Source organism: Corvus hawaiiensis, chromosome 12 (assembly GCF_020740725.1).
Source record: "Corvus hawaiiensis isolate bCorHaw1 chromosome 12, bCorHaw1.pri.cur, whole genome shotgun sequence".
NCBI classification, from domain to species: domain Eukaryota; kingdom Metazoa; phylum Chordata; class Aves; order Passeriformes; family Corvidae; genus Corvus; species Corvus hawaiiensis.
In genome coordinates, this window is record NC_063224.1 from 7636328 (window position 1) to 8763083 (window position 1126756).

The 1126756-nt window shown below is 48.0% G+C and overlaps 43 protein-coding genes, 4 long non-coding RNA genes and 11 other non-coding genes across 115 annotated transcripts; 21 read left to right on the forward strand and 37 right to left on the reverse strand.

Moving 5' to 3' along the window:
- The first annotated feature begins 4093 nt into the window (after nucleotides 1-4093).
- HSD11B2 (hydroxysteroid 11-beta dehydrogenase 2) lies at nucleotides 4094-21132 on the forward strand. The gene is made up of 5 exons (XM_048316605.1): nucleotides 4094-4409; nucleotides 18387-18599; nucleotides 18873-19058; nucleotides 19658-19795; nucleotides 20275-21132. The coding sequence occupies exons 1-5, from the start codon at nucleotides 4115-4117 to the stop codon at nucleotides 20634-20636; spliced, it is 1194 nt and encodes a 397-aa protein (XP_048172562.1). The 5' UTR covers nucleotides 4094-4114; the 3' UTR covers nucleotides 20637-21132.
- A 603-nt stretch (nucleotides 21133-21735) lies between these two features.
- Nucleotides 21736-56291, reverse strand: ATP6V0D1 (ATPase H+ transporting V0 subunit d1). The gene is made up of 8 exons (XM_048316606.1): nucleotides 56108-56291; nucleotides 45824-45995; nucleotides 32151-32329; nucleotides 29121-29200; nucleotides 25242-25319; nucleotides 24471-24647; nucleotides 23627-23704; nucleotides 21736-23108 (listed from the first exon to the last, which is right to left on the reverse strand). The coding sequence occupies exons 1-8, from the start codon at nucleotides 56235-56237 to the stop codon at nucleotides 22947-22949; spliced, it is 1056 nt and encodes a 351-aa protein (XP_048172563.1). The 5' UTR covers nucleotides 56238-56291; the 3' UTR covers nucleotides 21736-22946.
- A 1106-nt stretch (nucleotides 56292-57397) lies between these two features.
- Nucleotides 57398-59944, reverse strand: LOC125332217 (agouti related neuropeptide). The gene is made up of 4 exons (XM_048316913.1): nucleotides 59624-59944; nucleotides 58620-58819; nucleotides 58278-58375; nucleotides 57398-57671 (listed from the first exon to the last, which is right to left on the reverse strand). Exons 2-4 carry the CDS (start codon nucleotides 58801-58803, stop codon nucleotides 57480-57482), a joined length of 474 nt encoding a protein of 157 aa, XP_048172870.1. The 5' UTR covers nucleotides 58804-58819; nucleotides 59624-59944; the 3' UTR covers nucleotides 57398-57479.
- A 1541-nt stretch (nucleotides 59945-61485) lies between these two features.
- On the forward strand, nucleotides 61486-66963 carry LOC125332219 (SNF-related serine/threonine-protein kinase-like). 2 transcript variants are annotated; one of them, XM_048316915.1, is made up of 6 exons: nucleotides 61486-61581; nucleotides 62476-63098; nucleotides 64562-64703; nucleotides 64872-65084; nucleotides 65175-65312; nucleotides 65466-66963. In XM_048316915.1, the coding sequence occupies exons 2-6, from the start codon at nucleotides 62510-62512 to the stop codon at nucleotides 66298-66300; spliced, it is 1917 nt and encodes a 638-aa protein (XP_048172872.1). In that variant the 5' UTR covers nucleotides 61486-61581; nucleotides 62476-62509; the 3' UTR covers nucleotides 66301-66963. The 2 variants fall into 2 exon arrangements, with proteins under 2 accessions (XP_048172872.1, XP_048172871.1); XM_048316914.1 differs by having other exon boundaries at nucleotides 61522-61625.
- A 658-nt stretch (nucleotides 66964-67621) lies between these two features.
- Nucleotides 67622-67694, reverse strand: TRNAK-UUU. Its single transcript has one exon. It is a non-coding gene; the product is annotated as a tRNA-Lys (tRNA).
- Nucleotides 67695-69030: 1336 nt separating this feature from the next.
- SETD6 (SET domain containing 6, protein lysine methyltransferase) lies at nucleotides 69031-73712 on the forward strand. Its single transcript, XM_048316388.1, has 9 exons — nucleotides 69031-69140; nucleotides 69265-69363; nucleotides 69449-69593; nucleotides 70118-70259; nucleotides 70566-70760; nucleotides 70915-71038; nucleotides 71288-71468; nucleotides 71685-71827; nucleotides 72323-73712. The coding sequence occupies exons 1-9, from the start codon at nucleotides 69114-69116 to the stop codon at nucleotides 72632-72634; spliced, it is 1368 nt and encodes a 455-aa protein (XP_048172345.1). The 5' UTR covers nucleotides 69031-69113; the 3' UTR covers nucleotides 72635-73712.
- A 3870-nt stretch (nucleotides 73713-77582) lies between these two features.
- On the reverse strand, nucleotides 77583-133656 carry CNOT1 (CCR4-NOT transcription complex subunit 1). 8 transcript variants are annotated; one of them, XM_048316383.1, is made up of 49 exons: nucleotides 133549-133656; nucleotides 127687-127962; nucleotides 123963-124070; nucleotides 123183-123281; nucleotides 122603-122671; nucleotides 122444-122498; nucleotides 121860-122063; nucleotides 120449-120617; nucleotides 118498-118624; nucleotides 118107-118217; nucleotides 116787-116957; nucleotides 116123-116250; nucleotides 114938-115178; nucleotides 113324-113443; nucleotides 112128-112250; nucleotides 111743-111894; nucleotides 107140-107290; nucleotides 105589-105790; nucleotides 105002-105130; nucleotides 103738-103862; nucleotides 102640-102926; nucleotides 101702-101780; nucleotides 100238-100468; nucleotides 98826-98966; nucleotides 97961-98140; nucleotides 96771-96887; nucleotides 96227-96337; nucleotides 95548-95625; nucleotides 95052-95229; nucleotides 94429-94559; nucleotides 93788-94084; nucleotides 92150-92290; nucleotides 91953-92057; nucleotides 91275-91394; nucleotides 90256-90447; nucleotides 88357-88499; nucleotides 87653-87761; nucleotides 87396-87565; nucleotides 86031-86283; nucleotides 83794-84042; nucleotides 83036-83199; nucleotides 82645-82762; nucleotides 82067-82168; nucleotides 81641-81814; nucleotides 80937-81086; nucleotides 80001-80181; nucleotides 79041-79173; nucleotides 78804-78938; nucleotides 77583-78672 (listed from the first exon to the last, which is right to left on the reverse strand). In XM_048316383.1, the coding sequence occupies exons 2-49, from the start codon at nucleotides 127786-127788 to the stop codon at nucleotides 78594-78596; spliced, it is 7134 nt and encodes a 2377-aa protein (XP_048172340.1). In that variant the 5' UTR covers nucleotides 127789-127962; nucleotides 133549-133656; the 3' UTR covers nucleotides 77583-78593. The 8 variants fall into 8 exon arrangements, with proteins under 8 accessions (XP_048172340.1, XP_048172338.1, XP_048172339.1 ...); XM_048316381.1 differs by having other exon boundaries at nucleotides 104987-105130; XM_048316382.1 differs by having other exon boundaries at nucleotides 105002-105133.
- LOC125332370 lies at nucleotides 97317-97455 on the reverse strand. Its single transcript, XR_007206464.1, has one exon. It is a non-coding gene; the product is annotated as a small nucleolar RNA SNORA46 (small nucleolar RNA).
- Nucleotides 106677-106812, reverse strand: LOC125332372. The gene has a single exon (XR_007206466.1). It is a non-coding gene; the product is annotated as a small nucleolar RNA SNORA50 (small nucleolar RNA).
- A 1011-nt stretch (nucleotides 133657-134667) lies between the features above and the next one.
- Nucleotides 134668-142238, reverse strand: SLC38A7 (solute carrier family 38 member 7). 4 transcript variants are annotated; one of them, XM_048316569.1, is made up of 13 exons: nucleotides 142142-142238; nucleotides 141134-141329; nucleotides 140870-140967; nucleotides 140101-140299; nucleotides 139872-140016; nucleotides 139560-139726; nucleotides 139055-139153; nucleotides 138264-138321; nucleotides 137833-137947; nucleotides 137468-137615; nucleotides 137184-137383; nucleotides 136874-136928; nucleotides 134668-136780 (listed from the first exon to the last, which is right to left on the reverse strand). In XM_048316569.1, the coding sequence occupies exons 3-13, from the start codon at nucleotides 140901-140903 to the stop codon at nucleotides 136678-136680; spliced, it is 1323 nt and encodes a 440-aa protein (XP_048172526.1). In that variant the 5' UTR covers nucleotides 140904-140967; nucleotides 141134-141329; nucleotides 142142-142238; the 3' UTR covers nucleotides 134668-136677. The 4 variants fall into 4 exon arrangements, with proteins under 4 accessions (XP_048172526.1, XP_048172527.1, XP_048172525.1 ...); XM_048316570.1 differs by lacking the exon at nucleotides 142142-142238 and having other exon boundaries at nucleotides 141134-142097; XM_048316568.1 differs by lacking the exons at nucleotides 139560-139726; nucleotides 141134-141329; nucleotides 142142-142238 and having other exon boundaries at nucleotides 140531-140960.
- Nucleotides 142239-142373: 135 nt separating this feature from the next.
- Nucleotides 142374-155966, reverse strand: GOT2 (glutamic-oxaloacetic transaminase 2). Its single transcript, XM_048316572.1, has 10 exons — nucleotides 155855-155966; nucleotides 150378-150534; nucleotides 149077-149205; nucleotides 148665-148724; nucleotides 148386-148547; nucleotides 147832-147936; nucleotides 146803-146953; nucleotides 145983-146148; nucleotides 144889-145039; nucleotides 142374-144406 (listed from the first exon to the last, which is right to left on the reverse strand). The coding sequence occupies exons 1-10, from the start codon at nucleotides 155920-155922 to the stop codon at nucleotides 144284-144286; spliced, it is 1272 nt and encodes a 423-aa protein (XP_048172529.1). The 5' UTR covers nucleotides 155923-155966; the 3' UTR covers nucleotides 142374-144283.
- Nucleotides 155967-157402: 1436 nt separating this feature from the next.
- Nucleotides 157403-163673, reverse strand: CALB2 (calbindin 2). The gene is made up of 11 exons (XM_048316982.1): nucleotides 163527-163673; nucleotides 160406-160482; nucleotides 160128-160217; nucleotides 159948-160028; nucleotides 159061-159117; nucleotides 158878-158955; nucleotides 158717-158772; nucleotides 158473-158512; nucleotides 158338-158391; nucleotides 158040-158111; nucleotides 157403-157803 (listed from the first exon to the last, which is right to left on the reverse strand). Exons 1-11 carry the CDS (start codon nucleotides 163615-163617, stop codon nucleotides 157687-157689), a joined length of 813 nt encoding a protein of 270 aa, XP_048172939.1. The 5' UTR covers nucleotides 163618-163673; the 3' UTR covers nucleotides 157403-157686.
- Nucleotides 163674-167496: 3823 nt separating this feature from the next.
- LOC125332298 (purine nucleoside phosphorylase) lies at nucleotides 167497-180097 on the reverse strand. Its single transcript, XM_048317046.1, has 6 exons — nucleotides 179912-180097; nucleotides 176443-176612; nucleotides 176045-176148; nucleotides 174627-174802; nucleotides 171408-171598; nucleotides 167497-170472 (listed from the first exon to the last, which is right to left on the reverse strand). The coding sequence occupies exons 1-6, from the start codon at nucleotides 179932-179934 to the stop codon at nucleotides 170255-170257; spliced, it is 882 nt and encodes a 293-aa protein (XP_048173003.1). The 5' UTR covers nucleotides 179935-180097; the 3' UTR covers nucleotides 167497-170254.
- A 7639-nt stretch (nucleotides 180098-187736) lies between these two features.
- Nucleotides 187737-194172, forward strand: CMTR2 (cap methyltransferase 2). 4 transcript variants are annotated; one of them, XM_048316966.1, is made up of 2 exons: nucleotides 187737-187949; nucleotides 190569-194172. In XM_048316966.1, the coding sequence occupies exon 2, from the start codon at nucleotides 190588-190590 to the stop codon at nucleotides 192901-192903; it is 2316 nt and encodes a 771-aa protein (XP_048172923.1). In that variant the 5' UTR covers nucleotides 187737-187949; nucleotides 190569-190587; the 3' UTR covers nucleotides 192904-194172. The 4 variants fall into 4 exon arrangements, with proteins under 4 accessions (XP_048172923.1, XP_048172924.1, XP_048172925.1 ...); XM_048316967.1 differs by lacking the exon at nucleotides 187737-187949 and adding an exon at nucleotides 187974-188294; XM_048316968.1 differs by lacking the exon at nucleotides 187737-187949 and adding an exon at nucleotides 188412-188459.
- A 14941-nt stretch (nucleotides 194173-209113) lies between these two features.
- On the forward strand, nucleotides 209114-211593 carry LOC125332349. Its single transcript, XR_007206451.1, has 3 exons — nucleotides 209114-209150; nucleotides 209467-210225; nucleotides 211477-211593. It is a non-coding gene; the product is annotated as an uncharacterized LOC125332349 (long non-coding RNA).
- A 7788-nt stretch (nucleotides 211594-219381) lies between these two features.
- On the forward strand, nucleotides 219382-259277 carry HYDIN (HYDIN axonemal central pair apparatus protein). The gene is made up of 13 exons (XM_048317095.1): nucleotides 219382-219406; nucleotides 220694-220847; nucleotides 221799-221814; nucleotides 222487-222606; nucleotides 231825-232024; nucleotides 242952-243135; nucleotides 249671-249770; nucleotides 252272-252390; nucleotides 254249-254280; nucleotides 254549-254616; nucleotides 256605-256763; nucleotides 257116-257210; nucleotides 258978-259277. The coding sequence occupies exons 1-13, from the start codon at nucleotides 219382-219384 to the stop codon at nucleotides 259275-259277; spliced, it is 1572 nt and encodes a 523-aa protein (XP_048173052.1).
- A 550-nt stretch (nucleotides 259278-259827) lies between these two features.
- On the forward strand, nucleotides 259828-339686 carry VAC14 (VAC14 component of PIKFYVE complex). Of its 4 annotated transcripts, none has more exons than XM_048316637.1 (28): nucleotides 259828-259931; nucleotides 261522-261720; nucleotides 263938-264081; nucleotides 264569-264882; nucleotides 270758-270932; nucleotides 271098-272164; nucleotides 273395-273610; nucleotides 274485-275178; nucleotides 277198-277358; nucleotides 278273-278464; nucleotides 283666-283816; nucleotides 284439-284606; nucleotides 285292-285354; nucleotides 286343-286450; nucleotides 287212-287321; nucleotides 288278-288384; nucleotides 289398-289532; nucleotides 289797-289949; nucleotides 292015-292069; nucleotides 298554-298698; nucleotides 298989-299054; nucleotides 308276-308429; nucleotides 318488-318620; nucleotides 333635-333809; nucleotides 334548-334666; nucleotides 335480-335559; nucleotides 337140-337290; nucleotides 338804-339686. In XM_048316637.1, the coding sequence occupies exons 10-28, from the start codon at nucleotides 278445-278447 to the stop codon at nucleotides 338964-338966; spliced, it is 2256 nt and encodes a 751-aa protein (XP_048172594.1). In that variant the 5' UTR covers nucleotides 259828-259931; nucleotides 261522-261720; nucleotides 263938-264081; nucleotides 264569-264882; nucleotides 270758-270932; nucleotides 271098-272164; nucleotides 273395-273610; nucleotides 274485-275178; nucleotides 277198-277358; nucleotides 278273-278444; the 3' UTR covers nucleotides 338967-339686. The 4 variants fall into 4 exon arrangements, with proteins under 4 accessions (XP_048172594.1, XP_048172592.1, XP_048172593.1 ...); XM_048316635.1 differs by having other exon boundaries at nucleotides 271098-271201; nucleotides 271286-272164; nucleotides 277198-278464; XM_048316636.1 differs by having other exon boundaries at nucleotides 271098-271201; nucleotides 277198-278464.
- On the reverse strand, nucleotides 282787-282857 carry TRNAG-GCC. Its single transcript has one exon. It is a non-coding gene; the product is annotated as a tRNA-Gly (tRNA).
- Nucleotides 290949-291019, forward strand: TRNAG-GCC. The gene has a single exon. It is a non-coding gene; the product is annotated as a tRNA-Gly (tRNA).
- Nucleotides 339687-341541: 1855 nt separating the features above from the next.
- On the forward strand, nucleotides 341542-353508 carry MTSS2 (MTSS I-BAR domain containing 2). Of its 9 annotated transcripts, none has more exons than XM_048316577.1 (15): nucleotides 341544-341673; nucleotides 345433-345494; nucleotides 345600-345673; nucleotides 347434-347518; nucleotides 347698-347789; nucleotides 347874-347948; nucleotides 348206-348214; nucleotides 348661-348818; nucleotides 348899-349006; nucleotides 349083-349180; nucleotides 349689-349896; nucleotides 350634-350708; nucleotides 351391-351567; nucleotides 351663-351828; nucleotides 352549-353504. In XM_048316577.1, the coding sequence occupies exons 1-15, from the start codon at nucleotides 341605-341607 to the stop codon at nucleotides 353319-353321; spliced, it is 2229 nt and encodes a 742-aa protein (XP_048172534.1). In that variant the 5' UTR covers nucleotides 341544-341604; the 3' UTR covers nucleotides 353322-353504. The 9 variants fall into 9 exon arrangements, with proteins under 9 accessions (XP_048172540.1, XP_048172537.1, XP_048172535.1 ...); XM_048316576.1 differs by having other exon boundaries at nucleotides 349686-349896; nucleotides 352549-353503; XM_048316582.1 differs by having other exon boundaries at nucleotides 349770-349896; nucleotides 352549-353503.
- A 258-nt stretch (nucleotides 353509-353766) lies between these two features.
- Nucleotides 353767-357560, forward strand: LOC125332046 (C-factor-like). Its single transcript, XM_048316585.1, has 6 exons — nucleotides 353767-355311; nucleotides 355831-355882; nucleotides 356116-356303; nucleotides 356387-356545; nucleotides 356663-356773; nucleotides 357400-357560. Exons 1-6 carry the CDS (start codon nucleotides 355174-355176, stop codon nucleotides 357511-357513), a joined length of 762 nt encoding a protein of 253 aa, XP_048172542.1. The 5' UTR covers nucleotides 353767-355173; the 3' UTR covers nucleotides 357514-357560.
- Nucleotides 357561-358966: 1406 nt separating this feature from the next.
- On the reverse strand, nucleotides 358967-364553 carry IL34 (interleukin 34). Of its 2 annotated transcripts, none has more exons than XM_048316586.1 (7): nucleotides 364510-364553; nucleotides 363337-363677; nucleotides 363140-363243; nucleotides 362773-362850; nucleotides 362512-362685; nucleotides 359523-359661; nucleotides 358967-359423 (listed from the first exon to the last, which is right to left on the reverse strand). In XM_048316586.1, the coding sequence occupies exons 2-7, from the start codon at nucleotides 363362-363364 to the stop codon at nucleotides 359404-359406; spliced, it is 543 nt and encodes a 180-aa protein (XP_048172543.1). In that variant the 5' UTR covers nucleotides 363365-363677; nucleotides 364510-364553; the 3' UTR covers nucleotides 358967-359403. The 2 variants fall into 2 exon arrangements, with proteins under 2 accessions (XP_048172543.1, XP_048172544.1); XM_048316587.1 differs by having other exon boundaries at nucleotides 363337-363518; nucleotides 364510-364551.
- On the reverse strand, nucleotides 359734-359804 carry TRNAG-GCC. The gene has a single exon. It is a non-coding gene; the product is annotated as a tRNA-Gly (tRNA).
- On the reverse strand, nucleotides 360505-360575 carry TRNAG-GCC. The gene has a single exon. It is a non-coding gene; the product is annotated as a tRNA-Gly (tRNA).
- On the reverse strand, nucleotides 361562-361632 carry TRNAG-GCC. The gene has a single exon. It is a non-coding gene; the product is annotated as a tRNA-Gly (tRNA).
- On the reverse strand, nucleotides 362212-362282 carry TRNAG-GCC. The gene has a single exon. It is a non-coding gene; the product is annotated as a tRNA-Gly (tRNA).
- A 2643-nt stretch (nucleotides 364554-367196) lies between the features above and the next one.
- On the reverse strand, nucleotides 367197-396555 carry SF3B3 (splicing factor 3b subunit 3). 2 transcript variants are annotated; one of them, XM_048316732.1, is made up of 26 exons: nucleotides 396460-396555; nucleotides 395691-395803; nucleotides 394943-395269; nucleotides 393665-393837; nucleotides 393163-393304; nucleotides 392094-392206; nucleotides 391246-391383; nucleotides 389909-390012; nucleotides 388532-388697; nucleotides 387984-388079; nucleotides 387443-387515; nucleotides 381868-382019; nucleotides 381320-381475; nucleotides 380810-380965; nucleotides 379968-380111; nucleotides 378970-379092; nucleotides 377498-377652; nucleotides 376244-376418; nucleotides 375413-375618; nucleotides 374361-374517; nucleotides 372875-373000; nucleotides 371540-371752; nucleotides 370530-370628; nucleotides 369971-370114; nucleotides 369124-369228; nucleotides 367197-368108 (listed from the first exon to the last, which is right to left on the reverse strand). In XM_048316732.1, exons 2-26 carry the CDS (start codon nucleotides 395758-395760, stop codon nucleotides 367968-367970), a joined length of 3654 nt encoding a protein of 1217 aa, XP_048172689.1. In that variant the 5' UTR covers nucleotides 395761-395803; nucleotides 396460-396555; the 3' UTR covers nucleotides 367197-367967. The 2 variants fall into 2 exon arrangements, with proteins under 2 accessions (XP_048172689.1, XP_048172691.1); XM_048316734.1 differs by having other exon boundaries at nucleotides 396397-396499.
- LOC125332374 lies at nucleotides 391858-391937 on the reverse strand. Its single transcript, XR_007206468.1, has one exon. It is a non-coding gene; the product is annotated as a small nucleolar RNA SNORD111 (small nucleolar RNA).
- Nucleotides 394541-394622, reverse strand: LOC125332371. The gene has a single exon (XR_007206465.1). It is a non-coding gene; the product is annotated as a small nucleolar RNA SNORD111 (small nucleolar RNA).
- Nucleotides 396556-396804: 249 nt separating the features above from the next.
- On the forward strand, nucleotides 396805-411629 carry COG4 (component of oligomeric golgi complex 4). Its single transcript, XM_048316543.1, has 19 exons — nucleotides 396805-396983; nucleotides 397421-397503; nucleotides 398185-398299; nucleotides 398744-398918; nucleotides 399512-399705; nucleotides 400150-400255; nucleotides 401328-401485; nucleotides 402040-402098; nucleotides 403533-403666; nucleotides 404193-404311; nucleotides 404639-404805; nucleotides 405444-405609; nucleotides 407106-407168; nucleotides 407635-407751; nucleotides 409341-409433; nucleotides 409740-409823; nucleotides 410117-410218; nucleotides 410593-410721; nucleotides 410933-411629. The coding sequence occupies exons 1-19, from the start codon at nucleotides 396837-396839 to the stop codon at nucleotides 411065-411067; spliced, it is 2346 nt and encodes a 781-aa protein (XP_048172500.1). The 5' UTR covers nucleotides 396805-396836; the 3' UTR covers nucleotides 411068-411629.
- On the reverse strand, nucleotides 398909-405448 carry LOC125332028. Its single transcript, XR_007206351.1, has 4 exons — nucleotides 405344-405448; nucleotides 401127-405004; nucleotides 400112-400663; nucleotides 398909-399429 (listed from the first exon to the last, which is right to left on the reverse strand). It is a non-coding gene; the product is annotated as an uncharacterized LOC125332028 (long non-coding RNA).
- A 313-nt stretch (nucleotides 411630-411942) lies between the features above and the next one.
- Nucleotides 411943-419577, reverse strand: FCSK (fucose kinase). Of its 7 annotated transcripts, XM_048316535.1 has the most exons (23): nucleotides 419488-419577; nucleotides 419244-419401; nucleotides 419077-419127; nucleotides 418865-418990; nucleotides 418671-418743; nucleotides 418301-418398; nucleotides 418072-418152; nucleotides 417864-417983; nucleotides 417541-417682; nucleotides 417099-417226; nucleotides 416896-416997; nucleotides 416277-416447; nucleotides 416136-416203; nucleotides 415622-415992; nucleotides 415155-415365; nucleotides 414886-415052; nucleotides 414560-414787; nucleotides 414285-414428; nucleotides 414034-414153; nucleotides 413774-413961; nucleotides 413492-413591; nucleotides 412751-412974; nucleotides 411943-412567 (listed from the first exon to the last, which is right to left on the reverse strand). In XM_048316535.1, the coding sequence occupies exons 1-23, from the start codon at nucleotides 419558-419560 to the stop codon at nucleotides 412451-412453; spliced, it is 3261 nt and encodes a 1086-aa protein (XP_048172492.1). In that variant the 5' UTR covers nucleotides 419561-419577; the 3' UTR covers nucleotides 411943-412450. The 7 variants fall into 7 exon arrangements, with proteins under 7 accessions (XP_048172492.1, XP_048172494.1, XP_048172496.1 ...); XM_048316537.1 differs by lacking the exon at nucleotides 419488-419577 and having other exon boundaries at nucleotides 419237-419311; XM_048316538.1 differs by lacking the exon at nucleotides 411943-412567 and having other exon boundaries at nucleotides 412780-412974; nucleotides 413532-413591.
- Nucleotides 419578-420485: 908 nt separating this feature from the next.
- Nucleotides 420486-433397, forward strand: ST3GAL2 (ST3 beta-galactoside alpha-2,3-sialyltransferase 2). Of its 2 annotated transcripts, none has more exons than XM_048316431.1 (8): nucleotides 420486-420528; nucleotides 428376-428645; nucleotides 428724-429164; nucleotides 429283-429476; nucleotides 429703-429882; nucleotides 430050-430095; nucleotides 430264-430383; nucleotides 430667-433397. In XM_048316431.1, the coding sequence occupies exons 3-8, from the start codon at nucleotides 428832-428834 to the stop codon at nucleotides 430838-430840; spliced, it is 1047 nt and encodes a 348-aa protein (XP_048172388.1). In that variant the 5' UTR covers nucleotides 420486-420528; nucleotides 428376-428645; nucleotides 428724-428831; the 3' UTR covers nucleotides 430841-433397. The 2 variants fall into 2 exon arrangements, with proteins under 2 accessions (XP_048172388.1, XP_048172387.1); XM_048316430.1 differs by having other exon boundaries at nucleotides 428739-429164.
- Nucleotides 433398-434028: 631 nt separating this feature from the next.
- On the reverse strand, nucleotides 434029-461353 carry PDPR (pyruvate dehydrogenase phosphatase regulatory subunit). Of its 4 annotated transcripts, none has more exons than XM_048316428.1 (18): nucleotides 461309-461353; nucleotides 460254-460553; nucleotides 457811-457944; nucleotides 456771-456852; nucleotides 456516-456679; nucleotides 455434-455555; nucleotides 454477-454594; nucleotides 452953-453102; nucleotides 449788-449980; nucleotides 447895-448019; nucleotides 446084-446239; nucleotides 445848-445981; nucleotides 445313-445461; nucleotides 443898-444010; nucleotides 443453-443547; nucleotides 442746-442835; nucleotides 442293-442475; nucleotides 434029-441402 (listed from the first exon to the last, which is right to left on the reverse strand). In XM_048316428.1, exons 2-18 carry the CDS (start codon nucleotides 460478-460480, stop codon nucleotides 440998-441000), a joined length of 2640 nt encoding a protein of 879 aa, XP_048172385.1. In that variant the 5' UTR covers nucleotides 460481-460553; nucleotides 461309-461353; the 3' UTR covers nucleotides 434029-440997. The 4 variants fall into 4 exon arrangements, with proteins under 4 accessions (XP_048172385.1, XP_048172386.1, XP_048172384.1 ...); XM_048316429.1 differs by having other exon boundaries at nucleotides 460254-460550; nucleotides 461309-461324; XM_048316427.1 differs by lacking the exon at nucleotides 461309-461353 and adding an exon at nucleotides 460946-461230 and having other exon boundaries at nucleotides 460254-460550.
- Nucleotides 461354-461487: 134 nt separating this feature from the next.
- GLG1 (golgi glycoprotein 1) lies at nucleotides 461488-545725 on the reverse strand. 2 transcript variants are annotated; one of them, XM_048316477.1, is made up of 26 exons: nucleotides 545382-545725; nucleotides 507451-507483; nucleotides 504648-504734; nucleotides 500933-501148; nucleotides 494050-494253; nucleotides 493342-493413; nucleotides 491006-491189; nucleotides 489040-489254; nucleotides 483495-483616; nucleotides 482744-482845; nucleotides 480730-480883; nucleotides 478915-479052; nucleotides 478037-478123; nucleotides 477097-477159; nucleotides 476321-476434; nucleotides 475839-475927; nucleotides 474858-474975; nucleotides 473786-473878; nucleotides 473126-473263; nucleotides 471715-471838; nucleotides 471237-471379; nucleotides 470905-471006; nucleotides 470171-470278; nucleotides 469457-469577; nucleotides 467499-467605; nucleotides 461488-467023 (listed from the first exon to the last, which is right to left on the reverse strand). In XM_048316477.1, the coding sequence occupies exons 1-26, from the start codon at nucleotides 545691-545693 to the stop codon at nucleotides 466856-466858; spliced, it is 3414 nt and encodes a 1137-aa protein (XP_048172434.1). In that variant the 5' UTR covers nucleotides 545694-545725; the 3' UTR covers nucleotides 461488-466855. The 2 variants fall into 2 exon arrangements, with proteins under 2 accessions (XP_048172434.1, XP_048172433.1); XM_048316476.1 differs by having other exon boundaries at nucleotides 500918-501148.
- Nucleotides 545726-553167: 7442 nt separating this feature from the next.
- RFWD3 (ring finger and WD repeat domain 3) lies at nucleotides 553168-576338 on the reverse strand. 2 transcript variants are annotated; one of them, XM_048316902.1, is made up of 13 exons: nucleotides 576274-576338; nucleotides 573647-574034; nucleotides 572021-572256; nucleotides 570237-570322; nucleotides 569944-570141; nucleotides 567691-567782; nucleotides 565477-565591; nucleotides 560628-560856; nucleotides 559299-559449; nucleotides 556943-557119; nucleotides 555917-556131; nucleotides 555445-555662; nucleotides 553168-554816 (listed from the first exon to the last, which is right to left on the reverse strand). In XM_048316902.1, exons 2-13 carry the CDS (start codon nucleotides 574030-574032, stop codon nucleotides 554673-554675), a joined length of 2247 nt encoding a protein of 748 aa, XP_048172859.1. In that variant the 5' UTR covers nucleotides 574033-574034; nucleotides 576274-576338; the 3' UTR covers nucleotides 553168-554672. The 2 variants fall into 2 exon arrangements, with proteins under 2 accessions (XP_048172859.1, XP_048172860.1); XM_048316903.1 differs by lacking the exon at nucleotides 576274-576338 and adding an exon at nucleotides 575128-576239.
- Nucleotides 576339-576905: 567 nt separating this feature from the next.
- On the reverse strand, nucleotides 576906-582868 carry MLKL (mixed lineage kinase domain like pseudokinase). Its single transcript, XM_048316904.1, has 11 exons — nucleotides 582747-582868; nucleotides 581517-582086; nucleotides 581211-581324; nucleotides 580934-581108; nucleotides 580735-580832; nucleotides 580481-580616; nucleotides 579844-579928; nucleotides 579303-579451; nucleotides 579055-579104; nucleotides 578440-578580; nucleotides 576906-577535 (listed from the first exon to the last, which is right to left on the reverse strand). The coding sequence occupies exons 2-11, from the start codon at nucleotides 581971-581973 to the stop codon at nucleotides 577483-577485; spliced, it is 1458 nt and encodes a 485-aa protein (XP_048172861.1). The 5' UTR covers nucleotides 581974-582086; nucleotides 582747-582868; the 3' UTR covers nucleotides 576906-577482.
- A 773-nt stretch (nucleotides 582869-583641) lies between these two features.
- On the reverse strand, nucleotides 583642-595635 carry FA2H (fatty acid 2-hydroxylase). The gene is made up of 7 exons (XM_048316931.1): nucleotides 595327-595635; nucleotides 589462-589557; nucleotides 587607-587749; nucleotides 587397-587503; nucleotides 585946-586118; nucleotides 585199-585451; nucleotides 583642-584546 (listed from the first exon to the last, which is right to left on the reverse strand). Exons 1-7 carry the CDS (start codon nucleotides 595591-595593, stop codon nucleotides 584467-584469), a joined length of 1119 nt encoding a protein of 372 aa, XP_048172888.1. The 5' UTR covers nucleotides 595594-595635; the 3' UTR covers nucleotides 583642-584466.
- Nucleotides 595636-599924: 4289 nt separating this feature from the next.
- On the reverse strand, nucleotides 599925-649169 carry WDR59 (WD repeat domain 59). 6 transcript variants are annotated; one of them, XM_048316639.1, is made up of 28 exons: nucleotides 648846-649169; nucleotides 644621-644670; nucleotides 642925-643060; nucleotides 639691-639776; nucleotides 638702-638782; nucleotides 636622-636659; nucleotides 634609-634697; nucleotides 634026-634142; nucleotides 632982-633059; nucleotides 632076-632232; nucleotides 630286-630365; nucleotides 627988-628120; nucleotides 624788-624912; nucleotides 623746-623910; nucleotides 623075-623170; nucleotides 621506-621662; nucleotides 620159-620228; nucleotides 619733-619886; nucleotides 616085-616141; nucleotides 610018-610151; nucleotides 608529-608610; nucleotides 606586-606698; nucleotides 605417-605564; nucleotides 605252-605324; nucleotides 604073-604199; nucleotides 603510-603652; nucleotides 603047-603082; nucleotides 599925-601623 (listed from the first exon to the last, which is right to left on the reverse strand). In XM_048316639.1, the coding sequence occupies exons 1-28, from the start codon at nucleotides 648897-648899 to the stop codon at nucleotides 601388-601390; spliced, it is 3015 nt and encodes a 1004-aa protein (XP_048172596.1). In that variant the 5' UTR covers nucleotides 648900-649169; the 3' UTR covers nucleotides 599925-601387. The 6 variants fall into 6 exon arrangements, with proteins under 6 accessions (XP_048172596.1, XP_048172597.1, XP_048172601.1 ...); XM_048316640.1 differs by lacking the exon at nucleotides 648846-649169 and adding an exon at nucleotides 648632-648817; XM_048316644.1 differs by lacking the exon at nucleotides 648846-649169 and adding an exon at nucleotides 648486-648625.
- Nucleotides 649170-649612: 443 nt separating this feature from the next.
- ZNRF1 (zinc and ring finger 1) lies at nucleotides 649613-669960 on the forward strand. 2 transcript variants are annotated; one of them, XM_048316766.1, is made up of 5 exons: nucleotides 649613-650240; nucleotides 667457-667552; nucleotides 668224-668329; nucleotides 668425-668515; nucleotides 668664-669960. In XM_048316766.1, the coding sequence occupies exons 1-4, from the start codon at nucleotides 649796-649798 to the stop codon at nucleotides 668480-668482; spliced, it is 705 nt and encodes a 234-aa protein (XP_048172723.1). In that variant the 5' UTR covers nucleotides 649613-649795; the 3' UTR covers nucleotides 668483-668515; nucleotides 668664-669960. The 2 variants fall into 2 exon arrangements, with proteins under 2 accessions (XP_048172723.1, XP_048172724.1); XM_048316767.1 differs by having other exon boundaries at nucleotides 668883-669960.
- A 280-nt stretch (nucleotides 669961-670240) lies between these two features.
- On the reverse strand, nucleotides 670241-673748 carry LDHD (lactate dehydrogenase D). The gene is made up of 11 exons (XM_048316765.1): nucleotides 673620-673748; nucleotides 673380-673492; nucleotides 672957-673098; nucleotides 672732-672873; nucleotides 672300-672459; nucleotides 672023-672222; nucleotides 671816-671944; nucleotides 671022-671149; nucleotides 670853-670943; nucleotides 670653-670764; nucleotides 670241-670576 (listed from the first exon to the last, which is right to left on the reverse strand). The coding sequence occupies exons 1-11, from the start codon at nucleotides 673707-673709 to the stop codon at nucleotides 670411-670413; spliced, it is 1473 nt and encodes a 490-aa protein (XP_048172722.1). The 5' UTR covers nucleotides 673710-673748; the 3' UTR covers nucleotides 670241-670410.
- Nucleotides 673749-674387: 639 nt separating this feature from the next.
- Nucleotides 674388-676515, reverse strand: LOC125332187 (chymotrypsinogen 2-like). The gene is made up of 7 exons (XM_048316869.1): nucleotides 676449-676515; nucleotides 676233-676336; nucleotides 676044-676123; nucleotides 675847-675925; nucleotides 675167-675347; nucleotides 674653-674786; nucleotides 674388-674578 (listed from the first exon to the last, which is right to left on the reverse strand). The coding sequence occupies exons 1-7, from the start codon at nucleotides 676513-676515 to the stop codon at nucleotides 674417-674419; spliced, it is 807 nt and encodes a 268-aa protein (XP_048172826.1). The 3' UTR covers nucleotides 674388-674416.
- Nucleotides 676516-677973: 1458 nt separating this feature from the next.
- Nucleotides 677974-680101, forward strand: LOC125332192 (chymotrypsinogen 2-like). The gene is made up of 7 exons (XM_048316880.1): nucleotides 677974-678040; nucleotides 678153-678256; nucleotides 678366-678445; nucleotides 678564-678642; nucleotides 679142-679322; nucleotides 679703-679836; nucleotides 679911-680101. The coding sequence occupies exons 1-7, from the start codon at nucleotides 677974-677976 to the stop codon at nucleotides 680070-680072; spliced, it is 807 nt and encodes a 268-aa protein (XP_048172837.1). The 3' UTR covers nucleotides 680073-680101.
- A 639-nt stretch (nucleotides 680102-680740) lies between these two features.
- Nucleotides 680741-682186, forward strand: LOC125331934 (probable D-lactate dehydrogenase, mitochondrial). Its single transcript, XM_048316378.1, has 4 exons — nucleotides 680741-680869; nucleotides 680997-681109; nucleotides 681391-681532; nucleotides 681616-682186. The coding sequence occupies exons 1-4, from the start codon at nucleotides 680780-680782 to the stop codon at nucleotides 681874-681876; spliced, it is 606 nt and encodes a 201-aa protein (XP_048172335.1). The 5' UTR covers nucleotides 680741-680779; the 3' UTR covers nucleotides 681877-682186.
- Nucleotides 682187-682282: 96 nt separating this feature from the next.
- BCAR1 (BCAR1 scaffold protein, Cas family member) lies at nucleotides 682283-689124 on the reverse strand. Of its 2 annotated transcripts, XM_048316375.1 has the most exons (7): nucleotides 689033-689124; nucleotides 687503-688192; nucleotides 686125-686286; nucleotides 685792-685896; nucleotides 684217-685365; nucleotides 683919-684008; nucleotides 682283-683565 (listed from the first exon to the last, which is right to left on the reverse strand). In XM_048316375.1, exons 1-7 carry the CDS (start codon nucleotides 689042-689044, stop codon nucleotides 683050-683052), a joined length of 2724 nt encoding a protein of 907 aa, XP_048172332.1. In that variant the 5' UTR covers nucleotides 689045-689124; the 3' UTR covers nucleotides 682283-683049. The 2 variants fall into 2 exon arrangements, with proteins under 2 accessions (XP_048172332.1, XP_048172331.1); XM_048316374.1 differs by lacking the exon at nucleotides 689033-689124 and having other exon boundaries at nucleotides 687503-688267.
- Nucleotides 688374-695830, forward strand: LOC125331936. The gene is made up of 2 exons (XR_007206278.1): nucleotides 688374-688504; nucleotides 694782-695830. It is a non-coding gene; the product is annotated as an uncharacterized LOC125331936 (long non-coding RNA).
- Nucleotides 695451-757617, reverse strand: CFDP1 (craniofacial development protein 1). Its single transcript, XM_048316376.1, has 7 exons — nucleotides 757343-757617; nucleotides 757169-757277; nucleotides 756190-756421; nucleotides 754335-754435; nucleotides 740072-740176; nucleotides 701133-701291; nucleotides 695451-696191 (listed from the first exon to the last, which is right to left on the reverse strand). The coding sequence occupies exons 1-7, from the start codon at nucleotides 757599-757601 to the stop codon at nucleotides 696101-696103; spliced, it is 1056 nt and encodes a 351-aa protein (XP_048172333.1). The 5' UTR covers nucleotides 757602-757617; the 3' UTR covers nucleotides 695451-696100.
- A 146-nt stretch (nucleotides 757618-757763) lies between these two features.
- Nucleotides 757764-761965, forward strand: TMEM170A (transmembrane protein 170A). Its single transcript, XM_048316379.1, has 3 exons — nucleotides 757764-757909; nucleotides 757999-758169; nucleotides 758757-761965. Exons 1-3 carry the CDS (start codon nucleotides 757792-757794, stop codon nucleotides 758885-758887), a joined length of 420 nt encoding a protein of 139 aa, XP_048172336.1. The 5' UTR covers nucleotides 757764-757791; the 3' UTR covers nucleotides 758888-761965.
- A 638-nt stretch (nucleotides 761966-762603) lies between these two features.
- Nucleotides 762604-777221, reverse strand: SLC12A3 (solute carrier family 12 member 3). Its single transcript, XM_048316660.1, has 26 exons — nucleotides 770893-777221; nucleotides 770483-770641; nucleotides 770177-770252; nucleotides 769951-770046; nucleotides 769664-769803; nucleotides 769366-769476; nucleotides 769067-769178; nucleotides 768682-768812; nucleotides 768336-768420; nucleotides 767820-767974; nucleotides 767386-767493; nucleotides 767024-767147; nucleotides 766828-766929; nucleotides 766578-766733; nucleotides 766401-766500; nucleotides 765863-765974; nucleotides 765177-765317; nucleotides 764888-764994; nucleotides 764660-764742; nucleotides 764408-764476; nucleotides 764127-764228; nucleotides 763843-763954; nucleotides 763461-763547; nucleotides 763235-763370; nucleotides 763057-763124; nucleotides 762604-762763 (listed from the first exon to the last, which is right to left on the reverse strand). The coding sequence occupies exons 1-26, from the start codon at nucleotides 771196-771198 to the stop codon at nucleotides 762622-762624; spliced, it is 3120 nt and encodes a 1039-aa protein (XP_048172617.1). The 5' UTR covers nucleotides 771199-777221; the 3' UTR covers nucleotides 762604-762621.
- Nucleotides 777222-777247: 26 nt separating this feature from the next.
- On the reverse strand, nucleotides 777248-856259 carry NUP93 (nucleoporin 93). 7 transcript variants are annotated; one of them, XM_048316654.1, is made up of 22 exons: nucleotides 856225-856259; nucleotides 849770-849983; nucleotides 849094-849211; nucleotides 808044-808106; nucleotides 806209-806337; nucleotides 799603-799677; nucleotides 797368-797457; nucleotides 795882-796021; nucleotides 793649-793781; nucleotides 792484-792641; nucleotides 790830-790995; nucleotides 789959-790052; nucleotides 788708-788899; nucleotides 788347-788473; nucleotides 788162-788234; nucleotides 787825-787869; nucleotides 786228-786344; nucleotides 785487-785605; nucleotides 783444-783561; nucleotides 782987-783070; nucleotides 782144-782272; nucleotides 777248-777484 (listed from the first exon to the last, which is right to left on the reverse strand). In XM_048316654.1, exons 2-22 carry the CDS (start codon nucleotides 849946-849948, stop codon nucleotides 777374-777376), a joined length of 2460 nt encoding a protein of 819 aa, XP_048172611.1. In that variant the 5' UTR covers nucleotides 849949-849983; nucleotides 856225-856259; the 3' UTR covers nucleotides 777248-777373. The 7 variants fall into 7 exon arrangements, with proteins under 7 accessions (XP_048172611.1, XP_048172610.1, XP_048172614.1 ...); XM_048316653.1 differs by lacking the exon at nucleotides 856225-856259 and adding an exon at nucleotides 850120-850140; XM_048316657.1 differs by lacking the exons at nucleotides 849094-849211; nucleotides 849770-849983; nucleotides 856225-856259 and adding an exon at nucleotides 820959-821131.
- Nucleotides 856260-860520: 4261 nt separating this feature from the next.
- LOC125332293 (metallothionein-2) lies at nucleotides 860521-861608 on the reverse strand. Its single transcript, XM_048317039.1, has 3 exons — nucleotides 861465-861608; nucleotides 861308-861373; nucleotides 860521-860761 (listed from the first exon to the last, which is right to left on the reverse strand). Exons 1-3 carry the CDS (start codon nucleotides 861493-861495, stop codon nucleotides 860667-860669), a joined length of 192 nt encoding a protein of 63 aa, XP_048172996.1. The 5' UTR covers nucleotides 861496-861608; the 3' UTR covers nucleotides 860521-860666.
- Nucleotides 861609-865196: 3588 nt separating this feature from the next.
- Nucleotides 865197-866634, reverse strand: LOC125332294 (metallothionein-1). The gene is made up of 3 exons (XM_048317040.1): nucleotides 866438-866634; nucleotides 866035-866100; nucleotides 865197-865463 (listed from the first exon to the last, which is right to left on the reverse strand). The coding sequence occupies exons 1-3, from the start codon at nucleotides 866466-866468 to the stop codon at nucleotides 865369-865371; spliced, it is 192 nt and encodes a 63-aa protein (XP_048172997.1). The 5' UTR covers nucleotides 866469-866634; the 3' UTR covers nucleotides 865197-865368.
- Nucleotides 866635-875244: 8610 nt separating this feature from the next.
- BBS2 (Bardet-Biedl syndrome 2) lies at nucleotides 875245-893522 on the forward strand. 2 transcript variants are annotated; one of them, XM_048316333.1, is made up of 17 exons: nucleotides 875245-875442; nucleotides 876772-876999; nucleotides 877376-877501; nucleotides 877784-877846; nucleotides 880296-880373; nucleotides 882540-882644; nucleotides 883508-883594; nucleotides 884887-885022; nucleotides 887075-887214; nucleotides 887916-888060; nucleotides 888633-888804; nucleotides 889847-889976; nucleotides 890573-890704; nucleotides 891135-891272; nucleotides 891732-891844; nucleotides 892565-892713; nucleotides 893363-893522. In XM_048316333.1, exons 1-17 carry the CDS (start codon nucleotides 875326-875328, stop codon nucleotides 893467-893469), a joined length of 2166 nt encoding a protein of 721 aa, XP_048172290.1. In that variant the 5' UTR covers nucleotides 875245-875325; the 3' UTR covers nucleotides 893470-893522. The 2 variants fall into 2 exon arrangements, with proteins under 2 accessions (XP_048172290.1, XP_048172291.1); XM_048316334.1 differs by lacking the exon at nucleotides 890573-890704.
- OGFOD1 (2-oxoglutarate and iron dependent oxygenase domain containing 1) lies at nucleotides 892594-905704 on the reverse strand. Of its 2 annotated transcripts, XR_007206269.1 has the most exons (14): nucleotides 905539-905704; nucleotides 905302-905447; nucleotides 905163-905209; nucleotides 904706-904806; nucleotides 904191-904307; nucleotides 903269-903360; nucleotides 902156-902281; nucleotides 901698-901811; nucleotides 901302-901381; nucleotides 900871-901166; nucleotides 899516-899638; nucleotides 898611-898669; nucleotides 893313-898057; nucleotides 892594-892903 (listed from the first exon to the last, which is right to left on the reverse strand). XR_007206269.1 is itself a non-coding variant. In XM_048316335.1 (13 exons), exons 1-13 carry the CDS (start codon nucleotides 905687-905689, stop codon nucleotides 897896-897898), a joined length of 1614 nt encoding a protein of 537 aa, XP_048172292.1. In that variant the 5' UTR covers nucleotides 905690-905704; the 3' UTR covers nucleotides 892594-897895. The 2 variants fall into 2 exon arrangements, 1 of the variants encoding a protein (XP_048172292.1); XM_048316335.1 differs by having other exon boundaries at nucleotides 892594-898057.
- A 116-nt stretch (nucleotides 905705-905820) lies between these two features.
- Nucleotides 905821-913182, forward strand: NUDT21 (nudix hydrolase 21). Its single transcript, XM_048316336.1, has 7 exons — nucleotides 905821-906052; nucleotides 908238-908438; nucleotides 909622-909685; nucleotides 910338-910427; nucleotides 911084-911159; nucleotides 911522-911636; nucleotides 912891-913182. The coding sequence occupies exons 1-7, from the start codon at nucleotides 905937-905939 to the stop codon at nucleotides 912910-912912; spliced, it is 684 nt and encodes a 227-aa protein (XP_048172293.1). The 5' UTR covers nucleotides 905821-905936; the 3' UTR covers nucleotides 912913-913182.
- Nucleotides 913183-914811: 1629 nt separating this feature from the next.
- AMFR (autocrine motility factor receptor) lies at nucleotides 914812-943222 on the forward strand. Its single transcript, XM_048316677.1, has 14 exons — nucleotides 914812-915083; nucleotides 916554-916646; nucleotides 918487-918651; nucleotides 920426-920578; nucleotides 923897-923937; nucleotides 925623-925755; nucleotides 926304-926437; nucleotides 927885-927995; nucleotides 930849-931039; nucleotides 932702-932805; nucleotides 934759-934893; nucleotides 935544-935627; nucleotides 940060-940244; nucleotides 941702-943222. Exons 1-14 carry the CDS (start codon nucleotides 914862-914864, stop codon nucleotides 941844-941846), a joined length of 1896 nt encoding a protein of 631 aa, XP_048172634.1. The 5' UTR covers nucleotides 914812-914861; the 3' UTR covers nucleotides 941847-943222.
- A 2127-nt stretch (nucleotides 943223-945349) lies between these two features.
- On the reverse strand, nucleotides 945350-1090955 carry GNAO1 (G protein subunit alpha o1). 2 transcript variants are annotated; one of them, XM_048316994.1, is made up of 8 exons: nucleotides 1090410-1090947; nucleotides 1090283-1090325; nucleotides 1038991-1039132; nucleotides 993670-993830; nucleotides 971556-971684; nucleotides 970717-970846; nucleotides 949122-949275; nucleotides 945350-947317 (listed from the first exon to the last, which is right to left on the reverse strand). In XM_048316994.1, exons 1-8 carry the CDS (start codon nucleotides 1090525-1090527, stop codon nucleotides 947130-947132), a joined length of 1065 nt encoding a protein of 354 aa, XP_048172951.1. In that variant the 5' UTR covers nucleotides 1090528-1090947; the 3' UTR covers nucleotides 945350-947129. The 2 variants fall into 2 exon arrangements, with proteins under 2 accessions (XP_048172951.1, XP_048172950.1); XM_048316993.1 differs by lacking the exons at nucleotides 945350-947317; nucleotides 949122-949275 and adding exons at nucleotides 952018-958378; nucleotides 962395-962548 and having other exon boundaries at nucleotides 1090410-1090955.
- Nucleotides 1090235-1103630, forward strand: LOC125332262. Of its 3 annotated transcripts, XR_007206422.1 has the most exons (3): nucleotides 1090235-1090344; nucleotides 1101857-1102487; nucleotides 1102685-1103630. It is a non-coding gene; the product is annotated as an uncharacterized LOC125332262 (long non-coding RNA). The 3 variants fall into 3 exon arrangements; XR_007206420.1 differs by lacking the exon at nucleotides 1102685-1103630 and having other exon boundaries at nucleotides 1101857-1102648; XR_007206421.1 differs by lacking the exon at nucleotides 1102685-1103630 and having other exon boundaries at nucleotides 1101860-1102648.
- The last annotated feature ends 23126 nt before the right edge of the window (nucleotides 1103631-1126756 follow it).

A 1126756-nucleotide genomic window follows, 5' to 3' on the forward strand; every position in this document is an offset into this window, starting at 1 on the left:
GTAGGACACAAATATTTGGTGCCAGGAGTAATCAATCACTGTCCTCTGCAAGATGCTTTGGGTCAAAATGAGAGTTAATTCCAGGTGGTGCAACAGCCTTTGTCACCTCTGAACTGTCTCCAGCCTCAGGCACCAATGGGCTCCAGTGTCTCACATCTTCACCCACGTCCATTCAAGGGCTCTTTGAGGACATTGTGTGGGAGACAAGGAGCCCTTTAGTCCAGCATCCCCTTTCCTGTGGGTTTGACAGCCCATGGTGGCTACCCACCCCTCAAGTGACATTGAAGGAGGCTTCAGCCCCATGGTCCCCTCTCCTCAGACAACTGCTCCCAGGGAAGGACTGTACCTCATGGCCTGTGTGAGGAAGGAAGAGCTGGCACAAATATCCATCAGCACTGAACAGGCAAAGTGCCCTGTTAGGCGCTCGACTGGGTGGTGTTTCCTGAGGAGATAATAGCCCTGGAAGAAGGACTTGCTGTTTTGAAGAAGATTAAGTACCTGTGGCAGCAGCATGTGGATGAATCACAACCCTCATGGGCTTAGAGCCCCTGGAAATGGCTTATGGCACTTTGAAAACAATGTCATGAATCTTCTGCAGATCAGATTAGGGAGTGGAACAATTATCTCAAAACCTGTTAGTCATGGGAGGCTCCAGGAGCTGGAGGAACAGCCTAGGGCAAGGGGAGCACTTGGAAGATGTGGTGTGTGTGTGTCCCCCCTCCCAGGGACCTGCTTGAGCAGCCCCAGGAAAGGTGTGGGAGGTGGCTGTGGTTGAACCAGCCCTGCTTCCCCTGCGAAAGGTGAGCTGTTATTAACAGAACGGTATGGAAGAGCTCAAGTAGGTCAAAAGGTAATGGGGCTATCACCGGCATTTCCCAACAACACGGCGTGGCTGGGAGGCACCCTCGGGTTGGGCAATGGGCAGATGAACAAGGCCAGGCACTGTCTTCAAGGGAATAGCCACCAAAGTCACCCTGACTGCACACCAGCCTTTTGGGGCAAAGCTGGGGAGCGGCCAGAGACAGCAAATGAAGCACGCTGGACCTGTGGTGAGAAAACCCACAGAAAGCCCTGACTGGTATGACAAAGAACACCACGGCTATCTACAAGCCCATCTTGAGGTGTCCCACAAGGAGGGCATCCCAAGACCATGTGTAAGGAGATCTGGAAGGGATGGATGGATGGACGGACAGATGGACATCCAACCCAGCTCTCAAGGTGTTGTGGAAATTCCTGTTGCAATTTGGGAATGGCCACATCTACCATCTCTGTGAAACACCATCATGGGTACAGACTTTGCATTCTGGCTTTCCCTGCAAAGCACCATATCCCTGTCCCCATTCCCTTGCATACCCCAGCACCTGCAGCTCAGCCAGAACAGTGAGGGATGGTCTCTCATGGAAAACATCCTTTCTCCAACAGGATTTTTCAAGCCCCAGTGAAGTGATGTGTGATGAAGGTTTAACTGGGTCCTGTTCAGAGCCCAAGTACCCTGAGGCTCTGCCTTGTGGCCACCTCTATTGTTTTCACCAGGTTCAGTAGCCCAGGGCCACAAGCAAGCAGATTCCTATGGGAGAGCCCGCGGCCATGCTGTTGGGAGCATTCCTCCTCCTCCTCTACCTTGCTGGCATTCCCAACATTCCCTTGAGCACTTCAAACTCAGCTGGGTGACACCACCACACCCCAGCCAAACCACCCCAGCCTGTTTGACACTGTACTTCTGCAGCCGTTGTCATCCCCACTGATGAAATGTGTTTTTCTGCCAGTACCAGGGAGGCTGTTTCCAATAAGGATGGCACAGGCATCCCTGGCATGTGCCACCACCATGACAGGGCTTGTGAGGTCTGCTGGGGTGGCCGGTGCTGATGGTAGCACAGCTGGCAGGGCCCAGCTCCGCCGGGAAGGGAGAGTAGTGTTGATGATGGCACACGAGAGCCCACGCGGAGAGTGCCGAGAGTCAGGCCCACGGCAGGGACGCACAAAGAATCACCGAGTACGGAGACTTGGTGAAATATTAAAGCAGGTGCTTAATAAAGCGAGCCCAGAGGCAGCAATTACCCTGTGTAATTAACCTGGGAAGGAGAGGACTTTGCCCCCAGGTAGTGGGGGAGCCAGGTGGTGCAGAGAGCTCCTGCCAGCAGCCGCTGGAGCTGGCACGGACCTGGCACACAGCACTGCACAGAAGGGCTTCCCCAGGCTTTGCTGGGGCAAGCCAGGACCTGACCTTCCAGCATGGCTCACCCTGCTGCAGCCCCAGAATTACACCAGGTAGGTGAGTGGCAGAGTGCTGCCTGCTCCGGGTGCTGAGAAATGGTTTGGGATCCCCCTGGAGTCATTGCCCCAAGTCACAGGGAGCAGCTGGGAGAGATTCCCACCTCACCTGCCTGCTCTGGGCACTGAGAAACTGAGGAACTGGTGGCTGGCCAAGGCACCAGTACCTGGGCAGCCCAATGCCCATATAGTGCTCCCCCAGCAGGGTCTGAGGGCACCACCCTGTGCGGGGAGACCTGATTGAGGGGTGGCCCTGGCGGTGGCCATGCCCTATGTTTCCCCTGTCCCAGCAGGGCATGGGTGCTGGTGGCACTGGCTCTGGCTTGGGCAACCTCCCTCCTGCTAAGCCACCTTGGAAGCAATGCCACTTCCTGCCAGGAAGCTCTGTCTGGACACGTACTGAGCAAAGCCGTGCTGGGCCAAACCAAGCCAAGCTGAGCTGAGTTGAACCAAGCTGAGCTGAACTGTGCTTACCTGAGTGGCGGCACAACGTCACAAGCTCTGCCAAACCAAGCTGAGCTGAGCTGTGCCCTAGGTGCATCTCAAGGTGCATCTCAAGCCGTACTGAACCAAGCTGAACCACTGAGATGAGCTGAGCTGTGTAAAGCTGAGCTGAGCTGAGCCAAGCTGAGCTGTGCTTACCTAGGTGGCACGACGTCCTAAGCCATGCTGAGCTGAGTCATGCTGAGCTATGCCAAGCTCTGCTGAGTTAAGCCTTGCCTATTTAGGTAGCATGATGTCTCAAGACATGCTGAGCCAAGCCAAGCCAAGCTAAGCTGTGTCAACTGGAGCTGTGCCTGCCTAGGTGGTATCTTGGCCTGAGCTGTGCCAAGATGAGCTGAGCTGTCCTGTACATGGCACGACATCCCAAGCGGTGCTAAGCCAAGCTGAACTGAGCTGTGCCTACCTGGGTGCCCCAAGCTGTCCTGAGCTGTGCTGAACCAAGCTGAGCTGAGATTAATTGCACCTATCTTTGTTCCAAGCTGAGCCAATCCGAGCTGTGCCGAGCTGAATCATGCCTACTGAGGTGCCACAATATACTGAGAAGGGCTCAGCTGAGCTGACCTGGGCCAAGCCAAGTTGTGCCAAGCTGAGTTGTGCCTTAACTGGGTGGCATCATGTCCCAAGCAAGACTGAGCCATGCTGAGCCATGCCAAGCTGAGCCGAATCATGCCTACTGAGGTGGCACAATGTCCTGAGCTCAGCTGAGCCGAGCCAAGCCAAACCAAGCCAAGCTGAACTGTGACTGCCTGGCACATCATCATGTCCTGGTCTGTGCTGAGCTGAACTGTGCCTGTCTGGGTGGCATCACGTCCTGAGCCATCCTGAGCCATGCTGAGCTGAGCTGTGCATATTCAGGCGGCGTGGTGTCCTGAGCTGTTCTAAGCTGAGCTGTGTCTACTTGGGCGGCATCATGTCCCGAGCTGAGCTGAGCCATGCCAGACTAAGCAACACTGAATGCGCCTACCTAGGCAGCACAATCTCCTGAGCAGGACTGAGCCAAGCCAAACCGTGCCGTGCCGAGCCGAGTCGAGTCGAGCGGAGCCTACCCAGGCAGCACGATGTCCCGAGCCGTGCCGCGCAGTACCGCGCGAAGCCACGCCGAGCGGAGCCGTGCCGAGATGCGGGTACCAAGGTGCTCCGCCTTCCCCCCTCCCCGGTCGCCGGTGTCGATGTCGGCGCCGGTGCCCGCGGCTCCCGGTGCCCGGCGCTCCCGTCCCGCCCGGCTCCCATTGGCGGCGGCCGGTCCCGCCCCGCCCCGCTCCCCCGCCGGGCGGGTATAAACGGGCGCGGCGGGGCGGGCGAGTGGCAGCGGCGGGGCCGTGCCGGGCCCGGGATCGGGATGGAGCCGGGGCTGGAGCGCTGGGCGCACGGCGCGCTGTGGGCGGCGCTGGCCGGCAGCCTGGCGCTGCGGGCGGCGCGGCGGGCGCCGGGGCCGGGCCGGGGGCTGGGGCCGCCGCTGGGCCGGGGGCTGGTGCTGCCGCTGGCGCTGCTGGCCGCGCTGCAGAGCCTGTGCCGCGCCTGGCTGCCGCTGCCCCTGGGGCTGGCCCTGGCCGCCGCCGCCGCCGGGCTGCTGCTGTGGCGGGCGGCGCCCCGCGGGCTGCTGCCGGTGGCGGGCAGAGCCGTCCTTGTCACAGGTGAGTGCGGGGACACGGCCTCGACGCCCCGACGGCACCGCCTGGGCTCGGCGGGGAGCGGAGTGGGGCGTCCCGCAGGCACCGGGACGCTGCTGTCAGCGGGGTCCCGCTGGGGACCAAGGGACCAACCACCGCTGCCAGCGCATCCCTCATCCTCTTCCACGTCCAAGCAGAACCGGCCAGGCTGTATCTGCCCCCCGAAGCAGGGAGTTGCAATGCCCCCTCGAGTGTTGACCACTAGTTGCAGCACGATGCCGAGAGCTGCTTCCTCTGGAAGTGCCGAGACAAGATGGGACAGAGCCGGAGTGCTGGCTTGGGACCCCGTCGGCTGGCCTAAGGGCTTCCCTCTCCTCTCCTCCCCTTCCCTTCCTCCCCTCTGGAGCGGTACTTGTTCTTGGAAAGATTCTCATAGTATCTCTAGAGGCTACAACAGAGCTGGCTACCCAGCGCTGAGCATCACTGCTTCATCCAGAGCTCCATCCAGGGAGCTGCTGGTGACAAGGTCCTCCACTGTGTGGGTATCCTCGGGAAATGCTGCCCAGCTGCTGCCTGCCTCCTCTTTGGGCTGCCTGGCCCAGAGCTCCTCCATGGGGAAGGTTGCTCCTCAGGGAATGTGCTGTGCTCCCAAGTTTTGCACACTCTGGCTCGGTGGCTGAAGCTCTTTAGAATATCTTGGTATATACATGGTTTTCTCACTCCTTCCTCGTGGAGGATGAGAGCCAGGCTCAGCAGTGCTTTGCTGTGAGGCAATGGTAGTGGAGAGGTGAGGAGGAAGTGCTGGAGCTGGGGTGGTTTTTGCTCCAGGTGTGCCTGGAAGGTGCTTCTGGCTCCGCATGGATGCAGAGGGGAGGGAAACTTGTGGGCATGACCTTGGCAATGCTCCCAAGGACAGGAGCCTGCATCCTGGTGGCAATGTCTGGGCTGGGCTTGGAGGCTCTGAAGCTGGAGAAGGCAGTTGCCTGTTTCCTAGAAAATTAAGGCAAGACCTGGGTCCCCTTTCCAGGGGTTCTTTGGCAGCAGTGGGAAGTGCAGGGAATCCTCTGGAGGAGGAAGATTAGAGGAGCAAGGCAGCGGATGAATGAATGATTCAAATGAGTGAAGGTCAAAGCTGCAGCAGGGCAGGGCTGCCTGGGGAGGACATGTCTGACAGCCGTGCGCTCACAGGTGCCCTGTGGCACACTGGCTCTGGCAGCCCTGGCTCTCTGGCATTGCCTGTATAATTAGTGAGTCAGTGACTGGAACAAGGTGTTCTTGCCCCAGTGCATTGAGGTGGCACCTCTGCAGCTCTGATGTGTTTGCTCTTGGCTGTAAATATTTTGTGGTTTTACAGGTTAGAGGTGCAGCCCGTGGTGTGGGATCGGCGTTTCCGTACTGCTGCTCCAGCAAGTGCCTGCCAAGGGGCAGATGCGAGGGCTGTTCTGCTGCGGATGGCATCCCTCACTTGAGTATTTGCATAGTAATTAGCCTGATTCTTTTAAAGATTAATTCCAGGCAACTAGGTATTGAGTAGCTGCCTGTGTCTCCTGTGGGAGCAGCCGGGAAGGATCAGCTCTGGGAGAAATGCAGCCTGATTGTCCCCCTCTTGCCAATGGGAAGCAAAGCCCAGCAGAGCAAGCGGCATGCTCTTGGATGCCTGGGGATGCTGGGCCTCAGTGAAGGTGTGTGAGGCTGGGGACAGAGCTCCTGCCATGCTGTGTGTTGTGCTGGACCTTGCAGATCAACTGAGAAATGGCACAAAGTCCTGTCTCTATGGAGCAGTGCAGGTCTCAGCCTGAAAATCTTTGGGCATCATTTCCTTGTATGCACATCTTGGCTGCTGTCTTAATCCTGCAGCAGCTTCAGTGATGCTTATCTGGAGCAAGGAAAGGTGGCTGCAGTGCTGTTCTATCTCCCTGGTGATGAGTTTCAGCTCTTCCAGCTGCCCACTCTCCCCAGGAACAACCCTAAGTTGAGCTCTGCATGTGATGCTCCAGCCCCATGTGCTGGTCTAGACATCTCTGGCTAAATAAAACCTAGTAATGGGAAGGATTGAAGGAAAACTAACTGTGCAGCTCAGTGGGAAAATAGCAGAGCAGCTGTAGAGCTGCTGCAGAGCAAAGCTGCTGACCCTGTGTAGCAGCAGGGACTGGAAAGTTGTGGCGTTTCCCATCTGTTGCAGGTTTGCATTTTGGCTGTTGCACATGGGACTGGGGTTTGGCTGGAGCAGGGACGGGCAGCTGCCTGCTGCTAGAGGGGAGCAAGGAATGCTGTGCTTTCCCATGATGAATCCCCTGGGCTAGCAAAGTAAGTGGTCACTAGTCCCTGCAGTGCTGTGTTTGTCTGGGGCTGTGACCTTAAGGCTTTTTTTCTGCATCCAATGGTCCAGCTTCTCCAGGAGCATGGCTCCAGTGGATGCAGCCTGGCTGGGGGCAGAGGGTGAGGAAAGCGTTAATCCTGTCTTCCTCAGGGATGTCACAGCTGTTTTCAGGGAGGAGGAGAATGCCCTCCTGTGCAGCCGGGGGCTGGGAGAGGTCAGCCCCAGGAGGATGGTGGGGATGAGGAGGGGAGCAGAGATCAGTTGCTTGGCCCGGGCTGGGAGGGAGACAGCAGCTATCTCCATGCCTCCCTTGGCTTGCTGTCCTGAGCCTGCCCTTGCCTTGAAGATGAGCCCACACCTGGCACAGGCTTTGGCCAAACTTGGAAAACCAGAGGTACCCCAACATGTCTGTGGGGTGTGGGCAGGGTTGGTATGGGCAGCTGCCTGAACAGAGCCTGATCCAGCACTGGGAAGCTGCAAGGCAGCCAATACCCAGCATCCCTCACCAGGGTGTGTGATAGGGCACTCCGGGGTGCTGGTGCTGTTGGTTGGCACCTGTGGGCCAGTGGTGCCAGTGGCTCACTGGGAGCTGCTTGCTCTGAACATCAAACAGCTGGTTTGTGTGTCCACCCCCCTTTCCAAATGGGAAACAGCACTGCTGGGTGTTCTTAGGGCCACTGGACACCTCAGAGCTGGGGGAGCAAAGAGGAGGGGTGTTATATCCTGTACTCCTTCCCATCGGGAATTGGTACAAAAAGCAGTCCAGCCTCTGGAGCCTGGGCAGGGGTGATGATCTGTGAGAACAGTCTTGGAGGGACGTGATGAGCTGCCATTTCTTGGCCTTTCCAGACTCAGACTGGCAGTGCTTTGTGCAAGGTTGGGCTTTGACTGGGTCAGTTTAGATATGAACCTAGACCATCCTTTGGTCCCCGTGGTCTTAGCAGATGCCTGTGGAATTCAGTGAGTCCATTCAAACCATACAACACAAGTAGGTGCCTGGAGGTGGTGGAGGGATGGCCAGGAGCCTGCCAGGGCTCTGCTGAGCAGCTGGGAAGTGCAAGCCTCTTGCTGTTGTGTAGCTCTGCCATGTGTGACCATGTGGAGTGGTTCTTTGGACAGCAGCCAATGCCCGATTTACTGCAGATCCTTGGAAAGCACCAAATGCAAACCAGCCCATAGAGTCTGCCTGCCTGCAGGGCTTTGCCAGAGCAGAGGGAGGACAGGAGTTGTGCTACAAGGTATTGGTTCATATGCTTCAGCTTGGATGAAAAGTTGAAAATAGTGAATTGTTGTTCTGTCTGTGATGGTGGTACCTGAATTAGCCCTCCAATAACCCCAAACATCAGGATGGCTGCTTGAGAGAGGCAGTTTAGGTCTCTTGTATCCTTACTATTACTTGGTGCAGTCTATGAAGCCAGGAACACCTGCAGATTGGTCTGTCTTCCAACAAATCATCTCTGTGCACAAAATTGGTTTGTAGGTCAGGCTGCCCAGACCCAAACCTGCCCTGTCCTCCTCTCTTCTTCCTGGCTGCAGGGGAAGTGTGGTTTTTCTGGTGAAGTGCTCTTGTTACAATTGCATGCCCCATTAACAATCTGAAATGGGTCAGAGCTTCAGATCACATTCAAGGTTAACAGAGGCTTTGCAACTTGCAGCGCTTCAGTGTTTCCCATGGACTCCACAGATGTTGAAGCATCTGCTGGCTGCAGCAGGACAGAGTGATTCAATCCAGATGTTGGGACTCCTGCTTTCTGCCACGAAGGTAAATCACTTTCTGTGGTAAAAAAGCAGCACTGCTCCCATCTGGACTTTGATGTTGTCTTAGATCTATTTTCCAGCTAAACAAGGTGACTGAGAAATGTCAGGGTCAAGGCTTCAGGGCTGGCTCTGGGATGGGCACCTCTGCACCACGGCGTGGCTAGAGCACCTGCACGGCGTGCTCACAGCCCGTGTGTGGTGCTGAGCCTGCCACCAGCCGTGCCATGAGAAATGCTTTATGCAAAGGCGCTGCAGCTCTCCATAGGTGACTTTCACTCTGCTTCTCGAGCCAGTGATCCAGCTCAGAGGTACCTGGGATCTTCCCCCAGCCTAAGTGCAGGGGGTTGGAACTAGGTGATCTTTCAGGTCCCTGCCAAACCAAACCATTCTGTCATTCTATAAGTGAAGGCTGAAAATCAGCTTATTCCCTGAAATTGCTCTGATTTTTCCAGAAGCTATTAAAAATTAGCAGCAGAGGCAGCTGCTGCCTCCAAGCTGAGAGGTGGGACAGGACCAAAATCAAACACCCAAATTCCAGCCCTGGTGTACAAGTAATTCCTGGTATACCTGAAGAAAAAAAATGCAACATTTAACTCTAGGGTTTGCTGCTGGCTTTTGGGAACAGAGCAGGAAAGCTGTTTTTTCTGCCTCTATCTGCTGGGCTGAAGCTCTCCCCCCGCTTTGTCAGCAGCCCTCCATGGATTTAGGATTCTTCTTTCCCACGTGAGGTTTCTTCAGAAATAGATACCTACCCCTGCTCACCACAGGCATGTGGATAGATACGCTCGGCTTTTTCTCACTTATCTATAAAATAAGCACTTTTGAAGCCTACAAATGACACAGACCTGTTGAGGTGGGAGTTTTTAGCACCGTTAACCAAAAATGATGAGCACAGCTAATTAGGAGGAAAAAAGCATTGAGGTTTCATACCGTGGGAGACTGGAGTTGGTAGAGAAACCCAAGCTGGCTTGATTAGCCTCGGGGTTATGCAGGGACATGAGAGCAACAAAGCAAAGACTTCCCTGCCGAAATGAGATTGTCAGATGGGAACGGATGCTTTCGGAAGGAGAGAAGTGTAGGCAGTTGCTGCCCTCTAGTCCAATGAGCAGCACACTTTTAATGAGGTCTGGGATTGGGTTACCCACTGTTGAGTCTAGCTCCCCTCAAGCCAGGATCTGGTTACAGAAGAGCTGGTTGCTGCTTTTACTAGTTGGAGCTCAGCACAGGGTTGGTGGACTTGCCCAGCCAGGGTTTTGTTTGAGGGGGCTCTTCAAGGTGTTTCCACCAAATCTGGGCAGCCATTTGCCTTCTCCCTATAGTCTTTTTTCAGGGCTGGTCTAAAACTCCAGCTGGAAGGGGTTTTTTTCCCAGGAGGAAAGGCTGCAGGGCTTTTACACCTCTTCACCTCCTGATGTGCCTCCTGTCATCTCAGATCTGAGATACTGCTGTGGAGCCTTCAAGGCCATGCTGGATGGGGCTTGGAGCAATCTGGGCTACTGGAAGCTGTCCCTCCCCATGGCAGGGGTGTTGGAACTGGATAACCTTTAGTGTCCCTTCCAACCTAAACTGTTCTATGATAAGGTGGAAAATGCCCAAATTTTCTTTGATGAGGTGGAAAAATTGCCCTCATACTGTCAGTGTGTTGCTACAGGTACAGTTTAGGACCTTTTATTTTTTAACCTCCCCACTATGTGTCTGTTATCTCCTTCTCTGCTCCCTTTCACTATCTCCCGTTCTTCTGTCTCAGCTTGTATGTGCCTGCATGAGCAACGTATCACTTCTGCTTCCTTCTCCCCTGGAGAGCTGCCAGCCCCTGAGCTTTATCAGCTTCCCTCGGGAGCTGGCTTCCCTGTCACACATGGCGCTGTCCTGGGATTTGCTGGCTCTAAGGCTGTAATCTTGAAAAGCAGTTTTTGGCTTTACAGGATTTGCGGTGGCGCTTCCTCTTGCTGGGTGGTTGACCCTGTGGAGCCAGATGGCGAGTGACTCCCAGGCAGGCTAGGAACAGAGAGAAGGGATGGGCTGGAAAGCTCAGATACCTGCCCTGATATCTTCTGTGGCAACTTTGAATGTCTGGCCTCTCAGAATCATAGGAGCTCGAATGGTTTGGGTTGGAAAAGACTTTAAAGACCATCTTGTTCCAACCCCCCTGCCTTGGGCATGAACACATTCTACTAGACCAGGTTGCTCCAAGCCATATCCAACCTGGCCTTGAACACTTCCAGGGACAGGACAGCTTCTCTGGGTTACCAGGGCCTCACCTTGCTATGAGTACCCACTGTGACCAGTGTTTGTTCCTCTCTAGGGTCCTGGTTACCAGGTGGGGATAAGCTCCAACCTGGGGTGTGCAGCCATCCCAGGATGAATTCAATCCCCCTCTTTCAGCTGTTTTGCTGGGCTCTGCCTAAGCTGAAGGGCATGCGTGGGTGCTGCCCTGGCATTGCCTGGGTCAGCACAACTATGTCCAAGCACATCAGCCTGGAGGGCCACCTTCATGTATTTTGGGGAAAATGCACCAAAGTAGTCTTATGATACTCAAACTCCTACTCTGAAGAGCTGGTGAGAGCTGCAGGTGAAGAGTGAGGAGGGAACAACTTGAACTGTGTATGGAAAGGGCTGGTGTGGCTTGAGGTCATCATGAGGCATAGCTCTGAGCCTGGGGGCTTAAACAGCTCAGTGTATTTCAAAAGCTGTCTTGGCAGAAGCTCAGTTGGTGTTTGCTCAAGTGTTTTGCTCCATTTCTAAAAAAAAAAAAGTCCCCATCTTCACATGGACCTGGAAGCTGCAAAAGAAAATAGTTGGTGCAGCTGTAGAGACCATCATGATGTGGGAATGGGCAGGGCTTGCACCACTTTTTCTGCTTGCTTGGGATTGTGGAATGTGGTGGAAGTTTACTCCTGTGACAAGAAGAATGATGAGATGGCACTTTACAAGCAAAGTAGAATCTCATCACCAAAATATCCCTGAACTGGTAGAGCACCACTGGAACTGCCACAGCCTTATTGTGGTGCTGCAATCTCTGAAATGCCTAACAGCTTGCTGGGCTTGCTCTGAAGCTGTTGCTTTGGTCAGCACTGTTCCCAGCATGGCTTTGTCTCTGCTGGCATCACCTGTGACTTGCCCACAGTGCTATCTGGGTGATACTTCAGGGCCTCTCCCATGGTTTCACCACATGGCTAGAGGTACTCCTGGTCATGCCATGGTTGTGGTGCTTTGTTGTCCTGGCTAGAAACATCTTCCTGGAGATCTCTCTGGGTGGTGATGGCTCAGGGTGCTCCATGTAGAAGAGCTGGTCTTCTCTTCAGCTGCCTGTGGATGGATTAGCCCTGCCTGTAGCAGACCTTAGACGTGACCTGATGCCTCTCCTTGCTTGTTAGCACACAGGAGGGATGCAAATGGGGTTTGGCTGGTGGTTCTCCAGCCTGCTAGGAGTCCCTGGAGAGCCCATTTGCAGACCAGAGGTGCCCACCAGCAGGTGCCCCAGCCATGGCTTTATTGCCACCACCTTATTCCCCAGAATCATCTTCAGTGTCACATTCCAGACACAGCTGGTGGAGCTTTCTGGCTTCCCAGCCTGGTTCCTACCCAGCCTCTCCAAGAGCCCAGGTGGATGTGTTAGCAGTTGCTTGCCATTGGCACTGATCTGGTTGAGCTGTCCCTGGGCCCCGGGTGTTCTTCCCAGCGACAGCTCTTCCTGATGGATGGCTGTCGAGGCTTGTCGGCTCCATGTTCCCAGTTCACTGTGTTCCCTCTGAAGGTGATTATTAACCCGGCTATTGCCACAGCGCCTCACAACTTCCTCTTCTCAGAGGGACATCCATCCATCTATCCCAGATTAGCTCTGATGTACGGCCTGTGCCAGGTGGATGTCTGTGCTGCTGTCTTCTCTCGCTCATCCCTGCTTGCTGAAAGCTCAAATTCTTGACTGTGAGAGTCTCACCACTCCTCTTGGGGAGAGGATCTCCACTCGGTGGAGACAGCAGCTGCCGGAAGATGCCATCCAGCCCCGGGGTGCGGTGAGCGGCTGCTTCTAGGAAATTCCTGTGCTCTCTTTCTGCGAAGTGTCGCGGTGATGCTGGAGGTGGCACTTCCTCCCCCCTGTCAGCTCGTGAGCACACGGTCGCTGCTCACTGGCAGCAGCATCACTGCCATGCCAGGGCTGGGTTAATTCCTGGATCCCGACTTCTTTGAGCATCCCACCAGGCACTGGCCTTGCATAGGGGGAGGCAGCTGGGCTCATTCCTGTCCTGCTGCCCCAGGGCACTAACAAGATCCTGCCTTCATTAGCCCTGCCGTTTGCAAACAGCATCTGCTGCTCGCAGCTTTGGTGGGGGATACGGCGTCTGGATGGCTTTTAGTGACAGTGATGGGGAGGGCTGTGGCCTCTGACACTTTTTTATTGCCCAGCTGCTTTTGTGCTATCAGGTCCCCAATACGGATGCACCAGTAAAGCTCCTGAGAAATGGGCTTTCATCCAGAAGCTGTGGGTGCATCCACACTGGCCTCGGGGCTCCTCGTCATCCCTGCCTGGTTGCCGTTGGTTGTCTAGGCAGAAAATCGGATTTTGCCCCTTCTCTTTGTTAAGTGGGAGATAACTTCTCGGGTGGAGGCGATGGCTGTGAGGCTCCAGGAACACTTTGCTAATCCATTGTAATTCATACCATCTGGCTATTGTCCCCGGCACAGGGAGGGGTAGGTCACCCATGTACCCCCTGCCATGGGCATTCCCAGCTCTGCCTTCTGTCATGGGTCTCCTTGTGGGGCTGAGAGTTTGTCTGACCCCTGCTCTGACCCACAGGACCTGTTGGAGGGATGTGGCTATCCTGGGCTATGGGAGCCATCAGCAATCTCCCTCCAACTGCCTGTGCGGACTGTGCCATGCAGGAGGGGATCCTAGGGGAGCAGGGGCAGTGTGTGCCCCGCTTGGCTCAGGTCCTGCTCAGGAAGGAGGCTGAGGCTTTGCAGGGATGTCCACTCAGGCTGCTTGGGTGGGGGGCTCCTGCATTATCCACTCACTAGGGATTTGGGGATGGGATTTGGGTCATCCTCAAAGGCATCTTCTGTCTTTAATTTAATTTAATTAGGCTTGTGACTTCCTGAACCCCCCTGCTGGGGACCAGCAGCAGCATCACTGGGGCTGCTGCCACCCCAGCTCCATCTGCCTGTGCCTGGGTATGAGGGCTGCTTCCATGGGGAGTGGAGACATGGAATGCCATGCAAGCCACTGGCTGGGGGGGTGTTTCCTGTGGACAGTGATGACACTGGCTACGATGGGTTGGGGGCTGTTGGTGCCCCTTCCTGGCCCCACTCCCCCAGCAGTACCTCAGGTGTGAGCAGACAGTGGCTGATGCCCGGCTGGGGAGGCCGGGGCTGGTGTGTGGCTGTGGCAGCCCAGCTGCTGTGAGGACAGGTGCTCCTGCCTTCCCCTCCCTCTCCTGTGAGCTGCCAAGAATTTGTTCCCTCTTGTCCGGGGCTGACATCACCCCTTTATCACTCCTTGCTCCAAATGCGTGCAGCATCTGGAAGGTGTCGGCCACAGGGCCTTGCCCTGCCCACGCAGGATTTTGCTGGGCATTTTATCCTGCCTGGACCCGCACTGCGCAAGGACCCCCTCCCTGAGTTCGTTTAGGGGACGGCCATCCCCTCTGATGGCACCATCCCCCCTCAGTGCCACCTTGTCCTGTGCTTCCACATCCATGAGGTGCCCACACTCCCAGGATGGAGCTGAAAAGAACAGCTGAGTTGGGATCAGTGCCTGCTCAGGGACCCAGCTGAACCTTCCTCGGTGCTGCCCGGCTAAATCCCATCCCATGCCCGGAGAAGCTGGATCCAAGGTGGCAGTGAATCCTGTCAGAGCCAAAGGCCATGTTTAGCTTGGCATCCCAGGCAGGGTTTGAGCTTGAGCCTATGGAAACAAGTGGCTCAGCATATTCATCCATTCGGCCTTGGTGCCCCAGCTCCCCCCCAGTTGATGGTGTCCTTGAGCCTGGTGACAGCTCCATCTTGGCAAGGCCTCTCAGAACAGGGTGGTGGGACACAGCCCTAAAGCTCTGTGGGGAGGTGGAATTGATGTCCTGGGATTTGGGGAGCAGCAGGGGGCACCCAGGCAATGGCCTGCAGAGCTGAGGAGGGGGTGATGCCCTTCTAAGTGCCCAACTCAGCTGGCAAGCTCCCAGTCAGTGGAAGATGGAGCATCCTCAAGGGATGCATCCGGGTACCTGGAGAGCAGCCCCTAGGGCTGCCGACTGACCATGCTGCTAGGGTGACCCTGGGGGAGCTGCTCCATGCTCAGCCCTGGGGCAACCCCTCTTCAGCTTCCACACCAGGGTCCTCAGCTGGGGTGGCTGTGGAGGGGCCAGCTCCAGGAAGCTGTCGCTGTACCCACCAGGCTCTGGGCAGTTTTGCGGCCACATGGGAATTCTTCAGCCAAGCTGTGTTTCTCACTGCTGAGGTTTTGCACTGGTCCTCACCTGTTGTGCATGGTTCAAGGATGAGGCTGCAGAGGTCATGAGGATGCACAACTTGTGGTTCATGGATGAGGATTCACAGCTCATGGCTCAGGGATGAAGATGCTTGGCTTGTAGCTTGGGGATTAAGATGCCCAGCTTGCAGTTCTCCAGCTCCGGAATGAGGTTGCACAGCTCACAGCCCATGGATGAGAATTCTCAGCTCGCAGCTTGGGAAGGGAAGCCACTCCCAGGTTGTGTTGGGGTGAGCACCGCGGACCTGTGCCACCAGCCCTCCATCAAGTACCGTGCCAGCAGTGGGGGCAGGGGCAGGCGCATGGTTGTGGTTCAGCAGCTCCCGGGCCGTACCCGTGTTATTGACCCTCTCTGCTCCAATCAGCAAACTGAAGAGCTAATTTGGAGCACGTCTGTGTGTGGTGGCCTTGGTGCTAGTGCAGGAGCAGGGTGAATACCTGAGACAGCAAAATGTCAGAGCGTGTCATGCTTGACTCACCTGAAAGAAATGTGTCCACACCAAACCAGGACTGCAGCTTCAGCCGGCTCCTAGCAGCGAGGAAGCACAAGTGGTGCAGGCTGGCTGGGAGCTGCCCAACTGGCACAGCTCAGCCCCGGCGGTGGCTCTGCTGTCACTGGTGCGGAGCAACTCTGGGCAGTGGATGCAAGATGCTTTGGGGTCAGTCCTCTTTGCCCTCCCTGAGTGGACAGGAGGGCACCCCTTATGACGATGCTGGAGGCCAGACCTTTTTGCTTGCTCAAGATAAGTAAAGTTGGGGCTTGTCATGCCAAAATTCTAGTGGAGGCTTGCATCTCGCACTCCTGGGGGAGCCGCTGAAGTGCCTGGAGCTTCTGCAAAGTCCTCAGGAATTGCTGCTGACCCACTCCTCTGGCAAAAGACTGTCCGCCCCTGGTGCAGGAGTTTGTCCTGGCTTGCTGAGCTTGCGGAGGGCTGCTGGATTTTGCAACCTGGACTCAGGCTTTGCTCTGCTCCTGCTGCAGCAAAAGCCTCCTTCTTCTGGCCCAGAGCCCATGGGGATGCAATGGGGGGCTTCAAGGTATGTGCTCTCCTCTTCTGCACTCCCTATGCCGGGCTTCTCCTGTGCTTGGTCTGACCACGTCCCTCCCTCCAGCATGACTGTGAAACCAGTTGGCAAGCTGGGAGCTGGGGCGGGGGGAACTGGCGCCGGCATCTCCTCGTGATGCAGCATCCTGGGAGGGCGGTGAGCCCAGCGCCAGCCTTGCCGGGGCTGCACAGACTGGACGGCTCCAGCACTCCCGGTGGGGCTGAGCCAGCGGCAATGGCTCCTGTGCCAGCTCTGGCATGGCCAGCAGCTCATGTGCTGGTGGCCATGGGGAGTGAACGTGGCCCTGGGCAAGCTGCCATGCTTTGAGACCACGTGTTATGGGCCCAGGGGGTTCATTGTCCCTCCCTGCACTCTTGGCCGTGCCTGAGCACAGCGGATGGGAAGCTGAGCAGCGGCGGAGACCTTAAATAACACCAGAGCATCCTCACCCTCCTGGCCCTGGGCCTCCCGCCAGCCTCCCAGGAGTTTTTTTTTGGTATGTGTGTGAATAAATTAGAACTTCCGAAACAAACCCTCTGACTGCCCTGCTCCTCTAAGGCAAAATAAACCCTGCCTGACTTGGACAGCACGTGGTCGTGTTTGCTTCCTCCTTGCCAGACTTGCCCATAAGAAGCCAGCAAACCTGTTTCTCTCAGTTTTTTGGGATTCTCCTGAGGTTTTGAGAGTTATGTGGTGATAGGAAGCTTTGTGTTTGGACTGAAAGCTTGTCTTGCGGGCTGCATGGGAGCAGCGCAGGTAACCCTTCCATCAGCTGCGTCATGGTGAGGCTGTGGCCACGAGCACTTTTATTTTTAAAGCTTATCTTTATTGCAGTTTTCTCCTGCACTGCTCGGAAAGGTGAAATGCACGTTATCTGTTTGTCGGCTGGCAGCATGCACTGTTCCTGAGGAGTGGAGAGGTGGATATGCTGTGCCAGCAGCACCTTCAGCATGCCCTGTGGACTGGGGTGCTGGGGGTGATGCTGGGGCAATGCCAGGGATAATGCAGGGGTGATGCTGAGCCAGCCTGGCACACATCCATGATGGGTGTTCGGCCGTTGTGTGGGAAAGGGCAGTCCCTGCAGCCCCTTCCTGCCAGCTGAGCACCCCCGGGCTGTGTTATCACTCTGGCCTCTGGCCAGGCGTTTTAATTATAGGTTTCTGACGCAGCAATAAAGTAAAACTGAGCTGGGGACTGGGACAGAGACACTGAGCTGACGGCTTAGCTGGCACCCCAAGAGCTGTAAGTGCCCGATCCCAGCCTGAGGGTACGGAAGAGTGAGGCAGCCAGTCCCTGCTGCCCTCACCACAAGGCTGATGGAGGGGTACTGGAATCTCTGCCCTGGGAGTGACAGTCCCCAGGGCCACTGTTGTGTCCATACCTGTGTGGCTCCAGGTGCCACACAGGGTCCGTTTTCAGGGATGTCATCAGGAGCACCCAAAGGTGCTGGGTAGGAGAGTGCAGGGCCATGGGGCTGGCCCTGCAGTGCTCCCCTGTTAATGGTTAATGTGACTGGGCAGCGGTTGTGGCACGGACTCCCTGAGCTATCAGCACTGCCATCGGCCCCGGGAACAGCCTGTACCTTGCTGCTGCTGTTTGTTTGCATCCCGGCCGCTCCACCCTGGCCACTGGCCTTGTCACCGCTCTGCAACAGCCAGCTCCCGCCCGGGCTGTCCCCCAGCCACCCAGGTGGTGGCTTTGCGGGTGACAGTGTCATGTGTGGTGCCCTTGTTTGAGCCGAGATGGAAGAGATGAGGCTGGGACCGGGTATGCAGCACCAGTACTCTCCCGAGTGGCCCATCCCGTTTGGATGCTCCCTCGAAGGATGTAGGGTAGCAAGAGCAGATCAGAATCCTTTTTCCCCCTCACCCTTTTTAACGCCCTCCATGCCCCAGCCAGGCGAAGGGGTGCTCTGCCTCTTGGCCGCTGCTTCTGGGAGGCGAAAAGCATTCGGCAAAAGTCTCCCACGGAGCCTTTCGCCAGCTCTGAATGGTGCTTGATGGAGCTTACAGAGGCTATTTTGAGGCTTGATGGCCCTGCATCGCTGCAGGGCTCTGGGCTGTTCTGGTGCATTGCTGGTGCCTGCGGGTTTACCTGCACCTTAAATCAGGGAGGCACTCGGGGCGATGGGGTTGTAGATAAAGGGAGTGTTTTCTTCCTCCCGCAAGGGAGAGAAAACAGCAGTTCCGTGACCTGCGAATGCCCCAGGGCAAGGGCACGTCCTGGTGAGTCAGGAGCTACAGCGGGGTGCAGAGCCAAGGGAAGGGAAAACGGATGTTGGGGGTGGGTGTTTGGTTCCTGGGGTTACGGAGAGGCAGAGCTAGGGCGTCTTTGAGGGCTGGGGACAGACAGTGACTGTCACTGGCCACTGCAAGGCTCTTCCTGTCTCTTTCAGGATGTGACTCGGGCTTTGGGCAGGCAACAGCCCGGCACTTGGACATCATGGGCTTTCGGGTGTTTGCCAGCGTGCTAGACCTGCAGAGTCCCGGTGCCCAGGAGCTGCGCCGGAGCTGCTCGCCGAGGCTGACGCTGCTGCAGATGGACCTGACCAAGACAGACGACATCCAGCGGGTCCTGCAGCACATCCAGGCCCACACCAACAGCACAGGTAGGAGGAGCCTTTGGCACCCCCTCAGGACCCCACAGAACTCCTTGGGACCTCAGCCTGCAGCCAGCATGGCAGTGCCAAGCCTCCATGTGTCCCCACAGGGGGCTGCCTCCCTGAGGGCACCTGCACCAACAGCCTTTCCTAAGTTCTCTTCTTGTCCTGGAGCACCCCACAATTCCCTTGCAGGACCCCCATCAGCCTGGGGAGCAGCTGGGAATCCCAGGGTGGGGGTTCCCTATTTAGGTCACCTCTTCAAGCACCCCATCCCCACAGGACTCTGGGGCCTGGTGAACAACGCCGGCTTCAATGACACCATCGCTGATGCTGAGCTCTCGCCACTGGGCAAGTTCCGCACCTGCATGGAGGTGAACTTCTTTGGCTCCCTGGAGCTCACCAAGGGGCTGCTGCCCCTGCTCCGCTCCGCTGGCGGCCGCATCGTCACTGTGAGCAGCCCTGCAGGTGAGCAGCCTCCCTCCAGCGTGGCACCCCTGGCACCCTCAGCCCAGGCACGGCTTGAGCATCCCCCTGGTGTGGTGCAGTTCCCACCCCCCAGGCACTCCAATTTTCCCAGCCAACTGGCAGCAGGTACTCTAGGACGAGCTGGCAGCATTGCTGAACCCCACAGCAGCCACCAAGACATGGGGAGATATGGGGGCTGGGGACCTGGTCACAGGCAGCATGGGCAACTCAAGCCCAGCTGCCACGTGCCTCCATTGGGGATGACAGCCCTGGCCAGGGTGGGAAAATCAGCTTCCTCTCCCCGGCCTTTTTTTTTGCCCATTAAAACACATCAATCCTCCATCAGGGGTGACAATCCCAAACTTTAGCTGGACAGGGAGGCAAAATCAATTTCCTCTTCCCTCACCACTTTTTTTCCCCCTCATTAAAACATTAATTTGAAGCTAATTTCAGTTGTTTTCTCAGCAAAGCAAACTCTAAGCCATTTCCTTGAGCAGGGGCCAGGAACACAGCCCTACACAAGCCCTGCCCTTCCCCCCTGCCTGCTCCCCTCCGTCCCTGCTGGAGCACTGGCTCACTCATTCTTTCACTCGTGCCAGGTGACATGCCCTTCCCCTGCCTGGCAGCCTACGGGGCCTCGAAGGCAGCCCTCAGCCTGCTCATGGACACCTTCCGCAGCGAGCTCCAGCCCTGGGGCATCAAAGTCAGCCTCATCCTGCCCGGCTACTACAAAACAGGTAAGAGGATCAGTGCCCACTCCCTGCCTGTGCCCGTGGGCAAAGGCCAGGTATCCCAGGGAGGCAGAAGATGAAGCAATGGGATGAGTAGTTGGTGGTGGAAGCATGCAGCTTCTGAGCATCTCCAGCCACCTCCCTGGGGACAGCAGTTATCCTGTGGCCACTGGGCTCTGGTGAATCAGAAGGAGGGTCAGGATCAGGTCCTGCCAGCAGATCCCATACCACCAGGGCTGGTCAAAGCAGCTCAGTCACGTTTATGAAAGCGGCATCCCCATTGCAGGCAGGGTCCAAGACCCCTGGTCCAGTGCCAGGCTACCAAGAGCCACTACGGTGCTACCCTCGTCAGTCTTTGCCAGGGTCTCAGCAGGACGTTCCTGTGAGGCTGGGAGGAGGCTGGGAGGTGACTGGGGCTGCTGGCATCCATGGCAGGGGCCTGGAGTGGGGGGCCCACACAGCTCATGGGGACTGTGTCCTCGCAGGGACGACGTGTGACCCTGCCTTCTGGAACCTGCAGAAGCAGCAGCTGTTGGCCAGTCTGCCCCAGGAGCTGCTGCAGGCCTATGGCGAGGACTATGTGGAGGAGATCAACCAGCAGTTCATCCAGTTCATGAAGGTGGCAGTGGAGGACCTCAGTGCAGTGGTGAACAGCATCACAGATGGGCTTCTGGCTGCCAATCCAGCCGTGCGCTACTACCCAGGGCAGGGCCTTGGGATCATGTATTTCATACACCGCTACCTGCCCTATTTTGTCCGAGACTTGTTCTTGAAAGGATTCTTCATCAACCCCAAGCTGCCCCGAGCGCTGCAGCGAGAGCACCACAACGACACGAAGAAGGCCTGACCTCAGCCTGCACAGGGCCTTCTCCCAGGATTTCCAGGCACACCAGCCCCTGAGCGCGTGCACAGCCAAAGGCACCGCCCTCCTGCACCGTGGGGGAACAATCAGCACTAGACGTTAAAAACCAAATTTCTTTCCAAAATCAGGTAGATCTATTTTCTATTGTGCAAGAATCAACATTTTTCTAGAGACCTTGGTTTTGTATTTTTTCTAAGAGGCCCATCCCTGCCTGACTCAGCAGCTCTGCACCACAGGCTGGGATGTACCTCCTCAGCTACCCACCACCTTCCTTACTGCTCTCAGAGCTGTTTGTCTTCGTCCCCTCTTGGCTGGGTCAGGGCTGGGACCCTGTGGCCGCTGCCTCCCTGCCATTCATTACACACTCCACGTGCTCCTGACGAGTGCAGGGGCCAAGATCAGGCTGCCAGTGCCGCAGAGCTCTTCATGAGATGAACTATGTGATTGTCACTTTTTAAATAAATCCATTCTTGATATTCCAGCAGGTTCTGGCTGTCTCCTTCTGCAGTGCAGTGCTGCAATGCTGCTCAGGGATGCCCAGCCTGCGGGCAGAGCTAAGGTGGGTCACGGCTGGCACCGTGCCGAGCACTGTGGCAAGAACCTCACCTGTGGCAGCAAGTGCCACAGGCACTCCCAGAAAAGGGGTCAGCCTGCCAGGAAGGATTTGTGCCCACTCCCTGCTCCTCCCCAACCCTATTCCAAAGGCTTTCTTTTGCTTTGCTCCCACTCTGTGGCCCTGCTGGGGCAAGGATGGAAGCGGTGACAGTGCCACACGTGGACAGCCCCACGCACAGGGATAAGTCATGCAGCTCCCTAACCCTATGGAGCACTCCCGTAAGGCTGCACCCCTTAGCTCAGCAGCCAGCTGCACATACAGACCAAGCACTATCATGGCTTGGGCTGGAGGGAGTACCCTGAGCCTCATGGGCTGGTATCACCGCCATGCCTGTGATAGAAACAAGTGTCCCAACTCACACAGGAGCCACACCAGGCTCCACTATCACAACTACCAAATTCCCTGTGGCTGATGGGGGCTCCACCTGGGGCTGTGGGAACAGGTGCCCAAGTAAGCAGGAGAGCACAGTGCAGTAGGCAGATATTTATTGGTGTAGAGAGGAGGGGATCACAGGAAAACAAACTGCAGAGGTGACCACAGCACTAGCTGGGACAGAGCCGCTCTCCACTGATCCTTCCTCCCAGCAGCATCCAGCATGTTTCCCACCAGCAAGGCTTGTCTGCTGCCATTGCACATCTCCCAGAACTCAAGTGCAAGTAGGAGCTAGCCAGGACAGAGCAGCAAAGAGCAGGGCTGCCACACCATGCCCAGGGCTTGGCTCCCACCCCAGACCATGGACAGGCAGGGCCTGGGATATCTCCACCCTCACCAGGGTGATTAAGGCTGCTCTGTCCCCTGGCCAGCTGTGCCATACAGCTCCATGGCAGCGCCAACCCACTCTCTGCAGGGGAGGAGCCTGGATGTCTACCCTCCAGGGGGGCAGGGCTCCAGCACCATCCACAGAGCCCAGAGGAGCCCCAGCTCTTGCATGGTTGTGACAGTAAACTGCAAGCTGGGGGTCTCCACAGGAGGAAGGAGCTCAGCTAGCTTATGGAGCCCTGTCCACTGCAGCAGGGATACTGATGAGAGCTGCTTCTGCGGACACAGCGAGGCTGCACAAGTGCAAACACTACCGGAGTGGGAGAACTCTGCTCCACAAGGACTCTGGCTCCACCCTCACATTCCCACAGGCTCCATTCCAGTCCTGGCCAGGGCTGCTTGGTCTCTCCCAGGTCAGGGTTCACTACAAGGGGATGCAGGGATTGCACAGCAGCATGGGCTACACTACAAACCACACTCTAACTACATCTCACAGGAATAACACTGAGTAGGAGGCGTGCAGAGCACTGACAGAGGGCCCCCCCAGCCATGGCAGACCTGATGCGCTCCTCTGCAGCAGTGGGACCCCCTCAGAGGCAGCCCCCTGCAACTCAAGCTTGCTCTATGAGCATAAGCGCACACAGCAGTTAGTACAGGAACACTGGGACTACTGCATACACAACAGGAGGCCCTCCTGCTGCACAGGGCTAAGCCTGGACCACTGGTCCCTCTGGACGTCTCACAGTACACACAACTCAAACGTCAGCTTGTGAATAATTTAACTAGCAACTGTACAGTTTCCTCATTTGATCCAGTTCCACAGATGGGACATCCCTGGAGTCTGGGCAAGGGACAACTCAGGGAGTTAGGGGTCCCTCCGGACTCCAGGGGCGGGAGGGTCGGACAGGAGCAGAGCAGAGTTAGAAGATGGGAATGTAGTTGTCGATCTTGGTCCTGTGCCGCTGGGCAATGCACTCTGCGATCCACACAATGTTGCGGCACTCCTGCTCCTTCAGCTTCACGAAGGCGTAGAAGACTCCAAAGTGGAATTGGTTGAGGAAGGCCAGCTTGTTCAGCTTCACCTGGGGAAAGCCCAGAGGAGGACATGTAATTTGTTCACCTCATATAGGAGGAGTTGGTCAAGGCAAGCGTGAAGCTGCTTGGAAGGGCCCATGACTTCCCAGCAGGCTGGAAGGCTCAGCACAGGTATCCTGTTCTCTATCTCTCTAGGTTCTCGGGACAGCTCTAACCTGCAGCATATGGCTCAGGACAGGCTCTGACATTGGAAGAGGAAAATATTTATAACTCAGGTACCATAAAGTCCTCATTTTCCACATAATTACACTCTGGTTTTGCTGCCAAATATCCACCAGGAGCCCCAAACATGCCTCCCCACACTGCTCTAATCTGTCTGGGTGAGACAACAGGCCAAGCACTATGCCAGGCCCCCATTCTCACGCAGGAGCAGAGGGCAAGCATGCTTCTCCTTCCCCCAAATCCTGTTCATCCACAGCACTCCTGACAGGGCAGCAGACCAGCTTCCTGACGCCTGGAGCTTTGCAAATGGCACATATCAAGAAGCATCTCAGGGCTCACTCACCTCATGCTCAAAGAACCGGTCTTCAAGGGTTTTGTCTCCAGGGTTGCTGCCAGCCCCTTCAAATAGCAGCTTGTACTCCTGCAGGAAGGCATTACATGAGCATATACCCTGTACCCAAGCACAGCAACACTTGAGGGCCCCCTGTGTGAGACAGATACTCCAGCCACTCTGTCAAGTCAGTGGACAGAGAAGCCAAGAGTCCTGCCCCTTCTCCAAAATGTGCAGTTCTCAAAGGTCTATCATTGCTTTGAGTCTACAGGAAAAGGGGCATCAAGTACAGACCCCTCCATGTACAGACTGGAGTGTTTGGGCCAGACCCCAGTGCCTACACACACTGGCTGCTCAGTACGGGGACACTGAGCTCAGACTCCAACTCCAAACAGGTCGCCAGCCATGCACAAAGTGGCTTGAACACAGACAAATCCAAACGTGTCCTCTCAGGTCAGTGTCTCACCTTCAACTGAACCAGCGCTCAGGGCTGGAAGTGGAGCAACACCACTTCTCATTGAAGACACATTTCCATTCCTAAATCAGGCAAGGAGAGCCTGGCACTGCTGCCACGTCAACACCTCAAGGGTTTGGTGGTAAAGGCAGTCCCCACACCCTGGGACAGGGAACATTGTCTCCCAATCACCACTGAAATGACAGCCATGACTAACAAGCCAATGACATTTCAGGCAAGCCAAGTCCTGGCCAAGCAGAGTGCAGGACCAACAGCATTGCAGAAGACTGGTACCTCTCTCCCCAAGCTGTCAAGCCACAAGTTCCTCCAGGTCCCCAAGAAGCTCTGATCCAGAGCAGGTCCTTGTACCAGTCCCCACAGCCCTCACCCCAGAGCACTCACAGGGTAGTAGTCAGCAACGTTTTTGACTTGCTCGTAGTCATCTGCCCTGGCCAGCTGAGCTAGGCCCTCAGGGTAGAGCTTGCCACAGTGTGGGAACAGCTTGGCTCGGTCCTCCTTGGACAGCTCAGTACCAAATGAGTTGATGGTGATAATGAAGGCCCTCCGGTCAGCTTCAAACTGCAGGAAAAAAGTGGTTCATGCTGGGATGCAGTGTCTTTACCAGAGGCTGGCAGATATCAGTGCTGCTCTGCACAAAGCCACATCAGAAGGCAGCATGAGGAGGCTTCCAGGATGTGTACAGCTCTCCAGTGCTCAGCCAGGGCAGGCTACAAGAGCAGGCTCCCAGTATGCCCAGTAGCTGATACCTGGGGAGCAGTCAGGTGCGGAAATCCCTATCCCAGGCACAAGCCAAATCCTGCCCAAGTCAAGGAATGCCTCTCACCTACTGCTCCTGAGTTCTGCACATCTCACATCAAGCCTTGGCATGTAGACAGGCTGTGACCCAAACAGCTCTGGTAGCTCTCCTACTTGTTATCCATGTGAGAGGATGAAGAAGTTGCCACAGAGGCAACAAATATATCAGTACTTGGGGAACCAAAGTCATATGCAGGCAGTGTTCCCCAGGTCTCCTCCCAGCGAGCAGGTCAAGTGGGCCTGGGGATGCTGAAGACTATCTGGAGAATGCTTAACACTGGCAGACAAGCTGGACCTGAGTAGGGAGTGATGGCCATCACTCTAATACTATCCAGCTATGGGAGCTTCCAGACCTACCTCCAGGATTGGGCACATGGCATCTGCCGTAGTACCTCCCAGCGTCTTGCAGAACTTGTAGAAGGACTCCAGGTAAGCCTGGAAGAGAGAGGGCAGATGAGCATTCTTCTGCACAGCTTCATCTACTCCCCCACAGGGCCTTTAGCAGAGGACAGACAGCAAGCAGGGAGGCTCCCAGACGCTCTGTAACACAGCACAGGCAGTCTGGCCCCATGTGAACTTGCCCACACAAGGACAGTGCTTCCCCAGGAGCCAGAGACATGAAGGATTGTGGTTGGGTTTGTTCAAGTGACTGCATGAGCTTACTGTGGGCAAGATCTCCAGGCAGCAAGGTTAAAGCCTATTTTTCTCCTTTGAGTCGCCTAGCTCACTGAAGCCTCACATGGTTTCCTGACCCTGCTCTGGCCTCCACAAACATGCCAAGCCACACAACCATAGCTGCAAGACCTACACTCAGAAAGTAGTGCTGCGTAAGCAGAGTCAAGAGATGAGACAGGACATCTGTGAAAGAAACCAGCCATTCTCTCTAATTGTCTTTTCACACTGTGGCCACTTGGTCTCTTATCCCAACTGGAGCACTGCAGAAAACATAAGGCCGGGCACAGCTATGCTGCCTCCAGGAAACGTAATCCTTTGTGGAGATGTTCTGTAATCCATCTGGAAGATGACTGTGTCTCCCAGGGGGAGCCTAAGAAGGCTGTGGATGGCTAAAAGTATCATTCAGCAAAAATGTTCTCAGAAGTGATCATGTGATAAAACACCTCCCTGGGCAGAGAGCTGCAACCAGAATCACTTTAAAGGGATGGAAAAAAAGAATGCAGAGACACCATAAATCTCTGCTTTATCACAACAACTCTAGGACTGAAGATGGACCAAGAAAGTGCAAGTTGGACACCCTCAGCCTCTGCACTAGGAAAGCACCTGGATTACTGTGTTCTGTAAATATTTGTTACCACACAGTGCAAGAGGACAATGCTGGGTGAGCATCACTCATCAAAGAGAGCCTCTCCAGCACTCGACACTGCTCAGGTGGAGGAGAGCACAGAGCATCAGTCTGCAGAGTTACCACAGGAACAGGGACATGGATAATGGATGCTGTTTGAGGCTGACAGGAAAGGGAATGTGGAGAAGAGATTCAGTCACTACCTCTGCCCTTATCAGAGCTCATGCACAAACCTAAGGCTTTAGAAGCAAATACAGGTGAACTCAAATATCCAGCAGTGAATGGGGATCCAATATCACAGACACCATGGAAACACAGTCTGTAAACACCTGAACACTGGTGCCCTTCCAGTGATGGCAACTGACAGAAACGCTCCAGTGTCCTGAAGCCCTTACCCCAGGAACAGGGGTGTCTTTGCCTTTAATGATCCTCAGTCGGTCTTCCCTTTCATGAACCCACCCCCTCTACCTCCTGCTAGCTTCATCTGTCCTCAAATCCAGTCTGAAGACAAGCCTGTCATCCACACTGACTTTTCCAACATCATCTGTAGATACCACCACAGCTTGGATTCCCTCCTCTTCCAGGTGAGGGTTTCCATACAGAAATCATCATACCCGAGCCTCTAATGTGTCCTCCTTAGCACTTTCTCCTGTTTTGCTGTTCATACTCTGAGGTAAGTGGAATGAGATAGTGTCCAGGTCAAACACGCTTTACAGAGGGATTCAGTAGCACAGTGATACTCATACAGTTCTTTTATACTGTTAGGAACACGTTACCTTGCAGAGAGACACTTGCTTAGGTCAATCACTACCCAAGATTCCATTTAGTAGTAGGAAGGAACAAGGAGACCCTCACTGTACAAGCAGAGCTGGGGTTCCCTCCTTGCCTCTGCTATACACCACTCCACATTTATCCACATTGATTCACCTGCTTTATTTTATTATCCAGTCACAAAGCTCCTTCAGCTGGTTCCTACAAGAAAGTCACCAGCAAAGGACAACAGTCAGCTGGCTTCACTTCAACAAGAGGTGAAACAAAGGGAGTAAGCACTGAAGATAACAATGCCAGCACACTTCCGTTGCAGGACTTGGCTACTGATTGCACTCTACACTAAGCACTGACCACTTTTAACCTCTGTTCCCCATCTTAACCATATTTCCATTTGAGAACCTTCATTGCTAACAAGAAACCTTTGTAATAGCTTTCCTCCTATGAATCCTGCTCAAGTCTTCTGTCAACACCCTTACAGATTCCTGAAAAAAACCTCCAGTATGTCTGGGAGATAGCACTTCCCCTTCCCATGCCAACTTCACATGGACATAGGCATTTGTCCCGGGCCTGTTGTGTTTTTCAGAGCAGCTCTCTGCAGATTTCAGACCTGACTTTATTTCCCTCATTTGCATTGTATTATACATTTTCCAGTCCCTAGGGAGAGAGGTGGCTTCAAATAGAGTCTGTAAGCAGTAATCACCTTTTCCACCCCTTCATCCCTGTGATTTGTTACGGACAGAGCCCCTGTATTCCCCAGGGGCTGCTCTTTAGCAAGAACCAGTGCCGCACACACTGAGGCATTACAGGCACCTACATTTCCATTTGTGGGTAGGAAGAGCAGACTACAAAGCAGTATCAAGCCTCAGAAAGGATATGGGAAAGGACATGGCAGCTGGGATGCAAGGGGATACATCCCACCTCCCTCCCAACTGGTTTTCCCTGTGCCCACTCTGCTCCCTGCCTTCCCCTCCTGACTCACGTCAAGACTGAGGCCAGTGCCCTGCAAGGCTGTGGTGTTTATGCACACAGGTGTCCCTCCTCATTACAGCAAAGACCAGTACATGCCAGAGGCCACAGGCAGCTGGGCATGACTGCTGACACGCCGTTCCTTCTCCCTCCCTTTGCCTTCTTCCCTTCACGCCTGACCTGCTCTCTGCCTCTCCAAACAGGCCACAGCTTCCTTAGGAAGAAGAGGTCACACCAACTGCAGGCTGGCTGTGACCAGCCAAAACAAGATTGACAGATACAATCTACATCCCACCCTTGATCCAGAGAGTTGAGATGGAGCGATAGCCACAGCCTGCACATAAACACATGCTTCGACACTGCCAGCTAAAACCAGACAGGGCCCGCAGAGGAGATGACAGCTCAGGACAAGGAGATCCTTAGCCCCTCCACATCCCTCTGCCAATACTCTCCCCAGCTTCCACCTTTTACACTGCTCTACCAAGGACATCTAACCCCAACCACAGCCACAGAAGGCTTGAGCAGACTGCTGGAAGGTCTTTGGAAAGGGCTCAAGACAGGGTGAGAAGCCAATGGGAGTCCTTCAACCAAGTTTAAGATCTAGTCACCTTGAATGCAGTTAACTACACCTCTGAACCCCTGTGGTGAGGGAGCAGACTTCTCCTGCCTGCCTGGGGCATGAGGAAATTCAAAGACACAACCTCTGCAAAATCTCTTGCACGGACTCGACAGCTCCAAGAAAATCCTCCTCTCTGCCTAGCTCTGGTGCCCTGACCCGGCAGAGTTGTGTGATTGGATGTCAGGGCCCTCCAGGAGCGCTATCTTTACTTTCCAATGGATGCAACTAGGTTTTGGCCATGTTTAATCACCATGCCAGGAATAAACAGGGAAATTAATATCTCCTTCCCTTCTTAGAGACTCTAGCACTAGGACAAGAGGCAACAGGCAGAAACTGATGCACAGGAAGTCCTACCTGAATACGAGGAAGAAGTTTTATACTGTGTGGGTGACCATGCACTGGAACTGTTTGCCCAGAGAGGGTGTGGAGCCTCCCTCACTGGAGATATTCCAGAACCACCTGGACACAATCCTGTGCCATGTGCTCTGGGATAACCTTGCTTGACTGAGGAGGTAGAACCAGATGACCCACTGTGGCCCTTTCCAACCTAACCCATTCTGCAATTCTGTGACTCATTTACCTTATACAGGGTGTTTCGAATTATTTCAATATTCATTTCATCCAGGTCCTGTTCAGATATGCAGTCTTGGAAGAAAGCAGCTGAAACAGAGACAGAAGTTAGCATTGCCCTAACCAGACCCATGCTCAGCACTTTCCAGACTCCTCTATAATACCAGGCAGAAGCACACCCTGTCTTGAGTTTGTCCCTCCTAGGCCTGGCCCTTATCTTCAGCAGCCAAACTGTCGTGACTCAAAACCTCAGGCTCCACCATGGTTCCTTAGGCCATAATAATTTTTGGGGTTCTCATATGAAAGTCTTGCTTCACCCTTAATCCTATGGTTTTGTTAACAGCCTATTCCCAGCAGAAATTCTCAGCTCCAGCCTCCAGTATCAGTGATACAGAAGCCTGTATTTAAAAATAAGCAATCCCCAAACTGTTCCCACATGCAGGCACTTGGAGGTGACAAGGCAGCTTTGAACTGCCTGCTACAGCATTGCAGGGGTGCTTAAGTACCTGTGAGACAGCAGCTAGTGAGTCACAAGGAGCTGATGCTTCTGCCTCCTTCTACAATATCTTAGTGTGGATTAAGAAGGCATGGTGATGCCACAGCTCCTACAGACCATGACACTGGTCATGGTTTGAGTCAGGAGTTGTTTCTCCTGGTCAAGTCTATCAGTCTCATTTTCTACGTCTTCCAAGTGCTTTTATTTCTCTAGCTGGAAGTTAGCAACAGGAGACAGAATAAATTAGTAGGACTTGGTAGGATGCTCAGTCCTACATACTTTGCCAGAGTACCTCTGGGAGGGAGTTGTTGTTGCCACCTAAAGAACACAGATTTCAGACCAAACAGGTGCTGTAAGCTGCAGATATAGATGAGTTTTGTACATCTACAGTGCAATGTAATGCTGCTGGTGTGTTCTTGCTAGCAAATGAGTGGTACAATAAAACCCACTGACAAGACTTCCTGACTTCTTCAACTCTCACTCAGCAACCAACTTTGCTGAATTTGCTACAAAGAGAAATCTGATCTGTCTCAGCTTACACACTGCAGCTGTGGGTAACAGACACCACAGTTGTGCTGAGAACTGACCAGTGCTCTGCTCTGTGCAACAAGCCAGCTGCAATGCAGACTCACACCTCTGGCCTGCACCACTTTTATAGCATGAGCTGCCTGGAGGGACAGCAGCCACAATGTGGGTCAGGAGAGTTCTGAATGGAGGTTAACCTCCCCAGAAGTTTCTTTGCAGCATCAGAGCACAATGCCACGTGGCTGGGGGAACACTGTTCCCAATGGCTGGCAAAAATGCAGAGTGTGCCAGGACTGGTTTTTACTGCAGGACGTGCTGGCCAGCCTGGATAGCTAAGCAGTGGCTACTTCAAGAGTAGCTGAGGAATGAGTACACAGCTATTTCAGTTCTTGGCCCTCCAATATCCCAAATTAGGCTTACAGCAAATCTCATTTTGCCCTGTTAACCTATGAAAGCCATTTGGGGTTAGGCATTCCCACCAAGCCACGTCGCAACTCAAGTCCTTTTAGGAGATAGAGCTGCTGTTCCTTTGCGTGTGGTCACTGGAAAGAGTGCAAGTTAAACAACTGAAGCCTGCATGCCTGCTTGTTTAGGCAACACAGCTACTCCCCATGTTCCCCTGCTGAAGAAATGCCACACTAGTTGGTACACAGCCCCAAGGGCATGGCCAGGGCAAAGGTCTGGAGAAGCCGGCCCAGCCAGGGCTGAAGCAGGCAAAACAAACTCATGTGCAAGTACATGAATGCAAGAGGCAAAGACCCTCAACTGCCAGCCGTGTTCTCCAGAACCACCTCAACACTGACATGGGGAATTTTCACTCCATATTCTGCTGGAAGCTTTAAGGTCTCTGAGACATAATCTCTGAAATACTCCGTTCTATCTTCTTGCCAAAATGGGAAGGTTCCCACTTATTTGTGAGGAGGATTTTCTTCCCACACATCATCCCTACAGTGGGCTCAACTCAGCTGCATGCAGAGCCTCGGTTCTCCTGCTGCGTTGTTGTCCTGCCTTGCAACCCAGATCTCTTGAGGCACGTTCTCCCTTCTTTGCTGGACACAAGTCATTTTTCCATGACAACTACTTCATTTGCCCCATTATTACACAGAGCATTTGCAAAAGCACTTCAGTTCCAAACCCAACTATTTCTATCAAAGACAGTATGATGACTTAGAGTGTTTTGTTCTTTCTAGCAACCCCAAAAGAATGACTAATCACCGACTCAGGCATATCTCATTACGTTATTGCCCACAGATGCTAAACTAGCAAGTCACCTGTGACTACCTCCCCTACTGCTGCAAAGACTTCCATATTTTCTCCAGAACCACTTCCTACACTTTTTATCTTTAAAGAACACATCTATCTGACTAGCTGTTCATAAGACATTTGATTTTAGTATTATGTGCCTCCTAAACAAGCCTGTAGCCCTGAGACAATATACTTCAGTCCAAGATGCTGCTATACAATGAGTTTTAAAAGGCTTTTGGAGATTTCTTTGTTTTGCAGTGGTTGTTTGGGCTTGTTTTTTGTTTATATAAAGGGCCTTCATTTAACTAGTGCTAATTTTAGTAGTCTCAGAACAAGACTGGGCATGTGCAGATCTCTGTAATTATCTATAAAAACTGCATACAAGAAATTACCCAATGGTCCAACTAAAAGTGCTGGAAATCAAATTATTTGTTCCAGCAGAAGACCCAATAGCCCTTCACCAAGGAGACTCAAAGCCTGGCTCACAAAAACCAAACTTTCCAGCAGTCTGTCCTACCACTGTGCTGGCCCGGACACTGATTGAAGGGTACAGAGAGCTAGCTGGTTCTCCAGAGGAAAAGATGGCACAGGACAGGCATAAACCTGAACTCAAGCCCAGCCACCACAGGCAGTACAGCCACAGCTCTGCATTACCCACTGCTTTGTCTTCCTGGAACACAACTTAGGCTTAGCTGGAGCTAGTTAGACTGGGGGAGAAAGGGACATCTGTTCCACCACACACAGCTGAGAGGTATTTTGAATGGCTCCACTCACCCAGGGGAGTGTCCACCAGGATTGCATTGTAGAGCTCCGCAGGTGTCTGAGCAATGTTCACAGCTTCCATCTGCTCGAAACTTCCCAGAGGATGGCACTTGGGCACCAGTTCAGAGATGGAACGCTGGTGCAGAGTCCCAGTGATCAGCAGAATGACATTGTCAATCATGTAGCTGTACCTGGAGGAATGAGAGAGGAAGACTGAAACAATACATATAACACAAAACCCAGCAACAGGCACACATCATCTCCTCATGAACATCTCCAGAAAGATGCAAGCTTCCCACAGAGAAGTACTAAGGTACCTCAGCGTCTGCTTATCATGCCGACCTAGGAAAAGGCAGTCAGGCATAATCCCAGGCTTTGATTTATGCCACAGCTGAACCACACCATCTGGGTACCACTTACCACTGAAGAGCGCTAGATTGGAACTGACTTCTGGAGGTCTCTGGCCCCCAACCCTGCTCTGAGCATGGTCAGCTCTAGCTGCTCAGGCAAAAAGACTTCTGAATGTTCATATGAACTTTGAATTATTTGCAAGGATGTGTATCTCACAACTTCACTGGGGGTCTGCTTCAGCATCTGACCACACTTGCAATGAAAAGGCTTTTCCTAACATTCCCCCGTGGTCATTTGTCTACTGTCTCTAATTCTAACCCCACACACCTCCAAGAGGAGCCTGGCTCCAGCTTCAGTGCCAGCAACACTGCTCCATCTTGCCAAGTGAAAGGAGGAAGGGTCACATTTCTGTAGCCTCACTCTGTTCCAAAAACAACAGGATGGGCAGCTTTGGCACAACCTTCACTCACACCCTCACGAAACTACACACAAGGTTTTTCACACCTCTACACCAAAAGTTACAAACTTCTTAGCATTAACCCAAGTTATGACATCCCAAACCAAGTTCTCCACTTATGTTGTTCAGGATTAGCAGATCCAGTCTTTGGTACTGCAGCAACGGGACATTCAATCTGGAATCACAGCACCTGGCATAAGTTCCACCAACACAAGCCCTTTGTGGCCCTTCTCCCCAGTATGTCCATGTTTCTCCTGCAGTGAGGAGCTCAGAACTGGGCACAGCACGCAGGTGAGGCCTCCTCTAGTGCTGAGCAGAGGAGAAAGAACACCTCCCAGTACTCCCAGTCCAGCCAAAGAACAGAGACACAGATGGCCTGAAGACTGGGGACACATGAAAGGCTGGTAGCCTTCTCCAAGTAGAAGGTCCAAGCAAGCGATCAAGGCATCACATAAATACTAAGTGTCCCCAGCAAGAACAGCAGTGATGCTCTAGGCATCTTAACCACCAGCTAAGCCACAAGCCAACCAAGCTGAGAACCTGAAAAACATCAAATGAGATGAGGGGGTTTTTTAGTCAGAAGTTGCCTTTGCACAAATCCCTCAGTAGCACTGGGAAGAGGCACAGATGCTGAAGAGAAGGATATGTGGCATTTTACACTCCCTTGATCTCACTGCTAGAACTCTAACTCTAAAAAGTTAGATGATGGAAAAGACCTGAAGAAGCTCCTTGGCAGGAGCTGCTCCAAAACAACCGAGATCAGGCCTGAATTAGAATGGCAGAAGAAGGTGCGCACATCTGGAGTTGAAGCTCTGCTGAGAGTCAGGCTTCCCACAGGTACTTGAGTACTGAAGAAAGGAACTTAAGGCCAGCATCCTGGGACTGTGGCGAAGACAGGCATGGCAAAGCTCTGGTGATGTTTGCCAGACACACATTGGGATGCTGTTGGCCTTTGTATTTCCAAGGTAACAAGGAGCACAGTGCAGACCTGCTTCCCTTTAACCACATCAAAGGCAGGTAAGCAGAGCCAGTTAAAGGCAGATTTTACTAGTTTTTATTAGATGGGCTTATTGCCTCTCAAATATGCTCAAAGGGCACGTCCATGAACAAATCAAATCCACACCTTAGTTCCTCAAACAGGCGCCGCTTTTTTCTCTCCACACTGCAAGGCTGAGTAGTGCACCTCCTGGCCCTATGATTTTTGCAGAGTACCCTTTTGTGTTTGCAGCCTACCCTTCCTGGTTCAATCTAGAACCAGGGCAATCAGCACAAGCTTCACGTACTAGGAAACCTCCTTTTGCCCTTTAATCCACAAGGTCATTATCTTCCCTCCTGTTTGTGCAGCTCTCACCATGGAGATGATTGCAATCTCCAGGACAGCAAGAAGGGCCTGTTTATGAGAACTGAGGTAAGTCCCTTGCAGTAAGCAGCTGGTTCCTGGTAAATAAAAGCATCTGCACCCTAACACAGATGCTTCTCCATGAGGTGCGCCAGAACAAGGATACAGAAGATCATTTCCCAGCTCCACCATCTGCCCTCAACATGAAAGTTTCCTTTGTGCAACACAGTAGCCTTAAGGAAAGACCATAGGCAGCACTTCTCTCAACAAAGCAAAGCACAATATACGATGAGACCAAATTTGTTACTTTAACTCAGCCTACAGTGAGGGAATAGGTAAGGAAATACGGTCATGTATGCCAGCCCACCTCCCTCCTATCCCCAGTTTACTACAGATACCACTCTCCACAAGATACTTGCAAGAAGCCTGGCCAAAGTCGACTGTACAAAAAAGGAACTGAGGAAAAATGTTTGGAGCCCTTCTGCTCTCAGGTCTTCAGAGCAGCTTACTAGAGTCCCACCAAGCTCATTCATGCCTGCCCCGTCCAACTCAGCACAAAAACCACAGCCAGGTTTTGGGAGAGCTGCCAAAATCTGACTCTCTTCATACATGGAAGCTCCTGCTTTCAGACTGATGGTGCCAGGAAAGACAACCCAGCTGGCTTCCAGTGCCAGAGAGCAAAGCACAGCCCTCCTTGTTTAATTTATACCCCTTAATTTGATTTTTCCTCATCCTTCAGGGAGGTCTGGGAAATGCATGGTCTATAACCCAAATGCCAATGCCTCTAAAGAGGCATCAACTGTTTTAAAGATTACTTCATCCACTTAAATCTTGCTGTCAAAGGATTCATCCCTGCAGGAAGAGTTAACATGCGTGAGATAAAGGGGGGAATTCTCCTTCAAATTTCCATCGTGACAGCATTTCAAACCTTCACAATAACAAGGGAGATACAGCAGGACAAAGGTCTTCTTGTGCCTGTCAAGGCCAGCCAGACATCAGCACCACTACCTAATCCTTGATGGTAGTTCCATTTACTTCAAGCAAGCCCAGACCACCCTCATTCACATTCAGTCCCTACTTCATCCCAATAAAACCAGTCACAGCTTAGTCACTCATAACTACAAGGCAACTCTTCTAGTGCCAGGGCAGCTGGAAAAGCCTCTTCTCATCTGTGGAGCTTTCTGCTCACCCAGGGATATGGGCACAAAACCGGCCAGAGTGTGACATGCACAGTTACACCAGGCATAACTCCTCCTGGAGGTGTGGTATATTCCAGAAATTCACGTTCACAGAAATACAATTTTAGTCAATACTGAGAAGCGTCAGTAACATCTCACAGGAAAGTACAACTTTTTATTAAAGAACATAAAACAGTCAGCAAACATAGGAGTATCCTCAGCATCATCCACAGCAGGAAAGAGATGATGATTTACAGCTTCCTGAAGTCCGAGACAACTGGAGCCACGATCTTTGCTCCTCCAGCAACTCCCACTGCAGAACAATATGCATTGGATGACACTCAGATAACAAGAACAAAATCAGACTAGGATATGCCTAGAGAAGCCAAAAGAGGGGGGTTGGTGGGCCAAACCTTCCTTCCAGCAGCAGCAGGCCAGAGTTCACTCTCACTGCTGGTTTTGGGAGGTATGGTCTCAGGCAGACAGATCAGAGACCCCTCACAGAGAAGAGGGGAGAGCCAGCCCCCAGAAGCTAAATCCTGACATAGTCACCCATGGCTAGCTATGGAGCAGAATCAAGCAAGGGTAGAGCACACGTGCAAAAGCCATGCACAGGTACCTTGACAATGTATGTTTCCTCCTTCTGGCATTACTTAAGTACAGACACTGATAAATGAGAAATGCAAGAAAGACTGCAGTGGCCCACTGAATATTTGGAAAGGCTGTTTTAGCAGGGGAGCACATGAAATGCATGAACACTCATCACGTGGGGCGTATACAACTTGGCTGCAAGGCACTCAAGCACAGCACTGCAAGGCAGTGACCCCAAAACAGTTACACCTTCTCCCTCCCCCACTTACTAATCTAATCTAATCATAAAGAGTCATTGTCCTACAAAAGATAGGTTGGTTTTTTATTGCTTTCTGTTCCAGGACACTAAAAAAACCGTCAACAATACTGCAAGTGGTCACAAAGCATGAATAATGATGGAACATTGCATGACCTGAGATTCTCAGGGATCCTCCAAAAGTAGAGCCAAAACTGTAGCTTAGCAGCTGCTCTGCAAGGGATCATGAGGACAGCCCTCCATGTCACAGCCAACAGACAGCAGTGGGCCAATGCAGAGGTGCATAGCAGGAGTTTTGTTGGGATGGGTTGAGGTATTGCCTTGCTCAGGCAACTTTAATGCTTTCCAAAACCAGCATTAGACGTTAACTCAGACTACTGTGAGCAAGGCCAAAGTCCTTATGTGACTGCACTGGGCAGTTACTCAGATTACTATAGAAGCATGTATTTATTTTGGGATGAAAAAGGGAAATTTCCAGTGGGATCAGAGCAGTGCTTCGAACTCGGCATGAATTCTAGAGACAGCTTTAAAAGATAATGAAGTTGTTTTGACTATAGTCACTTTAGCATCTAGTGCTTCCCTCTTGCAGCTCATTCAGTTCACATACTCAGGGGGTGTTGGGAGAAGTAACTCAGGGAAAAAGTTTCAGGCTGGTTGTACCACTACTTCCTTGGGTTTGTGCATAAATACAGAGATCCATCTGTATCCCACTGGATACTGTGCTGGTACACAGAGCCACTTGTCACACCTCTCTCAAGCTCCAAATGTTAAGCAGCCACGGGGGAAAGCAACACACAGACTTCAAAGCCCAAAAGAGCAGTGGCTGACACTAAGAATAGTGCCAACAGCTGAGATGTTTGTATCTGCGGGGTCAGCTTGAGATCATTAGTAAATAACTGCACAGCTGTCCTGATCTGGAAAGAAGAATGTTGCACATCAGGAAGATCTCAGTGTCTCACTGAGACTTGTTTGAATAACAGACAATGGATGTGAACAGAGTCAAATCCTTTAATCAGTTTTTCAGCTTGTATTAGAACATGTCAGATCAGCAGCAGTTCTACCTCTCATCTGCAGCTGAGGTCAGACAGTCCAGGGAACAGCAAGAGCAGATGCAGTGTGCAATGCTCTCTGTTCAGTGTCCTTGCTGGTCTCTTCCTCTTTGCACATTGTCCTTCCTAGAGTCACACCAATACAAACCATACCTAAGTGCTACATTCGTGAACCTGCCAAAGAAAAAGCTCAGAATTTCATGGTTGCCACCACAAACCAAGGGCATTGAGCCAGTAAGTGGGTGCTCTGCTAAACTTAGATCAACAAGACCATTTGAGAGCAGAGAGTTATAACTTCACAGTACTACAGAGGCTGTGGCAGCCTTTCAAAACCAAGTATCCAGGAATGTTCTCAGCATTAATCTATATTTAGCTGTATCTCCACATGATTTTTACTATCCTCTAGTCTATGTCTCTTGGGATACTGACCTCAGTTTTCCACTGGTATCATCTGTTAACTTACAAGCAGCGATACAGTGTTAGCTGCATTAAACTAACGAGAAAAAAGCTACACAAAGTACTTTTAATTTTAAGGCTTTATGAATTTGATTCAGTGTTCCTGATCTGTAAAAAACCCTTGAAACACCAGAGAATGTTTTGAACACCTGGCAGCCTGGTGCAAGAATCTCTGGTTGCCTAAACTTGATGCCTCAAAGCTTGAGAAACACAAGGTTGATACGCAAAGCTGAGCCCTGGCACTCTGCACCATGTTGAGCAGACTTGAGCACTAATTACATTTTAAATATTGCCCAAAACCATGTAATCATGCTGCTTTCACAGGAACCAGCTGCAGAAGTCAAACTTGCACAAAGTTCTTCTAATCTTACATGTAAAGCACAAACCCCCAAACATTTCACAGATATAAAATAAGAGGAAAGGGTGCACTGTTCACATTATCCCCCAAACTGTCTCTAGTAGCTAAGAAACCTGAGTTTAGAGGCCCAAAAGCCTTTATCTACTTCTCAGTGAATGTATGGTCTGGACCCAGCCAATGTGCAGAACATCTCTGTGCATACAGACCTGATGCCAGCAGAAGACAAGAAAATTCATCGTCTCATTTGACATGCAGTAAATCATATGAGGCAGCTACAATATTTAGTTCAGTCTCTAAGTATTGTGGTACCTAGGCAAAGCTCTACACAAGTATTCACTAGACTTCAAACTAGCTTACAGAACGGACCTGGGAGAGGTGACTCAGACCCAAGATGCCCCCAGGAAGCCTTCAGAACCCTTGGCCTCCAGGCCTTCTCTGGGCTGAACACGACAGTCTAGAGCATTGGGTGAGGCAAATCAATGGAAAGGTAAAAGGAAAACAAAGGCTGCTAAGGTCAAGCACTAAAGACCTTGGGAATGGTTTCAATCAAGGAGTGAAGCATGTTACACGTGCACAGAAATGCTTAGTGAGTGCACACTCAGCTGAAGGCATTGCATACAGGTGTTCTTCTGCAAAAGCTGCAGTCACATATAAATTGATTTGAGGAGCATCAATAACCTCTAATACACACACTCCCTTCCCTTCTTGTTTTATGCCTCTAACAGACATTCTGTTCAGCCTGTCAAGGAAAAGACTGCAAGAAGGAGCACAGGGGAAGTACAAGGACTGGTCCTGCAAACTGCAGAATCACCAGAGGAATTCAGCTTTAAACAAAGCCCAAGAAGACAGAAGTCCACACACTGCCTGTGGATGACACCACATAAGCTTGGACAGGGATCTTATCCAGGGGCAACGAATTCTCACTTAATCACCCACAGCTTGCATGCTAGGGCCCCTTCTCAGAGCTGCAGTGTTTCACCAAAGACGTCTTTATCTTAGTGACACATGGGCTGACATCTGGAGCTCATCACTCAGTTTTTGCTGCATCTTTACTGCCACCAGTAACATTTTGTTATGACATTACTGTCACTACCAGAGCTCACTGTTTGCCAGGCACGGTGTTAACACCTTCCAAGTGAAGAACAGTGCTGCTCCATAGGAGAAAAGTTCTGTTGTTCCCATTCAAATCCACTGGCCAAACGAAATGTTTTTCAGGCACCAGAGGTCTGGGGAAAAAAAGCATCCTCTTAATGTAATATACAGTGAAATACACCTTTCAAAGATTTCCTTTCTAATGAGAGCACCCACAGTCACACCATGACTCCCACAGTCACCACCATGCAACCCAGTCCATTGTCACAGACACTGGTTCTGGGAAACCAGTGAGATCAGCATCCTTTGGGAATGCAGGTGAGCAGATGCAGCTCTGATGCCACCATCCAGAGGACACAAGTCTCTGATCATTTCCAGACCATTAGCTACATGCCCTCTTATTTTGAATATTGTGTAATCCCTCCAAGAACTTGGCTTATCAGTTCAACTTTGCACTCCTTGCAAACAGGGAAGCTGTTTGTCAGAAACCTGCGCTGCTTTGCCAAAACAATCTCTGTCAGAAAAGGCTCTTAAACCTTTTATTGCAGGATCCCCAGCCACTACAGTAATTTTTGCTTCCTAACCCCACTGCCACCAAGGACCCTGACTGAAATTGTAGAGTGTAATTTTAACCACAGCAGCATTAGGAAAGATCCTTCAGATTGTTGCACTTGCCCCACTGAACTACACTAATGTAAAGCATTTGGAGGGTTTTTTTCCTTCTGCAGGAAAGGATTTCAAAAGGATGTAGTCATATTTTGTAACCTCCACAGTTGTGCCAGGATGCACACTCCAGTACACTCAGAATGAAGACAGGCCACTTCCTACTCCAGAGAGGAGGATTACTGCTCTTGAGCTCAAGTAGCAATTGAAACAATTTGGCTGCAGAAAAACCACTGCTGCAAAATTAAAATTGAACTCAAAGTTGTGCAGCAGAAACTAGATCTATCCAGTGCAGGGGAGAGGCAGAGCAGGATCGGGTCAGAGAGAAGGTAACAGAGGGAAGTGTGAGCTAAGAAAAGGCACGTGCAAGGGGAAAAGGTACATGCAGCCTCATCAAAAACACATCTTGTGACCACAAAAACATACTGAAAGCCAAGTTCCCCACGGCAACCTCAGGGCAAAAAAAGAACCTGGTTCCCAGCCCTTGCTGGTAAGATAAAGATAAAAGATGACCTAGTCTGTCCTCTGATGACAGGCTTGATCCCAGATTTGGAAGACGTATTTAGACCCAGCTTGCCCCCAACCCTCACTCCCACAGCACACTCAGTGTCCACAGTTACCCGCAGCTCCCCCCTGAAGACAAGACCAAACCCTTCTCTGCCCATCAGTTTGCTGTGAGGGTTCAAGGGGCCCAACAGCTGCCAGAGCCCTGACACTGGTCTGCTGCAAAGCCAGACTTTCTGGAGCAGGGAAGAGACTGTGCTGAAACAAGGGGGAGGGAAAAAAACCCAAAACAAACCCCAAACAAAAAACCACCACGCAACAAAAAACAAACAAACCAACCCAAAAAACCCACTAAACCCTTCTCCCTACCATTGGAAAAATACTAAAGCTGAAAATCTGATAAGCCTACAGCAGGTTAGAGTCAGGATTCTTTATCCTAATGTTGCTCCTATCTAAACCATACACAGGAACACTGAAAGGAAGGAGAGACAGACCATGGCACCGTGTCAGGTGAACACAAAGAACAAAGCCTGTACAGAAAGGCAGGGCAGCACATCACTGAGAAGAACCTAAAACCCACTTCCATCCCACAAGTCAATATGTGCTTGTTGAATTCAGGAAGTGGCTTTTGCTGTTTCAAGAACACTTAATACCTGTTTGTTGCTGCCCTACAGAGCACCACTGCATTCCCCCAGGCAAAGAGTCCATTGTTTGTGTTGGAGCAGAGATGTTAACAGACAATTTGTGCCTATCGCTCAGAACCTAGTATGGTTGGCTGAAAGACATGGGGAAGCACCAGCAGACTTCCAGCAAGGAGCTGCGTGGCAAGATGCAGAGCAAGCAGGTGTGTTATGGAGACTGTAGCAGGCTCAGCAAACCGAGCTTTCTGCTTGCAGTGGCAGAGGCTGCCAGCTACAGCCACCACTTGAAAAAACAAATTGAGGAAGCTGGCTGATTTCCCTTATTTTGGTACTAAGAACGCAACACTTGCCACAGAAGAGTTCCTGGAGAGAATCAGAGCCAGGAAAGAGTCAGTGTGGTGCCAGGAGAGGAGCACAACAGGACAAAAAAAAAAAATCAGTGTCAGCAAGTGACTTGGGAAACAAAGACCTTACTTTGGGGCTGCTGCCTAGCCACGTTCTGGGGTCAGTTTTGTTCACGTGCTTTTAAACACTGTCCTTTCTCCTATGCTCAGGACAGAGGTTAACTCCTGCCCACCTCCCCAGGTGACCATCCTCACCCACACTCGCGGTGCACCTGGGGACAGGCAGCACGGGGCTGGAGTGCCACCTTCCGGCAAGCAACCGGCAGCGCGGCCTCCCCTCCCTGGAGGCGGGCACGGAAGGTGCTCTCCTGGAGCCGGGCACGGAACACACACCCTCTGCTCCACAGCCCTTGCACTGCCCCCCTATTGCTGCTTCTCCTTTCCCTGGCCTCACTTATTGCAGGGGCTGCTTCAAAGAGGCAACTGAAATGACATGGTATAATTTCATATGGGACAAACGGCATGGCTCCTGGCAGGTTGGCGCTGAAGCCAGAGGAGACAAGGACTACAGCTGCTCCCACAATCAGACATTTCCCCAGATCTCAGCAATGTGTCCCGGGTCAGATCTCAGCACCCTCAAAAAACAAGCAAAACAATCACCTGATGATCCACTCAAAACCACCCCAAAGGTCCAGCAGGACACTCCGGAAGGAGAAAGCCTGACAGTTTTTTAAATGCTTGATCCACCTCCTGGCATCAGCCATGCACACTCTGACCACTAGCAGTGAGCGTTAACAGGCTCCAATGTGCCCGTCTTATGTGAGGTTATCCAGGAGTCCTAAGGAGGCCAAAAAGGTAAGTACATACAAAGACATCCAGCAGCAGTGAGTGTCAAAGCTGGACATGCTACAAAACATTTCCTTCCATTTTGAGCCAGACACACCTCCTACAATCCCACTCAGTGTTAAAAATCTCTGTTTACAACTCAAAAGAGGTCTTGGTGAACTCAAGCTTTCCTCCTGCAGAAGCCAGCCCTGCTCAAACTTTCCACATCTTTCTACTATTTTTTATTTCACTTCAGCCTGTGTACTATTAGCACACAGATACATCCAGTTGAGTACAATTTCTTCTTCTGACCACCTGGTGCCTCAATTGCCCTGAGCTGTCTACCAGGAGCAGTCTTTACCATTTCCTGCTCAGGTTTCATTAACTATCCTAAAAGAATGGAGTAGGAAATAGTCATGCTCAAAAGGCAAATATAAATCACCCCTTATCTGCACGCACACCCAGGGTGAAAAATCAAGTGGCACAGGCTTGTCCCAGTGTCCCCCAGGCAGGTAGGATGACACAATACCTCTGGGTGCACAAGCACAAAATCCTCAGCACTGCCAAGATCCTTTGGCTGAACATTTTTATGGTGCTGCCTCCATACATGCCTGAGCTAGATGAAAGCCAGTGGCACAAGTGCATGTTGCCAGCTCCAAAAAGGGCTGTTCTCCACTCCAACTATTTGGGACACACATGGGAAGTTTAACACTGTCACCAAATCTCTGAAAATTTCTGTCCCCTGCCCCAAACCAAGACCTACTACAACTCAAGGGACAGTTTCAGGGAACACAGCCTGAAAGGCAGTCCAAGAAGTCACATCTAGTCTACCTTCTTTTCTACTAGGCCCATCACCAAATACTAGGTTTATCAAGAGAAGATACGAAGACCCACTGGGCAAAAGCAGCACCCTCTCCAAACTCCTTGTGGTTCACTGTATCTTCTCTTTTAACCTGTCTGTGGTGTCATTACAAGCTATTAGAGATTCTAATACCCTGATAGTGACTCCCACCTTGGACCAGTCAAAGCTGGTAACACCTTCTCTACTTCAACAATACTCCACTGTGTGATGAGTGCAGACCCAGAGGAGACCCCTCCATCAGTGGTGTGGCAGAACCACGACAAAACTCAGCTGAACTCTTGGACTCCTTGCACAACACTCTACAGAGACTGCAGACATTCCATATGGGAAAACAGCTTTTTCCTGCTTCACCTTTTGCCTTCCTCTAGGCAGCACTGCGAACAGTGGCATTAGAGCAAATCTTGTAGGTAAAAAAGGAAAAGAAGAGATAAGAGTGAAGATGACTTGAGGAAGGAACATTCTGTGCTGAACAGAACCAACATATTCAAGAAGAGATTATGCAGTAGCAAGAGACACAGGTATCTGCACAGAATCATTTTTTGCTGTAGAGAACTCATCAAAATCAGAATGACAGAAGCAGAACAAGATCAAAGTTAAATCAAGTTGAGGGCAGAACACCAGTTTTAAAACGTGATTCCAACAGCTGGTTAGAACCAGCCTTTCTGATTACAGAAGATGTTTTAAGGTCTTCTTCAAAACTCGAGCTGGATGTGGACACTGGATAAAGGTCAACAGGACTGAAGTAACAGGGAATTGGATTTCCACAGCCATCCATAGCCTTCCTACCAAGTCAGGCAGTGTGTAACCAAGGCAGGCATGGTCTGAGACCTTTCAGTTCATGTTTTCCACACACTGGTTTTCAAAGTGAGACTGCTAGGCAACAGCAAAGTTTTAAAGTCTGCAAGATACTGGTGTGCTGCCCAAACTATTGCCTTTAAACAGATATGACAGATGCATTAGTGATTACTATGAAATTCCATAGAGACACTTTCATAAATCCATAACACTGCAAAGGAAAAGCAACAGTGGAGGACCACCCACCTAACACTGCCAACCTCAAACAGCACTGATGTCTTTACAGAAAACTCAAGATGGGCAAAGAGGTGTTTTAAGAGTTAACTTAAGTTTGAGAGAATAGAAGTGATTGCTCCATACAACTAAGATGATGAACTAGAAATTGCTTCATCCATTGCAAACACTGCTGCAAAATGGGAGCTTGGTAATGCCTTGCTCCATATTTGGGTCGAAACATGAAAACTCCAGAAATTTTACTGACAAGCTTATAAGTAAAAACTATTTCTTAGAAAACAGGAAAGGCTTAGGAGACAGCTTTAGCACAGTGACCCAGAAAATAATAGATATAAGCCACTGGGTTAGAAAGTGAGATAATGGCAGCATCCAGACACAGAAAGGAGTGAACACAAAGGCCCATGGCAGAGAGATGGGTGTTTACTCAATATTTGCAAATGCAGGAGTTGCCACAGATAGATGAAAATTTAAAATTTTTCCATCAGCCACAAAGATCTTTCTACATCAGCCTGCATCATTCAAAAACTTGTAACTGGTAAGGAGGGTAACACACACACAACTGCCAAAAATGCAAGATTAAACATCACTTGCCAGAGTGCTTGCGATGAGCCCAGGCTCACTGTACCAGAGGTGATACATTAACTATCTCACTTGAGAATAGAGTATGATCTCCTTCTCAGAAATTCAAGTTAAAGTCACGTTCTACTGAACCAGAAACTCACTTTTGTCCATGAGACATCTCCTTGGTGGTTAGAGGAGACCGTTGGCTGTGCAGTTTGCAAGCCAAACTAGAGCTTATAGAAATATAGATTAAGGAAAGGAAAAAGTCAATTTTACTTCCACGTTTCAGATGCAAGCTAGGACAACTGGTATCCCACCACCACTAACAATTACATTTTATTACCAAACAAAACAAGAGCAGCACACTGGGAAGCAGAGGGTTGTGCAAAACCTCTGGGAGAAGATACCTCAAGACTGCTGGGCTATTTCAAGCTTTTCACATCAGCTGAACCTGCTGTGGAAGACCCATGTGTTTCCATGAACTGACAGGGACGTGCTGAGGCTGCTGCAGCCCTGTGTCTCCCTGCTGTGCCTTCCCCTAGTGCTGGCATTTGCTGGATCCCACTGAGCTGTCCAAGAAAAACAAACCAGTCAAAGGTTAACCCTGAAAGGGAAAAGTTGTTCAATTTTTGGCCAGCTCAACTCCCTGAACCAGTTTGTGGTGGGGCCAGAGGAAGACCTACAGGCCCTGGGATGGGACAGGAGAATCACATTGGCCCTGATGACGGCTGATCAACCTCAGTGGCTCAGAACTAGCAGGCAACTGCTGTAATGCACATGCATGGCATGCCTATGTTTCACGGCAGGATTACAGTTTTAAAAACTCAGGAACATTTAACTCAAGGGACCAAGATAAATGGCACCTCTAAGAGACTGAATCAATACTGGGATGGAAGGCAGCCAAGCAGCTGTACCAATGGAGAACACGCTCCCTGGGAGCAGAAGCTTTTAACAACACAGTGATAAAATGCTGCTGGTTTGAGACCTCCAGATACAACCAAACCCATTTCATTCAAGAAACATAAAACACAGCAGGCACAGGGCTGAGAGTAGAAAGCTGGTCTGAGAGCTCTTACATCTGGAAGAACACCAGCACTTCAAATGCTGTTCACGACCAGCTGGTACTCACGTGATAAAGTCCAGAAAACTTGCCAGGGGCTCATACGCGTGGTTCCTCATGTGACGGAACTCCACCACCATCTTCTCCTTCAGCTTATCATCAATGACGGACACAGTGAGCGGGGAGGCTTCATTGGCCAGGAAGTTCCCATAGTCTGTGCTCTGGAGGTGCAGTTTCAAGTCTGAAAATGAAAGAATAATTCCACTCTTAGAGGGGTTTGGGCTGGGTTTGGGGTTTTTTTTCAGGATAGCCAAGAAAGCTGTTGCTCAGCACTTCTCTAGGCACTCTGTTCTCTGAAAGATAACCTAGACAAAACCCATTTGTTAAGTCATTCACTTACATTTGTGCACAGTTTTATGATGGACAACCCAAATGCAGGAAAAGATCAGTGATAAATACCTACTTTTACTCTCTTAATCTTGTCTAGCCTCTGTTTTCAGGTAGCCACTTCAAGGCATCAGTTCCATATCAGCCTTGCCTCATTTTAAAGACAAATCTGTGTAACTGAGCACACACTGGTGCCAGCTGTTCACTGTGCTAGGTCAAGGTGGAAGCTTCTTGATTTTCTAGGAGGTATTTGCTAGAAATCTTGGGGGAGGAAAAAAAAAATAAAATCACTTAAGCACTCTGTCTAGCCAAAAGGGCTCTCTGGTTGCAGACTTCTCTGAAGAAATCACAACCAAGAACCTAACTGCACACACACACAGCAAGTCTCTCCAGATACTAGTGATGTGGAAGCATCTGTAAAGTTTTCAAAGCCATAAAGACAGAAGCGGCAACTTAGAAATTATAAAACATCTTTGTCTTACATTACCAAAGCAGCCCAGCTATTTTTGCTGGTAAATAGAATTCAGGCATTAATAGGTACAGAGGGGCTAGTGAAGATGAAGGCCATTTAAATCCAGGGTAGGTAATCCCTGCCCAGGATGTAAGAACATGTTCAAAAGTCTTCCCCTTCTCCAGTTTCAAGCAGAGGAACCCTTTGTTTCCTCTGTTAGCCCTGCTGCAGGTCAGGTGCCCAACCAAGCTGCAGTCCTGGCCAACAAGCAACCACAACACGCTGAGTTCTGTCAAGATAAAAGCCCTGTTTGAGCCAAAAGCATTTAAGCGTCTCTATGGAAAAACTGAATCCAGAACCAAGGAACGTCATATAATTCTACTCCTCAAAGCTCTACTAGTTGTATTGGTACACAATGTTCATCTCCCTTCAGCTTCACCTCAGAGGGCCAGTTAGGCAAGCACATCCTCCCAGGGACTCAAGACCTTTATGGGGTAAGGAGAGGAGCTGGAAGCATTGAGTCAAACCAGATGTGAGCACACCATCCAGAGAAAACAAAAAAAGACACTTCTCTCTGATTTTTCTGAAGCAGCAGCACTGAGGCTGCCTTTCCCTTCCACTGAGCCACACAAGTCCTCAGCATTATGGCACAAGCATCCATAGCATGAAGGTCAGAGCAAGGACTCAGACTGGTTTGAGGAGTTTGATCTTTTGGTATCACATCCAGCCAGGGCAGGAGCTGGAGAGCTCCTCCTCAGGCTCCAACCTGAGCTTGTGCAGGGCGATACTGTTCTCTGCCCAAGGCATGCAGGGGTCAAACAGCTTCCAAGCCAACTGACTCTTCTGGGTGTTTCCAAGGAAGTCTAGCAAAGATGGTTTTGACCCAGCACTCTTTAGCTACAAAGATGTTTCCACTGCTCAGTGTTGCAGGAAATGGAGTTTAAAAAGAAGGAAAATAAAGGCCAGAGACTTAAATACCACTCAGTTTGTCATGTTTCTCAGTGGTTTACATGAGAGTTTTGGGGGCACTTGTAGAAAGGAGGGGATTCTGCCCCTCTAGTCTGTTCTGGTGAGACCCCACCTGCAGCACTGCATCCGCCTCTGGGGTCCTCAGCACAGGAAGGACATTGAACTATTGGGAAAAGGTCCAGAAGAGGCTACAAAGATAATTAGAGGGATAGAGCATCTCTCCTATGAGGAAAGGCTGAGAGGATTGGAATTGTTCAGCCTAGAGAAGAAAAGGCTCTAGGGAGAGCTTATTGCAGCCTTTCAGTACCTGAAGGGGCTATAGGAAAGCTGGAGAGGTACTTTTAACAAGGGCATAGAATGACAGGACAAGGGGTAATGGCTTCAAACCGAAAGCGACTAAGTTTAGATTGGATATTAGGAAGACATTCTCCCCTGTGAGGGTGGTGAGGCACTGGCACAGGTTGCCCAGAAAAGTTCTGGATGCCCCACCTCCACAATTTTTCAAGGCCAGATTGGACAGGGTTTGGAGCAAACTGGTCTGGTGGAAGGTGTCCCTGCCCATGGAAGGGGGTTTGGAACAAGACAGTCTGTAAGGTCCCTTTCAACCCAAACCATTCAATGATTCTATGAGTCCTGGATGCAGCAAAGAGAGCTCCCCATCCAACTACACACATCAAGGCTGGAGCAAAGCAGAGATCTAATCTAGATCTCTGTTCCCCAGGATAATCTGCAGCTGAACACCTGTGGTTTATTCTACCAAATCACAGTCAACTTATGCTCACACTTGCAAGGGAGAAAAAACATTGCCTGGGTAACTCAATCAAGCCTGCAACACGAACCTTGCCACAGAGTCAAACACCAGATCATGCCAGAACTTGGAATGTCCCTCACCTCCATGCAACCTGCACAGGATTATTATTGATAGTAATCACTTCCTAAAGTCTTCAAAAAGCCCAGCTCATGGGCATCATCCTGTGTGCAGAGGGTTCTGACCCATCTGTTCTGCAATTGCTTGATTTCTGAAAGATAAGACACTTACAGAGGGGAAACCTACCTGAGCTACGTCTTAATGAGTTTTTGTCCCACTTTTTAAAGCTCTCTAATTATGAGCTTTGGAGTCTGAGCGGAAATTAAGTTCCTGACAGATCAGGACTTCACTAGTTTGCCTTTAGCAGAAACTAGAGAAAACATGGAGCAAAATTGATCAAATAGTATGCTCAATGAATACAAAAGAAAAGGTCCTGGTAAGAGTATTACACCCATAAACTCAGATTGCAAGGGAGGGCACAGGGAACTACAGTAGTTGCATTCATATACCTCCCACTTGCAGTTTTCTGCAGTTGTGTAGAGCTCTAATGGAAGCTAAGCCTGCCCAAAAAGGCATGTGATGTTGTTTTGCAGCTATACAGGACCTTGGAGAGGAAGCAGCTATTGCATATCCTACCAGATCCGCCTTCAGTACGGAAGCTGCCAAAGCTTGTTTCCTCAAGTCCAACACCACCGGTTTGTTTTGGTGTCATCACAACCCAAAACTCTGCTTTTGAGGTTGCAAGCAGCTGCTTGGCTATCACTTGATGCTACAGATTCAGTGACACAAAAAGAAGAGTCTGCTGTACTTCCAGGACATCAGAGCTGCACTGCACCTAGACCAGAGGCACATAGGCTGCACATTGTGCCTTGCAGGCTCTCCTTCAACAACTCTGAGCAAGCTCCCATGAGCTGCTTGGCCGGAACATTTTGCCCTGCTCCATGAAAGGGTTGTCCCCCTAACTCCACAGCATAAGAGCCAGCACATTATGTTGCAACTGGAATAAGGGCCATGTTTATATAACACTTGGAATTCATTTTAACAAGGAAGGCCAGCCACAAACTGCAGAACTAAACTTTTCTGAATCTCTTAGCATCCAAGCAGACAAAATGGAACATATTTTCCAAAAATTGGACCGGATTTATGAACCCTGACTCAGTGCATCCCACGGTGTATCAGTGCTTTACACTAGCCTGTCCTCCTCCAGCTGCTGGGCCAGTCACCAAGCCTCAGCCAAGAGGGTTTGGGAGCTTTTAATAGGACTATTCACATGTCAAGCTCCTCAGATGAGAGCAAACTAATCCCATGGTTTCAGAAATCTGCTGCCAGAAGAGCTGTCCCAGTAGCACGGTGACTAATAAATGGACCCACTGCTGAGCAAGCTCCAAGCTCTCCAAAAGCTCAGGTTCCTCACACAAGCCTAGACTGAGCAGGAGTTGGCCTCTGGCAGCAAGAGCAGCACCTTGGCAGGGGCAGCTGCCAAAGATCCCACATGCTGCACATCAGTAAGACACTGCCTGCAAGGTTTTTGCCGTGCCTCTTCCCCAGCTGCTGCTGAAAAGGAGGGAGACATGCACCTACAGCCCAGCCCCTCCCAATGAGCTCCTTCAGGTATTGACCAACAACAGCACATGGCCTCAACCCAGCAATTGATTTTAAGAGATACATTGGCCTGTTTCAGCATTTTTCCAAGTGGTTCACACACTTTATGTAACAGACTGAGCCAGCATTTGGCAAGGGAGCACTTGAATGACCACAAAACTTTTGTTCTCTCTTCTCCCCCGCAAAACCTAGGAAATTATGGCCAGGTCACAGCTCCCAGAAAGCTGCCTCGTGCAAGAACACAATCATCTGTCAGAATGACACCCTTTTTCAGCTGGGTAGGGTAGTGCTTGGGATTACCATGACATGTACTTGCAGCCACCTCCTATCAATTCTCAGATCAGGCCCTCTGGTTTTCATGCAGCTGCCTGTACACAAGCCACAAACACAACCAGAGCTTAATTCAACAGCTGCTGTGCCAACACCTTCACATTTCAGATGACATCTTCACAAGAGACTTCATATTCACACTAATGCAACTATCCCCTCCTGCAAGTTTGCTTTGACATAACAAGGAGCCAAGCCATTAGTCTGTCAGACATCTGTCAGTCAAAGCCTTTCCTGTAAGCCCCGCTCAGACAGAATGATCCATGGCCCCATCAGCTCAGACTTCCAACCCTTCCTTCTTTCCTGCTGTAACTGCATTGCAGAGCTCTGAATCAAGTTAAGGGCTCAAGCACTTCCAGGCAAGGACTGATCTGTTTTCTCACGCACAGGCACAGAACCAGCTTCCGCACCGTCTGAGCTAAACTGATGTTTTCACAAAAATTATCTGCTGTAAACCTGACATCTTCCTCCAAAGCACCTGGGGCCATCACCGCCTATATAAAAAATTAAAATATCATTTGCCATCTCCCTGGCTGGAGGCAGTAACGCAGCTGAGGGATTACACAGCAGTCTGCAGATGAGTTACATCGCCCACGTATCCCTTCAGGAGACTGCAGTCATTACCATTTGCCTTGTTGCTGTTTGTTTGGTCTGTTTATAGCCACTTCAGACACTCCTGAAGCCGATTCTCTGAAATCTCACTGAAGAAGAGCTCAGAGACCCTTTGTTCCCTGCAGAACTTAAGACCTTTCCTGTGGTTGCACACCACCAGCAGTGACGTGCTACCTCTTCTCTGTTGTCAGGCAGCAAATTCATCTGGGCCACAGTTAGACACAGAGATACATCATCTTTGGCTCCTTCCTTCATCACTATCTCACCTCTAACTTTTCACCAGTTTGACATGCCCTCAGCACCAAAGAGCAGCCTGTGTTCCTAGCCCATCCCTTCCTGGGGCTGAACTCACTCCACTCAGAGCTTCAAACCCGGCACAGCCAGGTCATGCTCCACTGGGAGCCCTTCAACCAGGCAGCCCTTTCCTAATCTGTCCAAAAGACAAGATAACCCTTCCTCATCTGCCTGCATCCCCAATAAGCTTTCTTCCCCCTCCAAAAGCAGACTGCTCTAAGTGACTACAACCTTAGAAGTGCAGCACCTGGTGCAGGGGTTAAGGGAGAGGCAAAAAATCACTCAGAAACTAAAACAAACAGGGCAGAAAACAGTCTCATGATGCAGGAGCCGACAGCTGAGGAAAAACAAGATGAAAGCACTGACAGGCTGCCGAGCAGCAATACCTGCCAGGAAACCCAGACACCATCATCATCTAACAAGGGGCAGGACACAAACAAGGGCTGAAGCTACACCAGTACGGGAGAAGTTGACCTCAGCTGCTGCTTGAAGTTTAGCTAGAAGCTCTGAAGCAGGTCTCTGCCTGGTAAAGGAGGCCAGAACAAACAGCAAAGCACCTCTGCTGAACCCTGCAGGAAGCCAGTGACCACACTGTTTGTTTGCCACCATCATCTAGCAGGCTATGGAAGTGCCATCTTTCTTCCAATAAATGATGTTTTCCTGGAGCTTGTTTTAACAGGACAGTTGATGAAACAGCCACAGCCAGTGGTTACACCCATACAGGATGCAGGACAAAGCAGCAGGACAGCATTTTGGACACTGTTCTGCTGCTGCACGAGCAGTCAACATTCAGAGGACAGGAATGGTCTGTACTCTCCTCAGGTCTTACTGTGCCTGTACATTCTGCCTCCTCTGGCAGGAGAAAGCTCTTGGGGCCAGGGAACAGTCCTGCTGCACAGTCCCAGCACACTGGGGTCAGCTTTTCACACAGGGCTCCAAGACATCAGGAGAGTGACAAACCATCTTTGTGTGAATGACAATGAAAGGTCCCCACCACATTATGGCTTGGCTTCTACACTCCCTGAGTTCAGACTGAACCACTCTCAGAGTTCACAACGGATTTAAGCCTGGTTATGCTTTGCGACCACCAAGTGGCCTCTCCTTGCTTGGTAGTACAGTAAAGGAGTTGCACGGGAAAGGATCTGTGCTGTTCCCCCTACAGCCAGGAGAATACCATGAGCTCCACCAAAAGCACTCTTGAAGCCAGTCTGGAGCTCTGCAACATCCCTATACAAGAGAGGACACACGGCCCATGTGGTTATGCTGAAAGAGAAGCCCACTTCCAGCCTTCTGGGGCCTAAATTCCAGGACCACAGTGATAAAATGGAAAAGAGACAGGTAGCACAGCCTCTCCTGCTCTTCTCTCAGTGAAAGTAGATGTGCTGAACACCTCAAAGCAAGTGGCAGCCTGTGGGGGAGAAAAAAGATCCTCGGGACAATGAAAACAAAAGCACACACTGCAGTCAGCCTGGTGTGCAGAAGACAAACTCCATGGACAGATCCCATTCCTCCACGTGCACAGCACTGTTTCCATGGCATCCAAGTTCCCAGCTGTGCCAACAGCATAGACCAAGGCACAAGCACACACAGAGTGGTGGTGCTGGAGATGCACAGTCTCTGGAAGGCCTCTCCCAAAAGAGGCACACAAGCTTGAGCCAACTTCCCTCCACTCCTCAGCCTCATCACCCAGCTAGAAGGTGACACGTCCTGCTGCTGGATTTCACCCACCAATCACCTCTACAACACTGGCAGATCAGAAAGAAAGCAGCTTTCTACACTGTTGCTGTGGAAGCAAGTAGTAGTAACAACAGGAGGCTCATGAACACTGACCTAAGCGTAAAGACATTCCTGGTGCAAGATGCTTTTGTGCACTTCTTGGGCTCCACATGCTTTTTACAGAAGGGAGCTTTGCAGACCAACAGTAAAGCCAGTTAATAACCCACATTCCAGGCCCATACTGAACTCTGCTGCTTAAAAGCATAACCATCGTTCAACTGCATCAACAGCTTTTCATTCTCCTGACAGAATATCAGACCTCCGACAAGCCACCACAGCTTGAGGAGCTGTAGACGACTCACCAATCTTTTGACAGTAGAAGTCTGGGTGACTCGTAAGTTTGGTTGCTCCAAACAGATTCCACTCGAGCACAAATTCATGCTCACACCAGTGGAGCAGAGGAAAGCAGCTCCAGGTCCTTCACTGACACCTTGTGTCAGAAGCAGGAACTGGATACAACAGCGACCACCAGGAAGGTTGCAAATGCTCCCAGCTCGGGTGTACAGCATAGGGCCTCTGGCTGAGAAACAACCAGAGCACCAGGGCTTTCAGAGCTGAAAGAAGGGATTAAACGTGTTATTGCTAAAGGCTTTAAGAGAAAGCTTAAGCCAAAACAGTTCTCACACACACTCCCTCAATCCTGGACATGTTTTTCCACATTTCTTAAGGCCAGCTCAGGAGCCTGCCTGACCACAGACAGCCCATTTGGCTCTCTGTTTCTGACTCAGCAAGAAGGGAGAGCTTGGATCAGGTTACCTTGTGATCAGACAAGCAGAGACAACAGAGAATCATGCAGAAAAGCATGATTTCCTCCTTTCCAGCAGCACTAAACTGCCAGCGTAAGTCCTGAAGCAGAGAAGTCAAACCTTTTACGCTTCCAGACCGATCTGGGCACACCAGAGGGAGCAGCATTTCAGACCTGGAACATCCTCCAAGCAGCCAGATACCCAATTCCCAGGGCCAGACCTGGAACAGGCTTGGTCCTTCAGGCTTTCTCCATGGCCAAGGCAATCACTTGCTCCAGGACTGGGACTAACTGCAGAGCCAGACACGTGAGAGGTGGCAGCGAAGACAAAACAGAGAGTAGAGAAGAATGTATCAGTAATTTATGCCCCAGTACTTATTTTGGCTGCTAATACATCAGCCACTGCCTGGATTTAGTACAGACGAGCATCTGGGAAAGAAACACATTAAAAGTCTGTGGAGCACAGAAAACAAGTACTGAAATGGGAAAATCGGCACTAAAAGGACAGAAGAAAGAAATGGTTTGACCAGAGACCTATGTAAGTAAAGAAGAACAACGCTCCTTTGAAAGAGAATCCCTTTCCAAAAGCATGCTAAGCAGGAACACAGTGAGCCAAGTGAAGGAGGAACAAGATTTGCAGCAAATTTGGAAGAGCCTTCAGGTTCTGAATGAAGCGTGACCAGGAGCACAGCAGTGGCTGCCACCAGAGAGCTGCTGGGGACAGAACAGCCCAATACCACGACAAACGTACAGGAACTCCAACGTGACCGATTCCAAATGCAGCCAACACCACTCCAATGGAGAACTAGGTTTAAGCAGCTTGGTTTAGAAAGCAAGAAATTGAAAGAAAAGAGAAGTTCCAAGTACAGGAAGACTCCAAAGAGGAAGTTATCTGCAGGAAAGGTGAAAAAGTCACAGTTCAGGGCATGCTGAGACATGTGACTACCAAGAGAGCAGAAGTAACTCCCACTGCTCTCTTTCAAGTCACGGGCTCCACAGCAGGAATCACAGTGACTGCTGCAAGCAAAGAGCTGCAAAAAAAGAGAAGTGAAAAAGGAGCTTCTGTCCTAAGTAAAAACATCCTGGGAATTTTTAAGGTAGAGACTGGGGCACCACACAGCACTCTGATCCCATTCTGTTGTTATCTGTAACTTGCATCCAGGGTTCAGCTGGCCAGGGATTCATCTAAACAGTCAATTTCAATTAACCACTCAGCAATGACTGTCCAGATAAAACTGATGCTTAACCAATATTTTTAGAAGAAAGAATGATCCAATAATTATAGTTCCACTGATCAAAACAACCAACATCTCTGGATACCTGTGTTTCTAGTTTATTTCAAGACAGGTCTGGTTTTAATCTTTGTGATTTGTGATCCAGGTTCTGGACACCAAAGAGCGAAAACTGCTAAGGAGGTCACTGATCAGAGGAACAGTTTAGCACCAACTAATTAAGATGACAAGCTGACCACAGGTGATCATAGAACTGGAGAATAGTTTGGGCTGGAAGGGACCTTTAAAGGCCATGTAGTCCAACTGCCTGCAATGAGTGGGGACATCTTCAATTAGACCAGGTTGCTCAGAGCTCCATTCAACCTGGCCTTGAATGCTTTCAACAATGGGACACCCACCACCTCTCTGGGCAAGCTGTGCCAGTGCTTCACCACCCACACTGTAAAAAAAAAAAAACCTCACAGTTCTCTAAGTTTGTACACACTGATCTAGAAAAAAGATAATGGCTGGAAATCAGAATCAGCCTCAAAAGAGATTTCAAGATCACAGGCAACATGTAATTCACTGGTGAATTTACTCAGATGTGCACTAGATTTTTTTCCATTAGTGATCCTTCAATAACAGCAGGTACTTTCCTAGGTGACCTGATCTCCTTAAAAACTAATCACGGGTATCAGGGATCTTAGATTATGCCAATAACCTTATTTCAGGCCTTTAAAAGGCCTCCTGCCCTTTAGGGAGTGAAGGCACTAACAAGTCTCACCAGCAACACCTGTCAAAACCCACCAGGCCCCCAAAACCCGCAGGGCACAGCTACACGGCCACCTCAAGAAAGCAGTGGGAGCTCAAGCTCCCTTAAACCGCTGTATCAGCTGCTGCAATCACACGGCCGGGCTGACCGGGAAACTGAGTCAGATGAGGCGGGGTGGGGGGGACAGGACGGGACATGAAGTGCGTCCTCAGCCATGGGGTGAAGAGGGAACAGCGCCTAATAAACGCCGCTATCGGCTCTTTTCCCCACTGCCAGGCTCCCCTCGCCTCCCCACAGCCCCTCACTATCTCCCCTCAGCCCACAGCCTGGCCATTCCCCTCAGGACGGCAGGGAGGGGGGGCCTGTTCCCGCTCGCCCCAGGCCTCCACCACCACTCACCCTCCAGGCTCTCGCACTGCACCAGGTTCACGTAGTCGCCTTGCCGGAGTACCCCCGCTTTGAAGCCGCGCACCAGCCCTTCCAGGTACCCGTTATCCACGTTAAAATAGAGCTCCGGGAAACACGACATGGCGGCGGCGACGAGACGGGAGCACTACCGCCCGCCGCCTCACGTGACTCGCGGCGGGTCACGTGGCCGCGCCCCCTTCCCGGCAGCCATTGCGGAGCGGGAACGGCCTGAGGCGGTGGCGGCCGCCATAACTCCGTGCCCGCCGAACCCCGGCTCCGGCTGCCCAGCGCCAAGCGTGAGGTTCCCCTTCACTACATCCAAACCACCATGAGTGATACAGGCAGAAGAAGAGCACAAGTAAAGCTCGCAATGTCGCCTCCTGCCGAGACACCACTCCTACTAGTCAGGGCAGGTCCTGCATAGCCGGGTAAAGGGCTATGCAGGAGCTGCTCTGTAACAAAATAAAACAATTTTTTGATGTGTACGTGTTGCAAAATGTGGGATACGTCAAGGTTATCTTAAGGCTGGATGTTCTTTGATGTAAGACCTCTGTATACTCTCAAGCCCTATCAGGAAAAAAGGGGACGTTATCAGTGGAACAGGCAGCAGCCAGCTCCCTCATTCAAGGATATCCTGGAACAAGCTTTAAGAGTGTAGTAAGTCAAGGTGTTGATATATACCAATGTGTACATTGTTAACCTGGCGAAATACTCGAGGTCCGTGTATCCTAGAGCTGAGCTATGTTCATTGTAACACTAAAAATCGCTCTACGGGTCAGAAAGACTCTGCCCAGGTGAAGACCCTTCCCCTGAGCATGAGTGGAAGTTACCTGCAGTTACATGATTTCTATGGAAATTACTAACCAATCTTAATACAGGGGCTGTGCTTGGGAAATCACTAAACCTGAACTTCTCAGTGTAAATAATGGCAGGGAGAGTGCGGTGGGGTGTGCTGGATTTGTGGAATAGCACCGAGCACCCCGGCTGGGGCAGCTCTGAAATAAACAGTCGATGTCTCTCTGGAGCGTGTCACTGTGGGCTCGGGGCACCCAAGGAACAAACCCGATTTTGTGGGCAACAGCAGCATAGCCAAAACATCACCTGGAGCACCCCTGCTGCTGAAACACCACTTATGTAGCCAGGAAAGGCACATTTGGTTTGACATGGATGTGTCCTGGAGTGTCGGCTGTGTGGACACTGTGCCCAGGCTGTCGTCACCTTGCTGCCACCCCTCTCCTCTGAGAGCCCAGGTGGACACATCACACCATTCCCACTCCGCAGTGGCTTTTGCAAAGGGCTGGTTTATTGGAGCTGCAGAGAAGGAGGCACACACAGGGGCGAGGAGCTGGCAGCCCCATGGGTGTTAGTTCTTGCCGCAGGGGAAGTTGGTGCTGATTTTCCGGCAGTAACAAAAGGCGTTGAAGAAGCGGCAGTAGCAGGTGGCACAGGGGTCGCAGCAGGGGATCTGGTGGCCGAGGCAGGACTCCAGGAGACGGACGCAGCGGCGGGGGGAGCGCTCCTCACGGCCTGCAGCTTGCAGTTCTGTGGATGATGCCTGCAGGGGAGAGAGGAGGAAGAGGAAGTCATGGACCACTGTGCCAGCAAATAAAGAACTGCGTGGGAGAGAGCCAAGTGTGGCTGCTGAAACCTGGCATTGCCAGCAGCAGAGGCTTCTGTTGTATTCAACTCCGGGCTCTATTCTCTGTTGGAAATCACTGCTGAACCCTGTGGACTCTCTGCAGGCATTGCTGCCTCATCCATGGTGTCTCAAGGCCTTTCTGCACACATTTATTTTCAAGCATGGCCTGGATGGTGCTGTGCCTTCTGCCCAAACAGAGGCACCGGGGGCTGAACCAGGCAACACAGGGCACTGCCCAGCGAGCTCCTGCTCTGCAGAGGTTTCCTGGGCTGCGCTTGAGGTTAATTAAATGGATTACAGGAGCACAGCCTTGGACCACTCTCCTTTGAGTGCTGGAGCCCCTTGCAGGTCTGGGCAGCCTCAGCTCATCCCAGCTCCTCAAGTGATGGACAGATACTCCCATCCCAGGCAGCACCATGTTGGGCTCCAAACCCCCCAGCCTCAGGGACACAGAGAAGGCTGCTGTGGCCTGAGGCTGCCCTGCTCTTTGGGGTGTCTGTAAGAAAGCTCAGGGATCCATACCTGTGGTTCCAGCAGGCTGCCTCTCTGCACAAGGTTCTTTGCATCAGCTTCTTGGACCCTCAGGGCCATCTGCTCAAACCCCAGCCTTGGGAGAGTTCCTACGAGATACAGAGAGGCTGGACAAGGAGGCTGCTGGCAGGTCAGCTGATTCTTCTCCCTTTGCTCGTGTGTCCCCACAAAAAAAAGGCCCCACTCCCTGTGGGCTGCCAGGCTGCTCTCACTAGCCAGGGCCAGGAGAGGCTGTGCTGCTTTAAGGGGACCCCCACTTCATTTTTGGGACCGTGGGCTTTCCAGCGAGCAGCTGGTGGGGGTCAGTGAAGAGCAGGTGGCCACAGGACTCACCTGCCGGCTCCGCAGACACCTCCTTGACTTTCCGCTGCAGGCTGGTGTGGCGGGCTCTGTCCACCCCCTCCAGCCCACCACTTGCCTTCTGCAGGTGGCCACAGCTGAGGTCAGCAGTCCTGAGATCCAGGACAGCCTGGATCCCCTGCAGCAGCCCACAGCACAGCAGCAACACGTTCAGCATGGTCCTGGGGGACAACCTGTGCAGAAGGGCCCGGCCAGCATCAGCCCACCTGCTGGCAGCCTGGCCTGTCCCCTCCACTGCCGTCACCTCCACAGCCCGAGAAGTGCTGTGTCAGCAAGGGGCAGCCTCTGCCGGCACAGCCACTGCTCCCAGCTGTTTGCTCCCTTGGACTTGAGAGCCTTCTTTTTGGCCCAGAGACACCTGGGAGCAGGACCCCCCAAAGCTATCTCATGTGCTGTGGGGCACCCCACATGTGAGCACATTCATGATCTCCCCACAGAAAGGGATGACCAGCAGAGAATGGACTGAGATCTGAATGGACTTTTTTGCGGCAGTTCAGGTTCTTCTGCCCTACCAGACCATTGAGGTGCACAGTGTGTGGCCAAAACAGCTGACACGGCTCCTGCCGGGCTCTGAGCCTGGAAGTGCCACTAGAATCTGTGTGCTGGCTAGGGAGAAAGACCACAGCACACACGGCTGGGGGACAGGAGAAGCTGCAGGGTTGGGCTGTGGGCTTTGGGGGCCTGAAGGCTCTAAAAAGAAGGTGACCTCTTAGGGAGCAAAAGAAAAGGGACCAAGAGGTGGTATCTCAGTTGCTGCTGTCAGCCACATCCTGGGAAACCCTGTGCTTTCTGCTTGGGCAGCCTTGAGGTTCCAAACCTGTCTCCAGCCGCCCAATGCTGGCCACTCCTCATCTCCCCATCCCACAAAACCACCGAGCCCTTTGCTGGGAGAGACCCCTCTGCGCTGCGGGGAGCCCCACAGCCAGGGGTGTTCCATCCCGCACACTCCCAAGACCCTTCCCGTGGTAAGCACTGACCTTTCCGAGCAGAGAGGGGGATTGCTGTTCGCTGCTCCACCGAGCTCGCTGGAAGCGCCGCTACCGCTCTGCCTCAGTGTCCTCCTCCCCACACGCTTACTGGGATTTATATCGGCCTTTTATTAATTAAGTGCTGCAGCCACATGACTCCACTAACTACCAGGTAGGTGGGAGTCTCTGGAAAACGGGCATTGTCTGGATAAAGAGGCAGCCAGTGGGGTGATGCATGGGAGGGGGGACTCCTGCTTTGTGCCTTGCACAGCTGCAGGAAGGAACAGATCCCTGTTGGCTCCAAACTCCCAAGTTTCTTGGAAGCGATTCCCCACTGTCCTTGCAGACCAGTTCCCTTTCCAGCCCACTTCCCTTTCCAGCACTGAGGCTGCAGCCTGAGGACATCTCCTAGTTCCCAAATAGAGAAATAACAGGGCTACAGTCTCTTCACCAAAACCACACCAAGCTTGACTGGTTTTCAAATGGAATGTTGCCTATCTGTATCGCCTGGCAAGCATCCAGTCATAGTCCAGAGCCTCCAGAAGTCCTCCAGCTCCTGACCACTTGCCATCTGCAGATTCTCCAAGCTTCCCCCTGTGGTAACTGCATCTCTTACTCATGTCTCATTTGGAAAACCTGCATCTCCCCAGAGCCAGGCTCTTTTGGGGAACACTTGTGGCCTTGAGTGGCTTCAGCCCTGCAAGGAATTGGAGGATTAAGACAGAATAGGAAAGGTTCAGCAGGCTGTGACCTACCCAGCAGGGAAGGCTGGCAGCCCAGGCTCTGCCCTCACCAGGCTGCTCCGAGACCAGAAGAACCCCCCAGGCCTCCAAGCACATCCCCAGCAGAATGTGAGCCACTGCTCCTGGCTGCAGCACCATCCCTGGGGCTCTTTGCAGGCTTCCTTGCTCCTACATCCCCTGTCCTGGCATGATCTGATTCCTGTTGCATTTGAGGGACAGGCTGAGCAGGCACAGAACCAGCAAGGCGCGCATCTGCCTTGTGTAATTTTCTCCAGCTGTAAGTGGCTGCTGGAAACACTCAGCACCCATCTGGGTGCCCCAATGCACAACACCAAATCAGGACCCCTGCCACAGCACCTGGATGCCTCTGGCACCCCACATGCTTGGACAGACTCATCTTGGGTAAGAGGCAGCTTTGGCAGCCCTTTCCATTCCCAAGGCTCGGGTGGATGCCGAGTGTCCCATCCAGCCCCAGCTCCTCCGGCTCCAGCCCTGGGGACTCCGGGTCCGCAGTCCACGCTGCCCAGGTCCCCGCTGACACCAGCCCCCGCACGGAGACCTCAGCACAGCTCATTAGGGCCTGTTTGCAGCCGGCGGGGCCGCGGGCCAGGACTTCTGGGAAGGTATTAGCGGGAACGAGGGCGGCCGCGCTAAGAGCTTTTTAATCTGCAGGAGCAACATCTGTTTTGTGCGCATCCCGAAGGCCAGTAACGAGCTAAATGAGGCGGCCGGCCGCTCGCCGGGCCGCTTCCAGGAAAAGAGGGCTTAAAGCGAGGGGAAAAGGGGGGGCCAGGGCTGCGCTCCCAGCTCAATGGTTCAGACTCCAGCGGGAGTGGGAGCGGGTGATGGGGTGGGTCAGTGGCACAGCAGAGATGCCCGTGATCGGGCATCCCAGGCAGGAGCCCCCAACGGCGGGACCCTCGGGAGACAAGCCCGGGCTGGGGGCTCTCCCTCTCCTCCTGGAAGCATCCAGGCAGGCGGGCGGCTCATTTAGCTCATCACCAGCCCTCGTTACCGCTAAGGCCAACCGAGTCCCCGCTACCCAAAACAGGCAATAACGAGCCGGGCCGCGGGAGCTGCCTCTCAGGAGCTGCGATGACCATCACCCCGGCCTCAGCCCCGCCGGGCCGGGCCCTTTAAGGCGCGATCCCGGAGCCGCCCTGACGTCAGCGGGGCGGGCGCGCCCGGGCACCGCAGCCCCGGCGGTCGCAGCTCCGCGCCCCGGTGAGTGCGGCTCCGCCGGGGCGCACCGGGTGACAGCGGCTGGGGTGGGTGTCGGGGTGCCCGGGGCGCCGTAGGGGGAGCATGGGGGTGCCCAGGGTGCTAAGGTCTGGAGGTGAGGGCATGGGGGTGGCACGGATGTTGGAGATTGGAGATGGGGATACGGGAGTGACAGGGGTGCTGGAGACCTGAAGGTTGGAGATATGGGGGTGGCTCGGCGTGTTGGGGACTGGAAATGGAAGTGTGGGGGTGCCCAAAGGTTCTGGGTAGTGGAGATGAGCATATTGGGGTAGCCAGGATGCCAAATACCTGGAGGTTGGTATTATTGGGGTGCCCCGGATACGGGGGTCTGGGAGTGTGGGGTGACAGGGGTGCTGGCGATTTGGAGGTAGGGGTATGGAGGGCTCAGGCTTCTGGGAACCAGGAGAAGGGGGTATGGGGATGCTCAAGGTGATGAGGGACTGGAGGCAGGGGTATTGAGGTGCCCAGAATGCTGCAGTTCTGGATACCTAGAGGAGAGGGTATCAGGATGTCCTGGGGTGCTGGGAAGTAGAGGGGTGTATTGGGATATCCAGGATGCCGGGAGCTAAAAGGGAGGGTGTTGGAGTGCTCAGGATGCTGGGGACCTGGATGTGGGGATTATGGGGTACCCTAGGATACTCAGGAGATGGAAGATGGAAGTATGGATATCTCCAGAGTACTAGGAACTGGATGTGGGGATACAGATGGGTGTCAAGGTCCCAGGATGGGGACTGGGAGGTGGAGTGTCAGGGGTGCACAGGCTGCTGGGGACTCTGATGTCCTGGCAGTCCTGGTGTCAGTGGTGCTGAGGGACCTGGTATTCGGGGGCACCCCATCCCTCACCACACATTGCTCAGCGTCTCCTCCATCCCACAGCGCCTGATGCCTGTCCCCACCTGACGACACTGCCATGGCCGGGGCACAGGGCTGCGGCGAGGGCAAGATCGCGGGGCTGTATGACCTGGAGCGCACGCTGGGCAAGGGCCACTTTGCGGTGGTGAAGCTGGCCCGGCACGTCTTCACCGGGCAACGCGTGGCCGTCAAAGTGATCGACAAGAGCAAGCTGGCGGGGGAGGCGGCGGGGCAGCTCCTGCAGGAGGTGCGCTGCATGAAGCTGGTGCAGCACCCCAATGTGGTGCGCCTCTACGAGGTCATCGACACCCACGCCAAGCTCTACCTTATCCTGGAGCTGGGCGACGGCGGGGACATGTTTGACCACATCATGCGGCACGAGGGCGGCCTGACTGAGCCGCGGGCCAAGCACTACTTTGCCCAGATTGTCCACGCCATCTCTTATTGCCACAAGCTCCACGTGGTGCACCGCGACCTCAAGCCCGAGAACGTGGTCTTCTTCCAGGAGCAAGGGGTGGTCAAACTCACCGACTTTGGCTTCAGCAACCGCTTCCAGCCCGGCAAGATGCTCACCACCAGCTGTGGCTCCCTGGCGTACTCAGCACCAGAGATCCTGCTTGGGGACGAGTACGATGCCCCGGCTGTTGGTAAGAGCTGTGGGGTGCCCTGGGGACCTGCCTCCCTTCTGTCCCTTGCCTTGGGCATGGTTCTGCCAGCTGGGTACTACCTCCCACTTGGCCCCTTACACTAGGAGCACATGGTGGCACTGCTGTCCCTGCAAGGAGCAAGCCTGTCCCTTGGGTGCTTGGCTGCCCAGACCTGCCCTGGCACAGCAGGGTCCTCTCTGCAGAGAGAGACCATCCCAGCATCCACAGAGATCCCACAGAGTGATGGTTGCTGGAGAGGGGAAAAAGCCCAAGCAGGCTGTGAGCCCTGGCACGGCATCTGCCAGGAGAAGCAGTGTGAGGATACAGCTGCCAGCAGTCTGGCGCTGGTGGTTACTTGGCGGGGTGAGGCCGGAAGGAAATCTGCTCGGGATGCTGCTGTTTGGGCGGAGGAGCTCCGAAAGTTTCCTTTGCTCCATCCCCGCCCAGAAAGCCACTTCCTCTCCATGGCTCCCAGTGCCCTTCCTTCCCTGGCCAGGGTGTAGGGGTCTGGGGAGACTGTCCCAGGGCACAGGGAGCTGGGCTCAGGGCTCCAAGAGGCTCTGCTGTGACACAGGGGATGTGGGAGGGAAGCAGGATCCAAGCTGGCTGTCTGGCTGGAATTAGGGCAGGAGGATTTAGCAAAGCAAAACACGAGCCCTTAAAGGCAAAAGCCCAGCGTTGGCTCAGGGAAAGGCGGATCCCGAGTTGAGAACAAGGCTAGCTTATGGAGACTGTAGAAAAACAAGCTGGTGGCGCTGCAAAGGGAAATGAAGGGAGAAAACCGATGCAGATGAGAAATTTTTGAACACTTGACTTAAGCAGCTGAAGGTATTAACAGAGCGCCCCACGGCATGCTCAGCATCCTAAACTCGCACATCTGCAGGAATTTGTGTTCTGGGCAGGAGGAGCCAGGGAAGATGCTTCTAGCTCCATCCCTGTCCCCAGGACAGGGCAGCGATCGTGCTCCAGCTAGTCCCCATGCAGCTGGAGAGCCCAGATCGGTGCTAGGTCCCTCTCCCATTGCTGTAGTGTCTCCTAAGGCACAGCCCAGTGCCAGGATGGTTGTGGTGGGATTTGAGAACCAGGAAGCTGAGGAATGATGTGCAGTCATGCCGTGGGCGGGTATGTGACTAGGGGGGAGAGCAGAGCAGAGCTCAGGGCTGGCCTTCCTGTCCCTGCCTGGACAAGGTGATAACACCTCAGCTGCTTTGGTGAAGTCCATTGAGACTTGCTTGGATGTGGGGATGGGAAAGTCCTTCCCTGCCTTGGTAGGAGTGTGGTCCCCCTGTCCACGGGGCAAGACCTGGGAGCTGTTATCTCCAAGGAACATCCCAGTGAGCCCTGGTGTCTGCTGGATCAGCACTGGGGGCTGGTGGTGCCGCCCCTCCCAGGGTCCGTGCTGTGGGGAATCTCTCCTGGGCCACGATGAGTGCAACCTGAACTGCTGCTGCTGTTTCTTGCAGACATCTGGAGCCTGGGGGTCATCCTCTACATGCTGGTGTGTGGCCACCCCCCCTTCCAGGAGGCCAATGACAGCGAGACCCTCACCATGATCATGGACTGCCGCTACACCGTCCCCCCGCACATCTCGGCACAGTGCGCTGAGTGAGCACCACCCCCTCACTGTACCCCCCAGACCTTGACTTGCTTCCCTGGGGTGGGTGCCCCGGCTCTGGCAGATGCCTGGGAGCTGAGGTGGGAAGAGTGGGTAAAGCTGCTTACTTTGGGGTTCACCCAGTGCTGCAGGGTTGCAGCATCACTCCTTTCCCCCAGTCTCATCTCCAGGATGCTGCAGCGGGACCCGAAGCAACGAGCATCCCTGGAGCAGATCGAGGGCCACACGTGGCTGCAGGGGGTGGACCCGTCCCCTGCCAGCCGCTCCCTGCTGCCCCTCACGTCCCACAAGCGCGTTTCTGAGGAGGAGCACGAGATCATCCTCCAGGCCATGATATGCGGGAATATTGCGGATCGGGACACCATCCAGGAGTGAGTGATGGGATGCCAGGGTGGGAGCCCCTTCAGGTCCCCCCAGGCATGTCCCTTGTGTGCTGATGCAACTCCCTGGGTCCCACACAGGGCGCTGGAAGCCAACCGCTACAACCACATCACGGCCACGTATTTCCTGCTGGCGGAGAGGATGCTGCGGGAGAAGCAGGAGAAGCAGGGCCACCGCCTCAGCCTCGTCTACAACCTGGCCAAGGAGGTGCAGAGCAGGTGAGCCCTCCTGCTGCCCCCTGTCCCGTGTCCCCCTCTCCACCATCCTGGGTCCCCAGTGCAGGGTCTTGGCCGGTTCCCTGTCCTTTTCCTTGCCACAGCCCTTGTGATGCCCAGCTGGGTACTGACACCTCCCTCTCTCCCCTTCCTCAGGCCCAACTTGTCAGACACATTTGGCTCTGTGGGCAGCGCCGGCAGCCTCCTGCCCTTCACGGAGACAAGCAGCCTCGTCGGGGGGTCCCGACTGCCCCCCGGAGGGGACATTGGTGGCCGGCAGCCCACCGGGACCCTGCTGAAGGTCCCTGCCGTTGACACCACCATCACCAAGAGCACCCCGGCCCTGCAGCAGATCTGTGAGGAGGAAGAGGAGGACGAGGAGGAGGAGGAGAGGCCCAGCGCCATGGAGAGGAAGAGCAGCTCGCTGAATCAGGAGCAGATGCGAGCCTTCCTGCGTGCCCACCGCCTGCCCGGCCGCGGGGAGGTCTGGGGGCCGGGGGTGGAGCTGGGCGGCCGGAGCGGGCGCTCGGGGGCGGCCTGGGCTGGGAAGGGAGTGAGCGGGGCCCGGGGTCCCCTGGTGCTGCGGGGAAATGGAGCTGAGCCCCCGAGGAGGGAGGAGGACACAGAACTTGGGGGCTCCTCGGCAGAGTTCCCCGAGGAAAGGGGAGCTGTCCTGTCACCTCAGAGCAGCAGAGTTTCCCAGGTTTTGGGGGCAGAGACGACCCCTGCCACCGTCCCAAGTGGTGCAGACACGCCTCCAGTGCAGGGGGAACAGACCAGCCCGGCCCGGCAGTCGGTGGAGGGCTCAGGCCCTGAAGGGGGCGCAGAGAGTGTGATCAAGCTGGACCCGGGCAAGAGCAAGGGGGGCAGCCTGCGGGACAGGCTCCTGCAGTTCCCGCTCTGCGAGAAAGCCCTGGCCTTCAAACTCCGCCCGGGCTCCAAGGAGAGCCTCCTCTCGCTGGGGCAGTTCAACTGCTGCCATGTCATTTAAAGCCCTGGGACTGGCCCTGCTGTGGGGTCTGGGAGGGTGCCCACTCCCCTGCCTTTGGTCTGCCGGTGGCTGTGGGGCTGGTGGGGGGCACAGTGCCCTGCTTTGTCACCCGCGGTGGCCACCCTGATAGCACCCACCCCTGGAACCCGCTGTGACAGACCATCCCCCGGACAGGCCTGCCCAGGGTGAAGCAGACTGGGGTCCATCCCCGCACCAGCCAGTGCATCCCCAAACCCCTGGGACAGCTCCATGACTCTGCTGGGATGGGATGGACCACGACACTTTTTTAACTACTAGAAATAATTTTTTTAAATAGTCTATTTTAATGTAATTAAATAGAGATTGCTATATCCCCCCAAGTCCCCCCAGTGCCCCAGCCCCACAGTGTGCGTGGCCCGGGGCTGGGCTGTCCTGCCTGCAGCCCCCCCGCTGGCCCCGGCCGGGGCCAGGCACAGCCTGGCCCATGACCCCAGGCCGTTCCCTGGACCTTCTCTACAAATAAGCTTCCTATTTATTATCTCTTTGTTTTCTTGCTGGCAAGAAATGAATGACGACAGAGGCGTGGGCCAGAGCTCAGCCTGAGCCGTGGCGCACGCGCGTGGAAGGATCGGAGCCGCTGGGAAGCAAAGTTTGTAAGGACAATAAAATAAGCTCGTGGGTTGATGTGGATGCAGCGTTGTTGCAAAAACATCACTGTCCCCCCAGTCAGAGGGCCAGGGATGGCTTCCCTGGCACCAGGGGTGACTTCAAGGGAGCATCCGCCTGAGCTGGAGTGGGTAGGGGCCCAGAATGGAGCCCAGGGCAGGCACAGAAGGGAGTAAGAACAGGGATGATGAACACCCAAAGGTGAGGGAAGGCCTGGGCATGCCAGAAGGCAGGTGGAGGGTGCTGCACATCCCCATGAGAGTCAACCACAATCAGGGTGCCTCCAATAGCTTCCCACTCTCTCAGCCTGGAGCCACCCCTGAGCCCCCAGTTTCAAGCCCAGCCTGGACTTCCTTCCCTCCAGCTCTGCTGTGCCGCTTCCTTTTCTATCCATCGTCTTTCTCCCTCCTTTCAGATGTACCCCCAAATAATCTGTCCTCATCATCCAACATGAGATCTCTCTGAGTACTGGGTGGTTGGAAGAATGGAGCAGTGCTGTGTAGGTCTAAGATAGGATGGAGCCAGCTCTGGAGAGCTTGGGGAGTTGGTGGTGGGAAAAGAAGGAGGGGGTGCCCTGGGGTCCCTGCAGCCCCCCCCCGCCAGGGCCCCAGTAGGAGGAGGAGATGCTGCTCCTGCCCACATGCTCCCCTTTCTCGATCCTAAAGGATAAAGCCACCGCCTGAACAGGGGCTTGAACCCTGGACCCTCAGATTAAAAGTCTGATGCTCTCCCAACTGAGCTATCCAGGCTCACATTTGGCATGTGGGGGGCATGTCTGTGACAGCCGGGGGGACCCCACTTTGCTGCAGCACTGCAGGGACAACGTGGGGACCCATTTCGATGTTTTCCGCTCCCACGCCACCCCAACGAGGCTGCCAGCGCAGGCCAGACTGAACACCCGGGTTCTGGGAATGTCCCCGGGCACTGATCAGGCACAGGGATGCGCCCTGGGAAGATGCCGGCGCCGCAGGGATGCGCAGGCAGGGAGGGGAGCAGGATGCTGCGGGAGCGGCTGTGAAACCTCCGCCGCACCCAGAGGGAGCCCCCGGGTCCCGCCGGGGAACAGGAGCAGCAGCGGCGGCTGCGGCCCCGCCGGGTCCGTGCTCTGCGCTGCGGCTGCAGCAGCCTCGGCTCGAATCCGAGTGCCAGCGGCGCTTTTGCAGGAGCCGCGTTAAGGAAGGAGGGAGGGAGGGAGGCGGCTGCGGGGAGTTGGGTTGCATAGACCGAACTTGGATGGGCACCTACAGGTGCCACCCCACATATTCTATTGCCCTTCCTCCCCATTCTGCAGGAAGGAACCCTTTTGCCCGGTAGGGAAGCCACCCTGCCAGTCCAGCCCGGCCCAGCTCCGAAGGGGCTGGAGAAGATTAAAGCCGACCGCAAGCGCAGACGGGCTGGGGGAGCCCTAGGGACAGCCCGCAGAGAGCCCTGTGGAGTCTCTTCAAGCACCTCGTGCGCACTAATTGGCTTCATTAGAGCAGCCAGTGATGGCATCGGCCCCGCGTCTGCTGGGGCTGGGGACAGCACTAATGAGCCTGGGAACGGCGGCCTCGGGACGGCCCTGGAGGGGAGATCAGAGCCCGTACGTACGGTGGGAGGCGTGTATGGTGTCGACTGAACAAGAGCACAAGCTTAATTGCCCTGATTAATTAGATTAATTAATTTTAACCTATGTCTGGAGCGATGACCGCACCGATACGCGGCCACACGGCAGCCACGGAGGCACCGCAGCCCCCCGAGGTGCACCGGCCCTGAGGTGGGCACACGTGGGCACAGGGGGAAAGCCCCAGGGTGGGACGGAGGCAGCAGGGCACAGGGAGAGGCCTGATGAGCCCCCCAGAGAGCCCCTAAATCACTCCCAGACCCCTCAGAGAGACCCCCGTAGGTCCCCAGACCCAGCAGAAAGACACGTGGTGGTCCCTGGATCCCACAAAGAGGCACCGCAAGGAGCCCAGACGTTTCAGGGAGCTGCTCGGAGGCTGGACCCCACAAAGAGGTACTGTGAGGCCCCTCCACCCCACCCCCGAGCCCCGCAAGCAGGCGGATCCCGGGCGCGTTTCCGGCGCTGCTCCCCCCGGCCCTTTCTGTCCCTTTTTGGCCGCCGTTAGCCCGGCCCATGGGGGCGGAGCTCCCGCCTACCCGGAAGGGCCCCACGAGTCGGCGGCGTCATGGCGTCGGCCCCCAAGAGGTTCAAGGTACGGGGCTGGCCGGGGGCTCCCGGCGGGCTGGGGACACACCGGCCCTTGGGCTGGTGGTGCTGAAGGGATCCGCGATCGGCCTCATGGCTCCTTGCCCTTCACACCATGTTTCCATCTACAGGCGGCGGTCGAGAGCGGCACCCAGAGGAAGCGTAGTGCCGATCCCCTCTCCGGGTTCCTGGCGTGGTGCGGGCGGGCCGGGGTGGAGCTGAACCCCAAGGTGAGGTACCGCGGGCCGGCTCATGCATCCCCCAGGTCCGCCCTGGTGTCTTCGCTCCGCCCCTCACCGCCCCCTCTGGCCCCAGGTCCGCCTGAGCAGGGAGGGCGCGGTGGCGGGGTACGGGATGGTGGCCGCCGAGGAGCTGGAGGCCGGAGAGGTGCTGTTCACCATCCCTCGCACGGCACTGCTGTCCCAGCACACCACCTCCATCCACGCACTCTTGGAGGAAGGTGAGTGCAAGCTTCTTGTGTCACTCGAGTCTGCTTTGCCTTTTAAAGGAATAAATGAGTCTGTGGTAAAGCCTCGGGAACGTTTCTGATGCATGGAGGATGCTGTAGGGCTGTTAGATACTAAGTAGGAAAGAGGAGGGCACCTCTCGCTTCCCTAAGGGAGCCCAGAGCTGTGCAGGACAGGGAGAAAAGTCCATTAGTGCAACATCTCCAACTACTAAGTGACAGGCACCCGTGCTATGCTGCATTCCTCGTGACACTGAGAAGAAAACAGTTCCTTGGTTCCTGAAGGCACGCAGAGCCTCAGGCTGAGGAGTGCAAGGCCGTGGGGCCTGGAGAGCTCATCCATAACTCCAGAGAAGCAGCTTCTGGTCCTGGTTCAGCTCAGGACAAACCCGAGACAAACGGGAATAAAAACTCAACCCCTGTCTCCAGGCTGGACAGGCACAGAGGCTTGTCAGATCAGGTTTTGGTTCTCAAACACAGAACAACTTAGGTTTTCTCCATCCTGTCTGGTTCTGTAGCTGAGGAGTCCCTGCAGAGCCAGTCTGGTTGGGTCCCTCTCCTGCTGGCCTTGCTACACGAGTACACAGCCAGCAACTCCCACTGGCAGCCGTATTTCTCCCTCTGGCAGGACTTCCGGAGCCTGGATCACCCAATGTTCTGGTAAGGTGAAAGCAAGGGCGGCTTGGGGAGGCTCAGTCTTACAGCTGAAGGCAGGCACAGGCCAGGGGCTGCTGAGTGGAGTCCCGGGGAGGGATGTGGTCCTGCTGGGTGACCCCAACCCTCTGTTCTAGCCCTGTGCTAGCACTGGCAGGAGCCTGAGGGGCCGGCCCTCCTGGAGTTATGTTACAGGCAGAGCCAGAGAAAACATGGACCTAGAGAGCACAGGGAAGCTGAGATTTTTAAGGAGGAAGGAATTTATAGACTCTTGGCCCCAGCACAGAGAAGAACCTGTTTTTCTTGCAACAGGCCTCCAGAAGAGCGAACAAGGCTCCTGCAGGGCACAGGCATCCCAGAAGCTGTGGACAAGGATCTAGCTAACATCGACCTGGAGTACAACTCCATCATCCTGCCTTTCATGGAGACCCACCCCAACATCTTTGACCCCAAACTGCACACTCTGGAGTTGTATAAGGAGCTGGTGGCATTTGTCATGGCTTACAGGTGAGAAGCGAGGGCTTTGCTCCAGCAAGGAGCCAGGACAGGAAGTAGGATTAGAGGCTATGTTAGAGGTTGGAGTTGCACAAGAAGTGTAAGGTGAAGCTTGCCTTGTGCAGCCATGTGTACCACCAGCTTGTCTTCATCTCCCTTGTCTTAGCTTTCAGGAACCTTTAGAGGAAGAAGATGAAGATGAGAAGGGGCCCAATCCTCCCATGATGGTGCCTGTCGCAGATATTTTGAATCATGTGGCCAACCACAATGCCAACCTGGAATACTCTCCTGTGAGTACAAAGCTGCTGCGCCACAAATTGACACAGCCTGGTTCCCTTTTTGTAGATCTTTGGGAATGGGGGCACAGCAAGGTGGGGTCTCAGCCCAGGGCAGTGAGTCTGGCCTGGATCTCATTAATTCACAGCCCTGCTGCATGTTTGGTGTTCGTTGGGAGGAGCTCAGGGTCACCTGAGCTCTCTGAAACCCTGCTGAGCACTCAGATCGGCACAGCTCAGCTGCTCTCCTCTCCCTGCTGTCAGCAATGTTTGAGAATGGTTACAACGCAGCCCGTGGGGAAAGGACAGGAGATCTTCAACACGTATGGGCAGATGGCCAACTGGCAGCTGCTGCACATGTACGGCTTCGCAGAGCCCTACCCGGGCAACACCCACGACACGGCCGACATCCAGATGGTGACACTGCACAGGGCAGCTCTGCAGCGTGAGTGGCACCCACAGCCCCTCTGGGAGAGGATGGGGCAGGGATCTCTGTTAACCTGGGATCAAGGATGACATGAAAAATAAGCCTATTCCACAGCAATTCAGGTGGTGGGGCCATGCCTTGGTATTCTGCTTCCCATTTCCCCTTCTCCATTCACCCTTCCCCCTCCACTGCCATCCCAGCTGTGTTCACAGCTCTCTGCTGTCTTCAAAACAGGTGCCAAAACTGAAGCACAGCAGCAGCTGGTCTCAGAGCAGTGGGACTTCTTGTGCCAGCTGGAGATGGTGGGGGAGGAAGGCGCCTTTGTGCTTGGCTGGGATGAAGTGCTGACAGAGGAAGAGCTGTCTGTGACCCTCAAGGTAAGAATGGCCACGTGGGGGAAGAGCTACACAAGGAGAGCACAGAGTGCTGCTGGGCAAACCAGCAGTGCAGAATGGCTCGGTGAAGGGGACAAGCACCTGAAGGCAGCTGGGCACTAACAGTCTTGTGTGAACAGTGGGAGGGGGTGTGGCTGCCCAGCTCCCACGTGCTGTTAAGTCATCTTCCTCTCCTGAAGTAGCCATCCATGTGTACCCACATACCTGTCTTGAATGGCTCCATGGCCATTGCTGTTCTAGAGAGCTGTCACGTTTTAGGTGAGATGCTTAACAAGACTTACCAATACCCAGGTTTGCTGTTTTAATGTTTTCCTAACCCACAATTGCTTGCAATTAGCTATCTAAGCCAGTTTTAGTCTCTTAACCTTTAGTGCAGCCGAGGAGTAACTCACCTGCTCCACGTGGCTCTTCCACAGAGGAGAAAGCCTGATGTACTCACACTGCCAGTCACTTATCCCTGTGCCTGGGTCACTACAGGTGCTGTGCATGTCAGAAGAAGAATTCAAGGAGTACAAGGAGCAAGATGGCTGGGAAGACGACAGTGAGGAAGAAGAAAACTCCACCCTTTCAAATGAGGCTCTCTCCAGACTTAAAACTCCTTGCAAGAAGCTCCTTTATGACAGTGTGCTGCTGACCCTGGAGTCCTATGGGACAGACCTGAAAGCAGAGCAGGACTTGCTAAATAACAAGGAGGCTTATGAGAAACTGAGTCGAAGGGAGCAGCAAGCGCTGCACGTGCGTTACGGACAGAAAAGGATCTTGCATCAGCTGTTAGAGCTGGTACAATAAACCTCCGTGCCCCTGGACATGGCCTGGCTGGGGCTGACCCTGAGGGAAAGGTCAGCCTCTGGCCATCTCTTCTGTAGCACAGACGACAGATGGCAAGACTGACTATGGGTCCACTTGTCCCTCATACAGCACACAGACTTTTAGCTACCTCTACATAAAGAATTATCTTCACAGCACAGAGGTGGTTTTGAGTGGCCTTATTGTACCATGAGAGCTCTGGAGCACAAATATCACCTTTTTCCAGAGGCCTTAAGAAACCCCAGCCATCCTAATGGCTGTTTTAGGAAGGCAGACATACGCTGCCAGAACAGCAGAGGATTCCCTCATTCAGCATCAGAAATTGAAAGCAAGAGCTGCTCCTTGCCTAGATTAAGAGGTCAGAAATCCAGCTGGTAGCTCTTACCTTAGAGAGGTTCAGAGTAAATATCTGGCAGGTGGACCTGCTGACAACACTAAACTCTTCACCTGTACATATTTTATGTTGAACATTTTCAAGAGTACAAGCCCATCTAGCTGGCCTTCATGTAGGCTCAGTATAACAAATACTTCCTTTTACTTCTACAAAAGGTATTTCTGTGCGGGCTTGAGACTACTCTGGAGAAGCACTGTCACAGTTCCACAGCTGCTGCAGGCTGAGAGTTTGATACACACCCACTGCCTGATGCAGTTCTACCCTGAACTCACTTTGTTTTTGCATGACAAAACACTGAAGGTTTGCAGGCCAAGCTCTATTTAATAAAAATTACTTTTTTTACTCAGCCCATGCTCTCTACTTCAACAGGGTGCAAAGCCCCATCTAAGAGCAGGGGGATCATTGCTGCTGCTGCAGTTACAAGTACTGCAAACAAGCAAAACCCACACTGCACTCATGACAAAGCTCAGCTACAGCCCTGCCTGCAGTGCTTAGGGACAGGGTGGTTTAACAGTACTGAGGGGAGCTTCTTCTGGTGACCCAGATGGGACAATGGTGAATTTGACCAGGATCTCACAAAGCTGCTGATACCCTTCACTGAGACATTGTTAAAACTGGTATTTTGGTATCCTGTGTCTCCCTGAATAAATCATACTGGAAAACATACATGTCAGAGGACTATTACATTTGCTATCTTGGTTAAAATTTGGGGGTTGGGTTAAAACTTGTGTTTTTTAGACATGCACAAACTTGGTGCTGACTAAAGCATACAAGAGGTTTGAACACTGTATAACAAGACTTTGTTATACCTACTGTTTGTAATTGTTGGCCTGCATGGGTGTTGGAAGTTCCACCTCACTGGAAGATGGCATTGTGAGAATTTCACTTTTAGGCTGTATTTTAAGACCATGGGGAAAGTTTGGAGGGGATTCCCTTACTAAGAAGTTGATTATGTGGTGGCTTTGTATCTATTAGAGGACTGGGGAAAATGGCCTCAGAATGGCTCCTGCAATTAATGGTATTTTGTTGCCAGGAAGGAAAATGGGGCGAAGTACCAGATGTTGATCTGTTCTTTGCATTGCAGAATGATGGTAAGGCTTGGACGGAGTGCAGATTGATGACAGCAGACACTCATGTTTTAGCAACAGAGAAAGAAAAAGGAAGCGTAATGAAGAGAATGAGGTGGAGAAGAGAAAGGAAAGAAAAGAGGGGAAGAGAGATCAGAAAAGGGATGACAAATTTGGTTGATGGCTGTGATAGTGGGAAGGGCAGGAGGTACTGTAAGGGAATCAGATTTCAACTGGTAAATTCCCATCTAGTAGGAAAAATTCAATGTACTTACTGAAAGCAGAAAGGGCACTTGAAACAAATGCCCACAGAACCCAGGTAATCCTCAAAGACTGGAGGCTCCACAAGTAGGAAGACTGCTTACACTCAGTTGGGATTTCAACTGACAGGCAGCTTAGAGCTCCAAAGAATCCCCACTAGAACTCCTGGTCACAGTAAATTTGGGCAATGAAAAGGTAGAATTTCTAATAGAGGAGCAACTTAGATGTAAAGGAGTCTTCATGAGTAAACAAAGCACATCTATAGCTGGAGCCATAGGGAAAAAGAAATAAGGCTATTCTTCCAGCCACTCAAATTCAGAATTGAAAGAGTTTTATAAAATTTCTATACATACCCAAATGCCCAATGCCATTATCAGGAAGAGAATTAAGTAAATTAAATGCAAAAATAACCTTTGAAAAAGGACAGATCCAAGTACATACACCAGAAGAAAAAGCCCTGGGGACTCAAGTGTTGATGTTACAGGATCAAAAAGACCCAGAGGAAGAGAGAGATACCTGAAGAGATACCCAAAAAAAGGGAAAATGGGGTGACTCCTCTCGTGTAGGTGACTGGCACTCCTGCCTTCCACAAGAAGCAAAACTGGTAACGATCTAATGAAAACAAGGCACCAGACCAGTAAGATGAAAACAATACCCTGTTAAATTGGAACCTAGAAAAGGACTAGTGCCAAACATTGAAAGATTTATTAGCTTTGGGTTGCTTCAGGAATGCCTGTCAGTTTAATACCCCAATTCTACCAGTTAAGAAACCGCACTCAGACGAGTATCAGCTAGTCTAAGATGTAAGAGCCATAAATCAAATAGTACAACATGTGCATCAACAACATAAAAAGACACTGATCAATGGTTTAGGGCATTAAGACTTGAAAGATATTCCCTTGAAAGATATCCTTTTGTATGCCACTGGATGCCAGAATTCAGGAGCTGTTTGCATTTGAATGGGAGAGTCCTCAAACAGGGCTGTCAATTATGCTCGACTTTTACCACTGGGATCTAGAACAGCCATACAATTTCTGGAAAACAATGTAAAACTGTGTGTCCTTGGGAATGGAATGGGAGGCACCATAAAAAGTGTAATGAAGAAGAAATGAGAACTCTGTCCACAGATCCTGCCTCAGCCTTCCCCAGGACAAACAAAAAAAGGAACACACCAGGAAATTACTGGCAAATAGATTTCTCTGAATGACTACAGCAAAGTGGGAATCAATACTCACTGGTACCAGCAGATACATTTTTTGGGGGACCTGATGCTTTTCTCTGTCAAACCAAGCAGGCTGAACAGGTAGGCAAGGTACTACTGAAAGAGATCATTCCTAGATACAGGATACCTGTGTCATCAAAGTGGCCTGAGATGTTGCCACCAGCACTACTGAGGGTCGGAGTAACACCTGGATCCAAGGATAAGCTCAGTCCTTTTGAAATTTATACAGGAGACTTTACCAGGTAGTCTCTTACAAACCCCAGTCTGTATCTTGGGCCAAGAGTACTTGTGTAATTATGTTATCTCTCTACGGAAAGCTTTATCCTCTATCAGCAGGTACTTTCAATGAAGATATCCCATTGGATTAGGCCTTCCTGTCTGTGACATCCAGAGAGAGACTGGGTCTGTCTAAGGTTGAAGAATGATAAGCCACTAAAGGAATGCTGGAAAGGACTGTACCAGGTTCTTCTCCAAACATACACAGCTACAAAACTCCAAGGGGCCACAGAGCCACCATTCACAACTGAAGAACACTACAGAACTAGATGAAGTGAGAAGCTACCCCTCCCTCTGGACCTTAGGGACTCAAAAATAAAAAAGTAACTTCATGATCTGTACATGGGAAGAAAGCCTGTCTTAAACAGAACTTGACTGCCCTCAAGGGAGAGGAGCAGTTCTAATTGCAGTAATTATTTTACACCATCACAACTGCACAGGCCAGGAGTGCAGAGACAGTGCCAGATGTCAAATTTAGTATAATTTTACATTGCTTAAGCCCATTACTGTGACATGATTACCTGAATTGCCTTAGTCTTTCTGAATATAAAATGTTTGTAAAATGTGGCAGCAAAGGGAGGATATGAAATGCAGGGGCCTCCATCCTACCAGCCCAACTTACGTTACTGGGATCTTGGCTGACTGAGTCCTGCCCACCTTCCAAGCCTCTCTACAGAAGCTCTAAAAACCTGAAGGGAACCAGCCAAGCACAGCAGCATTAGTACAGAACCAGAAACTCTTTTGAGCCATCAGGACAAGGCAGTAAGCTCTGCACATGGTTTGCTAGAGTTATATGGAAGAAAAAAAATCCTATGGCATCTGGACTAGATAAAGAAAAACTGGTTGCTGGTAATTCTCTGTATCCTAACCCAGTAGGAGGAGGAAGGAGTAAGCTGGAGTGGCAACAGCAGAACCAAAAAATTCCAACTTCAAAAGGCTCAGTTTCAGCACAGCTGCTGACCTGGCAAAGGAATGCCATGGAATTGCAGGACCTAGCCACAGTCTTTACTCCTTGACACAGAGGAAACCAATGCCTAGAACAGAAAGAGGGACAATTACCTCTGAGCTGCCACCCACTGGCACAGCTGGCTCAGTGGTCCCTCAGAGCTGTTTTTCCTCCACGCAGCAAATGCAAAGCCAAGTTTACAGAACCCCTTAAACCCAAACAGGAAATCCTGACCTCTCTGCCCACACCACAGCAGTCAATGAGCTTTAACAAACTAGTGATGTTATGTAAAAAGAAAGCAGTGAAGCTCTGTTTCCTAGCCTCTGCTAGGTTAAAGGACCTTGCAGTATTAACAACACTGAAGCTGCCAACCCTTGCAACAGCTAACCACAGCCTGGGGCAGATTCTGGCTGCAGTGAGATCACAGCAGGGTGGAAGGCACTAGAAATGAAACTGATGGGCTATCTATACTCTCTATACCTCCACTGCAGTCTCCTGTCTGAGACAAACTCTGCTCATGAACTTGCAACTAAACCATTTCTATTTCCACACAACTGTCCTTTCTGTTGCACTTCAAAGCAAGACCCTGTATAGTCATTTACACCTGCCCGCTGAGCTCATGCTAGAGAACAAATCCAGTTGCTTTCAACAGGCAGAGCCCAAAACACACTGAAAAACTGCATGTTTTGGATGGGTGGAACAGGCTTTGAAAGACACCAACTGGCCAGGATAGAACTGGAGAGAATAAGCACAGTGGCACGTGCTGCATGTCATGACTTTAATGTGTAACTACAGTATGCATACATACAAGAGTGGGAGAACTAAAGCCCAAGAACTAGAAAGGCTACAAAATACAACACGTGGACCAATACTTTACAAAACATTGAAAATCCTTACAAAATGGGCTGTATTGGTCCTTTGGGGTTTTTGTTTTAATTTTTTCTTTTTTTTTTTCCCTTTTTTTAGTTTTTTTTACAAACTTATACTGTGGTCACAGGGGAGGGTGGGAAAAGGTCTAGATTTAACCCCTCATCTTCCAAAATTTACAACTGTCCAAAAAAAAAAAAAAAAAAAAAAAAAAAAAAGAAGCTATAGGCCTGGTCTCTGGTTTATTTACTGAAAACAGCTGACCCTCACCCAAAGGGCCTGTTTCTTCTCCAAGAAAAAGGAGGCATTCTCTGACTGCCACTCCACTTGCTGTCTATCAGCATTTGATGAGGGTGAGGGGAAAGCAACAGTGAACCTTAACCCCTCCCTCACCCCTCCTGTACTCCATAGAATTCCCATATTCCAAACACATCTGCTTTTTTTTTTAAACAACTTAGTGATTTAAAGGTCCCCCATCCACATAAAGAAAAATAAGTTACTGGCTTTTCAATATTCTTTGGGAGTCTGGGAATGTCAGGACAAGGAGGTCTGCCCCAGACAAGTGCTTGGCATCAGCAGCTGCCCCTTTATTACAAGACGGACAGGCACCAGTTACCCACCTGCCTTTTACACAATTTGCACAAACCCAAAAGTCCAGACAAATGTTTCTGTTCCTTGTATTTACACTAGTTCAAATGATATTCACAGCATCTTCTGAAGTTTGGCCAAAAGTCAAAAAATTTGTTTCAAACTTTGGAACACGCCCACGTAAGACTTTCACCCAGGGTCTGTTGTGTCTACCCAATCAAGGGGGCTGGGAAGGTCAGGAGGAGCCTTACAGAGTCTTCAGTCAGTCGATGGGACAGGATCTCCAGGCTGGAACTCTTGCAACGCAGGATGCAGCTCATCTAACTGGCACCAGTCCCTTCCATGACTTGCTGGGCCTGCTTCTGCCCCATGCAGCACTGTGCAACCGACTGGAACAACCTGCACATGGAAGCAAAGCAGTGGTAGGTACATTTATGGCAGGAAATGGATGCTGTGACAGCACCAAAAACTCAAGGTGCAACTGCTTCAGAGGTATCACTTTAACGACTCTGTGGTTAAGTTATACTCACTTCTCAATTTCTGGAGCGCAGTGAACAAACTCATGGTTCCAGAACTTGAACGCTGGATTTTTTATCAGCTCAATGAAAGTAATAAGGAGACCCCAGGGATGAGGCCTATTTACAATCAGTCGTTCCAAGAGAACCCTGAATCCAAAAGTAAGAACAGTTAGAGCTCAAAGATCCAAAATACAGAAGGAGGGAAAGCAAAAAGCTGAATGTTGGCAAGTTAAATGCCATCCCTCCGACCTGGTGATCTGCTCCTGGATAGCTTCTGTGTTGGCCTCTGCAAACAGGTAGAGCATGGTGCAGCTGAAGTAGTGGGTGTGACTGTTGGGGTACCGCAGCTGGTTGGCGATGGCATTCAGGAAGAGGTACCGGCCTGCAGAAGAGAACACTGAGTACACACGGCCTCCCTTGCACACAAAGAAGCAACCAGCAGTGCTTGAGATTAATGCTTGGGAGCCTCATGGAGGTACAGGAAACAAAACCAACTGATGATACGTAAAAGCTGTATCAACCCAGGCTGATGGAGAAGTAAGAATTCAATTCTTCTTTACTGAAGGCCTTTCTAATTCCCTTGAATACTTTAAACTTTTGGTTCTAACACTGCTCCTATATTCAGAGTTTAACATTCTAATGTAGCATTCCTTTTAGTGAATTCACTATCAGCTACATGAAATCACAGAATCATCAAGGTTGGAAGAGACCTTTAAGACCATCAAGTCCAACCATCAACCCAGTACTACCCCTGTAACCCCATAACCACTAAATCACATCACCCAGCACCAGATCCAGGTGCCTCTTAAAACACCTCCAGGGATGGTGATTCCACCATCTCCCTGGGCAGCCTATTCCAGTATCAGACCACTCTAATAGTGAAAAAATATTTTTCTAGTATCTAATCTGAATCCTCCCTGTAACAGCTTAAGGCCATTTCCTCTTGTCCTCTCACTCCAGGCATGGTAGAAGAGACCCCCACTTCACTAGAACAACCCTTCAGAGCTCAGGTCCCCCTGAGCCTCCTGTTCTCAAGACTAAACAAACCCAGATCCCTCAGCCATTCCTCACAAGACATGTTTTCTAGACCTTTCACAAGCCTTGTTGCCCTTCACTGGACACACTCCAGCATCTCAGTGTCCTTTTTAAAGTGAGGACCCACTTGCTGTAAATGTGACATCACATGAACTATCAGTGTTTCCAGCTCACCTTCAGTATCCAGGTCTACTGCCAGATTCTGGAAGATGTCCATGTGAGCTGAGTGGGTAATGGTGCTCATAGAGGGTGTGCTGCCTTTGTTGTGAATGTGTGCAATAGCTTGAGTACCTACATAGAGCACCAGTGCATTAATGAGCTGGATGTTGTAGCGGTTGCCAGGTTCATTCGATACCTAATAGCAAAGATATGAAAAGCATTAACAGTCGATATTCCTTCAGTACTCAAAGCTACAACATGTACAATAGCATCCAAGTATCTTATTGATTATCCAGAAGACAACATGCTGGGATATCCACAAATTCAATTTGGCATTTAGCCTTTTTTAATACAGTATATATTAGAAAGCATATATTTTAATGCATGTATACATGTTTTTGGTTTTTTTGTAAAAACATCAGCAAAGTGTTGACACAACAGATTCGGTTTTACTCTCCACCTAAAGGAAAACATCAGGTAAGGCAATGTGAATTCACCAGCAGTGCCAGAGGCTGGCTGAAACAGCCCCCTCGTGTGAATGTTTCTAAGCAATGTTTCTGAGGAAGTCCAACTTGAGAGCTCAAGTTGGCAAGCCAAGCCAGGAAATGTCTGAAATGAAGTTTTAGCCACAATTCTGAACTGGGCTTTAGCTAATTTGACCTTTTTTACCCTTAAAGCATTAGCATGAGGATCCACATACTTCTATAACAAGAATCTATTTGGAGTCAAAATTTATTCAGATTCTAAAATGCTTCAACACATCCTACCAGGGAGTGGCAGAAGACTTATTCAGAGTGTGCATTTTCACAGGCGCTTCTACTGCCTGGAACACGTTGGCCAACACACCAACAAAACTGCTGCAAGAAAGGACGGTGGCTGGACAAGTGAGATCATTTGTGCCATATTGTTTAAATTGAGCACCCACAGAAACCTCAAAACCCTCAAACTTACTTGTAGGTTGCTACGCAAGTCAGACAAAAAGGTGACTGGAGAACGGGTTTTGAGATAGGAATCCAAGTCTTTCTTGAACTGAGGTGGCATCACACCAGTGAAATTTGTGAGTATTCGTGGAGCAATATTAATCTCACTTAACATGTCCACCTGTTGACAGAAAACCATGACAGTCAACTAAACCATCAGCAATGGAACAAATTGGAAAAGCAGATCTGTAAGCAATATTACATCAACTACTGCTGTTGATCACTTTTCCTTCCATCAATGAAATGGCAACACTTGATTTTTCCAGATTTCAGAATAAACTTGATCTCTAGCATGCTAACTTATTACATGATGTCTTAAAAGAATTGAGAGGATAAAAAAATTCAGGGGTGAAGGCCGTAGGGAAATTCAGTCACTGCCTTTGCGGTCTCCTTATGAACACTCCAGACAGTCTGGTAGTTTCAAAAGGTACAAACATCCACACAAGTCAAGAGCAGCCTTCTTCAGTGGCAATGAGCACTGCAGCTTCGCTCCCATTACCCTGCACAGCTCAGGCAGGACAGTGCTTTAGCAGCGTGAGAAAGTTTCCTTCCAATCATTCCAGGATTAGTTGCCTAGCAGATACTTGAAGATTTAATTAGATAACATTAACCTGGATAGAGAGTATTTTGAGCATTAAAGCTTCCTATTACCTAACTCCTTTAAGTAAGTTCTACCTTTAGGTTGGGGGTGAAAGGGTCTGGAAGCCTCATGTTCCGTGGGAAGGCACTCAGGATCAGATTCCTTAGCTGAATACAGTTAGGTGGGATCACATCACAGAACCCATAGTGGTAGTCACAAAGAAATTCTGGGAAATCATGCAACAAGACCAGCAACACACGCAGAGTGCCCTGTGAAATAAAATATTAAATATAAGAGGTGTGTAACTGTTGAAACTGTCCAATGAGAGCCATCATTCTATGTCATGTGGCTAACATTACCAGAAGGAAACTAATCTGGGAGGGCAGCCTGCTTCCCCCACAATTTACATTCAACTTAAAGATATAAGTTAGAAGACAACAGGTAATTCTATTTTGCTGCCAGAATACCTCTTCTTTCAGATAACTCTGATTGGAGGCATCTATTAGTTGACATTTTTTTACCTTGTAAAGAATTTGCATAGGTTTGGTGAGTTCCACATTTCTAAGGAAAGGAGCCAAGTACTTGAATAGATCGATCAATAACTGGGCATACATAGGCCAACCCTGTCAAGAAAAGAACAGCAGGTGGAAAACATGCAATGAAGACCAGTTACCTTAATTTCAAAACTATAATTAGATTAATCTTTATATAAATCTGGATGGAAGAGCTAGCAGCTGCCAGCTCTAGCACTGAGTGCAGCACAGATCATTTCAAAGCCTTCAGATGCACATCATTGTGCCATAGGTGTTTCCAGAACCCTCAGCATGCCATACTGAGCTGACAATATGTAGCCCAGAAGGAAGGCTTCAGCTCTTCTAGACATTGATAAAGTCATGTTTATTAAATTCAATTCACCCTGTGTTCCATAGTTATTGACACACAGACTCTCCTCCATGCAGTTAGGTTGCTGTGAATATGGAAGACAACAAAAACAGAACAGCCATGCTACTAGTGCACCTCAAGAGATGTGAAACAGCACCACACCAGATAAACATCTGGGCGAGCTTTTTAATTCAGAAAAGATAAACTGCAGCCACACCTTCTGCTGTGGTGTATGTGCCAGCATTCTTGCAATAAATATCCGATGGGAGATCAGTTCCAGCCAGGCATAAACAAAACCTGGAGCTTTTGTAGGCCTCAGGATGTGAAATGTGTTACTGAAAGAAAAGTTAGAGCAGGTTAGAAGTGCACAGCAATAAGATTGCTTTTCATAACATTGAGGGAAAAACACAGCCCTAAAAGCAAAGGCATTTGAGCACCTTGGGTTTTACCAGTCATCTTCCCTAAAACAAGCAAGTGGTCAGTCCCAGTAGAACCAGTTACTCCAAAGGTGATTAAGCCACCAAAAAGAACAGTCAGATAGCCTTTAAGTGAAAATCCTTGATCCTACCAAGAAAGGATGAGCACTGTGGCCAATCCCAAATACATACCAGAAAGCTGTGAGTGTCTGGAAGTTGATGGTCTCCAGCACGTGCTCAGGAGCATTTAATTCCAACAGCAACATGATGAAAATGCGATGGTAAGGAAGTTGCTGAAACTCACTCTGCCGAACATCATGGTCTTGCAGAAGAACTCCCACCACAATACCAAGAACCTAAAGAGATTAAGACACGTGAAGACAGCAAGAATTACTTTCCAAGTCAGACTACAGATAATACTTTAACCATCAGTAAAAAGAAAAAAAGCAGTAGATTCTAACAAGAACGAAAAGTCCTAAGTTACTGGAAATAAATGAATATTACAAATCGTTTTAGCAATTCCCAACCACTGTTCTTTGCTCTCCCTGTCCCTTGGACCACAGTCACAATGACTGAGAGGGCAGTGTCAGAAGGTCTTAACTACCTCAGACCATCCAGCCATAAACCAAGTAGTGAAGAGCAAAGGCAAGACCCTCACAACATAAAGGTAAACACTAAGGAATCAACAACCTTAAAACAACAGCTGCTGACATTTTCACTTCAAGGCACAAAGATGAGTTTCAGATTGGTTTGAGATGAAATCTTTGTGAACAAGAAAGCCACTTGGCATCTTGGTGGTTCACTCAAAAGTTTATCAGTGACCAAGCCATCTAAGTTCTCATCATACACTTCATCAGCAGCCTACATTAAGGTCTACACCTCAGGTTTATCAGCAAAGGTACAGCTGACAACACACTTTAAATGCAATGAGGACAAGGACGATTCCCAACCTTATTCAGGAGATTGATCTTTGTGACTGTGTTGGTTGCTTCCCCAGAGTGCTTCACCAGCAGTGCAATGAGTCGCACAAAGGCATCCAGGTTGTGGTAGCACTTGGCTCGAATCATAGTGGGGTTGGCTGCAGGATTGTGCTGTTGCTCGGCCAGGGCTCGATAGCTGATCTCAACACACATTTCGGTGCAAAGACGGAAAAAACGGGTGATCAGGTCATCTGTTTTCAGGATCCCCTGCTGGTGCATCTAACCAGGAAAGAAAAAAACCTCAGCACTGTAACCACAGACAGTTCATTTTACAATTTACTTCAAACAACAAACCCTTTACAATGCAGTTAATTTTTGCCATCTACAGTTAATTTTTGCCATACTCTCCAGAGAGATTAATGTTTGCAAGGGAATCTGTGGGTGGCAAAACAATTTTAGCTATCACGTTTATTCTCATATACAATCTTTTGAATCCCAAATCTTTCGAACCGCTAGCAGAGCTGAGAAGCCTGTTTCAGTATCAGTTCTGCCACCAACATTCAACCTTGCATGAAGAACACGAGGAGTACAAGCTCTGGGAAGGGCAGACTCCAGCTCCTAGCTCAGGAATCACCACTACTTTGCAGCCACATTCTGTAGAAGCAAATTGCATTTGGAAAGTGAATTTTCCTTACATGAATATTACACGCAGAGAAACACTGGGTGGGCTTTTTTGTTTTGCATGGGGGAGTTGTTTTAATAAAATACATATAAAAAACCTCAGAGACCTAATTTTATTTGTTACCCACAGTATTAGAACCATCAAAATGAAACAAATTACACTGCAGAAAACTTGTGGGTTTTGAATAAAGCATCTTATTTCTAAACTCCTACTGCACAGACATAAAGCTATAAAAACAGCACAACTGGTAACTTGGAGACAATCTGAAGAACTAATAGTATTTCTGGATAAACTTTTTTTCTAAAAAACCCCAAAGAACTTAGGTATCTGCCTTCAAAGTTCTATGCTTCTGCTTGTCCTACAGACTTGTGGGAAGAAAGCAACACTTCAGCAGTCATTTTAGTAATAGAACCTTATGTAATGTAGTTATTACAAAATATTCCTTTAGAACTCATTACTAAAGCCTGTAAGGGAACAATTGTAAATAAACACTGCACTTCAGTATATTTAAATTGCTATTTCAAAACGGATCAAATATACACAAAAGGTAATCAAGTAAGTGTGATAAAGAGTGAAGTAGGCAAAAGTATACTAAGAATTGTGAGCACTCTACTCTGAAGCGTGCTTTAGAAGCATGATTTAAAGTAAAAAATGTGAAGTCACGGAACTAGGTAAAATATTTCTTTAAAATGTAGGTTTAGCACAGTATCTATTAAAAACATTCAAAAAGTTCTATGCAGTAGAACTCAGACAGAAAGCTGTCTCTAAGCCAGTACACAAGAACACTAAAATTAAAAAACCCACAGTATCAGTCACAGTCTTCATCCATACTTTGAAGCTTGAGCTTCTTTTCATTAGTAGCTGCAAAGTCTGCAGCATATCTGTGGTAGTGGCCCAAATTTAAAAAGAACACAATGCAAAAAGACCGTATCAGGGGCTTTCTCGTAGCTGCAGTCAAGGAACACAGTTTTAGGGAGATGCCTGCAGATACAGGGGGGTTGTTACCACACATGCTGGGCTACTGAAGGCATCTCCCTTCTCTATCACACCCAGAAGGCAGATGGTACGTGATGTTCACCACACCTGTTAAGATGCTTCAGAGTGTGACACATTGGACATTGTTTAAATTTAGGTACCACTTCAGCTAATGAAGTCTCAAGGTTTTCCTTACTATTGATGTCATTTTGAAAAAGGATTCCCTTGCTCACATGATCTGAAACAATTTACCTGAATCTCTACTGGTGACATCCTCCTGTAGGCTGTCAGAGCTTTTACTGTTACCCATAAGGAGCAACACCAGTCAAGGCTCATTACAGAGCATCACAGAACTATTTACAAGAGCTATCTCAGCTCAAGTTCTTTTTCCACCAAACTTATCTCAGAACTCATGGTCTGAAGTGACAGCCTGTTGCTACAGTATCTGAAGAACATGATTTGGTGGAGGACAGGGGCTTCATCAAAACAGACAGAATTTTGACAGTAAACTCCCATACACCTGGAAGTTTCAAAAGGATGCCTAATACAGGTTATAACACTGCTTTAAAATGGAGGGCATCACACCCTACTTATGTTGAATAAAAAGCACCTTTCTTTCCAAAAGCTCTACCTGTCCAACAAACGCAGAGAATGCTTTGGTACTGTCACGGCCTGCTGCAGCTGAATGGTAGAGGTTCACCCACTCCCTCAGCAGGTATTCTGCCTTCTCCCTCAGGCCTGGTGGGTCATCATACTCAGAAGCTTGGGAAATTCCTGAATGCATCATGAAATTAGGACCTCCATGAGCACGGTCAATCATTGCTTCATAGTTTGATCGGACCACTTCCATCAGCTGGGGTAATCTAATGCAACAGACCAGAGCAAGAGCTGGGTTAGGATTCCTAGTCCCCCAGAAGGTGCAGGAACTGGAAGCTCAGTCAAATAGAGCTGAAAGAAAGTAAATTATTTCTTATACTAAAACTTTGCATCTTTCAGTTCTCACTGGAATAGCAGAAATAAGTTATGAAAGCAGAAACATTTATGATGAAAGAAGGAACACTGAAATCACACAGGCTTTGAAGTTCCATTCCAATTTATACAGCGGAGTGCTGCAACAAAGCACCACAGGGACTAGAAGCAGCTTCTCTTCTGCAGACTTCAGGAGCCCTAAAATGCTCCCAGATAGTGAGATGCCAGTACTCAACAGCCTGACTGGGGCACTGGATTCGGCTGCAGTGAAAGTCAAGCCATACAGTAAAGACAATCTATCCGTGCCAACTGCAGATTAAAGGACTTTGGTTTTGGGACATCCTATAAACAGCTGTGTTGGTAATGGGAGCCACTGCCATCAGCCAGCTGCTGGTTGCTCTCACAGCTATTCAGAGTTCTCCAAGCTCTAATCCATGTCTTTCTCAAACCCAGCAACAACTGCTTCCATCTTACAAATAGGAAGCCTACAAGTCCCACAGGTATTTCCAGGTGCTGTGGCAACATTTGCTGTCCAAATGGTTTGGGCAGTTTGCTGGTCTAACAAGCCACGCGAGACTGATGGAGGATTGCTTTGTAAGCTCTAAACAGAAAGGATTGTCCAGTTTGATTGTTTGTGATTAACAAATTAACATACTGACACCTAGATATATAAGGTTTAAACAGCCAATAATACTGCATAAATTTGAGATAAAGCAGGAGTTCAAAACAAGTTTATCACAGTACGACAGAATTTTGGAGCACAGCGCATAGAAAGATTTTCTTGCTTAAGCATTCAGTTTCACATGATGCTGCAGCTGCCTCTAGTTTGACTAGGATGAGCACATTTACATTAGAGTGACAGTTTAAACTAACTAAATTAACTAGGACTGCAGCCCTAGGGAAAGTTTAAAGCTGTATGACTGAATTGTGTGAGACACTGCCTATGTAATATGCAAATCAAATGAGCACAAAAAAAGTAATATATTGCACAATACTATAGCCTCACCCTTCTGGGGCGTTTCCTCTGGAATGAGCATTAATTCTCATGAGTGTCTCAATGGTGTGAAACAGATCTGCTTCTGTTACGTGGGCAACGCTTCTCTCATCCACCAACAAGATCTTTACCAATTGCATGGCAAATGCCACAGCCATGTAGTTCAAGCCATTCTCCATGGACTGTCAACACAAAAAAGACAAAGTTCAACCACAGATCTTACAGACTGAGTGCATCCCTCCTCCTTTAAAAGGACAGGTTCCCTTTACCTGAGCCAAGTGAAGGTCATACTGCTGCATGTTAACAAGGTGATTGCGGATTAGCAGCTCCACAGCTTCCACGTTGTACTTGTACTCATCTCTGCATTCGATCAAGCACCTGAAGAATTGGACTCCTTTTAAAAAGTGTACTTCAACAACAGTTTAAGTGAAACAACTCAAATCTAGTACTTCAGAAACTGTGACATTCACTGTGATTCGTTATCCAGCTTCAAAAGAAGCCTCTTCTAGAGCATTCTCTAAGGTTATGTTTAAGTTCGGAACAGTCAGACTCAAGCATCTGTTACCCTGCACAACTGGTCACAAGAGCCCTTCAAGAGCTTCAGTTTATTCAGCATAAGAAGCCCCTCTTCCAAGGATGAAGTGGCAGATCTGCCTAGCTGAAGCTTCTGCTACAGGCATATGCCATGTCACATTGTTTGTGACAGCCTACAGAGATTCTCTGCAAAATAAGAGGAAAAAAGGAGCCCAGACCATGTTCTAATGCTTTATTCCACTAAAGATTCCTATCATGTCCTGGAATGAACCAGCATTATCAGAAAATCTAGTTAATTTTGACAAAAAAAGCTAGTTATTTTTTGTCTATCCAAATAGCAGCAATGCAAAATATTAACAGGCAGGGAATTCAGAGCAACACAGAAACTCCCAAAAGACAGTCAAAGCTACATCAATGTTCTTGTTGTCTTGTAACTGACCTAGTGATTTGTTTGTTACACCACGGAGATCCATAGGCACGGCCGTCCTGCAGAGCCTTCAGCACCAGCAGGTGACACTCACGATAGCGGAGCAGGAGGTCAGCGTCAGCCCCACTGGTGGCATCCAGCAAGCCCTCTACAGCCTAGAATAGATGCAACCTGTTAGCAGAGGAAAAAACAAGTCCTCTTCCAAATCTTCTGCACCTTACATCAGCAAGAGCTATCACGAGAAGACTCAAAAGACGTGAAAAAAAAAAATCAATTTAGTAATCGTGCTGACTTCTTGAAAAGACTGTGTGAGATTTTACCAGCTACTATGGCATCTATACATGCACTATACACAGCTATGCTACCACAAACAAACCTACAGGTCTCTCTATGCCCCACTAACTTTGTATGTGCACCAAATAGCATGACAGACTGTGTTAGCTCGTGCTGCACTGCAGTTTCCCAAAGTCAATGCCTCCTCAAGCAATTCTGCATATGGCTCATGGAAAACTACCAGAGAAAATACTGACAGAACCTGCCAGAGGTTAAGTGAGCAGGTTCCTTAGAGAAAGAGCTACAGCACTCAGAGATGTATCTCTGTTAGTTTACAGCAAATTGAGGATGAGTTTTACAAGGCCAACACAATTTACTTGGTCAAGTCCTAGTCAGGACGGGATCCTTTAACAGGTACATGCTCTAGGAGACAAGAATGAAGAGTGTCCCTGCAGCTTTCCGTTACTTTTGTTTTGGCACTGTTCTCGGATCCTCATGCAGACAGCTCACTATCCTTACGCTATTCTCAAGTGGATTTTTCTCCATGTCTGTCACTTGTTCTGCACTACTACACAGGCACTGATGCCAGATCAGCTCACTGCAACACTTCCCACTGGTAGAGCCTACAAATTCTGGCTGGGATGGAGTTAATTTGCTTCATAGTAGCCCATATGGTGCTGTGCTTTGGATTTGTGCTGAAACAGTGTTGACAACATGCCACAGTTTTGCCAATTGCTGAGCAGCACTAGCACAGGATCAAGGCTTTTTCTTTCCCACTCCGCCTCCCCCATCAGTGGGTAGGCTGCGGATGGACAAGAGGCTGGGAAGCAACATTGCCAGGACAGTTGACCCAAATTGAATAAAGCGATATTCTATACCATATGACATCACGCTCAGCAATAAAAGCTCAGGGAAAGGAGGATGAAAAAGGGCATTCATGGTCCTGATGTTTGCCTTCGCAGGCAAATGTCACATGTGCTGAAGCCCTGCTTTCCAAGGACTAGCTGGACATCTGCCTGCTGATGGGAAGTAGATATTTTTGTTCCATTTGTGCACACAGCCTTTACTTTCCCTACTAAACTGTCATAATCTGAACAAATGTCATCTAGTGTTGCCTGTGTTTTCTCCCTGTCCTGCAGCAAAGCAGAAAGAGAAAGCAGCTGGATGGATGCTTGGCAGCTGGCCAGGGTCAGCCTACCCCACACAGTCATTTATCAGTTACTGCAAAATAAACTCCCCAAGTGTGCCACTAGAAATCCAGTATTATGCTCAATATTATCTATCTACAAGGGCAGTTCAAACACCTTTTTAGCCTCCAAATCATCTTGAAATCAGACTACTCTGGACTGCAACAGCTCTCTACTTGCCACATCTGAACAAAACCGTTAAGTCCCAGGATTCCGTACACCTGCTTCTTTCACAGCAGTCTTGACACCGTATGCACAACACCCTAAATGAACAAAACGGCTCCCTCCCAATCTTATTTACTGGATTTCCAAAGACAACAGTTCAGTACTGTTCACCAAGCAAGTTCCACAGGATGCATGAAGAAACAAGGTCACCAGCAAGACAATCCATGAGCCACGGGAGTAATAAACTCTAAGCAAGTTGCTACAGAGAGAAGTTGTCAACACCCACCTTCTGCAGTAGTCCAAGTGCAGCAATAGCATCCCGGGAGTTCCGAGCCACTACCACTGCCTCCAAGAGGCTACGCAACGCTTGAACTTGAGGATTCATGGCCAGGGTGTGTGGAATGGACTGCAGGTGCTGCTCTAGTTCTGTCATACATTTATCATAAATTTGTGCTACATCATCTGTAGCCCAAGCTTGCTGTTTAAGAGAAAGTGAGAATCAGTGATTTTTGCAAGGATTGCATTTGCAACATTTAAATACTGACTGGCTCTTCCCCTTCAGGAATTATAGCATCCAGAATTTGGACCTCTACAGTCCTGTGGTTTGTAATGCTGGCATTTTAAGTCCACACAAATGAGCAAACTAAGTTGTGAAAATAACCAGCAAACAACTCTATCACTCAGAATCACAGAATGGTTTGGGTTGGAAGGACCTTAAAGACTATCTTGTTTCAACTGCCCTGCCATGGGCAGGGACATCTTCCACTAGAGCAGGTTGATCAAAGTCCCACCCAACCTGGCTTTGAACACTTCAGGGATAGGCCATCCACAGCTTCTTTGGATAACCTCTTCCAGTGCCTCACCACCCACCCAGGGAAGAAGTTCTTCCTAACATCTAATCTAAACCTGCCCTCTCTCAGTTTGAAGCCATTCCCCCTTGTTCTGTCAATAAGGCCTTATGCATGAAAAAACTTGTTAATGATCTTATAATTCAGACTTGCCATCCATGACCTTCCTGCAAAAGTAACCTAAGATTTGAATAAAATGCATCACTGCTACTAAAACTACATGTAGTAATCATAAGCTGCATACCTTGTCCCAGTTTGGGTTACAAGCCCCTAAGACTGGATGGAAGTTTTATGCTGCCATTACTTTCTCACTAGAACTAATCCATTTTTTTAACCACTGTCCCCAAGCAATACGAACACTTGGCTCTTATGAGTCCTTCTAACAAAAACACAAGTTCTGCAACAGTCTCCAAAAGAGCTATAGAACTCTCAAGCTGGTTAATTCAGAAACCTCTACCTTCATAGGCTGAGCCAAGAATCCTGTAGGCTGAGTTAAGTCATTGGTGGGCAAGAAGCCAGGGACATTGCGTGCAAACTCTTCATAAACAGCCAGCTGTTTTGGGTCCACACCTCCAACCTTTGCAAAGAAAAGAATGGGCATTAATCTCACTGATAAGCACTGAGGCCGTAAAAAATGAGGGCAGCTTGTATAACAGGTAGCTACTCTTAAACAGAGTGGCCTAGACATCGAGTAGGATTCAGCTGCTCTGCACTGAGGTCCTATCTCTCCTGCCATACCTCCTCCTAACAGGGGGATTTTGCTCTAAAAACAAAACTCACATTCCCAGAAACAGAAATAACTGAATACTGAGAAATGCTCTGCTGAAAGTACATGGTATGCCCTTTCAAGGAAGAAAATACAAAGGAGACAAAAGAAAACAAAATATAAAGACAACAAAACAGATGAGCCATCTTTTAGTGAGAGGAACTGCACAGAAAAAGAGACTCAAGGAATTGAGAAAATGATATAAATACTCATTTTGGAATAACGTATTTATGTGTTTCCATACTAATCAAGATAACAGCAGCTGCACTGTTAGGCAAGACTAACAATATACAATTGCTCAGCTGACACTGTGCCATCCACTTTTCCTTATCAGGAGGGAGAGAAGAGCGGCATCAGAACAGAACTCACCTTTAACCTGATCTGTTCTGGCATCCGCTCAGCCTGGTACGTTAACACAACAGGATCGCAGTACCGACGCCCCTCCTGCCTAGCATGTTTTCTGAGCTCAAATTCCTGGGAAAAACACAAACACTGAGTTTTAGACACCTTTCTGGATGTGTATGAGCACATATAATACTTCTAGAAGACAACAGTCCCATACTTACAGTTGCAAGCCTCTTGTCCATCTCAGGGCCTGCCTTTTCCACAGCTGTCTTCTGGATAAAGCAGCAGGCAAGCTCACAGTTATCCTGTGCTAACTGGGCAGCTGCCTGCTCCATCATGTCCCTCTGCTGTGGGGAGGCTGCCTATTGAAAATCACAATAAATCAGTGAAGGATGAAAATTTTCCCTGTATATTACTAGCCTTAAAACCTGTACCACTGCCTATACAGAACACCAGCAATAAAAAGGAATGCTCTTAGGATCACACTCCCTTCCCATAGAATATATAATATTAAATTTAATTTTGCATAGCTTTGAATAAAACATGTAGGCAAGATGACAGTAAAGACTTTTAACAAGGAACAAAACAGCAGGAGTTCTCCATCTTCTCCACCTACTCATCTCTAGGGCACAGAAATAAAGCCCTGCTTTAGACAGACACACACAGAGTGATGCTAATGCAGGGAAGGCTTTGCATCACAGTAGAAGTTTCCCTACTTCCTAGGTTGTAATTGGAAGATATAAAGGCGCAGCACTAATGGTACAAAACAGCAGACCTAAGCCTTTTTCAGTGGGTTCCTTTTCTGATAGGGAATCAGATTTTCTTCCTTCCTTCTCAGAGTCTGCTTTATGAGAACCCTGAAGAGATGCACTTATTTTCCAGGGTGCAAAGCAGCAACTTCCACTAGAAATGGAATACATCTATAAAGGCAGCCTGCCCCATCTACTTGGACTTCCTTATCTGTTAAGAGCTACCCCTCTTTCATTAATTCCTGAGAATTACACTACTTCTGTTAAATCACTTCATAACAATAAGCCAGGTAAGAATTTTTAGGTATCTCATATGGCACCTTTTCTGCAACAAAATGCTTTCTACAATTATCCCTTAAAAATTTTCCTTGGATTAAAGCTGGATTTGTACCAACGTCATATGTCTTCAAGGATAAAAAACCTGACTCTTTTCTAATTGCTGAAAGTACAGCTGTGTCTTGATCTTTCCAAGATCCTTGTGCTCTTATGCCTGAGCAAGGCAACAGATGGCAAGAATTCTGGATGGTAGCTGCTATTGTGGTCAGTAGTTCAGAAGCTGTTCCACAGAGTTTAGCTCGAACTTTCCTCATGAAGAGACCTGAAAATAGCCTCTAGAAAACCCAATGAATTCACAAGCTGTGCAAAACAGTCTGAACTACCTATCTGCTAACAGCACAAGTAAATAAAATCTGCCTGAAGCATGCATGCTGAAACAGTCCAAGATACCACCAAAATCAATTTAGTCCTCCCCACTTTAGCTTTTCTGTCTCAAACCCTGCAGAAAGTTCACGTCTCCAAGGCTTCCATGATTGGATTGAACTGGAGATAACACTGAGGCAAAATAAAAAGATAGTGAGGAAGTTTGTGTGCCATGCAGTATAAGATCCACCATCCCAGTTTAAGAGTGTTTGACATGACCTGTAATCTCAACGTACTTTTTTCACTGTAATTCTGCAAGAGTCACTAAACTTCTACCCAGAGAATTCATCCCCATGCTAGTTAAGCCGTGCAATTAATTAACAAGTCCACATTGCGGAGAATTGATTTGCTAATGCTGGATGCCTACAGTCCTGTAAGTTGGATATAAACTTCAAATGATGGGGGTCTTACCCTCAGTGCAGTAGCAAAGCTATTTTTCAAGTTGGTAGCTATGCTCATCAGCAAAGGCTCCCTGCAGGTAATCATGGCCATCCCAGCAGTCAGGTTCCGCATCATGTGGTGAGCGGCCACGCGCATCCGTGACTCCTCCGAGTCCAGGGCGAAGTCCTTCCTGACGATCTGCTCACAGGTCGTCATGGCAATCTTGATGGATCTATCAACCACTGGATGGACGAGGTCCTGCACTGCACGCTCGATCGCTTGCCGCACGCACTGCTTCAGCTGTGGGTGGGCTTGGAACAGCGGAATCTGCAGGGGATTAGGAAAGGTGAAGGAACAAAGTACACTGGAATCCCACCCACCCCAGACACTTGCATAAGTGCACTGTCATAGCTTGTGCAGTACTCCCATGTTCCCCATGCAGCTATTACAGTATTTGATAAATCTGAAACTGGGACAAATTATTATTTTCTAACCAAGTTGGAGCTGAATAACAATGCAAAGATTGACTTAAGAGCTGAGCTGCTGACTGGACAAAAGGAGCACAGAGGCTTCTTTTATACTTAAGTCCTGATAGCTCCCACCAGCTGAGATCTGCATCAACCCTGGCTGTAAAAACTCTTTTAGCAAACTAAATCGGGTCTAAAACTTACCGTTGGATTTAAAGTAATATGCGGAGCCAACCCTCCTAAAGAATAGACGTTGATGTCATGATAACTGTACTGGGGCTGTGGAGGAACCGTGGCTGTACAAGTGGTGCTGGTAGCTGGAGTTGTAGAAGCAGCTGGAGAACACAAGTATGTTTGTATTGAGCCACTAGTGAAAAGCAACTGCTTATAACACAAGTATATAATTCTTATTTAAACCAGGAGATGACCTAGAAACAAAAGCTTTGTAGTTTGATCATGAAACCTCCTAAACTTACCAAGCAACTTTCATTCTCCACTTGCCTAATGAATAGTTCCAAAGTAACTTCAGTACTTTAAGAGAGTTGTTTGTTACGACACCTTAGCACCCGGTGTATTGTTAACAGGAGGGAGTCTAAGGAGTAGCTACACACATATAATACAGAATTAGTCCTCATGATGGCTTCCATTCCCTTTCCATCTCCAAACTCTATACACCTATTTCTATTATGAAACTATCCCAAGTGCTCCCAAGCACTCAGGAATGTTGTAATAGTATATGTAGCTTCATATTTTATTTTATAATAGCAAAACCTGTCCTATTAGAACTTCAATAGTGTGGTTCTGGATTCTACATGAGATGTACTTACTAGTTGTTGTGATGGGTGGTAGCTCTTCTGGCTGCTTCACATCCTTCTTTGGAGCAGACAGCTGCTCATCCAAATTTTTTAGACGATCCTTATCTTTCAGGAGACTTCCAGGTTTCAGCTCGTTGATGTCTAGCGCAAGATTCTTGCAGAGCACCTCAATCTCAAACTTCAGATTCAACTGCAAAAGAACTCAAGTTTAGGTCATGTCACAAGGAAAATACCCAAAACATCTACTGGGTCACTTGATTCCCAAGCTCCCCATTCCATCCACAACCTTTTCAGAGATTAATAGTGACTGAGGATTACACAACTATCTTGCTGACCACGTGGAGAAGAGTTTCACCCAATTCTACCAAATTATCAATGTCCAAGCAATCTCCTCATGCTAAAGCAGTGAGAAGGGCTGCTTGGTCCTTCACAACATCCTTCTTGACCAGTATGTCAAGAAAACCTCACACTCAGTAGCTACAGGAACAAAAAAACAACAGAAATTTACTTTTAGATCATGTTCTTGATGTAGCTCAGCTAAAACATTCATAATGGCCATTGTCCATGGGTTTGGAGGTCTGAAGACCTACAAGAGAAAGAAGAGAGCAGTATTACACAAACTTCTTGAATCATCTGGATAATATATGACTGGAAATGTTTGAAACACAAGCAGCTATGTGTACATACAGCTGTGGAAACCTTTGTACAGCTATGGTTAGAGTTGAATTTAGTATATTGGTAATAATTATTCCAGTAATTCAGTATAACCGGAAATACACTAGGAACCTAAGTGAAAAACTGGAAACACAATGATCTGGTCCTTCTTGAGAGATCAATTCTATGTCAAGCAGAATTAACAAGATGATCAAGATCAAAGTGGGCAGAAGAAAAGAAAAAAAAAAATCTAAGAATAAATATATCCTAGAACCTCTTCAATGGCATCCTTCCATTTCTCAATAGAGATCTGTTCAGGGATACCACAGTACACTTCAGCTAACACCACCTATTTATGCTGCAAAAACACAGGGCCGTGTACTTTCCCTCCAAATAAAACCACTTTAAGCTCTTACATTCCTTTTCTTGCTCTCCACAAAATTTAATCAGTGTTCATTATGTGACAAAAGCTAATTACTTCCTGCAATATTTTGCCACTTGAGCAATACCTGTGTTTGTACAAAGACACTTACCACACTCCTGACACTGGATTCTAAGACTTTGGCAACAAATGGCACCACATAAAGCAATTCCTGCTGTCCCTTAACGTATGCTTCCAGCAGTAGCGACTTCACATCCAAATCCTGAAAAATACCATCAACGATTGAAGTGGGAATGAAGGTGGAGGAAACAGCAAATACACTGCACAATTCCACTTACACACTGCTTCCTTTTCAGATACAGGCAAGGCTGAGTCAAGACAGCCCTAGAATTTTACACACTGCTAAGCAGCAGTTACTTCTGAACAAAGATTTACACATCTACATTTTTACATGGATTAACAAAATAATGTTAAATTTTGTGCCAAAATAAATGTAGCTACTAACTTCTCTGATATTAAAAAAATATTTAGAAGTCTTAAATAACCTTAAATAATATGGAGTCATACTTTGTACTTGGCACATAAAAGAGGCACCAGAAAGGTGGTAAGATTTCCCAAATAGCCTGTGCTACTGCATAACAGCATACCAATTCACCCAATTCATGCCAAGGCAATCTGTAAAGACAGCAGCTCACCGTGTGCAAGATGGGCTTATTTTTAGCCATTGTAATCATTCCCAGCCAGTGACCAAGGTTCTTTAACAAGGAACGGTCTGAGAAGTTGGCTGCAGCTTTATCTGATGTCAATAGCACCTACCAAAAAATAAAAAAGGCATCTCAAGCAACAAGTAGAAGATAATCAGACTCCAAACCAAATCCAACAGCTGATCTGAATGAAGGCAAAATTTTAGAACATTAAGTTCTGAGCTTCAGTCACATTAGAGAGATACTTGAACAGCTTTCACTTCAAGGCAGCACCCTGCAAATCTGCACTGTAATGACTGCAACATTCCTTTCTTTAAAAGGATCAAAACAATGACGCTTTCCCAGACCTTACCTTCTACTCTGCTGAGACTGTTACAACTACTCCCATAGCCAAGTGTAACTTGTGCTTCCTCTTAATGCCTCATCACAGACCTGAAGGCTACAGTTTAACCTTCCAGGGAAACCATTTCATTGTCATGTCAAAACATAAATCATGTCACCATGTCATAAATCATAAAACAAGTATTCTGCTGTTAGTTCTGTTCCTTAGCTTCAGAGGAGCATCAGCTGAACAGAGCAAGATCAGCTGTATTCTCAAGAGCCAGGAGATGCTTTTGCACTACAGCGTAACCCATGGTGGTCAGGAAATTCCACCAACAGGTTTAAAAATAGTGCTTTCTTTACAAACTTGTTTCACCTGTTCATCACTTCTGGGCTACTGCTTCCTCCTCCTTCTCCCCTTCACATTATCTTAGCACTCTTAATAAATTTTGGCTTTTACACCTCCGTTTTCTAAACACGCCCTTTCCCCCCTATTCCTCTTGGACCAAAAGAACAGAGTGTGGTTTTCTCATCTTTCTACTTTTCTCCACACAAAACAACTAGACCGTAAGCAACTTTCTCCTGGGTTATAATTTGTAAATATCACACAAATTTGAAGTCCACCTACATAAATGAATTTAAATGCAAATTTGCCCTCCTGTTACACAATTTAAGTCTTTTATGTGTTACTAACTGAAAAGAATCCTAGTATTCACAAAGATAACCTGTAAGTCTAATGGTAAGCTAGAAAGTAGATTTTTGAATGATATTCTATATTTGAGGATCAGCAACACACAAGCAAATACCATGAGGAGAACAGCACACTCCTGTGCTGCCTTTAGAAAACTTGCACTACTCACCTTGATGTTTCTGTAGGTTTCATTCAGAACCATTTTATTAAACTCTGGATTCTTAAGTGTGTCAAGGAAGTTTGAATATAAACTGTGAAAGTTAGGCTCAATACTGACTCTTTTCATCACAAGATACTGTGATACCCAAGGCATGAACTCTTCTTTCACTGTTTCCTTCAATTCTTCCACCTGTGGTCAAACCAAAGACAAAGCACATCACAGAACAGATGAGAAGACAATCAAAACATTCCAGGGTCAGGTCTGACCAACACACAGTATATGGTCAGTCAGTTGCTTCTAACACTAAGGTTGTTTTTCTACAAAAAAAAAGATAAATATTTGGAATCAGTGTCTCATTATCCAAAGATCTGGTCACCCAGTAAGGACTCAAGCATGAAATCAGCAAGGCGTAACAATTCACCTCTCCTTCACTTCCCAGCTTTTTACCAGACAACTGGAAATAAATGTTGTCACCTTACAAGTTCAAGCCATCCATCCACAAGACAATAGCACAGGTGGCAGCAGGACTGTACACCTCCCCTAGTTCAGAAAAATTCCCTTAATTTCTGCTTGAAATACCAGAGCTTAATCTTGCAACATTTAACGGTACCCAATTCATTTATGATGTGAATGTTTATTCAAGATTAAGAACAGGTATCTTTTACCCATCTCTCTTCTCCCTGGAAAATTTTATCTCCAAAGATGTTCAAGCAGAAAGTGCTGGAAACCATAATTTCTTTACAATGTGTTCCATCCTGAAGTTTTTAAAGTTAAAATTTTTTAGAAATATCATCAGCCCACACTTAAAAATGAATATATAAAAAAACCATTAACAGTATAAAAATTATTTTTACTAGCATTCTTTCATACTTGCCTTCTGTGTCATATTTGACTGAGACAGATTATTGAAGATGAAAGCAATTTTTTCCTGGACATTCTCTGGAGGTTCCACAATCCTCTCTGTTTGATCTGTTGCTACTAACAGCGTATCTATGTTGGTAGTATTAATGGAAGGCTGGAGGGAGAACAAAAAGTTAAGCGTAAACAATACCTAGAGGTGACATCAAAAGAAACTTTTGCTCTGTTCTGTCAAGCAAAAATAGAATTGAGCTTTATCAGGGGACATCTACTGTCTCGGATTCATTTTCAGCAGCACTCTAAAGGAGCCAAATGATTTCTATATTCTAAAAATGATGATCAATACTCAGCAGAAGAATGCTGCTGCACAAAAAGCCTCTACATGCACATATAATAGGTGCCACTGCAATGGCACCCTTTAGGCCTTTATGCCTGTGTACAATTATAGCTTGGAGAAAAAACACAGCAGCACTTAACACAACAGGGAGTCTCCAGGAGCACTTCAGTGCTGATTTGGGAAGGACCCAGAAGTTCATTCTGAGACAGCAAGTCAACTGAAGTCAACAGATTGTGATTCTGGTCCCTACAGCTGCAGGTCTGAACCCCAGGGCTTTAGCACCTGGTACACTGAGATTAAGGAAAAAGGAGAAGCAGTTTTAAGTATCAGTCCTGAGTGGAGTTTAAAATGGGAGAACAAACACCTCAAAGTAACAAGTTTCCACACGATGTAATCAGGTATGAAAGACATTAATAGCTACACTAAGAACTGTCCCCCCAAGTTTATTCACAACACTTGCAGCTGTGTTTGGCTTTTGCCTCCTTTACAGAGAACTATTCAAAGACAAAGGTCCCAAGCAGAAAGGCTCGACTTTCCAGTGCATCAGCCATCATACAGGAACAGCACTCACTGCCCATCCTCGGCATACCGTGGGACCAAGTGTGCCCCAAAACTTTCTGTGCAGTAGCCACTTCTATCTGTCTGCCAACAGTGTAGTAACTCCAACAAGCAGTTCAGAGTTGTTTACACAAATGACCACATTTGTGAAAAACCTAATGCAGTTCTAACTACTGTGAGGTCAGATGGGTGCAGTAAGTGTTCTTAAGTCCCAAGCAGAATAGCAGCTGCCAACTATTTTAAGAGTCCTGTTGCAAGTCATTAACAGAAATTATGGTTCTGTAATTGTCTTGATAATTACAGCCCCAAGAACACATTTCAACTTGACCTCAAAGTAATTGGGTTGTTTAATGATGAAAAATGCCTTCTCTCTACAAAAATGTTGGGTCATATTTTAAAAGGTTACATGCTTTAAATCTAAAAATCACTGTTTGAAAATCTGTAGTACACAAATTAAAACAGATTTTGTCAGTCCAGAGCAGCAGCTGAACACCTGTGCCTCTCTGGGAAGGGCACAATGACACAATGCTCACCGGCACATCTTTCTTGAAGCTGACTCCAGTTGGTCGGGTGATTGTAATGGTTTTTGCAACGGTGGTGGTGGTTGAGGTGGTCACTATAGTGCTGACTTGGCCAGCAAGAGGAGCTTTTGCTGGAACCTGGGCCTGGGCCTGAGCCTGGGCAAGTGCAATACTTCCAGGGGTGGTGATTGAACCCTGCATCTTCACAGGAGGATCTCTGGATTGCTGTCCGTATTCTATGTACTAAAATAGGATGAACAAGCACATACAAAATTTCACATACAGCAAGAGAACTATAGACTGATTTTTAGCAGGAGCACTATAAAGGTTTCCCAACACTCATTAAAATAATTGACATTCATGCCATAAAGGAATCTGCAAATACAACTGTATACCCTGATGAAGCACATCTTGTCACTATTGACTTTCTTACTAGAGAGGAACCTCTCTTCTACCTCTAGCCTCAACAAGCTGATGTCAAGCATCACAAGACCAAACATGTTAAAAATTTTACGTAGCACTACCTAAAAAAAACTCGATCCCTATCCCTCCAGGCCTGGAACAGCAGAATAAAAGAAGAGAAAGAGCCTAAAAGCAATATGTGAATATCAAGAAGCAGACTACAAAACCAGGTAAGAAGTCTTCTGCAAGGACTCGAATAGCCACGTAGAATAGTCTGAACTCACCATTAATAAGCAAAACCACAGTTCTGAAAACAGCCAACTTTCAGATATTGCATCCTCTGAAATAGTTCCATAGCAGTTTTCCCCCCGCTATACATTTCCCGAAACTGGAAACATCAGACTGTCATTTACGGGATACAGCCTCAAAGCTGTTAGTGAAACCAAGACTGCTACTGGACTTTGCAGCTTCGGGTATGAGCCTCTACCTTAATGGTAGAGCTGAACATTTTTCCTTATTTAGCTCATGCTCTTCAGCTCTGCCACTGGGATTAGTTATTTCTACCAATAAAAGCACCTTCAAGGCAGACACTATAGAATGAACACTGCTTTGGACAACAAGGTATTCCCATGGCTCTCATCAGACCTTCAGGAAAGAAATTTTTCCTGGACTATTTTATCAGGTCAAAGTATGAAACTGTATAAACCCAGCTGAATGACCTCTATTTTAGAGTAAAACTCCAAATCTTTAAGGGAGTGGAATATGAATCCACCGAGGCACTTCAAAACCTTCATGCATGGACAAGTGCATCAGTTGATCATGCAGTTACATTCAGGTAGCTATTTCAACATAAGCAACCCGAACAGATTTATGGAAACAGGAAAGGCACCAGAGAGGCACCTTCACCTGCCTACCCTGCCCCAGAGAAAAACCTTTAAGAAAAGGCATTTGATTCTGTGGATGTACATGGTCTAAAATAACGACAGACGAGACTGCATTTCCAAAGGAAAACAGAAATTTTCTCTAAAGAATTTAACATCATAGAAAGTTAGTGTTGCTTACAGACACACTCACCTCCTGTAAATGATGCGGGAACTGTATAAAGTGACTAATAGAAGCCAAGTGCTGACAATACTGGGGATAGTCCTTCAATCTGTCAGACAGAACACGCATTAGTCAGAAGCATAAGCCCACATCAGAAACAGTATTACAAAGAAACAAGTATCAGGTATGCCATTCCCATACTGCACCACAGAATACTTCTGGAATCCTTACAGCAGCTATTCTATGAACAAAGCATTTCCTACAAAATACTTTTTTGTTGCAAAATCTATTTAAAATGAATTAATTTAACATTAAAGCACAAGATTTATTCACAGCAACTCATCTTTTCCCACATCTCTATACTTCTGACCTGGTACACAACTGCATTTATATTCAGTGTTTGCAACAAGATTACTGGATAAGTAATTTGTAGTCTGGCTCAGTGCATTTTAAATAGCAAACCAGAGCACACCTCACACCCAGAATCTCCATCTGCAATTCATTAAAAGTTTTGAGAAAGAACTCTTTGAGATTATTTAGCTATACTTGAGATTTCTGTGTAAAAGTGAAGTTCCAGAGCTTAGTTCCTAGTCAGTCCTTCAGTAATGAACAGTGTAAATGGCACTCCACTGGAAAGCACCTCTGAAGAGTAACTACATTTACCCCACTTCTAACAAGCTGTTAGTTACTTCATCTAACTCAACACTTCAATGATTTTTATAGAGTCTAAGTAGTTTCAGCATCTCAGTTTGTCCCACATTTATACAGGTACCACACTGAGCATTTTAATTTAGAAAGGTTACCCTTTAACTAGCACATTCACTCATGTTGTTTCAGTTCTTTTTCAGCGTATCTTTGAAGAATTCCCAAAGTTGAGATGTGCAATCTTGTACTGCATGATCAGAGCAGGTTCAAGGTTCACAAGACAACACAGGCACTATTAGAAGTGTACCAAAACCCACACTCACCTATTTTTAAATCTATCTAGTGCAGCAATACCAAAATAGTACATTTTGGATGCAAAAGGCTTTCGTAGGGCTTCAAGAACATAGCGCAGGGCCAGGCCCAATGCCATATAAGTAACCAGTCCTTTCTCTATTATGCCCCCGAAGAGACAGGCTGTTATGTGCAGCTCTTTATCTGGGTACTGGGGAAAGAAACGATATTCCTCAAACAAGTTCCTCAGCATGCAGTTAAACACTTCTCGTTCCCGTTTAATGTTGGAGTCCTTAAACCTCTGCAGCATTTCCAAGACCTGCAAAGAAATTGGAAACTGTTACCAACAGATTTGCTTTATTTCAGCCCTTTCCCATCTTCACGTTTCGTGAGTGTTTGCAACTACTAAGGTACGTTGTGCTACCACAAGTTGAACTGCAAAGTAACTGCTTCATTTTAGCCAGCAGACAGACACTACATCACTACAATGAGCTTCCTCTTCAGACTTTAGTTCTCCTTTAAGTGACTGTCTTCACACAAAACTTTTTTGTGACCGCCTACTCCATTACTTTCAAATTAGGAAAAAGAAAATAATGTTGTGTCTTCCATAATTTATAAACATGCAAATATATTAAAGTAAATTTGAAGTACTTCAAAGAGTAAGTACATCCGACCAATAATTACTCTCATAGAGACTAACAAAAATAATTATCAAAAGCTCAGAAGGTAGAACTTGGGACACATATATCTGGATCTTGTAGTCATTTTTACATAGTTTAAAACAAAATACATTTATTATAATTTATACAGACTATTTAAAGGCACTCTTTAACACTTATATTCAACACAAAAGCTTCCACACTACACTGAATCCTTCCCACTTCACAGCATTTTCGGAGTGTTAATAAGACATCTAAAGTCTTCAGTCCAGAGAAGTCAAAGCTGAATGTAATGATCAACTGCAAGTTTACTGTGAAAACAACTTCAACCAAACAAAAAGCAACGCTGCTAGCATCTACCTGGATCCCTTTATTATTTCCCACTGAAACTAATACAAGAAGGAATAATTATGATCAACTTTATTCCAAGTCTCTGGACAGGTGCTGTAACTGCTACAGAAGGGAACTCACCTCATCCACAGACATGGTTGGGTGTGGTGGATGGTTGTAAATACGCTGGAAGTAGCTGTTTGCCTCATCATCTATTTCTTTGCTAAAGTGCTGATTAGCCTCTGGCCACACCTGAGATAAGTCAGCTGTTAAAAAAAGGGAACAGGTATCACACTCAGGACAACTTCAGACAGTCAGGATTTCATCTAGTCCTTTTCAACTCTTCACCAATCTCTACAGAACCGCTAATTCTTCTGAAGAGCGGGATATTTAACCTTTCCAGTAGACAGGAATTGCTATTTTAAAATCTGTTTTCAATATGCTATATTTATTCCAAAAACTGCATCCTAAGATAGCATTAACCTCACATTGCTATACTTGTGGAACCCACTGTATCCCAAGCTAACCTCAACTGACAACTAAATAACTGAACACAGAACAGACTAGAATAAGGCATGCTACACAACACTAACATGCACACAAACTTGCACACAAACTTTCAGGCCAGCCAGTGAGCTTCCAGCAAGTTTATATTGAATGTTCAAGACCCAAAATATAAACCAATGGTGATTACAGCCACCTCCACTGTACATCTGTAGAGATAGGTAACTTTGCTGTTATTGCATATGGCTTCTTTGATAGCTCTTCCGTAACAGCAATGCGGAAGGTTTAGCGTATGGCTGTGCTTCCTGACCATTTGACTGCTTCAACATCTCACTGTGAGCATGCTGCAGAGGCATAAATGAGTTAAGGATAATGGCTTAGTGTTAGGAACCAAATCATTCCTTTCAAAAACTACCTTCCCACCAACTTTTGTTAGTCTGATTTGTATCCAATGTTGCAGTCTATTTCACTGCTTCACCTGTCAAGTTCTCTGCTGCAATAGGACCTTACCCAGGTTTAACCTTGTTACAAACTAAACAAAAAACACCCTGGTACCAGACGCATACAATTCTCTGTCAAGAGCAGGACAACAATTTTTGTTCAAAACACAGCACAGCAGATAAAGGACAGAAACACATATTCATGCAAATCCGTAACACATTTTTATGCTAGCAGGTCTTTTTTAACCCGCCCCCCCCGCCCCCGCGGCCACTTGGCAAACTTTTAGGATACAAGCTTAGAAGCACCTTTTTCAGACTAATATAATAATACAAGAGCCACACTTCTAACATTTACCACCTACAGATCCAAGCTTCCCCTGAAGGAAACACAGATTAATTGCAGACCACAGTCACACTTCACAGCCACAGACAACACTACCACTTACAAGGTTTCATCTTACTCTGCTGGAATGTAGGCTGGTTCAGTCCAGATGTGCTCAGCTTCCTTTGCACGAATGGGTCATTGTTCACCGCAGGAAGGCCCAGGGCTCCAGTTCCTATGCCGGTCAGGCTACCCGTAGTAAGACCACCTACTGAAAAACAAACAACTGGTCATCTCAGTTGCACCCTCCCCGTACCCACTTACCACTTTTCCTAACACTTGTCATTTCCAAGAACTCAGAGCTTTATAGCCTCATTGCTAATATCAAGCAGTTTTAACATAAGCAGTTCATCATCTCTGTCCCAACCTAAAATAATGCTGCTATATTTGTCAAAACACTCATCCTCTTGACTCAAACTTTTTACCTATTGCAGCTGCAACACTCTGAAGTGCTGTTTCAGCAATGACCCAGGAGTGAAGACTGTGTAACTCCCTCCCATACGACACAGCTGTTTGTCCAGTGTGACTTCTCCCCCTTAAAGGGAAGGAAGCACCTAACCCACCCTTAAGGGTTGGGCTGTAACATTCAGTATTTCCAACCACAGCAAAAACAGTGCCTTAGCTCTGCCCTGTCAAAAACAAACCACTCCACTCAAATAGCAGTACCTGGAAGCTGTGAAGAGAGTCCTCCGATGCCACTGAAACCGGTTGTCTGGTTTTGGGTGGAAAGAGGGGGGAATGCTTTTGCTGGTGACTGAGGAGTACTGAATGCAGAGCCCAAGTTTGGAGGGAAGCCTTGCATGCTCTGCGTGTGAGGAGCAGCTGAGCCACCTAAACTGAGAGAGGCCATTCCTGCAAGCGAGTCGATCTGAATGAAGAAAGGAAGATTATACAGACATCCATAAACCACAATCCAGCTGATTTTTGGCATGTTTTCTACAAAGACGGCTACGTATCAAAACATTCCTGAGAAAAGCTCTTCTGCATGGTTACTGTAAATTCTGAAGTCATCCAGGTAACCCCAAAAGATTAGTTTGTCTACAGAATGCCCTTTTATTTTTCTTCGACAATCCCATGAAACCCTATTCTCTCACAGGTTTTACAGAAAGGCTGATTGTTCCATAGTCTGTAGTTAAGTGTAACACAGCAGTAAATGCTTACAATAAGCAGCATTTACTTCTACTTGCAGATTTTTGTACTAGCGTAGTTTATGCTCTGCAGTTTGCAACCTCAGACCTCACCTCGAGACTTACAAAGCTATTTCATTTCAAACTTAAAAGTATTTTTGACTCTCTGAAGGACCCTACTATGCCCACTTTTCACAGCTAAATACTTGAATGAAGTCTTCAGAAAAAGCATTAAGACCTGGTTCATGAATAGGAGGGAAGGCACAATACAGGCTGCCAAAGCAGTAAGTTAAGGAACTGACTAGGAACAGCAGAAAATGGTGTTATCTACCCAGAAGACAGCATGACTACAGACTAGAAACTGCTGCTGTTTGTTCATATGAGTTATTTATCATGGCTACATATTTGTAGCAGGTTGCCAAGGTATTTGGAAACCACTCTCTGCATTTAGTTTACATAATCTACTGACAATTCAGTCATTCTTAAATGCTGAAATGCCACTATTTCATGTGAAATACTTTTCACCACTTAAAAATCTGCCATTGAATGTAACGGCTAGAAGCAAAACCTGTCTGTAATGTGTTGCTCCCAGAGGAGGAAGGAATGATGAGTGGCAGGGATTAACTGAAATGTACCTTGTTTTTAAAAGAGCAGTTCAGTTGAGAGCTGAAGAGCCCCAGTTATAACAAGTCCTTATGCTCTAGCACTGTGGCTTGGCCCGTGAAGCTACAAACAAGACACATCAGGTTCAAAGGCAGTGCTTAATTCTCAGAAGTCCTAGTAAATTTTAGCACTTTAAAAGAAAGCCTGTTATTTTAAATAAACCAAATATCTGTCCCTCTTCAGTGCTCCCATCCTATAATACTTCACAGTTACTTCTTACAGACATCAGTGAAGTGAAAGACAGTTCTAAACTACATCCCTCAGACATTATTCTCTAGTTACAAGCAAGTTATCCAGACATGCAAGCACAAAACTACGTGAGCCAGATGATGTTTGACTTAGTCCTGCAGAAAGAGCTCAACTAGTACAGCAGAACTAGCACTAAACCAACATCACCTTCCGAAAATGCAGCATGGGATTGCTCTACCTGCACAGGAGAGATGGCATCCAAGCTGCTCGCGCTGGGCGGGCGTCCTTTGGGCATGACTCCAGGTGGGGGCTGTCGAGCCTTGTTCATGACATTACTGCAGTTTGCTACCATGGTGAGGATCGTCTCTGACAGCTCCTGAGAAACACTCCTGGGACACAGAAGCATGACAGTGAGCCATGTAACATTCATGAAAATAAGGCCCCTAACTTTATTTGATTTTCCTAGAGAAATTGAGGCCACATTTCACAAAAAGTAGCTGCGAAACAACCCCAGCAGAAGCTACATTTTGTTATTTGCAAAACTTGCCTTAGATCATCTCCCAAGAGAAACAGCTATATTGAAATAGAAAAGTTTAAACTGTAGCTCTAAAACAACCTCCAGTAGACTATTCCTTTGTTTCCGATGATTCAAATACTCCTTTACAGTTACCCCAGCAAGTAAGGATTTACAGAAGGCTGGGATATGTACCTGGCTCCAACAGCTCTTGGAAGAGCCTTTGTCTGCTGTTGTCCATATTATGGGCTATATACAGCTTAGCCTCATGAATTAAAACACAAATAGTGATGCTGTGATCCCTTGGTCAAATCTGCTCCTCAAGGCTCCATCCTGCACCCAAACTTCACACCATTTATGGTTATTCTCGTTCTGAATCTCATTACACTCAAGTTTCTCTAAAAGCTGAGATACATGGGCTATGTACTCACAGACAGAAAAAGAGAGGTAAATACCACCACCTGCTTCACTAAAACTCATCTGTCTACAAACTGAAAGCCATGCTTCACACACAGGCACTAAACCCAAACAGAGACAGGAAACTTAACTATCCAAGGAAGATATAATCAAAAAACATCAGAAAATTCAAACTTAGGCACAAAGTCATTGCACAACCCAGAGCAGTCAGTACCTCTTTCCAAAGTGTTCCATGTCTGACAGCCAGGTTCCGTAACTGGAAGGAAAGCCAGCTCTGCTGCTGACTTACCTAACCACAGACATAATAACAGAACACTAACATTTTCCTTTTGGAAAAAAACAGCCAATTATTTATGCTTTCCTGAACTTTAGTTCTACCTTTTTGGTGAGCACAGCTAAAGCTGCAGATTCCTTCCTGTAATGGGTGCAACTATCCTAATAGCTTTGTTGTCCTGTTAACCTTATCTGAAGATTCCTCATTTCAACTCAATTTTTTCACAAGCTTTTACTACTCAACTCTTGGAATGAGGGGAAAAAGAACAAAGGAACTATCCTGGTGATTAAGGCAGAAGAATTGAAGATTAGCCTTCAGCTTTGGCAGGTATTCCATTATAGGATACAAAGAATTAGTTAAGGGCTTCCAGCTGTTCTCTAAAGCCAGCGATACACTATGCCGTGTGGGAAAATCCCACCCATGAGAGATGGGAATCCGGGGAGGTATCATGGGTGACCAGGTTTCTGTACAGGGCAAGGAACATGTTAATGACTGTTTCACAAGCTAGATCCTTTACACTCTTAACATCCTCTCATCAGAGCCTTGTGTCAATGATTTCAAAAGAAATGGGCTTGGGTGAATGTATGAAAATGCAATCAGAAATCTACCTTCAAAAAACCTCAAACAGATTTTTTTTTTCAGAAAGCACAACCAGACCTGAAGACAGAGCTCTGAGCATGGCACACATTAGATTCAGTATCTACGGTATGTATCTGCCCTCACCCCATTGCCACAGTCTCAGAAATCTCAACATTTAAATGTATGTATGACCAATTGACACGCACCACAGGATTTCTTCTGATGCAGGAGGCATTTCAAGACCATACAGCACTTCAGTTAGCCATGGAATGGGTTGGGACTGTAGAGCACAGTTCACATGTGGTTACCAACCTCAGTCTTGTGCCCTCCTCCTTTTAGGGGGTTTAAATTTGCAGTCTTTATGCTTAAATACTACAGCATGCTTTTGCAAAACAAATTCCAACCTGCTGTAGATAGATAATATGGCAGCCTAGAAGAGGACAAATACAGACTTACAATCCTAGAGTTTGATATTTATGGTGACTGGTTAGGCCATTTGTGCTTTGGAGAGAACCACTCATGTTTTGTCCCACCATCTAGGCAGACTGAAGGTTAACTTTTTTATCATGTCAAGGGGCACACTGCTGTATCAAGTTGCAAACATCACAGTATTTTTAGACAGCAAAGAACCACAGGTTTTCTAAAAAAAAAAAAAAAAACCAAACCAACCAACCAACCAAAAAATCCAACAAAAACAAAACCCACAAAAACCCCAGTCTGCATTTGAGGCAAATTAAGGTGGTGGGCTGAGAGCCAGGGACCAGAGTCTAGAGTAACAAAACTGTCACTGTAAGGAAGTCCCAGCTTGCTGGAATCACATGTTCATTTCTCTTACTCTTTTTTACCCCAAAACACTTGCTTAAAAAGCAGGAACAAGCCTTTTAATTCCTGAGGCATAGGTACACAAAAGCCTCTTCCCTGCTTGAGACAGGGACTGAGAAGAAAAGACCATTCCCCACACTGACACACTTGGACTGTGCAGGACATGACTGTGTGGAGAAGGCACTGCTGCCCCTCTCAACTCACTGCAGCTCCACAAGGGAAGGACTTCTAATAAGCAGTTTGTTAATAAATTACATGGTTGGCCAGCCTGTGGTGCCTGCAACCAAGCCTGACTTCATTGTAAAAACACTCAGTAATAAAGGAAGACTTATTTCTTTTTGAAGACTCACTGTTACATGATGCCACAACTGCACTGCTCACCACCGATAAACAAGCCGCACCAAAAATAAGTCTCAGAACATGCAGGGACCTGATGGCTAAAAAAAAAGTATCTCCCAGGTCACAAAACAAGACAAGAACTAACTACAGCCTAATTAAAGAGCAGGCTCCTAAATCAACAGATTTAGGAGATGGCAGGCTTCAGCTAGTCAAGTGCAACTACCCTCCCAGATGTACTTAATATTTCCTGTGATTTTAACCTTCTAGTCTTTACAATGCCTGCTTCCATTCATGACTGAAACCTAAGCTAATCAAAGCAACTGCTTCATGAAAGACATCCAAGCTTTTTCCTTCTAAAGCTCAAAGAGAATAACTAACAGAAAATGACTGCAAGTAGGTCACATTCTTGTATAAAGGGGAATAAAAGTAGCTATAAAAAGAAACTAAAGGCTGTGAGAATTGTGCCAGTAGAGAACTAGTGGTGTTTGGAATTAATGGAATAAATAAAACTTGGTAACGCATTAAAATTCAGAACACAATGACATTAGATGCAATTCAAATCCACAGTTAACTATTAAACTTCTAGAACACAGACACCGCAGCATGCAAAATAAGGAATATAAGCTCATTTGTGAATGACAGTCTCAAAAGATTCACTTTGACCTGAAAATTAAGAGCTATCTCTTCAGACCAAGACATGTGCTAGACCATTATATTTCAAAAACAGTATTCCAACAGCATTTGAACTTCAATTGCACAGGTTCCAGCAGAAAACAGGAGAATCCTTTCTCCTAAAATCTTACAGGTACCTCCAATTCCCTTTTGGTTCCAATACTCATTGTGACCAACTCTACATTGGTACTAATTTCCTACTATCTACATGAGAGCCATGAATCATCCCGGGTACCTTTAAAGATAAGAAGCATCTCTTTCAAGACCACGCTGACTAAGCCAAAGGACACAGTATAAGCCTCAGATTAGGTAACACACACTTGGACATGCCAGCCTCATTTGGTGCCAAAATGTAGCAGCAAAACAAGCCTCATCTCCAGCTTCCAGTCACTCTGGCTTGCACATTGCACTAAGCTGCCTCTCGTTACCTCTGAAATACTGCCACAGTTCAATACCAGCTTGATCTGACACTGTTAAGAAACAACACCACAAACGTTTTACAATTTTTAGTCATATTTACTATGTGTGTACATAGCATTTAAAGACTGATTTGTCCAACTGCAGTTTCCATCAGCCCTCCTGTATTCCACCCCTCCCTCTAGCAGCTCTCAAACCCAAACCATTTTCTTTTGACTTCAGCTAAACAATCTCATCTGCAAAAGATGTTCAATATTTTCCATCTTTGACTACTTTGAGTCTCTCTCAAAGACAACAGAAGTTACACACATCTAGTTTCAGTCTCAATTACACTACAATCACCACTCCCCACTTTTCTCATACACATAAGGACAGCAGGAGCCCTTTGTGCCAGAGCAGTCACCATGCAGAAACATGTGGTTAACACAATCACAAAATCCTTTATAAAGCCACTGTTTTCCACGATGCTGTCCCATTCTGTAGCCATGGCCTGGATTCCTTAGTCTGAATTACAGCCCAATATCTAGTCATTACCAACTGAGAATGTGACTAACCAGACAGCCTCCAGTCACCAACATCAGCTCACCTGTTTGATGATAAAGACAAGAATACTCAATCAAGCTCTTGCGATCTAGCCTACAAGATGCTTCAATGCAAAATTAAATGTACTACTGCACCTATCCTTGCAAGTTTATACACTCTCACTAACCCCATTCTCCCTGTGAAATTCCAAGCCAGCTGTGACCACGTGCCAGAAAGCAAGCTGCAAACTGATTACACATTCAGCCTAAGCAATATAATCCTTACCCAGCACAAGCTTGCAGACAGGCCAACATAGTCGCCAAGGTTTCTGGAGGAAGCTGAGCACTTTTGGGCTGATCCTTCTCTGGAGCAAGGCCACCCAGGATAGATGGACATCTTCTCTTTAAGAAAGTCATACAGGCCTGGATGAAAGGTTCCTGAGGAAAAAAATGTTATCTTAATCTCCCAAATCACATCCAAGACACTATTTCAAACTTGGCAATTGCACCATAGAAAGAATCGCACTAAGCTACTATAGTTCAGTGAAAACATTGAACTATTAGACCATGGACACTTTCAACAACTTTAAAGCTACTTATAAAATTGTTAAAGTGACTTAAGTTAGTCACTGATAAGAGTGCAAAAATAAAGAAAAAAAATCCTGCTTTACCCCATGCTCCCGAATTTTATCTGTGAGCCATTTGTCAAGTTTGAGGTATTCCCGTCGAGAGGCAAGTGCAGCAAGGTCAATAACAAAGGCAAATGGAGTACCATTTAGCAGCATTGACAAGGCCTAAAGAAAGAAAATCAGAAGACTACTAGTGAAGACACACAGATACCCCTTCTCCTTTTTCTTTCTAGCTCCCATACATGTTTTAGTAAAGAAGTCTTATTATGACATGCTGCTATGCTTTCTTTGTCAACAAAGATTGGTACTGTCAACTTCACTTATAGCTTGCTTGTGAGACAAGTAAGCAAGAGCTCTGATTCGAAATCATGACTTCACCTTCTTTGAAGCGACCTTGTGCTGACAGCTTAAATTCCTCTGTGATATGACAAACCACCAGCAAGTGGTCAAGAGCTACCAAACTGATATTGCTACAAAATTAAGCAGAAGAGCCTAGCATCTCCCTGTGAACAGACCTCAGCCACTTCAGAGATACTCAAAATATATCTGCTCCAACAGGTCATCTCTGAACACTAATTGCTACAACAAAACTGACTTCAAGCAGCAGCTGGTGCTCTTGCACTTTGAGACACCCAATTATTTTGCATCTATCTTTAGGAAGCAATAAAGGCCTCAAAGAAGTTAGTCACAACTTCCAGTTTTTTGTCAGTGTGTAAAAAATAAGAAGTAGTAGCATTCTCAAGAAATCCCCATTCCATTATGTTTAGCAGCACCACCTTCACACAAACATCTGACAGATATTGTATACATTCTCATTTCAATAATATTCAAGGTTAAAACAGTCAAAGCTCCTCCTGGATTCACACTACATTCACACAGCAAGCAGTTCTGTTGTGCTGCTTCCCAAGGTACTTGTCAGCTAAGCCATGATAACCAACCCCACTGCAAATACCAAGTAAAATGTCTTGGGCTCACAACAGGACAGGCTGGAAGCATCTGTAGTCAGATACCACAACTCAGCTGAAGAATACTTTTATGTCACATAAACACAGGTGTTTGTTTTTGTTTGTTTTTTTTTTTTTAAGATATGGGACAGCAGCCACAAATGCATTCAGACATGCTTAAACAGTGTAATCCTTACTAAATTAGTCTAAGTTAAGCTTAGTGTTCATTAAAAGATGAGCAGGTCTGCATCAGACACCAGACAAAAAATAATGGCAGTATTTTGCAAAACTCACCTTCAAGTCTTGCGCCACATCAAGAATGCGTGACAATTTAGCCTGGTCATACTGCTCCCCTCTCATGTACCATTCTGCCATGGCATGCATGATAAGCTGACGAATTGAAGGAGACTGACCCTGAGGAGAATTAAATTAGGATTGTACTTCATGATTCTAGGAATAGGATCAATTATGTGAACATTAAACAGGATATTTCACAACTAAAAAGCTTAACATACAAACATATTTACTGTTTAGCTTCAGAACTTGCTTCTGATTTGAGCTCCTCCTATGCAAAAATAAACTATCCAGGAGCTACAAGAAAAGGATGTAGCATGACTGCAAATGGTAGATACGTACATCCCCATCTCTTTCCTACCACTGTCCAGGACCAATTCCTCTCTATTGTAGACTAATTGCTTTTACACTACATAAACATTTACAAAATGTTACACCTGACATGATGTCCTGAAGTGAAAATTCAGTATCACGTCTTAAAAAGAAAAACATGGTATCTAGATCTTTACTCATAGAGGGGTAATTTTAAACTACAACACAAGTAAGATTTTTATGGCAGCAAGGGTTTTTGCTTAAAGGAAAAGTAAAACACCCTTATGTCATGGAATGGCTCCATGTCCCACGGCAATCATCCTTCAGTGCCCTGATCTGAGACCTACCCTGTGGAAAAATTGCCTTTTCTGCCATTTCAAGACCTCATGCAAAAAGCATCTCACTTCTACCCCTCATCCTTCAATTTAAAGACTTCCATCAGGAAAATATGAAATGCATGACCATTCATAGCATGACCTCAGAGGTCAAGCTTCTTGCCATTAACTCTACTCTAGATGAACAGGGAAACTTGTTTGCTAAAGCAGATTCCCTCTGACCCCAGAGGCTTCCTCTGCTTTAAATTTCTTACAACTTCTCTTTGTTTAACTACCAGTGCACACAATGATGAAGGCCACACCAAACAAAACATCCATTAGATGTATGGGATTTACATACACAGCTACCATTATCCCTACATGGAAGCTCTCTTTGAAAAAGGTCAGCAGCCAGTCCCGAGTTTTCAGAAAACACCCAGACTCTGAAAACTTATGGTGCAGGTAGTTTCTTTATGCCTAGAACAGCCTTCATCTTTTTGGCAAGTACATAGGAGACTATTTTGGTTTAAACCTTTTCACCTCTTACTACTTCAGGTTTTTACACTTCAAATGTGTGAGGCTGAGAGTTGAGGGGGCAGGGTGGGTGATGCTGTTGTGAGGTTTTTCATGGTTTCTTTTGTTGGGTTGTTTGGTTTTGCATTTTTTTCCCTTTTTTTTTTTTTTTTTTTTAAATTAAGCTGTGGTCAACTTTGTTTAAAGCTAAGGTTTAAAAAAGTCAGACTTAACTTGGATCTCTCTACTTTTCCAGGAATATTTTCTCAGTGAATATTATTGAAAACCAAACTGCAACAGTTTGCTTCAAGTCAGGGAAGAGACATCCCATTACTCTGCTTGAACCACGGATCATTTACCTCTTGGGTTTTAAACTGACCAGTTCATAAACCAATACAAACATTGTTGTTTTAACTGTTCAATCCATTTAACAAGCTTTTAAGTTACAGGAGCAAACTACAGTGAAAATACTTACCTGTCCATGCCATGCATAGTGCAAAATGATGGCTGAGTTGGGATGGTTGCCAAGGAAAATCGGCATGAGCGTGGAGATGAGTTCATGGCGCAAGGTATGCCAGGAGGTGTTGATCTGCAATAAGGCCAATACCAGCATATCCGGGCAATGCTTGATAGGAAAACTGAAGAGCTGCTTAACCTGTTCATACTGCCCCACTTCTGCCAATCGTAACAGAGACTCTATCAAATCCAGGCTCTTCCTAACAATAGAGAAGAAAAAACAAATAGACAACCCCCTCAAAGTTACCAAGCAGCAAGTTTACAGGATCCTGGATTCCGGTATCTTATAGCCACAACTGTAAGGACATATAAAGCAACACCCACTGCAAACAACCTGACACTGCAGCTCTTATGTACAATTAAGGCTGCGAGAAACCATGAAAAATAACTGAAGAGCTTAAGAGCTCCTGACTGTTAGGGAGGAGAGATAACTGAAAGCTGATGTTGAAGAAACTTGGCTTGGGGTGGGTCACTTGGATAATTTAACTTGAAATGTACTTTTTAAAACACCTTCAAGTCCCCAGTTGTGAAAGTTAGTGAAGATACTCTACTTGTTTTGCCTGCTTTATAGACAAGTGAGCATTGCCAATTTACTTGTATTCCTCATCCTTCAATTCCCTATTCTGGGTCATATAATTGAGAAAGAAGCAAGTATCTTTACTGAAGTAAGGTACATGGCTATACTAAAAAAGGGGTGTAAAGGTCAGCTCAGAAAGTCACACCAGTCAGCTTTATGCTGTAACTCACCAATAGCCACATACATTTACTAATTAAATTTTAGGACTTCTTTCATACAAGTAGAGCAAGTTTCTCTAATCACCCTGGGAAAGAGATTTAAATTTCAAACTACCTCTTCTATCCCCTCCTTTCAGCTTGCAGGATATGCCAAAACACATCAGCAGAAACTCTCCAAACAAGCTGAAGACTACAACAAAAGCAAGGTATTATGGAAGTACACAGGAACTTCTGACATGGTGAATAGTTTCACCAATCAAACACGTCACAAATACTAATGGCTGATCTACTACTGGTATGTACACAGCTACAATAAATCTGGCTGCATGAAAATAAAGCCACCTTTGACCAGACAACTAATCTTACTCTAATTTTATGTATGAAAAGCAGTTGAGAGCAGGTTTATTACCATGTAGCAATTTCTCGATTGTCATCCTCTGGTGGTGCTTTCAGGATGTCTGTGGCAACAGTATGGCAAGGGTAGTCAGCAAAACAGAAGATGTCAGGGTTTATGAGGGAATGTTGGATGAAGGAGAGCTGGAGTAAAAAAAGATGTCAAAAGTAGTTTAGATACTAGAGTTTCAGGGTCCTCCCACTTTATCAAGTGCCAAATTTTTGACAATGATACAAATCAACTAAGCAGCAGGGATGAGCCAGGCTTCACTGTGTGTTTTACGCAAGACTGAATCTCACACTTCTAGAATTTGAGAATGACTGATTACAGACGTGCTGAGGGTACTTGTTTGCACAAAGCTGTGGCCATTCTGTGTAACCAGGTAAGCATCCCAGGGCACTGCCATGCAGCAGCAGTTATATGCTGAGCTGCACTACACACCAGAACTCTGCTGAGGTCAAAGGTATGGTCACAGTGCACAGCAAGTAACCATGTCCCACACAATGCAGTCAATTACACACTGTACTTCTGTAATACACTTGAGGCTTGTGCCTTACAGGCCAAGGTCTCAAATGTGGATTATCTAAACACTCACAGTACTGATCTCCATTTATCATTCAAGAAATTCAGGAACTTCTCAAATATTCTACAGATAGAGCAAACACGTTGGTAAACTCACCTGGCCCTCTGCATGCTTCCAAGGTCTGTATATGGCATTAACTGGAAAAACCTCCATTCCCAGCCCTCTCTGGATGCCAAAGACTACAATATGCAGGCCTTTGCTATCACGAATCTGAAATCCTGGATGGTCCAATTCGTACGTTACTACTTTGAAGTCCAGGCTAGGGTTCTGCAACCAGACAAACAAGGGTTGTCAGCCCTGCACATTACAATCTTCAGTACTGTCATGAAAGAACCCCTCTTCAGCAGTACTGTATCCAGCTTAACATGCACCTAAGTTTTAGTTGAAAGCAAGGGTTTTGTTTTAAAAAGAGATGTATTTACATGGTGAATGTGAGAATTCGATGCAAGTTAATGTTTTAAACTACCCTATGAAACTGCACTCCCCAGCACTACAGTAGCTGTGTATCCTTCCAAACATTTCATTAACAAGTCTTTAAAAACCCCAAACATATTATCCTTTCTTAGCATACTAACTTATTCCTTTCCTAGGCTTCCACACCCTCTAAAAAAGGCAGAAGGGTCTGACCTGCTGGCAAGCAGAACTTGCTCCTCCTTTTGCAAAAGAAACGCCAAGTCCTTGTAAAGCACCTACTGTATTTTCAGGAACAGTGTGAAACAATACTGATGAGAGAGCTTGGAGGGAACTGTGGCCATTATGTAACACAGACCACTCTTTTCAGAGACAGGTGAGCACCAGAGACAAAACTATTTTATGGCCCAAGTTTCAGAAAAACAAAACAGTGACTTCTCCATACATTAGAGGGAACATACAGAAAAAATCCCACCCAGTGTAAGGCAAGCAAAGGAAATGGTATTCATGTTTAACTGAGTACATAACAAAAATCACTGCTTATACAGTGGTGGAAAACCTTTCCTATTTCTATAGTGTCATCATACCTAAAAAGCAATAAACAAGAGTTTTGGAATGAGCAGCTATAAAAATACTTTCATTTCATTTTCATCACTAATGCCTACAGTAAGACATTTTCCAAAACAAGGCTGATGCACAAAACTTTACACTGTCAGAAATACACTGAAACACAAAAACCCTCAGAGAACATATGCTGGAGTATACAGGAGCAGTGTGGAATGAACCTCAAACTACACCCACATTACTAATTCAAGTAGCTTCTATTTCTCAGAATTCCTCAAAATTTTCTTGTTCATGAAGAAAAAAACCCCAAGCATTTAAGTACAGTTACATTACAGAGATTCAAAGTTATTCAGGCTGTTGGGAGCTTAAAAAGGTTTATAATCACACTGAGATATGCCCTGCTTTCTCCACATAAAAGACCAAGATGCTCTCAAGACTTACCAGCTCTTTAAGAACATCAATCAAGACCTCCACATTCCAGGTATGGGCTTGGCTTCCGTCACTCTTATCTTTGCCATCACTCCAAATCCCACTGCCAGGAGCCGAAATAGACTGCAAGTCAAATACACTGAATCAAACACTAGTAAAAAATAAAGCAGTCTCAACACCCACTGGCTACAGAACTCCCTGCACTAGAAAGGTATAAACAGAAGTTCAGACTAGTAATGACATCAGCTGAACATTTCTGAGAATCTTTCATTCACAGAAGTATTACAGACATTTACAGTAGAACAGGTATTGAATAATGTAAGCAATTGTTAAGTTCCTAGAGGCCAGCATTTCAACGCCTTCTTCTGCTGAAATATAATCCACAGCACAACAGGCCACTCACTTGTAATGGAATACCATCCGTCAATCCTGAATGAGTTCGAGCCATCATCCCCAAAACCCTGGCAACCTGGGCAGCCGTGACTTCCCGAACACCAAACTGCACGATTATGTTGCGACATTCTTCAACGCTAAGATGCAACAAAACAGAGAGATCTTACAGAAAATCAGGTTTCACTGCAGCACAACGCAAGACTCCAGTCAAGTTAGTCAAATAATCCAACACAGCAAAATTCCAGGACAATCAAGAAGAAAAATTCAGTAGACAATCTGAGCAATTATTTCCACGAAATACACTGTGCCACGTTTCAAAGCCACATGTACTGAAGTGACAGGGATGTCAGAGATGTTTCACAGGCTATGCTCTGTCAAAGCAAAAGCACAGGGTAGGTTTAGCACTCTTCTTGGTAGCACTCTTTCACTATTGACCTGTGACACAGAGCTTCAAAGACTCAAGTTTTTTGCTACCTTAAAGTGAAACAAAGGCCTTGAGAATGCATGTTTCAAAATGCTGATGTGCACTATTCAAAGGTAAGCTCTGAATGTTTGCCTTTCAGCCTGATACAAGTCATGGCATCCCTGAGCAGAGGGCACCAGCAAAAACCTCCCAGGAGCCAAGAGAGAAAACAATGAGCAGATGCCTGAGTTTCAACTGCAGAACTGAAGGCTTTTTTTACAGGTTTTTTTTCCATTTTGTGAACACTTCATAACTAGGCCAGGAAGATTTATATAGCATGAGTATATAAACTGTTTTATTAACAGGCATGTCTTAACAAAGGAAATAGTTCAGTATCTTCCAACACATGGTGTTTTTATTTCTTGGTTTAAACAGAAACTCATGTTAATACCTTTGAGACTTCATCACCTCCCCAAAGTAATCAATAGTCCTTCTCTTTAAAGACAGAATCATTTAATTCTACCTTATGCTTCTTACAAAATGCATGTTAGCTCCACTCTGAGGGCTAAGGCCCCCTTTAAAACCAGCTGCACACTTGAAATAAACCTTTAACTTACTCAAATTAACTCTTCAGTAGACAGCTTCTGACTAGTTTCTCCTTTCACATTCCTAGTAACCACTCCAATTCACACATGTCTATAAACAAGAAGCCCATGTAATGAGGTACTTGTGCTAGGTGCTATAAGCGAAGAATTTTAGTCCTGCTGACATGACTCCCCATAAACACACACACCTGTATGGACAACAACATGTTTCACATGGCTCCAGCAAGTCCAGAGCTGCCCCTCTAATGTTTCAGACTGGGGTAGGGAGCAAGAATATGGAACACTGCTGAGGACGTGGGCAATGTATGCCTACCAAAATACACGCAAACCCAGGATGAGTTTAATACAGTTGTATTTTTACCAAAACGAGCCTAACCAGGCAAAAACTGGTGCAACTGTCAAGATACTCTAGCAATTCACTACAATAATTTGAGTCTACAGCTACAAAATCTCAGCCATTAGCAGTCATTTGATCAGTACCACACTGATGAAAATCCAGTACAAACAGAAAGTTGCTGCTGGTCTACTCTCTTGAAGTGAGACCATCTTCAGTTCTTCTATAACCTATGTCATGTGGACAGTGAGCTAAGAGGAGCCTGGCACAGGAGTTCTTCCAAAACTCTAGTAGGATTTAGCTGGAATTTATGTCTACCCACTTTCGTTTTCACTTAAAAAAGGGTGATAGTCAAATTCTTATGAAACCTTCACAAATGTGAATCCTTTTATGTAGCACTTCTTCCCGTAACAAAATCCTATACAGCGTCCATAGACATGTAATACACATTAGAAGAAAGCAAAATATAACAGAAATCCAAATAAACTACCTCCTAATACTTGATAAGATTCTAGTTATTTTAGTAATTAAAGTGTTCCTTACCCTTTGTCTCAAGAAACAAGAAAGAAAACCACCACCACCCAAAATTACATGCTTGAAAATTACATTTCCTACAAACCTTGCACAAAAGCCATAGCCAACTTCTTGCATGAAATCTGCCAGAGAACTCTCCATCATGGTTTTGGCTATCCCTCCAGAATCAGGCAGGATCCTGTCCATTAGAATGTCCCGTTTTTCAGGGTATAGAAGTGGTGCAAGCACCACAGGGCAACGCTCCTGGGGAAAATCTAAAGGCAAGAGTAACAAAGTGTCAAAACACCCAGAACACTAGTTGCATGTTGAAAGACTATTCAAAATTATTCCTCGGCTGTGCTAGAGCCGGCCTGCTGCTGCAGAAATCAAGAGGGCACTGATGCAGCATCCCTCCATCCCATTCTCAGTTCTCTACTCGCACTGGGATATTCCGAGAGAAAAAGAATGTAGACTAGACTAGGTTCATGCAGGTTCACTGCAGTTCTGCAGCTGCCCAAAAGGCCAGCAGCTGTGCTGGTGTAAGTTTACAACTAGACTGTTACTAACAGTGGTCATCCAAAAAAAGCACAGAGCAGGAAATAATAGAGCAGTCCAGCAAAAGCTGCTCCTCCAACTCCGGAAATATTAGGAAACAAAGGATCTGCTACTGAGGCTAAGAAATATAGCAAATGTAATGCAGGCACTTGGGCATGGAAAGAGTAAATACTCCTTTTTTCCTTCCTGGGAGGCAAAGTTTAACAGAGACGAGTAATGGCGGATCAGATCTGTGGGTGAGAGTTCTGCTCACAGTGGAGAGCCGCAAAGACAACTTGTGGGTGGGCCTTTCTGAGACAGCACCATCTTTAAGATGACACATAACATCTCCATACCCTCCAGGGCCACTCAGAGAAGAGTTCCCAATTTCCCAAAGCAAAGTATCAGGAATTACACAAGCTAATACACTAATCTTTATTAAAATAAGTATGAACTAAGAAGTTACATTTAAACAATTAGAACAAATATTTTGCTTTTGTATGAAGGGTAGCTTCCTCTAAGTCTGAGAAATGAACCAGAGTTTAACTCAGAAGCACCTCGCTCACTGTGCTCGTGTTTTGTCATGGATCTGCATCTAATATAATAAAACAGTGCTTAAAATGCACCTGTTTGAAATGGCAATGTATGTTCCTTACTCTGTAAGGGGGTTTTCAACTACAGTGCACTGAGCTGCTTTAGTTAAATCCACAAATACCATCCCATACAGACTTGACTATCCCTTACTCAATGTTTATCACAACTTTTCAAAAACATGAGACCACATTACTGCTCTTTGAAAGCAAAACAGTACATTAGGACCCAATACCAGAACAGTGGTACTTTACCGTCAGTTTAGAAACTATGAAAATGTACTGAGTTCTAATTCAGCAAGCTCCCAACCACTTCAGCACTCTGCACTGACAGCAAGTAATGAAAATCAATTTCAAAATCTGCATCTGGTCAGGCTTCTTGAACCAACTTACCTCTACGTAATGTTTTGAGGAAAGCGTCAATCTGCTCCTGTCCTACCCCAAAGGCTCCCTTCTGCCCAAAGAGGAGATGGGAGAGGAGAAGGTGCAGGACCTCTATTGCAATATCTTGGAAGCCACCTTCTTGATTTCCACTGACGTCTGCGTCAATGTAAGAGCGCAAAAGATCCGGGAGTTTCTGTTTGATAAACTGGGCAGCTTTTGGAAACAGAAGAGGTTAGAGTCAAAACCTGGGATTCTGTTTTAATATGAGATTCATTTAGCTAGGTACCATTCTCTTAATTTGAGTTTGTTTACCACAAGCCACAACAGTTCAGATTTAAACAGAAATCTCATACCTGAGAACTCAAATATTAATGGACAACTACAAGTAAAGATATCACAACATCCCAACTTGATTCACTATCAAGCAAGTAATTCATGAAACAGTCCTTCAACTTCCTATAAGATGACTGTGTTACCTATTGCCCCTCCTAATGGCACCACTGATTGCAAAGTCAGGTCAGGCCCCATCTACCCGTCTAGAAAGCCCATTGCTGAAAAAGGCTGTCTCTGCTGCAGTACTTCAGAAAACTTACCAAAACCTCGCAGATCTGAGCTGAAAGAGTTCAGTAAAGCCAGACCAAAAATTACCTACAAACAAAAACAAACATCATAGTAAGGAGACCTCATCCTTTTTAACTAGCTAAGTAAAAAAAAAAAAAAATTAAAGTATTTTTGAAATAAGTGTTACCTACCTCTTGAACTTTACTTAATTTGATGACTTTACTCAATTGGGCAAATAAATGAGGTGAAGGCTTTAGACTCTGAAACAGGTAAGAAGAGTAACATGAAAGCTGTTGTGGGATTAGTCTAATTTGCAATGTGTCAGACTATCTAAAGTCTATTTGCAAGCTTGGAATATTAGCAACTACTCTGCTGCAGGTTAACACAAAGCTTCTATGGCTAAACAGCTTTCCAACTACTTTTGAATACATCTAATCTAAAAGCTTCTTACATATATGCCACTATTAAACCACGATCACGGCTTTTATATTGAAAGAAACAGGAGTACTGATGATTTATTTTGCTTCTCTTGCAGCAAACAAGCGATAAGGTACAAACATTAGATAAAGTACTAAAATTAAGTCTGCAGTCATTCTGAGTGATTGACTGACTTGTTTAGTTTAACAAAAAAAAAAAAACCCACACCAACCAGGCAAGCTCAGTTTTTGAAGATTTTACTACAAGGGAACACAAGAGAAAACCAGCTAGTTTCCTAGAGACCAATTCAGTGCAGTTTCTGACACTGGGATCCCCTTCAAGAAGTATACAAACCTTCTGATAGTGCAAGGGATTGTCAATGGCGTATGACAGCGTCGAGATAAAGTTTGGTTTTGTAATCAGCGACGCACACTCCTGGATCAGAAACTGAGTCTGAAAAGAACAAGGTAACTTGAAGACTCACAGTTTCGTAACAGCACAATAAAAATAAACTACTATCCACTGTGTACAGAAAAACTAAAAGATAAAGTACTTATGTAAGTGCCCAAATTCCCACTAACATCAACTAGCTTCTTTTCATTTAAGCTTTCTTCAGGTTTGCTTTGCTTTTAAGACTGACAAAGTGATGAAACATTCCCCATCATACTTGCAATGTTTTGCTTTCTGTAAACATCCTCACAGATTGCAACAGACAATCCAAGAGTATTTGATTCATGGTTATGAGCTAAAAAGTCTGCGGCAAAATTGCTTAAGGATGAAAACACTCCCACCAATACACATAGCACCACAAGTGTCAGCTAGTGGATCTGGACAAACTCTTAAAATACACAGAAAGGCTTTCAAACTACAGCACTGCATGTGGTAAAAAGAGCATTTGTACTGATGCAACTTGGTTTTTTCCACATCAAGAGATTATAAGCCAGGAATCAGCAATATATCTTCTCACCTGAGGATTGGTAAAAAGTTCTTGCAGTTGAAAGGCCATATAACCAGAAAAGAAGTGTGTTTGAAGCTACTGCTTCTAACCTGCCTTTGTGCTTGACCTGGATCAAATCCCACCGCAGATTTTTAACAATCAAAACTAATAAACAGAAGTGTTGGTGTAAACTGTACCTGATGAAAATCTTTGCCACTGCTTTTACCATCGCCACTGAAATCCACGTGCGAGAATAGACAGCGTAGTAAATGCCTGTCTGCCTCGGGACCGTGCCTATTCACAATCTGGAAAAAAGTATCAAAAAACCAGCTTAGTAGCAGTCATAACAGAGCAAGATCTGGGTCTAGTACCATGGATACAGCAGTACTTCTAGTAGTTAAATCATCTACAGTTTCAACAAAACTGCTGTAAGTGTTCCTTTTCATCAGTATCCTAGAAACCACGCCATTGATCCCATCTGCAAACAAATGTATAAACAAAGAGAATCTAGCCAGACACAAGTCACTGACACAGAAGCCATGCATGTCAGGGGTGGTATTCTTAAAAAGTAAAAAGGGGTTTTCAAGCCACCCCAAGGATTCTGCCACCAAAGCAGCTCAAACTCCACACAGTACCATGGCCTCATTTTTCCCCAGTTTTTCCCATAGCTGCAGTGCCTAACTCTGCAAGAACACAACCATGGGACAGCACCTGTGCAATGCCTGTACAGCACCAATTTCTCTAAAAGACAAGCCATCATAAGACACCTTCACTGATCTTGCAAGCAGCTTTTGCCCTGTCTCCTGGCCATGACTGACCTGACTGCTTCTGCTCCAGAGTCTTTTAAGACTTAAGGGAATATTACATAGAAAGTTTTTTCTGACATCTGGCAACACTTTTCCCACTGTCTCCCCTTTTCTAGCTCCAGGAGAGACACAAATGTGCTAGCAAAAACCTGCAGCTCTGGCTCTGGTCTGACTGCTTCCACCCAGTCCACTGCTTCACCCGTCATGAATGTTCTTGTTTGCCAGTAGATTCTTTGTGCAAAGAGACAAACAGGGCTGCTTTAGGCTCTGTCTGCTCGAGCTCTGATGTTTGACTGTTTTCATCTCAATTTTTCTACTGTTATCTGACGCTATGCCTCCCTTTCCCACAGAACCTGCTTATTCCAGTGGCTGCCAAGTTTTGTTCTACTGGAAAGAAACTTCCAAGTCAGACCTAGCTCTGCTTCTTGACCAGAGGCTATAATATACATGCCTGTGGTATGTCAATCCAGAGTAAACAGCCCAGCTGTGGTGACAGCTCTGCCTTTGAAGGCAGCCATACCCCAGGACCAGGAACATGCTCAGATTGGTGCAAAAGGCAGCAAACCTGAATTGACAGCAAATTCTACTACCTAGCTCAAGCTTCAGAAAACAGGCAGTTTGTTTAGGCAATCCAAATCAAATACAAAGATCTGGATGTGGTAACAAGACTGACATAAAGCTCGATCAATTTCCTAAGGAACTGCTTGGTGCTGTGACCAAGATGAATTCATCAAAGTAAACAGATGCCAAAGAAAACCATACATACTAAAGCTCTCCACACAACTTTTCTGCATCAGTAGTAGATTGCTTCCTTGCACTGAGGTATCTTCCAAAGGACAATGACTTGAAAACATATGGGAAAGAAGGGAAGAGAAGGCTAGAAGTGCAGCATATCATCTTTCAAATCTAACTACATTCACAAAAAAAGCTCTTCCAGGAAACAAGGAATGAGAATTACTAGTTTTCTGAAGAAAGAGCTGAAAAAAACCTTTGTATTGGCAGTCTTGATATACATTTATGTGACAGTGTATCCAGCCATAAAATAAGATCGAAAGACTATTTTTTTACTGCAAGGGTGACAAAGCACTGACAGAGGCTGCCCAGAAAGGTTGTGGAGTCTTCATCCATGCTGGTACTCAAAAGCTGCCCAGACATATTCCTGGGTAACCCACTCTAAGTGACTGCTTGAGCAGCAGGTTGGACCAGATGACCTCCACAGCTCCCTTCCAACGTCAACCAGTCTGTGATTTAGGATAAAGCTTGAGCCACATGTATTTGGATTTATCAGCCAACATGTTTGGGCAAATACAGGATTAGACAAAAAATAACTCTGTTCTTCTAGATTCAAAAAGTTTTGCTTTCCTAGTTAAACTTGTCTACAAAGCCCGTTCCCCCTCTCCAACCAGGCTCTCCTTACCACTTCAGGAAAACAAGACCACAAAAACTCACTTCAGAGGAAGCCATGGTTTAGAATTTGTGTCTGACAAATGCATAAAATATTTTGGAGTTTTTAAAACATATATTCTATTTTTTTAAGCATTAGCTACGTTAAATGACTACTGATAGCACACTTAAAAAGAAATTAATTCCTCAAGCTTTGCCACTGTTACATTCAAGTGATGTATCTAAATATAAGTGTCATTTTGGTCAGCTGTGACAAGAACAACTCCAAATATGAATTCCCACAACTCTACATGCTTAGATGGAAACTTTGTAAAACTGAGTGAATCGTGCCAAACATTTACCCCAAGCAGTATACCATGAGGAAGAGTTACACCATGCACATATGTCTCTTCAACTAAGGAAACATTGTACTAGCAACCATAAAAGTAAAGCAATACCAGGAAAATAAAATTAAAAAAAAAAAGACAACAATGGATTAAGATTTTAGGAATTTAGTCTTGAAATTCTAGATCTGTTTTATAACCACACACAAACCAGCCATTTCCACAGACCAGGTTCCAGTCTCTCATCACAGGGAGGCTGAGGCCTGCTGATGGGTAAGGAACAATCTGTCCCTGTTTTAGAGAGCTATGCTCCAACTGAATGGCAGATCAACCATATCTCCTCCCAAATCAAGTCATGCTTCAGTCACACCTTGCTGCAAAAACCATCTGTTGAAACTAACAGTGATCAAAAGGACAGCATGATCCCAAATGAGCCCCTGGAGTACTGAACTTGCAAAAACACGGAAAAGTTAGAAAAGTTACAAGAGACCTATTCCATCTTACATTTAAAGCAGCCAATAATGCTGAAATCACTCTCACCTCAAGATAAGAAATGAATGCACTTTTAATGACATCAAATGTTACAGAACTCACTGCTTAAGCCCTCTGGCCTTCTAACCTGATTCAAATCGCTGCAGGATTGCACTGCTGCAGGAAAAAACCCAACGTTAAGTGGCCCAGCTGTCTGCTGGGAACTGAACTAAACCAGTTTCTAAAACTAGCTCAGTAGCATTCACTTCCTCCTAAGCACTCCTCTGCAGATAATGCTTTTCAGTCCACCCTGCAAGTCAGAGCTATTTTTAAAAAGGTCAGTTAAGCCAGAATTCTTGCCCAGATCACAGATATTTGGGTCTCAACATGCAGTTACTCTGCCTGCCTTCTGAAAACTCCGGGCCAAGACAGTCAGCTTGGCTTCACCATCAAGCCATGAGTCACTGAACGAAAACAAGAAAAAAACTTCCATCAAGGGAGGAAAGAGCATTCAGAGGTAAATTACAACATACTCATGCTTTCAGTGCAACAGCTCTGAATACTGAATATATACGTTTCCCTTCCCTTCCCAATCAGTGTTCCATTGAATGTCCAAAAAGTGGAAAGATTTAACCTGGAGGAGGAGTTAGGAAAGCTTTTCATACCGCTTTTCAGGAGCGGCAGTTAATTCTGATATTCAACTACAAAGTTAATACTGGTCTCAGCTCTGAGCTGCATTCCATGACTTGGCAGATGAACCAGCAGGACTATGAGACACACCCTGCAATTCCCAACACCATGGAAAACAGCAAACAGTAACATACACAAGAGCACCGCAGAGTACAAACTCAAACGAGAAGAGAAACTCTAGTTCTCTTTCCAAAATTTATTGTGTAGCACCGTATCACTTTACTTACATGCTGTATTTCCTGCTGACTGGCTCGGTAGTTTTTCTTGGTTAAATTGTCCACCAGGTAGCTGATTTGAGACAAGGCCAGCGAGAGCGAGTCAAGATTCATTGCTGGTTGGGGCGGAAGCAGGCGGCCGAGCCCGGCGCAAAATCACCATTATTCCCCTTTAGTCACCTCAGAGACAGGTCAATTTTTTTCCCCCAATGAGCCTGTATCTGTTTCTGTGTTACTTGCTTCAGCTCTTCTTTCTCAGTTGTTGTAGTCTGTTCTGAAACATGGCACCTGGAAAACAGTATTAAATTAGATCTAAGTTCTGTAGCAATGTCACGTAACTATGTTCACAAGGAAAATGAAGTACTGTTAAGTTTTCATAACACAAGCTCAGTTGTTTTCACACTACCTGACCACTTTGTTTCTGCATTCTGCAGTCTGAAAGAGCCAGCAAACAGCTCAGTCAGAAGAATGACTTTCAGCACCATAAGAAAGAAGAAAATGAGATGAATAATGAATTAGACACCACACAGCAACAATCAGAGGTCAGAATCATTCAAAGCATTGATCACAAATTAATTTTAAAAACGTGCTTTTACCATCTCTGCTATATTTTGCCTCAGTACATCCAAGCCTCAACCCTGCACACCAAAACAAGCAATTGTGAATGAGCAACACACAAAGAACTGCAATAAACTAACCCTAACATTTGGCTTATACTGAAACAGCTTTCCAGTAAGCTACAACAGCAGAGCTTGCCAGCTTAATAAATTTCTATGACAACACAAAACTTGGCACTTGACATCTCATCTGTTAAATTACAGATTGCCAGTGTGACAAAATTGCATCCCAAAGCATGTCCTGCATATCCAACAGTGTGAGGAGTCTCGAAGGAAGCCCTAAGCTACTCTCAGAAGCAGCACTGTGCATTATCAGAGGCAGAATCAAGCTGGAGTCACTGCTTGGAAGCTCACAAAACCCAAAGGTCACTGGGCTTTATGCCAAGAGTCTGAAAATCCCTTTTTCAGAATAAAAACTGTTGTTCTGCTGTCTTGGCTCCATGGTGAAAACCACCAGTACACGATTTCTGCCTCATCATGGAGATGGATGGCTTGGGTGATGTGTTCGCCTGGCACGCGGAACTGAGGGCAAACCAGTCCAGGGAGCGTTCCTGCAGCAGCACAGCTCGGCACGTTGGGCCTCCTTCTGCCAGGATCCAACAGCAGCAGCACACAGGAAGCTGAACAGGCTGTGCTGGGTACCATGAGAACTCTTCTTCCCATCTCCCTTTATACAAAGGTTTTCACTTGCTTACACTTGAAACTATACCTTATTTAACATTTGCCTACACTTCAAAACACCGGGAGCAACAAATCCTATCAGAGGCAAGGAAGACCACTGTGCTCTTTGAAAAAGTTTATTATATTACATAAATATAAGGGTAAATTATTTGTAAGAAAAGTCAAATCAACTGACTTCCAGACTTTCCTTATGCCATAGAAAACCCCGACTACCCAATGAAGGTATGCAAGATCCTTCTTATGCAACAAAACTTACATCTCACAAAGAACAAATTTTCAAGCAGTAATACTGAAAGCATTCTTCAGTGACAAGGCAGTTGGTCTCTGAAAGAATTTCAGAGCGTGTCTAAAACTGCAGTGAGAAGAATTACACAAAACTTCCATTTCTTTTTAGTACATCTGACAAGCTAGAATTCATTACCTTAATGTATAAAGGTTTAAAAGGCCACTGACTGTGGAACATCTTTGTAGAAGGGAGGACTGGCACAAAAGTTTAAAAAGATTTCTCAGTAGTACAGTACCTGACTTTTTTTTTTTTAATAACCTTTAAATTCCTCTTTTGGAATAACCTAGAAAATGTCACTGGGTTTGGCAAGTACATGCATTCCAAGACAATCTTACTGGCAAAGTTTAACATATATGACCAATATAAAGCTTCTGAAAAGCATTTGTTAAAAATCAAGCACACAGACCTTGGCACAGTACTTGCACTTACTAAAACCAGCAGTCAGCAAGGGGAATTCAGTCCCATCAGAGCACCAGATTACAGCAAGCAGACTGGAGAACTCACAGGCTGTTTGAGCTGCCTACAGGACATAACCCAAAACTTCAGCTTTACCATTTTTTAAGGCAATAACAGAATTTCAGAGTTTGCCTTTCAGGCCCCTAGGAAGAAAAACCACACTTGTCTCGGCTTTTTTCCTCATACCAATACAAACAGCACAGCAATCACACCTACTCCATCCACCTAAAAACCAGGGCTTTTAGCACTGAAATTCTCAAGCTGGGCTCAAGCCTCCCTGCTGCCATACAACAAGCACCCTGCAGAGCACAAACACTGACCCTCCCACCCTATTAGCATCTCTGTTGTCTCCCAAAAAAGCAGGGAATGCTCTGATAGCAGGGAAGCAAAACAAGTTTTGCCACCTTCCAACTGCAAAATCTGGCAGTGCCACTGGAAAATCCAAGCTGGAGGCAAAATGGGATCTTCCCTTTCAGGGACGCCTCTTAAGGAAGAGCCTGAGCAAACATGCAGACTCAAGGACAGAACACAATAGCTGAGGAAACAGCTTCCTACTTATGTTCTAAACATATGGTTTGCACCGTGTGTATCCCGACACACAGCAAACCCTGACAGCTCCCACACACACAACATTAACAGCACTTCAGAGGTTCAAACCGTGCAACCTAACTTAGGAGAATACAGAGTAACCAAGGGAGAATTGCCTGCAAAGCAGAACTGCACAGATACCTCTCTGGTCATTCAGTGCAAGGCTAAAATTCAATTACTACAGCACTGATTAAGGAAGCTACGAATGCTATGTGAAGCAGACTTTATTTTTAAATCCATATCTCGTTAGTGGGAATGAATCTCTCTACACTGGCCTCAACAATTCAAGAAGCTTTCAGTCCACGGGACAAATCTGCCAGGTTCAGACAAGTCAGGCCTCAGCTACAGAGAGTTTATAAAAAAAATTTAGATTAACTGTCAAAATTAGCTACTTTCAGTCACAGATCCTATGATACAGTAATGGATTAAGATGCCCGGCACGGGATTCAGGAGCTCTTACAATATTGCTGTTTTATATTGTGCAATACAACCCATTTTAAAGAGATAAAAAATATTTACCAAATTCTACAGCATTACACACCCTAAATACTTCCTAAGGAAAATAAAAGCCCATCAGCAAAGAACATTTGGCATCTATTTCAGGAGATTTTTTTTCAAGAGCAGCGTTCTGTTGGATTAAAACATAAATGCAATAAAATTTTAGGCAAGAACCCAAAAATCACAAAATAGAGAGGGCCAATATGAAACCACCCATCAGGTGTGACAAAGACACTCCCTACTAACCAGAAATGACTAGCAGTAAGTAAGCCTTGATGCTGAGGTTGACAAACCTGAAATCTTCCACAAATTCAGAAACAGCCTCACAAAGAAAGTAATTTCAAAATTACTTTAACCTACCTTTGGATTTTTTTTCAGAATTTTGCAGAAGTAACTAACTATTTCCACTGGATTTCAAGAGCTGTATGATTTTAGGGCACTTGTGCTGCATGTGGAGAATAAAACAGCTCAAGTGACACAAACAGCAATGTGTTTGCTGATTAGGTTCTAAACTCCTGTCAAAAAACATCACATAAAACATGCTGAAGGGACCACTACTAAACCTGCTCTTCAGAACAGTCCTTTACCCTCTTTTCAAACCCATGAACAAACAGAACACTTGGAAGAGCAGCACACCTCTCTGAAGGCCCACACTGAGAGCAATCCAAGGGAGAAAGGTGGTTTTGAGTCACACTATACTTTGTATTTCAGGATGTCTACCACTTTGAAATCTACTGAGAAAAAAATCCCTAGAGTGGAAGTCACATTAACAGTAAAATAATCTCCCAATTCATTACACCAGTTCAAATTCAGGTGTTTACAAACAGAAAAGCCACCTGAACATTCCATATACTGGAAAGCTGCACCCAATTCTAGTAAACTGGAAGTCACGAAGATTAGACACAGTAACTTTAGAGTGTGGCTGGACTAAGCACCTATGTTGTTCCTATGCACTCAGGCCAGTGAAGTTTCAGTTTGGAACCTACCTCAAACACATGAGACATGCATCAAACATGACATGGCTGCTTCAGGCATTTCCACATCTCAACCTGGACTGTTTAAAAACAACAAACCCCAAGAAACTATCACTTCCCAATTTTCCTTCAGACAAGCACTGCAGAATAAAGTTTCTGCTGGAGGGAAGAAAAGGAGGGACCTGTTCTTAAAGCCTTCATGCTTTTTTTACCTTCCAGAAAGTGTTTTAAAACAGCTAAATGCTATTTCAAAAGTCAAGGAAAACTGCAGTATTCATACATCAGGGATGTTTATGGAACAAAAGAGAAATGTGGCTAAAAAAGTGATGGCTTCAACCATGATTCCCAGTGATAACAATTCCCAACATGATTTAGTTATGTCCCATCATGGGGACACAAAACATTACTGTCCTCTATTCCTAAGTTATGTTTACACAGTTTCTCTTCCACTTACTCAGCTGAACACCAAGAGTGGCCATTTCAGCATAAATTAAAAACCTAGGAACACTATATAGGATAAATAGGATAAGCTATTTCTCCAAAGAGACACACGTAGACAGCAAACTGGCTGTGAGTTTGATTTGGAGACACCAGGCCAACAGCAGTAACAGTTAAGAGTGAATTTAAAAGCAAAAGGGCTGAAAGAATCAAAGTAACAAACATGGAAAGGACAAAACAGTATATTACCAACTAAGTTTGCTTCCTGTTTATAAGACAGTCACCCTACCTAGATTCACCCTGCCTGTAAGTTTAGCCACTGCCAAAGTAGTTACCTTAGAAACAGGAAACACTTCAGTTGGGTACACTAAGAATGACTTGTCAGAGTCACACCTGTTTTGTTACCTACTTTAAGAAAAGTTCCTGAGAGCAGCTGCCATGCTTCCTTGCAACGAGTGGGACTCAGAAACAATCTGAGTACATGATGTACCAACAGACTAATGTTGTATTTTCAGTATTATCTCACTTCTGTTGTAAATACAGTCTAATCTGATTGTGGTTTGTTGAAATTAAACTGTGAGTATTCACGGGCCTTCTTGTATAAGGAATAAATGGTACTAATCCAAGTTAGAAAACTACTGTAAAGGAGCTGTTGTACCGACACAGCATCTGTCGAAACGACCAACTGTTGCTACTTCTAGTTTAGAATTATCCATTTTACTGGGCAGCATGTTTGTAACTGAAGGACAGCACTGAGAAGGATTTCTCCCATGTGGTCTGCAAGAAGGTTATGTCACCGGGTGATTTACTACAGCTCACTTTTTCCGTACTTTCTGTGGGCAAGTCGCAACAACAGCGATCTCCTACGGAGGCCGTCGAACCCGGCCGGGGCAGGCCCGGCCCGGAGTCCTCAAAGCTCCACCTGTCACTACCGGCGTTACACAAGCGAAGGGGCAGAAATGAGCACAGTTCGAGAGCTGGCGGTTTCCCCGCCGCCTCGCGACGCTGCCGCCGCCACCTGCCCCCGCCACCGAACCGTGAGCACCCGCGGCTCCCACCCCGGACCCTGCGGAGTTCCCTCTGTCGCTCAGCGACGGCCGCAGGACCGAGGAGCGCGGGGGGAGAGGGCCGCGGGTCCCGCCGCTGCCTTTCGCACACCCTGGAGGACGGCCCGGCCGGGCGGGTGCCTCAGCCGGCCCCGCTGTCCCCAGAGCAAGCCGGCCCGGCCCCGCTGCCTCCGACCCCGTCCCGACCGCGACTCCCTCCGCCCCGGAGCCCGCAGTGTCCCCACAGCCGCCCAGAGCCCCCCTCGGGGGCGGGCGGGCGCTGCTCCCACCTCGGCGGTGTCGTGAGGGCCGGGCCGGGGCCGCTCGCGCGCTTCTCTCGCGCCGCCGCCGTTCCGATACAAAATGGCGGATGGGGTCGCGCGCTCGCGCCGCGGCCTTTCCCCTCCCCCGTCCTCTCGCGGGGGGGGGGACGCGGGGGGAGCGGAGGGGCGGGACGCGCGCGGAGCTGCCGCGCCCCCGCGGAGGGGCCTTCGTCCAATCAGAGCGCGGGGCCGCGTGAGAGCTGGCCAATCAGCGCCGTGCGACCTCGGGGGAGGGCACCCTGCCGCTCTCCGCGCGGAGCCACAGCCGCGCGCCATTGGTCGGGAGGGGCTGAAGTCCTTCCTACCCTCTCAGCCAATCAGAGCTCCGTAACCCTCTCGGCCTGCGCGTGCGCGCCGACGGCCAACCCGCGCTGCCGAGGCCGGCCAATGAGCGAGGGGCGTCGCGCGGGGGCGGGGCGGGAAGGGGAAGTGGCGGGCAGTGCCAAAGGGCGCGCGGAGTCATGACGGGGGGGTTTTCCTCCCCGAGTGGTGTGGCCCGCCCCGTTCTCCCTCGCCTCGCTGTTTCCTCCCCCCCGATGGTGGTACAACCCCAGGAACGGTTTTCCCCCCCTGCGCAGTGCCGTGGTACGGATCCATGAATTGGCGTATCCTCCCCCGCGCTACCTTGGTACGGCCCAGGCACTGCTCCCTCGTAACATGGCGGCCGTGGGTCCCTCAGAGCGCCCGGCCCGGGTCCCGCATGCTCCAGGGGCGGTTCTTCCTCTCTAAGGAAATCGTCCTTCCATTTGCGCCCTCCCGGATGGCTGGCCTCAGTCCCGGAGAGGAAACTTCCTTCAGCCCCTTCCCGCCTGTCTCAGCCACACCACACCCGCCTGCCGGCCCCGGCGGCAGACACTGGGGTGCCAAACCAGGACCGGGGGCCACAGAGCCTCCAGTGGCATGCCCCGGGCCTGGGCGTGAAGATATCCCGGAGGATGAGGGCCTGAGGAAGGCGGTGAGACTTCCTAGCTCCACACCATCCATCCCAAAACTCGGAGAGCTGGGATGGCATTTCCAGATATGGCTTCATGCCTGTATCCCACCCGGGAGCATCTCCCACAGAAACCACCTCGTGTTGGCCTGACACACACATCACAATGTCACTTTTATTGAGTTGAGTTCCCTCCACTTTCTGCATGTACAAAATACATGTTAAAAGGCCAGTGTTTGTAAACAGGGAAACAGTAAGGCAAACAGGAACAGCCACACCACCTCTAGACCTGCCTTACCCTCAGCCACAGGGACACTGTGGGAGCACCAAGGGAGCCCAGGTGTTCTCCAGGTGACAACCGAAGATATGGGACACTGTGTCCTCCTCCAGTTTGGCCAAGGGACCTCCTCATGCCTAGCACACCTTCAGGAAAGCCACAGCCACAAGAGCCACCAGGTACCAAACCTTTTCATTTTGGTGCAGGGTGGGCACTGGAGGCATTTTGGCATTGGCATCTGCTGAGTATCTCTGCTGGGCTCCATGGGAGGTGGCTCTGTGCTCCCCACATCCAGGACAACTGGACATCTTCTTTATGCCAAAGGGTCCCCTGAGCCCCAGCTCCTCCTCATAGGCAGGAGCCTGGCAAAGGGGCTCAGGACACAGCCAGTGCCATACAAGTGGGGGTTTGGTGGAGCCTGGTTTTGTCAAAAGATGAGGGCACAGATGCTGGAGATCCCTTGGGACCTCCACAGCAACCCTCAAACATTCCTGCTGTGCTTGGGGCTTTTCTTCCTTCCCCATTTGTGTCTCCCTGTCCCGAGCAGCAGTGGGGAGGGCCCCATTTATATGCAGTGTTAGTAAGGAAAGACCAAATGTTTCCACGTGAGGAAGCATCCACGCGCTGTCGCCCCGCCTGCAGCCTCTGGTTGCAGAGGGAAAGAGCCACGTTGAGAAGTACAGGAGCACAAGACATGGTTCTCCTTCCCACCACAACAGCCTGTGCTGCTTCCAGAAGATGCAGGAGGTGCAGGGCCAAGTTTGGACAAATCTGTGCTGAACCCTTGTCACAGATGCATCAACAGGTACACCTGAATTCCTCCCTCCCCAAGGGTTTTAGAAGCCAAACAAGATGAAAAGGAACTCAAGGACAGAACAAGAGAATTTTGCTGTTGAGGTTTAACACCCCCAACCAAATCTGCAGCTGGGGGAACTGCTCAACCCAGCAAAAGCAGGAATGAAACTATCATCCAGACAGGCAGCAGAGGGACAGCCCAGAGCAACACCAGCCATATAGAGTGTAAATGACCAAGAGAACAATATAAAACAAATTAATACTGACTGCTTTATCTCAAAAGCACCCCTTAAAACCTGGCCCAGTCCCATTCCCTGGACACCTGGAAGAACGGGATTATAAATCTGGAGAAGAGCCTTGCTCTATTGTAGTGTCTTCAGTAGGTCGATGCAGTCGTAGCTTCTCTACTGAGTGAGCAACCCCTGGCAGGGAAAACATTGCACTGGCATGTCCCTACCCCAGGGTCATTCTGATCCTCAAGAAAAACCAACCCAAACAGGCTGAAGGCAACCCTTTGTAACACAAAGTGCAGCCCAGGCAGAGTGAGATGTGAGAGTAGGGGCAGGAGACCAGCAGGAAACCAGAGTTCAAACCAAATACTGACACAGAAGAGGACTATGGGGGTGTCTCCCTGTCTGATAAACATGATTGCTATTTCCCTTTATGCAGAACACTGCTTCCCTCTCCAAAGTTGGGAGAAGAAGGAGTTTTAGCTGTGGAAAGGAGCTCCACCAGCACAAGGGTACACAGATGAGAGCAGCGTAGCTTTGCAAACCCCAACCATGACCCCTTGGTGATGTCTCAGGGAGTGATGTCTGCCCCGAGGGGCAGAAGGGGCTTGGCCTGGATGACAGGTCCCTGTGTAGTGTTGCTCTGGCTTCACCAGGGAGCCAGGGCTGAGAGAAGCCTGACTGCCTGGTGCCTTAAGACAATGAGATACAAACCACCATAGGGCTTGTTCAGCTAAGCCCCAAGTCACAACAGTTCTCTTGGATCTTCTCAACACACCAACATGTTTTCTTCCCACTTCCCTTTGGTCCTAGGGGAAATCTCCATCCCTTCAGCAGCATCAGTGCAGTCCAGCCTGGAGGAGTCAGGCTGTAAGATCCACAAAGATGGCATTGGCAGTGGTCTGTCCAAAGATGAAGGCTCCAAGGGTGACCATGAAGACCCCATAGCTGACCTGGGCCCACCAGCTGTGGATGCAGGAGGACAGGGCACATTTAGAAGGGTCCTTTACCCCAATATTCCCAGAGGAAGGGGGGAGAGGGGAGGCACATTTCAGTTACCTGATTGCCTTGGTTTCTTGGATCTCGGAGAGCTTGGCTTGAATCAGGCAGAGCCCTGAAAGGCAGGGGAGGAAAATTAGAACCAGATGAGGACTGTCCCCTGAGGACTGAACAGACACTCCACAAAACAGGGATCTGCACTCGCTGTTACAGAGCACCAAGTCCAGCTGAAATAGTTGCTGACTGGCTTCACTCCACATTTTTGTCCTCTAAAAATCTCCTGGTTCCTGTGTTTCCATCCTGCCCCTCCCTCTTCGAGACAAAGACCATGAGACCTTTGTCAGCCCCTGTGCATCCCAGGATGCCCTACCTGGGAAGACAAAGATGAAGCAGGCGGCCAAGCCCCCAATGACAGAGATGACTTTGCCAATGTCAGGGATGAAAAGAGCCAGGAGGAGTGTCAGGAGGAACCAGCTGATGGTCTGAAGCAGGCGTCTCCTCCGCTCCCGAACCACGTCCTCCTCCACTGTTACCCCAGTGTAGCGGAGCCAGAGACCCTCCAAGACAGCCCTGTGCGCACAGACCCAGGACAGAAGGCTTTCCTCATGCTGCTCCTCCTTCCCAGACCAGCCCCATCCCTCTCCCAGTGCTCACCGGCCACAGAAGTGTAGGATGGGGTAGGATGTCAGCACACAGAGGATGATGAAAGCCCGGGCAAGGGCAACAGGGATGTCATTGGAGGGGTAGGACATCAAGACATCCTGCTCCACGCCAGCTCCAAAGGTTAGGAAGCCACAGGCACCTGTTAGGCAGGGAGCAGTCAGCAGGGGATAGGGACAAGTCTCCTGAATATCTCTTAGAAGGACCAGACTTGGATGGATATGGCACAGGGCACATTGCAGAGGTGTTCAATGCGCTCTGCTCCCTTCTCCCTCTGACCCTTGCTGACCAGAGGGTCCCTGCCCTCCTGAAGCCACTCCAAGGACTGTGCCACATTCACACGGTGTCCCCTCACTTACCAGTGCCTGTGTAGACAAAGAGAGCAATCACCATGGCTGCTGTCACCACTGCCCCCCAGGTCTTCACCTCTGGCTGCTTCATGCTGTTAAAGACGGGCACGCTGCTCACATGGCACTGCCAGGACACAGAGAGAGTGGGGATATACGATGGGCTGAACCACATGGGATCCTACTTGTGATATTCCACATTTGTTGTGATATTGTGATCCCCCCAGGTTTGTCACTGGAGAAGAAAAGGGGGGGTGGATAGGCTGCCATGTACTTCCTAGCTGGGATAAAATGGATCCATCTCCATCCAGAGGTGGTGAGATGTTAAAAAAAGCAGTGCAGTGAGAATGCGGGCAGGGTTTTAGCCAATCACCCAGGCACAGTTTTAGTCTGCACCCAAGCAACCACAGGATGGAAGGGGAGTGCCAAATTCCTGGCCTTACCTGGAACCCAAAGCAGATGGTGGGCATGGCATTGAAGACAGCTGTCCAGGTGGAGGGGCTAGCAGGAGAGAAACACCCACCAGTAAGACCAGAACCCCCTGTGCCTCCCATCCGGTGCCCCAGGGGATGATAAGCTGGGAGTGCTCAGTGTCTTTGCTGTTACTGCATCCCCCCACCCAGGATGATGCCATTGCATGGAACAAGGTTTTTCTGCGACCTGGTACTCCCTGAAGACCAGGGCTTTTCACTGACACAGAAACAGCCAAACCTGAGCATACAAAGTAAAAGTATCAGTAAAAAATAAGGATCTAGTTGGGCAGTGCAGAAAACTGGTCTAACCTTTGCTCTGCCATAAAATTGCTGCACTGGATCCAGAAATATACACTGTGAGGAAAGGAATAAGCCACAGTGGCTGTGCTGGCCAAGGAAATAACCAAAATCATCCAAATACAGACACAGCCCTTGTTGCTGGGTGAGCACAAGCACTGCACAGGGAATCCAGGGCCTGGATATATCAGAGATAAAAGCCAATCAGTGCTCATCAAAACCTGTGATGGAGCCATGGGGACCTTTAAGAGGTCCTTTGCCTCCTCTTCACCACCTGCTCCTCTGAAATATGCAGAGGTGTAGCAACTTGGGAGCTTCTGGCAGCAACATGCAGAGTCCCCAGGACCAGGGGTGGGACTCATGAAAGATTCATCCCCAGCCTTTTCAGCCCTCGCTCCCACAAGCCCTGCCTGGCTCTGCCATGCTGTGTTGGCCACCAACAGCATTGTGTCTCTTGCTCTCACCTGGTGGGGATCTCCACAGGCACCAGCTCCTTGTCGGGCCAGATGTACTTGATGATAATGACTGCTGTGACATACCATGTGCCAATCACACTGAGGGAGCTGTGAGAGGGGATAGGAGGCCGTCAGTACTCTACCTCCCCACTTCATGAAGGGTCTCCTCCCTGCCTCTCCATCCCCATCTTCCTCCCTTCACAGCCCAACTACTCCTCTCCTGCCTATCAGACCCATTTTTGCTCTCCCTTCCCATGGGAATATGCCAGGAAATGCCACCCACTGTCCCCCCCAAGCAGATGCCAACACAATTCTGTTGCATTCAGGGGTTATCCCATGCTTCTGTGAGTGGCAAACCTGCCAGACTTGGGTTTGGGGCTGGAGAAAGAGGTGAGTGTCGAAGCAATGATACTCCTGCCTTGGTGCCCCTGGTCCAGCTCCAGCAGCCAGGTCACACCAAGATACTTGGTGGAGTAGGGCTGGCCTGCAGACTACCCTGCCTAGGGACACTTACTGGCTCTCCTTTCTGCTGGATTGCCAACTCCAAAGATAGGAGACAATGCAGTTGAAAGCAGCTCCCCCTGCTTCCTCCAGCATGCAGAAGGGAGGGACACAAGCCCTGAAGTACGGCACTGTGGCTGCACGATGCTCAGCAGCTCCTCTGCCTCCGAGATGGGGAAACTGAGGCACGGGAAGGCAGAGGGTGAGTGGGCAGATATGGCACTAGAACCACAGCATTTCCAATCCCTGTCCCCTGCAACTGTGCTTAGGTGGGTGCTGGCTGGCCCACCCTAACCCCCAGCCCCAGAGGGCTCTCCCCACTCACCTGGCATATTTTTGGAAGCCAATCTCTTTGGGGATGGAGAGGGGCAGGATGAGGAGGAAGGCGGTGATGCTGATGGTGAACTTGCGGTCTGTGTACCAGCAGCTGCTCCCAACTTCCTCGGGCTCCTTCACCAGAGCAGCAATGACTGTGGGGACAACTGAGATGGTAAGGTTGGCCCTTCCAGCTGAAGGGACAACTGGTTATTATTTGCTCCATGGGACACACTTACTCTTGTCCTCTTGATCTCCAATGATGATGAGGAAGGCGATGCAAGTGCCAAAGGTGTAGACAGCGATGGCCACCTCGCACAGCACACCAGGCACCTTCCCGCAGACAGCCCACACAACCTCCTGGTAGGTGCGCTCGTTGCTGGCCTGTGAGCAGTACGCCAGGATCACCAAGCCTCCGATGATGAAGATCAACATGCACTGGGATGGGGGAGAGACAGGGAGGGAACACTGAGCCAACAATATAGCAAGGCCTCCCGAACCACCCCAGGCAGCCACCCCAAAAACACTGAGCATCTCTGGTGCACCTCACCCAAAAGAGCTTCTTCCCAGGAGCCTGGTCCTCCCCAAACCCTTTCTGGGGCACCACACGTCCCTTCCATGCATCCTCCCAGGATGGGACAGGGAACTGTCCCTTGCCCACTCTCTCACCATCTGCAGGGCGATGCCTGCAGCCACGCCGCCGGCCATGCTGAAGGCAGCAGGGAAGTTGAGCAGCCCAGCCCCGAGGGCAGCGTTGACCACAATGAAGACAGCTCCCAGAGCCGACGTGGTCCCCAGACCGTTTCCTTGGCTCTCTGAATTTTTGGGCACTGTCTCCACACTAGGGCTCTGCAGAAGCCTGGCCCGTTCGCCAGCATCGTCGCTCCACTCCCAGTCCTTGTAGTCACTGTTGATGCTCCCAGTGCCCTGAGCCATTGTCCCTCCCGGGGTGGCACACGCCACCGTCCACGTCCCACTAGTGGTCCTGCACCAGGCTCAGCCAGGCACCTCGAGGGGGATCCTCAGCCAGCACTGGCTCCATCAGGGTGGGAGGGCAGCAAACAGGCTGGAATGCAGCAACACGGGAGTCAGGCACTTCCCTACTCCTACAAGGGGATGAAGAAGGACACTGTTAAGTGTTAGTTAAATTATATTAACAAGGGACAACCTGGGCATCAGGTGGGGACACAGAGGAAATGAGTTCCCTGGGTAGTAGCCTGGGGGGGGGTCACAGCACACACACACCAGCAGAGATACAGAAGGAGAACTCACCTCTTGTCCCTCAAATCCAGGGAGAGGACACAACTGCTGTCGGATGGGGGACTGAGCCCTGGCTGAGGGGCTGAGGAGCTGCAGCCTCACAGCAGGACTCGCCTTTCTGTGGGCACGAGACCCAGTGTCATGGCTCACTTCCTGACTTCCAACCCAAATTTCCGCAAGCTCTGCAAGAGCTGTTGTGCACGTGCTCCTGAGTAAAGGGCAAGGCTGGGCTCAGCGGGAATGTCCCGTGTGCAGCAGAAATACTGTGTCAACAGGAAAAGCAGGACTGGCCCCTTCCAATGCAACCCCAGGGTGACCACCAGAATGAGATGATGTCTTAGAAGCTTTTGGATTTGAAGATCTGGTGTTTCCAGCATTGCAGCCCTTGGGGGTTGGAAAGTCCAAATCTCATCCCACTGCCTCCAAGCTGGAGGAGATTGACCCTCACAACCCGGCATGATTTTGCAGGAATCTACACGGCCACGAGAAATCTCTTTTCAAAGAAATCTGTTCTTATTCCTAGAGGACTATTCCTGCCCAGCTCACACCTTTCTTCTGGGCTATTTAAACTCTGCGCTTGTGCTATGTACCCTCTGTAAAGATTTCTGGGGAAGGGGAGGAAGGGCCGCCCTCTGCCCCGTGGATAGGAGCGTGGAGGGACAGCCCGGTGGGTCCGCGTGGGCTGAAGTTCCCACCCGGCCGAGGATGCTGCAGGGAGTCGATGCTTCTCCCATGGCCTGGGGGAGGATGCTGAAGGGTGTCCTTTCCCTTCAGGCAAAGCCGCCATACTCTGGCAACCAGAAATCCCGAGACTAGGCGTTTCACCGAGGGTGACTCGACAAACCCGCGGCCCCGCTCGGGCCCCGGCGGCGCCCCCCGCCCGGGGGAGCAAGGCCCGGAGCCGGTGACGGTCAGCCCGCGATCGCAGGGGACGCTCTGGGGGACGCCACGCTGCCCTTGCGGGTCACTGGGCTCCCCGCGTGTGTCCCCCCGGTACGTCCGTACCCCGGCCCCACTCACCAGGTGGGAAGCGCGCTCTGCTCCGCTCCCTTCGGCCCCGGCGCCGGCCCTGGCTGAGCCCGGCGGCAGCGGCGGCGCGGCAGCAGCTCCGCCCTGCCCGCTGCACGCCGGGGGTTGTAGTCCGGCCCCGGAGCCCGGGAACATCAGCGAAGGGAGAACATCCCCCTTCGGGTAGCCCTTCCCAGCGGCTGAACCCGCGGGGACCCGGCAAGGAGAGGGCGAGAGACGGGGCTGTGCTCCAGGGTGCTTTTATTTACAGAGAACGGGCAGGAAAACAGCCCCACGCGGGTAAGAGGGCAGGAGGCGGCAGTTCCAGAGTCACGCAGAACCGGGGACCACAGCACAAGAACCCACAGCGCCGTGGGGCAGCACGTACAGCGTGTGCGGCAGGGAAAGCGGTTTATTGCACAAAGGACAGCAAGCAGCGGCTGTGGGCATCGGGCCAGTAAACAAGCAGCGTGGAAGCGGAAACCCTCTGTCAGGGAGCAGCGGGAGGATCCAGCCTTCCAGCAAGTGTGGCAACAACGTGCACTAGACCGGGACAAGTGCAGCAGACCGGACCTGTCCCAGCTCCAACGGGCACACAGCTGCTCTGGGCAGGAATGGGAAATGAGGATTGCCTTGCTAAATACCCTGGTATGGCTGCTGAGGGAAGAGGTGCCAGCGGATGGAGAAAGCTTACAGGTTCAAGAGGCAATACCTCCAGATCCACCTAGGGAGGCTCCACTCCATCACGCACCAGTGGCCAAGGATGGCTGCATGTCCCAAGGCAGACAGCCTTTGGGAATTTGTTCTCTCCCCAGCAACGGCTACATTCAACACCGTAGGCTCCAATTTTAGCTCCATGACACCAGTTACCATCAGGACAACCTCAGTTCACACACCACTGTTCTCCTGGGGCACATCAGTGGCAACTGCCTCTCTCTACATGGGATTCTCAGGAGATGAGGGTTTCACTAGTCATGTCAGATCCCCTGTGCTGGCATGGCCCTGAGAGGGAATGTTTGATGCATGGAAGGGACAGGATCCAGCTGCACAATGACAGGATGAAGTCCCCAGCTCAACATAGCCATGCACCAGTTTATTTGGATTAAAAATCAGAGTCCAGTAAGTCACAGGACCTCAGGGACCCTCAGTTTAGGACAGAATGGTTTTTGAGTTATCACCTCTCAGATTTCTCTCAAGATCTCTGTTTTCTGATGTCACCAGAAATGTGGTTGAAGAGAGAAGAGAGGTATGCCCCACACCTCCACATGAGTGAGACACTGCAGCGCCAACCTCTTGGCTTACAGCTTTGGGACACATACACAGCCTCCAGGGAGGGCTGCTGGAAGTACAGGGCTGGACTCCTGGGCTTAGGACAGGAATGGGGCGAGGCAGAGACCACAAGACAGCAGTTTTCAGAGGAGATTCTTATTGGGGAGCGGGAGGTGAGAAATTGTTTCACCTCCGGGTACGAAAGTGAAGTCAGGAGAACCAGACAGGTTTAAAAGAGGGACACTGGTCTGCCCCATGCACTGATGCCACTGTGAATTACACCTGAAAGGAAAGTCCCAGATGGAAAGAGTGAAGCCAACGATGGAGCAAAGTTTGGTAGTGAGAAGTCCTCAGAGCTGGTTGTCAGAGGACAGCTTTGGTGCTGCCCAGCCCCAGGCTGGGATGATGGAGGAAGATGGAGTCTGCTGGTAGCAGGGACTGGCTGAGGAGCTTGGAGGAGAGCACCAGAGCAGCCCTCCCACTCAGCCCACCCAGCTCCCTGCCTGCTGCTGCTTGGGCAAGCAGCCAACAGCCTCACAAAGCCTTCTCATAGAGAAATGTGTGCGGAGAAGCCTTTGGTGCCTACACTGGTAGGATGGCATTGCTAAGCATTTGCTTCCTCCAGCATAGATAGGTGCTGGGGCTGATGGAGAAAGGATGGACAGCAGGGAAGAACGGCTGTGACGAGCAGGAGCCAGCAGTGATGTCCCTGCTCCACAACACAGGGCGGATTTGACTAGGCTTCTTACAACAACTCATCTACAAGATACATTCAGCAGCGGCTTCAAGTGCTGTGGTTGGAAGTATTCTGCTTGTTTCTTTTCCCTCTCCATCTTCGACTGGTGGGGAAGGGAAAGCCACCAGCTCCAGGGCACACCTTTGTCTTTACTTTGTGACTTGATGGATGGCATGAGCCAGGTAACCTACATTGCCTGATGTAACTCCCGCCACAGAGATGCGTCCATCCTTTGTCATGTAGATGGAGAACTCCTTGATCAGCCGCTCCACCTGGGGTGAAAGAGCAAAGTTCAAACTGCAGGCCAACCTGTGCTCTGTCAGCCCATTACCCAGCTTGCTGAAATGCAAAGCAAACTGGGTGCCAGCAGACAGGGCATCCCATTACCTGAAGAGCCAGCAGTGTACCCTGTGCACCAAGACAGATGCTGCTCAGTTCTCAGGCCAAGCAGCAACTAGACATTCAGCTAGAAGAGTCACCTCATTTGATCTGACCTTTAAGGTCACCTCAGAGCAGCACCAAGTGACTGCTTGCTTTGATAGACATGACAGCTACATTTACTTTCAACCTCCCCAAGTACAGCACGGAACACAGCAAGACTGGAGTCCCCATGATGTGCCAGTGCTTAGGGCTTGGAGGATGTTCCTCCTGAGGAAGAACTGCTTACAAGGGCTCATTACAAGGGCACCTGCAGTCAAAAACTTACTGACAATGACCGCAAATGACACTTTGAGACAACGGGAATTGTGTTTACCTGCTCAGGCTTCAGCCCTGTGAAGCAGAACATGCCGATCTGGTCAGTGATGTGCTGCCAGTTGTGGGAGGATCCCTCTTTCTTGAGGTTGGACACCAGCTGAGTCCGCATGCCGATGATCCGGTCAGCCATGCCCTTCACCTCTGTGAGCCTGAGAAGCCAACCCAGGAACCATTCAGAGCAGGGCTGGAACACACCAACGCTGCTCTCCCTACCCCAGCTACTGAGAATCAACCTCTCCACCTGGAGGGGCCTCATAGGATGCAAATGAGCAAAGATCAGGGAGCATGAAGATGTAGCTCCAGCTAGGGGAGCTGCTTCTTCCTCCTGATACCTGAGGGTGACCGCTTTTTATCTATTCCATTTCTGCTGGACACTACTACCAGAGTATAGACATTTCTCACATCTGAAAGCCATGGGTCAAGCAGGATGCCTCATGGCAGCACTACTCAAACCCAGATAAATTAGTATCTGCAGATAAACCAAGGGTGCAGGGGTAGCACTGGCAGACAGGCCCCACTCAAAAGTAGCACAGCTAGGAAATGTCTCTGCTGGGCCCTGGATCAGGCACAAGTGTCAGGCTGCCAAAAGAACACAGCCCCCAGTGAGGCCACAGCACACTGCCAGCCTTTGTTCTGCCAGGCCAGCTGCTGGGAGGGATCCGGCACCAAGGGGCTGGGAAAACAGCACAGGCTGATGTCAGGAATCAGGCTTAGGGCATGAGGGTTACATTCCTGGGTCTCGTTCCCAGGGAGCTTATGCTTCCACTTCCCACATGAGATACACGACATGGCTACACCACCTCAGACTTCTATGCTTCATGGATAGACAGATCCTGCAGCCCTCAATCCTATGGGAGTTTTATCCCCTCCTTTACAGTGTCTTCTTCCTTCGTAACACAAGGAAAACCTGTTTGTGTCAGGTTAAACTGACACCAGGTGATGCCAGAACATAAGCAGGGATTTCTCCAGAGTAAACATGGTTCTGACTGTTCCTGAAGTTAAGAGCTGCCTGTGACAGCAGCACACAGAAAGCACAGCACAGGGCTGCACAAAGAGACCTCACTCCCGTGAATGTAACAGATTTCTTCTTACCACTCCTTCCGTAGGTCAGGGGTGTTCAGGATCATAGAGGCAATGCGCGCTCCGTTCATGGGTGGGTTGGAATACATGGGGCGGATGAGGATCTTCAGCTGCGATTCAACCCTCTTGGCTTCATCTGCATCACTGCAGATCACGGTGAAGGCACCCGCACGCTCTCCTAAGAGAATCACAGAATATCTTGAGTTGGAAAGATCACTGAGTCCAGTTTTTGGCCCGGCACAGAAAAACCCCAAGAATCCCACAACTCTTGTGTCCAACAGCATTGTCCAAACAGTCCTTAAGCTCAATCAGGCTTAGTGATATGACCCCTTCCCTGGGGAGCCTGTTCCAGTACCCAACCACCCTCTGGGTTAAGAACTTTTTCCTAATATCCAGCCTAAATCCTCCCTGACACAGTTCTATGCCATTCCCTTGGGTCCTGTCACTGGTCATAGAGAGCAGATGCTGCCCCTTGGGAGGAAGCTGATGCCTGCGAAGCCCTCAGTCTTCTCCAGGTTGAGCAAGCCAAGTGCCCTCAGCTGCTCCTTGTATGGCTTCTCCTTTAGCCCATTCACCATCTTTGTAGTCTCCTTTGGACACTCTCTAAAAGCTTTATATCCTTTTTATACTGTGTCACCCAATACCACGCAGCTTTAGTGGATCCCTGTTCTCTAGAAGGGTCTCCACCAGCTAGCTCCTAGTGGATTATGCCTGCTCAGTACTGCAGGATCAACACAAGCAGCAGGAAGACACTGGCTGCTAAATCGTGGAGGTATTGGGATCCCACCAGCACCCTGGATGAAACTATTTCCTTGCCATGTGCCCTACTCACCGTACAGCCCCATGTTCTTAGCGAAGGACTGTGACAGGACGATGTTGATGCCCTGCTCGATGAAATACCGCACAGCCCAGGCATCCCGGTTGATGTCCCCACTGGCAAAGCCCTGGTAGGCCATGTCAAAGTACACCAGGAGGTTTCGTTTCTGCCAGCAGAGATGGAAGAGAGTGTCACAGAAGCTGAGCACCCCTCCAAGGAGCAGGGCAGCAGGCAGAGAAGAGCCATGCAGACAGCAGTCTGTCCACTTGCAGCCATTCTCCTCCAGAAAAAGAGCCATTCCCCTTCATTCGCCCCAGGGAAAGCAACCCAAAACCTGCAGCTACCCACCACACATCAGAACAGCAGCTGAAGACCCTCCAGTGCATTTATGGGATGTGCAAGTCTGGCCCAGGAAGCAGAAGTAGATTCAACAGTAATAAAATATTCTACTTCAATGTCTTCTGTATTATCAGTTTCCAAGAAAATCATCTGGGAACTCTCTACTCAGCTAGGCAGATACCCCAGATGCACTGCCCCTTAGTCAAGAGACCCAGCCTTCTCTAGGCCACTGAGATCACTTTGATATCTACAATTCTCAGGACACTACTAAGGCCAGGCATCTCCAAGCCAAATTTCACTGGCTACAGGCTTGAGGGAGCAGCAGGAAGAAGGAGAAAGTAGAACCTGTCCCTGTCTGTTTCCAGCTGAAGCTTGCAAGGAGACACGAGGCATGTGAGAGCTCTTCAAGCATTTTTAATACACCAGCACTGGGTGCTCCACTCCAGCAATCACAGCTCATGCTTTTAACCCTGTTGCTCTCCTTTCAGGTCTCCCTACTCCAGCTTCCTGGGACGGTGCCAGCAGAAAGTCCAATGGTCAGTTAGAAGCTTTCTGGGTGCATTTGGCTGGCTCCTGCCAGGAACATGACACCCATCCTGGCTTCAGGGAAGGGAATAACCTTTAGTGAAGACCAGGTGCCACCCACGAAAGGTCAGAGATGTGGTTTCCCCAGGAATGGCACAGTACCCCTGGGACATTGCTCACCTTCACTGTAGCTGCCAACTCCTTCCATTGCTCCTGCCGGGGATCCACCCCAGTGGGGTTGTGAGCACAAGCATGTAAGAGGATGATGCTCTTCTCTGGAATTTTCTAAGGAAGATGTTAGAGAGAATGAATCATCAATGATATCTGAGCACTCTCCTCAGCAGATGAGACAGCTTAGATGAGCTCTGCAAGGCTTCTAGCCTTGATTTAATGCCTTCAGGCATCATAGAATGATAGAATACTCTGAGCTGGAATGGACCCATAAGGAGTCCAACTCCTTGGCCCTGCACAGGACAACCCTGAGAACCATACTATGTGCCTGAATTGTTCAAACACTCCTTGAACCCTGGCAGGCCTGGTGCCATGACCACTTCCCTGGGGAGCCTGTTTCAGTGCCCACCCACCCGCTGGGTGAAAAACCTCCTTCTCCTAATACCCAGCCTAAACCTCCCCTGACATAGCTTCATGCCGCTTCATCACATTTAGGGTAAAGTAAGATCACCAGCCATTTCCCCACATGACCTCCCTTCTTCCAGGCATGGAAGGCAACTCACAGAAATGTCATCTATGGCTCCAGAGAAGTCAAGGCTGCATGTCTTGGGGTCATAGTAGCGATAAGCCTGAAGTTGCATGCCAGCATCACGGAAAATGGGGGTGTGATTGCCCCAGGACGGTTTGGGTAGATACACATCACGGCTGGCCTTGAAGAATCGTTGCTGGTCAACAGAAAGAGCATTCAAACAGGTTGAATACATTCAAGTAGTTAGAAAACCCTAAAGATTCAGCTCTAGTCAAAACATGTCCTTTCCTTCCACTGCTGGCCAGGGACTCACCAAAAAATTGGCTCCAATTCGCAGAGATCCAGTCCCAGAAATGCCCTGCACAGTAACATACTGCAAGGAAAGAAAAAAAATCTCAGTCTGAGTGGCCGTATTTGTCACAGGGAGAGAGCAGCCACTATGTCAGCACTGGCAGCAGCACACCAAAACAGGGACAAGGGGCTGGAGGGACCACAGGGGTCATCAGGTCCAGCTCCAGGGCAGGGAGTTGGGCTCCTTGGCAAGGTTAAACCCCCTCCTTGGACAGGGCTGTTTCACCCCAGCCTTCAGAGGAAGCAGTGATCCTTGCGCCCAGCCAGTCCACAACTCAGAAGCATCAGTACCCCGCCAGTTCTTCCACATTTGCTGAGCATCCACATACCAACCGTGTGTCCTCCCTGCACCCTGTCCCCCGGCCTCTCCTTACCCGGCCACTCTTGAAAGCTTCACTGTTTTCCCCCAGAGCCAGTTCTGCGGATGCCCGGGTGAAATCCGCTAGTCCCCCAATGGGCAAGTACTCCTTATCCATCTTCTTGGATGCTATCATGGCCTCCGCCTGGAAAGGAGGACACAAGTTCAGCGAGGAAGGCATCACTGTGGAGAAGACGATGGACAGCTCAAGGTCACTTCTCTGCATATTTGCTTGCTCAAAAGGGGCAAAGGTTGTTTTACAGGAGTTTCTCTCCAGGGCTCATTCCAAGCAAGGGGCAGCAGTAAACATTTCAGATGAAATCCTGCAGCCACCAGAGCCCTCAGTGGGTGACAACGTTGGTACAGTGGAGCCAAGGAAACCTGGCACCAGAAGAGAGCACCACTTCCAGCCCATTACAAGTCAGTGCTGCTGCACAAGGGGACACATTTCTTTGCCCAAGCAGGAATAGTCCTGCAGGAAGACGAGACTTGAGTGCTACTGAGAGGCAAATACTATCTCTGCATAGGAGATATCCCCAAACCAGGTAGGTAGCAACCTTTTGCAGGGCCTTGTCATGCTGGGAGTGGGACAGACCCTGGCAGCATTCACATACCACCAGGAAATGGTCCGTGATACCATCCAGGTTCCCTGGTTGTGACCCAGCTGCACAGAGAGGGAAGGCAAGGGACGGACGGCTCTAAACCCAATACTGATGAGACACATGAAAACTACTCTCCCTGCACCCTCCCTGTCAGTACAGCCAATCAATGCATATGTCAGCTGCCAGCTATTTACCAGCCTATTTCTACCCCAATAGCCCTGAAAGACCCTGTAATCCCCTCAAGGGCAATGTCCACACCCAGCTCCCTAGGCTGGAGTTTTAGACTGGCTTATGGAGAAACTGGTAACATCAGCTCAGCAGAATTTCTGAGGCTAATCCATTAAGGGGCTAATGTCAGCTCTTTCCTCCCTTGTGGGGTGCCGTAAGGAACACTGGCCTATTCAGGAAACACCTTGAAGTTCAGAGAACAGGTGCATTGGAGGGCTCATGGAAGTCAGCAGTGAGTTAGTTACCTGAAGGGGAACAGGACATGTACTTCCTGTTTTGTCCTGTACTACTTAATGGCTCTGTCGTGTCTCAAAAGCATTAGTCCTGCTAAGGGAGACATCCAGGAATACTGTCCTGCTCTGTTAGAGACAGAGCTTATTTAAGGACCAACAGACAAAACTTGCTTAGAGGCCTTCCCCCTCCCCGATGCCCTCAGGGTACCTGGCACCTGGATCTAGCCCTGCCCAGCAGCCAGCACCCAGCTCACCTTGCGAACACAGTTCAGGACATAGGGCTTCCCATTGTCATCCCGGTATGCCCCCACACCCAGGTTCATCTTCTTGGAGTTGGTGTCACGCTTGTAAGCTTCTGTCACCCCCAGGATGGGGTCGGGGGGACCCATCTCCACATGGGACCACCATGAGCTAAAGGGAGAAACAAGAAGCTAAGCATGAGGCTTGAGAACTGTAAAGAGATGTGCACCAACAGAAACACTCACGGGAAATCTTGCCTTTAAACCAGTGAAAAAGGTACAAATAGTGTGAAGAGAATTATCCAAAAAACCCAAACAAACCCTTTAAGCTCACATCTTATATTGCAGAATGGGCAAAGAGCCTCAGTTCATTGTGGCTGAAGATAACTGACTCCCTCTCAGTCATTAGCATGTTGAAACACTCCTGTTTGCCTTATGTGCTAACACCACAAAGAGCCTGCAAAACAGAAGCCTTGAACTCTTATGCTCTGGACAAGTGCCCAGAGCCTGCAAGTGGGATGGCACAGGTTATTCCCCTCCAGGAAACCTTGGCCAGACCCAGGCAATTGCACAAAACATGAATATGGAGTCTCTTCCAAACTGCTGGAAGGGCTCTAGTACATGAAAACTAATTTGTTTTTCTCCCAACATTGGCTGACAGAACAAAGATATTTCCACTCCTTGCCCTACAAACTCTGCCTCCCCTGGTGTTGTAGATGAACACTGTTTTCCAGGACATCACAGAAGACAGTTTCTTCCCTGTCTGACAAGTGACAAGCTCTGATGTGAAGACCCTTCCCCTGCCGTCAAGCACAAAGCCTCCCTGCATCAGGAGGAGCTTTGTATTCCCCCAGCACAAGGAGCCACCTGCCTCTGCCCTGCTGGCAGCACACCCTGAAGATGGAGAGGCTCTCTTAATGTCAAGGGCAGAGCAAACCATGCTATAAAAAGAAACCTGTTATTTCCTTTGGCCACGGTCTCTGCCCTGTCCCACGTCCAGGCTTTGCAGGCCTGCAGACAGTGCAGGAGCAACAGTGTGGTGGTTTTTAACGTGCCTGGCAGCGGGCTGTGGCTGTCACAGCCCCCTCCTGAAGGCACTGCATGCAGCTCTCAGCATCCTGACTCAGCACAGGCGCCTACCCAGGTCCCCCAGCTCGGGGGGAACAAAGGGTACAATACAAGGTAGATTGGGTTTATCTCCTGAGGGGCAGAACTTAAGTCTTAATTGCTGATGGAGAAACACACAAAAGGAGAGACATATCAGCTTTACTTTGCGGCCCAGGAAAGGCTACCTCATTGGATAATAAGATCCTTTCCTTTCCCAGCTTGGGAATGCAGTCCTGGGGCTGGTCCCTGCCCCAGGCAATGCAGGCAGCCTGGAGCCAGCCCAGGGCCAGCCAGATCTCCTGCTGGGTGTGTAGTGTGGACTGTAGGCAGATACAGATCTGTGGCAGCAGGGCCAGTCGGGTTAGGGAAGCTCTAACATGATCAGCAGAACTCACAAAATCATCTTTCCTCTCCACTCTGTCCCTGTTTTAGGTCCATTTAGGCCCAGTTTACTCACTACAGAAAAATTCTGCACTGTTCCATGTATGTAGATTGCATCTCATGAAGCCCCAAACATCATTTGCCCTCTTCAGACTAACAGCTTTTCCCATCTGTACACTATTTCCAAATTTAAAAAAAAAAAGCCTGTTTCTCCTTTTGACAGGCTTTGAGGAAGAGGTAGAGCCACCTCAGGTAGTTTAAAAATGGAAGATGTGCTTAAGGTTTTTTAGACCACTAACCAGTCTTAATTACCTCTTAAGTATAGGACCAGCTTGGAAAGGAAGATGAGTCAGTCATGCCAGCAACACACACCCTCCAGAGAGGGACAGGGGCTGCAGCCAACTGTGGAGGGAGTGACCTGGGGAACCAACCTAAGCAGGACGCATCAAGGGGACTGACAGGGCAAACTCCTGCTGCAGGTTCAGGCGGATTTGGACAAACCTCTCCCATTGCATTCCTGGCAATGGAGAGGCGGGAAAGAGAGAAACAATGTGCCGTAGTGTGTCTCTCTGCAGTTTACTTGGTGTAGGATTATTTTGGCATCAAGGGCTGCAGGAGCCTGGCCATCTATTTTCAAGAGCTGCTACTTTAGAGATGGTGACAGTATCTTCTTTCTGCTGGGCTTTTCCCCAAGCAGCTTACAGTTTGGGGTATTTAGGTCCCGATCCTGCTAAGGCTTAGGTGGGTCACTGAGATCTAACATACTGCAATTAATGCTGATCCTGCAGGCGTTTATCTAAGCTGCAGCACTCCAGAGAGTTAAGTACTTTTGTTCTGAGCCGGTTTTTCTGTTGGCTTAAGGCACAGAAGGGTAGGTTTAGGACTTATTTTCCTGCTCTCAGCATGAAGGTTTCCAGGTGAAACAAGACTCCTCTTGTGTTTCCAGGAAGGTGAGCTTGCAGTGAGACAAGAGAAAAAAGTCTAGGCTGAGTTGTCCAAACACATCAGGATACCAAAGAGATCACAGAGGCAAAGCTTTCCCAAAGGGGTTTGGGAAAAAGAGATCTACTAGGGGTCCAAAGCCACAAACCCTAACACACTGCTACCCCCCATTACTATTGTTGTCCCTGCACTGCCTTATATTTTATTTTGAGCAATTAAAAGAACATTGGGCTTGAATAAAGGTCAAAGCTATAAACTGCACATCTCTGCCAGGCCAGAGGTATTCAGTGCGGAAAACTAACCAGAGGTAAACTTAAGCTGGGGTTGAACTACCCGAGGGATACTCAATGTAAGCCTAAGGAAGCACATTCTCCAGCTACAGGACTTCAACACAGAAGGCCCAGTCAGCGTTTAGATGCTCATCAAAGCTGGTATCCAAGTAGTTTCTGGACTCTTCAGCCAGGCTGGTCTTCTGAGCTGATTTAATGCACAGCTGCAAGTGCAGTGGGACAGAGGGGGTGGGAAAATGCACCAGGAATTGCATAAATTGGCAATAAAATATATATGTGGAACTTACGCCTCAAGTGCACAGACCTAAGAAGTGCTTAAGGACTCAAGCCAAGCCCGGAGAGCAAGCATTTACAAGCCCAGTGAAGGCTTCCATCGTGGAGAGGCCAGCCCACGTTCCCTGAGGTACAGCCACAGAAGATACCGGATTTCAGAAGCTTTGCCAAAGCCCCCACAGCAGTTCTGCAAGCCGGAGCAGAGCCGAGGGGCCAAAGGCTGTCAGGCTGTGCGTAAAACACATCTGAAGCAAATATTTACACAAGAACAATGCCAACAGGCTGCTGGCTACTTCAGGGCCTTTCAAGCCTGCAAATTCCTTGCCCCAGTGAGCTGGGGTAAGCTTTCCACCAAGAAAAGTATTTAAATAGCTGTCTTGTGATACATTAGAGCAGCAGACTGAGTTATCACCCTAATTAGCATTTGTGTGTCAAGGGAGCCGTTTTAACCATTTCCTATCTCTTTATCTCTGTCCTGATTTCAGAAAGAGCATTCTCAGCACAGAGTAAGGGTAGCAGCTGGAGCACCACATAATATTGCTGAAGATAAGGAAACAAAAACTGCTAATCACTGCTTGGCTTCCATCGTTGTATAATAAGCCACTATTCCTGAACAGGAAAAAGGAGGGGGCTGTGCACAGAGACTGCTTACTTACAAAACTTAACAGCCTCTCTTGGGTGACCTCAATGCAGTTTGGTAATTTATAGTTTGCTGTATAAGCTTGAGAAAAGCAAAGCTTATGCCAGCAGGCTCCATATCTTTCCCAGGCCTGCTACAGTCCTGGGCACAAAACACAAGTTCTAGATAGCTTCTCTTCTGTCCCTGCTGAGTAGAGCCAGAAGGCTGGCTTAGAAGCAACAGTGACTGCTGGAATGAAGATTTTAAAAAACCACTGCTTTCCTGCTCTGACATGGGCTGGACAGTTTCTTAGCGACTTCCCCACTAGTGAGGGCCATGAATTAAAGGGTTCTGGAGAGCAACAAGGCCTTGTCCAGATCCCTCTGCACATTCTGCTTCTTGGCCATCTGGTCTCAGTGGTGTTCCCAGCCCTGTGGCTCTCAGGTCAGCTGTACTTTGTGGAAGCTGTTCTGGGCTTTTCGCACAGCTCCAGCAGCACCCTGCATCCTTCTATCCAAACCTCTGCTGACCAGAGACAGCAGAATCCAGAGCTGCCAGTGCAGGACTGGTCCTCACAGAAACACAGCCACTCCCACCCTGCTCATGCCAGGGTTTGCACCCCTGAGGGCAAAACTCTAGCACAGCCAGCACTACTCCCGCCCCATTTCATGGATCATGGGGTCACCGCAGACCTGCTGCACCGTGCATGATCCCCAGGCCCACTGCACAGTGCAGAGGTGCCTTTGGTCCCACTACACAGGGCAGCCAGACAGCAGCACCTCAGCCCCATTTCACAGCACACAGAATCCTGGAATGGTTTGACTTGGAAGAGACCTGAAAGATTACCTTGTCCAAACCCCTTTCATAGACAGGGACACCTTCCACTAGATCAGGTTGCTCCAAACGCTGTCCAACCTGGCCTTGAACACTTCCAGGGATGGGACAAGCACAGTTTCTCTGGACAACCTGTGCCAGGGCCTCCCCAGCCTCACAGGTAAGAATTTGTTCCTAATATCTAATCTAACCCTGCCCTCTGTCAATTTAAATCCATTCCCTCTTGTCCTGGCACTCCATGCCCTTGTCAAAAGTCCCTCTCCTACAGTGCTCTTGTAGCCCCTTTAGGTACTGGAAGGCCACAACTAGGTCACCCTGAAGCCTTCTCTCTTCCAGGGTGAATAACCCCAGCTCTTTCACTCAGCCTTTCCTCACAGAAATGGTGCTCCATTCCTCTAATCATCTTTGTGGCCTCCTTTGGACTTGCTCGAACAGGTCGATGTCTTTCCTGTGCTGGGGTCCCAAAGGTGGATGCAGTGCTGCAGGTGGGGTCTCAGCAGAGCGGACTAGAGGGGCAGAATCCCCTCCCTTTACCTGCTGCCCACGCTGTCGGTGATGCAGCCCAGGACACGGTTGGTTTCTGAGCTGCGAGCGCACATGGCCTGGGCACGTCCAGCTTCTCACCGACCACATCATTCGTGCCCTGTAGCACAGTGCACACCACCAGCAGCACTCCGGCCCCATTACTCAAGGCACAGGGTGTCCCCAGCCCCGTCGTTCAAGGCACGGGCTCCCCCAGCCCCGCTTCTCGGGGCTCCCCGGTGCCTACGCGCCCTCCACGGCGGCGCCTCAAGGGCAGCGGGGGGCGTCGGGCTGGGCCGCAGCCAATCACGGCGCGAGAACCCCCCTCCCCAGCCAATCCCAGCGCGGTCCGTCCCCCAGCAACTTCCCGTCCCCAGCGCGGCGTCACCCGCGAGCCGCACGGGGGGATCCGCTCCCCGCAGCCTCCCCCCACCGCCACCTCGGAGCGCGGCTCAGCCGCGGGGAAACCCTTCCGCCGGCACCGGCGGGCGGCCCCAGGGCCTGAGCCATCTCTCAGCCCTCACCTGGCTCGAGAGGCGGCGGCGGCGAGGCGCGGGGCGGCGAGGAACCGGCGGCTGTGCAGGAGCGCCATGGCGGCAGCGGCGGTGGTGGCGGCGGCGGGCGAGCACTTCACACCGCGGGCGCCGGCTGCGCGCTCCGCCCCGCGCATGCGCCGCCGCGCGCCGGGCCCCGCCGGCGCTGCCCCCTGGCGGCCGCCAAGGGTCAGCGCAGCCGCGCCGCCCGCCCGCTCGGTCCGGGGCAGTGCTGGGCTGTGCTGGGCTAGGCTGAGCCGCAGTGAGGCGTGCTGGGCGGTACTGGGTTGTGCTGACCTATGCAGGACTCCACTGGGATGTGGTGGGCTGTATTAGGCTGTAGTGGGCCATCTTGTACCAGGCCATACTGGCTGTACTGGGCTGTCCTACACTATACTGGGCTGTAGTAGGCTGTACTGGGATATGGAGGACTCAACTAGGACATGGTAGGCCATACTAGGCTGTGCTGGACCATCTTGTATCAGGCCGTACTTGGCTGTACTGGGTAGTACTGCACCATACTAGTCTGTACAGCGCTGCACTTGAGCTGTACAGGACTGCACTGCATCATATGGAGCCATACAGGTCTATACAGGGCAGTCTTGGGCTACAGGGAGCTATACAGGACTGTAACACTCTACAGGACTCTACAGTGATGTACAGGGCTGTACTTGGCCATATGGAGCTGTGCAGGATTGTACTGAGCCATACTAGGCTGTATGGGGCTGTACTTGGCTGCCCTGTACCATTCTGGGATGTACAGGGCCATGTGGAACTGTAAAGGTCTGTACTGGGCTGTACTTAGCCATATAGGATTTACAGCACAACACAGATCTGTACAGCATGGTACTGGGCCATACTGAACTGTATTGAGCCACCACACAGGCCTGTACTGAGCCATACTGAGCTGTACTTGGCCATATGGAGCTATACAGGGCTCTGTAGGACTGTTTTGGGCTGTACTTGGCTGCCCTGTGCCATTCCAGGCTGTACTGAGACACAGGGATGTACAGGGCTGTAACGGGCCATACTGGACTGTGTGGGGCCGTACTGGGCCATATAGGACTGCACTGGGCCATACTGGGCTGTGTGGGGTTTTACTGGGATATAATGGGCTGTACAGGGTTGTGCTGGGCTGTACATGTCCAGATGGGACTGCACTGCACCATACTGGGCCATACAGGCCTCAGCTGGGCTGCACTGGATAGTACAGGGGTGGGAAAGGTTGCACTGGGATTCCACCAGCATCATCACCTGGGACTGGTTTGCAAAACTGGGAGTGGAGGAAACAACCCTTGGGAGGCTTTGGCAGGGTCTGGGAGGGGTGACTGGGAGGTACAGTGTCCCCACCCAGCCTGCCTGCACTCTGCTCCCCAGCGATTTTCCAATGACCCTCATCCCACAGGGGCTTTCCCAAATGCTCCATCTCTCTTCCCTATCCAGCAGCCTCATCCTCAGTGGGATCAGAGTGTGAGGATGTCTCCCTTCTCCCTGTCACCCCACAGCCCACCATGGGATGGAGAAATAGGAGCTCCAGTCTAGCAGTACTTGAATTTATTAGTAAACCGTTCTTTGGTAAATGATAAAAACTCCAGAAGAGACCAAAGGAATGAAAACAACACCCCCACAAAGAAAAAAAATAATATAATTAAACAAAACAGGCAGATGGGTAAAAAAAAAAAGAGTTCCCCCCCCAAAATGGGAATTTAGCAACCTACAGCAAACCCAAGAGCTGTTGGGGGAGCTCTGCAGTGATGGGGGCTCCCCCCTTGTGCTTGTTTTCGGGGAGGAGGAGCGTGGGCTGTGTGTATGAGGGGTCGGTCCTACATGGGGGGCTCATTGCAGAGCACCATCTCCAGTTCCTTGCGGTAGAGTTTGCCCCCGTCAGAGAGGTTCATGATGCTCTTCCTGTAGTTGGTGAGCTGCTGGATATTCATCTCCTGCAAGGCATGGGAGGCAGTGGGAGTGGGCATCCCCTTTCTCCCTGGGGAGCACCCCTAGGCTGAGATTACGTTCCCCCCAGCTCCAGTGCAGCTTCCCATGAGAATGCAGGGTCAGCACCCGGACCAGCATCTCCGGGTCCCCATGGAGCACGGACATGGGAAGATGCTGCTGGGAGAGTGGAGAAGGAACTGGGAGGCTCTGGGGGTGGCACCCAAGATCTGCCCTCACTTACTTTCTTATTCTTCTCATACAGGTCTTTCAAAAGTGCATCCAGCTCATTCTCATCAATGAAGCCATTTCCGTCCTGGATAGTGTGGGAGGGACATCAACAGCAGGAAGGACACAAGCCCCACAATTCCCCCTTGGACATGGGCACCCCCAGACCCTCAGCCAGCACAGCCAGAGGTAAACCCAGTTCTCCCACCCCAAACCACAGCGAGGAATTGCCTCAACCAAAACCATACGATTTGGGGTTATTTTTTGCCAAGCTACATTTATTTGGGGCAGTTTCCCATGAGCTGGCTCCCTACCTTGTCATAGAAGGCGAAGATGGCATTGAACTCGTCTGAGGACAGCTTCATTCCCTGCAAAGTGGCAAGGGACACCAGGGCATGAGGGAGGGGTTGGAGTTGTTATTATTATTAGCAGTAGTAGTATTATGTTACCTGGAACTTCAGAAGAAAGTTTTCTTGCACGGGCAAAAGTCTGAAAAACAAGAAGGGCAGGGAAGAGCGGGAAGCAGCCAGAAAAAGACACTTTCTTAAATCACAGTGATGTTTTGCTCAGAAACATGAGTAAATTAAAGAGGAAAAGAGTTTTCCCTGGAAGCTGGAGCTGACTCTTCCTAAATACGAGCATTTCAGGTGTCTTTCCCTCCCCAGCTCTTCCTTCTTGCAGCCGTGACCTTACCGGGACATCTCGGAGAGGCCCAGCTTCCCATCACCGTTCATGTCAAACATCCGCAGCTGTTGGGACACAAACAGTACTCTGTCACCCATCACTCCTCCTCCCCTGCATGCCACCCACCTGGTGAGACCTGCTGGGGACACAGTACCCCCGGTCCCACTTACGATGGTCTGTGTGTACTCCTGCAGCTTGGGCTCGTCGTAGGGCCGGTTCGCCTTCTTCAGCAGGTCCGACAAGAAGCCCTGGGAGGAGAGGGTTTTGCTGGCTGTCCCCATCCCCGGCTGTCTCAGCGGGGATGTCCCACTGGCGGGGGACCCAGCCCAGCCCACCCCCTGCCCACAGCCTACCTTGAGCTCATTGGCTTCGATGTAGCCGCTGCGATCCGTGTCGTACCTGCGCCAAGCCTGTGGAGGGACTGCCGTGAGCCTTTGCGGGGGCTCGTGCCCCCCACTCCCCCCACACGTGTGTGTCCCCATAAACCCCTGCTGAGAGCGTCCCCCACCACCCTAAAGTAGATGGGGCCACCTCACACTCCCTCTGGTGCCGCCTGCTCTCCCTTGGGGCTGGATGCTTTTGTTCAGCCCCACACCATGAGTTCAAGAGCCTTTATCCTCATGTCAGTATGCAAGATCAGGCTTTAATACTTAATAATATTTAATTGCATCCCCCAATTAAACAATAGTGCCTGCTTACCCCGCCCCCCTCCCTGTCACAGGTGCTCTTCTTTCAGCTTTCCCCTCCACCCAGGGTTCAGTTTCCAAGTACAAGCTCCTTCCTCTCCAGGATGCTGCACATTCCCTTCCACCCCCAGCTATGTTTTATTTCCCCATCTGCAATTTCTCTCCCACCTGTGTGGGTTCACCCCATGCAAGGGCACAGCAAGGTTGTGGGGTCACCCAGAGCAGTGTTGGCTTCGGCACATCCCTTGGGCATTTAGGAGCTACCATGAGGGGAAATTTACAAAAAAGTCCCAAATCCTTTCATCTCACCTCGCCTGGAGGCTGGGATGAGGCACCTGGCTGCCCTGAGAAGTATCCAAGAGTGCTGAGAACTGGGAAAACTCACCACACTCCCTCTCTTCCCTAAACCCGCACTGCCTCCCAATGCTGAGTTAATGCCAAGAGTTTTGGGGAGACTAGGGGAGGTTTGGGCAGTTCAAGCTCCCAGTAGTTTTCCCATGGTGGAGCTGGACTTAGTTCCCCGGGGATCCCCCAGCACAGCCGGCCCCACTCACCTCCATGAACTCTGAACTGGAGCCCACATGCTGGCGGAAACACAGCAGAAAATTCTCCTCTGTGGGCAGGATCTGGGCCAGCTGTGGGGAACACAGGCATGGTGGAATGGTGGAGGGGAAACATGAGCATGGGGGTGGGACATGAACAACCCGGGGTTTGTCAGGTCCAGCACTGCTCACCTCCGCCATCTCGATTTTGCCGTCCGCATTTTTGTCATATTTGTGCATGAACTCCTTCATCTTGTCACCCAAATTGTCCTTCTTTGAGTCCTGCCAGCAAGGAGAGAGGGGATGGGAGCATTTTCCCCATTCCCTGCACTGGTGTTCTCCCGCTTTCCTCCCAGAGGATCCCCAGTCCCACTCATCAGTGTGCAAAGGAGATGAGGCTGACATAAGTGTGAATCTTTGGGCATGAGGGGACAGGGGAAGGAGGGAGCAAAACCAGAAGATGTTCTTACCACGCCTGCCCCCTTCCTTGCACTTTCCAGCTCCTGGAAGAAATTTTCCAGCTCTTTGCCTTCAATGTAGCCATTTCCTGGGGGAGGAAAAAACCGCATTAAGACTTCCACAGTGTCAGCGCACAGGAGGAGAGGGATAGATGCTCCCAGGGGACACGGTGCTTGTTCCCTCTGCATCAGGAGATGGCTCCAAGGCAACTGTGGCAGCAAAGAAACACCAGCCAATGTTGATGCCGAGTGCTGCACATACCAGTAATGCCCATATTTACCCAGGTGATACACAACTTTGGACTTGTCACTTGCACTCATTTGTAGGGCACAGGGGACTTTGTTCCTTGGTCTTTGCTGCATTTTCTGTATCTGATGCTTCAGTCAGGTAGTTTAAATAAACCTCCCCATTCTGTCCAAGCATCTCCCAACCAGGATTGTCTCCTCTCAACCCCCTGTGGGGGCCACAAGGGCAAATGGGGAGTAGAGATAAAGCACCTGGAACAGCATCCCCCCATCCTGGGTGCAAGATCAGCCCCAGGAAGGGGTCGCCCCACTGCAAGTCTCCAGCGTGGGCAGGAGCTCCAAAAGATCCCTGTCCTGTGTACCTGCACCTCTCACTGCCGGTATCTATGCTGAGATGTGGTTCCTCTGGAACCCGGGGTATCCACAGCCCCGCCCTGCCTGTGGCATGCTCGATGGCCAGATGGCTCAGCCAGGGCTCAGCCACACATGGCTCCCACAGTGCTGGTGATTTTGGGGGGTGGCTGCTGTGCCTGGAAGCAGCAGGGTCATATCATGGCTGGGGACAGCAGTGAAGACACTGGCTCCATGGTGCTGCCAGGCAAGGTGTCACCTCCCTGCCAGAAATCCTCCCTTCCAACAACATCTGGACACAGCAGAGGGATGTTGCCCTTTCCCTTGAAGTGCCTGGCTGAGGGATAGCCAGGGCTCTTCCTTGTGAACATTTCCCCCAGGACTGCTCTGCATTTCAGCCTCCAGAGGCTTGGACCACAGCTCCCTGCTCTGCGCTGCCTTCGGCATCACCTGCAGCTCCCCAGCAGCATCTTCTCCCCACTGCAACACAGCAGCTGGGAATAACCCATCCACATCTCAGCTTGAAGCACTGGGGAAGTCCCAGGGTACCTTCCTCTTTGGTGACCACATCCCAATGGATGAGCAGCATCCTTCCCAGGAGGGGATGAGGGGCTTGGGTGATGTTGGGGTGCTGGTGTGAGCCACTGAGGTACTTGGCTTCCCACTGCTCTTCCCAGAAGCTCTGCTTTTGTGGGTGAAGGAGAACCCCAAGCGCCTTTGAATTCAGTTAGGGAAAAAAAAATCAACAAGAGTTTTGAGCTGGGAAATAAGAATAAGGCCAAGAAAAGCTGTGGCCGGTAGCTTGGCTTCCTCCAAGCAGCAGCTTGGACAGGTCTGATCCATGTCTGCAGAGCGGCAGGATGTAGAGTGTCATGGAAAATCCCCTCCGGAGAGCCACAGCCAATCCATGCAGCTCCACCTTGGAGCCTTGGGGCAGCTGTGGCTGGTAAAGTGAGGACATCAAAGACATCCAAGGGGACATCTCTGGGGCATGACAAGCCTTGAGGGGAAGTGGCTCAAGGCATGGAAGCCACATTGAAGGGGTTTAAATGCAGGGATGAGTTTGGGTGAAGTAGTCCCATGCACAGAGACATGAACCCCAGGTCCCTCCATTGGCACAGGGTAGCAGCCAGGGCTGTTGGAGCTCCTGCTTGGTGCAGCCAAGCATTGTCCTTGTCAAGGCCACCCTCTTCCTCGATGCCTGAGTCCTTCCTCTCCTGGGCACCTGCCGTGCCGCAGCTCCACAGCCTTGCCCTGCCAGGGGGCTGTGGGCCAAGCTGGATCCATGCCTGATGCTGTTTTAGAGATGACAGAGCACATCCAAGGGCACAGTGGGATGCGCTGCAGGGAGGCAGCTGGACACCCACATCAGGAGCTGCCCACTCCCACTGGAGTGCCACCTTCCCAACCCCTTGGTGGCTGCTCCAGTGCCAGCTCCAGCAGTGACAGGGACCCATGTCCGTGTCCCTGGTGCTGTGGGGCTGCAGGGGGAACCCCAAAAGTGCAGCCGGGAGCAAGTGGAGCTCCAGTTCCAGCAGCGCAGCTGGGGAGGCTGCATGACGCAGTTCCTAGGAGGGTTTTGGTCCCCAAATCTCCCTGCAAGAACAGGAGACCCAGTGAAGGGCAGGAGCTTTCCCCTGGGCTGCTGTTCCCAGCAGGCTGAGCCTCCTTCATGGCACCGCAGCGCTAAAAGAAACTGTTTTCCCACAAAATGATGCTGCTTTTTGCATTTCCCCCCGTTTTGGGGCTGACAGTGGTAGGAACAGGGATGTCCTGCCCAGATGTGGCTCCGTGGGAAGGAGTGGACGCGGTTTTTGCCACAGCATCCCCGGGGAGAGGTTTTGTGAGCTGGGGAGCAGGCAGGGAGGGACCGAGCACTCCAGGCATGGAGGGACCGTTCCTCAGCCTGTTCCGGGTGTGGGACACCGACTCTGTCACCCCTGGCAAGGGGGTGACCCTGGGGCCAAGCTGGTGGCCGCGCTGCCCCCCTCCCTCCAGGTATGGGGCACTGCCGAGGCGGGGGGATGGAGGGGACCGAGGATGGACACTGGGCACCCCGGGAAGGGCAAGACACCCAGAGCAGCACCCAGAGGTGACACCAGCCCCGAACTCTCAAGGCACCCGGGGGATGTGCCAAGGAGACTCGGGATATCCCGGTCTCGGCGTCCCATGGGCTGAGGACTCCCCGTGGGGTCCAGTTCTGGGGCTCCCCGTCCTTTCCCGACGGGGAGGTCCTGGGGAACCGATCGCCTCCCCGATCCCGGAGCTTCAATCGATGGGGCTGCGCCCCGGAGACTCTCCATCACCCCGGAGACTCTCCATCACCCCGGAGACTCTCCATCCTGGAGTCTCTGCATCCCGGGGGCTCTCCGTTACCCCCATGCTGCGGCGGTGGAGGCTCTATCCTCTCCTCCGGGATGTCCAGGGACTCTTCACCACCCCCCCATTCAGCCCCGCGCCCCCAGGGATGCTCAGCCCGGTGCCCTCCCCGCCGGTTTTTTGAGGAGCGAAGTGTCCCGCGCGCCCCGGGACTGACCGTCCGCATCGAAGTGCCGCCAGATGTCGAGGAACTGGGAGGCGGTGAGCTCGGCCAGGTGGAGGTGCGGGGCCTGCTGCGGGCCGGCCATCCCGCTCCCGATCCCGCTTCCGATCCCGCCGCTCCCGATCCCGCCGCCGCCTGCAGCCGCCTTTTATACCCGCCGCCGCCGCGCCGCCCGCCGCCGCCAGAGGGCGCCGCCGCCCCGGGACACCGGCCGGGCACGGGGGGCAGCGGGACAGCGGGACACCGAGATACTGGGACAGCGGGATACCCGGACACCAGGACACCGAGATAGTAGGACACTGGGACATCGGCATACCAGGACAGCAGGACACCGGGATACCAGGACATCGGGATACAGGGACACCAGGATACTGGGACGCAGTGGGAGCAACACTGGGCACTGGGGTCGGCAGCCCGTGCCCTGACACTTGTCCGTACTTTGTCACCTACCCCTACTCTGTCACCTACCCCTACTCTGTCACCTACCCCTGCCCCGTGTCACCTACCCCTGCCCTGTGCCACTTATCCCTGTCCCACATCACCCACCCTGCTTAATGTCACCTACCCCTTTCCTGACACCTAGCCCTGCCCTGTCACTCCGCCCTGCTGCCTCCTCCTGCCTGTCACTCCATTCCTTCCCCACGTCCCTGCATCCCCTCCTGTGCCACCGAGCCCTACCCCAGTCACTATGCCCATGCCCCATGTCACCACATCTGTGTCACTGACCCCCTGCCTCACGGCAGCTTCTCGGCTCATGATTTGCTGGTCCTGGCAGGAAGAGCAGGGTGATGGCAGTCCCTGTGTCACCACCACTAAGGGGCCATGCAATGGCCACAACAGGGGTCACTCGCACCCATGGCTGGAGCAAGGACACAAAACTTGGACACTGCAGCCATCTTTTGGAAGAAAAATAAAGGAATCCTCAGATAAGGCTCTGCCATCCCTGCTGGAGCAGGGCTCCTTGGGGGACGGAAGGGACGCTCAGCCCAAAAAACATTTCTCACCCTGGCTCCCCTTCCCGTTCACCAGCTCATTGCGGGATTTTCTTTTCCCAAGTTTTCCCAAATGGCAGGGAAGTTTCCAGGCCCAAACAAAATAGCCACACATGGGGTTTGTCACTGGCTCCAGCGCAGCCTGCCCAGGGGAAGCGTTGCCATGGCTACAGAGAAAAAAAAAAAAAATCAGATCCAGCAAGAAGGCTGAGCCATGGAAGTGCTTAATTAAAGATGAGAAGGCATCAGGGAAGTTCAGATGTGCTCAGAGCAGGGACCCAGTCGGCAGCAGGCAGCTGCTGGGAGTTATCCGGGGCACTGCTCATCCTGCCAGGTGCTGGTGCCTCTTATTTTTGTCTTTTGGCTGGAAGAACGGGGGGGGTGAGGTGCTCCCTCTGAATGGCAGGGGCCTGGAGGAGCTCAGTGCAGTGGAGATGGAGCCACGCCTGGCTCTAACGCTGTGGGAAGCTGAGGCAGGGCAGGACACAGGACCTCAGGCAAGGGAAGAGATGCTGTGCCAGCATCCCATGAGGAGAGCCACACTGGGACACTGAGCAGTGCAATGGCCTTCTCCTCCTCCTCCCTGCTGCACAACGCAGCCTTCAGGCACATGTGGGACACTGAAGGGTGTCCTGTGTATTCCATTCACATTTCCTGTGGTTTGGCACAGAAATTAGTCCCAAAAAGCTTATTTTTTCCATTATTGCAGCACAGTTTTCCCCAGCAGAGCCCATTGCTTTACTGTCCCACTCCCTCCAGAGCAGCTTTTTCCTGGGGGCTGAGAGGGGACATTCACTGCTTCTGCAGGGCTAGGTTTAGGGATGTGTCCCCAGTTGTGCCCAGGGAGGGGAGAGAATGGGTACAGGGACCAACACTGGTCCATTGTCTGCTCCACAGGGAGCCCAGCTCCAGCCCAGCACAGGGATGGCTCTGGGTCACCAGTCCATCACATTCATGCTGCACCATGACACCCATCTCTCTGCTACAAAGAGCCAAGGTTGCTCCCAGTTGGGGCCTGGGAGCAATATTTGGGCTCCAGGTGCGCTCCCTCCCTTCTCTGGGGAAATGCTTCCCCAAGCTGCCTCTCTGAAGCAGCTGGCAGGGCAAGAGGGGCTCGTTGCTGCAGGAAGGGATTTGCTAAGATTGAGAAAGACTTTTAGAGAGGACTGTGAAGCTTCAGGAAAGGAAAGCAAGTGGTGGTTGTGCTGCTGTTTGAAGCCATCTCGCATGTGCATGTCCAGGAACCAGGGATGTCCCTTCTGTGGGAGAAAGAGCTGGATGGTTCCCTCCAGCCTCCACCCCTGCCCCACCACCTAGGCTGGGTGTCAGGAAAACGTTCTTCACCCAGAGGGTGGTTGGGCACTGGAACAGGCTCCCCAGAGAAGTAGTCACAGCACCAACCCTGACAGAGTTTAGGAAGCATTTGAACAACACTCTCAGGCACATGATGGGATTCTGGGGATGTCCTCTGCAGGGCCAGGAGTTGAAGTTCCTTGTGGGTCCAAGTCAGGACAGTCTATTATTCACTCTGAACATGCCATCAGATTTTGGAAATAACAGACCATCATGCTGCTTACAGAGCCAGGACTTAATTCAGCAACACACTGAGATCAGCCCACTGCTGTGACCCACATTGCTCCCCCCTGCTCTGCACATTCAGCACAGCAGGGGAGAGCTGAGTTCTTTCCTGCAAATGAAATCCTTGCAGTGAAGACCTAAAGCTTTTGGAAAAAACCCAAACAACACACCACTATAGCAGAATTCCCTTATTTCAACTGCAGGTTTTCAATAAAGAGAAACATCTAAGGGAATTTTGACAACTTGAAGGCAAGGCACATGCTCGCTGGTGAGACAGATAGCACAGGTTTTTAAAAGCTTTCTGATTTACTTTTATATAGGAAAGAATGCAAAAGGCAAACCTCATGTAAAAAAAAAGTGGGAAACTGAGGCTTGCAAAGGAAACAGGATGAATCACACCATCAGATTTTTTTGGGTCACAGGGTTGTTTCTCAGATAACAGCAGAGATCTCTACTTAAACACTCCTGATATGGTCCTGCCAAGGGCTGTGGCAGAGGTTTCTCCTCTTGGCCTCACACTTTTATGTGAATCCCACATGAAGGCATCAATGTAACACCTCTGTCTTCTCTAGGGGACTGGAAACAGAAGGACCCTGTGATCTGGAGAGTTTTCTCTGGACTGATCAGCAAGGAAAAGGAAAAAGCTGGCACAGAGGATGGGGCAGACTGGCTCAGAGTCCATGACTGTGAGCAAGTAAAGGAGGAGCTGTGCCAGCTCTGCCCTGCACAGGTGTTCCATGTGTCCCTTTGCCATGGGTACAGCCACATGGGACAGCCCTTTCTGGTGGCTTTCCCTAACCAGGCAGCACCTGGGCTCACTACCAACCACAGCACTGAGAAAACCATGATCACAATTTAATTTGGGGCTCTTTTCCCACTTGCCAGGTGTTTTAGCTTTCCATGCATCTTTCAGCTTATCCCTATGACCACAATGCCCTGGACGTCAGAAGCAGGTAAGTGGCACAGAGTACAGGAATGATGAAAGCTGAGGTTGTCATTTCAGCCATGGATATTGCCAGAAATCACATAAAGCACTAAACAAAAGGCAGAGCATCAAGGAAACCGTGTCCTGCCTCCAGCACAGATGACTTGCTGCACTGGCACCACCACAGCTCACCGCACCTTCCACCTGCTCAGGTGAGTCGAGGTACTTTGGTACTTGGTATTTTTTCCGTGAGTTTGTCAGCCTAGTGGGATCAGTAAGAAATACCTGTGCCAAGTGCTGGGCAAATGTTGGTCCTGCTTATCCTCAGCTTTGAGTTCTAATCCCCCAGAAATGTGGTGCTGTGGGGCTTCCCTGCTTCCTCCAGCCTGCGGCTTGGATGTAGGGAGAGCAGTTAAGCACCTCCTTCCTTTCTAACCAATGGCATTGGCACAAGCAAACAAAAACACAGTTTTCAGGATCACAGCAGGTTTTATTCCCTCACGGTTCCTTCCCCACACATCTTACATCACTGTATTTCAGACTTTTAAAATTAGCCAGCAGTAAAAAAACCTCAAAATGCATTAAAAGTATCTCCAAAGCCATACGAGCTCACTCTGTTAATTTTTGTATTTCCCCTCTCGTCTGCAAATGAATAAGATCCTTTCCAAAGTGCCCAGGGCAGCTTCCTCTTATCATTGACAGGGACAAAAATCGGGATGTTCATGCAGAGTTTGGGCCATCCAAGCCGACTCTGGGCAGCTGAAAGAAGAACCCCAAACTGTTTAAGGGTTCAGATGCAATCTAGAATTTTTTTTTAGACAGATGTAATTTGCTGAAGATTTAGCTGCACAGTGATTTTCAGATTCAATTTTAAGTGGCATTTCAGCTGTATTCAGACACAAGAGCATGGTATCTGCCTCTGGTGCAGCTGGAGAGAGGAGCAGACCTGGCCTGCCGAAAGCAGGTGCTGCTGCCAAGCTCCTCATCATCTCAAACCCTGCCTGAGAAGTACCAGCAGGTTTTTTGGATGCTTTCCTTCACATCCGAGCCCAGCCTGACTCTGATTAATTAATGGAGTCTGCTGAAATCCCAGCCTTAGCTACTCTGGCTGCTGCTAGCTACAGCGAGCTGCACAGCTGCCTTCCACTCCCACTTGAGAGACTTTGTATTTACCAAGTATTAATTAGATGAATGTGAAGCACCATTTTCTAGGCAGGGGAAATTATCTGCTCTCTCCCTGGCCTGTAACAAGCCCATACTGGGACAAGTCTGAAAAGGGAGCAGGTAGAAGTGGTTCCTTCTTGCTCTGCACATCTGCCACTTTTCATATTTCCCTGCTTGTGCTGCCCCTCTTAACAAGCACTTCACTCCTGCTTGATCTGTAAAGCATTGTGGAAGATGGAGCTGGCGCCTCTTTCCCTTTGCAGATTACCACCAGAGATGGTTCCAGAGACTCTCCTGACAGTTAGACCCACCAAATGGGAAGAGCTGCTGTCTCTGGCGGCTCCTCCAAGTGCCAGGAGCTGCTGAACAAGTGACTCTCCCACAAAAGCACTAGCAATGAATCATTCCTCTCCACAAGTCCTCCAGACCAGGCTGGGCAGATATTTCTCAGGGCTGACCAGAGGTAACACTGCCCAGGAGGAGACAAGGGGGCCACCCCAAGATTTCCCCTACACCTGAAGTGCTATCCTTTAATGGAAAACATTCACAGCACAACTCTTCCTCCTGGTGGCAACATCTGCACCATGGATAATTGCAGCATGAAAGGCTTCAAGCAAATACCCATCTGGAAAAAAATGGAAGAAATGTCATGGAAGGCTGAAGGCTGTGACGGAGGGCAAGCATCAATGGTAAACAACTGGTCAGCTAAATTTAGGAAGGCAGGTTGGGACCTCTCCATGACCAGCTGGGTGTCTTCAGTTCAGACCACTGAGTCAACTAAAAACATTTAGCTGTGACAGTGATGGGCTTTATAGAGAACTACAAGATAAATGAAGGGAAAAAGGTTATCTAATAATTACAGTCACTGTTTCACATCCAGCTGCATCCACAGCTCAGCTTGACCTTTGAGGAACAATGAATAATGCGCCATTCTGGTGACTGTTCCCCCTTCCTTGACAGACCATCAGCACACTCGTAAGGGAGAACCTCTCCTGTTTGTCCTTTACTCACTGCTCAATTTCTTTATGTAAGAGGACCAAGAAAGTCCCATAAAAATATAATACCTGATTCAAAATATTTCCACTGTAATTTCACATTGCTAAAATCCACAAACCATTGGTGCTCCAACATCTGCTGCAGGGGCAGCAGCAAAGATCATGTGAAACATGGGATCAAACTGATCTCTCTGTCTTTGGGTACCAACAGGAAATCAGTCTGCAGTGCTGAAGCCACTGATCTCCAAGATATCCAGAAACTGATCAAAACTAAGCAGAGATGGACCTGGATTCTGTTTCCAGCTTGGCAACGTTTACATGGTGCACAGATAAGTCATGCCTTGTACTGAGCTGAATTTTCATGCTCTGCTAAATTGGGCAATGAAACAGAACAGAAAGGTGTGAGAGGTGCTGGGGATGTGCTGCATTGTAGCAAACAGCTACTGAGCTTTGCAGCTGGTCATGAGGAGCCAAGGATGAGCAAAGAGAGGGCTTTCTGGGAGACCTGGGAGCGGAAGGTCACACAACGCCAGGGGAATGCAGTGGTTTTCCAAGCTGTAGAGCCAATTGCAATTCACCTGCTCTGCACCATTGCTTGTTCCAGGCAGATCTCATCTTTAGCCTGGTCCATTTAATGTATCCGAAACTCAGTCTTTTTGTGGGCTTCCACTGGCTTCAGACCAGGCCCCACAAAGCAGGCCCAGCAGGCACCAAGCCCCACGACCAACTCTTGACCTGGCTCATGTGCAATGGGGGAGCAGAGACTTGGAGCAGGATGGTGGCCCAAGAGAGACAGCTGGAGGTCACAGTACCCAGGGCCTCTGCTGACACTGGGGTTTGGGAATGTGCCAGTGTTTAAGTGCCAGTCAGCTGTTTTGGTCACTGGTTACTAACAAGGGGATCATTCTGGCAAAATTCAAAGCAAACCTCTGCACCAGATCAGACAAAGCACAAAGATCAAAAGGTCTATTTAAAATTGGGAGAGAAGTGGACAGTCCCACCAACAGCTCTCCCCAACACTTGGTAGTGTTCACACACTTTATGATATGAAGGATAAATGGCTGGAGGTCATGGAGAGTTTGTGCTTTCCCCCAGCTTCCCCAGGAGGTGTGTGACCAGTTTCTGCAGGGCTTCAGCCTGGACCACTGAGATGTGCAGCACTTCCTCGTGGCTGGCTTTCTCTTGGCTGTTGTAGCTCATCACCACTTTGTTGGTGATGAGGGAGATCCCAAGGACTCGGAGGCCGCAATGTCTGGCTACAATTACCTCTGGGACAGTGCTCATGCCTACAGTAACAGAGGAAAAGACCAGAATGAGTCAGGATTTACACCAAAACAAGATCTCTCTAGGGCTGCAAACCATGATCCTACCTCCAAGCACATGCCCTTGTCTCATTCCCCTCAGCTCTGTGTCTGAACTCTGTAATAGTTAAAGGCTGTGATATGTACAAGGCTCAAATAGCTGCAGCACTACATTTACAACTCTGCTCAGCACAATAAACCTCCTGCATTTGATCATTGTGCCACAGCTCCCTCCTCAAGATGTGTCAGACTGCTTGCAGACTTGCTAAGGAAGTACTGATGTGCTGTGTCATTTGGCTCTTCTCTTCCTTGGCTAAAAGAGCTATTGCAAATAAAAATGGCTTTGGGGGGAGCTGAGCTCCTTTCCTCACACACAGTGAAACTGCAGGTATTAATGAACAGACTTCCATGAGCCAGGGTTCACGGGAGGAATCATACTGGAGGAATAATATGGATCATGGCACTTACTTTTCTTGTACACAGTTGGGAAGGTATCCATGATTACCATGCCTAAATAAGACTCATAAGGAGGGCTGGTTTGTAGAGAGATAGCACAGTGCAAATCTTTACAGTGTCAGAATTAGAAGAAAAATACTAGACAAAGACTTCATTTTTATTGAGCCCCACTCAGTCCTGCTGATGTGGAGCCATCTAAGCATGAGAGACTTTGTGTTTGGGAAATAAACACAAAGTTGTGCTGGGATCTTTGTCCTGCGCAGCTGTAAGCACAGGGACTTTGTGCAGATCCATCCCAGGAGCTGCACTAAGCCACTGCAGAATGAAGCAGAAATACACAAAGCTCATTTCTCCAGCCTCAGGAGACTTAGAGAGTCAAAGACTGAAGCAAGTCAGCCTTGAGCAGAATTAGCTGTTCAATCCATGTGCCCAAAGAACCCTGGCAGCCCAGCCTGGCAGCTCACCCACAGCATCAGCTCCCAGCGCCTGCAGCAGGCGGCACTCGGCGATGGTCTCGTAGCAGGGCCCAGCCAGCAGGCAGTACACTCCTTCCCTGGTGAAGCTCAGGAACCCCAGCTCCTGTGCACTCTCCATTGCCAGGCCAAGCAGATCTTGTTCATAAGCATCTGACATGCAGGGAAACCTCACTCCAAACCTGAAAGGCAGTAAAGGACACGGCCATGTGATACTGCTACTGCTCCCTCCTTCAGAGTCCAAGGATGCTCATTCTTTGGAGAAAAGGGAAATGTTAAGGGCAGACCTGCCATGGATGCAATCTCTCTCATTCTGCCCTTATCATCAGATAATTCTGTCATCAATCATAGAATAAATTGTGTTGGAAGGGATCTTCAAAGGCCATCTCATCAAAACCCATGCAATGAGCAGGGACATCTTCAGCTAGATCAGGTTGCTCAGAGTCCTGTCCCCCCTGACCTTGAATGTTTCCAGGAGAGGGGCACCTACCTCTCCCTGAGCATGACATTCCTGCTAGATCTAATCACCAAGACTGTCAGCACACAGAGGTTATGGGTGTTGGAAGGCCTTGCACTGCTTCCCTACTGCAGATACCCTTCTGGAATGCTCTTTCAAGGGCTCCTGTCCCTAGGGAGTGCTGATGGCCAGTTCTCTCTCTCCCCAGTAACTGCCTGTGATGACTTCTAAACATTCCCCACCAGACAGTTGCTGCTCTTTGGGCTCCCTGAGGCAGAGTCCCACAGACTGTCCCTGGGCAGGGGTTTGAGCAGGGCCTGATGGAGCATCAGTCCCTACATTTAAGGCCCATCACAGCAGGCAGCTACTTAACATCTTGGAGCTCCAGGGCTGTATTTTAGGTAGTTTTCATCTTCTGCTTCAAGACTGGGTCTCTTGCTCTAGCTCTCAAAATAGCAGCTCAGTCCTGCTCCTGATGGAGTAAAGCCTACTCTTGACTCAAGGAGAGCAGAGGTAGATGGCAAGAGTTGTTATGCTGCTGCTGAGAAAACCTGGAAAATAAACTCCCAGCCATGTTCACCTATGTGGTTCAGTAGGAGTGGACTAGGTCCCTCATTTATGCTATTAAAGCTTCTGCTTGTTTACATGTTCTTCCTGCTGAATGCTTAGGGCAGTAGGTGGCTTATTTTGTTTTTATAAACACTAAATATTATATAAATAAAAACAAACTTTCCCTTCTGGCCTAAGGTAATCAGTATTCATCACCATGAAAATTGCTTCCCTTTTCTGAAGAATGGCCAGCAATGCAGAAGCCCAATCTCTAATTTATTAAAAAAATATTATTTCCACATCACTTCATTGCCTCTAGTTTTGCTCTGTTGTGCTTAGATAAATCCTTCCTGGTAGCTCAGCTGGACAGGATTTTACGAGTTTGCTCAGCTAAATCGCTGCAATACTTTGAAACTTGATTCATAAAGACCTTTTGCCCATTTTGATGCCTTGGTCAGCAGTACATAAGTCACCTGCCAGAGCACTGCAGTCTTCACCAAGAAGCTGCTTTTGGGAGGCAATGAGGCAGCTATGCTGCCTTTGAACGTTGTCCAGATGCAGTTGTTTGATTGGAGTTTCTCCTCCTGCTCCAGAGCAATTATACAAGTCCAGAGAGCTTTAAACACTCCATGTGGCTTCTCTGCTTTTCACCACTCTTTCCTCCAACCCACGGCAATACCTACAAAAATGTAAAGATATTCCACTTCAAATGGGTACTGTCCTCTTGCCATGGAATCGCAGCACAGCGATTATTTCTCCTGTGGCAGCTGCCACCACCTTTCAGATTCCTTCAGAAGCAAGAGCCAGGTCTGCTGTTACATCAGGAAGGAACTAACTAACTGAAAACCAGGCAGGCCACCTTGCTCTCAGCAGAGCTTTCGCTGAGAGATCCGAGGACAATCCAGATGCCTGCCCTGCAAACATGTCCATTTTTCAAGATGAAGGTACCAAATCACCAACAGATTTAACTCTATTATCTGAACTCACTCTTCACTCAGCAACTACCACTTCCTTCCCCACCTCCCTTGCCTGTCCTCTGGCTTCACACATCTGGCTTTCACCTGGTTTCTTTCCTGCCAGCTTGTTTAGGAAACAATTCCTACTACTGTTTTCTCCTTATGACAATCCAGCCCCTTTCTTTCCTGGCATAAGGCTTGTGACAGCTCTGGATCTTTACTGCTTCCATGCTGACTTTCCTTACATTTGATGTGCTTCCCTTTGCTCAGTCTGCATCTCCACTGGATGTGTCCTAACACTCTTTTTAGCCCCATTTGAGAGCCAAAGGGCTTTTTTTTGTGAACACTGGTTCATCTGGCATTTCCCTTCTCAGTGCTATGACCTTGCCCATGCTGGTTGCCTTCCACCTTACAGTCTGATGGTGTCTTGGAAGGATTTTAGGATCATAAATTCATTTTGGAAGGGACCTCGAGGTCCTCTAGTCCAGCATCCTGCTCAAAGCAAATCCAAATCTGGTGGCAACTGCAGTTCAAGGGTGAGGATATGTTAGAAGCCCCTCTCTGCACTGTCCATAAGGTAAAGATTCTGCTACACAGCCAGGACAGAAAACCTGACTTCCCAGCTCAGCCAGCAGCAGGTCACTCTTGTAGATCTCAAGGCCTCTGAAGAAGCTGCCACGACAATCACCTCTCATCAGAGCAATGCCTTCAGGGAATACAAGGGCACCCCAGTTTCATTACCTGGATACAACAGTGGTCATCAGGAAATTTAGAGGTTTCATCTTTGCTCTGCCCTCCACTTACTGCCTGGCCTCTGCTGTACCCATTCCATCACACCAGAAATGGCTGTTGATAAACCCAGGCTGGAGACAGCACAGTTCACTGATTGCTCAATTAAGAGGAACCAGCAGAGAGAGGGACTGACAAGAGGAGGAGCAGTGGGCGTCTTTAGCAGATGGTACAGCTGGTCTTGTCAGGAGAAGGATCAGAAGCCTACTTGTACAAAACAAAACCTTCTGGGGATTTGTGTGTAAACTCCTTGCAGGCTTGTAAGAGTAAGCAACAGCCAAGGGAAGGCAGGGCAGGTGGCACAGCACACACAGCTACTGCTGTAACTCTTCCCTTGTGGATACCTGGAGCCAAACTCTACCTCAGTAAATATTTGTCAGTAGGCACAACTGGCAGTCCCAGCCCATGGCTGGAGGAAGAAAGGATTAATTGGTAACATTGGAGTTGGTGCTTTCTTACCTCTCATCGTTGGGTCCGCGCAGGGGATTCTGCCCTCCCAAGCCAAACAAGCTGATGTGATCTCTTATGAACATGATGTCCCCCACTTGAAAGTGGGGATTCAGTCCTCCAGCAGCATTTGTGACAATCAAGATCTCCACCCCCAGGAGAAAGAAGACCCTGATGGGAAATGTGACCTGCAAGAACCATATGTGCCATGAGTATCACAATCAGTAGACAGCTACTGCTACTACATTTCTAATATCACAATTTGTGGATGCAAAGAGAAGTCTTATATATGGAGACAAAACAGCCTTCTTCAATTTTAAACATTTCTCTAATTTAAATAGAATGTTAGCGCTTTTTAAACAAATTAAAACATAATCTTGCAATGAATACCATTAAAATCCAAGCCCACACTTCCTACAGTTCCACTGAGGTCAAATAAAGGTGGTACAGAAAGAACATGCAGATAGTTTTTGCTCACTGCCAAGGTCTTGCAGAGATCAAACCACTGTGCTGATTGAAGTAACTACTTATGCACATGGACTTGGAGAGTAATCCAAAGTCAAGGAACAATTGGGAGCTGGAAAAAAAATTTAAGTTTGATTTTGAGGAGTCACGAAGGAATTTGGATGATACCTGCTATCAATCAAATGCTATCATGAACAAAAAAATTCCTAACTATAGACACCACTTCTTCAAGAAATGAGTTAATTTTAATAGATAAACACATCTTGATAAAGCTAGTTTTGTATCGAGTGATTTTAAGATAGTTGTTTTTCTACAAGAAGTTGAGTGGTGCCAAAAGTTAGTTTATATCCAAATGCAAACAACCTTAATGCAAAAAAGGAAAATCTCAAAGCTATGCAAATAAAAAAAGAGCCAATAAATAAATATTACTGGTGTTTCCTAACAGAAATGTACATATGTGCATGGTAGGTAACATAAATGCAAATATCCACACATTCCAGTATGTTAGCTGGGAGGTTATAGCAGCTTGCAGTAGCCTGGGAGCTTTTTCTAGGGGAAAAAAAAAAAGCTGTAAACTATACAAATGCAAAAGAAGATTAAAATAGATTATTCTTATCAAAGTTTTCTGGTTGCAGATTTAAATAATGATTAAACTGACTAATTTAAGCATGTAAATTAATCTGCCTTATATGATAAACTATCTCCCCCTGCAAGTGTAGCAGGGTCAGCCAGTTTGTGTGGCTGTAGAGCATCACCTTCATCCAACAGAAGCCAACCACCTCTCAGTTTGAACTCCCAGTTTTATTTTTTGGGGACAAATCTGAAATCTAAGACTCATTTCAAGAGCAATGTAAGTTCATTGCAAAAGCTAACATCCTGCAGCTAGATAGCAAGGCAAGCAGTCACTTCTGCAGCTTTTACAACACATCTCCCCTACATGAATGTTTTCCCTAAGGAGAACTCACCGTGCTGAAGGAGTGGCCTTCATAAGAGTGGAAACGTCCCTGCATGCACACGCAGGGCTGTCCGTTCAGCTCCCCAAACACCAATCTGCCAACATGCCCTGCCACTGGAAATTAATAGAGTGTCACTTTAGTAACAGGTCTCAAGGACTTTGACTTTAGAGGGATCTGTTAGTGGATGATTTTGCTTTACAGCAGGGCCAAGCACTTCAAAAGCAGGAGCTGGAAATCAAATAAATAAATACATATTTCTGTGCTGTGTTTATGGTTTTTTACTGTGAACACACATTTCACCAGTGAGGGACTGGATTACAGACTTGAGTTGACTTGAGTGATCCCTGCGTAAGGCTCTGCTGCAGGCTGCCGGTGGGTGGGGCGCTGATGCCCTGGGTTGTGCTCACCTGTGCTCTGTGGGAAGTGAGGGATGTCCTCATACAGGAAGGCTGTCTTGTTATCCAGCACATCAGCCAGACCTCCCAGCCCAGACCCGCAGATAATGGCGATCCTGGGCCGCTGGGCAGTACGGGCACGCAACCAATCTGCTGTTTCCTTATACACCTCGTAGCTATTTCTGCAGGAGAACAAGTCAGTGAGACTATCAGCCCATTCAAAGAACAAGCTTCAAAGCATAAAAGTCCTGAAAACGTGCAGAGAAAAAGAAATTTCATTAAGACTATAATAATAGAAGCGTCACTGCTATTATTGAAGATGTATCGCTTTTAATCTCATGTATTTTACCCCTGACTACAGGGAAATAATTTGAATCCCCTTGGCCGGTTTCATTCTGTAGATGAAGAATGGCTAATGATACCTAGATCACAGAAATGTCACAAGGCATAATCACTCCTGCTTCTGATGGGGTCTGGTCTCTCCTGAGTTGCTGAGGAAAGGCAAAAGCAGAGTTAGACTGAGAAATTGCAACCGATATGAGTGTGCCCGGGGATGCCCAGCCTGTGACGGGGAAATCCAAGCGCACGGAGCTCTGAAGGCACCTGAACAACATGGCTGGAATGCTGTGCTGGTGAAGGAGTAGACACTGTCATCTGCAGTAGGTAAACTTCTGAGACATGGGTCAAGCATCATCTACAGAGATGGAGAGGCCAATCTCTGTAAGTGTTGAGTGCCATCAGCTCCCACTGCTTCCTTCTAGGCTGGTACCACATGTCAAACACCCTCCTCGATACCTTGTTCCTTCAATACAGAAGGATAAACATGGAGATCTTACTCAGCCTCTTCTCTCCCACAGAGTGGGCATGGGATCACACCTGCAGTCTAGACCTAGCCAAGAGGCCAAGACATCAGACTCCATCAAAACAAGTGAAAACCAGGAATCTGGGCTCTGGAGCTTATGCTGCCTGATTCAAGAGGGGGACTTGGCAAATACCTTGTTTAAAAAAAAGTCTTATCCAGCAGGGAGCCCCATTGCCTGAAGGTGGGATAGAAGTTGGCATTACAGTGCCTGTTGTGTATCTGCCTCATGGGAAGGGAGAAGAGTTCAACTTTTAACCTCTTAGCCCAGTATTCAGATGCCTTAATCACAGTTTTGAAACACAATCAATAGCAAAATAATCCTATAATCCTGTTTCCAATAGGACAATGCAGATAATTTCTGAAAGTCAATATCAAGGTTGATTGAAACTGTCCTCAAAAGCAGGGGTACTAACAGCAGTTCTTGGTAGCAACTCAATCGTTACCATTGATGAGTAGAATTAATGGTTGTACATGGTAGGGGACTGGGTCCTGGAGTTAACCTGAACACAGGCAGGGGCAGCGGGGTTCTCTATATGAAAAGTTGACCTGATTATTGAGAGGTGAGAAAATCAGATACTGTGAGGCTGCAGGTGATGTAAAATTGACTGGAGATGGTGATAAGCAGTCACTGTCTGTCTGGGAATGTTTCTTTTGGTTGTTTTTTATCAAGTCTCTTGTTTTGAGAGGTGTAAACCTTAGTAATGCTGTGATGCTGCTCTCTGCAGCCTTAGAGGACAGAGAGAAAAGCTTTCACAGTGGAGCTCCTCACTCCAGGAGGTCTCAGGCCTAAGAGGACTGTCTGTGTACAACTGGTTCCTCCAACTAAAGCACCAGATATTGAAACAAAGGTTCTCAATTCTATGCTTTTTCTTTCTTTATACTGACAGGGTCGGTAGTTACTGCACAGGTGTTTTCTGTGAGCTTTTCATCTCTTAGCTGTCTACATACTACTGTAAGTCCTATCCAGTGTATGATACATCAAAGTTATGGTCCTAGTTACAAACTGTGACATCAAAAATACCCAAAAATGTCATAAACCTGCAATCCAATGGGAAGAAATAACTTCCACACACAGATTAAAATAAAGAGTCATACTTAGCTGAAGTACTTTTCAAAGGAAAAGTTTGGAAATGAGAGAGTTTATTTACCATCACATACTGAATTTTCTAAGTGTATCATGAGCTCCTGAAATAAGCAGGAGATGTGAAAGTGACATTAATAAAGACTACACTTGACTACGTTATCACTTGTTCCCAGACAAAAGCTTTAAAAGTGCTTTACATACATCAGTGAACAATTCCCCCCAATTTCTCTGTTGAATAACTGTAATCCTTGTTTAGAAATTAAACAGAACCAAGAGAATTTATATGTAATACCCAAGCTTTTGACATACCTATGGAAGGCATAAGAAAAGAACAAGGTCACCAGGATCTGCTCTTCCTCGTGACCATAATACTCCTGGTTTCAGTATTTTTTTTAAAAGGTGCATAAACCCTTGCAAAATAACATTAAAGAATGCATATTATTCCTATATCCTCACAAATTTTAGGAATGTGGGATGGATCCCATTCAATGTCTGCTGAAGACATCAGGACTGACTGAGCTGTGCCACGTTACAGTGAATTTTTTTCCTTTTAAACAGAAGATATTAAAATACCTCTTAACCAAAGAAGTAAATCTCTGGTGCTGCATATGTTTCCTTGCCTGAAAGAAGCTCCAGCAAGGGCAGAGGGACCTGGCAGAGCCCTGTCTGTCCCAAAGGCTTTGGGCACATGAGAGCTGTCCCCAGTGCTGAGAGCACAGCGATGCCAAAATTAATCTTCCTGCAGAGATATTTAGCTTTCAGAAACCTTCCGGCTGACATCAAAGGGACTGGCAAGCACTGATAATTTCTGAATGCAAGGGAGATACCTGCTCAGCAGGAGCAAAGGGGGAGTTTGACCTGTGGGTCACCAAACAGAGTGTTCGGCCTGGAACTGCATAAGCACAAGGCCTGTGCAAGCTTTTTGACAGCTGGAATTAATATATGTAGCACAAAGGCCCCTCTAGCTGCTCTAACAATGCACACCTAACAATAGTGCTCGGTATCATCACTTTGGATTAAATCACAGGATCAGCTGAAAACACAATCCCTTTTATTGTGATTGCTGTCATCCACTGGAGAAACGCATCTGTTGCAAAACACAGGACTGTCACCTGTGACAGATCTTTTATGGCATGAAAAAAAACACCCTTATTGTGCTTCTAGGTTGGCTGAAAGCAAATCCATGTTAAAAAGCAGACACATCCTAATAAACAGCTAAAGCATTATGTTTGGGGGCACACGGCCATACGTATTCGCAGTCTATGCCTCTCTACAGGAGACATTTGCCTCTTCTGGCCCGTAACCTCTCCCAAGGTCACCTACTCGCTGTCATATTTCATAATACCAGCACCTGCACAGGCAGATGGCCAGATTCCTCTCCAATAATAAGATGTTTACTTCTGAGCAGCCTTTGTCTGACATTTATTGAGTGCCCAGTAGAAAGAAGAGGAAAACAAGGTGAGGAAACGCAATGTAATTTTGTTAGCCCCATCCAGCTTGGATGACTGTGCATCCCCTATTTCACAGCACCTTACCTGTCTTCCTCGGCATAGGCCATCCTCCTCCTCTCTGGTTAACTAAAAATAGGGGATGGTTGCTAGAAATGGAGCTGCAGGGTTTTATTTGACCAAGGAGCAGAGGCCTACTGAACCTGCAGAAGCTGCTGCTGTCTCTGGCAGTGAATCAGGGAGGTGTGTCCCAGCTTCTCTCTGCTGTCCCCTGAGCATCTCTAATCCCCGGGTAGGAGGGGCATGGTCAGGACATCTGCTTTTCTGGCCTCACCCCACATGACACACATGCTCTAGAGCTCTGCAGAAAGCTTACACGCATGCACACACACACTGTAATGCAGATTAAGCCTAGAAATTTCACACGCACGCACACAACTTTTCAGTGGCTGACAAGGGATCTGCCTGGATTTGCACCTCTTGCGTCACCTGGGAACCAGCTGGAGTCACCTGCTCCTGTGCAATTCAAACCCCTGGGAGTGTGCAGACCCTGCGACATGACCTGTACCACCTACCATTAACAGCAGACCTTTCTATATCTCACATCGTCACCTTCCCATTCTTTCATGGCAACCAGGGGTGATGACCCATTAGCTCCCCTCAGGGTTTTTTGTTCATATTTAATTGCCTCACCCTTGCCAAAAGGAAATACTGCTTTGAGATATGCCAAACCCCTGTTCAGCGGATTATGGGAGACACAGGAAAGAAGACAGACACCCCACCATCTGCCCCTTTAGTTTTAGCTTTGCCGTATATGAAAACAAATATTAAAACAACTTTGTCATATGGATCTGCTTGTGCATCAGTGTTTGATCCCAACAACTGATGTGAATCACATTTTACAGAGCCAGAAATGTTTCCAAGACAATTGAATGCCAAAAAAATTCAAGAAAAGCAGTGATGAGTAGAGACCTTACACGCCCCAGCTGAAAGGCCACATCTGCAATATGCATTCATAGCTTAAAAGATCCACAAAGGACACATGGGGGTAGAATTTATAAATATCCCAAGCAGGGACAAAACCTCAATTAGAACTTGTCAATTCTTAGACAAATCAGCCAAACATTAACAAAAATTTAGAAAACTGGGCAGCACCCATTTCAGGTCTTAGATTTCTTATTTCTTCCATTCCTCTTTCCTTTTTTGGTCTTGAAGACCTTGCATCAAACAGAACACTGTTGCCCCAGAAAACTGTCTCTGAGAACCTCAAACAAGGTCATAAATGAAGCAAGAAAAAAACTGGGCATTTTTAGAGAGAGATATACTTCATGCTGTAAAGCAGAAACTCATTGTTGGCCTCGATGCCAGCACAGGCTGGGAGTCTGCAACAACCAGCAGAATTTAAACATCCAATTCTGTTTTATTTGTTGAAAAATACAGTTGGCACTGAAGAAATAGAAAATGGATCTGAAGAAAAAACATAACGAGGGCCCTTTCTCCTCAAGTTCTTGACCTTCTCCCTTTCTCCCTCATGTTCACACTTCCATTTCTTTCTTACTTTCTCTTAGAAAGCTTAAAATGCCTCTTCTACAGAGACAAGCAGGTGGGGTGCTGCCCCTTCAGGACCCAGCAGTACGTTGCTGCACTGGCATGGTGCATCTTGCTCTCAGTTTGCTGGAGGCAGTAGAAAAATCAACATTAAGGATCTAATATTGCTCCATAAATCATTTTCCCTTCTATGCCCTCTTTCTAACTCTGTTTTTACCATGTTTCCCCTCATTTTTCAGATATGTCTCCTTTTTGTCATTCTCATTCTTGTATTTCCGAATCCTGGCCATCTCTGCTTCTGCCTATTCTAGGTATATCCTCCTTTTTTTTCAGCATTGTTTTTCTGTACAAAACACAGCAGACTGAGAGCAGAGATGATTTTAGGTAGATTTAACTGCACCAAATCCTGTACCCAAAGAGGGCCCACACTGCTTGGCTGTGAGCCAGTGTGCCAAACGACTCTGCAAGTCATCATTGCCCCAAGCAACATTCACCCAAACTCAGGGTCTTAGAGATACTTCCCAGCTCCCTCAAGTCTTTCTGCCCTCTGGAAGTCCAGGCTCCTCTTGCCAGTACTCAGGACTTCTTTGAAACCCATTATCTGCTGCCATTAAATTAAATTAAAGAGCAATGTTAGGCCCGCAACGTTGATTTTCCATATAGTTCGTTGGTATCAGCGGAGTTCTGATGCCCCCCAGATATGTTCCCCTCTTCAGCCTTAATCTGATTACGTTCATTAATCTGATTCTTTTTTTGCAAAGCAGACAAGAGAGATCAGACAGCCTGAGAGCTCTTCCCAATTTGCTCTCATCTAAGACAATCTCCTTCCTACTTTGGATTTACATGGAAAACAGGATTATCAAAAAGGGACCATTTTATCTATCTATCTGCAGTGTCTGTTATTTAACAGCAACAGAAATTACTTGAGTTTTAACCTGTAATGCTGCATTGGCTGGACAAGTACGAGATAAACGTTCACCCTACTAGGACAAAATTAATTTGAGCACTGAGGGCACTCATGCCAATTAGACCGCAGGGAATACTCCAAATCAGATCTATCTAGAAAAAGAAGGTATTGAATAGATTGCATAATGCTGAAAAAAAGTATTGAGAGTCTTCTGTCCTGAAAGAATCTCAGTCGTCTCTGTCTGTATGTGTCTGCAGCAATTTGTATCTATAATCCTGATTTTACTGCCTTGGCTGTCATTCAAGCCCTGCTTCTGTAGCGAGAACTTCAACTGCTACAGGATGCAGATACAATCACCTGAAATCATTTTCTAACAATGCTGTACATTCCTACAGCAATTTCCATCTAAAGAAGCGTCGTGAAGTATTTTGCAAGCATTTCATCAAAACATTTAATTAATGCTTTAGGGTAAGTCTCCGCTTCCCTGTGTGCTGACATTATCACAGTATCAAATTATCTTGCAGTCTTCTCACACATACTGCACATCACTCTTCTGGGAAGGGGAACTGAGCTGCAGAAATATTCACAGGGTGTCTACAGAGTGGGGACAGCCTAGTCCACAAGAAACTATCCCCCACAAAGCCCTACAGGGATTACCATGCCCTTATAGGTGCAGTGCTCACTTACCTAAGGGGCATTTCTCCCTGTTCTCTTATACTTAAAAAAGCCAGGATTGTGCCTCAGTGTTTTGGAGGAAGGTGAAATGGGTAAAGCTTGGAAAGATTTCGCTTTTCTGCTGACTACTGAAAGCACACATTCCAGGTTTGATTAAAAAAATACTAAATGCCAAGAACTAATCAGGATTTTTGCAGCAATTTGGAAAGGCTTTGTTGGGGGAAACTCATTATTTTCTGTACACTGGCTAGCCTAGACAGCCACTGGAGTGTTACTAGCCACAAGAAAGATAAATAAAATCAAATTATATACTAGAAAAGTTATTCCTCAATAGATCATTTTAATAACAATCTCTAGCAAGATCTGCCAGGAGTGGTGTGCGTGCTGCTCATTGTACATCGACAGAAAAGAGACCTCTGACCACAGTGAATGCAGCAAAGGGTTGGCCAGGGGAACAGAAAACCAGACATTCAAAGAGCCTGTCATGGTTAGCTGAGCAAAATGAGAGCAAAGCAATGCTTCCATGACAGCCTGAAAATGTTGCCATGGAGGCAGGAGAGATACAGAAACTTAAGACAGGCAGCAGGAAACCGAGGAGATGCGTGTTCAGTTAGGCCAGACGTCAGAAAAAAGCTTCCAGCTGCCCAAAATGTGCAGTCCTAAATAGCCCTCCTGTGAGGGTGGTGGGAAAAGGGTTTTAGGGCAGAGATCAGTTAATGTAAAGGGTTTAATGATGTTTACTGGCAGGGAATCAGCCATAGCACTCACAAATTGTATGCCTGCTCTGTAAAACCTCACCAACTTTGTAAGACTCAAGCAGAAAGAGAAAGCAGCTTGATGAAATCTGTGAATAAATGATACCACAGGAATCAGTAAAAGAGCAGAGGTGTCCTAATACCAGCCAACACTTCCATCTTCCAGCTCTAGGAGATGAATCAAACAGCAAAGGATAAGACTGGGGTTGTGGCTATGGGAGTTTGTGGAAGCAAAAGCATCTGTGGCAAGGAACTCAGACAGAGAGTATAAAAAAGGATAATTTTGGGATTTGAGGGAAAGGAGCTCTACCTTCTGAAGGGATACAAACAGCACAACCAGGGATCAGCAGTATGTCAGGCTTGGGATGAATGGATGGGCTTTTCAATGTGGAAGTGCTTTGAGGCAGGCAAAAAATCAGAGAGCTCAGAGGGGAAAGTGTGGTGGAGGGCTGAAACAATCCTTTAGTGAGGATAAGTGGAAAAGAAACCACAGATCCTGGTGGACTAGAGACTACAAAAGGCCAGGTACCTCTCTGCCCTAAAATAAACACAAATAACTTGAACTAAAAATTATAAAGAATAAGGAAGAAATGCTTTTAGGCCTGTCACAGATGAAAACAATTCTCAGATAATTAAATTACACAGCTCATGTATCACTAAGAATTTTTGACAATAGGTATATTTCCCTATTCAACACAGGTAAATGCAATTCATATCCTGCACCACAGCCAGCTGCTGGCCTGGGGCTCCAATATGCTTCTCCATATGAAGAATATGATTTCTCCCTAGGAATGCCACTTACGTGTATCAAAACAACACAGGACCAAAGTTTATCCTGCTCTGTGGTCCGGTTTCCTCTTCAATAATTGATAATACTTTCACACAGTGGAACTTGATGCCAGAGCTTTCAGTAGGTCTCAGAACCATGTCTTCACTTCCCCAAAGCCCCCTTTGGAAAACACTGCTTTCTGGAGGTCAGTAGGTGAACATGCTACCACTTGTAGCCGTGGTCTGTCAGGATGTATTCGTGCTGCTCCAACAGGATCAATGCTTCCTCATTATCTTGTTTGTGGTGCAATAATAACATATTATTGAATAGTCGATAGGCTTTCCCCTTCATTTCAGTGATTTTTGATTAAAGAAGCAAAAGTTAGATAATTGTACATCATGTTACTAACTGGCTACATTAGACACTGTTTACTGGAGTTTCCCAACTCACTTTCCTTGTAGCAGATAGTGGCTGCAATTCCTCTGGTGATGAGTGAAACAAAAATCTGCCTGACTTTGGACTGCAAGCCAGAAGCAGAACAAGAATGACCCTTACAGATCAGTCCTCAAGGCAATGGAAACCCACTTCATTAAGGGCAACCAGCTGTCCCAGCATCAGGCACCACATTGCAATAGATGTTGTGATTGAGATACCTCACTGGCAAAGTTTAGATACTGTATTAGCAATAAATCTAATCATAATCATCCACATAATCACTGTGGATGATTCTTCTCATGTCTGACTGAGAACCTTCTCTCAACTGCTCTGCCACACCAACACTATCACCCCAATTCACAAATATCTTGCATCTGGCACAGTGATAGATAAACCATGGTGACATCTGGTGCAAAATTATGTGGTTTTGGGATTGAATTTAGAAGCAGGGTGAGAAGTACTGGGTATCCCATGGAATTGATGAAGTTTCTTCCATGGTTCAGCATAGTCTTCCCAGACAACTTCAGGCACATCAAGTATGATAGAAATACTCCAGCAATACTCCCCAGCTCCATCACAGAGTAGAGTTATACCATATATCTACAAAAAAAAAAAAAAAGTCAGGGGCATAAACAAGACTACTTTGTTCTTAATGAGATGTTTAACTTCCTGTGTTTAACTGCCCAATATTCCCTTAAAGACAGATGCTTCCATCTGGGGCTGCTGGTGCCACAGCTGTGCACACAGGTTATGGTCTGATTGGGAAAATATCAGCTGTTGATCAGCTGATAAAAGTTTAGCTCCATAGGAGCAGGATTAATGCAGGAAGAAAGTGCTATGTTCTCACGTCAAGTATCTTACATAGACCCAAAAAACCAAACCAACAAACAAACAAAAAGAGAATATTTTGCATAAGACAGAAGTGTCTACTCAAATTTCTGCTTTAACTTGAAGAGATTTCAGAAAACATAGGAGGATCCTGAAGCTCCCAAGCTGAGTTAGGAGTTTAATTTCAGAAAAAGCATCACATTTTTCTTCAGCATGCTATTCAATCACATTTATTTTAGCTAGGACTCTTGTGCTGTCATGTGCTCAGTGATGAATTGTTCTCTCCTGTGATTTGGAAGAGCCTTATCTTCAGGAGTCCTGGGGAGTGTAACACTGAGAAGCTGCAAGCTACTGTAAAAGCCTGGCAGGGTAGAAATGCAAAGGTCAAGTCTTGCTTACATTCCACTTTCCCCAACTAGCTGAATTGTAGCTGTCCTCTTGGTAGTGTTATCCAAACACTCAAGAACCCAAGAACATGTGAAAAGTGATGTATTTAAGAAGAAATTTTAAAGAATCAACCCTTAAACTCTATGCTTTAATTACCTATGGCCCACAGAAGTCAGTCAGTGTAAACCTTGTGGCTGGTGTGTGAGCACACAAAAACAACGAAAGGAAGGCAAACAAAACATCACAGCACCACTGGAGATATCAGAGATATTACAAATGCAAGACACAAACATTTCAGACTGTAACATATCTTTGACCTGCCCATTAACTTTAAATTCTCATGAGCTAATGACAAGATTTTAGCAATGCCATTACTGTGTGCCCTGTACAATCAAGAGAGACCAGACCAGGCACTGGAGAATCCACCACATCCTCAGCTCCACACTCTCAGCTCCTCACTTCACCAGCCGCCCATCTGTTTTCATTCATTTGCCCCAGCTCTCGCTCTACTTTTACATAGCCAAAGATGTTGGTTGAGTAAAGGTGATTTTCCAATGGGCCAGTCAAAGGCTGAAGAGGCATTGAGACAGACATAGAAATCTTCCATCTGCACCTCAGCTCTTTCTCATTAGGTGAAACTTCTTTCTGATGAGGTAGCTAGTATGTACCTTTTTGTTATACCACTATTAGGGGTCAATATGACAGTTTTGGCTTGAAAAATACATTCTCTCTTTTTTTCCCCCCCCCTACAAGGGATTTAAAGAGTTTTAGTTTGGGCTTTTTCTATACTTACAATTTTTTCTATTTTGTAGTAATTTAGCTTCATTTTAGAAAACAAGCAAGTAGTTTAAAAGAGGGGAGGAAAGTTGTCTGGTTATAGATCTCTGTGTTCAGTTATGACTTTAACATATAAATTCTCTCATGGACCTAGAGCAGGAGAAAAGATCACTTATGTATGCATTATTATATCCTCATGATAGACATGTAAAGGGGTTTTTTTTTCAGTTACTGGGCTTCAAGCAAAATTTTCCCAAGTTATCAGTTCTGGAGTGCCTAGTTCTGATAGCACTGAATTTCTGTACCAAAACTACTTCTGGCTTAGGACTGGATTGAGCTTCATGAAGAATATGTGAGAGTGCAAAAATGAATAGCAGGAAGCCTGGTATTAAAGCAAAAGGATTTCTGCTTACTCATGTTCCATTGTTGACTATTTGTTCCCACAAGGGCTGGTGAGTGCCACATTCCTGAACCTGCATATAGGAAAATCCCCACAATATTTAAAGTCTGGGGAGCAAGTTGCACCTGCTGTCTACTGTAATAATGAATATGCTTTGACCCTCCTGCTTCCGTGTGCAGATTAGATGCTGTTTTGCTGTCTAATGTGTCTGCATGTTGCCAGGGATGCTGCAATGGATGCTTGGTGATGCTCATTATGACTCTGTTAATATTTCAAGGCTCTTGCCTCCTGCTAACCCAAGCTGGGTGTAGCAAGTCTCCTGGGGATTTAGAAAGGGCAGCAAAGTGAGTTATTATGTGAAGAGTCTTCTTAAGTACCTGCCTTGTGGGTTACAGACGGCAAAGCAAGCTCTGGAGGAGCATCACTGCTGACTCCGGAGACCCAGCGTGTGCTGAGCCGTGGCCTCGGCAGGGCTGGGAGACAATGGCGCTTGGCTCAGGCTCCCAGGGCAGGCAGCCCAGGGCGCGGGGGAAAAACACACAGGGCGCTGAGCCCCAGCCCTCCCTCTCCAGCGGGTGGCCACACATCCCAACAAAGCTTTTCTCCTCTTTTCTTCCTGAGCAACCTGTCAGTGTTAGCGCGTGGTAAGTGCTGCATGGGTAACTCCTAGCAATGCTGTCCTGCTGGGCTGCCCCGCTGGTGGGAGGCGGCTCCTCTGCGCCCCTTTCCTCGTGAGAAGCAGCCGCTCTTAAGCTCCTGTTTAGGAAATGGAGCCGATTAACCGCGCTGCTGCCTGCCCGGCCTGTGCAGCCTTCACGGGGCACACGGGACTCCGCTGCCCTTCCGCCGTCCCAGCTGCGAACCTTGCCCCGTGCAGATGGCAAAGTCCCCGCGCAGGAACCCTCCCGGCCCGGGCCAGGGCGGTGCCGCCCGAGGAGAGGGCGTGCCGGGCGGCGGGCGAGGGGCCGGGCCGGGCGCGCTCCCGCCGGGTAAGAGCGGGAGCGGGTGTGGGCCGTGCTGCAGCCGCGGCCTCGCGTAGGGAGCGGGCGGCGCGGGAGGCGCCTCGGGCGGGCGCAGCGCTACGAGCGGCCGGGGCGGAGGGAAGCGGCCGGGCCGCGCTGCGGCGGCGGGCGGGAAGCGGAGCGCGGGGATGGGTGAGGAGCTGCGCAGTGGGGCGAGCCCAGAGTCCGGTCCCGGTCGGAATGGGGCTGGAAATGATGATGAAAAAGCAGGCGATTGCCTGTTCTTGCTATGCGCTGAGTGAGCTTGGATTTAGGGTTGAACTTGTTAGTATTGTGGCTGGAGTACCTCTGGGATAGGCTAAGAGAGCTGGGGTTGTTCAGCCTTGGAGAATGCTCCGGGGAGACTTTAGAGTCCCTTTCAGTACTTAAAGGAGGCTTACACAAAAGAGGGAGAGTAACTTTTTACACGCAGATGGGCCGGGGCGGGGGGGGGGTGGGGGGGGGGGGTGGGGGGGGGGGGTGGGTGGTGAGGGGGAACGGTTTTAAACGAAAATAGGAGAGATTTCGATTACATGTTAGGAAGAGGCTCTTCCCTGTGAGGGTGGTAAGGTCCTGATACAGCTTGCCCAGGGAAGCTGTGGCTTCCTCATCCCTGGAAGTGTCCAAGGCTAGGCTGGATGGAGCTCTGAACAACCTTGTCTAGTGGAAGGTGTCCCTGCCCGTGGCACGGGGGCTGGAATGAGATGGTCTTTTAAGGTCCCTTCCAACCCAAACCTCTCCTATGAGTAACTGGGGTGAGCTGTAATTAAAAGCCCGTACTCAGAGTTGGTGTTTAAAATGAAATAAACTAGTCCAGGGCACAGTGGTCTGTGTTTCTCTCAGTTTTCCTCCTCCCCCAGAACATCCTATGAGAAAAGATGAGATTAAAGCCAGAGCATATCTGCATAGAGGACAGTGAAATTAAACCTGCCCATTGAAAGGCCTTGAACTGGGGGAAGGCAAGATGAAACCTCAGCTGTGTGTGTGACCATGTGCCTCTCCTCAGAGGGCTGATGGTAATTAAGGGGAGACAGATGTGGGCTGTGGCCTAAGATACTGCATGGGTTCAAGGGGAAGAGTAAAGTGCTGAGGTTGGCCATTGTTTCCAAAGTTTTTCAGCTCTTTCAATTTTAATCCGATATTTTCTCAAACTGAAATGTTATGTAACACTTAAGGTCATTGTATTTTGCTTTTGAGAGAATGGGGGGGGCTTGGGGGATGGTTAAAATGATAGGCTGAGAGATCTCCTATCTCGGGTGGTAATTTTGGTTGAATTATTTTGCCTAAATGAACATTTTAGTTTGGAATAAATTGCTGGCTGGCTGATTTCTGGTTAGTGCCTGTCACTTGTGCCGTGTGTGTGCTTTGTGCTGAGCGGTGGAGCAGATGGCAGCAGCCTTGTTAGCTTTGTGTGGAGTGTGCTCTTATTTGTCAGCCTTTACCCACTCGCAGCACAACACTTGGCACTACGTTCTTCTTTAACATCAAGCACACGTTCCCATTGACCACAGCTGCAACCAAGTCCTTTCACTTCAAAAGTATCACAGTTTTTTCAGTCATTAAAGGAAGGCATAAGGCTGTGCATCTGGCAAAGAGCAGTAATGCTGAGCAGAGAAGAGGGGTTTTGCTCACAGCCTGGTGTCCAACATCTCTCCAGGGCCCTTCATCTGAGGGGCAGTTCTCGAGGGTGCCAATGAGGGGGTCCCCCAGCATCATGCTGCCTCTGGTGGAAGAGGTGGGAGGGTTGTTCCCACTTCGGAAATTGGAGGAGCAGTAGCTGTGCTACCTCTCAAAGCTGCCTTTACTTGTGGCCACCCCACCCTCCGTACTTTGAGCTCTCATATAGATACTGCCATAATCAGGTGATAAGATTTCTGAGCCACTTTCTGAACTTGGAGAGCTTGTGATGTGTTCTGTCTTGTGACTGAGAGAGAGATTTGTATTTAAGTGTTTATACCTATAAAGTAAATAGAGTATTCAGAGTCAGTAAAGGGTCAAGCACCAGCCAACTCTTCTTCACTTGCTGTGTAGATAGCAGGAAGGGCAACTGAACTGGTGACCTTCCTGATTTCCAAATGGCCTTATTTAGGGTAGCCCTCATTTACTTTCCTCAGTGGTGTATGAGTCCATGAAGCATTTCTCTCCTGTTCTGGAATACAGAGGTTAAGCAGGATACATTTTTATTTTTTATAAAAAGCTTTTCCTATTTATATACTGGTATGATTGGAATGACATAGTTTCTTCTCCCCTGCTGTTGTCCAGGTTGTGAATCCACCCAAGAATGGATAAATGTAAGCAGCCTTATGTTGACCAGAAGACCAACCTTGAAAAGTTTAGTCCTGAAATTCTTTCTGAAATTGAGAAGCTCTTTGCGAAGAAGTTTACTTATGCTAAGCCAGTGAATGATGAATGGAAACTGCCAGATCCCAGCAATGCTTTTACATGTGATCACATGGAATTTCACTCACTCCTGGCTCTGAAGGACTCAATGAATGAAGTGAAGAACCAACTGAGTGATAAGAACCTGGAGGACTGGCATCAGCACACCTCGTTTACCAATAAAGCAGGGAAAATAATATCTCATGTGAAGAAATCTGTGAGTGCTGAGCTCTGTACCCAAGCGTGGTGCAAATTTCATGAGATCCTGTGCAGTTTTTCCCTTCTCCCCAAAGAAGCTCTTCAGGACGGAGAACTGAATTCTGTCCACCTCTGTGAAGCACCTGGAGCTTTTATAGCCAGCCTTAACCACTACTTGAAGTCCCACCATGTCCCTTGCCATTGGAATTGGGTAGCTAATACTCTAAACCCGTATCATGAAGCCAATGACACCCTTATGATGATCATGGATGACCGTCTGATAGCAAATACGTTACCGTGGTGGTACTTTGGCCCAGATAACACTGGGGATGTGATGACATTAAGACATCTAACAGGACTTCAGAACTTTGTGAGCAGTATGACCACAGTCCACTTGGTAACTGCTGATGGCAGCTTTGATTGCCAGGGAAACCCAGGTGAGCAGGAAGCTCTCGTCTCACCCCTTCACTACTGTGAAACAGTCACTGCTTTAATGATCCTGGGCACTGGAGGATCCTTTGTTTTGAAGATGTTCACTCTGTTTGAACACTGTTCTATCAATCTGCTCTTTCTGCTAAACTGCTCTTTTGAGGAGGTCCATGTCTTTAAACCAGCCACCAGCAAAGCTGGAAACTCAGAGGCCTACGTGGTTTGTCTTCGCTACATGGGCAGAGAAAGCCTTCATCTGCTTCTTCCTAAAATGACACAGAACTTCGGAACAGAAATAGTCAACAAAGCCCTTTTCCCCCAGCATGCACTACCAGAATCATTCCTTAAAACACATGAAGAGTGTTGCACGTTCTTCCACAAGTGCCAGGTAGAGACCATCTCTGAGAACATCCGTCTCTTTGAGCGCATGGAAGAAGCAGAGCAGATGAAACTGAACAAGTTAAGAGACTGTGCGGTAGAGTTCTTCATGCAAAGGTTTCACATGAAACCCATTGGCAGAAATAACTGGCTTGTCAAGAAATCCCAGGCTGGTTGCAGCATGAATGCAAAGTGGTTTGGGCAAAGAAACAAGTATTTTAGTACATACAATGAAAGGAAAATGATGGAAACCCTGACGTGGAATGATAAAGTGGCAAAGGGCTATTTTAGTCACTGCACTGAGGAACATAGTTTAAATAATGCTGGGAACATGTGCATCCTAGAAGGATCACTTTCTAACCTTGAATGTAGCTTTTGGTACATTTTGGAAGGAAAAAGATTGCCAAGGGTAAAGTGTTCTCCATTTTGTGATGTTCAGGTCTTGGAAAATCTTAGTGAAGCAATGAAGGAGTTGGGTCGGGGGAGACTGAAAAGCAGATCGATGCTGCAGCCTTGTCACTCTTGTGAAGTTCTTACTGGGGAACTCATACTGGCAAAAGTGTCTGATCTTTCCAGGTGCCATCAGGAAGTTCTAAATGAAAGTTGTAGTGACCAATTCAAGTGCCTTGTCGTGGGCTTTCCGTCCCTCTGTGACACAGAAAGCCAGCCCAGCATGGAAATAAAGCCCATGGACTCAGCCACGCTGCTGACTTTCAGCTTCTCTTTGCTTTATGATGGAGAACCCAAGTACCAGCAGCAGCTTTTGGAGTGTGTTCTGCATTCGTTGGCCCAGCTGGCAGTGGGAGATGCATTGGTTTTGCCTGTTCTCTCCTGCCTGACACGCTTCACAGCTGGCCTGGTCTTCATCCTGCACTGCTGTTTCAGGAGCATCACATTTGCATGTCCAACCTCCCGGGAGCCCCTGAGGAGCGGCGCCGCTTTGCTGTGCGTTGGTTACCGAGGCCTCCCCGCGCCGGTTGTGGAGTACCTGCAGCATCTGCATACACTGCTGAGCTCCTTGCTGGACACAGACTCTCCCCAGCAGGTTCTGCAGTTCGTGCCCATGGAGATTCTCCTCCAGGGCAAGCTGTTGGAGTTTCTGTGGGATTTAAACACAGCCATTGCAAAGAGACAGCTCCACCTGATTGTGCAAGCTCAGCAGCAGCAAATGACTAGTGACATTCCACTTCAAAATAATTCTAAAACTGAGTGAGTTGCTGCTGCTAGACCTTGTTTCACAGGCAGGCAGAAGGTGTTGTTATTGTGAAGGTAACATTAATGCAAAACTGGTGTGACATTGAGAGTGCTGGGAAGATATTTTGAACTATCAATCCTAGTTGCACTGTATTGTCTATGTAGGAAATAGGAGAAAAGAAAACCAGACCTTGATTTCTGGCCACTGAGCTGGGTGTTTTAGGATGTGGAGTAACACAGAATCTTTGATTCAGTGGAAGCAAGGGCTGACGATTGAGCCTAAGCCTCAGAGCCTCCTGTTGCCATCCTTAAAAACTGTCTTTTGACATCCCTTTAGTTTAGAGGTGGTATAATTCTTAATGGTGATGTGAGGGAAATCCTGTGTAAGTTGCTTTACCATTTTGGATGGTATGGAATGGTGGTGTTTATTGGTACGTGTCCCCATTTACCATTACTCTTAAACAAGAGCCTCTGAATTTTCACCTTGTAGCCTTTGAATATCAGCCTCTTTAGCACTTCAGTTAGTGAGGACTGAGATGAAAATTTCCTTGCCAAAGCCTGATGATGGTTTCTCCATCTCATTCTTGCAGCTGTTTTGTGAATGCTGATATCCTAAGTTCCAGTTCTTTGTGCACTTCAGTCACTTGACAGAAGGATCAAATGGAGCTGTTTATGCCAGAGAAGCGCTCAGCCTCTGGCTGTTCATTGCTTACTCTTCAGGCAATAGTTTGGATTGCCATCAAGCCCTCTCTTGTGACTTCTTATGGGTCCAAAGCTGAGCTCAATTCTCAAGAATGAAATTTGCTAAAAGAATTATCCAGTGGCTGTAGACACTTAGGCTTATAACGAGCAGAACCTTTAGAAGACATTTAAATGCAGGAAACTTCTACCAGCCATGAGAGGCTCATATAACATGAGGTTGCTGTGATTTGCCAGCATTTCCTTGCTAAAAATCCTTAAAACAAAGGCTTTGAGGTGTTACCACCTGAACAAACAGTTGGCCAGTTGTGTGCTGCCTTTCTTGTGCACACAAGTGTGTTCATGTTTGTGTGGGAACCCTCAGGGTTGTACAGCCATTAAGCTTTCGTGTTGTAAGTAATCCATATGTGCTTTTAGTTTGAAGGATGATATATTTTTTGAAGTAGAAGAAAAGATGTTGATTTACATGGCTGTTGTATATTTTCATTTTACTGACAAATGTTGTAAGTGTTAAAAGACATTTTTAAAAAAGAAAGGAAAACAAATGTTATTTGGAGTAAATAAAGCCTTTTATTTTAGGTTTTCAGTGTTTCTGTTTACATGTTTCTTTACCAAACATAGAACAAATCAATGAAATGCAATAGGGGGCTTGGGGAGGTTTAGTTTTCGTTTTCTTTTTCTTTTTTTTTTTTCTTTTTTTTTTTTTTTTTGGCCAGGCTTTTCTCATCTTGCCATGTGGATCCATCCTTAATGAGTGAAGGGTAAAGTGATCTTCATTTCTCTCTTTAACCAGCTCAGAGAGACTCCACTGGCAGATGTGGTCAAAGCACTGGAGGAGGCCTCAACACAGTTGCCTTGGCCTTGTCACTGAGCATTGTAGTCCATGTCCCTCTCCGTGGTTGCTGTAACTTTTAGCAGCAAAGATCTTGTCTTAAGGATATTTTATTTCTCCTGGCTGTGACAACTGCTATGGTAGGACAAGGTTGTTATACGCTGTACTTTTGTCTGCAAAGTCTATTATTTATTCTTATCAAAATGTTCTCATCCTAATTGTTTGCCTTCACCAAGCAGTGTGATTAAGAAAAAGCTGTGTGCCTTATTCCTCAGGGCTGGCTCTGCTGCCCTGCCAGGGGTTCCAGGTGAATGTCTTTGGGTTGGCTATCCAATTTGGCTGGACACTGCTTGCTAACTCATTTTGATTGCAATTACTAATGCTAATGTGTTTTTTTTCATTGCCTTTCTCTTTGGAAGTGAGCACCAAATTAGAGAGCTGGGGAAAATCATTCTGTGTCCTAGATGTGTGAGATGATACAGGAAATGGATCCTGTTATGATACCTTCATTTCCTTACAGCTAGTTGGGGTTTTTTGGGGAAATCTTTATGCGGAAGAGGAGTTGAATGGATGCTGAACTGCAGGACAGCGTTGCTTCTCTTGGCTTCAGTGAAGCTTAATACTTTGGCTTTGGCTCTTAATGTCAAAACAAGATAAGAGGACTTTGGAGCATCATTGAAACAGGAGTCTGGGTCAGAAGTGCTTGTTATGGGGATTGTCAGGTTGATTTTGGTAGAAATACTGTTTAATGGGTTCATGGTTTTACTGAATTACAGGGAAATGTAAATGCTCAGAATTGTATTCAAGCTTACAAAAAGTTTTATGAAATATTTGCATTCCCAATATAATAGTATAAAAAAAGTGCCTAAAGACATGAAATGGCAGATTGGAAAGTAAAGGGAAAATATGGATGTCTTCCTTTTGCTGCTGCAGACCTTAAAAGCTGCATATGCACCTTCTTCAGTCCTTAAAGTCAATTTATACACTACATTATTTAGATTATGCATCTTATTTGAATTTTGATAGATCTTAATATGCTAGCGTGGCTGGCAGTCTTTGAGTTTAAGTAGTTGGTGTTGAAAGCAAAGACAAAGCACTGAGCCCAAACCAAATTAGCTTTCTCCCTGGCTGAACAGCTATTTAACACATTTCCTTTTTCTGTCTTGTGTCAGGTCCTCTGTGTCCCCCATCGAGACTGGGGAGATGAAATTTTACCTGTAACACAACTTGAACTAGAGCACCACAGTTAATGGCTCCTTTTATTAAAACAATAATATGAAATTGTGTATTAAAGCAATATTTTTCCTCTGTAGGAAACTTGAACAGATTTATTGAAGTACATCTTCCCAGTGCTTTACTAAATGGGGATGACTCACTTGTTAAAGAATTGATTTATCTAAATTGGGGGATAGCAGGGAGAAGTGCCTGTCACTTGCTGGTGAATTGATTTGTTTAGATTGGGGGATGGCAGGGTGAAAGTGAATCAATATTCAAAACTTATTTGTTGCTGAAGCCAGAGATCATTATCTGGGTATCAAAGAGATGAATGAGCACATGCTGCCTGATAGAAATGAAAGCTCATGCCGAGGTAGCCCCAGGTCCTCAGCTGTCAGGTACCTGTGCCTCAAAACAATGACCCTGTAGCCAGTGGGTAATGAAACCTCAATTAAGACTAAGGAATAAAGGGACTGTGGTGAAATGCCTTAATTTAAGTCTCCAGAGCGTTAAGGTGATTAAATACTTGCTTTATAATCAGTTGACTGCCCCAGGTTGATGACAGAGCACAACTCAACACCACTGAGTTGAAATGTAATGAAATCTGTCTTGGGGTCACAATTAAACCTAATTCCGAGGTGGCTGCTGAGTAGCTGCACGTCCCCACAAATAATGGTGTGCTCTGACAGACAAGTGTTCAGCAGAGGAGTGTGGGGCCATCAGGATTGTGTGAGCCCTCTGAGCAGCTCCCTGCCTTCACTACTGCAGCGATGCTGATGGTACCCAGCAAACCATGCTGCCAGCTGTGCAGACAGCATGTAGAGCCCTTCATGGAGTAGATCAGTAGCGCAGGATGTGTTTGGGATTAGTGCACCTAGGGCTGGGATGGCTGTAGGATTCCTGGCTGGTGGAAATGGCAGCAGAGGCTTGTCACACCTGAAAAACACCTAGCAGCTCTTAGAACTGGCATTGAGTGTAGGGACCTGGAAGGGACCTGGCCCCAGCTAATGTATTGGGAATTAACAGAAAGCTAGTTAAAAAAATTACTTTTGCTCTTTGGGAATACAGGAGAGGCTGGTCCTCACCTGGAGTGAGCTTGCACTTTGTGTGGAAATACCAGAGTAGGCTGGTGTTTAATAATTGTCAGCACTATGGTCTTAGCTATAAATCACAAAGTAATTGATTTCAGGGTGTTAACGAAATTTAGATTTATGGAGAAGTTCAGTTATGCCTAAGATGCATGGTTAATAACACTGGCACTGAATAAAACCCAAATTAACTTTGTTTCCATTACGAAACCAGGTAGTATTAGCCCATAAATTTATATTCATGTAAGTGGTTTGGCTCTTAATTACGTGACTAGCTTTGTGAAAGTTCTGTGCTTGAAAACTGTTTTCAGACTTGGAAACCTGTTCAAAGCTCTGGATATTGTCCAACTTTCAATTCCCAGCAGTATCACTGCTCTGTGTGTGAAAACTCAAGACCAGACTCTGACTGAATTTGCTCAAACTTTTTGGGAGGAAGAGTTTGAGTAGGAAATGGATTAAACTCAGATGTAAAATTCACTCTGACTAGTTCCTCACTGGGTTACAGAGGGGACAGACAGGACAGCCACTGCTCCTTAGGCTAGATGTTGGGACAGTGGGGTTTGCCAAAAGGGAGCCAGAACAGAAGTTACAAGTGTAAACTGTATAAATTTACAAATGTGCAATTGTAAATTGGACAAATTCTGAGTCCTCTTGTACGATCCTGATGACAAACTGTGCTTACTGAGTGTAACAGGCCTCAGAACTGGTTTGGGGCTGAGCACACATAGCAGCTGAGAAGACCTATTTATGTTTCAGTAACTGACCTTACTCATCACATCACCCTCTACAGTTTTGAAGTGACCCCTGAAGGAAACAGTGACAGCAGCAGTCTCAGGAGCATGAGTGGAAGTAATGAAGCAGTAATTAGCAATTAATAAAGTGTGGTGAAACTTTTAACTGCTGCACTGGCCTAGAGGTCTGGTGCTAGAGTGGAATAGTCCCTTGGAAATCTACAACTCTGAAGCTTAATTATCATAATTTCTTTTAGACACCATCTGTTCTTGGAGCCAACTTGTATATTTACTTTTTCCCTTGAAGGTAGATGAGTTTTAAGGACTCCACTTCTGTGGCTTTTCACAGCAGAGATTAAATTGAAGATGGAATCAAAATATGGGGAATGAGATGGACTCTGTGGCTGATGTGTCCTACAGAGACTGTGAGGGCAAGATTTTGTTGATACAGCTAGCAGGGCGTCAGGAAAGCGTGCGGACATAGGAGGAGCAGGGGAAAAACACGGACAGAACCTTCTTTGTAGTTGGCAGAGGGGGTATTATCTTTTCCAGAGGGAGCATAAATTGAAATTGCGCTGTGTGCTCTTCTCTTCCCCTTCCCAGCTCAAGCCCTTCTGAGCGGTGTCTGGAAGATTCCACCTTTCAGAGAGTGTGATAATGAAAGGCAAGGATTTCTAAGGAGCCCTCCTGACCTGAAGCTGCCACTGGGTTACTGACAACAGGCAAACCTGACTGAGGCCAGTAACACTCTGAGGAAGAGAACACCTGTGGCTGTGGGGATCACTGTGGTGAAGCTCTTTGCTCCTCAGAGCTGCTTCAGCAGGCATGTGTTGGGTTGTACCTTCCTAAGTAAGGTCAGCTAAGGCCAGAAACCAAACTACGTCACCACTCCTTGCTCTCCTAAAGATGAGTCTGAAAAATGGTTAGGTCATGAAAATATACAGCCAAACACCACCGGCCTTCCCCTCAGTCCTCACTGTGTTAATCATTCATGGCAGGAGCTAAGAGCAAGTCAGGAGAGTCAGGTTAGGCTGAACTATCTTTTGGTTTTAGCTATAGGAATGCCCAATGGACTTGAATAGAGCAAAACACTTTTCAAGCAGCAAAGGTGCAAAAATGGGACATGGGAATTTTGGAAGATGTCAGTGCAATTTTAGACATCACTCATTTGCACTGAAGGCTTGTAATAATGATTTTGTTTTGTCTTGTGTAAATCAGTTTTAATTAATAGAGCAGATGTACCAACAATGCATCTGGAAATTAAATGGAGGAAAAAAGAAAAGAGGCAGCTGGTGCTAGTGGATGTAAATATTTGTTTTTTGGGAAGTGAAGCTCTGCAGAAACTTCAGGCTCCATTTCAAATTCAGAAGCCTGTTTCTTATGCCTGTAGAGATATATGGAGCAGAAAAAATTAACTAAACCATAATGCTGCTTTATTTTAATCTAGTGCATGTGATGTAAGTAGCCCAAGTTTTTGGAATAGGGCCAACACATGAAATCTTGGTTCCTGCTGAAATATTAAGACTTTGCTTCTGTTGATGCAAGATGCATTAATTCCAAAGGAGCTGTTTCTGTACCAAGAAGCCTCCCTAGGCCTCTGCAGTACAGTCTTGGCTTATGAGCGTGGACAAATGAAAATGCTAATTTTTGACCCTGACTAGAGCAGAGCGAGGTGCTGAAATAGGGCCTGACTGGCAAACCAAGTGTAAGAGGTCCATGTGTCTGAAAGCTGCTATTGGGGAGGTGTGACACATGTGTGGATGGACTCTGAGCCTCATGTGAAGCTGAGAGTTGAAAGAAAAGCGAGGCATGAAGTAGGACTTTGCAGGTTTTGATGGGACTCTCCACAGTTCTGCTGTGTTATTCTTGTGGACTCTTAACTGCAGAACAGTCTTTTAGATCTCCCTCACTTCCTTTCAGTATTGAACTTTCCATGAAATCCCAGGCTGTTTGTGTTAGAATTAGGAGAGCTTTTTATTCTCTTTTGTGGTTTTTTTTGTTAGTGTCTGTAACTGCTAAGAAGAATTTGAAACGCAAGCCTAAAAGCACGAAGTACCGCAACAAATATAGAATGTAGCACACAAAACAAACCCACTTTTAAAGCAAGTCGTGACTGGCGAGTGGTAATGTCCAGCCTGGAACTGGCGGTGTGGGAGAAGGAAGACAATAAGGGTTGATCTAGAGCAGGTATTTTGTGCCTGGTGAACCAGACAGTGGGGGTGGGAAGGATTCCTCGAAGTAGTTTAAGTGGTAGTGCACGTATTGTTAATGCTTATTGCAAGCTCTCGGAGGATAAGACAGACTTCCCTGCTCTGCAACTTCTTTTTGGAATAGGACATCAGGATGCTTGTACCCAACCTTGTGTGTGCATGTTCTGGTTTAGGGTTTTGTGCCTTGATGCTGAGAATGCCCCACAGCATAGGGAACACCTCAAAATGGCAGCACAGCTCAGAGCTGAGCTGGATCTGGATCAAAGTGAAGCTCCTCTGTCCTTAAGACTTAGATAAGGAAATTTGCAGGTGTAGGTAGTACGGCTGCTGCTGAGGGGATTGGGTTTTCCAGGCCTGAGAGCAGATTATAGTCCTGTCTATACTGCATCTGCATTGTGAAAGCTTATGTACAGTAACACCTCGCTGTCTGTCCCTTCTGTTTTGGAGCTCTGCTGTCAGCTATTTAATACCCTACTCTGGTTACTGTTGTCATTGTCCTGCTATCCTTCATCCTTAATTGACCTCGGTGAGCAGCAGGCATGGGGAAGGTGGTGATGAAAATGTAATGGATTGGAAAAGGCATCAGGACCACTGGCAGTGGGAGATTTGTCCAGTGTTCAGTCTTGCAGGTGAAGCAGCTGAGATCTTTCAGAAGGATGATGTGTTTGAAGGTGGGTCAGACAGGGTCACCAGGACATGATGAAGTTTAATTTTGCATTATGGATTTTCCACTCAACTTCAGGCTAATAAGCAGTTAGTTCTTGGTATTTTAAAAGCAGAATCTCCTTTAGTACTTTTGTCATTACCAGGTGTTGAATTGGCAGCTGACAACCCCAGTGGTCTTGCTTGTCTTTCCATCTTCCATGCCACATCTGCTGTCCCTGTGGGCTTAGGTTGTGTGCATTTTTGGAAGGCCTGCACACATTCCTCTGTCCATTGTTTCTTACAGGAAAGATTGAATTGTGGTCAGTCACACTTCCAGGGTCATATCCTCCTCAGGTAATGGGATGCCTGAAACTGTAGTTTGACTATTTGGGGAATTATTGCAGAACCAGAAGTTAGGGCTGAAGAGTCAAAATGTCTCAACAGCAATGAAGTGAGAAGAATGCAGAGCACCCAGCTATGAGCCCGTACACACTGGTTGCACATGTCCTCAAACACATGGCTGCATCTCCTCAAGCTGCAGAAGTTATTGTGTGGAATAATTCTCTGTTGTTTGAGGATTTCTGGAAACTAACTGGAAGAGGTGTTACATTTTGTCTGACTTATTTTATTCCCTCACTACAGCCAGGGTCGCTCTGACTGTGTCCTTAGGGTGTCCCTTTCAAGTCCTGGCCTTCTGGGACTTGAAGGGCAATGAAAAATGTGCCTTCAGACCCAGTGGACTGTGTGGGGGCTCTGGCAGCTGAGACAAGGCTGTGCCCAGAGAAGGGATTTTTTTAAAGCCACCAGCTTCCAGGAGCACCATAAATTGTGCAGGGCCTGAGCTGTGCCTTAGCTGACTCTAAAGTGTCAGGTAAACCTGTTGTCTGATGTTTAAATGCTGGGGTAACCTTGCTCTGTAGGGGAAATGGGAAGCTTCAGAGGCAGTGCTGTGACACAAGAGTCCTGTAAAGCAAGAAGAATGAGCAATTTGTCAAATGACTTTGTCACCTTTGATGTGGTGAAGGGAATTGCTACAGCACAGGGCACGGTGTCCTAGGTGGCTTGCTTGATGTTTTGTTAAGGATTAGAGGTGCCCATTTCCCACTGAGCTTTGGGATACAGATCTCAAAGCTGGCTCTACTTAGATGGAGCTCTGCTTCAGAGCTGCACTTCGAAACCTCGTGGAAAATGCACCTGCAGGGGGGACTGTAATTGCCATATATTTTGCCCATAATGATATGGGGGAAAGAACAGGGGCAGCTGTAACGAATAAATGAGGCGTTACATCTGATGACTCCCAAGTCTTCTTTTTCCTGGGTGTTAGGTCTGCTGTGGAAAGCAGGAGGAGGGAGTGGAATCCTGTGTCTTCTCAGCTGTGCAGATGCCCCCTTTTTTAAGATCCTGTCTTAAAAATGGAATGCTTGTTAGAAAGCTGGAATCAACAAGGGAGACCTGGGCCAAGCTCTTTGCTGGCAGAGTTGTGCTGAACTCCCTGCCCTTGCACCAGAAGATAATTTGCCTCCCATTGGTGGAGGGCTGAGCAAATGCCCCCACAGAAGGGAAGCTATTTGTTCAGTCAGGCTTCCCCTGCCCTTTCCTTTTTACTTAAGAAAAGAGAGCCAACCCTGATGAAGATGGGATCATTGGCACAGAAGGTAAGTCAGAGATATTTTCAAAACCTTACCTTTATGAAACTAGAGCAGAAGAGGAAAGTTAGGGTGACTGAGCTTTGGATTTTGCTTCCTCTGTGGCTCTGACAAGCCCATGAACAATTGCCCATCCTACCGCACTTGACTGTGAGCAGGACAGCCCACTCTGATGCCTGTCAAAGTGAACCTGTCAGATCAGGAGGGAGCTTCTCTTTCCCAGCTAGAGAAGAAATGGTGTCCAATCCTTACCCTCCTACAGAGCTGTGGCAGTTGCCCTCAGGAAAAGAATGGGTTTGGTTTGCATCTGGGCAGCAGAATGAGATATTTACCTTGTGACCCAGTGGTACCTCTAGGGCAAAGCAAAAGGCTACTACTTTTGATGAATGTTAATTTTCATTCTGATTTTATCCTGTCTGAACAGTTTTGTTGAATCCTGACTGTTCTCCCCAGCTGTCCATCACTGACTCTCATGCTTTGATGGCTCTTGTCACAAATATCATGGTAAAAAGATCTTAGTTATTGTCTCTTCCTTTTTTCTCCTCTGAGAAGTCTAATTTATTTTCTGCAGCTGTCCTGACTCCTTTCCTCCTATCATTACTGGGAAGCAATGTGGCAATTAGAGCTGGCCACCCCCAGGAGGAGATGTGCTCCACTGGCTTTGAAAGAGTTTGCAGCACTGTCCTTTGTGCTCTTCTCCAAAGCTTTTCTCTTCTCCCTGTGAAATAGATTTTAATGTTATTTCATTCCTTGTATAGTAACATCTGTAAAGATACAAAAATGTCCGGGACCTGGTTAGGTTTCACAAAACCTCGATTTTTTTAATCTTTCTTGGAAGGTGTATTGTACCCCATCTCTCTCTCCCCCTTTCCCTCCTTCCTTCCCTTCAAAGGATGTCTTGAAGGTGATGTAAAGGCATCTATTGCTTAAATATTGACATGCCAAGCAAGGCCAGAGAAAGCACCAGCTTTTTCTTGGAGCACCAGCCTCTATAGTTCTGGATCCACATGGAGACAATTCTGAAGGGATGGTGTGACATTCAGATCCCAGTGCTCCTCACTTTGTCAGTGTCTTTCACACCTGATTTTCTTCCCCAGGCTTTGCCTCATCTGCTGCTCAGGCTCTGTGGCTGTTCAGCTGCCACAGGCCAAGTAGCTGTTGTGGGAATCAAGCTGGTCAGAGACAGCAGGACTTGAACTAATAAGGAAGGAAGATTCCATGGTCTGTCTGATCTTGCTGAAGGTGCTTTCATTACTATTTCAGAAGACCAGCCTAATGCTGGGGTTGAGTTGGACCTGAAGATTTGCTCTGGAGACCAAAGGATGGGGAAATTTAGAAGCTAATGCCTAATCCTATGGGCATCAACAACACTTTTAATGCTGTTTCTTTGATAACTTGTAGGAGGCATTTTATTTTGGGTTTTGTGTAAGGTGGTGTAAAGCAGTTCAGTGCAGCTGGAAGCTAGAGGCAAGGCTATTTCTTTCAGGGCTTTGAAGAGCTCTACTCCAGTGATAGCTGTCTTATTGCTGCAGTGGCTGCTTTTATTTTGCTTTGAAGCAAATGAATAAAAATGTCCCTCTCATTTCATTTTCTCTGAGGTGAGAAAATTCCTGGAAGTCTGCTGATGAAGTTAAGGAATATCTTAATCTTTTTTCCCTGAAGTGGCTTGAGTGCAGCTCCTGGAAAGCAGCTCCTGGAAGCCTGGAAGCACTGACTGGATGTGCCTGGAAGCACCCTGGAAGCCAAGGTTTGGAAGCCTGGAAGAACTGACAGCAGGGCTGGGCTGCAGATGTGGCTGTAGGTACTGGAGAGAGATGCTGGATATCTTGGTGAAGTGACCTGTTTTTTTTTTATTTTGCTGTACTCTCTGTACCAATTGCTAATAAGCTGCTTTCTGTTGGCAGGGCTGATGATCCATCAGTCTGCATTCTCAGAGATGAGCCCTTTGCTAGGGCATCACTACAGAGAGCTTTGTCATATCTCGACAGCGTTTGACATTTCCCAGGCAATGCTTAAATCTCCCAATTGACAATGTTTAACCCTCTCCCCTAAGAGCCTTTCAGCAGTGATTCCTATAAACTTTAGTTTTCCATTCAAAGAATTGTTACCAAAAGCTTCTGTACTTTTGTCGCTTGCTATGTTCTGCTAATGAATCTCTATTGCTTTGGGATTTAAATGTTGCCTTTAATTAGGATCTGAGCTTTCCTGGCCATGGGCTGATGGACAGCTCTCTGGTGACCAGAACCAGGAGAAGAACAGAGGGATTACTGTATTACTTCTACTTGAAGGAACAGTCCTTTGGCCCAGGTGGGTTTGGATGTCCCTTTTAGAAGGGGCATACCATACCATCAAAATCCAGCAGTTTATGCCAATTTATTAATTGTTCTGTTTCTGTCCTGCTTCTTGCCCTTAATTTGCGGAGCCAGATTCAGACTGTGTGATGCACTGCGGTTCAGGGCAGAGCTACCTTTTCCTCCAGGACAGAATCTGTTGATTCAGCTCAGTATTTTAAGCAGGAATTTCATGCAAAATGGAGCTGAATGAACCCTACTCCTAGCAAGAGCTGGTAGCAAAGATGGATGAGCGGTTCATTCACAGCCATTATTTAAATAAACACCAAAGAAAATAATATTCGTGTGTTTAAAATTGCTTTCTCAACCAGTGTTCAGCATCTTAAGGTCTCAAGGGTTGAAACACCTCTGGCAACTTGGATCAATATGGGGGATTTAAAAGCGCTCTGGACTGAGGAGGCAAATGAGTTAAACTGCATTTAGCTAATTCCCTGGGTGGGGATAATTCAGCCAACCCTGCCCTGATGACATCTGGAGTTTGTCTGGTGTTAGCGGTGGAGATTTCAGACTCTTTCTCAAAGACTTGGTTGGTCTGCAGATGACTGATTTACTACCCAGGAGGTAGGAGGCACTTGGGAATCATCCCCTTTTGATGGAGATTGGAGGGACACCTTTGTTTTCTGCCCTGACTTCTGACAGTGACTTCCACAGTGGTCCCATGTTCAGCTTTGGGCTGCTTTTCTGCTTTTTTTCATTAGGATACAGCTTTTTTTTCTTTTTCTTTTTCTTTTTCTTTTTTTTTTCTTTTTTTTTTTTTTTTTTTTTTTTTTGCCAAGGCTGAGTGAGTTAAGAATGTCTACTGCATATCTGTAGGAGTCAGACCCCCCCCTAGCAAGGTAGAGGACAGCCTTAAACATTCAGAACCCCCGGTAATAGTGCGATGAGAATGCAGCATATAGAGCTTTTTGTTTAGGGAGCATCCATACTGCCATTAGCTTTAGGAATCTGGTGTTTCCAGCATTCCTTCCTGTTTTCCCCATATCCTGGCCATGTGTTTGTTTCAGCTTTTGGCCCCACTGTTTTGTGAGCTGTACCCCTCTAGTTTCAGTTATCAAGTGTTAGGAGAGACTTTGGTTTTTGAGCTCTGTCACTGCAATGGTTGTGTAAGTCACGTATGGACAAGTCTGAAGTGCAGGCATGTGGAGGTGGCAAGTCCTCATTATTTTGCCCTGACTCCAGAGAGAAATGAACACCTTTAATCATTTCAATTTGGATGGCAATGAGTGATGCAAAGCAGTTGCATAATTTTAATTTCAGGGGATCAGTGAAAGAATGATCCTTTGGTCTGTTCCCTCAACTAAAATGCTCTGCAGCTGTATAAAGAGGCAGAGCAGTACCTCTGGCTTTGCTTTGATTCTTGCAGTGAATGTTTGCTGTATTTAATCTGCTGGGCTATTATAAACAATCTCCCTGCAAGCAAGAAACTTGTGAGTGGCTGAGCTGAGATTTCCAGGTTCCTAATCAGAAGAAAGGCTGTCCCAGCTAAATTGGAGTTAGGCTCCTGATTGCATCCTGATAGAAAGGATTATTCATCCAGTGGAAAACAAATAGAGCTGCTGTTTGGCATGTATTAGCTGAGCAAATCTTGGCACTCCGAATGTGTTACAGCTCCGCTTTTCTGAGCCGTGAGCTGGGTTCATTTACAGCTGGCCTGACTCTGGAATGTTCCCTGCTTTCTGACCTTTCCTCTGTGGTGTGGCTTAGGTGCTTTAGGAACCTTTTTCTTTTTTTCCTTTTCATCAGCCCATTTACCACATGCTCTGTCATGTTGTTTGTGACTCAGGCCTCTTTTTACTATTTCCTGGCTGATCCCTTCGGTTTGTATAATCAACTGGCTGGGTGTCCATCTCTGATGTGCTGTGTTTATACTCAGCTGATTGCCCAGGCAGTGAAATAGATGGTGGTGATGCCATGGCCCTGATATTGCCTGCCTGGTGCTGTTGGACTGCAAGAGGCCATGAAGAAGAGGTAGGTATCTCACTGCATTTGCAAGACTAAAGATAAATGTTGCTAAAAGAGGTTGCTTTTATTTCCATGAGATTCTTGGTCTGTTACCCATCTTCTGGCACTCGTATGTGCAGGGCAGATAACCTCGGTGCCTTTCTGCTGTACGGTATGAAGCAGTTGGCATTTTGGTTCAACACATGGCTGCTTCAAAACAAACAACACCCACAATAGGAGTCTTTTTCTTCTTTTCAGGGAGCCAAGGACTTTGAAGGCTTATGCTGAGGTTAACTTACAGAGCAGGGACTATGGGATCATGGCACATGGTATCTTTTGGAGCCCATTTTGTAGCTGACAAATGTGTGTCTGGTGACTTTAAAGGCAGGTGAAGGCTTCTGTGAGCCAGAGAGGTGGGGAATCTCCATCCTGGGAGACACCTAACACTGCTGGGTACCTCCCTGCACAATCTGTTTTAACTCGGAAATTGTGTGGTTTGTGTGGAGAGGTTGGACCAGAGACATCCAAATTCTCTTCCACCTAAATCTTTATTTAGGTGGTTGTATGCTTGATCCCACTGATCACCTGTGCAGTGTGCTTTGTGTGGAGTGAAAGAGAGAGAAAAGAGCCTTATAAAACATGTAGAAATGTCTGCTGTGGGCTCTGGCAGGGAGCAGATGCCAGCTGCCTTTTCTCTCCTAGATGAATTTATTTTACTGGAAGAACAACTGCTGTTGCTGTGAAGTTGCCAGATGGACTTGTACATAGACTTGGGGCAAGAGGCAATTTCAAGGGGAGCATTTGGGAAGGCAGGAAGCCCATGCTGGCAGCAGCCCATGCCCTGCCAAGGGACCAGGCAGGACTTTGTGCTGGGAAGTTCCTTGGATTGCTTCTGTCTCCAAGAGCAGCTGTTTACCTGGATTATGAGCATAGTGAGAGAGGATTTCTTGTTGGGTGTACTTCCCCAGGAGGGGTTGTGCTTGATACCTGACCTTTGTTTTCGCTTCATGCCAGGTGTTCCTAGGCCTTGAAGTTTTGCTGTGGGCTCAAATGAACACTTAAGTCAAGGAGGACAGAGGTAGGATTAGTTCCCAGGGAGACAGCATGTGTGCAAGAGTTGTGCTCTCACAGCTTTTGTGGGAGACAAACAAGCTTAGTGGGCCAAGAATAGCAGGACTGATGATGCACATTTCCAGAGGGTTATGTGCCTTCAGAGCTCTCTGCAAATGTCAGCCAGTTTGTCTGCTGCCCTGCAAATGCTACTTGCTGGGAAGGAGAAATCCTGCTTTCCCAAGTGAATGTTCCTCCCCAGCTGCTTTTCAGCTCAGTTTGCCAATGAGACTGAAAAAACAGGCTGACCTTATGTGCAAGGTTTGAGGATTGCACAGAGATGCAACCCAGTGAGCTTGAAAGTGTGGAGGGGCAGGTCTGACCTCCCCAGGGTCCCCTCTCGAGCTGAGGGCATGCAGGGACCAGTGTGTCCAGTGAGGCAGAAAAGTTTGCTGAGCAGTGGAGAGGAGCAAAGCCCAGGGACTGAAGGTGCCATTACAGCCTCAAATGTCCTGTCTGAGGGGAAATTTGCTGTCTGATCTGCTGTCTCTGTGTGGGGAGGGAGGGCTCTCAGAGCAGCAGAGGAGGGAACTGTGTTCCGTTAGCAGCTGGAGCCTTCCCCAGTCAACCTGCAGAGCTGTTGCTCCTTTTGCTCCTGGAGGAGTGTTATTAAACAAACTGGCTTCCCCACCAGCCTCACTGCCGGGCCAATTCCCGGGGCTGCTCCGTAAAGGGATTCATAGCTCCCTTTGCAGCCCAGCTATTCCTTGTGAAGGTTTGATGTATCTGGCTTGGTTAATCCCAGACGTCTCTATGCGGAGATACCATTTGTAAAAGGAGTTCTCAGTGCTAGAGACACCAGCCAGGAAAAAAATAATAGTTTCCAAACAAGTTTGGAAACCTCTGTGTTGTAGTCATAGGAAAATTAAACTGAAGCCATCTTTTTGTGTTCAGCCCAGCAAGTTATTGTGAACTTGTCTGGAAGAAATTAGCATCCAGTTCCTGATTTAAAAGGTGGGAGCAGCAGCTGGGGAGGGTTAAAACAAAGACTCTGCCTTGAGGCTGTGCTAAAGAGAGGCTGTAGATATTTGTGTCTCAGCAGTTCAGCTGATGGACGCCTCTAGAGGTTCCTGGTGCCTGGGTACAATTTTTACTTGCCCTCTCCTGTGGTTTTTTTTTTTTTGTGATGGAGGATGCTGAGGGCTGAAGGCACCAGCTGGATGGTCAGTGCCTTTCCATTTCTCTTCAAGGTCTTTAGGTGGGTGGCTAGGGCAGGAGGCAGGTGCTGTAATCTGACTGCAGACATGCTGGGCATTTAAGCCCACAGCAAACGTGGGGTGTGACACCTTGTGCCTTCTGAGGGACAAGACCCTGCTTGTAGGTAGTTGCTGGGGAAGAGCTGATGCATAATCAACTTACACCTTAATTTTCCTGTGCAGTATCATCTGCATCACAGTTCTGCCACAAGGCTGAGATGCTGTTTTCTCTGCCTTTCAGGACTGCTGCAGGCACTTGTTTTAAAGGTATGTTGATCCAGCCAGCTGTGCTCAAGGATACGGACAAGATAAGGTTTGTCAGTAATACATTTTGTTCCCATCAAGTTAGTCTGGTGAAAGATACCATTTTCTACAAAAAAAGTTGATGTTATATGTTGCTGAAACCACTGGGTGTTCAGAAAATAGAGAGGCTAATTACAGAGAGAGAGGATAGATCAGCCTCCCTGTAGCATTCCCAGCACTGGGATGAATTAGAGTTTTTTGCTTCCCTTTGTGACTTCACCTTTTCCTGCATAAATACAGAAAGTTGAGCCCCTGTGAAACGAGTCCCTTTGCTTGATACCTGGCAGAGCTGTAATTAGGTGAGTGCAAATTTTTGACCTTCAGTGTCATCCTGGGTCCACCTTAATGTCTGCCTCTGGGACGGGGAGGGGAAGTGTGGGTTTTTTTTCTCTCTGGGAAAGGGGAAAATGTTTGGGGATGGGTAAGAAACTGGGGAAAGTTTCTTCTCTGTAGCCTGCTTGCCCTGGGAGTCCCTGTGCTGCTTTGAGAGGGAAAGCTGCAGAGCTGTCTCTGTGGTGGCATCCAAGGAGGGATGCTCAGGGACAAGCATGAAGCAAACACCTTGAAAGGAAGAGTGATGTCTCTGTGTCTCTTCTCTTACGCTCTTGGTTACAGGACATCCCCTGGGCCTGCTGAGGCTTCCTGGAATGCTTCAATACCTGAACTACAGGCTGGGAGAGAGAAATGAGAGATTCCTACAGGCCCTGCTGGGGGTCCCACCTCATCTTTTGCTGGACTTTGCTCCTGGGTTTGCTGGTGCCTGCAGGTGGAGGCATGCTGGAAAGGCTTCAGGCATGGTGGCTGTTTCAGCCAGCATACCACTCTTTGCTGTTTGCAGGGACAGGAGGGCTCCTGAACATGGCATAGGTCTCATGTATTGCCTTTCCTGACAAAAGGAGCTCTTATTTACCAAGATTTCATCTATTCCTACTGTTTATTGCCCACGTGAAATCCTCCTTGTCTCCTGCTGGCCTTGTCCTTGCAAGAGCTGCTGGTTGTGCTCCTGCCGCAGTGGGGAGAGAGATGGAGACAGGATGGGATCAGTGGTTGGCAGCTGACAGTTTCTTTTTATGTTTCCATCTGTTCCCTCTCTTCCTTTTTAATGAGATCAGGTGCCAGAGTGCACTAGGAAGACTTTTCAATGTGAGAGGAAGTCACAAATGGGGTACTCAGGTCCTTGCTTTCATCCTTGGCAGAGAGACGCTGCTCAAATCAAACCTCTTGAGCTGTTCCTATAATGGGAAACCAAAACTCTGCAGTAAGGCTCACAGCTCCAATCAGGTGGATCTGTCCTGCAGCTCGGCCTTGGAACTCAGAGATGCTTGTGCTGATGGTCACCAAGATGCAAACCCGGCTGTTCCTACCCCCACTCAGGTGCCTATCTTTTAACCTTTTATACTTTCTTTATTGATTTGGTTTGGTTTTTTTTTTTTAATGTGGCTACTGTCTGTCTTCTAAACCCCCCCCTTGTTTTAAATGGTACAGTGGCTGGACAGGTTTACTCTCTCAGGCCCTTGGTGTTTGCTACACAGACCCATTTGACCAGCTTTTCTGATCAACCACTCCAATGTCATGAGTGACTCTGCTTCTGCTTTATGTTTTGAAGGGTTTTCCCCTCTGTTTTTGAGGCTGTATGTTTATTACAAAGCTGGTCTTTCATGAGTGGGAATGTTTCCCTTAAGGAGAATCTCAGGAGATGTTTGGGGCTGGTTTTGTTGCTGCCTCTTTGATTCGCAGTAGTTCTTGGGATGTGTGAAGGATGGGAAGAGGTTCAAAGGAAGAACCTGAGGAGCTTGTTTAATACTTCAGCTTGGACAACTTCTTTGTGGAAAATGAAAATCTGTCCCTCTGCACCCACTGCTAATATGTGATGTGATGGGAGTCAGCATGGAGACCTTGATCACACAAAAGCTGTAGAGTCTGACAGTACCTCCAGGGCAGAGAGCAGAGGCTCTTCTAGGGGATGTACCAGATGCCTTGTTTAAAAATCAGAAAGTCCTGGCTCAGGTTCCAGCCCAGAACAGCCTCTGCATGGCTGTTTTTTAGCAAAACTCCCAATCTTTTAAGCAAAAGACTTTTGGATACAAATGCAGTCAAATATTTGGCTAAGCCAAAGGCAATCCAGTAGTCCCTCCTTAAGCAACCCAGCCAAATGCTTTGGGATTTTGCTTGAATTCAAACTCTGCAATTGTGGCTGTGGTGTGGTTGTATTGGACCTGTGAAGGCAACTGCCCAGTGCAAGAAAAGCCACATTTGGCTTTGATTTTTTTTCTTGGTGCCTGCTTCAGTTAGTAAGTTCCTTGCCCAGCAGAGCTGGTGCCTGCGGACTGCCCCAGCACCTCTCAGCACAGCCCTGTGTGCTGCAGGGAGCTGCACCAGCTGGCTGGCAACAGCAAGGACAGCAGCTTATTCCTTTGGTGCTTCTCAAGTGATAAATAAAACAAGCTACCCCTTTCACAGCACTGCTTTCAAACAGCCTGGTGCTTTGTAGCTGCTCTAATCATGCCAGGTGCTCCTGTGGGCTCAGGTTGAAACGCATGTCACGGGCTGGGTTTGTCCCATCCCTGTGTTCCACTTACAACTGTTGTGTTTTCTAGTCTTTCTCTCCCTTTCTTCTCATCACAGAGCCAGCTGTTGGCGTTTGGAAGTGCCCTGCAGAGGCACTAGACCTGCTAGGCTGGGGATGACCGATTTGCTGTGAAGCCAGGAGCCAAGGAGAGCCCTCCTACTGTAAATGGAGCTGCCAGGTGATGCCAGAAGCTGCAAGTGCCAGCCGAGCTGTTGTGGATCTGGTTAAGCACATTTTTCCTCAGCCTGGAGAGGTTGGAGGGAAGGCCTGCCTGTGGCATTTGGGGTGGTCCTTGGGGCTGACCATTGGAGGATCGTGCTGGGCGCTCAGGTGTGGCTGTGGTTTTAGTGGCATGAGGTGTCCATTTGCAGAGAGCTGCCGTGTGCTTGGGCTTGCAGGCGGTTCTGTGTCTTGGGTGGAGCAGAGGGAGAGCCTGCTGCTCCCAGCCTGTGGTGCCCCGGTGGTGGGAGGGGTGGAGAATGCCCTGGCAGGACGCAGCTGGCAGAGAAGAGCTGGGGGTGAGGGAGGAGACACTGAGCTCTGCTCTGCCTCTGTGACTGGGAAGGACCACTGAGCCCTGGTCCTACAGAGGGGTGCTGCTGCTGCATTTTCTGTGTTCACAGGGTCTCAGATAGTTTTTAGCTGCCAGGAAACAGGATGCCAAGGCAGTTGGGATTAAGATAGTGGCAGTCCCAGGAACAACTATTGAACTATCTTCTAACTGCACAGACATTGTCACCCTTGACATCTGTCCCTTTTTTTTGTTGAGGCTGAGATCCTGTGCCAGCACTTTGCTGAGTCAGGCTTGAGCCTCCATCCAAAGCCTACCCATCTTTCCAAAGCACTGTCTCCTGTCAGGCACAGCCTTGGTTACTGCCTTTCCTAACCTCTGTGTCAGAGATTCCCCTTGAACTGTGATTAACTTCTGGAGGCTTGTAAATTTTCTTTTGCATTGATACAAAGACAGCTGGCTGGATTAAATGGTTTCATAGAACTAAAGAAAAAGAAAACCTAGGAGGCATTACACTTCTTGGGGTCAAGGATTTTGTTTTCTTTTAAGAGGCAGTGAGGATAAAACAATTTATTCTTTTCAAGTTTGTTAACTGCACAGCTAATGCAGGGTCTCTGAAAGGCAGGAATTTAAATAGTGTCTTGATTTAGAAAAGAGTACAGAAGCAGTTCAGGGTTTGAAAGTGAGATGTAAATTAAGTAAAAAATGAGGAAACCAAATTGATTCCCAGCGTAGGGATAAAAAGGGAGAAAATAAACCCAAGGCTGGATGTTGAGGTCTGTGCTACCAAAAAAAATAAATCTATGTTCTCCCTTGCAATGGGTGATTGCATTGCTCAGAGGAAGGCAACGAAAAATGGCTAAAAGGACCCAACTTGATTTTCCTTCTTTCTCTGAAGAAAACAAATATGAACCCTGTTTGGAACAAAGAGGACTGTGGGCTGCTTGTTTGGGACTTCATGATTGGGCCTTCATAAGGTTGCAGCTGGGTAAGTGATCTCAGTGCAGTTTTTCGGTAGGGAATGTAAATATTTTGATAACATCTGAAGTGATTGAGCATTGCAGTCAGTCCTTTCTTGAAGTGAGCACTTCATGGGTTAAAATGGGGGTGGGGAGTACTCCCATCTGCACCTCTTCCATCCTGTGAGCTGTCTCTGCCAGCACTTTCCTCTTCTCTCTGGATCCTCATTACAGCTTTTGCTGCAGCTTTGTGTAGTCTGCAAGACACCAAAAGTGTCCAGTTAATTCAGTGGGTTTGATCTCATGAGTGCAGCAGCGATGACAGGAGAGATGTTTCTGATGTGCCTGTTACAACCCCCCCAGGGTCTCTGGTTTTGGTGCTCAGAAGCCTGAGTGTGCCTGTGCTGTGAGGTCCCATCTCAGAGCCTGCAGTAGGGTTTTGGCTCATAGTGCTCTGTGTCCTCCTAGCACTGCAGCAAAGGAGAGGTTAATAATGCAACGTGCCTGCCTGTTGCCCTTGGCTCATTTATTTCTGCAGGAGGAAAGAGCTACACAAAGAGCCTTTCCCGGGGATGGAGGAAGGATTTCAGCTCCCTGCACAAACTAACAGTTACCTGTGCCTCTAAAGAGAGCAGAGCTTGGAGCCTGCTTTGGTCAGACCCTGCTAGGACGGAGAAGGGTAGCTTGTCTGAAATGCTGAGGTACCTGGCTTGCTTTTGTGCTGGGCTGCGGGCAAGTGTGTCTCCTCTCTGCTTCCTTGGGACATGCTGCAGTTCTTGGGACATGCTGCAGGTGTGTTGGAGGGAGTTTCACTGTGTGTTTGCTGTGTTCATTGTGTGTTGTCCCTGAGCTGCTGCTACTACATTGAAAAAGGCACTGGCAGCCAGGCATTGCCAGTATCCCAGCAGATGTGGGGAAGTGCAGCTGGCTTCTGCTACCCTGGGGCAGGGGAACCACAGCAGCTCCCCTCTGGGCACCAGGTGGGTGTTGAGCATCCCTTTGTCCCACTGCTGGAAAGGCTGCTGTCACCTCCTGAAACCACCACTGACTCCTCCCCTGTTGACATCCCTGTTGTTGCCATGGTGGTGTTGGGGCTGTCTGGGTGTTGGGGAAGATGAAAGTTTGGTAAGAAAGTTTCACAGGTATGTAGGCTTGGCAGAAAGATCTGTGAATGTAGAAACTGGGGATGAGATAGAAATGAAAGCTAGTTTTGATATAGAATAAAAGATGTTTTGCTGAAACAGTGATCGCTGAGTAACTGAGAAGGCAAAGGTTGGAGATGAGTTGGAAGGAGATTTTTAGGAGCAGGACAAAGGTATGTGATTACAAACAAAGATGTTTTTCATCAAGTAAATAAGTCTCAAGAAGAGCATAAGTAAATAGAAAACGTGTCTTTACCAAAAAGAGAGATATGGCAGGCAAACAAGAAATGTTGATGTAGCAAGAAGAAGAAAGGTCTGAGAATTTTCCACCGTAAGCTTAAATTGTAACTTACTTACTCTTGTGATTGGATAATAATGACTATGATATGGTGATGGTAGTAGTTATGATGGGCTATAGGCAAATGTAAAGGTATTGTGTACGGTGCTTATTGGTTGTTATGTGTTAAGATACTCTGCAAAGAAAAGGATATAATGTTTTGTAACTTGAACAGAAAGGGGCTTCAGGTATGCCTACAGCTGGAGCTGGCAGTTGTAGGGCTGGCTCTGGATACCCACTCCCTGAAATGCTGTAACTTCGCCTATGCAATAAACAGCTTTCAGGAGAGCCACCTGAAGTCCAGACATCTTTCGTGAAACTTTCTCCTATATCTGGGAAGCCCTGCTGCTCCTGAAGGAGGGCCACAGCCTGGCTGGCTGAGGGGATCTGGTGTGTGAGAGTGGCCCTGCAGAGTGGGGAAAGTGGGGGATGCTGGTGACCACCCCTATGCTGGAGTGCTGGTGGCTGCGTCCCCTCTCCGGGTGGAGGGTGGCTTTTGGTTCCCAGGTTGTCTGGCCTCAGGAGGGAGAACTTGGGAACAGAGCTGAGTGGAGACTCCTGTATGTAGTTAGAGAAAATAAAAAGGCCAGGCTACTCCATGTGGGTGCAAATTACTCATAGCAGGTCATCCAGACGTGCCCCATACCTGAAGGACAGGAAATAATCAGTGAAGTTAAAGCTTGTTCTGTGACACCTTGGGGTTGCAGCCAGTGCTGTAGTGTTAGAGCAGCAATCCACTAAATACCGAATATTTACTTTTCTGGCAGCCAGTATTGTGTGTGGGTGTGGGAGAAGCAAGTACAAGTCTGGAGCCAGCCAAGGTCAGGCTCAGGGATTGTATTCCTGCTTCTGCTTTTGGCTGGTTCCCCGTCTCCAGTTTGGTGTCTCTGAATTAATATTTATTGTCTTCCAGAGACTGAAGCTCCTTTTTGAGAACTGGGTGTGAACACGTGCACTTTGACTGAGAATCTTTGGAAGACTGAGATTAAACCATCTTGGTTGGGACTGAGGTTCACAGAAGCATTTCAAAGAACTCAGCCAATGCCCAAACTCTCCATGACCTGGCAGGTGAAGCAGCTGGTCAGGATGTGAGCATTGTGCAGCCTATGCTGTGCACTTAGAGTTGATGCTGCAGAAGTGAAGGGATGGTTTAGAAAGGGAGCGGATGGGTTGTAGGGATGCTGGGAATGTCCCATGTTCCATCTTGGGGATGCAGCTGAAAGGTGAACTAATAAATCACTGCATGTCAGCAGAATGGAGGAGACTGTTCATGAGCCAGGCAGTGTTCAGAGGTTATTATTCCTGCCCTGAAGAGATGAGGTGAAGGTGCTTTTATTTATCCAGTATAGGTCATGGCCAAAACCACTCACCTGGGAGCAGGGTACAGGTCCTGTGCAGACCCTTTTTCTCTGCCTTGCCTGGGGCAAGGAGTCTCAGTAGTAGCTGTGAGCCCACAGCATCAAACAAATCTTTCATTCACTTAAAAGATGGTTCTTGTCCTTTTTTTCCCTCCAGAGACTTCTTATGCATTGCACATTAAATAGTCATTAGCTAAAAGACTTTGTCATCCAGGGAGCAGAGCTCCCCAGCCAAGGCTTTTCCTTAGCTCTTGAGCATCCAAGGTGCCAGCCTGCGGATCAGGCTTTTTTCTCACTTGCATTCTCCTTGCAGCAGTCTAGGAGATGTAGAAGTGACATTGTCTGGGCTGACAAGCTGGACCAAGGAGTGGCTTAGGCCCCCTCCATCTGCCTGGCAGGGACGGAAGGTTTGAGCTGGAAAAATACATGGTGAGTTCAGTAGCAGGGACACAGCTGAGTGTGAGAGCAGGGTTGTTGAGTTTGAGAGTGGGCTGAGGCACCAGCATCAGGTTTGGCACTGGGTGCTGAGGGGCTTGCAAGCCCTTGTGTGTGTTTGATGTCATTTCCACCATGCCATTCCATGAAGATCCTTTCCTGCCAGCAGTTTCTTTTGCTGAGCACCTGAGGCTTCTCTGGCAAGTCCTCTGAGCACGAAACCTGGTTCCAGCTGTCCTCTTTGTCTGCAGCAGGCAGGAATCACTCCTGTGCTGAGCAGGTGAGAGATCTAAGGTTGGTTCTAAGGTGCTGGAGCTGTGGGAAGGGGCACAAGGAGGCAGCCCTGTGAGTGCACCTCAGACCAGGTGTGAGAGATTTGGTGGGTCTCACCTTGGAATCTGTCTCCAAGCTCTGCCTTCTGAGCCAGGAAGCATCCCCCACCATTCAGCTTCCTTTCCTTGCAGTTCTGTCTTGGTGACTTGAGTGCACAAGGGTGTCACAGGGGAGGATTCTTTGCCCCAACTCTCCAGTTTACACTGAGCTTTGCTTACACTGAATGTTGTGCAGGAGATGTTCTGGAGTGAGTCTCCACAGGCTGGCTAGCTGGAGAGCAAATTATTTTTCAGGGCTCAGATCCTCCCTGACTGGACTGTAAATCCCTAAATAATGAATGATGGTTTCCAAATGTAGGGTTCCCTGTTCCCTGCCAAGCAGATGTGAGGATTTGGTTTGCCTGTGGCTTAGAGTCTCCTGAGAAGCTTTGTTTATAGCATCTGTTGTGCCAAAAATGCATGAAGCTACCTGACAGCAGAGATACTCTTGTCAGTTGGGTGTCCTTGGCTGGTGTGTGTGTAAATGTGTGCCTGATTAATTGGAACAAGCTCATCAGAGGGTATTCACCAGGTGCAACACCAAAGGACACCCCCAAAGGTATTGTCAGAGCTGTGGCAACACAGAGGTTTGCCTGCTGTCCTTTGCATTGATATGATGAGGGTCCTCCTTGGGTGAGCAAAATACAAATTAAATTCTTGCCTTGTAATTCAGTGTGGAAAGTTTTTCTTTACTCCTTCAGCAAAGACATGATGGGCTCATCTGCAGTGTCTAAAATAAATTTACCTGAAACTTGTGGAGCATTACCAAATGCGACTCTAAGGCGTACTTTGTAATACTGTTGCAGTCACAGGAACCAGCTGTGCCAGGACAGCTGTGCCACCTAGAAAAGCAATGAAGAAATATGCCCAGGCCTGGGGTACAATTCCTGACATGTCTCAGGAAACCCAGATCTATCAGAACAGGATGCCAAGCTGAAGATCACTGAGGACATCCCAGATTCAGCCTCCTCAATTCTCCCTTTATTCCAACATCTAGGCTAAGCAAGAAGTCCCCACCATCACTGCAAGCTGCACAGCAGTTTTATAACCCATTTACCTCCCCAGACTTACCCCTAGATCAGGAACCTAATTAAATCCTGCTGGGTATCAAAGAGCTGTCTGGGGTGGGGTACGTGGAGATCTCCCCTCATGGAACTGGGGTGGTGGGCTGGAGCTGTGCTGTGTCGTGGCTGGTGTTTCCTCCTATCCCTGCAGGGAGATCAGGCTGATTTCTTAATTCTGCTTCTTTCTCCCAGGCCTGGGAGGCTGATCCCTGGAGGCTTTAGGGAAGTGGAACTCTGGAGTAGGGAAGAGCATCTCTCCAGGGCTAGAGAGTAGGGGAAGCTGCTAGACTGGGATGGGGGGTATGGAGAGTAGAAACGATCTGGAAATTAGCATTGTGGGCATGATGGACAGGCTTCATTTCAAGTGAAATGAAATTGCAGTTAGAAAACTGGAACAAATAATCCAGTTATTCTCAAGACCCAGTAATAAATCACTGAAATCCAGATTAATGTATTGTCCCTCATTAGATTTCTCTTTTGAAAAATAGTTATTTCCAGGTTTAAATCCTAATTCTTGCTACAGCGTGTCCTCATATCCATAAGACAGTGCTGTGCTCTCATGTTTCATGTAAGAACAAAAGGAAACAGCAGCCTTGTGGATTATGTGTACAATGCTGTACCTGCTTTGAGAATAAAGGAATGAAGTTACTGGGTTGCTTGCAGGATGTAGGTAAAACCTGAGGGGAAGGAAATGGTCATCTTTGTGTAGACAATGTCTTTCTGTATAAAGCAAGTCCACACACACAAAAAAAGAAGATATGGAACAGAAGGAAGCAAGAGGGAATATGATGAGAGATTTTACCTAATGTCAAATAATTTTAGTTTAGGGCTGGTCTCCCAAGTCTCTGAAAATAAGAAGTGAGCAAATGCATCTGTTCCTTGGTCCAGTTTGCCAGAAAGGGGGGGGACATTATTTCTAGCCCAAAGGAGTGCTTAGTAAGTGTTGTCCATGTTTGAGTCTTGTCAGTGCTTGAAACCCACTTTCTGGGGTTGTCTTCTCTTCTTGCCCTTCCTTGCACACCCACTTTTTGTGACACAGACAGAGAGGTGGTTGTCAGGCTGCTGGTTGGAAGAGGAATGGCCCTGTTTACCTGTGCTTCTTGTAGGGTAAGAATTCTGGAGAACTGCCACTACGATGAAGTCTGAAGTGGGCCTGCTTTCCCATATGTTGAATTTCTGTTTGAGCTAATTGCTCATGTTCCTTTAATGGTTTCCTGCTTTTATTTCTGCTGTTACAACTTCTAATGCCTACAGGAAGCCTTGAATATGGATGTTACTAAATGAAAACTAGGGCCCTCATGGAGAAATGCTCTTGGGCAGCGTGGTAATTTCACACCTGGAAGGAGTTATATTTGTTTGATAATTTTTGTAACTTAACCAAATTAGCCTTGAGAACCTATAATTCTTAATCAGAGTCTTGAACTCTCTGCTCCATTAGTTAGAAAAATCAGCAGAAACATTCTTGCACAAAGGGTGGACGCTTGTTTTGGAAAGCAGGAAAGTGCTCTGATTTTGTCAATGCTTGGGGCAGCAGTGTCCCTGGGTTTGAGGCTGTTCATAACACTCTGAGTCCTTAAGTAGGGCCAGACTCAAAGTCACATCAGGTCAGCCGCTCTTGAAAAATTAAGCAGCCAAGTGATGTTCGCCATCCTTCTGTACCCACCAAAAGAAGATTCTTTTGGTGGAAATTGAATTCCTGAGAAGATTCTGAAGAGTTATAAAGGACAGTTTGAATATTAATAGGGATTTGGCTAATAATTCCAGTAAATAGGGTTCCAATAATCATGGGAGAGGAGGGTGGAGGGAAAGGTGAGAAATGCCAGCAGACTCTGCTGTGTCTTTGTGGCCCAGGGGACACAAGGGGGGGAGGCCTTGTGCTCTCCAGTTTGGAAGGATGCCACAGCCTGGAGACACCAGTGTTAAAGAAATTTCTGAGTAGGTCTCCACAGTGACCCAGCAGAGTTTGTTGTCAAAGTTCACTCACTCACCATGTAGACCATGATCAGTTCCCACACACAGGCACAGAGATGTGCACATCTATATCTATGTGTACAAACGTACCTACGGAATGTTCCCCCTGCGTTTGGTGAAATAATCACATCAAACCCATTTGCACTTCTCAACAGGCAAGAGTGCTGTGTCCAGTTCTGGGCCCCTCATTCAGGACAGACATTGAGGTGCTGGAGCAAGACCAGAGAAGGGCAACGAATCCAGCGAAGGGACTAGAGGCAAGTTAAACCAATGTAAAGCTGAAGCTGTGAGCGTGTGCTTCTTTCCATCCCCTCTGTGTGGCAGTAATTCCTTCTGCCAGGTTGGACACTCACCTGTGCTGCTCTCACCAACCTGCCCTTAGGCACATCGCAGGGGGAGGGCAGCTCAAACTCTGCCTGGAGCTTCGAGAGACGTGGTCCCAGCTAGAACAGGTTCCAAACCAGCTCTTCTCTCTCATCTCCTGTGTGGAGCACAGATCCAGCCCAGCAGTGGAGTCAGGGCAATTCCTCCTTCCCATCCACAAATGTCCCTTTGCTGACTGGAGTTCACTTGACTGGAGATGCCCTGGTGCTGGGGCTCTGTCAAGGACATCTCTCTGTGTTCTGCTGTGGAGGGGTCTGTGAGGCCAGACAGAGAAAACACACAGTGCTCATTAAAAAGAGAGCACTGAAACTTGGACCCGTTCCTGTGCACTTCAGTCTTGGCACAGTGCTGCTTTCCTGCCTCCCTCGGACTCACCCAGCAGTGACATCTCCACGCTGTGGGTTGTGAGTGTCGTGCAAGGATGGAGTTAGGGGAGTTCTGATAACTCCTCCCCACTCTCTGCAAAGGTCACTGGCTCAATCCAATGGAACTAAACTGGAAACAAATGCCCAAAGAGCAGAAATCCCCAAACGTGTCACATCAAATCACAGAGAAGCTAACGGGACAGAGCCACGTGGTTACAGCATGTGCATTCTGCTCTATATCATTAATTTACTGATGTTAAATATTTCAGCAGGTAACTTCCAGGGCTTCCAGAACAGTCCTAGTGGCTGTGATCACAAATTATTCATCACTGGCACTTGAACAAGAAAAGCCTTTCTGAACAAGGGCATTTCTGAGTCTCTTGCCTTATTTTTTTTACCTTTCAGCTGACTCCCTCTGCCTTCCAGAAGGAGATGTCTCTCACTATCAAGCAGAGGCTGGCCAGCACTCAGGAGATGAATCTGCCCCAGGTTGTCCAGCTTCAAGACAAGAGCGAGACCTCCATCACAAGGTAGCCTTTCCCTGCCCTTTTCCTTGCTGTTTGATGTGACATTTGAAGTGGGTGTGTACTTGTGACAGGCTTCCCTCCAGCTCATTGAAATATCTCAGTGTCCAGATCCTGCTGTCGTTTCAAACTGCTGGTGGTGGTGGAGGTCCTTCTGGTGGGGGAAAGGCAAAGCATTTTTCCTTGCTGAGACACTGGAGTCCCAATTTGTGCTAAGTCAACACAAATAACCTCTGCTGAAGCTGGTGGGGTTTGCTGGAGTGTAGCTGCCATCCCTGAGAGAAGGCTTGGGCAGAGCACAAGGGAATGAGCTTGCCATTTTCCATTCTTCTGCTGAAATAGCCACCTCTTGCTTTGGTGTGGTCACTGTCAAATGCTTAGGGTTATAGGATTCCCTCCACAGTGGCAGTGTTGGCCTTTGAAGGCTGAGGGCCTGTGGTGATTACTCCTGATTTAAGAAAACTAATTGTATTAAAGCTTTGGGTTGGAACAATGCGTGGGACACTGACAGGGTGTTAGATTTTGCAGGCTGCCAGATGTACAGGGGACTTGCCCAGGGCAGAGGGGAGTGGATGTGCTTTATCTGGATCAGTGTTTGCTGAGGGGTGTGTTTAAAGCTGCTTTTCTTAGAGGGCTGCTCACTTTAAAGCACAGTCCCAGTGGGTCAATGACTGAGATAGGCTGTTGAAATTGTCAGCAAGAGAGCTGCAACAAACTGATTAAGCGCTGCCCTGGATAGCACAGGAGGCTGAGAATGCCTCAGACAGATGCACAAATAACTGGCAGTGTGCTGCAGCCCCTCACTTCAGCCACTTGTGACTCCTGTGGAGGTGCAGGACACCTGCCTGTGTGTTTTGAGTGGGAACAGTGCTGCTGGAGAGGGGAGACAAAAGCAGGGAGGGGTTTTGTCAAAGTAATGTCTTTGCTCAGTAAGCATTTACTGTTGTATCATTCCAGACATGCCTCTGCAATGGTAATAAATATGACACCAATAATAGATTACAAGAAAGCAGCCATTTAAAGCTCATGCAAAAAGGAGACACCAACTTCAGTCTTACTCAAGTTGCCCAAAACTGCTGAGAAAAGAGCTGAGTCTTATCCCCATTCAGCATTCACCTCACTTGTCTTTTTCCTAACTGCTGCGTTACTTTCTTTTTGCCCTTACCTCCTCTGGTACTCTTCTCACTGGTGTCTAAGCATCAGATAAAAAGAAGTATTTGGACTTGTGTGGGAGTCTCTATCTCAGAGTAAAAGTAATCCCAAAATTGTTTCCCATGGAGCCTGATGTAAGTTTTGGAGTTGTACTTGCTCCAGGAGTACTCAGGGCTCTGTCAGTCAGTGCCCCAGAGCTCTGTGACCCCATTAGCACAGGGCTCTGCAGGAGCTAAGTGCTGCCTTGGATTTTTGAGAAGGAAACCTGAAGAAACACCTGCCTAAAGAGCTGCTTGGCTTGAGCCTCCTCGGTGTGGTGCAGCAGCTTTTGATCGGCCCAGGGCAGAGGTGGAAGAGCCACTGTTTCCCCAGTGTGAGCTGGGCAGATGTACTCACCCAGAGTCTGTACTCACTGGGGATCAGTGCAGGATTCTCATTCACGAATGTTCCTCCCAGCAGCTGAACCTCTCCCTGCTCTCTCTTGCCTCTGCAGTTCTCAGCAGTTTACCCAGACCACCGCTCACTTCAGCCTTTCCCACCAGAGGTGGTGTTTCAGAATTACACCCCTGGCGAGGTCTGTGAAATGCCAGTGGTTCTGAGGAACAGGGACCAGGTAAGTGCTGGGATGTGGAGGTTTAACACTGAGCAGCTGGAAGAGGAGAGTGATGTTAATTCCAGTGCTGTACAGCACAGCAAGTTACCTGCTGCAGCACATCCAGAATAAAATGTCTCAGCACCTTTGTTCTGCAAGATGGTGGAAATCTTCCCAGGCGATTCTCCCCTGATTTTGGCAGTATGTTGGTGGTATCTAACCCAAAGGACCTTTTCTAGCCCCTTTCTTTCCCTTGAAAGCCCTGGATTGATGTGAATGTTGAGGGCTGTACAGTTCTTACCTGCCCTCGCGCTTTACCTCGAGTGTGCACTGTGTCCTGTGGCTCCTTGGTTAATCCTGGTTCCTGGCAGGAATCTCTGCCTCTCTAAGCTTATTTAGCTGCCTCTATGCAACTTGAACTTAAAGCTCAGGTGTTGAGTCTTCTCTACTTTATACTGAAATTAGTTATAATTAGTGGCATTGGCACTGCAGGAAATGTGTTTTGAATCAGCCTTGGAATCGGGCTGATTTAGCAGAAGCAGTGGGAGGCCTTTAGGTGCCATTTCAGGCTCCTGCTAAGTTTTATTCACCTCTGCTCAGGTTTTCCAGAGGCAACATGATGTTTCTGCTTTCCCTTTGGAGAACCACAGCACCTCCAGAGCAGTGTGTTCTTGAAGGTCTCTACCTTCTCTTGAAAAAATTGTGATTGTTTTGCAATTTCCCAAGAAAGTTGAGAAGGGAAAAGTTGAAAAATGTCAGCAATTGTGTTCCACTGTAAAGAGAAAAACTGAGACCTTCTGAATTTCAGACAGGGGAACATTTTCTCAAATGAGGCTTGTGCCAAGAGCAAGCTGGTGGGAAGAAAAGAGAGAGGAAAGGAGAAGAGTTCAATCTTTTCTCCCGAAGCACTTTCTTAGACACAAGGGCTTCTCTTGATACATAACAGTAAAGTGTAGTGGAAGTAGAGAAAGACCAGAAAAAGAACAGTGTAATTAAGGGTGGTGTTGTGTAATGAAGAGTAAGAGGTGTGCATGAGAGAAAGGCAGGATGGGAAGATGGAAGTGTGATAGGAGCAGATGAATTAACCCCCTCTCCAAATCCACCTCTTGGGAGAAACAAACAAGTGGCCAAAAGAAGCTGTTGGGGCTTATGACAGGTGGAGGAACAACAAGAGAAGTCCAAGTGTATCCCGGGATAACAGGTTTTGACAGGGACACGGCTGCAAAGGGCAGGGAAGGATGCAGTTCTGGTCCCTCAGTTATTCCTGGAGAGTACTAAATCATTCCTGGTCTGGCATTTAGCTTGGGAATATTGGGAAGGTGCAGCATGGATGTCCATGCCCAAGTGATTCCGTTGGTGGGGTCCATGCTGATTCTGGCACATCTGCTGCAGGTTTCCTCTGCTGATTCAAATGTGCCTCAGTTTCCCTGTTCCTGCTGCTCTTTTTTGTTCCCACTGAGCCTTTTAGCTTCAGCTGCTCCAGTATCCATGCAGCACATGAAGATGTTTGTTTTTGCCAAGTACAAGCCAACAGACAAACAGTGAATTTGCTCTGCTTTCTCAAGTGGAAAAGGACATCTGCATTAAAATTTCTGCTACTCTCAGTAAAAAATAATGAACTTGTACAGCTGCATCTTGGCATTTGTATACCCTGAAAAGGGGCATACACATGTGTGAGCTGTTAATTTTTTTTCCCAAAAGAATTATTTTTGAAGCTAGTAAGACCTCAACCATTGGACAGCACTGGTGTAAAAGTAAGATTCAGCTCTGAGGAAAATAAAGACAGAGATGATAATCCCAAGAGAAGTTATTGTATTCTGATTTTGTTGGCTTTTGGTAATGTACTGGAGAAAAGCAACATTGTGTTCTGTCTCCAAGGTTTCTCACCAGATTCCTCTGAATCACACTGACTTAGATTGTGTGGTAACCTGAGGTTGTCTGCTCCCTAAAAATCCAGCTAACAGCCAAGCGTATTCCAAACAGAGGCTCTGTAATCATTCAAATCTAGAAGTTCCTCACCTGTTTGCTGTCAAATTGCTTTTCTGTCTTCCAACTGCTCCTCACCACCCTCAGAGATATCCTGGGTGGCTTTTGCTGATGGTCTTAGCCATGTGTATTCATCTTCCAGGGGTCTTGGTGATCAAAATGTTTGTCTTCAGTGTGAAATTAGCCCCTGGAACTCACTGCCCCAGGGTGTTGCTGGAAGCAGACAGAATTTGGAGAGTTCAGGACTTCCTTGGCTATGGATTATCAGGCTTGGATGGATGTGCAGAACAAACCTCCATTTTTTTCCAAGCTTCAAGTGAGTTTGTTGTTTATCAGTGAAGCTGCCTGTCCATCAAAATCACTTGTTTTAGACTTTGTGAGGTGTGATCTGGTGCTCAGAGGTTGATACCTGTGTGCTAGAAAATGCCTTTTTGCTGTGTGTTTGTGTGTGTGTGTATTCCAGAGGGCAGAACCTGGCAGCAGGGTGCCTGCAGGGCCTCCTGGGTGCAGGAAGGAATGCCCAGCAGTCCAGCTTGCCTGCACTGGCAGCTGCCTGGCCACAATCACCAGGCAGCAAGAGCTCCTGGAGAGCCGAGATTGGCGTTTAGTAATGAAACCACACTGTGAGTCAGTGCTGGTCATGTTTCTCCAGGCAGAAAATGCCTTTGAAACCCATAATTGATAGGCACAGCCTGGGGTGTCATGTGGTTTTCCATCACTTTGGCAAGTTGACTGCTCTCATCTTCTGCCTCAACCTTTCCTGGTAATGTCTTGTGCTTCTCCCTTGCTTCTTTACAGCCCATTTAAATTCTCAGTGCCATCTCCTTGTTTTGGGGGTTGTCTCTCTGTCTTGCTGTGTTTTTCTTTTTGCCCTTCAGGTTTCTTTTACTCTCAGTAAGGCCACAGTGTCTGGTCTCCTTCTCTTGCTGGTCTGCCCACATGACTGTATCCCCACAGCTGGACTGCCCCACTCAAACTCAGTCTGTTAGAAGGGAATCTCTTCCTTACCCCAGGATAGCACGTGCTGTTTTGCCTTCAGTAGCACATTCCCCCTTGGGAACACAGCTGCATGGCCATGTGCAGGCAGAAGCAAGCAGGTTCTTTAGGCTTGCAGAATGACTTGTAGGATGACTTGGTTCAGGTGTTCTGTCTCCATCCTAGTGCGGGTGTCTGACCTGCTCGGCACTTCCTTGCCACAAGGCATTGCCCTACTGCCTCTGGCTGAGCTGCTTTGCCCAGACAGATGGGATTCACTTCCCTGCCTCACCCTGGACTGAAGCAAAGGTGATGTGTTTCCACACCCTCTGTTCCTCAGGCTTGCAGCCGTGCTGTCCCTGAGGACACCTGCCTGCCCATGACCCAGCTGCGAGGCCAGGGGAGAGGAGGTGCTGTGCCCATGGCAGGGAGCCAGCCTGGCACAGGCATGCTGAGCTCTACGTGCTCTTAGTCAGCAGGAGGTTGGTGAGCTGCAGGTGACTTGGACACCTGCCTGAAAGAGCTCGTGTAGGGCAAGTACAACCTGTGGGCAGTGACACTGCTGTGGCTGTGTCCTCATGCATGTCGCTGGTTGCTCTGGCAGCTCACAACTGCTCTGTGCCAAACATGCTGTGCTTTTGCTTGGAGGTTTGAACATCAGTGCTGAGGCCCTGGCAAGTCTAATCCCCGTGCTGTTATCTGGAGGCTTGTTATTACAGGAGGATTTAAGATATGAATGGAAGGAAGCCTTGCAGGGAAACAAAGAGAGGCAGGCTGACTCTTTCCACCAGCATCCTGAAATCTCTTAGCACTGTTCTTCACCTGAATTGTTTGGAGAGGCGAAGATGGGGAGAGCTCTGAGCCAGCTGATGTTTCTGCACCAAGGCAAAGGTGCAGGATCTCTTTGGGTGCACCTGTTTTCCCATCTTCCCTTTGCTGCTTAGACTTAGTTTAACACTTTGTCCTATCCTCAAGCAGCATGGATACAGAAAACTAAAGGGGAAATACCCTGTGTTCCCTAGATCCTTGTTCCTTAGGAGGGACTAAGGAATTATTTAACACTGTTAAAATTTAGACTAAAAATTATGCTGGCCTTGGGCAGTTCTCTGTACTACCCAAGTGACACAAGAGCTTAACATCACTGAGGTAGGCTTTGCAAAGTACACTGGTGTCTTTAGAATGTGATTTATTGGCATGAATTAGTGTTCATTTTCAGGGTGAAAGAGGTAAATTGATACCTGTGAAGGGCAAAGTGCTGCACTTGGAGTTGAGAGGCAACAGAGCAACATGTGAACATCACCACAGATAGAAGTAGGGGGAGATAACCCACAAGAGCACTAATGTCCCATACTTTGTCCCTTGTCTTGCCCTTGAACTGGTGAGTGCATGGCACAGGGAGCTCTGCCAATGAGAGGTTCTCTGCACAGCTTCACTGACACCCCGGCAGTTTCACTGAACTGGGCTTTGGGCTCCTTGCAGGGGTTTTGTAGGGCATCAGGAGAGGGTTGTGTGCTGCTCAGCAAGAAGCATGTGAGGATTTTTACCGCAGAATCAGAATTTTGTGCAAATTGAACATTTTGTCTTGTACTTGATTGAATGCGAGTCAGCGAAGTACCAGAGTGCTGTAGCTCAGCTAGAAACACATCAATAGCATGGGCAGCAGGAGCAGAGCACCTCGAAAATCCCTTAGCAAAGAGGCAGGCATTGAGAAATGGTTCTGAAAAGCCACTTGCATTGGGCTTGAAGTTGCTGGCAAAATATCTGTGTTTTAATTGTGGAAGGCATGCCTTTGAGCAGCATGTGGATCATGCTTCATGATCCACAGGGATTATGGATGACCCAGTGACTTGGGCTGCAGATACAAACCCCTCTGTCAGGGTTGTGGATGTTGCAGTTGGTTTATATAATTCTCTTGCTTTGAATCTGTTCTTCCCTGGGGTAAGTCTGACTTCAGTGAAGTCACTCCTGATTCAAGGCAAAACTGTGGCTGAGCCCTAAATAGAAGGACCATGTGAGCTGCTAGTGGCTGAAATGCCACGTGCCATGTTGCCCTTTCTTGACAAATGAGCAGTTTCCTATCGTCTTGCAGTCGTTTGGGAATGTATCACATGGTTGGGCTGTCAGAAAGTAAATGAATAGCTGACATGTCTCTTCGTTTATTGGCACTTGCATTATAAATATGAAATGCTAATGTTTCTGCTGGGCAACGTTTCCAATTAGTTCCTCTTGCTGCTTCTGATTTACACATTCCTGTTTTACGGCTCCAGTTGCTCAGCATGGATCTTCTCATGCCACCCTGTGTTCCCTGGTGTCCTTGCATTGTGGTCTGACAGTCTCTGCCTAATTGGAAACCATTATGGAACTGACTGGCAAATACCCAACAGACAGGAATGTTTGTATTTGTGTGTCCTTCAGGCTTATTAAGGGATTATCTGAAAGGAAGAAAGAAGCAGGGAGCACATAAAATCACAGCACAGCTTATTCTGTTCTGTCCTATTGTTCTTTCCACTGTAGGAAGACAATATTTTTCAGGCAATACCAGTTCAATCTGTAAGGTTTGCAAAATTCATTCCTAATGCTCAGTGGAGACTGAAATATTGCTCACTGATTAATAGGAAAGATGACAGAACGATGAGTTACTGCGTTACTGAAATTAACTCCTTTAAAATTCAGTCCAGCCCTCTTAGATGTTTTGTAGCGCACCAAAGTTGTTCCAAACAGACTTTTAAGATGACTCTTGCAGGGAGGAAAGGGACAGAAGATGAAAGCAAATGAAAGCACAGAATGAACCTGGAGAACAGGGACTGCTTTCAAAGACTACTGTGAATTGGTAGCTGAAGGGGCAGGAGCAGGAGTACCCCTTCTCCTGTGGAGCTTTCCTCATCCTTCAGTCTCTCCCCTTTTTTTAATGGCTCTCTTTTCCAGCCTATATGATATCATGGTTTCAGCAGGGAGCTTTCCCTGCTTGACTTATTATATTACCTCATGCTACAGGGATGTTTTCATTGCAAGTTGTCTGCTGCAGGGAGTTCAGTGAAGGATTTAGGATTGGTTATGCAGGATAACTGACATCTGAGTCTGGTGTACCGAGCAGGCATCAAGGTTGGTATCACTGTGACACCAATTAATGTTGGCCTGAGTCTGCAAAGGGCCTGAGAGCAGTGTTGGGTTAATGGTTGGACTTAATGATCTTCAAGGTCTTTTCCAAATGAAACAATTCTATAATTCAAGGAAATAACATCTGAGACAAGCAGTTGGTTTAGTTTCAGTGGCTACTAATTTGAATGCCGAGGGTGATATTTGGAAGGCCACAGCTTGTAACATTTTGCTTATCAAAGAGGAATAAGAGCAGAGGAATGATCCTACAGTCATCTGTACTTTTCTTGAAATTGAGAGAAGGGTTGTTTGAAGGCAAAAGGGATATTTGCATGAAAATTTGTAGCCTGAAGCTGTCTAAATAATCTATAAAGCATAGAAGTGATGCACCCTCTTGCTCACTCAGGCTTATTTAGAAACCTGGTTTTAAACAGTCTGCTTAGGGTTTGCAGAATAAAAGCAAGATTTTGAACTGGTTTCAGCTGTCCCCCTGGGTTTTGTCCCAGAGTTAGTGTCCTGATAACACAGGGCAGTGCTGCAGTGGAGAATTTGCAATCCTCTTTTCCCAAGGGAAGGCAATTCAGCTTTCTGAAGCTGAGCGAACCATGAGTTCACAGCAGCAGGGACAGCCAGCCTCTGCCTAGCACACCCCTCTCTGCTCCGGTTTCCCCCTTTTTGGCCTGACACTGCATCCACTTTGGGGGGCCATCATGGGGTTGAAGGGTCAGCACACTCTGAAGTGCTTTGGGTCAAGCCTTCCTCTGGCTGCAGCATCCCTGTAAAAGGGGCTCAGCACACAACGTGCATGGGCATGGGCGGCGAGAGGCAGCGTCCTCCTCAAGGTCATGGCTGCCTCGCTGCTCTTGCCTTGCCTTGGCAGACACAGAGAAGTCCCCTTTCCCAAGCCCACCTGTGCCTCCAGTCCCAGTGCCCACCACCAGCAGCAGAGCTGGGAATGGGTGCCTGTGCTGGCTTTTGGAGGGATTTATTCCTTGGGCTCTTATTTACATTTATGCTGATCCCCTCACTTCTTAGCAATGACAATGACTGAAAATTCCCTTTTACTTCCCTCTGATACCTCCAGCTGTTGAAGTTTCTTTTCTCTTTATCCCTGTACTGATCTGAACTCCTTGCATCCTCTTCAGTCTACCTGGCATCTGGAAGGGAGAGATAACTGAATAGAGGATGCCAAGGCTTAAAAAGACACACAGCTTTCAATTGGATTTACAATGCCTTTGTTACAGTAGTGTGGCCAAAATAACAACAACCAAAAAAAAGGTAAATAGCATTCTGCATTTGCTAATGGAGTTTCTGAGGGTCTGAGCAGTCTGGGACGTGAAGTGCCCAGATAATAGGTGCTTTAAATTCCCATGGGCTGCCTGTTGCTTTTATTTTAGAGGGCTTAGGCTGCAAGATTGAGTGCAAAATTGCTAATTCAGAAAGACTTGCTGAAGATGAAACGCTCTCCTGAAATGTGATCTTCAGTGCTGTAGGTCGTTTGCTGCAGTTCCCTTCCTGCTATTTTTACCTTCCAAATAGGAGAAGCAAAAGCACTTCTGCAATTTCAAGTATGAATATTTGAGAGGTCTAGGGGAAAAAAAAAAGATCCTTCTTTATTCTTTTACCATCTTGGATGTGGCTGCAGCTGTTAGGGTGAGTTTAAACTGCTGCTGAGCAGGTGGTTGGTAGGCACTGGGTATTAGCTTTGGGTTAAAGCAATAGCTGTGTGTCTGTGCCTCTTCTGGCAGCCTTAGGTCCCTTTCCAAGTTTGGAGAGGATGGGTATGGGAGCAGGAGGTCCCAACCATGGAAGAATCTGAATTGGTTCTGGTTAAGAGAGCTTGCTGCTATGTGCGGTTCCTAAATCAAATTGTCTGCTTGCTGCTTCAACAATTATAAAAATATCAAACGAGTTGAAAGCACTGAAGAGAAAAGATCAGGCCAGCAAGTGAGTGATAAGAGGCAGAGCTTTTATCAGCTCATCGATACAGGAGCTGCTGGAGGCAATGGCTCCTGGCCCTACAGCAGCAGCTCTACCACTGATTTCACCAGGGGTAAGACGATGCTGCCAGCACAGCAATGCCACATCGTGCATCTAGTGATTGATCTGCTCATCCCTATAGTGAAATGGTTTTGGTGATTTGATTCACCTTCCTACTGCTAAATGCCAGACAGCGGAAGGAGGGGCTGTCTGGCTCTTGCCTGAGCAAGCCAACTACTGGGAATAGCAGGGTTTAGTTTGCTCTGATAGGGATGCCTGAGGGCCTCCTTTTTGCAGTTCCATCCCACCTTTGTCCAGGTAGGCACCGAATCACTCCCAGAGACCTTGGAAGAGGGAGGTGATTAAGGCATCAACCATGCAGCAGAGGCAGCAAAGTTATTGCTGTGTCCCCTGCAGCTGGGGTGAGATGTAAAGGGAGATGGAGATTCTCCCACAGGAAGAGCTCTCCCTAAGCCCAGGGCAGAGCTGCAATAGGCTGCTGAGGGCAGGGCTGAAATTCTTAGTGATTTAAGTACTTGTCAGACATCTGGCAAGAATAGTTTGGCATTAGGGCCAAGTGAGTTCAGTGTGGGCAGATGGATCAGATGGCTTTTTAAGGGTGTGTGTGTCCCTTGCCTTGTCCCAATGATGTTATGGGAAGAGGTGGGAAATACACGTGCACCCTACACTCACCTGGCATTAAAGCAGTTACCATCTCCAGCTTGGTAAGTATTTCACCAAAAATGGGCTGTTGATTGTTCATGTGGCAAAGTCCTTTTGAAAATGTACCAGAGCACCCCTGCCAAGCTCCCCCAGCACTGCTGCATTGCTGGGACTGGAGTTAGTGTTGTGGCACATCTGGGTTCTTAGTGGTGCCTTTAATAGTCTGCAGTGGTGGTCAAAGCAGGTTCTGTTATTACTGTAATCCACTACCTGAAATTACTCTATTTTGGTGCCTCAGAATCAAAGTATCAGATAATTTTGTCAAGTTCTGCTGTGAAAGCAGGTGAATCAATAGAGTTGTTTCTTCTTTGCAAGTTAACAGCCCTGTCCAAGTCATCCTACTGGAATGAAAGGTCATTGAGGTACAAAGTACTATTAATTATTGAATGCTACTGTTAGGGTCATAGAACACAACAGTTGTCTTCTGCTGTGGGGATGACACTAAATGTCCTTTGCTGAGACAGTTTCTTTTCCTGCAGGATTATTTCCACCAGCTCCTCTGCATCACCGAAAGGGAAGAGTTCATTGTGCCAATTTGTGCCATTGGTGCCCGAGCCATCCTGGACTTCCCTGACCTTCTGGACTTCTCGGAGTGTCCGGTCAAGTACAGCAGTGAGAAGACTCTGCTGGTTCACAACCTTGGTAACCGGACAGCTCGTTACCACCTCAGCACCCAGAGGTGAGGCAGCTCAGCTTTCAGTGTGCAAAACAACAAAACCCAACTCTGTTTGGGTGATAACAGAGTTGGTAAAGAGCAACAAAAGGAACCAGAGCATCGGAGCTGCTGCCCTGCAGCCATGGCTGGAAGCGGGCAGGACGTGTGGGGTTTGCTGTTGCTTCTCATGTTTTAAGCAGGATGCAGCCTTTGAGCTTTCTCTGTCCCAGATTTCCTGGAGGGTGCTGGAACATGTTAGGTATTGGCTGCACCCTCCTGAGCATAAGCACCTTGTGAAATGGTTACTCAGCGCTGTCAGCCAAATAGGCCTGTTCTCTGGGAGGCCACAAGCACGTGGTTTTCCAGTGGTCCTCTCATGAGATGCCCAACGTGAGCGGTGCTGTGGACAGCCTGTGCTGTTCCTGTCAGTCAAAGCTGATCTGATTTCCCTTGTCACTTGAGGGCATCAGTCATCTCTTCTGTTTCATGGTGAACCTTTGAAAGCCAGTTTAAATTTCAAAAGATGATTTAATCTTTGAATAGAAGCAGCATTTTTATTCTAATTAAGTCATCCCCACGTTCACTGAGATTTCTTTTTAAATACTCAGACATTCCTGTGTTTCTGCTCTTTTTTTGGGTTTTTTTTTTGTTTGTTTTGTCAAAACATCATCATGAATTCTTCAGTGGGAACTTTCTTAAAGGCTGACGTCCCCTAATGCCTGTTCATCTACCATCAGCCCATTGGTATATGCACAGGGGTATAGGAAATATGACAGATTTGGGGAATATGTGAAAAGCAATTGGGCTGATTTAGAAGATAGAATCATAGAATAACTTTTGTTGGAAGGGACCTCTGGAGATGATCTGAGCAAACACACTGCTCAAAACAAGACCAGTGTCTGGGGCTTGCAAGGTGCCATTGGGAGATCTGGACCCATAAAAGTTTAGATGTCATACAAGAAAGCAAATTTACAAAAGGACATAGTTAAAAAAGCAGAAGAAAACAAGCTATTAAAAAACCATCAAACCTTATCTTTTCTGCCTGTCGGGAGCAGTAGTGATTCATGGAAAGGGTAGATCTAATGGGACAAGAATTATCTTAAGAAACAGCTCACAATTAATGGATGAGAGGCCAAAGTTTAGCCTGCCAGCTCCATCTCTTGGCAGTGGTTTTCATTTGGCTATTACAGTGTGTCAGGGATGTCTCCTTTGCAGCTCTTCTTATCTGTGGGCTCAGGGAACAGATCATGATGTTGGCTGAAGTTCAGAGGAGTTAAGTATAACTGTGGAACTTGCGTCTTTGCTTCTTGGAGAGCCACGTCTATGTGAGGGGTAACGAGTTCCTGCTACAGCAGTAAGAGGTGTCTGGTGGGTACAGCCTGGGGTGGGACGTAGGAGATGCAGGGGCTGATTTGCACTCGGTTTCTCAGTCCTAAGAACTGAGTCCTGAACTTGGCTGCACCCTCTTCTTCTGATAATCTGAACATAGGAAGATATGTTCTTTCTCAGGCATCCCCTGAAGTCACCCCCTGGAGTGTTATTCCTATCCTGCCATCTAAGGGCAGGAATATGTAGACAAGGGACAGGAGTAGGAAGGGAACAGGATAGAATGCAGTGCTCAAGTATTGACAGGAATTCCCCTTAACTTCCCCCAGAGCTTCTCTGTTCTGGCAAAATTTCTGACAGAAGAATAGGAAAAATAATTCTGTGTTTCCCACACCAGGCACTGATCCCCCCAGGCCCCAGCAGAGACCTCCAGCAATCCTGGCACTACCATCAGGGCAGATGCAGGAGTAGAGTAATCCAGCTCTGGGCTGTGGGGCTTTGTCTTTCCTCTCCTCTCTGCAAAGTCTCAGGTCCAGCACATAAACAGGGCTGGCCCAAGGCTTCTCCACTAGCCAGTAGTGATGTTCTCACTGGTGGTCATGGGAACAGGTCAGGCCTAATTGCAGCAATAGCTCCTTAATGAGCAGAAACTGCAGCATTTTCATCAGCTGTCACTACTGACATGTATAAAGTTCAGCTTGCCCACGGCTCCAGTTGTTCTCATTATTTTTTTGTGTGTTGCTCTAATCCCCACCAAACTCTGCAGAACGTGTTTTTAAGGTGAAAAATTGACCACCAGCAAAGCACTAAGACCAAGAACTTTTGTTTTCTCAGAGGGGCTGTACAAGAGCCCAAATCGCAGCAGCTGCTGGGCAGAAGTGTGTTTCACCTGAGCTCTCCCTAAGCGTTAAAGGACTGAGTTTTGTTTCTCAGCCAAGAACTGTTTACCTGGCGACAAATCCTAATTGCTCCTGCTAAACCCAAAGCGCACAAAAACATTTTCGTCATTATTTCCAACGCATTGCATGGAGCTTGTCTGGTGGGCCAAGCAAACAGTTACCAGCTTGGATGACATCCCAGAGTCCTAGATTGCATCACTGGTGAATACACAGAAACCTCCAGTTCAGCTCCCTTGATGTGCTCCTGTTAATGGTGCTTCATTTAGCTGGGATTGAATTCTTCAGGCTGTAAATGGGATCCTCCTTTTGGGTCTTGTTTCCATGTCACTATATTGTTCTAATCTGCATTTGCACTTATTCAGTGTTTTGATTGTGGCTCCTCTTAGAGTAGCTTTCATTGAAATGCTGGTAAAATATGCCCTTTCTTAGGCTAAAATGGGATGTTTTCAAGGTAAAAAAACCCAAACAACCCCATGCAAATTAAACAATAATTATTCTTTGGTCTTCAAGCCCTGTCTGATTCCTAGGCTGTAATCTCACAGGACAGGTAGTGCCCTGACATTTGCATCCCTTAAGGTGATGTTTATAGGTGGCAGGAAAAGAGATTCCTGAGGCAGTCAGTGTCAAGTTGTGCATGCAAATAGCTCTTTACCCTCTCTGGACTATTCACAAACCATCCTCGGATGGGATTGCTGGCAGTCAGACCCTTGAGCCTCATTGCAGAGAACTAGGGGAAAACACTGAGGGGAAAAAAGCCCTGGCATCATCTCTGATGGGGAAAATGAAGCATGAGATCACAGGAAAAATTAAGGCACATTTTGAAATGGCTACTTAGGGAGCTGATGTGGAACTCTTCAGTCACCTGTGGAATGGCAGTGAGTTCGATGGGATGTATTGGCGTCACTGGGGTTTGGGGAAGATGATGTGTAACTACAGGACTGGGTGTGCTTAACTGGCAGCAGGGGAAGCTGTAGTGGAGGCTACCCAGCATTGCAAATGGGCCAAGGGGAATTGTCAGCTTGTTAGTGAGTGCTCAGCTGCTGTGCAGAGCAGCATGGGGCTGCCAGCTGAATATAAACATGTTGTGATGCTGAATCCCTTTCTGCAGCTAGAAGTGATGCCCGGTTTGGCTGAATCAGCTTCCTTTGATACGTGAGGCCATCCGTGCAAGGGCTTGGTGGTGTGTTAGTGGTCAATGTACACATGCAGGAAACTCCCAGCTCTGGCTGATTATTGTTGTTTGAGGCTGAACAAGGAAATCTAGTATGGATGTGCCAGCACCTATGAACATCTTAGCTACTCACGAGGGTAAAGCATCTGAGAAAACTACTGCCTTGCTCTGATACTCATCTGTGCTTTTGTGTAGATGTTGCAGAAAACAACCACCTTTTCATAGCCCTGTTCTTTCTCTTTAAGAAACCCCTTCCTACCATGGGTCGTCATTTGTCTGGCAAGGCTGGTGTTGCAATCGGTGGCTTCCAGGAACTTGTTTGAGAAATGAAATGAAAATCCTATTGATTTAGTCTCTAGATCAAGCCTTTTCCTTTCTTTCTTTTTTTTTCTTTGTAAACCCCCCGATGGATGTGGATAGGCAGCAGGGTTTAACTGAGGTTTAGGTCTTGTCACCTTGCATTTTATATTCCTGAGATCACTCAGACAAGTTCCTGAGTGCTTTCCATTTATATTGACTTCAGCCAAAGAGGAGGATGTTCAATACTTGCCTGAGCAACTCACTACCACATTAGGTATTTATCTGAGTCACTCATGTGTTGTGCAGGATACCAGGCTGGGAATACCAAAACCCTTTTCAGGTTGAAATCAGCCTTGTGTGAGTGTTTGAGGGGGCTCTGATGCTGCTGGGAGCAGCATTAAGCTACTATTGGGCTAAATTCATAGCAGCAGACCCTGAGCTCCCGTTGGCCACCACTGTGTTGTCCATCTTCATGCAACTCTCCATTCATCCAGACAGTTTGGATAATAATAAGCACTAAGTACTCAGAGTTGGGGAAACCTTCTGCTTCCCAAGGAGCAGCCTCTTTTGACTCCAGAGCTTCACTGTGGTGCATCAACTGATGTAATCTTTTCTGTTTGTGTTTGGTGCTGGCAGCTGGTAGAAATTTATTGTATCCTGTAAGTTTTAGAAGATCTTTTTTCCTGTGTTACTTTAATGTGTAAGCCAGTCTGATGCTGCAGTTATTACAGGACCAAGCTTTGCCTTGGACTGTCAGGAATTTTAAAACTTTGCAGAGGGATTTTTCTTTCCGCCAGTCACGGGCAACTGTTGCTCCTTCTGCTTTTCGTTCTCTTGTGAGAATTCCAAGGAGCATGGCTGTTTCCTGTTGAACTTTTATGTCCTTGTGTGTTTGCTTCAAAGTGAGTTGAGGGAGTCAGTTATTGTAAGCAAAAAAAAGGTGTAAATGGCAGTTTGTGCAATTATGTGTTGATTTTGTTTCTTAATAGTAGCAGTGCTGCCACAGATGCAGGATTGGTACCTAATGCTTTATCCAGCTGATTGGTTATAGGCTTTTATAGTTCCAATTAATTAGCTTGATGGGTGAGCCTAATTGGTCTCCAAAGTGCTAATTTCTGTCAAAACAGCTAATAGGTAACAACCACTTCCTGCCTTTGTTCCCCTTGTCTAGAACTCTTGTAATAATGATTTTTATACTGTTTTAGATAAGGTTATTCTGCTGCTTGCAAACAGAGTATGGCCTTTGCCCTCTCACCAGGGCACTGTGTTTCAAGACAGATAGTCTGTCATTCTGAGGGTACATGAAGGGGAATAAAGTTTGTGCTTCAGTTGCTTGAGGTTTTTTTGCACAGCTTTATAGCTCCACAACTATGTAACACCCCTCCTGACAAAATCCCTGCTAAAGCAACCTGCTGAGTTGACTGCATGAGCACAGACTGGGGGTTGTGTTCTAGGTGGGTTGTTTGGAAGTTAAAACTCTCCTTCAGGCTGTTTTGTTCATCCCCACAAATGCACAGAAACAGATTTCATGTGAGCCCACACAGCCCATTTTTATCACATGAAGGATTTCTGGAAGAATGTGGTTTCCATCTCTTTGCAGGTCATCCTTGACTGCAGCTTGCCCACTCCATCATCCCCGGAAACCACAAATACATTCTTAAGTGTCATTACCTCTGGATGTGTTTCAGGGCAGAACTGCCCATTCATTAGATTCCTCTCCTTGTGGATCAATCAGCATCTGCTGAGAAGCAGTAGAGCAGCTTGAAGGGTGATTGATTTATTAAGTGGTATGTCGAGTCTGTCTTTGCCATTAGAATGAAAGCAGTGTTTTCCCCATGGGCCAAAAGCAATGTTTCAACCAGGCAGGTACCCCAGTGTATCATTACTGTAGCAGCAATAAAGATTAAAAATGGCCTGTGGCACCCTGGCCATGCAGCAGTGCTGTCTTTCATCATCCCACGGTTTTGGTGTCCTTTCCAGCATATTCTGGAAGGCTCCTTCATGCTGGGCAGAACAAAGCCCCCATGCTGGCTCCCAGATATTCCTGTGCTGGAGTCTTTCATCCAGCAAGACACACAGGTCTTCCTAAGCACAGTGCAGAGGAGATAATGGGGAGTACTTGGCTGCACAGTGAGGAGCCTGATTGAAAATGAGTTGATTTTTATCACGCCAGAGAGCTGTCTGAAGAGCCACAACCAGTCCTGAACCCATTTCATCCCCATCAGTTTTCATGTGATTCCTTTGTATAGAGACCTTTCTCTTGGAATGTGGTGCCTGGGCTCAGGGGGTGTTTGGCTGAGGCCTGCACCATGTTGGGAAGTTCTGATCATTAACACCAGCAGTGCTGCTGGTGAGGATACTCTGGGGTTTGTTGTAACCTGGGAATGACTCAGCTGTGCTCATAGAAGAGATGAGAGCAAGGCCCAGGCTTCTGAAAACCTGGGCAAATGAAAATGAACTTGCTTTCTATAACAGCCAAATATTCCAAATTTGACTGTCATGCACTCCTAAAAAGATTTCATATCCAAATTCAGCAAAGAGGGAGTGACAGGGACAGAGGAAGAATCATCTCAGAAGATTAAATGCAGCAGGGACTGTTTATTTCTATTCTGTCTAATCAATCTGGCTACCAGCTTTCAAATATTTAGAGCAGTAGTTGATGAAGAAAAGTACCAGCTGTTGAATCCTAGGAAAATGTTCTTCATAAACCCTGAAATTTATTTTGAAATCTTGTTCAAGGGTTTGCTCATCCAATCACTGAGATATACTTTCAGGCTAAATCAAATTTGTCTTTATATTTAAGAACAATTTGTGCTACTCTGAACAGTATTCCCTTCTGCACCAGGCTGATCATGTAGTATTAGAAGAATTCAGAGAGATGTTTTAGCTTTTCTGTAAGTTCCCCCTCAGTCTTTTTACAGGCCCCACAGAGATGACCCAGGGCTCGATTTCTTCACTTCCAGGCAGTTAAAAGTGATCATGATGTGCTAAGATAACTGTGTCCATAGTCATGCAGCTGGGTGATAGGATAAAACACAGTGGTGTTTCTGCTGCGTCACAGCCTTATGCAGGACTGCACAACCCAAAAAACATCTGCACTACTGCTGTATAAAAAAGTCTGCCTTTGAATTTCAAGTCCAGACATTGCTTTGCCCAGGTTGTAGAAAGAGCTGTATCCTGTCATCCGTAGGAAATGTATCCAAAGGATGTAAGGATAAGAGAATTGACAGCCTCTAATAAGATTGTGTTGTGTAAATAATGATAGGGCAGATTCATCTAGGTTCAGTAAATGTGCTTTCATGGCAGCAGAGCATCCCGAGCTGCACACTGTGCACATTACCCTGTCAAGTGAAATGCCTTGTGCTGAATCGCTGGTACAGTACAGAGATTTATTTTTTAAACATATGTATTAAACAACCAAGAGTCTTAAATGAAATGTCACATTTAATTTGGTGCCCAAGACATGAAGTCTGCAGCTGCCCTCAGCCAACCCCAACAGCTCCGCTCTCTGTGTCAGTTCCTCTGCCTGGCAGAAAGATCTGCAGCATCCTCCCGATTCCCTTGCATCTGTGTCTGCTCTCCTGTACCCAGACATTTGTGGGGGTATAGATTCAGCACGTGCCAGCAACATCCCTGTGTGGTACAAGGTGCTCTGGCAAAGCCTCCAGCCTTCAGCAGAGCCCTCAGTGCCAGCAGCCAGGAGTGTTGGGGTGGCTGCAGCCCCGGCTCCTCTCCGGGAGCGCAGCAGTCAGGGATGTTTAGCAAGGCGTGCAGAGACAGGCAGAGCATCTGCTTCCTCCCTCCTGGGCTCTGGAGTTGGCGTTTTCCTGGGCTGGAGGCTCTAGTCTCATCTTTATTTAATAGCTTCTGATGGTTTTATCTTCGAAGCATCAGTCCAGTTGCTCTCTGTGAGCCTCTACAGCCTCCCCCAGCAGTGTGTTTCAAAGGATGGGATATTCCCTGGAAGAGTTCTACAACTTTTGTGTAATTTCTGACCGATAACATTTTCAGGCCCTTGGGTTCCTGATTGATGACAAATAATGACAAATTTTTCCTTATTCCCATTTCCCAGGCTATTCATGCTTTTGCAAACCTCTCCTATCTATCTTCTCTTCAATTTCTAGGTTGAGAAATCCCATTCAATCTTCATACAGAAGCTGCTCTGTACTTTTAAACTTTCTTCCTGCCCTTCTTTATTTAATTTGAAATGCTTCAGCTTGGTTTTTGAGATCAGAACAATCCCAAATATTTCAAGACTGATGTGGCCATGGGTTTAGACAGGGAGATGATGATAGTTTTCATGGTGTTCATTTTGTAGTGATCTTGTCATCTTGAATGTTGTAGAGTATTGGGTCGTGTTTCCTCGCCTGTGTCCCCTCCTGCCGTGGGCTGTCACTTCACTTGTTCTTCTGGATCCCCCTTTTCTGCCCACATGCCCCCAGGCATCCTTCCTTGTCAGCAGCAAGAGATGGGGAGAGACAGGAACGCCTGCAGGAGACCCTGGGCAAGCTGTGACTCCTCAGAGTCACCTGAATGACTTTGATGCAGAATTCCCTGTGATCTGAGTGGGTCACCTGAGCACATCTGAGAAATCTCACTGTAAATACTGTCCCCTTGGGGACAAATCTCTACAAACATACCCAGAAATAAGTGCTTAAGGTGGTGTCTAGGACATCCTCACACAGCTGTAGGGATGTGATAAATGTACTGATCCATGAAACTGCTCAATCAGCTAAAAGCTGTGACACTTTTCTTCTGGTCATTCCCAACCAAAATTATGTCACAGTCTGCTTCCAGTGGAAGGCTTTTGCTACTCAGGAAGAGGAGGATCAACTGAAACTGAGGTGAGTTTGAAAGATGCATTTCAGTGAGATACCCTGCCCAAGGGTAAAACTAACATATGGCTTCAGGAAATATTGGTGTTTCTAAATGGTTTAGGGTAAACCATCCAGACATCAGGGTATGTGAACCTGGGCTTCAGGATAATGGAGCTCAGCACTTCCCATTCCAGTTCCATCTATACTCCAGCTGAGGGTGATGTTTTGAGGAAGAAGGTTTGATTGCAATGACTGGATTTCCTCAGAGAGCAAATTCTTGTTTGTGGAAGCCATAAACCCCTGAGGTCCAGAGATCTCTGGGCAACAGAGGGTCCATGAGGCTGAGGAGAGTGTCAACACTCCTTACCTGGGACTGCACTGAGCAGTAGGACTTAATGCAGCTGCAGGTGGCTCAGCTGTTCTGATGCTCACTGCAGCTCCCTCCATTCCAGCTTTGACAAAATGTCAGGCTCCTTTCCAATGCTGTGCAGGGCAGGGGTCTTCGCTGGCCCAGAGAGTTGAGGCCATCCTGCTGTAGGATGTTGAATTGCCCTGCACTGTCCCGGATTCCAGCACAATGAGGAATTTGTACCCTTCCTTAGAGGCTGGGGAGGGATTGGAGGTGGAGGATTCTGCAAGGAAGGAAGTGCCACACAGGGCTTGGAAGTGCTTTTGGCTTGGGCACTGTGGGTCTTCATGGTGGTGAGAGATGGGCCTGCTTCTTCAAAGGGTGTGTTTGGGGAAGCTTTGAAGTTCCCATTTCAGGCAGTAGAGAAGCACTTACAGCCCAGGGGGATGGATTAGAAATGACACTGAAAAGCTTAGGTGATTCAGGGAGTCCTTGTGTGACTTTTCAGACTTGGATGGGTGTGGGTTCATAGGAGTTAGTCTGAACCCAGACCTGATCAGGAAACTGCCTCAAACTGCAGCACTTTTTAACGGCTTCTGAGCAAATAAAGTTCAACGTAATTAGGTCAGAAATGCCTTGCAGGCCAAAACTAGTTTTCCACTGTTCTCTATTTAATTACACAGTCTCTGACTTCCATGTAAGCTCAGTGTGTTAAAAGAAAATCTCACAGCCTTCTCTGGATACTTCCCTGGACCATTCTTTACCCATTTCTTCCCACCTGCCCATCTCAGCCTGGACTCTGAGTGATCCTCTTTCCCCTCAAAAAAAAACAGGTTTCCCCACAGCTAAGTTTGACCAGATTTTTTTCCCACTTAGATTTGCTTTCATGCCAGTTTGTGTCCTAGACTTTGACCAGGATGTTCTTCCTTACTTACAATCTTAAGGATGGTCATAGTTCTAAGGCCACTGTCCTGGTGTCAGAGAGGCTTTTGAGATCTCGGAGCAGAGAGGACTTTCATGAGAGGAGGGTAGTGCAGGACCCTGTACTGGGAGGGGACCCAAAAATCTCTGGATCATGAGAAGGTCTATCCACGAGTTTGCTCTGTCTCCCTCCAACAGGACTTTCTGTCACATCATGGTGGAATTATTGTCTGTTGATGGAGGTTGAGTCCAGGGTGGTTTATCCCAGTGGTGGGAGCCCTCCCCGTGCCCGGCACTGTAGGTCAGCCATGGAGAGACATTTCCGATCGTGCTCTGTAGGGAGCAGCCACAGCGAGTATTTTTGGTGCTGGTGACAGTGTTAGCCTGAGGCTCTGTCTGTGTGCAGCTGGTAATGTCCATGACTGTATTTCTTCTCTAATTGTATTTGAATTGGGCTGCGTGATGATCACTGTCCTGCTTATACTGCACTCCCTCAATTCACTCCATATGGAGCTTCCACTCGTCCCCCCCGTTGTCACCTGCTGGTTCTTCTTGGCCAGGGGACTGGAGCATGAAGGGGGGACAGTGACCTGTCAGCTCAGAAGGAACTGCTCTGTAGCAGTGCTTCTTTCTCATCTCTTGGTTGTGATCTTTAAACACTAAAGTGATTTCTGCTGCAGCTACCAAGTAAGGGAGAGCTGGTGGAAGGTAGTGCAGGGAATGGGGCAGACAGAGTTTGCTTATCCCTGCAGGTCCGAAAGGAAAGGAGCAAAGAGTGATGCTGGTAACCTGCAGCTGAAGCTCAGCTTCTTCTTGCCTTCCCAGGAAAGTCCTGCAGTAGGCGTTTCTTGATCTTTATCTACCTCCCATGAGCAGCTCAGTTCGAGGAAAAGCCACTTGTGGTGGGTAGTGGATTCTCCCACAGTTGTGGCAGGGGCTTTGAGGTTCTCTTGAGGGCTGCTGGCTTTTGAAACCTCTCTTGAGATTGTAAGTGTGGAGTAAAACTGTGTGCTGTGCCAGTGAACAACAAGTGATCCTCTGATCCAGTTGGGACCCCATGGCTCGGGGTCAGCCCCTTGCTGAGGAGCTGCCCCTGCACTTCCACTTCTCTCTGCAAATACGTGGCTGATTAAACAACCTGCTGGGCTTGTCTCTCCTGTGGCTGCAGGCAGTATCACAGGCTGTGTCGGCAGGAAAAGGACAAGTTATCTGATTTTCTGAAGGAGCGCAGAGTGGACACCACTCACCGAGAACACTCTGCTCTTCTCACCCGCACCATCCAGAGAGAGAGGGCAAGGCTGCAAGGAGACCCCATGCTGTTCAACAATGACATTTTCTCCCTTGAGCCAAAGGTGAGTGATGGCTGAGAACCTCCCTTCCTGCTTCTCTTCCTCTTCCTCCTCATCCCTGAATGAGGTCACTCGACAGATCCCTGCCTCAGCTGGCTTTGTGTGCCAAGAGAGAAGTCATCGGGATTCTGGTGAGGCTGGAGAGCTGGTTGCAAAAAGCATTTCTGCCCTGTGGGTTTCTGGCAGGGACGGGAGCCTGACAAATCCGAGCTCTGCTGCAAGGGCTTGACATCAAGAGCACTCCATGTGTGTCCTTGCAGTGTCCAGAGGGATCAGTTACTGTAGGTAAGGATACATCTTACACATAGTGTTTGGGGAGTAACAGAGGGTGTTGGAGCACTGTCAGTTCACTGAAGCATGTACTGGTTTTCTGTGGAAAGCAGGCCAAATTCTTCCTAAGGTTAATCACAGAAATGCCAATCCCTTCCTGTAACCTGGAATGAACCATGTCTGAGTCTCCTTTCCAGCATCATTTGTGAGCTTGGACACAAGGCTGGCAGGTTTAAATGGACTTTTCTATTGCACACAGGGACAGAAAATATTTTGCTTTTCTGTTTATGCAAGCAGATCCCCATGTCCTTCCATCACCCAGAGCCCAAATTCTGAGTATTTGCATGGTGTGAGATGAAGAATGCCTACTGTCTGTGCAGTGCAAAACCCCTTTTCACATTTGAGTAAACCCCAGAATAATCCCAACCTCTGCTTTCTTTTAAAAAAGGTTAAACACTTTTTTTTCCTCCCAAAGAACAGGATCACGTTCTCTTCTTGGTTACTCCTACAGCCCATCTAAGGCCAAGAGCCACCAGTGTCAGAACAATGCAAGTTTTACACCACTGAAGCTGACAGCAGCATGATGTGACCAAAAGCTTGTGTCAGAGCAGTAGGAATATTGCAGACAGTGGGAGCTGATCAGCTGAGCATTAAGAGCATCCTGTGGTGTGCTGAGCTGATTTTGGAGTGTTTCCCCAGGCTCCTGCTTTTCATTACAGTGACGCCATGTCTCCACAACTGACTTAACCTGCCCTGTGCTCCTGAAGTGCACTAAGGTGAGCTCCAGAAGTCTGGCTGCCCATAGTAGAGTTCTGGTACTCCATCTAATGATGGACAGACATAAAGCATGGCCTGGCCTCAAATCTTGAGTGGAAACCCTTCTTAAAAGGCTGTTTTAATGTTACATGGTTTGCTCTACAACTGAACATAAGTGGGCTACTACCTTCTGTTTTGTCCAGCATTATCAATCTTTGGATTTCCTTTAATGCCATTATTTATGGAACATTTGGTTTCACATTTGGAGTTTTGATCCTGTCTGTCTACTCCCTGCTCTGGCATATGGTTGTCTTTATACCAAATGATAGTATCTGATCCTCTTTATCAAATACAGAATCTAAAATTCCACTGCCACTGACTTCTACAACCTCCTCTGTGGTGACGGCCCTGTAACTTTAGCTTGGAAAGAGACTCCCCTTGTGCAGCCAGTCCATCTGCTGGAGAGGCCCCCAAAGCTGGGATCTTTCTGTCTCTGACCTTCTGGCCAACAGTGGCTGCTCTCTTCTTCCCACCCATCACCTATGATGTCTGGGAGCACCCTATAGAAAATCAAAGCCTTGTGACAAGTGGCTGGAGGAAGTAATCGCTTCCAGAAATTAGGAAGCTGGTGGAGGGATAATAGTCTTGGAAAGGCTTTCTGGGCAGGGTGGCTTTGCAGGGCTTGTGCAGAAGCTTTGCTGTGTGGGCCATTAGCTGCCAGTATTTTCAGGTGCTGCTGTCTTTAGAAGCTCCAGCAGGTCACTGTAGTCTGTATAGGGTTAAGTCACTGATGAAAATCCTAACAAAAAGAGGAGGCAGGGATTTTTGGAATCGCCATGTGACCATGAACATTTTGAGCATCCATCCAAGCCCGTGGGAAACAAACTGTTACGCAACTCTGACTTGCCAAACGCATCTCAAATTGTGTTTTATTTTTGCAAATACACATGATGGGTCAGCAGAAGCAGCTGTGCAAGAAGCCCAGGTGGCTACCAAAGGAGAAAGTCCTTGCTTTTTGCTGCACATTCTCCACCACAGCTTAGCTGTAAATCACACTGCAGACACGTGGGAGCTGACTCCTTAGAAATAGAAACCAGAGGAAAGGGAGGACAAGGATTTGTTACCATTGCCCTGACCTTGACGAGTCATCACTCTCCTGTCATTGCCTGGTCATGACTCCCCAGTGTCATGTGTTAACTCTTAGCTGATGGAGGTGGTCTTCAAGATGGCTGGGTTATAGACCTAGGGTTGGCTCAGGAGATAACAGCATTGTTTGTTCCTGCAAATCTCCACCTCAGCTGGGGAAACCGGTCCCCATCCAAAGGAGAGGTTACTGCCAAGCGCTTCAATGTTTGGCAGAAGGCACCATGTCCAGTGGGAGCTCTGGTCCATCCCACAGCTTGCAGTTATTTATTGAAAGAGGCAGATGTTAGCTTTGTCACTGCCTTTCTCCTGGGTGCCCTGAACTAACAGGCTGCTCTTTGGGTGCCATTTCGGTACTTCTGTTGCCAGCTCTGTCTTGTTTTCCTGTCTGCTCTGAGCAATGATTTCCTTTCTGTGGATTGCCTTCCCCCTCTGCCAAACTGAGGTGGCGATTTGGCCAAACGCTGGTGGTATCCAGCTTTTCAAGACCAGTCCATCACGTTCTCATCGTTTAGGGGCTGAGAGAGGAGAAGCAGGGTCCACGTGTATTTCTGGTTGCACAGAGATCACTTCTGTAGCTGTGAGTCATGGTGAGCTTCTGAGCTAGCCCCTCCTGTATTGCGTTGCTGGATGCTGTAGCAAAGCCAGGGAACAACAGCTGGAGATTTTGTGCTGTCTCATCAGCCATCCACCATCTGTATTTCAGGCCACCTGCCCGTGGCAGCCTGGTGGAGGCTGACGTGGTGCCAGAAGTGGTGTACTGTCATGTTCACAGCTCTGCTTAGCTTCACTTCTGTCCTGGTTTGCATCCATAGCAGTTTTCTGTGCTCTGGCTCAATGGCCATCCTATAGAGAACGTGCCAGCCCAGGCAGAGCACTGACTCCTGAGGTGTCCCAAGGCTCACACACATGTAGCTGTAGTCTGCAAGGATGGGTAACGAGGCACATCCTTTGGACTAGTAGTTCTTTTTATCCTATGGGGAGGCAGGCATGTGAGGAACCTCTTCAACAGCTATTTTAATTTCCCAGGAGAAATATTTAACAACATTTTCTAGCTTTGACATACTGACTGACATACTGCAGTAATGAAAGGAGAAATGGCAGAAGTTTTCCAGAATATGTTATATCTTGAAAGAATTTGGTTGAATAGTATAGAATAGTAGACTATGTGTAACTGATGATTTCTTCTTACCCCTCCACCTTTAGAGTCAAATGCCCTGGCTTTCAGTTTCCCAGACAGTACAGGGAAGCTCTCTGTGATATATTGCCAAAAGTTTCCATCCAAATATACAGAATCCTGCAGAATGGTGATTTGATCTCAGGAGTCTTGAGTTTTTAACTGGTTTTCTTGGGAGCAAGGATATGAGTGCAGGGCTTCAGTATCCACCACTGCAGTTGGGATAGTTGTTGCAAGTCACTTTAGGGGCTCAGGCATGCAGTCGGTCTGTCTGGCTGCCAGGGCTTAGTGGGGGAACAGATAAGTTTGCTGTCCTAGTCCTGTTCACCCACAACTCAGTAGACAGTGACCAGAGCAGGACAAATGACATGGACACAGCTCACAGCAAGACACAGCTGTCACAAGCATCAAGCATGGGCTGGTTATCATCTCCAACCCTTGTCCCTGCCTTGTGGCCCTGCACCCCCTTCCCAGGTCCCCTGTCCAGTCAGGTCTGTCCCTTTCCTTGCCTCTGTGATGTATTATTGTTCCTGTGCTCCAAAGCAGTGGGGCAAGATCCCTGTGTCAGTTATATTTCTGTCACAGATGTGCTGGCCTTGACATTTGACGAATCCCAAAGTCAGCTAAACTCACTCAGCTAGAACAGAGCACTGTTGTTAGCAGATGCATATTCATCAGGCCTACGGTTCTTTTTAATTTTCTTCCTCTCCTGCTTAGCTTCATTTTTGCTTATGAATTGTATTATACTTTCTTCCATTAACAGGAGATGTATTGCCTCTGTCAGCCTCTGAGTAATAACTGAACTGCCCCAGTGTCCACAGGACCAATAGATCTGATGGCAGCACATAAAACAGACCAGTGAGTACCATCAGCCTGCAATCCAGCAGGAGGAACAGCCAAACAGCACTTTGTGAGATGGTCAACCTGAAGGACTGATAGTGCTGTGTTAGGCTCCAAGAAGTTTGATTTCTGGCCTTGGTGGAAGGAGGGATGCTCTCTGGGTTTCCCAGTAGTGATTTGGCTCTGAGACCTTGTTCTTGTTTGTTCGAACTCGGTTTCAGAGCAGCCAGTGTTACACTAAAGGAGGATGTGGTGTAAAATCTGAAAAAGCAGAGTCATATTTTACACCAAGATCCCCAAGTCTTGCAAGAAATAACACAGTTCTAGAAAACTGGATGCTCAGTTTATGGTAGGCACTGTCTGACAGCCAGCACAAACTCTAAGGTGCCTGTCCCTGGTAACCTGTTGGTGCACAGCCCTCATAAGCCTTGATGGCAGGACTACAGTCAAATCCTGGCATCAGTTTGCACCCTCAGCATCACTGCTCCTGTCCTGTCTCATTCAAATACCTTCTCCCCAGTTTGCTGTCTGGCACATGAGTCTCAGAGCAAATGGAGGCTTTTCCTTGGAGTGACCTGTGTGGCATTTCTGTAATTTGGGCTCATTTCTTTCCCACTTGTTGCTGAACTCCCCTCCCTTTTACTGCAGCAGTGTGTTTTGGGTTTAAGGCTCAGGATGTGCTCTCCTTCCCTGCTTTACACACCTCTAGAAGATGATGACCTCGTGCATCATCACTGCTCCTGACATTTCATTAATGGCCTTCCCCAGTGTATCAGCAGGGGTTGTTTGTGTAGCTGATGGTGCTGGCAGGCCTGGCAAGGCAGTGTGAAGGAACCAAACAAGGGCTGGCTGCAGCTCTCTGGGCAGAGGCCACAGCAGCTGAAGGACCAAATGGTGCCTCTGGGGAGCTCAGCCCAGGCAGTACCTTTAAGAGAAGTGCTGAACACTGTGGAGCTGAGGTGTGCATTCCCCTCCAGCTGTTGAGATTGAAGCAAAGGCAAGCAGCTGCCTAGTGCATCCCCCTCACCTGGGAGGCTCTGCCCAGGGTGAGAGCACTGAATTTAGGCTGTTAAACACACAGCAAGCAGCTGGGTGATGAGCACTGGTGAATTATTAGACCCTAATTAGCCAAGCCAGGGAAATGATCATCCAAGTGTTTCTTCTCAGTGCTCCACTTAGCCAAGCTCCAGGTGTTGTAGCAGAGCTGATGTTGTTCAGAGCAACCCAGATGCTTTTTATTCCTGTCAATCCAAGATTATTCTCTGGATGCTGGTGAGTCCATGCAGCATTCTGATAGAACCTGAGGGGTCTGATGTCTCACATGCTGAGTGTGGGTTGCCAGCTGATGTTCCTCAAGCAAGTGTGTTGTTGGATAGTGAGGCTTCATCTTCATCCAGTTGCTTGCTGGCTAGAAGATCTAGAAAATGTGTTTCCTCTAGGTTTTGAGTAAAATCCAAGTGAATTAATTCTTTCAGACTTTCCTTTCCTTCTTATTGGTTTGTGGGTATTTGAAACAGTTTTGGTTTTTTTCTCTCCGTCCTTCCCTCTGTTCTGGTAACTCTAAGCAAGCTGTGCATTAGGGAATTACTTGCAGCGGCACCCCAGTGATTTACCATGTCACAGCTCTTTAATTCCTGGAGAGGTTGTCCTTTGAGCTCTAAGTGTCAAGTTGATGGGCAATATTATAGTTATTTAATATTTATGCTTCAGGAGAGCTGGAGGCTCCAGTCAGTTCAAGACTTTTGGACAGAGTAGTGGGGATACCCAGCAGCAAGCAGAATCAAAGCCTCACTTTCTTGATAGAAAAAATAACTGTTCTTTTTGTCTCCTTCTGTAAGCTAAATTGTTCATTCCTTGTGGAGGGTTATTACAGTTATCAGAGGTTCATGTATTTATGTCAACAAGTGCATTAAGAAACAGTTGTAATGCTGGGGTTTGAGAAAATGTAAGTCATGCCTTTTTTTAAAAACAGTTTCTAGAAGTGATATCCTTTAGTGAGATCCTCCAAAAATGCATGACAAGGCTCCTTGGGACTGAGCATCAGTTCCAGGACTCTTTGGGAGAGAAGCAGAGAGAGAAGACCCTGAGGAAGCAGCAGACAGTTACAGACACACAGGTAGCCTGGCCCAGACTTAAACCCCTGGTTTAAATCTACTACCAGGTGCCAGTAAAGGTAAGGCACTTAGAGAGATTTTTTTGCAGCTGCTTCCAAACTGTTATCAGTATTGTTGATAAGCATTGCTTGCTTCTTGCTTGTCATTGATGCTCTAAGTAAAGGCTTACAGGGCTGTGGTTGAAAACAAGAAATGTGATGTTTGAAGATGGATGTTTTGCTGTCGCCTTCTGCTTTAGGAGGGAGAGATCAGGCCGAATTGTTCAGCTGAAATCAATGTGTTCTTTAAGCCCCAAGCAGCCCGGGTCTATGAGCAAGCAGTTTACTGCGACATCTCAGGTACAGCTCCTTCTCCTGCCCTCTCACCCCAGTGAAGGCAAGGTGCAAATACTCTCCCAGATCACTGGGCTGCTGTGTAATTGCTGGGAAGGGTCTGTGGTCAGCAGGGCACATCCCTGCTGTCCCTGCAACTTCCAGGGGATTTCCCATACAAGCTGGAGGCGCCTGGCTCTGGATCACTGATCCCACAACAATCCAGGCAGTGCAGGGATAAGCTTTCATGCCATAGCTTTGCTAGTGTTTCCTCAAAGGCCAAAGAGCTACAGAGCAGAAAAGCTTTAGTGAATGAGTACTAAAATCTTCTAGACCACTGACCTCCAGCATGGGTCATTTTTACATGGATTCACCATCAGGCAGTAGGAGCCAAGTTAGAAATGCACTCCCTGATCCTGGATCCCCTCCCACGGTCCAGACACTGCTGGACCAGAGGTTGCTGAGCCCAGGGTGTCTGCAGAAGGACCACCCCTGGCCAGCACGAGCCTCTCTCCCTGTGTGGGAATTGTCACCTTGTGGCTCTCAGTTCCTCCAGGTGGTGTTGTATGGGCCTTGCTGTGCTCGGAAGGATGAGCACCCTGCTATACAAACAGAGTTTTATGCTTGTCCCGTCTTCCAGAAGTGCCATCAAGTTCCTTTCTGGGAGCAGCTGTCCTTTCCCCACCTGAATGACCCCATCTCAGAGGTGGTGGCTTTGCTGTGCTGGCACAGGGCAGGGAATGCTCAGAGCACATGGCGTGGTTCAGGTTACCTTGTCCTTCCTCTCTGTCTCTGCATGGTGCTGCTTAGGTGTTTTTCAGGAGTGGGAGATGGCTGCCAGATTTCCATTCAGGGAATATTCTGGGTTTGCCCATCTTAAAAGGAAGAGGTGTGAGGCCCAAGGTCCTCCAGCAGCTGAGCTCCCTTCTGGAGGGTGCTGCAATCTCTAGCCCAGCTGCTCTGTTCTTGCCTTCCTGCTCCAAGTGATGGATACAAATGCCATGAAACAGCTTCCTATTTACACAGTAATTGTGCAGGGTTTACTCAGCAAATGCCATCTACAGCAATTACTCAGGGCTTGTGCTAACAAACTGTCTTGCTGCCCACCAGCTGCAATTGTGGGAGCTGTGGAAGGAAAGGATGGATTTAAAAAGATGTTCCCAAGGGATTCCTTTTTCAGAGCTATGCTTTTGGCTCTGGTGATGGGGTTGTCCAGCACTTTGCTGCAGGACTCTCCTGGGGTTGTGCCAGGACAGCTTTTTCATGACAGAGAAAGAGGAAAACTACTTGCATGCAAGCCTTGTGCTGGCCTGGGACTTAGAGGAACCAGGGCAAAAGATGTGTGTTGAGAAAAAGCAGCCTGTTCCTGAATGACTCTGAGAGGCCCTTGGGAGAGCTTAACTCTTCCTTTGGCCCCTTGGAAAAGGCTCTCAAGTAGTCTTTTAAATGATGCATTTCCTTACAGATCAGAGCTGATCCAGTGGATTGTCAGGGTGGGAATTGTCCCAGAGTCATGGTCCCTGGGTGCAAAAATAATTGAAGAAAACAGCCATCTTTAACTGGCAAGTTGTTTACTTTTGCTTCTTAATCTCTTCAAGAAATGTGACTGCCTTCCTCGGGCATTTCTCTGCTAGTCCCAAATCCCTTGGGATGAGGATTTGCAGATACTGTGTGCCCCATGCTGCGGATATCTGGGAGCTTTTTCCCAGTGCAGTGCATTGTGCAGCTGGATCTCCTGCCCCACTGGAAAGGGGTTTTGTTGGCCTCTACTTGTACTGAAGATGCCTCCATAAATTACTTGGCAGGTACTTCTGGATCAGGTGATTTACAGAATTGATCAACTCTGGGCAACTGGCAAAGCCAGCAGTGAAGAAGTGGTTGGAAATTTGCTCATAGCAAGTACTGAAGCTCAAAATGAACTTTCTTAGTTGCTCAAAAAATCCCAAATGATGATTTCTCCTTTATGTTGTGATGTCCTGGTCATGTGAAACTGTGGATCTCTGTTTATCGATGTGGTCAGATGAGAATTTTGTTCAAAGCCAGTCACAAAATATGGGGAGATTCTGTCAACAAGATACTGAAAAGCAGAGAAATTGATCTGATCTCAGAAAGCAGAGAAGCCGAGGACTTTGGCAACAAAGTCCTGTGCAGTTGTGTCACCTACACCCTCATTTACTTGCAAGCCAGGCAGCAATGCCAAACTCTTTGCGAGCTTTGTGCCTTCACTGAATGAATTTCAAAGTTCCTTTAACTGCATGGGAAGGAAATCAGAGATAATTTTAAACTGAGCATTGCTTCTTCAGAGTGAAAACTGGTGGCCAAATTGGAAACCAGCCCTAGGGGTGGGTTAGAAATTGGAAGCCAGATCCAAGGCATATCTCCTGAGGGAAGAGAAGGGTCCGTATCTTCTCCTGGAACAACAGGAGCTGGTCCCAGGCAGCTCAGAGTCAGGGACTAGCACTAAGGCAGCCTGGAAAATGCAGGATAGCAGAGGGAATTGCTGTACTGAAATAGAAATCTCTCCCCAGGCCGTGAGACCAGGCTGCCCCTGCTCCTCATAGGGGAAGGCATTGGGCCCCAGCTCCACTTCAGCTTTGAGGAACTGGACATCGGGGAGGTTTTTGTCAGAGCAGCCCACAGCTATGAGGTGAGCAGCAGGGTTGGGGTAGATCCTGGTGGCTTCAGGGGCAGCAGTGAGCTTTGTGGACCTGTGGAATTCCTGGCAACTTGGGTAGTTGTGATACTAGTCAAATTTGGGGGGGTTCTTGGAATCTGGATCTTTCTGATGGGGTCGGAAAGGTGTGTCTGTTGTTCATGGAACCCCAATCCCTGCTTTTTGGCAGCCTCCCTTGGAGATCAGCCGGGAGCCTTCCTGCAAAACCCCTTGGCACATGAAAGCAACACTGGATCAAAAAGCTGCATGTTCAGAGGCTTTTGTTCCAGTCCCAGCCACAAATCACCTTTGAGCTCAGGCTGTCCAAAAGCAGCTGGAACAAACTGGCTGCATTTGAGTTCGAGTCCATTGCAAACAGTTTTCAGTCCAGTGCCTTCTGCCTGTTTCTGAGAGTCAGAGGAAAGCCATCCATCCTCCTGGCTCAGCACTGGCCCTCTCAAAGGGCTTGGGAGTGCTTTCCCTTGCTGACCAGTCCCTCATCATACTTCAGCCATGGTGTATATCTCTGGCTCTAGAAAGAACAAAGCATTTCTGAAAAGGAAGAAAGGTCATTTTCTACCTCTTTGTTTCCATCCCAGTGGTGTCAAGTCTGCAAAAAAAATAAGAGAGCAACTGAAAGAGGTAGGAAATGAAGCACTACATCATGCCAGACACTTTCAAAAGCTTGTTTGTAGCAGGAAAGGACACACTGAGTTGTTTTCTTACAAAAAGATTGTGCTCTTGATGCATTTTTGATGCTGATACCTTGTTTCTCTCTATCAATTTATTATTTTCATTACGTAAGAAAAGGTGAATGAGTAAATGACACTGTTAGTGCTGTGCTAAGCAGCTAGACTGCAGGTAAACCTCAGCTCAGGAGCCTCAAGTGAGGGCTTGTCCCAGCACATCTGAGCCATGGGCTGGTGGGATAACATGGGGTAGGCAGGAAAGCTGCTGCTGGATGCTCTGGAGCTTTGGAGCTGGCTGTGTCTAGGCTGCTGCTGTTGGGAGGCACTGGATCAAGGTAGTAGGGAAATGAAAGGAATCTGCACTTGATTTTACCAATAGATTAAGGGAAATTTATAAAAAAAAACCCAAGAAGGTTATTACTTTTGAAGAGAAGAGTGGTGAGTAGGTCTGACCTCAGTAGAGAAACAATTTTGCTGGCTTTTTGTTTGCAGAAAAGTGCTGCCTTTTTTTTTTTCTTCTTTTTAAATGAAGAGGGAACATTTCACAATCAAATAATTTATTCTCCTCTGTCCCTCCCCCAAACTGGTCATGGGATAATATTGCATAAGCAGCTTTCTCCTTGAGCAAGGGCAGGTTTTGCTTGTCGAGATGTGTAGAGCAGTCTGGTGAATAAAATAGAAGGCACAGTTCACTGTGGCCCCTGATTTTTAACTAAAAGGCAGAGTGGGCATTGATTGGCATTAAACATGAAATAAATCTGTGAGTCTTGTGCAGCTTCAAGTGCTGATTTCAGTGGATGCTAGTGACTTTTGCAGTTTGGAGCCTGTCTGCTGAATGTGAGGTGGTGTGTTGGATTAAGGACACCCATGTTCGCTTGTTTAAGCCATTGCTTGTGGCTGTGACAGCTGGTGCAGTGGTGCCAAGCTGGTCCTTTCATCTGTCCTCTGTGTAGAACTCTTGCTGCAGTGGATGGTTGAGGATCCCCTGGATTCTTGTCTCAAAAACCTGCCTGTAATGACTCTGTCAAGATCTCCTGGGAAAGATGGTCCACCCAAACACCAGTTCCAGATAAGAAATACTGAAGCAGAGAATCTGTGGCTGGGAAGGCCGGTTACAGTGAGTCCACTTTTGTAGGGACACCGCTGTGTCCACCATGTTACAGATGGGGAAGCTGAGGCACATAGGCATCTCTGGGTGTGTGTTTAGGATCCTTCATTGGGCCAGCAGCAACTCAGGGGCATGTCCTGCCTGCCATGGTGCCCTGAGTCCCATCAGCTGCTGACCACTTTGCTTTGGCTGCCTCCTGTCCACATGGGTGCTGTGCTGAACACAGGATGCTGGCTTGATTTGAAACCCAGGGTGTCTCTGACAGCAGTTTTTATCCACCCCAGCCCTAAAGACATCCAAACCCTTTGCAATTCCCTTTAACAAAGCCACTGCCTCCCTGCCTTTGTCCTTGCAGGGGCTTCGTGGTGGAACCGACTTTCCATTTTGATGTGCCTGCCCTCCACTTCGGTGACGTCTCCTTTGGTGAGTGTGCCCTGGGCTCCCACCACAGTGGGAGAGGTTTGTGCATTGCTGAAATGGAGCACTTGAACGTAAGAGCATCCGTCACTCGTGTTCCTCCAAACAGCCTCTTCAGGGTGTTAACTCCAGGGCTGCTGGTGCCTTAGGCAGCATTTTGCCATCGTGAGATCAAATATGACCAAAAGAATAAAACTCAGTATTTTCTGGTGTCCCTCATAGTCTCTTCTGCCCCAGCTTCCTGTTCCTTGCCAGGAGAATGCCCATGAAAGTCCTTGTCCCAGGAGGGCCCAGGAGATGGGACTGCAGGAGAAGGGAGCGTAAGCCATTACCAGTCTATAGCTGCTCTGGGCACGTGTTCCTGTTGCAAGCCAAGGGCATCATTTACCCACCTGACATTTAGTGCCGGATGTTAATTAGGTGCTGTGAGGGCACATCATTGCTGACCAGGTCAGATGCCCTAGCAATAGGTCTGCCTCAGGCACCTGTGTCTCCTACATCAGCCCAGCTCCTTCCCCACTAAAAGCCCAGCTCTGCTGAGAGAGCCGGTGGCTGAGCATCCAGAGCATTGCCTTTGAAATGCAGATTCCAGTTCTCCATCTCAGGCTCACAAAAGGCTTTTTACTGAGATGATCTGCAGTTTAAATGTGAAATCAATTGTGGATTGATTGAAGGGCTATTATCATTCTGCACCCAGGATGCTTCTGTATTTTCATGCTGTTCATGGACTTTTTAAGAAAACTCATTACCTTTCCTGAGCTGCTTCCTCTCTTCCCTGCATCACCGCTGAGCCACTTCTTGTTTCCTTTCGAATAAGTGAAATAATAAGAAAGGCACCAGGCAGGAATACGGTTCTGTAATAGGAGATTCATCCTGCTTAATCTGATTTCATTCCTAAGGGCTCTTCAGCTGAAGGCAGCTGTGGTATCTTTGTTTCTTTTAACTGTGCTGCTGACTGTTGTCTGCATCCGGCGACCTCGGTGGCATTTGGGATTGTGGCATCTTTTTTGTGCCTTTCTCGTGCCTGTTTTGTGCCATTTGTCCTTCTTGTGTCCCTCTTGCCTCTGTGTTGTAGTCACTGCTGGAGCTGGCAGTGGCCACTGTTGATGGGCATGGAGAAGCTCTGGGCTGTGCCTGCAGTTGGCTTTTCCTCCCTATCTGTGTTCAAATCACTCTTGGTAAGCAGCCTGTGGGAGATGTCTCCTCCACACACAGCTGGCCAGCCAAGCCATATATCCCCTGCAGAGCAGGTTGTGGGCTGGTGTCCTGGCTCTGCAGGACATCCCCACGAGGTGTGGCTGTATCCCTTGCTTTCCATGATGGAAACCAAGTCTCGGAGCTGAACTGGTGTGAACCTTTGGGGGCAGCAATCACAGCCAGTGAGCAGCATGGATGTGATGTCCCCGTTTGTTGTGTGAGGTGGTTCCTAATTGCTGATCTCGAAGCAAGGCTCAGGTTTGCCTCCAGTGGAGTGGGCTGTGAGTTGTCATGAGCTCAGTCTGGTTGCCCCAAATCAGGAGATGCCTTAAGGATCCTGCCCAGAGAAACTGCATTAGGGTGCTTTGCATCATGTTCTAGTTCCTAATTCCATCCTCCCTTTCTTTAACTGTAGCTTCTCCTCGATGACAAATCACTGCTTTTACATCTTGAAAATGGTGGGAGCGTTGGTGGAGTTAGCAGGGAATTTTACAGATTGAATTTTCAGAGAAAATGGTCATTTAAGGAGCACACTCACCAGTGAGAAAGAACAGGTGTTGATTTGAAGCAGCTGAGAGAGCTCCTCCCCAGCAGAGAGAAATTTGTGGTGTTCAGCAGGGCTAAGACTGGGCATTGTCAAGGCAGCAATCTGGGATCAGCGTCAAAGGGAACTGAGGTGAGCTGTAGTTCAGATAACAAAGAGCTAAAATCCAAGCACAGTTCTATCCTACCAGGACATTCACACCAGGAATCATGGGATACTGATGCCTAAATGGATATTTGTGTCATTTTCTTAGGCTTTCCTCGCACCTTGAGGTGCTCCCTGTCCAACACCTCCCTGGCACCCATGGCCTTCAACCTCTGTATTCCTGAGGACAGCTTGGGAGAGGCCAGCATTTGCAGCTCTCTTCAGATATTCAAAATCACTCACCCGTCCTGGAGGAAGGGAGCTAAAGGTTTTATGAAGCCAAGGGAATTTAACATAAGTCCCTGCATGTCGCTGTTGTCCGCAGGGACAGCGAGAAGAACGACACAGAATTTAAGTCCAGGATAAAATGGGATTATTTAATTAATTACAAACTCATTTATGTAACTTGGTTCGCAACAGAGAAATGACATGATTGGCCCATCGGTCAACCACCCACCAAAGTGATTGGCTGAAAGGAATAGTTCCCATTCTCAAAATATTATTCTCAATGAACCAAAACAATATCCACAGTATTCCAGAACAACCTGCACCTGCAAAATAGTTTACAAAATAGCAAACCGTTTCTCAGCTAGTTTGCGTGAGAATGGAGATTTTCACAGGAGGCTGTAAAAAGCTGGAAAATTTCTCTGCCAGCTTTTCTAGCATTTACACCTGCAGAGGGACCATCCGCTCCCTGGGATCCCAGGATATCGAGGTATGGAAAGAGTCCAGCTGGTGGGGCTGAAGTTTCACTGGTGTGTGGGAGGGCTTTAGCCCTGCCAGCTTTGAGCACATGTGAGTGAGAGATCTGCACTGGTGTGAGGCCTCTGTTAGCTGGGTCACTTGGGATATTCCTGAAGGAGCTGTTTTGTTTCCAAAATCACAAGCTGAAATCATGTACCAGATGATCAAGTACAGAAGCCATTCTTGTGCTTTTGAGAGTGATTTCTTTGATTGAAAGTGGGCAGAGGAAGGATGAGGACAGAAAGTGGCTGTTAAAGAGAGAGATATCATTGTATAGAGCAGTTTGCTTTTCTTCCTCATCTCATTTCTCCTCTCCTGGGGAGCAGATGAGTTGTATTCACTGCAGGGATCTCCAGTGGGGACAGAAAAAACTCTGCAGCCACAAACTGCCCAGCCCCTGCTGGGCCACACTTTGCCCTCAGCTTCCTGCTGTAAAGCTGGACTCATTCTCTTCAAGACAACAGATTTCTTCTGCATTTATGTCATTGTAGGCAGATGAAAAATCGGTCCCTTAATTTGAATGCAGTGGTGAGTAGAGCATTACTCTAATGCTGCTGGAGGGGGAATCTGTGAGAGGCTTGCAAATAGGCTTGGGAGGAGTTTTTTCTTCTCCATGTTGGGTGGGTTGAACTTCTGGAGCTGGTTAAAGCCAGCCCTGACACTGTGGACTTGTTTGTGTTTGTGGATGAAGCATTAAGTGTTGTCTGAGAGTCCAAACTCAGCCTCCTGGGCCAAGGAGGAGCGGGGTGAATCTTCCTCTTGCTGCTTTTCCAGCTGTTTGGGGGATAAACATAACCCTGAAGTGGGGGATTGCCAGGGCAGCTTTCCCTGACTCCACAGTGAAATTCTGCTCTCCACCCCTGCAGGGAGCAGTGCACCTTGGCTGGGTGGGCCTGGCATGGAAAGGATGGGTTTGACATGCTTGTACCAGGCCCTGACCTGCAGAGCTGTGTCAGTCCAGCTGTGCTGCTGTAAAGGCTTCGCTGCCTCCCCTGGGCAGTTCCAGCTCTCCTGCCCCATCTGCAGAGGGAGGTCCATGAGAAACCAGAGGATGAGAACACTTAGGAAGGCCATGCCATGCCCACAGGGCATGTCTTGCAGGTTTTTTTCCTGCTTACTGCTTTCCTGCCCTGCTATAACCATTTAGAGCTGACTTTTCCAAAGCAGAGGGCACTGGGGCACCTCTCTGCAGCTGATGGTCAGTGGGAAGCGAGGGCTTCGGTCCTTCAGGGGCTGTTGAGAAGCACTGAAGGCCCCTTGGGAAAGGAGACTTTGGTGTTGGGGTTTTGCTCAGCTGGCTTTGCAGAGTTATTCTTCAGGCTCTCAGCAGTGTCCTCCAGCCGTGTGGCTGCTGGGGTGGTATTTGAGCAGTCCTGGCTTCCTCTGGCCTTGAGCCTTTGTGCAGATCCAGCTCCACTGTCAGGAAGCCAGGAGAGAGTAAATAGCTTCCCTTGGCAAGCACTCCAAAGAGAGACTGGAGGGGGAATAACCTTCTTCTTCTGAGGAGCATCCCTTGGGTTGAGCAAAACTGGGCTAATGATGTGAGTCTTAAGGGGAGGTAAAATACAGGTTGTATAAGCTCTTGGAGAGTTGCTGTTGCCAGACTCCTTATCTTAGACTTAGGGAAATTACAGCCTTTATGATTTTTATCCTCTCTTTAGTCCTCCTGTTTCCTGCGCCTCACAGCAGAGCAGGTCCATGGTTTCTATCCTAAGTTTGTGTTTGGCTTGTCCTACAGGCTGGCAAACGCTCACGCTGGAGGATTGAACCCAGTAAAGGAGTGGTCCCCCCTAAGTCTGAGGTGTCTCTGATTGTCACAGCAAACCTGGATGACACAGAGAAATTCCAGGACAAGGTGAAGGTGTTCATTGAGAACAGCCATATGGACATCATCCCTGTCCAGGCTGTGGGCACCGGCACCACAATTGTCACTGATAAACTGTTTACTCCAGAGCTCAAGTTGGGACCCCACTTCAGGCAGGAGATCTCTCAGCTCCTGCTTCTCCTGCGGGCTCAGCAAGGAGCAGTTTTGCTGTAGTCTTTCAGACTAGATCTTCTTCAATGAACAAGGTCCTGGCTCTGTTTGCCTGAAGCCAGAGATTCCCTCAGAAACATGTGATGGCCATTGTTAGATACCCTCAAAAGCCACTGAAATGGAAACCAGTTGCTAAATTGTTACTGAATTGTCTTTAGTTCTAATACATTTATTTCCTCACTTTATCAAGTAACAATTGGAGGAAAACAGCATGTCCCAGCAGTGTCTGGCTGGAAAATGCTACATTACCAGTATAACCATATTTCTCTTTGCAATAACATTGCTTGCTTTTCTGTTCCCCATGGACTATCATCTCACAACAGTGCAAACCTTGGCGGTAGCTTCTTGGCAGGTCCTCGACTAAATGAATGGTGCTGTTTTATTTCCCCTCTGCCTGGGAGTCTGGGAGGAGCAGCAGAATTTGTCTTCGCCCTATATCCTCCTCGGTTTGTTCTTCCCCAGCTGCCCTGCCGGGCTGTGCTTTATCAGAGAGGACCTAGTGGTTCTTTCCTCTTTTCTTCTGCCTGCTTCCTCACTGTCTCTTCCACAGCAGAAGCCCGAAGCACAGACAAGTCAGGATGGCTGCAGGACCAGCCCCGAAAGGGAGAGGAAAACCCCGCTGAGGTTGGGCAGGATGCACGGAGAGTGTTAACTGAGGTGAGCTCGAAGGAGGGGCTTCACTGATCCTATCGCCTGTGTCTGAAATCAGACACGCTCTTGTAAACAAGAGAAAGAGGAGCTTTTCAAAGTGCTCTTTGCTTTGTGCTGGAGAGTTCTTGGGATGAGAATTGTCTTCTCGAGGTGCCTGTTCTTTTCTCTGGCTGCAAAGAGGATCCACAGTGCTCCCAATACCTAAATTTTTGGGTAGAAAGAGTAGGTTAATCCTACTTTAAGCGTTTAGGATAGATTTTGGGGGGTTAAATATATACCCACCAGCCATCCACGTAAGCAGGGACATTGCAGGGAGGTGGATCCTAGTCCAGCATGTCCTGTGCTCTGTGCAGCCACAAACTGGCTACTCAACAGAGTGGACAATGTCAATGTGCTTGGTGTCATCATGCTCTGCCTCTTGCTATCTGGCTTGGTTGAGGGCTGTTGCCAGGGCTGTCAGCTGCAGAGCTGCTACTGGGTGAGCTGAGATGGGACCCAGGGAACACTGGGTGTTCCCAGAGCCACAAATTCTGCACCTACCCAGAGCTTCTCCAAGCTTTCATCCATTGCTGTCTCTAACATAAACCATTTTATACTAAGCTGGTACACATCAGCAACTTTCTTCTCCTACCATTGCTTCTGCTGGCAGCAGACAGCCATATTTTCTGTGACTTTCAGAAAACCAGTAACTGCTCCAGGAACAATTTGTTTCCTGGTCATGCTCAGATTTATTGAGAGTAAAGTAACAGCTCCAGACTAGCCTGCAATTAAGGTTTCTTTACATGAAGGAATCAATTTCCATTGAACATTCATTTTGTTTTCTGTCTAGCTGGAGTTATTAATCTCTTGTTGTCACTCCATTCCCTCAGTAGCCAGACTGGTCTTGCTGCTGTCTTCATACTGGGGAAACTTCTGTTGACCCTGTGTTCTCACAGTTCATTTCTCTTTGTAAAACACAATCCCAGCTGCACTGTTCTGGCAAAGGGTGAGATGTTGGGAGTGATTAGGGTTGGGTGCTCTTTAAGAACTGGGGGGAGATGAGGGGGTGCCATGGCAGGGACCCCACCAGTGAGGCAAGTGGTGCTCAGATCACCAGATGAGTCTCTATACCCTGCAGCTTCTCAGTAGCATCCTCAGAGGTAGCCACCTGAGGCAGCAGCTCCTAAGGGAAAGGTGAAATGGCAGCCAAGCTGTTCCTCCCTCTGCCTGCAGCCAGCTGATACTGACTGATACAGCCACTGATACTGACACATATCAGTGTCTGATATGGTGAGACCTGCAGGAAGCACCTTGGAAAAACCCTCAGAATGTTAAGCAGCTAAGGCTGGTGATGCTCTGAGATGAGGCAGCAACTGAGAAGATGCTTTTCATAAAGACTTCCCCTGGCTTTATGCAAACAGAGCAGCTGCTGGGTGGTGATAAACTCCAGGGCAGCCAAGACCTGGCTGTGGCTTAAGCTTTGAGCTCAGACAGCTTTCTGCATGGAAGTTTTATTTCAGAGTGTGCAGTCAGGGAACCTCACCAGAGTGCTGAAGCTGAGTGACCATAGAGAAATAGCAGCTTCCATGGCATTTTCAATCTCTGCATCTCTTCTAGCTTCAATCCCTGCTGTTACCAGTTTCAAGTGACAAAGGACAACAGAAGGTTTCCACATTTTTCAAAAGAGGTGGCACCAAGAAGAAAGATGCTCCCCAGAGCTGGCAGCCCCATGTTTAAGCTGCGACCGCTGCAGATGGACCTGAGGCCAGGCCAGACTGTGGAGATGGTGCTCGAAGGCTGCTCCAGCACTGCTCAGGTGAGGTCCCTGCCAAGGGCTGAGCCTTCCCTATCAGATCCCCTCCACAGGGGCTTCTTCTGCAGCCCCTTGACGTTCGCCTGGGAAAAGGAGCAAGTGACTTCAAGAAACTGTTTTAAGGCCACAAGTTTCCATGGCAGCACCAGTTGCTTTCCTTGCTGGCCACCATCAGTTGCTAAGGCTTTTTTGTGTTTCCATAGCTACCAAAACCCAGTGCTGATCCCAAAATCCAGGCTGACAGAAATACTGCTCCTTCGGAGCAAACAGGAGGTTATCAGTGTTGTGTGTTGGGGCAGAAAGGAAGGCCAGGGGAAGTAAGTTACACTTAAGACTAGAAGCCCAGGCAGGAAATAAATTAAACAAATCCCAAGTGCTTTACTCAGGAGAAGCAAGGAGCAAAACAAAAGCTCTGTGAAGGGTGGGAGCATCTGGGAGCAGCTTTCCTTTTTCTCTGAAGACAAACATGGGCAGAGGGCTGGTCTAGCCCTGAGTCCTGGAGGGGGAAAACTCAGTGTGCCAGCTCTAATGATCAGCGTGATGTCCATCCATGTGGGAAACTGTTCCCAGGGATCATTAGAATTGACAAATTGACTTTTGTCAATATTTCCATAACCACTCACCCCAGTCTCTCAGCCAGCCCTGGTGTCCCAAGGGCAGCCAGGTTTTGCAGCACCCTTGGAGAGCAGCTCAAGGGGAGATTTTAACAGAGTCTTGGGGTGTTCTCCTCTCTGTGCCTTTCTTCCCAGGGAAAGAGCAACTCTGCAGAGAAAATGCCAGCTAACCCTGGTGTGCATTCCCTGGCTCTAGGACCACTGGACACACATGTGGAAGTGAATGTGGAATGTGTCTGCATGAAGCTTCTACTGATACTGGTGTTCTGAGAAAGGGTTGCCTCAGTGGTAGCTTGAGGAAGACTTGCTCAATCACCTGCAGTGGGACTGTCCCTGCGCAGTTCTGAGCCCAAAGGTTTCACTGGAGAGGGAAACAGAGTGATCAGGGCACTGGTGAGGATGTCTTGCCTGGAAATCCAGAATCTGAGAGTTCAACTTGTGGCTACCTGGCTCCTGCAGAGCCTGACTCCCCTGGGTGTGGGCTTTCCATTTTCCTTGGGTCCAGAGAGATTCATAGTCACCAGGCTGGTCAGCAGCCCAACTCCCTGCATTGCATGTGCAACACAGATGACTGTCAAGTCTGTAGGCTCTGAGGAGGAGTTGGGTTGTGGTGTTGTATCAGAGGGAGGAGTGAGAAACAAAGGGAGGCATTTGGGGAAGCAAAAACATGAGAAATCAGGAAAGGGTCTTGAGTATTCAGCTTAAACAGAGTGTTTTCCTGTGAAGTGTGAGACATCTCTGTTCCTGAGGAGGTTTCTTTTAAAACCAGCCCTAGAAGGCCACAGGGCATCCTAGGAACATCCTTCCCTGAAGGCAGGCTGGCTATTTGGGTTATTTGGCTTTTTCGCATGGATTCTTTCCCCTCTGCTTCCAAGAGAGGGTTTGCTGACACTGACCCTTCTATCACCTGTTTCCCTTCATATATGGATTTTTTCTTTTTTTTTTTTTTTATTTCTGTACAAATTTCTACAAATTTCTGTAAGCATTATGCTTACAAGATCATCTCATTTTACAGAAATGAGGAAATCATGACTGCTGACTTGATGACACAGAAACTGCTTCATCTAAGCCTTCGTCCTTGGAAAGCCCCAGCTCAGCTGTTGCACATCTCAATAACTTCCAGTTGGCTACCTAATGTTGCCCTGTCTTCATAGTCATTTAGACAGGCTAAACTATCATCCTCATTTTTCTGCTCAGCTCTATCTAATAGCTACTGCCTCCCAGATCATCTCATGCCAAGCACTCTGCCTAAGGGAACTGAAAGCATTAGAGTGAACAAGAAGTCTGTCTCTTCCCAGAGGAGAAGCAGCTGTCAGAAAGGTCCCCCCAATACTTCACAGGGTCAGTTACTTTGTCTGGGCATCAAGAGAAGGAAGCCTTGAAAGTGCACTGGTGGTTCTGCACTTTTTGTGGAGTGAAGGTCACTGTAGCAAGGCATGGGAGAAGTCGGGCATGCAAATCCAAGCGGGATCCACGCTGAAAATGTTACTGACGTGTCTGTCAGGCTTGTATGTGCTTTGGGGGTTGAAATATGTGAAATGCATCGGAAGGGGAAGGAGGTCTATGGCCACTTGAGGTTGTTTTCCCTTGTCTCCTGTTTCTGTAGCAACCCAGTGCTCTCCTGACTCTTCAGTCCAAGCCTCTGTCTTTAAAAAACATCTGCTCCCTTCCACTCAGCATTGTACTGGACTTGGAGCACCTGTTCCTAATCTGTGATGTGAACCAGCAGCCCCTCCCTGCAGACTCCAAGGTGGGCATCTGTGGGCTCATTCTGTGGGGTTTGAAGAGGAGGGATGTGGTGTTGAGAGGTCTGTTGAGAGGTCCTCGAGTTGAGAAGTTTATTCTGTAGTGCCAGCAGTGGATTGGCCTGAGCTGCATCAGCAGAGCTGCTGAAAGAAGCAAAATCTTACCTGAATTGGTAACATCCATGCTGGCTCTAAGACACGAGGAGAAGGGAGCAGGAAAGCAGATCGGGGCAAGCCATGCAGTAAAGGTGTCTCCTGGAAAGCATCCCAGCTCTCCAGCAGCCATCCCCTTGTATTGCTGCTGAGCACAGAAATGTGAGCCTGACAGGATCTCGGGCCAGAGCGTGGTGCCTGCAGTCAGACCCCCACTGTAAAGAAATGAGGGTGAACTGAGAAGCCCAGGCTGGGGTCACACTTTGAACATTTACTGTTTCCTGCTGTCAGACTGGGACTTGATCACGAAGGTGATTAATGTTCTTCATCTCCTTGCAGCCCATGGTGCTGGATGTAGGGGAGGAACTTCATTTCTGCATCCAGTTTAACCCAGCTTATGAGAACGATTTGAACAGCCGGGTAGCAGAGAGGGCACTCAGAGTGTCCTTCATGGAGCATCCTCATGAGGAGCACATCGCTGTTCGGGGAGAAGTCCACTTCCCAAATCTCCGTCTCCAGGCCAAGGCCCTGGACTTTGGCTGTGTCATGAATGACACTAAACAAGTGCTGTACATGGAGATGACCAACTGCAGCCCACTTCCTGCCCTGTACCACTGGTCATTCCAGACAGACAGCCAGGTGAACACCATAAGGTAGGTGCACCTTTGCCCTCTGCTTAAAGCTCTTCTTCCTGGTGTCCTGTTTGTACTTTGCAAAGACCAAGGCTGTTTGCCTGGGGTTTGACAAAGCGTTCTTGAATTTTCCTTGTGGAAATAACACTGCCCAGCCATGATCAGGCTGGAAGCTCAGGGAATAGGTGATCTCCATCAGTTTGATGCTGGTGTAGCCCCCATACTGGTTCCCCTGGAAGGAAAGCTGCTTCCTCAGACCTCTGTGGCCTGAGGCAAAGACCACCTTGATGAAGGGAATTTTGGCCTGTTAAACCACACTCACCTTCCCAGAGCAGCTCTTTGGTGTTTGACAGAGATCAGCAGGGTCTGCAGCTTTAGGAACAGCTGCATCTGCTGGGGGGAGCACACATCTGAACACACCTGGAAGCAGGGCCATCCAGGGCTGGGCTGTGCTTCCCAAGCCCAAGAGCAATCCTGCACTCATACTGGGGCACATCTATGAACGCATTTCTGGCAGTTCCTCCTGCTGTGACCTCTCTACAGAGTGCAGAAGTCTGGGCTGGGCACTTTTTATGACAACAGCAAATGGTTTTTCCATAATGCCCCAGAAACCAAGCAAAGTTAACCAGTAGGCATTGAAGTGCTGCTGTTACAAAGAACAGAGCTCATCCAGAAACAGTTTTGTTCAGAGGACACAGCCTCTTGGGAGCTGTAAATCAGCTGTGGCTATGAGGAGGGCTTAGGGAAGAAGCCCTGGGCACTGGGGCAGCTCATTTCCAGCTGGGTCTTACCAAATCCCAACAAGCTTTTTGTTTGGCCCTTCTTGATTCACAGCACCTTCATGAGCAGATCCTGGAATGCAGAGAAAACTTGGCAAGAACAGGTGGAGGGAGGTGGAGAAGAAGGAGCAGGGCTGTTAGCTCTGCTTGGAGGCCCCTGTTATCTTCTGCCAAATTAAATTAGGGTTTAATTACAACCTAAAGGGGAAATCTAATTTTGATGCTAGAACAATGCATATATTTTATAGTAACAGAGAAACAAGCACATTCCAGTGAGGTCCACGAGGAATTAATTTCCTCTGGGGCCACTTGCTGGCCGCTTGCCTGTTTCTCTTTATTCCCATTTTTTAAAACCAATTTAGGCTTTTGGACATGGGAATGCTGAATCAGTGTTCAGCTTTTAATCACCCCGTCTCCCCCTCAGTTAGCTTTGCTGGACCTGAGCCTGCAGGCACTTGCTCCTCCTGATGCTGAGCTGGTGGCCACTGAGGGTCCCAAGCATCTGGCAGGAGAGCAGCCTCTGCTCCAAAGGGTTTGGCACGGCCCCTTTGCTGGCTCTTTCCGGCTGGGGATGCTGTGAGAGCTCCCTGTTCTGCTCTGCATGTTAATTAAGCAGTAATGTATCTTCTCTGGGTCCCTCAGCAGCCACCATGTGATTGTGCATGGCAGAGGTGCAAATGAAGATGGTCTCCAAGCTATTAACACCTCAAATTGCTCATCAAGAGCCCGGCAGAAGGGCAGCATGTCAGATATTATTTCTGGTCCACATTAAGCCCTGTCGGTATTCTAAGTGATCAGAACAAACTAATTCAGTCTGACTTGATTTCAAGAGAATCAAGTATCAAGACTCAGGAAGGTGCGATCAGTAGAACTGAAGCATCCATACATCTAACCTTGCTGGAGCCCATCAGCAGAGCCTCCCAGCATCCATCAGACACACATTTATTTTGGGCAGGAGAGAAAAGTATTTTTTTGCCTGGACAAGACTCTTATGTGCGTAGATGGTTTTTTTCTTCCAACTGTTCAATCCATTTTTTCCTCCTCACTCTCTAGTCCCTGCTGCTTTTTTGAGCAGAGCAATGGTAGAAGCAGCAGAGTCCAGCTGTGGCTGTGGGGTTGGATGTGCCCAACCCGTGCCAATCCATGCCCGCTGTGGAGCCATGAATCTCCCGTGGTTACTCTTTGTCTACACCTACAGGGTTAGAGACAGACTGAGAACAGGCTCTCTTCACCCCTTGGATCTTTGATAGCTCAAAGCTGAGTTAAGCCTTTGCACCAAGAGGTTTTTTGTAGCACTGGAACGGATCTTCAGAATCTCCCCACAGGAGGAACTAAATCTGGAGTCCAATTCAAACATTTTGTCCTATTTTTTACCTTCAAGGTTTCTTCTTGAAAGATTAATTTGTCCCCTTTCTAAGGTCAGTAACCAGCTCCTCAGTTTTCTTTGGGTTTCCCCTCAAAAGGAAGATAATACAAAGTATACACAAGGATATTCTTAGAGACCTGTGACAGAGGCCGCCAAAGGCTCATCCCGAAATGTAGCTGTTCTCTAGAGCTTTCATCCTTTATTCAGGACCCATGCCTTGTCATTTGCATTGATCATTGCTGTTTCTGCATCACCTCTTTGTTTTCCCGTGCAAGATGTGTTCCCTCCCTGGGACAGAGCTAACAGGCACTGAGCAGTCCACGTGCCAGGATAGATCAGCAGGGAACTCTGCACCTCTGTGGCACACGTCAAACCACCTTTGTGTGTTGATCTGACATCTCTGGACAGTGGGAACATCTTGGCTACAGATCCAGAGTAATGAATTGCCAGTAGATTCTTTGGGGAAAGGATTTGTTTAGCTAAACATGTAGAAAATGATTCTTTCCATTCAGGATTTTCTTGGCCAATTTGTTTTGAACAGGAGCCTTTCTCCTCCCAAGTGGGTCTTCCTATAGCATTAGTGATTTCTCCTGTCTCTGTCTCTCTCATTGCATGTCCCCAGGCAGGTGTCACTGCAGGGACCCTGCGAGCCAGATCCCAGCCTTGGTGCTGACAAAAAAAACCAATTCTGTGTTACAGTTGATGGGGTTTTGCTTTGTTGTTTTTTATAACAAGGAAGAAATGGAAAATGCAGACAGTGAAAAAGAGTGCAAGGCAGAAATCTGACAGCAGCACTCTGTCAGCCCCTGGCAGGGAGAGGCAGGAACAGTGGGAACATCCATCTGAAATGTATTTATCCCCCATGCCCCTGGTGCTGGGGAGTCTCAGATGAGTGACACAACCCCTTCTTGCCCCTGGTGCTCTCAGCTCCTTAGGGCCCTATGTTTTGGGCTTTGGTAGCCCCATAGGTGCTATTTCCCTGCTTAAATCCCCTGGGTAACTTAGAAAAGGAGGGTTGAGTTGTGAGGGGAAGGTGCTGCTGATGTGTCCCTCGGCTGCAGGAGGTTTGGCAGCAGTAGAGCAGTGTTTGCTTGGTGTACCAGAGGAGTTGTTTCCTAATTCTCAGAGCTGGAGGCTCTTGGAGCAAGTGCTCGGTGGTGGGCAGGGATCACCTCTGGGGTGGCCATGTGACTGCCATGGACAGCTTGCAGAGAGTCTCTCTACTCATAGGCAGAGGCACTGGGGAGCTGAAGCAAGGGAGACTTGGAAATTTGTTATTTGCTTTATTCAGACAGAAAGAAAAGTAAAGATGCTCGCCAAGGAGTGGATTGTCAGCCAGCATATGTTGTTACCAAGTCTGTAGTAGAGACACAAAGCTGCACATGGGATGTGGGACAGGGATGCTCTGTCAGGACAAAGACAGGTGGTAATGATTTCCTATTTTCAACGTGTCTGTAGACTTCTTTCTTTTCTACCTTCAGCACAGTGATAGTCACCATGCACCTTCCATCTCTCTGCCTCTTCCAGCATGGTGCTGCTCTTTTCCCAGCTCTCTGGCTGGCAAGTCAGCTAGCCTGCCCCCAGGCCTGGGCATGGCACCTTCTGGTTGAGCTCTGGGAGCATTACAGCATGTTTGAGGCAGCTTCTTCTGCCTCAGGGCTTCTACCCACTGTCACACACCTGGAGGATTTTGACTCGAGACATTACAATGGAAGTTGGAGCCCAGAACAGCTGCATGGGAGTCACTTCAACTCTTACTTGGGTTTGGGGAGCCTCAGCCGCCTCCTTTGCATGAGGGTGACAGACCCTGAGAGCTGTCATTCCTTGCTGGACTGGGGAGCAGTTCTGGGGTGTTGGAGAGGTGAATTGAGGGTACAGGAGGCAAAGGAGAAAGCATTGCCTGGGGGAAAAGCACTGCATATCCCAAGTGCTGTCAGGTGGTTGACTCTCTCCCTGGCTTTGTACTGTGCCATCAGAACCTAGCCTGGGAGATGTTCATGTGTCATCCATGCCCAGATCAGGCTGGGGGGGGCAGGTTGGGTGGGAATTGCCTTCTAATTTTGGAGCCAGTCAGCAAATGCTGGAAGGTGACTTCTTGCTCTGCCAGCACTGTTCAGCTGCAAATCTGGGGAGCAGCCAGCTTCTGCCCTTGCTTTCTGCCCATCTTCATTAGCCAAGGCTCACAGTGGGAGCCCAAGATACATGGGCTCTGCAAAGGGCATCCCCCTCCCTATCCAAGCCTCTCCACCAGTGCTGCCTGGATGGCTCCTGCATTGGATTCTCTCTGGGCAGGAGGTGCAGGAGGTTCAAGGCCTGTTTCTACAGAGCTTTATTGTTTATGAAATGAAACATTGATGTTTCTTTTTGGTTTGTTGGTGGGAACAGCCCTCACTGTATGTGACAGTGATGGGTAAGGTGACATAATCTCCCAGACTTCATTCCTCTTAATTTCTCCATCTTTTGTCACCCTTCCTTCTTTTCCTGCTTTCTGCAAGCTGTGCATCAAACAGCTTTCCCAAGAGAAAATCCATCTGAACCCCTGGCACTGCTCTACCCAAAAGTACTGTTTCTAGTACGGCTGTGCTCTTTTCTGGTGCCCCTGTCTTCAGAGGGTAGCTGAGACATCTTTAAACTCTTAGAAGAAGAGGTTCAAACCCCTTGTAAATTTGAATCCAGGTGCCAGATCTTTACAAGTTTTTTGGTGTAAGTCTGCACTGGGGATTTTTGTGCTGATTCCTTCTAGCCCAAGGTTGTTCCTGGACAGGGAACACAACCTAAAACTAAATCTTATGGTGAGGAGCATTGTCCACATGATCCTTGAACTCTGATAGATTGCTGTGTATTGTCTTTGCCAACTCAGAGAACCAGTAGCAGCCGGGTTAAGGTGTGAGGACTCTGGGATGTTAGGGATGTATGCCCTGACTGGGACAGGGAGGCAGCCAGGAGCAGAGAGAGGGGAGGGTTTCAGCTTCCAGGGAGATTGAATGGGGTTCAGCAAAGCGCAGAACAGCCCACAGAGATGCCCATCCCAGAATTAGTGGTGTGGGATGGAGCAAGAAGGATTTATTTACTCTCCACTGTGTGCTTCATGTAGCAGAGGGAGGTAGGAGTTCCGGGGGGTCGGGCACCCCAGGGGTCCTCTGGGCCCAGCTGCCTTGCTGTGTATTTTCAACAGTGCCTGACTCAAAGCTGTCTTTTCAGTGGCTCTGCCCTCGGGAGAGTCATCCTTCTCCTCCACAGGAAACCTCTCCAGCTGGGAGCTTGCTTTGTTTCTTCTCACTGGTAACTGTCACCTCTTTCCTGCCTGCTGGCCTCCATCACCACCCACTTGTCCCCAGCTCTCCCCAGTGTCACTTGGACCAGGTCAATCCTGTCTGGTCATCCCTTGTCCCATCTCCAGCAGCTCTGTGGGACCATTGGACTGTGAGCGCATGTCCTGGGAGTATGCTTGCCTCACTCTAGGTAAAGCAGGGAGGAATTCTGATGTACCATGTGAGTGACCTTTAACAGTAGCTCAGCAGCAACGTTAACTCGGTTTTTACATGCGGTAAAAGCCCCCCACACCCTTAATCTGATTTCTGCCAGGGTGAGGATCCCTGCTCCTTCTGGGCAGGAGATGGATGGCAATGCCGGCATATTCAGCAGGGTGGAGCTTCAGTGTCTGATTTATTTTGGGATTCGACCCTAGCAAGTATATTAAACTGGAGGTTTTTTTTGTTTGCTTTTCATTTTGTGCTCATTATCGTTGCAGCTTTACCTTCTCCTTCCGTGCCCCGTGGTGACCTGCTGCAGAATCCCATTTGGAGGGTGCGCTGGGCTGGGGCTGCGCTGCCTGCGCGGGATGTGCCGCATCAGCGTGGGCCGGTGGAGACACCTTCTGGGGGTCGGCAGAAGTGGTTAAGACGAGCGGGAATGTTTCCTCTTAGGTGAGGACTTCAGGATGTGCTCCATCATTTCACATCCCTCCTTTTCTCACCCTGCTCTTTGCCCCATGGAAGGACAGCAATGCTGGCAGGCAAAGAGCGCACCAGCCATGCTGTGAGCTTGTCCTCAGGGTTCAGCTTTTGAGATCCAGCTTCCCTCTCCTGCAGCCTTTGCCCTAAGAAGAGGACAGACTGAGAACCTCTCTCTTTCCATGGCTGGAAGCCTTCTGCTTGCCTGTCAGATCCAACCAGGAGCAACCTGCTGCTCTCAGGTGGTTATGCTCAACCAGCTCTTTGGCTTCCCACTGCTTCCTAATATTGTTAACCCTTGCAGCCATACTCTTTGTGTTTTCAAGCTCTCAGCACTTGCCCCCATGAAGACATCTTAAAATGGTGAGTATCCGGATCCTGGCCACAGAGACAGCTGGAACACATCTCTCCTCCTTTGCTCTTTGTTACAGGGGTTAATAGTCATCTGTTTGCAGAGCTGTTTTTTGGAGTAGCTGGTAAGATTGTAGTTGGTGCAGATTGCTTTAAACAGCACTTCCAAATTACAGCTGTCGGGGCTTGTTTAATTTTGAACAAAGACCACAAATTGTATTTATTGTTAGAGCCACTGATTTGTTCAGAAGGGCCTTTGCCTTGAGTCTGATAGAGAAGCATTCTTCTGTCTCATAGAGAATCAGGAGCTCACCTGATGCTTATAAATCCCTTGGCTGCTGTGCAAAGCATGAGGAAGGAGAAGGCTTAATGGCTTCTGTCATCTGTAAAATCGGTGCAAGTCAGAATAACCACAGTAAAGTCAGTGGAGACTACTTCCAGGGCCATAACTTGTCAAGAGAGGGAAGTAGAGCTGCCTAAGGATGATCTTTACAAGGACCTGCAGTGCCAGCCTGCATTGCTGATTGTGGCTGGCCCTGGTCCAGCTCACCTTGGATCAAGTGACTGGGGAGCTTTAGTGCCTGCACCCCAAAAAATTAGATGAGCTACACCCCATAGGAATACTCTGGGAGAGGCATGAGCCATGTTGGATGAAGCCTGAGGGGCCTCAGACCCTCCTCTGACTTTTCTTCTTGAGGGTGATGGTACAGTTGTGGTCTGTGGGTTTCAGCAGGAGCTGAGGACTCTCCGTGAACTCAAAAATCAGATCTTGCAAACATCTGTCCATGGCTTGCTCCAAAGTGCCCTTTCAATCTGCATCTGATTGCCTGGAGGAGAAATTCAAAGTGCATCGTGTAAGGCCATTTAAATACCTCCTGTGTGTGTGGTCTCTGGTGCCTTGTCCTAGGATTACCTGGAAAGAGTTGGTGCTTTGTTGGGAGGCTGCTTTCACCCAGTTCCCTGGCTGTGCCTAATGGGTGGTCCTGTGTGTGGTCCCTGGGGGCCTGGCTAAGGATGCTGCACATATGGTGCCATGCTCCAGGGAAGCAGTCTTGGCACTGTTGAGTGTCCAGGAGTTGGCCTCGATGATCCTTGTGGGCCCCTTCCAACTCAGAGTGTTCCATCAAATTCTTGCATTTAATGTGGAGGGGTGGTGGTGGTTTCTGGTGCATGTCCTTGGTGCTGGCAGGGACCTTGGGCACTATCATTACCTCTCTGTCCTGATGTTGATGGCTCTTACACAGCCTGAGCTGGCAGGGTCGTATCATCCCATGTGACTCTTCACATGTGGTTTGCAGAAGCAGTGTGATTTCTATCTGCTCTATTTTGGGAGGCGGGTGTGGGAAGTGGTGTAAAGCTGTGTCCCAAGCAGGCTCAGAAACCACCACACAGCTTGAGACTTGTTGGGTTTTTTTTGTAACATCTCAGAGTTTAGGACCAGTATGTGTCATAGGGTTGTCCTGGCCCTTGTAGGAAAGATTCCTCTCTCCCTGGTGTCAATCCACCTGTGCTCCCATTAAATCACCACGTTAATTCCTGGATGCATTTTGTCTCATGTGAGGAGTGTCTGGGTTGGGTGAGAGCAACCCAGAGGGGCTGACAGTTTGTTGTCAGTCCCTCCAGCTCCAGGCTGACCTGCTTCTGTCAGGAGGCTTAGTCTCAGCTCCACAGTGCTGGTGGAAGCACTTCCACAGCCTTTTGGCCCCTCTCTTTTGGGATGGGTCCTCTCTGCTCCTTGCCTTCCTCCCTGCATTCCCAGCCTTGGCCTAGAGTGTTTTCCTGCGAAGTGCAAGACTTGTTTCTGAGGAGGTTTCTTTTTAAACCAGCCCTAAGAGGTTACAGGACATCCTAGAAACAAGTGGGACATCCACAGCTTCCCTGGGCAACATGTGCCAGTGCCTCATCACCCTCACAAGGAAGAATTTTTTCCTAACATCTAAACCTACTCCCTTTCAGTTTGAATCCTTCCCCCTTATCCTGTCACTACATGCTCTTGGAAGTAGTCTTGCCCCATCTTTCCTGTAAATTCCCTTCAGGTACTGGAAGGCTGCAATTAGGTCACCCCAAAACCTTCTCTTTTCCAGACTCAACAATCCGAGTTTTCTCAGCCTTTCCTCATGGGAGAGGCGCTCCATCCTTCTGATCAACTTGGTGGCCTCCTCTGGACTCGCTCCAGAGGTGAAGAAGCATCGTGTGGAGAGAGACAATAAATACACAGGTAATGCAAGTGCTGTTCACCTGCGTGTTCATTTCTCCCACTGTGCAAATGCCTCCAGAGAAATCCCTTCCCCGGGGCGAAGGTAAGTCTCTGGCTTGCATCCTGGCATTTAATAGCCCGTGTGTGCTGCGTGTTCTTGTGTTCAAACGAGCAAGCTCAGCCGCTTCAGAGGCGGGTGTGAGGCGGCCGGGGGCTTTGCCCCGCGTCCCGTGTGCCGTGTCCGCGGTGTCCGTCCAGGCCCGGGCCCAGGCCCCTCTGCCCGCTGCCCCCCGGGCCGGAGCGCTCCCGGCGCCAGGCCGGGCCGAGGGCGCGCCCGTGTGGCCGAGCGCCGCCACTGCAGCGCCGGCGGGCGGCCTTTCCGCGGGCGCGGCCCTTCCCCGCCGCCCTCAGGGGCCCGGCGCAGCCCGGCCCGTCCTGTCGTGCCCCGCTTGCTGTGGAGGCAGAGTTCAGCTGCTGGGCCAGGGCACGGAATGCGCGGTGTGGGACCCCCGAGCGCAGCCCGGGCTTTGCGCAGCCCGCTCCTGTGCTGGCGCTGCGGATGGGAGTGCGGGTCTCTGTGGTGAGCGATCCTCAACGCCCTCCCCGCCCTTCCTGAGCCACTTCGTAAAGCAAGTGAGGGTGTTTTTAGAGATGATACTGTTTTTTAATATGTAAGCACAATGTCTGCTGCATTTGTTAGTTCATGAATTTGTTTTTGAAGGTATTGATATTTCCTCACCTTTTCCATCGTGGCCTCTTCCAAAGGTGTTTCAGTATATTTGCATCTCACAGTGACATCCACCACATATGCCTGATTTCCTTTCACAAATACTAGGTCCTGTTCAGGTAATTAATTGTTCTTATCCCTTATATGTGGTTCCTGGAACACTACTCAGGCTTTCGTTTGGCTTCCTTTGGTAGCATTTTGCAGATGTAGTTGTGCCTTTTAATTCTCACAGTGGGGTGTGGTTTCTCAGGACCAGGATCTTGCTGTCTGTCCTGCTGAAACAGGACAGTCCCACCAGCCTCACCACTGCACCTTGGAGCAGCTTCATCTGTGCCTCTGAAACCAGAGTCAAACATTTTCTCTTTGTCACAAGTCTCAGCGTGCCCATGGGATGAGTGACCTGTGCAGAAGCAGCTGCCAAAACTCAGCTCCTGGGAGCTGATCCCCAGCTCCACGTGCACCCCTTGGCAACACAGGCAGAAGACCACCAGCTCCAAGTTCTCCTTAACGCACCAGATGAATTTGTCTTCCGAGGGGCCAGTGGAAGTGGGGTCTGTCCAAATGCCCCTGGACCTATCCCTGCAAAAAGAAGCACAAAGAGCACTCCATGAGCAGGATGAGCAGTGCTTGGATGCTTCTAAGGTGCCTGCCCTACCTGCCCATGTCCTGCCTGCTTCTTGTTTGGTTTCAGCCTTGTGCTGGCAGGGTCCAAAAGGAACATTTCTGCTTCGCCGTCATGCTCAAACAAGAAATGCACCTCTGCCTCCAAGAGGGAGATGTTGATGGTTATCTTGTTGCAGCTGCTGAGACAGTTGTGTGTGTTTTACCTGTCCATAAAAAGGGGAAAGGCTGCAGAGGAGACTGTTGCTTTTGGCACACGTCAAGGAAAGCACCGTGTATTGGCAATAGGAGGTGGCACTGGAAAACCACAGCCTAACAAACAGGTGAGGAAAAAGGATCCCAGTCAGGGGCACGGGGCACAGTATGTGTGCTTATCCTTGCATGACTTTGATGCCTCCACATCAGAAGCCTGATGATGTACAGGCTTCAAGAGAGCTTTACACAAAATAAATTCAAAAGTGCCTGGCAAAATAACAGTACACCAGGCACGTGGGTTCTTTCCCTTTCTTTCTTGGGTTGCCTTGCCTTCAGGGAAGGTTTTTCTCTGTAGAAAGGCTTTTGAAAAGATTATTTTAAAATAGTTTAGCTTATCTCTTCCAGAGAAGTCATGAGACTACCTTAGATTTCATGGGTTAGCTCAAAATCTGAGGGAAGAAAACAGAAAGGGTCAGTTCCCAAGGAGAATGTGTAATATAACAAATGACCCATCTCGCAGGTGTGAAACTGAATTTGGAATAAAAGGGTTAAAGGGGCAAACAGAAATCCCAGCCTATACATCAGCCTGGATAAAAATCCTCTTCCGTTTTTAAACTATTTTGATTGAATGTCTCTGGGTTGTCAAAATACTCCCAGCCCTCCAGAGCTCCCATGGAGAAAATAACTTAATTTCAAATGTCATTAAAAACAAAAAAAAACAAAAAAAAAAAAAGGAGCAACGTTAAAAATAGAAATACACCAGCAGTTACAACAACATTTTTAGGCAGACTTTATCCAGCAGTGAGGATGCAATGTAATTACAGGAAATGTAATTCCCACTGTGATTTCTCTGCAGGTTCCCCTCCGACACAAACATAGTGGCAGGCCAAATCATAAAATCTTAGCACTACTACAGATTAGTGAAAGGTTGACACGTACTGGGTTGCATGGCAACATTTTGGTAGTGTGGGAGAGCTACAGGGGTGCCTTCTGTGAGAAGCTGCCAGAAGCTTCCCTCTTGTCTGACAGAGTCAATGCTAGGTGGCTCCAAGATGGAATCAGCGCTGGCCAAAGCCAAGATTTTGGTAATGCCACAGGAAGAGAAGCTGGGTGGCCAGGATACATCCCCGGAAAGGGATTTCTCTGAAAGACATTTCAGTGACTAGAAAGTGAGGAGGAAAGAATGGATTGAACAGTTGGAAGAAAAAAACCATCTACGCACATAAGAGTCTTGTCCAGGCAGGGAAAAAAAAAAAAATTATCTCCTGGACAAAATAAATGTGTGTCTGATGGATGCTGGGAGGCTCTGCTGATGGGCTCCAGCAAGGTTAGATGTATGGATGCTTCAGTTCTACTGATCTCACCTTCCTGAGTCTTGATACTTGATTCTCTTGAAATCAAGTCAGACTGAATTAGTTTGTTCTGATCACTTAGAATACCGACAGGGCTTAATGTGGACCAGAAATAATATCTGACATGCTGCCCTTCTGCCGGGCTCTTGATGAGCAATTTGAGGTGTTAATAGCTTGGAGACCATCTTCATTTGCACCTCTGCCATGCACAATCACATGGTGGCTGCTGAGGGACCCAGAGAAGATACATTACTGCTTAATTAACATGCAGAGCAGAACAGGGAGCTCTCACAGCATCCCCAGCCGGAAAGAGCCAGCAAAGGGGCCGTGCCAAACCCTTTGGAGCAGAGGCTGCTCTCCTGCCAGATGCTTGGGACCCTCAGTGGCCACCAGCTCAGCATCAGGAGGAGCAAGTGCCTGCAGGCTCAGGTCCAGCAAAGCTAACTGAGGGGGAGACGGGGTGATTAAAAGCTGAACACTGATTCAGCATTCCCATGTCCAAAAGCCTAAATTGGTTTTAAAAAATGGGAATAAAGAGAAACAGGCAAGCAGCCAGCAAGTGGCCCCAGAGGAAATTAATTCCTCGTGGACCTCACTGGAATGTGCTTATTTCTCTGTTACTATAAAATATATGCATTGTTCTAGCATCAAAATTAGATTTCCCCTTTAGGTTGTAATTAAACCCTAATTTAATTTGGCAGAAGATAACAGGGGCCTCCAAGCAGAGCTAACAGCCCTGCTCCTTCTTCTCCACCTCCCTCCACCTGTTCTTGCCAAGTTTTCTCTGCATTCCAGGATCTGCTCATGAAGGTGCTGTGAATCAAGAAGGGCCAAACAAAAAGCTTGTTGGGATTTGGTAAGACCCAGCTGGACACAGGTCTGCGGGTGGGAGAGTGGGTCACTGTGGCTGAGTGATCCTGAACGCCCTCCCCACCCTTCCTGAGGCACTTCGTAAAGTAAGTGAGGGTGTTTTTAGAGATGATACTGTCTTTAAGCTATAAGCACAATGTCAAGGTGCTTGGCATGAGATGATCTGGGAGGCAGTAGCTGCTGTTAGAGCAGAGCAGCACAGCAAATGAGAATGATAGTTTAGCCTGTCTAAATGACTTTGAAGACAGGGAAACAAACATTAGGCAGCCAACTGGAAGCGTTTGAAATGTGCAACAGCTGAGCTGGGGCTTTCCAAGGACAAAGGCTTAGATGAAGCAGTTTCTGTGCCAGCAAGTCAGCACTCATTATTTCCTCTTTGTTTCTGTAAAATGAGATGATCCTGGGTGATTCCCTGGGGCGTATTAAGCTGTTTTTTACTAAGGGAGTGACTGGAGCTGTTATCCAAGAGAAGCCCAGTTCCTCTGTCCTGGGACCTGTGCAGTGGGGCTCTGACCTGGCCTTCCCCAACACTTTAGTAGCTGAATTGGAATGAGGGAAGTCAGCTTTCTGCCCTAATAAGAAATTCATTTTTTAATGTCCTTGGAAATAATCTTTACCGATGATCGTGTTGATTTATTTTTGTCTTCTTGCTTTTGTACTGTTTTCATGCTGTGCTTGTGCTTGTTGCATATGTCTCATATCACTGCAGCCAGGGGATTTGCCATGTCTCATCTGGTGCATCATTATTTACCTGCTGTACTGCATGATTCAATTAAGTGAAAGGATTTTAAACTGTTATTCTGGAAGGCTCTCTCTCTTTGAAGCAGATTCCTCTTGTGAATGGCCCTAAATCAACTGGAAGGGAGAGGGTGAGGGGCGGCTCTGCTGTGGGGTACAGGAGCACCTGCCAGGGAAAACACAGTGGGTGTTTTGCTGCATTGCTTGCCCAGTGGGAAATGGGTTAGTGCCAGCTGAAATTATTTCTGTACCTCTTCTGCAGCCACAGAGAACTAAAGCCAAAAGCCTGACCTTCGCTATCAGTGGAGAGGGGCATCTGCCTTGGGTGAGGGTCCTGTGCCCGGGCCTTTGTAATAGGAGAGGGGACCCTGTGCTGTGCTTCAAGAGGCACCCGCTGGGGGATTCAGAGAAGCTCCCTCTGGTCCTTTGTAACGATGGCATCGTACCTGTCCAGGTGAGGACCTCCTCAGGGAGTGCTCTGGTCTGGGAACCAGTGCTTGTCCCATGGAGGAAAGGTACCCCAAAATATGGCAGACCCAGGAACAGGTCTCAGAAATTCTTTTTAGACAAGCAACTGACTTCTGCTCTCCAGGAAGGGAGTTCTTCTTGGAAATGGGATTTTCTGACCAGTCTGTCCTCTTCAGCTGAACACAACGCAGGAAAGGTGGTGGGGGATTTTCTGCACTGTCTCTCAACTCACATTTTGTTCTCGTGGGCACGTGTGATGTCCCAGTTCCATTAGATTGTATTTGATCCCTGTTTACTACATTTTAATTAAACTTGGTTATGGTTTAATTACATTCTGCACATTACTTTTAGTAATTTTTTTTTTTTTGTCTGATTTTACTTGACCTTTGTGCTGAGTGCTGTGTTTGAAGCAGGGAGATGTGCTGGGCTCCCCATGCTGGACCAGTGGCACTGTGGTGTCAATCCATGTGCCATCCTGTACTCAAACCAGTGTCATTGTGCTCTGTGTTCCCTTTTCTCAGTTTATTTTGAGGACTTTTGTGGCAAAGGTAAATTCATTAACCATGAAGTGTGATCATACACACAGGTAAAATGTGTGCCCTGCTCTTGACTTGGCCAAGCAGCAGCCAAATCCTAGACACAGTTTTCTTCCTTGGGCTTTCTGTCCCCCAAGCTTTTCTTGTGGACTCTTTGCAGGGTTTCCTGCTAGAAAGTTGTAGGAAGCTTTTCTGTTCTTCTAGACATGGTAGGTTTAGTTGGGGGGGATTATCACCACATCAGTGGATTCTCTGAGGTCTTTGCTGCACGTGGGAAGGTACTGGCCTGAACAAAGGCAGCCCTTGAGCCCATAACCAGCCAGCGGAAGCTGAAATCCCTCTTTGGCTCAGCTTGCTATATGGCAGGAGCTGGCTGGAAGCAGATGGAATGAGAGTTGGGCATCAGCCCTGCAGAAAAGGCTCCATGTTATGGGAAGTGGCATCTTCTGTTCCTGCTTTTCTCTATCAAAGTTCAGATAAATCCACAGTGAGGTGCAGATTCCTGGCGCAGCTGCTCGCCACATCCATCCCTTTTGCTGTCAATCCTGCCCTTGCCAGTAATTCCGGTTTAGTCTGGACTCTCCAGCTCTACCTGGGTGGGACATCTCCATGCTGGGTGTGCCAAGGGCATCACAGGGATCTTGAAATTAGATGTTCCAGTCTCCTTCAAAAGGCACCCTGTGAAGTGTGAAGTGGCCAGATATGCTGGCACAAGAGGGGCAATCCTTTGGAGAGGAGACGTTTAGCCACACACAAACAATCCGTCTGTGCCACAAGCTGAAGTGGTGCAGTCTGGGCCGATACCCCCACACCTTGAGGCTCAACCCCCACCTGCTGAGGAACACCAATGCATTCGATCCAAGTATTTCACTGGCGCTTGAGGGGAGATTTTAATAGTTGTAGTTGGGTACATTTACAAATATCTACCTGTGTGTCTGCGTGGGTGCATGTTTGAGTTCAATTAAAACACTTTATAGATAATTGAGTGACTCTTGCAGCTAAGGCTGTCCAATCACTTTGTAAACGTTAAATTAAGCAATGATTAAGTGCTGCTAAATCCGTTTAGACAGAAACCTGTGCCCAGAACCGGGACTGTGCCTCCTCGGGCTACCCGGGCAAAGGCGTCTCTCCCTAATGACGCTCTCGTTAATGACCCCAGGGGTTAATGAGCCGGTGGTGCAGCGTGTCTCCGCGCCGCGCGGGGGCGCTGTGCAGCGGAGCGGGCTCACGTGGCCGCGCTTCCCGGTCGGGGTCACGTGGCCGCATCGCCCGGTCGGGGTCACGTGGCCGCCGGTGGCGGCGGCGGGGCCATGAACGCGGAGCGGGACCTGTCGCCGCTGACCCCCGGCGTGGTGCGGGCGCTGACCGACAAACTCTATGAGAAGAGGAAGGTGGCGGCCTTGGAGATAGAGAAGTGAGCGGCGGGAGCCACCGGCAGCCGGGAGGGCAGCGGGAATGGGGGCGGTGCCGGTGCGGGCGGTCCCGGGGCTGGGGTCAGGGAGCCTGGCCCGGCGCCCCGGGGAAGGGCGGGGCGAGGTGTTGTGCTGCTAGGGCTCCCTGCGGCCCCGGGGTGGCGGGAGCCGGCCCGTGATGCTTGGGTGGGTCCAGCCGTACACCGGGCGGCGGGAGGGAGCGGCCTGGCTGCCCGGGGGTGGCGGTCACCCCGGGACGTCCAGGGTACCGGAGCTTCTGGCCTGGGTCCCTGCGGGCTCGGCAGCCCCGGGAAGGGGCTCAGGTGACACGGTGACCCTGTCGGGGACAGCGCCGTGGGCGGTGCTCGGGCTGGAGGGATCTCTCCCAGAGCTGCTCCCTGTCTCCCAGCCCCATCCCGCCGGCCACTGAAGTTTATCCCCGAGCGCGTCAGCTCCTGGGTGCGGGTGAGGACCCGCTGGCTCCGGGCGCATCCCAAGAGCCCGTGACAGAGGCTCGTTCTGACGGCGGGTGCCCGGTGCAGTTGCGCTTGCACAGCCCTATGCGAGGTGAATACATGAGTGGCATCACTGTAGGAAATGTACTGTTTGCTGTGCTGCGACACATCCAGAGTCCTGGTGGCATCCCACCTCTCCCCCGAGGGTTCACCCAAGCTTGTCCCATGCTGGATGCTGGCTAGAAGAGGTGGGAAGTGTTGCTGTCACCCCTGGCCATCGGGTTTTGCCCTTGGTTCTTCCTGTGCACAGCTGCTGTTCCAGCGGGCCTTCCTTTCGGAGCATCCCAGGCAAAGGTCTGCAGGCACCTTCTGGTGTGGCCATGCCCCTCTGGTGTTGCTTGTTGTACCTGCCTGTCTTCTCACCCTTGCTGTGCTGGGCCACAGCTTTCCCTGGGAAGGAGTGTGTTCTCCCTGGGCATTGCCTGAGAGCTCAGCTCCCACAGGAGATCTGAAGCATCGCCTCAGGGTGCAGCCCAGCGCAGGGCTGGGAGTGATGGTCCGAGCTGGTGGGTGAGTTTTGGGTGAGAGATGTGGCCGTGGTGGGCCTGCAAGGGGAGCAGTCAGGCACGCGTGGCAGTCGGTGACATGGGGATGGAGTCTCTCTGCTGACAGTTCAGTGCGGGATGTGGGAACTGCCTGCCTCAAACGTGGAGGGGGCTGTGTGAGAGGTCAGCAGAGAAAAGTGGCACCTGGGAAAGAGTGAGTGTGTGCTTTGCTAGAAACCCAACCCAGTGAGTGCCTTCTGCTGTTCTGTGCGTTTAGTTTTCTCTCATTGTTATAGGAATAATTTATTTTGGGTGGGTTGCAGTGTTGCAGGGTGGGATTCTTGCAATGTCGTCATAAGTCCAGTCTCAGGGGTACTTCAGTAACCCCTTTGCTGCACTGTGAGGGGTGATGCTCTGTGCCCTATCCAAGCAGCTCTGTTCCAGCTTACTCTGCCCTGGGATTAAGGGTTTGTGCTTGCCTTACACTAACTAAAGTCTGCTTTGCGGTCAGGCAGTTCATGTGATCAAGCTGCAAGTACAACTTGGGAAGAGTGTGAAGAGGAAAAAGCAAGGGCCAACTTTTCCTACAGATTTCACAGGTTTAGTTCATCTAAAACCCATCGCAGAATGCCCCCAGCAGCATCACTCCCATGTCCATGGCATCAAGCCAGGAGGGAGTTGCTGCCTCTTGACTCAGGAACCTCCTTATCCTTTAGCTGGTAATGCAGGAGCAGCTCCTGCTGCTTGCAGGCTCTGATGCTGCACTTTTTGCCTCATTAGTTAAATCTTGAGTCCTTTAAACTTGCGAAGGAAGCCTGTAAATTTATTCCTGTTCAAAGCTCCATTAGTGAAATGTAGGCAGTAAAATGATCATCCCAATGATCTGTCTTGCTCGAGCTCAGTGCATTTCTCTTCTTGGAGCAGGACTGGAAATGGAGCCATAATCCCTAAAGCAGCAGTCTGTGAGTGGGGATTGGACTGTAACTGTTGGAGAACTTGGCTTTGGAGTAGGGAGAGTGAGGGAGGGGCTGCCTGGTGCCCCCAGGGCGAAAGGGAGCAACTGCTTTTTGCAGAGCTACATGACAGCAGAGCTGGTGTTCGTAATTTTGGGGAGGAAAAGTTCATAAACGTCTTCTGTAATGATGTTCCTGGATTATAAAGTGTGTGAATGGCCGGTGGCACCTGTTTGGAAGTGTGAGATTTATATAGTGCCAAAGAAACCCTGTATGGAATTAGGCAGTGAAAGCTTTTGTACCTTTATTGACAGCTAAGGTAAAGATGATTATTTAGGCAAAGTTTTTGAGGTGCCTAAGTCTGCATTATGGATAGAAATGCAAGGAAAAAGGAGGAAAAAGAGCACTGCATTGGCCGGGAATCGAACCCGGGCCTCCCGCGTGGCAGGCGAGAATTCTACCACTGAACCACCAATGCTCCAGCTGCCTGCACAGCTGCCTGCACAGCTGCCTGTGCCTCCCTGCCTGGCCAAGGGCCCTGCCAACAGCAAACTGGGGCTGAAGAGCTGGTTGGGCAAGCTGGGACCTGGAAGCAGTTCTGTAGGCAGGAGCAGGGATGTGGATCTCTTCATCCGCGACTGATGTGTTAATTATCTCTGGGTAACGACCTGCAAGTTTCTGGGGAGGAGCAGGTATTGTATATGGAAACTGTGTTGGCTTTTTGTTAAGTCTTGGGCTGTTTTAAGAATATTGAAATATACTGTTAGTAGTAAAGTTATATATATGGGATGTTAACTGAAGCACTTATGGGTGGCTGGAAGGGTCCAAAACCATGGCACTGTGTGTGGGTCTGGTGGGCAGCAATTCTCTGCCAAGCCACCAGCACTCTGGGTGTGTGCTGGGCTCCCATTCTGTGCCATGCTGGGGGTGAATGACCCTGAAAACTTGCCCTGTTGGAGGGGCTGTGTAGACCTGGTAACTTCTCTGCAAGCACACAGCTGCACTGGGTTGGCCCTTGAGAGCTCATCCTGGGCTGAGAGTTTGTGAACGGTGTAGGAGGCTGCAGGCTAGAGCAGCAGGAGGGCAGGGAGCTGCTGGTGAATGTGAGCAGGGAGGAGGGGAGAGCTCTGGTTTTGCTTTTGGGTTCCTTCAGCATTCTGGATTTCAGTACTGCTTTCTCTGGTGCTTGTTGTGGCTGAAAGTCCCTGTCTCTGACACCAAGCCCCTCAATGTTTGTATCAGGCAGAACCTAAACCTCCCTGTGTGCCTCTTGCTCCTCTCCCCAGGCTGGTGCGAGAGTTTGTGGCTCAGAACAACACATCCCAGATCAAACACGTGATCCAGATCCTGTCACAGGAGTTTGCGCTCTCCCAGCACCCCCACAGCCGGAAAGGGGGACTCATTGGCCTCGCTGCTTGCTCCATTGCCCTTGGCAAGGTAGGTGTGATGGGTTTTTTGGCTTGTGCAGGTTGCGGTGAGAGAACAGCAGCTCCTCTTGGGTCAGTGTGATGGGGAGACTCGGGCTGGTGGCCCTGCAGTTCCCTGGCTCCCTCCTGCTATTGCAGCCTACAACTGGGTTGTGTTGGAGTTTTCCCAGCACACCCAGCCACACCCTTTGGGCCCAGGCGTACTTTCTGGCCTGGGTTACATCTTGGCAGCTGCTTAAGTGTGGTTAAAGGGCTTCTGTCCATCTACAGTCTCCAGCAGCAGAACTAGACTCAGCTGGTTGGGTGCTAGTTTGTGTTAAAAGAGCTGACAAGAGTTTCAGCCCTTCCATTTCCTGCTGTGCACTGCTAACACTGGCCCTTACAGAAATCCATCCCTGGCTCCCTCTGCCCTGCAGGCAGGAGATGAGGCAGATGCCCAGCAAACCTGATTGCTTCTCACTGTACCTGAATAAAAAAATTCAGTAATAAAATTCAAAATTCATTAGTAAATCCTGGCTGGCACAGGTGCACTAAAGCCATCACAGGCCTGAATATTTGCAGTGTATTCCAGGGCATCTCTTCCCACTCGCTGTGGCATGGTCCTTAGCTAACCAGTCTCCTTGTGCCCCCAGGACTCTGGGCTGTACCTGAAAGAGCTGATTGAGCCAGTGCTGACGTGTTTCAATGATGCTGACAGTCGACTGCGGTACTACGCCTGCGAGGCTCTCTATAACATTGTCAAGGTGGCCAGGGGCTCTGTCCTCCCGCACTTCAACGTGCTTTTCGATGGCCTCAGCAAGGTAAGAAGCTTCCTTTTAATCCCCATGTGCTTTTTGAGGACTAGTCCTCATCATCTCCAAACCAAATTGTTCAAGGTTTTTTTTCCAAGCAAACTGATTTACTTTGACCCAGACAGGTCTGAAGGACAGAGTCACAGAATATTCTGAGTTGGAAGGGACCCACAAGGATCAGCAAAATGAGCAGTTTCTACACAGTAGCCGCTGATACTGTGGGTATGAAGTTGACTGTCAGATACCTTGTTCTCTGTCCTCGCCTCCAGGATGTATTCTCCTGCTCCTTGTTGAATGGTACTAGAAAATGAGGCTGAGAGAACTGCTGCAGGCAAGGTGGATCTGCAGCAGTTTGGCTTTGTGGGGTCTGTAGTGTCAAAACTATGTCTGTGCATGTCTGCCTTTGCAGATTTTCACTGGTAACCTGCACTTCTCTGTTCCTTGGGAGTGACTGCTGGCCCATGAAAACCTGCATAGCTGGGGGAGGTGATGTGTGCTTGATCTCTCAGGAGTCTCTCAGGAGAATTTTTTGGAGCCTAATGAGAAGTTGGAGATAAAGGGACTTCTGTATGTCTGTCCCTGTGTTGTCAAAGGAGAGTAACAGTCCTGTGAGCCTGTTGTGAGCTGCGCTGCAGAACAGGGAGCAGACCTGGGACCTGCTGTTGCAACGTCTCTTTGTTTCTGTCTTTCACAGCTGGCTGCTGATCCTGACCCAAATGTCAAAAGTGGCTCTGAGCTCCTCGATCGGCTGCTCAAGGTATTTTTGCTCTCTGCTGAGAGTCCTTGGTGCAAGCTGGAGGCATGTCCTGGCTGGGGATATGTCAGTCCCTGAGGCTGCAGCTGCTAAAGCCATCCCACCTCAGTCCTGTGGCTGCTGTCAGAATATTTTTTTCTCTCACTGGCTGCAGCCTCTTCGATCAAGGCTCTGGTAGCCTTCTCAGGCAGCCGGATGTAGGGCCTCGTGGGTTATCCCAGTGGCATGCGTGCATTCAGCTCGTGGGAGCTGGTGGAAGCAAGGTTTGAGTCTGAGGGTTGCAGTGCTGTGCCAGGCAGCAGAAGGGCTGCTCCTCTGCTCTCCCTCCCTTGCCTAAGGGAGTTGTGATATGAGTGGAGCTGCTGCTGCTGCTTCAAGGTGTGGGCTTGGTTCCCGTTCCTGTTCTGCCTGCTGATGGTCTTTTACTGCCACAGACCTCCCAGTTCCTTTTCTGCTGCTGTTCAGAGGTGAGCTGCTCCCTGCCAGGTCCTGCCCTTGCTCCTTGTTATCACAGCAGTTAACTCAGTCTCCTCTGCAAACCTTCCTGCTGGGAGATGTGCTCCACTGCACCAGGCCCAGGGACTCGGCCATGCAGCAAAATCCACCAAGCATGTGGAAAGAGCTGTAAAGGGAAGTGAGGGGACTCTGCCACCCATATCCACGTGGCTACATCAGAAGTGCTTGCTCATGTGTGCAGCACAGCACTGAGGCATGAATCAGAGAAGCTTCCCAGCTTCCTGTTCAGCCAGGCTGTCACAGCAGTCAGGAGCATCCCTCTCTGGGTCCTGCTCAGCATTAGTCTCTGCCTGAGGGGAATTGCCAGCTCATTGCCTGAATAAACTGCATGATTCCTTCTCCCCAGGTCTCCTGACACGCAGACTCATGCTTGTTATCCTTTTCCTGTCACGTGCCTTAAAAATACAGGGTGGGAGGGCTGCTGCATGGACGTGTGTTGTTAGGCATCCTAACACCCTCTGCTTGGGCTCTGCAGGATATCGTGACAGAGAGCAACCAGTTCGACCTGGTAGGCTTCATCCCGCTGCTGCGTGAGAGGATTTACTCCAACAACCAGTACGCCCGCCAGTTCATCATATCCTGGGTAGGTACACGGGGTGCCATGTGTGCCTGCCAGTCTGAACTCCAGGACGTTGTGTCCCATCAGCTTCCCATGTCCAGGCAAACTGCAGGTATCCACAGTGATGTGTGAGCTCCTGGACTTACCTCAGCAGGTTTTTAAGCCAGCAGAGTTTTTTACCTGCTTCTTTAAAAGGGCAGCTCCCTTGTCACCTTGTTGTTGCAGTCACAGTGACGTGGCACTGCGCTTCTGCCAGCCTGCTCAGGGCATTGTAGAAAGTACACTTAAAGTGTTGCTTGTATAAATAGACATACTGTGCTCTAGAGGTTACAGTCTCCCAAGGGATAGCGCTAGGCTGCTTTCCATCACGCAGAGGTGATGGAGAGATGTTGCTCTCCAGGAGGCAAGGGATCTCCACTTGCTCTCTCCTTTCTCTGCAAGGCAGGAGCTCTTGGTGCCTGGCCAGAGTATGGGGAGATGTGTTCCCCTGTGCTCTCTCAGCCATCCCAGGTCTGCCTGGATGCGTCTTGGTAGTCATTCCCGATCCCTGCTTTGTTTTGCAGAGCTGTGATTGGAAAGGTAGCACTGCTGCAGGTTGATTGCTTGCTTGCTGTGCTAGCTCAGCTGTTTCCCAAGATGGGCAACTCCACAGTGTCCTCTTTTTCTTCCCCCCCATCCCACACAGCTCAGCTCTGAATTCCTCAGTATCCTGCCAGATTTGTGCTGGTGATGTTAGTCCGCATCTCCAAAACTCACCTCTTCTTTCGTATTCCTCCCTGATCTAGATCCTGGTCTTAGAGTCTGTGCCTGATATCAACCTCTTGGATTACCTGCCAGAAATCCTAGATGGACTCTTCCAGATCCTGGGAGACAACAGCAAGGAGATACGAAAAATGTGAGTATGGAGGCGGGCTGGGCATGAGGGCTGTGTGATGTTCGCTGTTCATCCATCACTTTTGCTATTGGTTTGCAATTCTTCTGTGTAACTGCAGTGAAGTTCCATGTGTGTGGTGGGAGACAGATTGGCTTGGGCAGTGGATCAGAGTGTCTTTGACAAGGGCCTCCCCCATCCCGTGACCATACTCTACACTGGGGGACAAACTGTTTTGGCTTGGTTGAGTTGTTGGCTTCCAAGCACCTGATGTCGGAGTCACAGAGCCTGGTGTGTGGTTCTGGGATGGGCATGAGCTCTCTGAAGAAACTTGCAGCATGACAGCTTCTCTTGGCAAAGCAGAGCTCCAGCCCAGCATCTCCTGGGTGGAGAAGAGAAGCAAGGATTGGGAGCTGGCTCCACAGATACTGCTGCTGGTCCCCAAGACAGAGGCATTTTGAAGTGCAGGAATGTCTGCGTGTTCTCAGGGAGGTCAGAGGATCTTGGCATTTTGTGCTGGGAGAGAGTGGCTGGACTGATTTTGTAGGGCATAAGTAAGTGGTGAGACCAGCCTGGGTCTCTCCTGCTGCCAGGCCTTTCTGCATCCTACCCATATCTCTTTTTTTCCAGCATCCCCATGTCAAGGAACAAGCACTGAAAGCTTTGGCTGTCACCTGCCCCCCTGCTCCTCATCCCAGGCACCTCCATATCCACAGAGCCTGTGTGGCGGTGGGGGAGTTGTGGGAAGCGGGGGGGGCCTCTGGGCTGCCATCACCTCTGTCCTTGCAGCTGTGTGCAGTCTGCTGTGGGGCAGGGTGAGCTTGTCAGCATCATCTTTCCTGACCCTGCTCCTGTGTGGAGACACTTCTGCCGTGCCACCAGCATCCTTCCATGTGCACCTGCAGAAGACAGTCTCCATAAGTTCTTCCTAATTGCTCTAAGGCAACCAAGTTCTGACCAGCTGCTCTGCGTCTCTACAGGTGCGAGGTGGCTCTTGGGGAATTCCTCAAGGAGATCAAGAAGAATCCCTCCAGTGTGAAATTTGCAGAAATGGCCAATATCCTGGTGATCCACTGCCAGGCAGCAGGTGAGTGCACAGGACCGGGCAGTAGCACCAGCCTCCTGATTTGTGGTGCCCACTGTAGATTCAGGCCAGGAGTTTTCCAGCAGGCTGTTCATCAGCTCAGTTGCTTGCCTTTTTTTTGTCACTGTGCATGAAAATTCTGCTGGAAGTGGGGAACAGGCAGCTTTCCTGAAGTTGGCACAACTGCTTTTGTACTGCAGATCACACAGCCACAACATAGGTGTGGCATCTTCCAAAACAGAGAGGCCTAAAAGAAAAATATTTGGCACCTGTGGATATCCAGCACTGCTAGGAGGATCTCTGTAAGGTCTTACTGTAACCTCTGGTGGCATTTGGTGCATAGGTCAGATAGTTAAGGATGTGTGTGGTTGTGCCAGTGCTGCACTGTAGCTCCCATGGGTCTGCTGTATAGGCAGTGGCAGAGAGTCACAGCTGCAGCTGGATGTGTTTCCTGAGAAGGATCTTGTTCCCTAGTTGTGCTCATTAAGCTTAAACTGCTCTTTAAATGTTGCTCAATGGGAGTGGGTTTCTTGGGGGACAGAAAAGTATAGATAGACTGAGACTGGTTGTTCTTGATTAAACTGACTCCCGATGAATTTACACTGTTAAGCTTAAAATCTGGCCTTGCATCAGCAGAGTGCCTTGGCGGTGGTGCCTCTTCCAGAATTTGGGGAGGCTGTTAAAACCCCAGCTCTAGGAATGATGTTTGACCCAGACCCACAGCTGCAGTGGGTGGGACCAAAGAAATACCCTTATGTGTTGGGAAGCTTGACAGAATACTTGTAAATTAGGAAACCTGCATTAAGGGTAGAACTGGGGTAACTGAAACCTAATGATTGTGTTTAATCTCAAGCTCACTGCAGATTCAGGTCTTACTGATCTCCTCTGGGACTAAACTGTCCCAGATGAAGATCTCTCAGGATAGAGCAGAGGCAGCTCCCTGCTTGCAGGTGGTTCTTGGCCTTTGGAGCCAGTGCTGCCCTTTGCCTCACCTTTGCTTGTCCCATGTCTTCCAGATGAGCTGATCCAGCTGACAGCCATGTGCTGGATGCGGGAGTTCATCCAGCTGGCTGGCCGGGTGATGCTGCCTTACTCCTCAGGGATCCTGACCGCTGTCCTGCCATGTCTCTCCTACGATGATCGCAAGAAGAGTATCCTTGTAACTCAGAGCTGCTCCCATTCCTGCCACAGCAACCCACAGGGAAGTGCCTGTTCCAGTGCCTGTTTCCTGCCCCTGGAGTGCAGGTCCAGGAGAAGTTCTCCCACCAAGTGCTAACACCCACACTGGCCCTTTGGATGTGAGGGGGGTTGCGGTAGCTTGGCTGGGGCAGCTCTGGTGGGGCTGCAGTGGCTTTTCTGTGGCTGGCACCTGCCCATGTGTGGGACTGCGTGTTCCTTACACTGCCTTCACTCAGACATCAAGGAGGTGGCGAACGTGTGCAACCAGAGCCTGATGAAGCTGGTCATCCCAGAGGATGATGAAATGGATGAGGCCAAGCCATCAATGACTATACCAGCAGAGCCCACCTCGGAGGAATCCCTCTCCAAGCCAGAGGCAGTGACCACCGGTGAGTCTCAGTTGGTCTGGGCCATTAGAGGTGTGAGGAAGGTCAAGGGAATGTTCTCAAGAGAAGTTCTTGAGTTGATTTGGTGTCCTGAAGCAGCTCAGAGCACATGGGATCTCTATGCTTTCTTTGGAGACCTGTTGCACAGATGATCCTCTGCTGAGACAGACACGTTTGTTATAGTCTGCATAAGAGGGTCATTGCTCTGACCTGGAGCCCAAGTGGTGCTGCAGTGCTGCATGCCCTGGTGAGCATCCCCATCCTCTCACCATGCTCCCCTTCAACTTAGTCATCAAGTTGACCTGAAAAAGATAACTTTTAGTTTGGGAGCAGCTATCGTCACCCAAAGGAGAACTCAGAGAGCTGTGTTAGTCCTGGTAGAGCATCAACATGTGCATGGAGAATGTCTGTGGTGGGGAAGGGTTGAGAACAAAAAGGAGAAGAATTTTGGATCCTTTCCAGATTCATGGTGCTCTCCAGACCATCTGGCAGGTATTGTCCCAGTCCTAAGATTTCCAGCACATAAAAGGCAGAAGTTTGCTAGTGGGATAGGAGACCTGAAGGAGGGTTCAAGTGAAAAGAAACTAAGTGGTCCCTATGAATCAATGCCTGGGAACAGCAGTGGTGTTAGCCCTCCAACATCCCTTGGATGCTGTTGTGCTGGCATGACTAAACATTTCTTCTGGCACAACACATCTTTGTTGTCCAGGTGTATGAAATATGTGTTAGTGTTTAAATCACGAGGGCTGATAGGTGTTCTTCTAAAGCTGCACCTTCAGCCCGGTGCTCTCCTTATAACACGCCCACCAGTGGCTTTTGGAAAATCCTGCCATGAGAGGGAGCAGGAGGATGGGATTAAGACTGAAGGGTTTTCTTGTCCAACAGCAGCAGTGCAAGGCGGGGAGCTGCCAGGGGAGCTGCCAAGGCGCAGGGTGCGGCTGGCAGGGGTGGCGTTTGGGGTGGCAGGAGGAGGCGGCAAGCGCGGAGGCAGCATGCAGGACAGCATTGGTGGTTCAGTGGTAGAATTCTCGCCTGCCACGCGGGAGGCCCGGGTTCGATTCCCGGCCAATGCAGTGCTCTTTTTCCTCCTCCTTTTTTTTATTTCTATCCATAATGTGGACCCAGGCACCTCAAAATACCAGTCTAAATAAGCATCTTAGTCTTCAATAAAGGTGCAAGAGCTTTCATTACCTAACTCTGTACAGGTTTTCTTACTAGAAGAGAGAAAGCAGAAAAATTTACTGCTGTAGCACAGCAGCAAAAACTTTTTTATTCCTTGTTTGTCCCAAGAATACCTTCTTGTATTAAAATTTGTCACAGAAGGGCTTTAAAATATCAACAGAAAGCTTAATTGCTTTATTCTTAGCCCCTCTGGTGTCAAATTGCACCTTGAAGCAGGCAGGATCAGATAAAACTGATGCCTTTCTATGAGAAACTCAGCTCTGCTGTCCAGGCATGCTGATGGAGTGATGTTGCTTGTGTGAGTAGAGGCTGTTGGCACAAGGGGGCACAAAGAGTCAAGTTCATCTTGTCATGCTTTGTCACCATGCTTGTAAGACCCAGTTTTAGCAGGGAGCAGAGGTTGGAAAGCTGTTTGAGTCACTTGGCTTCGACGTGGAGTCAGGCTGTGGCCAGGTGGAGATGTCCTGGGTTGGATTCTGCCTTCACTGTGCATGTGGTATCTTTAGGCATTGAAATCAGGAGAGTCAAAGGCAGCTCTGCAGTTCTGAGCTACTTCTTTAAGAATGGTTGAAACCATCAGCAGGATGTGTCTGGGCCTCTGTTACAGAGGAGGGGACCCAGTTTGGGGCAGAGGTCTGAAGCTGTGCCCACTTGCATTTTGCTGGGTAAGTACAGTTCTGTACCAGCTTGTCTGGCAGCAGGGAAGGGCTTGACAAGGAGTGTAGAATGCTTACTGTAGGCAGGAGGGATCCCTTGGGTCCCTGGACCCTCAGGCCATGACTGGTGATATCTTTGCAGAAGGTCATGCAGCTCTCCAGCCTCCCAGTCCTGCTGTCTACCTTCCCCATCACCCCACTAGCTGTGTCTCCTGTTTTTCTGCCCCCAGGTTCTCTGGATGCATCTGGTGACTCCAGCAACAGCGGAGTCTTCACAGTAACCAGGTAGGGTCTGTTTGTTGCTTCAGAGGGACTTGAGGAGAAAGCTTCTTAGGGTACAGACAATGACTGACAGATGCTGGGCTGGGAGACAGATGGGGGTCTCTTGGTTCCAGTAGGGTGGATGACTGGGGATGCTCTAGGAATTGCTTCTCTCTGGTGTATTTACACCAAAATGACTTGACTTTAGGATGAACTGAGGTGTTTCTTCCCCCAAAGAGACTGACACAGTTCCATGCTGCTATCTTGGCGGCCCACCACGGCACAGGGCTATGGGGCTGGACCTAGGGCTGCACAGGTCTTGGCCTCCTGCCAGCCTTGTGTGGCATTAGTCAGCCCTGCACCAGTTCTGTGCCCAGCATGATCTCTCCCAATACTTCATCTAAATCATCTCTCCTGCAAATACCTTTCTTCCCATCCAGCTGTCTGAACTGGGGGCCAAATCCATCTGTTCTAATAGCTTTCCTTTCCTCCTGCTGCCTGCAGTTCCTTTACTCTGAGGTAGTGAGTTCCAACACTTCATTGTGCTGATGCTTATTTTTATTTGTTGTCGTGATCCCCAAAATAGGATGATGCCTTGCTTTAGCTGCTTCCTAACAGCGTGATGCCCATCACAACACATCCCAGAGCAGTGCAAGCGTCAGCTTTTCAGGTTGATGGTCTGTACTCTCTGTTCCTTTTTTTGCACTTCTGCACAGCCCAGCTACTCCTTGGTCTTAATGATGCCCTTAATTTTTTTTCTCTCATGGAAGTACAGGTCATTTCATTTGCACCTAAATGTTGGTTTATGGTGGTTAAATGATTTTCCCTGGCTTTTTTGTGGTTGCTGTATCCTGACCCTGCTCGGCTCTTGAAGTTTAGCAAGTGCAGAAGTGGATGTGCATAGGACTGAAATGGGAAAGAGGGTGGGGGAAGAAAAAGAAGAGGCATCGAGTCAGGAGGACAAGTGATAGCCATGGTGGCTCTGTGCTGAAGATCTTGCACGTGAGGGAGAGAGGGAGTGAAAACTGAAGAGGGACAGAAGCAGGGAGAGCTGGGATGACTTGTCCCAGTGTCACTGAGAGCCAGGAGGAGAACAGCTGCTTGAGCTGAAATGCTCTGTCAGCACCTCAAGCACCAGGGAAAACCATCTGGGACAGAAGGCAAGACCCTCCATATCTCTAAGAGACCTGGTTTTGCAGAGGGGCTTTTTCTTGAGTCCTCCTAAGCCCTTTTCAGCAGGAAACGCCAGGCTTTACTGTGGGGTTTACCTGCCCTGTGCGACCTCTCTGCTGCTCCAGCGCTGGGACCTGAAACATTTTTGCCATGGCATCTGTTGTGAGGGACTGGCACAGGATTGGGGGGAGGGCTGTATGTGGCTGACGGGAGCCCTGGACATCTGCCTGGTGCTCCATCCATCGCTCAGGCTGTCTGGCTTGGCGCTGGAGCCGGAGGGAGGCAGGAGCTGGCACCCGTGGCCATCAGCAGCCATAATTCACACCGGGGAGCGGCAGCTGCCAGCACGCTGAATGCCCACTGGGTGTCAAGGCAGGACCGCAGGAAGCCGTTGCGTTGCTGGGAAAAGCTGGAAAGCCTGCAAACAGAGGAAGTTGCAGCTGCCTTTTAAGATGAAGTCACTCTTTGCTTCTGTTTTTGTTCATTCCGCCCCCCCCCCCCCCCCCCCCCCCCCCCGCCTTCTCCCAGCCTCCCCCGTCGAGCAAATGATGGAGCATGGCCCAATGCCAAGCATCCAGCTCTCACGCCCCTTCCTCTGCCCTCCCCAGCCGGCTGCAGAGGGACAGTGCTCCAGCAGCAGGGAAGGGAGGACCTTGGTCAGTGGGGGCAGAGGAGATCATGGCCTGGCGTCTGCAGAGGGCCATGTTCTGGGAAGGTGCCATCCAAGAAGATGACAAGGCGTGAATGCTTAATACATGGATGCTGGGCACATGCCTGTGGCTACAAACTGACACACTTGATCCTAAAACATGCTCCAAAATGCTTTCCAAGTATTTGCCAGCTTTACTTGGAGGGAGTTTCCTGGTGGCATCCACTAGGAAATGGAGACCGTGTCTGTGCCAAGACAGAAACTGGCTGCTGGGAGAGCCTGGCTACGCAGGGCTGGAGGGGTTTTGGGGTTCCCCATCCAGATGGGGGGCCTCACTTCCACCTTCTGCAAAAACTGTCACTGGAAGTGGACCAGAACCATGTTTCAAAGGCACTGGATCCTTCCTGTGGCCTGACTGAGCATGCTGCTGCTGCATTCACTGGTGTGAGCCTGGATCAGGAAGGGGAGGTGGAAGCATGGTTGCTGGAGCAGAGCCCGGGCTTCCTTCCGTCGGTCTGAGCTGCCGCAGGAGAAGATCCAGATGTCTGTCCTGCGTCAATGGACCAAAACAGCTGGAAAGTAAGGCTCTTGTAACTGCATTGGTGTTTCAAAACAAGACCTGGACAGTTTGAGACAACTTCCTGATGGTCCTACCAGGCAGAGGGTCGGGCACAGCTGGAAGCAGTCAGTGTTAGGCCGTCTGGGTGATGGGACAAGGTTGATGGGACCACAGTCCCTCACCAAACTAGATGAGGGACATGAAATCTCCAAGAAGAGCGTTTGTGGTACTTCCTGATGCAAGGAAGGCTTCATGCTTTAGGTGGTGGTCAGCAACACATAGACATGTAAAGCTGTGTGTTGCTCTGCAGAAAGGACAAGTGGCTGTCACGTGGCTGAACCACCCAAGCCTGCATTTAAACCAGGCTTTTGAATGTGGTAGTGCTTACTACAAGGCTAAAATAGCTGCTGCTTGTCTCATGCTGTAAGTTGCTGTACCCCTATGCCCAGAGCCTGATGCACCTTGAAGGTACAGCTGGGGAACTCGTGGTGGTGGGAACACTTTGGTGGAGGGTAGGGATGGTGTTGGATGCTCTGCAGTACCCGGGGGATGGTTGGCTGAAGAGGCAGCATGATGGCTTGCTTTGAGCTAAGGCACCAAGCCTGCCTTGGAATCCCGTTCTCCAGCAGCTTGTCCTGCACAGCTTTTAGGTCCAGGGTGGCTCTTCCTGCCCTTCTTTCCAGCCTGGAGTGAGGAGATGGCTTCCCTTTGCTGCTCGCACTTCATGCTTGGGTGGCTGAGCTGGAGGGGGACCTCAGGCACGCTGCCCCAGCCCTTGTCACGGTGATCTACAGCTCGTTGGACTGGATGCCTCTGCCTAGACCTTGGCTTTATCATTTCCCTGGGAGATCTTGGAAACTGCAGTAAGCAGAAGGAAGCCGAGAGCACTGAAATGAGAGTGATGGAGGGCAAGAAAGTGACAGCTTGTGGGACCAATAGCAAAGCTATTTATGTCCTGGCCGCTGGCTCAAGCCCATTGAGCAGCACAGCTGCCAGCCGGTATGGGAGCTGCCCTTGTGACTTGGACCACAATGAAAGAACCTGGATATTTCCACCCTTGGCAAGGCCATTTTGCTGGGCTTGCCTAAAGGCTAGAGCCTGGCCTGGACCTTAACCTTGTCTGAAAATGGGGTCAGGAAAGCAGCTGGGCCAGGCAGGAGGCCAGGAGAAAGATGACAGCTCAGGCATTGGCAGAGAAGAGGTGACTGCTGAGGAGAGAGATGGCAGAAGCCCTTGAAGAAAGGGGAGAAGTGAGAAAATGGGTTGATAAAGGACATGAAGTGAAAAACATTGCTGTGGATTGAATGTAGTGGGAAAGTAAGCTCAGTTCTTACGCTGAAGGGTGCTTTCTGAGATGGGGGGATGTGCTGGGGGATGGGTCTTCTGCCCCACCACTGACCTTGAGCAAAGACTCCCAGTATCCAGGAGTAAGAGCCTGACACAACCCCCATCATTGCTCAATTTGCCCTAAAAACATGTTCTCACTGTCACAGGCGAACGGCAGGGGCGGTGCCAGGGCCACACTCATCCTCCGGAGGAGAATCTGGGGTAGTGGGTTAGATGGAAGTGATTGCATCTGACATCTGCCCTGCCGCAGATGCCGGCACTGGAGCCGGCGTGGCAGGCCCGGAGGATCACAGTAACGCAATGCCATTACTGCTGCTCCCGCTCCCTCCTGCCTGGGGATTAAGGAGAGCCAGGCCGAGCTGCGTGCCTGGCTCTGGAGCTGCAGCATGCTCGGCTGCTGCCGTAACCCCTGGAAAGGGGGTAGCCCACAGTAGTCTGGTGCCACTCTGTCCCAGAGGCAGAGGACTGTGGTTGGTGGGAGGTTTTTAGCCCAATTTCCCATGTTTGTCGGACCCCTCACCTTTCATGGTGGTGCCTGGCTTTTGTGCTGAGTAAAGGAACTGCTTCTCCACCAGCAACCCCCCCTAAAAGGTTTATCTCGGCAGCTGTAGGCAGAGGGTAGCCAGTGAGGAGCTTTTCCCAGCTGCAATCCCTTCTAGTGGGAGCCGAGCCCAGCAGAGCCACAGAGCATGGCTGGGGCATGGCTGGGGACTGCCTGGCTCCAGGTCAGCCCGGTGCTCCCAGCCACCTCTTGGGGTCTGCTTGGGTGGGTTTTGGCTTGAGCCACCCAGGCTCCACCCAGATGCTGCATCATGAGCAGTGATGAAGAAGGGGCTTTCACTAGTGATTTTGGCACAAAACAGATTGGAAATTGCTTGTAGAAACAAGTTTCTACTGTGCTGTTAGAAGTCCAGCATCAGCAGACTTAACAGTTCTGTGGCAGCCCATGGCACCTCGCATCCCGTCCACTTACCTCACAGCAGCACAGAGCTGGTGGGATGTGACAGCATTAAAGCCACCTCCGAACTGCCCAGCTTCAGGCACCAATTCTCTGTGCTGTCCTTTTGGCCTCTTCCCTCTGAAAACATGCATTACCCTGATGTTTCTTTTTCCCCATCCTGTGCAGACAATGAGTATATTTGGTGTGGAGGTGTTACTGGGTCAAGGTTTCGTTCTCCTCTTCCGTCTGAAGCCTGGGAGCATGGCAGGCTGTGCAGCTGCCATGGGAGATGCTTTTGTAGGAAAACCAAATGCAGTGTTCATTCGGGCTGGCTTAAATGGACGGGGATGCTGCTCCCTTGGACATCTCTCCCAAACTCCTCATGCTCTGGGTCCCTCCTTCGCCTCAGTTCCGTGTGTCTGAGCATTTGGCCCTCGGCTGTTGTTTTCAACATCAAAGTGAAATGCAATTTGCAGCCTCCAGCATCTGTTACGTGAGGCAGATCAAGCAGTCAGATCCCCGCAGGGCTCTGAGGGGCTGCAGCCTTCTCGTCTCGCCCTTACAACGTGTGTCCTGGGGAAGATCAAATCCTATTAAGCCACAGCTCTACTTGCAAATTATACCGTGAGATCTGCCCCTTAGGATTTCTTATCAAACAAGATGCACGGCAGCTCTGTGCACACTGGAAAAATCGGCAAGAGCCTGGTCCAGCCTTGAATAATTCAGTAGCTTGGATATGAGAGGCGTGACATGGCTCTTGAGTGCAACCTCCCCTTGGTGGTCTTCTCCAACCATCTTGGTTCTAACCATTACCTCTCCTTAAATGAGTCTCCTGTGACAGGTACTTCCCATATCCTTGCTGTCAAGGAAGTGGGAAACCATCAGGTAGATTTCAGGATCACAATCAGAACATAAAAATGCCATATCATGACAACTTCTGTTGGGGTCACCTGTCCCAATGCAGGTCCCAGCTATTTGGGAGAAAAACTAGAGGAGCAAGAGCTAAGAGTCTGCAGCAACCATCAATTTCTAACAGGCACAATGTCCTGGCAAACTAAGGGACTTGTTTCCTTTCATCTCTTGTTTATGATGAAGGGTTATCCTGATCTTTTGGGAAGCAAGATGAAGGTCTCAAGACAGTGTTGTAGCAGAGAGCTGCATCCCAAACCTGCTGCCAGACAGGGCACCATCTGCAGTTGCCAGCCCAAATCCATTGGGATCAGTGGAACCTGGATGCCTTCATCAGATTGGAGTTTGAATACATGGGTTAATGTTCTCTGAAGCTGTTTGAGCGGGTCAGCCTTGAGGTGGATTCTGAATGGAATTTATGGATCTCTAATCTTTGAACCCCAAATCTGGCAACTGCAGTATGGACCAGTTTCTCACACAGACGTGGTACTGTTTTAATTTAGAGTAGTGCCTTCTCATGCGTAGGTACCAGCTGTTTTGGGAAAAGTGGTAACCCTTAAAGCCTCAAAGATTTCTGTTGCTTCCAAAGCATTATACAAAAGGAAAGTGACTATTTACATAGGTAGATAGTGATAGGACAAGGGGGAACAGTTTTAAACTAGGAGAGATTTAGATTAGATGTTAGGAAGAAACTCTTTACTCACAGCATGGTGAGATACTGGCAGAGGTTTTGAAGAGCAGCTGTGGATGGCCCATTTCTGGAAATGTTCAAGGGCTGGCTGGACTAGGAACCTGGTCTAGTGACTTTCATCTAGTGAGGGTTTGAGCTGAGGTGTTTGATGCAGCCTCTGGAGTGTTGTAGACTTCCCCACAATGGGAGGAATGAGTTGGACTTTACAGTACTGAAGCAGCCTCTCTTCTTTCCATGCAGCTGTGGGAGGATCCAGGTGACCCTGAACCTGGATGGAATAGTTCAGGTGCTGGACTACCACCTTAGTGATACATCCATTGGGATGATGACCAGAATTGCAGTCCTGAAATGGCTTTACCACTTGTACATCAAGACTCCTCGTAAGGTAGGTTGGGGACTCAGCATTCAGCTGAGTTTGTCAGCTCCCAGCTTGTTCCATTGCCTTGATAGGAGTGCAAATTGTAATTGTCTTGGTAGCTTTGCAAGTGTGTGTCTACCTGCCTTTTCTGAGAAGGCTTTGGCTGCCAGATACCCTGTAGCTTGAGGAAGAAGAGCTCTCCAGCTTAGATGGAAAATGCTGGTGAAGCTCTTGGCAGCCTCCCTTGGGGCAGGTGTCCTGTGGCTGTGTATGACCTGGCCTGTAGGACTGATGCCCACCCATCCTTCTGCTTCCAGATGTTCCGACACACCGACAGCCTCTTCCCCATCTTGCTGCGGACTCTCTCAGACGAGTCGGATGAGGTAAGTGCTGCAGCTGCTGCAGAAATCCTGGAAGCCTGCTGCTTCCACATCTACTGGGGTTTTGGGTTTTTTTGGTGGAACTGAGGTATTTTGTGATGCTTGGCCAATGTTGGCACTGAGGGGTTTTACCCTGTTGGCCAAACTGAAGAAGACCCGATGCAGAGCCTGTGGTACTTGCTCAGCTGAAAATCCTGCTGTCTTGGGGGTTCTCTGATGTATAAACCTTGTTCTCCATCTCTGAGAATTGACCCTTCAAATCCAGCTCCTAAGAATCCTTTTTGCCTGCCTGGGAAGGCAGATGGGGCTTCACCCCTGGGGCTGAGTCATGGTCAGATCCTTGCTGAGTGGGAATTCAGGTGCCTTGCAACAACCTCTGTAAAGATGCAAGGGGGATTGTGTCCAAGCTGGCACTGCCAAATCTATATCATAAGCCGTTTAAGCAGCACCCACTGCTTGGAGGGCAGCAGCAGCATTGCCTGGCAGGGCTGCAGTAGATGCTCAGTGGCATCAGGTTGGCTGGGAACCACTCAGCTTGGAAGTGAGCAAAGATAATCAGACAGCAAACTGAGCCAGCTTGCTCTGCTGTTGCTCTTCATCTCCCACAGTGCTGCACCATTTTCCTGTTTCCTTGTCTTGCTTCTTCACCCCTCTCCCCTGGTTCCAGTCATCTCAATTTTGGTGGTGTTGTTGTCTTATTCCTCTCTAAGTTGTTCCCTGGGGCATTTTAGTGCTTGGGTGGGAGGCCAGCAGCATGGCCCACAGCTGGCCCAGGCACTGGTAGAGCTTCCACCATCAGCTGGATCCTCTTGCCTGGAAGTACAAGTGATCCTGGCTGGTTTCTCGGTCCAGACCTTCCTCATGGAATAAAAATCACATGCTATGCTGTGCCTTATATGCTCAGAGCACCAAACTCCAATCCTGCAGTAAATCCCATGTGCGAGGGGGTCGTTAAGAGAGGAGGGAAGGGAATGAGCAAGTGAGGGAATGACTTGCAAAGGCAAGCAACTGCCTGGCCATTTTCCATCCCCTGCTGCTTACAGTGCAAACCTTTCCAAAAGAGTCCCCAAGCACACATCTGCCTTTGCAACGCTCTAGAAAGCCTGCATCTTGCAGATAGTCTCTCCAGCTTGGCAGGAGATCGTAGTGAGTCATGTTGCAATTACACTGCTTATTAATATTTGAAAAAAACAGTGAAGAAAGGACCCTGGTGATGCATTTCCTCCATGTGACATAACTGGGAATGGCGCAAAAGTAATTTTAAGCTGATTTATTTAATCCTGGCTTCTATTTATTTAAATGTTTGGAGGTGGCTTTTTTTTTTTTTTTTTTTTTTAAGGAAATCCATAGACGAGTCAATCCATTAAACACCACCACTCAGCTGGCTGTCAACCAGATTTGCTGCTCTCTGCGGAGGAAATAGAAATGACTGAAATAGTAGGGGGGTTTTGAGCTGGACATTTTTGGGAATGATGAGGACACTCTGAGCTACTTAACCTGCTATGTCAGTGCCTGTTAGAAAAGGGAGGTGCTAGCCAGTGCAGTATTTGTTTGCACAGTCATGTTGTCCTGGAGCAGACTGTGACCCCCAGAAGCTCCTGGATAACAGCCTGGGGATCACCTGGTCGGCTTGGGGGCCTAAGTGAGCTAAACATCCGCTCTGATGAGGAGGCATCTCCCGCCTCTTTCCAGATCGGGCTGTGCACGTTGTGTGGTGTAGCACAAGGTGTACACACATCTTCAGAGGGGTTTTTTTTGCTGTCTTCATCCTGTGATGCTGCCCTCCCCAAGGGAACCTGCTGGACAGCAGTGTTGGTATCATCTGTATTCCCAACAAGGTTGAACATCCTTCTGTAGCGCCTAGCGTTTCCCTGGCCCCTGTACACAGTTTGGAGGCTACCTGTCACTCTGCTGATGTGCCCTGGAACAGTTGTTTGTCACCAGCTCATCACCAAAGGACAGTCTGGGTTTGGAGGGTCAGTGCTAGTCCGGGCATCAGACTGAAAGACTGTGCTCAGGCACCTTATTTTTAAGGTCTTGTCTTGCTGAGGTGATCTCAGTCTCTCTCTGCACTTGCCATAAATAATCAAGCCCAAAGCAAAGAAAGGCTCACGCTGGATGGAGTGGATGAGATCCATGCCCCTTAAGTTCTCATGCCTGTTTTTGTCATTCAAGTAGCACAGGGTGTTGCACCACCTCCACTGTGCTAAACAGGGGCCAGCATCTCATGATGCATCTGCAGTGTCCTGAGTCATCTCTGCCTTCTCTCCTATTCCCCTTCCTACCCAATTCTCCTGTGCCAGTAAAGAAATGGTCAAGAGACCTAGTTAAGATTCACAAAGGCAGCACAGAGAAGTTGGAGCTAAGCTGAAACAAGCAGTTCCCTTTGATATGTAGACAAGTCAGGATCCAGGATTCCTGGCTGTCAGATGCTGTGCTGCTGCACTGCGTCACCTCGTGCTGCTTCCTGTGCTTCCCCGACAGGGAGATGTTCTGTCCTGTGTTTGAGACCTGGCTTTGAAGGCAATCTATAAAAGCCCTGCTTAAAATTTGATGTGCTTGAAAACTTCCTTACAAGATGTAACCAGATCCTGCTGGGAGTGGGTTTTTCTACACTGTCTGCTCGGTTCATCCGTATGAGTCTTGCTGCCCTGTTTGAAAAACTGATGTTAGGGAAGGTGAAAAGTCAGAAAGTGCTGTTTGGGAGCAGTGGGTGGGACTTTTCCACCTGCAGGCTAAAGGCACCACTGCTGATTGGCACTGCTGATTGGCACTGCAGAAAAGAAGACAGGTTCTTCAAATTGCCTCCTGCAAGTTCATGGTGCAAAGGGAGCTCTGGATGTAGCCTTTCAGTTCCCTGGATTCTGAGTGGATCCAGGCACTGAGCTCAAGTGAGCACAACAGGAACTGGGGCATCTCAGAAAACCATGAAGCAGTGACACTACTCAGTTTCTTTCTTTGCTTTGTTCTCCTTTTTCCGGCTCCAAAATGGAGTGGTTTCTTTAGGGCTGAACGTGTTCCTGTTTGCTTATCTGCTTGCCTCAATCTTGTTGGGGGTTGGAAGTTGTGCTGGGACTTTTGTCTGAATCATGCAGGAATGACGCATGAGGTGGAGCTGGTGTCTGATGTGAAGCAGAGTAGACTCTGGCTTCCTCAACTCTGCTAACATGAAAACCTGCTCTTTATGCAGTGGCTGGGCAAGGCTTTGAGTACAGAAGTACTTCCTTCAGAAGTCTCCTCAAGAGTTGGTAACCTTCCCTAGAGGGAATGAACTGAGCCTGGGCTGCCACTGACTTTGGAGGGCAGGTGTAGATGGGTTACTAGGAAGAAATTCTTCTATGCGGGGATGGTGAGACACTGGCACAGGCTGCCCAGAGAAGCTGTGGCTTGCCCCATCCGTGGAAGTGTTCAGGTTGGATGGGACTCTGAGCAACCTTATCAGGCAGAGGGTGTCCCTGCCCATGGCAGGGAGGTTGGAACCAGATGATCTTTGAAGTCCCTTCTAACCCAGACCATTCTGAGATTTTGTGATGTACTTGAACATCTACATGATCCTCAAGCCGACTTCCCACAAGAAGCTGAAATGTTCTGCCCTCTTGGGTTTCCAGTATCAAACTAGAAGAGAAGAAAACCCTGGCATGGTGGTATACTGACAGTCATCTCTTTCCTTTGCATGTCCTGCTGCAGTGTCCTGCTGCAGTACTGCAGGATTTCAAAGCCAGGTCTCTACCCTGCTCTGAGCTCTGCTGTCACCCTAAATCCTGGCGAACTTCTCCTATCGCACCCGATCCCAGTACAATGAAGCTGAACAAAGGCTTGTGCCAAAGCAAATAGCTGTCTTAGCATGGCTTGGTTTGGAGCTTTGCTCTGTTGGGTTTAGAGCCATTGTCCTCCAGCTCCCGGCCATTCATCTGCCACAGCCGAAATACTGTGACCTGATGCAAAGCAGAGGGTGTAAGCTAAAGACTGCAAAGAGGAGAACTGTAATGTATGTATGCCTGGCTTTATCTGAACTTTTTTTGGTGGTAAAGCTTCTCCGGAGGGAGACTCAAAGCTATGGGGTACTGAAGCAAGGAGGCTACTGGTTTTCAAGGGGGAAGTTACACTGAGGGTGAGCTTGGAACTGAAATGGGGTATAGAGAAACGTGTATCATTCCAGTCGGATGGTGGAAAATGCGGTTAGCCTGGATTGCCATAGGTGGAAGCAGCCTGTAAGCAGAAGTGGGGTGATGCTTTTTCAGAGGACTCGAGACCACCTGGTTGAACAATAATCCGTGCACTGCATCCTGCAGAAATAGGAAGTTTCTTTGTGGGGAGTGGGATCCATAGGGAGCTTCTTGGCTTAGCACCAGTTTCAGACCATGATTTCCTAATTTATGTATACACATGCATATGCAGTTTATACGTACACTGAACAACTGGGGTAAACTGGCAATCTGGGCTTGAGCTGGTGCTTGTAGCATTCCTGGGTGAAGTTATGGAGCAGACTAAAACCACAGAAAACCTGTCTGCCATGGAGGGCAGGCAATCTCTGTCCTGGGGAGCTGACTCGGAGAGGGTCCAGGGTGGGATGGAGATGTAGGATGCAGGATTTGGTGAGTTGGGCTTTGGGTGCCTGGTTCCCTGTGTGCAGAGGGAGGTGGTGGGTGGGAGACAGCAAATAAAAGCAAACCCTTTGCCCGTCATAAGCTCTGGGACTGTGGGTGTTGAATTTGAAGGGCTTGCAGTCATCCAGTCTCCCACAGCATGGCCTGTAGGGATACTCCAGGGCTGTTCCAGCCCCATTCCACTGGCTGGACCTTGCCCTTCAATACATGAAGAAATAGCACTTGTGGCACTTGGACATGGCTTAGTTGTGAGCACAGTGGCTGGACTCAGTGACCTTAGAGGGATTTTTCAACCTTAAGAATTCCATTACTCGATGATCCTTGTGGGTCTCTTCCAACTCAGCATATTCTGGGATTCTATGAAATACCTTCTTGGCATCCTGCCCTGACTGGCATCAGGTGGCATGTTAAGCTCCCTGTGCACTAATTAAACACATTTAAAGAGGTGCTCTGAGCTGTGGCAGTGTTGGGTGCTGCAGGCCTGGCCCTCACACCCCCAGCAGCAGGGACAGCTTGAGGATTTACAAAAGCGGGAGAGTGGACAGGGAGTTTTCAGGTTCCAGCTTGTTTTGGGATGGCTGTGGCTCTACTACCAAGTGCATTCCCCACTGCCAGCTGTATTTGCTAGTGCTGTGAGCATGTGTCAGCATGACCTGGCAAGATTTGCCCTGGGGAGGAGAGGAGAAGCCTCCAGGCCTTCTGCCTTCCTTCCGTTCCCCATCCTCTCCTGGGAAGGCATAAAAAATAGATCTTGGCAAGATCAGAGGATAAAAGTTGCTGTGTCGGGGACCTGAAAAGAGGTTTGGTTAAATTGGTGTGGGAAGATTAATTGTGGGTTTTCTTTTCTTTTTCTGTCTTTAAAGCTGGTGGAGACAGGGAGGACACAAGTTTGCTTTTCACACTTTGTGTGTCTGGGGCTCGGCCAGCCTCGCTCCTGGCCACTCCTGGCTCCAGGACTGCCTGCCCATGCTCACCTCCTTCCCTGGCTATGGCTTAAAGCATTGGAACGAGGAAAAATATAAAACAAAAGGGGCTGTGTTTGTGTTGTGGAGAAGGAGGAAGCACCCAGCAGCACCCTTGGCTTTTCCTCATTACCACTGGGTCTCTCCACCACCTGCCTTGCCTATACTGGAAATGCCGTAGGGTTTTCCACAGCCTCACGGATTCTTGGGCCCCTTTGAAGAAGTGCTTTGCTGCCCTTGATGTTCTTGTTTTCTGTCTTGGTAGCATCTTGCTTCAGCTGAATTCCCATCTTCTCCTTGGCAAGAATAACCTGATGTTGAGTGCCCCATTTCATTGCCCAGGGCATGCTAGATGTTCACTAGGACATCCAAGGCCGCCCAGGAGCATCTCCCTGCTGCACAAAGGCATTTTAATTTATTATTTTTTTCCCAGCTTATCTGTAAATACCAGCAAGGAGGAGCTAGTCCGTATCCTTGCCACTGCATGTGCCCCAGGAGCTGCTGCTGCAGCCTGCTCTGGTGTCCTGGTAGTCATCATGTGCTGTGGGATGCTAAGTCTCACTCCCAGGGGTCTGCAGCACATCTGGGGTCACTTCCCCTTCCTCTGCCATGGGCTGGGGCCAGCCCTGTGTTCTGACCAGAGGCAAATGCCCCCCCTCCTCCAGGAGCACCAAGGCGCTGCTTTGCACACACAGGGAGGTGCATCCCGTCCGGCACACTCCATCCGGGGGCTGCCTTCCCCCCGTGCCGCTGCCAGCAGAGCTGGTCTCGGCTCCGTTCAACCAGAACAAGCGGCAAATTAACCTGACCTAGATCTGGAGAAGCTGACAGTTGTGTGTGCCCTCAAAATCCATGCTCTGGAGGCAATGCAGGGAGAAATCTTGCCTATTCTCAGAGAGGAGAAATAGCTGCTTATTTATAACTGTCTGAAAACCTGCTTCTCATTCCCCGGCCACCCAGAGCTTGTCCTCTTACGTGCTGCTCTTCAGCCCTGTGCTGGGAATGGCTTGAGACATTGGACAGGTCTCCCCATCCATCATGTTGCTGCTTTTCCTATTTACACTAACCAGGCACACATTTGCCCAGAGCAGGGCACACTCCTAGGTCTCATCACCACTGGAAAACCTTCCCAGAAATCCCCTTGGGACTGGGAAAACGCCTTTGGGGGTTGATCCTCCAGGCCGGCTGTCAGGATCACACCTTTGCCTGGCAGCTGAGAAGGGCTCTGGCCCTCGTGCTCCAGCGCTGTCAGGTCTGACGGCCGCTGGGTTCCTGACGGGTGGGACCAGCTCGCTCCTGGCGCAGCCGGTCGTTGCCATGGCAATGGCAGGATATTGCTTTCTTACAGCCTCCTGGCTTGCACAAAGCCAGCCGCCAGCTCCAGCTTTGCTTAGCACAGGGATGTGCAGTGCATACCAAGCACTCCTGCCTTTCCTCTGTCCCCAGCTGGGAACCCACTCCGGAGCATGCGGGGAAGAGGCAGCGGGAGCTGGAGCTTCCTGCCTCTTTCCCATGGCTGGAAAACCCCATGTCTTTGCAGCTGCCTGCTCTTACTCCCAGTGCTCATGTGCTGACCCCTCCTGCTTGTTATTTCCTCCATGTTTTTTAGTTGCAAAATTCAGCCTATGCTGCTTTTTCCACCTCCTGCCTGTAACCTACATGGGGGGGATAGCCCTTAACCTCTGCAAAGCTCAAGAGGTCCATGCATACCTTGCAGTGGTGCTGGTCACTGCTGCCCTGGCTACTCTGGCTGGAACATCCTGATCCCAACAGCATCTCAGAGATGAGGCTCCGGGTTAAGGATCTGACCTCAAGTAATGACTCTTAAAAGCTTTGAGAGGCAGCAGGGTTGATTTTTGCCCAGCCTGGGGGCTTGGTCATGTTTCCTCAAACTGTGGGAGCTGCTGGTGAAGACTAAGCTGGATGATGTGGCTGGGTGGGGGCACCGGGGCAGCAGGGAGCTAGTCACAAGTGGCTAGGTCATGCTGTACATGAACCACATATGGCCTCAGCTCCTGGCTGTGTTGGGTTTGGCAAAATGCACCACATGAATGAGAGCCCTGGCTCTTGCCTGCCTGCCAACCCCAGTAGCCAAGCCCTGAGTCCCTTTGCCAGTTTCAGCCAACATGACTTGGAAACCTTTGTGGGTGTTATTTCCCCACTGCGAGAGCCTGAGTCCCAAGTTGGTGCCTGTTCAAAGGCTGCAAGTTCAGCTGAGTCACATGATTAGCCACTAGAGAATCTACACAGGGCTTCAGGAGACCAGGCATCCTGAGCTCTGCTCAGGGGCGTCCCGCACTTGAAATGAAGCACAGCCAGCACCACTCTGTCTGAGCCACAGATGCTTGAAATCCAGGCAGGGAGGGAGGACCAAGGTCTTCCCTCTGCCAGGACCACAGAGGCCTCTCCCTGGAAGAGGATGAAGGCTGATGATGGCAGGGTCCTCCCATGCTGGCAATGAGCTCCCAGCCTTGACAGCATCATGGAGGTGCCGTATTCTTCAGGGACAGCAGTAGAAGTTGTTGTCTTATTTTTTTTCCCTGCCTTTCAGCTGCCCTTGGGAGCTGTGGGTTGAGACTTAATCATGTTTATAGGCAGAGGGTCTTCCCAAGCATGCTGGAGCCCTGTGGTCCCCGTGGCAGGCTGCTTCCTCACCACTGCCTCTATGCCATACACAGCCTGGACAGCACACTGCCTGCTCCGTGGCTCCTGGGGGCTTGAAAATCAGCCTTAATTACAAAAAAAAAAGCCCCAAAGATTCACTCAGCTTAAGATATCTGTGCAAAAGAAAAACTCAGGAGCTCCTCTTCCTGATTTTCAGGGGCTGTGTTTTCTAGCATGATAAAAAAAAAATCATAATTGGCTTTTTGTTTTTCCAGGGGGAGGGGTTTTCTATGTTAGCTCAGAAACTAAAACTCCTATATAACTGCAGCTCCTCAGAAAGATGCCTTGTGAGAACACAGGGAAAGCCTGGGATACTGTGCTTGTGGGCAATGGGTGGTTGGGGATGTGCTCTGCCAGATGTTGAGGAGTAAAGACGTGGCAGTCGACCCTTTTTGGCAGCCTTTTTGCCCTGCACAGCCCCGCTGCACTTAGAGCACCAGGGATGGCTGATGAAACATCTTGACCCAAGGACATTTGAATGAAGGGGGACCCAAAATAGCCTGAGACTTGAGAAGGGTTGAGGATGGAAAAAAACCCACCCGGTAATAACTTCTGCAGAAATGCTATATATAGACTGATTTGGTGACTTCTGGAAAGAAAGAACTATGATATCTGAGTGGCAGCTCTGCCCTGACGTCCTGAGCTGAGCCTTCCCTGGGATGCTGCCTTGTAGAGGGGAGCTGGCTGATGTTTACCCCCAGAACATCCCTGTGCTCTTGCTGGTATTGTCCCAAATCTGTGGTTATGAAGGGGAAGCAAAACCCAGACCTCCCCAAAGTGGAACAAGAAGAAAGCAAGCCCTATTCCTGGTTGTGTAATTTCCACTTGGAGTTTTGTAGGTAGCCCTCTTTTACTTACACCTTTCTCAGTGTGCTGGGATTTGGTATTTGCTTCCCACCTCAACCCTCTCTGTATGTGGATTTGGAAAGAAAAGCTCACCGAGCCATCTGCCCCTGTGTGTGCTCACCCTGCACCATCTCTGTCTCCGCAGGTTATCCTGAAGGACCTGGAATTGCTGGCTGAGATCGCTTCTTCCCCAGCAGGACAGACAGAGGAGGGTCACGGTCCCTCCGATGGCTCCGATGCGCGACCTGGCCCAGTGGAGCTCCATGTCCCAGCCAGGGCTGGCCAGCTGAGCTCCTCCAGTGAGTGCCCCTGTGCCACAGCTCCGTGCCTCCCCACTCCTGGCCTCTCTCCATGTTCCATGGCACGAGTCAGGTTTGCTCAGGCAAAGAAGAAGCTTCTTTTACAGTAATAAATCAACGTCTTCATCCCCACCCAGCATAGTTTGGGGATCGAGTCTGCCATGCCGCAGACCAGGGCGCTTCTTTTATTTTTACTGCTCTTTCCCCTAGTTTGCGTTTTGGGGATTTGGGGCTTCGTTTAGCAGCAGGATGCTCCAGAGGACAGTGTGGAGGGATGTCATTATTGTCCTATTTTTTATGGGACCTTGGGTTCCAGCCTCTTTTCTCCTTGTAAAAGCCCTCAGAGGCCTAGAATCAGTGCAGGATGGGATGCTGGCTGCAATCCCAGCTCTCCAAAACATCCCCAGATCTGCAGAGGGATTCCTGTGCCAGGCTGCCCACATTGGCTATGAACTGCTATGTTGCTCTGAGTGTCTGGCAAAACCTCAGGAGAGAGATGAAGAGGGGCGATCCTATTTTCTGGAGACTTGAGAGATAAAAAAAAGAAAACCAACCTTTCATTAATTATCCCAGCACATGGGGAAATTTTTTCCACCTTCCCTTGTCTGTGGTTCATCCTTTACAGTTGCCTGGCTGCTCCTTCTCCTCCACTGCTGCTATTTAAGGGCCTCCCAGCTGTACTCCCCAGGCCAGGTCATCCCAGCCAAAAGCACGTTTCATGTGAGCTTTGGATTGCAACCCGAGCACTGAGCCAAGTCTGCCTCTCCCTGCACAGGATGCAGCCACAGGGCCTTGCAAAATCTCCACCAGAGAGGGAGGCTTTGCTTTCCCATCCCCAGGCTTTGTTTTCTCCAAAGGTCCTGGATCACTCACCCCTCCCTGGTCTTATAAATGTCTGCGCCAGCAACCAGCTCAAGTCTTGGGCTGTTCAGGGTCAGATATTTTTTGTGGATCTACCTGTTTCCTGCTGGCAGCTTTATCTCTGCAATGGAGAGGTGAGGGCTGCAGAGCTGGTGACCTCCCCAAGCCCTCTGCAAGTCTCATCCATCCTCCCACTGTCAGAAGTGAGACTGCCTGGGTGGAGCGGCTCCTACAGCGCTGGCCAAGCAGCTGAGGAGCTGCAGTTCAGCTCACACTGATGGTTGTCTGAGGTTTCCTTCCTTCTGGATGATCTAAAAATAGCAGGCTGGATGGCGTGGATCCTAACGACTGCCGTGGCCCGTGTTAGCTATCTGGAAGAGCAACCTGGCTTTACTTCCTTAAGTGTAACCTTTAAAAGAGTGTGGCTCTCCCTTCCTGGAGTAGATCTGCTGGAGCTGGAGCTCCCGTTGCCCCAGGGTGGGACAACTTGCCCCCACACAGGTCCTAATGGGCTCTGGCTTCCTCACCTATTTTCCTCTTCCCTATAATGCACCAGAAATATGTTCCTTAAGAATTTATTTGGGGCTGAGCTTTGCAGGGTCATTGGCTTTTAACCAAAGGCAGATGTTTTTGGGGAGGGAAAAAGGAGCTGGTTCATTGGGTTTGGACGTTTATCGTGGCCCCAGTCCTGTCTGGCTTTGACCACCCAAGGCTGAGACTAGATGGGCTGCTGGGGAGTTCCCTCAGGGAAATTGAGGGTCACAGCCGGGCCAGGACCTTCCTGGATTATGCCTGGAATATCAGAGGCTCCTGAAAAATACTCCTTTTGTCAGAGGATTGCTTGAAGGGAGAGCTTTTCAGAGCAGGACAGTGGGCAGTCAAAATCCCCATGTGTGAGTGTGGTCCCAAATGGTGAGAGCAAGTGAGCCAAAACTCTGCCCTTCCCACGCAAAAATCGTGCTGGCACCAAAGAGAAGGTGTATCCCTTTCTGGAGTCACTGGTTTCGTACTGGGATGTATGGGATGGTTCCCTAGGGTGCTGTGGTTCAGTGCTGTATTGGCAGTAGCATGGATGCTGTTCCCCCATCAGAGTGGGGACTGCAGGGTTCCAGCACTTTTCCCCAGGGTAAAATCTCTCCATTGTCTTCATCCACTTCAGACTGAGTTGCCATTGAAGCCAGCAGTGGGAGGGAAGCTGCTGATCCATCCCAGCCCCAATCGTCTCCTATCCCTCAGGCCCTTCCAAATGTGCAGTTGGTGGCTTTGCAGGTAAACGAGCAAGGTCACCCTTTGAAATCCTTGAGCTCGTGGCAGATTCCCTGCTGTGCTCTCTGTCTTGACACTCCAGGCTTTGCCAGCCAAGCAAGGAAGGGCAGGAGTGGAGGTGGAAGGGGCCAGTGCCCCCATGGTCTTCCCCACGTTTCCTCTCTCTCCCTTTCTTCCCTCGGGATGTGTTTATGCAGTTGTTTCCCTGCCATTGAGTTTGGTTTCCTTCAGATGCTGGTTGATTAGTCAGGAAAGCCGTGTCCCACTTCCGCAGCCCGTTCCCAGCTCCAGTTTTTATTTAGCCGCTTTGTTCTCCGGTTACGTAAGGTCAGCTGCCCTCGACGCCTTCTCCAAGCACAATGAGCTGGGGCCAGCCCAGCTCAGCACTGCCGGGGAGACCCAACATCTCCTCCCGACCTGCTCTGACTGCCCTGGGAGAGGGAGGCTGGTGCTGGCCTCCAGGAATGCTTCCTTGGTGCTTTCTGCCCACTTTTCCAGGAACATGGGCTGCAGGGCTGTGCCTGAGAGCTCCCTGGTCTTTGGAGTGATGGTGCAATGCCAGTCTGGTCAGTACAATGGGAATCCAGCTGCCTGCTTTGCTTTAGGAGTGTTTATTCCAACCGTGTAGAAGTTGAGACAAGTAGCAGATGACCCAAGAGTGGTTGTCACCAAGGTCAGTGGGTCAAGGGAGGTGATTGGGCACCTTTACTCCGCTCTGGTGAGACCCCATCTGGATGACTACATCCAGATCTGGGGTCCTCAGCCCTGGAAGGACATGGACCAGTCATAGCAAGTCCAGAGGAGGTCACAGAGATGATCAGAGGCTGAAGTACCTCTACTAAGGAGACGGACTGGGAGTTGAGGTTGTTCAGCCTGGAGAAGGTTCCAGGGAGACCTTGGAGCCTCTTCCAGTGCCTTAAAGGGCTCCAGAAAAACTGGAGGACTTTGGACAAGGCACAGAGTGACAGGACAAGGGGGAATGGCTTCAAGCTTAAGGAGAATAGGTTAGGTTAGGTATTAGGAAGAAATTCTTCATTGTGAGGATGGCAAGGCACTGGAAGGGGTTGCCCAGAGAAGATGTGGATGTACTATTCCTGGAAGTGTTCAAGGCCAGGTTGGATGGGGCTCTGAGCAACCCAGTCTAGTGGGAGGTGTCCCTGCCCATAGCAAGGGGGTTGGACTAGATGGCCTTTAAATGTCCCTTCCAACCCAAACCATTCCATGATATCGTAGGTGCAAGCCCTCCAGCCTAGTATACAGCTCTGCTCTGCAGGAGAGACAAAAGCTCATTCCAAAAGGATGCCAGACCAGCTGCTGCCTTGCACAGGGTAACTCTCAAACACATCTCTTCCTTCCTTTCTGCACAGCTTTGTAAGGTGAAGCAGTTACAGCCCTTTGTTTCCTCTCCAGCTTGGTCCGGTCTCTCCTGCCTGGCTTCCTGCCGGAGATGGTGGGGACAGCGCTGTACCCTCTGAGCTCCTCATGCTATAGGATGTTTACCAGGAGTCTGACTCTATATGTGGATGCACTAATGTGCCTGAGGTCATTGGTTTCCACTGGCAAACCGTGGATATCCCAGGAGTCAGTGGATTACTCTGGAGGAGACTGCTAGAAGTCCCTGAGAAATGTAGTCTGTTGAGTTCAATCTTGCTGTATCCCCCCTGGAGAGCGTGCAGCGCTCCAGAGCGGAGATATTCTGTGTTAGGGGTTTGCTTTTGATGTATCTTGGGGGGAATTTTATTCTCAGTGAGCCAAACCACTCCCTTTTCGTTGTCCATTGCTTCCTTTGTGTAATCTGATTTGCAGAAGTAGCAGTGTGTGACAAGGTCCCACCTCCATACAGTCTGGAAAATGTTAGGGCAGCCTCTGCAAACATCAGGTGAGAGTCTGTAGGGTGCAGGAGGTCCATGACAGGTAGAAAAGAGAACGTGGCCCCTTGTCAGATGGCTCAGATTTGCTAAACTGCTATTTCCAGTGTTAGAGAAGGATAAAAGTTAAACCCCTCCTTACTCATCCTCCCAACAAAAGGCAATGAGGCAGCAGACATCACACCACCAATCACTTGCTCTCAAGGGAGCCAGCTTCCAGCAGTTTTTGCAGGATCAGGAGTGTGACAGCAGGGAGCAGAGGAGCCAAGCAGGCAAGAGAAAAGAGGGCTGTTTTGAGTGCTCCAAGCTCAGTGGTCTGGTTCCTGATGATTGGTGGCTGTGGCATCTCTTTCCCTACTAGCATGAAGCTGTTCAGGAGAGTTGACTGTCAAAAACGTTCTTCTGCCTCTTGGGGAGGAGAGGAATTTGAAGGAAAGGGTGATCTGTTTCTTTTCCTGGATATTAGAGTGTAATAGCAGAGCTGGGATGCCGTGGAAAACCCCAGGAGAGACCATCCAGATGTAGCATTAACTCGCCTGGCGTGCCTCCAGGTATCCATCCCTCCTGAGATGGTCACAGCATACAGCCAGCCAGAAAGCCTGGGGATTCCCAAAAAACAGCTGGGATTACTGATCTGTTGTGGTGGACAAAGGAGAAGTTGATGGTGTAGATAAATCACTCCTAGCCAAGCCCTCCCTTGGAGTTACTTTGCTGGGCTGCCTCAGTTTTCCTAAGATGTTGTGAGGAATTTGGAGGGTGAGGTGAGGAATGAAGTGAAAAACAAACTATCAGAATGAGAGTGTTGGTGTGGAAATGGCCCAGCAAAGCCCATTGCTGCTCATTCCTACAGGTTATCTTCTGTATGCTTCACCTTTCCATGCAGGAGCCTCAATCCACTCTAAGCTCACCATGAAGCTTAACCATTCCTGGTTTGCAGCTCTGCTGGGTGTACTTTGTGCTCCAGAACAATGGCTGAGCTATACCCCTGCTGCATTTTTGCTTATTGATTTACCTTAGCAAAGAAAAATGAGGCAGTAGTTGACTGCTAACCTTCCTAGGAAAACCGTCAGGATTATCATTGCCTGCTGCCTTCCTCTAAGGCAGCCATGAGAACAGACTCTGCATCAAGTGAGAGGAACCAGGGGCAGCAAAAGCCTCATATGGCATCAAAATATGTACCCCAACCCATCTGGGACCCCCTTTCTGCTGATACGCTGAAGTCATGGGAATTACAAACCCATGGCTCTTTAGCCAGGTAGAAAGGGGGAAACATCTATGTGTGCCCAGGCAAAACCAGGCTGAGCACAGCCCCTGCCCATGCAATCCAGAATTTTGATGGGTTTATTTCCCCAGCAGCATCCTGTGCTCTGGAGAGGGGAGAGTGGAGGTTTTCCAGAGCCCAGCTGAGCTGCCGACATGTTCACATCTGTTTCCAGCTACGCCCTGCGCCGGCTTTCTGGGAGGAGGAGGGGAGGATTTGCCTTTTTTACGGCTCTATTTTTATCCTGCTCCGCGAGGCTTCGCCACTCCGTGTTTGCAAAAGCTAAAATTCAAAACATCCTGGGGAAGGCTGCCGGGGGGAGACGCCGCACAGATTCCCACGTCGCTGCCCGGGGTTTCGCAGAGCACCATCTGGCAGTGCCGACTCCCACGCCGCTGGCGCTCGGGCGGGTTGAAGGCTCACGGACCAGCTCCGGCTGCCGCCGGGTTTATCCCTGTTTCTCTCAGAGGAGCTGAGGGAGATCATTCTCTGGGCTGAGCTGGAAACATGACGCCTTGGGGAAAGCACTCGGGTGGGAAGGATGCTTGTCCTCGCCAACTCTTAGCTTACCCTGCCTATATCCGAGCTGAAATTGCTTCAATTAGAGATTGCGGTAAATCATTTTAGCTAAACCACCGCAAATACCCTTGTGGATACTCTTTAACCAGCTTACCCAGCTTTAGCTCGCTTCAGAAAGGAATCAATTCTGCTCCAATCTTATTCCAATTTGGTTTCAATGGAGTTAAGCAAGTCCACACCGGTTTTAATTAAGACTGGTTTGAAACCAATTATAGTAAATTAATCGAAGTTACGTTTTATGCCAGAGTGAAGTTCAGCACTTTGTGGCTGAGGTAGAAAAATCCAAGTTCATGTCGGAGTCTGCCAGGCTCACCCGGAGCAATGTGGGGACACTTTGGATACTGTAGTTCTCGACACAGCTCAGCCCATCAAGCAGCCAGACAGCCTCAATGTTCCAGGGTGATGTACAATATATATTTATAAGGGCCTTAATATAGATCCCTAATTGCCTGTCTCGGTTGATTTATAGCGTGGCCACGCAAGCGATGGGAACAGCATGAGCCGCTGGTGAGCACTCAGGGATGCACGGGGGGTTTGCAGACATTTGCTGTGCTCCACTCGAGCTGGCACCCATGGATGGGGGGAACAGATGTTGGTATTGACTTAGGTGATCCGAGAAGCCCGCTCATGTCCCTGGCTCTACCCCAGTCTGTGAAGGGAATCCAGGGAAAGGATTTGTTAGCTCGGTGTCCTGGGCTGCGGGAGGTCGCTGTAGTCATTGATAGGACAAGGGATAATGGTGTAAAACTGACAGAGGATATGTTTAGCTTAGATATTAGGAAGAAATTCTTTATTGTGAGTTACTAGCACAGGCTGCCAAGAGAAGCTGTGGCTGCCCCATCTGTGGAAGTGTTCAAGGCCAGATTGGATGGAGCTCTGAGCAACCTCATCTAGCGGAAAGTGTCCCTGCCCATGGCAGGAGGGTTGGAACTAGATGAGCTTTAAGGGCCCTTCTGTGATTCAATGGTAAGGGCCCAGGTTGGTGGGGATTCATTGCAGCCATGGAGCTGCAATTCCCACATGCTTTTCATCATGTTTCACTGTTCTGATGTTCCTCTGAGCCCAAAATTCCCATTTGTTCCTATTCTGGTGAATATCTGGACTGAATTTCATCATTCCTTTGAGCAGGGATCTTTCTTCTTCCAGCTTCCTCCTCCATGCCAGATTAAAAAAAATTTTAAAAAAGCAGCAGAGCCGTGACGTGCCACCAGCCCTGGCTACGTTAACAGCAGATCTGCCAGGTTACAGATCTGCAAAGTCTTGCTTCAGGGAAAGGGGGAGAGGTGCAAGCTTCAATTAATTATGCCACAGTTTTCTTAACACTTCTTCCTGCTTGTCTCTCGTGCTTCAGAGAAACACTTGACAAGCTGCTCCTACAGTTCTGTCGAGCTGGGAATGCCACTGTGCTGAGCTGTAACCCGCGGGGCAGCGAGCTGAGCTCCAGGCTATGCCAGGAAGGGTTACACCATGGCACACAAGGTGCCAGCCACTTCCTAGACATCCTGTAAACAGAGCAAACAGGAAGTTTGGAGGATTGGGAGGCTTTGGAAAAGAACGGCTTTTCTTGCTTGGAAGAAGTATTGCCTGTTTAAACTCCATCTGAGGTTTGGTTGAGCCTTTTGCAGCCTGGCAGACTCGTACACACTGGTTTCTCACTCCCAGCATTACCCCTGGAGAGCACTGGCAGGGCTGCTCTGGCATGGTGTGCCACAGTGGAAACCTTCCTTAGGGACATGCAGGCATAGCTGCTGTGCACCATGTGGGCAAGGGATGGAGAAATGATCCCTCTGAAGTTCAATCTCAGTGCTCCTAGAGGCAAAGGATGGTGAAGAGGCTCCCTGGAGTGGGCATACTCATATGCTTTCCTCTCCTAAGAAAAACAGAGCACAGACTTGTTTTCACCATCTCTGTATCCCTGTCCTTCCTTGCTCCCAGGCTGGGCAGAAGGGTCCGAGGTTCAGGAACCAGTCAGTGGAAGAAAACAGCAGTACTGAAGCTCCTGAAGACTGTAGCTGGAATCTCCAAGGCAATTCTGACTTTTGGATACTCAGCTGATCCAGCAGGTTGTTCCCAGTCTCCAGCTGACGATGCAGCAGATGCTGCACCACTTCAGAGCACGTATCTGAGAGTGCTTCTGGCTGGTCGGTTTTGCAGCCATACAGCTCCTGGGCTTTGTCCTGTGCACAGCAGAAGTGCTGGTCCTGCCAGGGAGGAGAAAAACTGCTGCCTTCTCCTGTTTTTCCTTTGGGATGTGTTCTAGGATATGTAATGTTTGGCTGGAAGGCAGGCGGGATGGCAGCGAGGTACAAAGCTGGCTTTGACTTGTGAAGGGAACACTGGGCAGCAGTGCTGTCCATGCTGCTGTGGGGCTCAGAGAGACTATTTTTGGGGTCTTGAGAAGGGAGAAACTCCAAGATCAGACCTTCCCCCCAGGCAAACTGCAGCACTGGAGCATTGTTAGCTGGTGAGGATGAAGGTGGGATGTCCTACCTGCTGCTAGCTCATGTTGCAGCGCAACCAGGTTTGGGTGCCTCGGCATTACTGAGAAAACAGGCAAAAATATCATTTTTGCAGCTTTAAAAGACAATTTCTGCTTGGTCTTCACCTGCCTTCCCAGGCTCTGCTCGGAGGTATGAGGGTAAGCTGCAGGCAGGCACAGCAGGAAGGCAGAGCTGCCCCCTGTCACCTCCACACTGTCTCTGCTCCCTTTTGAGCAGTGCTGAGCAGCTGTAGTGACGACACGTGGGGCACGGCTGTATTTTCACGCCGGGTACTCCCTGCCTTCGAACAAACACACCTTTGTTTTGGAGCACATTGGCTCGGCTGGATCCTTTTTTTTTTTTTTTTCTTTTGCCCAGATCATCTTCCCTGCAGCTTAGGGGAAACATGATGCGATGGTGAACACTTGTGCTCGGGGTGCTGCCTGCTTCAAAGCCTGGTTTGGGTTACAGATATACCAAGGGGTGGGTGAACACACAGCTCCAGCAGGAAGAGGACACCAGGTTCTGGTCAGGATGACCTCGTATTTCATTTTCCTTTTTCTTTGGCTCTGTATGTTCTCTTAGATACTAAATCCAAAGCTGGGGAAGCTGCCCTGAGTGTATCTCTTGTGTATCACTGGGAGAGGCAGGGTGGAAAACAGACCAGCAGCTTTTCCATCAGCTTTCCTGGGCTTTGGCAGCTTAATTGCATCTTTAATTGGCTGCTCCATGCTCCACTGAGTGTCCGTAGAAGCAGACAACATCCATAAATCAAACTGCTTAGGTTTCCTTCGGTTATCTGATGAAAGTAGTGGATGGGGAATAGCCTTGGGGTGCTCGTGTGTGCTGGCTTTCCTCCTTACCACAGTTAGACATGGCCTTTCCAAAGGAGAAATTAAGGGAGAGAGCTCCCCTTGTTGCAAAGTCGCCTTTGAAATGCTCTCTCCAAACATTTGCTTTGAGCGCTGTCCTGCTAAATAAACCATCTCCCCTGGGGTTTCACTGTGGGAAAAGCAATCTTTACCTGCCAGCTCCCTGCTCTTGTGTGTGGAAGGAATATTTCCCTGAGCTGGGAGCTGCCCCTTTCCCTGCCCTCCCTGCCAAGAGTCTCAGACCGGGACAACCCCTGAGCCTGGAGTTCTGCTGTGGTTTGACCAGTACTTTATGCTAGCCCTGGGGCACACTGTATGTGACACTATTGCACCAAGTGGCTTCTGCCCAGGGAAAATCACATCACCGAGTGTAAATCGGTGTCCATGCCGTGACCTGGGGCTGAATGTGTGTGTCTGCCCCTACATGCACACTGGGTTCAGGACATCTATGGCTTATGGGGTTGGATTACAGACTCTTCAACTCACCAGCAATCTGGTGGTTTTGGGATGAGTGTACATGCCATGTCTGAGGAGATGGGATTGGCTCAATTTAGAGCCTCAGGTACCCCTTCTTCTACCAGCTACTGAAGCTGAATAGCTCTGGGATGAGCTCCCAAAAATCCCATTTTACCCCCAGGTGCTGCTTCCAGGGCTTTAACCACCCTAAGATGCTTTTCCCTGGGCTGGAGACAGCCGAGACAGGGCTGGCTCTGCTAGGACCAGCCAGATGTGGTTATATGAGGCTTGAAAATCTTTCCATGCCCCTGCCCTCCTCAGTGCTGTGGCCATGTTTTGGGTGTCTGCTCTCTCATCGAGGCTTTGGCAGCAGGGCTCTGGCAGCTCTTAATTTGCTCTCCCCTTGCCTCCTCAGGTACAAAAGGCCTGGAGTGCTCACCCTCCACCCCCACCATGAACTCCTACTTCTACAAGTTCATGATCAACCTGCTCAAGCGCTTCAGCAGTGAACGGAAACTCCTGGAGACCAGAGGAGCCTTCATCATCAGGTCAGAGCACGCCACCAGCCTCACTGAAGCCCCTGAGCACCCCTGGGACAGGTGGGACAGGGGTAGCAGGGTCAAGAAGCCCAAGTACTACATTCACTCAAAGCCAAAACCATTTCCTCAAGCTTCCCTCGCTCTCCAACAAACGGTTTTGTAGCAAACAGGATTTGCCTTTCACATGTCAAGGCACCATATTTCTCTCTCCCATCCCCAGAGGCAAAGTGGCTCCTCATTAAACAGTGTTGTCAGAGCCTGTTTCGTTGAGAAACAACTCAACCAGCCGGAGCATGAAGACAGGCTTGCACTTGGAGTGCCAAGCCAAGTGAATCCCTCCAGCCAGCTTGGCGAGATGCTCACCCATCCAAAGCCATGTGTTACAATGCATAGAGTTGGTAGGGTTTGCTTCAGCTTGGTAAGGAGCTGCGGCGGAGGCTGGAGAGCCAAATGTTGTGAATGTTGGAATGCCAAGTGTCGTGGCAGCTGGCAGGGAGTCATCTTTAATGCAATGTAATCTGGGGCAAGGGATATCCATTCCTCAGCTCGCTGGGAAATAACAGGGTTAGTGGTCGAGGTGAGGTGGAGGAATCCGTGAGGAGGTTCGTGGAAGCAGCTGGCAGGACTCTGGGTTTTCCTCCCTTGCTTTCAGGGATGTGGCATCAAATGAACAGGGGGAGAGCATGAGATACAAGCCATGCTTCTGTGGGAGAAGAGAGCCACCTCTCCAAAGGCACAGGGGTGTGCCAGGTATTGATGAGGGGGTCCCACCACTGCAGTGGGAAAATACAGCATGCAGAGCTCCCAAAATTTGCTAAGCTGAGCTGGCTGTGGAGTTGTACCTGCTTAGGCAGCAATTTTTGCCCAAGTCTGGATTCATCCCAGAGACAATATCCCACTCACAGTGTCCACTGTCCTCTCCCCAGTCAGCACAGCCCCTAGGATAAGCCACTCTTGGCAGGGAAGTGGCCCCATAGTGTATTAGGGAAGCAGGGTGACGGGTGACCAGAATGACAGTGAGCCTGGGCAGGGTCCCATTTAAAAGCTCTCCTGTACCACGGCCACCTCCAACTTTTCCCTCCAGCTCTGGCAGGATGAGCTTTGCCTGGCAGGCCCAGCTTTCCCAGCAGCCAGCCAGAGGTGCGGTGGGACCGGCTCACAGCAGCTCAGCAAGCCGAGGCTTTTTACAGTGACTCATGCCCCAAAAAACCTGGTAAAGCAAAAAAAAAAAAAAAATAGATGACTCTGTCCTTTGTCAAGTCACGTTGTTGCTCATGTGGGGTAGATGCAGGACTGGAGCCAAAGTGGTGGTTCTGGAACGGTGAGCCGTTCCCCCAGGTACCAGCAATTAACTCTGAAACCTACTGATGGTGGGTAGAGGACTGGTGTAAACTACATTTCTGCTGCTTCCAGAAAAAGCAAGATGAGAATAGAGGAGAAAAACTTCTACAGGACTCTCTGGCAAAGATTGGTCTCTTGCTGGAGAGACTCAGTGAACGTGGGAGCCTCGTGGAGCTATTTTTAGCCACTTTTCAAATTGAAGCCGTATGTGCGTTCCCACGTTACATCCCTCCCCTATCCACAAGCCAGCTCAGCTGTTTCGCACAGCAGGGTGAGAAGCCGGCCTCATGTTTGACTTGAGAGATGCTGGTGATGTTTCATCCTGCGCTGGAGAGCACAAGGGGGATGCTTGAGAGACTGGGACAGGGTCTGCTAAAGTGTGGTCCAGGACCACTGCTGCCTCTTTCCCAGGCTGGCCTGGGAACAGTGAAGCAGAGAAGGAAAATAGGCTTGTTACGTTTAGGCAATGATTTCCAGCTGAAGGATTAGTGTTCACAGGAAAGGGAAATGGGAGACAGGGGTTTTATTCAAGCACAGCACAGCAGTTTTCCCTGTCACGTTGCTGGTGGGCAAATTCAAAGGTCCATGAGGTCACATAGGGGGTCTGCGATTAAAGGTAGTTTATTTCTAATCCAACTCAAGTTTGTTCATGCTTGGTTGCTGACTCTGAAAGGACTTTAGTCGCTCTCCTGATATGTCCTCAGAGTCCCAGAGACAGAGGTTATGGTACGTTACATCCTTGGGGATGGAAGTGGGTTTTGACCAGTGATCTCTGCAGGAGATGGGACCATCTCTTGCTGTGTAAGGATCTGTGGTCCCCAAGACATATAGAACTGCTCCAGAGCCTGTCTGATGCTAGGAGATGGGTGGGAGAAGTACCTGCAGCCCTCGCTGGCAGAACTCATCCTCCAAGCCTGGCTCAGGCAGAGGTAGGGGCTGGGACAAGTGGTCTCACCATCAGTAACCCCAGCCCCAAGGTGGGTATCTCGAGATGCTTTGCCAGAGAAGACAGGTTGGAGCTATGTGGCAACACAAACTTCCTTCAAAATAACAGGGAAACAGCTCCAAAAACTTCTATCATTCATAAGGAAGTATCCAGAGAATTTCTTCTTCTTTGCCTGTGACCACCAGGCTGGGGAATAACTGAACACTGGCACGTGGTCCCTCTGCCAGTGCTGTTTGTGCATCCAAGAGATGGATTGGTCTGCTGCCTCCCCCAGTGGGATCCAGTGCCCATCAAACCATGGTGTGATGCCTCATCTGTGCCAAGGACTTTAGGATTAGGATCCCCTCAATCCAAGGGGACCTCACAGAGAGAAAGCCTATGGCTGTGGTGGAGCTCACATGCCGAGCTGAGCCCCAACACTTGATCCTTGTGGGTCCCTTTCAGCTCAGAATATTCTGTCATTTATGATCTGAGAGAAGGGAAGAGCAACATCCAGGAGAAGGCTCTTCAAAGCTGTTTAAATGCCTCATGAATGTCTGGGCAAAGGATGTGCTGAGGGGATTCCAGTGGTACGAGTCCCACGGAGTCTCATGCTGTCCCACCCCTCTCCCCTAGAGAAAAGAGGGAAACCTGCTCCCATGATCTCTTCCAAATTTTTTTTTTGGCTTGGCATCAGTTTTCTGCATTGCAGCTGACTGGGTTCCTTTGGGGGTCAGTTCTCTCTTACTGTCACTTGTGACTTTTTTTAGGCTGGAAGCCAGAAAAATTAGTCTGCCTTCAAAACTAAGAATACCAAGTGCTGCCTTCTCCTCTCAAGCCAGGCATGTTTGCACTCAAAGGTTGCTCCCAAAGTGTTGTCAGAGGCAGGACCATCAGTGTTACCTCCCACCTTGATAAGCAGATCTGAGGCCTTCCACCCTTCTTGCTGATTGCCCTGGCTGGCACGTGGCTGTCCTGGATTCTACAGAGCCCCTAAGCAAGAAGCAAATATTCCCATTCAGCTGCTGACCTCCCGACGGTGGCTTGGAGCAGCAGAAAAATGCGGAGGAGCTTCCAGCACGTCACATGGCTCCTTGGAGCAGCACGGCTGTCCTCCGGGCAGGAACCCTGTGGAGGGAAAGCTGCTTGGCTGCTCAGGAGGCAGGCAGCAGAGCGGCACCGAGCTTTTCAGCTCACGCCGAGATTTACAGGCTGGATTTAATGCCTGTTGGTTGGTACCAGCGCTGTGGGATGGGGGGATTAAGGGAGAGGTTAAGCCCTACTGCATGGACATCAGCGTTGCTGCTCGGAGCACAGTGTGAGGATAGGGCTGGCTGTCCTTGCAAGGAGCTGTCTTCTCCCGTCTTATACCTCCCCAGAGCTGGTTGTGCAGTTCCTGTGCTGTCCCCAGGGTCAGTCTGAGCTCCAGGAACTGGTTCAGCTGGCTGAGTCAAGCCTAGCACCAAAGCAGCCAGCTTTTTGCTGCTCTCTGAGATGGAACAGCTCAGACATTCATGGCTGATGTACCTTGCCACAGCAAATGAACTCTCTGGGGTATAGGATGTGCTTGAGTGGCTGAGACATCCCTATGCATGTCATGTGTGGATGCTTTGAAGTGCAGGGCTTAACTCTTAAACCCAGCAAGGCTATTTTCTCGCAGAGCAGTGGCACCCTGGGGCAGAGAGGATGCCTGAGTCAGCACTTTGCTCCCCAGGCAGGGGCCCGCATGCAGGGGTTGTCTCAGCTTGTTTTATAGAGCTGTTAAACAAACCTCCCCACTGCCTGGCACCTTCTCACGAGGTGTTTTCTGAGGTTAAGCTGCTTGGAAGAGGCCCTGGCATGACTTTTCAACCACCTCCCATGTGATGCACCTGGTGGGATTGTCCATTTGACTGGAGATGGCCCTTGGCCTTTGGGGCGACGCTTGAACCCTGTGGGGGCTGGCCAGGAGGGCTGGTTGGTTCTCCATCCACTCTGGAAGACAGAGGCTGGAACACAGAAGGTTGTTCAGCCAGTTTATGGCATTAGCTGGAGAGCTGGAAAATCCCAAGTCTCATGATGGGGCCACAGATTTATAGTTCCAGCAGACGGGAAGAGTTCACCTGGCTGGAAATTCTGACTGTTCTTGAGGTCTCAAAGTCCTGCTGGGATGAGGCAAGTGGAGAGCTGGATAATGAGGAGGGCAGAGCTGAGGACAAGCACTAGCAGGTCACACTGGGTGCATGAAGGGCTGTACATGATGTCCTTGGGGCTGGGGTGGCCAGTCCCTGGTTTTGGGCATGACAGGGCTCTCCAAGAGGCTGGGGCTGACTGTACAACACCAGTTTCTCCACAAAAAATAGGGAAAAAGTTGCAAAGTGAGTTTGAACCTGCTAACCAGGATGAGGAATCAGAGGAGGGGAGCAGAGGGCTGGAGGAGTGTGGAGCACAGACATCCATCCAATGCTCTTGGCAGGCCAGCAGTGAGGTGCATGTTAAATCGCTTTTGACTGGCCTGCCTGGCATTCCCAGGGCTGTGCTTTCTGTCTGGGAGAGTGGGAAGGGAAGGGCAGGGCTGCCTGCCAGCATCCCAGTGAGGGCTGTCGGGAGGGAGTGGGATGGGGGTTTAGCCACAAGATTTGGATAGCAAGGGATGCACTGGGGATCCTGTACAGAGCCAGTGGGTGTTTGTTTTGGTAATAAGAGGATGCCACAACTGCAGAATGCCACTATACTGCAGTGAGCCAATGTCCCCTCGGCCCCATCCTGGCTCCCAACTCATCCCTAACCTTGTCCTTTCCTCCTGCTGTGCTGTCCTCACTTCCCAGCCCCTCGCTGGGAGAGACTCAGGAGCTGGAGCTAACCAAAACCCTCCTCTTCTCCCAGGCCTGGATACTCTTGAGCTCCCCTGGACACACATTTTCCTTGGCTGAACATCCCAATACCTCCTGATGATCTGGAGGCACCCATTGCTGGGATGCAGAACCTACTCCTGCTCCTTCCTTTGGATGTGCTGATGCCACTGTGCCCCCTCCAGCTCCCATTGCCAAACCCATGCCCTGAAAATCCCTCTGCAAGTGAATCAGGGCTGGAGGGGTGACACGTGTCACCTCTTCCTCTCTCCCACCCTCCGTGCCACTGCAATGCAGAACAAAACCTGCGTTTGTTTTTGCGGGAACCGTTTGGCTTGTACTCAGAAAAGTGCAAAAAAAAAGAAGGGGAAAAAAAATGGAGCCTCTTTGATAAACTGTGATATGAACTCGGGTAAAATCCAAACAGCTGTGAGTGCTACAAGGGAAGCTTCTGTGTCGGGAGGCAGCGAGCCTGCGAAAATCCACTGCTCTGCCTGCCAGGATGCTCGCTGGCCGCCTGCCCTCCGGCTTTAATGAACTGTGCACTCGCCATCCCCCTCCTCGTGCCTGGCCGAGAGGAGGAACCGGAGAAAGCTTTTTAGGTTGGTTTTTTTTTTTTTGCCCATTTGCAAAGCAGAAAGAGGGACTCCCTCCCACTCAAGGCCCTGGCCAGGCACAGGGTGATGGAGCAGGGTGGTGAACATTCCCAGTTTTACAGAGGTCAGTGGGCTTCTCCTCGCTTATCTCCAGCCCATTCCTTTGTGCCTCCCTTTAACTCTCCCTGCTCCCCAAAACCTCCTCTCCCCCACTTGCCATGTAAAACCCCGTGCCTGGAGATCCAGAACAGTGTTACAGTGATGTGGTGGTAAACAGGCTCTGCTTTCCTGCATTCTCCCTCTGCCCCAGCCTTGCACCGTGAATGCCTTCCAGGCTCTCCTCAGGCTCCTATGGGAATTTTGGATGGAAGCCAGCAACCCCACTGTACCTCCAAAAACCCCCAGCTCTCAAATTGCCTCTTTTACATCACACAGTGGGCTCCACGAGCCCACAGGAGCATGTGCTTATCGAGGTTTTAATTCACTGAGGCTCTGGGACATCATTCTGGGCTCTCTGATACCCCAGCCCCTTGAAGCAGGAGCCAGAGGGGGAAAACCCAGCTTCCCCTAGAGGAGAGGTTGACTCTAGAGTCACAATGCACCAGCAGTCACCAACAGTGTGACCTTCACAAGGGAGGAGCCTGGTTGCCCTGTCTAAGGATTATCCCTGCTGGGAGAGCAGGAGCTGGGCCAGCCCTGGCCAGCTCCTTCCTGGGACTGGACCCCCAGGGAGGGACAGGAGGTTCCTCCACTGAGCTGGAGGGGCTGGATGAGCTGGGGTGCACCAGGCCCTGGAAATGAGTTTGCTGTCATAACCCACCAGAGCTGCTCCAGGACCAGCCATACTTGGAGCTGCTTGGAAGGATTTGATGGGTTTTCCTGTAGAAAAATGGGAACCACATGTGAGCGGCAGTGCCGGCGTGGGCTGGGATTAATTTGGGTCAGTGAGAGGGTGGAGGGGAGGAAGGGGAAATGTGCGTAGGAGAGGAAAATCCTCACAAAATGGCCAAGTTCCTTCAAAGGGCAGGTCCCCAGGTAGGGATATCTGCTTCCTCCCAGCACTTTCCTTAGGATCACAGCAGGAATGCTGTGGAAAAGCAGGCTGTGGAAGGAGGGAGCTGGGAGAAGACGAACTGGGCTGTGGGGAGAGGAGCCCACAGCTCCCCTGCTTGCTGTCTGTCGTGTTCTGCAGAGCAGGGATTCAGCACAAGCAGCTTCCAAAGTGTCTCCCAAATTTTCTTTGCCTGGCTGATGGGGTGAGGACCCTCATCATGGGGGAAGCAGCTTAACCTGTCTGATCCTGTTGGTTGGGGCTCGGGTATTCTGATGGTGTTTCCTTCTCTGGCTCTGCAGCTGTGACAACTCGGTTTATTCATCTTTGTGGAGGGAAGAGCCAAGACAGGAAATCAGGCTGAGTAACAGTGTTTTTCCCACCACCTGTCTCCAGGGGATCTTGCTCAGGGTTATCCCCCAGGTACAGGGCACACTCAGTTAAAAACTGAGAAGAGCTCGCCTCAGCCAGTGAGTCCAGCTGGGCACTCTGCTCCCAGGATGGGATGTCCTCAGATATCTCTGGATGGGACACTTTTAATTCCTCACTGAAAACACAGAGTTGTGCAAAAGCCACCCTGATTGGAGTTCCTGCCCCTCAGTGCTCCTTCCCTTTGTGCATGAGCTGCTCTTCATGTTCAGCTGCACCTGGAGCTGATCCCCTCATAGCACTGGGTGCTCTCTTATGGTCCTGGCAGGGCAGGGACCATCCATCTGCTCTCCTCTCATGCATCTGTGGGCCTTGGAGGGTTTGAGGGAGCAAGGCTCCTCAGGCTGCATCCCTCCTTGGGATCCCTCCAGGGATCCTGGCTTGGAAGGCAGGGCAGGCATTGTGATCCAACTGGAATGCTGAGAGGCAGGGGGCATGGAGGCAAGCCTGGCACTAAAGCTGAAATAACATCTGGGGTGTCTAAACCATGGCAATAAATGGGGTATTTTTTCAGCTGACACTTGAGTAGGAAGTGCAGCAGGGCTCACTGAGTTACAGGCACCTCCTTCCCTGAGCTCCAGTATGTGCTCGAGTTGTTGGCAGAAGAGACAAGACAGCTTCACCTCCCACCCCAGGATACACTTATCCTTGAGCCATAAGATGCTGCCACCTCTTCCCAGTCTCTTCTCTTTCCTTCCTTCTGGAAAGCTTCACGTGTATTACTGCCATATTCTATCCCTCTGCTTTCAGAGGTCTAGAGATGGCCAGCAGGACCATTTTCCCCCAAATCTGCCTTCCCTGCAGGGAGGTCCAAAGGCTCATGCACCTGTAGGACAACAACCTGCTCCTTGGCCATGCTTTTAGAAACAAAAGCACTTTATTTCTTCATCTTAAAGCAAAGTGATGGGGAAGGGTGAGCGCAGGGACAGCAGCTCCCATCTCTGTACAAGCTGTGCGTGCCCTGAACAGGATCAGCCTCTCCCAGCTCCTGTTGCCACAGCTCTGCACCCGCTCCTTTAACCTATTTTATTTGCAGTGATAAGAAATTATAGGGGGAGAAATAAGGCGCTTGTCAGTTTTCTTGAAAATTAGGCCACAGCTGTCAGCCTGAAAGGGAAGCGGACGTCTCGAAGAAAGGATCTGCTGCTGCTCTACACTTCTCCCCCACTCCCAAGCCAGCCCCTACCCTTCCTCCCCTTCCTAACAGAGCTTGCCTGAAAACATCAGTGCCCGGTGTAAGTGCCCCTCTGGGAGCAGGCTCTGTAGGGCTCACTTGAACTGCGAGCACTGAATGAGTTGTTCCTCTCAGCTTCGGTGGTGGCTGGAGCCAGGCATGTGCTCTAATGCTGCTGCTGGTGCCTCCTGCCTGGGGCTTGAAGCCCCAAGAGCCCAGGGCAAGACTTGCATTTGCCACCCATCTCGCCATCGAGTCACTGGCAAGTTTAAAAGATGGAAAAGAAGTGCTTCAGGGAGGTAATTTTTTGCTGTCCTAGAGGGTTTGGAAGGGCAGGTTTGCCTGTTTTTCAAGTGAGCCTCCTGTAGATGCTCAGATGTTCCTACAGGATTTTGTAAGCTTTGCAGGTCGCCAATGACTCATCAGTGCTGGTGCTCATGGCCAGGTTGGATGGGGCTTGGAGCAGCCTGGTGTAGTGAAAGGTGTCCCTGCCCATGGCAGAGGGTTGGAACGAGATAGTTTTTAAGGTCCCTTCCAAGCCAAACCATTCCCGAATTCTATGGGCAGGGTAGCTTTATCCAGAAGTCACAATAAAGTTTCCTCGAGGAAACTCCTGGGACACACCAGCTTGAGCAGCTGGAGGCTGGTGCTGGTTGTCTGTCTAGTGGGCTTCACCTTGGGGGAGCTGCCACATTCATCTGTGTTATGCCTAAAAGTTGGGCCTTACCTTGGGCTGAGTGGACCATCAAGTTTCCAAATTTAGTTGTCCTTTAGCTTCTGGCCTATCCCAAAGGATATTACTCTTCCTTCCCCTTGCTACAGCCCTGTTTCCCTCTCCTGTTTGGTATGGACCTGCAGGTATCTCACCGATCATAAAAATGTCCAGAGGTGTTGGATATCTGCTTGGAGAACTGAAGGTGATCTCGTTGAAGGGCACAGTTCTCCAGGCATGTCCAAGGTGGGAACAAGGCTGGGTTCATCACGAGTGAAGGTGGATGTCCCCAGCTTCAGGCTGGACTATCAGCTTTAGTAGGCAGCAGGGACACCATCCTGCCAGCCAGGACAGGGACCTCCCGATGGCCTGATGTCCAAGGGGAGCATCAGGAAGAGCAGAAGCCACGGGCTGAGGCTCTGCAGGATCAAGATGCTGTTTCACCAGTTGAAGCTGGCCTGAAATACTAATGTACATTTGTGCTGTGTTCCTCTCAGACATCCGTCTTGGTTGCTCTGGGGATCCCCAGGGATCCCTGGGGAGTGCCTGACACTGAGGCGGCCGCAGCCCAGCACTGAGCTGGCAGCACGGCTCCTTCGGCAGTTGTCACACTGACGGCTGCTGCCAAGCAGACGCTTCGTGGGAGGGTTTTCTTGTTTGCAGTGAAACACTCTGCACCTTTCCCTTTTCAAGCGAAGGCAGCGCAGGGCTTGTCTCCTCCGGCTTTCTGAGATCTACACATCTCCTCCCAGAATCCACACATCTCCTTCCCAGAATCCACACATCTCCTCCCCAGATCCACACATTGCCTCCCAGGATATGCACATCTCCGGGCTGCAGCTTTCACCAAGTTTCCCTGGGGAGCTTGGTAACCATTCCAAGAAACCAAAGCTGATGAGGGTCCTTCTCCTCCCCAGACCTGCCTCTTGCAGAAGGAGCTCCCCTACTCCTAAACTTCCCAAACCATTCAAAATCCCTTACATAAAACGCTATGAATTTTGTAAAGCAGGAGCTGCTGGGGTTGCCATGGTTTCCCTTGCCCAGAGGAGCAGCTCTGGAGCCTGGATTCAGGAAAGGGGGGGATTAAAATGGAGGACTGGGATTTTCTTTGCTGATGTGGAGGGAAAGGATGGTACAATGACATCCTCCTGCTTTCCCCACTTGCTCTCTTCTCCTTCTCCCCTTCCCAACCTAATTTTATCTATGCTTCCTCTGCAAATTCCTAAAGGATCCCAGCTGCTGGGCCAGGCTGAGGATGCTGCTTTTCCTGGCAAGAGAATTTCAGGGGGATGGGGATGGGCAGTGGGCATCATGGAGGCTGTGGATTCCCTGGTTAGGTGGGTTAAGCTGGGGCATCTGCTGGGGAGCCTGGGGTGTGGAGGAAGGGTGGGGAAAGCCTTTGGGAGGAGAGAGGAAGGGAGCAGAGGAAGAGGAGGGTTGGGAGGAAGCATGGAAGGGCTTTGCCCTCCTCACAGCTGTGGAAGTTGTTCTGAGACCCATGAGCAGAAAAGTGGAGCAGAACCCCTCAGAGCATCACTCCCAGGCCTCAGCCAGCTCCTTCCACAGCTCAGGCTCTGTCCCAGTTGCTGGAAGTGGGACGAGACATGATCCTCTCCCTGCTGGGGCCCCGTGTCTATTAGCCCAGAGCTAATAAAGCAAATCACTAGTGCTTAATGAAGAAGCACCTGCTTAATTGAACACAGCAGGACGGTGCTCAGCATGGCCGAGCAACAGGACGGGACCAGTGTTTCCCCTCAGGCACCCCACAGATCCCAGAGGAGGAGGTGGTTCTGCAGTGAGACTGGATCTCATCTTACTTTTTTTTTTAAGTTAAGGGAAACACAAATGTTCACCCTCTTTGAGCAAGCATTGTTCTGGCCTGACCCTCCGCCACCCTGTTCCTGCACAGTGGCTCGGGGCAGGGGACGGGGCTGAAGTGGTTAAAGGGACGAGCGGGCAGGATGGGAGCTCTGACAGCTGCCTGAAATGATGATGTTTAGATTAGCCGGTTTCCAGGCATCGAGTTGTCAAAGCAAGAGGGCTGGGAGGAACGCCGGGGCTTGTCCTTAATTGGAGATGTGGCTCTAAAGCCACCCCATCTTGCCAACATCCTCTGGGCTCCAGCAGATTGCCCTGCAGCAGCTCCCTGCCCCTGTATGATCCCTGTTCTGCTTGTTCCCGTGCCTCATCCCCCTCTACCAACCGTTTGTGTGATGGGAATTCATTGCGATTGACGTTGCTGTGCTGGCAACTTGGTGACTGCTGCATCAGAGGCACAGGGGGACCCCAGGGTAACATGGCCATGCAAAGCTTGTGGTGCCCTCTGTGGCTCTTCCCTTGGCCAGCCTCGTGTTGTCAAGGGGTCAGGCAAGGGGGTGGGCAGGGTCCTGTGACTGCAGCAGGGGCTGGAGGTGACCTGCTGGGTCCCTTGGGAGCCCCACGGTGGCTCAAGGTGTCCCCCATCATCACACTACAGGCGGATGCTGCCTCCCATCTGCCTGCAGCCACATTCCTTGGCTCCATCGGAAAGGCTTGAATAACCCTTTTAATTTAAGGAGTTAAATTTTAATGGCCTGAATACCACATTTCATTATCGCCATGTGCCTGCGCTGCCGGCTGCCTAACGTTACCAGTGTGTGCCATGATGCTCTGTGGCTTCTGCCTCCCTGGGGACACTTCTTCCCCTCTTATTCTATGCCAGGAGGTCCTTGGGGGACTCTCTGAGTCCCCATGAGCAACAGGATGCACGTCACCCACAGGGATGCAGGGAGAGCTCCAGGGAGAGGCATCTTGCTGGAATGATGCTTCAGGGGGATTAGCTGGTTCCTTCCGTCATCACATCATGTATATTTGGGGAGATATATATATTTAAAGTCTGCATGTATATATATATATATATATATATATATATATATATATATATGTACACACATATTTATGGGATGTATATATCTGGGATATATTTATGGTGTGTATGTATAAGGGGTGTGGCTTCCACTCTCTGTCCCCTCTTCCCTGTTCCCTTCCACAGCCACTCCACCGGCATCTCAGTTGAAGCCACCTGTCCTCTGTTCAGCCCCTTTCCCTGCCTCCTCCCAGTCAGCCTGGCGTTCCCCTCATGCCATCAAAGCCTCCCAGGGGATGGGCTCCTGGGGACCCTCCCACGCCACAAGCAGCCACCTGGTGCTGGCAGTTGGGTTCAGCTGCTGGCTGCTGTCATGGAGGCCAGCAGCTGCAGGACCAGCCAGTTGTCCCCTCCTTTGGGGTCTGCTTTTGGGATATGCCGACCAAGGGGCTTCGTGGAGGGGAGTTTGAGGTCTCTGCCAGTGCCATAGGAGGATGCTGTGCACTGGCAAACTCATTCTGCTGGTGGCTCCCAGAGAACCTGGGGGCAGCTGGAGGGGATGGTGCCCAAGCAGGACAGCATCCCCGTGGGGTGACACAGCTTTGAAGCAGAGAAACCATCTCCACACAACTACTCCTCTAACACCCTGACAGTTTCCAGTTCCCCAATGCCACTGAAAGGAGGGGGGACAATCCCAACCCTTCCCCACTAATCAAAACCAGGCCTGAAATTAGAAAGCAGCTCGCATTCAGCCCCCTGCTCACTGTGAGCACAGCGATCACCAGACAAATGGCAGAGCTCCTATTTATGGAAAGCAAGAGCCTTCCTTTTCCACAGAGGAACGGTGAAGGGGGAACCTGACTGGCATCCTTTTTGTGATGGGAGAGCTTTGGAGGTCACTGAATTGCCCTCAGTACTCCCTGGCAGTTTTTCTTGTTTAAGCTCTTGCCATAGTCTTCCTGCCTGGAAGGTATAAAACACTGGCTCCCCACCAGCCACGAGCAGTGCAGCCAGTCCTGGTGCACCAACCACTTCACTCTTGACGCTAAAACTGTCCCAGTGTTTGTCCCTGGAGGACTCATCCCTTCTTTGGGCGCAGTAAACCGTCCTACTTCATGGTCCAAGTGCCCAGCACGGCTGCTGGAGGAAGCTTGGCAAGGATGGGGCATCCACTTATCCCCCCAGCTGGAGAAGGGTAGCATGGAGCCAGCTTACTCCTGGGCTGGGCTTGGTCCTGCCCAGGCTGGGCTTGCTCTGCTGCAGCTGGCAGTGACTGGATCCTGCCTGCAACTCTGAGCTATTGATTTGCTTTTGGCTCCATCAGGCTGGACTAAAAGCCTCTGCCTTCCCCTTTCCTCCCTCCATGCCTCACTTTCCCACCGCTCTCCCTCCTCCAGCCAGCCCATGTCCAAGCGGCGAGAAATCAGGGAAGCGTTTTCATCCCCATGAATGCAGCTGGTTACGTAAGAATAATTGGGATAAATGAGCTTATTTATCACAGCCCATTCCATTTTAGCGGGGTCCAGGGCGATCGCCGGGTTGGGTTACGTAAAATCCCGCACAGAGCATCTCATTGTCCGGCGGCAGCCACGCGGGATGCGGGAGCTGTCGATGGAGAGCAGCCGGGGCTGGGTGAGGAGGGAAGGGATTATTTGGCAGGACGAAGAGGTGGGAGGAAGATGGGGGTTTCTTCCTCCATGTGTTAAGGAGAGAAGATCTGTATCTTCGTTCTCCTCCTGCGTCCCTAAACCACCAGGCTTTAGGGTATGGTTTTTGGTGTCTAACTAGAGCCAAATAGTCTTCCTCTGGTCCATCCTCACAGGAACAGGGGCTGGAAACTCACATCCTTCCTCCTCCTCACCCCAGGAGGTGAAAACATGACTTTCAGGCAGGGGAAGTTTAGGTGTACCTCTCACCTCCCGGCCAAACCAGGCAGCTAGTGAATGCCTCCCACCCAGCAGCCCAAACAGTTGCTTATTGTTTTGCCTCTTAATCCTCTCAGAGATGCCTCCAGGGGGAAATTTGATGTCCAGCTAAGAGTATCTGGTGGGGAACTGTGCTTGGTAGGAGCTGGGGGAAAGCAGAGTTGCTCTGGGGGATGCCTTGGTGCCAAGGTTCCCCATCAGCCCATGGGGAAATGTGGTGAGCGAGGGAGCATCCCAGTTTCAGGAGAAGTTGGGATGCTGGGGAGCCAGGCAGACTTCCCTGTGTCTCTCCAGTCCCCATACTGGGGATCTAAGCTGGCACTGGGTAGCGTTTCAGGTGTCCTCATACAAACTGCCCAGGAAGGCAACAGCCTGGAGAAAAACAGGAAATCCCAAAATCCAAACAAATGTGGGAGAAAAAAAAAACCTGTTTTTTTGTTTCTGGTCTAAAAAAATGTTGAAAATCTTGGGAATGCCTCAAGGTTTGTTAAGCAGGACATTCCTGCTGTGACCCAGCCAGGCAGATCAGCGTGGGCTGCAGTGCTGGTTACACTGTGTTTTGGGGAGAGTGCTGCTGGCAGGATATCCAGTGGAGCAGAGACATCTTCCAGCTTCACCAGCTGGAGCTCTGGAGCCACTCAGCACCGGATCTCCTGGCAGCTGGAGCCTGGAGGAGTTCAAAGAGCAGCCTCTGGCTCCAGAGCTTTGCTGAATGCCAGGAGGAATTGTTTTGCGCCACTGGCCACGCTCACTGGGATGTTCCCCGGTCTCAGTGGGATATTGGTCTGACTGGGCCATCACATGCCATCTGCAATGGTGCTACTGCATGCTCCCTACACTGGTCGGGGTGGAAAGTGACACTGAAACTTCGTGAGAGAGGTCACAGGAAGGTTTGAGGTGGCACGAGCCATAGTGGTGGGTGTCAGCAAGGCCCCAAAGCAACATGACCAGGGACATGTCTCAGCCTAGCTATGGTTTTTTGTTCTTGTCCTGGTGTGAATAGCTGCATGCTCCAAATGCAGAGCCTGGTATTGCCCCGCAGCATCTCCCTTCTGGCACCATCACACTCACCCAACTTCTAATGCACCCAGATCTCCGCCCTGGTCCTCTATGGAGGAGTGGGCTCACATCAGAGTTTTGGTTGTTCTCATTAACCATCCTTCCCCCCTGGTTTCTCTCCTCTCTGATACGTAGGCAGCTTTGTCTACTTCTGAATGCAGAGAACATCTTTCACTCCATGGCAGACATACTGCTTAGGGAGGAGGACCTCAAGTTCGCCTCTACCATGGTCCACACCCTCAATACCATCCTGCTGACGTCCTCTGAGCTCTTCCAGCTGAGAAACCAACTGAAGGACCTGAAGACCCCGGTATGAGCAGCAGGAGCAGGCTTAGCAGCTGGAGGTGACATAGTGGGGGTGGTGGGGACCTGGCAGCCACCTGGAGTGTGTCTTGCTGCTCAGTCCCTGCCTGGTAGGTCCCAGGGTTGGAGCTCGGGCAGTCTCTTTATTCTTCCACTCTTCAGGAGCTGAGGATGGACTTGGAGGATGTGCCCAGCTCTGCCCAACTCTTGCTTTTCTCCCTGGAATGGGAATGGGCTTACTGAGCCCCCAAGGAGCTGCTTCCTTCCTCCCTCTGTCCCCACATGGGCCATGGGACAGGTGACAGCAGGAGGAGAGTCCTGCAGTCCCTCAAATGTCCCTCCCAGGAACATGCCCACAGGATTTGCTGAGCAGCTGCGACCAGCACCAGTGACATCCAAGGAGGGAGAGAAGGAGGAGGATTTCTCCTCTTCCTCCTTCTGCTGAAAACCAGTGATGCAGGGGTATCCCTTTGGGTGGTCATCCTCCAGCCCCTCATCCTGTGGTGGACACAGCAGCCCTGAAGGCCACCTTGTCATGCTGTCACCCCAAAGCCCACCTGGTCTCCCATCTCCTGAGGCTGAGGCTCGTGGCAGTGCCAGATGGACTTGGTGGGTCCAGAAACATCCCTTTGTGTCTCGGTGGCACTTGCCAGCCTGGCAGGTTGATGCTGGGTACCTGGGGCTCTCCATGCCATGTCTGTGCTCCCAGTGGTGACCAAACCCCAATGGTTCCCTCTTTCCCCAGGAAAGCCGTAACCTCTTCTGCTGCCTCTACCGGTCCTGGTGTCACAACCCTGTGACAACCGTGTCCCTCTGCTTCCTTACCCAGAACTACAAGCATGCCTACGACCTCATCCAGAAATTGTATCCTTTGGGGATTTTCTGTCAGGGTGGGGACTGAACTGGCCCTTGGTCCCTCTGTGGCAATCAAGGTCATCCTGCAGGCCAGCCCAGCCTCCTGCCTGCAGCCCATCATTACTGGGGCAGGGCAGCCTGTGCTGGGCATGTGCCAGCTCCCTTCCCCTGGTGTCATCCCTTTTTTTGTGGTGAGAAGAGAGGAAGGCATGCACTGACTGAGCCTTGACCTTCCCCTGCCCAGGAGGGGAGGCTCCTCAACATCCTCTTCCTCCCAGGAAGATGATGGCTTTGGCCTCCCAGCCTGGTGAGGAGCAGGCAGTGCCCAGCACAGCACAGTCCCCGGTGAGCTCACCATCTGCCTTCAGCAGAGTGATTATTTTCATGTGCCAGCAAACCCCAAGGTTCCCTGAGTAGTTTTCCAAACGAAGAAGCACAGTAACACGCTCAAGTTCCCTTCCCAGTGCACACCGGCATTCCTTCTGGGAGACACACTGTCCCCATGGGCCAGGAGGGTAAAAGCAAGTGTCCTCCCTTGAACACTCCTGCTGCCTGCTCTCAGCTTTTTGGGCAGCCTGCCTCTTCCCCTGTACCTACCTGCTCATCCTGTCTCCCTCCATCATCCCTTGGCCACCCTACAGACCTTTCAGCCCTGCCTGTATGCAAGCCCTGCCTCTTCCCTGCCCGCTCGCATCCCACAGGACCTGTGGATACAGGGAGGCTTTGGCAAAGCCACGGTCCACGCTGGCATCACCCGCGTGAGCCATCTGCTGCTACCCAGCCACATTTTTCCAAGGTAACATCCTTAACAGCCACATCCAGCGGGGATCTGGAGGTCACCGTGGATTTCCTCACCGAGGTGGACAAGCTGGTGCAGCTCATCGAGTGCCCCATATTCACGTGTAAGGAGGAAACCCCGGGTGGGGAAGGGGCGGCGTGCGGTGCTCCCCCTCCCCGCGCCTCCATCGCAGGCGGCAGCCGCCGCACAAATAAATAGAGCAGAAGTTATGAGACTTCTTGCCGGGAGGTTTGCCCGGTGCTGGAGCTGCCCGCCGGGAAAAGGGCACGCTGGCAGCACGGTGGGGGGCAGCATTGCCCCCCAGATATAGGTTAAGGGAGCGAGCAGCACTGGCATCCAACAAAAGGGATGGGGGAAGGGATGGGGGAGGGCCTGGATCACACTGAGCATCTCCAGGGTCGCACGAGGAGGGCGTCAGATGGGAGGGAACCCTCTGTGCTACCCTCGGATGCACGGGGTGGCAGCGTGGGTGCTACTGGGGATCTTAGCAAGAAAAAAGTGGATTTTTCTAGGAATGAAGAATTAAGCCCTAAAAAAACAGCTTATGTTTTCTCCAGCATGCAGCAGTGTGGGTCCCCCACTGGGTAATACTGCAGTGCCTGACCAGGGTCTCAGGGGGTGTGACAGTGGGAGCCAGGACAGGGGACATGGCAGGGTGACCTGGGGCTGTGGGGGGATTTCTCATTATGTCAGTTTGCTGCCCCTGGGCTTCCCATTGAAGGTGTAGCAGTGCACTGAGGTTGTTGGGAAATGTCCTGGAAAGGACTTTATGGGGCACCTATATAGGTCCAGGGTAGTATTGGGAAATATTTAAGGGAAGAGGGTTAGAGCAGCTGGGCAGTAGAGACCCCCAGTCATGCTCCCTCCAGTAGACCCTGTCCCTTATCCCCAGGATGACTGTCCCAATGTGTGAGGCAGCCACGTGTCTGTGGTGGTTTTGCATGCCCCAAAATTATTCATCGAGAGTTCCCCACCACACTCACCTTAGTTTGCACATCTCGGGGTAGGGGACAGACGTGTCCCCCACAAAGTGGCATCCCTAGGGATGGCTCCCTTCACTGGGAGACACCAGAGGTGCAAGTGACAACCAGGAGGTGAGATGATGGGACCCAGGCCTTGCCCCATCGCCTGGGCTGCTCCTTCAGTTGTATTTAGGGCTCCAGAAGACTTTTCCACCATGAGCACAGCAAGGGATGGGGCCAGAGGGTGGTTTTGCCTCTACTGAGCAGAACTGAGGCCCAGCACATGTAATCCTCAGAACCAAGCGGAGGGGATCCCTTCTGCTCCAGAGAGTCCCCAGGAGGGTGTCACCCAGCCCTCTGGATGTGATGCTCCGGGGTGGGTATTACTGCTGAATCTGCAGAAGCTGAGGAGCAATCCCATGTTGCATGTGTGTTCTCAGGCAGACAGTATCAGGGGTGAGTGGTATCAGAAGTAGCAGACTGGGAAGCCAGTTGCCCCCCAGGGGGCTGTGTCAAGGAGAGGGACTTCTGGACAGTGTGGGACACCAAGATGGATGGGTTAATGAAAGGGGAGAAGGGTGCCATCAAGTGCCCCATGGGTCGGCTGGCAGAGGCTTAGAGCCTCTCCAGGGCTATCAGAGTGGGTGGGAGGAACCTGCTACTGCAGTTGGAGTTGAAATGCATTTTCCCTGCCTTCCCATCCTCTTCTGTCCGCTTCCAGATCTCCGCCTGCAGCTGCTGGATGTGAAGAACAACCCCTACCTGATCAAGGCTCTCTATGGCCTGCTGATGCTGCTGCCCCAGAGCAGCGCCTTCCAGCTCCTCTCCCACCGCCTCCAGTGCGTGCCCAACCCAGAGCTCATGCAGACCGCGTAAGTGCTGTGGGGACGGACCGGCATCGGGCTGGATCAGCTGTTCCCCCACAGCTGAGCATCCCTGCCATTCCAGGCTCAGCCCCAATCCCAGGCTCAGCCCCATGCTCTGGCTCTCACCCCCCAGCTCCGTTGCGGCCGTGGCTGCTCCTTGTCCCCATGGCTGGGAGTGTTGGCTCGGGGGGTTTTTTGTGTCTATATTTGGTAACCCTGGGAGGGCTGTGCCTCATCCACAGGCATTTGGCATCCAGGATGGAAAATTTCACTTGTGGGGTCGCTATGGAAACGAGCAGAGCTGGGAAGGAGGTTTATGGAGAAAGACTCCAGCAGCTGGGGGGTGCTCCCAAAGCATCCCCCCTGCAGCCTGGACAGTCTTCACGGCACCCAAAAGGAGCCTGGCACCCTGCTAATGCCTCTGGATGGCTGCTCCATTTCCACTGCTGGCCTTTGGGGATCTGTGAGATGTGCAAGGGCGGCATCTCCCTGGGGACCAGCTGAGATCCTCGTGCTCCCTGCCCAGGGGTGCTGCCAGTGGGATTTGCTTTCCAACCCTTGGCTAATGAGTAGTGGAGGGGTTTGATGATAAAGCTGGCTGTGCCTTGGCGCAGCCCTGGGAACAAAAAAGAGCTCCCAAGATGGGCAGGTTTCTGAATTAACCCCCCGCCGCTGTTGTCGCTCCTTGGCTTTTAACTGCTTCCCTGGGATGGCTTTTATCCCTCATGGCCTCTGGCGCTGAGCTCCTACCCACAACCCAGCGCTGATATTTAATTGGGGGGGCGGAGAGGGGGCTGCATGTGCTTCCCCCTCCTTTTTTCTCCCCACTAACCCTGGCAGTGGGGGTTTTTCGAGCTGTCAGACGGCCTGAGCATCTGATTAACTCTGACCTACATTCCTTCAAACACGGAAGCCGGCTTTCATAACCGGCCAGCCACAGCTGCCCCCTCCCCAGGGACATACCAGGGCCACCAGAGCTGCCTGCCATCTTCCCGTGGGCATCTTATGGCTGGTGTCTCCCCCTTCTTTGCATGGGCACAGCACAGGGATGAGTATCCATGGCTGGAACCTGAGGGAGCCCACATTTGGAGGCTCCTGCCATGGGTGCTCATCCCTGGGGACTGTTCCTGCTGCCACTGGATGTTTTTTGCTTGCTCAAAAAAACGGACGTGGAAACTGAGGCACACGGCTCTGGCATCCTTTCCTCACTGCTTTTGACTGGAATGGGTTGGGATAGATGGGAGCATGTGGCAGAGGGATTAAACCTCTCATGTGGAGCCACGATGCAGATGTCCCTTGTCCCCTGCTTGTCCCAGGACTTCTTGGGCTCTATCTCACATGTTTGGAGGAAGAAAATATGTCTTTAGGGGTGTTTTATGAGGCACCAGGATTTGCATGACTAGGATTTGCTGAGCTCAGCTTCTTCGGGACAAGCTTTTGGTGCTGCCAGTGCTGGATGCTCACAGTACCAAACATCCACATCCATTTCCCACCCTCATTCTCTCTTCCCACCCTGCAGGGACAACACCAAGCCCAGCACCAGCTTCAAGAGAACAGCAGCCTCCAACATTGACTACACGGAGCTGCTGCAGCACTTTGAGAAGGTCCAAAACAAGCACCTGGAAGCAAGACACCAGCGAGCTGGGCAGGCAGAGCAGCTGGACCGGCGGGTGGTCCTCTGAGCATCCCTGTGGCCGCCGCGGGTGTGCACAGTTGCTGGGGCAGGGACCAGGGGACACGGACCAGGGAACAGGCACACCGGTTGCTAGCCACCAGAGGATCTGGTGGGTTTAATGGAGATGATCAAGCGCTCAACATGGGGCTGGTTTTGCCCCCCACTGTGCGTATGGATGACGGGAGACCTTCAGGCTGTGCCCAGCTTCTCCTGTGGGTGTTGTGGGGACATGGGGAAGGGTTGCAGGAGGAGAGAGCCAGGGTAAAGCACCTCATCTTCTCTTGCAATGGGGCGAGGAAACTCCCCTTTGCTTTGCTAATGCCTTCCCCGTGACTGTCAGCTGAGCACCCAGCCTGCTGCCAGCAGCACCGGAGGAGGGGAAGGGAAGACGGGAGCAACCCCTGGCCTTCTGCCCTGGAAAACAAGCATACAGGGCTGCCAGCCACCTCTCACCACCCTGACTTCCACCCTCTGGTTCCGAGGCCCTGCTGGAGGTGGCCAGTGGCATCTCACTCGGGGAGACACTCCTGTGCCTGACACTCGGCCCCCTCCCTGCATTCACACATCCTCTCTGAGTCCCCAGCTCTTGGCAGGGACAATGGCACAGCTTCAACTCCCAGCTGGCACCGGGGGACACGGGGGGCAGTGGACCTAACCCCAGACTCCATTCCATGTTCCTGCATTAAGCTCCCCCTGATAAAATAAACAGGCAATGCAGAACAGCCCATTCCTTGTTGCTGGGCTTGCCATCATAGTTTTGTTCCCAAGTGGAGCCAAAAACCCAGCAAGGGCAGGGAATGGCATGGAGCATCTTGCTTGACCCTGTGCCCCAGGCTGGCCCAGCCCTGCCACGTTGGCTCGCCAGGGCTTCTCCGCCTGCTCTTCTTCCCAGCAGGAAAAAAAACACCACTGAAATTCTTCCAGGCCACAGTCACGAAACCGCAGCACAGTGACAGGCATTTTCCTGGCCCTGAGCAGCCCCTGGTGCTGCCTTCATCCCGTCCTGTAGCACGGAGGGACCCCAACACGTGCCAGGCTGCTGTGGTTTGGGGGAACATCAGTGCATCCCCTGCATGTTTCAGGCCCTCACTTGATCCCAGGAAAAGGGGGATTGGAGGAATTCGTGGAGTTTTTATGGCTTCTGGCCTGTTTACAACAAAGACTGTCTCTGGCAGTGGGTTCCCCAAACAGCCCCATACCGGCGCTGCTTTGGCCAGGATAAAGACATTCCTGTCATTCCCGGGAACGGGCTTTCCAGACCCAGTCACGGCGGGTTAATTTTAACAGCCAGCCCTCCAGGATAGGCGAGCAGTGGCTTCTCAAGCCCGCCAGTTTCTCAGAGTGCTGGGGGGTACCTGTTGCTGGACCCCCGGGTCATTGCCAGTGTGGGCTAGGGCAGGCTCTGCCTCACTCCTGCTGAGCTCGTTGCTGCTGAGCAGCCTGTTTCCACACTGAGGGACTGAGTTTATGGAGAGAAATTCCAGCCGGCTGCCGGAGTGCTGAGCCATAATTGTTTCCTTATGGGTGGCTCTTGACCAACGCCGTCCAGAGCAGTGTGGGCATCATCAGCATGGGATCAGGACTACTTTTCTGGCAGGAGGGGGAATAGGTGGCTCGCACTGAAACCCTTGCCCCAACTGAGTGTCATTGCTCTGCGAGGGGTAGGGAGGTCTGTTGGGGCTCAGCCTGGCACCCCCAGATCCCGGGAGGCTGGGGATGGGGCCTCGGGATGGCTGTGGGAAGGGTTTGTCTGCTGGCCGGCCATGCCTTTCCCATGGCTGCGTGATAATCGAGTGCACTGAGACATTTCAGAGCTGTCGTGTAAGTACTGCGGAGGGACTTCAGCCTCCAGCACATCTTGGAGGGTCAGGAAGGCAGTGGGGGTCAAACACCCTTTGGGGAGACGCAGCATCCACCCCCGGCACCTCCAGAGCTCTGGGACTGCCCTCGGCCATCCCATGGCATCTCCAAGTGCAGTGTCCTCACATACTCCCTGGGGCTCTCCTGCTCCTCACCCAGCACCCCGAGATAATCCCTGGGGGTTTCTCCGCCGCCTCCGGAGCAAATCCCTGTGCTGGCCCCACCAGTCCCACATTTCCAGGCACCCCTCGTGTCTCCCTCCGCTGTAGTCCTGGGACAGCCGGCGCTGCTCCCCGACCCCCCCCCCAGGAGCATCCCCGAGAACCACCGGGGCTGCCCCCCGCTCCGTCATCCCTGCGCGTCCTCCGGGTTACCCGCAGCCGCTCCCGAAGCATCCCTGGGGCTGACACCGAGCATCCCCCCCGCCGCCCGCAGCCCCCGGCCCCGCGGCGGGCGGCGCATGTGCCGCGCAGCGCCCGCCCCGCCCCGCCCCCGCCGCCGCCCCGGGCCGGAGCTCCCCGCGCCCCGCTCCGCTCCGCGCCCCGCTCCGCGCCGCTGCCAGGGGGCGGCGGGTCCGCGCAGCACCCGCGGAGGGCGAGAGAGAGGGAGGGAAGGAGGCAGGGGGGCGATGCCCCGCCCGGCTCCGCCGCCGCTCCGCCGCTGTGCCCCCCCCGCCGCCGCCGCCGCCGCCCGGGCGCCGCCCGCCCCCCGCCGCCGCTGAGCCTGGCCCGCCGCCGCGGCCTCCCCCGGCGGCGCCGCCCGCCCCGGGCTGCCGCAGCGCCGCGATGGAGACGGCGGAGAAGGAGTGCGGAGCCCTCGGCGGCCTCTTCCAAGCCATCATCAACGACATGAAGGTAGGGGACGTCCCCCCACCCCCCGCACCCCGGTTTTGCTGTCGTGACAGCGCTCCCCCCGCACCACCGCCCCATCACCCGGCTTCCCCACGCAGCCCCCGCGCCGCCGGTGCCGGTCCCGCGGTGGGTACCGGGGCTTCTGCTGCCCGGCCTCGAGATGAGGCTTGGAACCCCGCATCGGGTATCGGAGCCCGAACACCAGCCCCGCAGCGAGTGTGGGGGTCTCACATCGGCTGTCGGAGCCCGGCACGGCGTGCCAGAACCCCACATCAGCCCCTTACTGGGCATCGGAGCTCTGTGTTGGGCATCAGAGCCCTGGAGATCGCAGCCCCCCATCAGCTCTATATCCACTGTTGGATACTGGAGCTCCATCCTGGGGATTGCAGCCCCGCATCATCCCCAGATCCGTCAGTGGCTGTCGGAGCCGTTCTGGGTGTTGCAGCCCTATATCTGCCCTGTTATCCTTCACTGGGTATCAGAGCTCCATGTCGGGCATCGAGGTCTCACACTGGGTGTCAGAGCATGGCACTGGGTGCCAGAGCCCCACATCCATCCCATAATGGGCATCAGGGCCCTGTGCTGGGCATTGGAGCCCATACTGGGGATCCTGGCTCTGTATCAGCCCTGTATCCATCCCAAGGTGCCGGAGCCTCTTGTTGGGTGACACTGACCAGGCATCACTGCCCCTTGCCAGGTACCACTGGCGCCACACCGGGCATTGCCACCCATTTCAGGCATCGCCTTGTCCCTGCCCCCCCCCCCATGCCCAGGGTGGATTTCTGCTGGACCCAGTGGGGTTGGCACCAATGGAACAAAAAGGTCTCCCAGCTCCTTGATCCCATTTCCTAACCCGGGGAGAGGATATTGCCTCCACCCTCTCTGAGAGCAGGATGGGGCCATGTTTAAAAAAAACCTTTTTTTTTGTTTGTTTTCATTTCAAAAAAATAAATTAAAAATGCTGGGAGGTATTTCTGAGTAGGGGCTGAGTGGGGAGGGGGGACCAGCCATGTTTCTTCATCTCGGGGGGCCGAAATTCCCACAGCCAGCTCCAGCGGTGGGGTTTAGCCCTCGTCATTTTTGGGAGGCAAAAGCTCTCTTCCTCCTCCACCTCCTCCTCTTCCTCTCTTCATGCTGCAGACCCGTCCAGACAATGCTGTCATTGCCAAAGCAGGGGAGGGGGGATAAAAAAAAAAAATAAAAGCCTTGCTGAGAAGGAGATTAACCCCTTCGAGGGACAGTGGTGGCTCTGCAGCCGGACTCTGGCTCAGGGCCGGGAGAAAAGCTCCAGGGAGAAAATCCCAGCTCTCCCCAGGGCAGTGGGATCCAGGGCTGATGGGAAACGGGTGCTGGGGTGATCAGCTCCCTCCCCCAAATGCCTTCACCCCAGCCACCCTCTCCAGGCAGCCTCCTGGAGTCTACAGGAGTCAGGCTGAGTCCTATACTCCCAGGGGGGAGGTGGGGGCAGCCCCTGCCTCAGTTTCCCCATTCCCCTGCTGAGACTTCAGAAGGGATAAGCCAGCCCAGAGCTGTCACCTCCCAGTGACATGCCCAGCACCATCCGGATGCGGTGGGACTGGGAACTCCTCACCCGAGGAGACCAGCCTGGAATCAGTTTCACGCCATTTGAAGGTGGGAAAGATGAAAGAAAAATGGTGAAAAAGAAGGAAAACCCTACCACACTACAGCTGGGGCTCAGCTCGTGCCCTGCACCGCCCCGGCCAAGTTGAGGGTGCACTGTCCCCATCGCCCAGCCACGTGGGTGTCCTGGCACGGGCACTGGGGAACAAGTAACTCTCTGCTTGAGAAACTGCCAGCATTGAAGGGCAGTGATGTGCATATGGTCCTATGGCTGGGACCCCTGTGCTGGTCAGAGGGCAAAGGGACCTTATTTTGGTGGCGGGTGGCTTTTTCAGCACCCCTTGGCCTGTGGTGGGGAGGATTTGTTTGTTGGTGACAGTCCCCAAGCTGGCTTCATTCCTGTTGCCTCTCCTCGCGTGCTCGGCGTCCCTGAGTGACCTTGGCATGTCCTTGTCCCCGTTGTCCTCTTCCCCATCCTCCTCATGCCTGGCATCACAGGGGGTTTGGGCCATCACAACCCACTCCCTTCTACAGGGGAGCCTCACTTGCCCTGCCCAGGGTGGCCAAGGAAGGTGGCCTGGGGACAGTAGCCCAGGAATGGTGGCCCAGCCTTCTGGCAATGATAGTCCCTGGGGACCCACAACCAGCGGGGCACTGCCACAAGTGGTGTGTGAAGTGGCACCCTCAAACTCTTTCTTTGCTGACTCATGAAGAAATAGTGGCTTTCATGGTCCCCAAAAACAATGCTAGGCTGGTCCCATGCCCCTCAGTGCAAACCTCATCCCCAGGGCTGCCACCAAGCCATAGTGCCCATGGAGATGTGTGGTGATGTACATGTCCCCTGGTGGCTGTCCTAGGGGAGTTTAAAGATGCCTATCACTGCCATTGGATGGCAATACCAGGATGGCACCAGGATTTTGTTATTGGGACAACAGCACCAGGATTGACCTTGCTAGGATGGCAGCACTGGCATGGCTTCACCAGGATGGTGACACCAGGACTGGCCCCACTGGGATGGCTTTGCTGGGACAGTAGCACTGGGATCAGCTTCACTGGAATAGCATTGGAATCACCTTGCCAGGGTGGTGGCACCTGCATAGCTTCACTGGAATGATGGCACCAGTACTGGGCACACAAGGCTGACACTGGGATGGCCTTGTCAGGACAGCACCAGGATTAACCTCACCAGGACAACATGGACCGACCTTGCTGGGATGGTGACACTGGGATAGCCTCGCTGTCTGGTGGATCAGAATCAGCCTTGTTGTGATGGCACCAGGATGGCCTTGCTGGGATGGCGCTGCAGCTGGCATTACTGGGAGAGGCCTCACTGGAATGGCACCAGCATGGTCTACTGGGACTGGCATCTCTGAAGCATCACTGGGACTGGCTTCACTGGGACAGTGCTGAGATGACCTTGTTGAAACGGTGGCATTGGGATGGCCTCGCTGAGATGGTGGCACCAGCACAGCCCTGGGATGGCCTCGCTGGGATGGTGGCACTGGGACTGCCGTGGGATGACTTCACTGGAATGGTGGCAGTGGGAATGCCCTGGGATGACTTCACTGGAATGGTGGCACCAGGACAGCCCTGGAATAGCCTCACCACAAGGGCAGTGGGACTGGTCTTGCATGGATGGCCTTGCTGGGATGGCACTGGAGTGGCCTCATTGAGACAGCACTGGGGTGGCCTCCCAAGCACCTGTGCCCTGTCCCTGTCCCCACAAAACTTCCCCCGACCTCCCTTTCTGCCCTGTCAGTCCTTGGGCTCAGGGGAGGTGAGGACTGGGGCTCCTGGCTGTGGGGCTAGAGCTCTCCATGATGGCGGGTTTGGCCATCAGTGCTTTGTGGGGAAGCTGGGGTGTCTCCTCTACTGCTAGCCAGGGTCTTAAATGTTTTCCATTTCATCCCTTCAAATTTCCAAACCCATAATAACCTACCTTGACCCCTGTGAGGAGGAGATCACTCATAATCCTGAGGTCTCCATAGTCTATAAGTTTGGGTGGCCAGACTGGAAAGGGAAAAAAACAGGAGGGAAAAGGGTTGTGGCCTTTATTAGCCATCAGAGAAGCTGTTGAGCTGCTCTGTCTCTGCACCAGTGAAGGGGGGGCCTTCCCTGTCTGGGGAAGTGGTGTAGGGGGCGAGGGGCTCTGTCTCTCACCATCACCCTTCCTCCTTGCAGAGCTCCTACCCCATATGGGAGGATTTCAACTCGAAGGCCACCAAGTTGCACTCCCAGCTCAGGTGAGTGGCCAAGGCAGGGTGGTACATGGGCCACCCCCCTCCTCGTTGGCACATCCCAGTGTGTCCCGCACCCACTGAGCTCCCCCCTCGCTCTCTCCTCCCCAGGACCACGGTGCTGGCCGCAGTTGCCTTCCTGGATGCCTTCCAGAAAGTGGCCGACATGGCCACCAACACCCGAGGTAGGGTCCTCTCTCCTAGGGGTGGGTGCCCCCAGGCTTGTCTGGGTAGGGGGACAGGTGGTGAGTGTCCCCTGTGGGGTGTCCCCTGCCCACGTTGTTGGGGTGGACTTCAAGCAGCAGCTTCACCATCCACAGAGAGATGCCCAACCTGTTCCCGCACCAAGGTGGAGCATGCCCTGGGAAGCAGCATTGGAAAGGCAGAGTGGGGAGAGGGAAGGAGGTGGGCACCCACGTGGGTGCTGCTCCTCACCACCCATGGGTGCTTAGCCATATTTTCTGGTGGGGCTGAGACATTCAGGGTGGCTCAGCCCCACGCCGTGGTCCCCTGCACCCATCTCTGCTCCCCAGGATGCACAATCCACCCTCCTTGTCCCTGGCACCCACCTGGGAAGTTCCATGGGGGGGTCCCGGCTGGTCTGGGGGTCTCCAGGGAAGGGGAATTAACTGGAGGGAAATTCAGGAGTCCAAGCGCGACTGTTTTGGGGACAAACCACAACTCACCAGGGAGGTGACTGAAGAGCCAAGGCTGCATGCGGGGTCCCCCATACTGTTGGGGGGTGAGGGGGAAGGATCCCCGGACCCTCTCCGGGTGCCCGCTGGCAACGAGGAGCCACTTCCCACCGCTTGGCTTCTGCCAAGCAGATGGTCCTGGGCTGGTTTGCAGACTGGCGGCATCCAGGCCATCTGGAGCCATGCAAGGAGGAGGAGGAGGTGGAGGAGGAGGTGGAGGCAGCAGCTTGAGCCAGGATCAGCTTTGCCTCCAAACCCACTAGCCCACTGCACCAGGGGGATTAGGGCTCCCCCAGCTCCCTGCCAGCCCAGGCATCCAAAGCAAGGGGGAGGCACAGGGGCGATGCTGGGGACAGCTGGGGACCAGCACAACAGGAGTCAGCGTCACCTTGTAGTGCTGCTATACCTGCAGAGCTTTTTGAGGGGGGTGGGAGGCAGAGCAGCAGCATGGGGAAACTGAGGCACTGGGTGGGGGCTGGCTGCTGCCCTTGCACACAGTGCATGAGAATCGGATTAGGAGCAGCAGGAGCTGGATAAGAGCATTAGGAGCTGGATTAGGAGACAACCCCAGTGCAGGAGAAGGCTCTGGCCCATGGGTTTCCCTATTTCCGTAGCACTGGGGGACTGAGGGCCGTCCAACACTCCTGCAAAAGGGTGAGAGGTGTCTTTGGAGGCTTTTTTAGGGGAGAGAAAGGCTGAATGTCGCCTTAGTTTGCACCCAAGGATTTTTGATTGCTGGTTTTCCTGGGATTTGCCAGCAGCACTGCCACCATGTGGCCATCCTTAGGCTTCAGAGTTAACAGCGGTTTCGCCTAAAAAGGATGCTCCTGCTTTCTGCTGCTGGCAAATATCCCCCCCGAGGAATTTGGACTCCCTTTTTATTCTCTCGGGATTGTGCCTGGAGGTGTGGGACAGAGCTGATTGCCTGGAACTAAGCCAGGGTACCTCATCCCTTCCCTTCCTTGATCCCCCAGTGCCAAATTAAAGACGATCCAGGAAAAAATAGGAGTGGGTTCAAAACCTCCAGAACAGATATTTAGTGTTTCATGTATTATTGATCATTTATTTATTTTGTGCATTTGTCGTGGGAAAAAACAAGCCACCCCCCTACCCAAAGTGTCCCAATGCCCAGTGCATCCCAGCACTGATCATCCCTGTCATGAGCCACCCTGCTCCCACTGTACAAACTGGGCTGGGACTGGTGTGGGGGCATCCCTGCCCCTTGCCAGCGGCACTTTGCTCCCCACCAGGTGCCACGAGGGACATTGGCTCGGCGCTGACCCGGATGTGCATGCGGCACCGCAGCATCGAGGCCAAGCTCCGGCAGTTCACCAAGTAAGTGGGACCAGGATCAGCTTTGCCTCCAAACCCACAGGTGTTGGTGACACAGCCTGGCCGGGCTCATCCCTCACTGAAGAAGGAGATTCTGGGTGTGGGCTGGGCCTGGGATGGGGAATGGCTCCCCACTGGCTCCGGCGCTCTCCACACTCTCTGCTTCTCTCTCCCTGCTCCAGCGCCCTCATGGAGAGCCTGATAAACCCTTTGCAGGACAGGATTGAGGACTGGAAGAAAACTGCCAACCAGCTGGACAAGGACCATGCAAAAGGTATGAGGGGGACAGGATGGATCCGTGCAGGGTGGCTGCACTGCTGGGCAGGGGTCCCCTCTGACAGCACTTCTGTGCCCCCAGAGTACAAGCGAGCACGCCATGAGATCAAGAAAAAGTCCTCTGACACCCTCAAGCTCCAGAAAAAGGCTCGCAAAGGTGAGGGGGGGGTCTCCTGGGGGGTGCCCCCACCAGCCCCTCCGCAGCACCCCCAGCCAGGGCAGGTATCCCGGCTGTGGCACTGCCAACCGGGGGTGGGCACTAGGGGGGTCCTGCTGCCCCCCTGCAGAAAGGGAGGTGCCAGCATGGCCCTGGGGGTGGCGGGGAGGCGGGGCATGCGCCCCAGCCTTCGGCCTCTTTTCACACGTTTTCTCTGTCTCCTTCTCTCTTCCCTCCCTTCCACATCCTTCCTGTAGAGCTACTTGGTAAGTGAACCGCTGCCCCCCACCACCGGCCCCCTCTCTGCTTCCTCATCTACTCCCCCCAGTCTCCCCAGCCTCTGTCTGTCCGTCCATCCATCCGCTCCCTGTTCCCACCCTCACCTTGCTTTTAGCTTAGCTTAGCCTGCACCCCACATCCTGAGGCGATGCCAGCCCCACCGTGTGACAGCCCAAGGGGTCCTCTGGTCCCAAGTGCCAGGGATGGGGATGGCATGGCAGAGGAGACCCCTGCCCAGGGCTGCTGTGGGGTGAGGGTGCTCCTCGACCTTCCAGGGATATGGGCACAGTGGGAGACTTGTGGTATCTGCTGGAGTGTGAGGATGGGGTGATGTCCCCAAGCTGGGGGAATGGCCTCAGCTTGGCAGTGGGACCACCAGCAGACTGGGGAGGGTGGCAGGGAAGCCCAGTGCTGACAGTGCCCCATCTCTCAGGGAAGGGGGACCTGCAGCCCCAGCTGGACAATGCACTGCAGGACGTCAATGACATGTACCTGCTGCTGGAGGAGACAGAGAAGCAGGCGGTCCGCAAAGCCCTCATCGAGGAGCGGGGCCGCTTCTGCACCTTCATCACCTTCCTGCAGCCCGTGGTGGTGAGTGCTGGGGACCGAGAGGGTCGGGGGTTGTTCCTGCTGCCCAGTGGGTGCTGATGCTCCCTCTTGTCTGTCCCCAGAATGGGGAGCTCACCATGCTGGGAGAGATCACCCACCTGCAGGGCATCATCGAGGACCTGGTGGTGCTCACTGCTGAGCCCCACAAGCTGCCACCCGCCAGTGAGCAGGTCAGCAGGGCTGAGCCAGGGGTCAGGGGAGCGGGGGAGCATCTTTGTGGGGACTTAGACCCCATCTTTCCTACAGGTGATCAAGGACCTGAAGGGCTCTGACTACAGCTGGTCCTACCAGACACCCCCGTCCTCACCCAGCAGCTCCAGCTCCCGCAAGTCCAGCATGTGCAGGTATGGTGGGGTGGGCTCCACACCCAACCACAGCCAGGAAATCCAGCCCTCTTCGTTAACCCCAGTGGGCTGATGATGCTTACGGCCTTTGGGGATGCTCACAAGGTGCATGTCCACCTTCTCATGTCCATATGGGCAGGTGGCTCCCATTAATATGGAGGAACTGGTCTTGGTGCACTGGGCAGGGCTGGCAGATCTATGGGGCAGGATGGGGGCCTGACACATGCCCTGTCCTTTGGGGTTTGGGGACGATGTGAGCTGTGCATGAGGGTCTGAGGGCAAGCATAGCACCTCTGTCATGTCCCCCAGCCTGTTCCCTGCCACAGGGCCACCCCAGGAGGAGAAGGGACACCCCAGGAGGACCATACATGCCTCAGTTTCCCCAGGTTGTGGTGTGTGGCAGGGCACTGTCCATCCTGCCACCTCCAAACCTCTGTCTTAAATTCTCTTTTCCTTCCTTTGTCCTCCCCACCGGCGTGTCCCCGTCCCCCCGGCGCCCCCCCAGCAGCGTTAGCAGTGCCAAGGGTGGCATGGCGTGGCCCGGCGGGGCTCAGACCTGCTCACCCAGTTCCACCTATCGCTACCGCAGCCTGGCGCAGCCCCCCGCCGCCGCCACCCGCCTCTCCAGCGTCTCCTCCCACGACTCCGGCTTCATCTCCCAGGACGCCGCTTATTCCAAACCACCTTCCCCCATGCCCTCGGACATCACCAGCCAGGTACGGGGAGGGTGGTCAGTGCTGCCCACCTCTGTGCCTCAGTTTCCCCTATCATAGAATGGGTGGGTGGTGCTGGGTGGGACACAAGGGTCCAGTGCAGAGGTGATGAGACCCACCCTCAGGAGTATTTCCAGCTGTGTTGACATCATGGGAAATAAATATTGGGAATATTGAGAGTGCCTGCCATACTTGGGGGTATCATGGGCCACACAGCAGAGAAACCCCATCCACGAATTCCCCCAGGGATGGGGTACAGGTATCCCCTTCCCCATGCCAGGAGAACAGGGTGTTTCCCAATCACTGCAGCCCCATAATACCCAGTTTGTGCCAGTCACCCACCAGGCAGCATGGAACAAAGCTTCCCCTTCATGCTGCACCATCCCCAGTGCCAAGGATGTCCAGGATCCCCAGGGAGCTGCCATTCCCACCTGTCCATGCTAACCTGACATCACCAACCCAGCAAGGTCCCCATTCCCCAAAATACCTGTTGGCTCCGCATGGCTTGGGGTGAGAAGGGGGAAGGGTTGGGGCAGTGCATCATCCCAGTTCTTGACCCTGCTGCCAAGGTTGCATCCTGCTCGCCATCCTGCATCCGCTGCCAGAGGGGAGGAGGGCTGTGGGCCTCGCTTAGCCAGGGGAGCTGTGGGTTCAGCTCTAACCAGGGTGATGGCTCTGGCTTTGCTTGCTAACTGCCTCTTCTCTTCCCCTCCGGCTCTCGGCTCGGCACGGCACAGCAGAAGTCCTCCAGCTCGGCGTCCTCAGAGGCCTCCGAAACCTGCCAGTCAGTTAGCGAGTGCAGCTCCCCCACCTCGGTTAGTCCTTGCCATCCCACCAGGGTTGTATTTCACACGTGGTTCCCCCCTCCCTTCATGGGGTTCAGCCCTCAGACCCTCCTTTCCCTTCCTGCATGGGGCAGAGCATCCTGAGCAGCACCCGTGGCTTGACATGGGGTGGTGCCTTTTCCTGGTCTTAAAATCAAGAGTCAAACAGGGTTAGAAGGGGAAAAGGGTTTTACCTTGGTATTTGTTTTAAGGATCCTTAGGTTCACACGTCCAGGTCAAATGCACCGAAATGCACACTGCAATGCACACCCCAAAATGTCTGGTATAACATTATAGGTGTTACTAATTAGCATATCTATCAAAGATTCCCCAATGGGAGGCTTGAATGAGCCCCCCTCCCCAAGGAACCTTCCCCTGGATGGTTCTATCTTAGTTTACAGAATGTGTTCTGGAGAGGACCTTGGGGTCTGGGGCACACTATCCTCTACCTACGAAGCTTCTAAAATGTTTAGCCTCTCAGCTTGACAAACAAATCCAAGAATGTAGGCAGAAAGCACTAAAAATACAGAAGTTGTAAAAAAGGTGTAACAGGGGTATAAAAGAAAAGGCAAAAAATCTTCATGGCATCAGGGGGACATCAGCTTGAGACCCCTCCTGTCCCACTCCTGGTCCCGGTGTCACCAGCATGAACCGCATGCCTTGCCCATTGCAGGACTGGTCCAAGGCCAGCCCCTATGACCAGCCGGTGGTCCCTACCCTGCAGCGGCGCAAGGACCGCGTGGAGCACCTGCGGGAAGCCGAGATGGGCTCTCCTGCTGGTGGGTACCCAGCCATCAGCAGCGAGGATGCTCCCAGGCCCCGGATGTCACCAGCTACAATTGCTGCCAAGGTACTGGCTGCGGCAGGGAGGGCACAGAGGTGGGGGGCTCCTGGGGGCTCCCAAGAGAGGAACCAGGGTGCTGACAGTGCCCCTTGCCCCCACAGCATGGGGAGGAGGTGTCCCCTGCCGCCAGCGACCTGGCCATGGTCTTGACCCGTGGGCTGAGCTTGGAGCACCAGAAGAGCAGCCGGGACTCGCTGCAGTACTCCAGTGGCTACAGCACGCAGACCACCACCCCCTCCTGCTCCGAGGACACCATCCCTTCTCAAGGTACCCGCACTGGGGGTACCTAGAACCACCTGAAATTGCACTTAGAGTGGGGAAGGGGACAGCAGAGGCTTTGGTGGTCCTGGGGCACATCTGTGTGTGCTCTGGGTGTTGTAGCATCAGCCTGTAGTCATACTGTGTAGGGGCCAGTGGGGTGCCACAAATAACCACAGCTTTTCCTGGTTATTTGGGTGTTAGCTGGGGCTCAGTGGGTACAGTTGTGCCAGGAAGTGCCATAACAGGTGATGGTTTGTGGTGATGTGTCTGTGCACAGAGGCTGAGTACAGGTGGAGGTGGTGGCAGATGGTAGGTGATAGCAACAGAGTTGGTAGCTGGAGATCAAATAACCACATTTGTCATCGTTGGCATGATGATGGCTGAGCCAGTTATGAGCACATTGTGATGGCAGTGGAAATTGGCTGTGATCATGTTGTGATGGCTCTGGCTGTGGTGGTTGCAATGGTGACAGCTGGGCTTGGTTGTGATTTCAGTGTGATGGTTGGGGTGATTGTGGTTGCCTTCCGATGGTGATGTTTGGGTTTGACGCTGAGCATGTTGTGCCAGCAATGACTGGGACAGTAGTGGTTGTGTCACGATCATGGCAGTTGAATTTGGTTGTTGTTGAGCTGTGATGGAGGTGGCTGGGGCTGGCTTTGATGGCATGGTTGGGCTTGGCAACCCACTGCCCCCCCAGCCACATTGATGGTGCTGCTCCCTCCCCAGGCTCCGACTACGACTGCTACTCGGTGAACGGTGACGTGGAGTGTGACCCCCAGAGTGACTTCGACAAGTCCTCCACCATCCCGCGCAACAGCAACATCGCCCAGAACTACCGGCGGATGATCCAGACCAAGCGTCCTGCCTCGACCGCCGGGCTGCCTACCGGCACCAACCTGCCAGCCGGCACCACCCCAGGAGTGGCCACCATCCGCCGCACACCCTCCACCAAGCCCTCGGTCCGCCGTACGCTCTCCAATGCTGGCCCCATCCCCATCCGACCCCCCATTGTCCCCGTGAAGACCCCCACAGTGCCCGACTCCCCTGGCTATGCCGGCCCTACACGGGTGGGCAGTGAAGAGTGCGTCTTCTACGCTGATGACGCCTCTCCGAACCCCCTGGATTTTGCCAAAGCTTCGCCCAAGCGGCTGAGCCTTCCCAATACTGCCTGGGGTGGCGGTGCCATGGAAATCTCTGTCTACCCCGGGACCGGCCAGCACCTCTCCACTGAGGAAGAGGAGGACCAACAGTTGGCTGCCAACCGGCATAGTTTGGTGGAGAAGATCGGGGAGCTGGTGGCCGGTGCCCACGCCCTGGGGGAAGGCCAGTTCCCCTTCCCCACCGCCCTCGTGGGGTCCGGCCCCAGCGAGGAGACCCCCGCGCCGCCCCCCGCGGCCTCCATGGACCCCCCGGCCGAAGACATGCTGGTGGCCATCCGGCGTGGGGTGCGCCTGCGCAGGACCGTCACCAATGACAGGTCGGCCCCGCGGATATCGTGATGACGCCCCGGCCAGCAGGGACGTGCCCGCCACGGCCGATGGATCAGGGGCAACCGCTGCGCCTCCCCGGGAACCCCCACCCGCCGGCACCCGCTGCCCCATCCCTCCCCGGTGCCCCCTGCTTCCTGCCCTTCTGCCTCCTCCTGCCCTGCCCTCTCCCTACATCCCTTCTTCACATGCTCTCTCTTTGGCCCTCTTTCTCCTCTTTTTCTCCTTTTCTCCTCTTCTTTTGCCTGTTTTATTTTTTCTGCTTTTTTCTTTTGATTTTTTTCTTTTGTTCTTCTATGTAGCTTTTCCTTCTCTTTTTCTTATTTTCTTCAGTTTCCCATTTTTCTTCTTTTCCTCTTCTTTTCCTCTTCTTTTCCTCTTCTTTTCCTCTTTTTCTTTTCCTTTCTTTTTAACTCTTTTTCACCTCCCTTCTATTTTCCTCTTTTTCTCCTTTCCTTTTTTTCACCTCTTTCCCTTTGTTTCTCTTCTCCTTTTCCCCTCTTGCTTTCCCTTTCCTCTCTGTTTTCTTTCCCCCGGACGCAGGTGGGTGGCCCCAGCCACAGCAGGAGAGGACGGTGCCAGCAGGGCCGTGGCAGGAGCCACGGAGCACCAGGAGCACCAGGAGTGGGGGGCCCTGGCCCCATTCCCCCCAGCTGCCTGGTTGGGGCCAACACAGCTCAGCCTCATTTCAGGGGGCAGAAGCAATGGGCTGGGGGTGCCGGGGGGGAAGAAGAATTGGGGGATGGGGGGGCAGGCAGGGCAGGGGGGTAGAGGCACTGCAGTCCCCTCTGTCTTGAGGGGACACCAGGGTGCAGGGACTGAGGATGCTGAACCTCCTCTTTGCCCCCCCCCTCACAAGGATCACTGGGAACCCCTCCAAACCACTCAGCACTCACAGGCCAAGTGCAGGGTCCTCTCGGAGGTGGGTCCAGGCACAGGAGGTTTGACTCAGACCCCCAGGCAAAGCAGCTGATTTCTGCCGGCAGCTGGAGGAAAGCACAACCCCCCGGCCCCCGCTGTACATACCCCCCGCCCCCCCGCTGTCTGTCGCATCGCAGCCCCCTCAGCCCTCCCCGTTAGGAATAACAATTTAGTTCTCCCCCTTTCCCCTTCTCCTGCCCAGAACCGCTGATGCCAAGTGACAAATGTTTGGGTTTGAGGGAGGGGGTGGGGGTCTCTTATTTTGTACAGAAAACAAAAATTCCTTGGAAAAGAAAAAAAACTGACCTGTCTTTCGACTGAAGTAACTTTTCTGGTGCTGTTGTTAACTTGGTCCTTATTCTTTTCTCTTTTTTTAATTTATTTTCCCTCCTCGTGTTCCCGCCTCTGCCGCCGCTTCCCCTCTCCCTGTTCCTCTGCCAAGTTTCTTTCTCTTTCTTTCATTCCCTCTTTACTTTTTTTTTTTTTTTCTGGTGGTAATTCCCCTCTTTCCCCCCTCCCCCGTTTTCCATAGTCACTGCTACAAGTAACGAATGCACTGTGAAGATTCCAGTATTAATAAAGGTTGTACTGTAATTAATAGCCTTGCCTGCGCTCCTATGGATGTTCTGGTTCCCTGGGGTCACCCCGGTGATGGGGGACAGCTGGGAAGGTCCCATCACCCTTTTGGGATTCCCATAGCTGGAGGGGGATGGTAGTTTCGGGGTATGGAGGAGCGAGAAAACCCCATGGTCAAGGTGATGGGTGACCCTGGGATGCAGAAGAGCATCCTGCTGCCCCATCCCCTCCAGAAGAGGAGGTGCAGGCGGTGCCCCCCACCTCCACCCATCCCAGCAGCACCCACAGCGTTGCCACCTCCCAGATTATTGAGGCCGATTGCCAAACCTCACTGGGGCGGCACAACCGGCTGTGGAGAGCAGTGGGGATGGAGGGACTCCGTGTGAGCAGTGTCCTGCTGACCGGCTGCGATGGGGGGCTGGGCCTGGGGCTGCTGAAGGGGTTGCTGGAGCAGTCCAGCCCACCTCAGCACCTCTTCGCTGCTTGCCTGGACCCCCAGGGCAAGGTAGGGAGGGCACTGGCGTGGGGGGACAGGAGGGAGTCAGCTCTGGGATGGTGCCTGGGGCTGCCACCATCCCACCTAGAACTGGGAGGTTGAGTGCCAGCATCCTGCACAATGAATGGCACTGAAAAACGCATGCATATATATATATATGTATGTATGTATATATAACAAAAATACATAGATATGTATTAAATACTAAAAATAGCTATATATATATATTAAATGTGTATGTATTTAATTTTTTTTGCACCTCCTGGCGCAGGTATGTGCATGATGGGAAGTGCTGGGGGGGTTGCTGGCAGCCCCTGTGCCAGGGGCATTGCTGCTGGGAGCTTTCAGGCTGCTGTGCTCAGCCAGGTGCAGAGAAGCAGTGACTCACCCCAAATCGCTCCCACTGGATCTCGTTGTAACCTGTCGGCTGTGACATGAGGGGCCACCCTGTTCCCACCCCAGCACGGTGCAGGGTCCCCCCCAGGGAGCTTCCCCACATGACCCCCTCCCCCTGCTTTCTCCATACAGGCTGTCAATGAGATGGCTTTGGGCTTTCCCAACGTCGTGATCCTGCCTCTAGGTAAGTGCTGGGGCGGGAAGGGGATGAAGCTTCTCAGGATTTAATTGCGACCGTGGGTGGCTCCAGGAAATGCCACCAAGCAGGCGGATCCCTCAGTTTGGCTCAGCTCAACCAGGTCATGATGGGACCAGGAGGATGGTCAGTGGTTGGGAGTTGCCTCCTGCCATGACCTACAGCACCTTGTCAGGCTTGTGGCCACCAGCCTGTGCCCAAACCCTTCTGTCTCCTTGCAGATGTGACAGACCCCAACAGCATCAAGGCAGCAGTCAGGAAGGTGCGGGAGGAGGTGGGAAGTGCTGGCCTCAACCTCCTGATTAACAACACCAGCACCACGCGCCGCAGCACCTTGGCCACCGAGTCAGCGGAGAACATGAGCCTCGTCTACACCACCAACACCATCGGGCCCCTGCAGACAAGCCAGGTGAGGACACAGTCAGCCCCTGACCCAGACGCTGGGAATAGGGAAGAAGAGGGTGGTGATGCCTAAGATCCCATCCCCTGCAGGCCTTCCTGCCCCTGCTGAAGGAAGCGGCTGAGGCCCAAGGGCAGCATGAGATGAGCTGCAGCAGAGCTGCCATCATCAACATCTCCAGCATCCTGGGTTCCATCGAGGTTGCGGAGGCTTGGGAGGAGAGGCAGGACATCTGCTACCGCTGCAGCAAGGTACCACCAGCAGGAGGATGGGGAGGAATTTGGGGGCCACCTCCTGTGGGATTCCCCCCACCACTGGCCATGGCATTGCCAGATCGTGATGGTAAGGTGGGGAATTTGTCCTCCCAGGCTGCTCTGAACATGCTCACAAAGTGCCTGGCCCTGGAGTATGGGAGCAGAGGGATCCTCTGCGTGTCTGTGGACCCTGGACATGTGACACCTCCCTTGGAACAGGGGATGGTGAGTGATGGGAGGTGCATGGCATGCTAACTCAGCAAGGTCCCACGGGCATCCACTCCTGGGGGCATCATTTCCCAGGAGCATCCCTTCCCAAGGCCACCCCTTCCCATGAACATCCCTTCTCAGGATCATTCTTTCCCAAAGACACCCCTTCTCAGAAGCATCCCTTCCACAGACATTCCTTCCCGTGGACATCCCTTCCCTGGGCACCCACACCCGTGCAGTCCCTTGGTCCCACAGTGGCTGTGCCACCACAGCAAAGGGAGAATTCCAGGCTCTCCCCCAAAACCATCCAATTTCTTCCCTGTTTTTTATTTCCTTTCCCATCCTGGTCCTGTGTCAGCAGAGGGCACCCCGGTCCTGCACTCAGCTGTCCCTTACCCTGATCTGGCTGACAAAAGTGTCACTTTTTAAGGGGGAACAAAAAAATTAACCTCCGTCTTTACAGCACTCAAATGAAGGACAATCAATTTGTGCAAGGCCACATACCTTGGCTGCTAAAGCATCTTCAGCTGCTCCCAAACCAACCCAGCCAGAGCTGGCATTCCACCATACCATGGGTGGGATTGGGGGTGTTGGGATGAAGAATCTTGGCTCACTTTGTCCCTTGCCCTTGGGTGCGGCAGGGCCCGGTGACGGAGGAGGAGAGCGTGCGGGGCGTCCTGCAGCTGCTGGCCCAGCTCTCGGCCACCAGCAATGGCACCTTCTGGGACTGGAGAGGGCGGAGGCTGCCCTGGTGAGAGCAGCACCCGCCCACTGAGCTTAAATAACCAATTAAAGTGAATGAATTGCCATTTACAGGCTCACTCTGATTCGGAGAGGGAGGGTGTGGTGTGGGCAGGGGAATAGAAACAGAGACACATGGGTTGGGGGGTGAGAGTTGGGTTTGCTGCCCCCCCAGCCTGGGATGCTGAGTTGGTCCAGAGCAGTATAAGGAAGGATGCTCCAAGTGTGGTCCTGAATCCAAGGCATCCCCTGGGGCCAAGGGAGCCCCCTGGGCATCCTCACTCTAGGATCAGAAGCCATACTGCTTATGGGCACATCCCAAACAGTCCCCAAACTCAGCCCTTGTCCTGCTGAGCCTCCCCACCCCAAAAGCAGCTTGCCCTTCCATGCCCACCCCAAGGATGCTGCCAGGCTTTTTTCTTGCTGGTTCAAGGCCAGCAAAGATTCTTCCTATTCCAGCAGCTGGGGGGTTTCACAGCAGGAGATCTCCCAAGTCTCAGCACATGCCTAAAGATGTTTTTTGAGACCTGGGCAGGGCATCCTGGGCTGACCCTCCTTGAATCCATCCCTCATGGTACACCAGGGGATATTGTAAACAGGCTCCCATTCCCCATCCTGTAAGAGCATTCCTGTAGAGGCTCTCAGCTGACATTTTTGAAGCCATCTCTCAAAAGAGGGATCAGAAGAAAATGCACAATATCTCAAGTGGGCTGGACACGCAGGGTTTTGGCAAGCCCGTTGCTGTGGGGATGCTCTGGGAAGCTTGGCAGGGGTCTCTTTGCAGGGAGAGCTTCAGTTTTCCCACTGAAAAGTGGAGGGGGATGAAGGATCATTCCCACACTTGACACAAGGGAGTGGGAGGTTGCGGCTCAGCCCCAAGGGCTGAGGCAGCCCTAGGTGGGTCCCTGGACCACACAGGGGCTCTGTTAAAGCCAGCAGGGGTGGGAGAAAGGGTCCCTCTAGTTAAAGCTCTTTATGAGGCAGTGGATCATCGCTGGTGGGTTTTATATGAGCTCTGTGTGGGCTTTATATAAACAGGAATCATCACTAGGCATGAAGGCTTGAAGGGAGGAGGAAAGGGAGGAGGAGCAGGAGGAGAAAAAGGAGGAGGAACAGGAGGAGGAGGAGGAGGAAGACGTCTCTACTCATGCTGCAGTGCCCATGGACTCTAGAGCCTAAGCAGCCCTCAGCCAGGAATACACCAATTAAGGTCTCTAATAGCTGATGAAGGTAATGAACTAAGCTGTAAAGGGGGGAGGCAGCCAGGCAGCCCCAGTCCCTCTGGTGTGCCGCCTGCACCGCGCAGCCAAGCACAACAAACAAATCCAGATGTTTCCTTGCCGGGGAAGCAGCCGGGGCTGACAGAGGCAGCTTGGCAGGGGTCCCTTTATCAGAGTGAGTCTCTCCCCCACAGCGGCAAGGGAGGCAGCTGACACCCCAAAAGAGGAGGCAGTGGAGGCAGTGGGGTTCTCTTTGCTGGTCCTTTATTTTGGGTAAGGCTGGAGGCTCCTGGGACCCAGTCAGAAGCTGAGCTGCAATGCTAGAGAATTAACTGGTGTTTAATGAAAGCTGAGGAAAAAATACAAATCGAGAGAAACAGGGTGATGCCCTCACCTGCCCTGTGGGCAGGGAAGGCTGCATGTCCTCCTAACAGCTGCCTGCCACGGGGGGTGTGTCTGACCCCACACCCATGCAAAAGGTGCCAGACGTCTTGGATGGACAAGACCCCACAGCCATAAACAGTCCCACAGTCCTGGAAGGGGTAGTGTTTGGTCCCAGGTGGGGTGGCATTTGTCCCACCTTTGCACCTTCCTTGGGAACCCCCCACGGGGCTCTGGGAGGAGCAGAGGCAGCATCCGAGGCTCCAGGGCAAGGAGGTGTTGAGTGAGGGGTCTTCTGCAGTGTTAGGTGGACTCCCACCGACCTGAATAGAGGGAACAGTTGCCATGGTGTGGGACATGGCCCCCCTGTGCGGCACCTGCGTTCCCCAAGGTCAAGCCTCCCACCCTGATCCCCAACTCACAGGGCACCCCGTAGAGCATCCGCATGACCTTGAGGCAGTTGTCCAGCAGTGCCTTGGGGCGCACAGCCTTGCTCCGGCTCTCAGCGCCCGCGCTGTGGATCAGCTTCACCAGATCGGCCACCACCGCCTCCACATCTGTCTGCAGGGACAGTTCACCAGGATGTCACCAAGGTCCCCTAAGGGACACCAGGGTGCAAAAAGATACAGCTGTTGCATTGGCCGGGAATCGAACCCGGGCCTCCCGCGTGGCAGGCGAGAATTCTACCACTGAACCACCAATGCCAGATGTGCAGAGCCTCCCAACCCTCCCCCACACTCCCAAACCCAGCGGGGCGCGAGCAGCAGGAACAGGCCCTGTCAGCTCTGAACACCCTCTCAGAGCACCCCAACACAGCTCTCATACCGCGCCTACAGCCCATAGGAACGCCGCTCCCCGCTGCCTCGCATCACCTACAGCAAGGACGGGCTGGCAGCAGCCTTCAGAGTTAACTCTCTGATGAGACAACCGAGCAAAGCTCACTCTCTCCTCAGAGGGGCTGCAGAACCTGCCCCGTGGCACAGGACAACCCAGCCACACGTCGAGTTCACATTGGTGACACAGCCGTGACAGGCCACCCACATCCAGCACCCAAACACAGCCGCCTCTTGGATGTGGCAGCACCCCACAGACCCATGCAAGCCCGATTGCCCTGGGCCAGGGGTCCTCACTGACACCGAGCCAAAGACCCTTGTCACCGCCGTCACACCAGGAACCCTCACTGTCACTGAGCCATGGACAGCCACTGCCCATAAGGCAGGGTTCCTCTCTGCCACCAAGTCCCCCGGGAATCACCAAGGTGCCCTGGCTTTGTTCCCCCGACAATGACACTCCTCGCGTCCACACGGGGGGACAGATGTGCTGGGGGGTGTGTGGTCCCTCCAGGCACCCAGGGCAGTCCCCGTGGTCCCACAGAGACACTGGGGTGCAAAAAGATACAGCTGTTGCATTGGCCGGGAATCGAACCCGGGCCTCCCGCGTGGCAGGCGAGAATTCTACCACTGAACCACCAATGCCAGATGTGAGGCTCCTCCCGGCACGGCCCCACGGTACCAAATCCGGCAGAGTGAGTGCGACATGGGCAGGCACGGCTGGCCGTGAACACACCACACACACAGACACAGAGATACAGACATGCACACACACACACACACACACACAAAGGGGACCCCAAACACACCGCTCTGATACCGCGGCTCCAGCCCATGGAAGCGCCTCTTCTGCTGCCTCACACATCACCAATAAGGAGGGGTTGTCATTAACCTTCAGAGTTAACTCTCTGATGACAACCGAGCGAAGCTCGCTCTCTCCTCAGAGGGGCTGCAGAACCTGCCCCGTGGCACAGGACAATCCAGCCACACTTCGGGTTCACATTGGTGACACAGCTGTGACAGGCCACCCACATCCAGCACCCAAACACCTCTGCCTTGGGATGCAGCAGCATCTCCCAGCCAGAGCACGCCGTGGCTGCATGGAGCCCAAGTGAGGTGGAGGGGCTGGGGGCTGCAGAGGTGAAAGGCAGGACACTGAGCTGCACTAACCAGGAACCAAACCCTGCCTTTTGAGCAGGAGCACAATGATTGTCCTACTGAGCCACATATGCCAGATGTGGAACTGCCCACAGCTGCCATCTGTCTCCGCGGCTGGGCATCCTTGACAGGAACCAGCACCTCCCACTGCTCCTAAGCCAGGGACCTTCACTGCTACCGACATAGCACCCCTTGCTGTCATTGAGACAGTGTCCCTCCCTGCCTCCCAGCCGAGGTGGTCAGTCACCAAACCATCTCCTCTTACTCCTCCCCAGTGCCACCAAACCCGGGATACTCACTGCAGGCAGAGCTGCTGCTGCCACCCTCGGGGCCTGAGTACCCACACAAACGACAGAGTCGGCCCCGAGGGCACAGCGATGCCCAAGGGAGCATCCACGGGAGCACCTCTGCGCTATTCCACAGGCACCCTGGCAGTTGCCAAAGGACACCAGGGTGCAAAAAGATACAGCTGTTGCATTGGCCGGGAATCGAACCCGGGCCTCCCGCGTGGCAGGCGAGAATTCTACCACTGAACCACCAATGCCAGATGTGCAGAGCCTCCCAACCCTCCCCCACACTCCCAAACCCAGCGGGGCGCGAGCAGCAGGAACAGGCCCTGTCAGCTCTGAACACCCTCTCAGAGCACCCCAACACAGCTCTCATACCGCGCCTACAGCCCATAGGAACGCCGCTCCCCGCTGCCTCGCATCACCTACAGCAAGGACGGGCTGGCAGCAGCCTTCAGAGTTAACTCTCTGATGAGACAACCGAGCAAAGCTCACTCTCTCCTCAGAGGGGCTGCAGAACCTGCCCCGTGGCACAGGACAACCCAGCCACACGTCGGGTTCACATTGGTGACACAGCTGTGTCCAGCACCCAAATGCAACTGCCTCGGGGTTCAGCAGCTCCATCGAGGCAGCAGAAGCTTGGGCAGAGAAGCAGGACCACCACCGGGAAAACAGATGAATTCATGGGCACCTTCTGCCTGATCCCGCGCAACCGCCGGCCGTGGTAATACCACCCCGTGACGGAGGTCGGTGTGTGTGACATTCCCATTCCCCCTCCCCAGGTCTGCTGGTCCCCCAAGGGGGAGGGGTTGCTGGCAACAAAACGATGCAACTGCTGCATTGGCCGGGAATCGAACCCGGGCCTCCCGCGTGGCAGGCGAGAATTCTACCACTGAACCACCAATGCCAGATGTGGGGCTTATCCTGGCCTTACCTCACGGCCCCTCACTCCGCTCCCAACCTCTGTCTTTGCACCCTGTCCCCGTCAGTCCTTCCCCAGAACCCACATGGAGGGAAAATGTCCATGCCCGTGTTGTCTCCCTCCCGGATGCTCATGGCTGGGTGCGTCCTCCCAACACACGAGTGCATGATGGGCGGCTGGGCAGGGGTGCCAGGGGGGCCCGGGAGATCCTCACCTGCCGGTACTTGCTGTACTCCTCGCCCAGGGCATCAAAGAGCTGGCAGAGTTCCTGGGTGTACTTCCAGGATGGGTGCTTCTCTGGCAGCACCTCACGGATCCGCAGCACCGCCTGGGAGCTGACATGGAACCAGAGGTACCGCAGTGCTGCCTCCGACACTGTCCCGTTGCGCTAAAGGGCAAGACGGTGAGAGCCATGCAGCCCCCGTGGGTCCCTGGAATGCTCCCATCAAGGGACTCTCCCCTGCCACCTTCTTACCAGGCGGGTGATGTTGGATGGCCTCAGCACCTCTTCGTACTGGACCTGGACTGTGTAGTCGATGGGAAAGTAGTGTTTCTGGAAAGGCAAGGAAGAATATGGGGGCTGGCAAGGGGCAAAGTAATGGGGACATCCTTGCCAGCCTCAGCATGACACCAGGGAGCCAGTGCAAAAGCCCTTTGGTGTGGTCAGCCCCCAGGAGAAGTAGCTCTGGACACAATTTGGCACAAATTGTCCCTGGTAAAAAACACAGCACCCAGCACCCGGCCACTGTAGAGCAGTGGGTGCTGCCCTCCCATGTCCCCCCTGGAGCAAACCGGGGCCCTGCAATGCCACGTGTCCCCCCACCTCCCAAAGCTGGGGTTACCATGTACTGCAGGCGCATCTCGTACTGCAGCTTGTCCTGGAGCAGGCGGGTGAGCTCGCATTCGCCTGGTGCTGCAGCCTCCAGCCCCAGCACAGCCAGGACACCTGGGCAGCCAAAGCCAGTGGCATCAGCCCCCTCAGGGACACCCACTGAGGTGACTATTGAGGCAATCCCCCCTGTCCCCCAGCTGTACTCACATAGGACGGCAGCGTAGCCCTGCTGCATGTTGATGGTGGCCGTCAGTGGAGCCCCAAGCTGTGCCTACATGGCTGGGGCTCACCGGGAGCCTCCAGGGCAGTGGCGTGGATGGTGTGGGGACAAGGGACAGGTGTAGGCTCCGGGCACTGGCTGCTCTCCGGTAGCCCCGGGCAGTTGTTCCCTGCCATGGATGGGGGGTTAGTCCCCCTTCCCGGCAGTCCCCGCTGGCTTCTCCTCTCCAGCTGGTGGCAGGAGGCAGCAGGTCCCGGGGCCGTCACAAGGTGTTGGCAGGGATGTGTTTGCAGGGGTGCAGGAGCACCCCCGGACTACAAGAGGGAATCTGGGGGAAGAGAGCCCCGGCTGCAGCCCCAGGGCAGGCAGGCGCCCAGGCTGCAGCCCCCAGGCAAGACACCCGCTCCAAGCCCCAGGGGCGGCGGGGAGGGGACAGCCCCGCGTGAGCCTCTGGTGGCCAAAGAACTGTGGGTGGCCGTGGAGTCGTGTATGGCTGTATCCCGCTTGGGGCAGGGCTACCAGGGCTTCCCTGATGACACCCTCAGGGGATTTCCAGGGAAGGAGGGGGCTCAACCCAGCCCCATTATCCCAGCAGTGAGTTAGTCCGGCCTCAGCCGAGGAACGCTGAGGGACGGGGTTGGTGAGGTGGCCAAGCCACCGCATGCTGGGTCCCCACACAGAGGCGTCGTGTCCCTACACCCCCGTGAATGGGGCTCTACCATGTCCCCACGCTGTGGAAGGAACCATAAGACCATAGCATGTCCTTGTGCCACATCTTCCACAGCGTGTCCCCTTGTAAAGGGGGGTGTGCTGTGTCCCCCGCACGGTCCATGCCATATCCCAGCACAGAAGGGGCCTCATCTGCGTCCCCACACCACGTCCCGGTGCCAGGAGGGCCACGCGATGCCATGTCCCAAGGGAAAGCAGCCGTGCCGTGTACCGTGCCGTGCCCCCATGCAAAGGCGCCGTGCAGTGTCCCCACGCAAAGGGGTGCCACCCACATCCCCAGGGAAGGGACCTGTGTGCCATGTCCCTGCAATATGTCCCCAAGCAAATACGGCCGGGTCGCGGGGTGCGCGCGCCCCGTGCCGCGTCCCCACGCGGGGCCGTGGGTGCCCGGCCGCCCCCCGCGCCCCCCGCGCGAGGCTCCGCGGACCCACCTGGCGCGGCGCGCGGGGCCGCGGGCGCGGGACGCGTCCACCCGCGGGCGGCGGCGGCGGCGGGGCCGTGCCCGCGCTTCCCGGGAGGCGGGCGGGGGGCGGTGGCGCGGGGAGCGGGCGGGGCGGTGGCCGGGGGCCGGGCGGGAAGAGGGGACCGAGCGACCGCCCCGCACGGCCCGGGGAGAGTCCAGTCCTGTCCCGCCGCGGGTGCTCGGCTGCCCCAGCCGGATGGGTGTCCCCAGGGTGGGCGGCGAGAGCGGGAGTTGTCCCCAGGGTACGCAGGTAGCCCAGGCTAGGCTAACCCTCGTGGGTACCTCACTGCTCATCGGGGTGCTTTGCTGCCCCAGCTGGGTGTCCCCGGTGTGCTCAGCTCATGCAACTGAGTATCCCCAGGGTGCTTGGCTCATTTTCCTGGGTCCCTCCCTGCTCCTTGAGGTGCTTCACTGCAGCAGCAGGGAGCCCCTGGGGTGCCGAGTCTAACTATGGTGCATGCCTCTTCCACTCCTCAGGGTGCTGAGCCATCCCTGCAGGGTGCCCACCCAAACCAGTCAGGTGCCCATATGGCCCCTGGGGTGCCCAGCTGACCACTCTGCACAGCCCTAGGTTCCCCGGGGTGCTCTGCTCTGCCAGCACCGGCACCCCCAGGGTGCTGGGCGCTCCTGGCCAGGTGTGCCAGGGCACTGACTGGGCTGAGCACCCACAGGCACGTTTTGGAGCAAGCAAAGTGGGACTCAGCCCAGCACCTTCCCAGCACATGCCCGGGAGAGGGCTGCACTGCAGCACTGATCTCAGAGGGGCTGAGGTATGCTTGGCTGGCTCCAGGCCAGCAGGACTCTGCTCCCGATGGCCCAAGCCCATGTCATTCTTTCAGGATGCTTCAGGGCTGAGCTCCTGCCAGGAGCAGGGGACAAGGGACATGGGACACTGTCCTCCCCCACATCACCCTGAAGAGCCCCTTGGAAGAGCCACTGTGTCTGTGCTTAGGGCTGCTGAGCATCCACAGGGTCAGCAAAAAAAATCGACTATCAAAGAGTGGGTCAGTGCTCCCAGGGAAACGCGTGGGAAGGAATGCACTTCTGCCTGTGAGAGCGCACTGGGATTCCCCTGGCAAGGAGTCAGGGCCACTGCCGTGCTCCTGCCAAGCTTCCTCTGGTCCTGGCCAGTCTTGGGCACGGCCCTTGCCTCCCTCCCAGCACTCATCTGGGGGCAAGATGCTCAGCTCTAAGCAGGGAAGGAGCTAGTCCAGCTCCTCACTCAGGTGTCCGCAGGGATTTTGCCCGCAGCAGCTGCAGTCACCGAAGGAAGCCATTTAATAGCATTCCCTGCCCACGTACTCATCAGCCTGGCAGCCGGGATGGGGCGAGGAAGAGAAGGGAAAGTGCAGAGCTGCGCAGTGCTGTGCTGGAGGCGGTTTGCTCTCGGCTGCTCCGGGCTGGAAACCAGTGCTGGGATGAGCCCAAGGCAAACAGCTCTCAGTGCACGGCCCCGGGAGCTCTGCTCCCAGACTGCAGCTAGGACCCGGTTCCCTGCGGCTGCAGGGGGGAACCCTCACTGAGAAACCTTCCTTGTCCCAGCAAAGGGGAGCTGGGGCTCAGCCAGCTCCCCACAACCCCCTGGCTCCTTATGGCTGGGAGTGAGTCCCTCCCAGGCTTGTACTGGAGACAGGTTATTCACCAGGCACAGCCAAGAAGTAAAACCTTGTACTTGAAACCAGTCTGGGAACATCTCAAGACGTCCCCCTCCCCCGCTTTCACTTTCAGGACCCCAGCATGACAAATACCAAGTGTCACTGGAGCTCTGCTGGAAGTGCCCTCTGATCCAAAGCATCACTTCCTCGGGGAGGACAACGGACAGGGAGCACAGGGTGAGCACTTTAAGTCCATGGCAAGCCAGAAGCTGGACCCCACGAAGCTCAGTTCCCCTTTGCCTCTCCCTTGACACAGCCACCCCCACTCAGGCCTGGGAAGGGAGCACAAAGCCCTTTGCTCCGTCGGCAGAGGATGGGTGGGGCTCCACATGCCATGTCAGAGCCAAAGGGTTCTAAGCCCCTGCCAACGCAGGCCTGTGAGGTCGAGACGAGACAGGAGAGCAGAGGAGGGTGCAAAGGACAGGGCAGGAGGGTGTGTTTGCCCTCACCCCACAGAGAACGTGACAGCTGTTCAAAGGGAGCACAGGCACCAGGCCAAGGACCACCTGTCTCTCCAAACCCCAAGTGGGGAGCAGCATCCTTACCGGGATGTCACAGGCTCTCAGACAGATCCAACCAGCAGAAGCAGGGAGCAACCCAGCAGAACCAGGAAGCACTTGCTGTGGGTGCACTCCGACTAGGAGCCTCTGCAGCCAGCTACCAAGCCTCTGGGACAGGGACCTTTCCCCAGCCCTCCTGGCAGTCAGCTGCTCCTCCCAGAGCTGCAGCTGCTACACCGAAGAACACAAGAACCCTAAAGTGCAGCCATGCTCTGGAATGGCTGGAGAAATGACTTCCCTCTCTCCACAGCCTGCTTTGTGTGTGTCCTGGGGCAGATCAAGCAGCAGGGGACCAGCTCCAGGCAGGGCAGGGGGGCAGCGAGGGGCCTGCAGGAGCACAGGGGCTCTCAGGGTGCGCACATTTTTGTATTCCTCCTCCTCCCTTCCTGCTCCCGCCAGGTCAGCAGCAGCTGCCACGAAGAAGAGCCCCAGCGCCAGGGTAGTGAAAAAACAGGCTTTTATTCTTCATATGCTGCTCACAGTCACAGCTTGGAGACACTCTCTTGCCAAAGTTATTATGAAACCAATCAAGTCCCAGACTCGGGCCTCGCTCTTCCCCACCCCCAAGAGAGTCAACATTGTACAAAACTCTATTTACAGGGAAAACAGTCAGAAATGGCAAGTCCAAAAAACCCCCTTGCAATTCAGAAGAAAACGTTGAAGACAAGTGCGACAGTTGCACCCTCCACACAGCCAGCTTCCCATTGGCTGCTCCCTGGACTACCATAAGCCCAGAGCAGCTCACCACTGGCTACTAAGAGGAGCCTGGTAATCCTGAATCATGCCACAGCTCCTTCCTTTCCTTTTCTAAAATGCTGGCAAATCACAAACCCCACTTGACCCAGCAAAGATCCAGCTGGACCTGCCCTACAGAACTTTCAGCAAGACACCCTGGGACTCCCAAGTCTGAAAGGGAGGACAAGGAGAAGGGGCTGAGGGTCAGCTGGCATCCTGCCTTGGGCACTTCCCAAGAGAGAATTGCTCTGGCCAGAAGCTGGAATGTCAGGAGCCTTCACATAGGCAGCAGGATGTGTTGGGAAACCTAATACCTGATACTGTATTTACTGGAGTCACATTACTTTGAAAATAAATCAAGAGGACCAAACCAATATTTGAAAAGGGGGGAAAAAAAGCACACATTCCTCCTCCCAACGGTGCCTGGAAGAGCACCCAGAGGAGCCGCAAGCATTTCTGCCCCTGCCAGCTGCCGCTCAGAACGCGTAGCGCGTGCGGATGTCCTCCAGCTTCTTGGACACCTCAGGTGGGGTCCGGTCCAGCTCCTCAGCCACATTCTTCTGTTTGTTAGGCTCCATGGAGTTGAACTGCTCACACAGGTCCCCATCAATCACGTTCTGGAGGGGCAAGGAGAAGAGAACTGAATCAACACCACACAGAGGCACTGAACCCTGCCTAAACAGGGGAAAATGGCCACAAACAGTTTGTTCCCAGGACTTTCTTAATCCTGTCCTGGAAACAAGACCATGCTCGGTGACCTCATCTGCTGAATAGCAGCAGTTAGCATCACATTAATTACTGGCCAGCTTGATTAACGAAACAGAAACCCTAAAGGCCTGGGTGCAGCTGAAGAATCCCACAAGGGAAAGGAAGAGAGATCCGCTTGGGTCTGAGCCCTGCACTGGGAAGGGTGGGGGAGGCTGTGAGTGATGACAAAGGCAGCTTCAAACACATGGGAGCTGTCTTTGAGGCTGTGTATGCTGCAAATCACCCTGAAGCTCATCAAGAACACCACCACCCTCTGCACCTGGAGAGCTTCGTCTGCTGGGACAGTGTTCTGACTGACTCCACGCACATTACCCTGGTAGTAACTACCACCGGAGCCTTCTGGTCATAGCATTTAGCAGTTCACAATTTCTAACAGTTCCTCAAAAGCAGAAATAGGCAGGAACAGCTGTTTCTGAACTTAGATTTCCCTTTCCAATGGTGGTGGAAAAAACATAACCCAGGGCAGCACTCAGTTTGACCCAGCCACACCAGCAGCTACGTAATGCTGCTTCTCTTGGTGGAAAATGGAGATGCTGTGGGGAAATGGAAAAGTGCAGCTACAGCACCTCTCGGCTTGGGTCTTGGGACCAGCCCTCAGGAGGCTCATTACAAGAGTTAAGAAACCAAAACAGACATGTATTAAGTGCTAAGTACTGCTCTCCTTACAGAGTGCTGCTCAAGAGCCAGCTGCCACAGGCACTACACGAGCCATTACTAACAGTACCCCCCAGTCTTCCCCACTGAACAGCAACCTTGCCTTGTTCAAGACAATAACTTTGCCTTGCTTTTGCCAGCCTCAAGCTGTACCCCAGAGAAACTTGCTGCACCCCCATGACCAGGTGATCCCATGTGCTCAGGGCCTACCTTCACTGGGAAGTAGTAGGAGCGGAAACTGAGATGATCTCGTCCACAGAGAGGAGGGTGCTCAGACCGTAAGTGCATTTCCACATGCTGGAAGAAGTCATGATCCTGGGGAGATTAAGGATTGGTAAGAGAACAGTTTGGTACACATCAGTGCTGCTAGCAAGGCAAGATAACACCCATCAGAAGGTACTCCTGCAGTGGCTGGAACACTGCCATTACATGGCCACTTGGGGTTGAATGAGATGATCTTTAAATGTCCCTTCCAACCCAAACCATTCTGTGGTTCTGTCATTACCAGACTCTGCCAGAGCAGCCCTGCACACGGGAGCCAAGGTCATGGCTACCCCCCTCACCACTTCCACCTGGGAAGCACCCACAGCAGAGCTAAGCAGTCACCCTGGTCAGGATCAGCCTCCCAGGAAATGAAGCATAGAGCAGCATGGAGCTGCAGCTCCAACAGGGAATGTCTTGGCATCCAGTGCTTCAAGAGGCCACAGCAAATGGAGAACAGAATACCATACTCAGGACTTGAAACATCAATAGTTTACAGGCTACACAAAATATGCCAAAGGACTCCTCCCTCCTCAGACACTGAACCACCCCAAAGCTCCTCGAAAGCACAGATTCAGAACAGCAGTGCAACAAGGAAAGCTCTCCACTCTTTATAGAGCCAATGCAGGAGCCAGCAAACTCCTCCTTCCTTCTGCACTGGAGCCACAGGCTCTCCTGTAGCTCTGGTTTTCAGGCACTGTGGAGCTGTTCAGGGAATGCAGCACATTAATATACTGGTTGGGGATAGGTGCACAAAAAGCAGCAAGACTGCAGCCTGATGCCTGGCCTTGCTTACCTCATGGGAAGTAAAAGGGACCAAGATTCCTATCCCCCCTGATAACGTGGTATAAACAAGAGATTCAGAGCCTCCTGGAATCAGTGTGGTCTTCTGCAAGGAAAGCACTGTCTCTCCCACGTGGTAATTCATAATCACTTCAGCCTGAAAGGCAAGCACAGAAGCATGTTTTTTCTTTAGCTTATATAAAAGCATCAAAGGGCTTGAGAGAGGAAAGCAGAATAAATTCAGCCAACTGCTAGTTCTGAAATGCCTTTCTAGAAAGGAAGTGCCTTCCACCTGTGACCAGATGGCAAAACTCAGCTGGACAAACGGATGCAAGTAACGAGAGAAAGCAGCAAAAGAAAATGAGCTGCTTCCATCAAACACACCAAACAGGCTTCAGCTGTGATTTCAGAAAGTTGGCTTGGAGCAACAGTGAAAACAGATCACCCACAGCACAGCAGATTGTGTAGGAGCAGAACTGCCAATACATCTCCTGGACAACACTGCAAAGGCCTTCACAGAAAAGCAGTGCATTCTTTTCCTACAATAACCATGTGCTTCCATGAAGTATTACCTTCTGCGATGCTCCATTAAGCAGGCCCCTGTCCCAGAGAGCTTTGTTGCCTGTGGGATCCTCATCTACCTCATCATTGGTGTTGGGAGGCAATCTCACCTGTGTTGAAAGTGGAAGAAAGAATCAGCCAGCTGCAGAGAAGCAGCACATTATCTCTGGAGAACCCTTGTGCTGTCTGAAAAGCTGCTTTTGTGGACTCTGCAAGAACCACTTTACACTTACAGCAGAATAATCCAGGTGCCTCTCCAAAACAGCCTTTACAGTTATATGACAACAGTGGTATCAAGACCAATAGCCCATCACTCAACATGGGCAGGGCCTCACAACCAGCCTCTGCCCAGCCTGGCACTTGCAGATCACTCTGGGAGGTATGGTCAAACTGATCTGAAGGTGGTTTCCACTAAGGAAACAGTTTGATGGATGTGGGTCAGGAAAGCTGAAGAGGACTGATTTGTGTGTTGGCCAAATCCTGCAGGCGCAGCATCTGACGCGTGCTGAACTCTGCACTCCAAAGCACCCGAGCACACTTCAGAAAGAGATCAAAGCTCTGCCAGAAAGACCATCTATTCTTTCCTCCTCCCTTGCTGAAATCCAGCCAAGTGGGGAAGTGTTGGCTGACAAAGCCAACTGTGGAGAGGAAGTGACAGAGAAAGCTAAATGCCAGCGATGAGGTTTAGTCAGAAAAAGTAAGAGTGATAACCCTGACTAAAGTTCTCATGGGCCCTTTCACAGTCACAAGCTTCTTTTCAAGGCTTATTGACAGTAAAAACAAATTACTGGATACCTCAGAAATATGTTTATGACTTGCTGATGCTTTAACTGATTTGCTTCATTTAATAAACCGATAAACTGCAGCCCACTATGATGACAGAGTCACCCCATGAAAACAGCTCAATGGTACAGGGCGTTGTCTCCAGCTAAGGACAGATTCTCATTCTTTTAAGATAAATCACGGATGTTTTAAGGGAAAACATGTCCAAAAAGCCCTGACTTCAGCAAGGCACACTCACCACACAGATGTTACCAAACTTGTCGGCTCCAGCCACAGTGTCATAATCCAGGAGCGTTGCTGTAGTGACCCACCGGGGGTAAGTGTCATCAGCAAAGATAATGAGCTGGTTCTCATTCCTTTTGTAGCGCACCCAGATGAAACTCTCCTGAACGTCTGAAACAATCACTCTGTGCCCAATGGTTTGGATCCCACAGATGTAGTTGGCAATGTGCTTTTGAGAGAGAAAGGACAAAACCTGAGTGCTTCAAACAGGGAAGCACAACCCATTAACTCTACCATACTCCAACTGAAACACTATTTCTGCCTGTGAACTACAGCTCACTCCCCACTTCCCCATCCCTTCCTCCAAAACTATCTCTCATTTCTGCCATACCACAGTCCCACTCTAAATACACCATCAATACAGGGCAACCTAACATACACCATGTGGCATTCCCAGTCTTCTCTGTATGAACACTGTTCAAAGAACAAGCTCTGCTGGTGAGCCCATGATTGGAGATGCCAGGACATCCCTACAAGCAGGCATTGCTTCCATGTCTCTTCACATAGTGAGGAGACATGGAAGTCATGGAAGGTCCAAGAAGGAAAGTTTCACTTTTTCATGTGAGTCATGTTTTAGGGAAAAAAAACCAAAACCTCACAAAACCACACAACACAATAAAAAAGTTCCCCTACAAGCTCCCAGTCTGTCTGTTAGCTTGCTGGAGTTCTTTTGTGCAGTAATGAGCTACTGGCACAGGTTCTGCAGCTTGCACGAGAGAGGGAGGAGCAAGCAATTAAGTGTTAGAAAATCATGCTCCTGCAATTTCTTTTCCTAAAGCAGCGGAGATGCTCAGCAAGAAGGACCATCTACTTCAAGGAGAAAATCCCCTTTTCAACATTCTGGGGATGTGACGAGGTGGTCATATGCACTCTCCAGCTTCTGTCCCCCAGCTGCTGATCACCTAAACTAACAAAACATTCCCAGCAATTATCTTCTATATGGGTAAGACCTCTCACATGGTCATCAGGTGGCCAAAGGAACAGTCTGTACAGACCCCTGCACATGGTCAGTGACAGCCTGCACTGAGCTGGGACGAAAAGGAACTTGCAACACTGTCAGAATGGTGGTAAGAAAATGGTATGTGCATGGGATGTAGAGGGGCAGCACAACAGCCCAGTCTAGTCCAGTACTACTCTGGATAGATGCACCCAGCAAGGCAAACACAGCTCTGATGACCAAGTAAACACACACACTTGAGCTGGAGTAGCAGCTAAACCCCTTGTTTCACTCCTGCTGCAAAGTATCACTCATTCCAAATTGACAGCTCTGGCCAGGAACAGAAGGCAGTACCTTATTCTCACATTTCCGAAGCAGTTTTTTCTTGCCCAGGTCATACACACGCAGGAGCTTTCCAACTCCAATTAAGACTCGGCCTTGGAATGGAGCAATGGCTGCAGGGACCTCCTCCACAGGGGTCTAGAGAGGGAAGAGGAAGATTGTGAAATCCTCATTAAGAGAGCTAACCTTACATAAACCTTCAGAACAGATTCAGCTAATGGTATGGTTGAAGTTCACTGGCCTGTATCAAGGCTTTCAATGTAAAAGGCTAATAATAATATTTTTCTACAGGAGAGGCAACAGGTCAGTCCTTTGGCAGGCCTTTTGACAGTAGCAGATGTCACACATAGAGCTAAGAGAGCCTTGGGTACTCACACACAACACACTGCTGGCAGTGCACCTTCACTGAAGCACAGGACTGCTGTAAGAACCCCATACTGGGCAGGCAGCAAAAGAAAGTAAGGGCCTGGTTGCCTCAGTTCTTAGTTTTGGTTTACATCCAACAGAAAAACTTTAGACTTTGCCTAAATCTATCCAGACTGTTTCTAAAGAAAGGCATGAATGTAATTCAGCCATCTGACACTGCCACCAAAGAAATTGTTAAATATGAACAACTACCGTGTGTTCACAATTTCAGTAACTCAGATAGATTACTGTCTGAAAAATCTCCCACCACTAATCAATCCAAAACGATCAGCCACAGCAGAGTAGGGGAACATGTAGAGAGCTTCCAGTTACAGCATTCCTAGCTTGGCTGCACTGACTAAAAGAAGTTTATTTCACTACTTCAGCTCTGTCAACTTCCCAGTGGGTGTTCAGTGGCACCAGAGAAGGCCACGGTCCAGGACAGAACCCACTCACTGCATCAGGACTCTAGGAAGTGAGTAAGCCACAACATTCCTTTCCATGTGTTCATCTGCTCAAATCTCAGCCATGCTAGAAGTATGTGGGAAGAATAGTAATTTTTCTGCTGAAACCTTTGCTAAAGCCCCTGAGACCTATCAAACAAGTTGGTCACTAATCATTTCTACACACAATCAAACAGCATCCAAGGAAGATGACAGCTCCCACCAGCTGCGCATGGTCAGCCAAGGACTGATAGTATTAGCACCAGGGTTCAAGTGACCCAAGTATGAATTTGCTCTGTAAACAAGTGCTTAAGCAGCTCTCTGAGCTCATATTCCAGAAAGCAAACAGAGCCATTTCCCTCCCCTCCCTAACAGGGGGATGAAAAACACTGCTCCTTTCCAATTTACCCAATTAGATGGGTAAAACTGGGACTCTTGAGAGATCTGTGTTCAATCCTCAGCTCTGCAAAAGATGGACCAAATGATTTTGTAGGAGGCAGCTTATTTTCTCCAAGGCTGCTTCCAACGTGTAACACCAGCACGATAATCTTGACCAGGATGCACCAAGTACCGCAATATTACTGCAGCACTCAGGCAAGTAAGACCAACTCCAACACTCAGACTGGAAATAACCCCATCACTCCCCTCACCTTGTGCAGAAATTCCAGCTTCTCACCACTATTCACCAGCTTGTATGTGTAGACAAACCCTCCAGCAACTGAGCGTGGGTTCAGAATCAGGTCCTTGGCGACTCCCACCAGCACGTACCACTCATCACCAGTGTTGGAGAACCGGCACACGGCCACGCTGGGAAGGACAGGACACACCAGGACATCAGTGTCATCACCACACTAATGCTGCACACCCCGACTGGATTCCCCAACAGCACAACCTGCACCTGCCCAGCAGAGAGTTGAGAGTCCAACCCTTCAACACTGACATTGCCTTTTAAGAGGTCGTTTTTCCTCCTTGTAGAAATGTTTAATGCAGATTTGCTCATTCTTCTGCACTCTCCATATGTGTTGCAGCCATCACATATGCCCAAAGCATTTTATGTTTTCACAAAGCCCGAAGTGTTACTTTACACTTTCACAGGCTGGACACTGCCTAGCGATGTGCAAAACTCTACTAGAAGTTGTTTTTCAAAGGCTGATCCCATTGGGATATATACAAATAACTTTCCTCATCTTCCAGAGTTATTTCCTGCTCAGTAAATGGCTCAGGCAGGTTGGAAATGACAGGTCAGCCTTTTGGACTAACATGACCTAACTCTACTTCACCTGCTGAGGCACTTGCTATTCTTCATGGTTATTGTGTTGGTTTTCCCCTCCAGTCCTCTAACACCTTCCTTTCCACTTAATCTGTCCTCAGTTTATCTGGATGAGAAGGGGAAATGAGAGATAACAGCACATTCTCTTGTTCCTAGCTCTCTTATCTGCCATTTACACTCCTGTGTTGTTCTTTAGGCACTGGGGTCCAGCAATCACATTTGGAGCACCACCAGCTCATAATGCCACATGTGGACAAGATTGGGGTTGGAAGGGAAGGGAAGGCAAGACAAATCACTCCCGGAATTTCAAGCCAGTCGCTTGATAACATGTTCCATCTGGATTTCAGCTCAGTAACAGATAAGCAAAAGGAAAAAAACACCTAAGACTCATCACAAGCAGGGACTCTTGCTGCATCTGGCAACACTTCTTACCTGAAAGCAGCTTCATTCTGCTCCAGCTGGACCAGATCTAGCGTATTTCCCTGGATGGGGTTCATCACTCTGATAACAGAAGCCCACTGACCATTTCCTGCCTTGGGAGCACCAAAGATGGACTCAGGAAGATTCTCGTTCAGAAAGGCTGCAGCCATCTCTGCAGCCAGCTCCCTCTCATCCTCACCCGCAGCCTCCACCATTTCCTATGGCATTAAAGGACAGGAGAAAAAAACAGCTCAGTGATTTCCTTTCCCAGCATGCTGATCCTCTGCACAGAATACAACCTCCCTGTTTTGCCTAAGCCCAGGTATTCTGGGGCAAGGTACTGCTTGTGAAGACATAAAAGCCATTAACTTCCAAAGCGTCCACCCACCCTGAGCTTATTCCCCAGGGTGCCTCTATAGCTCAGAGCACAGCTGTGTCAGCTCTGCCCTGCCCAAGGGACAGTTGCCTGGGGAGCCATTTCTCCAAATCAACAACCCTGGAAACAACCCTGAGAAGAAAATAAACAACCCACTGAAATGCAAGCATCCTCAACCAACCACAGAAACCCCAGAGAACAGTGTTACACAAGCAAGATTGTCCTCCACCAGGTGGTTCTTAAAACATGTCCTAACAACAGGCAAAGGAAGAACACTGCGAAGTGGTGCATTCTGCTGAAATTGCTGTTTTGAGGCAGACTTCCACTCCCCTTTCAGCCCCTGCATTCACACAGGGCAGAAAGCCTTGCAGGTAATGGCAGCTGGGAACTAATGAGCAGGGAGTACTTCAGCTGCAGAAGTCCCCTCTGGGGAACAGATGTGTGTACCTGTCCTCCACCCCAATTACCTCAGCCATTTGCTGCTTCCTCTGCGCCTTGGTGGCCTCAGTGTAAGCATTGTGGTCTGTCTCAATGATGATCAGGTTGTTGCTCTCTGGGTGAATGACAAATTTTCGGGGTGTGTACTGCAACGGGAAGGCAACCTGGTTGAAGACTGCTCCCAGCTTCTCCAGTGCCAAAATCCTGGGGGACAGAGATGTGACAAGCATTGAACAGGATCCAAAAACAGCTGTCGAAGAGAACGAAACTGGAGTGGAACTTTTTCTTTGTGAAACTGGCTAGTGCTAGAGAGGAGCAGCAGCTTCCTCAGGCCAAACAGCAACTAGCAAACAGCTCCAGAGAGCAGAGCAAAACTAACATCCTAAAATGGGAGCCCACGGTGTGTGCTGCAGCACAAGGTCTTTGAGGGCTCTCACTGTCCCAGGGTGCATTCTGACTGGTGCTGAAGCAAGTCTATCCCAAGAGGAACAAAGGGCACATGGAAGAAGGAAAGTGCACGTTTGGGGAACACATCATCTGAATCTAAATGTGACACTGACTTCGACATGTAATCAAATGCTCCTCAGAGGCACTTCAGTTAAAAAGAGTATGAAAAACGCAATGCCAGCTCTTTCTTCCTGTGACTTGCCAGCTGAAATACCAGTTCTTCTGGCATTTGGTGTCTGAAAACCACAAGTCTTTCCAGAAAGAATGACTCCTTTAAAAGCAATGAATGCTGTAATATTTCAATGAGGACAGATATGAAAAAGGTGCCTGTTCAAGTGCATACAGCACAGCATCTGAATTTGTGGTCCATTATTTTCATTTATCTTTTTAGTATCTCAGCTGAACTTTAAAAAAGGCAACAAATACATCCCTGTCATGTCTCTGGTTTCTTACATCACATGGTTTATTTCCTGCAAAGCAGCCAATTCAGATCACAAACCACAAGATCCTAATACATAACAGGTCCACATTTATTAAAAGCTTCCCTCTCTCAGGATGAGAGAATTGAAGAATAACTTGAATTACACTTATTTTAAAAAGCTAGAAAATACAAATCTGAGAAGTACACCCCATTTTTTTCACAGCCTAACTTTTCTTCGTCTGTTTTCTGAAACCCATCCAAGTGTTTCTATCAAGTCATTATTCATAACAAAAAAATCTTTTTGAAGTCAAGTCACTTTACCTCTTTCCTTTAGAATGTCTGGTGGAATTCACCACTGCTTCACCTGCCTGGCATCCCAGCCCAGAAGCATTTGTGTTTCCCTTCTGGTGCTTACCTCAACGTGTTTGTGGAGATGGCCACAATGCCCTCAGGGCATTGCTCAGAAGCAAAACCAGATGCAAACTCCAGTGTCTCGTAAGACAGGGGAGTCAGGTGGAAGCGTGACTGATAGGAATAACTAAGCCAGGAACGGCTTGACATGGCCAGCACCTGGGAAAGACAGGCAGCAAATTTATTAGGTCTGGGAATGGAGGCAAGCTCACTTTATGCAACAGAAATGGATGTACAGTGCCCAACTCTTCCCCACTGCAACAACTGAACTCTTGCAGGTGGACCCCACACAGGTCAGAGCACACCTGAGACACTTCTTGCGTTCAGCTTTCTCTGAAATTGCATATGGCACGAAGAGGAGCTTTAAAGTACTATCACGACAACAAATACTCCAACTGAGGTGCACTAAAACTATTACCTGTAAAAGCCAAGATCAACAATACTGTCATATCTCATTTTTTGGAATAGCTTGTTCAAATGGGAACAGGCCTTTTAAAATAAGTATTTACTGCTTCATCACAATCCAAATGCTGTAGCATTCTTAGTGAAATTTACTGAAAGTCATCACTAGCCTATTTTCAATCAAATTATGGGAAAAAAGAAAGCAGATTGACTTCCAAACTCTTCAGCTTTATACATTTGGCTAAATGAGTTTTAGGTCAACCTTAGTTTCTGCCTGAGTAACAACAGCTGATCTCAAAGTAAAAAAGCACTCAGTTACTCTACAGGTATTCTCTGCTAGAGCTGCAAAGCTCCTCATCTCCCAAGTTACAGCTGGCAGGAGCAAGTTTAAGCGATTGATTCCCCCAGTGTACCTCAACACTACAGCAGAGCTCGAATTCCCAGATCCAGCCCCCCTACGCTGATCGGCAATATTTCTCAACTCTGAAGGTGTCATCCAAAAATGAGTCAAGCAGGGGGTGGCTGATTTCCCCAGTGCCACATCAGAAGGGCTGGAAGTGGCACTTCTGATGAAACACATTTTTCCTTCTATGCCAAATCTTGCAAATATTTTCCTTGAGCCATGTATGGCAGCTGTCCAGCCCTTGGCTGAGCTATTGCCAACATGCAAGGACACAACCATTCACTGCATCAAGCATTCAAGGGTAAGTTTTCTGCCCAGAGCTCTCTCCACCTCTCCGTGCACTAAGAGGTAAGACGTGTCTCTAAGCCCAAGAATCTGCTCAGAGCTCTCCAAGCACACTATAAACACAGCCTATGGGTCAGATGAATCCTAGTTCAAAGACAGGGCAGAAGTACACAGTAGTAAAGAGAATAAGAAGAACAAGGCTGTTTGTGAAAGAACAAGCTGCAAGCCAGGCAGCTCCACAATGAAGTCATTCTACTTCCCACCCTCACCCAGAGGGTACTGCTGTGTTGCAGGGATGCTTCCCCACCCTGCCCACCCATAAGAAAATCCGGGATGCAGTGCCTGGGGAGTGGATCTGCACCCCTGCAAGAGCACGCCTCCCTTACCGCCTCTTGGCCTTGCATTCGGACACGGAAGAGTTTGACAGGCCGGGAGCCAAGGTATCGGGTCCTGGTGTCAGAAAGATCGCCAGTGACAGGATCCAGGACGGTTCGCAGCAGCACACCGTTCTTGACATCAGCAAAACAAAAAGATCCACATTGAAGGTAAGAAGTAACTTCCTACACGCATAATTCAAATCAATGGGGAGAGGCAGTTTCTGAAGAATTAGCTGTTTGTTCTCCTAGCTGTCGGTACAACTCTCCCCGACGGCCACACTTTTAACAGCAAAGAAAGCACAGCTCCTCCACAGTCCTACATGGCAGAAAGGACCCCCTCCAAAATAAAAAACAGACCAAGGACTTTAGCATATCACATAAGCCATAAAAACCTGAGGGTGGATTCCAGATCCCCATCCCTCTTGGTACAAAGATTTACCCAAAAACTCATGCTCCTTAAAAAGATTTTGCATTCTGACATCAAACTTGAGGCATGTGGAAGAACCTAAACTGTGCTGATTATTTTTACCACATGCAGAATTGTCAAAACAACATTTTTTGGTCAAAGATCAGAGAGTCTGTAGTGGATGTAACAAAAAGCTGTGTAATAGCAGAGTTATTAGAGCAGAGCCTCTGCTGTGGGCAGTTACTTGTTTGATACTCTGCCCTACAGGCAGCTTTTAAAGAGCTGCTCAACATTTCACCCAGAAATATTTCTTAAAATATGCCTTCTTTCTTGAATGGGGAAAGCACAGTCTGTCCTACATAAAATCTGGGGTAATACGCTTGCTTTTGACTAGCGTTTAGTCTAAAAATGTATGGGGAAACTCACACCTCTACTAAAGCACACAGTGAATTCCCCAGTCACTGTTGTCAAGCACATTGTAACAAAGAGGGAAGTCAAGCTTTGTATTGCACTGCATGGTGACAGGGCTATTTTAACAATCCACCTTTCAAGCAAAAGCTCCTCAAGACACACCTGTCAGAACCAGTCAGGAACTCCTCACCTGCAGCCCAATGTTCAGGTACAGAAAGCCAATGGAGCCCCTCTCTCCCAGCTCATCCTGCTTCTCTGTGCCACCCATCTCCACGATGCACAGTGACTCGGGCTGTGCGGGCAGCGCCTGCATACTCAGGGGCTGTAAGCAATCCTGGGGAAGACAGGAGAGAGGGACCACTCCAGTCAGCAAGGCTTGGCATGGCAAGACAGGATTCAAGCTCCATCTAAGGAGCTTGAAGATGCCCATTTAGATCTCCAGAAAGAAGTATTCAGCACAGAAAAAAGAAAAAAGCCACAATAGATGCAGGCTCCATGAATTTTGGGAAGCAGGAGTGGTAGCAGCCTGGGCTTCACAGAAGATAAAACTGGAGCCTTCCAAACTGTTCTAGCACTGTTTGCAGCTCTTTAGCATGGAGTGACCTGAGGAAAATTTAGGTTACTGCAACCAGCTTTGAACACCTCATCTGTTGTAGGCAGAGGAATGACAAGTTTGGTTTGCTGCCAACTTGCTTGCAGAATGACTGCTTTTAGTACAGGTACAAACAGGGAGATGAGAGGGGGGAACCCAACAAAAAACCCACCCAAAACAACAGAAGAAAATGCTCTGGTGACTCATCAGCTGAACCTCCAGAGGCACGAGTGAGTCTCAATAAAACTAGGCTATCTGTTGCAGAGAAGGATCAAACGCCACATTCCCTCCCAACCAGCAGAGAAAAGCCATGCAAGCTATCCATTCCTGCTCACCCACCTGAATAAGGAAAGACAGTCTGGATGGACACAGTCCACCTCTAGAGGGTCCTTCTGAACATTTCAAACCAATGGAAGGGCAAAAACAGCACAGCTACTCACCGAAGGGTCAAGCGAAATAATTCTGACAGTGTTGTCCACCAGTCCAACAGCAAGGAACCGGGAACGCTGCTCCCCAGGGGGAACATTGGCCAGGCTCATGCAAACGACGTCGGCCGACATCTCCTTTCTCTCCGTGTACTCATTCAGCTGTCCCGACTGAGAAAGAAAAACATATGACTTATTAATTAGATACTTTGTTTTTAAATATAATGCTTTGGATTTGTTACATAATATAACAATTTCTAAAGAATTTGTTTTGGCTACAATTGGGAGAACCAGAAGAGCAAGAGTACAAATACACAATCTTCAGCCTCAGTTATGAGCTTCAGAGACTTTAATTAGCCATTAAATAATCTCAGGTAGACACAGTCTACATATGCAGGGCTTTGATCTATCCATTCTAGAAGGGTGCTTTACTACTGAATCCTTTTCTGCAGGTCTGGTCAAGGATCAATCCTTAGCATACCTCATACCTCACTCTTCCAAACTTATTCCCATTAACACACATACCGGGTCCATCTCAAAGTAAACCAGTTCTCCTCCAGTCAGTGCTATCACTACTTGTCTTTGGTTCACAGCACATTTTACAATGGTTTTCTTCCCTGGTGTCTTCCATTCATTTACTCTCTTATCTGCTCGGATGTGCCGGATCCCATCTGGATAAACCTAAAGGAACAAAAAGAAAGGTCATATCAATTCTGTATTTATCATCCCATCACAATTCCCATTTCACTGGTGGTTCTGACTCAGCAGAAGCCAAAGGCAAGAACTACTCCTGGCAGCCATGATCTATCAGCTATGCAGCAGGCTGAACCAGCAGGAAGATACTCGCCAGCTGGGAGAACTACATCTTTCAACCACAGCAAGGAACTACTGAAGGAGATTAGGACCATTTTCAACTGGTCCAGTCTCACTTAGAAAGATATAAAAAGGGAAAGGCTGAATCAGCATCATTCTCAGCCAATCCACATCTTTAGACATATGTTGCATTACTGTAGAAATCACATCTGTGCAGCAAGCTGAGAGTGGCAGACATGTCAGAAGCAGCTTTCCATTACCTGTACCAAAGCATCATCGCCAAGAAGAGAGCAGGACAAGGTGGGTGTAGTACCCAGGAATCCAGAGTCAGTCACTTCTTCTACAGTCTCTCCGATAGACAGTACCAGCGTAGCATTTACGAAGGACACAATAATGTAGGCATCAAATTCATCTGGTCAAGGGAGACAGGGAAAAAAAGAGTGCTGATTTAATAAATGCAAGGCTTCCCAACACAATCAGCAGTCTGACAGATGTCTAGCAGTTACTCTTCAGTAGAATTCCTGTGATAATTACAGCTGCTGACAGTATTGCACAAGTTCGCTCTAGGACACGCTGTCCAAAAGCCAGCCACCACCGGATGCCAAACAATTCAAGACATAGCCAGGGATCAAACCATGATCCAGATCCAGAGTCAATTCACAATACTCTGGATTCTGGCAAGCAAGATTCTTGTCTATTTTTTTCAAAGAACGCACAAGTACTAGAAGGCTTTGAGACAGCTGTCCCACTTCACACAGTGAGATGAATCCAGATTTAACACCCAATGAAGTCAAATTAAATACTCCAAAAATCTGAACATAAGGAATCTATCTGCAGAAACCACACCACGGATGCTGCACCGTGTTGTTGCAGGACCACAATCTCTATCTAGCAGCCAGACAACAAAAGGCTGCAGAGAACAATTTGGGGGCATTGAAGCAGAATTCAGGGTTAAACCAGCTCTATCCTTCCCCAGAAGCTCAACTGGCTTCCAGTCACTCTGACAGTCTCCTGGAATGAGAAACAATTACATTTTTAAGATAGTTGCAATACTGTCATTTATCCCAATAGAAGTAAAGGTCAGTGTTTGCTCTATTATCTCCAGTGCTGGCTTCTCCCAAAGGGGACAGCTTGGGAGACTCTTGTAGCTTGGACACAGAGGAGCTATGCTAATCAAAATAATCTTAAGAGCTCATTTGGAAATAGGGGAACTTTGTGGGAAATGAGGGTAGTAGGACTGGGTAAAGTGAATGTCCCAGTTTACTGCTGTCTGCTTTCATTCTACAGAAAGCAATAGGTCTTACAAGGGGAAAAGGACAATCTCATTAAAACAGAATAACAAAAGCAACAGAAACAATGAAGTCTATTGGGAAATGGAGCCAGGAGTCTTGGAAGAGAAATAAAATTGCTTCAGAGAAGCAACTCCACTTCTGCTGCTGTTGTCATGCAAGTGCTATTTCTTAAAAAGAAAATTCCTCATTTTAACCCAACTCAACCCAAACCTCAGACCTGGGCACCACAGCATATCTAGTGGAGGTGAGGGTGTAAGAGAGCTGTCACAGTTTCTGCCTTGGAACGAGATTCTCCAAAATTTTCAAATGTGGGAGACATGGAGAAGTGGCTAATGACTTTAATAGAAAAGGAAAATACAGGACTCTAACTGGGATCAAAACAGGATGCTACAAAATACAAAGCAGCAGCTTATAGAACCTGAGCTGGGTTAACCAAAACAAATGCTTCAAGAACTAATAATTCTTTTCTTATCCACCCTGTTCAGAGGGAAGCATTGCCAAACCTGCTGTGTCACGTTTATAACAAAAAGTTCTTACATACAGCTGAAAATATGCAAGTGAAAAATTAAAAAAACCCCATCATTCTTCTCTGCAACATCTGGTATACAGACCACAACTCTGATCAAACTGAAGAGTTCTGTGTAACTAAAGCAGTTCCAACAGATGTCTGTGGCATGAACTCTGTTTCTACTCTATTAAGTGATCACAGCCTATAACCTCCAACAGCTCCAAAACCCTACACCAACAAACTACAGGAACCAGTCCATTTGGGGGAATGAGAAAGCAAGAGCTGAATCTGCCCACAGAACCCGATCAGTATCGCCAACTACTTGAACGCTTGGCTCAACAGGAGAATTCCTCCAACATTAACAGCAGATGATAAGAGTTCAGCAAGACACACACACTGCTTATTTTCTACACTGACAGCAGCTTCTCCTACAAACTTGGAGAAATTTTTCAGCACCAGAAGTCTACAAGAATTCCTCGATCATGGAGTTTCTAGCAGTTCACAGGCTAAGCATTTGATTCATAAATATCCCATAGACAGGATGTTCTAAGAATTCCATTTCAAAGACCACTGTTGCTTTCCAAATTACTTCAGAGCTTCTGCCTTCCTCCCTGGGGGTTGTCAATTCTTATGATAAACCACTGTGACCCAGCTGGAGGTCTAAACATGTGATCTGGAATAGGATAAAGAACTCTCATCTGAAAACAAAACAGATTCCCTTAGTCCTACTCTAAACAAAAACTCATTCCTACCTCTTAGTACTTTTAAGCTCTTTCTTTCCATTGGCTTACATTTATATTAGAGCATGCCTTTAAGTCTGTGTCAATAATGGTGACAAGTGCGTTTTTTGCTTGAAGTCTGTGTTGCTTAATGACTCGCTGCTGGAGCTTTTGAAATAAAGGGTCTGATTTACCAGAATTAAGTCAGTGAATAAGACATTCATCTAGCCTCAAACAATACAATTTTGGTTTCGAAAATATAGCAGCCTAGTTGAAATTAAGAGGACTAAATCCCTAAGGCACACTGAGAAGTGTTCTCAGTTAGAAAAAGAAAAGATCTATACATTTTAATATGAAAAGATATCTATTTAGCTCTACACAATCCCAAGGAAAACATCAGGCTCCCCCAAGTTTTGAAAAGATAGACATAATTTTGTATGCAGAGACAAGACTTCAGAGATGCTTATTACCCTTCTAATTGCTCCAGTCAGCTCCTTTCAGTAACAGAGACGTTTTAATGACTCTGAAGAACCACAGCTAGACTCGTTCTCCGACGCATGCGTTACAAGTTTTCTGCAGCTTCATGCACACATCGTAACCAGTTATGAAAACATGACATTTCAGTCCTTGAACTCTACACTACTGTGCTTTTCATTATTTGTCATGGATTCAGTGTGAGTTAGTCCATAAGAATTCCATTCTTATATGCCAGTGCAGTTGTGACAGTTTTCTCACACTCTATAGCATCTGAATCTGCACTGATACAAATGCAGTCACCACTAGCTCAGAGGAGTTCTGTGAACAAACTGGTGAGCAGTGGCAGAGCTCAGGATCACTCTCAGTTAACAGACTCTGAGGGGATGACAGCACATTTTCCTGGGCTTCTGTTTACTACTGCGTGGCGACTCTGCAGCGCTGACTCACTGCACATTGCTCCTCCAGCAAGAGTGCCAGGTAGGGAATGCTGACTCTTGACTCCCAGCTCCCATCTGTCAACACACCACACGGCCACATCCACAGATACTCAACTGCAAGAGAGGGTTTGGTGCAAATCCCATCCACTTCTGTCTCATGGGCAGATGAATCCCATCATCACAGGACATTCCCATGCCAGCAATATCTACACGTGCTCCAAGCACACTTGATCTTTTTCTCTTGGAGGTCTGTACAAAGCAGCTGGGAGCCTAACCTTGGTCTACATGAGAGCTGAAAATACCCCTAAAACATACACATCCAATTTTAGCAAGAACTGACTGTCCCACAGAGACACAGTTGATTGTTTTGCTTGCCAAGGACTGCAAGATAGACTGGGATCTGCTTTCTACTTCTCAGCTACTGAACTTCAAAGGCAAAAATCTTCAACTACACACCAGTTTCTAGAATTTTTTTACTGAAGTGCTTAGCATAAATGTAGCCCCATGCTGTTGGGATTGTCTGTGGTTAACCTGTGGGACTGTACAGTTGCCCCTAGCAGTAGGTACACACCTGTGGTGATCAGCACCTCCACCACCAGCAACCTGTGGAAGAAAAAAAAAGGCTTGGTATTGGTAGTGAGTATCACCACGTACCAGCCAAAGTTAGTATTTGCTTTGAAGACTGCAGACCTGGGTGTTTCTTACAGAGGCCCAGCAGCATACACGTACCATGGCACTGAGGCAGAGCCGGGAAACCCCACGCTGCAAACTGAGTCCTCAAGGGCAGTTTCAAGATTAGATACATGTTTGAAAAGGTTCTGCATTCTCTCTGATTAAAGCCCACTAAAATAATTTCTGAATTCCAAGAGTTGGAACTTGGGGATCAGTTTCATATAACTGTATTCAGTAAGTAGCACGGCTTAACAGCTACAGATTCCAGTCTTTCTGAAATCATGGAGATGATGATGCTGAAACCTGGAGAATTTGGAAGGTGGAAAGAAGAGGAGGCAAATGAGACTGGTCCACTTCCTGCAGATCATGAATGGTCCTTCACCTCCTGAAAAGTCAAAGTCTTCTTCTGGAATCCCAAGAGAAAAGATTTTAAAACTGTAAGGTGATGTCAGAAGCCTCCAGTCCTCAGAGGGAGAAAATCTTACCAGCTTCTTTTCCAGAATGCTGGAGAAAAGGTTTCTAACAAACTGGAATGCCCCTTTTCAGAGAACCATGTATTTTTTAATATGAACTGTGGAAATACTTTCCTTTTGACCTTTTTATTTCTGGGGGACATGAAGGCACTTTATGCTCAAAGTTCCTCCCATGTTGCTTAGGCAGTACATGCGTCTCAGGACATGAGCACAGGAACTGATGGCAGGTCTCGCAAGGCAAGGTAAATCCCACTGCAGTGTTTGAAAATTCCCACAGGGTTACTGGTTCCCTGGAAGACACACTACTCCTTAAATACAAGGTATCATGTCACCATAGCAGGCTAAGGCCTCTACTGCAACAATCTGGCCTTTCTAGATCCAGTGTATAAACCTGGGGAAATCTTTGTGAGAGTTATACAAAGCACTGCCTTGGAAATAATCTCTGAGACTGCCAGTACCCAGAACAGATTCCCTTTAAGCTTTTTAGGTGCTTCTGTGCAACTCTGTTCTCACCTTTAAGAGAAAGGCAGGACAAGGGACTACATTTCCTCCTGTACTTTAGTAAGGTTATTATTTCAGATCAGGATATAAGAAAAAAGCCTGAACAACCAACCAAACCCCTAATCCAGTATATTCTGCCAACCTGGTATCTTGACCTTCCCAGAATCACCATCATTCTACACACTGCTGGGTTTTGAATAGGGAGTGTGTCCTAGCCCAGACTTTTTTTCACAGATATGCACAGAAGGAAGTAATAAAATACAGACACTGTTGCTGCTTTATCATCTTTGTTCCATAATTTGTATCCCACTCTCTCACAAAGAGCTGATTACTGCACTTGTCAACACACACATGAAGAATACTGAGTATGCTCCAACAACAAGAATAGCTGTTGCCTGCTGATCTTTGAGCAAGAACTTATGGGCAAAAAAGTATGGGAAGTGGGGAAGCATGAGAAGTTCAGCAGCTTCAGGTTGCAAATGTACAGCTGACACAGCATATTGGGTGACAGATGCAGCTGCAGGCAGCTGCTTCTTTGTCAAAAGGAAGCGTGACAATGCTAGGGGACCAGAGGGCGGGTGGCTTCTAAAGACAAGCAGGTGGCTGCTGATTCAAACCACAATTTCTGGGGATGGCACACAACCATCACGCAGCACCATTCCTATCTCCTTGGACAGAAAACCAGAAAAAAACAACAAAAAAACCACACATAAAAACCATTATGACCTCCCTGTGCTTCAGGAAAATACTGCATACCTTCAACATGTCTTCTCACAGTCCATACAGCATTGGGGTTACCAGGCAGCTCTGAGACGGCCATTTCAGATACCTAAGAGTAAACAGGAAGAAGGTTCTTTTGCAAACAGATGTTTAGATTTACTAGAGTATGCAACCAAACCACCAGTTTTTAAGCTTTCCCACAACTGGGCAGGAATGCTAACAATTCCCAATTCTGACATTCTCAGCCCATGCCAGATGTGCTACAGGGCAGAATATATTCAGCAGTGATATGGCAACATTATTGCTCTGGATGATCAGCTTTAAAACAAGGTCATCCGCCCCCAGCAGAGATCAGCAGCAGCTGGCAGGCACCAGGAACGTTCCAGCTCAATACACTCAAGTCTTACAAGAGACAGAATGCAGGTTGTTGAAGTCAAGTAAACAAAAAGCCTTTGAGAATGTAAGAATAAACAGTACAACCCTTCTATTTCTCCAAGCAAGAGAAAGGAGCTCTCCAGACTACAGGATTTCCTCACACCACCCTCATCTCTCAGGCTGTTAGTGCTGGATGTCTTACCTCAAGTCCATGTCTTAAAACCCTCAAGGAAGACCTGGGCCCCCGACCACAAGCCACATACAACTGGGGTGTGTCTTCATTGGCCAAATCTGCTATCTGTGTGGAGAAAGTGTGTCAAAACAACATCCATGGAATGAGAAAATAAAACTAAGCTATATATATATACATATATATATATATATATATATATCACACTACTGCTTCAAGAATGCTTTTTTCAAACACCAAAAGCTGTGAAGGATGTTGCAGCTGCTGCCTTGAAAGAATGTCAAGTTTTACCCAAACTCACTGCAAAGAACTGGTCTGATGGTCAACAGAGAAGCAGCACAGAATTGCTGGCTGACACCATGTGTTTAGACACGTATTTATCTCCACAGGAATCAAAAGCTACCAGGCCAGGTACCAATCTCAGGCAGCTGTACAAGAACTCTGAAGATTTGCCTTTCTATGAGTCTTTACTTAGAGCAATATTTCTGGAAACCTGGAATAACATAGCTGGTGACTCCACTTACACATGTGTAAACAGGAACTTGCTGATGGCAGCATACCTGACAACACAGAATAGGAGACAAACTGTCCAACTCATCCACCAGCACCAGGTTCTTCAGAGGTCGTGGCTGAAAAAAGAATGTGTCCCCTTCCTCAAGAGGCATGGCAGAAGAAAACTCTGGCTCCTCATCATCATCCCCCAGGTGAGCTATCTGGTACAGGTAACTTCAGACAGAAAGAAGAGTGTCAGCATGTTCACAGCAAGGCTCATGTAACTTCTTTAAGTAAGGCTTAACTTAATTCAGCTAGTAGGGAAGAAAAAAATCCAACCCTACATTATGCAGTTATTAATACTTGGCTTTAAGGATTGTCTTCTGGGTGACAAAATATTTAAAAATAGTCAGAGGCCTGAAAAGATAAAAAAAACTACTAACAAGAAACCCCCCACAAAGTCCCAGCCCTTCATATTTGCAGCTGTCACTGGCAAAGTATCCCAGAGGTTCAGTGTTTTGTTTACCCTTGAGCCTTTTAGATATTGTGTTAAAGCCAAAGCACCAACTGACAGCTGAGGCCAAAAGCAAGGCCAGTGACTAAGACTTCAACTCCACAGTTATCTATTTTATTGGAATACTCTCACCTTTTTAACCACACTATTTTTAACCACATTCCCTATTCCATTTTATGAGCCTAAATAACACAACAATCGAGTAAAATGTCAGAGAAGAAAAAAAAAAACCAAAACCAAAAAATCCACGGAAGGATAGACCGAGTTACTTCCTGTTTTTAATAAAAGCCCGAATATGGCTTCCTCAAGAGCTTCCTCAATTCAGATTCAGTCCAGCAAACTGGCTGGGGCTCCCTCAGGTGGCTGACTGTAGATACAGTCAGGAAAAAAAAGTTTAAATCTCTATTCCTGTGAATCCCCCACTCAGACACGGTTAAGCTAATCTTCAAAGGTGTGCATGATCCTTTAGAGTGTTTAGAAGCCCAAACATGAATTAAGAGAAAGCTCTCAAGTATACATCTGCTAAGGAAAGGAACACAGTTACTGATAAGAAAACCTATTTACTTCTGAGTGGGCCATACACACAAACATCCAAAACTATCAAACTAATCGAAAAGATAATTCATCTAGATATGTGATGAACCCTACACAAACAGAAAGTGCTCAATTCTTCCAAAAACCATTGCAACAGCAAGTAATCTTTTATTCTCTGCACTTCATCATCTAATCTGAGTTCCAACAACAAGAAAATTCCCCCATTCATCACCTAATCCAACCATTCTTCTCAAATCCTCTGAAGAAAGCACCTATTTACCCATTAAATCAGAGGTGTTGTCTTTCTACGCACAGTAAGTTCAAGGGTCAGTCTGCAGGCCTGAGCAGAACCAGTCTGTGTCAGGGGAAAAACACTGACGTAAAATTGTTTACTCACTGGTTTCCAAATTCAGATGCCACAAAGAGAAAGCCTGTTTTCAGCACGCACATGGCAGCAGCAACAGGAACAGTGTCAAAGTACTTCAGTCGAATCTCTGTTACCTGCAAGCAGATGAAGATGTGACTGTGATGGTAAAGTACTGGAACGCCACGTGTGTGATTTAATAAAAAAAAACCTGCCTAGCTATCTTCTCCAAAGAAATGAAACAAGAGCAGGCCAGGCTTAACACATCAGTAGTTTGGGGCACCAGGTCATAAATCACAAAATCCAACAGATTATTTGAACACACAAGCCAGGCTGCCTGTTCTATTCCAATACTTTCTGCCTTTTGTAACACTGAGTCAGTTTGGAAAACAGAAGCTGTAAAAATAGCAAACCTGCCTAAGAAAGGAAATTTGCTTCACTGAGCACCAGCCATTCTCCAACATGAGAAAAATAACTGTCCTGAGCAAATTTCTAAATTTGATATGGTCACAACAACTGTTGCTGAAACATCCGAGAAGAATCTTCAGCCACTTGAACATCACAGAATTGCAGAGTATTCAGAGTTGGAAGGGACCCACAAGGATTATGAAATCCAACTCCCAGCTCTGCACAGAACAACCCCAAAAATCACACTATGTGTCTGAGATCATTGTCCAAACACTCCCTGAACCCTGGTGGGCTTGGCACCTGCTACACAATCATCCCCTGTACCAAATTTGACGTGTTTAGATGAAGGAGGAATTAACACTCAACATTTACTCAAAAAACCCAACTAGTAACACTGCAGCAGAGATCTTTTCAGAGCAGAATACTAAAACAGGCAGCAGCAAGCCACTGCAAGCCTGTAATTCCAACTCACAGACCAGCTGTACCAGGCTAGTTACCTCAATTTGCAAAAATATTTGATATGTAATCAAAATATTGATTGTAGCATGTAAATATTCAATTAAGAGACCAGAGGGCACTTGCTGCAATCCAGGGAAACTAAGTCCCACAGAATTAGTTACTGAAATACTCTCCACTATGTTCATGGACCACTGTTCACATCTCTTAAAGAAAAGACCACCTGTAGAATATCTGAAATGTGCTCAAGTGACTCTAGAGCATAATACTCACAGCATAATCCTCCAAGGATTTTGCAAACCCTGCATCGTGTGTCTCTATGAGTAATACCCCCAGTTGCAACCAGGGTTAACTGTATTACAAATCATGTAAAACATGTGCCCTTACAAAGCTTTTTGATAACTACAACAGTAAATATTTACAACAGTAAATGGTTATCACCTTAGAGAAAGTAATTGACTAAGGACTCTTCTCAACTAATGCTTCTGCATTCACGTGATACTTACCATGTCTTCATCAGTCTCCAGAGTAATTTTGAAGATGTCTCCCTGCTCTGTCTGGGCCAGGAAGAAGAACATGGACTTGGTCTTATGTGTAGCAGAGCAGACAAAAATCATACCCCTCTCTGGGTCATCCAAGTCATTCTGTCAGGAAAGAGAGTGGAGGTCATTGGTGGAATTACCTGACAAGCACAGAGGTGATTTCACTTAAGTGTTTCCATTTCACAGGTGCCTCAAGAGGTCACAGTATGCAAGGAAGCTTTTAACACAAAGCACATCACTTTGTTACACCCATAGTCACCCTCAGTACATCTCTGCCCCAGAAGGAAATACAGCTGTGGGACACCGTGCCTAAGCATCGTCCCTTCATGTTTTTTACTCTCCTCTCCAGGTAACTCTCACATATCAAAGCTAAAAACAGAGGAAAGGGCTGCAACCCATGCAGCTGGTTTTGAGCACCTTGGTGGGTGTACAAAGCACTGCCAAAGCACATAATTCCCAATACCAAAGGGAAAGGAAGCAGCTTTAGATGCAACAGAGCAGTTGTTGAATTCACCTGCATCTACAATAGGCACAGTGACTCACAATCTCAAATAAGCCTATCTTGCACTGACAGTGCTGCCTGATCAGAGTCTTTGGAGTATCTCCAGTGTAAATCTCAGAGAAGAGACATGAACCACACTCATCACCTCAGGCTATGCCCAATTCTGTCCTCCCTCCCAGATAACACGAAGCCAGTGAGGTAGATAAGCCAACATGTGTTTAACACCTTTTTTTCTTACTTTACAACCTTCCTGATGCCCTTAACCTTGAAAGGCAAATTCCAAGCATTCATCATCTTAAAAAATTCTCACCCGTCTCCTGGGAATTGGGCATCTGATATCAGGCTGGTCACCAAAGTTTTTGTAAGTAATATAGTTTTCAGAACAGATCAGCACCCCGCTGGGGCCATCAGAACCACCAGGAACTGTAAGAAAAATGTGAGGAGAAAAGCCTTTACCACAGATCTCACTCACTGCCTGCAGAACATTTGGTTTTCTTTAAAGCAATGTAGTTTCCAGTACTCTCCATCACCCTGCATATACAAACCTGCTCTTATTGAAAATGAACACAAAAGACTGAGTACCGCTGCCTGTGCCACCATGAGAACACGGAAGATGGAACCAGGGGACCTGGAAGGATGCAGCTTCTGATAAATTGCTTAAGTTTTATCCTTCCTGGCTTATTCTTGCTTAGAAAGCCATGACACACCCAAAATAACACACTAGCAACTTGTCAGTTAAACACAACCCTTGGGTTTCTGGTATGTTTGCTTGCAGAAAAATCCATCATGGACGGTTTCTGACACATCTTTAGTTACAGTATGGTTTTAAAAATGCTTCTCTTGTGATCTCAGTGTAACAGAAGACATCATCAAACAGATTCAGCACAATATTTGGTGTCTGTCTGACAGCTGCCTACAGGAGATGCAACAGGGCAAGCATACAAAGATGCTCTCCTAGCTCAGCATCTTTTGTGCTTGGAGAGGAGCCTGCAGCAGTTTCCCTAGTTGAAAGTCTTATATTAGCTTTGCATCCAACCCCTTAAAGTGAGCTTTTAATCCACAGATTCATCTACTGCCTTTAGGTGATGGAATCCCATGCAAGAGAGTATAGCACCTATACATTAACTAAAACTAAGTCCTTTTGCATTGCTACCAGCTAATTTCAGGAGCATTCTCAAACTGCAGCTACTTCTATGAATGCTTGTGTATTTCCACGTGTGAACCACCCCTCATTACCTGACTGCAAAGTCAATTAATTAATTTATACGAATGGCTCAGACTACAATTGAAACAACTCCTAATACGTAAAGAGTATTAATTGTGTTTCCCTGGGGAATGGGAACCAAGCAGACTTATGCGAAAATAACTGTGGGCAGTACCTGTTATGAGGAAGTTGCCATGCTCTTCCAGGGGCTCACTGTATTTCCTGACAACGTGGTTCAAACCCAAGTCCAGTTCATAAAACGTCAATGTCTGCTGTGTGTTGGCTGCAGCTTCGCCTGTTGGATCATTGTCTGCTTCCTAAAACAGAACACATGGAGGTGTCTTTCAAGAAAAGTATTAAAAGGAGGAGCAAAACTGATGTGTGGCAAAATAGTTTTGAGTAACAACAGAATGAAGGCCAAAAGACTTGCTGGAAGCTGTACAAGAGAAGTTCAGACCAAGAAAACGGACATATTTTCAGCTGAAAAGCAAAAAGAATCACCAAGACAGAAGAGACTTGCCCATTCTGGCTGAAGGCAAGACAAAAAGCCAGTGAGTTTGTGAAAAACAAACTATCTCAGACAGCAAAAGCAGCCAGTGTTCCCCAGTGACAGATGAAAAACAGAACAGGAACAACAAAGCTCAAAAGACAGCAAAGGGAAATCAAGTTCTTCTCACCTCATAATCCATTTCCAGACAAGCAAACATTGGGTTTTCAAATCCCACATCGACTCCCACCACATGGTAGACCAAGGTATTGGCCTTGTGGGCTTCCAGTGGGGAGGAAATAGTGAGTCGAGCAGCAGCATCTCTGTTCAGGATATACACCAGCTTCTGCTTTTCAATGGCACCTACAAGAAAGGACAACAGCATGTGAAGCCCATCACTTGATGATCAAATCTGACCATACCTGCAGTCCAAAACCGAGTTGTAAGTTGGCAAGAGAATGTCAGCATTACTTCAGCTGAAGTTCACCCCTGGTGTTAATCTCTGTGCCACCAATTAACCTCGAATGTCTCATTTTAAATCTCTCCGGCTGCAAGCACAAAATGACAACTTCAGCTCTTTAAAGCCAAAGCCTGACCCTTTGAGCTACATTCACCTGGCCCAATATTCCATCTACAATGGCTTGAAGCAGATCTACTTGCTCCTTTCACCACACCAGAGATGACAGACTGCAAGGAAGCAAAGACAAATGGAAAGAAGCATCCAGATGTTCTGCTGTTTAAAGCCAATTGGCGTGACAACTTTTCCACAAAAATATTTTAACTAAGAAAACGTATTCTTGCCTGACACACAGCATCCACAACATAAAAAACACCACTCAGATATCAACATGAATGGCACAACTGTAACTGTGCTACCTTCTCACCCAGGAAAAGCAGACATGTTAGAAAAGAAACAATATTATTTATTGCTATTCCCAGTATAAAGACATACTGGGAAACTACCATCAGCACTGCACAGAGCTGCCTTCAGCAAACTGAGAAAGTTCCATACACCTCATGCTAAATCTTACCAAAAAAAATTCTCCCAAGTGTCCTTCTACCTGCGACGCCTGATCAGAAATGCATCTGGCTGTCTCCACAACACATCTCAGAGAAGAGACATGAACTCAGAACATCATTTCAGGCCACGGGAACTGACTGGCTACACTGTAGCACTGGCGACTGCAATCCCATCTTCTCTCGCGCACACCACACTTCAGGGCTCTGCGCACTAAGCAAACCGGTCCCTTTCCAACTTTTCACCCAGCATTAGAATTTATTTGTGCAATTCCATCAGCATCAACGAACTACTCTGCATGCCTGCATTCTCCTTGACAAAACTCACAGCCTAAAACACTGCCCGAGAAACAATTCCAATTATACCTGGCCAAGACTTGTTCCAAACTAAATATCCACAAGACAGAAAACAAAAAAAGTAAGGAGAACACAAGCTGACAGAGTAACTTACTGATCATGACAGCGCGGCCCTTTGGGTCCACAGCCAAGTATTGGCCTGGGACAATTCTGCGACATCCACTCTTGCCAAAGGTCTCCTGATGGATCTTCTCAAACACGTTCTTGGAGGGCTGGTACTCCAGAATGACAATGCGCCCCGAATCGCTGCCCACCACGATGTAGTCTTTGGTCCCCCCCGTCAGCCTAAAGGCCATGAGGGACCGGATGACTCCAAACACTTCCACGGTCAGCAGAGTGTGAACCTTCCCTGTGTTGGGATCAGGGCGGAGTAACTCCAGGATCTTGCCCCGGGAAACAACAATTTCTTGTTGTTTGGTTCCTGAAGTACCCAAAACATGAGCACAAGTCAGCAACAACAGAGCACAACACACAACTTCAAGAAGCGCTACAATGGAAGAAGAGGAAACTTCCAAATGCCAATTTTAGGATTACCATGGAGGAATTCAAAGAATCTTATTCACCACATTAGGTACCACTATTGTTGAACACCTTTTAACACACCAGAAAATTGGTCAGAATACTAAACTAAATCTATAGATAAGTTAGATTGATAAATAATCAAGTCAACCTTCTGTCAATCTTTCCACAAGTTACCACAGCCCAAGTAACACTCAAGAGCAAATGATAATGTACCAGCAACAAAACCCCAGTTGTACCCAAGCAAACTGTAAAACCCATCTTTTTCCTGTACTATCCAAAAAAACCTCAAGCCAAGACATGCGAAGGGAGGAGAAAATTACCTGAGAAGTTGCCATGGATAGCAAAGCTAATGCCTGTGGCACGCTGCAATGTTAGGTTGTACAGAAACATGTTGGCGATAGATTTGCTTCACCTTATTGTAGCTCCAGTAGTTCTGCAACAAGTAGAACACAATTATAAACTTCTCAAAAGCAAAGCCTTCCATCCAGCAGAGAGAACCGCTGCCCTCCTCCGTGTGCACGGATCACTTTACACCAAGAACCCGGCTGCTATTTGGTATTTATTAGCGCGACGAGGCAAAAGGCTCTCCCAAGGTGTCCCGGCTGCCGAGCGCCAGCTGAGCTCCTTATTGTCGAGCGGCTGAGCAGTACTTCCCGTAATTACTACTAATTAGTCTCGGCTATAGCTGTTCAGAAGCCAAACACAATTAGGGAATCCCTCCGGGATCCCCGCGCCGTTACACGTCCCTGGCGCCGCCGTTTCATTGAACGCGAGTGCAGCCACCCGCAGCTGCTCAGGGCCGACTCCTCTCCCCGAGGTTGAGGCGGGAAGGAACCGTAGCATCAGCCGACCGCCCCGGGCCCCAGAAACCGGCCCTCAGCCTTGCCCCGGCAGGGCACGGAGCCAACACCTCCCCGCGCTCTGCGGAACGCTCGCCCCGAGAACCGGCCACAGGTCACTGCCCGGCCCGGCCGCCCCCACCCGGCCCAGGCCCCGCGGAATCCGCGACGCTCCCCCTCCACAAACCAGCGGCCCGTCCTGCACGTCCCGGCCGCGGAGCCGCCGCCGGGCAGACAGAGCTGCGCTCACCGTGCGGATGGCGGCGGATGCTGCTCCGGCCTAGGCGGGCGCGCCGCCGGCCTCCTCCGCCATCAGCGCCGCGCCTGCGCGCTGCCCTCCCGCGCCTTCTCCACGGGGCTTTCGCGGGTCAGGCGCGCGCCTGCGCCGTGTAGTGGTAGAGGCTGCCCAAGCCGTGCCTGAATCATTGTTGCGCTATGGCAGCTGCTCCCCGCACCAAGAGCCCACCTCTCCCCCCCCACCCCGTAAACCCTCAGCCGCCTTCTGGCATGGAGATGTCAGCTTCCTTCTCCGCCAGGCGGAGCCCAGTGACGCCAAGGCTCAGGCACCGCTTTCGACAGCCCCGACGGGCCTCACGGCGGTAGCGACCGCGTCAGCTGCGTCCCAAGATGGCGGCGGCCACGGCGCCGGGACCGAAGGCGCCGCCCGGGGAGAGCGGCGGCCCCGCCGCCTCCGCCCTGTCCATGGAGCGGATCCAGTCGCTGACCGACCTGGCGGACCTGGAGGCCGCCTACAGCCGGCTGTGTGAGGAAGAGGTGTGTGGGGCCGGGCACGGGAGGCGGCGGGGCCCCGAAAAGCGGATGCCTCGCTGTCACTGTGCCCCTCATTGTTGGATCCTTTCCAGAGGTGTTTAATGCAGACTCAGCCGCCCCTGAGGCCCGGCCGGCGGTGGGTGTCGCCTCCGCGGATCCCTGTGTCGCGAGCAGCTTGGAGATTCTGGGATCTCGTGTGCTGGAAGCCCGGCTAGGGGAGGAGTTTTTGTGTTTGCTTTCAAATGGCAAACCCGTAAAGATTTAGAGAATTAAAGAGAGCTTAGAAAGTATTTATTGGTCATATGGGCTCTTGGAAGCATTAATGCCTTGCTAGCTCTGTGTCCTTGGCTTGGACATAGGGTCTGATAAGTCGCTGGCCTGGAGCAGAGCTAAAGTCACACAACACTTCCTTCATCCTTTTTTTTTTATTATTTTTTCAGAAAGTCGTGCAGGAAGAGCTGGATGCCCTCCTGGAGCAGCAGAGCACTATAGAGAATAAGATGGTTGCTCTTCATCGCATGGGGTTAGTGTTCCCCACCCGTTCCCCTTCCTTCTCCTTTCACCCAGATACTCCTTTCACTGTTGTAGTGGAAGCACATCCATTCTCAGAAAATGTCAGACTTTAAATCGGTTTGTGGTAGAGAACACTAGTTGGATCCTCATCCCCAGGTGCCCAGTTCTTCTCAGCAGCACTGACAGCTGTGTCCTCACTCAGACTGACCCATTTTGGTGTAGGCCGAGCAGCTTTTTGGAAGTGTCATGTCAGAGGTTGCCAGGTTTCAGCATCAATCGTTGGATTAGGCGTCTTCTGTCAGGCTGTCTATAGGTGTGAACAAATATTACTGGTTTTTTACGGTGAACTTGTGCAGGCCAGCTGGAAAATCATCCTAAATGGCCTTGTGTCTAGCAGAAGCTCAGAGGACAGGTTTACAGACTTCACCTCCACTTCAGAAGTGGAGAATGTCATAAAGGCCCAGTGGCTTGTTCATGCCCTGTGTGGTAGCAAGGCACAGTTGGTCTGTGCAGCCTCTTCCAAAGCAGTCAGTCTGTTCCTTTCTCCTGCTTTGCTCCCAGAGGAGGGAATGAAGTGAGTGAGAATATTGTGACAGGACCAGCTGTGTTTGGAGGAAGAGCCATCCTGCTGTTGCACACCATCCGACTAGTTAATGCGTGCACCTCACGCTCCGTTCACGTGTGTTCCCAGCCCTAATCTGCAGCTGATCGAGGGGGATGCCCAGCAGCTGGCAGGAATGGTCACCTTCACCTGCAACCTGGCTGAGAACGTCAGCAGTAAAGTCCGTCAGCTCGACCTTGCCAAGGTAACTGGGCTGAGGGGGGTTGGAACTTGTCACCACCCAGCTGTGTTCTGTGCTCACAGCACAGAGGATGTGCCCTTCCTTTAGTGGGCACGTGGCTGGAAGCTGCTATGTTCTTTATTTTAGCTGTGTCTTTCTGGGCTCCTGCATATTGCATGGTATAAGAGTGGTAGAATCATAGAATAGTTTGGGCTGGAAGGGGCCTTAAAGCTCATCTCATTCCCAACTCTCCTGCTGTTGACAGGGACACCTTTCACTAGACCAGGTTGCTCAGAGCCCCATCCAACCTGGCCTTGAACGCTTCCAGGGATGCTTCTCCGTATAGCAGCTGGTTCTCCAGCATCCCCTTCTGTCCATGCAGCTCCTGGTAGAATACCCTGAAGAGGGTGAGTGGCAATCTTGTCAATTACACAGTGCTGAGGACAGTGGAGACTGCCTTTCTTGCAGAACCGACTCTATCAGGCCATTCAGAGAGCTGATGACATCCTTGACCTGAAGTTCTGCATGGATGGAGTTCAGACAGCCCTGAGAAATGAAGACTATGAACAGGCAGCAGCTCATATCCATCGCTATCTGTCTCTGGACAAGTCAGTGATTGAGCTCAGTCGCCAGGGCAAGGAAGGTAAGCACTGTTTGTGAGGACATACTGATGAGTCACCTTTCCAGTGGATATCTAGAGACTGCTCATTTCCCATGGTAGGTTGCCTCAGCCCAACAGAAAAAGCAGAAGATGTAATGCAGGCCAGTGGTCTTGGTATTTTATAGACTGACTGAGAGATGAGCATTTTTGAAGTGTTATTACATCAGAATTATCATTAATTGGAAGGGCAGTTCCTGGCACACAGCTGTAATAGTATTTTAGGTGCTAACTAAGCAAAGGACAAAATGTTCAGACCAGAAGAAGTGAGGGAGAAGGCTCTGTCAAGGAGAATTGTTCTTGTGTTACAGTGTGCTACCAAGCAGAGCAACTGAAATGAAGGAGTAAATTGCTAAGAGGAAAATCCCAGTTGATGTGTCATCATCCTCCATGCAAAATCACATTACATCACACACCAACCTGTCTGTCTTTGCCAGTAGAGGAATTCCAGTGTGTATTCTGCCTTCTCAGCTTGGGACTGCACAGTGCTGGTCTCCTGGAAAAACAAAAAGCAGCCCTAGATACAGTACTAACATTGTGCTGTTGCTTTTCCCTTTCTTTTCTGTCCTTTTGACTAGGGGGCATAATTGATGCCAACCTGAAGCTCCTGCAGGAGGCAGAGCAGCGTCTGAAGACAATTGTTGCAGAGAAATTTGACACAGCTATGAAGCAGGGAGACCTGCCCCAGGTGGAACGGTTCTTCAAGATCTTTCCTCTGCTAGGCTTACATGAAGAGGGGCTGAGCAAGTTCTCTGAGTACCTCTGCAAGCAGGTAACAGGCTCTGTGAAACTCAGGGGAAAACAAAACCCAGTCTCTGTCAACAGGTATTGTGGAAGGAGATTTTGGCAGTGGCTTGTTAACCTTAAAAAACAGCACTGGCCTCAGTTCATGTCTCTCCCTGCATTTGCATGCTGGGATGAGCTTTCTGGTGTCTGAATACAGATCCAGGGGCTTGTCTGGCTTCTTCTGTGTCTTGCTCTCTGCACTTGCTTAAAAATCATACAGTGAGCCTGGAAAGAGAGGAACAAGTTTCTGCCCTTCCTCAAGCCTTGAGTTTTCTACAGGAGAGGAAAGGATCCCTGTTCAAAGGAGGATAATACGGCAATAGCTCTTGCATTAGGAAGGCCAGTGAAAGCTCTCTAGGGCAAGGACTGTGGACCTGTGGGATGAAGAATACCTTTGGGTGTTCAGCTGACTGGTCCTGTTGTCATGCAGGTGGCCAACAAAGCAGAAGAGAACCTGCAGCTGGTGATGGGAACAGACATGAGTGACCGTCGAGCTGCTGTCATCTTTGCAGACACCCTGACACTCCTCTTCGAAGGTAATCTTCCTTTCCTCTCTCCTGATTGATTGCGAATAGTCCGTGATGAGACGGTCCCTCAATTTAAATGCTTTTAATTTTAAATGCCTCATTGCCCTTTGAGCTACAGGTGTCTCACACTTGAGGGACAGGGACGCAGCTAGCTGAATTTATTCCAGCCAGAAGAGGGCATCACAATAAACCAGTTTTCCTGTGGACATCTTGCACAGGCATGAAGTGGATTTGCAAAGGATTTGTTGGTTTCCTCTATGTATCAGACTCTTCCTGTTTTCTGCATCCTCAAAACAAATGGGTATTCCCTGGAGGTTTCTTCAGACTTGCAGCTCTCCAGACAAACAAATCAGATCCCTTAGGGATGAGCAGCTGTTGGTGCCTCCAGGCCTGGCTCTTCAAGAAGCACCATGGGAGCTTGAAAGCCCACAAGGAAGGGAGAGAAAGGAATGTGAATGCCCTTTGGGAATGTTGCCAAAGACCATAATTGAGATCCCATGGTGATTAGCCACCTTCTCTATGAAATCTGCTCTAATTCCAGGCGGCACCACTGCCAAGTTATTCTCCCAGCCTGGCGCCAGTAGAGCTTTCTTGGCAATAGTGTCAAAAGAGGGGGAGTGTTGCTAACTTTCGGAGTAGAGCACTTGTGAGAAGAAAGCAATATTGTAGAGATACTTCCTTGGAGATAAGCTTTTCCTACAAGAAGTTCTTGCCTTCACTAATGCTTGCTCTCTGCAGCAAGTGTGTGCCCAAGAGCCATCCCTAGGCTGATTTTTCCCTGTAACCTTGCAAGTGCTGAAAGCTGAGACTGGGTTTGGGTGGCAGTTGTGTCCCCTGCCAGGTTTAGCTTGTGTGGCTTTGTCCTGGGGAAACCTCATACCTTGTATCTTGCTGGGCTGAAGGGCAGCTGGCACACAGGGCATGGCAGGAGTTCTCTTTAGGGACAGAGAGATGGCTTCTGCTCCAGGAGATTTGCACTCTTTATCTGTGGAGTGAATGATCCTTTGTTAGGTCTGGTCTGTGGACCTGTGTAGCTCTGCTGTGCTCTGGGAACTGCTGGTTCTCTCCCCTGTCCCCACAGGGATTGCTCGCATTGTGGAGACCCACCAGCCCATCGTGGAGACCTACTATGGGCCAGGGAGGCTCTACACCCTCATCAAGCACCTGCAGCTGGAGTGCGACCGGCAGGTGGAGAAGGTGGTGGACAAGTTCATCAAGGAGAGGGACTATCACAGGCAGGTAAGAGCAGTGTGAGGCTGCCTGATGCAGCCAATGGTGCCCTCCATCCAGTTCTGTGGGGCTCCCACTGCTGTAGAGGCAGCAGAGTTTGACCCTGTGTATTGAGAGAAACCTTGCTTTGCTCCATTTTTACCCTGGTAGGGGAAGGGGTTCAGCCTGTAGCTGTGCTTTCTGATGCAGAGGAGGATTCATTTGGAGCATAGTAAATGCCCCCTGGTCATTCTTTGCTGTGCAGGTCTGTAGGGTGCTTTCAGTACAGTTTCCCCACTGTCTTGTTCCTGCTTAGATGCAGGACTGCTGCAACTGTCTCATGGTCACACACCTTGGTGCCTCTGGTCAAGTCCCATCCCACCACCTTTGCTGGCAGGATGAGCTCTGCCTTGGAGGAGGAGGAAGCGAACTGATGTGGTTCCCTTCTCTGGCAGTGCTTCCTGCAAAGCATGCCTATCACCCCCAGTGAGTAAGCACTTCCTTAGGCTATAGCACGAGAAGTGGCTGGTAACTCCAAGTCATCAGCAAAGACTGATGACTCTCCCTTTCTTTTGTGATTGCAGTTCCAGCAAGTCCAGAATAGCATGATGAGAAGTTCTTCTGCAGAGAAAATTGAACCAAGGTACAAAGAAAAACTCTTCATGCTCTCTAACCTTTCGCTCTTGAGTTGTTATTAACACTACCTAGCATTTAGATAACTCTCCCACTCTTTCCAGAAGCTTTGCAGCTATTAACTCATAAAATCCAATTGTTAGGTGCCCTTCATTGCCCTTCTATAAAGGAAACTTCTGTAGTGGGGCTTTATTTTGCTTAGTCATTACTTCTAAGCCTTGGCTCTAAGCATTCCTGGAGGGTTGGCAATATCACCACACATGAAGGACTGAGATTTTAACTGCCTGTGCCCGCTACTCTTTCATGGCCTTGGAGCCCACAAAACGGAGCAGCTCCCTGGACAGATAATTTGTGACAGAATCAGGAATAAATATTTGGGTCTTATTTAATCTATACTGCTGCTGCAGCAGCTCTGTACCGTCAGTTTCTTGATAATGAACTGCAGTGCTTTAAACTCCCTCTTTTTCTTCTTATCATAAATATTTACATAACCCTCAAGCAAGGCCATTTGAAAGTGCACCCAGCCCTTCTGGGACTGCCTGAATTACAAACATACCTTGAAAGAAAACTTAGGTTCTTCAAGGAAGATCTGTCTGTGAGCCTGCATAATTATTATTTCAGCAGTAATATCCACTTACTATTTGCTCTGAGTAACTCTGCATGTATTCCAGTTTTCTGATTTTTTTCTTTTTCATCTGTAAAATAAAGATGATCTTTCCTTCTCCCACTCGTGCACCGTGAGGCTTCAAGCAGGATTTGTTAAATTCTCTGCACGCTGATGAAAAAGCTGATGTGTCAGTCTCTCTTTTTTTCATAGTCATCTCTGATCTGAACACTGTGTTCTGCATTGTAAGATGCTTTTTTTGTATCACATTTCCTGAGCTGTTGAGCTTAAACAGATTCTTTATCATCTTCAGAGAAACACATGAATCTGTGCACAAAAACACATATGTGGAGATGGCAGGGACCAGGCATTTCTAACGTTAGCAACATAGGGCTCACAGAATTGTAGAAAAACTGAGGTAGGAAAGGACTGATGAAGATCTCTAGTCAAACCTCCCACTCAAAACAGGGCTCATTTTGAAGTTACATGAAATTGCTTTGAGTCTTGCAGTCCTTACCAATGTGATTTCGACGTGGATGTCCTCACATCTATGAGGAAAAAAGAGGGGGAGTGTTGCTAAATCTTGGAGTAGAGTTTGTGAGAAAAAAGCAGTATTGTAGAGATACCTCCTGGGAGATGATTTTAGGGGGATATTTTGATTGTGTGTGCATGCTTTGCACATACCACTTTTTCTGCTGAGCTTTGCTACTCGATGGCACAGATGGAAAGGGGCAGTATTGATCTCATAGTGAGAGAATGGAGAACACACTACTTAACTGAATTGAATTAGTGCCTCTCCTTTTGTAGTCTTGCTGTCTTGATTCTTGCTATTTCTTCCAGGGAGCTTGACCCTATTTTAACAGAAGTCACTCTGATGAATGCCCGCAGTGAGCTCTACTTGAGGTTCATCAAGAGACGAATAATAGCTGATTTTGAGGTGGGAGATGCCATGGCCTCAGAGGAGGTAAAGCAAGGTAACACCTTGAGTACCAATACTCATAAGCTCTGCTCATCAAAGCCAGAAATTGAGATATACCTGAGTTAGTGGCAGAGCAGAGTGACACAGGGTCTGCAAAGACACTTTGGGAGTGCTCTGTGGAAGATGATTGTGTAGTCTGGCCTTTCCAAACCTGTTTTCAACACTGGTTGTTCCCTCTAACAGGGAAACCAACATTAAGAATGACTGGAGGGTATAACAAACTAAAGTCCCCAAAGAGAGGAAGAGCTGTTTGGTCACTGCAGGCACAAATCCTAAGGGTGGAGGCCATGGAAAAACAGGCTCGAGGTTTTGGTACTCTGTAGAGCTCTGGAAAGCACTTTGGCCACCTGCAAAATCCAGCTCAGCAATTTCAGCTCCACAGTTGAGGCTTGTGATTTGTTCTAGGTTGGGCCTGGCAAGTGTCTGTCCATTAGGTGCCCATGAGACAGGCAGCAAGGGACTTGGTGGAGCTGCCTCCTGGCCCTGGGTTCCTGCTGATGGGTCTCTCTTGTGTTCCACAGAGCATCAAAAATACCTGGACAAGCTCCTCAACAACTGTCTGCTGAGTTGCACCATGCAAGAGCTCATTGGCTACTACATCACCATGGAGGAATACTTCATGAGGGAGACTGTCAACAAGGTAGGGGAGAACCTCCTAAATGCTTCTCTGTGTGTGCTCCTCAGTCCTCTGGTGAGCATCCCAAGGGAGGGTTATGTGTACACGGCAAGTTTGCAGTTGTCAGGGAAGTCTTTTGTTTCCCTTGGCCTTGAAAAGCAAGTGGTTGTTTCTGAATTTTGACTTCAGACATACCCCAGGGTATCTTCCAGGTCTGTGGGCTACTGCAAACTAGTCTGAGGGGTGCCAGCCACTCAGGGTGAAGGGGGAAGATGGGCAGTTTGGCCTCTCAGCACTGCTGGGGCAGCGCCGCTGACTGAGCCCAAGGCACTGAGACAGCTTTCTTTGCAGGCTGTTGCCATGGACAGCTATGAGAAGGGCCAGCTCACCTCCAGCATGGTGGATGATGTGTTTTATATAGTGAAGAAGTGCATTGGGCGTGCTCTGTCCAGCTCCAGCATAGACTGTCTCTGTGCCATGATCAACCACTCCACCACCGAGCTGGAGTCTGACTTCAGGTAATGAAAATACACCAGGTTCACTGTAATGTGCCTCCACGTTCTGCAAACAATGTTTGCTGTCAGATGGTCTTCCTTGTGTTCTTTGCCTTTGAACCTCTGGCTTGTCATCCCCATGGAAGATGCTCGTAGGAAGCAGTAACAGGTGTAGGAAGCTGGATCTGGGCATCTTTCCTCACAGTAGTGGTTGGTGATCCACCTATAAGACAAACAGAAAAAAGAACCTCATGGCCCAAAATCCCTATGAGATGGAGTTGCCATGTAGCACTGGGGTCCTACCCTGCTTGAGGGTACATGGTCACCCCTAGTTGTTCTCTGGGTTACTTAATGACTCAAACTTGGCGTGAGACTGCAGAAATTGTCCTGCTGTTTTTCATTCCATTGTGGGAATGAGGAACTGTGACTGAAGACAGCAGGCAGCTGCAGGCAAGATATTTGGGAAAGCTCAGAAACTGGGTGGTTATGTTTTTCTTTCAGCCTTCAGATGCTGTCAGGTGATATTTGCCAGCCTTTTTTTTTCCTGTGAAGTTCCACTTACCTTGTTCAGGTCACATCTCAGACAGAATGCTGTCCCGAGGCACAGAGCATAATTCTGTTGTTGCATGCTCTAAACCCTGGTGTGTTCTGCTTGCCCATAGGGAGGTTCTGTACAACAAGCTGAAGCAGGGCTTCCCAGCCACAACCTTCCAGGACTTCCAGAGAGGGGTGACCAGTGCTGTGAACATCATGCACAGCAGCCTGCAGCAGGGCAAGTTCGACACCAAAGGCATTGAAAGCACCGACGAGGCCAAGCAGTCCTTTCTGGTGGGTTTGGTGGCTGTTCTGGTGCAGAATGAGTTGGGGTGGGGAGAAAGACAATGGGGAACTCTTGGGAACAGGATTGGTGTGACTGTAGCGTTCAGAGAACCTGAAAATCTGTTGAGGTATGGTGGGTGGCCTGCCTTTGGATGTCTGGTGGATGCTTCTGCCTCATCTCAGGTTTGTAGAGCTTCCACACCCAGCCTGTGCAACTGTGATCCCATGAGTGCCTCTTGGGCTGCTGTGATGACAGTTCCTTCCGGGCTGGAGAAGAGTCTGTGCTCTTTTGAGGTGTCCACCAATCCTGCTCTTCACAGGCTCTGCACAGAGGTGGTGGGGGAGCATCTCATCCACACCTTCCTCCAAATAAAAAAGTCCTGGCCCAAGCTCAGCTCCCTCACTTATGATTGAAGAGTTTTCATTAGAGCAGGGTTGTCTGCTCTGCTTGGTCTGCAAGATCCTCCTGTTGCCTTCTAACAGCAGAACTGCAGCTCTGTCCATGCTTGAACAGGTACAGGGAGCATTTCAGACCCCTCAGAGAGCATCTGAAGGGGCCGCTTGTCGCTCCTGTCTGCTGCAGCATAACACATCCCTCCCCATGCTGGGATGCTGTGTAGACTTTGCATTGTGGAAAAGACCTCTCTGGGAGAACATCTCTGGCTCTGCTCTCTCCAGGTTTGAGCAGACCTGTGGGCAGAGACTGAGAGCACTGGAGAGGGGCTGGCTCACCATGACTCGTCTCCCTCTCTCTAAGTTGTTGTGAACAGCCAGCACTGAAGAGGTTCCTTGGAGCTTTCACTGCACAAGGAGAAAAGGCAACAAAGGGAGCAGGAGAGACTGAACTCTTTAATCTCATAGAATTCTTTGTTACAGGTTTCTACCTTTCTTGAAGCAAAGGGCTTAAAATGTCAGTTCTTCCACTGAATCTCCTCATTCACTTGTCACCTTGCCTCATTTCCCTGTTTGCACAAACCCCAGCCTTATAGTGACAGTTCATCTTCAGCAGGTAGAGAACAGTCTGTTCAGTGGAGAACAGATACTCATCTGGCAGGAGGGCTGCTGATTCCTCCTGCCTAGTTACCTGTGCCTCCCTGTCTCCCCTGCTGCTCTGGACACAGTGTTTAAAATATCACCCACAGCCACTCCTGCTCTGTTCTTCATGACACTTACAGAAAGTTGGGGGTACATTATGGCTTCCATCCATCACCAACGAGTGGGGCTTCGTGGCAACATCGTGAACAGGATGATGAGGAAAAGGAGTAAACTGTCTTGAACTCTGTACTAGCTGGAGATTCAGCACATGTGCTCAGTTGCTGGAGTTTAGCTTCATGCAGCTCAGTGAATCCGCAGTGCTTTGATCTCACAGTAGTAACTCTGTCCCTTAACTACTTGCATTTCAGTCCATATTGTTAGCAGGGCATGGAGTAAATGTATGGACTTGGGGATGAAGTGCTGGGAAATTCCATTTAATCCAACTTGGGTTGGTTTTGGGTTTTTTTCAGGTGACCTTAAACAATGTGGAAGTCTGCAGTGAAAACATCATGACCCTAAAGAAGACTTTGGAGGTGCAGTCTCTATTCTTTACTGTTTTTTCCCAAATCAAATTTATAATATCCTCCCTTGGCAGGGGCAGGGGTCAAGTAAACCATCTGGACTTTGATATGCCTGAATTCCTGAGGTCTTTGCCGTCCAGCCTTAGGGAAGCAATTTTGAGCTGGCAGAGCAATTTCCGGCTGATAGTAGCAGCCAGCAATACCAGTTCCTCCAGCCTGACCAACCTGGTGCAGGAATAACATGTGCATCATGGAGAGTCTGCAGCTCTCTGGTGCTGGGCTAGACAGCCCCTGGCTTCCTTTCTTGCTGTCCTTTCTCCTCACAGCTGGAGCCAGCAGCCTCTGCCTTTGCAGGAGCAAGAGATGGGCTCCTAACCTAGCCCACACACTGGTGGGCAGCCAGAGCTCAGCAACACAAAGGGATAAAAACTGCCCAGGTTATTAATTTGCAGCTTGCTCATGGATCTCTTCCCTGCAGAGTGACTGCAGCAAGCTGCTTAGCCAAGGATTTGGGGGTGAGCAAGCACAGGCCAAGATTGAGAGCTGCCTCTCGGACATGGCTGCTGTCTCCAACAAATTCCGTGACCTGCTGCAGGTGAGTGTCTCTCTGAATTACTGCTGGCTTCCAACACTGCCTGCTGGTGTCTTCAGGGACAACTCTGGCAGGAATCACTTCAGCTCAGGGCCAGGCCATGTCTGACTCCAGGAGTGCTGGGTAGGGTGCAGGAGGGAGCAAATCAGTCAGCTTTGAGGCATGGAAAGAGCCTCAGCCCGTTTATACAGCCATACCAGCCAGTGGCTGCATAAAAAGCACTGGAAGCAGCTGCAGAGCCAGAAGGAATGTTGCTTCATTCATCTTCACTGAGCACAGAATTGCAGTTGGTTCAGCATTTTCAGGAGAAGAAATATTAATGACATTTCCATCTCCTCCTTTCTCCCTCGTGGCACAGCACATTGTCAAGTTGTCCACAGCCTAAGTAATGCTGAAGACAGGCTGTTGGTAGAGAAGAGATGCTCTTTTCTCAGGTTTCTCCTTCTTTCCCAAATGCAAATACTCCTCAGCATGGAGCAGAAGACTCTGGCTAAATCCAGCCTCCTGTGGCATGCTGGGGCCTGCTGTCCTAAAATTTCACAGTGGTCTCTGGCAGGGAGAGAAGCAGGAAGACCTAGTACCTCATGTGGAAAGAAACCAAGCAAAGGAGAATATTTTGAACCAGGTTTGCCTTTGTACTTCACAGAGGGGTCAGGCTATTTTTTTTTTGGCTTTGCAGTTCAGGGCAGGCAGATGCCTTCAGTTCAGCACTGCCAGCAAACCCTCTTGGGGACTGTGGTCAGTATCAAAACCAAAGAGCTCATCAGTAAGGCGTAAAACTCTCCAGTCTGACTCTAGTGCGGTTTTAAAAGTGGCTGCAAAGCAATCCAGAGTCTGGGGAGGAAGCTCCTGCACTGCCTGAGTCACACACGCGCTGAATTTGCCTCAGAAAAGGACAATTGCCAGCAGGGCCTGCTCAGAAATGCCAGTTTTAGTTAAAAACTTCCATCAAATGCCAGTCAGAATAGGTACCGACACAGTTCCATGCTGAGTGAGCTTTCATGACACCTTGCTGAGCCAAAGAGGGGTGGCTGGCAGGAGAGGGCTTTAAGAGCTCTCATCACAGGGGACAGAAAAGCCTTTGCTGACAGCCTGCTGCTCGGGGGAGATGGCATGTGTTGGGGTTATGATTAATTCAGGGAACTAACTGTGGTTACAGCTTTTATCCTCCTTTTAGATTCTCCTACTGAGCTAAGCTGCACTGGAGGTGGGAGGCATCAGCTGAGTTCAGTCACAGTGCCCTGGCTGGTGCTGAGTGGAAAAGCTGGAGTTTGCGTTTTTTCCTACCCCCCCATGCCTCGCTCCTGCCAGGAAATCTGTAGCTATGTGGGACGGGGAAGCACAAGCCCTTCAGACCACACAAAGTGAGCACAACAGCAGCTTCTGGGCCAACATCCTTCCTCTTCTTCTTGTCATGGTGTCCTCAGAGCCTTCCGGCACCGGAAGAGTGTGGGGTCTGGGCCTTCTGGGTTCAGTTTCATGTGCAAGTCTGTGGGTCGGTTTCCCCAGCTGAGAATGTGAAGCAGCATCAAGACAGCCTGGTTATAAAGATTTTGTGCCTCACTGTCCTCTCTTCTTGCTATCTCCCTCAGGAAGGTCTCAATGAGCTCAACAGCACAGCCATCAAACCCCAGGTGAAGCCGTGGATCAACCTATTCCTCTCTGTCTCCCACAACATCGAGGAGGTGAGGCTCAGTGTTCTCTACTTCCAGCTGTTCTTGGGCATTCTCTGTCTTCTGCTCAGCAGCACAGAGCAACCGCTCTTTCCTTCCCCTCAGTTATCTGCTATTTCCTTGGCACTGAGCATCAATAAAATACCCAGACCATGCTCTGCAGCCGAGCCTGGAAAGGGACGTTTGGCTAGAGAGGAACTTGAGAAAACAGAAGGGGTGAATGCTGCTGCAGGAGAGACCTCCCTTCCTGTCCTCTGGGCCGTTGGCTGTGCTTTACTTCAGGCCACATAAACAACACTTTCTGCATTTCACTGTTAGGAGGAGTTCAGCGACTATGAGGCCAATGATCCCTGGGTCCAGCAGTTCATCGTCAATCTGGAACAGCAGATGACAGAGTTCAAGGTGAGAGAAGGAGGTGGCAGCCTGCCAGGCTTCCACATGGCATCCTCCAGCTCTTTGCTTGCTTGGCGAGCAGAGGTGTCCTTCAGTGCCTTGCTGGGCTCTTAGGGATCCAGTCACCCCCTTCTCCTGCAATTCTCAAAGCCTGCTTGGAGGCCCCACATACCTGGATCACCTCTCTGGTGCTCTCCACATGCCAAGCCTGCAAGTCCTTATTCGTAAGCTCTCCTAGCCTTGGGTTTTAGACACCTCTGCTCAGTTTTCCTGACAAGAATGACACAGGTTTCTGCTTCCAGGCTGGGCTGTCTCCAGTGATTTATGACACCCTCACTGGTCTTATGACCAGTCTCATAGCCATTGAACTGGAGAAAGTGCTGCTCAAATCCACCTTCAGCAGGGTAAGCAAAACACTCCTCTGCCATCTAGTCTTTCTTGACTGCAAACCCTCAGTAAAGGATGGGGCAGAGCAGATGCATATGTTACCCTCAAAGAAACTCTGCAAGCACCAGTGACCAGCTCAGGGACACTTTTACAACAGCACCCACAGGGACAAAGCGGGTTTGTTTATGGGACTGAGAAGAGCTGGCACCAATAAGGGAGCTGGGTTTTAAGGTGGGTCTAAACATAAGCCACTTAAATCTGCAATAAGTGGTCTAACTGGGACCTTCCTGCTCAGAGACCTCCCCCTGCCTCCCTGTGACTTCTAATTGGTGTCTTGGCACAACCTCTGGGTCTGCTTGGAGAGTTAACTGATCTCTGTCTGTGCCCACAGCTCGGCGGTCTGCAGTTTGACAAGGAGCTGAGGTCCCTCATAGCCTATCTCACCACAGTCACCACATGGACTATCCGTGACAAGTTTGCTCGTCTTTCCCAGATGGCCACCATCCTCAACCTGGAAAGGGTGAGCTGCGCTTGGTCTGCTTCTATTGGGGAATTGTGGGAGCACCAGCTGCACTGCACATGGCTTTACTGAGTTCATCCAGATGTCATCACACCTACAGGGTGGGGAGAAGCTGGAGAAGTTGCCCTGTGTCTGATGGTGCTTGAGTTCAAACTTACCTGTGAGGGCAGTCTGTGCTGAGTCATCTCCTACAGCTCCCCTCTTTTTCCAGGTGACAGAGATCCTGGATTACTGGGGGCCGAACTCAGGTCCACTCACCTGGCGCCTTACTCCCGCCGAGGTCCGGCAGGTGCTGGCTCTCCGCATCGACTTCCGCAGTGAGGATATCAAGCGGCTGCGCCTGTAGTTGGTCAGTGCCTGGCTCAGCACCACGCTGCAGCTAAGAGCAGGAAGGTTGCAGTTCTGGAGCCTGCCTGGGTCCTGTCCTGGGGCTGGCTGTTAGATGGTGTGGGGATGGGATGATGTCTGTCCTTCTGCTCGCATTCCTTGGAGCAAAGGGCTTTCCTGGGCCTGGTAAGAAGAGCTGCCATCCTTTTATGGGAGCGGAAACAAGGCACATGAGGAATCTCTCATGATGAGAGCAGCATGATGCTATTTCTCAGAACACAGCAGTGCCTGCTCCCGACTCCATGTGCTCTGCTGCCCTGCAGGAGGCCAGGACAGGTGCAGGTCTGCTGCTGCAGCTGTGTTCCCTCTGTGCCCCCTAGTTTAAGGGTCAGCTGCTGGAGTCACAAATGCTGAACCCCAGCTCTCTCCTGGTGGTGATGGGGACTGTTCTACAGAAGGGGGAAGGAGTGATTTCCTTGGGAAGGTGCTTGGAAAATCACTAGAAAGCCTCTGTAGGAAACGGGGCTATGTCCCCTGCTGGCTCTGTGCAGCTACTGTGTAAATAAACCTTGCTTGGTTGAGCTGCAGTCTCCAGTGGTGTGTGTTCAGCTGTGGGCCTTCAGGGAGCTGGAAAGATGTGGGACAAGAGCTCTGCTCTGCCCCAGTTCTATTCTACCTTGTGCCAGGGCATCCAGAGCATCTTCTTGTCTTGTCTGGCTGCCTCCTGTGGCTGCTGTCTCCCTCAGCCAGGGCTGTGGAGGGGGATGACCAGCCCTTGCATGCAGGTTCTGCCATTCCCACCCCTGGAAAAGCTTTGCCCATGCATTGCTGGGCCGTTGCTATGCTGTGGAGAGGGAGCAGCCCTGCTAGGGACAGAGGGGTACAAACACATGCTGAGACAAACACAAGCTTTTTTTATTCAGACAGACTGCAGGGACTAGTAACTTGCTTTCACTATTCCCTATTTCACTGCAAAACAGTGCCTGAGGACACGAGAGGGTCTTGATTCCACATCCACCTGCATGAGCATTGCATGCTGAACAGGCAGCTTGGATCCCTGCTGCTGGAAGAGCAGAAAGGTTCCTGCTAAAGGCAGCATCACAAATGCTAGTTTGTTCCCTTCGGAAAACTAAAAACTGGAGTGAAACCCCAAAATCAGGCTGGAGGCCCTAGCAAACTGTCCCTCCAGCAAAGCCACCCAGCAGGGGTAGTTTTGCCTGCCTGCACAACTTGTCACAGCTTCTCCAGGCTCCGGCTTTTGGGGCAAGTAGCAGCACAAAAAGGCCATATCGAGACCTAAGGCACCTGCTGGAGCTGGCTGAAGAAGCTGCCCCTAAAGCAGTGGGGATTTCCCAGCATCTGTTCGAGATATCTGCCAGGAATGGGCCAGGGCTGAAGGCCTTCACACAGCCCTGTCCCCTCCAGGGTGAGCACCATCCTTCATACCACATTCCACAACCTCCACAGAGAAACCACCTGTGTCCACCTCGATGCTGTGGATGCTGAAGTTGCCCAGTCCCTAGAAAAAGAGTCACAGGTTGGGGCAGGAGCTAGCAAAGGACCCCTTCTCACCTCCAAGGTCCCAGGGAGGGCACAGGAACAAGAAGCAATCACATCCCATGTGTGGCGGGGAGAGATGCTCCTCATGTTCTATATAAGGCTGCTGCAAGCCGCCTGCAGCAGTGGGGGGCTCACAGCTCACCTCGGTGTTTGCCAGGATCCGGTGCAAAGCCTCTTTCTGCCGAGGGGCTTTGGTTAACACGTAAAGGAAGCCGCCGCCCCCAGCCCCAGCCAAGCACTGCCCGTGGACGTAGGGCCGGAGAGCATCCATCATGCGCCCAACAGCCAGCGGCTCACAGCCCGGGGCCATGCACTTCTTCTGCTGCCAGTAGCAGTCCAGGCACTTGCCAAGGAGCAGCAGGTCACCTGCAGAGGAGGTAATATTGCAAATTACTTGTCTCTGTTTCTCACCCAAAGGGCAGAAACATCTCTGGCTCTCCTGCTCAGCCCAAGCTAAATTCTGCCTTCTCTTTTCCAGTTCCTCCCAGCTCTGCTGGCCGAGCAGGCAACCCCAGCCCTGTCACGTTGCTATTTTTAATCCTCCACGGGCAGGATTTGCTTGCTTTAATGCTCCAGCTTCCTCTCTGCAGCAGCCAGATAAACACGCTGCACTGACCAGGCATGGCCCCCAGCCCTGTCACCAATGGCCCACTGCCAATCAATCAAATTCAGCATGTCTAACCCCCTCTTCTTCAAAATCTTTGTTCAAGCCTGAATTTTGGGGTATTGCCTGGTGAAGGTGGGCCTGGGAGAGGATTTGAGGCTTCTGCAGCTGCAAGAGCCTGCATCCCCCAGCCTTTTTCCCCTCCAAGACTGCACAGCCTCTCCCTGTGTTTCTTCAGCTGTTAAAAGGGCCAACCTGGCCCAGGGAAGGGGCTCACACCTTGCCTCAAGGCCTGGGCACACTCCTCGGCATTGCTCACCAGTGCGTCAGCATTTTGCACAATGGAGGGCAGCCTGGCATACCAGTTCCTCACCACGTCCTGCAAGAGGCCAGAATGTCCCTGTCACTGTCCTCCTGGCTCTGGGGAGGCAGTGCTGCACCCATAGCCTCGGGTGCCAGTTCACTCTGGGGCGGCAAAGCTGCACAAGTGAAGGGGATGGCACCAAAGGCCACAGGGGGAGCAGAGGCACTCTGCGACACCCAGAGGCACCCAGGCATTACCTGGAGCAGGTTGCGGGCCAAGCGAGTCTTCCCCGTGTACACCAGCAGCAAGTGATCATTCAGGGTCTGGATAAAACCATCAGGGACCAAAATCTGCTCCACTTCCACTCTGAGTGGCAGCTGGGCCTTCGACCTCCCGATTTTGATGCCAGGAACGAGCCCACCAACCTGGTCCTGCCAACCACCCCCTGCAGGGCAGAGGGTCATCAGTCACTGCTGGGACCCCCACCCTGTGGGTCAGCTGATCTCCCAGGTCCTACCTGTTGTGAGCCTCTGCTCTAGGTGCAGCACAGCATGGATAAGGGACTCGGTGCTGGCAGCCTTCCCTGCTGCCCGGTACAGGGATGCCATCGCTGCTCCTGCCAGGATGCTGCTGGTGCCTGCAGGGAGCACAAGCAGGGCCAGGGCAGTGAGGCACTGTTGTGGCCCTGAAGGCCAGGGGGCAGCAAGGGCAATGCCCCACTCCCAGGCACCAGTGAGGGACTGCCCAGCCCTTTCCCTGCAAACCTACCGAGGCCAGACCCGTGGGGCAGCTTTGACCAGGTGTGCACCTCAAAGCCACCCCCGTAGCTCTCCATCAGCTGGGCCCTCAAGGGTGTCTGTGAGGGGAACTGCACAATTTGGGTGCAGATAAAGGCAGCTTTGAGCAGGGCTCCTGAAACAAAAAGGAAGTTGATGCCTGCTGTGCTACCTGCTCCCTCATCCCACTGGCCCCAGAGAGGGCCACCCTGGCAGCAAAGGGACATCACAGGTACAGAGCCAGGCTGGCGGCTGGTGACCCCTCACCTGGTGCATGTGGCTGGCAGTAATCCTGTAAGTCTTCCAGCTCCCGGCACACCAGCTCTGCCACTGCCTCGCTCCGTGGTGTCCCGCTGAGGCTGACGAGGCGCAGCTCCGGCTGGACAATGCGCCGCACCCGGGCACCAATGGGCTGGCACCCGTCCACCAGCACCGCCACGTCCACTACAGCCCCCCCGTGCTCGTAGGTGATGGGGGGTGTGTCACTCCAGCCACCTGCCAACACTCACCATCAGCCTCAGGGGGCACTCTGACTCTTCCCCCAGCACCACAGGGGTGAGACATGGATCATCTGACTGGGGGGATGCACTCACCGGAGAGGTCCAGGCGGGCTGGACATACCACCTGCACCCAGTGCCCCAAGGGTGGCAGCTCCACCTGTTCCACGGTGATGAACTGGCACGAGGACATCACTGCCTTCCGGACGAGGATCTGCTCGGCCCCCTCATAATGCCGAGCTGCTCTCACCAGCAGAGCCGGCCTGGGATGAGAAAGATGCTGAGCCCACTGCCACATCTCCATGATAGCACCAACGCCTGGAATGGAGCAGCTGCCTGCTGCCTCTTGCCAGCCTCAGCCTCACCGGCTCATCCACTTCTGGCGTTCAGCAGCCAGCTTCTGGACACCACCAGCGATGTCCCCACTCTCCAGGCGCCCAAAAGCTGAGGCCCACTCCCTGTTGGCAGCAGGACCACTCCGCAAGCCGCCTTCCCCTTGTGCCATGCAGCCCAGGACCTCAGCAATACAGGCAAGTGCCCGTGCTGCAATACCAGCATCGCTGGCTGTGGAGGCAACTAGAAAATAAAAAAAAATAAATAAAAGGAGGCTGCAAAGCCACAGCCTGGCTGCAGGCTGCACCCCAAACCAGCCCACTTCTGCCTTAAGCTGTCCCCACGGGAGCGGGACTTGCATGGCTTGCACCCACCCAGGCTTGTTGGATGCCCTGCAGGTGCACCCCATGGGGTCCTGAAATAGGGGGGATCACCGAAGGGGGTGGGGAGCACTTAACAGTCCTGATAACCAGATATGCAGCTAGTGAGTCCAGCTCACCCTCATCCAGTGTGCCCAGCATAGCCTCATGGTAGCCCTCATGGACAGCACTGCGGGCAAGTGGCAGGAGGCTGCTGTCCTGGCGTCCCAGCAGCACCCGCCGCACCTTGCACTGGCCCTGCAGGAAGAACAGGGCCTGGCGGGCACCCAGCTCGGCTTCCGTGTCCAGGCAGGGCAGCAGCTCCTGCCAGGACATACGCCACGCCATCCGCCAGCGTGCCAGCTGCTCACTGGCCACTGTGGCCAGGCCCAGCAGCCACAGCACATCCTCCAGCCCCAGGGCCTCACGGGCATGCAGCACCGGGAAGAGCCGGGCACTGAGCAGGCAGCGGCTCCTCCGTGGCGTCTCAGCATCCCAAAGGTCCCCTTCCCTGATGGAGGGAGAGACCATCAGCACTGCCCTGGGGCTCGAGGACACCTTCCACGAGGGGAGATGGAATGTGGGATGGGTTGGGGTGGTCATGACACCTCTGGGAGCTGGGTCTCCTCTCCCATCCTGACATGTGGCACCTACCGTACACCCGTCTGTTGGAAAAACTCAGCCCAGGGCACGTTCAGATAGGTGGCCTCTTCCACAGGGATCTGCAGGGGCACAGAGGGGCTGGTCACACCTTGGCTTCACTGGGAGCCTCGTGCCATCTCACTGCCCCCGCACCTGCCAGTCATCGAGGCGGCCAGTGAGAGTAAACACGCGGCAGGGCAGGTCACGCAGCCGGATGTGGTGGCCCTGCAGGACAACATCACGTAGGGGATGGCCCCGCAGGGCTGGTGAGGAGCCCACGTCAAGGCCCGAGAGGAGGCAGCCAGGACCGATCACCAGGGGACCCTGAAGAAGAAGCAACAATGGCATCGCTGGCCCCCAAACCAGAGCCAAATCCTGACCTTGGAATGGGACAACCACCCTGAGAGACAAGCTGGTGCCAGCACAAGCCAGGTGGCAGGACATAATTTTGTCACAAGGCTGCAGAAACACGGACTGTGGAAATTCAGGCCAGGTGACAGCCTCCAGGGCTCACAGTCGTAACAGAGCCCCCAAAGCAGAGGGTCTGCCCTGGTTCCCAGCTCAGGACAGGGCAGAGGTGACAGTCTCATCCCCTTGTTTGCAGAGGGTGACAGCCACCAGGGTGCCCAGTATGAGCCAAAAGGCAGTCTCAAAGAGGAAGGGCATCCCAAATCTCACAGCTGCAGTTCCTCCATCCTAGGCAGCAGCACGTCACCCTGCTGCCCATTCGATGCACTGGGAGCGGTGGGTCACCCCCATCCTAGTCATGTACCTGGAGGTGACAGTGCTGGATGACACTGCCAGCTGCCAGCTGCACAGCTCCTTCCAGCAGGCAGTTGGTGACTGAAGAGCCATCCTCCAGGAGACAGGGCTGCTGTCAAGGGCACAGAGACACGTGGGACCAGGGTCTGGGCACACAGCCCAGAGCAAACCCCAAAAAACGCGCATGAGCAAGGCTGGGATGGAAGGACATACATCCACGTGGGAATGGGCTGTCTTGCAGAAGCGGAGGTGGCTGGCAGAGCCAGGCAGGAGAGTCAGGCTGCGGATGTGGTCGCTCGCAGAGGCGGTCATGTAGTCATAGGATGCATTGGGAATGCAGGCTGTGGGGGGCAGGAGAGATTTCAGCACATGGACAAAAAAATGTGGGTGTGTCTGACACTCGTGTGAGCCAGGCTGAACATCCCCAGCTGAAGGGGTCAGGAGTGAAGACCTGGGGACCCAGAGATGACTGTCGGGCCCTGACCACCCCATCTCTTCCCATGCAGGGAAGAGTGCCTAGGAATGGGTCACATCACATGCACTCACCACAGCATAGAATCATAAAATGGTTGGGGTTGGAAGGGACCTTAAAGATCATCTAGTTACAACCCCCTGGGCAGGGACACTCCACTAGAAGCTGGAAGGAAGCACTCACCCATGCTAAGAGGGAAGCCACGGAGAGCTGTCCACAGCACAGAGCGGGCACTCCTCACACTGGTATCACCACCACCCTTCACAAAATCCTCCTCTGTCATCCCCCCTGCCATGCACAGCACAATGTCGAAGAAGAGGGAGAGCTGGGGAGAAAAGGGACTTGTTGGGTCCAGCCATCCTGAACCCCACCCTGCTGCTGGGTGATCCCTCCCACTACCTCTCCCACCCAAATCCGGAAGTGTGGGGGCAAATAGACCCTAAAGAGATGCCCAGCAGCAACACCTGTGTGGCAAAGGGTCCCATTCCCCACAGAGGGGCTGTCACCTGGATGAGTGGAGCCCCCGAGTCCAGTCCCATGTAGGTGCAGGCATCCAGAGGAGGGATGACATGGGTGGCCAGAAGCTGCTCAGCAGCATCCGAGGAGAAGAAAACAATCCCACAGACCTGCCAGGCACATCAGGGCTGAGGCTGCAGCTGAGGTGACACAAAGGACGGGGCTGGCAGGGTCACCAATACCTGAGTCATGCCGTACCAGGGGGACGGTGCCATCTGGCCCTGCACACTGCTGGATCTGGGCCTCCGTGCCTTTGTAGATGATATCACGTACCAGCCCCTGGGAGCAAAACCATCCCAGTGAGCTCTTCAGGGAACCCTAAGCCAAGCAGCCATAGCAGTGCTGAGACTCCAGCACCCAAGGCATCACAGGACTGGAGACCACTGCATCTTCAAGGGATGCCTCTTGAAGGGGGAGCTGCCCCAACCTGCTCATTGGTGAGGTAGACCCCATGGTTCCTGGCATATGCTGGGCTCCCGGGCACTGCGATCACTCGGACACCCTGGAAGCTGTCCCAGTTGATCCCTGGGGGGAGGGACAGAGACCAGTGCCCACTGGGGCAGTGCATGTACTCACACTGGGCACAACTGCCTGAAAACCTGCACCACAGCAGCGGAAGTGGCAGCAGCATCCAGCCTTGGCCACCTCACTGCAGGCACAACGGATTCTCCCAGCTGTGCACAGGACAGCAATAGCTGAACATCCACACCCTCATGGGAGCATGGCACAGGCTGAACCAGATGTGTTGCTGGTTAAGAACCCTGTCCCACACCAAAGCAAGGCTGGTATCCACCCACCTGGTGTTGAGGGCACAGTGAGGAGCATGTCGGTGCTGCAGACCCAGACGCCAGGTGGGGAGCCCACACAGAGCTGCCAAGAGAAGGACCACATGCCCAGGGACGGCAGGAAAGGAGCCCAGGAACCCAACACCGCTCCCATCCTGCTGGAAACCAAACTCATCCCCGGGGCCCCAACCTCAGGCTACACAGACCCGGTGTGTCATGGTCCCCAGCAGGCTGTCCAGGTTGCAAACCAGCGCTTCGGCTGGGGCGCCAGGCTCCTCGGCGGGAAGGCAGGTGAAGGCACGGCCGCAGTCGTCAAAGGAGAAGTCGCGGCCCTGGTGGGACAGAGAATATGGCAGGGTCACCGGGAGGGAGCGGGTGCAATGAGAGGTCCCATGCTGGGCTGTAGGTCTGCTCTCACCATGTGCAAGATGAGGATGCGGGCGTCCCTCAGGACGTCAGCGGTCACCACCTGGGAGAGGACAACAGGGAAGAGTCAGTGGGGACAGGACAGGCACCCCCCTCACTTCCAGCGTCCCCTCCTGACTTCCAGCCTTCCCGGACCCACCAGAGGCTGTCACCTCTCACCGTGCATCCGGCGCGGGCGCTGAGGTGCTCGGCCGCCACCAGCAAAGCGTTCAGGGTGGCCCCGCCGCTGCCCAGGCGGGCCCAGGGGTCCTCCACGGCCAGAAGCAGCGCGGGGGGGCGCGGGCCCAGCCCGCCCCGCAGCCGCCGCACCTCCAGCTCTGCCAAACGAGAGGCGGGCGGCGTTGAGAGCCGATCCCGCCGCCGCGGGCAGGGAGGGAGGGAGGGCGCCCGCCCCGCCACTTGCCTCGCTGCAGGGCGGACACGCTGCCATGGCCCCGCCGGCAGGTGAGGAGAATAGCGCTCCACTCCGCCGCCATAGGCACCTCCTCCGCCCCCAGCCTGGCGCCGCGGGGCTTGCTGGGATGTTTAGTCCAGCCCCCGCAGCCGCTCCGGGGCGCCCGGCACTGAGGGACTACAATTCCCAGTGTACTGCGCGGCGGGACACAGACCCCCTTAAAGGCACAGCGCACCCCCGTGCTGCTTCCCCCCTCCCTTCCCCCATCTCGGGGGTCTTGCAAAGGGGGAATGGAGGTTTGACGTTTTCTGTCCTAAAATGGGTCTCGGCGGTGGTGCGCACCCCTAAGTGCCCTGGGTCACCCCTGTAATGAGTCCGGCTCCTCACAGGGTTCTCTGCAGAGAGGAGGGGTGCCCCGGCGGTGGGCGCTGATGTCGGCTCCCGGTGGGTTACCAGGATGGGTGCCCGCTGTGTGCTGGGGTTCTATCGGGGTACTGGGTACTGGGGAATGTCGATGCACTGGGATGGGTGCCGAGGTGGGTACCGGATTGGGTACCAGGGAGGGTAGCGGGAGATGCCGGCGCGCCAGGTGAATACCGGGGGTAGATAACGGGGGATGGGTATTGGGGTGCCGATGCCCGGAAATGCCGGTGCGCCGGGTGGGTACTGGGATGGGTACCGAAGTAGTTACCGAGTTGGGTATCGGATTGGGTACCGGGAGTGTTCAGGGGGTTGCCGATGCTCCGAGTGGATACCGGGGATACCGATGCTGGGCACCGGACTGGGGGGTGCCTATGTGCCGGGGTGAGTCCCGGGCTGGGCACCAGGGTAGATTCCTGAGATGCCGGTGGGGAGGGTGGGCGCAGGCGGCCCCTCTCTCTTCCTACAAGTCCCACAAGCGCCGCCAGGCGGCCCAGGACTACATCTCCCAGCCTGCCGGGCCCGCTCCCCCCGCCCCGCACGGCGCGGCACGGCTCCGCACGGCGCGGAGGGCGGTGGCGGCGGGGCCCGGGTGAGCCCGGCGGCGGGGCCGTGCCGGAGCTGAGCCAGGTACCGCGGCGGAGAGTGGGCCCGAGGCGGGGGGTGCGGGCACGGCCCGGCTCGGCTCGGGGTGCCGGTCCCGGGGAGGCGGCGGGGGTAGCGGGTTGCGGCGGGGGAGCCCGCCCGGGAGCTGCCCCGGTGCCGCGGGCTGGTGCCGGTGCTGGGAGCTGGCCTCGGGGAGCATCCACGGGGTGCGTTGGGTTCATCCCCGGTGTCGTGGTCCCGGTTGCTGGTCCCGGTGATGAGTGCAGGTCCCGGGGCTGGGTGCAGGTCTCGGGGCTGAGAGCATCCCGCCGGGATGCAATGGGTGCTGAACAGCCCCGGGAGGATATGCTGTCTCCTGTCCGGGGTGCAGGTCCGGGTTCTGGGTGCTGCTCCCGGTGCTGGATGCTGGCTGCCGGGAGCATCCACGCGAGTTGCTTTGGGTTCAGACCCGGGAGGTTGAGCTGGTCCAGAATGCCGGCCCGGGCCCTGAGGTGCTGTCCCCAGGGAGGATGTGCTGGCCCCAGCCACGGGGAGCAGCTCCAGGGTGCTGCCTGGGGAGGATGTGCTCGCCCCGGGGAGCATGCTGGCCCTAGCAGGGGTGTCGGGGCTGGGGCTGATGGAGCTGCTCCCCTCCAGCCGTGTGTCCTGGGATGTTGAGGGCAGAGCCGGGGGACCAGGGTGGGAGGGCTGGCTGCGAGTGGCCCCAGTCCCCACCAGTGCCAGAGTGAGTGTAAGGTCCCTCAGCAGCAGTGTGACACATGGCTGCGTGACACACGGCATCCATTGCATGGGTAGTGGCAGCCAGGATTTCACAAACAGCCTGAGCGTCCCTGGGGACAGGGTAGAAAACTGTGTCACCGAGCAGGGGATGTCCCTTGTCCCTCCTGTGGGGGGGGGGGCACTAACACGGGCATTGGTGTGAGATCTTATCGGTGTGCCTATCCCAGTGTTTCAGGGTGTTTCCCTGGCTGAAGCACGGCTGCCAGGGTGGGATTGATACCGGAGCCCGTATTTCAGGGCCTGGCAATTCAAGGGGTCCTCACACATGCAGGGGGCTCAAGTGCTGCTGGCACAAGGGGAAGGCAAGGTTTTGCTCGGGCTCCAGCTGCAGAGTCAGAGTACTTAGTCCAAAGCTCCCAAATATTTCCCTAGAATGCGGGCTTTTCATCCCAGCAGGAAAATACTGGGGGGAGGATGGCACTCGGGCAGTGTGCAAGCTCGGACTGGAGGAAGGGTCACGTCCCCGCCTGCTGTCTACAATCATAAAACATGGCTGGGGGGAACCAAATCACAACAAACCCCAAAAGTTGCTGAGCCGCCCTCCAGGAAGACATGTGGGCTTCGAGCTGGTGAAGGCAGTTTTGCCCTGCATTATCTCGGGCTCGCCTCTTCCGAGCCCTGAGCAGCCGCCCCGGCCACATCGTGGCCAAGACGGTGAGCACCAGCGGGAAGTTCCTCAGCGCTTCGGGCTTGGTTTTCCTTTTTCTTTTTTCTTTCCCTTGTATCAGAAGCAAAAGTCGCGGCCTCAGCGGGGAGGGTTGGGCTGTGGGGGGGTGCCTTGCCCGCCGCCCTCCCCCGCCCGGCGCGCGCGTGCCCGTCTGTCTGTCTGTCTGTCTGTCCCCATCTGGCAGCGACAGCAGCCCCGCTGCCGGTGGTGTGCGGCAGCTGCCTGTCAAAAGCGCTTCCCTCTCTTCCGAGGAGCTCATGGCGGTTCTTGAGAACGGCGAGGCGCGCTCCGCTCACCGCCCACGCCTCGCCGGCGCCGGAGGCAGGCAGGGAGAGCCGGCAGGGAGAGCCCCGGCAGCCGCATGCTGCGGGAACGCTTGAATTTTCGTGCCCAAACAAGCTCCAAACTGCCGCTTTTTGGGGAAAGGCTCCGGTGGCACTGAGGGTTCGGTGGTTTTGCTGCGGGCTCTCGGCACGCCGGATGCCGCCCAGTTTGGCAGGCCGAGGTCCCGGCAGCTCGATGGCTTTCATCTCCTTCCGTTGCATTTAATTTTTGCACGACTGCAAGCTGCTAATTGCTTTCCAGTGGCTTGGCCGGCTTCAGTGCTTCTTCATGAGCCAGGATTTATCGGAGCCCGCCTGACCCCGCGGGTGTGGGATGTGATGGGATAGGCTGGGAACCTCATCTCCCTGCCCTGCTGGGCTCCGCGCTGGGCTCCAGGGCATCTCTTGGTTTCATGTTGCTCTTTGCCACCGGCGTCTTCCAAAAGCTTTTTTTGGAAAGTGCAAGTGATTTGGGTCCCAACTCCAAGGCAAAGTTCCCAAAGATACCCCCAAAACCGCACATAGATGAGTAGTGAATATATTTTTTAAAATGTTATATATATATGCATGTATGATATATAGATTTTTTTTTTTCTTACGGGCTGGATAGTTCAGTGTTTGAGCTCTAAAATAACACCCTCAACAGCTGCTCTTGGGAAACCAGAACAAGGTGCAATCACTTTGCTCTGGGTATCCCCAGCAAAGGACTTTTGATCTGCAACAGTAATTGGGCTAATTAGGAAGCTGCAAATGCTCCCCCTTCTCCCCAGGTGTCTGAGCGGAGCCCCAGCTAGTGCAGAGAGGAAGTCAGGGGCCCTCACCAGTGGAACTGCTCTAATTTTACATAGAGTGGGAGTTCTTGGCTGTAACTGGGCTGTGCTGAGATTGATGCCCTCCAGCCTGGGGAGCCTTTTGTAACTTCCCTGCAATGAAATCTCATAGGTGTAATTTCCCTAACGAGTTCAACGTCCTCTCAGTGCTGCCCGCAGGTGGAGCAAACCCTGGTGGCTTTTTGGGGCCACCCACAGCATGCACCGAATTTGCAGTTCTCAGCTTGGGTTGTGCCCCGGGGGAAAGAGAGTGGCTGTGGGTACTGCACCCATCAACCAGCCCTCAAAAGCCAAAGGAGAACCTTTGGGTTTCCACCGCCTCGGATCCTCAGCGCTGATGATATCCAGGGAGGAAGACAGGAAAGTGCAGGGGGGCCCCGTGTCCCTGCTCGCCTTCCCCAGGCAGAGGGCCACAAGTGGCAGTGGCACCTCCTGGTGCAGCATCTGCCTGTCCTGCATTCCTGCACATATTTTCCTGGTGAGGCATCAGGCATGAACCTAAAGGGTCCAGGCTGGTAAAACCAGCGGCAGTGATGGAGGGGAAGTGGTTCTTTCCCAGCCGGACGGGGAGGCTCAGGGTGCTGCTGGCAGCTCACTGGATGCTGGTGGTGAAAGCAGAGCAGGAGCCCTGCCCTTCCTACAGAGCATGTTTGCCTGAGGTGTGGCTGCATCTTCACAGGCAGCTGAGGCTGCAGGGAGACTGCTTCAGGGGTGTCTATGGGGTGTCTGTGCAGCTGGCAGGAAGGGGGACAGGGACCAGGCAGACCCTGCTGCCCTCAGTGTGCAGCTGTGGGACGATGAGGCAGAAATGTGGCCTGCAGTGGGGAGCTGGCTCCCCATGGGACCAGATGGCTTTGCACAGGGAACTGCGGCAAGGGTGGGAGAGAGAAGAAGGCAGTGGTGGTGGCAAGCCCCGGACTCTGCCTCCTCTGTTCTGCTGGGTTGGTTGGCCAAACCTGGCTGCTCGGTGGGACTCAGCTGGGTGTGGTGGTGTGTGACCCAGGGTTCAGTGGTACCCAGCTGAGTGGTGCCTGAGCTGGTGGTACTTGAGTTGGTGCAAACTGGAGGGTCTGGGGTGGGTGCTTGGGGTGCAGAGCAGCTGGGCTGGCTCTGCCACTCAGTTCCACAAGCATTCAGGATCAGGGAAGAGAATCCCACTCCCCTCCCTGCCTGTCCTGCCTCAAGGAGGGAGCTGCTTCTTCTGGCACAGGGAGCTGAGCGTGACAAGGCCATGCTGTGAGCATGACCTTGGGCTTATCAACATCCCTGGAGTGAAGGGGCCAGGGTCCCCTTTTCCCCATGGCAGCCTGGGGAGACCCAGAATGGCTGGCAGAGGGTGGGGGAAATGGCACTGGAGAATGCGCAGGGACATCAGCCACACAGGCTGGCACATGGGGCTGGCTGGTCCCAACGGGAGTGTGAGCTTCAGGGATGGGCATCTGCCTTGGCTACTTCTGCCAGTGTGAATTTTGGCGGGGAGAGTGCCCACCCAGCATCGCTCCGTTGAGCAGCACGGGCTCTTTGAGCCAGAGCAGTTCCCTGAGGGTCCCGCTGCAGTTGAGCAAAGGAACTCAGGATGCTCCTGGACCAGTCCCTGCAGGCCCATCCACCCGCAAGGGTGGGAGCATTCCATTCTGTTTTCCCACTGCTGGCACTCCCCTGCACTCCCAGATCCCATAGGAAATGGCCTCAGCATGGCTGGCTCCATCCCAGCACTGCACTGGGGATTTGGCCTCCACTCTCTTTCCTGGCCCTATCCCAGCGCTGAGGGATGAGCCCGAAATAACCCCTCTGGAGGCCAGACAGAAGGAAAGGCTGGAATTGCTGCTGTTGGCAGCCAGGGATGCAAGTAGGGTTTAAAACACGGGAAACCCAATTAACTTGGCTCCACTAGCTGATTGAGCTGGCTGATAAGAATATGATTAATTAAAAGGATGAAGAATAAGTTACCAGGTCCTCACTGCTGTCGGGATGTAGTGATGGCTTAACACATGAAATTGGCTTCTTCTCTTAATACCTGGTGGTTGTATACTGCTGGCCATCAGATCTTCATGGCATCGTCCCCTGGCAGGGACAACCATCCTTGTGCCAACACTGGGTGTGCTCCCTGCTCCCTCTCCCATCCAGCTGCTAGGGAGGAAAAAAGTTCAAGGGGAAAATATAATCCCTCTGGATGGGTGAAGCAGGAAGGACCTTCTTAATTAACTGTGCTTTTCTCACCAAGTGCTGTTTTGGCTTTGGAAGCCCAGTGATGCAGAGGGACAGGGTATCGTCCCCTCCCACGCTGCCCCTGGCAGATTCCCGCTCGCTGTTCCAAGCTAACGCGAGCTGACGGCCCCATGGAGGCAAGCGGCTCCCTGGCACTCTGCCCAGGGGCTGTAACCTCTGGCAGCGCTTGGGCCATGGGCAAAAGGAAATTTGAACAGTTTTATGACTTTCTGTAGTAATCCAGCCCACTGAAGTCACGCCTGAAACAAGGACAGGTCACCACTCACTGTGTCTGCCTGGCATTGAAGGAGGTGGGAGAAGACTCAGATCCATTCCTTCCCTGTCAAAAACACCCAACCCTAATTCTCAGGTTTTCCACCCATGACAGAGATGCCAGTCCAGTCCAAGGGGTCCCCTGTGTGCTTCCCTCTCCTCCACCTGCAGGAGCCATGCACCGCTCTGGCACCCAATCAGTGGTTCGGTCGTGGCAGAAGTGATGTCTCTGCACAGGGATCATGGGATGAGTAGCACCTGGTCACCCAGGGTGGCATTTCCCAAAGACTCCTGGGGGAATTTTCAGCCCATTCATCCCCTAGGAAGAGCAGCAGTCAGTGCAGACAATGCTGCCACTGCTCCTCCACTGCCCTTTTCTCCCTGCCCCTAATAGGGTGACATCCCATGTCCCAGTGATGGCTCCTTCCTTTGCCCACCCTGCCATTTACTGGCATGGAAATCTGTGCCAACAACCTCAGGATATCTTAGAAATGAGCAAACAAAGCCAACGAGACCTAAAGATGCCAAGTGGGGATGTACTCAATGGTGTTCTGTCTGACAGGGAAGGGACAGGCATCCTCCAGGCCCTGGGGCTCTCTGTCACATCGCTCCAGCACTCATCCTGAAATTAAAGATTATATGATTGGAAAAAAGCATCCACCTGTAAAAGCAGCAGAGCAATTTCCCAGGACCTTTTAATAGCCTTGCTTCATTATCTCCTGCAATCAAAGAGAAACTTGTGTTTGATGAGCACATGGTCCTCAGGAGGCAATTTAGGATCCTGGGGATGAATTTGGGAATGAAAGGGTATTTGGTGGCATCACTGAGTTGCCAAGCTTGCTCACCACAGGAGAAATCCTGAAATCCCTTGTTATTTTAAGAAGGAAAAATCAAAATCTACTGCAATAAGCTCCTGCAAGTGGGGTTTTATTTGTGGAGGCGGGTTGGATTAGGATTGGGCAGGGAGGGCATGGATATTGCTGGGGTATGTTTGTATTTGTGGGTGCCCTGTCCCTGCTGGGGGCTGTAAGGACTAGTGCAGATGGAAATAGCTGCCAGCTCCTACTAGGAAAATGATGACTCAAACCAGCCGCTGGGATTTAAGGCTTCTTTTACCGCGCATGAGCTGGGCTGGACGGGGGTTTTCCCCCCCGCTGTGGTCGGGGGCAGCTCCAGGAGGCCCCAGGATGGGGGCCATACAAAATGTGCTCCAGATGATGTCAGGGCTGGGATGCCTCAGGCAGGACGAGGCTGAGCTGGGGAGCCGGAAAGGGATTTTCCCCCTTTCACCAGGAACAAAAATAACACAAGCACGTGATAGCTCATTTCCTTTAGCCTTTAAAAAGCCCCGTGGGATGGTGAGCAGCGGGAGCAGGGGAAGGGGATCAGCCTGTCCTGCTTGGTGGCCCTGCCACATCATAGCTGAAAAAAGCCCTAAAATTGCCTTTTACCTGCGAATCTTTCCAGCGTTTTGCATCGGGGTGGGCTGTTACAGCTTTTCACTGGCTTTATCCCAAACTCCTTAAATGCAAACCCTCTGTTTAACAACCACCCTGCTTTTTCCGCTGGCAGCAGCCCAAGGAACTGGTTGCAGTCACTGCTGGCCATGCGTGTGCCATGTAGGCGTGTTAAAATTCCCCGCCAGAGCCCAGAAAAACACTTGAACTGGGATGTGCCTTCAGTTTTCAGCTCTTTCCTTTAAAGATTGTCCCCACTTGAACAAATATTTGTCAGGGGGTTAATGGTTTGTGCGGGAGGTGTCCATGCCTGGCAGTGCAATGGGCTGGGAGAGACTTAGGGGTCCATGTTCTCTTCCCATCCCAACAAGGAGGTTTTTGGGAGCTTAGCAGTCTGTTCCTGGAAAGCAAGCCAGCGTCTTGCAGAAGATGTTTTTCCTAGGGAAGAAGCATCCTGGTGCCTGCCAGCTCCTAATTAGTGCTGCCGGCCTCGGCATTGGCTTAATTGGGGCCAGGGCTGAGCCGTGGAGGTGATGCCTCTGCAGGGTTTGACCTTGGGGGGCGGTCACCCCCCCCCCAAAAAGGCCTGGAGGGGAGGTCATGTCTCCAACGCCCTGGGATTCTGGATCCTGCCCCAGCTCAGTGACTGGGTTAAAAGGGGATTTTCAACCTTTTTTTTTTAATTTGGCCAAGGAACATGGTCTGGCTTTGGCCCCCACCCCCGACTCGGGGGGCTTGGCCGCTCCTCGCCGGGCGCAGGCGCCAGCACCTCTGCCCTGGCTATTTTTACCCTCCAGGATCACGAGCGAGCAAGTGACCTTCCCCAAGGGACGCGGCCACTCGGGGGGGGACAGTCGCCAGCGTCCGTCCCCGGGGTGCCCGTCAGGCTGCGGAGCGGCTGCTTCCCGGCTGTCTCGGCGGCGGCGGCAGCCGGCGAAGAGGGTTTTGGAGGGGCTGCTTGTGGCTTGATAGAGAAGGAGAATTGAGCCTACAGAATGGAGCCGCTTGTTTGGCTCCGGAGGCGAGTTCATGGCTGAGCCTTTGTCTGGCAGAGACAGGGAGGGCACAGTCCGGGAGCTGCTGGGAGTTCCCCAGGCACGGATAGCGATGCCGGCATCTCAGCTCCCTGCGCACCCTGCGCCTGCTTGTCCCCTTCGGGGACGGCTCGTACCCTGCAGCCCCGTGCCTGGGACGGGCTGGGAGGCATTTTGGGGTGTTCAGTGGGGAATACACTCCCTAGCCCCCAGCACCCTCCTCCTGCTCGGCGCAGCCCCCCAGCTCCGCTGTCTGTATCGCCACCCCTTGACCCGCCGTCCCCTCCTTCCCGCTCCAGGCTGGTGTCGTGGTGGCCGTGTTCCCGAGCCAGCGGCTGAGGGCAGCGTGTCAGCGGATCAGCTAAACCCCGGGGATGATGAGCACCGTCGCAGCTGAGCGCCAGCCGGGGCCGGGACCTGGAGGAGCCGCCGGAGCGCGGTGCCGCGGCTGAGGCCGGTGCGCCGAGCTGTGCCGGACCCCTCCGCAGATGCTCCTTGCCTGGCACGTGGAGCCACCGGGGGCCCTCGCCGCGGCCGGACAACGCGGATGGAAAGCTGCAGCCCAGCAGGTAAGAGCCCGGTGCGGTGGGTCGTGGGAGGCTCTACATCCCCCTCCCCACACCGCCGCCTCAGGGAGTTAGTTACAGCTCTCGTTCCCGCAGGGAGCCTCGCTGGCCGGCTGACGCCCTCCCGCGCCCTATGCCCGCGCCCTGTGCCGGAGCGGGCGCCGTCCCCGGCTCAGCCACCCGCCGACCATGAAGTGCTCGTTGCGCTTCTGCTTCCTCTCGACCGCCTTCCTGCTCGTCTTTGTCATGTCCCTCCTCTTCACCTACTCGCACCACAGCATCGCCTACCTGGACCCCGGCGGGCTGGGAGGCATCCACCGGGTGAAGCTGGTGCCCGGCTATGCCGGGATGCAGCGGCTCAGCAAGGGGGGGCCGTACCCCCGGGGCTGCGCCTGCCGCCGCTGCCCGGCCGAGGAGCCCGGGGCCACCGACTGGTTTGATAGGCGCTATGACGGCACCGTGTCCCCAGTGTGGACCAAGGAGAACATGGACCTACCGCCCGACGTCCAGAGGTGGTGGATGGTGAGCGAAGGGGCGGGAATGCCATGGTGTGCTCTGGCACGGGAGGCACAGATTTCTCCTCCACCATCAAGGAGAGGGCGCTGTCTGATTCCCCGCGCCCTCCTTCCCCTTCTTGCAGATGCTGCAGCCCCAGTTCAAGTCCCACAACACCCACGAGGTCCTGAGCAAGCTCTTCCAGATCGTACCGGGCGAGGATCCCTACCGCTTCCGTGACCCACGCCGCTGCCGCCGCTGTGCCGTGGTTGGCAACTCAGGCAACCTACGCGGCTCCGGTTACGGGCCGGAAATCGACGGTCACGACTTTGTGATGCGGTGAGGGCCAGAGAGCACTGCCGGGGACCTGCCCGCCTGGGCAGTACAGAGACATGGGGTGATGCTGGCACCACCGGCTATTGGGATGAATGGGAGTGAGTCCAGACCTCCCCTGGGTGGGAAACTGCTGCTTGGCAGCATTCAGCAGCTCGTGGTGATCACCCATGTCATCTGCAAAGCACAGGGCATTGGGAGGGTGGTGTCATCGTCCCTGCTCTCTCCCCAGGATGAACCAGGCCCCCACAGTGGGCTTTGAGGGCGATGTGGGTGGTCGGACCACACACCACTTCATGTACCCGGAGAGTGCCAAGAACCTGCCCGCCAACGTCAGCTTCGTGCTCGTGCCCTTCAAAACCCTGGACCTGCTCTGGATCGCCAGTGCCCTCTCCACCGGCCAGATCAGGTTGTAAGTACTCAGTGGGCACTGGTGGCTCACCTAGCTCAAGGACAGCTCCCCTGGGAGCAGTGGGGATTCATTGGTTCTTCCCTCCCAGAGCCCCCTTTGGCAACTCAAACTGGAGCTGGGGGCATGGGACCCCCAAGAACTCACCTGCCTCTCCGCTCTTTTCCCAGCACATACGCACCTGTGAAGGCTTTTCTGCGTGTGGACAAAGAAAAGGTATGTGGGGCTCATCCTTACCCCTGCAACAAGCACCTGTATGGCCATGGCCCCTGTCACCTCATCATTTCCCAGGGTTCCCAGTGCTCCTTCACAGGAGCTTCCTTTTCATGATGCCAAAGGGATCATTGCTGGGGCTCCTGCACTAACCCCAGTCTGTCCTCCCAGGTGCAGATCTACAATCCTGCCTTCTTCAAGTACATCCACGACCGCTGGACGGAGCACCACGGGCGCTACCCCTCCACCGGCATGCTGGTGCTCTTCTTCGCCCTCCACGTCTGTGATGAGGTAGGTTATGGCTCCTTCAGCTCATGGCTTGCATGGAAAGGCTTTGCTGGGATCCTGAACCTTACAGGGTTAAGTAAGGAAGTGGATTCTTGGGGTCAAACTGCAGCAGTCACTTACTCTGATTGCCTGACACCACAGTGATGGGCACAGCCTTGAGAGGTGGGAAGGCTGTGCAGAGGGATGGGCACCTTCAAAAGTCCCCCCAGCAATGCAGGGGGTGCTGAGACAAGGGTGCCCCAGCCTGGTGGGGGGTTCTGGCTCACTCCCTCCCTTGCTACTGCAGGTGAACGTCTTTGGGTTCGGTGCTGACAGCCGGGGGAACTGGCACCACTACTGGGAGAACAACCGCTATGCCGGGGAGTTCAGGAAGACAGGGGTGCACGATGCCGACTTTGAGGCACACATCATCGACATGCTGGCCAAAACCAGCAAGATCGAGGTTTACCGGGGAAACTGAGGGCTGAGCCTCTGGCTCCCTGCTCCAGCAGGTCCTGCTGCCTGCAGGGGCAGAGGGTGAGGGTCTCCCTGGTTGCCTCAAGCGACGAGCACCAGATGGGCAGCGCAGGTCTGCGTTGCTGACAGAGCCACCCCAGTGGTATTTGGTGCCTCCAGCAGCCAATCAGGTTCAGAGCTAAAGGAGACTTTTTGCTTTTTTAAAATTATTATTATTATTATTAAGAAACCCAGCTGAGAAAGGATTTATAAACACAATCAGCGACTGACCAGGCGGCGGGGGCAGCCGCCTTGCATCTCTCTACAGTCAAACCAAATGCTGCTCTTTTTAAAACAAGACAACCCCCCTGCCCTGAAGCCACGTGACTTTGGGGAACCCCTCGAGCATCGTGTCTGGGCCGAGGGGGCTGAGGGAGCTGTGGCAGCTGCGCAGCCTCACCAGTGGAACCAGCTGCTTCCTTTTTCCTTTATTTTAGTATTTTTCTTTCACCCACCTGGGGCAGCCGATGCCGTCGTTTCTCCAGGGAAGGCTCCTGGCAAGAGGCAGGTCCCAGTGCATGGATCCATGGTGGGGAACCAGAAGCTTCGGGAAGCTGGCCATTGCTGATGCTCTGCTGCAGGCTGGCAACTGCTGGCACAGCTGTGCAGGGAGACGAAGAGGAACCCCAGCTTTGGGGCCCAGGATCCCTGCTCTTCTACCTGAGGATGGGGAAGGGTAGGACAGATTTCAGGAGTGACTGTACAGGAGGGCAGCTAAGAAACCTGCAGGAGCTGTAGCCTGGTCCCTCTGGCTAAGCTCTGTGAGCAGTTGCAGGATGCTCAAGGGGTTGTGGGACACAGCAGAGTCAAGGAGACAGGATTTCCTTTGCTTTCAGGCTGGGAAAAAACAGATCAGAGATGAGTGGGTGAGTGAACTGTGCTTTTGCTTTTGTGTTGTTCTAAACAGCTCTGGTGAGAAGCTGAAATCCCAAAGTCTTTGCTCCTTTTGCCAGGGGTGGCGCTTGGTTTACACCAGTCTGGTACAGCCGATGCCCTCAGGGTCTCCAGGGCTTCCCAGGCTGGACAGGCAGCCTATGACATGGGATGGGGAGATGCTGAAGGAAACTGTCTCCCCAGAGGTGTCATTAAAACCACTTTCTTTGGGTCAATCAGGTGGGTGTGGGTTTTTTTAGGAGATGCTGGAAAGCTCAAGAAAAAGGCAGCCATCAAAAAGGTCCGCCAGAGAGGGACCCTCTGCCTGCAGGGGCTGTGGGGCAGTGCCCATCTGGAGAAGCTCTACCCGTGCTGCCTGGTTGCAATAGTTAATTTGAAGAACAATCACTGTAGGGTTTTTTGGGCTTGGAGATTTTTTTACCCTTTTGTATCTGGCTTTTCTGTAGCAGCCTCTTACCTGTTTCTCCACTTTGGTTTTGTCATTTTTCAGGGTTTTCTTTTATTTTTTTGAGGTTTCTCTGCAATCGTGAAACACGAGGGTGTGGGTTGGTCATCTGGAGCAGGCAAGTCAGCAGCCCCTGGGCTGGGGAAATTCAGCTTTTCTGTCCACAGGGATTTAAACTCCTGAGTTTTGTGGTAGGTTTTAGCCTGTAGAAGTGGAGCCTCCCTGATGCAGGCAGCCCCAGGACACAGGCTGCTGCAAGCCCTGCTCTCCACTTTCCTGGGTGGTTTTTGTTGAGTTTTTTTGGTGGGTTTTTTGTTTGTTTGTTTGTTTTTTTTTTAATGGGGAAGAAAAATAAAAACCATGAGCAACAATGAGTGCCTTGACCATCTCCCATCAGCAACGCCAGGCTGTGTGCGCTCTGGTGGCAGGGACGTGGCCGATGTATCTGGCAGTTGTACCCACTTCCTTCCTCACACCAGGCTGGATCTTAGCTGGGGAGTGCTGCTGAGAGAGAGAGACACATCCAGGGCACTGTACTGGTGGCTAGAAAGGCCAAATCCAGTGTGATGAGGCTGGACCAGCTCCTGTTGCAGCTGAGCAGGGCCAGGCCTGACAACTGCAGGGTGAGCGGAGACGCTGGGTACCAAACCCGGGTACCGAACCCTCCGGCAGCACAGTGCTGGTATCCAGTGTCGGGCACGCTCGCAGCTCCTGGCTGCCCTGACAGTATTTTTTTTTTGGCTAACTTCCTTCCCCTACCCCCCCTTTTTTCTGTTGTTTTAATTATTATTATATTATTATTTTTTATTTAAGCTGTCCCACTAGGACTTGCGACCACTTGTGTCTCCCTGGCAAGGCGGCCGCAGGCAGGCGCGTGCTGCACGGCCGGCGCACCACTGTACTGTACATAGAGGAGGTGTAGGCACAGGCTACGGGCAGGAGGCAGGCAGGGAAGAGGTGCCTGGGCTGGCCCACCTGGCAGAGGTTGTCTGCATCACACAGTACCTGATCCGAGCACCCATCGCCCCCTGCCCCACCGGGAGAGGGAGAGACCAGTGCTCTGACCTAGGGCTAGGAGCAGGCGGGCAGCTCAGCCCGTAGCCTCTGTGTACATGGGTACTTCTGCACACAACTGTCTTAAAACAACTGTTTTTTTTAAAGTCAATAAAAATCATGCATCAAATCTGCTTGGTGATTTTCTTCTGATAGCCCTGCCTGCTGTGCCTTTGCCTGCACCCAAACCTGGGCATCAGTGGGGTCAGGAGAGGAGGGGAAGGGAATGAGAGTATTGTGGGGCCCAGACGATGCTCTGCTCTCCCTCCCCTCCCCTCCCCTCCCCTCCCGGCCCAGACACCAGCCTGCAGCTGTGGTTAAGATCCCCTCACTGGGGCAGGAGATGAGCCTGGCCCCACACTAGCCTGGCTGCCCAGCAGCAGAACCCCAGCACAACCCCTCCAGCCAGAGCCCAACAGTTGGTGATTCCACTGCTCACCCAGACCCCACATCTATGTCCCAGCCCCCCTGGACCCTAAAACAGAGGCTCTGGTCCCACGCAGCCCATGTTCCTGAGCCCCACCACAGCAGAGGGAATGACATGGAAGAGCTGTTGAAGGACGCAATTTTGAATGTGGATGCAGGCAGAGGCAGGGAAGGGACTTACCCAGAGTGACACAGCAGGTCCAGAGCTCGCTCCAGCTCCCAGGGCTGGACCCTTCAACGAGCCTTGTGTCCCTGCAGGATCCCACCCAAACAACCAGGGGGATTTGGATTCTTACACACAAGGCTCTTGCATAACTAATGGCAAAATTCAGAAGTAGTTAAAATGCCTCTTTATTAATATACAAACCTAGCAACATTTAAGCCAACCAAAATATGAAATGAAATCAAGCATGATATAAATACAGCATACATGACAACATGGCCTCAGTGGAGAGCAGCAAACTCACCCTGACTTGTGCGCTTGAGAACAACTGTCCACATCTGCCACAGGGTCTGACAATCAGAGCAGTTTTGTCTCTGCTAAACCCCTCCAAATCCCAACTCAGCAGAGCTGAGACCACTGTTCCCCTCAGAGTGTTGCTCTGGCATGAGGTTTCTCTGACCCCACACTGCAAAGGGATTAAAGAGCCTCCCTGTGCTGCTGGAGACAACCTGCTGGCACCTGCTTGCCAGGGCCCTATGAGGGCAGAGGGTGACGGCCGTAGTGGATGGGGAACCATGCTGCTGACATTGCTCCTTACTCTGTCCCACCTCAGCTACATCCATTGCACAACATTCACAAGCGTAAGGCACTAGAAAAGTGTTTTCACAGGTTCAAACTTCAGTTCTTAAAATTCCAGCAGTAGCACACATCAGAAATCTTCCCAGCCCTTTTAAAATCTGGTCTCAGGAGACAAAAGCATGAAGGCGGGTTTGGATGAGTGTCCTGCTGCAAGCCTGACCAGGATATGCAGGATAACCTGTCAAGGACTTCAGAGATATTAATCTGCCTCTGGTTACACTGGAAGAAGTGAGATCTGTCCCACTACAGGAAAAGGAGGGAATTTGAGCATGGAAAAAAACCTCAGCCACAGTGAAAGGCAACAGCACAGATTTTTCTCCATACACATAAAATGGATCAGGTCCTTGCTGGGATGGCTGACAACTCCCAAGTATCTGCTCTGCTTGTAGCAGGTGCCAAGAATCCATTTGGGAAGATCAACTGTTACTAGTACTAACAAATCAATAAATATTAATGTGAACACTTTCCTCATTGTAACGTACTGCTCCTCTTTGTTGGGATTCCTTATTCTAAGCAGATGGGATCTCTAACAGAACATCAGCCCAGTGTGCCACACCTGCAAAGCAGCTCTGGTTTGTGCTGTAATCCAGAAGCCAGCCTGACATCAGTAATCCAGCTCAGCTTTGAGACAAATGGGAGACGAGAAGTCTCTGAGCCATCTCAGCAAATGCTACGAGCAGCAGCAGATCCCCTCCGCTCCCACTCCTCCCAACTCCTGCCTGCAAATGTCAGCTGGTACAGCAGGAAAGCGTTCAGGCAGAGAATTTTGTTCCCATTAATGCAACAGGATGCTCAGAGAGTACTCTACACCAGCTCAGGCTTCTTTAGAGAAAGAAGAAAACCCATTACACCACAAGGAAAAAGTGAATAAATACATTTCTGGGGGGGAAACAAACAGGAAGGTGTCAGCCCAGCAGCTGGACAGGCATGGGGGCTCTCAGCTCCATACAAATTCCAGTCTCATACTGCAACGGCAGCTTCCACCATCCCCCAGTGCTTGCTCAAAATTACCAGCTCTGGGCACACAGCTTTCCAGGAAGGAAATCAAGTGGCAGGCCCAGCCAGTGCCCAAACACCTCACCTAAAGCTTTAAGGCATTTTAAATATTCAAAGTCTTTTTTTCCTCTCTAAAATGCAAGGACTACTCATGCCAAGGGCTATAAGCACACTGCTACAGCCATAATACTTAAGGAAAGTTTAAAGTGCAAAGAAAATTTTCAAATTCTTTTTAGTGACAGCTTGAAGTCATCAGATGATACCAATCCCCCACCTTTCCCAAGTTCTGTTCCATTCCATGACTGAATGCCTTTTTTAAAATAGAAATCCAAACAATCAATTAAAGAAAAGTTAGTTTAAAACAGGAAAACATCCCGAAATGGGAAGAAATTATTCTAACCCAATATTACAATAAACTCATTTGGGAAGACAAATATGAAGGTTGTGAACATTCTCCTCAACATTATAAGCAGCCAAGATACACAACAAGAGTTGTGTTTTAAATAAAAATGACTTCTGCCCTTGCAAGCAACTCCCCACTCCCCTGACACAGAAACTACCTCGTTTTTACAGATCTCTTCCCAAAATGTCACCATTCTGGTTCAAATGTGCTGGAAGGATGAGGTTGGTGATGTCAGTGCTGTACCTTTACAGCTGCAAGGATGTGCCAGGGAGACAAAAGTGTTCCAGGCAATCAAGTGCACTTCAGGTCCCACTTCTCCTGTGTGGCACCATTTCCTTCATCCCAATGAGAGGCAAATGTGTGCTGGGAAACAAGTGCTAATGCTGTCCCAACTCTGCCTCAAGCCATGGCTCCCACCTGTCCAGCACTAAGGCTGCAGAGGAAGATGCTCCCTGAGCTGGGAATCGAGGCTGATCATCTCTCCAAGGCTGGGCTTAAGGAGTTGAGTAATGAGCAAAGGATCAAACCTTCATTGCACCTCTCCTTCCACCTCAGCTTAGCCACACCACCATCCCTCCACCAGTTTTTATTTTGCCGTGCCTCACTCTCTGATGGCAAAAGGAACTAATGCACTGAGCCACCTGAGGAAGGAGACTAAAGAAGTGTTAAGGACTGTGGGAAAATCCTGGCACAGGGAAAGGGAGGGGTAAATGATGGGATTTACAGCAGCCACAAACCCGCCTGGGAGTTCTGATGTTGGTATCAGCACCATCTAAAAGCTGAAGAACTTAAGTTGATGCAGAGACGCAGACCTAGAGCCAAGCTGGCTCTGATGACAAAGCATCAGGTAGAAGGAAGAGAAGAACTTTGTGCTTGAGAAATTCTACAGCAGCAGAGGCTGGAGTTTGGAGGTGTTACAGGAAAAGCAACATGATTGATGGCAACTCAAATGCAACAGTAGAAAGGAGGAATCCAAGCTTCCACCAAGATGTGGAGATGCAGTGCAAGTCTCACACAGCCTCCCTTCCTTGCCACAAAATAAGAAACTGTCCAACAAGGCCTGTCAAATCTAGATACTGGAGAAAACAAAAAGAAACCAAGTCTGGCAAAGACGGATGTGAAAATGACTGTAACACATCCTCGTGAAACAGAAAACATAATTCTAGAAATAGACTGTTAATTGTATCCTCAGATCGTTAAGTATGAACAATAGACTTCCGCTTTTCTAGTACCACTTTTACTCAAGCCTTGCAGTACTCACTCAAGGACTAACAAAACATGAGAACTTAGGAAAGGACACAGCAATGTTAAGACAATATAGTATCTCTGTAAAAATCATTTAATGGAAAGAATTGCTACATCTTCCATAAGTTCCCGCAACTCCAGACAGCACTTGGGCAAGCCATCCCTTCCCATGGATGCACATTTAGATGGATTCACTGGCTCCCTTCCCTCCAAAGATGCCTGTGTGAATGGAATCCACAGGGCTGTTCCCATTCTGGACAGCAAGACCCAGAGAACTGGTAACAACCCTGTGACTGATACACACGAGGTGCAGAGAGCAGACCTGCAGCTTCAGCACAAAATGAGGCCATTTCCCTTTCTATTGCCACAGAGACGGATGCTATTTTTGTGTTTCCCAATCCAAGGTTCATAGTCTTACCGTGCAGAAGGAGAACAAACCACCATTTTAGCAAAAAGCATTTTAAGGCAGTTTTAATGATGAGAATCAGGATGCAGAATTTTACAGTCCCTGTTATTTACCATCTTAGATGTTAAGACTGTGCCACAGCAGCTTCAAAGATCTAATTTCTAATTTCCTAATTTGAAGGTGTACTAAAGGTAGTAACCCTTCAACAGATTTTGTTGCTCTTTTTTTAGGCACTCTAATCATCAGATAAAGGGATTGGAGTCTTACATCACTGCTTAATACCTCGAGATGAAAACACTACGCTAGAAGGATCTTCCTCCTATCAGTATCACTATTTTAAAACGTGATTCAATTGTCCTCTTGACAGGTGTTCAAGTTGGTAAAGGCAAACTATTCTTTACATTGTATGTTTAAAAATAGCCACACCAGAAATTAAATAGACTAAGCCTAACAGCAGTCAAAGACCTCTCCAGTTCTGATATAAAACAAGAACAGAATTCATAGCAGTGAAGGCCAGAGTAGGCGTTAATGAGCTGCAAGACTGACAATTACCAAACCACCCAAGTTTCAAACAGCAAACACAGCGTTACATGAAGTGTTGCTATATCTACCATCATGGTGGAAAACTATTTCCACTCTCTATTTTTGGTATGGAAAAGTCAATAGATCTAGACATAAAATAAACCTTTCAGACATAAAATAAACCTTAGCAGACATAATGACAAAAGTAGCTCATAAAACACAATTTTACTGTCAGAACTGCTGGAGAAGAGACACCCGTGTATGAAAAGTTGCCTGAGGAACTAACAGGCGCCTATAAATTAGGGAAAAGGAAAAATAATCACAAGGAGGAACATAATGTGGCTGGAATGAGTGGTTGGTAACATACTGCTAGCTTTCCAGTTTGGTCTTAACTAGTTCTAACTCTGCAGAGAACTGAACAGCTCAAGCTAAAATCTCTCTTCAGCAGTTTCATTACACACTTCAGCACACCTTGGCCCTATACTTTGCCTTCTCCTGTAGAAGCACTGTGCCTTACTCAGCCACAATGAACGGTCAATGAACCCTAAGCAGAAGGGCTGCTCTAAGAAGCTCTAAGAACCCTAAGCAGAAGGGCTGCTCCACATCCTAAGTATCACATACAAAACACTTTCTTTGGTTGAATGCCTGTTTTCCTGGATAAGGAAGGCAAAGCAGTGTCCCATAAAACCAATGGAGAAGGACCAAGGTCCTCCCCGGTACACGTCCAGCATGGGAACAGTGGGATCGTGGTATCTCTCTAAGCAGAAAAGATATGCAAGAAGTAATTATAGAGTTTAAACTGCTATTAGATGCTTTATGAACCTTTCATTTAAGCAATTAATTCTAACACACCAGGCAAAATTTCAATTCAGAGAGCAATAATAGGGGAATTTGGAAGAAATGACAAGCAGGCGGAATCTCCGCCTACAGCAGCAACACAGAGTGCTCTGGGCTGCAAGTTCTCAAAAAGCTGCCCTGGTGTGGTCACTCCTTTACAGAAACTGGAAAATTCTGCATGTCCATTCAGAACTAGGTTTGAAATCCTGGAAGAAGCCACACGCTCCAGTGGAACCCACCACAAACAAAGGAACGCATACTGAGAGAAGTGACATCTACATTCAACCGACTACACCATATGCTCAAATCCTAAATTCCCTTACAGTTTCCTCAACTGGCAGCCACAGACTCAACTGAAGGCACAGCTTAAAGCAACTAAAGCAGCAGAAAGCAAACTTAAAACAAGAACCAGGGAAGGTTTTGAGCTCATATTTACACTACTGATGCTCACCATTTAACTGGAAAATAAAGTGCCCAAAAATGGTTCTAGACCATAGAGAAAGTGTTCCCCACAGCTAACAGGGCAGACATCAGTGCAAGGTTGTGTTTGAAGTCCAACAGATGCTGAAGCAGAAAGGCCATGAGGAGTATGTGATATCAGAGGCAGGGAAAACATTTAAGAGACCTTTTTCAAGTAAATAAAAAGAGTCTTGGTTTTTGATTGTGCTCAAAACATGAAGATGATGCAAACATGCACAAGGCAATTCAGCATTCCCCCATTTCTTTACCATTTACCATCAGTGATTGAACTGGCACATTTTGACGCCTGAAGAAGGGGTGAATTTCCAGCTGCACCATCTGGAGCATCACTATGAGAAGCCAGATGCAAAGAGCAGTGCTGAAGAAAAGCAATTTATAATCCCACTCCTATGCTCCCTTCACTCCCTTATTCAATCCCTTCAGCAAGGTACTACTGAGAGACAAAGAAGTGCAACAGATTTGAGGAGGAAAACAGAAGACAACTTCTTGAGTCCAGCAGGAGCTGCTGAGATGTTTTCTCACCATCAGTAGAAAACCCAGTGTTTCTTGCACCATAGGTGACACAAATGCTGTGTCTTTTCCTACAATTTCAAAATAACCACGGGCAGCTAAAACTACAAGATAATATCCCCTCCTGCTGCTCAAGTTCCCCAAACCAACGCAAGTTCTCCATGAACCTTGCCAGATGAGTTTGACCAAGTCACATAAACAAAGTGAAAGACAATCCCCAAAGAGACTGTGTATTGTGCAGCTTAAACAGAAGCAGCATTTCAACACCCCCATTTAACATTAAACACTAACATCTGTCCTTGTTAGAAATCAGTATTCCTGCTAATAAAAAAAAAAAAACAACATTCCTTTATAGAAGTGAAATGCACATGTTGATCTTTGACTGTATTTATAGAAGGCCATTTAGTTTCAGTGACCCCACACAAAAAATCCAATCCCACCAACAAACTTACCAGCGCTACTGTCATCTCAATACTCTGATGTTAAATCTACTTGACTCCCTGCTAGGGAAAAACTGAAATGGTGGACAAAGGAGGGCACTGACAGGCTGGACAACACCAAAACCTGTCTCTTGGCTGTGCTCACACAATGCTTTGTCTCATGCCAGTGAGGTAGCTGATCATTCTATTGCTGTGTGCATCGACACACCGACCCCTCTGCAACATGGTATGTGGAGAGCAGGGTGAGGTCAGCCACCACCTGAACCACAAGCAGCAAAGACCTGCCGTCCCATGCCTTTTGCTGGAGAGGAGAGAGGAAGGGTGCAGTCCTCAGGGGTTCACCCCAACCCTTCCCATCAGTAGAAGGCCAGGGCCTTTGGTGCGGTTCACTCCTACACAGGCATCCCTGCATGTTCAGCACTGTGCTTCAACCACTGTGGCACAGGGCAGCCTGGCAAGGGTTGAAGGAGGGAGACAGACAGGATTGGGAAAGCTTGAAAATTAAAGTTTTAAAATATACAAAATGTAACACACTGAAAAAAGTTTAAAAGTTGCAAGACAAGAAAGGAAAAGAAAGAAATATATGAGGTGAGGAGAAAGGGCTGGAAGATGGTGGGAGAAGACTCCAGCTTGGGACAAGGGGTGGGTCTAGTCTACTCAGCACTACTCCCTCTGGTAGCCACTCAGTTCCACCTCATCCTTGCGGCGCCGTTGTGTGAAGAGGGAGCTGAAGGGATAGAGCTTGGCTTTGGCCTGGAAGCGCTGCCCGGCAATGTCGATCTCGTACTCTCCCTGGTTGATGAAGTCAGTCGTCACCACCAGCTCTTCTCCTGTCTTCTCATCAAAGTGGTGCACGAAGCCCAGGCAGACGTGGCGCTCCAGGGTGTAGCTGTAGGCACTGCTGGTGGTCTTGCCCACGTAGCGGCCGTTGCGGAAAATGGGCTCCCCCCACCAGGGCCAGAGGTCCATATCCGTGTCATGGTCCTCAAGAATGAACATGGTAAAGCGCTTGTACACCCCGTTCTGCTTCTGCTCCAACAGCGCTTCCTGGCCAAGAAACTGTATTCCCTGTGGGGAAAAGGGAGCATCAGCTGATGTGAGGGACAGAAATTGTGGCAGCTGCTGAGCTGTATCAGACCAGGTTGCCAACACAAGGGCAATTTACACTTGGAACTTATGCCCTATCAAAATGGGCTGCCTCCATACACAAGAAGCCCACCTCAGATAGCTTCTCTGTCATGTTTGTTGCTCCAGATGTTAAAAGACACAGAAATGTTTGTGAAGCTGGTCTTTAAAAAAATCATTCTAATTTTCACTCTAGTGAAAACCGTGTCTCCATTCCACTTTTTGCCATTTTTCTTGTTCCAGAAGTCTAGCCCGCTTTATAAATCAGAGGGAAACTGTAACTAATGTGAAATTTGTATCCTTAGTCACTATATTCTTTTCTTGAATTGATACAAGCATTTGTTTTGGCTCATGCAAAGATGGAAGAAACAAAACAAGCCACTGATAGCAACAGCACCTGCTACCACAAAAGCACGATATAACTCTGTTCTACGAACTTCCTTGTTTTAGTAAAAATACAGAACACCTGTTATTGGAGCCTAGCCTCATATTTAACAACATTAAATGCCACTGGGTTCACAGGCTGGCTTTTGCTTCATCAGATTGGGAAAACAGCTTGGAGAAGCAAGAATTCTGAGCATCTGTAAGGTACAGAGCACCTTCTGCCACACTGAGCACTGCACATATAAGCAGTGCCAGGCACAGGTCACTGGGAATGCTGCCCAGGAAGGAGGAAGACAGAGCATTTTTGTATTTCTAGCAGCCTTCTGAAGTACAGGAATATATGTTACAGCTACTGCACACAGCTCCATAAAAACACATCCATCTGCTTGGCTGGCAGCCTTTCAGTCCAGTTCTGCTCTCCCACCAACCCCAGTGCAGAAGGTGGTTACCTTTTCCAGCTTGACCTGGAACTCACGTCCACACTCCATAGGAGTAGTAAAAGCATCCAGGTCCTGGCCCCAGAATGCAAAGAACTTCTCAATGCGCAGGCTGCGGAGCGCGTAATAACCGGCATTCCGAATCCCGTACTTCTGTCCCATGTTCATCACCTCGTTGTACACGTGAAGGGCGTACTGCAACGGAAGGGTGAAACACAGACTGGCACCAGGAGAGAGCAGCAGCATCTGACACCACCAGGAACGTCACTATCCCCTGCCACGGGAGCACAAGAGCTCTGCCCCACTGGAATGCAATATAAAGCAGGGAAACTCCCCCTGCTGCCTGCAGGCAGCTTTCTTGTGGGCAAACCAGACATCTCATCACCTGGAGTCAACTTGGAAAATGTTTCCAATTATGCATGCAAGCAACTGCTTTAATTAGCTCAGGCTGCAGTGCACTCTTACCTCTATGGGGATATAAAGCACAAAGCCAGGTTCTCCTGTATGAGTGATACTCATCACACGGATGCCATTAGCATAGCCCACGCTCATCTCCTGCAGAATCAGAGGGGTGAAATCATCTAAACTGGAACACAGCACAGAGATCCAGAAGGAGCACAATGTGTAACACATCCACACTGCCCAGCCCTCTCTCCCCCTTTGCCACACGCACATACTCGCAACGAATTTAAATTCCCAAATTCAAATAGTGATGTCCCATTATCCAGACTTGTTAGTCATCTCTTGACACTTGGCAATAAGCCCTGGAACTAGGTCAGAACACAGGTTGTATTCTAGATACAAGACAGAAGTTGAATAGCAGCTATCTGCTCAGCTTTTTAACATGACAGGAGGCAATGACGCCTGAGTCCCCAATCCCAGCTGCCCCTCTGACAGCTTAATTGATTATATGAAATATGTCAAGATATCAAATGGCGACAAGTCTACAGCGAAAGGAATACTGAAAATAAATGCATATTCACCTATATATTTAGCAAGCCGAACCCAAAGACAAGTGAGCCTAGTGAGTTCTTTACCAACCTAGCTCAGTAACTGCAGTAAACCTTCCTGTAAATCTTAGTTCTCCTCTAATTACCCAAAACATATTTCCTCTCCTTTCACCCATGCTTTGAAAAACCTAGGAGAATGAGGACAGAAGCACAGTCACTCACCTTGCAAAAGAGAGAGGGGAAGTGTTCTGCAGTCATCGGGGCATAGGACAACTCTGACAAGACATCCACAGCACGGGGGCCAATCAGATTGAGAGCTAAAGAGAGGAACAAAACAGCATTAGGATAAGACTGGAGAAGTCTTGCCTGGTGTCTAACATGCATGTGTGCTCCAATTTCTGAAGTCTTAGTGTTTATTGAATTAATAGGTATGTGTACATTTAAGAACAGAGGAGAGAGTCATTAAACCCTCCACAGCAAAGGAATGCTGTCTTCCTGCTCATGGCTTGCCAGAAGAAAGTCTCCGAACTGCTGTTTTCTTCCAAATATTTGGAAGAGAGACTAAATCGCAACTCCAGGCACTTTAAACAATTAACTGGCATGCAGCATGAGACACCATTTGTGATTTTGAGCTGTCTGAGGAGGTCTGCTTTCAGTGATTTCTTACCTGTGTACTTCCAGGTCACATCCTCCATGATCAGGTTGCTGTCATCAGGCAGGCGTTTCTTCAGCCAGGCCCAGCAATGAACTTGCTGGTCAGTGGGGGAAATCATGAAGAAGCTGGAACAGATAAATCAAACCCAAGAAACAATGAATGAACAACCACAAAGTGAAGCAGTTCATTCTTTGTTCATCAACTACTCGAGCCATTCAGCCGTTTCCAAGCTAACGGGAGGTCAAAACAAGCTGGTTTGTGAAAACCACAGCTAAGGTCTCTGGATCAATGCCATCACATCTGTCATGAAAAGAAATCCCACACTTCAAGCATTACCAGTGGTCTGGTGACAAGAAGTGACTAGATGTGGAACACAGGGAGTTCTGAAGAAAGTTGACAGGGTATCTCAAAAGTCACAACTGGTTTGCAGAAGGGACTTGCAGCTCTTCACCACCAGTGATTCTTTCTACTGACAGGAGTGGATGGTTCTCACAGCAACTTCTTGTTTTAGCAAAAATCTTTTCACACACAATGGTGGTTATTATTAACAGCTTCGAAAAACAGAACTCCACTTGATATGGGAAAATGAGCTGCTTGTGTGTGTCTCTGACACAAACTGTGAGTTGAAGTACATCACTGACAGAGATACCATCTGTAGAAATCACTAGGCAAGGAGGGAAGCTACTGGTTTCACATAGAGAAGGACAATACTTTAAAGCAATACATGAATGCAGACAGAAGTGGAAGAGAAAGAAAAGCTGTTTCTAATTGAAAGAGCAGCAACAAAATGCTTTCACACCAATACTGTGCAAAACACACATAGAAAACCATCCAGAAAAATAAATCCAACACTCAGCTGGGACATGGCCATGAAGTTCTTAAAAATGAGAGAGCTTTTTATTAGATGCCAAAGAGAGCCCCAACTGGTGAGTCTAAGGATAAAATCCTGTGATCATGTCAGTTTGCATCAGAGAGCACAAAAAGAATGATAAGAGACTGCAGAAATGAGAATTAAGAGTACATACACTGCAATGAACATTGAAATAATCAAAAAGTAGTATTTTCAATGTGCAATTCCAGTAAAGACGTTGGTCAGGAGTTAGTTTGCACTTAAATGGTTACCTAATTAATAAACTCCAGTGATTGCTACAAACAATTTGTATCTCAATTAAGAAATTAAACATCTGAAGGTCTAACATTTTGAGGAAATCTATGTTCATCTGTAATCCCAGAAAAAGGCTTACTTTCCCCAATGTTTATAAGTTCAGAAGCTCCCTTTCATTTGATTTACTGAATTAGGAATATTGGTGGAGAACTGAGACGTTTTAGTTCAGGGTGGTGACAGAAGTTTAAGATCTTCATGAGGAAGTCCTTTAAGGCTCAAACACACAAAGGATGATGGCTAAAGATGTTGTCTGCACACCCACCTGCGCTTGCTGAGCCGGGCTATGCTGCAGTCATTCTCATACCCTCCTTTCTCATTAAGCATTCCTGTATGCACAACATGCCCAACTGGCACATCCAGGTCATTTGAGAAGAGATACTGCAGACTCTCCAGGGCCTCGTCTCCAGTGGACTACATGAATCAAAAGGAAGCGAAAGTCAGACAAGCTGCTTGAGCAAAACAAATCCACTGGGGCAGCTTAAGATCACATCAACGTCCTGGCCCAAATTATTTCAATTTGTGATGATAGTGACACTGATGTCTCAAGCGTAACAGGATACAACAGCGGCACAGTGCTGGAGGTCAAATTCTATGTATAGACTAAGCTGGTATTTCTATAAACTGGGCCCTTAACAGACAAAATCCAATCTGTGCTTAATACTGTGGTACAACCTGAATTTGGCCATACAGTGCGACTTCCTCTATCTATCCTCAATAGGACACAGATTTTTTTGCAAAAGCAGGCAATAATAAACTAAAGCTCACCTTTACCAGGTGGTCCCTTCCTAGGTACTTACACTTATTTCAAACTTGGTAAAAGATGACATGTCAATAACACAAACTGCTTCCTTACAGCACTTGACTTCAGAACCCACAATATCAAACCAGTCTGGTTTGTAAAAGGTTTTGCTGTGATCCAAATCCAGCAGATCTAATACAAAGAAGAATTGAAGGAAAAATTAATAAACTGGATGAATCAAGACCTTACATAGACCAACCAGGAAGCACTAGGCAGAGGAAAATATGATCTCACCTTTCCCAGGTGGGACAAAATACTTGACTCTCTCAAATCCATGCTTCTCCATCCACCTGGCTCCCTGTGCATCCAGGCGGTCGTACAGCGGTGAAGTGCGCAGCTGCCTGCCAGTCTGGAAGTCCCAGCGGGGAACTTTCAGATCACACATGAGGGCTGCAATGGTCATAAAGATCCTTTATTAGGCAAAGTGATTATCTTTATCTAAACTTTTCTTCCAGATTATCAGTACTTACTAATATCTGAACCATTAATAGAACTCCCTCAAAACAGCTCCAATCTTCCTTTTGCTGTTTTTGAAAAGCCACAAATCCATTTTGATCCATTTATAGCTCTTCAAAATCAGAGTAACAATACTTGCACAGAACGCTTATATTTATAGATACTTATGGTCTCATGACAATTCTGCAATATAACAAAAACTCTATTTTTCATGAAGTCATGCTGACTAGCATTAATTATGCAGGATTCTTCCCTGGCAGTGCACTATATCAGATATTTTGACAATGCTAATGCTGGGGTAGGCAGCCCACAGCTACAGGGACCATCTAATTTGCCTTCTTAAATAATGGCAATTCAGCCTTTTGTAATTATTGAAGCTTTTCCAAATGGCTTCTATATCTGTTCAGCTAGTATATAATATTTTTATTTAGAAAACAAGTTATCCTAATAAACACTAAGTATCCTCCTTGGTTATGAGTGGAGAGTAATAACTCAAGGATGTTTGAATACTGCTTTATAAATGTTAAAATTCTACGTAGGTCAGAAACAGCTTAAAACTGAAGATAAGCCAAATATCTCTTACTGAACACTTCCATCATTTCTGCCTCATAGCTAATAATTTAATTTATTTATTGGCAGTATCTCGTATTGGCACTCCTGAAAGAGAGGGTAGAGGGAAGACTAGATTAGAATGGGAACAACACACTGCAGAAATGGTATACAGTGCTCACTCTGTAAAAACTAGAGAGATTATGCAGCTATCAGAACTGAGGTTTGTACTGGAAAGCAACTGCAGAATAATGCCCAGAGTATAAAGTGATTTTTTCTGGGAAGAAGGTCAAAGCAGCATAAGGTTTTTATTCCCCAGATATAGCAGGGCTAAGAGGTTTACTGAACTTCTCTGCTTTCACCCGAACACATGTTTTTAGTTTAGACTTGGTATTCAAGTAATTGTTCCTGTTATGCAACTTGTGGAGCACTTCATACTTCTATTTTGAACTTGAAAAGAAGTCATCCACAATATTCAGACAATATGGCAGATATTCAAACAACTGGAGGAAACAAACCATGGCTTTAGACAAGAAAAATGGCATCTCTAATCTATTCTGCAAGGTATTTATCGCAAACTCTGACAGGAGAAAGCAGTATGTCTACGAAGACTTCCTGAATTATGCAAGATAACTGGGTCACCCAGCCATAAGTTGGAAGTGAAGGTATTCCCACATTGTAATGATGTGCAAAGAATAACAATGTTTGAGACAGTGTAACATTCCCAGTTAAGACCCTGGCATTGCTTTTTTAGGCTGGAATCCTACAGAGATACATACAAATTTCCCTATACCAGAGGCAAAGCACAGAAATAGCGGAGAGCAAGGTACCACCAGCATTCTTTTAGAAAAGTGAGTAAGAATGCTGGCAGACAAAAAAACCCTCATCCCTTCCTTTCTCCTTGGAAGGAGCTGTATTGCCACAAAGGAGGTCAAGAAGGAGGAAAATGTTTCTCAGAATGATGGCAGAGGAGAGACAGTGCAGCAAAGTGATAATCTTGGGACAGCCTGGCCAGAGCTGAATGCAAAGACCTCACTTACGCATGACTTCCATCACACGGTGACGGAGGAAAGTACGACTGCTCTGAAGGGTTCCAAAACGTTTCAGATCCAAAGGCCAGACATTTTCCGACGGATACCCATTTACCATCCACTCTGCCAGGTACCTGATGGAAGAAATAAAGATTAAGATATCAGCCAACATCTTCAGGGAAAGAGTGTAGCTTTGAAGTCAGAAGCAAAGCAGTTTGGACATGAGAATTTCTTACAATAGGGAGAGAGAAGATATGTAACATGGTATTCTAAACACTAGCAGAATCTGGGAAGTTTCCCTTTATAAAATGCATCTACCAGATTTCTAAATTACTAATTGTCCATTAGGATGAAGCATACAGGGCAGCAGGAAGTTAAGGACATGTGCCAAACGAAGCCGGAGCCTGGACAGGTAACCTGGCTGACACTGTGTCATATCCTTGGGTTCCAATACAAAAGGAAGTGCAAGCACATTTCATTTGGAGTTTGAGGCTTCTGCTTTGTTGTTCTTCAGTGCCTGGTGTAGGCTCGGCCACAAACCACTGGTGACCATTCATTTAGCACGAGGTGACAGCCAAGTTATGTTTAGCTACACTTCCAGCAGTGAAGGAGGAAGGCATTCTCCAGAACTGAAGGACACGGGCAACTCAGAATTTAGCAGAGCAGAAGGCTCTGCTCACAGCCAGCAGACAGCAAAACAAAGGGGTTTGGAGCTGATCATGAAAAATTACATTAGCAAGCCAAACTGTTTATCTTGGGGCTGTAGAAACGAATGGACAAATAGTGCTTTTACCTTCGGAAATTATTTTGATTCTTAAGAGAACCTCACTGCAAAGATTCTCTGTATTTCATGTGACAACAGAAAAATAATCATGAGTTGTTTCTCTGGTGAGTTAAATTATTAGACAACAGACAAACCAGTGAAGACAAATGCAGATACTAACACCCAGCATGAAAAGCAAGCAGTTTGTTAAGAAGGCTGTGTGGCAGAAGGAATGCTGGATCACCAAAACTAAATGGGAATCAGAGGGAGAAATTATCATTCTGCATCTTTGCTGCTGAGATCACACTTAAATGCCTGTCCAAGTATCTGCATTAACACAGGAACTGGATTTTACTGGGAAATTATTCCACACCTAACTTACTGTAGGGGACAGTCTTAAAACTACTGTCAGCACAGGCATCACATATATGGTGTTTCATCAGCAACAGATTCACCCTGCTTTCACAGGAATTAACTGCTGTGTCAACTTGAATGATCTAAAGACTTCAATCAAATGATATATTAAAGGGGATCATGAAGCACAGAAGATGAGGAAATATACGTTTTGTTAAGCTTTTATCACTTAAAAAAAAATCACACCAGTTATAGAATCATAGAATCACAGAATATCCTGAGTTGGAAGGCATGCACAAGGATCACTGAGTCCAACTCCTGGCCCTGGACAGAACAACCCCAAGAATCACACTATGTACTTGAGACCATTGTCCAAATGTTTCTTAAACTCTGGCAGGCTTGGTGCTGTGACCACTTCACTGGGGAGCCTGTTCCAGTATCCAACCACCCTCTGTGTGAAGAACCTTTTCCTAATATCCAACCTAAACCTCCCCAACACAGCTTTAAGGAAGCTTACTTGATCCCCAGCTGCTCACTGAGATGTGATGCCAGAGGAGAGGTGTGCAGGACAGGAGGAGAATCCAACATAGATTTGAAATACGCACAGGAGAACATAATCAGAACACAGCCACTGCTCCCCTCCTTCATTCAAGTCAGAAACGGAAGAGGAATCTTTGTCAGAGGAGGTGACAAATACCAACCGGAACATTCTAAACAGAAGGATCATCTGAGCAGACTCTTGGCTAAACCCTTACTTACACACACAACAGTGATAGACCACTTACTTGCCTGCTCCTCCACCATAGGAGATGCCAGCTGAGTTCATGCCGGCCAGAACGAAGTAGCCCCGCGCGGTGGGCGACTCTCCCATGATGCAACGCATGTCTGGGGTGAAGGACTCTGGGCAATTCACCAACTGCATGATCTGCAGCGTCTCCAAACCCGGCATTCTGCGCAGGAGGGCACTCAGAAGTGGCCCTAGGATGCAAGACAATAAAGAGACAAAAAGTCACAGCCTTCAGTCTCAACATATTTCAGCTGCTTCAGGCAGAAACTGCTTCCGTGTTTTGATACAGTCACAGGAGAAATGGTTTTCTTGCTGGAATCACACTACTCAAAATGGATCACACAGCATACAATAAAAGCAGCCATACTGATCCACAGCAAGAGCCCAGTACTGTTTTCAACAGTGCAAGAGCACTGCTCAGTTCTGTTAGGGAAAGCAATAGGAACAAATATCAAATAGGTATCTAGCAAGGAGTACGAACAGGCAAATCTATATGACACTTGTCCCATGCACTCTGCGATCCTCCACCTACCATCAGCTCAAAGGATTTCCTAAAAATTTGGTATATTTTTCTCTATTTAGAAACCCCTAAATTGATCTCTCTTTTAAGTATTAGACCAATCTTCCCCGGCCTCATGAAAAAATCCAATAGACACAGACAAGGAGTTCCATGTGTTAAAATTTGTTGTATGAGGAATCACCGCCTTCTGTTTTAAAGCTCACACTTGATTTTTTTGATGCCTTCCAGGATTAGAAGAGACAGTGATCAGCAGTTCCCCTTCCAGCCTACCTCATTCTAGATTCTATAGACCTCTGTTTATTTCCCTTCTGTCATCTCCTTTCCCCAGCCCACTCAAGTCACTCCATTCTTGGAAACTATTCCAAGCTTTGATCAGTCTCTTGCTGCTCTTCCACCAGGCCTTCTCCAGTCCTATGATACCCTCTGGAAACAGCTAGAACAAGAACTAGTATCTGGCAAACCAAGGATTTAGTGTTGCATACTGAACTGCGTTTTCTGCTCCTTTCCTAGTAATTCCTAACTTGTCTTTTGCTTTGACTGCTACTGCGCTGATGCCTTCACAGAACAGAACTAATGCAACTGCAAGGTCTGTTCAAAGCCCATCACGTCGCATAGTGAAAACAAGACCATCCCCACACACTTGTGTCACTTCACATTTATCCTTATTGAATTTCCTCACTGCTTCATTGCCCAGTCACGCTGGAAAAGTCCTTCGGCAACTCTTCACAGTTTGACATTTGAGAGCATTAATAAAAGGATAAGATATCTACTTGGCTATTTGCCCAAAAGTTACCTCTGCTTAGTACTCCAGATAAAAGCCCTCAAGATTCAGCCCTAAGAACACTCCTCAGCTTTATGCACAAGCAGTAAAATAATCAGATTTCACATTACCTAAGAAGTTACAAACAGAAAGAGTCTTTCTGACCTGTTCTTTCTCTTACCTCTCTCAAGCATTAGAATTCCAGAGTGAGAGCCTGTAGTTACAGGCTATTTTTTTATTGATAAAAAGAGAGATCAGTGCTGGATTTGTTCTCATACCCAGTCCAATTTAAGCAACTCCACAGCCTATTTTAAAATCAAAAGGTGTTCCAATGACAAAGATCAAAGCAGTAATACAAGAGCTCAAACCCCAGGAACTGCGGCCCCAGAAAAGGATCAAATACTGCCTGAGTAAGCTCTGACTCTGCTCAACTGTTCAGCACATTTGAACAGATGAAAGGGCAATGCTGGAACATAGCATGCAGCTCCTTTGGAAACTTGGGCAATTTGGGGGTAGGAGCAAGCAGTGCCTCTTCATTTCAGCCAAATGAAAACCAAATATGAAGTGGGTGCAGAGCTTGAGCAACACATTACTGAAGCTAGTATCTTCAAGCAAGTCTGTAGGCATCTAGGGATCTAAAAACCTCTAGCATATACCAGCACAAAAGAGATCCCATCCTGGCTCCATCCCCTGGAGTTTAAACTTCTAGAGTATCAGTATGGTTATCTCTCAGAAATAAAAGTAAAATTATTCTGTTTAACCTGAAGCATAGCTGGAAGAACACATTATGACTGAAAAAAGAAATCAGTGAAATTCCATCCATGCCTAGAGTCATGTGCATTCTCAAGGGATGCAGAGAGCTCTGACACAAGGGAAAACTGGATTCTGAATATAAGGCAAATTTGAAGATGAGAGGGCACATACCAACTTACCGGGCATCAAAGAGGCAGGAGTGGCTGGGAAAGAAAGGGACTCGCAGACCATGCTATGCTCTTTCCTACAGAAAGAGTCCTCCATGTAAAAGTACACATGGAGTATAAAACCAGAATCAAATAAAATGGGAAGAGAAAGACAGAACAGTTGGAATATAATAAACCACCACTGTCAATGGTGGGACGCAGTCTGGGAAGCCACAATACCAACTTCTGTCCACAAAGCAACTGCCATTGATAGAAATGCACTTGTCAGTCCCTGCCGAAGAGAGCTGCAGAAACAAAATACCACAGCTATGTGGCAGGTCAACAGTGTTGATCTACTGCGTCACAAGAGGAGCAGCATGTGGCACTGACAGTCAAAAATCAACTGAAATGGAAGAGCAGCACTGGCAAGTTGATGTAGTACCTTGCTGCTCTAGAGGAAGTTAATACATGCTGAGGGTTAGTGGGTGTTTTTAAGTATTACACAGAAATCACAGAATCCTGGAATGGTTTACGTTGCAAAGGACTTCAAAGCTCATCTCATTCTAACCTCCCTGCCATGGGCATGGGACATCTTACACTAGACCAAGTTGCTCCAAACCCCATCCAACCTGAGCTTGAACACTGAGCAACCTGTGCTAATGCCTCATCACTCTCAGAGGGAAGAATTTCTTCCTAATATCTTATCTAATCCTGCCCTCTATCATTTGGAAGCCATTCCCCCTTGTTCTAGCACTCGGTTCCCTTGTCAAAAGTCCCTCTCCAGCTCTCATGTAGGCTCCCTTCAGGTACTGCAGCCCTTGGTAAAGGGTTTTTCAGCAAATTACTGACAAATGAAGAGATGAGTGAATTTGAGAGAATGTTTGTCTTTCCCATAAGTCAACGACAGCCTGCACTGCTGTGAACTCTGCCTTCTGCTGAAGCCACGTGTTACACTGCTGTGGGAACCTTTCTTCCCTAACATACCAAAATGATCCCAGTCTTCTTGAAGGTTCTGGATCTCCAGCTGGTTCCGTCCCTCTGTGAAGAGAGGTTTGGGGTTTTTCTCAAAGCCTCCTGAGAGGATGCCACCCTGCCAGTTGCGTATGTAGATCCTGCCATCAGGGTCGAAAACAGCTGCAGAGGGAAGAAAACAGGTGGGAAGGGAATTGAGAGAAGGGATATCTGTCTCAGGCTGTTGTCCCACAAACACCAACAACAGGAGGCTGGTGACATGCCAGGCCAAGCCAGCAGTCTCCTGACATGAGAAGGGATAGTCTCAGTCCCCCAGCCCCACGCTGACAGACCATTCTGGTTCTCACGTGACACCCTGGTGAGCCAGTTTAGATTAAACCATTAGCTCCCACCACAGCCATGCATATTAACTTTTGGACAGTACAATAAACCGAATTGAACCTGAGGAGCCCCAAGTCAGCAGGACAGTGTTCCCAGGAGCGAGAGGACATAAGAGGGATTCAGATTCCTGGTGGCACTGATAAACTATTATACTGGCTTGGTTCCACTGAAACTGCACCCAAGACCATACGTTCCACCAAGACATGTCCTTCCCTGCCCCTCTTTCTCTCCCTATTCTAAGAACAGCTAATTTTTAACAGATCCAGCTTACTGCAGGCCACCAGCACAAAGAAGGTGGGCAGTACTGGAGTGAGGACGAGCAGTCAGGTCTGGATTGCTCCTTCCACTGGTAGTGTCAACTTGAAGTATTTACGTTACTCCACCTGACAAGTTCCATAGCAATTTTTGCCATGTACGGAAAAAGCTGAGATTATATATATATATGTGCATATATACATACATACATATATATATACATGCGAGGGTTTTAATCAGTCAGATAAAAGTGAAGCACTTGGACTCTGGCCAGAGATCTGAATTCCCTGGACAGTATATACATTACTCACTAGAAGCAGAAAATCTTGCTAACAACTGAGAGTAAGTAAATAAAGCTCTCTACTTCACAACCACAGTTTTCAAACACAAAGGCTTTTTTTAAAGAGATCCAAAAGCCAGAACATGGGGGAGGAGCAATTACCTCAAGTGTTTGGGTTGCCCCTACAGCTCATAGACATGTAAATGCCATTGTAAAGCCTTAGCTTCAGTTGGAGGAAAGGAATAGATGGGCCATTTGGGGCCAGCAGCCTGCAAGGAAAACACAGTGCCAAGGCTAGCATACTCTCCAGCCCACAAATGCAACAATCCAAGACTCACACACAACTACTACTCAAGCTAGAGTCAAGGTCATTCTCCTGCTAAGTTGATGAATTCTGAAAATAATTTCCTGCAGGACAAGCCTTCCCAAGAGTAAAGAAAGATATTCTTTCTACCACTGAAAAAGAATATTCAGAGCAGTTCAGAGAGAAGGACTTCATAATCCCAAATGAGCTGAGGACCAATAGCCCAAGGTTGGTCTTTTTGTCACAAACTACAAGTCACCTTGGAAAGGCAGGTATAATTCACCAAGAAAAGTGAGAAGAGCTGAAGAATCCTTACTTGGTAAGCTGCTCAACAGAGGCTTCTCCAAAGGATGTGTCAGGAGGTAGAAGTGTTCACAGGCATGGAGTGGGATATGGACTGGTACCTCCCCAGAGTGGCCCAACTCATAGGCCCACTGAAATCAAAAAAGCACAGGTCAGAATGGAAAAGAGAAAAACCAGCTCCAGGAAAAAAAAGCAGGACATAGGCACAGGTCACCTCTCTGATTTTGCTTTCATAAAAGACCAAGTAAGATTTGGTTCAGACCCCCAGACCTTAAACAGACATGATTTTTTTCTCTTTTCTTAGAATTTGAATTGTTTTGGATAAAAACTGGTTTTCTATTCCCAACACAAGAACTAGAAAAGTGGGGCTCCAACTCAAAACTAAGAAGTACCAGTTTACAATATGAAAGCAAATTAAGATCTGTAGACCTAAGTCAGCACCAAGTTCAGCATCTAGAAGCAGAATAGTCAGCATTTAGGTGCCTGTACTAAGACCCTTTACTAACAAGGGAGACAGCTGCTGCTAGCTGAGAAACTGCAATTGTCAGGCATATTTTCCAGCAGAGAAGACATGACACTAAGGAGTAAAAACAAACAAATTTTTGGGGAGGGAGATAAGAGGGTAGGGTGAGACTTAACTGTCTCCCTAACAGCCAATGCAAAATTCTTTCTGTAAGAAGGGTGAAGCTCCCAGCAGAGAGACCATGGGCAGAGCTGTACAATAAGCTGCAGGGGCTGCTCAGCAGGTTAACACCCAGCCTTTGGTGCTCAGCAAACGGCAAGCACTGCTTTTCCTCCTTCACACCCCTGCCGGGCTAAGCTGCTGAGTAACATGACTTGATCTACTCCAGTAAACCAAGCCAAAGCATAAACCATTAAAAAACCCCAAAGGAAAACAAAAAAAGTACCAAAGGGAAGTGCACATATTCTTAAGCAACAGAAACAAGAGGAAAATTTTAAATAATTCAACCTGGCCAGCACAGTTGACAAAGTACTCGCATTGAATCCGCCCTCTGTCAGTCTCGACTCCGGTCACTCGACCCTTCTGGACTGTGACATGACTGACACTCGTCCGTTCATGAATCTGGACACCTGGACATCAGAAAGTCAGTATGCCATGAGCCTTCTTTCTAAGGTGTCAGACTGTTAGCTTTAAACCCTTACTCTCAACCAAAATGCTTATTTTCTCTTGGAGACAAATATCTATTCTTGACCCAGTAATTCTTAAGCAAAACCTTGTTATTTGTAAAACACCACATGTACAATTTGTACAAGCTGAGACTGTGAAGAGCTACAGACTTTTTTCCATGTGATAATCTGGGTGATAAACAGACCCCCAGTATCATGAAAGAAAAGAGTCTCAGCTATGGATTTCTTTCCATTACAATTCCTTTATGCAACAAAGTCTGCAGTTTCAGATGGCATGACTGGTTCTCTTATGGGAAATTTGTCATTTCATGGAAAAAATCAATAAGCAGTATGCAAAAACAAGCTGGGCTAAAAGAAACTAAGTGAGGTACCTTCCTAAGCAGCTTCTTCCAATCTGACAGACTTTCATCCTTAATGACCTTTATTCCCTGTTATCATATTTAACCTTTCTCCCACTTTTAGACCACTCCAAATTTGCTAAAGTGCTGGGCAAACAGCATTTTGTAGTACATTTCCAAAGCATATGTGCTCAATGAAATACTCCACAAGGCTTAGTCACCCCTTTCATTCGTAGGTAATTAACTATTTTGATGTGTAATTATGAGTCAGTTCTAGGAAGGAAAGAGTGTGTGCTTATTCAGAGAAATATGTAACCACTAAGGACAACAAACAGGTGCTTGATCTATCCCAGGAAACCTATAAAGATTCAGCATGTAAAAAAAATTTGGCCTGTTTTTTCAGAAATGAACAGGTTTAAAGAATCTGAGCTTTACAGAAACAACACAATTTTGGTCTTCCGTGCTCGGTTAGAATATCAAAAGAGATGCAGAACATAATTTTCTTTTATGGAAAGAAGGGAGCTATCATGCAGGGGAGCACACTATAGATAAAAAAAGCTCCTACCATTCTGTGAGGCAGCGGTTGCCAGAGCCAGACTCACATTGGCAGATGACACAACTGCATCTTCTGGCACATACATGGCCCCCACAAGGTCATGGATGTTGATCAGTGGGTGGAGCTGTACCACTTTCTTTGGGCTGATAATTTCACATGGTATTCCCATTACACTGCCACAGAACATAAGAAACACAATGTCATTTGTCTTGCAGGAGAGCTGGTGCACACTGAAGCTGAGTTGTATTTCCTGCTCATACGTACCTCAGTGATGAAGCAATGCGCTTCAGAGAGATCAGTCGGTCCTGAGTCTGAGCCAGTGAAATAGAGCCTGTCTTCATGTACCCTATGACAATGACCAAAGTCAAGTCAGATTTGGACAGGAGCATGAATTCCTTTCCATCTCAGACTCATTGCTTTAATATAATTGCAGACTTTTTGCTTCCACTACTCAGGAGCCTGGAAATCCCACATCCTCAAATAATTTTAAACACTTGCAAGCTAGTAATTAAAAAGTGCATGAGAGAACTTTTTAAAAAGGCAATTTAATTTTTAATTGTGTTCTCTTTCTACTTCATATACTCCTGTTTATTAAAAAAAACCCTGAATTTCACACATGGTGTTAAGAGAGAGAAGTTACTGGCCAAAAAGTGATCTAATAACTACTCAGAAGAATAAAACTTCAACAGCTAAAACCAAATATTATGTGACTCCAACACTTGCACTAAATTAGTACTCATCTTAATGGCAGGCACAGTTATTAACCTCTATTGAGTCTGACAGAGATCACAAGTTTTTGTCAGAAGAAAACTTTCAGTGACCACGTTCTTCCTATCAGTTACATGCTCAAACATTCTGGAGGGAGAAGGAGAATTTCAACATAATCTTTTTGTGTTATTTCCAGGCCTAGACTACAGTAAGAGACATGGCTTTGCTTATGCTTCAGTGTTCCTGTTAACCGCCTTCTCATTTTCAGAAATGAATCAGTACACAGAATGGGCCAACTCGCTCCAGTCACTGCAATAATATTTTCCATGTCCTTGTGAAAATTCCCCCATGTCTGCCCAAGTTACAGGTAACATGAAAACTGTCACAATTTGCAGGTAGTCTGCCTTCAGTTTGCCCATCTGATACTCTTCTCCCCATTCTGATTACATTAGTGACATCTCTTTGCATCTGACTAAGTCCATATGTATTGTTTTTGAACAAGACTTTCAGGCCTTAAGACACTGTAAAAGCACACTCATTTCAGTGTCAGTACTTCAGTTTCCCAAAGATTACTCAGTGAATGACACTTTCAGTACCTGTTTGCACTCCTGTCTCCTGTTCCAGCTGCTGGTAGAGCTTGTTTGAATAGTGTGCCATCTTCAGATCTATGGACGTGGGCCTGGCTGTGCTCACAATGCCAGCACAGAAGCGAGTGGTACCAGCAGCCAACCTGCAGGAAAAGGTGCAGAGAGGGGCCTCATACAGCTGCCAGGTACACACTCCACACCAGGCTGCTCCAGCAGCTCCACTGGCAGCACAAACCACACAGCAACTTCTCACCACAACACATAGAGCAACACTAAGTTGGATGATGCAGGGATGACACAACCTCTAGGATGATTTTGCTTTTGCTCACTTTTGAAAACAGATTGCAGTCCAAGACAATTTCTCTTTAATGAGTCCTAAATACTGACATTTTTCAAAGAAAGCATTTTTTGTAAAAAAAATATACTTAAGTTGAGCTGCCTGACTTTTCCCTTCTCCTAAGCAGGATTTCCCTCAAATCAAAATTAACCTGGCTTTGAGTCTTGCATATTTGAAGATTACAGTATGAGCAAGTCCCTCTCACTCTCTAACAACTGCCATAGACAGGCACATGTTTCTTGTTCCTTCTAAAACTGTCCCTAAACCATTGAGCTGTTTGGTTAAGGGCTTCTGTAGAGACAGAAACCTACACAACTCCATGCAGCATGGACAGGGGAAGACAAGGCAATTAGATTTAAGCATCTCCCTTGCAGCCTGCTTCCACAATAATTCCAAGTCACCTTTGCTGCTGCTAAAGTCATCATGCATTCTTCCATTTGGCACTACTGCTTTCAGCCTAGCACGTCTACATTCTCTCAATAATTCAACCTAAGATTCAGCTGGGTAAGGAACAGTTGCTACACCCCTACTCAACGACAACCCAAAGAGCTGAAGAACAGTTTTATCATGCTGTGCTCCTTGTAAGACACTTCTGCTACTGCAATGTTCCTCTTTCTCCTTGAGCATGCACAGACTGAGCCTGCACAGCATCTTAACTCACTGCAGATCTTTAATAGGCTGTTCATGGCCTGCTCCACGCTAGCAAAAATGACACTCCCTTGCAAATGCAGCCCAGCACCCCACTTTGCTCAGAAGGACCCCACTCACAAGGTCTCAGATGCGAATACCCCATTTCTTCTCTCTGCAGCTAGAAAGAACCTGCTGCTTCCCAGCCACACAAACTCCAGGAACCACAATGAATTATTCCTGAAAGCAGTATCAGGTGGGAAGCTCTAAAGTAGATCACAAATATGCAGTCCAGCACTTATTTAGGACATTAGAAGCTGCTGCAATAAACACCTCCTCAAACCCTAAAGTCTCAGCGGTGTCTCATGCCCAGGATCCCCCATACTTCTTAATGAAAATAACATGAATGCCCCTCAGAAAGGGATGTCTAAAACAACAGGGGAAATGTTAGGATGCACAGTTTTCAACAGGAACTATGTGCTCTGCTACAGAGAGCTGATTCAACTATATGAGGGCACATCTGCTCAACCAAACCATAACAGCCTTGGCTGTTTTACAGACAGGCACTAAATCCTCCAACAAGCTGAATAATCTGAGAATTTAACCAGCTTACAGGGCAATGTTTTAGTGATGCCTGCTTACAACCTCTTGCAGTCTCTGGAGCTTTGCTGGCTATGCAATGCTTTAGACACACATGGCATCCTGCTTTGAGAGGTCAGCAGGGGCTGGAGGAATAACGTGGGTTTTTAGTTCTCTTTAAACGGTTCATCACCTTTGCCAGCTACATTGTTTTACATGATCACCTGTGATTACAGCAGAGCAGCTAGATATCTCCCGAAAGAACTGTGGTGCATGGAAAACCCACACCAGAGTAGAGTTCTGATGGGAACTGCAGCCCATGGAGGACCCACACTGGAGCCCAGTACTGACCACACCCCACTGTGTCACCCCAGTGTTTCTCAGGGCTTTGTGGGGAGGCAGAAGACCCTGAACTGCAGAAGTGAAGTTGAGGGGAAAAAAAGGTGGTGTTTTAATGTTTGGTTTTTGTTTCTCACTACCTGAATCTATTTTAACTGGCATGAAATAGAGTTAATTATTTTAAATTAATTTGCCGTAGGATAAGTGTGTTTTGCCCATGGCAGTACAATCTCCATATCTTTATCCTGATCCACAAGTTTTCTCAAGCTTACTTTCTCTCTGTCTTGCAGAGGGAAATGGCATGGCTGTGTGGGAGTCTGGCCCTGAGCCATGGCTATGCCACCACAGTCACACAAGGGATACTCTTCACCTTGCAGAGCAGCCCTGTGCTTGGGAAGGGGCAGTAAGTGCTGTTACTAATGTTCAGTATAACCTTATTTCCCCCAGGGAAAAAGGCTATTTCCAGGTCTTCACTTTAGTTCAGGTGAAGAGACAGAAATAACATGTTACAGCAGATATTGTTCAGCATAGAAGTCCTGTTTTGTTGGGTTTTTAACCAGAAATCCTTACCTGCCCTGCTCAAGTAAGACTATATCCTTCCAACCCATCTTGGAAAGGTGATATGCCACAGAGGTGCCCATGATTCCACCACCACAGATGACAACCTGTGCCTGTGACGGCAGGGAAACCAGATGAGGTTCTGCTGTAGTCGAGGTACTTCGCTGGGAGCTGGTCATTCTCCTCCATTTCGGGTGAGCTGCCCGCCACTGGATATCGGACAGCAATCGGAGAAACATCCCGGCAGCTCTTTATGACTCTTCCTAGAGCACCACCTAGATGTGTTCAGGCGTTACCTCAGTACCACTCCTTCTAGGAAGGAAAAGAAGATGAGTGGTAATGTGAGTCTCATTACACACAAGGCTGGCAGCAGGAAACATCGCATGGTATGTCGGGTATAAGTGGACATGGGAAAGCTGATGAGCAAACAAACAGGAGGGTAGTTAGTCCTTAAACAACCACCTTGCCCTTAGAATTTAAACTTAGATCATTAAATAGGAACAGAGCATTACACCTTTGGTTTTGACACAGTGCAACTTGACAATGAGCAAAGAACCAGATGAGAGTTGGAAAAGCCCTCACAACAGTGAAAAGGAGAGCTGAAACACCCATCAGGCACAGATCATGCTCTGCAATGCTTCCTAAAGGCAGAAATTAATAGGGCACAAAAATAAGCTTGATTATTAACGCTGCCAGGCCTTTACCTGAAGGAGGAAACGAAGTCTGTGATCACAGTAACTGGCACAGGGCACTGGAGAGGCCCCTCCGGGGACAGCTTTACCACAAGCTTTACCCCAGGGCCTGGCTGCAGCAGCTCCAGCAGCAGCAGTACCGGGGGATCTCTCACCCGCAGCCTCCGGTCCGTGCCGGAGCCTGAGGGACCGGGGGTGTCAGGGAGCTCCGGGGGGGGGGGGCCGCCGCCTCGGCCTGCTCGCCCCCGACCCCGCGCTGCGGGGCGGCCGGGAGGAGAAGGAGGGCCCGGAGCGGTGCCGGCGGAGGGCGCGCCGGGGTCGCGGAGCGGGGCCGGGGTCGGCGGGGCCGGGGTCGGCGGGGCCGCGCCGGCTCACCTGGGACGGGGGAGGCCGGGCTGACCTTCCGCGCTTTACGGCCGCGGCCGCCGCGCGACAGCCGCCACTGCGCGTGCGCCATCCGCCCCGCCCAGCCGCGGCGGCGCGGCCGAAACAGCCCCCGCCCTTCACCCACCGCCCCTCCCCCCCGCGTCCCCTCAGAAATAAACCACCACAAGTACAAACCTGCAGACTCTTTTTATTAAATTCTCCCATTTCATCTGTACAGAAAAAAAAAAAAAAATGCACATTATTATGTTCAGAATTTCAGTAACATCTCAAAATTACACAGCATGGACATGTAAAAAAAAAAAAAAAAAAAACAGAAAAAAGAAACCAAAAAAACAACTGAAACAAGGAGTGGCCAGGATTTATACACAGAAAGGGGAAACAATTTACAAAAAAGAAGTCTCGTTAATGTCACATTGAAAAATAATTATAATAAAAAAAGGAGACTACGTTCAAACTGTATCTGCTGTACCATAGGAATCTGCTGGGTCTGCTTTGTACACTGAGGGGGGCTGGGGAGCCCCTTTCCCCCAACACCCGGCTCGTGCCCAGTCCAACACACGCCTTACTCACAGCTTCCGATCCTCTGCTTCTACGCGCAGCAGTCACACCTTTCCCTTTTCTCCTAGTTCAGTACTTCCCAAGGCAAGAGCTACACGAGCACTTCTAATTCAGTCAATAGAGGGGCAGCAGGGGGTGGATCTCAGGGTGCAGCGATTCACCCTGGAAGGGATCTTTGTGCTTGGTCAGCTATGGAATCAAATTTGGGTGTTGTGGAAGGAGAAAATCTCGCCTCTGGCTAGTGAAGAGCAACGTTGTTATTCCTTCCTATCCCAGGCAGCATTCAGGAACTCAAGAGAGCAGATGCAGAATTCCACCAGCACAGGACAAAGAGCGATGCCAGCGGAATTCTCTCTGGCACATGTGTGTGATTTGGGTCCCCTCTAACCATGACTCACTGGTGGAAGCAAAATGGCAGGTCTGGCTCCCAAACAGGGAGACTGCGCAAAGATCAGTACCTGGGAGCTGCCTGGAGGATCTGAACCCCAGAATTAGGAACGTGCTCTTACACAAACCCACACTACAGCTGTTTTGAGTCCACAGAGCTGTACTTTAAATAGGGACAGAAGTGCTAGATGAAATCGTCTGGTTTCATACCACACTTGTGCACTCATACACACCTCAAAACTTTTTTTCCAAACAAAACTGATAAAGTAAAAAAACCTACAATCTTCTTTCACTAAGTAATAACGTTGTGTTTAAACAGAAATCGCCATCCAACTTCATCACAATTTCTCTACAACATTATGGGATTCCAGGGATCCTTCTGGCTTGTTACATTTCTTATCTCCGTACCTACCTGCAGTTAGTTTCCGTACTTGAGACGGTCACCATCATTATTTTCCATACAATGCACTTACTGTGGATTCTTTCAGAGCAACACTGATCAATCACAGGGTCAGATTCTGGAGGAAATGCTAAATTTTGCTACAGAATTATTCAACCTTCACTAGGGTCTTTCCAGCCCTTTGCAATGACACAAACACACCGATACTTAACTCGGTGCGCTGGGCGGTACTTCAAGTGCCAGGAATTTTGTTCCCACTCATATCTGAATTACTCCAGCAGCCTAATGACAAAAGTGAGGCAGGAGAATCCCACACTGAAACTCACAAAAGGACTTGGCTAGACTCACTAGGTAAACAATAAATAAGCTTATTACTGTGAAAGAGAATGAACTGTAACAGGCTAGCAGGAGTGAAGTATAGAGGTGCACATCATGCACAGTTCCTGACACGTGCACATGCCGTCATTTAGGAAGCCTAACTTGTTAACCCTCACAGCAGCAGGAAGCAAATGGAGAGCTGCACACCTTGCCAGATCCCAAACATTCAGCTCTTCCATCCATGCCCTAAGCACCAGCATCAAGTCTCGCTCTGAGAGCATCTGGCTCTCCAAGAGAAGGTTTTGTGATGATCGGGAGAAAAAAAAAACCCAACCAACAACCATCTCCTAAACTGCATTCAGTGGAAGGCAGACTTCTCCAGTGAGAGGTAAGGGTTATGAAGAAGAAACACTACCACAGGTTCTTCCACACTTCCACACACCACAGGCTTCCACAGCTTCTCTTGGCTGACTGCAGCTATTGCTAACACTCTCTATTACAACAGAGAAGTTAAAAAGGCTTTCTTGAATTCAAGGCAACAGCAGTGTTTCTTAAAACCATTTCTCACACCTTCATACAAGGGTGGTGAGACACTGGCACAGGTGGCTCAGAGAGGTTGTGGACTCCCCATCCCTGAAGTGTTCAAGACCAGACTGGATGGGACTCTGAGTACCCTGGTCTAGTGTGGAAGGTGTCCCTGCCCAAGGCAGGGGTTGGAATGAGATGAGCTTTAAGGTCCCTTCCAACTCAAAACTGTTCTGTGACTCTGATTCATTCTTTCTTTCTCTGCAGTGGAAAATGGTTACCTGCAGGCAAGATGATGTGCTGGCAACAGCAAAACCAGTTATTTTTGGAACAGTACTCCTGTGGGTTTCTGTGCTTGTGAAACCTCTAGATTTTTAGGTATGCATGAAAAGGAGGAGAATGCGTCAAGACTGTGACTGGTAGATTTTTAGTTGAGAAAAAAGTAGATTTGGTCATCACCAGTGGTAGGAGACCTCCTTTTAAAACGTGAAAAGATAACATGCTCAATGATAAAATGGCTTGGACCCCCTTGCCAGCATCCATCCTTTAAAAGGTGGGTCTGGTGTCTACTGTGACAAAAGGTTTATTTAGTATCCTACATTTTTTTCCAAGGGCCTCGAGCCACACACCTGTAACACCATCCCAGCACACTCACACTGAAACTGAACTCCCAGGTGAGCCTGACATAGGCAGAACACCACCAACCACAGACTAACACCACCATAGAGCACGGACTCCTAATGCCAGGCTCCGGGCACCCTTACCATAACCTTCTCCAAATAAAAAAGGAAAAAAAACCCAGAAAGCCTTAAATCTGAAAGTAAAGAAAGTCACCTTCAGAGCTGAACAGGGTTTACATTCAGAACCATGGCTACAAACCTACAATTTTCACCGCAGTGTCTTTTGGAATTTAGTGGAAGATGCTATTTCTAGACAATAAACCATCTAATTAGGCTTTCCAAGCTAATCAGGTTACAAAATGCCTTCTCAAAAAGTCACAACAGTTTAAAAAAAGCCCTCCAATGGCAATTTAATTATGCCTGACAGACATTTTGGAGAAGCAGGACTCATGCCAGCAAGCAAGGCTGCACCAAGATCCCACTTCCCTTGCTGGCAGCTCTGTGAGCACATCCATTTCGACAGCAGTCATTTCAACACTCAGTCAAGTGATACAACACACACTTCTAATTGCCAAACTAATATTTGTGGAGTTACACACCTGTGCTACCTCAAGACACCTGATTAACTGTTTCTCTTCTGCTCCACTTCATGCTGACAGACGGCCAAGTCAAGCTCCCTTAACACCAGGTAAGTGGGGCAAGAAAAGGAATTCAGGCTTAAATTCAGTTCTACCTCACCACTTAACTGCAATCCTACCATACACTAACTCTCCATTGAAACTTCATCACTCAGGCTTTCGCTGCTGCTTGCTTGTGTTCACAGTACTTTGCTACAAAACCAGAAGTGTTTGTGAGACTCACTAGCATAGCAAGTCTAAACCCATATTAGTTTGCCACCATCCTCAGAGCGGGATGAAGGTGTGTTTGCAAAAAGCTTCAGCAAAAATGTCATAGCAAAAGCTCACAGTATTTTGTATATGTCATTCTGTATACACAGCATCACCAGAATCAGCTGGTCCACACTCTGAGAGTGTCTCAAAACCACCTCCACTGTTCTTCTAGAAAACAATGGGGAGAAATGGAAACACCAGGTCTTACCTAGTAGTGTGCTAAGTGGGAAAATAAAGTTACAGTTCAAGCATCAGCCTAAGTTGCAGAGTTTCAGGCACATGGTTTTTACCACAGCACACATAGGAGAGCACATCTAAAATGTGAATAAAACATATCCTCCTGTACACATTGACTCTCATGCAGCCTCTCCTGGATTTCATCAACACACTCCATGTTTCAGTTAAAGCACGTGTCTTATGAGCTCCACACCTCCTTGTAGTTGAGGAACACAGGTGATAGTAAGAAGAGGCCACAACTACTGGTGCAGCTTTTCCAAAACACCTTATTTGGGCTCTTGGGTGCAAGTATCCAGTTCTGGAAGTATAACTATACATAGCATAAATGCCATGTTGATGGTAGCATATGCAAAAGCTACTTCCCTTAAAGATCCAGATGTTTCTGCTTTTCATACCACACTATCATTCTTCCATCCACTTCCGCTTGGCATTCTGGACCAGCACCTGTGTTCTACATCCCAGGAAACTGCCAGGTGTTATCACCATCAACAGTTGTGGAAATGAAAAGCACTCTTCAGTGCTACCATACAAACCATTAAGACCCAGAGCGTGGTTACAAACGCTAACCCACAAGTAACCGTTATATGGAGAGAGAGCATGTTGAGTGTTCTGGTGCTTTTTGCATCACTGACAGAGCACTGCACTGCCAGTGCATCAATACCATCTACACACAGTTAATTGGGGAGGGCAACGGCTTAGCAGCAGCAAGGTAAAATAAAAGGAGTGTTAGAATTTTACTGCATCATGGCTAATAAAAAAGTTGACCGAGTAACTGCTCAGAGCACTTCCTGCCCACTGACACTGTTAACTACTGACAGGCTCTACACACCTCGTGTCTACATCGTGTCTTTAATCTACTGAAATACAAGTTGTACAGCTCACATGAGTATTCAGTCCTGGTCAGTATTTTATTCTATCTTGCAAGCAGCAAGAGGAAGAAAGGGAGGACATCTTTTCAGCCAAAAAAATCCACAGTCACAAAAGCAGGATATTCACTAGGAGATGACACCAGTGATTGGTGTCCTTAGGTTGTCCAAGACTATGCTCTGAAGATGCTTTACACAGACGAGCAAGATGTCCAAAACAAGGCCAACTGTGGTGTAAGATGCAATTTACCCTTTAATTTCCTGCCTCAACTTCACCCAGCCACAGAGGATGACTAGATTTCAGTATGAACCATTACCTAAATCATATAGTCGGTATGCAGCATATGTCTGTCTTTAAAAATTTACTTAAAAACTGCTTGAGCTGCAGGTCATATCAGTCTGATTTGGAGAGTGAAGGCAGTTCCAACAGTACAACAGAGACTTGTCTACAGGCAGGTAAACGAGAGTCTGCTAACAAAGGGGTAACGAAAAGCTGCTGGCTGGGCTGTCAATGTTGCACACAAACTTTCATAGGATGAAGATGCCACGGATGAGATCCAGGATGGGAAAACTGAGCCAACACCTGCTGCTGTTCTAATTTTTTTTTGTTTTTTGTTTTTTTTTGTTTTTTTTTTTTATTCTCCTCTCACAAGAGGGGGTGGGTAGACTATACAGTGGAGGGCTGTACAAAACTGGGCACTGGGCAGGCATTTCTTCAGCAGGCAATCCAGGCTCTACCTGTCCTTGAGCTCTCTTGTCACCCGCTTGGTGATGCGTCCACACATCAGGCCGATGAGGAAGAGTACACAGATGCCAACTGTGATCACAGACAGGATGTAATTCTTGGACGGAGAGGTCATAACTTGCATGGCAAGGTCAGAAAATCCTTCTGCTGGGGCAACCTGGAGGTGAAAAGGGAATAAATGAGCCAAGCTGTGCTTTCTATGCAACCCTCAGCTGTGAAATTTACCAGCTTTAGTCTCAGGTACTGCTATTGCCTCCTGTCATCATCAGAGCTGGCCTGAACCAGAAAAAAGCAGGCCTGCAATAATTCACCTGAAGGAATTGCTGTTCAGGAGGCACCTTTTAACAGGAAGTTTTCCTGCCCCAATTTCATTGCCCCACAACTTCTCTACAGGAGACTAAGCCCTGTGTGCACAAAAGATAGTTTAATTCTGCATTGTTAGGGATGCATCCCAGACACAGTGAGAGTAAGATATAAGTTCCAAGAAGACTGGATTTCAGTTTTTCTGGACCAAACTCAAAATACTAAACTTCATTCAGAGACAAGAATTTCATTACAGTTGAAGTTTTTCATAAATACCTTGCAACAGAGAGATCTAAGGCATAAAAAATGGAAATTGTTTACATATTCACCTTTGCAGCATAGCTCCACATTTCTATACGATCATTAAGGCGTTTCTTGCATTCAGGCTGCAACCTCACACGCTTATCTTCTAGAGCTTCCATTAAGCATGACATTTCTGTAATGTGCAGAAGATGGTGTTACAAAATAGCAACAGTGGTGTCGATAACATGGTGCAGAGAGGGGCTCTTCCATTCTCATGTAGGCTGATGGTTACAAGGCTTTCTAAACAGACCTGGCAGACTATGCCTGAGGCTAGCAATTTCACCAAGATTCATGATCAGTATTGCATTTGGAGATGCAAAGAATTTTGACTTCCAAAAAGAAACTACAGTACGTATCCAATATATAATTCACGTGGTTTACATGAGATTTTATGAAGTCTTTTAAATCTGTACCTTCAACGAGCTGTATACTCTGAACTCCATGCCACCAGCCTTTAGAGAGAGCTAAGATCAAATTCAGTTCAGAAAAGCACAATCTTATCTCCTTAGGCTTGTTAGGAGTTTTTGATCAACAATATATTTTGAAAGGCTTAACTTCCTGAGTTTTCACACAGTCCTGTGAAAAGGAAATGGGATCACAGCGTTCTGGTGCCTACAGAGGGGTTTGGCCAACTAACTCATAAGCTCGTTAAATGCTCATATGAGACATCAACATAAAATTTTGTATTTTATTTCCATGCTACCATACTTGACTAATCCCTAATTAGATGTATTCTGCTTTGCAGTGAAGAGTTATTTAGCTTGTAGCCAACAGGCCACAGACTTAGTTAAACCAGCTCCAGACTTTTAATGCACAGTTGTCAATTCAAGCACTCACAGGCAGAGCCCTCTAAGCTGCAAATTCCTGCAGACCTGCAGTGCAACCACATCAGAACACACATCAAAAGAATTATGACAAAGCGGGAACAAATAAAGGATATCCAGAATTTCAGAAATGCATTCAATAACCAGCATGAAACATAACAATCAGGAAAATACTTGTCTGTTATTTTTAATGCCAGATAAACTTCATAAGATGGGAAAATTCAGAACTTTTTTCTCCCACTAGTTTTTCTTGAACAGCCCCACATCCTATCCAAGTACCTAACCTATTAACAGTAACAAAGTGCAAGAGCTTGACCGCAAACAGGAAAAGAAAGGGCTAGGAAACACTTAAATATATTATGTTTCAAGTGGTCTGAACTTGCTGAACTCAGTCTTGGACGACTTACAACAGCTGATGAAGTCTCACAGCCTTTAGCTGCTATGAGAACTTAAGACAGTGCAGTCATGATTACTTACCCTCTGCAATGCTGGAAAAGAAAAGACTCATATGTTTAAGCAGAGAAGAAAAAAACCCTCCAAAATACTTCAATTTAAATTTAAATACTGAAATGAAGAAGCCAAACATGGCCAAAGACTGACAAAGTAAGAAGAACCAAGGAAATTAGCTTAGAATGAATCTTGTGAATCCAAACTAACTTGTTGCTGTAAGAAAAGGAATTTAGTTCTAGGACAGCTTTTGATACGGTCTGATAGAACATTGTCTCATGTAAATGTGGGAGCTGGATTTTGCGTGAAGCTGATACAAGGTGGGAGATAAACCTCACTGAAAAATGAGTTCATGTGTATTAAAAGCTCATTTTCAATGGAATTTAACTGAGGAGGGATTTTACAGAAGGTCTGTGGATCTGCTATCACACACTATTGTCAGCAATCATAAGAATGATGGCACATAAAATACACTCATTAAATCTGCAGATAAGGCTACAAGGATATTATATCAGGATTGAGGACTAGGTCCTGCCTTCGACACAAGGAAAGACTTCTTGACATCCATTCATCTAACACTTCTGCTGCTGTTCCATCCTGCTGCCCACAAATGACTGGTGGAAATATCTTGTACGTAAGATTATGCTGGTAAGAAAATGCAGGTTATATATCTCAGTACTGAGAGGTTACACAAGTACAGCACGAGCACTTACGGCGTCCTCTCCCTGGCGGAATGGCAGCACAGTGGTGTTTGATGTCTAGGGCACAGGCTGTGTGGAGTACCGGGTCAACAAATATATCTGCTTTGCTTTCCTTCAGCATGTTGAGCACTTCCTGTGGAGGAGAAAATTTCAAGTACATCTCAGAAAAAGGGGACAGAATAAAACTCATGCTGATCAATGACTCTGAAAGGTGTATCATCTTTTTAAATCCAGGATTGTGAGAAAATCCACCACTGTCCTTGGATAAGGCTATGAATGCTGGTTTAGGCTTAATTAATTGGTTTGTAGTGTTCCTTAAAATACTCATATTAATCTAAAAGATGACATCAATATGCCAGGACTACTTCAGTTAGAACTGAAATCTAGCCACGGCACAATTCATACAGTCCTCGATCACACAGCCTGGGACTAGGAAAGCCTACAATGGAGATAACATGAAGAAACAGATTAGTAACAGAACCTTAAGAAACCATAATCAAGAAAGGATTCAAGTCTGGAATTGCAAAGGAGAAACTCCCAGCACAATTTTCACTGGCAAATTGAAAGTGAATTGAATCCCTGCAAGCCAGAACCAAGATGTATAGGGAAATTTCAGCGCTCTGGCCGTATACTAGCTAGAACATGACCTAGGCTGTGATCTGGAAAAATCAAAGACTTCTGCAGGGATAGGAGCTTTTTAGAGCACATCCAATTTATTTTCTTTACCTTCTTGCACATCTCAGTTTTTATTTTCAGCAGATTCACTTTCAGACATTCTTCCACCTGCCCAGTCTGCTCCTGAGCTGCTGCTTCTTCTGCACACAAGCTGGAAATCTATTTTGAAAGAGGTGTTTTAACATTCTGCCTTTTAGCACATTTATATCTCAATATGTTAGCTCATCACAGGGCACAGCTAAAGAATACATGATGAGATTGCTTTCCCCCTAAAATCCCCAAAGCCAAATGCAGCCTGGCTCATGCAATATGCATAACCCTTTGAAACCCAGCAGCAAGAAGTCAGTATCGCTGTAGTGAGGAGGAGGGCAGGGAAGGAAACAGCATGGAAAGAATGCGAAAGCATGAAGTAAGTAACACTGGAAGTATGACCAACTCTGTTACCAAAAGTGAAAACTCAAAAAGCCTGACTGTATTCCAGTTAAGGCTGGCAAGACCAGAGAACTGACTTTTTTTTTGACAACAGGAAAAAAGCGTTTTTCCATAGTCATAAGTACTGATGAGATCCCAGATGAAAAAATTAACTTCATATTAGCACTGCACAGGAAAATTCAATTCCTACACACTGGGCAAAAGTCACAAGCAGAGAATCTGAATAGCTAGAAGCAGCTCAAAGGGATTTTTTTGTTTTAGTTATTAGGAAAGTTTGTGTTTTGAGAAACAAAAATCCGCTACACAAAGGGAGCTTTCATCCTGCAAAAGTAGCTATAGAGTTACTCTCCTACCTCGTCGGAACAGTGCATCTGAAGCTGGGGATCCAGCCGATAATCAAGGGCTGATTCTTGGATTATCACTCGAATTTGGTCCTCGCAGTCTGGAGAGAGACGCTATTTGCAGGAGAAAGTCATTAACTCACTCAATGACCTTCGGTAATCAACCACCTTGTACATTAACCAGTATTCTGTAATACTTGTATAGGAACATAAAAACCTCCTTTATGTATAGCCTGTTACATACATTGCACACACCACAAGACCGAGTTTGATTTGTTTTTCAATGACTGTTAATCAGCACGATCCTGCACATTTTCTCATTTGCAGGCACCAGCTCTACTCACCTGGTCTGCATATTTCAACTTCAGGCATGAGATGACTTGTCCTTCCAACTCTGTATCATCCTTGGCCCTATTCAGGATATTTTGGCAGAATTTTGGTATGTCTGCTTTGCACGCCTTCCTGAGCACGGGGTTTAAGCGGTAATCTAACCAGGAGAGATGACAGAACTTCGTTAGAGCACACATCTCTTCAGATTACAGAGCATAACATTCCAAAAAGAGATGGGATAGAAATTTCCTGGATGGCATTATACCATAAAGGAACATAACTTTGGGGAAAAATAGTATTTTTTCATAATAGAATTTCAAATTGTGAGATAAGAGCTTCAGGAATAAGAGGATTCAACAACACATGCTGACCCACTGACTAAGGTCAGCGTGTACACATAAAACCACAAAGGAGAATAAAACAAAACTGATACTTTTCCTGCCATGCTGAACACCTCGGGCAAGCAAGTTCTGGGTTTTTTTCAGAAGATACCTGTGTTCTGTGTAATCTGGCGCTTGGTAATCATCTGCTTGCATTTAGGATCCATCACTTCACTGTTCTTATTTTGTTTCAAACACTGCAACATGTTTTTCGAATCCGCCTCTGGACAAAAGCGCTACAAAAAAAAATATCCCCAAAACCCAACAAGTTTCATCACTAAAAGCACTAGAAAAAACAAAAACCAAAACCAACAAGCAGCTTCCTTCATGGAAGAGAATAATCACCTGCCCAACAGAGAGGTATACAGCCACACTGCCTAGCCCCAACATTTCAGTGCTGCTCTCTGAATTGACCATGGGCATTAATGTCTCTGCTTACGGACTGAGCACTGAGCTGTACAGTCCTGACTGGCTTTATCAAAAGCAAATTGCCTTTATTTTCTATTCTTAAGAAAAGCACACTTGGAAAGAAATACCCACCAAATTAGGTTTCATATTCAACTACTTTTGTTCCCATTTATTTTAGAAAGTAAAAAAGCAATCTTTTAAGTCTATACACATACTACTGTTCTGCGTAAACGCTGCTTGGACAAAGCAACAGTGAAGACTTCATTAGTACCACTCAGTGCAAACTAAGACCACATATAAGGAGAAAGCAGAGAGGAGTTCACTGACAGTAATTAGCCCATTCCCCCCTTGAATCAGATAGTCAAAAGTGAACCAGCTCACCCAAAATTCAGACCAAGGTACTAATTCCTTAATTCTGTGGGTGTAACATAAGGCTGTTGCATCTTCAAATCCTCACTATTTTGATGAGCTCAGGTTTCTTTTTAAAAGCATGTGTCTGCACTGAAGAGCAAATAACTTTCAAGATGTTCTTCATCAGCTAAAATACGGAGTCAGGGCACTGTATACGGACCACACGTACCAGTGTTTCAGGGCTTGCAATTCTGGCTACTGTGAAAGAGTGTCTTATATGAACATTCCCTGCTGCTTTCTACGTGGTACCACTTCCAGCCTTCATTTCTAATTTTAAGTTTTGCATGATTTTGCTTGCTCTATCAGTTTGATAAAAGTCTGTGTGCACCAGGTCAGCAGTGAGCTGAAGATTTTACTCTTCTCTGTAATCGTAACTTCTTCACCCTTGCTAAAAGCCAATCCAAATCCAAACTGACTGGATGAGAACTGTATTAGAAGCCTCAGCAAAGATTCCCTCCTCAATTCTGCTGGCAGTTGGGAAGACAAATTTATTAGCACACAGGCTTTGATCAGGAAGTTGAAAGAGAAGAGCCCTGAAGAAACCTCAGCCTGATTCAGAGTTAAGAAACTGATTACTTTGCAAAAAAGCAATCATACTTCTGAAAGAGCACAGCAGTGTTGTAACAAGCCTTTACAGGAAGCTCAAAGCTGATAGAGCTCTTATATCCCAACCTCACCCTTTTAAATGAGCACACTACCATTACCTTGATCATCTGCTTGCAGACTCTCATGAGTGTATAGTCCAGTTCTGGGTCCATCATCTCTGTCTCCTGCAGCTTAAACACCTTCTGGTGGCACCGTGTACTCAATTGCTTCTTGATTTCTTTCAGGCATTCAATAATCTACAACACAATATTGCAGGCATAATGGACACACTGTTGATATGATTCTGTCATACACAGCCACGTGTTCCCCTAATGACCACCTTCATCTCATTTGGACAGTTAAAATCCCAATGCCTAGATTTTATTAAAGTCATTACCAAAGCTTATTTCTAGAACTTGCTTTAAGTTCATCTTTTCTCACAAAGATTTAATGAGATGAAGAGGGTCTCTTGGACTTATTCCAAAAACGCAAATGTCATCCTAAGAAATCTTTAGCAACATTTGCAGTAACCAGCTGCAAATAGCTTAAAACTAGCATTAACTGAAGAATGAAGTGCTCACAGCATTGCATTCCCCCAGTTTTAATGCTTGTGTACCAGAGGAAAAGAAAGAAATTAATATTCCAAAGTACTACCAAAATATTTGAGTGATATCAAAATGAAAACCTCGAGCTGCACTTACAGGGGCAAAAGTGTTCTTCAAAAGTTTTCTGAAATGAAAGTACAAATTAAATTGTAAATTATTAACAAATTCCATTACCTGAGCATTGCCATAGGGCACGTTCTGGCAGTAATTCTTGATGTCACTTTTACAAGCCTCATAAAGTTCTGGTTCAAGTCTGATATCCTCAGTCTGCAGGAAAAATTACAATATGAGCCTTAAAGTAGGACTCAAGACTATTTTACTTTTTTAGTCTCTTAACTGGAGACCTCTACTCACAAAAAGTAAGCAACCCTCACAAGAGCCATTCAGTTTCTTTGAGTGTAAGGGTCTTGGGTGTGAAAAATGGTGTTAGTAGGAAATCACCTTTGGAATTCCCTGCAGCGATCAGTCAGCTTTTTAGACTGAAGAAAGGTTTTAAATCAAATTATAGAGCTAGCAAGTTGTTTCTACTGCTTCTCCTAAAAGGGCATCATCACAACTGTCCAAGACAACTAAAATCTTTCCATGTGAAAGCTAAAGGACATATTAACAGTAGGTGATCAAGGATGTGAATGAAGTTTCCTGGTTTTGGTGATGCCCAGCATCTGAATTCTTCCATACAAAGGCAAGAGTGCTGCCTCTTCTGATATGGACCTACTTAAGGTGAAGCTTTGACACTTAAACAGTATCTACAGGACAAAGACCCTAAGAGTTTATTACTGCAAGCACTGCAGCAGGAAGTCGAGAGGCAGCTTTGCCTACCAGAACAAACACTACTCCTATTTATCCACTGAGCAACTTGGAGCAGCTGGAGTCGAGTTGCTTCATCTGTGCTTGTTTCCTCAGTCTGTAAAATGAAGCTTTTGTTCTTTCCTAGAGGACGTTAAGGACATCAGAATGTGTAGCACGTTGCTGTCTAACACTAAACATAATCACTTCTAGCTGAAATTCCAATGACCATTTAGCTTGCCTTAGCCTTCGTGAGACTATATTTAAGGCGTTAAAGACAATCAGTACTTTCACTGCGAAGGGCAACTGAGCCTTGTGTTGTAAGAAAAGCGGAAAAAATAAATTAGATACATCTTACAAATGCGCTTCCTTTTTTCCCCGAAGGTGGACAAACCAGGAAGTTTTAACTGATGGACCTCACTAGAAGAGCAGGGAGAACAAGAGTTTCAGGCATGTTTACCATCTCTAGCTCCTCAACACGCAGCTGTTTGCGGCACTTCAGAGAGACCCTGTGCTCCTTGGCATCCTGCAAAGTATCATTGCGCACAGTTGTGCTCAGACAGATCACCACATCCACCCTGCAGAAAAGAAAACAGCTTTTTACTCATACATCTTCACTAAGACCAGCCAAGGTTGGTATTGGATTACCACAACAGAGAAACTGACTCCAATAATCCAAACACAGTATGAAGTCCTTGTGCATGTGTGCTCACTTCTGGGTACAGCTCTATGTACAATAACTGTATCACAATTAAAACCTAAAGTGGAGTCTAGATCAGCAGACAGGAAGACATTCAAAATCCCACCAAACCCTTTGCCCAGCAAGACCTCTGCTCTAAAGTCATGTCAGCACTTTAGAAAAGCTTTGCTTCATCTCAGAAATAGATGAAGGTGAATACCTACACAGCATTGCAAGCAATCCTTTTAAACTATGAGAAGGGCATTTATCTCATAAAATGTTAATAGTCTTGCTATCCACAAACACGACTGACCTTGTGTGTAATTCTGCCTTACACTACGGCAGTACAACATTAAAAAAAACCCCCTCAGAACTGCAGTGAATAAACCAGATAAAACAAGTGGGCTATTTTCCCTTCCCAGATCAGCAACTAGAACAACAATAGTCTGCCTCTTAGAAGACAATGAATCTAGCAAGGATATAAAACATTCTGGGATGTGCAATCAACTAATTGTAATAATTAGCTAATTTCAGAGCAAGTAAAATAAAGAGGGCAGGCTTCTATCCAGGAGTAAGGCAGAAGTAATTTTAAGAGGCAGGCCTCTTCCTTAAGCCATCTGCAGAACACAATCACTAAGTGAACACATACAAACCAACTGGCCTTTAAAGGAAGTCCAGCATTTTCCGTCCTATCATGAAATACCCTGACACTTAATTACATACTTATACAATCAGATTGCTGTTTGGTCAGGCACTACATACTTTTTTTTGATGTTGGGGCACAGTTTCAGCACATCTTCCTTGCAAGCCATTTTAAACTTGTATGAGAACCTAAAATCTTTCATTTGAACCTGCAAGAGAGAAACGGGGAGAAAAACAGCTTTGGTCATGTGGAGTTTAAAAAAAAAAAAGTGAAGTGCTGGCCAAAAGAACACTTGTTCAATCATACAATTAGCACATACTTTTGTTCAAACTTACTAACATGGAAGCAAAGGGGATGCTGCACTGCTGAAGAAGTTAGGACCCTGTCTACCATACGCCAGGGATTAAGGAGGAGTTGAAAAGAAACCACCTCTGGAAGTGACCATTTATGACCAGGCACGCAAATACAACTGTCTGAATTCACAAGAGCTCTTTAAATACAGTGTAAAATCAATTTCAAAGAAGGAGCATTTTCATAATTAGCTAATTCCTATCAACACCCTGAAAGAACAGCCTTCCACTGATAGCAAAGTGTTGCTTACCAGCTGGAAATGAGTAACACCGATTGCACATTTTTCATTCATTTCCTTCTGGTGTTTGTTCTGTATTAGACACTCCATCAGGTCCCCAGAATCAATCTGGTTATCTGCAACCTCCTGAATAAGACATGAAAGGCATAAAAATTAGCTACTCTTACGAGTCATGGGTTTTATGTTCTTTTAGCCCACTATGACCAGGAAATATGGAACTCACAGTCCCACTCTCCATGGTGAGCTGACCACCCTAGAGATGCACCACACAACTCCAGTACACAACTATGTTTATACAGTTCAGAAAAGAACCATCTCAGAAACACACACACTTCAGACTCAGGAAAACACATTGCAGAGACTCAGTGATTACATGACATATTAAAATTAGGTGCCTTCACTGCTCTTTAACTACTCAGCCCTACACCAGTGAAGTTATTTCAGCAGTGCTGAGCAGCTGCACAGAGTAGAGTGGCTAAAAACGCTGCCTGCATGTAAAGGAGAAGGAAAAAAGTCTAGTATTTAACTCACTGTAAAGAGTGTTTTTTGCCAATTACAGAGCAAATTTAATCTTCAAACTAGCTTTTCTGCTAGGGCTATGACAACAGCAGAAACACTAGCTGGAACTAATAATTTTTATTTCAGGGTGATTTTTTAATTAAAGACTTTTGGAACTGATTACCTCTGATTTTACTTTTGAACTGTAGCAAGAACTAATACTAAAACTCTCTAACCTTACCCACTGAGCTTTTTCCTCAAAGATATTCACACTATTACAGAATACTCACATGACAGAATGTCTGGATAATGGGCTCACATGCTCTCATCAGCAAGGCTTCAATTTGAATGTCCTGCAGAAAATAAGCAGTTTTTCATTTTCACAGTGAATGCACAAGAGAAAAGGACTCCAGGAGAAACCTGGGCTAACAACTCAAGCTCAATCCAGTTCACAGGGTTTTGAAAAATGCAATCCAGACAGCTCTGCCCTTTAGCTCTGGAAATCCCGGTGTTCACGCTTGCCAATATGGCAAATGCAAGACAAGCCTTATGGGAAGAGCCTGGTCTCCACAGAAACTCCTGGCTTGGATAATTCAGCCATTCTCCTCCAAACTGGGTGATAGAGCATTAGAAATCACCTTACACCTAGGCAGGAGTTGAAGATTTAGCATAGTTCTGAGCAAATCAAAGTTTCTAACCACTGGAAGGAAGCTTTCCCTAGGGCACAGTGTAAATTTTAAGACATACAGGGAACAGTCTGGGGCTCGACAGTTAAATATGAAGCTTTGTAAAATAGATAAAACTGCCAACACCACTGAAATCTCTACTATGTACCTGGTGGTTATTGCTTGCAAAATTTTTGGGACTGATAGGGAAGTTGCAATACAGTACTCAAAACTACTTGCAAGCAAAATCTCAAGTCCCATCACGTATCTTGATTTGTATTAAAGGTAACTGGGTTTCTGTGCAAATCTTAGTTTCACTCCTGTAAGTGATCTTTAAAGCAAGAGAAATGCCATCAACAGCCTAAAATCCTGTTGTTCACTTCTCTTCCTCAAGAATCTCCATGAAAAACTTCCACTGTATGGGGGTAAAAAGGATGTTTTTTGATGCCAGAATACTGCATTTCTACAGCTTCTCTAACCTCAGGCTTTTTCATCGTTATTAAAATAACATGCTTAACTAGACATGCTTAACTATTGCCTTTACCTCAGGCTGAAAACCACTCACCTCAGACTCCAGCTCAGTGAGGTTTCCCACTATGTCTCTGCAATCAGACACCAAGTCATCAAGATGGTCCTGAAGGCATTCCAGCTCCTACAGAAACAGACATTTTAGTGTGTGATCCAACAACCCAAGTTGAAATTTTGGGCTTAAAACATTGTTACGCATGTGAAACTGCCCTCCTTTTTGTAAAGTCCTAAATCTCATTTAATCCCACTCCTCTACTAGCACTCCCAGAACACACACATATAGCAATAACTGAAAGTGTTGGTCTAGGATGTTACCACTTGTTCTCAAAAGCTGCATGATGTGCTTTCACTTCTGGAATATCACATTTAATTTTCCCTTTCCATAACCTAAGGAGAGGTTAGTTACCCAACCTATGATGGGCACTTCAAAAAGAGAGCGGTGTCTACAGCATCTGCTGCAGAATGGTCCCTTTGCTACAGCCCTCCTAGGGCACAGCAATTTAACATGATAGTATTTGTTGAAACTTTTTAAATACCTGCAGATGTTAGTTCAGTTCTGCATAAACACAGGAAGCATGACAGTACTTGCCAAATGGAAATGGGATAACGTTTATGTGGGAAATATCAAGCTTGTAATAGAATATTACAAGTAGGAAGTTGAGGCAGGTAGGGTTGCTTCATTAAAGCCCTTTTTGCTAACTGTCCCCTTCTCCCTTCTCATTCCGCTAACATTTGAACATGCAAAGCTTCTTTGCACCTCCTGTCTCTGAGTCTGGTGCAGAGTGTTTCAAACTGCACCAATTTTTAACATAGTCTCCACTATAAAGAGGCAGTGAGATGTCCCTTTATCCCCTTTCTGTCCTTCCCACCCCTCCAGTTTTGCAAACAAAGTACCAGTGATATTGTGTATAGTACCTGCCCTGTCTCTGTCTTTTCACTGCACCACTTCCCCAAGTCAATCATGCACTTGTCCTGGAGGGCTGGGTCCAGCTTCACATCCATGGCTCGCTGATGGAGGATTCTCTGGACCTCTGCTCTGCACTCTCGTGATAGCTGCAAGAAGAACAGGGAGTGTTTGGCATACAGGGTCCCTAAATCCACACAGGGCAAACAGGATGCTGTCAGGTAAGGTTCTGAGAGTGACCACAAACGCCATCATCAATCCCAGAAGTCACACGAGTCCTGCACTGCTCAGCACAGGCCTGCCAGGGCCCCAACAAGAAATCCTGGTTTCAAAAGAGCTTGGAGCTCTGTCATTTAGTTTAGATAGAAGCTCCTCTTGTTCCACTAAGTTTAATTTTATATTCTTAAATCTCTACTTCACTTTTTGAAATGTGATGTCAGATCAGGTCCTCAGGTTATCTGCTGCACCATCCCCCCTTACTCAAGGCCACAGACTGATTCTGGAGAAGAAAAGTCAAAGTAGCTCATGCCCTCAATTCCAAACCAGAAGCCCAGAATAAGGCAATGTAGCCCAGCTGTAATTTCTTCTCAGCAATCCCCACTGCAGCACATCAGAGTCAGCACTTGCAAAACAGGAAGAAACAAACTGTAGAAAACCAAGGGATACTGGTATGGTGCTTATGAGACCTAAAATGCACCAGTTGAAGCTTAAAGCTTCATACATTTAAAAATCCAAACCACTGGAAGTTACCTAGCATTCTGTCAACAGAACTGGAAACAAATACAGGTCTAACCTCCCATAAGTTTGCTTCCAAGATTAATCTCAAAATGACAGCTGCTCCCTTAGCCTACTTCCCAAAAGAAAAACACATTTAAAAACCTCTTCTCTCTCTGATAGATTATTTGCAGGGTGGCTATTGATTTCTTTGGTCAGCACTAATATAAAATGGAACGAAAAAGTCTCAACTCAGCAGACTAAGAAACTGCATTAAAAAAAATTATTCCTAAAAGACATACTTTCAATCAATACTTGACCTCTGCCATAAAAGACCTTTTAAATCAAGCTGTGGAAATTAATTTTTAAACTGAGCCCTTGTATAAACCCATCAACTCCTAGGGGCTGTGTACACTACAGTGCCAAAAGAAATGGAACTGAGTACCCAGGTGCCTTCATCTGAGTGCCTTGCTAAAGGCACGAGAGGGCAGCAAACTTGAAAAGAGCACCTCTCAACCACAAATGCGATTATGGTGGATCTCCAGACTGCAGGGCAGCAAGTCAGATCCCCACTGCCTTCTTTAAAGACAGCATAAGCACATTTACCAGTACAGCAAGCTCCAAAGAACTGGAATGATGCATTATATCAATAGGAAGAATTAAATGGAATATAATCTGAAGCTGGGCACAAATCAAAACTTAATTAGAAGCGGCCAAGGAAAGCTGATCTTGAAACTCCTTTTTGCATAAAACCAATTTTGCAGCTACGCTGGCTATCTGCAAGGAATCACATTCCTCTTTGGAAAGACATGAGGGAGAACTTGGACTGCATTTGAACAGAAATGTAAGTCAGTGTCAGCACACAGGTCTCTCCACGGGTCTGCCATTCCTGCTGGGCCTATTTTGCCTTACCAGAACAACTACCTAGGCCTTCAGGGCACCCTTGAGGAAGAGCTGGGCACCCCAAGCAGTGCAACTACCACCTGCAGTAAATGATTTAAAGTAGGTTTTCTGAGTTCTGGCAGTTTTAGCATAGAGTGTTCAACTTCCAAATGTGTGAGCAACCCTTCTACCACAGATCAACAAGTACCAAGTTGCCCATCAGCACTTACCCTCCTTCCTTGCTCCTCTGTGCGATATGCATGCCTGTACAAGCAGGAGAAAACAGCCCCTGGAGGCATCAGCTCACTGGTCTCATTCCAGCCATGGGTATGGCAGAGGCGGGAGGCATCTCCCTGACACTTGCGGTAAAGGACTGTGTCCAATCTGCAAACAGAAAAGTTATCCCGAAATGCTTTTGGGACAGAAAATCCACTTCAGGTTTCAGGCACCACCAGGACACCAATCAGCAGCAGTGTCTGACCAACTGAACCAACAGGATTCCAAATTCCAATTTTGAATCAACTCCCTAAATAACACCAAAACCTTTAATTACAGATCAAATTTTCAACACTTCTTGAAGCACCTCCCATTTCTTCTGCAGCATGCCAGCCACTTGGCTGACACATGAGAAAAATCATCTCCTTGATGTCCTGAACCAGCAGAAAGGCAGGTACATACCACATCTTGCTTGTGTAATATCTTACACATACTTTGTACTGCTGCCATTCTGAAACACCAATTCCATAAAAATCTAAATTGGATTGATTCTGATTCTGTCTGCCCTGGATTTGATGGAAAAGCTGAAAACTCAGTGTCCCCTGCTTGGCATCTAAGTGAAGATCTCTTAAGATGATGTCTAATTACATGAAAGTTAAGTGAGATATTACTGACTTTCCAAAATGGAATCTTCATATTTATAAACACTATAGGAAACAAACATGAAGTGATTTCGGTGGACACAATTATATAGACAATGATAAAGATATCAACAAAACCCTATCTACTCTGTGCATATGTCTGAGGCACATGGTCAGTACAACAGATTTATAAACCAGTTCTGGGGAACAATGGTTAAACAAAGATAAGCTAATCTTGCCCAGCCTGCACTATGAATTAGAATTATCCTTACTCCCAAGAAAATGCAAATACTCAGTCTTCCTTCTTCCAATCCCTTAAGTTTGACTCAAACAACTAATTACCTGCTGGAAACAGTACAGGCAGGAGACACAGCAATGAAGACAAACAGGAAGGGGGGAAAAATTAAGTATTCTTGTCTGCCTATGGAGATAATTATTGAGACAACTAAATGAACAGCCAAAAAGCCTTAAACTCCCTGGTCCATGAAGCCCCTTATATTTTAAAAGCAGAAGGTTCACAGAGCACATCAGCTCTCAGCTGCTGGCAATGCTGTCCATAAATACATGACTTGTTATGAGTCAAGATTTTCTTAATGTTTGATTTGAACACTCCTTGCAGTAATCGAAGCCCAGGACTTCTTGCCTTACACTCTTTGTGGCCACTAAGAACAATTATTCAATTTCCTGCAGTAAGGCCATTTAATGTACTCTATTTCCTCACCTCTCAATCTTCTTTAGAAGACAAGCCAAACACTTATTCTCTCCTCACTGGTCACGTTTATCACATTTATTCTCGCCTCATCCTAACCAACACTGGCACAAGGGGCTTTGTATATATTTAAAACAAAGCACTGCCATCTCTGGATGAGAAAGATGGAAAAGTAGTGCTCTGAAGGGTATTATATCTGCTCTACAGGCTGTAATCACACCCAGAGAATTTGAAAAAAGGCATAAATGGAGGCAGGAAGCTTCTCACACAGTGAGTCTTTGTTATACTTATAAACTTGGGTTTCCTTAAGTTCCATATTGCAGCACTTAGAGCAGACATAACTGGCTGCCACCTGCAGAGAAAGAGACCTTCAACTTCAATATGGTCAGACAGAATTCTTTAATTAGATGCAATGAATTTTAGAGCTCAAACTTGAGCACTTTTTAAGGTTGCATCACTTCTACAAGAGTACCTGATTTAAGTGGCATCACACCTTTTCTAAGCAGCTTTTGCTTTTAGTGTTCTAAACAGGCATTAACACCCTACCAACCTGCCATACTTGAAGGTCCTCTTCTGAACAATCACAAGCTATACTGTTTTACAAGGAACTGCTAAGGCATACAAACACTTAATACAAGTAACATCAAATAAAGATATATCTTGTTTTACAATACTCACTTCCAGTCACGAGATATAAAATACTGGAGCTCCAGGAGCCTATGCTCACAGTCCTCTACCATTTTCTCAGTGTACAAGTGCTCCATCAGACAAGACAGAATCCTGCAAACAGAAGAAAAAGCCAGGCCACAGACTGTTAAAATCATGCTAAGCTTCCCTGTAACAGCTGGTGTTGCCAAATCAGTCTTTCCAGTGAACCATAGATAAGATGTTCAAACTCAGTGAAGATCTTTCTCTTCCTTCAAAAAGGTTACATCTAAAACAAGTGTATATCAGATTTGTACTCTCTTACGTTCCATTGTTTTAGTTATCTCAGCAAGTTTGATATACAACAAAATCGTAAGAAGTATTCCACAGAAAATCTGGCTCAGGGCAGAATATATTATCACACCTGAAGACAAAGGAGACACCTGTCTCTGCCTTATGGATTTGCTTACCTGGCCTTTCCAGGCTTGTTACATTGTGATATTGCTTGAGATTTACATAGTTAGAGAAATTAGCACACCAAATGTTACAAACTTAGTCTAAGTGTCCGTGATAGCTCCATCCTTCACCAATGCTAAACCAGTCCTCCTATAAAAATACTGGCCTGCTTGTACAGCAAGAATGGAGACAGCTCAGTTCAACCCTCTATGACTGGTCTGGAGTCACTAGTCTGGACAGGTTTTAGTGTCTCTACTGGTCAGCCACACAACCTTCCACATATGCCTAACAGGAAAAAACACATCAGTTCTAACTGAGAGGCACCTACATGGGGTCTCCAGACCGTATGTGCTTGCAGGCTGTCTGTATCACCGACTCGCAGGCCTCGTTCAGCGCGCGGTCGATGCGATAGTCAGCACCGGGGTCCGTTTCCTGAATCAGGGTTTGAAGCTGGAAGAAAGGAATTGTGGATAGGAAAACAAATGTTAAAGACCTAAATGAGAGCACTTACAACCTCTCGGTGTGGCAATTCTAGGCCAGTAACAACATCACAATGTATGAACTCTGCTCTGCAGTGTTTTATTTTAAGAACTTGTGCTGCCAACTCCAGCACTGCTGGACCCTAATTATCATTATGAAGGTATCCCAGGAACATTGTATGAGACCAGTCACACACTGAAGGTCAGCTGTAAACTTGGACTACTTATGTACCAATTTACAGACTAGAACAGGTAAAATCTGCATACTCTATTTGTGATCTGTCTTAAGCTTTGATGGTAGCCTCAATTCCATAAGGCTGACGATATCAAACACACAAATTTGTCATATTTTTATGAATACTATTTACAACTGAAACCCAAATCAATGCCTAAAGATCATGTGCCTATCTACAAAGTCTAAACCAGTTTTTAGTTGCCTGGAGAGTACAAGTTTTACTGAAACACAGGACAAAATGTCCTGTTCTGATGCCCCATGAGGTAACATTTCCTCAGGGATGCCTGCTCAAGCTTTTGGAAGTCAGGAACTATAGTACACATTTTTTTATTATGTGTATGTATGTGTGTGTCTAAGGTATAAAATAAGTTATAAAACAGGACACCCTGTTTTAACTACTTAAGAGAGGTCATAGTGTAAATGAAAGATGAAAATAAAAACTTTCCAAAGATTTAGAGACCAGGTGTGCCAACCCAAAGCTGATATCCCAGCACTCCCTTTATGACTTCTAAATACTTTCAGTTGTCATAGGTAAATGCAGTATGAACAGCTCCATCAAATCTTTTCTTCCTGTGAAACAGCTGTTCTGACAAAAGCTGCAGAAAAACAATTCTCTCTTATTAGTAAGGAAACATCATTTAGCATATTTAGCACTATGTTACAAAATCAAATCCGGACACAGTAATTTGGGAGGTGTCTGCTGGGCCAGGGGAAGAGAATTTGGGTAAATCTCAATTCTGGGACAAAGGTAGCTTCTGGACCATAATTCAGCCAAGGATCCCCATGCCCCACTTCATTTTCCATCAAGCTGTGAATTTCCAAAGACTGATGGAAGGCAGACTGGTATCATCATTCGGCAGGCAAACATCTTCAGCTGACAAATTTGAAGGAAAAAAAAAAAAAGAAGAGGTTGCTGGGAAGGCAACTGCACACCAACATCAAATGGTCTACATGCTCCTAGCATCTTGACACTTAGTTAATGGTTTTAGTCATTGGCCCTCAGCCCAACTAAATCAAAAGCACAGTTACAATTTTATTCTCTACCTTTCAAAGTCTGCACCGAAACACCATCCAGGAAACTCCCAGGGGCAAAACCCTAACATCTCAAAACACAGGCAAGGAAAAAAGCATCAGAGAACTGGAGAAAACACAAGCTAGCACAATTTATCCAACAGGAAATTTGCAGTCATGAGGACAGACCACAGATTGCCTGGGAGGAACACAGGATTTGCTGCGACTCGCTCTTAATTATGCCCAGCGTCAGCTTCTAAGGGATGCAGGCAGCTGAAAAGGCCTACCTATCAAAAATTTTTGGGATACTTTAATTAAAAAAATAAATAAATAAACGTTTTATACAACTCCGACAGTGGTCAAACAGAAGCCAATACAGTTCATAACATAGTGGCACCTTAATTGAATGTGCTCTTTACAAACTTTTTAAGAGTCACTGCAAGAGGGAGAAGAATATTGTGGTTTTGCTGGTGCAGACACACAGCCTGCATGGATGGGGAATACTCTGCGTGTAAAGTGATGGGATTACTTCAAATTAGGTGACTTACATATCAAAGCTGGAATTTACTCCCTCAAGGACAAATCGGTGAATAGAACCTCAAACCCAACATTTTTTTTATACACACAGATTAGATAAACTGGCCAGAGCATTATGTAGGCAGGATTCTTCCTCAGGTCTCAATTAATTGGTATTTCTGTTGCTATCAAGTGGAAGAGGCCAAAGCACACTGGGTACAACAGCTCAGAAGCACTGAAGCACCTCCTTATCCTTCCACCCTGTTTTGGGCACTACTGCAGAATTCCCAATCTTAATTCTCAACCACATGCAAGATGTGCAGCACCAAGCCAGCTGCCCTGACTGCAGGGAAGAAGGAATAATTTGGCAACAGTGATAAAAGTGAAGGTTGTATAGGATTTTCCTCCCTCACACAACAAACCCTCACAGCTGAAAAGCAGCTGGATAAACTTTACAATCCCCTAACTTTTATCCTGGACATGGAACTAAATTAACAATGAACTACCAATTTAACAGCTGTATTAGAAATTGGAGGCAAGAAATATATGCCCTTTTAGCAGGGATTGGCGTTTTAGATGCTCAAAGGTCTGAACAGAAAACAAACCCAAAGATAAGACCAGGGCAACACAGAAGCCACATATTTGAAAAACGATTTGCCAACAGCTCTAATACAAAATACTGCTTTCACCAAGCAACACCAGAGGTGCTATATACTGCCAGTACAGCTGCAGACCTTTGAACGGCTGATGCTCACAATTAAGTGACACTTAATCTCCTATCTGATGACCCACCACAGCACACGTGTGCATAGGATCCCTTACGTCCACAGCTGGGCACAATGAGGCTCAACACACATCCAGGGGTTCTCTTTCTAACTTAGGCCAAACCACTTACAGAAAGCCATTGTTCTCCACCCTTCACAGAGCTTTAGAATTTTGGCAAGTTCACTGCTGAAACGAAGACAAAACCCCCACACAGCTTTGACACTTAGGTCTAGATGTGCTTCTTGCACAACAGCAGTTAGGTGTGAACAGAGACTCTCACATGCAAGATGACTCCGGCTGAGGTGTCTCACAAGAAATGGAACTTCTCAGATTAAAATACTGGGGGTTTGAGAATGTCTAAGAATGCATTTTGTTGACAGTTTTAAATACAAATAATCACTCAATCTGGATGAAGGAAAGGGTACGAGTCAATGCTCTTGTCTTGCAGGAAAATAAAATGGAGGTTCTTTGGTTGTGTTTTGTTGTTTTAGGATTCTTTAGGTTGTTTTTGGCAGATGGGCAAAAGTCTTCCTTTCATAAGACGAGCAGAATCAGAGCAAACCTTCACAGACAGGACAGTAAGTAAAACCAGATCCAAATTAGGTGTTTTCCCTTCCAATTGCCTCCAGCAAACTTTCTAGGCATGTGTGCCCGGTCAAAGAGCTTCTATAAGGAAGAATTTCAGGACAAGAACTATTGCTTTGAGTTAGCCAAGAAATCATGGTGCTGTACTAGCATTACCTCATGATGCTGCTAAAAGCACAGGGATGCGAGTCTTTGACTCTATAGAAAAGACAACATCTGGAGATGGACCCAAAGAACTGCAGCAAGCTCTGCTGGGACCACCCCAGAGCACCTGTGCTGTTCTCTGTTTCTGCAGGTGAAAATGTAGGAGTGCCACACACAACAGCTCCACCATCAAGAGCCACAGCAGAACCATATGTCTAAGGTGCTCTCTAGGTACCCAGAAAGAACTGAAATGGCTCCAGCTTACTCTAAAGGATGGATCTCTAACTTCCCTTCTTCAGGGCTTGCCATCTGGGCCAACCTCATGTGACAAGGAGTTGGAGTCTCTAGCACAAGTTGCCTAGTATCTGGAAGACTTTCACACAATATTCTCTTCCTTGCAAAGGTAATGTATCTGCCCTGGAACGTGAAAATAGGAAGCTCATTCTAACACAATAAATCAAAACACAACAAAGACACTGACAACCCTTACCATTCAAATACAAAATATAAGAACAGTAAATTATTTAGTATTTCAAAAGCTGTAGGCAGCTATGTAATAGCACCATGTCAGTCTTCAGAAACTCAGAACATTGGAACGTTTATTCTGTTCTTGCAATCATCTATTTCCTCTTGCCCATAAAAATCCAGACAAACTAAATGTAGTTTATAAAATCAACACCTTATTTGCTTCTTTCTGCTGTCCTTTGCCCAGAGAACAAAACATATTTAACTTGAAGGAGACTCATGGACAATCCTATTTACTATTGCATCAACTTACTGCAAAAAAATTAAAGCAGTATCTTAAGTATAAGAGAATTAAAAAACCTCCAAACCTGCTCAAAATTTCTAAAGATATTTTTCTCTGGAAGTCTGAAATCCTGTATCACTTTTGGGGGTCTCCTGTTTTGACTTACGACTTGTTCTGAACATGCACTTCATGATCTAAAAAGTTATTCCCAAGATTAACTGATCTTATGAATATTTGCAAATAACAAAATTCTGAAGCAGCAGTTTCAATTTTGTATTTAAACAGAAACAAATACTCAGTTTCTCACACAAAGGCTGCAGAGCATAAGTAATGCACTACAGATCCCCGCAGCAATGACTCAAACTGTACAGCTGCTGCACAAGTACACCTGGTATTTATGCAGAAAAGCTTCACCACAAAAGCACCCAATGCCTTACAAAAATTTAACAGGTATTAATTTATCTTTGATAATACACACAAACTGGCATCATGTGAGGCTCAAGTTTTAAGCTACATTTACAACAGAAATGTATAGAACAGTGGTTCTGTATATTAAAAGAAGTCAAGAGCATACATCTCCCCAAATTCCTACATCAGCACTAACACTCCTTTGCCATTTTTATCATTGATGTCACTTTCTTGGGGTCATGGGTCATTAAAACCAAGGACTAAGTACAAAAATGTAATTTCATATTAAAAAGCACTAATGAGTTTGAACAAAAATTAAATTGTTTTCAATTTAAAGAAATGATAAGCAGGATGTATTTGGGCCAAAATGGAGTTAAAAAAAAGGCAAAATAAATACTCCATTTTACAGAGGTATTTTGGAGGAAAATAACATTTCCTTCACTGGCTGCAACTACATCAACCCACAGCAGTCTGCTGTACCTCCCTGTCCCTGAAGTTCCATTTCCATCCTTAAAGCTGAATGAAATAGCAAAAATAAAACTGAGTGGGAAGGTGCTTTGAAAGGTTTTGTGCATTTCCAAGGACAGGGCACAGGGGGAAAAGTAAAGGAAGAAAAGGGAAGAGGGGGGAAAGGGAAGGAGAAGAAATATTTTAGAATTATAAACAGCAAGTTTCCCTACATCTTACACCCAAGGAGAGAATTCCATGACTTCAAAGCTGGTGAGGAAGAACTAAAGAAGATCCAATACAAAACCCAGAGCACAACAATGCAAAATGTATTTTTGAGGGCAAAAACACCACCCCTTACTGATGTGCTGCTAGATAGCATGGCAATTACACAACTGCTTCCAGCATTCAGTGGCACCCAGCAGAGCCAGGCTGACTTCAGCAGAACCTCCATCGCAAGGCAAAACATTGACAGACAAATCAATGCTTCTACCAACTGAGCAAACTTAAGTGAAGTGATAGAAAAGCTCCTTACTGCCTGCTGACAATTGAGCCCGACGCTGCCCTTTTCACCCCGGACTACTTTCATCAGGCAGTGCAGGGTGCGACCTTTCCGATGGAGGCCGGAGCAGTGGTGCTCGATCTCCCCTCGGCAGCTCAGGATGATTTCTGGGCTCAGTGAGAAGTCTTCCATCAGCATGCGCCGGTAATCCAGCATTTCACCCTGGCACTCACTGCTCACTTGTCGACCTGAGCCAAGAGAAGATGATGTTATTTAGTTTCAATGCTTAGCAGAGCCCTTCTTGACCTGTGCTACCAGCGAGTTGGAAGAGCAGAGACAATCAAGAGTCCACGCTCTGAACAACACCAGACTGCAACAAATGTGCTGGAGCATTTGTGCTGGGGAATAAAGCAGAGGTTATGGTAGCTCCTGTCATTTAAACAACCCTGTAAAATATAGCCAGTCTATGGATTTAACACAGTTTTTTAAAAAAGAATGCCTGAAAGATTAAGAGAATCTGATTTTGGATTTCACGTTACAGGAGTTGCTTCTGACGAACAGCAGAAAGCACTCATGGATCTGCAGTTCTGTAGCACAAATCAGCTTTTCCCCTTATGCTCAAGGGCTCCTTTTCCCACTAGAGTTCCACTTTGGTAGTTCACCAGCTTGGTATGTAACAGAGAGGAATTTGTTTGGACAGCAGGTTAAACACTTTCTCCAAGGAGAGGGTTTTCTAGGGCAATAATACATAAATGCTCAGGAAGCCAAAAATCAGACTAAAACAAGAGTGTATATGGAGTGTCCAACAAACCACTGCAGCTGCATAGAAATCTTGCTGTAGTAAATGCTTAGATCTGCTATAAGCTTTCCTGCAGACCCCATCACAACCTATTCATATGTGCACAACATCCCATGGAACATAGGACACTCCAACAGGGGCTGCCAGGCATTGTAACACATGCACATGGAGCTGTGTGGAATAATTAGTGTTCCTCCTGGGCTATGCCTCATGCATGAGACACTGCAGAACCTGTTCCACCATGAAAGTAAATAACTGAACAGCAGTTTTCTGCATGTAATTCAGGAAACCACCTGCCCTACTGCAGGGAGAAGTAAAAAAAAAAAATCCCACAATTTTTCTACAAACAGGGTACATCATTTCCACATCAATCAGAAGCAATGAGTTAGTCAAACTCACAAATGTAGAGACTGCTTATGGAATTATGGCAGCCTTCCCATCCCATGCCAGAGGCACTGCAGCATGCAGCCCTGCTGCTCACTCTGAAAACCACACAGCTGCATGCCAAGAGGAAAAACAAACAGTTCTCCAGTGCAGATCTAGAGGATGCAACACATTATTTCACATTATGGCAATTTCACAGAGAACCTTTAGCATGGTCCAGCTGCACTGAGCCTTCTAATGCCTTTGGAAACAGCAGCTGCTGTTAGGACACCTCCAGCTTACATTAACTTAAATGATCAAAAATAATATTCTCACACTTACCTTCCTTCTATATAGGGAAAAACCAGAGTCACAGAAATAAGGCATTTACCCAAGCTACTGAACTGCAAGAAAAAACATTATTTACAGCAGGCAGAGGACTGAGTATCCCTGGTTTTCCCTGAGTGAGGATAAACAGGTTCTCTATTCAGTGTTTTAACCTTGTAGCATATTTAATGCTTACTACACAATGGAGGAAAAGAGCTGCTTGAATTCACAGTGAATAGAAGGATTTGCAACTATACATCAGCAGTCCAAGTGGGATTTTCTATTTTGCATTTTAAACTTCTTGTCTGCACAAAAGGAGTCAGTGGCAGGAGGGGTTTACTCAGCTATTCTGATCATCAAAACAACAGTGATGAAAGCACCATGATGAGGAACTTTGTCTTTGAAACAAAGTTTGGAAAAAGGTTCTTGGAGAAGAAGGCTTTAAATACACAAAGTTGAAGGTCCCTCATTTTAAAACCAAGGTGCCAGCAAGTTTTGAACTCCACTTACCTCTGTGCACAGCAGACTCTAAGCACATCAACAGATAGGAAAGCCGGGCTTCCCGAGAGCGGGGCAGGTTCTCCACATTACAGCGGTATTTCTTCAGGTCACTTTTACAGGACTTGGCCAGCGAGTAACTGACTTTGTAGTCCTGGGCAATGAGCTTCTGGCGGGTCGTCAGCGCATCACGACACTGCAGGAGACACATTGGGATGGTGGAATGAGCTTCCGTGTGCTGGTGGCAGAGAGCTGGCCCTGCTGCTGTCGAGTTTTCAAGTTGGATCTCAGGAAACAACCGATGCTTTTAAATTTATGTGTTTAAGCTGGGCTGCAGCTAAATTTCATTTGTCTCATAGAAAGCACACAGTTAACAATGCACACTGAGGTCAACGGATCAGGGGTATCAAAGGGAGCAGCTCTCAAAACTGCACATTCATCCAGCTTTTTGTGAAGAGCTACGGCTGAGAGCGTGACTCATTTGTGGTAACTAGGAGCAGTTGCTGACATTTACCCCAGCTGTGGTACATGCTCACCCCATGCCCTCAAGAAAGAACTTTTTCCAGTTGCATTTACAAAATAGTGCATTTCTTGGATTTGTTCTGCAACGCACTGAGGAGATGACAGCAGATAAAACAGTCTAACTGTGGGAATTTCTAGCCATTTTCCACAACTGGTGAGGTTCATGAGGATGCACTGTGGCCAAACCCGAACCTAGCAGCTGCAAGAATAACCCTCCGAATTTCATCCAAAAAAGGGCCTGTAAAAACACTGCTACACTTCATAGCTTTTGGTTTACATTATGTGGAAATTAAATCTGAGAGCAGCAGATAACTCAGAATAGCTCAAGCAAATTTCCCCATTCCCAGCCTACTTGAAAGGAAGGAAAACAGTGAATATGTAGGTAGGGAGAAGAGGGAGCAATCTTGGCACAAGGAACAGAAAAGCCCTAGAACCCGCTCCCCACTTCCTTACGTCAGGTTTTTGACTTCACTCCCTCCTTCCCACACCTACTCGAGGACCTGGAAAGCCCTACTCCAAGATATTCCCACACCCTCTTTCATGCTCCTGTGCAGTCTCAGACCCTGGGACTGGACAAATTTACAGCTCTGGACACAGGGAGGTACTGGCTCGCAGATACCTCATCACCTGAAGTAGGGAAAGGCTGGATACAGCCTGGGAACCAGTTTTGGATGACAAAAAGCGAGCCACCCACCAGCAGCTATTGCTGGCTACATGTGTATGCAGCAGCCGACGCCATCAGCACGGAGGGACTCTTTGCTGGGTAACAGTTTCTACAAAACCAGTGACTTTGCAGATGGTCCAACCTTGGCAGCTCTGAGAGTGAGAACTACATTTAGTGTTCCTTCTGCTCTGCAAACTGCGTCCTCAGAGCATCCACCCCTCTCTCCCTACGAAGTCATCTGCTGCAGCTTGGTCTAACCTCTCTACATCTTATTCATACCTCGGTCAGCTGATCATGGAAAACACCCTTCAAAAACTACCAGTGTCCCTGTGTAACTAAAAAGAAGTTAAGCAACAGCAGCAGCTCATTTCAGTAACAAGTTTCTACAAAATGGAGCTTTCTTTCAAGCCCTCAGTGATCACTCATTCAGATTTGAATTTGTTAATTGGAACCAAGCTGTCAGACAGCTAATGCATTTAACAAAAAGGAAATTAGTCTGATCCCTCCAGCACTCTGAATCAGGCTCCTTCAGCAGATCAACTCTGAGGAGATCTTTACAGATATTCATATCCTTTCTGACATTATAATTCCATATAATCCCAAACACTATGATGCTGCTTCTAAAATCACTGAAGGCATTGCTGCCTTAACAAAGCACCTATGCCAATACCAACTGTTCATGACTAGCTTTCTAGAACAACTTTTTTTGCTGTTGTTGAAAACCACATCAAGAAAACCACGAAGAAAACTTCAGTCACTGAACTGCGCATCCTTCCCACAGAATGTGATGCTTGAAAACACAAGTGAAACAAACACAGCTTCATTTTTGTTTCTAATCCGTACAATTAGAACAGCATTTATTCAAGGCTTACCTCAGCATGCTGTGACTCCTACTTTAAACAGTCAATCACAATGCTACCACTTGAGCTCCATGTCTGCCTCCCCAAATTACCCACCCAAAAGCTTTGATTTATTTAAATCCTTTAAAGACTGAAACTTGAAACACAAAAACATAAAAGTAAAAAGCATTTGTTAAAGCAGACGATTATCTGGCTAGGAAGATGACAGATTTTCCTTAACACTGGAAAAGAATAATGCAGTCTGGACTGAGGAATGATCTGATGATTTCTGCAGTAAGGATTTGTCTCACCAGGATACGTACCTTTTCACTCATTGATTCTTCAAACTTGTGATTAAAGAGGCACTTGTATACTCGGCCTTCCCCAGCCTGAGTCTGTAAAACAGAACAATAACATTTGCCATTAAAGTTAAGACTTGTGACACTTAACGAGCAGGCTAAACTACACCTGAAGAGAATTTTTTTAAGCTAACAATATATTTGAGTTAATACTTCAAATGACAGTGATAGCTTCTATGCAATAAAAATCCTTTAAATTTTATTGCATTTTTAAAAATCTGGTCATGTTCATCACCCTTTTAGTGTCACGACTCTCAGCTAATACAAGCTATTTGACACTGAACAATGCAGCTCTTCAGCTCATGCTCTAGGCATAGGAAGTGCTGCAAGTACAGTCAGACCAGGCTTACCTTGTGCAACAGCTCACAACTGTAGAAAGGAGTGGTCACTCACCTCTGCCTTTCCTCCCCCACTCCCTGTCACACCAGCTATGATGCCCATTAAACCATTTATGCCAATTCAGTTCATTAACTCATTGGAAATAATGCACGTTTGTTGGGTGAGTGAATTTAATACTGGAATTATTGCAAAATGACAGCTACAAGGTATCTGTTTCCAGTATTATACAATATCACTCAGGCTCCAGTTTACACTTCCATTCCTTTTTCCAGAGAGGTTTTGGGGTTTTTTAAATGGATTACTGTAGAGAGAAGGGAAGAGGAAAGTACTCACATTTTCACAGAATCGTTCTCTGTCATCTCGGCATGCAAAGTAGAGATGCCGGTCCAGGTGGAAGTCATCGGAAGAGAGTTCAGCTACACGAAGAATTGCCTTCTTACACTGATCAGAAACCTGGATTCGAGGATCAGTCTCCTCTGCCTCTTTTACCAGGCCTTTTTCCAGGCATGCCACCACCTCTCCTTGCGAGTGAGCATCCTATAGGAGAACAAGACATCTGTAACCAAGCTTTTACATAATCAAGTGATTGGTGATTCTGGCTAAGTACCACATTAATTAAGCAACAAATTGTCTACATATAGACTTCCCAACATTTAGCCTAAACCACATTTAAATTCAGAGGAGGCAACAATTAAGACCTGTACTGACCACACTTCATACATCACCATCCCACTGACAGTCACCATGAAATCCCTCCCTCCAATGCTCTGGGCTTGTTTTAATGTGACTTAATGAGATTATCACTACTTAGTCACACTGCTCAGAGCAGTTTACCAAAACAGCCAAATTATCTTTAATCTGACACAGCTTTCTTGGCACCGTGGCAACAGCAAGGAACAGCATCACATTAAGAAGATACTTCGAGAGAGAAAAATCATAGTTTTGCCATGCCTTCAGTTTGGGTGGTGAAAATTCATGATGCAAAAAAGGCCACAAAGGAGCTTTGACTAATGTAGGCTTCTGAATGCTAACTCCCTTACCAAGAGAATAAAAAATTGCAAAGCATTCAACAGTAGACAGAGGTCTCGGACAAAGCAGTTCTGGCCCAGTGCTGTGCACCACATCCACTGTTCTGCAGGCCTGGAGACAACCTTGGACTGTGAGCAGCAACTGCCACTGAACATAGAGAGCCCGTGCTTTGTTTGAAAGCCTGGAAGAGGCAGGACAAAGCTCAGCAAAGCTCCACTTAGTTTCCTATATCCTCTTTATGTGCTTAGAAAGAGAACCGTGCTCTCTATCTCTGTAGAAGGTCTGGGTCCCCAAATGGACTCTACTGGTATAGACTTCTCAAGGCTGCTGCAAGGTTTTCATGTGAAGGCCACCTTAATTTATGCTGCTCTGCTGCGAAAGGATATTGCCACTAAACTTAGGCTGTCTGAGTATGCAACAAGGCATGCACGTTCACATTCAGCTGAATCACCCAGCCTGGCATTTGCAGTCACCATTTAGGAGCCATCCCTTCAGCTTGCTCTGTCAAGCAGATCATCCACTGCTGTTACAGGAGCATGAGTAAGAGAGCAGTCTCCATAAAACATGTCCATGACTACTCAAAGCCATGCAACTCTCCCAAATCTTTTTCTTCTGACGTGTCTCCTTACACAAGCAGCCTTCGATTCCTGTCTTAATTCTGCTACACTTGGAGCACAGGCAGAATTTGGTTGATTACTTGTTAACTTGTAAACACAACCCAGAAACATCATCAGTTTAAAAAGGCTAAAAGAAGTTTTCCCCTACCAAAAAAAAAACCAAACCAAAAATCAAACGAAAGCAGAAAACCCAAAACCCACACTCCCCAAAATTCCTTTTTTTGGTTTGCTCCTTTCTTTGAGTGAGAACTGGCCAATTCCATATGCTGAGTAGGTATCTTTGAAGAAATATAATTATACATCAACAGTCCCTTTAGGACTGAACCTCAAATCTGGATTCTGAGGAATACTACTTAGAAGTACATTTGCCACATCACTTAAAATTGCCATTTATCCATAACCACATCAAAAACAAACACTGTTCTGCAAACCCTCATGGTCAGTCACAGGTAGCAATTACAGCTGAGAAGATGTCACGTGTGAATGATTGAAAACAACCACTTTAAGCTCCTCCGGCACATTTTTGCTCCTGCCCAAGTCAAGTTGCAGCTGGGAGGCAAGGCAGACCAAGGTTATTTTCACTCACCTGCAGCTTTCCTTTGCAAGCCAGCAAGGAGGGCACAAGGCAAGCTTTTCCTGCTAGGAAAATCAGAAGTTTCCTGGTTTATTGCAGTGTGGGTTTAGATTCCTGGTCAGTGTCATATTATATATGTAAGTAAACCTATTTTTAATAGGAAATCTGGAAAGCAGGTTTCCATATGCTGGATGTTGAACGTTTGCTGTTACACTTTAGGGATACAACATGAAATGGCTCATTTATTGCATTTCTTTGCTAATAGTGTTTTCACATTTGGGCAGATCATCCTGAAGTGCTGGCTACTCTGCTGCCCTGTGTTAGAGCAATATTGAAACATGGCAGACTCAACAGAAACACACAAACGAACCCATCTGGCTCCTGAAACATGCCCTTTCCTCCAACTATCAAGCATTTACACGCCTCCTTGTGGTACCCTTAATGTTCCTGTCCCCACATGACACTGTTTGGAAGATTTACTGGCCTAATCTGGGGTTCATTTTCAGGCAGATCAGGTCCCTACAGTGCTAGTGCTGACTAGTTCAGCAATTTTAAGGAGAGCCTGACTTCATTTCCTCAAAAGCGCACGAAGGCACCCACACTACTGCCAAACAGAGCATGGGACTCTACAAACATGGTTTAGAGAAATATCACTTCAAGTTTTAATTACAGCGTAATACCTACTGTATTTAATATTGTACAATCTCTTATTGCAGACTGGAAGCGAAAACAAATGTGTGTACAGCTGCACTCAACCATCCTGTTCTAAAGCAGCTGGCAGTGAAGGCCCCTTTCGAGGATGGCAGCACAATTTTGACACACACTGGTGGTACCTGCATCACTACCCAGCTCTACACCACAACAGCTGCCTGTTCCCACCTGCATTCCATGTGCCAACAGTCCCGCACGGTCAGCTCAGCTTCAGAGGCACCAAAGTCAAGGGTCATCATCCCACAGCAGGAGCTCTCCCAGTCCTGCTCCAGCACCAGCTACCTGGTGTGTGCAAGGGGGAAATACCTGCTGCAGCTCTGCTGTGGAATGAATCCCAAAAAAGATTTTCCTCTATCCAGCACCCATTGTCAGAAAACCTCCATAGCAGTTGAAAACCTCTAAGTTCACTCCAAAAGTCAGGACTAGTGCAAAACAGCTGCCTGTTGACAAAGTCTAGGCCTCATTTCTCTGTAGCAATACACTGAAATACAAGAGATTAAATCTAAAAACCATATATGGTTCTTGGAACATAGCTTCACCACCACTACCAAGCTTTAAATGGAGGATTTTAACTGAAAGTATTGCAAATATCTGTAAAACATACTAGATAATTACCTAGTCTGGAGAATCTTGAAACTCTTCATAGCTTTATTAAAGGATATACCTAAATCCACAAAGGATACAAGTAGCTTTCCAGTACTGTCCCACAGCACTTTGAGCCACAGAGGAATGGAACTTAGTTCTAAATGTGCCCAAGCAAATCCCCTTCAGCACAACACTCTGTGAGATTTTAATCCTATGACTAAAATTCAAACTCCAGGCATGCAGCTTTAGGCCAAAACAGAATTTTAAAAACATTGGGTTTACTATTCATTTTCCATTAGAAATTTTACTTTCCCCCCAGTATAGCTTAGGCTTTGCAACTGTTGGGGTCTTTTTGGTCATTTTTCAGAAGTTTCCTGGAAAGGATTTTATCCTGTCTGAAACCTGACATGCCTCAAGTACACATCTGTTGCAGCTGCAGCCTATCAGAGAGAAGCTAGAAAAGTGATCAAAAGAGAATGAAGAGTAAAAAGAAGCAGCAGGCAGAAGGGTAAAATATAACCTGTCTCATCAGCACAGCACCCTGCACTGGACAATTGTGGAAACCTGCTGGAGCCAGAGCAGCCAGGCTATGGAAAACCAGTCAGCAGATCAACTGGGAGCTCCAGTTCAGCTTTCCACCTGGCTAACCCACACACCAGGGATGCTGGGATGCCTCTCAGATTAGCTAATTCCCAATACTTCAGATGATAGGACACTGCATAATACTACACATACACTGCTATACTAGTACACTGAGTAAACAAAGACTGAGCTGAATGTTATAATCTCTTCCCATTTAGACTCAGTTTCTTCTGTGTCCAGTACTTTTGTGAAACTAAGGAAAGAGAGCAACTGTACTGGAAGCATTTAGAGGTAAAAAACAAAAACAAAACCAAGAAAACAATGGTGTTTTAAGGTGTCTTCCTTTAGGAAAAATACTGTTATCTGATAAAGTACTGCAAGAGATGTGCAATTGACACTTATGCAGCCTTCATTATGGCAAATAATCAACTACAGCTTGGACATCATAGCCAAATAGCACCCTGGCAACTAGACACTACCCGCTAGAGTTTGATACAATCCTGGACCCGACCAGGATTAGGAAAATAGCTCATTTCAGTCAGCAGCTGAAGAAAAGCTCCACTGCAATTACCCATTTCAATTTCAAATTAGATCCCTATTGCATGAAGATAAAACAACTTTTAAATACCAGGAGACCAAATTCATTATGAAACACAACATCCAACTGGAGAGGTGACTGAAATTACTTTTAAATGTTTCTCCACTAGCTGGAAAAAGACAAAGACACCCCCCCCCCGCCAACACCTCCACAACACAGGCATGTTAGAAAACCTAATGCTTTCACATGACACATCTACAGCCTTTCTGCTACATACAGCAAAATGAAGTCTAGGGTCAGATCAAGACTTCTAAGCTGAACTTTACTGCTCTTACAAAGCAGAAACCCAACTACAAATGTGTGAAAAGAAAGCACAGAAACCACCACATCAGAAGCAACACACTCAGCAAGAACAGAATTCAATTAGGAACTATCGAGCAAGTTGAAACAAAAGGAAGTATAGAAAAGGAACGTGGTTAGCTAGCAGAGAAGCTTCAAAGGGCAGTGTAATTCCAGATGATCAACTTAAGTGCCTTTCACAGTTAAAAATGCCAGCTTATCCCAGTTACTCTGATGAAGCTCTCATACTGCAATCTACTAGCTGCCTGATGTAGATGGAGTTCATGGTCTAGCTGTGCTTATTTCCACAAAAAAAGAGAGAAAGAACCTCTTCCCCCATCTTCCTCCTCAGGTGTCCAGGTCCTATTTATTAAATTCACAGTTACCTTCAGTCATACAAAAAGGTAATGACTGTTTCTCTACAGGTAAGCTCTCAGGAGCTACAGCATGGAAATAAAACCTTAACCAGCATCTGATGGGAGCAAATTAGATTTCTCTGAAGCAGCAAAGGGATAGAACAGAACACTGACAAAAGAAATGCTTGCATAGCCATTTATAGCTGTTTCCATAGCAGTATAGGGTACTTCAGTTGCTCCAAGTGCCAAGGATGACAGCATAACAAAAGATATATGACAGGCTGCAACGCTTTCACAAACCAAGGCACAATATTCTGGGTTGGGTACCAAGAAAGCGAGGAATATGCCTAAGCCATAGTAAAACCCATGGAAGTTTGGTTAGTGACCACTTTGCTAGCCCACAGAAACTTGGTGACCCAAAGTTTCCCTCTCTTTGGTGCCTTGTGACCTCAGCAGCCCAGCCATCCTCCCCCTTCACCCGCCTAAACCGATCAACATGGCAGGTTGTGCACAGTTATACACACACAGGCCTGCCCACATTGGCTTCACTCCTACCATATGAGATTTGGTTTATGCTTACAAAATCCCCTCTGCTGCATCCCTTCAGTGCTACCGTAAATATTTGACTTTATTTAAATTTGGTCAAGCCACAGGTAATATGCAGACCTGACACACAGGATGCATGTTACACTTCTGATTCTATACTGATTGTTAAAAGCAGTTTTTCATTCTCATTTCATGAGGTCTTTCAGCCCAGTATTACAAGAGAGCCTTTACTTTATGGAGAAAGCAAGTTACTCAGCTGTTAGCAGTCTGAACCTATAGTGCATCCAAGTTCCTCCCACTTCTACGGTTGCTTTTGTTCTTGTTTCCAGAAATGAGTCCTCATTTTTGTACTTTCTGTGGCTCAGCTAAGTCTTCTGGAATACACTAGAACTTAAATTTAACACACTAGCTGCTTATAGCTGTGAATATCTCAAACAACTAGGAAAGCTTCTTTTTTTAACCAAAAACTGTGTATCTTATTGCAAACCCTTTCATTAATAGCTCATTTATGAGACTGTTATAAGCATAAAAGCTGTAATTCAAAAAACACTGTAAAAAGTTGATAGGCTAATTTTAACTTTAACCCTAAACATAAAAACTTAGAGAAAAGTCACTCATTCCTGCAGCACTACGTAACTGCTGCCTGCCTTAGCTATGCTGAAGCAGGCAGGGAAAGACAATCCCTTGAAAACAACCCCACATCTAGTCACTATAAACTGTTCATTGCATCAACTTCTGCTTAAGTCTCACACAGCAAAAGAACACCGATTTAGTAAAACCAGGACAGTATTGGCAAGTCTGAACTACTAAAATGTGACACCACATACCCTGTGCCCTTCAACTGATTTTTTAGGGGCAGAGGAAAGGAGAAGCAAACAGATAAATGGTGTTGATCCAGTCTATCAACTAGAGCCTGAGAAAGCAGAAAGGGTTATAGCACAGGCATCATCACCTTGATAACCTTCCTGCCAGACCCAACCAGACTGTGAAATAAGCCAGGCAATAGGCATGCTTAAATCTATTGTTTGCATTCACTGTACTGAGTCAAGCTTGAGAGTACCTCATCAAAGAGACAACTACCTGCCAGATCACCTGTAGTGGTGTGTGGAAAGACAAATGAAAGTCTCTGCATAGTCGTTCCTCACAGAGAAACGAATGCATGTTTATTAAAAAGGAACTGCAAACAATCAGGACATCACTCTATTCAGACAGATGAGATACACCACGTATTTTCTCAGTTGCAAGCAGGACAGTAATACTACTGCAGAGCCTCCACATCCGTTTCCTGAAGTGAATGACTTTTACAAGTCTATTGACAACCTACATGTTTTCTGGATACCTTTTCTCCAGGTCGAATGCTGCCACATTTCAGGAGATTGATGTCAGCTTTGCAGTCATCCATGAAGCCACAGATCAAGCGATAATCGCTGAAGATAATGGCTGTCATTTTAGTGATGTACTGATGGCACTGGTATTCAGTGATGTTGCCTCTGTGATCCACCAAACATGACACCAGGAACCCTTTACCAACTGGTTCATCTGCACACTCCTTTATCTGTTAAAAAAAAAAAAAATAAAAGAAAGAAAAAAAAGAAAATTACAGCGGCTGCAGCTATTCAGTTTAACCTTATAAGAAAATCCTCAAAGAAACTTGCATCTGTAGCTTCAAAATCTGCTAGCAAAGAAACCCTCTAGGCTTTAGTTTGATTTTCAGTAAGTCAGAATAATTGAAAATATTTCAGAAATGAGAAATCTCATGTGTGCCAGCATGCAAAAAAAGCAAACACAGCGACCTTGAGGATTATAAACTCTATTGCTCAATAATCGTCTTTTATAATTACACTGAACCCCTGCAATCAAGTAGACTTGTAGGAAAAATGCTAGTTTGACAAACCTTTATTTAGAACACTGAGCATATTACATCTCTAAATCATACTTAGACCCCCATTAGCCACCTGATCTCACACAATATAAGATTTTGGTCAGAAGTGAGACTGATTCAAAAGTCAACACTATTTATGGAACTGTTTATAACTTGCTGGGAGATGAAAAATATTATAAAGGAAAATCCTCATCAAATTCTTTTCTATGAGGCTCTTGCATGAACTGATTGTTGGTACTAAAACCATTTTACTCAGTGGTCTAAAAAAAGTAAAAATCACTGCTAACCAAAGCTGAAAGCTGTGCAGGGATTGGAAAAGCAGCGTACAAGAACAGACAGGTCCCCAGTATAAATCACAGCCTGCACTGCTCAGGGAAGCAGACAGTCAGGCCAAACCCTCCACCTCTGGAAGTAAAAGATGCAGGCAGTTTTGACAGTGTCTTTCCAAGGGAAGGGGAAAACATGGTTACTTATCAGTTAAGGATGGTCCCTGGAGGAATCTTTCAATAGAAGCAGTGCAATGCTCCAAGGAGCACCAAGACTACACAACTCTTTAACCCTGGCAAGCCCATGTTGAAATACTTGCCCAGTTCTGGTGGCCCCTGCGCAGAAGCGTACTGAAAATCGCAGCCATAACGCTGCAGAAAGAACTCCTGGCAGGCAGACGCTTAAGTTCAGAGCTGACAGGTTTGCAAGGAATAGATACAGGTTTGCAATGGGCTGACTTGATTACATCAAAGATTTGTCCCTGTAAAAATACTGAAGGGCTCATCAATCTCAAGGAAGATCTATGGCAATCAATAATTCTGGCAGTTTCAGATAACAAGCAAGGGCAGCGCTAAGGGAACAGGCAGGAAACCATTTTATCGGTTCTCAAATACCAAGTAGGAATATTTATATTGGAAATTTTAAAAAATGGAGAGCTGTCCCTAGGAAGATATATTCTAATTCAAACAAGAATAACTCAGGGCACCCTATGACAGACTCACACAGGTCAGACTAGATGAATAAAACAGATCTCTGCCTCAGCTTATGAGACCATTACTTTCCGTGTAACAAATAAAAAATTCAACATTTTAAACATCATTATTTGAAGGCAGATGTAGGGTGGTGAAATATTTTATATTTACTCTAAATAGCTACTAGAAAAACATTTACTAAGGTCAATGTAATTGTTACAGATAAGGTATAAAATACATTTCAAAGTGAAAACACATAGGACCCTTGCAGGGTGAACAGGACAGAGCTGAGCAAGTGCTCTCTGAGAAAGCTGCATCTTTGGTTTGGCCCTACTTCAGCTCAAGTACCGTGAGCCAAACCAGCACACAACGGCAACATGCTGTTTTTGGAAGAGTTTGGCTTTGGAAACAGCCCCAGAGCTCCACAGCCTGAGCCACTGAACTGCAGAAAAGACCAAGCGATCATGTTATTGCCAGGCCACTTCTGAAGCAATCACCGTTACCTGGTGGCCAACTATAATTCTAGGTTAAAGCTCTTGCCAGAACTTATAAAAATCACAACAGCTGAGAAGAAAAGAAATTGAAATTTGAAACTGTATTTAGGTGATAAAATTAAAGGTGCACTTTTCAGAACATACCCATACCCAGTTGGGTCAGTCACCATTTCCCAAATGACTTTTTCTAGGAATTGCTCTTCTAGTTTTATTTTGTTCTGAGTGCAAAGCAATACTTTAAACAGAGCTCATTCAACCAGCAAAAAGTCACCTATACCTGTTAGTGGAAATTTAAGGAATAGGTTAATAGTGGGAATATGAATAGGTTGATACTATATGTGAGGAGTATATGCCCACTATATATCTGTTTTAAAGAGTTTTGTAGAAGTACCTTTAAAAAAAATGTTAGTGGAATGGTTTATGCACCTGTCTCAGTATTAAACACCAGAAGATCAAACATGAGATTATTATTCCTTATCTAACCTTTTTCTTTAACTAAACACCACTCATCAAATGGCAAAATTCTAAAATTATGTACACTTTTCCTACTGCTTTTAAACATCATATCCCAGATTTAGAGGGCATCGTTTACAGCAATGCCAGACTGCCACTGTATAAAAATGGTAATTAAACAGACTATTAAAAGAGCGTTTTCAAGAATGCCTTGGTTGTAAAAATTCTGCAGCAGCCATATGACATAAACCAGAAAAACATGATCTCTTCTATGATCGCAAAAAAGCGGGATTCAACAGATTTGGCAGTGCTTGCTTTTGGGAGTTACCAAACTCCAACTGCAACACAATCCTTTGATGCAAGCTGTCTTCCTTCCACTGTTTCATCTTCTAGCCTTCTTTTAATAAGTATTTTTCTGTTCTCTCCTTACACTAAACAATTTACACCAGAGCAGACAATGTTTTTTTAAAAGGCAAGTTTATGGCTAGGTCACATTATACTGGCGAATATACAAATAATGTTTTTGAAAGCATGGCTTAGTGACTGAATTAAGTCAGCTGAAGCCTGTACAGCTGCAGAGAACCTTGCTTCCACTGCTTCCCTGAAGTCTAGCTGAAAACCACCATAAACAGAGGAAGAGACCTCAGCTCAGCTAGCTCCCCCATGAGCACACAGCCTCAAGAGCTCGAGCATGAGCACAAGGAAAGAAACGATTGATCAAGTCATCTTTGAAGCTGGACCAAGGTGTGTGGATGCCTGAGATACAGAGCACTAACTCCTAGTGCAACCTAAAAAAACGAAGTTCCTAACATAGTCTCCTTGGAGTAACCACCCTTTGAAACTTGAAAAAAACCTCAAGTTGATTATCATTTGGTATCTGTGTGCTTATGCGTTCTGCTAGCAAGAGACACAGTCCAAAACCAGCCTTACGTTAAATTCAGCAGAACCCCCACTACAACACTACTCTTACAAATGTCAAACACATGATATAAAGAGGGGACAAATCCAATTCACAACAGATTTCTGACAAAAGGTCTGGTAGGAGCTGGTGGGTTGTTAGCTCAGCATTTCTTTCTCCCATCCCTTTGCCTGGTACCACTAAGGTACCTGGCTTCTTCAGCAAGGAGATTGAACTAATTACAGCTAGAAATTAGGTATATGAGACTAGAGCTTCCCCAAATCACTATTCACATATTAATTCACTGTCACATAGAAATGGAAAAGCCTCAATGCCACAAGAGCAGCCATGCCTTCCTCCTGGCTTACCTCAGCAATAGTGGACTTGCAGACTTCTCTGGCCACGGATTCAAACTTTGGATCTGTAGTCAGGTTCAGCTTGTAGTTCCACAAGAGCTATAGAGAAAGCATTTGTAGAAAGGGAGTTTAAGAGCCTTCCATAGAGAATAACAAACATTTTGCTTCAGAAAACAATGAAACATCATTTATATCCAATCTGTATCATCATCCTTCTACAGTGCAATGATCAATAAAAAGTCTCCTTGACAACAACTTTGTCCCTTCATTTCTGCAATAATTTTCACATACTGAACAAATTCAGGCTGTCAGAAATCTCTCTGCAAGGTCATGAGCTGACTCATTAAAGGCAAATATAACAAATGAAGAATATTTCATAACTGAAAGGATAAAACAATGAAAGGTTTAACTTGCTACCTGCTGCATATTTGGCAACGCCTTTAGCCCACCACACCTTTCTGTGCCATGGTGTGCCTGCCTGATGCAAGTGATCTAAACAAATTAAATCCTCAATATGAGCATATTTCATGCTGAAAACCTTAAAAAAACCTAGCAAAAAGGGCAGGAGATAAAGCAGCTTGATCCTTCTGTGAGGGCTGCGACCAGACAACTTTTTGGATGCAGATATACTTCAAACCTACAGGAGGTTCTCTCCTGCTAAGCATACGATACATTAGAGCTTAGACTGCAAAATGCCTCTGGTAAGGACAACTGTTCTTCCAGGAGCCAGCAATGAGCTCATGAAGGAGACTCAATGCACAGGGTCATTGTGCAAGAATCAGTCTCGGGCAAGTCACACCCTGCAGATATATACACACATCCCAGATGTCCTCCTGAGGCACCATAAAATGAAAATACAGGGTAGGGTCATGAAACCTCAGCAAATTAATAGCTGAAGTGTTGCCTGATTGCTCTATTAGCTCATCTGTTTTTCTAGGAACTTAAGTTGCATTTAAACATTTTTCGCTAACTTAAAGATTAAGAAGTTTTAAAAATCCATATTAAAAACTCTGCCTTCATGACAAATTAATATCAGAAAGATAAAATTTGGTCAAACTTTTATTTTGACATTTCAATTGTACACAAAACAGTGGGAAAACATAATCACATGCTCTACACAAGGAAAGCAGTTTCACATTCGCTGCAGGAAGGTGGAAGCACAGACAGAGAACCAAAATCAGAATCAGCATAACTGCATCACCTTCCACACCTCTTACGGTTTTGGAGCTGTGAAAAGTTAAAAAAGGAGGTGATGGGAAACTAGGGTGTTACAGAGAGAGTAAATTGTAAACATGAGGTTTAATAGATAAAAGTGAATGAACTGGGAACCTGTCCTTGTAAAGAGCGCTGTAAGGTCTCTCCCAGGCAGAACTGGAAGTACAAGAATGAGGACACAAGATGAGAATACATCTCTACATTTGTAATCTCACACTTTGGAGAGTCTCAAAACGAGATGCTCTCCAAATGAACCTTCCCACAAACAGAAAGAAGGTTAAACTTGCAGCTTAAAACTCCTGATTTTAGCACTAGGCAGTATTTTCCAGGGAATGATCAGCAATTGTACTGCAGAGAGAGACAAAGGAAACGTGGACATGAGACAACCTCTCTGTGGTCTAGTTTTTTATCACCTCCCTTCAATTTCTGCCTGGGAAAATGAGACTTTGCCCACAGCTCCTATTTGTGAATGGCTTCCATAATCCACATCCACCCAACATTTGCCATCACTTAATCCAGCAGAAGAAAGATCCAACTTTGATTTCTAGAATTCTCAATTTCTTCTTCATTCAGGTAATTTTTGCTGGCACATTTAAATGTCAGGCAGATACATTTTAATTACTGGAGTTTTCTCTTTTTCAAAAAGACTTAAACAAAAACATGTTGTGCCCTTCATCTGATCCAACCCTGCACAACAGAGAATTACAGCTGCCAACGAAGTCAGGCAGTGCTAAAGGTTAATTTATAAACACAGTTGGAAATTACTAGCTGTACAGCATGGCCGGGTTTCATTTCTGGAATATATCTTCCAATAATAAAGCAAAATACAGCTTCTCAAGCATCCAAAATCAAGACTGTCATTGAGGCATGCACTTGTCTGTCTGTGTTCAGGGCTAACTGAGCAATTAAGGATCTTGATATGGTGTATGCTGACAGAATACAAATGAGAAAAACCAAAAGAAACTAATACCAACCTTAGAAATGAATTTTTTTTCTCCTTTTTTTTTTTTTTTTTTTGAGACTCCTGGGATTTGAAGAGTCACTTTGACAGCCCAAAAACTGGCTAATAGCTTGCTCACTGTTAAACACAGTGCTGAGAGGAAATCTGTTCTAAAACCAGCCAAGTGTCTCAAACTGCCTCTAAATATCACACCCCCACAGCATTTTCCAAGCAAGTCTAAGAATTTAGCAGCTGTGAAAGTAATAGAGAAGGTGTCAACAGCTGAAATTAAGAGTTTAAATTCAGTACTGCTCACATCTTTCCCAAAAGGAACACATCACATTGCTCCCAGTAAATCACGGGAACCACCCCCCAATTACGAAACACAAAAGACGTCTGCTATCCTCCCCTGATAAAGAAGTACAGTTTATAAAGTTCTTAAATATGTTCCACTCCGAAGTCTCCATTAAGACCAATGTGGTTATACTGGGTTAAAGAAGTCACCTTCTGTTCTTCCTCCAAAGGCCAGTCCAGAAACCCAAATGTGTCTTGATTAATAGCCTTTGCAAAGTACCAAACAATGCAAAATACCTCAGGTTCACAAGGGATGGGAGGTGCAAATGCCATAGCTAGAGACTGAATAAACAAAGCAATACTTACATGATTGCAGTCTGAAGAGATTTCATTATCTGGCTGAAAGGAGAAAGAAAAGGAGTGTCAGTTTACTACCGATGCAATGCATTTAACAGAGAAGAGTCTAAACTTTTGAAACTAAAATACTGTCAACTCTTTTCCACTGTAATAAACAACTTCACACAACTGACAGGAAATTTTAAAATCTGCATCACAAGAGTGATGACACCTAATTACCAAAAAACGAACAGGTACTTTAGACATTATGCTGTATTAACAGAACAAACAGCACAAGAGTAGCTGCATTTATGTACACACTGCAAAAACATAATGAATGCACTGACATCTGCCACAATTGCCCAAACTAGGAAGGCAAAAAAGCACCTGTGGGAAAACAAAGACGTAGGAGCAGAATTTTAAAGAAAAATTAGTTTGGTGCATACAACTGAAGGAGAAAGGTAGGACTCACTCCCCTCCCCCAGACTGGAATGTTCATATTCCCCATTTGAGAAGTAACATCTTTTCTTTCAGCTGTACATAAAAGGGCTAGTTCAAAGCAACCCCAAGATTTATACTTTCAACTGTGAGAAACTGGCGACATCCAATATTCATACATCATTTCAAAATATTTACTATATTCTCCTGGGGAGCTCCTTTGGAAAGGACTCTGAGTGCAAACCATCCCATTCTCCTTTCTGCCTGAGTAGCTCTCACAATGAAGAGTTCCTTGAAAAAAGTTAATCATACAAATCCCTATCTCCTCTCCACAGCAGAACAGCACAAAGGCAGGACAAAATCACCTGGTTGTCACACGCACAGAAAAATCAAACCTGGCTCACAAAGTCTCTGCTTCTACTGATACTTAAGATGCCAGACATGCTTTAAGAGCCAGTAAGACACAAAACCACTCTAAGCTTAAACACGATTGACACCAGGATGTTAGACCTCAGGGATCTGACATAAGAGAACCAGCATTTCAGCAGTTTTGGAAGCAAGCAGAGCTTTTCAGTGCAAGCCTTTGCTACTGCACGATCCGCTACACCAACACTTGTACCATTGGTGCTTTGGGGAACATGAACACAAGTTTATGAGGAAAAAAGCAAGCCTGGAAAACACTTCCAAGTTCTTAATTACAGCCATTATTAACTAAAGCACTTTTGCTTTTTATAGCACTAAGTGGCAGAAATCACCTCTCCACTTTGAACATAAAAAATGGTACCTGAAGGATTCCAGTAATTAATTGCAGTTTGGTCAGACCGACATGATCTAAAACTGTATCTCCCAAAGTAATTATAAATTTGAAAATTTGGATATCAACTTTTTTTTAAAGACTAGCAGATGTCTGCCAGTTATCCTCAGACTGCAGAACTGATTCTTTCAACTGAAAAATAAGATGCCACTCAAATTGCTCTATTTTACAGCAGCCTCTAAGACCAACACTATTGTGACTTACAAGGTGTGCTTTCCTTAATTTTCTGCACTCATCCCACATCCTTCAGGAACAGATGAAGGTTTTAGACTACTTTCAAAAGCTGGGAGGCAGAGTGCCCCCCACTGAAATTGCTGCCTCAGTCTTTTAGTCAAGGATAGTTTCTTCGTAAAAATATATAGGCTAGCACTGGAATTCTCCTGTAGAGGACAGGACTTACTAACACATTTGCAGGCAGGAGAACCTGTAAGGGTCAGAGAGCACTCCCACAAAACCCTCTGAGGTCACTTCAATTACTTTTGTACCCTCCAACCTGGTAACCCTTGCTTCAGATCCACCAAAGATTAAAGCTCAGGGTCTTTTTCTGGAAAGATGAGTCCAAAAAGATAACATACTGGTTCTCACTGACTTGAGAAGCTTAAACAAGCTTTTCTTGAAATACACATTGAAATACCAGACTTCCCTGTGCTCTGCAGCAAACCTCAGCACTGCGAAAACAAAATCTAGACTTATTCTTCTGAGAAGAGTAATGGAACTTAAATGGGATCTTAACTAATCTTTAGTACTGCATTCATTCACAGCTCAGTACTTAAATATGCAAAGTGTATTATCTAGCCAATAATCCTTTCAATGTGGAACAAGATAACACCCTGCTAGCTAAGAGCTGTGATCCTTCTTCCCTCTTACCACTGGAAGTGTTGGAGAGGTGAGTTCATGCAATGCTAACCTGCTTCTCCCTATTTCAGTGAAGCAACAGGAGAAAAACAATCCTTTTAGCTTCTGTCTGACAAACTGAAGGGCTGAGTTTGAAGAAGGGGAAGAAAAATCTCCCCAGTGCAACCCACACCAGTTTTGCCTTGCTGAAGAGATAGCCTGTGGCCCTCTGTCCACTATATCCACCCAAGAAACCTTCCAAACGAGCAGTTTCAGAACAATATGCAGTAAGAGTCATGAAAGAAAAATAAGTTTCAAATTACCACTAAATGAAGGTGAAGAGCAAGAAAAGCTGCATTGTGTCAGTCCCACATGGTAAGCTTGTGGAACACGGATGCTCAGAAAGACCCCCAGGGCAAGGGGAAGGAAGAGAGCAGTCTAGACCAGCACCACATGTTAGTCAAGGCATTTTAGGAGAGAAGGCTGATGGCAAGGATATTCCACCGATTATCAAGAGAGAAGGACTCCTCTTATCTCGGAACTGAAGGATTAAAAACAGCCTTTACAGAAAATGTGCGTGCCTCTGGGCTCACAGAAGCTGCTGCTGTTTAGCAGCTTCAGTGGGAATATATTGCCTCCCTTTACAGTTCTCTAAAAAGTTCTCCAAACTCCTTCACGCACTAACACTCACATTCCAGAGTACAAACACCACTTCCTACCTCCCTGGGAAAGCAGAGTTTAGAACAAGTACCAGATATAAGAAAACCTGAACAGAAAAAGCATTTTCTTCCATACAACCACAAACAGCCACAAATCACACTGCATTAGTATAATGAACTCCACAGAAAAATTTAAAGGTTTGTGTGAAGTACTGTCACCACCAGACTGAAGTCATCAACACTGTTGTGTTTAAAAGTGCATTTTCCCATCCACCACATCTCAACTCACTGAACCAAACCACAACAGTCATCCATCCCTTTCTAAATCTCTCTGCTTTGGCAGCAGTATAAAACTAGGTCAGAACTATACAGCAAGCGAGCAGCCCACCACCACTACCCAGGCCCAAAGGGGGACAAGGTGTTGGTGCTTTAGCAATAGAAATGGACCATCATCGTGCTGGGAGCCAGAGGAACAGCTGATGGTGACTGAACCAGTGTCATGCATCACCATCCAGTGCACAGCACACTGTCTGGGGTGCAGTTACAGCCACTCCCTCAGCGACAGTCACAGCCCCTTCCAGCTGCGTATACAAAACACACTTGATTTGGTCTTCCTGCATCACATCCTAAGGAAAAATAATTCACACCACGGGATTTTGAAAAGCAGGCTAAGTATCCTCATCAACTGATGTGGATGAGAATGGTGAGGCTGGTTGCCCAAAGAACCTGTGGGTGACCTGCCCCGGAAGTGCTCAAGCCCAGGCTGGATGAAGCTTGGAGCAACCTGGTCTAGTGGAAGGTGTCCCTTCCCATGACAGGAGGTTGGAAGAAGATGACCTTTAAGGTCCCTTTCAATCCAAACTGTTCTAGTCTCGGGAAAACTCTGCGCAGGGATTATTTTCAATCTCCAGCATTCAGATTCCTTTGCTTCCTTGCAAAAGTCATGCAAATGAAAGAGTCTGAAATCAACTGCCCAAGTGCCTTAATTCCCAGAATTTAATCCCTCCTGACAGCACAAGAAGGGATGACAGCAGACATTTCCACTATTCTTTTAAGGCAAGAGTAGCAATGAACTTGTTGAAAATCAAGAACCAGGCATACCTCAAACACTATGGATAATCCTCAGACATTGAAGACAACAGATTTTGGACTTGCTCAGGCAAAAGCCATCGAGAACCAACATGGAGCAAAACAGCAAAATAAAAAGGCAACTGACTTGTGGATGGGAAGAACCCAGTAGATGTTCTCTCCCTAAATTCAGGAAGATTGCAAAAACCTCTAAAAAGTCAATTAGGAAAAGATGTTAATGAAAGCAGCTACATTCCTATGAAAGAGAGGGTAGACAGAAGTCGAGCCAGACTGCGGGTGGTCCCCAGTTTATTGCACTGTCACACAGTCAGTTATACTACAGAGGATGGTGCACACAGACACACAGTACAGGCAGCTCATATTTTTTCCACTTTGATCTAAACAGCCATTTATCACCAGCATCTGTAGAGAAATCGTAGAGTGGGCCTGCTGACCTAGAAGCTTCTAAGGAGGCCAGCAAGCTGATAAAAGGACAATTGGCTTCTTAGCTGTGCCCTTCCCACAGACTAACAGCCATCTCTTCACACCAAACACACCCAGCCAGGATAGCAAACTAAAATAAAGTGATTCAACCCACAGGTATCAAACTAGCTAGACTTGCTGGACACCTGGAAACAGCACATGCCAGATGCAAGGTAGGGATCAAGGAGACATCCGGTGGATCCAGCCTCCTGCAAACCTGATGAGTTTCCAATGCAACCACTAGAAAATATTCTGCAGAAGAATTTCTGGAAACATGAGGACATAGAGTAGTCTAGGCAAGAATCAACACAGCTTTTGTAAAAGAAAAACCACACATCACACAACCACCCATGCCTCAAACCTACTGAAACATCCTGGATTTCTGAGCCAAGAAGCATATGGCTACAGTAAACCATTTTCACACATCCTGCAATCCTGGAAAAGTCATGTGTGATAGGAAAGTTAAAACCAGTGATAATTTAAGTTCAAAACAGATGAGAAGATGTCGTAACTTAATTACACACTTAGTGAGCAATGAAAGTTAAACTTGTTAAACCAAGCTTGAAATATTCGCTAATGCCAATGAACTCTTAGTACTAAAAACAAACCCCGTGTTGTCATGTCAGCAAAAAAACTCTATATTTACCATCCATGCTTTGAAAATAGCCAGTTTTAAAGCATGGCAACTGTGGATATATCATGCACCAAAGTTGCAAGCTCCTAGCTTCCACATACTTTGCTTATTTCATATAAATAGTTTTTCCCAGTTGCAAAAAGAGCTAAAATCTGCAATGCAGCAAATCCTTTACCCAAATAATTATGTCCACATTGATTAGGTGTTCCTAGTTTATGCAAATGTATTAGTCCAAGTTATATACAAGCACCTAACAACCACCTCCAAAACATACACAGAACTCTGTGCATAAAAATCAAACTATCAGGACCAGAAGCAATTTCTTTAGTCATCTTGCACACACACAGCACAAGTGGCACATCACCCCAAACACCAAATTCTGCTACTTTTTTTCACTGTTTTAACTGAATTCTATATTCCACAAACTTTTCCACCTTTGCTGACATTTTACATCCTCCAGGGGTATGACACCATTAAGGTAAGTACACTTATTCAGAAAAGATAGCACAAAGCAACATCAAAAAACTCCAGTACAACATGTGTGTCCTTCTGGCTCAGCAGTCACATAAAAAGGAGACAAGGATGAAGCAGGCCTTGTCCCCTGGTACTTTGCGGATCCACTGTTCAGTATCTGCTTCAAACACCAAGAAAGAGTAGGACTTGCTGAGCTTTCTGTTGTAGCTTTGATAGAAAGTCAAAAGTGGTTTTGCTTGTTTCACATTTGACACTAAGCAAGGTCTTCAGCAGGCTGTGTACCATTCCTGCACAGAAGAGACCCCTCCTTGGGCAAATACCAAAGGCAGGAAAAGCACAAAAAATCTCAAGTTTAAATTCCAGTGAATCAGAAGTGACCACAGACCGTGGAGCAATTTTAAGGAAACACTAAGCCCATTTGCCTGACCTGGCAAGTATCTTTGCTGACTCTTACCAGCAAATCACCTTCTCTGAGCTGGCTGTTCCCACCCATGCAAAAGTGTAGGGCGGGTGCTCGGAGGCTGCACCCGCTGCTCTGTGCTGGGAGTGCCATGCTCTGTGCCACAGCCTTCTCACACAAGCTATTCTTGTCCCTGCTGCCTCTGCCTCCCTGCATGGGGGACTCTAAAGCCCCGAAGCCCTCTCAGCCTTTCTCCTCTCAACGCAGATCCACACATCAGAGCATATTCCAACAGTCAGCACAATCAAAGCAAATTTGCTCCAGATGTTTGTTTGTTCTTCCCTTAGTCCCCTCTCTTCCTCCTCTCGAAGGCTTTCCAGGCAGTCCCAGTGAGTTGTGGAACAAGACAGACCTTGAAATTACGGGTTTGCCACCTAAGTTTGGCAGCACTGCTACCAGATATAATGTTTCCCACAACACTCCTCCACAGCAGAGCTCTGCTACTAAGCATAGCACCGACACTGAGCTGCAGATCCCACCAGGTTTCAGGATTTGCTCCTGGAAAGCTCTCTTGCAATGCTAGCAAAAAGCTTCAGAGACCAAAAGGCATGCAAGGATGCCGGCAGAGTTACAAGAGAGAATAAAAGGAGAAGGAGAGCTGTTATCCCACTAAGCGAGGTGACAGGGAGTCTGCTGTCCTCCTCACTCCTGTAGCTGACCCCAGCTCATCACACCATCCAAAACTCAGCACATCAACAGGAAACGGTAATTTTAGAGTTTTCTGTCAGGTTAGTACCAATGGGCTTATGGAAGAGTCCGCCCAGCACCAGTGAGTTTACTGGGAGATGCACAGTGGCATCTCCACCTGCAGCATTCAAGCAGTCCACAAGCTATCCTAAGACAGCTTTACTTTTAAACTACTTTTCTGGATGACATTCTGCCTTAACTCTAACCAGAAACATCCCAGATAAACTTTAGAGTATTCCAGTAAAGAGACAAAAATCAATAGCATGAGTATTGGCAGTACTGCCCAGCATCCACTGGGGATGCAGAGAAATGAGCCAAGAAAGAAATGGAGGTCTCAACAAGTAATTTCAGTGCAACAGCTAATGAAGAGCTTTTATCAATTATGTTCACAATCTCTTTGTAAGTCAAATTCTATGACTTATTCTCAATACAGAGACTTCACATCTTTTGACAGTATATACTCTATAGTACCTCAAGTTGACCTTAACTTTTCAGAAAGCTTCCAAAAAGCCATGACGAGTTCACAAGCAATATTCAGTTTTACACAAGATAAAAGGTTGTTGTACATGGAGTGGCAAAGCCCGTCTCCTAAGATGAAAATGCTGTTCTGATCATGCTTTGTTCTTCAGAGAATCATGTTTTGGCTGCACATGGCCTGGAACTAGAGAAATCCTTTGTAAATTAGCTTTGTACGGGAGCTAAGAAAACAGTTCACACCAAAAGCTCCACATACCAAAGCAGAGGAGAAGCGCAGGTTTCAGAGCAAACGCTGCTTGCTCATCGCCCCATTCCCACAACCCAGTGCAGGGAATGCTGTCCTGCAGAGCAAAGCCAACAAGCCCTGACATTCCCCCCTTGCCAGCAGCTTCATTACACCACCATTGCTGAAGAGCACCTCTAACCAGTACCAGGCTCCCCTGCCAAGTGCTCTTGCTTCATTCAGCAGAGTGAACAATGCTCTACACACTCCACCAGCCAATATTCATATTTGTCTTTGTTATTCAACATGCGGGCTCATGACTCCAATTTTCCACACTGAAAGCCATACAGTGCTCCCAAAGATCCCTCCTCAGGAGCATTTTCCTCCCCCTCTTCCAGTAAGGCACATGTGTCACATCAATCAGGAGCCCATCCTCTCCAAGGCACAATAAGCATCTCCTGCCCGTGCTCAGGGGCAAGAGCAGCACTGCTTTAATCCTAAGGATTTACATTCACACATTCTACCTCGAACCAAAATAAGATGAGCATCCAAACAGGTGGGAAGCAGACTCTGCTATTTTTAACTCCTGCCAGCTATTCTACTTAGAGGCAATAAAAATCAAATACCTCGGAGAAGCCACTTCAGCCTTAACCACAAACCACAAGAAGAACAATTTTATTTTGAAGTCTTCCCTTCTTCCTTCAGGACAGTGGTGAGAGGCACAATTACATTTAACATCACTACTTCCAAAACATGATGGATGTTACATTACACATGGATGAACAGGCCTGTAGCAGTTCTTACACAACACCAAGCACTAGTCCTTGGCTGTCACAAGAAAAAGACTATTTTAGTCTTCTTCATGGTATGTCACCCTGAATTCCCATGCAATATTCAATATCTGTTTCGTTATCTGCTAATGCCAACAAGAGGGGCAGGATGTACCAAGGGACCCCATATACCAGCTTTCCCGTGCTATTACCCTGCAAGAGATTTCCTGAAAGCACGAAGTCTCCTGGGCCCCGGCTGTTAAGATGAAATGCGATGGGGAAGTCTCCCTCAAAAGCAAGAGCACCCCGAGCACAGCCAGTGTTCAGACACTCCTAACAGCTAGATTTGAAATAAAACACTGGAATTGAATTTTCTTCAGAAGATCTGCAGGGGCCCAGCACATCACTTGCTTCTTCACTGCAGTGAGAAGCAGGCAAAGAACAAAAGTCCCAAGTAGGGTGACTACCTGCTGTTAAAATAAACTGATTCAGTTCTTCTCTCACTTAAGCACTAACTACAGTCGCTGACTTTATCATTCTCTTTATGTGTCAATTTTACCACAGTACTATTCAAACATGAAAAAAAGCCGACCAGGCCCAGCCACCACCCTTCCTCAGCTGAGTTCATCCTTCATTTCTTCATTACCACATTCACAAGCTCACTGGAAAAGCAGCAGGTATTGCACAGCAGCTGAGAGAATCCAATGGCAACTTGAGGCTCCCCAAGGCTATGGTGACAGCAATGAAAACACTGTTAGGACACATCCCAGTGTAAGTTCATTATGTCTAACACAACATGGGAGCTGAGAAGAGCCATGTCAAGTCAAAAGCCACACAAGCTCTTGACTTGACATCACTAACAAGGGCCAGAAGCCAGGATTTAAAAATACCTTAAGAGATAACCCTATACCCGGAAAAAGCGAGACTTGTTACATTATTCATTCTCCAATTCTCCCAAAGAAACTTTGGGAGAAACTTTGTTGAAAACTTTCGGTTTATTCAAAAGAGACCAGTCTATTAAACTAGAGAGGCCAATATAAATTCACTTAAGGAACAACACTGCACTTGTACACAGTGGGAATAAGCAAATAAGCACAAAGGACTAACATGTATTAAGGTCTACAGCACAGCACAGCCCACAACAGCAGCTTGCAAGCAGCATCACTCTGCGACAGAGAATCGGGACATTGCCTCGGCAGTCCAGAGGATTTCTCCAACCCTGGATGAGTTTCCCCCATGAGATCTGTTTTGCTGGATTCTCACCATCACCCGCTGAACTCAGCAGGAAAGATCTGTAGGCTATTTTTAGGGAGCCCTAGAAACAGCACAATGCCCCGCTTCCATTTCAAGTTCCTCCCATACAGGAAGGGCTGCCCATGAGATGCACATCCAAACTAAACTCTGCTCCCTATGCTACCCTGCACTTCAGAAGGCAGTACTGAGCTGTGCTTCTCACATAATAGCTGAAAACAACTTTACCATCAATTTTAAGTCCTTAATAAATGTAGTTAGAAGGCACTCAACAGAAAGTTCTGAAACTCTCTTTATGGCAGCCAGGCAGGGTGTCCATCCTGTTGTACTCACAATTTAACAGCTATAGTTACCATTTTTGCCATTGTCCTCAGTAAGATGAATTTTAGATAAATGCATTCTGGATCAGGCAAAAAACACTGGTCAGGATAAGCCAACTGAAGCCTTAGTCACAGAGAGGTACCTACCACCTGCCTCTGACTAAGAAACAGAAGAAATTCAAGGAAGCACATGCAACCAGAATTCAAGTCCTTTCTCCTTGCACTGGAGAACTAAAACAACCACCAAGTCCACCCGAAGGATGGTACCATCAAGCAATAAGACCGGGCAAGGTGTACCAAATTCGAAATTCAGGAGGATACTGGAGGACTGCTGTGTGACAAGGGACTCATAGACAGTGCTTCTGCTCTTGAAGCCACCAATACACCACTTGGGAACCTGCTAACACACTTCCAGAGCAAACCTTTCTTCTCCTGCTCTGTCAGCTCATCTCCAGCTTCTGACAAATGAGCCCTTTCCGCAGGTGCAGACAAAACAGATTCTCAATTGCAACTGCATTCACATCAATACCTTGAAGATGAGGCTCTGAACAGGAATTGAGAAAAGAGAGCATTTTTTTTTCTAACAATTAAGAATTTTAAAAAAAAAAAATTCCTTGTTCTCAAGTCTCAAAGGTCACAATGACCAGGAAAGCTAGACTAATGTATTAAGCATTTTTCCATGTAAAACAACTGATCTGATCCAGTATTTTAGTACTTTAGTTCTACTTCAACAATACTCATCTTCCACGTTTTAATTAAGTTTCCCATTTCTATCCAAAAGCAGCTTAATGCATGGAAAAGTAATTCAGTAGATAATGGCTTGCCATTTTTAAACATTATTAAAAAAAGACAGAAACATTAACATGCAAGCATTTAAATAATTACAGATCATATCAATTTAGTCAGGAAACATACCAAGCTTAGCAATAAAAGCTAAGATTAGCTGCAATATAATATCACCAAACTAGAAAGCTCTAGAAAGATTACTAGAGTGTTCAAGCAAGACTGAAATTATTCAAATCTAAGCTTCTTGCTTATTTAAATCAATCTGCCTGGGAGCCACACAAATTGTTGTGGTAAATTGATTTCCCTAGTGTCTGGTTCTCCTTTTGCAAGAGCCATGACAAGAAAAAGACCAGAAAGACAAGATGAAACCAGCTGATTCACAACATCATTAGGCATTCTGCATTCAGACAGATTATACATCACAACATTAAACCAAGTTATAAATGTCTTGGCGAGTGAAGGCGGCCGGGCTCAGTGACTCACAGCAGGGCTGCCAGGTGCAGTGCTCAGTCACAGACCCCAGCACCAAAGCAGAAATTACATTTTTCTTCTTGGAGACTCCAGCAGTGCCACATGGCTAATGCACTTTATTTTATTTTACTACCCCATTTCTGCTATACTTCAGCAACACACACCTAGATTTTATCTAAAGCAATTTTCAACAAATCTACTGTGCTAATGCCTTTACTGATGTGAAAAATATAGTAGTGCTTCATTCCTTCTTGGCCAAGAAGTAGAGCATGCCATTCAAAAGCAATCTTACTGAAATTTAGTTTAAGAAATGCTTCTAGCATTTCCCTAAAGAACTGTGCTGGTATAAATGGCAGCTTGTTTTGAAGCTGGACAAAGAGGGAGGATTAAAAAAAAAAAAAACCCAAAAAAACCTCAAGTGGGATCACACAGCAGTTTCCAGCATTCAACCACTGCTTCAAGATAACCTTTTCTTCACCAAGAATAGCCATTTGAGCTTTTTTTTTCAGGATGAAGTTTTTGTGCACACCTAATGAAAGCAATTGCTGTGTGTTCATTTCCCACAGGGGAGATGCATTTCATATGAAAAGAGTTATCCAGAAACATTTACTATACACATCTGCACCAATAAGGAAATGAGTCATCAACCCACTGGCAGGCCTGATTCATAGCACACAGCACACTTTGGCTATTTAGGAATCTGTGTATAGAATACAGGGGGGAAAGGCAGATGCAAGCCACGAGTCATTTGAAGAGACTACATATGAAATGCCAACTAAATGTATTTTTTTCCCGCCTTTGCTTGGGTATAATTTCTTCAAAAGCACGGGACCAGCACGATGCTGTACACAGCTGCAGAACTTTTCACCTGGATGAATCATAATATTTTCTTTATATAACTGGAAGAAAAGCAAACCCTGGATAAAATTGCTTGGATTTCGTTCAACAGAAAAATCAGCATGAATAAGTCTTTACAGCCAGTGCTAAGGCAAGGTTTCCATGGGATTAGTAACAAACTACCGAATAAAAATTCTGCTTGCCTTCACAATATGCAAACAAAAGCCCCGTTACAGGACCAAACCAAGTACCTATCTTCACTACATAGAACAAAGGACAAAAATAAAGAAAACTCTACATAAATCATCTTATTTAAAGCTTTGCAGTTCCTCATAAAGTTAGATACATGCTTAAGTTGTTAACCTTGTTCCCAGAAGAAGCCTGGAGCACTGAGCTGCAGCACACTTCCCCGCAGGTACTGGTCTGTTCTCCCATAGAAGCCTGGCTTTTAACATATTTTGTGTTTTTGAGAGCTCCTTTTCCAAAAACCACTAGGGTTTTTCAGCTTGAACTGCTCAGCTCAATAGTTAGATAGAACCATAAAACCAAAGCATTTTGCTTGAAAATTCTGAACCATAATGGTAATTCGAGGGATTTAAAATGATACCATGGTAAGCAGCCAGGTCAGTAACAGTTCCCCTCAAGCCAAACAAAGAAATTATAGCTGACTAGTTTCGCACAGATGAGCAACTTAAAAAAAAATAAAAGCCACATTTGATGCTGGATTTTAGAAGTGAGCTTGAAGAGCTTTCTGGAAAGCAATGTTAGTAGAAAAAATGTCTCACTGGGATGCAGGAGAGCCAGACACCTGCCTGCAAATCCTCCCAATTACTGTTTCCATAACTCCTACTTAAAAAGCTATGAATAAAGACAAGCTGCAATTAAAAAGACTGAGCACACCTACAGCTTTTCTGCTAATAACGACAGAGAGAAAATAATGGGGGAGGGAGGCAAAGGGGAGAACAGCAATAAGCTCGTCACTGCCACAGCTCCATACCAACACATGGCACAACGCTCTGCACAGGACCACCACCAGCATCACTGCTGAACAATTCTCACCTGTCAAAACACAGGAATTTAATCAACAATTCAACTGCTCTAGAAACAGCTGGTTGTTCTTTCTCACCATTAATCCTGACAAACAGTAAAATCAATTACAAGGCTCAGGAATACAGAACCTAAAATCCAGGGCAGGCTGGAAGGGCTGCAGGCAAGTACTCAGGCAGTACTATGCTGTCTTCTTGCTATAAGAGATTTTTCTGTTATGTCTAAAAGAGAACTTCAAGTATTCAGTCAGTAACAATTACCACTTGATAGAAAACACTTCATTCTGGTCTCCGATCAGTGGTGATAGCTTCAATAGTCACACACTATTAAACTATCTGAAGGTACACAACTTCTGAAGCCTGGTTGTGGCTGAAGGAATAAACACCACAGCAAATCTCCGATCTCTAAAGGCACAGAAATGCCCAACAGGAAATACCTAGTCTTCAGGATTAGTTCCAGTATGCTGATGGTAAAGCCCAGACAATTCTCACTGAAGAACCCAGTAATGTGGGGAAATTATTTTGTCCTGACCAATAAGCAGAATAAAGATGTTTCCCCAACAGATAATGCTTGAGAATGGGACTTCAAGAACTTGATCTGTTCTTATCCAAGTGGCACAGGTAGCTGATGTGGTTTGCATGTCCACAAAAAGGCAGTGGCATACTTCTGGCGACATTCAGGGGAAGAGGTGACAGCCGTACCCTCAAGTAAGCAGTTTTCCACCCCATGTGAGCGTTCAAATCCCTTGCATGCAGATTCCTATCTGCATGATAAGAAAAAAATGTTGGGATAGCACAACTTCCATAGCAAGGTGAGATCTGAATACTGTAAGCACAAGTGGACATTGTGACCAAAACCACCCACTTGGGTCTCCTTCAATGTCTTTAAATAGTCTTGAGGAGTTCTTGCTCAGGGTGAGAATTAACTCTGATGCCTGAAAAATCTTGTTAATCTCCATGCAAAAACAAAACGAAACTTTAAAATATACCCACCAGATTATCAATTAACTTTTCTCTGCCTTTTAGGATTATCACACAATACAGAGTAGACGATGGATATACAATTCTTCAAAGGCAGTTTTTAAGGAGAGATAAACCCCAGAATACCAGAGGTATGACATTTATCAAACAGATCTCCTTCCGGAAGAAGTCAGTTATTTCCAAGTGAGTCAAGAAGTAGGAGCATGCCTGATAAATGTCTACAAAGAAAGAATACCTGGCACAGTAAGAACTGATACTACCTCTTAGGAGAAACTTAGAATTTACTTTTTTATTTTTAGTGAAAATTAAATCTTAGCAAAATATATACTAAAAGTGAGCATTCAACAGTCCAATGGAATCACTTGGGTAAGTGTCCCAACATGACACAATAGGAGTTTGAAGCATCTGAAAAGACAAGAGCAGATGGAGAACAAATTCAAGAGCAAAATCTCCTGCAGCACCAATTCAGCATTCAGAGAATCTTTAAGAGTTTTCCAACCCCCTAATAATTAGAAAGTTATCACACAAAATCTTCTACAAACTACATTTGAACTCAGATTGCACAATAAGGAAGAGACATGACTTACATAGTGAGAGCAAGATCGTAGAATCACAGAATAGTTTGGGCTTGTAAAGATCATTTAAAGATTTTTCTTTTCCTTTGTATGCATTTTTATCAGCTACATTTCTAAATATGCAATTCATGGTGAGTGCCAGGCTTGTCATCAACACACGTGGTTCAGTGCTCTTTGCCCAGACTAGAGCACATAGCAATACATTACCTCCATCCTCTTTGCCCTCCAAAACAAGAAGCAAGGACAGAAAAGCCTTAGAGCAAATTAAGAACTGCCACGATCACACAATTTTCATTTAATCACAACCCAGGCATTCCAAAAGTAACATTTTCAGGCTTCCTGAAGCCTGCAAAATTGAGTTTAGGAGATTCAGGTTTACATTTCTGACTATCACGTAGCATCTACCAGATTACCTGAGGCTACCAGGTTAACAAGGGTATTTTTATAATGGATAGTCTAGGAAATTACCAAACCAGCCTAAACACTGAGGTCAAGAAGAGAATACTGTGAAATAACTTTAATTTTCATCTATTTAAGCACAAGAAATGGTCTTTTTTTTTCTTCAAGACAAACCCCAAAACAATTAAATTCAAAATAAAACACTTAGTGCTACACAACTAAGGTGACTGCTCAGCAGAGCACTTGACAAGCCAATCATCTTCACACCTCTCAAGTTGCCGAAGCACTGACATTCCACTGTCACCTACATTTGGCAAGGAGCAACAGAAGGTGCACAATGCACAGAGGTGCAATACAATTAAATGTCCATCTAACTCTGTCCAGTGATACAAAGCCTTGCACTGCATCTGTGTTGCAAAGCAAAACGTCTCTGGTGCTTTATACATACTTAAGCGAAGTCAGTCAGAACTCAGGAAACAAATTAAGAGTTGGTGAATTGTAACATTCATCAGTTGACCAGGGAGGATCAAAAAAAACCCCAAACCCCTCTCCTTGCTTCTCCTTACGAACTTCTGTAAGCAGTTTTCTGGCTTCCTGCTTTCCACCGAGATGATGCCACACACAACAGCCTCCAGGGTCAGTGCTGGTGGGGAAAAGGATGACACAGGGTAAGTGCAGTATTAACCTGGATCAGCCTGAGCCATCGTGAACATGCTCTCTCAAAAACAATCCCCAGGCCCAGCTCAACCCGAAAGCAGGCTAGAATCTAGAAAGAAAAATCTCTGTATTATTAATCTCAAATCCTGGGAGCAGCTCTTACCCTAAGAAACCAAAGGCCACAAACCTGCCAGGAAGTTAAACTTGCAGGCTGACAGAACAGCTTGGCTGACTCTTAACAGAGTGATTTTTATAAATAAGAAGGCCCAGTGTGCCAGAGTGACTGCCAATTCTTCAGGCAAATTGGATGAGAAATGCGAGCGAATTGTAGATTAATATGAGGTTTCAGGACTTATTCTGAAGTCTTCACTTTACTGCACACACCTTCCTGTGCTAAATGTACTGTGTGGCAAAAAAGCTGGTTTGCTCCTCATCAGTTATATTTCTCATTACATTTTAGAGCACAAGATTTGCAAACCCAACATTTTGCAGGCAACCACCAAGTTGTCAGAAACATGCAACAACCACAAGGGAGCCCCTACACCAAATCCAACTTAAACCACTGCCAGAAAGGCTGTTCCGCTCTGACTAAGTTCCCAGGCTTGTTACCACAAGCACTAGATCTGTAGTTTCCCATAGATTCACACATTTGCAAGTGATTTAAGACATCCGAGGCTTCGGCCCATTGCAACTTGCAAAGCTGCTTCTCTGAGTACAAGCAATGCTACCCTGGTTTCAGAAACCATGGTCCTACTTCCTCAAGTAACCAGCTGTTATTGCACAAGAAGACAACGGCCAACAGAAAACCAAGCTGCTCCACTTGTTCTTGCAACATGAAATTGGGAAGATAAAGTATGATTAAAACATGTATTTTTCTCTCATGCTTTCCAGTGATCTGTCCTTCACTGATCCCAGCCCTCCCATTCCTAGTGAAGTGCTGAACAAGGATAACCTGATGAACATGCAACCACAGGATTAGGCAAATGAGAGCTCTACAACTCCATAAATAAAAATTGCTTCTGGAAACCAAGACTAATTGTGGCTTGCTTTTAGGAAAGGGGGAGATGGATGCAAGATGCTTTGCCTGATCTAAGGGGAAATACTAGCTGTTATTTTTAACTCAGCAAGTTATCACAAGTACTCAGTTCAACTTCACAACTGGAAGAAGAGATCGCTCATCTGGAATAGGAAATTTCCCTACAAAACCAATTGCACAGACCTGGCACTAAGTTTGCTGACTTGGTGGAGCAAGACACCCTCTAAAACACCCAGGTAGTTTCCCACACATTTCTGGAAGCCTGCCTCCTTCAACAACTGTGCAGCAGGAAACCTTGTCAGGACAAGCAAGATTCTCCTAATGCAGGTGGGGCTCACCACTGGAAGCCAGTTCTTACTGCCCTTTGAGATAAGCAAATCTGAGTTAATCCATCAATTATTCGAACTGAAGACTTGATCCCTCTTCCTCATCTTCTATTTAAAGTTTCGGTGGAAGCAGGATTAGCAGAGTGAGGCTTTACGCTGTAAAGACAAGAGAGCCACGAAAGGCGCATGGTGCTCAGGCTTTACACAGCAGCATCACAGCGCAAAGTGCCGACAGGCGGTTTGCTGAAATGCTTTCATTCTTCTCAGGCAGATTTATAGTATCTTCTGAAAAAAAGTACAGCCTATAGGCAAGAACACCCCTGATTTGAAAAGTAATTCATGCTGTTTTTTTCAGAAATCTTTCTTTTTAATTAGGCTCATTAACAGCCTCCATGCTAATTTGAGCTACAATTTTTTTTTCAAAACTAACTTTGTTACTATATTGCCCCAACCTAGTTAGCACAAAATTTCAGACAGATTCCCTTCCAGACACCTTTATTGGTGCCTCTTTATTGGTGACACTCAGAATGGGGCAGATTAGGACTCACTACACACACTCCCACTGTTTCTTCCAGAACCAGCTTGCAGGAGACAGGATGACAACCTGCTTTGGGAGAATTCAGAGAGCTGAGTCTATCTGCAACCAAAACATTTGATTATTAACTCTTTGAACCAATTTACATGACTAAAAGTGATTTTTCCTCCACTTGAAAACAGACCAAATTTTGTTGACAGTTTGATGTTTCAACATAATTCTCTTACAAAGCTTAAGTTTTAGCTGCATTTTGGTGAAGAAAAGGGGTTTTGAGCACTTTTCTGCTTCATTTTTTCCACTTGAAATTTGCCCAGTTTGCACAAAAGGTCTCTCTCAAACTGCCAGCACTAGAAACAAGCTGCGATGCAAAAATCAAGTGGAGTTTTATTGTACCTTACACAGCTTGTGCCAAAATGTGTTACTAAATCAGCTGTTATGATCATTGGTAGTAGGTAATGTTGGCACAAAAACGCTGAAGAGGAAAAACAAGATGTTTTGTGGCATGAAAATAAGCAGATGCCTCAAAGACAAAGGTACAACCCCACTTTTGACCAGACCTTTACTAAATTAATCATCTCTACCTGTTAGATCAAAGTCACTCTCTAAATATAAAATCATACAGCTGCATTTAATGAAAATCCAAATTTTAAGTGATGACAAGCACTAATAAATATGCTAATTTCTTCATTTAGTTGGCACTTGTAACACTAGTACAAAGAAGTAAGTTATTTCATGAAATACTGCAATTCCTCTGGGGAAATACCTGAAGTAGCTCATCTTGACTGTTTTCACGACAGCCAGTTTTGGTGAACCAGGGCTGTAAGTGCACTCAAATGACTCCCTATGTGAGGCAATAAGCATCAACATCACAAAATTAAAACCTGTTCTCTTTAAAGTGAGACAAAGGAGCCGTTTGACAGCAGGTTGCAGTAGCTCTTTCTCCAGAGGGAACCGCTCTGCAGGCAGCGGCAAACACAAGGCAGACAGGCAGTGCTGGAGCTTTAACAGATGCCGGGGATTTCCCAGCCTAATGCATATTAGCACTTCGTATTTGCAATCCTGATTTCCAGCACCAAGCAGTTAATTTGCATGTTAATTAGAAACAGGTCACCAGAAAATTGCACCAGACAACCTTTCTGTATTGACTAGAAAGGACAACAACGCGTTTCCATAAAGTCTATATCCTTCTTTTAAGGACATTTTCCCACCCAGAAGTTCACAGTAAATCAAGGTGCTCTTTTTACTGACTGAGCATCCATTTCAATATATGCCCATCTCAGATTTGGAAAAACTAAAACTGGTTTAATATCAGACATCTTTTGAGATGTGCAAAACAAATATGCAAGTCTGAGCAATGCTAGAGAAAATAATGGTAAATTAGTCTAACCAGAAAGCCTCCTTTTACCACAGTACAAAATTAAACAGAATAAGAAAAGCATTGTTAGAGTATGCCAGAGAGAAAGCTTAGCAACTGGTTAGGTCTGTGCAGCTCTCAAGTCTGCATGTTCATCCAGCTCTGCTCAGCAGTCACATTCACTGGCAGTGGCAGGATTAAGAAGACAGGAGGTAGCAAGGAAAAAAGGTGTTACGGAATTTTAACTACCTGGAAACATTCTGTAGCATCCTCTCTCTTTGAACCTTCTTTTATACACTAATACTTAAGAGTATTATGCTTAAATCAAATGCCCCTTCAGCTTAGTTGTAGAGGTGTTACGTTGCCAAGTCTAATAAAACTGAATTACTGCTGCTGTTTGTCATATATTAGACTCACTGGCACCTCAACTTCTGAGAAATCATTTAATTTTCTCCAGAACTTCCAAGAGTGAGCACTTGATGTTATCAGACAATAACTTTCAAATTATTTCAAGACAGACAGCAATACCACTACAAGGCTGTACCTCATTTTAACACTACACTGTATCTTCAATTTTCAGCATATCCATAAACTGATGGACTTGAATAAAGACTTTCAGCTGCTGAGATTCATGTACAACTTTTGTCCTTCTTACAGGCACTCTTAAGTGTTTAAGACTCATCTAAGAAGTGCTCAGCTCCTTGACCATTTTGCCTGTGGAACTCAGATGCTGCTCTAGAGACCAAACACACTGAAGTATGGCAGCTCAAACCAGGCTCTAGGATCCACCCTGCTCCACTCTTTACACATCCCCATCTTTGTTCATCCTGAACACCATCACCAGTACCACTGTCTGAGGAGCTGGGCTCTTCAAGTTAATGGTCGATCAAAGCTTTGGGTCCACCCTGCAACCTCCTGCTCCATCAGGAATTCAGTGCACAGTTTGGCCCTGCCAGCAGCTGAACTGGCTTAACTAAGCACAGCAACAAGATGTGGCACAAGAGGCGCCTCGTAAACCAGCAAAGGAAATACTGCATGCAAACACAAACTAGTTGAATGAACTAAAGCTCCAAAAATGTGGTCCAGGATAACCTTGCAAAAGAATGTAAAGCTGCTGTGAGATCCAAGAAAATAATTTTATACCAACTGAGCTGGCTGCAAGGTTGTTTGATTTTTAAGAAGCACCAGCTTGAACTACTTGCAGACAACCTGCAAAGGAGTCTGCATAGAGCAACACAACCAGACATCCAATTTTAACACTGAATTAAGCAGATATCTGAACACAACCATCTATATACCAACCTGTGGACCACCAGCTGCATTGCCTCTTCAATAATACTTACATCAATGAATACAACTACCAGTAGATGACCCATTAATAAAAAAAAGCATTTGTTTCAACTACCTGAGAGGTTGAGGAAAATGTAACATTCTATTATATTATTAGCCACAGATCTACAGAAAATTAAGTAGTAAAGGATGAAAACCAAGTACTATTACTGTGTTAACTCATCACTTTTGTTCCTAGGAAGTCTGAACAGCCATGGCCTTTTCTACATGTTTCTTAGGAAGACATCAAGACATCAACTAGACACATGATTTTTCACCAGCACAGCTGTTGCCATTGGAAATCCAAGCAGACACCAAATCACATGGAGAGAAAATCCTTCAGCCAGTACTTGGGATCTACACTAGGAATTCACTACAGTAAAACTACAGAACAGATTTGCCTGTTCTCAAAAGATTTGCTGGTATACTTGAAGGCTTTGATGTGATCACAGCTGTACAGCAGCTTCTTTGCCTTTAGAACATCTAGGAGAATTGAGGTGAAACGGGTATTAACAAAAAAAAAGAAAAGAAAAGAATAGAAAATCAGCAAGCCCAGCAGCTAGAAACCCTGTCTATATCTGATCCCCACCTTCTTGTTGGAGACTAACAAGATTGCAGGAAAGAATCACTGTGATTACAATCATTTACTGAGGCTCTTCAGTAAAGGCCCCATAAAGGCCACAAGCCAGACTGGCTTCGAACTGCATGGACACAAAGCCCCGAAGACTGATAGTTGTCAAAAACTGTTGCACTTCTGCATACAAAGAAAGACATCTTCTGGTTAAGGTTAGATTTCATCCTTTCATATCCACCATTGGATGAAAGGTTTCACTCCAGTTTGATATCCCATGCCTACCCCTGTCTTTTTATATCACTGCCTTAGGTCATTTTTAGTATGGGAATGTGAGCTATCATCTGAAGCCACTCCTCAAAGCACAGAGCACTCACTTGCTAGTTAATTTTATCTCTAGTCATGCTCGAGCAATTTCTTGATAACATAACAGGGATATTTTCCCTATTTAAACAAGAGATGTATCAGCAATGAAACAAAGCAGACAAGTTAGGCAGAAAAGCAACAACATTAAATGGAAGATAACAGAACATGGAAAGCCAGCTCTACAATGACACTAAAGCATAACATTCCAACTTTCCCACTCTTTTCTGGAGAAATATGGAGAACAATGTTTATTGGCTAGTTTTCAACCTCACGATCTTCCCAAGAACTTCAAGGAAACACTATGCTAACACAACATTACACAACTGCAGCTTTCAGACAGCACAGAATGGAGGATCTCAAATTTATGAGAAGGGTGTGTTTGGTTTTCTGTAAAAGGGGGAAGAACAGGATTCTGCCACAAAGTCCCATGATTTCCATGTTATCCCTTACCCCTGTTTGCTCACTGCCTGCTCCAGGGACTTCTCTCTTGCAAAGTTCAAGACCCAGCTGGACTCTGGTTTCTCTGGCTGCAAGTGACAACTTCCATCTCAAGTTTTCTACCATGTAACAAATTTTGGGGTGTAACTAAAAAGCTTTTGAGAAGACCGTTCATACCTCAGGAACGGCTCCTCGAAATAATTGCCAGTTTCAGCTCTGAAAAGCTCCCCGGCAAAGAATCTTTTCAGTCAGCCCATTAACCACTAAATCATTTCAGTGAGAGCCTGCAAGGGTTTACAAACTTCATCAAGACCTACAATGTGGAGTTTGTGGGTGGTTTTAAGTTAGTGTGATCTGACATTCATCAATACAGAGAACATTATACCTGGGATTCCCTTAATGAGACTACTAGGCTCCTAACTTTCTTTTCCAAGGAACATGCTGCTTCTTGTACCCTTCTGCCACCAAAGTACAGGAAGAGGGCAAGGCTTTAAGCAGTACAGCATTAGTGCATCTGACAGCTGCTGAAGCCTTCTTGTGCACAGCCAGTCCCTTGCCACACCAGTCAAAGCAGGGTGCAAAGATACTTCTCCATTGATGCAATCAGTGCTGCTACCAACGGGAGACCAAAAGCTGCACTGGGTTGAATACAGACAGGAATAAAAGCCATCTATCTGACAGACTTGGCAGTTGTCACAGAATACCTGGAGAATCCATGAAACAAGTCTCAAGGAGGCAGTGTTGCAGGCTGTTTGCTGAATGGTTACCTTTCCTAAGCTTGGTTATGCATCCATTGTCCATTTGCACACACAGGGATGTATTAGCTATGAAGACGCAGTGCAGTTTTGCTAATTAGTTCAATCAGAGAAGACTAAACTTATCCCAACTTCCTTAATATGAACCAATTCAAAGACAGTAGTTTATGCCTTCAGGGTAAGGCTGCCTGCCTGACATTTCTATTTAATATTAATGTTGAGTCCACTGAAATTCAGACAGTATTCTGAAGAAAATGAAGGTTCTGAGTAAGAGGTGGTCTTTATATAGGTCACTTGCACAAGCAAATATTTACAAGAACTCTTTCCTCTCTTAGAAAATCACACCCAGCTGCCTTGTCACACACTTAACACCATAGATTATTTCAGAAACACTGTTCTGTCCTAGTATCTGCTTCCTAAAGCCCATTTATTCCTTTGCACTTCCCATCAAAAATTCACAATTAATACTTTTGAAAATGCTTAAGTCTTCAGCTTTAATTTACAGACCACTCCCAAATATTATAAAGCCCTGGTGAACCAGAAGTCTACAAAGCAAGTGACTCCAGTTGTTTTGATTTTATGCAGAACACTGAAAATATCTATATGTGCAGGTTGTTTAAAAAAAAAAAAAAAAAACTATCTGCAAGCAGTTTGAGATCTCCTGGGTATTGATCAAGAACTTTAAATAGAGTAATTAGCCAGGGTTCATTAAAACATGTTTCCATTTGCTTCCCTAGATATTTAATCTGAATTAATTTACACAGCCACGTGCCACAGGTACAAATTTTAACCCCCTTAAGCCCATTTTCCTATAATATGGAAATTTTTTATATTTTTTTATATATTTATATATATTATATTTTTATATAATATTTTATCTATTTAATATTTATAAATATTAAATATATTTATATTCCAAATATAATATGGACTTTCCTATAATATCTTTTCCCACCAAGGCTTCACCAAGTTTTTGCCCTATTTCCATTACATGGAACTGAAGCATTTCCTCCATGACTTTAGTATCACGCTCCTCCCACAAGGCCTTGACTTGCAACTTCAGCCACCCAGGCTTTCCCTGGATAAGCTGACAGTGCTCAGATCTCTCCAGGATGAGCATATCTGAAGCAGGGACTACTGAAACACCTGAAGCTACTCCTAAGCACTGCCAGTCACAGCCAAGCATGCTGGAACCACCTCCCATTTTCCCTGAACAAAAAAGCAGTGAAGCAGAAAACTGTTAGAAACTTATTACTCATGGATTTAATGTGCTTCTGAGTCAGATCAATGCTCACTCCGGCAGGTACCCAGACCTCCAACTGTTACCCATCACCATGATTTAGGATGGGAACATGCAATGCGTAATCCTAACACCATGTCTCAGTTTCCGCTCCAGAGTATGGATGCTCATGCTAACATGCTGTTTTAGAGAATTTTTCTCTATCCTCTCAGCTCCAAGACTCTTAACCAGAGAGCTGAGCACCTGAAGCAGCCTGACTTAGCCAGCAAGCCATCACACTTTAGCCTCTCCCGTAAACACTCTTCCTAGGAGTGTCACAAGACATGACAGAATAAAGCCAGACATGGCTTTCCCAGGAATGCTCTCTTCAAAGCACTCTGCAGAGGTTTTAACACATCACAAAGACAGCATAAAAAGCGGGACAAGAGCTACAAACACATATCAAGGGCTGGCTGAAGCATGCAAACCTCCAGGGAATGCTGACCTTACCAACAAGGAATCAGTAAAAGCACAAAAAACCTCCAGGAAAATTTCATTAGAATCTTTTAATCATCTTCCCCTGACACAGGATAAATAAAATGCTTGGTTCAGAAAGGAAAAGCCTAAAATAAACATATAATTGGCCTATGTTATTACTGGCATTACTGAATGCCATGGTGTGCAGCTTTAGAAGAGGACAAACTAAATTTTCTATCAGCTGAAACACAGTGCTATCCACTCCTTCCCCAAACCAGCAAAACATATCTTTGAGACCATCCCTTCTTCAAAAACGAGCATTAAAACAGAGAAAAGCTCTGTGACCAAACATATTTGTCTCATTTGTTTCCAAACAATTGCAGCAAGATCTTAGGCTGAAGGAGTTGCATCTAATACTTGAAAGCTGTACTGAACATGCACCGTTTTATCCAGAGAAATCACTCCTGGGAGAAGAGCCGATCACCTCATTCAGAAACTTATGTTGAAACATTTCTGGATGAGTGACCAAACAGGTCAGCTCACTCCCTAAACAAACAAAAGAGAGACACTTACTAAAGATATCCAGGCTAAAGCTGTTTCTCCTTCTGGGAATAGGGAAATCCCAAATCTTCACATGGCAATTTAGCTGTAACTGTTGACACATCTCTAGAATATATTCCCCACCTGCCATGGAACTCACTACTGAATTGGATGGACCAACATGGTCCTTCATGTCATTCTGCAGACAGACCCACTGCCTCTGCTCTCTGCAAGAGTACTGCCTCAGATTTGCAACATAAACTATTTGAAACACCCACCAAAATCACCATTTAGGACATGCATTCCTCAAAACTAAGTAAATGGTCAAACAGCATAAAGTCAATTGGGGAATATATATTTTTTTAAAGAAATAAAAAGAACAGACTATTCACAACTTGTTTAATAGCTCAGAGAAAGAAAATACTTTCAAGTTCACTAGGGCATTCTGCAAAAATTCAGACACCGTATATAAAATTGGGCCCTGCTCACATATGTATCAATTATTCAACTATGGCACATCTGCGTAAGAGATACACTTCTGCACTCAATTTATTTAAGCTTGGACAAGCCTGACACATGCCAAGGTTTAAAACTATTACACTTAATTTAACATTTCAATCCCATGCATCCTACATAAACAACCAAGCTCTGAACACAAAGCAAGCCTGAGGGGCTGGAAGAGCAGCCCCCCACTCCATTCACCCTAAACCATTTGATAGGATGTTATGTCATGTTATTCAAATCCAAGTGTGACTGACAAGACTCTTCCCTCCTCCAGCAGCTCTCCAGGGAGCAAGGGTTATTTTGGTAACTTTATCTGTTGTTTTCCTCAGCAAGCACTTTCTTCTCAACAGGGAATTTCATTGATAAACTACCCAAATGCATCCACAGTGTTACAGCCAAGGGAGCACTGCAGAATTCCCAAAGTCATGAGCAGTATTCATCACACATATATCTCAGGCTCTTACACTCCCAAGTAGATCCATCAACTGTTGCAGTTTACATGTGACTTCATAAACATTTGCCAGAAAATTGGCAAGACACATCGTCTAGAGAATTTGAGGACAAGCTGCCTGTGCCCCTTCCCTCCTCCACAACTACTCCCAGGGTATCTCTGTCACATTAAAAGGAGGAGCTGCAGTTTTCTGGAAAGAAGAATGCCTATGGCAATCAAATCCCAAATATTTACCAGGCATGTGAATATCAAAACTAAGAACAAATACATTCCTCAGGTCAGTAACATTCTACTCCACACTTCTGTTTCAGGAGATCCTCAGGCATTTTCGTACTGAAATAGCATATTACTACTCTTTTAGTCCTATAATTCCTCTTGGACAAAAACATGTAGCAGATTTGCTCTAAAAGAAGCATGAAGCACCATTTCAAACTCACAATGTTTTTAAGACACTGAGATGCTACAGGCAAAAGAAATTGTTCCGTATTTTTACAAAGCATTTTTCATGGATTAAAGCTAGCAACAGACTGTAAGAAAGAATGTGGAACATCAAGTAACTCAGATTGATGCCCAGTGCCCTCTTATCTTTTGATACAGCAAGTCTTGCCACTAAATGTTAAACACGTTCATATCTTTTATTGTAAGGAAGAACAAAGAATTACAGAATCATTCAGGTGAGAGACTAATTTTAAAAAACCCCAATGCAATCTGCTCACAATTAAGAAGAGACGCTACTCATTCCCAAGACTGTAGGGGCAAAGCTCAACTGTTATGGAACATGTCATGCTGAAAAGCAAAAACAACAAACTCAACCAAACTTCACCTCTGTTCACGGCAGGGAGACAGACTCACTGTCAGCCCACGCTTTCAGCCAGTACACCATTCTACTGCTGCCAAGTACTGTAGCTGAGGAAACCAAAGCACAGTTATTTGAACCAGCAGCTCCCAAAGTGTCACAGGATCCTAACACATTTCTCATCCAGGCAAACTGGATGACTCTGCAGGTAACTCCACAGGAAAGGTAATTGACGTGGAAGTTGTTCTGCTCACACCAGGGCTGTGGCAATTCTCAGAGCAAGGTGCAAGATGTGCTTTAGTAAGAGGGCCGCTAACAACTACCACCACCTGGAACACCAGCATAGAAAGCATTTCTACACTCTCCAAGTCATTGTTATTCTGGAAGTTTCACCTGATCATGTACCTCCTCCAGGGAAAAGCAACATCGTTCTGCTGTTACCACATCCAACTTAAAACCTTGGAACTTCAAGATAAATACTTCCATGGTCAAAATTCCAGCAATATGCCACAGGATCCAAGAAATTCTAATCAAAGCCTCTTGTTTGTTTCTCTGTAAAATGAGTAATTTTTTCCCGCTACTGCATTCACCATCACCACCAATTCTGTAATTTTATCAGTGTTATCAGGAATATTACAGTCTATTTCTATGAAAATATGTACTTTCCGCACAAGAACAGGCTGGAATGATTGTTCCTGGACCTTGCTCTGGAAAGTCTAATTAGATGACTTGACTTAGCATAGCTTTGGATTGTTCATTTGAATGATATGAAAAAGTCCATGCTAAAACAAACAACAACCAAACAAGAACAGTGCCCACCTTAGCTATTAATGACAGCTACAGGCTCAGATGCTCAACACAAGCCTGCTGCTCTAGTATCCCATGAGAAGCAAGAGTCCCGGCTGGAAAACAACAGCAAAAAGCACTGTCTGCCTGTGACTGGATCCTCTGAGCTTCTGCACAGCAGCTTCTACAAGGGAATAACCCTGACATCATTTTCCCTCCCTTTGTTTCCAGGTGGCTTCATGACTGGCACAGTGGCTGTGCTGTTCAATTCTCCACCTTCCCCAACCTCCTCCAATAAAGACACTCATCTCCTAACAACCCATGCAGCTTCCCTGTCCATATGGCTTCAGATTCACCAGAAAGAAGCTCTTCTGAAGGCCTGGATTCAGGTGTGAAGTGCTACCAATGGATTAAACCCCAAAAGAAGGTAGAACAAAGTAACAAGCTCTATAAATGTGGGAGCAAATAGCACTGTACTCACACTGCCCAAATTTTACTCATGTGCAGTGTTTTGACAGCTTTGAGGCATTATTTTAGACACTCTTCAAATATGATCTTTTGATATATTTTACAGCTTTTAATGCTACAAAAAGTGTGCAACATACAAAGAACTTAGAAAGCCATACTAAAGCCCAGAAGGGCTATTTAGGAGTACTTTCAGCATCACTGGCTCCCAGAATAGTGGATCATAATATTAGCCAGCCTCCACAAGTTTAATTTAAATGGCTGCTAAGGAAAAAAGTTCAGTTTGGAAAGATTCTTCTGCCCCAATTTAAAATCATAACAATCACGGTGTATGAAATAATACTCTGCCTTAAAACCTGAGACAAAGATTTTAAGATATACAAGTATTCTCCAATATTGTAATGCCTAATAACCTCTAAGCTACTCTGCTACCATCTCTTAACATCTTCCTTTTTTATCATTCTTGTTTAAATAGCTTCATATTAGGTTCACAGAGGGGATTTTTTTTTTTTAACGTAAAACTCTGATCTCCTAGACAGGATCCCAATTCCAAATTTGTGATCCCAGTAGGCAAAGTAGAAGTGTTTACAGTCAGAGATCAAACTCCATCTCTCAACAGACAAATGATCACTTTAAGATGGCAACAATATGCTGCCATGGTATTTAAAGTTATTCATGATGTACAGCTCTAAGCAACAGAAACGTTTGTCCTATTCCATTTTCCCTAAACCAATCCAGACATCACACTGGATAATACAGCTGTGGTGGGGCAAAACCCAGCAGGTAAGTGACTAGAGCACTGACCCCATCCTCTCTTTTAACTATACGACAGAGAAATTCAAGTTGAATCCTTCTCCCAGCTTCATGCCAGCACCACACAGCCTACCTGAGCTCTCCAGCATTCTCAGAAAGTTTTCAGAAAATGCCTTTTTCAAGTATACTAAGTCTGAGATACTGAACCCTAGTGAATAAAACTGACATTAGAGGATAACATTTACTAAATAATCTTGGAGAGCATCACAAAGTCATGATGGGTTTCACTGAAATGCCTCAAGGGAGGAAAGTATTTGGGGAAATTACTTTGGGAAGAGGTGACATACAAAGAGAAGAATTTAAATTCCATCAGCACCCTCCCTAGCAGAACAAGTTTAGACTATGGTTTTTACAAGAGGATGCTGGAAGACTTCACAAATGCCTGGAGGAGGGGAGGGAAACCAAAAACCCTGTAGTTTGTGGTCTGTTGTACGCTTTTCCCATTCGTGTAAGCCTTACCTGTGAGCTGCTCATGGAAAGGAAGCCAACATAGCCCCAGAGCATGTGAGAGGGGTTTGATGTGGACAAGCTCAAGCCACACTGCCGAGTGTCTGAGCTGGAACAAACTGCATTATTCCAGGCAACTCTGCCCTATACAGTGCTGCTATTTCTGGAGTCAGAGGTGAGAGTATTATCAGTGATGGTACACCATATGTTTGGTGCCTGCTAAACCACAGACCACGAAGCAAAAATATGAAACACTGCAAAGCTTTGTGTTCTGTGAGGGAAGTACAGAAAACCATCCTTCCTACAGCTAGTAGGACATATACATCTAATTAAGGCTATTAACAGTAATATTAAAATGAGCGTACATCTTTAGAGATGTGAATCAGTTCAGGGAAATGTTCCCTAGAAGCACACCCTCCCAGGCGATTCCTAGAGACAGGACAAGCATTCACCATGGGAGTCCCATTCCAGCATTCTGTTTCATAAAAACGCAGGAAAGATTTACAACATAAACTGTTTCAGCATTTTCTCTTTTTGGCTTTAAAACCTGGTGTTGCTTCACACAACTGATCAGAAACAAGTGAAGATGGCTACTGATCACTGCCTGGAAGCCTCCAGTTAAAAAAGTAAGCAATGTTACTACATTCATAAAATCTCTGACCTCTGCTGCACAGTCAGCTCTATAGGCTTCAGTAAGTTAAGACAGATGTCACCACAAATTTGAATACCTGTGTCACGGTGAGAGATCCAGCATCTCACCCCTCACACATCTCAGATGTTGAAGCATCAAAAATATGCTGTGTTCCTAGAAGCAGTTCAAAAGGAACAGTCAAGGCAGGAATTGGGGCTGTTGGTTGACGAGAAGTTGTGGATGCCTCATTCCTGGAATCCAGGGGGGCTTGGAGCAACCTGATCTAGTGGAAGGTGTCTGTGTTCATGACAGGGGGCTTGGGACGAGACAACCTTTAAGGTCCCTTCCAACCACTCTTATGGTTCTATAATTCTATGACCAAAAAAGCATCCGAGTCAACACAACGTCATAAGCGAACAGCAAAACAAAACGCTTGACAAATAAAACTAGAGTCAACAGTTCTCTGCACCTGCAGTTAATGAGGACCTTGTATAAGTGGAGACAGTTCTGACCAGCCTGTCTGAATTTTACAGGAGGATCACATTAATATTGATTTGTTTAGATCACCATGAACACAGCTGAAGAACTGCAGTCTCATGAACAATTCCTGTTGCAGATTATGACAACTGCAGCATTGCAGTGATTTTACTTGAAAGTAGTTAGTTTTTCTGATTTTGTGACGTACACAGATAGGCCACAGAGACAGATATAAGCCAAAAATTCAATTGGTAAGGAAAGAGCTGACTGCAAGCTCCTTCCAGATCTTATTTCAACTCAGCTGAGAACAGACTAACAAAAGTTGACTCAGCTCAAATCAAGTCTGGACTGTCACAGAAGGTCTACAAGCCAAGAAGGTTTGGGTTTGTCGTCTTTTGTTTAATTCCATCAAAACCTTTTTGTAGAGCAATTACTTCAACACTTAGAAGAATGCATGCTCTGCTGAGTTTGTTTTGCAGTTCACTTGGTGCAAAGTATTTTACCCTGCAATAACAGAACCGTCTAGAAAAGAAAGCCACAATTAGCAAACTACTGAGCATGATGAAGGCTGGTGAGCTTCCTATTAAGATTCAAAAGATCTAGACAGCAAACTTGCTACCAGATTAAGCTAGTCATTATTTTTTAAACAAAAGACAGCACATTTGCCTGATTGATTTTGCATAGCAGGGCTGTAAGAGCTATTTGGTATTAACCCACACTGTGACATACAAGCACTTAATTACATCAGCATAACCACTTGCATTCTCTAAAAGAGACTCAAAACTCCTGAGAATCACCTAAGGAAACTAAAAGAAGTTTTTCACAAAAGAGCACACAGTTCTACCACTAACTGGAAAGGAGTAAAATACTTCAGGTATGTAGAGAAACCATGAAAACTTATTACATTAACTACCTTTTGCCATCTCAGCACTTCTCAGCAATGCATTGTTTCAGGCAAAGATGCACAAAAAATAACAAATGCAGCAAATAGTCATTCCTGTCCTGCATGATGATGGTCATTTTTCCCTATGGTGTTACTTGGCAAAAGGGACATTCCATGTGTACCATTAGTCTTTAGCCTACTGTTACTAAAGGCATCAGGTGTTCAGTTTAAGGCAAAATTGTAGACATTACAAACAAGAAACGCACTCTAATGCAAACACGGGAAATCTAAGCTCACAAAGCTGTAAGATCTAAAAGACACATTTATTTAAAGGAATAAAATTAAATAAACTTATGCACAAAAACTCTAAAGGCAGCACAGAGAAAAAAGACACCTCTAACTCCTGAAGGAGATTTCTCAGCTCAGAGCTGCAGACATTCAGATACCAGCGTTCCAGGACCGTTTCTATGAATGTCACCCCTGCTCAAAAGTGGAACAGGATGGGTTTTCATCTCCTGTCTTGAAAAAAGTTTGCAATTATGCCACAAGCTGGTACCCAGGGAAAGTAGGATCTCTGCTCTTCACCTAATGCACTGTGATGGATACTGATAAGCTGAACATCCAGAAAATCAAGGTATCCTACGATAACAGAAAATTATCAGCTAACAGAATTGAAAAATTTTAGTGCCATAGCAACCAACTTCACATACTTTAAAACTGAATTAGTCAGAAGATCAAAAAGAAAAAACTATTTTAAAGCAAGATTTCAAATAAAAAGGCGACTACCTAGACCTTTTATTCATCCAATTCTTTCGGGTATATTATTAGGAAGAGTAACTGCAAAGCTTTTTCCAAAGCAAGTGTGCATTTTCCAAAGACCAAATAAGCAGAATCCACTGGAAAAGTGGTGCATGCATGCAGGAAAGCTACACTACAAGGAACACCTAGTCATCTCTGTACTAGAAAACAAATACAGCACTTTATTTGCCAAGAAGAATCCTTCCTCAAAACATTCTGTTCCAACCATGACAACCCAAAGCAGCACCAGAGAGATCGCCTTTCCTCCAGTATAAGGGAGAAGAGAGTGCATGCAAAACACAACCTAGCTGTACCTGTCTCTACTGTAACAACTGACCGAGTCTTTGCTTTTCAATATATTCAGCTATTTGGCTCAGTAAATCGCCTCCCCACACACAGCTTTCTCACTGCACCCTGAGCCAAGCCCAGGCTGCACAGCCTGCATCAAACTTTATTTCTCCCCTTGTATTTCCATTCCTTTTCTCCTTGGTATGCAGAGCCACAGCAGGCCAACAGTGCCAGCCTGCTGGAGGAAGCAGACCTGTAAGATAATCTCTTTTATTGAGCCAAACATCCCAGGCCAAACTGATAGACAACAAGCTACCACAAGTACCAGCCTGCCAAGAACAGCACAGAATTAAGACCCATCCCCAAAAAAACCACAAAAGTAACTCTCTCTGATAACAAAAAGTGCAGCTAAGGATATGGACAACTGAGAAGCTATGCTCAATGTTCTGTTCACAAGACAGTAAGTCCAGGACCTGGCATGAGAGAGACCATCTTCCTCTCTATTCAGCTCACACATGTCTTCAGCCAGAAGAAAAGAGCACTTTTAAATATTGCTACATCCTGAGATGAAGCCAAAGGCTGATGCCAAAGTAACCAGCCTAAAAAAAACCCCCAAACTTGTAAAGTATATTTAGTATTTTACTTTAAGATTTAACTACAAAAGCCAGGAGGAAACTGAGCTTACACTATCCAAACACAAGGGAAAACGAGAACTTCAGAATAAAAATGCAGCTAATCTCAGTGAAGAAGCCAAGCCTCAGGAGAAAAACCTTCAGTGTTCCAGCCTTGCCTTCCTGTTGCTCATGTGTTTTTCAAAACTTAATCATCTCAATCCTTAATCCTAGGTCGAGCCACTCTCTTCTTCTTGGATAGTTCATCTTCCATTTCATGAATTTGAGAAGCAGGAGGGACTATCCTGACCACTCAAAGTAATCTGCATCTACCACAAACTGTCATAAATTCTTCATTAAACTCCATTTAAGACAGAATGGTATCTGAAAATTTCTAATTCAGATGTCACAGGCTTCAACTCAGAGTCCAGTTACAGAGCAATAATTAACTCAATCTCTCAGAATTGCAACACATTTTTCCTTTAAGTTAGCTCAACTCCAACTATATTGGTAAGAATTCCCCTTTTATTTTTCTCAGGAATGCAACAGTTCTTAAACTCCTGTGTCCTTTTCAGACTTTGAATGATCGCCAGGTCAATATCCCTTAGAAAGAAGGGAAAATGTAAGCAAAGCCCTTGGCAAGGCTTAAGGTACATCTTTCAGGTTTCTGATCATTGCCTTTAAAAAATCCCAACCCTTTGAGCGTTGATATGTGAACCAGATGATAATGCTGTAGGCACTGTAAGAGCACCACTGGAATACTAACTGCCTGCTCCTTTGCAATAGTAACGATTAGAGAACCAGAACAGCCTCCATCCCACAACCACGGATTTATCAACCCGAGAAACAGGCAGTTTCTTAAAACAGCTCTCCCTGAAGGCCAGGGAGAATGCCTGGAGATTTTGTGGAAAAAAACCCGTAACTGCTGAAAGAGATGGTCGACCCTCTCAAGAGTGTCTTCACCATCTGCATTTCCTAAGAACTAGCCTACCCTCACGCTATGTTTAATCCACAGCTCTCAATTACTTACAGCTCTGGACAGGTAACCAGTCATCTGCTGCCACAAATGACACATCTCAAAAAGGGTACTTTAAACGCCAGCCTCCACCTGTGCACGGGAAAGCTGAGAGAGACATAACAACAGGAGTACGTGCGCAAATATGACATAATGTCTTATGTCGAGTCAAAATAAAACCTTTGACCTTGAACTCAATAAATTAGGGAGATAAAAAGAGGAAAAATAAAATAAGCTACTGTGACAGATCACACTCATCTACCTCAGTGTGAGCAAAAAGCTTCAGGGAAGCCTTTACATTTCCAATCCGTTTGCCAAAAAGGTAGAAACACTACGAAACCAGGACAGGGCCTGAGCACACACAACTTTTCCTACAATTACCAAAAGAGATGAAGACTCCAATGCATTACTGTCTGGTTTATATTCTCCATCTATAATTTTAAAACAAGTCATTTCACTGACACTATTTTATCAGATCACTTAAGGAGCTCAAATACACCGAGTGCAAGGAATAAAACATTTAAATGGAAGAAATGTGACAGTTCCCAGCCCATCAAATGGTACATGCTCCCTAGTCCATTAAGTCACATCAAATGAATTTCCTGGCCTTTTACACCGACTACAATCCTGAAATAACAGGAAAAATACTATTCTTGAAATACACAGCTGTCACGATAACTTGTTTTCTTCTCAATCCAATCCTCAACACTGAGAGAGCCCTATTCTTTCCAGAAGGCAGCGCATTCAGGCTCAATTACACTGTCTTTGCTATAAAGGTGCTACCAAAGAAACAGAACCATTCAGGATGAAGAAAGTAGCAGGAGGCCAAAACTTTGATCTCTAATCCCAGGTTAACCACAATCATTTGATCTTAGAAAAAATACTTAGCCTATAATGCATTAGCATTACACAGAACAATATAATGCTTTAAATATTGCACAGTCTTTGCAAGCAAAGCTCAACAATTATGGTATCAAATTCACTCACCAATTAACCAGATGTAATATAGGTTTTAACTGTAAAATTATGCTCCACTAGTAAACCAGATAAGAGAACCACACTGGTTAAGATTATTTTCATCCCTTTTAATGCTTCCCACCTCAAACTCAACAACTCACTCATGCTTCAAATGCAAATCATCATTAATCAAGCAAAAATCGTTACCTAGAAAATATATTAATATTTCATGGGTTTATTTATACTTTAACCACCATGCAAATCACTTTAGCAGGAAGCCCACAAAAGAAGGGTTTAAAGGCTACAGCCTATGTTCAGTGAAATGCAAGCTCTGAAGTCTTTCCAGAAACAGGCTCGCAACCTGAATCCTTTCAGGAAAAAAGCACTTTGGAACATGGTCTTTACAAATATAAATACACTCGACCCCATTCTACTGTTTTTATATCATCACATAGTATTCGGTGAATAATAATTAAAATCTTGATGACAAAATTTAAGTCACTCAAAACTGCAATATATCCAGTGCACGAATACTTCTAACTAGAAAGAAGTTAATTCATCTGCAAAACACACCAAAAAAATGTGGTTTATTCTATTTTCTGATTATGGCCAAAAATGTTTAAGATGAGTAGCTCTAACCATGACCATTTCCTTCTCCAATCAAGGAGCATCCTTCCCATCCTTCTACTACAAAAGGAAAGAGGACTCTGCACTACATTAATTAAACATTTCTTTGACTCAGTGGAAAAATAAGTGGTAAAAAGTATTTGATATCGGTCTGGGGATCTGACTACTTTTTCTTCAAGAATTCTAAAAGTACACCGTGCTTAAATAACTCTTTTGATAATACTTTAAATTGACAGTCTACAAATGATCGCTCAAAACCAAAATTTAACATTTACTATTTGGGGGTTCGGTTTGGGTGGGTTTTTTCATTTGTGTAGGGTTTTGGGTATGGAGTTTGGGGGATTTTTTAATATTTTCTTTGTGTCACACCATTCTTTACTGAATATTTGTGTTAAACTACTTCTTTCAACATTTGCCTTACGAGTTGGGCTCCTGTACCAGTCAACCAGCAACTCAACACTCCTGTTCCTTTAGATTCAGAACTACCCAATGAAAGCAAGGGATGATGTACTTTAAAGTCATGCACACCTAGAAAACAGCAGATACTGAAACCATGCGATTGCATTCACACTGACTAATGAAACAAGCACACCTTCTCTTTTCTCTATATTTTACGGACTCAAAAGGAACGTTTCAAGTAGTTGTTTCTCCTGGTTATTCATATTTAGAAGTGTCCTAGCTTACCTACATCACATTAAGAAAGATCAATGGACAATCCTAATAGTAACACTCCCAGTTTCAAAATGAACTTTTCTCCACTTTAGAGAAATTTCTTATGAGAAAAGTAAGATTACCTTAAACACCTATAGAAAAAAGGCTGCTTCTGGAGCCTAACTGCATCTAAAAATCTTACCTGCTACTTGCAGCAGTGTCCACACACTGTCCTCACTGACAGTATCACACACAAAACAACTCCCCCAAATATCCATTTACTATAGCCTGACTGGTTTTAAGTGGGCTGTATGACTCAGACTAGATCCTCACCCATTTTAAAATGTAATTGACACTTTTCTGGTATCATCCAAACAAGCAGTCAGATGCTCTAAAGTCAAAAGTAAAAGTTATATCAACAACAGCCAATACGTCACTTATTTCCTCCGCTGTCACCTCCAACGCAAAGGAAACGCCTGAGACAACATCTGACCCCGTTCCCTATCAGCTGAAATGCTACCCAGTGTTTACAACTCATGACTTTTATTCAAAATCTAAATATCAAGTGTTAAACAGTATGGCTACACAGAAGTTAGCTATTTTAATTAGTTTCTCAGCGCAGCACTCTGTGAAGTCATTTTTACGTCAGGATGCAGCCCATCACATCAGTGTTACTGGGGGCAAACCATTGAGGGTTAAGACCAGCTGACAGTGCTCTTTCCAGGGTAACAGACAAATAAGGGCAAGGCTGCAGAGCGGCACCTTCAGAGAGAAAACTCAATCCAAAAGAGCCCTGAGATGTCCTGTCGATGCCTGGAATGTCACCCAGGAAAAGATTCACCTTCAGCACTGGGCATCAGGCAGCACTACAGCTAGACAAGATCAACAGCCAGCAAACTACTGACATCAAGGCAGGCTTAGGAATAGGAAAAGGAAAACCACAAGCAGACAACATTCATAGAGTGGAGTTCTCAGGAGATATGCAGAGCCAACATAAAGGTTTGTACTCGCTGAAAATAAAGCATGATAGCATTCCTTCATCTTCGATTTGATATTTTCCCTCTCCCTGCACAGCCCTGGGTCCCAGCCCTGCACTCACCCTCTTCTGTGCTTTAACTCAGAAAAATGACAAAACTATTCCAGCAGAAAACCGATAAATTAGACCACAAAAGGGTTTACCTTGCTAAAATGGCAGAAAACCAACAAGCACTGGAACTATGAAAAAAGTAGGGAGGGGCTATGCTACTGGAAAGAAAGGAACAACAAGAGCTTGCTTTTTTGGCAGGCTGGCAGCTTGTGAGCCACTGCTTGTGAGGTCAGCTTCCGAAATCCTCTCGGATAGGATGCCTCCCTGCAAGGGGGCCAAAAGATCCCAGACAGGTGAAAGAAACAGCAAGGGGCAAGTTATTCATAAAGCATATTATCAGAGCGTTTCATAACTGTGACAGATGTTGCAGTAGGACTCATTTAAAACACCTACCACGAGGGTCTTACTAACTACCCCCCAAAATTAAAACGTGAAGTTAGATAAAAATCTAAATTAGCTTTGCATTTTAAGCCAGAAGTAATCACTGACACTTACTGGTTCAAGACTCCCCTCGGTCAAAGTAACCATTGTCACTGCCATCTGCTGTCCCCATAATAAGGGATGAGAAACGAGCCCAGGTTTTTCCTAATTGCATTCCCAACTGGGCAAAACACCATTAAAACTGACCCAGCCTAGCATTCCTGCACTTCACAGCAGAGAAGCCAAGGATTACACAGACCTCAAGACCAGAACAGCTCACCAAAGGCACGTCCCCCAAAGGCTGCTTCAAACTGAGCCCAGGAATGAATGAAAGGATGGAGCTGGAAGACTCGAAGGTGGCAACTCAGTTTTTTCTCGAGCTGGACTTAAAGCCGCGCACGACAAATGTTTGGGAACAACACAGGCTGCCCCGTTAACCTCCCAATAAAGTCACCCAGGTCTAATGATTGTATATCGAGTTTCACACACACACAGCCAAGGACTGGAAACCAGCCGCCTCTACAACCGAGTTCTAGGCGAAGGTGGGAACCTGAACGTGAAAAAAACCTCCTCAGGTCACTGCTGCTACGAGCACGGCGCCTTCACTCAGCACTACGCGGGCTGGGCTCTCCCAGACCTCTGGAAACGAATAACCCCGCAAGGCACCAGAGCCAGAACACAAAGCCATCCCTCCGAGAGCTCTGCCAGCCCGGAGGGCGCTGCGCGGGCGGCAGCGCGGAGCCCCGAGCTGCAGATGAAGAGGAGCTGCTCTCCGGAGCCCTCACATCCACCCCGCAGCTAGCTCGCTCCTCTCACGGAGCTCCGCAGCGCAAACTCCGATTTTTAAAACACAAACCATGAGGGAAACGCGGGGCGGCGGCACGGCGGGGCGCGGGCGGCGCGGACCCCGCTCTTTGTTCGCAGCCGCGGGCAGGCCCGGCCCGGCCCCGGGCCCGACCCTCACCTCGCGGACGTCCTGCAGGCACTCGAGCACGGCGAGGTTGTTGGCCCAGCTGTGCTTGGAGCAGAGCCGCACCACGTCCTCCCGGCACACCGCCTCCTCCGACAGCTTCCACCCGCTGCCCGACCCGCCGCCGCGGGCACTCCGCGGGACGGCCGCGCCCGGCCCCACCGGCTGCCCCGGTCCGGGCGGGGCACCGCCGGCACCCGCAAGGCCGACAGCAGGGCTGGGCGCCGCCGGCCGCGCCGCTAGCGCCAGCAGCAGGAGCAGCGCCGGGCCCGGGCAGCGGCTCCGGACACGTCCGCACGGCGCCATCTTGTATCCGCCACCTCCGGCGTCTGCCCGCCCGCCCCGCGGCACGCACGGCGTATGCAAATCAGCGCTTCCGTGACGTCACCCCAGCGGGACACGCCCCTCTCCCGGTGAGGGGGCGTGGCCTAGCCTGGCCCCTCCTTCAGCACGCGCCCTGGCCCCGCCCCGACCGTTGTCGCCTCAGGCGGGCGAGGCGCCGCTTCGGGAGGACGAAGAGCAACCTCCGGGGCCACCGCGGCTTGACGGCCCCGCCGACCCCCGCCGCCCCTCAGGGCTCCCGCACCCCCTTAGCGGCCCCGCAGCCCTTCGGCGGTTCCGCAGCCTTTCAGGGGACCCCGCCACCCTTCAGCGGTCCCGCACTCCCTCAGCCGCCCCCCAGGCCCTCAGCGGTTACCGCAGCCTCTCAACGGCCCCCGGAGCCCCTCAGCGGCCTCCGCGGCCCCACAGCCACGCAGGGCAACACTGGGGAGCCAGCGCCGGTGCCGGGGACGCGAGGAGCCGAGCCTGGGCGTGCTCAGCCCGCTGGGAAGGCGGCAGCCGGTCCCTCGCCTCCCTCAGCAGCTGTAGTCAGTTTTTGCCCGAAATCTCTCATTTCCCACTCACACCTCAGCTGCCCCAGCGACTGAGGAGGTAGGAGACGTAATGGGGAAACTGAGCTTTGCGGCTAACGAGCGGGATGACGAAAAACATCTACTGAAGAAGGAAGAAAAGATACAGAGATACAAAGAAAAATTGCAGAAGAACGAAGAGAAAATGCAGGCGATCAAAGAAAAAATTAAGAACACTGAAGAAGAAATGCAGGATATCAAAGAAAAAATACAGAAGAATGAAATAAAAATACAGGAGTACAAAGAAAAAATAGAGAAGATCAAGGAAAATATACGGAAGAACGAAATGAAAATAGAGATGAAGAAACAAAGACTAGACGAGATTGAAGGAAAAAAACAGAAGAATGAAATACAAAAAGAGAATGTAACAAAAATATGGACGAACAAAGACAAAATACAGGAGATCAAAGAAAAAATACGTAAGAACAAAGAAAAAATACAGCAAAACAAATTAAAAGTACCAAAGAATGAAGAAAAAATAGAGAAGAATGAAGTAAAAAAAGAGAGTGAAATAAAAATACGTAACCACGAAGAAAAAGTACAGGACATCAACAAAAAAATACAGAGCATCAAAGAAAAAATACAGGAGATCCGAGAAGAAATGCAGAAGAACAAACAAAAGCCACGGGAAACCAAAGAAAAAATACTAAAGAATGAAGGAAAAATACAGAAGAACAAAGGGAAACTACAGTGAAAACAGGAACTTGACTGGCTGCTAAAAACACCCAAAATCTTTAATAAAATGCTGACATTCAAATTTCTTGCTGTCATTTCTCCATGCTAAGTGCCAAATTATCAGCTGGCTTGATCTTCTGCCTATATATGGATGCTCTCCTGGCCCCTCCTGGGCAGGATGCTGGGCCGGCTGCAGGGGATGGGGTAAATCCAAGAGCCTGCACTAGGGGGGCGCAGCCCTGGGGTAGCTGCAGGGAGCAGAGAGCTGAACAAGGGCAGAAAAATCACATTTTGGGGGTGCCATGAGACGGCTCATTTTCGAGTTTGATGCATTGGCTGCACCTCCTGTGCTGTCAGTGCCAGACACTCTGTTTTGGGGGCTGGGATTTGGGATGTCACGCTTCATAGTGGCTCCAGGCTTTGTCCATGGGAATGGAGAGAAATAGGCTGTAGGCGTGATCTGGTCTCCAAAGTAGGATCTACAATGGCTGATCTCATTGTCGATGGGATCTACAAGTTCCTCCTAAGGCAATAAGGGGGGTTGGATGCTGAATTTGGTGATGGATCATCTAAAAGCGGTGTTTGCAACCACACAGCCCGCCTCGGAGCAGCATTTTGGGGATGCTGCAGCCCACTCTGCCCCAGCAGCCAGACCCAAACTTTCACAGTAAAAGAGTACCTGTCCAGGTGTTGGGGCAGTGGCAGCAGTGGGACACGAGCTCAGCAACTACGGCTCTTCAGATGTCCCACCAGGATCTCACCAGGCCAGCTCACAGCACCCTCCAAGGATGGGTTTGCCCCCAAATCTCAGATTTGCTTCTAACAGCAGATGGAAATGGGGGACAGGGAGAATCTCACCTCAATTCCTCTGCCTCGTTGACTCCAGGAGCAGTTTTCCCAGTACAAGCTGGCATCAAGCCAAAGTCAGAAGCTTTTGCCTGCATGCCAGGGTGCTCCATGGGTGTGCCCTGGCTCCCCGAGCCAGAGCGAAGCAGAGCGAGCGGTAGGGCTGCTCCCTTCCTGCCCCAGGCTGCCTTGTCCTGCTCGGGAGAAACCTTTCTCTTGAGAACGCCACTGACTGTCTTACCCAGTCCAGGAGCTACCAGTGGACCTTGAGCCCAGTGCAGCCACCAACCCGAAGCCACCTCATCCAGGTGAAGGCAGGAGAGGGAGGGGCAAAGTCTCCCTTGCCTCTTGTATTTCAATGTCACACTGGGACACAGTGCTTGGGAAAATGGCTTTGTGCTGGCATCCAGGGGCTGCGCAGCTGGGAACACTTGAAAACAAAAGCCAGCAAAATCCAGCCCGTGCTTGGCAGCCTATTTGGTCTAGTGAGAATTATTTGAAGAGTTAGCCCAGTGCAAGAGCTGCCTCTGCTCCTCCATCTGTCGTAGGATGAGGACAGAAGGGAGCAGTGGAGCTAGGTTACAGCTCACTTCTTCCCACACCTTTGGGAGATCTCCAGAGACTCATTTTTTGCTCAAGGAACACCTTCTCCCAGCCTTGGATTTTACCATCCTCTGTTGTCCACTGTTCAACAGGCATTTCATAAAAGACCGCTATGCTCACCATGCCCACACAGTGAGTTAAACAAGGAGGAGGCTTTTCTTTGGGCACAGTGACATCTCTGCCCATGCGATAACCCCAGTGGCTCCCTCCAACTACAGCCCCTCTCCTTTGGCAGGAATTCCCTTATTGCCTCATTTTAAGCATTTTATCAACAAGGCTAAATGTCACCCGCTGGATGCTGCATTATGTGCTTCCAGATCCCTGCTTTTGTAGTAGGTAGCACTTTTCAGTCTCATCACCTCAAGTAACAAACCCCATTTATATGGCCCCCAGCTCTGCAGAGCGAGGCCGAGGTGAGCTGAGTTGCTGGGACACCTCTCACTCCTTCCCAGCAGTGTCCTTGCTCTCCAGCTCACCAGGGAGAACAAAAGTTCTTCCTCGGTCCATGCAGAGGAGCTGCTCCAATTTTTAATTGGATACAGACTGCTTGCTCCCATGTGGCAGCTCCGAATCCCAGCTTAGCCTCCACGCAGTGCCCTGAGGCCCTCTCCCTTGCATGCAGCCTGGCTCAGCTGCCTCCCTCCAAAGCTTTGCATCCCCCAAAACTTCAGCACTGCCTTTCCCAGTGAATGATCCTCTCCACCAACAAATCCTGCTGCAGATAATCGAGTTGAGCTGCCATTCAGTGCTATTTCTTGCTGGCTAAGGCAACAACACTAGCCTGGTATTTCGTGGTTTATTTGCATGACACTCACAGGTTCCGCCCCACTCTGTTTCAGGTTTTCTTGTAGGTCAGAGTCCTGCAGTGCTGCTGCTCATCCACATTTGGGAAAAAACAGAAGACCAAGAAATACTCAACTTCCAAGGCAGCTGTGGACAAAGAGAAGACAATATTTCAGCTACAACCCTGTGAGTGTTGAGCACAAGGGGAGCTTTGTGCCTCTCAGGCACAAAGTTTCAGCCTGATGTGACCTTTGTTTGTCCCCCAAAGAGTGATGCTGTTGACACATCTTTGCCTCACAAACCCTTGGAAGCCCCAGGCCATAACTGCAGAGACTATTGCCCCCCATACTGATGCAGATCTGTGTTGCAGTTAGCAACTTTCCTTTACAAAAAAAGATATGGGCAATTTTCCAGCCCTTCCTCCAACCTGCCGCAATTCTTTCCCAATCCCACTTAATGCTTTCCCAAGCACTCACTGCTGCTGCCAGCTTGACGCCATTGGAAGCGCAGGGGGCTTGCTCCCCCTTCTGCGACCTCTGCCGCTAGCGGAAGCACCAAATTGGACTTGATGCAAGACCAAAGCCCCTGGACCCTCAAATTAATTATGCTTCACAGGGTGGGATAATCACTGAAATTAGTTTGAGACATTTCTTTTCTCTTGACCAGCGCATGCTGGAGAGAGCCTGTTACCTGTAAAGTTTGTCCCAAGGATTAGATAAGCTTTCTAGGGCATAGATCCCCAAATTCCTCTTTTTTTTGCACTTAGAGGCACTATTTTCACAGAATCACAGAATATGCTGAGTTGGAAGGGACCCACAAGGTTCAAGTCCAAGTCTTAGGCCTGCACAGCACCATCCCCAAGAGTCCCACTATGTGCCTGAGACCATTGTCCAAATGCTTCTTGAACTCTGTCACTCTTGGCGATGTGACCACTTCCCTTGGGGAGCCTGTTCCATTGCCAATCACCCTCTGGGTGAAGAACATTTTTCTGATATCCAACTTATACCTCCCCTGAAACAAGTTCAGGCCATTTGCTTGGGTCCTGTCACTGGTCACCACAGAGAAGAGATCAGTGACTGCCTCTTCTCTTCCCCTCATGAGGAAGTTGCAACTGCAATGAGGTTTCCCCCCAGTCTACTCCAGGCTGAACAGACCAAGTGACCTCAGCCACTCCTCATATGGCTTCCCCTCAAGGCCCTTCACCCTCTTCATTACCCTCCTTTGGACACTCTCTAACAGCTTAATATCTTTTTTATATTGCAGTGAGCAAAACTGCACACGGGACTCAAAGTGAGACTGCAGCAGTGCAGAGCAGAGCAGAACAATCCCATCCCTCAACTGGATGATGACGCTGTGGCTGATGCACCCCAGGACAGTTTCCCCTGGGCCCGCAGAACCCACTGCTCTGGCTGCCATCTGAGCACAGCCCACCTCTTTCTGCAAAGAGAAGTAACGTGAGCAGGAGGCATTTTTGCCTCCTCAGCAGTATGTCTAAATATCTTTAACTATGATAAAAGCAAATAAACAATGATAAATATCATTATCTTAGGTGAGGGAGGCTGTTGATATCAACATGCCTGACTTTGCAGGCTCACAGGGGACAAGAGCAGCTCGGGCCAAGGGCAGTCCTGCTGCTGAGGCACTGTGACCCCCTCTGCTCAATTTTCCAGGTGACTCTGCAAGGCTGAGAGATGCAGTTGGACTCAAAGAGCATTCTGAGCACTCAGCAGATGGAAAAAGCCTTCATGGAAGGCTTTAAAAACTTGCTAATAGAAACTTAAAAGTGGCACCTCAGCAAGGGAAACCGTGCTGGTCTCTTCCAATCTCTCTCAACAGTGAAATCTGTTCTTTCACATTTACTTGTTCTGGCATTCACTGAAAATCAAATCCCACAGAAAACAAGATTTTGCTTGCTCCTTCCTTTGTTTCCCTTTCCTTCTTCCTCCCTGAACTGCTTTTTCCCCATATTCTCTCTCCTTCACAAACCAGCAGAAAGGTGGGTCTGTTAAGGAATTTACTGCCTTGGTAGAAAATCTGCAAATCTACAGAAGCAGAAAATCTTGTCACGACTCCTCACAAACGGAAAAGGAGAACTAAATGAAATCCCACTGGGATGCTCTGGCTACCTCAGTGTAACAAGGTTCAGCTTAAACTGCTTGTTTCACTTGCTACATTGTCTGGTTTTAATCCAATTTGATTTGGAACAAAAAGTAGTTGCTTTTCTGCCCTCCAAGAAGCAGCGGGTATAGCCAGAGCCTAGCAAAGCACTGGCCCATCCTGCCTCGTGTGCACACACACCGAGTTGTACTCATTTATTAGCTCACACTTTGTAGATGACCTTTTCTCATCTGCAACATTTTTGATTATTTGTCAAAATCTCACCAGAGTCCCTTCAACAGCTAAAGCACCAGGGTAGGTGCTATGGCAGCAAAGCTCCCGTGATGTGGAGGCTTGGAGCTGGCTGCTTCCTCACCCTAGGGATTGCCACGGTCCAACACCAGATCATCCCTGTTAGAGGGAGATGAGGAGGGCAGCCCTTCTCGGAAAGGATGGCTCTCCAACTCCAGCTTCCCCTTCCCCACCAGCCACCCCCCAAAACCACACCTCCGCAGGGAGCAGTAGGGGCTGGATTGTTGCCAGCCAAGCAGCCACCACAGCCAGCTCTGGCCAGCACTGCACTGTCCCCCAGGCCTGCTTTTACAGGAATTAAAATTTAAAAAGGTACTGCCCCTGCAATAGCCTGGAGAAAAAAATTTAAAAATGCCCATACACAGCTAAGAGCAGGGCCCTATCTGCAGGAGCCGCAGCACTGCCTGGCTTTACCTATCGCCTCACACCAGATTTACTACAGGAATTGCCAAGGGGCCACCCTGCTCCACAATAACAAAATCTTCCCAGAGACAGAGGCAGAAATAGCCACAGAGTGGCTTCATGCCTGAAACACCAGCAAAACAGCTCAGCCTCTGATGACAACAGCCCTGGACAGTGCAACACTGATTTGTTTCATCCTTCCATCCCAAATCTGCCCCTTTGACTCCAGATAGAGATGAGAAAATATTTAATTAACACGTTTGACCTTTTATCAGCGCTCAATGCTGATGGCTTTCTGCACACCAGTTAGGTGTGCCTTCCTGCAGCCTGCTGCAAACTTGGGAGTAGGACAGTGTTACAAGGTTTCCTCACTTATCTTTGAACATTTTCTGATACTCTCTGTTTGAAAACTGAGAACCTGAAAGTGTCATCTTCCATTATTTTAATAGCACTTACGTTTGTATCTCTTATTCCTATATGGTGGAATAAAGTAGAAAACAAGTGTTACCCAGAAAATCAAAGGACTGCCTAGAAAATCAAAATCAAAACATTTTGATTCTTTTTCCTGTGTATGTTTAAAACTTTCCAAATTTCTTGTGGTAAGATGGGGTTTGAGTTGACAGAACATAAATGGTGCCTCAAAATAGCTGAGAACAATAAGCTCATTGTACTAATATGGCAGAGAACATCCTGCTCCTTCTGGTTTAGCTGTTACCAGAGACCTTCTCACAATGACATTCTACCAACCCTTAGTTCCTGATCATTGTTAAAATTCCAAAAATTCTCATGTCAGTGAGTTATTTTCATTTAAAAGATGTCCCAGGCATGTAGCCTGACCTTGCTCAACCCTTTCTGTTGCCCTTACCTGGTCAGATCAGGATGGTTCAGCGAGGACTCATTCACTAAACACCTCCCAGGCATGTAGCCTGACCTTGCTCAACCCTTTCTGTTGCCCTTACCTGGTCAGATCAGGATGGTTCAGCGAGGACTCATTCACTAAACACCTTCATTATTTTAGCCTGAAGCTCAGTGTGACCTGGAAGTAATACAAAGCAAGAGAAACCTCACCTGCATAAGGGAACCCTTGGTAATGTTCATAAGACATGTAGTCAATGGCACTGAGACCTATTTTCAAAGTACAGCAGCACCAGTTATATTTGATAATTATAAACATTTTATTTTTACAGTATAAAAATACAGGAACAAAATACTATACAGAAAAATATAAAGTTAAGTCGAGATCTTCTCAGGCCCATTTAAGACAAACAGGATCACATTGTGCAAGCCCCAAACTTCAGAAAATAAAATTATCCTGGCAGTTGAAGTGGTGGCACACTCAATCCGAATAGGACAGCTGCTGCTCACCATGTCCAGAGGCAGAGGTGTGCCAAGGGATAACCTTCCAGCACAGGGAACTTAACTTGTCTTGCAGCTTCCAACATCCTTGCAAGTTTGACTTTGTTACACATAAAATGGAACTGAAGTCCCGCTCCATGACCTGACCTGGAGATGAACGCCCCAGCCCTCAGAGTATTTACAGTAAGGTGCCACAAGCCCACCTGCCCACACACATCCCCGAGCTGTGATCCCACCCCAGGGGCTCACATTTACACAAACCAGTGGCTGCAGCACACTCACATAAACACAACTGCAAGCTCTCTGTGACCAGTTGTGAGCTGGAAACTGTGATTTAACAAGGCAAATGGTCAGTAAAAACAAGCTGATTAAGTCCCTGAGCTTCCACTAGTTCCTCAAAACAGAAAAAAGCAAACTCCCCTATCGCCAAACTACAAAAGCAGCCAGCATTCTTTTCCAATGTACTGGCTCTTTCACTACATTCCTGTCTTTAAGAAAGAACACTGGGCTGCAGCAGCCAGCCATACAAGAATCATCTCCCTCTTCTTTACCTGTACTTCTCCAGGACTATTTTCATTTTCCACAACCAAACTGTCCAAGTTTGCTTGCAGGTAAAGCAGGAAGGAGAGACAGGAAAGAAAGCAGAGAATTAAGGAATTACAGTGCAAATTATATGCTCATGGAAAAAAACCACAAAGGAAAAAGGTTCTCTCTAGATTTTCTAAGCCTGTTCTCTCCATGGCCCCAAAACAGGATCCATCCTTGTTAGGGAATAACTGCCAACTGACCCTAGACCTTCAATAGAACATTGGGAGCACATTCCCCACAGCAGTGCACTTGCCTTCACACTGCCTATCAGCAATGCTACGAGATGCCTTTTCATCACCCGGTAATCACAGCAGGATTCCACAAGAAAGTGCAGTGGGAGTCTCAGGTCTTCAAGCTCCTCTTATTTTATTCATTTGTAGCAGAGATTTGAAAGTCCCTGTGCTGTATTCACAGTGGAAAAAAAAGTGCAGCAACACACACTGGAGACACTCCAGGAATTAGTGCTGTGCTGAGGCAGCTTGTGGAGTTCGAGTAAAAAAAATTGACAAAAGAAGAAATAAGGGCAGGGCTAAAGAGGAATACAGAAAAAGAAAGGAATTGCTCTGGGCACCAGCACATCCCAGTTCCTCTCCACTGCCAGAAAGGTGCTGTAATGGATCCTGTCTCCTGTAAGCAGCAAGTGCAGGACTGAGCAGTTGTGTAGGGTTATCAGCAGCATATGTGGACAGTCTGTGGCAAGCGTAGGGACAGCTCACTGCCACTTGTAGATATTCACCATCTTCTCTGTCAGAGTAGCCAAGAGGTGAGTTTGGTTCACCTCCAAGGGGCAGATATCCAGCACAGGCAGGTCAGCTGGCAGCTTCTGCAGCAAGGAACCACTTCCAGCATCCCAGAGCTGTGGGAGGGACAGACAAGGTCAAGGACTGAGCCAGAAGAGACCTTCCTCTCTCCAGAAAAGATGTCCTCAGTTTAGTCAGAGGACCCTTTCTCTACTTCCACACCCTGCTTGACTGGTCTTCAAGCAGACTTGCAGCACAATGCCACCCTGACCACCCACTTTGACCCCACTCATGAGCTCTCATGCAGCCTGTTGTCCATCTTCTGCATTTGGGCTGCTTTTTTATACAAAGGGCAACCCTTCTCCTCCTCTTCCCCATCATTCCTAAAAAGCCTGCATCCTTCTCCCACAGCACTTACCACGCTAGCTATCCCACCGAGTCTCTTACACCACTCAGAGGGCCCAGTTCTGCCACTGTGCCCAACCACATTCCCCTGGGGGACAACAGGGGCTCACTGCCTGCGTGCCCTTTGATGGATGGGGACCACAGGCCTTGGCTAAGACTTGGAATCCCATGCTATCAGAAGTTACACCTGCCACAGCAGTACAACAGACCAGCTAGCACAGGGGCAATGTGCATGACAAGACAATTCCCACCAAATCACACCTATGCTGTGACTGATAAGGCTCCTCTCCTAAGAACTGCAATAAACCCTTACACCACAAGGAAAGGAGCAAGACATACCAGAGCAGAATTGGATGCTTCATCACCAGCACACACAAAGACACTCCCGTCATCCTCCGGGCTCTGAAAAATGGCATTTTTGGTCAGCAACTTGCAAGTGGGCCCGGCACTGAAAGTCTGAACCGGGTTAGAAGAACACACCACATCTTCAGAGGCCTCTGTCAGTGGGCTGCAAGTCAGTTCCATCATCACACAACGCACACACGGGTTATTTTTACCTGTGTAGTAGAAATAAAAAGGTAACTTTTGAAAAATGTACTCACAGATAGGCTGTGGGAATACAAGCAGCACCACCCTGCAGCTGCCTCCTTTTGCCCACCACCAGTTTTTATCTACCTGCAGATGCTCACTGCTCTAGTAAGAGCAGGTGCTGTGTTTCAGCTGTGCCCACAGCACCACAGCTGTTGCTGAGTTCAGCCCAGCGCAGTGAGAAGCAGTGGGAAGAGCCCTGCAGACACACCCCAGTACGTACCAGGCCTGTATGTGGCCAGGCAGTGCCGTGTGTTGATCTCTGTTTGGAGATCGATGCAGCCTCCGGGTTCCAGGGGCAGGTGATGAGGCCGGTAAGAGTTGCCAGCTTTCTGTTCCCAAAAGCAGGCTCCTTCCAAGGTCCCAGCCAATATTCCGCCATAAGGCAGTGATGCTGAGGCCATCCGGGGCAGGTAGGACAGCGATACCATGGGGCACCTGGAAGGGTCATTGGCAAGAGTCAGTGCTGTCAGCTGCAGCTCTGCTGGTATCCTGCTCGCTGCTGCAGAGCTCCAGTTCTCCAAGTGCATAGCAAAGAAAGGGCCTAAGCAGGCTGTGAGGATGGTCCTTCAAGCAAGAAGTCCCAATGAATGTGTCAAGTATAAATTAAATTCAACTTAACTACTGAGCCTTATGTTTTACAGAAGCACCAGACAGCACACATCAGATGAGCACAATCAGTGTTTGATTCCCAGAGTGTAAGAAACAGAAGCATCAGAATTTCACACCTCTTTGTGATTTGTCCTTTCAAAATTAAATACTAAACCCAGCTCCAAAACAAATTCAGCTCTTCTGTTTATGCTGCACCAGTGGATCTACTTCTGACCCTTGTGTGCCTTAAAAAGAGCACAAGTGTTTGGCAGATGCATAAGTTATATATATACACGATACAACTTTATGAGAGACTTCTCACATTTGTGCTAAATGTGAATTTTTGAATAAGAGAGTCACATAATACAATTTAAACAATTGCAATTGTTGCATGATTTTACTGAAAGAGTGATAAAGTTCTGGAATCATCTGCCCGGGGAGGTGGTGGAGTCATCATCCCTGGATGTGTTTAAAAAAAGATTGGATGTGGCACTCAGTGCCATGGTTTAGTTGAGGTGGTGCTAGGGCATGGGTTGGACTCGGTGATCTTGAAGGTCTCTTCCAACCTGGTGATTGTGTGATTCTGTGATTTATGGAAAAAGCTCTGTTTAACTTGATGTATATTAGTTGAGAGGAATGACAAATCCTTCTGCCATACCTGGACTTTTGAGGGACCAGTTCTTGGACATGAGAGTTTGTGTCTCTCAGATCATATATCATGATAGAGCCATTGACCAATCCAGCATAGACATAGTTTGTGTCATCGAGACACCAGCAGCAGCTCCACACAGGACGACCAGCATTGTATGTCTGTACCACAGTGTTTGTTGCCAAGCTGCAGAAGAAAAGCAAAGTGTTGGCCAGTTGCACAAGCATCTACTGATGAGAAAACAGCATAGTTAAAGTAAGCTAATCTAGCTTTTTAAAGTCTTCAGACAAAAGCATCTCTCTTTCGATGGAATTCTCAATTAACTCCTCCTTTACTCCAGGCATGAATCTAAAAACCCAAACAGAATAATCCCTTGGATATTGTCAAGTGATTTATAATTCTTCCAGGCCAATGCTTCTTTTTCCAGCTTGATCTTTGGAGACTGGGAGAGGAAATCCCACAGCAGGGTCTCAGCTGCCTTACTGGCAAGAGAAAGGTAAGTTACTTTTCTGGAAACCATTAGGAGAAGCAACTCTGGTGTAATCCCGTAATACCACATATTCCTGAGATCATAGGGCTCATCTCTTCAGATTACATCTCTCATTAATTATTTCCCCTCTTTTTACACAAGAGGAACAGTATTTATGCCTCAAAAGAATCCAATTTAAGCAAGAGTGAGACAGTGAGTGGGATGAGGACAGTTAAAAGCACGTTTATAATATTAATTCTTCCTTCTACAAATCAGGTTTCTAAAGAAGAGGGGAGTCCACAGAGGGGCGCAGCCCAAAAAGCAGATGAAGTTGGTATCAGATCAGGACGTATTTGCAAAGGGCAGCATTGTCAACATGCATTTGCACACTGAGAACAGCAAGAGACAGAAGACTGCGCTTATCAAAGTAACTCCAGATATCCTTTGTAACACATGTGCTTCTCCCTGGGGAAAGTGATAATGCTCCAGAGAAACAAGTAATTGCTCCCAGGTAAGTGTAAGGGCAACAACTACAAAGACCTAGCTGGTGAAACAGGGAGTTTGACATCAGAGCAGTGACTGGGTCAAAACAAAAGGATGAAAAAAACCCCCAAAAACCAAAACAAACTCACAGTGCTCTTTTAAACAACTGCAAGCCAGAGCAGGAGACATAAAGACATCTTGGATAATTCTTTTGGGGAGGATGACTGTGGAATGAGTAACTAGAGAAGAAAGATGTCCAAAGAAGGACTATTCTTTCAGAGGGAAACTGAAAAAAGTATGAAGATGCTGTTGAGGCAAACACCTAACTCCAAGACATTCTGGGTTCAAGCACAAAAGCAAGAGGATCACAAGCTCTGATGCAGCCAGCCAGGCAGTAAGAGGCAGATATGGAAGTGCCTGGTTCCTTGTTGCAGTGTCTGCTCACTCTTCAGATTAAACCATGAAAAGAATTATCAGCCTAATCAGTTAGAAGTCTGACATCTTGACTTGAGCATCAGAGACAGTTTTGTTTACTTTTAACTAGTCTAGCAAACGTTTCAACATGGTTACAGGAAAGCAACATTCTGTACATTTTTGTTGCAGGATTAAGTTCTCTTCATTCCTTCACTTGTAGGAAAGAATTGAGACTAATTAGTCAAACAACAGACACTTATCTTGCCTAACCCAATACTAACAGACAAATTGCACAGAGATGTTAATATAACTCAGTAAGAATCAATCAGCCAATAAAGTTTTGAAGCACTGTAAGATTAAGACTGAAGAGCAGCAGAGCAGCAAGAACACACACTCATAAACTGTAAATTCTAACAGGACCGGACACATTTTTCTCCCAGTCTCTGCGTAATTAGTCTCCAACCTGCTGCTTTAAGTCTCTGCTAGCTCTAGAGAGCCTCTAATATATGCTCAACAATGCTGTTTATGCATTTCATACCCCAGATGAATTCCATGATCTGCAAGAAGTTTAAAATCGGAGAAACCAACATCACTGCAAGGAAGGAAGAGCCCAGCCTAACCACCCCTTATTTCTGCTTTATGTACAAGTTCCCACGCTTCACATTTCCCTGCAGTAACAGAAACCCAAGTGGACAGTAAATGTCATGTCTATATGTTACATTTATTCTCAACAGAATTGGCCAATCTGTGCTGAATTACTTGTTTTCCATGGGATAACTGCCAGAGAGAGGTTGCTCCATGACACCTCCACCTCAAAGATGCAAAAGCATCAATAAGCCCTTCCCTCTGCTAGTTCCCACATGCAGGAAGACTATGCAGACCTGATCTCATCTTTGCAGCATCTTTCAGAAAGCAGAATAGAAACCAGAAATCAGAATAAAATCCAACCCAACCTCTTGCACACGGCCAAACCCTGCAGGGACAGGCAGCAGGGCTTACCTGGTGAGTTTAAGAGTGCTGTCCAGGGCAGCAGAGAGCAGCAAACCATCTGCTCGAGTGCCGAAAGCCAGGCCCCGAATCTGTTTACTGTGGATGGGGATGTACTGACTGCTCTTCAGGTTGGCCAAGCTCATCATCTTAACACCACAACCTGCCATGGAAGAAGGGTAAAGTAGATTATTGCAAAGCAGCATATGCATAGAACTTGCTATTCTGTGCCAGAACTACAAAGTCTGCATTGAAGCCTGTGGTGGGATGACGATGTAAGTTATTTGCTGCTCTGGATAAGAACTGCCACAAATCATTCTTTAATTCAAATGGCAACAAGGCAAAATCCTTAAGGATCTGAGCCAGCAAGAGCAAATTCAGTACCAGTGTTACAATTCTTGTTACAAGGCCTGTTGCTCTTTAGCCAGCTTCTTCAAAGGCACTCTTGCCCAGATAAAGCCACACAGAGCAGGATTACATGGCTATTTAAGAGAACAAGCATCACAGCAAAGAATAGTTACAGGTGAACTTAACCTGCGTGCTACAAGAGTCACCACAAAGCCTCCATTCAGAGATTCAGTCCCTGGCTACAAATACCAGAAAAATGAGACCAGTTAAATGCGGAAAACCACTTTTTTATGCCTAGATAAGGCACATTAACCTCAAACCCATTAACCGAATAAAGTAAGTTTCATCAGTCAGAAAGCACTTTGCAAATAACTGCTCTCAGACTCCTAATGCCACATCTATTGCACTGAAAAAGCCACTGGCACTGGTCCAGATGTCAGGTCACTGGCCCCTGGACATAACAATGAGACAAAACCAGGGCTGTCCGTGCCTTCTTGGCTTCCTATTTCCTCATTAGGAAACAGTGCTTTAAGCATTCACATTAAAAGGAGTTTGCTTTTGGTTGAGGTTTTTTTGTTTGTTTTTTTTTTTAAGGGTACTGACAAATCAGCTGCATGTGCATCAATCCACCTACAATTTGGGAAGCAATGTTTCTCAGTTAACCACTGGAAGCTTCTCTGAAGGCCCCACTGCCTAGCCCCTTCTTGCAGAAGTTCCACATTTGCAAGGATTACCAAAGGTGCATGTGGCATTCCAGCAGGAGAGTGGAAACCCTCTGGTGGGATTCTGCCATAGAAGTGCCAGGGAAAACAAGCTCCTTTGCTAGACAGAAGCTACCGATGCAGGGGCCAGATGAGCTATGGGGAGCCTTACAAGTATTCTCAGTTTACAAGGCACATGTAAAGGCCAAGCAGAGAAGCAGGGAGCAGGGACAAAGTAGAAATTACATTAACTTTTACTTATGAACCCCCAAATGTTGACTTGCTTAATTACCAGGAATAAAAGTAGATTGTGGAGAAGGCTGGGATACCACAAGACAACTCAGTGAGTCACAGTATGCCATTACTCTGCAGTTCCCAGTCTGAGACACCAAAAAAACCTTTTCCAAGTGGTACTTGCGCTGGCTTTGGCTGGAGGGGAGGCTGCCTGGGAGGCAGGTGCGGGAGCTGCCAGGTTGCTGCGAAGCGCTCACATTGTACTGGGACACCAGAGCCTTCAGCTCCTGCAAAGAAAAAACCCAAAGAGCTTTAATGCATCACCAGCAGTGTAACCTTCTGCACTCTCTGCTTCAGGTGTTCCAACTGTACTTGTTCTCAGATAAAAGAGGGAAATACAGTCCCATTTCCATGCTGTTCCTGAAGTATTACATTTTTAAGTAAATGGCCTATGACAGCGTGCAACACAAGCATTCAAATGCTGTGTAAATTCTGGCAGAATGTACTCAAAGTCTGTTATTGTATGTATTACACCCTGTGAAAGAGAGGACTCTTGGGCAACACATAAAAGCCAGTAACAATTATTACCAGATCAATGCTGTTTAGAAGAGAATGAACTGCCAAGTATTATGTGCCGCTAAACCTCAAGAGAAAGTCAATTAAAACCATTTTCCAGAATTTCCAGAATACCCCATAAAAAAATAAAAGCCCAAGATTCAACATAAAGGGCGTTGCAGGAAACAAGTCAGTCTATTTAATGATGATGACCCTGTTCTTGTAAACCCTGTGCAGCAAATTCCAGGAACGACACGACTCTCAAGAGCTCCAGTCCTGTTTTCTACCACCTCCTCCCCTCTCTTCCTCCAGCTCAGTTGATGAACACTCAAGGATACTCAGCAAAGGCACAGACAAGAACAGCTTCTATGAGGAACAAGATATTCCTTGAATTCCTTTTTCTGCTGAGATCATCAGGGGTGTGAGGTGGGAATGCAGGTAGTGGCACCAGCATATTGTGAGTCAACTAGAGGTGTCCCTTCCCAAAAAGCATTTTGACCATCTTGTAATCCAAGGTCAAAACCAGACAATACAGGATCTCAAGGATATTTAAGAGGAAAGCTACAGAAGGAAAATTGCTACTTGCTTTCTGTTGTCAGAGCAATGCAGGTTCTCCTTCAAACACTATGTAATCTTTAAACAATTAAGGGTCACAAGAATGATACTATGAATATATCAGTAATTGCAAGTCGGCCTCAATAGTGAACCAGCCACCACCACTTAACCCGCATCGAAGCAAAGGCAGCAGTTTTCAAAGAGGAGAGACCAAAGTTCAAGCTCTACATTAATAGTTATCAAGACCTATAACTTCTGGAAGCTGCTCAAGAGGAGAGCAGTTCTGACACTTTACAGAGGTCTGATCTGTTTGGCATCAAGCACATTCCAAATGTCCCAAGGGAATATAAAAACAAAAAAAAAAAAAAAAAAAGGAAGTTGAAGACTCCAGATGATCCCATTAGAGCAAGAAAAGACAAAACAACCTGGGCAAGGAAGAAGGGGTGTGAGGGTTGTCAGGATGCTTATGATGAAAGCTGTAGCTTCAGGCTTAGAGTAAGCAGTCAGCAAAAACACAGGTAACTTAGAAGAAAGTAACTTTTAATGAAAATTTTAATAAACTCATTATTTCTACAAGTTGAGGGGAGGAGACTATGACTGGGGATCAGAAGTGATTAAACTTATTTGTTGCTCTGGGGACCTTACAAAACTCTCCTTGTCACCTGCACTCAACATTCAACTTTCACACAAGTTATTAAAAAAGAAACCAGGCAATTAAAATCGCAAGGACTGTTAGTACAATGTTTACATTTAAACACAATGGACAAATCCAGCAGAACCAGGAAGTCTTACTGGAGACACATTAGCAAGGTGATTAAAAACATTGTGCTGCAGACAAATTCCACTAATTGTGCTCAACAGAACGTTCTGTTCATTATGGAAAAGCCTATACTTTCCTTTAAGATGCTTTGCAGAGTTTTCCTGATGGCTGGTGTCAACTAAAGGCCTTGAGAGCAGACTCCTCTCTCTGCACATGCTATGACTGTCCCTAGATTTCAGCTTGCCTTTGCAGTGATGAATGAACACAGTCACACTGGGGGGAAAGAATGGGCTATACAGCAAAAGTCTTCCTGAGGAGCATGCAGGAGAAGCAGAAGAGCACAATGAATAGGAAAACCACCAGCTACAATACATTCAGAACAGTTTTGAGTATTAGGTTACAGCCCTAATAGCTCATATGAAGCTTTCAAGACAAAGGCAGGTAACAATGACTGTCATTCTCTGGCTGTTTCCCACAGAGCTCTTAGAGAAGCCACACCTGCCACCTCGCACTGCAGAGCCCCAGCACTGCCTTTAATAGAGAAACACAGGACACGACAACCTCAAGCTGTGGTGCAGCACTGCAGACATTCCACCTTGCACCTCCCTTTGGGGATCGGGTTCAAATTCAGGCTAAAGGACACGGAGCATTTTTAACTGGCTTCACTACAAACAGCAGCAAGGAAATACCAGCTTTCACTTCCCCAGACATCAACTGGAGGTGAACACAGAGATCACAAAGATGAACAATTTTTATACAATAAAACAATTAGCCTAACATTTTTTCTAGAGGCATTGGATACACAAGTTTGTATTGATATTTTGCCATTCAATTTTTTTTGGATGCTCTGAAAATTCTATTTTAAAAAAGCTTGTCCATTACATCAAGCAATATAAACTGATCTCTGCAAGGCTCACAATTACATTTGCTTTCTTCTTCACAGCAGCAGGCACTCTCCCATAATTTCCCTGCCAGTCCTCCTTTTCCTGCTCCATACCCAAACAGAGCTACTACTTCCTATGTGCAAAAATCAAATCTCCTACCCCAGCTGATCAGAAGGCAGAGATAGTTTGCTTATCATTAGCTACTTTTACTGAAAATGCTGGCAGATTCAGGAGGAGTACTGCAGTAGCTCACATCTCATTCCCAAGTTCTTTTTGCTCCTAAAGGAAAAACATTAGGTAAAAGTAAGGTGTCAGCAGCACTGGTTCCAAAAGACAAGCCTGAACCTCCTGTGGTGGGCAGGACACAGCTCAGCACAGCCCCCGCTCCTGAGGGCTTTCTTCCAGAGCTCTCCTCAACTTCAAGTTCCTTTTCTCATGTATTTTCATATAGCTAAAGACTCGAAAACCATCAATTTCATAGTCTCAATAACATTACATACTTCAATAACAAAGTACAATGAACAAGACCGTTAATGGGTAAGAGCATGGAAAAAAGCATACAAACCTAAAAAAAGGTCATAACTAGTGCTGTGACTGCTGCTGGGCACAGCTCAAGAGCACTAGCAACAAAAAACCCTGAACAACCCAATGCTACACTGCAGTCACCCAAACAGGGCTGGGCTAGAAACCTCCCAAACTAAATGCTTCTATGCAAATAGTTACTTTACTATCCAGCTTCTCATAAAACAAGGAACTCATTAGGCATCTGCTCAAAATATAATCAAACAAGTTAAACATTTATTGCAGACTTCCTGCTGACTTTTTTTGCTCCCCAGTATATTCTTTTACTTTCAGTTTATTCATAGTATAAACAAGCACCTTAAAATTGCTTCCAGCATTTGCATTAACCACTACAGCACAATGATGAATGCAGTATAAATACTGAAACAGAGCTTAAAGAACATGGGGTACTTAATCTTTATAACGTGTGACTTCAATTCAGTTAGACTGGACACTCCATCATTTAACACCAAATGAATTGCAGGAAAACATTATGGACCTGCAGTTTCATCTTATTTGCATTTTTCTTAAGCCAAAGTTTGAAGTGGACCAATTTTCTTATTAGTGATGATGAGCATATGGCTTCATGCAGGAATTCAGGAAATTTATAAAGCTTTATCTTATGTCACACAGGAAGACTTCAGCAAAGAGGATGTTGTTTAATGTACAGATATGAATAGCCAAGACTATAAAAAAACATCCAGGAACAAAGAAAAGCATAAAATAAAGCAGGCTGCTAGACAGTGAGAGGATATAATCTGCCTCACATAACAAAAAGTAGCAAACCGCCAATGAAACAGGCTCTTGGAAAACCTAGCACTGGTGGAATACACCCCCTTATTCACAGCTGGAAGCACTGGCAGAGTCCATAATTTATAGGAATCCTGCAAAAGCAGCTGGGATGGGTTACAAAATATCTCAATATTGCATAAGGCAGAAGGAAGCAGTAATTTAACAACCCATCATTTATAGTCAGTAATTTGTGTTCTAAGAGGTGCCTCAGCAGCTGCTCAGCCCATGTATAAAGCCTCCCGTATTGACAGGCCAGGTCCCAGGGTACCAGAGGGTGCTAAATGGGAATGTTGACTAACCTTCCAAAAAATCCAAATCCCTAAGGATTTTTGTTATTCTTTTGATTTTGGAAGTAGTCATGCCTCTTCACAAATTCTCAAAGCCTCTTGACTAACTAGTGACAATAGGTTGTATTACAGGTTTACTACAGAGATTTCCAAAGCTTGTTTTGATGCAACTACAAGAAAGATGAGGAGAGTAAGTCTAGTTTTTATTACCATGCCTTTCTAGGCACCACAAAACCTGAGGAGGAACCTGCAACATTGGCAGCCAAGCAACTCTACTGCTGGGCTGCAACTTCAATTAAGTAATAAAAGCACAAAAAAAGTCAGTGTTTTTGTAGCACACATGAATATTCCAGCACAGGATGTTTTTATCAGCTTGGAATGATTCACCAATTGAGATTACTAAATCTTGCTGATTGTTAAAACTGGAATCCTGTCTTCTCTCCTCTCAGGGAACATGGAAAAGGCAGGTTGAAGAGAAAGAAGTCCTCTGTGCATTTGTAGCATGAGACTCACCTGAACTTGCTTGCGGAGTTTGCTGCATTCATCTGTCAGAACCTGGAGCTGGAGACGGCTCTGTGCAGATTCCAGCTCTGCCTGTCTCCGCAACATTTGCTCCTTTTCTAAAGAGCTGGAGGAAGGAGAGAAAAGCAATCCTTAGGACGAGGTATTATCTAAGATGCTTTTCTGGGCTGTCAATTCCTGCCCTCTGACTTCATACCACCAGCCCTGTTCAGGAAAATCCACAAGTAACAGAAAACCTGGTATTGCACTAACCCAACACATTCACCTTGAGATATTGAGTTATGCAATTGTTCTGAATGACTCACCCAAGTATTGTTCCAACAGACTTTCTCCTCACCCTCTCCAAAAGGATTAATTTAGTAGAGGAGAGTGAAAGAGAAATCAATTTTCTTTCCCCTACAGAAACACTTCAGCAAATCCTATACCATCAATGTCCATGTAATACACTGTGTCAGTAACACAGCACATCATAGCATAATTATATACAGCAAGATCTTCAAGCTTGTCTCTACTACCAGTAGCTAATCTTGTATTTCAGGAAAATATATCTGTACCAGAAAAAATAATACAGATAAATTCTCTGTGAATGCCCATAAAGAGGCCACATTTACTACCTCACCTTAAGCCCAGAAATGCATATACACCATGTAGCAGCAGCACTTTTGATAAGTTACTTGAATTTATTTCTTTCATACAGGTTTACATGAATGAATAGCTAAAGAGGGGAAAGAAACACCAACACTCCTTAAAATTAGCTGTACACTTGGTCTGTGTTGCCCACTGCATTCCGTACTGCAATATTCCAGTTATTTCTGTCGTTCATATGCAGGGAGCTCTAGCTTGCCTAAGTATTTTGCAAATGCACAGACCTAGCCTTGCATGTTCCAAAGCACAGAATTCTGTCATTTCCTCATAGCTTTTTCATGTGATTTTTTTTCCCTGCAGAACAAACAGGTGAAATGCCTATTTAACCACCACAAACACATTCTTTATATAAGTACCCAGAGCCTGGAGGCTGGTGAGTTTTTCTGAATGTGACAAACAAACCTCATGATCTTATACCTAATTCAAGACTACGTGCAAACAATACTGATGCATGCACACACACATCTGTGCTCCATTCGTGGCTCTGTGCCACAAGGCAGCCACTGCCAGCAGCTCCATGGACTCACAGGCAGTCACCGCTCCCTGCCTTACAACAAAAACAGGAGGCATAGAGGAGAGGCAGGGCTAGTGGGGAAGGGCTAAGTCAGACAACCCCCTCTCCATGAGAGATAAGATTTACACACCAAATGCCTTCTGTGCTTCTGAAAACCATGTTATATATCATTTATTTTTGTGTTAATCCAGTAAAAGAAGCATGATCCTTCTAAAGGCACACTTCAAACACATCAGGCTGTGGCAATCTGGAGAGAAGGGAGATTCTTCCCTTCATGACTGTTACTCCTCAATCATTTCTGATCTATAATTACCAGGATAGCGAGGTTTCTGTTGAAAGACTGCCTTGAAAGAACAGTGGTATAGTTGTAGACAGGTGAAGAAACCCCAATTAAGTTCTATTCAACACAAGACTCAGAAGAACTCAGATATCTGCAGCCTTTTAATTCCAGAATAGTATCTGTGACAGCATCTTACTGAAAATAAATGAGTCCCCATTTTCATACCTGCTTTTCCTTATTTCAATACAAAGTCTACATTTAAGTGGGAAAGGGAAGTGGAGTCATAGTAATGCTTGCTGACCTTTTGCAAGTAAAGCTACATGAAGAGTTTGACAAAGCAAGATGGAAAGTGATTCATATGAGGTATTGCTCTGTTTAATGCATGCAGAAAAGATGGTAGAAAAGGTCAGCTATTCACCCTCCTTGCATTCCTAACTATGCCTTGCTTTTCCTATCTAATGATGAATTAGCAATATACAGCTTTTTGGCATCAACTCTGCATGTTCTCCCATGATAACATTTCAGGATACAGCACAAAATAGCTTTTGCTGTTTCAGGGCCACAAAATGCAAACTCAAGAATTCTGTTCCAAAAGAAAATTAAAACGTGCAACACAGCAAGGCCTTGGTTCTTTAAGTCAGCTACACTCCTGATACACCCCATGGGAATAAACAAATTGCTTTAGGTAATACAGGAAATGAAAGCATGAAGTAGAAGCCAGAGTGCAGCTTTCAGTGCCAGGTGCCTTTCCATGGAGACTCCATACCTCCTCATGCGCTCCTGCTCACTGGTATCCAGCGCTTTCAATGTGCGGGCGTACAGGATCACGATGTCGGAACGCTTGGCCTTCTTATTGCACTGAAATCAAACACAAGCTCAGTTCATCTACAGGAATTTAACTATGCAAACTATGCATCCCTGTGAGTCCCTAGGTATTGTTTTATTTAGCTCCGAAGGGAGGGGCTGTCTACTGGAAAACAAAGCCACAAACACACAGCATGTTTGCATGATGCTCCCTCATACAGACACCAGAGCTCTAACCAGGGCTACAACAACAGTTTAAGTTGCATATCCTATTGTACCTTTAATAATCCATCTCCTTGCTTCCCACTAAATGTATTCTGCTAATGCACCAGCAAGGCAGCACGGTCAGGTACGTTCCAGGGACAAAAAACCCCAAATCAGACAAAGAAGGGAAAACAAGATCTGAAACAAAACACCAGCCCAACCTCAGGTTTGAAAATACCAAGACTTGCTGCTTGGCCAACAGACAAGGATTTAGGAACCCCTGAGTTTACTCCCAACTATTACTTCTGTGCTATATTCCTTTTATCAAATTCTACAGGCCCAAATCCATAGAAGTGTTCCAATGTTGTATGAAACATTGACATCTCACTGATTTCTGTGACACACAGGGAGTCAAATATGTCAATAATTTTGTGCATCTAGCTGCAACCATTTAGTACTTTATCTTCACCTTAAAAAGAAGGCAAGTTAGAACTTGCAGATGCCATAATTTCTTCCAAGTTTATTGTTTTGCAAATATTCTTTGTAGATGAGAAAAGAGGCACTGAATACTCAGATCGAGTAACCTCTGCTAAACATTTAATTACTGTGTGTGCTTCAAATGCAGACTTCTCTATTACTTAGGAGCACAAAGATATCACAAGCAGTAGTTTCAGAGCAGACAGCCTCCCTCCCTCTATAAAGAGCTGCCTTGCAAAACAATAAATAGCTAAGACAGCTTTCCTAGCAGCCAGCAGCTACCACTGGCAGGATCAGGAATGCTGCAATTTCACAGTAACTCAAGCCACTTAGTATACAGACCATGCACAGCAACTCCATGCTATTCAACCAGAGAACGCCCAGTTGTAAAGGACAGAGACTGAAAATGAATGGAAGATGATTCAGCTTCAAGGATCTCTCCAGGGCAAGTTCTCCCAGGAACTCTTTAGTATTTATATCAATGGAAGAGAAAGAGAGAGCAAGCAACGCTTGAGATGTTAGTGTTCAAGAAGAAAGCAGTCACAAAATTCCAAAGAGTAAAGGTGCCAAGCAGGTCTCTCAGAATTCTGGGCCTGAAGTGGGGGAAGAAAAGCTTACACAGAATTGATAGGGGTAAGAAAAATCAACTTTGGGGCTTTGCTATGGCAACAAGGATTCTTTAGGTTTAGTCATAGCACACTTCAAGAGGAAGTTTCTTGTTGAGAGGAGGGAATCCTGCAAAGTCAAGCAAGAACATGGAAGCTCTCAAAATGACAAAGCCAAAGAAACCCTGGGCTTCCAGCCACCAACTCAGAAAGCAGCAGTACTGAATCCTATTTACAAGGTACTCGTTGACCTATTTTTGGTCAACATTCCTTCATGGAGAAAAGGAATAAGGAATGGGAACACATCACAGAGAAGTGTAGACCTCATCGAAGAAGATCAGTTAACCATGGAAAGAAAGCTGGAAAGAAAACCTTCAAAAGCTGATTTACCACTTGCAAATGGACATTAAAGGACGTCACTTGGTTCTCAGTTCGCTCTCTGCAAGCTTCCTAAACAACCTGGTCCTCTTAAAGGCTATGAAAGCAGATACAGTTCAAAACAGAAGATTAATCAACTGAAAACTAAATTAGATGATCTTTAGGGTCCTTTCCAACCCTAACCATTCTGTGGTTCCAAAACAGTTCTCAGACAGATTTCTTGTCCAATAACGTATTCTTTATGCTTAGTTAATTGCTTCTAGGAATCCATCTGCTATTTCCATTCCAGGTGGTTCTCTCCAGGACTAGAGTGGGGCATTCTGAAACCATTTCTAAGTTTAGCACTTCAACTCAAACTTTTGCATCTGCTACTCACAAATACTCTACTTGGGAGAAGATCCAAGTCATAACCTATCCTTTAAAGTACTGCTAGTTGTTACTGGCCTAATAACATCAAAATAATGGTGGGGTTTATTACTTCTGAGGCACAAGTTAGGCACCCATAGTAAGTGCTTTAAGTGCTTTCCAGTGCACCTAAACACCCATTTTACCTGAGGGCACTTCCCTGCCTGTCCCTTGAGCCACCTCTCAATGCATGTGTAGCCAAAGAGGTGTCCACACCGCAGCGCTGACAGACGGTGGTCCCCAGCATTGGTCCACTGCTCAAAGCAGATTGCACAGGTATCTCCTTCCTCCTCATCCAGAGCTGCAACAGGAACTGATGGCCCCAGATTCTTTTCTGGAGTTGTCTAGAATTAAAAATTAAAAAACCAACACAACTGCTTTAGAAAATGCAGCCTTTATCATATATAATCTGTCTCCAAAAGCATTTAGTTCACCTTACTTGCTTTTGCTGGACTTCAGCTTCATCTTCAAGACTTTCATGCTCTGCAGAAGCTTGAGGTGGCTCTGCTTGGACCTGGCTGGAAACTAAAAAAAGCATTGCTTAAATGAACTGATTCATAATGAGGGAAAAAGGAGTTTTCCCGCTTTGATCTGAAATCATCAGGGCACAGGTTAAGTAGTGACACAGCACAGGTTACATAAAAAGCTTCAGATCAGTGCCCTGGACACAGTCTGTGTGTAAGGCCTTCTATACATCGACAGTAGTACCAAAGAATTTTACGTTTTCTTTTATGAAAAGCAACAGAATTTCTGAAAAAGAAGAGGTCTTTTAAGGACAGAAATTGTTATCAGAATTTTCTGACCTGCACAAAACTAACAGACCTGATCTATAGTTAGGCTGATGTAAGGTTATATCCCTGCATCATTATGCCCTGAGAAAGACAGACACCAATATGCAGAAGTTGCTTTGCCAAGGGATCTAAGCATGCATATTTCATGTGCCAAGAAAGCATTTCCCGCATGCTGGCTGTCCATTCACTCTGACTTCAGCAGTTTTCCAGCTGGTAATTGTCTGAACTATCAATTCTACTGGTATTCTCCCTATGTTTTTGTGGTGGGCTTCTGTCAGCCCATCTGCTGGAGGCACAGGCACACTGAATTGCTACATGGGGATCACCATCACTAGCATAGTAAAAAAGGAGCAGAAATCACTGACTCCTCTCTAGCTCCTGACAAAACAAGAGTTATTAATCACATTTAGTAATCAAGGCAGATACTTTCCATCCAGTGGAAGTATTACCTAACCCTGGCTAATGTCAATAAAGTTTCCAGCATCTGTGATTCTAAGAGGAGCCACTGGCTTATATAAACAAGGGAATTCCAGAAAATCCAACAGAGAGCATATGTTCATACAACAATATACAGCACTTAACAGCTTGAGCTCCTGTCACATGTAAAACTAGCCCAGAGCAAGCAGAATAGACCTGTTCAAAAGACACCTCACAGACATACCCTTTTAAAAAAGGGTAATGAGGTAGGCTGGCCAATCCAAACCAAAACTGAGGGCAGAGAGTAAATCATAAGGACATTCCTCAGAGACTGAAGTAAAAAGATATCCTTGTTCTTGTATTCTCTGGGCATCAATAACCTTGACTAGCAAGTTAACTATTTGTCACTCTTACATGTGACAAACTGTGTATGTTCATCACAAACAATGTCACTGAAGTGTGTTTCAGCCTGTGAACGCGAGTTTAGATAAAGAATTGTGCGACAGAAAGAGATGAGGAAAGAAAAACAAAAAGTACCTCCATCTCCTCAGCTAAGAGTCACAAGTTACAGGAATGAAAGTTAAACTGAAGAAGATTGAAATCTCAAATAATTTAAAAATACTGAATCAATCCTTCTCCGAAAGCACTTACTGATGTTCAAATTGTGACCTGATGCCTTCAATAACGCTCCTTGATAATATGTAACATCGGAAAGATGGCAAGCAATCTCTAAATTCAAGTTACAAATAATCCTGGAAATGTTCAGAACATGTAGCAATCTGCAAACAGCAAAACATTATTTAACATTATGGTAGCAATCACCCATTGCTGCTGCTGCTCTTAGGAGCTGCTTGCCAGGAAGCCGTGTGGCAGCAGCCTGCTCCTGTCAGCTGTGGGCACAAAGATCTCTGAGCACTGTCTGTTGTGAAGCTCAAAAGGATTTCCCTGCTGAGTTTTCAAACAGCAAGAAAAGTGTCTGAAATCAGTCTCTACACAGCTCCAATACTGCACAAACCTCCTGAGCTCGCTGCTGGAGGTGTCTCCTGGGCTGATGGCAACAGTGGTGCTGCTGCCTCCACCGCTTCCTCCTCCTCCTCCGAAGTGCTGCTGTCAGAGTCACTCACTTCTACTATCTCGTCTGGGCGCTGTTCCTGGGTGTCCCTCGCAATATGGGGGGGCTCCAGGTGTGGAACTGGTCCTGCAGCTGGCTCTTGGGTCCTGCTGAGTTGAAAGTAATGGTCCAATGCTGCCCTGAGTCCAGAAAAGCAAGAAACAAAAGCTACAGTCATTTCAGGTAAGCTAAAGTCTCAGCATGTTTCTCCATGAATGTTTACAGGAAAATTCCCAGGCTTTGACTGCAGCAGGAAGATGTCACAGTTATCAAGTCAGGCCTTCTCTGGTAGGGGGGCAGTCACATAGGATAGCCCACTTTGTGAGCAACAGTGAACAATCAGCAGGATCAGCAACAATTCATTTCACTCAGTTCAAAGAAAATCTTCTCATTACAACAATGATACTGCCTTTTTTGGGGGAAGAAGGGGATGGTGGGGTTGGAGAGGAGAAAAGCAAAGTAGTGTCATTCACTATTAAGCCTAAGGAAACTCCTAATCTGTCTCTCCAACCCTAACTCAGCTCTGGTTTCCGGAGCCACCGGTACTACGAAATGCACATTGACTACTTTGTGTCTAGTCTTTCTACTTTCCCTCTTCTTTTCTTCTAGGAACTTCATCCCTAGATAGAAACATCCTCCCCTCTCCCCCCATCAGTTCAGCTATTATCTCAATTATCCTTCAGATTCAAAAGAGTTTCTTGGGTTGCCTTCCAGCCCTCACAACTACAGTGACCTTCACAGGCAATCGGAGGGCAAATAACACAGTGGTGTTTAATCAGTTCGGAGGAGAGGAGCTCTTGGTCTCACTTAATTTAAAAGAAATGCTTCAGCTAATTATAATTTCACCCTTGGCATGTACAAAAACTAGAAAGATGAGACAAAAACCAAATAAACTAGAAATTGGGATTTCTTTCTGGCTGGAGAACATCCCCACTCACTCCCTTTTAATCCCATCACAAATGGTATTAAATAGACAGGATTTTTTATTTTGTCTGAAAGTTAAAAAAAAAAAAAAACACAAAAACAAAAAACCAACCAAAAAAACCCTACAGAAAAATATCAGTTTGTATGTTTGTGAAAGTTTCTACAGCAACTGTCACCAGAAAATGTAATCAGGCAGTCCTCAAATCAAAGGTGAAATGCAAATCAGAGCACAAGCTCCACTGAGCTAAATGCTGGCTGGAACTGCCAAGAGTCAGCACTGCTGCAGGAATCATGGACAGCAATCTGGCTGCGCAGAGGGAACAGTAGCAGCAGAAGCTCTGCAAGCAAAATTCAAAATGTAGAAGGGCTCAGAAGTCAACACCACCCCTGCCAACACATGAAACAGGGGGACTCACTTAACAAGGGCACAGAAGACACCAGAAGTTGCTGTGCTATTACTTAGCTTAAAAGGTAGGCGAGGTACCCTGGATTTGGCCCCAGCCACACACCTGGGCTGGGCACTGTAAGCCAGGAAGCAAGGCAGTTTTGAACTGGCGCTGGACCCAATCAGAGGGCAGTTCAGACCCAATTTCCCTTCTGCTTTACCTGGCACTGATTGTCCTCTGGGAATCACCAATTCTCTGCTGCCTGCGAGCTCTCCTCACTTGCGGATGCTGTGTGAGCTGTGGCACAGGCAGTGGTTGGTACAGATCAAACGCCCCTTGCAGCCTCTGCAGCTCACTGGGGGCCACGGCAGGACTCGGCGGTGGGTCAGGCTCTGCTGCTGCTTCCCTTGTTGTACCAGCATTGGGTGTGACAACAGCATCATCAGCAGGAAGGGCTGCAGTGCTGCCTCCTTCTCCTTCACCCAGCACGGGAACGTGGGACGAGAGCATTGCATGACCAGAGGGCTCTGGGGCAAGTGTCCGGAGGGTCTCCACCGAGTAACCAGCCACTGGCTGGAGATCAACTTCCATCTCTTCTTGAGCCATTTCTGCAAAGATTTGAAGAAAACTAGGATTTACTTGTAAGTGTAGCCTGATGGTAGCAAGAACCAAGTATCGCACTCAGTGACTACAAAAGCTTTTAGAATTCAGAGTCAAGAGAAAATTTGTCCTTTGCAGCAGAGCTTAGCCACAAGTCAATACACATATGTGAGCTGGGAGCACCCTCCCAGAGTCCTGGGCTCAAAGTCTTTGGCTCGACAGCAGCTAGCACCAGAGGCACATTGCAAAATCAACTTAAATAAGCATGTGGATGAGTACATAAAGTTAATGTTTTCTTGCTGGCATCATTTACTTGCCAAGTAAATTCACGTGGATCTTGAAGAACAGTAGGAAATATCTGAGAGACTCCCTGGTGAGCAGCAGTGCACAAGCACTGACAGATACAGCCAGAAACAAGCTCTACGACACAGTCCTTTGCTGTGCCGCTCTCAGGAGGTGAGCTGACGTTCAAGTTTGTTCAAATAAAATTCCCTTATCATAAGAGATCACTGTGACCCTTACCCAGAGCTCACTGAACAGCCCTTCAGGTATTTACCAACACCAGGCAAACCCAGAAAAGGCATGACAGCAGAACACGTGACTGAGACACTATTGGTACGAAGTTATCTGCAGCATCAGCATTTGTGGATCCACATTCAGCCCAAGACTGGATAAACATGAAATTTGCAATAAAACTGCAAGTATATTATTAAAGATGGTTGCCCTTCTACATCTTTGGCATATGGATTTCAGGTTACCACCTGAACATGAGTACTATCTTAGAGTTTGAAGAAAAACAGGAGACAATAGTTTGTGTATTATTAATTCTTATGCTGCTGTCAGCCACCAAATTAAGAGCACTTTAGTTACACTTCTTACAACACAAAAAAGTTCAAGATTATTTTATTAATTGAATGGATAGATGCACCAAAAACTCACAAAAGTCCTTTATTTGAAGAGGTGTGTGGATTAAATTCTGCAAGCTACTGGAAGTCATTCACATTCTCCAAAAAGTACTTAGGCAATCATAAACCTGGAAGGCATTGGGAATTGCAGACCTCTAGCACTATTTAGAAGCCCAAAGCACACACCAACACTTACCCAGCTAGGGCTGTACAAACAGACCGAAGGCTGGTTGTAGTAGAAAAAGTAGCTAAAAAATGTACACAAGTATTAATAAAGGAGGATGTACTAAAGCTCAGATATTTTTATAGACCTTTTAAGGAATTCTAACTTAGGAGTAATTTCATCATTCTTATCCTAATTAACAATTCAGCCTAAGCTAGGCAAGAAATAGATGTTACCACCTCCCACCAGAACAGCTGCATGGCCAAGACATAACAATATTCAACAATCAAGTACTGCATCTCTAGCATTATGTTCATGAGAGAACTGCCACCTATACACATAATAAACCCTTTATTTTCACCATACCTAGAATCATGACGTTAAGGGGTTGGAAGAGATTGGTTAAGGATATAATCCCAACCCCCCCTGCCATGGGCAGGGACCCCTCCCACTAGACCAGGCGGCTCAAGGCCTTATCCAGCCTGGCCTGGAGCACTTCCAGGATTGGGACATTCACAGCCTCCCTGGGCAACATGTTCCAGTGCCTACTTTAACTGTGAGATTTATAAAAACGTCAATACTGGCATTTTCACGGTTAAATCTTGGAATCTGGTCAAAGGAGCAGTGCTTCCTCCAGCCAGCCAGCTGCCTACCAGGCAGCCCCGGGAAGTGCCCGCAGACGGAGGGTCTCCACAAACGGGCTTCCTGGGCCCAAATGAGAAATTCCGAGCACTTCCAGAAGGCAGAGCTTGGCTGGCAGCCTCAGGGCTCGCACCCGAGGGCTGAAGGCTGAAGCTGCAGTTTCCCCTTTCGGAGGGCACCCAGGCCCCGCTCCGCACCGCCCGCAGGGGTTCTGCCGTACCTGCTTTAGCATGAAATTAACAACAACACCCCCCCCCCCCCCCCCCGAACACGACCCAAACGAAACACGCGCTCCACAAGAGGGGGTTCTCTGCCGGCTTTTTCATAGAGCTCGCATACTTTTAACTACGAACCCGCCGAAAAAAAGGCATGAGAGCGGGATACCCCTCCTTCGGCAGCCGCAGGCAGCCCGAGCGCTCGGGAGGAACGAGCCGTGCTGGGGGACTCGGCTCGGGCCATAGGGGATCGAGCTGTGCCGGGGTCCCAGCCCGGTACCGGCCCAGAGCGACCCGCCCTGGCCCCACCACCCCCTCTCACCTCCACGGGGCCCAGCCGCCCGCTCGAGCGCCGCGCCGCCCCGCCCCCGCCGCCCTATTGGCTGGCCACGACCTCCGCGCCTGCTGCCATTGGGTGGGTCGGAGCCGTTCCCGCCTTCTCATTGGCCAGTCGCTCTGTCCGTCTGTTCAACGGAACTGGGGGTGACCGGGCGAGAAGCAGGGAGGTAGGGCCTGCTCTGATTGGTCAAAGTGCCTCCGGGGAGGCCGTCTGATTGGGCAACGAGGCCCCTGACGGCCTTAGGGGCGGGACAAGAGTGGGCGGGGCGAGTTTTTATTGGAGGAGACGCCGCGGGGCGAAAAGAGCGGGAACGCAAGTTCACTCAAACCGGGGGGAGGTGGGCGGGGCGTTGCCATGGCGGCGGGCTGGGCCCGGGGGAACCAGGGAGAACGCGGGGGGAAGCTGGGGGGAGGGCGGGAAAAAACAAGGGGAAAAATCGGGAAAAACCCCGAGGGGAGCCGAGCGGAACCGGGGGGAACCGGAAGGGATTTGAGGGGAACCGGGGAGGAGCTCAAGTGGAGCCGGAGGCGGCCCCAGGGGAGCCCCGTGGGCAGGGGCGGGGCCGAGGAGAATCACGGAATGGGTCAGGTTGGAAGGGAGCACAGTGGGGTCATCTGGTCCCACCTCCCTGCTCAAGCAGGGTTGTCCTAGAGCACGTTTCACAGGATTGCATCCAGATGCTTCTGGAGTATCGCCAGTGAGGGGAAACTCCACACCCTCTCTGGGCAATGTTCCAGTGTATGATCACTGTAAACTCAGTAAAGAAGTTCTTCCACATATTCGAGTGGAACTGCCTGTGTATCATTTTCTGCCCGTTGCCTCTTGTCCTATTGCTGGGCACCACCCAGCAGAGCCTGGTTCATCCTCTGACACCAAATAGTGACAGACACTGATGAAGTCTCCTCTCCGTCGTCTCTTCTCGAGGCTGAACAGGCTCAACTCCCTTTTCCTTGTAAAAGAAGCTATGTTCCATCCCTCTGGTCCCCCCAGGCTTCCTGCTGGCCTCTCCTCAAGTCACCTCAACCCCAGCTGCCTCCGAGGTGACCCAGGCACGGCCCCTTGGCGAGGTGAAGGTGTCACACACAGAAACAAACACAGGTGTATCGAGCCATCAGTCTCTGTGAGGGGGAAGATGGGTGAGTGGCACTCCTGGCCTTGCTGCCTCTGGTCACCCAGCCCCGTTTTTCACAGTTAACTTCCGTGGTTTCTGCTTTTTTCCAGGTCAGCCAGCAAGTCCACAATCTCTGCAAAACACAAGGATGGCTTTAATCAACACAGAGTATTTGTTGTAGGCTTGTTTGGATTTTTTTAAGAGATGAGAAGATGGCTTTCCCTCGCTGATAACGAGCCATCCTGTTTCCTCAGTGTGGCTTTGCCAATGTCTCTAATGATATTTTGGTGTTTTCGCTTCAGCCAGGGTGATTCCCTATGTCAGGGTCTGCTGAGGGAGGTGCTGGTGGGAGATGGAAGCACAGAGACCTGATACACAGTGGTTTCTTGGGCACATTTTCCACATCTCTTGTATGGATCTGGTCCCGTAGGATGGAGTGGATGAGATTGAAGGGAGTTTTCTCCCCTCAGACAGGTGAACCGAGGGAAAGGTATGACCTCTGTGACTTCAAGCACACCAGAAATGTTCCTCTATCTTTTCCTGATGCTTCTGTTGTATCTCCTGGTGGAGACCAGTTACTCATCGGATCAGACCCAAACCAGCTTCAGAGACAGTGAAAACTTCCCTGTCACAGAGCAATGCCCAAGACTGCAATTTACTGCTCAAAGCCCAAAGCAGGAAATGTTCCTGCAGAGTGTTGTGGCTGCTCCTCCATCTTATGGGATCTGCAGGACCTGAGTGGGGATTAACCCACAGACCCCTACTTCTAGTTCAGTGCTTGTCTGACAGAAAAAGCCACTTTTATGTGATGCTGAATGAAAAAACAGCCTGGTGATTATTGTCATGGCATGGGTAAATAAATATTAATCGTGAGGTCTGGAATCTGGGGACTTGCTAGCATAAAAAGGAAGGTCAAGGCAGGATCCCGAAAGACAAAGCCAGGCAAATTCATGTGGGAAATAAGGGGAAAACTGCCTGCTGAAGTAGCTGATTGAAGGATGCAAAGGACCTGTGGAGCAGATGTCCAGGACACTTACCCTCGGCAGAAGGGCGCTGGGAAGGCTCAAAGGCCCGGCACTGTTCAATGATTTTCCTCAGGTCGTCAGGACAATCTTCCCCAAGAGGATCCCAGTAATGGTGATTGCAGATTTTCTCCACGATCTCCTCAGAAGTGCAGCCTAGACAGCAAGTGCAAGCAGGAGTGTCGGGATGGAGCTCTGCTGCCACAGGAGGGTGCTGGGGAGGAAACCCAGCACAAAGCCAAGAGCCTGCCTGCAGCCTGTGGCAGGGAGAAGCCAGCAGGGAAGTGACCCAAACTCCATCTGCAATGAATCCCCCTGTATTTGGCATGACACTGTTGGGCTCCAGTAGAGCAGGATGTGTTTATGCTTAAATGCACAGAACCATCCAACAGAAACAAAAATGATTTGCATGTTTGTGGTTTAAGCATGTTGCTTTCTATAAGCTGTACTTTACTGTATTGGAGTTTCAGGAGAAGCTGTGAAGCTGTCATGCAGAGCCAGGCACACCAGGCACTGCGACTGGCATGTGCATGGGATGCTCAGGGAAGGAGCAGGGAGCGTCCAATGCCAGACAGGAACCACACTGTGCCGTGTGGCTTTTCCGCAGGGAACCAGATACTTCTGTCTCACCTTCAAATGGGATTTTGGAGGTTGCAATCTCTGCCAGAACGATCCCAAAGCTGGAAGGAGACAAGTAAGAGTCTCAGTATTCATTCCACTGTGTATTCCTCCCTTCTAATGGAGAGGACTGTTGGGCTATGCCAACTGGAAGCACATGCTTATGTGTCCAATTAAGCCTGGCCTCATTCTATAGCTCAGCAGCTACTCTGCCAGACACCTGCCTGCTCACAGGCATCTCCTGGGAGGGACAGACACACCTGTATATTTCACAGGGCCTCTTGTAAGGGTAGGTGATGTCTTTTAGGTTCTCTGGAGCGATGTAAGCCAACATAGAGACTTGTTTCCAATTCTTCTGGGCTTTTCTCTTGATGGATGATTCTGTTTCGCACAGCTCAAATCCTGACAGCTGATTGAGAGAATAAGAGAGAGAAAAGGAGAAGTAGAAACCTGTGGTGCAGCTAGGGACTGCCCTGAGAACACAGAGCGAGATGCCCTGGGCAGCAAAGCTGGTGTGCAGCCGTGTGTGCTGCCCATCACGGGTCTCTTCCTGCAAGCAAAACCAGAGGTGAAGGCAGGTGAATTGCTCCAACTTCAGCTCATCCCAGGCTGGATGCTTTAGGAATGCTCACTTTGCTGATGATAAGACCAAGATAGGCAGGTTTAAGTGCCTAAGGGGATAGGGGAATGGCACTACCCCATTTTATCCTGGACTATCACAATTCCCTTCAGCGTTGGTGGAGGGAGACATCCACAAAACCATTCAAAACTCCCCAAAGCATCTCCAGGTGTGGTGCTTACCTTCACACAGTAATCCCCAGCCACCAGGAACTTGCTACTGCAGATGCAGCCGTGGACTCGGGACTTCTCCCCTGTCTGGTGCAACCTGCAGATGGATGGAACCAAGGGCAACACATGATGATGATGATGATGATGATGATGATGGTGGACCCATCCCCACCTCGGTGCTCCCTCCTGCTGTGGAGGGAAAGACTGACATGCATCCAGAGAAGCCAGCAGCTTTCTGCCTGTCTTGGTGGATCAACCCTGCCAAGCCAAGCTTTCCAGCAGGTGCTGGAAGAGCCACTGTGGGCAAAACAACAAGCCTTGTGGATGAGCAGGACCCATAAGGAGAACTGGCCATGCTGTAGAGTGCTTCCAAGTCTGCCCTGTGGATCTGAGGAAGGGGATTTCCCCTTTCCATGTCTTTGCAGGCTTGAAGCCAGATGCAGGGGCCAGTGACCAGGGTAGATGGGTGCTACTACATCCAAATCCACTACCTACCTCTCCACCAGCCTCCCATCTCAGTGTCCCAAGGTGGTGTCACTGGGAATCAGTGTCTAGCAGGATACCACTGCTTACTCTGAGATACCAGGAAGCTGCACACAGCTTTTGGATTGTCACGTGGATTTACTCACTGATTTATACAGGAGCTCACCTGTAAAGGCCTCTGGCAGCTCCCAGGGCCATCCGAATGCGGATGTCCCAGGAAAGATGCTGTTGCTTGTTCAGCACATCCCGCAGCGTCCCGTGCTTACAGTACTCCATGACGATGGAGAAGCAGGGGCTCCCGTCTGCAAGGCAAAAGCCTTGTGCCACCTCTTGGGAAGGGACCACAACAAGCCATGTGCCACCAGCTAGCGCTGGGGATGGCAGGGGAGGAAAAAGGTGACATTAATATGACACCCCTACCGTTCTCCTCAATGCAGATCCCGTACATGCGCAGGATGTTTGGAGACTCAAACTTCTTCAGGGTCTGAATCTCCTTTTCAAAGATGTCTCTCACCTTGCTGTGGAAAAGGACAGCATGGTGAGATCCCCGGAACAAGGCATGACGTGGTGCTGTGCCACCCTCCTGGGGGCACACTCGTTCCCACCCAGGGCAACTCACACTGGGTCAGTGGTCAGTGGCCTCTTGAAAGTTTTGATGGCAACAGGGTACTTGAGGTACTCGCCCTCATAAAGGTCATAGCTCTCGGTGTCCTGTAGGTGCCTGTGGAAAGTGAGTTGGTCCCGCTTGATCTCAGTGATGTCTTCTCTTTTACCAACGTTGACCTTCTTCAAGCCTGCTCCCACCATGTGCCAGAAGGGAACAAGGGACACGTTAGGCAGGGCTTGGGGGGAAAGGACACAGTGCCCAGGGTGCAGGTGGTGTGACACCGACTTACGCTCCATCTCACGAATGACTTTGTTCAGCTCGCTTTGCATCCAGTCTACCTTGTTCTCCATATACTGCCTGTCGATGTAGATCTCCTCAGCCACACCTTGGGGCTCCTCAGTACCTGGAGAGAGAAACAAGCAGAGGTTGGGCCACTGTATGAACAAGCATGTCTGTGTGGATTGTTTTTCTCATGGCTTAAATGCCCCTTTGGCTCTCCATGGCCATCAAGCCAGAGCTGGGCAGCAGCTGGAACAGCTGGAGAGAGGGGCCAACCACCAGTCGCAGGGAAAGAGGGTTTGCTAAATGCACTCACTTGCAATCACCTGGTCCAAGAAAGCTCTGTCATCCCTCAGGTCCTCAGCATCCTGCCTGCGACATGTCTTTGACTGGAAGGCTTCCAGGAAGGCCTGCTTCTGCTCTGCCTGCAGCAGGAGCGAGAGGCCCTGGGCAATGTCCTCCAGGCTTTCATTCACCCAGACAAACTCCTCACCAGCACTTCGGGCTCGCAGGAACTTCTGGATCCAGCTGGTCTGGCTGTATTTCATCACCAGTTTCTGGGCTTCCCACAGTGCCCAGAGCAGTTTTTTCATCAGTTCCTCTTCGTGGTGGGAGATGTGCTGTCGTGGCTGAGCCCTAAGTATCCTCACGGGCTCCAGCAGGATCTGGATGCGCTCCACGAGGCGCTGGCACTGGTGCTTACAGCACTTCACCTGCTCGAATTGGGCATGGATGGCCTGGGCCACGGAGAGGACCCTCTCCACGATGTCCATGCTTGCAGCAAAAGGCTTGGCCACTGGGGATGTGGGCTGGCAGTGTCTGGTGCAGGTAAGCCTCAGGCGCTGCTCAGAGATCAGCTGGATGCAGCTCTTCCACGCCTTCCACCCTAAGGAACACCCTATTATGGCACAGCATCCTCCCACAGCCCATCACATCTCCAGCTGCTTTGCTTTCTCTGCTTTGCCCAGCACTGCAGCTGCTCGTGCAGACCGGAGCAGGCACACCCAGAGATATCACTAGCAGCAGTAGTGGCACACCTTTCTCTGCATTAGCAACAGATGTTTTGGCTTGATTTATGTACATTAATTTAGTATGAGCCATCCCAAAGAGCTTCCACCCAGAGGAGCAGGGACATCAGTTACCCAAGGAGCATCCCCTGGGCAGCATTCCTGCCTCCGGCCCCGCGTCACCCTGGGGTCCTGCCCGCAGAGCCCATATCTTTGACTGTAAAGATCTGTTTTCATTTCTACCCAATGTCTCTCTGTGTGGTCACCCATCTAATAAAGGCTTGTGCCTCTTCACAGCCCCAGCATCCCCAACTTCTCCACATTTTCTCCCCGTAGCGCCCACTCAAGATTTTAAATCAAGCTCTTTCTATGCGCTCAGCATCCCCACAGGGATGGTGCCTGCTCCCCAGCCCACATGCAGGTAGCAAGGACAGAAAACCACCCCTGTTGCAGGGAAATTAGCGGCAGCCACTCTGATGCAGCCAGCGTTAAGAGAAGGGTGCCAGGTTCTTCTGGCTAGAAAAAAGACAGAAACGCACCCAGAATCCAGCTGCAGCCACTCTCCCGTCCTCTTCAGGCTCTCTCCAGCACAGCCCCCAAGGAAGAATCTCGTCCGTGTGCCAAGAGAAACCGTCTGTTACCTGGTCCTGCTTCGCTGACCTCGGCTGCCTCCGCAGACTGGAGGGGCAGGCAGGATGAGCACGGGCTTAAAGGGTGTCACAGCGGAAGGGACATTGTGCAACCCACTGGAGCTTCCCATGCCATCACGGCTCCCAGTTCCCAGAAAGCTACTTGGGGTATCCCCAAGGGCTGTATGCCCTTGTGCTGGGTTTTGCCTGATGGAAAGAGGAATTGCCCACAGGAAGTGCAGTGGGACAAAGGGGATGGGGAGGTTGTGCCCCCCGTATTGATGCTTGTGTTATTTAGAGCACCACAACCCATTCTGCTGTGCTGGCAGCAGTGGAAAGGCTTGCCTAGGGCACTGGAACACTCACAGTAAGGGCTCTGTGCCCTTCTGAACTTCCTGCATGTGCAGCGAGACCCTCCAGAGCACACCCCTGCTCCCCTCCCCACCCCTGAGCCCCGGGACCCCCCAGCACCAAAGGAGGTGGGCTGCGGGCACCGGTGCTGGAAACAGCGCTTGACCTCTGCTGGGAGCACAGGAAATTTTGCAGACGGCTTCGTCAGAGGGCCAGGCTAATTTTGGGAAGCTCTGGGGCACATGCAACACTATTGCCCAACTTCAGAGAAGTGAGTGGCAGCTTCTGTTTACCCAGAGCCCTGGCGTCACTCAGGTTTGCTGTGAGTGTCCCCTGCAAAGCTCCTACCTCACCGTGGTTGATGAGGGGAGCCAGGAACGGTGGCTCCAAGGGCCATCACCACCTGGAAAGGGACACGCCAAGGGCGGGAGAACACGCAAGCAGCCCCGGGGGATACATTTGCCAGAGCCTTTTTAGAAAGTTTTATTTTTCAAAATATACAGTTTATTTACAATTGTAGTGTCTACAGTTTTACATATAAATTTATTTCAAACCTTTAAATATCTGCAGTAAACATTAGGGAAAAAAATAATAAAAAATAAAATCACAGGATCAGCAAAAAAAGGCATCTCATAGTAATTCTTTTCATTGGAGTTTGAGTTTCAAGTAGCCAATGTCTATGAAAACCATGAACTTGATGAATCTGGCAGAGAGATATGGGTGCACTGGTTAGAAAAAGGCACAATCCAGACCTGCGGGACCCACCCCAAAAGGGCTGCAGGCCAAGAAAACCCTGGGCTGAGATCGGGCCAGGAGAAGGACCTAGGACAGGGAATCCCCTCGGCACGAGTTAGGCAATAGGGTTAACTGCAGCATGTGGATGCCCTGGGGAGAGGGCACCCCAAGAGAGACAAGGGCTCTGGCAAGGTGCCAAGGCAGAGGAGGGAGGGCGGCATCAGGCACTTCATCTTTCAGGCAGCAGATCTGCCCGTGCATCCATAGCCTGGAGTGGGAGGGCAGCGAGGTAGGGGCAGGAGTCCACCAGGGAACCCCACAGCCTCTTCCTCCCCTTTCCCCACCATCCTCAGCCCCCCATCCCCTTGCCAGTGCCACAGCTGGACCACAGCACTCCACAGGGATGCTCCACTTTGGAGTCACTGCTGTGGCACAGCCCCCAGGAAGGGGGCAGGGACCAGCTGGCCTTGCTGGGGGCTGGGGAGGGACACCAGCCCCAGTCCAGGGGGTACGGAGCCGGCAGCTGAGCACTGAGCTGGAGCTGTCAGTCCTCTTTCTTGAAGGTCTCCTCAGGGATGAGTGTCCGGAAAGGATAATCCCAGAAGCGTGTGCTGATGCCAAAACCTGTGGGCAGGGAAGAGAGTGTTCAGCCCACAGCACCACCATCATCGAGGTGTTGCAAGGGCTCTGTGTTAGCTGGTGAGGGAGTTCCACATTTTGGGAAGGGAGGAAGGCAAAGTGAGGGCAAGGAGGAAGAGCAGAGGGAGCAGGAGCTGGCTGCGCCATGCCAACAAGCCCCATAGATGATAGCTTATCTGGATGGGGCACTTTCTCCTAGGAAACCGGGCAAAGGGCAGGTTGAGCAAGCACTGGGCTACAGAAGGTGTGGGACAGATGTGGGGAAGCCCAGGGCCTCACCCTACACCTGTCAATGCCTCCCAGCAGGAAGAGATGCTGCCCTGGGCAGGGACAGGCACCCACATCCCAGCATCATGGGGATTTGGCCTCCGCCCTGGCATCCCCAGGCAGCAGTGATGCCCACCAGTGAGGCGGGCTGCTGCCTGCACCCCTGCACTGCTCTGGCTCCCCATCCTCAACACAGGAGCCAGGAAATGTTCCCTATGAGCTACAGCACCTCACATGCTGCTTCCCCAGCAGGGCAGTGCTTGCCTTTCCCCATCCCAAATATTTTGGAGCAATCAGCTGCACACATGCAGGTAGACTGGACTTTGACAGCCCTTGCCCCTGCCAGCATGCATGGGGAACATGGTGCTACCTGATTTTTGGTGTTCAAAGTGGTGCTTGACGTGATAAGCCTTCAGGCCATACAGGTAGGTGCCCTTTTTGGGGGAGCCGTAGTGGAGGTAATAGTGCATCATGTCGTAGATGACGTAGCCGCAGAGTCCCCCGACGAACACCGAGAGCCCCAGCACCTCGGGCAGTAGGAGCCGCAGGACACCGTAGAAGAAGCCGATCACCAGCGAGGCTGGCACAGGAGGGAAGACCAGGCGGGAGCTGTCGAAGGGAGACTGGAAGCAGAGAGGGACAGTGGGACAGGCAGCTCCTAGCCCACCCTACCTCCCCCAGCACGTCCCTGGCGAGCACTGGGGAAACCCACTTGGGAGAAGCCAACACCAAAAACCCTCTCTGAAGTTGTACCCGGTGGTGAGAGCAGCCCTCCATGCCTGCCAAGGTGGCCAGGCAGGTGGTGGCTTTAGCTGGCAAGTGCCCAAGCTCCATAGGGCCATTTCCTCCAGCGAAGCTAGAGGGATCCTATGGCTCTTTTGGTCTTCCCCTTGCCCAGCCACAGAGCTTGCAAATTTAACTCCAGCTCCTCCAAGGCTGTTTTGCAGCCCTCACTGGTACTGGGTAAGTGCCTCGCTTGGGATGCCACCAGTCACACTGAACAGGCACAAACAGGCTCTGCCTGGGCAAAGGCCATGCACTAACAGGCTCCAGTGGGGCAAAGGCCACCAATCCCATGGCCCGGCAGGCGCCAGCGGAGGCGGGAGCTGTGACTCACCTTGTGATGCTGCCCATGCAGCAAGAAATGCAGGGTGATGAGATAGTAGTTACTAGCAGGTGGCTTCATGTGGAAGACAAAGCGATGGATGAGGTACTCTAGCAGGGACCACAGGATCATTCCCAGGATGAAGATGAAGGGGAAGTAGTATTTGTGGACAGGGATGGAGTACTCTACACAACGAGATGTGTGGTGGTCAGCAGGGCAGGCGATGTGCGGGTGCTTTTATCCATCACCATCCTCCCACTGGCGTCAGGGTGATGCTCAGCTCTCCCTCCCTCCCTCCCACCTCCCATCCACCTCCTGCCCTGAGCTTCTAGGGAGCTACCTGCCCAAGCACTGCTCCAAACCACATTTTCTTTTGATTCCCATTAATTTACAGAAACAGTGAGCTTCTTGCTGCCTCAGGAAGCCAGTGAGGGGGGGTCCCTGCATTCCAGATGCCAACAGGGGCTTGGACGTGCACTCTAGGGACTGTGTCATCCTTACGAAGCTGCTTCACCCACCAGAACACGGCAGGAGGGACCTTAATTGCACAGGCAGCACTCGTGACAGTAAAACAGTGCTGTTGGTGTTCCTTTTTTGGGGAAAAAGAATAGATTTGTTGGGCACTTTCCCCCGCAGAACATTTTTCAGCCACCTCCTTCTTTCTGGGCTGGCTGCCAGCCCTGTGTCCTTCCTAGGAAAATTTGGATTCCCCTAAAATCTGCTTATTTTTGGAAAAAAACCCTACAAAACTTGGCAGCAAGGTGCCGAATGCCACAAGGAGCAGGGGGTGCCTGTGCAGCAGGCGCTCTCCACCCCACAGCCGGGCACAGCTGGCACTGGGTGGCACCTTGCAAAAAAAATAGGGAACCCAGAAAAAAAGAAAAAAAAAAAAAAAAAAAAAGACAACAAAGAAGACAGCCTGCCCCGGCCACGCTTGTTATTCCCGGGGGAGCAGGGAGCAGACAGTGGGAGATTCAAGGACAGGCGCTTCGGGGAAACAAGCCCCGCACTGTGCGGCGCCGGCGGCGCTGAGAGCCGGGTTTGTTCGCCCGCCACGCCGGCATTCAGCCGCGGCCCGAGGTGGGCGTCAGCGGCGATTGGAACACTCCCCAGCACCGGCAGGGCTCGGTTTTGGGGATGGAGGGGCGGGAGGCAGGGGGGAGCAAGCTGCAGCCCAGGTCAGCCGGCTCTGTGCCTCTATTGATCTCCTGGGGGGAACAAGTCTTGTGGTGAGAGGATGGGATGGAGGTGGCCAAGCACCGGTGGCTTCATGCACGGGACACGCTGGTGGCCGCAGGGAGAGGTGCAGCTGACCTGCTGCTCTTGCATGTGGCTTGTGGTGAGCACGTACAGAAGGAGGGATGAGGAAGGGATGCAGGTCTCCCCCCACCCAAGGCTGTCCTGCCCCTATACCCAGAGTGGGGTCAGTAAGGGAAGCCCAACGACTTTGCTGCTGCTTGTACCTGTGGTGAAGGAGGAGAAGAGCCTGGTGTTGCCTTGAGCAAGGGAGGTGTAGCTGACCCAGCTGAGATAGAGCACCACGGGTGTCCACACCATGAACACCACGTACCTACGGGGTAGAAGGAGATGTCAGAGGGAGTGTCCTGCTGGCTGGTGAGCCATTCCCCCCTCCCTGGGGAGGCACCACCACAGTGCAGACCCTGGGATCTCACCATGCTGTCTTGGAGAGGAACTCAAGGAAATCCGAGTGGAAGAGGCGGATGGGCCGATCCACAGGTTGGTGCACCCACTCGTCATACTTCTCCCCTAAGTAGCCCACCTGCCACAGCAAGGGCTTCTGCCAGTCCACCAGGTCCTGAGGGAGCAGACAGCGGTTGTAGGGCTGTGGAACCCACAAACCATCCCAGTACCAGGCACAAAGCTGAGCCGCTGCGGCAGGATTTAGGGCTGCAAACTTCTTCCCATACCCCAAGGGCAGTTGCTCCTTGTTTCAAGGTGCCCTGAGCTCCCCACAAGCACCAGCACGGGGCAGACAAGGGGCCAGACAAACACCAGCCCCATCTACCCATGAACATGGGGCTTAGCTCACCCGTGTTACCAGGTACCTGCCAGCGGATCAAGGTGAAGGTGGCTGTACCCAGACCTGGCTCAGCATCAGGCCCTGATAACTGGGGCTCTTTGCCTCTCGAGCTGCCAAGATTAGATAGTGAGCAGTGATATTCCCCAGCAGAACACCTCTGGTAGCACATGGATCCCATCCCCACGGCACTGCCCCAGCCAAGGACATTGCTCCTTGTGCAGAGGACACATGGGGAGACCACAGCTGTTTGGGCACCCCAGTGAGGAGCAAAGTGCAAAGGGATGGGGAGCAGCGATACAGGGTGGGAACAGAGACTCCAGCACTGCTGCTGTGCATGGCTGAACTCAGGTGCAAGAGGAAGGGACCTGTGCAGGCACGCATGTTGGCATGGCATGAAAATAGGGAGCCACAACTGGCAGCACCACCTCTGCCACTGCTCAACATCTCCAGATGCATCTTCTGCTGGCCTGGCCAGATAAGGTGGATTCTTGGTTCCACCTCTGTGCCAGGACTGAAACCACGCTCGCCCAGCTGAACCCCAGGACTGGCAGCTCTCCTTGGGCTGCTTGTGCCACACAGCACTGGCACAGCAACCTGGCACCTGGGATTGTGCTGCCAGTGGTGGGGATGGCTCGGTCTGGGGCACCTCAGGGCAAGGAGCCAGGGTGGCTGTGGGCATTTTGGGGGCTCTGCTGCAGGCAGGGATGAACACAATCATACAGGAAGGGAAACAACCCCAGCTGGTGTATGGGATGGGAACAGAGCCATTCTCCACTGGGGAGGTAGAGGAAAAGTTAAAGCAAAAAGGTCACTTTGAAATGCCATGTTCTCTTTTAAAGGTGCTCAGTGATAAAATATTAATTTGGGGGATGATAGATGTTCTCCTGCTCGAAAAACTTTCTACAAGATAAAGGCACGCCCACCAACCAGCTGGGACCATGCAAGCTGTGGTGACCAGATGGTGCTATGAAGGGCAGGGACAGCCGAAGGCACCTTGGGAACAAACTCCTGCTGTTGTGGTATGCTTGGAAAGGAGCTGGCAGGGCAGGAAGCACCCTGGACACACAGGGATCACCCTGCCTGGGCTGGGGAATCCCTTACTGCTCATTACAAGTGCTTAGGCAAGGGAAAAAAATAAAATAAATAAAGCAATAAAATAAAGCAAGAAAGAAATAAAAGCAAGCAAGGTGTTGGCTTGGCAACATTTCCCTCTGGAAGGGCACAGCCACTGTCAGAGAAAGCCATCCCTCCCACGCTGCTGCAATGGGAACCTCCCAGCGTGGCCACACCTGTGTAATAAAGCATGAGCAACGCCATCCACACCAGGAGAAAGGGCAGAAGTGGCTGGATCAGTTCGGCTCCCTCACGCCATCCCTCCCATCCAAGAAGTCAGCAGAAATCCAGCACTCGTTCAGGGAAAAGGAGACCTGGTGTTTCCCAGGAGCACTCCAGCAAACAGCGTGCTGGAGGAACTCCAGGGCTCTCACCTTCTCCACATCCACTGTTTTGTAGCAGAGATCTGCCTGCTCTGGAGTCTGGGCTGCAGCAACCACCTCCTTCTCATCCACTGTTTCAGAGAGGCTCTGAAAAGAGAAGGAAAACCCTGTGGTGAAGCATCAGTGGTGGATTCAGTTGGGGATGGTGATGGCTGTAGCACGCAGGGGTATGGCCCGAGTGAGCTCCTGCCTGCTAAATAAATATGGGGAAAATTCTGGTGAATTTAAGTCAGTCAGTTCCTGCAGAGCAGGTTCCTGAGGGAAGCAGCTGCCAGTGAGCTGCGCTGCCCTTCAGACCGTGCACTGAGCATCGCAGGCTCGGGGCTCTTTGGAAACCTCCGTCCGAGCCATGTTTGGAATACCCTGCCTGCTGCTGGGACAGCATGGGTGCTTCAGGGTGGCAATGCAGAAACTCTGGGCCCTGGGCCAGCATTTCCCCCTGCCAACGGGCAGTGCCATAGCAGGGGTCACCTTGCCACTGCCAGCAAAGCAAGGGGCATTGCTGGTTAGTGCTCCCTCCTCCCACCCCACTGATATCCAACAAAAGCCCAGCTTGGCTTTTCAGTCCTTGAGAAAGCTGGGCTGGCAGACCTGGGGGGTGTGGCACAGCTGGTGCCACCACGCTGGCTGTGGGCACAAGGAAAAACACAGAAGCAGGGACCTTGTCCAGGGAAAAAGGCAGTGTGTCCTTCACAGGGTGACACTGGGCTGGGTGCCTTTGCCATGGGCTATGGAATATGGCAGGTGGAGTTTGGCTGTGGCTTAGGAGAGCACGCTGAGGCACAGGGGATGCACTGGTGCAGTGGTGGCAAGACGAAGACCCAGCTGCAGTCTCACTGCCAGGGTGGGCTGAGAAACAGGAGAAACCTGCCTTGTCTGATGCTTGGAAGCAAACACATTGCCAGCTGCCAGCACCAGCCTCCTTCCCGTAGCTGTGCCAGCTCCGGCGCCATCCGTGCCGCTGGTGGGGGGCTTGGTGAGGTTGCAGCGTGCCCATGCAAACCCCAAGCCAGCCGTGCCCCCCGGCAGCAGCGCCGGCTCCCCGGGCAGGACGTGCCAAACATGCCTTTTCTCCCGCTCTGTCACCTTGGGTTACCCATTAACCCGGAGCAGGGTACGGCGGGGCCCGGCACAGTCATTCCCGACGGGGCTTCCAGCTGTGCCGCTTCCAGAGAGGAAGGGTTTTCTCCCAACTCCTCAATGGAGGCTCTCCCCACTGCTACGAGGGGGATGCACTGCCACCCTACTGATGGGAATACTGCCCTGGCAGCTGCAGGAGGGCCTGAGATGCAGGAGAACCAGTGTCACCTTGCCAGGACACGAGGACTTTACTCTGTGCCTTGTTGGGGACGCCGAGGCAGGGCTCGGGCACTGTTTGCCGACAGCAGGCACTCCTTGCAAGCTGTGCTCCCACCCCATTTCCCGGGCTAGCCGGATTTCAAGCCTCATTCTGCTGGTACAGGAACTGCATTACCCAGCTCTGAGGCAGCCCCTTGCCTGGGGCAGCGGGCAGGGAAGGACGGGGGATATTTTCAGACAGTATTTCCAGGCTGGAATCCCACTGGCATCAATTTTACTGCAGGCAGAGTACTGATATGAGCTGATGCCATGTACCACCACATCTCTCTGTGAGGATTCCCACTGCTATTTTCCACATTGCACACTCTGTCCTTCAGCCAGACATTCCAAAACTCTAGGGCAGATGGGATGCCTTAAAATCCAGCAAAGCATGGTGAATTTATGGTTTTGCCTCTGCCCTGCAGGTGCTTTGGAAGAAAATTTGGCTTTAAGAGAGTGAAACGGCTTATCCATGCCCTGAGAAATGGGCTGGTGCTCTCCACCTTCACGCTTGCACCACAACCTAGCCAGCAGCAGGAAGGATGCTTAAGAAAGCTGAGCTGACGCAATGCCCGGTACCTCTTCTCCCTCTTCCGAAAAGTTCACACACCTCCAGTTCCCCTGCCCATGGATGCCTGAGCACTGTGTCATGCCTGGAGGCTTCCCGGTCCTCCCAGGTCAGGGAGATGCGCTGGGGCGCTCCCATCCCACCTCACCACTAGCACCTGGGCTGGGTGACATCAGTGAGATGCCATTGCCCTGTGTGATATGGCAGCTCTCTCTCAGCACCAGAGTAATCTCCTCCTCCTCCTCTTCCTCAGGGAGCCGGAGGAAGGTTCTCCTCTTGCTCACCCTGGGGCTGGCACTGAAAGGACTGGGAGCTGTGGTGCAACCAGGATGCAAACCACATGCGTGTCCCAACTGGCTCCCCAAAGGGTGGCCTGTTCCTGCCTGTTCCATGCATGCAGGGGCCCTGCTGGGATCAAGCCCCATGACACCCAGACCAGTGCTGGGACTTCTGCCCATTCTTCTCCAAACAGGAGTTGGGTTGGAAGGAGGTTGAAGGGGTGTGCTGAGCTGGGCTCTGCTGTCACCTGTGGGTGGTGAAGATGCATTTGAGTTGTCCCCAGGGAAACAGGTCCTGCCAGGGAAGATGAACAAGGGGCCTGATGTAAGAAGGGAAAGTTAACACCCATGAGGTGCTGCGACTGTAAGCGAGTGGCAGTCCCAGCAAGGTGCCAGCTCTGCTGCTGGTAGACAACGGGGCCAAAACCCAGGGCATGGCATGATCCAGTGACTGGGTGACCCAGCATCCACCTGCGAGCATCTGGCTGCCCGGTGTGGGTCAGATGGGGAGCTCGGCATTGGCCCTGCACCAGCTGGAGAGCACTGGTCATGCCACCCCAATGCTGTCCTGCATTGGGACTTGGAACATTAAAAGAACAAAATCCAGCTGTGATGTGAGCAGACACAGACAGAAAGGGTGGTCCAGCACAGGGCTCGGTGTTCCTGGGACACAGGCAGAGAAGCTGGAAACCTTCCCCTAGCCCAGACAGGGCGATACTGCCTGAAGACAGCCGCTCTGCCAAAAGCCTGGACCCAGGGTTTTTTCCACCCATTTGCCCAGTGAGTCAAAACCCAGAGGAGTCCTACCATACCTCTGCATTGCTCCACAGCCCCAGCACCTTCACTGAGCTCCTCAGAGGCTCAATTTGCTGGTGTCCACATGGGACAAGCTCTGTTGGCAGTGCAGGTACATCCACATAGCATGAGGACACCCCAGGACATGCAGAGAGCTCAAGCAAGGCCCTTGCTTGTGGTGGCACCATCCCAGCACCACCATCCCACCAGTATCGTGGTCCATGGGCAGTGGCTGGCAGAGACCCATGAGGCTGTGTCTTAGCCCATTAAACACTGGGTGCAGCAGGACTATTAAAAGGAGGTGAATTTACCTCCTCCTAGTCATAATAGCAATATAAAAAGTCACTTCTTGTTACATCACCCCCAAAGAGGTGCCCCAGGTGTCCCGCCTACATCCAAGTGTACTCAGGCTGGGACGGAAAGCCAGGGCGAGCCTGACGTGCAGCAATACAGGCAAGAGGAAGAGAAGGACACTAAACCTGAGAAGGCTGGAGGATTTACCGTGACTCACAGCCACATCATGCACCCCAAAGAGGCTGTGATGAAAGTCTCTCATTGCTTAAACTGGAGGGGTAATTAGATGATCCAGTTCCCTTCTAGCGAGACTGTTAAAATCCACTGTCTAGTTTAGGTAATTACTGGTACTCACTTTGATCTCCCCTATATGTCCTGCTTGCATAGATAAAATGTTTAGGGGTTAATTTGTCCTTAGCCAAATGGGTTTGGGTGATGCAGAAAAGGGACCTGTGGCTGAAGGAGAGAGCCACAGGAAGGGGCATGGAGACACCAGTGGGATGAAGGCTGGATCTTATCTTCTTTCTCTCCCCTGCATTAACATATTTTTCCCCCTTTCCAAAATCCTGGAAATCCCTGGGGGAAGGAGGGGAGGATGCTGGATGCCTGTGGGACCACAGCATCCTGAATTCCTGAGCACAGGGATGATACAGCCCTGGGAATTCCAACGGATGAGGAGAGGCCCTGGCAAAGCTGTGGGGATCTGGAACCAGACTGGGGCAACGTAACACTTCCTTCAAAGAGCTGTTTGGGGTACACCTGCTCCAAATTACCCAAAGCATGAACCCAAGCACCACCAAGGGCATCAACTCTCCCTAGAGAGGATTTTTGGGGGGTGGGGAGTGGGGCAGAGCAGCTCACACATCAGTGCATGCCGGACGTGGTCTCACCATGCAGCAGGCAGCTCTAATCCCTCCCCAGTGTATTACAGCCTGGGATGGTTTATCTGGCACCAGGCAGCATCTGATCTCCCTGCGCCCTGGTGTTATCACGCCATGTATTTGCATTGGGATGGTGGCAGCTCTCCTCGGCGCGGGCTGAGGCGCAGGAACCCGTTCGTCCGGTACCTTCCTTCGCCCCAACCCGCTGGGCTCGTCACGCCTGCAAGGAGGCGGCGGCTCAGCGAGTGTCCCAACAGAGGAGGTGCCATCGCCGGGATCCATCCAGAGAGAACGCAGGCATTGCACCGAGGCTGAAACAAAGCCTCGTCTGTGGCGCTGGGGCTGAGGCTGTGCCCTGGGGAGGACACCCAGCGAGAGCAAACAACCAGCCAGAGGGACCGGCCGGTCACTGACCTTGCAGGGATGTCTAGAGGGGAACACCACTGCTGGGCTAGTGAAGGGGGCCGGGCTGGCCCCGCTGCTCAGCATCCTGCCCACGGCATGCTGGTGAGGGCTGGTAATTGGGTAGCAGCGCCCACTGACACCCAGAGGCAGCGGAACTTCCCCAGGAAACTTTCCCATCTGCCTGGACAGCACAGGGCTGGCGCAGCGGGGGTGTCATGGACACCCATGCCCTACACCAGGCAGTCAGGGTGATGGCTGGGTTCCTCTCACCAGCAGTGGCTGCTCACCACTGGCAAACCCTTGTGGCCAGCACCTTGGTCCCTGATTGAGTGCTCGGAGTGCCAGGAAGGGTGTCCTGTCACATTGCCCACCCCGTGCCATACAGTCCTGCTAAAACTGACAATGAGCTCCATCTTCTGCATCCCTCCAAAGACCCCAACACCTCCATGCCACATTGGCACCCCAGAGCCACCCATCAGCCCTGCTTTCTAGCATGGCCAGGGTGGGATGTGGCTCTGGAGTGGGACCCTGTAGGTACCAGACTCTGTGCCCTTGGCACCCTATGGGCCTCAGGGTCCCCTGCACACCTCAGGCACCATCCATGCAAGATTCCAGGAGCCTCAAACACCCTCTGTCCCCTTCACCTCTCATGCCCGGTAGATCCCAGACCCTACAGAGCCTGATCCTAGGGGTCCTGTCCTGGTCAGACCCAACACACACCATGTCCCATACAGCTCAGACACATCTGGCTGCACTAAACACCTTATATGCTACATGCATCCCAGAAACTTCTATCCCAAAGCCTATCCAGCCTCTGCATGACCTGAACAGCTTGGATCCTGAGAAGCCTGGACCTGGAGTGTGCTACAGACCCTGTATAGCTCAGATCCTGCAGTTTGAATCCAGGGTGCCCTACAGACTCTGCACAGATTAGACTCCATGCACTCTGGACTTGAGATGCTCTATAGACCCCGCACTGCACAGATCCCAGAGAGCACAGACCTGAAGCACCCTACCAAAACTCGATCCAGGACCTAGGGCACACTATAATCTCTCTACATCCCAATCCCGGGACGTGGGGCGCCCCATAGAAACGCTGTACATGCCGGCCCTGGGACCCGGGGTGCCTTAGAGAGACCCTGTACGTCCCGGATCAGGACCTGGGACACCCCATAGCCCTTGTTCACGCTGGACCCGGCACCTGGGACACCGCACAGCGACTGCCATCTGTATATGCCCTCCCCAGGTCCCCCTAGAGCCCATGCCCACCCGGTCCCGGTTCGGCCCGCGGCGGTACCTGCTCGTCGCCGGGCTCGATCTCCCCCACGTAGTACTGCTCCAGCCAGCGGCGGGCATTCGCCGAGTGCCGGTGGGGCGGCCCGTCCAGCGCCGCGCTCACGTCGGTGCCGGCCCGGCGGCGCAGCAGCTGCTCCCCACCCGGGTGCAGCCGCACGAAGCCGCTCAGGTCGTAGAGGCGGCGGTGGCAAGAGACCAGGCAGGCGCCCTGCGCGCAGCGCGCCCGCACCTCGGCGGCGCTGAAGGACCGCGGCCCCGCCGTGGCCATGGCCCCGCCGCCGGTCCCCGTCCCGGTCCCCGTCCCAGTCCACTCCCGTGCCGTGCCGCCGCGCTCTGCCCGCACCTGCTCATCTGCATACATGCATATGCAGCCAGACCGCGCCCTCGGACCACGCCCCGCCGCAGCCCATTGGGCAGCCACGGACGGGTGGGGCATGGTTGGGGTGGGGAGGCTCCGCCCCACCGCAGGTACCCTCGTCCGGGAATGTGGGAATGAGGCATCCTTGGAGAGGCAGAACGGGGAGAAGGGGGCACAGGGCACCCACAGGGTGAATGGGGAGATGGGGCGTCTCCAGGGGAGGGGAATGTGTCCCCCAGGGGCCCATGGGTACGCTCAGGGTGGGGGAATAGAGGGTCTGGGCAACCTTGGATGGGTTATGGGGGGGCACTGGGGTACCCCCTGGTGGAACTGGAGTATGGGCATCCCTGGAGCAGGGATGAAGCTGGGGGGTATAAGGCACCCCTGAGGGAATCACCCTTCCCAAGATACCAACCCCTTTCCAAGGTCCTCGGTGGTCAAGGGAGGCAGAACCCCAGTCCTGTTCAGAGTGCAATGAGAGAGCAGGGTCTTTCCTGGAGTAAGCCAGAGGCCAACCCACCCCAGTGTCACTTGCTGCCTGCACATCCCCTCCCAAGCTGTTTGCTGTTTCAGTGTTTAATTAAGTTTGAAATTAGCCGGGGGGCAGGAGGCAGCCCCAAACACCCAGAAGAATCACAGCCAAATAATTCATAAAAAATGGCAAGAAAGGAGTTTCCCATGCATTTTTTGGGAAGCTTTCCCTCTGAAGTGGGGGGGAGCTGCTTTGGGGTGACACCCTTGACCACAGGGGCTGGCCACATGCCAGCAAATTTTGGCGTTGCCGGCCACACCGGGCTGCAACCAGTTATTAAGGTGGGGTTAGCCATCCCAGGAATGGGGAGCCCCCCCAGCCCCACCTGTAAGGGTGGGTCATCACACCACCTCAGCCCCCCGGCTTTGGGATGCTGTGGGGTGCTGGCCAGGCATTCACTGAGGTCTTTAATCAAGGTGGATGCAAAACCTGCTGTGGCGGCCGGCATCGGCTCCACCTTCCCACCCAGCTCCCGGCATGGCTCTGCCACCTGCTCAGGGGAAAAGTCCTTTTTTGGGTGGGCAGATTGGTTTTGCACCCTGATAGGAGTGGGCATGCACCGAGCTGGGGCTGCTGCAGGGCACCTGGGGTACATGAGGGGGACCCTTGGAAGGGTCTTTGGGGTGGTGGACAAAAACATTCTTTGGGGGCTGGGAGGGCCAGATGAGTCCTGAGAGGCTGCTGGGAGACCCCAAAGGAGGTGCTGGAGTGGGACACTCTCCCAAGGGGGTTCCCCAATACCTTTAACAGCCAAGGTGGTCCTGGCTGTGGTGGGTGAGCTCAATCTGGTGCAGCCCTCTGGGGCATTAGGGTGGCTTCTGGATGGACATTGAGGATTTTTTGATGAGCATGAGGGCAAGGTGGGGGACAGAGGCAGATCTGAATGAGTTGGGGCTCTCAGCTGGAGGCCACTGCACTCAATCCCAAACCAGGGACCCCAGACCCCAAGCATGCTCAGGTGCAAACTATCCCTTTGTGGGGTGCTGGGGGAGATGGAGGGGACACCTGGCTGTGACCCCACGATGCAGTCCCCACCAACTGGTCTTGCCTGTGCAGTCCAGCCCTACCTTGGGTTTTGGGGCCGCGTGCTGCCAAGGGCCACCCTCTGTAACCACAGCTCATGGCAGAGATGCATCCAGCCTTTGCCAGCCCACAAAGCTGCTGGGTGACCTGAGAGGCTGCCATCCTCTCCCAAGCACACGGGGAACTATGGTACTCAAATGCCCCATAGCAGGGCTCAGGGATATGAGCCAGGCTCTTGTGAGCTGACACCTCATACACCCTTGTTACCTCCTGGGCGCTATGGTGGGGCTCTGTCCCCTCGTGCAAGGCACAAGGGTGTCCCCACAGTGGGTGAGCTGACCCTCAGCTCTGCAGTGAGAATGAGGCAGCAGGGGGACCCTGTCACCTGCAGAGCAGGGATGCACTGAGCACTGGTGGCACTGGGAGAGGGATGGGACTGGGACCGAACTCTACAGCAGACACCAGCATAATAGCGCCGAACTGGCAGCAGAGGGCTGTGCCAATGGCGTGTCCCTTCTGCTGTCCCCATCTCCGTCCCTGCACTGTGCCAGCCCCAGGACAAGCAGGATCGGGGAGTGTAGTTAGCTGCTGATCAGCCTGGCTGAAAAGAGAGCAGCCAAATGGCTTTGGCTCATCAGTTCCTGAACTGGTTTCCCCACCAGACAGACGGACAGACGCTGAGGCTGGCACACAGGAGACAGCAGGAATGTGCTGCTGGGCTTGGGACAGTATCAGGCCCTGCAGCACTGGAGGGGCTGATGCTGGGATAATGGAGCTGTGGCAGCCAAGGAGGAGGAGGCCGATACAGACTCGGCTTGGTATTGCATCCATGGGGAAAGGTTTTCCCTCTCTGCTAAACACTCCTCATTTCTCTGCCAAACTCCATCATCAGGGATTAAACTTCCTTCTCCACACATGGAAAGCCTCAGTGGGGATAGGAAACACACACCACGCTTGTTACACCCTCGGTAGGAAAACAAATAGGGTTTAAAATGCTGACAGTGGCTTTGAGGGCACAGCGTGGGTTGTTGTGGGAGCTCTGTCCCTCTTCCAACCCCATCCTTGGGAAAGCTAGCATGGGTACACAGGTAACAGCCCTCGGGATGCACATTGCAGGCAGTTGAAGCAAGTTTTGGCAAGCAGCTCTTCAGGGTCAGACCTGAGGTCTTCTGCCCTCAGCATCCTCCTCTGCACTGGCCCGGGAAGGGTGCCAGAGCAGGCGTGGGGTGCTTGGGCACCTCTGCAGAGCGCTGCTGGCTGGGCTGTCTGGACGGAGGTGGCCTGGGATGGAGCTCCTCTCCTTGGCAGTGTCCAGCCTGGCAAACTTGTGGCACCAGTGATGCCCTGAGGGAAGTGGTTTGACACCCCTCCCACGCGGCACACTAAGGGCTCATTCCTGCCCCATGCAGAGCGGCCTGAATCCAATGCCCCCTTGCTCCTGCTCCCACAGAAACCATGCATGGGTCACCCCCTACCCTGCAGCACGACTAACCATGCTCCTGAGCACTGTGCATCAGCTGAAGGCTCTATCCAATTCACCTGGTTTGACCATGGCAACATCCCCAGAGCTGGTCTGGTGCACACTCTGGCCCAGACTCACTGCCTGAGCAGTGCTGGCCTCCTCTCCCTTCCCTAAAGTCTGCAATTCAGAGCGAGATTTGGCCACACTGGGGAACTTTCTGCACTTTAAAAGTTATTCCAAAGAGCAGTGGGTGCTGGGACAGGCAGTCCGGGGTGGGCAGCACAGAAGAAGGGGCTGCTGTGGGGCACCACCACACCCTATTTCTGACCTTTTATTGCTGTCCCGTACAGCAAAGGCAACAACGTTTCTCTCTTCCACCGGCTCCAGGCAGGCAGGAATAAGCCGTTCGTGTTTCCGTGCAATAGTCACCTCTGCATGGGGTGAGGCTGCTCCCAAAGGAACCACCAGACATGCTGCAGGGGTGTGAGAGAAATGCTGGCAGCATCCGGGAAGGAATTCCACCTACCTGTGCATGGCTGCACAAACAGCCACAGCAAGGGCTTTTCCACCTTCCTCTGAAGTGCTGGCCCTGCTCCACCTCAGGGGCATTCACATACTATGGAGATGGACCGTAATGGACGGTAATAACACACTAAATACCACGATTTGTCGGTCCGTCACCTTTAAATAACAAATCTCCTCTCCCTTCCAAGCTACAGGAGCACTCAAGCATGGAAATGAAAATACTTCCAAGCTGAATGGCTGTCACGCAGGAAGGCGGAGGGTGGGAGCCCTCACCCTGCAGCTCCTGGCAAGGAGCACCCTGGCCCTGGGGCTGCCGTGGCGCCGGGCAGGACCTCGCTGCACCCGCCTGCTTTCCTGGGGGGCAGACGCTGCCCAGGGCCTCCCCAAGCTGCAGGATGTGGGCTTTGGTTTGCCGGCAGCTCAGACACCGCCTGGCTTCGCTTTCCCAAGAGGAGCCTCACAACCGCGGGCAGTTCTGAGTCTGTTCCCAGCCTGCCAGCACAGTGTCCCAGCCAGGGCTGGGGGACCCAGTAGCCCCACAGCTGTTGCAGGGCTCTGCTACCACCAAGCCCCCTGCTTTGGGGTGCAGGGACAGGGCCATGAGTGCAACACTCACCACCCACTGGGAGGGCGAGCTGCTGGGGGCTCCCGACAGAGGGAGAACCAGCAGAACAACAGCAAATTCTATCAGAACAGCACTTAAAAAAATAATTTTAATGTTTTAATTGTTTAAGATACATCATCTGTTTATTCCACAGCAGGATCCCACAGCCTGAGCTAGCACAGGGGTTGGGAGTGGGCATGGCACATGGCCCCACTCAGGAGGCAAGCGTGGGAGAAGGGATCAGTGCTGGTACAGGTGGGGATAGCTCCAGCTGGCTCATCCCTGACCACACATTCGCCCAAATCCAAAGCTCAGGCTGAAGCCAGTACTGGAGAAGCACAGGCTGCACGCTCCAGGTGTGCACACACTGCACAGCAGCATCCCTGCACTGGGAGTGCCCAGTAGGCACGGCCCCAAACACACAGATCCATCAGTATATTCTCCAGTTGATGCTCCACAGAAAGAAAAGTCATAAACCTTTTGTGTCCATGGATCCCACCATTCTTCTAGACCCCCTTTTTCCCTAGAAACTGCTGTTCAAGAGCCTCATCACTCCAACAGCAGCAAATCTCAAATTATCCATAATTTTCCCCATAGAGCTTGGAGACAACAGCCAAAAGGAGCTGTATGGAGTAAGTGTCCTCTTTGTGTTTTCTCAGTGAGGGAGCAAAGGCTTTCCAAAACACCACATCTACGGAGAGATAGTGTGGATCCCAAACTCAAAAGGCAGATGCCTTTCCCAGTCACCAGGAAGTGTCACCAACAAGACAGGGACAAGTTAAAGTGCATTTTATCACCTGGTTAGAGCAGGAGATGGAGACACCTTAAAGCCTAACAGTACTAAAACTATCGGAAGCAACTAATCGCAGGGAGCTTGGGTGCCTGGCTGAGCTTCTCATGCCAGCCACAGGTACTGACCAGTGAGCAGAAAGCTATTTAAAAAGTAATCCTGAAAAATGCCATTTCCTTCTCTTGCTGTATGGGGAAATCTAAACGATGTAAACAGCCATTCAAAATAAGGACCCTGCTGCTTCCAAAGAAACTCTGAGCAGTTCCATGGACTATTTCCTCTTCAAGCACCATTTACAACTCACCTTTAGAGCTTACTGTTGCTTGAGAATTATTTCTGCCTTAATTGTGTAAAACAACTGTTTTGCTCAGTATGAGCCCATGTGAGGAGGCACCTGGAAAAGACTCTACATTGCTGGAGCGAGTTTGGCTCTGCCAGGTGGGCCCTTTCCAGGGGAGATTTCAAACACCTCTTCATCCCAAACTAACCAATATTCACACACCCTTCTGCAGGAGAGAGCAATTTTTCTGGTCTGACATCCATGGCCAGCAATGGACACAAGGAATTTGGTCAAATTGGTCTGAAAGCAACCTGGGAAGCGTAGGAGTAATGGAAGCACTTGTAAACATCACCACAGCACATTACCAGGACATCCTGCTTCAGCTCCTTGTGGCAATCTCCTCCAGACAGAGTGGAGCAGAGCTGACTCAACATGGCTTGGGAATTAAATATCCAATCAGTTCCCGGGTGCCCCGCTGTCCCCACTGCTCAGAAGGTGCTCTCGAGCAGGCAGTGGCACCCACAGCCCGTGGGACAGACCTCCTGGGTGCGAAACCACTCCATCATGTGGCTGGTGTGGCCTCCGTGGCCGCACGTCAGGCAGAAATTGGAGGAGCCCCGCACGGCCACGTGGCAGATGGCGCACTGGAAGGTGAAGCCCTTGCAGATGGCGCACTGGGTGCCGCGCACCTCGCTGCGGCAGTGGCTGCAGTACACGCCAAACTCTGCCGGAGGAAACACACGGAGAGCAGGACAGTTAGTGCTGGTGGAATTATGGACAAAGCAGCCCTGCATACAGCCCCTTGCTCAGCAGATCAGCCCCTTAAACTACCCAAGGATCTGCCTCAAAGCTCCATCAGGATGGGATGGCGTTCAGAGATCTTGGTTTGTTCTCCATATGGCATTAAAGGAACAGGCAACGGAGTGCTGGGGCACTGGCTGGCCCAATTCCTCAGCTGTCTGCTGGAAATGTGGGTTGGATTTCAAGCTTTGGAGACACTGACACATGAAGGTTTCCTGCTGGTCTCATCCACCTCTTACCACTAGGAAGTGTCACTAAGCAAGCAAGATAGCCTCCATTTCTCATCAGAGAGCCCGGAGCACACCCAATGCCTCCTGTATCAGACTGTCAGCCGTGGAGCTGCAAAGGCATTGGGGGTTAAGTCACCTGTTTTCACTCCAGTTACTCCTCAGAAGTTGTCCTGGCTGACAAGGTGAGACTACTGCTTTTTCTCTGGCATCCCTTAGCTGTTTTTCTCCCCCTAGGTCAAGCACATCTGTTCTCAGAGGTCTGTGAAGAAGACAATTTGGCAGCTGTCCTTAAGCTAGGCATCTACGCTACTGAAAGTATTTTGGGAGAAAAGTCCTCTTTACCTATTTGCTGGCAAGATCTCTAGTTAGAGATCTTGCAATTTTAACATAAGGACACTTCAGCCCAGGATCAGAGATGAAGACGGGGCATTTCAGAGGGAATAATGGACATTCATCAGCACAGAGCTGAGCACTGCTGCCATGGCAGTATGTGCATTTCCAGCTTTGCTGGAGAAACGGTACAGTCTACAAAGCCCTTGAACCAACACCTGCAAGCCTCACCTCCACCCAGAGCTGTGAAAAAGTCAAACCCATTTACTAGCAGTGCTAACCTCTGTCAGAGGTTAAATGCCACATTTTCAGTGATGTTTCAGTAACCAATGGACACTTCCTCTATGTAGCAGGATGCTCTGCCTAAGCCAGAGCAAAACAGCTTGGATCTTACCTTACTTGCAAGCTGTCAGTGATAGATTGAGGGGGGAGGGGGGGCTGTTCTTAAGTGCTGAAGGATGCTGAAACCCGCTTGATCACACTACCCCAAATTAGACCCATCACATGGATAGGTAAGGCAAATGCTTCCTCACCAAGGCTGGCATCAACAGGGATGTGAAAGCCCTGGTAGGGAAGGGAGAGGCAGATGTTTACAGAAGACAAAACCAAAGAGCTGATAGCTTCTAACTCAAAAATAAAGCACGTTCTGCTGAGCAGGCAGGACGACATTTTATCTAAATTTGTGTGACTGACAGTCAATCACTTCATACCATAAAAGACCAGTTCCAATTTTAAATGGTGAAAATTTTTAACACACCTCCCTTAGGTGTGTGTGAAGATCCTTACCTTGGGTGGGGACACCCTCAAGGTCACTCCTCAAAGCTGAGGGAGAGAGATTTGCCCATGGTCATTGCTATGGGTGATCAGTGTCTACCTGATAATTATTAAGCTAGCCTTGCTATTATTAATAACCAGTGCACTATTAATTTTGTATACTGTGTGGTAAATAATTCTGATTAAGGTCTTTTTAGTCTAATGATTATCATTATATTCATCAATTTAAATAAACCCTTCATATTTTATTCATATGAAATAATTGGTTTGCCATCACTAATCCTGTGGAACAATTGGTACCAAGGTTCAATTACACCTATATAACAATTTTAAACCCTCGTGACTCCCTTGGGTGGGTCTCTCAGATAAACTTTGTCCATTCCATCCATGACACATCCCACCCTGCAGATTGCATGTTCCTAAGCTCCCGAGGCAGAGCTGTGGCTCTGCCTGGGCAACTGGACCAGCCACTCACCAATTCCCTTGTGGGGATCAGGAGGACATGAGACAAACTTCAGAACCTCAGCCCGCTTCTCTCGCAGGCCCCAGCGATAAAGGATTTCTCCATAGCACTTCTTAAAGTCATCAAATTGCTGAGTGTTGGCAGGATCCAGCAGCCTAGAGGAACAAACAGGCTTGTGACTGATTGACTCTCAGAGACTCTGGATGCAATCCTCTTTCCAGCAATGGCTATGCAACCAGCTCACATTGCTGGAAGTAGGGTACTTCCCATGTGTTGCTGAAACATTGCTGAACACAAACTGCTCTGGCCTTGACTTGCTCTACACTCCAGAGTGCACACTCTGTGGGTGGACTCACCTTTGGGGCCCCCACCATGGCCTCTTAGGGATGTATCATGTGTAATCCCAGCAGTGTTGATCCGCAGGATGAAGCTTCTTCAAGTAATTATGTGAATGACAAGGTCTAGGGGCAGGTGTGGTACTGCACTGCAGCAACAGAGACCAGGCCATGGAGTTGCACGTGACTGAGACACAAGTACGGCACCTCTGAACACCCCCAAGGCACGTGATAACCTACCTTTTGTTTTTCTCATGCTGGTCTTTCTCCCGCTCCCGATGATCAGGATACATTAGGTTTCCGTAGCGGAAGTCATCTGGAGAAGACTCGAACCAGGGAGTGGAGGTCTGCTCCGTGTCTTTGTTTGCTGCAAGCACCAAGAGGCTGTGAGTGCATCTCCCCCTTCAAAACTGGGGTCAGGAAGGGACATGAAAAACCACAGGTTTGGACACCTGCATTTCTGTCCTGTCTCTGTCCTACCACCCTTGCATTCCAACAAACACTGCCCCGCCTCCAGGAACTAAGTGCCAGCCTCTACTTGCCAAGTGCTTCTACTACACTTCTGGTGACAAGATGGGAACGGGGATCACCAGGCAGAAATCTGATGTGGAGGAATCCCTTTTGCCTGCTGCTTTAGACAAAAAGTAACCAGGCAATCAATCCCATAGAGCTTGCTTGGGAACATTATTCCGGGCAGACCTGGGTTCCTCTTTCCGAGACAGGGAGGACTCTCATTACCAGGACTGGTGTTACGTAAAGGGGCCTCTGTATGCAAGGTACTGCCCCAGGGGCAGGGAGATAGATGACTGCTAATAACTGCTACAAGAGATTATCCACTCCCCTAACCCCCATCCTCTCCTCTTCCCCATGTCACAGGTACCTGGATATCACACTGAAACTTGGTGCTAATAGGGATGATGCTGCCCCAGGCCGTGTATATCACTAGGAATCAGCCAAAAGCTTCAACTCTGACACCAGAGCCCCTAGGAGTGACTGGTCTTTGTCACCTGTGCAGCTCAGTGAAAAACCTCTGCAGATATTCATGGCACCCAGAACCCAATCTTTCCAATTGCTGCTGTTTTTCCAGTGAGAGGAGAAAGCACAGCACTGCTTTTCCCCCTGAACCCTGTGAAATTAGCTGGCTGATGACATTTTGAGGCCAGTTTCGATACTCGTTGAATGAAGTATCTACTAAAGTCAGAAGGTGCAGGTCTCCAGGAGCCTTGACATGGATACTGCAAGGCCTGCTCACTTCCAGCCATGGAGTCACACCTTGCTGGCCAAACCCCACAGTGCTGCTCTGGCAGAGCACATCTGCAATCACAGCCAGTACTAACTCTCTCCTTTCCCCACCACAGGAGCCATCTAAAACCTTCAGAAGGGAGGGAGATTCCTTTATTTACTAGCCAAGTCTCATACCTATGCTCCAGCCTCCAGTGCCAATTCCAGGATCTGACATGCTGGAACAGGAGCCAGAGGAAGTAAAGCTGGGCTGTTGAGGGGGAAAGGAGAATAAATCATGTCATCTATATGAGAGACGTTCAAAGATATCCAAGACAAACGGGAAAGAAATGGCAATCGTACGTATCGGCTGTGGGAGGCCAGGTTGGAGGCACGCTGAGGAAAGGGAACACAAGAGCTGGGGCACCCCTGGAGCCTGGATTGGGCTTCAAACACACTGCAGAGCATGGCCAGGGTCTGCACGTCGTGGAGCTGTGAGTAATGAGCCAGCCTGGGAAATGAAAAAGACAGTGTGAAACCAGGCAGAATTCAGTGGCAAAACCATTAAGACTCCAGGGCAGCTAATTTCAAGCCTGTTGCATGCATGGGTTTGGGTGTCATGCCTGCCCACAGGACACACGTGCACTGAGGGACTGGGTTGGCTTCTGTGTCACACCTTTGAGGAGCCAAGTTCACCTTCTGAAAATGCTCATGCCCTAACTGGTGGGAGAAGGATGGGAGCTCTGGGAATCCAGCAGTACTCATGCTCTGATGTAACACCGGAGCCATTAGACTCACTCCCAGCCACAACATCTTTCTGACAAAGCCCTCTGGGTGCAAGCATCCTGCACCTAGATCACAAGGAAAAAGCCCTCTGCAAGTTTTCTGGAAGGCTAGGAAGTTTCCAGTTTGCTCTGAAGGCTAAGAGTGATAAAGAACAACCTGTGCTGTGCTCCCACTGCTGCCATGCAGCAGGAGAGAGCTCAGCCAAGCAACAGTATGGAAAGCACAGCACACAAATCCTGCACTTCCAAATAGCGTGGATGGACAAATAATATCAATTACTAATTATGTGCCCTCCTGAGCAGATTCACCACCTGGAAGACATTTGTAGCTAACACTTGGCTTTGAGGCTGCTGGAATGACTTCCCAGTAAAGCTAGATGAGAACAGGGAACCAGAAAGTGAAAAAAGGTGTTGCACCAACAGGCTCGTTTAGTGGGGAGCAGGAAACCCAAATCTCCAAGTCAGGCATTGTGGGCATAGAAAGCAGAGCTCCGCCCGTGTCTGGCCTATTGCTCAATGCCGACCAAGGAAGACCTGAGTGATAGGTGGAAGGTCAAGGGCTGTTTCCTGAATGCCAGAAACACATTTGGAGCTTCCTTTTGTGATGCACTGCAGGCTTGAGACAGAAAAAAATCCATGCTATGGCACTGTCCCAAATCTGAAATGACCCCTTACACGTACATAGTTATGGAAGGCTCTGCTTCAGCAACCGTTCCCCAACCCCCCCCCCAGCATTCAGACACGTACAAGGACTCCAGTAATTGACGTCCAAATGGATGTTGTGCCCAAGGTATCTCTAAATCTGGGTCGGACTTCGGTCCAAGACAGAGATCAGTGGCTACCATGGCCAGTGACCAAACCTGGCAGACAGGAAGGAAAAGCAGCAAAGCTACAATTACGATTAACCACACTCCCAGGGCATAGGTGTGCACAAATTCACACACAGACAGATAATAATGGAGCTTGTCTGTTTTGCTAGGTTTTTTTCCCCTTGACAGCAGGGAACAGTTTCAGTCTCTGTGTCACAAATAATACAGAGAATAACACAAAACCAAAGCTTTCCCCGTCCCACTCGCCTTGTGTTTGGGTTAAATGCAAAAGTCTATAGTCTATTAGTGCATTTTATATTCAAAAGCCTCAAAAGGGTTTAGATTTGATACAGTTCTTGGGTTCAGAGATGTCTGGTGGCAGAAAGTTTACTGGTAAATCATTATTTGCATGAGAAATATCCTTTTGATTAGTTGTGTCACTGAGCACTATTCTCCTAATGCAGACTGGCACAGACAGGACACAATTTGCCATTTCTGCTTCAAAAGTTTAACCACTTCACACGAAATTTCTCCTTCATTTATCATCCTCTACTCTGGAAACGGTTCCATCTTGTCAGTCTCTATACCACTGATCTAGGACTGTTTTTCTGCTGTGCCTTTAAAAATGGGACAGTTAGAATATTCTAGGGAAAAGGAAAGCTCCTAGTTTAGCATGGAAAAAAAAAAGAGCAGGAAAGGAAAAAGAGCATGGTGCTAAAAAGACAGCAGAAATCAGAGAACTGACAACATGGACAATAAAGAAAAACCACATGCTCCAAGTACAAAGAACAGACAGAAAAAGCAGTCCCAAAGCTGCTCTCTGTGAAACCAGAGAGAGAAACAGGAGAGAAACCAAAACAAGGACTGAGCTGAGTAAGAGAGAGCACAGAAAGGAAACAGGAAAGATGCCACTTCCTACACTGCTACAGAGCACATGAAACTGTAACTTGCAACTCAAACCTCCATGTCTGCTATGAGCTGCACTACAGGCTGGAGTTACACGAGACAGGGAAAACTAAGCAAGAAACTCAGAGAAATCTTGCTGAAGTTACTCCACCCAAACTCTGGTCCAATGTGGACAAACCAGACTGCAAGAGGAAGAACAGACAAAGGAGAACTAGACCTACTTTCTCTCTTCTGGTCTTGCAGAACCCACCAAGAAGCAAGACAACAGCTTGAGTCAGCTTGTGCTTAGGTCAGGTAAGCCTATGCATGTTCCTTGTCCAGCTCTAGGAAGAGCCAAATGCTGAGGAGATGTGCACAGCTCCTGTGGCACTGCCAGTTCCCCCCATCTCTTTCAGGTGCTCCCATGTCCTGTCAAATGTCCTCCCTGTTGCAATGGACTAATCACAGGGGAAAGCATAGGCCACAATAGCCATTTTTCTCCTATTTTTAGCTAAAGGCAAATAGCCAGCCCCATTTTGGGGCCCCTGGGCCCAGGCTCTCTTGGGAGAAAATAGCTGCAGTTAGCACCCAGTGCCAGCACAGTTGAATGCCAAACAATGGGAACAATTACATAAGTACAAAAAAAATTACGGATCAAAATGCTGACAGCAGCTAGGCAACTCCGTGCACAGTTACCCCATTTGATGACTCAAAAGCAGGCTGCATTCCTCACTTTGCCTACAGGAATTCCCTGAAAAATGTGTTTCACTCAGTTTGGCAAACAGCATAAAAGAATCTGTGTGTAGCCCTGGGAAGGAATCTCTTGATGCCCAGAGTCAGGGAGGTGAACACCACCTTGGTGGCTGTTCCACAGGCCTGGTTCACCAAGCAGAGACTCCTGGTACAGCTGCTGAACCCTGGTGGCCATTTGGGTGTCAGTGAGCCATTGGAGGGTAGCACAGCACGCTGAGGAAGAGGTCTGATTCCATGGCATACCTGTACGAGATCCCTCCGCCCCACAGTCAAGGCTGAGGCAGCATTCTTCTGGCAAGTCTCCTGGATGTTATTCACGTTCAGTCTGAAAAGACAGGACATAACTCAGCTCATATTACCTACGAAGGTGGGGAGGAATGGGGGGAACGTGGTTCTGGCAGCAGTGAGCAGCCCAGAACCTCCAGATCAATGTGAGCCTCTTTGCATGGCCAGGATTCCATCCCATCCTTCTCTGTTATTCAGGGATCACTGCCATCCACCTCCCACTATTCATTTTTGCTAATACACCACACATCGAGTCCAGCTCCACACTAGCCAGGATTGATTCTAAGCAGCACCATTTCCAAGAGGGTATCAGACCAAACTTCTGCCAGGATATCACGAAGTCCAGAATCATTCTTGTCCCTAAAAGCTGGTGCCATTGGTTACATGGTCCTGCTCCCATTCAGCCCATCGATCTGCTCTGGCTGACCCAGAGGGAGATGGGGGCACACTGGAGAGAACCAAGCCTTCAGCCTGTTCCCCAGGGGGTAACACACCCACTGGGAAGCCTTGACAGGCTGGCAAGGTGAACTGAAGAAACCCACATGGACTTTTCTGCCTCTCATCAGAAATCTTCCCAACACTTCAACTGCTTGAGATTTTACAGTACATGGAAAAGGGTGAGGCTGTTTATACAAGATGTCCCAAGAAGAAAGGTCCAACAGGTTTTTTTAAAGAATATTCTTTTTAATAACATAGAAAAGGAAAGAAGGAAGGGGTTTTTTCCTCTCTTTCTTTCCTCAGAAAGGAAACCTGCTTCTTCCCTGGATGTCCATAGACTGGAAATTCTATTAAGGACCAGACAGTATTACCAAAGCTAAGAAAGAAAAAATTCAGGAACAGAGGTTTTGTAACTATGTGATTTAGAAAGTCTGGAAAAAGGAAGCCCTTTGTTGAAAAAAAATGCAAAACCAACAAAATCACAAAAATGCCCACAGAACTCCATCCTTTCCATGAAAGTGGAACAATTTGCAGTACAAATCTGACATGTACAACCAGGACTCCAAGTGGGAACATATCAGATACTTCTGAAAATAAAAAACTTTATGAGCTATTAATAGTTTTACAGAATGAAAATGTGCCTTTACTGAGATTTTTAAGCCTATGCATTTAACATGAGATTTGAAAAAGAATTTCTACTGATAATTTCTCTCTTTAGCAGGTGAAAACCTCAGCCTGTGACATTTGCAGTGACAATGCTGAAGCACCACTTCAAACTCTGTTTACCACACCCCATGACAAATTTCTTCCCTCACACTTTTCAGATTTACAGGAGACAGGTCCCCTCTCACAGGCAGTGGGATACCAAAAAAAGCAGTGAGGCAAGAACAGAGGAAGAAGGTAGAGAAACATTCAAGAATCCATGCTGACTGATGTCAGGATTAAAGCTCAGCAATGCCAAAGACAGCTGGTTTCATTTGGGAAAGGATGAAAGCCTGTGTGTACTCACATGTAGAGCTCTCCCAGCAGCTTGTGGACAGGCAGCAAGCAGGAAATATCTTGGATAATAACTTTCCCAGCAGCTTTGATGGGTCGGTTGTTGGCATCTGCCCCCTCTCGTTTGCCTTTCCACCTCCTTGATTTCTGCAGAACAAATGGCAACGTGTTACTGGGGAAGAGGACTGCTTGGGTGGGCTGCTTGGGACAGGGAACAAAGCACTAGGGTCAGGAACAATGCAAGCAGCACCCAAACCTGCCTTTCAGAAGGCTCTGTGTTACCCTGGAAAACATCCATGACATGCCCAGGAGAACAAGCATCTCCATCTGTAGGAAGTGAAAAGCAGGTCAAGGCAGCGAGCTCAAGATCAAACTCACTCAAAAAATATTTTGTGAGTTTTCCTATGAAAGCCAATAATAGAATAAATCAGCATCGGGATGCCAATCAAACCTGGGCAAATTTGGCAGGAGGACCATTCAATTCTCATTCTCTGGGAACCCTTTGCAGATAGACCACTGCTGACTTCAGCCAGCGTCAGCATGGAGACATGCGGGAGGCAGCTGCTGCTTGCCCTTCACCTCAGGGCAAGCCCACAGCTCCAGTCTGTCTCTAGGTCTGCCCTCTCACGGTGAGAACAGCCCTGTTCAGCGCCAGCACAGGGCTCCCACATCCTGCTTTATCAACAGCTTCAAACAAACAACTGGCAGATGATAAAGCAGGGCCCAAGTTTTCCTAGCAAGGATCCGTAGATACTATGCTCACAGCTACTTACAGCTGGCTCAGGACATAAAAGGTGGGAGAAGAAAGGAGAGGAAACAACAGAAGGCAACAGAAACAAGAAGCCAAGATTCCCAAATACTCCCTGTAACAGATACAGAGGCCAACTTAAAGCCAAGCTGCATAAAGCTACCTTAACTATGTGAAACACCATAGAGTATTTGTCTGGTATCCTGACCTCTTCCAGCTCCTTGCTCTAGGAGAGTGAGGAGGAGGGACGAGAGTATGTGTGGCAGCACGACAGGCAGAAGGCACTGGCACTCTACTGAAGGAAGCACTGGCTGCTAGGCAGGGTTCCAATGCTTTGCAATGCTGCTCTCCTATGGCGTGTTCCCTCACTGCCACACAGAGCAGTGTTGGACCAACACGGAAGCGCCTGCTCATGCTGAGTTAGGGAGGCTCTCCCAGGGCGCTCATGCTGGGCTTCCCACACCTCATCGAAGCAGAACAGCCCCTCTCTCAAGGGGCCAGCAAGGCAGCCCTGTGCTGATGGCTCTGCGAGGCAGACATGGCTCACACAAGCTCACACTGGTGCTCCTAAAGAGTAGACTGGGATACAGAAAGAGCAGGACTTGGATCTCCAAGCAGGGTCACCTTTACTGTGGGTGTAAGGCCAGCTCTGGGATGGCTGAGTGCCAAATGGCTTTTGACCATGACCATGCAGTCCTGTGAGAACCTGGGCAGCCTTATCAGACACAAAATGTCCTTAAAAAACTCCTCATGACCTTAAGAAATGCCACTGCCTGCCTGGCCCAAACTTAGGCCAGTGTGCTGAGGAGCTCTTGCCATGCTGAGCATACTACTAACACATGCCACAAAAAGCAAAAAGGATGAGCTCCTAAAACTTCTCTGAACACTGCACAGCTGAGGATCAGAGGCTCCAGCTTGACAGTAAATGAAGAAGGCATTTCAGCCTCAAAGGAGGTGAAGGTGGGTTTTTCTAGGGATGCCCATGTTACACAGCATCACCATTCCCCTGATCTTCCACCACTCCCCAGAGTAAAGAGGAGCAGAGATTGCATGGTGCCCAACATTCAGAGGTGTGAAACACTGGTAGGAACAGGGCTGTCAGCATCCAGTGCTCTGGAAAACCTGACTGACTAGTTCTCTGACACATCCCCACAAACCCTAATTCATCCGAGAGGAATCCGCCTGCAATACTTATCTGTCCCCTGAAGCTGAAAAGCACTATGCAGTGGAAAGTGGCTAGAATGGGGTCAGGTGGGAGACCCACCTCTCTTCAGTCCATCCGTTCCTAATCAAGACACAGTCTGGATCAGCTCTGCCTCTCTTGATGTTGGGCAGGCTAATCCTGTTTTGATAACACCTTAAAGTTTAGCTGCCCTTCCCATGCTGCAGGATGTGGGCTGTATTACAGCAAGGTTCCCAAGTAACAGTGGCACCTGTACCTCATTCCTTTGCAGGGCAGCAAATGCTGTCTCCTAGGTGAGGCAAGGAGCTGCTGATGCTACTAAAACCAGGATATGAGCGAAGCTTGGGAGCCCCAGCACAACGACATGCCAGGAGGAGAGAGCTCAGGCACTGTCCTGGAAGGGCTACCAGGCTTTTCGCAGCAAGAACTTATTTGTGCTGTGTCTGAACAGATATTTGAGCTCAGGCTTGCAGACACAGAACCACATTCTGCAGGGCTATCAACGACAGTTTCTAGAGCCTGGCAGGTAATTTGGAGAGCAACTTGCCACCTCCTGACCATCTGTAAGCCAGCTGCCCCCAGGACTCAGAGTCGATGGAGAGCTCCCTCTGCCCAGTCTTTGGGAACAGATTCAACCTGCTCCTGTCCCCTGCAAGAGCGGACTGAAGAAGCCTCCCAACAGGCATTTCAAGACTAGAAACATGGACAACACATATCACTTTCCACAGGCAATTGAGTTTGGTTTTTTTTTTTTTTTTTTGGAGGAGAATGACAACAAATGAAGATGAGAATGAAAAAGAGCTCTCATGAATGGTTTCCACTGCTTGCTTTTAGCATATCACCAGACAAATGGAAACACTAAATGTATCAGAACACCCTGAAAACTTGGACTCAAAACAAAATTGTCCTGTTTTCTTCCTTTTAACATTGCTTATTTACTGGCAAAAAGGGAAATCCTAATTCTTTAGTGGTGCAGCTCCAGGAGTGGAGTTAGTTGGTAGCCACAGGCCCTGCTTGTACTACACTTCCATGCCCACCACTCCAAGCCCCTAAAGCTGTGACAGAAAAAAATCATAAAGCTACAGGTAGAGTCACCATTAAAAATGTCTGGGTTTTTTGCAATTCAGGTTTACCTCAGCTACAGCAAGTAAGAGTTAGAAAAAAACCCCCACAATCAGAAGTACGGGAACCATCATGGATTGGGTAAAGTTCATCACCATTGACAGCAGAAGTTCTACTTTGAATCCAGTCATTGCTGGTGTTAATTACAGGAGTAGCTCTCCACCAGGTGGTATCTGAGTAGTTTTAATAGGGATTACTAGAGACAAAGAAAGCTCTAGGTTGGGTTTGTCTGGCCAAGGTCCACCTCCCTCCCATTCTGCCTCTTCTCCCAGGAGGAGCTCCCACTATGGTGTAATCAAAAGGTGCCACCTAGGCTCAGGGGCATTAGGGTAGAACAGGAAACACATCTCTTCCTAGGGGCTTGAGCACAGGTCAGGATGGAGAGCAGGGAACATAACAGTTGGAGCTGAAGCAGAAATCAACATGCACCAAGCTAGCTACTGGCAGCTGAAGGACAAAGGCACAGGTCTTCTGTACTGCCCACGACATTTCTAGCTCTTTCTGAAGCCTAGAATCCATGCCAAGGAGAACTGCATCTACCCAGCTGCTCCTCAGTTTAACAAGAGGAAGATACAAAAGAAAATAGCTACAGTGATAAGTAAATTAAGACTTATCAGTTCCTCAGAGCACGAGAAAGAAAGAAACCAGAGCATTTATGGCAATCATGGGGTTGGAGGTGACAGCAGGGAACAGCACTGAATAATGACTAAAAAAGCCAGCCTGCACCTGCACTACTATACCCAAGGCTGTAATTTGCTGCAATCTGAGGTGATAACGATGGCAGTAAATGGGTTACATGTAGAAACAGACAGCCCAAGAATAAGCCACCAACTGCTTTGTAGCAACCACCATCATCGCTGCATACTCAGCAGCAGGAGTTGCGAAATGCTTCGTGCCTGCTCGGAAAGGATGCTGAACATTTGGGTGTGTGTGCCTTTGGATCCTGCTGAGGCAGGCAGTGCTCTAAGTAGGATCCTGAAATGTAAAGTGCCTGTTTCACATCAGCATATGCAAAATTTCAGGGTTTGTGGTATAAACTGGCGTTAGTAGGGCAAAGGTAAAGGTTGTGAACAGAAGAGAACAGACTCGATGACAAGAAATTAAGCTGCAATAAGTGATGTACAAAATAGTTAAACCTGCTCAAGTCAGGTTCAAGCTGCTTCTCATTTTAATTTTTAAGTAAAATGCAAAAATTGCTTCCTCCCCATAGAAAGCTGTGCTCCTTTATTCTGAACAACTGCCTACAGATTAACTCCCCCGTGTGGCTCATGCAGCACTGCCTGAATTTTCTCTTCAAAATAATCAACATTTACTATTTGCAGCATCTCCCACAGTATCAGGCACCTGCCACAAAGGTACTAAAAATATCCAAGGCCCTTTTGAATCAAGTGCCCCACAGCAGGAATATTTCTTTATAGCTTCCATCAATCAATATCTGGCACCTGCCCTGAAGCATGGGCACTTCAGAAGAGTAGGCTAGAAAGAAAGAGGAATTACTGCTTCTTGTAAACTTGCCAAGTTCTTGCTTCCCCAAACACCTTGAGCAATGCTCAGCTCTTCTTCCAGAAGGAAGGCACGTGATTTGCACTAATAACCTATACCTCACGTATGCCTGTGTCTTCACCCTAGGCACTGCTGCCTGCTTTAGAGAGTCAGCTTAGCCTCTTCCAAAGGTTATCCACAAATACAATCAATCCTTCAAGGCTTGGACTAACCCCTGCATCCCTTTTAATTATACATTACAGAAAATTTTAACTTTATCACATCACTACTTGCTCTTCCTTCCAGGCCAGTGGTAAGGGAATTAAACTGTGGCTTTTGTGCTCTACAATTTACCACACAAGCTGGAAAGTTCCTTGCTTGATTTTCTTTCTTTCAGTCTGCTCCTGATTCAAGAGAGAACTTCATTTCTTGCCTCTGCTGCTCACATCTCTTTACTGGCTCTTTGCAAAAAGCCTTGATGGAGTCAAGTAAATTACTTCTGGTTTCTTTCACCTATTACTTGCTAGTACAGTCTTAGAACTGTTGTAATTAGGAAAATTTGATCCTATTATACCAAGTTAAATTAGGTGTTACAGGATTCTATTTTATTCCCTGCTGTCTTATGAAGAGAGCATGAAGGACAGCAGCTGTGAAAAAACAGTTGTTCATGCAGACATTAAGACGAACAGACTTAAAGAAATCATCTTTAAATTGAAATGGAGTTTTCTGAGCTTTGTCTATGCTTGGAAGATGAGTGATGAAATAGTAATTGCCCAAAGGTACAGCACAGCTTGAGCAATCCTGGTATCATCAAGATGTTCATGAATGATGTTGGAGCTTGAGGGACATGTGGACCTGGCTAACAGAAAACAACTGTCAAAGCAGACTTGGAAGGGCAGGTGCCAGGAAGAGGGAGTACCTGCCAGGGTGGCTGAAGTGCAACCACTCTAAATGAATGCAGGGTGGTGCAATTCCAAGGGTTGGGAGAAGATCGCAAGTTAAGAAGAAATTCTATTTATTGATACAGGAAATAAGACTGTGTGGTGGATTGCACTGGGAAGTGGCAGCTCATTTTAATGAGATGACAGATTGTTGTCAGAAACTCAACCAGTTTGTTTCTTCCACAGCTCTGATCTTCCCTCCCTCTCCAGCAAGGCTTTCTCTTTTCAGAAATTAGGTGCTCTAATGTCAACCTCACCGGTTGGTTGATGATGTATAATAATCACTTAGCTCCTCTACAGTGAGCTCTGTTTCTTAGAGGTTGATCTTTTCTTACACTTCAAATTACCCGTTGGCATCCTTTCCTGACCACAAGGCCAGGTGAAACAGGCATCTTGTAGGTCAGTAATTGCACCCTGCAAACTACTGTCTGCCCTGCCCACTTACACATGCATCTGCTCTTGTGAAGCCCTAGGCCCTGCATGGAATGCGAGTCCCCCAGCTCTGTGCAGGTTACTCAAAGGCAGGCAGGTGGCATTTTATTCTTGGGCCCTTGGGCAGAAGACAGGGTCATATCAAGGACAGTATTAGCACAGCACACAGTACCGGGAAGTCGTTAATTGCTTGTATGGACCAACGCCGCCGGGCAGAGCGAGGAGACATCTGTACGCGAAAACATTATACCCAGGAAAAGGGAAGAAAGACACCAAGAAAATTAAAGACAAAGGTAAATAAACTGAAATGAAAAGTGCCCTGAACCAGCAGAGTAAAAGATACTGTTCCCAACGGTTCTGGTACACAATGAACAGTTGCAAAGCACGATCCCCACTTTCATCCTCATACAATTGTACTACACAGCATTACCTATGCCTCTGGCAGAGCAAGGGCTGCTATGTCTGTGCCCCACACCAGCCTCTACGAAGACTTTGGCAAACACAAATCTGAATAAAGTCTTCCACACAGAGTTGTATTACTGGAAGAAGCACTGAACTGTTTCGTGTGACCTTGTTCATACCATGAACTGAGGAGAGGACAACACCTAAGTGCCCCACATGCCTAAACTCCAAACAGTTATAGTCCTCTTGCCTGAAGAGGAAGGCAGCTAAGTGTAAACTGCATCATTTTCATTTTTAACACAGCTGCCCAGTGCCATGGCACAGATACCTGCAGGAAGCTAAATAAACACTCCTGCTTACTCAGATTCCCTTTAACATCCAGCATCCTCCAGAACTTCATTCACTGGAACTTGCTGTAACTGTTCACTTTCATTGTAAACAATATGTCAGAATATTAGAAGGGATGTAGAGGCCTTGGCAGGGCCATGTGGAAATTGTCATAATGGGTTGAGAAACTCATTCAGATTGCTCACTCAATCAAATTCACTGACTGACTATGCTGAATAGCTCCAAAGTAGGCTTTCATTAGTAACTTGAAGATATTTCAGTAGGTACTCAACACAGTATTATAGCAACAACAAACGGAATCTTTCGAAGCACATTACTGTACACTCACTTGAAAAAAAGTTCTGTGTACAGATCTAAGAGTCAACACAATAAAAAGGGCTATTTGGGTCAGGTACAATGTATTTTGCATTTGTTTTCAGCTGATGATAGACAGTCAGGACCATCAACCATGCCTTCAGCCTCTATATCCCCTTGCATCTCACTGCTGGGAGAGCTCTACAGCCAGAAAGTCAAGGCTGGCTGCAGGGCCCCATGGAAAAAGAGAGTAGAAGGCTGCAGCCATGTGCTACAGGTTCCTCCAGCAGGCCTCACAGAGAAGGAGAAAAGGGTTAGTTAAAGGAAATTCAGTATAGTGGAAAAGCAGCAAAACCAAGCTCAGTCCCACCACCAATGCCCTGATGGGAAGCATAAGGACACCACTGTCACCATCCCCATGTACAGCAAGGCTGAGCTGTCCCTAGGTCCCCACTGGCATGACCCTCTAACTGCAGGGGGAACAAACAACTCCATGGCACCTTCTTTAAGAGTTCAAAACACTGATGGCACTGCCATGGTATACATAAAGCTCCTCCTTTCTGCTGACTACTGCTCCTCAGCAGGGTTCTTTTGAGGAATGAAAAGGAGGGAGGAAGAAAGGAGGAGTGTGCGTGTGTGAATAAAAAGTGAGAAAGAGATATATATATATGTGAGTGTATGTGTGTATATATATACACATATTTAAATGAGCACAGAAAGGCTCAGAGCCAGATTTAGTTTCATTTTGGCTTACTAAGGAGCTCTCTGCTGGAATCAGCAGCTCCCCTGCCTTTATGGGAACATGACATCTTTCCTGTCTAGCAATGGGCAAATTTCATTTGTTTGCTAATGGTAGTGATGCCTGTGGTTACTACATGGGATTTAAATACTTGGTTATGGCTGAAAAATTCAGTTTTGGGGCTGAAGTTGTCTGACATCAGAGTTTGATGCACAAAATTTCAACTTTTATTTAATGCAAACATAAAATCCTTCAGCTTCAGAGCAAGGAGTTAACTAAACTCAGGGTCTGGGCTTTTTAAAACTGTCACAGTGAAATAACAAAAATATGTAGGATTGATCTAACAGAGGCCCTGACATCAACTCCTGAAGAATCAGAAAACATCTGCTGAAGGGAGATACAGGCTTTTTGGGGTTTTTTAAAGACTATTTCATCTGCAAGAACATTTGAACTAGCTCCCTGCTATGGCTCTTACATTTATTCCAGCATGCAAGGAGATAGCTCGGCAGGGGAAGGGGAACACATGACTTTCCCCTGGCTTTCAGCAGACATGGCTGCACACATGCTTTTGTTCTCTTGAATTCTTTTACACTGTGACAAAAATCTTGTTGCCATCAATACAAGGGCTGGGGAGACAGGTCACATGAAATTGCACCAAGCTGGTTCCACATGTTATTTTTAGCCTTGTCTGTCATCTTAGAGAGGCTGTGTGTCGGAGACAAGCCTGCTGCAGAGGACAGAGGTAGGTCTTTAAATAAACGCTCCTACAAAGACTAGGACAGGCTGTAATTCTTGTACCAGGCAGCACCATTTTCTCTTTTCATCAAAAAAAAGTTTGTGTGGGGAAAAAAATTCAGAATGGGGACTCAGTCTTCTGGGGTCTGTATGGAAGCAGAACTTGCACTGGGGACAGGGGCTCTCCCCGCAGCTGGGAGGTGTAATGACATCATGTAAGCAGGACACAGTCCCATAGACAGGGCTGGCTGTCACATCCAGCACCACCAGAAAAACAAGACTTCTTTCAGTGCCCAGGAAGGATAAAGGTTCAAGGCTTTGACTTCCTCTGCTCCTGGGACACAAGTTCTGAAACTCTTCTGCCAGCAGAGTGCAGACAGCTTTTGGCTTTCCCTAGGGTACCTGGAAGCTCTTCACTGCTGCAGGAGGTTCATGTCCTCTGCACGGGCAGTGAACAAACTACTCAAATGCCCCAAATTCTGAGGCTCTCAGAGGAAGGTTACTGCATTTTTGCAAGCCACTTCACCCCCTGCTGAAGCACAGTTTGTTTCTAACAACCTGCTCAGCCTACTGCTCCCCCAGCATCTCCTCCAGGCACATCAGGCCCTCACAGCTGCTTCACAACTACCCTGCCGCCACCCTACAATTACAACAGGTCTTCCTCAACCACTATGTCCCAGAAGGAAACAATCCCACTCTTTTCCAAAGCCTTGTAAACAGGAACAACAGCAAAACCTGCACCTAAACCAGAAGTATGTGGATCAGAAGATCTTCAGAGAATCATGCAGTAATTATTTTTGTTTAAAAAAATGAAAGGTTCAAAGTGGCACATATCCCTGAAAGAGACACCTGAAACAGAAATAACCAACCACATCCCACAGTCCAGGAGAGGTTGACTGTGAGCTGCAGAGAGCCACAACCCTTTGCAGTTATATTGTCAGGGAATACCCACCAGAAGAGCAAGAGCTGCCTACATGTACTTATCTGAAGACTACAACTTCCTAGAGGGTGAGATTTTAACCCTACATAATGCAAAGGGAGACAGTATACAAACACTGTACAATGCTCTGAAGGGAACTGTGAAGGGTCAGCATAGAGAAATATCAAAATAAGTAGGTCAAATGCTAGAGAGGATCGGTAAATAAGTTACTAATAGAAGATAAATCCATTTGACAGAGCTGCCTGTAAAAAGATGTCTTTTTGAGAGCAATATAAAGCTTTTGTTACTAGCAATGCTAAAAGAAAGGAAAACAGATCATGAAAGCTGAAGTGTTGGGAGCAGTGCTTTGGTCTGGTACTTACCCTCTCTTTGTAGTAGAAGGAACTAATGGAGACCTGCTCCTTCTCGCTGCGTGTTGGGCTCCCACTGTACAAACGCAGGTTGCCCGGAGTCTCAGTGCGGATCTTCATCGGAGTAATGAGGCCACTGTGGTATGCTGATAAAGCTGACAGAGACCTGGAAAAAAGGGAAATACACTTTCAGGGGCTTTTCCCACCAAAACATCCCGCAGACTCACACTGACATCTCCACTAACCCAAGCTGCCAGCAGTGGTGCCACTGTCTCAACAGAAGTCTCTGCTGAGGCCCAGTGGTGTAATGGCCCAGGCTCTCTGCACTGAGGGCACAGCTAACACTAGAGGGGAGTAGCTCCAGTGTAGGACCTGGTATTTTCCTGCTTTCCTGCCCATGACAGCAGCATATCTCAAAAAGCCACACAGGGCACTCACCTGGGTGTGGGCTCCATCGGGGACACGGCGCGGTGCATGGTCATGGGCCTTGTGAAATACACCAGGTACCCTGAAGAGACAGGACATGGCATAAAGATCATGCAACAAGGAGTAGATTACTCAGGGGTGGTTCAACTTAAATGACCAGATTTCCCCATGTATCAGAGGCAATGGGCCTCTGATACCCTTAGTGATTTTAAACTGAAAGCAGACAACCACATTCTCTCAACCCAAATCCACTCCCTGCAAACCCACTACAAAGCACAGGGTTTTTGAGGTGTTTCTCTCAAAACCACAGTTTCAAGTGGCTTACAGCTGTTAGAGAAAACATGGGAAAAGAAAATGAGCAAATACATGCTGCTGTTTTAACTCTCCACCAGAACATGCCAAGCACTGTTACTCCAGAGGTAAGTGAGGTGATGTTTGGCAATGCAGAGAAACCACTGCAGCTTGTACAACTCTCTTCTCCAACAGGAGAGCCCCAGCCATCTGAGGCCAACTCCAAAGCACTCTCTCACAAGCCTTACCCTGTTTCTTAGCACCTCAAGTGTCTTCAGCCACCTACTCTTGCAAGAATTTCAGGACTTAGCAGGTTTCACTGAGCCTATTCAATACAGTATTATCCTGTTTTACTTTTGCTTGAGAATTCGGTGAGGAAAGCAGCTCTCAAAATGTTCTCAGACTGGGATGCAGTCAGATCCAGAGAAGGCATGTGTGCATCTGAAACAGCTCAGTGAAACTTAATAGCTCTTACTCAGATCTTAACCTGGTTTTTAATGATCTTTACCCCATAGATGCTCTCCTGGAAACCTCGGTGTGATTGTACCCCATCTCCCATTTAGGAGAAGTTTCTTAGTGAGCTTGGGAAAGCTATTTTGGACAACAGAAAAAGTGTACAATGAGAAAAGAGTGGTTAGTAACGTGAATATGGTTTCAGCAAGGGGTAAATTCAACCCCAAATCACAGGAATTTTGTGAAGACTGACTGCCAGAATACACCCAGTAATGTGATGATGGTAGGAGAGAACTAGGCAAGGAAAACAGCTATTCCCAGTGTTCTATAAAAAGAGATCTGTCAATACCTCTGGCATGCCACAAGCCAAAGGTTATCTCTTCAGCTAGCCCTGCATTTCCAAATCTTAAAGCCCCACATGCAATGCCAACTGCATACAGTTGCTAACTAGTCTCATCTATAAATTTACCACAGTATCACTACTTTTACACCATTCCTTACTCCTTGCATGGCAGTGACCAAAGCCTCATCTTGTTCAGAGGCAAGTGTTCCCCAGAACATTTAAAAGGACCATTCCCCAGGTAGCTGTCTTAATGTATCAGTGACAGGGCTGACCTGCACCACAGAACCTGGCTCCAGAGGTCCGTGGAAATGGGATGTTAGAGTCCTGGTAGGAGCCATAGGCATTGGAGACCCGGGCGAACGTGGGCAAGGGGGGTGTTACGGAGTTGGACAAAGCGTAGGGATTGCTGGACGTGCTGTCCTCTTGGTTCTGAAACAGAAGTTACCCAAGGTCACACTCCTGCTGCCAGAGGAGAGAAATCCAGCCGGAGCACCAGACATGGCAGTGCCAAGCAGCCTCACAGGAGGTGCTCATCCTTTGAGCCACAGCAGACCAAGCTCAGAGCAGTTACTACCTTAACTGCAAAGGCACTTGCAGGCACATTTGCCTTTGAAGAAAAAGCTGCTCTGGCTGCTTGTCCAGAGATTTCTCTCCCACCATAACTATGTAGAAATGCAGAGCTTAACTTGGGGAGAAACAAGAGGAAACTCTACAGAAAAATCTGACCTTCAACTCTGGATATGACTCTCAAGACAGCAAGCTGAGCTGAACATGATACCTCAGTGGTGCGCAAAATCTCCTTGAGTGGGAATACCACACAACTGTGGGGTGTCAAATGCAGGTTGGGAGTCTTCAAGTGAGGAAGGCAGGTGGTGTAAATTACCGGGGGGACCTCAGGCCTATCTATAGGAATTTTGACAGAAATCTATTTGGATAAAGAATACTACAGCTTTGGTCTAAAGGAATTCTTTGAAAGCAGTGGTGCATTGAATCATCAGATTTCCATACAGAGCAGAGAAAGTTCCCACTCTTACAATATTACTGCTAAAACCAAGCAGAATTAAGCCCTTACATGTAAAAAAAAAAAAAAAAATTCCCAGCCCTTTATTTGTGATTAATAAACAAAACCTCTCAGAAAAGAAACTTGAGGAGACTCTCCAGTCTTTTCCTGAATGCTAAAAAACACCCACTCCAGTACACTTCACCCACACAAAGACCTAATACCTGACACCGGGATGCTGAGTAGGTATCACAGATCTCTCAGTTAAGAGCAGAGTGTGGCTTGGATTTTTCTGCAGTATCATCCCTACAAAACCTCAGCACAAGGCTGCAGAAAAAACCCAGATTTTCACAGTTTGGGGGTTTTATTCAGGGAAGAAAAGAAAAACCCTAGAATAGGACTAGGAGGATCTTTGACTAAAACTGAGGAGGTAAAGACATCTGCCACTACCTTTCAGAATGAATCCATCAACAACCTGATGCATCTTATCTTCTCTCACAGATGACAACCATGCCCTGGCAGTCAGTGAAATATATTCTGAGATGGGAGGATACCATGCACCACTAAGATGCTCCAATCTCCAGTCACTCCTGGTAACCTGGATATCAGAGTTCCCCAAAGCAGCAAAACTTCAGGGCCTCATTTGTGGAAAACAAAACACATCTAATCATCCACCCAGCTCTCTTCAACATTAACCAGAAGTGCTCACACAAACATAATGGCCAGTCACAGGGGTCTATTTACACATCTAATGAGGCCAGACTCTCACTGCAGAGTCAGAAGTGTGGGGCATGGGAAAAGACAACAAACTAGGGCAGAAAGCCCACGGAGTTCTCCATACCACGACAGACTCCAGCCAGGACACCAGCTGACGCAGGCAAGGCTCCAGGCAGCTCTGGTTCCGCTTCACTTTCTGCAGGGAGGTGTCTTTCAGTATCTGGAATACAAGATGCAACTTGAATTATGGCTGCCTCCCCACTTTGCCCACATCCTTTTTGTCTGCAGAACAGCTTAGATGCCAGGACCTGAACAGGCCACAGACATCCTCTAACATTCACTGGAGCCACTGGTGTGCTGTCTGCTCTGAGGAGTGGCTGGTCTGAATTAGCAGGGCCTGTGTAAAAAAAAAATCCCCTCATTTTTAAATAAGCTTGTGTAGTAGAGCAGGAAGCAACATCCGAGCTCAAAAACAGTATCATTCTGCAGCTGGATGCTTAGCTGGTCATTTTGTCTATTATTGGGTTGATGGCAACTACATGAGGAGCAGGATGTTAGGGATCCTCAGGCAATACACATCACACTGGAACACAGCAGCAATGAAGAAGCAGTGGAAAAAGGCAAACACTGGGCTGCAACATCAACAAAAACCTCATCCTATAGGTTTCACAATTTATCTGTTCAGCATGACCTGTGGTATGTCTTCAGCAAAGTCTGATGTTCGGTTATGTGTCAGTAAAATCCAGACACCAAGTAGCCACCATTTGTACATTTATAAAGACACTCTATACACACCTTCAGCAGCTTTGCCTTCATGGAAGCTGTGATGGAGGTTGGGTTGATGAACTGGAAGGACGGTGCAGCATTATTGGGATACTGGACAGGGAACATCACCAGCATCCTGACTCTGTGGTTGCCGCAGTGCACTGACACCGTACAGCTGCGACTCACTGCATCCATCTGTGAGGAAAAGCAATTGCTCTCTAGTTAGATCTCCCAGGACTTCCCAACTTACAGCGGCTTAAATTTATGCTGAGGGACTGATTCCTCTGCACATAAGACAAAATCATGCTGTTCTCAAGGGCAGGGAACACCGTGACAGCAAAAAGCCCCAGGCAGATGGGGACAGACTCACGCCCACCAGCAGACCAATATTCCAGAATCCCAGCATCTGGAGATCATGGCCAGCCCAGGTAGCACCAAGAAAGGGGCTCTGCTCCCAACAGCCACTGCACCCCAGCCCACTTCACTTGGCCATGGAAAGCTCCAGGCCCAGTGCAGCAGTAACAGGCACCTTCTATGATCCTGCTCCAAGGTCTCAGAAAACTACATCTGCATCGTGCCATGAGCTGTGAAACCACCAGGGTGGGGAAAGGAGACAGGCAGCTGCCTCGAATCTCCCAGCCCAGTTCAATGCTGTGCCTCCAGTCAGCTTCCACGCAGAGAGGAGAGTTTGGAGTGCAAGGGAGAGGCCAAAACTGAGGGACAGAGTTCAGGATAGGGAGTGCTCAGCAGACTGGATTCAGAAACAGTTGAAATGAGATCAACTGCATGGAACAAGTCACCTTCCACTCTCCAGTCTAGGCAGAAAGGAAAACACCATCCAGCCTTCTCAAGATCAGCCAGTATACTTACTCTGCTGAAACATTTCTCTCACACCAGTGTCTGGGATTATCCTCTTTCTTACTACCCCTGGCCAAGAGGATCTCTACAGCTCAAAATAAAACTTATTTACAGACAGCAGTCACTGCAGCAAAGAAGGTTCCTCTCTAAAGGCTCCAATAAGCCAGCCTGCCCACATCCCCTCCTAACAAGCCAGCAAAAGCAAACTCTGTACCTCCACATTGACATTTCGGATCTGCACATTGATCAGTGAAAACTCCTGCTGCAGTGTTTGAGGCAGCCCCAGTTGGTCCGTTTTCTTTCCCACCAGGGGGTCATTCAGGAAATCTTCTTTTAAGGCTGACAGGAAAGATGGAAAACAGGTTGAGACAAGCCATAACAGGCAGAGTTTTTCACATGATGTCAGGAGGCAGCCAAGGCAGCAGGTTTTCCTCTGCTCTTCTGACACATGGAGGTATGAGTTTTACCTGGCAAAGACCTGTGAGCTGGAGGGTCTCAGCTGTTGTTTAGACGCAAGTTTCTGACCCTTCTCTTCAAAAAACCAAACCTGTCTGCACACAGCGCTCCCAGGAAGGTTACAGAACCTGCCTGTACCCTGTACAGTCCTAAATGGTCCTTCTCTTCTCATGTGAGACCCTTTTTCCTCCCTACACAGTGCTGCCAGAGTCACGACCGGCTGAAGTGGAGCGTCTCAGCTCAGCAGGAAAGAACTGCAGCCAAAGCAGTCTCCAGGAGGAGCTCTGGTCTTTGGGACTAACACTCCACCACTCCTGACTCTCAGAGAAAGCTTCCAAAGAATAACAATGCTTTGGGAGAGAGCAGGGAGTATTTCTGGTCCTAATAGAAGCCTAATTCATTTGTAACAGCCATTTTCATTTAATGTTGCAAAGCACTCTAGTGCTTTAACAGCCTTTAAAGACTCATCAAAATACTGGGTCTAACTCTCCAATTCCAACAGTTTTCAGGAGGACAACAACCCCTGAAGGCCAGAACACATTTAAACAGCCAGACAAGCGCTGCAGGACACAAAGAATTACAGTTAAGATAACAAACTTCACTGAGTTTTGGAAGAATTGGTCTCTGCCTGTGGTTGTGCCTGGCTTTTGCCTCATTTCTTGCTATTTCTTTACCTCTACTGGGGCATTTTGCTGTGGCACCACTTCTTAAGAAGGCTAAATCTTTTTTTTTTATGATGGTTCCAAGGACAGAAGGGAAGTCCTGATTTTTCAGCTGTCATTTTCACACTTGCAATATCAAATTGCACAGACTATTCCTAGCGAAAAAACACCCAAAAAACCAAATGAAAAGAAATGCAAAAAGTTGACCTTTTACAGGCATTCACCAAGAAGTTACTGACTTTGCTGTTGGGACAAATATCTGGTATTACCACTGCCCAATGGCTTGCTGGATTTGGTTAAGTAGGATGCTTAGCCAATCATTCTTGTTTGCAATTTTATTACAGTGCTTAGATACATTCCAGAAAAGGGAGCCGAAAAGGAGATTAAAGGAAGATCAGTGGCTCTCAGGAAAGATAATTATTTCTAGCTCAAGACAGCATGTAGCTTACTGAAAAGCCATCTCTGAGGTTCCCAGTATGGGCAGTACCCTCCCTTTGTCTTCTCCTCCCATTCCCTTCCAATTAGTTTTTAATCCTCCAAAGCCACGCATTTGTACAGATTCCTAAAGCTCCTCTATAAGCAGCAGGGAGAGCTTGCACAGCGAAGGCACAGCTGGGGCTCTCTCATTCACCTGCAGAGTGCTGTTCTCTTCAAAGATCCCCCAAAGTGCTTTACTAATATAACATGAAGGCTTTGTCTGCAGCTTAAATGCAGCCACCCCCAGGGTGAAACATCAAGAGTCCACAATACCTTTTGGCTAGAAAGAACTGAAATTCCTACCTAGGGATTTGCTTGTACATTAATCCTGCAGTTGTGTTATTTGCAGCAAAATCTACCCTACTACAGAAAAGCCGTATCATTCCCTTTGGCCACAAGGAAAACCATACCAGTCTGAACCAAAGAAGAAACCACAGAGAAACCAGACCCACACAGAAACCACATGGGATGTATGGATGTGCCTCATCAGGGACTGTGAAAGAGTTCACTCTCTCCTGTGGAAAAAAGAGAGATCAGGCAGCCAGAATGCTCCCAGCTGGAGCAAGAGAGGTTGTGCTGCCCCAGAAGTACTGCTCATAGTGAGCACAGGTAGCTGGGGCTTTTTCTATCATCTTCTAAAACCCTGACATAGACAGAAGTTCTGATGTCTTTCAGAAACTTGTTCTGTTACCACACAGGACAGGAGGCAGAGAGGAACTTCACTGGCGACTGCTGAGCAGGAAACTTCCAGTAAGGAAGAGATGCTTTCACTAAGGGACCTCACAACTGCTCCTTTATTCAAAGGACAGACATTAAACCACTTCTCCCCTTCTCTGCAGTTTATTGGCAAGCAAAGGGAGAATCAAATTGCTTCCCCATAAACCCATCACGTGGGGATCCATTTGTGGCATGGCTACAGCACAGAAAGGAGCTGTGAATTTAAACCCAAACTGGCATAAAGGCATTGGTGCATCCAATTCTTCTTCCTCAGGGTAGCTGTAGAAATCTCTTTAGATACCTTTTTTCCATGCACATCACCACCATGTGATGCTATAACCTCTTCTATTCTTGTACTTACACTGTTCAAACACTAACTCTGAATGTTTAACCTGGCCAGAGCCTTAACCACACAAACCCTCCTTCACGTTCCTTCCTTGCATGCCTTCTTTTCTGTAGGGACAAACAAACACTTTCTGTCAAAGTCTCTCCCATCCACCCCTCAGTATCTCAGAAGCCAGAGATACTATCCCTCCCGCTCTGCTCTGCCAGCCTTCAGCCACCTCTCATCAATACATGACCAAAAATGCATGACCTGTCTCTGTATCTACTTCTGGTGAAGATACCAGCAAACACCTCCTGGTTAGATCAGTTCACACAGGGACCCCAGCAGAAGTGTTTAGGTACCAGGTGTGATGTAAGCAGCTTGTGTCAGAGTGCCTTACTCACACACTCCCTCTTCTGTGGGCTCATATCTCGGCTTAAACTAATCTATCTTCTTAAAAGGCAGAACTTACTTCTGATTGCCTTACTTTTGGCAACAAGCCACAACTACAACCTAAAGAGAATGCAGTTAAATTAAAATCATGACAAGGAAGAGCTTCATTTTACAGCTAGAATCATTGTGTTAAAAGAGAAAATACTTGGGAGGACCATCCTGAGGAACCCCTAGTGCTTTTCCTCTGCCCTGATGAGGAATCCATTAACCTTTGAAACAACAGCAGGTTGCGCTTTGCCTGTGATGTTTTCTTATGCCAAAATGTATCTTCTTCCCAACACAAAGATGCTGGCATTTGAGGTTCCACAAGCCATCACTTCTCACCTTCCTCATCCCCATGTCCAGAGTTATGCTGGGGCTCTGCATCCTGAGGGTGAAGGGTCTTGTCTGGCTCTGGCAGATGAGAAATCCCATCGATGAGGTCCTCGACTCCATCCAGGATATCATTAGCACAGAGCTGAAAAGAACAAACACACCCACATGCTGCACAACAGAATCCAAGCTGTGGGAAGAGCCACCACTAAACAACTCACTTCTCCAGACAGATGGATTTGCAAGGTAGGTCTGTCCACGCAACAGTCATGACTAAGACTGCATTGTTCCTGTGACAAAGACAGGTGATCATCCACTTTCCAGCACCTTCAACTATGTCACCTCAGACAGCCTGACCAAATCTCCTGCTCACTTAAAAAGCCACTTAATTGACAGGGCCAGTCTAAGTAATAGAGGTTTACCTTTAGTCAAAATTAAAACTGATATGACTTTAATTCCTTGAATTAATTTGTTAAAACTAGTTTAGTTTTTTAGATCAAATTTAATAGTAGCACAGTTTCTGTATTTGATATTTACACTCCAGTAGGATCTAGAGACCCAGGTGCATACGTGGGGCCCTATTGTTCTAGGTCCTGTATCAAAATGAGACTGTAAAACCCTGGATTTTAAGTTCAGCACAGGAAAACTGGGAAGATGAAGGGAAGAGAAAGGGTAAGGGTGTGATGTAGCAAATTACATCATTGGTCACCAGCAACATGCCATCATGTGTGTAGTTTGATCCAGACAAAGACAAGGACAAAAGAGCAGGAGCCAGCAGAGGAAAAATAAAAGGAAAAATAAAGGCTCTGACATGAATGAACTATTGATTTAAAGACAAGAAAGAAATCAAATGTTCACAAATATATCAGGTAGGAGTAAAGGGTCATTTTTCACAGAGAAAGTTTGTTACAGACCTGCAGGACTCCTGCAGGATCTGTGCTGGGACACATGCTTCTCAAGATATTCATTAAAAACCTGGAATAGGAGGTGAATAGCGAAATGACCAGGTTTGCTGACGCCACCAAGTTTTTCAGGGCAGTAACAAGTGTGGCTGATGGCAAACAATCACAGAAGGACCTTACCAGAGTAACTGTATTAAAAGATGAACTTTGGCTCAGGTAAATATAAAGCAACACACATTGGGAAAAAATGGCAAGTTCAAGCTGAGGGGACAACATGTAGAAGCCAGACTAAGCTGATGACTTCATGGAATTATGCCAAACAATTTAAAAACTAAACTGAGCACTGAGAATTCTTTGGAAAGAACAAAGCTCAGATCCCCATCCCCAAAGGTATATAGTAGAACTGAAAAAGGGTCGTGAAAGGCAAAAGGACAATCAAAGAGAATTCTAGTACAAAGGACAAATTAAATCAAGATCTCTTGACTTGAAAAAGGAGGCAGCTGAGAAGGGATATGATGGAGGGCTACACAATCATCAGTAACACAGAGAATATGGCTCATTTCATCTTCAATGGTACGAAATTAGGTGGCAAAATAAACAAATGAGCTGGTTTTCCACACAACATGCAGAAAACCCTTGAAACTCCCTGTTGCTAAGATGTTTAAGGTGACAAAAATGTACACAGGTCCAAGAAAAGACAGAACAAATCTGTGGAAGTGAAACTCATCAAGCTCTACCAAATACAAAGGCGCCAGACTCAATGAGCCTCTAAGCTGCAAACTGCAGGAGGCTGACAGGGCATTTGAGAGAAACATCACTCCATGCCTGCCTCATTCTTATCCCCTCCCAAGACATCAGCTGAAGATGTGACAGGGCCATGTGGCTCACTGTGGCCATATGAACCTCTGGTATGAGCCAGCACAGCTGTTCTAGTAATTGCATCAGAATCTGTAACTGCTGCAGATCCACACACTCACACCACCCACCCCAGGCTTAGAGGCAATGGACACAAGGTGAGGGAGAGGAGGGCACAGTCCCTACATTTACCTGGCACCTAAACAGCCAAGAAATACAGCCTTGCAGCCATGGACATGGCATTTTAGAGGCAATGCAGGCAGCAACTGCCCTCTACCTTCCCCAAACAAAATTCTGCATTTAATGTTAGACAACAAAGCAGCTTCACACAGCCACAGAAACTTTTGAGACACAGGCTCAAAAGAGAAGCCCCGTCATAGGTCTCCCTGGGGATGTTTTGGGGCTGGAGCAGAAGAGGAAAGTGAAGCAGCAGCTGGCTGCTGTGTCTGCAGCTCTAGGATATCAGAGGAGTGACTGTGAGTGCAAGGAAGGGGAGGTGAAGGCAGCCTGTAAGAAAACTGCCTACTGTTAAAGAGCCAGAGTGCTCATGTACCCTCTGCAGCTGAGAGTCAATCCGCCACATCCGCAGGGTCTGATCCCGGGACCACGTAACCAGCTGGTAATCTTTAGAGCCTAAAGAGGACAGAAACAATTAGAGACCCTGCTGGAAAACAGAGACTATCTCAGCCCTGTGTTTAGTGCAAACAGATTCAAACAAGCCAGCAGGCACATCCAATGGATAAGGCACTAAACTGAAAGGCAGAGCAAGTTCTTTTCTACTTGGGATTGACCCAGGTACATCAGCTTTGTGCCTCCCCACACCACAGTTACCACACCCCTAAACAGGCTGTGATTTACAAGCCAAAAGCACAAAGTATAATGAATGTGGCACAAGTTTTCCAACCAGGAATGAACAAGATCCACAACAATATTTATTTAAATAGAAGAAATAGTATTGTAAAAATAAATGTTTCTAAACTATAACTGTAAAGTGAAAATGTATTTCAGTTCATCAAATCTGTTTCAAAAAGTAGATGTTTTAAAACATTTCTAAGCTAAGAGAAAGTGGTTCTGCCCTTCCTCTTTTTGCTTCTGAAAGAGTTGGGTGATGCCAAGTTCAGGTTGTAAGGAAATAGATCTAACCACATACTATCTATCAGGCAGAGGTACACAGACCTATTTATGTCCATGTTTAGGTCTTGTGATACAGTTTTAAGTTTCCCTTGTTAAACAGCTGCTATGCTTAGGAATTTGCTGCTGCACAGCTGCTTCCTACACCCCTCTGCTGAGGCATAGGGGCTGTCTAAATACAGCACAACGGACTCTGTGGAAGGAAATTTGTGCTATCTTGGTTGTCTCCACACTGAAGCAGACTTAGAATGTTTGTGTGATTGATTTACGTTGCTTGAGACAAGCAAGACATCCAGTCTCGGGTATGTATCTATTAACTCAGCTAAGAAAACCAACTGTAGCTCAAGCCTGTTTCAGTGTTCATTCACAAACTGTCTTAGACTGTGCCTCCAGATCCTAACATAGTTCTCCACTGCTCTCCTCTTTTTGAAAGAGGAAAATCAAGGTATGGAGAAGGAGGTGACTTAACTGAATGGCCCCAGCAGCTGGTGGCCAAGGGCTGGACCAGCAGTTTTACACAGCACTGCAAAGCTGTAGCACAAGTGACACCAAAGCCAGACATGCACATTCTGGCAGTGGCAGCCAAGGTGCTGGAAACAAAGCTGTGCTCTGTGTGGTTATGCAACCTCTGGTATGGAATCTCCTATTCTTAGCTGCTTACACTAGAAAATTTAGTCAGCACTGAACTCTAGCAGCAGACTCTCTATCCCATGTTATTCCTCCCTTGCCTTGTCCAGCAAACAAGTAAGGTGAGCTTGCTGGGTCTGCGGTCTGGGATATGCTGGAGGCAGCTGATCCAGGCCATGATATGAGGGGTTGACTGGTTAGCCTGCAGCTCTGAGCAGAGGCAGGGTGCCTGCACTCATGCACCTATCTTAATAATTTGCACAGTTTATTCTGAAAGATTCATTTAAAAAGAGACTCCCAGGAGAGTGGAAGCAATGAGAGTCACCACTGACCCACTCAGCATTTGTAGATTTGCTTTGTTAGCATGGAAACAAGGCAATGCTTCCGTGGGCACTGCCATAAAACCAGTACAGAACAGCTGTAGTTTGAGGTGGGCAGTGGGGGCAGGATGGTGAGCAGGAGCTACTCCAAAGAAAGGCAAGAGTCAAACAGCAACAGCATTGCAACCAGAAGCCAGGTCTCCACACCCCTGGTTAGCTGACAGCCACAGCGCAGGGAAGAGAGCACATTCAGCCCTGAACTCACCTTCTTTCTGCTTCCTCCACTGAAATTCCAGCACCACATCATCATGTCCCACGAAAGTGTGGACAGGCGTGTTCAGGTCAAAGACATTCCAGAGGAGGAGACTGTTTTCCCGACGGAGTTGGGGGACCATCACCGTCACCAGCCCATTGCTGAAAGGCTTGAGAGAGAAGCATCCTTCCAGTTAGCCAGGGAGAGTTATGTTCCCATCCTGCTATTACACTCTCATTTTTCCCTTTTCCCACTAACACAAATGCAAAGGTTTTAAATGAGCTCAGCACAAAACAGAATCAGGCCAAAAACTGGGTAGGGCCAAGGCAATTGCTGTGCAAAAACACTGTGTTTCAAGGGGTAAGATGTAGTACACTGAGATACTCAATGCAGCTTACTTAAGATGAGTAACTTCTTTTGCTGCTTCCTCACTTTTCAGCAGTGAGGCTGGAGGGATTTCACCAGACTTTTCACTGGAGATCCTTACTGCAATCTGCCTGGAGCTGCAAGAACTGCTACCTGGAGACTGAGCCCCAGCAGCTCCTCAGGGTCACAGTGCTCAGAGGAACATGGAACCCAATCCTACACCCCTTGCTGTCAGGACAGGGAAAGGCGATCAAAGATTCAAGGCACAGCACTGGCTTCAGGCCACATTCAGATCTCTGGGGAAGAAAACAGTTATGACTGATGTAAGGAGCCTTAGCTTCACATAGGTGGGTGCTTGCTCCTTCTCCTGAATGCCCCCACTATGGATGCTGCTTTTCTAGGTCTTTTAGGCACCAAGAGGGATTTTTAAAATCAACTTAATAATGTCCACAAGTAGAACTGGTGAGAAGCCCTTGGGCGGTTCTTTATTTAATGCCTCTTTGTGCATTCTTCTCAGAGCACAAGTGGAGCTGGTGGGAGTTTCTCACTCACCGTGTATCTTGCCTTCCAGACAGGAACCTGGCAGGGAAGGATATTGAGGTATTTCCGAGGCTGACGGTAATCCCAGAACTTAAAAAAAAAAACAACAAACCAAGAGAAAGGCAAGCAAAGGCAGGAGTCAGCTGGCTATACTTTCAGGCTGTAGTTTTCCACATGGCTTGCAGATAGAACAGACCAAAAAGCATGCCAGGGTGCCCACAGCATCATTAGTAATCCCATTCATTAACAGCAGAGACGGCCCCAAAGGACAAATACCAAGCTATCAGCGTCTGGCAGCATCCCTTAGAAAATGAGTGACTTGGGGTCATATTCACAGTGATCATAGCTTGAGTAATTAGAGCAGGGAGACAGGCAGCCTGCTTGGGCTTTCAGAGCTACAAGGTACCCTGCAGGCTGCCAGCCAGTGTGCCAGTCCAGGCTGGAGGCAGGCCCACCCTGCTGTTACTGCTAATTTTCTAATGAAGAATCTAACCTTTTGCTTTGCTAGAATACACATGAATTGCATTCGCCTCAGAGCTTAGCTCAATGTGAATGAACTCCATTTGGCTGACATACAAAGCATGCTATTTCCCCTCAAGTAAGAGGCCCTGCACAGCAGTGCTTGTGGCAGTCTCTTATTGATAATCCTGCTCAATATGAGTTTGGAAACTCCAGGGGCTGAAGTATGTCTCCCCTCAAGTTGCTGTAATCAGCTTGAGGCTGGCAACACTGCATTTCGGGGAAAAAGGCTCTTCTGGCATTTGTGGTCTGCTCCTTTCTGGCAAGCAACAGGCAGAGGCAGTTGTTTTCAGCTTCAATACTGCCCTGATCACCACAGATATGTGGCAAACATATGTGCACCCATTCTTCAATGACCTCTCGGCCTGTTCTGAAAGTGCAGTCCTGGCTCAACACACCAGGTGGCCAGAAACCAAACAATGAAGATCCAGATCTTGCCAATGCCAAAGCACTCCCCCAAACTTCAGCAGCAGCAGCAGGGGATCTGCTCCACCATCCTTCCACCTCCCTAGCATGAATTGCAGAAGCAACACTTACCCTGACAGAGTTGTCCTGGCTGGAAGTGGCCAGTGTATACTCATTGTCAGGATGCCAGTCCAGACCATGGATTTTGGAGAGATGAGCTGCCAAATACTCCACTGCAGTGCTGGGCTTCTGCAAGGAGAGACATTGTCCTTTTCAGCGCAGGACTCCTGAAATTTGGTCTAGTTCTTTGGCATAAAAAGAGACACTGTAACAAGGGCAAGACAGTTAGAACAACCACCCCTGCTGGGGAACAGCAAATAGCTCAGCAAAAGTAGTTGAAGAAAAAATCGTTTAAAGGTGTGGCAACTTCCAGTCACCAAGCGCACCTAACCCTAAACCATGCTTTATACTGTTTAACAGTTAAGTACTATGAGATCAAAAGGAAAATGTTAATGGGCACAGTTTCTGAGGAAGGAAGCTACCTACATACTCTCTTCAGGCTCTTGGACTCCCAATTCTCTCTAATTTAAACTGACCCATGAGAGAGATTTGGGATAAAGTAGTACATTTCCTCAGTATTTATCTGTCACCAGAGGAATGTCTGTATTGGGTAGGTGGGAATATGTACAGACTGCTCAAAAAGCCCTCAGCTTACCCTTTTGTCCCATATTCGGACATCCCCATCGTGGCTTGTTGCTAAACAGTTGGCATTTTTCTTGTTCCATTTCACCTGGGAAGCTCCAGCTGCAGCACAAACACAGCAGTCCAAAACAAGCAATTAAAGAGAAAACAGCACAGTAGTCCCATGGCCAGGGCCAAGAGCTGCTCTTAGCCCAGGAAAGGCAGTTCAGAGGAAGGATATCCCAGAAGCCATCATAAATGACGGCATGAAAATTATTAACTCCTGATTCCTCAGTGTATCATTTGTATCCTCAGGACAGCAAAGCAAGTGTTCCAGCTGCATACCTAGAGATCTTTATCACATCTTCTAGCCAGGGGCTTTACCTGATTAAAATACTCATGTCCATTAGCTCCAATGGAGCAACTTCCTCCAGACCAGAAATGTAGATTCATCACCTCCTTCCCAAATCCCCTCTCTTTTTATTCAAGTTACTTCCAGGTGCTTAGGGCCTGTTTCATCTCCCCACCACCCTACATACTATCAGCTGCTACACAGGCAACTAATGCCATTGATCTATGATTAAAATACAGGTGTAGGAGAAGGCTGCTGTGCAGGTGACCTTGGGCGTGGCCAGCTGGAGGTGGACTCACTGGGTGGACCAGAAGGCCCATCTGTCAAAATACACCACAGAAGTCAAAGACATGAATGACAGTGTAAAGAAACTGGATGATGGTCCAGATATGACTTATATGTGATATCATGAGGGACTCAAGTCAAATCAGAAGATGGGTGGTTATTTCTATGAAGAAACAAAGCACAGCTTCAGTTAATGTGGATTATTCAGGTATTGTAAGCATAATGCATCTGTTCATCCTTATTCTGCCAGTATTTTCAAACCTTTTGAGCTATCAGAAAGGTGAGATCCATGAGAAAGCTAAACAGATCTCGCCTGCTGCTATTCCCCACCTCCACTACCCACCTCCTGCTGCATGGTGAGCAGATTCATCCTGACAACCTGGCAAAAAGCTATTTCGGGGGATAAAAAGCTGCAAATAGACTGCCAGTTGATTGACTTGATCCACTCACTGAAGGGTACACAAATGTCTGGACCAGCATTAAACAGCATCAGGCACAGGAGGAAAGAAGGAAGCAAGGAAGCTTTCTGGGGAGCAGGCTGCTGGGCTGGCTCAGCCGTGAAACCTCACCCCAGACACCAGAACCGACCACTGCTTCTCTCTGACTCAGTAAGGTTTTTGTATTTCTGTGACAGAGAGCTTTGCTGGCTGGGAGGGGACTGGGAGCTGCTGCAGATGTGTAGCCTAAGGAGATGTAAGCAGCAGAGCATAAGAGTTACACATCGTGAGGACAGCTCCAGTACTGGGGACAGTAACTCAGTGAAAGGACGTTTTGCTCATCATCTGTGCCCAGTGCCAGCTCCAGCCGGTGAGGACGGACACGCAGCACCTGCCAGGGCGTGGTATTGCAGGGGCTGGACACTCACCCTGCCAGCAGCCAGGACAAGAGCACAGCCCAAAGACAGCACCTTGTGTGCTACTTGAACGTTGCAGGTGCTGCAGGGAAGTGGATACAGCCAGCTGCTGTGCCCAACCCTCAGTGAGCAAGGGGACAGGCTGGCACAGGGCTGCCTGAGGTGTGGTTCAGTTCCTCAACTGATCCAATCAAACATAAAAGGATGTGAGGAAATTACAGACAGACAATCCAGGAAAAGCAGTGCAGCAGGGTGGTTAAGCACAGAGGAAGCTCCATGTAGCTGTTCACCAATGTCAGGACAGCAAGTTCAAGGACCATAACTGCCCTCCATGCCTGGGAACCTCAAGGGGCTCCACATCTCTTCTGAATTCTGCTTCTCTAAAAGGAGTTGTGAACAGGAGCCTCTCAGGCTGCTCCTACATGCGACAATCACACATGGTGGCACTTCTGTACTTTGCCATGCCTGGCCTTGGAGCATGAAGGGAGGGAGGAGTAACAGTAGGGGCATGCAACAATAACATTGTTTACTGCCGATGTCATACACATCAGACTTACCAACTGCAGAGAGCGAGACTGTGGGCTTCCTGGTGTCTCTGAAATACAATGTGGCCACTGTGAGTACACACAGCATAGTCCAACCTTCCCAGTGAGCTCCCTGCTATTCTGGTACTAATGTTATTGCTGCCTTCAGACCTAAGGTACCTTCTGCTTACCAAAATACACCAGCATTAAATGGAATAAAGGTGACCAGCTGGAGGACAACAGCCATCCTGGAAGTGTTCAGGACCAGGCTGGATGAGGCTTGGAGCAACCTGGTCTACTGGAAGGTGTCCCTGCACTTGGCAGAGGGATGGAACTAGATCTTTAAGGTCCCTTCCAAACCAAACTATTCTATGATCCTTGCCACCACATGCAGCAGGAAGTTTAGGACAGAGGCCAGAGCTGGACGGGACTAGAGAGAAGAGAAACATACACAAAGTGTGGCATATTGCAACTGGGTAGGCAAGGAAACAGGGCTCACAAATTGTTGCTGCAGGAAGCAACAAAACAGCCTTTCCAAGGAGGATTAAAGGAACAAACAGAGCTGTGGAAACACTCGACAAAAGCCACTGATGCATTTGTCGAGCCTTTGCAGATCCTGATTTAAAGCAGATGGAGCAGTTACTACAGAGCAAAAACTTCATGTCTAGCATATAATAACAAAATTAGTAGGAAATCAGCCCAGCTGTGTGCAGTCTAAATTCTGTCTGTCTACAAACCAAATTCCACAGCAGCAGGAACCGGTGTGGCACCACGACAACTCCTAGAAGCCAGGGCACAGATCAAGGTAATAATTTAATTCCCGGCCTGGCTCCTCAGGAATTCACCTGCTCTTTATGAAAAGTGCCAGTGAAAATAAGGAATATTGTCTTCAGCTTTTTCTGTTTGCTGAAAAGCAGAGCATTTTCTGGAATGGACCGCACCTCTTCCTCTAAGAGTTTCTGCCTAATCAAAAAGTCATTTTGTATGAAAAATTAAGTGGGGAATTTCCAGCTGCCCTTACTGCAGGACTACCTCCCTAGGGTGTCATTAGAGACAGTCACTTCAGCAGGATGTTAATTTGCTGGAGGCTAGCAGCACCAGGACCTCAGTGCCACAACAAGCTCAGAGCCTTTCCTAGCACAAGTGGGATGTAGACACTTTCAGAGACTGCCTAAGGAAGCATTTCTGGGCAAGTGACACAGGCAGGCACAAAACAATGGAAGGGCACAACAGAGTTAAAGGAGGACTTCTGATAACAACCTTCAGAGAACTCTATTTTTTCTGCTTGGTGATAAAATAGTATCACAGGAAAACAACCAGCAGTTATTGTATCTCTATGTCTTTTAATTACACAATAATAATATATTGTCATTCTGAAGCACCATTTGACCAAGGATCTAAGTGGTTGTTCACAGGAGCTAAGCAAGCCTCCAAGTAGCCTGGTGCAGGGGGGTTATATAATTCTCCTCCTATTATAACTGAGTAAGGGAGGCAGAGAGAAACAAAGTGATTTGCTGGGGCTGATAAAGAGTTATTGTACAGCCAGCAAGAGAACCCAGAAGTCCCAGTGCCAGCTCCTTGCTTCTCAGGTGTAAAATATGGGCTTAAATTTGGACATATAGTTGGAACTATCTGCTGAAAATACTCATGGCAGAAAGCAGCACCAGGAAACAAGGGAAGGTACAAACAGGAAAACCTTCCTGAATACCATTGTCAGTCTTCCCACCACTGAGGGAGAACCAGCAATAACCACTGAATTTAGCAGAAAATGACTACAGGACCATGAAATGGTGCTCATTAATCCAGCTAAAAAAACCCAACAGGTTGAGGAACACCCTTGGGCTCCAAGAAAAGCCTGCAAATCTAAAGTGGGCAGGGAGTGAAGCCAGACAGTTATAGCTTAACTGTACCACTCTACTGCCCATCACTGACTCTGAATTGGCTTGAAAATAGGGGAGCAGAAGTCATCTTGGAGACAATGGGAAGTAGCTGAAGCCCTTGCAAGTACAGCTAAAGAGCAGCACCCATCAGGGTGTGCGTTGCCCTGCAAGCTTATAATTATGGAAAGGAGTCCAGTGATTTCCCCAAAATGCAGAAACATACTGATTCTTACTTGATGTCCCAAATGTAGATGTATGTGTCCACTGAACTGGTGACCAGTAGATCTGGCTCAAACACTGCCCAGTCCAGGTCACTGCAAATGCAAAATCATAGTAGATCAGTAAAGAAAAGCACACACAGAGTTTGCATCAACTTCTCAGAAGCCGCCAGTACATTTTCCAATAAATTCACAGCAACTCCATGACATCTACTGAAACTTTTAAAGTAAAAAGCAAGATCTTAATAATTTCTCTAAGTAAATTCCAAGAAGCAATGAAATGCTTCTAAGTAAATTCCAGTGAAGCATCCTCCTAGCCCTGAACTTTACAGCTACCGTGCGTGTGCTCTTTCCCCTCCAGGCAAAGGGACACTGTCTCAAAGAGTTCTCAGTAACCACACATCCTTGGCATCTACTCCTCACTCTGCGATGCCTCCCTGTTGGGTACACCAAGTGCACCTGGGACACAAACAGTCTCCAGTCAGCCCAAACAACTGTCATTTCAAGGGCTGCAAATACTTTCCACAGTCAGGAGCTTGAGTAAAAACAGTCCTTCAACTGCATTTCCAACCCAGCATTGAAATACGACCTTAAAACATCAGGCAAAAATCTCCCCTGCACCATTGTAACACTCTCTAAACTTGGTCTTTGGGATTACCTGCTTTAATTAAGCTGCTATCACACAGAAACACAGCTGGGATTCAATTTAATAAACATGCTGCTATCTGTTTCCCAGACAATGGCTGCTGCTCTTTACAAGGATGGCAGCCTAAGGCAATGACACTCAAGCCATCAAGGGCTAAGGTGATATATTGGGGGAGCCATGAGAGGGTGAGCTGCTTCACACATGACATCATCACCAAATGGGAAGGCAGTCCAGTCTAGAGAAGTGAGTAAAGACAGGCTCAGACAGTGCCTGACGGGGCCAGGACCGAAACATTCCGCTTCTATGAAACGATGCATCATTTTCCACTCAGCAGCCCACAGCATTGCTTGTTCCTCACCTGATCACACGTGTGTGTCCTTGCAGAGATGTGCAGACTTCCCCATTACCTTCCTTCCACTTATACAGGTCAACGCGCTGGTTGCTCTGCAATTAGATGGAAGAAAAGAGAGACAGTCTCAGGCCAACAAGGCAGTACAGGGATCTGTGTGTTAGGACCAGGTTTCCTTCACTTTGAACAACACTCAGTTAACAATGAGTCATGCTGTGATTAGCAAAGTCCTTGCCCAGAGCAGGAGAGCAAAGATGAAATAGAGGCTGCAAGGACTTTCAAAAGCTTACACTTTAATTATACCCACTAAAAATTGGAGATAAACTAGAATGAGAGGAAAAAAAGCCACATTGCAAAATGTTTCCACAAAATTATGTTCTCAGAGCCTTTATTTCCTAACAACATGCTGTAACTGCAGGCAACAGGCAGATAAATTCTCTCTGCAGGAATACCCTGCCCGTCTGTTAGATTCACAACTGGAGTTTTTGGTGAGGGGGATGATGGATTACCTCTGGTCGTCCTCGGCTCTCTCTCAATTCCGTTCTGGGATGATCAGGGCCATTGCCAAACACAAACAATACAGTCTAATGGCTTCAAGGTCACCTCCTCAAGTGTACTCCCCCCATCCCTGCCAGCCCAGAAGAAAAACTTTAAGTGTTTATCACTAACTGTAAAAAACAAAGGCTAACCAGATGTATCAATGACAACATTACTTAGGGTTCCTTCACTCATTCCAGGAATATGCAGCCACACACGAAGTTACTTGAAACTAGTTATTGTGCTGCAAGTTCATGTTCTGTCTCAATCAAGGTTCACTTCAGGCCAGGCCAACTCTAATCTTTCTGGGGCAGGAATTGCCTTTGTGAGTGCATAGAGTGCCAAGCACAGTGGATCATGACTGGAAATTCATGCTGATTTTTCAAAACGAGAAAGAACATAACCTTAAAATGTTATTTTCATTATTTCCTCATTTTCAGACTTTTAGGCAGATGAGGGAAAAGATAAGAGACTTCACAGAAACACACAATTGTTGAGGTTGGAAAAGACCTCTAAGATCACAGAGTCCAACTGTTACCTTGCAATTTTTGTGGCAGGTTTTTTTTGTGGTGGTGGATTTTCTTCCTACCCCAAAGCTGCTTCATGTGAATTTCAACTTGCAGATAGATAAAACGTTACAGCCTTCTCTGAAATGGAAGGTCTCGTCCCTGCTCAGCAATAATATATGGCATTTCTCTAACTGCTCACAGCAGGGCTGCACAAGAGCTTAGGGCAAAAACCAACTCTTTGCATGTTTCTCATTGACAGAAGTATTTAAGGGGTAGAGTGAAATTACCCCATGGGCTTATCCAGTACTGCAGAGACAAGATACAAGATAACCATCACCAGAGAGACTGCTCCTCTCAACAGGAGCATTTTCTAAAAAACTGTGATTGTACTAAGTATCAGTATTCACTTCCAATAATTTCATCACCCCCTTGTTCAAGAATCTGTGGCCATACAAAAGAAAAAACAAGGACCTAGGATTGAAAACAACAGCATTCCTGAAACAACAGCTTCGGAGTCCCCAGAAACATGCATGAGCCAGAGGGCAGACACAGCCAAGCACAGCAAAAGGATTTGCTCCAGCTCTTCTGGAAAGAAGCTAAACACAAGGACAGATTCCCCTCTGCCTGCACCACTTCCAATTAACAGGACTGCAAACCAGGCAAGGCTGCTGGCAAACAGGATGGCTGCCTTTTACACTCCTTTTCCATCCACAGGGATGAAGAGGGATAAGACCCTCGGGCTGTCTACAACACAGTGAAATGGCTGAAAAGGTGGTGGTTTTCACCCAAACTGAAAAAGCTGCCTTATCTCATCTTGGGGAATTCCTCAACCAGTGTGTGTCAGCAACTATCTTCAAATCCCCAGAGCATCATAGCATCTTTGTTTATAAACAGAAGCAGCAAGGTTTGATGCCAGCTACACCTGGTTTCAGTCTGAAACAAGATGGGTTCCTGTGTCCACTCAGAGCAGCAAGAGGCAGGAGTGCTCAGATGGGCAAGATGGGCACAGCTCCCCTTTGCAGCACGGTCCTGCTCAGATCAGCATGAACTCATCGCTGGATATTGTCTTCAGAGTGTGTTTGAAAAGAAGCTTTCCCACTCCACTTGTGGCCTGCCCAGTGCATTTCCTTACTTGGTTTTGATTTCCACAAACTGTACACAGAAGTGGCACTGAAGGACACCTTTTCGCCAGTTTTACTAACTCTCACTCAGAAGCAGACTGCTGCTGAAGGCACCTTTAAGATGTCAGTCATGTGCCAGAGCAGGGAAGAGAGAGGCTGGGGAATGTTAGAGAACAAACAGGTAGAGGCTCCCAGCTGACAGCACCAGTCCACTTTTAAAACTGCCTTTAATTAAAATCCTAGCCAATCCAGGACGCAAAAGGAATAAAAATCCTAAGAAATCACCTTCAACTAGGTGTTTTCTCAAAAAAAAATAGATGAAATCTCTCCATCTCTAGCTAGCTCAGGACTCTCAGGCTATAAAATCAGACACAACACAGCAGAAAAGGCAGCTCACCCAGAAAACAGTCCGCACCTGGCTGGTGCCAATTGCCACGGTGCTGTGGGTGACGGCTGAGAGATCCACCAGCAGAGCTCAGGGCTCTGGGTGAACAAGCTGCAGAGCATGACAGACCAAGCATAGAGCAGAGCCAAAAACTGCACTCAGTCTCACACGGTCATTACTGCTTCTTCAGCCCAACTCACTGCCTCATGGAACTCCTCACTGATCCAGTCCATGCCCAGCTGCAAATCCCAATTGTTACAGCACTGAGCTAGTATTGACCTGTGCTATTTACAGGCTTCCTGGTGCACCACAGCTGAGCAGCAAGGCAGGGAGGTGAAAACAAAACAGCACAGAACAAGACATTCAAGAAGTGCACAAATCTCAAAACGGAAATCAGAAAGAGAGCACTTCCCTCCAGAAAAGGACCATTTGGATGCTTGATTTCTTTGCCAAAGTATTTTGTAAATGACACGCAAGCAAAACTACATTCAACCCTGACTGCCCAATAACTGAGAGCCATCAAGCCAAACACCTCGCTGGCAGTAAATCAGTTAGGCCTTGATCTTGTAATGTGACTTGCAGAAGCATGTCTGTACCAGCTCCACACAGCCTTCCAGCTCTGCAGAGGCTCACCCATGAAAGAAAGACCAGGGAAGACGATGAGTTACAGCTTTTAAATGAGTGAACTTACCGAAGCTGCAAAGTAGTAGGCGTAGCTGTCGTGGGGGTTCCACTGCACCGCCCCAATGTCCCACTTGCTCTGCCGGGAGATCTTTCGATGACCCTCATTTGGTGCATCCAGGTTAACGATGTAGAGGAAACGGCGGCTGCAAGACACACAGACACAAAGGGGCTGCATCTCACAGGACTGATCTCAAACCCCCAAGCTCACACAGAGCTCACAGCCTTGTGTCTAGAGGCACAAGACTCAAAAGAGAAGCATTTCACAAGACAAGTGAAGACAGTATTCCTGAAAATGCTACATTTGACTACATACTTCAAAATTGACTTAAAAAAAAAAAAACAACACAGCCCCCCAACAAAGACAAGACACGGTGAAAGTAGAAAAGGCCTGCAAATGTAATAGATAGCTCACACCACAGGAAAACCCAGATAACTTGGATACAAAAGGAAGTGCTGGAAAATGGTGCAAACATATTCAAATAGGCTTTGCTGACCTAATGCTGCTGCTGCAGCAAAGTGCCACAGGCCTGGGAGTGCAATGCAACAGCTTCAGCCTGGATAGGTTGCTCTGAGTAAGAGTTAATGAGCCTTGACAAAGATGATTCTATGTGGGTGCTTCTTTCCACACCAGTCTGAGGGCTTGGTTCCACCAACAGTACAAGAACACCTGCACAGAGCTGATGCTCAGCTGCAGCAGCTTGTTAACGTGGGTGGACACAGTCCTGCACAGATTCGGTTCCATTACCTACCTGAGCTAACTCTATATGCAGCAGAAATAATTCTGCATGATGGCAAACCTGAGCTCATACATCCTGCTGGATGTGGCCAACTCCCCACAAAGCAAGGTATCCTGTGTGATTCATCTTACAAGCAAGAGACACTGCCCAGAAATAATTGTGAGCCAGCTGAACCCTATGGAAGACCAGCATCAAAACATGTTGAACCCTACATAATTAACCACATGAGCATCATCTTTCAGCTGCATAGTGACCATACAGCTGCTCTGAGCACTGGCCAACCCTCCTGTTATTCCTGTGCAGAGCTGCCAGACTAAGAGTTTGCACAGAAGCAAGCACCCCTCCGAGTTGTACCAAAGGACTTGGTTACTTGAAGGCTGACCAAAGATCAGCTACACTCACATGATTCTGAAATTAACATCCTAATTGGTGTGGCAATTGTGTCACTGAGAGTGGGACAGGAATAGCTGTTAGTACTGAAAGGCAGGAGCTGGAAAGGCCCTGCCAAGCTGGTTGAAGACTTGCCCTGGAGGTGGATACATAAGACCAAGCTCTCCTTGGAGCTTGGGCAACTTGGGAGTCTGTGGCACTGACTGCTCTTTGTATTATCCCACACTGAACCTGCAGAGAAGCACGTCAGAGAGCCCCATGGGCATACTTGGGGCAAATTTTGTTAGAAAATAATCTAATCTGTATTTCAGCACAATCCAAATAGGACTTCATGATGTTCCACCTCCCATATGGGGTTTTGGGAAGGAATTTACCAGGAAAGCCACAACAGTATTTTACTGTGCTCTTGTTGCTGTCTCTCCACTCTGTATCCCATTGGGAACATGACCCAGAATCAGTTTCATTAAGCTTTGAACAGAATTCAGCTGCACCTTTCTGAAACAATCCATCAACCGCTCAGCTGAGGTCAGCCTGCAGGTTGCTGGTCTGGCTTGTGGAAATGACTGTCACACTCACCCCGAGAGTACAGCGCGCTGTCCCAGGCAATCCACTGACATCGCAGTCGCCTGTTAAAGAGAAACACAGACCAAAACTAAATAATATCTCTCAGGTCAGCTGCTCAGTCAAACACATGGCTTCAGGGAGGAGTTCATTAAAGTAACATCCCTTTAAAGTAGCACAGAGGGGCAATGGAGCGTAGTGGTCGATTTTGGGATGCAGGACAGCACACATAAAACATCTTTGTTAGCGCAAACTGAAGACAAGACCTGGCAGACGACATTATGAGCACTAAGACCTTGCTCCCTTCTCCCCACTATGGCAATCACAGCTGCAGTCTTTCAATCAGCAATCTCTAATAATGTGTATTAATCAGCCTCTGCTCCTGCTCAGGAACTTTCTCAGTCTCTCTCTTTCATTGCAGGGCCAGATTTAATTATATATGTACTGGGAGATAGAAGTGCAACCATTTGTGTATGGCTGTTCTCCAAAAATGAGAGATGGCCAAGAGGCATCAGAATTTACTTTGGCATTGCTTGTAAAGAAGGCTATAAGATAACTTAAAGGCCATTAGAAAAAAAAACTTTAAAAAAAGGACTGTTTGGATATTGTCTCCCCCTCTTTTTGTGCAGAATGAACTGGCTGATCAGCTTGTTTAAATGCCAAGAGAATAAAGGAAAATTTTACTTGGAAAGCCGAACAGTTCAGCCCATAAACATAGATATGACTTCAATAGAGTTTTGAGCATTCACAGTACAAAATCAGAATATGCCCCACATTCTTCACACTAATTGCTGTCATCTTCAAAGGTGCCTCTGAAGGCTCAGGATGTATCTCCTGCTGCTGTTCAGGATTTTAAGTGCTCTCAGCATGGATGTAACAAGATTTCAGGGTGTCCCACAGTTACTACTTACAAGCATCACTAAAACCTGACAGACAATACAGAAATCCTACTCCATTTCAGTCAGATCTGATAGTAAAATAACCATCACAAATTCTGAGCTTTTTCAGCCAGGGTCCATCCCCTCCTTGCAAATACCCCAAGTAAGAGAAAAACATCATCACAGACCCATTCTTCTCTAGAGACCACACGGCAAAGAGCTACAGTTGCCCACAGAGTTTCAGCTCATGGTAAACCAAGACCAGTTTCACCACTTTTACTGTTCCACAAACAACCCCCTTTCATTACTTTTTACTAGGCAGCAAATCCAATCTTCTGACAAGGTTTCCCTAGTCCTAAACCTAACACTGTAAATAAGGAGCTAGTTTTAAGATCTCTAAACGATAAACAATTCCAGCTTTCTAGACTCCTTGGCACCTTGCAAAACACAGAAAAAAAACCTATGAAAAAAGTAGGTTACTAAATCCATTTAAAAAAACCCCCACAAACAAACAAACAAAACAAACCAACAGAAGAAAGAACTTTTCCCAGATGTTACACATTTTTCTTCTGAGAAATTAAAATGAGGATCACTAAAGCCATTATAGTAGCTGGAGTTTTCTCATGTGACGAAGAGCTAGTCAGGAGATATATTTCATACAGTTGGGGCCATCTTTCCTCAAGACAAAAAAAAAAAACCATGTCAATTTGAAGTGATTGATAATTTTATATACAAGTTTACTTGTATATAAAGGATCTCATAAATCCTTACAAATTGTTTTCAATAATGAACACTGGTAAACTGTTTTTTTCCAGGCACCAAACATCATCAAATGTAATGAACAATAAAAATGAAGTAAAAAGTTTCACATCTGTCAGGCTGCTACTCTGATGGGTCACAAATTAAGTTGTTTTACAGCAACAAACAGTTCCCTAAGATACAAGAGTCTTATCTAGGCACAGGAAAAAACACCAAACAGCTGCCATTTAATGTGCTTGGCATAGCGCTGTCAGTCTTCACAGCACAACCTTCTAGAAGAGGGGAGTTGAAACTGAACAAACCAACCTGAAAGCAGTTTTTGCCCTAAAACAACACTGTGGATAGCTAGAACTGCTGTTCATGAATAACAATGACATGAGTAAGCACAGTGGGAGCACTGCACATTTGAGAACCTGCTCTGAGCCTACAGCCCAGGTAGCATCTTCTCAGACTTCAAGCATCTACTTTGGCATTTCACTCAATTTCTGCCAGGCAAGCCAAGGAAAACTCCTTTTCATGTCTGAGCTTTCATTAGTTTTCAATTTAGCTTCATTCTCTCCACCTGAGAGTTAACAGACCAACCCCATTTGACATGGCTAGGCTGTTTTTCAACAGCTGCAAACTCTTAACAAGCAACACCAGTTCCCTGCATACCTAAACCCCCATCAACACACTGAGTTGCTACAAATGGTTCTATTTCAGCAGTGGGTGAGTTTTACTCTCCTTTTTATAGTGCAAACAGCCCAAGAAGAGCCTGTGGGTCTCATCTAAATCAGAAGAATACAGAGACTGCCACCTCTGTCAGCTTGTCAGAAAAATGACACTTGTAGGTAACACTGGCCCCAAAACACAGTGATTTTCCGAAGTGTTACAGGTTGGGTGCTGTAGCTTTCTCGTGACACACCCCAGCACGGTGAACTGCAGTGCTTGCAGAAGTGTACTGGCTACAAATGTAACAGCTGCCCACTCTTTTGACTCATTTCCATTTAGGTTGGTTTTGGGATAGGGATTTTGGAGATAGTGTGGCCTACATGCAGAGCTCAAGCCTGGTACTGGATGATTTCAGCCAAGGTGCTCCAATTTCTCAAGCTCGTGTTTCCCACCTGCAAAAATGTTCCCGCAGACTCCTAAAAAAAACCTCAGGCACAAACATATAAATGAGTTTATCCTGAAGCAGCAGTCTGGCAGCCCCAGCAGTTCTCTGGTTTCATACAGGAGAGCAGGCAGGTCAGAACAGCTCCAGAAAGATCACACCAGAGCAAAGCAAAGTGACCAAAACACCCGTGTTCATCCTCTGCCAAGGTTTGTGCCAGTGCAAGAGCGACACTGAAACCAACTGCTGCAGCAGGGAATGGCAACACCTGCCCCTTCTTCTCCCACACAGCAGTCATTATGAGTAAGCAATAAAGTCATGGGGCCTCCTATCTCCTAAGCCAGATGCAATGTGAATCTGTGATGTAGGAAGATGTACCCTCGTATCTCATTACTGGTTTCCTGAGGGCAAATCCTCAGTAGCAGACAAGGCTGCTTTAATGCTTCTGGGAGGAAAACTGATACAAAGCTTTTGAGGTATAAAAGTGAAAAGCTTTGTGAGCTTACAGAAGGTAGGCTGGCTGCAGCACACAGGATTCAATGCCTCTGTTTGCAATGGTGAAGCTGTTACTGCTCCAGCACAAGAGGACAAATGAGACGAGAGAGCTTCCATTCTAGAAGAGCTTCTATTTATTTTAATCTTTCGGCATTTCCTGCTGAAGTAGTTCATAGTTCACTCACTGTATCTAGCTCTGTTAAGCAATTACCAGCACCTTAAAAACCCCATGTTTCTTAGAACAGAATCATAGAATCCCACAATGGCTTGGTTTGGAAAGGACCTTAAAGATCATCTTGTTCCAAATCCCTGTCATGGGCAGGGACACCTTCCACTAAGCCAGACTGCTCCAAGCCTTGTCCGGCCTAGCCATGAACACTTCCAAGGATGTAAGAACAATTTCTATGAAAGCATGCGAGCAAACTCTGAGGGGAGTTCTCCTGTTACCATCACCTTCAAAAACAAAAGCTGACCTTTTTGCTATTTACAAAAAAATATAATCCACTTTTCACTTTAATCCAGCAACACTTAGTAATTTATTTGGCAGTGAGACAGTAGCTGTAACAGTCTCCGGGAAAACTGACAGAGCCATAGAATGGTTTGGGTTGGAAAAGACCTTAAAGCTCATCTCGTTCCAACCCCCTGCCATACGCACACAGTTTTCTCTAGACCAGGTTGCTCAGAGCCCCATCCACGCTGGCCTTGAGCACCTCCTGCAAAAGGAAATGAGGAAAGACGCGTGGGAAGTGGCAATATCTTACACAAGGCCTGACAGTATATTTTAAAAATAACATACAAGACCTGATTAAGATTAGAAATTAAGCGCCCCATAAATTAAGGCGTTATGTCCGCGCAAACGACTCCAGACCGCCTCAGCCCCGTCCATCGTCGGCGAAAGGCCCCGCGGGGCCGCCGAGCCCTCCCGGACCGGGACCTCCCCCCGCTCCGCTCAACACGGGCCGGCCGGGGGTTGCCCCCGCGGCGCGGTGATGCGGCAGCCCCCGGGCCCCCCGACCTGGGCGTCGCGGAACTCCACCACCACATTCTCGCTGCTCCAGCGCGCCGCCATCTTGGGCCGCCCCGGCGGAGCCCGCGCGGCGCCTGCGCACTAAGGGGAGCCGTGCGGGGGCTGCTGGGAGATGTAGTCCCACCACTCACTACCCCACCACCTGCCCCCGTCCCGGTGAACTGGGGCAGCGAGTCCCGTGGAGTCGCTGGGGGTCCCACGGCCCGAAGCGGGCTCCCGGGCGGGTCCAGCCTCCCGGAGGGGCTCTGGTCGCGGAAGCCTGCGGGTGGTCGCAGCCCCGCTGCAGAGCAAGATATGTGCGTGGCGTGGGTCGAGGGTTGTGTTCCGCGGGGCAGCGCCCGCCCGCCGGTGCAGCGGCGGCTCCGCGTCCCGCGGCGGCAAGCGCAGCGCCGGGCGGCGGCGGTGCAGGGGTTAAGGGCGGCGGGCCGGGGGGGCCGGGGGCGGGAGCATGCGTGCTGCCGGCCGCTATTGTCTCCGGCGCGGCGCCCAGCACCAGGCGGCGGCCGCAGCGAGGCCGTGCCCGGCGCGGCGCAGCGCAGCGGAGCGGGGCGCGCCGCCCCCGCCGCCCCCGCCGCCCATGGGCCACAGCTGATCCGCGCCCGGCTCCCGGCCGCGCCCCGGGCACCAGCGAGGCGGGCGGAGCGACCCTGCCGGCGTCCATCCCCCCCCTCCCCCGCCGCTCCCTCCCCGCTCCGCGGCCCCGGAGCCCTCGGCGGCCTCCGCCGGGGGTGACGGCGGCGGCGGCGGCGGACTCGGGGCGCCCTCGCCCCTGCGGGCCCGGCGGGGGGAGGATGCCTGGGGCGGGGATGGGTTTTCGCCCGTAGCTCCCCGCGCCCCCCCGCTTCCTTCCGCCCCCTCTCGCCTCCCAGCGGGGGCGGCGCGGCCCCGTTCCCCGCGGGGGGCTGTCGCTCGGCTCCCTCCGGCCCGGCGGCGCCCACATGGGGGGCAAGCAGAGCACGGCGACCCGTTCGCGGGGCCCCTTCCCGGGGGTGTCGACGGATGACAGCGCCGTGCCGCCGCCGGGAGGAGGGGGGGGGCCGCCCCCCTTCGGCCATTACCGGGCGGGCGGCGGCGGCGGCGCGATGGGGCTGCGCAGCCGCTCCGTCAGCTCGGTGGCCGGGATGGGCATGGACCCGGCGGCGGCCGGCGCCGTCCCCTTCGGGCTGTACGCGGCGGCGGCACGGGCGGCGGGGGAGGCCGAGCGGGCCCCGGGCGGCGGCGGCGGCGGTCCGGGCTCCGACTCCACGTACGCCCATGGCAACGGTTTCCAGGAGACGGGAGGCGGTCACCATAGAGACGGGATGCTGTACCTGGGCGCCAGGGCCTCGCTGGCCGACGCGCTGCCCCTTCACATCGCACCGCGGTGGTTCAGCTCGCACAGCGGTGAGTGCCGGCTCCCCGGAGCCTTACCCCGGCTTTCCCTCCCTCCGTGGGTGCCCGGGGGCGGCGGTGGGCGCGGTTCACCCGGGAAGGGGGAGCTGCCCCCATCTTGGACCCTCATCGCCATCCCCTCCCCGGCACAGACGGGTGGGTGCATGCTGGAGCTGGCATCTGTGTCAAGGTCAAGGGAGAAAGGGGCTGTGAAGGGAGGAGGCTTTCTAGAAGGGAGGTGTTTTGGCTCTGAGATGTGAAGTATGTGGATGTCCCACCCTACCCCCCTTGACATGGGGGATAGTGGTCTTGAGGTCTCAAGACCTTGGCTTTTGCAGACCAGGATGAGCACCTCATGTCTTTTCTGAAGGTGTTTGGGGGTTGGCAGTCGTAGCAGTTCCTGGCCTTAGAAACTGGGAAAGAGACAGAGGAAGCCTTTGGAAGTAAGGTGTGGGGATTTTCTTTTTCCTTTGTTTTGCATGATAAAGGGCCAGGGAGGGGCCAAAGTGGGTTTTCTCTTTGAAGCCAGCTGGCAGTGTTGTGGTGCTGAGGAGGAAGCAGAGAAGGAACTGCCTGCCTCTTCAACAGGGCCAGCTGGGCTCTCTTGCAGGAAACATGTCAGGCTATGGGAAGGGGCAAGGTTACCCCCTTCACCCTCCTGGCTGCACTCTTCCATGTGTCCTGGTGTCTGGAGAGGAGCTCTGGCTGTGAGCAGGGCTGTGTCACTGACCTAGTTTTGGCTGGGTACAAGGAGCGAGGTGGGAGGTCCTCCCTTCCCCTCCTGGCTGGAGGGGAAGTCATTTCAGGGATGTCTCCTTGCGTTTCCTGGAATAGTCTGGGATTTCTCTCCCACCCGTCCCCCTCACAAATGATGTGTTCTCCTTGTGTGACGTGGTCTGGGAATTTCATAATATGCCTTGGGACAATGCCTCATTTTCAGGAAGGCCTAAACTGAACCAGTGGATAAGAACAAAGTGCAAGAAAAATCTCATGGGGCCCATTTTCTTACTTCTTGGAAAAAAAAAAAATCTTGGGATTTTTTTCCCTATGCCCAGTCTCTAGGGGCTGCTCTTCTCCATTCGATCAAAGCTGTGTGTCTTGTATTGCATCCTCAGTGGCAGAATGGCCCAGGTCTGATTTCTATTGATCCGGATAAGCCAGGCACTTGCCCTCCTCCCTGGCAGATGGAGAGGGCTGGCGTGTGGCGCCGGAGTTGAGACCAAGAGCTCCAGCAAACTTTCTTGCTCTGTGACCTTGCACAGACTGCTCTGCTGCTCTGGTTTCTAAACGCAGAGAGAAATGAAGGCACATCATCCTTCCAGGTATTCCACAAGCCTCTGTGGGAATGAGGGCCATGGGGGCTTCTGCTGCGCCTGGTGCTGGAGTGAGGAGGGTCTCATTACAGAAACACCCTGCAGCTCACAATGGTTGGTCAGGGAGTATCAGTTACATTTTAAACTGCAATGCTGCGAGGCAAAAACCTGTTCAGAAAAATAAACCAGCTGCAAAATGGACTAAGCTGTTTTTCAGCCACTTGAGTGAGTTAGTGCAGTGCTGCTAAGTTAAACACAGTGCCCTTGAAAGATTGCAGCGTGAGCTGTGGGAAGTGCTGCAAGAGCTGGGTTTTTCTGGTGCCTCTTTTGGGGCCTTCTGAGAGCATTTGAGCTGAGCCAAAGCATACGCGGGCAGCAGTGAGAGCTGTTCAGTCTGTGTTGAAGCCTCTCCCGGTGGTGGTTCTTCCTCGTTGCTAATTAATAGCAAAACGTGTGGAGGATGCTTAAAAACCCTTCTGAAAACTTGTCAGAGCTCATTTAACTTTTGCACTCTTCTTCTCTTAGTGTAAGAAGTTAATGAAGGATTTGGAGACTGCAGGGAAGGGGGGAAGTAAGCCACCTCAAGATTGCCGAAATTCCTGTTAATCTCCCATTGCAGCTGGTTAACCTCCAGCAGGGCAGTCAGGAGCTACTCGTGTCTTCCCCGCTGCCTCCCCATCGACCTGCTCCTCTCACGGTGCTGAGCCACTCCATTAGCCTCTGGAAAGTGCTGAAGCAGCAGCGCTCTGGTAAATGGAGAGGAGCTTTGACATTGCTGCGCGTGACTGTCCCTGCTTCCTTCGAAGGATGACTTGAGGGTGGGTGTGAGGGGACCCGCCGACGTACCAAACCCACTCAGCACAAGGCATGCCTGGGGATCTCTGGGATCTGCCTGAGCTGCTACCAAGGAGAGGAGCCCCCCAGACTCTGTGGCTGACAGGGCTGGAGAGTGGATTCTTGCCCTGCCTGGCCCTTTCTGGAGACCCCGATGGTTCTGTTTTCTGCATATGGGGAAGGAAGGTTGCATTCATGTTTTTCCAGGAGCATTTGGGTTTGGGGCATGAGCTGGGAGCTCAAAGTGCAACCTGAGTCCTGTGGGGTCCTCAGTGGGACAGTGAGGAGTCCTGACTTGAGGGCAGTGATAAGGTGCTGTTGTTGCAGCAGCATGCCTGTGGTAACGGGAGCACACAGTCTTGGCGCCTCGCCACTCCCTGTATCTGCCATGCAGAGTTTCTGTGCCTCTCCGACTGCTTCATGGCTCATCAGGCCCCTTAGCAGGGACCCTGATAAGTGAGCTGGGGCAGGCTGAGCTCTCTTCCCTGGTTGGTGTCACTCCTTCTCCTCTCTGCAGTTGAAGGCCTGCAGAAGAGCTAGGTGTGCCTGCGAAGGAAGGGAGGAGGACTGTGCTGGGAAGCCTGTGCAGAGGGAGGTCACAAAGTGTCCCCAAGGCCAATGAATGCTGCAGCATCCCTGTAAGGTGCTGTGCATGGGGTTGGTCAGTGAGAAGAGCCCAATGCTGAATCCCTCTGGGCTCCACTGTGGCTGCTGGGATGGGAGGAACAGTTAGATACTGATGGCCTCTAGCCTGTCCCAGGACAAGGGCAGGAGAACTGCTGCTCTTGTGAACAGTGAAGCCTACATATATCTTCCAAATGGGGTGGGCAAGGAGCTCTGACCTTTATGGTGGAGCTTGTCCCTCCCTTTGAGTGGACAGCACCTCTGTGGGTGAGTCCTGTTTCCTGATGGGGATTTTCCCAGGCATGCCCACCATATACACAAGCAATATAGCTGTTCCAGCACCACCTGAAACTGCTCTGGGATTTCCCTGTCTGCCCAGGGTTTCCGAGATCCACTTCCTGCCTCCATGAGTGGAAAATGACACATCTTGCACAGCTTTGGAGTTTGCCTGTAGCACTTGACCCTGCCTCTGTAGGTTTATGACTATGAGGACTTCTCAGTAAAGCCAAGGCTAGTGGGAAGAAGGGAGAAAAGGGAGATGTGTGATTTAATGCTGTGTGTCTCCAGCTTTGTGTGGTTCTCTTAGTATCTCTCATGTTATTCATCTTCATCAGAGGATCTAAGGGAGTTTGCAGAGGCTGTAAGTAGCTTAAAGTTTATCTGGAAATCCCACTCATCACCCAAAGCCCTTGAGTGTTTGAAGCTCTAATAAATCCATATCTCCTTGTCTGTTGGCTAGCCCAAGGAAACACCTAGCTCATCCTCCTGTGCAGTACCACCAGGAATGTCACAGGCTTTCCGTGCACTGATAAAGCAAACTGTTTGTCCTGGACGCTGGTAGCACCAGTGTCAGGAGGCCTTCTTTGCCATATGAGCTGCTGGGTTCTCAGCAGCTGGGTTCTCAGGGCAGGAGGGCCCAGCATGGGGAAGATGGGAAGATTTTTAGTGCAGAGATGGCAGCCAGCATGCTGGGCTGGGTGCTTCTCCAGGCATGGTTAGAGAGCAAAAAAGGCTGGAAGTGCTCTTCAATCTGGCTCCAGAGTATGGGGAGGGAAAAAGGGGCTGTTGGAGGGTGAGCTGAGGATGTGTGAACACCTGTGTTGGCAGCCCCAGTCTCTGCAAGCGGGGAGGAGGCCTGTCTGTGGTGAACCCTTGCTGTGCTCCAACAGCTTTGAGTCCTGGGCCTTTTGTCACTGGTACCTGGCAATTCTTGCTCCTCACATCGTCCTGCCACTGCAGTCTCTACACCAGAAAGAGAAGGCTGAATTCTGGCTTGTAGTCAGAAAGCTGCTCTCAGCCCTGACTGTCCTGCCACCAACTTGTCACCAGTGTGTTCTGGCAGCCAAAAAGGGCCCCCACTGTGTCCCATGGTTTGTCAGGCACAGCACTGCCAGCCGGTCAAGGGAGGTGATTGTCCTGCTCTGTACTGGTTTGGCCTCATCTCTAGTCTGGTGTGCCGATTTAGGTACCACAATACAAGAAGAATATAAAGCTGTTAGAGAGCATCCAGAGGAGGAACATGAAGATAGTGAAGGGTCTAGAGGGGAAGCCATACGAGAAGCAGCTGTGGTCACTTGGCTTGTTCAGCCTGGAGAAGAGATTGAGGGCAGAGCTCATCATGGGCTGCAGCTTCCACAGGAGGGACAATGGAAGGACAGCACCAATCTCTGCTCTCTATGACCAGTGACAGGGTCCAAGGGAACATCATGGAGCTGTGCTAAGGGAGGTTTGCATAGGATGTTAGGAAAGGTTTTTCATCCAAGGTGTGGTTGGGCATTGGAAGGCTCTCCAGGGAAGTGGTTGCAGCACCAACTCTGACAGAGTTCAGAAAGTGTTTGGACAAGGCTCTCAGGCACATGGTGTGATTCTTGGGGTTGTCCTGTTCAGGGCCAGGAGTTGGACTTGATGATCCTTGTGGTTCCCTTCTAACTGAATCTATGAAGTTTTCAACATGCAGACATCATATGTGCTTCCCTCCCCCCTTACAGGAGCCAGGCCGGGGCAAGGGCACCCCAAGGTCTGCACAAACTTGCCATTCTGAATCTATTTTTGCTAGTGGAAATTTCCAAAGATGACTGTCCTCAAACCATCTTTTTGTGAGTTTGGTGCTGGTTACTGTCTGACAGCTGGGTCAAGCACCTGCATCATTGCCAGGCCTGCAGATCATTTGGGAAGTGGGTGCAGAAGTGGTCCTGATGACTCCCCACACTGGTGATGTTCAGCTCTCCAGGTCTAGAGGGAATGCTTTTCTGCTTCTGCCTTCTCTGAGCCAGCTGCCAGGGCAGCATCCACCTGGGACGGGGGGAAGAGGCAGCGGCTACCTCGGAAGAGCAAAGTGCTGAACACCTGAAGACGGTAGACTTGAAGACAGCTTTAATGCTCACCAGAGCTGGAGATGAAGTTTAAGTGCGTCAACGTTGGCGTTGTGCGTGAGAAGCCGGCGGTGGCGGCAGTTATCTTCAGTCTCCGCAGCGAGAGCTAGCGCAGGCTGTCTCTGCGCTGCCTTGCCTCCCCAGTGCCCTCTGAAATCCCGACTGCTTTCCCCAGGAACAAGGCACTAATTGCTGTGCACATTAACTGGGCTGTCTCCTCTATAAACCTGTGCATAAATCAGCATAGGGTAGCTGGGTGTCCTCTCCCCTTTCTGCACATGTATCTTCCAGAGATGCTGAGAATGATGCTCTCGTGCTCCTGGGCTGACCCACTTCCCAGCCAGGATTGTCTTCCCAGCCCGTGACGTAAGTTTATCCCATGCTGGTTTGTTTTGCTGAGATGTTTGTTCCGGTGACTGGAATAACCGTAAAGGCTTCTCTTATTTATTAATGTGCTATTAAGGCTCCTCTCTCTCTCTCGTTTGCTGGCCGGAGGATCAATCAGATACAGACATCTTTGGTGGAGGAGCAGTATCAGGCTGGCGCCTGGCCAAGGCAGCCGCGCAGAGTCATGGGAAAATGCTGCTAAATGCTGAAAATTAATTTCAAGAGAAGTGCAGGGAGGGAGAAAAGCCCACTTTGGAGGAGGAGAAAAAAAAAAAGGCTTTTTTTTTTCCCCCTCCAGTGTAATCTCCCATGTGACAGATCAGACAGGCAGCAAAGGGCTCTTCAGATAAATTCTCTTTGCAGGGACCAGTGTTATGGTGCCCCAAGCAGACAGTGGGCAACCACGAGGTGTATTTTGTGGCATCTGCTGCTGGTACACAAAAACCCCAGATGTGCTGAGTACTTGGTTTTGAGTAAATGTGACCTGACTTTCTCCTGGTTCCCTTTGAAAATTGAAATCATAAGAGCTTGGGAATGATGTACATGAGCAGTCAAGTGATGCTGTAAAGCAGCAGGCCCTGATGCAGAGCATTTTGCCCACCTGCTTTGGCCTCGCTGTACACTGGGGTACAACAAGCCTCCCTCTGTAGAGACACCAGTTTTTTATTTCAGGTAGAGCAAAACTGGTTAAAGCTGGGCCTTAAATGTCTCCCCTGCACCAGTTCCACCAGGCAGGTTTCAAATGTGGGTGAACCCACTGGGTGCTTGAGTACCTTCCAGGGGTGCTCATGCTGTCCCTTGCAGGTGCTGCCTGACCAAATGCTTTTGCTTAGTGCTTTTTGATGAGAGGCTGTTGGAGGTGCAGCTTCAGGAAGCTGTGCTGCCTGGGGCCTCTTCTCGTGCTGTTGCACAGCATTTCCCGTGGGCAGAGCCTGCCTGCTGGCAGGTTTCCTGCCCTGCTGGGCTGCAGGCAGGGGAGGGGAGTGCCTGTGGTGGGGGACAGGGGCTGCTTCTTTCTCATCATAGTTTAACTTTCCAGCCCGCTGCAGGTCCGTACAACCTGGGATTCGAGGAAGGTGGAAGGAAAGGCCAGGGAGGCAGCAGGCAGGTCTTCATGGCTGGCCTCTGTGCTGCTGGCACAGGGCTTGATACTTTGGTGCTCCCTGCTGTGGTCCCTGTGCCTCCACACTGCCAGGTTTGTGCCATGTGCAACCAGCTGAGCCTGAGCAGATGCATCGCTCAGACCCAACGCCATGTCTGTGGGCAGCTGAGGGTGGGCTATCCAGGGTGTATTTTGCCAGTGGGGATGGTACCTCACCACTGAAGAGGCTGTACTGCACCTCTGAGGCGAAGCTGACTCTTCTCTCCCCTCCTTCTCTATAGACCAGAGCTGGCCAGCATCAGCACCAGGTTGACCCTGGGACAGTTGTGGTGTCATGGGCTGAATGAGCTTGGGAAATCTGTGACTCCCTTTCTCATGCACACTCATGTAGCTGTGGGCCTCCCATCAGTGGCGTGAAACTAGACTGTGTGCCTTGGAATGGTCTTGTGGCACTTTGTAGAGAAGCAGAGAGATGCTGTGGAAATACTTGCCTTTTTGCTAGTTCTAGCAACCCCAGCAGAAATTTCCCAGGGTTGTATATTCCCAGTTAGCACCCTTGGTTCATTGAGTCTATGTCAAGTTATGGCCATAGTTCCTGAAAGACTGTCACCTGCCAGGCACAGAAGAGGGGCTGGGACAGATCCTGGTGAGGGAAGCACAGCAGCGCAGATGAAGAATGGAACTGAAAGCTGCTCAGAGCTGTTTCCTGACCCAAGCAGGCAGGACGGCGTGACAACAGTGGGTATTTTTAGAGGCCAGCTGCCTGCAACACAAGAGGGGGAAAGAAGCAGTCAGGCAGGAGAACTGAGTGATGCTGACCCTGTCCCACATCCCTGCCCAGCATTTTATTTCCTTCCAGGATGAGGCCACTGACATTTCCATGTCCTCTGTGCCTCTTTGCCTGTTGCTGCCTCGAAAGACAGCTCTCTTCCTTCTCCCCCTGGCTTTCACCATGGCTGTGAGTTTCTCTGATCACAGCTTAGCGATTCTAGGGTGGTGCTGGGGGCTCCGCTCTCCACATCCTGGATGGCTGCATTACAGCTTAGGGTGGTGGGCGTTTGGGGAATTGTTTTTTGGAGAAGTCTTTGTCACCAGTGAGGGGAAAACCTTCAGTTTCTCTGCAGCTGGGGTAATTGCAGTAATTCATCTGGAAGCTCTTCCTACAAGGCGATGGAGCTGCACTTCGTCAGAAGCACTGCAGGGGAATTAGATCCACCTTTCAATCCATCCATCCAAGGCCTGTACATCTGTAGCTGGGGAAAAGGAGGGGGGGGTTTGGCTCTAGGCAGATGGCTTAAATTACTGTCTGCAGGGAGGTCGAGTCAGTATGGGCTGGGATTGGTTTTGGGGCCAACTCTCTGTTAAGCTGGTGCTGAGCAGGACAGGCTGAGGCTGAGCACCCTGCCTTGGCATTTTGGGTTATCCCCAGTCAGATCTCGCGGCTTTGAAACAACTGTCTGTGTGCTTATTTATGGAGCCACTGATTCATAGCCCTTGAAGTCTGCTGTTTTCTTGGATCTTACCCTTCTGAGGGGGTTTGTAGATGCCTTTGATTTCTTTTTGCTCCCTGTAGGCAGGTACAAAACAAGTGGTACCCTGCACCTAGTCCTGGGTGAATGTTTCACGGGAGAATGCTGCTTCACAAGGCCCTGCCTGGCTCTGGAAGTGGGGTTATACTCTGCTCCTCTGGGTGTTGCCTTTTGTGATGGGGAAGAGAGAACTTCAAATCCCACAACTGGGATTTTTGTCATCTGCAGCCCCAAGTATGTCCTTTCTCAGAAGGAGCCCTTCTCACGTTGGAGGTTGGCACATGTTGAAGCGAAGAGGCAGAGAAGGTGGGATACCCAGGCAGGATTGTTCCTGCCTGTGGCACAGTGTAGCCCCTCCTGCCTCCTCCAGCAGGATCCAGCGTGGGCAGACCCTGCTGCTTGCTAAGGGGCTCATTCCTCTGAGATGCTGTGCTTTGTGTTTCGGAGGGCTCCCAGAGCTGCAGAAAGCTGGCTCTGTCTGCCAGCCACCTCCATGTTGCAAAGGCAGCTGGGAAGCTCTGAAGTGGTGTATCCCCATCCCCAGCATCTTCAGATCTTCCTCCCAAATCCCCAGCCTTTGGCTGTCAAAGGGGAGTTCATGGTGCCTGTCCAGGCAGCTTGGAGAATCCCTCCCCTTCTGCACCATGTACAACAGAGAAGTGGGATCACTCCCCAGCTTTGCACCTGCTTTTTCCCCTTCCTGCTGTTCTGGTAGCCTGGGGCATTCAATGGTTATCCCTCAGCAATCACAGTCCCTCCTAGGGAGCAGGGAGATGCTCTGTGCCATGCAGCCCTTCCTACCCACGTGAGGGGCAGGTGAGGTCAGGGCTTGCTCTGCAGCGTGCTGCTCACTAAGATTTTTTTTTTCCATTGGTGGAAATTTTTTTTTTTTTCTGTCTTTTTGCAGAAACAACCAGTGTGAACTGGCCACAAGTGTTTCCCAGCCATGAGCTGCTTGTGGGTGCAGCTCTGTGTGCCTTTTATGCTCTGTTTGCTGCCCACTACATAAAAATTGCCCTTTCTCTACCCCAAAAAGCGTCATCCTTTCCACGCACCCCAGGGGTTGGGGGTGTGGCACTGATGAAAACCAATTGCCTCAGTGATCCTGCCACCATGGCCCAGGCACAAAGAGACCCTCCTCCATGCTCTTTGTGCAGTGCTGCTGTGGGATGCCTAGGGAGGAGGTGTCTCAGGAGCTGGTTGGGATCACTTCCTGGCAGGAAGAGGTACTTGGGTGCAATCAGTGCTTGGCCATACTCCCAGCATCACAAAGCCAGGGCATGTCATCATGTGCCTCTGGAGTGTCCCATCATCCTTCCAAGAGATCATCTGAAGCTGAGGCATGATGGAGCCTCAGCAGCATCAAAGCACAAGTTTTCTGCTTTGGAAAAACCCAGGGGTCAGGAAGCAGATCACCCCATGGAGTCAGATCCGGCTGTGTTTGGGAGTGGCTCAAGTCGGGCTTTTGTGTTTCAACCTTTCCAAAAGCGGGAATTCCTCTGGCAGCTCTGCAGTGCTGGAGCCTGGCAGTGGGGACTCCGTGGGTGCCTCCCCAATGGATGTCTTAGTCAGAAGTGACTCACCCCACCAGTCCCCGCATGACGTTGCCTCGCTGCTCCCTCCCAGCCCTTGCCAAGCCAAAGTGTCAAACTCTGTCCCTTTCTGCTCTGATTTCCAAATGGCTGCGTCCCACTGTGCTGCCAGTGGATCCCCTGCACTCCTTCATTTCAGCACCTGGGACCCCCCTCATTACCCTGCTGGCTCTGTGCATCCTGCAGATGATTGCTGCCCACAGCAGGGCTTTGGCTGGTCTTCCTCCTTCCTACAAGAAATATGTGGGAGGATAAAAACAGGCATGCAGGCAAACCCTTTGGAAATTCCCAGGTGTGCCTGCAGGATCATTGTCCTCTCAGGGCAGTGAGTTTGAAAACCTGATCATCCCTTGAAGGGTGTGGAGGCAGCACCAGAGCATCCCTGCAGTTCTCCTGAGCCATGAGATGGCCCCAGACCTGTTTTGTGACTAGCAGGAGCCCTGGATGAGCTTGTAACTTGGTAAATTGGAGCCCTGCAGCCTGACAGCAGGAGTTGGAGGTGTTAATGCCTTCACTGGGCCATCACCCAGGACCCCTCTGCTTAACTTCGCTCTTCTCTGGGATGCTAAAATTAGCTTTGGGCTACACATTCTTCCTTATGAAACCTGTTCCCAGCAGCTGGGGGAGTGTTTCTGCAGTAAACTAGGACTTGCCAGAAGACAGGGTGACCCTGGGAAGTTGCCTTTTTCATCCAGGTCTGGGGGAACTGATCCTGCAGCCTGAGCTGTAGGAGGGAGATGATTTCTGCCTTAGCATAGATACTTCTGTTCAAAAATTGCAATTACAGCCATGAAAGGGGCAATAGTCAAACAATGACAGGCAAGGAGGGTACTTGGTGTCTGGACATCCTGTGACCAGGCCTCGTTGCCCTCCTGCTTCTCAGTGTCTGTGGGCTGTGCTGGAGGTGTTTTGTAAGGCTTTGGTGTGTCCATCTGCTGAGAATCGATAGCTTTGGGTGCTCTGGAGGAAACGTTCCTGGGGGTTCCCCCTCCTGTGTCTCCTGCTCCTTTCCAACTCTCCAGCTTTCCTCAGCCCCAGAACTGCAATCTGTTCCCCTTCTTCCCATCCTCCCCCACCACCTCCATAAGAACCCAACTGGCTAAAAAAATAGCTCTGCCTCCTGGTGATGCCATGAAGATGTTATACCAGATCTTTGCGGGGGGGCATTGCGGTGTGCATTTCAGTGCATTCGACCTAGATGTAGTGCACCTAAAGATCTTAAAATAAATACCAAGATAAAATCCCTTTTTCCCTTCTAACCGTGTTTGACTCTTGATTTTAAGACCAGGAAAAGGCATCACTGGCTTGCAGCAAGCCAGCCTTGGGCTTCTGTGACGTGGTGCCACCCAGCCCCTCCGCTCTGTGTGCTGCATCCCTCTGACCCCTATGGCTTCCCCACGTCCCACCTGAAGCACTAATGCCTTGTCCTTGCTGCTACATCTTTGTGGCTTCAGTCACATGGGAGTGGACAGAGGTGTCTCCAAAACACAATGCCTTGAGCATTAGGATGGTGCTGGTCTTGGCCAGCTTCATGTTCCATGGCACATCCCTGCTACCCTTGGCTGGTGTGTGACTGACCTGACAGCAGACACTTGCCACGTGGGGACTTTCCCAGGAGCTACTGCACACCAGGGACAGCTTTTCTTAGACCTTGAAAAACCTGGCCTTGCACAGAAGTAGCTTCTTTTTGGGGTGCTGCTTTCACATTACAAACATTTATTTTTTCCCTTCTCAGCAATCTGAACTGACTCAATCAGCAAGGAAATGCTGGGGTGGGATGGGGATGGAGCAAGACCATCCCTCTGCCAAGGCAGCAGAAAGGGTCAAGTTTCTTTCCAAGCACTGCCATCCAGAGATGTCCCATCCAAGCCACATCTCCTGTTTGGCTGATCATCTGGAACTGTTTCATTGGCCTGCCTCCCTTCCATCCCCAGAAAGATGGGATGTCTTACTTCCACCCTGGACCCGTCCTTTATGCTCTCCCACGTCTCTGCAGCCTTGAATCAGGAGGAAGGACGCTTGCTTTTTCAAAGCTGGCAAATGTGGCAGCCTAAGTACTTTACTCCTTCCTGCCTACGTGTCCCTGCTCGTGTCAGCCCTTGTGCTGCACAATAGCCCAGCACGATCCTGGAGTTCACTCAGTGCCTTGAGCCCTGCCAGAGCAGCAGGGCTGCCTTGGACCTCAGCTCCTGCCTCTGCCCATGCAGCTGATGCCTTTTCTTTCTGCAGGGGGAAGTGGGTTCTGTCCTGGTTCTGCTGGGTGCCCTGGCCTGCAGGCACTTGATGCTGCCTCCTTCAGCATTGCCAACTGCATCACTGAGCCTGGTAGAGCCTCACTTCCATGGTGGGCTTCCATTCGTGAGGATACACTCAGCTGCCAGGTCCCTGTTGTGCCCCAGTGCTGGAGAGGTGCTCTGTGCATCCATGTGCCATCTCCAATGTGCTGCCTCTGACTGTTGCTTTAAAAAAATGAGACTGCTTTAAACCCATAGGGAATTTATTTTCCAGGAGATGTTGGGTCTGAATATCTTGGCTCTTCCGGTTTTCTTCGCTTGCCTAGCACAGAGGACAACTCTCCCTGATCCTTTCTTCCCTCCTGGGGCTGTGCTGGAGCCTTTGAGGGATAAGGGAAGGGGAGGACTTGGAGCCCCTTTGTGTCACCCAACCCCACATGCTTCAGATTGACCAACTGGTCTTTCAGTTTTTCCCTCCTCTTCAGTCACTAGTCTAGGTTTTTTCAAGATGATCCATGTGTTCCAGCTTCCACCTGGTGCTGGTTCAGCTGGCAGTGTTAGGGAAGTCATGGGGGTAGGTAGGATGCTCATAGGTTACTCAGCAAGGAGGAGGCACCAGGACTGCATGCTTGGACCAAATATCCCCTGGTTTCATCTCATGCTTGGACGCATCCTCACCTGGGATAAGCCAGCTCCCTTGGCTGGGAGCCCAGGATGCTCTCTAGAGACATGGAGATGGGCTGTGCAGCCAAGGTTTCCAAATCTTCTGTGATCATCCAGCAGCCTGAGGCTTACCCAAAGCTCCCTGTTTCTCCAGGTGTCCTGTGAGATGGCTGGGCACAGAGAAGGGACCCCTCCTGGGGCAGGCACGTTTTGGGGAGTTTTTGTTGCCACTCCCACTCAGAGGGCACTGGTTTATCCCATGGCAGTAGTGGGAGACTGGGCGACCAGGGATGCCGCTGGTGAATGCTGTATGGGGTGGGTTGCTTGCATTGTGCCTGAGCTGTTATTTCCTCCTGCCTTCAGGGCACGTCATCCCCACCAGTGTCTTCCTCCCATTGCTGGAGGTGCTGTGCAGTGGAGGAGCTGCTGCTCTCCATGTTTCAGCCACCTGCCAGTGACAAAGCCAGGGTGTCCTATTGCTGGGGCTACTCCTGATGGCACCGTGGCCTGTAAGCAATCTGCATGGAGGCGCACCCATCTGGAGGAGGGTTTGGCAGGTGAAGGTAGACATGGCACATGCCTTTCCCTGGGATCCAGGGCAGGCTTGCAGCTCCCGTGGACATGGTCTCACCCACCCCCAAGGGAAGCAGCCACTTCCACTCTCAGGACATTGTGTGGTTGACCCTGTTGTAGTGCTCAGTAGACACACGTGATGGGAATTTCCTATCCCAGCGCCAGAATCAGCTCTGTTTGGGATACTTAGAAATGGTTTGGAAAGGTGTCTCAGCCCTCCCACCACCAAAAAATTCCCTGCAGTTCTGTGGCAGTGCTTTTGGCACTGTGAGGGTTAACCACCAGGCTTTTTCAGCGTGCACAGGACTGTGTGGAGATTTTCAGAGGTTCCCAGCTCTACTTTGCCCAACTCTCTAAAATTAACCATGTAACCTTCCTAAAAATACTCAGAGGGCAGTAGCCCCTGGAGAGCTCCAGCGCCACTTGCTCCTGGTTTCTAGACCAAGCCATTGGAGAGATAAGATCACCTGCCAGCCTGTGTCTCGCAGCCCTGGAAAGCCCTTGGCTTTCTCAAAGTCTCCTGCAAGATACAAAGAGTCCAGGTCTTGACCTGAACCTGCCTTTCCAGGCCAGCCCCCTTCATGCAGCACCCTCCTCTTCTTCACTTACTTTTGTCGGGAGCTGGTACCTGCCCACACATCTCTGCATGAGGTGACAGTGCCAGCTTCAGGTTTAATGTGCCATGGGATAGGAGCATCACCAGCTGCCCCAGATGCCTAGGGAGGGAGAACATGTCCATGGCCTTTCCCTGGAGCAACCCCCGGGCCTCCCCATGGGTGTGGGAGGCCCAGGCAAGGAGGAATAGGTGGGCCCTTCCTCTCTTTTTTTTTTAAGCATGTGGGAGGAGGACAGAAAGGGCTCGAGGAGGAGGGAGGGAGCTGAATTTTCCATGAGCAGCTGTCAAAATGTAATCTCCTGCGTTGCTCCGGCTGGCATCTTAGGCAGGATAAATTAACGGGGATTTCAGGGAATGTGGAAAATACCATGGCCCGGAGGGGGCTGGCCATGTGGAGAGCAGCTCTTTCATCTACAGGAAAGGCTCCTGCCTGAACTGTGAAGGGATGTTCCAAGGCACCGGGCTTGGTGCCTGCTGCTGTTGGGTGCTGACTGTCCCCTGGTTCTCTGCCCACCACCTTCACCCAAAGGTCACATAGAGAAGGGGTGAGGGAGTTCACCTCTGCCTCCCCTTTCCCGCTGGTGGTGGGCTCCTGTGCCTTCCATGGAGCGAAACACAAGCAGTTGCTTTTGCAATGTCAAGTATTTGTGCCGACAGCTGGGGTGCAGGGCAGCCCCCCGCCCTGGGGGCCTTTCCACACCAGCTTCTTGCTCCTGCTCAAACTTGGGAATTTATGCAATTGCTTATTTACCTTTCCTTTTTTTCCCTCTCCATCTTGTGAAATGCAGAGCCAGAAAAGTGTGTGTGCTTCTGCACTTGACTCAGCCCCCAGACCCGTCTGGCTGGAGGATGCCACATACGTGCTGGGGCTTGAGCCTGGGCCCTTCTGTCTGCCCGATGTCCCCACGTCCTTGCCATGGGGCTGTGGTGGCGTCAGGAGTCCCGGTGCCCCAGACAGCTGCCCAGGGAGCAGTGTGGAGCATGAGGAGTGTTCATGCTGGCTATTTATAACCGTGCTAAAGCTATCCCAGCAAGCAAAGAGGCCTGGAGATACAGCAACAGCCGCTTGCTGGAGCCTGCAAAGGGCCCCGCTCTTTGCCTGGCCCTGCTGCTTTGCTGGCGGCTGTGCCCTGGCAGCCACAGACCAGGCAGTTTCATCCGGGGCCTTTTCCCTTTACATCGGTTGCACGTCTCATAGGATCCCTTCGGGTGCTGCTGGAGCTGGCAGATCTGGGACAGCTGTTTAAAATAACACATTGGCACAGAAAAGGGGGGACCAGAGGAAACGAGGTCTGCCCACACACTGCACAGGGAACAGTACAGAACCTTTACAAATGCCTTGCCCTGACACAGAGTTTGCAGACAAAATGCCTTTTCCAAAGGGAGCCCTTCACAGCCGTTGCAGACACTTGCTTCTGGAAAGCAATCCCCAGAGCTCCCCCGGTAGAGACCGGTGCCTGTGGCGCTGGCACACCGTCCACTCCAGGCGGGATCAGTTCAGGCAGGGACGGGGCAGGCGGGCTGCCAGGGGAGCGGGGCACCGGGAGGGTGTCTCACAAGGGAAGGCCAGTTGGGTCTTGCAGCAGGCAGGCTGGGAGGCTATCCGAGCTATCCACGCTATAAATACACCGGGTGGGTAAACACTTGGGAGGAGGAAAAAATCAGCGCCTTCAGCTAATGGGCACGGCTGCCACAAGGTATAAATCGGTCAGGAGTAAAATTAGGCTGGAGAGGAGAAGGCAGATTGGTGCTGCTGCCCACGAGGCCCTGGCTGCAGCGCTGCCCTATCACCTGGGGCTTGGTGCAGTTGGGGCCAGACTCAGAGCAGAGACCCCATGGCTTGGCCAGGCTGGGGCAGGGATGTATTCCCAGCGTGGCAATGCTGCAGGCCGGCAGGACACCCCACTGGAGGGACCCCTGGGCTTGAGGGCTCCTTCTTTTAGCAGGTCCTTTTAGAGCCAATCTCATACCATCCATGGTGCTCATCCTTGCTGCACCCTCCTGGGAAATAACCACACTCTGGAGGGGCAGGGTCCAAGGACCTGGGAAGTGAACTGTATTTATCACTGCTGCTAATGAGCACTTGGGTGTTGAGCAGTTACCAGGGCTGTTTGCACAGCAGAGGTCTGAGCTGCCTCTCCTTAAAGCCACCCTGTACTTTCTCCCTTCCAAGAAGCAAAAAAATTGTCCTGTCCACATCCAGGTGGTGGCAAACAAGAACCTGATTCATCCTTAGATAATTTGTGTACATTCCTTTTCTTTTCTTTCCTCAGCAGCCTTTGCATATATATGAAGAAAGCTCTTAAGCGGCACTGCAGTCAAACCTGATCTGCTTTTAGAAGGCAGATCCTTAAATTACCCTCTCCCTCTCTGCAGGCAGGGAATTGCGGGATATTCTGGTGCAAACCCGTGGTGGTGGCACACTCGTGTTCGGCTCAAGCTGCGCGGCTCTGCTGGGCAGTGACAAACCACATGGCCTCGAGCTGGCTGCAGGGGAAGGGCAGGGGGTCCCAGATGGGTGACCTACAGGGCTGCTTGGGGTTCTGCTCCTTGTGAGTTTGGGGCTTACAGACTGGGTTTGGGGCAGCCTCACTCAGTGGGGCTGGGGATGATGCCATGGTGGTCTGCATGGCTCGAGCAGGTGACAACACTGGTGTGACACCCTGGCACCACCCCAAGTAAGGTCGCAGAGCAGATCCATCTTCAGGGCAGGGCATCCCGTCCATCTTCATCTAAGAACCCAAGTCACCAGGCAGGGCCAAGGTCAAGCTGCCTCATCAGCCTGCAGGGTCCCCCTGCTCCTGGGGAGGCAGGCTGGCATCGGAGGGGTGAGCATTCACTTCACTCCTGCAGAAAGCTGGAGAAAGCAGCCGTTTGTGTTTGATGCTCCAATCTGCCAGTCCTCTGCTGCAGCTATACAAGAAACTCCTTCCTTGCAGCTTTTTTGGCTCAGCCATGCGGTGCTGAGCTCTGGCAGCAGGGACAGCACTGTCCAGGCACAGGGACATGCCCCTGCACTTGCCAGTGGCTGGGTGCTGTGTGCCCCAGGCTGCTGCTCGCCCTTTAAGGCCCGGCAGCAGCTGATGGCCACGTGTGCACTGCCTTGGCACGCTCTCCGTGCCCTCTGTGCAGCGGGCACAGGGACAACCAGCACACCAGCTCGTTGACTGTCCCCTGTTCGGTGGCTGTCCCCAACGCTGACGCTGCTGGTGGCCAGCACAGGATGAGTGGGTGCCCAGTGGGTGCAGTGTGGGGTGAGGGTCACTATGCAGGCAGCAGGTGAGGGGCTGCCCGCTGCTGTGCCCCACCATGGCCCCAAGGATTCCCCAGGATGCAGCGTGGACTCCTGCTGCCCTCGCTAAGGGCTCGTCTCTCTGCTCTCCTTCCAGGTTTCAAGTGCCCCATTTGCTCCAAATCTGTGGCTTCTGACGAGATGGAAATGCACTTTATCATGTGTCTGAGCAAACCTCGCCTCTCCTACAACGGTAAGGGACAGGCTGTGTGGGGGACACAGTGTCCTGCTGCCCTGGGATGGCTCCAGGCAGGCTGGAGAGACATTTGCTGCGGGCAGGCAGCTTGGCTGGGCTTCCCAAGAGGGCTGTGCTCTGGTGGGATGGTGCTGCTCCATTCCGCTCCCCTGTGATGGCTCAAACCCTGCTGCTTTTGCTTTCAGGCTCCTTTGTAACACCTGCCCCAGGGTGGCCCCCTCCCCACCCCTCTGTGCCCAAGGGAGCCCTGCTGGCCCTGCATTCTGCCTGGTGGGGGCAGGGGACGCGTGTCCTCCTGGGCTACCCCCACAAAGGGGCATTGCCTTACTCCCCTCCTCGCTGGCAGGCCGGCTCACGAGGCTGAGCACTGGGCTGTAAGCTCCAGCATCTCCCACCTCTCTCCTGACCGCTGGTGTGGGAGTGATGCTCACCCCCTACTGGTTGGTGATTTTTTGGAAGCCAGGGGTGGGGGCTGTGTTCACTCCAGATGCCCCAGGCCCATGTCCCCCCTGTGCCTCCACGTGAGCCTCCTGGCAGTGTTTTCCAGTGCTGTTGCCATTCTACCCCATCCCGGCTGCCTCCGAAGTGACGCTGGGCTCCCCTCCATCCCAGGGAGGGGAATGCTGCGGTGGTCCCTGTCTCACTGCTGCCCTGTCCTCCCCTCCCAGATGACGTGCTGACCAAGGACGCTGGCGAGTGCGTGATCTGCCTGGAGGAGCTGCTGCAGGGGGACACGATAGCCAGGCTGCCCTGCCTCTGCATTTATCACAAAAGGTACCATGAGGGGACAGCCAGGCGGGTGGCAAGGGGACAGGCAGGGACACCTGAGGCTCAGCAGCATGGTGGTAACATGCTCTCTCCTCTTGCAGCTGTATAGACTCATGGTTTGAAGTGAACAGATCTTGCCCAGAGCATCCTTCTGATTGACCCGCCGGGCGTGCTTGCTGACTTCTCTCTAAGGTGAGCCTGTAGTGGACTGCTCAGAAGGGATATTCCCATGCCGGGTTTAAATCCAGGGCTGAAACTGGAGGATGGGGTGGGATAGGGTGGGATGTGACAGCCAGGGCTCCTGCTCCTCACCCGGGACGGTCTCTCTCTGCCTTTGCAGGGCACCTTGCTATACCTGCTGTACCTCCTCTCCCCGTCCCCCCCGCCCTGCCTGGAGTTTTGGGCTGACTTTAAATTCCTCGAGAAGACAAAAATAAAACCCAGAAACTTGAATCCACTTGGGACAACGGCGCAGTTTTTATTTTATTTTGTTATTTTTATTTGTTCTGTTGTTTTTCTGCTTTTTGTTTTGTTTTGTTTTGTTTTTTTAATTTAAAAGATTTAAAACAAAAAGAAACATCCAGGAGAAGACAGTGTGAGAAAAGCGGAGCGACCTGCTCTCCCCTCCACAGCCGTTGGTCACCAGGAGAGCTCTGCCCGCCAGGGAGGCCCCAGGGACGCCCTTGGCCAAAACCCTGCCATGATGTTTGGCTTTTCTCCCCGAACCGAAAGGGGAAAGCTGCCGGGGGACAGCCGGCCAAACGGAGCACGCAGCATTTCTCACCGGCAACCCCCCACCTCCCACCCGGACTCGCCCGGGGGCTCTGCTCGGTTTTTTTGCACTGACTAAACGGGAAATTTCTCCTCTCTCCCATCTCCCTTTTGGAGATCTCCACCCCAGCCCCGGCAGCGTTGAGATGGGGACTCTGCCCCACACTGAGAGTGGGGCCACTGCTCCCCCCTGCTGAGTCGCAGGGGTCCGTCTTTCAAGTGTTTACAATGAGAAAAAAAAAGGAAAAAAAAAAGGAAAAAAAAGAAGAAAAAAAGAGAAAATGGACAAAAAAAAAAAACCACCAAACAACAAACCACAACTGAAGCTTCGTGTTGACTGGCGTGTTCTTCAATTTGAGCTTCCCTGCCCCGGTGATGTTTACAGACTGGTCACTCTTTAACTCAGCTATAACCACTCAGAGACTGGAGAGCTGCAGCATCCCCGCCGCCCCTCTCGTGCCCCCTCGCAGGGCTCCTCTTGCCAAAACCACCCCCCCTCTTTCTTTTCCATCGGCTTTGAGTTGGACCCTTTTGAGGAGGGTATGGGGAAGGCCCCAATGGCCCCCCGGATGCCCCTGGCCATCCCTAGTCACAGGGGTGGCTTTGCTGGAGGTGCCAAGATGGTGTCATTTCATGGCAGTGACCCCCTCGCCCATCCCCATCCCCTCCTGGTGCGGCGGGCGCATTTTCGTTGGTGAGACCTCCCCTGCCGGTGGCCGTGCCCCTGCGGGAAACCTTTCTGTATTTATATATTAAAAACCGGGGGAAAAAAAGAGTTCAGAGCTTGGGGGGAGCTTCCTTCATTAGTCAAGGTGTTTTGATATGGTATTAAAACAATGTTCAATAAAATATTCACTGTTATTTTATTTCACTGGCTTTCTTGGTGAAGCAGATGGTGCCAGTGGGGTGCTGGAGCCCCCCACCCATGCCAGTTCCCCCTGCCATGTGGGGATGGATGGCCACAGTGGTGCTCGGCAGGTCCCCAGAGAGCTCCCACCTGGCACCAGCAGCACTGCAGCTCAGGGGAAGTGGCTGAAGTGGGATGCCAAGGATGCCCTGCCCTGTGTGTGCTGTCTGGGACAGAGGCCTGCTGGGAAGGGGCTGGGGGGTCCTGTCCACCCAAACAACTTCACAGCACATGGACACTCTGAGTGAAAAGGGTTTATTGGGGCTTTGAGGATCCCTGACCCCCAGAAGTGGGGATGGGGGGATTTGTAGGGACACATACAGTGGCACTGGAGGGCAGCATGGCCACTCTGGCCCTGACACCAGGGGCTGAGGCCCCCTCACCTCCAGCTCAGTGCCGGTGCTCCCCCTCAGAGCACCTTGCCAGGGTTCATGAGGTTGTGGGGGTCGAGCGCAGCCTTGATGGAGCGCAGGGTGTCCAGGCCCTCCTGGCCCAGCTCCTCCTGCAGCAGTGCCCGCTTGCCCAGCCCCACGCCGTGCTCCCCGGTGCAGGTGCCCCCCGCCGCCAGTGCACGCCTGCAGGACAGGGAGGGGCAGGGCATGGGGACGTCTGTCCATCCAGCCCTGGCCCCCCAGAGTACTCTGGCCCCACCTTCCCAGGCGCTGGGTGAAAGCATGGATGCGCTGGGCCTCCTCTGGGTCCTGGGAGTTGAAGATGAGGAGGCAGTGGAAGTTGCCATCACCCACATGTCCCACCATGGGTCCTGCAAAGCCACAGGTCAGATGGTGTGTGGCATGAAGGATGGTGACCCCCCAGCCCCCTCTGTCCCAGGGGGCTGTGGCCCTGCTGACCGGTGATGCTGGAGGCCTGCAGGTCCTGCTTGGTCTCCACCACCACGTCGGGCAGGCGGGAGATGGGCACGCAGACATCCGTGGAGTAGCCCTGGGACAGGGAGGGCAGAGCTGTGGCACTCGCAGCACCATGGGCGCTGCCGCCATCATCCCCATCCTTGTGCCTCACCTGGCAGCCAGGTCGCAGGGCCAGGGCAGCGTACCAGGCATTGTGGCGCATGGACCAGAGCTGCTCACGCTCCTCCAGCCCCTCTGCCCAGGCCAGGCCGGAGCCACCGTTCTGTCGCACAATCTCCTCTGATGGTGACCAGGAGCTCTGGGACAGGACCCACAGCACCCCCGGGCACCTAGCCCTCACCCAGGACCTCCAGTGCCCATCCTGGGCACCCATCCCACATCCTGGGATACTCCTGGTCCCTCTGCCCCTTGTCCCTGGGTCCCTGTCCACCACCCTGTGACACCCCTGGTCTCCCCTGTCCCATGTCCATAAGCCCCTCAGCAGACCCTAGAGCAGACACCCAGCCCTCACCCTAGTGTCTTCCCAGTCCTCATCCCAAGCCTCCATCGCTGGTCCCCCTCTTCCTGGTCCTGGGCACTTATCCCCCTCCTCAGGACACCCCTGATCTCCCATCCCCTATCCATAGGCAGCCATCCATGACACCAGTCCCCCAGTTCTAGGCTCTGGGCACCTGTCCCTCATCCTGATGATCTCAAGGTCTCCAATCCCCACCCAGCCCTGGGCACCCATCCCTCACCCCAGGACATGCCTGGTCCCACTGTCCCATGTCCTGGACATCCATCACTCACCCCAGTGACACATCATGGCCCCCTAGCACCACACTTCACTCCAGAACACCCTGGTCCCCATGTCCCATGTCCCTGGGTACCCATCCCTCATCCCTGGGTATACAACACGGCCCCCAGCCCCAGACACCCTATCCTCACCCCTATTCCCAGCCGTACCCGTCTGCTGCTGCTGCTCAGCCAGGCTGTGCCGGGAGCCATGGAGCTCCAGGAGGAGCGTGGCTGCTGCTGGCAGCCCCATCCCACTGAAGCGGCCACAGGCATCTGCCATCACCTCATCCAGGAACTCTGGGTGGGAGGAGGCAGTGCTGAGCTCCACCACTGGCACCTGGACCCCCAGCCCCACCTCTGGCTGCGGGCACCTACCGATGCGGGCCACGGGCACAGCGGCCTGCAGCACCTGAACTGTGCAAGCCACGGCCGCCCCCACACTGGGGAAAGAGGCAACAGTGGCAGCAGTGGCCTCGGGCAGTGGGTGCAGGCGCAGCGTGGCCTGAGTCAAGAAGCCCAGGGTGCCCTCAGAGCCCACGAAGAGCGAGGTCAGGTCATAGCCAGCCGCCCGCTTCCTGCACAGAGCTGGTGAGCAGGCGCCCACGTGGCACATGGCCAGCCCAGCACAGCCCCCCGGCATCCCAGCGCCCACCTGGGCTGGCGCCCGGGGCCGGCGGTGTGGAGCAGGCGCCCGTCCGGCAGCACCACGCGCAGGTTGAGCACGTTGGGGCGCATGGTACCGTAGCGCACCGCGTTGGTGCCCGAGGCCCCCGTGGCAGCCATGCCACACAGCGAGGCATCCGCCCCAGGGTCTGTGAGCAGGGGATGGGCAGGGGAGGCAGGTGGGGATGGTGTCCACTCCCACATGGACACCACTGGGACCTCAACTACAGCAAAATTATGGGCATTCCCAGAAGCACAGGGGTCATGCCACTTCCATTCCCATGGGAGCCCCTGGGAGTGCAGTGCACCCATGAACACCACAACACCTCCAACACTCCCAAGATGCCCAGGCCTACAGGCATCCCCAGCACCTCCAGTGCTGTCACCCCCAGCCCCGTGACCCCCCTCGTGCCCACAGTACCGACAGGGAACCAGAGCCCAGTGCCACGCAGGTGCTTGTTGAGGGCCTTGCGGGTGACACCGGGCTCCACCGTCACCGAAAAGTCCTCGAGGCTCAGCTCCGCGATGGCGTCCATGCGGCTCAGGTCAAAGCAGACACCGCCCTGGCACAGGGGCAGCCGGGGCTCTGGGCGCGGCCGGGCACCCAGAGCCCCCGGGGGGTCGGAGGTGCCGGAGGAGCCGATACCTGCACGGCATTGACGCCTCCTTCGAGGCCGGTACCGGTGCCAAAGGGCACCATGGGCACGCGGCAGCGGTGACAGAGCGCTGCCAGCTCCTGCACCTGCCCCACCGCCTGGGGCCACACCACGACGTCCGGAGGGGCACAGCTGGGGGACAGGCAGCACCACTGACCCACTGACTTCAACCACTTGATCCTCCCCATGGCCCTCCCCCAACCCGGCACTTGTCATATGCCCCTTCCCCTCCCCACGGCCCCTTGTCTACCCAAACGTTTCCCATGCCCAGAGCTGGCCCCTCCCCGTCTGACCCCTTCCCCTTCCAGTGCCTCTTGTCCTCCCCAGATCTCTTCCCTATGACCCTTCCCCTTCCCATGGTCTTTCCCCTCCCCAGAGCCTTCCCCAGGGGTCCCAGCTCCAGAGGCACTCACGGGTGCATGGACTCATCGTGGCCGTGCTGCTCCCGCACCGCTGTGGCCGTAGAGACATTGGGGGCCCCAACCACGGCCCTCAGGGCCTCCACGAAGTCCGGGGGCAGCGAGGGCTGCGGGGGGAACAACGAGGGCCCTTCAGGGACGCAGTGGGGAGGGTCTGATCGCGGCCATGGGCCAAGGGCACAAGGCCAAGTGGCCGCGTCAGGACCTGAGTGCCCTTCGGAGCCCCGGCCCCACCTTGGAGCAGCAGCTGCGGCGCCCCAGGGCTGCCCCGAGCGCCAGCACCCTCCGCAGGGCCATGTCTTGACGGGACAAGACCGCGAACATGGGAACTGCACAGGACCAGGACACTGCCCTCTCCCGCAGCCTGTCTGTCCCTCCCCCACACTGACACCTTAAGGTGGCTCCAGCCACACGCGAGTGTGTCCCTGACGGGGGGAACTGGGTCCCACCAGTGCCTGTGGTCATGTTCCCCTGCTGTCCCCTGCCTGAGCGGAGTCACTGCATTCACCGTGGCCCCTCCCCTCCCCCGCATCCCCATGCCTGCTCAAGTATCCCCACAGCTGGTCAGGGGTCCATGACCCCATAGGAGACCACACGTCCCCATGCTCCTCCCCTCCCAGCCAGGAGTCACCATGTCCCCCTGCCCATCTGTCCCCATTCCCAAGCAGGTGTCCCCGTGCCCCCCTGCCCCTCTGTTTCCCTGCGCAGTCAGGTTTCCCCATTCAGGGCCAGGAGTCCCCATGCCCGTCTGCCCATCTGTCCCCGTTCCCAGCCAGGTTTCCCCGTTCAGGGCCAGGAGTTCCCATGTCCCCCTGTCCATCTGTCCCTGTTCCCAGCCAGGTGTCCCCATGCCTCTCAGCTCTCCTGGACAGGTGTCCTCATGCCCAGAGAACTGACCCCAGCCCACGGCACATCCCCATCCCCAGCCGGCTGTCTCCCGGCCACCCGCCTGCCCCATGCCCCGCTCCTGTCCCTCCCGGCATGGTGACAAGGACACAGTGCTCAGGGGGTGGCAGCGTTTATTGCTGGCCTCAGTTGGCCTCCAGGATGGAGTCGATCCAGTCGCGGAGCTTGGTGACGCGGGCGTACACGCCGGGCGTCTGGGTGTCGCAGGTGCTGCTGCCCCAGGAGACGATGCCCACCAGGTTCCAGGCGCCGTCCTTCTGGCACACCAGCGGGCCCCCGGAGTCGCCCTGCACGGGGCAGCGGGTGAGCGCCGGGGCGGGGCCCGGGGGCGCCGCGGGCAGCGGGGGCCGGGGGCACGTACCATGCAGGAGGAGGCTCCGTCGGCGCCGGCGCAGACCATCACCTCGCGGATGCGGAAGCCCCAGAACTCCTTGCACTGGGCGTTGGTGAGCAGGGGCAGAGCCACCTGCTGCAGCACCGCCGGCGTGTGCGAGGCTGCGGGGAGCGGGGGGCGTCAGCGCCGGCACCGGCACCGGGAATGGGGACAAGGACTGGGACGGGGAGGGGGGGGGACGAGGAGGACAGGCCCGTGATGATGGTGGAGATGGGGACAGGACCGGGTCAGCGTTGGAGATTGGTGATGGAGATGGGGAATGGGACAGGGATGAAGATGGGGATACGGGAACGGGATGGGGATTCAGATTTGGATGGGGATCTGGATGGGAGATTGGCATGAGCATTATGATTCAGCCGAGGACAGGGACTGACAATATGGATGAGGAAGGGGACAGGGAAGACAGGGGACAAGGGCGGGGATGGGGATTTGGATGAGGCAGGGGACAGGGATGGGGATGGGGCCAAGAAAGTGCAGTTACCGCTGGAGTCAGTGAGCCCCCAGCCAGTGGTGACGCAGGTCATTCCCCCCGGGAATTCGTCAGTGGCCTTGGGCAGGCAGACGGGGGACACGCGATCCGACAGCTGCGCCGGAGTGGCCAGTTTGATCAGGGTGATGTCGTCGTGGATGGTCAGCATGTTGAACTTGGGGTTCTTGAAGACCTGGAGCAGGCAGCACTGCTCTCAGCACCTGCATCCCCTGCCAGGGTGCCGGGCACCGGGCACTCCACAGGGACCAGTAGGGACCCCGGGGACCAATGGGGACCCCGGGGATTGCTCCTGTGGATCCTGTGCTGGCAGGGTGTCCGAATTGCAGAGCCCAGTCCCTGGGACGCAGGGGAGCAGGGACACCCCAGGTCACATCCCCTGCAAGGACAAAGTGGACCCTGGGGGCTGAACCCCCATCCCTTGGGAGTTCCCGGGAACATGGGGACAGCCAGAGGACCTGACCTGAAGGTTGAATGGGAGCAGGGACACCCCAGGGGATTGCAGTGCAGGGATGTGGGACACCATGGACACCCCAGGGAACCCCAGGATAAGGGGAACCGGGGACTCCTCAGGAACGCAAACCCCAGGACAAGGAGGACCCGGACATAAGCCCCCAGGCCACGCGTGGTGGCCGTGGGATCCCGCAGGCACACGGACCCCGCCCCGGAGGTACCTTCTCGATTGTGAGTTTCTGCTGGTCAGGGCCCGGTGCGTCCTGGTCGTAGGCGCCCACCACCACGGTGTCGGTTTTCCTGGGCACAGGCAGGCCCTGAGCACGGGGCACCGGCACGGGGACACGGGGGGTTCCCTGCGCACCCTGCGCACCCTGCGCCCAGCCCCGGGCCGGCCGGCAGCAGAGCCGGTGCCTACCTGACGCCGCAGTGGGCAGCGGTGACCACCCAGTTCTCGCTGATCAGGGACCCGCCGCAGAAGTGGAAGCCGTTGTAGCGCTGGCGGGGAGAGCTGCCCTCAGCACCCGGCACCGCCGCCGGCACCGCCGCCGGGCTGCTCCGGGCCCGGCCCCCCGCACGGCACCCACGCCTGCCCCCGGGCTCTCACCTGGAGGGACACCTGCCATGGCCAGGACCCTGGCACCGCCGGCTCCCCGTTGACGATGCGGTTGTAGCCGCGGATGACGGGTGTGATGGCGGGCACGCCGCAGTCTGCGGGGCACAGGCAGCCGTGGGACGGCGGCTCCGGCCAGCCTGGCCCCCCCACCACTCCCGCCCGCCCGAGCCCCGAGCCCGCCCCGCCGAGCCCCACGACCCCACGCACTCTCAGGGAGGGCGGCACGGGCAAAGCCCGCCAGCGCCAGGCAGCTCAAAAGCCACAGCAGAGCCATTGCCACTCGTGAAGACAGACCTGCCTGGCACCCGGCGGCTCTTATATGCAGCCCTGGGCACCTCCCCACTGCTTCTGGCCTCGCCACCGCGGCCTTGGGAGATAGCGTGACACCTGGTATGGTGCCACCGGCAAATTGCCACCCCTGGAACTTTCTTGTCACCCAACTCCTTGGTGTCCTGGGCCCCTGGACCTCTGGATGAGCAGGGACCCCTGCGTCCCTATCTGGGTGGCAGTCTGGAGGACTCTGCAGATCCAGCCCTAAGTGAGTGCCATGGTCCTTTCAAACTCCACCACTGCATGACAAAGTGTGCTGGCAGCCCAGAAAGCCCCACTGTATCCTGCAGCAGCCTGAGCAGCATGTCACAGGAGGGGGTTCTGCTCCTCTGCTCTGCTATGCTGGGACCATGCAGTGCTGTGTCCAGCTGTGGGACCCCAATTACGAAGGACATGGGCCTCCTGGAATGATTCCAGCAGAGGCCACAGCAGTTCTCCAAGGAATGGAGTACCTCTGCTATGGAGGGAGACTGGAAGTATTGGGGCTGTTCAATCTGGAGAAAAGAAAGCTCTAGGGAGATCTTAGAGCACCTTCCAGTGCCTAAAGGGACTCCAAGAGTGCTGGAGAGAGACTTTTGTCAAGGGCATGGAGTGACAGGACAAAGGGGAATGGCTTCACACTGACAGGGCAGGGTTAGATTAGATATTATGAAGAAATTCTTTCCTGTGAGGGTGGTGAGGAACCAGAGAAGCTGTGGATGCTCCATCCCTGTAAGTGCTCATGGCCTGGTTGGGCAGGGCTTGGAGCAACTTGCTCTAGTGGAAGGTGTCCCTGCCCTTGGCATGGGGACTGGAACAAGATGAGCTTTAAGACCTCCAATCCAAACCATTCTGTGATACTATGATAAGGACCCAGGCTGGCATGGACTAATTTCAGTGCTGGAGCTGGAATTCCCACATGCCATTCATAACCTGTTTTTACCAACTCTTGTTTCACTGCTCTGATGTTCCTGTGGGCCTACAATTCCCATTTGTTCCTATTATAGTGGATATCTGGGCTGAGTTTCGTTGTTGCTCTGAATGGGGATCTTTCTTCTTCCAAGTCCTTTCTCCACATTAGATTTTAAAAAAGGTAGCAGAGCCTTTATAGATGAGATATTCTATGATGTTCCTTCCAACCATCATCAGTCTATCATGATTCCATGACCAAGTGACAGCTCACCCAATGCACTGGGACAAACACATTTTGAAGCCAGCACTTAGTCCAGAGCAGTGCTGTCCCATGGCTGTAGCCAAGGATACTGGCTCCAGGTGCGATGCTCTCAGGCCATGTCCTGGAGGCATACCAGGTGTCACGCTATCTCCCAAGGCCGCGGTGGCGAGGCCAGAAGCAGTGGGGAGGTGCCCAGGGCTGCATATAAGAGCCGCCGGGTGCCAGGCAGGTCTGTCTTCACGAGTGGCAATGGCTCTGCTGTGGCTTTTGAGCTGCCTGGCGCTGGCGGGCTTTGCCCGTGCCGCCCTCCCTGAGAGTGCGTGGGGTCGTGGGGCTCGGCGGGGCGGGCTCGGGGCTCGGGCGGGCGGGAGTGGTGGGGGGGCCAGGCTGGCCGGAGCCGCCGTCCCACGGCTGCCTGTGCCCCGCAGACTGCGGCGTGCCCGCCATCACACCCGTCATCCGCGGCTACAACCGCATCGTCAACGGGGAGCCGGCGGTGCCAGGGTCCTGGCCATGGCAGGTGTCCCTCCAGGTGAGAGCCCGGGGGCAGGCGTGGGTGCCGTGCGGGGGGCCGGGCCCGGAGCAGCCCGGCGGCGGTGCCGGCGGCGGTGCCGGGTGCTGAGGGCAGCTCTCCCCGCCAGCGCTACAACGGCTTCCACTTCTGCGGCGGGTCCCTGATCAGCGAGAACTGGGTGGTCACCGCTGCCCACTGCGGCGTCAGGTAGGCACCGGCTCTGCTGCCGGCCGGCCCGGGGCTGGGCGCAGGGTGCGCAGGGTGCGCAGGGAACCCCCCGTGTCCCCGTGCCGGTGCCCCGTGCTCAGGGCCTGCCTGTGCCCAGGAAAACCGACACCGTGGTGGTGGGCGCCTACGACCAGGACGCACCGGGCCCTGACCAGCAGAAACTCACAATCGAGAAGGTACCTCCGGGGCGGGGTCCGTGTGCCTGCGGGATCCCACGGCCACCACGCGTGGCCTGGGGGCTTATGTCCGGGTCCTCCTTGTCCTGGGGTTTGCGTTCCTGAGGAGTCCCCGGTTCCCCTTATCCTGGGGTTCCCTGGGGTGTCCATGGTGTCCCACATCCCTGCACTGCAATCCCCTGGGGTGTCCCTGCTCCCATTCAACCTTCAGGTCAGGTCCTCTGGCTGTCCCCATGTTCCCGGGAACTCCCAAGGGATGGGGGTTCAGCCCCCAGGGTCCACTTTGTCCTTGCAGGGGATGTGACCTGGGGTGTCCCTGCTCCCCTGCGTCCCAGGGACTGGGCTCTGCAATTCGGACACCCTGCCAGCACAGGATCCACAGGAGCAATCCCCGGGGTCCCCATTGGTCCCCGGGGTCCCTACTGGTCCCTGTGGAGTGCCCGGTGCCCGGCACCCTGGCAGGGGATGCAGGTGCTGAGAGCAGTGCTGCCTGCTCCAGGTCTTCAAGAACCCCAAGTTCAACATGCTGACCATCCACGACGACATCACCCTGATCAAACTGGCCACTCCGGCGCAGCTGTCGGATCGCGTGTCCCCCGTCTGCCTGCCCAAGGCCACTGACGAATTCCCGGGGGGAATGACCTGCGTCACCACTGGCTGGGGGCTCACTGACTCCAGCGGTAACTGCACTTTCTTGGCCCCATCCCCATCCCTGTCCCCTGCCTCATCCAAATCCCCATCCCCGCCCTTGTCCCCTGTCTTCCCTGTCCCCTTCCTCATCCATATTGTCAGTCCCTGTCCTCGGCTGAATCATAATGCTCATGCCAATCTCCCATCCAGATCCCCATCCAAATCTGAATCCCCATCCCGTTCCCGTATCCCCATCTTCATCCCTGTCCCATTCCCCATCTCCATCACCAATCTCCAACGCTGACCCGGTCCTGTCCCCATCTCCACCATCATCACGGGCCTGTCCTCCTCGTCCCCCCCCCTCCCCGTCCCAGTCCTTGTCCCCATTCCCGGTGCCGGTGCCGGCGCTGACGCCCCCCGCTCCCCGCAGCCTCGCACACGCCGGCGGTGCTGCAGCAGGTGGCTCTGCCCCTGCTCACCAACGCCCAGTGCAAGGAGTTCTGGGGCTTCCGCATCCGCGAGGTGATGGTCTGCGCCGGCGCCGACGGAGCCTCCTCCTGCATGGTACGTGCCCCCGGCCCCCGCTGCCCGCGGCGCCCCCGGGCCCCGCCCCGGCGCTCACCCGCTGCCCCGTGCAGGGCGACTCCGGGGGCCCGCTGGTGTGCCAGAAGGACGGCGCCTGGAACCTGGTGGGCATCGTCTCCTGGGGCAGCAGCACCTGCGACACCCAGACGCCCGGCGTGTACGCCCGCGTCACCAAGCTCCGCGACTGGATCGACTCCATCCTGGAGGCCAACTGAGGCCAGCAATAAACGCTGCCACCCCCTGAGCACTGTGTCCTTGTCACCATGCCGGGAGGGACAGGAGCGGGGCATGGGGCAGGCGGGTGGCCGGGAGACAGCCGGCTGGGGATGGGGATGTGCCGTGGGCTGGGGTCAGTTCTCTGGGCATGAGGACACCTGTCCAGGAGAGCTGAGAGGCATGGGGACACCTGGCTGGGAACAGGGACAGATGGACAGGGGGACATGGGAACTCCTGGCCCTGAACGGGGAAACCTGGCTGGGAACGGGGACAGATGGGCAGACGGGCATGGGGACTCCTGGCCCTGAATGGGGAAACCTGACTGCGCAGGGAAACAGAGGGGCAGGGGGGCACGGGGACACCTGCTTGGGAATGGGGACAGATGGGCAGGGGGACATGGTGACTCCTGGCTGGGAGGGGAGGAGCATGGGGACGTGTGGTCTCCTATGGGGTCATGGACCCCTGACCAGCTGTGGGGATACTTGAGCAGGCATGGGGATGCGGGGGAGGGGAGGGGCCACGGTGAATGCAGTGACTCCGCTCAGGCAGGGGACAGCAGGGGAACATGACCACAGGCACTGGTGGGACCCAGTTCCCCCCGTCAGGGACACACTCGCGTGTGGCTGGAGCCACCTTAAGGTGTCAGTGTGGGGGAGGGACAGACAGGCTGCGGGAGAGGGCAGTGTCCTGGTCCTGTGCAGTTCCCATGTTCGCGGTCTTGTCCCGTCAAGACATGGCCCTGCGGAGGGTGCTGGCGCTCGGGGCAGCCCTGGGGCGCCGCAGCTGCTGCTCCAAGGTGGGGCCGGGGCTCCGAAGGGCACTCAGGTCCTGACGCGGCCACTTGGCCTTGTGCCCTTGGCCCATGGCCGCGATCAGACCCTCCCCACTGCGTCCCTGAAGGGCCCTCGTTGTTCCCCCCGCAGCCCTCGCTGCCCCCGGACTTCGTGGAGGCCCTGAGGGCCGTGGTTGGGGCCCCCAATGTCTCTACGGCCACAGCGGTGCGGGAGCAGCACGGCCACGATGAGTCCATGCACCCGTGAGTGCCTCTGGAGCTGGGACCCCTGGGGAAGGCTCTGGGGAGGGGAAAGACCATGGGAAGGGGAAGGGTCATAGGGAAGAGATCTGGGGAGGACAAGAGGCACTGGAAGGGGAAGGGGTCAGACGGGGAGGGGCCAGCTCTGGGCATGGGAAACGTTTGGGTAGACAAGGGGCCGTGGGGAGGGGAAGGGGCATATGACAAGTGCCGGGTTGGGGGAGGGCCATGGGGAGGATCAAGTGGTTGAAGTCAGTGGGTCAGTGGTGCTGCCTGTCCCCCAGCTGTGCCCCTCCGGACGTCGTGGTGTGGCCCCAGGCGGTGGGGCAGGTGCAGGAGCTGGCAGCGCTCTGTCACCGCTGCCGCGTGCCCATGGTGCCCTTTGGCACCGGTACCGGCCTCGAAGGAGGCGTCAATGCCGTGCAGGTATCGGCTCCCCCGGCACCTCCGACCCCCCGGGGGCTCTGGGTGCCCGGCCGCGCCCAGAGCCCCGGCTGCCCCTGTGCCAGGGCGGTGTCTGCTTTGACCTGAGCCGCATGGACGCCATCGCGGAGCTGAGCCTCGAGGACTTTTCGGTGACGGTGGAGCCTGGTGTCACCCGCAAGGCCCTCAACAAGCACCTGCGTGGCACTGGGCTCTGGTTCCCTGTCGGTACTGTGGGCACGAGGGGGGTCACGGGGCTGGGGGTGACAGCACTGGAGGTGCTGGGAATGAGGCCCCATGACACTTGTGGAGCCGTAGATCATGGGGTGTACATAGGTGTGGTCTGATCCCAGGGTAGTAGCAGTGCTGCTTCTCGGAGTGATGGGGCCATGCTTCCTGAGGTTCTGGAAGGGACAGGTAGCCAGTACCAGGAATAGTTGGGGTCAGGGGCTACCATCCTCCCTGCCACACCAAACCCATAACCCCCCTGGTGGCCATGACCCCTGGCAAGGTGCTGTGAGTGACACCCACCCCATACTGGTTCAGGGCCAGGGTAGCCCCACTGCACAACTACTACCACCCCTCATTTCCCCCCAGCCCTCTTATGCCCCACCCCTTGTGCCCCATTAACTCTCTGTGCATCAGCAGTCTCCAAAGGCTAGGAGATCTTTCAGGAGGACAGCATCTCCCCAGCCCTGCCACAGGGCCTCTCCCTCACCCCAGCGGGCACACACAGATATCCAGGAGATGGGGGGTGTTTCTAGGCAAATCTTTATACTGCTGGGGGACTTGGGGCCAAGTTTTGGAGGGGGCTGCCACTTGGTAGCTCCGGGAACCAGCGGAAGCTTCCCCTGTGTTCAAAAGGCACCAGTTTTGGTTCGCATTTCAGTTACAGCTGGTACTGTAGCACAACCTAAGACGTGAGAACGCACAGCTTAGCCCCTTCCTGCCCCAGCAGCTCCCCACCACCCCTTACCCCCCTGGGGATGCCTATCCCCAGCCTCCAGCACACAAGGGGACAGTACAACCCATCTCTGTCACACTGTCCCACCATCACAGGGGGATGGCTTCCACATCATTAGAATCTCCTGGCCACCGTAGAGTGCTCCAGAGTGCACCATAGAGTCCTCCCAAGAGCGGAGCAGCCACAGCATCACCTCAAATTGCCAGGCACATCCTTGTCTCAACAGGGACATGGCCCCATGCCCTTCAGCCCAGGACTGACTGCCGGTTTTGTATGGAGAGAGGACAGCGGGGGAGGAGTGGGCATAGATCCACCTCCCAGCTTTGCTTCATTATGGGCACAGCTCAAACCATTCCTGGCCCCTGGCCAGAGGGAAGAAAGGATATAATGGCTGAAGCCCCTCACCTCTGTCCCCACAGAGCCCCAGCCACCCGGTGTGCATGGGAGTCTCTATGTACATGTCTGCTTACACCGGGCGGAGAGGACTTGCACGGAGGGAAATGCATGTCTGGGGAGGGGTGGGGGCCAGAGAGAGGGGACAGTGGCCCTGAGGCCATCACATGGCTGCCAGCTGGCCCAGCACCATCCTGAACTGCTGCGTGCTGTTGGCGAGGTCCTTGACACGCTCCACCATGTCCTTGGAGGCAGCAGGAGATGGGTAGTGGAGGGCGGCCGCCTTGGTGGTCATCACAATCTCCTTGAGCATCTCACAGAGGAGGTTGCTGTAGTGCATCACCTTGTGCTGGACATCCTGGGCCTTGGCCTGGCGGGACAGCGTGTCCCCAATGAAGACGAGCTTGTGGGCGCTGAGGATGACAAACTTGCTGTGGGCCACAAAGATTTTGGGAGGTTGGTTGGTGCTGACGGCAGTAAAGAAGGCGTCGACAGCATTGGTGAGCGTGGTGAGGTTGGCCTCGCACTGCTCCAGGTAGAAGAGGAGGAGCTGGCGGTCAGCAGGACACAGTGTCCCACCACCCCGCGCAGGGCTGTAGTGCTGGGGGGGGCTCCAGTTGGACAGGTCGTTGTCGATGGGGCGTGTCACCTCCTGCTCCAGCCGCTCAAACTGCTTCAGCTGTGGAAGAGACAGGCGTGAGGCAGGGTGGCCATTGAGCCAGCACCTGCTCCCCTCCATGGGGCCACCAGCACAGACGGCCATGGCCACCAGCCCCAGGGAACACAGTGAGGGACAGTGTCAGCCCCAGGACAGCCATGCCAGGCTCCTCTCCAGGATCAAGGTGCCTACGCCCCTCTCCACTGGCACAGCACTGGTATGGAAGGCAAGGTAAAACACACCATGGGAACATCCAGGGAAGAGGGCTGTGGTCAGATCAGCAGCAGAGGTTACAAGGGAAGCAAGACGTGGGGCCCTGCCTGCCCCAAGTGCTGTGCCCAGCAACACCCACCTGCCTGCCCCAGTGCCCTTACCTGCTGGTGCTCTAGCTGGTCCTTGCTCTGCCTGATGATGTTGCCTTTCTCCAGCAGCTCCTTCTGGGTCTTCTCAAACTCCTCCTTGCCCTGCAGGGGCATGACATGGAAGGGGTCAGCAACATCAGCCTTTCCAGAGAGTCCCCACCTGCCCTGGGACACCCCTGGTCCACACAGCCCTCAAGCTGGAGGGTAAAAGCAAAACATAGGCGGAAGCAGAGCAGCCTAATCCCCCTGTGCCACGGAGCCACCATCGCAAATGCTCCCTGTGGGAAGCAGCCCCCATACCCACGCCCACCTGGAGATGGACATAGTCATAATCCTCCATCCAGCCGCTCTCACTGTTCTCGTAGGGCCCATCAGGCGACTCCTGTGCCAGCAACTTGGGGGGGGAGGGCAGGGGCCGTGACTGGATGCTGCTGGCCTTGTCGGAGGGGTGAGGGGGCCCATGGCCACCGCTCTCCACCGCCGGCTTTGTCCGTTTGAAGAGGAGGGAGGCATTGCCATGCAGGAAGGAAGCCAACTGCTTGGTGTCATCAGGAACACCACGTGAGTGCATGATGAAGTGCTCCAAGTCATCTGTGCCTGGCTTGCTACTGGCCAGGGTACTGGGGGCCCAGTGGCAAGCGTCCAGCGCTTGGCCGTGCCGTGCCAGGGCCTGGTAGACCTCCTCCATCTTCTGCAGCTGCTTGCTGAGCTTCATGTAGAGGGAACGGTCGGAGGCCTGGGCAGCATTGCCCACTGCCCCCCGGGCAAACTCCAGCAGGTCCCGGAGGGCCGTCCGGACGCCCTCGGCTGCCCCACGGATGTTGGCAGCATTGGCCTCCATGTACTCAGGGCTGCGCCAGTTGGTGCTGATAAAGGACATGAGGTAGGAGACAGCGCTGCCGACGCCACTCTGGAGCTTGGCCAGTGTCTCCATGGCGGCATCCAAGTCCAGGGAGAACTCCTTGCCGGCTCCCTTAGCCGGCTCCTTCACAGGCACCACGTCCAGCGAGGATGTGGAGATGTTGCTGCGGGTGCTGCCTGTGCTGGAGGCTGAGAGGCGCTTGGCATCGGCACCCTTGGCCTCGCGGTCTACTTGCGGTGGGACATCGTAGATGTACTCGCCCTCCGTGTCCACAGAGCCCTTGCCTGGGGCGTGCAGATCCCGGGGCACATCGTACACCTCTTGGGAGGGGAAGGTGGATCCCCCCAGCTTCTTGAGGCTGGGGGGCACATCGTAGATCTCGTGGGAGAGCGGCAGCTCAGGAGCACCTTTCCCAGCTGCTGGGGGCACATCATAGACATCCTCCGGCAAGTAGGGCTCCTGCTGGGCCAGGATGAGGGGGTGGCGGGACGGGTCAAAGGCTTTCTGCTTGGCAAAGGCAGGTGGCACATCGTAGGTCTCCTCCCGCACTGGGCCATCCGGCACGTCCTTGCTCACTGAGGGGGGGACATCGTACACCTGCAAGGGCAGAGCAGTGGCACCATCAGCACTATTGGGAGAACTGGCCTGGGGCAGGTGTGGAGGTGCAGGCCGGCTGCCCCAACCTGTGGGGCATGTAAGTGCCAGCACTGGGCATCCAAGACGGCACTGGGTGGGCACCAGGATGAAGCCATGCACCACAGGAGTTCTCCTGCCCTTTGAGACAGGAATCACAAAATCCTAGAGCAGCCCAGGTTGGAAGGGACTTCAAAAGATCACCTGGTCCAACCTCATCCCCAGGATGTGAACATCCAGCAACCCATTCCTGGGCATCCTGAAAGCCTCCAGTGGCCAGGGACATCACCACATCTCTGGGGAGACTGATCCAGTAAATTATTTTTCTCCCTGTAAAAATCTGTTTGTCTTTCTTACACAGAGAAGCTGGGAGCTTCCAGCAGCACTTACAGTTTGGTGCAGGTTCTTCTCCACACTGGGGGGCACGTCGTAGATCTCCTGCCCCGGGTCCTGCCCACTGGGACCCTTCACTGCCATGGGAGGGGTGTCATAGACCTGTAGTGGGGAGGACATGGGACAATGTGTCAGAGATGGTGTGGCCACCCACCTCCTCTCAGGGATCAGCTGGAAATGGTGGAGGTGCTCAGAAGCAGCAACAAGGTCTGTAAAGTACAGTTTTGGGTACAATTTGGCCTGGTAATGGATCTCAGGCTGTGACAGATCATCTCCCATTCTTAAGGGCAAAAACCAGAGATTCAACCTTGACACTCCAAGCAGCCTCACCTCCTGGCTGAACTGGCTTGGGACCCCTCCTCGGACAGGCGGCACGTCGTAGATCTCCTGGGAGCCTGTGGAGATGAGGTGGCGAGGGAAATCGTATTCAACCTGCTCACCCTTGGGCGAGTCATAGACATACACCTGCCCCACGCGGGTGGGCACCAGCACCTGGAAAGAGGGAAAAGACATGATGTGGGCGCTGCCAAGCATCTCCCACCCTGCATCATTCCCTCAAAACCCAGCAATGGGGCCAGAGAGAGGATGGTTGCTGGATTCTGTACTGGATTGCCTGGAATTAGGGTCTGGCCGGTGCCACGGGAGGGCGCTCCCCGGCCGGGCGTGCGGGGATGCCGGGGACGGGATGATATCACCGGTTATTTATAGCGGCGATAGAGTCTCAGCGAGAGACAAAGCCCGGCCGGCACGGCCGTGGCATGCAGAACGCAACGGCCGATTCGCACGTCCAGGCGTGGGCCGGGGTCTGCCAACGCCTGGAGATCCCTGCCCACAGCTCCAAGCCTGAATGGGTCATTTCATGGTGACACCAGAGCGGAAAATAACCAAACCCAGAGGGTAACGGCACCCTGCCCAACCAGTGCCAAGGAGGGCTGAGGTGTTGGGCTGGTTCTTCCTTTTAGGATGTTCCTTGTGCCCTGGCTGTGATTTGGCAGTTCCCTCCCCTCACTGGCTCCTTCCCAGGGGTATGAGTTGGAGTAGCCTTCCCAGAAAACACAATACTGAAAGCACCTCACTCCTCTTCCCCAGGATGACGTGCCAGGGAAGAGGCAGAGCCAGAAGGAGGCTGGTGTCCGGGATGGAGCCGTTAAGCTCCATGCTGGGGACAAGCCTGGTGGCTCACCCTTGCCTCACCAGTGTATCTAGCAAGTACTGGCAGGCTGCCTGGCACAGTTGGGAAATGCTGGCACCGCCTGTCTGTTCCTGTGTGCGCTCCCAGGAGGAACGAAACCTCATAGCATTGTACTGGGTACCACAGCTACTTCCACAGCTCCAGAATCTGGCATCCCAAAACAGCTCTTGGGTTACCAACACCCTGTGCCCATACCAGACACACTGCCATGCCCTGGGTGACACCAGCAGAGCCCACACAAGAGACCATCAGGACCAGAGTGCTGAATGCTGTGCCAGCCCCAAGAGGGGCAGCCCACACCAACTGGGGCACCTCAGCAGGGACTCTCCCAGTGCACCCACTCCTGCCAGCAGTGCAGGCAAAGATGCCCACACAACCCCAGCAATGGGCACATGGGCTGCCGTCTCCAAGAGTGGCAAGCTGAGAAGCCCAAGCTGTGCCACCCACTCACACCCGTGGACCACAGAGCACCCCACAACCACAACACACTCCCCACTTCCAGTCTCTGCATCCTACCTTTCCCTGGGGCTTGTGCCCTTCCCAGCTCCTCATGTCCAACGATGGTGGCACCTGGTAGATTTCTTGAGCCTGACCAGCTGAGGGAGGAACCTGGTAGACATCCTGAGGGGGACTGGCAGACCCCCCTGGGTAAGCCTCTGCTGCCTGGCCCAGGGAGGGGGGCACCTGGTAGATCTCCTGGCCAGGGCTGGGGAAGGTGTGGGGAGGTGCCTGCTTCGGGTAGGTGGAAGGCTGCTTAGCTGGGGCAGGAGGAAACTGTCCAGTGGGCGCTGAGCCCGGGTATAAACCCTGCTGTCCCTTGTTGGGGACCGGCATCAGGTAGACATTGTCCCCTTGGGGGGCATAAGCAGGGTGCATGGGTGTGTACTGCGAGGCAGGTGACAGCGGGGTGTAGCCCCCTTGGTGATGGAAGGACAGAGCTGGCTGGGGCACCGATGGCTGCGGCGGTGCCTGCCCCTGTGCCGGGCCAGGCGCTTGCTGCTGCGGCTGCTTCTTGTCGTACATCCCGACCAGGATCTTGAGGCGGTTCCCGGGAACGATGCCCTGCCGGCCATGGAGCGAACAGAGCCACCAGCCGTCCAGCCCCTGCGTGTTGCGCTCCAGCACCGTCATGATGTCGCCCTTGCGGAAGGAGAGCTCGTCCGGGGACTCGGCCACGTTGTCGTACAGCGCCTTGGCCAGCACGTTCTGGAAGAGAGCCCCGCGCCGGGGCGGTGAGCCGGGCCCCGCCGGCCGGTGGGGCGTCATCCCGGCGGGCGACAGCGGGGCTGCAGCTCAGCACCGGGACGGAGCCCCACGGGCCGGGGGCTTCGCCGAGCAGTTCCCGCCAGCTGGATCTCCCCGCTCCAGCCACCGCGGGATTCCCCGCTGGAGCAAAACCCACCCTTCCCAGAGGTGGTGCTGGGAAGGGGCCGGGCCCTTCCGCCTCTCCGGTTTCGGGGGGCCTCCTCTGCCTCTCCCGCCCCTTCCCTCCGCCGACTGGGAGGAAGTGCCGGGGCGGTGAGTCAGCCGTGACCGTGGCCATCCCACGGCACCCGTCGCCGGGCCCGGGCCCCTTCCACCCCGCGGGGTCCCCGAGCCGGGCCACGGCAGCACCTGCCAGCGCCGCTCGGGACCGTGGCAGCGGGACAGGTCGCGGCCCGCCCGATATGGCAGGGCCGGACTCCCGGCTGTCCCGCGGCCCTGCCCGCCGCCGGTGCCGCCTCGCCCGCTGGGACGGGGGGCGGAGGCCTGAGGAGGCCCCTGGCCCCGGTGGGCCCCCCGCGGGTCCCGCAGCGCCCTGACCCGCCGGGAGGGAGGGAGCGAGGGAAGGCAAGGCCTGGCCGCCCCGGTGCGGGGGAGCTCGGCCAAGGTCACCCCAGTGGGATCGGCCGCACAGGAGAGGCCCTGCCCGGGGCGAGCGGTGAGAGGGCTGCGGCCTTCCTCCTCGTCGTCCTCCTCCTCCAACGGGGCCCCGCAGCAGCCGTTCCCCCGCGCCCTACTTGTCCCCGCACACGCCCCCGTGTCCTCCCCTGTGCCCCCGCTCACCAGGTAGTTCATCTTCCCGCGGGGCCACTCCGGCCGCAGCGAGGGCGGCGGGCCGGGTGCGGGGCCGAGGGCCGGGCCGGGCCGGGCCGGGGGCGGCGGGGCCGGGGCGCGCGGGCGGCGGCGGCGCCGTAGCGATCGTTATAGCGCCGCGCGCGCCCGGCCCGGCCGCTCCGCCCGCCCCCATTGGCTGCGCCCGCCCGGGGGGCGGGGCCGGGGCGAGGGGCGGGAAAGGGGCGGGGCCGGGGCGAGGGGCGGGGCGGGCACGGGAGGGCGGGGGGGCTGTGGCGGGCGGGCAGCGCGTGCGTGAGGGGCGTGAAACGGGTGTGGCACGTGCCACGGGGGTGTGACACCTGCCACGGGGGTGTGACCAAGTGCGACAAAGGGTACGGGGTGTGGAACCGGCGTGCAACAGCTGTGTACGGAAGGGTGTGCAACAGGTGTTGTAGTGGGCCTGCACTTAGTGTGCAGCAAAGGCTCTATGGGTGTGTAATGGATGTGCAAGTGAAGGAAAAAGACTCTGCAATGGGTGTGTAATGAGCAAAGGGCATCAAAGGTTAATGGGCGGGTGTGCAATGGTTGTGCAATAAAGGGTAACAGGTAACTGGGGTGTTCTGGGGGGTGCGATGGGGATGGTGTGTAATGGCAGCGGGATATAAGGGGCAGGGTAGCTGTAGGTGCAGTGGCTCGCATGGCACACCCTGGCACACATGGGACACCTGGCACACAGGGCACACCATAGTACCCGTGGCACACCACGGCTGGCTGCCTGGCCTGTTCCAACAGCCGGGCCACATGGCCCATAGGCGCCCCAACAGCCGGTAAGCCTGGGTTTGGCATCGCTGTATGCTGTGCCATGGTCCCTGCCATCATCTGCAAAGAGCTGGGAGCAAGCTGGGAGGGCAGCTGCAGCTGGGAGCTGTGGGAGGCACATGTGTGAGCTGCATGGGGGCACAGGACCTATGGACATGCATAGGCTGCACAGACACCTACGCTGCTCCCCAAGCGTGTGAGAGCTGGAGCACACAGGGAACCAAGGGAAGGGACACAAGTGGTGCCTGCAGCCAGTGGGCTCATGGGCAAATGGGCAGTGAGTGGGCCTGTGTGAGACCATGGGCCAGTGAGCGAGTGGTGCATGTGGAGACAGGCCAGGAACGTGCCCCTGACTGTGCACGTGCCTCCCGGCTGCAGTCCCCATCACAGCATTCTCTCTCACCCTCTGGGGTTACTTTCAGGTGACACCAGGGTATGGCGGCAGAGTTGAGGCCAGATTGCAAACACACGCCCTTCCCCAAAAAGCAGTACTTGAGCCACCACCACTGTCCCCAGCTTGGAGGCAAGTGTCCCTGTGTATCACTGGCAGAAAGGGAAACTGAGGCACAGCTGTGGGTGGGAGACATCCGGTGGCAGGGACTGCGGTCGTGCCCACAAACCGCAGTTGCCCTGGCGGGCACAGCCTGAGGACTGTGGTTTCCTCTTGTTGGTGACAGTGGTGACAGTGCAGGCACTGAGCATCGTGGGCATCCTTGGGATGGGCTCCAAGCTCCCCAGCCTCTCTCCTGCCACTCTACAGCTGATCCCATGAAGCCACGTGTTTGCTTTGGAGACGCTGAGCCTGGTGTGGACCCACCAGGCCAGGGTCTCATGGGATCCCCGAGTTGTCCCCAGGGTGAAGCTGCTACCACATGCCTTCAGGCAGGTGTTGAGGGGCCACAAGCTTCCGGACTTAAAAACAGTGGGGATTTCACTTTTCCCTCTCCCTGTGTTGATGCTCAGATCAAAGTGTTCACTGTCAAACTCAATCCCATTTTCAGTCCATCAGAGCCAAAAATCACCGCTTGCATCTGCTGAGCAGTCTGAGCTGGAAACAGCTCCTGCACATCCCTGCTTCCACAGCCAAGCGCCCATGGGGCGACAGGCACCAACAGGTCTCCCTTTGGCTTCTCCCACCTTTGAGAAAATGAAATGCCAAAGAGAAGATGAAAAGTGGAGCATTACAGGGGCCCTGCAGCACTGGGGATGCTCAGAGCTGAACTGGCTGCCGGAGCATCCCTGTACTGCTGCCAGTGGGGTGCGGTGAGGGTCCCACCAGTCGCATGCTGTGATTCTCTGCCAGCTCCAGTGGACACAGGGCTGGGTGTTTCGGGATGGATGGTCCTTGGGATGCAGGTTGCCCCAGCAACGGTTGCTATGGAAAACACTTGAGTGGCAAAATTTCCAGCCATATTCATGTGTCCGTCATTGTCTTCCGGAGAGTCCCTGGTGTATGGTGAGCCAGGCACGGCTGGCTCCGCATGGGCAGGCTGCTGCTGCGGCTGCAGGGGACTGGCTGTGCTGGGCCCAGCTTTTCCTGGCTTTTTGCAGCTTTTCTTGCTGGGTGTGGTATGAGAAAGTGCAGGAAGACTCCAAAGTGAGATTTGGGGGAGCATAGTAGATGTACAATGGACAGGGTGAACAGGCTGTGCCGTGCCATGCCGTATTAATTGGCTAGCTGCCAATTAATGTCCTATTGGCCCAGCCATGTCCCAGCCATTGGATGAGATTCATTTTGGTGAATCAAATGCAGGGCACAGCTCTGGGACAGTGGGACATACCAGGAAATGGGCTGGCATTGGGATGTTTGCAGGGACCAGCAGCTTCGGCTGGGGCTTCCTGCTCCTGCCCACAGCCCTGCTAGGTCTGTGCTTCGGAAAGCCACTCCCCACCTCCTGGAGCAGCAATAGGATTACACGGGACTGAGTCTCCTAGCAATGAATGAGGAAATAAATCCTATAAGGCAGGACAGGATTTATTAGACTTCAATATTCTGGAAATAATGAGGACATTTCTCTTGGCTTGTAATATCACAGGACCCAACAGGATCACAAGCAGGATTTATCCCCACGCTTCTCCATGGCACTGGGTCAGTTCTTAGCTGTGGAGAGAAGATGCTGGGGGAGGCTGCTTGCCTTTCCAAAGAGCAGGATGGCAGGGCACACCCTCATCTCCAGCAAAGCCAAGGCGGGCTGCAGGCTGCAGGCTGCCCCAACAGTAGCAGCTCTGTTTGTGTCCCCATTCATCCCCTACTGAGGGCTGGCGCTGATCCTCGCCCCCGGCTGGGGCTCACTGCTGGGAGCGGGAAGAGCTGACAGTGGCAAGGGCCGGCTGTGCCATCATCATCAGCTGAGTTTCAAATGCCAGTGCCAGCACCCACCACCCACCAGCAAGGATGCCCCGGGCTTGGGGACCCTCAAATGGGGTGGAAGACCCATGGGCTACTCCATTACTCCCCATTAGTTTTGAGCATGCTGCAAACAGAATCCCTCTGTGCTGCTGGGTGAGACATTGCTGTGAAGGAAAGAGGTGGGAAGAGGCTGAAAACAACATCTTGGAAAAGAGGATGTGATGCTGCCAGCATCACCTTCCAGGCACCACCTCTGCCCCTTGGGAAATTGCTGCCCTGGCTGTGGGCAGATGCTCCTAGGGACAGCTCCACACTCTGGTCCCTCCTTCTCCCAGCTGACATGCTTTGCCCCATGGCAGCTCTGTCCATGAAACCTGTTGTGGTCCTTGGGACAGTCTGGGGCTATGGGACGCACCCCCAGGCAGCCAGCATTCAATCTCCTCCCATGTGAAGAGCCAACATTTATTCCCACATCCCTTTCACTGAAGCAGTGTTAAATGCAGTGTTACCTCCCTGTCGTGATTCCTGTGGCCCTGTAATTGCCCCTGCAAACCCCAGCAGATCAGGAAAGCTGAGCCTGTGGGTGTGGGTTGGACACAGCTGGTTTTACCATGGCCTCAGCACACGGACACCACGGCAGAAGCCCTGACCATCAGGACACACAGACACAATCGGAGCCTTGTTTGGGGCTCAGCTGCACAAGGGGCCCCTTCAGGCAGCCAGGGAAGGGGGAGCTCCTTGGGGCGAAGTGATGCTCTGGCCATGAGGGACTCCTTATAGGGTCAAAATTACCCCAAGCAAATGCCCAGGGCAGGTCCCAACCCCATGGATGACATGAGCTTCTCAGAGAAGACAGCTCAAGGTGGGAATGTCTCAAAAGATGGACCCACATCTCCTGAGAACATTGCTCCTCACAGAAAGTGCAGGGCTGCTGGGGACATCAAGGGCTGGTGGGGACACTGAGGGCTGGTGGATCCTGGGGCCACCCCCCTTCATGGGAAGTTGACTGGGCAATGGAAATAGCAAGCAGAGAGGGGTTTTGGTTGGGGTTTTTTTTCCCTTCTGAAGCAGCCAAGCTGTGTTTTCTGGAGACCTGTAAATCACTCCTCGTCTTCAGGAAAGAAAGGCGAGGAATACATGATCCAACCAAGCAAAAACGCAGGACGCTTGGGAGCATGGAGGAAGTCAGGAATCAGCCCAAGCTGGAGGCTGCCTCCCGGCTGTCCCGCCAAGCCTGTCCCAGCTTGCTGGGCCAGGAGCTGGCACTGTAGCCCAGCATCCTCAAGCTGAGCTGGGCACACCACGCTGCCACGAGCTGGGGAGCCCAGCAGAGAGGGGAGTTGAGGCTCTCAGCCACTGCCTTAAACTGCACTTTTCCAGCAAGTCAGGTCGCTTCCAAGATTTCAAGATTTTCCACATTTACTCAGCTGAAGAGAAGAAAAAACTCCAGAAGAGAGGCTGGAGGGTTTGCGGAGAACATAGCTAGGGCTGGCAGGCAGGATCCCATAAACTGAGGGTCATCAATTCTCCCAGTTCACCAGCGTGCCAGGGGAGGCTGTGCTGGCCACATCCCTCTAACACACTGTTAGCGTGCATGTGAATCCAAAGCCACCCCTAAGCCATCCAGAGCCAGATGCAGCTGCAGGACTCACTACGGACACAGCCTGGAGCTCTTTAATGCTTTTAAAAACAAGGCTGGGTTTGGTGCCTCTGGCCTTTGGGATCTCCAAGGGTACTTGTTGCATCTCCATTCTACTCTTGCTCATAATACAGTGCACTGAATTATTTTCCATTTCTTACCTACTTGGTGCTGCCGAGCTGCTGGAGCAGAAAGGGCCCTAGAATGCAGCACGGATACTCACTCTGTGGCAAAGGTTTTGGTTGTCAGCCCCCAAAAGCCAGATGCCACGGGGACCCAGCTTCTGCAAGGGTGACCCTTCCTGCCTCTGTCCAGCATCAGGGTCATGGGGGACACAGGGCAGAGAAGTTCCCAAATATTCCCTCCTCTCCTCTCAGCAACAGAAGAGCAAAAGGCAAATAATTTCCCTGGCTGCCTGCTCAGCACTCACAGCAGGCCCAGCCCTCCCAGCCCTCCCAGCCCTGCTTGTGGCTGCCTTGGCATCTCACCATCTTCGGGGATCTGCAGCAAAACAAGCCTGGGCTGCCTTGGGGTCCCTGTTGGGAGGGACCCTGTAAGGAGGGCAGGACAGCACGTAAGGAGAGAAGGTGCTGGAAATGGTCCAGCACTACCATTCGGAGCAGGAGAGCAACCCAACTACTGCAGCAGCATCTGCCTCGCTCTACTGAGGTCCAGCCAGGGCCACTCACTGACACTCAGGAGCCCCAAGCTGAGATACCCCCACAAAAGTTCCCAGCACAGAGATTCTGGTTGTTTTTGCAACCTAAGCCAGAGCAGCAACTGGCTTGAAAGTGTTTGGAGATGAAAACATGCCATCACTCTGTTGTTTTGTTTCTGTCCAATTTCAGGCTTGTTTCAGCAGGTCCATTACAGCTGATTCTGTACAGAACAGGGTGCCAAAGGCTGCAACTCCCCTGAGCACGTGGTGTTTTTTCTTGTCTATCCTGCAGCATGGCCACAGAGCAGGGGCTGACTCAGCAGTGGACACGAGCCCAAGGCTCAGACCGTGCTCAGAGCTGCAGGCAAGGGGCCATCGGCAGCGACGGCATCGCTCGCCCGGTGGGCGGGAAGGATGGGGCTTGTGCTGCTCTCCCCTGGCACAGCACCAGCGTGGGCTGCCCCACCAAGCAAGCCCAGAGCATCCTGGGGGGAAATGCTGGTGAGTACCTCCATTGCAAGGATGTGCACAGGCCAGACATTGGGAGCTGCCCAACTCCACCAGAGCCAGGCCAGCAGGGATGGCCAGGATGATGGTGCGTTGCTGGTCTCCTGCTCCGGCTGCTCATTCCACACCCAGGAGCCTTGGCCTGCCCTTCCAGGCAGCTGCACTTAGTCCCTGTGTGGCCATGCTTTGGATGGGTTTCATTACTCCTGCAGCACTGCTACAGGACTACACTGACCTTGTCACCCTCAATTCTGGATTTCATTGCACCTCCAGCCCCAGTACTGAGGAGGGAAAGTGATTCAAGCACTTACTCTGACCCCCAGGCTGCTATCAGGGCACACACTGGGCACCTCTGAGAGAGGTTTTTATGACTGCAGACACTCCTTACTCTACGTGATCCTTAATTTCTTTGTCCTCTGCTTCCCACACAAACCACACTGCCAGCATGCAAGAGTGTTGGGATGGAATACTTTATTCACGTGAACACTCAGATCCTGGCCCTTCCTGCCTGCTGCAGCTGCTCCCATCTTCTTGACAGCGTGAACAAGGAAGGATTTCTTCACCAGCTTGCTTAACCCCCCCCAGCATCATCAGACCCCACAAACAAGTACAGACAGTTTGGCTTTGTCTGGACAGGAGCAGAAGGCGGAGGGGCAGGGAGTGCTGCGGGGCTGGCAGAGCAGGGAGAAGGGCTCCAGCCCACAGCTTGCGTATGCACTGCAGCCATGAAACCTTCCTGCAGCCCCACTCTCACCACCAAACATGCCAGTACTCTCCCAGCCTTGGTGGTTCCTCCTGCTGCCAGAAGCACCTGGGATTGGTAAAGGATGGGTGCCACCACCTCTTCTCCTTGGAAAGTTGTTGCCAGAATTACACCAGTGTCTTCTATCACCTGCTGGGCCATTTAACCCTCAAAGTGCCCCCATTGACAAATACCCTCCCCAAACTATTACAGTAAAAGGAAAACCCTGTATATTGAGACATACAGGCTGAGTCTTGGGTAGAGAACAGTTTCTGTGCTTGGTGGTCGTTGGTGGCTGGCAGCCCCCAGCCAGCCCTGGGGCACAGAAGGGGGCAGGATCCCCCACGGCCACCCCTGGCACGTCAGGGCTTCATCCTGCTCAGTCTGATGTCACGTTCAATTTCGAACTGCCTGTGATCCACGCGCTCCAGGAACGCTTTCCTCTCGATGTACCTGCAGGGAGGCAGAGGCAGAGGCTGTGAGCAGTGCCCGTGGCAGTCTGTGTGGCTCCCACCCTGGGGCAAACCCCACCCGAAGGGACAAGCAGAGAGGGAAACCACCATCTGCCTCCTTCCCTCTCTTTCCATGAACTGATCACTCCACTGAACATCTCCTATGGACACCAAAACTGCTCTATGGCCTGCTGGCTGTCATCTGGGGGACTCCCAGAGGTCTGGTGGTTCCACAGGCTAGAGAACTGAACTGGCTGATTCTGGTTCCAGCTCTTCTCCTACAGCTGAGAAATGTCCTCCACAGACACCTTGAAGGGGATCAGAGTAGGCCTTTGCACCACCCAGCAAAGCATCTCAAACCCAACCACAACCCTCAATACAAGCTCACAGGCCCATGATAAAAGCCAGGAACAGACACATGGAGCAATAGGGATGCAAAAAGCATCACCCAGCAAGCCTGCAGCAGCTCAGGGATGCAGGCCAGGGGCTTCCCAGCCACAGACCAGCTCCTAACCACCACTGAGTAAATACTGAGTGCTGCCCTTCAGCACAGCACCTGAGTGCTGCGAGGAAGAAGGCACGCCTGCTCATTAATGGCATGCAGCTGAATTTTAATGTATTTTGCTGCAAACCCTTGCCACAGACAGCCCGGGGCTGTGCTACTAATTAACCTACAGAGGGAGTGAAATTGCAATTCAAAACAGGAGCTGTAATTGAATCATCACAATTGTTCTGCATTTGTTCCAGGGTGGCAAACACTGGACTGCCATCACAAGGTCATTAAACTTGTGTGCAAGATGCACAGGGAACCACTGAATTTGGCTGTTCTGTCAGTCACTGCTTTTCCTGCTCACCAGGAGCAAGACCAAAGCCTAAGGGAAGATGAGCATTTCAGGCTCTGCGGGTTTTCCAGGCTGCTGGGTGGCTGGCAGTGTGCATGAAGGTGCCCAAGAACTGCACAGAAAGGTTGAAGGTCTCTCCTATCAGTGGTCTCTCTGAGACAGATGGACATTTGGTGATGAGGTCCCTGCAAGGTCAGGCTGGATGGGCCTCTAAGCAATCTGATCTAGATAAAGAATCTCTGCTCACTGCTGGGGGTTGGATTAGTTGGCCCTTAAAAGTCCCTTCCAACATGAACCATTCCGTGATTCTGCAATTCTTTATGCTACAACTACTGAACCAGTACTGAATGTGTTCCCAGTAGGGAGCATTTGCCCTTGCTGCAAGGGACAGCCCTGACACTCCTGCCCATCCAGTCATCATTGGAAATGAATTAATCCAGATTCTTTTCAGCAAGTGATTCCCCCAAGCGAGTGAACGGCCCTATGCATCGCTGCTGCCACCCCCTTCCCATCGCAGCTCCAGCCCGTCTCGTGCTGACACAACTGGGTCAGCTCATCTCTGCTGACTGGGAGGGGCAGGGACCAGCATGGCGCAATGTAGGCAAAGAGCTCGCTGGGAGGAGGTATTTTTGTGGCCCCTGCCCCTCACCGTTGGAGAAGGGTTGTGCAGAGGCCCCCTCCCCACACTGGTTCAGGAAAGGCAGGCAGGGGAGTGTCGCTTCCCTTTATCCCTGCAAGCAGGGAGGCGACCGGCTCCTAGGGCTGGGCTCAGAGAGGCCACAGGAAGGAAGCTGAGGGGTCATGCTGTATGTGCTCAGTGTCATACTGCTGGGTGTGTGGCTTTTCTCCCCCTCCACTGCTAAACACCAACCACAACCCCATCTGGGAAGACAAGGACAGGAATTACTGATGTTCATCTGGGAACAACCCAATGGCCTGGGCAGTGACAGCCCAACCTACTGAATCTGAAGCTCCTTTGGCCTCTCTGCGACACCCATCTATCAACCTCAGCAAGGAGTCAGTCTCTTTCTCCTCCTCTTCCTCCCTGACTTCTGTGCCTCTCTGGTGGGCAGGGCCTGGCTCCTGGGGGATCGATATGGATCATGAACCAGGAATGCGGTCTCACAGCTGCAGCCAGCAGCGCTGCATGGAGGAGGAACCGCGACGTCATCCCATGGCGTTGTCCTTGGCTGGCCACAGCAAAGAGCTGTAGGTGACAGAGCAGACCTCCCAGGCACTACCTGTGCATACACTGGGGCTTGTGGGGCCTGGCCGGCTTGTGCTGCAGGCACACAGGGGCTGGAGGTGCAGATGCAAGCTGCAGGGTCGGCACAAGCCCCTCTGTGCTCTGAAGCCTGTGCTGGAGCTGCAGCTCTCTTTGTGCTCAGCCAGCTCCATGCAGCCGACAGCAAGGCACCACCCAACATGGTGCAAAGTGCGTGAGCGAGGCACAAACATCCGTCCTGAGCTTGTCTAAACAACCTTTGCTACCTGAATCAATACCTTCCTGTAAATTATCAACCTGCCTGGAAACAGGGCAGCTGTGATCCATGGCAGAGCAAAGTAAATCCATTGGGAGCAAGGCTGTCTCTGCTAACAAGGGCAGCTGCAAGCTGCTCTGGGGAGGGTCTCAGTGGTGCTGCCTGTCCCCTGTCAGTCACCATCAGTCACCCGGTGCAGGAGTGCACGGGGCCGGCTGCTCCCCCATGGGGCTGCCCTACAAAGGTGGCCCAATTAAGAGGCCACTACACATTTCCATTTATAAAGCACATCAGAGAGATGAACAGCAAAGGGGATAGCTGCCTCTGCTCCTTACTCTAGCCACTCCTGTCAAATCCAGGACAGGCCCTCAGGACCTGAACAGCCAGGCTGTAAAAGCCCAGATTCTACTCCTAAGGAAATGCAAATCACTAGATGGGGGCTGGTAGTACAAGGGGTGGAAAATCAGGCAAGGGATGATAGAGCCATTGGGCAGCACATGTCCCCTCTGTCTTGGAAATTCTAGGCCCAGGCTGTGGCTGGCTGATAACTAGCACTGGCAGCAGAAAGATGCCACAGCCCCACTGCTCCACTGATTGCCAGTGTTCTGGCCAAGCATGTGCAGCTGCTGGAGAAGGGCCAGGGAGGTATGAGGAGCTCTGGGCTGGAGCAACTTCTACAGGGTTAGCACAAAAAAGAAGTTTAGCCTGTCTTTGCTCCTGAGCAAAACGTAAAGCTTCCTGCCTTCCTTGAGACACACATGGACCATCTCTGTAAGTGCACAGGATGTGTGGCATCAAGCAAACATCTCCAGGAGTGGGCTGTAGCTTTCCTTGTCAGGCAGACATTTACAGTCACACAGCAGAACACATGGGGAGCAGAGGTTTCTAACAGCACCAGGGATTAAAGGCAGTGCCCTGCTCTCGCCTGCCTGGGTTGAAGGGTTAACAACAGCTCATTACAATTTTTATAGAGATGTGTAAATGATTGCCCACTGAAGGGTGAGCACGGTTGACATTATTAAAGTAGAAGAGGCAGCTGCAGAAGGCACAACAGGCTCCTGTGAAATGACCTGAGGCTGGCAGCAGCTGTGTCTGTGTGACCTGCCCCCCAGGCGGGCTGGCTGCTCTGTGACAATACTGCACCCTTAACACTGAGGTGGCCTGTAAGCAGAAATGCAATGGACTGTGCCTCCATTGGTGCTCCTCCCTTCTCCCTTTACCTTGAAGGTGAAAGTAATTCCTAGTGAGGAGATACTCCGTTGATCCCCTCACACTACGTGCCTGACTAGTATAAACATATTTGTAAGGAGCGTCTGAAGTTATCCTGGCATTATGTTCCTCATTTGTTTAATGACAAAAACTGCTTGCCAAGAGCTCAGCAGATTTTCTATCCTGGGATGTGACAGGCAGCAAAACCCAAAGCTGTCCAAGATTAAAGATGCTCTTAAAATTGCTGCTCTGCTTTGCTCATCTTTTCCATGTGCTGATCCCTTCTTTAGCCTTCAAGGACCATTACGTGAATCTGCAGAAAGGTTTGCCATGCATGAAGAGCAAGCTGTCCTGCTTGAATGGGGTGGGAAAGGAAACAGCACTGGCAAAGAACAGTCGACATACTGGGTTTGGGCACACAAGAGATGACAGGAAACACTGCTCTGCCACACCTGTATGTGGTGTAAATCATTCACCTCCTTGGACTTCAGGGATCTTGGAGGAACAGCTGCCCCTCTCCAGCACTCCAACTGAATTGCTCTACTTGTTCAAGGGCATGGAACCAGAAACAGGGGAGATCTGATAGAGAAGGTGTGTTGTGGAAGGGTGCAAGACCAAACTGAAAATATCTATTTGACAGTTATAAAATACCTGTTTAAAATAGAAAAACCAATCTGTTGGAATGCAGAAGCTCTGAGTTTTTCCTGTGGAGTAGAAGAACAGCTTATAATAAAATATACATTTTATGAGCTGTCCACTAAGCTGGTTATGTTTTCCCAGAGCTTAGCAAAGCAATTGTACTGGAAATGCCACTTCTGATCTCATTATCACTCCCCGCAGTGCATGTTATTAACTTTCTCTTTTATTTACAGCATTGCCATTTACTTTTATGATACTTCCATTAACTTCATTGGAGTGAACATTGCTTGATGCACACAACCAACGCCCAGCGCTGCCATAATCCTTAATGCACCTTGCCAGCTGTTCTGGGCTTACATAAATCTTTATGCGGGAGGAGGGAGGACAGATGCAGCTGAAATGCATCATTTGAAGAACAGAATAAAAACCTCCCAAATTCAAAAAAGAAAACAGGACAAAGGCAATAGTGTTTCCTCATGGGGTGGCTGCATTAGACTGGTTCATGCTCTGTGCCACAAGCAGAAGACATGATAAAGCCAGACATTGGCTGGACTTAGAGAACTCACAAGGTTGTTAGCAGAGAGTGATAGGTGTTTGCAGACTTACCTGTCTCCCTGTGATGCTTACAGCAGCTACTGGCTTTATGTATCCCTAGAATAAACCCTTAAGAAATTCCATGGGTTTTTGAACTCTGTAGCCAGCAATGGGCTTCCCACATATAAAGGAAGTGGTGGGAAATCCTGGACTACTATTAGGTAAAGTCCCTCTTACCCGTCTTTCCCTCGGTTATGGATTGCCAGCTCCTCCACAATCCCCTCCTCCTCCTTGAAGTTCTCCCAGTCCAGTTTAGATTTCTCCAGTGTGCTCATCTTCTGCTTTTTGGCACCAATTTTCCCCAGGAGGCTACTCATACCGCTTGGCCTCTTCACCCTGACAGAGATTAGGGAGCAAATGTTGGTTAAATTCAGCGAGATGGCAATAAAAAACAGAGATGAGAAACGTCATGGGCGAGAGTGGTGGCCTCGGTGGTGGTGAGCCACCGCCACCGAACAGGGGGCCATCAACCCCAGGCAGCCTGCAGGCGGCAAGGTCACGTTTCCTGCAGATCCTGCTCTGCCGTTCCCCTGGAAGCAGCAGAGTTCATTACACACATATCTCAAGTGCTCGGTTTTTGTGAAAGGGCTTTTTCATTTATCTTCTTAAGGGAACAGAGAGCTTTCAGGCCAAAAGAGATCATTAAATCATCTAGTTTGACCCCTTGTATATACCAGGCCAAGCCATTCCACTGATCACCTCTGTGCTAAGTCTGGTTCTTTGTCTTCAGTTAAAGTGTTGTTTTCTGGAAGGCATCCAGCCTCAGTGCGTCACCACTGCTGACAACACATCTAGGAATTAACCATTTCATTGGTATTAATGCTTGATTTTCTCTAGCTTTAGGTTCTGGTTGCTGCTGCTTATTCTAAATCCAAGAATGTTTTGGTCTCCAGGGAAGTCTCATTAGTGACGTACTTGTCCACCACTAATGAACCCACATCTGAATTATTTTTATGCAAACAGATAGAGCTCCTTATGCCTCTCATTGAAATGCATTTTGTCCCAGACCATACGTCACTTCTAAGGTTTAGTCCCCCTGCTCATGTTTCAGTGCTGTCTGAAGATGGTAGCATAGAATTGCCTGTAGCCCCCACCCTTCTCCTGATCTGTTTCTGTCCAAGCATCACCTAAATCCTCTTAGCTGCACACTGAATCCCAGTGCATGTGCACTGTGATCCCATACTGTCTCCCGGGTCCCTGTTTGGCAGGAAGACCCCTTGGTCTTTCATCTCCTTGTTCTTAGAGAAGTGAAATCCCACCCGGGTGGTGGGGCCCCCTAATCTCCCCTTTATGCTGGGAAATGCATACACAGGGACTCAGGTCAGCCGGGTTGCCCTCCAAGGAAGACAATTCTCAGGGATAGGAACCCGTAAAACAAACTTGTATTAACCCTTCTTAAACCCCCCCAGGAATGGGGGGCAAACAGCATCCCATTGAACTCGTGTTTACACACATTCCAGAGATAACTTCAGGTCTGCAGGGCCTTTGCCTCTGCAAGAAGCCAGAGAGGAAATGATTCTCGTTCCTGAGAGATGAAGGAATTTGGGAAGGGGGGCCCAAGGAAGGCAGCCAGGTGAGCATGGCAAATTGCTCTCCATCAGTGCTCTCTGAGCACACTCCTGCCCAGGGTTAGCCGTTCTTGGGAACGTATCCAAAGTTGTCCTTATCGGATCATTAGCATGGTTTATGCTTCCGTAATTTGCAAGCCTCTAAAGGAAAATAATTCTGCAGTTTATATGGAATTAAATCAAAGAAAATGACAACTCTGTAAGCCTCAGCCAGAAGACTCTCAGTGAAAGAATGACAGGCTAGAGTCACTTGGGGTTGCAGCTTCCTGACATAGATATATTTGGGATTAAGGACATCTTGGCAGGCTCCATAGCAACTGGACAAGGCTGCCTGCCCCTCCTCAATACTAGCCAGAGGAGCAGAAATGTCCTAGGACCTGGCCCTTTTATTTCCTTCAGTCCCTGCCCACAGCTGGAGCACCGGCCAACAGCCAGCAGTTTTTCACTCTGCAGGTACACAGAACAAGCTGGATGCTCTCTGATTCACCTTTATCCCCAAACATCTCATCAACATGTCTAGAGCCCTTCACACCATGATCACACAATAAAACCTTGATCCTTGCTCAGCCCCCAATTCTCCCTTACTTTTCAAGGCATGATGGCTCTAGGTATCCTTACCTGCGGGTAGCAGGAAAGTGGTGTAAGGGGGCAAAATGGGCAAAGATGTTCTCAGCACAAGATAAAATTGGAGAAACTTGGTTCCCAAATTTGGCTATCCAGGACTATACAAGCCTTGCTCAACCACCAAACCCAGTATGAGATGCGTGTTCAAGATGTAAGGGAGTCAGAGGAGAGGAGATATGACAAAGAATAAGGACAAACCAAATAAAATGTTGGGCAAGCATCCCCCATGGCACTCCCTGCTGCGCAGCTGCCTGGAAAGCAGAGCCTGGTGGTCGTGCACAGCAGTTCCTTAGGCTGCACTGGGAGGCCTTAAAGATGCCCTGAAACAGATCTAGGGAAGTGCCGTGGCTGATCCAGCTGGCAAAGCTCCTCTGCCCCAAGCCTGGCAGGCAGAAGGTGTTTAAATTAACACAAGGTATTCAATAACACATTTCTCTGAATACACTTAACTTTCCAGACACACTTGGGCTTAAGATTTTCCTACCTTTGAAGTGGGAAAAGCAGGGATGTAGAAATGAAGGGTGTTGTCCCTTGTCCCTAGATTTCTCCTAAATATTTTTTTGGGGCAAAAAAAAAAAGTTTTTTGGCCAATTACCCAAGAACCATCGCACCCATCCAAGGGCACCCACAGCTCATCTGCATCCACTGACCTTTCTGTGGGTGGAAGCCCACAGCCACTGTCAGTTGAAATACAGACAGGTCTGACTGCAAAGGACACAGCACACACCTGGAAAAATCCAACTGAAAGTTCTGGGATTTTTCCTGGCCGTTAGAGGAATCCCTGCCCTGCAGAGTGACAAGCAGGCTCAGGGGCAGGCTCCCACATGCTGAGACCGATGTCTTTTTGGCTGAACCTTGAGCTGTTGGCTGCTGCCGGGGAAGAGCTGAGCTGGGACAGGGCTCAATCAGCCAAGCTGGGCTGCCGAACACGTCTCTGCATGAAACACAGACTGGGATGGGCTAACAGGCCACTGCTGTCCCCAAACCACAGTGGAGGATAGATGGGAGGGAAGGGAGCCAAAGGCAAGATGATTCATGGCCAGAGGTAGAAGAAGAGGTGGTGCTGGCTTCAGGGAGCAGGAGCTGCAAACTAGATGAGGGCTGCTCATCATGTATCTTTTCTCCCATGGCAATTCCTGGCGTACATCCATCTGTAATGGTGCTCAAGGCCTCTGTATGTCCTCTTGGCCGTGGATCTCAGGAATATAGCTTAAAACATATCACTCACCCCGCGTTTGAAGCTACAGGGTCTGGGCTATGATATGATCCTCCATCAAGAGCATCCACATAATCACAAGAATACTCACAAGTCAACAGTTCCTTCAAGGCAAGGGAACCTCACAAAAAAGGGCAGGCTATGTTGCACCCTTGTGTTGATGACTACTCCAGAAATATTATTATGCAATGTCAGCCCCATGCTGGAAACTGGCTCTGGGCTGGATAGCCTGGTTCTGCTCCTGTCCAGACAATTCTGTGCTGCTGCAGCAGGACCAAGCTTGGGCCAGGCAAGGGGGCCAGGCACAGGCTGAAGGGACATGTTTGAGTCTGCTGCTGAGTCTTCACTCCATGCTGAGCCTTTTATCACCCTGAATAAATCCAGCAAACCTGGGGGTGGGAATTCCTATGCTTGTGCCAAAATGAAGCAAATGAGAAACATTAAAGTCCAATTAAAAACTTGCTTGGCCTTAAATGCCTCATCTGTTTAAAAAGCAAGTAAAGGGGCCTGATTAATTGCATTCAGTGCCAACAAGAGGAATTATTACCCTTTTTGTACTCATTAAGGGTATCTGCTGTGGCATCTTTAATCACTAAGGCATTTAAAAGAGAGAAAGTAATTTGCTAAGACATAATGGATTCCAGGGATGAGGATCAGGACAATCGCCTATTTAGGACACAAAGACATGCTCTGAATTTTCACAATTAAAAAGCACAGCCAAAGTCTGCCCCTGAACCAGCAAAAAAAAAGTGCTGGGGAGCTCTGCCTTGGTGGGGGGGATTCCCCTGCACCATCTAATGTTGTCAGGACAAGGACTGTGCCTATGCCTCATCTGGCGTGGTCGTACACAGGGACAAGCAGCAAGCCATGGGGTCTCTTGCTGTCCCACCACAGGTGAACACGCTCTGTATCCCTGTCCTTAACAATGAGGCTTCCCCCCACATTTTGGTGCAAGTCTGCAGCCTGACCAGGAGCTTGGAGAATTGCTGCTATAGCAGTGATGAAGTGTCACTGCCACATGTAATCCCTGATGGCTTGTACCACAAAGGTCAGCAGCGTCTGGGAAATGCCTATCTGCTTAAAAGAGGTGGACTTCACCACAAGCTTTAGAAAATAATATTCCAGCAATTGGGAACACGGCTACAAAGGTCTCATAGTGCATCCCACCAGCCAAAGCAAGATGGCTTTCCTCTCCCACTCACCCAGAGACGGGTGCTCTGAAGGTCTCCTGACACCAATCCCACATGCACCAAAGCTTCAGTACTTCATCAGCCTTTCACTTATGTAAGTCTTCCCCAATGACTAGATTTCTTTGCTCAGCCTATGACTTGATATCTTCTTCCTAGTAGCTACTTAAGAACAGATCATTCCCTCACTTTTTTGCAGCAGCTTTTTATGTCTTTGAAAGCTTTTCATATTGCTCCCCCTCCAGCTTGCTCTTTCCTAGACTAAACAATCCCAGGTCCTTTCAAGCTTTTCTCATTCCTCGTGGTTTCCAGCCCTCTGACTGCTCTCACTGCTCTCCATCGACTCTCAGCTATTGGCCCATATACTCCCCAAACGCAGCATCCAAAATGGGAATAGCACGAGTGACGGATTTACCAGCACCGGGAGCGGGGGAATGCTTCAGATGCCTTGGGAAGCACGCAGCTCCTTACATGGCCCCCTATGACGTGTGCCTTTTTCACAACCATGTGACAGCAGTGACTCATGTTGAACCTGTGATTCACCAAGATATCTGTCTGCTCCACTGGTGCCAAGCCACTTCCTTCCTCCATCCATGCAGAACATTCCTGCTATCCAAAGGCAGAGCTCTGTGCTGCTCCTCCTGTTTGCCCTCACATTTCCCTTGACACAGCAGATCTCGGATGTCTTTGCAAATCAGCCTCTCCGATCCACAACAGCCATGCTGCAGCTGTTGAAGAGGAACACACTAGGGAAAGTACCTCCTGCCTTTGTGAAATACCTATGGAGACTATTTAGCAGCTGAACCAGCACCAGTTGCACAAAGAAGATCAAGGTGACTGGCCAGAAGCAGGCAGGGACCAGCAGGGTCTGACTGCAGGAGCTGACAGATCACATCCAACACCAATGAACAAACTGAGCCCAAAGGACACTTAATGTTGGCCAAGGAGCCAGCAGCGTCCCCAGCTTTAGCCTGACCTCCACCCTTGGGAATCTCAAACCCTCTGCTGCTCTGTTTCTGCTGGCTCCACAGACCACAGACCCTGGGCTGCTTCTCCATCCACCTTGTAGTATCCTCCTGGTTGTGGATAACAGCTGCTGTAGCAGGAAGGCCCTGCTTCTATCATCTATCAATACTTTTAAGAAGCGCTCAATTTGTAAGAAGAAAACGCTGAACACAAAACAGGATATTACTGAGTCTTAGTTAACACTCCAGTGCTCCCTCACCCCTCTTCTTGTTATGCCACATTTTGTGGAAATAGTGTGAGCAAACGTACAGAAGAGGATAGTCACTGATGTATGCAAATCACAAATGAGTTGCTTGTTTTCCCCCCACTAATGAAACCCAGCCCTCTGAGCCCCAATTAAACAGTGGCAAATAACCTGTTCTGCCAATGAGGGTCTTGTGACAAAGCAGCTGCTGCAAGACTTGGACGAAGAAAAGTATTTTTTTAGATTATGCTGATTCCACCAAGGCATCCTGCACACCTTGCAGCTATGGGGTAGAGGAGACAAGACAACAGAGTGGGGCAACTTCTCTGGCCTGACTGCAGGGTTTTGCACCTCCCAGAGCAGCGACAATTTAGTGCTCGACACTCCATCACGTTCTAGCATCCATCCAAAACATCTGGTGACTCTCCAGGAGGCACTGAAGAGCAATCTTTCCTTCTGCAGAAATAAACGTGGACTCACAGAGATGACATGATTCCATCAGTAGGAAATCTTGAAAGGCCAGGAAAGCCCCTGTACCGTCTGCCCCAGCCCCTGGAAGCAGATTATCAGAGATCACCTTTACCAATTACCATTTAAAAAGGCAGGTTACACCTACAACCTATAAAAATCCACTTTCAAGCAAGGTTCGGAACTCAGATGGATAGTTTTTGTTGCGTGTTAGATGATGAGACTACTGCAAGGGAGAGTGCATTTATGATGTCTGGCCGAAGAGGACAAGCAGGAGGCATCCATTCCCAGACCTCCAGTATGCCTGAATAGCTTTCCAGTGGCTTCAAGCAGAAGAACCCAACTCAAACATGCACTACAACACCAACCACTTCCCTGCTGGCTCCTTGCAGCGCTGAGCAGCATGTCAGATCCCACCACCAGGACAGGGAGCTGGCAAGTAAATGTCACCAAGTGCAGAAAGATGGCATCTCAGGCCTCGCAGCCTTTAAAGGACCATCCTGACCACCCAGCCCTGGCTCTCCCGCTGCCCCTCTCCTGCAGCCCTTCCTTCCTCACTGGAACTTGTGATACTTACTTGCAGCACAGCAATGGCAGCTCTGTTCCTGTCACCCCAAGTGCTTTGATGGCAGGGATTCAGGTGAGAAGCTTGCCCACTCAGCAAAGAGAGGGTTTTGGACATAGTAGTATCTCTTCCTTCCACGATCTGCTGTAAAGCTAAATAGTTTCCTTAACTGCAGGAAATGGTTCTCATGCAAACTAACCACAGCTGGGCAACTGATGCAGCCAGTAAATATTTTCATTTTAATAAAGTGGAAGATTCCTGCCCAGAGCACCACGGATCACTTGCCCTGCTGTCCTTCCTTCTGCATGCAAGGGTGTGAGACTGCACAAGAAGGATGAATGCAGAGACCGGGGGTTGGCCCATGTGCCCACTCTGCTGTTCACTCCCAGACCATCTTCCTCAACAGAGGAGTGAAAACGGTGGCAGGGAACAAGAGGGGCACATGTCAGGAAGGCAAGCATGGTGCCATCTGCTCCTGAACGTCAGGATGGTCTGACTAGAGGGACCAGACAGCAGCAGAACGACAGTGTCCGGTATTGCCAGCGTGCAGAAACCTTCCCCAGAATGATACAACAGGTCTTGTTCTTCAGAACCTAAAACTGACCAGCTCTTCTCACCCCTCACCTCACATAATCAGCCAAGGACAGAAAGTCTCCCAAGAAAAACCCAACTGCATTTCTACTTTCCCCTCCTGTCCCCTTCTTGGCCTTGTTTCCCAAACAGGCTCTCAGGTGGATGCAGAGAGCAGCCTGGCTTGTTCTCAGCTCTGCCTGTCACAACAGGTATTTAAAAAAGCAAACAAGAAAGCCTCCCTAACACCAAACAAACAAACATTGAAATCCCAGCTGGAAAAAAAAGCAAGCAAGGAGGAAATGAAGATAAAAGCAGGGTGGATGGTGCTGGAGAATTGGCGATGATCCTGTTTGGAGGGCACTGCCCAAGGCAGGCTCTCAGGGAGAGGACTGATGGATTCCCACCACCCAGCCAGGGCAGTGCAGCCCAAGGAAATCACTGCCAACCCAGTGGTGCCTGTCCATATGCTCCACTTGCTGAGCAGGTACCCAGCATTCACACCCTGAAGCACACACGAACTGAGCCAAGAACCTGCCTGAAGTGCTCTAGGAGTAGTGGGGACTTTTGATGCAGGGTTATATCCTTGTGGTGAGGTCTGTCAAAGTTCCTGCACTCTGAAGAGCAACATGCATGAAACCACTGTGGAAAAGCAGCTATGTCTGGGACAAAACCCATTGTGTGGTGCTACAGGCCACAGCAAAGCAGGCAGCTGTGTCCAAAGGCAGTAAGAGATGCAAGTGCAGGAGGAAAATGGGAATTATCCCGCCTGTGATCCTGCTAGCAGACCAAGGCAGACTGACTTATGCTGCATGGAGGGCTTTGCTGACAGGAGTCAGTTCCTGGTGAAAATGCCCTGATTGCATCCCTGCAAAAGGAGGATGGTCTGACTGCAGCAGGACCAGCCTCAAGTACTTATAAGGAACAAGGAAATGGGGGTTTTAACTCGAGTTGATAGTGTGAGTTAACTTTTCTCAGGCTTTTGTTCAGGCTTGCCAACCCAGGCTGACCCCAAGTTGCTTTGTCATCACTGCTTTTCCAATCACAAGAGCTAAGCCAAATCCCAGGTCCTTTCTGATTTCTAATGTCACCCCATTCTCCCTGAGACCTCAGACAGCCTCACGGTGGAGACCCCTACATGAACAGTGATGTTCACACCTTTCTTCTACTCACAGGAAGTCTTTGACACTGGATCCATTGAGTCAAGGAGCTAATCCTTGAGGAGGATCACAACTAAAGCATACTAGTGTTCAAATAGCAGTGTGACAGAGAGACAGCAGAGGAGGTGTAACCTCTCCAGAAGGGAGAGTGATAGCTGTCCTTCGCACAGCCAGGTTCTATGTTGAAAAGTTTAAGATGGGGATAAAAGGCACAGTCAGGCAAGGACAGCCAGACCACTCCACCCCAGCAATTGAAGCCTGGCTGAGATGATGCGTTTTCCATCAGCATGGAGACGCAAGGGCAGATGCAACAGAATAAAAGCCCACGTGATGTTGCCCTGGTGAGGGCTGCTGCAGGCAGTAGCACAACTTGCCACGGGCACAGTTGATTCTGGATGTGTTTGTGTCTAAATATAGCCAGTGGGGGAACAAAGATTTGTCATGGGAAAAAACCATGTCACTCCCAATTCCCAGCAACAGCAGCACGCGATGCCCTGCTGAAGGGCAGTACTCCAGTATTCCAGGTTTATTGTTGGATTTGTTATTAATCGAGCACAGTGAGTTTAAGTGTGACTTCAGAAGTTGTGCAATGCTGCTCTGGCAGAGTGTACTTCACCTTGAGGAGGGAAATAAGTGTCATGGAACTGGCTTTTGAACAGCAAAACTGATGCAGCAGTTGGTGAGGGGGCTTGCAGAGCACCATGCCATGGGCTGCCAGCCGAGAGAAATATTTCATCCTATCTTCATGTCATGGACTGTACTGGATAGGCCTTTCCGAAGTGCAAAGCTGGAAAAAGAGACCTAAGAGCTTCCTTGCTCCAAAACAGGACAGCACCCTATTCTCCAGTCCACTTCCCAAACTGGGGGACAACCTAGCAGTAAATAGACATAATATTGCACACATCAATACAATTATTCCAGGAATAAAACCAGTGTTGGGTCTCCACGCACAGTAAGAGGCAAACTTGCTGAGCAGGGAAGGGATGGGATGTTCCAGCTCAGGATGTCAGAGAGCAGCAGCAGTATCACAGGTGCACAGCTCTGCCAGAGCTGGCCTTTCCTCAGCCAGGTCCCATTCTGTGGCACCTAGGTCTGCATCCACTTCTCTGGAGGGCCTGGAGCCTCATTTTACAGGCTCTGGAGGATGTGCTCATTAAAAAGCACATCAGTTCTTGGGGAGCTGACTGGCTCAGGCAGAGCCCCTGACCCTCAGGTTCCCTTATCAGCAGGAAGGGCTCATTAGGGATTGGACCAGGGTTTCCTGCTCAGGACCGAACCCTTTGTGTGAAGGGACTGCTGCCATGGAGAACCCACTTCCTAACTGCCAGAGGAAGCAAAATATTTCCCTTTGGCCTTTGAGATGAAGTTGCTATGGGGTGGATATCAACAAAATAAAGTTGCACTTGTGAAGCTGGGCAGCACTCAGCCATGCACAGGCTGTTACTGCAGGATAAAGGTACTCCCAGCAGCATCCCTGCCCGCCCCAGAGCCAGCGACAATTCAGAGCAGCATAAGGCCCCTCTGTACCAGTGTAACTGCAGCTGCCCTCCGGGCTGTACTGGCAGAACTATTTTAGCAAAAACAAAATCTCGCACCCTCCTAATCAGTATGGCATTGTGTGGAGCCCAGGGCTCGCTCTGGCTCCCCTCCAGCCTGAAGCACAGAGGCTGTTTCAGCAGCAGACTCTGCTAACGCACTTGTAGCAGGCCAGCCAATTATATTACAATATCCGTGCATAGAGTTCAACGGGAGCTTAACTGAAAGAGCTGTAGCATTCAAATGACTCCTGATACTATGAAGACGTTAAGGACTCCAGGCCAGCACTAACCAGCCCTGTCTGATGCTCGGCTGACGGGTAAGGACCCGTTACTTGGGCTTGGTCTACAGCTAAAGCTACGCCCCTGTTACACACAGCACTGCCACTGAGGCCAAATGCTGATGGAGCTGCCCCTTCCCAGCTGGAAGCTGCAGTCACTCCTCATGTGAGCTCTCCTCCACCCAGGGCATCCATGCAATACAAACCAGACCTGCTCCTGCCACTGAAGGACTACATACATGCACTAGAACTCACCAAACTGTTCCCACACGGACTAAATTGAATTTGCAAAGCACTGCTTGTATTAATTAATTTTATTGAAAAATCTCATGAATGCTCTTCATATATATTTTATGCTGTTTTTAAGTTCTTCAAACATTTAGGGATAATCAGTGTGTCAGTTTCAGATGGATTTTGTTACACCAGCACAGAACCAGTGCACCTCCCCCACTCCAAGGTGATGGGCTAGATTTAATCTTGTATGTTAGTGCTGCCACTGAGAGTGGCAAGAAATGCCACACTCTGTGTGGGAAATGTGCAGGGGTGGGGGAGGAAGGTGTCCTGCTTCTACCATTTTCACTTCTGACTCAATGGACAGAAATCAGCAGAAATACACACATATGCAAGCTGCCAGTGAGCTTACACTCTTACGTGGCTGTGAGGCATCTCACACCCCAACAGCAGGTAAGAGCAAAAAATAAAAGTGAGAGAGCACGATGTGTTTGGCACTCAGGTCCAACAGGTTGGTGACCTGAAAGATGTCAGAAGCTACTGCAGGCAGTGTCTGTGCACTTGCTGGGCTCCAACTTGGGTCACACGCTGGAGCATTTTAGAGTAACACCCTGCATTACGCCCATATTTAGCCATGGAAATAAGTGTGACTTGACTTTCAAACACTTGCAACTCTCACTGACTTCACTGGGTTCAGTTGAGACGTTTCAAATAAAAGAGTAACGAGCACAACTCTGGGCTGGGATCAAGCACAGGCCATTTTTATCTTAAAAGGCATTTGTTTGAGAACATTCAGAGCTGCTAGAACCAACAGCACTGAAGTTATTTCACCATGCAACCTTAAAAATGTTGACAGCTTTGTCTGCAAAATGACATGGATTAATTGGTGACCAATCCTTAAAAAAAGAATAGCTAGAAAAAAACTGCTGGCAAACAGAGGAGAAATTCTTCCTCTCTTCAGAGGCTCACTCCTTCCTCCTTTGTCTAACAGCAGATCTTTTGTTCAAGACTTCAGCTGCAAGCAGCCCCGAGGTACGCAGGGAATGTCTTGGTTATGATGAGCTCTCCACACTGGTGCACAGACTTAGTTTCAATCAGCAGAGAAACCACTCCAAATCAGGCCTAAGAAGTCCTGCTAATGGAATTGTTCCAGTGCTAAAGGGATTTCAAAGTGAATGAGTGTGGATGGCGGAGCAGCTGGTGCGACTCCCAGGTTGCTCTTTACAGCGCAGTGTGCCATGCAAGGAGGATCCAACACCCTAACCACCCTTGAGAAAACAACCTCCAGTGTCCCCCCAGCAATGCAGAGCCCCTGGGTCTGTCCCTGTGGCTCCTAGACAGCCTTAGTGTTTAGTTCTGGTTAGCTTCCCACTGTATCAGATCAATGCCAGCCTTTGATCAAAATGAGGTGAGAATGGCAGGACAGAGGCAGGGAGGGACCCCCCTCCTAGCCCAGCAATTAATCTGACAGCTTGAAGAATAAATATGATTAAAACAAATACACCACCTTCCATTGGTAAATGTTCACAAAGCTCAGCAGCCTAGGAGAGGCGAAAGTTCCCAGGAAATTAAGTGAGGGTGAAGGAGAATCAGGACTGCATACCACAAATGCACCATTACAACGAGCAACAAGCTAGAGCCCAGTGGAGTGGTTGCTTTGGAGTGTTGTGCAAGTTAACCAACAGGATAAATATAATACATTATCTTCCAGTGGAAAGCCTGGCCTGGCAGCATGTGGGACTTTGGGGAACCATAAATGTTTGGGCACTGCTACAAGCAGCCATAAAACAAAAATGAGGGTTTGATCACATTTAATTGCTTTTGGGAAGGGTAATATCACTGGGGGATCCATCACAATTACGTTCTCCTGTTCCAGCGCAGATTAAGAGCTGGCCCAATGATCCAGATCAAAGAGGGTATTTCAGGGGTAAGGAAAGAAGAGAAATACCCTAAAAGCTTTAAAGATGTTTGCCATATAAAACATGGTGTCCAGCTAGGAGAGAACGGACAATAGAAAGTCAATTGATGAAAGAATGTACTCTTCTTCTCAACAACAACTTTCTCAGTTGTTTCAACAACTTTCTAAGGCTACAGAAAAGCTTAGTAACAAACCAGAGGACAGTGCAGAGCCCAAAATGTATGTAAGAGGAGATACTAAGATTATCCTCTGTTTTTCTTCCAGGGCTTGACTGAAGTGTTTTACATGTCTGAGCTGGCAAGGCCACCTCCCAGTGCCTTTCAGCTTTGGCAGCACTCACTTAGAAGAGCTGCCCTTCCTCTTCCCAGGGACCCACCTCACTGGAAATAGATTTCAAGTCCCCAGAGGAAGAAAATGGAAACAGCTGACTTCTCCCAGCCACAAGCTCAGTTGTCACCTTCCTGCTGGAGGCAGGCAGAGGGCTCCCAAACAGATTTTGCAGCTAATATCCACCTACCAAAATCTGCTCAGAAAGCCAAAGCTCTCCTTGAGCATGGGGACTGCAACCCGGCAAGGCTCCCACTACCTCCAGCAGCCTCATGCAGAGGGGCTGGCAGGGCCAGGGCTTTCATGACACATCATCTCTGGAATTCGAGTGTCCCACAGCCTCTGCTTGGTACAATGCCAGAGCTGTTTCTCAAATCCTGCATGACCTACCAGCTGTTGAGGCAAACCAGCAAGGCACACATTACCCAGAGAGGAGACAAGATCAGTGGACTGCTGATGAATGATGAACAGACTAATGCTTCACAAAACACACTCCACGCTCTTGGTTGGAGGGAACAGGTTCAGCTCCCTGGCTTCCCTAGAGGAGCCTGCATGATCCCAGGAAGGCCTTTAGTGCCCTTCTAGCAAGACCTTTGCCTCAGGAGACAGAGAGCTATGCAGCAGCGCTGAGCAAGGCAGGCAGGTTGCCAGCTGAGGACTCAAACTCCTTCAGGGAACTGTAACAGTTACGTGGTAAATGCATTAACCATGGGAACAGCTTCCCAAAGGATGTGGTGGATCCCAAATTGTAAGTCTTTCCATTGTGAGTGGATGCCTCTTTCAGAAATGCAGACTGTAGTTCAACCACAAGTGCTTGCAGGGAGCTCTCAGGAAAATGCCACGAGCCCAGAGAAGGCAGGGGCTCAGACAGGGCACCCGGGCAGGCACTTTGAACCCTCAAGCAACTAACCTACAAGATTCCTGCCCTTTGCACTATGCCATGGAAATTCAAGGCTTTTCTTGGCTATGCTCCTTTTCCATGTCTCTGTCCAGCCCAGTTTTCAGCTGTTTCTGTGATCTGCTTCAGGACAGCTAAATTTCCTTTGACCCAACTTACTGAGCAATCCTCTGAACCTTGTCACCCTCTCAAGCCGGTTTTATTTCCTTGTTTTTCAATTACAATCAGATCTCCTAGTGAAAGATTTTCTGCCTCATAGCTTGAGATTCTGTTCCCCCAGCACCAATTTCTTGGCAAAACTCGAAGATAAGGACTAGTGAAAGCCTTCACAGCATGCAGCACCCAATGACCCACACTGCTAGAGTCAGGTCACTCACCATTCTGCCTACTCTCAGTTCCTGGGGAGCAGTCCTTGGCAAGAGAGAGAAGAGACTGAATCTCACTCATAGCATAACTCCTCATTTTCTTTAACTTCATCTGTGACAACTGTATCAAGGCTGTCGCACTCTGCCTAGGAGCCGCCTCAGGATCCCCTGACACTGGTACTGCAGTGTGCTCACTGATGTTAAACACCCAGTTATGTCTGTATTCTGTGTCCTCTCCTGTCAAACCAGATGCCTCAAGCTGCTCAAAACGTTTGGTGGTTTCCAGTGGAGAATCTGCTTGTGAACAATTCTGATGCACTTCAAAGGCTACTGTTAGCAAAAAGGGAGAAAAATACGGGAAGGGGAGAGGAGGGAAGGGAGGGGAGAAGGAGATGCTTTGCCCTGCTCCAGACTTTGTGCTACTGGGCTCTCTAGCACCAGGACGAGGCTCTTCAAATAGCCAGGTACAAGGAGGTCATGCTGAACCTCCCAGGAGACCAGGAAGAAGCAGGAAGCTTTCTGCACAAACAAAAAAACCCTCCCTTATCTGCCTCAATCACAGTAGTATTTGGACAAAGCGTTCTTGCCTGTATCTGGACTGTAATCTGGTGTTTCAGCAGGGCTGTTCTCAGGTCTCCAGCAACATTTAGCTGATCCACATATAGCCTGGTGGAAGGTGTTATTCTACCATACATAAAGTTCCTCCTTTTCTTATCTCTTGGCTTTTGAGTTTCTAGTTCTCTTCAGGGTCTATAATCAGGGATTTGAGTTTATTTATAACCAATAAGAAGTCACAGCCTCCTCCATGATATCTAAGCTACAGCACTTCTTCCATTACTCTTTTCCTTCCATTCACAAACTTAAACCACTTCCATGAGCAGAAAAGGCAAAGCAAGGTAAAGTCTTGCCAAGGGAAGAAGCTCTCCCATTACTCTCACCCAAGAAAGTGGCACAAAGGGAAAAAGACCAGAAGGGATGGCTCACATCCCTGGGTCATGGCAGAGAGCTGGAAAAGGCTCATCTCCAGGAGGATAGAGTGCCAGCACTTCTTTTATTAACTCAGCCAGCAGCTGCAGAATTTAAGCTTTATTAAAAGCCTATTTTTCCCTTGCTGCTGCAAAGGAAACCAACTCCCTCCTCTCCCCTCCCAAATAAAAGGCCAAAGTCTGCAGACAGACATCCTGTAATGTCACCTTAGAAAGAGGTGGCAACCTGACTCATCTTAGTGGAACATGCATGGAGCAGCTTTACTTCAGGTTACAACAAATGAAATACATTGCTCCCACTGCTGATCCTTGCTTTGAGGCTTTATTATGAGCAATCCAACAAACCTCCAATATTCTCTGATTGCAAGTGCAAAAAAGGAAAGGCAGGGAAAACAGGCGGGCTGGATTTTGATGCTCTAGGCATCCAAAGTCTCCCACTTTGCGGCATTGATGCATGCAGGGGCCCTCTCTCCTACAGACACATGCTGCGTGATAGGTCAAAAAGAAACCATTTACACAACCTTCCTATGACACATTTTAATATAACACAAAGAAGAGATTGCGTTATTTGTCAGGTCAGAACAACAAGAGATGGAGAGCACTGAACTTACTAACCACTTACTAAATATTGTTCTCCAATGGCTATTCTAAGCCTACCTCAATTTATAGATTAATCTGCTGGATCAGTAATTTAGGCTATTTGATGATTAGCATTTAGAAGTACATATTTCTGGGAAGGCTGAAAATGTGCTTGCGATTTACAAAATTACTGCAGGGTCTCTAGTGGATTATTTGTCAGAAGCAGGTGTTCAGCCTTAGCCACATTCTCCCTTCTCTCCCCACATCCAGGTTTAATATCAGCAATGAAATACCAACTGTTCCTGAAGCATTTACTCTAAAACAGCAAAGCAAGTGTGAGTGTTGTCCCCTTTCCCATTTCTAGCCTGCTGCCACACAATGTTAAGGCTTTAGGATGATGTATATCAACCAACTGGGGTGTGGGGGGAAACGGGACCGGAAAGCATCCAAGTAATCTGTGTGCTCCGCACACCCTGGGGAGAGTTCCCAAAGCCTGCCATGACAAGGAACATTCCTCCCCTGCATCGATGCTCGTGGAGGAGGATGGTGCCAGCTGAACAAAACAGATTTGAAGAGGGAAAGAGCCAGTCTGCCTCTGTTTGCAGCTAGCCCCTCCTTTTGCCCAGCCCTTTCTGACTCTGGCCCCAAGCTGCTGCTATCTTTCAGGCTTGGGTTGGGATTTCCTCTGGAGCCTGTCACCAGAGCTCTTTAAAATGGCAGTTGGAACCCTCGCTAAACACCAGACTAACCATCCTTCCTCAAACACTGAGTGCATGGCCTCCAAAACCCTCCTGAAGCCTGCAGTGTCTGCAAAGGCAGTAAGCAGTGCTTCAGCTGGCTCTCAGCGTGGCCCATTTCATAACACAAAAGGAAACTCAAATCCCTCAGGGCTCAGATTTTTTCCAAACTGGGTAAACACACGCAAACACACATTATTTGCATGCACAGCAACTGGGACAAAGGATCTGTGGCCAGGTAGGTATCTAACTGGTGGTCCAGGCATGTGGTAACATGTGTGCAATCCTAGTAATCTTGAGCTAAAAGAGACTTATCTCTAGACTGACTCTGTGCTGCTTCCAAGTCTTGCTTTGAGATTAAAAAGCAGCCTTTGTTGTTTGGAATATTACCATATTAGAAAAAAACCCACCCCTGCTCAGCTCCCCACCCCAAAGGTTTAGTTTGTAACCCAAAACATCAGCGCCTTAATAACAGAAGGTCAAAGCCCTCCAGTCATTAGGCAGATTATATTTAAGAGCTCTATGTGCAGCTGATCAGAGGCTTATTCCTTAAAGGATTGAAATGGCAAGCCAGCGCACCTCAGCAAGCAATCTTGTTTAATAGTCAATTAGCAGAGATGTGCTCTTCTGAGCTAAAGATCACTGCAGACAAAAAAAAAGAAATGCACCACCGTCAGCTATTCCTCCATTTCTGCTATTATATCAAGCCAGCTGGTCTGCTCTTTCTTTAGCTGGTTAAGGCCGGGATGCAGTTACAAGTCACACAGCAGTTTTATTCCAACCAGGATGGTAACATTCTTGATAATAAACAATTTTTTTAGACTAGAAGGGGGGCTGGATAGACTGAGAAGTCAATAGCAAAACTCCAACTTTTTCAATACAAAGTCTTGTCTCTGAGCATGTAACTAAACTAGGGCAAGATACAATCCTCCAGCAGTGACTCCCCTTGTAGCTCCAGATACCTAAACCCCACATGGCAGTGCCATACATCTGGGAGGAGGAAGATCTAACTAAAGGCAGATTTGCATAGTGTTGATTTATTAGTACCCACCAAATTACAGCAAGGGCAGGCCACCTACATCCAGCCACATGTTGGCAACAAGAAGTGCTGCAAACCAGAGCACACACCCAAGTTCCACAGGCACATGGACATCAGTGTAACCAAGAGCACATGGGAACTCTTCTCTAGAGCTGCCAGCTCCAGCATTCAAAAGCGCAGTCAGCCTCCACACCCCCTCCAGCTGACGTTTGCTTGAAGCCAGGCATTGCAGAAAAGAAGAAAATCAGAAGCAGCAATAATTTGCCTCCTAGTTTTCTACCCTACCTTAAGCCAGCCAGAGTGACTATCCTTTCCTTCCAGCCATTAGAGGCAGAAACATTATTTTCCTTGCTCCAAAGCAGAGATTCTCACCTGATCACTTTCCCTCAGGACTTGAGCTTTAGAAGGAAAATTTGCCAAGTATTTGCAGATTTGGCATTTCATTCAAAGGTAGCATCACCCCCCTCCCACAATCAGTCAAATGTGACACTGGGTGACTCAATTTGCAACAAGAGGCTTGTGCTGGTTGGTTAAGAGTAGAGCAGAGCCATTATCTAGAACCCAGTCTGGAGAGTCTGATGGAAAGCTTTATGCCACCAAATCAGTGCTCTTCACAGAGTTCCTTTCCTAAGAGTTTCAGCAGAAAGACTGAAGGGTTAAACTGCTCATGGACTCTGAATGACCATGTTGTGGCCACAGACCATGTGAATGACCTTCTAAAATCCTCTGTGCTGGAGAAGGTGAAGTGCAATATCATGCTACAGAAAAACACAGTTACTACTGCAACCTTCCAGGCAGCAGCAAGAGCAGGGTATGAAATCTGTCCATACTGGCCCAGAACCATGGAATTTTCAGAAAAACACTCTTCTCATGCAACGTGAAAAACTCACAGACATAGCAGACAGTCAATATGAAGGCACATCAAATTAGGGTTCCTCCTTGCTTGTGGGTTACCACAAACATCTCTGCAGGCTGACACCTAACCTGGGGACTCCAATTTACTCTCCTGCTTTAAAGAACAGGAAGAACACAAAGATGCCCAAAGCCTGATAGCCAGGCTGGTGACAATGTGCAGAGAGAAACTGAAGCTTACTTTCTGCTCTTATCATTGCCATGCTGACTCTGTACAGAGGGAATAAAAACAAAGCAAGACTGCCTGAATGACCTTTCTCAGCAGCAGAGTTTAAACAAGACCAATTCTGAATGGCAAAAGACTCTGAAGTTGCCACTAGAGACGATCATTTTTCACAGTATACCCTTGCCTGAATGCAGCAACAGGAATAAATTCTGATGGAAGAAAAACTGACAGCTTTTGCCATTTAAATATATGCCTAAAGGCACCACTTAGAAGCGGGATTCTTAGGTTATGAACAAAAACCCCCTTTGGTTTTCTTCTCCCTCACAGCAAAATCCTACAGGAGCATCTCCCAGGTGGGGTGATGCTTACCTGAACAGACCCTGCTGTGCTCAACTCCACAGAGAACAGAGCAGATGGGAAAGTCTGCATTGGTACAGTCCCAAGTAGCAGCTTCAGAAGGCAAGTGTTTATTTTACCTCTTTCCTCTCCTTTGAGTTAAGGCTGGCTTCCCTGCTCGCTTCCTAACCTTGCACATTTGGTTGAGATGAAGGTGGGAAGCAGCAAGCACTTTTTTCAAACTCAGGAGCAACAAAGGATGGCTGAGGCATGAGCACATGAGCAGAGGGGCCAAAGTTACAGGTGATGGTGGTTTGTAACAGGAAAGATGACCTGGAGGTATTAACTCTCAGGGTTAAAGCACCACAAGGAATGATAGTGCACTTCAGAAGAGGACAGACACAACCTCTCAGTCCTCTGCGGGTGTGAGGCACACCCTGCAACTTGGGGAAGAAAACAGAAGTACACAGAGATGAAGTCACACAGCAAACTCAGAGGCAGAGCCAATGTGTATTGGCTCCTAGCAATGCCTGGCTACCACGGTCACCACCTCTTCACCTTGCACTTCTTTCCTTTGGATTGTACACTACCTGTATGTGCAGCTTGGCTGAAAAAGCCTGGCTGTGCTGTGGAAGTGCTGGTAACTCAGCTGTGTGTCTAATCCAGATCAGGGATTTTCCTTGCTGTGCCATGATTCCTTTGCTTTTTTAGCTTATCCAGTTGTAAGCCTCAGGGCTTGGAGGCCAGATAAGACAAATAACAAAGGGCACTTTTAGCTGCAGGGTTTCCCCCAGGCCTTCACCCTGCACGGCGAGGTGGCACCCAGAGCCACATGGAAAACCCAAGCTGGTTTGGGGCACACCAGCAGCAGGAGGCACAGATTTACTCTGCTTCCCCAAAGCAGCATTGTGCCTGGGCTGCTCAGCATCTCCACTGTTCTCCAGACATGCTGTCTTTGCCTCACGTCCTCCTCATCCACATCGTGCATCTGGTGATACAAAGGGTGCTGGGTCTGGTGTGCCCAGCTCTCCTCCACATCCCCAAGCCTATGGATCATGAAGTCAGGGTTTTCTATGTCCAGTTAAGCTACTAAAAAAAGAAAAGGCCCCGAGACACTGGGTAAGTCTGTTACGCCACACACAACCTGCTCACCATCAAATCCTCTTCAAGCAACTTCATCACTTGTTTCAACCTGCTGACATAATGATGAATGGCTGGCAGGAGGACGTTAAACATGGTTTCAGGCTGCTCTTGAGATGGTTGTGTGGGAACAGCTCACACCCCTCTCCTGAGCACACGCTGGGGCGAGTGCAGTCTGTACTACTCATTTCTGAGATCATGCAGCTACAGCAAGGGGAGCATCTTTGTTGCTGCCACATGTGTCTGCCTTAAAGGGGATATGAAAGCTGCTGGCTTTGTTTTACACTGGGACCCATGCCTTTCAGCCCCTTCCCACAGTTTTAAATACAGACAGCTGGAAGACCTTCTCCAAACTCTTTTTTCCTTGCTTCTTTCTTTGAGTTTAGGACAAGGTTAATCTGGTCCTCCCTGATTTTGCCAGATAATTTTCTGGAGATCCCAAGGATGACTATTAATTGAAGGGCTGGAGCATCACAAGGCTAATGAAGAGGTCCTTTTCCCAAAAAGCGTTTGATAGTCAGCAGAGAAAGCAAAAGCAAGAGACTACAGGAATCTCTTGGTGCTTCTTGCATTACATCCTCCCCTTTGTTGTTCATATTTAAAGCATGCAAAGCCCCATATATTTAATTGCCTGTATGTTGCTTGGTCTCCTGCATTGCAAGCAAGGCTATGTCATGAGAACTGCAGCACAGCACATCCTTACCCATCAATTTTGGGAAAAAGGGCTGGGCTGTGGTAAGCAGTAGACCGAGAGGAACATTGTTTTATTCCCTGTAGGACCTCCACATGCTTCCCTACCCCCACACCATTTAGAGGAAGCAGCAGGGAAAAAAGGAGCATATTGGACACTTCAGTTTTTGGTCTTTTTCATATCTGCAAATACAAGTTTCTTATTAAAAGATAAAGAAAAACCCTTTCATCCTCTACATCCCGACCTAATCTTTAAATACCCAGTGAAATATAAGTAATTGAGAGATGCCTTTAGCAGCTGTGGGCTCAGTCATCCCTTTCATGTACGTAGGCAGAAGATGACTAGGACTAAGGGTTGCTTAACTTAAAACTGGCATAGTGTGATCGCTGTGCCTGGCAATGAATATTAAAAGAAATGACAAGATTGACATTATCTAGCTGCACTGTAGCTTCTACTTTTTTTTCCATTTAAATGCTCCATTCCTCAGTTCTTACTGCAAGAATCTGAGTCAGGAAAATACAGCTCAGGCTGACAACTTCCAGAAGTGCCTGCTAAAGCCCAGCTCGTAGTGTGCCAAACTTAAGACACTTAAAAGAGCTCAGCTTACAAAGCAACACAATTTCCTGAGAACAAACATGAATAAAAACACTCCTTGTGTGTCATGTGCTGTGCACACGTTTGAGGTTTCAAAGAGGCACCCCTTGATTTCTTTTTCTAAATGTTGGGCAACGTTGCTAAGTCCTTCTTCACCTTCACAACCATTTCTGTTCTCTCCTAAGTGACTGCAGAGAGGCAGTAACGAACTGGAGCTCTCCCACATGCTCCAGGGACCACGTTAGCTACAGTTTCTGCTCCCAGCCATGACAGATGTTTTCCTGAATGTGTAGAATTCATTTTTTTCCCCTAAAGAAATGCCTTAAAAGCTGCTAAGTGGCTCTAACTGAATGAGTGGTGGTTAAACAAGGGCATAAGACAGAACAAGCAAGTTGCCAAAATGCTTTCTCTCTTTAAATAGGAGAAAGCACCAGTGCTTGCACAGACTTGCTCCAACGCCCAAATTGCTCACACCACGAATATGTACCTTATTTCTAGCTTCAGCTTTCAGCCACTGCTTACAGCTGCTTCTTGGTGGGCTGGGTTAAAGAGCACCTCCTTCAACTGAGAATTACATCCTTGTGCCGAAAACTACTGGCTAAGGTCAAGTCATGATTCCTCCTACCCCAAAAGCTGTACCGGTTAATCAGAGCTATCACATGATCCAAAAACTCATGTTATATTTTGTAGTGGAGGTGGGAGCTGTTTCCAAGCAACAGGGCTAAAACCTTGGGCTGCCCAAGGTCACAGAGGATATCTCTGCTGAGGAGCACACTTCTGCACTTCTGCAGCTGCTGCCTTGAACTCCACAGAAAGCATACAAAGCCTCCTGGGGGATCCCCTCATATGTTAAACATGGGCCAGCTGGTTCCTCTGCAGCTGTAGAACAAACCTAAGCATAGCTCTGCCATGGGCTGACAGCCCCACCTATTCTGCAGCAAGGATGAAGGCAGCAACAGCAGTGCTTGGGTCTCCATGGCAGAGATGTTTTCCTCCAGCTCGCTGGCTTTCCCCTCTCCACTATTCTAACCCCACAGTGATGCACAAGCATTGCTGCCAGGCTGGTCCCACACTGCCATCAAGCATTGCTCTGGACTCACCTCTTCAGGCTGCTCACAGTATCAATTTGATCATTACAACTCCATGAGGGGCAGGGACCCAATTCTTGCTACCTCTTTCCCCTCTCCCTGTCCTTCAAAGGAAAGAGACACTGCTATCAGTCAGCTAAGAGCAGTGTTTTCATCAGCAGATGTTCTCCTTGAGCATCTTGTCATCACAGTTTGTGCTCTTAAATCTTTCTGAATTTACAAGATGCTGCTGAAAGCTGGTGGTCAAGAGCTCGCACAGCAAAATCGAGCCCAGCGTGGCCACTTTGTTAAGTAGTTTGATTGTACATGGAAAAAGGTATAAAAGCCCTGCACAGGGCATAAACAAGCTGGCTGTACATAATGGACATTGTTAGGTGTCTGAATAGGTCACTGACTCAAAGGAAAGTTCAGCTCCACAATGCAGGTCTTGAGCTCTGAATACAAGTAGAAAGCATCCCTGTGCACTCACACCCCATGCATTCAGCGCAGCTGGATCTTTTTGTATTTCTCACTGTCCGTTTCCTCCTGAATTTCCCTAGTTTCCTTCCATTCGTATTATGAGCCTTTGTTCTTTCTCTGCCCTCTTCCTCCTTCTATTTTGAAGTGTACAGATGGAGTCTAAGGGTAGGGAAGCAAGCAGAGTCACAGCATACTAGAAAAACAACTTTCGCAGCTTAGTAAAAATAGGATAAACCAACTCTAGCACTGTATGGAAGCAGTGACCCCTGTTGCAAGAGACAGAACCCTGCCAAACTGCAGCTACAAAACTTTTGTTTGTTAAGAAGTTAAAAATAGGGTCCTTCCTAGAATTAATTTCATCCTAGCATTTGTTAGTTGTTCAACCCTTGCACATGAGGCTTTGCACCAGGACACTCATCATCCATCATGGTGGATGGACATGTAGTGATAGGACAAGGGAAAATGGCTCTAAACTGAAAGAAAGGAGGTTTAGATTAGTCCCAAAGAAGAAATCTCTCACTGTAAGGGTGGAAAGGCATTGGCACAGCTTGCCTTGAGAAATTGTGAATGTCCTATCTCTGAAAGTGTTCAAGGCCAGGTTGGATGGGGCATGGAGGAACCTGGGCTAGTGGAAGAAGGGGGGTGGCAGGGGGGTGGAATGAGATGATCCTTTTAAGATCCCTTCCAACTCAAACCATTCTAGGATTCTAAGAATGTTCTTCTTCCCATCAACAGGTCTTGAAGCATGACAAGCATTTGTGCAGTACAGTTCAACTTTGAATATGGCTTAATTGAGACATCCTGAGCAACAAATCCGAGTGTTCCTACAGTCTCCCAGCACAGGAGGAAGGTATTTGCACAGTGACAGCCTGGGTTTGGGTCTGACACCAACGGGCCTCTCCTTTGGACTCAGACAAGTCACAGATTGCCCACGAACAAGATGAATTCAGTGAGAGGCACCTGCTGTGAAGAACAAACCCAGAAGCGGGGTCACTGATGTACAGCTGAGAGGTAAAAGCTGAGAAAGGTTCTCACCTCTAAGGACAGAGCCAGGAAAGTGCTGAAAATACCTACAGAAGTTGTCTAGTTGTTACCAGTATCACTTTGTTCCAGGTTTCACAATTAGGAGCACCCCCCATTGAGATCCAAGACACCCTGTGATCTCAGGGGCTGTTCTGGGACCAGGATATGTCCTGCCCCAACAGAGCAATGCAGACAAGCTTCATATGCTTTCTACAAGTTTTCTACAGCCTTTCCTTCCAAATATTTTTCAAAGACAACCTGCATGCATTAAAACCATCATCAGGACTTCTGCAGCACTTGAGACTAGCAGAGCTGTCAGCTCTTTCAGGGATAATAATCACCTGTCAAAAATGCAGATCAGACTGGAGAAGAAATAAGGGTTAAAAGGAAAAGCATCAATAAGTACCTTGAGCTGGAGTCAAGGCAATCAAGAGACTGAATGCAGCTGCTTTGGTAAGTATCTTTTAATTCAACATGTTCCTCCTCTAGTGCAGGGGCCTTAGGGTGACTCCACAGTAGTTTTGTGCCTGTGGCTTTAAATTTGCTAATAAGTAGTCTATGCACTCATGCACATGATGGATGTGGGGGAGGGAGAAAAGAGAAAGATTTTAGATTACAGCAAAACCAGCATTTGTCACTTGCTTTAGTTGGTGTGAGAGGCAGATTCCAGGCTCTTGGACTAAGGAAGAATATTTTCTGTTCCATTCCTAATGTGCTTGGCTGCCTTATGTCAAAACCTGTTTTAAATCTATTAATGAAATTAGGCTGAGTCTACATAACTTCTTAATACTCCAGTGGAAAAAGGGCACTTTGGGCATATTTCCGAGAACAACAGGCATCCAAAATTCCCACCACTGTCACATGAAGCACCGCTCTCTGGCCAGCTTCCTCCTCAAACTGCACTTTCTCCCTGGAACATCACCCAAGTTGTTACTGGTTGCTTTATGGAGAACACAAGAACTTGATGAGATTTGCTTTTCTCTTTGTAGTGGCACCTCAGTACCGGCTCCTCCAGCATTGCTGCCATGTTGGCATTCAGGTTCATACGCAGTGGTGAGATCCCACTCAGACACATGGATCAGGTTTTGACACCCATCTGCTCTGAGGTCACAAGTGGATCTGCTCCAGCTAGTAAGGGTAATGGGAATGACAAGGAAGTCTTTTTGCTCCTGTGCTGCCCTGTGCCTGCTCTAAAGAGACCCACCCAGCACCACAACCATGCCCCCTCTCCTCAAGAGAGGATGAGCTGAAAGCCTTCAAGGACAGGAGCCACTGTTGGTAGAGATATGGTCTGTGCCTAGGAGAGAGCCTTTCTCCAGAGATCTGGAGAAGAGATGCCAAATGCTTCTTACAGAAAAATGAGAATTATTCCAGCACGTGAAAAGAAAGTCCTCTCCTCCAGAGTGTTAAGGCACTAGTAGATTACATTTTTTAAAAAACTAAGTTAAAGGACACAGCAACAGTTAATAAAATGGGCAGCAGTATTTTTTGGCAGAAGTAATTTAAGGCTAACCTCCTGTTCCATGAACAGTGGCAGCCTAAATGGGAAGGATCGCTGAGTCAGCTTTTGCTTTGGACTTTACAATGTGCTCTATGTTTTCCAGCAGGCTCTAATCTACTAGGGAAAGCTGAAGTGGGGGGAAGAGGGCAAACATAAGAGGTTTGAAGAAATGTGGAAAGAAATATATGGAATTCAAGTCTCTGTTTAATTAAAAAGCTGAAGAAAATGGTATCATTATGTCTCCGAATGAGTTCTGACTGCAAAGACCACAGGCACCAGCAGCTGCATGTATGTGACTCCAGAGATGCTGCGCTGGTACACGAACTATTTATTCTTGCAACTCTATGCAACAGCACATGATAATCCTAATAACCTAATATTAGGTTATCCTAATAGTAACCTTAACACACATACACACAGAACAGCTTTTAAAATAGGAGATAGTGCAAGTAAGCTGTTGTCCAAAGGGCCTGGTTTATCCAGGACCTTGCCTCTACCACTGCCCTAGAGCACACACCTAAGAGAAGAAAGTATAAAATGGTCCTTCCTTGGTCCATGTTTCCTGCCTTGAGAAAACAAGCTCTTTTTGGAAAGATTAAGTTCTTTAACTAAGAATGAAGTTCCTTCACAATTTAAATCTATCCATGTCTTCCATGACACTGGCTCCAGCACTCAGCTGTTGCAGGGCTGTTTCAGCATGTGATGCTGGCAGTCAGGCTAGTTTCAGCTAAGTGCACTGAAATAGCTCAGCAAAAAGATCCAACAACCATGGATGTGAGAGAAATAGGGGAACACAACAGCCAGTGGCCAGATCATCTGGCTGACGCGGCAGGAGCCTAAGCCTGAAAGAAGTGTCATGCAAAGGACCACGCTGTTAACAGTATCTTTTGCAAGTAGCCATGAAAAGCTTTTATATTTAAATAAAGGACTTGGCAGAGAAAAATCGCTTCCTCTCATTTACTCTCTCCACATTGAGTGAAACTTCAATTGAATTAAGAGACTGGGTTGCTATTCCCCTCCCTGTCCCCTGTAGCCTCTCAGTGGTGTTTGCTTTTTACATGAAGATAGTTATCCTAAATTTTTATAAGCTTGCTTTTCCTTTACCAACTAACCATGCTGAGGTACTCAAACTCTACAGGGCAGAGTGTACACAACTGCCATGCACACTAACTCACGACAGTGTGCTCCCAGGATGCTCCCTGATGCATCAGGTGCTGAGATCCCTCTGGCACAGTACAAAAGGGGAGTCCCCTCCTGCACAGCCCTACCTTGCCCAGAGGAGTCCCAGTTGTGCTGGGATGCTCTCTGCTACCCCTCATCAACAGCTATCCCTTTGTTTTGAAGGTTTCTTGTAGCAAGAGCTACATTCTATATTGGAACAGCCTGCAAAAATTAAATAAGGAGTTACTACTAGTTATGTTGTAGACAATACTTATTACAACCAGTTAATGTGAAAGCCAGAAAATATCCTACAGCCAGCTCCCCACCTTCACAGCAGCAGGGGAGGGAGCAGGGCTGCAGTGCCCAAAGTGTCAGACCTCTGCTCACTGCTGTGCAGCCAGCCTGGGAGCCTCAACAGGCACTGCCCAGCAAATCCCACTCAGAGAGAGCTGATTAGACCACGCACAGGAAAGCACAAAGCCAGCTCAGATCTGAAAGCAGCACAGATCATCCTGCACAAAGCTACGCTTTGGTAGCAAGCCCTCTGAGAACCGGCAGGTACACTCTGTGTGGAGCCAGCTCAGGAGTCCCCAGGCCTCTTACAATTTATTCACAAGCTGTGATGGGGAAGAGGCAACTGCACACGCCGGGACCCCAGTGTGTCTGCCTGTGTATTAGCTCCACACATGGCTCAAAGTCCTAAAGGGAGTGAAGGGATGAAAACAACACTTATTTTAAAAAGTTTCTCAGCCCTCAGCATGCCTTCTGGATGAGTGTTCAACTTGATTAGCTGATGAAGAACCACACAGCAGAAGTACTTGATACTCTCTGAACTGAAGCTCTAGAGATGATGACAACCTACCACATCCAACTCAGCAAGCCTTGAGCATTTCCCAGGAACAGGGTCTTCACCTCTTCCTCCACAGCAATCAATCCATAGGCGCCTAGGTTTCTGGGCAGCTGCTTTCTTTTTAGTTACATCACAAATCAAAGTAAATAAAAAAACTGTCAGGGGCCTCTTCCAAAGATTCAGCCTGAATCTCTCCCATTTTCAGCCCCACAGCCTGTGGGCCCAAGCAGACCCCATCCGTTATTTCTCCATCTGAAGCATATTATCACTTTGCAAAGCTCTTTCTTTTATTTTGCAGACCACTGAATTCCCCACGGCATTCAGTATAATCTCTGAGTTAATGCTTCAAGGCTCCCAGATTGTCACAGCAACAGCCTCGTTATATTGGTATCAATATTTAAAACCAAGAGGCCTCTTCCTCCCACATAATCTGCATTTCCAGGTTTATCACAAACAGTAAAAAATTCATGCATGTATGTTTGGCTCAAGGTGCACATAAGAAAGCAGATTCACTCATGCATCAGCCAGACAGCTGACATCCCTCCTGACATTTATCTCCATGGATGAGGAAAGATGAATCACCCACAGCTATACAGCTCAGGAGTTTGCCCTTGGTCAAACCAGTAAATGACATAAATCAGCCACTGTGCATCCTCAAATTCAGAGACAGGCACCTAGAGAGACCTGGAGAGCAAGAGGGGCAGCAGCAATCTCTTCCACATGAAACAGGCATAAACACAACCACGTCCTAGTGACACCTAAATAAAACCCACAAAAGCAGAGCTCAAGAAATTTGCTGTATTCTGGGAAGTTCTGGCATATTTGTAACTGTTTCAAATTATTTGTTCAACAATTAGTTGCCACTGTTAATTAAGCTCAAAGAAAGGGAGGATTATTCAATTTTTGAGGTCTTATACTCAAAATTAGATACAATTTTTTACCAGAGAGGCCAGACAAAGGCCACTGCTTTGGCACAGGGGTGGCTGGGGAGAAGTGTGCCATGCAGGAGCTGAGGCAGATGAACTCTTGAGCATTTCTGGCCTTCAGCTCTAGCAGCCAGGCAGTAGACTAAGGAGCTAGTTTGCAGGCCTGCCATGTTAGGTGTGCCCAGGTTCAGAGAGGGTTTTGGAGTTTTTGTCTTTTTTTTTGGTCTTATTGGAAACCTTTTTTTCATGCACAATCAGACTTTTAACCTAAAAGCAGCAGTATTTAGCCCAGCAGTCACAAAGGCAACATGGGAAGCAAGTGCTACAAGAAGGGCAATCCAGAACCTCAGGGCCAGCCTCAGATCTGGGAAATTGCATCTGTCAGTCTTCCCAGACAACCTCAGGCACACCAGCCTGTGGGTGCCTTCACTTCTCCATTTAACAGCCAGGATGAATGAAGACAATAACCACAGCACAGTGATAAGGACCAGGCAAAGGGCATTTCCAGGGGGTACATTAACAGGACAGTTGATCCCAAACATTTTCACCCATTCCAAATCACCAGGTTTTGGTACCTTCAGCACACATCACAAGCCCACTGGTTCTGGCTCAAATTGCCTAGAAAATGGTGCTAAAGCCTGGAGTCCCTCCTGCAAAGCACAGCTCCTGACAAAGAAAGAATACTGAAGGTTTGCATTTTCTCATTGTTACTCAAAAAAAATAGCAGCAGCAAGAGGCCAGGGTGGGCTCATAAAGGCGCTGTGTTCCAACACAGCTGTACATGCTGCCCAAAGCTGCTTCAGGCTGAGATGTTTGTGATGGTTTAGTCTGCCAGTGTGGACAAAACCAGATGGCACTCAAAGCCTTCCTTTTATTTCAAGAACAGATCTGACTCCAAATAATCTAGTGTGACACCTGCCACTGAGTCACATGCTTGTTAAAGACTACTTCAGTAGCTAAGGACAAAGCAGCACAAATACCTGCTGACCTGGCACAACATGAGCAGGGCAGGATGTGGAGCAGGAAGGTATCAAAGCTAACCAGAGGATCCCTGTGCCATGCAGAGACAGGAAAGCACTTCTTGTAACAGCAATGCTACCTAATTCCCATCCAGCCTGCCTAGTGCTAAAGAAAGGAGGCAGCAGGAAACTTTTTTTCCAGGAGACATTTGTTTGTAACAAAGGAAGTAGAAGACAGACAGTGTAGTGTCCCTCTGCAGATATGACCAACAACCTCTCACTAATATTCACCAATAAACTTTTATTTCCAAAGGCTTTGAGAAAAGTCAGGATGAAAAACCCCTCCCCATTTGTTTGAGGGCAGGTATTCTATCCCCATAAAAATCCAAACCCTGCCCTGCAATCACAACACTGACCAGGGGAAAAGTTGCTAAGTACCCTGACTGTCCCACAGGACCTGTAAAGCTGCCACTATACTACTCCTTCAAAAGATTCTTAAGCATCCTTGTTAAACACAACAGCCATGAAGCCATGAAGTGAGGATGGAGACAGCTATCCTGTACAGTCTTCAAAGTCAGCTCAAAGCACATGACCTGTTTTGTGCTGATCTGCTTGCAGAGGCCATGTAATTCTTGAGAAGTGTTTTTATTTCTAAAATAAATGCTACACACTCTTCTTTGACTTAGGGAAGTAGAAGTAAGTCCCTCCCAATGCAAATAGCCAATCAGTGCTGGCGAGGCTCAAAAATGCACGCGTGTGAGTGGGAAAGGAAACGGAGAGCCTTTCCAGCTTTCCAAAGGGTTATTGCAAACAGCAGGGAGGGAGAAGGGATTTCACACATTAGGAAAAACACCACGATGGTGCTTGTCCTTAAAGCAGACGCTACACAGAAGGCCCTGGGTTGCACTGGCTGTTTAGCACTTCTCTAATACCAAACATTAGAAAGAACCCCTTGTCACAGGGTGCACGTTGCAGCACTCAGTGTGCAGAGTGCTGTACAAACCACTGCTGAACCACCTTCATATTTTTCTGGCCTAAACAACTTTGCTGTGCATCATCCAGAACCTACGGCAAAGCCAAGGACATCCCCGCATTCCAGTCTCCAGAGAGTTAGAGATATCTCATATACCAGCTGCTTCCTCAGCCTCCCTGCAATGGGAAATATGCAGGTCACAGATGAAGAGACAGACATGCTGCATCCCAGTCACAGTATAAGGAAACGACCATGCTGGAAAATGATTCTTTCAGTGTTCTCCCAAAAAAGTTTAATAATCTCATCTTTCACACGCTTACACCTCTGCTGGGTTTTTGCAGAGTTTCCCTGTGCAAGCCATACTGGCAGGGACACAGCTCCAGAGGAGTCAGGAAGGTTATCCTGCCTCTAGCAGAGGAGTGGGGGTGGGAGGAGATGAAGCCCAAGCCGGCTGAATTCCCACAGGCTTTGCATTATGAAAGCCATGAGCAGCAATCAGCCAGCTTTCACGGGTTCTCTTTAACCCCCTCCTTGCTGCTAAACAAGCATCTGAACTGACCTCTGAATAGCAAACACATTCTGGTGACACACAGCATACACATACTCAACCTCAAGGCAAAGCAGGCAAGCATCTAAAAAACAGACATTTGCTTTCTTTCAGTATTTTCCAAGAGGTGCAAGTTTCCTCTTAGTTGCATTCATGGGTGCTGCAACCAGACCTGCTCTCAAGCCTGCAGCTTAAGGGGAAAAAAAAAAGTGTTACAATCCAACCCTGCACATGCCCAGGACTTGTTACTCCAAGAAATGCCATCATTGTTCTCCAGCCAGGCAGTTGGGTGATGAACAGGCGTCACTATTGTCCACTGGCTGCCTGGAGGCTTTTAGTAACAGCACTGAAGTATGAGCTCTTGAAAGGGTATCAAAGCTTTTGCACAAGGTCAGATCAGACTCATATATATCCTCTATTATTTGCTGATAATCGTAGAATCCCAGAATGGTTTGGGTTGGAAGGGATCTTAAAAGGATCATCTCATTCCACCCCCCTGCCATGGGCAGGGACACCTTCCACTAGACCAGGTTGCTCCAAGCCCCATCCAACCCGGCCATGAACACTCCCAGGGATGGGGCAGCCACAGCTTCTCTGGGCAGCCAGTGCCAAGGCCTCACCACCCTCATGGGCAAGAATCAATAGTAGATGCTATGAGAAGAGATGGCATAAAATACATCTTCCCCTGGGATTCCCAGAAAAAAGGACTGGTCTCCAACAGAAATGTCAAATAAATCTGTTCCCTCCCCTCTCTGCCTCAGCGGCTACAAGAGCATGTCACACATGTCCTTGCACACCCGGAGGGACATCTGCTGCCAACACAGCACTGGTTATCTGCCTCTGCAGAGGGTCCCTCTGTACAGCAACTGCCTCAAGGACCACGCGTGCTCTGAAAAGCACAACGGCAAGGGCTCCGGGGCAAAGACGACTGGGCTGTAACCCAACACATTAGTAAGGCTTTGAAACTCCTTGGATAGGGAAACAAAGTACTCCATGGCTTGGCAGACTGGATTAGAGCACCCTGGAGAGCCTGAGACAGACTGGAGCTTGTTTAAGGTGCCCTTTCAGCTCAGACTGTGTACCAGTTCACTTGAGGCTCAGAGTTTCTGCAGGAATAAGAGCAGTGCAAAAAATGGGGGGCTCTGCCACCCCCACACCAGGACAGCAACAGCTGAAGTGAATCCCAGCCATCCTAACCATCCTCATGGCAGAGGAAATCCCCATGGGCCAGGCAGACACTTGCTCAGCCTCTGCTGGTCTTTTTCTGGAATCAAACAAAAGAGCAGTGGCAGAGACTGGTGCCAGCTGAGGAGGTTGCAGCTCTGAAGAGAGACCAAGCACCCTTCAAGAGTTCAGAGTCACACCAACACCTCCTTTCAGGCAGGAAGGGAGAAAGCTGGCATTTTAGTTGGTAACCAACCCTAATTGCTTGACTTCACATCTTGATATCAATCCAGCCAGCCTGAGCATGCTCGTTTTCTACTCACAGTCCTGCACAAGGCTGACAACATAGCACGCAGATCAAAGTTTTGGCTAACAAATGTGCTGGAAAATACTGGTGTGCTGATTTTCCATGAATGAGGCCACTAGTATGAGATTTTCCATGAATGAAGCCACTACTGTGTGAAAAGCCTGGGGCAATAGGACTGCCTGAGAGCAGGGAGCATCACTCTACTCTGACTGCCACTCCAGCCTTACTTACTTGGTTCATATTTCATGAAGAATGATTCAGCTGAACTTGCTCCTTGACATGAGAAAAAGGGAGGAACACAAGTGTGGGAAAGCAAGAGGATGTAACATAAGCATCTGGTATGGGGGAGACACTCAAGGGACATGGTACAGCTCAGTTAATATGCAAAGAAGCACTATAAAAGCAAAATAAAACTGAATTGGAAACAAATCTTCTTGGTAGACACACCCCCAAGGCATGGCACAGCTGGGAACAGGAGCTCTTAGCATCCACCTTCAATCCTAGGCTTTATCCATAAAGCAAGGCTGCCCTTCTCACCTCTCACTCCAACCAGAGCAAGTCCAACATGGGAAGATCCTAGGGCTTCCCTTCACAACTTTGCAAGGGGTCTGGAATAAAAATACAGCTGGCTTCATTCCCCATTAGCAGTTAATTTCCTCAATCATTTTCACAGAGGGAGAAAGAGAAATGCTCACGATCCAAGAGATGAAAGCATATGAAAATAAGCCTCATAAAACCTGTACTGCCCTAAGGGAAAACTGCCCCACAACTTTCATTGGGGAATTATCAAAGGCCTCAGACTAGTGGGGGGTTGTTTTTATTTTATAAGACAGATGCTTTAGAGAAGTAAGTCCTCAAATAGCTGAGATTCCATTCTGCTGAACCTCCAACTAGACTAGAAAAAGAAACAGCTGATCCCACTTAGTCCAGCCCAGGGATCCAGCTTAGCCACATCAAGACAGAGGACTGGAGTAAGGCATGGAGCTGTATAGGCACTGCTAAACTTCTTTCCAATAAGATGCCATTGGCCCAAAGAAAGGCAACCACACGCGTGGTAGCACGGCCACAGGAAAGCACAGCACGGAGCTAAAGAATCTCATTCATTTCTGTTGCAAAACAGAGGCTGGGGTAGGAGGCATTGACTCATTTGGCCTGAGAAAAAGAAAGAACTGCTCCTGAGAGACTAGTTTAAAACAAGGATGTTAAGTGCATGTTTTGCTTTGAGTCTGGGAGAGCGAGTATGAAACTTCCCACACTCAGAGCTCTGTTTCTTATCAAAATAGGTTTAACATAAGCTCAAAAGAAAGAACTTTTTAGAAAAGGGGCAAAGTCCAAAAATGGCAGAGCTCACCCACCCATAGCTAAGGCTCAGAGGTGACTGCAGCCCTGGATAAGCTGCAGTCAGGTCCCTAGCACAGGATCCAGTGGCAGTGTGGCCATGGCTCACAGCTCAGACAGCCAGACTCGGCTCCTCAGCCAGGCTGTGCAAGCCCTGCGGGTGCCCTCGGTGCTGCCAACGTGCACTGGCCGAGATGGACACCCTCAGTGCTGCGGGCTCTCATTTCATTTGGCACTGACTTCAAGAGGGAAGGCAGATGCTCAGAGGATGAGGTGTTTCACATGATTTACAACTGTGCAGCAATCAGCATCTTACGTACTATGGCTGATGAAAACACTTCAACACTGACCAGATCACTTTTCCCAAAAACAAACTTCCCCTTCCTGACACATACAAACACCTTTCCACACTCATCCCTACAGAGGAATTAATTTCAGTTCCACTAGCAAATAAAACCAAGATATTCCAAAAAGTCACATAACCTTGTTACCACATTGACTCAAGGAGTGGATACATGTAAAACAGAAGACAGGCACTAACAATGAATAATTAAAGATAATAACAACATGGGATCTAAGACCCGAAGAGAAATTATTCCCTTGGAACAGCTATTGCCACATTTAATCTTTCACAACCAAACCATATGAATAGGAAACAAGTAAAACTAGCTCTAGGGCACAGAGTATTATTGCCCTTAGCTGGTTCATCGTGTTCACAGAAAAGTATGTCGTGTGCTACTACACCCAGACGTTTGGCTGTGGTGCAAGGGGCTGGATCTCTCCGTCCGGGAGAACAGCACTCTCTGGAGCACAGTAAGGGAAGAGCAAGAGAAAGATGGGAAGCTTTGAATTCACTAGGAAGAGCAGAACTATTCAAGGGCTTAAGAGACTACTGAAAAAAACCCCACCTCCAGCTCCCCCAAACGTCTTGATTACCTGCTTTATTGGCATTCTAACTCATCCTGTACAAGAATAATGTCCAAGAGTTTTAGCTAAATAATTGTTTGCAGTTGATGCTGAGCTGAAGACTGTAAATTCCTGCTTTCTGAGGAATAAAAGCCCATGGGTTTGCTATGAAATGAAATTGCTCCCTGGAGGCATGCATGTACTGCAGCACTTGCTCTGGATCATCTGAAGATTCCAGAAACTGAGAGCCTGTGCCTGTCTCACCAGTGTCCACATATGATCTCAAGTAACTAGTTTTGGTCATGATAGCAAAGTGATCCAGCCAACTCATGCAGAAAGAGCATCTTTTGCAAGAAAAAGCTTTGGACGTTAAGTAGTTCCTAGGAGGGGCCAGACTGGAGTGGTAGGTTGGCTTAGAAATTACAGTAACATGTCAGGATGCTGCAAACAGGCACCAGGTTCTCCCACCATGCTTTTCACACCATTTAATAGTCAGTCCATGCGAACTGCTCTGCTGTAGGCTCTGGGAGGAAGGCATCCATCATGAACAGGCTAGAGTTTATCTGGCTTTCTTTGTTCAGGGCAACTATGTGTCTCAGGGTCAGAACTTTCCTGCAGTGCTTTTTCCTGCTGAGTCTTGTACTGAGGTCCAAACCCTTGCAGTCCCAATGCAGCCTGGGGGTCGGCAAGCACAGCACCTCCTGAACTCTGTGGGAGCAGTGCCTGCTTGCTTCAAAGGCAAATTGTACCCCTGTGTTTATACCAGCCTACAAGGCATGAAAAGGCCTAGGAGGTCACACATCCACCACTGTAATTTCAGGCAGGATCAAACAGAAAAGCAACAGCTGGGCTGAGTGAGCAAGTCCACATTTAATTACAAATGGTTTCAGTAATAAGCAAAAGCAAGAACAAAGCCAGTGAAAAACCTCTCTTTTTCTTCCTGGCTCCTGTTCAGGCTGTGTAGAAACAGCTGCCTAGAGGAGAATCTCAAATAAGATCCACCAACTAAATTTTTTCCATTGTCAGGACCGCTACAGCAGCACTGTTCCCCGTGCAATGCCGCCGTGCTTTGACAAGCACCAAGGACCGACAGGCAGATCGCAGCTGCTCTCACTGCAGGCCTGGGTCAGTGCAGGGCTTTCCCAGCCTGGAGCTCAACCCCCTGTCGTGTCTCACAAGTACAAGCACAGAACCATTTTGCAGTAAGCTGCTTGGAGGATTTCATTTGCTTTAACATCCTCTGAATATGAAATGCTGGTTGTACAATGGGATTACTAGCGCAGAGATGATGGGCCCTGCTCACAGGTCCCGCTTGGCCTGGTGACAGAGCAAAAAACATCTCTTGGAGTACCAGAATGACCACTGATCCCTCCATCAGGTCATGCATTTCATTTACAGCCAGGAGCTCCTCTTTCCCCAAAAGGTCCTGAAGCAGTGGTTAAAGATAAGAAATGAGCCCTAAAACACACGGACAAGAAGGCTTAGCCGGGATGGCTAAGGCTTTTTGGATGCTGGGGGCCTTCCACTCATTTATTGGGGCAGTAAGTGAGAAGGGATCAGTGGGACCCTCACCATATCTGATACCTCTGACAGCATCAGCAAGAGCCTAACAGAACCCAAGAGCACAACAGAAACAACTGGAACAGAGTATCACAACCCCAAACCACTCCAACAAACTGGTATCTGCTGCTGACAGAACACTGCCTAGCTGTGTGTCACTGGGGGACACGATGGGAATAATGTGAAGGCTGGGAAGCCATCACATCCCTGGGAACCAAGGGCTTATGACCTTTCTAGCAAAGCCTGCTGAGAGAACTGGGTGGGTTGTTTTGTACTCCTGGCTTTAATTACAGCCAAGTGTTTAAGTCATTCTCCTCCAACCACCCCCATGTCCCTCACAAGCACAAATCTAGCTTTTTATAGCACATCCGGTATGGATGTAAAACACATTCAGGAAATGCACTTTCAGCCCCAAACATCCCCTCCCCTGGACCAGTTAGTTTGCAAGGGTTTGTAACATGGAGACGTGGAGCCGGATGTTTGGTTTTGTGCCCATTGCTTTTCTGGATTACTTCTGTCTGTTTAGAGAAGGGAAATTAAATAAATGCAGGGTAGGCTGGCTGCATTCAGAAATAATACATGCTGCTTGCAAGGTGAAGAAAGAAAAGCCAGATGGAGAGGCCACTCTTAGTTGCTCAAATTCCCTGCACAGAGGGCAAGGCTTTTTTTTTTTTTTTAAATAGCTGACAAAGCTCCTGGGGGCTGACAATGGCTTACAGCACAGTGGGTGTCCATAGGCACAGCTAGAATCCCAAAATCACATTTTTCACTGCCTTGTGGCAATAGACTGGAGCTCTCCCATAATGCAAAAGGGAAAAATGTACCCTCTCCCCAAAAACTTCTATTTTAAGTAGAGAAAAGGTACCTGCAAAGAACTGTCAGGCTATGCCAGGCTCTGTCAGTCCCCAAGCACTGCTCTGGCATGTCCCCAAGGCTTGTGGCTTTTTGCTCCAGAGCAGCAGGGTCTGGACAGCTTGGCTCAAGTCTAAAATCTGATCTTTGTAATTTGCTTAACATAAGGGGCTTGCCTCTGGCTTTAAGGAATACCACAAGCCTGCTAGTAATTTTCTCACCTGAAAATGCCCTGGCTGGCTTCCCAGCTGGAAGTATCTTCCTAAGCCCAAAGGCAAGCATGTTTTCTGGCAGTCTCAGGGATCAGTCTCGGATACTAGTCCAAGACTCCCTGGAGCACTCTCAGAGCAGAGGGCCCATGCTGGCCAGATTGCCCCAGAGAACCTCCTACTAAAGCCTCAAAAGAACTGGGCTGTTCCACACATCTACCCAAACACCACTGCTGTTCCTCTGCCATAGGATCCCTGTGCAAAGCCAGGATGCACTGTAGGAGGTTGTGAAAGGGAAGGCATTTGGGGCTGTGCTGGATCGGGGTTTGGTGTTCTCAAGAAAGGCAAGACATACAAGCCTTTTCCCCAGCCCTCTCCACAGCCAGGTCACCTCATGTCCTGGGCAAGCAACTGTCAGTAGGACATCACACATCAGCAAGCTGAAAGATGACCTAATTAAGCTGCTTCCAAAATAATCACACTGAAGGAAAGTTAAAGAAGTCCTTGAACTCATTATTTCTTATATTCATTTTTAGTCCATGTTTTTCCGTATTTGATGTGAATTCTTCAGTTATCTGCAACATTAACTCTAACTGGGCTCTGGCTATTACTCCTGAGCAATCTAAGCTCCAGAAAAGGCAACCATGCCCCTTGGTAATGCCCAGGTTGCACAGGCCCACTGGCCACCCAGCTCCTCCCCTGGGCCTGATCTCTGCAGAACTGGAAGGTGAATAGCCCCTGGAGCTTTCCCAGTGGGCTGCCAAACCTGCCTGCACTCAGAGCAGCAGGGCAACTGCTGGGGAAACTGGCAGGCAGGTTTGAAGACATGGGACCACCAGCAGTGTGCACGATGAGGAGCTGCCCCAGCTTCAGCTGCCACTCGAACAAACTCTGACCACCAAAACTGTACAAAGAATGCCAGCCCAACCCAAGGCAAGTTTTTCAGCACAAAACCCTGCACACACAACACTTAGGTTACAATTAATGAGCTCTGCAGGGACGAACCCTTGCGCAGGGTGAACAAGAGCATGAAGACTATGCTCATCTATGCCTTCATTCAGCTCAGAGAACAGCAGCTGTCAAGGGTCACGCACACACACACATACTATGCTTTCACCACCCTGAGCTAAGCACAAGCTATGCAACACTTAGCTGGAAAAATGAGTGACAATCCAGCTGCAGCAACTGAATAACAGCATATCTGGGAAAGGCAGCCTTAACTCACACTGGAGAATTGCTCTAAGCAGATGAGAAGGACAATGTATTTATTTGATGGGTATTGTTTCTATGTGATCAAATCATATGCAGCTTATGTCTTTCAAATATAAATGCAAACAACTGACTTAAATAAAATCATCACTGGAACACAGAAGCATCTCCTCTATTCCTAAGAAGCTGGTGATCTCCCAAGCTCATCAAGAGCCAGAGTGGCATGTCAGATGCACAGGGGACCCGACCTCCTTGTATCTTTTGACAAGCATTATGATAATCTCAGAATTAGGTGTTAGAGTTTGAACAGGAAGTGACAAATCCACATCAAAATGATATTAGAGAACATCAAAGAGGCAAAAACATCTCTCATTCAAATGCTCACCCAAAGGCTTCTTAGGAAGCCACAGCCCAGCCTGACATGGCTTTTTACAGCCCTGAGGAGCACCTGTCAAAGGAATGCAGGCAATCTCAGGCATGTTCCTTGGCTACCTGCAGTTTCATCAGGCTGCTCGAGACATTCAAACCACTGTTTCCTTACTAGGAGGAATGATTTATGAGGATTAAGAAATTTGAGCCTGAATCTATGAAGTGAGTCACTGGAACTCAAGGGTTCCTTCCCTCCAGCCCAAACCATCACACCTTCCAGGCCTAGTCTTGCTCCCACTGAAACCCTGCAGAAAACAAACACCCATTAAATACTTCAGAGCCTGTACTATTGGCTTGAGTGCCATCTTTCTCACTAAAGGCCCATACCCGGGCATGGAAATCCCATACTCACCCCGAGACTGTTGGCAAGGAAGCTGGAGCTGCTGACTGCAGTTTCTCTTGCTGCTTCAGAAAAGATTTCGCTTCTTTTGAGTTTGAGTCCACTTCTTTAGTCACTCTGTTGGAGGAAAAGAGATAAACCAGAGGGTAAGAAAGAGCTGTACTCAACAGTAAAATCAAAGATCCATCAAGGAAACACAGAGAACAGGTATAAGAGTCCCCACATCCCCCACACAGAGATCACCAGTTGCAAGCTGAAGAACAGACATCTTGTTAAGATTTCATTCCAGTGACAAACCCTCTATATTCATGGCAGGAAAAAGGAAAAGAGTAGCTGATTAGAGCTGGGGGAGGAGGGGATTTTTTTCCTTCCAACAAACTGGAATGCTTATTCATTCAAATAGGCCTGTCTCACTAGCAGCTACTAAATGCTCTCCTCAGGTCACTGTGGGCAATTCCAGGCTCTTAATTGGGCTCTGGATTTTCTCATTTGTTGGTCAGTGAGGCAGCTCTTCTGCCACCCACGTCTTGCAGCCCACGGCACACAGGCTTGGCAACATCTGCAACCCAAACCAGAGCATGGAAACCAGCTCTGGGAATGGGGAACAGGAGAGAAAGCTCTGACAAGGCAGAATGCAGAAGTTTACTCTCATTTTCTAGTTAATTTTTGTTTGAGGCCCCGAGGGTGCAAAATATTGAACTTCAAAAAATTATAAATCAATATGGCATCTACAGCAGGGAATGAATTATAAACATGAGGAAGAATCTCTAGAAAACCACTCAATAATTAATTGTTAGAAAACCCCAGCTACTTTAACCCTCTCATTTACCATGACCTGCCTCCAGCAACACGCTTTTCACGCTCTCAGTAGCTCTTAATGAGGTTGCCCTGATTTGCCAAGCTAACAATTTTGCTCCCATGGAGCACAAGCCTGTGAGCCTCTCCAGGGCCCTGCAGCTCTTTGGGCACAGAGCCTGACCCACAGCTCAGTCAGCACAGAAGAAACAATCCTCCATTTCACCCTCCTGCAGCCTGGGCCTCTGGCTACATCTGTTCCAGCAAGGGTGTGCAGGTTCATCCCTGGTCTAGAGCATATGCTGATGAGAGGCTGAAAGCCTGGCTGGTCATGAGATCTTCTCCAGCTACAAGTCAGGCTAATCACTGCTTGCTTCCCACCAACCTGACCCCACAACTTCATGTGAGAACTGGCTAATAGTCATGGAGAAACCGCAGGAGCTGCAGCCCCAGACGGGTTCTGCTGGGCTGGCATCACGAAAGTGACACGGAGTTATCTGTTAACCCTGGAGGCACTGATGTCCTGAAATCTCATTTGCACACAACTAGTGCATCCATGTCTCCATCCTGACAGTGAATCAACGTCTGAAACTTCCTTCCTCCTTCTCCACAGACTGCAAGTGCAGTGGAAAAGGCACAAGAATAAATGCCTGTGCTGTACAACTGCTCAGCCTTGTTCTGCCAGCGCAGGAGGAGATTAACCCCATTTCCCCCCTGCATTGTCACATGCCTTTCAAACCATGGCAGTCATGCGGATAGAGACAAATCCCACACTATGAATATTTAGAAGTGTTTGCTGATCAGACTGGTAAGGGAAGGGGTGGGAAAAAGGGAAAAGCAGTTTAGGGAGAAAAAAAAGCCTTGCTACAGCATCATCACAATTTAGAACACCCCAAACACACCATCCAGCCACAGCCCTTGGCAACGGTGGTCACATCATGCAGCAGTCATACACCAAAGGTTACCCGACGTCCATGGATTTCATTTGACAGGATAAACTTGGTGTCTTCATGCAGTAGTAAGACAGAATTCCCCTCAACCATGAGGCTGAGTTCAGATCAATGCAATCACACAGTCTAGTTTCAAATGCAGCATCTGAACAGCCAGCTCTGACCCATGCCAAGCTGAGAAGCAGGACCCTCTCTTGTGCACTCTGCAGGCTCCTGGCAGGGTCCCTCTCCTCTTGTCATCCCCTGCACTGCTGTGCCATTAGAGTGCACCCCTGGCATGCAAGGGAGCACATGAGCCACAGAGAGAAACATCAGGCAACCTGGAGTGTGCAGGAATCCAAGAAGTGTAGCACAGTAACCACGTGCCCTGGAAAAAAAAACCCAACTCTCCACTGGTCTCAATACAGCCATGAGACCTGCTCCTGGATTGGATCCCAGCTGTTGAACCCTGCACGTTTCTGGGCCTTGAAGAGTGTAGGACCAAGAGGAGGCAGGGGCTGGGAAAGGAGGCAGAGGTCACTGAAAGCATGCCTTCCCACAGGCTCTGCTAAGAGACAACAGCCCAGCTCAGCTCCCACAAAACTACAGGAATCTGGCAGTTAAGTAGCTTACAGGATCTGGACACACAATGGCGAGCAACTCTTCAAAGCCAGGGAAAGAGCTGGGATCACAGCACTGGGCCTTTGGCCTTAACCTGAGTATCTTCAGCCTTCTCCAACACAGGGATAAAACTGACTGATGTCTCCCCTACCAGCTGAGGAAAAGAAAGGCACAAGGCTAAAATGAAAAACAGCTCTTGGGATCTTCACTCCGACAGAGACAGCACACTCTTGGTTGGACCAGCACTACAAGCCACAGCTCTTGGAACAGGCAGATACTCAATCCCAGAAAGGGCGAGAAAGCAGAAACCTCTGCCTGCTGAGGACCCGTATCATGAAGCACATGATGCACAGGGAGAGTCTGGCACAGGCCTTCAATGACAGACACTTCAGCTACCGAGGGGCACAAGAAAGGTTGCCACCAAGGGCTTAGTTATGCTTTGATTCTCCCACCCTCTTCCACCTCAAGGTACCAGTAACAATGGCTGGGCACAAAATACAACACTTAGTTCCATTTTCTTTGCTCTCTTTGGCCTGCCAGCAGCTGCTCTAACATATATTTTTGGAGTTGTCCGCTGCAGAAATTCAGCTGCAAAGCTGCATGCAACCTGTTCCACCAGGACTGCCCAGCTGGGGACAGAGGAATGCGACAGAAATGTAATTAAAAGTGACCTTTCAAGGCAATTCCATCATAAGACCCACTTACTGCCTCAAACTGAAACAAAAGCTGCTCTGAGGCAGGCTGCTGCTAGGCTGATGCCAGCAGCAACTCCTGCACCACTCCAACAGGAATGACAGAAGAGTATTAAAAGAGCTTTACAAGGTATTAATTCAGGTTATGCACATTTCAACCTTTCCCAGATCTCAGGCCAGGAAGGAAAAAGAAATCCTCTGGTCTGCATTACTATGGGAGACAATAACTCTCTCCATGTAGAAACCAAAACAATTCTTATTCTTCATGGGTAGAAATGGCAGTCATTAATCCAGTCGGAAGAAATCACAGTCATTACTAAGGAAAATTACAAGACCTCTCACTTTTAAATACTTGATAAATAACTATTTGCCTGACTGTTTACTGGGATTCTATTCACACATTGTAATCCAGGAATAAACATGAAAATAAGTATATTGTCAGCAATAAAACAAGTAGCTAGTGTCTCGCCCACTTGCAGCCCCTGTAATTCACACACAAAACTGCTCACTCTCATCACTTTACCGCAGAGATTTCATTACACTGCTATGCTATTAAATTGCATAATAAGACTTCCAAAACACAGAACAGTTATTAATTTTTTGGACCATGCCGGAGCCTGGTAGCACAGATGATGCTACTGTACAGCGTGTTGTGCAACTGTAAAATAGAAATGTCTTCCATATTTAGAAGTTATTATAAGGAAAACACACTGGAAACTGGGTCACTAAGTGCCTCAAGTACTTACAGATGTCCTTCTTAAGACCCTTCATCTCTGAACCAAGCTCAAAGTGGTACCCAAGCATTTAGGCATAGCCATACCCACCCAGCCTGCTGGTTTGGTGCCCAGTGGTGGGTATGTTAGTTCCAACTTCCACTGAAGAACTTATCACCCTTCCTTTTACAGTTATCAACTGAAATGCTACAACCTACATGCATGGAAAAGGCCCCAGTTATGTACACTGGGCACAAACCACATGAAGACAACACCTGCTGTCAAGGCTGCCCCAGAAGGGGTTCCACAGAGTGCTTATAGTACTGAAATGTAGCAGATTAATTTAAGAACAAGTGTTTGATCTGCTTCCAGCAGTGCCTTTAGCCACATAAACTGCTACAAGGAAGGAGGAATACATGCTGGAATGAGCATTATGCTGACAGCTCCAGCTAATCTGCAGAAGGGGATTAAACCCAAATTTTCATGCTTCAGTTCAGTGGCATAGTGAGTCTAATACACCAGTCTGCTGCACCCTTACACCAGGTGTAGAGCTACCAGGGTGAAGAGGAGGCTCCCAATCCATCACACCGTGGCACAACACAACACCCACAGCCCAGGACTTGCCCCAGTGTGGTGCTCAGATGCCTCCACTACAGCACAGCTGAATCCAGTCCTGCTGGCCAAAACCAGAACTTGCATAAGGGATGCCAAGGCTGCAGTGTGTTAGCAAAGTGCCCAGCTCAGCAGCAAGCAGCAAGGTGCCCTGCAAGCCCTTGGAGAAGTGCATCAGCAGAGCTTCATCTTTGAACAGAAGGGAAACGGAGGCAGGATAAGGACAAGCCGCGAAAGACAAACAGGCATATCAAGAACGCTTGCAGGCTAATACCTGTAGTCTGCTGTGTAATAGCAACCTTATGCATCCTAAGTGCCAAAATCCCTCCAATTTACCCCCAGGTGGCTCAACACAGCTACATTCTCCTAACGAAAACACCTGGTGCACATCAGGCTGAGAAAGAACATGTTGGTATTTGGGTATAAGGGGACTTAGAGCAGAGAAGACAGTTAAAATCTTTACTCACAGCAGCACAGTTACCCTCTCCACTGATCTTCCTGCTGAGAAAGGGAAAACAAGAGTAGAAGCTGTGGAAAATGCCAGCTCTTTACCACTTGTACTCAGGACACATTCCTCACTTGGGAAACTTGCCCCAGTTTAGACCTGACACAGTTATAAAACTTTCCACACTACCTTAATGTTGTTAGCTCTGGGGAATCACAGACCAAGGGGGACAAAAATGAGGCTAATTACCCTATTTCGATATTCCCCATCTGTGTTTAGTCTCAAAAAATAGTCCTCCAGCCTTCTGGAATGATCACTTGAGGAGAAAGTAATACTCATCTACAGGGGTTTGTTAAAAAAACTAATCCCTTTTGAGCCAAAGAATATTTTTTCTGAATATTTTTTGGTGGACTTTTGTGCTCCAGCTGCAATGTCCCATGTGCCTTCCACAGACAGATGCACTGCACAAGGGCCAGATCCTCCAGCCTGCAAGGTCCTGAAAATGCTGGAGCACAGGTTCAGCACTTTCCAGGAGGGAATTAAGTCCTCACACAAGTGAACCTCCAGACCACATCTGCCTGCACACTGCATATGCATGTATTTTATGTTGAATTAGCTGGTGTAGAGAGCTAAAATTAGTACACCCCCATCACTTTTCTAATTTCAAAGTAAAACATCAGTTTTCCCCCTTTCAGAAAAAAAACCAGAATTCCTCTTCAAACCAGGTGGGAGAAGCTGTTTCCTGGGAAACTCAGCCTATTCCCTGAAGCAACACAGACAAGACCAAGCTGGAATAACTGATAATTTTGTAGGCTGACTAGACAGGCAGGAGAAGCTGGCTGGTTTCTAAAAAGAATCAAATGTAATGAGGGCTCTCCTGGAGTCAGGCAAGGGCCAAGCTGCCTGCCTGGTGCTGCTCCTCACAGCAGGTGTGTGCTGCTATCCAAGCAGTCAGCCCAGGCTGCATCTCAAACCAACTCACCTGAAAACAAGCAAAGGTGAATGGTATTTTAACATCAATAATGCATAACCTTGTAAGCCTTGAAGGAAATGACCGATTTTCCGTCATCTCCTGTATGACAAAGACTCTGTGACAGATGCAAAGAAAACATATGGACAGTGTTGCCTCCTGAGATGATGACCAAGCTGTCAGGCCCCTCTTGGACCTCTGCTTGCAGCTTCTGCAAGAGGCTCCCTAAATCCAGAGGGAAGTAGCGCTCCAGTTACAAAGCTTCCACTGGGGCTTGCAATAGGTAGAGCATGTCAAACATGGCTCTCTGGAGAAGCTGACCTGCAGCCAGGGCACAAGCCTTCATCATGTTATCATGTTGACTGGAGCTTTATTCACCCCAGTTTTAAGCACCTCCAAGTACCAGGTCTCTTCTTGCTTCTCTGGATAACTATTCCCTTGGCCAGCTCCACTGCGCTGCCTCAAAATCCCCACCATGCATTAGCATGTCCATCTTTGAGGCATCCCTATATTTTCATTTGTACCTCTCAAAAGGATTAACTCCACATTAGGGAACACACCTCTGAGTTGAGCAATCCAAGTGAACAGATGAGCTGCTGCATGTGTGAGTGTGACAGTCCCCTGACCCTGTTAACCATGACCTCCAAATACACTGAAAGCCAGACAGATCCCTGCAACACTCCAACTCCCACAAAGCAGCGCAGCACTGGTGTCATGGACGTCTCTCCTGTTGAAGGAAGGAGTACCATAGGTATCAAGAGCCAGGGGTTCCAAATTCACTTAGAGCTATGAATACTAGACACAAAGGTTACACAGATCATAGCAGGAGCCAACACACACTACAAAGCAGAAGCAGCCCCATGGGGGAAAGGCCAGACTAAGCTTGGCTCAGTTTGCAATGTGTTAATGAGATAGTACAGCAGCAAACAGCTCTGCCTCCCCTTCAGGCTAACACAGAAACCCTCTTGCTTCACCATCTCTTAGTTACAGGAAAAAAAAAATGCATCTTGCAAGCTGCACTTTCCAGCAGGGGAAACCCCAGGCCCAATGCCTGCAAAGCAGCCTCTGCCAGCATCTCACCAGACATCAAAAGCCCTTTTCTGAGCCTGGAGCTGTCAGGAATGAGCAGCAGCTTGGAAGCAAGGGCAACAGGCCAAGCAGCAAAATGCTGGGACTGCATCTGAGGCCCCTGAGATGAAGGCATGAACAGAGGGACCAAAGACCCCCATACTCATAGCAGAAGAGCTATTGAGACTGTGAGACCTAAATAGGTTACTAAGCATGTTCTGTTTTCAGATTTTTAAAACCAAGGAAACTACGTGAGAGTCAGATAAAGAAACAATGTCTTCTGCTGGGGAAGGGTGTGATTTTTACTGAAGTATTTCCACAGTAACTTACACAGAACATAGGCAGAACACACATGGAAGAACCTGGAGATGAGAGAACACAGTTTGTCATCCAGTTCCCAAACGCAGCACCCAGACACCCCAGGTTTGAAAGACGTAGAAATGCCCAAATTAACCTGGAGGTCAATCCATCATTTTGGAGATGCTTTGAGACTCCTCCTAACTCTGGAGATCCCAGCTGAGCCTTCTTTTCTATCACAGTGATTACCAGCAAAAACCACACAAATGAAACCAGCACACATAAATTATTTCCTTGAAAGTAGCAAGCCACATTAGAAGCCGAAGATGACCTTCAGGTGGGCATCTGCTCAGTCACTTTGGGAGTTTCAAAAGCAGGGTGAGATAAAGGAAAACAACAGGGGTGAGCATGTTGGTGAGTGTAGCACTACTGTGTAACACTGCAAGTTACAGTCCCTCTGAGCAGAAGCCTCATCTGCATATCTACTAATGAAAAAACCCTGACTAGACACTGCTCAGTAGGCCATTCCCCTTCTCCAAGAACATTAAGCAAACCATAAAACGATTTACTTTAGAACCAAGTGCTCTGGCTTAGAGTCCTGGCTAGGTTTGCTGTTTATGAAGTTACAATTTCTGCAGCTGCCTCTGAGAAAGGCAAATGTCTCACAAGTGAACCAGCACACAGCATAGCTCCTGCTCACGCTTACTGTCCTCAACTCTGGGCCGGTCGTGCCAGTCAGCATCATACAATGTTAGTATTCCCCAAGGAAATTCTGAAGCATCAGGGAATGGATGCACACAGAGAAAAGGTTACCAAAACGTGCCCCTGAGACCCTGTCATTCTTGAAAGGTAACATATTTTCACTTATTGGCTTCCAAAAAAAAAAAAATCAATAGTTGTTTTTTAAATTGGGAAAAGCCAATATAAACTGTGGATAGCTGAGGCATGCTTTGACCTCTAAGAAAAACAACAGCATAAGGGCAGAAACAGGCTGCTGCCTACACTCCATTATGCCAAGATCAGCATTTTGGTGCTTGGTAGTAGAAAAGCAACCACCCACTTTTTAGTCTGCCACCTCTAAACAGTGGTCATGTTGATACCCCATGTAATTCTGGATGGTTTGATTCGTCTTATGGTCCCACAGCATCATCCCCATGCTTATACTGTTCAGATTAAATTTCTGGGAAACTCTTAAAAGCCAAGGTTTTTGCACTGTGCAGGCCTCCTTCAGAAAGTGGTATGTCACCAGAAAGCGGCTAGAACACATTTCTCTAGAACACCTTAGCCAAGGAGGACTGAGGATAAAACCCTACTGACATCTGGCACCACCAGTCAGCAACACAAAACAGAAGTCCTCAAGGAATGGCTTTTCAAAGGGCCACTGAAATTAATTTGTCTTTCTAACAATTAGTTGCTACTGCAGTCAAAGCCACTGCAAAAAGCACATCAAAATACGAGTGGTTTTTTCCTCTGCTCCTATTAGTTCAGTTCATTGTCTTCCATATCTAGCCTGGCAACACCCATCTACCTCATCTGGTGGAAGCTGTGTAGCACTTGCTATCCACCTGGAAAAAAGGCAGGGCTTTCCAAGTACCAGGCTTCGATACAAATTCTGGTAATGCTCACCTGCCTTCTCAGTCACAGGTATAAGCAATACAGCAAAAGCTTTTTCAAAAAAGCACATATGGAAGATGTCAAGCACATTAACCTTGATCTGATGTGCACTGCACCACACCACCTACAACATCAAGAGATCCCCACCCAAACTCCTGATCTTTCTCCTGATTTTAAAAGCCACTGTGCTTCACTCAGCATTGCTCAAAACCCCATGAGCACAAAACAAATGACCAAGATTCACACCCAGCAAGAAGTGTGATCATGCTGCCAACCCCTTGCATTGATTCATCCACCGAGATCCCTGAAAAGCATCACAAGATAAGGAGAGAGTTAATGGTGTTACATGCTCTCTCACTGCTCGTTAGCCTGACAAGTCTGACTGGGCCACGCTGAGACCACAGAGCAAGAACACAGATGGACAATTACACATTTTTAAAATTGCTCTCTGTGCCAGCTCTAAATCTTGAGAATTGTGGGAGTAGATTCCCTGCTCTTTTTACCCATTCCCCTTGAAATACATTATCAGCGTCAGGATTTTTCTTCCACTCTTCTTGTTTTCCAGGAAGAAGCAGAAGCAGCTGCTATTGCTGCTTATTGCACCTTAACTGTCTTCAAAGCAAAGCAACAAAACAGGTGACAGTCTCCCAAACTCCTTGGCTAACGCACCCTTTGTTTGCCAACTTTGTCACATTTGGTTGGTCTTACTAGTCATGTAAGGAGCAGAGAGGACATCACAGCCACTGATAAGGAATCAGAGCCTGAGCAAGGACTGTGGAAAGCTCAGGCTGTTCTTAGATGTGTGATCTGTTTCTCCTGCAGCCCCTTCCACATACTATCTCCTAAAAAGGGTCTGGGATCAAGTGGTTGAAGCTCTGGAAGAGGACAGCAGATCCAGAGTTAAAACAGTGAGCACTCTAGGACATAGCTGTCCATTCAACAAGCACACAGGTGAGCTAAAATTAATAACACAAAATCAATATTTCAGTAAGGAGAGGCAGCATCAAGAAATCCCAAAGCAGCAGTACTGTACAGCTGCACAGAACTGAATTATAACCTCACCTCCACTCTGAGGTCAGCACTTCTTGCTGCAAGGGAATAAATCAGTCCTTCACCAGCTCTGTGCAACTCTACTGAGGAGTTCACCCAAGGTGAAGAGCTCAGCCACCCAGACAACACCTCCGACTGGGCTCAGGACCCACCACCTCACCCAATGAGGCCTAAGTTAAACCTCAATGACTCCACAGGACACAAAAAAAAGAAACTCCGTCCATGGCCTGTAGCTGTGCCTGCACAATTCCCATCGTCAATGGCATTCTTGTACAGAGACTTGGGGTATGGGCCAAGAAAGGGCTTTCGTTAGCACAGGCAAGCCTCCTGACAAGAACCTGCCCTCGGCCACCTCCCTTCACCTTTGCTTCTTCTGCTCCAAAAGTCATGAACTTCACCACTAAACCCCTCAACTTAAGGTCCAGTTTAAGGTCCTTGAATTTCAACTGGAAAACAATCTCCTCTGAATAATCTTTCTTAAATCCTTGATGTAGGCTGAAAACCTGTGAAGCAGGAACACAGAATGAACAATGAGGTTTTTTCCAGGCACATCCTGGATGATAATCACTTACAAACAGTAACAGGTGAAAATCAGGTTCTTTTTCACCCCATACTTTAACTGTGGCAGATGAAGTATCAACTTCAGCCAGTACAAACCCCAGTAATTACTACAGTGATTTAATCTTATAACTATTTGGTTATAAATCAGATACCTTATGTACTTCTTTAGCATTTTCAAGATGTAATAGCTGCATGGTGAACCATCATGCTCCCTGACCTGGAATACAAGCTGCCACTCAACTCTGCTCAGCATGTGTACCAGCACAGCTTGTTTCCTCAGAGCACAGTGGTCACACAAATAAAAGCAGTCCTAAAGCAGCAACCCAGAGGCTATTCTAAGTCACAAATGTGGTCTCCTACACAAGTCAACAGCAGGGAGCCCTTATCCAGAGCTGGGAGTTCATGTCTCACATAGAACAGCTCAACAAACTGTTCTGACATGAGTTTGCTGATCTCTTTCTACAGAACCATATGAACTTTAAGTATTCCTTGTGTCCAGCAGCAAGTCACACACTCAGTGTGACACTGCTTGTTTGGCACTGGCCCTTCCTACTTTGATTCGCCCCATGCAATGCACCAGCTCAGTGTGGACCCCACCTATCCTTGTGAGAAAGTAAAAAGAGCTGTGACAGGAACACCTTGCCAGATTTCAGGAAAAGAGCAGGGCTCTCCCCATTGACAGATGGAGAATGGAGCCCTACTACGGCTTTGCTTTGGCTGCTTGGTTCATGCACACGGGGAAGCAGCCGAGTCACTGAAGCAGCACAAGCCACTGCTCTGCCAGCACAATACAGGACCATCAGTACAGCACAGCAACCTGGCAGTACCAAGAGAGCATTCTGACCACAAGAACAACCTGTGTAAAGCTCTGGCTCTAAACCACACAAACAAAGCATGTGCACAGAAATACAAGGCTTCTAGTCTGCAGTCCTTTACTTGGAATCTGCAGTGCATGAACGAAGCAGGGTGCTGAACACAGGCCTCCCATTCCTGAACTAACACCCAAGCCATTACTCCTTTGAACTTAGTTTTGCCTTCCACAAGCCAATTTAAGGAAGAGAAGATGTTTCAAAGTAAAATCGATTCTTGATAGCAATCAATAACCTGACTCTGCTCTTCCCTCACATGTTGTCACACTGACACCACAGGGCTGGACCAGCTCCATGTATGTGAGCTCCACTCTGCTGCAGTCCCAGCTAGACACAAAGTTCACTTTCATGGAAAGAGCACAGAAGAACCATTTTGATGCACTGAGCACAACAAAGATTTAAAGAAAGCCAAGGACCAAACCCTTTTGGAGTGCCAAAGAGAAAACAAGCAATTACAAATCGCAACAGTTAAACCCTGGCACTAGGGATGCAATTCCCTATTAATGCAAACACACGTCCTGCATTGTGAGGCAAGTTCATAAACCAGAGGCTTCAAAGGAGCTTCAATCTCTTCTGCCAGGGAGAAATGGCTTGAACTTCCATTTAGATGCTGAACTGCCTTTGCAAATTGCTCTGGCTGCCCACAATTACAGCCATTTGGGTGACAGTCACCTGCTGCTCCTAATCTATTTAACATGAGGGAGGCAAGAAAAGCAGACAAAAAAGTTCCAACTAGAAAGCACTGCAATCAGTTTAAGATTCTTTCTAGTTCCAGGATTCAACAGCTTTAGTTTCACAAGGCAAATGTATATAATGTATTTTCTAAAATTAAGAGCCACTAAATTAAAATCTTCATTTGGTAATTGTTAATTTTTACACTCTGAAGCTGAAGTTCAGCATTAGCAACTGATACAAGAACGTACTCATCAAAACAGACATTAAGTGCAGCAAAAACCTACAGGGGGGTTGACAACATGAAGGCCCTTTACTATTCCAGTATAGCCCTGTAGCTGGAGATCACTTTCAAGCCACTTCTGCTACTCCAGTCAGGCAAGAAAAATCATACCATCTTCTTACAGGAGAAAATAAATTGTTCTGCAACAGGAGATCAGGGCTAAATGATCTTCTTTAAGACCGTCAGGGAGCAGACTGTGAAAATTTGTGCCCTGAATCTTTTACTGCTTAAATACTGATCTAAATTCTTCTCAAGCTTTCAAAAGAGCAACACTCAACAGTAGCCTCAAACCATTTAGAAAGGAAAGCAACAGAGACAGCTCTCATTTCAGTTCCTTCAGTCCAGAAATGCATGCACACACAACTACCGTGTGTTGGCCTTTTATAACCAATGATTTGCCAGCTGCTTCCCCAGGCAAGGAAGACAGTGTTTGGTATTCAGAGCATTTGCAGACGTTGGAGTGGTGCAAAGACAACCTCCTGCTATTCTGAAGAAAAAGCAGCCCTCTGGGCCTCACCTACTGCCATTAGGGGAAAGTACCAGCAGCTGTGAGTAGCAAGTACCCCTTGTACCCTACACACAGCTAACAGTGTCACCCATTTAAAGAAGCAAGATGTAGCAAACAACACAAAAGCATCAGCTTCGCATATCACAAAAATCAAGGGGCAAAAAACATTGAAGGATTTTTCTGTTATCAAAGAGCTAAGGAACATGACTTTGTTGTAACTCTGGTACCAGCAGAAAACGGTGCTCCAGACCTCACTGCAAACCTTCTATTGCTGGCTCTGTAACCTATTGATACAATAACTGCTGTAAACAAAATATGCATTAGCCTTGGTGTATGCAGGGCCCAGCTGTTGCCTATTCCATCAGAAATTGGTAGAAATTTCTAGTGATTCCTCTGCAGTTGCCCAAGGGAAACAGTAAGCACCGAGCAGTACGAAGGACACTAGAAAAGCAACTGGTGCAAGACAATATGTCTTTTTCTTAGTTATTGCTCGTAAGAAACTACAGGTAAGATACTGGTGTCAAAAGCATAAAATCAGTATATTAGGAGCCCTGAACAGCTTCTGTTCACATAAGGTAACCAACGTTTCAAAGGACAGTGAATGAAGTGAATGAAAGGTATTCATACAGTCTGGCTTGCCCAGGGAAGTAGCAAAGTTCCTGCTATGGCTCACAGCTCTCCTCAGATTTTTCGAACAGCTCAGGCAGCAGTGCTCACATGAAAAGCAAGAGCAGCAGAAGCCCCAGCTCTGCCTCCCCCTCCAGATTTAGGCAGGGCGAGTGTTACTGCTGGGAACTGCTGCCCTCTGCTGTCACAAAAAACAGGCCAAGTAAGTCTGACAAAACGGGTTTACTGCTACATATAAATAAAATCCCCCATGATAAGAACCAGCAGGTCACAGGGCAGTCAGATTTCAAGTGGGTTCACCAAGGCCCCTCAGTTCTGGTCCTACACATTTATAAAACACACGGCCCTTCTTGCAGCACAGCCTGAGAGGCCTCTTGTAAGCCAAACTCAGCCTAAAGCATGATTTTAGCCAGCCCATCCCCTTTGCTGCAGCCGTTTCAGAGGCAAAAGTATTCAGCTGTTAGTCTGCTCAACCAAACATTTCTTACTGCCTGCATATCTTTGTCGTGGATTGTGAACATCACCAGGGAAAGTGCCAGCCAATATCCTGCCCCCAGCACAGAACTTGGACTAGCCTAAAGGAATAAAATGTGTTACCCTCATCCCTGTGGGACCAGGTGTGCTTCCTTCCTTGTCTCAACCTTCCCAGTGACAGTGCCACCAGGGAGCTCTGCCAGCCATTATAAACACTGGCCAGATGGGGAAGCCTAAGTGAATTTGAATTACATGTACAAATGTTTTGAATTTGAACAAAGCCTGAGGTCTGCATATAAGGATACTCTGCAGGTCAGGCAGGAAAATCTTGGCCTCATTTTCGATCTGTAAAAAAACAGTGTAAAGGAAAGAGAAGACCCACTGTGCTCCATGGCCCAGCTCCAGCCTGCCCCCAGCACTGCAGTACCCAGTTTGCACTGTGCCCACAATGGACATATCACATCTGCGAACTTACTTGACTTCCTCACCAGCAAAATCGAACATTTTGGTGATTGTCACTTTTCCTGAATCTTTTGGCTTCTCCTGAGGCTTATTCCCACTCTTCTCTTCTTCAGCCTACAAAATACATGAAGGAGAAAGCAAAAGAATGCATTTGTGGAGCCAAGCCAAATTATCATTCCAAAGGGCCAAGGGCCCAACACAGATCTTGCATAGCACTGCAATTTAGAATGGTGCTCAAAGCAAGTCACCCACAGACAAGAAAAAGGAAATAAATACCCCTTCCACCAGAATAAAATTCCCCATTTTGGTTCCAGACTCTCACTGAAACTCTAGGATCAAAACAAATTCAAAGCAAGAAGTGAAATTGTAAAAAATGTAGGAAGGAACAAGAATACACTGCAGTGGTTCAGAAAGCAAGCAAAAGCCTGGAGACTTGGTTCTCCCAAACTAAGCACCACCAAGCAGTAAAGCTGCCAAGGTGAATTCCACAAAAGTATGTTTATTTTTACTCAAGAATAGAGAAGAACACTACTCATCAGCAGAAAAATGCTGATCTCCCTACTTGTCAGTAACATCTCTTATTTGAGAAGGAAAAATCTTTATTAAGCAATTTGTCAACAATGTCTCTTAATTTACTCAGTCACAGCTACAGCTGCTAAAAACATACATAAAAACCTCCAAGTCTGTAAGTTACCAAAAAAACCGTCAAATTCTTGCTCTAAATCAACCACAGACCACAGAGATCTTCAAGCAGGCAATGCAAGCCCAAGTTAAGAAGTTCACAAAGAGAACAGATGAACTGGACGTCTCCATGAATTATTCCAGGCTATGGAGGAACTTTCAAAGACATCTCACATTTCAGCAACCTGCCCATAAAAGTAGATTGCTCAGAAGAAATGTTGACTCTCTTCTTCCCTCTGACTCTACAAGTAACCACTCCAGCTGCTCAGTCAGTAATAAGGAGAAGCAGGAGGGCTAAGATGAAAGGACTCTTCTTCCAAGAGTTGCAATCAAATATTAGACAAGTATACTTGCTCTGCCTTCCAACAGTTATAGAAAGAAGCTTCACACAGTCGGAGCTGTACTCACCAGGCAGACTCCAGACTTTTTTTTTTGGCTGACCATTTAAAAAAACCCAAACTGAAAATTCTAGCAACAGAGGCTCAGCTGTGGTACTTGCTTCACTCCTACCACCTTAAGCGTGAAAGGCTTTGCCAGGCAAACACGTGCACTTAGTTTTACAGAGAACCAAATCCCTTTAAATAGCTCCCACACAGAGAATTCTCTCTCCAGAAAAACCTTTGCACACTGAGAGCACCTTACCGGGGCTTACAGAGGACACAAGAAAGCCAGATTCAATCTTGCTACAAACATGCAACGTGCAGCACCTTTCAGACCCCCTCACAGCACGAGGATGGAGGCATGGAGATGTCAGCACACACCTCTTTCTTGTTTCTCCATTCAAACACACACACACAGCCTCCCTTTTTTTTTTCTTTTAAGCATCAGGGAAGGCACAAGCCTCGGGGAGACCTGTGCCCACAAGCACAACTCAGACCAAAGCTCATCATTCCTGTGTCACAGGAGGAATCCAGGACCAGTGAGGGAAGCCAAAAGGGCTGTGTGGGACACTGAGATGCTGACGAAACAGTCCCAAAAGCAGCACCACCAGATCACAGACCTCCCCATCTGGAAGGAAACCAGCACCTTGCAGTCTGGTCCAACAGGGGATGCTAGTCTTACAAAGCAGAGGGGGCATGGGCAACCCCAGCCTCTTGCCAGCTCTGATACTAGCCAAAACCAAGGCTGTATGCGCTAAACCTTCAGACCCTTCCCACGCTCCCTGTGCATGCCCAGGCCCCTGTTACCTTCTTGATTTGTGTCACTTGTGTGGCAGCTGCTGCTTTGGGTTTCTGTCCTACATCACTGAGGAAACTGGCCCAAAGAGCATCCTCCTTCTTTTTTTCTTCTTCTTCTCTGCTTCTTTCTACTTGTTCTACATTATCCACTTCTTCCTCTTTCTGCTCCTCTCCATTCTGCTGGGCCTTTTCTTCCTCTTTCTCATCTGGCTCTAGCAAGAGACCGCCTTTCTTCCTCTTCCTGAAAGCAGATGCCAAAAAAGAAGAAAAAATGTATATGGAGCTGCTGCAACACTGCTGCAACAGAGCCAAACTGTAAGCTTGGGCAAAGCAACACAATATTTCATATTTTTACTAACACATTCAATCTGGGAGGTTCTCTCTTAACCTTGGGGGGTGTATATATTTTATCAAGAGATGATGCCCAGAAAATACAACGGGACTGATGCAGGCAGTGCCCCTGAAGTGAACTGGCCCGTTTGCATGCGTTTCTGTGAGTATATAATGTGCTGAAACACTGGCACAGGTTGGCCAGGGAAGCTGTGGCTGCTCCATCCCTGGAAGTGTTCAAGGCCAGGTTGGATGGAGCTCTGAACAACCTGGTCTAGTGGGAGGTGTCCCTGCCCATGGCAGGGGGGTGGAACAAAGTAGTATTTAAAGTCCCTTCCAACCAAAACCATTCCAGGGTCCTGTGGTTCTGGGATAATTCAGGAACCAAGAGGAGAGGAGAACTTGGGCTAGATAGAAACCAACCTCAACTAAAGTCTATATATATTTATAACAAGGGGAGAAACCCCCATATATGCGTGCTTTGCACTTAAAAAGGCTAACATAAACAACTCCTGCTGGGGAGGGTTTTCAGGCACGATGTCTATCGGGGCCGAGGTTCTCTGCTCTTGCCACCAACCGGAACGCAGAGCAGCATTTCCCGTTCCTCCGCCCCTCAGCGCACCAGCGGCGGCACCAGGCCGGATCACCGCTGCCGTACCTGCTGGCGGGACGGCGGGGGCTCCTCCTGCCGCGGGGCGGCCGCGGGCTGTCCGCCGGCTCCTCCTCCCGAACCAGCTCGCTCTCATCATCCTCGCTGTACTCCGCACCTGCAAGCATAAACAGTGAGCACCGGGACCGCCGGGACCGCCGGCTCCCGCCCGCCACCACTCACCTGAGGGCACATAGTCGTCATCCTCGGCCGAGGAGTACTGCTCCGACTCCGACCCCGACATGGTGCGGCCCGGCCCCGCCGCCTCGCTGCACCTCCCGCCAGCCGCCGCCGCCCAGAGCGCCGCTGCCGCCCGCGGGCGCCCCCCGGCGGACAGGAAGAACAGCCGCGCCTCCGAGGCGGCGCCGCGGACAGGGAGCAGTGACGAGAGGCCGCCAGCGGGCCAGAGCGCCCCGCCAGCCCCGCCGGGGACTCCCAGCATTCCTTGCGGCCCACAGCCGTTCCCATGGCAGCGCGGGGGCAGGGCGGGGCCCGGCCGCCCGGGAGCCAGTAGTGATTGGCTGTGAGCCCTGTCTGTCACCTTCCAACGCTTCCCATTGGCTGCGGCGGGCGGAACGGGACGGGCGGAAGAGGCGGCGGCGAATGGCGGCGGCGGCGGGGCGGGTGCGGGGATGGAGGGTGGCGAAGCGGGCGGCGGTGGGCTCCTGCAGCAGATTCTCAGCCTTCGTCTCGTGCCCCGCGTGGGCAATGGCACCACCACCTACTCCAGCCCACTCTCGACCTTCCCAGGTACCTCCCTGCTCGAAACGGGGCCCGCCCGCCGGGGCCGCTGGAGGCCCGCGGGCCCCGGGCCTCCCTCACAGCACTTCTCTCCGCAGAGATGTGGTACGGCGTCTTCTTGTGGGCACTCGTGTCCTCCCTTGCCTTCCACGTCCCGGCCGCGTTGCTTGCCCTCTTCACGCTCCGACACCACAAGTACGGCAGGTTCATGTCCGTGAGCGTGCTGCTGATGGGCATCGTGGGACCCATCACCGCCGGCACCCTCACAAGTACGGCAAGTGCCTGGCAGTATCGGCCGGGGGGCTCTGTGGTGATCAGAGGTTGCCTTCGGGAGTGCGTGGAATAGCGGTGTTCCCCGGGATGGAGATTAACGTTCTGGCTCTATTTCCCCCTTTGCCCCACAAACAGAGCTGGACCATAGCCCATCTCGAGCCCTGTGTCGGGCATACCAAACGTGCCCATCGGGTGTAGAGCCAAGGGGGCTTTCAGATTTCTGAGCACCTGGAGGAAAATCTCTCAGAGGTTTGGTGTCAGTGCCCAGAACTGGGTAATGTTTGCAGGCTGTGGGTGAGGGATCTTGTGACAAGGCTATGTCCCAAACCACCCCAACCCCCACAGCTGCTGGAGGCCTCAGCAGCGTTTCAGCACCAGTTCACCTATTGCCACCAGCACACATGGGTTACTGGCTGAGGTTTGTCACACATCCCCAGCCCAGCATTCTTGCCTGCTGGTGTGCAGGGAGAGCTCCAGACCCCACTGTTCTCTGACCCAGTCTCACATCCTGAGGCTTCCCCTTCATCCCTGTGGCAGGGCAGCTATCTCACATTCACGTCTCGGCTTTTCCCCCTCTCTACAGGTGCTGCCATTGCTGGAGTTTACAGAGCTGCAGGGAAAAAAATGATTCCCTTTGAGGCCCTCATTTTTGGCGTGGGCCAGACGTTCTGCGTGGTGGTAGTTTCATTCCTGCGCATTCTGGCCACTCTATAGCTCCTCTGGAGAGGCTGGAGAACACAAACCAGAGGGGGAGCGAAGGACCTGCTGCCTCAGAACAAATCACAGGGAGCACGGCTCCATCCATGTGCTTCTTCCACTGATTGAAGGAATTGGGAGGGCTTGCTCCTGCCTCCAGCCTGGCTTGAAATTTTAAAATTGTGAATTTTGTTACTTTTTGGTAACATTAAGTGCCAAGCGAAACTTTATTTCTCTGGAGGGTAGGAAAATGACTTCCAGAGGAGGAGACCTAGGTACCTTTCACCGCTGATGAATTGTGGTAACGGGACATGACTAAGATGTGACACCAGCTGTGCTGGAGTAGGAACAGGAACAGAGACATCATGTCCTCAGAGCTCACTCACCGCTTTGACCTGTTGTTGCTTGGTTTTCAGTGAACCTGAAGCTCTTTTAATGTCAGTTTTTAAAATTAAAAAAATAATTTGTTTTCTTCCTGGCCCAAACTTCTTAATAGCAGATCATAGCCATAGTGGATTTGGTAGCAGCAAAAGGAAGACTCATTTCAGGTGGATGAGAGTGCATATTTGTGTCTAGGAGTTTGGGCTGTCAGTGCTGTGCAGGGGAAATGACTGGTGTAAAAAAGATAGCTGTTTTTGTGAATTTTATTACAGCAAAGCCCTTCTGGCCCTATGAACGTTCTGCCCAGAGACAAAGCACAGTGGAATGGGTGCTCCAGAAATCCCAGGGTGTGCAGGTGGGCGTGCACAGCTTCTCCTCAGGCTTTGGAGGAGACTCGTGTTTTCAAACGTCCCCATTCTCCTTTGACTTGATGGTGATGATGCTGTTCATGTTGGTGTGGTGCAGCTGGGTGTCTGCACTGCTCTGGAAATGGCACTGGCCAGCTTGGATAAAATCCCTCATGCTGCTGCTGGGAGCTGCATGGCCAGGCTAGGTTGTGACCCGGGACATCCCCGGTGCGGGGAGTGTGCCGTGTTGTCAGCATCCAGCCAACAGCATGCCAGAGGTTGGGAGAGCTGCAAGGCTCCTGGCAGGAGCCTGGGGGATTCCTGTGTCCATGTGAACACAGCCCCAAACCAACCTTTATCCACAGGCAGTACTGTCTCATTAATTGTTTTCGTTTGTTTTGGTTTTAAGTGACTTTTAACTAATTGATAGCTCTGCACTTGTGCCCGGAGTTGTGCCACATGGTTGGGGCACTTGAGCAGCTAACTGGGTGCTTCCCGGGGCTTGGTTCTTTGGGGAAGCTGAGGTTGAATTCCGGGGATGTGACTGGGCAGTGTAGCCACCCCTAGGAGTTTGCTGTGGTCCGTGTTTGTACCCAGCTCACACCATGTGAGCTGCAGAGGGAAAGTGCTGTCTGTGTCCAGCCTTTCAGGGGACAGCTCCCATCTGTGTCTTCATTGAATTCCTCTAGTTTCCAAATCAACTCCTTTTGTACCTGCAGCATTTCCTAGGGCCATTTATCTGCCGTGAGCCCACGTCCTCAGTGCTGAAATGACTGGGCATGGCACTTAGTGCCATGGTCTAGATGATGAGGTGGTGATCAGTCAAAGGTTGCACTCGATCTTAGAGGGCTTTTCTAAACTAAATTGATTCTGTGATCCTTCAACAGGGCACTGTGTTTATCATAGAAAAGGGTTTCTCTATGCATGGTGAGAGGAGCTACTTACTGAGATTACTCTAAATTTTAGCCCATATTAATTCAGGGAATATAGATGCACAGTTTAGGAAATAATTTAATGTGAATCCTTCTCCTTAGGTGGGTGAGGTCCAAGTGATGTAACATATACTAAATCCAGGATCTGTGGAGGGCCCTGTGTGCTCTGCTGCTTGGAGAGAGCCAGTCTTCCTGCCAGGGCAGAAACAATGAAAAAGAAGGAATAAGCTTGCTTTCTTTTCCCCCTTCCCACTTTGTATTTCAGCATGTGTACAGAGTGCACAGTTTAGTTTACAGGAATTATCCTGTGTTTTCCTGGATGGATTAAAAGTATCACATGGAATTTGGATGGGGTGGGTCTGGTTTTACCTTTCAGGTGACATCAGAAACCCATGTCCTGAGCACCTGCTGTGCTCTCCTTTACCCTGCCCTGGTGCCTGGCACTGCTCAATAGCCATTAAGCTGATTGCAACTGAGAAAGCACTTTATCCATGTGCCCCATGCTACAGCACAAGGAGGTTTCCTTGCAGAAACAGGGCTGACCAGGTGCAGGACACAAATGGGGCTGTTACAGAGCTCAGAACAAGTGAAAAATTGCTCGGTAAAATCACTCAGTGGTGGGTGAACTGAAAAGCTCCTGTTTTCTGTCCCTCGGGATCTCCCAGAATCTGTTTTGAGGGTTTCTGGTTTACTTGAAGAGTTGGCAGCTTAACCGTGTTTGGAGCTGGCAGTGTCTCTCTATGCCTGGATGCTGTGAAATTTTCAGGGAATTCTTGCATAAGAGGTGAACAATCAGCTGGTTTGTCTTGATAGATATTAGCACAGGGGGCAAGTTCTTTGTGTCACCTTGGTGCCCCCAGAGCATCCTCCACTCCGCTGGCTGCTGCTGGCAACCTCCCTCTCCAGTAAAACCAGAGCTGAACAGGAAGGAGGAATAGCATTGAGTTGAAGCACCAGATGGCAGTTGAAGCACTGGTGGCAGTTTTCTCCCCTCATTGGTTTGGCCTTCCATTTCCATTCCTTTATTCCAAGTGAGGCACGTGGAGGAGTCCCTTGAGTTTTCAGGAGGTATTGGTAGACTTTGCTCAGTCAGACTTGCCAAAAACTGCAGAGCCGGCAAAAACATCAACACCGAGGTGTCTTGAGCTCTGCGGTGCTGTGAGCCTCTGCTGGGGAGCCCAGCCAGTGCACTGGGTAAGGAAACACCTTCTGGAGAAGCTGCCTGCCCTGGAGGCACACCTGCTTATGCTGAGGCTCATGGTCCTGCTCCCTGTGTGTCACATCCCCCCTGCTCCCACCTGGCTTCCTCTCGCTCACAGCTGCGGCTGTCATGAACAAATCTTTGTATGATTGAAAATTCTGTACATTTTATTTTTCTACTGACACTTCTAATCCTGGTGGTGATTATCAGTAAATTCTGTAACTCTTGAGGTGAACGAATGTTGTGTGTTTCTTCTGCAGCACGACAAGGGGGCCTGGGTTGTGCTTTTGGAAATGAGCTACACTCCTGCTTTGCTTGGGGCCATCTGCACCAGAAATGTCCTGGTTCTGGTGGTTAATGTTGTCTCCATTAGGAGCTGGACCTGCACCTGCAACCAGGCACCACAGTGTGAGGTAACATCTCACTGCTGCTCAGTTGGTGGGGACAGGCTCAGCTGTTTTCCCGTCCCTGAGGGGACATGCTGTGGCCCTGCAGCCCCTACGCTTGGTGCTGACCTGCTCCCGGCCCCTGGGGCTGTTCCCACCCTGGGCCAGTGGCTTGGGTGGGGCCAGCATTCAGTCCCTGCACACCACTTGGGCTCTCCTGGGGGTGCAGGTGCAGGACCCCACAACTCACCTGCCTGGCTCTGGCTAACCCCAGGCCAGAGCAGTGCCTGCACTGCAGGGCCAGCATTGCTGTTCATCAATATGCAACCTACAGAGCCTGAGGTGAGCCAAACAAGTGTTCGTAAGAGGGTGGCAGCTGTGCCTGGTGGGCATTTCCAGAGGGCTGGTAACCACCATGCTCCCCCAGACTCCTAGAGGAGCGTGCTCCAGGATCAAAACTGGCCTGAAAAATTCACATCCCAAGTCATCAGGGATCCAGGAGGTTTTATTGGCAGTAAAACGTTAACACATTCTCTTGGTTTCCTCGTGTGAGGATGACAGGGGGTCTCAGGTCCTGCGAGAGGGTCTCGAGCCAGGCCATGTAGAGGGAGCTGGGGCAGCGGCCCTTCCTGCCGATGGGCGGAGTGCTGCAGCACAGCGAGGGGCGTGAGGCAGGGCTGGCACAGAGCACTGCCACAGCCCCTTTCTCAGTCCAGTGCAGGCTATTTCCCTAAAAAGGAGCAACACCACATCCTCCCCCAAACAGGATGCAGGCTGGAGCCCTTGGTGTCTTCCAAGGGTTTTTCTCTGTAGTGTGGCACTGTCCCACCACAGCATTAGGGTGTCTGTGCAGGATCTCCCTGCCCAGGGAGGGGTGAACATCCAGAGGGACCATTCCCATGGGGCAACAAATGGGTGTGAGGGCATTGCTGGCACCTACATGGCTATGAGTGCTGCATCCCGTGAGTAATCCAGCAAAATCTCATTCAGCCTCACTTGTCGGAGCGACTGCAGAGCAAAGAGCATTGAGAAACGCAAATTAATGGTTTCCAGAAAGATTGAATTTTGTCTAAAAAGCTGGAGACCCTTTGCAGGAGCTCCCCCAGCACTGGTGCTACCTTGGCTCTGTTTTTATCGACCTCCTCATCAGAAATCTTCCAGGGACAGCCCTGCCTCATCTCATTCACTGTGGCCTCATCTTTGAAGCCATCGTTCAGCCTGAAGGGAGCGATGAGTTCATCGAACCTCTTGATGCTGCAACACAAGCAGACAGTGCCGAGGAAGAGGGTCTGGGCAGGTTTGGGGGTGCTGGGGGGGCATGGGGAAGGGGAGGGGGCTGGTTACTGCTCTGGCCGGGGTTTCTGGTTGATGTCAGGGAGGATGTGGACCTCATGGAAGCCGAGGCGGAACTTGCTCAGCAGAGAGACAATCCTGATTGAGGGAAAAGGACACATTTTCCCCAAATTAGCAGGAAACAGTAGCTCTGACAGGGACCTGCCACAGCAGAAAACCCTGCTGCTGGCCTCAGTTTGCACTTCGGGTTTTCTCACTCTGAAGCCACATTGATTTACAGAGAAATGAGACAAAGCAGCCAGGTCAGAGCTCACAGATCCCATTATGGCAAAGCTGGGAGGGCTCAGCAGGATGGGAAGCAGCTTCTGTCACTACCCATGGGACAGTAGTGGTAGCCAAGTGGCTAAGAGATGCAGTGGCCACCAGCACTTACGCCTTCCTCTCCTCGTCCATCCTGTTGATCTGTCCACCAACGAACACCCGGATTTTGCACTTTCCCCACCGCTTCTTGCGCCCCAGGAGGTAGGGGATGAGCAGCGTGAGACCTGTCCCCAAAACACCCAATGGGAGATGCAGCAGTGACCCCCGGGCTCACCAGTGCTTGATGCCAAAGGCCAGGGATGCCCTGGCCCCATTCAGCAGGGACTGAGCCCTCCTGGGCACCACAATGGAGGTGCTGGGCTCGCATTATCTGGACAGATGGAAGGTGAAGGTTACCTCCGTCATCAAAGAGCCAGTAAATGTCAATGGTCTTCTTGCCCTGCTCGCTCTGGAAGATGGTGCTCGCTTGCTGCTCACTGGCCAAGGTGGTGGGGTCCACTGCCGGGGCAAGAGGGTCCTGGTGTCAGCAAGGGGCACCACTGGCCACGGATTAAAGGTATCACTTCCTCCTGGTCCCAGCCCTGCTCCCCATCACTGCTTGAAACTCCCACCTCGCCTGCAAAATAATCCTCAGAGCTGGGCATGCTCTGGGCAGCCACAAGCCAGGACCAACCTACCTGTGCCTGGGGCTGCTCTGCTGCCAGTGCCATTCTTGGGGTGTTCTGCTGCCTCAAACGTGGGGTTAACTGAGGAGGGAGGAGAAGAGCAATGGAAACCGCAGCAGTTCCTCACTGTCCCCATCCCCTTTGATCCTAGCACAGGAGTGATGTCCTGGCAGGACTGTGACCTTCGTCTGGGGACATGGTGCTGGCTGGCACATCCCACAGCTCCATGCCTCTGAGCATCCCTGGCCACCCAAAACCACTTACCATGTGCCTGCAGCACTCGGGAAACATTCAGCCCTTCCTTCATCCGCATTAAGCACACACCATACTTGAAATCAAAAGCGTCGCTGGAAGGAGAAGAAGGCAGTTAATGGGGGGGTGGCACTATCAGCCCAGCTGGACCCTGCACACATGGCTGCAGCCATCAGCAACCGTGGGGCCACCACTAGGTGCCAGTATCCCCGAGAGGTGGAGGAGCCGGGGTGGCCGTACTGCAGGATCCCCACGTAGTCCTCCAGGCTCTGTGGAGATGCCGTCCGCCAGTTCCTCTTGTAGCCCAGCACTAAGATGTTAGGTCTCATCTTCCCGAGGCCAGCAGCCTATGGATAGATGTCCCCATGAGACCCCTCTGCAGGGACAGACGGACACAGGTGGTGTCAGTCCAATCCATGGGGGAGCAACACAAAGAGGGCTGTCTGGAGGTTGTGGAGGGGGTCAGAGCCCCTCCAAGCTGTGACAAAGAGGAGGGACTCTGCTGGTTGAAGGCCAGTGATGACTGTACCTGGATGAGCATTTGGACACCACTTCTCAAATCCTCAGCCACCACATCCGTGTAGAAAGCCTTGATCTTCCTCTTCATTAGCCACTTAGTGTGGCCATCTGCCATCAGCCGGGACTCCGGCATCTTCTGCTTCCGTGGTCCCTGCAGGAATCAGGGGCAGGAGCTCAGGCAGCCCCTTCCAGCTGGTGGTCTTGCCACCAAGGACTTCTAGCTCCTCTCTTCCCAAATCATTGGCAAGAGGTGGATGTAACCACTGCACATATGGGAGGTTGCAATCACAGCAAGAAAACCAGTGAATCCAGGGAGCTGACAGCCGGTGCGTACAATCCCAACAGTCCTGTGTGTGCAGATTAGCTGGATCTTATTGCACCCAATTGCTCTGGAGACTTCAGGGCTGCAGAACCCCCCTGTCCTCTCAGCAACTATTTCATCCTTCCAAATCTTTTGCAATTAATTGGCAAAGGGAAGCCATAAGCCCACAGGAACATCCTGATGCTTCACCAATATTGCTTAACAACACAGAGAGGCTTCCAGTTGACACATTTCATCATCCAGCAGCACACAAGTGGGCTTTTCAATTTCCACCCTGTGAGCCCACCAGGATACAGCTGGATTTCCCAGCCCATCACCCACAGGTGGCCAGAACCCCCAGGACAAGGAACCCACCGGCTTCTACAGTGACTCACAATCAGCACGTTGCCGCAGAGCATCAGGCTGAGGTTCTTGGTGAAGGTCCCCACAAAATCCACCAGTGCCGGGCGGAAGTTGGGTGGGCCAGTCAGCACCAGGCACTGCGGTCTGCAGGCAGGGGAAAAAGGGAGTGAGGGATGGTACTTTGGAGGCATGGAGCCTCTCTGGAATGAGCTGTGTCTCTTCTCCCATGCTTGGCCACCAGCAACTACAGGGAGCATCTTTAGAATGAGAAAATGTTATGTGGCCTGAGGGTCCAGTCTTACTCTTTGGTCTTTTTATATCAGATGAGATCAATGTGTCTGTGTCTGCCTAGTACAGGGAGGGCAGGGTTTGCCCTGCTTCCTACCTTTGCCGACATGGCACAGACATAGGATTTTGGAAACAGACACATTTTGCTGTAGCTCCTGGTTACTGAGGGTGGTGGCGAGGATGTAGCCATGGGCACAAAGCCTTCCTGGGTTTACCGGAAGCAGGAACTGGCTCTTCATCCCACTCCCCTCCATGCCTTGCACTGCAATGAGCTGCCCTTGCCTGTAGTTCTTGATGTGCTCATCCACTTCACTCAGCCCCACGGAGTAGTTGAGGGCCATATTGTAGGAGCTGGCTTGCATGGAGGAGCCCCAGTTGACACCTGCATGGGGAAGATGGATTAGCAACAGGGCCAGACACCTTCTGGGGCACAGCTGGTGCCACGTTACCACCACACACCTGGCTTTTTGTAGAGGACATATCCCAGGAGGAAGATGACGATGCCGAAGGCAATGAGCGCTGCCCACCAGGTCAGCAGGAACATGATCACCACTGAGACAGTGGCTCCAAAGAGTGCGGCCCACTTGCTGTAATACCGAAAGGAGGGTCGCCAGCCTGCACGCAAACACACAGAGCGGCCGCTGCCGGGATGGGGAGCCGGACGGGGAGCTGGCCGCCGCAGGGCACAGCGTGGCATGGCACAGCCCACCTGGGGAGTTGGTGATGGAGGCGTGGAAGCAGCTGAAGTTGATGAGGGCGTAAGAGCAGAGGAAGAAGTTGGAGATGATGGGGGCGATGGCGTTGAGCTCAGCTGTGGGAGGAGGAGAGTGAGCTGTCAGTGGCAGAGACTGAGCCACCCTGCTGGTGGCAAGCTCCAGGAGGGTGCTGGGGCAGCAAGCACCTACCGATGAGGATAAAGCCAATGGCAATGATGTAAGTGAGCATGTAGCCACGGATGGGCTCGCTGTTCCTCCCATAGCCCTTCCCGAAGAAGCCAATGAGAGGGTAGAGCTGGTCCTTGCAGAGACACTGCAAGGAGAGACGCAGTGGGGGCAGCAGGCTGTGACAGGGACGTGGGACGGCAGTGGCATGGTGGCTCTTGCATCCATTAAGAGCAAGGGCCGAACTGGACACATGCCCTGTGTTGACAGCAGCATCCTCCTTGCCCCAGGGCTGCTCACGGATGCAGAGCCCTGCACCAAGGAGCATCACCCACTGCTGAGCTCAGGGAGAGGAGCTGGGGTGTGCAGACACACCACCCCCTCACCTGGAAGACTTTGGGGGCTGAGACAAGGCAGGCCAATGCCGAGGAGAGGGTAGCGCCGAAGATCCCTGCTGTAATGAGGGGGCCAAATCCAGACACCATGCTCATGCTCTGCATGAAAAACAGGGGATCAGGAACCCCAGCATCCCTGGTGCACCAAGCTCCACCCCAACCCTAAGAGATTTCCAGCCCCAGGCCCCATCCTGCTGCATTTCCTTTAACATTATCCAGGCAGCAAAGTCCAGCCACATCCAAAAGCCCAAAGAAGACACACTCCCTGGTGCCTCCCTGCTAAAACATGGCTGTTTTAAGAGCATGGGTGCCCCCCAGGATGCCAGGGGTGTGCCAGGCATGCAGCTGCCCTGGGAAACCCATCCACTGCAGCACAAACCTGGCCAGGAGCAGGAACCGGGGTTGGTGATGGTGTTGAGCAGTACCTGGTAGTAGTTGCTGAGCCCATATCGGCAGCTCTGCTGTTGGGCACAGGAGGTGAAGTTCCAGCCGAAGCTGCAGGCCAGTCCCTCACAGCCCAGTGAGCCCACGGCCACGCTGTCATTCAGGCTGCCTGAGGCGTCTCGGACCACACAGGCACCTGGGGGCCCACACAGGGCTAGAGCAGGGCTGGCATCTCTCCATGCTTTCACAAAGCCCAGCCCCACATTCCATTCATTGCCTGTAACAACTCCCAAGTCCCTGCCATGGGGCTGCCCCACTGCACGATGGCTTTGAGCAATGCCATGAGCTCCACTACCCATCCGGGCTGACTTTGCCCCATGTGGAGGCAGGAACAATGTCTGGCACCTGTGGCGTTCACACCGGGATATCCGTGCCAGTGTCCACAGCTTGTTCCTGGCTCTCACCCACCTGCATCCTCCCAGGCCACTCATTTTGGGCAAGAGGCAGCCCACCCACCCAGCCCACTCACCCACTGCACCTGAGGACATGCTGCTTACCGATGGTAGCAGAAAGAACCAGGTAGGACACAGTGGTCCAGAAGATGGCCATCAACGTGCCCTTGGGGATGGCCACGGCAGGATCCTGCCCAAGGGAGTTGCAGAGATATGTAAGACAATTCTCCAGCAGCACTGCTAACATGGCAGCTTATTTGTGGCTGCTGTACAAGAAGAATTTTAATTCACTGTATTACAAAGCCACAGAGCATCTCCTGGGTAAGCCTCCCCCAAAGTTCCCAGAAGAAATAAAATAGAGTCAAATGGTTGGATCAAAATGAAAGTCCCAGGGAAAATAGGGCTTGAGCCCTGAGAAACACTGGCTCAGGCACCAACAGTCACAACCCACCTTCAGGTCACCCGAAATGTTGGCCCCAGCCAGGATGCCAGTTGCTGATGGGAAGAAAATGGAAAACAAACCAAAGAACGAGCCCTCAGGTCCACGCCAGTTGGGCACAAAGTTCTGAGCAAAGATATCAGCTGGGGAGGAAGCAGAGGAGAAGAATTTGGGGCCTCCTGTCTGCTTTTTTTTCCTGGCTAAAGCACCTCAGAATTGGCTGGAGGCATAGTGCTGATGGTAGGGACCCCATGGGAAGGGACACTGTGCTTTTAATGACATCTCTCAGCAAGGACCACTTTCCCATAGCAACATCTCCCCCAGCTACAGCAAAGAGCCAGGCTCCAGAGATGCACTTGGACCTGCTGAGTACAACCCCAGCCTGTGGTGGACCCACCTCGGTAGCTGAAGAAGCCCTTCGCTTGCTTCTCGGTGGTGGCTGGGATCACTGTCCCCACCAGGTAGTTAATGAAGGACACCAAGATGACCAGGAAGAACAGTATCTGTGCCTGCCAGACCGGAAAGAGCCAGCTGAGGGCTTGGGGGTTTGGGCACAGAGCGTGAAGAATACATTAGGAGAAACCCATGCCCGTTTCGGGGGAGCTACAGGCATCCTCTGCTCCTCAGATGCCTGGTGGGCAGCAGGGACAGGTCTTAGCAGCCCAGAGGAATAATGTGAGCAGGAGCAAGGGTTACCTTGGCCTCCCACTCCATGCCAGCCAGGGAGATGCCCAGCAGCACTGTCACAGTGATGACCCCAATGATTCGGATGTCATTGGTGGGGTCCACGATGAGGGAATTGTGCTCCTGGGGAAGGGGAATGATTCACAATGTGGAAACAACTCTCTTCCTTACCAAACCACTGTTTTTAACATGAGTTTTAGCAGACACTGTTTGATTATCAGTGGTAATCAACACAGATTCTGCAAGGAGAAGGTGGGGATGGAGGGGTAGGGGGGGTTGGGACCCAGAGGACACAGAGCCACTTTCTTACCTGCAGCAGGTCCCGGACAGTTTCGGCAAAGCCCACTGTGTGCATGGCCACAGCCACCGCATTTGCAAAGGCAAAGATCAGCCCGATGGAGCCGCCCAGCTCCGGCCCGAGGCTCCGTGAGATGAGGAAGTAGGTCCCACCTGAGGCAGGGAACACCCCAAGGCATTACTGCTTCCCCCATGTTTTTGGGGTCCCCACACACCTCACAGCCCATGCCAGGAGTTCACATCCAAGGGGCAGCCCCAGGATAAAGAGACGCCTGGAGTGGCCGGGAGGGAATGCGCTACCTGATTTCACTTTGCCATTGGTGGATATGGCAGAGATGGACAAGCCGGTTATGGTGGTCACTGTCACGGACATGAGGATGATGAGCCATGTCAGGGCTGTGGGGAACGGACATTGCTTCACTCCTGCATCTCCCAGCCTTCCCTAGGAGTCCCACCACCCCCCAGGGTGTTTGGGCAATGATGGGCCAGTGCCACTGTCCAGCCCATGGTGAACCGCAGCACCCACCGATTCCTGCCTGGGCGGTGATCCAGGGCAAGCGCAAGTAGAGGATAACTCCCCAAATGTTCAGCATGCAGCGAATCTGGGGGGACAGAGGGGAACTGGCCATCAGGGCATTGACAGCTGGGGATGGCCAAAGCATGCCAGCTCTGCTGCTCCTCGGAGAAAACCACCCCACCAAGGAGGGCAGGGAATTGCTCAGAGCACAAGCGCTTGGAAAAAATATAGATATTGGGAAAAATGCAACAAGACTAAAATGCTTAGGGGGTGGGAGGGCAGGAGGATTCTCTGTGTGGGATGGGTCACACTCACCATGACGCCCTTCACCCATCCAAAGCGGACAGGTTCTGGCATGGAGGCTCTGCCAGGCTCCCCTTCTGCCTCCTCCAGCCCAGCCTCTGGCCCGGCCTCTGGCAGGCCATTGCTCTGCTGCAGGTCAGACACTGGCGTGCGGAAGCGGCCTGGGTCAGGCTGTGGGATGAGGGGAAGGCAGGTGAGGGTGGACTGCAGGCAGCCATCCCTGGAGGCAATGCTCTGGTTGAGCACACAGCTGGAAACAGCTGGGTTCTCCAACTTCTCCCAGGGCCTTCTTGGGGATGTGCAGTCCGCACAGCACCAGTCATGGCACCAAGAGGCAGGAAACACAGTGACACACCACAGACACGTCGCAGGGATCAGCAGCATGGCCAGGGGATGCTATGGATACAGCCAAGCCCCGTTACCTTGAGGATGGAGTGCAGGTCAGCCAGTGAGGGCCTGCCCTTCCTGAGATCGCCTACCCCCTTGCTGTTGGCGTAGTGCTCGTAGGCAGGCACCACGTCCACCGTGTTGTAGCCGAAGGTCCTGGTGCAGAGGGTGCTGCTGGACAGGTGGGTGGGCTGGGCGCTGTCGCAGCCGGACCCTTCGGTGGGTGCATAGGGACCCCGGTCCCCCTCCTCCATGCAGGGCAGAGGAGGCAGGAGAGTACTGATGGTGAAGCGGCCACTGCAGTGGGCTGGGGGCAGATCTGGGATGGGCAGCTCGGCCATTGCCCCTGCCCAAGTGCCTGCCAGGTGGGGGACGGGGTGGAGAGGGGCTTGCCGGCTTTATACCCTGCAAAACTGGAGCGAGGCGACTGGCACACACCCACTGCTGATGCTAATAGAGGAAAGGAATCAGCTTGAACCACCCCGAGCTGGTCAGGGGGAAAAAAATAGCTGGAAGGGATACCAAAACCGCAGTAATGGGCATCACTGCCTCCCAGCGCTCGATGGGGGCAGCGATAACAGATTTGAGATTAAGTCCCAAGGACAGATCAGCAGAGAAATGCAGCATTGAGTTTGCCTCCGGCCCCAACCCAGGAACATTCAGTTCCCACAGGGATTTATTATGGAAAAAGGGAGTAAGACTCCCACGCACCCTCGCCCTTCCCTGGGATACTGTCCCAGACCCGTCAGATCTCGTAAATCATCTTGGCTGGTCTCCAAGATGCCGCCTGCGGCATTGAGCTGGGCCGGATGCAGGGAGGGGAATGGCCACTTTATCTCACAGTGAAACCATGGGGAAAGGGGGAGTGTGACATCAAGGAATGTGAGGGATACCCCTGCTGGGACTCAGATTCCAGGGGGCTGGAGAAGCCAGGGTACACAGAGCAGTGGCAGTCTGTCTGTGCTTGTCTAGGGCTGGGAGCTGGCAGCTTTCAGTACCAGGCAGCAGAGATGCCCATGGTCCCACAGCCCCCTTCCCCTCCTGACCCAGGGACAGGGCACCACTGAGCACCCAGGGTTCAGAATTCCCCCCAGCCCCATCCCTGAGTTAATAAGCCACTTGAACTCCTGCTCACATCACAGAAAACAGGAGCTGAGGCCGTGTGGCCGTATACCCCACAGCCACAGAGCCGAGGGCAGGGGGAGGGATGGGCGCCTGTTACACCCCTGCAGCCCCTGTCACATGTGTCCCGAAAGCAGTTACAGATAAGATCAGCAAAGACAGCAAACAAGGCCGGCAATAAAATCCGAGGGCAGCCCATTGGAATTTCAGCTCGTGTAGCTTTGCAAGTTAATGGAAAATTGGGCCTGCCTGCCCTGCTGCCTCTGGCTGTCTTTGCATTCACACACAAATTCTGACCTGATTTTTGAGGACTTGCTCCAGCCCCCTTGTTTGTGTGAGGGCAGACGGCCGTGATCACCCAAACCCCGCGCACCCCGCTTAGCCGGGAAGCTGAGGACAGGCAGCCTGGTCTGCATCCGTGCTCAGCCCTCGCAGCACTGCAGAGCACCTCGGAGCCTGGAGAGCGAGGACAAGGGCGAGGTGGGGACGAGGAAAGTGTCTCACCCTAGCCCCTCATGCAACACCCCCCACAAACTGGACACCAGCTTCCTCTCACAACAGATGCGCCAGCAGACTCACACCTAGCAGAAATGGTTTTATTGTAGAACCTCGTTGTTTCGTCAAAAACACTGATTTGTCCAAACCAGCGCAAATCAGCCTCGTAAGCGGGGGGTCTGTTAAACACAGCACGGTCAGAGATGCTCCAGAAGAGACAGGAGGGCTCCAGAGGCGGGCGAAGAACGAAGCGAGTGGTATGATGCAACCCTGGTGTAGTGAAATAGCCGGATTGTAGGAAGCGCTTGTCGTCGGCCTGATTCACAACACCAGCTGCAGCAACAATACCGGGGCCGAGCGGCGCTGGGAGCTGCGGGCAGGGAGGGGAGCTCTGCAGCACCTCCCTCCAGCCTCTCTACTCACAGGGAAGAGGTGCCAAGTAGTTTCTGCAGGGCTTTCCCTCACTTCCAGCCGATTCCCCCAGTTTGTTCTGGCTATTAAATGCATCAAATGAACCCAAAATGGAGTTAAGCAGAGAATGGTGCAGTGCTTTATACAGCTTCTTTTAAAGACTGCCAAAGTGTTCTATTCCAACGGGCTTTAATGAGGCTTTAATTGATCTGCTTCCAGCCCTGTGGAAGAGGGAACCTACCGCCCTGAGTGACACAGGACACATGAACGATGCAGGGGCTCAGCGCTGCAAACCCACCAGCAGAGCAGACTCAATTTCTCAGCACGGCAGCAAAGGAAGCCTGGGAAGAAAAAAGAGATGGTTATTCAGCCAACTGCCAGTAGCCTTTCCTAGTGGGAACATAGAGGTCATCTCCCATCTCTTCCAGACACCATTTCCATCCTTCCAACTTCAGACCCAGAGAGAAAGAGGACAAAAATGCTGGTAACAGGGACATGAATGGTGGCAGTATTTGAGTGCTGTCCCACCCCAGGGACACAGAACTGGAATTAACAATATCCCCTTCCTTCTTCCAGGCCGGAAGGAAAACATTTTGCTTCTTTGAGAGGCTGGGGTGACAAGGGTTGGGAGAGTAACAAAACCAAAAGAGGTTCATTAAATTCACTTTTTCTGAACACAATTTCTTCAGCTCCTGTGAGGAACAACATCCAAGCACTGTCTTAGACAAATGCAGTAGTAGTAGGAAATGGAGGTGAACAGAGAAGCCACCTCATTTAGCAGGTCTACTCCAGCCAGAGGATCTGGAAAACACAACAAAAAATCAGATTGAGATGCAGAATCTGCATTCAGTGGGGAAATCCAAGGAAAGGCAGAGAAGTAGGAATGTAACCCACAGGCTGTATGCAGTACCCGGACTGTGACCAGCATACTTTGGGATAACGGTGAAAATACTTAGAAGGATTTTCTTGTGGGGACTAGAAAAACCTCACAGAGATGGCTGAGAAGACAGGACCCACTGACACCAGCTCTCTGACAGTGTTTAGGAGGCCCTCGAGGCACATTTCAGCAATGCCAGTTCCCACAGGAACTGATTGTCTTCCCTCAGCTCAGTGTAGTTTTTACCAGGTTAACCCTGGGCAGAGCTTTAACTACCTTTTTCCCGACTGGACAGGTAACATAGAGCAGAAGTTTACAGTGAATATTTCCAGATTTCTCTGCAACTCCCCTGTAAACCCAGACCACATCACTCAACCCTTGCTCCTTGGAGGGGGTGCAGCCTGTAAAGCTTTAGGAGCTGCTGCACTGGTAATGCAGCACGTGTGGATGTTCCAGAACCAAAGAGCCACACAAACTGTGGGACGTAGGCCTGGAGACTGCCTGCCTCTGCTGCATCCACGCCAGAACAGGATGGCACGCGCTCTCACAGCAAGCACCTTTTCACTTTCTCCTCCAACCTCCAGCAGCAACACAAGCTTCAGCTGTATGTGACTCAAACCAATGAGCCACCCTTCAGATGCATCTCACCTACCTGGAGGATCTTTAATGCCAGGGATTAGTCTCACAGTAGGAAAAAGCAGATGAACTATCCTAAATTTAATCTGTGCTTGCTTCATGTATAAAGAGCAGAGCTCCACTGACTTAGAGAAGATTTGTCAGTTTTTACTCAGAATGAATTCAGCTCAGATGAACATCCCCAGCTCTGCTGCACCCTATGCACACTCCCTGTTGTAAAGGGAGTGCTTGGTGACACCACCTTTGAACAGGCGATACCAAACACAAGGCATGACACCCCAAAAAACCCTTCCAGCACATAAGCTATTTAGAACAGGCTAAGCTTGTAAATTAGCAAAGTCAAAGCATGATGGTACAAAACCTGAGGAAGCAGAAGCTGGTTGTTCTCTCCAGCAGAATAAGCATAGGGTGGGGGGAAAACAGGGACATCTGGAAAACCATGGGGGTGCCTTATTCAGCAAAGCACCAGTATGTGCGTCAGCATCCACCTCAAAGCAGCAGCAAAGCCCTTAAAGTCATGCAGAGGAGTCAGGTTTGCCAGAGCCAGGCACAGGCACTGAGCTGGAACCTGCCACTCTGGGGAATGTGGGAAGATGGATGGGATGTAACATTCACCACCTGCACAGACCTAAGAAGAAATCACAGGGCCATCAAAAAGTAATGAATTAATTCCAAGTATCTGTGGCACTTTCTGTTATACCCACAATCTCTTTATCTTGACTGAAATGGGGCTGGTCTTACCTTTCCAGGGTTAGTCTTGGGACTTGGACTCCCTGGCATTTATTTCCCATCTGTCCATCACAGAAGGATCATCTTAGATTTTGAAAGCATGAAATAATTCAGTCTCTGATTAGCTTAAAAAGGGACCAAAGGCTGGAGTCACAACCACTGGGTACAAAGGGAGCAAACTATATACAGACATCAACCTTCCCTTTTACCAACACCCATGAAGGTTGAGAAGCACCAGAAAGCACCTGCTACAGCATCCCTGAAGGGCAGATGGAGAAAGGGCAATGTACTGCTTATAGAAGGTCCCCAGGTTCAACACTGGACATCAGAACATGCCAGTGAAGCAGCACAATAGCTCTCCTGAGCAGGGGATGGGCAAGAGACAGGAGAACAAAGTCCTGAAATGGCAGCAGTGAGACCTGAGCCCCAAAAATCTGTCCCTGCATGAATGGCAGATCAGGGAGAGGGAATTAATTACAGCAGGGAAGGCGGCCCTCACCCTTCCCAAACAGACTCCAGCAAACCTTGTCCCTCTCTTGCTCAGGTCAGTGGTTGCCTGAGGACAGGTGCAGACTTGCCAGACTCTGTGTATGGGACGTGGTTTGATGCTGGGAGTAACTCAGGGACAGGGGCTGAGCACCAGCAAGGAAAACACAGGAGCAGGGTCACCCTGCAGGACTGCATGTGGGGCAGCCCTGGCCTCACCGTGACTGTCCACAAGCAACAGGGAAGGTGCCTGTTCTCTACGGAATGGGATCAATCGTTACCTGAGACATGCCAAGAAGCATTTCCACACAAATATGCCAGAAACGTTAACAGCCAATACAGCTTTCCACTCACCGGCTGACAAGTTTGTTAAGCAATTCTACCCCACTCCCAGCCCCAAGTAACTCCTTGGTAACTCACCAACTCCCCTTTACTTGCAGGGTGCTGTCCAGGAGTCTCTCAGCCTTCGGTTGGGACAATCCTGGCCATGCTACAGGAGCACTCCGTGCCGCACACAGTCCCTAGCTCTATCCACTGGGAACCCAGCAGATGGTTTGCTAATGCTGAGAGACATGGACTGGCATGGCTGGCAAGCCCTTTGGTTCCTGTCCAAAAGGTGGACAAAACTTATGCTACATTTCTGGTGAAAAAAGTAATTAGGAAATTGTCATCAAGTCAGTCAGATATTCTTCCATCCCACTAAACTTAGACATTGCAAAATGGAGATGAATTCTCTCCCATGATAGCTATTAACATACAAAGGCTGAAGTCAGCCCCTACATTTTGCTGCCTGGTCTGCATTCCAAACTCCACATGTTCTCATATCCCAGTAACACAAGAGGGTGAGACAGCAGTAGAGGAGCAACAAGAGTAATCACCAACATTCCTCCCATTTTGTTTCAAAGATAGGAAGTTATATTAAAAGAAAAGCTTATACTATAACATGCTGCTTGAGCTTTCACTATTATTTAATTTTAGCTCAAAACATTTAAAGGTAACCATTTTTAAAGCCCCTGGCTTTTGTAGGACTCAGGTTTCCCACTAAACCAACAGTAATATCCATCCATGCCCAACACACCCACACCTGGGCCTCTCTGGCTCAGCTTCCTCACTTCTGGTGAACTTGGAATCCAACTGACTAAAAACTCACATGTTGCTCCCAAAAAACTCTCCTACCAAAACACACCTGTTTCTAACCCAGCTGCTCCTGCAAAAGCTTCAGCAGAGCTCAAGGGCTGTGAACAGCTGGTTCAGCATGGAGGGGTCTGTGCAGCACACAGAGCTCACCGGCACCGCAGCAGCACATGTGCCACACGAGACAACAGGATGGACTGATGGCAGTGTGTCACAGGTGGGTGGGGCATCAGACACATTTTCAACACTTAACATGCATTCAAAACCCCCTAAAGTTTCCCAGCTTTATGCTCATTAAGCAGTAAAACTCTTCTTCTCCATTTCCTCTTCTGCTATAAAATTCCTTATTTGGGTCTCTACTGCAGAGCTACGACTTCTTTCTCTGCATAGCCTATTAAGTAATTAAGAATAAATTTCAAAATGTAAACCAATTGAAAATAAAATTAATAAAAACATAAAAACACAAGAATCAGTGAAAATGAAAATGTCAAAAACAAATATCAAAACCAAAGAAATTTATTTCTGTCAACAAAAATACAGAATACAAAATGACACTGGTCCCATGGGCCCTCTGAACATACTAAAGACAGGCACAGGCTGCTGCAACCCCAGCCAAAGCTGCTCTGCTAATTCATAAGGATCTCCATTTGCACCAGTCTTGCGTTTGTGTCTCCCGATGTTCTGTATGGGATCATCCCAGCAAACATTATCAGTGCACGAGCTTGAGACTGAAGTTGCTAAAAAACAGAAAAGCAAAGTACAGTTACCTTAGTATCAAAAAAAAATACAACGGAAGTTAGACGTGAATTAAACACTTGCCTCTTCAAACAAGCACATGTAATCTTTATTTCTCAGAGCTGCACTCTGGAAAATGAGTCTCTGCATTTCGAAGAAAATCCAGTTATTCCCTTTTCCAAGCATTAAAAGCATGTCAAGTTACTCTTCTGCTTAAAAAATAATCCCATTTATTTGAAAATAACTAAGAAAAAACATTTTCAGCAATGTGGGGCATTGCTGTACTGCAACAATCTTGTAATTTCTGCATGAAATGGGCTTTCCCAGGGCAACAGGATTCTTTCCCACCTTGCAAAATATAAAGTTGATCCTGTTGAAATGTAGCACTAATGTTCTCAAAGCAGCAGCAGTAGAAGCAAATCAGAGTTGTACACACACCTGGAGATCTCCAGCATTACCTAAAACATACCAATCTCCTCAAAGGCTCCTCAGGCCAATAACACAATGAAAGCAGAGGCACCAAGCCCACTCAGACCTCACCCAAAGCAACCAAACCCCTTCTTGCACACCAGAAGACTACAGAACAGATGAAGGAATCCAGGAATAATTTGTTTCATTTGTTAAAACTGTTATTAAAGTAAAAGGAAAATCATTCTGATAACTGGTAGGAGTCAGGAGAATACAGAAAACCCAAATCTTTGTAGAAAACTGTTCAGACTGCTTTAATTGCTAACAGATGTTTCTACTTAAATATTAAGCATCTCAAAATTACTGTACTAGAAGATCCCACTGTTCAAATCTTGCTTTCACCTATTGACTGCAGGGAAACCCAAAGGTTTTTAGGTTGCCGTTGGCACATGGATGGTAAAACTGACAGCAGGAACTTAGAAACTGAGAAGTGAAAAGCTCATTCCACGGTTGGGAACTGTTAAAACACCATCCCTGATCCCTCTTCGGCCAATTCCACCCCTTTTTCAGGGTGATATTAAATCAGTCTGTTATTCAACAGCCACAGAGCAGTTTTGGAGGCTGATAATGGAAAAGCTGGGAGAGTTTTCCCAAGACTGACCTAATTGCTAACATCTCCCAGGACAGTTTCCCTCTCAAGCCCTCAGCTACCACCAATGCACTGGCAACTTGACAAGGTGGCCTGGAAATCACTCATTCTGTCCCATTCAGTCTCCCATTCTGCTCCCAAATGCGTTACACAGTGAGACCATGTAATTTTGTCTAGGCTGCTGCTTTGCAGTGGAGATCAAAACAGCTGGTGGATGAAAAAAAAAAGCATGTCCAAGTGTCTGACTCTTTGGAGTTAAAGTATTAAGAGGCAAAAACTCTCAGCATGACTAAGAAGGGCTGAGGAGCAGTGTGAGTTACTGTTCTCTTTCTTTACCTTTACAGTAGCAATGATACCAGAGCTGGCCTATTTTTAAAAATCAAAACAATACTTTGGGAAGAACAAACAGAGGTTTGCAGAGGTTAAGAGCGGCCTGGAGGTCTAGATGTTCTATTGGCTGTAATTACTTAATGAATGTTCGAGTTACTTGTGATTTTAAATAAGACCATAGATAATAAAAAAAAAAATAATTCCATTCCATTCATGACCTAATTTTGCCAAGATAACGCCCTTGGGCTGCTCCAGAGAGTTCACCACCCCTGACTGGGGCAAGGAGCATATGACATAGCTGTCATGCACTCACAGCATCTGGGTCAGGGCTGTCACCACAGCCATGGTTTCCAGCACTGCAGGCTGGGCTCCCTGCAATCTCTGCCTGAAATCTGACAAAATGGATCAGGCCAAGTGGGACAAGACTTTACTCCCTCATTCCCAAAATGAATTAATTATATACATAAAGGAAAAAATACTCAAAACACAGCTTGGGTGACTTAATTCTGAAATAAACATAATGCAGAAATGCCAGCTCTGACCCCAAACCTGATCTTTTCTAAATAAAGCCCAGTCCATCTCTGAAGTGAGACAGGAGATGTTTAGCACAGAGCATTACTGGGTTCAGGGGGGGCTCCAGCAGTACTATTCCTCTCCATCCTGCCCTTGCTGCCAGGTCCATGCTGTTCCTTCCAAAGTCCCGCCCATGGCAGCAGGATCCCGCTCAGGGTAGTTGCAGAGCAGTACTTGGCACCAGAGGGCAAATTCAAGAGCTCTGCGTTCCTCTCTGGGGGACACTGTTCCCTGCTATGTGGAATAAGCCTCAAAGTTACAAACAACAACTATCTTTTCTTCTGATGATCAGAGGGATCTGAATCTGCCTGTTCTGATGGATCTAAAGAAAAGCCACGGATTTCAAAGACCTATTCAAAGAAAGGGAAATTTTCACTTGCATTGTCTACTGGGCAATGTGCTGAGATCGTTAAAGCTTCTGAAAGGGCCTGATTTCCCCATAAATTTGCTCCCCCAGAGAATATGGAAAAGCTGCCCTTCTCCCAGGGAAGTTCAGAAGACAAATTCTTGTCACACACAGCCTGCTGAAGCTCATGTCTGCCATCTCTGTCCAGGTGAATGAGATTTTGCTAAAGAAACACTTCTCTCCTCTCACCTGTAATGCCTTCATTTCTTCCCACCATGAAAATTGCCTAAGTTTCCTCCCAGCTGAAACAATCTAGATTCCCTGCTCCTGCAGTCTTGAAGAAATTCCTCAGAGTAAGAAAAAAGAGGAACACATGCTAAAGCCATTCTTACCCTACCTTCCATGCTCATGTCTGGTATTTGTTTGCACATGCAATCTTTAGGCAGATGGGAGTTACAGGACAGTAGAATTTTTCTCTTGCTAATCCTACATTAGCAGATTTATGCTCCCTTGTGACACTCCAGTCACATAGCTGATCTCTCATCCCCTCCCTGACAGCAGATGCAGCGGACACTTGTCTCCTCTGATGGCTAAGCACAGCTTGTACTGCACATGGCAGCCAGAGATCCATGACTCAGAAACCCCGTGCTCCCAACATCACTGACACCCTGCTGCCATGAGATCCCATCACAAGGCCAGAAGCTTGATTAATAAAACTTGAAGCCTGAGGAAAATAAAACTTTCAAGGGTTTTTAGCAAGGTACATCATCAGTTCATCTCCACAACTGTGACAGCACCAGAGTGCAGAGCACATTTATGAAGCGGAGTTGACACTGAGCACGCTGTGGATATAATATAATATCATGGTGGCTTCCTTCCACATAAACCTCTGCCAGCAAAGCTGCTAATCCCATCCCCAATCAGCCCATGGTATTCATCCTGAGCCGACACCTGACAGCACTCCACCCCTATGGAGATGGTAAATCCTTCTACATGAGGCGTAAGACTAAAATCACAAAACCAAAATAAACAGCTCACTTGGAAAGCAAGGAGCTAAGGCACTGCTTGCTCAGTGCCAAACTTGTGAAGACACACAGCAGGTAACAGATTGTGTTAGCCTGGGACTTCTTCACACATGCAGAGTTTAAGGTGGGAGAAGTCCAAGCAGCATGTATCCTTCTCCAGTGCTGCTGGTCTAGAGTACAAGCACCACTCTAAGGCAGGATCCTGTAGCTCTCACAGGCTGTGCCCCAAAGACAAAAGCTGTACCATCACCTGAGCCTTTTATTTTTCTATGTAATTTAAAAATGCTACTAAGACTTTTACCAATATTACAATTTACAGATCAAAGGCACTTCTGCAGCTGACTAAAGCCTGGAATAGAGCTGGCTATGGCCCAAGTTGGTTTTCACTCTCAAAAGGAGTTGATATTTGTTTTCTAATCTGTTAAGACAGGATGAATGGTTTGGCCTTGGTTTCCAAGTGCCTGCAGCAGCTTTAGCTTAAGAGTTACAAGACCAGACCTGACTGGAGTTAAGCTGTGAACCCTTCTGCTCAACTCCCCATGTTGGCAGGTGGGTGCTCACAAATCTGGCTGTGCCATTGAAATGCCACCTATTCTGCAGCTTGCTGAAGGTGGAGGCTCCCATCAGTGGCTTAGGGAAAAGCCTCTGCACCAGCTTGAGCAGTGAAATTAGACCCACTGTTGTCAGGCATTTCAACAGCAGCCAGACCAAGCACTGCTGCAAGCTGCCCACTCCTCTGCAGAGGCAGCAGAACAATGCTGGCATTCACCAAGGGGATGTGCTTGAACATCTTGGTGTTTCACCCACGAACACAAGCCGAGGGGAAGAGTCAAGGAAGGCCTTCCCACCAGAAATGGACACTTATTCATATGAAAGGAGTAGCTATCAGGTGCTTGAAAAGCAACTACTCCGTTGTCAAGGCAGCAACATCAACCATCCTAGAGACACTGCACTGTCCCCATTTGCTTTACTATCGAAGATTCCACTAAGAAACAAAAACTTGTTTTCTCTTGCTAGGAGGTGAATATAGGTGCAGTATCTCCATTAGCTCAACGTCATTTAAAGCAATATCATAGACTCAGAATGGCTTAGGCTGAAAGGGACCCTAAAGATCATCCAGCTCCAACCTTTCTTTACACAAAGCTGAAGGCATCAGAGACTAGCCTTGAGACTAAGTAACTGGACAAGCTCAGTAGTCCAAGACTCTAAGTAACTGAGCAAGCCAAAACCAAGACCATTAGAGATTCACAGTTACTTGAGGCCCAGTCTCTTGAAACCAGCAGAATAGGATATAGGAAAACTTGTCAGACAGTGAGGATTATATTCTTACCGAGTCTCTGTCTTCCATTACCCGCTGGGGTCTGGCAGGAGTGGTTGGGCTTGTGCCTTTCATCCTCTTATATTTGGTGAATAAAATATTCATGGTTGCAAGCAGGACCTCAGATAAATTGTGTTTGATCTACACAAAAGAGGAGAAAGAAAAAGACACAATGCAGCAAAAGGAGGTTGGCAGAACCATTAGCCTTACTATACAGGTTCCTGTAACAGTCATACGTGTAATGGTTACCCCTGCTGTGACTGCTGCATCCAGCAGAAACACTACCCAGAGCTTTGAGACAGACATGCCCAATGGCTGCACCTTCATGTTTGATAGCAGCACGTCAGATAAAACGCAAAGCACCCAAGTACACACAACCACTGCCTAAAAAAGAAGTGTCACCCTCCAGTTAAAACAGTTCAAGAGCAGTAACAGCTTTCCACTATGCTTCATTTGATAATACACAAATCCATTAATTCCTGTAATTTAGAGGGAAGGAAACAAACACCCTACAAATGCTTAGTTAGCATTAAGAGCACGGAAGAACTAAGTCACCAGCAAGTTAAAAGTTTTCAATATTCTGAATTCTTTAATCAAACTCAGTAAGTTCAGGGAGGCTCAGATCTGCAGATGCCTTCTTCAAAATGGAGGCAGGATTTCTGGGTAGGGAATTCTAGCACTCAAAAGAGCAGCATTAAGGAGAAAAAGTTGCAAGCAAAGAGTCTACTTGTATGAAATCAAAATAATCTCACCCTTTTTCTCTGCTAAAGAATAAAAATGATGAGATGACAAGGTTTTAAGATCCTTTTAACAAAGCAAAAGGCTTTAGGAAGCTAAACCCAAGACATGACTTACTTCATCACTGAAATTCCGGAAGGCAGCAACTCTCTCCTTGACGCAATCTTGGCTAAGAGGTACAAGCTTCAGGCGTTCAATAATCTTCAAAAAGTAAAGCAGGAATCAGGACAGATAATCAGTGTTCTATGTACCATATACTAATAAAGTGTGGTTTTGAAGTATTAACGAAATGGTTCTGTTTCCATTCAAGAGAAATAATTTCATTGTCATTTACTGGTTTATCTCCTCACTTTGTTGAGCAACAGGAATATTTTGTTCAATGTCTACAAAATAGCTCCAGGAAGATCATCCTGTTTATCACACAACAGGGAAGAAACACCTTTCTAAATTCCTATAACATTGCAGTCCCTTCTAACTCATTAAATACAATTTTTAAAGTGATGTTATTTGAGACATTCTGGGCTTTCAAGGGCATTAGGAAAGCTACACTTCAAACAGAAATCTTGAAACTTACATCAAAGGCCCTGTCAACGTGACCAGCGTGATATTCATCAAAAAATGTGATTAAGTCTAGCAGAAGGTAGAACGTGGAGTCAATGGATTTCTTTGCACTTATCCCCTGTGCTTTGTACCTGAAAGAAATTGTGTTACAATTTTATTGTGCGAAATGGCAACCATTTATAACTGTGCCCTTCCAATCCTTGGAAGTGGAGACATCAAACTCAAGGACAGAGGGCATTTAACAAAGGACAGCTTTCACTTTCCTTAACCAGGAGGCAGAATTTTCACAGGTTGTGGCTTTTTAAAAACACTGTTAATCACTTCCAGTTTTGCATCAAATCCAGCATTTGTTTCCTTTAAAACATTGACATTTCCCACATTCATGGGGAAACAGTGCCAGGCAGCAGAGACCTGCAAGCAAGCCCTGTACCAGCATGTTTAACACGCTGTTTTACAGCAGACAATCCTCCAGCACAACTGCTTGCTTCAGGCAAGAAGTTAGGACTTAAAGATGGATTAAGAGCTCCTGCATGCTCTCGGGAGCTACACTGGCTATGGGATGAACTGGAAGGCTGCCTGCTCTCACTCCTAACTGCATGAGGGCACAAAGAAGCTCCTTCCTCAAGGTTTAACAGCAAGAGTGGTGCTGCAGATGAAGAAACCAAATAGCCTCTTGGCCTTCTTGCTGGGTGTCTCCCCTGCATCACAAGAACACAAAGGAGAAATGCTACATCCCCACAGCACTGTCATCAGGACAGTACACAAGGAAAAGCCCTGTCTTACATTTAACTGGCAAGAAGATGTGCTAGTCAGAGCTGCTCTGGCTTTGCAATCGCTGAGGTTTGCAGCTGTGAAGTGGCATTATTCCGCAGTTAGTACTTAGTGCCTTCAGACAGATCAAACCACGTAGCAAACCCAAAAAGCCCATTACAGCCTTTGCTGAAGCTTTAACTCAAGCCATAGATTTAATTCTCTTTAATGTCTGCCACCAAATCAGTCTCTCACTAAGTCAATACGGCACCAATTTTCACTTGATCCCAGCCTGGCTAAATGAAGGAAAGGCTGACTAGAAGCAGTGACTGGCAAATGCCACTTGTCAAAAGAAGAAAGGCAAAGGCCTCTGATGGAAATCAATACATTTCTGTATTTGTCTTCCCAATTTCAAAGTGCCAGCAAGTGGGCTTGGTTTATTTTTATTCTCTCTGCAGCTCAATGGTTGATAAAGACTAGTAAGGCATTTCTCACGGGTATCCACATTTTGCTCTAGCAAAATACAGGAATTGGCCCTGGCAGTCACTGTGACAAGATGCACCAAAAGGTGACAATTTTAAAAAATCATGGACATATTTTGCAAATACAGCCTTTCAGAATCAGGTTATTCCTAACTTCTAGCTGCTAATGAATCTTGAGCACTGATGTCTCTCAAGCACATACCCTAATTAGTATACAGACATGGCAGGGGACATTCTTTGTAGTTGCTTCCTTTCTTTTCTGGACCACACAGTACTTGGCTAATATAACAGGCTGTGGAAATGAGGTCCAGTGCTTGCATTAGCCATACACAGTTCATCTTAAATACTTCCTTTTTAGCTTTCATTAAAGCAGCAGTTTTCAGACAGCTACTGAACTATTGTTACAACTCAGAATTACTGGGTTTGTAGCTCTCTCTTAATACTATTTTGAACAAGTGAATTGCACGCAACGACTCTGCGACTGTTACAATATTTTGCTCTAAAAATAATATAAAACATACAATTCATGGTATTTATTGCTCCATAACAGACTATCTCCAGCTGGCAATCCTGATTCACCTACAGATAAAACTTCTTGCCAAATTTACCTGACCTGCCCCTGAAGATTTCTGTTTTCAGTACTGCAAGCCATCATGAGCAGGACAGGGTAAATTCTGACCTCTTCTTTGTCTTTCTAATTATACTGCTGTGGAGGCCTCAGTCCAGCCTGCAGAAACAATGTCAGGAACTAATACCCACAGCACTGTTCAGTCCCAGGTCAGGTCGAGGTGAATCACCCAGTCCTGCCCTTACCTGAGTCTTACCTCTCAGCAATGGAATGGGCCATGTTCTTCAACCGCTCCTTGTTTGACTGGGGAGTGCTGATCTGGGGAACGACTGGACTAAGGAGCTTGTTCATCAGTTCTAAAACTTTGTCAGGGTTCTGTTGGCATTAAAGGTACACAAATAAAAGGAGCATGATGGAACTTGGTGTTTAATCTCACTGAAAAAGCAGAAAAGTCTCATGCAGTGGTGCCTAGTGCAAGCCCAGAGCCGCTTCCCTCCCATAAAGAGTCAAGATCGTATTAGCAACATTACGCTGCTGGGTCATGAGAAAAAGCATTTCCCCCTAGTTTTTCTCTAAAACAGTGGTTATGGTTGTGTCCACTTTTATTTCAAAAGGAAACAAGAGTACTCGGTATAATGCCCAACTATTTTAGACTTCAGTTCAACATCTATGAAATTGGAAGAGTACATTCCAGGTAAATAATTTCACTAGACAGAATTAAATCATGCGTGGAGCACTCTCTTCAAAAGAGCACCTTGATCAAGAGCAACAATGTCCTAAATCAGAATCCCTGGAGCGCAATCCATCTCGATTTGCTAACTAAAACACCTCTTCATGCAGCCTATGGCTCTGTTCTTCCAGCAGCAGAACTAAGCTCCTTGAATAATGGCAATTCAATCTCCAAGATGAAATTTAACCTCCTAATCACAAGGGAGAATGTTTAGAAGGAAAAAAGGTGAACCAAGTACATACTTAAGGCAGCACACTAGACATATACCTTTGCAAGGTCATAGAGTTTTGCAGCTTCTTCAAACAATCCTTTATTTTCTGCTGCAGAAGCCACTTTGTTAATAATGGATTTTGTGTCACTTGTAAACTTGTCTATCACTCCAGGCTAAAGAGGTGAGACAAAAATGAAAAGAGAAAAGAGGAATCAGAAGGCTCAAACACTCCAGAATATTCTGTCAAGGCAATGAATATTTCACATGTTGGCTTATGATTAGAATGGCCTGTACATTTCCGTGGGAACGTGCAAAAGTGAGACATTAAAAACAGAATGAGCTCTTGCAAGAGGGACTCTCTCCTAAATGGAGCCAGCACTGAGATATCCTTGGTTTCCAATTCATTCCAAATGACCCAGATAAAATAACTCAAGAGTTTGATCTGTTAATTGCTGATGACACATTACAGAGAAGAAAACACAAAAGACTTCAGCATATTGCATTCCAGGGGCTCCAGGGATGCAGTTTGTTTATATTGGCATGACAGGTTGTGAGTGAAATCTCACACAGATAAATGAAAGGGCAACAAGAATTTTAAAACAAATAATAAACATGTAGAATAAAAGAGGTGAAAGACTCAAGAATATCTGGAAATTACTGTAGTTGAGGATACAAAAATAAGACTATATCATCTAGAAGAAATTATTTTAAACTTCAAATTGCTGGTTTCTCACCAAAAAAAAGAACAAAACAACAAAATATTTGTAAAGATTATCAAGTTACCTTGCTCTTTTGTATGCAATCTCACTGCTTTTGAAATGACAAAATAAAGACATCTAAAAGAAATTCCTGCCAGAAATAACATCCCCCCCTATTTTTGACAGCAGCAAGACCCCCAATCTTAAAATTAAGATGTAAATGATTCTACAGTCTGATTTACAGAGAAGTCTTCCAAAGTTGTCACAGCAAACAGAAAAACTTCATTGATTATCTAAAATTTTCATCATTTGCATGCACTCTCCTCTTTCCAGGTAAAACCTTAAGGTTTCCTTTATCTTCTGACTGCGTAATCTTACATTTTACTTTTAAGTAACTGCTTTTACAGTGGCAGTAAGGTCCATCACATCTAAAAATGGCTGAACTTTGATCCAATACTTGTCCTCACCTATATGAAGGTCAGATCAGCTGTGGCTATGTTTGTGGTCCAACAGCCCTTACTCCTTTAGTTACAAGGACCTTTCAAGAGCTGCGATACATTTCTTCTGAGGTGAATGAGGATGTCATAGATAGTTTTCACATGCACACCTCAGTTAACAGAACACTCTCACACGCCCACTTAAACTAAACTACATTTCCTAGCGGGAAGATGAAATTCTGATCTCACTCAAGTTACCCAATGCCATTTTCTTCTTCAGTTATACCAGTTGTCTAGAGGGACATAATTTGCCCTGCAGTTCCTGACCTGCCTTCTGTTAGGGCAGGTCATAAATTATTTTGTAAAAGGATCTCATACCTGGAAAACTTGAATGTATTCAAACACAGTAATAACCTGGCTAGTCAAAAACAAAGAGAAGCAAGACTACTCATAACTACTTTGGAAATCATACGTAGGTTGTATTTTATGTAAAATAGAAACATAAATTGTGAACTCACCTTCCTACTACCATCTTTTTCCAGCTTTCCAAGAATCATATCAAACTATATCCACATAGATGCAAAGTAAGAAAAAAAAGGAAACAAAAATAGAGAGATGAATTGCACATATTTCATAACATATTTATTAAGTACAAAGATGCAGACATGGAATGAAAAACAGTGACCAATGTCCAACGTATTTGTAACTAAGTAACAGGCAAAAAGACATGATTACATAAGGCCATTCTGTCATCTAGGTGTGTGTCAGGCAGAAAGAGTAAGCAACTATAAGACTGTCCTGACTAATAAAGATGAAGAAATTAATTTCAGTTTAACCGAGGAAGGCAAAACATACCTCTCTGCTTTCAATTACTATTTCACTAACGCAACGCAAGAACATATTCTCTCCTTGGCTGTCCTTCTCGTTCCTATAAAAGAAGGAGAAGGAGGAAGGTATTCCTGTTTCTGAGAACTTTCCAGATAAGAATAATGAAGCAGTAATAACTAGGAGAAAATCTAAAGACACATATTAGCTCCTACCTGAGAAAGTAAAAGTACTGCAGAGCTTCCCTTGGATCTGTTGATTCAAACTTACGGGTGTAAAGCATCAAAAGCCGCACAAAATTTAGACGTCTGACACCAGGAGGGTCACCAGCTTCATGGCTTACTGCAATGTCAGAAACAACACTGTCAGAGAACTGAATGCCAGGAAAACTCTGATCTTCATCTCAAATTAGTCAGGACCATGATCCAGAGCTCTAGTGCAACTGAAACAATTAACTTTTATGAGATTGTTCTGATAAATGTTACTTGTTCAATCGACCACATAAACCTGCAGTTTCTACAGGGTACTCTGAGAGCTAAGAAAACATTCCCCTATTGTAAAGTAAATAGGACTTACATAGCTGTGCACTCTGCCCAGATGATTTCAGGAGCAATTTTAACTCAAACAGGACCAAAGCAACATGAACAGCGTGACAGCGCAAGCGCTCTGTCCGGAAAAGAAAAGCAATTGCAGCTTCAAACTGTGCTGTCAAGAACAACACTTGGAAGTAGAGGAAAGGTGGCTGGTTCACTGCAAAATGTGATTCACCTGAAAGAAAACACAACACATGTAGCATTTTTACATCATTTTCATGATTTTGCAATCAAAGATGACTGACAGTGGATGCTTCCTGTCACAGTGCATTGTTACTGTTTATTAGGTGCCAGCCGAAATAAACACAGTACACAAAACTGAATTCCTAACTACACATCAGCAGCTCACCTACAACTGTTCCACAGCAAATTTATCAGGAAAGATAACAGCATAAAGACATATTCAAAAAGTGAAACAGAATAAACAGTTACTCAGAAAAGTTCTTTTCAGACAACAAACCATCAACTCTGACTGACTGCAACAGATTCTCTAAAGACCACAACTTTTTGTCTTCAGTTATACTTATGCCAAGTGGTACAAATAATGTTAAAAACCTGGATTTTCCTACTCAGTGACACCAACAGTAGCTTACTATATTTTTTTACCACACATTTTTATCTGAGTGATATTACAAACTGGAAGGCTGTGGAGAATCAAATTCGGTATGTTTTGGACAGTTCCAAGTGACTTAATTTTAATTGATTGGGAGACTACAGGAAAATGTATTCTGTGGGTGTTCTTAAAACATCCTGAAGTGGAAGGAACTGTGACTTGGGTACCCAGAAATTTGCTTGAAATACTAATTTAAGGGAAAAAATGAACATCAGATGCACACAGAGGAAAAGCTTGGAAATACATGCCTACATCAGGTAGTGACTGCTTTACTGTTCTGTATTCCTAAAGCTGGAAGTTCTGCTAAATGACTTTTGCATATTTATGTGAGAGAAAGCAATCCACAATTAATGGATAAAGGAGAAACAGCAGCAGTGTTGTTCACAGATGAGTATTAATCCTCTGGATTGCTGGGAAAACACGGGACTCATTCATCATGTCTTACTGAAGTCTGCCATGACTCCGGGGAAGCAGGCTGTCCATGGACACCCCAAAGATGCCTGTCACTAGTGGAGAGTTGTAGAGTTTTTGTGCAGTCTGAGGTTTGTGTAAGAACAACCGGAAAGTGTCCTAAGCAGAAAAGCAGAGCCCCAAGTAAGACATCACTCTGTGGTTTCTCACCATAGTCTTCCAGCAGCTGCTTCTGGAACTGTGATAACGTTAGTCGGTCCTGTGGGGAGCTCGTGCCACCATCATCAAAACACACCTGGTTCAGCTAAAAAACACATCCAAAAAAGAGAAGCACAGGTATTTCCCCTTGCACAAGCAATGCACTTAGAAGATATTTATTCCATCTGAGCCCCTCCTAGGATTTGACCGACTAGAAACTGCATCTAGTCACAACATCAGCTCCATCCACTGCTGGGAAGCAAAGATGCCTAATGCAGCAACAGCTGAAATCCCTGCAGATATAACCCCAGGGTTCCATATCTGTCCATGGCAGCAAACTCTGATGCTGGGACTCTGAATACTCTCAAGCAGCATTTTTTGCCACAAATACAATGTTAACAAATCCATCATTCTACCACCCTTTTTCTGATAAAGGGGAGAAACAGGTACCAACCAGTATCTATCATGCCCTCACCAAACCTGTAAGGACTTCAGAGACATTGACACCATGGTCTTTGGTTAATTAACACTGACATTTCAGCCATCCACCCAGGAAGGAGAATTCAAGGAATCCTCACTGTAACAAGCTAATAGTACTTCTAAAAACAGCTGACAAAGATCAGTGTCGAATGAAGAACACGACAGTTCCAAAGACAATTGTACCCAAACTAACACCTGATAGTACAGAGGGTAACGGAACAGCCCAGGGATTCAGGTTCCCAGCCCTACACTATCTTCAAGGTCAAGTCACATGCACTGCATTGATGCAACACACCAGATCTAGAAGTAGGAAGGGTAGCAAAGCAGTGGAGAAATGTGGTACCATTTAGACTCTTCTTAAAAAAAGAAAAACCAAACACCACAACCCCAACACCAGACTTACTTTTAGCCAAAGATAATCTTCTGTTTTATCAGCAACTTCACTCTGGTTGTCTGTAATGTCACAACGGCCAATAATACAATAAACAGCCCTTTTGTAGGGGTCAGTGTTATTTCTCAGAGCTCGTCTGTAATGAAGACGCAGTTTATTTTCTGTGGCAGGAGACAGTCTAAGGAAAAGAAAAGATTGAAGGAAAAGACATGAAACCCATTTTCCCTGTATGAGGAAACCTGGATACAAATCAATGTGAATTGGTGCATATCCACAGCAAAGGCATAATAACAGTAAGCACTAACCAATATTTCTTGCACTTCCTGTTCATATCTGTAGGTAAAAATTTTGCACACATGAATTTAAACCCATAATTAATGTTATGGAGGATGATCTTCAAATGCTCACTGCAGGGGAAGAAAACACATATGACAGTCTCTTTAGGGGTACATTAATACTGTGGCAGATGAGCTATTTTTGTCTGAGACTGCTATTGCATCACTTCAGAAAAAGAGAGCTCACAACATCTTTGAAAGTCTTTGTGTTAGTAACTAACAAGTGAGCAGGTCATTGTACTATGAGATCTTTTAGGAGAGACACTTTCATCATTATTAAACACTGTCATAATGTTCTTTGTCATTCTTTTTTTCTTGCGACCTCTTGTCGAGAATTTTACAGAATTTAATCAAGTGTTCTCCCAGACTAAGGCATTGTTTGTCAAATCCGTAGGCAGACCACTTTTTCAGAGCTGTAACAAAACCAAAGTAAATCAATTATGTTGTATCTCATGCAAGTGTTTGTAATGAAAACAGTGACAGAACCTTCAATGAGGTTTCTGCAACAACCTTGATATAATGAGGACTCCTAGCTACTCTCTACAAAACAGGTTGATTTATAGAAGAATACCATGGCATACAATACTTGGTAAATGGCACTTGGATTTGTATCCTTTCAGCTTATTTTCTTAGCTTGGTTAGTTATATTTCGTTGGTTTGTTTGTTGGGTTTTTGTTGTTTTTATTTTTTAATTCATTGCAAGTGGAAAGATAGAAAAGAAAACCACTGTAGAGTTCAGAGTACGTGCACTAACTCAACCACTTTGCAATCACATCAGCAGCAGTTTGGCCAATGGCCTCTGTCTAGTGCTGGACAGCAAAAACTGGAAGACGAGAATAAACACAAGAAAGATGTGAGAGCGAGGCCTCTAAAGGCCTCTAACAAACACTGCTTGCATTTCCTGTGTAGCATTCTTATGAAAACAGGTGTAGTAAAAAGTGTTCCCCAAAGGAAATTCAGCTAAAATAAGCAACGGGGGAAATAAAAAGATACAGGACTCGGGACAGCAGATTAAATCTGATCTACTACATGCCATATCCCACTGTTATACCAGGCTTATCCTTTTGTAAAAAAGTAAAGCTACACCACACTGTATTATTTTTGAAATGTAAATTTTTGAATATTTTCAAACAACTCTTTCCCTGTTGAGATTTCTTGACTTCAAAGCCACAAATTAAATATGCAAACTTCTACATGTAATTTAGGTAGGTAATATAAACATCAGGCAGCAATCACCACCAGAAGAGACCTGAGCTTCTTGTACCAAGCCACTGATTATTTCACTACTCCACAGTAGTAGATCGCAAAGATCCTTCCTAGTTCCCAATTACCTTCTGTCTTTACTGTGCATGTACTCTTGGAACCAGGTTTTGAACTCTCCCAGTTGGTGCTGTGCCCGTTTCACCACGTGCATGGCTGCAGTCAGATCTCCGCAGCGCATGCAGTAGTAAATCAGCGCCCACACAGGATGCCCTTCCACCTCACCATCCTGAAAAGAAAGTAGGACATACCTAATTTTTTCATAAAAGCAACATATTTGAATGATTTCTCTTTATCATTTGCCTTATTCATTATTTCTGCCCTTATACCCACACTCTGATTTTGGTAAAAAATTCTGTTTGTTACAAAAGCCAGAGGTCATGAGGGCTAAGTCCTGGGAAAGCTCTGCACATCTCAGCAATGAAAGGTGTGGTTCTCTTCTGCTTGCCCAGATTTCAGTTTGGAGGGAGGTTCTGAGAATCCCAGAATCAGCGTATGGTATCCTCCCCACCCACAGCAGATGGATTTGGATTAGGCCATCGAGGTATTAAAAACATTTTTACTGAAACAGAAAGATATTAAACTAATCGCTGATCTCAGCAGGTAAGGAAGAGACAGCTAGACTTAGCTGTGTGCTCTCCAATGTTATCATTTATTATTTCTTCATTTAACTTTTAGATTTCATTTTTCAACCCAGACTGCCTATCTGATAATTCTGTAGATGCACAGCTATGCACTTTCTACTTCATGCAGGTAAGAAGGGTTTTACCCAGATTCCTAAATAAAAGGCTCAGGCTACCACTCAGATGAATTCATTACACATTTGATGATTAAAAAACTGGTTTCACCATCTTACAATAAATGTAAAAAAAGAGAAAAAGCAAATCAGGGAGGTTAAGTTACTGCTTTTTGAACCTTCATAATGCATTTTAATTTTTGCTTGTTGATTTCTAAGATGACCACCAGAAGACACCATAATTTCTAGAATTTAGAACTCAAGCTACTGAGCACCCAACCATACTTTGGGACTAGGTCTGAACTCAGGAGTGATTTTGTCTGCCATCTCCCATTTTCCTAGTGAAAAATTCTAAAGAAGGAGTAAGAGTCTGCTGCCCTAAAAGCAGCTTAAACAATAGAAAAGCCACTGGAGGCTGCACTGGTTTCCTCTCTGTACTGGGGCAAAAAGATTTGTGTTATCATTTTAGCTCGGTCGCTGACTGTGCTGGCTGGACATACCTGGAGACCAGGGACAGACGCCGGGAGTTTGATGTTCAAGAAGCTGCGGACCAGTTGGTAGGTCCCTGGGACTCCACCCAGCTGAGCCTGGTGCAAGTTCCCAAACACTGTCACAAAAGTGTAATTTTTGTAACTGAAAAACAACACAAGCAAAACAAACATGAACAGACTGAGATACACCTGCCACAAAAACATCCACTGCCTTTCAGATCTGACAGAATTACCAATTTAAAGCAAATTAACTCAATGTTCAAACATTATCATTACAACAAAATGAGGCAAATTTTCAGTCAATTTAAGAAGATCCTTGTATTTAGCAGTCTCAGAAGACACCATGTTTTGAGTCTGTGCTGGACTACTCCAAGTTCAACTCTCTATTATGAAGTTCCTCTTATTAAATTCTTGTAGTACAAAGTTAAGCTCAATTACATAACTGGCAAAAATTTGCCTTTCCATCTTAATACTTTAACTCTCAATCCTATCACGAAAGAACAATTAAATACCACAGAAGTGTTTGTCCCTCCTCCCTGCCCTGTGGAAAAATATCAGCCCTAGGGCTATGGACTTACCAGAAGGAAATCCCAGAGAAAAATGGAATTTAGAGAAATGTAACTGGTAAAGGCAGCTTTAAGAACACCTTTTATAATAACACATCAAAGCATATAATCAAGGCAGATCAATTTAACAAATACTCATGTTTTGAAGCAGGAGTCTCAAAAATTTGTACACTGAAGGAAGACCTATGTAAGCAGCATCAATAAATGACATTAAGTTCTTTTTCTTTCTCTGCAGCACATGCTAGACTTGTGCACCATCAGACTATAAATCTGAAAGACTGTGTAAGCAAGTATCAGAGTGATACCTTGGTAACTAGAATTATGGCTGAGGCAAGTGCATGCTCCTCAGGGCTTAAGATCACAGTTGTTCCAAAGGAACTAATGCATGAACAGCTGTGAGTGGCATTACATCTCTTCCATATATGAGTGAGGGGCTGGCGAGGCATGGAAACACTCCAGTATTAGCCAATTCCCACTAGGAAAGAAAAGCTATGAAGCAAGGCACAGCGTATGGGCAGGCTTTTAATTAAAAAAAAAAAAAATCAAGCCTGAGAGGCCCTAATCTCCACAGCTGGGAGCATTGGGGAAGTACCACGTATAACTAATTCCTAACTTCAGTTAGCAGTTAATGGCACTGTGAAAATTTAGCAAGTTGGATATGTGGCAAATCAGGCTAAGAGTCACTGGCTCATCGCACTCTGCTGAGACCGAGGAGCTGGGAACAGAAGATCCTTCCGATGTGTCAGTTCCTCTGTGCACAGACAGCAGCCGCCACCACCCCCGGGTGACACTGAGTGCTGATGAGGTGTGACAACCAACTGTCACGGCCAAGAAGAGGCTGTGCCAGGAGTTGAAGGCATCTCTTCCCAGAGTGCTGCGTCAGAGCGCAGCGCTTTCTGTGCTCCGATGGCATCTCTATGTTCCTAACAAATGCCCACATGCTACCCTGCAGTTATTGCTTGCATGGGCTGGAAGAACCTGCTGGTATCACATTGCAGCTGCTAGAAAAGAGACACTGCAATATCCACGTGTGCAGTGAACGGGCATTTGGCTTTGGGCAGCTTCACAGCTTGCAGTTCTCCGAGAACTTCATCGGTCAAGGAGCTTAGGTCCCCATGGTACTTGCTAATACACACAGCAAACCACTTTCTACAGTCTGAAAATCACTGCTGCATGTCTCAACTTCAGCTTCTTCACATTCTCCAAAAACTTTTCAGTGTAGAAATGGCATGATCAGAACTTGACTCACTGCACCAGGTTTGTCCCCATGCTGTCCTCACAAGCTGCTGACAGCAGCTAGCAATCAGAAAGGGAGCATATAGAAAAGAGGATATTCTTTTGCAGAAGGGAAATAGATCACTTTCCACAAGTGAAAAACCTTCACATATCACCATGCATATATAGAATATTTATAAGCAACATAGAAGAAAGAATAAAAGTCTTTGCATCTTCTAAACAACCTCCCCACGGATTCAAAGCCTTTTTAACTAGAACACTGTTAAACTAAAACAGTTTTACATTTAAGTGGCTGCTCTAAGCTCTGCGCAGTAAAAAAGACAGGCAAGAGACATGTCTGTGAGCAGCACAAGGTAGCTGACTCTTTATGTGCAGTACAAACTCATTCTGGCTTATCATTAGGGAACTCTATTAAGCTGTACCCAGAGCACCCATCTTACCTTTCCTCCAGGTAATGCAGAGCATGCCTCACGAACTCCATGCGCACCTCCATGTTGGTCCGGACTTTCAGAGCATCACTGGCAGGAACCAGAGTGACGTCGGTCATTTGTTTCACCATGGCCCACATCTCGGAGATGTTCTATAAACAAGTCATTCCATGCGTCAGCGATTAGTACAGAGATGAACAAGCAACACTGTTTTGAGCTACATGGTGTTTTGATGCTTAAGAAAAGCGTAAGAACACAAGAGTAATGTCAGTATAGATTTGTAACGGAGATAGTGGACACAGTCACGAAGGAAATCTGCTTCTGTCCCGCGGAATTCAAATTTCACAGGCTTTTTTGCATAATTCTTGTGGGAGAAGATGGCTATAAATGTTGTACCTGCAGTTGTTCCCAAGAATTGGCAACTATTTCCAAAACTAGGCTGGGTACTTGGTAATCAGTCTCTTGCTCATTTCTAATTCACATTTCCCACTTAATAAATACCACAGCACCATCAGCTTTCCATGTAAGCAATGGCTCTGGCTGCTGCTGGAAAGCTGTGCGATCAGCTGAGATAAGAAGCATCAAAAGGACACTGATCACTTGGACAAAGGCTCAGTTACAAATAAAGGTTGAAAACCATCCAGATCTGCTTGTTTACAAGGATGCAAGATCTTATCAGTGTCTACAGGACTAGGGCGTCCCTGCTGAAATAGCAAAATACTGAGAACTAACACTGTTCACTTGGGCAAGGGCAGCTCTTTGATCTCGGTGCTTCAAAGCAGTAAGAACACTGAAACTCCCCGTGCTGCCCCTTGCAAAACAAACAGAGCTGTTCAGAGCAAAGATGCACACATCTGTAATTCAGATCTGATTGAAGCGTTTGCCCCTCAGCTTCTGAGCAGTTTTTTGCTCTCCCCATTTGCACAAGTTTTTTCATAGCTTGACCCTCCTGCAGTATTCTCCTTCAGACATTTCTCCAAGGTTTGTGCATTTGTTTTATTTTTTGGGGTGGATCAAGGCAACACAATTAAAGGAATAGAAAAAAAGAAAAGTAGACAGATCATTAATTTAAAGTCAATCCTAGGGGTTTTATGCTTTGCTATGGGAGCCTATTTCAGCTCTAGCAGAGTCTGATTGAGGACCCTTTACCTACAACTAAATACCTCCAAAGGACATTAAGAGACCACATTTTGTAAGCCAAACACAACAGAATCTATTTAAAATTAAAAGCAATTTTTCCCTCAACAGCTTATCACTTATGATGGAACACCAGGTTCGTTTCTTTTTCGCTGTGTTAAGAAATTTTCACCATGACCAACTTCATTGCAGGTGAGGCCTGCTGTACTGGAGAAAATTCTGGTATTGCCTCTGTGTTTTCTGTGGAGCCATGCAATTTTTTTGGCAATATCAGTATTTTTTCCTCCAACGTAAGCATGCTGTTAATCACAGCCTGAAAACAGCTTAAATACATCTCCTCATGTTAACTCACTGGCAGTACCTTATCATCCAGGCCTGCGGTAGCAGCACAAAGGTCCACCAGGTTAGGCTGCAGATGTCCATTCACTATCTTCTCATTATAAATATAAATCTAAAACATAATTAAAGTAAGCATGTTTAACAATACATATTATGCTCTGTTCCCTCCCTAGCCACAGCAGCAAAATCTGAACCAGGCTTCAAAAACAGTGTTCCCAGCAAGTCCCTTTGCTTTCCTCCCACATCAGCCACTTCCAATCCAATGGTAGAGGAACATGTGTTAGCATCACCCAAGCCTCCACAACTCCTCAAAGCCCCAGGCCTGCCTGAAGGCCGGCAGCAGCCCAGCTGTTCAGGGGTTCCGAATGGCAGAGCACTGTGCTGAATGCCCTGTTAGACTAATTGCAGCTAATTGCTGGAGGACAAAGATTCAGAAGTGACCTGACAAGTGGATGGCTGTGATATTCCCCTGCATGGCAGCCTCCTACCTGCTGATGTGAAAGAAACAGGATTTTGCTGGTTTGTGGCAGTATTCAGGGAAATCTGACATAGGCAAATGAACAGAAATCTGACCCTTCAGAGCCTGCCCTTCAACATATACACACACCTCCCTGTTTTAACTCTTGATCTTAACTGAGCTTCGTCTACTATTGTTTATTCTACTCTCAGTCGAAAGACCTTCCACTATGTCCAAAAATAATAATTCTCAATGCTAGAAAAACAACGCCATTGTGCTTTAACTCCCTTTGGCATGCTCTACTACAACACGCCCAGGGTGCAAACAAGATGTAGAGCTCAGGACTGCAAAGAGAATGCAGCATCAGTGAAATCATGTCCGTGGATGTCACCATGTTCCTGTGAGACAGTCTGAACTATCCACGAAGAACAATTAATCACTTCAGTGTAATTAAAACACACTTCACGGCTGCTGATAAACTGAAGCAGCATGGATCTCCAGGTCTCCTGCATGACCTCCAGGTCTCCCAACTCCCCACTGAAGCCACAGGAGCCTCACATAGACTGCTGACACTTGGTTATTCTTGAACTGAGGCAGGCTGACATAAGGACAGCTCAGCCAGAGTTTCTCAGGAGCCCTTGGTGGGAGCACATGGTGACTGCACCAAGTGTTTTGGCAGCAGAAGGCTGGCCACAAACACCACATTTCCAGGGCACTTTGCAGCAGTCTGTGCACAGCCCGTGACCCTGACAAGGGCCCATGGGCCATGGTGACTCCACAGCTACCCCAGAGCCAGGACTGCTAGAGAGATTGGACTTCCTGTATTCAGAAAACCAGCACGGAATAACACCGATGGCCTCAAAACACAGATGCAATTATGCTTTAAGGAAGACCTTTACCGTGGGTATATTACAGTAGATAATAGTTTGTTAATTTAGTTTGTAACAGCCACTAAATCAAATGTACACTTTATCAGCACAACCGTGCACCTTTTGCCATTAGTTTCTTCCCAGTTACCATAACTGAATGCAGATGTAGGAAAACAGATGCACAAGCTGCTCTCTGCCTCGGCACAGACTGAGCCAAAGCACACAATAACAGTAATTGTGTGCAAATTAGGCAACATTTTGTCTATGTCGTTTCACATATTCCATTTTGAAAAATCAAGTCCTTTTCTATAATTTTGTTCTCAACAGTGCTGGTAAACAGATAATCTCAAATAACAAAAGTAACAAATTGGTTATGTAAAGGTTTATCAGTTTTCCCTGAAAATTTTCCGAGGGAGTCTAATGTTACCAGGCATAATAATTCATAGCTGATGCACTAAAGCTTCTCACAAGCGATGTCATTAAAATAGGATATAATTTGACAAACATCAGGCTTAACACTTCAGCATATTTTTCCTACACACATACACAAGAAAAATGATCATCCACATATGAAGAAAATGGGAATATAAAGCCTTCATATGTATACAATTAAGCATTGACAAATCCTAAAAGAATTACTGCTTTTGAAAACTTAGAATTTCAGTTTACTTTACAAGCATAAATGCTTTCTACAGCCATATATGGTGCTCAGGATCTCTTTTTGACAAAAAATATCCTATAGTAAACAGGTGAGTATATTTCTAAGAACATCATGCAAGATTTATGTGTTTGCCAATTGCATTTTATCTCTAGGCAGATATTTTCATGTTCTACCTACTATATCTTCTTTTACACTAAGCTCAAATCTTTATGTTCCCCCTCTCTCTCCATGTAGAAGAGTGTTTAACAAAGTTTTTTCACTTTCACTCACCTGACGAGCATATGCCATCTCCACACTGTCCAAAGAGCTGCGACCTGGAGGACCCACCTCACCAACATAGCTGGGCTGTTTAGTGAGAAGCATATAGGAAGGTACAAAGTATAGAATTACCACAGTGCATTTTACCAATACATCAGCTCCTAAAAAACAGCAAAACCATGCTCCTGACAGAACTACAAACATAGTTTTGAACCATCTACAGAGAAAAATGCAGTCTCACTGCAATAACCCATTATCTTCCCAATATAGCTTAAACTTTCTAAAGTGACATAAATTCTCCTTATTCAGTGCACAAACCAACCATTAGCTCTCTAGAATTAGGACATCAGTGTCTCTTGGTAGCATCTTATAATTTTAATTCTTTGCTTTTGTTTCTTGAAAGGTTGCTTCTTGTCAGTGTCCCGCTGTGAGGCATCTAGTCTGAGCCTCCATCACAGCAAGGACATAGAATTCAATGGATGAGATGGACACAAAATAGGACTGCAGCATTCAATTGTATGTTAAAAAGTACCCCATTGCTGGTCTGCTGCAGGAGGAAGTATGCTGGCAATATCCTGACCTGAAAAAAAATAAGTCTTTTTACCCACAGAGACTATGCCAAGATTGAGACATTTTGAGTGTAGAGCAGGAAGAGACAGCCAATGGAATTGTGGCATACAAAATTCATACTCTTATAAAAAACTTCAAATACAACATGCCATAATAGTCTTAATCTGCATAAAGCAATTTTAAATGTTCACTACAAGGCACAAGTATGTTCTCAGTACAACCACCACTGAACACAGATGTTCAATGCTCTGGAGGAAAGAATACTCCCAACAATGCTCTCTGCTATTTCCTGCCTTCTAAAAGAATGTAATTCTTCATTTCAGCATCAGCATTGCAAGTTTTGAGTTTAAAAGTAAAGTACAATCATTTTAAAGACAGATCCCTTTGAGGTAAACAGTCCTTTAATATCAGTTGCTTCAGAAGCCATGCTGGTCTGAAGATCAAAGCAAGATGAGCTCAGTACAGAAGCACAATATTTATTATGAAGCCAATTGACATAGTTGGGGCAAGCAAAAGGAACAGACAAGCTTTCAGCAAAGCAAGGTTTTCAGGTTTGTTACCATATAACTCAAGGCTGTCTATATTCATCTAAACAGGAATCATTAACTTTTTCTGAGAAAGAGCAGGTACATCTGCAGAGTTTAAAAATTAAGCTTTTTACCATCAAAGTCAGTTACAACTGGCTGCACATCCTCACTAGCTGTTACAGTGCACCTTAGCAATACTGTCCAATGGCTTTACTACTTCCTACACTGTTTACCCAGAATGTCAGTACTTCACAGTGCAGACAGGATCACCTCCAAGGATTGCTTAAGGATGTGCTCTAGTGTTGCCTGGAAGAGCTCACTTAAATGTGACCAACTTGCTGCCTGTACAAACAACATAAAGCCCAAATGCAATAGGAAAATCAGTGTTTTCACTTCCAGTTTAATCAGCTTTAGAGTTCAGCTTTGCTGACACCTGTCAGACTGCAGCATGGCAGGAGCAATGTTCCTGCCATGACCTGGCCTGTGCGGATTTCAGGAAGAGATCCAGAAATGGAAAGCTTTTCTCTAGATGGTGCCATCATTCAGCTTCTTGTTTCAAATGAGGATGAAATGCTGGCAGAGTCTTCAAAAAAATCTCACTTTTTTGGGGAACTGTATCCTAACTTCAGAATGAAATAATACAAACACATGAACTTCCAGACATGTTACTTATCAGCTTTGCACTGAACATTCTCTCAGTCATTCCCAAATTAATTTTATTTTGGTATTAGATTAATCTGGAACATCTTCTACTGTGTAAGACCTCTCTTACCCTCATGAGCACGTGTTATTGCAAAGACAATGGTTACTCACTGTTCCAGCCCAGGAGTTTTGATCAGGAGAATGTCCACAAGTTAAAATTTAAAAACAAATAAAGTTACACAACTGCAATGGCCAAGAAGCTGTTCTGCATTGGCTAGGAATTTATACAGGAAGATAAGAGCACCGACCTCTATCTAGAAATTGTAAGAGATTTGTGATATCTGTGGTTACTGCTTTCTGTGCAGCACCCAACAGTTGATTACAGAATAAAAAATATTCAGTAGTGTTTGTCCCTAATACAATGAAATACAAATGAATGAAGGTACCAAGGATGAACCTGAACAATCCCTTAAAACTGCTGAAATTAGTTTATTACTGCATTAATTTTTCACTAATAATGCTATTTAAATAATGTCCAACCTGATTACAAAATCAGGCAGGTGCATTTAGACCTTAGGCTGTATAAAAACGCCTTACAAAAAACCCAAAAGCAATTCCACTTTTTCTTTTTGCAACTGAACTTACACTAAAAATATTCTTCACAATCCCTCTTAATGGATACTGATATTCAGAAGCATCTGCATTTTTCTTTCAGTGCCAAATCATCTGACACAAATTCCTTTAAACCCACCTAAAACCCGACAAATTCTTTGTTCTAAAGAACAAAGAAGCTGTTAAAGCAGGTTTCCTGGGAAACAGACATGATGGCAGAAATAGCGCTTTGCAGCCTTCCCTTGTGCTGTGCCAGATAAAATGTAGAGTTATTTAAAGTAATGCTAAATTATGGACGTTGTCATTAATTACCGATGAGGTTTCATCTCCTAAAGCAAGTGAACACTAGTACATAGTGACTTAGTGTCACTTTTCAGCCAGTGCCCAAGCACCAGACACACAAGCATTGGGGCTTTGTTTTGTGAATCTATTCCTTTTTCTGCTTTGAAGCGCCAAAAAGCACCCAGGTGGCTGCCACTCCAGAGAGTGGTGTGTGACTGCCAGGTTCAAACCAATTCAGGTAAGAATCTGAATTCAAAAGTGCACACCTGAAACTAAGAAATAACTGCTCTGGGGGTTGGGTTTTCCTTTCCTTTCTCCAATTTTAGTTATGCTGTAACTATTGAAGCGTGTTTAAAACCCTGTTGAAATTAGTATAGTGAAGGTATAACTATTATGCTTTAACCATTATGCTTTAAGAAACACTTCTTAACTATCTGCCACAGCTGAGAACTGCCACATTGAAATTAAATTCTTTAAATTCTACTGACTTGGCACTTCAGGAAAAAAAAAAAATCAGGAAGTCTAGAATTTGTCCTGATTTTCTTATATTTTTCTTTCCCATGGAAAAAAAGCCATGGAAGCAAGCTTATTTCCTATTTTTTCCCATCTCGTATATGCATTCTGGCTTCATTTTTGAATTATTAAACTGTAAGAAAGCAGTAGCTCACTGAACTATCTCATGGCTGTGCTAAAAGGAAAGTTCAAAAGGAAAACTAAAGCAGTGAGTCAGCATGGGGAAGGCCACTTCCACTGCTCCCCCTGAATTGCAGAAATGGAGTTGCGCAGGCAATCCTTCCCAAGAAGGGACATCCCCTACAAACTAACCGGGGGAAAGTGGGGGCCAGGGAGGGTATCCTTTGCTGGCAAGTCAGAACTTACGAAGTTTCAAACAAGGAAAAGATAATGAAAGATGTGTTCAAAACAGCTGCTAGGAGCATACAAGAAGAATCTTGTTTCAGGTCAGGTTCTGAAGCTTAACTGCAGCAGCAAAAGGAAAAGCAGAAAAGCGGGGAATGCACGAAGGACTGCAGAAGTGTAAGTGCACTCACGCATCTTGCTGTATCTCTAACCTGATATTGCTTAAATGGCTTGTGCTGTTTTTCTCAACCACCTTTGCTTCTCCCTGCCCTGAATTCTGGTCTTTCCAAAACATTATTCAGAACTGTAATATTTATTCTGAATATTATCCATTTCTCAAAGCTGCAGCTTTGCTGTACTGCCATCACATTTTTATCTTTTAAATTCACTTAGCCAAACGATGCTGCTTTTCAAAAGAGTCCTCCTTCATTTGCACTCAGCCAAGCATTCAGCCTCACTTGCACACCAAACCCCGTGCATGTAAAGATGCATTATTCATCACCCTCATATGCATATGCACATTCCTCAGCAGAAGTCTGGGCAGACATTTTGTCAGCACTCCAAATGGCTTGGCCAGTAGATGCAGTGAGTATCTAGGCAGGAGACCAAGCTGGAGAAACCCCATCAAAATACACTGTTGTGGAGTGGAAAGAATCTTGCAGTCCTTGGGATTTAAGGGGTATGAAGATGTGATACAGCGGGGCAGAACAGAAATCAAGATGTGCCAGTGTTTCTGTATCACTGCAGGAGTGTGCTACTTGACAGCAAGAGTGGAAGAGCTTGTGGCAAGGGTGGAAGAAAGAAAAACTTGGAATAAGGAAAAACTTGGAAAAGGACAAAGGAAATGCCTTGGCACCTCATGGCACAACAGTCGTAACAAACACCTTCAGACCATAGGTGTTTGATACCTTGAAGACAAAACTCAGGCTTTCATCCCTTTCCAGACCTACAAGAAGCACCTTTTTATCAGCTCTGGTTTTCCCTGACAAGAAGGCGGCCAGGCTGGAGGACAAGGGGGAACAGAAAACCTTATGGCAAGTCCTGCACTAGGTTCTTTGAATCATAAGCTTTGCCTGTTAATTGGTCTTATTTCCATGAATAATGTGTTGGTATTTCACTCTGCCCAAATTAGCTTGCCCAAAGCTTGAGAATTGGCTTGCAGGCAGACTGGCCCCCTGCTGTGTTTGGATCTGTGCCTTTTCAGCCGATTCTCCATCTCCAGAGGATATCAATTAAACCTCTACTATATTCTACAGGCTGTGTCTGTTTGTGTCACATACACACAAAAAACTTATTTGACTGGAACAAGGCTTTAGAAGAACAACCTGCTGTGGGGAGGTTAGATAACAGGCTTTTAACACAGTAGATGCACTTCAAACCTCTCAGACCTTTGACTTCTTGAGGCTAAGACTAGAATATATCAAGGATTTTAAAATGCTCTCGAAATGACATACTGCTACTACGAAAGCTTTGAAATAGAGAGTGGAGTATTACTGAGTGATAGTGTACATTGAGTCTTTAAATTCATTCATGAAAAACATTAGGAGCTGAGTTTTCTCCCCTCCTCCCTCACACCAATTTGATGCTTGGCATCTCAAGTGCCATGGACTGGGGGTAGCATCCATTTGACACTGAAACACCAGAATAGGGGTTTTACCTGTTCAGAGCAGGTTATTAAATTACTTCTGCTAGCAGTTAATATCCACACTCTGAAAGGAAAACCCCACACCAGTAACTAGCACACAAATCAAAGGTGTTAGGAGCTATCAGTGTAACTGCCAAGTCTTCAGATTCACATCCTAAAATAATGGGATAGCTGTTCCTAGTTTTAAATTAATTCAGTCTGCATTATTTAGCATTTCCAATATTGGAAAGCTGGACAACCTTTGAGAAGTCCCAGTAAAGTATCAGTACAATATTTTCTGGCAAAGACAGCCTCTATAAAAGAGGTATGCTAACTGGGATTAACCTATATTTAAAAGAACAGTAATCAGAAAGGGACATTTCATTAACAACTTTAATTATTTCCAAATCCCTATACAGGTCGTACCCCACTTGCACCAAGGGCTTTTTTTATTTTAATATGCTAGCAGGTCATCCCAATGAACAAGAATTAATTTTCATGGGTGGAGAATGTGGCTATAAAAAATATGTCTCTTTTTCAGCCTGAAAGCACAGCAACTTATATCCCCCCACTCCCTGTCCCCTCTCCTTTCAAGGTGAGCATTTTCATGGAGCACTGTGCAGCAGCTGTGATGTAACTTTGTGCTCCAGGGATCACAGCTGCTGTCTGATGCTTCCAGCTCAGAGGGGCTGAGCTCCCAACACTCTGCACGTAACTCTGCTTTGCTCTACTCATTTAACTGAAACATTTTCTTTAAGGGAATAAACTGTAAAGTTTTAAATTGTAACAGAAGATAAGGAATGTTCTAAGATGATAGTCAATATCTCTTTTGTTAAACATGGGGTCAGTCTTGCCCAAAGGATTTGGTCACTGCTGGATTAATCTGAACACTAGAGGTCTTAGCAGCACAAAATTCTAATCTGCTCTGAATGAGACAGTAAAATAAAAAGGAAACCTTTTTTTTTTTTTAATGTTTATTCATTTGGTTTTGCCAAGAAACCTGAGAGACTTCATCAGCCTCCTAAGAAAAGCCATAAATCCAGGCTAGCACATAGTGATAAGGGAAAGAGACACTCTAAGATCTATGTGTAAGCACAACTGCACCTGAGAAACTCCCTGGTGTCACATCACAAAGATTTCCTGAAGTGCCCCAGTGTGTTTTCTGTATGTGTGTGTTCCCCTGGGTGTATTGACCTACTATGTATTTGTGACTAAGTTTCCAGCCAGCACATATGTTGCTCAAAAAACAGCTTCAGCAATAGCAGCTCCATTGCCTGTACCCATCAGTCAATAAATAGAAATAATCACAAAGGTTTGATATTTTGCTAGACAATGCATTCTGCTAGTCAGAGCCATTCTAGAATTCAATAGGGATTTTATATTTCTCATTTTCACATAGTTGTAGTTACAGAATATTTCAGAGGTGGTTTCAGCAGTGCTGGAATGCCAGCTGTATACAGTGCTGTGTGTGACTCTGCACAGCATTTAGAAAGACAGAGTTACCTCATTTTCCTGGGTGAAATCAAGAGCATCTTCCCCTGATGCAAGCAGAGAATGAAGAATCCTTTGTTTCACCTGTTCCCATTCAACCAGCATTGATTCTCGGTGATACTCCTCAGCCATGGCAAAAGTCTGTCGGTGAACAAGAACAAGAGCTAAGGAACATAGAGAAACACCCATCAACCTAACTCTGCTATTAATAGACAAGCCTAAAAATGAAACAGAAAATAGCAACTACATAAATCAACCAGGTCAGGCCTCAAGAGCTAACGGTGTGCTGCATATTATTTTAACAGGCTTCCTGTTCAGGTACAAGGGGATTCAGAAACTAGGTGTATGTGGAATTAAGACAACTCTCACATACCCCCAGCTGGTAAAAGAGGGAAACGGTGTCTCTTCCATGGCACCGCAGCACACGAATCTGAGCAGGCGGTAGGCTTCCTCCTTTAACTTAGCAGCACACACAATATCCAGGTCATCACTGATCTGTGTGGTTTGTTGAGACTTAACTTCTCTAATGACCACTAGCTTTTCACCTCCTTGGAGGCTACAAAGGTCTGACTCGCTGCATTCTTAACAAAGATGCGTGTTTATTGCCCATAATCATTTTCAGGTCTTTATCAGTGTGTTTTTCTTTCAAACGGGAAACAGGATAAAATAAAAATCTAATCGTAAGGGAAAACTAGCCAATGTCAAAGAATCAGGAGGCCTTTTTCATGAGGAACATAACTCGGGAAAGCACACAGGAAAATCATATCCCAAGAAAAAACAACCTTTACCTTTAAAATGGCTGATGTGCTACATTGTCTTCAGATCCACTTGGGGAACATATGGGAGGTAACAGCTCTTCCCTCAGTAAGGAAAATATTCCCTCATTTTGGCAATAGCATTAAGATAGAGAAGATGCTTCACTACCTTTTCTGTTATTGTTGGGGTGAGACTAACAGCCTCAGGGATACCAGGACAGGAAATAAGAGAATCTCCACTAATTCTAAACAGAGAATAAGCTATATATTGTGTCTTCTTTCCTGTTCACACAGCTCCATGCTGCAACATACAACTAAATGTCTTGGTTGGCTGACTAAGTTTTTCATTTTATTGCAGTTCACTGTTAGGATATTGTCAATTGATCGGCAAAACGTTCCTCAGAAATAATGAATTGGTAAGACACAGTGACATTTGGCAAACATTTAATTACAGTGCATGCACGCAACTAGAGCATAAGATTTCTGTTTCTTCGTTGCGTTATATAAATTCACTTTATACTTTCATGGCAGGATATAGGCTCACCCGTACCTTCACTATACTAATTTCAACAGGGTTTTAAACACGCTTCAATAGTTACAGCATAATGTTATGTAATTGAAATAATTTAATAATGCATATGTACTATTTCTTGTCATTTGAAAGAAACACAGGCTCAGTTCTAAACCTGATGCCACCAGTGTACGTGGAGGGAAACAATCATAACATGAGCACTAGGAAGTATGGAATAACATTTCCAAGAAGAAGTTTTAAGACAAACAACAGGAAGCATTTTTCCATGCTGCATAATTCAATTGTGAAAATCACTGCCCCAGAACAGATACCAAAAGCACAAATAGATTCAGAAACAGGATTAGATTAATTTCTTATCAGAAAACAAGTTGCTGCTCAGATGATCTTCAAAACAACTATTTTTTCAGAGGTGAAGATACAGGAGTTGAAGAGGGGAAGGCTAAATCTGTCCTTTTCTTACAGACTAAGTACTGATCCCTTTTCAAGGGAAGAAAACTGGTCAGCAAACCTGTCCTGTTTTTGTTTTTAGGAAAAAACGACAGTGCTTTCTTCCAACTTACCCTCCTCCTTGACTCTTCAATGGCAGACAGCAATGCATTATCTTTTTCATTCTTCAGGAATCCCTGCAGGAAACAAGAAACAGAGCTTCAGCCAAAAAAATCAGCCTTGCACTAACATCAGATACATATTGTAGTACTCAGCTCTTTCAGCTCTGAGAAGTGCTCAGAGCTCTCTCTGCAGAGAAAGTCCAGTCCCAAGAAGTTTAAAGGTCACTTTACTTCACCAGAGGTACAGTAAGATGCCCACCCAGAGCAATGTGAAAATGAAAATGCATTAATCCCCTCTTTTAATATGCATTAAATCCTAGTGAAATGTCCTGCTTCTATTCTCTTTTATCTCTGTGTCCCAGCATCTGCTTCCTCTTGCTCTCCATTTGAGGGAGCTAGGATGAAAGCTGGTAGGAGCGATAAGCCAAGATAAGATTGTTGGACTTGAGTATGCTGAAAAAAATAAAAGTCTTTGACTTGGCAGCTTCAGGCAGAAGTGGAGCTCTTGGAGGACCGATAGGAACTGTGAAAAAGAGCCTTAAAAATAGTCAGTTGAGGAAGGATGGAAATAACTAAACAGTTGGAAAGCATTCAGAGAAAGTTTACCACGCAGCTTCTCACCATGAATACAGCTGGAGTGGGTAAAAAGGAAGAACTGTATTTTTAATTTTCAGTATATCAGTAAATCTCAAAGAGGTCAGGTGTGTGTGAACAAACTGATTTAGATGAGTTGTTACCTCCTTATCCCAAAGGTTACTTTTATGACCTATACTAGGAAATACAAAATAGTTTTAACTTTAAACAAGTAGCGGTGGGGTAAACTGCAGTAACACATGGAGACAACAATCAGGATCCATCTATCACATTTCAACATGAATATCTTTATTTTGCATTTTCACTGTTACATCACCAATTAAATAAACCAAGTTGATTTTTACTCCCAGACTTCAACTTAATCATTATTCAGGTCATAAAAAAGAAAAAGAAGCCTTTGTCTCCCTCTGAAGTAATCAACTATAAATGATCAACTCCATTAAGTGTTAATATCTTAAAAGTCTGTACACTCACTTCACAGCTTTAAAACCAAAAGCTGCTAACAAACCCACAGAGTGGGAACTTAATGGACTGTGCTTTATGCTTTTATAAAGACAAAACACAATTGCAGCAGTGTCCAACTGAATTTGTCAGGAATCAGGAGGGGTTTGTGCCTTTCAGTCTCCCCATCTTCCTGCAAAGAATTCCTGTGGTGACACAGGGAGATTTGGGCTGTTGGAAAAATATATTTATGGTATGTCTCAGAAACAGCCCTGCAGCAGTAATACATACAACCATAAGTATCACAGAGTGATACTCAGCTCTGGGAGGTGAGGAGCATTTGAAATCTCCTCAGCCTGAAGCAATCTGCCAGGAAACTGCCGCATACGTGTGCTACCTGCCCTCCTGCTCCTCAGCACCAGCATGTGAAATAAAGGGCATTGCACCCTCTCTTTCTGAAATATATAGAACAAGCATTTGAGGTACATGGGACAGGCTGTGACCTCCTTCAGCTGGAAACAAGAACATGACCCCTTTCTGTACAGCAGAGAGAGAACTAGCCGCCATCCTCCGAGAGACATGCGGTGCAGTTCCCCAGAAACAGCCCTTGAATTACGCATGGAAGAGAGCGGTCACTGCTACCCAGCCTATTCCTCATTTCACCAGCAGACAGGTCCTGCTTTATTTTTAGACAATGCCCACAGAGAAATCACAGTTACAACCTGAAAAAAAAAGGAAGCTAAATCCATATCTTTGCACACGTCTGGGGACCAGCTATTACAGCAGCTGTCACTGAGACAAGGGTTGCCGCAGTCACCTAACTGGGCCAAGACCCAGCCTTGGCTCTGTGCAGGAGAGAGATGGAGATGTGCCTTGCAAGTCTTGTCCCTGCCTGCATGGGTAGAAGGACTTTGGGAAGGCAACAAGCTTTCTGGGTTCTTTTTTTTTTTCATTTCACCACCTCCAACCTAAAATGGAGAAAAATTATCTGGAATTAAAACAAGCAGTACTTCCAGACCTTCAAAGCACACACCAATACATGAGTGGAAGAGACAGATCCGCTTCTGATGGTAGAGATCTGATGCTGCAGAGAACAGTGTGTTAGCTGTATTCTAACAACACTGCTAATTTTACAGGCAAAACCAGCCCACTGTCTCAAAGATGCAGACCTACAGCTATTTGGATGTGATGAAGGGTGTGAGCTTGCAGATGTCCTGGATGCCTGGCTCCCTGCTCGCTCTGTAAGCACCGGACTCCTGAAAACCCCAAGAGATACAAGTCCTACCTTTCCTGTCCTTGGTCTTCCCCTCTTTCCTTGCAGGAATGTGTGGCCTAGAGCTGAGCAGGTACCTGCCTAGAAATGTACGCAGCAATGATAGTAATCAACACAGTAATTTAAGATGTGCTTGAACATCCCTTGACGTCAGTAAATCCAGGCTGAGTATCTTAATGAAACCACCCAGCTCCCAGAGAGTTCTACTAGGTCCGTTTAAGGGATCACATTACACTGAATGCCAATTAGAGGATGATAACTGCCTTTTTCAATATCAAAAACTACTCCTTTAGCAAAAGAAAATCCCCACACGTGCCAAATAATATCTGTAATGCCTCACTGAGGAGAGGTACATTTTAAAAAGGTTGCCCTATGTCTTGTGCTAAACATTATGACTCTAACATGACAATTGCTGCTTCAGTTAATTACAGGCTAATTGTTAAACCTCAGAAGAGGGAGTTTCAGTAACCGATGCTGGAGCTCCTGTTACTGCTTGTGTGAACTGCTTCTGCTTAGTTAGGCCAAATAAGAGCTCCTGAGGGTGTCACTCCAGGCTTTGGTGGCCAGAATTCCACTCGTTAAGAAAGTGAGGTGTGTCCGGCTTGCTGCTGGGTTCCCTGGATTTATCGCATTGCCACCTAGTGGTGCACTACATTTTGATCACCAGACACGATTTCATGGACACACATAAATGCACACAAATGCACTTCTACTGCATGAAAAAGTAGAGCCCCGGAACAAGGATGGGCAGAAAGATGGAAGAGATGCACTTTACATTAGAGAATTTTTGTCCTCAGAAATCCCAGGTCACAACTTTAAGGGTTCGCATATCTCTTAAGAAGGCTGGGCTGTGAACAGTGCTGGTTGTGCTCACCAGTTACATCTGCCCTAAAAGCTTTCTGCAGTCCCAGAGGCAAGGTTTGACTGCCATGAACGCTGGCAGACTGTAACAAGGATACGGAGGTGCAGCGCTCAGCATGCACGGGGAGTGCACGACCGACAAAGCAGGAGCCGCCCTCTCAGGGGAGATGCTGCTGGGTGTACAACGAGTAACGAGACATTGCTTCATATTCAGCATCCAAAGACAAAAGCAGGAGGAGAACAGAGATTATTGTTAGGAGACAAAACGCTATTTTGCAGAGGCAGATGGCAAAGATAGGAACAGCCAACACAAGGATTTCTATAATCTCAGAGGTGAAAACCTCACCTTGCAGCTCTCCGTGCACAAGCTCTGCCAGTGAAAGGATCCCAGCGTTGCCTGGATTTTGCTTGAAAATGAAAATCTTACTTCCCTGAGGCAGGTTTATGCAAAAAGCTCACAGAGCCTTAATGTCACATCACTCTGCCCTGCTTTAGTGAGTGGCTTTTGATTTTCCTCTCTGTTACTGTCTGACTCCCACACATCCTTCCTGCATCTAGTTTGGAAGGGAAGCAGCATAACTCTTCTCCATCACCAGTTCTCTGCAACACTCACTGCTGAATGTTTCCCACACACCATTTGTACAATATCCGATGCGATGGTGTTTGCAAAACAGGGACACAGGCATAGAAATACACCCACTCTCGCACCTTCAGGTTCCCGTTTCTCAGTCCCGCTTACACTTACATGTCTACTGACTCTCAGCATCTTTCCCAAGCACATTCCAGATCCTCTTGGATCTCTTACACCTTGAATTTCAGCCTGATCTTCTCATAGTCTCCTCTTTTTGCTGAAATCCAGCCTCACTCAACTATGGTTTGTAGAAGTGGCCCCACAGCGGAAGGGCAGGACAGGACCCCCTGGCAGCCTGTGCTTGCTCTACTACTACCTCTCATCTCAGACAATCACTGACACAGGCTGATTTGACAGCAATCAGCACCTGCCTGGCTCCAGCCTGAATTCCAGCAAGAGAGTGTTCCAGCAGTTCATTATTGGTACAAAAGGGCACACATGCACGCACCGATGGTCCCTTTTTGACAGGAGACTGAAAGTCTCTTCCATTTACTGCAGTAAATGAGGTTAGTAAACTCTCCTGGCTGAGAGAAGTCTCTTAATTACTTTCATCAGCCAGGCTATACTTTTAATACTTGATCTTAGTATTCAAGCTGTCACGAGAAGGCGAATGTTGCCAAATAGTATATTGAGGCCTTGGATGTTGACAGCGATGGGTACTTTTTCACTGGCACAGAAAGAAAGAAGAAAATGAACAATCTGGGACCATTTCAAGTCAATTGCTCTTTGATTAAAATATTTCCAAGTGCTGGATTTCCAGTAGATCCAGTGAATCCAGCAGGGACAGTTAACAAAAATTACTCTTTGGCAACGCCAGGTGAAGCACCTGAATTTATTATTTCTACTGGCAATTCTAAGAAACAATTTGCTAAATACAATTCTAGTGAAAACATGGACATATCTGAGCACACTCCTGAGGTTTTGTACCCTGGCACAACCCTCCTGGCCATATTCTCTCTGAAAAGAGAAAATGAAGCAAAACTACCTGGCACTTTTTAAATCTAAGCTATTGTTTGTGCTGACACAAGTGCTTGCTGGCTGCCTTTAAATAGATAGGCCAAAGGGTGAAGAGCCATGGGGTACCCAACTACTGTATTCCTGAGGATGGGGACACACCAGTGTAGCATGAGCAGTATTTCAGTCTATTCACTCTTCCTTTGTATGAGTGACACCAACATGTCTTGGAAGCTTCCATAAGTCTCCCATGATTTGTTTTTCAGAAAGCATCAGGTTTTTTGGGCTAAAGCAGTGCAAAAAAGCAGCTTCACTACATACCTTGGCCTGTGCAATATTGTGCCCTTCAAAGCAACAAGGCAGAAGCCCAAAGATCAGCTACCAAGCACAACGAGCCAAGAGCATTTGTGAAATTGGCTTCCTCCTTGGAGAGCTTCAGATGGCAAAACTGCTATGGGGCCAGAAACAGACTGAGGGCCTGAGTGCAAAAATCCTTAGAGAGGGAGAGAACCCCAGGAAGGGTGATTCACCAGTCAGTATCACTTCAAAGCTGCATGAGAGGCAAGGAATGCATCATTGTACACAGACACAAAGGTCTACTGGAAAGGATGGTTTGATGAGTCTCATCCCATAGCTGTATATGTTGTTCAATTTAAGAATTAGCAATACAAAATTCCCCTAGCCTAAGACAGCTGCACTTGTCAAACTACAACATACATTTCTCAATTTCCTTACCATCATGTTTAGAGTGGGAAATCCTGCAACATTTTTAATTCCCTGTTGACTGAACAGGAAAATCAGGGAAAAACCAGAAGGCTTTACAGTTTGATAAGACCTAAGAGTTGGTTGTTGCATCAGAGACTTTCAAAGCAACAGCCATGTTGAAGCTGAAAAGGGAAAAGCACGTAGCAATAGCTAGAACAAAAAACTGTGCTAATGCAACCAAACCCTGGGCTTGGGGAAGACCTCCTGCTCTGCTACCTGCCTTCACAGAGGTGTCAAATCACATCCCTCTGTGTACTGTAACTGTGCTCTACTTGTGTAGCCGATACTCATGCTCAGCTGGTTTGAGAGTCAAGCTAGGAGACTTCTTCCCCACCCTGCAAGCCGATAGCATTTGAGTGGCAGTAAGTCATTAAAATATGCAAAGCCTGGCTTCATCTCTGTTTCCTTGCGTGACTAGCAACAATTTAAAGATAACTTCAGGGTTTTTAAAGTGGCTTACTGCTCCAGCAAAATCAAAATTTGCAGAGCCGCAATACCGTCTCCTTTCATGATGGAGAAGCAGCAACCTGGGCCTCACCCCAGCAGCAGCAGGAGTCAGTGCACACCAGGCTGGAGCCCACACGAAGTGTAGAACCAGAGGCACACCTCCACTTGCCCACAGGGCTCTCCCTGGGGCTGTGTGCACCACGGAAGATGCACAGCAGCACCTTTTGCCAGAGACAAGCCCTGGGGCAGGAACAGGGCTCCCTTACCCCACCATCGGCCGGCATTGATGCAGTGCCCAGGTTCGAAAACAGTCTTTAATCTGTGTTACAGAGTGAGCCTTAAGCAAATATTTACAAAGAGCTCTCTGCCTCAGGTTAGTGCCCGCAATGCAAAGATCTAGTACTTTTTTTGTATTTTTTTACTGGTTTAGACTGTTTGATCTGTGAAACTCATGCAGTTTTCACAGTAATCTTAAGACGGTATCCAGGAACATTGGATTTTGCTGTGTTGGATAAATATCATTATTCTTCCTAGCCGTGACAGGAGAAACTCAAACTGCCGAAAGAAGCATTCATTGGGAAATCACAGATCAGCTCTAACATAAGCAGGGGCAGATGGTGCATGCTCTTTGACTCTTGCTGGGCCTGTTTGAATCTGGCAAGTGAAGACTGAAAATGTGTTCCTCAGACATACAGGCTTGAAGGGAAGAAATACAAACACCTCCTAGTGCTCACTTCAGCCAGGACACCATCTACGAAGCACGAAAGGCTTATATCAGACCATCAGTTAATATCAAACCATGCCCAGCACTGAGAGGCACCACCACATCCCACACCCAACTGCAGCCCTCCGAAACACATCTGCAGCATGTGGCCAGCAAGGAGAGCACAAGATATCTGTAGTGAATAGAAGCAAAATTTACCATGAAACATATAAGGAGCACAGCTTTATCAAACTGGAAATGTCTAGAAAAATACCACTGCTCAGATTTCCTGCAGGAATATTCTGCCAGGCACTCAGCAGCGCCAAAATCGAACTCTCTGCTATGTGGCACTGCTTGTTCCATGTATAAATGGAGATCGTCACTGCTGGCAAGAAACATGACTCTGCTCAATTTTAGTTTCTTCTAATTCAACACAGGATGCTCACTGAGTTCATGCACTATGAGATTTCAGTGTTTCATTTAAAACTGTACTTTTAAGTGGCTTAACTCCTAAAAGTACATGAAAATTCATTGCAGTGTTCCTGTGTATTTCAGATTTTACAAAATATGTCAAAGACATTGACAAGATTTAACAAATCCAAGTGCAATTAAAATGAGTTAAGTAGGACACTTTAAAAATAACCACACAATATATCAACCATCGCAACACAATTTATATACTACTTACACAGTGTACCTAATCATTAAAATATTAGTAATTATCCATACTATTTCTTCTGTCTTTCCCTCCATCAGAGTGAAACCAAAATAACTTCAATTACATAAGTTAGTTTCTCATTCTCAGACTCCAAAAATCCGTTGCTGTGTAATGTTGGGCTGCACAGTGCATGGGAATGCTGTTAAAAGGCGGTTTAGTAGGTGTTTTTCAAAGTCACAAAGATTTTAATGGCACAGAACTAAGATAATACATTTTTTAATCCAGAATTTTGCAGCAAAGTTGATTAGAATGAGGTTCTCTTTCACGTACAATTACCAGCCTCCACTGCACAGATAATTTTTGACAGCAATTGTTAACGTAACACAAAAGAAGTGTAAACAACAGTGCTACTTTCTCTAGTGATCCTGTCTTTCTCCCCAGGCATATACTCATATTTTTCCTTCTCCCTATGATATAACTGGGAGTGGTTCAACAAGAATCCCAGGTCCTATCAAGGTACAAAGCACCAAGGAGATCTGTGCAATAACAAAGTCTAGAATAGCCCTTACCTGCTGAGACGTTGTGCAAAGAATAGGAGGAGTAATAATGAAAAAAATGTATCTAGAATGAGGAGGCTATTACCATCTTTATATTCCTGAATATAACAGAATGTAATATATAGATTTGTCTCAGGAATATAAACATCTCTGTGTTCTACTAAATGAAAAAACATAAAAATGGAAAACTAGAAAGAAGGTAAAGAGACTCTTGCCAGCCAACTGTGGCAGTAGAGACGTTACTCAAGAAGGAGCTTATTCAGCTGGCTAACACTGGTACATTACACCTGAAAACATGCTCAGATGGTGTTTCTGTTTGTCTTAATCAAGACAAAGAAACCAAAATGTCACAAAGGCAATTAAACACAATGCTATCTCACTTGGAATACAACTTCTTGAGTGAGGGAAGCTCTCCACACAACCAGGCCAGCAGGACCAGCAGCAGGACCCACGGGAAGCCCATCTCCTGTGGCACCAGCATTCCACCTTCAGCAACAGCATCAGCACAGAGCGAACAGACCACACAGTCTGAAACTTGAGCTCATTCATCAAGTTTCCCAATACATGGCTACCTGTTTTTCTCAGCATTTTTAAATGCAGAAGGATGACCTTAGTGTAGGGCTTTGCTCAGCACTATGATGAGTAGCTGGAGCCTCTCTCCTGCATTATACGAGTCCTCGCATTGGCACTGTGATTAAAAAATACAACCCTACAAAAATCACAAACGCATCAAGAGATCCACAATCAAAACAAAACTCAAAGCTTTGCCTCTTTTTTGGAATTTATTATAAAAAATTATGAGAATTCCAGTGGGCTTGAGATCTACAATGCAACCCCATAGTAAAAATATTTATAGCATGCAAACAAAAATAATTTCCAATCATCCACTAGAATAAGCTGCTATACCCGCCTCTCCAGTATCATGCTTTTTAAGGGAATACTGTGAAAAAACCTACAGATTTAAATGATTTAATACCTTCATTGTACAGTCATAGCTAAGGCTGTAATGTAATACCTCTTGCTGGAAACATCCTCTCATCAGGCAGGACGCCCTCAAATCAAGCCATCGAAACCAATCTCACTGATGACGCCATTTTCTTATTTCTTTCGCTGCCATTTTAGCATCGTGGTTACTCCACATTTCCTTGAGAAGTAGCTGTGCATTCTCCCTGCTCTAAGAGGAAACCACGCTCAAATAACACAGTGACAAATGAAACCTGTATGTTGAATTTCTACCTGTGTCACGTCCCTGCATGGCAGGGGCAGGGACGAAGCACAGTTGCCATTGCAGACCACACCTCAATTCCCTGTACCCGAGAGCTGGCAAGGAGTCTGCCGAGATGGTGCAAGCTGAGAAACCAGCCACTGGAAATCTGTGGGCACCACATGAAAAATTGATACAACTGAGGAAAGAGGAGCATCCAGCCCTGTTACAGGAGATATCTCTCTGAACCCCACAGAAAACACTGGTTAGTAAGGGAGCAGTTTGAAAAGAGACGCAAAAGGCATAAAGGAGGCACAGAGACAAGCTTGCAGTGTCTGCGGCTGGACTAATTGTACATTAGCATTAACATATAGGCAACCACAAAAACCCACTTAACCTGGCAGCAGAAAATTCATTTCTCAGGATCACATTCAAAAGCCAAACTGCCAGCCCAATCAATCAATGAAGTATTAGCTATCCCAAAACGACATTTCTGATGGATCACCAGAAAGAGGGGCAAATTATTAAACAAAACCTGCTACTCATTAACACCCAGCCTCCTCTAATTCACTTCTAAAAATTTTAGTGAAGTCCTTCAGTCTCCCCCACCCCTTTTTAAGTGCTTTATCCTTCTGCTTGTCTGACTGGGAACATGCAACCTTGCTGTTTGTGAGAAACAGGGACGGTCTCAGGATTTTTTGAAAACCAAAACATGATTGATATTTCCACATCTCTTCCTTCACAATTTCAAATGTGTAGGAACGGTTAAATGCCTTCAAGTTAGTCTGAAACTGTAGGTAAAATAACAGTAATGAAAAGAACTGGTTCTCTTTACCTCCTCTGGATTCAAGTAGTGAGCCTGGCAGCACTGAGTCTGACACTCTCCCTGTTCTCCGGCTGACTCAAGAGGAGAGATTTCGGCTGCTGTGCCCCCATCCCACAGCTGAAAGCCTCCGTACTGTCTTCCTGAACGTTCCTTAGGAGCACGAGTTATCTTTCTGCTTCATGAAAAGAATAGCCAAGCAGCATCTTCCAGCCTCCATCTGCATTTCAGACAGAAAGCGATGCAGGCAGCAAACGCTCATTGCCTCGAAGGGACAACGCCTGGTTCAGACATCAAAATCCTGTCAGCACTGAAAATGCGACAACCAAGTTACACCAGGATGCAAATCCTAAACCAGCATAGGTGGCTTTCCCCAGTGCTGTACCTCCACAAAGGGGGTTCCTCTAGCATTTCTACTGCAATTTGAAGTCTCAGAAAAACCCACACAGGGAAAGAAAACCTTTCCCAAGTTAAATTTACTTTATTTCGCTGATAGTGGCTAACACGACAAAGAAAGAGACAAGATTACATTCACTGTAGTGTGAAGAACGTAAGCTCTTTTTTTTTTTTTAATATACACTGGAACGTCAAGAAAATGTGCAAATTTGAAGTTCAGCACTCTTAAATAACATGAGATGATTTGGCAAAATCATCCTCCTGAGTTAAAAAAATAAGCCCAAGTTAGCTACCCCATTCTTCCGCAATATTTGTAAATAAATCATAGCTACTTTGTTCACATAATAGCTATTTTCAACATGACACCTTATCCCCTGGAATAAATATAAATATTTTACTGACAGTGAAATAAAGCAATTTGGAGTTCATACATGTCATGATATCTTCAAATCCTCAATTTAAACATGCTATGGTCTTTAGAAATGGTTTTTCTTTACTACATTACTGATACATTTCCCAAAGTTAATTATTCAAATTACATATGAATTATTAAATGCAGATCATTAAACTAAGAAACACAAGTCTGGAATATGCCTGTTATAATTATACAATTTATATTTTAAAATGTTAGACATTATAGGGCTCAGAGAGAAAAGCATACATCAGCATTCTCTGCTGCAATAAATACGTTACAATAAACACTTTATCCTTTTTCAGCTTATTTCTCCTACTGTGTAATAAACCTAAGGTTTAAACTTTCCAGACTTGGGGCATGAGGCCAATGTGCTGAGGATACACCAGAGACAATAGGTTTCCATTTTTCTCCTCCGGCTGTACTCCACCCTGGCTAAGGAACTGTCTAGCAGTGCATGCCTTTATTTGCGCTTTGCATTAACAAGGCACACAAGCTTTCGGACTTTAATGTAAATTAAATGTCAAGTCCAGATGCTGCCAACAGATATCACAGAAAACCCTGCTATAAGAGACCTACAGCTAATTATTCATTACAGTGGCTCAGTCATTTTTTCATACATTAATTTATGGAGCTTAGTTGAACTCTGTCTCCCACCCACTTCAAACAAAGGAAAATAATTTGCCACACTGTACCAACTGCAACGATAACTGAGCCGTCTCCCCTATGGGGTCAGTGGGGATGGGATGGTTTCCTCCATATTTTTACACAGGCAAACCATACATTTCATTGTCCTTTACTTGATCTTTTGCTGAGCTGCTTTTGTGGCAAGACCTCCCCTTTGCTCAGGTAATCTGGTTGGAGACAGGCAACTTTTTGGTCATGCTATGCCACTGTTCCATGTCTTCCCTCTGAGCATTTCTCAGTTGACAAAAGGAAGAGCGCAGAACATGGCACACAGGCACCTTAATATTTGGGGAGGGAGCCCCAAGTCACTCTCTACTGCAAGAGTCCAGGTGCCATCCCAGCACAGTATGTTTTATTAAACTGCTTTCTTTCATATACAAAAACAGAACTGAAAGAAAATGAGAAAAAGCAACTCACCCTGTACTTTTGTCCCCATACCAAAGCCAGGCAGAGCTCCCAGTTTCATGCAGCCTCTAAGTCTCCAGATCTGAGAGTATTAAATCAGCTGCCACCCACCCAGCTAGTCACGGCCACCACATTTATATAAATGTTAATTCCCTGACTGCTTCCCTTTACTATGACTTTACTGGATTAACCCTTTTCATAATGTATCCTATTCAGTTGAAAGAGAGGTGGGATCTAGGCTGAGAACTCCAGTTGACTAAGCAAATATGCTTTACCACTTCATTTAAGGAATTAACAAAAAAAGCAAATCTCCAAGTAGCTTCATTTGCTTTGAAAGAGAAATATTTTTTCTCTTATTTTTGTCCCACATTTGAAATCCTTACTTCAAAAGAAAATTAAAGAAAGTTTAACATGTCTTCTAAATAAATCATAAGTGCATCTATAAGAACAGGGGAAACAGAGTGGACCAATATCTTTGCATCACAATGAAAACCAGGAGAGGAAAAAAAAATCATAATCAAGTAGCATCTTTATTTTTTGTTTAAAATACTTCCACAGACTTTTCATAGTCTAGGGAAGAGAAAACAGGAATAAAGGCATTCTGAAAGTTATGCTACTGTATTCTGCTTAAATGAAAAGTAAAGTCAGCAATGTCAAGAGGGTCTTTAAAAAGGCAACACAAATGAAACCCAAAGCAGACGCTGGACTGCCCCACCCAACAGCTGTTCTAGCGAAGAATGTTGGAAGGTAAAGGCACAGACCTTCCCGTTTCTTTTCTGTGAGCAAAGGAGCTTTTCTCTAAAACTACCCACCTGTTCTCTTTAATTACTCACCTACAAATTAAAACAACCTGCAGCAACAGTACAAAGAAAAAACGCCATACAAGATATCTGAAGGAAAACTCTCTTATCAAAGCAAGCTTTTTGCCCTCATTTTATACATTTTAAAAGATAGACATTCCTACCTGTAGATCTCAGTACTGAGGAGTTACAAACCTGTTAATGCTGGCTGTAACTGCCACACTTCAGTTACCTGGTATTTAGGCTTACACAGCTATATCTACCTCTATTAATGTTCAAGTTTTCTCGTCTTTAAAAAAATATATATAAATCAAACCTGCAAGTCCTGAAATGGCTGAGACAGTCAAGAGTCCAGCAAGACAATAAGAAAGCAGCTGCTTTGCACGGCTGAACACCACTGCCTGTAAAGCATCTATATATTTTTTTCCAGTGGTGCTTTATTCAAATTCTAGGGAAAGCATCAGTCTGAAACCAGTAACTGATGGGAGTAACAGTTTATAGGTTACAGAAGGATATTTTATTGTTAACGGACCGTACCATGTAGGAATTAGGAGGGGGTGAGGCAGCAGGCAGGCAAGAGGAGAGAGATGCTACTATTTTTTTTCCCCGAGCCACTGCAATTACTCTGATGTGAATTTTTGATGACTTCCGACATATTGCATGGTTAATAATCGTTTCAGCTGTCATGTTTGGTTAATGTGGAAAATGCATTTGCTGCATTGTGATGCAGCACTCCAGTCACAGATTGTAACACCAGTTGTGAAGCTATTCCCTTAACTGAGCTGCATGAATTTGCACATACCATGAGGCTGAAATAAATGGTAGTTTGATTTTTATACAGCAACAAAAAGCTTCTGCCATTTTAGACCTGCAGAGCTGTTGGTACAACTTGTACAGCCAGATAATTTTACTGCATATTAATTGGTGTCGATGCTCTTTAAAGGGGAGCTTTGATTCTCTATTGTTTTGCTGTGTTTGGTTATTTAGCAGTTAAAAGACGGAGCTACTATTTACATTAAACATCGCTCTTTTTTGTAGCTTTACACAGGTTATTTAATTGTAAGCATATATACATCAATGAAACTGTCAGCACTACAGAAATGCAGCCTTGTTATTCATACAGGCTCAACCTACTTCTTCCTCCATACGATACCTAAGTGTGTATATATAACCTTGTCTTACAAATGACTGCACGTGAGGGGTGAAAATATGCTGCTTACAATCAAATAAAGAGAATTTTATTTGCAAAGTACCACTTCTTCACCTACACTTTAAACATCAAACAGCAAAGTATAAAGTTACCTAAACACTCGCCTTTCACTGTCACCAATAGAAAAACAATGCTGCAAGCAATCATGCAATTACAAGAGGAGATGTAAAACGGCAGAGATGAAACCATGCTAAGAGCCAGTCACCCGATGATTAAAGTCAGGCCAGTGTATTCCAGCAGTCAGGTGATGGTGCCATCATTACAGTGCAGAAAGCCACAGAAAAATCGAGAAACAGACCACCCCCATCTTAAAGAAAAAAAATTAGAAGCACCAAAGGAATAAAGAATGTATTTGCTAATATGCCAAATGTACAACCATGAAGAAGCGTTTCACAGAATGTGTGTGTAACACTATTGGGAAGTTACTGTCACAGGTCCCAAGTGCACATTTAACCCACAGTGCCAACCCAGCTCCCAAATTCACTTTGACACTCCCAAATTCAAAGTTCATTCTTTTTAAATTCCAGAACAACAGCCCTGCTGCCACATTACTTCATTTCACAGTTCAGTAATTCTGCTCACAAATGCACATCTTGGATATGCAAACACACAGAGGCAAAAAAATCCAGACTTGGGATGTCTACGTTTACAACAAAAAGCTACCAGGAGAGTGTTTTACTGTGCATGAACACTGATGTATCTGCAGAATCATCACCAACACCACCAATTCATTATTTCCACCTCTGTTTAAATTAAAACAACACTGCAATGTGTATGTTGGACATGAAATTTTATATGGAAAAAACAGCAGTCTCTGAATAACATTGTACTCTCTGGTGTGGGAGCAATTCACGTTAACAGGGTTACGTCTGCAGAAGGTGCTCTGAGGCTCAGGCTCACCTACCTCAAAGGCATCACTGCACCTTGCACAATTCAGAGTTTCACAGGTGGCAGAGTGATCTCTTACAGTGTGTTTTTGGCTTTGAAACTAGCAAACTTTATCCTAAAGGTGATTTTCCTCAAATGACTACAAGGAGCAATCCCTCCCTGCTTGTGACCAAATGAACACCGAATATCTGAATCCTCCTACCAGGCATCTCACGAGTGGAGAAGACAGGTCCAAGTCCAACATTCTTAGTGGAAAACTGCAGTCAGTTGCATTGCAGGGAAAATTATTGATCACAACCAGCTACACCCCACAGTGCAGGCAAAGTCCCTTTTGGGAGAGGAAGGTTAATACATTTGCAGGATAATTTAACTCTGGCATTCCTCCTGCATTTCTGAGCATCCATGTCTGGCACTATCCCTGCTGTTGTGCTTGCCTCAGTAACTTGCCACTCACCTCACACACACTGCTCTGGTTTTGGATGGCTTCTCCCCCTACTTACACCTAGTTTGCATAACCCACTAGTGGTGCAGAGACAGAAGCACAGTGGATACACAGAGCTTTTGCTTTCTAGCCAAACCTTTAAACAGCTAAATGTACCTGGAGAGACAGTTGACTCTTTAGGACAGACTGCAGCCTCCCAGGGGCTTCAGGAGCACAATCATCCATCTGGAGCTGCTAGCCACAACTTTAATGTGCTGCTTTTATCAACAGACATTCTCTGTTATTTTTCTGGCCATGTAAAGCTACTGCAGAAGCTACTTGCAACTGCAGATCTGTGCATTACAATCCGCACAATTATATATCTGTACATTGTTTTACACACTACATTGCCACGGAAAGCCTTCCTGGTGTAGCTCAGTACAGCACTGTCTCCCCTTACCTATGGATTTCTTAAAGCAACAGCTTTGAGGGATATGAACAGAAACTACCTACCCCAAATGGCTGTTGGTGTAAACAACTGTGAGTGCTAACCCAGCTAAGATGTCGGAACTGCTATCTGTTTCACTGGCAATCAATTTAGTGGAGTGTTCAGTCAGCTTACGCATCAATCACTTCTGCACTCTGATGTGACTGTGGGAGGAGAAGAGGGAAAACTACTGCTCAGGGCTGCTGGGCCACAGCTAAGGAAAACTGTAAAAGTCCTCCTTCTGAGTAGAAAGCATCATATCACTAAGAGAATGACAATGCAAAGAGAATGCAGAAGCCGTTGGAGTAAAAATATCCTCCTCTGGGTCAGGATCATTGCCTCACTCCATCTCTGGGTGTCCTCCTGCCTTGTCAGGTAAAGCTTCATCTCTGGAGTAAAGGAGATTCCTTCATCATGACTACAAAAATCAAAAGGTGCAATCACCCTTACCTTGAAAAAAAACCACTAATAAACCATAAAACATGGTAGTCTGCAATCATCGTCTCCTTTTCTTTCAGTTTTGCACTGGACAGGAATAAGGGGGAGAATTGGAATGGCATCCCTGGATCTGCTCCTTTATTAGCTCCTTTTTGAAGTTCTACAGTTTCAATGTCTGCCATTGCCAGTGAGCATTAGCCAGCAAAATTGAGAGACACTGCTGGCAGTGAGTTGTAATAGTGATAGGTAGCTCCTTCCCAAATTTCTTCTCTTCTTAATCCAGCACTGTAGCAGCAGCACCAGCAAATACTGCACTGTCATACTGGCTCCAGAGAAAGCCTTAAAGCATTAGTTGGTCCTCTCTGCAAGGCCAACAGAGTGATTATCCAGCATTAATGACAGGCGAGGTCTCTTCCTCTCCCTTCAGCTCTGTGCACTCATCCTACCCCTCCAGAGGGATGCAGAAAGAACTGCAAGAGAGTTCAGGAGTCCAATCCAAGCAGGTTGTGGTGAAGAGGAAGAAAACCAAGGCTAACATTTTAACATCAATACGGTTATACTCACACACAAGCAGAGCAGAGCAAAAAGTCAGTTGAGTGTATTATGACACTACTGGCCTGTCTAGCAGGGAATTCAGGCTTTGTTGTGATGGGCTAATTTTCATGGACTAAGACAAATGAGCCATTCAGAGTCAAAACAAAAACGAGAACTGAGAAGTGACCAGCTCTAGTAACATCCAGTATCATCATCACAGAGAGCCATCCTCCTGCAGGGGAAAAACCACCAATGCACTCACACTGGGAATTGCTGGCTTGTTACAGAGCTCAAAGGAGACCTGAGTTACAACACAGCTTTGGAACTAAATTTGTACCAAACAAGAGGCAGGATGTAAAAGCAGAGGGTGGGAAACACCCCTGAGAGAACCGACTGAGGACCAGTGCTTTATGTGAGCAGGCAGATACAGGGGGAAGCGAAACACAAATCCTGTAAAATTAGAAGAGCGCCAGTCCCAAGCAGGGGAGAGGTGGGGGGAGCCCAGACAAGCGGAGGGGATTAGCACCAACACTGGCAGTGCTGTTACTGCCATCCACACCCCAATTAGTGGTATCATTTGTCAGGATGAATGGGAAACTTGCACTCAATTTGACAATTTGACAGAGTGTCACTGAACTACCTCACGTCCATATTTATCCAAGAGGCAAGTGCAGGAACCAGTTTTAATTAGAGCCTATTTGACAAAGAACCGAGGGTATTACCCATGCTCTCACCATCAAGTGATAATTGAGATGTAATCGTTTAAACAAAGCGCAACAAGTGTCCATTTACCCAAAGCCATTGTTAAATATCCACTAGGAGATTATTTTCAAAATTATAATGTGCCATGAATATGCAAACCACTTTCCATCTTTAGCATTGAAAAGAATAATCACCTTTAAAAAAACCCAAACCACCAAAAACCACAACTGAAAGCCAAACAGTAATTTAGCAGCAAAATTTGAGGAGTGTTTCAAACATGCCAATGCTAATTTAAAAGGAGGGGGGAGAGAAGTGATGGCTCTGCTTTGGGGCCATTAAACTCTGTCTGGAAAGCCCTCTTTTGTACAGCATTAGCCTGCTGTAAGTCTGTAATTATGAGGAGAATGTGTTAATTTTTAATTCAGATTGCTAACCCCTTTTTTATGTACAAACCCTGCATGTCAATCCCTCTTGCAGATGACTGTAAGCACCGACATGACCAAATTCAACTCTTGGTGGTAAAAGCACACTCTCCCTGGGAGGTTTGGCACTGGAAAGCAACTCAACCTTGTAGTGAAATAGCTCTTTCATAAAACTGTCACCTCAGCATCGTGGCAAGCAAATCCTCTCGACCCACAGCCTATTAAACCAGAACCATATGGCCACTGATATTCACACCTTATTTCAGCATTCTTCTGTCTGGCTACTGAAATTCTAACACAGCTTCACAGGAAGCTGAATTCCCATGTCCCTCATATTCCCAAACACAGGGAAGCACAGGATGAGGAAGTTAACCCAACACTGCCTAGAGGCCTACACCAAGTTAGGGGCTATCAAACACTAAGCCCGTCTTTCATCTCTTCTGATTCCTACTGATGCCGGCAATCCATGGAGGAACCTGACTGAAGAGCATGCTTTGACACAGTCCAGCAATGAATTATTAACTGCTGGAAGCCGCAAAGTGTCAGCTAGGAGCACATATGAGCCTTCTATGATGATTAACCAGAACGCAATTATCAATGCTCCTGCTTCTCACAAAATGTCTCCAAATTCTCCATCATATGAAGCCCAAAAGGCACTACACAGAAATGCACACACATCCACATGTATAAAAGCAGAAACAATTCTGTGCTTTTACCTTTGTTTCTTCAGGGTTATACTATCAGCTGTGAGTTGTCTGAAAGAAGAAAGCTCTGCCTTGCCACCTGCATTACAGCAACTATACATGGACTTGCAACACTAACAAAGAGTCACATATGCAGAACCAAGTCCATATTTTTAATTACCACAGCAATTCAATCCACGCAGTCACAGAAACTTGCCTGCAGATTCAGAACCATCCTTGGCCATGTTACATCACGTAGCGCAAGCTCTTTCCAGCCCAGGGCCTGACTGGGCACATAGAAGAAGCTGTGGCTCTCAGCTTGCTCACCGGCAGTGGACAGATGAAGATAGATGCGTTCATCCGTTATGACAATGAGTGCTGCTGAAAAGGGTGTCCCCAGCCTCCCTCTGAAAGGCATGGGCCCACCCTGCAAGTTGGATGCAAGATATGGGCCTCTAGCAGCGTCCCAACATTCAGGAAGAACAACTTGCTCAATTCTCTGCCAGAGGAATCCAGACAGCTCCCCATATGAAACCACAAGATGCTAAGAGGCAACAAACACTAGTGATGGACCTAAAAAGATCTGCTGAATCCCAAAATGCACAAGGACGTTTTCTTGGGATGGGATGCCATGCCGTTCTGAAATTAGCAGTGAAAATCCAGGATGAAGACAGCATTTTAGGTTTTTCTTGGATTAGAAGCTAAATTTGTGCTTTTCCTTTAATTACAGCTGCCAGCTCTGAAGAAAGTGGCACTAGAACTGCTGGCCAGCATGAGAAATGAACACCCACAAGCACACTGGTTAAAGTGAACAACAGCAGTGCATGGCTGCTTTGTCAAAGCATCCTTGTATTTCTCATAGTGAAAGTACAACTGAAATCAGTATTGGCATCTCAGCAGGCTTAATTAGAAGTCAGGTCTACTCTATTCAGGTCTTTATACTGTGCTCATTACATTAATATCCAAGTGCCTTCCAGTCCCGCATTAAGTGACATGACTAACATCTGTCAATGTTGTTTGTTCTCTTCTCCGTTTCCTGAAGGAGTGGAAACACGGTGTTCAAGTAGACCATGGAACACCCAGCAACTGGGAAGGGAGATTCCTCCAGCCCTGGTTCACACAGAGCATAGCCATGTCTGCTTGGTTAATGGTTTTATATCACAGTCATCAGTAGAATGATTAAGCAGCTACACATATTAAAAGCACCAGGTCTCCTCCCAGCAGCATTTCCATCCAGGACTGCCATGATTAAAAGACAAACAAAAATCTGTCTTTTGTGGACCAAATTAAGTAATTTGGAGTTTTATCACTTCATTTCTCTGCCTGAATCTCCTTGCCTTGTCATCTTACATTAGATAATACTGAGGATACAACTTCCAGCAGAGGAAATAAAAGCATCCATCTGTTGAATTTGACTAAAAAGGACAACAAAGGTATGAGCAGCTTATCCTGCCCTTAAATCCCTCACAAAACACACAGCTTAAAGATACAGAGGTTTCACCGGGATATCAAAACTAGAAGACTGAAGTCAGTAATTATTTCTTTTATGCTCACGTGCCTTTCACCTTTCCAAATGATTATCCATCTATATATCTCTATCCTTCTGATATTGAAAAGTACTTATGTCACCATTTCTTCTGAGTTATCACCCAGCAATTCTTTGCAAAGACATTGTGAGAACACTGAGCTGGAGAATGGGAAGAGCTAGAAGGAAAAGAACTGGGAGGGATCAAATTTTAGACTCAATCAAGATGATGAAGGATTAGCCATGCCACATGTCTTAAGGTCAGCTAGCTGGCGTTAGGCAGATGCTTCTAGTAAAAGCAAATGCCTAGAGAAAGGTCAAACTCAAGAACATAAACTTGGTAGAGATTGGGAAACAATGGGCTGCAGGGGATGAGACTTTCACCACCACCTTCTTCTCATTTGTCCAGCCAAACCTTCAAAATTGAAGGTAACAGAAGCCCACTGAAACTGAGTTACCAGCTGTTAGATTAGAAGAAAAGCAAGGACTCATTCCAGGCGAGTGAGGGAAATACACAGAGCTTTCATTTAATGCAGTGTGCATAGCCATACAAAATGGGGATTAGTCTTTCACAAAAAAAGAACAACCTTTTCAAGTGTGTAGATAAAGAGACTCTCAGGAAGGGACAGAGGCTGACTCAGAAAACTATTAAAAGGACAAAGTGACTTTCAAATAGAGGTCACTAGTTCAAACATGAACTAGATTAGTAGTGGCCAAGACTAAAGCATCTGAAGACTGATTAGTAGTGGTGTAAACAAAAATGTGTTGTTAATCCTCCTTGAGCTCCTGCTACACAGGAGCCCATACTTCAAGATCCATGCAGATAGCAATGCAGAATTTACTTTCTGTCCAGCCCCAGAGGAACAGCCAGGGCTTAGGTGGGTACCCAGACACCAAGTGCCTGTCCCCAGTCAATGCAGAAGCGAGACAGATGCACTGCTCCATTTGCCTAAAACGGCTAAGTTCCTTCTGGTTATGATACTCTGCCACAGTGTGCTCACATGTTTGTTGCTGGATACATATTATCAGATACCGCACTGAACAACACCCACTTAGCATCTATAAACAAGCATTAAGATCACACTGCAGGTTTCTGGTATTATTTTGTCAGAGAATTTCCCTGTGAAATTACTTTGCTGATTCACTAATGTCATACAACTTATATATTCCTGAAAAACAGACCACCAAATGTCATTTATCCTTTCCCCCAACACAGATCAGAAGAGGCTCCAGTTATCCCTAGAGATCTTGCAGCACTGCAGACTCAGATGTACATTGTGAGAAGCCTTGCTTCAGAACATCCTTCCAGAGGACATCCAAAGAGGGCAGACAGGATTCCAAAACATACATTTCAGTAATGAAAAGCAGTAAACACACAATGTTTACCACTCAGGAGATACATCCAGTAATGCAGCTGCTTTAACTTTGGTCATCAAGCACAACTTGGGTGTCTCTCATCTATCTTCACAGGGAATGACAGCTCTAATACCACACCATGCCATAAAACACAGACATCCAGTGAAGCATTATCCTTCTCACTATTATTGGGCACTGTAACACAGGGTGCAGATGTATTTACAGGGGGGTTTATGTCGAACCACTCTTCACCTACTATTATGCAAACACGTCCTTGTGGACCTGCAGTTCAGTAGCACAGTTATTACACACATCAATGCATACTTTTATATAAAAATATTTCTTGCTACTCAATTATGATAGCATATTATTCATCTACTATTACTGAATTAGGATCCTGCAAATAACATTAAATCCTGTGTGTATTTATTGGAAGTAAGGACCTGGTGGAGGCAAAGATATAGAAGACTTGATTTCCTTTTTAAAGAAAACTTTTATTAATATTTGTTCCAAACAAGATCCTCCAGCTGCTGAAGTTTAATACCACCCAAAATCTGTTTTCCCTAGGGTCCTCTATTATCAGCAAGGGCCTTCCTTGCAAGTCAAATCTTTCAAGAGATTTTCTTTGCTATCTAATTTGGGAGACACAGGTATTCGGCATTCGAGGAACGCAATCAAATCCTGCCCCTTCCAGGCCGTCTGGGGCACCTATTAATTCACCCTCCTGTAGAGAGGGAGTTTATCATCTCTTCCTATTGCTAGGATCTAAAAAGGTGGAATGGAGCAACTTCAATTGGCATTGCAATTATTTAAAGTCTATAAATAGTTGTTGCCATAGTGTTAATTAAATTGCTATATGGTAATGTCCTTTCTTTTCTACCTTTTAAAGCTAAACTCTGAATAAGGCAGGTAGGCTGGGACCATGCCATGTAAGAGTCCATGGAAAGCGAGTACAAATGCTTAGACATTGTATTGTACTCCACACAAAGATGAGCTGAAAATCTGAAGTAGCTTATAATGTTCTCTCTTTCCCACTTGGTATGAAAGAGAAGAGACTAATTTCCAAACTGCTTCATCATCTGTCACCCAAACTCAACATTTTGAAAAATCATCATAAAATTTCACAAACCAGCCACAGTAATTGAACAGATATGAACTGCATAGGGGGGAAAAAAAAAGTAAAAAAAAGTTTTTTCTGAAAGTTTTTTCCATCATCTTTGTACGTTTTGGGAAGATGGTGAACAATGGTGATGGCCACCTCTGCACAGAACTATCAGATCTGGCAGACTATTGAAACAGGGGAATGGAGGTCACATCACTGGGGAAACAAACACTAAGCCCAAGATATTCCATGGCAGAAAAAAAGTCAGTTTTAACACAAATACCAGCACAAGCTTCATCTTGGTAATTTTACCATGCACATTGGTATTTCCTCAGAGATGGAGCAATTTCCACTACTTTCCAGTAAGAGAAAAACTTTTTTTATTTTTTTTTCTTCCAAAAGTATCATAATAATTTCTTTTAAAATGGTGGACTCTTAACAGGCAACAACTCTACCTTACAAAACTTTATTATTTGATGGGAAGCTGAAATGACAGGTAAGGGACTGCATCAAGTCCTGGCTACAAGTCTAAGCAAGAGAGATTAAATAACACTCAGGACAGTAGCCACAGGGCAAACTCTTGGCTCCTCACCTTTTGTCAAGTGTTTCCCCTCACCTCTGGAAGAGCAGAAACCTTTCTGGTCTCCCTTAAATTCCAGTACTTCTAGCCACAGTGAAGTATTTAGTATTTCAGTGTCTCCTGCTTCAAAGGTTCAATTCAGGATGTGAAGGTTAACAAATACAAAACAAGGAAACTCGAAACTTGCCTATTTATCTTTTTTTTTAAATCCAAACCACATTAGTACTTTTGGATAGACAAATTATATTATAAATGTAGAATTTCAATATTCTGGCACCAAGCCACATTTTAATGGACGTTCAAACGCTAACTAAGGAAATGGTTGTGCATTAAGCCTATCAATTAGTCAACAATCAATACTTCAGTATTGCAGTAAAAATACAATGCACCCTTTATAACTGCCGCTGGCCTCATCCTTCTTTGTCAAGCTCAGCTCCTAATAAAAAAATAAAAGTCTTGAAGCAAGAAATGAAGCACATACTATTTCACAGCCATTAAGCATTTATCTTAAAGTCTAGACCTGATTGGTCCTCTGAACTGTACAGATTTTTGTTTTTCAACTGTGTTCTGACAGGGCAGAAGAGTCAGGAATAAAAAAGGACAGAAGTTCAGACACAAAATTAATCAAGCAGGTCAATAGGTAAGAGCAGCAAAATAAAGAAACCTCAAACAGCAAAGCCCCAAGCAACTGCAAATTAGGAGCTGGTTCCTACTTTATCTCCAAAAAGCATCTCAGTCAAAAGAAAACAACAAAAAAAAAAATCCATCAAAGCATACTAATGTTTGGGTTTTAATCCAATTCATAGATTTTAATTGCCTGCACAACATCAGTCCTGCACAATCCCTCAACATATCCATCCTATCAGTTTCATCAAATGAAGCCAAAGGCAACCTCTGCAGAGCACAAGTTTTGGACACCCTCTGGAAAGCGTGACCATCAGGCCATACTGCTCTGCAACAGAACAAATGCTTTAAATTTAGTTAACTCTGGCTTCCCAGTCAGAGCCATGGCCATAATGCTGAGCCACCATTGTATTTCTTGACAGCGGAAAAACCCCCCAGTTTTTGGATGCTTGGAGCAGCTGTGTATGTCTGCAGAAAGGTTCAGGGTATGCTTTACAGGAAGAAATGGTGGCAGACATAGATCCAACCCTGTGAAACCTGAATGTAAAAACAGGAGGACAAAACCAATCAAACTGATCATTTTTATCTCCACAGCCTAGTAAGCTCAGTACTGAAATGGAACTTCATCACGGAATGGCTAAGCCAGCCTAATAGCTTGGGTAAATAAGCCAACTGAATTCTCCATTTTCTTCTCCGAGTCCACAAATACACAGAGGGAAACAGAGCATCATTCTTTCAGAAATCCCTCCACAGATCCCTTTGCTAAAACCGTCTTGCATCCCTGGGGTTTCAGCTATAAACAAGCACAGAGCATGATTGGGAATTTGGAAAGACTTTTTGCTGGTATTTTGAAGTCAGGACATCTGCATCTTGAGGTTGAGCTCTGCAAAAGCAGCCAACACTGCAAGTCCGGCAGGGAAGGGGCAGGAATACGCAAGTCCTCACAGATCATGGAGCAGTTTGCCAGTGCACAATCCAAGTTCAGGAGCAGGGTATGCGCCCAGCAATAGCCTAGGCCAGACCTCTGACCATTAGGTTTTGCTACTTCAGCTCATTCTCTCTACATCAGGCACATTCTAAATAATCCATCCCAAGTGATAATCACCACACTACTAAATACTGCTGCATAAAATGATTATATTGGGTTGCAGGCAATAGCTGTATGGACCAAAGTTTTAGCCTCCAACTCTGAACTGCCAGATTAAAGGGTTTTTGTGTGGCCACAATTCCACCTCAGAGCAGCAACTAATAGCAGTCTTTGCACAATTTCAGCTCAGAGAAGCTGAAGATCTCCAGATCAGACTGGTGACAGCCACTGCAGCTGTCTTAATGACAAAAGGGTGGTTTCAGCAGAGCTGCCAGTGGACGGGTGTTGGTAGCACAGCTTCAGTTTCTTGTTTCATGTGGGGAAAGGAGCTCTGCTGACAGTCTGTACCACAGGGGCAGCCAAGCACTGTGCTGCTCAGCACTGCCAAACTAGCAAACTACTGATGGAAAGAAACAACCTTATTTTTTTTACAAGGTCTGGTGGTATCTGAGAGACGGAAGTCAGAGGCCAGTTAAATGTTGTCCAATACTGATCAGGACTGTGAACAATAAAGAGGTCTGAGAAAATAGCAAAAAGGAAAACATCCATATAAGCTTCCACTACAGAATCTCACAGTCTTGTGAGAGCCAGTGGCAAATGCAACTTTTAATTCTCAGCTGTCAAAACTGATGCATAGGAAGACATTTCTTGAACTCAAAGTCAAGCATAAAAATCATGACAAAAACTGGATCAAAATCCAGCTTTCCCAATTTCCTGCAATGAAAAGCAGCTGCCACAGAAGGCCATTTTCTAAGCAAATATATGGATCAGGGGGTGCCAGTTAGGCAAGGATCCAAAAATTCAAGGGTCAGGTGCTATTCAATATTTGAATCAGTACAATAAAACACTGCATAAATATTTAAACTGGCACTCCTGCTCCAAAATACTCTTGGAACGTATTTCAGCCACTTGCTTCCAAAGTTTATAACTGACATTCCCTTCTTCCTTCTGCCCTGTGGAACCTCTGAAAAAAAATCCATTCCCTGTTCATCCACAACACATCTGACAGCCGTTTGCTGGTTTGATTTGAATGTGCTGCTTTCAGTCAGCAAGTACAAATAGATAAATCTCAAGTGCTGAAATCCTATATCCTTGGCTCTTTATGAGCTCTTGTTCTAAATCCGCCCTCAGTTTCCCTGAAAAACCCAAATAAAATACCAAAACCTGAAACTCCAGAACACTCTCCATTTTTACATCTCATTTATAACCTCTGTCTTCAAAAGCTAATTGCTTGAGCTCCATTTCAGTTTTTTTCACAAAGTGTGCTATAAAACAATGTAAGATGCAATTTGTCATTAGACTCTTACAAATTATGGAAGACACACATTTGCTTAGATCCCAATATAGATCTCAAGAAGTCAAAGGCCAGGGACAAATGCTTTTGATATTCCATGTGCAGTTGAACCTCCCAATTGTTTTAGCCAGTCATTAATATAAGTTATGATCTTGTAGGGCAACATTTCCTTACTGTCAGTCACTACCAGTGCTGCCCAACCCAGCTCCTACTTTTAAACCACCCAGCATTCAATGAGCTGGAAGTTGCTGCAACTGGAGGTAGAAGCCAAGCAGATGTGCACTGCCAATATGTGCACCTGGCTGCACACTCTAACAATTCAATACATCGAATTGCAGCTCTGCTGGAGATTCCCATCCTGAGATCTCCACAGTTACACTCAATACTGATTTGCATGAACCTGCTCCTATCTCGGCCTTCATTTCCCTGTGCTTCTATGTCCTAGGCCTGTGAATGTACCTAAGCTCCAAAGTAGATGAAGTTTCCCTTGAAAATAAAGTTAAAAAAATTTTAGAAGATATTTCAATAACACATCCTAAGAATCACTAAGGTTTTTTTGTAATAAATACATTAACTACCGACCAGAGAAATCTGACATTGCATCTGACACCTGCAGAGTTTTGCTTCTACTGCTGGTAGCAACAGCTTGTTCAGCAGATGCTTCTAGTAGCACCTAGGCAAGTTGTTCAGAGATTAATAGCAAAAACAAACAAATAAAAATCCAGACCCAAACCATACCCAAAAATCAAGGGACAAAAGACAGCTCTTCCTCTTTCAGTTTTGTTGGGCTATCAAAAGTAACAATTAACTAAATCTTTGGTATTAGTGCAAAAGGAAGCTCTGATGATCCCACAGGTAAGATTACTCTGATGGAATGTACCACAGTGTACCAAAAGGCTCTGAATTCATACACTTCAAAAGATAGCGCTATACTTAAATTATTTACACTCACTATGGCCCTGGAAGAGTCCAAAGGAATTAGCTTTAAGACTGTCAGTCGGAATAAGCAAGATTTAGTCTGTGAAGCTGTGCCCATCAAATGAAAGCTACGTTCATTAACTCACTGCATGGATTTCACAAACGGTATTAGAAAGGCCAGGACTTGAGCCTTTCAGATCTGGCACTTCCCAAGGCCAGCAGCCTTACACTAAGCAGCATTACTGTGTGACTACGTGGAGCCTCTCTGTTGGAGGAAGAGCCACCTGTGGTGCTGATATGGTGTCATTCCTGATTTGCTCTGGAAGCTGCAAGTTCTTTTTAAAAAAAAGTAATTAGTCAATACTACACAGCAAGACAAATGATTCAGTGCTATAACTCTAGCAAAGGGTTGTTGCAAGACGTAAAAAAATTGAGTAAAATAAATCAATAAGCTTGGGAGTTGTTTAAACTCTGAGGTCCTGCCTACCTACTCTCCCTGCACAAATTCACGTATTTTAACAGTACTCCTTAGCTTCTCAATGAAGTGCATTAACTACACATCCAGCTTACAAAAACAAATGGCAACACTCTCTGAAAAATAAATTGTGAAAGGCACAAAAAAGACCTTTTCTTTAGTTGCACGTGGTAGATACTCAATTTTCATGTCTACTGCATGCATTTTCCATAAAGCAGAGGTACAGGACACTGGTCATGATAGTTTTCAGTTTATCACTGTGGAACTTCAGTTAGGAAGAGGATGAGATCAGCAAGCTATTACCTTTGACACTAGAAAGAGCCTCACTAATGGGAAGGCACAGCCTGCAGTGGCATGGGCAACCAGATCATAACTCCTGCACCAGGTGCAGTGCAACAGCGAGTCTCTGCCCATATAAACTGCTTAAAGTCAATTAATCAGCATATAAAAGAGCTCCAGCAAAAGTAATTTGCATTTTAAGCAGTGGCCATCCTTCTCCTCCTTCAGCATCTGACCTTCCAGTTTCAAAGTTTCCATGGTAAGGTTCACATAAAGTATCAGAAAAAACCCTGTTTTTTCTGGATGAGCATAACCATCCAGCATGCTTGCCACAAGACAAACACTGGTTTGCAAATGCCCAGTACCAAGGTGTGTTCCTTCCTGTAGATGACACCAACCAGGGGTGCTGAAGGCAAAAGGATCCACCTCAGAGATCTGCATAAAATCACAAGATTTAGAAACTCCTCCAAGATGGCAAGATGAACCTTCTCTGGATCCACAGGGGCACTTCCCACATGCAACATGTTCTGCTGAGCTGTCTCTGCAACATGAGTCTTTGAATTGCGCTTCCCACCTCCCTCTCGGAATATGTGGTTTCAAGCAACATTTGTTGCCAGGATGCATTGCTAATACATAATATATTGGCTGGAAATTAGTATTTCATTTCAGACAGACAAAATGTTACAGGCACTTCTTCAGGGGCAATGCATATCGAAGAGTTTGAGGAAGAAATTTTCTAAGAGAAACAGAGCAAACTTACAACCAAGAGAAGACAGATCTAGTTGAGACAAACAACTAAATCCTGCCCTTTAAGACACACTGCAGATTCAACCCCCTGCAGGAAGGAGATCTGTTCTGCTATTCTGCTGCAGAAGAATGTTATTTCTCAAAGTTTAGCTTTGGGTATTTATTATAGGAATAACTTCTGACTGATGAGCAAGACTTGCTTCTCTTTTCCTGCTGATGCTTTGCAAAAGGCATTCAATTTCTGGCATTCCGGGGGATAGATGGACTCCTAAATAATGTTTCCTCCCCAAATCCAGCATCCCTAAATATCAGCAAGAACTATCCAGCCTTCAAAAACAAGCCCCAGACCCTTTTAACACCGAGAATTGTCCCGCTGACTGGTGGACCCAGCATACACCAGGGGGCAGGAAGGCCTGGAGATTCCCAGCTGCCTTCTGACAGCTTTCAAGAGACACAGTGTAACACCCCTTACACGCTGGAGAGACTCCTCTGAGAGAAAGCGCCAAAGCAAGGCAAAAGGAAATACAGTAACTCGGGAAATAAGGAAAAAGGAAGAGAAAGAGCTAACAATTCTGCTACAGTGACTAACAGGGATATAACTGTGTGACAACTTACCATCAACTCTCAGCCAAAGATTTCACACTACTAGATGGGAATCATTCCCAGCTCAGATTCCCTCCCCCCGCCTCCAGCAACAAGCCAGAGGAGGTGTCCACCTTCGGTGCTTATTTTCATAATTCACTTAAAAAAACCCCCAAAAAACAAAACCATAGTTTTCCTCAGAAGAGGAAAACAAAAAAACAAGAGGGCATTAGAAAAAGTAGAGAATAAGGCATCTAAGAGTACGAAACCTCAGACAAACAACAAAACATTTAGCATAACTTTAGCTAATTATGCACAGCAATGTCATGCACTTCATCTTACTGGGAAACATGAAGCCAAAACATTAACCTCAAGTCAAACAGCAAAACAAAAATAAGAGAAGTGATATTGATTCACTGTATCTGTTGAGTAATCAAGATTCTTACCATTAGCAATGAGCTGCAAATTTTCTGGATAAGCCATTTTTAACCTTGGAAAAATTAAATCAAGATAGAGGGGGACTAAAAGAAATACAGCAGGGTTAGCTCTACGGAAAACAAATTAAAACAAACCAAATGTGTAATTTCCACAGTGAGATGGATCACTGCATCCAACTTCCAGCATTTAGCTTTCGCTAGGACCTAAAGATGGTCACGGTCTCATTTAGTCAAAACAATGGCGAGTCTTTTGACTACTGCATTAGCACTTATTTCACATTCATTAAAACCTTCAAGTTTTTGTATCTACTTAACAGACAGAGTAAAAAGATTTAAATATGCCATTTTCTGCTACAAGCCTTGGGGCAGGAAAGAAATAATGAATGTTTCAGAGTTACTGTATGGTAACCATAGCAGGCAAAATCAATTACTGCTCAGAGAATCTGGAGATAACACACAGGTTTTATCATCTATTTGAAATGTGGTTTGGTTTTTCCCCTCTGCATTTCCTCCTATTCTCTTCAGAAAATTCTTTTCTCATACATTAGAATCTGGCCCAAAGAATCCTACTGACTTGTGTTTACAGATATGGATTTGTCATGATACTGTACAGTATTCCCACCTATACACTCCTATTTATCTGAGATTAAAATCAAATCCTTCACAGATTACTACTTCTGCCTTTCACGCTGAGTTTGGCTATGCCAAACATTATCAGAAAAACCAAACAAACTGCCATTATCAACAACATTGTGTAAGCTGGACAGACACCCTCAAAAGAGAAACTGCAGGACACACTCGGGGAATTGTCAAAAGCATATGACATGGTCTGGGAACACTTTTGGGATGAATAACATTAAAAAAAGGAACCAAATAAGAGCTGGTACTTTAAGTGAAACAAGTGTTCTAGAAAGGGCAGATCTTGAAATCCAGTTCGTACAGGTCTGAACAAAAAGGAAACAATGTCTGTATAAATGATGCCAAGCTCAAAACCAATAAAAGGAAATAAATTTTAACATAATCTGTAATTGGATTGCGGAATTTACTGCCACAGGAAGATGGCAAGGCCAAAACCATAATGGGATTAAAAAACGACTCGGTATGTATATGGATATTGACAGTACCTAGAGCAGAGCTTAACACTGAAATTGTGGAAAGAAATATTATTCCTCATGCTTCAGGATAACCAGTCTCTAACCACTAGGGAACAAGGTGAAGCCTAATAAAGCAAGTAGATATCCTCATGAACATTGTTGTGTTTCTCCTCCGAGTTATCGGTGCTGACTGTAAGCATGTAAAGGCAACCAAACAGATGTGTCCCAAATGCAATCTAAGAAATCAACTATGACAACTTTAGTATCAGCTAATCCCATACCCCTGAATCAAGCCTAGGATAGCCAACTGAAGGATTCAGAAAGGTTTAATAAAGCTGCTGAAACTGAAAATAAGCATTGAGGTGTTTACCACTGCCTTTCCTCATTCATCAGCCTTTGAACAGCACTTGAGTGGCACTGGCAAACCTTCCCTTTTCTCCCTCAAAAATACCACGTGACAAAACCTCTCTCCCCTTTCCCACCTCCATCCCACAGTAGACACTGAAGATAACACATAATCCAAAAATTGGTGCTTGAAAAGTACAGTCCAGAGACTTCCACTGCAGTCATACCACCTAGCAACATGATGTTTCATTCCTCTATAAAGTTATTTTAAAACTAAATCTCTCCAACCTTCTCAAGCCATTTTTATCAAGCAACAATTAAGCATGCTGTTCCAATTAAGTTAAAAAATGATCTGTTAACTGTGGCTCATAATGCTGCATAAACATTTCGGTACTTCTGGTGGAAGTACCATGCATCTTGCATGCTTACTGTGATACAAATAATGGAATAGTATAGAAAATTTCCAACTCATCTTCCTAAGCTTCTTTCAGTCATTTCCACGTGTGGAAAACCAATGAGACATCTCACAGTAACTGCTTTTTGTTTGAGCAGTTTAATTTTTTAGCTCAAAGTAAACAAAAAACTCTTTTGCACCCAAAATAGTGTCAAAGCAGACTTGAGTAGAGTGTGGGGAGGACGTAATACATGAAGAGCAGAAAAGCAAAGGGAATTAATACAACTGGAGTCAGAAAAAAAAAATGAGAGTGGAAGAAAGATGAGAAGTAAAGGATAGGAAAGAAAACAGGAGACAGTGAGAACAGAAGTTGTGCCAAAAATCTAAATGAGCGAAACAAATGCATGTATCCTTAGTTCTACCTCAGAAGGCTGCAACTTTCTTTCAGGAACATATCTTGGCAGGAATAAGAATTTCATTTTGACTTCAAAAAGGAAAGTTAAAAAACATCCCTGCACACAACCCAAACATTTCTTCCACAAACTGCCAAATTTTCAGGCTGCTGTTTTGCATGGGGAAGCTTAAGTACATCCACCATTTAATGCCCAGTCATTGATAAACAGTTGACACACTTCTTAGTTAGTGACTGTTTTAAACCAAAGCTTAATAATGCCTAGGATTAAGATTTTGGATGTGGAGTCAAACTGACTAATTACAATGGGGAAGAGGAGGGCATGCACAACAATACACCTGTGGCCTTTCCCAGAGTGCTAAATTACGCAAATGGTTTAGTAATAAACCCCAGTGGAATTCATCAGCCGAGTAACACTTTCAAGAGGCTTGAGTAAATGAGGGGTGCTTGAGAGGAGGGGAGGGAGTTAAGAGCTGCAGCAGCTGCTGCTTTTCTTAACAAATTTGATGAACTGCCTCACTGAAAACAGCGTCCAGAGTTTTATGCTGTTTGTGACCACAGGAGTTCAGCAAGAGAGTCTGGCCTACTCACATTACAGATTTCCCTTGTGGAAGAGTGATTTGCTCACAGCACCATGAGGGATTAGTCAAGAAAAATGGTCAAGACAATGCTGATGTAATAAAGACTAGCAAAAAAACCCACAAAAACAATAGCTCAGGAGAAAGGTAACAAATTCACTTCTCTTACAGATCAGCTCCAAGCCCTGCTGTCTCATTTCAGACAAGTTTGCTGAAGATCAGAATTCTTTTTTTCCTACTGTAGTTAGGAAAATTTCTATACTCTTCTTTTTCAGAAGAGCTAAAGAGCCATAGTGATTTAAATAGGTAAACGTTAATTTTTTGATCCCACACCTATGGCTTAGCTCCATTAACCCACTGCAATACTGGGACTGAAAGTTTCTGCCATCTGTGAGTAGTCCCCTCAACAACATCTCTGAATGGCTGTGAGAAGGGCTTCCCAAAGCCAAGAGCTTCCATTTCCAATTTCCAGAGGCACTAGAATGTCATTCCAAGGTCCACTGAGAAAACTGGATTACTTTAAAAATAAATATGTAAAAAATAATAACCCCCCCCCTCCAAATTATGGTCTTACACAGCTACTATACAAAATGCTGTTCATTTATTAGAAATCTCATTTACCTTCTTGTTCATTTTTGACAAATATTTTCCCCCTTAAATGCAACATAGATGAACTGGGTTTACTTCTGTGTATAATCAGTTCCACTGTCAAATTCCAGCACAGCCCTGCAAACTTTTTTCAGAGCTATAATCAAGCTACTGGAAAACTCCAAATCCTCTCCTATAAGGTCTATGCTTTATCTGTAACAGTTAAGAAAATGTTACAAAACAAAACAGGAGTTGTGCTTTGCAAAAGCTACATTTGTGCCTCAAATAAATAAATAAAACAATTTCTTTAATCCAAGTAAGTGCTCTATCACATGGTATGTGGAGGAGGCAAATTGCCAGGTTGCATCTCAGCATTGTTTCTTCTCACCGATCTGTATAAACGCAAAGATGAAACCATTCTACTAAATTTTTCCAGCACCATGAAAACACCAATTCCAACAGTTCATTTGCACATGCTGAGCACACACTGTCTAGGTCAGTAGTCAATACAAGACCTCAGCGAGCACTAAATTAATGGGACAGCGTGACACTAAGAGGTACCACATTGCCAGAAATTATGTCCTCCTGGTCAGATGCAACACAGATCCTGAAAGTCATTAATGATCCCACAGTACTTCTTGCAATAGTAACATTGCTACAAGCAGGGTCTTGGGGAAATTCTGGCTGAGATACTCACATCCAGGTTTGCTCCTGAGTTTCAGCTATGAAAGGATCCTGCACTGCTACCAAGAGAAGCAGAGATGTCTACACCTCAGCACAGGAGAGGCTGCATTTTGGATATGTGATTTCCAAACTGCCTTTTATTCTGTATTTGCTCCTTCATAGGAATACGAGTTAACATTCAACTAGAAATTGGAACCATTTTCCAACAAGGACAGAGCTACATAGCAAAAGAAGAAAAACAGCGGAGGGGGAATGAAGTCAAGAATTATGATTCAACATCTGGTATGTTTTAAGATGTTTGAAATATCTATTACAAAAACATTTATTAGAAGTCTACAGTTGTCCTGATTTGAGATGCAAAGAACATATCTGGATTAAGCAGACAGGAAATGTGAAATGTGCCAGGACATAGCAGAATTTAAATAGATCAATAAATACAGCTACTAGAACAAGAGCTCCCAAATTTTCCATCTCATGACCTTGCATTAGCATAAAGTTCTGAAATATCTTTCATACCCTCTTATTTACCCATGATGAAAGAGAAAGGCAGATCAGGTATCTTCTCTCCCTGTTCCCAACCCTTAGGGTTAGGAATTCATGATCAGAACCATGATGAACTGGAAAATCACCACATAATTACTCCAATTAGCATGCAACCAAGCAAACAAATGAAATTTAAAATAATTCAATATCAGAGGATTTAGTGAATGACTGTAATATGGCCAACTAATGAAACACCTGAGTATTCTACATTAAAGGTACCACAGTGTCGGTTTTTTGGGGGTGTGCATGTTTGTTTTCAAGGTTAATAAGGCCAGGGTAATTTAAAACTGCACTAAACCATGCCACTAAAGCAGTAATGAAAACTAGAGAAAATTGCTGCTTAGATGTAAATTACAAACAGGAAGGAAAAAGTGAAAAGAAAAAAAAAAATTCCCAAGATTTTGGGCTTTTTTTTTCTTCCTTTCCTCCTTTTTTTTTTTTTCTATAGTTATTCACTCACCTACCTGATGCCAAAAAGAAGGGGGCGTTTTGGTTTTGTTGGGTTTTATTTCTTTTAACTTAAAACCAAAACAGACCCCAAAACCCCATGCTGGCTATGAAACAGAGAAGCCTACACTCTTAAATCCTAGTCACATCCCAATCTACACACACCCTGGTACTTTCCAGGGCATCCTTTAATCAGCACAGGCCTTGGGAGGCTCTGGGCCAGCCTGTCCGTTCAGAGGGGCCCTGGGAGACTGTCAGTGTCAGGAAGGTGGCAGACAGGCCACTGATCCCTTGGCTGCTTTGCCAGGACTGTGAGCTGCCCAAGGCCCTGCAAGCCTCATCACCCAGGAGAGAGCACAGGCAGGCTGCAGTTTATGTAAAATTGTTACACATTACTTAGAAGAAGGAGACATCAAACACATCAGAGATGAGCTGAGGAAATTTCTGTAATTTATATTTCCAAGGTCCACATCCCTTAGCTCCTATTTGCTGCATGTCGAAATACTAATTCATTCCCCACCACTGCTTTCTTCAATTGTGTGCAAACTGCCTCTGGCCACATTTAATTACCAGGATATTTATATTCTTGATTTACATGCCTGAATGTGTACATTAAGGCTCAAATCCTGAATGCAATCAGTGAGACAACCTAGGCAAAGAAGACAGCAGGGTTTGATATTAGCATGCACTAGTAAAGGGAGGACAAAAAAACAACTTCTAAGAACCTTTGAAGAGAGGTATTTCTGGAGCCAAACATTTCTACAGTTTTTGAAAAATTCCCAACTATGACCACAAATAGTATTTTTCATTTGGACTGCAGCAATGCAAAGAAACCAACAGCTAATGGCCAACCCCAAAAAAACCAAGGTCAAAGGTTGTCCTCTTGCATTCAGCATCATGGCTCTGCAATGGTTAAAGGTCCCCACAGCTGTGCTGGCATCATCGATTAGGGTGAACAAGGAAGCGACAGAAAAATAAAGCCACCTTAATTTCAAGCTCCATTAGAACTGAAGGACTTGGGGGCGGGGGGAGAAATCAATGTTTGGCAAATGAGAAAGGACAAAATCTGCAAAAGGAAAAATGCGTTTTCAGGCTAAGCTAATGCAAACAATGGATGGTGAACAGCACTTGAGGTCGGCCCTTTAAGGTTGTGTCAGCATTTCCATTTATAAACTCTGATTTTAGTTACACTCTAGTAGATTACCACAGGCTTTGGTATTATTCTAGCAGATACCACAAAGTATATCACAAATGGTAACATAAAATAGCAATAAGAGCTCAATTGTTGAATAATGCACTCTTCCAGCACCTGATGTCAGAGTAAGAATTTTTAAATTACGAGTCATACACATAAATACACACACACACAGAATGTACAGGGCTGGGGACAGCATCCTGGGACCCAGATTCTACCAACACTAAACTAGAAGTCAAAGCTACCTTTGATACAAAACCTATTTACAGCACTTTGAAAAGCTTCAAAATATCCCAGATACTTAATTTCAGTCTGTCTCTCTTGCCACTTGGAGAGATTTCAGTCTAACCCTCTGCCCTCATTTAGATAAAAGCTCTTATTTCTGTATCTGGACCTCCAGAGAGCCACTCAGTCAATACTCTGAATATCCACGCCCAGGAATCAAAACCAAACCCTAGTACGCAACCTTTCATTTCAGTTATGCCTGAATCAGAAGGCCAAGGTGAAACCTGTACAAAGAGATAATTCAACAAAATTTTCCTTCAGTGTAATGAAGCTGGGCCTTCACCTCAAACTTTCTAAACAGATAAGCAATGCACACAAAGAGAGCTTGTGCCCGCTTCTAGCACTCATTGCACAAATCTGCACAGAGCTGGACTGAGCCTGAAAAATGAGAGCAAAACCATTTTTTTAAATTACCACCATGACTTTGGGCTTAGATTTTTTCAAAACAAGCATACAGGGGACTAAATCTAGGATCAAGCCAAGTGACATGTTCAAAACACAAAGCCCACAGTAAAGCATAACATAACACTGTAACCAGTCAAACAAATTTAGTAGGAATAAATCAGGCCTTGATCTGGCAACTAACTCCTACCTGATACCCCAAAAATCAGTTTGACAGAGCAGCACTGAATCTCTCTCTGACCTCCATACATAAACCAAACAGCACAAGTGCAGGGGCCAGGTCCCACCTCACGCATTACAATAGCACAGCCTTCCCACAGTCTTGGAATAATTCCTCCTCTGGCTGCCATTACTGTGACCTGAGAGAGGATCTGCTATGACAGTGCTCGTTAGAAGAGGACATCATAGCTTGCATCTTTGGAAGAGTGAAGAAATACCTTTTCTGAACAGAATGTCAATGTTATGTTTATATGCACATACCCCATCTTTGGGATGCAGATTTGCATGATCAAGCCTTACCTTGGATTTTTAAAAGCCAAAAAGAAACAAACAAAAAGACCTAAGCACATAAATACATGCTAAATATGAGATCAAGAATCACTTGACTAACACATTCAATTTCAAAAAGATTTTTACAAAATTTTTTTTACAAAAGGATTTTGACAATTTAGAAAATTCGTGATTTTTCCTGACATAAGAATTACTATAAAATGGATTTACTGCAAGAAGTGTTTGCTGTTCTGCATGCAATTTAATAACACAAACTTTGAAATGAGAGAGGAAAAATACAAATTCCTATAATTTAATGGCAAGCCTAGAATCTTTTACATAATCTTCCCAGCCTACTGCTCTAGTGGGAGACATTTCCTGGACTCACAACCCTTTTATGTGCAAGCAATCTACATTTTACAACTGATAAATAATTCAGATAATTAATTGAGCTGCAATTTGGTGCACTTTTTAGTCAGCACTATAGAGTACCATTTAAAGAGGTTCTATACAGAAAAATCCCTCCTGCTTATTAACCCAAGCTGAAACTTCTATTAAGGTGAATTCCTAGATTCTCTTTAACACTTTCTGAATGTCTTGCACCAGCCTTCTGGAACTTCATGCCCTAGGATGCTCCCCTCTGATTTTTCTTGCTGTGTTTTACAAGAAATAGGACATTTCCTGGCATTCTCCTTTTGCAGTGCTGATTGCCATCATTTGAGAGATTAGATTCCAACATATCTCTCTGTGCTGGCCTCCCACAGGCTGCTAGAACAGACTGCACTGGAAGAAGGAACAGAGACAATAAATAAATGCTTGAAGTAAGAATGCAGGAAGAGCTTAAGCAAACTGCCAGAGAAATCTCTAGATGCAAAGGAATGATGTGGGAACACATGGCAGGAAGTCATGAGTATTTTCATGCTGTAAGAGCTTTGATAGAATTTAAAAGTCAGCAGAACCCTAAAATTCATACAATAAAGATTTAATCATATTTGTAGCCTTCACACAACTGCAACAGTCAGCAAAGCTGTGCATTAGGTCTGTGCCTCTGGCACAAGTGCCCATATTCACCACCTTCTCCTGTATTGTGGTGCACAGAGGCTGCGCCAATGCAGTCCCACCGCCGCTTCAGAGGGAAAAGGGCACCGCGCTGCAGTCTCAGGTGCTTACCTCAAAAAAGTTTCAGTATCTTTGGCAAATGATGCTGTAAAGTATTTATGAACCAATACATGCTCAAACTGAAGCTTAAGGGACATACATGAGGAAGCACACAGACAAGAATAATTCAAGTGTTAAAGAATCTACAAATGACAATTAAGTTTCAGATGGCATTTAAGGCTAAATAAACTTGCTGCAAACCGCAGGGCTGTGAGTCTGTGTTGAGCATCAGGAAAAGACAGGTCTGAGAAAGGATAGTTGAGTCTACAACACTGGTGATAAAGTGTGAACCAAGTTCATTAAGAATATGTGAAGAAGTTTTTGCTCATTAAGGAGTAATGGTAATATCAGAAGGCACAGGCTGAGGGCTTGATGTAGAACAGAACAGGCCTTCCCAATCCACAGAATTAAAGTTTAACAGTATGCCTGTGTAAATACAGAGTAGCAGCAGAGAAACAGTAAAGTCCTGTAAAGAAATAAAACAGACCCCTCCCTCATATAACTCTGCACACTGCCTTCCAGATAAAATGGGAATAGCTTATGGAGGAAGGATTCTACACAGTGCACAGGGACAGCTTCATCTGGCCCAAAACAAACACAACACACCTGAAAAAGCCTTATTAATCTATCTAGGAACAAGGAAAACAAATCCCAACAATCATCAGGAGGTATAAAAAAAAATAACATAGAAACTTTTGTAGCACATCTTTATCTAAGGCATCAAATAATTTTAAGACCTTCCTGATTAATAGAGGTAATTAGAGGGCTATCAGCAGTGTCTAACACAAAGGTCCTCTTACATAACTAACAAAAACTTAATAAAAACTATTCTAAAAGTGTTGATGACTGCATACCAGAACCTACAGATGGGTACAGAGACTTGTCCATATTCTAAGCAAGTAACTTTCAGGTACAGACCACAGCTGACACCAGCCAGACAGCTTGAGATGTGACTGCAAATATCCTCAGAACAGAGGGTGATGTTCTGCAAGACAACATAAAATCCTTGCACCCTGTTAACTGCAAAAACAAGCAGAGACAAAGCATTTAAAACTAACACTTTGCTCACCTGCCTCCAAGATGATCTAAAGTGGAGTCCCTTGCCATGCTTCCCCCTGCAAATCACTTTTAGCAACTGACTATGAATGTTTTCCGCACATGGCCTGAAACAAAACGTTAAGATTCAAAGCACACAAGTACTAGGCCTCAGAGATGAGTTGTTAAAGTGATCAGTGATTAAATCACTAGTGTTAATCATGATTAAAAACAGCAAACGGGGAACTTTGATTTAAATGATTGATTTTAATCCTGTTTCTCATTTGTACTTTTTAGCTGTTTTCCTGAAGAAAGGGCTGAATCTCATTGGCTGAACTGGCCATTTAAACACATTGATTTGCAATTAACCACTGGTTTTACGTTATATTTGGAGCTTTTCCTGAACAGGAGGATACATTCAAATATTGACAAGTGATTTAAAAAAGGTACTGGAGACAAGAAAACATACCAAGATCACCACCAGATTATACCAGAATCACCATTTCAAATAAGATCTGGTATAATTAAGAAAGAAAAAAATCTCCACACTTTAGTTAGGTAACCAGCAATAATATAAAATGCAATTATTATGCAATCATATTCATTTTCTCATATGCCACAAATCTCAGCTCCAAAGAGTCAAGCGCTCTACTGCTTCTGAGCTTGAGAATCTACACTAAGATTCTTCTTACAGCAGAAAGGAAAAACCGTAGAAATCAAAGAATTAACACCAGTAATAAACCTAAGGAGAAAAAAAAAGGAAAAAAAAAAAAAAGAGGCAAGAGTTGCTGAAAAAAAAAATCTCGACAGAATGAGGTCAAGAAAGACATGTACCAAGTTTAACATCACTGATTAGAAAGACAACAACATCAGAAATTGGAACAAAGGGATAAAATGAGAAATGACAGAAAGTGAACAATGCCAGTGGTTTAAAGCTCTCACTCTATGATCAGGCAATAGATAAAGTCTCCAGAGAGCATTAATCTTTAGTAAAAGAGAGGCCTTAGAAAACTGCGGTTAAATAAGTCTGCCTGAAGATAGGAGACCACAGGGCTCCTAACACTAACATGAGATTAAACTAAGAGCCCTCCACCCAAAATGGATGGCACCAAATGCTAAAATAAAACGTACATTAGATAAAATGGAGTAATTTCACATGCCTCCCTTCCCCTCCTGAACTTAGGTAGTTCGGCAAAACAAGAAAGAAGAGCTTACAACTCTTTTGACCCTCCTATGTGAGCCATCTGCCAGAATGGAGAGAAAAAAACAAGCTTCAAAATGATTAACCAGTAATTCAGGCTGTTACCTTCAATGCAACCCACACCACCAATTCCATTACCAGCTCTTAACCGAGTAATGAATATTGCAGGTTTCATCATGAAGATATTCTACGAGGGCAGGCAATGATCAGAAAGCAAAACTAGATGGGTCACAATTTCTAAGACACCCAGGGAAAATTTACAGGAAACTTTACAAGATAAAATCATCTGGTAAAGCATTTGAACCATAGCAAATTCAGTCTACCACCAAGACAAGGTTATGACATCTGAGATACAGTGAAAGAAAAAAGCTATACTCACCTCTTTTGCTTGTTGACTTAAATGCCCACTATTCCAACACTTCAAAATTGCCTCAAAAGTGGTTCCACATGTGTTTTTCCAATTAGACATAAAAAAAGGTTTCAGAACTATGAGACAGGTATCCCTGGGCAATTTAGGCTTGCAAAGCCAAGAAAGACAGGTCCACGAAGGGAGTAAGTACATGTACCTAGTTCCTCTTGACTTCAGCAAGAATTTGGAACTTAAAGTACTTCTGTTACCTTGGTACTTAGTGCTGCTTCTCATGGCTAACTCAAACATCTTTCAGCATTGAAAGCAGCATCTCTCCTCTAGCCAGTGAATTAAACAGAGAGCAAGACCATCTCCACAGAATCCTTATAACAGCTCTGAATCACAAAACAGGAATGGCACTGGCAAGGGCAGTGTAATTCACATGTCAGAAACGTCCCTACCTGGATGTCAGTGTCCTTCACAGGTTCAAGAGGCTCAAATGTAGTGGCTGCACTTAGACTCTCAAGTCGCTGAGAAATGTGGGATATATCAAGCCCTCTAGACCCAAGAAGAACCGATCTATAAGGAAGAAATTGTACAGATATGAAATTAGTATTGAACAGACAGAACCTTAAACCCAGACTCATTGGCAATATTTAGGTCAGCAGCTAGCCATGTACAGACAGTGCTCCCAGATGTGTTACAAAAACTGCACAGAACCAAACTATGAACAGCCCTATGTGTCTATGTAAACACCTCAGCCCTGCTGAACTCTTTCTGCTGTTCCACTGCAGTGTTGCACAACTGCCAAGTCCTTCCAAAAAGAAAAAAAATGTACACCATGTTGGTAAACATCTTCAGCAGCAGCCAGAACAAGGTACTGCACTTTCTGGCTTTAGTGTCCAAAATCAAGAACAGTAGCTCCTCAGATAAATCCTTCAATTATCCTATTGTTTTTTGGAAGAAGGAGAAAGGTTGGAGGAAATAAACCAGAACACAAGCTTTGCAGTCATTCTAAAAAACAGCTTTGCAGTCATTCTATTTCTCCCAGGAGGACTCCCCCCACGTTGGAAACCAAACCCATAAACAGCTTCCACGCTGTGTGCAGAGTCTCCAGTGTCAGGGCTCTGTACTTACGCCTTCACATCCGCAGTCTCCTGGGAGGTGCGGGTCAGGGTGCGGGAACGCAGCCGCTCCCCGGCCTGCTGGATCTCCTGCAGGTTGCGTTCTACGTGCGGGAGCTCGGAGATCCCTTCTGTCTCGGCTGCCAGCTGCTCTGCCTGCTGCAGCAGCTCTCCAAAGCCTTCCGTGTCCATCTCTGCTGCAGGCTTCGCTCAAGACTCACAGAAACCTTCAGAGAAAAAGGGACAATTCTTGCTCAGCTATAAACAGTTTCTACACTTGTAGGGTCACAGACAGACCAGCAAGAGCAGGTCTTCTAGAACAGGATACATTGTCTATCCTCCCCAGGCATTAAACATCAAAACCTTTCAAGTGGTCCTTCAAGAGAGCTTTCCCTCGCAGGACTACAGTCTATGGATCTGTCAGAAGTGGGATGCAGATGCCGTATCACAGTTCATATTTTGCCTTGATACAGAGGAGGGTGAAAGCAGAGAAGTCCCTGTGAAGAATTTGGTGTTACTTTAGCTATAAACTACTTGCATACACACATAAATACAGTGCTCGGAGAGCTGGACTCTTGATCCTTATGGGTCCCTTCCCATTCTATGATTCCATATTTTTATATATTATAACGATAGATGCATACATGTGCATGCATAGGAATATATGTGGGCTGAAAACACAAATAAACATGAAGTTAAATTAACATCAAAACAGTCGAGCTATAGATGCACACAGACAGCCATAACTAGCTATCTATTAAAATGTGTTACTCCATATATCATTAACCCCCAGCCAAAAGAAAAAAGTGCATGTTGTTCCAGTGTCTAAATTCAACGCCTGCAGAAAGTTTTACCAGTGTGAGAATTCCTTGCATTGACTCAATGACAGAATAATTAAAGAAATTAAAGCACAAGGCAAGGGCTGTAACAGAAGAGGCATTAAATGCATTGTGCAGTTCTAAATTCAGAATGGAGCGTGTTATTTTTACAGAAAGGACAAAAGCATTTGTGCTTGGGATCACTACGGAAAAAGACACATAGCTGCAATGGTGTCCACATTAATGAAATATGAAACCCAAAGCCTCAGTTTCACACACCAAATCATGGTTTGCAGCTAAACCAGCTACAAGCAATAAGCATCAGGCACCTCTGTAAAGCCACAAATGATGACAAATCTGTGGTGCTGAATGGTGCTACAGAGATGGAAATCTTCAGTACAATCCCTCTCTCCTAGCTTTTGCACCCAAGCCCAGAGGGCCTGGGATTAATAAAGTCAAACCAGATCTCAAGCATTAACTCCAGCTGTTATTATTTACTCAAAAGTAAAATCAGTGGAGACTATCTTGTTCAAGGGAGCCTCCTAAGAAGAAAACAGGGATTTTTACTAATCAACAATAGCCTGCAATTCAAGTATTTCTTGGTATCCCTCAACGATACCAAAGCAATTTTACAGCAGAATTTGAACATTCCTCACGTTTTCAGTCTCACCATTTCCAAGTACAACTACCCAGCAGCAGTAGCAGTGCTTTCCTCTGTCTGGACAAATGATTTAAAAGCACTGCATGATGATTCATTCAGACATATGCAGTTTGAGAGAGAAACCGATCCCTCCTGCCTGGGTGCCAGGACAAACCCTTACAGCAGCATCCAGGAATGGAGAATTGCACAAGCACACCCCACACACTTCTGGAAAACTGGGGGAGGGAATGATCGTATTTGCAATGACTTGTTAATCAGGTGAGATAGCAGAGACCGGATCTGTTTGAACAGATTAGCCTGCCACTGAGACCGGGAACAGGGAGGAGGAGGGTGGAAATCAGCAATTTCATGCCCTGCAATGCAGTACAGAACATCTTTCCAGTGTTTACTTGCAATAACTCACATGCACCCCTGCCAGGAACAGCCTCTGTTGGCAGACACTGACCAGAACAGCCACACCCCTGTACATTTAAGAACTGATCGGATCCTCCAGGAGCAGTGACTGCGAGAACAACACAGACATCAGCTTGATTTGATCTGATCTGGTCCACTTCTTCTTTTCATTACCAAGATAAAAAAGCTGTGAGTATAAGAAGAACCAACTTCTCAGAGTGCTGAAACCAAGAGAGTGAAAAATCAGTGCTACAGAATTGCACCCAAACCTGCACTTTTTAGCTGTAGAACACCACGTTAATACCATGCAAGGTCTGTCACATAAGTTTGCCTGTGTAGGACAATTGCAACAATTCTGTGAGACTGAATCCAATTCAGCAAACATGGAATAAACTGGTTACTTTGGAGCAAGTTAAAGTATCTGTGATTATAACCAAGCACTGGAAGTAACATCTCAAAGCTTAGAGAGCCAACACTAAACAGATTTTTCTAAGTGATAGAATTCAAACATTTAGACTGAATATTCATATACTCGTAGCAAACAACTTTGTCTCCACCCTGACAGAATTTACTGCATTCAAGAGACTGCAGTCTGACTCTTCGAGCTGCTGTGCAAGGTAGAAACTGCTACCACAGTAACGAGCACAGTGATGGCAGATTTTCATGTCTGGCTGGGGAAGGAGCAACAACTGACACCTAAGGGAAAGAAAATACGTCAGAAATTAAATTAACTTCGGTGAAACCAGATTGACCTTGGGCTAAAAGCCAGGACTGAAAAGGCCCTTCTATAAAACAACTTTGATGACTTATCAATAGAAGCTGCTGCATTAGACTACGATTCCATTAAACCCCAGTTTAATTTCCCCAACATTTAAAACCACACATAAGCACCATATATTGTACAAATGACTAAGTTTAAGCCAGAAAGAAACCAGAAAAGATTACAAGTTTCTTAAGTCTATTCAGACTGATTATAATTGATGATTTCTTACCTAAAAAACATTTAAAAACTTCTCAAGAGTACTACAATGCTACCTAAGGAAGAAAACTGTAGCTATTCTACTCCAAATATGGCCACGATGAACATTTTACTGTACTGGATTCAGAAAGACACAAAGCTGAAATACTCCAATGCATGTGGAAGTGTCTGTTGTACTTCACACACTGACAGGGTTTGTGTCAACTAACCAATTAACTTTGAGAAACAGTAAAAAAATTAGATTTTTCCAGTGCTCTGGGAAAAGGAAAGAAAGATGTCACAGGGGAAAAGGAGAAAGAAAGCATCACCCACTCCATTCAGAGTAGCTGATGAACCAAGAGTTCCACAAGTTGCAGAAAGATTCTTCAAAACAGGAAACAAAAAGGAAGAAATCCCATGATGGCCTCTCGAAGAGGCTCCCACCTCAAAGTGCTCAAGAGACCCAGTCTGATGAGTCAGGATCAGCTTCTTGTGGAAAGAAAATACAAGAGCACAAGTAGTAAGAGCAAGCCAGCAATGCTCTACTTCCTACAGTCAAGATCTGATGTAAAAGTGCTTCTTCGACATGTTCCAAGCCTGGGCTGCTACAGAGAGTGGAGCAGCTTCTGTCTACTAAGCTAAACATGAATAATTAAAAGATCCATTTTGCAGGCCAGGGGAATTCTGTTTGAGAAGCAGCAATAATACCCAGCTCTTGCATGGCACTTGGCATAAGCAGACATCAGACATTTCAGAGAATTCAACAACATAATCCCTGTGTTATGGACAGGGGAACTGATTAAGAAACAGAGATGAAAATCAAAGAGCAGGTGGACAAATGTACAACCCAAGTATCTGCTGCACATTTTCAGCACACCATCCTCTTGTCTGTAAAACACAATTAACATTTATCAAACCTAACAGATGGAAAACTACCACACCCTAATTACACCAAACCCAGATAAAATCACAATAGGCCATCTTAGAAACAAATACCTTAAAGCTTCAATCTATATTTGGTACCCCATGTGGCACAACAGCCTGTTCCCCCGCAACAAAAGGCAGATGCAGGAAAATCCTGCATAGACCACACAACAACCTTCCAAACCTATTGTTTCTTCTACCACCGATCAACTAATGCTCCTCTGCCTCCTATAAAAAGGCTTTCAGTCCTGCGTATTTTCTTCTTCATCTCATCTGTAGATAGATATGCTAAAGTCCAATCTTCTTATGACCCCAGAGAGCCCTTACAGTAGGTATGTTGAGCAAAAGGGGGTTTTTTCAAAGTTTTAAAGGCAGTAACATTGAGTTACTTGCACTGTGAGAAAGGACAAGAAAGGGCACACAACGCTTCTCTACACTGTTCATTATTTAAACTGGACCTGAAGAATAGGATTTGAGGTGATTTCTACCAACACACACTATCACACATTTGTCATCACTTCCTTTTACCTGCCATAAGTTCCTCATAGTGGTCTCAAGTCCCCACTGTTCTGAGTAACTGACTCTGCTGGCAGTTTTGCAATCTTACCACTCTCCCTCTTTTCCAAAGACTTAGTCTTTATTTTAAGCACCCAACTCAGCAGGGCACTAACTTCCACAGTGAGGCAAACCAACCCTCATTAGATAGAGCACTAGGTTTAGTATTTTAAATTCCATACATGAAAACTCATATCCTTCCTCCTCACCGAATTTCCTGTCACAGCAGCACCACGGAAACATTATGGATTTAGATGACAGAATCACATACATTCTTCCAAGCAATTTTAAGCTTTTTCTATTTGTAAGTTTTCACAAGGAGGAGGAAAACTTTTTAAGACACAATGTAAGTGAAACAGCAGTAAAGCACACAGGAGCTGGTGTTCCTTTGTCACCATCACCTTAGCTCTCCATAACTACTGTCCCTAAAACAACACGACCAAATTGCAGAAGAGAAGCAGCCCTTCTTTGCACCTGGACTTTAATTCAAGCCCTCCCACTCACTGTTCATATATTCTGGGTTAGAATAACACTGGAATACAGATGGCACCTAATACTCCACAGCAGTTGCTCATCAGATACCAAATACTCAGTGCATCCACAGCTCAAGGTTTAACACAAAGGCAGTTCAACACCACAGAAATCTGGCTGTTGTCGGCAGCTGGGACCAAACAGCAAAAGGAAGTTACTCTGTACACTCTGTAATGACTCTGGGAAAACCATAAACAAATAGCATTCTTTAGGTTCAGGAATAGAATTCTGCAGCCAAGGTGTGCTGTAAGAAATCCTTAGAGTCATTCTCACTGTTTTGCAGAAGTCAGTATCGCTGTTGGTAGAAAGGACTTGTGACCCGGGGTACTGGGCAAGGCCTATTCATAAGCTCCTTCAAGGATAGGCAGAACGGTCCATGTAAAGTGATTAAAGACACCTATCCTCTCCTGCATCAAACTTGCTGATCTGAAAAGGACCAAAGCCCCAAATATCATAAATGGTTTACCTTCTGTACCCTGCCAGGCACGTATGAAAGCAACACTTGGCAACTTTGTGGTTGTTTTATGGGATGATTCTTGGGGCTGTCAAGTGCAGGGACAGGAGCTGGACTCGATGATCCTTGGGGATCCCTTCCAACCCAGGATATTCTGATTCTATGAACTGCAAGGGCACACAAGCTTACCAAAACCTGACATGAAACAGCAGTTGAGCCAGGGGCAGGGCTGCAAGCACTGTGCTTTTCATGAGTTACCACCACCGCACACCTGACAGCAGGTAGAATTTCCTTCATATAAACCTTCCAGTATCTGAAGGGGCCCTACAGCAAAGCCAGAGAGGGACTCTTTGTCAGGAATTGTAGTGCGAGGACAAGGAGTAATAGACAAACATTGAGAGAGAGGAAATTTAGATTTAGGAAGAAGTTCTTTACTGTGAGGGTGGTGAGACACTAGCACAGGTTGCCCAGGGAGGTTGTGGCTGTCCCATCCCTGGCAGTGTCCAAGACCAGGTTGGATAATGCCTTGAGCAATGTGGTCTAGCAGAAGGTGTTCCTACCCGTGTGTGTGTGTGGGGGGGGGGGGGGGGGGGGGGGTGTTGGAAATAGATAAGCTTTAAAGTCCCTTCCAACCCCTTAACATTCTATGAACTCCTAGGAACCAACCAGTAAACCCACAGTGGTGAAGAACGACCCCCATGCACAGAACTTGAAAAAGAAACCAAACACCACACATACACAAACCCGTTCTCCTGAAACCTTCCCAGACAACGAACTTCTGCTTCCTGAAGCACCAGCACGGCACTTCGTTTAAACACTAAACTCCCCTTCTACAGCCGGGCTTGGCACTGCCGACCAGCACAACCCCGCTCGGAAGGAGACCCCTCCTCGCGCATCCACAGCCGGCCCCGCTGCGTTAGCGCGGGTTATTGACAGGAGCAGCTTCCGGGGAGCCCCAGGAGGGCCCACCAGGAGGCCTGCAAACGCTCCCAGCCAGCCTCCCGCCGCAGCGGCCTGCACGGGCCAGAGAGGGAGCCATGGGCGGGGGGCGGCTACCGGGAGCTCCGAACCCGAGGGGTAGCGGGCAACGATCACCGGAGGCGGGGAAGAAGCGAGGGAAAGAGGCGGAGGGACGCCTAAGCCCCGGCCCGCCCGCACGGCACCCTCACCTCACCTGCGCTCCGCGCCGCCCGCCGCGCCCGCCGTGCCCGCGCCGCGCGCCCCCATTGGCTGCCCTCTCGCCCTTCCCCGCGCTCCCATTGGCCGAGCCGCCGCGCTTCCCCGCGCCGCGCGCTTCTATTGGCCCCGCCGCTGCTCTTCGCCGCGCGCCGGTTCCCGCCCCCTCGCGAGAACAACTTCATTGAGGCGCTCGGAGGCGGGTGCGGACCGAATGTTGGGGGGGCGGGGGGCGGCTGCCGCCGGAGACCACGGGTTCGAGGCTGCCTCCCGCCTCCCCGCGCTGCGCGGGCCGCGCCGCGGCGAAATCACTGAAAGAAGAGATTATCAGACAGAAATAAAGTGCATGGGGTTATTCCTCTCTATTCGCCCTCTCCCTTCTTAGTCACAGCTAACTCTTGCTGGCAGACCCCGTCTGCGAGCTGATTCCTTGGGAGGTAAAATGAGGATAACGAATTCATCCCGATTTTGCCTCCAATGGCCAAATACACCAACAAACAAACTCACAGCCAGCAGGTACTCTCAGCATCCCCTGTACAATGGTGTCCTGAGGGTCCTGTGTTTGGTCCCCTGTTGGGTACACACACATAATACCCTTAAACCAGATACTGCCAATGTCACAGGATTTGTCGGACAAAATCCGGGAACTGGGAATTTCATGGACCCACAAGGGTACATCCAACATCTCTGCTTGTGTAAGAGATGATGTCTGGACCTTGCCACTGTTCCAAAACATCATCCATCAAACCTTCAAAGCTGAACAGATTCCTCATTAATACAGCCTCTATTTCCGAAAGTTCCCGTGTAAAAAGGAGTTCCAGAGGCAGCGCTGGCACCAGCCGCAGTCGCTCTCCACAATTGCAAAGTGCATGCAGGGGGTCAGGGTACATTCTTGCCTGTGGCTTCAGTTTGAGGGGAGCACTTGTCCCCGGCAGGATGCCCTGGAGGGATGGATGCCCCGGTAGGAAAGATGCCTTGGTGGGACGGTTGTCCTGGTGTGATGGGTGTCCTGATGAGATGGGTGCCCCGGCAGGGTGGTCGTGCCACCCCAGCTCTCCCTGAGGCCTTCCAGGCTCCCGGGGCACCTTTCCAGAGCGAGGAGGAGAGTCCTGGTCCGCCCGGCGACCGGCGCTGGTGCCCTCCGGAGCAGGATGGGAAAACAACCACCCTGAGGGGCTGGGACCAGGACAGAGCAGACACAGGCGGCGACCGAGGGAAGCGGGGACAGGCAGGAAGCCGGGGCCGGGCGGGCGGCGGTGCTGCGGGCAGGCAGGTGGCAGCAGATCCCTGTGGAAGGGCTCGGCGGCACCGGGAGCGGAGCCGCCCGGGAGAGCCGTTCCTGTGGCGGGACCCGGGACCTCTGCACGGGGGGAAGGGGGTGCTGTCCCCTCTGTGGGTGCCTGTCCCTCTACACTGGGCGCACAGGGCGCCTGTTCCCTTGCACAAAATGCACAGGATGGTGTCCCCTCTACATCAGATGGCTGTACTCTCCGTACTGGGTGCCCATCCCCTGAGCATAGAGTGCTTCTGCTCTCTGTGCCGGGGGGGTTAGACTGGGTATCAGTAAAAATACTTCACTGAAAGTGTTGTCAAGCACTGGATCAGGCTGCCCAGGAAAGCAGTGGAGTCACCACCCCTGGAGCGATTGAAAAGACATGTAGATGTGTCACTTGATTTAGGGGTGGGCTTGGCAATGCTGGGGTAGCAGCTGAACTTGATTACCTCAGAGGCATTTTCCAACAATTCTAGGACTCTGTAATGTCCCTTCCGCACTGGGTACATTTCCCCTCTGCCTTGAATGCACGTCCCCTGAGGGCAGGGTGTTATTTCCCCTGTGCACACGCGCCTGTCACCTCTGCACAAGGTGTGTTTACTCTCTGCACTGGGTGCATGTCTCGTCTGCACACAGCGCTTGTCCCCTCGGCACAGGACGATGTCCCCTCAGCACAGAGGTTCCTGTCACGTGTGCGCAGGCTGCTCGTCTCCTCTGCACACAGTGCATCACCGCTCTGCACAGAGCGCACATCCTGTCCGCACACGGCACGCGTCCCTCCGGCACATGGTGTATGCCAGCGCCACGCAGGGTCACGGACACCCATCATCCCTCCGGGATTCACACAGAGCCAGAAAAAGCGGAACTGAATGCAGCCCCATGGGCAGCTGCAGGCTGATCCTCTGGGTGTGCACCCAGGAACCCCCTGCCCTGGCTCCCCTGGGTGCTCAGGGGGCTGCATGGTCACCTCAAACCACCTCTGCAAACTGAGCTGGGCTTTTCTTCGCGGGGCTGGAAAAAGCACATCACCATCTACTTGCGTCAAGCAAAGGGTCCCCTCACCCTCCCACTATATAGAGCTGTCCACAGGCTGAGAGCTCTTCCGGCTTCATCAAAAAGTACTTTTTTACTTTTTTTTTTTTTTTTAATAGAAAATACTCCTGAGGGGACCAGAAAGCCCCTACCCACCTCACTGAGAGCAGCTACCGGCAAGGGCAGGCACCGCGTACATCCCAGGCCAGCTCCACACATGGGTGCCTGCACCCATTCCGCTGGTCCTGTGGCTCTCCTCACCCCAAATCCCTCCTGGGGAGGCTGGAAAGGGCACCAAGGCTAGGAGTCCCCACCTCTGCCAGACGGGCGTGCAGGCAGGGCAGGCTGGCACCAGAAGGGTGCAGAGGTGTGTGCCCACGTCCCAGCCTGGCACGCTGCTGGGAACGGGGAGCGGTTGATGCCTGGGGCGCTTCCTGTGAGGGCAAACCCCATCCGCGCCCGGCTTTGTTTCTGGTGCAGCAGGCGGGCGCATGGCCCCGGGGGCTCAGTCTGCAGCCCCTCCGCTGCAGTGGCCGGGGTCGCAGCCCTGTTTCACATGGCTCCAGCAGCAGAGCCGTGCCAGTCTTCTTTTCCAGCAAAACGTCTTTCCATGGGATTTATTGTTTCTTAAATGCATTTAAGGCAGGGCAGACCCTTAAAACCCATTTCCAGCACTACACCTCCGTTGCGACAAGCAGTGCTGGGAGGCTGCTTAGGCAAAGACACACTAATGCAATAAGGCAACAAATTTAAAAGGCAAATGGGTGCTGAGCTGGGTGTTGCTCTTCTCACTGGCAAAGTTGGGTGCTGAGCAGTCTGGGCACCCCCTGCAGAGCCATGTGCTGAAGCTGGGGAAATGGCGAGTCTGAATCATCCCAGATGCCTGAAACATCCCTGGAAACTGGTATCGCCATGCTCCCCCTGTGCAGACACCTCACCTTGTGCCACCTAGCCTAGCAGAAAGGACTACCCAAGTGGCCAATTTTGCTGGTTTTTTAATTTGTCTTTTCCCTTGTCCCCGGTGCCTTGTCACCAAGGGCTGTAGGAGACTTTCCTGACAGGTAGAGCTGACCCATTGCCTGAAGAAGCACAAAGGGGGTGAAGGCAGCAGGGCTGGGAACCTACATCTGTGGTGGGGCACACCCAGGAGACATGTAGGGGCAAGCAGGTGCCTCAAAAGGTGACTCTTTCACTTGGCAGAGACTTTGGGAAGCAAAATACGTCCCATGCATCTTCCCACTGCCCTCCCTCCCCCATCCCAGCAGCCACCCCTCATCTAGGCAGCTGAGAACTGCATTCATGGCTATGGTTACCTGCTCTCCTGCATCTGGAGGTCATTGCAACTTTAAGCAAGGTGCTTCCCAAAAACGAACTGGAAAAAACTGCTTGGAGGTTATGCCCACAGCAGGAGCCAGGCACTGTAGCTGCAAGTATTTGGCATGGGGAGGCTGTAGGGAAAGTGTCCCTTTGAGGATGAATCAGCTCTGAAACAATTGGGGTTTGCAAAGTACAAGCTCTTGAGGAAGGGGGGTTTGTCCCCACTAGAATTTGTCCAAGTGCTCTCCAACAGCAGCTCAGGGCATGCATGTTGCCAGCACACATCACCCTCCCACCCAACACACTTATTCCCACAAGCTTTCACCCAAAGGAAGCCCCAAGCGTGGTGCAGAGGCACCTGCCATGAAGCCAAAGGAAGGCTGGAGGGGACTGGAGCCCCTCCTTCCCTTGCTTGCCCACACCCCTGGGTATCTCACCTGTCCTCCCGGGGAGACCAGCACCTTAGAGATGCCCAGAGCAACCCCACATGCAGGATGAGGTCCATCCCGTGCCCTGTGAATCTCCTTTTCTCCCCCAAGGAGGTGCAGAGCCCACTTAGGGAAGTGTTTGTGAGCAGCCGTCTCCCATCCCGCAGCAACAATTCCCACACAGGTATCCCAAGTGGCGAAAATGCTCAGCCTCCAACCCAGCCCCAACAGCAGCACTCGTACCTCCAGACAAACTCCTTTATTTCCATCCAGTTTCACCACTGGTACAGATCATACAAAACATGAAAAACCAAAAAAAATAGGCTTTTTTGTGTCCCCCACCCCCCATCCCCAAACCGTGCCGGCTATTTACAGGCAGAGGCGAGTGGCTCAGTGGCAGCAGCTGCACTTGCTGCTGGTCGGCTCCTTGCACACGCAGCCCTTGGCGCAGTTGCTGCAGCTCGCGGGGCAGCAGGAGCAGCAGCCTGGGGGCGACACAAGAGTTAGGAGGTAGGTGGAAGGGACTGGTGTTCCATGGGGCAGGGGGACCTAGTGGAGAGTGGGGAACGTCACCTCTGCATGAGCAGGGCTGATGATCCCAAAGGGTTGGAGTTCTCCCTGCAGGGCAGGGGCAGACCCCTAGAGGGGAACTGGGGTGGGGGGGGTTGTCTCAATGGGCATGGGGAAGAGGGAAGGATCCCATTAGGGTCCTACAGGGCAAGAGAGGGAGTGGTGGGGTCTCCATACGGGGTCCGACAGGGCAAGAGGGGTTGTCTACAGGGCAAGACTTGGGAGGTCCCCATGGGGGTCCAACAGAGCAAGAAAGAGCTCCCTTGCGGAGCAGGAAGGTGTCCATGGGGTCCCACAGGGCAAGGAGGGGTTCCCCTACGGAGCAGCAAGGCGCCCAGGGAGTCCCACAGTACAAGAAGTTCCCCTATTGAGCAGAGAGGTGCCCATGGATGTCCCACAGGGCAGTGGCAGCTCCCTCCAAGGACAAGGCTGAGTCCCCCCTCCCTGAGACCCCCACTCACTCTTGCGGCAGCTCCGGCAGCGGCAGTTCTTGCACTTGCAGGACCCGGCGCAGGAGCAGGAATCACCTGGGGAGTGAGCGAAAGAGAGCGGAGTCAGCCGGGAGTCAGGCAGCCGGGAGTTAGGCGGGAGTCAGCCGGGACAGGACGGGGCACTTACCGGCGGCACACGTGCAGTCCTGGGGGTCCATGGCTCGGCTCGGCTCTGCTTAGCTCAATCTAGCTTAGCTCGAATCAGCTCGGTCCGGCGGTTCCGGCAGCGGTGCGGACTAACGCCGGCCGCCCGCTATTTATGGGGCACGACGCGGGGCGGTGCTGGCGCTGCGCACGGTGCAGCGGGGCCGCCAGCACCAGGGCCGTGCTCACCGGGGGCGGTGCCGTGCCGTGCTCACCCTGGGGCCGTGCTCATCCCGGGGGCCGTGCTCACCCGGGGGCCGTGCTCATCCCGGGGCCGTGCTCACCCGGGGCGGTGCCGTGCCGTGCCGTACTCCCCCTCGGGCCGTGCTCACCCCGGAACCGTGCTGTGCCCGGGGCCGCGCCGTGCCCTACCCCGGGGCCGTGCCGTGCCCAGTGTGGGGCCGTGCCGTGCCGTGCCGTGCTTACCCGGGTCACGGACCTGCCCGCCCACCCCTGCTCCCAGCCCCCTGCGGGGAGGCCGGGGTGTCTCACCCGCACGCCCGTCCCAGGCAGGGTGCTGCACCCCGGGGGATCGAGCCGCTGAACTGCGCGGGTTGTGGGGGTGACAGCGCTGGCATGGCACTGCCACCAGGTCCTGCACACTTGGGACAGCCCCGTGATGCTTCCCCATGTGTCCAGCGCTGTGGTGAAGTGGTGCCCCCCACGCCAGGGGTGGCTATGGGGTGCATGGGGCTGCCCCTGAGGATGAGACTGACTATTTCAGCACCCCACTGGAAAGTGGGATGGCCCTGGGCAGCCCCCGTGGGGCTGGAGTGCTCAGATGGCCTCCCAGGAGGGGTGGATCATAGAACATAGAATACTATGAGTTGGAAGAGACCCATAAAGATCATCGAGTCCAACTCCTGAACCTGCACAGGACAACCGCAAAAAGCATACCATGTGCCTGAGAGTGTTGTCCACACACTTCCTAAGCACTGTCAGGCTTGGTGCAGTGACCACTTCCCTGGGGAGTCTGTTCCAGTGCCCGACTACCTTCTGGGTAGAGAACCTTTTCCTAGTACCCGACCTAAATCTCCCTTAAGTTTCATGCAGTTCCCTCGGGTGAGCATGGGGATGCAGTGTGGTAGTTTGGCATTGCCAGCTCTGAGCTGCTGGGAATTACTTTCTCATTCCCGTGAGTTTTCCACCTTGTCACAGGGTTTATGTGCCAACTGGCACGTGCCCGTGGCCAGTTCAACATCCAGCATGGAAAACAGTGGCTGGGCCAGGGCCATGCCGTCCCCGTGCCTGCAGCCCCTGCTCTTGGTGGTGTCACAGATGGGGCAAGCCAGAGCTCAGAGCCGGTGCTGTAGATGGGGCCCACCCCCGCGGAGCCCGGACCAGCGGGCTCTAGGACCAGGAGAGCTTCAGTGACCCAGGGAGGCTGTGCCAGGGAACGGCTCGTGCTTGTTTGCAAAAGCACGGGGTTGTTTTTCCCTGGCAGTGTTTGCCGGTAGCAGCGAAGCGAAGCCAGCAAGCATTGCACACGCCACTGTCTGAGCGGGAAGGAGGAGAGGTGGAATAACCGAGCACGTGTGCTGTCACTTCAAATAAACACGGGTTGTGAAATCGCTTCCCTCCCGGACACCCCCAGCGCCGTGCTTCGGGAATGTGCTGTCCCCGCGGGCCCCCCCGCCAGCGGGGCGGGTTCTGCTGCACCCGTGGTCGAGGAAAGGAGAGCTCCAATCACCCAAAATGGGATCGTGCGGGGGTGACTGTGCAGGGCCAAAGCTGCAGGGAAAGCAGGGGAATTCCCAGACTCCTGCATGTGATACATGGAGGGGCTGTGCTGAATCCCGGGACACATTGTCCCGGGCCCAGATCACTGTGAGCGGGAAGAGGCAGCACAGCATCCCCACAGAACTGTATGTGAAGCTGGGATGGGGAAAGAGCCTGGAAAATGCCTGATTTCCCAATCTGAGCATTTCTACTAAATAATGAGGTCATCCTGCAAGCAGAACAGAGAGGAATGAATGAGTATCCCCTGAGCCATGGGCTTGCTGAAAGGCCATGCCAGACATCAATGGGGAGAGGAGAGCTCAGAGGGGTCTCCTGTATTACTGCTGGTATTCCAATTTCCCAGGGCACGGAGTAGTTAAACCCATGTTTGTTCCTATGTAAGAGGAGTGCCAGGTCCAACTCTGATTTTGTAGCAGCCATAAAGTGAGGAGCAGAGCTGCAGCTGCCCAGCACAGATGTCAGGGCTCAGAGTTGGGATGCTGGAACCCCCAGTTCCCCCCTTCCCCCCACCACCACCACTCCCCTGAAGGCAGGGGACAGCATCCAACAGCTGCTCTCCATCACACTGCCATAGGGCACAGGGATGGGCACAGCACAGAGCCATGGGGCAGGACCAGTGCATACCCACAGGGGCCAGCAAAGCCAGAGGGATGCCATGAGCTTTGCTGGTTAAACCACATGTTTGGTGATAAATCCCATTAGCAACCTCTCCTTCACTCTTGTCGTGGCCCACCAGTGATGTTTTTGTATAGTGGGCACTTACATCTCTCTGGGTTGGAAAGAATAAAGGTAACCCTGCTCTTTGCAGAGCTGAGTTCAGTGTGATTGCTCCATGCCTGCTGCATGCCTGCCCTGCCCTACATTTGGTGATGTAGGGGTGGCCTTTGCACCTGTTAGAAGTGTGGGGTGATGGTGACATCTCAGGGGACACCCTGAGGGAGGAGCCCTCCTGGAGCAAAGGGGTAACCCCTAGGGACTGGCACCGTGAGCAGCCCGTGGGCAGGGGTGCTGTGCTGTAGGCTGTGCCAAATCCCTGGCTGAGTCCTGGCAGTGGTGACTGGGTGGGTCAGGAAAGGTTTTTAACCTAAAAAGAGGCCATGAATGGTTGCATTTGAGGACTGCGGGGACAGGCAGAACCTGTCATGTTCCTGGGAAGCAGCAGGGTGGCATGTGGCACCTGGGGTGCAGCGTTCTGGCAGCAACATGGCTGTGCCGGGGCAGGGTGAGCATCACACCCTGACATGGGCATTGCAGGCATCACACCCCATTGTGAGCTTTGCACCCTGGCATAGGCATCACATCCCATCGTGGGCATTCTGCCCCATCACAGGCATTGCACCCCATCACATCCCATCACAAGGATCACGTTGCAAACCATAGTGGGCATCACACTACGGTCTGGGCATCACATCCCATCACAGGCACTGAACCCTATTGCAAGCAGGGCACCCCGTTGTGGGGATCACGCCCCTTTGTGGGCACTGCACCCCTTGGTGGGGAACCAGGTCACCTGAGGCTCCCCAGGAGCATCCAGCTAGGCTGGCAGAGGTGGCAGGGGAATAAGCAGTGTGGTTCTGCCAGCCATTTCAACTAAATTGCCAGGAGGAAAACTAAACCTGTTTCTCTGCTGCCCCACCTGCCTTGGAAACATTCCTCCTGGAAATGGGCAGGGCTGGGGTGGTTATTACAGTGAAAGCTTGTAATAACGAGCTGCTCATTAGCCCCAAGGATCTCTGTTGGAGGAGACAGCATGGGATTTGCCTCTGGGTAACAAGAGGATGGGGGGGGAAATCCCTTGTTGTGTAGGGAAAGTGTTAAAACAAGAATCAGAGCTCCTGGTAGGGAGAGCAGAGCCAAGAATGGAAGACAGGAGCAAAAATAAGACGCAGGCTCTTTGCCATGATCCCCCACATGCACTGTCCTCCCGCTCCCCAGGGGAACCGCCGCATCCAACAGAAGCGCCAAGTTCCTTATGGACCTTTATATACATATCACTTTATTTAGGTAGCTTATTACATGTCAAAGTGACAAACACTAAAGAAATCTGAACACATATATAAAAAAAGACAACCAACATACACAATAAGGTTATTCTTCTTTGGCCCCCCCAGATGTGCATCACCCCTAGATGTGCAGCCAGGGGTCCCCTATTTGCAGCAGCTGCACTTGGCGGAGGGAGGCCCCTTGCAGACGCAGCCCTGTGCACACTTGGCACATCCAGCTGGACAGCAGGAGCAGCAGCCTGTGGGAAGGAGAAAAAAATATTAAGGACATTCTTGGGAGGTCTCAGGCTGGGACTTGGGGGGTCTCACTCTTTTGGAGACCTCCCATGTATCCATGTCGTTCCCTTTTAGCAGCATCCCCATCCTTGGCAGTGTCTCCCAGGGTGTTTGTGCAGCCGGGGCTGGCACTGGAGAGGCAGGGGCAGAGTATAGAACTCCCGGGGGTTCACCAGGATTCCCCCAGTCCCTCTCTTTGCAAACCCTCATGGCACCTGGCTCTGCTGGAGGTGACAGCATTGGGAGCACCCAGAAGAAATCTCAGTGCTGCTTCTTCCCCAGCATCCCCCTGTGCTAAGCCTGAGGTGCTGTTGAGGGGAATGCTCAGGTTTAGGTGGTACTGAGTGACTTGTATTGCCTGGAGAGGGGGTGGGATTCACACAGTGCTCCTTTGGGGGGAAAAAAGCCATATGTGAGGAATAAACTCGCCTCTGGCAATGCTGAGACTGATTTGATTCACTGCATACACGGACGTGTAGTGAAACCCCCCCGAGTGTTTCTGCCCCCCCCCGGGAGCTCAGGGATCCCTCTTACCTTTTTTGCACGATGTGCATTTGCAGTTTTTGCATTTGCAGTTGTCCCCGCAGGTGCAGGTGCCACCTAAAACATAGAGAAAAGGAGAAAAAGAGGTTGAGAAGAGGTGGTAGGATGGAATACCCACAACTCAGAGATCCGCGGGGGAGAGCATTGCTTCCCCTCCGAGCATCCACTGATGATTCAGCCTCGCTCAGAGGGGAGGTCATTCCCAGCCGCTTCTCAGTGAGATGCTCCCAGTGTGACACCGCAGTGCTGGGAAAGGACTTCAGTTGCTGGCCCAGCCCGTACGAGAAAGAACATCGGGAATGGCGGAGGAGGCCGGCGGGCGGGAGTGTCAGTGTTCCCGCTGGGATGCCGGGGCTCCCGCTGCCCCCCGGGATGGAAGGAAGCGCTGCCTTACCTGTGGCACAAGGGCAATCCTGAGAGTCCATGTTTGGCTGGGCTGGGTGCCTGCTGTTGGACGCGTTGGGCGACGGGAAGAAGCTTTGGCAGGACTCGCAGCCGCCTCCTATTTATCCTTGGCCAGGCGAGAGCGAGTGCAAAACCTCCGCCCCTGCAGCCTGCACACGGCTCAGCCCGGCTCCTGCCCCGGGCGCTGCTGATTCACTCCCCGGGCGGCCCAGCGTGACCTGGGGCTCCCTCATCCCCCCGCGCCCCCTCCGCGGGGTGCTGTGGCAGCAGGGATGGCTGCCGGGGTGACCACCCGTCTCCGCTGAGGTGTTGGGAGGGGTGCAGAGAACTGCCAGATCTCATCACACAGATGACACCAGTCTCGGAAGTGTTGCTGCACTCGACAGGGCTGGGGACTGAGGGGGTGCACCCAGGGAGCCCCCACAGTCCAGCCCTTGATTGATTGATTGATTGATTGACTGATGCCAAAATCAATCTGCCAATCTGACTGGGGGGGGTACATTAATCCAGGGAGTGCCACCACTGCTGGGAAATCTCAGTCCCCTCCTCTCAAAGCTGGCACAGTGGGGTGAGGGGGACCTGGCACCATGAGGCGACAGGGATGCAGTCTCTGCTTGAGACCCTGTCCTGTGGTTCCTACACCCTCCCCGCAAGCGGGAGCAGCAACAAGCTGGACTGGCCTGGCCGGAGCCTGCCATGCCCTCCCAGTGCCCCAGGAGAGCGGCACCCACGTCCCCTCGATGCCGTGAATGGCACCTCGGGGCCTGTCTCCTTCCCTGCTGTGGTGCTCCGTCCCACTCCTCTGAATTAATTTCCGTGCACCATTAGCTGGGTGTGCAGGGGAGGAGGGTGGCAGGCAAGCTGCCATCACCCTGGTCAACTCCTCTGGCAGGTTTTACCCACGCACTCGAAAGCACAGTGAGTGTTTGGGGTGGAAGGCACAAAAAAAAAAATCAGGCTTGCTGAGATTTTTGGTGTGGGGACAGTCTACTTTGTGTGCAGGAGGTATTGTCAGCTGTGGAACATCCTTCCTCCTCATCCCTGTGTTTTTGTGTGCTCTTTGGTGTCAGTGATACCCCATCCCAGCTGCCCCCTGCTTTGAGAGTCCTTTGCCTTGGGGTTTTATCCCAGCTGGGCTTTTGCCAGAGGTACCTGGCTGAGGCAGTTTGTTGATGCTAATCCAGCTGAAACAGCGGCCCAGGGAGTATTTTTACCACTCATCTGTCTGGGCTTGTTGGGTGACATGATGGGGAGCATTGCCAGCGCCCCAACTCAGTGTCTCCTCCAGCCTCTCCAGGCCAGTGTGGGAAATCAATATGGAAAAGCCCGAGGAAGGCAGAGCCAATGAGCCCCTTCCTCAACTCCTCCAGCCTGGAGCAGCTTGTTGGTGCCCTGACATGCCAGCCCTGCAGTCGTGTGAATGTCACACTGCTGCTGATGCACTGGGGCGTGATGGCAGGGGACAGTGCCAGGGACCAGGCACGTGCCAAGAGTGTTATTGTTCCTGTGGGAGCAGGGAAGCACAAACATGGGAAACACATGTGCAAAGGGTCACCTGCCTCTCTGGCTACGGCCCCCTGTACTGTGTTAGTGTCATGGCAAAGGGGCCGCATCTCCTTGGGATCTTGCATTTGTTCTGCTTCTTAGCTGAAATAGTCAGCCAAGCACTCCTGTGGTACAGTAATATGCCCAGGGAAATGCTTCCTGCCCTGTCATGATGGATACATGGGGAACAGCAATATCACTGTTGCATCTGTTGTGTCTTCCCCCACTGCCTGGCACCCCTGGCCACCCAGGCAAAAATTGTCCCTGTCTCCAGCTGGTGGTGGCCCAGGGATACAGGGACAGGTGGCTTCTCCAAAGTGGTCCCTCTCCTCCAGCCTGGAGGAAGAGGAGGAAGGTGAAGCCCACAAAATGGGAAAAGAACAATCTCTGCCATGAAAGGACAAGGTGCAAGAAAAGCTCTCCAGCATCTGTTCTCAGTCAGACCCCAGCCCTTTTTACCTCTTTCCTCCCTTTCTGCACAAAGGAAAAAAGCATCTTCCAGGTGATGTAGGACTGGGAGTCAGGGCTCTGGTAGATCTTGCATTCCTCCTGGTCTATGCCGTAATTGATTTGGGATACATTCTATAATTAATTTGGCATAGGACTGGAGTAGTGGGTTGTCAGGCAGACACACAAATCAGGCTACCTCCAGAAGCAACCTGTGATTGAGGTGATAAGCTGGGGACACCTTCCTGCTGTTTAAATATCCCCATGACAAGGTCTTGCCAGCCTCAGTTTGCCTTCTGGCCCCTGCCCTCCATTTGCCTGGGGGTTCTCCATCATTTAAATGGGCCTGATGCTGTTTCCCAGAGCCGAGCAAAACAGGCAGGATCCCTGCACAGCATTTATTCACCAGCCCTTGCTATGCCAGAGCTGTACCCCTTGGCTCTCATGTCCCCTTCGTGGGATTCCTGGCTCTGTCCCCAGGCATGTCCGTGGCAATTACCCTGAGATTGCCGGGCGGATTAACAGGGTGAGTCAGTGAGATCCCTCAGTGCTCTAGGCAGAGCTGGAGATGATGTTCACCACGGGGATGATGATGGCTGAGCATCACCATGGGCATGTCAGGGACAGGGTTCCCTGGAAAGGAGTGAAGGAAGCTGACAGCTTTCAGGACAATGTGGCGGAAACACTTGTTCCTGTGACACCTGGGGTGCCTACAGCCGATTGCTGAAAGCCACAGGACGGTGCCAGGGCTGGTGCCGGTGACTGGCAGTGACTCAAGGCTGGTGCCAGGCAGGCGAGGAGGGAGGCACAGCAGCCAGCTCCTGTGCAGGTGAGCTGGCACAGGTCTGCCCTGGCTCTCTGTTGAAGGACACATGGCTCCAGTCACCTGTGGGCACGCAGAGGTGCATAATGGACCAGCATCAGCCTCCAGCTGCCCACGGTGCAGCCACCCAACACATTGCCTTCAGGAGACCCTGCAGACCACTACAGGTCCCCCTCTCATGGCATGTGCTCCCCCAAAGTGCTTGCTCTGGGCTCACTACCCCTCCAGAGCAGTGACGGGCTCTGTGACCCCTCCTTCACCCAGATACAATATCCCAGGCAGCCAGGGGGCTCCGCTGGCAAAGCACCATGGCTCAGTGAGTACAGACTGTGGGCAGGGATGCAGGGAGCTATGAACCCCGTGTGGGCACAGCACTGAGACCCTGGGGGACAGTCCCTGGGGGTACCGTGCCCCTCACCATCGCCTATTGCTTGCCGGGCAGGGTGGTGATGCAGAGTACCCAGACGTGTCCCTGACGCTGCAGCAGCAAGGGCAGCTCAGCTCTGCCTGCTCCAGCTGCCTCTTTGTGTGGGACTCCGGGCAGGAGAGCCACAGCTGGCCAGGGTTCAGCTGCCAGAGGTGCCTGGAACCACAGGCCACCTGGGACCAGTCTTTCAAACCCAAATAGAGAAAATAAAAACTATTCTAGCACCCAGCAAACATCCAGCACACGCAAGTGCTGAAAGCCAGCAGGAAGCCCTAGGAGTGATTGCTGCTTAGAAAGCAGGCTCGGCTTTGATCCGAATCTCAGGTTATTGTTTGCTGATGATAAACAAGCGTTTGAAACACGGGAAATAGGTGCTGACGTCGTTTTATTTTGCCAGCGCTTGCCAGCCCTTTGGCAGAGGAGGAAGAGGGTGAATCACCCCTTGTCTGCCCTGGGAAGCCATTCCCAACTACTCCCCATGTGCATAGGCAAAGCCTTGGAAACATTTGGGAGTGAAACCGGATCAGTGGAGTGACTTCAGGCGGTGGAGACTTCTTTCCCAGAAAACTGGAAGCGAAGACTTGTTCTGCTCTCAGTGGCAGACATTAGCTAAACCCATTGTCTGTTTTCCCTCCTTGCATCTTCCTGGGAAGCTGCCTGCTTCCCTGCTTGCACCTTGATTGCAGTTTTAGGAAAATACATCCCAGCTAGTGCTTTTCCAGATACCAGCCATCAGCAAAGACGTGGCATGTCCCCATTTTCCTGGGGAAATGCCCTCCTTGGGGACTTGCTGGCCCACATCATGTCTGTAACCATAGGAAGGCACCTTCAGCGACGGCCCGCTGGCAGTGGGAAGGGGATGGGGAGATTTCCATTTAGCAGGAATTGCACGGCGTGCAATCCTGGGACTCTTTCACAAGCCGGCAGCACGCTTTGATGTGGGCTCTTTGGGAGCCGCCTTGTGACCCAGCCGGCTGCGCTAGGGCTGGGGCTCCCAAAACCGAGATTATGAGTCGGGCTCAGCTGCCGGCTCATCCTGTGGCTCCAGGCAAGGGCTTGGCCCTTACTCCTTATTTCTTATCTGGAACGGAGCTATCAGTATTACCTTCCCCTTGAAACAGCAGTGTGGAGAGGGTGGGGATTTGCTAATTACTGATTTTTAGGGAGAAGGGAAAGGAAGAAATGCTGAATTGATGCCATGAACTGGGTCCAGGAGAGTGAACTGACCTTGCAAAGTTCCCGCCAGTTTTGGGGTATGCATCCTGAGAGACCCCATCACAGGGTGAGAGCTCCTGTCTGACAGTACAGGCTTTTGGGGCCAGGTAATGTGTGTTGGGGCATGTCTGGAAGATGAAAGGGCTGATTCTTCTTTTGATCATGAAATTCTCATAAATGTTAATGGGAATTACTTCGAGGTCTAACAAGGGTTGAATTGCAGCCCCTAAGGGAAGGAAGGGGGTGAGGACCAACCAAGCTTTGGCTGGGAAATAAAAATGCTTAAATTTACCTTGTTCCCCACCTGTGAGAGCAGAAAACCAGTGGGTCAGGGGCTGCCCAGCATCCCTGCACACTCTCCTGGGATAGGGGTTCCCCAGGTGTCTCCCGCTTTGCCCAACACTGCTGGCAAATGTATGACAGGTTTTAAGCATCACCTTAACTCTAGGCGTCATTTTAATTCACCAATCTAATGCTTTCCCAGTATACAGTTTGGATTTTCTTCTTTTTCTTTGGTTTTGTTTTTTTTTTTTTCTTACATCTTTCCTTCCCTTTTGTATTTTTCAGGTTCCCACAGACTTCAAACTCACCTGCTCCAACTACTCGCCGCCTCCCCTGGCTGAAACGTGACCCAGAGTTTCCAAGTATCGTTACCTTGGGCATATTTAATTATTATATTCCCCTTTAGTTGCTAATTAGAAGCCAAGAGTGGAGGGATGAGTAATTCCCTGGGATGTCAAGTAGACACTTGCCTGAGCTTGCAAAGAAAACATCAACCCCCTCAGAATAAAGGTGTGAAATAAAAGGATGTGATATTTTCCTTGATGTCTTTATAGCCTTGCTCCTGAGATCCAGAGATCCTTGTTGTCTATCCTGGGAATGATTCACGCAGCTGCTGTGCCGGATCCTGCCTCCCCCGAGAGCAGCGTAGCTGTAGAGGCAGGATCTGGCATAACAGCTTTTCCATCCCTATCCAAAAGTGTCTCCCATTCCAGGAATGGGCATGGGATGGGGGGGAGAAATGCTGCTCCAGCTGGGGCAGCAAACCTGGGATGGGGAAAGAGAAAAGCCCCTGCAGACAGGTGCATTCTTAATTTTAAGGAGTGCTTAAGTGTGCTGATGCTATTGCTCATCCCTCCCCACTCCCTCCAGCCATATTATCGCCCTCCTTGAAGGATGGGGATGGTTATTTTTGCCAACATTTTCCCAAACTCAGTATGTGAGCACTCCTCAGCATTCCTGTGCCAGGCAGATAAAGGCATAGTGCATTTTTGGTTAGATTTGAAGTCTTTTCCAAGAAACAGCTTCTGGGTGTATGACAATCCTCATACCTGTTGTGCTGTCATGTCTGGCTTCTCCATGCAACCTGCCTAGAAAGCCAGCACTCCGTACCAAGCATGTTTGATTATATAATCTATCTCTATATCTGTATCTATCTCTAGTTTATTGTATGATCTTTTATTATATAATATTTATTATATTAAATTGTATTGGTTTAAACAATATGACATTAAATTATTATAGTCTATCAATTATGTTAGTAGGAACTGGAAAAGAGCAAACACTGGTCACAGGGCATTGCCTTGCCAAGCCTGTGCAGAGTAGCCAGGAAGGAGGATGGTGATGATCTCTTGCTGGATTTTAAGACCCCTGTTCTAGTGAAGAAGCTGAATAATTCCGCAACTACAGTCACACTAATCCTGGCCGCAAAGAAGCCCCAGTCTGTGCAGCAGTGAAACCCAGGGGCTTAGTGAGGATTTTATGGGATTTCCCCCCTTGTAAAAGTGGCAAAATGGAAGGACCCAGGACTGGATGCTGTATCTTTGGATGTAAATAAATTTTACTATGTTTTATTATTTTATTTATAAAATAAATAAATAAATTTAATTATATATATAATATATATTATATATATTATATATTTGTTTTCAAATGAGGGGAAATGAGTGCTAAAAGCCACGATTTCAATATTAAGAGTTTCAGAGCCAGCTGATTCAAAGTGGCAGCTGTAATTTAACTGTGTTGCAGACATGCCAAACCCAATACCATAATTAGTGATTCAAAATAATATTTACAGCTCAAATCATACAGATTTAGCAAAAAGTTGAAATTTCCATCTATTTACAATTTTACCAGCTTAAAAAGGTCTGTAAGCTAGTTTTCCCCCATTTTGCTTGGTTGGGTTTGAAGAGCCTGGTAGAGCAATGCTCAGCACTGCTGGGAGGGGAGCTGGGGATTTTGTCCCTGCCCATAGCAGGGGGGTTGGAACTGGATGATCTTTAATGCCCTTTCCAAGCCAAACCTTTCTAGAATTTTGCGATTTTCCCTGCGAGGACAGGAGTGCTTGCTGGCCTAGAGGAACACGCTGTTGTGTGCCTGAGCTCATGCCAGTGCTTTGCCTTTGTGCTCTGGTACCCAAACCAGCGTGAGGGAGGGGGGACGCTCTGCACGGCTGGCACTGACACTCACGCTCACCCCAAACAGAGCCACAAAGGGGAAAAAACACCCTCCTTAATATGCCGCACGCAATTGCTGCCTCGTTCCCCACAAGTATAATGGCACATTGATAGAGCTGCCAGAGAAACTTGGTAAAAACAATTTAAAAAGGAGAAAAAGGAGGTTGTCACATCAGAATCGCATGATCCCTGCTCGAGTGCTGCTTTTGAGAGCCCTCCTTCGCATGCAGGGCAGGGACGCCGCTGCCGGCCAGGGCCCAGCCAACGCACAAGGAAATGCCAACTGGGACGTGTCTGCCAGCTCTCCTAGAAATTAATGAATCTGTGCCTCAAAACAGTGGCCTTTACAGGGAAGAAAGAGCTGTTTTTCCAGTGCATCCTCTTCCAAATCTGCTTCTTGCTGGTTTGGGGGTGATAATGTCCCAGTGCAGGTGATGGATTCAGGCACTGTCAGAGAGCACCGTCTATTTGCAGCACCCATGAGGGTTACCATGTTAAAATATATCTTAGACCTAAAATATTTTAATAATTTCTAAAGTATGACCTTGAGCCAGGGTTTCCCTATCCAGCCTGTGTCTGGGCAGGGAGACCCACGAGGATCTGTATACCAAAATCCAAACTGGGATGGAGACCAGTATCAGTGTTTACACTGTGGCTCTGTGGGGGTTTGGCCTCTGTTCCCTCCATCTCCAACCTACTCCCAGTGCACCAACGGCTGGATTCTGTAGGATACAGTGCATAATCCCACAAAGCAGCAGTAATGATGTTCTGAGGCTGTGCTTTTGCCTTCACGGGACATTGTGACTCTGGGTTAGGTTTTATTGGCTTGGAGATCTCTCACTTGAAGATACTCCTAGCAAGGTGCGAGTAAGGATGTGTGTGGCAGCCGGCAGGCAGCAAAGGGTGAGGCAAGGGCATTGGGGACAGAGAAGGGACAGTCCTTGGCCCCAGCTGGGTGCTGACCGTGCAGAGAAGCTGGGACTGAGATGGCAATGTGGGTGTTGGGGGCCACTGTGGCTGCCCAGGGGGCCAATTGCCTCTAACCTCCTGCCCCTAGCTGCCCCCCAGTACCTCCAGTTGCTCCCCCAGTTTTCCTGACCTCTGCAAATGCCTCCCCTAGACCCACACCTCCAACTGGCCCCCAGCTCCCCTAACCGCCCCCAGCTTCCCAAACTACCTCTCAGCTCTGACTTCTGCATTTGCCTTCCTGGCCCCCTAATCCCACACCCCAGCTCTCTAAGGTGCACCCTAATATCTCCAGTTGCTCCTCCCTCGCCTCCCCTGACCTCTGTGAGTGACCCCCACCTCCTCTAATCCTACACTTCAGTTGACCCCCCCGATCCCCTGACCTTTGCAACTGCCCCCCCATCCCACCCCATCTCCCCCAGCTGCCTCCCAGCTCTGCCAACTGCTCCTCCAGTCCCTCTGCCCTGCTCCCCCAGCCCCATCTCCCCCATTGCCCCCAGTCCCTCTGCCCTGCTCCCCCAGCCCCATCTCCCCCATTGCCCCCAGTCCCTCTGCCCTGCTCCCCCAGCCCCATCTCCCCCATTGCCCCCAGTCCCTCTGCCCTGCTCCCCCAGCCCCATCTCCCCCATTGCCCCCAGTCCCTCTGCCCTGCTCCCCCAGTCCCATCTCCCCCATTGCCCCCAGTCCCTCTGCCCTGCTCCCCCAGCCCCATCTCCCCCATTGCCCCCAGTCCCTCTGCCCTGCTCCCCCAGTCCCATCTCCCCCATTGCCCCCGGTTCCCCCCATTCCCCCGCCTCAGCCCACAGGGCCCCCCCACGCCGGCCCCACAGCGCCCCCCCGCGGCCGCCCCTCGGGCCGCGCCCCTCCCGCTGACGCGGCTCCTGCGCGTGCGCGCGGGCGGTGCCGGTGCCGGCGGATCCGCGTCCGGCGGCGGCCCCCGAGGCCCGGCCCGGCCCGGCCCTCCCCGGCGTGCCCCGCCCCGCGGCCTCTCGCCCATCATGTTGGTGCCCGTGTTCACGCTGAAGCTCAACCATAAGATCCTGCCCCGTATGGTGGCGCTGGGCCGGTACGACGGGACGCACCCCTGCCTGGCGGCCGCCACGCAGGCGGGCAAGGTAACGGGGCAGGAGTAGCCTCGGCGGCTGCGGCGCGGCCTGGCCCGGCCGAGCAGCCCGGGCGGCCGCCGCGGAAGCCGCGCTAACCCCCGCCAACCCCCGCCAGCTCCCCTGCGCCAGGGCTGAGCAGAGCTCGGAGCTGGAGGCTTATGTCCCTTGCCCCCGGCAGGCCCCCGAGCTGCGTGCGGGGACGCGATGCTCGAAGCCTCGCTCTGCGGCAGCAGGGAGCTTACAAACATTAATAGCAGGTGACGAGGCTGAGCAGTGGCAGAGGTGCCCAGAGAGGCTGTGGAGTCTTCAGCCCTGGGGATATTCAAAAGCTGTCTGGACACAATCTGGAGTAACACGCTCTAGGGGACTTCTGTGACTTCTTCCAGCCGGAACCACTTTACAAACCCAAGTCGCCAAGGAAACTTTCACGTTTTCTAGCAGACAACGGGACTTTTTGAAGCTGTGGGTTTTATCATGCAGTTCTCAGAGCAGTGAGACTTGGCACTGTTACAGACCAAGCTCCGTGCTGATAACGGGGCTGAGGTTTCTGTGAGTGATGCACAAACAGCCTGACGGGAACAGAGAGCATCCTGTGTGCTATGATTGAGTTAGAAACGTAAACAAAACAGAGTTTAGTACAACCCGACTAACAAAGCATAGATTGAAGCATAAAACCACAGAGGCACTTAGGTTGTAAATACAAACGGGGTTCATCTGTGATGTTTCCCAGCATTATTCATTTTATTTGGTGCCTTTAGGAACAGCATAGAACAAGGGCTTGTCCGAGGGACAGACTGCACAGCCAGAAAGCAAGCTGTTGAGCCTGTGATCCTCTTACTTGGCTCCAAACTATTAAAGAGCATTGGTCAGTGAGAGTGAAACCATATTTATTATTCTTCCTTTTTAAATTAACCACGTTCGCCTATAGATGGAGGTTACAGATATGTACCAGGTAAATTGTCCTGAATGGTTGGGGTGTTTTGCAAACACTGCTACCAGCTGGAGGTAATTTGTTTAGTTTGTTGTTGCTCCTTTGGTTTCCTGTTTTTGCCTTACTCTGAAGAGTTATCAGTTGTCATTTTCAGAAACCAACAAAACAATGGTGTTGCAACTCCACTGGCTAGAGCACTGTTTTTCCTGCCATTTCCCTTTTTCTAGTATAGTTTAAAGAATAACTGTGAGAAATACTATTGTCAGTAACCCCCAGTTTTTTGTCCTCATTTAGGTTGAGTGAATGCCTTCTTCCCCATTGCAGTTATTATCCAAACAATAGTCTTTAGTGTTTGTATACAAACAGATACATGTGTTGTATTAATATTTATATCTTGGTTTCTACAGGTTTTTATTCACAATCCTCATGCCCGAGGACAGAGAACAAACACAAACCGAATGGTGCAAAGTAACCAAGATTCAGACATCTCTCTTCTGAACATTAATCAAGGGATCACTTGTCTGACTTCAGGGGTGCTGAACCCTCAGCTGGGTTATGATTGTCTTCTGGTTGGAACACAGACTAATTTATTGGCTTATGATGTGTATAACAACTCGGATTTGTTTTACAGAGAGGCAAGTTGATGTAACTGTCTGCTTTTTTTACTATCTTCATCATTTTCTGTTGCTTTTAATTGTAAAGATTGCAGTTTTTACATTACTTCGTCAATTGTCTGTGCTATGTATTATTTCCATTACTATATTCAGAACATTTTGTCTCTAGAATATCTGCAGTATTTCAAAATTAATATATGAAAATTTATTCTCACACATACAGATACACATCGCATTCATATGTCACATCACCTAGCAAGACCAAATTGAAAAAAAATAGTAGGCATTCAGAGCTCAGCTAAACTGACAGTGATAATGTTGGAAGCTCTCTTCTTTATTTGTGTACTCTGATGTATGATTGTCTGCTGTTTCTTTTTCCTTTAATGCTTCTCTGTAGGTTTCAGATGGAGCCAATGCAATAGTTCTTGGAAAGCTGGGAGATATTTCACCTCCACTTGCTATTATTGGTGGAAACTGTGCCCTGCAGGGCTTTGATTATGAAGGAAATGACCGTTTTTGGACGGTAAGGCCAGGCATAATAGTTTTGATGTTATTAGAAGATTCTTTCAATGGCAGTAATTCATCTTGATTTTTTTTTTTTTTTTAATATTATAAGTATTAATTTAGTTGTTGATTGTTCTTAGTTTATCTCAGGCCTTAAATTGTGTTTTGGCCATGTATTCAGTGCACTCAGAAGTTGCTTGAACACTGATTGTGTCAATTGTTCTGTTGCAGTTGAGATAATAAAAATAATTCAGCTTCTGACAGCTGCGACCATCACTGAGTACTGTCCTTCTCTTTGCAGGTTACTGGAGACAACGTTCGTTCCTTAGCACTGTGTGACTTTGATGGTGATGGGAAAGCTGAGGTTTGTAACCATTTACACACAAATTCAGCTGTTCTTGTGGTCTTGTAAGTGAGATGATAAAAAAACCCCCTTCGGTTATCAAATACAACTGACTTATATTACCAGTTAAAGTTTCTCATTTTTGTTTACACCAGTAACAACACAATGAAATGCCTGTGGTCATCACCTGGCAAGGCATCTATTTTAGTGGTATTTCTTGAATATAGTTATAAACTCTTAAATTTCAGAGGAACAACTTGCAAGCATCTTATATGTAAAAGTGAACTTTTAAAAAGCTGTCCTTTTGAAAAGCTTCACTTACACTTGGTAAAATCAAGAAATCTGTCTTCACATCCAGCCCTCCTGTTTCCGAATAGTGAGTGGGGAAATGAAATAGTCTTTGCTTTGCTGATTTAAAATGGCAGTAACTTGTAACAGACATCTTGCTAATATGATGTGAGACAAACAATAGGAAATAGCTGCCATTCTGATCATGCAGGTTGCAAGAGATGGGTGAAATTGAATTTGTATGGCATTCTCTTTTGGAAATGTTCCTTCATCCCAGAGGAACAATTGTGCTTCTAAATATGAATCTTTAAGAAGAGTAATGATTTCCTAGTATACATCAGATGCAAATCGATATGAAGTTAAATCATTATGCTAAAAATACTTACTTTTGTCATCTGTTGTAGAACTTTAAGCATAATTACTTAAGCTTCTTGGTTTAGTTCCTGAAAAATCCTTGTTTGGAATATCGAATTGGGCTATGTAATAGTGATGTGTAAATGGCCTCAACACTTTTCACGTGTTTTTTATAAGCACAAAACTGATACAGACACTGCATCATTGGGATCTTCAGGAAGTCAAACGATTTCTGCACAGCTCCTCTTTGTATTTTTTTAATGTGCTGAGAGGCGTTCATAGAGAGTGGAGATAGTGTACAAGGATTCAGAAAACAGGGAAGTGATTTATGGCACTAATTGTAAATGGTTTACTCTTGTGCTTTTCAGTGGGTTTTGCTATATTTTTCTGCTTGATCAAGGTTCATTCTCGGCAGTTGGTGTAATGTGGTGCTACTCTGAGCTGAGTAGAGCTGGATGCAATGTCCAACTAACTTGTTGGACCAGTTACCCCAACATGTGTTTACTGAAATTTTTTAGAGTTCTTTTTGATCTTAATTATCTAGGTGATTTTAAAGAGTTTTTACTTATTTATTTACTTTTATTTGTGGCTTTTGTGAAACTGCCTCTGGTTTAAAACTGAAGTTCTGAGAAAATGCACAGAAGCAGCTTCCTAAATTATCACTTTGTGTCTTACCTGGTAAATGACTGTGCTAGCTTAATTTCTGTTCTTTCTGCCCTTGTAAAAACATGTTTACATTTAAAATAGACTGATTCTAAAACTACATGAATATCCTTTTAGTAGCTAACAGAACTAACTTGTCACTGCCTTCCTCAGGATTTTTAGATTGATGAAGGTTACTTTCTCCCATCTTGCAAAAGACTTGTGGGGCAGAACTTCGACTTGCTCTTTCAAATTTCTGTCCAGTGGAATGAAAGTCACTGAGGTGGATGTGGTAAATCAAAAAAATGAAAAAAATCTATGCACCTTGGGAAAATACAGCATCACCAGTAATTGTTTCAAGATTGTGTGCTTTTAGCTGGTTGCCTTTTTCTGGTGGTTGCAATTTGGTCAAGAAATCTGTGCTTCTTAAATATGTAAATTGTTGTAAATTATTTAAATAGCTGCAGTAGACTTAACTTGGTGTGATTTAGGTTGACATAATCTGAAGCATTTTTACTTGGGAAGTAAAAAAGCCTCTAATCTTTTTAAAAATCCAACTTTGTTACGGATTTGTATCTCTTTTGCCAAGTAAAGATGAAAGGCTCATGGGTTCCAGTGGGGAAAAGTACTACCAGGTTTAGACTTTGATTTATAATTCTGTTTGTCATTGATTTGACGAATGACTTTATGGACTGAGCAGATCTGCTCCTTGGTTTCTCAATTTTCAAAAGAGAACCTGAGCATTGTCACCTTCTTCAGTACGAGCTTTTCCACTGGGCTCCTTTTCAGTTAATGCCTTCTAGGAAACAGGAAAAGAATGCTAAGAAACAGGAAAAGAACTAAAATGTGGGAAACATTAAGGAATGAGGAGGCAGAAGACCCAATCCAGTGCTTTATATCAAGATAAAGCCCATTTTGCTTCTACTTTGCAGTAGTGGCAGCCACCACTTAAGTTGGAGGAGCAGAGATGGTCGATTCTTGGATTCATTGGTTTTTGTTTGTTTTGGGGGATTTTGTGTGTGTTTGTTTGCTTAATAAGGGATCTTCAGTGCAACACTGGCAACATTTCATAGATCTGTTGAAGCCTCTTCATTGCTGGACTTGAAATATTAATTTTTCCTCTGGATCCTAGCACTTGCTTCCTTAGGTTGAATAATTATTTTTAAGGAGCACTATTTTTTTTCAGCTTCTTGTTGGCTCTGAAGATTTTGACATCCGCGTGTTTAAAGAAGATGAAATTGTGGCAGAAATGTCAGAGACTGAGGTAAATTATTTCTGGCTAATGTTTATTATAGTTGCTGACAGAGCTGAAAGTGTTGTGTACTCCAAAGCTTCTCTGGTTCAGATTTACTGTGTAGTTAAGTAGTTACTTAACTATTTGGCACACTATCTATTCTGCTAGAACAGCGAAAGTTCGAGTTTAATAATATCTTTCATTATGCAGGGGGCTTTTTGCTTTGTTTATTTACAAACCTTTCACCCCATTAAGAAAAGTGACTATTCTTGGCTGACAGTCAGGACCCTGTGCAAGGGTGATTAAGGTTGCTGGATTGTGATGGAAGCTCTTAGTGTCCTTCTGAGTAAAAGGATGTCTTCTACAGTTTTCCTCAAATGTTTTTGATGCAATCATAATGATGTAACTTGTCCCTGTGTGTATATCCAGACAGTGCATGGCATGGTGGAAGGGGGATGCCCAGGCAAAACTGGAAGTTTATATTGCAATTGGAGTTACACACTAGCTATTTAAAAAGAGCTGTGGTGACTAAAGTAAGGTATGGGGCAGAAAGGTTTACAGAGGGGTAAATAAAAGGTGTAGGAGTTGCTGTTTAGCTTAAGAATTGAGAGAAGATCCCCACTGATTTTGGTTTCTTGGAAAGGAGTAAAATACCGTTATCACTGCTTTTAGAAGTGTTCTCAGTCTTGTCATGGCCCTGCTAGACCCAAGGCAGAGTAAGGCCACAGACCTTTGTCCTTAATGATCTGAGGTCTCTCCGCTGCCCAAGATAGGGCTAAAAGGCTTTGCTAATAAACCACTTATGAAGAGCTATAAAAGACAAATCCAGGCACTGTTCTGGAAAAGGAGGCTGTTGCTATCACTACAATTAGAATTGGACCTGTAATATGTTCTGCTCTCTGTGCAGTAGTCAGTCTGGTCATGTAGATATTTCTAGTTAAAAGAAAGGTCCGTCACTCTCAAGTGTGATTTATTTCCAGATCCTCAGTAGAATTGTTTTAAATTCACACCTGCAGTCATAGGAGGCCTGTTACAATTCTACTGTTCTGATATAAAAGGACACAGCTGAACCTAAACCTTTCTTTTTTGAAAGGTAAATTCAGGGAACAATGTCTTTATACATTATGTTTGGTTTGGAAGTCTTGGATAGTTTTCATTTTCTGTATTTAATCACTTACTCTAGTGAAACTGAAGCTGTAGGCTGTTGTGATTCTTGTAAATGGACAATCAGGTATAAATTTAGGTAGTATCGTTACATTTGAGTTTCTGACTCTTGCTGTGGTCTTCTGTCCTTACTGGGTGCTCGTAATTTAGTTTGATACTTAGGAAAGACTCTGCAGAAGATTGTGAGAGGAAAGGATGAAGGGTTTGGAAACAAAGTTTTGTGGTAAAAACATCCAAGGACCACAGTCAGATGAGTTTAAGTAAGAAGTTGGGGAAGAATTTAATTGAAGGAAGTCTCCTGTGCTACGTTGTACAGAAGGCCAGACAGACGATTGCAATTGTTCCTCCTGACATTAAAATCTCTAGTCTCAGTGCGTGGAAAAACCTGCATTTCCAATGAGAACCTCAATGAGGAATGGGTCTTAAAAGGAGTGAGAAACAGGCCAAGTTACGACTCTCAGGTCTTTCCCCAGAGCTTATTCAGGTAGGACACCTAGCCTGGTGTTCCAGTTGTGTTCCAAAGAAGTCCAACTGTGGGAGTTTTTAATCTTTATCTTACTAGTACTGGGCAAAGATTTTTCTACCAGTAATATCTCCAGGGCTCTCCCAACCCAGCCAAGTTGAACCTTTGGCATCATCAGCTCCTTAAGCTTAAGGAATGTTGTGTGTAGTTTCTCAATGATAGTGTGTTAGCACTGATGACCACAGGAATCCTATGAGCAGTTGTTTTGCTGCCTGTGGTAGGAAATAGTTGGTCGAAGTACACAGTTTGAGGGCAGTTCTGCAATCCTTGCTGAAGTGTGTCCTAACACTGGCAATACAGCTTGTGTGAGGAAATCCTACAAGGCCTTCAGTGATTTCAGACTGATTCTTAGAAGTAGTTACTTCAGTATTCAATGCTTCCTACAACAGACTTACTTACCATTGAAGAACTGTAGGCTTTATATGATAGATCTATAGCCTGTTCCCTGTTACTCGAAGTTGCAGAAGTTTTCAGTCCTGTATCCTCTCTGTCCCTCCTTTCCCCCCCAGACTGTCACTGCACTTAGCCCCATGTATGGCAGTCGCTTTGGCTACGCTCTTGCTAATGGCACCGTCGGAGTTTATAACAAGACAGCGCGGTACTGGAGGATTAAGGTTAGTCCATTGTTGGAGTCTCATTGCTGGAAGCTTGAAGGCTCCCAGGAGACTTGGTATCTAATTTCAGGTCATTCTGATGTTACCCTTAAATGAACTTTGCTGAGCAGAGAATTGAATGTAATTTTGTTCTTACAAAATCTACCTGTTTTTATAGGTTCATATAAAATACCAGGTCAGTTCCTGCAGTACTTTTGGGCTGTTGGTCGTGGTTTAAACCACAGGGGTACAGCCATACAACTAGGGATTCTTCAGCTTAACAACAGAGACATTGGAGTTCATGTTAGGAGATCCTCTGGTTGGATCAATAAACTGTTTTTCAGAGACTGAAATCTTGCATTGTCTGTGTTCAAGGTTAATTTTTCTCATCAATAGCAATTTCCTGCTCCAGCAAACCAGTTTGGCAAGATCCTTTCCTGATGCTCATTTTAATATAACACAGAGTAGTATATTTAATAGTAATAAGAAGATTCCTCAAGAGGTGGCAGGAAGAGGCTCATGGCTGTCCTCAGTGGTCTCATTTTATGACAGCGTTGAAGCCCTGATTTTTTTTTTTTCCTAGAGGATTTTGTTTTTTACACTTTGTTTTTGTGAGTTCTAATCCTTTGCTTGGATGGAAATGTATTCAAAGTAATGATCAGGTCCTTTGAAAGCACTGTACTAGATTAGTAGTGCAAGGGCTAAGGTGTCACATGTGTGTGTGACCTTAGAAATAGTAATGCTCAAACTTACTGTTCAGAGAAATAGTTGTATTTCTTTCTGTACTCTCTGTAGTCTTGTAGTCCAGTGTTTTGCCTGTGCCAAGCATGTGCAGTTTAGAAAACATACCCAAGCTTAATTTGTTCTCTCTTTTCTGTCCTCAGTCAAAAAACCAAGCCATGAGCATACATGCGTTTGACCTGAACTCTGATGGAGTGTGTGAGTTGATCACTGGCTGGTCTAATGGGAAGGTGAGTTTATACAGGGGGAAAATGAGGAGCTGTAGTTATGGGGGCTGTGTTTGAACAAGGCTGTTAAGTTATCTGAAGAACAACAGCCAAAAAATGAAAAAGACTGAGAAACCTGAGTGCTGCAGATCTGTTGCAATAAACCTAGTTTAGCTGGTGAGTCCTGTGCCAAGTGCATGATCAGAGAAAAACTGCTTCCCCTGCTTAGCTCAGAGTCAATTGCTAAGGTGTGGCAAGTTGTTTCCATGGCAGCAGAGATCATATGCTGCATCCTAGAGCTCTTGGGTGTCTCTATTCAGGTGTGTCTTGAGGACACGCTAATAATCCTCTGCAGTGTTTCCTGGCTGTTCCCAAACTACAGGGAAGACAAAGCAGTTATGTAACAGGAGAGCAGCGTCAGTCTTGACTGTGGCAGGATTAATCAAGCGTTATTTCATTTTATGTAAAGGCGTTCTGTACAGCTCAGTCTTTTAAGCCTGTTCCTTGGTATTCCCCTTTGCCAGAAATGACTGTTTTAACTGCCACATCTCTCCTGGATGCAGCTTGCCAGGTTTTTCTGTAAAGCTGTGCTTTTTTCTTCACACCTCTTATTACTCTCATTAGCCTGCGGCACTTTAAGAGCTTCATATCAAGCTGACAGTCTGGAGCCCAGATGTGTTGCGACTTAAATTGGATTAGATGTGTAACATTGTTAAAGAGGGAACCTCTCCTTGCTTTACTCCTGTTCTTTTCCACTGGCAGTCTCTACCCTACTTGTTGGTCTGAAACAGTCCATAGCTCCTAGAAAGAGTAATGCTGTGACCTGTGCTTTGGAAAATTCACGGTGCGTGGAACTGAGCCCACCTCACCCTTCTTATCCAATGAAAGATAATTGAAAGTTGTGGTATTTGTGTATAAAAATAATTCACCACACAAGGGCTCCAGCTAAGAGGAGAGGTTGTAAGTACTGCATTAAGGTTATTTCTGGTTTAGTCCCATCATTGCTGCATCATATGTGCATAAACTTTCCAGTGCAGACTTGCAGTCCCTTTTATTTCCTTCCTTTTTTAGTTTTGTAATTTAGGGAAGCATCTCAGAAGAGAAATTCCTTCTAGCTCCTTCTAGAGCCTGTCTAGAGGTCATTTCTTAGTAGTATTTTTTTTCATGTGTGATGTTTGGATGAGCAGAGCTGCAACTTTACCTGCAGTTCTGTGAGCAGAGCTGGCTTTCAGTTAACAGCTCAAACTGTGGCTTGACATGTGTTTTGGAGTTGGCTTTTCTCTTCATGCTGAGACTTAGAACTTCTGTTGTTCCAGGTTGATGCACGCAGTGACCGGACTGGGGAGGTCATCTTTAAGGACAACTTCGCTTCCTCGATTGCAGGACTGGTGGAGGGGGATTACAGAATGGATGGGAGCACCCAGTTAATCTGCTGCTCAATTGATGGTGAAGGTAAAAGCATTGTTCAGGATATTAATGTAATATACAGTAATATCAGGCACATCACATCATCTCATATTAGCTAAACATTGCTTTGGTTCCAACATTTTGTGTGCCAAATTCCCTTTGCTTTATGTGCAGTTAAGGGAATTTTGAGTTACGCTATCTCTAAACAGGATTTTGAATATTGCCTTCTCTGTGAAAATCAGCATGTGTTTCATTATGATCCAAGAAACCATCAGAATTCATTTGTCTAATGGAAGAAACCCCATCCTAATGCAAAGATAATGATATTCAGTACAGACTCTGGTTCTTCAGGCTACATTATAATAGATGAATGTATAGGAAATCTTTTTTTCCTGTGTTTTAGTTCTTTGGCTGCTTTTCACTAGGTAAAGGTGTTTAAAGAACTAAGGGCGTGTGTGTTTTGGTTTTCTTCTGCAGATGAAGAGTTTTTATATTAGAAATTTTAGATGTTAACAGTGCTTTGTTTCCTGGAAAATGCTATCCTGAGATTGGAGAAGTGGTGGATTTATCCCACCATGCATTCAAGAAGTCAGACCTGGTTATTGTGAGTGGAAACAAATATGATCACAGATTATTTAAATAAGCTCAGTATGAATTTACAGGGATGGCTCCAGGAAAGACACTGGTGTGATTATCCGACTCCTTGGCGTCAGTGGCCTGAGACAAGCAGGTCTGGCACAACCTATTTGAAACAAAAGCCTGTCCTTGTTAAATAGCAGAGTGTTTTGCTGTCTGTCTTAATCACAGGCTGTGGGGATTTGCTGCACTTGGGCTTCAGCTTATAAAGCTTTTTCCCAAGCTTACAGAAGGGGAGCATTGTAAGCAGTTCTGGAGAACCTTGTCCTAGCAGAGCTGTGTAGGTTGGTATCCTTGAATGCAGTCATCCTTTTCTGGTGGGTCCATTGTAAACAAGCCTTGGCACGATGGGGATCCCTTTAGGCCTTAGTAATTAGTGTGGCTGGGGTAATATAGACAATGTTATTAGAGTTCTATTTGGGACCAGCATCCTTTCACATGAGGTGTTGTTCTGTGTTGCATTCTGTGTCATTTTAAATGAATTACTCACTCAGAAATAATAAAGTGGGTCCTTTCATCGGAGGATAGTGTGCAAGCTGGATGATTTCAAGTTCCATGCAACTTTTTACAGGGCAGCAGTCATGCAATCAGGCAGCATATTCTTCCCAGGTAAAAGATTTTTGTCCCTGGCTTTCATTGTCAGCTGCAATCAGAGCACACAGCCTTAGAGCAAAATGGAAGTTGTCTCATCACCTGTTCAGGTGCTCTGTCTCCACAGATAGTTAGAGGTATTTCCATAACTCTGTGCTCCACTGGGCTACTGGGAAACAAATCTTACCCCTTGAAGTGAAGTATCCCTTGATTTGGGGAAAAACTGATGTGGGTAAATCTTGTTTACTGGCTGATTAACAGTGACTTACAGTCACTTCTAGACAGCAACAACTCCTCTGACCAGCTCTAGAAATCCAGGTACACATTTTATTAATTTTGCATAATTGTAAGCTTGCCTGAGCGCCTGAAAGAATGATTGCAGTGGGAATCCTCTTGCAAAAGGACTGGGTGTTGCACTTGTGTGGTCAGGTGAGTAAAGCTTAAAGACAGGTTGGAAATCCACGTTTTTTTTCTTTTTTTTTTTCTTTTTTCTTTTTTTTCTTTTTTTTCTTTTTTCTTTTTTTCTTTTTTTTTCTTTTTTTCTTTTTTTCTTTTTTTTTTTCTTTTTTTCTTTTTTTTTCTTTTTTTTCTTTTTTTTCTTTTTTTTCTTTTTTTTCTTTTTTTCTTTTTTTCTTTTTTTTCTTTTTTTTCTTTTTTTTTCTGTGCAGTTCTCTTGCCCCAGTCACCAAGAAAGTGAGAGCCTCTGTGGGTGTAAATCAATGCTCAGGTTTTCAGCTGGATAGTACTAGCTGAAGATCAGAACTAGTATCTGCTGCAGAAGTGGTACAAGGGAGTCACGTCACAGAAACTGAAGTTCGGGGGAGGCTGTTGGAAGTCTTTGCTGAAATAGGCTGTTTTGTTTCTGTACAGTCCGAGGCTATCTGCCAGGAGGTGAGGACATGAAAGGGAACCTAATGGATACAAGTGCTGAGCAGGATCTTATCCGAGAACTTAGTCAAAAGAAACAAAATCTGCTGCTGGAATTGAAAAATTATGAGGAAAATGCAAAGGTACTGTTTAAATAATGTGTAGGGCCAAAACACACTTTCCTGTTGGTATAAATCCGGAGTAACCTGGGAGGCGGTTGTGGGGCAGTCCAGACAAGTCAGAGCTGTAGCTTGTCAGGATGCAGTGAGATTGTCTGCTGGGGGTTCCTGCCTCTGCATTTGGCTTGCTCCTTGTGCAAGTTCAGAACTTGCTTTTTGTATTTTAATAATGCTTTCTTTGCTCCTTCCTCTTGCCAGAGCAGTTGTGTTTGGAGCTGGATTCCCTTCAGCCTTGTGCTTTGGCTTATGACTGCAAAGTGTAATTTTCAATGCATCTTGGGAGTCAAAGGGGATTGTGTGAGAGGATCATGTCACTGGGTGAGGGCTGGGAGCACTGCCAGGATGTAGGAATCGCACTTGTGGCTTGATGGCGAACATTTCAAAAAATAGTCTGAGGAAAGAGCAAACTTATATTTGAACAGCAAATGACCACCGTGACACAGCTGAGGTCCATCCATGGTAAGGCACTCAAACACTTTGTAGCCCAACTGTCCACAGCTTCATGCCTAATCCAGCCACCACTCATAGGTAGTTGGAAGTGTCTGGGAATTGCTGTAATGCAACCTTCTTCTGAAAGAAGAGAACTGACTTGTGTGTATGTTTTCTAGGTTTTTTGAATGAAAATCTTGAATTTCTGATACTGAATGGTATGTGTTTTGCAACAGGCTGAATTGAACACTCAGTTGAAGGAAGCTGATGGGCAGAGAGGTGTGATTCCAGCAAACACCCAACTCCAGACAGCCCTGTCAGTTAATCTGGGCTCTGACAGCCAGTCTGCCCATGTGGAGCTGTGTATTTCCACCACAAATGGTGAGTGGTAACCTGCAACCATTGATACTCACTTCATGTAAAATCATGCAAATTTTTAGTTATATTTAGCTGGTGATTTGAATGTCTCCCCTTTATTGTCTGTAACGTCCCTTTTGTGGTTTCTTTCCTTTCACAGAGTTTTGAATCAAGCTGTGTTCCTTACATGGGTCTTAGGGGAGAGGAGTTTGGTGGAATTTGTTTCTTATTATGTGTTATTTTCTGAGGCAATTAACTTGGATGAAGCCAGCCTTGGTGATTCCTGCAGCACTTCTTGTGTTGACTGTAAACACCAACCCACAGCTGCATTAGTGAGGGTGTTGCATGAATGCAGCTGGACCTCAGCTGGCTTTTCATGCAAAACTGGAACTACCCCAAGACAGCAAATTCACCTCGCAGCAGGCATGCTGAGGATGCAGTAAAGTCCAGATGTGGTAGTCCTGGTCACCTGGATATTCTAACAATTCAGAGGAGGGGTGTAAAGAGTTCACCATGCTTAATTCTGAAAATAGTGGTGAATTGTTCCCAGAGGACAGCTTTTAATTTAGGAACTGCTTTTTATTCCTATTGCTAAGACACAATCATCCGTGCTGTGCTGATCTTTGCTGAGGGCATATTTGAAGGAGAGAGCCATGTGGTCCACCCCAGTCTCCAGAACCTCTCAGGCTGTGTTCGTGTTCCCCTTACTCCACCCAAAGATGTCCCTGTGGATTTGCACATCAAAGCCTTTGTGGGTTACCGAAACAGGTGAGTTTTGTGGTGTTGTATCTGCTAGTCTCCAGAACTGTGGGACCAGGAAACAGCAATAATGTGGCTTCATGCTAATCCTATGGGGAGTGCACCGTTAATTCCTGGGTGCCCCACTTCTCTCTGTTACTGAAAGGAGAGCTGGGATGCTTTCTTTAAAACATTGATGTACCTGTGGCACTGAGTTCTTTTTCAGACAAAGTCTAAATCCTCTGGAATCACTGTGATCTGTAGTGTTCTGGTTCTGCTTTTAGGGAAGGAATGCACGTTTGTCCAGGAGATGTCTTACTGTAGGTGTGTGGAGGGAATCAAGAGATACAGAGACTCTATCCTGTCATCCCTAGGGGGCTGGGCCCTGGGTGGTGACTGCTCTGAATGGAGAACCTTGAGCAAGCCTGGAGACACAGCTGTGTCTCTCAAGCTATAAAATAACCCTGAACCTATTTGGCTTCAGGGCAAATAGAAAGTACCACATACTTGATTTCAAGACAACATTTTTCCAGTCTCCTGTGGAAATATCTTTCCATAGAAAATAAAATGTCTCTTCATATACCCTTGAAAACAACTTTTTTCCTGCTCACATCTGCCAGAGCTGTTGGTGCCTGAGGAGGCAGCATTCTTTCCCTGAACAGGGAGGCATGTTTTGAGAGCTAGCCACCCACTGCAGAAAGACTGTATGGGACTGAATTCCCTTTCTGTTTTCTCTATTTGCCTTTATTATTGCTTTTAATAAGACTTCACTGAACTTGTAAAGAAAATATCCAATCATATAGTAAAATTGTAAATGTATTAGCCTAGAGAGTATACTTCAGTGGAAGGATTATTGAAAATGACAGCAATGGGGAGGAATCATACAACCTCATGATGCGATAAGCCCGGCATTTCCAAGTTCCAGTGTTTCTTCTGGGGAAGCAGTAAGCAGCTGATTGTATAACTGGAAACTGTGAATCTCAGTCCCCAGCTAAAAAAGAACCAGGAACCATTGCAATGGGTGAATCTCAGGTATGTTAGTAACTCTGTTTTTCCATTGGATTGCTTCCAGTACACAGTTCCACGTATTTGAGTTGACAAGACAGCTTCCCCGCTTTTCCATGTATGCCCTGAGCAGCCCGGACTCGGCCACAGAGCCCCTGAGCTTTGTTAACTGTACCACGAATGAGAGGCCACAAAGGGTGAGTTTCTGCTCTTCTTCCTGGTTTCAAGTCTTACACAGGTGGAGCATTTCCAGTCAGCTTGAGATTTCTAATAGCAAAGGAAAAATTATGTAGTGAACTGCACTACTGGCCTTTGGAATCTGGGTATTGCGACTCAACCCTGCTTTTTCTGTCTTCAAAAAATGACTCAGTTGAGGCATTCCAAGCATCAGGAATTCCTGCAGGAACTAAAGGCCTGAGATCAGAAGGTGTTTCAGATATTATCTTGTTTGCTGTGGGCCTCCTGATAGCAGGAGACCTGTAGTGAGCGTTGAATTTTGTAAATGACCAGAGAACAAGAAAAAGGCAGCACAGTGCTCAGGTAGTGGCTCAGTTTCATAGCAGTCTCTGTTGGATTTGATTTTTTTAGGAATATTCAGCTTTGGTGCAAGGATTCAACTGTCCTCATTCTAACAAGTTCATGATATGGGGTTATGGGATGAAATTTAGTAAATTATATTTCTGGGGTACCCTGAGCAGAGTGTTCTGGTGCACATCATGTGCAGGGACATTGTGCGGTTCCTGACACTTTCCACACAAGGGATGGCTGATTCTCTTAATTTTACTTTTGCAAGATTGTTATGTGGCTGAATCAGAGCTTCTTGCTGCCAGAGGATGCAGAGTTTCAGAGCGCTCCCTTTCAGGTTTGCTTCACTTCCCTTCGTAATGCAGGTCAGCTCTGCATCAAAATCAAGCCTGGTGGAGAGGTGAGTACCTCCATGGACAAGGGGAGCAGCCCTTTAATGATACTCCAGTGAAACCAGTATACTCATCCTGCCCAGTATGAGGCAGTAAAAGTGAAAAATGACTGAACAGGCAAAGTACTCATGCTTTTGGAAACTTCTGTGTCTGTTTACTGTCAGTGGGTAAAATTCCATGGCCACTTAGTGAAGTAAACTGCTTAGCCTGCAGATCTGTAGGAGGGAGGGAATTTATTTCCTCACAGAGTGGTTTCAGGGAGCCATAATGCGAGGCACAAAGGCTGCCTGTAACTTCTGCACTTGTCCTATCCCAAACCTGAATAAAAGCCCCTTTGTTTGAGCTTGGGTAACTGTTGGACAGGCAGTACTGCTGGGAAGTTCCAGGAGATGTTCTGGCATGGAAGAGTGCTGAAGTGCTTTTTTCCCTTTCTGACAGATTTCCATCAACACAGATGATATTGATCTAGCTGGTGACATTATCCAATCAATGGCCTCTTTCCTGGCCATTGAAGATTTGCAGGTGGAAGCAGATTTTCCCGCATACTTTGAGGAGCTGCGGAAAGTGTTGGTGAAGGTGAGGAGGCTTCGGGCATTTCTAAGTAAGCAGATAAGCAGTCACTGGGGGCTTTTTATGAGAGGATCTCTAAACTGCTTTATCTTTGTTGTAGGAATCAGGCCACAATGTCTTGCTGTATATTCTGTGGGACACCCTCAACTTTCTGTCTATTTTTGTTCTGTAGAACAGGCCCTTGGTCCCCATCAGTTGGTTGTTTAGGATAAAGTAAATGTGTTGTCTGGGAGACTGAGCTGTGGATCTGGGTCAGCATGTGAGATGTGTATCTCAGTCTGCTCACCCTTTCTGGGGGCCAAGGTATGGCTCCTGCAGTGGGGCGTGAGGGGAAGAACAATGTCAGGGATGCTGGTTGGTTACGCTGGGATGTTACTTCCTGTTGCTTTGCGCTGAGGTTTAGCCTGAACCCTGTGTGCCCAGGGTGCCAAGGACCCTTGCTCACGACTTGTTTACCTTGGACAGGTGGATGAGCACCACGCAGTGAATCAGAGGCTCACTGCTGACATGGCTGAACACTCCAACCTCATCCGCAGCATGCTGGTTCAGGCAGAGGATGCCCGGCTCCTGGGAGACATGTGAGCAATTGCTGCCTGGCTTGTGTGTTTGGGGTTTAGAATGGCCAGTCTTTGCTTTTCAGGCAGAAAAGAGCACAGAAAAACATTGGCATGATACAAGAGTTGCCTAGTTACAATTTTTGATGTATAATTGTACTTTTGATGATCTTACCATGAGCTCTTCTTGAACCTTGTCATGTTCTTTAGGTGGGAAACTAGTCAGGCAAAGACAAGAGGGCAAGAGTAGGGGCTTAGTGTATAGCAGGTGAGGTGAATCTACCTCAAGATATTGAGATATGTTAGAAAAGATATATTAAGGGAAGAAGGCAGGGATAGCTATCTGTGGTGTGTGAACTTTTGAGAACACCAAGAAGGAAATTTTAGGTGTCAGGTTTTCACTCTGATTTGCAGTTTTCTACTAATGCTGAGCTTTACTCTGAAGAGCAGCAGTAAAGAGGCCCAAGCTCTACTGCAGGGCAGTGGTACTTTCACTGGGGAAAGTGGTGTCTCCACTTTGTCTTGCTGGATAAAGTAACTGTAAAAATAGACTGTTCAGGTTTTTTTAGTAAAATAATGAGTATAACCAACATGTCTAGACAAGTCTGTTGTCTTGTAGCTGGCAGACATGCAGGTGACTGTGGTAGCCAACACAACAATGTATTGCTGTACCTTTGTATTGACAAACTGGGAATGACTTCCTTGTCCTCAGAGATGCAAATAACTGGACTGATTGTTCCCCAGGAAAAACATGAAGACACGGTACAGCGAGCTGTATGACCTGAACAGAGATTTAATAAATCAGTACAAAATTCGTTGCAATAATCACACAGAGCTGTTGAATAACCTGAAAGCTGTGAATCAGGCAATCCAGAGGGCTGGGCGGTTACGTGGTAAGTCTGTGTTTTTGAAAGGAATAGGGAGTCTCAGACCCCAGTGAGGCAGATAAGATGTGTCCCAGAGGTCAGCTGGGTTGGTTAAATGACTTCAGGCTTTTTGGCCCAAAACTCAGTATAAATAATCTTTCGTTCTTCAGTCATAGCCAATTACATGTGACAGTCAACTGTGGGTGTCCCGTATAATCTGGAATCAGAATTTTAGAACAATTTGAAATAGTTTCCGGATTTCTAAACGAGGCAGAAATTGATAGTTTTGTTGAACATACTACTTTAAAAATGCTTTTAGAATGACTTCAATTCTTAATTTATAATTCTGCTTTAAAAAAAGCAATTACCAACTTAAGCAGGACTGTTTTATCTGCATTATTAGTCCTGTAGGTCTTTGGGGAGGGAGGTACTTTTTTGTATGTTTATAGCATTCCCCTTCCAACAAGCTCTCATAAAACAGAGCTACAGGCAATTCTTCTTTAAAGAAAGGATTTCACTTATGTACTAGAAAAAACGTGGTGTTTCATCATGTGTTTAAAAAGTGTTGGAAAGAAACCCCTAAATTTTCAGACTGGATCAAATAAGTATTTTTACCAGTTTCTTACTCTGTAACTGAGGGTTTTTTCGTATTCTTTCCTTTTTTTCCTCTTTGCAGTTGGCAAACCTAAGACACAAGTGATCAGTGCTTGTCGGGATGCAATAAGAAGCAACAACTTCAACACACTGTTCAGGATAATGCGTGTGGGAACAGCCTCTTCTTAAGAGCCTCTTCAGCAGCTGTGCAGAGACAGTGTTTCTATGCAGTGGGCAGAGAATGGATGAAAAGCAGTTAATTCAGACCCCTACTTCACTGTAGAGTGAAGTAATTCCAAAAGCAGTGCTGTAGTTAAGCTGTCAGGTGAGAAATATTATGCAGACCAAAGCTCCATGAAGAGAGCATCAGAGTTTAAGTGCAGATGTGGTATTTATGCAAGACAGAAGTTCAAACAGTTATTTTTTATTACAGTAACTTATTTATGTATTTAAAAATATTTTGTAGTTAAGGCATCGATCTTTTCCATTAAAACATAGATTAAAAGCTTGACTGATTTTGTTCTCATTTAGCTGGGGAGATGTGCACTGCTAAGTTTATTTGTTGAAAAAACCTGACCCAAATAACTTCTCTGGTTTCTGCTGTGTAGTTGATTTATACTTGAACTTCCTATGCTGGAGAATCCTGGATTTTGCTGCAGGGATATGTGGCTTTAGGTAAACTGTAGTGCAGTGCATGAAAACCACCAAAGGGATAACGTCTTTCTGGCTCTTAAGCCAGAAGATCTTTGATAGGCATCCAGTTCCATGATCTGTGCAGAGGTAGGAAGTGGTCAGTTTAGTATCCAACACTCTCCCCACACCTGGATTGCAGAAAGTTTTGCTTCCACCTAGTGGTTCCGTGCTACTGATGGAAAAACTGCAGATCCTGAGGTGGGCAAGGGTGCATTTCAGGAACAACAAAAACAAACTACATACCCAAGCCTGGTGCATAATCATGAAGAGCTGGTAGTACTTAATGGGATCAAAAGAAGAAGGTATTGGAAAATGACTTGGCTCCTGGCTCAAACCTGTTTAATTGTGTGATCTCTTAGAATTGGATTAAAATATTACAGTAAGGCTCTATCTCAGATCTAAAGGTATTTTAGAACCTTTGCCAAAGCAAATTTCTTTTAGAAGCTAAAAATAACCTGCACAGGATGGAGATTGGGCCCCAGTGCTCCTGCACCAGCATCACCCTTGTCACTGCACAATGGTGTTTGCAATGTGGGCAGGGAGGAGTAGGCCCACGTCAAAGTTCTTGGATGGCTTCTTGGGGCTGTCAGAAGGAGTCCTCTAACTGGTTGCTCTTACGAGCCACTACTGAATTAAAACCAGCAACCCACCCTTTGTTACAGAGCCACTGGTGAGCCTGTGACCAGTTGAATGGGGAATGTAATTCTTGCAACATGTTTTTATCTCCAAAACTTCCCCATGTCACTGCTTTGGCCCCTTCCATATGGAGAACTGTGCTGCTGAAAGCAGACCTCTCAGTTAGAATCTGCAGCGGGAGCTCATTTGAATCTTTTTAAGAAACTGGTTGTTAGTCAAATCCAGCTGCTTGCTAGAAGGGTGGTGAGCCACCCATGCTGTTCTAAGCGAGTGAGCTCAGAGACTTGATTATGGAACAGTCTCCTGGCATAAGTGCTGGGCTTTCTGCCACTTGCTGTACCTGTTCCCACTGTTTCAACCTTTTGTTCTTTATGTTCAAAATCCTAATGCTTGCTTGCTTACATTTATGTACTCCATGTAATGATAAGAGAGCAAGAGAGCGGCTCTGATCAGAAAGCAGCTTTCCCATCAGCCTGATTTTCAGGACTACGCACCAGGCACTGCCAGTCCCAGCTCTGGTTTGCTCCTGGCAGTGATGTCAGACCTTCACTCACTGTGCAGACCTCTGGTAAGGCTGATTTCTCCTAAGTTTCTGACAGCAAATTTGTCATTTATTTTCCTGTAAAACCAACTTTTACCTTCGCCAAATGAAAAATGCACATACTTTGCAAGGAGCTACACCTAATTGTAAATACAGATTGGTATCCAGCAAGAGCATCTGTAAAGCTCCCATTACTGGCACTGTATAAATGAAGGCCCCTTGTCCTCCAGCAGCTCATGTTATTTGAAATTTTAGTGGGTGAAGTCTTTCTTCTGTACCTGCAGCACCAGTCATGCCTGGGGCTGCCTGTGGCTTTAGGACCTAACAAGAAGGGTGGGAGAGCAGAGACATACTCATTTTTAAACCTTTGAAAGCTAACTGCAAATTTGGCTTCTTAAATTACTTCATCTGAGTCACCAGAAGGGGTAGTTCCTTGTATGATCAAGTAGATAGGGGCTTGTTCAAGCAGAGGCTGGTATGCCCTCTAGTGTAATACTTAGTATTAAAAGACAGCAAGCTCTAGAGAGCCTAGCTTCTTCCCAGTCTCCTGGAAGGATGTTCCAAGATCTACCAAGCACATTCTTAGGCTCACAATGCAGTCAAAGAAGTAATTCTGTTTTGTTAATGACTTGCTCCCAACTTTGCCTAGCAGACTATGCTGTGAATAGCTGTGGTGTCTGTTGCTTTTGTTCCAAACTACCAAAATAATTTTGTTTCTTTTTCTTTGAAACCTCCGTTACTTGTTTCAGTGTAGTGGAGAGTTCAGAATAAGAACTACTTCCTTCCCAGGAAGAGCTACTGCCCCAATAGGCAGCAGAGTGCCTCAGAAACCATGATTCACAAGTTCTGTCCTCGCTTCAGGATTTGTTTCTAGCTTCATCCCCTTGTCTTTGTAAGTAGCAAAGGCAGCTTAAAACTGAGCAAGAGAGTTTTGGCAGTGCACAGAGATGCTGGCTTAGGGAAACAAGTCGGAATATGAACAAGATCTTGCAACAGCAGCTCGGGGCAACCACCTCCCAACTGTCCTTCCCGCCCAAAAGAGCATGAGGGAGTAGCTAGAACTGAGCAGCTGCTCATCATCTGGGATGGAACTGACACTAGAGCTAGAGTCCTGCACAGAGCTCTCTAACAGCAGCGTTGGCCCCTTGCTCTGGTAGCTGGGGGGGCTGAGATACCTTTCCGTTTGGAAGCAATGGTATGGGTTCCTGCCAACTGCCTCAGGGATTCCTTTCTTGAACTTTGTGTATTGGGATTGAAGCTGAAGGCTGTTGCTCCTGTATCTTCATGAAGACATGCCCACAGGACATCCCACCTGCTTGGGAAAGGGTGCAGAGTACTCATGTCAGCAGTGAGCCTTGCTTTTGAGCTTACTGCTCCTCTGCTGCCAGCTGTGGTCTTACACCACTGTGGTGGCCTCCAACAACAGGCCTGTAATGGGAGAAGGAGCAGACTAATCCAAAGCTACCCTCTCCCCACCTAGGAGAGAGAGGAGGGATGAAACATGCACACTCCCCAGCTTACTGCAAGCCTGTGGCCTGCACTGTCGGGCTTGGATGAGCTGAAAGAACACCTGTGCCTCAGTGCCAAAAAAAAGTTTCAGGCAAGCAGGTGCAGGCCAGGGCCGAGCCTCCAGCAGGGTGTTCTGCACTCTGGCTGTCTCCTGAAGCATCAGTACAGCTTTGCTGCACCTCTTGGTGGGCTGGACACCTCAGAGGTCAGTCTGGCAGTCCTGCTTGCAGTGAATGTGGGGCAGGTAAACAGTATCAAAAACGTGCAGGGAGGTGTTGCACCAAGGCCATGCTCACTGCCTTTCTTGCCGTGTTTACCACAGGACTTGGCTGGCTGCTGCCTTGAAACATCTGAGCTGATCTCCAGTGACAGAAGCCATCTTAACACCCAGCAGATCCCAGGACATAACTAAAAGGGCATGAGGCCTCCCTAGTACCTGTGGATGCCAAGCCACTAAAAGGTAAGTTGCCTCATTCCTGCTGCTAGTCCCTGGCCCCTGTTCTGAGGCTGGAGGTGGGAGCTGTCTGTACACCCTCCTAAGGAGAGTGTGCAGGAGCAGGTTTCTTCTTGGCTGTTAAACTTGTAAATTCCTTGGAAAAAGGGCTGCATCTAGGTCTGTCTGCACAGCATTTAGCATAATAAAGTCCTGCTCCTTGTTATGGTGCCAAGTCCTTCCCAATGCCTTTATAGCCTCACTGTCTTCCTTCCCAACTCCACAGAGTTGTGCAGCTGGAAAAACCTCATATTTCCCATGGCAGCTCCTTTATTTTTCTCTCTACAAACAGGAACACAGTTAAGCCCTAGAAAATATTTTGGACATTTTGTAACAAAACTTGCCCCACCAGTCCATGAAACATTTAACTGACCCATTTCCTTTTTTTTTTTTTTTTTTTAATAAAATCTGTCATCAGCTTGGGGCAATGTACAGTTGTAATTCTCACCCTGACAGGTCAGAGATGCCACTGTGCTGCTCCCATGAGAGAACAGCTGGAAAGTTGACAGTTGTGTGACTACCCCACCCACATTAAAAGCAGTTGAGAGTGTGTGTTACAATGGACTCAAGAGAAGAGTTAATTTCCATTTTTGCAGTTAAAAAAACCACCTGCCCCCCCACTATACAGTGTGATGGAGTTGCATGAGCAAAGTTTGTCTGTGCTTACGTCAGAGCTGAACGTCTGAGTAGGAACCTGCCCACCACCCACCACTGTTCTCTGTTACAGTGGTCACGCTGCACCATCACTCATAATAGACAAAGGAAAAATCCCAAAATCCTGTTCTGTTTGGATGCTTGTTCAGGCGTGCCAAGCTTCGATGGTTGATGTACTTCACAAACTTCATCGTTTCTTTGTCTCTATAAACTAAGGCCAAGCAGTTGTCCTCTGGATTCACTGTCAACAGCTCGAGGACACAAAAATAAGGAAGGAATCAGTTTCACAAAAATAGCTTTGATAAAATCCTTAAGAAAAACTAAAACTGTTTCAAAAGTCAGAATAAAGGTCTGGTGTTAGAAAATGAACTGTGACACCATTTTCATTTTAATACACCTTACCTGAAGCATTATTATACATTAAGGGCTTCTGGACTTCTTACTAGCATGACTGCTCAGTACTGTCACTAGTTCTGATACTGAATGTGACCCCAGTGAACAGCACTTCCCTGGAAAAGTGTTCTCTCTGCTATAGCCTTATGTCCCTTCAAGGCAGGCTTCCCCAGTGGCCCTGGGTGCAGGTGCTGTGAGGCACTCTCAGGGCCCAGGTCTCATGCTTCAGGTGAACAGCAGCCTCTTGAAGCTGAGGCCAGAGCTACACCCACGAGCAGTGTCTAGGGCAAGGAGAATCCAGTGCACTACTGAGCACCCTCAGCAGAATGTTGGCATTATGACAAAGCATAATTATGTCTCTCCACCCTAAACAGCTTTATCTGATCTGCAGCTAGCAACTGAGGTCCTTACCTCTTCATCTTCACCTTTAGCAATGTAGGAAGTAAAGCCACCATATTCAGGATCCCAGTCTTAAAATAGAAAAGAAAGATTCTTAGAAACCTCAATGCTGTCCAGTCTCCATACAGCCTTCCAGGAGATGCCATTTTTTCACCCCGCTCCACAAAGTTACTACATACAGGATAAGCCCCAGTTTACCTCCTGTAAACCCAGTCTATTTTTTTCTTCTGCTCAGAAACAACTTGAAGCAAATGTAGTGGATTTGCCTTTTACGGTAGATGGGCTATTTAAAGTTGTTTGATGCACTGCTCCTTGCCTGTAGAACAGTTCTGCCTTAGCAGATTTCAGTATCATCACCAGCACATGCCAGTTTCAGCTGTACATTCTGGCTTCATCTGGTCTAAAATGCTTGTGTTGAGATTTTTTTTTTTACAACTATCTTAACTAGCAATCGACCCGAAATGCCTAGACATGCCTAAAGTAACTTTTGAAAACCCTGGGCTTTGTGAATTGCAGGTGCAGTGATAATTCTGATGCGGAAAGCCATGGAACGCTTCTGACGGGTATTGTGGCCACCTGACTCTGCAGCGTGCCCAGAGCCACTGTGAGCCATTGCTTAGGAGAGGAACGGTCTGGGAGGCTCAGCCTTTCCCTCTGCCCAAGCGCCACCTCCTGGCGCAAGCGGGGAAAGGTCAAAGATGATTCCAAGGCCGCAATCCCAAACCTTTGCATAAGGACTACTGAAACCAGGGTTTATGCTGGAGTGAGGACTAGGACAAAGTCTACTGAGACCTTCTATGTAGGAAAAAAGCAGGGAAATTTTGGCTGTTTTAGCACTGCTGAGAACTCAGAAGTCATTCCTTTATGCAAACCTTGTAAAAGGAGTGTCTGACATCATCTCTCTCTCATCCACTTACCTTCACAGCCACAGAAGAAGAGCAGGTCAAGAGCAAATTCTGTAGCTTGAGAGTCGTGGACAAGAGTGTAGTGCCCATGGGTCCAGCGTCGCAGCTCCCCCGCACACACAGGGGTGCCTGAGCCTAGGAGAGGGCACAAACACACAGGGAGAGCCATGAAGCCACATCAGCTGAACTCAAAGCATGTGAGGAGCTCAGTGATCTCACACCACTGTGAAATTGTCCGCTGGCCCCGTGAAAACAAAGTAAAACCATAGATCACATGTCAATATCTTTCTTAGAGGTGGCTCTAGGTTAGGTACTCCGAACAATGTGTAGGAGTGGGACCAAGATTTGCTCCATACAGCTCCAAGCTAAAACATGCTTTGGTTTAACCAGTTCTTCATTTTCTTTTTTTTTGTTATGTTTCCCCTGGATTTACAGTAGAGCTCCAGACCTCAAGAGCCAGCAACCTATCTGTTCTGGAAGTACCCTGGAACTACCAGAAGCCTCAGGAAAGAAGGATATTGCTCCAAACTCACTCCACATGAGAGTATCCCAGGAGGTATGTCATTTTAGGGAAACCTTTATTTTCTCATGCGTCTAGCTCAGTTTTCAATCCATGCAGCGCCAAAATATGCCCTCCTCATAGAGGAGTTTAAAATCAAACAGTGGCAACAGGGCAAATAGGAAGCCAAATGACTAGTTGTGGAAATCAGAAAAACAAAGCCTTTGCTCCTGGTAAGTGTTCTGGTGGGATTTTTTTCAGTAGGACTTGGTTTTATATTACCTTTTATTCCAGTGTCCACTAAACTTGCCTGACTCAGTGAAGGATGAACATTTTCACTTAAACTTCAGAGCCACTGTTTTAAATAAACATCACCAATCCAAATTCAAAATTAATCTAATCTTTGATAGTTGTCACTGCTGACAACTAAGTGGTTGTTTAGGCTGACAATGTTTTCTGAAAGGTTGAATCCTAGTTTTAGGTATCAATTTTCTAATTCTAAAATTGTCTTACTTCTGACCTGTTCACCTTTCTCTTTTGGATTTATTATCTCATACAAGAATATGCTTTAGATGAAGCAGGGCTATGTGGAGGTGGAAACCACGTAACAATTGACAAAAGATTAACAGCCCCCAAAAATCCCACCCTTAAGACTTAGGTCTGTTCAAAATGGTATCTTCAAATTAGTCATTGATTTACTCTGAATTCTTTTGCAATGGTCACTGATTTCAAATAAGCAATCTAACATGCTTCAAGTCCCATGTTTGTGCTGGGGCCTTGTGCTGGCTGCAGTACAAAGTGAAACACTAGTTCCATGAAAATCACTGGGAACTTTGTTGGAATCCTTTCACACTGCTGCTCTACTCACCGCTCTGTGTCTCACTGTCTTGTGCTTCAGGAGTGTTGTCAGACTGGTGTGGCTGATGGGGATTGCCATTAGCAGGTTGTTCAGTCTCTTCCTGCTTAGGTTTGGGACTGCTGTGCCCAGTGGTGTCCGCTGCTTGTCCCTCCCCAGCATCTTCATCCTCATCAGAAGGAGCCAGGAAGTGCAGCTTTAGGCCAGTGAAGTTGGAAAGCAGTAAAAACAAGGCCTCAGAGCGCAACAGCTGCAGGAATTTCTTCAGAGTGTCAGGGAGGCTGTCTTCCTCTGCTGCCTCATAGAGTCTGAAAGACAGCAGATGCATCTCCTTGCTGGAGAGCCAACAATGACCATGTCCAGAGGGACAGCACTGACCAGTGCAGCCTCATGGCAGCTCCTGCTCAGCCTGATCACCAGGTGCAGCATGCTGTTGTTCCCACCTTTTATTGGCTGGCCCATGACTACTCCACCGGATTTCTTTGTTCTCCAATGCTTCACAGAGTAGTTGGTATTTCTCTTTCTAGGAGAAAGAGACACAGAAATGTTAATATTTAGCTCCCAGGAAAAGAAGGTTGACAAGTGTTTTATTTTTGCTGAGTCCCTATGCAGCAGTGTACAGGCAGTCAGAGGGGATCATTCCATAGAATCAGAGTGGTTGAGGTTGGAAAGGACTCTGGAGGCTACCTGGTCCATTCCCCTTTAGGTGTGAAACCAGAAGGTGTTTTGTTTTAACAGATGTGCAAGCAAGCCCCTTCCCAGCCTCCATGCCATGTGGTACCTGCCAGCCCTCTGAGCATGTTCTGGCAGATCACATCAAATTGAACCACTGGGCTCACCTTAAGAAAGTCTTTCAGGAGAATTTCTGATTGCTCCTCAAATTCCTCCTGGATTTGAGCTTGGGAGTCCATGTCCAAATAAACTAGATTGATCCACTCATATAATATTTCATGCTGGAAGGGAAATGGATTAGAACACTGAATTTTCAAAAGTGAGTAAGATTCCCCAATTCCCCCTACCAAGCAGGCCACAGGGCTGGATTCCTACATGCACACACTCCATTCCCTTATTTCATTGCACCACAGGTATTCACCACTTTCTCTGAACTACTGCAGGTAAGCAAAACATACAAAGATGCATAAGAAAGAAACAGGATACAAATTTATGGACAGGAAACAAAAAGGAAAATGGGATAAAGATTAAAGCATCCCCAGTGCATCAGTGCATTCCCTAACTGGTATTATAGGAATGGGACAGGTACAGAAATGCAGCGCTAAGATACAGGCTTGTTACTCACATCATAGGGGATGTGTGGGCTCCTGGCCAAGGGCGCTTCAATGTGCCGTGCAGGTCTGGCCACAGACGGGCCGTGGAACCAACCGCTCACTGACAGGCGGCACTTCCGCGACACAACTTCTGACACCTGCAACAACGTTGGGCAGCACGCCTCGTTAGACAAGGACCAGGTGTAACAGGTACCATGCCAACTCATGATGGGAAATGGACTTGGCTCCAGAGAGCCCACTGCATACACAGAAATGTCAGACAGGGCTAGAGCAGGCTAGATTATCAGACAGAGGCCTATTGTCCTGAAGTCCATTGCAGGTTTCCAGAATTCCAGTAGAAGATTTTACTCCGAGCTCACAGAGAATCCATTCTCTCTCTCCCTCTGAGAGCTTTGAGTCATGGATTGTTAAGACAAAGTTAAGACATAAATGACACAAAAATAACCCCCTAAGCAGCCTAGGTCAGGATATACCCAACCTATATCACTGACCATCTTTCTCTCCAGCCTTCTGCTCTCTGGCCCTGTTTGATACAGTCCCCGGTACTCTCAAATACACAGGAGTTTCAGATTTCAGTAAGGTGTCTGTGTCACACAGTTCCACAAATTATTCATCCTGTTCCCAGGCATTTTCCTGACAAGTATCACAGAGTACTGGATCAGCATTTCTGCTGCAGGGCACTGCACCATGTCTGGCTCACTGAGAGGGTACAGCCAGATCTGCACAGTGCCCTTGCACTGTTGGCAAGGTGATGGATGGCTCGAGGAGCTCTTCTGGAGCAAAGTAACAACTGCCACATCAAAAATGTGAGCTAGTTTAAAACAAGCCAGCAAACAGAAGTGAGAGCCAAATTCACAGCAGTGGCTTGCCAGGATAGTAATGCAAAATAGAAATGGAAATTTTTCTTTCCCAGGATGATGCATCTAGACTGATGGTTTAAAGTTGGCTTTGTTGGTTCTTGTCCTCCTTAAAGTCCTTGAAGCCCTTTCTTTAACACACAGCACTTAGCATGAGTATCCACTCTACCCACAGTTCTTCTCCCTCCCCACCGGGATTGTAGTAACACACAGAGTAAATAACCACAACAATGAGGATCAAAAAATTAACAAGAGACAGCTCCTTGCCTGGTGGAAAGAGACTGGAGACACTTCAAAGAAAACCAGCGTGTTCCATGAAGGCACTAATGACTTGGTGATTTGCTGTGGCTGAAAGTGTTCTGAGGAAGAAAACATACCCTGGTTAAGATATGAACTGGGACTTGCTAGAAAGTGCCATTTCTCTCTGACTTCATGACACTGACTGGTGGGACATCTGGGTGTAAGGGATAGAGTTCAGAGCAAGGGCTTGGTGAAGAATCCATGCACCTCTGCATGGAGACAGGCAGAGTCAGGGCTGTTCAACCTGGAGAAGAGAGGGCTCTGGGGCAACCTAAAGCCTCTTTCACTGCCTAAAGGGGCTACAAGAGTACTGTAGAAGGACTTGGGACAGACAAGGGCATGGAATAACAGAACAGAAGGGAGAATAGCTTCAGACAGACAGACGATAGTTTTAGATTAGATATTAGGAAGGAATTCTTTACCATGAGCAGTGAGGCACTGGCACAGGCTGCCCAGACAAACTGTGGATGCCCCATCCTGGAAATGCTCAATGGGGTTTGCAGCAACCTGGTCTAGCAGAAGGTGTCCCTGCCTATAGCAGGATGAGCTTTACGATCCCTTTCAACCCAAACCATTCTGTGGTTCTGTTGCTGGAAAGGGAAGTTACTGTCATCAATCTGGAGTTCCAAGCACAGTTACTGGCATTACTTCCATCTTGCCCCTACTCTTGGCCCTTCCAAAAGTTTCTTTGTCTGCTGTTGCCTCTTAGCACTGTCTTCAAAGCCTGCTACAGCCCATCCCTAAGGTGCACATTTTACTTCTACATCAGCTTCTCTGAACAAAGGAGGAACTCTTTAATTCCCTTCTACTGTTTGAGGTGAGAGTTGCTGCAAGGGGCACATAAGCTTCATCTTTTTCATCCACGTGAGGCTGAGTTCGGAGCTTTTACCATCTGTGCTGTACAGATCCAACGTTCCTCCATCACTTTTCTCCCAGGGTGGGACAAGGTACAGGATGAAAGCGATTCTCCGACCTTCCAGTTCATCATCATGGCACAGCAACACATCTGCAATTACACACGTTTTGCTGCTGTAGCATCTTTCCAGTACATGCATGATTCATTCCAACAACTGCTACCCAGCTTTGTCCCCACAAGGATATAACAAGAAAAAACATGTTCTTTCCAAGAACTGCATTTTCACTCATCAGCATCACCAGCCTGACACCTGCAAGATTCACTTCTGTGGGACTGCACCGCAATTGGCAGATCAGGCCACTCTGAAGGTACAGGCAGTTACACAACAGCAACAGTTTTTTCATCATTTGTACTTCATTTCAGACACTGTTTTACTGCTGGCAGCTTCTGGGACCCTCTGGAACTAGAATAAAATGAGGTATTCTATAGACATTTTGTTCCCTACATGTGCACAGAAGCTTTAGGGAAAGGATCACTTATAGACTGACCAGTATATTCATATTTAGCACAGGATATGTCAATAGTTGGCTCCAGCTCTATCTGGGTCACAGCAGAAAGCCACACTCGGAATTCTTCACACAGAGCATGCCTGAGAAGATAAGTACACAGTAAGTGTTAGGGTCAGGGTTAGGATGAGGGTTAAGGTTTGGGTTAGGGTTAAGAGTAAGGGAATAACCAGCAGGAAGCATGCAACCAGTCAGAAGGTGCACGGGGAAGCGTTTCAGAGGTGACAGATGCAGGAGGGCTGAGTATGCAGGAAAGCTGAACAGACTTCAGTGCCATGACAAGCACAGAGCAGATTCAGCTCTCCAGGGCCGTTTTCTGGCCCGAGCACGGGGGCAGAAGGCGGCCACGCCGTGGGCCCACCCCGCAGTCGCCTTCCCTGGGGAGCCACCACGGCTCTTTCCCACCCTGAGCGGGCAAAGCCCCGAGCCCACGCTTTACCTCAGGGCGGCGACGTGGGGCTCCGGGCTTGCCCCCAGCTCCTCGGACTGCGGCGGCCCATGGAAGAGAAGAAGGGACGGAGGTTAGGGTGGCTCGGCTCGGCCGAGCTCGGCCCGGCTCAGCTCGGCCCTGGGCCCACCTGCCACAGCGAGAGGAGGTCGTTGCGCCGTCCGCGGAAGCCGAGACCCAGCAGTTCATCCCGCAGCGCCTCCGCGAAAGCCAGGCCCGCCAGGAAACCGGGAATGACAGCGTGGCGGAACGGGGCTGACTCCAGCACCACCGCTTCTGCAAGGGAACGGCCGTCGGTGAGGGGCGGGGAGCCGGGCCACGCCGTACCGTGCCGGAGCCGCTCCCCGCGGGCCCGGCCGGGCCGTACCGTGCCGGAGCCGCTCCCCGCGGGCCCAGGCCGCCCCCGCGCGCTCCCGCAGCGCCGCGTCCCCGAGGGCCGCGCAGAGCTCTGCGCGCGCCTCGCGCCTCCCGCGCTTCGCCGCCGCCGGCGCTGCCGCTCCGTGACGCTTGGTGGCCATAGCACCGTCCGGTCGGACTACAACTCCCTGCGATCCCCGCGCTCCGCCCGCGGTGGCCAATCGGATCGCACGGGGGCGGGGCGGAATGCCGTTGGCCAATGGGCGAGGAGAGGCGGGGGCGGAGCGCGGCGGGTCCCGGCAGGCGGCGCGCGGCGCTGAGGGCTTGGCGGGTGTTAATGGCGGACGCCGCTCCTGCCGCCCGGCACTGATCTACCGCTCCCGCCGTCTCTTCCCGCCGCTTCTCGCCATGTCCGTGGTGCCGCCTAATCGCTCGCAGACCGGCTGGCCCCGCGGGGTGAACCAGTTTGGGAACAAATACATCCAGCAGACGAAGCCGCTCACGCTCGAAAGGACCATCAACCTGTGAGCGCCGCCTCGGGGCCTGCCTGGCTCTGCCCCCTCCCCTCCCGTCCCGCCCCGCTGGCGAGCTCGTCCCCGCTCTGTCAGCAGGCTCGGCGGGGTTTTCCCTCCGTGCCCGCCGTGCGAGGTCCCGAGGGTCTCGGCCCTCCGAGGGACTGAGGGCTCAGCGGTGGTAGAGCCCGGGTGCCGGTGGGGGCCCGCCCGCCTCGCAGGGGCTGCTGAGCCGCGCTGTGGGTACCGAGGGCTTGCTAGGCTCTGGGGAAGTGTGGAGTATTTGGTGTCAACGCTTTAGTGCTTAAAAACAGTGTCTGGCTCGGGAGGTGCGAACCCTAAGTAACACAGGGAGGGTTTAGGTGTGTTGAGCATCACAGTAGTTTTCGCACTGTTACAGGCATCCAGAAAAGCGGCAGAAAGAGAAGGGCTTTTTCTTGGCCGCGCTGGGATTTGGGCTGACCCTGGGCAGTCAGTAAGATGTGGCTAGATGTGCCTGGTGTTTGTGGTTTGTCTGGTGCAGGTGTTGGAGTTAAAATCCAGAGCGTTTGCTACCAGAGAAAATTGTCACTAATGTCACTAATGTTACTAATGTCACTGTGTTACTAATAAGTATTTATGTATTTTTTAATGAGGAAATAATATATTTTTTCTTTCCTCCAGTAGAGTCTGGTGGATGTGGGATGTGTTCTTTGCTAAGTGCATCTGTCAAGTTGCAAAAACCAGCAAATGTTAACTGCAACAGTCAATATTCAATTTTAGCTATTAATCACTGACACTTCTGTGTTTTTTTAGTGTAGCTGAGTTTATTCAGAGTCTTGTGAAAGTTCAAATACCAACTTCAGAAATTAGAATATTTCTACTGGGTTTCTGAAGCAAAGATTTATCAGGAAGCTGTGTTACCAGCAGCATTTTTATTAAGTCGAAGCTAAGGATTTTGATGTACAGACTAATGCACCCACTTTAGTATAGTATGGGTTAGCATAGTAGGTTATTAATAAGCCATTTGTGTATCTAAAAATGGAAAAGGAAAAAGAAACGTAGATGGTTTTAAACTATAAGTGAAAGTGGGGAAGCTTGTTAGTAAATGAATCTGTGGTTTGGAAACTGTTTTGGCTCACTTGTCTACATGAGAAAAAGCTCTAACAATGGCAACTGGCTTGTGATTTCACCACTGTAAAACATGAGGAAAATTGGAGGAGGAGGGGTGCTGGAATTTGAGGGGGGAAGAGTGTATGCTACTAAAGTTTGACATATTTGGGGAAAGAATCCATGGCAAGATGCATCTCAAGGAAAATATAAGATCAGTCATTCACTCTGTTAAGTCAGTTGCTGTGTGCCACAAGTCAGTAAAACCATGGTGATAACTCATCACTGCTCTGTCCAGAACCATTTTCTTCTCCCTTTTGACTTAGCTGGGTGATTCTGTCTTTCCTCCAGGTCTCCTGCCATCAGACCTCTATGTTACATGGATTTAATTGCATAATAATACTCCCCTGTTGCCCTCTGTGCTGTGTTGCACTGACCAGTTTCTTGACTAACCTTTCTTTTCTTTTCTGTTTTCATTCCCTCTTGCCTGGAGAAATCGCTGGGTTTCTGCTACACTGTGACAAGAGTGCAGGGGTCCAGCATCAGCCCAATAGAGGGATCTGCTCACACTCTTGATCTTACCCCAGGCTCCCAACCCTACACTCAGAAACTCAACATTTCTCCTCTTCTGTGATCCACGTCTGATTTCCCACTTCAAAACAAAACACTTTTAACAGTTTAGTTCTCAGGCTCTCATTACATCTGGAGAAAAAAATTGCAGTCCTGTGCAGCTTCCTTCCTTCCTTCCCAGCAGAGCTTTATCTCCAGTCTCTTTTCCAGCTCCTTTCAGAGCTTCAGCTGCCTTTTCCCTGCAGTGTGGAGATCAAAGAGGGTGTCTGTTGAATGACAGTTGGTTCTGTGCTTCTTTTCCTTCTTTTGAGCTAGCACCAGGCTAGAGTGTAGCTCAGCAGGACTGTCTGTGCTTGTGTGTTCCATAGTGCCGATCTCCCTGGGACAGGGGGCTCATAAGCCACCAACAATGATTTTAGCCCTGCACTATGACTTACCCGTCAAGCAGTGAAGGGTCTGCCTCAGGCTATGTGCTGTGTCATGGTGATTTAAAGTTAGATTTCTTGTTATGCAGCAACATTTTTTCTCCTCCTTATAGGTATCCTCTGACCAACTACACGTTTGGCACAAAGGAGCCTCTGTATGAGAAGGACAGTTCTGTGGCAGCTCGGTTTCAGCGCATGAGAGAAGAGTTTGACAAGATTGGCATGAGGCGGACAGTGGAAGGGGTTCTGATTGTGCATGAGCACAGGCTGCCCCACGTGCTGTTACTGCAGCTGGGTACAACTTTTTTCAAGCTGTAAGTGTCTGTTTCTTAAGTGTAACTTCAGTTTTTTGTCACAGACCACTAAACATGCAGGCTAGGGGTTAAACTGTGTCCAACTGCTCAATGTTTTGAATGGGATTCATTGCTTGTAAAGACTTAGTCTGGAAAGTATTTTTTGAATGGTGGGGTTTTCATCTAAAGTGTGTTTGTTTGACTCTGCTCATGAGGGGGGTGATTGAGTTTGGAACTGACTGGGAATCTTAGTTACAGTGCATCACTACAGTAAAATCTTGTTTAAAACTCATTAGCAGCAGTTGGTGGTGTGTTGTACTTGCATTGTGAAAGCAGTTAGGCTTCAGTAGCTTATGCTATGCCCACAAAAATGGGCAAGTGGAGGTCAAGGACTAACCCCCTGTAAATGCAGAATGATACCTGTTTACAAACTAATGGTTGAGCTGGGATAGCAAGAAGGGTAGGCATCTAAATTTGAGAAAATTGCTCCAGTTCATCTCATAGTTATCACAGCCAGAGTGAAATTTTAGTGTTTGATTATGTTTGTAGTGATGGTGGTGATTTTATTTTTCAAACTAGATAGCCTTGGCTTGTCTTATGTTACCCTGTTTGTCTTCTTATTATTCTGTTTTAACATTTTATATTGTTCTCAATTTTGTATGTGTTAAGTCTAATTTTACGTCTAGATTAGTTTTTGACATCTTGATTTGGAGGGTTTTTGTGGACAAACCAGGCAAGACTGTAAATGATTTGCAAAATGCTGTAATGATGAAAATGAGTAATCCTGCATCATTTTCCCACGAGTTTTATTTTCTGGTTTCTGTATGCTTCAGTGAATGCTGTTTTTGTGATAAGAGCAAATACAGGCAGTATTTACAGCCCTTCAGCTTCTGGTTATTATTGTTAAAACTTTACCCTTTGAGTGTCCCAATTATTATTGTGTGTATTGTTATGCTTTGTCCTGCTAAACTGAAAGTATTTTATGCAAGGGTTGTTTGTATAAGAGACATAACCGTATTAGTTTCAGTTTTGGTGAAAGCTGTCCTGCTGTCTTCAAATTCAGCAAAGCTAGATTTGGAACTTCTGACTTAAGAGCCATAAGTGAATTTGTAACTCCCTGCCTGGAAGCACACTGGAACTTGCCTGTGAAGATTGGTAAATGCAATAAAATAACTTTAACTTTCATCATTGATTATTTTAACAGACCTGGTGGTGAACTCAATCCAGGAGAAGATGAGGTAGAAGGGCTCAAACGCTTAATGACAGAGGTCTGTTTTCTTTCATTATGTTCTATAGCAGAATGTTGCATTATTTCAGAATTACCAGAATAAGCTAAAGCATTAGTCTTCTTACCACTGTTGTTATTTTGTTGCTTTTGTGATGTTCTCAGGTAGTTAACAAATAAAGCAGTCAAGTTTTCATTTGTCTGCATCATGAGTGTGGCTGACTCCTACCTGCTGCTCAAGTCCTGTGTTCATTTGCAGCTTTGCTTTCTGACTGGCTTCAGGCAAGTGTGTGTAGAGATGAGCAATAAAATATGTTGTGGAGGACAACTGATGGGGACTTGCCTTTGAGATAGTCCTCCCAATGCACCATTTTCTCCAAGTAACTAATTCTGCCAGATAGTGTGACAATGTATTTCATTTTTCCCATTGGTCTGATAGGACTCAGTCCAACTGAGTACAGCATAGATTTTGAAATGGTTTCTAGAGTGCCCTTGTCCTACCAGGTGAGGAGGCTTTTAGTAAAAAATCTCACTTTATACAAAAATACTCTACAATTCTATTGAAAGCTGTCTCAGAGCAGTTATGAACTACATCAGACATATATTACAGCAAGTCTTTGTGCTTCCAATATGTGTTAACTAAAAAAATTTCCTTGAGGTAGTTCAAGGTCTGACTATTACTGGATTTTTGATAGATACTGGGTCGTCAGGATGGTGTTCAGCAAGACTGGGTGATTGATGACTGCATTGGCAACTGGTGGAGACCAAACTTCGAACCTCCACAGGTGAGTACTCCTGTGGGCTTCCATCTTCTTTGGTCAAGTTCTGTTTGTACTTCTAAAAGCCTTCAACCTACCAGATGGGCTTCTTGAGTACCTGCTGCATGAGCAATTAGTTTTTCTGGGTTTTATCTATTTCATCTCCTTTCTATGACTGAAGAGAAACCACAGCCCTTTTTTAAATGGACACTGCTGTCTCCTTCCTCACACCCGTGTGATGGACGAGAAACCACTGGATGTAATAGCTTCCAGTTCTATGCTGAGACAGATGCACCATTTAAATTCCTTTTGTAGCCACAATGGAAACTCTTGTACTGCTGCTTATGGAACAGATACCCTGTGAATAAATTAGCCTCACTACCCTATTTCTTAGGGCTTTAATAAAAATCCTTGCTCAGTTTGCTTCTATGCATTTCTGTTTTATTGGGTTGTTTTAACTGCTTGTGAGTATTGGTGCCACTTTAGATTCTGTCAATAGTTGTGACAGCAAGAGCATTCCTTTCTCGAGTACTTTCTTATGAAAATGGTTTATTTTATGCCACAAAAGAACAATATATGACACGTTGAAAGTTTGTACAGGGGTTGATAATTTATAAAGTAGCACTTAAGATTGCACAATTTTCAAAGCTCTGTACAACTGGTTTTTACCATTTTTCTTCTAGTATCCCTATATCCCAGCTCATATTACAAAGCCTAAAGAACACAAAAAGCTCTTTTTGGTCCAGCTTCAAGAAAAGGGTAAGTGTTTGCATCGAAGTGTTGTATTTGTTACAGTGTTTAAATGCTTGTATTTCACACAAGGAAATGTAGTAGCATTGTGATTGTATGCTTGCAGTTGTTTGCAGTTGATCACTAATAAAGTTAAATGTTGGTATTTGTTTTGAAGGTAGATCCTTTGAACATGAGTTCCTAGTAAATTTTCATTCTTGCTCCTGCATCAGTCTGTGTACACTATGTGAATCCCACATTTAACTAGAGAAGGAATAAACCTGCTTGAGTGCTCCATGTAGCGAACTTGTTTTGAGGTCTACATGGAGCGATGATACCGTGGCTGAATGTGTGCTGGTTTTTCTGATTTGTCAGCTTGTATTTGTTTTTAGCTTTGTTTGCAGTCCCCAAAAATTACAAGCTGGTTGCAGCACCATTGTTTGAGCTCTATGACAATGCGCCAGGATATGGACCCATTATTTCCAGCCTTCCTCAACTTTTGAGCAGGTATGTTGTATTTGTATAGTGGTTCTTGGGAATACGTTTGCTGTGGGACTCCAGAGCAAGGCAATGCGCTACAAAAACCAACTTGAAAAGGTTGCATCTATCCCAAAGATTCTGCCTCAGATGAAGTGTGATGGACACTTTCGAGGGACTGATCACAACTAGCTAGCACCAAAGTCCTGCCTAGCAGTCGTAGCTAAGGAAGACGTGGAAGATAGTGAGGATGAGGCTGTGCAGAGGCTGAGGAACAGCTTCTTGTAGCTACTGGGGACCGCTAGAGAGTTAAAGCCAGGATGTGAGCTTGAAGCACTGAGTTAGGTGTGGATGAATACAGCTTTGTGCTGGTTAAATGTGGTGGGTTTTTTACACCCTGTAGTAGAGTTAATGAAGTGTAGCATCTTTATGACACAAATATCTGTAGCTATATTTTTTCCTTCCTCTTCCAATGTGTACATGCTTTGACTTTCTTACCTGGAAATGGCTTGTGGCTCGTCCCTCCAGAGCTCACTAGTCTCACTGGTCTCTTACTTTAGAGAATGTTCAGGCATCCCAGGTGTCCCACAGCCTGCCAGCTCTTCCTCAGGGAAGTAGTTCTGCCACCCACCTACTATGATGAAAAAAGTATGTTAGCAGAATGTTAGCACTGGTATTGCCCATAATATTCTTGTTTCCTGCTGAGTTTTTTTCTCTCTAGCCCCAGTTTTGGCTTCTCCTCCTCTAAAGACAGCAGGTACTTCCTCTTGGGTACCAGCAAAACACTATCTGTTATGCAGGTTGGGTAGTGATGCAACAGACACATCCAAAGGCTGGGCATCTGGAAGCTGAGATGGATGCTTGCTTCTACTGTTATTTATGAAACTTAGTTGGGAAAAATTCTCTTTTGAGTATGTCTGTATGTTCCCCTTGGAATATGTAAGGTTGGCCTGGCAGCAGAAATGCTGCAAAAGAGTTGCTGATGGAGGAATGTAACTCTCACTGTGATTTTTGTATCTATGAACCTGTTCTGGGAGATGAAATGTTAATAATTAGTTCTTCTGCAACTTTAAGAGACAGTTGTGCAATGCTGGTGTAGGATTGGCTGTTAAAAATGATGCTTCCTGCTACACTGTAAAGCTGTCTTATTAAAAAATGCACTTTTGCCCTGTCAGGTGGAAGAGTTCTGTTCAGAACAGAAACAAAACATTTGCTTATTCATTCAAAAATGCCCTTAAAAAAAGAATGAAAATTCCTCACTTGGTATAATGCTCTTAATTTTAGGTTCAACTTTATTTACAACTGAATTCCTATATACCTGAAGACTCCAATAGAAGAAGCCGTCTCTGTGAGCACAGCTTTAAACTGTAGAGAAATGAATATGTGTGACACAAGAATTTTTTTAAGTCATTCTGTTCCTGAAGGCCACTAAACATTCTATGGTATGAACAGAGAAGTGAATCTCAACTGTTTAGCTAGAGAGATGGCAATGGGCTACCAGTGTTTCAATCCCTTTTCACTGTAATACTCACCAATTTATTGTTTTGTACAACATTAAACAATATGGTTAAGATTCTGTTTGTGTTGGGTTTGGTTTGGTTTTTGTTGTTGGGAGGTTTTTTTTTTAGTGTTTTTTTTCCTTCTGTTTTTAGTTGTTTTATTTTTCTTGAATTGTCTCTTTTAGGTCTATATTTTAAACATTATTACTTTTCTTCAGGAATACAGATGACCTTGGAAATGAGGAGGAGCTAAGCCATTCAGAGCCCATTCAGATGCTGCAATCTCTATCCCTGAGCAGGGAATATCCCTAGGATCTGGGAGAAATGAAACAGTATAAGTGGGTGCAATATTGTTTTGAGCCTTAATTAACTAGGAGACCAGAACTTCTGTTTTGAGGGAGCATGAGTACTTAATGGCAAGTGTAGCCTTTACCTTTTTTTACCAGAACTGATATGTTTGTACAGGGCTTGGAGGAGATGCAACATGCATCTGTTCCTTCAGTGCCCTCTTAAGACAGTAACAACCCAAAAAATTCTGTTGGACTGGTCTGAGATACAGTTAAAATAGGGAAAGTGAAGTTAATTTTGTATATTTTTCCTCAGCTATGGGACAGAATCAGGGTCATGCTGAAACGCTTTGCCAATGCCACATGCAAGTGGTTCCATGTTATGCTGACCTGTGCTGTCTTGTCCTGCAAGGGATACCCACGCTTCTGCTTTTTCTCCTCAACATTTCAGTCTCTTGTAGGTGGCAAATACCAATCTTCCTAATTCTGGGGTTTTTACATGCTTGGCTAAATGTAAAGTCCAGTTGGATGTGACACTTCCCAATGCCTTTATTTTGCTTAATGAGCCTTTAAAAGATTTGTTTCCAAGTTCTGCGTCTGATCAGAAGATGCACTGTTGCTTGTGCACTGTCCTCTCATATGAAGGCAGGGTTGGAGAATGCCTGCTGCCAAGAGAACTGAATCTTGCCAAAGTGCTTGGCTCTGCTGCCATCTGCACTGGTAAGCAATGTACAGAACAATCCTGACAGCTTGGTGCTTTGGTCAAATTGAAGCTGTGCAGTATGGGAAATGTACTGACAAATGCATCAAAGGTAGTGGAAGGGCTGTTCTCTTCGGTCTTATGGATGGAAGGCCCAGACAGATGGTGAGTAGAATGTATGGTTTCTTAGCTGCCACCTGGGGGAAATAAAGCTAGCAGGGGAGCGGAAAAGAGAACCCTTTTTGCCCGTGGAAGTAAGGAAGGGCAGGTGGAAGTTTGGAAGTCAGATGCTGCAAGAACAAGGAGCAGAGTGCAGTTTTTGAGCCTTGGCACTTAAGAGCACATCTCACCTTACTTACCACACGGTAGTTAGGGAGACTAATTCTTGTTCCAGGCTGCCTGTGGAAGGGCGCTGCTCCTGCAGTCTCTACGCGCTCTCCTCTGCCACCCTGCCTGTGGGTTTGGGGCCTCCCGAAGGCCCCTCTAATTCCGCCGACGCGCGGCTCCGGCGGAGCGGCTGCTGTCCCGGGCGCGGGGGGGTGCGGGGCAGGGCCGGGCCGGTGGAAGCGCCGCCCCGGCCGTGACTCAGCGCGCGGGGTGACGGGCGGACGCGGCGGCCGGAGCTGGGGCGGGCGGTTCGGGCCCGGTCTCTTTCCTTTCTCCAGCGGGGGCGGCTCGCCCGGCCCCGGGGAGGGGCGGCGGGGCGGGCGTTGAGCCGGGGGAGCGCGGCGGGCCGGGGCCGGGGCCGGGCGGCGGTGAGGGCTCCGCGATGCCGCTGCTGTTCCTGGAGCGCTTCCCCTGGCCCAGCCTCCGCACCTACACGGCACTCAGCGCCCTGGCGCTGCTGGGCGCCGGCCTCAGCGCCTACCGCGCCCTCACCCAGGCGCCCGGCGGGGCGGCGGACACCGAGCCGGCCGAGCCCCAGCGCTGCGCCGGCCCCCGGGCCCTGGACGTCGCCTACTACCTGCTCTCCGATAGCCTCTGCGTCTGGGTGAGCCCGGGGCGGCGGCGGGGCCTGCGGGCCCGCGGCCTGCGGGGCTGGGATCGGGATCGGCCTCTGCCGGCACCTCCCTGCGGCCGGGGAAAGGCGGGCGGGTCCGGGGGGTGTTTCGTTATTGTTGTTTGGAAACTGCTCGCGGAATAAAGACGGGGCTCGGCTGGCTTCCCCCTGCCCGCCCCGGGCCGCCTCCGCAGTCGCTTCCCTTCCTGCCTGGCCGGGGCAGTGGGGCAGTGTTAGAGCCGAGCGCCCCGAGAGTTCAGCCCGCGGCTTGTGCTTCTCTCCCCGAGCGCCCCTCGCTCGTCCTGGCCGGGGGGTTTGGGAGAAGCTGTTGGGAACGTTTGCTGCTGTCCCAGGCGGGTGCTGGGCTTAAGCTTCGCCAAGCACTGCCCGACCTGCTCTCCCAGAAATCTGAGTAAGGGACTGTCAGGTATTCGAGCCCAAGCTTTACATGTCTTTGGTTTTTTTTTTTTGGTTTTTTTTTTTTTTTTTTTAATATAGGACTTAAAGTCTTGTAGGTAAGAGGAAACATTCTCACCATTTAAGAAAAAAAGAAAATAATTGTCTGTATCTTTTAAAACCCAAACCTCATAATGAATTTTGGCTCACTGATTTGTAGTTGAAATAAAGGCTCAACAAGGGAATATTGAAACCTTGCTGAGTTGTTGCTGTTAAACTTTTCATCTGTCTGTCACTCAAAGGTGGCAGTAGTTGGACATCTGCTTCACAACATGCTTCCTTGACTGAGGTGCTGGTTTTTTAATATACCAAACACATTCATTCTGTTGAAATGTGGTCTCTGGACCTTAAGTTAAGAGTCCTGGAAAAGTTTTTTCTACGTCCTTTGGAAATGGCAGGGTGAGGCTTCTTCATCATCCACCTTCTCGCCTTTTTAAAGTCCTCCCTAGGTCAAAAGTTAATTACAAGTGCCTTTGCCAAATGTGAGATAGCAGTTTTCCCAGGCCCATGCGTTCTGCTTCTTTCTCCTTTGCTGTAAAGCAGTTTCCCAAGAAAGCCTCAAGCAGTGTTGTTACTGAAAGCGTGTGCTATTCAGCATGTTTTGAGGCAACCTCTGAATCCTCTTACTGTAACAAAGATTCAAACTGGAGTTTTCTTATCTGCCATGTGTTAAACAAAATTAGCATCTTTGTGATCTCGAAGTTTTGTCCCAGTGTTCCTTCATGAAATTTGCTAATCTGTATTGTGAAGAGGTAGATCAGTTTGTTGGCTGTACTGCTGTATCAAACTAACTGTGTTAGTATTTCTAAGAAAAAAAAAGCTAAGTGACTTATCAGCTAGTTAATGTATCTTGGAAGAGGCCAGGCTTAAATTTCACCAAAAAAAGAGGAACTAATACTGTTCTGTGAACAACAGCAGGTTTTGTTAGACTCGTTCATTCCCCTTCTCTCCCTCCTTCTAAATAGGCCAAAAGTATTTGTTGCTGACTGCTGTCTTTCTTTCCAGGTGCTAGTGAATACTGCTTGCTGTTTTCTGATGCTGGTTGCTAAGCTAATCCAGTGTATGGTGTTTGGTCCTCTTCGTGTCAGCGAGAGGCAGGTGAGACAGCAAACAAGGAAACCGTGAAACATGGCAAATGTTGTGATTTTCTATATAGAATTGCTGAAAGTGCACAAGAAAAGTAAATTTTACAATATAGGTCTTACCATTTGGTTAGCTAGTATATCCACAGCCACAAGCTTCCGGTTTATTTCTAAGGGAATTTTTCCTATTGTATTTTATAAGCCCACAGTCAACTTGAAAATCCTGTTTCTTAATGAACTCTGTCAGATTTCTTACAAGTGCACCTCACTTCAAAATACTTGTAGCATGTTCTTCTCTATCCTGTCTGCACCTGGCAGCATTTCTCCATTGCGTTTTGTAGTTGTCAGCACTGGCAGTCTTGAGTTCCCTCTTCTTTTGTACCTTGACTGCTGGAGAAGTGCTTTCCATCCTCATACACTGAGTGGATGGTTTACAAGCCTGCAGGTTTAAGAGGGAGTAGGCAAGAAAATCCCCAGAGAAAGGAGGTGAGCAGGACTGAAAACTGAGGCTGTTTAGTCCGGCTCTTGGCTATATGAGAATGTTTGTAAAAATTCAGCAAGGGAACTATGAAAGCCCAGAGTTTTTAAAAACAGGATCCTGCAGAAGATGAAAGCAGCAGCAGGACCTTGAATAGTATCTTTTTAATAGTATTTTTTAAAAAAACGGTAAGGCAAATGCATGAGTTGCTTGTGTAAATGCAGTAGCACTGGTTTGGAGTGTGTTCACGTATTAAAAAAAAGTCTTTAAATGCAGTTCTTTAGGAATCAGGCCATGATGATTTTTGACATTCAGAGCTAAGGTACAGAAAGCCTCATTAATAACTGTGGATCTCCCAAAGCCTATTGTATTTGTAATTCATACCCTGTAGTGTCTCTGAGTGGTTTGTTAAAACCAAGGCACTATCAAACTGCAGTGGGCCAGATTTTCTACCCAGTCCATGTTGACTATAAGGATGTAGAATTCTAACTGGTTATAGTTTCCAGGATGTTCTCTACCCTCTTAAAAACTGAAGTGAAAAGCAGTAGCAGGATGGATCCATTTGTGTTTGGATAGTGGGAGTTTGCCTCAGTTGTCATGTAAAGGAAAGCTGCTTATTAATACTGGCAAGCCCAAAACGGCAGCATCATTAAGGAATTCAGGGCCTGTCTTAACTAAACTCCTGGTGACTTCATCTGTACTTTAACAAAACATTTTGTTTCATAAATTTTTTTTATCCCCTCCAAGCTGGCTTGCTGTCTGCTGCTTGAGAACATCATATTGTTTCTTTCATACTGCGTGTGTGTGGGAATCATTTTATTTTCATTGCTCATCCATCTCATTCTCCACTGTAGGCACTGTGATTCTTAAGAACAGACTTTGTCATCTTTTCTTAATCATCCGTATTTTTTGGCAGGTTTTTGTAACCAAGGTGCTAGGCAATTTGGGCATCTTGAATAACTAACTGTGGCAGCTCTACCTGCATAGAGGACTGTGTGTTTGCAGCCTGGTAGCTGAGTTGTGTGAGCATGAGGAGTCAAAGTGAGATCAGACTTGCTTTGTGCTGAGCACTGTTTTAGGAGTATAGCAGGAAACTGCATTGTGTGCTGTGTAGCACAGTTATTGTGCCATGGTATAAAAGACTAGATAGATACTAAGATCTACTAATATTTTTAATACATTTTTTAATTCAGTAAGGGTAATAACAAATACTATTGAAGGTGTGTATGCAGCAGACTTTAGCTAATGTATTGTTGCGTTTCTACCTCCATTTTTTTTTAAATTTCCCTTTTTCTTCTTCTCTTTTCCCCTCCTTTTCTTCCCTCTGTGTGGATTGTTCAGTGCTTTCACTACAGTAACCAAGTGTCTTCCATTACAGCACCTTAAGGATAAATTCTGGAATTTCATTTTCTACAAGTTCATCTTCATTTTTGGTGTGCTGAATGTTCAGACAGTGGAAGAAGTAGTGATGTGGTGCCTCTGGTTCTCTGGACTTGTGTTTCTCCATCTGATGGTTCAGCTCTGCAAGGATCGCTTTGAATATGTAAGTTTTGATTAAGGGCTGTCTTTTGGGACATGCAAATTCTGTTTCTGGTTCAGGCACTGGCTTGTGATAAGGTACAAACAGATCATTTAAACCGTTTCCCCACTCTGCAGTACTGAACGTGTGCACTTCCCAGTAGCTTCAAATACGTGCTTTAAAGTACAATGTCAATCTTACTCCTTCAGTTTTCCCATGAGACAAATGGAGCTGAAGATACTTATTTTCTTTAATAAATTGCTCCTTATATGTGCCCTGTAATTACTTTTACATAACTGCATGAGATGGCTTCATAGCTCTCCTTACTAAAGACATCTTAGCAACAGAACATTCCTTAGATTGGTGCCCTTTAGGATTGGCCCACGGAGCCTGTTTCTGCAGCTTCTGTGCTCAGGTTTCACACTCACTTAGATATGCTGAATTTTGACTGTCAGTGTCTTTACAATATAGTGTGCAATTTTCTCTCTAAGCTACATTCCACTTTCTGTTAATACCAGGAATAAATTCTGTAGAGATGCAGAAAGTGAAGGCTAGGCAAGGAAGAAGAAACTGCAATTTAAACAGTAAATCTTGGCCTTTAAACTATAATGGGCCTGCATTTTCCTAGGCTCCTCTCTCCTCGAATAGAAGTTTGACCTAAATTGAATCCATTAATTTCTTTTAGGTAGATCTGGGCTTTGCAGGTTTTTTCTTAATAATGTCCAGCAAGGCCTGTTAATTCACAGGTAGCTAAGCACTTAAATTTGAAACTGTATTGGCTGGGCTTAAGAAAATTGAGACAGCATTGAAACAAGGCAGTCATCTGGTATTTTTAGTGTTGTTCAGAAAGCTGTGAAAGAACAAAGGTCATGTGGGAAGAAATCCTTGTTATGTATACATTCAAAGCATGCATAGTCAGTTTTTGCTTGGACAAATGATACTTTTGTGATTTGCCTTGCAAAGACAGGGGCATGTGGAGCTGAACCATATACAAAGATGTAAGAAAGAACCCATTTAAAAACAAAAAATGGGAATCAACTTTGTTAATCAAACCAGAGTGAAGCTTTGGGCAACTCCTTCTTTCCTTGTCCTGTTCTTTCTCATCCTGCCCTGGAAAAAAGAGGATGGACCAACATCCCCTTGGATTGCCTTTGATTCAGACAGACTAGGTGTAGTAGCCCTCTGTTAAGGTAGTTTAGAGATTTAACACACTTTGCATGCTATTGAATGAGACAGCTGTTTTCCGTAGAGTCTGTCTGGCAGTCTCTAGCTGCAGCTTAAGTATTTTTTTGGGTAGAAGTCTCTTTCTTCCAGAAGAAAATGACAATGGAAGAACTAGGGGATGGAAGACCAAGCTGGAGAAATTCAGATCAGCTATCAGGTGAAAAATTGGCAAAACATTGCTCGAAGACTCTGTGTTAGGTTAGGTGTCTTTCTAAAGTGCCTATTCATCCTAAGCAGAGGCTGTGGGTTTGATGTGGAAACTACTGTGTCTGGTTTTCTTGCACAGGTGATTTAAATATTAGCTCAAATAATCCTAATTGTAAATAAAAAAATTGTAACTGATTGTTAAAAAGTGAATGTAAATGACAGTAACATGAATGAGGCTTTGGGATGGTGTGTGGTTTTAGCTTTATTCTTCTTTATTTATTACTACATTGCATTGTGAAATTGGTTTTATGCTAGAAAGCAAAAGATTTTCCTGAATGAGGTCCTGTTTGGTGAGGTGTCAATAGAAGGCAGGGTGGATGAAGTACTCCTTTAAACCTGTCATGTATTTATGTATTTGTGTTGGCAGCTTTCCTTTTCTCCCACCACACCCATGAGCAGCCACATCAGAGTGCTGGCCCTGCTCATCGCCATGCTCCTGTCTTGCTGTGGATTAGCAGTTGTCTGTGGAGTTGTTGGCTACACCCATGGCATGCACACGTTGGCTTTCATGGCAGCAGAGGTGAGACTTTCTTCATATGTGTTGTGGTTTCTGCTTTGCCTTTGACCCCTTACTTGGGGGTGTCCTGGTACACAGTGGATTTACTTTTAATTCCCATAAGAAAGAAACTTTGAAGACACAAACAAATCCTCCTGTTTTCCAGAAGTTTCCAGATTGGCATGCTTTCTGTCTTTAGCCTTTAACTCCCTGAAAAAAATCTTGGTCTGAAGAAGAGAATGAGAGGATAGACCTGTAAGATGATGCTGAAATCAAATGACAGCTTATGAAAAAGTAATGATTGTGCTTCATGAGCATTGCAAGAAGGGTTGGTGGAACGGCGCTTGAGAGAAGGAGAGAGTGTGTATGAAAGTGTAATGTGCACTTCAGCCTCTTTCTCTGAGGTTGTATTTTCTATTTCATTTCTCCCCAAAAGGAGTGAGACTAACATCCTTTCCTTAAGGCATACTTAGGGGATTTGCCTATGTTTGTGTAACGAGTTCTGTCTCAGCTGAGATGAGCAAGGCATTTTTGTGTGTGCCTGAACACTTTGCACTGTGGGGTAAACATCAGTATGTTTGTGGAGTGAACATCAGTATGTTTGTGGAGTGAACATCAGTATGTTTTTGATATTGTGATGGGTTGTTTCACTCTGCCTGAGGAAGTGATAATCTTAAACAAACAAAAGGAATCCAGTATAATTGCAAGTATGTTGTGTTAGCACATCCTTAGTTCAGATAACAAGTAACATGTACAATTTATTTTTCTTCTCTTATCTTGAATTCATACTTGGAGTTAGGGAGCAGGAAGGAAAACAACTGATAGTAGGAGAATATGATGCTTGTCACACCACAGGTCAGTTATTTAATACATCGCTTTATTTTTCCCTGAACACGAGAATATGCAAGACCAGATTTGTAATTAAACAGTGGAAGGGTATTGGAAGATTTAACAGTGTCTCTAAAAAGTGGGGTCTCTTTGGTGTCATGTCTGTTATCTTGGTTTGGCAGAAGGATTATCAGCATTGCACCAGCTCGGGGTAGGTTTATCAGGGAGTGTTGTGGTGCCTGTGTTGCCTCCTTAGCGCTGTGCTGTGTGTGAATGTTTGGGGTTGCAGGATGGGGCCCAGCTGTTCATTTCGGTGGGAGCTGTTCTGTGTGCTGATTAACAAAGGAGTGCTCAGTCAATGTAAGTATGGGGTGTCCAGCCAAGCCATGGATCCCCTGCTGTGCTGCTGCAGGGCAGCAAGGAACTTTGTGGGGAATGCAGAAGAAAGGATCTCCTAGCTTTGCTTGCAGCAACTGGTGTTTGAGAACATTCCTGAGCTGAGGGCTGCACAAGCCCATTGGGTTTGATAGTCCCAGATGTACTCTGGAAAGTTGTCTGATCATTCATTAAACTTGTTGGTGTGTCAGCTTCTGTAATATCCAAAGGCAACAAATTCCACATTTACTTGGCTCTATGTAAACGAAAGAGCTCTTTGAGTTGTTCTGAATCTTCTGTTTAATAATCACAGAATGATTTGGGTTGGAAGGGACCTTAAAGATCATCTAGTTCCAACCCCCCTGCCATGGGCAGGGAATAATGTCCTTAGCTATCATCAAATACATTTATGATGAAAATTAGCAAAGAATCATTCCCTGTTTAATATTTTTCATAGAATTTGTGATTTTATCATCCTCTTTTGCCTGTTGTTTTGTTGCATTTCCTTCTAAGCAAAAGAATTCTAGTCTGTTTAATTTTTCCTCATAGGAGATTGTCTAATATCTTGCCATTTTTGAACATTTTTAATATTTCCTGTATGGTTTAGGCAACCATGAGTAATCTCCTTGATTTTAATACCCAGCACTCATGTGAGTGGAATAAAACATTTAGGGTTCTTTCTGTACAGGTACTGGCAGTGACACCTCATAGCAGACTTCAAGCTCTTAGTAAAAAACATTAAATCTCTCAGACTGAAATGTTTTTCTGGTGGTGGCTTGTGCGATGCTCCTTGAGAGGCACCCTGCCAAGTGTATTCCATTAGTATGAATGAATTACATTAAGTTACATTAAGCTATTAATTTATCTTCTGCAAACATTGATTTAGCTCAGGGTTTTCAATAAAGCAATATAGATGTTTTTCTTGTGTTTTAGGTAGACTTCCCCATGTTCTCTGCTGCTTGTCAGCATTTTCTTTACTGCAGAGGGTGGATGTGAAATGTGCAAATGCCCAGAGAAAGTTGAGTAAGGACTTGTCTGTATTTTTGAGTAAACATTAATTTTTTTTTGCCTTAATATATGGTGTTTGAGAATTACAGTACAGCAAGCAGTGTCCAGTCTGTCTGTCATTGCATGTTTTTCTTTTAAAGACAGCTAGTAAACAGTTGGCAGATATGTAGGGTGTTGCAAAGGGTTAAATATGCATAGAAGTATTTTGAGAATGCTTTTTACAGATGGAAAAAATTATTCAAACCAACCAGCTTATTGCTGCTTTGGGAAGTTAGTGGTTTTGATAGTTCTTCTGTCCTGTTTGTAGTACTTAGGCTGAAGGCATGCCATCAGACCAGTTTCACAGAAGTGGTTTCAGTTGCTCATTGTAAATCCCCTGGATCTCAGTGTCACTTGGCCCCTGCTAACTACAGGGTGGTGTGGGCAGTCTCTGGGGGAAGCATGTCTGCTTTTTTTCACTGTGAGGATAGAATGAAGAGATGGAGCACTGTGGGCTTGATGGATTACAGAGAGGTGATGGGGCCACTGTCTCTTAGATGATAAGAGCCCATGGAAATGTAGTTACCTTTTTGGTGACTTGTCTTTACACCTCTGATCTTACACTTTCTGATATACTCAGGTTTTGTGCTCTGTACTTAGCCTAGAAATGTAAGTATGATTAAAGAGAGAAGTTACTTTAGCAGCATTTACATCTCAGCAAAGGGGGGAATTATTTAAAGTTAACTTCCTCAAATTTCTGTTATTATTCAGTTCTTCCAGTTTTTTTTTTAAGAAGTGGGATGAGGAGAGTTAGTTGGTGGGACTGTGGTCTCAACACTTGCTGAGTGATAATAATTGAAAAAGGCAATACGTCCTGTGTACTCAGGAAAAAATGGCATGTAACAGCAGTAACACTAGTGGCTGCTTTAATAGCATTGTGTCTTTGGGAACAATTTCTTCCATATTTATTTATAAGCTTCATGGTTGTCTCAGGTATATTGTGCACACAGTCACCTATAGTGACCATTGGTTCACAGGAACTTGTTAAGCCGCAATAAATGCGTTTTGTGTTTTAGCCCTTGAGCTCCTGCATCTGAGCCACTGTCCCTGCCAGAATGTTAACATGTATGTTTTTTTTTTCCTCTTTTGCAGTCTCTGCTGGTGACAGTCAGAACTGCTCACGTGATTTTACGGTGAGTAGCTTATGTTTCACAGGATGGTTGCTCAGGATGTAGTGCATTTAGCATGTTGATGTAAGAGGTGTATGTAATTACCTCATTGAATTGCAAATACGTGTTTGGAGATTGAGAGCAGTCCTGAGGAGAGACTTGGGGGTGTTGGTGGATGAGAATCTTGACATGACCCAGTACTGTGTGCTTGCAGCCCAGAAAGCTCAACCACATCGTGGTCTGCATCCCCACAGCGTGGGCAGCAGGTCCAGGGAGGGGATTCTCCCCCTCTGCTCTGTTCTGCTGAGACTCCACCTGGAGTGCTGCATCCAACTCTGGGGCCCCCATTATGAAGGATGTGGACCTGCTGGAGTGAGTCTGGAAGAGTCCTTAGAGATTTTCAGAGGAATGGAGCACCTGCCATGGAGACAGGCTGAGAGAGCTGGTGGTGTTCAGCCTGGAGAAGAGAAGGCTCTGGTAAAACCTTAGAGCCTCACCCAGTACCTAAAGGGGCTCCAAGAGAGCTGGAGAGAGACTTTGGACAAGGGCATGGAGTGAGGGAATGACTTCAAACTGACAGAAGGCAGAGTTAGATTTGATACGAGGTAAAATAATCTTCCCTGTGAGATTGGTGAGTCACTGGCACAGTGAGTGGTTGCCCAGAGAAGCTGTGGATGCCCCGTCCTGGGATTGGTCACGGCCTGATTGGATGAGGCAGCCAAAGGGATTGGAAAGAGATGATCTTCAAGATCCCTTCCAACCCAAACCATTTCAGGTTGATGAGATGAGTAAAGGTGGTTAACTTTAGCCTGTGCTGTTTCTTAAGCACAAGTTTTGCAACTGACTTTTTTTGTTTTATTTGAGTGATGTGTGTGTCTTATCCTGAAGCCTTTATTTGAATAAAAGATTGTACTGGTGTTTAAGTAGTTACAGGAACATTTATTTTAAAGCCAGCTAGTAAACACTTGGCAGGTATGTTAGATAGTACAAAGGATTAAATACGTGTAGAAGCATTTTAAGAATGATTTTTACAGATGGAAATGCATTTTAAGAGTGCTTTTTACAGATGGGGGTTGAAATGCATGGATAACTTTAGTGGGTGGTGATAGCTTGAAGCTTGGATTAAAGTGGATGGGTGCTGCTGGATGAGGATTGATAGATGCTACTTAATGTCATTCTACAGGGTTTGTTTTAAGGTCTTGGTCTTTTGAAGTTTTGCTTTGAAAAAGTCACATGCATGTGTACCTGTTACATGCCTGTGAGTGCATAGGTAGGACATGGTGTGTGACTCAGGAGCCTCTTTGTGCAGGTCACTCAGCATTTCAGGTCTGACACTGAGCTGTAATGACTCACCTGAGAAACACCTCACATGCTGAAAAGTGTGGTTCTGTAGTTACTATAATTCTGACTTTTAGTACATGAAGTAGTTTTTAGTGAATGCTGCATCTTTTTTGTTAGCTGGTAATGTCTGTAGTGTCAATGTAGGCTAAGCACTGACTGCTTTTCGCTTTTTAAAAATGTTGCTGTTTGAAACCAGTAACATTAAAAGAAGTCCCCCTGGAGAGAGCACAGACTGTGGGCACAGGGCCTAGGAAGGGCAAAGAATCCATATTCAGAAGTTGTTGGAAAAATGGACAAAATAATTTGAATTATAGAGATGCTATTTGACAGAAAAAATAAGAATAATGTTCATTTCCTCACTCTTGCAGATATGTAGTTCATCTCTGGGATCTCAACCATGAGGGAACGTGGGAGGGCAAAGGCACTTATGTCTACTACACAGATTTTGTCATGGAGCTAACCTTGCTTTGCCTGGACTTGATGCATCATATTCATATGCTGGTATGAAATACTGGACATAATGCTGAACAAATAGACTGGCCTTAAAGGGTATTGGGTATACGTATTTTATATATTATTTTTACTTTGCTTATTTTAGAAACCAGATATTACAGAGAAGTTACTTAAATAGAGATGAAAATATAGAGGGGGGATTCTGGCATTCTTTCCTCCTGTGTAGTTGGAGTTATCACAAATAACTTTGTTAAGGAGTATTAACTACTGTGTGTAATTATCTGTTTAGTAGGTGTTTAATTAGCTTTTTTGTTGAGTAATATCAGAGTGAGTTATTTTCACTGGCAGCAGGGGATGCTAAGCTGGACAGGACTGAATACAGTTTATCCTCATTATAAATGCTGTGCTGCCAAAGTTGTATCTGAAGAAGTAATGAGTGGTAGTACCTTTGAATATGCATGGTTGCTGTGAATGGACCCAACAAAAGTGAAATTCTTCAGGGCTGGTCTCTCAATTTCTTTGTCTCTTAAGACCTGATGCAGCTTCTTGTTTGCCATGGTGCTTGTTTCTAATCCCTGCTCTGTTTTTTTCCCAAGCTGTTTGGCAATATCTGGTTGTCAATGGCGAGTCTGGTGATCTTCATGCAGCTGCGCTACCTGTTCCACGAGGTGCAGCGGCGAATTCGGCGGCACAAGAACTACCTGCGTGTGGTTGGAAACATGGAAGCCAGGTGAGCCTCTTACTTGCTCTGTAATTTTGATGTAGATCTAGTAGAGAGGACACTCTTTCTGGTTTTAAGATACGTAGGATTGACGTGTAGAATGGCAGTATTACTGGTAACATATTAAGTGACAAAAAGTGGACTCCCCTGTCCAGTATTTCTTCTCCTGTATTCTCACACATACTACCTTAGTGAGGTGACAGAAGCTCTGCAGAGCTCTGCCTATTTCAGCTGTCAAATGCTTGCTTGGCTGGGATAGAAATCAATGCTCTTAATTTTATCAGACCATAGTATTCAGTTACTGACTGAAATGAAATCAAAATATTAATGAAAACCTGCCTAGCTTTAACTGTGTTTTTACTAAACCTAAAGCCAGCTCTAAGACTCTGTACCTGAAGTGGAGCTGAGAGCACCTTGGCAGTACTTTAGTCCATTCCCTTTTAGTGAGGTAATATGGAGAAATTGGGAGGCCTGCCAAAACCTAATATTATACCAGATAGTACTGCATCTCTGATCCAATGTTTTCAACATTCAGCTATGTTCTTAAAAATTTTAAGAGCCACAGGGAGTTTTATTCTTTCTGTACATCACTGTACTGTTTCAATTTTGGCCCTCTGTGGGTTTGATTAATTCTGATTCCTGCTGCTGTAGTCCAGGTGGAGAAGGCTAGCTTGTCTAGAAATTCATGAGGTTTTCTTTTTGGAAAGTCATTTAATGGCTGTGATACCAGGTTAAGAGCTACGTAATAAAGTTCATCCACAAAGCATTGCTTCTTTTCAGTAAGATGCAGCCACTGATCCCCTTGGAGCTGCTCACAAAGCTGTTTGAGTTGCATGTGTCACAGACATCTTGTCTGAGCGACTTGGTGTGTTTTGGTCATTCTGATTGTGCTGGAAGAACCACATTCTAACTTCCTTCTGAAGCTGCCATTGGCAGCTGGCTTTTTGTGGTTCTTCAGGTATATTCCACACCAGCAGTGCTGTGAAATGTTGTTACATCACTCATCTCTATATTGTCTGTGTTTGGATACTGTGTAGTAACTGCTTACATGGCACTGTAGCTTAAAAAAAAGGGAAAAAAGTCAAGACAAATGGGAATGGCAAAATCTGAGGCCAAAAGTAGTCAGTCCATAAATGCTTATGATCCCAAAGAGACAGCTTAATGGGTACAGCTATTAAAACTCATTTAGAAAAATGACATAAACCAAATCTATACAGTTTATAATTTAAGGATCTCAACAAAATGATCATATAATTGTCTCTTGGAAAATACTAAGTCAAAGTACAGTGCAGTGTAGCCTGAGTTATCAAAAAAATAACAAATCTGTTGGCATAGCTCTCTTGATGAAATGTTAACATGAAGGGTAAGGTTTTCTCAGCACTGGATCCTCTAGAGAGGAGGCCATGCTGAGATTGTGTAGTCATTCCTTCTGTCTCTTCCCGTTTCTTCTTCATAGATTTGCAGTTGCAACACCAGAGGAGCTGGCAGTGAACAATGACGACTGTGCCATTTGCTGGGACTCCATGCAATCCGCACGTAAACTCCCTTGCGGCCACCTCTTCCACAAGTACGTGTCCAGGCTGGGGAGGGTGCACCCAGCTGAGAAGGGAAGGGACAGATGGGCATGGCTGAAATTTACTGTGGGATGGCAAGTAACAAACTACTAGCACAGCTGTTGGGTGCTTGCTGCCTGGGTTGTCTTGGTCTTCTTCTGACAACAAAGTACAAGTCCTGTTCACTCCAGTCATTTTCATGTTTGAGTTGTTCCACTTGGTGCACTTCTTTTCTCCCAAACTAAGAGTGTGCCCCTTTTCAGCTAGTGGGTAACTAGTGTTGAGTTTCTCAAACACAGGTTGGTAGGTTTGTTGTGTGGAGGTTGTGTTGATTTTCAGGTGAAGAAGAAAAACGGGAGTTGAATCCTTAAGTACCTTCCAGATACCAGCTTTAAGGAGAAAACAGGGAATATTCTTCTATAGTGCATCCTCACATGGTGGTGAGTCACCCAGGATAGTTGAGGAGGCCAGGTCTGAATTTGTGTTTCAAGGGGCAATGAGTCCATCAGGGCTGTAAAAGAGGTTAACCAAATCAGCAGAAATGGTCCCTAAGCATCTGGTAGTTAGAATGGGGAGACTTTGGGCCAAAGGATCTTCCCATACACTGCTTCTTACACTCATTCAGTAGTGAACAGTGGTAGATGCTTGTGGACACAGTGTGCTGAGCTGGATGTGACTTTCCTTGGATCTTTTGTAGCAGTGCTTACACTTCCATACCTGTGCTTAAATAGGAAAGGAGATACAGGGATTGAATCAGGCGTTTCTGGAGGGCCACGTGATGAATATGCAGGTCAGTTAAATTGTCCCTGTGGCATTACTTTCTGTAAATAGCTTTTTACTCTTCTGGTAACTGTCAAACCAGAGGTTGTAATCTGTGTGCTAATTTGTTGTCATTTATGACAAAACTTGCCATAAATATTTATCTGTGTTCCAATAAGTCTCTAATGAGATAATGTGCCTCCATAGCAGAAACTCCTCTTCCAGTGCTACTGAATCATGTGAATATTTAATCACCTGCTGAGCACTTGAGAAGCCCAGGGTCTTCTCTTCAGAAAGGCATTTTCTCTGTATTTAAAAGGATCCCTTTGTATTTTTTTCTGAAGCAATTACAGTCCTGAAGCAAGTTACACTCCGTGGTGCTTTTAGGGAGGGAACATGTTACAGTGGATGGCTTGCATATAAAACCAGATGTAACTAATAACCCTATTTACAACCTGAGAGTGGTTTCTCTCCTCATAAAAGCCTGGTGATTTTGTCAACAGGCTGAACACTGTGTCCATTCTCAATTACGTGGGATTTTTTTTCCACCATCAGTTACTTGGAGTGGAAGAGAAGGTGGCAGGGAAGATTTGCATTGCTGAGGTCAACCCTGTGCCTAAATATTAAGGAAATGTATGGGAATAGGTGTCTGAATCTTTTAGGCATGTTGAAACTCTCTCCTTTACCTTCTAGGAAGCAGGCAGTTTCAAGAGTTGTTGCTCTGAAAGGCTGCCAGCCTTGACCTGCTGTTGGCCCTCCTCCTACTGAGGTGCTGTGAGTGACCAAGCTCTTCTGCCTGTGTGGTACACAATGGGTGTGACCACATCTGGCTTTTAGGGCCTGGTGCTGATGCAGCTGACACGGGGTTGTGCCCATTCCACCATCTCGGTTGTTGAGCTGTTGAGCAGCAGCAGCAGCAGCAGCAGCAGCATGGTGGCAGCTTGGGAAACTCCGGGTGTTTCCCAAGTGACCTCTGGAGTACAACTCTAGCAGAGGTTTGAGTTCGCTCTGGGCAGGGTGGTTTTCCTGTGGTCAGGGAGGTGATGTTGGACAGCAGTGCCAGCGCCAGCATGCTGGTTGCGCTGGTGACCAAGGTGGTGGAAGGTGGCAGATTTTCACTGTGGTGCTTTGGTTGTTTCTGGGATACCCATCACTGTATATCCCTCCATGCACTATGACGGAAAACACTGTGGCAAAGTTTCAGCAGTTGGACAGAATCCTTGTATCCTTTACTTCACTACAGTCCTGCAATTAAGGCTTTTCCCTTGCCCTGTCAACCCAAACCCGTAATCTGTGCCTTCGTTCTTTGATCTTTTTGTATGTCTGTACCTTTCTAAAGTGTTTTGAGAACTTCTGGGGAAAAAACCCACCCTGCAAATCTGAAGTATGTGTTATAATATTGGGAAGTGTTCAGCTCTGTGAAATTCAGTTCTTCCACACTGAAAATTAGGTTTAACTTGAGCAAATACTGCAAGTGGGTCACATCAGCATGAATCAAAAAGCATGCACAGCTTTGATTGTTTGAACCAGCGTTTCAAACACTTCTCACTTTCTGCAGAACAGAAAATGTTCAGAATTAAGTAAGGATTGTAATGGCACAGAATTGCTAGTATTAATAAATCTGTTTAGAGAGTTCCTGGAGTGGTACTGACTTTTGTGGTTTGGGTATTGGTATTTTGAAAAGCTATTTGAAAACACTGGAGGTGCCATTGCCTCATCACAGACAGAACTTCTATGAAAATGTGTCAGGATACATTAACAATGTGTCCAGTTGGTTTTTGCCTTTTTCAATTGGGAATGGTGAGAGAAAAGAAATGCTTTCTTTTCCCTTGCAGGCAAAACTTGCTTGTTCTGAGGGACAGCAAGCTTGAAGAGTGTTTTAAGCTTGCGATAAATCTGCATGCATGTTTATAAAAAGTGAACGCTTGAGTATTTTTAGTTGAAAGAAATAAGAAACCTATGCCAGAGTCATCAGGAGCTCATTAAGGGTATCTCTGAGCAGTCCACGTTGTGTACAGAATATGCTACAGCTGCTTGATGTACTTTGTGATAGTGGTGTCTTGGAAAAACACTGCAAACTCACCACAGTATTACTGTTTTCCTGTCAGCTCGTGCCTGCGTTCCTGGCTGGAACAAGACACATCTTGCCCCACCTGCAGAATGTCTCTTAATATCACTGACAATCATCACGTGAGGGAGGATCACCAAAGGGAGAATCTGGATGAGAACCTGGTTCCTGTGGCAGCAGCAGAAGGCAGACCACGCCTGAACCAGCACAATCACTTCTTCCACTTTGATGGTGAGCTGAGCACATTTGACATCCGCTGCCGTTGCCCAAATAAACAGGGGGAGCAGCCTTCTGTAGAAGGGAATTCTGCCTGTGCTTCAGCTGAAACTCAAACCATGCTCTGCTTGTGTTTGTCAAACACCTTTGTGTTTCTGATGGTTCTTTTGCAAGAGCTCAGATGCATCTCTGAGGTTTCCCAGAGCTGTGGAGATTCCTTGAAAGATTTTGTACAAGTGCTCCCTTTTTCTGGATTTGTTGTGGTCAGCAGCTTCAGTTACTGGCATTTATTCATTGTGTGCCATGTTGACAAGCAGAATGGGAAGTGACTGTCTTTTTTTTTTGTTACCATGTGGTGGTTAATCAAGGACAGTCAAACAGGGGGAAAAAAAGCCCTCTGTGGTGCAGTCTAAAAGTCAGTCTTTCCCCTATCCCCTAGCTACTGTGTGGTTGTCAAAAGTCCGTTTGCCACTCAATTTACAAGACACTTGCAATTCTTGGTTAGGTGCAGAAGATTAGTTTCAGAAGGAATCATGTAACCACAACAGTTTTACATGTTTGGGGTTTTTTAGTAGTGTGTTACAAGTACTCACAAAGCAGATGTAATTCCAGGCCATGGTAAGTTCTGTGTACGGAGACAACTTGTTTTGAAAAAGGCAATTTATGTTGTTTGTCTTCCAGAATTTTTTAGAATTTTTGGTATTGGTGTGTGCTTGTCTTCCACAATTTCCCAGGTTTTGATGGCAGTCTTGGTGTTTCTCAGTAGATTTCAGTACTGCAAATATTCAGCTTTGGGCTCTGGCCTTGTGGAGCTCCCATGAGGCAGTTGAGATGCTGCAAACTTACATAGTGACCTTTCCTCATCTGTGCTTGTTTTGAAATCTTTGGAGACTGTGGGGGGAGAATAATGGGCAGAGAAGGGTCAGACAATTTCTAGGTACATGGCGACTGGCTGATAGCTTCTGCATGGCTTCCACTTCTGAGGTACTTTAGGTCTCCAAAGGACATTTATGTTTAGAATAACATTGTATTTTTGATGGCTGTCCCTCCCCAGTGCTTTCTGGTGACTTGGAGACCTGCAGAATTACCATGGAGATAGAAGGAGAAGTGGCATAGAGCAAAGCCTGTGTTTATTTAAGTGGCAGCACAGAAGGAGGAGGGAGCCACCCATGTGCCCTACTCTGTTGAGCTGAAGCACATGATTGCAGCAGTCACTTTCTCCAGTTACTCTGTGTCCCTTTGAAGTAATATTTCTCAGTGATTACCCATTTTGGGCCTGGATTCAGATTGCTTAGAAGCCGTCCCGTTTTTTGTAAAATTGCTGCATTTATTAATATATTCCAGAACTGGATTTGACTCTGGATTATTTTAATTTTCAATTTAATAGGAACATTAAAAGAAGAAAGCAAGGGTATGTTGTTTCTTTGATCCTTTTCCAGCCCCCACATTGTTAAACCACTATGTGACAGTGTGTTTGAAGAGAGTACTGGCAGTTACTGATTCACTCCAACCATCTCCATGTTTGGGACACCTTAGGGATAGATTGCACTGCAGAACTCCCTGCATGTACCTTGTGGAATATGAAGACTTACATTAAATACAAGTAGAAGTACTTGGCCTGCTGAGATCCTCATGTGCTTTCTTGACTTTCTTGGTTTTACCATTTCTTACTTCCAGGCTCCCGAATTGCCAGCTGGCTGCCCAGTTTTTCCGTGGAAGTGATGCACACCACCAACATCCTCGGAATTGCACAAGCCAGCAACTCCCAGCTCAATGTTATGGTAAGACTGCACCTCAGCCTTCCCATTTGTGTTGTGTAGGGGAAGGGGTTACATGGAGATGGAGAACAGAAAGGGGAAGGAAGTAGAAACAGTGGTTAGACACTAGATGAAAGCTGTTCTTCTAAGTGAGAAAAGCTTTATTTTAGTGAAGTTAGGGCTATATTTGGGTTCAAATGTGCCAGCATAAAAGAACAGTTCTGGAGGTAGGTGAATGAGGAAGAAAAATGACATGTTCTTCTGTGTAGATAGGCAGACTTTTTGTCAGCTTGCTTAGTTCAACTTCTTTAGCTCTTTTTCATTACTTCTGTGACAACTTGCAGCACCAAAGGGTGTGTAAAGAGAATTTAGCTGTTGGTCGAATAGTAACTGATCAAACTCATTCTATAGCTTTGGGTTTGTTTTTTTAATCTTTAATAGCACTAAGCTTCAAGATAGCAGTTCCAGTGTCTTACAAGTGTGAGGTGGTCTCTCTAGCACCCTCAGCTTTTGCTGATTCATGATGATGGTAGAAGTGTAGAGGATGAAATTCCAGATTTGTTGAATTCATCCATAAACACTCTAATGTACAAAAAGGAAAGGCCTCATGAGACACTTCTTTTTTTTTTGAGAAGTACTATTTCCTTTGAGTTATTCAAGCTCTACTGTATTCTGTACCATGTTAATAAATGTTCAGTGAGGTGTCTCATGAAAGTGATGGAGTTTTCAGAATATTAGGTCTTTCCCATAGCCTTTACTTCTGTTTAAACATCAGCAGGGTAAGGCCACTATCTTTTAGGGTGTTTGAAGCAGGAAGGGAGCAATAAGGTGTTGGCAGATGATTTATTAGTTAAATATGCAGGAACTCTCCATCTGAGGTCAGTTTAATTTTTCTTTTATTGGACATAGTGGCACAAATGGGCTTTTGTTAAGGATGAGTAATGGTTTTTTAGGATTGTGTATTATCAAAAGTACAGTAGCAACTTATATTAAAATGTCTACTTTAATGGAAAGGCTCAGGTTAGCAAATTATTAAAGTGTTACACATTTTTAATAGAAAGTAAGTGAAATTCTCCCTTGTGTTACTGAACAAAAACCTAGGGAAGTATTCTGAGGGGAAAGCCAGAGGCTGAAATGCTAAATCAGTTGGTTTGGTCACAAGTTAGTACAATGGAGAGTTAGGTTTGCAGTAGTTGCTTGTGTTGGAACTCACTGTCAATTGGTGTGTAGTTTTTGCTTTGCTCTCAGAACTCCTCCACCTTTCTTTTCTTATTGCTGTTCTCATTCCCCCCTGGCCCCCACAACTTTGGGCATTAGTGAAAATAGACATTTTAATATTAAATGAAATCTAGTTGTTGGTCTCTAAAAGCATATTATTTGTCTTCCCTCTTACCTTTACTTATTTAATTTGGATATTTTTTAACTAACTTGAAATTGAATTATAATTCAATGTCAGTTGTTCCCTGACAACTCAGTTTAATTTACTTGACTTTTCAGACCCTATTAAACTGGTTTGTAGGCAGGATGGCTGGAGGGAGTGGCTTATTAAAACTTGCTCCATTTGTCCTTATCGGTACCATTTTGGAACTAATCTGTCAAAAAGCAAAATTGGTTTTTTCTTCCCAGTGTTGATCTAACTTTCAGTCAGCCATGAGTTTTGCATAGAGCTTTATTTAAAAGGCTGTCATAAGAAGAGGGTTGGGAAGCCTTTGAAGCCTTTGTGCATCTACAGGCACTGTTCAGGGCCATGTGGTGTCTCCCTAGGAGCTGCAGTTTTGCTGTTGACTTCAGTGGAGGCAGCATATTGCCCTGGAAGTCAATGCCAGCATGGGTTTTCTTTCTCTTTTCCTTGTGTGTGTGAGTTTGCATATCATAAGCAGCATCTTTGAGCTGATAATATTTTTAATCTCTTTCTGTTGACATACTTATCAGTTACCTTCTATTTACTGCTGATATTGACTGTATTGCTTTCTCCAGGCCCATCAGATTCAGGAGATGTTCCCTCAGGTTCCTTATCATTTAGTTCTGCAGGATCTGCAGCTAACTCGTTCTGTAGAGATCACGACTGACAACATCCTAGAAGGGCGCATCCAGGTGCCTTTCCCCACACAGGTGAGTTATAAGACTGTGCACCTAAAATTACTTTCTTTCTTATCACAGCACTGAGCCTGTTAATAATGAGTGAGGGGAATGAAGCAAGTTGAAGCACTGGTGAATCTGGGATTTGTTTTTCCCTTTGTTTAAATCTCTGTAAATGCAGTGTATTCAGTCATGTACCAAAAATATATTGAAAATATCCTAGCTAGACAAGAGACAAATATTTGCTCAGTTAATGCAGCTCTTCCCGGTCTCTCTTGTGCAGAGCTCTTAGAACATTTCCAGTTTATTTCTCTGCTGACAGATAATTGAATTGTACCACTTAGGAAAATTTTTTGCAAAGAAAGTCGGCAAAATGATGCCTTGTTCTTAATTAGTGCCAGCAGATTTCAGTAAATCAGTCTGGGGACAATGTTTCTGTTAATAAGAATATTGAATTCAGGTTCTGTGCACATCAGATAGCACTGTTATCTGGAGTCTGCGTGTGGGGAAACAGAGAGAATTCTCTCTCAACACAGAGCATTCTGTTTATTGCTAACTTATCTGTTTCTAAATTGAACACAACGCCTGACATTGGCAGAGGGCAGAGTTTGAATGTGTTCAAAGAGCTTGGGTTTTTTTGCCATTTCCCACAGTGTTTTAAACCCATGATGTTTGCATTTCAGCGTGCAGATAGCATTAGACCTGCATTGAACAACTCTGTGGAAAGGCACAGTACTGATCAGGAGGATACTGGAACTGTCACACAGGTAATTTGGCATGAAAATGGGCAAAAAGCACAATTAGAAGCTGCATGGACTGGTAGGTGCCTGTGGTTCTGTACCAGGTCAGGTTGGTGGCAGCCCTTCCTTGCATTTCTCATCAGAGCTAACACGGTCAGGCAGATAAATCAGATATGAGTATGGTGCCTCTGTAGAGGATTAGTTGTGTGCTTTTCTTTTTCTTCCTTGAAGGAAAGTGCTCTCAAATGGTACAAAGAACAGAAGATCATCATGTCTCTTTTCATGTCTGATCAGCCCATGCCCATCTGTGGAATATGAAGAGCAGGCTGCTTTGCTCTTCCCCTTTCTCGTCTCATTCCCATTCTGTACATCTCCAAACACTTCCATTAAAAAGAGGAGTATTTCTTTTCTGGGTATAAGAATTCTTTTTGTGTTCTTGAGGAAGCACTTTAAGACACGGGGAGCTTTGGTGGAAATGGAGTGAGATAACAGCCCTTCTATATACAAAGCACAATAATGGGTTTTGCTGTTCTTCACTAAGGGCTTTACTAAGCAGCATGTGCTAGCTAAAGTGTGGCAGGGAAAAAAAATTACCCTGTGAGTAGAGTAAGATCTCATTTCACTTTTGTTTTCTCTGACTGTAATAGTGACATCCTGAGGGTTTCTGTTTTATAAATCTCCCTTTCTTCTGGCTGAGTGAATTTGTGAAGTGTGTGACTTTCTCTGCAGCCTTTAGTGACCTGAATACCCAACCTGTTACTACCTGGAATTCAACTGTGGCAGTTCCCTTGTTAGCAGGTTGCAAAACAAAACAACCTTTGATTTGGTTTGATTATGCAGTTGAGGCTGAGGAAGAGGTGGTAGCGATGGTACAGGTATTTGGTAAGAGCCTGGGGTAGCAGCTACAGAACTGCAGGAATGAAAATCTTGGTCTGGATCAAGCATTTTTTGGTTACTTTGAAGGTTTTAGAGGCATTTGCCCTGCTCTTTAATGAGAGAAACCTCTCTTGGTACAAATGGTATCTAACTAGTTATCCTTAGCTTGGTTCTGGTTTCAAATTCCACTTTGAATGATTGTGTTGCTGTTCATGTTTCTTCTCTCCTGCCTGGCACTGCCTGTATTTCTGTCCTTCCTTCTACAGAACCTGAAAAACCTGGGAGTGGTGTTCATACATGACAGCACTGAGCATGTGCTCTCTAACAGAGATGCCTTTTTGCTTTGCAGTGCTGCTGAGCACTGCTCAGGTGGTATGTTTTGGCTGGAGTGAATGGTGGTTTGGATGGAGAACCTGTTTTTACCGTGTAGGATAGCACAGAGATGGCCTAGAGACAGTGGAACAGTTGTGAATACCCCACAGTTTAGTCGGGCTGCTGCTGGCTGCTTGTGTAGGATAAACTGGTGGCCCCTGTGTGGGTTTTCCTGGATGGATATGTGCTGTACCAAATGGGAATCACAGGCATGAGCTGAAGTGGGAGACTGAGACTGCTATGCATAGAGAGAAACGTGCTGCTGGGTAGTGTTGTGGAAGCTGGAAGGTGCTGCTCTCCTCTTCCTGCCTCAGAAATGCTTTGTGCATTTAGTGTTAGCTTAGGCTGCCTTGGGACAAGCTGCACACCCTTGTTACAGAGCTCAAGAGTTCTACCAAGGAGTCTTAGTTAACTCCTTGCTGTTGAGAGTATTTCTGTTGTGGAGAGGAGCCTTGGGAGCCTCCTGCTCTGGGAACCTCCTGTCACTTTGGTGTTATTGATTTTGATTTTAATTTGTAACCAAATGCCTGGTGTATCTCTTTCTGCTTGCCAGAATAATCTGTTGCTGTAGTCAGTCAAAGGCTTGTCTGTGAGAAAAGGGCAAGCAGCAAACAAGCTACTTCAGCAGGGTGCGCTGGAGTTTTGAGAATCTTTTTAAAGGCAAATGGGAAGGGACATAAGAAGTTGCCATCATCTCCTCTGAGTGTGACTTGAATTTCTAGATTATGGATAGATAGACCTTGACACCTTATGACACAGTCTCTGAGAGAGACCGTGAAAACCCCAGTTCCTTTGTGCTGCAGCCTTAGGGTACGTCTTACAAGCATTCTACCTGGTTTTTTTTTTTTAATCAGCATACCCACTGGGAATCTTTGTAGATCTCCAACAGCAAGTGGAGATCAAAAACCATCAGTTCTGCTTGTTGGAAACAACACTTCTTAGGGCAGCTGAGACACTCAAATAAAAGAACCCTTCTTCACGAGTAGTGTTGGTTTTCCTAGTGCCTTATGTCATATTTTGGCTTCATTCTACTTGGAGTTCAAAGGTCTTAAGATACAGATAATGGCTGATATTTTTTTTTTCCCTGATTGTAGCTTGTTGTTTTGGGGTGTAAGTGCTGATATAATGTAATAGCAGTTGAGAGGCATCTCTGAGCACCATCATGGTATAAATCATGTTACAGGTTTGTGAGATAATGCTCTAAATACTGACAGCCCCTATCAGTCCTGGCCTGTACCATTAGTGGGACACTGTGCATGTGCTTCTCTCCAGCTGTGCATTGGAATGCTGATGCTTCCAGTGATGTGCATAATGCTCTGCCTCCTCTCCATTCCTACGCTACATGCCCTCCCTTGCTTAAGTACTTGGTGGCTATTTAGAGACACTTCTGAGGCATCCCATGGCCTTCATGAAACTTTTTCTCTTGGAGCCTGAAAGAGGAATAGTTTTGTAGTATACGGGCTTCTGCATCTGTGATCTGCTGCATTACTGAGGCTTGTCATAATCTTTACTGCAATTAGCTGTGATAGTTTTGTCTCTAAAACCTCCTTGGTAACTGTTCCTGTGCTCAGATAGATGATTGGGCTCTGGGTATTGATTTTTGAATCTTTGTAACCTTATGAAAAACTCCCAAACCTTAGGTGAGACAACTTGTATCTTCTGATACTAATGGCCCAGGGGGAGAAACAAGTGAAGATCACTGTCTGAACATTGACTACAATGAGTGGGCTCCTCTCCGCTTCCCGCAGCAGAGCTTCCCTTTTCCCTGCCCACCTATGTGGTAATCAGAAGCAGCAGTTGAGTTGCTCCATACCTGTTCCACTGGGTCTGCCAAGGTCATCTTGGCCCCAGGTACAATCCATGGGATCATTCTATGGGGCTATCCCTCCCTCCTTAGGGATGTGGCAGTGCTTTGAGGCAGTCCAGTGGTGCCCTCACATGTTACAGAAGGGACCCCAACACCCACGTTATCCCAGTGCATTCGTGTGTGTGGTGCTGGAGCCACTTGGTAAATTCCAGCAGTGGAGTTTTTGCTGAGAGATGCTGAACACCCATACTTGTGTTTGAGGTTGCAGTGTCCATAATATGCTGACTTGGGCTCTGGGATTCCTGCTTGGGTCACCTACCTAATGGGAAGTGACATTTGTCTTGGTGTTTGCTCTCTGAAGGCGTTGTGTCGGGGAGATGGCGTTACTGGCCTGTCTCTAGGGCTTTGGGATGACTCAACTTGTTTTGCACATCAGCTGCCTAAGCCTGTGTGTTGTACTGTGATGCTGCTGCGACCGGCCTGTTGGGGCTGGAGCAGCAATCCCATGGAATCGGCCATCTCAGCTCCTCAGCAGCGCTGCCAAAGGCCCAAAACCAGGCTGCAGGGGCTGACTTGGCCAGTACTTCTCTGGAGCATCCCACTTGCTTGAGTCATCTTCTGGGGTACCAGATGATGGCTACACCCTTCAGCCCTTCATGAGGTGATTTGTTTTGTGATGCCACCACGCTTGGTTATTGCCGTGGCTCTGCATCGCGGGGCTGATCTGATCCTGTCTGACAGGGTGTGATCAGGATGTGCTGTTTCACCTCAGCTGCTGTACCCAGAGCCATCATCCATCAGCTCAGTTTTCGGGTTAGTGTTATCAGCTGGCTGTCAGGGAGGAGAGGTACCATGTGGGGGCTGCCAGCTCCTCTCTTGGCACACTGTGCTTGGGACAGTTGCCAGCCTTGCTCCAGCAGTCTAAAACAGGATAATTTGGGTGCTGCAGAACCCAGTGAACCAAAGCCTCATAAATTCCCTTCTTGAGCACAAATGATCTTTGCAAATACATTTGTTATTCTTTCCTTAGTACGTGGATTTCTGCTTTTTCAACTCTTTACTGTTGCATCACTTGTCAAGTCAGCTGCAGAATCTGACTTTCAAATGCCCCATTTTCAGAGAGCATTAATTATGAGTAATTAATGTTTGTCTTTGACATTACTTTCAAACATGGCATAAAAGATACAGCGTTATAGGATACAGGATCTTTGAGCATGGTTTGAAATATCTTTGTTCTGTTTTTTGGCTGGGCTTTTCAAAGGAAACCGAGGGAATTGAGTACAGCAGGTGAGACTCTGGTTTCTTCCAGTGCCTCAGAAAATGACAGTTCTTTGTAGTTTGTTGTTTTGATGCAAAGAAGCCCAAATTTTCCAAAGACTTATTCCTTATTTCCTTTTCTCTTAGACGGAGAGAGTGCCACTTGAACTGAACTCCAGACTGGAAGAAATGGTGGAATTCAGTGAAATGGATGCAGAACCTAATGAAGCAGAAGATTTTGAGGCCAGGGGAAGTCGCTTTTCCAAGTCAGCTGACGAAAGGCAGCGTATGTTGGTTCAGCGGAAGGAGGACTTGTTGCAACAAGCTCGAAAGTATGTTCCTTCCTGAAACGCCAGCCTGGCCACTCAGGTGGAGTCCCCCAGAATGGGTTTCAAATGGATTAAGACCACTGAGAGCCTGGGTTGATGGGAAAAGCAGTAAAAGGAATGAATACATCTGCCACAGCAGGCTCAGGATGCTGTTTGACACTGCTAACTAAACCCAACTCTGAAATAGCATCATGTGTCCCAGCACGCACACAGCTTCCTGTGCAGTTGATCCAAAGCTCTTTGAAATCAAAGGCTGATTTTTCCAGCTTCAGTGGGCTTTGGTCTGAGCATTTACTGAGAGCAGGTTACTTGGGCTGAGTCCTGTAGTAATATTTAGTTCCGCTCCTGGCACAGGTGTCAGCCCTCACTGCCTGTGCTCTTACAGCTGAAATTCCTGTCAGGCACCACTTTTTCCAAATAGAGAGCCCAGAGCAGCACAGATCTGACAGGTGACCCTGTCTAGACCTCACCAGAGGAGCTCAGCACCAGCCAGTCAGCACTGCTGAAGAGAGAGGGACCAACTTGAACTGTTTCTTTTAGCCCAAGCAGTAGCAGCTGTTACAGGTAGAATTCAACTTTTTTACTGGTACTCCAGTTATGTTGGTGGACTCTACTAGCACCCAGTTGCTGATTAATCAGAGAAGGAAAAGCACTTTAGTGATGTAGAAAACACTTCATAGTGTTAACAAGTGTTTTCCCTTCCTTTGTATCACAGGGATACTGCTGAGGAGGTCTACAACAACCCCACTGAGTTCCAGGTCCTTTGGTGTTGTCAGGCTACTGCTGCTCCTTTTCCATATTGAAATGCCTTATAAATACCTGGGGCCGTGACACCTTTTATAAGTCTGTAAACAGACTTGCTCCTAGACTAAATTTTTCCTTGATGTTTGAAAAAATGTCTTTTAGGGAGACAGAGTATTTTTGACTTTCTGGCTTACTGGTTTGAAGAGCTGTTGAATTTCAAACTACCGTTTTTTCCCATTAAAGTGTAAAAATTTACTGGGATTTTTAACTCTGGCAGCAACTTCCTTGTCCTCTGGCCCTACCTTGCACTGTGCAGCCCCTAGTGCCCCTTCTGTCATGGGCTTACTCCCTGTCATCAGGGAGTGCCTTCTTGTAGGCAGAGCCAGAGGCTGAGGAGTGGAGTAACAGGAACAGAGGGAGTCGTAACTCACCTGCTGTGAATGGCTTCGAGTTGAGGGGACAGGCCTGACCTTTAGAACTGGCTCCTTCCCACAGGCACAAGGATCTTGCACAAAACCTAAGAGCTCCTGCCAACTCTGCAGAGCCTATTGTAGGTGATGTGGGCTTTTTTTAGGAGCACATAGCTCATGTGCACGTTTATTGAGGCATTTTCCTGCTAGTTTGCCTTCCAGCCCTCCCTGACTGCAGGGATGCATTTTTCAGAGCCAGAATGAGGTGGGTTCTGCTCACTCATCTTTTCCTTTTTCCCCCCTCAGGCGTTACTTAAACAAAACCTCCGATGAGGAGCTGAGCACAGAGAAGCCTTTGCCCGAGGGAGCGACGGCCGATGCCGTCACCCTGCGCCGCAGGACCCTCGCTGCCGCTGCTGAACGGAGACTTCAGATGCAGCAAAACTCTTAGCACTTGCTGCCCCTCCTTCCTCCTCCTCGTGAGCAACGTTGAATAAATTAATTAAATACAAAAAACCCTGCGCTTTCTATACCAGCAGGAAAGTGTCTCTTCAGAGTTCAGCTGGCTGTGCTGCCGAGTGAGCTGGCTGCCTCTCTGCTGTATAAAGCATGTGGTCTAATAATGTTTGGACAGCTGACAAATTAACCTTTTTTGTAATATTTTCTATGTGACGTTGATCCTCTCCACAACAAAAGGCAATTTCTAAACCACGGGCATGATTTCTGCAGCTGGCATGAGCTATGGGGCTGACTGCACAGCAGAGGCTGGGGGAAGTGTGTTCTGAGGTAGCTGTGGGTGCAGGTCACGGAGTGCACGGGTATGTTCTGCTCGAGATCAGGGGCAGTTACTCCGAGGGAAGGAAGCTTAGAAGCTTGCAGCAAGCCCTGTGTTAGATGAGCAGGCTGCTCAGTCCCTGTTCCTACAGCAGCCAAGGGTGTTATGTAGGGCGGCTTGAAGGGCTGGGGTAGCATCGCTGGGAGGTTCTTACACTGGATGAAGTTGTCTGGCTACACAACACAGGAAAACCTGAATTCATGAATTGTGCAGCAAAGCGCTGATTCACGCCGATTCCAGCATGAAATAGTTCACTGTTGCTGGGCTCTTCTGCACTGGCAGAGGTCTGGTTCTGTTCATCCCCAAGGCTGCACTTTTCCTTTGCCTTTTATGTCCAGAAACAAGCGAGGGACAGAGGGGGATCGAGTGAAGAAGAGGGACCTAAGGCGAGGTTACATTGTTGCCATGAGCTGGGGGAGTTGAAAGTAAAACCTGCCTGTCCTGGACTCCAGTGCAACACTGATGAGATGGTGCGGAGATTGCTCCAATATCTTGCTTTTTATTTCATTTTTAACCCCACAACCTCACCATGAAAGACTGGAGGAATGGGGGCAGCTGGACCTTTGCTGGCTGCAGCCCAACCTGCTAACATGGATTTTCTTAAGAACTTTTGAGATCCCCTTGGCGCTGCCGCCGCTAGCTTACATAGTTGAATTTTACATGGCAGTGACTTAATTTTTAAACTTCTGAAGAATGAGTTCTAGTTTCACCGTCCTTTAGAAGGAGCCCAGTATTATCTAGAATTGTTGGTAACTTTTTTTACTGTTGGTTTTTAGGTGAAGGTGAATTTAATGAGAGGAATTGCATCAATGTTTAGGTGAAAATAATTTATTTCAATAAAACTCTTTGGGAAGCCTTACCTTGCAATGCTATTAGTAAACCTCAAAAAATTTTTTTGAGATCTTTGGTTTTGCCTAGAACATAGCTGTTTTGTTTTTATTGTTAAAAAAACCCCAACCAAACAAAAATAAAACCTTGATCAGTGTTGGAAATTGTTTGTAAATTTCTGTAGTGTGATTTCTCATGTTCCTGGTGTGTGTTTGGTCTGTAAATGGGGCATCTGCACTTTGGTCCCTGTCGGTTCCCCCTTTCCATCCGATGAGAGGGAGCACAAGCACCTGACACTGGGTTTGGGAACATTCTCCCAGGCCTCTGGTTGCAGGGTAGTAATTGCTACTGGAATTTGGCTGTGCTGTGAACAGGGAAATGACAGAGAAACAGTGTCTCAAGGGACTGAAAATCAGGTGGGTTTTGAGCTGTCTGGCAGTGTGTGGACAGATGAGAGCTATTGTTCGTGTGAGCAATGCAGAGTTTGGGTTGTGATCCAGGCAGCAGAGTCGATGTTCCTCTGAGAGTGCAGAAAACAGCACAGAAATCCTCGAGGGCTCTGGGTATCCATGAGTTCCTCCTCCTTGCTGCATTTCTGGGAGATATTTTACCTGATGAGGCACTTTGTACATGATGAGGCAGAATGATCCCAGCTCCCTCTTGGCAGAGGGGGTGCCTGCAGCCAGGATGGGTTTTGACCTGTCTGTGGGCAATGCCCACCACTTTGGCCTGTTCTCTCCAACCCCACCCACCTTCAGGGCAGGAGTGCTCTGCCCTGGAGCAGTTTCCTGCCCGCTCCTCAGACACAGAAGCTGAGGAGTTCCTGGTTCCCCAGGGCTTGGCTGGCAACACCAGCGGTGCATGAGCCACCTCCTCCTCCTCCTGGTGCTCTGGGAGCTGTGACATCCTGCCCCCCTCAATTTCACTGCTGCAAAAAAGGTGCCTGGGAAGATACCGGCAAAGCAGCTCTCCCCAGCCCTCCCTGCCTGCTGCAGGACCCTGCTGTGGAATCCAGTTCTTCTGCCAGCAGCAGATCCGTGGGGAAGGAGAGGGTGCCATGAGCCTGTCCCTGCCAGAGGTCCTGCAGTTCCTCGGGCTGCAGCAGAGATGAGAGAAGGAGCTTCCCGGTGTCCGTGAGAAGAGGAAGGTTCCTGGAGCTCCACCAGGGAGGGTGGGGGTGTTTCAGAGACTGGGGATGTTCTTTCCGGACTTCTGTTGCGCTCCTGACTTTTCCCGGCAGCTCCCTGAGGAGCGGACCCTGGCCAGCCGCTGGATGGCACCTTTGCCTGCGGCAGCGCTGCACAATGACCTACTTGAGCCATGAAAGGCTGGTTTGTGCAGAGGAGCACAGGACCAGTGGTGGCCTCTTGGCTGGCTCTGCCTCCCTGGAAAGGGAGGTCATCTGAGGAGAGGCCTGATCGACTTTCGCAGTGCCAGCATACGCCTCTGGTCGCTGTAAACAGCAGGAACCTTGGAAAGGCCGTGTTGGTCAGGAGCCGCTGCTGCATGCTGGAGTCTCTGCCACCCACCCTTCCCTCCTCGGGGCTGCGCAGGGGACACGCCAGGGGTGGCACAGGGGGCTCCTGGATGCTTGGGTCACCTTCTCTATGGCTCCATCCCCGGGCGGTGCCGCGGGGTTTGGAAGCGTTCCCGTGGTACGGGAGGGGATGTCAAATGTGGTGCCCAGCCCCAGCCCCGTGCCCGGCAGTGCCGGCGCTGTGCCCAGGGCCGGGGTCTCTCCAAGTGTCCCACCTGTGGTCACGGTGCCCAGAGCTGGCATGCACAGGAGCTGGGAACCTGGGACGAAGGAGAATGCAGGAAAAACCCAAACTGTGGAGAAAACCCCCAACCCCCAAAAAATCCAAACAAACCCAGAATCGCTTGAGCAGCAGGGAGAAAACCTCAACTTTCTTGAAGAACCTTCCTCTATATCTTAAGGGGAAAAGCTTTAATATTGTGAGATTTGTGATGTTGCCACAAATGAAGGACTCACCCTGTTGATTAGCTTTGCACTCCCCGAAGAAATAAAAATATTTTCTTGCCTGGGGAGGTCTTTGGGGGGGCCTTTTGCTCACAGTGATGTTCTGAAGCACCAAAGCCCTTCCACACACTGCTTTCCCAGAATTTACAATCAGTAGTTACACCAATCCATAGTTCCCTTCTCCCTCTGCTACCAGCAGCAAATCCCCCCAAATGTGATTTTTGGTATTTTTTCTTCCTCCTTTTGGAAGGAGGCAGGCGGGCGCGGGGGGAAAGAAGGAGGCGGAGGCGTGGGAGGGGAGAGCCCAGGGTACAGACAAACATTCTCTTTATTGAGCTACACATGAATTTTTCCATTAGTCAGAGAAAGAGATTGGCAGTGTGTAATATATCACAGAAACCTCACTGATTGGTAATAGAAAGGCTTAGAAAGACCTGGCGCTTTTTATATATATATATATATAATATCTTTTTTTAAGTTTCCTCTTTATTTATTCATTTTCTTTTGAACAGGTGTGACTGCTCTTCTTCAGCAAAGGTAACTCGTAAAAGTGAAACCGTGAAGACGTCTGGTTACTAATCAAAGTAGAAATGACGAGGGATTGGTCATGAAAACGGTGGCTTCCATGTAAACACTACATTCGATTTTTGTTGTTGTTTTTTTTTTATTTTTTTTAATTATTTTTTGTGGTTTTGTGTGTGTTTTTTAAAATTTTTAAATTATTTTCATTCTTGCTTTTTTTTTAAGTTTGCTTTTTAAAGTTTTTTTTTCTTTTTTTTTTCCTTTTTACTTATTTTGCAGCACAAACATCCCCACATGAGAGAGAAAACACCATTCACTAAAAGGGAAAGAGGACTGGGGCAGGAGAGGGGAAGAGAAAAGCAGCACAAAAAAGCATTCACTGGAAAGAGTTAAAAATAATTAATAAAAACAAAACGAAAACAAAAAAAATACTCTAAACAAAAAATAAAATAATATATATATATCTGTATAGCCCTCCCTGATGTCCCTGGTCGACCCTGAAGGGGAGGTGAGGGGGGACTCTGGTTGGGGGGGGGCCAAGCTGTGCTTTTGGATACGGACCTGGAGAGTGAGCAGTGACCAGGAGCAGGGAGTTGTTAAACCAGGAGGGAGGGAAAAAATGGGAAAAACCCACCGGCTCTGTCTGGTGAGGGCTTTGGCCTGAATTGCTGTGGGAATTCAAAAAATCTGACCTAACCCCCCTGAAACCCTGGGAAGAGAGCAGGAGGAGGATGCCCCCACTGCAGCCTTCCCCCCAAACAGCCAGGGTGGGAAATGGGAGGAGACCTGCTTGTTGCTGCCGTTGTTTCCCTTTTTAGCTGTGACATGTGGCCGGGGGCAGTTTTCAATTTTTTCCCTCCTTCTTTAAAAAAACCCCAACCAAACAAAAAAACCAAAAACCTTTTTTTGTTTCTGAAGGTGGCAGTGTGGCCGGGAGCAGGCAGGGACAGCCCGGCCTTGCCCATGCTGGAAAAAAAAAATTAACCAAAATAATAATAATTTTAAAAAGCCAACCCACAATAATGAATTTTAATAATCATAATTAGAAAATAGCAGCCCATGGTCAAATAACTGCCGGGAAGAGAAGCCCCTGCCCAGGGTGACCCCGGGCAATGCCCTTTCCCCCCTCTCCCTGCCTGGTACCGGGGGAGCTGTTGGAATGGTGGGGTCGGGCAGAGCCCCCCTGGTCCCCGGGGTGTCCCCAGGCTGGGACACCGGGGGCCGGAGTGAGGAGCCTGATGGGGAAAGGGGGTTCAAAAAAACAAACTAAAAAGGTGGGTGTGGATTTTTTTTATATATATATATACGTATATATATAATTTTTCCTTATGCCTTTTTATTTACCAACTTGCATGATTATGATGACAATTTTTTTTTCTCTCCATCAATCTGTTTTTTCGTTTCTTTTTTTTTTTTTTTCCCCCGCGCATGTGTGTGTCTGTGTATGTCTGTGTGTGGTTGCGTTGGGGGTTGTTGTTTTTTTTTTTTTTTTCTCTGTTATTTTTATGTTTCTTTTCTCTCCTGGCGCCGGGATCGCCACCCAAGCAGTCGCTGTGCGCCGGGGGGGGTCAGTACAAGCCGCAGCCCCGCAGGTTGTTGGCAATGATGATGTCGGTGACGGCGTCAAAAACCACCTGGATGTTGTTCGTGTCTGTGGCACACGTCATGTGGCAGTAAATCTCCTTGTTGGGGGAGCGGTTTTTGCTCTCGAATTGTGCTTGGATGTAGGCGGCCGCGTCCTCGTAGGTGTTGGGACCTGCGGGCACAGGCGGGGGTGCAGAGCGGGGCTGTCAGGGCTGAGGGCCACCACCACCCCCCGCCACACCCGGCCCCATGCTGCTTGCCAAGTGCTTTAATTGTAACACAAACAGGCAAACCTATTTATTTTAACCGCCCCCTTCAGGGTCCATTTAACCCTTTTCCCTCCCATCTCCCTCCTTTCCACCCCCACTACCCTTTTGCTCCCCCTCTGCCCCATTTCCCCCTAAAACACATCACACCTGGGCCCCGTCGAGGGCTCCTCCTTCCCCAGGTGCTGCTGCTTTGCCCGCTCCGCCCTCTCCCCTTTTTCCCTGCAGGAAGGGCAGGGTTCCCCAGCTGCGCCCGGCCGGGCTGTGCCTGAGGGATGTTCCCGTGGCAGCACCGGTGAGTCCCCGCGGCGCGCCCCGACAGCGCCCAGCGCCGGGGGGGGAGAAGGCCGGGGGGCCTGGTGGCCCCCCGGCCGGGCAGGCAGGGGGAGGGATGGCCGAGAGAGTTGGTGGCCACCCCAGCGTCACCCATGGACGCTGGCTGTACCCCCTTGGTGGGGCTGAGCTCCTCTGTGCCCCACCTGGGGTGGGTGGGGGTCTCACCCTGGGCACTGGAGTGGGCGAGGGGTGGTGGTGTTCCAGGAGCCGTCTGGGGACACACGTGTTGCCTGCGGGTTCGGTGACGGGGAGGTTTGCTTTGGGAAGGTGGGCTGGAGAGGCGCCAGATGTTTGAGCCGAAAAATGCGCGTTATTGCATTAAGCCGCTTAGGGCAGCGAGAGAGGCTGTGCTGGCCCCTCGTGGGAAGCCACAAAGCTGAGTTATGCCCCTGAAATCGCCTTTGCAAGAGCTGCTATTATCTGGAGATTTATTTTCCTTTTCCAGCTTGCTGGTTCCCCTTGTTCCTGATGCAGTGGGTGGCTGAAGGAGAGGGAAGGTGGGCAGGTGCCACCGGGCTGTGCCTCTCCACAGGGTAGCCTGGCATGTGCCATACAGCTGCACATGGGATAGTCTGGTTTGCTCTACCAGGTGGTTGTGAGAAAAGTGCTGGTCCCTTCATGGTGGAGAAGCCTAAATGCCTCTGGTGGAAATGGTGGTGCACTTATGCTGTAGGGGAATGGGTGCCATCTTGCTGGGGGACTCCCTTGTCCCCAGAGTTTGGTATCCAGGATAGGTGGAATAGTTCAGAGATATCTCAGTATCTGTAGGGGATGCTGGAGTCTGAATTTAAATGGGCTTTTTTTCTTTCCCTTAGAGAAATCCAGAGTATCTATCCTTGCTCATCTTCTTGGTTATTTATCCTTTTCTCTAGGCCATGTTGGTTTCACTACAAAATGGATGATTCTCTTGTGGTTCCACAGATTCCTGCTGTAAAGGGGCTCTTTTCTCCTCCAGCCATACCCAGCGTGAAGGCACTCCTGGGAGGATGCAGCCTGGAGGACCACGTGTCTTGGCTCCTCTTGCAGGAGCTTCTCAGGAACCACCAGCAAACAGGATGGCTCCAGTGGTGGCCACTCAGCTCCTGCCAAGGCTTCTTCTTTCCACAGCTCCCTGTGCCCAGGCTCATTTCAGCTCATCTCCATTTGTCTGGACCCCCTCTCTGTCCCACCAGCTGCTTGTGCACCTTTGCCTCAAGAACTGCCCCACCCAGGACACAGTCCCAGCCCATGAGTGGGGTGCTGGAGCTGCATCACAGCTCGTGAAGGTGGGCAGTGCTTCTGCCCCCTTCTAAAGGCACTCTGTCCCCTCTGTCCCCCCAGCCCCTGTGGTGCAAGGTGGGCCTGTGGCTGTGCTGTGTCGGCCCCAGCACCTACCTGTGTACTCTGGGAAGCAGATGGTCAGAGGTGACTTCTTGATCTTCTCAGCAAATAGGTCTTTCTTGTTGAGGAAGAGAATGATGGAGGTATCGATGAAGAATTTGTTGTTACAGATGGAGTCGAAGAGCATGAGAGATTCGTGCATGCGGTTCTGCAAAGGGGAGCACAGAGGGAGGAGAGGGGAGAGAAGAAGGCAAAGACAGAGTTAGAGGAGAGGAGAATATTTCTGTGAATTGAAAGTTAGAAAGCAAAACAAAATCTCTATAGTAAGACAGTGGTAAATGTGAGTTGGTTACAAAGGTGGGGGAAATGGGGTATTGCCCTCCTCTTGGGCTGGAGGCCAGGGCAGATGTGGGGCTGCAGCTGATTCTCCCCCACATCCCTGTGGGGCCAGTCTGGCAGGGCAGACACTTGCAACCTCAAGGAAGAACAGGAAAAAGTTAATTTGCTCCTCTCCTGCCTCACCAAAGGAGTAGGGAAGGGGCTCTGTCTCTCTTCAGGGACTGGGTGCCCCTGAAGAATCCTTTGGAGAGCCCAAATAAAGGGTGGACAGACAGCATCAGCCAGCAGCTTGGACACACTGGGCATAGGGACTGGGATGGAGGGGGCTTTGGCCATCCCAGGGTGGTCCTATGGACCTGCCTGGAAGGGTACTTGGCACTGAGTGGTGCCACTGTAGCAAGACTAGTGCCAAGGAATTGCCCAGAGGTAGGAGCAGGTCCTGTCCCTGGAAAAATCTTCAGCACAGCTTTGAAAATACCAGTGGTGACTGGGTTGCTCTTAAGAAACCCCATGGAGGTAACCAGTACAGGTGCCTCTGCCAGCTCTTGTGAGTGTTCTGGGCTTGCAGATTGCTCCAGGGAGATTTTAAATTTGGAAAGGCTTTGGTAGGAGCATAAGGGTAAATTTCTAACAGCTGTAGTTTTGTTGGGGTTTTTTCCTTCCCCCCCCCCCCATTTACATGTGGCCAAAACCCATAAAAAGCCATTTCCCCGCTATGCTGCTGAAGTTTTTTAAGAAGTGGAGAGCAGACAGCAGAACAGAGGAGGTGAGGTGAGGTTGTCCTGTGCCCCATTGGCTGCCACAGGGCCCCACAGAGCAGGGTGTTCCCATGCAGGTGCATGCACTGTGTGAAGATGCCACAGGACAGGACAGATCTGGCTCTCCAGGAGCTCTCAAACATTTTCTCCATCATTAATTTGCTCTTAGAATCACCAGAAAGTCACTCCCTGCTAGTCCACTAACAGCTTTGGGGGGTGCTTCAGGAAGTCCACGAGTCCCTTTCATTGTTTGTACCCACCTTGTTTCTACTTGAACTTGCAAAGCTTTTGGTGCAAACCCAGGGCTTGGTGAAGTCTGAAGTTGCTGCCCCTCCCTGTAAGCCCCTCTGGGGGCTGAGCCCCCCAATTCTGGTTCGACTGCCTGAAGCTCATGTGGGGACACAGCTGTTCACAAAAGCCTTGTGGAAATCTCATGGAAAGCTGTGCTCTGGGGGCTCAGCAGCCAGCGGGGAATGCTCCTGCAGCAAAGATCCCCCCACGACATCCTCCCACAGCCCCCTTTTCTGGAGGCACAGCAAAGGGGGCTCTGGACTCGCCGAAGATTTGGAAGAACACGTGTTTGCTAATGAAATGATGACCCAATTACACATTTTGGAGTTTTCCATGAATGTTTTATTAGTGAGTCATTTTATTAGCTCCACTTCAACGGTAGCTTTTGCATGCAAAATTTAGCAGCTGTCTGATTACATCTTGAAAGGCTTTGCGATTGCACTGTCGGTTCCTTGACAAAGAGTAGCTGGGGATGCCAAGCAGGCGCTTTCTAAAGCCTTGGGACTTCAATTTGATCGTTATCTTGAAATAAAAAAAAGGCCTTATTCACAGGGAAACCAGAAACTGCCACAAAAGGATATGGTTCTTCTTGACTTGTGGTTGTTGCAAAATTTGCTGGGTCTTGAGATTTTCATGGAGAGTATCAGGATGGGCTTTTTCCTTGATCATCTCAGGTGTTGTCCTATAATATGTATTATATTTAAATAAAGATGTGATGTTGTTGGTGGAAGAGCAGCTGAAATAAAGCTTCTGCCCAGGGAAACAGGAGTCCCCATTCAGGCAAAATAACCCCGATGACTTCTGGGTCCTGGACAGCTGTGCAGAAGATCCAAGCAGGATGGTGTCCTGGAGGAAGTTTAAAAAATCCCCAATAGCAATACACAAAGCAAAATCCTTTCCCTCTCAGCCATGTGCTGTATTCAAGGCTGGCCTGTGTTTCTGTTGGATTCATAGGATGGGCCATGTGGGAATTTGTGTTTGAGGATGAGTCCAGCTGAAGCCACATCGCTGGAAGTTGGTGAAGTCAATAAGAGCAATGGTTCATATTCCTTTGCTGAGGTTTATAGAAAATTTTCTCTTGGTTTCTTCAAGTTCCTTACTTCTATATTTATGCCCCAAATAATGGAAGATCTTTAGTTTAAACATAAAAGAATGCTCCGTGTTCTGTGCTAAAGCAAGGAGGAGAACACACCATTTACTGAATTGAACCAGCAATGGGTCTTATGACTCTGTGCTCACACAAAGAGACAGTGGAAAAGCAAAACTTGTGACTTGTAAAGGATTTGTAAACAAAGTGATGGAGGAAGCAATGGGGCAGCAAGGATGCTCTGCCCTGCTGCTGCCTCTGGTGAGCAAAGGAAAAAAAAATCCTGCCAAATACTTACATAAAATGAATTATCTTTTGTTATATCCTTTTCCAATTCCTTTTTTCCAGGTGGATGAGGCTATGGCAGACAGCTGGTGCTGTGTCTTGTGCAAGTGTTTGTGGAGGAGCCATAGGGTTAAATAACAAGTTTGAGAAGCTGGATGCGCTCAAGGGAGACACAATAAAACCACTCTCACACTAGAAAAGAGCTGGCACTTTATTAACATTTTGTAACTAATAAATACATTACCAACAGCCAATAAATTATTACAATAACTAATGCTCTATTAAACCAATGGACAGTCACTCTTCGTACAAAATTACAGTTAATACAGTTTGGGCCATCAAACATGCAGGAGAAATGATTCAGCGGGAAACCAGCAAAAGGAAAATGGTGACGGCCTCCAGTGATCCTTTGGGAAATGTGGTGGGGAGTGGGGAGCCCAGAGACAGGGTGATGGTCACTCTTCCCTTGTCAAGATGAAGTGGGGAAAAAGGAGGTGGGGGAATAGGGCTGAGGAGCACAAATTAGGGACCTAGGCTATTTAACAGGGCAATAGCTGGTGTTTAAACAACCCTCTTTGCTTGCCCAGCACCACCAAGTTCTTCCAGCACAGGAAAAGCTGGTGAGACTCAGGCACTGCTGAAAATGGTGTTTCACCTGCCATGATCTCTTCTCCCCACCTGGAGCAGGGGCTTTAGTTCTGGAGCTGCTTGCCCACCCTACAGTCAGGACTGGGTCTTGACATTAATTTCCAAGACACTGGGTAGAAGAAGGCCTGGGGCAGTGAGCATCCAGCTGGCTCCCAGCCCCTCTACCTCTTCTCCTGGTCTCTCCTCCCTGTGCTTACTCTGCACTCAGTGTCCATGAACAGAGCTGCCCTTTTGGGGAGATGGGGCTATTTCTTCAATCCAGCTCCCTTTCTGTCTGCCTGCAGGGTGCCAGCTGGAGGCTTTGGTCCTCCTCTCACTAAGGCATTGGTGTTTAAGAGTTGCACTTGCTTGTGTTTGCACACAAAAAAAAGATCTCACAGGCTGCTGGTTGGGGCATGAGTGGTCCTGTGCAAAGTCCCTTCCCACAGCCATATTCTCAGTATAACTATATAGGTCATGTACCTATATCTGTCAGCATCAATTACCTCGTGTTGGTGCTGGAGCTCAGAAATGACACAGTACCCTCAAGTCTTAGGGAGCCTTGGGGTGTGTTTGCCTGCTCTTTCCTGCAGGGAGGTAGAGGCAAGACCGTGGTCTGCAATTTTGTGCCACTTGGACCATGTCTCTGCTTTCTCATGTGTGCACTGGGGATGTGAGTGATGCGTCTGGGTGCTCAGGGTGATGCTCAGTAGCACCATCTCTACTGACCTTGACGTGTCCAGTGTCAGATCACTAATGAGTGTTTTAGTCTCCTTGGAAATGGTTGTAGAGTTTTTGGTGGTAAGCCTGAAGACAACCCTGGCCCACGGAAACACCCAAGCACACTAGCACTAAGCTTCTCTAATTGACCTGACAGATGGTCAGCTTCTTCCCAGGAACTCAGCAACTCTCCCTGGCTCCAGGAGACTTTGTGACCACAAAAAGCTTGGGACATGTCACACAAACTAACAGTGCAGGGTTGGTCTCTTTCCTAGCATTGACTGCAAAATCCCCCAGGGGGGATGTCTGCCTTGTTGAGCTGCACAGTAAGGCTGGGCACATGGGGACCTTCTGGCAAAAGGACATCTTCTATGTCACATCCTGACCTCTTGGAGATTACACTCCTGGACTGAGAACAAGGTCTGTTTCCTTGCAGGCAAGCACTGGGCTCATGCCATCATAGATTAAACATGCCAGATACATTTTAATATACATTAAAGACTGCCCTCATTAATACTTTTAGTGTCCCGTGAAACAAAGTCGCATCAACAGAGGAGGCATGGCAGGCTCCTCCTGAGGATGCTCTCCCCTCCACAGAGGGCCAGGCTGGCTGGCCATCCAGGAAAGCTGGCTGAAGGCAAGAAGCTAATTCCGGTACAAAACTCCTGAGAGAGATGTAGTTGGAAGTGTTTCTGGGCAGGCAGTGGGAATGTGACCATCCAGACCCGGCAGGAGGGCGGGGGCAGCAGGGACACTCTGCGCTCGCAGACGGCAGGGCCAGATGGCCACGCTGAGCATTCCTGCTGTCCTGCTGCTCCGCTGGGCTCCTCCGGCCCCCTGTGACAACCAGAGTGTGTGCGAGTTCTGTATGCAAGATTAAAAAGTGCCCATGGCAGTCTGGGGCTGTATTTTAGTGTGTGCTTTCCCAGTGCGTGGTTATTGCTCGTTCTCCCAGCCAGCCCAGCTACTGCATCCTCCTAAGGAGCTCTGCAGCTCAGCCCTGCAGCTCTGCAAGACTTTCCTTGTATGGGTTTCTCTATTTTGTTGAAATTATTGTTTAAATAAAGAAGCTATTTGCATTTTTGTGGTCTCATGGCTCCATACCCGACCCTCTCATTCACTACAGAGCAAGCCAAGGGGGAGCTTCCTTCTTTCCTTTTGCTGCTGTCTGAAGCTCATCATGAGTTGCTAATGCTATTTTCAATGCTGACACCCCTCGGATGCTTCTGCTGCTGGAACAGAGACCTGAGTCATTAAAAACCTTCTGCATCCCAAAAAGAGCTTTTTTTTTTTGCAAATTCCCACATTAGCTTTGAAGGGCAGCAGGGTTTATACATAGCTGTTTCAACTTTGTGCTTTTAAAATCTATCCTCCATGCCCTGGTATGATTTCTGATGCAGTTGTACCAGTTGCAACATCCCTGCTGTGTGGTGACTGCAAATGAAACACAGCTCTAGGTCTCCAAGGGTCTGGATTCAGAGCATGGCAATTGCAAAGCACAAGGGGCTGTTAAGAAAAGGCTTTTGAAAGCAGGCGATGTATTTCAAGGTACTTTTTAGGCAACTGCTGCAAGAATTGCTGGTGTTTAGAAAAAGCACAGGGCAAAAGATTGCCTGCGGAAGGCACATCTGTCAGGAAAGGCTTCGGAGGATGCAGAAGCCAGCAGTGAGTAATGATTTGGCAGGCGTTCTGGAGACAAAATCTATATGCGGCCATCAAGCGGGAGAAATAGTAGTGTTTAACACTGGAAGTATTTCATCTTCCAAAGGCTCTTTCCAGCATTTGTCAGTGAATCCTCATGGCACTCGTGTGAGGGAGGGAATGTCAGCAACAGCAGCTGAGATGAAGCTTTAGACACACAATATGCCAAAGAAAATGAAAGAAGAGGCTCTGTGTCGCAACATTTCCTCTGCTTTTTCTCCCTTTTTTCCCCATGGGGCACCAGCTGCTGGTTATCACCAACGTGCTAGGACCTGCTGGAGCTGCAAGAGGGGGTTTGGACCTCCCAGCTGGCAAAGCTGGGAATGGGTTACCTGAATCCAGGCTGGAGAGCGGTGAAAGCGCACTGAGCCAGCACTGGCCACTTGACTGCATATGGCAGAGTTTGGGGTTGAGTTAATTTGAATTGTCTTTCCCAAAATATTCCTGTGTGCTTTACACTGGAGCTCACAAAGCCTTGGCATGGTGCTGCCTTCCCTGGGAACAGCTTCTGTTACTTATTTGCTTGGATAAAACATCATTCACAGCAAGGGGTGGGAACAGAAAATCTCCAAAACTCCAGTGCTTCTGATCAAACTCTTCTTACAGAGCTTAGTAAAAGGCCTGCAGCCCTGCCAGCACCAGCCATCAGCACTCTGGGTCCAGTGGTTACACACTTTACGTACCAAACATAACCAGCTTGTGGTTTTTCTGCCCTGGATTTGACACAACACCCGTGGATGCTGGGTGTTACTGCTGGGGCTCAGACAAGATGTGTGGGTGGGCTGTGGCATGAGGAGCAGAGAGGATGTCCTGGTTTTGCTGGCCAGCTCTTCGCTGGAGCTGATGTCATGGGAGGCATTTTAAGACTGAGATGGTGAAGAGAAAGATGGGTACTGGCTTGTGCCAGAGCAGGGGAGGCAGGAGTTGTGTTATTGCTGTTAGTGCCCAGCAGAGCAGCAGCAGGTCCTTGCTGTACAATAGCAAATGCATCCTTTAGTGCTGTTTAGGAGTTACTGACAGTTACCAGCCATGCTGGGCTGTGAGCTGGCTGGATGGGTGACATACACCTCATTTTCCTCTGCCAGCCTTCCCTGCTTTCCCTGGGGTGCTCCTGCTCATATCCCTGGCTGGGGATTTGTCACAGATGTCCCACAAACACTGTCCTGGCAGAGCACAGCCTCTGATAGGGACTCTCCTCTGGCTCACAGGTGCCCTTATGTCCCATCTTCCCTGCTCTCAATCTGGCTCATCTCCCTTCTGCAACTTCTGTCCCAAACCATTCCCTAAACCTCTCCAACTGCTCTCCCCCTCCTGTGCCACCATACGTGTTCCTGTCACTGCCTCCTGCACACTGATGCTCAGCTGGCACCTTCCCTTGGGCTGTGCTGCTCTGGGCTGCTCTCACACCATCTCTCCTAAATGGGCAGTGAGAGAAGAGATATTGTCCCTCACCAACACAGCCCTGGAGAGACCTCCTGAGACCTGAAAGCCACTCCTAGATCAGGCTCCCAAGAGAGGACAGTTGAACTTGTGGCCAGCCTGGAAAGATTTGTGTTTTCCAAGATAATGGACTTCTAAGAGAGGCAGAAAAGAGGCAGGGATCACCATTGCCTGCCTGCCCCCAGGTGAGGTGGGCCCTGAGTGGGACCTCAGAGGTGGTTGTCTCACCCAGTGAACAAACAAGCTGTTGGGGTGGACTTCTAAGAGTACCTCCATGTCCACAGAAGTGACACCCCACCTCTCACATTCCCTTCTGCCTCTGACTCTGCAGCATCCAGAGCTCTTGGTGATGGCAAGCGAGTGTACCTCACATGTACCTCAGCCCACCTGCATTTGTCCTTATCTCTGAGCCCCCACTTTTGCTGTGCTGGGTGCTACCCCCACCCTTCCCACTCCTCTCCCCTGCCCTTCCTTCCTCCTTTCCTTGCACTTTTCCTTCCTACTCCATCACTTGACTCAAGTCAGCTCCCTGAGCTCTCCTTTGCCAGTGTTAACCATCCATCTTGCTACAGATACTGGTAAAGAGATGCCCTGACTGGAGACACCAACCCTGGAGCTGTCTCTCTGGGATGCTCAGGCAGGAGGTGACATAGGAAAGCCACCAGCTTCTGCTCAGCCAAGGAGGCTCAGAGCACAAGGCTGAGCTTCCCAAGGGGTTTGGATGCCCAAGAGGCAATGAAGGGCTTTGAGGCTCTTGCACACTTTGCTGCCACCCAAGCACAGGGAGGTTTCCCACAGCACCTCTCCCCATCTCAGGCACTTCAAGGTCAGATTCTGCCTACAAGAAGCCAGGGCTAAGGATTTTTCATTCACCCCAGCGTTTCAGGGTTGAAGTCTGAAAGTGATGCTGCATGTTTGCAGGAGCATCACCTCTGCTGAAATCACTAAGGCTGGGAGGTGCTGTGGGAAATGTCCCCAGGCTGGATTCCTTGTCAGGATGCCACTGAGTGTGAGGTCCCCATCAGGACACCATTCCCGGGGCATCTTCACTGCCTACGCTCCAGGGGTCCCAGCCCAGCAGCCCCATGGCCTCCATGGAAGTGCCTCAGAAATGGGTTACAGCAACCACTAGATAAATTTTATCATTAATTCTGAAAAACTCGAGGTAAAACTGCTACCAGTAATGAATGCTTTTAGACAAGACTTAGTAGGCTTTGTTACTGTGTCCCTGTTACTCAAGACACCAGCAGAACTCGATATGGCTGTTTTACTTGTTCAAATAGCTGTCTGGAAAAAAGGAGAATGTACAAATCCAAGCTATGGTGGCTGCATTCAACACCAAACCCTCCAGCTTTGGGGTCAGAACTGGAGCTGTAAGGTACCCTCAAAATGATCAGGTTGTATCTAGCACTTCCCAAAGGAACAGTGTTTAAAAAAAGGCAGATAACCATGACAATGAACAATATCCCTTAATTTTCAGGGCAAAAAAAAAGTTTTGGTTCCAAACTACACTGTTCCTGACCAGTATGTTAAGGCTTTGATTTTTTTTCCTCTCTTTAAAACCGAAGTATTTTTGTCTTTTGGCAGTTGAAATGCACTTTGTGGGAAATGCGTTAGCTCCCTGCGCAACACTGTGAATTGGAACGGAGGAGTGGAACAGGGCAGCAAGGGAATGAACCAAAAATGAACCAAAGTAAAATAAAATGGGTCTGGGGAAATCAGAACTTGCTGCAGAGTTGTCTGGGACAGGAGGAGGGATTTATGTATTTCTTCCTTGTTATCTTCTGAGGAGGAAAAAACAAGGAAAGGGAGGACCTGTCCGCGGGACTGGAGGATACTCCGGGCGGGTGCCGGGAGCGGAGGGAGGAGGGTGCTTTAGTAGAGTCCACATCCCCGCAGGTTGTTGGCGATGATGACATCCGTGACAGCGTCGAAGACGAACTGGATATTGTTGGTGTCGGTGGCGCAGGTGATGTGAGTGTAGATCTCCTTGTTGGCCGACTTGTTCTTGCTCTCGTACTGAGTCTGGATGTACGCCACCGCCTCTGTGAAAGCGTTGGGACCTGCAAGAGAGCCGAGAGGAAAGGAAAAAGAGCGGGTTAAAGTAACCCCATGACTTGAAATCCACAGGGTGCCTGCAAACACCCCGTTGTGGGGATGTGGGGAGCTCGTGCGGGCGCCCCATCTCCATCTTAGGGATGGGCACCGTTACCAGCGAGGATTGCTGCCAGGCAGGAGATGCTCCCTGACTGTCAGCTCAGCTGTATTTTTATTCTGAGTTGCTGTTTATAGTCTATAGAGATGAAATGGATGAGGGAGCTGAGCGTTAAACAGGCTATGATGGAAGAAATTCCACATCATGGTGACAAAAAAGAGAAGAAACCTGCCAGGAATGCAGTAAATGCTTGACCTAGGGAAAAGGCTTATATTTTTTCCATTTTTAGATTTTTTTTATTAAAGCTTCAGTTTTTGATAGAAGAGTTAACAAGAATTGAGGGCAGTATTGGTAGCTGTGCCCTTCTTTCCCTAAATCATTAAGAGAAAGAGACATGAAAAGATCCCGCCTCTCTTACAGGGCAAAGTGGGCTTTTCTCAAAAAAAACCCCAACCAAACCCAAAAAAAGGCTGATAAAGAATGTCCTTTTTTTTTAGGAATTAGGATTGCAGTACTCTTTGCTAGAGCCATGGCTAAAATCACACTGTGAGGAGTTTCTTTTTTTGATATATAGAGATATCTGTGCCAAACCTCATTAACCCTCAAATTTTGTATTAAAAAAAGCTTAGAATGAGTCATGCAAATGAGTAGATCCTTTCTCCTCTGGCCAGCTCTGACCCTGCTCACACACATGGCTCCACTTGGGCACCTGCTTAAGGGTGATGAAGACTCTGGCTGGCCTGGAGTGAAGCTCCCAGCACTGCCAGGCACTGCCTGACCCCCAAAAGGCTCCACAACAGTAACACTGCTACTGCTTTTGGGTCCCTTTCCTTCCATGATGCTTTACTGATGGGAAATGCTGTTATTTGCTAGAGAGAAGCTTACTGGAGATGTGCTGTGGTGGAAGGCAGCTGCTTGGGGAAATCCCACGTGCACACACATGCACTGCTAGTTGAAGACACGAGTTCATGAAGACCATGGGACTTGAGAACATGCCTGAAGTAAGGGAAGCCAAGTTTGTTCTGGGAGCAGATTCTTGCATGAAGAGCTGTGTAAAGAATCTGTGAATGGTCCCACATGCCGAGCACAACCAGGAGGGTATTTTATGAACAGGAAGTTGGTTGTTCAGAGACATGAGGATTTAGATGCTCGATTCTGTTTAGGAGAGCAGGGAGTCACTAATGCCAGCTTGGTTTAAAAAAAGCCGTGGATTCTGCTGCTGCTTTACTAAGTATTGTGGATTAGTTAAAAGCATGAGTGAATTAAGGGGATGGAAACAGTGCTCCAGCAAACAGCAGGCAAATTTGTGGATGCAGTCTTCTAATAATTCCCTGTCAGCAGAACTAATGGACATCAGAAATTTCATTTCATTAAAAGCATTTTGTGGAACCTACTTATGATGTTGAAAGTCTGCTTGTTCAGTTTATAGGCTTTTATCAAATAATTCTTTCTAACTCCAGGGCAACATTCTAATAATGTTGCTTTTTCATGAGGCCACGAGGGCTTCATCCTGTGAGCTGTGGCCAGCAAAGCAGGGGCAAGCAGGCTGAAGTGTGTGCTTGGGTCTAAAGCCTGGGCTGAATGTTAGCACAGCTAACTTGTAAGAGCATTGCTGGAATACCTGGGGGTGAGATACTCCTTACCTCAGATCGCTGTTGGATCATTTGAACGACTTCAGCAGTCAGACTTCCTGCCCTCTCTGATGGCACAAGAGAGACAGGAGATCCGTTGAGGGTCTCTGGCATTGTGAGAACTCCCAGCTTCCAAAAAGCATCTTGAAGGAATTTAGAGCACCTTTAAGGTCCCCTGAGACTTGGGGAAGATTGGTTTGGTTCACTTGTGGCTGAAGTGCTCCAGACAGATGCTTTGTTTTCCTCTGTTTAATCAGCCAAGAGCTTAGCTACGTGTGTACGAGGGTCTGCCTCCCCCACTGAACTCTCTTGGGCTGGGATAGCTTGGGAAGGAATATCTAAAATCACATTCCTTCTTGTTCTAGTCTCTCTGACATCAGGGGTTCTGTAAAAATGGTATTTCAGAGTGAGGTTTCTGGGAGACAACAGTGAAGATCCACAAAACCAGGTGCACAAAATGTCATCAGGAAGGAGTGAGAGGTGAAGGTTTGCTTCACTGAGAAAAGGAAAGGGAAGAGGACATGACAGAAACCATCCAGCATACAGAAGCACTGCTGTAAAGAAGATGGTGATGAGCTTCCCTACAAACCATCCAAAAGCAGCAATCTAATTTACAACCAGGAAAATTTGGGGTAGGCATTATTGTGAGCTTTCAGCTGTAAAGACTGAAATTTCCATGATTAGATCTTTTCAGACAAATGTGTCGGGACTATGTTGGTTCTGTCTGGACCAAGCAGATGAGTAGATGGCTGAAATGTGCTGGTAGTGACAAACACCAAAATCTTCCCCAGAGAGGAAGCCTGCAGATGTTCTGAATTCAGCTGGAGTCATTCAGCTCCATGGCCACAGACCATTCAGCCCAAAGCAGCAATGAGGAATCACTTTTGTCTATTCACAGTGAAAAATCAAGTGCTCAAAGATAAGAAGCTCTGGTTAATAATTTGTTGGCCTCCCCAGAAATGTGACACTCTTGGTGCTCCTGGTTCACAACTGTGTTTCCTGACAAAGAGAATGGCTTCTCTGTCTGTTGGCTTGATTCATCTGGATGTCTCCGGTGAGTTTAAATAATTCATGACGATAAAAGTTTATTTTTGTGCCATCTCGGAATGGTAATGAGGGTGTGTGGAAGCCAGCGAGATGCAGAGGGAAGCAGCAGGGTGCAGCTGCAGCCTTTGCATGGGTGATGTATTCCCATCATTAGCGGGTCAGATGCCAGGCAGGCAGCACAAGCAGGGGCTTCTTGCACACTGCCCATCCCAGAGCTCCTGCTCTCACCTCCACAGATCACCAAGGCCTCCTCCTCCCCAGCCAAGCTCAGGGCACAGCTCACTGTGGCTCTCCTCTGCCTGCACTATGGGTTAGGAGGTGTGGGTAGACCAGAAAATGAAACACCTTATTTTCTACCGGCATTTAACTGGAAGTGTTTCCATGTACAGACACTTGATGTCGGCAAATCTGAGAGCAAAACTGGGGACTCCTCAACTAATGTGATGAAAATTTATTGCTTGAGCTGAAGCAGCCAAGCTGTGAGACCTGCTGTCTGCACACTGGAGGGCTGATCATGGAATCATAGAGTGGTTTGGGTTGGAAGCGATCTTTAAAGGTCATCTAATCTAATGCCCCATGAGTGATCAGGAACATCTTCGACCAGGTCAGGTTGCTAAGAGCCCTATCTAGCATGGACATTAATGTTTCCAGGATCATGATGATTCTACAGCCCCACAGTGCCTGATAGTGAGGAAAGTGGCCAGGATCTGCAGAAGGATTCTTGTTGTGGCCATAAGGGAACATGGTCGGGTATGAAAGAACGAAGCTGTACTCCAGCCGAGGACAGCCTAACAAATCCGTGTGTTGATCTCTTGGAGACCAGTCACCCATCTATAATGCTTATGCTCACTGCACCTTTCTGAGAGACCTGCAAGAAAGTTCATGATCCTATGTGACACAGGGAACCAGGGCACACGGGTTTGGGGAGTGCACAGCGGCCCCACACCTGCAGGTGCTGGTTTGGCATCAAACCCATCAGTGAGGTAGAAATCGGACACCCTGCTCAGTGGTGGTGGCCAAAGGGCCAGCAAAGAACTTGGGTCAAGTCATCCTCCTGCTTTAAGTGGACCATGGTGGGGGTGATCCTTTGACACTTACTGAAATAAAACCTGTAGTGAAGCCAGTGCGAGCTCTATCTCTGCATCTTTAGCCTCATTGCCTGCGATACACTACAGCATCAGCCTGGCTGGGGAGTGCTCTGTGGTCCCTTTGCTAAGCACTCCTGTACAGCCACATTTCTCATTACCTGTGTACTCAGGAAAGCAGATACTCAGTGGAGATTTCTTAATTTTCTCCTCAAATATGTCCTTCTTGTTTAGAAACAGGATGATAGATGTATCTGTGAACCATTTGTTGTTGCAGATGCTGTCAAAAAGCTTCAGAGATTCGTGCATGCGGTTCTGCAATAGAAAGGAAAGATCACATCAGGCCAAAGCTAGTAACCCAGGGATGTTCAACATGTAGGGAAATCTAAAACAACTAAATTAAGGAGGAAAGCAACAAAAAATAAAATCTACAATATACATAATAAATTTATGTATACATACAGCTGAACATATACATACACAGATGCAATCCCTGTAACATCTGACATACAATTAGTAACTTAAGGGCATTTAACAATACAGAGCTGTTTTGATTTTGCATAACATTAATTTACAGGATCCCAGCTCATAGAAATCATCATGCACCATGCATGGATGGAGAATTATTTTTGCCCTTTGATCAGATTTATGTGTCGGTGTAGCTCATGCAGATTTTCTAAAATGTTTTCAATAATTTTTCTAAAATGCTTTTTCCACTTTCTCAAATGTGTGCGGCACACAACTGGTTGGATACATTAACCAAGGACTGGTAGATCCTTGAATTAATCTAGAGTTGGAAGCAGACATCAAGGTGACATAATTTTGGAAATGACCTTGCCGTGACCTTTGCCTGGTTTTGTTATTTTGTTTAGTGTTGTCTGTTGGGCTTTTAATTTTTAAATTTCTTTTTTTTTTTTTAGTTCTCTTGGAAGATGGCTCAACAGAAAGTGTCTTGCAGAGAGGAAAAAAAGTGAAAAGGGAAGAAATAGTATAAAAAGGAAAACATAACAAAGAACATCTAAGAACAACCAGACTAGAAGTCAGGCAGCTACCACTGGTGTTAGCTCATGCCTCTAGAAGAAGATTAGCCACTCGCCAGCAGAAGAGCCATACATCCAAATGCACGCACAGCGAGAAGTCAGCTTTTTGGTTATAGGTCATGCAAAAAAAGACACAGAAAAGGAGAGAGATAAGAGGAATGAAAAAACCAGACCGGTTAGAGAGTTGCAAAGTCCGCCACATGGGTTTATGGTGGTGGAAAGAGCTCACGGCAAAGTCAACCAAGTGTCATGTTCCCCGCTGCTTTCAACTCTCAATTCGGTTTTTCTTTTTTTTTTTTCTCGGTTCAAGAGAAGCTTCATACCTGCCAAATTTGGTTGGTCTCTCAAATGCTCATTTTTTGGCCTTTGTTTGGCTAGATAAGGTCAGACGGCCGAGGAAAAGCTGTGGTGGTGCCGAGGCTGGCGACGTTTGGCGCCGAGGCCGACGCCGGAGTGCGCACGCCGGTCGCGTGGCCATCTCTCAGCCGGGAGCCGGGTAGTGCAGAGAGCAGGCGCGGTGAGGACGAAGCACACCCAAGAGTCAGGGGGTTATCAAAGGCAAAGCATGGTACAGACCAGACCGGCTCCTCGGCTTTTCCCAGTGGGATCTCCTTGGGACAGCACTCCCCAAACCCGCCAGCGCACGGAAGAAACCGGTTACAGCTATCACCACAGAGATACTGAAGAGAACAGGGCTGCACGGGCTTGTTACTGGAGGGTTTTTTGGGGTGGGTGCAGCACGTCCTGTTGCCCCCAGCCCTGGATTTGGGAATGTGGAGTGGTACATGAGTCAGCCAGGGGCCTTCACCCTGCTCCCACTCCATTTCACACCTGTGCTGGCAGCACAGTTTAGCCCAGCACTTCATTGATTAACACATTCCTTTTCATTGATACACTTTAGCATCTACTGAATGTTTTATATAGACAGAAGAGGCTCCGTGGATGGAAGAAACATCTGATCCAGCCCAGAGTGAAACAGGACACGTGGGATTTGCTGTGCTCTGTCTTGAATGACCGCGCATTTCCCCGCTGTTTGTATCGACACACGGGGACAACGCAATCACGTACAAACGTAAAATGCATTTGCTCATCGGGTCTCAGTTGCAATACGTTGCTTATCTGGATCATCCTGTGTCTGTGGGTGGTTTTTTGCTAACCCATTTGGTACTGGCTGGTGTGGGAGCCCCTGGAGCAATGCTCCTACTTGTGATACCAAAATTGTAACCACATAGAAACCTGGTGTACAAAGGTTTTGCACAGGAGATCCTTGGTACCCAAAGCCTTTGGGAGGAGAGAATGAAGTGGAGGGTGGTCAGGGGAGCATAAAGCAAATACAATTAACCATTTTTTAACGCAGGGTCCCTCACAGAACATTTTAAATGACATTTTTATCATCCTTGCTGATTTAAAATAAAAGCATGGAGAAACACGTGAATGCTGCTTGCAGGCTAAACCCACAGCTCATCCGCAGCAGACATCAGCCATCTGGGCAGCCTCGTGCCACAGCTGCCACACTGCACAGTCCTGGAGAAGAGCAGAGGGGTGAAACTGCTCTTCATGGCATGGGGAACACCATGGGTGACATCGGGTTTGTCTAAGAAACAGAAGCTGAGTACTTCTCAGCTGGGCTTCATGGTTAGGTGAAGCCAACTTTTCTACAGTTCTAAGACTGTGTAAGGATCCTACAGAAGTCCTCCTACTTCTCTTACACAGTTTGATCAATTTGCATTAATGCATGTTAGGAGATGAGACTGTTTTCCCAAGAAATAGTGACTCTTAGTGTTCAGTTGTAACCAGAATATAGAATTACAGAATCATATACACACAGCACAAACCTCTGAAACATCCCTCTAAAACATGAGGGTTACATGAAATGTCCTCTATTCCTTTCAGATTCCAGAAACAAGTTTCAAAGCTTCCTAATTGTTGTCTGACCTGGCTTTCTGATCTCTACAGGTTGATTTTTCCTCCAGCTTTGCCAGTTAGACAAATAAACATAATGAACTACTCTGCCCACTCATTTTTATTTACGTGGGAAATGTTTTGGTCTTAAAATCCATCTTTTCCTTCCCCACCACCAAAGAGAAGATGACATGATTCAAAAGCCAGAAATTGCTTTCTGTGTCTGGCAAAGGTGCAGAGCAATATTCTGGTGAGCAGGCATGGATGCTTCTGTTGTCATACCTGGGTGCCATATGGGAAATGCTGTTGCGTCCCAGAGGGCTTATGGGAGCCCATGCACAGACACAAGCTGTCCTGGTGCTGGCTAGCATCAGGAATCCTCACTATCTCCCTTTTCTTTCCCATCCCAACTGTTAGTAGTTCAATAGATGTTTGTAGGAGCCCTCCAACAGCTGAGGCAGAGCCAGGTGCAGAGGTGAGGATGAGGCAGCAGTGTCTGGGTACCATATGTAAAAGGACAGGCTGCTGCCAAAGGAGGAGTGAGAAGTTAAATCCCACAAATAATCTCCCTCCTCCCAGTAAAGCCACAGTGGAAGACCAATTTAGTCCCTTAGAACTTGCCTGGGGCCCCTTTCAGGAGCACCTGTGCTGCTGTGATGGGGCAGATGTACCTACTCTGCTAGGAGGCACTAACGGTTTTGCTCCTCATACTTTCAGATGAAGTGACACAAAGAACTTCACCTGTTTTTGGACCTATCATGCTGCTTTTTTCACTTTATGTTGGGTCTATCATTAAGGGAAGAGCTCTTCAGACATGAATTTCTTAATGTCACTTCCTATTTCAAAATTGGTATTTAAATCCTTAAATCTGCAAATACTTTGTACCCCAACAAAAAAGCAGCCCCACCACCCATGTTACAGAGGAGTAACCACTCGTCCATGCATATTCAAAGTCCAGTTAACTTTTCCTGCACAGAACAAGAGACAGAATTGCTCACAGCTGAGTTCAGATGTCATTGCACAACTGTGCTCCTGTCACTGATGTGAAGAGCAAACAGCTTTTCACTCAGCATGAGGGAGAAAGGATGCTGCGGTCAAGACTCTGTCCAGGCAGAAACACACTCATAAAAACCATCTTTTTTTCACCAGAGCATGGGAGGAGACCTGGTGATTTCTGCAACACACAGTTGATTCAATATTTTCTGTTTTCCTTGGTGATTAAGTGCTTGCTGTCACGCAAACTATAAGGACACTGATGGTTATCCTATGCACAGCCAACTCCATATTCCCTCTCCTGCTTATATTTCCTAAGATGCCCAAGCCACTTTGGTTGCTTTGTCACTCCTGAGGCAATTCCTGAGCACTGCAATTCCATTTTCCTTGCCCAATGACAGCAGAGAGAGCACACTAACCAGGTCATACAGTGCAGGATGAACCAACAGGCCAACACTAATGCACACCAAGGGTTACCAGCACAGAGCCTTCAAACCGTCCCATCCTCAGCAACGGGGACACAAACAATACTTGGATGCCTTGGCTAGATATGGTTGACCTAAATATCTTAGCTTCAGAGGCAACTATGTGCAGCATCAACACCTCCCTCTCTTGCCATTACTCCTTTGAATTTGCAAGGTAAAAAATAGAGGATAGTCTCAGTTCCCAGAGCAGGTCCCAGTCCATTGCTGTTTTTTAAAAAATATCATTAGGAATTCTATTTAGAAGGAACAATGGAAATCTACCTGTGTGAATCATCTTCTCTAGTTTTACTGAGTGATATGACTGCCCCTCTCTCTTCCCAGATTACAGAGCTGGGGCTTTTCCTTCTGTAACCTCAACTTATGAAACAAAAAGATAAAGTCACAAATGAAACAAAATCGCCTTGTTACGCAAAGACATAATCCAGGGAGATGTTCTGCCAGTTAAAGCAGGATGTTCCCACTGTGTACAAATATGGCAGAGAGCCTGGCAGCTCCTTGTGAAGCACTTGGTAAAGGCACAGACAGGTGTAATACCTTGAGGACAGTGGCTTGTGCATTGGATGGGCTGGGCAGAGGGTACCGTCTTGCCACATGAGCTCTGGCTTGGGCTTTGGCTGGCAGCAAGGGGACTGATGAAGGCACTGCCTGAATCTCTCTCATGCCTTGTTCCTCTCCCCTGGAAGCTGGGCACACAGGGACACAGTTTAGATCTGCCAACAGCAGCATAAGGTGTTGGAAGCAATGGGAGAAGTTGGATTCAGCAGCACTGGGAGTTTCTGTGAAAAGTGATCTTTACGGGTGTATGGGCCTAAAAATCACAGATACAGGAAGTTTTCTTTATTTTCTTTACATCTTTCTGATCTGGACATAGGGAAGTACTTGCTTTCCTCAACTGCTGCTGTGTGGCTCTTTGTGACAGGGAATTAGAGAGAAAATACATCCCTTATAAAAGACAGCCTGCCCTTAAGGAGCAGGGACAGCTTCAAACACAACAGTCTCGTTTTAGCTGCTGCAGGAGGATGGGTGCTCCGTCTTTTAAACAAAGAGCACAATAACCCACAAAACAACTTTACAAGCATAGAGCTGTGTTTGAATTTTAAGGGCAGGGACAGGTCAGAGAGTGTTTCACCCAGCTTTGTTTAACCAGCTCTTTGGAAAGGATTCAAAATAAACCTGTTTGTGAGCTTTTTTCAGTGAGACAAACTGACCCTACACTTGTCCTACCTGGAGCTTACCAAGGTGAGCCTGTCCCTGGTCCATGTGATGCTGACTGCATCTCAACTGCAGTTTCCTCCACCTGAAGTGTGGTTTGACTTAGAGAAGTGCAAAAAGCACCTGTGAAATCCTGTGCTCATTGACAACAGGGTGCTGAGTGCAGGAGGAAAAGCCATTCTCTATGTGCACCCAGCTTTGGAAGGGTTTTTTTGGACCTTGATATGCAGTAGGGCTCTTTCCCTCTCATGGCTCCATGCCAGCAATGAAAGCTCTCTGCAAGTCCTTTCATACTCACGGAGACATCTGTACAGCCCCCAAACCTTCAGCAGATCCACACAGCTGGAAGTGCCTGGACTGTAGTAAGTAACTCTAAAAAATGAAGCTAGAGGAGCAGCATCCAGCTCACTTTCTCAGCTGCCTCCTCTTTTGTGTTTTCCAAGTGAGAAGCAATAAAAGCTGATTGACGTCATTAAAGCCGGCAGATGTGACGGATGCAGACAGCAAATCGGCTGACTGACGAGATGCTGTTTTACTGCTGGGTTTTTGGAGAGGCACCACATTACCAAGGAGGGGACCAAATGCTTGGGGGTTCACCTGGGAGGGGCCAGGGTCTGTGAGTGCCACATTTTCCACCTGCCATTTGTGATGGGGATATAATAGGACAGGCAAGATCCAACACCACTTTTTTTTCCTGATTGCACTGGCCTTGCTCAGGGTTGTTTATTTGGGTTAGGCAGGGGCGTCCCGCCGGCGTGGTGGTGGTAGCGATGCCGAATCCTTTCCCCATTTACGCCGAATGTGTAAATGAGCAGCAGCTGCCTCTGCCCTCCTGTTGCTCAGCATCTCCTGAAATGTGTTGTGAACAGGGACTGAAATAGCAAGCAAATGTCAGTGCTGTGCCAGAGCTGCACCAGGCTGCTCTCCTGCTGCAAAAGGAAAGTTGGAGATGCATAAATCCCAGTTTCTGCAGCGCAGCACTTCAGGGGGGAGGCTGAGCTGGCTCCGGGGTGGTGCTGGGTGAGGGACAATCACTGGCAGGGCTCTCCCCAGGAGAGATGCTCTCACCTCTAGTTCAGAGCAGCAGAGTTAAGGCTGACATTTAAAAAATGGCATTGACATTCAGGCCATTCCATTTTGTGCTCCATGGCTTTGAATCACAGGCTCTGACTTGTGTAGATGGTCACCCAAAGGCGACCTGTATTAAAAGCTGCCTTTGGCTTCACAATTTGGGTGTCACAGTCCAAGTTATACCTGCAGAGCACCTTGCTCTCTGCTTATATCACAGCTTTGCTCCCTGTCTCCTGGACCTGCCCTCTCCCTGTGTGTTCTTCTGTGTCTCCTGGCTGATTTTGCTGCCCAGCTGCAGAGCTCTACAGTGTTGAGCTAATGGCTGGATTTTTCAAATCATGTCAGGAGATTTTGGTTCCTTCCCAGTAAATCCTACAAGGCTGAGCTCCTTGAGCATATCAAGGCCAGGGTCAGGGGGAGGAGACAACTGGGGATAAATAAGTGGACATGAGAGGATGTAGAGTGTCTCAATCAATCTGGAGGGACACAGTCATGGTCACAGAATCACAAGGACCATCAAGTCCAACTGGTCCTGCACAGAACAACCCCAAGACATGCCTGAGAGCATTATCAAAATGCTTCTTGAACTCTGTCAGGCTTGGTGCTACGACCACTTCCCTGGTGAGCCTGTTTCAGTGCCTGATCACACTCTGGGTGAAGAACCTTTTCCTAATTTCCAGCCTAAACTTCTCCTTGACACAGCTTCATGCCGTTACCAGTCCTGTGACTGGTAATATTAATATCACCCAGAACTCTGGCATCGATATGATTCAAACAACCAGGTGATTTCATCAAAGAATTTGCCAGAGCTCATAAACCTGGCTCAGAGACTAGAAACCAAAGTCCCCCTCGTCTTTTTGGGACAAGAAAAGCATCACCTAACAACAATCTTATCCTTGATCCCATCCTCATCCACAGCTTTCTGCAAGCCTGACATCTTTACCAGCAGGAGAATAAAAAGCCTCAGAGAGACAGAGCTGGCAGGAGTGAGCCCTCCGTGCTGCTGCTGCTGCTGCTGCAGATTGGGCACTGATGAAACCATTACTGAGTATGGCCTTCAATTCCTTTTCATTAGACAAATATAACTGGGTGCCCACAACAGTTGTCATTAGTCCCAAAATCATGTATCCCCATCATACTGAATGAATGGTCAGAATACACTACTGAGTCTTACCGTATCTTTTCTGTGTATTCAATTCACTTGTATTAATTGCACTCTAATGCCAGGGAGAACACAGGTCCTCACCAGCTTTATTTCCAGATGGTATTTTGAGCCTAATGTCACAGTGGGAAGTCATAAAATCTCTCCTAGAGCAAATTACCTCAGGAATCAAACAGTTCCATTCTCACTAAGGAAAATGAATTTCTGTAGCCTGAAGAAATAGGTTATATTCCTAGGCTGAGCCCCAGGTGTGCACTGCTGTCCTGCACCTCTGCACCACAGCCTGACTGCTTCCCTGTTTTAAAGCCCACCCAGCTGTATCCTCTTGCTGGATATAGGGTCCTGTAATGCATTTTGAAAACACAGGTTGGCTAGAAAGGAGAAGCAAACCACTACGACTTTACCAGCATAAGGAAGCATTACCTGGGCACGCAGACTTCATATCAAAAAATGTGGAGGAGGACAGATCTCCCCAGGATTTCAGAGTCAAGGGGGAGTGACGGACAAAAGCACATTACTGTAGCACCTCAGGGAGCATTTGGCGATCTCTGAGGAGCTGCTGGCTATACAGTATCCCATAAAGAGGTGTTGGGGCCTCCAAGACCCAGTTAGACTCACCGTGGTTTCGTCTTCATGGAGCACCTGGTCGTAGCCACTCAGCGCGACACAGAAGATGATTGCTGTGACATCCTCAAAGCAGTGAATCCACTTCTTGCGTTCTGATCGCTGGCCCCCGACATCGAAGAGCCTGCAGCATAGGGGAGGACCATCACCACCCACTCCTCCCTAGCTACCAGGGAACTTTAGCATTCTTGGCATTTTCTGACCACATGGGCCCTGGGAGGCTCCAAATACAAAGCAGTGGGTCTTTCACCCCTAGTTTGGTCTTCTCCTCCAGAGCCTGCAGCTGAGGAGGACCAGGAGGAGCAATTACAGACAGGGATGTGGGGACTTGTGGGAGAGCCTTAACAGTGTGCTGGGTCCCAAAGGGTCTGTGGAGGTGGAGACCACACATTCTTGACTTTTATATGCTCTAAATCCTGTTTGTGTGTGGCTTTCTGTCTTTGTGCCCTCTTCTCTCTACTGGATGGCATCATGAGGGTCAATGTATTGTGTTAACTACATGTGACTGACCCACTTAAGAGAAAAGATCTAGCCAAATACTTTTACATTTATGAGGCTTGATCAGATTTGGGGGTCAATCTTGTATTATACATTCCAACAAAGAGGTGTTTGGGTTAGAAGAAGCTGCCATGAGCTTCTATCTTACAGGAAGTGACTTTCAAGACAGGATTGTCAAACATTTCATTTTGTTGACTCTCCAAAATGCTGTGTCTTCTGCAGTGGGAGCTATCCATGCATTAACCAGCAATTTAACAACTTCTTCTTTAGGAAGTATGGGGAAACCCTGTGATAAATAGTGGTTCTGTAAATTTACTGTACGGTTTTAGACTAACCTGAAGTGGAGGTTTTTGAATGTGAAATGGGTTTCTACGATGCCAGTTGTTTTGACCCTGGTTCGGAGAATATCCTGCTCCGTGGGCTGGTAGTCTGCAGCTCCAATTCGATCTAAGCTGTCTAGGTAGCTATGAGAAGAAGGGAAAAGAAAAGAAAACAGCTAAGAATAAGACACACATTAATCTTTGTCAATCTTAGATGAATCCTTCAGCTTCCTATTAATCTTTTCCAATCTCATTTTTCATGGCTGAATGTATTGTAGCTAAAGGAAAAAAAAATCCTATTCTAGGGAAAAACAAACCTCAGTAAGCTAATCATAAAATCTGATAGGGAACTGAAAGCAGGAAATTAAGTGTGGTGTGTTGTGAGTCCCGACTGCAATCTGTGAAAATACACAGTTTTAATATTAACTTGCTATTTTTATCCCCTGAGGAACAAGGGTCCAAATCGGTCCATTGTGCTGGATCCTGTACACACACCTTTTTCTGCAAGGGTTTATTCAGATGAGAGGTTGGAGCATACAGGTCTTGCTCCCAGAACATACAGGTCGAGTCCCCTTTAGAAACACCTCTCTCTGTGCTGGGAAGGGAGGACATGCCGTGCCTTGCTTTCAGTCAGCTCAGATGAAGGGAGATGAATCTGCACAAGTGAGTCACTGCTTCAGTTTGAAATCCAGCATGGGGCTGGGGCTGCGGGAGATGCAGCTCTTGGAAAGAATCCAGGACCCCACCTAAATGGTGATAATCTGAGGGTATAAACTGGGGTTTTGGGGGAGCAGAGGGGAGATTTAGCTTTCTAAAGCACTTGGACAGTTTAAAACATGTAACTTTATTCTGCTTTAGGCTTAAAATCTATGAACACAGGCAATGCCTCGCTAGGCTGAAACTTGTGGTAGGAAGTTCCGTCTTTTGGCATGAAATGTTTGTGTAGAGGAACCCAACAGCTTTGTACATATGACCACAATCCAGTTTTCCATCCACATTCAAGACAATTTTTAAAAACAATTTATAAAGAAAAGAGGAATTGGGATTACAATTTAATACAAATTATAAACACAGAGCTGCATCACACAGCAGTCTTTCTCACCACCATTAAGGCTGCACGCAGACACTCCAGTTTCTCTTAAAAGGGTTTTGATGAGCATTACAGGGCATAAATGCCCACCTCTAGCCCCAGGAGCATCAATCTAATGCACTGAGATGCTTTCAATATACTGTGGATATAATAGAGCATGTCTGCATGAACAGTGATCTTTTCCTTTGATCCACATTCCTGGATGTCACCCAGAGAGGCAGTTGGGCAGGAGGTGACCTGCTGGTGGCAGGACAGGAGGGTACCTATTTAGGTGGCAGAGGATGGCAGCTTTGACCAATGCAACAGGCAGAGAATAAAGAGTAGTAAGAGGAGCCACACAGCTGCAGAGAAGGAAAAGATTTTGTTGTCTCAGGTAAGATTTTGCTGGTGAGTGTGAGATGATATGAGCTGGAGCTGTTCACTCAAGACAGCCATGATGTCTATGCTTGACTTTCAGTTTAGCTAAATGCAATTTCTTTTAAACACAGAGTGTGGATTTAGTCCTGATGAGTAACTAAACCAGCCCCCCTCAGCTCACATGCCTTGCCACAGCACATCCCCTTTGGCCTGAACTTGGCTCTGACCTGCTCCTGGAGATGATATCCCTGCTGCATCCAAAACCAGGAGTAGCTTTCCATTTGTGTCCTGGAGGGAGTGCTCTGAGCCAGGGCTCTAGAGCAGGACACCCGGTGAGCTGGAGCTGTGCACTCTGCTACCCAACAAAACTCCCTGCCACTGTCTCTCATGCCTACCCCACAAGTCTGGAACAACAAACAGACAGCCAAACTCTACACTGAGGTCAAATACAAACCTCACCCTGCTCGTAACACATATTTTCCCTACCCATCATATTTATAATTTATTTTTGCTAAACAATTCCAAGAATCACGTCACCCAGAGAAAAGTATATAAGCTAACCAGGCTTATTTTTGTTGTGCCCTTTTTCAAGCATTTAAAGGCATTGTGGTTTTGTGACAGATGCTCCTTTAATAACCCTATGATGGGCACTGGATGGATGAATGGGGCTTCATTTGAAATCAGATCCTTGGCTGTGACGGCTGAAGCCATGATCAGTCATCTATTCACAACTGGTGTCAACTCCTGTTATTTAAGAGACAGCTGCATCTCTTCACAGGGCCCCGCAGACTGAGGCAGTTCTGCAGTGCTGGTATTCAGAGACCCAGGCTCTCCTCTGTCCTCAGGAACAGAGTACTTCAAGGTGGTGTTAAAAAGTGGACGTGTAAGGGGGGGGGGCTTTCTTTTCCTCTTGCACCTCTTAGCAGTACCCTGAAGTCCTTTATCACTTCCTCCATCTTCATTTTCTGCATTTTCTGATGACCCAACTCTCTTCAATTTAACATTCTGCATTAATTATTCTTGCTTTTGAGATCCTCCTTTTATGCTGGGAGTGCAGCAAATGAAGAAATCTACTGCAAAGCAGCCAAAGGACTCAGGTTCTCAGCAGCACAGTGATGGAGAAGCTTGTTACTGTAATTGCTGCCTTTGACCCACAATGATTTGCTGGTGAATGGCAGCATCACCTAAACTCTGGGCTGTGTGCTGGGATTTCAGGGCATTCTCACTCACACTACAGAATGCCCAGTCCATGGCTCTTCCACACAGCATTCCCCGTGGCTGCCTGACAGCAAGGCAGCTCCAGATTGATTTGATCCTGCATTCAGCCTGGCTCTGAGGCTTGGAAAGCTCTGCCTCCCTTCCCTTGTGATGCAGCCTTTCGTGCCTGGCTCCACCCAAGTTCTCTGGGGGATCAGAGGTTTGGGGAAGCTGGTGCAGCCTGCCAGCCTCTCGAGAGGGCAGGATGATAGTGACAGAGAGAGGGGAGAGCCAAGCAGGATCCATCCCATCTACCCTCTCCTACCTGACAGCATCTAGTTTCTGATCCCAGCTGGGATATCTCCATAGGAACCTCAGCTGGGGGCCCTCTAGCACCTGCTTCCCAGTGCTTAACTGGTGCTCTGGCAGAAGAATACTCAGTATCCCCAGTACTCAACCTTTTCTGGCTGCAGGTGAGCTGAGCTCTGCAAGTCTAGAGCCTTGATGTCACTCCCCCACCAATGCCTCCAGCCTGGCTGCTGGGCACTCCAGCTCCAATACCTGCTTGCCAATACACCCTTTGCCTTTTCTGTTAACTCCTCTCTTCATCTCTTTCCTCATCTCTAGTCTTTTCCAGCACTCTGTGTATTTCTCAATGACTTAAATTCTTTCAGTTGCCTGGGTCTGTTTCTCATCTGTTCCTGGGAGTCTCGATGGGGGTCAGCCATCAATTTATATGAAGTTATAAAACATTTTCAGTGCTGGTTTTGAGGCTGCATTCCAAAACTGTTTAAATCTTTGGCTGCTCTCCCCTAGAGAGAGACTCGGCCTGCAGCAGATATTTCTTCCCCTGCACTCGGCTGCAGCTGAGCTGGACCCTGTCGGTGTGTGCAGCCTATGAAGCTCAGCTGGAGGAGTGTGCCATGGCATGGCTGCCACACTAACACCCAGCTGTGGGAATGGGAGGATCAGCCAGGCTGCTGTTTGGATGCTGAGCTGATTTTAGCTGCTGCTTGTTTTCCTGGGTTCCTGCTGGAGGTATCTCTGAGATGTCATCTCAGAGAGTGCTGGTGCTCCCTGTCCATGCTGCTTGGAAGGACCTGCTGGTGTGAGCCTGAGCTGGGGGAGAATGGTGTACTTCAGGTGTGCCACCTCTTTGGGAACAGGGAAACCCAAGTGGGGACAAATTGCTACACATGGTGCTGGATGCAGCACTCCTGGTATGCCCTTTGAGCTGAAAATCTCAAGGCCAAACTCTTGTGGGAGATAATTAGTTGTCACAGCCAACAGGCTCTATGACACATAATCCCCTCAGAAGCTGGCATCTGTTTAACCAGCAGAAATAAGAGCACTTTGGAGGCCACGGAGTGAGAGCTTGGCTCCCCCTTCCATGTCATCGGTGCTGGCATCAGAGCTCTTCCATTTCCCAGCTCCAGGGTTTGCACGCTGGAGTGGAAGCATATCTGAAATGACACATCAGCTCTTACTTGCAGCCTGCTTTGCCCTGGGTTTGCAGGGGTTAAAAAAAGCTGAAGGAAGGTTAGAAGGTTTGTGAGTATATGAGTAACCCTCTAGCATTTCTGCTCCTGAGCCGAGTAGCTCCATTACTGCTTATATCTTATTTTAAATGCTTTGTTTTGAAGCAGATTGCAGGTTTCTGAGTTACTCAGTTTACCATGCTTAGGAAGGTGAAGCCCAACTATGTTATGCTGCTAAAAGCAAAATGCAGAGGAAATGGCAATTCACAAATACAGGGAGAGGAGATCATTGAACAGAGGCTAAGAAAGGCAGGAGCTCTATACAGGCTAGCTGATAGTGAATAGCTACACACAGTTGTATTGCCCCTTCGTTTGCTGTTTCCAAGAGCATCTGGTAGCAGCACTGTTGATGCCAGAGACACTGCGTGGAGAAAAGGAACTTTTGTCCAGGTGTCCCACAGGAACAGCTCAGCGGCAGCAGCCTTCGTGCAGTGTGTGCACAGGGACCCCTCCCCAGGCTCTCAGCTACCATGGGAACCTTCTCCCAGGACTGTGCTGCCTATGCCAAAAGCTCCACTGGCTGCTTTCTTGGATGAAGAAGTGCAGCTGAGGTTGGAGGCTGTGGTCAAGGCTGGATACCTGCGGCAAAGCTTACACAGACGGACATTCACGTCTGTTGAGCATCATGGCAATAGGACAGTTAAATGTCTGTTGGATTTTTCCTTGCCTTGAGCATGACACCTTTGCAGTTTTTTTGCATCATCCAGCTCCCCCTGTGCACACCCAAGGTGGTCACACTGTGCTGATACCACGGTCACATCCTCAGTGCTCAATGAGCTGCGGTGCAGCAGCAGCCACAGCTGGGTCTTGGTCTGGGGCAGGTCTACAGGGAGTGGGAGCTGGAGCTTCAAGACAGCAAGCCTGGAGACAGCAGCATCTTCCCAGTGGCTCCTCCACCTCGGCTGTCCTGAGTTCTGGCCATGTCTCTTCCATGAAGGAAAGGCCATGTGTGTGTGGGACACCCCAGCCTCGATTTGTTGGCTTGTGTTGTATTTGATGAGGAAGCAGATCCCCATTTGTCAACACATGCAGCTGAGTCACTGCTGGGTTATTTTGGACTCTGTGTACTGAGGCACTCAAGGGGCAGCTCCAACACCGTGTCCTGGCAAACACTGAGTTTTTAATCAAGGTTGTCACAAGTAGGATCCACCTCATCTAAATCTAAATCTAAATGCTTAGGTAAAGATGGCTCTACCTGAGCACTCCTTCCTTGCACATGGATGGAAGGCTACCTGTGTCTGATCTTATCTTCCACCTCATCTTCTTCCTTTCTTTCAATGATGAACACACAGTTCAATGTATATTTAGCATTAAAACCATTTAATATTTAGTGACTGTAGAGTAAGCGTTCAGAGGATAAGCACTGGGTTTAAGGGAGTGTCAGTAGTGGCTCTACAACAGCAGAGTAAACTCCTGTAGTATCTCCTACCAGAGAGCAAAACCATGTGGGCACTGCTGCCTGAAGGTGTGATACAGGTTGGTTTGGCTGCCCAGGGCAGCTGGTGCTGGGCAAGTATCCAGAGGTCATGGCACCACAGTTTTTTTCTGCAGACACTATGTACAGTCATATCTGCTGTTATATTTGAGGGAAAGGGGAAAATCAAGCACAGCCCACTCTCAGAATCCGGCACCCATCCAGCACACATAGAGGTGATGTCACAGGTGTCTTAAATAATCATCAGTTATGAAAGGCTTGAAATGTTGCCAAGCAGTGGCATCGTGTCCCTTCAGGAATCAAACCTGTCTAAAGGCAGAGACTGTGCAGAACCCTCCTCTCCTCCTAAGAAAAGCCAGAAGGTGGTACACACTGTTCCTGAGGCATTTCCAGGTGGGTTATGGCAAGCAGGGAAAAGACCTTAGATGATAAGTAACTCAGCTAAGAGGGCAAGAACATTATCTGGTGTTTTCTCAGTCCAGCCTAGAGAAGGAAGGTCTTGGGAATTTGCTCCTGGACTTTGGGTTATGCATTTGGTGTTTCTGGCTGTGTTCCTCCATCAGCCAGCCCTGCCTCCATGGCAATCACATGAATTACATGGCAAGCTCTGCTGTCTTGCTGCTGCTCCTAATGATACATCTCATCTCAGGTCCAATCAGATGAGATACCAGCATGAAAACTCCCCAACTTCCTTCCCCTAACTAAATCCAACCAGTGACAGGTCACTTCTGGTGCCTGCTTCTTTGTAGGCTGCTAACAGCTGGAGTGATGGTCACCAGGCTCAGGGATTACTGGAGTTACTTTCCTGAAAGAATCTTGCTGGATCCCAGGGGTTTTCATCACTCTTCCTTGATGTGGTCCTGCCATTAAAGGAATGGTCCCTGCCATTAAAGGAAGGTGCCAAATCTTGACAAAAAAGATGCTGAGTTGAGATGCATTTTTTACTTTTTTAGCCCTGCACCGAAGCAAGGCTGTACAGGGCTTGTACATCAAGATCAACTTGACAAGTTGATACTAATACTAATGATAGGCAGGAGGAGTGAATAAAAGCAGGTTGGAGTTTAGCTGTCCTAGTTAGACTTGCAGTTTTCCAAGGCATGACTGGATCCAGAATAATTTTTAGCATCACATGTGGATGAGCAGAGTCACTAAATAGCAGCTGTGTAACAAAGGTACTTGAGGACATGAGGGGTCTCCAGGTCTAAGTGCTGGCTGGCTTTGCTTGCAGGTGGCAGTTTGGCCAACTCCTTACTGCTGGAATTAAAGGCCACTGTGTTATGGTCTGAGTTTGTGACCAGAGAGCTCTGGCTGGAGGTGAGGTGGGTTTTGGAGGAAAAGCAAGCATGAGCAACTCACCCAGAAAGGATTTTGGAGGGGCCCTGGGAGAGGAGATGTGGACTCATCTTTCTGCATTGAAGCTTGAAAATTCGATGGGATGCAAGAGGGGATGATAAAGATTTTTTTTTTTTTGACATATAGGAGCCCTTACAAAATAGAAAAACAATGCGTCTGGGTCAGACCAATGACTCACCTAGCTTAGCTAGTGTCCAAGAGCAGATGTTAAGAGAAAAGTACGAATACAGAGCAAGTATGCAGTATTCAGATTTCCCAGCCTCCAGTACTTCATATGGATAACAGAGTTTCAAAGAGAAGTGTGATATCTTTATATTTATTACCCCTCAATGATTTTTCTTCCAGAAATTTGTCTAGGCAATTTTTGCAGCAATTTAAACTTCTAACAACCACATCTGCAGCAAGGAATTTCCAAGCTCAGCTACCCTGTCTGTGAACAAACCGGCTCTTTCTGGTTTTTAAACTGCCATGTTAGAGTTTAACTTTGTTAATCTTTGAATGGGAACAGCTGTCCTCTCTCCGCTCTATCCTCCACTTGTTTCTCTGTAGACATCTCTGAGACCTCCACAACATCTGATGGGGAGCATCTTTACTCTGCTACCAAGACATTACTGCACAGAAGCACTTTGGAGCCTTTCGTCACATAGGAAGGGGTTTTCCTCATCTCCCAAATCCTACCTGAGATGGAGAAAGGAGAGAGCCATAGCTGCCTTGTTCTACAAGTGACCATCTGTTTTATGGTCACTGAATCCGATGCTACTTGGAGAACCAGGCAGTGTAATGCCACATCCCCGGGGCTGCTCCATGGGGCACATTTGGTGACCACAGTCCAACAATGCTGAGACCCCTTTTAGCAGTGTCCTCATCTGGGCAATGCCACTGTTTTATATAAAGTCTGTGATTTAAATTGTTGTTTAGCGCAGAGCTGCTGACCACAAGGCAACCTTGCCTTTGTTTTATGAGCAAAGGATTTTTACAGGGGCTGGCTGTGTCTGTCCAGTGGCTCTGCGTAAGCCCGGGATGACGCATGGCTCAGGCTGTGCAAGGTCTTTGCTCCTGGTGGCCCTGCACGCAGGTGTCCTCTGCACAGCAGGGCAGATGCAGGCACTGATCGAACTTCGGCTGAAGCAGAGGAAAGCTCAAAGCTCCAGCCTTGCCTCTGCTTTACATCTCTGCTTCTTTCTGACACCCAGCTCTGAAGGACAGTAGCTGAGCTGGGAAAGGGATGAGGAATGGTGGGACCTGGAACCCTGGAAATGAGCAGGATCTGTGCCTAAACCTTTATGCAAGAGTCAGTGGGCTTGAAGCTTTTTTTGCTTTGCTCCAGGACTGCTGTTATAAGCCTGCTGACAGTGGAGCTGATGGTTTTCTGTACTGTAAAAAGAAGGAAGGAAAGAAAAGGAGGGGCTAAAAATAAGCCCCGGGGAGTTTGGGATAATGAAGGGCTTGTTCTGGGAAGGAGTCTTGCTCACAGAATGCAGGCCCCGTGCTGCAGTGGGGCCCCTGATGCATTCACAAGCATCTGCTGAGCCCTAACAAGGGAGACAAATCAACGAATCCAGTTTGCTGCATGCACAGCCCCCAGTGAGCACACCAGCACAGGCACGAAGGATCACTCACCCCAGTGCTCCTTGCATTGCACAGCAGACGATTCAATTTGGCCCCAAGGACAAATGAGCTAATTACTCAGAATTACTCCAGCCCTGGAAAGCAGACAGCTGGGACCACAGATGAAACCAGTCCCACAGACTTTAACCTTTTGATCAGCCGCTGGCCAGAGATATTCATCAGGGTGTACACAAAGGCCTGGGACATCTATTTACACACTTGTTGGTGAAGCAGCATTAATATCTCTGTTTCTAAGCTGGGAGAAAAAAATTAGATATAGCTGCAGTGTTTTGTAGTGCTCAGTGTCTGTCGGCAGCAGGGATAGCACTGGTGAGGGATTTAGATCTAACGCTGCGAAGGAAAGCATCACTTAATGAGATCTGTGTTCTCGTATCAAGAAGCTGGAGGATGCCCATGGCTGGATGACGGTGCAATTACGAGGAGTGGGATAGGTCTGTCGGGAGCTGACTTCAATCAGGGGCCTCATTTATCCACTCACCCTGCTGAGGAAGATGCACTGCTGGTGATGGAGTGGGAATTGTATCTCTGGATTTTCTCATTTGTCCATTTTCCTGATCTATTAGCAAGCTATGGGGATTTCTGCTTTCAAATGTCATTTAAGCATCCCTGCCAAAAACGCTGGGTACCAAAATCAGCCAGTGCTCTGCCATGGACAAATGTGATTCATAGGTAGCAAAAGCGAAACCTGGAAATTTTACCCTTGGCTGCACACTAAAAATATCTTAGTTATCCCAGACATAGGTGGATCTCTTGGGCATGTAAAATCTGTGCTACGCAAATGGACTTTCTGGTCCTTCTCAGCAGCTGTCAGGCTGAGGCTCCTTCGAGAACAGCTTTGCTTGTGGTATTGCAGCATTTTGGTTTCAGTCCAGGCTGATCCAGAAGCAGAGGCACGTAAGGGAAAATTCATGGCGTTTCTCATCCCTTCAGAAAATGTTCAACCGAATCGTTGTCAGGAGAGGATTTGTTTATCATATACCAAAATAGCTTGATTGTTCTCACCAGGAAAGGCTGTCACCTGCTGGCCCCCCATTTTTCCTTTCTCCCTCTTCTACTGGCACAAGCAACCTCAGAGGTCTATTACCATAGTCTCCTGTCACCACACACCCACCGCTGGGGTTAGGCTCCTGCATCCTCCAGACAGAGGTTTGGGTCGCTCCCAGGTGTCTGCAGGAGCGGGCTATCCCTGTGCTCATGACACATGCTTATGGCACGCCATGGGCCAAGGTGCTGCAGTAAACAAGGTGGGCGGACCAGGAGTACCTGGTGGGAGAGTGCTTGTGGGAGAAGTTTGAATTGACCCAGGAGCACTTCAATTCCAGTGGGAGGATGGAGCTGGGCCAGAGAGACATTAGGTCTGAAAAACATCAGGAGTTCTTCCAGAAGTCGTGGGCTTTATTGCCAATAAATGCCTTTGGTGTGCTTCCTCTTGGTTGCAGGAGGGGAGGAGAGCACCTCAAGCAGATGGCTCGTTAGCAAAGCACTGCCCCTGCTCCCTGCTGCTGGAGCACCTCAGCTCTTTCTGAGCCGACTGATGTGTCCTCCCAGCCTCCCACTGGAGCAGGGAAATACTATCAATCACGCTTGCTTTAGGAGGAATAGAAGTATTAAGGGGGTAGATGGTTTTCCTGAGGACATGATGGGAAGTCTGTGGTGGGACTTGGAAGTCACTATGGGTTCCCTAAAGTGCAGTCAGAAGCTTTGACCACAAGACCTTTCCATACTGAGTTTTATAACCCTCAAGCAATATTCTTCCATGCTTTTAATAGAGATTTTGCCCACTTAGGGGCAGGTACTGCAAGGCTGGTAGAAACTGAACGTATTATATTAAGGCCTACTATAAGAAAGAAATATATTCCCTACAAAAAGAGCTGATAAAATGGTGTTACAACTGATGATTAAATCACAAGTTAACCCAAGAATTTGAATGGAGATAAATAAACACTTTCTTCTTTTTCTTTGGTGAACAAACAAGGCTGAAAATGGATGTTGTCATGTACCTTTCTGCTCCATCCAATGTAATTTCATGCATTCCTTTATGGATTTTGATGAGTTCTGCAGATCAATGACACAGCACTTAAACACAAGCTAAGCAGTAATTACAGATGCATGCAAGATTTATTTCATCTGGTGGCACTGCACCAGCTGATGGAAGGATCAGCCGTATCCAATCAATGTTTGAAGCTTCTCAAAATACAGAGGTTTTTTGGCTCCCACTGCAAAGTGAAAATAGAAATAACCTCCTGAATCCCAGGAATGTCTCCTTAGGTCCATACAGGGTGAGGCTGCAGGATGGATCTGGGTCATATCTACACTGTTGCTTGTCCCCTTTCCTTTGCATCCCCATAAATATTTTTCTTGTGGGGTCTTCTTCACATGCTCACTGCATGACTCACTTGCCCCTAGGGCTGAGGACTGGAGTGACGGGATTTAAGGCATAAGTAAGGAAAAAGAAGAAGAAGCATTGCAGAGAAAGGGGCCACGGAGCAGGCATATCCCATGTGCCCAGGCCTGGCGTGCACAGGCAGGGAGCCAGCGTGACGTGTCACACTGTGGTACAAAGGGAGCAGCTGGGAGACTGCAGCCCAAACCACGGAGGTGCGTAATGTGGCACTGTTGTTATGGGAACATGTGGCAGCAGAGGCAAGGTAGCATGTGTAAAGAAAGAAAGGAACTGGATTTTGTCCAATGTTTCTTCAGGCTTTCCCTGTTGATGTGAGTTATACGCTCATATAGGAGGTCTCCCCTTCCATGGAGCAAAGCTGCTTGCTCCCCACTGTGACCACAGGATGCCCTGACAAGCCAGGGGGTCCCACGCTGGGACTTCACAGAGGGTGCTAATCCTACACCTTGCACTGCCAGCCCTGCATGCAGGTGGGACTGGATCAAGACTGTGCATCAGGAGATGCAGCTCTTTATCACGTGTGGGAAAGAGGCTCTTCCATCCCCAAGTGTGATCCCCTGGCCCGGGTATAGGTAGTTGAGCTCCTGGGCAGAAATGTGCAGCTTTTTTTCCTGAATTTGTTTGTAACTTTTGCATTTGTGTCATTTCTTTGTTTATGCATTTTTGTTCAACGAGAAGGCCCCCTGAGGATTTCTTCATGTGAAGTTGTTACTTTAACATTAGTTTAATTTGAACAAAGGCTTTTGCCTGGACTCCATTATGGATTCCCAGCTCTCAGCATCTGCTAACTAGCATCAGCCACCTCTTGTCTCTTTCTTTCTCCTATTCCTGCCCATGGCAGATTTGGCCTCACTGCTCAGCACGCTGGTGCAGTATTTCTCATGTTGGGGACTGCAACACTGTGGATCTGTTTAACTGCAAATGTTTAAACTGACATTAATGATGCTCAGTAGGATGTACTGGCTGGTGTTTTCCTGAAGGAGGATTTGGAAATGGTTCTTATGCTATTGCCAAACCTTACATACCAACAGCAATATTGAGGGATTGATTTATACCATTGAAAGTGCTGTAAAAGCTTCAGAGCTACAGTGATGGCTCTCACACGGTGTTTCATGGACCAGGCTTGCAATTTTAGAGCACTAAATTTCTTTTCAGTGCTGGTCCCAGAAAACGTGCTGCTCAGCATTGGGGTGACAATGTAGCCCAGTAAAGAAGGGGTTACCATGACACAAAGTGCATTGTAAATCCCCAGCAAAAGACTTGGACTAACCACCAAAACCAGAGCTGACACTTCCTTGGCATGGCTTCATGGTGTGGTTTGTGCCTGGCTTCCCTCTCCCCTGTATTTCTTCCTTCCCCTCTCAGCAGCATGGAGTAGGTGCTGCCTAAAATCTAGGCTCAGAACCATTTCTCCTCTTTTTTTCCCTAATAAATTCAGTCTCAGGAGAGTCTCAGGGTGCCCAGGGACCTTTGAGGAGGTCCCTTCTCCAGGCACTCAAGCATTCAAATACATTAAACATATTGGAGGTGGGGAAGGTTGTAAGCATGAGGATTTTGGCACAAGGATGGGTGTTCACTCGTGTTCTCCAGCCTCCTTCTGCTGTCACGAGCAAACTAAGCAACCCTGCCCAGAGCCTGTGCCCACAAAGCAGAGTGAGTGTGTGCCTGTCCCTGACAGCCCCTGCAGGAATACCCTGAGAGCCTGAGCTGGGCAGGGGGAGAGGCAGATGGGGGACTTACAGGGTTTTCTGGGTGGACTGATAATACAGGAGTTTTGAGTTTGGATTTGTGCAATATGTCAGTGGTCTGAAGGCAAGGAACATATATGGGGAAGATGAAACAATAGTTCATAGACAGTCTCTTTTATTTTTACTGTAATAGTGTAAAAGGTGCAGATGAATGGACTGATATGAATCTAGCACTAGCTAGTCCCAACTAGTGTGTTTTTTAGGAAAAAATTATAGGAAAAGGTCAAAAATCTATCTGCAGTGTATTAGGCCCCCTATGCTGATGGGGCTCATGCCCAGCTTCTATGGAGCAGTGCTGTGGCACCATCACATTTGTCTGCCTTCAGTTCTTCTGCCCAAATCAATGGTAGTCTCATTTGTGTGTGCTCTGGGGAAAAACAGGTACAAACAAACCCCTTGTCAGGTTTCGAAGAGAGAGAGGAGGCAGGAAGGCCACCCCTGGCACTGACCCAGCTCTGGAGTGCCTGTCTCCAAAGGGCTGCACTGAAATCCCAAGGAAAAGCACAGCTCCCTCGCCACTTGCACCTAAATGGCCCCGGTACCAGCTTTCTCCTAAGACACTCCCTTTACATGCCACACACATGGCACTGGCCATGTCCAAACACGTGGCCATGCTGCTGAGTCCTGGAGAAAGGACCCCATATTTCCCCTCTTCCCATGGAAAATGCAGCTTGATGGCTTGGGGTTGAATGTTGGCTCAGCACAGGGCCTGGATAAGCAAGACACGAAGTGCTGTTCGCTCCAGGGCTAATTAGAGCTATTGTATCAATTAGTCTGTGAAAGAATCAGTGCCTTGAGCTCCACACAGCGAATCCCAGCCCACAGAACCATCTTGGCCAGGTGCTGGGACTCTGCTCCCATGGGGCTCTCCCAGCCCCACTGCCATGCTCTGCCTGCCCAGCCCCACCAGCTCCTGCCTTGCTCTGCTGCTGCCTCTGCTGCTCTCGCCACCGTGGACGTCAGCAGCTCATAAACAGCAGTGTGTTACTGTCCCCACTGCGGACCCAAGACAAGGAGCTTCAGCCTGCTGGCTGACAGGCACCATGGGCTCCCAGGGGGCTGGGGAGCTCTGCCTTCCTAGCAGAGGCTTCATGGGCACAGATCTGGTGCTTCAAACCCATCATTGCTGAGTCCTATGATCTTGTGTTTTTACGTCGTGTCACAATGTTTGCTACATCCTTTTTTTTTTCCCTTCATTTTTGTTCTCTCAAGCCCCTCAAGGCTGGATATTAGATGGGCTATTTGCTTAAGGAAATAAAAAAGGGCTTTCCAGCTCTCCTGTTCACAGACAAAAGGCTTCAAAGTACAAGCCAGAGGGTTTAGGAAGCAGCAGATAAAAGCAATTTTCCAATGGTTGTCTTAATACATAATTCTGAAAAACAGGGAGTTTTAGCTAAGCTTGTGATTGGTTTTGGATTTAACTCCTAACCTTAAAGATGGATTTTGGATAAAACTCCTAACCTGAGCATGGGAATGCTGCATTCTTCTAGTGGGAAGGGTGCATGTGTGTGCACTGTCTGGTCCCCAAGAGGGGGTGGGGGAAATGAGTGGCAGCAGCTGCACACCTCTAGCAGTCACTCAAAAGCTTTTGGAGGTCTCCTGCACCATGGGGCCTGATGAATTGCACCACTCTGGCACAGGGTGTGCCCTGAGCAGGGGCAGGATGGGGAATGGGATGATCCATGGAGGAACTGGAAACTGTGAAGGAGGAGGAAAGGAAGATAACTGCATCCTGAGCACACAGAGCTGCTCTGTCCTGCTTGGTAGGGCTTGTCCTGGCCTGGAGTGGCTCCGCCTGCGCTGTTCACCCCATGGCTGGTGCAGGCAGCTCTGCCCCAGAGCTCCCAATGTGCTGCTACATGCTCCCTGGACTGCAGCAAAGTCCTTTTTCAACTTTTCCTTCCAAACTGGGATGCTTTCTGGGATAGAATTTGGGGGGGGGAGGGAGGAGGGGGGGAGGGCACAGGCAGCTGTGCAGCATCTCTCCCTCATACCACCACCGCTGGTGCCTGCAGACCTGTGTGGAAGACAGCTTGCTCCATCCTGGAGCCTGGCTACAAAGAAATTCCTGCGTTCCTGCCATTCTTTGCCATTTAAGGTTTCAAACGGATAGCAAATACATCAGGAAACCACACGCCACCGACATGCTCACCTCCCAGCATCACAGATGGTGCCAGACCTGACGCCAGCCGTGTGAAGAGCCTCAGCATGGTGGTCTCCTGACAGATTTTCCTGCAGACACACTGCAGAATCAGGGGGCTGAGAGCAGCCGGATGGCCCCCACGTGGTCACACATGTTGCTGGGGGACAGGGCTCAGAGCCCCCGGTGCACAGAGCTGGGTGCTGACTAGCTGGCATAAAGCAGGAATCACACACATGGGGGGACATATGCTTTGCCAGAGCTATCCAGTTCCCTAGGGATCTTCTAGAAGTAATAGGATGCCCCGAGAGCCTCTCTGGTGCACCTCGCAGCGGATACCCCATCTCCTGCCCTCAGCCTGTGTGAGTGATGCTGTTTGTCTTGCAGGGCAGGCTGTGATGGTGGAGCTGGGGGTGCATGGTACATCAAACCTCAAGGTGCAGAAAGGGAGAGGGAAGCTTGGGTTCCTTGGCTGCAGGGGAGGAGGAGCAGGGGCTGCAGGTTCCCAGGAGAGTTTGGACTGCCTGGCTGTGAAGCTGCATCCCAGCACTGCCATGCCCTGGTGTGAGGAGGAGGCTGGGGTGAAAGGGGGGAGAGACAGTGAGGGGCTCACTGCAGGGTGTGAGTGCTGCCTGTGGAAGGGCGGAGCTGGTGGGAGAAGGGGGCTGCAGCCAGCAATAGGGGCAGCAGTGAAAAAACAAACCGAACGGAACAAAAAAAACAACCCCAACCTTTGGTGGCAGCCTGCCAGCTCCAGCTGGTTTCATAAGGACATTTCAGCCTAAAAATACACAAATACTGAGCCAAAAAAAGTCAAATCTTTCTGCGCCGAATCTGTCACCCACAGCCCTTCACAAGGCAGGAAGAAATTCCTGTTGGGTCTGTCAGTCAGAGATGAGAACAGATTATCCGGGGTGCAGGACTACAGTTCAGCAGGTTTCCTTGGGGGGATGCCCTGTGCTGTGTTTATAGATGGTGCTGGCTGCTCCTTGTCACTAAGCAAAATGTGAAAGGAGAAGAAATAGTTTCCAAGTTCTTGCAGTGTCTCCTCCTCCAGGCAGTGTGAACTACCTCAGCTCCTACCCTTTTGGGTGTGAGCTTTGCCAAAATGGGGACAGCCCTGATATGATAAGCCCATTTAATTGTGTCTCATTAAATACCAATTTATTTAGTCAAGATGTCAAGATTTTACTAATCCCAGGCCAAAGACAACACTGTTACGATGCAACACAGAATGAAAAATGGCAGGGAGGTGGCACGTACTGCTACGCCTTTGTCCTCAAGGAATGAACTACCTATCAAGGAATGAGCTACTACAGAATAGCTTCTCTGCTCCTCCTTGCAGGGCAGTCTGTATCTCCTGCTCTCTTCAGAGCCCAAAAGAAAGTGGGTCTGGTGGAGCTCTCCCTCTGCCCTGGGGTCCGAGAGGGCCCAAGTGGGATGGGCACTATAATGAGTTCCAATGTCTTATGATGAGGCTGTGTTATGCAGAGTCCTGCAGACCTCTGCCTGTGAGTTTTCTGCCAAAGAAGCTCTCCTGTCAGCATTTGGTGGGATAGGAAGGGGAGCATCACTCTGCTTTGGGCCAACAGAGACAGCCCCTGGAGAGTTTGTACCCAATTTTGGTGAAATTGGGCGTTCCGGGTGGATGAAGACTGATGGGGAGATCCTGGAAAACATCCAGCTGATTTAAAAAACAGTGTCTTTCCTATTGTGCTTTTCCTCCATCTCACACTCAGCCCTAGGTGAAGCCATACAACAATAGCAATTCCTTAATTTATGACGATAATAATGAAACCTAAGACCTCTCCCAAGCCCAAGCCCTGCTAGACTATAACAGGCCGAAGCTCAGATTGCCTGTGTCTCCCTCACCTTGCACTGACAAGAAACAGCCCCACTCCAGAGCCAGTACCAGCAGATGTTGCAGAGCTGCTCCTCCCTGGAAATAGATTTGCATCTCATTTGTGGGAATGGAGCAAGGTTGGTCATTCCAGTCAACCAGCTCTGGCCTTTATGGACTGCTTTGTTTTGTTTGTCGTAGGGGGAACTTGATTATTCAGAGTTGGCGGGCATATTTACTTACTGGGGTAAATTAAACCATAAATTCAGACAAATGTACCTACCTCTACACTTGTGATGTATTTTTCCTTTCTGCTTTATTGGGCTCCAAGACACAAAGGTGGATTGTTCAATAAACAGTGGAATGCAAGTCATCCCAATTAATTGGATGGTTCCATTTATGCTGCTGCTGCCTCCAATTAAATGCAAAGGAGCGCAAGTGACAGGCGCGAGTAAGATGGGTGTGCAGAAAACCATATTCTAATGCAAAAGCTGTGATGAGAAAATGGAATCTACCCACCTGATGGGAATATTAATGCAAAACCTTGACCTATAATTTTTCTTTCTTCAGTCTTAGCGTGCCAGAAACAATTGCAGCTCATTAAAATGGATCATATCCTGACCGTTGTGCATAATACCCAAGTCCCACAAGTCCCATGGTCTAAATGTTTGCCTTGCTGGTGAAGCCAGCAAGGTAAATGTTTAGACCATGGGACTTGTGGTACGTGGACATTATCATAGAGCCGCATGGTCCTGCATGACTAGACACAGGAAACTGCAGCAAACCTTGAAGACTCTTTCTCTCTTTTAAAACAAGTGTTATCAGAGAAAGAGTGAAGGGAAAAAAAAACAAACCCGAGAGTGCCAGTGTGGGTTGGACCTCTGGAGTTCATCTGGCCCATCCCCCTGTTCAAAGCAGGACCAACTTCAAAGTTAAATTCAGTTTGAAAGTTAGCTCAGGTGGCTCACTGTTGAGCACTTCCAAGGATGGAGATTTTACAGCATCTCTGGGCAGTCTGTTCCAATGCTGCCTTGTCAGGGCTCAATCTGGAAGCCATTCACCACATCACAACAACATCTGGCTCTACTTTCTTAACTGCTTTTTTGATGCAAAGTGTGTGTTGGCACGTGGGATGCAGTATCAGTAGGGAAGGTGATAGCATCATGCAAAGACAATTCTTTTGCAAGGAAAATAGATCAGAAAACAGTCCCACACAAGATGGGGGGAGAAGAAAGGCACTGCAGTATTTTATTCTGAGTCTGGTGCTTTTTTCTGTAAGGCACTGCCAGACCGGTTCTTGAAGATGGAATAACCAAAATGTTGTCCAGCTTGGGCTTGGTATTTGGCACAGACTTGAGATGTCAGTGCTGTGGTTAGCTGTGGTAGAGCAACAAACACTATTGCATCTCTCTTTCTCCACTGAGCAGTGAGGTCTGTATCCCTCTTCAGAGGCATCTCTCTCTCCCTTGGCTCCTGATGGAGGGAGCCAAAGGCAACAGGCTTCCTAGCCCTGACACCTCTGATATGTGTGAAGATGGATGGGTTGGATGCAGGCCTAAAATATTTTACATTTTCACGGTAGTTTCACAGCCCTGGCATTATCAAACGATCTTTCAAAGTACTTGGAAGCAGGAGGAGAAGAACTTGAGATAGATTCTGGCTTTTTTGTGTCTGTGTACTTGCAAACTGTTTCTGCCTACACATCTTGCAGGGCCTGTTCCTGTTTGGAGATGCACACGGAAAACCAGTGCTTGTGTGGATGCTCTGTCTGCTCCATTTCCCCCCTGAAATTTGGAGGCTGTTCAAAGCAGGTCCCCATCCCTGGGTGGTTAAGATCAGACTTGCCCTATGTGCTGCACTCCACTGACCAGCCTAGTTAGGAACTTGAGGCTAGGAAACACAAGACAATTTTAAAATCTGAACAAAAGTAGGAGATTAAGGAAACCAGCTGGAAACCTCTATTTTGCTGATTTTGAAAGCAAAATGTGGGTCACAGATGTGCTTCCACAGACAAAAACTGGCTGGAGAAGAAAAAGACATCAGCAATGCCCAGACTCTTTGATGATCAGAGGTAGATTTAGCTCCTAGGCATAAAGACAAGAAAGGAAGAGGAGACAAAGTAGGAATAAAAACATAATCAAGATATTAGGAATGTGGAACGCAACCCACCCGTAAATTTGCCTTAGGGAACTACGAAAAATGCAGTAACAAAAAAGGATGAAACCAATTGCTACATCTTACTCTTGTCTTGCCTTCCTTACAGTTTTGCTTTTTGCAGTCCAAGACACAGGGGGTCCATTACAGAACCGTTCCTTTTCCTCAATCATGTTTTTTCTTTGCAAAAGTGCTCTTTTCTACTACTCCTCTGCAGTAGCGACGAAATCCTTGCTAAGGACAGGCTGTCTTTAGAGCCTAAAAGAAACAAAGCTTTTCAGGAAGTCCACACCATTTGCATGTATCAGAGGCTAGAAAGCAATGTGCTCTGGCCTATCTTTGGTAGAAGGGAGCTACTACTCACTTCTTGTTTAGTCTAACACAAAAGATTAAACTTATTTTTAGTGAAATTGATGACAGACTAGTAAGAGCCATGCTGTCGATCCTTGCAGGCTGTTGATTAACCTGTGACTTGGTCTCCCAGGGGCTGAAACAGAAGGCCTGTTGTTCCAGCTATTTAAAAAAACTCAAGGTAAAGCACTGAAAGAGCAATTAAGGACAACAGCAGCACTGACTCAGAGAAGCCCAGGTGGTGGTTCCTTAGAAACAGCCAAGCAGTGGGGGGAGGTTCTGAAAAGCATTCAGGGCATTTGGTGGGTGGTTTCTGGGGTGAAGGCAAGTGCCAGGAGCACTCCCGAAGGATTCACCTGTGCTGGCCACAACATGACTTGGTCACTTGGTGCCTTCAGGCTTTGTGACATGCTGAGAAGCCACAGAGAACAGTCTCCAACTCCTGCAGGAAACTTCCCTCCTGCCAGCAAAACGCCAGTCCCCATGGCTTAACACCAAAAGAAGCCTAAAATGAAAAGCTAGTCCAGCGCACTGCCCGTCACTGTTTTTCAGACTTTGGGGAACTTAGAATTCAGTTCTTGTCTGGAATTTATTTTTCTCAGCCCTAATGAAAACACTTTTTGTAGTTGTTAGTGTTTTAAATCGAATATCAGTGTCAATAAAGATAAGCCTTTTCCCAGGGTGGGAAAAAAATCTAAAACTGTCTCAAATCTTTCACTCATGCAAAAGTAAACAACCCCAAAGCATTGAAGGATTAAATAAAATATATGCCTCTTTTCACTGGGCGTGAATAAGTGCCAGCTGAGCTCTCACTTGCACCACCATCTCCTATGATAGCACCAGGGCCTAGAGGTGCAGCAGGATGTGTTATGGTGCCCTGCCATGTGACAGCATCTCTGCTCCCAGTGGTGGAACCACCAGAGGCTCATAAACACCAGCAGGGCTGTAAATGAGAAGGACTTTATTATCTTCAGTTTCCCCATCCAACCTAGCCCAGAGAAAAATGGTGTCCAGCCACAGCACGACTCACAGTGCAGCTAAGGAGAGAGGCAGCACAGCACTCTCCTGGCAAGGAGGGTCATCCATTCTCATCTGGATGCAAGAGATTTTGTCAGAGACACCAGAATTCATCTGGCTGGGCTGCAACCCCAGATTGAAATTGCTGTGAATACTACAGCACAGAGCCTCTTCAGTTGATGTCTAGAAACTGCTTGTTGGTTTCAGAGCTCTTGCTGATGAATTGCCCAGCAGCTGGTCATATTGGGAGGGCTCTGCTTATTATTTTCAACTGCTATCTTGCATGGAAGGAAAATCAAAATACTTTCCTCAAGGTAATTGGCTCTAAAACAATTGAAGAATTTTCCACAAGGTTGTAATGCAATTAGGACTGGCATTTTAGATAATTTATATCTCTAAAGGTATGTTTATGCCATCATACTCCTATTTTGTGGAAAAAAAAAAAGGAAAAAAAAGAAAAAAGAAAAAATCTGCTGGTGAGAGAAAGCTGATTTTGCTAGTACAGGCAATGAAATATAGATTAAAGCATTATCTACCTAGTACTGATTAAAAGGCAGCAGAATGCCAGGATCATCTCTGAGGTGTAATCATGGTTGGGTAGGATGCTGTGTCACCAACCACGCATCTGCAGGTTTCCCATTCAGTTTTCCATCAATGCCAAGTGGTGTGTCATCACTTGCCTTCTGCTGCAGCACCTCAAGAGCTGCGCTCCCCAGCTGCCCCGCCAGCTTGGATGGGAGCAGCTGGTGCAGCTGGGAGCACCAGGCCCACCACACAGAACAAAACCAGCAGCCACGCCAGTGTCTGGGTTCGTGCTTTGAGAGATATCCAGGAACACCTTAAGCAGAGATGCCAAACACTCCAAACACGCAAAGGCAGCTCCAGAATTGCATGAAACAGCTGGTGAACTTGTTGATATGGGATATTGTGAAAGCCAAAAGCATGGACATAGCATTGCCCTGACACCATTGGGAAGTCTCTATTTCCCTGACTACCAAAAGGTTCAAGGGTACAACTGGGGAAATGATTGCTCTGTGTCTGCTTCTTCCTTATGCTTATACTTAACCACCTTTGGCTGACTCTTGCCCAAGACACAGTCCAGGGCCAGGGGACATTTGCCTGACTGCAAGAGATGCTGTGATTGAAATTATGGGATGAAAACCTTTCATCTCCTGGCCTAGGTGGATGCAAATTACTTGGATCAATTATCATTGCAAAGGGGTCTGAACTGAAACTGGGGAGACACTCAACGTCTCTTCAGAGCCACAGCAGCCATTTATGTGTAGATGTCCTGTCCTCATGACAGTGTGAACCAAAGCCACGGATTCAGACAATCACCATTGAATGACATCTGGATGTGGGCCTTAATGGTGGAGAAGCCACCAACTGTATTACAAAAGCAACTCAATGCCCCTGGAAAAGTAAAAAAACCCGACCCTTGGTTGTAACCCAGCTGACCTATCAGTACACCATACAACTACCTGAAAAGCAAACCCAAGAGCTGTACTGCTGTACAAAGGAGGCGATTGCACCCTTCTGTTCTCAGTCAGATAGACAAAGAAGCCACCAGTTGTGCCTGCAGGTTGATCTGCCTATATTCGCTCCATGTTTGCAAAAACCTACCTTGAGCCATTTGGGAGCAGTTTGGGAACCTGGCCTTGGGGTCACAGACCTGACCCCAGACTGGCCAAGAGGGGACATGAATGTCCTGCCTGATCCTTTGTGCCTTGCAGTGGCCTGTGACATAACATACATCCCAGACTGCAAGCAGAGACACATTCAGTTCCACTGCTATGAGGTCATTCACTCCAGTTAAAACTTTAACAGAACCAAATGCAGCTTGTTAACATGAAATACTATGGACAGGGATACTCACTATTGGGCTGAGTCATTAAGTTGGTATTCCCGGGACCGGTTGAAGCATTCTTGGATCCCAGAGTCTGCCCAGAGCCTCATCATAGCTGACAGCAGCTCTGGAGAGAAGGGCTCTGTGTCCTCCATCCGACTTACGACATCGCAGACCATCTTGGCATCAGCCTGCAGAAGAAAGAAACGAGAGGTCACATAGATACTCAAGGCAGAATCTGGAGCCAGAGATTTCAGAAACAGTTCACCAAACCATCAGGAGTAAAGAGGCTGTGTTTCTTGGGATGGGGCTTTAGCATCCACACTGTGTGATCCAGCTGGAAGGGCAAAAGGAGGATGGAGGAAGGAAATCACAAGGAAAAAGGTTGTTTGTGCAATCTGCCTCACATCAACAAGTATTTCTATTCAGCAGACAAAGCAGTCTGCACTGCACATGTGTGGAGTTTCGTAGGAACAGAAAGAAATTCATACATGTACAAGGATATTTAAAATTGTTAGCAACAACGCCTGCTTTAACTGAGTGTGGAACCTTGCTGAAGTGGGGGCTTTGTATCAGAAAAAACAGCAGAAAGACTCCAGAAACAATTTTTTCCAGATGCTGGTTTATTGCTTTTCCTGAATTCTTGTTCTTTGCTATGAGCCCCTGCTACGAGGGCTAATTCATGTTAATGCAGACCACCTTGGATGGCTGTGGTGCTCTGTGACTCAGAGGAAGAGCAATCTCACGTGGTTACGGAGCATGGCAGGGAGGGCAGGGCCAGCTGGCTATTTTCAGATGGAATCTTTTTTGGTGAGAAGTGAGATTCACTGCGGCAGCAACTTTTCCTGGAGGATAGTGCTCTGACACAACTTGGGTCCGGAATGTGTCTCAGATTTAGGATGGGAATGTCTAGACAGCCTTTGACTAGCTGAATTCAGCCCTACAGTAACAGTCCGCAGTGGTTGATGCTTCACTCATTTGTGAAGCAGGACACTCAAATTCATGACCCCCTCTGCTTGCTTTGCAAGAAGTGGATGTCCCACACCACCCACAGACTCCTGAAACCCGTGGGATGTTGGCTAATCCGCAGAGTTTATCTTTCATTGCTTTGAAAATGTCTCATATTTCTACGAGCTGAAACAAACCCAATTACTATTGCTATAATTAATTGGAAAAGAAGAGCTCTTGTTCCTTGTGTATGTGCAGCAAACTTGTGAAGACAACCTCCTTGTTTTACTACCTTGTCTCTTGCATGCTAGACTGAACCCATTCTAGGCCAAATGCAGGTGGAAATCTTTGCCTTCCAGGGTGTTTGATCTAAACCATCAAGTGCAGACCAGAAACACAAATCTCGAGAAGGGAGTGCAGGCTCTGCCCATGCTTTGCTGGGTACAATTAGAAGTGCCATCACTGAGGAGCACCACAATAACCTTATTGTATGGATGGGAATGACAAGTGTATGACAGGGTCTGCATGGTCAGGATCAAAACTCTGTAGCCTCTTTGCTGAACACTGAAATTGTGGAAAAATTGCAGGGCACCAAACCGAAAGCACTGGAGACTGAAGCTGCTGGAGATTTCAGTGCACAATGAAAGCATCGGGTCTCCTGAATATCCAGCCTTTATGGGCTGAAGAAGTCTCAGTACTGTATGTATCAGTACTGTATCCCATAAAGCTTAATGGGGTGGACTCTATGCTTTGAAGGCTTTATGAACATAAAATCTTTCTCACAGAGCACTTAACTTCATATTTTAGTGCCCAGGAATCCTCCTGGCCCTCTGTACAGACTCTGCTCATTTTGGAGAAAAAGTACTGGTGACTCACACCTCAAAGCCAAGACAAACGAAGAACCTTTAAGAGTTCAGTTAATTTCAAAAGCTTGTTTTCTGCCCTGGAGTGCTTTATGAGCTGAGTGAATATTCATAAATCATCTGTATGGTTTGCCTGCCCTGCTGGAGCTGCAGTTCTGCTCTATTCACAGACTCTAAATGACATAAAACCCGCTAATGGCTGCGGTCTGCCTTGGCCTCATTATTTGTGCATGGGTGATGCAGGAAAAGCATCCATGCTTCCAGTCAGGTAGAAGAATGTCTTTCTATGTTATGTTGGCTACTGGGGAGGTTATAGGTATAAGTCACAGATCTGTCCATCTGTCTGTGATGGCAAAGCACATTTTAAGCTCTCCAGCTGTCATGGGCAGGGTCTGGGCTTCTTCTGAGTTTTGTGGATTTTCCTGCAGGCTGCTTTCTGCAAAGCATCAGAGGGAATGGCACATTCGTCATATTTTCTGTGCTGGGAAACAGCTGCATCACCTTTTCAACTACTGAGACTTGTGGCAGTTCCCTGTGAGTAAGACCCAGAACAGGAGGGTTTGAGCAGAAGACAGAGATGAACAGCAATGACAGGGCAGAATGGGAGTGCTCAGCTACAGACATCTCTGGCTGTGGTTATCTCTAAGTCTGCTTGGGCCAGAAGTGGGGTTGAGCGTGTAGGGCAGGGGATTATTTTGGTACATGCTCTTTTTGCAGTCACTGGAGGTCCCTTTTGGGGACAGGAGAGGCTGCCCTCCCACAGCATGGACACCTGCCTGCAGGGCAGACTGAGAGTTAGCTGGCTGAAACAGGGGAAGAACTCGAAGGAAAGTTTATTGCTCCTGATGAATGGTAATAAAAATATTCCAGACTTAGTTTTATTTTGCACAGTGAACCACTGAACTCTTGGTTTTACAGACCCAGAAAAAGCAGGTGAAATGAGTACTTTTAAAGATACTCCTTCCCCCTGTCAAGGTTGAAGTTCCTCTGTCAAGGATCATGGGGCCATCCAGGAGTTCAGGCATTTGTTAGATGATTTAACAAGCAATTAAGGATCCAAGAAAAGAAGATATCCCTTCTTTTCTCACTCTCCAGGCTGTGTCTCAAGCTGGGAATGACATTAAAATCTCCAACTCCCCCTGGGCCCAGCGGGTAGATTTTTAAATACTGCCTGATTGACTTTTGCCTGCCTGCCTCCCCCGGGTCTGCTGCTCCTGCTTTTCCCGAGGTGAGAGGAGCTGAGCCTCCTGCCACGCTCTGCCTCTCTACTGCAGCCAGCAATTAAATAAAGCAAAACAAAACAGGCCAACCAGCCCCCCCACTCCCCTGCCTTGCAGTTCCCATCCGACAGGGTTGTCGTTAATGAACATCACGGTGGTATTTCAGCTACCTCGGGAACTAAAAATAGGCAGTGCTTGGCCCCTGGGACTGCTGGAAGGAGCTACAAAATGGTGCAGGGCTCCTTCCACCACTGCAGCCTCTGCCTTTCCCAGCTGCTCTGTCTCCCATCTCTTCAGAACAAGATGTTTGGGAGGAGGATAAGAGGTCAGGCTGGTGTCCTTCATGCTGGCTCTTATCTGGCAGGAGCATCCTAGTCTATCACTGCAGCATTCCCACATGTCCTCCTGCCACTCCCTAATAGCTTGCATTTTCCATAGTAGGTGAAACTCTAACACCTGAGCTGATTGCCTTTGGGGCTGTTCATTACGGAGAGTCGGATTTGTCACTTTGTATCATTCCTGAATGCTGATTCCATCCACCTACAGCAGGAGAATTAAAGCTAGCTGGGCATGGCCCAGGGAGACAGCTGAGCTTAGAAACCGTGGTGAGGTGAAATTATACATCCAGGCTTTAGACATCAAGCCAAAAGACCAAGTAACTCTTTACTGAAGAACAAACCTCCGCTCTGGCCGGGGAATGGGGAGGGCTCTGTAAGGCGAGGGCAGGGTCTGAAATCCACAGGCAGATGTGAACAATAAGCTTGTAAACACAGAGGGAAGTCGGTGTGTGTCATTCCTAACCCCGGGTTGTGGGCCTACCTGTGCACCAGACATTCAGTATAAATCCAGTTCAAAAGTTCTCTCCCTAACCTGGACATAACTGCAGTTATTTAATTGTCTCCCATATGTCACTGTCACCAAGCTCACAGCCTGTGCTCAGCATGCGTACTTGTGACTTCACTTGCAACAGCCACACAGCCCAATTAATGTGTTACCTGCCTGGAAGGGAGAGGGGCCCCTCCCAGCAGTCTGACACTATCAGCAGTCGTGTTCGTCGCTGCAAGCAAGTCATTTTCAATCTCACCAATACAGACCACCCCTAATTACTTGCCCCTCACCACCACCCATGACCGGTGCCCATGAAGATACCAGCAGAGCTGCACTATGAAGGTACCAGCAAAGCTGCTGCTGCCCTGGCTGCTGTAGAGTCACACTGGAGTAGGACCCAGGTCCCCATCTCTGACTATCCCAGGGTAAATCCTGGCTCTGATCCTTTGAAGTTGCCTGGACACTGACTAGGAGACTTTCTTTTATTTTTCTTGTCCTTTTTTTCCAAAAGGAATAGTCTTCTGGAAGGGGAAATTTAAAGGAGAAGCAAAACCTTGTGTGAAGCTCTGTGGTACAAATCTGCTGAACCCTATAGAGCTGTGCTGTGTTACAGCCACTGGAGAGATGAGCTGGTGTGGCACACTGTACTGTCCTTTCCTTTTGGTGAACTAAATCCCAGTAAATACCATATTTTTGCTGTTATTTACTCTGATTAATGATGCTTGTCATGTAGCCTATCTCAAAGGTTAATGCTGGGGCAATTTTCTCTGGTGGCTGGTTGTATCAGGAGCTGCTTCTCAGAACATTTCAGAAAATCCATGCGGGGGGGAAAAGATAAGCACTGCAATTTGGCTGGTGGTACAGGGCAAATCAGCACAGTGTTAGTCATCAGCAAGCAATCTCATGAAAATAGTAGTGACCGTCATGAATCATGAACCTGGGGGTAATCAAACTGATGTCTTGAGACCATCCAGCATCCAAAAAGGGCATCCTTGGAAGGGAACCTTTGTGGGGGACCCAGATCCTGACCTCAGCGCACAGCAGTATGTGCCTTTGCTACTCCAGTGAGAAATGATGTCCTGTAACTTCGTGGCAGAATGTGTCTCATAAACTGAAAACTTCCCTCTTCTCCTTAAAGAGTGTCTCAGAAATACGGACCCCACTTCCCAGCCAAAGTGTGGTTGCATTGCAGCAAAAGCCAGTGATTTTCACAGCATTTCAGCCTGAATAAATCCTGGAAACAAAGCACGGCTGGTGAATATGCCTTTTCCAGAGACATCCAGGGCCCAGCTCCAAGACCATAGAAGTTTTTGTAGACACTGAGTAAATAGCTACATGTATGACTCTTGCCCTCACTCTCCCTCTCTTTCTCACACATCTGAGCTGACCTCTCAATCTGTGGAAATCTGTCTGGCATTAAGCAGCTGCTGTGCATCGTGGGAGAGACAACCTTCCTCCTGCACCCTTCCATCTACCCTCAGAACATTTAATTGAGGCCTCCCACCTCGGCTTGGCATTTGGCTTGCTGAGAGATCCTGGAAGGCACCAAGCAGGTAAGAATCTATCCAGTGGCTTATTAATATCTATCCCTTTGGCGATTACCTTGAGGTGAGCACCCAAAATACATCCCTTCTTCACTCTTGTTAGCTGGAGGTGGAAATGCAAAACTCTGACACAGATCCCAGTGGTCTGGGAAAGGGGTTTACGCAAAAGCTCAGCGTAGCACTCTCTAGCAGTTTGCATCACACAACAAAGCTAAGCCTAAAACGTTAAGTTAGAGGTGGCTGGCTTTCCACAGAGTCACAGTAGCCATCTACTGTGGTGGCTGGTGAACATACATTACAAGGGACAGAGAGTTTTCAGTAAGACAAGTCCCCAGTACCACAGGAACCACTTTATGGTAAGGTGACCAGAAAGGCTTCTGCCAGGATGCATTGTTCTGTTAATCTATCCCACTTTGGATTCCCCAGTTGGCTGTTGGCCTCTACCCCTCGTCACTCCCCCAGAGCTTCCCCATTAGTGCCCATTACCTGGTCCTGCCTTTTCCCCGCCCCCAGATAAAACGGAGTTTTGGGATCCATGTTCATATTTGCCTCTGCAACCTTTGACAGTGCAGCAGCAATAAATGCTCCTGCAGGAACGCATGCAAATGCTCTTCTTGACTCTTTGCTACCGACTGTATTACTGACCCCACCCGTGCTTCTGTGGGGGCACGCGGGACCCCATGGAGCCGGGCAGGGACGGTATTCATCTACCCTTGTGTAAAAAGTCTCACAAAAAGGTTGGCTGACTTGGATACAACGCCAAAGGGCTGCCGTCTGTCTGGGAGCAGACGGACTCTTCTGTACATAACCCAACAGCCACGGTGACGTCCAGATCTTCTCCTGAGTTTGTGCTGTCCAGCTGGCAATTAGGATAGCCCTGGTTTTCATATCCTTCTGGAGCCAAGATGGCACCATCACCTCTGACTGTCTTGGACAAATGGCTCTGTGTGTCTGGGAAGTGGTCTAGGATCTCTAGCCTGAAACCTTGTTACAGATGTTTTTTTCTGTCTGCTGCTTCCTGTTTGGGGAGACATTGAGCAGGACTGATATCATAGATTATAATGTTTCTTACAGCAGGCCAACTGCTCTATGTTCAGTACTACCTTCATTCCCATTCTGTATGATAATGCAGTTGATCAAATAAAATTTGCTAGCCCTTATGTGCCCTCTTTTCCCATCCTGCAACACATATAAAATAATATTCCTGGTTTGCTTGGACTGAAGACTATCTGGCAATCCAAGGACTGGATAGTGCATGGACTAGCTCTTGGGCTGCCAGCTGGCCACCACCATAGTAAGAATTCCTATAGCTCCACATCCTGTAGAAAATAGGGGTTCGTTCACTACTGGGGGAAAAACCCACCACCCAACAACACAGAACTCGACCTGCAAGAAGGACAAGTAATTTCCTGAATTTGCTTTTTTTCCAGGAAATGCAGGGTCCTCCCCTGTTCTTGAGGAGCTCAGAGAAGCTCCAGAGCTGGGCGAGACAAACGCGGTGCGTAGCTGACCTGATTTTTCCAAGCAAGAATGGGAAAGCCAGAAAGCATGTGTTAAACGGTCTCAAAATAGGTCCTGACCCACTACCTGCAAGGGAAGGAGGGAAAACAGCATTCTGTCCATCGCAGTCCCTTCTATTTCAAGAAGAGGGCATCCCTACGAGACGGAGAACCCCTGCATGCTCCATCGGCATCACTCCCAGAGCAGGACACTTTGATGGGTCCTCTGCCTTACAAGCACTGAGCAAAGGGGCTGGGTACAGGACCTGAAAGCCCAAACGTCATCCCTCACCGAGGACTTTCAGGCCATGCAGGCACAGACAGCACTGCCCACCAGGGAGGGGATGAGAGAGAGAGTCACAGATGGGGGACATTAGCCGCATGGCTTCATGCTCCGCAGGGAAGTGCTGTGCCGCAGTGCTGAGGAGCAGGCTGGAAACATGTAAAGATGAGAGAGCAAAATCCTTGCAGCCCTTCTCCTCTCTCTAATATCCTCTGCTGGGTTAAAGTCCATAAAATGTAACAGCACTGGAGTATTTGTGCTGCAGTAAACAGCAGGGAAATGCCTGAGATGCCACAGTGAGAACGCAGGTGGGGAAGCTGCACTGGCCCCTGGCATTTGTAAAAGAAATGGCTATTTTCCATTCATTGCAACACTGAGGCTGGGGATGAACAGAATGGGAGTGATGGTGGTTCTCTGGGAACCCACGCCGGGTTTGGGAATTCCTGACGGCTTTAGCCTGCACATCTTCCACTCTTCAAATGTCTTTAAGATTTTCCACACCAACATCCCTCCAGGCGACTGTGCTAAGGGTGGCAGAGCAGAGGAGACACAGTTTCATTCCAAGCTTTCCCACCAAAAAGGGGGAAAACAGGCTTTGTCTTTGGAACAGAAAGGGAAACCAGCTCCTAGGGTGGGTGCATTCCCAGGAGAAAGATTTTTTTAACATCTCTGGCTAAATGCCACTTGTGTATGATGATTTATAGGGCAGCGCCTTCCTGCTGGGAAGTCGTGCAGTACTGGAACCTAGTAATTAGTTTAATTCTCAGAGCTTGATGCTGAACGGTGGGTGCTAATCTCCACTCTACAATTAATCTTGCAGATTTATCAGTGCCTCTGTGATGAAGCACTAAGTCTGTGGGTTACATTCATCTGTCCCTGAAGAAAGAGACGGTGTTTCAATCACAAAGAGCCCTATTTCGTTTTATGGTCCTTTTTTACTTGGTGATCTCTGTTGAAGATATAAAGGACAACAGGGAGAGGAAAAATCCCTTCGCCCCAACCCTGTTAAATTTCATCTTCCTGTTGCCTCTTTTCTTCTCTGTAACCCATAATTGGGATATCTGGGTAGGGATTTCTTACTGCTCTCCACTGAAACAGCTAGAGCAGTCAGTGGGGTTGCTGTACATACTCAAGCTTTGTGCCTGATGTGGGGATGGTCTCAAAATTATTTCTTGCATTGCTGATGTGACATTAGGCATCACAGCAGCCAAAGAATACCGATTCTTCTACTTGGCAGGAGAACTGAAAAATTAGGTGGTGTAAAAAATCATCTTGGAGGAAACATGGATTCTCCTGTGAACCCAAAATCCTCTGAAAAATTTAATTTCACATCCAGCCAAAGTACTCACCTTAAGCCCTATCAAAATATTTTGAGTTACATGGGTGCTCAGTATTATTTTTTAGAAGTATGTCTATTTTCAAACAAAAATTTTGGTTTTGAATGAAAAGTTGGAAAAATGAAAACAAATTACTTTGTCCTTTCAGGAATGCAAAATCCTTTTGAAAAATTCCCACATAATTTCCTCTTGTACATGACTACATGTAGATTTTGACTAGATTTGTAGATTTTAACTGGATTTGTAGATTTTGACCTAATTTTACTAATGTTTTTGGTTTATTTCAGACTGTTTTTTAGCAGTTTCATCGAACATTTCTGTCCAGGTCTATTAATAAGTACAAGAACTTTCTCACCAGGAGTCCTTCATTCACAGCTTATTTTCTATTTTAATTTCAATTGTCACTGCCTCAAATTTTCTGGTTTTAGGTCCTGTGCTCTTTCACCAAATGTCCTACAAGATGATCACTGCTGAGTTTTCCTTGCAATGAAGGGGTTTTCCTTAGGTTTGACCTGCACTTCACAGGCACAAAATGAGGTGTGTAAAGTCTGGCACCTGCCCACCAGGACACCTGGGGCTATGCTGGCACTGGGGTTTAAGAGCTGTCCCAGCATCTGGCTAAATAATTATTTAATGGGGCCTTGCGACAGGCAGGAACGGAGTTCCTTCTGCAAACTTAAGCAACTTTTCCTTGTTTGTGTAAAGCTTAAGTACTCTGGGAAGAGGGATCTCAGAAAAGATAGCAGTGCTTTGCTTTGCCCAGCTTGCCCTAATGCACATCGGTATTTTCTGGGGAACCTCTACAGAAGGAGACAATGGAAGTGTGCAGATGGAGGTGTGCAAGCCTGCAGTTGTTTTAGCATTGCCACTGGCAGCAGTTCCCAAAGCAAATACCCAAGAGAGGTCGTGAATAAAGCACGTGCTTCCTGTTTTGCTGGTGTGGTAACTTCCTGGTTTTTGGTCTCTGGCTGCAACACAAACAGCGATGGAGATGCAGGGTGACCCCAGACAAGAGGGAAGGACTTCACACTGACACATGGCAGGTTTAGATTAGATATTAGGAAGAAATTCTTCCCTGTGAGGGTGATGAGGCACTGGCACAGACTGCCCAGAGAAGCTGTGGATGCCCCATCCCTGAAAGTGTTCAAGGCAGGTTGGATGGGGCTTTAGGCAGTATGATCTAGTGGGAGGTGTCCGTCCCATGGCAGAGAGGTTGGAATAAGATGATTTTCAAGGTCCCTTCCAACCTAAACCATTCTAGGATTCTATGATGTTAACATTGTGAAGGCGATAGACTGAAACAAGATGTAATTCACTGAGTGACTAGTCAGCAAAATTTTGCCTATGATTTCTTACTACTACAGTCTTTGTTTAACTTCTCTCCCTCTTAATTTTCAGGTGACTATGAACCCTTCTCTGCAGGGAGGACCAGAATTTCCAAGAGATGGGAGTAGAGGAGCATTTGGCTGAGGTTCTGCTGTGAGTGGAAGCTGCATCTGATGGGGCTGAGGTTGAGCAGTGGCTGGTTGAGGCATCTGTGGCTGCTTAAAAGGAGCCCCAGAGTTCATAGCAGAAGAAAGACAAAAATTTTTAGTTAAATGTCCCTGCTGCTTTATTTTCAGCAAAATCAAGACTTGGGTGCTTGTAACAGGCTTGGAGGAGTTCTTCCTTGGATCAGCAGGGATTACAGAGACTAACCTCCAGCAAGTTCCTCCTTACTGTAGCTGAGGCACATCACAGACCAACAGATTTGCTCATGCATTGTTTCAGGTTACTGCAGAGAAAAAATGTCCTATATTTTTCTTACAAGAGCATCAAGAAAGTTCCCCAACCCTTTGATAGGGGGAGGGTGGGAGAGGACGAAGAGGGAAAGGGAAAGAAGAGGGAGGGCAAGGAACCTGTTGGGTTGAGTGTGAGCATTGCTGTTCCAGGGGAAGCTGTTCTCAGGGATATTAAGAGGAACTTTATTTTTATTAACTGCTCTTTTCAGAAGAAATGGATAAATGGGACCTCAGGTGCATCATTAGATGAGAGGACAGCTCGTAAAATAAGTGGCTGGCAGAGAACTACCTTTCTAACAGCTTAACAAGGGTAGGCAGAAATAGGCTGGGGGACCAGAAATCTTTGATGCTGCTGTGTGTATTTATTATTTATTCTTCTGGCACAAATATAGCATCAAAGAATATCAAAACCAAAAAAGCCCATAAACTGCTGTCACTGGATTAGTCCTACATCTCTGTAACCATGGCATCATGTAGTAATGACAAGGAAAATCAGCAACAATGGGAAAAAAGCACCCAGTATTTATGACACTTGTGAGGGTGAGGCAGACTTCCTCGCTCTGGTGAGGATGCACGAGAAGGGATAAGAAAATCTGGGAGCATCTTGCTAGCCTGGGCATCTGTGAGGCTCAGCTGTGGTGGAAAATGCCACAAACAATGGAATTGCTCCCTTGGATGCAAGCCTATGTGATACATATAGAGGATTGAGGGTGGATCCCCCCCTAAAACACTTTCTGCCATTACAGGTCACCTCAAGCCCGACAGAACAGTGGGCTACAGGCCAGTGCTTGCCTGTAGCCAAGAGCGGAAATGGCTGCAAGTGTTTTAGGGGCTCTCCATGACTGTGACTCTGACTGTGACTGTGACTGTGACTGTGCTGGTGTTCATCTCTGGGGGTGTGGCACTGCCAGTCCTCACCCTCCATCTCTCAGGTTCATCCTATTTCAGTGCATTCCTTCCTTCCCCTCTGTGCTCCCTCTCTCTTTGGGCCACCGTCCCTGGGTCTGCAGCTGCTGCAGTGGGAAGCCCTCCCTGGTGGTTGTACAGAGCAGAGGACTGTGCTGACATGAGTAGTAAGGCCCGAGCTTAATACTGCACTGATTTTTTATTGGAAAATTAAATATATTCACTTTTTTCTGGAATACTTTGGCTGGACTGGAAATATTTCAAGTACCATCCGGGGATTAGGGAGCTTCTTTTAATCTGCTTTTGTTTTGTTTCTTTTTTTACATCTTTGCAGAAAAAGGAGTAAAAGCCTACTCCAAAATGTCCTCCATGGAGGGAGTGGGATTTGGCAGTGTCATGCAGTGATGCCAGTGAATAATGGGATGTGAGAACAGCACAGCCTGACTACCTCCCAGAGCCCCTTTGCAGAAGGGGTCAGACTTCTCCCGCAGACAGATTTGGGGCAGAAGTAACCAGCAGTCTCCAGCCACCCAGCTGGGAGCAAAGCTCAGGCTTGGGTCTGTTTGTGCTGCCCTGGATTTACCCAGTGGCACAGAGCAGAATCTCCAGTAAAACCTTGGAGCAGAGATTTTCACAGCTGCCTAATGGATCTAAAAATCTGATTTTTTCTAAAATAAGCAGCCCAGGCCTATAGTCACCATGTACATCTTGGCAGCAGAGTGCACAGTGGGTCCCTCCATGGCACAGCCAGTTAGCTGGAAAGTGAGAAACCCCAAGAAATCGAAATGTCTGTGATTCCTAGCTCCTCTCTATGTTCTCTTCTTGGTTACTTTGGCTTTTTCTCTCCTGGCAAGCCTCTCTCCCCAGCACTGCTGCAGCTCTGCCTGCCTGCAGCCATCCCAGCCCCAGGAACAGCCCTGCCTGTGCAGCGCTCTCTGGAGATGCCATTTCTCTCACAGGCATTCAGCCCATGGTGCATCACAAAAAAATATCCCCAGCAGAGTGAATGATGTCAGTAAGACTCTTGCCTTCCCTCCACCTCCCAGGGCTACTTTCTGCCTTGGCTACGAGCCTGCTGCATCTTTGTGTGGTTAATAAAAATAACCTAAAAGTACTCGGGAGCAGACAGAGCAATCCCAGAGACTCCAAACATCTAAGGGGCTTTGTTTCCAAGGCAACATCTTGTCTCCTAGCTGCAAAAGGCCACGGGAATGAAGGCAGCCTATGGAAAATGAATAGCTAAATGACAACAACAACAAAAAAATCTGATGGGGAGCATTTCAGAGAGGGAGGGGGGTTTGTAGGGGGGCCAATAAAGAGTGAAGCTGAGCAAGCCAAGAGTAGCTGCACAGAGCATGCAAAGGGACAGGGTGCAATTTATCTCATGAGAAGCTCAGTCCTGCCGCCATTGAAATGCAGAGCACCACTTCCACAGACTTAATGGGAGCAGGGGAGCTTGCACAAATCAGCTATTCTTTTCTTTCCCCCCTTTTTTAAGCTACAGTGTTTGAAGATTGGAGCTAGTTAAAAATAATCTATTGTCCAAGGCAGAGACTTTCCCGGTCCCAGGAGCTCCCCAGCCAGGGCTGCAGCTCACTATTGATTTTGGCCACCCCAGTTTCCCACTGCCAGACCTGCCTCCTCCCTCCACAGCTCAGGGCAGTGAGGCAGGCGGGAGGTGCCAGAGCACCAGAGCATCCCTCCAGCTCTTCCAGGAATGAAACATGTTTTCACCCATTTTCCAAGGTTTCCAGAACCGTGCTGTGTGTTAACATCTGTGTGCAGTCCAAGCTGCAGTCAGTTCTTTCACTACGGCTGCAAGGATGGCTTGGCTCTTACGGCCTTTTAAGCCAACTGCCTGGATAGCAGACTTGGAGCATCAGACATGGGGAAAGCACAGACCCTTCTGCCCCCCGTGTCCCACCCATGACACCCATGGCCCCTGTCCAACAGCACCCTCCCTTGAACAGGCCAGGCAGGCAGGCAGGTGTGGGGCTCCACCATGGTGCATCTAATGTGCAAGCTGCCCTTACGTAAGTGACTGCTGCAGTCAAATGCCCCCGGGATCATTTATAGGATTGATATCAGACAGGGAGGGGAGAGGCTCTCCAGCGCCAGCCGAGACGCCTGCCTGCAGATGCACTGCTCCTGTCTTTCCTCTCCCTTGTGTCTCATGGGAATGCCTAAAAGCTGAGCATCATGATGCCAAGTGAGCTGCCAGAGCTTTTCCTCTGTGTCCCAGGAGGTGGCACGGATGTCCTGGGAACATGAGAGGCATTGGGTCAGGAGCTCCTATGAGCTGGCTCTCAGCTCCTCAGCAGCACAATCTACACAGAGCTCCACCATGCCTGAAACGGGCTCCTGACACAAGGAGGGGAGGAGGAGGGAACCTGGGCATTTCCCTGGGGTGGCCAGGAGGGATTGAGGACATTGGGGTGTGCTGGTGCTGATCTCTGCCCTGGATGGGAGTCAGCCTCAGGCTCAAGCTCTCCCTCTCCTTTTCCTCAGAGACTCTTTGGGATGATGAACAACTCAACTACTGATGTCCTGCCTGATGTTAAAACATTTTATTTAACTAATGTCTTTTCTTTGTACCTTCTCTCAATCAATACCATGTGAGCAAGAGATTACCAGAGGGAAAGCTGATGTGAAATGTTCACCTCACACTTTTTTTTTCCCACCCTCTGCTGCGGGCAGAGCCAATCCATCCACATGGAAGGATGACTACTATTTATTATTCATCTTGGTATGCCGAGCAGAGCCTCTGTCTGAGCAAGTCTTGAGATGATGAGGTTTGCTTCTCACTCCTCCTCCTTGAAATGGTTTTAAATTTAGCTTAAGTTCAGGGAATTCCTCTGAAATTGCCCTGGAGAAGCAAGGCTGGAATTTGGTCCCTATAGCTCTGCCCAGAGCTGGAGGGCTGCCATGGAAAGCCTGCAGGGAAGCAGAGCTGGCCTGTCTGCTGCCACCACCACTCCCGATGGGCAGTGTGGGTGTGTGACCCTCCCTGACTCGTGCAGAGCAGTCGGGTACATGCAGCACAGTGCTGGGAGGCACGGGCTGCTGGAAAAGCGGGGGACAACCAGTCTGACTAGTCACTCTGTTCCCCCTCTTCCCAGGGGACATTCAGTGGGGGGAAACCTGGGCAACAGGGAGCTCCTGGGGCTGGAGGATGGACCAGTAGGGATGCGACTTAAGAATCGGGAGAGCATGGGACTTGGATGTTTGTACCAAAACCACCACAGCCATTTTACCTTCACATCCCCATTTCATCCTTCTTGCAAGTACCCATCGAGAGTATTGTGCACCTGATAATTTTCTATCCTAAACTCCTTTGCCGTGTTCCTGGATCACCTTCCACTGCCATAACTTTCATTCCTACATGGCTGAACTTCACTTCTACATGAAATGATTCCAACAGATCACATCGAGTTTTCACTTGCAAATACCCTCTCTTGGACCACTTTCAAAGGACTCACCCCCACTTAACCATGACATGAATTGTGTGGTATTCTCTGTACAACTGGCTGTCAAAATAGTTCAAAATATTAATACAGGAGTGGGGATTTTCCCAGGTACTTGGTATTGACCTAACCTGATTCACACTGGGCTTGACTGTAAATTGTTAGCAACAGGAAACAATGAATGTTCCTGAAAATCCCATTGCTTGGACATGATGATAGAGAAAATAGACTTTGCAGGATACATTATTATTGGCTTGTTAAAAATTCGCACCTAGATGTCTTTAAAAATGCATCTGCTCAGGTCGTTAATGGCATTTGCATGGACAGTCTTGTCATTATGTCTGAATGAATAAATAGTATTTATTTATACTATAATAAATCTATAGAATAAATAAGAGATAAAATACAGCCAACTGTGTGGCTGTATTATCCTTCTTTGGAGTATTTGCTGGCAAATGTCTCATGTTTTAGTTTTTCAAGAGGCCTGAACAGGGGACAACACACCTGTTACCCTTGGTCCTAACATGACCAGGTGATAAGCATCTGCTGAGCAGTCAGGGCACTCCAACCCCCTCCTAAAAACCTGCCTGCCCCTTCATTTTCTGTGCCACCCTTCTGCTTCAGGTGGCTTAGCTCACTGACTTGGGCTCAACAGACACACACTCAGGCTGGCTTCCAGACCCTCAGCCAGGGATAGACAATACAGGCTTACATCTCCTCCACAGATAAAAACTGTCAAGCTTTCAACTTGCCTTTGATCTGATATCTTCAGAGTAATAGGTCAAACTGGAAATGCATTTCTAACCCGTGTCTGCCTACCAGAAGCAAGCTCTCCTTCACTCCTTGCCGCCCCTTGTGAGCCACAGCACGCAGTAATGAGGCCATTGATGGAGCAGTGGTATGTTCTTTTGTCCCTGCCAAAACCCTGCTCCCTCCTATACAACTCAACAAGATGTGAGGCCCTGGTGCTGCCAAGTGTCCTTTCAGCTGCCAAAGGAAAAGGAGCTAATCAAACGAGGAAAAGAGCTCAAGTACCAGGCTCCATTCCCAGCTCAAAGCCCGTGGATACAATACCCACCAGCTGGACCGGTCGGCTCCGAGCAGCTCCTGTTCTGCCCATCCTGGGGTGAGAGCTGTGGGCTCTGCTGCTCCTGGTCCACATTACTGCTGCCTCAGTTAGCCTGCGTTGGAAAGCTGCTGCATTAATCCCTCTCAAGGCACACCACAGCCTGTACTTGTTAGTCCTTTATTTTTTTAAAATTCTGTTCCGCAATGCCAGCTTCCTATCTCTCCCCTCCTCATTTCCCACATAAGGAGAAAAGCCTCATGCTGTGCCTTTCATGTCCCTCGGCCTGTCAGTGGACAGCACCTTTGAAATCATCTTTTTGGCCTCTGTTTCGAACTCTGCAACTCAAACACTTTCTCTGTAAGAAGTGGGAGGAGACTGTTGGTTTTCAGTATCAGTATTTGAAGCATCGTATGGGTCATTCTCCCAGAGTGCTGCTTGGTCAGTGATGCTCACAGAACTGGCTGGGCAAGTGGCTGTCAGCTGGCACCGCTGTGTTGGTTCTGCTGCTGCTCCACATCGAGTTACAGCAGATGAGGATGGGGTTTGTTTTTGGCCGCATCCTGATCTGCTTCTCCACAACATTCTTCCATCTCTTCATTTTTAGCACTGACATTAAGTATTTAGAGCATAAAATGACTAATTTGCCTCTGCAGCCGCTATGTTTTGAGGCCATTTGGGAATCACTGAAGTTATTTGCCACCTACAGCCCAGTGAGTTTTATAAAGGGATCATACGTTTCCATACTACTTCTTCCTTCCAACTGCTTATTTACCGCAGAGCCACCACTGTGACAATGGCTGGGGGGCAGCTGCTGCTGAGGTTAAATGTAGAGGTTATTGAACAGCCTGCTTACCACGCACAACAGTTTAGGATGGAAGGTGAAAATACTGCTTTGCCAAATGAATAACACCAAGTTATCTGTTTCAGCTGGAGCTGCTCCAGCGCTTTTGGCATTTCTAGAGCTGATGGACACCACAAAGAATATTTAAGGAGACAAAAAGTAATCTGCACGCTTTGGAGGTTGGCCACAGTGTCGCTGTAAATGCCTCTCTGCTCTTGTAAAAAATGCCACAGGCCCTTCAAAGGTCACAGGCGCTCAGCTGCTCAGGGTCACATCTCTCCTGCCAACATGGGGCCCCTCACATGAAAGAGAGAAGCAGGCCAGCTCTGAGGTGGAGAAGGATGTGGTATGCTCGGCAGCCCTGCATCCCTCCTCTGACGCTCTTCTCCCTCACTGGAAAGCCTGCCTGAGCAATCTATCCTTGGGTGCACTGATCCTGGCTTGGCCAGAGTTGCTGGAGGAGGGGGCAGCCTTAGCACTGCCATTCCAAACAATCCCAGGCTGATGATGTCACTGACATAGTGCTCATGAGACAGGGAACAATGCCATGGGGCTGAGCTCCCCAAACCCAGACACGGCAAATACACACAGGGCTGGTCAGTGTCAGCAATGGTGCTGGTGCCATATCACAGAGGGGTCAGCAAAGCCACTCCTGATGGACCTTTGGCTGCTCATGCTGGCCCAGTCTCACGGCTACCCTGTATGTCACTCATCTGCAGCACCAAGGTGCTGGGTCTTTGATGACCTTGCCCTGCTGTGATGTGAAGGTGCCACAGGAGCTTTCCAGCAGCTCTGCTCCCAGCCTCGACATGGGAGGTGAAGTTGGGGACATGCCACTTGTGGGCCCATGCTCCCTTCCATCACAGCCCATGATCCCTGTTGCTATGACACAGCCCACTGCGGGGCTGGGGCAGCCAGATGCCAATCAATCCCAAGCCCTCCCCTGGATCGAGTTTCCCCAAGACACGGACTCAGAGGATGGGTCGAGGGCTGGGATTGATTGGCATCTGGCTGCCCCAGCCCCGCAGTGGGCTGGGTCATAGCAACATCCATCCTTCTAAGCTGTGGTGTCAGGTGCTGGTGCCCTTCTGTGTCTGACACCTGTGCCCTGGACAAAACTTTGCTTGCTCTATGGGAGTGCTAATTGCCTTCTCCTCACCTTTGGCCATGCTACCTTCACCTGCCCATCTATAACCAAACCAGAGTTTGTGTGATGTGGTATCTTACCTGCTTTCACTGCACGCCAGCAAGTTTTCTTTCTCTTCTCCATTTCTATGAGAAGCTGTACAAAGCCTGCTCCAGCATTAGGACCTTGTCAAACAAGTGAGTAACACCCATGCACCACCTACCCCACCAAACTTCCCGTCCCACTGCTTCAGGCTAGCTTGATGGACTCATAACCTCACAAGCTTTTCCATTTTCATGTGAATGGTCCTCATCCCCCAGCTGGGGTAATGAACACTGGCAGGAATTTTCTGTGTTCGTAAATATTTCCCTGCTACTGTGAAGAGGCTGTTTTTCCCTTTCTTCATATCAGATGAAGATGGCTGCTCTGCCAGCTCACCATGTAAATTTCATAGCATTCCAGTACCTCTGTCCTACATAAATATGAATGTATTTCATGCAAGAGGAACCTGTTATTGAAGGAGCTGAATTGCTAAATCATTCAGAAGGTTATTATTTGAAGTACTTGCAGTCAATGGTGTCTTGGCGATTACAGCTCAAAAAGGGAGGGAGGGTGGAGGAAAAGAATGAGTGGGGATCATGGAAACCTCGTTAAATGAGGGAGCTTACGTACCGAGATCATCAAGGTATGAGCAGGGCATTGCCAACCAGCAGGTCCGGCCCCAGGAGGATGGGCCAGCTGCAAGCAGCTCTACAAATTATTCACTGGCAATTGCTTTCTTGCTGCTGCCCTGACTTATTTACACTCCAAAAGATTTCTGAAGTGTGTTTATTTAAGAAAGATAAATCCAGAGGCTCTGGAAGGGGAGGAGAGGTTTCCAAAGGAATCAGGCCCTGGCACGACACAATTCATTTCACTCATTAACCCCTCCTCACAAGGAACACACTAAGTGCTTATGCATTATGCATCATCAGGAAATTCTGATTTGATGGAGACTGAAAGTTAAAAGGCATTTCTGTGCTTTTCCTTGCTCCTCATTGTCATGCTGGAAGATGGAGAGATATTGTGGAGGTGGGGAAAACTGGGGGAGTGAGAGCCCCTGTACCCTGATACTGAGTGCCACAGTGCAGATGGGAAAAGCTTCACGGTTGCTGAAGGACATGTGTTCCCCTGATGTTAATGTCTCTTACCAAATTCAAACATTTCCACCCCCTTTAGTAAATTCCCTACTTTCTCTGAACAGTTTTGTGTTATCAGTACACAAACCCACCCAAATCCTCACCTTCAGCCCTGTTAAGAAATCTAGTTCTGGGTACTGCAAGAACGTGGAGAAGGCACAAGGTCCAAACAGAGACCTTGAACATTCCTAAGCTTGTAAACCAGCAGCTGGCAGACCTCAGAGTTTCTAAGCTGATTTCAGTCATTTAATTGATGATGCAACTGTAGATCTCTATATCTCCGTCCTTTACTTTTTACGGATTCATCTGTTCCTCAAGCAAATGTTTAAAATGAATTTGCTTTTTTACATCTGCAAGTTGCAAGTGTTGTATTTTAAGATGTGAGTCCAGTCTTTCGGAGGGCACAATTAGGTGGATGTTTATCTGTCCATAACAAGCTGGGTGCATATCACAGGTAGCTGTAAGGGATAAAAGCCTTTATACCCTGCAAGAGTGTCTTTTGGGAGCACGTGCCTCACAAACAGGAACCCCCACTAGCATTTTGGTCCATCACAGCCATCATTCTCCTGGTTCTGGTGCAAGGCATCTAAGACTTGCAGTCATCTAAGACTGATGCCTGGAGCAGCCCAGGCCTCTTGGGTTACCAGGGGATGACAATGCCATTTTATTTTGCTGTTGACCCAGCTCCAGATAAATGGTTGTTTTCCTTTGCTCCTCCACATGATGCTGTTCAGGCCTTTCCAACAGCAAAGGTTAGGACCCCATCTTGTTTCTACTTAGGTTCAGCTGCATGTATAATTCATATGAAGTGCTCACTCCCAGTGCTGCTGCTGGAAAGGCACCTCTGACACCACCGGCCTGGCCCCACTCTGGCACTTGAATAACATGTACTCATTTTTATGACGAGTGAAGGATGTCTTTCAAGAGTGCTTCTGAAAGTTCTGCTGAGCTGCTCAGAGTTCAGAATTTTGTTTTCTGGCAACGGGCTTTCACAGTCAGATACTCCTCATGCATTGCAACAGGATGAAGCTATTAAAAATACAATTTAATTTTGGTCTCTCTGCTGATCAGTCCAGTGGGAATTCTCACTTAATCAAACTTGAATGTTTTCCTTGTAAATTTCAGTAAAATCAGTAATTGGTCTGATAATTGAATTTTCAGATCATGTGTCAAAGGAATAATGGCATGCATGGGATAAGTAGCAGTCTGCCTCTGGAAGCCCAAACATCTGAAATGGAAAATTCTGCAGAATTTAGATAAAGATTTGAATATACTGCTGTGGAGCTAAGAATAGACCATATTATTTTTATCGCCAAAGGAAGCGGCAGAAATCACAGAGATCTTCAGAGACTAAAGATGCTCAGACAGTTATGCACAGGAATTGTGCTCATGGAGCTGATGTGGAAAGCTACTGACGTCTCAGCACAGGCACACTGGTCCCAGAGGGCCCCATGGACCAGGCAGCATTTCATGCAGAAGAGAAATGCCAGGCTTTTCCCTCCTGGAAGATACACTCAGGGTATCTTCCAAGTACCTAGGCAGAGTGGGGAGTAATGTGCCCATGGGGAGATGCCTTGTGCCCCAGCGGGTGTATCTCCTCTGCACTGAAGTCCCTGTGTGCTGCATTGTGTTCCATGTTTCCGAAGGAGGGCTTAATTTCAGAGATTCATTACTGTTTTCCCATTGAGTTATTCTCGAGGTCCATTCCTTAGTAGGAGCTGATTTCTAACTAGATTGGAGAATAAATGAAACAGCTAGTGAGAAAAATTCAAAACATCCTTTCAATTAAAAAGAAAATAAAATATAGGCTTCATTGACATAACACATGCCTGTGTTTCTCTGAAGTTCACATACTTTAAGAACTGTGCTCCTCTCTCCTGGGACCATGACGGCAACACTCAGTTTTTCCCGTACTTCAGATGCTTTCAAGCTTGGAAGCATTTCCAGAAGTACAATAAATGCCTGCTTTCAGCCCTTGTTTAATTATTCTTTCTTTTCTCCCAAACATGTTTCTTGTTGCTTCACTGACACTTTGCACCTTCTCCTCTAGTTCACCATCTCCCAAATTCAAGGTGACCATCTCCAATCCTGAAAAAGATATAGATGGAGGGGTCCTGTTTCCTCTCTCTCCCAGTTTGTACCTTTGTGCTTTGGTGAAATTGCTTCTGCTCACACTAAAATACAGGAGAGGAGAATGAGAGCCCATGAGCCCACTCCTGCTGAGTCTGTGTGACACCTTCTTCCATCAAGTCAAGGCTACGGGGATGTGTGAGATGAAGGCTGGAGCGTGCCCATCCGCAGGGGTAGGAGACAGATGCTGGGTGGGAAGCATGGCTGCAGCCCGCTCCGAGAGGCTCAGGTGCCAGATGAAGGATCTGCTTTCCTGGGAGGAACAGGCAGTGCCAAGCACATGCTGCATCCAGGACTCTCCCCTGCAGAGGAGAGGAGCAGGGGCTGTTCTCACACTGCCTACATGGGTGCCACCAGCCTCTTCAAGGAACTGCAGTCAGCACTTGAGAAGAGGGTGATCACTCATCGCTCTCATCAGCTTAGGTGTGGAGGGAGAGATGATGTTCACACTAATTCAGGCTTAATTTTTTTTTCTTTTTTGACATGAGATGTCTTATATGGCTTTGCCAATCCTATGTCCGTCAGAGCCAGCTGGATGCTGGGGTTTCTCCTCAGTGCCATGACAAGAACTTACGCTGGTTTTTGCAAAACAAATGTGCCAACAGATTTCAGCAGGTGGTTCTTCCCATGCCCTGTTTAGATAGTATTAGGTTCTCTCACTTCAGCAGTATCAAATGTCTGCACCAGCGTAATGGCAAAATATGCTCTTGTGCTTTATTCCTTAAATTTTAATTTTCCTCTCACTTCCATTTATCAGCTGAGCATTGCTATTGCTATGTAGCAAAAATTAAGATATTCAAGCTGTTTTGCTCAGCTTTTCATTGTCAAATATTCCAGCAGAACCACCTTCCCTGAAAATGGTGGATTTTGAAAAATCTGCATTTTTAGACACAAAATTACTTCAGGGAAATAAATAAAATTGGATAGAGTACATGTACTGGCATTAGCTCAGCTCCTTCCATCTCGGGGAAGGGGAGTTGTTTTAAAATTCAATCACTTGGATGTGCAGGAAAAAAAGGCTCTGATTTGTTTTGATGATTAAATGTCCAAAAATATCAGTTTCCTGTCCATCATTCAGAGTGTGTTTATGTCAGACAGCAAGATGAAGGAAAGTTTATCCTTGAACAGTAACTGAAGACCAAGAGACTGGCTACCTCCAGCTGCCATGGGCCACTTGCCACTGCTGGCCTTGGTGGTCATTTCCACATTACAACCAACCACTATGTCAAGGTTAAAGGCTTACGTACTTGTGAACACATTCATCTGCAGACACAGAAATCTGTAAGTAATTCCTTATTAATAGCTCCTACTGCTGTAAAGACCAGGAATTCTGTGCTAACTGATCCATCAGGCAGGTTTTGCTGACAGCATTTAAGTAGCAAAAGTGCTCTCACCTTGATGGTGAACATCCAAGTAGCACTGTGTGGTTTTGCTGTGGGGATAGGAAGCAATCCCTGGCTTCATCCTTCAGCATTACACTGGTGATGTTACCTACATGTTACTGGGAAGAAAACATGGTCCGTCTACTACATTTCAAGTGTGAGATGGGCAAAGAGAAGGGGCTCTGTAGTAGTTTAACAGTTCACAGCATCCTCAAAGGGTGACAGCCACACTGTAGGGCCAGGAGAGCTCTTGGGCTGCTCAGGTTCCCTGGTCACTGCTGGTACCAGGCATTGTGGGAGGAAAAGAAAGGGTGGTTGTGTGGCTCTGAGACATACATGGGGTGACTGTGAGATTGGCAGCCCCTTCTTTTCAAAGATGCTGATGAAAATCTAGCCTGAGAGGAATTTTCAAAAGGTAGGTAAAGCTATGGAGAAGTGGGTGGTTTGCAAGCAATGACGAAGAAGTGGTGGAGGGAAAGGGTGCTCTCAACAGTAAATTATTTTCCAGAGTCATATGTGTATGATCACACCCTGGGCAGCACCAGGGATGTGTCTGTACCCAGAGCCAGCTCTTCCCCCATGCACTTCACACAGCAACCATGCTTTTCCAAGAAAATGTCAGGGGAACATCCTGCTGTGATGGCCTAAGTTGCATTCATTCCTCATACATTCCTGGGGAGCCTGGTAAAGATAAGCCCTCCTAAGTCGGTGGTCAGCACATACACAGGGGAGCACTCTGCACTTCCATGGGGCAGCAGGCTCAGCGGCTGCCACGCAAACACACCTCACACGAAGCCAAAGCACTGAGCCCACCTTCCAGAACCCTGCAGGCTCACTGAAGGAATAGCAGTGGCAAAGGCAGATGAAGAAGCATCAACAAACTGACAGATGTTTCCAGTAGCAGCAAGTTGGACAGAGAGGTGTGGGATCCAGGAATCGTGTCTGTGGGCGAGCACACATCAGAGTCAGGTGGGCTGGGTAGCAGACCCTGTGCTCACAACCACTAGCAGCTACAGCAAGGCTCAGCCTGAAGATGGTCCGTCCACTATTTTGGGCCCAGTCTGTGGAGAAACTCTTTGTCAGGTGATTACACAGGCAGTACTCCTCATCTGCTAATGATGGTTAGCAGAGTCACATAAATGGAGAGACTGCTGTACCAAAAGGGCTTTTGTGCTGAGGGACTGAGGAGTGCAAGATTCTGAAGGGCTGAGCAGATGCAAGGAAAGCACCTCTCTGTTGTTGTCTAAGGTAAGTCAAGGGCTCTATGCACTGGAGAGGATACATCATGTTCAAATGTAGCAATTAGGGCTTCTGTTAGAAAATCCATACTCTGCTTTAAGGGACTTCTGACAAGCAATAACAGGAGATTAGCAGAGTACAGAGGGGCTCTGAAGCTCGTGACAGCAGACTTGTTCTCTTTAAGATGAAGCTGTTGATAGGCAACCAAGTTACAAGTTGGCAAGATACAGCTGATGTCTTCTCTTTCCCTTTGCTATTATCCTTGTCTTCTAACCCTTTTAGCCTTTAACTGCATGCAGTAGAGGCTCTAAAACAGTCACCTCTCTAAATCTGGAGAGGAAAAACTGCCCATTTTTAAAGGTTTACCCAAGTTATCTGTCCCTGGTCAATTCTGTCTGGAACCTGACTGCTCGTCTCCAGCCACCTGTTTGTCTGGAAGCAGCTTTGTGTCCTCTGAGCACAGAAGGACCCAAGTCATGGCTAAGAGACCAAGAATCTAAGTTTTAGACACTTTTCTTTGGGAGAGAAATAAGCTCTATTCACCTTCACAATAAAGGCTTTTCTAGGCTCTGGCTCAACTGCTTGGGTGTTGCAGCAGTGTAGGAGGAACTTCTGGTTTTAGGGTTCCTGCAACTGAGAGGAGTCAGGAGCTCAGCCATAGAGGAGAAGGAAACCCAAGAAGTGTGAAATCTAAGATCTCGTATTTCTTTTTAAGAAGTTCCTAAAGAAGTGGAAAATAGAAAACTGTACCATAAACTTGGAAGTTTGACCCTTGGGAACTCCTCTGACTTTGACTTCTAGATACATGTTTACCTCTTTGCAGCTTGTTTTTGCTCTGATTTGTACTATTCAGTGCTTTGTGTATGTGCTGTTTCCCTGCTCATCTTCTGGAAATGGGAAACTGACTTGCCACCCTAAGGCTATTCAGCAACCCACTGGTCAGCTCCAGCCACAAAACCTCTCCATCAGACAACCCCATGGTGGTGCCCAGTGTGCCAGTAGTAAGTGCCACAGGGAGCGTGCAGGAACAGCAGATTTCAATCTTGCTGTGCCCTAACTTCAGGCATTGTACAGTCTGAAAGCCCTCTTTAACTCACTTAAGCTTAACTGCACAAACCATAAAAGCTTCCACCTTTGCTCAGTGGCAGCTCTGGAACTGACTGATCCAAACCCTAAGTGCTCCCCAGCTCTTCCAGCGATATAGAGGACAGTGGATTTGGATTCAGGTATCGGAAGTTCCCAGCTGGCAAAACATAAAAGCTTGGAACTTTTAAAGTCTAATAGGCTACTCTCTTTCAATGCCTGTGTATGAAGGGTGTGAGGCTTATTACTTGTTGGTACTGAGTCACTGGGATGCAGAACTTGGACTGAAACACTGGGAAAGTTCACAGCTCCAAACTGACCTGACCCCTACGACTCAGGGGATGCCTGTGTAAGCACTATATGAAATGTAACTTTAAGGTCAGGTTCAAAACCTTAAGATTCCAGCACTGTGAGAAATAACTTGAACAAGTTTGGAGGAGAAACTTGCAAGAGTTTAGAGGACTAACAGGAAGTAGAGACTTGGCTAAAAGACACCCAGCATCTTTGAAGGCAGGAGAATCTCAGGATGTGGCAACTGAATGGGCAAATATTGCAACAGCCTCAGATACTTGGAGATTTTCCCACCCACTACCAGGCAGATGAGTTTGGAAACATTAGCAGTGACCTCTAGACCACCAAAATGGAGTGTTCTGTGGGACACCACTTACAGGGACAGATCCCTGAGGTGCTTCAAACCTCATTTCAAGTTCCTGGGCTAGTACAGCAAAAGAAAAAGGGAGTGGTAAAGTTGAGAGATGTGGAGGACAAAAGGCAGAGAGAAGGATACAAACCCAAGATAAATAAATATTGAGTACTGTCTCACTTCTGAGTTTTCTTCAATGTACAGAGCATACTCTGTTGGACTTTTTCTTTCCCTGCCAGCCTGGCATAAGCCCAAATTAAAACTAAAGGATATTTTTCACAGTGCAGGCTTTTTCCCACTGATCTCATACCATTACTGGTATTGAACATGGGTAGCTAATATAATCAAGAAAGTAAGCACTAGAGTGAAGCTTGGAGTAAAGATCAGGAAAGCAAAGGTTATGGGATGTAGGAATAGTCACTGGATACTTGGACAGCTTGACATGATTGACCTCACGGGGAAGAAAAACTTAGAAGAGAAGCTATAGGGTGTTACGGGAAAAGAAATAGCAAAGGAGGTTTATTGTCTGCTTGCACACATGCACAGCATTAGGTGAAAACACAGAAATTGAGACTGCATACCTCACTATTGGTTACGGGTCAGGCTGTCACCTCACATTAAATCATCTTACTCAACAAGCAAAATCTCTTGCTGGGTAACTTTTCCCCAAATGCTCAGGTTTTCCTTCAACAGTAACTTTTTCCTACAACAGTAACTTCCCGCTTGAGGAAAAGCTGATGTTTATGATTACACTTCCAAATGCCAAAGTTCCCCAAGAAACAAAACAGACCTGCGATTACCTGACAAGTATACTATTTTAAAATCTCTTGCGGGGAAAAAAATCGATGGTTGGGCAAAAGTATACATAAATAGCAGTCAGCTTGGTGTCATTATCCCAAATACAAAAAAACATTTGGGGACGTCTTTTATGTGCTGAATATTTCATTCAGTCCTGCAGTGCAGTGACTCCCTAAACCTTCTCAAGCTGAGCTCTGCTTTTGAGGCTCTAATTTGCTGTTGCCATGACATTGTTAATGTCTGAATTGCTTTTTTTAACCACTTTTTTCCTTTTTTTCAATCTCTTGCAGAGGCATTCTGAAATAGTGGGCATGAGCTGATCTTGTGGAACAGCCTGCATGTCCTCAAAAATAACAGAAGCGTGTTCGTCTTTACAAGCTTTTTGGCTGATAGAGTCCTGATGGATGGATAATCACAATCCTGATGAATGATAGCTTTTTAATTGGAGAAACCACAAAGAACATATCTGACCTAATTGAGATAATTTTGGCTTCGGTGGGGGGGAGAAGGGGGAGGGGCTATTTAATCTCTGTTTTTTTCTTAAATAGTGACAATCAGAAAAAAATGTTATTAAAAAGAAGAAATATCCTTGTTCTCTTATGCTTAATTGGGCTTCCAGAGTGAGTAGAATGTACAGGATAACATTAAGTTTCTCAGTAGTGAGTTTATCAACATATATGCTTCCCAGATCCAAATGAGAATGGAAAAAATCTCTGTCAAGGTCAACCTTAGCAGAATGGCATTACTTGCTCAGGAACATTTTTTTGCAGGAGATGTACTTCCTTTAATGGGGTAATACCTTCCAGTTGCCTGGCTTCTTAATAACACAGCAGCATTTGCTGTCCAAGGGTTTAAAGAGGATGTTTTCAGTTGTTCTGAAGAATAGATTAGCTCAGCTCAGCCTCCCTGGGCTTCAAGTCTTCCCTCTCTCTGATCAGGCGACCTGGATATGCCCATCCTGCAGCCTGTCCCTCTGAGACGCAGATGGCAGCAAATGCTCCCGTTTCCCCTGTAACAGCAGCTACCCCAGACTGGCAAATACCCCTCTGCCAGGGAGGGTGAAGAGATGGAGCTCAGGCTGTCTCTGCTGCTTTCTTGAGGGGCAGATCTCAAGAGCCTTCTGAGCCTAAAGCTGAAGTGACTCATCTGAGGTCACCTGCTGTCAGCTCCTCAGGGCAAATGCATCCAGTACTAGTCCCAGTTCCTGTCCCAGCATGAGCCTGAGATAGACTCCAAAGAGGAAAAGGTGGAAAAGGAAGAGACAATCCCCTGTCATCAGTATTCTGTCTTTGGGGTATGTCTCTGACTACCAAGGCTAGAGAAGTGGGAAATGTTTAATGAGGGTCCAAACTTTTAAAAAAATTACCAAGCTTGACAGAATGGACAGCATATTCTTAGTCATATAATTTAGTTTTAGGTTGCCCTGTGAGGAGCAGGATGTTGGATATGATGAGCCTTATGGGTCCCTTCCAGCTGATACTCTGTGATTCTCTGATCCTCTAAAGGCACTATTAGGAGTGTAAATGAAACTTAAGCAAATGTCATGACACAGAGGACAGGCAGGAGGGTGATGATAGTGCTCAGAGAGATGTCCTTAGCTGTCAGATGTGGGCCCTGCCAGCTCCCAGGAAGGGACTGATACTGGGACACTGGTAGATCCCATGCTCGTGTACTGGGCTGTACTGTAACACAATAGCATGTGCAGTAGTGATGCCTCTTAATGGCACTGGTTTAAATTCTGATATATCAAGCAGAGATCCAAACCAGTTGCTCCCAAATTTTAACTCTAACAGGAGAGATGGTGCTTCCTCAATGCCTCAGCCAGATGTAGTTGGTGTCTTTTCTGTTTGATCTCTGCTGGGTGGCTCCATCCTGGGCAATTTCTTGAGCAAAGACTCCTGACTCCTTTCTCAGTAGGACTTTCTCAAGTCAATGATAAAATTCCTATTCAATGAAAGAAGAACGGTCCCACAAATGTTAGGTCTTTTGGGGCCATACAGAGTGCAAACCACTACTCAAAACCTAATAATCCCGTAACGGCTTTGAATATTTCCATGCTTCAGTCTCAGTTTTAATGTTTAGGTACATCTGCAAATAAATACTGCTCCTAGAACGCACAGACAGTGACATCTGAGTACTTCCAGGAACCTACACTATAAAAATGTCTGCCCACCACGGAAAGGAACACAGATCGACATTTCAGATAACAAACAAATGCCTTTGATTTTCTCTGTGTGCCAAGGAACACTGATATTGTCTCTGTCTCCTGGGCATTCCACAATGTGCCTCATTAGAACGTTATGAAATGTTGCTCTATTTGTTCTGTTGTAACATACCAAAACAAGCCCTGGGGCCAGATCGACTCCAAGGGAGCTGGATGTGCTCAGGCTGAGGATTGGCCCTGTGCATGGGGATGCTCATGCTTGGTGTGGCTGGGGCAGGGAGGACTGGGAGAAGAGGGGGGAAAAGGGAGAGACACTCCTTTGGCACCTTCCTGCTGTTTTCTTCCAACAGCTCAGCTAAGGAAAGCCCTAACCTGGAGCTGCTGCTCTCTTTAATGTAGAAGCTTGGCAAGACCAATTTTGCTGTGTTAACACACATCTGCAGGATTTCAAAGGTTTCAGTCTCTAAGAAAGAGGTGGAGGCAAAGGCAGATATAGGGCACTTTTAGAAATTATTGTTTTTCCGAAGTTGGAACTCTTACACTAAACAAATAGCTGAGAACATCTGAAAATATCACAGGGACTCTGCAGTCTTACTGTGTTTTTTCACTTGATGAATACCAAGAAAATGTGGGGTTTTTTGTTGTTTTTCTTTTTTTTTTTTTAATAAACACTTGCAAATAGCAAACCAGAGGTCCAAGGTTAAAACAAGCATGGAAAAACCTTCTATGGATAATTTTGCCACTGCATTTAACAAGTCTTTGGTGTTCACACCTACTAAGGAGTTTCTTAATGATCCAAAGTGGTTATCAGATCTCCACAGACACGGTGAACAGTTGTACAAACAGAGTCACTTACAGTACATAGAGAATCAGTCCACACCTCTTCTGCTCTTCCAAGTGCCAGTGTGTTAATGGGGAATGTCTAATCCTGCCCTGTGCTAATCCCATCATGTTTGCTTAACTACATTAGTCCACTTCCAAGATCTTTCCCTCTACTGTGAATAATCTCGAACCTCAAGTGGCAAAGGCCCATTTCCATTTTTAGAGATTTAAATGTCAGACACAAACTTAGATGTAGATTGCTCTGGAGATCTACCAAATATGGACTCTTCAAAATTCAGTCCTTTCAGAGAGGTCAGAAGTGACTGGGATTGCAAAATCTCCTCTAGCCTGGCAAGCTTGCTCTGAGTTGCCATGCTTTGGACAAAGTGAGTCCTGACTTCGGACAGAGTTTCAACAGTGTCTTTTAATCCTGGTATTTCAGACGTCATGATGGGATGTTGCCATGGGGACTCACATCAGCTTTATGTACAAATCAAAGTGGTGCATAATTGCTGGCTTCAAACCCTTGAAGAGTTTGACCTGCATGATATAGTTAATACAAAACTCGAAAATACTGTGATGGAGCAAATTAGAGTGGCGTGAAATAGGATTGTAGTTTCAACATCTAATTAGAAAGCACTGTAAATTATACACTTTTTATTCTATGTAAGCTGGTTATAAATAGGACAGCAAGATGGACCAAGAAAAAGTTGCTTCTTGAAACCTGCAATGCAAAAGAGTATTATAGGATCAGCTCTTTCACCAGAAACCAGAGCTCTTGATGGGCTTCCTGGCTCAAGCCCTGGATAGCTGATTCACAGGATAGCAAAGATTAGTTTCTCTGGTTCCACATGCTGAAATTAAGTATTTCAGCTTATGCTTTCTACAGGGTAGAGACTAAGGGGTCATTGACAACATTTTAAGTTTTTGTTTGAAGACGAGCTGCTTTCACTGAGAAATCATCTCTCAACCTACTGCACCTGTATCGGCCTAGCAGATAGAGAGGGTTGTTGATACCGAGGGTTCCTGGACCCAATATTGTGTTCATAATGGGCATGGCTCTATTACCTGTTTGAGGGCTTTCCCTCTGGAGCACCTGGAGATGGTGGTGGCAGCAGAACCTCACTATGTAGGCTGCTGGGGTTTAGCAGAGCCTGCAAATGTATCTGCCTTCCTCCACCTACACGTTAAGATAGAAACGGCTTTGCTGAGACAGATGTCTCAGAGCTGGCTGGCTCCAGCATCCCTGGCCTGATGTGTGAAGAAGGCAGGATGGCTGCTTCAGAGATGATGGCAGTGTGCAGACCCATGTCTCCTTCCCCTCTGGCACTGTGTGTTTGCTACAGGACCTCTAGTCCTGAATGAACGCCCAGAGAGTCCCTGCGCTGCCGTCTCAGTGTCCTGGGATCATTTCTGTGAGACATACCAACTCCGTTTGACATTTAATAAACTGATTTGATTTCAATTTTGTTTCTTAGTTGCCAATAAAGTGCCTTATTGCCACCACAACAGAAGGACATCCATAAAAGCATGGGAAGAGCAGGGTTGGATTACCCCCAGCCTTGTGTGGCTATTCTGTGCAGAGTGGCTGTCAATCTGTATGACTGTGCCACCAGGACTGTGGGGCACTTTGGTTTTGACTTGGTATGAGAGAGAGAAAACACACAGGCAGGCCTTCCAGTGTTTCTTTCCTGACATCTCACCTTAGAGAGTGGAAAAGGAAGCCTAACTCCAGACAAACAGCCCTGGGAAGTGTGTATGGAACGAAAGGCTTCTGGCCTCTGCCTGTGCTTTCAAAGGGATGCTGACCAGCAGGGCTGTGCTCAGGGTGTGTTGGCAGTGAGCACAACAGCGTTGCTCTCTCTCCGCAGAGGGGCACTGCAGCATTTTTAAGCCTAGGGATGAAGGCTTGGTGGTGAGGATGGTCCACGTGAGCCATCTGCCCTCTTGGGTTGCTCCCTGCCATGTTGTGTGTTGTATCTGCAGAGGCAGAGCCTGCTCTTGGAGCCAAGCCATTCCCAGCGATAACGGATGGGATAGCTTTAGCCCTGTTTATTTCAGCCTGTCCCAGCCAAAAGCTCAACTTGTGGATGAAAGGAATAGCTGTTCACAGAGCTAGGAGAGTACATGCAGATCTGACCTTTAGAACAACCTTTTGCAGTTACAGAGATGCTACGTTTATCACTCCACTACTTGCTATTCTATTTAGCATTCAGCTAGAATCTACTGCCCCTTTCTTTCCTGTAAGAGCTGGAAACAACCATCTAAGGATCTTTGCTGGTGGTCCTGCACATGAAATTGGATCTCCTTTCCTTCCACACATCTCGAGCCCTTTATTTATGACTGCTTCTAGCATATGTCCATCCATATTTAGGTGCTGGTCGCTGCTACAGCTGCCCTGGATTTACAGCTATAATTTTCTGTGTCTGCACCAAGGTGCTGGTGGTTCAGCAAATTGGTTCACACAACATGGTGATGTCTGGTTCAAGCCCAGAACTGCAGTAACCCTCAAGTCTCTGTGGCTCTGGAACAATTTAATCTCTCAGTGCTACCACCTCTATCACAGGCATCAATGGGCACTTTTCATCAGCAGTCTCCCTTTCCAGACCAACTGAGAGGAAACAGAAATGAAGTTGGTGTCTCCCTGTAGCATGCCTGGACTCAGGCTGCCATTTGCAAAGGGTACTTGAGCAAAGCTCACCTGAATCCTGCCACTTGTCTTGGGAGGAAGCATTGCTTTGATACTTACCCCAGCCCCTGCCCTAAAGGAGAGGAGTTGTCTGGTTCAGCGAAGAAGATCAGAGTGGAGCCAGCATTGCTTCTGCCCACCTGATGAGACCCCATTCTTTAGCCCATAGATGATCACTCCTCTCCAGAACAGCCAAGAGAAGAATGCAGTTCAATGCTGGTGGGGAGGATCAGGGACAAACTGGAAACTGCCCTGGCGTTATTAAACCTCCTTTGTGGTTTGAGTGTAGCAAATTGATCAGTAACTCATGGTCTGAACTAGGAGCTGCATAATCAGTATGAAGCAAAATCTGATTTTTCTGGCTCGAGGAACTTGCTGGACTCATTCTTTCTGATCCCAGGCAATGCCCTCCAGCTTCTTACGGAAAAGGGCTTAGAACCGCACGGTGTGCTGGTGCTGCCTGATGTGTATAATAGGGTTTGTAAGGGCTGCTGGGGAGAACATCTGTTTACATCTGGAATTTAGCTTGCAGAAAGCTGGTGCTTTGTGGTGGACTTGACTCCTGAGCTCACTTCTCTCCCTAAAGGGTCACTAAAGACTCTTGAGCACTGGAACTAATTTCTGGCAATCTCTTGGAGGATTTCAAGGCAAGTCACACTATCACAATGATAGTGTGAACTGATAGGCTTCCCCTCCCCATCAGCCTTTGCTGTTTATTTGCTGTCCACTCTTTCTTCGCAAAGTTGATGGCAAAGGGGAAAGGGACACAGTACAATAGCCTGTTCACTCTCTCCATCCTTTGTGCTCTTGGATTGGCTTGGAGATATGAAGCTGAAAATGCATGCTGGCAAGCAGAGTGACCCCAGAACTGGGGTCTCACCTGCTCAGGATTTCAGGGGACAGATGATTAGTGGTGAAAAGGTAGCTCAGAGCTGCTGCTGCCTGTGTGAATTACTATTAGCAGCTCTCTCCTCATCACCTTTTTTCTTTTTACAAATGTATCAGTTGATCATGCTTTCTGGAAATTTGAATGTGGTGGGCATGGCTTGCTCCTTGGCCGTGCCACGCAGCAATGCCCAGGGCAGGACAGCCAGAGGTGTCTGCGTGGTGGCGCGGCTGGCTTGTGGTTAAAGGCAGCTGTGGGACACTGAGCCCAGACACTGCCTGATTGGGGCCAGGCTTTGCACCCTACAGCTCCTTCAGGAATGGGAAGAGGAGAGCCAGAAAAGGGGTGTCACCCCAAGAGGTGGCTTTTAAGCTCATTCAATGTCTGTGCGTACAACTCATGACTGAAATAAGCACACCTGTGGTTTGGGTCTGGTGCCTCTTGGTTTCTGAAACTTCATGGCCCAGGGAACCTTGATGCTGAAATTGCTCAGAGTCCTCAAGCTGGAGGACAGACTTCCTCCTCCTGGTACACTGTGCAGGGCTTTAGGGTTGGGATTGTTTTAAAGGTGTAAATGTTTTGCTTGCATCACCATCAAGAAATAGAAGATGGTCAACGCTTGGTCTGCAACAACATAAAGATCATCTGACCCAAAAGCTCAGCCCTGCAGAGCCTTACATACTGCTACAAATTGTCCTACAGCCTTCCCTGAGGTTGTGTTCTTGAAGAGAAAGTTGAGGAAATAAGGATTTTTGCCTACTCACTGGTCACAAGACCTGTCTGAACTTGGCTCACAATCCACTGTAATGTTGAATATTCTCTTTTCAGCCTTGATATGACTTTTGCCTCTGGAGCAAATGCAATAAAGAAGGCTGCAACAGCAGCATGCACACCCCACCTGCAGAGAGCAGATTTAACCTTGTGCCATTTCCTGGGTGAAGGATCTCACCACTGGAAATGAGCGTGGGAAGACTCAAAAGCCACAGCAGCTATGAGATGCAGAACTTGAGCTCGCAAGCAAAAGGTGTCCATCTTGCTAGGGGTGCCTGCCATGTGCATTGAGGGCAGCGGGAGTAAGACAAAAGCCTATTTAAAACCAAGGGACTCAAATAAGGACAGCACAGATATCACCAGTTAGAAACATGCCCATGGCAGGGGAACTTGGCAAGAGAAAAGCTTTCTGAAGCTTATAGGACCAATAACAGCAATTACAAAGAATAAAAGCTGGAAGAAAAATGGCTGTGAGACCTTTGGCTAAGGTGCTGGTGAGGTGGTGAGGAAAAACTAGCCTAAAATTCCCTTGTCTTTGGCACCCACAGTGTCACACCGCACCTCCAGATAGGCTGTGCTGCAAACCTGCAGAAAAGAAAAAAATGACACAAATGCGATGACATGTAGAAGGGAGAAACAGAGGTGAGACCTGCTCCTCGCTTGGAAGAAACTAATTTGTAACTTTACAGAACTAACTCAAACTCACTGGATGGTGGCTACTGGCACCTCTTTCTTCTCAGAAAAAAAAAAGATTTTTTATTGCCTGTAATATCATCTACCAGCACTAAAAGCTCTCACAATTTTAAATAAAAACTCAGTAAAATTGGCAAGCCAAACACCCTCCTGGACTCAGGAAACTCTACTTCTCTGCCATTGCCTCCTTTTGCTTGGCTTTGATGGCATGGATAGAGACATGGGTGGGAGCAGGGCTGAGCTGTGATCCAAATGGAGTGAGCATGGCTGTGTCCTGCTGTGCCCTTCCTGAGGAGGACTGAGCAAGGAGGTTTCTCCTCTGGAGGACAGCAGATGCTGGCAGTTAGGAGGGAGCAGGATGGGACCCTTTTTCCTTCCCAAACATGTAAAGGGTTCTTTTGGAAATGTAAGTCTGTTTGTATCTTCTCTCATTCCTGGATGCTCCTCTTCCGCTGCGCAGTACAGTCCCCTCCTATCCCTACTGGTAAAACCTCATCAAACCAGAAGCAATTTCTCTGGAGGACAGTCTTGCTCCAGTTTTACTGTCAGACTAACTAAGGAGTAACTGGTTGTGTTCAACACATGACCTAACCTGGATACCCAACTGAACATCTGTAAGGTGTACTCAGCAGTTAAGAATGACTTAGTATCCCCCTTCACGTAAAGGAACAAACATCTGCCCAGGGAGGTTCCAAATACAGAAAGGTGGGTGACAACCATGTAGCTACCCTGAGCATTTACTGGAGGATTGCTCCTGTGTGTCACTTGATTCTCCATTCCCACGATCTCCGTGTAAATCAAGAGTAATTCCCCTCTAATCAGTGGAGTTAATCTAGTCTTAAACCAACCTGTAGGAAAATGAGGACTTAATTATACATAGCCAACATAGGGGAATTATTTCTTCCTAAGGGAAAAGTATCTAGCAACAGTCACACCATCAACACAGATACAATGTCTTGCAAACTAGAAACTCCTACAGCCCCGGAAAGGGCACAGCAAAAAGGAGGAAATGTGTTCAAAGCCTGTGGGTGAGAATTTCTTTGGCTCCTGAGTGGGTTTTGACACTCGGAAGGGATGTGCTGTGCTGCCTGGAGCGATTCCGGGGTGATGTGACGCAGATGTGGGTCTCTGGTGGAGAAGGATGAGGTGTCCTGGGGCCCCCAGCAACTATCAAAAACCCTAAACCAGACACAGGTTAATTCATGTATCCTGCACTTTTTTCCTCCACATTTTCTCTCTCTGACGACAAGGCTAAACACTGCCATGGTGCAAAATGATACTGTTTCACAGCAGATCTTGAGGCTTTGTTGTTTCTAACCTTCATCTGGAGCTTGATTCTTTCCTTCCTTTCAATGAAACACCAGGAACTCCTGCCCAGTCACCTGCCCCAGCAATTCTGACCTGGGTGAATGGCATCTTTGAGCTCCTGCAGCCCAGGGTGAGGCTGGTCCCTGCTGCGCTGCCAGGCACCCTCACATCCAACTCAGTGGGTGACGCTGAGGTCAAAGCAGTAATTGTAGCTGTTAAATGAGTTCCCTTGTGGTATCTTTAATCAGTTATTACCAAGGTACACAATACTGATTAATAGCCTCAGTAAAACCTGTATTCGGGTAATAAAGTCTTCATGTGTGGCAGACATTCTGCCATCCCCATGATTGATGCAGTGCAAGGGACACGTTTTGAGGTGCCACCATCTCACTGTGCCTCTGTGTGAGGGAAGGCAGCCACTGCACTCTCTCCCAGCCTACGAGAAGCAGCTATTCACTTTGCAGGGACAGGGTGACCCTTGGGTGGTGTGGGGCTTAGATATGGCAATGGCACATTTTAGCTTCCTTACGGGCAGTGATCAGCTGGGAGCTCTGTATCCTTGCCTCACCAGCTCAGCAAAATTCCCCTTTTGGAAGGATGGGATTTCACAGCCATAGGCCATGAAATGGCTCCTCTGCTCCAGTGTGTTCCTTTGTCTGGGTTAATTCCAGGGTGTGAAGGGAGCGGGCTGTCAGGGACGCCTTCACACACCGCCCTGCTGAAGCTGACAGTGAAACCTGCTCTCACAGAGCGGCAGGCAGCTGAGCACCCGGGTTCAGTGGGCTCTTGGACCTGGCACTCCTGTGAGGGCACCTGACATCGTGTCCCTTGGGGGCTCAGTTGCTTTGGGGTCTGTGCCCAGAGCAGACCACAGCAGAATACTGTGTCCTGAGTTTATGAGCATCTACTGTAAGCAAGGAACATGTTCCATGTCCCGTGTCCGTCCTCTCCCATGTGCCTGGACACAGCAAAGCAGCTGCTCACTCTCTTCTTCCTCCACTCCAAGCTGTGTCAAGCCCAGCCTGCCTGTGCTCCTGCCATTTTGGAGCAAAGACTACCCCTCACCACCATCCCTGAACAAGCATCATACAACAGAGCCAAGGGATATGTTTTATGCCTTTTTGTGAGTTATGCATCAGAGATCTCTTTAAGGCCAGGAATACCCTATACAAATGTTTTCATTTTACATCTGGAGACATTCAAATAATAGGAACATCGTAGAAGGCATGTGGAAAATAAATATTTTTAATGGCATTCTTAAAACTGGTGAGCAAGCAGCATGACTCAGCAGTGCTTCCCAACATTTCCCAGAAGAGATGGAAATAAATCTGCTTAATAACTGACATGTATTTGAAATGCACTGAGTAGTTAGTAGTTATCTGCAATTGCTGCTTGGAGAGCTGACTTGCAATCATACCTAAAGGCAACATCCTGCCTGCACAAGGCTGTGGCCAGATGCAACCTGAACTTCAGTCTCAAACCTGGTGGTGACTTTCTGGAAGGACTTCAGCGAGTGCCTGATCAGCCATACAGTCAGAAATGTGTATAGGCATCTTTGAAGCCTCTGCCATGTCAGTGTTTAACTTCAGTGCCTCCGTTGCAAGTACATCACATACCTAGATGTATTTTTTTGTCCTGACTTACAGGCCCTTCAATCCCTTTCTGGACAGAAAGGCTCTAGTGAAGGACAGACAGTATCTGCCTGTGCTCACCAACACCAGATGCCACCCAGGGCAAGACCACTATCACCTGCTCTGTGGGGAGTGGCTGTGCTGAGCCCCTTTGGATAGGATGGAATCTGCCTTGGCTTGGCTGTGCCATCCACCAAGAAGGAGTGAATGGAGTGTGCAGCCAGGTCTCTCCTGACCCGGGATCCAGGAGCTGCCCGGAAGCCCCTTTTCAAGCAACAAGGTTTTCACCTTCTCAGGGCTCTGCTCCAGCTGCCAAGTATTTCTGAACACTTTGTCTTTTGTGCTGTCCCACTCTGGTGCTTTCCAGGGGCTCCTGGAGAAGCCGTCTTCCATCAGTATCTTGTGGGAATGGAAAGCAGCACTCCACCTCCCATTAATTCGCTGCAAATGTTACAGTCCCGTGTCTGCTTCACCCTCCCCTCTGTGCCTCTTCCCTGTCACACCATGGCTCTGGCAGCCCTAATTGTGGCTGCATTTGAATAATAAATCACACAGGGGAAGACAGGCAGCCCTTCTTCCAAGGAACAGGGACGGGTGGGGTTTTTTTCTTCTTTTCAAACTAAAAATATTCCTTGTATCATCCAAAAAATCAGTATCAAACACATAAAGCTCATGGAGGAAAAATACATCACTCTCTCAGTGAAAAGAGAGAGATTGCACACAAGGAGGAGGAGGAAAGCCTAACCTTGCTGTGGCACAGGGTCTGCATTTTCACAGGTGAACAGGGTGTTGGACACTTTTAGGGGAAGTGAGGATCCTTTTTGAGGATGCTTTGGAGGACCAGTGTTGTTAATTCCTCAGAAATCAAGCCTGAAATGGCAGCTGACGGCAGAAGCACCACGAAAAAACTAACATCTCTAAAGATGGATTTGCACCTGAAGAGGCTGTGTTTTCCACTATCCAGGGAGCAGACAATGCCAGAAGAACTCATCAGAGATGCTTTTCTTGCTGGTGGTTGGCCGAAGAGGAAGGCAATACCCATAATTTTAAAACTTTCGGGTATTTTCTATTTTCACTGATCCTCCCATAAACAAACGTCCTCAGACCTCTCTTATCCCTCCACTCATCTAACACCCATAAGGATGGGTAGTCCTTCAAGTGCAGATTGCCCTGCTCTTTCATGATGTCATGGAGAGAAGAGGGAAAGCACTACGAGCCCAAGCTCACCTCTGACTTAATTCCCTTTCCTGGCACCAGTGGCCACTGCCTTGTCCTCTCATTGTGTCTCTCTGGGAATACTCAGGCACCATCTTCTTTAAAGCCTTCTTTAGGTGGTGAAAGATGTGATTAGACTCAGTCTGGAGCTTGGAGTTTGAAAGATGTGACTGTGGTCTCTCTCTAATCAATGATCCCCTGAGACATCTCTTTATCTTCTGTTTTTCTTCAAAAGAAAATGAAAAGGCTAGTTTTAATTGATGGCGTCTGTTCTAGTCAGGGCTTTTGTAGGACATTTAGCTACAAAACTCATCTCAGAATTGGAAAGGCAGCATGGACAGCAAGTACCACCAACCTACAGTTCCTGGCTGATGCCAGGTGTTCACCAAAGAAACAGATCTGGTGGCATTTTAAGGTGTGACCACATCTCTTATTCTCATCTGGCTCACTTAGAAATGATACTGAAGTGCTTCACAATACTTTTCTTCCCTAGAAATGTGTTTCTTGGGAGTGGACTTCTGACTGCACAGAGGCACTGGAAGACCAGGTGAAATTCTATCCCACTCTGTCCCCTGACTGCTGCCCATTCATAATTGGTGTCCAGGAGAACCCAAAAAGCAAACCCAGTGTTTACTTTAGAGAGAGGGTTGCCATGCCAACACCATGGATATCATCCTGAAACAGGACCAATGTGACAAACATCATGCTGGCATGTCAACGCTCAGCAAGGTGGCAGCTTCCAGCGAGCCGCCTTCCACACGACACGCGTTTCCTACGTGCTACGCGACTGCTGCCCACGCTGCCCTGCCTCCTTTTGGATCCATTTCAAGCGTCTTTTTTCATTCTTCAGGAATTTTAACTAAAACTGGTATATTGGGCCACCCTGGGGAAGTTTGGGATTTTAGAGCTCTTGTGAGTGATTGACAGTCTTCTGCTGAAAGAAAGGTTACTGGTATAGCCTCTGGTGCAGCACTGGCCATGTGGTTCAGTCGCTTGCCTAGAGCATCCAGCTGTTTCTACTACTACTACTACTACTACTACATTTTCTGGCCATGATGTGTTAATAGCCACGACTCCAGCTGCTTTTGTCTCTCTTCTGATCACTATCTTTATTAGCAGCATGAGTACAGCAAAGCAGACACCAGTTCTGGGGGAATTTTTTTGCTATGTGAAGATCGCTGTATGTTATAGACTTGATGATCACGACGTCAGCTCTGCAGGAGCACGGGGCCAGGCTGTGCTGCTGCTGCAAAGCAAAGTCTCCCAGGTCCATCCACGGGTCTCAGCTGACTTGGCTGGGATCCCTCCTGGTGATGAGGGAGTTTGATTCTCCCTAAGAGGCAGAGCAAAGACATGGAAGTAAACCGTTCCAAGCTCTTTCAGTTGGCACAAAGGGCTATCATAAACTGCCTTTGTGCTCTGCTGTTAATTTACTGCTATCATTTATGAGGAAAGATCTTTTATTTTCAGGGGCTCAAGGGATTTCCAAAGGAGGGAAATACATTAGTGGAATGTAGAAACTGCTGCTTTGGTTAGAGAGACTCCAGAAGTGGTGCTGTGGGGCATGTGGGTCATGCCCTGTGACCACGCAGGCAGAGCTTACTCTGGGCTTTCCCTTGTTCTTTGCTGTCTCCCTCTTTCTCCCACACCCTCGTTTTTCAGCAAAGATTTCAAATACATTGGCCATCTTGGCCAGCAACCACAAGTGTTTCTTGAATGAGCCAACCATCTCCCTGGCAACAAGGCAGGCTGTGACAATAACAAGTGCTTTCCTCTCTGTTTCATGTTTCCCCCCTCTCAAGAAATACCCTGCCCTTTATTTGTTCCCTACTGCTCAGAAATATGAATGATGGCAACTGAAATGCACCTTGTGGAAGGACCAAGAGGGAGGTGTGTGAGAATGATGGCTTCAGCCTCAATGGAAAAGTGACAGACCTTTACGAAGGGCAGGCTGAAATATTTGTCCTGGACTGTTACTTGGGTATTTGTAATACAGTACAGTAAATACGATTTTATGTGAGCTGTGACTATTGCGAGTAGACGTTGTCTGCAGCTGGATATCCAGACGAATGCTGACACCAGGTACAAATGGTGCGTCTAGTGCCACCTCTTTATTCCATTTTCCCTTTTCTTCCACTCCATCCTGCTCTTCTACAAAGCAGTCCTAAGTTCCCATCACTCACAACAGCAGATCAGCAAGGACTGGCTGCATCCTCAGTGAAGCAGCACAAGCCCAGGAATCCTGTGTCCATCCCCCAGATCACCCAGGTAGCTAACAGAGGCTTCCTAGCAGCACAGCAGTGCCTGATTAACCTCACCTGCCCACCCCGAAGTTATTAGCAGCCTTTTTGCATTTCTGAGAGAGCTTGGGTTAGGGACACACAGTAGGAGCCAGCTGATCTAAACAGATACCTGACTCAAATGAAGTAGCACAGTATCTTGAGCTGACGAGTACAAAAAACCAGTTACACAGGAGCAGATCTTACAAAAGAGAGATCCTCCCCCACACTGCTCCCCTCCAGTGCCTGGAAGGCAGCAGGTGACAGCAACTGTGACTTTGCTCCTGCCACTGCCAAGCAAGAATGAGAGGAAGACGGCAGCCTCTAAAATCCCCTTTTGGCATGTGCAGAGGGGAAGGGGCTGGAGGCACCAGGTTACTACAGGCACCTCTCTGTTCAGAAGCACATTTAGTGTGGACCTCTTTGCCAGTCACCCCGGGTGGGCTGTTCAACTACACTATAGAAGGGTTTTTTAAAGGATACTAGCCAGTATTTTTAAATGTCCCGGCACATCTTTGTTTGGCTCACGGTTCAGGAGTTGCATACTGTACATCGCAGAAGGTCACCACAGACACATATTGCTACAAAGTCCAAAAGAAAAAAAGTCCCTATCAAAATATTTTAACACTTTAGCAGCTTTTTAATTTTCCCTTTCATAGCTGAAGCAGAGACACGTCCAGACTCACACTGGGAAAAAGTTCAGTGTGAAGGTCACTGCCTGCCACCTCTGGACCCCAAGTACTAAACCTGTGACCTGTTGCCTCAAACACTTGGATCTGAGCCATGCAACTGATATTTGGATTCTCTGTTGAGTACTTTCTGAACAATTTCAGCCTGTTTCTGTCTGGTTTATGAAAATATGAGCATGCTCCACAGCTGCTTTCATACCAGCCTGCACAGGGCAGGATGCCCATTGCAGCCTGGGACAAATCCAACCCAAAGACATGCCCCAGGCCTCCCAGCCTGGCTGCAGCTCTGGCATTTCATCTAAATGGGACTGCAAGTCTGTATTTCCAAGCAGCTTCTGGGGTCAGCATTGACCTACAGAGGAAGAGACTTTATGCTTCTTCTGGCTACGGTTTCTGAAGCCAGACTTCAGAAACAGATCTTCAAATAGAGATATGAAAATCCATCCTTAACCTGCCCTTCCTGCTTGATCCTTTTCAAACACTTGGACTGACTTTTAGATTCCTGGTTTCCAACCTCCATTTCCCATTTGCTCTGCCTGAGTACACTGAAATGGAATCAGTGAGGAGCTTGTTTTATTAATACATTTGCACTTTAGAGGACCATTTAATCCACAGGCTACATGTTACAGCCTGACTCTTTCCTGCCCATTAATCTGATTATCAAGGTAAGGACTGAGTAGTGCCCTACAGACCAGCTGGGGAGTCCTGAGTAGGCAGGCCGGACTAAGCCTCTGCCTCTCTTCCTGCGTGTAACCCCTTGGCCTGTCAGGGATCCCGACCCAGGGCAGGGGTGGCCCTGGAGATGAGCAACACCCACGGATGCCACTTCTCCTGCAGCTGGCTCCTGTCTCCTCACTGACGGCTCCTTTTCCGCCCGCCCTCCTGTAACACATGAGGGATTTGACTTTGCACTTGCACAGCTTTTCTGGAGTTTCAGCCTGACCTTCCATGCTGTGTGCAGTGATAACGTGCCGGGAGCTGGCAGGATGTGCTCCTGCCTCCCGTGCTGAAGGACACAAACCAAGGACCTCGGTGCTGCCCACAGGCCATGAACCTTTCGTGAGCCGGGCACAGCTGCAAGAAAATCCGCTGCCCTGGATGAGGAGCACACATAAAAGTGAAATCCAGACTGTTTTGTTCTCAACCTGGGGACAAGTCCTTATCAGCAGAGAGGGTCAGCAAGACCTGGAGCATATGGTTTTTGTGATTTATTTTGTCTTTTTAGGTCCTATTTCCTACATTGATCTCACTTTGACCGCCAAAAGCAACAGGGTTTAGTCTTCCCCCAGTTTTTCAGTTCTGTTAGACTAAATACTGGAAGTACAATTATGGGCAGGAGAAAAATGAGAACAGTGAGAGGATTTGTTTTTTTTCACTCAATAACAACATGCATTTATTAAGTAGAGGAAGGTTTTTTCACTTGGTCAGGGTGCCATTTGGAAGGGATATAGGTGCAGATCCATCTTCCAGAAAATGGGATGGGCAAAGCAGTAACAGCCAAGTGGTCTCTGGGGAAAACCTGTCCCAGGCCCAAGTTCTCTTCTTCCTTGCTGCTGAATCAGGCTGGAGCAGCCACAGCCCTGGCTCCCCTTCCTGAACTCCCTTCTCTTGGGGGCTTAAGTGATGAGTAGGGGAAAATCCCCCACTAAAAGATTTGCATTGGAAACCCTTGGCTGAGGAATGACTTTTAAAATAGAAAAGCTTTGCCTGAAAAGGGATGAACTACGCAGCATAATACTCAACAAATCGCCTGTTTAATGGCCTCTCTTTATAGCAGCTGCGTATTAATAACAAAAGCAGGGCAGCAGAAGCCATGTGCTTCTTTGTAAGATTAAAATAAATACTATTTCATACTAATACCAGCAACTTTCTGTGCCTAAGAGAAAGGAGCAAGTGGAAGATCACAGCCTGAGAGAGTTGGTTTCCTTCGCCTTTGTCTGCTGCTGGATGAAGAAATATTTCTGCCATCTATGAAGGGAACAGATACCCTGAATCACCCTCCCAGACAGTGGTTTGGTTTATAGTGGTTTGTGGCAGGCTTGTCTGACACAGTCACCATGACACCATCGTAAGACAGGAGTAATTCCTCCAGAACTACTTATCTTAGGGGAAACCAGGCTGGGGAGAACTTAATCTAACTTGCTTTTTACTTTGCAAAGCATAACACAAGATCCCTATTGCCATAAAGCATAAATTGAAACAACAGTGGTTCACACTAGACATAAGGAGAAATCTTTTCATCATGAGGAATGTAAGAGCAGTGGAGCAGGTTGCCCAAAGAGGGGGTGCAGACTCCATCCTTGAATGATTTCAGACCCAACAGGATAGAGCCCTGAGCAACCTGGTTTGACCTCAGACTTTACCTGAGCAGGGGTTGGGCTCGACACTTCCTGAGCTCCTCTCCAGCCTGAGTTACCGTACAACCCTAGGAACATTTGGCATCTTTTCCATGGGAATATGAACGGACACAACATTCTGTTCAGCCCAGTACTCCACCTCTCATTCCTGGCAGTCCTGATAACAGCTCTCCTCCTCCACACCCTGTACTGTGCCAGGCCTGGCACTAAAGCAGTGATGAATTTTCCCTCCTCAAATTAGGAATTTAAGCATTAAAAAAAAAAAAAAAGGATTTTACATTTTAAAGCTGTCTGCCACAGACTATTTATCAGACATGGAGAATGATTTGTTTCTGTTTTCCCAGGCATAGGTTTTTAGCTGAACGAGATACGTTGCCTTGCTGAGAGCTGAGTCACCAAGTAATCAACAGATTAATGTATTCAATTTGAAAGCCATCAGCATTAGTTCTCGGCAAGCTCACAAGAACTCCATTATGGTATCATCTCCATGTTTGGGATGGAAATGTCTCCAGGATTTAGAGTTCCTATGGGAAAATCCCTAGATGCAAAGAAATCAAAGTACCTCTTTGCAATTGGGAGAAATAAGGTACCTCTTCATACAGAAACACCACAGCAGGATTTTGGCATCCATTCTAGTGAATGCTTTTATTATCAACACTCAGATAAGGAGTTTGGAGTATGTTGTACATCTGTCATTTGATAGCTATCTAAAAATAGTCATGACCAACTCACTGGCATATAGGACTTTGCCTTTACCAGGTCTTTAATCTGAAATTATTTTATTTCCAGTAAAATCAAGTAGTTTTACTTTCTCTGGGATTGCTGCATGCAAAAAGGGTGGTTTTGACTTCACTCTAGGGTTCTGAGTTCCTCTGTGTGGGTTTGGTCTGAGCCAGAAATGCAATAAGGCAAGGCAGAGGCTGGCAGGGGCACCTCACAGAGGAGCCACTGTTTAAAAATAGGGAGCTCGTGAAAGTAATCACAGAGTAGCAACTGTAAAAGGACAAGCTGGCCTAGGTGTGTGGTACAAGAAGGCTGCCAGGCATCACATAGCTGTTCTGATAAGACAGATGCCAACGCTGCTGCCTAAGAGCCTGTCCATACCAACCTCACTGAAATAATACATCCCTTTGCAACCGAAGTCACTGTTTGGGTACGCTTAAATGGGGGATGTGTGAGTAGAAGCCAGTCGAGCCCCAATCACATTAATCCTAAAAGTTTTCCTACATTAGCAAGCTGGTGGAAGGGCTTTGAACGGCAGCAAGACTTCTCCCTGATTCATCCGTCCATGCAGCCTGTGTGTCCAACACATGCACAGGAGACAGGACACATGCTCTCACTGTTTCCTCAAATCTATCAGTACCTCTGTCTAGGCTGTCCCTAGACAACAGATTATTTTTCTGCCCTGGCCTGACTACTGCCAGGGCATGAGAGATTGTAGCTGTTGTGACACAGTGGTCCCCAGGGCTACACTTCCCAATGTAAGTGTACAAATGGCACATTGCATGCAATTGCATCTGTTCCACAGGCTGCATGTGCAACAGGCATACAACAGTGATGTAAATTTCCTCCTCTCCCTCCTTATCCCTCCAAGGTACTGAGATTGTGCAAATGTCTCCTGTTCATGCTCTGGAGTCTCTGGGTGCTCAGCTGTCTCTATGCAAGCAGTGGTGATTGTGACTTACCCGTCGTTCCTTATCACCGTACTCAATGCCCAAGGTATCCATGGCACGGACAATGGCTGCCAGTGACTGTATAGTGTTGCTGTACACCACTGGCTTGTACTGCTTCACGTCTTCTCCAGAGAAGCCATCCTCATGGATGATCCTGAAGAAAATGCAAAGGACAAAATCTCTTGAGAATGTAATTTCAGTGGGAGAGACATTTAAAAGACAGCTGTGCTCTTCTGAAGAGCACATCTGCTGGCTTGATTCACTCAATTTAGTCAGCATTTCTTTTTAAACCTTTCTGGTTGTTCACCAGTAGTGTGTCTGAGCCCAGTGCTGGAATTAGCATCCCTTTTGCTCTCTATCAAGAAGGTTTTGTGCACAGTTGGTGCATATGGTACCTCCTTCCCAAATGAACTGCAAACACTGGAGCCTGGAGCACCTTGTGTTTGCCCGCTCAGCAGCCACAGCAGGGAGGTTTCCTGAGGTCCTACATTACCTTCCCAGTCAAGGTCTATGGAAATATGTTCAGTGTGGACAAACGACCATCAGATCAGATCTTAACGACTGAAACAAGTGAGAGAAACCCTCTAGTTCTTGTCTAGTCCTTTTAGTAGTAGTAACTCCTGGGGTACCTTACAAAAGGAACCAGATTCGAAATACCCCTGTACACACGGGGACTCGGGCATGGAGAGGGGAAGTGTCTTAGTTATGAAGCACTTTAAGTACTTACCCTCCACACCTCCTCCCCCCTCCTTCTCTCTCCTTTAGAGTAAGTGCTGAGATTTTTTTTTGCCTTAAGGCATGTTATGTTATCCCTTCCCAAAGCAAGATGGGAATGTGACCCACAGTCCTACTAGCTCTGCACACTGGATGCTCTGTGCATTGGTCTCTATTAAACTCTGCAAAGGAACTATTTGATGGTGCAAGTTATTGCAGTCCCTTGCTCAGGTCAGAAGACTGACCCCTGTAATTTATTCATCTCTAAGTAACTCCAGAACTAAGCCTGGATGTGTCTACAAAACAGCTAGGATTTGCAAAGCTAATTGTGTTTGACAATAATTCTTCCCAGTGAAGACATAAGTTATGATCCTATCTTAAATGTCGGAAGAGAGGATGATCTACTTAGCTAAAGTGAAATCCTTGTTTGCTCATCCTCAGATGTCACTGGACAACAGAGGGTCCTTCAGTAACAGATGTGGTCTCTGATAAAACCTAGCACCCTTTCTGTAACAGGATTTTTGATTCCTTTTTTTTCTAAATCAGATACACACCAACAAAGGTCCTGACAAGTGCTCGCATCCCCTGGGAGAGAGGGAGGACTAGCTCACACCACGAGCTTGCAATAGATACAGTGCTGGGATGGAAAACAGGGCTGGATGCTAGCCCAGTGTTATTAACAGATGACTACATGAAGAACAAGGCTGGTAGAAACATGCTGACCAAGACAGAGATCTCCTTCCCTGATGTGAAGCTCACAGAAAGGTTTGCTAACACAAGTGACTGACTCTCTGCTGTCCCCACCACAACCTTTGCTTACTCAACACTGAACACTGAGCTCCTGGGAGGAGCTGCTCAATCAAGCCCTACATCCTGGAAAAACATGACTACAAGCAAAGACAGCCTCAGACAGACAATCATTCAAATAATTTGGTGATGAAAGTTTTAAGCTACTGATCTGAGAAACTGGGCAGAGTCCCCTGCTTGGGTACCCTCCAGCAAAGGCAAATGGTGCTGGTGTGTGGGAACAGCACAGGGGGCTGCTGGTTCCCCTCACCTATGCTGAGGAGAACAGGGGTGGATGAAAACCTTTCTGACTTAATAAATCCAGACATGCCAATTTGCCAAAAAAATTTCTATAGCTTGTTTTGATTTTGATAGAGCTATAGGCAACAGCAGATCTTGTACTCTGTAGCTTTAATTTTTTGTGAATCCAGTGATTGTGGGGAGGTTTGGAACAGTAGCATTTGAGTGATGGGGAAGGAGGTGGGGCAGCAGAGCCATGTATCAGCACTGGATCTTATGGATCATTTACTGTTACTCAGACAAGCTGCTGAACTTCTGGGAAATGTGTTCTTTGCCAAAAGGAGCAGTCAAACCCAAAGAGTTATGGGTGGCACAAGGCACAAGGATCTGCATCAATTCTGTTTGAATTCAAGAGAGACTGTACAGCACCAGTGCCTCCCAGCTCTGAGCATGACAGCAAGAAGCACAGTAGAGCAGGGGTCCCACAGGAGGCAGGCAGGCAGTTTGTGAAAGCATCACCAGGAATAATTAATTCTTTCTGGGTGGTTGGCTAGCAGCTGGATTTTGGGGCAAGAAAGAATAAACGCTGGGTTTTTGGGCAACTAAGAGAAGGAAACATAAGAAGGGGAAAAGAAAAGGGTGAGGACAGGCACAAGGGGCAGTGTAATGGCCTCAAAAGGATGCTGCTGAAATTTATTTGGTCCAGCTGTTGGCCAGGCTGGAGGAGATGGGAGTGATGTCCACAGCTTGGGCAGGATTTGTTTCTGACTATCACTGACAGACATCAACTCAGCAATTTAGAAGGCAAAAAGAGGGCTCAACAGCTGTATGGGGAAAGAGGTGAGTTTTGGTTTCTGGTCTTCCTCAGAGTTTAAACTGTTTTTAGCTTTGTGCCATGAAGTTGGTGCCTGACATTTTCACTTCTAAATACTCCAAGCCAGTAAGTTCCCTATCGAGTAACAGGGCTCTTGGTGCTGAAGAGGCAGAATTAAGGGATGGAGAGTGGCTCTGGGATCCCTCAGTGAACACACTGCAGCTGGGCAACACTGCCGCCGTTCAAACACAGAAGGAAAACTGATTCTTTTAAAGGGGGCAGAAAAAGCATGGAGAAAAAACACCCTGATTGTTCCTGTGTGAAATCTCTCTGGGAAGGCAGCCATCGCGATTGAAAGCAGCACTGTGGATGCCAGTATTGAAGTTTTGCTGTAGGAAGTACCTACGGATTAATCGATCACGCAGTTAGCACATTACCTAGTATTTGTGCAAGCAAATCCCCCCTGACACAAAGCCTGCTAGGGCACTGTGAACTGGTTTATTGTCCTCTATGCTTTTCACAAATGTTTCTCCATTTGCTTGCCTTGGTGATCTGATGGCTCTAATCCCAGAGCAGCTTTTTCCATAGTCCTTTGGAAACATTCATGCTGCCACTCACCTGTTTGGGATACACCTTTCTTCTTGCCTGCTATTGTGCTTTACTGTCTAGAGGACATTTAAAGCTCCAACACTACTCCTCGGAGGTGTATTGCTATGGGACATGGCTTGAGCCAGCTCCTGCTGCCACAGGACAGGAGAAGCAGTGGGGTTTGTGTGCTGTAGTGAGCTGTGACCATTAAAAACATACAGGTGTAGGAACTAATAGAAGTGAGCAGCATGCCAAGACTGTAAAATCTTTAAAGCTTTTGACAGGGTGAACTACTCCTTAAGCAACGTGCAAATTATGGGAGCAGAGGGTTTTCAGCACCAAAAAAGTGAATCCTCTGTTTTCTAAATGGCATATATTTTTCTCAGTGTCCGAATTACAAAGGAAACTGCTGCAAGCAGGTTCCTCTTTGCCACACTAGAACTGGTTGACTCCAGGGCAAAGGAAGAAAAGGGATTTAAGAGGATCCCCAGGGGCTGTGGAGGGGGGGGGAGAGAGTGTTGTAATTTAAAAAAGTGATTCTGAGCAATTACAAAGCCATTTCATTCACCAAGTGACTAATAAAACACTGTGCTCTAAATGGAATGGTGAGAGAAAACTGAAGCAACCTGATTGCCTAAGGTACCCATAAATGCCTGCTCCCCTTCCCTCAGCTGCTAACAGCAAAACCCATATGTTGGCATGTTGTGTTGTTGTACTCATTTCAGAATGGCAGTAACAGGCAGGTATTTGCTGGAGAAAATGGTTCCACCACAGATCAGATCTTCTGCCATCCCCCAGCAAGTCATTAATCCTGAAGAAGTGCCCAGTGCCTCAGCAATTATTGCTTAATTACAAAATAAATGAAGTACTTGGAAACAGGGGGTGCATTCTGCATAGCAGCTTGCTTTGGCTTCCGTTCAACAAAGCACTTACGTGCCTTCAGCCTTTCACTACACAACGAATGCATTAAGAAGGCAAAGCCAGAGATGATTCTGCCGCGTGTCCCTGCTGATATGCACGGCCCCAGCAGCTGTGGAGCAGCGGCTCTGACACACCACGACAGCTCCAGTGCAGTAGGGCTGGAGCTCACCTGGAGGCTGATCTCACCACGGAGCCAGTTTGCCCAGCTCACTCCTGAGGGAAATACATGTCCATCATCCTGAAAACTTCCTGGAGCAGAGGCTACAGTCATCGTCATTCCCATACACCAGTTCCAGCCAAGCTATTCCAGCCCTTCCAACCTGAGCCAGGTTTAGTAAACACACTGACACTTGCCTACACCTTCTCCAAGCAGGTCCTCCTCCTCCTCCTCTTTGAGGCACAGTGCCCCAGACTAGACCCAGTCCTCACCTCTCCAGTCTGCCAAGATCATTTGAAGCTGTAAAGTTTATCCTCTGATATGCTGAAGCACCTCTCCCAGCTCCACATCAATGCCAGGAGTAATGACGTATTTCCATCCATGTTTCACTGATGGAAATTTAGAAGGAAATTGACATGGACCCCAGTGGAGTCCTGACTGACAGAGTCCTCTGCTCTGACCATAGGCCACTGATAATTGTACACTTTGAGAATGAGTTGTGCTAGTCACCCATTTTTGTGTAAGACCTGTAGTAGGTTTATCTGCAGTATTTTTCCAGGTCACTTTATAAAAATCCAGTGGACTCTGACAAACCCTTCCCAAAATCTAGATATGGCACCAACTATTCCTCTCCTACTTCTGCTGAAAATCAAATGAGACTAGTTTAACATGCCTCATTTTTGTATAATCCATGCTGGATGTCACTCATCTCCCTTTTTATCTCCTACCTGGTTGCAAATTATATGATTGATAGTTCAATTCTCTTGAAAGCTTCTAGAAGTTGACTGGTCTATAATTCTTACTCCTCTTTTCTCCCTCTATATTTAGAGACAGGCACCATGTTTACATTTTTTTCCCTGTCTTCTGGTGCCTCACCTGCCCTCCAAAAGCTCTTAAGGAGAAGTGTTTGTATTTCTGAGATGGCGCCTATAAGTATGTACTAAGAATTTCCTTAAACATGGCTGACCTGAAGACATTTAATCTTACTAAACTTGTCCTTTCTGTGCCAGAAGGAGGGAATGGCATGCTCAGCAGTGGAGATTTGTGGACATCCCTGCATCCCCTCTTGCTTCCAGTGCTCAGCATCCTCCATTCTTTTCATAGCTTCACATGCAGGTTCTTGTGCCCCAATTGACAATCCCTGTCTCGCCTCCTGCCCTTTGTCATCGCTCCAAAACCTCAAGCCAATGCCTCTGAAACATTTCCTGCAAAATTCAGGGAACTTTGTGTGGCTTCAAACTGTCTGCATCACTGTGAAAGACATACTTATAAACTTCCAATTGCCTACTAGAGAAAATAAAACCCATACTGTTTCTGTTTTACCTAAGATGATTTACTTTCAATCAGCAAGATGTTTCCAGCTGAATGAAGTTTTCCCATATCAATGCACATCCCTACAATTACAGTGATTTGCTTGAATAAAACCAGGCAAGAAATCACCAGGAGATTATTATACTCGAAGTGTATTGCAAGCAAATACCTTACAAATGAACGGTCCAGTTCCTATAAAAGCAGACCTGCTGCCCACCTTCACTGGGACAAATTAAGGAATTGAAAGGTCATTGCACAGCTTTCCTACAGAGCCCTGTGCCTTGGTGATGAGTTTCAGCTCTCGGGGCTCTGGGACACCGAGCTGGTTTGGGCTGGCAGTGGCACCACCCTGTGTGGCACCCACAGCTCCCCTCCAGCCTGGGTGGCTCCGAGCTCCTCAGCAGCACCTCCTTCCACCTCAGGAAAGCTCAGGTCTCCAGAGTGTTCCAAGTCCACATGACACTGTGGGCAGGGAAAACCTCCCAGACAATGCAAAGTGTGTGAGATGATGCTGGTGGGTGTAAAGTGCTCCTAAAAAGGGAGGAGGTGACTCGGGCCATGGCAGAAGGGAGGAGGCATTATAGGGACAACTGAGCATTCGCCCACAGATACATTTTTGTTCAGGGTGTTGAGAGTCCCATTAGTACATTCACGTTCATGGTACAGACTGATCAAAGGTGGATTTTCGATGGAGAATCTTGGAACAAACACATCACAGAATCTATTTTTCAATAGCTCAGCAAACTTTTCAATTTTTTTCTTCTCCCTTCTCCCCCTATTTTTCTTTCAAAAATAATTTTTCTCATCTCCTACCCAGAATCAGGCAGGTTATTCTGGTGGGGCTGGGCAGAGCTTGAGTCAAAAGAAAAAATCTAATTCTGAAGAAAACTCTGAAATCTTTCTTTGTAAATGGGGAAAAACAGCACAAAAATCTGACTTTAATATGTAGAGAGGAGGATGATCAAATTCTGATGGAAAATCTCCTGCTAATCAGCTACTTTAAATTTATTTTTATCTTGAGATGAGGTTAAAAACTTTGTTTACAGGGGAGTTATGAAGCTAAATTCCAGTGATTCTCTTCTCACTCATTTAATAGCCTGAAATGCGATTAAAAACTCCTGGATTATGTTAAACTAAATCAATGCAGATGCCCATGACCTTGTGTTCAAAGACTGCAAAGGCACAGTTCAGACCTCCGTGACAGGGTGCAAATCTCTCTAAACTCTCATTCTTCTTCCCCCCAGCTGTGCTAGAATGCCATGTTGTACATCCTATTTCCACAAGAAATTCTTCGAGATGAAAATTAGGATGACTGTTTGCCTACATGCCCTTTTTTTAAAAAAGAGAAACAACTTCCTTAGTCAGGGTCATCTAAAAACTGCAAATGGAGCTCATTTTAAAAAGCATAATTTTTTCAACCTGGACTTTTAACACTGGTCCAAGAAATACTGATGGAGCCCTGTGATAGGCACCCAGCTGGGGAAAATCTCCTTTCTGAAGGAAATGCTTTTGGGTCACTCAAAACTGAATTCTTACCACCAAAGTATTTCTTGCATGCAAAGATATTATTCTAACTAACCAGATGGTTCACGTTAAAAAATAAGCAAATCCATCAGGCGATTGAAATGCTGCCAAAATCTACAGCCCTGGAAATGGCCGAGCTTACTCAAATCAATTGCAGAAGTTTCACGGACCTGTACAAGGCAGAAGCATTCTTGCCCCTCTAAGGCAGTTCAGTTTGTGCCTAATGCCTGTAAGTCCCTCTGATGCCTACATGGCGTCTCTTTAAAACCAGCCATGCACCTTAACTGCTGGTCAAAAAGATTGAAGATGGTGTTATAAGAAACTCTCGTGTCTGCTCAGAATCAACACTGCTACCATCTTATTTTTGTCTGTAGACAAGCGGCTATTGAGCTAACAGTGATTAGCTTCCAGACATACAGGGATCAGATACTGCATCTTCCCCAAAACCTTTGATTTCAGATTGTTTTCAGGTGTATAAAATATTTGCAGAATACGCTTCATTTCCAGTTTAATACAGCCCTAAACCAGAAACATGTACAGCACTCCCAACATGGTGCTGTGTCCCTGCAGCCCTGTGGCTGTTTGGAAGCAGCTCTTAGTCTTCTTTTAATTATTATTATTATTTTTTAATTGAGTTCTACATCAATGCCTAATTTTGGCTTTGGGCTGTCTTGAGGGGTGATCCCTGCTTTGGTTGAATGCTGTAGCTGAGATGAGAGATAATTTCCTGGACTGCATGCTGAGGTTCCTGCCATGCGTCCTTCATTGGACTGGGGTGTTGGGTTGGCTTCTGCACCCCACATTTGGGATGCACCAATGACCTTCCCATCTCTGCAGCATGAGGACTGTTTCAGCATTTACATTTTCAACAGGAAGCAGTGGAGTGAAATACTTTGTTTTTAAGTGTGTGTATAAAACAATTTCAAGAGTGTAAACAGTCTACTGCATCCTGAAAGTAATTAATTAGTGTTGATGAATGAAAGACACCAGTTCTGATACTTCAAAAGAAGGCAAGGCTGAGCAGGCAGAGCAAAGCCAGCTACTGTGCTAGTACTCCACCCAACACAATAGGAATGTAGTCATCCTTTGAAATTTAACACTACAAAGTCAGGAAAATCATAGAATTGTTTAGGTTGGAAAATACCTCAAAGATCAACGAATTCAACCCTTACCCCAGCACTGCCAAGTCCACCAATAAACCAGGTCCCTAAGTGTCACATCTACATCTACACATCTTCTAAATGCATCCAGGGATGGTGACTGCCACTTCCCTGCGCAGCCTGTTCCAGCGCTTGACAACCCCTCCAATTCCTCTGATTATCTAATCTAAACCTCTCCTGGTTCAACTTTAGGCCATTTCCTCTTGTCCCATGGCTTACCCATGACAATAAGCATTACCCACACCAAGCCTAATTGTGCACAGTCAACCATATCAGTGCTTTTACCCACCTGAGGCACCCTAATGAGTTTTTTCCTGCAGAGATTGCTGGCCACTGGTCCCCAGAGGAGTTCTGGTACCCAGACGCACTATTCTGCTCCCAAGTGCTAATGACTATAAATTAGCTCCTCCTTTCTCAGGAGCTGCTGGTTCTGGTGAGGGTCAGCCTGTGGGCTGGCTGGGGAAGGTACACTGATGTACACAGGCTTGGGATCTGACTCCCAGCATGGAACTGCAGGGATTCAGTGCCCAGCTCAGTCCCCAGTCTAAACCTCAGACCCTTCCCCTACAGCACAGACAGGGGATGGCACTATAGGGGTGTAGTCAGGGGAAGAAAATCCCATCACACTTGCTAATACAGAAGCCACACATAGACCCTCTTTTTCCTGTCCCAAATCAGTTTCCTCTGCTCCTGAGAGGAAGATCTGCCCAGATGGAAAGAAAAGGGTGGAAGCAGGGGCACAGGCAGAGGCTGCCCCAACCCCCATGTCCCGCACAAAACTGGGAGCAGCGCAGACTTGGGTTTTATGCAATGTCAGGCCACTGGCATAGTTTGGTTTTACTAAAATTTGCAGTTGGTTAGCTTTGATAATGTGCCCTCTCCTGGGGCCCTTAATATTAAGATCAAATATTGAATACCCTACATGCACCTAATTAGTTTTAATATGCATCCTGCTCAGCTCAGTAAGAACAGCAAAGAAACACAGTCAAAAACAATTAGATCAGGACTTTTTTCTATTAAAAAAAAGACAGCTGGACTACAGATTCCTGCAGCAGCATTTGCATTAGATGAGATTGCATTTTTCTGTGGAAAAAGCCTCGGAGCCAAAAGGGTTTCAAATAGCACCAGTGGAGGCTGACAGCTGCATTCTTTGTTGTGCATTCCCAAATAATAATTAAGCAAAGGAAAAAGTGTTCCTGCTCTGAGTGACTTATCGTCTCATCCCATGCAATGTGCTGCACAGTCAATCTACTTTGTCCATGCTCTGCCTGAGACCAATGAGATCCCTCAGGGAAAAAAAATCCACCGGGTTGGTGATGACCCACATGAGAGAATTCTCATTAATTCCTCGGTAGTGTTACATAAGGTCATTTTGTTGAATTAAAATTATTGGGATTAATCCTCTTAAATGTTCTCTTAGATGCAAGGGGGACCCAACTGCAGCTGGATCATCCCACAGCTGGTTCTAGAAAGTCAAAACAGTGTTTTAAAGCCCCATAATGGTTTTGTTAAATTCATCCCCTGAACAAGGACACAAAGCAGCTTTTTATGGCTTTTTTAGATCACTTACAACTTCTGTAAGCTGTCATTAACTATCATCAAAGCCTGAAAAACGAGGCAAATGGGTTCAATGTCAGTTTTACTGCCCAAACCTAAATAATATTTTTGGTTTCCCATCTGCCTCATCTGAAGTGTTTTGATAGCTGCAAGGTGACTTTGCCTCTCAAAACCTTTTCAGATTATGCTCTCCATAACCAAATATTCTGTGGACAACAGAGGAAACAAGAGGTATGCACAGTCTCTTCATTGCCCCATGCATTTCATCCTCACAATCCAGTACCACTGCCAAAACCCACGATAAGAAGCCAACCCTCTGTATTTTACTGATACATTAAGAATGAGTGTACTACTCTCTCAGTGTATCAAAGCAAGGCTTTGGTAGAATGCACCTGGTTCGTGCCCTAACGCAACAAACCTGGCCTCCAAAGCCCCTCCTTCTACTGAAATACAGTGGGATTCAGAGTTCCTCTTCTGTGTCTAGAGCTGATCTTTGCACAGTTGACATATTTTTCTGTGTGTCCTAGCTGTATTAGCGCTCATTAGGAATTGTGTGCTGTCATGAAAACACTCAGCTAAAATAAAAAGATGCTTTAAAGCAGCTTTGCTTTTTTGGGATATCAAATCTAGCAGCAACTGTCTTTCTGAAGCAATAATTGATGTGTTTGATTAGGTCTGGTGGCAGATGGGGGTTTTTCAGTACTTTTGATGTTTCAACATGTTAAGCTGAGAAGGAATCAATTCTGGAAAGAGCTACTATGCCATTCCTTGTATCCTGTCCATCTTCTCTGGCACAATTACAGCTCAGGGGATCCATCTCTGAGTGAGTCCCTGGGTGTGCTGCCAAGCTGACATTAGCCTCCACTAATCTCAGCTCAGAGATTTTTGAGTCATGGTGTTCCCAGTTCTGCAATGTGCTGCCTTTCCGTCAGAGGATGTCATCAAGCACCACACCACACCCCACAGATTGCAGGCCGAGGGAGAGTATCTGGCTGCTGGGAAAAATCCCTGAAGACTGCAACGGATCCTCCATCAATGGAAAATTTTGCAGTCAAAATGGGGATGGCTGGTGTAGATGAGATACAAGTCCTGGGGGGAGGAACAGCAGGCCTCTGTCACTCCTGCTGGCAGCAGAAACCCAAACCTTGCCTGTCTGGCCGTGCTATTGCTTGTAACGGGGCTGCAAAGTTTCTGCGTTTACTGGAGCCCCATGGAAGTCTGCCTGCAGCTGAAGCGTGGCTCTGATAGAGCAGGGGTAGGCAGCTCCCCAAACAGGGGTGGGGAGAGCTTGCCTTGGGCCCTGGTGCTCAGTAATGCCAGGTCATGGTTCTGAGCTCTCCCAGCCTGGCTGCTCAGGTCTGCTCACTCAGGCTTTCCAAGCTGAAGACTTTGAGCTAAAACCTGGCAGATACGGTATTTTAGGATTCTGCCCACACTGCTAATAAGATTTCACAGCAGGAAGGAGATATGTTGCACTTGTGATTAATTACATGCATTTGGATATATTTGAATCATAACCTGTTCTCTGAGTACAAGTGTAGAAGTTATCTGAAGGGAAGACAAATGCACAGCTTTTACAGCTTTTCCCTGATACCTGCCACAAGGATTCAAATAACTTTCAGTGATTCTCAGATGCAGCTGATGTTCAGAAAATACCAGTGGGAGGACAAGACTTTGGCTGGTCTAACTCAGCACATGCATCCAGAGATACCTTACCTGTAGCAATGGGGGAAGGCCCCACCTCAGCTCTGAGTTTCCCACCTAAAATTGCTACAGAAAGATGAAGGAACAGTTTTTTCCAGCGCTTCTCCAAGGTTTTCAGCAAACCTATTCCAGCACAATACTGTTTCAAAGAGGATTTGAAGACCTTGGGCATCCTCAGTGTCTCATGGCATTTCCTGGCACAGAGGACACCTGCTCTGGGGTCCCTCTGTGTGACTCTCTCTCTCCTGTTTCTCTGAGCTGAGACAGCCAGTCAGAGCCTTCATGTGAGGCTGCTGGGGTGCTGGGTGGAACTGGGAGGTGGGGTGCTGTCAGTAGAGGAAGAGTACAAACATATGAGACAGTGAATGCACCCACTGCCAAAAGACCACAAATAATTATTTGTCCTTGCTCCGCAGAGTGAGCTGGCCCCTTTGTAACCGGATCCAAGTGCTGTCCTGTGACCTCCCGGTGGCAGTGAGAGAGAAGGACAGGGCTCTAACCAGAATTCCTGTAAAATCAGCAGACCAAGGGCTGGCCATTGGCACAAAGCAGACAAGCTCCCCTGCATCCCTGGGTGACTCAGCCACCCTGACAGAATCTGTAGAGTGCCCTTGTGCCCCAGGCACACCTCTCACACGCTTGCTGGGTAAGGCATGGGTCCCTGCACTTTCCTAGAGCTTCATGTCAGCTTTTGGCACAGCAGCTCCTGCCAGCAGAGAAAGGAGTGATCAAGAATCAAGTATCTGGGGTACCCTGGCCAGACATTCTTCCATGTGAAAGCCTGGCTTACAGCCAGACCGGCACTTAAGTTCTCCTTCCCAGGCCCATTCTTTGTTAATGGGAGCCCCAGGAGCACTGCACTACCAAGAAGCAAGGTGGAGACTGCTGGGAAGCGATTGTCTGGGGACAGCCATCGGAGAGCACGCCTGGCACCTCTTCCCCATCCCCTCCTGTGGCTGCACTGCCTCATGGCCACCAGACCCCACAGAGGCAGCAGGTGCCATGGTGCAAGCAGCTGCCCCTGGGTGTACAGACTCATTCTGCTTCAGCCACCACTGTCTTTCCAGGAGACACAATAACTGAGAGCAGAGCCACATTTAAATAGATGTGTAAATGTGTTTGCCCATTACGCTGGGAAGCAACCACTGCTGCAAACACCTCAGAACATGAGTATATTCCTCCTACTGCTTTCATCAGTCTTTGTCATCCCCCATGTCCTCATCTTCAACTGAAAAATTCCTTATTGATTTAATTTGCAAATTTGCCTATAAGTCTCTCCCAAGAGTACCTGAGAAGATGCTAGACAGTTCAAAGTGACTGTTTGAACTGTCTTATAAAGCAACCAGCTAGATATGGTAAATCTGCATTGTAATAAATTTACTCCACATCTGATCATCAGAGTTTAAGCTTATCTCTAGTATTATTTTACTGTCCCCAGTGTAAAAGATTACTGCCTTCTGAAGAGGTTTGATTAGATTCAGAGAGGCTGAGGTTTAATGAGCATAGACTTCTTTGACTCTCTCTTCCCACCCACACAGTGGGTGCACGGCTGGTATTTGGATGATGAGCCGTTTTGATAGTGTAGATTTCTGTTTTTCCAAAATGTATCTAGGAAAGTTTGGACAACTCATTTGTTTCTCAGAGCTTTCAAGTTTTCCAAACAGCACAGACCTTCCCTTTCCTCTCTGGCTGGGCTTCCCTCCTGTCACCTGCAGTCCCACGAACAGGAACTGCTCCCAGCTTTACTACTGGTGTGGGGAGGTGAGCTGGGAGCACCTCTGCCCTTTGGGGGATGTGGGCAGGAAGAAAAGAAAACAAATACAATGGTGATCTAATCTTAGGAGACATAGGTAAGGGAGTGCTGATTTAGCATCCAATAAGTCTGCCAGTGTCCCCTTTAAACAGGGTGATTGTGGCTTACTAATATCCATATAACAGATTTACAACCTACAGAATATGAGAAAATGCATGATAAAAAGTAGCACCTAATCTGTGAGCAGAGGCAATAGTGCTGAGTAACCTTTGGCAAACAAGTGGCTCATTAACCAATCAATTGACAATGTTAAATGGAATAACTCACGCTGAACACTGCTGCTGCCCTGGCAGGGCTGGGGAAGGCAGGTGGGGTGGATGAGCCCATCCCCACTTTGGGAAGGATTGTCACAGGTGTCGCTACTTGGGAACTGGAGACCTGAAAATCACATTTATTCCAACTAATGCCCAAACAAGAGCCTGAGACAGGGTCAAAGGTCCACTGAGAAAACCATTCTGCAAGCATCTCCAGGACTAGGCACGGATGGGACACAGCCTCTCTCTTCCCTTGGTGTCCTGGCCTCTTGGGGACTTCTGTAAGGTGCCACATGCTGAAACCACTCCAATACACCCTGCTGGGACCAAACCACAGCATGAGGGAAGACTCCAAGATGCAGGCTGTGATGTCCTGAGGGACTCCCATCCAACACCTCACACCCTGGAGCCTGAGCCACACGGGACTTCAGCGTGAAGATGCCATCCCTTTTGAGGGATGGAGAGCAGACATATCTGTACAGACACCTGCAGGCCAGCCAGGGGCCTCTCTCGTGGGCAGGCCAAGTGACCCACTTGGTCTCTGCAGCAGCTCATGTGACACCACTACAGCCCAACCACGCTGTTGGCCTGGGGGTGTTGTGGCCACACCAGCTCCTGCCAGAAATGTGTGGCAGCAGGCAGCCCATGCACAGCTCAAAGTGGTCAGGATTTGGCCCTCTGAAGGGAGAACCTGGGCACTGGAGCTCCAGTCTGCCACTGCCAACCCCAGGAACCAGACTAGCCTTGAGGTTGCTTTATCTGGAAGTGAAACTTCTATTGCTGTTTTTCACTGATACCTCCCAGAATATCCCACATTCCTCAGAATATCAGGGCATGATGCAAGATTGTTCCCTCCTCTTCATTCCTATATCCTTTCTTTAGAGGATCCTCAGCAATGAGGCTTTCACCTCTTCTCTAGGAATAATAATCCATAGAATAACACATTTCATCCCTTAGAAATAATTCCTGCCATCCAGTTAAAATTTATCTATTGACAAACTCAAAACCAGCTTCCACAATGTCATTCACACAGCTATTTTTAGTACCAGTGTTGCCAGCAGAAATAACAGGCCTGAGGTGTTTCCTCCCCCTGGCTTATAATGAGGCTTCTGAAATTATAGATGGGAGCACTAATTGAGTACCAAGAATGTTACAAACGATTTGCACCGCTGTGGAATCTGGTAGCAAACCAGCGTGCTTCCAACCCCACTTGCACATGCAATTATGCCACTGTCCACTCAAAGGGTGCATATCCACTGGCAGGAGTATTTGTGGCCAGTTTACATTTGTTTCTAGAAACCATCCCTGGCAAGAAAGCATTTCACATTTTACCCCAAAATAACATTAAAGAACTTCCCCTCCCCTTGTTTTTTATTTGTGGTTCTACAGACATAATAAGCCTGAAAGGAATCCTTCGATTCTTTTGGTTTCTGTGGTGGTGCGATGGACTCATGCCCATGGTTCCAGGACTCCCCAGACCACCTCCCAGTCCCACACAGGACCAGCCCAGGAAGGGCTTCCTTGCCAAAGTCTTGCAAGCAACTGTGCACAGCTAAGGCTAAACTGTAACACAGCTCCTGAGCAACAAAAGGAAAGAAAAGCTTTCTGTTCTCCAGTCATTTAAACAAATAAGATAAACAGCATTTCCCAGCCCATGAAGATTATGTGTGGCTTTTGTCTCTCCTGCTTTGGTTTCCTGTGCTAAGCACTCACTCACCCATTCACAGTCACTAATGCCCAAGGCTCGGAGTAGCACTCCCTTGTGTTGATTTCCATGTGTACTTTAGGGTTTCTTTACATACCCAAAACCTCATTATCACTCTAAACCACGGTAAATTACAGGAACAGTGGGCTGATAAAAGTCTTCCTAATTCAAAGCAATAGTGAGCTTATTATTACTGAAAGCACTGGTCCCTGGCCGCAGCAGCACACAAGAATTGAGTGGGAGAAGTAAGAAGAACCTGGCTGGCTAAACACCCGGGATGGAAGGATGTACACAGGAGTGACACAGATCCATTGGTGCGGCAGCAGAAGGCAGGCAGGCCCCCGTGCCAGGGCTGGGGGAACAGAGTCACCTCAGAGGACTATTTGCGCCTCAAAACCAACAAGATTTCTTGATCGTTCAATTCAGATCTCTCTTGTCCCCTCCCTAGTATCTTCCTAACTCAACATACTATTTCTGGCTTATTTTTCTTTCAATTGCCCCTCATTTCCTTATTTTACTCACTCTCCTTTTCTTGAAGCATGAATATTAATGTCAATCTCGGCTCATTTAGTGTTGCCTCTTGCTACCCCACTCCCTTCAGGAACCACCTTTGGCAATTTGGAACCTTCCTTTTATTAGTTTGTCCACCCAGGAACTCACAGCTTCATAAAACCTTGCAAACCTGCGGCAGCAGAAGGAATCCTGTCACATGGAAAGCCAACGTGTCCGAGTTCAGTCGAATCCGGCTGGCAGCGCAGCTGTGGAGGGGACCATGGGCTCGATCCCCCTGAGCTACCTGCCAGATGATGGAAAGACACAATGTACTTAACGCTGAGTCCTTACTACGCAAATTTCCTGGGCCCTGTGCAATTAGTCATCAGCAAAGGGGTTGTTAAGTGCTGGATAGAAACTCTGCTGAAATCTGTAAGTGTCTCTAGTTTCTTACCGAAGAGTTGGATCAGGCCCTGGGAATGCATTTGTTTGTTTTTCCCTTGTCATCAGCCTGCCTTTGGCTGAAAGCTATAATCCATTCAGGGAGGACCTGTTTATCTGTGAGAATAGCAGCACTGCTGTGAAGAGGTAAGAATGGGAGTGTGCTTCAGGCAAAAAAATGCAGATTATAGCCCCGCTAGTAATGAATTCAGCACAGAAAGAAAGAAATGCGGGCTGTTCTAATTTTCTGAATAGATGTAATTCCATTTTGTTCCCTGTGAGTCCCTTCTCTGACAATTGTCTGAGTGGAGGGAGGAAAAAAGGGTTCCAAGCAAAACACTTGTCTATAAAGGATGTTATTAAAATGTCCTACTTGAACACAGGCTCTCTGCAGACCAGGGTTGCAGAATACAAACGTTCTCTCTCCCTTAGACAAGCTTTGTCTAAATGCAGAATGTTTCTCAATTATTTTCCAAAAGCACAATTGCTATCATCAGAATTAGAGCTGGCTTGACTTGTCCTGCCTGATTTAGCACCCACTTGAACGGGGTAGGTTCAGAAGTTCAACATGAACTTGAGGGCTGTTGGATTTGCAGCAGGCTTTAAAAACTGCTCAAGAAAAAAACACAGTGAGAGAATAGATGTGAGATATACAGAAAACAGGGATGAAAACCTGAGGGTGGTCAGAGAAAAAAAAAAATCTGGTGAGTGAAAATCCACTGAAGAAACTCCATGGCAAAAGTCTCTGACTTTGGTAAACTTTCATCACTTGGCTTCTGAGGTCTCATGCTCATTCACACCTGCATAAAAACTTGGTTCCATAGACTCACTCAACCTGGCAAGTCTTTAGCCAAGAATTTGGCTGGAGGTCTGCAGCATGGATGTCAGTTAAGTTTTAGCACAAAAATTTGCCCTACCATCCTCCAATATAACTTCCTTTTCTTTATTGGTCAGAGCAACGTGTCCTGTCCTCGGGCATGCACTACAAACAGGATGGGTGTCCCATGAGACAGGAAAATGTGTATTTTTGTGGCCATGTGTGGGGTTTGTTCACTGCAAAATTTAGGAGTGATGGGACTTCCCAAGGCACTCCCTGCAATGCAATCAATTACATCGCACCATGAACCTATCTAACCCGGGAAGCCTGAAAGCATCTCACCAGTCCTCCAAGAGCTTTTCTTCAACTTCTCCTTGATTTGTGGGAAGAAAGGTGTCTTAATTCTGCAGAGCTGGATTCCAACTAGACACAGTGGGCTAGGGTTGAAATAGAAATAAACAAGAGAGAACCTGGTTGTCCCTCATCCCATCACTCTCTTGAAGGGTGAAGAAACTTGTTCTGACCTTCCCTCTTAAACTAGAGGAAGCTTTTGCATATGAATTCTGATCTGCCTTTTACATTTACATTCCCATACCACACAGAAGTACCAGGGGCACCAAAGCTTTATGCCAAGATCAAAGGGAACTGGGGAAAGTGCTAAGGACAATCACGTTCTGTTCATTATGTGAGTAGCAGCACCATCCCCAGCATGCTAGGGCCATGTCCCTTGTGAAGAGGACACAGTCCCTTCCCCTAAACTCTATTTGACTGTGCTATTATTGGTACACTCAATGCTGAATGGCCAAAGGAAAACACTGCACTGGCTCTTGCTTTTTTCAGATACAGAAAGGACAGCAGGCACAAAGGCAAACATAGCCTCTCCTGTGTACATGTGACAGTCACCGCATAAGTGACTCGCCATCAAAATGCCTCATTCCTGCTGACAGGTCTTGTCCTAAAACAATGTCTTAAAAGTCTGCAGCTGGGCAGGATTTTCCATATCCAGCTGAAACTGCCAAAAGAACAGCAAAAGCCCTGCTAGCAGAAAAGATGCCTCTTAGATTGGAGAGAAAATCCTTCCCAGCAGTCTGTCTATGAGCAGTGGACATGGCCTGCCATCCTCCTGAGTGGATGTGCAGCTGTGGCATCTTAAAGCAGAGTATGCTTGGGAAAGGGGGTCTGCTCTGCTCCATGCATGTGCAGAACTGTGGATAAAGGGTATTTCACAGAGGGAATGGTACAGTTCCTGTGACCAACCAGGGTGGTTTTCCTTTGCTATATTCACCTAGATTTGGGCTCTTGGCTCCGAAATGTTGAGTCTATTTTCACATGGCAGCTGCTTGGTACAGACTATACCCCTGTAAGAACTTGGCTTAACTTGGGTGAAGCACAGTCGCAGCTCTGGGACAATGTAGTTTCTCCCTCTTAAATGCAGCACCTTTATATTTGTTACTGAGTTTTACCTCATTGGTTTTCCTGGGCTGTTTCAGCAGCACTCCTGCTGTCTGCAGAAACCCTTCCAGCTCTTCCCCAGTATTTCTGAGCTATATCTTTCTCTGAGTTGTACTCTTTTTATACTACCACACCAAACACGAATGGCAACACTGAATAGCACTGGGAGCATGACCAGATAATGTCAGGAAAAACATCCCCTCAGTTTGAAAGGCAATAAAAACAATGTGGGCACTTACAAGCCCACTGCACACTCACTCTATGCTCAACACCATGTCTTACATGGTGCTGTTTATAGGCTGCTTGATAATTTTTGATGGCATCCCTCACTACCAAGTTCAGGTACAGCAACACTCACTTCTGTAATCCCTCTTTGTTTTTCTAAACTAGTGGTCTTGCTTTCTACCCCCACTGCAGATAATCCATAAAAGAAAACGGTGTACCTTTCCATTTTTATCCTAATGATTGCTTCTGAGTTGTTTTGCCATAAGCAGGTCATCCCTTACAAATGAATGAGAGCACCCCAAACACAGGAGCCTCTAACGCTGCCACTGCAAAAATATCTTTGGTTTGTATCCCTTCTGACAGAGCAGAGGAAAAAAATCCCAAATTGATCAGCAACAAACCAGCCTCTACTACCCGGATGATGCCTGGCTTCTTTCCAGCCTAACAGAGTAGCAAGAACAAAACCCTTGCTGAGCATGCTGCCTCCGATCCTGCCCCGCTCCAGCGAAGGATGTGTTGACACCAAATGCTGTGCGAAGACAGACTAGAGCCAAGCTGAAATGCTCTCAGCTTGGCTGGGTGTCAAAGCACTGCTTGGAGCTCAGCTGATCCAAGGGCAGGTAGTGTAGGGTGCCTGGCTAGGGGAACAATGCTGAGCTTTCACAGCCAGGCTCAAACTACAGAGACCAAGCCCCTGTCCCTTCTCCCAGGGGTAGGTTCCCCTCCTTGCTCCCAATAATATCCCACAGAGGCCTGTTTTTTGAAGGCTGTGGTGGCCTTGGCAAGCAACAGGAGACCTCAGGGACCTGTCTGGAAAAGGAAATGCATGGAGCATCAGGAAAGGAGCTCCTGCAAAACGAATTAGCCCTGTTAACTAGCACACATTCCTTACAGCACGGCACAAGGAAATCTCAGCCAGCATTTCTAAACCTTATCCATCTTGCAAAAGTTTCCACCCTTGCTGTTGTTTACAAGCTTAACAAACTGAAGACTGTTTGAAAGAGATCACTCCTTAATCTGGCTTGTCCTAAAACCAATAGGAGAGGAGAAAGGCAAGGTCATGCATATCCAAGGCCAGCACAGAAACATCCTTATTTATCTTCCCTAAGCTGTTTGAAATGTTAACTCCTTCAAGATATACTGAAATAGTCAAGCTTTGACTTTGGTGGTGACTGCAGGTGGTGGAGAAACCCAGACACTTTGTTAGCAGTTAGTTTTAGTTGGGTTCAAACTTCACCCTGTTGGTCCCTTTGTGCAGGTCCAAGCCATGGGACCAAATATGCAGCAAAGTCCCAGATGAGTATCTCCTGCCTTCTACTTCCTACTCAGCTACCAGCTGTGGGTCAGCCTCAAAACCCGACTTCTGTGGCACTGCCAGGTGCCTGAAGAAAACAAGCTTCCAAGAGTCTAATTATGTATCCCCAACATGAAAAGCCACCCTCTAAAGATCTGATTGGGGAACATGGAGCCAAGGAGTAAGACAGACAGCTGAGCATAAAGTTATTTTTTAGAAGCTGAGTTTAAGATTGGCTAAAAATATGGCCTATCCCTTTCAAGGGTTATTTTGCTTACGGTGTTGACAAGAATAAAGCTATTAGTAACAGAGCATTCAGAGTATTTGGGGCTGGTGTTTGTCTGTCAGTCACTCGTCCTCCAAAACACTCTTGTCAACATTTGGAAAGCAAGTGGGATGTATGCTCCAGCCCCCTCCCGGGAAAGCTGGGAGAGGATAATGAAGCTGTAAGAGCTGCAAAAACCTGGGGCTAAAGAAAACAGGATGGGGGAAAGAAAGGGAAAAAAAAAATCTGTTCAGAAGCAAAAGTATTAGAAACCCCAAATGTCTAGAAAAATGGTTACAGAGGAAGAAAAAAATCAAGTACAGGGAAAAGTAACAAAAACAATGGTTTACAAAAAACCTTGAAAATGGAGAAAATAAAATAAGAGCTAGTGAGTGGAGATAACTTAGGGGAAGAGGAAAATCAAGTTATCATCTTTTCCTGGTGTAGCGCCAGAAGCGTGTTCACATAGCATGGATTTCCAGGACATGTAAAGCACTTGCCTTAGAAAAAGAGCTCTGTGCCTTAGGAACCCCAGAAGTATAGGGCTGGGGGGTACCTTGAGCACCAGCCTTGCAGTCTGCTCTCTAACCCAGCTTGCTTGACTGCCACGTGGCAGAGGTGATCACAGGGAAATTGATTTCCTGCTTGTGCTTCTCCTTATCTCCCACAACCAGTGCACGAACCTCTTCAGTCTGCACTACCCCAAACCAGCCTCTTGTCTCCCTCCTCTGCACCTCTAACAGACCCTGAAACAGAACATGTTGTCTCCTTTCCTCTCCTCGGCTCTTCAGGACTGAGCTTCTAGTGTTGACATTCCTTTTCCAAGGGAAATCCTTTGCATTTCCCCTTGGTGCTCCCTATGGAAGGTAAGTGTTCTGTTGTTTAACAGCAGACTGAAATTTAAAGTACCTGCTCGGAAAGGGGAGCCGGAACCTGGTAGGGGTGGTTCCCTGCACCCACTGTCCAGGGCAAATTTACTGCTCACTCTCTCCTTGTCACAATACCAGCTCCAGCCTCGCCCCTACGTCTCCACCACCAACTTAAAGATTTGCAGAGCCAAGAGATATTCAGTGCTTAGCACAGCGACTTCTGTTGTGACTAATCCTGCAGTTAGACACCTTTTACCAGGGATCCCATTGCTGACACACAAACGGCTTTCTTGCTGCCTGGATCCGTGGCACACAGTGGAGAAGGCAGAGTGAGCTCAGCCTCAGCTGCTGCCTGTGCCCATGTAACACACAGACAAAACAGCGAGCTGCCTCTTCCCCCATGGTGTAGAACCTCTTACCTGGGCTGTGTTGGGAAGAATGGCCTCAGCTAAGCATGCCAGGCAGTAACTCTGGTCTGCAGAAACGGGACAATAATCTGGCAGCACAGGAAAACCCTGAGGTGCCCAGTCTTACCTTAGATGATACAAATGCGTAACTGAGCAGTTCTGAGCCAGGGGGGTTTTGCCACTAAGATACCACCTGTGACAATGAAATGTGCACAGGCGAAGTGTACCTTTACAGGCATAACCTGGGGGATGAAAAGTAACTTTACTCAGGCTCAATTTCCACCTCAATCCATGAAGTTGGTCTAAACAGATTGAGAGGTGAGTCACTTAGAGCTATCTTCACAAGGAGCTCATCAATTTGAGTAAGCCATCAGCCCCGGGCTATAGCACATGGCTATTCCTGCTTTCACCCTCCAAAGCAGCACTGGTGAGATCCGTGGAGCTCTGTGGATTTACATCAGTAACAGCAGAGAAGGAATAGTCTCAGTGCAAGAAAATGGTTGTGGTCCTGCTCCTGTTGAAGTTCATCTCAAAGCTCTTTGACATGGCCAGGGATGCAGCTGACCTGGCCAGCTGTGCCCATAACCAAGCGCAGAGCTCAGAAGAAAACAAAACTATTGTAGAGGAAGAAAGCCCCGAGTTGGGGTTCCTCCTCTCCCACCTGTCCGCTCTCCCCTACAGCGAGTCACTGGGATCTCACACCTGCTTATTGCTAAGCTGCCAAATAGCTTATCCCTAGGCCTGAGACCAGCCTGGAAAGGCTGCCATGTTCAAGAGGGCACAGCTCCCTGTGCAGGGTCTCCCTGAGCAGATGGACTTGCTCTCCAGCAGGACACAGCATGTGCCAAGGGGAAGTGGAGTAAGCAGCAGAGGGTCTGTGGAAAAGGCATGAGCAGAACCCAGATGTCCATGCTCTGCACTAGTTCACATGAGACCCGTGGCAGCATTTAGAAGAAAATGGGGGAATTAAATGGTTTTGTGAGCAAAGACATATTTTCAGGGTTTTTCACCTCATGGCTTTGTCATTAGCTTTCTAAGGAGGAGCTTCTATGATGAAAAATGCAACCCATCCCACTGGTTCTCCAGAAAGAGGTAAGGCTGCAGTCACCAAGGGTGAAATCCTGTTTGCTTCACCTGTGGGCCTTAAACACACAACAGGCTGTAAATACTGCTCAGAGCAGGTTTACAAGGTGGAAACCCTTTGGAGACCTTTAACTGCAGGGGAAGGAAGGTAAATATGCCAATGATGTGAACAAATTCTAAATATTTAGTTGTTTAAATAAATAAAGCTTTTACAGATTTTTGGGATCTAATATTCATGGTATGCTGGGGGTTGTCTAGACTGTGCACCAAGGCATAAAACCATTTTAAGAGGGTAGAAAATTACATTCAGGCTCAGAAAGGTGAATCGGGTTGTGTGCTGAGAGCTGGTCCAGGCCTTCGTATCACTTCAGTACAAAATGTGCCACAATTCGCTGGGCATTGTGGCAAAATGACAAGTAACAAGACCAGAATGAGATTATTTTCTTTTCTAAACATGTTGAACAAGAAGCGGATCTCTGTCAGCCACTAACATTGCAAGCTGTACGTGTCCCTGGGAAGGCGCTCAGCAAAAGGTAGAAATAAGCAGCTGTGCTAATTCATTAGTTTCATTTGTGAAATCAGTCTAGAAACGACCTGATTTTCAGTTTTATAAAACCAGAACATTTAAAGTGCTTTAGTGAAACTGATTGTTTGAAGCAGTTGGAGGACTAGAAAAAAAGGCCATTGTAATCCTTTTGGGAAGCAGCTTTCCAGTTAGCAGTATGCCAGCTCAGTGTCACCATCAGAGCTTCAATAGAGGCTTCCTGACTTGATAAAAACACCACCCTGTTTCTCTAAGACTTTAAAATGCTGTTCAGAATCCAGTGTTTTCCCTGTGCCTGTGTCTGTAATCACACTGCATGATCTCAGAGAAAACGCAGCCAGCCAAAGATGGGCTGCTCTGACCTGAGCAACTGTCTCCTTGTATTTGTGCTTTTGTCTTGGCATTTTCAGCAGGGTACAATTAATTAAAATTCCTGATTAATTAAAATGTTTTGCAACAACGGCAGCAAAAATTGCTTGGAGAAAAGCCTGTGCAAAGTGAAACTCGAGCCTAGTTGTTATGAATATGCATAGTGCCCAAAGTACACTGTACTGGCATGTGCAACCTGTCCCCAAAGTAAATGACATAATAAAGGAGAAGGAAAGTAGAGTCTTGACAGATGATGAAAAAGGGGTGTAAAAATTTGCATTACCCCCAGTATTTCCCCTACTGCCTGTATCTCACATTGCAAGTGAATGGAAATACAGTGGCTTTCAGTACAGCTGGATGAATGCATGGCTCTGCTAAGGAATTAGGACTTGGCCAGTGCTCCTGCTCCTTGTTCTAACCATCACTGGCTGAAAAAGCTCGTACAAGTTGCTTTCCCCTTCTGGGTCTCAGTTTCCCCTCTGTAAAATGCGAGCAACACTACTTCTCTATCCTGTGTGAAGTGCTATGAGAGAGAAAGAAATACAGTACAGAAAGAGAAATACGTGTTAGCAAGTGACTCTCTTTCCTTTTGCCTTTGTCAGATCCGTACTATAACGGGAGCCAGCTCCAGTCGCTCGGAGCTGTGAGGAAATCTTTGTTGTGCTCTGAAAGCCCTGCAGCAGACTGTCATTGTCAAAGCGCTGATGAATGGTTCCACTGGGGATCCAGAGCCTGCTCCGGAGGGAAAGCAGCAAGGCTCAATAAACAGCTCCTGCTATTGCCCAATCCGGATAATTAACACTTCTGCAGTTTTACACGGAAAAGGCCACGTTGTTGCGAAGAAGGCAGGGGGCCGTTGGCCCCGTTCTGTCAGTGGAAGCAGCCCCGGCCCTGGCTCTGCCTCTCAGAGGGAATGCCCGCTTTGAAATGCCAGCAAAGGGGATCAAGTTTCTCCCCCTCCCCTCCTTTCCTTTTTAAAACAGGGTTTCTTTGGCAGGCATGACTCCCAGTTTAGCAATTGAAAGGCTACATGGAAGAAGTCATACTCCAAAAGAGCAATTTCAAAAAACATCTGCCTGCAAATCATAGGTGTTTATGTAGCAGCTCTGTTCCTGGAGGGGGTGCATATTCTGGGCTGCTCATTTTTAGGGTCAAAAATTACATTTTGCAACTTCCACACCAAGAGCAAAGAGTCAGAAAGAGGGATCTCTTGACTTGATCTCTTGCCAGGACGTATGCCAGTGCAAGGCAAAATTCTTTCAGGGCAGGATGACACATAACGACCATGGTCACTGACAGTGGTATGTACACAAGTCAGAAAAAAATCTTGATTATGAGAGGTTTTGCAGATTTTCAGGTGTTTAAAGAGATGACTCATATGAAATTGCTGCTCTATAGCATATAAAAATTGCATTTCTCAGATCTCTCATACTAAAGTATGATGAACACACTTCTTTCTAGTTGTATTTAGATTTTTAAGGTTTTTGGGTCCACCATCAACTTCTATGCTGCTACGTAGGATGAGTTGTTTTTTTTTTTAAACCCCAAACCCTGGAATTGAGGTTTCTCAAATTCATGTGCCTCCAGGGGCTTTTAAGGAAAATTCAGGAGGTATCACAAGGCTTGCAGGAAGAACAGTGAGAACCCTGCAGTGACTTCTGAGCATAGTCAACACTGAAATTATGAGAGTAGAGCCACAGAACCTTAACATTAGCATTTTTTTAAAGAAACAAATCACCAAGTTAAAATTGATTATCATCCGCAATTATTTACTGCACTAGAAGTCCAGTTATGTTCACTGACTGCTCCAAAATTTTGGCTGTCAAACTGAAATGAATAATCCTTTATGTTTAAAAGATGACCAACCCTATTTCTTTTTCATTTCAAATAATATTACTTAGATTACACTTCAAAGAGGGACTGGGATTTTTTTATTACTCAAAATCCAGCAGATAATCGCTAGGAGGCTCTCAGGCCAGCACAGTGTCACAGTGCTATGCAACGTGGAAGCTCAGTGAATCAGATTCATTTCCACCAAGACTCAAAAGCAGCAAAGAATATTTCCTGGGAACGTAAGCGGCCATGACAAACAGTCCTTCCAATTCAGAGAAGCACCAACCTGTTCTTCCAAATGCTCCCAGGGATCACTGGCCCTTTACCTTTTCTTTGTTTAAAACAGAGTGGTGTGACTCCCTCCTCCATAGGCTCAGCTTTGCAATCAGCTCTTTTCTGTGGGGCAAATGGGCCACTTGTGGAGAGTTACAAAGCTCCTCTCCCAGAGGCACTGAGTGGGAAGACACGAGCATGTAGCTTGAGCTTGCTGAAAGGGGACAGGTTTTGGAGTAGTGATCAGGATGTGGAGGAAGGAGGGCATGGGAGACCCTTTGGGTTTGACCTCTGGCTTGGCCAACATGCTGCCAGATGCACAAGCCAGTCCCTCAACCTATTCCCACCTCAGTTTCTCCACCTGTAAAACAGAGCAATGATACTGGTCTCACCTGTGGAGTGCTTTGAGATTCACTAAGAAAAATGCTCTTATTCTCATTTATCCACCTAGTATTGCCAGTCCTGTTGGCTTAAATGAGCTCATACATGTGAGTAAAAAGTATGCATAAGCAAAATGCTTAGCATATTAAAGGAAAGATTTCTATAATATTAAGCATAATGTAATATTAAATATTAATTTCTATAATATTTATATAACATTAGGGCATATTTAGGGCTAAAAGCTGGTTGCAGAACAGAAAAACTGATTAGCACAAGCAAATATTAATTAAAATTACAGTCTGTATTCACACACAGGTTTTCTTTCCCATTCTGTTCCTCTGCTTTTTGATTAGAAAATAATCATCACATTACACAGTATTTTCCTCATTAAACTACAAAGATCCCTTGCTTCTTTGGCCAATTAGTGCCCATGTACAATCATCAGGAATACAAATCAAAGTGTGTTCCAGCTCTGACCTAATAAGCCATCTACGCAAAATCTAAGCTCTGCATTTTTCTGTCACTACAGCAATTCTTTTTTCTTTACCCCAAAGCAATCAGCACTGAACAGAACCCTTCCTTTCTTAGGAAACTACAAACTGAAATTACATGGGCTGGGGGCTGCCAGTCACCTCCAGCTTTGCTGGTGGCTTTGTTTTAGTCAACAAACCCCAAGAACCCTTCTGCACTCTGCTTGGGTGCGGGGCTGGCAGGGTGGGTGGCTCCCAGGACACAAGGAGAAAGAGGAAGCTCTGAGAGACTGGAAGAAATCTGCATTTTCCTCAGGGCACATCCTGCAAACAGGGCCCTTTGTTCCTGGCGGCTGGTAGCCACTTCTCACCACAAACAGATCCCTTCCCGGCCTCTCCTTTTTTTCTCCTCTCAGAAAAAGGCCATTTTCAGAGTTTGTACTTCTACATCCACCCCCGCCCCAAATCTGTGTAAGTTATTCTCACTTAAACCAATTTTGCTTTCCCACTGAGTACCAAAGTGTTGTGAGTTACACTGTGCCGCACTACTCACACCCACATGACAGCCATTTTCTGACCAATTTCCTTCTGACATGCATCTTAACCATCTTCAGCTTCACTTATGAATTTGGCCTAAACTGGAGAATAATATACTGAAACTCTGCTAAAAGCAGTACATAATTGATTCCTACCCAGAAGGCGGATATCAGCTTTTCTGTTGTTTTTCATGGAGATGGAGAGGGAGGCACTAAGAAGGGGGCTGTGTGCCTGGAGATTCAGCTCCTGTTTTCTACTTCCCCAGCTATCTTACAGAAGGCAATTAGCAGTGTCTGTTTGTCAGTGCGATTCTATTTATTGAAACTGGTTAATAAGCCCAGAATTAGTTTTCCTTGTCAAAAAAATGCTTCAGTGAAGAATGATTTCAGAGTAGTATGTCTACTTGCCTAGGAGTAATTAGGCTTAATATTTGTCCAGTGGTTTTGGAAACGTGGAGGATAAGTCCCCTGAAGTGTTTCTCAGTCTGCTCTTTCTCCATGCATCACCTGTTGCATGGCCACCCATGTGCTCCTGCATGATCCTCCTGCCCCTCTTTTGATAATGGGTCCGTTTCTTGGCCCATTTTAGCAAATCTGGTGGAGACCTCAAAGGTATTGAGCTCCTAGATGAGTTACACAAGACGTGGTAGAGGAGAAAAACCCTCCCTGATCCCTCTCTTGGGGACAGGCACCCCTGAGGAACCAAACGGATGCTCGCTTTTGAGACAGAACTCACTGAAGCTGGAACTCACCATTTCCAGGACTCAAGGCATGATTTGATTGATTGGGAGGTTTAAAAGGAGCAGGGAGAATCAGTGAGAGCACACCTCTCTGCAGCAGGCACCATCTCTCTGTGCTGGATGTAGAGCTCCTAGCGTGATGGGATCAAGTTACAGCTTGCTTGTGCTCTGGCCAATCACTGTAATAGAGCTGTCCTGATCCCTTACTACCTTCCACTGGGTGGTTCTCCATGGAGGAAAGCCTTCCTCCGTCACTGTGAACTTCTCTAATCTAATTACTGCTAATCAGAAGTGTGAAGAAAAGCATTTTCTCTGGGTCTCAGGTGCACAGCAGGCAGGGCAGCCAACTTGTGGAGTATGGACATATGTTTTTTTAAGTGGGCGGGGAAAGCAATCTACGCCGCAAATCCTGCAGCATGTCAAAGCAGCTGAAACCCCCATCAAATGTTGGAATTTCATCTGGAAGCTGTGTAATCCCATTGTATTTTCTAGAAAAGGCTATGGGAAATTTAGTGATGGCAAAGGGGTGGAATTGGCCTATTTTTGCTGTGATTCACCTCACTGTAGAGTATGTGGCACCTGCAGCTACAGACTGACCCAATATGTTTATTTACTGAAACCATCAAACCATCTCTTGCCATGTGCTCTGTTCTTCCAGCCCAAATTAGCGGTGGCTCCACTGCTCCAAGTGGAACAAATGTCACTGTCACGTTTCACTTGGTCTCCTGCTGCTGCTTTATTTTATTTTGGGTCCTGCTGCCTGTCAGGGAAGAAGCATGATCCTGATTTTGTGAGGTTCACATGAACAATTCCACTTTGAAGCTGAACAGGCTATTGCCAAAGGGTTAATGACCATTTTTATCAGTATCCTGAAAAATTGAATCTTTCTCCCAGTGACAGATCCTAAGGGCTTTTTCTGGCCTGTGTAAGCCAGCACGTATCAATTGCTGCCCTTCAGTTGGCTTGGCAGTGCAGGCACTGAGGGTGTGATGTCCCCTGCGTGACCAGTGCTGGCACACCACAGCACCCTCTAAGCAAATCCACCATTCCCAGGCAGTGCAGAGGCAAACCATTCCACTGTTTGAAACCTTGTCCTCTAAAAAGCAAACCCATCAAAAGCATGTACTGCTTTGCATTAATGGGATGCATTCCAGGCATATTTGCTGTGCTGATCAATGATTTAAAAAATACATCCTTGGCTAGGTGTGCAGAAACACACATCATCAGCGAAACGAGCGCGCTACAAAACAAGCCTATCTGATGCAGAGGAAATCTTGTTAGCCCAACACAATCTCCGAATAGTTAAACAGAGCAAAACAACTTGCATTTGTGCTCAAATCCTGATGTTTATTTACTAGGACAAATATAGCTGAGGGTAGCAACTTATCAACGCTTGCTTTATTTCAAGAGCAAATTGCTACCATGGAACCAGACACTTGATGTTTCCCTGCTATTGCCCAACAAAGAAAGCTCGCTTTACTGACTCGGCTAATGACCAGCAAAGTCGCCTCATGTGGATTAGAAAAGTAAAAAGGACAAAAGCTTCAGGATGAAAAATAACAATTTCCCTTGCTTGCTTTTGTGATCAAACAGTGGGGAATTCGCAGCAAAAAACTCTGCTTTGAAATAGAAAAATAATAGTAACAGTGAAAATAAATGACAAGGTCTTGGTTCTACTGAGCTTTAGTGAGCCTGAAAACCCACAAGTTTTGCTGCTGGAGAGTGTATGAAGATTCATTCAAAAGTCAATAATCAGCAGAAAGGGATTGGTGCCTTCCAATAACTGCTCTAACTACAAAGACAGTAAAAGGCTCAAGCCACATCCATTATCTTATCCCTTTATACAGGCTCATGGCCCTGAGCTTCACATGTACTGTGTTTACTATTATGGCAACAAAGCAAATTTGATCAGAGCAACACCAACAAATAATCAAACAGCACCATTGGATAAAATCTGCCTTGGTACTTCATGAATTTGCTGAGCTGCTGCACCTGAACCTGGCTTTCCTGGACTGCGGAATATGTTCTTGCACAACCTGATTGCATCTGCAGGTGTGCAGCAGAATCCTGCTCCGTGCACTTCTGCCCATTGGGACAGACTCCCCTTCCTGTTCCTGGACTGACCGAAGTCCAGAACCCCCACACCTCAGCTAGGTGGGAGCAGACTAGGACACTATCAGTTTGTTCTGTGCAGGCGTTGAAAAACCAAGAGTGATAAGAGCTGTTTCCCCACATTTTGCAGCACCCACAAAAAGATTTACTTAAAAGGTTCATAACATAAGAAATCAACCAGAAATGGGAAGTTCAATATCAGATGAAATTGGTTTGGCTATCTCTGACACAAAATATTTATCTACTAGGTTCCCAGAGACATCAAGCTCTGAATCAGTTATCTTAGCACAAATCCACTGTTGGAAATTCTCTCATTTTGGGTTTAAAGTCACACTTCCATCTTGGGCAGCAAATGGCATTTTACTGCTATTCCTTATAGCCACTGCCCCTTCAGCTTTACTGTTGACATGTTTCTAGAGTAAAAAAGATAACTAAAGGTGATCTGCATGCTTATGTATTTTCCTCTTCGTGCTAAAATTTATTCCCAGCTGAAGACATCACAACACTTGGTGAACTGGTTGGTGGCACCTGGCCCTCTGAATCTACCTTAGCAGCCATGCTAACAAAGATAGCAACCTGAATTTAGTCTTGAGCATGAACAAGGCACATGCCAGACTCTATGCTGAAGTGTGGTGCAGGCTTGCAGGATACATTTGGTCCTGAGGGCTGATCTGCATACTGGCTGCACCTGGAGCCTTTCAGCAAGGATATGAGGCAGCAGGGGGAAGGGCACGTGGTTGCCTGTTGAGGGTCACTGGATGGCTCCTGGAACCAGATGTCTATTTATCTGGCAGAAAGTTGTTCTTCTCGTATGGGCATGTCTTGGAGAAACTGTCCTATAAGCTGTTGGTCCAGAGCAGTCTGAGACTTATGTCTCTTTATTCACTTCTGGGTTTATATTTCCAAGACTTTTCTGGGAAGATCAAGCCCCGGAAAAACACTCCCAGTAGGCCAGGTTGAGATGACTGCATGATGAATGTGTCACACAAAGCTAGGTTAATGCTTCTGTGACACCTGTGAGAAAACCTCCTGGTTTCCACAACTGGTGCTGGTTCAGTGTTTAATACCAAAACCAAATGCCTGTTTTCTTGACTTTTAAAGTGAATTCAGTGTTGACTGGTCACTGCTCCAAAGGATTCCAGAAGTTTGTCCTTTGTTCATATGATGTCTCTCAGAGGGGGGAAACGTACCATATGTGTGCAGTGTAGGCTCTAGGAAGACATGAGGACACTACACCAGCTGGCTTCCACTTGAATGCAAACACATCACGGGGATTGTTACAAGGAGTTGTGTGATGCAGAGGTCACAGTGCTTTGGTGTCAACCAGCAAGCAGCAGCCCTTTCTGTGTGGGTGTCATGCACTCTTGAAAACCAGCGAGCAGTGCTTACCAATGCAGCAGGGTTATTCATGGTCTGCAAATGGACTGGAGGAACCTCTTGAACTAAGGCAACCCATGGCAGGACAGATGGTGTCTCTAGATGAGAAGTTATGTATCTCAGGGAAGCGGCCTTGTGGAGATCCATAAGCTTGAAAAAATTTAAGTCCCTTTGTCCCTATCCCTGTGTTTTTGTGTTAGAAAAGGCAGAGGGGTTGGGAAAGACAGGGAGAGTCTAGATCCACCTTAAACACCACCAAAGAGATGCAGACTAAAAGAAAAGATAAGCCCAACAAAGGCACTTGCTGAAAAGCCAACTATATCAACAAACCCCAGCTCCTGCAGCTTGGTGACTATGCTGCCCAGTGACTCCTGTTCATAAAGGGCTGATTCTCCTCCCTTTCAGAAAACAATGTGTTCCACACACTGAAATAAATAACAGCCCCTCACCAAGGCCCCAGCAGTGTCAGGGGGTGTCAGGCTCTGCTCAGCGGATAACAAAGGCGTCAGCATGGAGCCAATCTCCTCCTGCCATCTCAGGCTGCCCTTGCTGCACTGAATGAAATTTTTCTCCTAATGGAAATGAAGAAAACCTCCGTGCAGATAATCCTCTGTTATAATGGCCGTACATTCGGGAGAGGGGCCAAGCAGTGTAAAGAACAAGCCAAATCTCTTTTACTTAAAGCCTGGCCTGAATGTGATAATGTAATGACTTCGGTCGGGATCTTTCAAATGCCATTCATTGGGACTGACTTAGCATATAGATTATATCAGCCAAAATAATTAAGAACGAGGAATTGAACAGACAGGATCAGCTGACTCCTCCTTCCCAACAAAGCTGGTATCCTTTTGCAAGTAGTGAAGAGGACTACTTGGTTTAAGCACAACTTAGTCCAACCTAGCCAGCACCCTTTCACTTCCATTGCCCTTTGCTTTCTGTAGAAGGATCAATAACTTTCATCTTAAACACAGGCTGAAGTCCCAGGGACCCTCTCGGCAGAGTTCCTGGTTATATTGTGCCTAAACTCCATCTGGCCACTGCTGATCACACTTTGCACTCAGAACCTGATCAGAATCCCACTGAAGTCCTTGGGAAGATTCATGTTCATTTCACTGGATTCTGGATCCATGAGTTTCTTTTAGCAATGTATGTTTCCAAAAGTGTGGTAGCCTTGGCTGTTGTTTAGCTTCCTAGTATCTGTCATAGCTAACTATTATTTCTGTTTTACAGAAATAAAACGCAGCTCAAACTCTGATACTACATGCAAGCTTAAAATGGCTTTCAATTACTATTAGCAGGCTTTTAAACAGGATTGTGGTGACAACCCGAAAGAAGCAAAGTACTTAGGGGAGAAATTAAGCTATTGGAATGACGGGTTATATTGAACATGCTCCTCACACAGCTGGCAAAGAGCAAAATAAAGCTGAAATAAATTGATGACGACCACATTCTGGAGGAATGACAGTTTATCTTAAAAGAGAAAAGAACATTCAGCTTCTCTGCTTACAACAGTTTATGACACTGAGCATTTGGACACCTCTCCCACAAACAAGAAAACCAGTAGCAACCAGAACAACCAAAACAGATCACTTTCTGTATCCCACACCAGCATAACTGAGGGCAGAAAGTAAAATGAGTGTAAAATGCCACCATTCTGAATTTAGTATGTCCAATTAGCATCACTCTGATGGTGTAGTGGTTTGGTTCAAAATATCCATTACTTACTTATTTTCCTTCTGTGAGATAAGAATTAGGAGAAAGCAAAGCAGGCACAAAACTTAAAAGAATATAAAGAAGTTTATTAACAGACCTAAAAGAAAGGAAAAAAAGTCAGACTAAACCTTCAGAACACTTCTCTTCCCCCCATCTTTCTCCCTTCTCCCACTGACAATGTAAAAAGACAACCCTTGAGATTTTTTCAGACAGTTTACCACCTCTATAATAATCTTTTTCAGTTCACTTAGGGAGAGGAGTCTCTCTTGCTCATGCTATGGAGACATCTCCACAAGAAACAATTCTCTCATGGCTTCAATGTCACAGCAAGACAGCTGCCCGGGTTGGTTCTCTGCTCACATGTGAAAGTCCCTTCCCTTGACTTACAGCTTTCCCCACAACTGTTTTCGAGGGTTCAATCTTGAGCTAATGGGGTACCATTTTAAGGTTGAGCTGTTCAGAAACAAAGGTTCTCTTCACCTATCTCTGGGAGCATCTTCATCTCTAGGAACAGAGGTCTTCTTCTTCCCTGGGAACAAGGGTCTTCATCACTTTCATCTCTCTCTGTTCAAGCTTCTCATCAAATCACAGCTACTTCAACATTTGCTTGTTTCAGCACAGGTACTTTTGATCACAATTGCACTTTGAACGTTCCACCGCCCATGCTTTCATGAAATTACAATGGGTGCTTGGATGTATCATAGTCCATCACCAGAGCTTTACAACAGAATTTCAGCTTCTAGGTTTGAAGCATCTCCTCTTTCTCCTCTCTCGGGGTTTCAGCTCTTCCTTCTTCACTGACTTTGGTGTCTTTATCGTGTTTTCTTCACGTGCCTTCACCTTTCCTTTTCCTCTGACTTGGGAGAGGATTGGTGTCTGCAGGCTTCATCTGTTCTGGAGAATCTTACAGCACTAAGAGAGTTAATCTCACCCGGGCCTTGCAGCTGGAATTCTCTTATTGCTGTTGGTCACCTAATTTCTTCCGGGTGGCGGCTGGAGCTCGTTTTGGTGTAGCATTTTATTTTAGCGGCTGCACTGGGAGGGGCTGGCCGAGCGCAGGGCCACCTGCACGGAGCAGGGCCATGGATGGAGTAGGGCCGCAGATGGAGTAGGGCCGCGGATGGAACAGGGCCGCGGATGGAACAGGGCCGCGGATGGAGCAGGGCGGCGGATGGAGCAGGGCCGTGGATGGAGCAGGGCCGTGGATGGAGCAGGGCGGCGGACGGAACAGGGCCGTGGACGGAACAGGGCCGTGGACGGAGCAGGGCCGCGGACGGAGCAGGGCCGTGAATGGAGCAGGGCCGCGGACGGAACAGGGCCGTGGATGGAGCAGGGCCGCGGATGGAGCGGGGCCGCGGATGGAGCGGGGCCGCGGATGGAGCGGGGCCGCGGCTGGAGCAGGGCGGCGGACGGAACAGGGCCGCGAGGCTCCAGGGTGGCTGTCTCCCGGCCGGCCCGGCCCGCACTGAGGGGGCTGTGCTGGGTGTCCAGCGAGCAGAAGCGGCTGAGATCTCAGCCAAGCCGCGCCATAGCCAACCCGGCCAGGCCGCACCGAGCAGGGCCTGGCCCGGCTCCGCTCGGCTGCACCGTGGCCCCCCAGTTACCTGTCCAAAAGCCAGAAGCAAGAGAGCTTTCCCGGGCTTTGTTCATTCTTAAATGTGGACCACAGAGGCGTGTCAAGCTTCTTAAGTGGCTTTAAAAAGTTGCCAATATTCAAACTAGCCGGTTGATTGGTTCTACTGGGTCTAGAGGAAGCTGTAAGCACCTCTTTGCAAAGAATCACTTCCGTGGCTGATGGAGCCCTCTTTAACTACAAACCCAAACTATGCCAAACCATGACAGATGGCTACAAAGGGTGGAGGACAACAGGGGATTACATTAATTGTCCATTTCAAGTCTTCCAGTTGGCAAATAAACTGAGTCCTTTACAAAAAAAAAAAAACAAAACCCTCATATATTGGACAAGCTTTGGAATGGTTACAAGGCCAAGATCTATTGTTCTGGTTGAATTTGTTACAAGCCCTGGGCATATCATAGAGGAATATCTGTATTTGAATGTTTTCATCTTCTTGGTCATCTAATTCAGCTCTTTCCAGAGAGGTAATTTGTTTTCTTCACTGTCGCCTTCATTCACTAGGTTTAGAGATGAAATCAAGATGCATCAGCAGCCTTGAGCAGAGTGTCAATGCTAGTTTGAATTTTCCTTCTCTTCTGTTTAATTGAATTTTCATTTGTATCTCCTCAGTTGTTTCTCCTCCAAGGCCTTTCCCCCCCTCTCTCCCCCCTTTTCTCCACTCATCCATATAGATCATACAAGCATTTCTGGCAAGCACCAGCTGCAGATACGAGTTCTTGGGCATCTTCTACTTTTAGAAAAGCACCAAGAGCCCAAGTAACACCCGTGCTTGTTCTGTGAAGCTTGAAGTCTGCTTTTCAGAAAGACCAGTCTCTTTATTAACTCCACTGCCCTCTGGAAGATACATGTGAGACATGGAGTGCTGCAGAGCTATGCAGTTGTCACTGCAGAGGACGAAAAGCCGTGTCTGGGTTTACAGTCTCTGTTTTGCTGGGTCAGCATAGCCAAAGAGGACTTTGCAGTAGCATTAAATAGAGTTATTTCGAGATTTCTCCTCCACATTTCCCAAAAACTGCCCTGAGCTCTCGGCAGGCCAGCAAACTCCAAACACTGTCTAGCCACAACCTCTTCACTTCCGATTTGTTTGCCATCAGCATAATCTTTCTTTCAGCTTTGAGTCTGCTTTATTAGACACGAATTCACTAAGAGGGGATCTGAGGTGTAACCTGAGAAATCTCCCACCTTGAATTGGTATTGCTTCCTCCAACCACTTCCTTTCATTGTGAGGACTGAACAATTCCCGTCTGTGGTTGAGGATGGTATCTCTTGCACTGGAAATCTTCAGTACAGGAAAACACACTAACTCCTCCATCCAAACGTTGGTAAAAAGGCTAGAAAAGATACAGTTCCTCCCAGATTCACCAGTCATACTTACTACTCCAGCTGATAGTGATAAGAACTCTTGTGTGCTGAGAAGTGATTAGGAGAGGCAAGAGAAATTTTCACACAAAATTATCAAGCCATTGGAGAAAGTTCTTTAATGTGAAATCTATCTGGCAGTTGAGTGATGTACAATTCATATAACAATCCAAATACTCGTGTCTTTAAGTCATTTACAAGTAAACCATGCAGAACACTGAGGAATATGTAATCAAAAAGAATTCTGCATTAGGACAGAGATGGACAAAATGACCTTTCCATGATCTACTCCATCACTCACTAGTATAATTTCTGCTTGTAATTCATTATTCTGAAGCTGTTTATCATTTTGTCTATGACACGGCCAACTTCCATCAATCAGTTCTTGAATGTGGAATTCCTGGCTCGTTATCAGAGGAAACTGGGATTCTCATTTGAATATTCACTTTTCTCACTCTTGTACATGGTACTTGATCCATCAGTGAAAAGTTGACATTGTCTTTGGCACTGATGCTCTGTCAATCTGACATAACCCAAGAGATATTCAGGGTATGTTTTGCTACTAAGTGAAAGACTACAGCACTTCAGTCATTAATAATTAAGTGTGAGTTTGCAACTGGATATAAGATCTGCTTCTGTACCTATGTACGTTGGCATTTATTTTTACTCATCACACTGCTATTGAATATAGACTGCAGGAACTTTGGGCAAATGGTTGTCAGTGTCCCTCCACTTACAGTAAGGACCACTACTCGTGATAATATGTATTAAGGAGGTCTTCTAGGAAAGAATAAATCGGAGATTAAAGAAAGCTTGCTTGTAACTGAAGTTGAATTGAAACAGTTTCTCTCCTTTTCCCCCATGTTTTATTGTCGGCTAAGGAAGGTTGTATTTTAAAAAGGAAAAGCATATCATTGTATCTTTTAGCTTGCAGAGTTTTGAGTCCTGCTTCAGCAGCCTCATTTAGGAAGTTAGTCTTAGAGTCTTACCATGAAAAGAAAGCTTTCTAGGATCTCTCTTGTTGGCAATCTCTTATGGTCAGATCTTACACTGCAAATGGGGGTTGCCATTTCTCCTGCCCGCTTTTGCCCTATTAACAGCTCTGACAGCTCTGATCCACTTACTCTTGGCACTTGCTTTGAGCAAGGTTCACATAAAGGTGTCAGTGTCTGGTCTGTGCATTGTTTTATCAAGCTGCTGTCAGTCTTCTGGACGACTGCTTAGCAAACAGCATCATTTTGTTATCCAAAGCCTGAACTTGGTCATGATTCCTTTTCTTACTCCTGCTTCAAAACATCATGCTCTGTCTCTTTCTGCCTCTTTTTCACTATCTACGCTAAGTTCTTGTTTTGCCTGATAGTGCCAAACCTCTGCCAGGCTGGCCATTTCTCTCCTGCATGTTTGTAAGTGATGTTAAAAGTAAAAAACAAGAAGTATTTAGGGCCTTATTTTCAATTTCCTTGGGGGATAATGCAGGAACACAGTGGAAGCCAGAAGGTTACTACTGCAAAAGGCAATAGGAGCGGTGAATTCTTCAAATTCAGAAGCAAGTGGGGCTTCAAAGAACACTAAACTGCCTGGTGTGCTTTCTTGGTTTTTCCTAAGTTCCTTAACATACAGCATCTTCTCTTTGGGAAAAAGGTGTTTAAGTGAGAAGCCTTCTTCTAAGGAGAAGAGGAAACACAAAACTTACAGAGGAAAGGGATAGGGCAGGTTCCTTCTGGAGCTTTTGAGAAGCTATGACTGTGACAAATATCTTTCACAAGAAAGACTTTCTAGCCTGGTTTATTTACAGTAAGAGCACAAAAGGTGTCCTAATGAAGCTGTGAACTGGTGAGCCCTTTTGGGGCCAGGGGAGCACTGAGATAACTCATTGTCTGAATGAGTTAGGGTGTGAAGACGCGATTCTGTATCTCCCTTTAAAAGGCAGCAGTGACCTTTGCAAACCACCTTGAGCACCATGGTCAGGGTAACCACATCAATGCCAGGCTTTTAATGCAGGCGTCAAAATTTGCTCCCAATAACACAGAATCTGAAAATGTTGTTCAGCACTCCTGTAATCAGGATTCTGTAGCATTTTGGCACTCCAAGAGGGAAAATTACCTGATAAATGACAAAGACTGTGTCTAAGGCTGAGGGAAAATAGAAGAGAGAAGTCTCCAAAGCCCAGGACAACTAAAGCTTGTTACAAAACCAGAACGATCATTCTAGTGTGGAGCAAACCTGAGCTTTGCATTAAAAATGTGAATGTGACTGAAATAGCATAACCAGATTAAATGGATTTGACCTCTACAAGCATGAAAGATGGTCTAAATACAGTGAAATAGCAACAAATGGCTGCACTTTCCTTTTCACTGCGTTATGCATCACAGGAATATTTATTTAAAACAACACAGAAATTTCGAGCCAGTGAGAGATTTGCATTTCTTTTACAAGAACTCATGGAGAAAATAAGGCTGGTTTAGGAAAAAAACCCCATTGTTTAAACGCCTAAAGGTACAGAAGGACTTAGAAACTACTTTTCAATCTTTAAATGTGACTGGTTTACCCTCAAAAATTAAGCTCTAGCACCCAGAACTAGCCAGGAGTGACTGAATCTTTCAATACAATCTCACATCTCAACTTTCAGTACATTGCTGCCTTAAGGGAACATTTGATGGACATTTCTTTCTGAGTTTTTGGGAATTTTTTTTTTTTGAGTTATGTTAACCCGTATCAGTGCCACAGTCTGGTTCACTGCACTGCCATACATCACCATAGAAGTGCCACCATACCAACATACCACCGTAGCTGAGTAGGGACAGACATCACCAACAAAACAAAATGTTAGTCAAACCCCAGCTTAGGATTTCAGAAGGCTGCCTATAAAATGCTGTATGGAATATCTCCAAGAAGACAACACTCAGAAGCAAAGAAACAAACCAAAGTGGTGTGAAGGGGAACTAGAAATGATAACCAAACAGTCCCAGCTAAGCCTGGCTTTTTATGCACTCGCAGGGAAAATTCTGGTAGTGCTGTTCCTCTGGTTTCCAGTTAGAGAGGTAGATCTTTAGTCAACACTGACGTTAGGAACATTGAATAAGGAGACTAATTTGGATTTTCTTATAACAGAATCATCGAATAACTTGGGGTAGAGGTCCCTGTCCAGGGCAGAGCTACCACCTCATATAGGCCAGGTTGCACAGGTCCTTGTCCTGTTGAGTTCTGAAAATCTTCAGGGACGATGACTCTCCCCCTTCCTGGGTCCAGTTCCGCTTTTGCATCAACCTTCCCATGAAACATTTTTTCCTTATATATATTCCATTAATTTCCATGAAATGCTTGTATGTTGCCTCTCATCCCTTCACTGTGTATCTGAAGAAGAGTCTGCCTTCACCTTCTCTCTGGCCCTCTTTGGGTGGTGGAAAGGAGCAGCAAGGTCTTCCTCAGCTTTCTCTTCTTCAGCTCCTCAGCCCCCCTTTACTGACCCTGTGCATCAGCCCCAAACACCTTGGAGGGCCCAGTTTATCAGTGATTCACCCCTTGACTTGGGAGATCCAAAACTGAACATGACATTTCAGATGCTGCTTTGTGAGCACCAAGTGGGGGGGGTAACAGCAAGATTTAGTTCCAGATTATTTCACATGACCTCATTTCTATAAGTCATTAAATACGTATAAAATGCTACAATTAAATCTGCTCTTCCTAAAACCAGTGTTTTTTCCTTCTCCTTATACAAGTAACATGGCAAAGAACTATAACTGAAATAAATTTGAAAGCTAGTACCTAAGAGCTTCTATGGCAAAAGAGAAATGCATGTGGCATGAAAAAGCCCACAACAGAAGAATAATTTTTTTCCCCTGATCTTTTATTTTCCAAAAGGTGTAAGAAACAGAATAATATTTGGACAATGGTTAGATACACAGAGTGATGTTAAACTGGGTAGCAATCAGCACAAGCAGAGATGATGTGGTCTTCAGCAAAGCTCGGGTGTTAACCCAGTTCTGTTCAAGCCCGTTGATGTTGATGTCCACAGTATTAGAAAACTCAGTTGTTCTGGGGTTTGGGGTCTGAGCATGAATGAAACATGAGCTACCTCTAACACTGGGACTTAACCACATACAGATTAACAGCAGCTCTAATTTGGAAGCCCCACAAGTCCTGTGGCCTCGCTGCAGCAGTGCTGAGCTGCACAGTTGTCACACAGCTGCGGGGCTGCTGAAAACCGACAGCGGAGGATTAAGAACAGAGTGAGTCTTCAGGAGGATCCAGACAATTGTTCTGCTGAATGAGGAGGATTCTCCTGGAGAACAGACTGAGCAGGATGTGTCTGAGAGCTTCAGACAGGCTCTGCGCTGCACCGGTGTGTGCCCAAGTTAGTGAGGGAGCCACTAAAAATGGTCTTGGTTATTTTAAAAATCTCAGTATATTTATCCAGTTACTTTAGAATTTAAATACACTACTTTGGCTGTGTTTGTATCATTGTTCTGGACACTTTGTACAAATTTTTTTCCCACTTTTTTACTGGAAACTCCAAAAACCTATTTCAAAGACCATGAAGGGTACTGAAAAAAATCAAGATTTCAGTTTAATCCTGTATATCTGTTTATGCCAGAAGGCCTCACCTATTTGTTTGATCACAGATGCGGAAACTAGTACAATTTGATCTCACTGATTAGAACTTAAAGTACCAGTGTAATAATTCAATTTTCATGCTCTGTCATGTAGGAAAAACTTCATAATTTGTTCAGCTAAATATGAATTTAAAATAAAGAGATTTCTTGAAAGTATCAGCAAACAGAAGTGGTAGATAAGTAAAAACTTAGATAACTAAAAGCTAGATTCTGAATTATTTTCTGAATCGTATTAAAATTACTAATTACTAATTTTTGACCATTTATGAGCTCTCTTAGTGTTTCTATCCTGTTCACATGTTTGTTATTGTTGAATGCTTTTAATAATTAACTATGGTGAAAGACACTGAACAGACATCAATATTACCATGGAACATACCAAGATTTTGATTTGCTATTGGTACCTGGATTCTCCAGTGCCAGCACTGGCTTTCCTCTTTCCTGCACATCCCACCTCACTGCAGACGTAAGATCTGGCTGGTCCCAGCAACATGCTTCCAGGGGAGTCCTTATTAAGCACAAGGCTGTTGCCAGGATGAAGGTATTGGGGGCCCTTCCTCTTTTCTAACATGACCCTGATGCCATCAGTCAGTGCTGGAGAAATGCCAACCCTGGAGCTGGGATTTGGCACTGCACTCTCCTGTTCCTCCTTACCAGTGTTTCACAAGGGCTCAGGGCATGCAGAGAGATGCAGATAACAAACCATGACCATCAGCTCATGTATGTACCACTTAAACATCTTAAATGCACACATTGAGCAGCATCAGGTTTCCTGCTGAAGAATTGGCTGGACAGAAACCAACAGCAACAAGTTGATAGAGCACCGTGGCTTTTTTCCTGAGCTGTAAAAGCAGGAGGATATAAACTTATTGTACTGCTAAATTGAGGAAAACAAGGGCATGCTTCTAGGAGCTTTCTGCTTTATTAAGTAAACATCTTCTCATTCATGTGGAAAATTTTTTCCAATTTGGCTAAATAATTAATCACCAAAGAGTGACTGGCGATTAATGAACACTATGATAACTTTCTGAGGTGTATGTTCATCATGGCAATTTTCTTTCATCCCAGTGATTTGTGCTGGTGTTACTGACAAAACGTGATGATAAAGGCTCTGTAGTGTCTGTGGTGTAGTGTAGTGCTGGGGGTACACATATTCCAATGATAAAACTCTGCCCATTTTTGAACTTAGAGGAGGTGAGATGGGGTCCCCGCCTAACCTTGGGAAGGAGCATCTATGGCCTGGGCATCAGTGCACCAGCCTGCCAACGAGTGACTAATTTCTTATTCTGCCAAGGGCCCTGTAGTAAGAGCTCTCTTTGGCCAGTGGAAAGAGCTGGTTTATTTGCAGCAAGCTAAACCACCCTGTAAACACCCCTGCTGTAACATCCTTTTGCTCTGCTTATAGATGTAAAGAGGCTCTGAGTAAATAAAAACAGATTCCCAAAATATACTGAATCAAATACTCAGTTCTGCACTACTTAAGAAGCCAAGCTGATTGTGTTACGTTTAAAACTCATTATGAGGATGGTATTTCCCTCCTGTGGATGAAACTGAGCAGAAACCTTCATGCTGTGGAGGAGCACGTGCTGTGTCATGCCAACCATTTAGAAGCACGGGAGAGGATGACAAATTCACGTAGTCTTAGTTATTGCAATCTCAAATTAGGGCATGCAGATCCACACTGTGGTGCCCTGGAAGTAATTTGAAGATCTCACCACGAATTTTGGAGAGACTCAGAGATGCTATGCACCAGTACCATGCAAAATTCCTCCAGAAATATATCCATGGGACTACTTCATGGAGAGACAGCAAAATTAGATACTCTACCACCTTTGCTGTAAAGGCAGGAGCTGGATTATAGCAAGGTCCAGCTGTAATAAATAAGGAGCACTGTCCTGGCAGTGAGGAAACATCTCTATATCACTGTGAGAGAGCGTACACCTCAGCTCCAGAAATCCACCTATAAAACTTCTCATTTGTTACCTAGATGATTCTGCTTAACATCCATTTTGTGCACTCAGCCTTTCCTATGCACTTTTATTTAATGCTTTAAAACTGGAGCTACTAACTCAAACAGCTCTAAGAGAGTGAGGATAAACCACCAAATTCTGCTAGGAGGTAGTATACAATTTATCATTTAAGTGCTATTTTCATCAATAGAGGCCCATTCTCATCTCATTCCCTTGTGTAATGATTTCCAGCTGATGCAGAAATACTCCAAGTCTTGTACCAGACTGTTATGGTGTGTACAAGTTGCTGTTGATTATGCTCTTGTAGACAAGAGCATTTAATACAAGTCTGAAGTTGCTGGAATCTCAAAGCATGTTGAGTCACTGCACTGCCTTGCAGACTGTTTTAAGCGCTTGGTGGGGGTTATGTTTCAGAGGAGGGACATGCACAGAGGTGAAATGTCCATTGCCAGCCTCCCTGCCAAGGTGTAAGACTAGAGTCATGAATTCTCTAAAGATGATATTTTCTCTTGGACAAGTGAAAGGCTGCTGAGCCACTCAACTGAAGACATCACTCATGGTCTCCCAATGGAAACACGGATCTCCCCATTCCTATGCTGAGTAGCCTGACATGTGCCAAGGAGAAGAAAATCCCTTTCCTTGTTCCCAAACCCTGTATTTCCTTCCAGCATTGGATCGTGCTTCTTCTGAAACCTGCTCCCAATTTTCCTGGAACACCACAGTCCTAAACAGTCAGTCAAGAGATCAGTGACTTACACCTCAAAGCACTTACTAGGATCAGCATCTCCCAACCTTTTCCCAAAAGCAACTCCTGCAACATGAACCAGCAGAATTTCTGCTGAAAGATTGCAAAAGTTATCCTGTAACAAACAGAACAGATGATAAATTGTCTTTGGCTCCTGAGGACACAAGACCCCACAGATGGGCCTGATGGGGAGAGGAGGGTTATTAACAGCCATGGCCCAAACTCTTCATATTGCAGGAGGACCCTGTGTTACCCATCCCTCTTGTCTCCCTCTCAAGCTGGTGTATTCCATCTCCTTTGTTTTAAACTTACAGATTTTATACTCAGATAAAAGGTGTGCTGATGACTGAAACCATTTTTGGAGACCGGGCAAAGCAGGACATGCCCAAGAATTAAGAAAAACGAAGTAATTTCAGCTCTGCCAGTCCTTCCCTTTCAATGTCAAAAATGTTATTGATTAGCAATTTGAAAACAGGCATGATGTCAGCTTACTACACAGTTTCCTGGGCTCCCTTCCGAGAGCGCTCCTCAGTTCTTTCTCAATTAACGTGAAAGCTGGGGAGAGTAAGCATTTTTAGTGGTAAGTTAAGAAGTGCCTCCATCAAGAGTTTTATTCTAATATTGCAATAAGTACACAATGATTAAGTTTTGAATTAAAATACTTTTTTCTCCTTTTTGTTCAGCACTAGAAAACCATCAGTTCCCTTGCTTTGTGTTACTTGGTAACATTTTTCAGCCTTTTGAATCTTCTGTTAGGCAGATTCCTAAGAGTATCTTATAACCAGGACTGTAATCCTCCAACCTCCCTTACATCTGTCATTTGCCTGAATGGTCTTAAAATGAGAATGATTCAATTAACAGTTTAGGGGGATTTTTACATTAGGCACAACATTTCTTCAGCATTAGAAAAAACATGGCATAAACCATTAGTACTTCCCTCTAAGAACAAAAGAAAAAAAAAAATTAAGGCAAGAAAAATGGCTGTAGGTTTAATGTGCTGATGCTTTCCAGATCTTTTTGTTTCCTGGTTTTGGTTTTGTGAATGAAACTTAGCAATATCCAGGATCCCACCAAGTGTCACACAAACATTTGAAATTCATCACCTCTCTTAAAACCTGCAGATTGAACAGACATCATCTTGGCCCAAAGTCCAGTGAGCTCAAAGAGAGGATCTGGGGTCAGCAGCATTCAAATTGATTTGAAATAAGTGAGGTTGCTGGTTTCAATATCGCCAATGCAAAAAAGGAATCAGGCTTCAAAAGTAACCAAGCAATTGAGATGTATTTGGTTTCCTCACCTTCACTTGGGATGTTTTTTATTTTGCTCCCAGTTCTTGAGTCCTCATGCTAGAATAAGGTAATTTGGTTTTTAACTTTTCTCTGAAGTGAGGAGAGCTGGAAGTTTTCTTTCAAAAACAAAATACATGCCTAAGCAAAGACCACCTGAAAACAGAGCTTATCCAGTCATCATGCGAGTCCAGGCTCCACAGAAGTAATTTCAGGCTCTACACAAACCCACAGATATGAGGAGATTTGCAATAGCACCAGGAAAAGTGACTAGACTCCTAAACACCCTGGCCACCTGAATTTGAGATTTTGGCAATTCTCACCTGCTGGAGCTCCTCTTTAAACCAATGTAATGAATAAAGGACCAAATCCCATCTTCCACACTCAGTTGCACTCAGGGTGTAACCACAGACTTCAGAGCGTAGAGGATGGGTCCTTCTGTGCACTGTGTACGGCTGCTGCCTTGTCGGAAAAGCTTTTTGCCTGCCTTGCTACCTGAGCAGGAGTTTGCAAAATCGAGCTCTTGGACCCTGCACTGGCATCAGCCTTTCTGGCTGCATATCTGCCAGCTTCAATGCTCAGTTGTGATTTTGTATCCTGCAGATCCAGGAGAAACCAAGGGAGCTTGATGCTTGCAAAGACAGGCTGTAACTCTGAAAGCGAACTGAAGAAAACTAGGTAATTACGAGTGTGCGAGACACTCCTGACTGCCTGGCTCTTACTCTCCACCAACCTGCTCCTGCCTTGGCCATTAGTGAAGCACTTCTTCATTTCACTCTTTCTCTTGTCCAGACCAGACAGAAGACCCAACACAGTGCCTTGCCCTCCATTACTTGTCTCTTTTTCATTCTTCACGCATTTTGATTATCTTCCCTGTGTTCCCCAGGTAAGCACCCTGAAGAACTCAAATCAGGTATGAAGTTGTATGCCAGACAAATGGGAAAGGACAGGCTGAAGAGGAAAACCACAACCTTTTCTTATTTATTATCTAATTCATTTGTCAATCTAATGTCTCTTACAACTTCTGGGTTAGCCAAGTCATAAAACAAAACAGATCCCCAGTTACAATTGTGCAGCAGATTTGTCTCTTTCTTCTGAGCTCATTGGAACAACTGCTTTCATCTCATTAGATTGCTAAAACATTTCCAACAGGACTAGATGTGTCATGTCAGAATATGACAGGCAAATTTCTTTTAAGGTTTTAAAACTGGGTTGGAAGAGGAGAAGCTATGCAGTTCACTGTTGTCACTGAAAGATATTTTTACTTTTATGAGTCCCTAAAACAAGAAACAAATTAAGAACTGTCAAGGAAAAAGAAAAAACACAAACTCAAAATGTATTCCATCTTGCCTCCTAATATTGTTACTGCTTTTCTCTGAAATCTCTCTCAGTCTAATAACAAGAACCTTAAATATAAAAGAAGGAACTATGGTTGTTAATGTTTTGGCACAATTAAAAATCCAAGAGGAAGGAAATAAATGCTGAAAATATGATTACCCTTTGCAACTACAAGCCAAAATGAACAGCCTCACTTTCCTCTGTTCCCAGCTCTTATTCTTGACTGGTTCAGGGGCAATCTCCCTGTGCTGTGCCACTGCAGAGTGTGAAACATGGCACCCACAGCATCCAGGGATGCAAGAAAGCATCTGTGAAGGTGGGGAAAAAAGTTGCAGTGAGGAGAGAGCCCCCTCCTACAGCAGCCTCCACTGGGATATTCTCTTGACACCCTGGCAGGAGACCCTGCCTTCCTCAAGGCAGGTAATGCACTGCCCAGCTGCCATCCTGACACCCCAGAGCTGCCCCAGCAGGCAGTTTTCTACTGGTTTCACTGCAGGTTTCACTGCCAAAACAGCTCCACTAGAGGCTCCTCCCTGCTGGGGTCCATGCGCCACGTGCATGGTGCCAAATCCACACCCAGGGCAGAGTGCACTGGGGCAGGTCTTGGGAGAATAAACAACTTCATTGGGAAGGCTGCAGCTCTTTCCCCTGCTTATTGAAATCCAGTTCAAATACTGCCCAGGTGCAGCCTGTCACTGCCCTACTTTGAGTCTTAAGTCAAAGAAATCCTGGAAACAGAGCAGGAGACAAGTAAGGATGAGGATGGCTCAGCCTGACCTGGTGCTCTAGTGAGGTTCATGCCTCTGGGTTGCCAGCTCACACCACAATCAAACAGTTCCCAGACAGAAGCAGAGCCAAGTGGGGCTCTGCACCCAATGCCACAGGGCAGAAGAGCTGTGCTGGGGAGTGGAACAGACCAGGAAGATGCAGTTTCCAGTCTTGTCCCCAGAAAGATGCTGCAGAGGCGAAGCAACTCCGTGCTGCAAGCCCCTGTGGGGTGAAATATTCCTGGGGGAAGGGACTGCAAGTGTGAAATCACTACGGATTTGAGACACAGACATGCAGCAAAGAGCACTCAAGTGGGTGTTCACAACACATCGTTTCATTTCGATGGCATTTGGCATCAAATTGCTGTAAAACCTGTGGGCGGGGACTGCTTCTCACTGAAGAAGTTCATTAGATTATAAGTAATTTGGTTACACAGAGCAAGTAGAACCTGGGGCTGTTTTGAGGGGCTTTTTAAAAAAGGTCAGAACAATCTATCAGCCGGCTGTTGGGACTGATGGCTGCTGGGGAGAAGATAGTAGATATTTCAAGAGAAGCACTGTACACTAGTGTATTTTTCTCCTGATTGTACATTTCCATCCTTCTCATACTTAACATAAAAACATTTTGTGAAAAATGGCACAGCACAGAAACTTATCAACTGAGTTACTGCCAGCACTGCTGGTGAAGTGACACACAGCTGCTCTGGAGGACATGCAGGGCTGGAAAGCTCCGGCATCTTGTGAAAAGGAGCCGGACCCAGCTCTCTACGCTCAGCTCCGCAGGGGACAGAAGCTGCTGCTTCTGCAAAGGCAAAATCCAAAACCAAATCCCAAGCCCTGAGATTTTTCCTGTGTGCAGGGGAAGCCATGTCTCCTCTGGAATGCCACACCTATCACTAACCCCTCGTTTGGGAAGGTGAAATATTGCCCTGGCTCACCATTCAGAACAGTGGCTGCTGAGTAGGTGGCAGGACTTTGTTTTTGAAGCCATGCCAGCTAACTCAGCCTCTCTGTGTAGGCACGATTAAACACTGAATTCCCTGGAAGCGTTGTGCTGATGGCAGTGGATGGTGTCCCCACCCGAGCAGTCCAACCCTGCTCACCACTGGACCGTTGCATGGAGATTTAAATGTCTTGCTAAGCAGTAAGAGATGGAGATATGCTCGGTGTGCTGCTAGGCTGGGGCTTTTGATGAACAAGCACATTCACCAGAGTTTTAAGTCCCCACAAAAATATCCTAAAATAACATCAGTCTCGACTTCATGCTACAGTCCAGGTATTCCAGAAAAGAAGATTGTAAGTTCCAAATTCTGCATGTGCTCGACATTTATTTGAATATATAACATCTAAAAAGTGTTAACATTCATTGCACTCCTACATCATTGTGAATTTACTGAGATAGGGTGGTGTGAGTGGAAGATAAATTTCTCTTGTCCGGTAACTCTAACCTTCTAGCTTGGATTTTAAAGGAAAGCCCCAGATTTGCTTGGTTACAGATGGTTTTTTAAGCTGAGTGAAAACAGAATCTGGTCACAGCCTGATTCTGAATGCTATGGCACACTCTGGAGTCTCATTGGTTTGCATGGCACAACCATGCCTTTCAGGACTGTTCCTCTGACTAGCTTGGCTCTGACCCTTCATTTTGAGGCATGGGTGAAAGTACCTGGACTGCAGGACTGGCTGTGAAAAAATACAGCAAAATTCATCAGCCAAGGTGGAGATGTGCAAGGGTTAAGGGTGTCAAAACAACCATGGGTGCTAAGAAAAGTATCATTCCTAGCCTGTGGTGCCACTGTTTGAGATGTACATTCCAGACTCCAGTTCCACCTCTCTGTCAATCACCAGTACCTCTTTTTTTGCTCAATAACCCCCTGATCACCAGCTAAAAGGTATCCAAATATTTTACTAAAACATCCTGAATAAAATTTACAAATCCCTATCTCCATTCTGGCTACACTGTCAAATTACTGGAATTTCTACTTCTTCTGCTACCTAACATTTCAAGGATTAACTGGGCAGTGTGTAACCTCTTCTAGTCCTATGTAACAATGTCTGCTCTCTGTTCCTTTGTCTTAGCATTCTCCAATCTGTCTGTAGATTCCTGTGCTTGTTTTCAAGGCAATATCCAAGTGTGAAGCTGCTTTAGCCATTCAAGAGGATGAGATTTATTATCTAGAAGCACACCAATAATACAGTATTAAAAAAAAAATAGCAGTCTCTTTCATCAAAGTCTAATGAACATGTGATTTAATCTTTATTAAGAATTCATTAGGTTCTCAGCAAGCCTGTCTAATGGAGCTTGACCAGGTGAAATGCTAATGCCCACATTATATTTAAATTAATTTTCAGCAATGTTAGTTTCCCCACGTTGTTCCCTGCACATCACTCTCCCCGGCACCCGTGGCTGCGCGGCTCTCTCCAGATGCTGCTGCCGTGCTCATAGCAACACCGCTGTCCCCACCCCAGCCTCCGCACACTTCACTGGAGTTTCCACACTCACGGATGCCTCCCAATTTCCAGCACTATAAGCCCATCCACCATGGCAGCTTCCTTGACATTTTCATATCAGGTACAAAGCTGCAAGCCCAGCATGCCTTACTTTGTCTCTTTTTAATGAAATGTGTGTGTATATATATACACACACACACACAAAACAGGGTCTATTTCAGACCTCAATATACCAATCTAGTCCAGCAAACAGGTTATTATCTTGATGTGATTTGCTTCAAAAAACAAGAGCTCTGCTCTTTGGAAAACAAGAGTGATTGCATGCTAATTGTGTAGACAGTGTAGTCACTGCCTGCCCTCCTGCCTGTGGGCTCTGTGTGTGCGCTCTGCTGTTGTGAGACCTACAGACTCTCCCTTCAACCAAAACCCATCGCCCACCATTCCAGCATGCTTCTGCAGAAGCAATTCCTAGAGATTAAATAATTTATTGGTGTTCTTCTGCAGTGACATGTCTCCTGATCCACCTTTTGCACACAAACAAGAGCAAACCAACCCCACCCCAGCCCAGCCCCAAACCAAACTGTGAGGTGAAAGGTGGGAAAATCCCTTTTCAAACAGTGAAAGGGGATGCTCATATCCTTTACAGAATAAGGTACACAAACGTCGATGGGGAAAGCCACGGACACTACTGTGCACTGGAGGCGAGTCTCCCCGCAGTGAGACCTCCCAGCCCCGCAGCGCCTTGGGAAAAGCACTGCCTCAGGCGGAGATGATGGTTTCATTGAACCCCTGTGGGGTGGACACAGCAGCCACAGAGTTGATACAGATATATCCGGGTCACCCGCTAAACCACCCTGCCTGGAGGGGAGCTGGGCTGAAGGCCCAAATCTGCCCCCGTGGTGCACGCACATGCACACGCACATGCACACCCACACTCACACACACGCGCACGCACACTCACATACACGCACAATCACACACGCATACTCGCACACCGGGGGCGGCTACGGGAGCTCAGGGTAGCAGCTTGCGAGGGGCGCGGGCCCCTTTGGTTATTCCGGAGCCCCTTAGGCTTCTCTCCGGCCCCTCCGGAGGCAGCCGAGCGCGGCGCGGCCGCCGCCGGGAGGAGCCGCGCGGTGCCGGAGGGGCCCCGCCGCCGCCGGTGCGAGCCCCCGCCGGGCGCTGTCCAGCGCGAACCGCCTGAACGCCGCGCCGGGACCCGCCCGTCGGCCCGCGCAGCCCCGGATTCCTGCGCCAGGACCCGCACCCCGCTCCCCGCGTCCCATCCACACCCATCTCTCAGCCTCTGCCCCTCGCTAAGCAACCCCGGTCCCGGGGGGGCCCCTCCCAGCCGCGGATCCCTCTGCAACCACCAGCATCGCAAAGCGGCAACCGCTCCCAGCTGAAATCCAGACCCTGAACCAGCGCCCAGGCTTGTTCCGTGATGGCGCCCGCCTCCAACCAGCCCGTCATGTTTATAGCGGTGGGAGGACGGGGTATTTCATTGTATTTTAATTAAAAAAAAAAAAAAAAAAGGAGTGGGGGGGAGAATAGTCGCACCACGGGTGTACCTCCACCCCTATTAGCCTTCCCTGCGCCTGCTTTCCTACGGGGTGCATTTACACCAGCCACGGGGATGCTTGGAAGAGACCTTGCAGTGGGGCTTTTCACTGCTGTTTATTGCACGGTTACATCTAATTAAACACAGGAAGAGGGTGTGGGAAGCCCCAGCGAGGAGCGGCGCCGAGTACCATAGGGAGACCCGGATCCCAGAGCAGGAGAGGTTTGAATGAGATGAGCGGCCAAGCTCGTCGTTCATTAATTAAAAGGAGAAGATAGAAGCTCAATAAAAGGGGCTTTCAGTGATAGGGAGCCTTGGTTTAAATCCGCAGAGCCGGCAGATAACACCCCGACATTAAGCTTAACTGACAGCGGTTCGCTTCACGGGGACATCTGCGCGGAGGGGGAAGGTGGGCTGCCGGCCTCCCCCCACCGCCGCCGGGGGCGAGGCCGCGGGGCGACGCTTCAGCACCAGCGGGCCCTGGACAGCGCCGGGAGCGGCGGCGGCCCCGCCGCGCTGTGCCTGCGCGGTCCCCTCAGGTAAACATGGCGCCCGCGGCCCTCGCTCACCTCCGCGAGCCCCCGCCCCGCTCTCCCGCCCCGCACCGCCGCTCGCTCGCCCCCCCACCTGCGGGACTTACTTCATTTGCTTCACGATGGTGCTTTTTCCCGACTCTCCGGCTCCTGTTGGAAAAGAGATGAGGTGGGATAAGCGCGGGGAAGGAGGAGGAGGAGGGGGGCAATGGGGGGCGACCGGCGGGTTCTCACCGAGCAGGAGGAGTTTCACGTCTTTGGCCGCGCTGATCCCGTCCTCCTTCAGGTTCTTCTCGATGGCCTTGCTCCGCTCCAGGGCGGCTCTTTCCTCAGCACTCAGGGTACATCCCATGGCGGCGATGAAAATTTAAAAAAAAAATTAAAAAAAAAAAAGGGGGGGAGGGGGGATGCAGCCCCCGCCGCCTCGGCTGGCTCCCGCGGGCAGAGAGGAGGAGGCGGCCGGGGGGCAATAAAAGAATTACAGCAAATGGCCGTGAGGCTCCGGGTAGCGCAGCGCCTCCGCGGCGGGGCTCCCGGCTCCCTCCTGCCCCTCTCTCCCCGCGCCCGAGCGCTCAGTGCATCCAGCGGGGCTGCTGCGGGCACGGCGAGCTCTTCCCGGCCGGGAGGCGGAGGCGGGGGAGGAGGTGGAGGAGAAGGAGGAGGAAGCGGGTTGGCGGCAGGGGAGGGTCCGTCCCTCTCCCGTGCTCCCGGCTGTCGCTGTCCCCTCCTCGGCGGGCGGCGGCGGAGCCGAATGGAGGCGCGGGAGCGGCGGCGGGCGGGCGGGCGGGAGGAGGGAGCGCGGGGGCGCGCCGAGCTGCGCGCTCCCGCCGGCCTCGCCCGCGCCCGTGACGCGCGCGGCTCGCGCATGCTCGGGGCGGCCCCACCCGGCCCCCGGCCCGCTCCCGCTGCCTGCGGCAGGGTACCGCCACACGGCACGGACGGAGGTCGCGGTCCCGGTGCCCGTCCCTTGCCCCGGGCTCTGGCGCCTGTCCCCAGACGGGAGAGGCCGTGGCTCGGGCTGCTGTCTCCTTTTCCCAGTGACTCAGAGCTGGGGTCTGCCTTGGTGGAGGGTCTAGAGGGCAAGCTGTACGAGGAGCGGCTGAGGGCGCTTGGCTTGTTCAGCGTGGAGAAGAGATTGAGGGCAGAGGTCGTCGTGGGGTGCAGCTTCCTCAGGAGGGGCAGTGGAGGGGCAGCACCGATCTCTGCTTGCTGTGACAGGACACGAGGGAACGGCTGGAGTTGTGCCGGGGGAATTAGGTTGGATATTAGGAAAAGGTTCTTCACCCATCATGTGCTTGAGCACTGAAACAGGGTGCCCAGCGCAGCGATCACAGCACTAAGACTGACAGAGTTCAAGAAGCATTTCGTCAAGGCTCTCCGGCTCGTGGTGTGACTCTCAAGGATGTCCTGTTCAGGGCCAGGAGCTGGGCTCGATGTTCCTTGTGGGTCCCATCCAACTCAGGACATTCCTTGATTCTGTGGTGTGGGCCAGCAGAGCAGGGTTGAGTGCCTCAGTGCTTGGGGATGGGACAGCAGTGTGTGGACGTGGGCACTCGGCTCCCCTGGGCCCTGCCCCATGCGCTGTGGAGGCCCTGGCTCCCCACCATGCCTTGAGGGTTCCCCACAGCTGCTGCACCCACACCCTGTGCCTGCCCCCCGCTCCACAGTGCCCTGTTTGTGACCTGACCTGCGAGGAGGAGCCCTTTGGGAGCTCTTTGATCAACACTTGCAACATGAATCGTTTACATGCTCGATGCAAAGCATCAGGTTTCACCACCATGTTGGATTATGTTTTCCATCAGCGTAATTAACAGATGGTTTGAGTTTTTGTGTTGCAGTGTGGTCACAGATCTCACCAGATGACCTGCCTTCTTTTCATAACCATTCCATGACATCTAACAGTGATTTAAGAATTCTAGTGAGTTAAAATCCCACAATTTTCCTGGCAGGCTTTGCCATTTCAGAAGGTTGGAAAAGAGAGAAGAAAACAAATGTCAGTGGGGAAAATAAAATAAATAGAACTTTGTTTAAAATGCTTTCCTACAGGCCCAGACAAGTCACAATATACTCAACTTTAATCCATAACATTGATTGATATGTATGATTGATAATCTAGCTATAAAAAGATCTAGAGAGGAAAGAAGGAAGTGTTGAGCACAGCAAAGTAAAATGCATCAAACTAAAATGAAGATAATAAAGGATTGCTACCTGATCCGTGGAAAGGACACTCACCATTTCAGTAAACAAGAAATCTGCAAAGGGAGGTTTGGTTGTTCGGAAGTAGATGTGAATGCTGAGGCTGCGGATTTTGCCTCTAAAAGCCACTCCACCTCTCTGCCAAAACGCACCCAACTACAGGAGGCTTGACAGGAACATCCCTGTGCTGTGGGCAGGAAATGCAGGACTGCCCCACAAAGCTCGGGGAAGGCAGGGGGCTGCTGTTCCTGCTGTTGGGTGTGGGTGACCATGTGCTTATACTGTGTTGGTTTTCCACTTGGAACCTCTGATCGCTGGCCCCCGTGATCATTTTACCTGCTGTCCTGAGTTCACCAGTTCCCACAGCCAAGACCCTTTCTTTAGGGGTAGAAATACCATTTCTAATAGCACTTAGAGCATTTTAAGCTGTCATGTTCTTCCTTCCAGGCAACCATCATCTCCTCCCAGTTTCCCATCCCTTCTTCCTCTCAGAACATGTTCTTCCCATTTTCCCTCCTCACCTCTGAAATGAAAGGGAAAAACAGGACATGCGGTTAACGAGGTAAAGAGGGGATATGAAAGGAGAGCAGACAAAAGAAAGTAAAAGGTAACTCAGTCTATTCAAGGACCAGTAATATTTACCACACATTTGTGAGCTAATAGATGCGGTATATTTGAATTTTGGGTAATTTATTTCTGGAAGCTCAGGGAGCTGAGATGGACAAGCAAGCCTACAGCATGTGTTCAGCAGGGAATAAATGGAGATGGGTGCGGCTATAGAGCAGTTCCTGCTCTTTCATATTCACACAAATCTCATGTGTAAAATCAATAAGATCAGAATTTCAATCAATAAGTTTCATTTCAATGGTTCTAGCCAGAGGGAATTATGAAGAGTGCTGTATAGGAAAAACACAATGAAGAAATCCAAAGACGGTGTCCTCATGAGATGGCTGCATTTTCTTCCCGTCTCCTCCAACAGCTTGCCAGCCTTGGACTCATATTGGGAAACTCTCCAAGGGCTTTACTAAGAGAATTAGTCTTTCGTATCAGCCTCTGGCTACTCGTTATCTGACAAATTTGTAGCCCAAGCTTCCTGCCATGGAGAAAATAATTTCTCTTCTTCTTGACCAGTGTGGAGTCTGCACTCAGCCCTTTGTCCCATGAACATCCCCATTCCTACACAATAATCTGCTAATTTCTTTCTTAAGGGAAAATCAGAAATTGGCAAGTTTTTTCCTTACTCTCTTAGCTCTCAGAAAAATTCAGGGGAGCAGCTGTGAAATTGAACCATTTCTGAGCCATTTTTTTTGCTGCTGCTAACTGAGCAGAGCTGTAGGAAATGTTTCTTTTGAAATTTTCTTAGAGGGAAATTTCATTTTTTAAAAAAATCTGCTTATTCATGGCAGATGAATTTCAAGAACCTGAAAGAAAAAAGACTACCTCCTCCACCAAACAAAATGCATTCCAGCCTACTTGGCTTTTGAGATAAATATATAGGGTTTTGTTGCTGAAAAAGATGTTTCCCTTTTTCAAGAGCTGACAGAAGTCCTCTTTTAATAAAAAGTGGTTGCTGGTAGTAACAACTTCAGATGAAAATAGGCTTCTTTTTTTTCCCCTTGTAAATGAGAGAACCTCTCCATTAAAGGTGGAGAGGAAGAACTTTCTGGCTGTTCCTGCAGTTAAACTATTTCATCAAGGTGCATAAAAAACATACTTGTTTCTGCTCTCTCTTCCAAACCTAAGAGTCAGCAGTGTATTTTAAACTGAAGTCTTTATTCTCCTGTATCTGATCTGTGCCTCAGCAAAACCCAGCTTCTTTCTGCAATCAGTTTTCAACCATTGTGCTAGAAAAGTTAATCAGATAGTCTTCTTTAAGAAGTGAAGGGTGGTAACAGGACTGATGGATGCCTTTGAAAAAGACTGTGCCAAAGTGATGTTGCGGGGTAAATGACAACTTTATGATCTCGCGTGTCTTGTCCTGTTCTGGGGACTTCCAGACTGGGGAGAGATGAACCCTCCAGCACATCACCATCCTGGGCTCTGCTACCCAGCTCAAGGGTTTGTAGAGTGCTCTGGCTTTCTTCCTAGAATGGCAGAATGTTTGGAGTGGAAGGGACCTTTCAAAGCCATCTAGTCCAACCCCTCCTCAGTGAGCAGGGACAATTTCAACTAGACTGTGTTGCTCAGAGCCTTCCCCAGTCTTGCCTTGAATGTTTCCAGGAATGGAGCATTCACCACCTCTCTGGGAACCTACAATGTCTCACCCCCTTCAAAATCAAACATTTCTTCCTTATATCTAATTTAAATCTACCCTCTTCTGGTGTATAACCATTACGCCTTTTCTTATGGCAACAGATCTTACTGAAAAGTTTGTTCCCATAGCCAGGAGGTAGTAAAGAGGGGTGAGAAAACTATTCTGTGGACTTTGAAAAAGTCTCATAGCTACCATGACACTCCCACCACCACAACTGAGGTTGCAATAGTATTGGAGGGAATACCACATTGGATCCATCCCCGTAATTAGTTGATATTGCGGGATCAGCACATCCTCAGAGAACTGGTGGGTGGGATGAGGAGGGAGTGGGGCAAGCCCAGAATGATGTGACTGTAGGAGGAAAGCTGCAGAGCTTTGCAGCTTGTCTTTCCCCTGCTACTTCGGGATTGTTCTGTCCAATCTATAATCTTATATTCCTTCAGTACAGTTTTAATGTACGTGCTAATGGAACGGCCACCAATCCCACGGAGAGATAGCGATGCATTCTAGCAGATCTCACCATTAGGAAGTTTTCCCCGGATATTCAGCTTAATTTTTCATTCTTTAAATTGATGTCAATTACCCACCAGCTAAACCTAGTTATGCAGTGGAAGACAGGTTTAAAATACTGCATGATCTCACTAAATTGGAGAAATGGACAGAAATCAATACAATGAGAGGCAATAAGAACGCCCATAAAGGTTAAATGGTTGATGCAGGAAGGATTAATTAAATGCACAGATACTGGGTTAAATTGCAGATATCCGTACTTCACTCTTACTCCATACCCCACAAATATGTCCTACTCCAGCAAATCAAATGAAGTAGCACCTTAGAATTTGACTAGCGATTTAGAGAAGTAAAGATGAGTATTAAGGGAAGAGATGTTCTGGGGTGGATTTATTGTGTAGAAAATTGGCTATAAAAAAAGAATGAGACACCAAGAGTAAAAAAAAAAAGTGACCTGTCAATAAGTATAATTGGTGTCAAGAAGTAATTTGGACAGCCTGATGGAGTCTAGAGAAATGCTGAAAAAGCTAATTCTGTTGTTAGTTTTTCATGCCTCTCTGGGTGGACGATGATAACTACAGTACCTGGGAGTCACTGACTGGAGTCACCAGCTCCTGTCTTGGAACTGGGTGAAGTTTTTGGGCTATGGCTCATGGGGTTAACACATTTGCATGGCAGAGAGATACAACAGCCTGTCTTCAAAGTACTTGGAACTAACCTTAGAAAGTTTTCTGTTCAGGTCTGTCATGCCACAGAGAGGAGAACAGGATGTATTCTGGGGAAAGTAACAAATGCCAGAGAGAAGATCTGCAGAGGAAGCTGAGAACTGCATGTACCAGGGCTGGAAGAGGTCCTGGGGCTGGGCTGTCTACCAGTCCCAGAAGACAGCAGCTGAATGAAAGCACTGCTCAGTACTGTGCTTCAAACCAACGATTTCCTGAGGATCCACATCAGTTTCTGCCCAATAAAGTCTTTTTAATATAAAATTAAAGGCTTCTACTGCTTATTTTAAGAAGACGTTTATTGTGTGGCCTGAAATAGGAGATTACCTAAATCATCAGAGAGCCCCAAGTTATGGTTTCTCAAAGTGAGAAAGAACTTGTCAATAACCCTTGATGTAGTGTGAGCTTCTCTCTCTTTTCTGTAATGACTTTCAACTCCCAGCTCTAAGGAGTCTTTGCAGTGTCAATGTTTTCCATTTTCTAGTGGTTCAGGGACACATGGTGGCTAAAAGGCTTGTAGGCCTACAAAAAAAATCGTAAGTGAAGTGATTAACTCTTTTGCTGCTGGTCATTGAGAGGAAATCAGTACAGTTTCCCTCATGGGTCTTTTCACTGTTAGGTTTAGGTTTACATAATGATGGGCTGTTTTCTGCCCCTTCATCTGATCCAATTTCTACTTGTATGGTAGTGCAGATATTTCTACTTCTATGGTGATGGAAGAACTTAAATGGAACAGAACTGTAAGTGGGGAAGAAGCTGACATCTATCCACATTCCACAGTAGGAAGTATATAATAGCATGGCTGATTCAGCAGGTGCACCAGTAACCTTGAAAAGCCACAAAACTGAAGCCATGCGATGTTGCCCTTCAGGGAAGGGTGAAATGGTGCCAAAAATGAGACAGGGTAGCTGACCTTGGCTTGGAGCTTAATGACAACAAGGATCCGTCAGCCCTTTACTACTTCTGTTTCCACAACATCAAAGGTGATGATTTAGTAGGAATTAAATTGTTCCAGCCACAATCCAGGAGTGCTGGTTAGAGTCAAAGTCTTGATTACTTTGTGTAGGAAAATCAGTCATTGCTTGGTCTTGGTGAAACTGAGCTTAACCTTCTGCATTGCGCATTCAAGCTCAGACATGCTACTGATTGCACACAAGTGTCATTTCATTCAGCTACTGTCATCAGATGCAAGACTTGGGTAGACAATTAAAGTGGCTCCATTTACAGCACTTCAGGAACATTCCTGGTTTTGTATAAATGCTATCCAGAAACCTTGCAGCTCTCATTCACAGAAGTAGTCCTGATGAGTGATCTTATTGAGGAATGCTAATTCAGTCCCTGAAAATATCAGTGTATACTTATAAGATTCACAGCTCTCAGAAGCTAACTCCAAGTACAAATATACCATTAGTTACCTACAACTCCTGCACTTTTTCTCTGCAGAAACCTCTCGATTTTTTAAACCAGAATTATCATTGCTTTTCTATTAGAAATATCTGTTAAAATATTTAAAAGAAGCATCAGCTCTACCAAGTGTTGTTTCAATGTTATGCAGTGCTTCCTGATTCTAAGTACTGATGTGATTCACAAAGGCTGGCTTTAGCTGACAGAGGCTGTAATCAGTGGAGGAAAAGAGACACTCCTCTGGAGGATGAATAACAGGAATCATCTCTCACCTCTGATTTTGAAGAGAGCCCACAGACTGGCTGTCTTTGGCTGAAGCTAACCTTCGCGAGTACCCGTCACAATGCCCTGAGACAAGGACTTGCTTTCATAGGGAGGGGATGTGGGAGAACAAATTCTGCACGTGCAAAACAGGCAGTGGTATTCTGAGAAGGTCATGTTGGGGGAAATGACATCTCAGGCAAGAATGAAACAGTACCTGAAGCTCCGTATTTGGAGTATCAGTGCACTCAATATCAAAATATTGGCTGGATGCTAAACCTGATCCAGGTTCAAAAAGCAGAAGAAAAAAGTCCTGTAGAAAAGATCCATCAAAGGTTATTAAATACAGAAAATTACTGCCTCTGGCTAAAGCTGTCCCCGGGTGACAGACTGTCAGGAGCATGAGTGCAGGAGGAGAGGCTGCTGTGCTCGTATCCCTCCTAGCGCAGCCTCCACCAGCCTTGGAGAGAGTCAGGGAGGCTGGGCAGCTCATCAGTCTGCCATGGTGTGGCCATTCTTACCTACTGAGTTTGGCTGTGGCCACCAAGTATTGTAAAACTTACCAAGAGGGGGATGTGTCCCTGGGAGCTGCTGTTGGCTGTTTCTCTGGGTTTCACCAGGCAGCAGTGAAACTCCCCGTGATTTCAGTGATGTCAGAAACCAAGCGTCTGGCCAGCTCAAGAGAGTTCTACATTAATGACTAAGATGTTGAAAAATGCATTGTCACAGCATGAAGAATTCAATTTCTGTAGTAGTCCAACTTGTCTGAGATATATTTGACTGTTGCCTGGACCAGAAGATCTGAAAATTGGCTGAAAATGCTTATTCTGTGGCTGAAGAAGGGTTTTTTCAAATGCACTGCATGAGTTCCCTGATCTTCTAACAGAATTGTGTCCAGGAGATTTGGGTGCTGGGCTGGGATCTCTGGCAACCTGCATCAATAGTTCATGTGGATATTAAGCTGGCTGGATCTTGCTTTGTTGAATTCATGAAATGTTGTATTCTTATCTTCACCTCCTTTACTGCTAGAAAACAATTACATTAAATTATTAACCACCTGTCCTCTTCCACCTTTCAGCAGGTAGTCCTATAGTTTGGCTATATTGCTATAGCTATTGGCTATAGTTGTTCTTTTTTGGGATGAACAGATATGTAAATATAAGTTATTAATATCCTCATGATTTTTTAAAAAATCTTTGGAAAAGGTAGATAAGCCATTAGCATACATATAAGAATGATATTTCTTTCTACCCTCTCTCCTTTTCTTTGCTTGATATGAAGAACAAAACAGGTCAATGGGAAGGGTTTTTTAAGTACTGAAGATGAATGTGGTAGGATTTAACCTGTATGCAAAGCTGGAAGTTGTTTGGAAGAGAGAAAATTCTGGCTGTATGTAAGTCCATTGCCTTCAACAGGCTGATTCCAAGGTAGAATTAAAATGTGTTTTCTCTACAGCAGAAAGTAAGGGTCTTAGCAGTTATTTTTTCTTCCTGATGATAATCAGTGGTTGTAGAGGGTTTGGAGGTTCATGTGACAGCCGCAGATCTCTTCTGTCCCAGGACAGCCCTGATCTGCACGAGCTGAACACCAGAGGCACGTACTGGAATGGACCTGTACTCCTGGCAGGAGGAGGATGGTTCAGGAGGGGTCTCTGGCAGCTCAGCACCACAAGTGTTACCAAGCAAATAAAATGTGCCCCTCCCCCCGCCATCAGCCCTGTCTACTTTAGCATATGATTACAAAATAATCAAACCAAAGCTCAGGAAGGAACTGAGGATATATCCTGGGCAGTTTTGACATAAAAAAGTAGTGAGGTCATGTATTTCCTCTATCCATTATAGCAAATGGGTCATACTGGCTGGCTGGCTCAGGAATAAATACAGTTTTAATCTCTTAACCAAGTCTACAGCAAATGAGTCTCAGTGAATCCCAGCTAAATGAAGAGATATAATGGATATATTTGAGGAAAGAAAAATCTGCTTTCAGTGTGGCTGTGCTGCTGGGTGACTGGGTTGCTGGGCTCACCCTCCATTCCTGTGTGCCCAGGCGAGCCAGAGGATTTTGGGAATGACCAAGTCATGGTGAGGCTGCACAGTGATGCACCCCTTGATCACACAACTCCAGGAGCAGCCCAGGAGGCCACCCTGCCATGGGATACTTGGTCACCATCCTGAGCCTTCTGTGATGAGCAAGTGGCTTCCGTGGTTGCTGGGTGATTGCAGCACTGAACAGCAGCGCAAACACATGCTTGTGTTGCTGGGCTGGTCCAAGGCAGGGGCTGGTAAAGCACAAATCTCTGCCTGTTTTTCTCTTTCCTTGTAGGAACTTCAGCCCCATGTCTTACTCTTGGGTCCTGGTCTCTGCAGTGAAACTGCAGTGTGTTTTCCTGTGGAATATAAGACAAAATGGAAATTAGGCTGTGCATTACTACCAGGGGGTCACAAAGAGAACCCCAAATCCTGGATGCCATCTCAAAAGGGGCTGCTCTTTTCTCTGAAAATCATTTTCACAATTTCTTTTGCAGTGCTATGGAGAAATACATCCCAAGTCTTCAAGCATTTGCTCAAGTTGCAGTAACAGGGAGCATTGCAGGGAACAGAAGAACAGGGCACTGAATCCTTAAGTATATACAGAGTTATCAAGTGGTATCTAAGTTCCTTGGGTTATGACCATAGCAGGACATGTAGGTCCCTACTGTCTCCCTCCTAAAATCTCCATCTGGTTCCACTAGACACATAGGAAGAATGATGGAGTGTGTCTGAACAACTTTTGTGATTGTATGGGGCAGATGGAAGTCTAACAAAATTCCTTACTTTATAGAAAGAAGTGATAAAACCTTATCTGAAGAAAATCTGAACCTGTAAAAATCTCAGGTGTCTGAGATCATTCTCCAGACCATATTTTACATTTCCTCTTTTCTTCCTGTGATGTTTTGTCTCCAGATTTTTTCTCCTTCTCTCTTAACTGCCTTTCCTCATTTCATTCCACACTGCTATTCCCAGTTTTTTTTCTTGCTCAAATTCCTGCTCCCTTTTAGAGAGCATGGGGGTAGCTGGGAAGATGTCTGTGAGTCACAGATAAACAATCTCCTCTGTGAGTAACTATTTCAGATCTTGCCTTGCAATGACACAGGGTGCTGTCGGTGCCTGTTAAAGAGAAACCCTCCTTTGGGAGCGTGTCCTTGCTAACTAGGAAGCTTTTATCTTCCAAATACCTTTAAACCCACACTTGAGTCTATGTTTGCTTGTCTCAAGACAAAACTCAGTAGTTACTGTTGGTGGTGCCAAGGTGAGATGATGTGAGCCTGTGGATACGAGTGCCCTGCTCTGGGTTTCCTTGCTCTCTGCACTGCCAGGAAGCTCTCTGAAGGTGGTTGGACACTGTTTATTTGCACAAGGCTGGGTGCTGCAAGAATTATGCTTACATGACTTCAGCTTAGAGCAGGGCAGATCCTGGCAGGGGGATGTGTTCCCCCACACTACGTTTGAGTGGGAGATTCTGGAAAAATTGTCATTATTTGGGGCAATATCAACACACCTGGTAGTGATCCCCCAGACACCCTCCATGCCAGTGTGACAGCCTGAAAAATGCTTTTTTCATGTGACACTACTTTGGGGCCAGATCTAGGGAGCAGGAGGTGCCCAATCCTTCCTCTTTGGGTTTCCCAAGACGTGTTTTTTCTGGGACCACTTGGTATGATGAGATGAAGAGCTTCAGGTTTGTGGCACGCTGCCTGTGTCCCAGTGGCTGTAGCATTTCAGGAAGGCGCATCAGGATGTGCATTGCAAGTCCTAATTTTTTTTGCCAGATTTGCCCTGTTGATGTCCCTGTGGTGGTGGCCCTGAGTGGGCACCATATGAGAGGAGAGCAGTTGTTTCCTACTGGTGAAGAGCAACTGAGGCAGCTCCTGTCTGTGCAGTGCCTTTGCTGATACAGTTTTGCTTTTCCCCTGTGACAGGACAATCTTACCTTGGTTTGCTTGGCTTTATTGAGAGAAACAAGCTGAAGGGGTAGGAGTTATCTGAAACTCCCACTCATCTGCCTGGTACATTGCTTCTCTTGCAGAATATTTAGCTTTCAGGCCATGGAGACTGCATCAAGCTTCATCAGCTGATGTTGAACGTTTTTGAAGTTTCAATTGCTTCCTTGCCTGAGATGGAGCTATCATTTTTATTGCTTTGGTTGCTTAGGCAGGGAAAGGGAAAGATGAACAAATCAGTACAGCCCTCTTGAATTAGGATTGATTTTCATGAATTCTCCTTGTTGATTTTGAAACGCAATTGTTTCTAAAACATTTAATTGATTGAGGTTTTTTCTTTCTTCATTCTTTTCAGCAGCATTTGTCCTCAGCCATTTGCCACTGCTGGGAGAGGAAAAAAAAGAAAATAAGCTCTGTGTGAGATCAAGATTTCAACGCATTACACACCAAAACATTTGTTGCTATTTACTTTTAAAAGTGCCCTTCTGAGGCTGCACGGCTACAGCTGCCATCTGTTCGGGATTACGCTTTGGAACTCCTGGTTTCTCTGCAAACCTCCCGCCTGGCGCTGCTCCGCTGGCAGAGGGAAGAGGTGGTGGGGACAGGGCTGGCTGCAAGGAAACAGCACCTTCACAGCTGGAGCTGCAATCCTGGTTGTCAGGGGACCACCAAGATGGAAAAAGATTGCAGTTAGTGAAGGTGACTCCAGAGCATTTTTTCCAAGAGTCAGTGAGATATTCATTACGTGTTTGTTGAAACACCAGAGAGGGCCATGACAGGAGTGTTGCTACTCATCTCTGTTTAGTCAGACAGCAGGGTGATGTGGCTAGCATGTACCTGGGCCCCTGCAAAAACCTCTGCCCAGCTCAGCTCCTGAGCTGTGTGAGGTGGTGGCAGGACAGAGTTTTTCAAGGTGCAGGGGAAAAACACCATCCCCTGAAGTGGCAGGAGCACAGCTGTGTCGTGGAGTCCATCTCGCAGGCGGGGTGAGTAACTTCCAGTGCTGGAAATCCCTCAGGCAGCAAGTGTGCTTCATCACTTGATGAATCAACTGAGGGAGGTTTACTTCAGGAGCCAGTGCAGGCTGTGTTTAGCTCTGTGCTTTGGGAATAAAGGGCTTTTCCAGTACAAGAAACATGAGGTTTCATTGTGGTATGGTCTTTTTCTCTCTTGTCCAAAACAGGTTTGTGCAAAAGGTCTAAGCAAAGTCTCTGAGATTCATTTGGCAAGGAAAAGGATGGACCTTCTGTTGCCAGATGTGCAGGCCCTGCTCTGAACTTACAATTTTCAATGGCTCCAAGAGCTTTCACTATTCCCTGCAGATGGTGGGAAGCTGGAGAGTCCCACTGACCAGCTGCAAACCCAATGGAGATGCTGGCACAGCATTTTCCTCCCTGCTTGGATCTGCCTTACAAGCTCTAATGGCAACAGATGCTAATTGTTAACATAACAGTCGTCACCTTTGTGGCTGTAACTCTTCTCTACGTGTCCCTGTACCCTTAGCCCATCCCAGCTCCCACATTACTGATATGACAAATGGTTAAGCTACGCAGGAGCTTGGAGATGGGTCTGTGTTTACCAGCTTTGCAAATCAAAAAAATGATGTAATAAAGGCTGAACTCAGGGTATTGCTTGAGCCTGTGTCGGAGAATTCTGGCTGCCTGAAAGGGTCCTGCTTTTTGCAACATGGACTTCTGAGGCCAAATTAATGAAATTTCTGAGAGACACAAAAAATGAGCACTGTTTTTCACAAGTATTCAGCAAACAAGAATTCTTGTTGTGCCAGGCTGTACAGATGAAGGAAATTTGTTTCTCTGGGCTGGATTCTGGATGCCTTTTTTGCATTTTTTGACTTGTGAGCTTGGATATCTGGGGAAAGTCTGAATTATGGATGATACAGTAGCACGGTTCCTCTGGGTCCCCAGTATGTGCTCTGAGTCCCCAATACACTTCTGCTACAGAGGCTAAATGGATCTGCTTTTCTAGATAGTCTCTTACTCAGATTTGTAATTACAGCCAGAAATAATAAATTTTTTAGAAACTGACAGAGTTTAACCTCCCAAGTGGTGAGCAGTTTTTAAAAATTGCCCTGGTGCATCTCAGTGACTTGAGTAAATTAGAGAAATATATCCTCTCATGTGCTTCTTGTCTATTACGCTTCTGCTGCCCAGAAATTATTTGTACAGCTAGCAAAGAGGCAAGCCAAGACAGCGTCCCTGTTTATAGCAGTGCTGCCATTTGGAGGATCTATTCTTGCTTTGGATCACCCTGTCCATGGAAACTCCAGTCCCCAGAGCAGCACAGTGGGCTCAGCGCTGGCACTTGGCATTCCTCAGCCAGCCCAGGGAAGACGGTTTGGGAGAAATCAGTGTGGTTTTGTGGTTTGGTTCTCAGCTTTCAATGGTAATGAGCTGCTCTGCATTTGGTGTGCACAGTACAGCTGCTCCAGTGCAGCCCAAGGATGGGCTCATCCAACTATTTTGGTTCACACCCCAGATTTTTATAGGTTTATCACTAATCACTTTGCATAACCATGGTGGAAACATATGCAAGGTTGGTTGTGCAGAGGCTTTACACTAGTTTGACCATGTTGACTCAGAAAAAAGTTTCTATGAACCTGGTGCCAGGTTTGTGAGGAGCTGGGGATGGGGAGGAATTTCTTTGCTCTTTAAGTGGCTAGATAGGCTGTGCTGTGATGTGCAAGCATTTAGGAGGTCTATTCTGGAACTAAACTACATGTTAGACCTTCTCATTTCCTCTAGGAATGTTTTTTCCCCCCTTGGTCTCCGTGTCAATAAGATCTGGACTGAAATCGTGCCAGTGCTTTTCCAGATAATGTCACCAAATGCAAGGGAAAGGAATAATGCACTTCCTGGATGGGTCCCTGGGGGCTTGCAGCGCTTCTGGTGACTGCAGGGATTCTGGCTGTGGGCAGAGAGGGAGGCAAGAACCATCTGGACAGCACTGGGATGGGAACGCGGTGGCCAATTTTTTCTTGGACTAATCACATCAGGCAATGGAGCCAGCAGCAAACTGTGTCACGAAGAATGTAAAATATTGGCAACATCCCAGGCCTTTCCATTAGGGCTGGATTTCCCATCTCATCTTCCTCCTTCCTCAAACCCATGTTGATGCTGTTTTTTTCTTGAAGAATTAAAGTATGTCAGATTCTGGCTTCTGTCAGGTCACAGTGTTGTCAACTCAGGCATCCTGCCACAGCCCAGTAGAGTCTTAGGGAATCTGCTCTCTGAGGTTACGAAATCAAAGCTTGAATTGTAATAGAGGATTAATCTTTTCAAATTCACCTTTAGGCCATGAAATTCTGACCATCTCCATATTCATATTGTAAATGGGTTTTATACGTTTGCTGGAAAAAGCAAGGAGGTGGGATAGTTTGCATTCTCCTTGCTGGAAAGCAACACTTTTTAACCCTTTGGGTCTGATACATGTGGCTGGAGGGAGTGAGATTGGCTTTTTGCTGAAGGCTGGGGTTAAATTTGAGAGGCATGTGGGAGCTGAGACACAAGTGTGACCTTTCCCAGACCAGGTTCCCAGCACTCCAAGGCTGACCAGCATCATGGTTTGCAGCCTCTCCAGCGCTGGAAGGCTGGGCTAGCAGACCTTACCCAGAGGTCTTCACAGAGCTGCCTGCAGCACTCAGTCCCTGCTACAGCAGCATCAGCAGCATGGTCAGATTCAGTGCTGCTTTTCCACTGCAGCCGCTTGCTTGAGCTCAGGATTCAGCAACTCTTTGGACAGAGATCAAAGGCTTCATCAGAGAATGGGGGTGCTGTTGGTTCTGCTTGGTCTCTAATCAAAAAAGCACAACCCATCAGCAATTCTTGTTGACAGGACATGCAGGGCAGTGAATCCCTTCTTTCTTCCAGTGCTTAAGAGGTGGTTTTGATTTTCAGATGCGTGATTGTGTTCCTCAGTTGTCAGGCTGTGTTTAATTATTTAATTAGTCATGCAAATTTCTCTGGCATTTTTGTACATCCATGTTGTTACTCTAGCAATTAAAAGGCTGCTTTGATGAGCTCCTCTTGTGGTGCGTGGTGCAGCAGAGCCTGCTCAGCAAGGTTTGGATGGGGTGGGCGGTGAAGTGATGAAGGCTCACTGAAGGACCATCAGGGGTACGGAGAGGAGGGGTCTCCTCCTGGCAGTGGAAGACTGGTGATTTACCTGACCTTGAGAAACTGAAAATACCAAGCAATAGCTGGCCTCTGATGGAGTGAAATGTTGGCCTGGGGCACTGCATGAACTCACCACTTCCAGTGTTACTGATGGCAGTAAAAGTCCCATGGAGTCCCTCACAGGATGCATCATCAACCACACAACCAGGCAGAAACCTCCCAGTTTCCCGTCTCAGCCTCACAGGGAATCAACGGGAGGAAATGTTTAATGGGCAATGAGCTTCTCTGAAAGAGAAACATCCAGTGCCATGTTCAGTGGTGCCTTCAGACCAAATTGTACATATCTCCTTGTGTAAATTGGACAAAAACCGGCCAAGGTAACTGGAGGAGTGACAGTCCTCAGACTTATATGATGGGGGCAATTATTTTCTTGAGAATATATGTATGATATGTGTCTCAGCTAAGAAGCAGCATCTGTAGGTTCTTCCTCTGCCAGAGGAACTGGTGGTGAACAGGAATAGTTTCCAGTGGCCCATGTGGGCACTGTGGGAAGGGACGTGAGGGTAGTATCAATGTGTGAAAGTGGCTCATTATATGGAGGGCAAGTGAATTCTGTAGATGGGTCCAAGTTTTATGGGCCTACAAAGCCTTGAGGGTAAAAACTTGTTTTGTTGATTGTGGAACAGCAGGAGAAGCTCTTGGGACAGAGAGTGCTTGAAGGGCACAGCCTGGTGTCATGCTGGGAACTTTAATTCAAGCCAGCATTGGTGGGCTTGAAGTGAGCTCAAAAGCTTTGATTGTTGGTTCTTTGGAAATCCATTTATCCTGCCTATCACCCTCCTAAAATTAGGTTTTGTTTCGCAGCCCTTAATTGTTTTACTTTGTCAAACATTGTTTGATGGGAAATCAATCTCAGTGTTTTTGCTATTGCTTTGTCAAGGAGGCCTCCCCCTTCTCCAGCTTATTCCATTAATATTTACTCCACTGGCAGGTAGGATCCTGAATTAAAGTTTCTGTTATTTCCCCATCTCCCTGCTGCTTTCTGTGTACTTTTGATCAATGTTCAAGTTGCTTTGACTCTATAAATTTATTGCCCTACATTTTCTCTTGCAGCCTCTAAGCTGCAGCTGTATTTTGCTTGCAGGTCTCCTGAATCCACATCTCCTTAGCACTGTCTTCTTCCAGCCTCTCCTGTCTCTGACTTTTTTAGATCACTGTAAGGAAGAAGCTGCTTTAGGACCTTGTTGCTCACCACTGTAATTAGTACTGCATTTCAGCCCTGTGTCTGTCAGTGCTGGGGGTGAGCTGGGGACATGCTTCGTGTTGGAAGGTGATGAGGAAGTTCTCCGTGGGGGAGGCATTAACTTCACACTGTCCCAACCAGGCATGGTCATCGCTTGGCACCAAGGCTCTTGTGTCTCCGTGGGGGCCTGGCCTGTTTTGTCAAAGCTCTTAATGTGGGCAGTGGGTGGGTGGCTGGAGGGAGCTAGGAAGGCAACTCTGCTGACATGGAGCTGGCGTGATGCTTCAGCATGTGAACTGCCACTTTGTGCCTCTGCTGGGGAGGTGCTTCATTACTCTCACTGAGAATGAGACTTCCTTCCTCCTGGAAATCCTGTCCGGGAAAGCAGAGGAATCAGTTACATGAATCCACTGGGACAATTCACAGAATAGAAAAATACTTCTGCTGCCTGTTGGAGCTAAACAATTCAGGGGCCCAGTGGTGGGCACTGGAATGGGCATAGCAGGATTGGCTGTGCCCCATAAGCCACAGCCCGGGATGAGCAGGGCTGTGCAGTGCCAGGGGAGGAGAAGCTTCCTGAAGGCAGAGTTCATCTAGACCCAACCTCTGCCTTTCGGGGCAGGGGTGTGGAAAAGGTGCACAGGAGCGAGACTGGGCTGTCATATTAATATAGCAAATGGCTTTTGTAAGCTGCCTTACAGAGGAAAGAGGGTGTTGGCTGGCAGCACATGATCTTGGCTTTTCTCTCCTCCCAGCAAGCTGTCAGAGGGTGGGTGCTCCTGCACTGCAGCTCAGTGGCAGCAGATGAGTGATGTGAAGTGGTTTTCTCCCCGTCTTGTCTCATCCTCCCACACTCCAAACCCCCCTGCTGTCCCCCTGCAGTGGGTGCTCCAGCAGCACCCAGGGGTTCTCTGGCCATCCTGCAGCCCTCAAGGAGGGGATGCTGTAACCCAGGAGCCTGGGAACACCACACGGTTCCCAGCACATGGGGTGATATGATGCAATGGAGTAACATTTAAGGCAGTCAATAAAGAGCAGAATGCTCATCTGTTGGTTACATGAGGCCACCTACCAGATCACTTAGTAACTGAGCATGGACCAAGCACAAGAAGAGAGGGAAAAGGCATAATTCAGTGATAGTTTAGTAGTAATTTATCATTTATTTATGTTTATGGTTGGTTCCCACTCAGCACGTGGGTCAGGGTGGGATGTGTGCTGTGTGCTGTGTTTGGCAGAGGACCAGGTTCCAGTGCTGTGTCCCAGCACAGGGCTCTCCTGCACACTCTGGCAGCCAAAAGAACATGAAAAAAAAAGAACTTTCCCAAACTCCTGGAGGGAGATAGTGTTTGTGCAGCTCAGTGGACCACTGAAGGCTGCATGGATGGAAAACCAGGACAGGAGGAAAATGCTGACATAAGAGCCAAGAAGACATTTATTTCTGTACCAACTTGCTCAGCCTTGGCTGTATTAAAAAGCCACTTTCTTCCCATCCGCCTCAGAGCTAAAACTCCAGCCCTGAGGACACAGCATGCCCCACTTGCCCTATGTCTGAGGGTGGGATCTGGTCCCTCAGGGTGATGTGCAGGACCTTTTCCCTCACGGGCGATGCAGAGGGCACATCTCCTGTGAGGACCCTCCCCCAGCTCAGCACTGGGCCGCAACACGAGGGGAACTCAGGTTTCAGCCCCTTGGTTTGCTGACTCAGGGCCTTGCTTTTGGCTGCTGCCACTTCCTGGAGTTCATTGTTTGGCCATGCTTCCTTCCTCCCCGGTCCAGCACCGGTGAGGGAGGGATCCCCTTGCTGGGGGATGAAAGATTCTGCTCCCAAGTGCCAGTTCATCCCCATTTTCTGCACATCCCCTTCCCCATCCTGCCCCAGCAGCCATTTCTAAGGAGAAGTAATGCTACAGAGGAGGGGAGAGATGCTCCCTCCCTGCCTCTCCTCTTCCAGTCCTTAGAACTGCTGGGCACTCAAAATCCACCACTGCCTTCTGAAACTAATCCTCAGATGACAAACTAAGTTGTGGCAATGTCTGGGATAAGCCTGCTTGGATGCCCTGACCAAAGTGTCTCACTTTGACAGCTCCCTGTTCTTTGGCTCTGATTATGTAGAAATGGGTGTTTAGGAGAAAATGTTCTTCAAAGGCTTTTGTGTCTTATGAAAATGGAGAGATAAACACAGATTACTTGAAAAGTGCTAAATGAATGATGGATGCAATCTGGCTTGATCCAGCTGGTAGAGGTTTTATGCAGAACTCAGTCTGGCTCATTGTTCGGCACCTAAGCTTTGCTTAACCTCAGGTTTACAGAAAATAGTTTTAGTTCCATTCAAATATGTCCCAACAGTCATTCAGTCCCATCTGCTAAAGGAATTGTACCTTTCCCAAGGCCAAACAGTTCTCATTTGTGCAGCCCATTTGTGTTTCTTCTTTGTGTTGCTTCCTTTCAGCCCTCTTTGAATAAACCAGAGCTGAATTATACCCTGGAAAGAGAATGCAATTGGTCAGTGGTAATGAGGAGCAGAAGTGGATTATTTGGATAAGTATTAATTCCTAGCGGCTCTTGGAGGTAGCAGAGCTTCCAGGGAAGCACATGGCCTTGTGGAGGATGGGGTGAAGGTTGGGTCCAAGCAACGCTTGGGATAACCCCTCCATCCAGGACAGAGCTGCATCTCTCCCATTCCACCTGCACCCGGATGCCCGTTTTATCCCTGTAAGATGCCTCTTCTGATCACAATACCTGTCTCATTTCAAGACCCATCTTCAGCAAAGCCTCCCTAACTCAGCTGCTCACAGCAAGGGCTGGCAAACTGCTTGGCAGTAGCTCAGCATGGCTGTGCCTGCTGCAGCGATGCCAGTGCATGTGCTGTGTAGTGCAGGGATGCTCAGGGAGGTTCAGCTCCTCCTGCTGTCACTCACCTGGCAAAAAATGCTTTACTAATCCAGGTTTACTCAGGTTTTTTCAGGTTTCTGGTTTATGGTATTTTCCAGCATTTTATTATAATTTTTCTTATTTAAAAAAAAAAATCCTCCTTTTTTCATCTCACCTTGGGTTTGCTTTTCTGTGTTTTCTCACTTACCCCTCCTCCTCCTCCAGCTGCACTGCAGTTTCACTAAGGTAGCCCAGCTGGCCTTTCCAGACTGCAAGAAAGCCCTTTTCAGAAAATAAGCGAGAGAATTTATTGTACATCCATTCTAAAAATAAAATGGCCCTGTATTTCTAGAGCACCTTCCAGCTGCGGATTTCAGAGATCCTTGAAATTCTCAATTAGTGAAGCATCCCAGCTCCCTTGGGAAGGAAGCCCTGGGTATTGTTATTGGTACACCCTGTGAAGGAAGGACTGTTGCTTGTTCTGGGCTTTGCTCAGCCCCTGAAACTGTGAGTTCCTGCATGATATGAGGGGATATGAGGGGATTTGAGCCCTAGCTTGCTGTCTGCCAGATCCCAGCAGGAGCAAAACCTCTATTTCTTGTTCTAAATTAGGAGATTTGGTCCCATGCAGTTCCTGTCCATATTCTGCTTCCATTTTGTATCCCAGTAGCAAGAGGCAAAATCACCTTCTTCCTTTCATTTTTATACAGCACTGTGCACAGCCAGGGCTTAGTCCAAAATCCCCCCAAATTAGAATATGTTAAAATTGGTGTATTTTCCCCAGAACAGTGGAAGAAGGAATGATTCCCATGTCTGATTTGAAAGAACAGTAGTACAACAGCCCGGTGTGCTGGGTGGTGCAGACACACAGACCTACCTCAGGCTCCCCAGCTGTCCTCACAGCAGTTCACCCCCACATAAACAGGAGGGAAGGTTTCAGCATCTGTGTGAAAGCCTCCAACACAACCCCATGTACTGAGCAAGCTTTCAAGGGCTTATTTTTTTTGCATGAAGCATCCTTGAAATAGATAATTCCTCATGCTAGATGCTTTTTAAAAGCATTGAAGGAGCAGGACAGGAGCAGCAGCTGAGCTCCGCGGCTGCTCACCCCACGGCACAGCACTCGGAGCTGGGCCGGCTCTTACGGAGCCCTTATGGAGCAGCCAGGAGCATCGCCTCCCGTGTCCTCACATGGACCCAATGTGAGGAAGAGCAGGAATGGGAGAGAGCAAACCAGAGTCCTCAGGGCCTCTTCCCAGCCTCAGGGAGGGGCGGGATGGGGGAGGTTTATTTTAGGAGCTGAGGCTGCTCTTCCCGGCGCTGGCCATGGGGCAGCTGCGTGCACGGGCTGGGCCCCGGCTGGTGTTGGTGCTGCGCTGGGCTTGAGGCAGGCTCAAAACTGGTGGAAAAGATCGGCAAGGACACAAAATGTGGAATTTTCCTTTTCTCAACCAATTAAATGCATGGAGAATACGTTATTTTTTTTTCTCTAAACCCACCCCCTCCCCTACCCCAACCAGCCAAACAATGTTTGAGTTACATCAAACTGGTGGGTTGAAACTTGTTGATCTTAGTAAGAATGCCTGGCAGTCCTTTGGGGAACTGGGCTCTGTGGGGTCACTCCCTGTTCCTGGCTCCCAGCAAGGGACATCTCCTGGTGCCCCTGGGCATACTCTGCTCGAGGTGGATGGAGCAGGGATTGATACTCCCGGGCAAAGCAGGGGAGGGGAGAAAAAAAAGATGCTGAGGCTTTTTATGTGGCGCACAACATCCCTGAAGCCCTCAGATGCTGTTTTTCAGGGTTTGGAGCCCTGTTGAGGTTTTTCTCATAGTTACAAACCCGTGCTGCCAACTTCATTGCTACTGTGCCTGCTGATTTCCAAAGGAGCCAGCGCAGTCCTGCAGCCCACAGGACCCATGGCAGAGATGTTCTGCTGGCATGCAGAAGCCTGTGCGATCCCCATAGCCTTTGATATCCTCACTCCCGTTTTCAGCTTTTTTATCTTTCCAAGAATTGCGCTTTTCCAATCCATTTTACTACCCCTGTAGCAAGGCTTTCATCTGCTGAGGCATCAAAAGCTTTTCTGAAGTCCAGAGTGAGTCCTGCCCACTCCTTCCACCTTCCTGAGTGTTTGATTACCCCCTGAGCAGATGATGGCCCTGCATCATGCTCTTCCAGCCAGGAGCCCGAGCTCAGCCAGACCCAGTTCTGGCACAGGGAACCTCAAAACCATCCCATCTTCCTGCTGCTTGGATGTAAATCAGGGACCTAAATACCCACATCCATCCCACAGCCAACTCCAAAGTGGAGAGTTGTTCAGGTGGGGTACAGGAGAAAAAAGAAAAAGCAATTTTTTTTTTCAAACACCATTTTTGGAATTATTTTTAGAGCCTGATGCGTGAATGTGAATCATGGGTTTAGCCGTATGAAACCTCCTTTTCATCTTTTTACCTTATCATTATCCCTGCACACTCAGTTTTATCTGTAGTTTGACATCTTTTATCCTCAGCCTTGCAGACAGCAGAAATAAGGGCAGCTCTGCTCCCCAGCACTGGAAGCACTGCGTATGCAGGGCACACCAATTTGAAATTATAATCCTCTTTTTGTGGTATCCTTGCACTGTTTATTGTTACTGTATATACTGCTTGTTGTTGTAGTTTTCCATTTCATGCAAAATACATCAAAAAAAAAATGCCACAAATGTTTGAGGTCTGTTTGTTATTCTCTGTGTTTAAAACTATTTCCTAAAAACTAACTTCCCCGAAGTGCCTGCGTTTGCCCTTCGCTTGCCATCCCTCTGACTCCACTCGCATTAGCACAAACCCTATGAGCTTCCCAACAAACTGCAGAAAGCTCTTTGTTTGCAAAGGGTTGGAGGAAAATCTGTGACTGTGTTCCCAGAACCGGGAGCTTGTCCCTTTGCTTTGATTTGCTGCTTGGCTGATGTAACTTGGGACTGTTTAGATTTCTTTGATGTGGCTGGTGCTGTGGGTCTGCGATGTTCCTATGGCTTTCCGGGTAGTCATTATCCTGTCTCTCATGCTGCTGACGGCTTTTACGTGGCCTTCTTTCCCCCCACCCCCAACTTTTTAAAACTAAACATAGATACATCAAATGGCATTTTGTCCTTTGTCTTTAATTTGGCCCCAGCCTGCAGTTTTGGCAGTGAGGAGAGGGTTTCTGTATGCACCAGGATGCAAAGCCTTCCTCTGCAGTCCTTCTAAAGGAACTGTGAAGAAAACACCCTCTAACCTGTGGATTTTCATCCTTGAGCTGTGTTTTGGGCTTCCCCTGATGCCTCTCCCTCTGTACACTGCCGTGAGCAGGGCTGTTGGTCCTCTTGGAGAGGCTGGTCGGGTGGCAATGCTGCTGGTGGGAGGCAGGAAGGAAGCAGTGCCCAGCCCTGAGTGTGCAGCTGCCCCAGCCTCAGCTGCTGGCTGGAAATGGACGCCAGAAGAAGAAAGAGCTGTGGTCACTGCTGCTTGGTGGAGGAGGTGGAGCCAGACCCAGCAGAGTCTCAGTAAAAGCAGGGACCAGAGGACATGAGCTGCATGCAGGGAGATTGAGGCTCTTCTCCCTGATCCAGGGCAGGAAGACATTGATGTCCCCAGATGAAAGTGCAAAGCTGGATGCTTCTGTTCAATGGCGTTATACAACCTGGCACGAAGAAATCTCATTTATTTTCTCCTATCAGCCTAATGTGATGATTTGGGAGAGGGGGAAAGAGCGATCTCCTGAACAGTTGGGCTGGGATTACACTTTTTCTATGGAGCTCATCACCGTAATAACCAGGAGCTCTGTTTATCAGCCCACCAGCCATGCCCATTTAGAAGATTACCATTTTCCAATCTCATTTCTCATAAAAGAGGATTGCTGCCCATCCCCTCCCCATCCCAAACCCCTCGCTTATGAGTGTTTATCTGCTCAGGGTGTTTATGAAGCTCTGAACAGGAAACTTCTGTTTATCCTCTGCGTCATCAAGAGCTGGAAACTCGATGGGATAATTACCCTTTCAACAACACACGTAGTCCATCAGTAGACTTTGGCATCTTGCTGGTGTCAATAATACATATATTTACCCTGCAGAGAGACAGAATGCTTATTTGTTTCTCTTTCCTATCTCTTTAACTTGGCATGAGATTGGGGTTTCTGGCTTTCAGGGTGTCTTTTGGAAGGGGGGATTTTTACTTAAGGTTAAGGACAGGTGCTGCTTCCCTCAAAACTGGTGACACTGAGGGTGTCCCCAGCAAGAGGGGACAACTTCCCTGGACTGTGCCAGCCCCAAGGAATTGCTTGCTCTGGCAGGACATCACTGACTGCTCTCACCCTGCAATTGGAGAAGTCACATGTGGAGATGGCTTCTTCAGATGTTAACACAAGCACCTAGGTTGGGAGAAGGCTTGGTAATTAATCATTTATTTGGCAGAGCTCTTCCCTTTTCTGTCTCTGCAGGTTGCAGGGAAGACATTCTGATTCCCTTCACCCTTAAGCTAACAATTTTTGAACTATGCAAAATGCAGAAGTAAGTTCATTAGTGATATCCACCTGATGAAATTCAAGACGTGAAATGTTTTGACTAGCGCTGTTCAAATAGAGGAATCATTCAGGAGTATATTGCAATCAGTGCATTAAGATAAGATCCCAGAGCATTGGGTTTCCAGAGCATTGATTATAGATTAGCATCCCACTGCTTCAGAAATGGAGTCAGCCATCCATGTATAAACCAGAAGAGCTTACAGATATGGATGGACTCTCAAGGGAGAGGCAGGGAACGCCAGAAAACACCGGCGTGCAGCATGGTCCCCAATGCACAGCCAGCTGAGCATGCCCAGGCAGTTTGTATACACCAGCAAATCACAGTATCCACTTTTTCTCCAGGGGCTGCATCTTTCCTGTGGTGCAGGGGCTCCCCTGCTGCCCCTGGGACTTGGCCTCCCTGACCATGCACGGAGCGTTATTTTGGCGAGGCTACAAAAGTGGAAACCTCGTGCGGTCGGTCAAAGCAAATTCATTCAAAGGGAGTGAGTGCTTGCCAAGTTGCCTTTTTTGTAAAATTCATTTTAGCTGTATTCACAGACCACAAATCTACAGGCAGGAATGGGAGCTGTGTTTCTAATTTGGTACGAAACTTTTATTCCCACTTGGCGCAGAGCTGTTGCGAACGTTGAAGGCTGTTCCTAATCCTCTGCCCTGCGCATTGAAAATGTGCTCCCTCCATCCGGCACTCTTGGAAATGGAGTTATTTGCATTGCATAGCAATTTTCGGGAGATAAATACAAGGTTCAGTATTTGTGGGGACAAGGACGTGGCATCCTTACTGCATCATATGCAACCAGAAAGCAAAGACAGCAGTGAAGCAACGCGAAAGGGCCGGATTATAGGAGCTTGTAAAGTTCAAGGCTGCCTTAAAAAATTTAAAGTCAACTTCTGCCTTTGTAAACAGAGTATTTTCAAGATCCTGTTGGAGGAAACCAGCACTTGACTGCATGCTTAAGAAGGGGACTTGTCCAGGTTTTATTCCAGTCGATAGTATTAGCCACATGCCGAGGGATAAGCACCTGCTTAACCAGCAGGGTGCTGGGGTTTGTGAAGCAGCCATGCCCACATGGGGCAAGTCCTGCTGACCTCAGCACATTCCAGGTGGTGCTGCCCCTTAGAATAATAGGATGTGATGTGGGAATACCCAGGGGTATGAAATGTTGTATATCAGGAGTAGAGGTGTCTCCAAATTCCTTCGCTAGACAAGAAACTGGCAAACCAAATAAAAATTATCTGCCTTGTATCAGGTGTAAATGTGTTCAGCATCATCTAAGAGTGACACTTTCCTGCAGCCTCTACCTTGTGATTTCAATTGAAGATGAAATCACCTCCACAGCTGGATCTAGCTGGAAACAATATCCCCTTTTGGAAAGCATTCTGGCTTTCTTTTCCATGCCCTTTTTTGAATTCAGATGTTTTCCCTCTGCACAACTCCTACCCAGGGAATACCCATAGGATACTTAGTGGAGAAGCTGTGGATACCCTATCCCTGGAAGTGTTCAAGGCCAGGTTGGATGGGGCTTTGGGCAACCTGGTCCAGGGGAAGTTGTCCCTGCCCGTGACAAGGGGATTGGAATGAGATGAGCTTCAAGGTTCCTTCCAACCTCAACCATTCTGTGGTTTTGTGATTTTCAAGAGGGTTTAAAAGTCCTTATCAACACTGACATGGATACTAACTCTGCCACAGATCTCTGCCACAGATCACTGCCAAGGATCACTGCAGCTCCAGGTGGCTGTTGGCTGTGGGCTGTGATTATCTTTCCTCCTTTTTTGGGGAACAGTGCTTTTTACCAGTACAGTGCTTGTCTTTTTGCTCCCTTAGTGGGAACTGGATAAGCATCTGCCAGCTGTGAGTGGGGTTTGCATCACTGCTAGCAAGGGGCAAGGGCAAGAATTCCCTTTTCATTGGTAGTTTTTGTCTGGCAGGTGTCATAGCCTGGGGAAGGGGGCTGATTCTGCATTTGCAGAGGTATTTGTGAATAGTGGAGGAGATGTGAAGGAGAGTGGCCACAGTGATGTGTCTTGAAACATGAAGAAGAGTGATTATTTTGATAAACTGCATAATTGTCAGAATTTCTGTTTCATGAAGGGTTTAATAGCACTGGGGAACTATAGAGCTTCCAGATCCTGGAGGAGACAAGCTGGATGGTGATAAAAAGAGCTCTGCACACCACCACAAGCCTGGCACCCTGGGAACACACCCTTGCTCCTCCAGTAGCCTGGCTCCACAAAGGAATCCAATCCCTCCTGCAGTGCTAGATGGAGGAGAGCCGGCACAGCATCCCCCGAACTGCTGGGAGCGTGTCCCTCCTCATGCAGTGGAGACTCTGCAGTGATGCCATTAAAGAGCAGCCTGGGACAAGCAGCAGGGAGCTGTGCTTAAGATGTCAATAGTGAAGAGAAGGGTTGGGCAAGGATAGCAGGGCTGTGATTATTTGTCAGAAATTTGAGTGCCAGAGGCAGCAAGCTACAATAAGGAAAAGCCTTGTGTGTGGATCTCATTCCTCTGCCAGGAATGCATCTCTTGCACCACCCCAGGCCAGGAGCTGGACATTTTCATGTGCCACCTGCAACCGCAGCCTGCAGAGAGCAAGGCATGCTGAAGGCATGAGCTGTGTGCCCCCAGGGTCCTCTGCAGTACCGAGCAGAGGCGTTTCTCCCTGCCCCACTGCTCCTCACTGCTGCCCCTGGCCAGGAAATACCACAAGGAGTGATGCCAGAGCCAGGGAGGGAGGTAAATGCACCCACAGAGATTGACAGCGACATCTCCCAGGGTTGGGAGCTGCCCGGCCACGCTGGCATGTGTGCGATGCTGGTTTCCATGGAAACTCAGCACAAGATGTACTTCCACAGAGGAGCCACCAGTGATGCAGAGTGGACTGCAGGGTGACCTCTGGTCCCTGCTTCAGTGGCACAGGGGGGATTGTAGGGCAGAGGAGACACGTGGACCTGCTTTAGGATGAGCCCCTGTGGAGCACATGGGTTGTGCTGCCCTTGGGGGTGCTCTGGGTGCTGTGCTGCCTTTGCTGCTGCCCTGGAGGGAGGGGGTTATCACTGCAAATTGTTCTTCATCTGGGACGTGCTGGGGAATTGCAGGGGTGTCCCACGAGGCTCCAGAGGAGCAGTGAGGGCATGCTTTGAGAAGTGAAGGGAAGCCCCGACACATACCTGGGGTTCTCAGGCCCTGGCTGAGATTGGAATGGGGCTGAGACAGCCTCTCTGGGGTATCAAGAAGGAGAAACAAGGCCATTCCTGGGGTTTTAGGGTGTCTCTGTTTTGCCATCCTCTAAGGTCTGCTTGGGTTTTAATATTTCGTTAAATTGCATTGCAGTTTTCCCTGCATGGCCAATGGAGAGCAGCATCTCCAGGTCAGATGCTGCCAGATTAATCCTGTCTGGATCAGGCAGTAAAACCCATGTCCTGGATGTTTCCCTTGGCCCCAGTGCAGGTGGGACATCCACCTCTTGGAGAGGCATTGTCCCAACCCCTATGGCTCTGAGCTGCCCAGGACAGTGTGGTCCAAGAGATGGAGGCAGCTCCAAGCAGGACGGAGGGGATTTCTCGTGCCCCATTTCTGCCGCAAGGTGTTGTGGCAGAGCTGCTCTCGCAGGAGGCAGCTTGGAATGGTGCAAGAGAGAGGGAAGCAAGATTTGGCCCAAAGGGACCATGTCCCTCCATGCCCACAGCTGAAAGCTGGGGCCACAGCTGGGATGAGTCACTCTGGGCTTATTTTATCATCCCAGGAGGGAAGCAGTGTGAATCATCTCATCCAAATGCAGAGGTGTGCTAGGGTGGCTAATGTACCTTTCATTGCCTGGGGCTCCCTTCTGGCTGCACACTTTACAAGGGACCATAGGGCTTCGGAGTAGAAGTCTGACTTTGAGGCACTGTGAATCAGCTGAGCTGAGCCTATGGCTGTCCTGGATGGCCAGAGAGCAGCACACAGTCACGCTACAATGGGTGCATCACGTCCTAAAACCAGAAAGCAAACCATAAGGAGGAGGACCCAGGCATTGTGACACCCCAGGGCCCTTTCTGCTTCCCCACCCTTCCTTCCAAACTCGGGCTTCTCCTGGCCCTGCAGGCTGTACATCCCCCTTGCTCTGTTTCCTGGAACTTGATCCTCCTAATGCCCAGGATTGCTGATTCCCATTGGAAACCTGCCTGCAGGGAGTGGTACCAGCTCCAACACCTGCCAGTGTCTGCAATGAACGAGGGCGCCAGCTGAGGATGCTCTTCAAGGTCGTAACAGGGAGTAGATGGGCTGTGTTAGTGTTAAATTACCTGTCGGTGCAGAGGCAGCACTTCCACCGGTGAGCGATGGGAGCACTGGTGTCACACACCACTGGGCTGGCCAGGCTGTGTGGGGACGGAGAAGCCCTGTCCGTGTCCATGTGCTTTGCTCAGCAGTGCTGCCTTTCCCGGGATCTCCCCCAGGCCTGGGCTAGGACCAATAACTGGAGCCAGCTTGGCAATGCATTCAGCTGCAGAACAGAGCTCATCTTCATGCTCTGCTCCCTACTTCAGAAGCACCTCCACAGCATTTCCCTCTGTCCCAGCTGAGTGCCCTCATTGTTGGCTTGGCTGGAACAGGCCTTGCTTGTTTTGTGAAAACTGACCGCAGTGTAGCTCTCATATTAAATGGAGATGAGCAGCAGAACTGTGTTCCTTCTGCCTCCACCTGGGGATGCTGGGAGGGTTTTGACCTGGTCAGCCTTTGCTGGCCTGACTTCCAGCCTACCATTGCTCCTGGGCTGTAGTTTCTGTGTCCAGGTTTCCATCAGCTGCAAACACAAACTTGTGTGTCTGACAGTTGGATGGGGGTTGGGGTTGAGGAATGTGACATAGATATAGGTGCTTGCAGATGGAGCTGGCTCTGCCTGTACTACCTCCTGGTGAGTTTCTTTGAGTTCAGGGTGGAAAATCATTCTAGGCCATGCACAGCATGTGGCACTGGTGATGTTAGATGAGCCCTCTGCCCAAACACCCTGCTCAAAGCAGATGAGGAGTAATGAAATGGGTGGTGGGAGATGCACTTGGTTCAAGGGAGTGTGAGTGACACATGGTGCCCAGGCATCTCCCTGGCATCACCTGTGGAGAAAGCAGAACCGTGTTTTGTCTTTGGAGGTAAAGCAGAACTGCGTGGCCCATTAAATGGAAACACAATCTCCCACCATTTTGTGGTTTCTCAGCCAATCCTGGCCCAGCCCTCACAATGCCTTTCAGATTTAAAGCAAGGGCACAGATCCCCAAGAAAAGCCGAGCCAGAGGGAGGTGAATGGCAGCTCTCCCTGGGATGCTGCCCATGGCCTTCAGCTGATTTTGAGGTCAGTCCTTTCCCAGCAAGGATGGACCCAGGAGGGCCTGTGGGGTCTAAACCACAGGGCTGGGCTCAGAGGGGGAAGGCACCCCTCCATCCCCTGCAGCTCAGCTCTCCCCAGAGGGCATTGCAGAGGAGGGAAAAGAGTGAGTGGAGAGACTCACATTACAAATGTACAAGCATAGGAAGCAGAGATATATATTCCCTGGATATTAATTACCTCTAAAATATCATCTTTTTTCCGGTGAGTGGATACTTTAGGCAACTGGATATATGATGGAAAGGAGACTGTGTCAGACAGTGGGAGGACGGACACGGCAGAGGCAGCTGGACACCACTGAAGGGCGGGGTGCTGCATGGAGCTGATGGCCAGCCCAGCCCTGGAGCATCCCAACAAGGCTTGGAGCCACGCAGGGATGTTGCCCTCACACACTGCCCTCTTACATGATTGTGAAGACCGGTCTGACTTGGTCCCTCACAGGGCACACTCAGTTTGAGAGTTTGGTTCAGAACAAAAACCTGCTGAGGGGAAAATCCCTGGGTTTAAATAAGAATAGGTTCAAAAACATCATCATGAAGCATCATGCTCTGTTCTGAACTGGGAAGGGGCACCACTGATTCCAGCATACAGGGAAAGAGGCAGAGGCAGGGAGTAGCCAGCATGGTGGGAATGGAGATGTTCTTCACATCATCAGCCTGTCAAATTAAAATACAGAAGTCACCGAGGAAGATATCTTGGGGACTACATTGAAAATAAGGGTTACAATTATTTTTTCCCTGTGGTTTGGAGTTATCTCTCCCCATGGATGTTACTGAAGGGCTCAGATGCCAGCAACTGGGCTTTGGGGATCAAAGCTGCATTTTGGGAGGCTTAATATGGCATAAACCTGCTTCTGCATGAGAGCTAAGGTACCAAGTGGATCCAGGCAAGGCTGGCACCTCCAGTGGGAGCTGCCTTGGCCTCTCCTGCCATTCGGAAGAGCAGGAGGAGGCAGTCCTGGCATGGGGGATTCTCACACTGATGCTTTAGCACAGAGTGACAGGAAAACCAGTAACAAGCCTTTCTGAAGTGTCAAAGCCTTTTGTTTCACCGTTTTCCAAGTGGAACATTGCAAATGTTGGCTTTGAACTGACCTTTGGTCACAAAATTACCTCGCCTCAATTAAATATTAAAACCAAACAAAATGTCCGGAGTGTGGAATGAATTGTTTTGCTCCACCTACAGGGATTTTTTATTTCACTTGAGTGGAAAAACTGAGAACCCAGTGTCACATTGTCTCACCCTGAAATGAATTTTTGTTCTGGCTTCCCATCATTAAATGTCAGCAAATGAAGAAAAGCAATTATTTGCAGAGTATTTTTATGACATGAGAATGTACCTCCCTATCAACACCTCTGCTGGGATTTGGGTGGTTATTGCTTTTTGCTGGCTCCAGGGAAGACTCATGCCTGATGCTGGGTTATAGTTGGACCCACGAAACCAGTTGGGCTGATGTGCTGGGGTCTCCTGCTGAGGCCATAGAGCCTTGCTGTTCCCTGCTCTTTGCCTATATCAGTATATTCATTGTTATTATTGTTTTATTGTATTATTTATGCTACATCACTGCTTGGTTGGTTTTTCCCTTTGGGATTCTGAAAAATCAGCACATTTAAATATCCTGTGAATAAATCTTGACCTGGATATATATATACTGACCTTCCAATCATGCTGACAGGAATCATTTCATGGAATCATAGAACAATAGAATGGTTTGGGTTGGAAGCAACCTCAAAGAACATCTTGTTCCAAGCCCCTGCCTTGGGCAGGGACACCTTCCAGACCTTCCTTCTAGATCAGGTTGCTCAAAGCCCCATCCATCCTGGCATTGAACACTTGCAGGGATGGGGGATCCACAACTTGTCTGGGCAAACTGTGCCAGTGCCTCACCACCCTCACAAGGAAGAATTTCATCCTAATATCCCATTTAAGCTTGCTCTCTGTCAGTTTGAAGCCATTCTCCCTTGTCCTGTCACTCCGTGCCCTGTCAGTCCCGTCCCCTTCCAGCTTTGTTGGAGCCCCTTCAGGTACTGGAAGCTGCTTTAAGGTCTCTCGTGGAACTGTCTCTTCCCAATTTCCATGGATTACCCTCTGCAATAGCCCAGGCCATTCCTGGCGTGGCTACTGACCTGGGATGTTGTTGATGCTGAGCAGTTGAGTTTCACAGAACATTTTTCCTTTCCCTTCAGTCTCTTTGCTTTTTGAGAGGAACAGAATGGATGAGTGGGATGGATGTGTCCATCTGCCTCATGCCCACCTGAGATAGGGATGCTGTGCTCCAGCCTGGGTCACCCCAGGTTAAACCTCATGGAGCGAGCTGGCCCAAAGAGAGATTTACAGCACCAAATCCCATCCTGACCCTGAAGATGGATATTCATATTTCACTCAACAGGGATATTTGCCTACTTAGGAAAAAAAAACCCATACAACACTAAGTGCTTTCTTCCCAGGAATGTTTTTGCCTGACAGTGTATGTAATCCTAATCCCCTGGCAGGGCTAAGCCAGAGCTGGAATGGGCAGGTGCCTGGCACAGGGAGGGAGGCAGGGTCTGATGGGCACTGGGGCTGAAGAAGGGCTGGAAAAACCAAGTGAAGTGGCTGTAACAGGAGGAAAGGAAGAGTTGCTATAGCTCAGAGGAATCTGGTCCTGCACCCTGCTGATGCCAAAGGCTATCTGTAGACCACAAATTTTGGGGCAGAGGCTGAGATGTGGGAAAGCTCAGGTCTGGTTCTGAGGAAGACTGTGGTGGTTTGAAGGTGGGTGGAAAGGCCTGAAGGATGCCACTGTATCAGGTCTGGGATCTGGACACAGGATCCTCCCCAGCACTGTCCTCCCCAGATGCTGAGCTTGTCCAATTTCTAATTTAGAAAAGGAATGCCAAAGGAAGGAGGAACTGGTTTATATTTTCCCGAGAAAAGCCAGTCCCTTGCACTCTTCCCCCAGGCAGGCAGGATTAAATTGCAGCTCTGGGTATGTACAAATATTCCCTTGTTTTCCCAGCACTGAGCTGGTTGAGGGGGCTTAAAGGTCATTACTGAAGTTTGGGTTGATTTGGTAGCAAAAGGGTGACTCAGAGAACAAGTTCAGGTTATGTTATCACAGGATTATGTAGAGTTTTAGACTAAAATCTTCTTTAGAGTCCTTGGGCCTTAGCCAGATGTCAGATTCCCCTCTGAGCATCCACCCGATGGGGCTCAGCTGTGATAAGGCACCTCTCCAACAAAATGGCTTTTACTGTGGACAAATGAGCCGAGCCCTGAATGCCAGAGAAATGTAAAAGACAGTAGCTGGGTGTAGCCCATGACTCTGCCTGAGAGTCTTAGGGCAGAGGGAATTTTGTTTGAAAACCTGTTAAAATCCTCCAGTTTGAAGGGGTTTAATTTGGCCCCTAAATTGTTAAAACTTGCTGAAGGATGAGCAGCAACTGGTGGGAATTGTCTGCTCATGCTTAATGCAGCATCTGGGAGCCTGGGAGCTGGGCTCTGTGCACTGTCACTCTGGTTTGGCAGCAAGGAGCATCCTTCACATCCCTGACAGTGCAAGGGTAGAGTGGGGGAGCAGCGGTGCTCTGCTTGATCAGGGCTCTTCTCCCAAAATCAACCAGATCAGCTTTCTGCTTTCGTGTCCATCCTCTTCCCTGCCTTCCACCCTTTTCCTGGAGCTGAAGCCTTCATGCCTTCTCTGAGATGAATAACCCCATGGGGATCATGGATAAATGTCTTTGCATTAAAGCAGAGCATCCAAGATTTCTGCCTTTCCTGGCAGTGCTGGGTGATGGTGAGCTGAATCCCAGCAGTGGCTGTTGCCAGCATCCCCTATGCTGTCAAATTCTTTAAAATGGCTTAATCTGGGAAATACTGTAATCCTCGTCTGACTTTGCACACAGAGGGATCCAGGTGGCATTTTGCAGTGCCAGCAACAATCCTGTTATCCTGGCTGTGTGTTTTACACTCCCTTCAGTTCAGTGTCCCTTGGAAAGATGAGCCCATCAGCTCAGCAACTGGCAGTGCTAAAGAAATAGGAAGTTTTAGAAAATCAAATCCTTTGTAGGGAAGAAGGGAAAAAGAGTGCACCAGCCACTTTGTAAGGTCTGAAATGTGTTAGCCCAGGCACAGGGCAGCACCAGGGAGCTTCCTTCCCTGGCTTCTTGTAGATCCTGGTGGGAAGCACCCTGTAAAGAAGTGAAATATCCATGTAATATCACGGCTGTTTTGGTGGGCGGAAAACAAGCTAGCTCCTCAGCCCCCTGGGGAGATGAAAATAGCATCTCTGGGTCTTTGCTCTGAAAAATATTTGAAATATTTTCAGAAAAAAATAATAGGAAAAGTCAGAGTTATATTTAGTGACAGAAGCCAGTTGTGTCCTGAGCTGGAAGACAATGTGGGTTAAGATTCATTTCAGGGCTCTGAGATCACATGTGCCATGCACTTGTGTTTGAGCTCCATGAGGAAGAGAACCCTGCACAAGAATGGGGGATCTGTGCTGGGGAGTCCAACAAAGTCTGGGGCCAGGGTGGCTGCAGTGGGGGCACACAGTGCTCCTGGCCCTGGCAGCAACCCCAGGATGTTTGGGGGAAAAGTGGCAGTCACTGGTCAGGAGAATGTAGTACATCCCTCCCTGGTAGCCACGAGAGTTCTCAGCCCTTTGATTCTCGTTACCATCATTTATATTTTATGCCTTTTTCAGGCCTAATGACACAGGAATGCTGGAGGCTCATAAATAATGTCTGCTGGTGCGAGACTGTGTTAAAGCTTACCCAGCTTCCTTCTGGGTCAAATGAGTGGCCCCAGCCACAGCCCTTGGTTGTTTCCCAACTCAACTTTGCTCTCTCTAGTTAGGTCCTCTCCATTCTTCGTCACTGCCTTTCCCATCCCTCATCATCATCCTTCCCATTCTCCATCATCTCCTTCTCCATTCTCTATCGTCATCCTTCCCATCCTCCATCATCTTCTCCATCCTTCATCACTATCCATGTGGTGGGTGGCTCTGCCAGATCCTGACATCCCCAACGAGCCAGCACAGAGGCTCACGAGCCACCAGCCAAGCGCCTCTTTGCACATGATCTGAAATTCAGGGATTTCTCTTGGACTTCTTTAGGGAAAAAAGGAGCTGAGCAATCACGTTCTGTTCCCTAGCAACACTCTTCCTTCTAATTCCTGATTATTTTTCCTTTTGGGGGGATCCTTCACATGGTGTACCCTGAGCCACAGAAACTCCCCATCCCCAGAGCAAGGAAGAATCCAGGCAGGAGGACAGTGCCAGCATGTCCATGGCATGGGCAGGGACAGACAGGGCTTGGGGACAAACTCCACTGCCATGGGTTCCAGACCCACAGCCTTCCTTTTTCAACCCAAATCCTCCATTTTTTGAAACAAATGACATTCATGAGTGTGGGGAAACTCCTGCCAGTGCCCTCCCGAGCCCTGTGGGTGCTGGGTGGTGATGTTAAGTCAAAATATCAGCAAAATGATGATGGTGAATGAAGCACCAAGCTTTCCACAGGTAATGGATGATTTTCCATGTGCACAGAAGTCATTCAATAAACCAGCCATGAGTATCTCAGAGGAGATTACTGCAAGTAGAAACAAGTATGTACTTAAATGAGGGAAATAATTTTAAAGGCATATTTGAAATTAGTTTAAAGTGAGCCACTGCTTGGAGGAGAGTTTTCCTTGCAGTGGTGGGGTAGGAATATGTGTCATTACTGGTTAAGGTGGCTTTTTACTGAAAAGGGAGGTTTTAGGCTCTGTGGGTTTGGGTCATGCAGGCAATGCTTTCCATGGGGAAAATAAATAAAGCTCTGATGAGGACAGATGTTTTTGAGGTCTTTTAGGTCAAACATTAGGAAAATTCCCCCAATATTGCTTAGAAGGGAATATTACAAAACCCAAAATATTTCAGGTCATTTCAGTGTGGCATTCACACAAAACCCCATCTCTCACTGGGCAGGGAGAGGAGATGAACCTATCTCCCCATGGTCCCAGCATCACTACATTCACCAGCACCACTCAATCCCCTAAACTGCCTGAAAGTAAAATTAAATTGCCCTCAAACCAAGGGGCAAATGCAACATGCACAGGCTGCAAAAGTAATCCACAAATGTCAAATTTGGACCACTTTTCTGGCAGGGAACACTCCCAGGTCTGACTGGTGCAGCTGCAGGATTAGAACATGTCTCAGGAACAACACCTGGCTGCATTTTGCAGAGCTCCTTTGCTTTTCCATAGCTTTTATATTTTTCTTCTAAGCAACATAATGGAATTTAGTACAAAGCTATATCCATGCTGGAAATTTCTTTTGCAAGTAAAAGCCTGCCAAAAATGTATGATTTAGCTCTTTCAAATTTCTAAATATACATTTGCATGCAAATTTGTAACTTGAAATTATAAATTGAAATGTGCATTTCCCCTTTGCTGATGTTAGGAGTGTCTTCCTGAAGGCAGAAACGTTATCCTCATTATTTGACCAAAATGTGTAAGAATTTTATCGCCTATAAAATAAATGTTCTTGTTATTTAAGGCATGTTGAAAAAAGCGCTCTCAATACTACTCTCTTGGCTTCATTTCACAACAAATGTATCATTTCCAATGACTGGCATGGAGCAGGAGATGAATTTAAAGTGTGTCTAAATCCAGCTGGTTTATTCCCAGCATTGGTGCGGATATGGCCAGTCAAGCCGAGCGGAAACGGCTGCTCCCCATACCGGAGGCAGACCCTGGTGAGGGTCAGATCCTGCTCCTCCCAGGGGTCCTGGACCTCCTGGCTCAGGCTTTGCCCCTTTGCTTTACATTTGAGACCAGAAGGGGTGAGGATGTCTAGCCCTTCGTCCCCTCCTCCCATCCCGCTGTGGGAGTGGTGCAGTTTGGCACCCACATGTGATGAGTGTTCAGCCCTTTATGCCCGTATGCAATTCTATGTGATTTTAAAGGCAGTAAACCACCCCCCTCCAAAGCTTCTCCTTTTGCATTTAACATACCAGAAGCTCCCATTGTCCCTTTTTGTGAGCAGGGGTGTCCCACATCCCCACGCTGTTCCGTGTGTCCAAGAGTGAGGCTCCAGCTGTCCAGGTCCTTGCCCCGGGAGCATCTGAGCATCCTGCTGTCATGGTTT

Coding starts and splice junctions, on each gene's coding strand:
- HSD11B2 (XM_048316605.1), top strand. CDS start 4,115: ATGGAGCCGGGGCTGGAGCGCTGGGCGCACGGCGCGCTGTGGGCGGCG. Junction 4,410..18,386: donor CAGAGCCGTCCTTGTCACAG/GTGAGTGCGGGG, acceptor TGTCTCTTTCAG/GATGTGACTCGGGCTTTGGG. Junction 18,600..18,872: donor GGCCCACACCAACAGCACAG/GTAGGAGGAGCC, acceptor CCATCCCCACAG/GACTCTGGGGCCTGGTGAAC.
- ATP6V0D1 (XM_048316606.1), bottom strand. CDS start 56,237: ATGTCGTGTTTCCCGGAGCTCTATTTTAACGTGGATAACGGGTACCTG. Junction 29,201..32,150: donor CCTGGTGGACACTCCCCTGG/GTGAGTGGAGCC, acceptor TCTCTGTTTCAG/CTGCTTTCTTCCAAGACTGC. Junction 23,705..24,470: donor ACGTTGCTGACTACTACCCT/GTGAGTGCTCTG, acceptor GCCTTCCTGCAG/GAGTACAAGCTGCTATTTGA.
- LOC125332217 (XM_048316913.1), bottom strand. CDS start 58,803: ATGCTGAACGTGTTGCTGCTGTGCTGTGGGCTGCTGCAGGGGATCCAG. Junction 58,376..58,619: donor GGTGTCTGCGGAGCCGGCAG/GTGAGTCCTGTG, acceptor TGTATCTCGTAG/GAACTCTCCCAAGGCTGGGG. Junction 57,672..58,277: donor GCAGCCTGCTGGAACCACAG/GTATGGATCCCT, acceptor TCTCCCCTGCAG/GCATCATCCACAGAACTGCA.
- LOC125332219 (XM_048316915.1), top strand. CDS start 62,510: ATGGCCGGGGCACAGGGCTGCGGCGAGGGCAAGATCGCGGGGCTGTAT. Junction 63,099..64,561: donor GTACGATGCCCCGGCTGTTG/GTAAGAGCTGTG, acceptor TGTTTCTTGCAG/ACATCTGGAGCCTGGGGGTC. Junction 64,704..64,871: donor ATCTCGGCACAGTGCGCTGA/GTGAGCACCACC, acceptor CCTTTCCCCCAG/TCTCATCTCCAGGATGCTGC.
- SETD6 (XM_048316388.1), top strand. CDS start 69,114: ATGGCGTCGGCCCCCAAGAGGTTCAAG. Junction 71,469..71,684: donor GCACAGGGCAGCTCTGCAGC/GTGAGTGGCACC, acceptor TCTTCAAAACAG/GTGCCAAAACTGAAGCACAG. Junction 71,828..72,322: donor AGCTGTCTGTGACCCTCAAG/GTAAGAATGGCC, acceptor GGGTCACTACAG/GTGCTGTGCATGTCAGAAGA.
- CNOT1 (XM_048316380.1), bottom strand. CDS start 127,788: ATGAATCTTGACTCGCTCTCGCTGGCCTTGTCTCAAATCAGCTACCTG. Junction 124,071..127,686: donor GTCAGCAGGAAATACAGCAT/GTAAGTAAAGTG, acceptor ACTTTTTTCCAG/ATTGTGAATAGGCACGGTCC. Junction 79,174..80,000: donor AGTAGACCTGGATACTGAAG/GTGAGCTGGAAA, acceptor TCTCTTCTGCAG/GCCGGTACCTCTTCCTGAAT.
- SLC38A7 (XM_048316568.1), bottom strand. CDS start 140,797: ATGGCTCAGGGCACTGGGAGCATCAACAGTGACTACAAGGACTGGGAG. Junction 140,017..140,100: donor TGGAGATCAAGAGGACAAGA/GTAAGTGTGTCC, acceptor TTGTCCCCACAG/TCATTGCTGCTCTGGTGAAG. Junction 137,384..137,467: donor ATCCTACACTTCTGTGGCCG/GTGAGCACTGGG, acceptor CTGTGCGCACAG/GGCTGTCTTGGAGGGTCTCT.
- GOT2 (XM_048316572.1), bottom strand. CDS start 155,922: ATGGCGCTCCTGCACAGCCGCCGGTTCCTCGCCGCCCCGCGCCTCGCC. Junction 149,206..150,377: donor TCCTGAACTGTGTTCGCAAG/GTGAGCTGGGTG, acceptor CCTCCTTTCCAG/GCGGAGGCCATGATAGCATC. Junction 148,548..148,664: donor GAATTGGAGCCAATTTTTTG/GTGAGTCCCTGG, acceptor TCTGTTGACCAG/CAACGATTCTTCAAGGCCAG.
- CALB2 (XM_048316982.1), bottom strand. CDS start 163,617: ATGGCCGGCCCGCAGCAGGCCCCGCACCTCCACCTGGCCGAGCTCACC. Junction 159,118..159,947: donor CCAGTTCAGAGTTCATGGAG/GTGAGTGGGGCC, acceptor GTCCCTCCACAG/GCTTGGCGCAGGTACGACAC. Junction 158,112..158,337: donor TCTTCGCCTTCTATGACAAG/GTAGGGAGCCAG, acceptor CACACTATCCAG/GACGGAAATGGCTTCATTGA.
- LOC125332298 (XM_048317046.1), bottom strand. CDS start 179,934: ATGGCCTATGCCGAGGAAGACAG. Junction 174,803..176,044: donor AAGGCCACTCCTTCAGCACG/GTGAGTTCTCCT, acceptor TGGTTCTTGCAG/GTCACATTTCCCATCAGGGT. Junction 171,599..174,626: donor CGCGGACCCAACGATGAGAG/GTAAGAAAGCAC, acceptor ACTGCCTTTCAG/GTTTGGAGTGAGGTTTCCCT.
- CMTR2 (XM_048316966.1), top strand. CDS start 190,588: ATGGATAAATGTAAGCAGCCTTATGTTGACCAGAAGACCAACCTTGAA.
- HYDIN (XM_048317095.1), top strand. CDS start 219,382: ATGGGAGAGGAGGGTGGAGGGAAAG. Junction 222,607..231,824: donor TTCTGAGGAACAGGGACCAG/GTAAGTGCTGGG, acceptor CTTTTCCTGCAG/GATTATTTCCACCAGCTCCT. Junction 254,617..256,604: donor CTTCGGTGACGTCTCCTTTG/GTGAGTGTGCCC, acceptor TCATTTTCTTAG/GCTTTCCTCGCACCTTGAGG.
- VAC14 (XM_048316634.1), top strand. CDS start 280,325: ATGAACGCGGAGCGGGACCTGTCGCCGCTGACCCCCGGCGTGGTGCGG. Junction 289,533..289,796: donor CTACGATGATCGCAAGAAGA/GTATCCTTGTAA, acceptor GCCTTCACTCAG/ACATCAAGGAGGTGGCGAAC. Junction 292,070..298,553: donor GGAGTCTTCACAGTAACCAG/GTAGGGTCTGTT, acceptor CTTTCCATGCAG/CTGTGGGAGGATCCAGGTGA.
- MTSS2 (XM_048316576.1), top strand. CDS start 341,605: ATGGAGACGGCGGAGAAGGAGTGCGGAGCCCTCGGCGGCCTCTTCCAA. Junction 345,674..347,433: donor CATGGCCACCAACACCCGAG/GTAGGGTCCTCT, acceptor GCTCCCCACCAG/GTGCCACGAGGGACATTGGC. Junction 347,519..347,697: donor AAGCTCCGGCAGTTCACCAA/GTAAGTGGGACC, acceptor TCCCTGCTCCAG/CGCCCTCATGGAGAGCCTGA.
- LOC125332046 (XM_048316585.1), top strand. CDS start 355,174: ATGGAGGGACTCCGTGTGAGCAGTGTCCTGCTGACCGGCTGCGATGGG. Junction 355,312..355,830: donor GCCTGGACCCCCAGGGCAAG/GTAGGGAGGGCA, acceptor TTCTCCATACAG/GCTGTCAATGAGATGGCTTT. Junction 355,883..356,115: donor CGTCGTGATCCTGCCTCTAG/GTAAGTGCTGGG, acceptor GTCTCCTTGCAG/ATGTGACAGACCCCAACAGC.
- IL34 (XM_048316586.1), bottom strand. CDS start 363,364: ATGCAGCAGGGCTACGCTGCCGTCCTAT. Junction 362,851..363,139: donor AGATGCGCCTGCAGTACATG/GTAACCCCAGCT, acceptor TTGCCTTTCCAG/AAACACTACTTTCCCATCGA. Junction 359,424..359,522: donor GATGCTCTACGGGGTGCCCT/GTGAGTTGGGGA, acceptor CCCTCTATTCAG/GTCGGTGGGAGTCCACCTAA.
- SF3B3 (XM_048316732.1), bottom strand. CDS start 395,760: ATGTTTCTGTACAACCTAACATTGCAGCGTGCCACAGGCATTAGCTTT. Junction 373,001..374,360: donor AGCTGGAATTTCTGCACAAG/GTGAGGGGAGTG, acceptor TTCCCTCTCTAG/ACCCCTGTGGAGGAGGTCCC. Junction 370,115..370,529: donor TTAATGGAGCATCGCAGAAG/GTAATACTTCAT, acceptor CTTGCCTTTCAG/GCTGAAGTGATTATGAATTA.
- COG4 (XM_048316543.1), top strand. CDS start 396,837: ATGGCGGCGGCCACGGCGCCGGGACCGAAGGCGCCGCCCGGGGAGAGC. Junction 397,504..398,184: donor GTTGCTCTTCATCGCATGGG/GTTAGTGTTCCC, acceptor GTGTGTTCCCAG/CCCTAATCTGCAGCTGATCG. Junction 399,706..400,149: donor CTGAGTACCTCTGCAAGCAG/GTAACAGGCTCT, acceptor GTTGTCATGCAG/GTGGCCAACAAAGCAGAAGA.
- FCSK (XM_048316535.1), bottom strand. CDS start 419,560: ATGGCGGCGGAGTGGAGCGCTATTCTCCTCACCTGCCGGCGGGGCCAT. Junction 417,984..418,071: donor CAGATGGCACCGTCCCCCTG/GTACGGCATGAC, acceptor TGTGCCTGGCAG/GTCTGTGGGATTGTTTTCTT. Junction 412,568..412,750: donor GGATCCTGGCAAACACCGAG/GTGAGCTGTGAG, acceptor CTCTTTTTCTAG/GGACTGGGCAACTTCAGCAT.
- ST3GAL2 (XM_048316431.1), top strand. CDS start 428,832: ATGAAGTGCTCGTTGCGCTTCTGCTTCCTCTCGACCGCCTTCCTGCTC. Junction 429,477..429,702: donor GGTCACGACTTTGTGATGCG/GTGAGGGCCAGA, acceptor CTCTCTCCCCAG/GATGAACCAGGCCCCCACAG. Junction 430,384..430,666: donor CCCTCCACGTCTGTGATGAG/GTAGGTTATGGC, acceptor TTGCTACTGCAG/GTGAACGTCTTTGGGTTCGG.
- PDPR (XM_048316428.1), bottom strand. CDS start 460,480: ATGTTTCTCCGATTGCTGTCCGATATCCAGTGGCGGGCAGCTCACCCG. Junction 454,595..455,433: donor TTGTCAACTGTGCTGGCCAG/GTTGAATTATTT, acceptor TTTTGATTTCAG/TGGGCCTATGAGTTGGGCCA. Junction 444,011..445,312: donor GCCCGGCTCAGCAAGCGCAG/GTGGGTGTGCAG, acceptor TATCTGTTCCAG/CTTCTTCATGATTTCCCCCA.
- GLG1 (XM_048316476.1), bottom strand. CDS start 545,693: ATGGCGCCGTGCGGACGTGTCCGGAGCCGCTGCCCGGGCCCGGCGCTG. Junction 504,735..507,450: donor TCTCTTCAGACTGCAATCAT/GTAAGTATTGCT, acceptor CTTTCTCTATAG/CTCTTGTGGAACTACAAGCT. Junction 473,879..474,857: donor GTGTTGAGGAGCTAGAGATG/GTAAACATGCCT, acceptor TTTTTCCTGCAG/ACTGAGGATATCAGACTTGA.
- RFWD3 (XM_048316902.1), bottom strand. CDS start 574,032: ATGGCTCAAGAAGAGATGGAAGTTGATCTCCAGCCAGTGGCTGGTTAC. Junction 570,142..570,236: donor CTGAAGTCCAGCAAAAGCAA/GTAAGGTGAACT, acceptor TTTTAATTCTAG/ACAACTCCAGAAAAGAATCT. Junction 560,857..565,476: donor AACTCCGCAAGCAAGTTCAG/GTGAGTCTCATG, acceptor TTTTCTTTGCAG/GAGCTGAAGGCTCTGGTGTC.
- MLKL (XM_048316904.1), bottom strand. CDS start 581,973: ATGGACATCGTGGAGAGGGTCCTCTCCGTGGCCCAGGCCATCCATGCC. Junction 581,109..581,210: donor AGTCATTCGTGAGATGGAGC/GTAAGTCGGTGT, acceptor TGGTGGGAGCAG/GCTTGAAGAAGGTCAACGTT. Junction 577,536..578,439: donor CCAGCGCCCTTCTGCCGAGG/GTAAGTGTCCTG, acceptor TGTGTTTTGCAG/AGATTGTGGACTTGCTGGCT.
- FA2H (XM_048316931.1), bottom strand. CDS start 595,593: ATGGCCACGGCGGGGCCGCGGTCCTTCAGCGCCGCCGAGGTGCGGGCG. Junction 589,558..595,326: donor TCGAGCCCGGCGACGAGCAG/GTACCGCCGCGG, acceptor TTCTCTTTTCAG/AGCCTCTCTGAAACAGTGGA. Junction 584,547..585,198: donor CTTTGAACACCAAAAATCAG/GTAGCACCATGT, acceptor CCCTGCCCACAG/GTTTTGGCATCAGCACACGC.
- WDR59 (XM_048316639.1), bottom strand. CDS start 648,899: ATGGCGGCGCGCTGGAGCAGCGAGAATGTGGTGGTGGAGTTCCGCGAC. Junction 623,911..624,787: donor TCCGAAATGTCAATGTGGAG/GTACAGAGTTTG, acceptor TTTTCCTCACAG/ATGGATGCAGTGAGTCGCAG. Junction 604,200..605,251: donor CACTGGAGGCTGGAGCATAG/GTATGAGACTTG, acceptor TGGTGCTTGCAG/CAAACAAAGACACGGAGCAG.
- ZNRF1 (XM_048316766.1), top strand. CDS start 649,796: ATGGGGGGCAAGCAGAGCACGGCGACCCGTTCGCGGGGCCCCTTCCCG. Junction 667,553..668,223: donor ACCTCGCCTCTCCTACAACG/GTAAGGGACAGG, acceptor CTCCCCTCCCAG/ATGACGTGCTGACCAAGGAC. Junction 668,330..668,424: donor CTCTGCATTTATCACAAAAG/GTACCATGAGGG, acceptor CTCCTCTTGCAG/CTGTATAGACTCATGGTTTG.
- LDHD (XM_048316765.1), bottom strand. CDS start 673,709: ATGTTCGCGGTCTTGTCCCGTCAAGACATGGCCCTGCGGAGGGTGCTG. Junction 672,223..672,299: donor GGCCCCGGGCGCCAGCCCAG/GTGGGCGCTGGG, acceptor AGCTCTGTGCAG/GAAGCGGGCGGCTGGCTATG. Junction 670,765..670,852: donor GCAGGCCTCCAGCATCACCG/GTCAGCAGGGCC, acceptor GTGGCTTTGCAG/GACCCATGGTGGGACATGTG.
- LOC125332187 (XM_048316869.1), bottom strand. CDS start 676,515: ATGGCTCTGCTGTGGCTTTTGAGCTGCCTGGCGCTGGCGGGCTTTGCC. Junction 676,124..676,232: donor CATGGCAGGTGTCCCTCCAG/GTGAGAGCCCGG, acceptor TCTCCCCGCCAG/CGCTACAACGGCTTCCACTT. Junction 674,579..674,652: donor ACGGAGCCTCCTCCTGCATG/GTACGTGCCCCC, acceptor TGCCCCGTGCAG/GGCGACTCCGGGGGCCCGCT.
- LOC125332192 (XM_048316880.1), top strand. CDS start 677,974: ATGGCTCTGCTGTGGCTTTTGAGCTGCCTGGCGCTGGCGGGCTTTGCC. Junction 678,446..678,563: donor GCTGCCCACTGCGGCGTCAG/GTAGGCACCGGC, acceptor GCCTGTGCCCAG/GAAAACCGACACCGTGGTGG. Junction 679,323..679,702: donor GGGGCTCACTGACTCCAGCG/GTAACTGCACTT, acceptor CGCTCCCCGCAG/CCTCGCACACGCCGGCGGTG.
- LOC125331934 (XM_048316378.1), top strand. CDS start 680,780: ATGTTCGCGGTCTTGTCCCGTCAAGACATGGCCCTGCGGAGGGTGCTG. Junction 680,870..680,996: donor GCCGCAGCTGCTGCTCCAAG/GTGGGGCCGGGG, acceptor TTCCCCCCGCAG/CCCTCGCTGCCCCCGGACTT. Junction 681,110..681,390: donor CACGATGAGTCCATGCACCC/GTGAGTGCCTCT, acceptor CCTGTCCCCCAG/CTGTGCCCCTCCGGACGTCG.
- BCAR1 (XM_048316374.1), bottom strand. CDS start 688,252: ATGACGCCCCACCGGCCGGCGGGGCCCGGCTCACCGCCCCGGCGCGGG. Junction 685,897..686,124: donor CAAGCCAGTTCAGCCAGGAG/GTGAGGCTGCTT, acceptor TCCCCACTACAG/GTCTATGACACCCCTCCCAT. Junction 685,366..685,791: donor AGAAGAACCTGCACCAAACT/GTAAGTGCTGCT, acceptor CTGCCCTTGCAG/GTGTACGATGTCCCCCCCTC.
- CFDP1 (XM_048316376.1), bottom strand. CDS start 757,601: ATGCTGGGAGTCCCCGGCGGGGCTGGCGGGGCGCTCTGGCCCGCTGGC. Junction 754,436..756,189: donor AAGTGACACAAATCAAGAAG/GTAACAGGGGCC, acceptor TGTATTTTGTAG/GCTGAAGAAGAGAAGAGTGG. Junction 696,192..701,132: donor CATAACCGAGGGAAAGACGG/GTAAGAGGGACT, acceptor GCCTCCCTGCAG/GTACATCGAGAGGAAAGCGT.
- TMEM170A (XM_048316379.1), top strand. CDS start 757,792: ATGGAGGGTGGCGAAGCGGGCGGCGGTGGGCTCCTGCAGCAGATTCTC. Junction 757,910..757,998: donor CCCACTCTCGACCTTCCCAG/GTACCTCCCTGC, acceptor TTCTCTCCGCAG/AGATGTGGTACGGCGTCTTC. Junction 758,170..758,756: donor CACCGCCGGCACCCTCACAA/GTACGGCAAGTG, acceptor CCCTCTCTACAG/GTGCTGCCATTGCTGGAGTT.
- SLC12A3 (XM_048316660.1), bottom strand. CDS start 771,198: ATGGCCGAGCTGCCCATCCCAGATCTGCCCCCAGCCCACTGCAGTGGC. Junction 770,047..770,176: donor CACCGCCCAGGCAGGAATCG/GTGGGTGCTGCG, acceptor CGTTCCCCACAG/CCCTGACATGGCTCATCATC. Junction 763,955..764,126: donor CTGGCTCTTTGATGACGGAG/GTAACCTTCACC, acceptor TTTTGGGGACAG/GTCTCACGCTGCTCATCCCC.
- NUP93 (XM_048316654.1), bottom strand. CDS start 849,948: ATGGACACGGAAGGCTTTGGAGAGCTGCTGCAGCAGGCAGAGCAGCTG. Junction 808,107..849,093: donor TGAAGGACACTGACATCCAG/GTAGGGACGTTT, acceptor TGTTTCCTGCAG/GGATTCCTGAAGAATGAAAA. Junction 788,474..788,707: donor TGGGCAGAGTGCACAGCTAT/GTAAGTCCTATT, acceptor CTGACATTGCAG/TAAGCCATGAAGCTGGTGAC.
- LOC125332293 (XM_048317039.1), bottom strand. CDS start 861,495: ATGGACCCCCAGGACTGCACGTGTGCCGCCG. Junction 861,374..861,464: donor GGACTGCACGTGTGCCGCCG/GTAAGTGCCCCG, acceptor CTCACTCCCCAG/GTGATTCCTGCTCCTGCGCC. Junction 860,762..861,307: donor CTGCCGGAGCTGCCGCAAGA/GTGAGTGGGGGT, acceptor TGTCGCCCCCAG/GCTGCTGCTCCTGCTGCCCC.
- LOC125332294 (XM_048317040.1), bottom strand. CDS start 866,468: ATGGACTCTCAGGATTGCCCTTGTGCCACAG. Junction 866,101..866,437: donor GGATTGCCCTTGTGCCACAG/GTAAGGCAGCGC, acceptor TCTATGTTTTAG/GTGGCACCTGCACCTGCGGG. Junction 865,464..866,034: donor ATGCACATCGTGCAAAAAAG/GTAAGAGGGATC, acceptor TCCTTCCCACAG/GCTGCTGCTCCTGCTGTCCA.
- BBS2 (XM_048316333.1), top strand. CDS start 875,326: ATGTTGGTGCCCGTGTTCACGCTGAAGCTCAACCATAAGATCCTGCCC. Junction 891,273..891,731: donor TGCGGAAAGTGTTGGTGAAG/GTGAGGAGGCTT, acceptor TACCTTGGACAG/GTGGATGAGCACCACGCAGT. Junction 891,845..892,564: donor GCCCGGCTCCTGGGAGACAT/GTGAGCAATTGC, acceptor ATTGTTCCCCAG/GAAAAACATGAAGACACGGT.
- OGFOD1 (XM_048316335.1), bottom strand. CDS start 905,689: ATGGCCACCAAGCGTCACGGAGCGGCAGCGCCGGCGGCGGCGAAGCGC. Junction 901,167..901,301: donor CATGGGCCAGCCAATAAAAG/GTGGGAACAACA, acceptor GCTGTCTTTCAG/ACTCTATGAGGCAGCAGAGG. Junction 898,058..898,610: donor CTAAAGGTGAAGATGAAGAG/GTAAGGACCTCA, acceptor TGTGTCCTCGAG/CTGTTGACAGTGAATCCAGA.
- NUDT21 (XM_048316336.1), top strand. CDS start 905,937: ATGTCCGTGGTGCCGCCTAATCGCTCGCAGACCGGCTGGCCCCGCGGG. Junction 910,428..911,083: donor CAAACTTCGAACCTCCACAG/GTGAGTACTCCT, acceptor TTTTTCTTCTAG/TATCCCTATATCCCAGCTCA. Junction 911,637..912,890: donor CTTCCTCAACTTTTGAGCAG/GTATGTTGTATT, acceptor TCTTAATTTTAG/GTTCAACTTTATTTACAACT.
- AMFR (XM_048316677.1), top strand. CDS start 914,862: ATGCCGCTGCTGTTCCTGGAGCGCTTCCCCTGGCCCAGCCTCCGCACC. Junction 927,996..930,848: donor TGCGGCCACCTCTTCCACAA/GTACGTGTCCAG, acceptor TTTTCCTGTCAG/CTCGTGCCTGCGTTCCTGGC. Junction 932,806..934,758: donor ACTCCCAGCTCAATGTTATG/GTAAGACTGCAC, acceptor TGCTTTCTCCAG/GCCCATCAGATTCAGGAGAT.
- GNAO1 (XM_048316994.1), bottom strand. CDS start 1,090,527: ATGGGATGTACCCTGAGTGCTGAGGAAAGAGCCGCCCTGGAGCGGAGC. Junction 1,039,133..1,090,282: donor ACCATCGTGAAGCAAATGAA/GTAAGTCCCGCA, acceptor CATTTTCTTCAG/GATCATCCATGAGGATGGCT. Junction 947,318..949,121: donor CTGCTTCCCAGAGTACACAG/GTAGGTGCTGGG, acceptor CTGTGCCCGCAG/GTCCCAACACCTACGAGGAC.